General features: G+C 45.2%; 6 protein-coding genes, 2 long non-coding RNA genes and 3 pseudogenes across 39 annotated transcripts; 3 read left to right on the top strand and 8 right to left on the bottom strand.

Moving 5' to 3' along the window:
• The first annotated feature begins 57,024 nt into the window (after positions 1-57,024).
• Positions 57,025-321,814, top strand: LOC309639020 (phosphatidate cytidylyltransferase, mitochondrial). Of its 13 annotated transcripts, XM_082415720.1 has the most exons (12): positions 57,035-57,419; positions 59,897-60,079; positions 62,488-62,580; positions 69,573-69,723; positions 86,260-86,405; positions 95,128-95,293; positions 96,574-96,636; positions 178,079-178,144; positions 283,017-283,206; positions 315,057-315,279; positions 318,546-318,666; positions 319,026-321,814. In XM_082415720.1, the coding sequence occupies exons 1-12, from the start codon at positions 57,285-57,287 to the stop codon at positions 319,295-319,297; spliced, it is 1,809 nt and encodes a 602-aa protein (XP_082271846.1). In that variant the 5' UTR covers positions 57,035-57,284; the 3' UTR covers positions 319,298-321,814. The 13 variants fall into 13 exon arrangements, with proteins under 13 accessions (XP_082271856.1, XP_082271857.1, XP_082271852.1 ...); XM_082415726.1 differs by lacking the exons at positions 318,546-318,666; positions 319,026-321,814 and adding an exon at positions 316,829-318,519 and having other exon boundaries at positions 57,029-57,419; XM_082415725.1 differs by lacking the exon at positions 59,897-60,079.
• Positions 99,146-105,883, bottom strand: LOC309639056. The gene is made up of 2 exons (XR_014251434.1): positions 104,313-105,883; positions 99,146-100,346 (listed from the first exon to the last, which is right to left on the bottom strand). It is a non-coding gene; the product is annotated as an uncharacterized lncRNA (long non-coding RNA).
• LOC309639050 (small ribosomal subunit protein eS24 pseudogene) lies at positions 233,429-234,005 on the bottom strand (annotated as a pseudogene). Its single transcript has one exon. The product of its transcript is annotated as a small ribosomal subunit protein eS24 pseudogene (transcript).
• Positions 321,815-322,897: 1,083 nt separating the features above from the next.
• Positions 322,898-565,394, bottom strand: ATG7 (autophagy related 7). 9 transcript variants are annotated; one of them, XM_082415674.1, is made up of 20 exons: positions 565,345-565,394; positions 547,290-547,459; positions 546,759-546,813; positions 540,223-540,340; positions 538,304-538,381; positions 534,821-534,937; positions 533,382-533,531; positions 527,721-527,816; positions 522,655-522,743; positions 520,906-521,027; positions 516,825-516,915; positions 515,913-516,057; positions 510,427-510,585; positions 506,643-506,837; positions 503,553-503,756; positions 501,723-501,838; positions 497,107-497,182; positions 483,128-483,208; positions 446,164-446,286; positions 322,898-323,169 (listed from the first exon to the last, which is right to left on the bottom strand). In XM_082415674.1, the coding sequence occupies exons 2-20, from the start codon at positions 547,447-547,449 to the stop codon at positions 323,137-323,139; spliced, it is 2,208 nt and encodes a 735-aa protein (XP_082271800.1). In that variant the 5' UTR covers positions 547,450-547,459; positions 565,345-565,394; the 3' UTR covers positions 322,898-323,136. The 9 variants fall into 9 exon arrangements, 7 of the variants coding, with proteins under 7 accessions (XP_082271800.1, XP_082271804.1, XP_082271803.1 ...); XM_082415673.1 differs by having other exon boundaries at positions 323,062-323,245; XR_014251410.1 differs by lacking the exon at positions 497,107-497,182.
• On the top strand, positions 347,159-350,297 carry LOC309639058. Its single transcript, XR_014251436.1, has 2 exons — positions 347,159-347,637; positions 348,237-350,297. It is a non-coding gene; the product is annotated as an uncharacterized lncRNA (long non-coding RNA).
• A 110-nt stretch (positions 565,395-565,504) lies between the features above and the next one.
• On the bottom strand, positions 565,505-655,356 carry HRH1 (histamine receptor H1). 5 transcript variants are annotated; one of them, XM_082415749.1, is made up of 3 exons: positions 655,118-655,185; positions 589,645-589,720; positions 565,505-575,014 (listed from the first exon to the last, which is right to left on the bottom strand). In XM_082415749.1, the coding sequence occupies exon 3, from the start codon at positions 574,977-574,979 to the stop codon at positions 573,516-573,518; it is 1,464 nt and encodes a 487-aa protein (XP_082271875.1). In that variant the 5' UTR covers positions 574,980-575,014; positions 589,645-589,720; positions 655,118-655,185; the 3' UTR covers positions 565,505-573,515. The 5 variants fall into 5 exon arrangements, with proteins under 5 accessions (XP_082271875.1, XP_082271877.1, XP_082271873.1 ...); XM_082415751.1 differs by lacking the exon at positions 655,118-655,185 and adding an exon at positions 609,969-612,251; XM_082415747.1 differs by lacking the exon at positions 589,645-589,720 and having other exon boundaries at positions 655,118-655,356.
• On the bottom strand, positions 587,337-592,578 carry LOC309639052 (serine/threonine/tyrosine-interacting protein-like). The gene is made up of 2 exons (XM_082415824.1): positions 591,676-592,578; positions 587,337-590,736 (listed from the first exon to the last, which is right to left on the bottom strand). Exons 1-2 carry the CDS (start codon positions 591,730-591,732, stop codon positions 590,176-590,178), a joined length of 618 nt encoding a protein of 205 aa, XP_082271950.1. The 5' UTR covers positions 591,733-592,578; the 3' UTR covers positions 587,337-590,175.
• Positions 655,357-694,878: 39,522 nt separating the features above from the next.
• Positions 694,879-705,369, top strand: LOC309639047 (store-operated calcium entry-associated regulatory factor pseudogene; annotated as a pseudogene). The gene has a single exon. The product of its transcript is annotated as a store-operated calcium entry-associated regulatory factor pseudogene (transcript).
• A 53,485-nt stretch (positions 705,370-758,854) lies between these two features.
• SLC6A1 (solute carrier family 6 member 1) lies at positions 758,855-775,388 on the bottom strand (the record flags this gene model as incomplete). The annotated part of the gene is made up of 14 exons (XM_082415736.1): positions 758,855-761,212; positions 763,588-763,755; positions 764,631-764,731; positions 765,879-765,981; positions 766,830-766,961; positions 767,316-767,428; positions 768,754-768,878; positions 769,132-769,235; positions 769,472-769,606; positions 772,612-772,744; positions 773,146-773,255; positions 774,027-774,127; positions 774,596-774,727; positions 775,151-775,388. The coding sequence occupies 14 exons, from the start codon at positions 775,386-775,388 to the stop codon at positions 761,108-761,110; spliced, it is 1,800 nt and encodes a 599-aa protein (XP_082271862.1). The 3' UTR covers positions 758,855-761,107.
• Positions 775,389-775,395: 7 nt separating this feature from the next.
• Positions 775,396-968,714, bottom strand: SLC6A11 (solute carrier family 6 member 11). Of its 5 annotated transcripts, XR_014251414.1 has the most exons (20): positions 968,214-968,714; positions 965,156-965,290; positions 964,900-965,040; positions 961,517-961,607; positions 945,589-945,721; positions 914,230-914,364; positions 874,982-875,085; positions 869,076-869,200; positions 856,975-857,087; positions 854,091-854,228; positions 850,254-850,356; positions 849,327-849,427; positions 848,366-848,536; positions 845,203-845,468; positions 840,879-841,106; positions 808,641-808,792; positions 805,548-805,603; positions 804,034-804,264; positions 776,689-776,751; positions 775,396-775,480 (listed from the first exon to the last, which is right to left on the bottom strand). XR_014251414.1 is itself a non-coding variant. In XM_082415714.1 (14 exons), the coding sequence occupies exons 1-14, from the start codon at positions 968,467-968,469 to the stop codon at positions 845,316-845,318; spliced, it is 1,899 nt and encodes a 632-aa protein (XP_082271840.1). In that variant the 5' UTR covers positions 968,470-968,714; the 3' UTR covers positions 843,061-845,315. The 5 variants fall into 5 exon arrangements, 1 of the variants encoding a protein (XP_082271840.1); XR_014251415.1 differs by lacking the exon at positions 805,548-805,603; XR_014251416.1 differs by lacking the exons at positions 775,396-775,480; positions 776,689-776,751; positions 804,034-804,264; ... (1 more) ...; positions 808,641-808,792; positions 840,879-841,106 and adding an exon at positions 845,917-846,052 and having other exon boundaries at positions 845,354-845,468.
• A 21,626-nt stretch (positions 968,715-990,340) lies between these two features.
• Positions 990,341-995,811, bottom strand: LOC309637351 (26S proteasome regulatory subunit 10B pseudogene; annotated as a pseudogene). Its single transcript has one exon. The product of its transcript is annotated as a 26S proteasome regulatory subunit 10B pseudogene (transcript).
• Between the last annotated feature and the right edge of the window lie 19,949 nt (positions 995,812-1,015,760).

The raw sequence follows: 1,015,760 nt of genomic DNA, 5'->3' as shown, positions 1-1,015,760 counted from the left end.
TGGAGCAGGCAGTGAGGGTTAAAGGAGCCAGAGGAAGAAGAGATCTCTGGGGTAGGAGGAGATTTCACAGGAGCGGTAGAGCCCAGGCCATGTAAAATGGGTGGAATTCAGATAACCAGGACAGCATAGGGGAGACAGTCAAGACGGAGGAGATGGCAAGAGCAAAGTCAGGGAAGTGGGATTGGATAAGTCATAAGAATGTATAGATCTACTCCTTGAAGGCAAAGACCTTCCCTGTATTATCACTATACTCCTTAAGCCTTAGAATAGCACCTGGCATGTAGAATGCACTCAAATATTTGTAAGAGGGGCTCCGAGAGGCTGTACTTGTGTGTGTGTTTATTTTGTTGGTGTCTATCCAGCTATATTTTTAGATGGCAAGCACCTCACAGTGAGGAATTCTGTCTGCTGCTTCTCTCAGAATGATCTGCAAAGCCTGATGTAACATTCAACACACAGGAAGTATCCCAGTCTTGGGTGCTAGATCAGAACGTTCCCAGAGAACTGCTTACCTATAGATTCCTTCACTGATACAATGGAGGCCCACAAGACCATTAAAAATATTTATCAAATATTCCACTAATTTATAAGTATTTTCTGGTAGGTTTTAATAAGAATATTACTCTTATGGAAGAACAGAATATTTTCTTATGATTGGGCATGGGTGGTTATTAATCACTTGAATATAATCAGAAGATTTTCATTAGTTGGCACAAATGTAAATCACATCCGATTAAAACAATATCCTCCGTGTTCCACTGAGTCCTTGCCAATAAGTGTCTGCAGCGTGCAAAGACACTGTATTATAAATGGGCTTGGGTTTTTAATAAGCTGTAATGAAAATCTTTCCCGTATCCTTACCTGTGGATCTAGGTTCCAGATGCAGGGAGAATATAGCCCTCTTCATCTATCTTATATTCTGCCTTTTCTCTGGAATTGAAGAGGGAGCAGGATTGGGAAATGCTATAAAATATAAAATTCTGGTGCAGTTAGGGCCTTTTCTACCTATCTCCCTCTGAGATCAACCAGCCGTTCCCCATCTCCAGGTAGAAGGCATTTCTCCCAGAACAATCAGTGAAGAAGGGGGGACGGGGGATCTCTCCCATCTTTCTTTTTTTTTTTTTAACATCTTTATTGGAGTATAATTGCTTTACAATGGTGTCTTAGTTTCTGCTGTATAACAAAATGAATCAGCTATACATATACATATATCCCCATATCCCCTCCCTCTCACATCTCCCTCCCACCCTCCCTATCCCACCCGTCTAGGTGGTCGCAAAGCACCGAGCTGATCTCCCTGTGCTAATCATTCAGTGACTGACTAAGCCCTGACTGACTATTCTGATTCTGACTATCAGAATTTCGGAAGTCTCTTCCAGTTCTGGAAGCCTGGGACTCTTTGAGGTCCTTCCTTGTGTAATCTTTATCTTCCCACTGAATTGTAAACACAAGTAAACATCTGGCGACTGCAGATGAAAGAATCCTGCTAAACTCAGGAACCAATTTAAATGCTTTACCGCCCCTCTGATTTCTCTCTTCCCCTTGAGCAACAGTGCGGCAGAGAAGGCTCACAGGGAGCCAGGCTGGGTACAGGTCGGAGGAGCAATTGAAGTGCCTTCTGCAGGCAGAGCTCAAAAACAGAGCTTAAAGGGAAACCTCGGCACACTGTCTTGGTTCCTCCCAAACAAGGAAGTTTGCTGGAACATGCCACCCTTGGCCCTTGCTCATGCCTCAGGATCAGGGACCCCATTCAGACCCAGCTGCCCTAAAAAGAAGTAGAAAGACTTTGGGATTGCGGAACTGTGGGTTCTCGTCCTGGCTCCATCACTCATTGGCTTTGCAGATTTTCAACAAGTTGCTCGGCTCCCTGGGCCTCTTATGTAAACCGGCAGGATTAGATCTTCCTTGGGCCTCTCATGAGATAATATGAGAACACTTTGAAGGTGACAAAGCTTTACTGGAAGAGGCATCATTATTGCTCCCATACTATCTTGTTACCTGCCGTTTGGAGAACCCAGATGAATTGAGGGTTTGCCATCTCTATTCAGGTGGGCCTCGGTGACCATCAGCCCTGGGGATGCCCTCCTCCTCCACCTCTGCACAGAAGGCGGCTACGTCCCGAACTTTGAATTCTCTGAATGTGGCACATCAGCTGGGCCACTTTGCTATACTTACGAATCACACAAATATAAAGTTCAACTCCTAAATCTGCCTAGTGGTAACTGCGTCACTCTGAACAAGTCACGTTCAGCCTCAGTTTCCTGATCTGTAAAAGAATGGCGATAATTATCATAACGACCTGGAAGGACTATTTCAAGGGCTAAATAAGATCAAGTATATGAGTGTATTTTATCAGCCATAAAGCACTGTGCAAATGTTAGCTATTAATATTTCTGATGCCAGGGGAATCACAGAACTTGCCAGTAGCACAACTAAATAAAAAAAGGACTCTCCTCATACGTACGTATCCCCACGTTACACACCCAGGAGAATTCATAGAAGGCACGTGGTCGACCTCTGCCGCTACTCCCAGGCTTAGTCATACCTGCCCCAAATAAATGCAACAACCACTTCAACGATTGGCTTCTACCTTTCTGGATAACCTTGAGAAGGCACTTCACTTCTGTCTCCAGGCTTCCATTTCCTGTCCTGGAAGATGAGGGAGAGGGAGCTAAGCTGGGCGATCCTCAAGGTCTGGTGTTGTGGGGTTCTCTGGGTGGGGCCCCTCAGGGAGAAATAAGCACCTGACGTCACCAGGCTGAGCCAGGGAACACAGGGGAAAACACTGAATGCTGGCAGATGGCTTTAGGAAGAGAGAGAAGCCGGGGCGCCCAGAAGAAACACAGGTGGCATGAATTCTAATTCCAATACCCCTGACTTAAGGGAGTCAGAGATGGTGCCCTTGCCAAGTCTCCATTTCTCTGACAGTACTGGGGACATCATAATAACTACAACTGATTAGTTGCTGACCAGATGCCAGAAACTGCCCACGTGTCATCTCATTTAATCTCCCACAAGGGAGGTGTTAAATATCCCCCTTTTACCAATGAAGCAATTAGACTTCAGAGAGGGTACACCAACTAACATGAGATCTTCGAACTAAAAAGTTACAGAGCTAGAAGTCAGGTCTCGTTGTCTGCAAAGCCCATGAAATTCTGCATTAGGGTATACTGACAGCCCCTTTAGAAAGGTGCCATCCCTCAGCAGCTTGCCTAATAAACACATTTATTGGAAGCCATGGAAAATATAATATGCCCCCTGGACCCTCCTCAGCTTCCCTGCCATCTCCCTTTGCCCAGATTCCTGCAGACACAGGAGGCTTGGAATCCTGTATAAACATTCCTGCCCCAGCAACAAGCTAGCCTCAAGCAAGAAGAATCTAGCTGATGAGACACTCCTCCCCCCATGCACCCCACTCCTACTCCCACCAAGCTTGGACCACAGCTCCCCACAGAGCGGCTCTGGCCTCTTGTGGGATGCTGGTGTATTGGCTGTTGCCATGGTGATAGAGGAACATTTCTGTCATGCACGCAGGAGCAGCACAGAGTGGGTTTCCCTGCCTGGGAAGCTCAGAGGATTCATCAGAGGTTGCTTTTTAGCAGCATTTGCACACCACTTCCCAGATAAGTAAAAGAGCATCCCTTCCACTTAGCATTTAATCCCACCGCAGAAAGGAGCTGAGCTTTCTGTACCAAGTCGGTGCAGAAGGCAACCCCTTCCTTCTACCTCTGGTACAGTTCCTCTTCAGGGAGGTGCCTTCCAGGTGGTAGGAAGAGATATTTACAAGATGCCGGTAAATGAGCTGTTTACAGAAACAGTGGGCAGCCCTTGACTCCCCATCCTGCTCGACCACACCCAGACTGTGGATCAATTAGATCTTTAGTGTCAGACCCATGCAGGTTTATCCTCTGCCTCAGCCACATATTAGCAAGGCAGCCTCATACAATTTCTTTAATGAGACTCAGTTTATTTATCTGTAAAGTGGGGTTAATCATTCTTTGCAGAGTCATTGAAGAATATCGAGATCATGTAAAAATACTGCCCAGTACAGTGTCTGGCACATGGTAAGTGCATATTCATGATAGCAGTTATTTTTTCAAAAGAAATGTAATGAAACTTATGTTCTGATTTGGAGACAGACTAATATTTGAATCCCTGGCTCACCACTTAATAGCTCAAGAGCTATGTAATATTCTGCAGTCAATTTTTTTTTGAGTCTCCCATTTCCTGAAGAGGTCAGGATGAGATTCATAGACTCAGACTCTATGTGAAGATTTTATTTAGAAGGTATGGTTATAATATCTCCGCTGAGAACCTGAGGATCTGGGCTAAAAAGAAAAAGACATCTTCTCTTTTGGTGAAATGGCATGAGGCATTGATGGCATTACTCCTTAACGTAAATATCCATACACTGAGAAGAACCTTTCCCACCTCCAACACATTGTATGAGTTCCTGCATGGCTGTCCCCCAGGGAAAGGTTCCTCGGTGGCAGGGCCAGCTCGGAGCAGATGGCCCCATTTCTTCTTCTCTTGAAAACAGCCAGCTCCAGGGACTGGAGAAAAAGAGAGTCATAGTTCAAGGTCAAACACTTGACTGTTGTTTTAATGAGTGTGATTCAGCCTGAAAGTCCATCAGTACTCTCTCTCCGTCCCCTCCCCTTCACCCTGCACATCTGCAGGACTCTGCCAGCACTAGAGGCCCTCTCGAGGGCTGAAGACACCTGGCTGGCTTGCCTGTCTCCTGTTCCTGATCAGGAGTGGGTCAGTATTCCTATTTCTTGGTTTTTATCTTCTCCCTACACTGCCACTGTCAAGAGAATGTCTTTTCTCATCTCCAAAAGAGCATCTGGTCCATATGAAGCAGACTAGCAGTAGGCTCTCTGCCAGCACTCTCATTTCTTGGAAGATGGAAGGCATCCCCCATCCAATTATCTAAAAGTCCCCTTGCCTGGTGATTCAGCCAACCCCTCCAACAAGAGCCAGCCCTGGGTGTCCTAAAGTCACCTTGAACAGATTGATTGTAATTCAATGCTTCACACGTTGCTTTGAATTCTTACAGCAACTCTACAAGGTAGGAATCACATGCTCATTTAAACAAATGAGGAAACAGAGGCTCAGAGAGGGGAAGGGACTTCCCCAAGGTCATACAGCCTGTCACAGAAGAGCTGAGATGCAAACTCTAATTTCCAGCTCTAGGAGGAAGTGTTGAACACTCACTTGCCACTTGCTTTTCTTACAAGCCACAGTGAATGCTTTGGAAAGTGCTAGAGTTTAGAGAGTGTGGCAGCTGAGGGTTCCAGAAAATCAGCCCCCGTGTCATCCCTAGTGTGCCCCCAAGCCTTTGCTCAAGCTTTTCTCTCTGCTTGGGATACCCTTCCCCATGCCTTGTAGCGTGGCATGGTGGAGCAACCACAGGCTTTGCAATAGACAGAGCTCTTTTGGAATCCTGTCTGTACCACTTGCAGCTTTATGATCTCAGACAATGTATCCAATCTCTCTGAGGTTTTCTTCCTCTGTAAAGCAGGGCTGTCTACCTCATAGTATTGTCATGAGGATTCTCGCAGAAAGGGCCTGCCTAGCATGGTACCTGGCAGTTAGCAGGTGCTAGTGACTATAACCAGCCCTTCCCAATGAGCTCAGGCACCTCCATCTCTGTGAAGCCCTCCCTGACTGCAACTCCTGTCTCCATGCCCTAACATTCATTCATGTTTTTCTTCTTTCTTCATTCAACAAATATTTGAAATACATAAATAACTCAATCATAGTACTCAGCACACCATACTGTAATTATCGGGTCATCATGCTCTGTTTCCCTCATTAGACTGGGATCTTTCTGAGGGCAAGGATTTCAACTGAGTCATTTCTGAATCCTGAATGCCTAGGCCAGGGCCTGGCAGGAGAAAGGAAGGGGAAAAGAAAGAAAAAGGAAAGAATAAAAGGAAAGACAGAAGGAAAAGGAAACAAGGCACAGGACTGCTTATGACAAACTGCTCCCCCAAAACGCCTCGTCTCCGTATCCAGGCAGACAGGAAAGGCACCTGGTCCCCCCCCAGCCTCCTCTGAGAACGCATCCCGATTCCTCCATTGACAGGAGCCAACAACTAGATGAGAATATCAAGGACCGCCAGAGTAGGAGGCCTCCAATGAGCCTCGCATTGAGAGTGGAGCCGGTGGGAAGGCGCAGCTGCAGAAAGGAAAATTCCGTCTGTGCCGCCGCTGGGGACAGACTGCCATCCCAGGCCTGGTAACGGCGCGTGCGGGCTGCGAGCCGCGCCCCGCGCCCCGCCCACCTCCGGCCCCGGCAGCTGCAGCCCTGGCGCCCGCTCAGCCCGGCGGGCGGGGGAGGCATCTACCGTCTCAGCCGGAAGGCTGGAGGCTCGCCCGTGTCGGCTGGCGCGAGTGGAGTGTGCTGAGCCCCAGAGCGGGAGCTGGGAGCCCCAACCCTTGGGCAAAAGCATCAGGGAGGGGAGAGGAGAGGAGAGGAGTGGAGGGTCCTCTTCTCCCTGCTCCCCAGACAGTTTCCCTGCCCACCACCAGATGGGCAGGGGGGACTTCTAAAAAATTCCATTCTAATCCCATCCCCCTTTCTCCGCAAAGGGTCAAGTCACTTGGTATCCGTGATTCTCCACACCACCTGACTAGCTCATCTCCTGGTCTTCCTTGAATGGCTCTGCAGCCATATTCAACTTCTTTCTGGTCCCCAAACAAGGCATGCTCTGTCATACCTCTGGGCCTTTCTGATGCTGTTTCCTCTTCCAGGAATGCCCTCTGCCCATGCTTCGCTGTGTGGGGTCAGTTTCCCAGAGGCAGACCCTGAGACTAGGATTTGAGCACAAACAGTTTGCTTAAGAGGTGACCTAGGAAGCACCATTGGGGACATGGACGAGCGGGACCAGGAAGGGAAGGAAGCCAGGAAAATGTGCATTAGGGAGCAAGTTATCCCTTTGAGCAGCTGGGGCCCAATCCCACAGAGCAACGCTGGTAGATATTGTAGAACACATCTCGGAGCTGTCCCACTCAATGGGTGAGAAACTAGGGCATTTATCCACCAAATTCCATTCCAGATTGGTTGAGTACTGCTCCTGGGAGCATTAACTACCACCACCACCCCTCCCCCACGTCCTGGCATCCTGCCCTGTGCAAGAGCCAGGCCCATCCCACCAACAGTGCTAGCTCTCAAGTAGAGCCTTACAGGGCACTAGTACCGTCTGCTACTCTTGCCAAACTAGCTAACTACTCCTTATCTTTTAAGGCCTAGCTCAAAAGCCAATACCTCTAATCCCAAATAAATTCCACAGCCCCCTCCTCTGCGTTCCCATGGCATGTTGAACACAAGTCTATTGAATATTTGTCCTTATTCATTATAGTGATTTTCTGCCTATCTTCCCCACTGGATGGCAGGCTCCTCTAGGGCAGGATTTGTGACTTTATTCATTTCTGTGTCCTCAACTCCCAGCACAAGATGGCACATAGATAATAGGTGCTCATTAAATATTAGTGACGGTCAAGAATGCTAACGAATATTGACGAGTTGCAATACCAGCACAAGATTCAGTTTCTCTGGGAGGATGCCTGACACCCTATCGCCTTTTGTGATTTGAGAAAAAAATAGAGTCTCATCTTAAAAAGTATAATAACTGAATGCTGCCTCAGTTTCCTCAAGTTGATCAACTGTCAGGACACCAAAGATAAGTCTATCCAAAGAGTCTCAGACTGAAGCAACATAAGCTTTACTTTGCCATCTTCTGCCCTGGTGTAGACGGACACCTCACAGAGGATAAAAAGGCATTGGATTCATACAGATTTGTAGTTGTTTATGACATGCATAACATCATCAACCTATTTTAGTATACATGGCACCCATCCTAGAGGTGCTTAGCTGTATGGATAGGGCATTCCTCCTGCCAGAACCCTCAGACACCATCCTTATCCCAAGGGGTCTGGGTCTTGCCTGCAGGCTGATGGCAGGAACTGGAACCAAAGTCAAGTCAGATGTGAAGTTTCCCAAAACAACTTGAGGCAATACTGCCAGAGTGGAGTATTGTTGTCAGTTATTCCAACAATGTTGGAATATTGTTGGAAGTATTGTTGTTACAATTGTTGCCAAAACAATATCCAGTTAGGAAATATGAGGGAAGGGAAAAAATATTTATAATAGCAATAAAAAAGATACATTATCCATCAGTAAACCTAACAAGATGTATGCAAATTCTATTTGAAAAAAAATTAACATTACTGAGGGACATCAAAGAACACTTAAAAAAAGAAAGGTATCTCTTTTTCTTGGGTAGGAAGACTCAACTCCTAAAGATGTCATTTCTCCCTAAATTAATCTGTAAATCTAATGCAATTCCAATAGAAAAAATACCAACAGATTTTGGGGTGGCAGGGGTGGGGAGGGAACTAGACAAATGGATTCTGAAATTCACATGGAAAAATAAACAATCAGAAATAGCTAGGTGAATTCTGAAAAGGAAGAGCAGAAAGAGAGGGACTGACTCTCCCAGATATTAAAACATGGTATTAAGCTGCAGTAATTTAAACAGTGTGGTACTTGGGCATGGAGAGACAAATAGATCAATAACATAAAGCTCAGAAATAAACCTAAATATGTCGAGAGATCTAGTATAGAATAAATGTGGCATTTCAAATCAGTGAGGAACAAGATTATTCAATAAATATTGTTGGAATGACTGGTTTGCTATTATGGGAAAAACTTAAATTGGATCCATATCTCACTCATTACAGCAAAAAATTTACAGCAAAAACCCATAACAGTAATAGAAGAAAAAGTAGGGAACTTTGTTTTATAAACTTGGGGTAATTAATAGCTGTCTAAGAATGACATACCCCACACATAAAATATAAAAATTGACAAATTCGACTGCCATAATGTTTCTCCATGGAAAAAACCTTTGCATTTTCAAAAGGCAAAAGACAAACTGGGAAAAATATTGGCAATTCATACCACAGGCATAGGACTAATTCCCTTAATATATTAAAAGCTTCTATGTATCAATAAGGAAAAAAAATCCAATCATTCTATAGCAAAATAGGTAATAGACATGAAAGAAAGAAAATACAAATGACTTCTAAACTTCATCATAATAAGAGACTGGGTAACAGGGAAATACCTGGATGCTCTTTTGTATCTCTAAATTTTGTACCATTTGGCTATATTACCCAGTTTTGTTTTTTTTTTTAAAGCACCCAAGCTCAAAAAAAAAAAAGAAAAGAACAAACAAAAATTATTTTAAAATAATAATAAGATTCTGGGTACTAGCTGAAAGGACCCCTGTGGACATCAAGGTCATACGTGGGAAAACAAGTAATAAAGTTGATAACTGAGGACTTTAAAATTAGAAGCAAGGGTGGGGGAGTATAGTGGGGTGATCAATCACACAAGCTGTGGTGTTCAAGTTCCAGATCGTTTTGTCCTAGCTGTGTGACTTTGGCAATTAACTTCATTCTATGACCATCAATTTTCTCATCTGTGAAATGGGAACAATCGTAGATTTTCTGAGGTTCAAAGAGGATATGCACAAAAAATGCTTAGGGCAATGTCTGATATACAGTAAATGCATGAAGGGCACCTTGCGTGTGCTAGAAAAGAGTGGGTGTGACAGCTTAGTGGCTGAGCGGGATAGGTACAGAGTCCTAGATCTCTGACTCCCTCAACTTGTCCCCTGTCAGGCTATGTCTGTACTCCGCCTACAGTCAAAGTCACCTCCTTTTATCTCAGAAGATCCATGAGAAACAAATACCCCATATCCTCTTCTGTAGTTATTTCCTTTATTTCCCAAAGCCTCTGATACCCAAGAATTACAGATTTCTGTTGACATACACAGGGCTCTCCGGCCCTGAGTTCTCCTGGAAAATTCCATTAAGGCTCCAGATGTACTAATCTATAATTGTGGCTCAATTCAGCTCGTGGTAAGATTTCAATGTGTGCATTTTGTACTGTGCCTCGACCATTCCACCCTGGGACTTTTCAATAAGACCATCCCACGCACTCATCATATTCCTGCCAGACCTTAAAAGCAGGGTATAGGGCTTCCCTAGTGGCGCAGTGGTTGAGAATCTGCCTGCCAATGCCGGGGACATGGGTTCGAGCCCTGGTCTGGGAAGATCCCACATGCCGCGGAGCGACTAGGCCTGTGAGCCACAACTACTGAGCCTGCGCGTCTGGAGCCTGTTCTCCCCAACAACAGAGGCCGCGATAGTGAGAGGCCCGCGCACCGCAATGAAGAGTGGCCCCCGCTCACCAGAACTGGAGAAAGCCCTCACACAGAAACGAAGACCCAACACAGCCAAAAATAAATAAATAAATAAATTTAAAAGCAAGGTATAAATGGTGGCTGGTACGTCAGGCAATCCCACAATGCCAGTCGATCCCTACTGCTATCTGATCCCAACCCTCCCCAATCGATCTGCCTCCCAGATCTGAACCCCTGGCTCCATTTCCAGATTTCGGTCCCTGCCTCTGGCCCCTTCTAGATTTTTGTATCTTGTGCCTCCCCTGGCATTTAGACCTCTGGGCTCCTAAACTGTTTATTATTTGCATAGCCATTATAGTAGTTAAGGCCTGTACCTTTGTTCCCCCATTAAGGGGAATCCAGATACAGCTGGCAGAATTGGGAAGAAGATACAAGTTTGCCTCTAATTCCTTCCTACTCCTATTTCAGGGACCTTGGCCCAGACTTAATGATGCTATTCTCTTCTGGGCACTTTCCATAAAGCTTCTCTTTGAGTTGACTCATCAGTACCCTTAGGACACCAGCCAATAAGGTTTAAGAATGATTCTTCCCAACCCCTTTTGCCATGGACTTTCCAAAGAGTTCTGAAAACTTGCAATGCCCCCAAGACCCTGTGGAAATTTTTTTTTTTTTTATGGTTGTGCTGGGTCTTCGTTTCTGTGCAAGGGCTTTCTCTAGTTGTGGCAAGCGGGGGCCACACTTCATTGCGGTGCGCGGGCCTCTCATTATCGCGGCCTCTCTTGTTGCAGAGCACAGTCTCCAGACGCGCAGGCTCAGTAATTGTGGTTCACGGGCCTAGTTGTTCCGCGGCATGTGAGATCCTCCCAGACCAGGGCTCAAACCCGTGTGCCCTGCATTGGCAGGCAGATTCTCAACCACTGCGCCACCAGGGAAGCCCGAAATTTTTTATTGTATTATCATCTGACATCCTCTTCCCCAACCTTTTCTTGGGAAATTTTCCCCCATAATCCATCCACATGGCTGCCATGTTTTCACATGACTCACTCTCTTGACTATAGTTAATTGGTTTACCTGACTCAGGCCAAGCCAATTGGTCTTTCTCTGGGAGATTTAAAAAAAAAAAAAAAAACTGGATTAAAGAATAATAACTAGTCTTTATGGTGGTAGAAACTCTAAGGTGAAATGCAAGACTTACCCAAACTCTTTTTATTACTTATGTCAGTTCAAGTCTTCTGAAAAGCATGTACCAAGTGGGATTCGACATAGAAGAGATTTCTTAGGGAAACACCTGTGAAGGATAAAGGGGAGCAAGCAGGAGTAGGAGAGGGAGAGCCTGGATTGCAATGCAGGTCTGACACCTGTGAAAGGAGAGAGAGAAGGAAAGAGGACTGATTAGGAAAGTCTCAGACTACAGCACAGTTCTAAGAAAGTTTGGGCCAGGCCTATGGGGAGTCACCAAGCCAACATTGCCCAGTAGAGGAACGGACCAGCATTAGACACCCACCTGCTCAGTTACTGCCTGGAAACTGTCTGGGGGAAATGTGGCCTCAGCAAAATGCTATTGTGGGTCCAGAGGTACACAGCAAGGCCTCTCAGTCACCCCTGCTCCCCACGGCAGGCTCTCTTGAAGGCGTCTGTTCCTCCAGTCCTCCGAGGGGCAGACACTAGAACAGGATTAAATGTTCAAGGAGTTTATTAGGCAAGTCATCTCTGAGAGAATAGGGGAAAGGAGCCAGGGAAGGCTGGGAGGATCATCAGACTGCCTTGCAAGTCTGACTTCAAGGGAAGGACAGAGGAAGGTAGCATCCTAGACCGCCATGCAGTCCAGGGAAGATGTGCTAAGCTGTAGGAAAGTCCTCAAGCCCATATCAGTCATCAAGGGATTCTGGTTTTCCAGGAATGGGCCTGCCTTAGTATCCCTAACACACTCTCTCCCTGGCTTGGAGCAGCTCATGAAAAGGTCTGTCACTGCTTCCCAAGCTGAGTCACATCCTAAGGTAACTGTGTTAAGAAGGATTTCACCGTGGGATTAATTGGGGGAAATTCCTAAACATTAACATCTTTTACTAGGTTCCTCAGAGTCACCCTCTTCCCAATCTGTGTCATCGGTGAAAAAGCACTCATTATCTCTGCTTTAAAACCTGAAGTTCTCTTTCAATGTGTTCTTTAAAGTTATGCTCTGATAAGCTCGGATCTATAACTGAAAGCTCTCTGGCTGGAAAAAAAAAAATTTGGTAACAACTTCCCAGCTAGCTGTCAGAAAATGTGGTAATTGGAGAAAAAATGAGTTTGAGGCATCGGTGCAATCACACCATTATGTAAACTGTTTCTTTCTCCTTCTGCTTCACCCAGAGGTGAGAAAGGACCCTTCCAGGAAAAGGACCTTGGCAGAGATTTCTGTGGTCAAACAAGAATTTGAAGAAGGAGAACTGAGGCTGCTCCACTAATGATCACAAGCAGGAGAGGGATATGAACCAGAGAAGCCACTGGGGATTGAGAAGTCTCTAGAAGGATGTTTAATGTCAACCTTCTTTGAAGCCCATCCAGCATGGAGAAGCTGTAGGAGGATTTAATGCTAGGAGAGATTCAGAGTGTTGCAAAAACACGTCTATGCCACAACCAAATCAGTTCTCAGTTCTGACCCTTCCTCGCTTGCCCCACCTGACAGCAACTCTTAAAAGTAAAGCCGGGTGGGAGTAGGGGTGAGGCAACTTGCTCAGGGTCACAACAACAAGGAAGCGTCTGATTCCGGCCCTTTGTAGCTAAGCTCCACATCTGCGTTGGATCTGTAAGTGATCTTAGTGAGAGAAATCAGGTCTGCTCAGTGTCATCTTTATCCCCATTCAAAACAAAAATTTCTCATGAACCCCACGTGTCCCCTTTCGTCTAAATCAGTTCTTCCGCAAAATACTTAGATTTGTCATCCAGACCCTCAGAGCTGCACCACCCCAACCGCCTTTTTTTCATGTTTTTCCTTATTTCTCTTTCGCTTGCCCCAAGACTCATGTCAGTCTGCTCCTATTCTCTCTCCTGGTTCCCTCTCTCCAATTAAAATCTGCTCTCAGGAAAGGGTGCACACATCCACGTCGGAATGCTTGAGCAACTGCATTTTAACAAAAATATGAGAATGGCTTAAGTGAGAGGAATTAATACTTCATGGTAGAACCTCAGATACCATCTAATGGGGAGGGGAATCATATCTTGGGGAAAACAAAGTCTTCCCAGGGCTCTTAAAGTCACACCAATAGGGAACCACCTATCCATTATAAACAGATCAATTTCACCAACTTTATAGATTTGGGTCCCTTTCATTAAAAGGTAGTTGGTACATTAGAAACCACACTGGACCAGGAATCATCCGAACTTTGCTTTCCTCATACGTAAGCACTGGAGGTTGTATCTTACAACCTCTGCTTGACATGCTAGAATTCAGTGGTGGATTTTTAAGGATCATGGCTCTGTAAATAGTCAGACCTAGATTAGGGTGTCATGTCTGTCACTTACCATCTGGGAGAACTTGGCAAGTCACTAAACCTCACTAAGCCTTATTTTCCCCATCTATATAATGGGAATTAAAAGTACCTACCTCAGAGTATTGTGAAGAATTCAACAAATCGTGTGATACATGAGAGGGCTCAATAAATATTACTTATTATAATCATTGCCTCTCCTTAAAGGGTGATCAACTCTTCCTCCGTCAGCAGTCTGTCACTTGATATTGGATATTCTTTCAATAAAGCTTGAGGATGAACTTTCCTTTAGTTTTAGTGAATTCTCTAACCTAACTTCAGAGAGAAATTTATGTCCAAAACAACTGGAAGTCTATGGAGAAGAAGGAAAATAGTTCCTTTCTTAAACAAATGGAGCTCTAATATTCTAATTTTTCACCCTAGCATTTATGTCACTCAAATTAATTGGGTTCAGTATTGAAAGAAGCACATTATCCTCCTTATATTTCCATAATCATCTGCCTGGAAAGTATTTTTAAAGAGAAATCAGTATGTCACACCTGGTCAGCATTATAACATGATTAGTTCTTTAATTAACAAGGGGGCAGGAAAATATCACATTTTATTAAGTCTTCTTGGGAATAAAGTTGGATTCTAGCAGCTCAAAACTTTGCAATAATTCAGCACGGCCCACACCCAAGAAACTATTCAACAGAAAAGTATACATATATTTTATTCATCAAAATTAAAACGTTTAAAATACCTCCTTACTTACCTGAGCTCTTTACACTATCATTGATTTCTTTTCCATCTCTTCCCTTTAAGGCACAAGTAAATGCAGTTTCTTTATAAGAAATAAAGATCAGCAAAAAGAAAAGAAAATCCCCCAATCCAGCCATGCCTGAAGCCAGTGTTATTCCTCGAGCCAATGGATTTCATTTAAGTCAGCTAGAGGCCCATCTCTTATCACTGACTTCCTAGACTGACACAGGCAAGAAGCATAGCTGGGGAATCCAGGAAGTCATTCTCTTTCTCACTTTCTCTTTCTCCAAAGGCCCACTCATCTCTGTTTCTTTCCCTGTGTCTGCCTCATTCTTTTCTGCCTTTGTGTGTATATGACCATTAAGGACCACCCCCTCTCTCCCTAGTTTACATGTCTTCATTTTGAGTGACCAACGGAGACTATCAAGCATCCAAATCCAATCCCCAAATTTCTGGGAGAGAGAATCTGAGTCACCCAGCTGGGATCAGCTGTCCAATCCTGATCCAGACAGCTAAGGCTTAGGGGGCTTTGGCAACTTACATAACTTTCTGGGACCTCAGTTTCTTCATCAGTAAAATGAGGATAATAGTAGTACCTCCTTGTAAGTTTACTGGGGGGACTAAATGAGATCACACTTGAAGTTCTAAGCATAGTACCTGGTGTGTAATAAATGTAAGCCATGAAAATGCTGTTTCATCGGTAATGCTGCTGCTGCTCTGTCCTTGGTCTCCTTAGATACTGCCTGAAGTCGTGGTGGTGCTGAGGCTGCATTGGGTGATGGAGATCTCAGCTGTGGATATGAGAAGGATTTGAGGCAGGAAGCCAGACAGGCGATTACAGTGGTACAGCATTCCACCCAGGAGGCAGCCTCTGAGTATGCTGAGTGAGAGAGAATTCTTGAAATTCGGCCAAAACTCTCCTCTCTCCAGCCTAGAGAAGCTCATTGAAATAAGTTCTTCTCCCTGCACTGATGCTGCTGCCTTTTGAGAAATTCTCAATCAGCTCAGCCCTATCACCTGGTTTTCCCTTGGGCTTGTCTACACTAACAAGCAGATTAAAGAATTCACACAGACTCGCAACGGTAGCGTTTGAAGCACTATCTCATTGAATCCTCACAACAACCCCCGAGATAAGTATCACTGTCATTCCTTTCTCATAAATGAGAACACAGAGGCTCAAAGGGGTTTCGTAGCTTGGCCATACCGTAAGTGTACAATTCAGTGGGTTTTAGTATATTCACAAAATCGTGCAACCATCACTACTATCTAATTCCAGAACATTTTTATCATCTGTAAACCCTTTTCTGATCCTTTCTCTCCAGACAGTAGTTTTGGGTGATGGGTGGGCTTTAGTTCCTCGTTTTGCTTTGCCCCTGTAGCTAGGGTGACCCCCCTCATCCTGATTTGTCTGGGACCTTGCTCGCTTAATACTGAAAGCCCCACATCCCAGGAACCCCCTTAATGCTGGGTGTTCACCTTACCTGTAGGATACATTGTCAATGTCATGCCTGTAACCCTTACCACTGGGTGTGTACCAGCTGCCTTTCCACTGCCAGTTCCTGCATCTCTTTGTCTAATGGCTTTCTCCAAAGCCTTGGAAGTCTGCTCTGCTCACAACCGCAGGACGGAATTAAACCCTGCCATACAAGAGTGGCCCTGATGGCAACTGGAATATCAGTACCCCAGCTCTGTCACCTCTTGGGTGGGGTACCTCAGAAGGTGAGAGTTTTACACTTGCTCCCATAGTTTCCCCAGCAAGATCAGCTCCGTTCACCCACAACGGTAGCTGGCTGGATAACGTGCCCTTTATTGACTGCCTCTCCTTGTTTGTTTCACTTCTCCATTCTTTTTTTTTTTTTTTGATATATTTATTTATGTATTTATTTATTTTATTTTTGGCTGCGTTGGGTCTTTGTCACTGTACGCGGGCTTTCTCTAGTTGCGGCGAGCGGGGGCTACTCTTCGTCGCGGTGCGCAGGCTTCTCATTGCGGTGGCTTCTCTTGTTGCAGAGCACAGGCTCTAGGCACGTGGGCTTCAGTAGTTGTGGCTCGCAGGCTCAGTAGTTGTGGCTCCCGGGCTCTACAGCGCAGGCTCAGTGGTTGTGGTGCATGGGCTTAGTTGCTCCGCAGCACGTAAGATCTTCCTGGACCAGGGCTCGAACCCGTGTCCCCCGCATTGGCAGGCGGATTCTTAACCACTGCGCCACCAAGGAAGCCCACATTTCTCCATTCTTGAATCTTTATCTCAGGGTCTGCTTGTGGTCAAATCCAGACTAAGACAGCTCCCCTCCCCAAATCTTTGAAATAGACAACTAACGCTTTCTCAAACATACATAAAGTGTTATGCCAGTGGAAATTCCAGTCCCTTCTGCTAACCAGATTTGCTGCCCATAAAGCACCCCCCCCCAATATAGGAATTCTGGAACTGCCGCCACTTTGCGGGACAGATCTTGATAACCCCCGCCCTGCAATACACACAATCCCTTACCTGGAGCTCAGCCCACCTTCAGCCTTTAAATTCCTCCTTGGGGACCAGGGAAGGCCTGCTCCAAAGCAGGAAACTTTCTAGTCATTGTTGGCCCGGGCTCCATCCAATGGCACAGAAGCAGACCAACATTTTTTATTCCTATTTATTTTCAATGTCAAGTCCTCTTGGCAGGCAAGATCATGCCCCTGCCTATCAGTCATGAGGGCTGTCTGAACCTTTTGAGAAAAATGGATCACAAACTAACTGCAGTGTAAGTGCAGAGCAGAGGAAAGCAGAATTACAAATGCAGGAAGCTAGAGCAAAGAGACCCCAGGGATCAATGGGATCTGACGGGAGCCACAAGGAAAGGACCCTCTCCCAAGCCCACCACCCAAGGTCTGTTCCCACAAACCTACCTGACCTGTGTGTGAGATCCCACTGTTAGAAAGTTGTGCCAGATGGTATTTTCCAAAGACAGCTACACCAGTACATGTCCATCCCACGTGTTCTTCTTATAATGTGACATTGACATTCCTGCATTGGAAGTGGGTGGACCTTTGGTACTGCCTCAGCCAGTGGGATGAGGCAGAAGTGACACTGCACGAACTCCAAGACTAGATCATAAAAGGCAATGAGTTCTGTCTGACTCTCTTTTGGGTTACGTGCCCCGGGAACTCAGTTACCGTGTTGAGAGGAAGTTCAGGCCACATGGAGAGGCCATGAGGGGGGGTTCCAGCTAACAGCCAGCCCCAGCCACCATACTTGTGAGTGAATAAGTCTTCCTTCTGCCCTCAGCCTTTGAGTCCTGCAGCAGAGGACCAAGACATCGTGGAACAGTCAAGACTTCACCTTTCTGCCCTGGCTGGGTTCCTGACTCACAGAGCTTATGAGAGATGATAAATGATTGTTGTTGCATCAAGCCACCAGGTCTTAGGGTAATTTTTTATATAGCAATAGATTACAAATATAGGAATGAACCCTCAGTTGCAGTAGAAAGCAATCTCTCTAAGTGCAGACACACCCAGATGGAGAAACATCTAGCCCTAGGTATAGTCATTCACACTTCAGTATGAATCACCCATACTTGGCACCACCATCCCAACGAGAAAAGAGACAGAATTAAAAGTCTTAGGAAATGAGAGAGAGGACCTGGGAAACTGAAGAGGCAGAAATGGATATGGGTTATTTTGTAGAAAGAGATCTGGACTTAAAGCCAGACAGGACTGTGTTCTAGTCCTAATCACGCCCCTTCCTGACAGAATTTCCTCTGAGGTACGGAACGGGCTCTGCCACTTTTTAGCTATGTGACTTGGGCACAGCCTCAGCTTTCTCATTTGTAAATCATTCACAGCAATACCTACCTGTCTCTCAAGATTGCTGGGAAAAGCAACTAAGACAGTTGTTATGAAGACAACTTGTTTATGTAATTGAGAAAGTTGCAGGATGTGGTGGACCAAGCAGGACTCAGCAGATCTGGGCTCTAGTCCAGGCTTTGCCAGTAACCCACTCTGCAAGCCTTGGCAAACTCACTCCCCTCTGCACTGTAGTCCCCACAAAGCTCATGCCAATGTAATACTCACCTGTAGACCCAAGCACCCCTGGTGCAAGAAAGCCTACAGCCATCAGTGCCAGCAGAAGTTTGCAGAGTCTCAGTCACCAGTCCAGGTAACAAGGAAAGGTCAAGGTTAAATCAAGGTCAAAGCAGGGTCAATCTAGCAGAGTGAGAAGCCAGTTACAAACAGGGTTAAAGGGGTCCAAAGTGAGTCCCATTGTCGAAAGATACCTTTCCAGCCCTGAGAATGAGATGCAACCAGGGACGCAGCTGATAACTAGTCACAGGACCATCCATTGCCAGTGTAAAATATTATTTAGGAGCTTAAACTCTGGAGCCAGCACACCTGAGTTCCAAATTCCAGCCTTACTGTCGATTAACTATAGCGATCGTGGGCATGTTATTAACCATTCTATGCCTCAGTTTCATCCACTGTAAAATGGAGGTGATAATTACTTACAGCACCCTGTTGATGGGGTTATTGAGAAGATTACATGGACATGTGCAGTAAGAGTTCTTTCACACCTGGGAAGCTGGCCCTTAGTGAGGCAATTCTGGCTCATGTTTCCTAAACTGAAGAAAATGGTTATAGGGCAATTTTAGGAGGTAAATTCACAGGTCCTTCAACATAAAATCACACGTCCCCCCTCCACTCCTACTAAAATCACTTTTCAATGCTCTCTTGATCCTTCTGACTATACCAAAGAGAAAGTGTCAGCTTGGTGCTAGTAAATCTTAACACCTCTCTGGCTCCTACTAATTTGCTAATCCCCCTCCAACAAAGTAAAGTGCAGGGCCTGTAGCTCAGAGCCTTCCCAGGCAACAGCGTCTAGCTACAATTCAATAATATTTTGCTTCTGTCATATTTATTTTTACAGTTAATTTCTTTTTACTTGAGTGATTCTGGTTTTACACTTATAGTCATGATTTAAAGTTCTCTTTTAAAGTAAACGTATTTTTTAAGTAAGTCTTTTTTTTTTTTAAGTTTAATTTTTATTTATTTATTTATTTATTTATGGCTGTGTTGGGTCTTCGTTTCTGTGCGAGGGCATTTTCTAGGTGTGGCAAGCGGGGGCCACTCTTCATCGCGGTGCGCGGGCCTCTCATTATCGCGGCTTCTCTTGTTGTGGAGCACAGGCTCCAGACGCGCAGGCTCAGTAATTGTGGCTCACGGGCCTAGTTGCTCCGCGGCATGTGGGATCTTCCCAGACCAGGGCTCGAACCCGTGTCCCCTGCATTGGCAGGCAGATTCTCAACCACTGCGTCACCAGGGAAGCCCCTAAGTAAGTCTTTTTTGATATTAAACTTTATGGTATATATGGTTCTTCGATATGGAAAATAATCATGCAGGTGGGAAACATGGTATCAGGCTGCATGGGCAGACATGGCATCTGCAGGGAGCTACATGGATCTACTGACAGCTAAAGTACATGTCCTAGTCCTAAGTTGCGTCCTCAGAGACCGCAGTTTTGTTTCCAGGACCCCAGAGACTCACGCTGCTCTCCAGTCCTTCCAAATGCTGCCAGAATGTAAATTGGTACAAACTCTGGATAATTTGGCAAGTGTATCCTCTATACATCGGCAAATCCGTTGTTAGGAATTTAATAAAATAACCAGAGATATGCCCAAAGATACATGGTTGCGAATATTTGTGGTCACATTATCTATGACAGGGAAAAATTGGAAATCATCTAAAAGGCCAACAATAGGGGACTGGCTTTGCAAATTACAGTATTTTCACAAAATGGACTGATCTAAAAATAGTAATATGACAAACACTCTGCACAAGGTAGATGTTATTATTATTAACTCCACTTTACAGATGGAAAAACTCAAGCACAGAGAGGTTAATTATCTTGCCCAAGGTCACAGAGCTAGTAAGTGGTAGAGCTGACATTTGAACACAGGCCACCTAGATCCAGAGTCCATGTTCTTAACCGCTAGGTTGTAGTCCTGTCATTGAAGCTGACATTGTAGACGAACATTTATTGCCATGGGAAATTGTTCCCTCAATGTATTGGTAAGAGAAAAACAGATGGGAAAAAAACAATCTGGAACATACACCATATGTCAGAAGAGGTTATTTCTGGTTGGTGGAATTATTTTATTTTTGTTGTTTGGTTTGTTTGTTTTTTAAATTTATTTATTTTATTTATTTATGTTTGGCTGTGTTGGGTCTTCGTTGCTGCATGCGGGCTTTCTCTAGTTGCGGCGAGTGGAGGCTACTCTTCGTTTCGGCGCACGGGCTTATTGCGGTGGCTACTCTTGTTGCAGAGCACGGGCTCTAGGCACGCGGGCTCTAGTAGTTGTGGCTCACGGGCTCTAGAGCGCAGCCTCAGTAGTTGTGGCGCACGGGCTTAGTTGCTCGGCGGCATGTGGGATCTTCCAGGACCAGAGATTGAACCCATGTCCCCTGCGTTGGCCGGTGGATTCTTAACCACTGCACCACCAGGGAAGTCTGTTTGGTTTGTTTTTATATGTGTTTTCCAGGTTTTCGGTTCCGAATGCCTATTACCTTCATAATAGAAATGAAACATGAAAATATGACTTTTCTCCTCAGTTCTCCCATTCCTTTCTGCTTCTAAAGACAAGACAATTGGTTCTTCATGATGACAATAAAAATGACAATGATGATAATGATAGCCAACATTTAATTTTCTTTTAGTATGCTAAAGGAGTGACAAGCACAGTTTCATTTAACTCATCACTGCCACTTCCTGTGTACGGCCTCCCAGCCTGTGCACTGCACAACTCCAGGGAGCACCACTCCTATATCATCTACATTATGGACTGAGCTGTGAATGGTGCTCTGGGAGCCATGCGACAAGGCCACCCTGTCAACAACCCTCAGGGGTAGGTACTCTGATCATCTCCATCTGATACAAGAAGAAATTGAGGCACAAAAAAACGCTAATTAATTTGCCCCATATCGCCCAGCTAGTGAGTGGAACCGGTATTGAAACTCAGGCAGTCTGGCTTCAGGATCTGGTCTCTTTTTCTTTTTGGCTATGAGGCGTGTGGGATCTTAGTTCCCCGACCAGGGATCGAACCTGGGCCCTAGGCAGTGAAAGCACGGAGTACCAACCACTGGACCGCCAGGGAATTCCCTGGTCTCTTATTTTTAATCGCAGAGGGGAGATAGGGCATGACAAAGAAGATACAGTAAAATCTGGACATCTAGACAAAGATTACAGATCCAACAGGACATTGTGGCAACATGAAGAGAGCACTGGTGTGAGAGGGAGGACATTGACATTCTGTCCCTTGCTCTGTCCCCACCTAGCTAGTGACCTTAGCAACTTAACAAAGTTCCTTTTTTTTTTTTTTTTTCTTGCTCTGGGCTCAGCTTCCCCATGTGTAAACTGAAGGAATTAGATCTTTAAGATCTCTTGCAGCTCTGAGTGTCTGCAATTACAGATGGCATCCCAATATGGGCCCAGAGCCGTGGCCTCCCACTCAGCACAGCCATTCTCCCACCTGCTCAGGGAAGCATCTCTCAAGCTGACCTACTTTGTGTATGGGGGAGAGAAGGGCAGAGAGGAGGCCTAAGGCAGGGGCGAAAAACCAAAGGTTTGCCCTCCTGAGCAGCCAGGCTCCTCTCCAGCTGCTAATGATTCAGTCAGGGCCCCCTCAGAGGCTTCTGGGGCCTCTCTCCCTGCTCCACAGAAGGCAGCAGGCTTAAAATATCTGACAGGGTGGCAAAGCTGTTTTAATGCATTGCTTTTAGTTTTTAATCATGCTGGTGATTCACCAGGGTATTTCTCTGACTTTCCAAACATGCTTTGTTAAAGTCATTCTTGCAGGATCTTTAGAATGTTTTATTAAACAAGAAACCAAGGTGCAGAACAGTGTGTATAAGGTGAGAAAAATTATTTAGATATACAGTTGTGTCTGTTTGTGAAGGGAGAAAGAATGAATAACTCTGGGAGGAAACAAGAGAGATTGGTAACCATTCACCTCCCAGGAGGGAAACCAGGTGGGTTGGGGGAGGGGCGGAGGTAGGAGGGAGACTTTATGCCTTTTACACGTGGATGTATTATTACCTGGACAATTTCCCATCTCAACAGTGTTTAGTTCTGACTTCTCTTCTTCAAAGATATTCCTGGCTGTATTAGTTTGCTAGGCTGCCATAACAAAGTACAATAGACTGGGTGCCTTAAACAATGGAAATGTATTTTCTGATAATTCTAGAGGCTGGAAGTGCAAGATCAAGGTGTCCGAAGGGTTGGTTTCTCCTGAAGCCTCTCCACTTGGCTTGTAGATGGCTGTCTTCTCCCTTTGTCCTCACCTGGTCTTCCCTCTGTGCATGTCTGGATCCTAATCTCGTCCTATAAGGACACCAGTCATGTTGGATTAGGGCCCACCCATACAACCTGATTTTAATTTAATTACCTCTTCAAAGATCGTATCTCCAAATACAGTCAGTTTCTGAGGGCTGGGAGTCAGGACTTCAACACATGAATTTTGGAGGCTGCAACTCCGCCCATAACCCTGCCCTACACCAATGAACTCACCCCTTCAGACCAGTGGCCTCTGAGGAACGAGTACAGGTTCTTATATTCATCCAACTTTAATTGAGCATCTCTTGAGAGGGAAGCAATGTTTTAGGGTTGGAGGTGATATCCAATTGAGTTAGATTTGACTCTGGCCAGAAATAAATAGGAAAATGAGAAAGTGCAAGACTGAAAATCAGAAGACCTGATCATCCAATCCCAGCTCCCCCTCTTACGAGCTGAGTTAGTCTGGACACAGCTTTTAGCCACCATTTTTATCATCAAGGGCAGGTTGTAATACATACCTCAAAGGGTTGGGGAGAGGATTAAAGGAGAAAAGGCAGGTAAAATACCTTGTCTATAGTACTTGTTCCAGGTACAGTGCTTGTTCACCTCAGCTCCTCCCTGGGTTGGGGCTCGGGGAGCAGGGTCCACACCCTTGCATCCTTATGGCCCTGGAGTGGAGCAGTGAACAGCGGGGCGCTGGCTGGACAGCTTTGCCAGAGCAGCAGCCCAGATGGATATGTGAGGCCACGTGAATATACCCCAGAGGGACTTTCAGAAATATCATAGAGGCTGCCTTTAAAAGCAGTTTTTCAAAATGAAAAAATTTGAGTATTAATGTTAATACGACCTCCTTGGGAATCACAGGCTGATGAAGCCCAGGAAGATTTGAGCTATATTTGGAACTTCTGTCTTTCATGCCACACAGATCTCCCCAGGATAACAGGAAGCACATAAGATTTGTAGTGGACATTTGCTATTTTGATCTGCCAAGCACAGATCCTTCTTCTTCTGGTAACAGAATTCCACTGTTCTTTTGGGGAACCACCCTCCAACATTCCCAGCCCATGTGGTTTAGACCAGCAGACCACATCTCCAGCTCCAGGAATGAGCACATGACTCAGGCCTGCCATCGAGAGTTCTACGTTCTCTGGTTAACCGTGGCTGACTCGGCAACTAGCACGTGACCCCAACTGGGCAAATCAGCAATTCCTGGGAGTTTGACAGGTTCTGTCAGGAAAGAAGTGCTCTTTTCACCAGGGTTGCTAAACTAAAACTTCTAATGACCATCTTGCCACCACCTGGGGAAAGCCTGCCTGAGATCCTGGTGACATTGTTTGAGCTCCTGGATTTAGCCTTGCTGGAAGCCAGCACAGCCCTGAACCTCATGTTGATGTGAGCCAATAAACTTTCCTCATTTCTTAAATCAGTTTGACTCGGGGTTCTGTCACTTATCAACCAAAAAAATGGCACGTACAGGATTAGTTCTCGGTAACTTCTTTCCATGTGTAACTTTTATCCTTTCTTTGCGGGCTTAGAACTATTCATTACTAGAAATCAATTCATCAAACAACTTGCATGTAAACTCCTTCTGGAGTTTACAGACACCTTTCACAAATCCAGGGGTATGTGTGAAAAGAGATATTGGAGATGGGGAGGAGATAAAATGAGAGCTGACTGGTAACTACACCTGCCAGCTGGATCCAGATGCTGACTCTGGCCCAACCAGCACACTTGGCTACAAGGTGGCTGATTCTGTGCTCTGGGCCAGCCGCGTGCTGAAGCTGGCTTGTACCCGCTAACAAGAGGATTTGTTAAATAACTGGGAATTTTGCAGCTGGTTTTAAACCACTGGTAGTTTGAAATTGGCCATGGTGAGAGTATTTATACCATGGATATCACCAAACACTAAAAATCAAGTTAATTTTTTCCCCTTGGAGAGTTTGTTTATCAGCAAACCACAGGCTTTGGCCTTGATTCAACAGGTCTGAAAATGGCCCCTAAGAATGAGGGCTAAACAGCAAAGATAACCAAAATTTATATTCCACTTCACAGCACTTTCTCACCCCAAACCTCATGTTGCCCCTCTAGCAATGCTGTAAAGTAGAAATTATTATTCACATCCTACAAGTAAGGAATCCAAGGCCTGGAGAAATGTCTTCCTTGTGGTCAGATGGCAGAGCTAAGAAATAAACTCAGGTCTTTGGACCCCATGCCTAATGTTGTTTCCCTGACATCCCAGTAGGAGGTGACTGAAGCATCAAAACAGGGTCTAAACAAGTAATTTTGTCACTGGGTATGGAAAGGCTGTTTCCAAAAAAAAGAGCTTTTTAACAATGTATTTCTGAACAGAGGTGGCCAATTAGCAAGGCAGTTGCCCGGAGATTAGCAATAATACTACATATTCAATCTTCTAAGAAAACACAGCATCACTTCTAATAAATTATATAGCTCACATTTGTACAGAATATTTGGTTGGTTTATAAAACCCTTTCAAGTATGTTGCCTCTGTAGATCAACTCCTTTAAAATATTCAGAAACTTAGGCCCTGCGTGGCATACTGATTAACCTAAAACTAACCATCAACACTCTTCTCCCTTAACTGCCTCCACTAAAACATCTGGAAAAAAGGAATATTTACTTTTTCAGCCTCCCTTAGAGACCTACAGACATGTGATCTAGTTCTGGCTATTGAGACTTAAGCAAAAGTCGTCTTTCCTGATAAAAAGTATTGCCTTTGCCCCTCTTCATCCTGTCTCAAACAAGGACATGATAATGGTACTGCAGCAGCCATTTTGTAACCATGAGGTGACAGGACAAAAAGCCAAGCAGAGCAGAGCAGAAATAGAGCAAAAGTATGGGTCCTTGATGGCATTATTGAGTCTGCACCAGGCTGCTTCCTCTGAATCTTTTATAATGGGAGAAAAACAAACCATTGTCATTTGACTATTCTGTTACCTACAGTGGAAACATTCCTATTATAACTAGAAATTCTACTTCTAGGAATTTATCATAAAGATCATCTATAATAGAGGCAAACTGGAGTCTCAATGTGCAACAATAGGAAGTTGATGAAACATAATGCAGGGTGGCTATATAATGTATACTATTCAGTTATTGAAAATTATATTGCAGGCAAGAGATTCTTAAACTTGTGTTCTTAAACAAGTACCCCTAAATACATACAGACATTAAATACATACAGACATTTTGTGTGGATGCATATATGCATTTTTCTAGGTACATAATTATTTTCAGATTCTCAAAGCTTTCAAAAAAAAGTTTAAGTATCACTATTTCAAATTAGTATTTGTAGACATGGAAAAATGTTCACAATATATTGGGGGGACAGAAATTGACAAAACAGCATGTTCAATATTCTTCCATATTGGAAAAAATTACATATATATTATAAATGCATGTATGCATGGTGGTGAGCTGAAATTTACAGAATACATACTTGTGAGCCCCCCCCAAAAAAACCCACAAACTTTATTTCTGTAAACTTAGCTTAGCCTACTATCCCACATTCTTGCTGATTACAGAAAACTTAATCTTGCAATTCAAAGTAACTCAGACACTTCCTGATTTAAGATGGTCAGTTCAAGATCCTTCCCATTTCTTCCTCTTCCCCTGCTTCTCTAGTTCTTCCATGGACAGATGCATTGTCCTGGAATCCAGAGGAGTGGCATCTGGTCCTATGTTACCCTCTGTTCTTCCCTTGGCCTCTGCAGTTCATCTTTTCTGGTCCCCATCATGAAGCTCTGGCCTCTGCTACTAATGTCTGTGGTCTTGTCCTGACTGTTAGTTGAGAAATCTATGCACTCCTGATCTACCTGGTCCCAATTTATTCTCAGCCCGTTTAGTACCCTTCACAGGGGTCCATGGGGACCGTTCTTAGATGCTTTCCCACATCTGAAATGATGCCCTCAGCCTCACCACCCCCACCCAAGCAATGGCTGCTTTGCCCCTCAAGGTACCAGGTTTGACATGGACTTTAATGGACTTACATCCTGGGAAGAGAGACTCAAGTGCCTCCTGTTTGCCGGTTCTCACTAAACTTATTTAGGATTCCTAAGGCCCACTCCCAGTCTCAGGTGTGGGGCAGAACTCTGAGCCCCTTCTCAGAACCGAGGTAATGTGTCAGCTCTGATCTCATCCTTCCAATGTTCCCTTTTCTCTCCAGATATTCCAACTCTTATCTCTTTCTTCAGACCTGCATTCTTCTTCACTCTGGGGTTTATCTTCCAAACACAGTGCTCTGAGGCTCCCAGGTTTGCTCTTTTATATACAAAGCCAGGCTATTGCAAATCCGAAGATAAACTTTTTGTTTTCCCTCAAAATCCTGGCTCTTGTGAAGCAAAAGTACTCTCTGGCTTCCAAACTTTTGTCCCTGCTGTAAGTTTTCAAGTCACCCTAGGGGTAGCCAAGAATTTGGCTTTTCGTTTTTGTAACTCTTCATTGTCCCTCATGGGTAGTGCCTGAAAAATGCCCAGATGGTGGGTGTAGAACACAAGGTACAAGGTAGCATGTGTTAGGAGGAAACATCTTAATGTCTCAAATTATTTTCCTGCTGCATATGCATCGGAAAAGACCTGAAAAAATGCAAACTGAGATGTCATCATTTATGATCCCTGGATGATGAGAGTATATTAATGTAATAGTTATGATGGAAGTTACAGAAAACCCAACTAACAGTGGCTTAAAATAACAAGGGTTTATTCTTCTCACAAGATAAGAAGTCTGGAGGTGGGCATCTGCTGGCATTGGCTCGGCAGCCCAACACTGTCAGGGCCAGCATCTGTAGTGTTCCCTCGGCCTTTCTCCATGGTCTCAAGATGGTTGCAACACCACACGTTACATCCCACATTCAAAAGGGAGAAGGGATGGCACGAGCCCCATCTGTTCCTCTGAGTCAGAAAAGCCAAAGCCTTACACTTTCATCTCATTGGCCAAAAATGGGTCAGATGGCCACCCCAGCTGCAAGGGAAGCTGGGAAGACCCCAGGGACCGGTTGGCATGGGTTTAGCCAGCTGATGGTGCCTACCACAAGGGATAGGTACAGTCTTTTTTCTTCTTGCTTCTCTGTGTCTCCTAATTTTTCCACTATTGACAAATATTACATTTATAATAAGTGCAATATTTATTTATTTATTATTATTTTTTAAAAGAATGAGAATTTTTTTAATTTTTATTTTATTTTTGGCTGTGCTGGGCCTTCGTTGCTGCACATGGGCTTTCTCTAGTTGCGGCGGACGGGGGCTACTCTTCGCTGCGGTGCGCGGGCTTCTCATTGCGGTGGCTTCTTGTCACAGAGCACGGGCTCTAGGCATGCAGGCTCAGTAGTTGTGGCTTGTGGGCTTAGTTGCTCCGCGGTGTGCGGGATCTTCCTGGACCAGGTATCGAACTGAACCTGTGTCTCCTGCATTGGCAGGTGGATTCTTAACCACTGTGCCACCAGGGAAGTCCCAATAAGTGCAATATTTAATTAAACAAATAGACAATGCTTAGAAACCAGATACATTGCCTCATTTGATCCTCCCAACACCTTGCCCTGGATAATCTTACCCTTGTTTCAGGAAAAAGTGAAGATCAGAAGTAAAATGACTTCCAAAGTCACACAGCAAATGATTGATAACACTGAAGAAAGAAAGCAGGTATCCAGACTCCAAATCCTCTGATTTTTCTCTACACCAACTTGCTGCTAAAGATTAGGAAGATTATAAATGAAACTTCACAGTTACAGTTACGCTGAGAGAGAGGCGAGTAGAGATTAGTGAAGCACAGCACAAAAGGCCTATTCCCCACGTTTCAAGCAATGTCCCGTAAGGCCCCTCCTGACCGTCCGCGCCTCTCCACCTCCTCCTGCCTCCTCTGTCCTCAGCCCTCCCTCCTCACACTCTCCGCCCAGCCTTTCCCACCTGCCACCCCCAGCAGAGTGTCACCCAGTGGAAGTGTGCCAGCTGTGCCTTCAGGTACTCCTGAGTCTGAGTCCCCGTTCCACCAATTAACTACCCAACTTGAGCAAGTTGCTTAACTCTCTGGGTCCCCAATTCTTCATCTGCTAAATGAAACAGTATTACTTGTCTCATAGGACTAATTTGTTAATTTTACGTAACAACATAAGTGAAAGCTTCTTGGGTGGTATCAGACGCTTAGTACATGCTCAATTAATGCCAATATTAGTAATTATTGTCATAATATGGAAGCTCAACAACATTTGAAATCTCAGCCTATAATCCTGCATTATTATGAACTAGGGCAAGCATATGCCAGAGCAGAAGGTCATCAACTGTGCTGTCTGTCAACAGAGCAGTCACTTGTACGTGTCACTTAGGATTAAAGCAAGTGGATTTAGGAGCCGACTTTGAGGACCCACTCAGTTTGCTGAGTGGAGGAATTCTTAGTAGCACATAGTTTTGAGCAGAGATGGTTGAAATCATGGCTCTCACACTTATCAGCTGTGACCTGGGTCAAGTGACCTACAGTCTCTGTGCCACAGTTTGCTCATTTAGAAAGTGGGGATAATAATAGTATTTACCTTTAAGGGTTGTTGTGAGGATTCAAGGAGTTAAAATATGTAAAGCACCTAGAAGAGTGCCTGACATATCAGATCAAATGTGTTACATAACTCTACTATTAATGCTATTATTATATCATATTGAACACCTGCTATGAGCCCAAGGTCATGAGCTAATAATAAGTGAAGACAGGATCTAACCTCAGCACTCTCTGAACCTGAATCAGCACTTCTAACCCCTAACCAGCCTTCATCCATCATCTCTAATTTCCTCCCCTCCCCCATTGCTTCCCCTTCCCTTCACAATCCAACCCTTCCCTTGTGTTCCTAGGATACAGGTCCTTGTCTCCTCTTTATCCATTCTTGCCACCTTTTATCTCTACTTCTCCTTCTCCACCTCTTTCCCCCTGTGACAAGCCTGGAGCTGAGGACAGACTATAACACCAGCTATATCAGAGACCTAATTCCACTGCCTTAAACACATTTTTATTTTCTCTTCTCTTTCTCTTACATAAAAGAAGTCTGGAAATGGGTAGTTCAGGGCAGTTGTGATAGCTCAGTCATCAAGCCGTGTTGCTTATCTAATGGCTTCCATCATCAAAATCACCTCATGGTGACAAGAGTGATGCTGCATTTCTAGCCATCACATCTATACTCCAAGTAGTAGGAAGGGGTAAGAGTATAAGAGGTAACCTTGTTGACTCAGCACAGTCAACATCCTGGAAAGAGCTTTCCTTGAAGTCCCACTTAAGTACTATCATCTGGCCATTCTTATCTTCAGGGGAGACTGAGAAATACAGTTTTTCATGTGGGCACATTGTTACTCCCAACAGAGTCCTGTTATTAAGGAAAAGAAGGAAAATTGTAACTGCGTAAGTAGCTAGCTCTCACTGATATCCTATCTTCAGAAAGAAAAGGAGACTGGATGTTGGGTAGGCAGTTAACCATCTCTACTGCTCCATCCTTAGAATTCCTTCCAAGGAGAGTACTGTGCGTGGTTGGGAAGGATTCTCTGATGAACCGCTTAGACACATGATAAGACACCCAAGAAGCATGGTCCAATAATTATGGGTCCCTAACTCATCTTTTAGGAAGGAGGTTCAGATTAATTCTGGCCTTTGTTCTGCTGAATGGAGATGTGAGTTTGAATCGAGAGCTGTTTTGCTTGGACAACAGAGAGACTAAATACTGCCAAGAGGACTCATTTGTTTTCATTCTTAACACCCAACAACATTCAGCCTCTTCTCTAAATACCCTTTTAGCAAATATTTGAAGAATAATGGTTTGAAGGGATACCAAATTATTAGCCTGCCTGGGATAGGCATTACTTGTGCTCACCGGGTTCTGGTTTTCCTTTTCCTCTTTCTGAGTGCACAGGGAGACTACACTCTTGCAACTCTACAGGGCCATGTGGCTAGTTCTGGCCGGCAGGCTTCAGCAGAGGTGACATATGTCACTTCCAGGGCTAAGCACCCAAGAGCTGATGTGAGTTCTCTTTGCTTCTCTCGCCCCACACCCTGGTCAATGCAGAGGTCTTGGGTTGAGACGGTGGAGCCACAAAACTGAAGCAGCCTAGGGCACGTGGAGGACGCTGCCCTAGGGGTTGGAGGGGGGTCCCAGTGAACTCTGACCAACCAAGAAACACATTTTTCATAATAGCTGAAAAGTATAACTGTTTCTTTCTGTGTAAGATGTAGACACTCATTCAGAGAGTGCACAAAACAGCTAGTATCATGTCACATAATAGTTACCCTCGATGTATGACAATAACAAAAAGAGCTTTATTTTCTCACTTAATCGTGACGATAATCCCTTGAGGATTAGAACTCAGTGTTTCCCTTGGGACTTCCCTGGTGGTCCAGCGGTTAAGAGTCCGCCTTCCAATACAGGGGACGCGGTTCGATCCCTGGTTGGGGAACTAAGATCCCACATGCTGCGGAGCAACTAAGCCCGCGCGCCTCAACTAGAGTGAAGCTCGCATGCCATGATGAAGAGCCTGCGTGCCACAATTAAGACCCGACGCAGCCAAAAATAAATTAAAAAAAAAAACAACTCAGTGTTTCCCAAACGTGCCTGGTTATAAGAACCACCAGGAGGGAACATGGTATAATTATAGATTCACAAACTCTCGCCCTGGACATTCTGATCCAGTGGGACTGAGGTAAGGCCTAATGATTCTGTATTTTCATCAGGTGTTCCGAGGACTCGTGAGCAGGTAAGTTCGAGAAACACAGCGGGTGTTACTATTACTTTACTGATAAGAAAAGCGAGTTTTGGATGAGTGCATCTCCTGAGCATTGTAATGGGCAGGAGTATCACCTGGGGATTCTGATTCAGTAGGCCTGGGTTGGGGCCTGGGGTCCAGGAGTGCTAGCAAGTTCCCAGGGGATGCCTGCACCGCAGCCTGAGGACCACACCGAGCGGAAGGGCGAGCCTGGAGGGTGAGCTCACTGGTCCTCAGGCAGCTGATCTTTGGTGTCAACTAAAAATGCTGATGCCCGAGTCCTGCCCCCACAGATTCCGATGTAATTAGTAGGGGTGTGGCCTGGACATTGGAATTTTTTTTTTTTTTTTAAAGGGAACCCTATTTATTTATTTGGCTGTGTTGGGTCTTCGTTTCTGTGCGAGGGCTTTCTCTAGTTGCGGTGAGCGGGGGCCACTCTTCATCGCAGTGCGCGGGCCTCTCACTGTCGCGGCCTGTCTTGTTGCGGAGCACAGGCTCCAGACGCGCAGGCTCAGTAGTTGTGGCACACGGGCCCAGTTGCTCCGTGGCATGTGGATCTTCCCAGACCAGGGCTCGAACCCGTGTCCCCTGCATTGACAGGCAGATTCTCAACCACTGTGCCACCAGGGAAGCCCCTGGAATTTTTAAAACCTCCCCAGATGATTCTACTCTACAGCAAAGTTGGAGAACCATAGGTTTAGGTAAGTCATATAGTTTGAGTTCACAGAGCTAATAAATAGCCAAGCCATTTTTTTTCTTTTTTTAAAATTGAAGTATTGTTAATTTACAATGTTGTGTTAATTTCTGCTCTACAGCAAAGTGATTCAGTTATACATATATGCATTCTTTTTTATTTTCTTTTCCATTATGGTTTATCACAGGATACTGAATATAGTTCCCTGTGCTCTACAGCAGGACCTTGTTGTTTATCCATCCTATACATACTAGTTTGTATCTGCTAATCCCACCCTATATATGCTAGTTTGTATCCCAGTACTTCTGTCCCCCACCCCCCTCCCCCTTGGCAACCACAGGTCTGTTCTCTACGTCTGTGAGTCTGTTTCTGTTTCGTAGATAAGTTCATTTGTGTCCTATTTTAGATTCCGCATATAAGTGATGTCAAATGATATCCATCCACGTTGCTGCAAACGCAAGCTAAGTATCTTGTGAGAAGAGTATACAAAATGGTAACTGACATTATTACTAATATTATTATTATGGGGGGGACCCTAGAAATATGGCACAAAAAGGTAGCATAAGGCTGGGGTCAGAATCTGTAATTGGCCAGCACCAAGTGGGCCAGGCCAGCGGTGCGAGCAGCCTACAGTCTAGGCACTAGCTCCCTGCCTTGACTCTCCCAGCTGCAGGCAGACAAACGTGGGCGTGCGCCACCCCCTCTCTTGCTGGCAGCCCTCCAAATGGCATGAGCAGCTGCTGAGGCCTGAGCTCACCTCACACCCACACTGACAGCTTTTTGAAGATGGAGACAAAAGCCAGGCTGCCCTGGCCCCGAAATGAGAGGCCCGATCCATCAGCCTTGAGAAAAGGGCAGCAGCCCCTAACTCAATTTCTTACCAATTATCCCAGCAAAACGTCTCCAAGGGACAGATGTCCATGGCCTGATTAACTATAACGCCAGACCACCGGAGACAGACAAATATTCCAACCACAAAATTCATTTGGAAGACTCAAATAGAGAAGGGATGTCAAAAGAGACTGACTGTAATTTCAGAAACCGTGAGTGGTACCACTTGACATGAATAATAACAAATAAAAGCTACCATTTATCGAGGGCCCGCCGTGCACCAGACTCTAGGCTAGGTACTCTCCATGCATTATCTCATTTAATCCTCACCACCGCGCTATCAAATAGGTACTCTTGGACCCTCTGAATAGGCAAGGAGATTCAAGTTCACAAGCCCCAAGTTCACACAGCTAGTAAGTGACAGAGCTGTGGTTTGAAGGTTTAAACCCCACCCTAGCTCTTACCCACTTTATATTTTCCTTCTCACTCTGTGCAGCTGGGCCTCATAGATCACTGTCTACTTTGGCCTTTAAACAAAGAAAGAAATATTCTTTCTCTGATTCTGCATCGTAATAATTATTCACCTCCACTAAGCCGTGGCGACACGGAGCCCAGCTGGTCCTCGTACCCATATCCATCTCTCCAAGTGCCTGCTCTCCAGCGAGGAGAGGGACTGGCTCTGCGATCCTGCAGGGCCCCAAAGGAGGGACGAATATACTCGGCTTTGCAGGGCGCCAGTAACAGAGCGAGTGAGGTTGTTGAGTCCTTGTCTTTAGTTTTTCATAAGAGCTTTCTGCTGTTTTAATTTGCGCCAGGGATCTGGAAAGACAAGCCCTCTGTTCTAAAGGCTTCATGCAGAAACAACTACAGGTGTGGTCATTTAATTTCCTGTCTTTAAAAAAAAGAAAAAAGGATCCAGTGACATTTTGAACCAGCTGGCAGAATTTTGTTCTGAAGAGCAGGATCGTTGCTAGTTCTTATTTTATGCTCTGCACCGCAGGGCATACCATGGTCCTCTGTCCTCTATCAAGGTGATTCCGGGATACAGCGTTATCTACCCCCCTATCTGATCTCTGAAGCCTGAAAACCCTTTCACAGGGGGACAAAAGCTTTTCTTCCATTAGAGACCAGGGTGACAGGCAGATGGCCAGGAGAAAGGCAAGGTGAGGGCTTTCCAGCCTATCTGCAAGCAAAGACCTAGAATCACCAGGAATCAGGCCCTTTGGCAACTCACAACCAGGAATGCCTTGGGAGGGCAACTGTAGGCAAAAAGCTGGGAGCAGTCTTCAATCGTAGGCTTTTAGCTAGCTGACAAATTAGTGAACAAAGAATCTGAATTCTTTTCTTCTTTTTCTTTTTCTTTTTCTTTTTTTTTTTTTTTAACTTGCACGCTAATGAGGAAACCTCTTCCTTCAAAGTTCAGAGCTAGCTAACAAGCTAGGGAATAAATGGACTCCATGGTGGATTTCAAGCTCTTTTATTGGCTTGGATTCAACTTGGTTTGGAAACTATTTAGCTAGCAAGCATGCAAGCAAATAATTTGAGGGACCATCTTGATTTTTTATCATTTTGGCTACAAAACCCAAACACAGATCCTTCACCAGTTCTTTCCCTAGCTATCAGCAGGCTTGGGTTCCACTATCATTATTATTGGAATAAAGTACCCAGTATTGATAGAGGACTTACCATTTGCCAGAGACGGTTTTGAAGGGTTTATAGGTCTTAACTGATTTGCCTCTTTTCATTCCAATTTACACGTGAAGAAACTGAGACACAGAGACTAGTATCTTCTCCAAGGACACAGACAATAAGAGGCCAACCAGTCTGATTTCTGAGCGCACACTCTTTAATATTTTAAATTGTGAACATTTTATAGAAGGATAACAGACAGAGATCAAGAAACAGAATATGATCAGACCCAAGTGACTTCCTGCTCAGTTCCAATCCCTTCCTGCCACCCCAAGGTAACTACTATCCTGATTTAATACCATGAATCACTTTGCCCGTTTTGAACTTTACATAAACCTAAGTATACAATATGTAACTTTTCATGTTTATCTTCTTTCATTCCTCATAATTGTGAGATTCACAATTGCCTCTCTATCCCATTCTGTCAGTCTGTCTGTCTGTCCTTGGGCCAATACCACACTGTCCTAATTACTATAGTTTTTCGGTGCATCGTCACATCTGATAGTAACAAAAAGCTATAATAATTAAGACAGCTTTATTCTTCTTCAAAATTGTTTTGGCTATTCTTAGCTCTTTGCCAAGCTTGTCAATCTCTACCAAAATACTTGTTGGGATTTTTTTTTTTTTTTTGTCGTCGGGATTGCATTAAAATTATGAATAAATGTGGTGAGAATTGTCATCTTCACAATAGAGAGTCTTTTGAATGAAATATCCTTTCATTTTTTTTAAGATGTTCTTTTTCTCAGTAATGTTTTGTAGGGTTTAAGGTATTATACATCTTTCATTCAATTTATTCCTAGGTATTTGATGTCTTTTATGTCATTATATATAGATTAAAAAAATTTTTCCTTTTTTATTTGTTTGTTGCTAGCATTTAGAAGTAAAATGATTTTTGTACATTGACCTTGTATCCAGTGACCTTGCTAAATTCACTTATTAATTTAATCATTTTGTGTAGATTCTTTAGAATTTTTCCCATACACAACTATAATATCTACAAATGTTCACATTTTTGCTGCTTCCTTTCCAGTAACTATGGCTCTTATTAATCTTTCTTCCTTCAGAGCTCATTACCTAAGTACTATGCTAGAACCCAAATCGCCATGCAGAACAACAGAGCTCTCTGTAAAACCTGCTTTCCTCTCAAGTTAAACATTCCTGGGAACCCACAGCAGGTATTCTTTTCTTGTGTTCACTTATCAAGTTAGGAATGCTTTGTGCCCCAAAGGACAGAAAACCTGATCTTTGTGGCATAAGCAAATAGGAGAGTGTTTTGTTTTCTTTTGTTTTGCCTGAACCATTTATGGAGATTCTAAATAAATGGCTGCTGCAGCTCCAGCCATCAAATCACATTCCCGGCAGGAAGTAAAAGGAAAGGGACCAGGGCGCCTCGTGTTTATATCCTGAATACTTTCTCAGAAGTATCCAGAGCGGATTACCCCTTAGGTTGCATTGACCAGAACTAGGGCACATGGTCATTCCTTAACTTCAAGGGAACCTGGGAAGGTGGGGTATGGACTTATTAGAAATCCATCATCTGGGCCAGATTCACTGCCTCTTTGAACAAGATGTTAGTTCAGCTGGCAAAGAGGAAATGGTTTTGGATAGACAACTAGCCACGTTCACTACAACTTGAATAGACTCACCTCCACCGTAACAGGCTTCCACGTGCCCTCTCTCCCTATCTCCCCTCTTCTGCACAACACCATCTCCTCCCACAACTGAAGCCTCCAGGTGGTCAAGCTGCCCTGTGTGTAGCAGCCAAGTGGAGCGAATGCTTCTCACCTCCTTTCCCGCTACCCTGTGTTTGAATTGTCACAGAGTAGTGCTGGTCATGCTCAAAACGTTATAGAATTGTGAGTAAAACAGATTGCTTACAATCCTCTCCTTTGCAAGGACCTCGACACAGGTGTCTGGGGCTGAGCCAAAGCTGAGTGGGAACCACCATGCGTGCACATGGCCCCATGTGAAGATCGGAATTTGCTGGCCAGCCAAGCTCCTTATGCTAGGCGCCCTCTCCCCTTAGGATGAGCTCTTTCCCAGGAGGCACTGGCCTTCAAGTGAGCCAGGATTCTGATCTGAATCCCCTCTCAGGCTTGAGCTGGAACCCGGGCTACTCACATAAGTGAGCTAAAAACTAGGAAACCCTTTTGGCTTTGGAGCACTTTTGAGCGTGGATGACAAAGCAGTTTTGCATTTTTTTTAGCAAGCTGGCAAGTCAAAAAACCTGGGTCTGGACCCAATCCTGGTAGTAATTGGCAAATTAGTCTCAGGCAATTGCAAGCCCCTCTCTGGGCCTCGGTGTCCCCCTGAAAACATAAGAGAGCTAGTTGGACCAAACGGCCTCTCACATTCCACCCACCTCAGCTCTTCAAGCCCACCCGATGAGAATGTGCTAGGGCAGCAGTCCCCAACTGGTCCCTGGTGCCGGTCCCTGGCACCAGGGACCAGTTTCATGGAAGACAATTTTTCCACGGGGTAAGGGGGAAGGTTCAGGTGGTAATACGAGTGACGGGGAGTGATGGGGAGTGGCAGATGAAGCTTTGCTCACTGGCCCGCCACTCACTTCCTGCCGAGCGGCCAGGTTCCTAAGAAGCCTGAGGGTTAGGGACCCCTGTGCTAGGGGAATGCCCCGTGAGCCCTCTTTATTTGTCCCTCAGTGTTTGTCAGCTTAAACCACGAGTACCCTAAGAGGATTCCAATACCATCCCACGTTAAAGATGGGGAAACTGTGCGGCTCAAAGGTGAGGCAAACTGTCAAGATGGCACAGTTAGTAAGCAGTGATCAGGGTTTGAACCCAGATCTATCTGACTCCCTTCCAGGCTCCGGATCACAGCAGGTGGCCTCTACGATACTGGTCCCACACCCCCTGGGAATGGAGCCTCTGGAGCCACTGTGCAAAGCCTCGGCTGCAGGGAAGATTCTCTTGCTTCCGGGTGAGTTGAAAGAGCTCCCAGGTGAGGGGCAGGGCTGTCATCTGCCCACCCATCCTTCCTGTGCATCAGCTGCCTACATGATTACAATTCTCCGCTAAGCCTTCGGCTTTTCTCTGCTTTCCCCTACCATAGGCTTCTTATTTCATGATTTCCATATAAATGATTTCCTGGGAATTGTCATTCCCTACAGTGCTCAGCTGCTACAGAAATCAGATTGCCCAAATCTACAGTTAGGTTGAACAGAGGAGGTAAACGTACCCTTAGCTCTAAGGATGCAGGACTGAGCCAGCAGGCAGCCTCCGCACGTGCACCATGTCATTCGCCCTCCATACACGCATCCCTGGACCAGCCACACAGGCGGGCTGCAAAGACCCTCGCATGTGTGCATGCTCTTCCCAGAGTCTCCATGGGAGCCCGTATGCACTCCAACAATTCCACCTTGAAAAGTTTTTGTGAGAACTTATGTCGTATTTGTTGAGCTGCCTCAGTTTTCCCCAAAGCAATCAACCTTTGGGAGGACGAAAGGCAAAAAAGCAAATGGGAGTATTTGGTTTCTGGATCATTCTCTGAGGCAAAGGCAGCCAAGACTGCAAACTTCTGAACTCTCCACCAGCTGCTTACCACTACAGGTTCCTGAGGGATGGCTGTGGAAGTCTCAGCAGTACCCGCTCCTCGTTACCTTCTTGTCTCCTATTCTAATAAGCGTGGAACAGAAAGGACCCCCTTTCCCCCTTTTTGCCTGAAGCTCTCAGCAAGTGCTTCTCAAAGTCTCCTTGGTGAAGGACCACTTCCTCCAATCTGTCATGGACAGATAATTTTATAAAATACAATAAAAGTGAACTACTAGAAAAAAAGTAAGGAAAACACATGCAAATAAAAGCCTAAATGTTTTATTATTAGATTCAATAGATTTGATAAAATTATTGTGCCAAATTGCTACAAATTTTTTTTGAACACTTACTCTCAATTTCATTTCTTACCTTGTTGCAGACCAGTTTCAGACAACCCACAGATCAGCCCTGGTCCGTGGACCGTAATTGAATAGCTCTTGTCAGACCACTGAGGGGCAAATAGGTGGCACAAGTGCCCTCAGTCTCCTATCCCACAACTACAGCAGACACTGCTAACTGATCACAACATTCCTTCTTGAATGCAATCCCAGACTCCTTCTCTTTCACCTACTCCCAAAATCAGACTGAGTGTGCAAAAGGAAAACTATTTGCTATCCCTGGTTCTCTTTTCCCAGCCCCACGTTCTGATCCTGGATCATCTGACTCTGTGCAGAGCCGCTGTCCTGAGTCATCCACTCCACCCCTCTTTGCCACTCTCTCCAACGTGGATAGGTCTTCCAAGGGGCCAGAGCTTGCCTGCAGAGGAGACAGCCCAGCACTGGATTCACTGGAAAGGAGAGAGAGAAGTGCAATCCTGAAATTTCAAGGAAAGAAAAATCTAGGGATGTTTTCCCCGCAACCAGTGCTTTTAATGATCTCTTTACACCCCCCCCCCCCCTAGCAGTATGTACTAATCACATGCTTTGAATCTAGAGATGCCATCTGTGGAGCACCTGCAATGGATCAGACCTTATTTTAGGTGGTTACTTTTGCTGTCTCAATTCAAAACACCCGTATGAAATAGCCATTATTTTATCCCCATTTTAACAGAGGATGAAACTCAGAGAGAGAGTGACTGCTCAAAGTCACGGAGCTGTGAGTGATAGAGCTTGGAGTTCAAGGAGGTCTGTCTCATTCCAAGGTCTGTGTTTTGATTCACTTTACCTTCTCATCTCCATCCAGACCCAGTTTCGGAGTCGGGGAAGACGAGCTTGAGCTCCCTCTAGAGGTGACACTATGCAATCCACCGTCTTCTCCAGAAGCTACCACCAGGCAGGAGAGGCAGCACTTCCCCTCCCCACCCCTAGGCGGCAGTAGAGGGCAGACCAAGGCGCAGCCCCAAACCCAGCGTTTTATCTTAAAGACCATGTATGAACGTGTATTGAGGAACTGCAGTGTCCACTCTCACAGTCCATGGGCGTTGCTAAGGCAGTTAATTGGACATTGTTCATTTGCTTCTCTGGGTCCTGGAATCTTGACATTTTAAGGTGGGAGGCTACAGAATGTCCACCCCAAAAAAACTGATGGAATGAGTCAGTATGTAAAATAGATAGCTAGTGGGAGATCAGCTCGGTGCTTTGTGACCACCTAGAGGGGTGGGATAGGGAGGGTGGGAGGGAGACGCAAGAGGGAGGGGATATGGGGATATATGTATACGTATAGCTGGTTCACTTTGTTATACAGCAGAAACTAACACACCATTGTAAAGCAATTATACTCCAATAAATATGTTAAAAAAAAAAAAAAAAAAAGCATTGGCTGGAGAATTCACCCATCTGGCCTCCTAGACAACTGCGGAAATAAATAAAACCAAATAAGAAAATGGGGATAACAAGTGCTACTATTTATTGAGCTCCATATGCTGAGCTCCGTGATAAGCATATATGTATTCCAAAATACATATATTCCAAAACTTCAAACAACATTCCTTTGCCATTTCTTCATGGAGGAAAAATTTTCATACTTTGGGAGAGTGATTTTTCACCAGACTCTAAAGTCATTTGATATAGATGCAGTTGAATTAGGTGGGTGATGGAACCAAATAACGGCTTTTTTTGGATCCAAAATGAAATGATGACTATAGAGTAATATAATCAATTTCCTGTGGGTCTCAGAAACTAGCTCTTAAGACTGCTAGAGACGGGACTCTGGAAGATTTTGAGTAGTGGCAGCCTTCCAAAAAAATATTTGTAGTCAAGGTGACTTCTTTTTCCCTTTTCAAAAAAAGCAACGTTTATTTGTTTTCTGAATTGCAAAGGCCATTTATCTTTACTGTAGAAAGTAGAAAATAGAAAAGATTAAAAACAAAAACATAAATTATTTGTAATGTCCTGTTATTGTTTTGTTGTTTCCAATTTTGTTGCTATTAAAATTATGATGCAGTAATATTCTCCTATTCATCTACTTTTTGCACATCTCTGATTATTTCCTTCATACAAATTTTTAGACGTAGAATCTCTGGATCAAAGAGGATGTATATTTTTGAAACTTTCGAAATTCATTGCCAAGTTGGTAAGTGAAAATGTTATCTTATTTTAAGATGAATGTTTTAATTATTAATAAGATGGAATTTTTAATAGGTTTATTTGTATTTGTTCTTTTATGTGTTGCCCATTTATAACTTTGGCTTATTTTCTTATTGAAGTATTTAGCTTTTCCTTTTTTCTTTTTTGGAAGGAATGCTTATCCGGTGAGGAGCCAACCCTTTGTGTCTCTTGTTGCTTTCCCTAATTTGTCACTTGCTTTTCAATCTTTAATGATTTTTTAGCATCCTGGTTTTTACTTTCATGTAGTCAAATACATATTGATAGATCTTTTTCTATGTGTTATCTGTCTTTGCTAGTATACTTTAAAAGCCTTTTCCTAAATGGAGGTAAATATTCATTAAGGAGATTGCTTTGCAGGGAACAATATGGTTTTGGATGTATAAACACCGGTATATTGTTTTTAAAGTCTTGGTGCTTTATAGTCACACTTCTTAATGTATTCATTCAATCATGTTTTTCAACCAACATCAGATGAATACCTCTATTTTCCAGGCTCTATGCCTATAGTTGGGTCATATATTTTCACAGATCATGAAAATATTTTCACGGATCACCTGACCTCACTCTACTTTGGCTGAAGCCAAACTTGGCAACCCATGAGGCACAGGAAGAAAAAAGCAGGGTCGCTCTCCTCAGTCTCCTGTCCTTGACCTCAGTATGTCCCTTAGATTCAGTGCTTCTTGGAGTTCTAGTCTAGGTCTTCTTTTCCTCTCACTCCTTACAAGGTCCCTAGATGATCACCTCCAATGACTGTGGGGTCACCCTCCTGAACATCAGGATATATGTTACCTTCATCAACACCCGTGGGTCCCACAGGCACCTCAAACTCAACTCATCGTCTTACCCACAATCCTCACTCGCCTGTTCAGCTCAGTAATGGCCCCACTGTCTACTCAAAGTTCAAGCCAGCAACCTGGGCTCACCCTTCATTCCTAGCCTCTGTTTTCTAACCAATCACCAAATCCTGACAATTCTACCTCCTGTCATATTTCATCTCCACCCGCTTCTTTCCAAACCCACTACCGTGACCTTAGGCTGGGCCCTCTCATCTTGCACCTGCATGATGTCCCAGCCTCCTAACTAAACTCCATGCTTCCCGTCTGGTCCCCTTCCAGCCCACCTTCCACATGGCAACCAGAATGATTATTCTAAAGAGCAGCTCCGACCACAACACGTCCCTCCTTCAGTTGGTTCTCCCTGGCCTCAGGATAAAGTCCATGCTCCTTAGCTGGCCCTACAAAACCCCCTGTGATGTGGCCCCTGCCTGACCTCTCTAAACTCATCTGCCGTATTCCTTGCCCTCCGCCCTTCCTCATTCCGACTACGTAAACTACTCACAGATCCCTGAATGTACCAAACTTTTTGTCGCCTCTAGCGCTCTTCACATGCTGTTCCCTCCTCTGCTTGGACCTTTTCCTCCCGCATCTCCACCTGGCTAACTCCCATTTTTCCACAGGGCTCAGTTTAGATATCACTTTCTCCGAGAAGCCTTATGTGAAATCCACCTCCATGTCCAATGACTTACATACCCCTCCTCTCTGCTCCCACAGTCTCCCTCCCTACTTACCTTAAGTACAGTACCACAGTGGCCTGTTTACTGGTTTGCCTTCCTCTCTAGACTGTGGCATAGCTGCATGGGTTACACATTGCACGACTCACAAGAGACAATGATGTAGAGAGCGGCCCCTGAAGTTATGCAGCATCTGGCAGTCCTACCTGTGACCCCTTGAGGAGGACTCTCTCTGTTCACTCTCGTATAACACATGTGCTCGGAAAATAATTGTTGAATTGATGGATGGAGAGATGGATGATGAATGGGTTGATGGACGGATAGGTAGATACAGAGCTTCCTCCTTGGTCTCCATGTCTGCTGGCCAATGAAAGTCCACATCTTTATCCTTGTCGTCTCCCATCTGCTCTGCTCACCTCTAACCAATTCACCTTCTCACCTAGCTTCCAAGCAAAACCTTATTTATGGGGTTTAGTCCTTATATTGCTTAAAATCAAGACTCATTGCTCTTTAGTTGCCACCCCAACTCCTGAGTCTCCTGAAGGTTTAATCAGGAGTGACTGATGACCTAGGGTTATGTGGGTTTTTGTCTTTGACATTATGAAAATTAACTAGCCTGTCTGCTGTGTTTCCTAAGGCATAGAAGATTTAAAGAGAAAACAACTCAAATGCTCCTTCCTCCCCCACCCCTTTTCCCACTGTTTAAAGAGAAATTTCCTTTGGAAAATTACAGAGTTGTTTTTTTTTCCCTGCATCCTAAGGAAGGAAAAAAAAACTTTATAAGAATTATAACCAAAGGACTGTGCCTAGGAAATATGTGAAGGTATACTATGCAGATATGCCAACTGAAATAAGCCAGACTCAAAAGGCCAAATATTATATAATTCCATTTATATGACATTCTTGCAATGGCAAAACTGTAAGTTCAGAAAACAGATTAGTAGTTGCCGGGAGTTGAGGGGCTGGGGAATTTGGGGGCGGGGCGGGGATAGAACTGTTCCATATCTTGATTGTGTTGGTGATTATACAACTGTATACATTTGTCAAAACTTGCAGAACTGTACACTAGACAGGATGAATTTTACTGTAAGTAAATTTTACTTTAAGTTTTAAAAATGAAAAAGATTGTAACATCCAGAGACCATTAACAACCATGTAAATGTGAAGAATGCAGAAGGCAATGTATGGTAAATTCAGTTCTGTTCATTTCTATTCAGTTTCTACCTCTGGAAATCCACTGAGAACGTCATTTTTTCTCACCCTTTACTCCCCCCCCTTTTCTCAAACAAAAACAGACTTAGGTTTGAAACTCACTTTGCTACTTCCCAGTACATGAATCCTGGACAAATCATTCAACCTCACTGAGTCTCATTTTGCGGTTTCCTTATCTTTAGACCAGGAAAAATCGTATCCATCTTTGAGAGGGTTTCTGTGAGTGCAAAAAAAAGATGATGTAAATTCAGGCAGGTACAGTGTCCTGGGATAACCCGTAGGATAGGTAAAGTGCCATTCCATCCATCCATCCACCCATTCATCCATCCATCCATCCATCCATCCACCCATTCATCCATCCATCCATCCATCCATCCACCCATCCATCCATCCATCCATCCATCCATCCATCCATCCATCCATCCACCCATTCATCCATCCATCCATCCATCCATCCACCCATTCATCCATCCATCCATCCATCCATCCATCCATCCATCCACCCATTCATCCATCCATCCATCCATCCATCCATCCATCCATCCATCCATCCATCCTCTACTGATCACTTAGGGATTAAGGAGAAAAAGGACCAGTGAATTCACTTTGTTAAGGGTCTACTGGTACTGTAGACCAAACACTTTCATTTAAAATTTCTCATTTAATCCTCCCAATCTCATGATGAAACTCAGATTCAGAATATCAGGCTGCATCCCCAGGAAAAGGAGTCAAAAGGATGTAAATTTTTCTGAGTCCACCCACTCCTTCCCCAGCTGTCAGAAATTCTGTTTTTCAAATGTCATCTCCTTTGGCCCTCACAACAACCCTACAGGGCACCCAATCTCATCCCATCTTATAGCTGTGGAAACTGAGACACTGTCCCTTGCCCAAGAACACATGAGGCTAGTGAGTGACTTTCTTCTACAGCTCCAGTCCAGCTCTTGTCACTGCTAACTGGTCCTGGTCATGTTGCCAAGCATGGCAGCCACCCTCTTTTGCCAGGCGAACACCTGGGCTGTGTGTGATGCAGTGCACGATCAGGGCACATAGGAGGAGAGGCTATCACTGCCCTGAGGGGTGGGAGACACTTGGGAGTTAAAACCACCGTGACAGGTAAAGAGTCTTCATAGTATGCGGGCTTTTCCATTATTCAGAGTGTGACCCTGTACCTATTACTTCCACCTTTGGAATCCCCATGGCCTCCTCTGTTAAATGAGATTATATCATGCATACCTGTCAGAGTGTGATGGGGATTTAATGAGATACGTATGTGAAATCACCTGGCACGGAGATGGTCCATAGTAGCTGCTCAATAAAATGTAGCATTTCTCTCCCTTCCTTTTCGCAGTCCCTGCCCTCCCAAAGCTCAATCCACCTGTGAGCAAGTAGTGATGATATTTATGGCTCGTTTATGTGCAATGGTGGAGGGGAACTCAAATCAGCAGCACCTGTTAATATGATTAGAATGGAATGGAATCATCTTAGCTCCTGCCCCCATTCAGGTCACAGGCTTGGAAGAAGAAATCTAAGGAGACAAGTTTATGGGGTTACACATGGATGTTGAGCATTCAGATCAAGGCCTCTACCCTCCATGTGAGAAGGATCAGGAGTGTCCTTCCTTAGATGTGGAAAGGGGAGTAGTTGCCGTAGTTACCATGTGCCCTGGACAACGCAGCTGGATGGGACCCAGCCACGTCTTGGGGCCCAGGTGGGCATTACTCCCGCAGGACCCTGCTGGGTGCTGTTGAAGGAGGTCTTCACTCCTCACCAGCAAGACAGCAGAGCCCTTAAAACAGAGGCTGGGAAGCCCCAGGGCTCCTGCTGGCAGCTGAGGGCCAGCATTCACGCAGGTAGAAGCTGGATGGTGGGCAGAGCCTGGCTCAGCGCCTCTCCATGGGGTCCTTTCAGGCCCACACCCACAGACTCCCCACCTCCTCATGCCCTGTCTGTCTGTCTCCTCCTCTCTAGCACAGAGGGTCATTCTGTAGTTCTGAGGACAGGAGGCCTTGGTCAAGAGGCCTTAAATTTTTCTCTCAAATGTATTGAATATGTCCTGAGTTCTTTTCATTCTCTTGAAAGTCTAGGCTTTGGGGACTCAAAACCCAGGAGCTCAAAACGCTCTTTCCTCTGCCAACGTATCCCCACCCTGGGATAATCTGTCCCAGAATAATCTAACCCACCCCTCAAAGTGATTAGCAGTAAATACATCACCAGGAAATTTGTTGCAGGTACAAGTTCTGGGGCCTCACCCCTGACGTACAAGTGGGAATCTCGGTGGAGGGGCGGGTTCCGCTCAGCAATCTGCTGGAACATCCCTCTAGGCTTTGCTGACACAAGATACAGTTTGAAAAGTATTGCTTAGCTGGTGGCTCAGTGCCGAGGTGAAGTGGGTTGGGAAGGGGTCGAGGAGGAACTAAAAATACTAAGAGGAACCAAAGCAGTTATTATTTTAAATATGTTCTCCTCTTATAATAATGGCTAATAATTGTATTTGTAACGACTAATGCACTTGACTGCTTACTGTGTACCAAGCACTAAAGCAAGCGCCTGACCTGCGTTGCTCACAACATCCTTGTGAGGTAGGCACGCTCGTAATTCCCATTTTCCAGATAAGGAAACTGAGGCTGAGAGAGATGATTAGGAGTTTGCCTTTGGTTATATAGGAAGTAGTGGGGTCAACATTGGGATCTTGTGTGTGTGGGTGAACAAAATGAATGAAGGAGATTGAAAGGTACAAATTTCCAGATATAAGATGAATGAGTCCTAGAGCTGTAATGTACAGCTAGACTAGAGTTCATAATACTGGTGACTAGAGTTCACAATACTGTGTATTATATTTGAAAGCTGCTAAGAGAGTAGATCTTAATGGTCCTCATCACAAGGAACAAAACCGTGTAACTTTGTGTGGTGATGGATGTCAACTAAACTTATTCGGGTAATCATTTTGCAATACATACATATATGAAATGAATATGTCATACACCTGAAACTAATGTAATGTTATATATCAATTAGATTGCAATAAAAAAGATGAGGATCATGTAAATATTCAAGAACTCCATTTGAGCCCTAACTTAAAAATATCAGATTACAAAACAGTCACTAGTATGGAAAGTAGCATTACAGATGACTTTTATTTTCTTCTTTCTAATTTTCTATATTTTCCACATCTCTCCATGAACATGTGTTGCTTTTTCATCAGAAAAAGCGTTGCTCTTTAAAAACAAAAAAAAATTTGTACCCTATGGTCCCTTATTGGTAAAAGAAAACCCATAAGACATATAATTATATATAAATGCACATATATATTTACATAAATAGATATATTGATAGTTATTTATTCATAAAAGACTAGAAGGCTCGCATAAAATGTCAGCAGTGATTATCTCTGTGTGGTAGGCATCTAAATGATTGTAATTTTCTTCTATTTGCTGCTCAGTATTCTTGTATAATAAACATAAATTACTTTTGTAATTGGAAAGAAAAATATCTTAAAAAGTCAAAAGGCTTTTTTTTTTTTTTTTTTTTGGCGCTTTGGGTCTTCATTGCTGCCCATGGGCTTTCTCTAGCTGCGGCGAGCGGGGGCTACTCTTCGTTGCGGTGCATGGGCTTCTCATTGCGGTGGCTTCTCTTGCTGTGGAGCACAGGCTCTAGGCACGCGGGCTTCAGTAGTTGTGGCATGTGGGCTCAGTAGTTGTGGCGCACAGGCTTAGTTGCTCCGCGGCATGTGGGATCTTCCCGGACCAGGGCTTGAACCCGTGCCCCCTGCATTAGCAGGCGGATTCTTAACCACAGTGCCACCAGGGAAGCCCTACTCTCTGTTTTTATGAGCTTGGCTTTTTTAGATTCCACATACAAGTGATATCATACAGTATTTGTCTTTCTCTGTTTGACTTATCTCACTTAGCGTAATGTCCTCAAAGTCCATCTGTGTCGTTGCAAATGGCAGGATTTTCCTTTTTCCATTGTGTGTAATATATATAAACAGCATCATCTTTATCCATTCATCTGTTGACAGGCACTTAAGCTGTTTTCATATCTTGGCTATTGTGAATAAAGCTGCAATAAACATGGTGGTGCATCTGTATCTTCAATATCCTGTTTTAATTTTCTTTGGTGTATATCCAGAAGTGGAACAGCTGGATCCTTACTAGCAGATCTTGTTTCTGTCCAGGGGATTTACTTCTCCCCCAGGGAAGGGGGAAGCTGATACCACCCTCAGCTCTAGGAGACCATGTAGGAGATGAGACAATCCACCTTGCTGGTGATTGGCTCAGGTACCCAGGCTCAAACCAATCAGTGCATGCTGTTCTCTCATCAACTGTTATTGGTCCAGGGGTGGGCATGTGACCCAGTCAGGCTGAAAGGAATAAGGAGGGTGGAGAGAGTTTTGATCTGTCCCACCAAGAGGTGGAGTGAGGAAGCATTCTGGTCCAGTTGGTACCAGCAACCATCCTGAAACCAAGAAGCCAAGCTAGAGGAGGCTAGAACCTAGAGGAGAAGACAAAAATGGAACAAGAGCCCTGTTCTGTACCTGAAGCCTACTTAATCCCTGAATTTATTTTAAGCTACTTTGTATCCAGACATGTTATGTGTAGAGAAAGAAGCCAAATGGATACACCTCTCAAAGCATAAGGGTGGGAGCAGAAATTGTTTGTTTGCTAATCCTGTGGCCATCCTCTTACCCCAAGGGTTCTACAGATAAAGAAATGGAGTTACGCTTAATAAATGCAGTTTGTGATAGAAGTTATTTCAAGTTTCCACAGGGTGTGGCTGTAGTACATTATAAATTTTAATTTTTACATTTTATATTTTGTATTTTATAGTACATTTTAATTCTAATTTTTTTCGCTGTTATAAGACCCAGGGTCCAGCCAGTGCTTGGCACACACACACACTCACAAAATATGTGTTGAATGAATACATCACAAGAAACTCATAAAAATGGGTCCTTAGTGGTGAGAGGGTTGGGAAGTTATTTAACCATTGTAAACACAGAAACATTGTATGCTTTAGGTTAAATAAGACAGTGTACCTAAAATGCCTAGCACAGGATCTGGCATCTAGTAAATAAATGAGAACTGACATTAAGATTATTGGAGTCAACTAAGCCAGTCCATCTTGAAGGTTCCTTTTAAATTTAATTATGTTGTTGTTCTACGACATATAGTATAGTGACTAAGAATGTAGCCTTCATTCATAATTTTCTAAAACCAGAAACAATCTAATCCAAATTCCATCAGCAGGGGAATGGATAAACAAATTGTGGTATAGCCATATAACAGGATACTACTCAGCAATAAAAAGGAACAAGATACTCATACATACACAACATGAATGAATCTCAAAAGTATTAATGTTAAGTGAAAGAAGCAAGAGACAAAAAACTACATTCCATGTGATTCTGTTTTTTAGCATTATGTAACATTCTCAAAAAGACAAAACTATAGAGACAGAAACCATATCAGTCATTGCCAAGAGCTGGGGATACGAGTAGGAAATTAACTAGAAAGGAGCATGGTGGAGCTTTTTGGAGTGATGGAAATATTCTATATATTATTTGCAGTGGTGGTTAAACAATCATATATTTATCACAACTCACTGAACAGTACACCCAAAAAAAGTGACTTTTACTATGATTGTATCATACCTCACTAAACCTGGCTTTAAAAAAAAAGTAACATGCAGACTGTTTGTACAGACTGAATTCACACAGACTTGGTTTCATATCCTGGCTTCATCACTTTCTGTGTAACTTCAAAGATGTTTCCTTAATCTCTTGGGGCCTAAATTCACCACCTAAATAATATCACAGGAGATTTTGTTCTGGGTAAAATGGAGTAGACACATTCTACCCTCTCTCACCCACTGAATACAGCTGTAAAACTTAGGCATGATGCTTGGCACAGATATTTGAGGTCTCTGAAAAGTAAATACTAGCAGTCAAATTAGGAAAGAAGACTAGAATTCGAAGTACCGCTAAACTGAAATATAACTTGTTTTTTTCACTCCAATATCTCCCAGCCTGGTCTCAGTATAGCCTCAGCCTGCAAGTGGACATCCACGTGGACAGGGAGAAGTCCTCTAGTTATGGTTCTGGGAGCAGGATAAGGGTGTCCTGGTGTTCAGAGAAAGTGAGGGAAATCTCCTGGGGGTTTTAACTTCCTTTCTTTTTTTCTTTTTCTCAGCTCCTGTGTATTCATCCCCAAGCAATTGCATGGCAGTGGCAGTGATGTCATTGGCAAAAGGGACTCACAGGTGCTTAAAATTCTGAGAGGGGAAAATTCCTCTCTGATTATAGCAGAAGTGGTCCCAAAGAGGTGGGGCAAACTTGTTTGTTTTTCTCTTTCTTGATCCCAGATATGGGCAGTAGAACAGGATAAATAAATCCCCAGCTTTCTGACTAAGGGCCAGAAAATATTTAAAGTGTTAAAAGAAAGAAACTACAAAAGAAAACTGAATAAACGGAGAGACTGACATACCATGTTAATGGATCAGAAGATCCAACATAATAAAGAAGTCAATTCTTCCCATACTGTTCTATGGATTTAACATAATCCCAGTAAAAATCCCACTGGGATTTTTGAAGAAGAAGAAAAAAAAAGACAAGCTGATTCTAAAATATAGGGAAAGGCAAAAGAACTAGACTACAAACCAATTTTGAAAAAGAAGAATAAAATTGAAGAAAACACACTATCCAATTTTTTTATTATTATTTTATTTATTTATTTATTTATTTTTTATTTATTTATTTATTTATTTATTTTTATTTTTGGCTGTGCTGGGTCTTCGGTTCGTGCGAGGGCTTTCTCTAGTTGCGGCAAGTGGGGGCCACTCTTCATCGCGGTGCGCGGGCCTTTCACTATCGCGGCCCCTCCCGTTGCGGGGCACAGGCTCCAGACGCGCAGGCTCAGTAGTTGTGGCTCACGGGCCCAGCTGCTCCGTGGCATGTGGGATCTTCCCAGACCAGGGCTCGAACCCGTGTCCCCTGCATTAGCAGGCAGATTCTCAACCACTGCGCCACCAGGGAAGCCCTATTTTATTTATTTTATTTTATTATTTTGGCTGTGCTGCACGGCATTCAGGATCTTAGTTCCCCGACCAGGGATCAAACCGATGCCCCCTGCAGTGAAAGTACCTCCAGCGAAGTCCCCAGTTTTAAAATATTGTAAATCTCCATTAATCAAGACAACTTTTTAGTGGTACTAGAGAAGGAACAGACATATAGATCAATGGAACAAAAAAGAGTGTCCAGAGATACACATAAAATATAACCAATTGATTTTTCACAAAAGTGCAAAGGCAGCTCAGTGGAGAAATGACAATCTTTTCAACAATCGGTGCTGGGTAAATTATATATCCATCTTTTTCAGATTCTTTTTCATTATAGGTTATTACAAGATATTGAATATAGTTCCCTGCACTATACAGTAGGTTCTTGCTGTTTATCTATCTTATATATAGCAGTGTGTATCTTTTAATCCCAAATTCCTAATTTATCCCTCCCCCTTTCCCCTTTGGTAACCATTAAGTTTGTTTTCTATGTCAGTGAGTCTATTTCTGTTTTGTAAATAAGTTCATTTGTATCATTTTTTAAGATTCCACATATAAGCGATATCATATGGTATTTGTGTTTCTCTTTCTGACTTATTTCACTTATTATGATAATCTCTAGGTCCATCCATGTTGCTGCACATGGCATTATTTCATTATTTTTTATGGCTGAGTAGTATTCCATTGTATATATATACCACATCTTCTTTATTCATTCATCTGTCAGTGGACATTTAGGTTGCTTCCATGTCTTGACTACACAGTGCATATTAATATATTAATGCTCTGAGAAATCCCACAGCAAAGAAATCTATTTACCTCTACTTAATCTGATTTCCCAAACTTAGGTGACTATGGAATTTTTTTTCAAATAACTCCAAATAATAATTCAATGAAACCCACTTTGAGACATGCTGCTCTACACCAAATCCAGATTGCAGACTTTGCTGGCTAGAGATAGACTAGGTATATAGTAATGAATTCTTTCTTCTCTAACTGGGTTCTTTGCCAATTCAATTTCTCCCAAAATTCAGGGCCAGTTTTACAAAGAGATAAAGTAGACAGTTGCTGACTTGCTTGAAATTCAGGGACAGTATATGATGATGATGATGATGATGATGATGATGATGATGATGATGATGATAATGGCAAATGCATACATAGTAGTCACTACATGTCAGGTATTTTTCTAAGCACTTTATGTATGTCAACGAGTTTAGTCATTGTGACAACCCAGTGAAGTAAGCACAACTATTATCCCCATTTTATACATGTGAAAACTGAGGTACAGAGCTACTTGCCCAAGGTCACACAGATAATATGTGGCTGAGCTAGGATTCAAACCAGGCAGTCTGGATCCAGGGTCCATACTCTGGACCACTGTATTATACTACCTCTCAGATGAGTCACCTGTTCTGTTCCCTGAAATTCTACTATTATTCATTCATTTCTTTAGTACTTTAAGAGTGTGATCTTCCAGAACTTCATTGGAAAACACAGTGCCAAGAAGCTTTCCCAGAAACCTTGAAGAGCTGTCTTACCACAGGTATGGTACAGACCATCTCTGTATTTTACTGTACTTGGTTTGTATACATGTCTATGACGTTCTCAATTGCAGAAATTTTGTTTCAGGCACTGTGCTAGGTACTAAAGGATAGAAATATGAATAAGATATGGCCCCTGACCTTGGAGAGTCCCCAAGCCTTTTATAACTCTTGTTTTTTTTTTTTTTAATTAATTAATTTATTTTTTATATTGTTTTTGGCTGTGTTGGGTCTTCGTTTCTGTGTGAGGGCTTTCTCTAGCCGTGGCAAGTGGGGGCCACTCTTCATCGCGGCGCGCGGGCCTCTCACTATCGCGGCCTCTCTTGTTGTGGAGCACAGGCTCCAGACGCGCAGGCTCAGTAGTTGTGGCTCATGGGCCTAGTTGCTCCGTGGCATGTGGGATCTTCCCAGACCAGGTCTTGAACCCGTGTCCCCTGCATTGGCAGGCAGATTCTCAACCACTGCGCCACCAGGGAAGCCCTATAACTCTTCTTGATGGACACATTTTGTATTTAAGACCAGGGCTGGAGAGCTATAAGCAAAGAGTTACATGTGGGCATGGAGGACAGAACAGTTACTTCTGATTAGAAGGGGGTGATATTTGAACTGAGGGTAAAGGAAGAGGAAGATTTCAATGGGAGAATGAATGAATGAATGAATCCCTTGGGAAAATAAACGGTTTGTGTTATTTTTATGGTACAAGAGGAAAAGAATTAGATTTGGCACCGTATTGGGACTTCAAGCAAATGACTTCATTTTTCTACACTTCAATTTATCCATCTGTAAAATTGGACTAGTAACCACTAATTTCCCAGGATTTGTTTTAAGAATTAAATAAAACCATGTCTGGAAAAGTTCTTTGTGTGAAATGCTAAGTGCCATAAAGATATTAGGTATACTTATGCTTCTTAATCCCTCTTGTACATTGTCTCTTCAGGATCCAATACGACAGAGAACATTTTCTGAGAGCTTGCTCTGTGTCAGGCACTTTCTGGATACTATTTCATTGGCTGTCCCAATGATGCTAAAAGGTAGGTATTATTCGTATGCCCATCCTACAAATGAGGAAAAGAAGGCACAGAGATCTTCAGCTGTCTTACTCAAGGTCACACAGCTATTAACTCCTGGGGCCCTGATTCAAACTCAGGTGGTCTCTCAGCGCCCCGATGAGAGACTAAAAATGTATTAAAGATGCTCTCAATCTGGCCCAGTTTTGACACGTCCTTCAGCTGAGAATGGACAGATGTGGCAGGTGACCCACCTCTGATGAGACAGATCCAGACCTTTCTCCTTTACGCCCATCAGCAGGTCAACTGAAAATATGGTTAATTGTAAGGATCACAGAACCTGAAGTTTCTTTTCCCAAACACTTTATGCCTTTTACTTAAACACTGATTAGAAGAAAAACTAAGGCATAAAAGTTTTAGAGATTTCACAGGATTTTTCAGAAAATGGAATAGGTGAACATTCTCCTGGTGAAACCTAGCCTGACAAGGTCATTGTTAAGGAGCACAAAGCCAACAGCGGGATAAATCAGGAAAATGAGATCCAACATGCAGTCAAATCAAGTGGTATTTATCTATATTTTAAAATGGCTCTCTAATGTTTTTATTTCATTGGTATGAGAGTTCCAATAGAACCCTAAAGCGATTATATAGAACACTAGAGCTTTTTAATAGCTTCTAACTTAGCAAGCTACGGTAATTTAAAAGGAAGTGGATGAGATGCTAGGAGCAGGGAGAATTCTGATGAAGAATACAAATGTGTTCTTGCTACATTGCTTCTGCCTCTTTCTGGGGAGAGGCGAAATGCACACAGGAACGTGATGGAACTTTCCAGTTGGTGCTTTTGCATTATCAGGAAAGAAAGTGTTTATGAAAATGAAAATTACTGATAATTACGTGTGAAAGCCTGCAAGGGAAAAAAACGGAGAAACGGTGCAGAATCTTTATTTATATCCAGGGCTGAACTCCATTGGTGGGAGTGGAAATTGGTACAATTTTTTGGAGGGGACTTTAGCAACGTCCTGACACTTTGACCCAGCAAGTCCCCTTCTAGGAATCTCCTTTTTAGCAATACTTGCATATATTCCAAAGCTCTATGTAAAAGGATGTTCACTGTAGCATTGTTTGCATGTACAAAAAAATGGCAATAATCTATATCCATCAACATGAAAATGTTTAAACAAATGATGGCATATCCATATTTTAGAAAATTTTGCTAATAAATGGAATGAGATAGATCTATATATTCTGATATGGAAAGGTGTCCCTGATATTTTAAATGAAAAAAAGCAAATTGCAAAAGAGTATCTATCATATGCTTCCATTTTAAAATGTTTTTAATGTTCATATATTCATAGAAAAATATGTGGAGGAATATGTACCAAAGATTACCAGTGGTGATCTCTGGGGGATGGTATCCATATTTTTGTAATGTTTACATTTTTATGAGTATGGATTACTTTTGCAAAGAGAGGGGGGGAAAAAAAGCTGAATTATTTCCTCAAGGGAAGAAAGAAAAAAAAGAAAAGAAATATGCCGGCAGAGATTTATTCACTACCTTTAGGTGAAAGGTTTCAGTGTAATTCCACGGTGAGTGCATCTCAGACTCTGGCCATCGGGGCAAGGGTAGTGTTTAGTCAGAATGAACAAAAATGCCTGTGTTCCCAGAGGGAGACTGAGCCGCACTGTGTCTCCCTTCTGCCGTCCTCTTTCTGGCCTTGTGGTGGCCATGGCAGCTGCTCCTCAACCTTGGTTGATGGAGTAAAACCAGCTGGTTTCCCATGCCCTTCCCTTGCCTCACAAGCTGCCCACTTTAGAAGGCTCTGAAACAGGGTGGTAAAGAGCTCGGCCTTTGGAGCTCAGGAGCCCTGGGTTCAAACCCTGACTTTGCCACACTCCTAACTGTGGGATTGGGGAAATCTGCTCCTCCTCTTAGGTGGTCTGTTTCCTCTTGTGAAAAATGATAGTCTAAGAGAACCTGCCTCAGGGGTCTTTGGAATGAAAAGAATAGATAAGTATAGAGAATGCTTGGAATAGAAAATAAACAATTGTCACTTATTATTATTGTCCTATTGATCGATCCTTCCTTGGTAGAATCTCCCATCTGTCTTCTGCTTGATAATCTCCTACCCATCCTTTAAGGCCTGGCTCAAATGCCATCACTGCAAAATCTCCTCTGGTCTCTCCCTGCACATCCAGAACTGATTGACGCTCCCTCATCATAGGTCCTGCAGGGCACTGGGTACCCAGCTTCACCACCGCACGTTACATTCTGGGTTTGCTTGTCTGTCTCCTCCATAGACCCTGAGTGCCTGCAAAGCAGCATTCCTAGTCATCTTGATCCTCAGCACTAACCTCAGAGTTTGAATTCCAATAATCATTTTTCAAATTGAATTAATCCCATCCCTGCCTCTATCACCCCAGGCCAGGCAACTTAATTCACAATGAAACTATGGTAACAGCTTCCTAACTGGTCTCCCTGCCTCTCTTTCCCCACTCTGATCCAGGCTAACATTTGAGCCTGACAGGCCCCTGCTCAAAACCCTTCAAGGACCGAGTGGAATTGTAGAACATGGAGCCAGATTCTTCATTCCAGTTTTGCCACAGGCTGATGTGATCCCAAGCACATTGCTTTCTCTAACGCTTAGCTGCTTCATCTGTAAAATGAAGGCAATCACTTCCTCCCACAAGGCAGTAGAGGGAACTCAATGAAAAATGCATGTGAGTGCATCACCGTTACCCAAATTTAGCTATTACTACTTCTGTTATTGTTGAGAGGACGTGATCATCAGGGAAGAAGGGAAGAGTATCTGAAAAGTCTCTGTCTGGGGACTCAGACTACATCCTGAATGGCCCTGTGACCTGGAGCAAGTTTCTCTAGTTATACACAGAGAGGTGAGCTCTTCACCTGGGGTCCCGTTTCCACCAGAAACTGCATTTAAGGTGCCCTTTTTTTTTTTTTTTTTTTAATAACATTTCCATCTTTCATTTTTTTTTAATAAATTTATTTATTTATTTATTCATTTCTGGCTGTGTTGGGTCTTCGTTTCTGTGCGAGGGCTTTCTCTAGTTGTGGCAAGCGGGGGCCACTCCTCATCGCGGTGCGCGGGCCTCCCACCATCACGGCCCCTCTTGCTGTGGAGCACAGGCTCCAGACGCGCAGGCTCAGCAGTTGTGGCTCACGGGCCCAGTCGCTCCGCGGCACGCGGGATCCCCCCAGACCAGGGCTCGAGCCCGTCTCCCCTGCACTGGCAGGCAGGCTCCCAACCACCGCGCCATAAGGTGCCCTTTTGTGAGCCCAGTCCCCCAAACGAAGGGGCAAATACTCCTCCCCATCCTTAAAATTAAATACAAATATCAGAGAACCTTGGTGCAGGCTTTTTGTTATTGTTGTTGTTGTTTTTGTTTTTACCACTTATGGAACACTTTCATACCCATTATCAGATTTGAAAAGGGGTTTAATGGGAAGAAGACACAGCAAACTCTTAACAGTAATAATCTCTGGATGGTGGGATTGGGGGTGATTTTAATCTTATTTGTGTTTTCCTAAACCTTCAAAATCTTCTGCAGTTTTAAAGCTGCATAGAGACATGGTTACACACGTTGCGAATGCAGTAAATGCCACTGAATAGTAAAGTGTACAATTTTAGGTTATATGAATTTCACCTCATCAAAAAGATCGTCTGCAATACTACACGCATGATTTCCTAGTCACTTATTAAAATGTGGTTTGAGGCGAGAACAAAAAAGAATTATTAAGGTTCAAAAGCAGTTCAATCAGCTGTTACTTTCCCCCACTCATGTCCAGGTCACCGTCCCAGGCTGCCAGCCTGCAGTGCGCTCCTCCGACCACCAGGGGTCTCTGCGAAGGCCTCGCGTCCCCGCTCGCGCGCGAGCGCCTGCTCTTACTCTTGCGCCTTCGGAGCACGTGTGCGTGTAGGAGGCGTGGCCCGGGGTGGGCGCTAGACCAGCCTGACCGACGCCCACCCGGTTCCCTGCCGGGTGCCTACCGGCCTCGTGTCTGACTGGTCTGCAGCCCCGAGTCCTTGCCGGCTTCTCCACTCCCCGCCCCCGGCTCCAGCCTTTTCTCGTCTGGGCCGGTCTCCGGCTTCCATCTCCCACCCTGAGCGGGTACTCGTTCCCCGCCTGCTGTCCTCCAAGGGTCCCTGTCTGAGCCCCGGCCCCATGGCTCTTCAGGCTTTGCAGAGCTCGGGGGTGGCCTTTCGCAAGATCCTGTCTCACTTCCCCGAGGAGCTGAGCCTGGCTTTCGCCTACGGCTCGGGGGTGTACCGCCAGGCGGGGCCCAGCTCAGACCAGAAGGTGAGCCCGGGCCGGCCCCACGCTGGGAATGTTCTCACGAGTTCCCTTTGCCTTCGGTCCCTCCAGAGCCCTAGAGCTGCCTGTCTGCTCTGCGCACTCCACGTATCAACTGGCAAAGTACAAACCGTACAGAAGTGCTCCTAGTAGAACGACAGCGTGAGCTGAGTTTTGAAGATACGTAGGAGTCAGCTTAGGTCTAGAGCGGGAGGTGCAATCATGCGGAGGGAAGAGCTAATGCGGGGACAAGATGGAAGAAAGGAAAAGAAATATTTGCCAGGAGCTAGTTCAGTGTTCCCAGCCTTGGCTGAACATTGGAGTTTTCTGGGAAGTTTAAAAAAATACTGATATCTGGGTTCCAACTGCGGAGATTGAGATTTAATTGGTCTGAGATGAGCCTGGGCTTCAGGAATTTTTAAAACTTCCCAGGTGATTCTACTACGCAGCCAAGCTTGAGAATCACGTCTCTGGCTGTAGGAGAAAATACAAAATGATTCTTCTGACTTCGGGAAGCTGACGGACTGATTGTAGGGTCAGGGGATGTGCAGTGACGTTAACTAACAGCAGAAGTTAGTGATGACCAGTATATTTGCCCCTGCTCAGGACATTTAACAAGAGTCTGTTTAGGGCTAGGCATTGTTCTCTTCGGAGTTGGCTGAGCACAACAGTAGTGAGGGTACAGTTTTCCTTGTGATTGCAGTTTTTTTTTTTTTCTTCTGCAAATGGAAAAAAAACTTTGCTTCCAAGGTGGCGACGAGATTCAAGACATAGCAGACAAGTGGCAGGCAGATCTTTTTCATTTAAATGAGGCTTTTAATTGACTTTGATACAGCTTTTGAGCTCTTGCTGAATTAATGTAAAAGGAGCAGGAGTCTAGATAGAGATGTTTTCTGTCTGTGCAACTCGTGTTCTGGACTGGGTTTCTTTAATAAATGAAGGAAATGGTAGTGTGCAGTTTGCAGTAGGGCCTCGTGGATTTGGACACCTGGCTGTAATCTGTCTTTCAGTTAACCTTCATCTGTTCGCTTCCTGGTGAGGCCGTCTGTACCGTTGCTTGGAATTCCTGTTTCCCACCTATACTAGTATTTAAGTAATAGTTTTCCTTAAATTGACAGCATATGAGAAATTACAGATTTGGGGCATATAGTTTGGGCAACCTAATTGTAGTTTGCAATAGGCTAGTTATTTTCTTGTAACATACATTAACATAAATTTTTAAAAAACATGTCCACCCCAAATCTTAAGTATCACCACTGATTTGTGGATCACACTGTGGGAAACTCAGAACAGGCCTTGGCCTCCTGATTCTATAGCCGCCTCTTCATTTTCCTGTGTAGATTTTCCTTTGAGCAGACCTGGAATTCCCTCCAAGAAAGGGTCCTTCTTTTTCCCTCACCCTCATTCCCTACAAGTTAACAAGTAAACTCCAGCACCTAAGTCTCTCCCAGATGAGCCCCTGCCCTCAGTGCCTTAGTGGCAGTTAGCCTCATGTGGTTTTCCATCCTTTAGTCTCTCCTCCTCCCTTTCTACTGCAGGAACACTTCTTAGCATGGCAACCAGCCTCCCACTCTGGTCCCATCTCCCGCCACTCCCCTGCCTGCGTCCCATTCCAGTCCTACCGGCTCTCATCTCCACAAGAGTGTTTTCCTCTAACAGTACTCCCTCCCTTCCTCAGGCCTCCTAGTACTTCACCAAGCCCACTTAACTCTTGCACATTCTTTTAAGACTCAGACTTATCAGAGTCTGGAAGAATATGAACCTGTAGGAAAATTCCTCCTTCTTCTCTGACCCCATTCTGAGTGAAGTTAGTGCATTTTGTGTTCTCCTACCAAGTCCTTTTGCTAGCAAACTGTCTATTCTCCCCAGTAGACTTTGAGCCCTTTACCTCTATCCCAGGACCTATCAGAGCTCATCAGGTGCTATCAGGTGCTCAGTGAGTGGTTGGCGAATGGGTGAGAGTTAAAATAACATTTCCCTTTACATAACTTTTTATAGAGCTTGTCCATATGGTGTTATTTGATCTAGGAGAAAAGTAGAGCATGTTTAACTAGATTTAGGTGAAAGACAGTGTAGCATAGTGGTCCAGCACAGAATTTGGAACCAGATTATGTCTGTCACTCATTAGCCATGTGTCCTTGGGCAAGGAACTTACTCTGTGCCTTGGTTTCCTTTCCTATGAAAATGGGATAATGACAGTACCTACCTTGTAGGATTGTTATGAGGCTAAAAAGAGTTACTATATGTATAATATATAAAGTGTTTAAAAGAGGTCTGGAACATCACTTCACTAAGTGTTACTGTTATTATGTACATTGACAAAAACGAAGCTCAGATTGGTTCCAGAGACTTGCTTAAGTTTCTGATGACAACCCTGGGTCTGCTGTTAATCACAGCAGCATAGAGTCTTGGAGCTTTCCGCTCTGCCTAGGTGCCTTTCTAGGAATTAAAACTAAAATTATTCTCTTTCCTTCCCCTCCCAGAATGCCATGCTGGACTTCGTGTTCACTGTCGATGACCCTGTTGCATGGCATTCAAAAAACCTGAAGAAAAATTGGAACCATTACTCTTTCCTAAAAGTTTTGGGGCCCAGGTTTATCACCACTGTCCAGAATAACTACGGCGCCGGGGTTTACTACAACCCATTGATCATGTGTGATGGGAGGGTAAGTGACAGCGGGCCTTTGTCTTACTTGGGTGGTTATTAACCTTTGTTAATAGAATACCAGCTAAATAAATGCGTTCTTACAGTTAGGAAATGTTCACACTTTTGCTGGATGAAGGTGGTGAATGTGACTGTTTTTATTTTTTGCCTTTGGCCAAATTTTTTCTGGTTCTCAAATTTTAGTGTGCATCAAAATCACCTGGAGTGCCTTTAGGACCCACAGATGGCTGGGTCCCACCCCCAGAGTTCCTGATTCAGTAGGTCTGGGGTAGGGTTTGAGGATTTGCGTTTTTTAAAAACTGAGCGGTAATTGTCATATAACATTGTAGTAGTTTTAGGTGTGCAACGTAATGATTTGATATTTATATATATATAGTGAGGTGATCACCACAGTAAGTCTAGGTCACATCCATCACCACATGTATTTACAATTTTTTTTTTTTTCTGGTGATGAGAACTTTTAAGGTTTACTCTCTTAGCAACAAAGATTTGCATTTCTAACAAGCTTTCAAGTGTTGCTGATGCTACTGGCCTGAAACAAACTTTGAGAACCACTGGTTTGGGCAGTGGGAGGAATAGGCAGGCCCACTGTGGATCAGGGTGGAAATTAATCTTATCTACATACAGAGGGGCAGACACTCCCAGAAAGAAGTTGGAAGTGAAGAGGGTATCCTAGGAGAGGGTTTCATAGGTAGATGGGAGCATGTGGTGCCTCTTGTTGCCATCGGGTGGGTGGAATTTGATGAGGGGTATTGGAGAGCAGGTGAGAACCCGGATCCCAGCAGAGGGTTGTGTGACAGCAGGAACCCTGCCCAGGCGTCTTTCATATGGAGGGCCCAGGCTCTAAAAGGGCTTCCAGGAACTAGGCAGGACCCCAGTCTGAGAGGACCAATGGGGAACTGAGTCAGACGCCTCCTAGAGGTCAGCTGGGCTGAGGATGACTTGCTGTGCCAGCTTTGCTCCCTGCTGCTGATGGCTTAGAACAGTCATCCTGTGATGTACAGACGAGTCACCTGAGGCTCTTTTTGAAATGCAGATTCTCATTCAGTTGGTCTGGAATGGAGCCTGATATTCTGCATCTGGTGATGCTGGTGCTACTGGTCAATGGACCACACTTTGAAGGGCAGGAGGTTGGAGTACTGACTTGAGAAGGATTCTGAAGACCTATCTGAACGTGGCAGGAATGAGTGCTGTCATTGATTGGTGACATCTTTGGGCCATACATTTACTTTTCTGGTTAAGGTCCCATCCGACACCACCTGTGGTTTGCAGCTGAGGAAACCAAGGTTCAGGGAGAGGAAATGACCTCCCTAAGGTCTTGCAGCTAGTTAGTGACAGACCCATTACCTCTCAGCTGTTACGCGCCTGCAGCAAGAAGGGCTGTCTGCAATACTATGGCCAGAGTGGAGGGAAGAAGGTTATTCAGCCCAACCTTGCACATCCACTCTAGTCCTGCCAGACGCGTAGCTTTGTTCTTTCTCTGTATTAATATTATGCTGAGCCGATCTCTAATTAGTAGTTTCAAATCATATTACAAGCTCCAGTAACCCAATGTTTGGGCATAATTATGTGCCAAAGGGACTGTACTTTTTAATTGAAATTCTTTAGCTACTTTTTAGATATTTGCAGCCTGAGAAGGCTGTTTGGGTACTGAAGTTCAGTGAAGTGAGTCTGAAGATATTTGTTGAAGCAAATGGGATTTCATAACCTGGAACAACTGCATTCAGGGTTTGTGTGAATTACTATTGAAATGAGCTTGACCATAATTCCATGTGTTCAGCACTGATAAAGAGGTTTTATTTTTGAATGTTGCTTTGTGATTATAAAAGTGTTTGAAATAGTCTATAGTGAAAGAGAAATTCACCATGTAAAGGATGTCAGTGAAAACGTTAAAGAAAATTTCTTGTGCTTTGTAATGAAACAAACATTGGAAGCCCAGACTGAAATTCAGGGACCTAGTTTAACTCTGCTATCTGTGGTGCCATCTTGGGCACATCATTTATTCTCTCTGAGCTTCAGGTTTCTTATTTCTCAAATGAGAAACGTGAACTATATTATCACTTCTTGAAGTGTCTGTGGTGAAGGACTAGTTTTTTTATTTCCAGTCCACTTAGAACCAGTACCAGACAGCCTCTAAGAGCCACTCTGCCTCTAACGTCACAAGAACCTGAGTAAAAACAGTGGTCACTTCACCTCGAATACCTGAGGAAACACACAGTCTTGGAAACTAATCCTTTGCAAAAGATTTTGTGGAGATGTGTACTTTTACAAGGTAGGCAGTTTGAGTGGCTTTGGAAATCAAGCTTCTGCTCTGGTCAGAAATTTATTTTATTTTTTTATGTTTTGTACTTGCATAAGGATCAGTGTGGTATTTTGCTATTTTTCATGCCCATTTCTTTTCTTTTCCAGCTTATCAAATATGGCATCATTAGCACTAGTGTTTTGATTGAAGATCTCCTCAACTGGAATAACTTATACATTGCTGGACGACTCCAAAAACCGGTGAGTGAGTGTTTTATTAGGGATGCCTCTCCTCTCTGAACCTCACCTTCCTTTGATCTTTGTGATTGCGATGACATAGAAATGAGTTTCACACTCCTTTCCCTCCCTACAGAATTTGTTGCCAAACAGTATCCAGGTATTACCTACCCTGCTCCCTCCCTCCCTCTCAAGATTCTCCAGTTGTCTGAATGGATCAGGTTCAGGGTCAGTCCGTTTGGCCGGGGAGGATGGCAGAAGAGGTGTCCAGTGCCTTGGTGGAGCCTCTGTCAGCCTCCCCAGATCGCCGCCTCTTCTGGAATGCAAGGGCCATGGGGCACTGTTTGTCCAGTGATTTGTCCCAACAGTGCCTGGGACGATGCCTGGCATGTAGTACGCATTCAGCAAATATTTGTTGAATAAATGAATGAGACAGGTCATCATTCTGAGGCGAGTGGACTCTGATCCCCTTTATTCTCCGCCTCAGGCCCTACCCTTGTCTGGGGCGTTGCTGGAGGAGGCTGTAGGGGCAGGTTTCTCCTCCGGCTTTACTAGAAATGGAAACAAACAGAAAACAGGAAAAAAGTCGAGTGGACTTGAACTTTTGACTCGCATTCGCAAATATCAGGTTTCTTCTTTTTTGCAGTTGTAGAGTCTGTTTTCTGAGAAGGGGTATTTTCGTAGTTTAAGAACTATTTGAGGATTTCCCTGGTGGTCCAGTGGTAAAGAATTCACTTTCCAATGAAGGGGACTCAGGTTTGATCCCTGATCGGGGAACTAAGATCCCACATGCCGCAGGGCAACTAAGCCCGCGTGCCACAACTATTGAGCTCGCACGCCTCAACAAGAGAGCCCGCGTGCTGCAAACTACAGAGTCCACATGCTCTGGAGCCCGCGTTCCACAACTAGAGAGAGAAAACCCACATGCCACAACTAGAGAGAAGCCTGCACGCTGCAATGAAAGATCCTGCATGCCGCAGTGAGGATCCCACGTGCCACAACTAAGACCCAGTGCAGCCAAAAAAATTTTAAAAATAAAATTAAAAAAAAAAAAGAACTATTCGCAGTTGTCACAGTTGCTAATCTCCCAGCAAGGAAGAATTTTCTCTGTGCTGTCAGAGGGTCTTGGGTCCCAAAGAGCATTCAGGAATTTTTCCCAAATGCCTCTCATGGGTGACTGTGCTGCTCCTTTTTTGTCAGCTGTGGCAAGAAATTAGAGAAGTGTATACAGTCCTAGCTTACTTGGTTGTGTCGTAAAATCTGTTGATGTATGTGGGAGGTTCAGATTCTCTTGCCTTGTATCTGGGCTTAAAGTTTAACAGCGTAGGTCATTAAGACATACAGAAGCATTTGATCAGGGTGATAGTTTACATGGGTACATCCATGTGTAAAAATTTGTCAAGCCATGCTGATTAGATTTGTTTGCTTTACTGTACAGTATATAATTTTTACTTCAGTAAAAACACGTTTTAAGTCTGGAAACAATAGGCTTACTGATTTAATTTCATATTTATGTAGATGAATTTCTCATTTCTAGGCTGGATAACTAGTAAGCCTCATAATTAAGCAAATAAATGTAATTGGAAATTTGTAGATATTCCTTTTGTTTCCAAGTTTCTTTTTAAATATACAAAATATGTAGTTTGATGGGAAGATTAATGAACGTGGAATTAGAAGCCTTGGGCCTTATTCATTCCTGCTACTTATTAGCTATTTATGTGATCTTAGGCAAGTTGTTTTACCTTTCTGAACCTCAGGTAGTTTCTCTGTAGAATGGGAATAGCAATCCTTGCCCTGCCTACTTCACAAAGGTGTTGAAAATTGGAAGCAGAATGGTAATGCTGGAAAGGACACAGGTGTTTTAGAATCAGACAGAACTGGGGTTTGGGTCCCAGCTCTGACACTCCCCAGCTGTGTGACCCTGCACCAGTGACTTAATCTCCGTGGGCCTTGTGACACCCTCACCTGGGGACAAGGCCAGTGACACCGACCTCAAAAGGTGTTTGAGAAATGCCTAGATCTAAAATGTCCGGCATCTAGTAGACACTCAGGAAACAATCTTTCTCTTCTCTCTGTCCTCACCTGTCTCAGAGTTACTTTGAGATAAAATGAGATATTGAATGTGAAAATGTTATATTATTCTCTGTACTATGTTTTGTGCTTGGAATAGTTCAAGTTTTTTTAGAAATAGGCTGTAGAAAACTATAATGCCATGAAGTCTCAGAATGTAAGCACTGGAAATGACTTCACATTTCATCTAAATGTCATGTATCCTACAAAAATAAAAACATCAATTCAAGGCAAGTAGTGACAGCTGCACTCAGATCATACAAAACTGCATTTCTCAGCTAACTTGGAGAAGAACATGTTCTTTATAACAGTGACTGCCCCTCAGACTTATTAAGAAGCTTCTAGCACAAGAAAATTAAACAATCTTAAAAACCGTTTGAGGTGTTGAACATGACACGATTTTAAAAAATCAAAAATCATAAATGGGTGAATTAACTCTTCCACCCACACCTGCCTCCAGTTTCCCTTTCCCGCAGAAATCACTGTTAACTGGAGAATTCTTAGGATAACTATCTTTAAACTAACTATTTTTACCTCTAGGTGGCAGCAAATATTAATCAAACTCGATGAAACGAATCCGATGAAAAGAAAGGGTTGGTAGCATTTTGGACAAAAATAATGGGTGACTATCTTAAGAAAGAATTGTGAGAATGAGTGTGAATTTTTTGTTTTTATGTGTTTTAAACCGAGTTACATTAAATTATATTGTCTACAGCTCTAAAATTATCTTCTATATTGCAAATAGAGTAGAATTTCTCAGTCCCTAGCAATTTAAGTCTTTAAAAGGAATATGCAGAGGATATATGGGGACTCTCTGTACTTTCCATTTGGTTTTGCTGTGAACCTTAACCTGCTCTAAAACATAAAGTTTACTATCAAAAAAATATATAAAGGAGTACTTTGATTAAAAAGATGGACATTTCTGGAAAAAGTTGAGTGCACATTAAATTTCTACCATACTTGACCATTACCTTACCTCGTAATTGAGGAGATAACCCATTTTTACTTCTAGCGCAGCTTTGAGTTTGAGTTATTTACCAAGCAGTTTCCCAAGTCAAGAAACATGAAAAGTATTTAATAGAGCCTTGTTGTGGCCAATCTTTTTTTAAGTCAGAAGAAGTCTAAAGTAGTATTTTCACTTCTCTAATTTATTTAATGTAAGTTGGATTTTTGTATTTCATGTTGTTTTGTATTTCATGTATAGATAATATGGCTTGAATTTTTAAAGCATTCACATTGGCAAACAATGGTATTTTGCCACCTTGTTAAGAGGATTTTAATTTATTTTAATGTATTCATTCCAATATATTTTCTCTTTTACTTGCTAGTCATATAGCTTTTTATAACAGGTTTACTGAGATATAATCACATACCGTATAATTCAGCGCTTTAAAGTGTACAATTCAGTGGTTGTTAGTATATTCACAGTTTGCAAGCATCACCATGTTGTAACTTTGTTGATTTACTTTTTTGTAGATAGTAAAATCCCAGTGGTATAAAAGGTCCCTGAATGGGACTTGGAAAGCCTGGCTTACTAGTCTTGGCTCTGCCCGGCTGAGAGCAAATCTTTGGACTTCTAGCCTTGGAAATGAAAAGATTAAGCCATTCATTTACTTATTCAACAGACAACTAAGTTTTTTTCTCTGTGCATGCCAAAAGAATTTTTTTAAAAAACCACATTGCTAGCCTCAAGAGCCCATAGTCCAACAGGTAGATGATAAGGTTTTTTTTAATCCAGCTCAAATGTTCACTGTTTCTTTTTGGTCCTTAAGCAAAAATTAGCCTTTCTGTTCATTTGGAATGGAAAACTACTTCAGGAAGTGTCATTTGGTTAATGGTCGAGTATTTGAACACGAGGTAGGACTGTGTTCTTTGTGACTATAACTTCACTCTTTGCAATTCAAGCTCTGTCTCCATGTGACTATTATAGAGGAGACCACATGTGACTTTCTTTTTTTCTATCTTGAAAGGTACTCACAAATCTCTCAAGTTGGGCTTTTGAAAGTCCCTTCAAGTGTTGCCCCTTCCTCTCTCCAGTAAAGATTTTCCCCTTGGCAGTAGTGCTAATGCTATATCTGTGGTTCAGTTTGGGGCATTCCCAGTAAGATACAAACAGCTATTCACAAATCTGAGGACTTTCTTTTTTTCCCAGGCCTCTCTGGCAGTGTCCCAAGAGTTCACTGGCTTTTCACTCTGAACAACAAATAACAGTGCTTCTGAGACAAGTTCCTAGTTCACCTTACACTGGAGAACCAGATCAGCACAGTAGCAGAGTCTTCTGAATTGACATTTTTCCTTTGAGTAAGGATGCTTTTATTTTCACTCTCTTAACCTTAAGTAGCAAACAGACTGCCTTTTTTTTTTTTTTTTTAACAACCTTACGTAGACACTTTCTTGGAGAACGAGGGTATTTCATTGAAAAGGAAAATTTCCCCAAACTTACTCTTTCCTTTGCATCTTTGTTAGTATCTCAAAATAACTTCTATTTTCATTGAGTTTCTGTAAAAAGTTCCCCCACCCCCCCCCCCACACACACAAAAGAGGGTGAAGAATTATTGAGCAGGACCTGGTGAATGAGGATGAAGAATAGGAATTTGGAAGTAAACAGGCTTCACAGGCTCACTTCACGAATCCTGGGTCCTGGTACGGTGTGCCACTGTTCCTCGTGGGGAGATCTTTTAACCCTCTGGGCCTCAGTTTCCCCGTTAGTGAGATGAGGAGGTTGCCCTCCTAGATCCTTGATTCTGTATAGAGTGTAAGGCTTGGGAACGTTATTCAAGGAATAGACATAGGAATTATTATAGGACCTTAAATTTTGTTTTAATCATCTTTCAAAATTAAAAGTTAACAAGAACAGAATGCATGAGGTTAACTCAAAATATTTAGAGCTGGATTTGCCAAGTACAAGGGTGTTACCCTGATTTTTGCCATCAACTCATTATGCAACCTTGGGCAGATCATGCTTCTGGACTGCTCCTTGCTTTGACTATCTGCAGATGTTCGCAATAGTACTGAACTCACCCAAGTGCTGCAAGGCTTAATTCAGGGCCATTAAGTCCTTGTAATTAAGAGGGAGGAGGCAGTAGTATGGAATTAAGTAGCTTACCTATCACATGAGAGGTTAGTACATTATAAATATTCCCTTAAAAAAAAGTAGGGACAAAAGGTAAAAGACAGATTTTAGGTTCTTAAGCCAGATTTATAAAATAGGTATGTTTTCTAATATTGCTTTTCACAATTAATAAAAAAAAATTAGCGAAGAAACTGTACTTGGGGATATACATCATTCCTGTCTTTCCTTGCTATCTAATAAAATTTTAGTTTGGAGTTTCTCATACTGTATGTGTCTTTTATGTGCCATCTGAATTTTGTCAGAAATTATCTATATTTGATAAATAAAAGGCAATTTAAGCCCTACTTTCTAGAACACGAGAAAAATGTGGTGACAGCACTAAATGATTTAGAGATGGTGGTTACATTTCAGATACATGCGTGTCCTTATTAGGGATTTCTAGACCCTTTGCTTGTTGAGAAAAATCAATCAGAAGCAACATGATAGTTTAAGATTATGTCAGGAGTGCAAATTGGCACAATCGCTACAAAGAGCGATTTGGCAATTCTAGTTCAAAGTAAATATATACCTTAGAGCAGTGGTTCTCAAAATGTGGACCCTGAACCAGCAGCATCAAAATTACCTGGGAACCTGTTAGAAATGTACATTTTCAGGCCTCATCCAGGCCTACTGAGTCAGAAACACTGGAGGATGGGCCTGATAATATGTGGTTGTTTTTTTTTTTTTGGCTGCATTGGGTCTTTGTTGCTGTGCATGGGCTTTCTCTAGTTGCGGTGCACAGGCCTCCCATTGCGGTCGCTTCTCGTTTTGGAGCACAGGCTCTAGGCGTGCGGGCTTCAGTTGTTGCGGCATGTGGGCTCTGGAGCGCAGGCTCAGTATTTGTGGCACACAGGCTTAGTTGCTCCGTGGAATGTGGGATCTTCCCGGACCAGGGATCAAACCCATGTCCCTTGCATTGGCAGGCAGATTCTTAACTACTGCGCCACCAGGGAAGTCCCATAATATGTGGTTTAACAAGCCCTGCAGGAGATTCTGATGCTTACTAAAGGTGAGAACCCCTGGCTCAGAGAAACGCTTGCGTTGTGCACCAAGAAACACACAAGGAATCTCACTTCAGCTGCGGCTTCAGATGAAACATCTCGTTTAATCTTCCCAGCAACCTTATAAGCATTCCTTATAAGGAATGATGCCCATAGTCACAGAGCTAGTAAGAGATGGAGCTAGGACTTGAACACATTCTCTTACCTGCAGTGTAGTCTTTAAAACCAATCAGAACACACTGGAGCAATTTGTATCTTGATGGATTGGGAGAAGTCTGCAGTCTTTAAAACGAATCAGAACACACTGGAGCAATTTGTATCTTGATGGGAGAAGTCAAAGACAGCAGATTCTACTATAGCTAATTTTCTTTCCCTTTTCCTTAGTCACATTCAAAATCAGCTCAAAATAGAGCATGACCTGCTTAGGTTATGTATGGTTAAGAACAGAGGTGAGTTCTAAATAAAGAAGTAAAATGCCTTTGTCCACCATAAAATTAAGTGAAGAACAATGAGATTAAAAAATTAAAAAATACTAAATTTCCCAAAGGTCATTTATTCCATTTTGTGCTGACTTCTTTTTCAAAACTCATGTTGAGTTTCCTCATTTAAGAACAATATTTGTTTTTCTTTCCTATGTCACGAGTTCTCTGATTTGAACTTAAAACAGGAGACTCCGGAATTGCTTATTAGAATAATATTTCATGTCAACTGGCCTAATACTCAAAGATCTTCAGGGCTAAGTGTTTAGGACAGTTTCAGTGTATGTATAAACACATAGATTGGGCAATACTCCTCTTCTGGAATTTTTCTTCTGAATGTTCTGCTTTTTCCAGGTGAAAATCGTAGCAATGAATGAGAATGTCACTCTCAGGTCAGCCCTGGATAAAAATCTGAAGAGTGCTGTGACCGCTGCTTTCCTCATGCTCCCCGAAAGCTTTTCTGAGGAAGACCTGTTTATAGAGATTGCCAGACTCTCATATTCAGGTCAGTAGGCTTCATGCCCGTACTTTCTACAGGAAGGAGATTCGCTGTTGGAAGACTGTGCAGGCCAGACACCCCGCCCCTCGCCCTGCCCTGGAGCTGCAGCAGCCGAGGCTTGAATCCCACCACTTCTTTGAAGGTCGATGCAGGAGTTCTTTGATTTGCCTCCTTGCCCCCAGGGTCTCTTCCTTTCCACATCTCTACATAGGGTAACCTTTTTGTTGTTGTTATTGTTCAATTTTATTTTGAAACAATTTCAAAGGTACAGAGAAGTTTCAATAATGATCCAGAAAACTGCCATATGCCCTTTCCCCAGAAATGTTTCGCCACACTTGTTTTATCATTTTGTATCCGTGGTTTTCAAAAGCTAGTGAGCAGCAGAATCCTCTGGAGGGCTTGTTAGAACAGACAAGACAGCTGATCTGGGAGGTCTGGGATGGGGCCCAAGAATCTGTATTTCTAGCAAGTTCCTGGTGATTCTGATGCCCCTCCCAAAGGGATCCCACTTTGAGAACCACTGCTCCCTCTGTATGTGGAAATACGCCATATTATATATTTTTTTCTGAACTATTAGAGAGTAGGTCACAGATATCACGTCCCCTTTAGGCCAGATACTTCAGTACGTGTTTCCTAAGAACAAGGACATTCTCTTACATAACCACAGTACAGTCACCAAATTCAGGAAATTTAACATCAATACAGTACTTCCGTCAAATTGATGATCCTTATTCCAAATGTTGTCAGTTGTCCCAATAATGTCCTTTATACTATTTTTTTCCTTCAAGTACATGATCCAGTCAAGGATCGTATATTGTACTTAGATGCCATGTCTCTTTTATCTTTTAATTTGTAATGTTTCCTCAGCCATTCTTTGTCTTGCATGACATTCACATATTTGAAGTCTGCAGACCAGTGATGTTGGTGCCCTGACAAGCAGCCTTTTCTCCTTTCTAAGCGAACTCTGGGGAGACTTTTGAAGGTGAGGCAAATACGCTGCTTCTTACCAAACTTGCCCTCCTAGTGTGAGTTTCCACTGATGGTCCTTGCTTGAGCCAGTCTTCACTATGATGGGCACAAAGTGGAGACTTGCCCACTCTGTCTTGCCTCGCATTAAGGAGAGCTTGCCCTCCTTCCCCATTCATCTCTTTATTTATCTCACTATTAACTTCCTTTCCCCTTAAACCAGTTGTGCTCCTCAGAGATGTCAGGGCGCAGGGGAGGCTGAGAGGGCGGAGCCCGACCCCTCACCGCAGCCCACTGATCTTTTTAATGTGTTAAGGGTCCATGTAAAACTCCGTTTACAAAAAAGTAGCCTGCTACTTAAAAAATAGTTTGAAAACCACTATCTTAAATAAATATCCACTTTCCCAACTTTTAAGTATGAGTCAAAGAAGTCTATACCCAAAAAATTGCAAAGGCAGTTGACTTATTTTCTGAATCCCTGTACAGATAAGATTTCATGGAAATGCAATGCTGAAAGAGACCTGAAAGGTCTTGTTCTTCAGTCTTTTTCCCAAAATGTGTGTGCTGTGACCACAGCTGTCATTGCAGCACGGCCGAGAAAGGAGGTGACATAACCTTGGTCTTGGTTGCTTCCAGCTTCTCATGGCAAAGGCAGGGGAGCAAGCGTGGCGTGGCTGCCTCCAGGATGAACATGTGGGGAGGGCCTCTGGGTACCTCCCTCCCCACGCTCCCCTGTGAGACAAGGGGGACCAGAAGCCTTTTGTCGACTTTGTGGGAGAAGATGTGGAGCCGTTCTCTGCTCTGCCCACGTTGTCAAGATCAGCATAGTGTTAGGTGGATTCCAGTTTTCTGTAAATTCAGAACACTGACTAAAGACGTTTATCGAATCTTATAACTGCTCCCACCTATTTGCAGACTTTAAGTCAGCATTCAAGCTGCTCTCAGTCTTGAGCTGAGTGTTGCTCTGCCTCCTGGAAGGACTGTGTCTCATGCTCCTGGTTTCTCCTGTTGTTCAGTAAACACTTGTTGATTCATAGCAGTAGCCTCCTCTGTTTCGCTTCTTCTATAATATTTATTAAGGGCTGCTGTATAGAGACGCTGTTCCAGACACAGATAAGGAGGTCAAAGTAGGCAGATAGATAGTAGGTAGGTGGATGGATCATTTGTTCCTATATTCCATTACTGAATCCTCGTACTGCAGCCCTGTTTGTTCAACACATGTGTGTTGTGTGTCTTCCCTGTGGCACACACTGTGCTAGGCCTGGGTGCACACTAGCAAGTGTGACGCGACTGAAACTCCTCATGGAGTTTCCAGTCTTTTAGGGAGAGGCAGACAGTAAAGAAGCAATAAGGCAGTTTCAGATCACGCTAAGTGCCATGAAGAGAAGAAAATATATCAGGCTGAGGGTAAGGCTGTCTCACAGTGGGTAGTCCAGGAAGGCACTCTGAGGTGGTGACATGGAGCGTAGGTGGAAATAGTGACAAGGAGCCGGCCCTGGGCTCTTGGGGGAAGAGCTGGCGGAGGAAGCGGGCTGCTCCCCACAGCCGGGTCTCGCGCCTCACTGTGTCTGACTCCAGCCCCTCAGCCTCCGGTCACTTCCATTTCTCATCTCGCCGCCTCCTGTTATTTGTAATTGCTTAACCCAGATTTGGATCTGAGAATTTGGCCAAGTAGCCTACATTACTCATTTCAAAGAGGTTGGCTTCTTTTTCCTGCAAAACTTAGGACACAATACTTGGCAAATCCTCTCCAGAGGGACTAATTCCAACACTGTGTAGTCCCTACCTTATGAATGAGACGTTTTCCAAAAAGTCTTCTGTAAGCCAGTTGTTTAGACTGGGGATATATTTTCCCATTGAAACAACATTGTATATGACGGTTGTTCCTAAGCCAGGACACAGTATAATTAATGCTTACCTAGCCCATAATATGATGGAACTATACTAGGAGGGTGCAGATGGGGAAGGATCTGGGCCCTGCAGGCAGGTGTCCTTCATAGGTATGAGAGTTGCCCCAGGCGATGTGTTGAAAGGCAAGCTTTTCTACCTGCCTTTCTTAGGCTTCTGAGAACCCAGTATCCTTGAATTGATCAGATTCTATCCCTTGGGCAAACTACCTAAACCTCCGAAGCCCTCAGAATATTCCAGACTTCAAATTACCCACCAATCTATTTTTATTTCCAACTTAGACATTTATTTTCCACCTGGTTCCAGTTGAGAGACAGAATATGTTGTCCCTAACCTGTGAAATTCAACATTTCTCCCAAGCGGGGTTGGGAGGGACACAGAAAAAACAGTGTCTCCGTGTTATTGGACACGTTCCTGCCAGTAACTACTGGCAGAGGCAAGATCTGCCAGTATTGCTAGTAGTAATAATAACCCCTATATTTTATGCAGTATTTAAGGATCACTTTAACTGCCCTGGGGTCAGTATTTATGGCATTATTGTTATAAATGATGGTGAGAAAGGAGTAGGTGGATGATGAGAGCCTGTAAAATTGGGGAGGAGAAAGCTTTCTCATCCTTCAGTTATTCTTAGAAGTCAGCATTTAAGTATCAGAAAAGGAAAACCAAATGAACTTTAAAGGGCCACCTTGAACATTCTTATGGAAGTACAAACTATTAAAATGACTAATTTTAGGTAATGATCCTGGTTTAACATTTATCAAGTGAATCAGCGTCGCATAACTTATGAAGAACTAAAGCTATAGTTTCTGCTGTAAAGAACTGCACATTAATAAACATATACAGTCATGGTGAGTCAATGGTAGATTTAAAAAACAGCCCATGTGGAAAAGGCAGGGGAGTGTGAAAAGCATGGCTTGTTTAGGGAAGAAGGAGCAGATTGACGTGACTCAGGTCCATGGCTTACGGCAGGAGAAAGTCTCATTTTTTATTGTGTACCAGGAATGACTCTCAGTACTTTTGATCTAATAACTAGCTTAATCCTCACCACAACCCTTTGACTGGGTACTCTATTATTGTCGCCATTTAATAGGTGAGAAAACCAAGGCCCAAATCTGTCTCAGGTCAGTTGTCTGGTAGATTAGTAGGTGGTGGAGCTGGAATCTTAGCCCACACTCTTAACCATTTAAATTCACTGCCTCTCTGGTATTTTGGAGAAGAGGTTAGGCCGGGGTTGGGCAGGGCATTGAATACAAAGTGAAGAGGTGGGAATTTGACAAGCAATAACAACTAAGAGCCACAGAAGTTTTCAAGCATTGAAAGTTGGTCCACGATTTGTTGTGGAAAGATAATTTTGCCAGCAGTGTGCAGGAGGGAAAGAGACTAAAAACAGGAAAGTTTTTTCATTCAGCATATAATTAGGGGAGTCTTCTCTGCCCGGCGCCCTTGTAAGCTCTGGGGATGAAGGAAGTAAACAAGGCAGGCACTGTCCCTGCCCTCGTGGGGCTTTCTTTGTAGTTAAAAAAACAGCAAACACGTGGCCGCACAGACTAGGGGAGGAAGGAGGACGTTACTTTAGCGTAACCAGGGAAGGCCTCTCCCAAGGTGACGCTGGAACTGAGCACCAGCCTCTGAGGACCTGTGAGCAGAGCCCGGGTGAGAGCGGACCAGGCAGAGAGGAGTCTGTGGGAAGGATAGTTAGGACCGAGTTTGTGTCGGTTGCCCTGTATCCTTGGCCTCCGGAACTCTGCCGTGGCTCATGGCAGGCATCTGTGCATGTGTGTTGGGTGGATGGACGGAGCCCGGCAAGTCTGGATGGTGATGAGGGCTCGAACTAGGGCAGTGCCTCAGAGATGTGAACAGTTTCACGTGAAAATAATCAAGGTCAAACCATTAACTGCTTCAATTAAGTATTCTATTGATATTTAGTACTTTGCTTTTTTTTTTTTTTTCTAAATCATAATATTACTTCATGGAAGGGAGCATTAGTAAAGTGTTAAAGACCCAGTCAGACTCCTGGGTTCACATCTTAGCTGTAACCTTAATTAACTTTCTGCCTCCTTGTGACTCAGTTTCTTTTAAAAAAAAAAAAAAGTTCTCTCTAAAGAAATTCTCTCTAAAAAAGGTTTTTATAGGGATTAAATTAAATCATACATGTAAAGTGCTTAGCCCAGTGCCTGGCACATAGTCAATGCTCAGTAAATGTTAGCCCTTATTATTCTGGATACATGTTTGCTTGTATAAACACAGCCACTTAGAAAGGGCAAGACTACAGTCAGACCTGAGTTTGAACACCAGCCTTGTGGAGGTGCTGGAACCTTTCTGAGCCTGTTTTCTTCTTTGTAAAACAGAAATAACTATCTCATAAAAAGGTTTTCAATGAGATAATATTTATAAAAGCCCCCAGCTTCATACCTCATTGATGGTTGGGGCTCAGAAAGTGACTGCTATTATTATTTATTACTATTATTGTGTACTATTGCTGGCTACAGAGGTTTTCCTCAGGCTGAGACACCTTTATTTGCTCGATCATTCAGTGATTGGTGGGCGCTCAGCCTGCCTCCGTCCATCATTGTTTTATTAATGACACTGCTGCGAATCACTTTGGCCAGATTACTTTGGTATGGAAGGGGGCAGAGTTGGAAGTTGTCTAACTTCCTTGGACACATTCTCCAAATTGGAATTATGTTGTCAGTTATAATAATCATAGAACTTGTTGCATGTTGACAAATAATGCCTGTTTAAGTGAGCAGAGTACTTAAATCAGGTGGATTCACTTGGCCCTTTACAGTCCTTAAGAAACAAAAGACACCTTCAAGCACTGTCAGTAAGAGAGATAATGGGTTTGTTTTGATGCCAGATTGTCTGAACGCAGTCTCAGCTGCTTCTAGGAATAAGACAAAGCAGTGAGGAAGTGCCAGTTGAGTGATTCTTGGAGAAAAAAATTAGAAATGGGTGCCCGAACTCTAAAGTGTGAGTAAACATCCCCATTTCTGGATCCTGGTCAAAGCCAGTAAAGAAACATTTTCTCTGGGGTGAGAGTGTTAAGATTTATTCCATGACAGTCACACCATCTGTGACCTTGCAAGCAGTGTCATTGAATGACTTGCATGTTAGGGATTGACTCTTTGAATAATTTGGAAGCATACTTCTCCAGGCTTGGCAAGCTTGAGCTTTTGCTGAAGCCTCACTTGGAACTCTTTTTACTCAGTCACTTGCTAATTTCTGAGCATGCAACACTCCTGAAGGGATATTAATCACCAGTCATATCTAATGTTTCTGGATTACTTACTGTGTGTCAGGTATTGTTGTAAGTGCTTTGCATGTATTAACTCATTTAATCCTGGAAACTTGTAAACTAACAACTACTGCTGCTTCCATTTTACATTTGAGGATACCGAAACCCAGAGAAGTAAGTAGCTTGTCCTGGGTCATGTAGCTTCTAGTCCTGAGCTTGGATTAGAACACAGCCACTCTGGTTCCAGAACCCTTGCTCTTAGCCCTTCACTGCTCTACAAAGTGTCTGTGAGGCATGTGTCATTCCTGGTTTACACCTGGGACACTCTTCCCCAGGGCCCCTTGTGTCTCGCTCCCCATTTCCGGTGAGCTTTTTCAGCTTGTGTTTTCTTCGGTGCACTTTCCATCATCTGAAGTACTGTTCATTTGTTGGGATTCTTGTCTCTGGTCCTTGTTCTACCACTAGGATGCTGAGGGCAGACGTTCTTGCCTGCTTTGCTTACTGTCCTCCAGGGCTTACAGTGGTACCTGACGTGTACTAGGTGCTCAGTAAATACTTGATGAATGAATGCGTGGATGGTCGTGACATTGGTTCCTTCCCGAACCAGTATCATAAATCTGATTCCTCCCCGTCCCTCCCTGCACCTCTCCGTTATGTGTTCTCTAAAGGAAGAGAAAATTTTATTTATTGATTGATTTATTGATTTATTTATTTTAAATAAATTTATTTATTTATTATTGGCTGTGTTGGGTCTTCGTTGTTGGGTCTTCGTTGCTGCGTGCAGGCTTTCTCTAGTTGCAGTGAGCGGGGGCTACTCTTCATTGCGGTGCGCGGGCTTCTCATTGCGGTGGCTTCTCTTGTTGTGGAGCACAGGCTCTAGGTGCGTGGGCTTCACTAGCTGTGGCACGCAGGCTTCAGTAGTTGTGACTCACAGGCTGTAGAGTGCAGGCTCAATAGTTGTGACGCATGGACTTAGTTGCTCCGTGGCACGTGGGATCTTCCCGGACCAGGGCTTGAACCCGTGTCCCCTGCATTGGCAGGTGGATTCTTAACCATTGTGCCACCAGGGAAGTCCCAAAAAATTTATATATGATTCAAATTTATATCACTGAGTACATCAGCTATTTATTCTTATCTCATTCTCTTCCACGTGCAGTGATGGTATGTTTTCTGCAGCCATGGAGGTATTTTGGGGATGTATTTCGAATGATGTGTTAGGCTACCTCCTAGAAATACTGCCTTAGTCATCTTTTTTAAAATAAGAATTATTTTGTCCACATGCAAAAGAATGAAGTTGGACCCCCTAACATACACCCTACAGAAAATGAACTCAAAATGAATCATGGATATAAGAGCTAAAACTGTAAGACTTTTAGAAGAGTCACTTTGGGTTATGCAGTGGTTTCTTAGGTATACACCAAAAGCACAAGCAACAAAAGAAGAAATAGATAAATGGGACTATATAAAAATTAAACTTCTGTGCTGCAAACAAAACTGTCAAGAAAGTGAAAAGGCAACCAACCAAATGGGAGAAAATACTTACAAATCATGTATCTGATAAGGGACTAAGTATCCAGAATGTATGAAGAATTCTTAGAATGCAGTAAAAAGACAAATAACCTAATATAGAAATGGGCAAAGGACATTTTTTCAAAGAAAGTATACAAATAGCAAATAAGCACATGAAAAGATGCTCAGCATCACTCGTCATTAGGGAAATGTCAAACAAACCATAGAGACCCTGTTTCATACCCACTACAATGGCTACAATCAAAACGACAGATGAGAACGGGTGTTGACGAGGATGTGGAGAAGCTGAAACCCTCATACATTGCTGGTAGCATGTAAAATGGCACAGCCGCTTTGGAAAAACAGTTTGGCAGTCCCTCAAAATATTAAACTCAGAGTAACTATATGACCCAACAGTTCTACTCCTGGGTATCTACCCAAGAGAGATGAAAACATATATCCAGACAAAAAGTCATACACAAATGGTCATAGCAGCGTTATTCATAAAAAATGGCCAAAAAGTAAAAACAACCCAAATACCCATCAACTGAGAGATGGATAAATAAAATGTGGTACATCCATCCAGTGGAATATTATTTAGTCATAAACAGGAATAAGTACTGATAAGTGCTACAACATGATGAACTTTGAAAACATTATGGTAATCATAAGAGACCATAAGTTGTGCAATTCCACTTATATAAAATGTCCAGGATAGGCAAATCTATAGAGACAGAAAGCAGATTAGTCTTTGCCTGGGGCTGGGGGTGGATGGGTGGAGGGAGAGTGACTGTTGGTACAGGGTTTCTTTTAGGGAGGTTGAAATGGTCTAAAATTAGATGGTTGCATAGCCCTGTAAATATACTAAAAAGCATGGAATTATGTACTTGACATAGATGAATTGTATGGTATGTGAATTACATCTCAAAAAAAAAAAACTGTTTAAAGTGAGTATTACGTTGCCATGTCGACTTCCAGTTTGGTCTCCTATTCCTGAACACTTTCACGTTGGGAGTCCCACGTTGTAACCTGCACTGAAATGCTCTGTTTTCATGTCACTTGCCGCCTGGGCAGAGCCTGTATCTTTGTATCGCCAGAGTCCAGCACGGCTCCTGGCACTTAGAAACCACCCAGATATTTATTGAACTGAGATGACAGCAGTAATGCAGTTAGTCTAAGAGGGGAAAGTTACCCAGTCAGTATCTTAAAAACTCAGGGCTTCCTGCACCCTCTGTCCTTGCCCTTCCCATATACACGTCGTCACAACAACATCTGCTTCACTGTTTACAAAGCATTTTCTAATACCTTAATCATTTGAACCTAAAAGCAATTTTGTGAGGTTAGTATGACTATTACAGACATTTTGCAGAGGAGGAAACTGATTCAGAAAGGTTAAGTAACTCAACCGCAGCCACCCTGGGACATTGCCAGACTTGAGAGCCGGGGCCTTTCCACTCACATCCCTACCTTTGTAATAACGTCCCTGACCGCTGCGGACATGCTGGAATCATAGAGCGGGCCAGCTACAGATGGGTTATAAGCCTCTGAGTTTGTCTTATTTCAGATCAAGGAGAGGTTACCCTTTTGGTTACCCATTGAATTAGACTGGCAGTTCTCTGGCTTGAGCAGTTAAGAGTTAAACCCACCAGAAGAGGCATAAAATAAAAGTCAGCAGTCAGTTTTTCTCAATCCCTGTATTTTGTTGTAAACATGTATCTGCAGGTAAGAAAAATTGATTCTTATGATCAGATGCTGGTTCATGCTGTGCTCACGATTTTATTCATTTTGTTCTGAAGCAGCGGGTAATAAGCCCATTTGCTTGCTGTTCCCCATGACTGAGCCGGTTCTGCTGCACAGCAGTTGGAGAAATTCAGTTCAGCAGACATTTATTGATGTGCCTTCATGTGCCAGGCAGCGCGTGAGGAGCTGGGGGTTCAGGGACGAATAAGCTTCAGTCCTCGTTCTCAGAAAGTCCATAGTATTTTCCAGCTCCTTTCATCATGGCGTGCAGTTGTTCTTTGGGGAGGATTTGGATTTGTGTACCCATACATTTTGGTAACGTACAGTCCCTCTCTGAGAAAGTTACTATCTAAAATATAAGAACTTTTTGTTTGTGGAATGTACAGGGGAGAAGAAATGGCACAAATATTTAGAACTCAACAGTGATGCAATTTGATCTTTCACTTCTGAGCCAGCCTGTTAGATTCAGAGTTTGATGACATTTCATCCCTTCAGAGATTAATAGAAAACATTTACAGGCTCTGAATAAAAGCGTAAGGATTTACACAATTGAAAGTTAACCCAGCTGCCTCTCCATTCACATTTGCTGAGACATCATGTCTGTGCTTCTGTGAATTTATTTTAAAATGCTAGAAGTAGTGTGCCAACATTACAGAAGTGAGGGAAATGGAGGAAAATTACAAAGTGAAGTAAAACTAGTACCTAAGACATCACTGCCCTGATACTAAGAGGTGGCTGGGCCTTGGGCAAGCTGTCTTTGCAACTCCATCTCCTCATCATTGAAATTGAGAATAATTAGTACCCTCTTTTTTTTTTAAATTTATTTATTTATTTATTTTCGGCTGTGTTGGGTCTTCATTGCTGTGCACGGACTTTCTCTGTTTGCGGCGAGCAGGGGCTACTCTTCATTGCGGTGCACAGGCTTCTCATCGCTGTGGCTTCTCTCGTTGCGGAGCACGGGCTCTAGGCTCATGGGCTTCAGTAGTTGCTGCACGTGGGCTCAGTAGTTGTGGCTCACAGGCTCTAGAGCGCAGGCTCAGTAGTTGTGGCGCACGGGCTTAGCTGCTCCGAGGCATGTGGGTTCTTCCCAGACCAGGGCTTGAATACGTGTCCCCGGCTCTGATAGGCAGATTCTTAACCACTGTGCCACCAGGGAAGTCCCAATCAGTACCTTCTTTACGAGGCTTTGCCAGCCCTGAGCGAGACGGCCAGTGTGAAGCACAGGCCATTAAAAAGCCCACAATAAATGTGTATCTTATTAGAGCAAACGTAACCATTTTAAAATAGTCCTTTTGTCTTCTTTTTCCTGTTTTTCTACAGTTGTTTCCTTCTTGTACTTTTGTATCCTGGTTTCTTAGCTGCACATTATTACATGGTCATTTTCCATCTCACAGTGTGTTGTTCCTGTAATTTTTAGTGGTTGCACCCTGCTCCGTGGTAGGTGTGGGTGCACCGTTCCCCTGTCTTGGGGCGTTTGGTTGCTGCCAGGATTTCAGTGTTATAAATAGTGCTTCAGTGAACAGTTGTGTGTGTGGAATGTATTCAGTTGCTTCTTGGGAAACCTCAGGCAGGTTCCATCATCCCTGTGTCTCTGTTGCCTTCGTGCTAGATCGGGATAGGGCAGCATCCACCTGAGAGGACAGGTGCGTGGACAAATGAGGTAATATGACAAAGCAGATGCTCAGTGAACTTTGCTTCCTAACCTCTGTTTGGGTTTGTTGCTTGGGGCTTCCTCTCCATAGATGAGGTTTCATCATTCACCGCTTCCAGAAGTATGTTAGCAGTTTATAAAGTCAAAAGCATTATGTGAAAGAACCAATTTCTCTACACCCTCACTAGCAGTCATCCCAGGGTTTAACTATGTAACTCTCTTCCCTTTAAAATAATAGTGAAAAAACAGTCTCGTCTGTATTTGAGCAGCTTGTTAGGACAGGACTCACTTGAGCTCACTGCCCTAACCAGTCCTGACCTCATCTCACAAAGGTCGGGTTCCAGAGGCTGTTTGTAAGGCTTTTTCCAAAGCTTATAGTCCTCACATGCTTTCTACCAAATTGTAGTGTAAGTTGGTCCTTTGAAACTTAAAAATCCAGTGTATTTTATTCCTTACTGAAGTACATACTTACTATTGGATGTCTTTTTATTTTTCCAAACAGACCAGTAGTTTGCTCCAGAAGATCTGCTGTGGCTGGTCATAATTTTGATGATTCCCTTCCCTGCTCCCAAGAAAAGAAATCGGTGAGGGTAACCACATGTCCTGGTTTGCCCAGTTTATACTTGTCCTGATGACTTTGCATTTCCCACTTCACCCTCAAAAGTGACCTAGTTTGGAGGATAAGTTACATTGTCACCCTCCCCCCAGGGGATTCCTCAGCAGCTGGGGTATCTGCCTGCTCTTTCCACCTCACTCCTCCCCGAGACGACTTTCTCTCTGCCCAGCAGAGGCTTCAGCCACGTGGCTTTCTCCAAGCTTCCCCAGAGGGTCCTCACGTGTGCCCAGCCTCTTCTGAGTTAACATTAGCCCAATAGGCGTTCACACAAGTTTTCCCATTTCCTCACTCTTTTGCCCCCATATCTTGCTGATGGTCGCCAGTGGCATGGGCAGGGTAGGGCACTTTAAGTTTGCCTCAAAAGTTGCTCTTTGTCCTTTGGAATTAGTATTTTGCAGCTCAGTTCATCCCACTGGCAAATGTAAGGTTCCTCATTTCTCACCACTTGCAATTTTTTTTGACTTTAAACTGAGCGTAGTCTTTTTTTTTTTAAACTAAATTTCATACTTTTTTTCCAGATGCTTTGGCATCATATAGAGGCAGCCTTTGGTGCTTTTTTTTTTAATGAAGTATAATTGACTTACAGTATTATATTAGTTTCAGTGTACGACACAGTGATTTTATATTTTTATAAATTACAAAATGATCACCATGGTAAGTCTAGTTATCATCTGTCACCATACGTAGTTATTACAACGTTACTGACTATATTCCCTATGCTGTATATTACATCCCTGTGACATTTCCTTTATAACTGGAAGTTTATACTTCTTAATCTCTCTCACCTATCTCACTCATCTCTCTACCCCCATCCCCTTTGGCAACCATACATTTGTTCTCTGTATCTGTGAGTCTGTTTCAGTTTTGTTGTTTGTTTTGTTTTTTAGTTTCCACATATAAGTGAAATCATACAGTATTTGTCTTTCTCTGACTTATTTTGCTTAGCATAATACCCTATAGGTCAATCCATGTTGTCGCAAATGGCAAGATTTCATTCTTTTTTTATGGCTAATATTCCATTGTGTGTGTGTGTGTGTGTGTGTTTGTGTGTGTGTGTGTGTATGTGTATATATATATATCCCATCTTCTTTATCCATTCATCCATCAGTGGGCACTTAGGTTGCTTCCATATCTTGGCAGTTGTAAATAATTCTGCAGTGAACATAGAAGTGCATATATCTTTTCAAATTAGTGTTTTGTTTTCTTTGGAAAAATACCCAGAAGTGGGATTCCTGGATCATACAGTAGTTCTATTTTTAATTTTTTGAGGAACCTTCATACTGTTTTCTGTAGTGGCTGTACTAATTTACATTCCTGAATGAAGGTTCCCTTTTTTCCACATCCTTGCCAACACTTGTTACTTGGAGTCTTTTTGATGATAGCCATTCTGACAGGTGTAAGGTGGTATCTCATTGTGGCTTTATTTTGCATTTGCCTAATGATTAGTGATTTGAGCATATTTTCATGTGTCTATTGGCCATCTGTATAAAACTTCTTTGGAAAAATGTCTATTCAGATCTGCTGCCCATTTTGTTTGTTTGTTTGTTTATTTATTTATGGCTTGTGCTGGGTCCTCGTTTCTGTGCGAGGGCTTTCTCCAGTTGCGGCAAGCGGGGGCCACACCTCATCACGGTGTGCGGGCCTCTCACCATCGTGGCCTCTCCCGTTGCGGAGCACAGGCTCCAGACGCGCAGGCTCAGTAATCGTGGCTCACGGACCCAGCTGCTCCGCGGCATGTGGGATCCTCCCAGACCAGGGCTCGAACCCGTGTCCCCTGCACTGGCAGGCAGACTCCCAACCACTGCGCCACCAGGGAAGCCCCTGCTGCCCATTTTTTAATCAGGTTGTTTGGGTTTTTTTTGTTGTTGAGTTGTATAAGTTGCATATATCATTTGCAAGTATCTTCTCCCATTAAATAGACTGCTATCTTGTTGATAGTTTCCTTCGCTGTGCAAAAGCTTTTTAGTTCGATGTAGTCCCATTTGTTTATTTTTGCTTTTATGTCCCTTGCCTGAGGAGACAAAGCCCCCCAAAATATTGCTAAGACTGATATTAAAGCTCATACTGACAGTTTTATGGTTTCAGGTCTTACTTTTAAGTCTTTAATCCATTTTGAGTTTATTTTTGTATGTGGTGTGAGAAAGAAGTCCAGTTTCATTCTTGTGCATGTAGCTATCCAGTTTTCCAATACCATTTTTTTATTTATTTATTTTAATTTTATTTATTTATTTATTTATTTTTGGCTGTGTTGGGTCTTTGTTGCTGGGCGTGGGCTTTCTCTAGTTGCAGTGGGCGGGGACTACTCTTCATTGCGGTGCGCGGGCTTCTCACTGTGGTGGCTTCTCTTGTTGTGGAGCACAGGCTCTAGGCACGCAGGCTTCAGTAGTTGTGGCACTTGGGCTCAGTAGTTGTGGCTCGCGGGCTCTAGAGCACTGTCTCAGTAGTTGTGGTGTATGGGCTCAGTAGCTGTGGTGCATGGGCTTAGTTGCTCCGCAGCATGTGGGATCTTCCCGGACCAGGGCTCGAACCCGTGTCCCCTGCGTCGGCAGGCGGATTGTTAACCACTGCGCCACGAGGGAAGCCCTCCAATACCATTTACTGAAGAGACTGTCTTTTCCCCATGGTATATTCTTGCCTTCTTTGTCATAGATTAATTGAACGTATAAGTGCGGGTCTATTTCTGCACTCTCTGTTCTGTTCCTTTGATCTATGTGTCTGTTTTTGTGCCAGTGCCATACTGTTTTAATTTCTGTAGCTTTGTAGTGTAATTGGAAATCAGGGAGCATGATACCTCCAGCTTTGTTCTTCTTTCTCAAGATTGCTTTGGCTTTTGGGGGTCTTTTGTGTTTCCATATAAATTTTAGAATTATTCATTCTAGTTCTGTGAAAAATGCCACTGGTACTTTGACAGGGATTGCACTGAATCTGTAGGTTGCCTTGGGTAGTATGGTCATTTTAACAATATTAACTCTTCCAATCCATGAGCATGGTATATCTTTCCGTTTGTTTGTGTAGTCTTCAGTTTATTTCATCAGTGTCTTATAGTTTTCTGAGTACAAGTCCTTTACCTCCTTGGTTAGATTTATTCCTAGGTATTTTATTCTTTTTGATGGCAGTGTAAATGGGATTGTTTTCTTAATTTATCTTTCTGATATTTCATTGTTAGTATATAGAAATGCAACAGATTTCTGTATATTAATTTTGTATCCTTCAACTTTAGTCAATTCATTTGTTCTAATAGTTTTTTTTGGTGGCATCTTTAGGATTTTCTATGTGTAGTATCATGTCATCTGCAAACACTGACCGTTTACTTCTTCCTTTCCAATTTGGATTCCCTTTACCTCTTTTTCTTGTCTGATTGCTGTGGCTAGGACTTCCAATGCCAGGTTGAATCAAAGTGGCAACTGTGGGCATCCTTGTCTTATTCCTGATCTTAGAGGAAATGCTTTCAGCTTTTCACCATTGAGTATGATGTTGGCTGTATGTTTATCATATATGTCCTTTATTATGTTGAGTGTATTTCCTCTATACCTACTTTGTTAAGAGTTTTGATCATAAATGGATGTTGAATTTTGTCAAAAACTTTTTCTGCATCAATTGAGATGATCATATGATTTTTATTTTTCAATTTGTTAATCTGGTATATCACATTGATTAATTTGCAGATATTGAACCATTGTTGCATCCCTAGGATAAATCCCACTTGATCATGGTGTGTGATCCTTTTAGTATATTGTTAAATTCAATTTGGTGATATTTTGTTGAGGATTTTTACATCTAAGTTTATCATTGATATTGGCCTGTATTTTTCTTTTCTTTTCTTTTCTTTTCTTTTCTTTTTTTTTGTGGCATGTTTGTCTGGTTTTGGTATCAGGGTGATGCTGCCTGCTTGTTTGGTTTGGCATCAGGGTGATGCTGGATGTTTCCCAATCTTGGAGGAGTGGCCTTATGTAGGAGATGTCCTATGGGTCCCAGCAGCACTCTCCCTTCTGGTCACCAGGGCTATATAGGGGTGCCCCCTGTATGGGCCACATGGGCCCTTCTCTTGTGGTGGGGCTGACTTCTTTGGGCATGCTCATAGGCAGGGCTGGTCCCTGCCAGTTAGCTGCCAGGCCCTGCCTGTGTGGTGGCCACTGGCCTGCTGGTGGTTGGGGCTTGTCCAAGGGTGATTGGATGTAGGGCCTGGGGCTGGTTCTGACCCAGTAGTGAGCAGGCCTGGTGCTGATAGGCTACAGGGAGGACTCCAAGATGTCACTTGCCAGCACCAGTGTCCTCATGGTAGAATGAGCTCCTCAGAATGGCTGCCATCAGCATCTGTGTCCCCAGGAGTCCCAGTTGCCTCTTGGCTTCTCTAGAAGATCAGCAAGTTCACCACTTGCAATTTTTTAAATTATATCTGCTTTAAAGTTTATCTTAAATGTAAACCTTGCCCTTATCAAATATAATAAGTTTATTTATATTCATAAAGCGCCTCAAAAGCCCTCATGCAAACAGCAAGCAGGGCCAAGCTGAGTAAGCAGTACCAAGGACACAGCTATGGTGAGGCACACGACCCCCATCTCTGTGATTGGTCACAGGCAGAGTTTTGTTCACAAGATGAAAGTTTATAAATACAGAAGCTTCTGCATTGGAAAAACAAACACATATTAACCTCTCAGTGGTGACTACCTTTTGTACTTAGGTAACTATATTTTAACTGGCTAAAGGGCTTTGTGACTTGAGAGGCTCTCTTTCCCCCCAAACATGTGCCTGTGTTTCTGGGGTACTGTGTTCACGGTTTTAAGGTGGAAAAGCAAGTGTTTTGAATGAGAGATCCTGCCAGGTTGAACTAGTGCAGTGTCAGCTGGGGAACTGTAGTTCACAGGTCAGAATGTGAATTCACAGTGGAAAATTCGTTTTTCTGTTTGTTTTAACCAGGTGACTTTCGGATGGTTGTCGGAGAGGATAAGGCAAAAGTGTTGAATATTGTGAAGCCCAACATAGCCCACTTTCGTGAGCTCTACAGCAGCATTTTACAGGAGAATCCCCAAGTGGTGTATAAAATCCAGCAAGGCAGCCTGGAGGTAAACTATCTGTGGGAAATCCTGTGGATTTATGTTCTTCCATATATTTGAAATAAGGCTAAAAGGTACACAAATGACTAGTAAGTGACTAGTAGTAAGAGGCTGCCTTTGGAGAAGGGGACCAAGGGCTGACATGAGGCAGGGGGTGGGGACTGGTCTTCACCGTGTGTCTTTTTTGCCATTTGAAGTTCTTACTATGTATGTTAATTATTAATCAAAAATGAGTGAAAATCAACTCTGAAATTACCTTCTTTCCATCCCCAAGCCCATCTGCCTCCCCAGAGGTAGCCTTATTAACAGTTTGGCATGTTTTCTTCCAGATCTTGTTGCATGTACTTTTGTATATATTTGTACATATACACATGTATGAAGCAGTTTGGTCTTTTTTGTTTGGTTTTATTTTACATAAATGTATTCATACCAGTTATTCTGAAGCTTGTTTTTTCCCCACTTGTTATATGTATCATGTCTTGGAACTTTTCTTTTGATACATCAAACAAAACTTTCTTTCAAGGCATTCTTCAAAATATTAAATTTTTTGAAAAGAAAAATCAAAGAGCCTTTCCTTTGAGAAAAGTAATTTGCATTTAAGATGTTTTAAACTATAGAATTCATAGTTTTTTATCTTTAAGATAAGGAACACTATTTTACTTTTTAAATGCTCTTCCTCTTCCACATAATAGGGGCAATTAATATTATGTTGAATGACAAATTAATGGCATTTCTAGAACTGAAAGGGAACTTTAAAAAAGTAGGAATTATTTTAAATGTAATATTGGAGAATAACATGAATGCCCAGAATACCCACCACTCAGGTTAACAGATTTTGCCATGTTTGCTTTAGATTGAGGTTTTTTGTTTTTAATTTTTACTTTTCTCAAAGTAATGCATGCATATTGTTTAAAAAACCAAGTGGCACCCCAAGGTTTGTAACAAAAAGCAGCAGTTCCCTGCTGTACACTTTCCTACTTGTCTGTGCTGCTTCCCAGAGCAACTGCTTTTGTCTCCTTCACTGATTCTTCTTATGTTTACCTCCATATTTCTAAGTAATATGATTTGATTGTTATTCTTGATTTTTTTCTATTTGTACTTTATTTTTGTCATCTTTCTATGGAAAATGAGGATTTTTTACTCTCTTATGCACTGCAATCAACCCACATACATTCTCTCTCTCTCTTTCTCTCTCTCCTCCTCCCCCCCCCCGCCCCTCCACCGCTTATGCTCCATGTATAGTTATTACATAATTTTGGGTTAGGGTAATAGTCGATATTTACTTTATTATGACAACTGACTTTCTTCATTGCTAAGTTATACTACTATGAAATTTCCTTTCCTGTACAACTTTGTTTTTCTTGGAGTTAATCACCATCTCATTTCTTTCACTTGCTTAGTTTCTACGTACCTGTAACTAATTCACCCTCAAATTCTGCTACAAATCTGTAAAACATCTCCCACTGTAGACAGACACATCAGGTGTGTTCTCTGTTTCTTGCTTTTCTCGGGGACGTTCTTCCTGTAGCCCTGTGTCCCCTGTTCCTTTCGGGGCTGGTTGTGTTCTAGGCTTGATGCACAGCTCTTCTCCTGAAACTGTCCTTCCTTGTGTCTTGTAACAGTCTTTATTTTAACATCTAGTTTATCTGATACAAGTATTGCTACTCCCGCTTTCTTTTGATTTCCATTTGCATGGATATCTTTTTCCATCCCCTCACTTTCAGTCTGTATGTGTCCCTAGGTCTGAAGTGGGTCTCTTGTAGACAGCATATATATTGGTCTTGTTTTTGTATCCCTTCAGCGAGCCTGTGTCTTTTGGTTGGACCATTTAATCCATTCACGTTTAAGGTAATTATCGATATGTATGCTCCTGTTACCATTTTCTTAATTGTTTTGAGTTTGTTTGTGTAGGTCCTTTTCTTCTCTTGTGTTTCCACTTAGAGAAGTTCCTTTAGCATTTGTTGTAGAGCTGGATTGGTGGTGTTGAATTCTCTTAGCTTTTGCTTATCTGTAAAGCTTTTGATTTTTCCGTCAAATCTGAATGAGATCCTTGCCAGGTAGAGTAACCTTGGTTGTAAGTTCTTCCCTTTCATCACTTTAAATATATCATGCCACTCCCTCTGGCATGTAGAGTCTCTGCTGAGAAATCAGCTGTTAACCTTAGAGTTCCCTTGTATGTTATTTGTCATTTTTCCCTTATTGATTTCAATAATTTTTCTTTGTCTTTAATTTTTGTCAGTTTGATTACTGTGTGTCTCAGTGTGTTTCTCCTTGGGTTTATCCTTCCTGGGACTCTCTGCACTTCCTGGACTTGGATGGCTATTTCCTTTCCCATGTTAGGGAAGTTTTCAACTATAATCTCTTAAAATATTTTCTCAGGTCTTTTCTCTCTCTCTTCTCCTTCTGGGACCCCAATAATGCAAATGTTGTTGCGTTTAATGTTGTCCCAGTGGTCTCTTAGTCTGTCTCCAGTTCTTTTCATTCTTTTTTCTTTATTCTGTTCTGCGGCAGTGAACGCCACCATTCTGTCTTCCAGGTCACTTATCCATTCTTCTGCCTCAGTTATTCTGCTATTGAGTCCTTCTAGTGTATTTTTCATTTCAGTTATTGTATTGTTCATTTCTGTTTGTTTGTTCTTTAATTCTTTTAGGTGTTTGTTCTTTAATTCTTCTAGGTCTTTGTTAAACATTTCTTGCGTCTTCTCGATCTTTGCCTCCATTCTTTTTCCGAGGTCCTGGATCATCTTCACTATCGTTACTCTGAATTCTTTTTCTGGAAGGTTTCCTATCTCCACTTCATTTAGTTGTTTTTCTGGGGTTTTATCTTGTTGCTTCATCTGGTACATAGCCCTCTGCCTTTTCATCTTGTCTATCTTTCTGTGAATGTGGTTTTTGTTCTACAGGCTGCAGGAATGTAGTTCATGTTGCTTCTGCTGTCTGCCCTCTCATAGCTTTAAGTTTAATAGGATGCTTACTGTGTCCTCTGGGAGAAGCATTTCTTCTTTGGAAACTAGGATCTCTAGACCCACAGTCCTAAAGTTGTTGAGATGGGAAGCACAGATTGCCCAGGTGGTCCCTGGGAATGACAGTAAGCAAGGCTGTTTCTCCTTTTACCCTGTGGTTCCCAGACTCATGTAGTCTAGCAGTTGGGAACATAGTACTCTATAACGGCCATTAATTTAGGGCATATACTGTGCCCCACTGTCACAGGGTATCATCTCTAAGCTATTGCTCAGCTCTTCTTCAAAGCTCTTTCATTGGGTTTTTCAACAGTGACACTATTGACATTTTAGGCTGAATAATTCTTTGTTGTGGGGGCCAAAAATGTCCCCTTTTTGAGAACTACTGCTCTCCCAGGCTGGCAGCTCTGGCTCACTGTGTGGTAGGAACAGTGGAGCCATGATCCTGTGCCCGTCCTGCACCACTGCACCTCCTTTGCTCTAACGTGGGTCCCATAATTATGTTGCATGGTACAGCCATGCCAGTGAATCACACATTCTATGAGCCCTGTACAGTAGCCCTGTATTGGCTGAATCCTGTGGGCAGGAAAGGCACGCCCATGCTCAGAATATGAGTCACTTCCAGGCAAGATGAGTTGCTGCCTGTTCCCAGGTGGAAGGGATCCAGTGTAGTCAACTTATCACCAAGTGGCTGGTTAGTCTCAGGAGATGGTCGTGTTTTGAGGATCTCAGTGTTGGCCTCTGTTGCTGTCAGGATAGACTTTCAACCGCAGCAGTGTCTCAGTCAGCCTTGGTGAGTACAAGCCCCTGATATTGGATCTAGGCAGAGCCTCTCTCCCCACCGCCCGCTACTCCTGCTACAAGCCATTATGCCATCACTGAGATGACAGTGCCTGTTGAATCAACTGGCTAAATTGTTCTTTTGGTTGTTGTTGCTTCTTCTGTGTTGGATGCTCTCTGAAGGAAGCATTAACGTACAATACAAAGATCTTCATACTTTGTGTCCCCTCCCATAGGTCCATCCACATACCTCTTCCCCCAAATCCTGTCTTCCACCTTCTAACGTTTTTCCTTTTAGGTCCCTAACCAACCAATGAACCATTGTCCACTCTTTGAGTCTTTATATATTCTTATCTTGGGCCACTTTTTCCATGTAAAGTGGGTAACCAGGTGTGCCACCTGCAGCTTACTCATTGGGACGATAGCCCCTCATCAGTGTCTTCCAGGGCTATCCCTGGGTGTGGCTGTAATGCATCATTCTCACCTCGTACATACTACAAGCCAAATCATCCATGAAGCAAGCTCAGCCTTTATCCTCCTCCAAAAGCCTCCTTGTAGCCATGTGCATGAGCCAGTGGAGAAGTAGAACATTATGTGCTGGTGCAACAGTGGAAATTATGGGGGTCTGGGTTTCCTGTTTGTGCAGCTGACTTGTGCCCTCTGGCTTTGCTCATGTCCAATGCTGGTGTATCTCTTACATCCTACAGTGGATTTCTCTTGAGCTTCCTGACATTATGACTTGGTGAATCTGGCAGATCCCAGTTCATAATGGGCAGTTCTTGATACATGGTCATTTGATGTCCCATGGTTAGAAGCTCCATCTCTGCCAGGGTGTAGCATCTAGGAGCTGATTTCAAATGGTGTGTGGTTCTTCACTACAGATGGCGTGACCTTGCTCCAGAACCATAGCAGTCTACATTGTGATCTCCTACTGGGAGCCCACCATAACTTCCCACGGCTTCTCTGTACACTGAGGATACCTTTAGTACCATAGTTTACAGGGAGGTATGGCCCACGTGGTGGAGGGCTGCTTACCCTGCTGCCTGTATCTGTTGCAGAGCTCGTTTTTGCTCTGGCCCCTCACAGACCTGGCATCCTTTTATATCACTGGGTAAATGGCTCTGAGCATTATTCCCAAGTGTGGAATATGCTGCCTCTAGAACCTGAAGAGGCCTATCAGGCAGTGTGCTTCTTTCTTAGTGGTGAGAGGTACAAGATGCCGTAAGTTGATCTTTACTTTGGAGAGGATGTCCCAGAGTGCTCCAGACCACTTGACCCCTAAAAACCTCCCTGATGCGGTGGGCTCCTCAAAATTCATGAGGTTTATCTTTTACACTCTGGGGTGCATGTATCTACCAAGGCCTCCAGTGTACTTGCCCTTTAGTGGTCACCAGGTGATAGTAGCAACATGTCATTGATGTAGTGGACCAGTGAGATTATACAGAATATCCAAATAGTCTGGTTTTCTTTGAATATCTTATGACAGAGGGTGGGGGAGTTCACGTAGCCCTGAGGCAGGTCACAAGGTGTACTCTTGTCTGTCCTGTGTGAATGTGAGCTGTTTCTGATCCTGCTTCCTCTATGGATGGCAGAGAGTGCATTCGCCAGGCCTGTGGCCCCGTCCAGGCACCTGAGGTTCTGTTGATGCGCTTCAGCAGACTTACCACTTCTGGCACAGCCGATACAACGGGGCTTCTACTTGGTTGAGTTTGTGGTGGTTTGCTACAATCTGCCAGAATCCATTTGGATTTTGTGAAGACCAGACTCAATGGAGATATGATGGGACCATCAGCTCTAGTATTAGTCAGGGTTCTCCAGAGAAACAGGACCAATAGGATACATAGAGAAAGATTTATTTTAGGGAATTAACTTGCAGAGTTGTGAGGGTTGGCAAGTTTGAAATTTTCAGGGCAAGCCAGCAGGCCGGAGACCCAGGGAAGAGCGTGTTGTACTCTTGAGTCCGAGGGCAAGCTGGAGGCAGACTTCCGACTTCCTCAGGAAACTTTAGTCTTTTTTCACAAGGCCTTCAGCTGACTGGATGAGGCCCATCCGTATTAACGGGGTCATCTGCTACTCAGAGTCTACTGACTTAGAAAGATACCTTTACAGTAACATCTGGACTCAAGTTTAACCAAGCAACTGGGCCCTGTAGCCTAGCCAAGTTGACATACAAAATTAAACATCACACCCCTGCATCCTTCAGGTCTATAGGTGGCATTAATCTCTGCCATTCCTCCTGTGATGTGGTTTTGTTTTTTCATTACTCTTTTGGCCAGGGGGTGAGAACGGCAGCTTCAGAGGCTTCCACTTGGCCTTCTACACTGCGATAGCTCCAAAATGCTGTCTGAGAATGTGCTTTCTAGGACCACTCTTGGTACCAATTGTGTAGGATCAGGATTGGGGAGATTAGAAACAAAGACTTCATCTGATCCTGTGACGGCACTATGGAGCTCGATGGCCCTTCCTAGCTCTCCCCACTTGGGGCAAAGAGGCCAGGCCTTTGTACTCCTTCCTGCATTTTCCAGTCTTTGGATACAGGCAGCTCCCTTTGCCTGCAGACAGTTCTGGGAGGGACTCTGAGAGAGGGCGTCAGCCAACTTTCCCAGCAGCTAGCAGAATGAGTACCTTGCCCCCAAAGCCAGGATCTGGTCGGTACAACACAGCATCCACTATCATATGACCATATCTGCTTTTTTAAAACATCAGCCTTATTGAGATACAATTTACATAGCATACAATTCGGTGGTTTTTAGTCTATTTACAGAGTTGTGCAACCATCAGCACAATCTAGTTTTACAACATTTTCATCACAAAAAGAAACCCCATTCCCAGTAGCAGTACCTAGCTTCCCCTCCCGCCAGGCAGCCACTAATCTACTTTCTGACTCCGTGGATTTGCCTATTCTAGACACTTCCTGTAAATGGAATCATAGAACATGTGGTCTTTTCCATGTCTGCTTTTAAAATGCAATTTGACTCATAATTTAACTGAATGCTTTCACTTTTGTGTTTTAATGAGAATTAAAGAGTAAGGATAATTAGAATTTTGCAATTTATTTGAACATGTCACCTAATATTTTGTCTTTAAACACATGCTTTCAAACAAAAACTCCAGTGCATTCTTTTCCTCAAGAGAAAGCAGTGGCAAATACTGTTTTCTAATTCCTCGTATTACTCAGCCATTTTGGCATCTCTAAAATTCCTGGAAGTTTCATAGGTAAATCCTTGAAATATAAGATCCTAGTGACCTAATCTCAATACTTGGCCCCAAAATATGAGTCTATAAATGTCATTTCTAGCATATTTTACAGAAATATTCACATTTTTTGTCATTTATCTAGCCAAAGCTAAGTAGAGGTTGAATGCTGTGAATTTAGGACCATCTCAATGATAAATATGAAATATTTAGGTTAAAAAAAACTTCACCTTATTGGAGCCACTAAATAATAGCATTTTCTTCTTTTTTGCATAGATTTTATAGATAAAACTAGAAAATCTAGACATTGGCATATACTCAGTAAATATTTGTTGAATGAAAAAAATGGTAGAATGAAAGAATTCTAATTATTAAGAAAGTTGGTCATATCTGGAAAATCCAAATCTAAAATTTAATACATTCATTTATCTAATTTTTTTTCTTACTGTTCTCTTAAAGTTACAACCTAAACATTTGTTAAAAGAATACAAGACAGATTCTTACCGGGAGAATAATGTGATGAGCTGCCGAGGGCAGTGGTACTGGTTTTCACCTTGGCAGGCAGTCGATGTTTACATGATTTTGGAAAACTTTAGTTCCATGACGTAAAATATATTAGACTAGGAGTTAGGGAAGCTGGGTGTGGGCTTAGCTCTATGGATAACTTTTGATTCACAGGTTTCCAAGTAAAGTCTAATGCATAGTTTTATATATGTTTTATTTCTGTATTTTTCTTTAAATTTGATGTATTTTAGAATACACTGGGAACAGAAACCCTTGGTATAACTTACTGCTATTTAAGAAATAATGACAACTAAGTTTTATTGGTGTAGTTATTCATCCTCTTATTTAACCGATGTTTTTTGAGTACCTACTGTGTGCCAGGGGATTAAAAGTGAATAAAGATTAGTCTCTGTCATCAGTTTATTCCTACAGTTTATGAAATACAGCATGGTACATAAAAGGCCCTACAGACAGGAGACACAAATTTAGATCCCACTCTGATTGGCTGCATGTTACTGGCTATGTTACTTTGTGCCCCTGTGTTTAAAATGAGTACTTGGGGAACTTCCCTGGTGGCGCAGAGGTTAAGAATCCGCCTGCCAATGCAGGGGACACGGGTTCGAGCCCCGGTCTGGGAAGATCCCACATGCCGTGGAGCATCTAAGCCTGGGCACCACAACTACTGAGCCTGCACTCTAGACCCCGTGAGCCACAACTGCAGAGCCCACATGTCACAACTACTGAAGCCCGGGCTCCTAGAGCCCGTGCTCCACAACAAGAGAAGCCACCGCAATGAGAAGCCCGCACACCACAACAAAGAGTAGCCTCCACTCGCCGCAACTAGAGAGCTCCCGCGCGCAGCAACGAAGACCCAATGCAGCCAAAAATAAATAAATAAATAAGTAAAATTTAAATAAATAAATAAAAGAAAATGAGTACTTGGATGTGCAGGTGTGTCAATGAATCTTAGCTGAAGCTTTACTTTCTTTAACTACTGGATTTAGAACAAATAGAAATTTTAAAACTGAGAGTCAAAAATTGATTATTGAAAGAGATTTCTATTCTTAAGTACAAATAGAATATCATAGGCAAAGAATTCACTTGTTTGAAGGAACTTAGAATCAACACCTAGGCACTCAGTTTCAGAAAGGAGAAAGTGTCTTTAGCACGCTGCCTAGTCTACTAGGCGTGAGTTCATATATGTTAGTGTGGTTTTAAGGAGAAGCCATGTGCTTTGAATATTTATAGAATTCAAAGCACTTTCCATAGACATCATCTTTTTTTTTTCCTTAGATCGATAAAAGCCCAGAAGGACAGTTCACTCAGCTAATGACATTGCCCAAAACCTTACAGCAGCAAATAAATCATATTATGGACCCTCCTGGAAAAAACAGAGATGTGGAAGAAACTTTATTACAAGTGGCTCATGACCCCGACTGTGGAGACGTGGTGCGTCTAGGTACGTGCATGAATCTGACGGGGAGGAAGTGTTGGCCGGAGGGGGTCGGGGGGAGCAAACTTTGCTTGTGGCTGAGACAGGTTCTCTCTTCTTTCTTGCCTAGTGAGACAGAGAGAGAGATTTCCTCTCAGAATAAGAAAGCACTAACAGTCTGGGGGTTTTCCCAACCCAAATTCTTGTTTGTTTGAAGTAGGGTGCTGAAAGTCCTTCTATTTTCAGATCCCTGGGTCCTAAATCACTGACAGAGAGGGAAACAATGATTCTTTTGGTCCCAAGGGCATAACTTTTAGAAGTTATTTCAAAGACATGTGTTTGTTCTTCATGGGGGTCTGAGGAGGATGGAGACTGGTGACATTTTTAATGCTTTTATAACATCAAGAACACCACTCTCCTCGGCCGACGCCCCCTCCATGTGGCTCCTGTGCGCACAGTAGGTCTGCTCCAACACGGCCCCTGTTCCTCACGTCATCCCCAATGTGGGCCAAAAATCTGAGCCTGATCTTCAGAGACTTGCTGCCTTTTGAGGTGGTATAGGTAATCTACAAGGTCAGTCAGTAAGTAAGGAAATCATGAAATTGAAAATGATGCCCTCCCTCAGATGAGCACACCATTTACCGTTGAGTAGGTGTTTGCTGAGCTTCCCCAGGGAGCAGCCCGGCCGCCTGGCAGGATGCGAGTCACCGTGACGGTGTCGCGTGAAGAGACCTGCCCGGCGGGCAGAGCGGAGCATGTGCCTAGGGCGCCGGGTACCTCTTCTGAAGATACATGTGGAGGCGTGTCTTTTCTGGTCGTGGTGTGAGTTCTTCTGCCTTTCTGAGGGCCTGAAGGATTGTCCCGCTGTCCTCACCGAGGAGTCCTCTGAGTGATTTCAGAATAAGTTTTCCTCCTAGGCAGAAACGTTTGGTGTTTTTTTTCCCCAATCTTTTCACATCTTGGAATTGAGAACCAGCAGACTTAAGCAGATTTTAAAGTGAAAAAAATGACCTTCGAGCGTCACCTAACCCACTGGTTGTAAGATGAGGCATCCCAGGCCCAGAGTGGGGCGGTCATTTGCTTGTGTTCACACAGCTGGTCAGCGACACAGCTGGTCGTTGACACAGCTGGCAGCTCCAGTCTCCTGGACCTCGATCCTGATACTCTTCTCACTGTCACTCTGACACCAGAGATAGATTTGCTGGTTTTATTGGATAGCTGGAAAGAATATTTAGTTTCAAGTTTTAAAAGTGTTAGGATGACTCACATCTGGCTTTTTTGGCATCGTTATTGTTTTTTTCTCACAGGGCTCTCAGCAATCGTGAGACCTTCCAGTATGAGACAGAGCACCAAAGGCATTTTCACTGCTGGTAAGAATTGTTAAAAATCCACACTTAACGTACCTGCTGGATTGAGCAGCCTCAGTGCTCCTGGTTAAAATGTAAAGCTTTATCTGTATCCTGCAAGTACTTGTGAAATGCTGAATTTTGATGGTCATAACCTAGGACACAGCAGTAATGTATAGACAGGCAGACAGTGCTGTAATCCGGAGTCTGAGGTGCTGCTGGGAGGATTTGCTGCCACTCTGCGTTTTCCCACTTACTCCTTATGTGCAGGTTTCCCCTTGCGTTTTTATATCTATAGGAGTTACACATGATATTGTTGCAAAAACAGCAGTACCTTGCCCTCCCCCCGCCCAATGTTCCTCTCCAGAGACAACCACTGCTGACTCTCCTGGTGGGTTATTTTTGTTTTCACTGCTGTTTCTCTGGATAATGAGCTTATATTGCTGCTTCTCTCCTTTTAATTTTAGGCATCATCTGAGGACTTCTCACTCTAGCAGATTAGAATTCAACTGCCCCCTCCCATCGCACGTACACACACACACACACACACACACACACACACACACACACACACACACACACACACACACACACACACACACACATCCCTCTGTGTTCCAAATATGGTTGTGCCGTAGCTTTAGCGAAGCCAATCTTGAATTTCCATTGTCTGACTGTATTACTGTGATTCATAGCTGAGCCACGTGATACACTTTTCCTTGCCTGCACAGCTTTCTTTTCCCACAGAGGCTGTCGTCACCTGTCTCATGTGAGGAACCCTGTTTCCTGTATCTGGTGTCTGATTTTTGTGGCGCACAGCCTCATTTTGGTGAAGCACACCATCCGGGAACTTCGTGGGAAAGGGTGCAGGGGAGGCAGATTTGGAGCCCATGTGTGGCCAAGTGTATCTTTAGTCCACCCTCATGCCTGACTGAGGCATAGGCTGGAGATGATTAGAAATAGTTGTCCTTTAGAATTTTGATACCGTTGCTCCGATTATCTTCTCACTTCTAGGATTGCTGTCGAAGTCCAAAGCCGTTCTGATTCTTAATCCTTTGTGTATGTTCTTTCTGGAAGCCTTTTAGGCCTTCTTTTAACCCCAGGGCTCTGAAGTTTCTCAGTGGTGTGTTTCGACGTGAGTCTGATTTTATCTGTTACACTGAATACTCATTGCCCTTCAGTTTGGAAACTCAGAGTATAAGAATATAGGAAAAATTTATTGTATCTGTTCTTCCCATCTGTTTTCTCTCTTCTCTTTCTGGAACTCCTTTTATTCAAACATTGGACCTCCTAGACTGGTCCTTTGGTTTTCTTTCTTTCGTATCCTTTTTTTGATCTCTTTGTCCTTTTGCTTTGCTTTCTCCACTTTAGTTTCCATTGAGTTGTTTTATTTTTGTTATTTTAATTTCTAGGAGCTCTTTTCCTTTTTTGTTCTCTGAATATTCCTTTTTTTTTTTTTAATTTAAAACATCCTGTTCTTGTGTTATGGGCTTAAACATTTGAACATATCTTTGGATATTGCCAAGTTGCCAAAGTGGTTTATCATTTTATCATCCCACTAGGAGTAAACGAAAGTTCTTGTTTCTCCCCATTCTTTCCAACGCTTGGTATTGTCTGGTGGTGGACTTTTCCAGTTCAGTCTCTCTTTATGCAGCTGTCTACTGAGCATCCCTTCTGTGCTCGCCACGCAGGATACAGGATGAACCCTGTACCATCCTGCCTTCAGGGGCTTCATCATCTAGAAGGGGAGACAGACACATAAATAGAAGTTTGCAGCGCTAGGGATAAATGGCATAGAGGGAACCTGAAGAAGGGAGTGGTCTTTCAGCCTGGTTCTGATGCCTGGGTTGAGATTGCCAGGGAGCTGCACGATCACACCTCTTAACGCCTCGCTCCGGCTGCCTGGGGATACAGCCAAGTGTTGCCCTCCTGAATCTTTGGAAAGATTCAGCCCGTCAACAAAGGTTTAGTAGCACGTGTGCCAGATCTACTCAGCTGAAGATTGTCCTACCACTCAGGGGTGCATAGCTTTGCATTTCCAATTAAGATATTTATTTAATCTGTTCTCTTGCTGATTGATCCTGGCAAGGCTGAAGATGAGGTGCTTTTGTTTGCTTGGGTGGCTCAGGCTATTAATCGGTGTTCTGCACGATTGCAGCTCCCTTACCATAATCCTCCTTGGGTGAGGCTGGATGCTTTGGCTTTTTTAATTTTTGGCTTCCTGTACTATAAGCAACTACTAGATTTATTGATTTTTTTTTTAGTTGTGATAATGGTGGTGTTATGGGGTTAAAAAATCTTTTTCTTGTAGAAATACATACTAAAATATTTACAGATGAAATGACAGGATGTCTAAGAATTGTTTCAAAAGAAAACATGTTGGAGGGAAGTGGGTAAGGGGGGATGACTCAAGATTGGCTGTGAGTCGATACATTGTTGACGCTGGTGAAGATACATGGGAACATATTATGCTGTTCTTTTATAAGCTTGAATTCATCTCTAATAAAAGGTTTTTAAAAATCCACCCTCATCATCTCTTTTTTTTTTTTTTAATCTATTTTTGGCTGCGTTGGGTCTTCGTTGCTGCATGTGGGCTTTCTCTAGTTGCGGCGAGCAGGGGCTACTCTTCCGTTGCGGTGCGCGGGCTTCTCAATGTGGTGGCTTCTCCTTTTGCGGAGCACGGGCTCTAGGTGTGCGGGCTTCAGTAGTTGTGGCACGCAGGCTCAGTAGTTGTGGTGCATGGGCTTAGTTGCTCCGCAACATGTGGGATCTTCCTGGACCAGGGCTCAAACCCATGTCCCCTGCATTGGCAGGCGGATTCTTAACCACTGCGCCACCAGGGAAGTTCCATCCACCCTCATCATCTCTTGACACGTCAACGTGAAATGGATCTTTGGTCCTCTTTCCTCTTGTTCTTCCTGGTTGCCAGCAGAGGGCAGTGGGTATCATCTCATGGAACCCTCAGCCCAGATTTCCTTGTGGCGGAGGAGTGCCCAGTGCTGCCTCCTCTGAGTGCTCACTGCCTTTCTCCCTTCCCCTCTAAAGATGCCTCATTGGATTGTGGAACCAGAGTGACAGAATGTCTGCAGCCTGCTCTCAGGTTGCAGGAATTGTGGAAGGTGATACGCATTCCTTCAGATTCGCTGGGTTTGCTTACCCTGTGCTCTGGCTTCTCTGGTTTATGGTGGTTGAGGGCTATGATGAAGGTGGCCCAGGCCAAGGGCAGGGGTTTGTGAGCCTCAGAGATTAGGGTTCGAACTCCAGCTTAACTACTGTGACTTGGGTAAGTTACCTAATTTTTCTTAGTTTTAATTTCATAGGGATAATTATGCTTGCCTCACTGGGTTGTGAAAATTATATCTTAAGACATGTAAGAGCACCAGCGCTGTGCCTGGTCTTTCCTCTCTGGTATCATTACCTAAAAGCTTCCTGACGTCTCTTTAGAACATGCCTCCTTGCATTTTCCTATTCAACGAGCAGTAGCCCCGTCACTAGGTCTCCAGCTGGAGTAAACTAGCAACCGTAGGCCCTGAGTGGCTGGTTTACTCTTTCTCTGTCCTCTGACTTCACAGCAAGCTTCAGAACCTCTCTCCTCCTGTGCGCTGCTCCTTAGAAGTCCTCTGGATGTGGTCATAATTGCTGTTGTTGTGCCTGGCTTGTGCTGGGTGCATCTTCCTGAAATCTCCCAAGTTCTGCCTCTGGTCAGGTTTTCAGCCAGCTGATGTATCTATCACCTGCAGGGTGAGAAAACCCCAGGTTATTTGGTTGCACTTTTCCTCCTTTGTAGCCCTTATCATTCCTCCCCTCTGCAACCAGCCACTCGTAGTGGGGGTAAAAAGGAGGGGTCTCCTTAGCTAGTGAATAACTTTTATATTCAAATATTGTTAAATTCAGAGAGAGCGAAGCTAAGATTGTGATAAGAAGGCCTTGGCTCAAGGTCGTAGTTCATGTCTTTGCTCTGTAACCTTGGTATGTTAACAGCCCTTCTTCCTTGAAGTGGAGGGGATACTAATACCCAACTCGTGTCATGTTGTGAGAGTGTCCAGTATGTACCCAGTACCTAGTAGGTGCTTTATAAACTTGAGTGAGTCTAGATCTAAGTATCAGTCTCTTCCTGGAAGAGACGGAAGCCAGGCTCTGTGTCAGCCCGAAGGGTTGCCCTTTCTAATGAACTGTGCTGGGTGACACGGCAGGTGTCCTCATGTGGTCTGACGCTCTGTCTGTGTTAGTTTCCCGAAATTCCCCTACCATCAGGTATACCCATGTTCCAAGGTGAGTACAGAACTACTTCCAAAACCAAACACTGTTTTCCCTTTAGCCTGGGAGTTGGTTATTGGGAAGATAATACTGACTGCTTCGACTGTGCTGTTAATGGAGCAGCCCGGTTTTTATCAGGGTCTCGGGGCAGCAGCTGCAGCCAGGCAGCTCGGGAGAGCAGGAGACCATTCAGCCTCCTGGTCCTTGCCTGCGCCGCCCTGCAGGGCAGCAGCACACGGCGTCACGGCTCAGCCCGGCCAAGCAAGCATCATGTTCGGATCAGCCACAGCTGTTTATGTGTCTAACCTGAATGAGTAGAGAGGAGTGGAACTATTTGCATCTTTGGGGGACGGCGGGGGGGGAGCTTGGGGAGAAATGGGTCAGGGGCTTAGCAGTTAGACTGAGAAGCAAGCAGGAGCCAGACAGGGGAAGGCCTGTAAAAGCCTGAAGGGGAATCCAGAGTTTCACTGAGGGGAGAGGGAAGCCGCTGAAGGATTGTCGCAGACTGCTCTAGCGAGAGGATGGAGAGCAGCTTGGAGGGAGATGATGCATTTGCTTGGGAAACTGATCAGCTATGGCTGCAGCCCGCCAGGCGAGGAGGCCTGGCCGCCCTGACTCAGGGTTTTGCAGGAGAGGCAGAGGAGAGATGCAGGCAGTACTTTGAAGGCGCATCCCCAGGTCTTGGTGATGGGAGGGATTCGGGCAGTGAAGCAGAGAGGAGCCAGAGAAGCTCCCAGGTTTCTGGCTTGGGGAGCAGAGATGGAGGTGCCCTTCCTGGAGGTGAGGGAACGTGGGGGAGGATGACAAGTTTAATCTTTGAAATCTTGCTTTATTTTTCCCCACTTGACTTTCTGGTCAATCAGAATTAACTTTGGGGTCAAATACCTATTTACCTTTGTAGCTTCAAAAGATTCAACTTTAACAAAACAGGTTTAGTCTTCTTTCTAAAAAGATTCCGGCATGCCTCGGTTGGTCCTTACCAGCCCTTTCTTGAAAGTGATAGAATGGATCATTGATTATCCTCTCCTTCTCATCTCTTATAACTGAAACATTTTATCCCCATTTTTTGGTACCTACATGTTTCAATAAGAAGAACACATGATAATAAAGATTTTTCTGGTGATGTATTTATCATTTAAACCTGAAAGTTTTAAAAGTAAAACTGCCTCAGAAGAGATTTTCTTTGTAGATGTAGCTAAGTGTGGTTGGAAATTAATTCAAAGAATGTTTGGGGCTTGCTGATTTTCTCTCCTAAAAATCTGAAATATAGGATTATGGGAAGGTAGAGACCTCTCACAACCTGGTCTCATCTCTGCCTCACATTGTTTCCTGGAGAATTTTGTCTGTCACTGGACCTATCAGTTTAAGGTCACACAGGGAATTCATAGTCTTACATATGTAGTGATTTTGCTGTAGGTAACATGAAACATGCTAGAAATCAACAGAAGAAAAACCTTAGGTGCCGTATATTAGAGTAGATTTCCATTTGCTTCCAAAACAAAATCCTGACTTTGGATACTAATCAGTGTTCATAACGACCAGCTTTAGGTAAATAAGGATCTGCCTAAACAGGATGTCACTGAGGAGATGTTTGCACCTTTATCCACTGGGGAAGGAGCAAAGTCAACAATGATGGTTCTTAGAGTACAGTTTCTCTCTTAGCAGGCTGTCTTCCTTCAAGATGCATTCTAAATGCAGACTTCCTAAATCACCATCCTCTTCTTTAGAAAGGAAGCAGAAACCGAACAAAAGCTCAGTGTCAGCCAAGTAGAAGTCTGTGGATTATAAACTCTGTGAGGGCAGAGACCAGGACTGTTGTTCATACCGGTGCCCCCAGCAACTAGCTCCATGTCCCGTATGTGTTGGTGCCCGAGAAATGCCTGTTCAGTGTATTTCAGTGACTGAATAAATGGAAGATTCTGAATCTTCTGGTAGTAGGGAAAGTCTCCATATATACAGAAAAGTACACAAATCATAAATTTGGTGAATTTTCACAAAGTGAACAGGCTCGTGAACCCAGTGCCCAGATGAAGGACTAGAATAGGGCCAGTTCCCCCAGAACCCCACTGTGCCCCCATCCAGTCACTGCTCCTCTGAGGGTACCTACTGTCCTGACCTCTAATGCCACGCTTCTGTTTTGCCCATTTTTGAACTTTGTGTAAATACGTACTTTCTCATGTCTTTCACTCCTTGTAACAGCAGTGAGATTCCTCGTGGTGTTGGGAGTGGTCCCTTTATTCTCATTGCAACTCATCCATCGTCTGACTAGAGCACGGTTCATCCATTCTACTGTTGATGATTTCCCGGGTTGTTTCCAGTTTGGGGCTATTTCAAAGAGTCCTGCTCTGCATGTTTTGGTACCTGTCTTCGAGTGAGCATAGGTATGCATTTCTGTTAGGTTTTTAGTTACGGGTGGAATTACTGTATCATAAAGTGTGTGAATGTCCAGCTGTGGTAGATACTACCTAACAAGTGTCTAGGTTACACTCCAAGCAGCAGAGTTCCTGCTGCAGTACCTCCGTGACCAGTGCTTGATAGTAGGTCTTTTTCTTTTTAGGCTCTCTCATAGGTGAGTAGACGTATCATATTGGAGTTTTAACTTACACTTACTTTCCTGATGACCAATAAAGTTGAGCATTTGTTCACATGCTTACATGGATATCCTCTTTTGTGAAGTGCCTATTCTACTTTTGCTCATTTTTCTTTTGAATTGTCTGCCTTTTTTTTTTTTTTTTACACTGAAATCTCTGTATAGTGTGGATACGGGTGCTTCGTTGGACAAGTGGAATGCAAAAGTCCCCCACTCTGGGGCTTGTCGTCTCACTCTCTTAATGGTGTCTTTTGATGAAAAGTTCTTAATCTTATTTAGTCCAGTTTATCAGTTTTGTCCTGTAAGGTTAGCAGCTTTTTGTGTCCTGTTTAGGAAATATTGCCTACTCCAAGTTCGTGAAGTTTAGTCCTCCACCTTTGTTGCAACTAGAATATTAAGGCAGGATCCTTCCTTCTAATCTCTTGGTTCTTAACCTTTTGAAAATCCTGGCTCCCAGTGAGACTCTGACTAAAACTCTGGGACCTCTGCACAGACGTGCACACGTGCGCACACTCAGCAAACCTCCCTGCAGCTTCAGGAAGTTCTCAGACTGAGGCCTGTCTGTGGGCCCCTCGTTGGAGAACCCGTAACCTAGTCCAGCCTGTCAGCTTGCAGATGAGGAAGTCGATGCCCAGAGACGGGGAGTCTCCCTGTCCCCAGCGGGGACTAACATCCCGCTCTCCTGACTCCCATTCCAGTGCCCTCCCCAGATCAGTCCCCTGCTGCAGCCATCCTGAGAATATGTCTATGGCAAAGCTGTCGAAGGGAGAGACTTTTTAATTAAGGGAGGTTTCTATCCACTAGCAGCAAAAAATGGCTCCACGATGCCGCTCGTGGACTGTGGTGTATTTACCTTAAACGTTAAGCTCCCCGGAGTCTGTGAGGAAGGTTTGTGAAGCTGAGCTGGGACTCATTACGGTCGATGCCTCTTCCTCTCGCCGTGACTCAGTGCCCTGGGGTTGCCGCGTTGAGCCTTACTGTGTGCAGCTACCTTGGTATCTTGATCGGTTCTGCCTGGAATTTTAAAAAGCACCTTACGTAATAAGATTCCAGTCCCAGTGCTCAAGTGGGTGAGGTTTACCAGAGTGGTTGCTCCAGGGAGAAAATTAAAAGGGGTGGAGGCAGGAAAAGGAGCTCTGAGTTTCTTGACGAGTCTTGGTTTGCAGGAGTCAGTCAGTGGACAAGCGAGGCCACAGCTTCTAGAAGCATTCACTAATGACTTTATCGGTACCCTGCCTTTTTACCTGCCGCTGCCTGCAGTGGCCTTGTAAAAGGTCCTAAGTGCATGAGGCGGCCTACAGGTAACATGATCAGGTATTTTTGAGAGCGCTTACGTGCCAGTGCTCAGAGCCTCCGGAACCGGTCCTGTTATACCTCGTGAGCGGTGCCCACACTACATGTCACACCTGCAGCGCAGACCACGGTCTGGATCCCAGGGTGAAAAAGACTGTTCGGATCTGTGGGCCACACCCTGAAACACAGACTGAATGATTTCATCCTCAACACAAAGGAGGTCAAGCCCGTAACACCATCTGCAAATAGGATCCTGTGAGATCTGACAGACAGCAGCACCCCGCTTAGTCCATGCCGTCGGACTTCTTTCCCGTAAACCCCCCGAGAGCCTCTCCTCTGGTTTCATCAGGCACTTGTGACTCAGTAGATGGGGTGCTGGAAGGGCAGGTGTCTGAACAAGGTGCATCTGTTCTGTCACTGTTGGTGTTTACTGAGCACCTGCTGTGTGCCGGGTGCTGCACTAGGTGATGGGGAACCTGGGATGAATAGGACAAGGTCCCTGTCCTCAAGGAGCTCCCAGGGTAGGCGGAGGGACAGGAGAGCACTGTGCAGTGTGGTGAGTGCTGAGCTGGGCGTCAGCACAGGTGCCGTGGGACCAGGAGGAACAGTGTCTGAATTGGCTGGGGAGCCCGGTGCCCGGTGCTTCCAGAGGAAAAATCTGAACGGGATCTCGGCGTCTACCAGGCAGGGCGTGATGGGAACGCCCTTCGCCGCGGGCAGACCGGCGTCACATGCAGGGACGTGGCAGCAGTGTGCTGGGGGTGGTTGGGAGGCATCGGGGGCTAGAAAGGGGGTCAAGGACGCTCACTTACATACGGCGTCTTGTCTTTGCCTTCCTTTCTCCTCCTTTTTCAAAGAGCTGCTAAATTCAAAGGTTGCAGCATGCTCCTATCTGAAAGGACTCCCTTACCGCAGAAGCTTGGGTGCCTTTGGCATCCGTATCACTGCTTCAGCAGATGCGGAAATCAGTCTTTTCCCTCCCGTTGATCACGATGGCCGCCAGGGTCTCCTGGACCCCCAGTCAGCCCATCGCTGTTCTACTGCAAGGATGAGTCTGATCCGAATACCACAGGACCTCCACTGAGCATCCACTCAGTAAGCCTCAGTGTTCTTACTCGCTCTTCTTTTCTCTTTTAGGCCTGAAGAAATCAGTGATGTATAGTTCTCTAAAACTGCATAAAATGTGGAAAGGATGGCTGAGAAAAACATCCTGATTTTGCTTGCTTTTATCTGCGTTATGTGTAGCTGAATAAAATGATCCTTTTTGACAGAACAGCGTCTGTTACTCTGAGCTATTCGGTTGAATTTGAAGACCTCTTGGTGTGCATGACACTGTACTGGATTTTGGAAATGTGTGCGTCAGACATTGATCCGGGGGAGCCGACACCTTTGAGGACTCAGCGTGAGAAGAGGCCTCTTTACACCGCAGCATCTGGGCCCTGCTCTCCCGAGAGCTTCGGCTGTGGTCTGTTTGCCACACGAGGGTCGGAGGTCTAGGAGGTGGTGCCTGCGCTGCGGACTGGCAGCCCCTTGCTAGGGCAGGAGGTTTGGCTCTGTCTGCCTCGGCTCCGTCCGCTCACTCGGTTTCCTGCAGGGAGAGCTCCAGTCAGCATCTTCCTGGATCTGGGTGTTTAACATTCTCCTTGCTCTCCGTGAGGGTGTGTGGCGGTGACTCAAGTGAGGAACCTGCGACAGAGCGGTGCAACAGGAGTGTTCGGGGGGCAGGAAGTGACAAAGCGCTCGTCAGCTCAAACAGCTGGGAAGCCAGAGGTTGGTGGGCTTCAGAGTTGGTGTGATTCAGGGGGTTAACAGACCAATTTCCCTCCTTTCTCCATCCTTTGCCACGTTGACATCACACTAAGGCCAGCTCTCCTCTTAACTCTGAGACCCCTGACAACAGCCTCAAGGGCTGTGTGCACCCCCGTCTGTATCTGGGGAGACAGAGGGAGTTCCTTTCAGAAGCCCTCTTGGAAAAGCAAGGGAACTCCAGCAGTTCCCAGCAAGCCTCTGTCTGGATTCCTGGGCCCTCATGGGTAACTTGCCCATCCCTGCACCAGGAATGGCCAGGGGAAACCAGGCCAAGGAGCTTGGACCTGAGCCTGCCTCCCCTCCAGCTCATGGGCTGCAGGAGGAGCCGACAGACGGATGGAAATGGGGGTATGGGGGGGAGGCAGCATCTGTTCCCTCGCCCGGCGCATCGTCTCTTCAGTTCAAGCTCAGGCTTTGTCTTTCTTTTCTCAGATTGTCTCTACCTCACCCTGTTTCCATTGCCCAGTGCTCTAGTGCAGACCCTTAGGTTCTTTTGAAAATTTGAACAATAGTTTTCTACCAATTTTTTCTACCTTTGGGTTCAGCTCATTCCAACCCAAAAGAGCTCAGGCTTCAGATATGACCAAACTGGGTTGAATCTTCACTCCACTACTGACTAGCTGTGTGACTTTGGGCAAGTTATTTAGTGTCTCTGAACAGTTTTACCATCTCTGAAAAGGGAATAACACTACAGACCTCCTTGGGCTGTAGTGAAGGTCCTGCAAGCCAAGTGTCCTATGTACTAGGACACTGCCTGGTAGCATTCAGTAAATGTCACTTCTGTCATTACTTTCTATTATTGTTTTTGTTACTGTTTTCTTCTGCAAGTGTTTTCGTTTTGTTGGGTCAGGTTCTTCCTCAAGAAGCTAAAATGATTCCCCACTGCTTATGGGATAAAATAAGTATTTCTCATCAGCCTTGGTCAGTTCGGGCTGCCATAACAGATACCACACATTGGTTGGCTTATAAACAGCAGAAATTGATATTTCACAGTTCTGGGGCCTGGAAGTCTGAGACCCGGGTTGCTGATATAGCCGGTTTCTGGTGAGAGCTTCTTCCTAGTTGCAGAGGCCTGTTTTCCCAGTGTCTCCTCTCACAGTGGAGCCAGCAGACCAAAAGCAAGGTCTCATGTTTCTTCTTATAAGGATACTAATCCCATTCATGAGGGTTCCACCCTCATGACCATGTTACCTGCCAAAGGCCCCACCTCTGAGCATCATCACATTGGGGGTGGGGGCGGTGAGAGAATTCTGAGGGGACACAAACATTCAATCCATAACAAGCCTATTCAAGACCTGTAAGCTGCAAAATTGGTTCAAGATGGTGGAGTAGAAGAACGTGTGCTCACTCCCTCTCGCGAGAGCACCAGAATCACAACTAACTGCTGAACAGTCATCTACAGGAAGACACTGGAACTCACCAAAAAAGATACCCCACATCCAAAGACAAAGGAGAACCACAGTGAGATGGTAGGAGGGGCGCAATCACAATAAAATCAAATCCCATAACCGCTGGGTGGTGACTCACAAACTGGAGAACACTTATACCACAGAAGTCCACCCACTGGAGTGAAGGTTCTGATCCCCACATCAGGCTTCCCAACCTGGGGGTCCGGCAACGGGAGGAGGAATTCCTAGAGAATCAGACTTTGAAGGCTAGCGGGATTTGATTGCAGGACTTCGACAGGACTGGGGGAAACAGAGACTCGCCTCTTGGAGGGCACACACAAAGTAGTGTGCGCATCGGGACCCAGGGGAAGGAGCAGTGACACCATAGGAGTCCGAACCAACCTACCAGCTAGTGTTGGAGGGTCTCCTACAGAGGCAAGGGGTGGCTGTGTCTCACCGTGGGGACAAGGACACTGGCAGCAGAAGCTCTGGGAAGTACTCCTTGGCATGAGCCCTCCCGGACTCGAGTCTGCCATTAGCCCCACCAAAGAGCCTGTAGCCTCCAGTGCTGAGTCACCTCAGGCCAAACAACCAACAGGGAGGGAATGCAGCCCCACCCATCAGCAGACAAGTGGATTAAAGTTTTACTGAGCCCTGGCCACCACCAGTCCCTCCCATCAGGAAGCTTGCACAAGCCTCTTAGATAGCCTCATCCACCAGAGGGCAGACCACAAAAGCAAGAAGAACTAGAATCCTGCAGCCTGTGAATGAAAACCACATTCACAGAGAGACAGACAGAATGAAAAGGCGGAGGACTATGTACCAGATGAAGGAACAAGATAAAACCCCAGAAAAACAACTAAATGAAGTGGAGATAGGAAAACTTCCAGAAAAAGAATTCAGAATAATGATAGTGAAGATGATCCAGGACCTCGGAAAAAGAATGGAGGCAAAGATCGAGAAGATGCAAGAAATGTTTAACAAAGACCTGGAAGAATTACCGAACAAACACCTAGAAGAATTAAAGAACAAACAAACAGAGATAAACAATAGAATAACTGAAATGAAAAATACCCTAGAAGGGATCAATAGCAGAATAACTGAGGCAGAAGAACGGATAAGTGACTTGGAAGACAGAATGGTGGAATTCACTGCCATGGAACAGTATAAAGAAAAAAGAACGAAAAGAAATGAAGACAGCCTAAGAGACCTCGGGGACAGCATTGAACGCACCAACATTCTCATTATTGGGGTCCCAGAAGGAGAAGAGAGAGAGAAAGGACCTGAGAAAATATTTGAAGAGCTTATAGTCGAAAACTTCCCTAACATGGGAAAGGAAATAGCCACCCAAGTCCAGGAAATGCAGAGAGTCCCAGGCAGGATAAACCCAAGGAGAAACACACCAAGACACATAGTAATCAAACTGACAAAGAAAAATTATTAAAAGTAACAAGGGAAAAATGACAGATAACATGCATGGGAACTCCCATAAGGTTAACAGCTGATTTCTCAGCAGAAACTCTACAAGCCAGAAGGGAGTGGCATGATATATTTAAAGTGATGAAAGGGAAGAACTTACAACCAAGATTACTCTACCCGGCAAGGATCTCATTCAGATTCGACAGAAAAATCAAAAGCTTTACAGATAAGCAAAAGCTAAGAGAATTCAGCACCACCAAACCAGCTCTACAACAAATGCTAAAGGAACCTCTCTAAGTGGGAAACACAAGAGAAGAAAAGGACCTACACAAACAAACTCAAAACAATTAGAAAATGGTAATAAGAACATACATATCAATAATTACCTTAAACGTGAATGGATTAAATGCTCCAACTAAAAGACACAGGCTCACTGAATGGATACAAAGACAAGACCCATATATATGCTGTCTACTAGAGACCCACTTCACACCGAGGGATACATACAGACTGAAAGTGAGGGGATGGAAAAAGATATTCCATGAAAATGGAAATCAAAAGAAAGCTGGAGTAGCAATACTCCTGTCAGATAAAATAGATGTTAAAATAAACAATGTTACAAAAGACAAGGAAGGACACTACATAATTATCAAGGGATCGATCCAAGAAGAAGATATAACAATTATAAATATATATGCACCCAACATAGGAGCACCTCAATACATAAGGCAACTGCTAACAGCTATAAAGTAGGAAATCGACAGTGACACAATAATAGTGGGGGACTTTAACACCTCACTTACACCAATGGACAGGTCATCCAGACAGAAAATAAATAAGGAAACACAAGCTTTAAATGACACAATAGACCAGATGGATTTAATTGATATTTATAGGACATTCCGTCCAAAAACAGCAGATTACACTTCTCAAGTGCACACGGAACATTCTCCAGGAAGATCACATCTTGGGTCACAAATCAAGCCTCAGTAAATTTAAGGAAGTTGAAATCATATCAGGCATCTTTTCTGACCACAATGCTATGAGATTAGAAATAAATTACAGGGGAAAAAAATGTAAAAAACACAAATACATGGAGGCTAAACAATACGCTACTAAATAACCAAGAGATCACTGAAGAAATCTAAGAGGAAATCAAAAAATACCTCAAGACAAATGACAACGAAAACATGATGATCCAAAACCTGTGGGATGCAGCAAAAGCAGTTCTAAGAGGGAAGTTTATAGCATTACAGTGCTACCTCAAGAAAAAGAAAAATCTCAAATAAACAATCTAACCTTACACCTAAAGGAACTAGAGAAAGAAGAACAAACAAAACCCAAAGTTAGTAGACGGAAAGAAATCATAAAGATCAGAGCAGAAATAAATGAAATAGAAACAAAGAAAAAAACAGCAAATATCAATAAAACTAAAAGCTGGTTCTTTGAGAAGATATACAAAATTGATAAACCTTTAGCCAGACTCATCAAGAAAAAGAGAGGACTGAAATCAATAAAATTAGAAATGAAAAAGGAGATGTTACAATGGACACCGCAGAAATACAAAGCATCCTAAGATTCTACTACAAGCAATTCTATGCAAATAAAATGGACAACCTGGAAGAAATGGACAAATTCTTAGAAAGGTATAACCTTCCAAGACTGAACCAGGAAGAAATAGAAAATCTGAACAGACCAATCACAAGTAATGAAATTGAAACTGTGATTAAAAATCTTCCAAGAAACAAAAGTCCAGGACCAGATGGCTTCACAGGTGAATTCCATCAAACATTTAGAGAAGGGCTAACTAACACCCATCCTTCTCAAACTCGTCCAACAAATTGCAGAGGAAGGAACACTCCCAAACTCATTCTACAAGGCCACCATCACCCTGATACCAAAACCAGACAAAGATACTACGAAAAAAGAAAATTGGTGTACAGACCAATATTACTGATGAATATCGATGCAAAAATCCTCAACAAAATACTAGCAAACAGAATCCAACAACACATTAAAAGGGTCATACACCATGATCAAGTGGGATTTATCCCAGGGATGCAAGGATTCTTCAATATACGCAAATTAATAAGTGTGATACACCATATTAACAAACTGAAGAATAAAAACCATATGATCATCCCAATAGATGCGGAAAAAGCTTTTGAGAAAATTCAACACCCATTTATGATAAAAACTCTCCAGAAAGTGAGCATAGAGGGAACCTACCTCAACATAATAAAGGCCATGTATGACAAACCCACAGCAAACATCATTCTCAATGGTGAAAAACTGAAAGCATTTCCTCTAAGATCAGGAACAAGAGAAGGATGTCCACTCTCATCACTCTTATTCAACATAGTTTTGGAAGTCCTAGCCACGGCAATCAGAGAAGAAAAAGAAATAAAAGGAATACAAATTGGAAAAGAAGAAGTAAAACTGTCACTGTTTGCAGATGACATGATACTATACATACAGAATCCTAAAGATGCCACCAGAAAACTACTAGAGCTAATCAGTGAATTTGGTAAAATTGCAGGGTACAAAATTAATGCACAGAAATGTCTTGCATTCCTAGGGACTTCCCTCGTGGCGCGGTGGTTAAGAATCCGCCTGCCATTGCAGGGGACATGGGTTCGATCCCTGGTCTGGGAAGATCCCACATGCCACGGAGCAACCAAGCCCATGTGCCACAACTACTGAGCCTGCGCTCTAGAGCCCGTGAGCCACAACTACTGAGCCCACGTGCCTAGAGCCTGTGCTCTGCAACAAGAGAAGCCACCGCAATGAGAAGCACGTGCACCACAACAAAGAGTAGCCCCCGCTCGCCACAACTAGAGAAAGACTGTGCACAGCAACGAAGACCCAACACAGCCAAAACTAAATAAATAAATGTATTTAAAATAAATAAATAAATTAAATAAATCTCTTGCATTCCTATACACTAACAATGAAAGATCAGAAAGAGAAATTAAGGAAACAATCCCATTCACCATTGCAACAAAAAGAATAAAATATCCAGGAATAAACCTACCTAAGGAGGTAAAAGACCTGTACTCAGAAAACTGTAAGACACTTATGAAAGAAATCAAAGATGGCACAAACAGATGGAGAGATATACCATGTTCTTGGATTGGAAGAATCAATATTGTGAAAATGACTATACTCCCCAAAGCAATCTACAGATTCAATGCAATCCCTATCAAATTACCAATGGCATTTTTTACAGAACTAGAACAAAAAATCTTAAAATTTGTATGGAGACACAAAAGACCCCGAATAGCCAAAGCAGTCTTGAGGAAAAAAAATGAAGCTGGAGGAATCAGACTCCCTGACTTCAGACTACACTACAAAGCTACAGTAATCAAGACAATATGGTACTGGCACAAAAACAGAAATATAGATCAATGGAACAGGATAGAAAGCCCAGAGATAAACCCACACACACCTATGGTCAACTAATCTATGACAAAGGAGGCAAGGATATACAATGGAGAAAAGACGGTGTGTTCAATAAGTGGTGCTGGGAAAACTGGACAAATACATGTAAAAGAATGAAATTAGAACACTCCCTAACACCATACACAAAAAGAAACTCAAAATGGATTAAAGACCTAAATGTAAGACCAGACACTATAAAACTCTTAGAGGAAAGCATAGGAAGAGCCCTGTTTGACATAAATCACACCAAGATCTTTTTTGACCCACCTCCTAGAGTAATGGAAATAAAACCAAAAATAAACAAATGGGACCTAATGAAACTTAAAAGCTTTTGCACAGCAAAGGAAACTATAAACAAGACAAAAAGACAACCCTCAGAATGGGAGAAAATATTTGCAAATGAATCAACAGACAAAGGATTAATCTCCAAAATATATAAACAGCTCATGCAACTCAATATTTTAAAAAAACAACCCAATTAAAAAGTGGTCAGACGACCTAAATAGACATTTCTCCAAAGAAGACATACAGATGGCCAAGAGGCGCATGAAAACTGCTCAACATCACTAATTATTAGAGAAATGCAAATCAAAACTACGAGGTATCACCTCACACCAGTTAGGATGGCCATCATCAGAAAATCTACAAAGAACAAATGCCGGAGAGGGTGTGGAGAAAAGGGAACCCTCTTGCACTGTTGGTGGGAATGTAAATTGATACAGCCACTATGGAGAACAGTATGGAGCTTCCTTAAAAAACTAAAAATAAAATTACTATATGACCCAGCAATCCCACTACTGGGCATATACCCAGAGAATACCATAAGTCAAAAAGACACATGCACCCCAATGTTCATTGCAGCACTATTTACAATAGCCAGGTCATGGAAGCAAGCTAAATACCCATCAACAGACGAATGGATGAAGAAGATGTGGTACATATATACAGTGGAATATTACCAGCCATAAAAAGGAATGAAATTGGGTCATTTGTAGAGACGTGGCTGGACCTAGAGACTGTCATACAGAGTGAAGTAAGTCAGAAATAGAAAAACAAATATCGTATATTAACGCATATATGTGGAATCTAGAAAAATGATACAGATGAACTGGTTCACAAGGCAGTAATAGAGGTACAGATGTATAGAACAAACGTACGGACACTAAGGGGGGAAAGCAGGGGTGGGGGCCTGGGGGGGTGGGATGAATTGGGAGCTTGGGATTGACATATATACAGTAATATGTATAAAACAGATAACTAATAAGAACCTCCTGTATTAAAAAATAATAAAATAAAAAAATTTTTAAAAGCCCTATAAGCTGGCTTTATTTTAACTTTAACTTGTCCCCCCTGTATCTAATATAGCCTTTTATGTCCCCAACTAGTTTAGACAGTAAATACTCAGAAGAGCACAGAATATCAAGGTCATTTTCCAGTGTGGGAATACCTGAGGCCCCAAGAGAGAAAATGACAGCTGAGGGTCAGAATGCACATGAGCATCGTGGCTGAGGCTTGACGCAGGCCTGCAGACTCCCTGGTCTGGTGCCTTTTCCTACACACCCCATAGCTTTCATAATTGATGAATGCTTGAGTCTTTGTGTTCCACTTCTCCTAGATGTATTCTTATCTTCCTTTTTTCTCAATGCATTTTGAAGTATAGATATCTAAGTTGGGAGTCATCAAACAGGTATATAAGGATGAGGGCTGAGACTTCCTCTGAGGAAAAAGGAATTCTATGGCAGGAAGTAGCTCTTCTCGAACTCCAGAAGACCCAAAAAATAAATGTACTTGAGAGTCAGACTTCCTTCCAGCCATGTTCTTGGGCAAGTTATTTAACCTTTCTGCGCTTCAGTTTCTGTGCTGTGAGGTAGGTACACTCATACCTCTCTGGCAGGGCTGGTATTAGAATTAAATGAGGAAACATATGTTCAGCACCTAGCATGGTTCTTGGCACATGATAATAGTTCATGTTTCTACAAGTCACTCTACTATTCAATTCAGATAGTGAGTTTGGATAGCTAGGGATAGCCTGCATATATCCGTCAGGAAAAGAGAAACAGTCCTGGGTATATCAAACAGAGGGGATTTTATCAAGGGAATTAGTTACAAAAGAGAGAAGGAGGAAGGGATGACTCCCAAGGATCAGCAAGCGGGTAACATCCCAGGGCTGCAATCTCCAAGCTGACCTGCTTGCTGTGAACCAGAGATGCTGCCTGTGGTGGTTTCAAAATATGTTTGCAAATTCTTTGGCCGTCTTCCCATCAGTAGGTGGACTCTTAATTCTCCTTCCCTGAATATGGGCTGGCCTCAGTGACTTGTTTCTAACAGATAGAATGCAGCGGATGAGATACCCTGACTTACAAGATGAGGTCCTAAAATGTGGCACACCTTCCCCTTGCCTCTCAGGACACTCGCTCTTAGAGCCCAGCCGCCATGTTGTGAGGAAGCCCAGGCCACACGGAGAGGACGTATAACTGCTCTGGCCAACAGCACCAGCTGCCAGACAAGTGAGTGTGTGACCGCGACCAAGCGTGAGACCCCAAGCCGGGACCACCAGTCAAACTCCCAGAACTCTGAGGGGGAATCACAAAATGATTATTGTTAAAAGTTACTAAGTTTGGGAGAGGCTTGTTATGCAGCATTAGATAATTGGCCCAATGCCCCTGCCACTGCGGGAGCTGCTAAAGCGGTCCCACCACTGCCCAGAGGCCACAGGGGACCACGAATGTTGGAGGCAAACCCGGGAACTTCGCTCTTCCCTCACCCTCCAACCTCCTGCCACCGTCTCCAACTGGCAAAACCTGATAGAAAGTCACCAGGTAAGAAAGCCTGAGAAAGGTAGTTTACATTCCAGAGTGGAGTGCAAAGAATAGGCGTGTGTCTGGGTCCTACCAGATAAAAACTGCCACATCCACTCCAGTGACAGGGCATCCGTGCACACCATTTAATCCATATGTGACCTTCCCACGGTAACAGCAGCACCCCCAGCTCCACCGACACCAGGCACTATCCTTGGTACAAAAGAAAATGCTCTTGCTTTCTGGCGGAAAAGAACATTATATCCGTCTCTGGGTGATGCTGATTCCTCTCTCAATCACAGTGTCACCTGACTGTCATGTAACCTAGAAACTAACCTGTGAAGTTCACCACCGCTTCTTACAGAAAATAATAGAGGAGAATAAAGGGGGTTAAAAATACATACGAGCCGGTCAGTGAGTGTGTGTACTACACATTATCAAGCAAGGAAGAAAACACACCCACCTCATTTTCCTGAACTGGTCAGGGTGTCACAGCAGACACGTCCAGCATCTTTCATCACCCGTTCCGTGTTTCTACTGTCCTTCTGGGGTGACCCAATCTTCCTTCCTGCAGGACCTGCATCCTTAGTGGTCCTGTCTTTATTGGGTCGTTCTAGTCTTTTATTAACTTTCACTGTTGAACATGGTTCCAAGTTTTGTATGTTGAGTAGTGAGAATTTGATAATGCTTACTGTGCTAAGGACTGTTTCTTGCATTAACTCATTTACCCTCACGGCAACCCTATAAGGTCGGTACTATTACTATCCTACAAATGAGGAAACTGAGGTTCAGAGAGGTTAAATAATTTACCCAAAGTCACACAGCTAGTTAAGCGGTAGAGCCAAGATCCACACACACGTTTGAATAGTCTGAATCCAGTCTCAGTGCCCGTAACCACTGTGCTTATCCACAGCTGGGCACACAGAAAGTACACGGTCAACGGTAGCTGTTATCATTCATGTTGCTTCCATTTGACTAATACTTGACTTTTGGGGAAGCTTTTACTCTCTGCCCTATAAAAATGACTAGTTGACTAAATAAAGCCTAAATAAAGAAATCTCCCTGATATCTGGCTAGAATTCCTTGAAACACTCTTTGAGAATTCACAACTGTCTAATGCAAAGCCTGATTCCCAAAGCAGCGTCCCCTAGAATTGAGTCATGGCTTCCGGTCATAACATGTCTCTTTCTCAGCCGGGCAACCTCAGAAAACGTTTGGGACTTGGTGACCCAAGACTCATAAGCAAATCCCAGGTGAGCTCTGCCCCAGACCAGCCGGGAGACATTGGGCCTACCTGAGGGAGGCAATGGCTGAGCTTGCTCATGTGGTTGCAGGAGGAGCGGTCTTTGGGGGATGGGAGAAAAAATGGCAAGGGTACAAGTACAAGGCAGTGTGGCACTGGAGGGCTGCCTCTGCACACTGCGTGTGCCCACACGATCCCCAGGCGAGCGTCGGGAGAGCCGCGTGCTGAGAGGCCTTCTGTACTCTGTCACGTGAGCAGAACTCCTTACAAGTAAGAGGTAGTCCTGTCGTTCCTAAGGTGTCTCCATGGCCACAGTCCTGGGTTGCGGCTCCAGCTGAATCTTGGATTCCTGCTCCACTGAGGTACTGTGTGGCCCTGTGTCTCCCCTCTGAGCCCTGCCCTCCAGGACCCCCGGAGCTGGTGGTCCCCTAACTACCAGAACACCCTCAGTGAACAGAAAGAAGCAGGAGTGTGAATCTGATCAGACTCACTGTATCTGACTAAGAGAAGATGCTTTTCGACCCAGGCACTCTGTCTGGTCCTGACCAAAAAGTTCCCGAGCTCATCTAACCCAGGAAAATGCCCACTGCCAACCTGTGCTGAGGAGCAAGTGGGTCCAGTGGCACAGGTACCAGTGAGTGTGCAAGTCCTTTAAATTAATGGAGGATGGAATGGAACAGGGAAATGACCCAACATTTACCAAAGGCCTGTGAACACCTGGGGTCATACATAAACCGCTTCCTTTAATCCTTACCCTGCTTCAACAGCATCCATGTGATTCCTGTTTTTTTTTTTTACAACCAAGGAAACTCAGGGTTAAAGAGGTTCCATAGCGGGCCCACCACCCCACAGCTAGTACGTGGCAAGGCTGGGGTTTGCATTCGGGTCTGTCCGACTCAGAAGTCCACTTACTGTTCAGCATCACACCCCACTTTGGGCCTTGCCTGCAAGAGGTGGGTAATTCTCTCCAAGTTCATCCAGATGATCTCTCCTGTGATTATTTTCAGGCATCACTAGCCATGGGACTAAAGTCGTCTGGTTTAGTTTCTCCTACACTATTTCTATTTCTTCTGAGACCAAGTGGAATGATAAAAACATTCCTTCCTAGAATGAGCTCCTTCTGGAGAGACGATGCATGAAATGTCAGAGTCGCTGGGGAGCCTAGAGACCGTTTACCCTCCCTCACTGTCCAGGTGGGATGAGGAGGTCCCAGACAGGTTGCAGCTTCCAAGGCCACATGTATTGGTTGACAGCCTGGGCTAAAACCTGCAGCTTTTACATCCCACTTAATCCCCCTTTCACTTCAGCCTGCTCTTCTACCCACCCAGCAGGTAGGTCAATTATAACAGCACCTGGGGTTCCAGTAGCTTTTAGGAGATCAAGAAGAACAAAATCTCTAGGCTCATATTCTTTTCAAAAATTACAGGACACCCCACCTAAATGTAACTCCTAACTCTAACTTGAGTTTCATTATCCTCAACCCCTTCCTATATGACTGACCAACTATAATGTTTGGGCTACAGATAAAAGAAAGTCTTTCCCTGGAATTCCAGGTTACCATGGGTTACATGGAAGTATTATACATCAGGGACTGTAGCAGGTGGAAAAGCAGGAAAAGGCTAAAGGCTCTCAAGAGAATTGAATTCAACTGATAGTAATTCAATGTTGCTTAGCGATGTGGGGCTGGGGGGAGATGGAATCCCGCCCTCCGTGAGATTAGCAAGTAGGGAGGACAGAGTTCATCCTCATATCATAATACAAGATGAGAAGGGATCAATGCCATGAAGAGAAGTTCATGAATTAATTGACTTAGTACTTAACAAATGTTTAATAAATGCTAACTACATGTCAACCCAACTCTAAGGATCTTACAATGCAGAAAAGTAGTCAGGTCAGTAAATTGTGAATTATGTTTGTCTGATAAATGCTGAATTATAGGGGTCACTATAGGCTGCTATGAAGATACATAAAAGTAAAGGCAAGTATTGTTCGAGTCCTCCCAGTGTGTCAGGCGCTATTCTCAGCATTCTCTCTGTGTTTATTCATTTAATCCTCCCCACAGCCTTATGTAATAGGGACTCTTATTATCCCCTATTTTATGCCTGAGGAAATGGAGGCCCGGGGAAGCTATACCCTGCACACTGTTTCACAGCTCGTAGATGACAGCCAGGATTCAAAACTGGGGCGTCGGGTTCCAGAGCCCTCCCTTTTAGCCTCTTAGCTAAACCATCTTCCCATCACTTAGTGATCGCCTAGTCTGAAGGAAGGAGCAAGTGATGCCCAGCGTATTACTTTAAGAACAAGTACGATTTACCCAGAAGAGGAGGAACAGTATCGCACACATGGGGATAAAAGCCCTGAGTGAAGTCATCACCATGCATTTTGGGAACCAAAATTAGCTCAAGAGCAATAAAATGTCAGGCTGATTCCGTACAGAAGTGAGGCTGGAGAGATGACTGAAGCCAGATCATGAAAGGTCTTACAAGGCCTGTTAGTGTATTAATCATTATCCCCAGAGCAATGAAGAGCCAGCAGGGATTTTGAGCTGGAGAGTGGAAAGCGATTTTCATTGTATGGAAATGATTGTGGCCTCAGCACGGAGAACGGATCTGAAGGGACAGGACTCGATCGTCCAGTGGAGAGACAATGGTGGTCTAGGGCACAGTGACCAAGAACGGACCCAGAGAGACAACTTCAACTGATGTTTAGGAAGCAGACTCAGTACAGCTTGATGGTTGAATATGGAGAAGGTGGTGTCAAGGTTCTGGCTGGGGCAACCAGGAGAATGGGGTGCTGTTTCCCAAGTCGGGGGTTCAGGAGGAGGAGGAGCAGATTTTGGGGTGGCATGAGGACGGTGATAAATTCAGGTCCTGGCATGCTGAGTTCGGAAGGAAAACCAGGAGGAGAACAAGGCATCAAGTCATACAGGGGATAGTGAGGAAGTGTTCAATTGTATTCCTGTTCCCACGAATGATCAGTGTTTCCTCCTTGGAGTGCCTGCCCTATGGGAGGATTAATTTTCTTCCCCCATAGACATCAGATTTAGCCTTATGACTTGTTTTGGCCAATGAAGTGAGAATGGAAGAGACACATGTCACTTCTGGACAGAAAAGGAGTCAGCCCAGAGTCTATCCTGTCTTGTTTCCCCCTGCCATAGGACTGGCAGTGTTCCAGGGAGAGGCAACACCAACAGTCTTGGTCACAGAGTGAAGAAAACGTGGAGCAGAGCCACAGCTGACCCATGATGCACTCTTAGCATGAGTGGAAAACAAACATTTGTGGTTGTAGCCTCTGAGATTTGGGAAATACTTGTTACTGCAATATAACCTAGCCTATCCTGACTGACAAAGTGGGAAAGGTCACATTCAATTGGGAGGGTCAAAAAAGCTGAACCCTTACCTCACACCATACCAAAATTAACTCAAATGGATCAAAGCCTAAGTGTAACAGCAAAAAATATATAACTCTTAGAAGAAAACATGAGTAAAGCATAACCTTGAATTAGTCAACGGTTTCTTAGACATAACACCAAAAGCACAAGCAACAAAAGAAAAAAATATACTAGACATCATCAAAATTTTAAACTTTTGTGCTTCAACGGACACCATCAAGAAAGTGAAAAGACAACCCACAGAATGGGAGAAAATATTTGCAAATCATATATTGGAGAAGGTCCTTGTACCTAGGATATATAAAGAACTATTTAATTCAATAAGAAGAAGACAGCCATATTTTAAAATGGGCAAAGGATCTGAATAGACATTTTTCCAAAGAAGATAAACAGCCAATAAGCACATGAAAAGATGCTCGACATCATTAGTCATCAGGAAAATGCAAATCAAACCACAATGAGCTACCACCTTACACCCACTAGGGTGGCCCAAATCAAAAAAAAATGGCAAGCATTGGTGAAGATGTGGAGAATCAGAACCCTCAGCCACTGATTGTGGGAATTGAGGGTGCAGCTGCTGTGGAAAACCATCTGGCACTTCCTCAAATGGTGAAACAGTTTACCACATCATCCAACAACCCCACTTTAAGCTACGCACCCAAGAGAAATGAAAACAGATGCCCAAACAAAAACGTGTATGTAAATACTCACAGCACCGTGATCCACAATAGCCAAGAAGTGGAAACATCCCAGTGTCCATCATGATGAGTGGATAAAGAAAATGTGGTATATCCCTTACAATGGAATATTACTCAGCAATAGGAAAGAATGAAGTGCAGACACATGCTGCAACGTGGATGCACCTTGAGCACATTATGCTCAGGGGAAGAAGCCACACACAAAAGGCCCCATATTGTATGACTCAGTGTCTATTGAATACCCAGAATAGACAAATGTATAGAGAAAGTAGGTGAGTGGTTACCTGAGGCCGGAGGTGGGTCATCGAGGGGGCTTGGGAATGACAGCTAAGAGATGAGGGGTTTCTTTTTGGGTTATTGAAAATGTTCTAAAACTGATCGTGGTTACGGTTGCACAACTCTGTGAATACACTAAAAACCATTGAATTGTACTTAAGTTCAGTGGTTTAAGTGCATTAAACAGTGAATTGTATTGTATGTGAATTATATCTCAATAAAGCTTTTAAAAATAAACAGAAGAAAGGTCTTATGGAGAAGTCCCTTGAGATGGCCTCAGAGGAATGGTGGGAGTTAAGGAGTTGACAGGGAACAGCAAGTAGGGCTTTAATTTTTTTGCCTGAGAATTTCGAGTTTAGTTTTAGGGTCTCAAACCAGAGCTGCCTCTCATCTCTAAGCCAAGCTAGACTTTAGGATGCAGGGACAACTCAGAGGAGGTCCTACTCCGTTTGGCTGCCCTCCAGTGCAATGCCGAGAAATGCCTGGGTACGTTGCTTCCAGCCCTCTGCTGGAGAGTAGGACTCCTCAGCCTGCCCCAGAGCCGGTGGTGCTCTCAGAAGAGCTGCTGGGACCTTCGACTTGAGTATCTACACGCCTCACATGTGAGGCAGCAGTGCTGAAACGGGGGGCCCATCCTGACGTCCGATGACATCCAGTCTTACCACAGTCGCATACTGAGTGGCAAGTTTCTCAATGTCTTATAGAAATTAGAGAAGCAAGTACGATTCCTGAGACTGGAGGGACTTCTAAGAGGGGATTTGCAGTGATGACGTATTTTCCTCGTTTGCTGCAGAGATGTAGCTAATCATCCTGCAAGAGGCCCACAGACCTCCATGTCCTTGGGCAACTATGGCAGGCAAAAGTCTCAGTCTGTTGATACAGTCGTTTCCCTCGAGAAGGACGATGTAGCACTGAGGATGTAAGTCGTAGGCGGGTTCCCTGGGAAACAGACTCTGAGAAGGGGATCGGCCTGCAGGAGGTTTATCAGGGAGTGGAGGAGGAACAGCCCCTGGAAGAAAGCGAGGGCAGTGAGGGCAGGCAGAGGGAGAAGCTGGGCTGGGATGCAGCTTCGATAGCGGCCTCCGCTGGTCCTCCAGGGAAGCTCTGGGGCCGAGTGGCCTTGCGGAGTACTCCCAGATTGGAGCACGGCAGCCGGGTCTGTGTTCCAAGGCAACAGCGCTTTTCAGAACAGTTTCTTTCCTTTTCAGTTGTCTGGAACAACTCTCTTCCAGATCTTTTCAGCTATAACACCTCAGAGCCCCTGTAATATAGAACAAACATTCAAATATTGGCTGTTTATATGTTAACACTTTTTTTAGCCGTTTTCTCCAAAGATCTCACAGACCTGTGCAGTCCAGCATGGTGGCCACTAGACATGTGGCCATAGAGCCCTTGACATATGACCGCTCCAAAGTGAGATGTGATGTGAGTGTAGAATTTATGCCAGATTTCGAAGACTTAGCATGAAAAAAAGAATGTAGGATGGCTCATGAATAATTTTTAATATTGATTGTATATTGAGATGATAATATTTTGGATACCTTGGCTAAATATATCATTAATGCTAGTATTAATACTAATTTCACCTGTTCCTTTTTACTTTTTTAAGTTTTTTTTTTTTTGATATGGACCATTTTAAAAGCCTTTATTGAATCTGTTACAATATTGCTTCTGTTTTCTGTTTTGGTTTTTTGGCCATGAGGCCTGTGGGATCTTAGCTCCCCGACCAGGGATTGAACCCACACCCCCTACATTGGAAGGTGAAGTGTTAACCACTGGACCTCCAGGGAAGTCCCTACTTTTTTTGTTTTCATGTGCCACTGAACAGTTTAAAATTGTGGCTTCCACGATGTCTCCCCTGGGCAGTGCTCCCCTGGACCTTTTCTGACAGTCTGTACCTTGGTTTCTTTCTGAAGTGCGATGAAGACTGTTCTCTCTTCATGGGATGCCCGGTAAGAACTCTATTCCTTTCTTCTAGTCACCCATGCCTTTTCCATGGAAGCTCTCACAAAAGTTTGTTGGGGAAAATGATGAAGCAGAAACATCCCACTTTGTTTGACTTCCCTCTTTTAGATGTTCCTGTGCCATTTTATCAGCTTCATCACGGATGGGAAAGAAGAAAGATTGTGGGTGTGTCGAGGGTGTGTAAAAGAAAGAGTAGCTTATTAGGACATCGTGATGTCATTCACAGAAAGCAGATTATACAAACACAATGGCCACTCTTTGTGCAGAGTCTTAACAGCTATATACATGTCTCTGAATCCTTTTTCACGGGCATTATCTAACTTAAGCCTCATAACAGTGCTGTGAGACATATATTTTTATTATTCTCATTTTGCAGGTGAGGGAACTCATCTCTCCAAACTCTGGTTTATACTACCTGCCTGGCCCTGTGGGATCTGAGGTTTTGACACCCTGTTCCTTGGCCAATCACATATTTTTATATTGAAAACTTAATTGAAACCAAATGAGTAAGGTTCCAATGTATGCTTTAGTCCAAAAACCTTGATTGAAAATTTTAATCAAATGCATTTACATTGTGATTTAAATATTTATTTAGACTTGATTCCATCCCTGGTATAGGAGATTCCATTTCAGTTTTTCTTTTGTAACTATACTCTAGTTGTTTAACATAACCTTATTATGCATCCTTCATAACTCAAAGATAATTTTAAGGTTTCCTTTTTGGGAGGACCAGATGCTGAAAGCAGTTTGTTTTTCAAATTGTGGAGCTCTTCCAGAATCCAATGCTAATCGAAACACATAACTGTGAATTCACTGGGAGGTGACCTATTTCCAAGTCAGCAGGTCAGGGAGGGGCTTGGGTAATATTTTCATTATTTTTATTAAGAGTACAGCCACAGCCACCACAAATGTAGAGCTGTCAGTGGTTTTATTTAACTAGAACAACAAACATATGTTTCCCAGGTATCTTTATTCAAGACAAAAGAAACAGATTTTCTTCCAACAAAAGAATGAAAGTTTTAGAAATGTTTAACTCATTTATAAATGTAAAATACATTTATTTTTAAAATATGCAATAAGCGTATTTTATGATGTTTCTATCAGAATATTTTTACGCTTTATTTTTATATATATTTTTATGTTTCCATCAGGTTTGCGTGTGAACCTTAAACTACATGATTATTTTACTCGATTACATACGTACATACGATTATGTAGGGAACACTTCTCAGTTTCTCTTTCCTTTTTACTCACAGAACAGAAGAGAAAGCGTTTCTACTTTCCAATTCCCAAATGATATTTCCACATAGTATTAATTTATCTAAAGGAAATACATATTCCTTCTATGCTTATTGCTGTTAGAAGCTTAATTATCGACTCAGAAAGTGCGTGGTTTAACGGGAAAGGTGTGACCTCTGGGGGTCGTTAGACTGGGGTTCAAATCCCAACCCTGCTGCTTGTCAGCTGAGAGGCCCCAGGAGGTCATTCATCCTCTAAAAAGTTGGGTTTCCTCGTCTGGAAAATGGGGATAATGCCTACTTTGCAAGGGTTGGCATGAAGCTCAAATTAAATGACTGTGGTAGTATTTTATCCACTGTAAAGCTGATGTATAATATCCTCTCTGATGGCCTGCGGTGATGAGGAGGCAGAGTGGTATAACGGACAGAGCTCAGAACCTGAAGATGGAGGGGAAGGAAGGCAACATTGCTGCTGCTCTCCTCCCCTTCACGTAAATTGTATCATTTTCCTACAGTAACCCTGCCAGGTGGATGTTAATATTCCCATTTTGCACTCTGTTCTTCTCACTATAACTCTTAGATTTAAGTTCAAGTTTCCATTATACCAATTACTATGTAGCCTTGGGGATAACATTTATTCTAAGTCTCAAGGTTTGTTTGTTTTTAATTAATTGATTGCTTAATTAATTAATTAATTTGGCTGTGTCGGGACTTAATTGCTGCATGCGGGATATTTAGTTGTGGCATTCGGATTCTTAGTTGTGGCATGTGGACTCTTAGTTGTGGCATGCGGGATCTAGTTCCCCTACCAAGGATCGAACCCGGGCCCCCTGCCTTGGGAGTGCGGAGTCCTACCCACTGGACCACCAGGGAAGTCCTGTCAGGGTTTTTTTTTTTAATCTGTAAAACTGTAGTGATATTAATCCTGACATCACATAGTAGCACCGCAACTGCTTTTTTAGAGATGCCCAAACCCTTTTTAGAGCTAGATTAACTATAAATACAAAAGTAAAAGTTCAAATGCTTACCTTCAGGATCCAGTGGGATAATATGCATCATAACACCTCGCTTTCAGTAGGAGTTCAGTAAAAGTCTGGATCTGTACTAAGATTCCTGCACCAGCACGCTGGCTTGACTTTATTTTAAGACTTCTCAGCACACCCGTCTCTTAAAATTTGTAGCAGTTTACATAGTGGAGATGGGACTGCAGAACGATTAGACCCTGGCCACCTTCCTGAAACAGCAATGCTGTCCTGAGAAACATAGTTGAAGGGCGAGTTGTGCACGTAGATGTCAGAAATCGCCAGGACAGCAACAGGGAATGTGACCCTGGGGGCGCTGGTGAGCAGGGCTCCAAGGCCTGCAGCGAATGTCGGAGGTCAGCAAGAAGAAGAGTGTTCTGGCTCGTGGCCTGAGCCTCAAAAGGAGAGAGGTGAGGTCCGAGGGCATCTGTGGGAGTCAGGAGATGGCGGGCTCCACCCCCTGGGCCTGTGGCGCGTGGTCCCTTCATGGCAAGTGCCCCGCTTCTGTCCGTGGCCCCGCTACTCCATCCGTGCTAACCCCGCCAGCTAGTCAACAGCCACCCTGGATCTCAGTGACTGCTCTTGTCAGCAGGGTGGAGGGCCTGCCTGTGTCAGTCTGCTTTGATAGAGAACTTTCCAGGTGCACATTTAAAGGGAAAGGACATCTTCTGACTCCCAGGGAAGAGAAGCAGACACCTCGCAGGGCTGGGTTTTCTGAGGTGCTGAGAGAGCTCTCCCTCACTCTGTTCGTCCAGGAAGTTTTCCTGCCCGTAAGTTGCACCGTCATGGAGTCAGAACCAGGCTGCTCAAACCTGTTTTCGGTCGCAGAGCGCCTGGAAGTCAGCTTCCTTCGCAGAAGATGATGAAACACCTGCATTTCTATGTCTCATACGAACCATGATTTAGCTGAGAATACGTTGATGTACTTAGCGTCTAGTTGGGTCAGAAATGTTCTGCTTGATTAAACTTGCACACTGATGTGCCTCAAGCAGACTGGTTCATGGAGGAGACAAGCTGCTGAGGCTCCAGACGGGTTTCCTCAGGATCCAGTTTCCAAGAGTCTCCAGTACATTCATTTCATTTCCAGCATTCATTTTCCAAGAGGTTTGGGTGTTCTGCTACTATTTGATAGTAGCCATCAAAGAAAAATACTGGGAGAAAAACTTAAAATTGACCAAGTACTAGTCATTAGCTTTTTTTTTTTTTTTAGCAAATCAAAAAGGAAAAAAATAATTATATTTGGGGGACTTTGCAGTCAGAAAGACCTGGGTTCAAATTAAGAGTATTAGCTGTGGGACGGTGGACAGGTTAGTCAGTCTCTTGGAACCTGCTTCCTCTTCTAAAATGGAGACGATACCTACTTGGCAGGATTATTCTCAAGATTAGCATTAGTGTCTGTAAAGCTCCCGGCCCAGCACCTGCCCCATAGTAGGAAGCTTAATAAACACCAGGCATTGTTAATACTGTTGGTGTGGGAACACCTCATTTTGCCCCTGGAACACCAGTGTTCCGTAAGCCTGAGATGGAAAAGGCCTGGAGATGATTGAATTGTATCCCGCATCCCACAGGGGAGGCAACAGAGACTCAGAGAGGAGCCCAAAAATCACACAGCAAGTTTGCAGCACATCAGGGGTAGAATCCCAACCTCAACGGCTTCCCTGCCACGTTGTGCTGTTCCCTTCTGCAAACCCAGAGCCTTTCTAAAATGCCCCACACACTGTCCCTTGAGGGCACCGGCTGTTTTGCCTGCGTTCTCTTCTCCTCTGGTCGCCGCCTGCCAAGGGCAGAGGATGTGCAGTGACTCCCCTGGTGAGCCCGGCCCCAGCCCCTGTTGTGTTAAAGAAAACAGTCCTCTCCCAGCTGGGCCGACACGTTCGTGCTTCTCGTCATGTTCATTGCTCCCGCTGTGGCTTTGCTCTGTTGGAGAATTTGTCAAGGAAGCTGCCTGCCCCAGCACCAGGGCACAGCTGGAGACGCTGCAGGCATGGCTGCTGGAGCAGGGAAAGCCCCGGGGGCTCAGCCGGCCTGGGCTGCCCGCCTCGGGGCTGCAGAGAGCAGGTTTGGGCAGGGAGAGGGGGACTGGGAGTGGAGGGGGACCTGTCGGCACTTGCCTGCAAGTCTCCAGGGAGAGAGAGGGTGAGACACCTGGGACGGGGGAGGCAGAAGCAACACAAAGGAACCCAGGTACACCTTAGGGACCATGCAGAGATATCACTATCTTGAACACCATCTTTATTATGTAAAACAGGAACCCGATGCTTTAAAATGTGTTGGTTGGTGGCTTCCCCCCCCCCCACCCCCCACTCCCTGTTCCTTTTTTAGGTTCACGGCTCAGCAGCTGTGCCTGGCCCACCAGTCACCTTCCTGAACTTCTATTATGTCACCAGCAGCCAATCAGAGAGACTGGTGAGTGTGCGATTCCAGTGTTACTGCCTAGGTTGACTTAATCCCGGCCAAGAGCAAAGAAGCTTGACAGTTTTCATCAGCAGGCCGAGCCTTTTAAACGGATTTTTGAAAAGCCTGCGTATTTTTTTAGGGCCACTTACAAACTTTCTCTGTGTCTCCACCCCAGGCTTATGGACGAGCCCTCCACACACCGAGGTAGAAAGCCGGCTTACAAAGCCTGCAGCAGACACTGAAATAAACAGGCACCTGCTTCCAACTATGCAGCTCCCGGCTCTGGTCCAGGACCACCTGTGCGTCCCACCTCTGGGTTCCAGGGGGTGCCCTGAACAAATTCTTCTCTAAATTGCCTGGAATCAAGCCTTCCTGTCCCAGACCAAGTTATGCTTCGCCAGGACTTTCTACCTTGTTATCCAGGCTCCTTTCCGGACTGTGGTTCCTTGGCAGGATGGTCCCTGATTTAGGCTACATATCTCCCACGTGGCTAACACAGGGGCCGGCAGAGAACTCCAGTGGCCTGAAGGAATGGTGTGCTTTGGCAGAGCCTCGGAGTTCTGCCTTGCCTCGTACCAAATGCTGGCTGAGGGTTGGATGGGGCGGGAAGGCAGAGTTCCACTCTCCAGCCCAGCCCATGTTGAGGACCTGACTCTTCTGGCACTCTGAAGGTAGCATCTGCCTCACCTAAAACTTCCCTTGTGGAAAAACAAAAAATAACATGCAAAGGAATCCCCATAACGTTACCAGCTGATTTTTCGGTGGAAACTCTGCAGGCCAGAAGGTAGTGGCAGGATACACTTAAAGTGATGAAAGAGAAAAACCTACAACCAAGATTACTCTACCCAGCAAGGATCTCATTCAGATTCGACAGAGAAGTCAAAAGCTTTTCAGACAAACAAAAGCTGAGAGAATTCAGCACCAGCAAACCAGCTTTACAACAAATGCTAAAGAAACTTCTCTAAGCGGGAAACACAAGAGAAGAAAAAGACCCACAAAAACAAACCCAAAACAATTAAGAAAATGGTAATAGGAACATACATATCGATATTAACCTTGAATGTAAATGGATTAAATGCCCCAACCAAAAGACACAGACTGGCTGAATGGATACAAAAACAAAACCCATATATATGCTGTGTACAAGAGACCCAGTTCAGACCTAGGGACACATACAGACTGAAAGTGAAGGGATAGAAAAAGATATTCCATGCAAATGAAATCAAAAGAAAGCTGGAGTAGCAATACTCATATCAGGTAAAATAGACTTTAAAATAAAGACTGTTACAAGAGATAAGGAGGGACACTACATAATGATCAAAGGATCAATCCAAGAAGAAGATATAACAATTATAAATAAGCACCCAACATAGGAGCACCTCAATACATAAGGCAAATGCTAACAGCCATGAAAGGAGAAATCGACAGTAACACAATAATAGTAGGCAACTTTAACACCCCACTTACACCAATGGACAGATCATCCAAACAGAAAATAAGTAAGGAAACACAAGCTTTACATGACACAATAGACCAGATAGATCTAATTAATATTTATAGAACATTCCACCCAAAAGTGGCAGAATACACTTTCTTCTCAAGTGCACATGGAACATTCTCCAGGATAGATCACATCTTGGGTCACAATCAAGCCTCGGAAAATTTAAGAAAATTGAAATCGTATCAAGCATCTTTTCTGACCACAACGCTATGAGACTGGAAATCAATTACAGGAAAAAACTGTAAAAAACACAAATACCTGGAGGCTAAACAGTGAGCTACTAAATAACCAAGAGATCACTGAAGAAATCAAAGAAGAAGTAAAAGAATACATAGAAACAAATGACAACGAATACACGAAGACCCAAAACCTATGGGTTGCAGCAAAAGCAGTTCTAAGAGGGAAGTTTATAGCAATTCAATCTCACCTCAAGAAACAAGAAAAATCTCAATCTAACCCTACACTTAAAACAGGTAGAGAAAGAAGAACAAAGAAAACCCAAAGTCAGTAGAAGGAAAGAAATCAAAGATCAGAGCAGAAATAAATGAAATAGAAATGAAGAAAACAATAGCAAAGATCAATAAAACTAAAAGCTGGTTCTTTGAGAAGATAAACCAAATTGATAAACCCTTAGCCAGACTCATCAAGAAAAAAAGGGAGAGGATACAAATCAATAAAATTAGAAATGAAGAAGGAGAAATCACATATGACCCTGCAGAAATCCAAAGGATTAGAAGAGACTACTACAAACAACTATATGCCAATAAAATGGACAACCACGAAGAAATGGACAAATTCTTGGAAAGGCACAATTTTCCAAGACCAAACCAGGAAGAATTAGAAAATATAAACAGACCTATCACAGGTAATGAAATTGAAACTGTAATTAAAAATCTTCCAACAAACAAAAGTCCAGGACCAGATGGCTTCACAGGCAAATTCCATCAAACATTTAGAGAAGACCTAACACCCATCCTTCTCAAACTCTTCCAAAAAATTGCAGAGGGAGAAACACTCCCAAATTCATTCTATGAAGCCACCATCACCCTGATACCAAAACCAGAAAAAGATATCACAAAAAAAGAAAATTATAGATCAATATCACTGATGAACATAGATGCAAAAATGCTGAACAAAATACTAGCAAACAGAATCCAACAGCACGTTAAAATGATCGTACACGATGATCAAGTGGGATTTATCCCAGGGATGCAAGGATTCTTCAATATACGCAAATCAATCAATGAGATACACCACATTAACAAATTAAGGAATAAAAACCATATGATCATCTCAATAGATGCAGAAAAACTTTTGACAAAATTCAACACCCATTTATGATAAAAACTCTCCAGAAAATGGGCATAGAGGGAACGTACCTCAACATATAAAGGCCATATATGAGAAACCCACAGCAAGCATCATACTCAATGGTGAAAAACTGAAAGCATTTCCACTAGGATCAGGAACAAGACAAGGATGTCCACTCTCACCACTCTTATTCAACATAGTTTTGGAAGTCTTAGCCACAGCAATCAGAGAAGAAAAAGAAATAAAAGGATACAAATTGGAAAAGAAGAAGTAAAATTGTCACTGTTTGCCAATGACATGATACTACTATACATAGAGAATCCTAAAGGTGCCACCAGAAAACTACTAGAACTAATCAATGAACTTGGTAAGATTACAGGATACAAAATTAATGCACAGAAATCTCTGGCATTCCTATACACCAACAACAAAAAATCAGAGAAATTAAGGAAACACTCCCATTTACTATTGCAACAAGAAGAATAAAATACCTAGGAATAAACCTGCCTAAGGAGGCGAAAGACTTGTACTCAGAAAACTGTAAAATGCTGATGAAAGAAATCAAAGATGACATAAACAGTTGGAGATATATACCATGTTCTTGGATTGGAAGAATCAATATTGTGAAAATGACTATACTACCCAAAGCAATCTACAGATTCACTGCAATTCCTATCAAACTACCAATGGCATTCTTCACAGAATTAGAACAAAAAATCTTACAATTCGTATGGAAACACAAAAGACCCGAATAGCCAAAGCAATCTTGAGAAAGAAAAATGCAGTTGGAGGAATCAGGCTCCCCGACTTCAAACTATACCACAAAGCTACAGTAATCAAGACAGTATGGTACTGGCACAAAAACAGAAATATAGATCAATGGTACAGGATAGAATGCCCAGAGATAAACCCACGCATCTATGGTCAACTAATTTACGACAAAGGAAGTAAGGATATACAATGGAGAAAAGACAGTCTGTTCAATAAGTGGTGCTGGGAAAACTGGACAACTACATGTAAAAGAATAAAAGTAGAACACCTAACACCATAACCAAAAATAAACTCCAAATGGATTAAAGACTTAAATGTAAGACCAGACACTATAAAACTTTTAGAGGAAAACATAGGAAGAACACTGTTTGACATAAACCACAGCAAGATCTTTTTTGACCCACCTCCTAGGTAACAGAAATAAAAACAAAAATAAACAAATGGGACTTAATTAAACTTAAAAGCTTTTGCACAGCAAAGGAAACCATCAACAAGACAAAAAGACAACACTCAGAACTGGATAAAGTATTTTCAAATGAAACAACAGACAAAGGATTAATCTCCAAAATATACAAACAGCTCATGGAGCTCAATATCAAAAAAACAAACAATCCTGTTAAAAAATGGGCAGAAGACCTAAATAGACATTTCACCAAGGAAGACATATAGATGGCCAAGAGGAACATGAAAAGATGCTCAACATCAGTAATTATTAGAGAAATGGACATCAAAACTACAGTGAGGTATCACCTCACACCAGTCAGAATGGCCATTATCAAAAAAGCTAGAAACAATAAATGCTGGAAAGGGTGTGGTGAAAAGGGAACCCTCCTACACTGTTGGTGGGAATGTAAATTGATACAACCACTATGGAAAACAGTATGGAGATTCCTTAAAAAACTAAAACTAGAACTACCATATGACCCAGCAATCCCACTACTGGGCATATACCCTGAGAAAACCATAATTCAAAAAGAGACATGCACCCCAATGTTCATTGCAACAGTATTTACAATAGCCAGGACAAGGAACCAACCTAAATGTCCATCGACAGATGAATGGATGAAGAAGATGTGGCACATATCTACAATGGAATATTACTCAGCCATAAAAAGAAACGAAATTGAGTTATTTGTAGTGAGGTGGATGGACCTAGAGACTGTCATACCTAGTGAAGTAAGTCATAAAGAGAAAAACAAATACCGTATGCTAACGCATATATATGGAATCTAAAAAAAAAAAAAAAGGTACTGATGAACCTAGTTAGAGGGCAGGAATAAAGAGGTAGACATAGAGAATGGACTTGAGGATATAGGGTGGGAGAGCAAAGCTGGGGCGAAGTGAGAGTAGCATCGACATATATACACTACCAAATGTAAAATAGTTGGCTGGTGGGAAGCAGCAGCATAGCACAGGGACATCAGCTTTGTGCTTTGCGATGACCTAGAGGGGTGGGATAGGGAGGATGGGAGGGAGGCTCAAGAGGGAGGGGATTTGGGGACATGTGTATGCATACGCTTATTCTCTTTGTTGTGCAACAGAAACTAACACAGTATTGTGAGCAATTATACTCCAATAAAGATCTATTAAAACAAAAACAAAAACTTCCCTAGTTTGGTTTTGATTTTCACCACCAATAGGAGAACTTCTGGATAGTCAGGGGCCTACTTACTTTCATTCTTCCCTTGGCCTAATCTAGCAGTCAGTAAACCATGCAAATAGACTCTGCCTTGTTTTGTAAATGAGCTGTATTTGGACACAGCCAGGCTTATACATGTAAGTATTGTCTATGGCTGCTTTCACGCTACAATAGTGGAGCTGAGAAGCTGGGATGAAGATCATATTTTGTCAAGGCAAAAAATGTTTACTATTTGACCCTTTAGAGAGTTTGCCAACCTCTTAAATCATCTACCTGACTGCCCCACACTGATCACTTAAGCCTCAGATTCAATCACACCATTCTTCTGCTTTAAAAAAATCTCCAAATTTACACTGTGTAGACAGAAGCTCCTTTGTGCAGCTCTACACAGCCCGGCCCTCACTCCCTTCCATCTCAACTTTGCACCCTCCGCCTCTGCTCATGATCAGCCCTGATGTCATGCCTTTGTCCAGCCTAGAACACCCTTCCGCTTTCTCCATCTGCCAAGCCTGTAGACATCCTTTAACACCAAATTCAAATGTCATCTCCCCTATGCACCCTTCCTAGATGCTTAGCAGAATTAATTGCTCCCTGCTCTGTGCTCCCTTGCCTCTTTGGACAGACAACCGCCATTGTCTTGATCATATGGGATGGCAGTGGTGTCCTTCTGTGCTTGTCTCCCCCACTAGACAGTGAGCTACTAGAGATCAGGGATCTTGTCTCATTGGCCTTCTGCCCCTGCCAGGGATGAAGATGAATCATCCGGATGATATGTTAAGTCAGAAGCAGACCTTTATAAAAGTGCCAGGAACCTGACTGCAACATCTTATCCATGCCACCTCTCATGATTGACGGTAGGGTTTTTTCTTACCTCTGTACCTCCTGGTAGCTGGAATATCATAGGTGCTCAGAAAATGTCTTAATAGTGAGTGTGTAAGTACATATATTTTTTTTCTTCTATTCCAACATCAAAATGCAGTAAACACATTGTTACATTCCCTTTATCATCAAGTACCTTCAGGACTTTAAAAAGTAGTCTATCTCCACCCAAAGGTATACAAATGGCCAATAAACACATTAAAAGATGCTCGGTATTATTATCATTAAGAAAATGCAAATCAAAACTACAATGAGATACTTCACACCCACTAGGATGGCCATAATCAAAAAGACAGATAAGCGTTGGTGAGAATGTGGAGTAATTAGAAGCCTCGTACACTGCTGGTGGGAGTGAAACATGGTACAGATGCTGTAGAAAACAGTCTGGCAGTTCCATCGAGTTACCAAATGACCCAGTAAAGGTGCCTCCACACAAAAACACACACAGCAGTATTCACAGCAGCATTATTCATAATAGCAAAGAAGTAGAAATGACATAAATGTCCATCGACTGATAAATGGATAAATAAAATTTGTATCCCATGCAATGAAATATTATTCAGCCTTAAAAAGGAATGAAATTCTAATATGTTCTATGAGATGGATGACCCTTGAAACATTAAGCTAAGTGAAAGAAGCCAATCACAAAAGGCCACATAGCATATGATTGCATTTATATGAAATGTCCAGAATAGGCAAATCCACAGAGACAGAAAGTTGATTAGTGGTGGCCTAGGTTTAGTGGGGATGGAGGTGGGGGAAGAGATGAGCAGTAACTGCTAATGGGCCGGGAATTTCTTTTTGGGTTGATAAAAATGTTCTGGAATCAGATAGTGGTGATAGTTGTACAAGTTTGTGAATATACTAAAATAATTGAACTATACACTTTAAATGGGCTTATTTCATGGTAATGGATTATAACTGCATTGTGAGTTATAATCCATTATATAACTGGATTATATAATGTGTGTGTGTGTGTTTTAAGTACTCTATGTTGAATAGAGCTAAAATTGGTGAATTCTATCAATTCAATATCCAAATTGTACTATAATTTTTTTCATTGTACTATAGTTGATGTACAATATTATATAATTTTAAGTGTACAATATAGTGATTCACAATTTTAAAGGTTATGCTCCATTTACAGTTATTATAAAATATTGGCTGTATTCCCTCTATTGTACAATATATCATTGTAGCTAATTTTATTTTATTTTTATCTTTTGGCCATGCCGCATAACATGTAGGATTGTAGTTCCCCGACCAGGGATTGAACCTGCGCCCCCTGCAGTGGGAGCGTGGAGTCCTAACCAGTGGACCGCCAGGGAAGTCCCTAATTTTATACATAGTAGTTTGTACCTCTGAATCCCCTACACCCATGTTGCCCCTCCCTACTTCCCTCTCCTCACTAGTAACCGCTAATTTGTTCTCTATATCTGTGAGTCTGTTTCTTTTTTATTATATTCATTTGTATTTTTTAGATTAAGGGATATCATACAGTATTTGTCTTTCTCTGTCTGACTTATTTCACTTAGCATAATACCCTCCAAGTCCATCCATGCTCTTGCAAGTGGCAAGATTTCATTCTTTCCTATGGCTGAGTAATATTCCATTGCGTGTGTGTGTGTGTGTGTGTATCACATCTTCTTTATGCATTCATCTGTTGATGGACACTTAGGTTGCTTCCATATCTTGGCAATTGTAAATAATGCTGCAGTGAACATTGGGGTGCATGTATCCTTTTGAACCAAGTTTTTCTTCAGATATATGCCCAGGAGTGGGATTGCTGGGTCATATGGTAGCTCTGTTTTCCATTTTCAGGTACATGTATCTTTTCGATTTAGCATTTTTGTTTCCTTCAGATATATACCTGGGAGTGGAATTACTGGGTAGTTCTATTTTTAGTTTTCTGAGTAACATTCATACTGTTTCCACAGTGACTGCACTGATTTACTGTCCCTCCAATAGTGTATGAGGGTTCCCTTTTCTCCACATCCTCATCAACATTTGTTGTTTGTGTTCTTTTTGATGATAACTATTCTGGCTGATGTGTGGTGATCTCTCACTGTGGTTTGGATTTGCATTTTCCTGGTGATTAGTGATGTTGAGCATCTTTTTATGTGTCTGTTGGCCATGTGCATCTCCTCTTTGGAAAAATGTCTATTCAGATCTTCTGCCCATTTTTTAATCAGGTTGTTTGTTTTTTTGATGTTGAGTTGTATGAGCTGTGTATATGTTTTGGATGTTAACCCCTTATCAGTCATATCATTTGCAAATATTTTTCTCCCATTCTGTAGAGTGTCTTTTCATTTTGTGGATTGTTTCCTTTGCTGTACAAAGGCTTTTAAGTTTAATTAGGTACCATTTGCTTATTTTTGCTTTTGTTTCCTTTACTTTAGGAGACAGATCCAAAAAAAAATATTGCTATGATTTATGTCAAAGAGTGTTCTGCCTGTGTTTTCCTTTAGGAGTTTTATGGTTTCTGGTCTTTCTTTTCGGTCTTTAATCCATTTTGAGTTTATTTTTGTATATGGTGTTAGAGCATGTTCTAATTTCATTCTTTTATATGTAGCTGTCCAGTTTTTCCAGCATCACTTACTGAAGAGATTGTCTTTTCTCCATTGAATATTCTTGCCTCCTTTGTCATAGATTAATTGATCATATGTGTGTGGGTTTATTTATGGGTTTCTTATCCTATTCTATTGATCTATATGTCTGTTTCTGTGCCAGTGCCATACTGTTTTGATCACTGTAGCTTTGTAATGTAGTCTGAAGTCAGGGAGCGTGATTCCTCCAGTTATGTTGTTCTTTCTCAAGATTGTTTTGGCTATTCGAGTTCTTTTGAAATCGAGACTCAAAGAAGTTAAGAAACGTATCCAAAGCCACAGAGCTACAAGAGGTAAAGACAGGATTCCAAACCAGATCACCTCTGGGTTTCAGATTGTCATGATACCCCACATTAAATATTAAGTATGTATGATACACACACACACACACACACACACACACAGACACACACACACACATGCACACACGCACACACAGAGAAATATATGAGCTGAGTTGAGTTACAGCTGACTGTTTGATGTAGGATCATAGTTTGTAGACATGTAAACATTTGTCAATGATTTTGTGGTTTTCTTTTCACCTTTTGGAGTCAATAAACATTTTTGGTGCATCCAACACTTTGGTCAGCTCTTGAAAAATTCATAGTGCCAATGAACTGGGCCTGTGGTTTCCAAAAGTAAAAGATGCCACCAAATAGCAACATCATTTAAAGAACAGGGACATGCTGCTCCTGGAAAAATTCTTATTTTGGGAGGAAAGGAACAGGAAAGAGATTGAGTATGTTTTTAAATTATATTTTGTATTTTTAGATCACTGTAAATTCCATGCAGTTGTAATAAATAAAAGAGAGAGATCCATGTGCCTTTTATCCAGTTTCTCCCAGTGGTAACACCTTGCAAAACTATAGTACAAACTAGAACAAATAATTTTAAAATGCAATCATACGCTATGTGGCCTTTTGTGATTGGCTTCTTTCACTTAGCTTAATGATTTCATTATCTGTGTAAAGAAAATTGCAGTATCTGCTCCATAGAGGTGTTGTGAAAGTTAAAATTACATGAATAACTAATTCATGTAAAAGACTCAGTAGATTACATGCCCCATAGTAAGGAAGTTATTATGATGATGATGTTACACAGGACAGTGATTTACTCACTTTTGACCCTGATGGATATTTGTAGGTCACTGGGGCTGATGATAAAAGCCCTGAGCCCAGGAGGTCCTTGGGTCCACTTGACAATGGCTTTGTACTTAAGCAGAGCCAGAGTGACGGCTTCTATTGTCAGCTCTGCTGGAGGAACAGTTGAAGCAGGAGAACAATGACCTGGTTATAGTGGAGGCTCCAGCTAACATTATTTTAAATGAAAGCTACAAAAACAGTTTGGAAAACCCACAGGAGGGGTAGAGCCAGCTAAGGTTTGCATCCTGAGGTCAGCTGGTAGTTGATTGAGTCACAAAGCATTTCATACAAATCATGATCTGACAATGACTGTATTTTCCTTGCTAAAACACAGGATACCTATTTTTTTAAAGTTATTTTTTAAAATCTGTGTGATTTGTGGTGTCTGACCTATGAAAAGGCTTGCGTAGAACTTAAATCAAATGTGGTTATATATTTACTCAGTCATCTTTATTAAAAAAGTAAGATTATGTGCCTTGGGACCTCCTTGCCAAGCTTGAGCTTTAAGGTTGTGTCACCTTTGGGATCACTGTTTGGGACAGCTCTGAAAACATGTGTCAGGGGCTGGCACCTCACTGAGCAATGAGGACGCAGAACAGCAACTCTGGCACTCACAGTACCATACGTATAAAATGTAAAAGGCAAATAACGATAAAGCAAACCAAAACAATACAAAATACAAAAAGAGATCTTTAACAAATAAAAATCAGTGATTCTGTGAATGTTTTATCCTATTAGTCAAAGATAATGTTGAAACAAAAATGATTATGAAGGTCATATTCATGTTTCTGGCACTTGAAAAGTATTATTTTAGAAAAACAATAGAACAGTAGAAATGCACTGATATAGTAGGCAATACAAAGATTAGATATGAAGAGATCTGGGTTGTGGTACAGGTTCTGCCACTTACCTACTGTGCAACTTTAGCCAAGTCACTTAACCTCTCTGAGCTTCATTTTCCTCATCGGTAAAAAATGAACAATACCTACCTCACTGGTTTGGTGTGAAACTAAGTAAGAGAAATTGAACCTTATTCAAATATAAGCAACATTATGGGAAGTTATAGCAAATGTTCTCAGCTGTGGGCTGTTTACAGATAACCAGGACCACAGAATTGTATTATTTCTAAATGTGTTTGTTTTTCAGGTTTTAGGCCAAAATTAGAGTGTGAAGTAAAAATTCCAGGGCAATAGAAGGAGACCACTGCAAGAAAGTAATTTATAAAATTTTCCTGTTTTGTTTTTCAAGAGATTTAGGACCTTCAGTTGATAAAAGAAAAATTTGTGTCTCCTCTGGGAGGCCAAATGCTCATCACCTAATAGTGAATGTCTGAAGTGCTGGGTTAGGAGGGGTCATGCATCAAGGTCTGGGCAATAAGAGAGAGTCTGACCGATTGTAATGTTTGGTCTGTGCACGGGGAAGGGCAGGATAGGTAAGAATTAGGTGTTCACTGACCTTGCATTTCTAAGGAGAGGGATACAGTGTTAGCTTAGGGAAGAAAAAACAAAGGAGGATTATGATAAATCTACAAGATAGCAGTGGGAGTCTAACATTAAGTCACTCAACAAACATCAACTGAGCACCTGTTTTGTGCCAGTTGTTTATTCCTCAGTGTTCTAGACAAGAGGCCTTGGAGTCAGTAGACTGAAGTTCAAATCCTGGCTCTGCTACTTGACCTATGGCTTTGGGCGAGCTGCGGAGTCAGCCGTGTAAACGCTTTTAATACCAGGTAGCTAGCGGGCTAACAGAAGTGTGTGCAGAGGACCTGGGAGGCTTCTGCTTGAGGTGGTGTCATCAGGTCATGCTTTGAGGCTTTCCGCTGCTCCAAATATATGAAATGACAGAAAAAGTATGAAAAGAGAGAGAAAAAACATAGCCACATTAAAAGACATAATAAATATCTCTGTGGAGCATAAATGGAACACAGCGAGTGATAAATGGGCCAGCAGGGCTCTGGGTGGGAAAGCGGGCAGAGGTGACCAGGAATCGGCCTTTTGTGTAGTGACAGGAGAGGCAGGGGCACCAAGCAAGGGGAAGGGCCGGGCTCAAGCTCCCTGGGGAAGGGTGTCCTCTTTGTTCACGCACATGCACACACACACGTGCACACACACACGTGCACACACACATACACCCAGGAAGGGAGGCTAAGAAATCCGCAGCTCTCTGGACGTGTGGCTTGTGAAGGTATGCTCCCTGGGAGACAGAGAGGCCAAGACCTGGGCAGCCTTTCCAGTGACTTGTGCTTGGATTGGTATTTCCCCTGTGTGGGTGGAGAGCCCAGTATGGACACCCAAGGCACCAACATGACACTTGATTCTGGACTAGGAGCCCGAGGGGCTGGATGGAGGCCACCAGAAACCTGGACAGGGAAGAAGGAAGGAGAAAAGCAGAGAGACCGGGAGGGGGGGGCCGGGGTCAGGAGGGGAAATGCGGCCTCAGGATGAGCATGCAAACCAGAATCCCTAAGTCTATAAGGAAAATCAATGCTAAGACACAGAGCCAAAGAAAATATATTTCTTTACTTCGGAAAGCTTCCTGGGAGGGCAGCAACTCGCCCATCCAGAATGACTGCAGTTGTGTGTTATGGAAATATTATTAGGTCCATCAACTTGTGGGTTTTCTACTGAGGAATGTTTTCTTAAACCTGATTTATAGAATTTGGTTTTAGTCTAGCTACTTAACCCTGGAGAGAGGAAGAGCTGGGCTGGGGTGGTGGGAGTGAACATTTATTGAGTCACACACTGCCCTTGTTTTCCATACACTTCTCGTTAATCTCCACACCAACTCTGGAAGTTGAGTGTTTTGATCCCGGTGTTACAAACTGAGGCTCCAAAAGGTTAAAGGACTTCAAATTTTCCCTGGAGCCCAGGAGGTGGTGAGGCGGGAATTTGAACCCATGTCTGCCTGTTCCAATGCTCTTTCCACTTCAAAATACTGTGTCACATTTTTGTTTGTATTTCTGGTGCCTAGCACAGTGGTTGGCACATGAAAGATGCCTAATAAGTGTTGGCCCAAAGAATGGAAGCCCCGTTGATCAACCCATAGGTTTCTAAACGGGCAATCAGTCCTTCTCCTGAATAGTACAGACAGGAGCTGATTAATACCAAGCACAGGGACTTCCCTGGTGGCGCAGTGGTTAAGAATCCACCTGCCAATGCAGGGGACACGGGTTTGAGCCCTGGTCCGGGAAGATCCCACATGCTGCAGAGCAACTAAGCCCGTGCGCCACAACTACTGAGCCTGCGCTCTAGAGCCCACAAGCCACAACTACTGAGCCCGTGAGTCACAACTACTGAAGCCCGCGCACCTAGAGCCCGTGCTCTGCAACAAGAGAAGCCACCGCAATGAGAAGCCCGTGCGCCACAACGAAGAGTAGCCCCCACTCGCCACAACTAGAGAAGGACCGCACGCAGCAACGAAGACCCAACACAGCCAAAAATAAAATTAATTAATTAATAAATAATAAAATTTTTAAAAAAATAGATAATACCAAGCACAGGCTGGTGAATCCCTGATGGATATCTTTTATGAGAAAGATGAAAAGTAGTTGCTGTTCCATCATTGCACTCTGTAATCTCACCAAATCTTGCTAATCCTCACTCTTAAATCTCTCTCAAACCATTCACTCCTCTCCACGCCCACCACCTCCATCCCAGCCCGAGACACCCCGGTTTCCCACCTCCACGGCCGCAGTGGCCTCTCACCTGCCTGCCCTCTTCTCCCTTCCTTCCATCCCACACTGCCGAGACGGTGGGATGCTTAAAACCCTTGAATGTCTTCATCACCCTTAAAAAACGAAAAGCCCTGAAACCGTTCATGCCTTAACCTGGCCTACGGAGTCCTGTACAATCTGCTGTGACCCGGTGTCCTCTTCGCCTTACAGCGCCCTCCCTCTGGCTCTCTACCCTTCAGGCAACTGGAATTGTCTCCGTTCCTTGGACGTGCTGTCTCCTGCCTTCGTACGTGCTGTTCTTCCCTCACTTTACCTGCCTCGCTCCTACTCTACCCCCAGCCTCAGTTAGACATCGACTCTGCAGGGCAGCATCCTCTGTCCTCCCAGGACTGAGTGGGGACCTGTGTTGTGGACGCCCAGGGCTCTCTGTTCACCTCCTTTAAAAACTCCTAATACAACTCTGTTTCTTAAATGTCCCCCTTCCCACCTTGACTCAGTTCCTAGCCCACGGGGACTGTCCCATCCTTATTCACCATCATCTCCTGAGCACCTTCTCAGTGAATGGGCATGAAACTCTCCATGAATACATGTTTGTCTGCATGGCTGATTTTCACACCGCGCTGAAGAAGTGGTGACACGCCAAGTGATTGAAGGGAAGTGACACAGAATTGCTGCTAAATCGCAGAATCAGAGCAAAGATTAAACAACCCTGTGATTTACTTCTGAGTGACTTTTAGCTGGGGAGCTACTGATGGTCTGAAGAATAAGTTTAAAAGCATTGTCGTTTTGCTCTCTGCAGCTGGCGGTTAATCAAGCCCCAGTGGGGCCCGATTCCCAAGAGGGGAATAAACAAGGTGACATCATGGTGACACACTCCCGAGGGACTGTGCAAGTTGTCCGCGCTGTTTGCTGGTTGCAAGAGTCTGTGCTTGCTCTCTTGGGCTGCTCATCATCTTTGTATGGCTTCTGACTCTGTAGGTCTCCAGGGATGGGTGACAAACTTCATCTCCCGGTTCCTTTGCCCTCCTCGTGACCCTCAGGATCTAGCCCGCCCTTCTGTGGTGGTGGCCTCCACTGCACATGCAGAGTTCCAGGAAAACAGTGCCTCTGTACACAGGCTTTCAAACCCTGAGCACACTCGGTATTGCCCCTCCCCTGAATTTCAGCATAACAGCTAACATCAAGGTGTGTAAATCTTACCCACTTATTCCCTCTCTCATTTGACTGTGGGTCTTATGCTCCTTGAAGAAAAAAGATAAACTGAAGAGTGTGGTGTTCCGCATGTTATATCTACAAATAGATTCTGCTCACGGTCTGGACAAGTCATCTCATCTCCTATGCTTCAGTTCTTCTCTGAAAAACTGGATAATAATAGTTCATAGGGTGTTTGCAGAAGTTAATTAAATTAATACATGTTCAGAGTTATAACAATTCCCAGGAAGTAAGTAATCACTAAGTGCTAACTATTTCTATTACTATTATTGTTATATTGTAATTTTCATGAGAGGAAATGTGGTCTATTTATAAGGATACGGGCTTTGGAATCCAGAAGACTGGCTTTCTATCTTGACTCTCTCAATTACTGGCTGTGTGACTTCAGGGAAGTTATTTAACTTAGAGCCTCAACTTGGTCAGAGTAGGATAGAGATTAATACTACTGACCCCCAACAGTCATTGTGAATATTAACTGAGGGACTGTCTAGAAAACACCTGGTGAAGGTCAGACACAGAGTAGACACCTAGTAAGTGATAGCTCCTGCATGTTACTCTGCATGGAAAATACATCATTTCCAATACATAATAGATGAAAATTGCACACGTTAACCTGTAAAGGGAGGTCAAGGAAGAAGGGAAAGGCAGTGCTCTGAGACACTGTAGGTAGCATCCCACAGACTAGCTGTTCGGTGACTCTAGAATTGGGACCAACATTTATTGAGTGCCTCGAGGGCAAGAAAGAGAGCTAACATTTATTGAGCACCTACAATGTGCCAGGCACTTTAAATAAGTGCATTTGAGCCTCAGAAAGACCCACAAGGAAGGGTTTGTCTAGTTTCCTGGTGATAAGACAGACAAAATGCTTGCTAAGGTCTCACGCTGAGTAAACAGTGTAGCTGGAGCTCTAATCCGGGACTGTGTGATGCGCAAACATGGCTTTCCTCCCCCTTACGTAATACTCAGACACGCAATGGCAGTCGTAAGGATGAGCAGAGCGTAGCCGGGAGATGGGCAGGGGTGAAGTCGTTGCAGGTATGAGAACAGCGCACGGGAGAAGCAAGAGCCGCAGAGGCTCCCAGGAGGGTCCGAGTCCTTTCCAGGAAGGTAACAGAGGAGGTGGGAGAGGTGTGTGGGAGGAGGGCGGCCGCGGAGCAGCCTGCGCGGCGGCGACCCCTTCACGGTGAGAGGAGGACACAGGATCCAGCAGCTGTAGTGCTGGCCAGCGAGGGCACACCGGTCACAGGGCCACGCGAAGCGGTCCTTCTCTTCAGGTTCAAGCTGAATGTTCCCACCCGACAGTACCCAGAGCGCTCAGGGGCCTCCCATGCACGTCCTGTCCAGATGCCTTTTCCCATCTCCTTGACCCGCCTGTGTCCTCAAAACCTAGATAGCGACCCTCTTTGCATATCTCGAGTCTCTGTGTTGTTATGCTGGGTCTCTCCCTCTACCCTGAATCCCATCCTCAAGGCTTCTTTTTGTTATCCTGGCTTAGGCATCTGCCAAGGTCAAGAAGAACAGGGCTGGGGGGTGGGGGGAGGGAGAAAAAGTAGATCCCACCGTACACTGGGAGGAATTCTGACTTTTCCAGGTTCATCCCCAGCAGACTTACACTTTAGCAAGTTCAGAGAGAAGAGTGTAGTTGAGGGGACAGGACTGGGGGAGGGGGACGATGCGGGGCGACTGCAGCTGCCCAGGGAGAGCTGTGGCCCTCTGGTTTAGGGCTGTCATTAGGCAGGATAGTGAGGAAAAGAGAGATCTGAGACATATTTACGAGGTTAGAATAAATCGGTAATTGGCTGTGGAGGTGAGAGAGAGGGAGGGACTCAGGAGGCCCCTCTGGTTTCTAGGTGGTTGTCTGGGTAGCAGGGAGCGTTGTTACCTGCTGGAGATACGGGGGTGGAGCCGATTGAAGGGGAGGCTACCGAGGACCTTGCACAAGTTTGAGGGGCCTCTGGGCTGGATGGGGGGTCCAGCTGCATCTGATACATGAGCACGAGACCCAGGAGAGGTCTTGATGGCCAACTGAGAGCAATCAAGATCCCCCCACCTCCCTGGGTAGAATGAGAAAAACAAGGGGCAGGGAGAGAAGCTGGGAGAACAGCAAAGCTTAAGGGGCAGGTGGAGAGAAAGCAGCTCTCAGAAAACCCAGAGATGCACAAGAATACGGGGAGTATATGAGGCTTCCCGCTGCTTTGAGAGTAAGTCTGAACTCCTTACTGCTGCCCACAGGGCCCTGCCTCCTTGATCTCCTGCCTCCTGCCCCTCCTGCCTGGATGCGCACCCGACCTTCCTCTTTCCTCCGGCGCACCAAGCTCATTCCTGTCTTGGGTCTGTCCTTCTGACCTTCCCCACCTTCCGGGGCAGCCATTTATTAAACCACTTTATTGAGGTATGATTGACATGCAAAAAAGCTGTGCGGATTTAATGTACACAACTCAGTGGGTTTGGGGATAAGTATACACCTGTGAAACCATCCCCCATCAAGGCTATAAACGTATCCATCACCTCCCCATTATTATCATTGGGTTCCTCCGCCCCCCTTAATTAGTAGTATTTTGCGTGTGTGTGTGTGTGTGTGTGTGTGTGTGGTAAGCACACTGAACATAAGATCTATCCTCTCAGCAAATTTTAGGTATGCAATATGATACTGTTAGCTCCAGGCACTATGCTGTATAACAGATCACCAGAAATTATTTAGCCTGCCTAACTGCAGTCTGTACCCTTTGATCATCACCTCATTTTCTCCGTCACCAGCCCCTGGTAACCACCACTCTACTCTTTCCTTCCATGAGTTTGACTATTTCAGATTCCTCATGTCACTGGAATCCTACATTATTTGTCTTTGTCTGGCTTATTTCACTTAGCATAGTGTCCTCTAGGTTCATGCATCTTGGCACAAAAGGCAGGATTTCCTTCTTTTTTTTAAGGCTGAACAATATTCCATTGTATATAAGTGCATGTATCCATTTGTCCATCGATGGACCCTTAGTTTGCTTCCATGCCTTGGCCGCTGTGAATCATGCAGGGCAGACACTCTCGACCATCCTGTCTCAGGTAGCTCTTTTTATTCCTACTCACTTCATCCTGAGTTACTTCCTTTCTAGCTTGTAGCACCATCTGAAATCTCTGGAACCGAGGTAATTATTTGTCTCTTTTCCCATCCCCCATTAAGACATAAGCTCCATAAAGACGTGAGCTTGTCTGCCTTGTTCGTCTCCAGAGGCTCGGCACCTACCTGAGTGCCTGGCACCTAGTGCACACTCAGTACATACCTGCAGAGAGAATGAATGGACCGGCAGGGGTGATGTCACAGCAGCCTAGGGCGGTGGTTCTCCATCAGGGCTGCTTGCATCAAAGTCACCCATGAGGTTTTGTAAACGTGCAGATGTCTGTCCCCTGCCCCAACCTCATACCTGTGAAATCTGAATCCCCTGGGCATGGGTAATGTAAAATTCTCCACTTTGACGTACTCTGCTGACAGCCAGGTCGGGGAACCTGTAGAGTAGAGAATTTCAAGGATCAACAGTGCCAAATGCAGCAGGGAGTTTCATGGGTCTAAGAACTGAACAATGTCCAGACTTGACATGTTTTAGGGTTAAGCCAGTCAGTTCAAAGTATGGAGGAAGTTACTCAGGAGGGAATGCACCCCCATCTTCTCCTACCACCCATGTGGTTTAGAGGGTCTGACCCCCTCCTCCTCCAGAGCAGGCACTTACTGGTCACAGCGATGGGCTTGGCTTCTGCAGTGTACAGCTCAGGGCTGGACACAGCCAAGGACTTCCAAGAGGATGCTTGCTCGGGCTCCTGAGTAAGTCTCTTCTGGAAACTCCTGGAAAAGACTCTTCCTCTTCCTCTGGATGTTGTGGTGTGAGAGTGTGCGACCTGGACCTGCAGTGGCCATTTCACTGCCACAGAAGCAGAGAAGCTCGGAGCCTGCAGATAAACTAGGTCCCCCGGGAAGGGAGAGCTGAGGGAGGGAGAAACCGGGCCCTGTCTGGAGCCCGTCCCCTCCGAAGCTTCGGTTCCACGACTCAGTACACGAGAGGGAGCCTGACCGAGCCAACCAGGCTGTCAGCCTGCACGTGTGCTGAGTTGACAGTGAACAAGGCCTTTGTTGTTTTTGTTGTTGTTGTTTTAGAAATTTATTTATTTTATTTATTTTTGGCTGTGTTGGGTCTTCGTTGCTGCGCGCGGGCTTTTCTCTAGTTGCGGCGAGCGGGGGCTACTCTTTGTTTTGGTGTGCAGGCGTCTTATTGCGGTGGCTTCTCTTGTTGCAGGGCATGGGCTCTAGGCACGCGGGCTTCAGTAGTTGTGGCTCGAGGGCCTCTAGAGCGCAGGCTCAGTAGTTGTGGCTCAGGGGCTTAGTTGCTCCGCGGCATGTGGGATCTTCCCGGACCAGGGCTTGAACCCGTGTCCCCTGCGTTGGCAGGCGGATTCTTAACCACTTCGCCACCAGGGAAGCCCAACCAGGCCTTTGTTGATGCGCAGACCCTTCAACAGACTTTCCTGAAGCAGGATAGGAATCTAAGCCATGGGCTTCAGTCAGCAGAGTGACATGAGCAATCAAAACACCCATCACAATCTGTCCATATTTTTAGAGGGTTAGAACCTGGGTCTAAAGGGTTGGAAGCCTAACATAGCCTGATTCTGGGAAGTAGATCTTTTACATCCGATACAGGGAAAGCTATTTAGAAATAGACACTCTGTGAAGACTTTTATCTTGTGGTCACACAGCAACGCCAAGATGTTCCAAGATCCAGGACGGCCTCAGTCGTCTTCACAACCAAAGTCAAGTCTTGCCATCTTTAGAAACCAACATGGGAACAAGCAGAACCAAGAGGTCTCAAGCTACTGTGGGTGTGAATGAACATTCCCTTTTGCTTCATGGCCTGAAAGCTGTACATCTGTCTTGGATTGTACATTGTGTCTGTGCTTTGATCCACAGTAACTTCTCATGTTATGGAATTGATTTGCATTGAACACCACTGTAAATAAAAAGAAATATGTGTCTGAAAAAGAAAGCAACCTGCCAGCAGACCTGACCAACAGTAGTAACAGTGGACTGTTTGTCCTATGTAGGTTGGAGTTGCACAGAATTCAGGGGCTCTCCTGGGGACCCTCATCATTGTAAAGCAAAGGAAATGGGCTTTGGTGGCAGGACCCACAGCATATGACCATAGGATTCCAGTTTCGGGGTTTGTGGTCAAAAGAGTATGGACTTTGGAGACAGATTTAAGTTCAAACCCTAGTTCCACCACAAGTAAGTTATTTAACAACTGGAAACATGAGTGCAGTCAAATCTACTTCTTGGGTATTGAGGATCAAATGGTAATAGATATCATTTGAAGGTGCCTTGCAGGCCCCCTCTGGGCTCTCAGACTTCTCATGGTAACAAAATAGTGGCCACAGTTTCAAATGTCAGGCTCTCCACCATACCATCCAGATGACCCCTCTGGATCCTCTTCTCCCCTTTCAAAGAGAAAACTCTGGAAAGTGTCAGTTTTTGCTTCTTTTCTTTCTCTATCGTTTTACTGCTGCATTATAAGAGTACCCAAAACATTTATAACATTAATGTGAGACATTCTAATTACTTTGAGGCTGAAAAGTGAGATCTAATGTTTGAAACATAGATACTGAGTACACTTTCTCGCCTGCGTCCTCCTAACATTCTATCAACTTTATCGACGTATAATTTAGATCTGTTTTAGGTGCACGCCTCAAGGACTTTTGACAAATGTATGCACATATGTAACCACCAATAAAGTATAAATGATTTCTACCACTCCAGAAAGTTCCGTCATGCCTCTTTGCAGTCAATCCCTCCTCAGCCCTATCGCAGGCAACCACTGACTGCATCTCCATCACCATAGATTAGATGTGTCTTTTCTAGAATTTCATAGAGATGAAATCACACATGTAGTCCTTTGTATCTGGTTTCTTTTTTTCACCATAATGTTTTTGAGATTCATCCCCGCTGTTGCATGTATCAGTAGGTTATTCCTTTTATTGCTAAGAAGTAATCCATTGTGTCAATCTATCTCAATTTGTTTATCTTTTTACCTATTGAGGGACATTTAATTTTTATTATTAAAAAGTTTTAATAGTTTTTTGCAGTTTTTTACTATTATAAGTAAAGCTGCTCTGATGTTTGTGTGCAAGTCTTTTTGTAACATTCCATTTCTCTTGGGTATCTATCTAGCAGTAGAATCGCAGAGTCATGTGATAAGCATATGTTTAAATTTTTAAATGTTTATAAAATGTGCCCAACAGTGTATGAGGGTTCCAGTTGCTTCACAGTCTTTGCCAGCACTTGATACTCTTTTAGCCATTCTAGTGGAAATGAAGTGGTAACATTGTGGTTTGTTACTAACCTTTTAAAAAATTTGTGGAAAAATACATATAGCGTAAAGTTTACCATCTTAACCATTTTTAAGTGTACAGTTCAGTGACATTAAGTACATTCACATTATTGTGCAACCGTCACCACCATCCATCTCCAGAACTCTTTTCGTCTTGCAAAACTGAAACTCTGCCCCCATTAAATACTATCTCCTCATTCCCCCTCCTCCCAGCCCTTGGCAATCACCAGTTTACTTTCTGTCTTTATGAATTTGACTAGTACTCTAGGTACCTCGTATACTGGGGTTGTACAGTGTTTGTCCTTTTGTGACTGACTTATTTCACTTCGCATAATGTCCTCAAGGTTTCTCCATGTTGTAGCACGTGTCAGAATTGCCTTCCTTTCAATTCTTTAGGGTAAATATCTAAAAGTGGGATTGGAAGATCATATGATAGTTCTATTTTAAAATTTTGAGTAATCACCATACTGTTTTCCATAGAGGCTGCACCATTTTACATTCCCAGTGTCAGTGTACAAGGGTTCCAATTTCTCCACATCCTCACCAACACTTGTTTTCTGTCTTCTGGGTTTTTTTTTCTTCTTCTTCTTCTTTTTTAAAAAAACAGCGATCCTAATGGGTGTGAGGTGTAGCTCGCTGTGATTTTGATTTACATTTCCTCAATGATTAGTAGTGTTGAGCATCTTTTCATGTGCTTATTCACCACTTGTATGTCTTCTTTGGAGAAATATCTATTCAAGTCCTTGGCCAATTTTTTTTTTATAAATTTATTGATTTTGTTTTTATCTTTGGCTGCGTTGGGTCTTCGTTGCTGCACGCGGGCTTTCTCTAGTTGCGGTGAGCGGAGGCTACTCTTTGTCACGGTGCGCGGGCTTCTCATTGTGGTGGCTTCTCTTGTTGCGGAGCACGGGCTCTAGGTGCGTGAGCTTCAGTAGTTGTGGCACGTGGGCTCAGTAGTTGTGGCTCGCAGGCTCTAGAGCGCGGGCTCAGTAGTTGTGGCGCACGGGCTTAGTTGCTCTGCAGCGTGTGTGATCTTCCCGGACTGGGGCTTGAACCCGTGTCCCCTGAATTGGCAGGCGGATTCTTAACCACTGTGCCTCCAGGCAAGTTCCCCTTGACTAGTTTTTAAAATTGGGATGTTGATTTTCTGTTGTTGTCGCCACTGACTTTTCAACTGTCCTTCTCTTAGTGGTGTTATTCCATTTTATAGATGAGGAAACTTTAGTTCAGAGGGGCAAAGTGACCATAATAGTACTAGTCACAGGCATTGTTCTTATCTCATCAAAGATAAAGATGAGCAATCATTTGAATAATCATTTGAAGATTGATTGAACATATACTAAGGGCAATAGAAGTGTGACACAGGCTGGAGATACCAGTTTACAGTTCCTGGAGGGAGACAGATAAGTAAACAGGCAATGTTAGTACAGTGTGACAAGCACCGTAATAGGGGAAGTACGTGCCACTCTGAATATTTGGGAACCTGGAGGGAGTTTAGTAGAGCTGGAGCACTAAGTTTAGGAGCGGCTAGCAGTGAGGCTAAGGAGGGGGATTGGTTACAGCTCTTAATTGCAAATAACAGAATCCACTCAAGCTTATTTAAGCCGAAAATAAATTTGTAAAAGAATATTAGAAATTTGCAAGAGGCCCAGAGGGTGGGGCTTGGAGGCTACAGGACCAGAAACAATGCCCAAACCACCCCACGGGACTTTCAGCAAAGACCCCACTGCCACAGCCCAGCTGGTACAGTCACTGAAGCTCACCAGCTGCAGTGACGTGGACACCCAGCCCCACCAGCGCTGCCCGCAAAGCCGGTTGCCTCTGTTCTCATCCTCGTCTTAACGTGATTCCCTGGAGTGCCTGCTTCCTCGCACTGCTCACTTGTGAACAAAACCTTGCATGGCTGTGTCTGGTGGACAGAACTTGCTCCCCAGACGCAAGTTGGGAAAATGAGTTTTTCTGGCTGTGTCTTCAGTGCGCAGGACTCTAAAGGAGGGAATTCCCCAGTCACAGAAAGGGTTCACCAACAGCGGGCAGGTTCACACAAACACTTGTACGGGAACGTTCACAGCAACTTTGTTTGTAGCAGCCAATAACTGGAGAGAGTCCAGATGTCCTTCAACATGTGAATGGTTAAACAAGCTCTGGTCCGTCCACACCGTGGAGTATTCCTCAGCAGTAAAAGGAATGGGCTATTAATACACACACGCTTGGATGGCTCTCTAGGGAATCATGCTGAGTGCACAAAGCCAGTCCCCAAGGGTTGCGTGCTGTGTGTGATGGAAGTATGACAAATAGGCTGCAAAGCTGCAAATCCAGCCTCGAGGCAATCAGGGAAGGCTCCACCAAGAAAGAGATCTTTTGAAGAAATGCTCGTAGAGGGAACTGCACTGCAGGTACCAAGGCCTAAAAGGGCCTGTCAAGTTTAGGACAGAGAGGAAAGTCTAATGGTGTTGGAGCATAAGAGTGTTTTAGGAGTGTTAGAAGAAAAGGCTAGAAAAATGGGCTGGGACCAGAACAGGAAGAGCCTTGAATGCCATGCTAAGTCTGGACTTGTTTCTATAAAGCAGCAATTCTCAGACCATAGCAGGCTTCAGGATCATCCGGGGGTCTTGTTAAAATGCAGATTGCTGGGCCCCACTGCCAGAGTTTCTGACTGAGTCTGTCTGGGATGGGGCCTGAGAATTTGTGTTTGTTCCTGCCGATGAGGGGACCCCATTTGGAGAACCACAGGTGTAACGAATAGGAGATAGACGTTTTCAAGCAGGGGAATAATGAGATCAGTTTTTTTAGAAAGATCTTCAATGGAATTAACCTGGGGACTGAGTGACTTCCTGCAGTGTAAATCCCTCAGGTGATCCACACAGATGGTATTAACGGGCTAGGTGTTGAGAAAATTCGGGTTCCAGTTCTGTCTCTGGGACTAGCTGGCTGTCTGAACTGGGGCAAATATGTTAACCAATTTGAATGTCAATTAGAATGCCAATAACAATAATTACTACCATTTATTGAATAGTTACGTAATCATCTTGTGAACTACAGCTGTTCTAAGAGATAGGTATTATTGTTCTGTTTTACAGGTGAGAAAATTAAGACTCAAAGGAGTTAACTTGCCCAGGATTCCAAGACTATTAAAGGGCGGGGTTAGGATTCAAAACTAGGATTTTTTTTAAACTCTAAAGCTTGTGCTCCTAACTACTTTGTCATGATTTCTGAAACTGAGGTTTACAAATGTAGTCTTAGGAAGTTATGAGTTTTCTGTGAGAACTTTTAAACTCTAGTATTTTTTATGTTAATCTTTAAAAATTTGATATAAGCAAATACTGGGTCATCTGGATGACCTTTCTAGCTGGTTTCAGGCCCTGCATTTGCATATGTGTTTACAGTGGCATTTAAGCGGAGTAGAATCATTGTAATTGTTCCAGGCAAAGCCAAAGGAACATCAGTGGTCCTCAGTAGTGAATGATGCGCCCATGCAAAATAAAGAGCCAAGGACCCCAAGACAAGCTGGATGAATGAAGCGTTCACGGTGGTTTGAATGGAGAAAAGGCAGGAGAGTTAAGTCGCCAAGGGGCCCACAGTAGTAAGAAAATACAAACACATGAGCCCAGAGGTGAGTTCCATATCCACACTGCTAACCTATTTAGTTTCACAGAACAACATCATCTGTCGTATTAAGTTAATGCTGTTAATTTCAACATTGCTGATTTAGTGGCATTGCATATATTTAACTTGCAAATACGTTTGTGTTTTATAATCGCTTAAAAGCTACAAGCCAGGGAATTCCCTGGTGGTCCAGTGGTTAAGACTTAGCACTTTTACTGCCGAGGGTCCGGGTTCAATCCCTGATCAGGGAACTAAGATTCCACAAGCTGCACAGTGTGGCCAAAAAAAAAAAAAAAATGCTGCAAGTCTTTTAAAAAGGTACGAATCCTAAGAGTTCTCATCACAAGGAGAAAGTTTTTTTTTTCCTGTTTCTTTAACGTTGCTTCTGTATGCGATGACGGATGTTCAACATGTACTGTGGTCATCATTTCATGATGTATGTAACTCAAATCTGTGCTGTACACCTTGAACTTATACATATAGGTCAATGATATCTCAGTGAGACTGGAAGAAAAAAAAAGCTGCAAGCCTCTAAGGGACTTACATTGAGTTTTATGGTGTCCATATTCGAGTGACATGAGAACAAAACAATATAAGTGAACTCTGGGAGTCCAGGGGAATTTTTGTTCATGAATGGGGGTCTGCAGATGACTTAATACTAGGCCAGGGTTCTGGGTTATAGTCAACAGAAAAGGTCTCTGGTTAATATAAGCAGAAAGAGAGGTTGTAAGATGGGTATTGGGCGGCCAAAGAATAGATGGGAGGCTAGAGATGCAGACTCAGAATGTGGTCAGGAGCTCGGGAAGGGAAGAAGCCCTGGCTGTCCCGGCACTACGTTCACCACTTCAGCCCGGGCACTGGTGTCCCAGGACTCTTGACATGGCTGCCACCACCAAGCCTTCAAATCACTGTCTCAAGAATGAAGAACCCTGGCAGGAACATCCAGTTGGCTGAGCCTCGCTCATTCCCCTACCTCCTGGCTGCCAGGGAGGGACCACGTGGCCCCCTTTGGTTTCTGTAGACCCAGCCAATGGAGAGTTTCCCCCAAATAGGATAAACCTCTAGACGCTGGGGAGCCAAAACCCAGTCCAGTGTACACACTCCACTGGGGGTCAGAGAAAACGGGCCCAGTTCTAGGGATGTCAGCGTTAAATAAGACAACCTCAGGAGCATCTGCTAGAAAGCCCTGCCCACATGTTTGCAGTTCCTGCCGGCAGTGGCAGTGTCCTGCCAGGTCCCACCGAGATCAAGAGCACAGATAAAACGCCCAGCCTCCACCGTGGCTATTTTGGTTTCACGGCTTCACTGCAGTGGGCAGATCAGGAGGGAACCATGCACAGTAATTGAACAGAGAAAACAGAAAATTTTTTTCTTCCTGGAAAAAAATTTTTTTTCATTTAAATCAGCTTCTTCTGATGTTTATAAAAACAAGCCAACAAAAGGCCTCTAGCTCAGATTTTGGAGCTGAAATTCAGAAAACATAGTATTTATCATTGCAGCACTTTTCTGTTCCCATCCTCCTGGGCTGATCACACAACTGGTTTTGCTGGGAGCAGGAGCGCTGGGGGGTGTTTGTCCGGGTCTCTGATGGCGCTGGCTTCAAACACTCCCCTGCAGCGCTTCACATGTGGCTGCAATTAACTGTGCAGCAAACCTACTGCAGGAGGAGAGATTGTGTGTCTTATACTTCGCAGTAGGAAACTGTGACCCTTTCTCATTTTGGTCGCAAATCCTCCACTTTGAAGGTGTTTCATTTGGGGAACTGCACAGGAAGTCCTTGATTGTGTGTTACTTTTTTGGCAAAGATTTCTGCACCCGGAAATAGTGTTTTTCTCCTTCCTTCTCCAGTTACATGAAGGTGTTGGGGGGGAAAAAGCCTGTTTTGGCTACTGCATGACCTGCCTCCTGCCCACCTCTCTGACCTCATCGCTACCAGTCTTCCCCTCCCACCCCTCTCCAGCTACACTGGCCTCCTGGCTGGTTTCAAAACATGCTAGGCCCTCTTCTGCCTCTGGGTCTTTGCACCTGCTTGGTCCTTGCTTTGGCACATCCTCCCCCCTTAGAGACACACGATTTGCTCCCTCAACTTCCTTCCAGTTTCTACTCACGTATTTCTTACTATAGAAGTCCTCCTGCTTCTAGTATTTTCTTACTCACCCTGCCCTGTTTCTCTTCAGTGTACCTGACGCCCTATACTTACTTCTCTATTTGTTTATTATCTATCTTCTCCTACTAGAATCAATCTTCATGAGGCAGAGACTATGTCTTCTTCCTTGCTAATCACTAGTGGTCAGCACATAATAGACACTCAATAAAGTGTTGGATGAGTGAATGCATGTAATAGTAAAAGCTATCCTTTCATGCGTAGTGGAATTATAAACATTATCTCTAAGGAGGAGTGAATTTATGCTGATGTAGTTAGTGCATTGAGGATCAAGGGCAATGGGGGGCCCGTACCAGTATCAGAAGCCACCAGGAAAAGGGGAAATGCAATATTTAAATCTTCACTCTTGACACCTCCTTTGCTGTCCTGACTCATATACCCAACTGCCTTTCCAACAGTCCCTTTTGGATATCTCAGAGGCAGCTCACACTACATACGTCCAAAGTGGAAGTCTTAATTCCTCCTGCTCCCAGTATAAATCTCCTCCTTCCCGAAGTTCCCATTTCACTTAATGCCCACCTTTCACCTTGCTCATGCCAAAAGCCAAGGAGTCATCTTGGGTACCTTGCTTTCCTCCAACCCCTACGTGCAATCCACCAAAAAGTCTGCCAACTCTGCCATGACAGAAATGGCCAGCTGGACGCAAATCTGTGTCCTCTTTCCACAGTGTAGGACCACTGATGGGAAGTAGTTGCCCAAACAGGGACTACATTTCCTAGCTCCTGTCATGTGGGTGAGGTCACGTGACTAGCTCTCATCAAGAGATATAAGTGGAACGATCTGTGCCACAGCAGGCCCACGTGTCCTTCTCCATCTGTCTGCTGGATGAAGAGTATCCTCAAAGGATTCTGGGGCCCCAGGGGTTGGCAGAGTCACAAGATGAGGATCCTGGGTCCCCGAGTCACCACTTGGAGGAGAGCCACTTGCTCTTCTAGAACTGCTCACTGTTTGGACTTTATGTCAAAAACCACCAAGTTTTTGGGGTCATTCGGTTCAGGAGCTGGCGTTACCTTAACTAGTACATCTATCTCCAAACTATACCTCAGATCTGTCCACTTGTCTTCATTAGTCTCTTATTTTATTTGGAACCTCCATCCTCTCTCATGAGAAAGATTGCAGAAGTCCCTTAACTTATCTCCTTCCTCTATCCCTGCCAGCTATAGACTGAATGCTTATGCCCTCTCCCCCAGTTCATATGTGGAGACCTACTCCCCAGTGTGATGGCATTTGGAGGTAGGGCCTTAGGGAGGTGATCAGGTCATGAGAGCGGAGCCTTCATTAATGGGATTAGTGCTCTTATATGAGACTCCAGATAGCTCCCCTGCCCCTTCTGCCATGTGAGGGTACACCAAAAAGATGCCCATCTAAGAACAGAGAAGCCAGGCCTCGCCAGACACCAACTATGCCAGTGCCTTGACCTTGGACTTGCCAGGCTCCAGAACTGTGAGAAATAAACGTTTGTCATTTAAGCCACCCGGTCTATGGTATTTGTGTTATAGCAGCCCGGAAGGACTAAGACCACCCCCCCACCCCCACCCCCGATAGTCTATTCTCTACACAGCCATCAGAGAGACCTTTTAAGAACCCAAATCATGTCACCCCCTCAAATAGCTTCCCTTTGCATGTAGAATAAAGTCTGAACTCCTTCCCATAGCCAGTCCACTGCCCCAGCTTTATCTCAAACCTCTCTTCTCCCCCGTTTATTATGGTCCAGCCACCCTGGCCTTCACTCAGTTCTTCGAACACAGCACACTTGCTCCTGCCCCAGAGCCTTTGCACGTGCTAACCCTTCTGCTTGGAAACCTTTCCCCCAGACCGTGGCATGACTGGTCCCTTGCCCTCATTCAGGTCTCAGCTCAAACGCTGCCTCCCCAGAGGGGCCCTCCCTGATCACACTGTCAGACTGACGCCACTCTGCTGCCGCAACGGGTCATTCTCTGTTTCATTCCCTGTTGTATTTTCCTCATTGATCTTATCACTAATTTTAAATGATCTCTTTTAAGTTAACTTACATGACTTAAACCGTGTTTCCTGGCTAATCATGTCTCTCCCACCTCCACCCCAGCACCCCTCCATTAGAGCATTAGCTCCGCGGGAGCAGGACCTTGTCTGACTTATTGGCAGTTGAATCTTCAATATCTAGAACAGTAAGACAGAAGGTGCTCTAGATCGAAGGAAGAAAGGGAGGGAAGGAGGGAAAAAGCGGGGCGGGGGGTGCGTGGAAGGGAGAGAGGAAGAATTTGCCCTAATCAGATCAAGGACCCTCACAGCACAACCCCAGGGTCCACACAAAGTTGCTGGAGAGGAGGAGTGAGCTGGGGAGAGGCAGAGGGAAGGCGGCTGGGTAGCCCTTCTGAAGCAGCCTCCAAGGTACAGAAACGGCATCACCTACCATCCCAGGCCATCAGCTTCCTATTCTTTGGGAAGCTCTCTCTCCCTTTGGAAGGAAAAAAAACCCCACATACCTTTGCCCTTCTTTTTTCTCTCTGTACAGAAACCTTATCTATTTTGGACCCAAACCCACTTTCCCTGCTGCCAGTAAGCACTGGAAAGGTTATAGTGCCTCCTTGTCTGTGTGATTCAGAAGGATATGAAGCTGTAACTGTAGTATAAAGAAGACGTGGTTTGTCCAAGGTAACTAATTATTTATCAATATATCTCAAATTCTTCAAAAAGTTTTGTACATTATGTTGCCCTAAATACTAACACAGTCTGCTTACTGGGTATTCCAGGGCTGCATGCAGTGGGGTCACATTGGACTTTGAAATGGGACCCACTTTTATTGATTATGTGACTGTTCCAATGTATACAAACACTTTTTAAAAAAAATACGAGCTAATACAAATTCATCAGTCTAAGCAAGGTTGACCTGGATTTTAAAGCTGTCCTAAGTAATCAACTGTAGGGTCAATCAGACGAATGATGAAGTGGAAGAAAAAGAAGCCATTAAAGAATTTTAATACTTTTTAAAATACTTAATAATTTAAAAAACCCTGCCTTTTTTGTCACTTAGGGCTTTTTCTTTTTCTTTTTTTTTCCAGTTTTACTGAGATGTAATTAACATACAGCACTGAATAAGTTCCAGGTGTACAGCAGAAGGACTTGACTTACGTATATTGTGAAACGATTTCCACAAGTTTAGTTAACAATCCATCATCTCAAATAGATTTTTAAAAAGGAAAAAAAATGTGTTTTTTTTGACTCAGGATGAGAAGTCTTAGGATTTACTCTCCTGACAGCTTTCAAATACACTATACAGCAGTGTTAATTATATGGATCACGCTGTGTGCGTTACATCCCTAGTACTCATGTACCTTACAACTGGAGGTCTGGACCTTTTGACCCCCTTCACCCCATTCCCCCTCCCCCCCACCCACCTCTGGTAACCACACATCTGATCTCTTTTTTATGAGTTTGGTTCCTTTCTTTTCTTTTCTTTTTTTTTAAGATTCCACGTATAAGGGAGATCATACAATATTTGTCTTTCTCTCTCTGTATCTGTCTGTCAGTATTCGTCTTATAAGCACCTTTCTAAGTGGGAATCATCCCTGTTACATAGTTGAGAAAATGAAAGTTTGAGCGGGGTCCACGTTTGTGCCCGGTGTCATGCAGCTAGAAAATGGTGGAACCAAGGTTTGAACTCTGGTCTGTCTGATGCTGAAGTCTCAGCCATTCTCATGTGCCAAGGGCTTCTCCATCCTTTGACAAACAATGTCAGAAATGATGTTAAGACCCTACTAAATTCCATTTCCACATGGTAGCCCACAGGGAATGGGAAACCAGGAGGAGATAGTTCCCTTCAGAATTGAAGTGTTGGTCTAGGAGTGTAGATTCAGTGATTTATTTAGGGATTATCAAAGGGGTCTTTTCTGGGTGAACTGAATGATATTGTTGAAAGATTATTGAATGAGGAGTCAGGCCAGATGGTTTGAATCCTGGTTTGGCACTGCTCAAGTAGTTGCACTAAGGCAAATGTTCTACCTGCTCTGAGCCCCCATTTCCTCATCCGCCGAATGGGGTCATCAGTGCTCCCTCACAGGATCACACTGCATTAAATAAGAATGCGCAGCACAGCACAGTGCCTTGCACGTGGTTGGCACCCAATATGCTGATCTCCTTCCTTCCCTGTTTACTTTCTTCTTGCCTGTGTACAGCATATGCTTGTAAGAGTTGATGCCAAAGCAGCAATTGGAGCCAAGAGAGACATGGCAATCTTGGTTTGAAGAATTTCTCTCTGAGGTGATGTCCTCTGAGTGTGTCCACCCTCAGAAGAAAAACCCATGCTTATTTTTGGTGAAGTTCCCCAGCTCAAACCATTCTCCATCTGAGAGGTAGGTAGTTAACTGTGGCCAAACTCTAGCCGGCCTTGAATCCAGCAGCTGCAACATTCTTTTCTATGGAAAATGGCTCTTCTTACCTCCCGCCCCAGCCCACCGAAGTCTGTGTCTAAGAAAGACAACAAGAATAGATTGCCAGGCGCTATCATCCTTACAGTATTCGAAGGAAAATTCCTTGTGCGAGGACAAAGCCAATCTTTGGACCAGTGTTGAACATCACTTAGAGATCCGAGGTCTGAGCAATTGTTCTGGCCATAAATCTGGTCTTGCTTAAGGGGACTCATTCAGATCCATGCTGTGAAAAGAGCTGACATTCAGAAAAAAGCTCACCACTGACTCCTTGACAGGTTTCAGATGGTACGTTCTGCTGGAACAGAGCCCTCGAGCAAGGCTCTCCATGGAATTCGGCATGGGGCTGGAGGCTCAGGTTACTACCACTCCAGCGGCCCCACCATGGGATTCCATCCAGGTGTGTGGGGGGTAAAATCCCTGTTGGGTCATGGTGGAGGTGAGGCTCACTTCTGCGCTCTGAGACAGAAAAGAAGAAAGGGGACTGAGTGCTTATTTCCTGTCTGGCACTGTTAGAGGCCTTCATATACATCTGCCTAGAAATTTTGCAAATGTTTTAACCATTCACAGCTCTGTTATTTACCACGTTGTGATCCTGTGACCATATCTCTGAAATCTGGGCACTAGAGGACTTGGCAAGCAGCTCTGGGTTTGAATTTTGACTGCCCACCCAGGAATGATAGCTCAATGAGGGCAATGTGTTCACTGCTGTAGCCAGCCTCCTAGCACATAGGAGGGCCTCCATACTTATTTGTTAAGTTGAATTACCCTGGGCCTGCTTACTTAGCCTCTCTAAAGCTTCTGTTTCCTCAACAATAAAAGTAGGAAAAATAAAACCTAGATCATAGGATTTTAAAATTATGCTTTAAATTGTGAGGTTGTTGTAGATTCATATGCGATTGTCAGAAATAATACAGAGAGATCCCATATATCCTTTACCCCACCAGTAACATCTTGCAAAACGATAGCACTATATCACAACCAGGATGTTGACATTGATCAATCCATTGATCTTGTAGGATTTCCCTTCTAGGACGTTTATGTGGATTAATTGCAATTATGCAGGCATAATGTTTAGCAAAGTGCACGAGTACTGTAAACATTTAACAAAGGCAGCTAATATCCTTCTAGGAGACAATATGATGTAGACCAGTGCTGCTCAAAACATAATGTGAATATGAATCATCTGGGGGGCTTGTTGAAGTGCAGATTCTAATTCAGTAGGCCTGAGTGGGCCTGAGAGTGTGCATTACTAGCAAGTTCCCAGGGGATGTCTGCTGTGGCTGACAGCCTAAACACGTAGACTCCAGAATCAGACTGCCAGGGTTCAATTCTAATTGTGCCCTTGTTATCTTTAAGACCTCAGACAAGTTATTTAACCTCTCAATGCTTCAGTTTCTTTATTTGCTTCATAGGGCTATTTACAGTCCCTACCTCACAGGGCTGTTGTGAGGCTTAATTGTCTTAAAGCACTTAGTGCCTGGGCCGTAGTAAGTGCTCATTAAGTGTTAGGTATCATTATTATCTTAGATTATTTCTTATTCTGTACTCTCTCACTGAAATAAGACCACTTGGGTTTTTCCACTAGTTACTTTGGCCCCCAGAAAAGTAGAAATTCACCTGTTCTCTATGAGAAAAGAGAGAAGTTATTGCTAGAAGGTATTTGTAGAGCTCTTCTAGATCAAAAATGGCAAACATCTGATTCACCAGTTCCTATTCCCCACGCACAGCAGACATTACTAATCAATCTTGACATTCTTTTTTCATTGAACCTCAACAATAGCTTCAGAGGCCTTCTTAGGGATGGCTCCAGGCACAGCTGGTGCTCAAGATGAAACCTGTGTGCCGAAAGTGATCTGGTCTAAGCTCCTCCCAGAAGTGGAGGCTTAGCCCCAGGGCTGCAAACTGACGTCCAAGGCTCACACTGTTACCCGGAGACTGAGTGTGAACTAGAACCCACATCTGTGCTCTCTGCGGAACGAGCTGGAGTGAAGAAAGCAAGAAAGGAAGACCAGGAGAGATTCACAAGAGCACTTTAGAAGCAAAGGGATACAGGTAGAGAAAGACTTTCTTCATAGACAGGTTAGTGCATCTAGAAGAACAATAAGAGTCCCTGTGCACTGCGACCATTTCAGATTGGCAGCCATTGGGGTTTCCCTTATGACCCCCATGGAGTATGACATGGGAGGACACCCTAAAAAATGAACTACTTATCGGGAATGTGGTGTGGAAAAGAAAACTGTCTTTACACTACTAACTGGGGGGGGGCCTTAAAAAATCGAAAGGAGCAAATGGAAAGGCAAAGACCTTATTCCCACTTAATTGAACTCCTGAGGGCTTTTCCATGTGTGAGTTATATCTGTCTTGATGGGGCAGCCGTGCGCTCCACCCTGTAATTCTGCCTCTCCCCGCTCTCAGTTTTCATCACGGGACCGTGCTTGACTTCACAGACCATCGTGGACCCAGGACTTCAAGGTAGACCAGATTGTGGCCATTTTTGTAGATTGGTAGAAAGACAAGAATCAGATCTTCTCTTTGAGCAGTTTGAATGATGAAGGTATGAAAGGAGTGAATTACTGGTGGGGGCAAAAGCCAAAAGGGGGAGTAGGGGCAGTAATAAGGGAGCCAAAGTGATGAGGAGGCTCCTTGGTAGGTAAATGAGGAAGAATTGAACTGCGAGGAGGCCCAGGGAAACGGAGAGGGAGTCTGGGTAACGACTTTGTGGCCCGTGGGGGAGGCAGAACCGTGGTTCCCAGAGCAGCCTTTTCCTGCACTTTCTTCTCCTTTTAATTAATATGGAAAATTTCAAGTCTATGCAAGATTAGACAGAACAGGGACTTCCCTGGCGGTCCAGGCTTCCACTGCAGGGGGCGCGGGTTCCATCCCCGGTGCGTCGGTCGGGGAACTAGGATCCTGCATGCTGCCGGGCTTAAAAAAAAAAAAAAGAGTAGACAGAATAGTATAACCCCCCGCCCCCATATCCATCCCTCCGCTTCAATCGTGATCAACTCAGGGCCCATCTTGTTTCTTCTCTATCTCCACTCACTCACCTTCTTGATTATTTTTATTTATTTTAAATAAACTTCTGGTGCACTTATAAAATCCTTGCTTTGAAACACATTCTTATCAGTGGTCCATGCACAGCCTGCCTTATTATCTTTTTTAGTTACTTACTTAGTTTTTTTGTTTGTTTGTTTTTCAGTTTAGAAGTTTGCCCGATTTTTTCTTTTACCTCCTTAAATATATTTTTTATTATGGTAAAATATACATAACATAAAATTTACTATTTTAACCATTTTAAGTGTGTAGTTCAGTGGCATTCACACTGTTGTGCAACTATCACTTAAGTAGTTAATTTTAATAGTGAACCCGTGAACCCGTCAACCAAAAACTAAGACTTTGACAATGACCTACATCTAACCAATGGTTCCCTCCCATCCACCCCGTGCAGTTCCCCTCCCCAGGTAACCATCATTCTGAATTCTCTCATCATCCTTCCCTTACTTCTTTTTTACATAGTTTTATTGCAGGTGCATGTACTACCACAATTATTTTTCATGCTATTTGTAACATTACAAATAGGATACTATGCTGTGAGTAATCTTTGCGGACTTGCTTTTTTCACTCACTATTGTCAAGATTCCTCTCTATTGCTGCAGGCCTCTGTGTAAGTCACTCGTTTAGGCTGCTGTCTACATTCCCTTGTGTGGACAGTCCGTGTCTGACACATTCCACCTCCAGCACACTTCTGTCTTGACAGCATACCTTCCTTTTCTTACGGTAGCTTGAGCGTGTCTCTCATCTGCTTGATCAAGACATTCAGACTGAAACCACCCTGGTTAGATGTGGCCAGGGAGAAGTCACACTAATGCTGATGTAAGGGAAGCAGCGAGATTAATCCTTGGAAAGGTTGAAGACTGGTCACATCCATGAGAAAAGGCCCTCTGTCCCCATGATTTATCTGCAGAGTAAGGCTCACTCTAAGCAGTGATGGAAATTAAAGAGGCAGCTTTAGGACCTCCACCCTGACCCCAAATGGAAATCATCTTGCAGTACACAAATGGCAGAGCTGTCATACAGATCAAATGAGATAATGATATGTGGGGACACTTTGTAAACCCCAGAGCCGTTTTATAAATGTGCAGTTGCATGGTGATTGTTATCATTACTCATTTGCATTATCTGGACAAGTCATTTTCCTGTCCCTCCATGATTACGGTGGCTGTCTGCTTATACGGTGCCCCAGCAAGACTGGGTTTAAGGGAGGTAGAGAGAAGGGGAGAGAGGTGAATGTTCACCAGATATTCTGTCTGGTCTTTAGTCCCTGCAACGGCTCTTCAAGTTAAGAACTGTCTCTGTTTTACAGATGAGAAAACTGGGCTTGATAACATGCCCAAAGTTATAACTTTGGGCATGTTATAACTTCATAACTGACAGAGGTGGGGTTTGATTCAAATTCAGGTTTATTCAAATCCCAAGCCCTTCCTCTATTGTCACACTTCCCGAAATCTGCCCCAGCAGTCCTCACCCTTTCCTCATTCCACGTCCTAATCTGGCAGGATGAAACCTCCTCTCTATGATCTTTCTCAGGATTTTTTTCCCCTAGTCTTAGACTATTGATGAACTAAAATGGAGTCTAAGTAAAAATCTCTTTGGGAAGACTGGGAGCCTTCCCGAGCTTTAATCTGTTCACTTTAATCTGGAAACCAGGAAAGCAGGCGTGGTTATGCTTGGGTCAACTTGTCACCTGGGTCATCCTATCTCCATTGGCCCTGTGTGGACAGCAGGAGAGTGTATTTCACAGGGGGCCGCAAGACCGTGCCTCGGGTTCAGGCAATGCCTCTCCGCGGTTTAGGTAAACCTAATCTCGCTGTAAAATGGAACTATCTATACCTGTCCTGCTCCCCAACCCGGGGCTAAGATCAAATGAGATAACAGGCTGTGACCCGATATAATTGGATGAGGTAATAGATAGGAAAACAGTTTGAAAACTGCAAAGCATTTCCCCCCAGCATTAATGTAAGCCGGTATTTGTTTCTGTTATCCTTCCATCTCAGCAGAGCCATCTCCCAGGGAAAGCCCTATAGCAGGAGCCCCTAATAATGACTGAGGTTTGAGAACAGCCAGAAGGCAAGCAACATGAAGCCATTTCAAGCAAACCAGAGGAAGTCCAGTCCCTGACTATTTATTTTATGAAGTTAGCGGCTGGATACGTTAAGCAAATGTTTTCTTAATTGTGGCAGTATGGGAGAACAATGGGGCAAGGGCTGCCGGGGACCGGGGAGAATCAGGCCTCCACCCCTCCTACCCACACCCCGAAATCTCCAGAGAATGACAGGAAAAAATTAAAGACAGGGCTTTTCTTTTCGTGGTCACATGTCTACGCTGCTGCTGTAATAAGAACCTGCACCGATTAGAAATGTTTCGCCCCCTCCTCTCCGCCCCTTCCCGGGCACGTTCCGGAGCAGACCGGGCTGTGGACTCCGGGAGTGTGCCAGACACAGCAAACACCGGTGTGTGAGCGGCTGGAGGGGGCTCTTTCCACCCCGAACTCTCTGCCTTCCTCCTCGGTTCCCTCCCTTCCACACTGACTTCATTTACTAGGACTTCCTCCTCCGGGCGAGGGAGGGGGAGGAAAGACGCTGCCGTGCGCCTGTGGGGTGTGTGTGGAGTGCGGGGTGTAAAATGCTGTAATGAGAGGCAGCCGAGCGGCGTCTGAGAGCCCTGGACTGCAGCAGCCGTTCTGATCGCGGTGGCACCTGAGCGCTCACCTCCCCAAGCAAGTGCGACCTGTCCCTTCAGGTGCGTGTGTGGTCGCCGGCCTGTCGGGCAGAGCGGCTGGGGGTGTGCGGGTCACGAGAGGGCGAACCAGTGCCCCAGGTCGGCGGCCCGTGGAGCGTGGAGCCCGGGAAGCGGGAAGCGCCGGCGTGCGCGGCGCTCCGGCGGCTGAGCGGGCGTGGACGCCGACCCCCGGGCGCCTTCCCTGGGCAGCTGAGCGAGCCGGTCTGCGTGATAGGCGGGGACGCGTGCGGGTCTGGAGCCGAGGGCGGCGGAGGTGCCGCAGGTCCGGCGCGAATGCGCGGGCACTTGGCCGGCTGCGTGGCGGTTTAGGGGCAGGGAGGTTAAGGGACAGCGGGTAGGGATTGGGTCGACTGTGGTCGTCGTGGTTACGTGTGCTGTGTCCACCGGATACGAGAGCCTACTGTGTGCGTGCGGGGGGGGGGCGGGGAGGCGTGCTGGCCCGCAGCTGCGAGCCCCTGGGCGCGCACGAGAGGTTCGTTTATGTTCGTGCGTGTGCACCAAAGCTGTGTTCCCGCTGCCTGGGCCTCTGGGGTCCGGTCCGGTGTGTGTCAAAGGCTGGTACACACCGCGTGCGCCGGGTCCACGCACTCCCCCGGGTCGAGCGCAGCCCGGGCCCCCTGCGGACGTTGGCCGCCCGAGCGCGTCTGCATCCGTTGGGTGGGTGCGAGCTGCCGCCAGGCGCGGGGCGGGTGGGGGAGGGGAAATGAGCCTCCCCCGGGCGCGCGAGGCCCCGCCCCCGCCTCCCCGCTGGCTCACCTGGGCCCGGCCCCCACCTGCTGGGCCGGAGGGGCGGGCCAGGGGGCGTGGCCCGGCGGAGCCCGGCGGAGCCCGGGAGAGGGCGGGCGGCGCCTCATTCCAGGGATTCCTCGCGCTCCCGCGCTCGCGTCCGCCGCGGAGCCGGCTCGGCGCGCGCCGCCCGTGTGTGCGTGTGGGTGTGCGGAGCGGCGGGGGTCGGTGCGGGAGCGCGGGCGCGAGGGCGCCTGCGCGTCTGCGCGCCCCCGGAGTGCGCCCGGTCCCGCGCGCCCCGTTGTCCCGCCCCTGTCCCCAGCGGGGCCGGCCGGCCCGAGGCGGGCGCGCCCAGAGCCGCCCGGCGGTGAGTGCGGGAGAAGGGGGCAGGGCGAGGGCTGGCTTGCGGGGAGCTCAGGGGTGGACTGGCTCGGAGCGGGACGGGGGCGTCCTCTTGGAAGGACGGACGAGGCGGCTTGTTCTTGCGGGGCAACTTGAGGCTCCTGGTGGGAACCGAAGCGCCAGGACTCCCGGAGGGAGAGGTCTAGCGTCTCGAGTGGAAGCTGTCCTGGGAGTCGGCGGCGAGGGGCCGGGCGGGGGGCCCGCGGCCTGTAGCCTCTTGGTCGTGGCCAGCGGCAAAGGACGGCTGTGGGGCGGGACCGCGGGACATGGCAGAGGATGGGCAGCTGGGATCGGCTCTTTCCACTCTGTATGCTTCCTGCCCCCTTTCCAAAACAAAACGGCACACTCTTCCTGCAGTGAGTGCAGGCCTCGCCGCAAAGCAAAGGTCTTGTCCTTTTTGGTTTTGCTTCAAGTCTCCTTTAATTCATCGCCCTAGACCTTTAAATCTCTTAGGTTAGGATGACAGCACTGTTGGGGCCGCTGGTCTTTATGCGCTTTAGTTGGCATGTGTTCGTCTGTTCAAGCCAGCTGACTTAAAAAAATCGGTTTCACTTTGATCATTGGTGCTGTGTGTTTGCTAGTCGTTATTTCCTTCTCTGCGGTTAATAAGAACCAGCAGCCTGGGGGGCGGGGGTGGAGGCGGCTCTTCTAGTTTTTACCAGCGGTTGGTTGCCCCCTCTATTTGAAAGGTACTGTCTCCTGTAGAGTTCATCTTTCTTTTACAAACCCAAGCCTACTTTGACGAAAATGAAGGCTCTCATTTGTTTCCTCTGAACTTTCTCGAAGACAAAGGCAACAAATGTTAATTTTCCTATTAGTATTTGAAGGTCAGTTTTGCGTTCTATTTTAGCATACCAAACTTTTAACTCTATGCACTAGCCTCCCAGTCCGTAGCCTTGCAATGTTCATTGTTTCCTTCTTGCAGCTGATGAAGTCTGCGCATGAGCGTGAGGGGAGTAGCGTGGGTCGTTTAAAGAGCGCTTAGGGGTCAGCGCCTCAAGGCTGTACTGGGGGCGCGATCTTGGAACAAGTTATTTATCATCTATCTCTAAATCTCAGTGCTCTCATTTAAATAATGGGTTTAGGAATACTCAGAAGTTTGTTGTCTTGTACTCAAGACAGTTTTGTGTGTGTGTGTGTGTGTGTGTGTGTGTTTTCTGTGTGTTTCCTGATGCATCTGGCTGAAAAGTCATCTCCGTCCTGGTAGAAATGAGGTAAACCCCTCAATTTGTTGTTTGACTTTGGCAACATTTTAATCCCAGGCTAATTTCCCCCGCCACGGTTTTTTCACACTTCTGGGCAGCCTGCCTTTGCTTTCCATTTGGAAGGGAATGCAAACTAATTTTTATGTTGACCAAAACACAATACAATTAAGAAGATAATTCTGCTATAAATAACCATGAACTACATTCCAAAACTGTGAATGTTGTAGTAAAAACAGCTCTGGCTTATTTCTGGAGACACGAGTTCAAGTCCTATCCCTGTCACCTACTAAGTTTGTGACCAGAAAAAGTTACTTCTAGTTAACATTTGTGCTTTATTTTCCTCTGTAAGAGGGTGATAAAATCTGTTCTGATACATCACAGAGTTAATTACAGGGAATAGTGTGCTTTGAAAAGTATTTTGTGTTATGTTATTTATAAAAGTCTTTGAAGACTTGAAAGAGCTTCATAAAACACAGTTGTCACCACTTTTCCCACCCGATTTAGAACTATGACTTTACCTTAAGATTTTAACACTTCTTACAAAACGATAATTATGAGATGAAAACTTTCCCTTTCAAATGGTCTGTTTGACAAGAGTTCTGCAGTGTGAAATTCCTTTTAACTCCTTAGGGCGTCAGCCTTGTCATCAACCTCTTGTGGTTGCCCAAACAAATCCAAAGGAAGATTTTACTTTGTGTTTCTTCCAGGTATCTCTCCTGGATAGTTTTGTTGTGCAACTTTTAGTTGGCCTTAATAAAATAATAAGTCATGTAACCATACTCAAAGTTGCTTTGCTTTGCAACTTTGAGTATGACTTAATAAAATAATGAGTTGTCGTAAATTTAGGAGGTAATAGTCAAATACATTGGGAAAATTCTAATATAACTAAAATGATGACACTCTGTGGCAATTTTAACATATCAAGTTGTCTCTTCATTGCTTGTGTTAGACAAGCTGTTGCAGTTATGGGAACCTGGTGAAAGGGTTTTTTTTTTTTTTTTTTTTGGTTAAGAAGTTTCTGTAAGGTATGTTGACTGAGGCTCGTTTGTGATTCTTTTAGGGAGCCTCTCTGAAGTTAATCAAGTCTATATGTGGGAGCTTAAGAGAAGAGACAAGGGGATGATATCAATCAGTCTCTAGCCATTTAGGATCTGTCCACGTTAAAACAACAAACAAAAAACCCAACAACTTAGAAATCAGACTGCCAAATCTTGATAGTATAAACTGCCAAGGTAGGGAAGGAAGGAGTGTATGCATGAAGTGCTGAAATCAGAAAAATTCTTTCAACCTGGGCTACACCGTAGTAGCTCTTTTGCAAAAGAAGAAACCCTTGTAGAATGTGCTTTCAGTATCTCAGGCCTCAGGTCTTATAACCAGATACGTCAATCCTCATTGTGGATTCCTGTATTTGTGAATTTGTCTCCTCACTAAAATTTATTTGTATCTCCAAATCAGTACTTGGGGCAGTTTCTTCCTAGGCACAGTGGTTCAGTACTCACTAATTTAGAGGTCTCAGAGGCTTTATAGAATATAATGACTGCGAATGATGAGAATTTACCGTATTTAATGATGCCGATAATGAAAGAGCTTCCTAGTGATGCAACGTGTCATGGGTTAGAAGACTTTTCTAGGCTACTGATAGGCTGGGAGTTGAGATTTTGGTACAGTGGGGAGCTCGACCTGGGTATTATGGGAAGTTTGCCGACTTGGGCTGTGATGCAGGTCCCTGTCTGTCATTCTTGGGTGTAACAGGTCCCTAAGAGGACCTGGCGCCTCAGTACTTCTGAATAGGAGATTCTAAGTATCCAAGTAAAATAAATGGCAAGAACAAGCATATCCAGAGAAAACTAGAAATGCCAGAGAGTTTCTTTTATTTCCTGTGAGGTGCTGTAGAAGGCCGAGGTATTGAAATTGAAGAGACAGGTTCACAATAGCCTAAATATGAGAAAGAAAAGGATAGTTCATTGTTTGTTTGACAACCGTGTTGAAAAATCGTGGCAATTGGTGGTCTGCTCAAAAAGTCCAGATTTGAATTTTATTTTCCCTCTTTGGACAGAGTGGTGGTGTCAGTGTGGGCTCACATACAGGCACTTTCCAGGGGGCACTTCAGGGAGATGGATGAACTTCAGCCAGCAGTAAGAATTTTACACCAGCGTTGGGCAGCCTCACATAAAGGACATGAAATACGCTATAACCTGAGTTTGGTTTTGCAGCTTTAAGTCTATACAGGTGACCCTGACAGGCACACGATTGCTTTCGTACAGTCCGTGTGTTTGCACAGCTGACACTGATGCCAAACTGTGTTATAGTAATTAAGGATTGTACTTATTGTGTGGTAGCACCGTTGGGCAGCTTCTGTTGCCGGGGTCATCAAGATGACTAAATATCACATCCCTGCAGTCCCCACCTCAGGGAGGGGGTTGCTGAGGAGGCCCATAGAGCCTTGGGCCATTTTAGCCTCAGAAAACCTAAGGTGGTTGAGTTGAGCATTTGTGCAAGGATTTCATCCAGACTGGTACTCGTTTTTCAGCCCAGCTAACTCTGTGTTGATGTGATGGGGGGTGGAGATGAGCAGGAGACAGAGCTAAGTTGAAGACAGGCACCTGAGGTTACCTTGTTCCTGATACCTGATGTGTCCCACCGGTGGGGAAAGAGATGGATGGCTGCCTAGCCTATAGACCTGCCCTATTGAGTTTTCACGGGAGGGGGGAGGGGCGTTAAACCCTTACGGGAAGGGTACACACCCTGTACTAACTTACTGAATTCTTTAGTTTTCTAGGACGGGGCTGGGGAGTGGGGTGGGGGAGGAATTGCCAACACAGCTGGCTCTCATCCTGGGACTTACGCTTGAGGTTGACAAGCACCTGAAAGAAGCCTAACAAGGCGTTTTACACAGATATATTTTTAATTCTCTGGAAATAAGCATAGAACATGTAGATGTGTTGTTCAGATTTCAGACATTTGGCCTTCAAATGAATTTTCAGAAATGATTATGTGTAGAAATAAGGAATTGGATATAAGGGGAAGTCAGGCAAGTCCTTCTGACCTTGTACCTGGTAGGATGCTTCAAATTACAGCAAGACAGGTCTCTAATCCATGTCTGGCACATGCCTCGATAAGGAAAGCTAGACAGGCAAAGGGCCCAGACCATTGAAGGAGTATTTTGAATAAGAACTGGTTTCTATTTAGGAGTGTGACATACAATTTAAGGTTGTGAGAAATACAAACAACACGGTGAAAGTTTTCAAATACCATTCATTGAACCTTCGGAGTTATCCCCTGGAGTGTAATAGCAGGTTGTCTTGAACATGACTAAGTAGGAACCATCCTTCCTGAATGCTGAACTGGCTCTTGGAGCTTGAAGTCCTCAGGGCTGATTAATTCCTGTGTGCCCGGGGCCCCGGGGATCCTATGGCGTTGCTGCCTGTGTTGTCTGCCCCAGTCTCACCAACCAACTTGGTGTGAGAATCTTCTTACCTGCCTTGGTTACTGTTCCTGTGACTCTGTGCCGCGCTCTTTTCAAAGAAAGTGAAACATGTCCTGGTTTTTGTGTTCCTAGGAGAGGAGGGTTTGTCTTCCTTTGCTTTCTTTAGAAATTATCAGATTATTGCTTCATCTGTATCTCAAGGTGTAGGGGAAAGAGCACAGGGCTAGAAGTCTAGCTGGAAGGTATTCTTTATTTTGGGGGTTTTTTCTTAGATAAGCTAAAAAATTGCTTTCCTCCAAAAGGTCTGTATGAAAATCAGCTGAAAAATAGTTAAAATAGCGTTGGATGGTGAGTCAGGCGACTTGGATTCTAGAGTTAGCTTCTTCAGGAAGTCACTTATATTCTCGGCACCTTGCTTTTTCATCTGTAGAAAAATATAATAATCCTATCTGTGAGGATCAGTAAGCTAATGTATGTGAGTGTGTCACTAGAAGCATAGGCCGCACAGCTGTAAGGTGGCAGAATGTGAATGTATTTCTCACTTGAGTTGACTGGGCATTGTCAGTTACGTTGTATCATTTAATCCACATGCCAAGCTTGTGACCTTGGGAAGCAGGCACCGTTGTTACCATTTTCTTTAGGTGCGAACTTGTGCCCAGAGGGGTTAAATGGGCCCCGCGATTGGTGTCAGGAATTTAGAGCAAAGTCTAGAGCATCATCGGCTTTCCGCGATGATTGATTGAATGAGTTCAACGTATTAAAATAGGGCTCAGACTTAGGTTTTCTGATGCTAAAGTCCCAGCTCTGCTGATTTAACAGATGGTAAAGTGCGAGAAGAAAAAAGGGTTACACCAACGAGAGAGGTTTTGAGCAAGAAGAACAGAGGGATGACCTGAGAATTGGATGGATGTTAACAGAGACAATCTGTGTGTGTTGCGGGAAGTTAGTGGGGCATCAGTTGGACACGCTATGGAGAAGGAACAGCCAGGAGGTTAATTCACGTCTACTTGATGTGCCTGAAGCTATGCTTGCGCGTGGCCACCAGAATCTGGTGACGATTGGGTATGAAATTTCATTTCACTTAACCTCATTGAGACTCACAGCTAGCCACATCGGCCACAGAGTGATCCGCATTTGGTGTAAGCTGCTCAGGGCAGGGGGTTCATGTTTTCTCTTCTGCAAAGTCTCTGTGTAGTGTTTGCCAGACATAGGAGATACCCAGTGAAAGCCTCCGAATTCCTGATGGCCCCAAGGGCCACACACCCCCTGCCACAGTGAGATACTTCATACTGTAGGCTTGTCCTACAGTTATATTTCTTAGCTGAGGCCAAGTTAGATTAGCTCAGGAAGTGGTCCTGATAGAGTGATGGGACAGGGCCAGCAGGAATTAGGGATACTGAAGAGCGTGCCTCTGGGAGTTGGACGTGCCATCAGGATCCCAGGATAGTGATATCTTCCTATTTCAGGTTTTTTGGTCAAGTGACAGTGTGGCAGGGACATCAGGAGGTTTGAATGGGCCTCTCCCAGCCTCCACTGGTTTCCACCTCTGGCCAAGACTCGCACTCTTTCCTAAATTACACTGTAGTTGGGCCAGTGTTACTGGAGGAGCTGTGTGCAGTGAGCCAAGCTTGGTGCTGTAGTTTTCACCTTGGAAATCTCCTTGGAACACTTCTATGACGTATCTTGAAATTCTGTTCCCTTGCCTGAAAAAAACAAAACAAGACTAATACACCCCATAATTCTATTTCCAAGATAGGAGTTCATGTCCTCTTGTTGATCAAAAAAAAAAAAAAAAAAAAAAAGATGGTCCTTTGTGGAAGTCCAGAATAATGGTGTTCAAATTTAGAGCTGAGCTTTTCATTAGCACCAAATATCCCTAAAATGTAGTAGCTTTATCACTGATACCTATTATTCCCTAATTCTCACTCTTAAGCTATTTGGAAGAATGTATTATCGGGGATAAGGGAGCTTCAGGAAAGGAATATGGGCTGGCAGAGAAAATACCGACCATTGCCTGGAAAAAAAAAAAAACCCAAAAAACAAAATATGTGTTCTCTTCACCATGAGTTATGTTCATAATTGACAGCAACCACGAAAAAAAGATGAATGGATAGACCAGAAACGGGTTGCAGTGCAGTAGAACCCTTACAGATGAACTTGATGTCTTTTTCCAGAAGCACATTCCTCTCCCTTTTATGGGGTTATTATGTTCCAGGTGTCAGCGTTTTAAGTGATTATGTTTTCGGTGATCACGATATTGTAAAAACTATCACGCTGATGGGAACACATCACTGGCTTGTACTTAGATTGATTTTCCAGATGCCGTGTAATCTTTTGCAAAAACTCATAGATGATTTATGGTTCATAAAGGATATAAAATAAACCAGACATGTCGCTCCCCTGTTTAAAACCACTCAGACCATTCAAGGACTTTTCACTGACTAAAGAATAAGATCTCAGCTTTGTCACACCCTGCAGAGAACGCATGATCCGGCCCGTGCCCACTTCCCCGCCTCGCCCAGTCCTCTCGCTGTGGTCATGGGAGCTCCCCGCGTCCACAGGGCCAGCTTGGTCTCCCCGCCACGTCCCCCTTTACAAGCCCAGTTCCTCTCATCCTTTAGGTCAGAGGAATCTTCTCTGTCTCAAGTAGTGGCCAGTGCCCTTTTTCTAGTATGTTTACCAGCATTTGCAGTTTATTTAATATGTTTGCCTTTGTTTTGACACATAATTATTATTATTTTTTTTTATAAATTTATTTATTTTATTTTTGGCTGTGTCGGGTCTTTGTTGCTGTGCATGGATTTTCTCTAGTTGCGGCGAGCGGGGACTACTCTTCGTTGCAGTACGCGGGCTTCTCATTGTGGTGGCTTCTCTTGTTGCGGAGCACGGCTCTAGGTGCGCGGGCTTCAGTAGTTGTGGCACGTGGGCCCAGTAGTCGTGGCTCATGGGCTCTAGAGCGCAGGCTCAGTAGTTGTGGCGCACAACTATGTTGTGGCTTAGTTGCTCCTCTGCATGTGGGGTCTTCCCGGACCAGGGAGTGAACCTGTGTCCCCTGCATTGGCAGGCAGATGCCTAACCACTGCGCCACCAGGGAAGTCCCAGACACATAATTATTTTAATACATATAAAGCCTATTCACTTCTGACACCCTATGAGGGAGGTAATATGAACATCCCCATTTTACAGATGAGGAAGCAGACACACAGACAACGTCAGTTCCCAGGTCACACAGGTAGGAAGTGGCTGTGCTCATTCAAGCTCACACGGTTAGTGTCCAGAGACGCCCCTCTTAAACCACCGTGATGCTCATTTCCCTCTCAGCAGACTGTGACCCTCCATCAAATACTATGACCGTAGTTTTTTCCCCCATGTTACTCACATGTCTCACATGTATTATTGGGTTTCTTGGACTGCGGATATTGTACAAGATGTAAAATTCAGAAGTGTTTTTTTTTTTTTTTCTTTTTCACTGTTATCTTCCACCTTTTTTTGCTTAGGCCTTTTGTGGCTAAGTAATGCCTGGTCCCTGGTCCTCCTCTCCCGCCTGTATCACTGTACCCGCTCTTGTGGTCCTTGTCTCACACCTGGTTCCTACAGAAGCCTCCTAGCTGATCCGCGTGACTCCTGACTTCATCCCTGCAGGTCAAACCATCCTCCCCACACCTGCTAAACTAAAACATCCTTGACATCACCTCCCCAGCCTGCTCAGGGACTCACCACTGCCCGTTGCCTGCTCCAGTAAGTGGACGCCAGTCCGGCCAGCCTTGCGCTGTCCCCTGAGTTCACCCACATCGTGCTCCCCTCACTTAGGAGCTGCAAGCGTCCTCGATCCTGCCTGGGCGGGTCTCAGTCTCCCTCCCGGGCTCTCATACCTGCCGCTGTGCCTTCCCTCAGGCTGTGGACCCAACAGGACTGTACATGTAAGGGTCAGACAGGGTACTTGCACCCAGGAAATACTCAGACCGTGTGATCCAGGTGAGTAGGAGAGGTCAGAGAGTAGAGACTGCCCAGGGGAGAGGAATGGGGAGGAAACCTTTGAAGTGGCTTTTTAAAACACACACACACACACACACACAGCAAACTGAGAAAAAATGCATGTTCATGAGGTGAACACTTCAGCTGACACTGATCTCTCTTTTATAACACACTACTCATTTCAGTGTTAAATTATATTTTGTCTTTTACTATGCTCTTAGATTTGTCTATTGTTATCCCATGCCATATACTTTAGGTTCACGAACAAGGTCGTAGTTCCTTAAAAGCAGGGATCATGTCTTCTATTCCTCTGTGACCTCTCCCGAATACTTTGCTGAACTCAATAATTGTGTAATAAAAATTGGTCACATTAATAAGGTTGCAGCAGATGGCAGGTGCCTCGTAGAGGAACCTTAAACACCTAATCTCTTATCTACCTACTTTGAACCTAAGTTGCTTGGAGTGAGTGAACTTAAATAATCTTCCACACGCTAGAATTCTGGGTCTACTTTTGTGTCATTTGGTATTTTTATGCTTTGATCTTTTGCTTCTATGCACATACTTTGCATAAGAGGCACATGTTAACATGTATCTTTTTGGGTTTAGAATTTTGAAAGCATTGTCCTTCAACTTAATGAGGCAATTAATTTAAGGAATTGTGAGTCCAAATACTGCTAAAGCAGGCATTTACTTAAAATAAAAGACTTTAAAGTCAGGGACTTCCCTGGTGGCACAGTGGTAAAGAATCCGCCTGCCAATGCAGGGGACACGGGTTCAAGCCCTGGTCTGGGAAGATCCCACATGCCACGGAGCAAGTAAGCCCGTGCGCCACAACTACTGAGCCTGTGTTCGAGAGCCCGCGAGCTGCAACTACTGAGCCCATGTGCCGCAACTACTGAGCCCATGTGCCGCAACTACTGAAGCCCATGTGCTCTAGGGCCCGCGTGCCGTAACTACTGAAGCTCGCACGCCTAGAGCCCATGCTCCACACAAGAGAAGCCACTGCAGTGAGAAGCCCGAGCACCGTACTGAAGAGTAGCCCCGGCTCGCCACAGCTGGAGAAAGCCCGCGCACAGCAATGAAGACCCGATGCAGCCAAAAAAAAAGACTTTAAACTCAAATCTTGCCTGCATAGGAAACTGGCTTGTGTGACGAGAATGTAACTGAGTTCTTGTGAGTTCAGCAAACCTTTTCCTGTCAGTCTGTCCCAAACTTTTGTTTTCTTTGCCTTTGAACAAGTTCCCAAATCCTTACTCTCAGGAGGTGATCTTTTCTATCTTACAAGGAAGACAAGGATCGTGAATGTCGTTCATTTTTCTCTCCTGTGCCTGTGATTTTACTCACCTCCTCCTTGTCTCTGAGAAAGAAGAAATTTACTGTTTGCTTTACAACCTCACTGTCCTCCCTGTCACTCGGCGTCCTCTTGGACTCTCTGACACCTTCAGACCTCCCAAGCTCCATCACTTCTGTCTGTGTTTTCTCTTATCCCCGCTGCCCCCGACACACGCCCCTCATTACTTCCTGCCCGCTGTATCCCTGTGTCTTTCAGGTTGTCCCCTGCCTTTGGCTTGCTATTTTGTCAGCTGCGACTACAGGGCCCTACCAGGATAACTTCCCTGGAACACATCAATGGCCAAGGTATTGCTCGCCTCAGAGATTTCAGTGGCTCCTTAATGCGGACAAAATCCAGCCCAAATCCCGTTGAGGCCCTCGGTCCTCCCATGCTGTGGCGCCGGTCCAAGTTTCCGTCCTCGTCACTTCCTGTCCCCACATTGCTTGTCTTCTGGCTGATTTGTGCAGCTTGTTCTTGAATGGATTCTGCTTCTCTTCTTTCCTTCTGTGCTGTTTTGCATTTATCCTTCAGAGGCTCAGCTCGTCTTCTGTTTTCTCCACAGAGCCTTTCAGAATTCATTGATATTTCTATAGGATTTTGTTTATAGCACTGTTTTGGCACTGAGCACATTTTGCCTTAATCCATGATTTCCAAGTGTCCCCTAAGAGGTGTTTCAGGTTAAAAGAAAGGCCAATGAAGTTTGAGAGACTTCAAGTATATAGAGCTGCCCTCCCTACTGCCTCTGCCCCTGCAGAAGGCACAGCAGCCTATCAAAAGCACAGGAAGGAAAAGAAACTGCTTGATTTGGTTTATTCCAGTGTTTTCCCAACTTATTTATCATAGAAAAAATTTTTTCTTACAAAATATGAACATCCAGTGCAACACTTGGGGAAAACACTGCCTTAAACTAGATTTCTTGCAGGCATGTCTACTGTATAAATTGAAAGCTCTTTGAAGGCAACTGTTGGGCTCTGTTTATTTTTCCTGCCTTAGTACATAGTAGATAATGTTTGTTGAATGAAATCACATTGCAAGATCAAGAGCTGATGTTTCTTTGGAGGCCTGAGGTATGAATATTGTAAAGTAAAGCTGGTCTGCTGTGTCTTGTAACTGGCACATGCATAGTAGGTACTCAGTAAAGGCTGAAGAATGCTGAGTAAATGCTGAGCACCTCTAAAGGGTGCACTTGAAGTATTTTCTCTCAGTTGTTGAGCTAATAGGGTGTGTCTCGTCTCCTAATAACTGTGTGTGCGTGCACGCGTGTGTGCGTGTATATATTTAAATAATCCAAAAAAGGAAAACTGGGTAAAAGTAGCCTGATTCTCTAGGTTTTCCACCATCTTTAACTCTTTTTCAGTGTTTGCTTTTATAGGTGTGCTGTAATTTAAGAAAACAGAATTAAAAATAAAAATCCAGGTTTTATATAAAAAAAAAAAAAACGTCGGTGTTAGGTGGTGGTGACAGCGATAAAACATGACATTTAGAAATAAAGATTCCTATTGGACTCAAAATACCATTTAACTCACCAGTGGAATTCACACACTTTTCATGAGTACATTGCCTATTTTAAGCTACATAGTTTTGCAGAGTCTCAGCTAAGGAGGCAGAAGGACAGAATGGTTCAATCTTAGTAATTTTTGTTAAAACTAATAAACCAGCAACAACGACGACTACCACCACAATCTCAGACTGGTAAAATGCTGTGTTCATAGAGTAGCCTTTGTTCTGAGAACTGTTTTTTACTGGGTATGTCTGGACAGGCATGTTGTTACGTACGCACATAAACATTTATAAGCACGAATAACATGGGCATGAATATTCACAATATCCCTTCTTTCAGTTCTGACTTGAGCTGCTTCCTGGAATTGGCAAGGTTTGGCTGAGTAGACAGAATGGAATTTAACCCCTTTCTCTATCTGTTCCTGAACCACGTCCATTGGATCTCGTCACAGGCTGGGAAGACTTTCATCTTCAGCATTGTGATTTGCATTTGGTGGAGGCATCATTCTAATGGTTAACTGCCAAAATTCTAAAAAAGTCTTTGGAATTCCATTTAAATTCTTTTTTTCTCTCTTTTTTCCCTTCTGGGCTCCAACCAGGAATGGAGACGCCATTGGATGTCTTGTCAAGGGCAGCATCCCTGGTGCATGCTGACGATGAAAAACGTAAGTCAGGAATCCATTTTAAGTGGGTTTTTTTCACCTATACCCCCTTGTCTCCTGGAGTATAATAAAATCACGTGTTTTTCCACATGGTTTTGTGGCTATAGGCTGTTAATTTTGGTTGTTTTCTTCAGAGATAACAGCTTGGCATCCTTATTTTGGTTTTCGAGTGCCAGAACATGTAAGTCTTCTGTTATCTTTGGATGCTAGGGCTTGAGCTGTTAACTCAGCAAGTTCTTTTCCTCCGCAGCTTACTCTAGCGGGATCTGGAGTGGAGATACTCCTTATATGTCTCTCGAAGTTTAGATAAATAGGTGTTTGTTGATAGACTAATTGAGCAGCAGAGAACTAGAGATGCGAAAAATCATCCAAGATCATTCATGTCATTGGAAGTGTGCATATAACGGGAAATAGTCATGCAAATTCCATTTGCATAGCTAAAAGAGAACAAATACTGGGGGGAGAGCGCGCGCTAGTGTGGTGGGGAAGGGGCACAAGAAGAGAGAACACCGACATTGGAAGGTCATTTGCCATTGTGTGAAAGTGATTTTCCTGATCGTCCTAAGGTATATTTGTTTTTAAATGTTACTGTTCACGGTTGATATTTGCAAGAATGACTGTTTTCTGTGGAAGCAAGGTTGAGTGTTCTTTTGTAAGCACTAAAATGCTACTGACAGAAGATTTGGCGAGATTGAGCTTTTATACATGGTAAGTTCTTGAAGATGAGCAACTTTCCAGTTTAGTTCTTAATAAATTGGCAGCTGAAGTGCCTGTTCCTTAAGATGTAAGGTCTGCCTTTCTACTAGCTGGTAGGACTTCTATTTGTCTAAGGCTCAGTTTCCTCATTAGTAACCCGGAAATAATAGTTGCTACTTACAAAACACATGTGAAGATTAACTGGACTTTGTGTGTACAGTACTTACCTTAACTGTCAACTCCTGGGGCGACTGCCTTGCCCTCTTCTCTCTAGGCACCTTGTTGGCCCTCTGGTAGGACTTTCTCCAGTCCTTTATGTCATCCCTGTGCCTGCGGCTTCCTCCCTTCCCCCACTACCACCACTCACACAATATCATCTTTAGATGACTGACTGAATGAAATAGCCATTGAAGTTTTTTTTTCCCCAACCTCTTTTGTAATTTACATTTATTTAGCTTTTGATTGTTGGGAAGTATAATTATCCTTTCCTAAGGAAACTGAAGCTCAGGGATGTGAAGTGTCATTCCCAGGGACATTGAGCTCGGGAGAGGCAGCTCAGGTTGTAGGCTTTTATTGAAACAACAAGAAACTCCTTTATGCCTCTAAAATTGCAATAAGCGTTACTGACTTGAGTAGCTAGTTACAGATTTCGTTAAACATTAATATAGCTAATTTAGAAGTTTTTTATGTAAGACAGTATTTTGAATTTCTCTGTTTTATAATGCCCACATTTAGTTAGGATCAGTAAAACAAAATCGTGTTTGTATAAATGAAAAATAAGTAATGACCTCAGGGTAGCTTTTTGTGTCCTGAGTGAAGAGAGTAAAAGTTTCTTCTCTTTTTCTGCTGCCTTCTCAGGTTCTCTCCTGGAGCCCAGCTTCAGGATCAGTCTGCTCAGGTTGGAAGCCTGAATAGTTACCAATTCAGTGAGCAGTGATTGAAGGCTTATGGAAAAAGGGGTCTTTCTGGGGGGCAAGTGGCAGTCCTGCCTTCATGGAGCTTATGAACTGATGTATGCATTGACTCTTGCGGCTGTAAAATGTATGTCAGGAGACTGGGTGTACTTGTGACATAGATGCAGGGCCTCCGTGGAGCCTACAGTTTGAGAGAGCTGTTTTTCATAGAAACAGAACGATACTGCCAAGGGAGAGAGGAATTCTTACTTTCCTCCTGCGTTGAACACAGTATTAGCGTTTTACAGAGGAAGGATATATACATAGGTAAGGTCAAAGTGATCACAGGGTAGACTTTATTCTGAACTCCAATTCATTTAGGAATGGGCTGGCATGATTCTGGAATCCCTCTATAATGGTTTCAGCATCTCAGGATCATTTTTTACATTTAAAGAAAAGTAAAAAAAAAAAAAAAGCCCAAAGATGTCTGTAATCATTAACACGGAGGCGACATTTTTGAGAAACTGTTTCACTGTGGTGCTCTGTGTACCACCCAAAGAACAGAACCCAAGAACCAGGGATTCACCATATTTTCTATTACCTAACAATGTAAGAATGTGAAAATTCAGGCAGTTTATAGACAAAGTTGAACATTAAGTTCACAGCCTTTCGGTAGATTTTTCAGACCTACTTGTGCTTCTTCAGCCTGATTCAGCTTTCTCTGCCCTAGATTAATTCTATTTTAGCTTTTGTTGAAAATTGCTCTTACACTTCACGTTCTCCTCAACTTTAAAAAAGTCTTGTGTATGTAATCTGATTGGGGTGTCTTATTACAAACAGAAAAATGTTCTACGACTTGAGATCAGTTTTCCAACTTGTGTTGGTGACCTAAATGGTTCTCTTTCCTTTTGCTCCTGGAGAACCAGTAACTGAGGCATTTTTTAAGATGTTATTGTTTCAGCATTTGGAGGAGAACAGTGTCTGTTAGGAATTGAGTATTTAATACCTGATAGCCTTAAGGCTTCATTATGTCTACCAGCAAAGAATCAAAGAAATATCTCAATAGTACACTGCAGAGCTGAAGTCAATAGTGAAATGGTGGTTTTGTAGTAACACAATAGCCACTTATCTGGATGGCCTAGAAGGAATACACTTACTTAAAATAATCATTCCACTGCTCATGAGACATTGATTTAATCAGCATCCTGGGTAATCCTGGAAGGTACTTAATGAAAATACAACATGAGATGGCCGATTTTCCATGTGCTTGAGGAATCTCTCCTTTCAGGGATCATTAATACTGGTGCTGGGAAGACCTTAACCTTTGTCCAAGTCTATTTTTTAGGAGTCAAAATGGAACAGAATTTGTGGACAGGACACGTAGGCACCTATGTTTATAACGTCACCTGGGTGTGTCTTTAACGTGATACTGCACTTCATCATGATATGTACAGAATGTTTTCTTTTTGGTAATTTTGTTCTTATATCTTCTAAGTTCCTGTATCTGCTGACTTCCTTACTTAGACTGAAATAGTTTTAAGAAACATGTAGCTTTGTTTTTGAGGATTTTGGTGGAGGGGGTAGTGCTTTTGATCTGTTCTAACGATTATGTGTGTGATCAGAACAAGCTGGGTAAGGTCGGCGTGAGTGACACAGAGCAGCAGGGGAAGAAGGCGGCTTTTGCAGTGTTGCTGTTGCATCTGCTCCTAGAAATTCACGAACTCCTTGTTTGGTGAAGGTCACTGAATGTTGAGTAACTGATGAAGCATAAATTAACCATCATTCTCCAGGGAAAGCATTCCTAGGAGCATAAGCTCTAGTTATTATGGGGGTCAATGCCTCAGATGTGTGGAACATTTTCATGTGTATAGGTTGTGTTCTGTTTTGCCTTAAAAAGGGAAAAAAGAAACCTATATGCTTCATTATAACATAAAGATGAGTTGCGCTTACATACTGTCTTCTCAGATGGACTTCTGTCCTCCTAGATCACCATCACTTCGTGCCAGCCTCCTCGTCAATCAGGTCACTGTGTGTATAGGTTACGGTGCTTTAGCCAGTGCTTTCCTGTGACCAGGGCTGCTCCTGATTTTTTTTTCCCATTCTCTCCTTCCCTCTTATCCTCTTGCCTTTCCTCTCAGCACCTGACACAGTGGCTTTCAAACATTTTGGCCACGGCCCAGAGTAAAAAAGCATTTACCTTGTGACCCTTGTACTCATATTGACATAATTGATACAAAAGCTTCATGAAACAATTCCTACCCTGGCGTTGTACAGTGTAGCTTGATTTGCCTGTATTTCTTTGCGTTTTACTTTGTCCAAATAAAAGTTGGGTCATGACTCATTAAGTTGACTTTAGGATCCACAAATGAATTGGGACCTGCAGGTGAAAAAAACATGATTTGGTTTATGTATCTCTTTCATTGGGTAAACTTGCTTCTGGCTCCTGCATGTATGTACTGGGGAGATTTGACTAACCCGTGGGGCATGAAGGTACAGTGGGCCAGGGTATTCAGATGAGCTGGAATCCATCGGTGGCTGGACAGGGGTGACGTCCTCACATTGTTCTCGGGCAAGAGCACTGGAGGACTTGGCATACCCACTGGGAGCAAACAGGACTGCCCCGTTAGAGGCAGTTCCTCTCCGTCCTAAGCCTGTATTGTTCCTGATTTTTAGAGTCAGTGCTTAAGAAAATGGTCACTCCCCTTTGGTTAAACCTACTTAGGTCCCTCTTGCTTCCAAAAGGGTGTTGCATTGAGACTGCCTAACAGACACTGATGGAGAGCCTACCGATCGGATCCTTTGCAGCCTAATTTGATGGCTCCAATCACTGCATTTATGATGTTTATCCTTTATATCCTAACACCTGTAGAGAGATCATGTATCCAAGACAGGGGCTCACCGTGGCAGTGATTCCCGGAGAGAGGAGGAAGGAGTATTTGTAAGCATTTTGCTAACGCCTACCCAGGTGATTCTGATGTTCGGTCCCTTCCCCCAGATGTGACTTACTGAGTCACTGGTCTAATAATACTCCTTCGGGAGTTCTGGATCTGCGTCTTTAAGAAGGAGGGGCTAGATCTTCTAGGTATGAGACGCTGTAATTCTTTGGCTATCATAATCCTTTAACCAGGTTGTTTATATTTTGTTCCATTTCCTTCCCTCTCTCTCTCTAAATATATATATATGTATAATATATATGTATGTATGTATATATGTATGTAGTGTATGTGTATGTATAAACGTATACACACATATATATGTGGATTATTTTTACTGAAACATTTGAGAGTAAATGGGAGATATCATGCCTCTTTACTCCTAAATACTTAAGTATGTATTTCCTATGAATAAGAACATTCTGTTGCATAACCACAGTTCGGTTATCTTTATTACAGTGTTACTTAAAAATGTATAAGCAGAACACTGGGCATAAAATGTTTATGCTTACAGTTCTTTTACAGCTGCATAGCCAGGATATGAACTTATCATTTAAATGTAGCCCGTAAAAGTTAACCATAATCCAATAGATGATGATCTGCTACAGCTGAATTCTGTCCCCCTGGCGTATGGTGCCACTCCTGCCGCGCTGCGCTTGATTCTTTTAATGTCACCGTGCCTGTACTGCCATGTGTCCTTTGACACAATTTCCCCACCATTTTTATCTGTGCAAACTCTTGTAAAATATTTCATTGCATGCGTTATGGTGACATAAACTGGTTTTCTTTCAGTGCAAATACCTCAGTCTCATACTAGGTCTGTTTCTGTATTTTTCTCATTAGACCAGGAAAAAAAAATGCAAACACAGTCACCAAAATCATGTGCCAACACTTGGTTATATTTTTAGTAGGTGTCTGATACAGGATATACTTACGTTAGATTTTTTTAAAACAGATTCTCAGTGAAATGACAGCACAAGTGAAAACTCCTTCCAGATCCCTCAGCATTTGCCTGTGGACCTCAGTTTAAGGGTTACTGTGTTATCTCATTCAGTTCTCACAACAACCCGACTCAGGAGGCACTGTAATTAGTCCCATTTTATGACCAAGGAAACAGAGATGTACAGCACTGAAATAATTTGCCTAAGGATGCTTAGCTGGTCATGGCGGTGCTGAGGTTTGAACTCAGCAGCCTGACTCTGAAGCCTAAGCCCTCATTCATCTGCTCTGTGCGTCCTCAGGTGGGAGGCCATTGAAGACATGGTTGCAGATGAAAAACAAGCAAAACTGTATATGCCCCCTCCACTAATAAGTCAGCAAGGAGGTTTTCATTTGGAAAAGGTTTCCCAACCCGTGAAACAGCATTTCCTAGGTATGAAGTAGCTGTCATGAGCCGCACGTGGAGGACGGGTGGTAGCACGTATGCAGGGGCTGCGCGGACTGTCCTCACGCATGCCGGTGGCTCAGCTGCCTGCCGCCCCAGAACTTCTCTTTACCCTGAGCTTTCTTTTCCCGTAAGTACCTCAGTGGACACAAGGAGAGGCTCTCGGCTCTGACGACACGGGCTGCTTACAGAGTAACAAGATCCCTCATTGCCAAAGTGCCCAGGCAGAGATGAGATGACAGCTGTTCAGAGGCGTTGAGGAAGGGAATAGGCCTTGGGTGAGTGGCTGGGCTTGAGGACCTAAGGTTCTGTGGGTCGGTGTTAGACCCCAGACCTGTTCACGGCAAGGGTTCTGCACTCTTCTGCTTCGTATTCCACACATGGACCATTTGGTGCATGTGATCAGCCTTTAATCAACATCTGTAGGTAATAAAGTAACTGCTGGAGTGAAAGGCTCATCTCTAAGGAATTAATTTATTGAACACTAGCAAAAATGACCCACTCTAATTATCACTGTTACTACTAATAACATACAAATTCAAAGGAGTACTGATTCCCTCTTGATAATACTTCATAGTTTGCAAAACATTTTCATTTGATTCTTATCACAAGAACCTTTGCAGGAGGCTGAGTGGGAGGTGTCGGAGAAAAAATGAAGCTTTAAGACTTTGGATGCCTAAGTCAAGATTAAAGTTTAAAAAAAAACTTGAGGTGCTTCCCCCACCCGCCCCAGTATCTTGATGTGCCGTCGCGCGCTACGATCATCGGAGTAGCAATTAATAACTGAGTGTCACCTGTTGCTGGGTAGTGCAGAGTCCTCCAGGCGAGCAACGCACAGGTCCTGGGGAGCTGTCTTCTTCTCTGGCTTCATGTTCCCAAGCCTCCTTTTGATTTTCAAAATAAGGAGACTGAATTTACTGCCTTTTCTAAAGGTTGGAGTCACTAATAATTTGTTTTCTGCATTCAGTTATTTATCTTTCATGAACAATGGCATTGAAAAGATCATTGCCCAGTAGCCCATTTTACTTTAAAAAGCTTCAGAAAACATAAGGCAGGATAGTATTATGTGCTTATTTAAGACACTCTCTAGGTGTGGTCAGATGCTTTAATCACTGTTTGCTTCCCAGGGTAGGCACCTGGCATCTAATCAGAAGGGCTACCCCCCAGAGACAGCTACTACAAATGTCTTTGCTATTTTTGTAGTTTTATATCAGATCAAATTAGCATATGAAACGTTAGAAATGGATCCCACTGGTGAAAATAATGGCTTGTTAATTAGCATAATGGATGTTGGAACTAGATTCTTCCACTGAATAGCTCTTTAGACACTTGAGGATGGTTTATTATTTCCTTTAAATGAATATTTTTCAGTCTTTAGAAATCCCTGCTTTCCTTTAATACACATAAAAATGTTTTGAACTGTTTTAACGTCATTCGCAATTCAATTAAAAATATCAGAGTCAAAAATCCTTGGCTGAGAAACCCACGCACATATGGTCACCTTATTTTTGATAAAGGAGGAAAGAATATACAATGGAGAAAAGACAGCCTCTTCAATAAGTGGTGCTGGGAAAACTGGACAGCTACATGTAAAAGAATGAAATTAGAACACTCCCTAACACCATACACAAAAAGAAACTCAAAATGGATTAAAGACCTAAATGTAAGGCCAGACACTATCAAACTCTTAGAGGAAAACATAGGCAGAACACTCTATGACATACATCACAGCAAGATCCTTTTTGACCCACCTCCTAGAGAAATGGAAATAAAAACAAAAATAAACAAATGGGACCTAATGAAACTTAAAAGCTTTTGCACAGCAAAGGAAACCATAAACAAGATGAAAAGGCAACCCTCAGAATGGGAGAAAATATTTGCAAACGAAGCAACTGACCAAGGATTAATCTCCAGAATTTACAAGCAGCTCATGCAGCTCAATATCAAAAATAAACAACCCAATCCAAAAATGGGCAGAAGACCTAAATAGACATTTCTCCAAAGAAGATATACAGATTGCCAACAAACACATGAAAGGATGCTCAACATCACGAATCATTAGAGAAATGCAAATCAAAACTACAATGAGGTATCACCTCACACCAGTCAGAATGGCCATCATCAAAAAATCTACAAACGATAAATGCTGGAGAGGGTATAGAGAAAAGGGAACCCTCTTGCTCTGTTGGTGGGAATGTAAATTGATACAGCCACTATGGAGAACAGTATGGAGGTTCCGTAAAAAACTAAAAATACAACTACCGTATGACCCAGCAATCCCACTACCGGGCCTATGCCCTGAGAAAACCATAATTCAAAAAGAGTCATGTACCACAATGTTCACTGCAGCTCTATTTACAATAGCCAGGACATGGAAGCAACCTAAGTGTCCATCGACAGATGAATGGATAAAGAAGATGTGGCACATATATACAATGGAATATTACTCAGCCATAAAAAGAAACAAAATTGAGTTATTTGTAGTGAGGTGGATGGACCTAGAGTCTGTCCTACAGAGTGAAGTAAGTCAGAAAGAGAAAAACAAATACCGTATGCTAACACATATATATGGAATCTAAAAAAAAAAAAAAAAAAAAGGTTATGAAGAACCTAGGGGCAGGACAAGAATGAAGACGCAGATGTAGAGAATGGACTTGAGGACATGGGGAGGGGGAAGGGTAAGCTGGGACCAAGTGAGAGAGTGGCATGGATATATATACACTATCAAACGTAAAATAGATAGCTAGTGGGAAGCAGCCGCATAGCACAGGGAGATCAGCTCGGTGCTTTGTGACCACCTAGAGGGGTGGGATAGGGAGGGTGGGAGGGAGACGCAAGAGGGAGGGGATATGGGGATATATGTATACGTATAGCTGATTCACTTTGTTATAAAGCAAACTAACACACCATTGTAAAGCAATTATACTCCAATAAAGATGTTAAAAAAAAAGAGAAAAGAATCTTTGGCTGAAGTACTTACCTTTTTTCATTTGATACATACCTTTCTCCACGTTCCTCTCTCCCCATCCTCTCCTCCCCTCCCTGCGTCTTGAGAAAATCCTTGCCCTCCCTAATCAGTATCTTGTCCAGACACCCCCAGCACAAGGACCGTTCTTTGTTGGATGTCTTCCAAACCATCATTTGAAGTCGCTGTCTTCACCCACCCTGGCACATCAGTCTCCCTCCTGTAAGATGGAACATTCACACCTGAACAGTGATTTGTGTGTGTGATCTGGGTACAGTGAACTGAGGACCACCACCAACCTTGTCTTAGTCATGAGTCCTTGGGGGTGAAGGGACAGAGGGAGCTGGGTGGGTTGGTGACAGGTGCCTGAAGCGGCCAAGTGTGAGACTGCAGGGTGCAGGGACCCCTGGAGAACAGAAACTCTTCCTCCTTTTCAAGGGGCGGCCCCCACCCAGCTCCAGCCACTGCTGTGCCAGAGCTGGCTCACGGGAGCCGCTTGTGCGGGTCTCCTCCCAACCTCGAATCACGTTGGGAGCTTGAAATCAGCCCTGGTGGGAGTATTTACACCAGATCCTGGCTTTTTTGTTTTCCCTCCTTACAGAGCCAGTTGTTACCACTGGCTCCAGCTGACTACTTTTACATGTGAATGTGGAGCTCTGATTGTTCAAGACATGATGAAGGCTGGATTTTTATATAAAATTTCTAGATACTTAAAGTTCCACGTGAGGCCAACAGTAGTTCCTTTGCCAAGATGGAACCTATAGGTATCTATCTAGTATGTGCTTTCTAGTCTAGTCCCAATACTTCTATTAATACAACCTAAAAGAACAGATTTTTAAAAAAATCTCAGAAATAACTAATTTTCTTGTCAACTGCATTATTATGAACTTTCATGAAATCTTTAACCGTGGTAATTTTTAAGTCTTTTGTCATTTACAGACAGTTCTGGGTGTACTCTGATGCTTTTGCAAATATGTTCCTATAAAAGGGTTTCATCTTCAAGAAATTCATGGAAAAGACTCTGACAAGTACAGGTTTCTGGTAACTGACTGTACTGCTGAACTGAATGAATAAGCATTTTCAGAACTCTAATGAAAAACTGATGAACTCATAAGTGCTAACAAAAGATCAAGATAAAAAAAAAATTAATTACATGGGACTGAGTGAACTGATGAGGATGAGTATAATTTTTGTGACTTTCTGTTTGAATTAAAAAAAAAATCCCACAAGGACTCAGAGGCAAAGAATATACAAATCAATTTTCACTGCAAAGTAAAGGAGCTGTTACAGTGGAGGATTACTGGACTGAATGTCAATATTATGACATAGTATGAGTGTGTTTCATGTTTGGTAATCGCAATCATTGTTGCTTTTGTTGTGGTCATCCATGTACAATGCTTGGTGTCAGTCTATTTATCTCTTGTAAAAATAAAATACAGTGTGTATGTGTGTAAAAAAAAAAAAAACAACTTCCATCAGCTTCTCTCCCCTCCCCCTTTGTAGCTGTGAATTCCTATAGCAATTCTTTAAGAGCTGGAAAAGGTGATATTTAATATTGAAACATCGCCAAGTATCTATCATGATCTCAGTGTGGACATGAATCTGGGTATGTGTGTATTTCTCCTTCCATTCAGATTGTTTATTTTTAAAAGACAGAAGGCCACATCTTTTCTTCATCTTCTTTTGTTTTCTTAAAGATTTATGTTACACAGTTATGAAATGCTTGTTGACTTGGCATTGTATGTGGATATAATTTGTAGAAGCAATACGTGTGGGATTTACACTTTTAGAGAAATCAAATTCAGTTTGAAAAATCAAACTGTTACTTCCTCAGTGGCTTTTTGATTTATTGTAACTGCTTTTTATTGGATCAAACTCTTGATTCCTTGTAAATGAAATGAGTACATCTTCTTTCCATTTGAAATCGGGGGAAGTTACCATTTCTTTCTCTAGGACTGCCTTTTTCCTCAAACTTTACATACATGTGGTTTTTTCTCCCTCTGAAAAATACTGCTTAAAAGTCCCTTCTCTCATGGAACTTACCTCGTTTAACTGGGCTGTAGTCACTTCTTAAATGAACCAGACAAGGCAGAAATCCGTTTTGTTCACCGGTAAGCAGGGGTTGAGAAGAATGATTTTTCTCAGTTCCCCAGCAAAGTGCTAGCTTAGGGTGCTTTGAATAAAACACTTTAAATTACAAAGGAATGTTTCATTTAGGAATTCAGGAGGACATACTGGATGTTTGGAGTAAAATGACAGCCTGAACACATGCATCAGGCTCCCCTCTTAACAAAAATCCTTTAAAATAAGAAAGTACACTATACATTTAAAAAAAAAAAAATCTGTAACACTGCGGAAAACTAGCAAGGGTGCCTACCTTCGTTAGACTAAAAGTTATAAAGAATTCCTGGAAAACTGAAAACAGATGGGATTAGATTGACAAAAGAAAACAAAAACAAAAGTAAAAAATCATAACCCCAAACACAGGTGCAAAGCTGAATTAAAAGCAGAACTTACAGTGACTAACACCTGCCAATGGGAAGGGGCCCCGGAGCAAAATTCAGGAAAATAAAGTATTCCATTTATAACAGTGATCCCCTGGCTAAGAACTGACTGTGTTCACAAAAAGTCAACATCCTGTTTGGGAGGGTTCCTCAAGTGGGTTTAGGGACCTGAGAGAGAAGCAGAGTAGAGTTTAAGATCACCATGGGCACCCACAGCAAAAAGGGTGCTGGGGAAGGAAGTCTGAGCCTTCTAATAGGCAGTATGTACTAAAATCCTTCACACTAGAGGCAAGACTTTCTTATTTTGGCGGGTCTGTGTACTTGTCTCCCAACCTGCCTGCTGCTTGTTCCTCACTCCTATACCCTAAGGCAAAGCCCATCATCAGACGCATCCTGTACTCTGTACGTAGAGCCCTACAGTTGAGCCTCCCCAAGGAGAGACCTCATACTAGAGAGGAAACAGGCATTAGTTGCCCTTGTGGATCAACCCAGTCTTTTATTCTTAAGTATGAATGAATATCAAGGGATCATCAGACATTTGAGGAAAACAAATAGGATGAAAGAAAAGAACCTGAGTCAGAAGACTCTGGGGAATATAGGAGAAGTAAAAACATGTTAGATCTTCAAAGAGATTTGACAGTATGAATATATTAAATAAAAGTACCCTGCTATGAAGAAAAAGATCATTTAGAACAACAAAGTTTATGGAGATTAAAGCTATGATTATTGAATTTAAAAGATTAAGGAAGATCAGCTTGAGAATTGAATGGATATGATTGAAGACAAAATTAGGGGTTTGGAAGATAGGCAACAAAATGTTGCAGAATTTTACAGAGATATTAGGATCTTATACATCTGCCAGATTGAAGTTCTGGTGGGATGAGGCCAAAGCAGTACTGAGAAGAGGATGCATTTATTAGGAAAATAGGAAATAAGTGAGTCAAATGGACAACCAAAACAATAACAACAACAATAATAATAACAGAAGTAGAAAGAAAAATTTATATCTGCTTTTATCTTTATAAATGAAAATGAAAATAAACCAGCAAACCCAAACGGTAAAACCCCAAACTGTGTTTTTTTAAGTATAGTTTATTTACAATGTTGTGTCAGTTTCAAAGGTATATACTGCAAGTGATTCAGTTATATACTGAATATGTTTGTTATTATTAGAAAACTAGCCATCCTTTAAAAGAAACAGCCTTGTAGAGGTTTATGTATTTCAGAAACATTTAGAGAAGTCAAACTAAGACCAGTGAACAATAAAATTCAAAAAATGTAAAGAGTCTGTAAGCTCCTGGGCTCTGTGATAAAGAGCCCAACTAAAGAAATTTGATCTAGACGGTTCTAATATAATTCTTCCTCTGGTGAAAGCAGTGAGGGGATTTACAGGATTTCATTCATTCAAAAAATATTGAGGGCCAAGTTTGTGTAGAGAACCATGCTAGATTTGAACAGAACACATTAAAATGTGTAAGACTCAACATTTGCTTGAAAGCTAGCAAAGGATAGATGTTAATAAACAATTGTGTTAGTTTTCACTTGCTACTGTGACAATCACTGCAAACTTAGCAGCTCAAAATCCCACCTGTTTATTTTATTGTTCCCTTGATCTTAATTTGGTTTCTCTAAATCTTCCTGAATTAAGCAATTTTTGTTTCGACTGTAGTACTGTAGGTCTACTTTTCCTTGTTATTTTCCTTCTCTCTGAGCTTTCAGAAGAATTTCAGAGATAAATCGCAAGAAGCTACTTTACCTTTGTGTGACTAGACCATTAAAAAAATCTTTCTGTATTAAATTTTAAACTTTTTTTCCTCTAAAAATGGGTCAGTCTGGTTACCAAGGAGGTGGCCTTTTAGATAATTCAGTGTGAGGGCAGGCCCTGCTTGCCTTTGTTCACATCACTTTTTTGTGTGTTGTGTAAATATACACTTCATGAGCAAAAGGAAAGCCTTGTTAATATTTGTATCATAACTGAGCATATGCTCCATCAGCAGCATTTTAACCAAACAGAGTAAATTGTTCTTGAGACTTGTTGAAAACCCAGCTGCACTAATTGTAGAAGACTAGATATTATTCACCTATTTTTCAAGAGTAATGAATTAAAATATAAAATAATTGTTAATTGTACTTGAAGTATACGCATAGAGCATATTTAGAGAGTGAGTCAAATTTTGTTTTCTTCTATGGGATTGGGTATTTTTCATGGTATTGAACCTGAATTTCAGTTGAGATGTATGGAAGTCTCATTATTTGATATTCCCATTTCGTATGTGTGGCGCAGATAATTTTATAAATTAATATCCTAGTATTAATAGCATGAAGGAATAGCATGGTGAAAGGTTATCAGTTAGAAGATAACCAATGAGTAAAGGAATTGTTTACATCTTGGAGGAGAGGGAAGGGTTTAAAAACGTTTAGTTTTACATTTAATTTGAATATTACTGGTTAATTTTGGCTGTCAAACCTCAAAACCGTAGTGTCCTAGTTGAGGATTCTCAACCCCCTAAATTTTGCCTGTGGAGATTGGGATGGGATATTTCTATAATAAGAATGAAGCTTGGTTTTTCTTTTTTTTTTTTTTTTTTTGTCAAACAAAAGCCCTTTTATTTTGTTCACGATTTTGCAGATCAGGCATTTAGCGGCTCAGCTGGGCAGTTACCCCGCGGTCTCCCGTGTGGGTGCAGCCAGGTGTCAGCTTGGGCTGCAGGCAGCTGATGGCTCCCCTGGCCTGGACATCCCAGGTCTTCCATTCACATGGCTGGTGGTCGATGGTGGCCGTTGGCTGCGCCCTCAGCTGGGACTGTCGCCCAGAGTGCCCATGCATGACCTCTCCAGCATGGGGGTCTCTGTGCGCTCAGAATTCTTATTTGGTGGCCAGTTTCCCCTAAGAAAAGTTTCCAGAGAACCAGGTGGAGGCTGCATGGCCTATTGTGACCTAGCCTCGGACATCATGCAGTGTTTCCTCCACTCCTTTCTACTGGTGGTCACAAGGTCACCAGGTTCACGGGGAGGGGACAACATTATAGAGGCAGGTCACGTGTAAGAGCACCTGGGCATGAGACACGGTGGTGGCCATCTTTGCAAATCATATTCTGCCTCAGGCTTCAAGAATCACAGCTGAAAATCTCTAATGTCTAGATTAGATTCAGTTCCTAATGTTCCTCCCTCTTAGAAAAGAAAAACATCTCTAATTGGGCAATATTTCTTTGTTCAGACTCTTTTTTTTTTTTTTTTTTTTTCTTTGCCTCTGAGTCCTTGTGGGATTTTTTTTTTTTTTTTTTAATTCAGACAGAAAGTCACAAAAATTATACTCATCCTCATCAGTTCACTCAGTCCCATGTAATTAATTGTTTTTTTTCATCTTGATCTTTTGTTAGCACTTTTATGAGTTTATCAGTTTTTCATCAGAGTTCTGAAACTGCTTATTCATTCAGTTCAGCAGTACAGTCAGTTACCAGAAACCTGTACTTGTCAGAGTCTTTTCCATGAATTTCTTGAAGATGAAACCCTTTTATAGGAACATATTTGCAAAATCATCAGAGTACACCCAGAACTGTCTGTAAATGACAAAGGACTTAAAAATGACCACGGTAAAAGATTTGATGAAAGTTCATAATAATGCAGTTGACAAGAAAATTAGTTATTTCTGAGATATACATTTTAAAGTAATAACTAGGATTATTACTTATAACATTATACCAGAACATATAAGATTTTTAGCAATTTCATGTAATGTCTGAAACATTTATATTAACATATTTCCATACATATTTCCATACAAATACAAATATAAGATTTTTAGAAATTTCATGTAATGTCTGAAACATTTATATTAACATATTTCCATACATATTTCCATACAAATACAAATAAAAGATTTTTAGGAATTTCATGTAATGTCTGAAACATTTATATTAACATATTTCCATACAAATAACCGAATGAAAGTTTAGTATTAGTTGTTTTGTTTGTTTTTTTATACTGCAGGTTCTTATTAGGCATCAATTTTATACATATCAGTGTATACATGTCAATCCCAATCGCCCAATTCAGCACACCACCATCCCCACCTCACCGCAGTTTTCCCCCCTTGGTGTCCATATGTCCGTTCTCTACATCTGTGTCTCAACTTCTGCCCTGCAAACTGGCTCATCTGTACCATTTTTCTAGGTTCCACATACATGCATTAATATATGATATTTGTTTTTCTCTTTCTGACTTACTTCACTCTGTATGACAGTCTCTAGATCCATCCACGTCTCAACAAATGACTCAATTTCGTTCCTTTTTATGGCTGATGGTTTTTCTTTTATTAGATTTGTTTGTAAATATAATGATATTTATGTGCTGTGATGTTTTCAAGCGAGACCAGTGAGCTACTAAATATTTTACAGCGCAATGTTGTGAAGTGCCAGCATTTGGTTTTGGCATTTGATGTATGTTATCCTACTGAAATAATTGATACACAAAAATTTTACGTAATGCTTTGTAATAGATGCCATGCTGCTGGTTGTGTGCCCCCTGGCAGCTCTCAGCCAATGGGAGCCTCCCTCCCAAGGTCATGCCCCTTCCCCGGCGCAGCCTGCAGGCAGTGACTGGCGGGTAAGGGGTGTAAAGGTCCAGCCAGCCCTCTTGCCCTGACTCCGAAGGTCGGTGTGGCCCTTGTGACTGCATTGAAGGCCAACTTCTCCCTCTCTGACTTCTTCCCTTCCCCCACGGGGATGATCCTGAGAGAACCCCCCAGCAAACTTCCTGCACACTCTCTCCTCTCAGTCTGCTTTCTGGGGAACTCACCTTGCAGCAGACATCTACTTCCCTTTGAGGACTTCTGTGCAAACAGATGCTAATTTAGGACCATTAACAGATGCTAATTTAGGACTTTTCTATATAGATAGGACTTTGATTATATCCTCTTGTTCTTATATCCTCTAATGCAGAGATACCCTAACAATGTTCCTGACGTTTGCCTCTCTATCCTCTGCTTGGATGTAAGAGTTTATTACTTCACTGCATTGTCAGTTGTTAAACACTTTGAGGAGCTAGGGCAGTTTTATTATTGAGTGGAAATCTACATTGCTATAACTTTCACTCCTTGGACACATTTCTACTCCCAGCTACTTAGAACATTTAATCCTTGGAATTGTTTGTTTCCATCCTTGCAGTATTTGAAGAAAATTATCACATTCCCTTTAAGTTTTCTTTCTAATCCTGAGATGCCTCGTTTCTCACTTATTTCGTATATGATGTGCTTCCTTTCTTTTTTCCCCAGCTTTATTGAGGTATGATTGACAAAAGTTGTATCGGGACTTCCCTGGCAGTCCAGCGGTTAAGACTCCACATTTCCAATGCAGGGGGCGTGGGTTTGATCCCTGGTCAGGGAACTAAGATCCCACATGCTGCGCGGCCAGAAAAGTTTTTTTAAAACTTGTTTATTTACTTGAGGTGTACAGCATCAAGGTTTGATATACGTATACATTGTGAAATGATGACCACGATCAAGTTAATTAACACATCCATCACCTCACATTGTTACCAGTTTTGGGTTTGTTTGTTTTTTTTTTTTGGTGGAGTGAACACTCAAGATCTACTGTTAGCAAATTTCAGGTATATAATACAGTTAATAATAATATTAACTTTAGTCACCATGTTGTGCATTAGATCCTCAGAACTTATTCATCTTTATAACTGAAATTTGTACCCTTTGACCAACATTTCCCCATTCCCTAACCCCCAACCCCTGGCATCTACTTTTCTGTTTTTTGTTTCTGTGTGTTCAACTTTTTTATTTTTATTTTCTATTATTTACTTATTTATTTTTCTTCTGGTTTTATTGAGATATAATTGACATGTAGCACTGTATAAGTTTAAGGTGTACAGCATGAGGATTTGACTCACATACGTCACGAAATGATGGTCACATAGGTTTCGTAAACATCCATCACCTCATGTAGATACAAAAGGAAAGAAGAAAAATTTTTTTTCCTTGTGATGAGAACTCTTAGGATTTAGTCTTTTAACAACTTGCATACGTAACATGCAGCAGTGTTAATTATATTCCTCATGTTGTACATTACATCCCTAGTACTTATTTGTCTTATAATTGGAAGTTTGTACCTTTTGACCAGCTTCATCCAATTCCTCCGACCCCGACCCCACCCCCGCCTCTGGTAATCACAAATCTGCTCTCTTTTTCTGTGAGTTTATTTATTTGTTTTTGAAGTATAATTGACCTATAACACCGTGTTAGTTCCTGGTGCACAACATAGTGGTTTGATATTTCTATACATTACAAAGTGATCACCACGATAAGTCTAGTTACCATCTGTCACCGTACAAAGATATCACATTTTTATTGACTCTGCTCCCCACACTGTACATTTCATACCTGTTTCTCATTTATTTTGTAATTGAAAGTTTGTACCTCTTTTTTTTTGATTGAGATATAGTTGATGCATAATATTATATAAGGTTCAGGTGTACAACATAATGATTCACAATTTTTTAAGGTTATATTCCATTTTTAATTATTATAAAATATTGGCTATATTCCCTGCATTGTACAATATATCCTTAATGCTTATTTATTTTATACATAGTTTGTGCCTCTTAATCTCCCTCACCTATTTCTCTCATTCCCTACCCCACCCTTGCCGGCAATCACCTGTTTGTTCTCTGTATCTATGACTCTGTTTCTCTTGTTATGTTTGTTCATTTGTTCTGTTTTTCAGATTCCACATGTAAGTGAGATCATATGGTATTTGTCTTTCCCTGTCTGGATTATTTCAGTTAGCGTAAGGTCCTCCAGCTTCATCATGTTGTTGCGAATGGCAGGATTTCCTTCTTTCTTGTGACTGAATAATATTCATATATATATTTATATAAATATATAATATCTCATTTTCTTACATTAATATATATTCATATATTCTCACTATATTTCTCACAGTAATATCTACAAATATAATGTATATTAACATATAAATGTCTTACATTTTTCACATTGATATCATATATATTATATATACACACACATATATATCACATTTTCTTTATCCATGCATCTGTTTAGCGACATTTAGGTTGTTTCCGTATCTTGGCTATTGTGGATAATGCTGCATTGAACATGGCAGTGTAGCTATCTCTTTGAGATACTGATCATTTCATTTGGGTATATACCCAGCAGCGGAATTGCTGGCTCATATGGTAGTTCTATTTTTAATTTTGGGGGGAACTTGCATACTGTTTTCCGTAGTAGCTGCACCAATTTACATTCCTGTCAACAGTGTGCAAGTGTTCCCTTTTCTCCACACCCTTGCCAACACTTGTTATCTCACCTTTTTGATAATAGTCATCCTAATGGGTGACATCTCTTTGTGGTTTTGATTTGCATTTCCCTGATGATACAAAGGTGTAGTTGAGCACCTTTTTATATACCTGTTGACCATTCATATGTCTTCTTTGGAAAAATGTCTATTCACCTCCTTTGCCCATTTTAAAATTTCGTTGTTGTTGGTCGTTTTTTTTTTTTTTTTGCTGTTGCGTATTGAGTATTACAATACTAAATATTAACCCCTTTATATAAAGGGAATTATATAATATTAACCCCTGATATTAACTCATAATATTAACCCCTTACCAGATACATAGTTTGACATTTTTTTTCTATTCCATGGGTTGCCTTTTTATTTTGTTGATTGTTTCCTTTGTTCTGCAGAAGCTTTTTAGTTTGAAGTAGACTCAGTTGTTTATTTTTGCTTTTGTTGCGTGTCCTTTGCATGTCATATCCAAAAAACTCATTGCCAAGACCACCGTCAAGGAGCTTATCCTTTATGTTTTCTTCTAGGAATTTTATGGTTTTAGGTCTTAATTTAAGTCTTTAATCCATTTGGAGTTGATTTTTGTATATGGTATAAGGGTCCAGTTTCATTCTTTTGAATGTGGATATCCAGTTTTCCCAGCATTGTTATTGAAGAGACTGTCCCTTCCGCATTGTGTATCCTTGGCAGTCTTGTAATAGATTAGTTGAACTGTATTTGCATGGGTTTATTTCTGGGTTCTCGATTCTGTTCCACTGGTCCTTGTGTCTGTTTTTATGCCAATACTATACTGTCTTTATTATTCTAGTTTGTAATATAGTTTGAAATGAGGAAGTGTGATGCCTCCAACTTTGTTCTTCTTTCTCAAGATCGCTTTGGCTCTTCAGGGTTCCATATACATTTTAGGATTGTTTTATTTCTGTGAAAAACGCCAATGGAATTTTAATAGAGATTGCTTTGAATCTATGGATTGCTCTGGATAGTATGGACATTTTAATAATGTTAATTCTTCCAATCCATGAATATGAGACATCTTTCCATTCATTTGTGTTGTCAATTTCTTTTATCCATATCTTACAGTTTTCAGTGTACAGATCTTTTACCTCCTTGGTTAAATTTCTAAACCCCTTATCATTCTTAATTATATTCCAGCTTGTCTTTATTTTAAAATGTGGTTCAGACCAGGCCTTGTCATGGTATTACATTTTCCATATATGCTGTTACCCCATTTGAGAACCTTTGCACAACCTGCTGTCTCTGCTTGAAATACTCTCCTCCCCCATCTGAGTTGCTGGCTCCTCCTTCACCGTCAGTCTTCACCTTGAATGTCCCCAGGGCCGCAGTTTGACTTTCATGAGCCTGAGGCATGTTTGCTCTTGTAGGCGCCTGCCTTCATCAAAAATGTTTTAAAAATTATATTTTACAGCTGCTTTGGTATAAAGATGAATATATTGATATTATACATTAAAACATACTCTTCAACCTAATGGTTCATTTTTTCCTTCTGATTTTGAAAACAATTAAACCGTTCTCATGGGCGACCCTGCTCTGCCACATGATGCTATGGTGCATAACGTATTTACCTCTGTAACCTCAGTGTGTAGAGCAGAGCCAAGCTCATGAATGAATGAAGAAAGATACCCTGGGCTCCAAGTAAAGAATTCTCTGACCAGAGTACATGAGAATTGTATATTTTTAAAATGTTTCAACCCGTATTAAGTTTTTATTATCTACCTAATACCTGCTCATTGTGGAAAGTCTGATAAATTCAGAAAAGTAGGAAGAAAAAACTCATAATCCCACCATCCAGAACATCACGTGTCTCTTCTGCTTTGTTTCTTCTCATCAGTTTTCTGTGCCTGCTTTCTTGTTTCATATGATCACTGTTAGATGCTGGATGCACTCTTTTTTTTTTTTTTTTTTTTTAAAGAGGTTTATTGCATAATGCGTACAATCTATGGGTATTTATAAGATGGGACTTGACTAACAGAGGTGAAATGGGAAGCTTAGATGGTTAAAGAGGTCTCCCTAAAGACATGATACTTTTTATTTATTTATTTATTTATTTATTTATTTATTATTTATGGCTGTGTTGGGTCTTCGTTTCTGTGCGAGGGCTTTCTCTAGTTGTGGCAAGTGGGGGCCACTCTTCATCGCGGTGCACGGGCCTCTCACTATCGCGGCCTCTCTTGTTGCGGAGCACAGGCTCCAGACGTGCAGGCTCAGTAATTGTGGCTCACGGGCCTAGTTGCTCCGCGGCATGTGGGATCTTCCCAGACCAGGGCTCGAACCCGTGTCCCCTGCATTAGCAGGCAGATTCTCAACCACTGCGCCACCAGGGAAGCCCTGGATGCACTCTTTAATATCCCTTTCCACTTAACATAATGTAATCATTTTTTAACGTGAGGAAATGTTCCCAAATGCTTTAACGGTTGTATAATATGCCATCCAGTGCATGGGCCAAAACAGATGCTCCTTTATTGTTGGAGTTTAAAGTTATTTCTAATTTTTCCCTTTTATACATAATACTGCAGTGAATGTCATTTATTCAGGCAGCTTCTTCTTCCCTTTTCCCCCCTTTTTAGGGTTATTTCTTTATGGTGAGTTCCCAAATATGAATTACTGGGTCCAAGAATGCATGTATGCTGTTATCATTACTTCTATCCTGGCTGTCCTGGGGTCTTTTCTTTTTCTTGTTTTCTTTCTTTTTTTTTTTTTTAACTCTTCCCTGGCTCCTATCTTTATCACATAGAGCTGAATTTTCAGTTAAATGAATTTTTAATGGGTGGAATTAATACTTTGCTATTTATAGTTTCTTGTTTCACACGTTTTAGCTTATTATTTCCAAGTAGGTATATAATTTTGAAGGTAGGATTTTATATTCTCAATTTTTCATTGTGTCCAGCACAGTATAGAATTCATAGTGGGTACTTAGTTTCGGTTGATTGGTTGAGAAAAAGAGAATTTTAGAAGGGGACCTAATGCTGGGGAAAGATGACAGTTTTATTGCTGTCAGATCAGATTGTCAGTTCTAGACATATGAATTTGGAATTTATTCTAGTAATAAGAATAATAGTAATAATCGACTCCATGGGAATGGATCATCTCTGAAGGAGAGGAAACCACAGCAGAGGAGAACAAGGCGGGGGACCGAGCCCTGGGGAGGGGAGGAGGGCTGCTGCCCTCTACTGAATACCTGCTGTAATGGTGTGAGCATTTCCGCGTTTAATTCCCACCCATCCATCCATTCATCCAGCAAATACTTACTGTTATGAAGTGTCCGATGTCGTGCAAAGTAGTGAGATGGAGAGTATTGTCTCCGCCTGGCAAAGACTGGGAGATATGGGGTGAGAAACCAGAGTTGACTGACTCCACAGTGCATATCCTTTCCACTGGGCTGTTTCAGTGTAGGTGGAGATTATTAAATTGACTATTTGGAGTTCACCATGCAAGTTTTTTTTTTTTTTATAATAAACATGTGTATACTTTTTTTTAAAAATTAATTTATTTATTTTTGGCTGTGTTGGGTCGTCGTTTCTGTGCGAGGGCTTTCTCTAGTTGCGGCAAGCGGGGGCCGCTCTTCATCGCGGTGCGCAGGCCTCTCACTATCACGGCCTCTCTTGTTGCGGAGCACAGGCTCCAGACGTGCAGGCTCAGTAGTTGTGGCTCACGGGCCCAGCCGCTCCGCGGCATGTGGCATCCTCCCAGACCAGGGCTCGAACCCGTGTCCCGTGCATTGGCAGGCAGATTCTCAACCACTGCGCCACCAGGGAAGCCCCTGATGTGAGTCTTTAAGGAGCCTCTATTCTTGAGAACTACCATCTGAGAACAGTGGCTTTCAATGAAGCAAGCCCATAGAATTGTTGATTTAAATTGTAAACAATATGACTTCAACGTTAAGCGAAATTTTAAAAAATGACTGCCTGTGTATTCTCTCCTTTGTGTTCACATATATTCTACTCATTATAGCACTAAAAAAATTTGCAGTCTATTTTTTTTTTTGGATTCTAACAAATCATATGCATAGTCACTGATGGGAGTACAGATTAGCAGACTGTTCATACTTATTAATTCAGTAGTTCTGCTTCTAGGAATTTATCCTAAGAAAATAATCTGAGGCTTACACAGTGATGCTTATGGTGGTATCACATGATATAGAAAACAACCTAAATATTTAACAGTAAAACTATACATGCGGTATGACACTAATTCTGCCAGAAATGTGTCTCACGTAGGTAAAAACTCGTGTCAGTTTTAGCTGTAGTTATCTTTTGATCCATAATATTGGAGATGTAGTAAGCCCCTTGTATCTGGAAACTCATTCCTGGGGAAATTTCTTACATAATTTCATTGGTAATTCTTCTTATCTCTGTTTTTTTTTTTTTTTTCTTCTTTTCTCCTTCTGGCAGTTTTATTTTTCAGATGTTGGGCTTCCTGGACTGGTCTTCTCATTTTTCCACCCCATTCTCCCTTTTTTCCTTCTTAACTTTTTATTTTACTTTCTGGAAGACATTTCTCAACTTTATTTTCCAATTCTTCTATTACTTTTAAAACTTCTGCTATCATGTTTTTAGTTGCTAGAGCTCTTTTGAAAAATCACACCCTCTTTCAGGGCTGCTATATCTCTGAGGCAATTGATAGAGTATTTTTAAAAGTTTTCCTTCTTGCATAGTCTTCGTGTCCTTGGGACGCTTTTGGGGTTTGATTTGGCCTCTATCTTCCATCTTAGTGGCTTTCCTAAAATAAATACCTGCATGTCTACTCATGGTTAAGGTCAGAGAAGAAATCACAGAGTTGAATAAAAGGTGAGGGGTGGCGGCTTGTACTCTGAGGCCCACTGTAGAGGGACCTCTGGGGGCCACCTGTCTGTTAGGAGAACCTGCAGTCTCAATATAGTGGGTCTTTCATCTGGGGCTGGTCATGTCTCAGAGCTTCCCAGAGTTTAGAAGTCTGGCTGCTGGCATTGTGGAAGCCAAGAGGGGGATGTGTAATCAGTCTGCCAAGTGAACTTGGCTAGGTGCTCAGCTAGCACAAAACTGTGTCGTTTTATACCCGACCCCTTGTTCGCTATCCCTTTACTCTGCATTTTTAAAGACAGCTTTATTGAGATACTTAGATTGATGTACCATACAATCGACCAATTTAAAGTGTACAGTTCGATGGTGTTAGAATGTTCCCAGGTAGTATATTTGTAGCTTTGTGTAAATATGCTTTTTTCTTTTTTTAAGTTGAAACATATTTGACATATAACATTGTGTAAATTTAAAGTATACAACACGTTTAATACATTTATATATTGTGATATGATGGCCATTGTAGTGACGGCACCTCTATCACATCACATAAATACCATTTCTTTTTTCGTGATGGGAATAATTAAGATCTAGACTCTTAGCAATATTGTATTATGATACAGTATTGTCTGTATTCACCATACTGTGCACTAGATCTCTAGGACTTACTATCTACTCGTTGCAAGTTTGCACCCCGAAACACCATCTCTCCTATCCCCCCATCCCAACCCCTGGTAACCACTATTTTACTTTCTGTTTTTATGAGTTTGCCTTTTTTAGATTCCACAAGTAAGCGAATCCTGCATTTCTTTTTAGAGCACTTATTTCTTCCTGATATTATCTTATGTACTTGTGCACTGTCTGTGTCCCTCACTGGAATGCTAGCTCCTCAAGGGCTGGGACTTTGTTCACTGCCAGGCCCCGGCATCTAGAACAGCACCTGGTCTGTGGAGGCTCTCAACAGTGTATGTTATCGCGTGGAGTTCTGCTTGGAAGGCTTGTATGGGCTTCCTTCCCTTTCCAAACCCCTCTGTACTCTCAGCTTTTGTCAATGATTGCGAGACTGCTTGTTGAAGTAGAAAAACATTGAACTAATGATGGTGTTTTGGACTAAATATGTTTCAGAGAACTGTTTCACTTCTTGCTCTGGCAATAGCTGTGTTATTTATTTAATCTTTTTTGTATTTCTTTTTTCTTAATGGGACTAATACCTGCTCTGCCTGCTTCCCATGAGTTGATCTTGTGAAAGTGCTTTTAAAAAGTATACAGTGCTGTTGTAACTCAGGGCATTTAAAAATTAGGAACAAATTTGTTGACTAATTTTCAAGCCCTTAACTTTGGAAAGTTGGCCATTGTTACCATTGTCTATTACCATTGTTAATGGTAATAGAATAGCCTTGAAGGCAATTAGAACAAGTAATGTACAAGCTGAGTTCATGAATAATAGCGGAGTCTCTTTGGGGATTAGGGCAGGCGATGGAGGGAATATTGTGATAATACAATATTAGGAAGGTGATAATACAATATGGGTAGAGAATATGATGTTTATGTTCTGGGTATTTAAAAAAAACTCTTAAGTGGCCAAATTTGTGTAGTTAACTTAGTGACAGCTGGCTAAGGAGACAGTGCCGCGTTGCTCCTGAGAGCCAGCCGCAGTGCTGTTTGTTTTCAACCTGAGGTTAATTCACGTGAACTTGAAAATGTGCACTTTTTTTTTTCTTTTTTTAAAATGGGATATAGGTAAATGGGATTCCAAGATTCCTTCTTTCCAAACTAATAATTATTATTTGGAATTGAACTCCCTGTTGAGTGACACTTACTAATACATATTGGTCAGTAAGCAGGAACCGGGAGCCTAAAGGCAGGTGTTGGTCCTCAGCTTGGTTTTTTCAGGCCTGGGAGATGGAGGGGTCGGTTGCTAATGCTTGAAACTGGTCATTCTTCTCCATCCCAACCTTTTCCTGTCCCCGCCCAGGGCTTTTCTCTTTCCCTTGGCCGAACCTCAACTCATGGCTTATTATCTGTCATTGATCCACACAGAGCTCAGCTCTGATTAATCTGTTTGTCACACTTCATCCTCATTTTCCATCCGTTCCCCATAAACAGCCGTCCTAGTTTGCTCAGTGTGTGTGTCCATGTGCTGCAACTTTCTTCTCTTTTTTCCCTTTTCTCTTTTGAGTCATTAATTCAACAAATATGTGTTGAGCATCCGTCCTGTGCTTGGCACTCTTTTGGGTACCGGGACCCAGCAGCAAACACCCCCAAACCCTGTCCTCGTGGAGTTACATGGACTGTCTTCCTTCTGGGATGCCTCTCTTAATTGCCTCCAGTGTAAAGTAAAAGTATGTAATGAAACAATCCATGAATAAAGTTTATTGGTCATGTTCATAATTGCATGTGATTAATTTTTCTGAAAAATTAAGCTTTAATTCTTTGACTTATGAATGATCCTTTGTTGACTTTTTTTTTTTTTTTTTTTTGTCCTGCTTGGGTCAACGGTACTCAATAAGGAAGGATTTCTCTACTCTGGGTAAAATGCTATCAAACAGCATTGTCACAACCTCCACCCTGATCAGTCAGCAGAATCAACTTTGAGGCAAGAGCCTCCACTGGAAAAAAAAATTAGGATTTGCTGAAGGCTCTGATGATGCTTAGTACTTTTAGCAATAAAGTATTTTTAACTGAGGTCTGTACACTGATTTTTTAGGCATAATGCTATTGCACAGTTAGTACACTACAATATAGTGTAAATATAACTTTTATGTGCACTGGGACGCCAAAAAAATTGTGTGACTCACTTTATCGCAACATTCCATTTATTGTGGCGGTCTGTAACCAAACCTGCATTATCTCCAAGGCATGCCTGTACTATTCTTTCTGTGCATTATTTATTTGCATTTATCAATACTATTATTTTATTAAGAATCTTCAAGATTGTTGGCATAATTAAGATTGGTCTACAATTTTGTCGTTGTTTGCCGTCGTTCACTTAACTTTTTTTCAACATTTAGAATTGATGTTATGTTTGCCACACAAAATGAATAAGAAACTGTTACTTTTTGTAAATCATTCAGGAATAATAAAACAGTTTTCATGTTAAATAAAGAAAGAAAGAAAGAAAGAAGGATTTCCTCCCTCTACTGAATAGTGGAGATTTGCTGTGAAACCTGGCCTGGTAGAATAGATGAGAGAGTACTTGCTGTTGTAAATTCAGTTGTAGGAGTAGTGGCCTGAGAGTTCACCATGATGTTTGCCCTTTCTTTTCCCATTAAGGTAAAGCGCTCTGCATTCTCTTTTTATTCCTTTTATAGAATTTTTTATCGGTAACTTCTTAAGTAAATGTTTATAAATAGAGAGCTTTTATTTCTCATAATTGGCTGTCTCTGCAGGTCTGTAGATTATTAGAAAGTGCACAAATGAAGATGCTAGGGGACTTGGTTTCCATAGCAGTGTGGCTTTGAACCTGTTTGCTTCTCTGTGGTCTCACCGGTAAAAGGAAGGGGCTGCAGGAGGCTGTTTGCAAGGGTCTTGCTCTGCTAAGAAATTTAGCACAGCCTCAGCAAGGGAGCGATGATAGAGGTCAGGATGCAGATGACACTTCCTTGCAAAAGTTTGACAGGTGATGTTTGTACAAACTTTGACTTGGAAACCCACAGCTGTGCTGGAAAATTCATGGGGAAATATGAAAAATTTGCCAGGATATTGAATGAGAATGAAGATGTTTTTAAAAATAAGAAAATAACAGGACAGTAAAATTTACAACAGGAAGAAAAAAACACTAAGTAGAAGCATATGTTTTTTTCTTGAGCTATTTTTTTTTTTTTTAAATCCCCTTCTCTCTCTCTTTTTTTTTTTTTTTTGGCTGTGCTGTGTCTTCACTGTTGCACGCGGGCTTTCTCTAGTTGCGGTGAGTGGGGGCTACTCTTCATTGCGGTGCGTGGGCTTCTCATTGCGATGGCTTCTCTGCTGCGGAGCATGGGCTCTAGGTGCGCGGGCTTCAGTAGTTGTGGCCTGAGGGCTCAGTAGTTGTGACTCAAGGGCTCTAGAGCGCAGGCTCAGTAGTTGTGGCGCACGAGCTTAGTTGCTCCGCGGCATGTGGGATCTTCCCGGACCAGGGCTCGAACCCGTGTCCCCAGCATTGGCAGGTGGATTCTTAACCACTGCACCACCAGGGCAGTCCCTTCTTGAGCTATTTTAATGCTGAGAATACAGTTTTAGAAAATCAAGTTACTGCCTGGATGCCTGAAAGATCTTTGCATCCTAAATTCCTTTGAAGTTGACCTTCTAACTTAAATTCTAGTTTTGTAGCATTTTTGCTCAGCAAAGAGGACCTTTCCATGGGATGATGATTTGAAGCAATTACAAACTTTGAGAAAGTACAAAAGTTCTTGTTGGTTTCCTGATTCCGTGACTCTGCTGCATGATACTGTGTGCCACTGGGTATCTTAAAGAATTTAGAGCAATAGGGAGAGGTTGGTAAAAAGGTTCCAGCTTTCAGCTATAAGATGAATAAGGTCTGAACATGTGATGTGAAGCGTGGTGACTGTAGTTGATAACTCTGTATTGTATAATCGAAATTTGCTAAGAGAGTAGAACTTAAATGTCCTCATTAAAAAAAAAAAGATATATGAGGTGATGGATGTGTTAATTAGCTGCATGGGGAGGATCCTTTCACCATGTACACGTATATCAAATCACCACTGTGTACACTTTAAATATCTTACAGTTTTATATGTCAGTTATACCTCAGTAAAGTTGAAATAGAAATAAATAAATGAAAGAATTTAGAAAACTTGCCAGGAAAGAAATCTTTCTCTGTTTTGCAGGAGATAAGCAAATGGCAAAAGGGGTTTCATATACGTGGCAAACAAGAACAGGGATTTGGCAATTTTGCGACACAGTTTAATGCCACGGTAGAGCAGGAAGTGAAAATTGAAAGAAGGATGAAGTTAATAAAAAAAATAATAGGGACTTCCCTGGTGGTCCAGTGGTTAAGACTCCACGTTCGCAATGCAGGGGGCCCAGGTTCAATCCCTGGTCAGGGAACTAGATCACACATGCATGCTGCAACTAAGACCCGGTGTAGCCAAATAAATAAATAAATATTTAAAAAAAAATTTTAAAAAAGTAATCGGATTGGTGAGTATCAAGAACTTTGCCAGAATTTTAGGCAAATATCATATTCTTTTTTAAAAAAATGCTAGGCATTTTGCAAACCTATTTTTAAGAGGCATGTGGCTGGGATCCTGGGCTCTGAGCCAGGGTCTGGCTGCGTAGAATTTTCCCAGTTGAAGTTTAAAAAAAAAAAAAAATGCATTTTTAGATTACATATTTTCAGAATGCATCTGTTTAGGAAGCTTGTTACTGTGTAGAATATATTCTCTATCTCTTTACACCTCCGGCGTGGTCCATGGTGTCACCTGGGAGCTTATTAGAAACGCATCATCACGGCCTGTATAGCAGGGCTACTGATGGAGAGACTGCATCATGACCATTTCCCTGAGTGAGTCCTGTGCACGCTCAAATTTGAGAAGCACAGCTTTACACCAGGGTAAAATGTTCTCTTTACTTCCACATTTTCTTTCTTTTTGGGGGGAGCAGGAAAGGAAACTCAACCATTTTTTTTCCCCCAGCATGAGGTATAATTGGCAAAAATGTGTATATTTAAAGTGTACAGCGTGATGATTTGATATCTGTATACTTTGTGAAATGATGACCACAATTAAGTTAATTAATACATCCATCACCTCACTTAGTTACCACTTAAAATTTTTTTTTTTTTACATATTCTTATTGACCTGGCAAAATGGTATTGCAATGGTTTTCTTAAAAAAAAAAGTTTGATATGTTCATGTGAATGTCTCATTACTTCATAGAAACACTATTTGTGCTTGAGGCCAGATTGTAATCTTAAGGACAGGAGCTCTTGCCACGATTATTATCTCTCCTCCGCACAGGGCAGGGGCTCATTAATATCCATGACAGTCTCTCCGTCAGGGGGCTCCAGGGACAGTAAGTTTTATTTATATTTATTTTTGTCTAAAAAAGAAAGTGAGCTTTACTAATATGAAATATAGATATTGATGACATTACTTATATGTACTTTTTAAATGAATATACGTATTTGGGGTGTGAATGTTGGACATTTTTAATGATGGGTCACTTGATGAAATCAAATCCAGGTACTAACCATGAGTCTGCATCCTGAAAGGGACCATGGGATTCAGGTAAATTAACATGTTCTCTGTTAACAGAGCTGAGGATATTTGAAAATGATAGCATTTTAAATGGGAAGGAACCCAGGCTTTCCTTATTTTCATATAAAGAAACTGAGACCCAAACAGTAGAAGTACTTTCCTAAGGTTATAATACTGGGGACTGGGACAGAAGTTTCCCAGCCTATACTTCAGTTTTCTTTCCATTGTTCCTTTGGCTCCTGAATGTCTCCGAGGGAACCTAGGGGTTACGTGCCAGTGCCTCAGATGCCCAGTTGTGGACGGAAGGAGGAAGGGCGATAGGAGGGGTGTCAGGTAGCCTTTCTCTAATCTGAACACTTTTACTTTATCTGCTTTAGAAACAGGCTCTCGCTTTTGCACATAGTTCATTCCTGAAAACTCGTCTTAACAGACTTACCTGCTGGAAGAGGGATTCTGTTTTCCTATTTAGTTTTAAAGATGCATGCCAGAATTGATATATTCAAAAGAATGTTATTCTAAACATTACTCTAGAATAAAAAATATTACAGTGATACTGCCACTGTTTAAGACATTTTTTGAGTTGCCTTGGGAAAGAGTTTATAAAATGCACCAAAATAATCGATTTTATTAATATGTGAGCTCTGTTTTGTAATTGCAATTGTATTACCTGTCTTAGCCACCCCTTTCATTCACACCACTTATATATATGTATAGTTATATTTGATTAAAGAAATTTTTACACCACTTATATTTAAATGATTAGGTATTTCTTAAAATTCTAATTGTGCCTTCAAAGGACATTTTCCATCAGTTAAATGAATGCCATTAAAAAGGAAGGTCATAGTAAGGATTTCCAAAGCATTTTGAACAAAGAAAATTCTGTCTCTGATTTGCTTTTTAGAAAACATTTAATTAAATGCCTATTTATTCCAAGCCATGTGCTAGGTGCCATGGCTACAAAGATGAATCATATTTGATCCTGCCCTTGAGGTGCACGCTGCCTCGTGAAGGAGAAAGAGATGTTTAAATACAAATCACAATTTAGGGATGACGCCCTTGCTGTGTTGGAGGATAATTGGAAGCCCAGAGAAAGGAGGGATTGTTTCAGCCTGATTGGTATTGAGTCAAGGACAGGGCGTAGGGTCGGTGGAAGCGACTTTGTTAATGACCAAGTGGGGAAGAAATTCTAGGTAGCGGAAACCGCGTGAACCTGGCATCAAGTCGATACAATGCATGGGTGTGTTTGGAGAAGGCTGGGTAAGGTCGTCTCACTAGAACACGCAGGTGATGGGGTTGATGGGAATTGAGTCCTGAGAGCAGATCCCCCCACCGGAAGGTAAGCTGTGTGGGAGCAGGGACCTCGGTTGCCTCCTTGCTACCTGCCAACGTGCCTGGTGTGTAGCAGCGCGTCAACATGTGTCTATTGATTTAATGGGAAGGTTGTTGCAATTAAATTATGAAGATACTTTTTACTAAGGTGTTTGGACTTTATCCTGTGGCCATTTGAAGGTTTTTTATGAGGCATATAACATGTTGAGGTGTGTTTTCAAAATGTAACTCCGCCAGCGGGATAGATGGGGTAGAATTGTCCTTCTCCAGTGTTTTACCTAAAGAGCGGGTCTGGTGCAGCGGGTCTGGGGAGGGCCCATTAATTTGCATTCCTGACAAGTTGCCAGGTGGTGCTGATCCTGCTGGTAGCCTCACTTTTAGTAGCAAGGGGAGAACGGATGGGATCGTTGCAGTAAGGAAGTTTCCAGGAGCCACAGTGAGCACGCCCCATTTAGAAATAGTGGTTACTCTAAAAGACTGTCTTTGGGATTCAGAGGAGGAGAGTGCAGCTGTTTTGATGTTTAAAATTCTGTCTGCCTTCAAAATACTACTCTTGAGTTTGGTTTGTTTGTCTGTCTGTCTGTCTATATGTGGAAGAAATGGATTGTTTCCTGTGGCTTAAAGATAGGAAGTTGAGGCTCTCACGAAATGTGTCAGGCAGGTTCCCTAGTTGTAAGGAACCTTTGCTAATTGCAGAATGAAGAAAACACAACCAAAGTGATAACGATATTTAGAGAGTTCTAAAGGAAGTGACTTTAAGAAAGGTTTTTGAGTTGGCTTTGATGTTTGGTCACTTTCCATTGTCTTCTATACATTTGTTTGTGATACAACAAATTAAATATTTGTGGCCCTTCTATGTGCAAAGTCTGTATACCGGTACTAGGCAGAAGTTACAGAAAGTGAATCAGTAGGTCCTGAATGATTGTGTAGTGTAGCAGGGAATATAAAGCAATCAGATTAATGAAAACCTGTGTGTGTGTGTGTGTGTGTGTGTGTGTACACGTTATATAGATATATAAATAGATCTGTCACTTTTTACTTTTATGTCAGGTCAAAAGTAACATGAACCATAAAAAGAAGACAGATAACATGTTATGTAAATTCAGAGGAAAGATAAGGAACGATTATCAGGAGACTCACTGATCTCATTTTGCTCCTTGTTAGTCATTGAATGAAGCCCAAGATGTGGTGCCTGTCACTCAAAATCTCACTCCCCTGGCTTTAGCCAAAGAGAACAGTGAAGATTAGATGCTCAGTTTAGGACTTTGTGAATTTGAGAGGCTGCAGGGTACTAAGACGTGTCAAGGATGCAGCGTGAAGTAGGAAACTGTGGCCCAAAGAGAGTCAGACTAGAGTTGCACAATTTGTGTGCCCTCCACTTTGAAGGGATTGTTGCGCGAAGTGATTACAATTGCTGAGTGAAAGACTGTGGAGACAGGAAGAAACAGACGGCGATAGATCTTTGGAAGAGATCAGCTTCGGGTGTGTCAAGTGAGGAAGTGGGATCAGGGAAGGACTCGGGAAGGCACTCCCGGGTACCGCAGGAGAGCATCGCAGAGGCTGAGAGGGGAATTTCGTCAAGGAGGGGGTCAGCAGTCTTTACTGCACAGAGAGGTTAAGAAGACAGTGAGAATTAAAGAATATGTTGTTAGTGATTTATGAGAATAAATAAATTTCTCATAAATATATATGAATCTCTACAAACAATAGAGTGGGAATAAGTAGAAGTATAGTAGCTTAACGTTTTGTAAGTGACTAGTATTGCAGTGAATTTCTTTTGTAGGTTTGGTGTTATGGAGCCTTAGAAACTGTAGGTTTATAGTTCCCTGTTGATGACCTTTTATAGCTTGCCGGGTCTCCTTGGCTCTGGATTCCAAACCTGTTCTCAGCGTGAGTAGTAGTCATACCCAAATATATGTTTTTGAAAATCTTATATGGAGGCCAAAAAGCTTAGAGTCACTCTTGACTCTGTTTCTCTCACAAACTGTCTGCCAGCAAATTCTGTTGGGCCTGCCTTCTGATAAATTCCACATCTGACCTCATTCCACTGCCACTGTTGCTGCCAGCCTAGTCTGCAGACACTCAGATCTTTTTTCTTTAACTGAGCTGTAGTCGATGTACAGCATTATGTAAGTTACAGGTGTACAACATAGTGATTCACACTTTTTAAAGGTCATAGTCCATTTGTAGTTGTTATAAATATTGGCTGTATTCCCTGTGTTGTACAATATATCCCTGTAGCATTTTTTTAAAATTAATTAATTTATTTATTTATGGCTGTGTTGGGTCTTCATTTCTGTGCGAGGGCTTTCTCTAGTTGCGGCAAGTGGGGGCCACTCTTCATCGCGGTGCACGGGCCTCTCACTATCGCGGCCTCTCTTGTTGCGGAGCACAGGCTCCAGATGCGCAGGCTCAGCAGTTGTGGCTCACGGGCCTAGTTGCTCCGCGGCATGTGGGATCTTCCCAGACCAGGGCTCGAACCCGCGTCCCCTGCATTGGCAGGCAGATTCTCAACCATTGCGCCACCAGGGAAGCCCATGTAGCATATTTTATACCTAATTGTTTGTACCTCTTATTCCCCTACCCCTATTTCACCCCTCCCCCTTCCCACTGGTAACCACTAGTTTATTCTCTGTATCTGTGAGTCTGCTTCTTTTTGGTTATATTCACTAGATTGTTGTATTTTTTTAGATTCCACATATAAGTGATATTATACAGTATTTGTCTTTCTCTTTCTAGCTTATTTCACTTAGCATTATACCCTCGAGGTCCATCCATGTTGTTGCAAATAGCAACATTTCATCCTTTTTCATGGCCGAGTAGTATTCCTGTGTGTGTGTGTGTGTGTGTGTGTGTGTGTGTGTGTGTGTGTGTGTGTCTCACAGCTTCTTTATCCATTTGTCTATTGATGGATACTTAGGTTGCTTCCATATTCTGGCATTTGTAAATAATGCTGCTGTGAACATTGGGGTACATGTATCTTTTTGAATTAGTTTTTGTTTTTTTTTCCAGATAAATACCCAGGAGTGGAATTGCTGGGTCATATGGTAATTCTGTTTTTAGTTTTTTGAGAAACACTCATTTCTTTTTTTTTTTTTTTTTAATATATATTTATTTATTTATTTGGCTGCACTGGGTCTTAGTTGCGGCACAAGGGATCTTCGTTGTGGCATGAGAACTCTTAGTTGTAGCATGTGGGATCTAGGTCCCTGACCAGGGATTGAACCCAGGCCCCCTGCCTTGGAAGTGCGGAGTCTTAGTCCCTGGACCACCAGGGAAGTCCTGAGAGACACTCATTTCTTGCTTGGATTATTGCAGAAGCTTCCCAGCTGCTATCACTACTTCTAAGCTTTTCCCCTTTCAGCCTATTCTTAACTAGAATAGTGATCCTTTAAAAATGTAAATCAGATGACATTGGGCTGTTCAGGGTGGTATGACCATAGACTAAAAATGTAAATCTGATTATGTCACTCCTCTGTTCAGAAACCTTCCAGTGGCTTTCCATCTCATGCAGAGATAAGAGCTGATGTTCTTATACAACCTCTAAGCTAAGCTGACCTCCTTACGGTTCCTGGAAAGCTTGCCCCCTCTCCGGCCTCAGGGCCTTTGCACTTGCTGGTCCCTCAGATATCCTCCTGGACTGCATCCTCCCTTCCCTCACTCAGATGCACCTTCCCAGAACAGCCTTTCTTGTCCCCTGCCTCCCCCCTGCCATAATCTGTGACTTGTCTGCACTTTTATGCTTTATTTATCTTGTTTCTCTCTCACTTCATTACAGTGTATGATCCATGAGAGCAGGGATTTTTTTTTTAACAGTTTGAGGAATGTCCTTCATATTTTATTTTTTTAATTATTATTTTCATTGAAGTATAGTTGATTTACAATATTGTGTTAGTTTCGGGTGTATAGCATAGTGATTCATTTTGTTTTGGTTTGTTTTTTCAGGTTATATTCCATTGTAGGTTACTACAAGACATTAGGTATAGCTCCCTATGCTATACAGTAAATCCTCGTTGCTTATCTGTTTTGTGTATAGTAGTTTGTATCTGTTAATCCCATACTCCTAATTTGTTCCTCCATCCCTTCCTCTCCCCTTAGGTAACCATAAGTTTGTTTTCTATGTCTGTGAGTCTGTTTCTCTTTTGAATATAGATTCATTTGTATTATTTTTTAGATTTCACGTATAAGTGATATCATATAGTGTTTGTCTTTCTCTGTCTAACTTATTTCACTAAGCATAATATTCTCCAGGTACATCCATGTTGCTGCGAATGACATCATTTCATTCTTTTTGGTGGCTAATATTCCATTGTATATATATACCACATCTTAAGCCAGTCGTCTGTTGATAGGCATTTGAGGTGCTTCCGTGTCCTGGCTGTTGTCAATAGTGAGAGCAGGGATTTCCGTCTTGTTCTGTTCACTGTAGAATCTCCAGTGCCTGGGACAGTGCCTGGCCCCGGGTAGGCAATCAGTGACACGTGCGGACTGCAGGAATGCCGTCTCTTCCTCCCCTCACTGCTGGAGCCTGGGTGGGTTGGGTGGGCGGGACGTGCATGGGCAGGACGGGGCTGCTTTCCTGGGGCAGCATCCTGAGTTCCTCCCCCCTCTGCAGCTGCTCAGCCAGCACTTCCTGCCCGCATAGAAGTTACTCATCCTCCAGGCTGCAGGCTGGCAGCGTGCTATAAATTGGCTTTGGCAAAGTTACAGGTAGATGAAGGCATGTTGGGATTTGAATACGGTGGAACTTTAGAGTAGATGAGGACATTCAGATGTCTTTCATTTTGGTAGGCAGTGTTTGGAACTTTATTTTGGAATTAATCATACGTATTAAAAAAGGTAAGGGGAGACATTCAAGAAAACCTCCAATAGTCACCACAAAGGGCCTGCATCCTGAAAGAAATGCAGGAAGAGGCTGCCCGGCTTTGAGGATAACAGAATGGGAACGTACTTTGGCTAATTGGGGCTGTGACTATTTTGTTGTTTGGGGTCAGTTTTGTTTTCTGAGAGAGAATTCTATGGATTGCGGGGGTCTGCGGCTGTATAGATTGAACATGGAAGAAGCACACTTTGGAAAAATCTCAAGGATTGATGTTTATTCTCTTCCACTTATTTCTGGTGAGACCTGTGTTGTTTTTGAGGAAATTGCTCCTGTCATAACCCTTGACAAACCTGTCTCTATCTCCTAAGTCTAGACCAGTGTCTCTTTTATGTGGGAAGCGTTTCACCTCTGGGCATATCAGAAACCCCTGCAGGAGTTTTTACCAACGACACTGTGTGCGTGTGTGTGTGTGTGTGTGTATACATGTATGTCTTCAGAGATTTTAATACAATACACTTCTGTATCTTCTAGGTGAGAGACAAATGACAGAAAAGAAACCAATATTAGGGATTTAAAAATATGATTACAAGTTTATTGTCATTTGCTTCTTGCTCATTCACTGAAAATTAGAAGATATATAAAAAACAATCAAAGAAACCACCTGAAGTCCTCCCTCCTGCTCACAAGATAACTTGCTATTAGTTTTGGTGTGCAGGCTTCAAACATTTTCCTGTACAAGTGTATAATATATCACAAAAATAGAATAATATCTAATGTAATAATATTTATATGTTGTTAGCTAGGTATACAATTATATACACTGTTTATGAAACAAAAATGGAATCATACGTATATAAACAAAACTGGAGTTACACCATAGATATTGCCTGCTTTTTTTCACTTAGAATTATTGTGAACATTTTTCCATATCACTAAATATAGATCTACGTTATCATTTTAAATGACTACATTATATAGATGTATTCATTAGTTTATAAGTTCAGGTCATTTTCAGTTTTTTTTCAATTATAACAATGCTATTATGAATATTTTTGTGTATAGACATTTCTGTGTTTATTATATATGTGTTTTTTAATGGCAGTTTGCTAGATATCTGATAGGTATAATCATTTTTCTTTAAATAAAATACTAAGACATGTGGTCACACACTTTTTTTCTCTGATTTGTGAAGATGTTACCTAAGTATTAACAATAAGATAGAGAAATCTAGTTATATTTAGCTGTACTTTAAAAGAATTGCGAATACTGGAAAAAAATACGTGAAGTTGGAATTGTCGTAGAAACTTGGGAGAGATGGTTACTAGTTATTAGTATGTGTTGGCTTAAGCCCATTACCTGCTTTATATGCAGCCCTGGGCTAAGGTAATTGATCTTCCCAGTGATGACCTGCTTCAAGCATTCCAGTATGTCAAAGGGAGGCTGAGTTATCTTGTATAGTTATGGTTCTACAGGTGCTTTGATCTGAGTGTTTATTAAAGTATTTGTTCTGTGATTGTCTTACAAGTAATTGAAAATTAATTATTTACACTTGGTAGCCTTCAGTTAGCCAGAGCATTTACTTAATACTCTTGTTTCTCCCAAACTTCAAATAAATAGGAGTTTACTGAAATTTCTTCTTATATTAAAACTACACAGTATAGGTAAGTCTGTGTATGTCTGTGTTATTGAGTCTAGATGTTTAGGTAATTTAAATTGACAAGAAGTTAAAATGTTTATCTTGATGAGATAACACTAATTTTTAAGGAATCTATTTCTAAACATTACACCATAGATTTACTTGGCAGAATTCCACAAGCAAACAGAATTTCAATTATGAGGTAACTTAGTCTCTGGATTCTGATGAATATGAGTTCTCTGTTCAGGCAGGTCCTACCAGTTCTGATTTTTCTCAAACACACTTTAAAAACTTACCTAGTAAATAATATCAATGCCATGTGGGTTTTTTGTTTGTTTTGATTTTGCTTTGTTTTGGTTTATTTCAGTTGCTCCTGGGAGCAAGGGACAAAGGAATCTAAAGGAGAGAATTAAGGGGATGTAATAAAAAACGAAAGAATCACTAGTAAAGAAGTGTCAGATCACAGGAAGCAATAATCCCATTCTACCGGCCAGTTCTCTTCTGAAATATTGTGTTCAGTTGTGCACTATTTTTTTTTCTTTGCTTTTTTTTTAAAGCTTAGTGGTATTTTTATGGAGGAATTTTTTTTTAATTGATTAATTTATTTTGGCTGTGTTGGGTCTCCGTTTTCTGTGTGAGGGCTTTCTCTAGTTGCGGTGAGTGGGGGCCACTCTTCATCGCCGTGCGCGGGCCTCACTGTCGCGGCCTCTCTTGTTGCGAAGCACAGGCTCCAGACGTGCAGGCTCAGTAGTTGTGGCTCACGGGCCTAGTCGCTCCGTGGCATGTGGGATCTTCCCGGACCAGGGCTCGAACCCATGTCCCCTGCATTGGCAGGCAGATTCTCAACCACTGCGCCACCAGGGAAGCCCTGTGCACTATTTTTAAAAGAATGTCAGTAACAATCTAAACTTGCATGAGGAAGGAAATTAAATGGAATGATGTAGGGTTAAGGCTATGAAATCCTTTTTCTTCTCCAGAATTGAGAGAAGAGCCAGCTGCTAAATGACAATTATCCTCATTTTAGATGAAGGATTAGGCTTATCAGTGTTGCTCCAGTGGACCCCACTAGGATCTGTGGGCAGAAATTCTAGGAGTTGATTTTAGTTCCCTGAAAATAAGAACTGTCTAACATGAAGAGCGGTCCAGCAATGAAATAACAGGCTCCCAGGTGAGAGAGTGAGCCCAGAGCTGGAGCTGAAAGGGACCACCATCTACAGGTCTTCTGTGTACAGTGATATTTTTTTTTTTTTTTAATTCGAACAACCGAGCTGATTTTGATAAGATCAGAAAAGCGATAGCACACTTAATGTTACCTGTTGATGGGGAAATTCAGATTCTAAACATATAAAGAGAAATATAATCTCCCTAGACAAACAAATAAGTAGACCATCATATTTAAAGTAGACTCTCATAAGATTGCTTTGTTCAAGTCAGGCAGTCTCAATTTTCTGGTGACAGACACCAGATAAGTATAAATCAGAAAACCATCTTCACTTCGGCCTGGCTTACCCTTCGTGTCCCCAAGGTAGCTGACTTGTAAATACTCTTCCACTTCTATCCTTTTCTATAAAACAAGATATAATGGCTAGCCAAGCGTTTTGTATAATTTTTTAGTCAAAAGGATTTTATTTGATATCGTCAGAGAAGATATAAGGAAAGACATAGTAATATCAAAAGAAAAAGAATGATGAAACCATACTAATTCACATCTGCCTTTTGTACAATGATTTCTTGAACTCTGGGGAGGAGGTGAACTTTAGACAGCCCGTAGGTCCCTTCTAATTCTGAAATGTTAGGATTTTATACATTGGCTAGTGAAATGCCCAAACCAAATGCTTAGTCCTAAAAGTCTATTTTCTGTCATTTAGTTAAAAAAACTTAAATGCTTTTCTGTTGAAACTTCTGATGGCTCTGCAGCTGCTTTCTGCAATGACACAATTACTTACTTGAGCCTGGGTTGTGTCCTAGTGCTATAAACATTCTTCTCCCATCCAAAAATTTCTTTTTTTAAAAAAAATTTTAATACCTTTATTAAGGTACCTGAGGATGTACATTTACAAAAGAGAATATCTCAGTGTAAGAATTCTATCATTGCATTAATTTAAGCAACAATGAAAATTCACAGTTAATTTCTAAGAAGTTGATGATGTAAAGATAGTGCTGACTGAAAAGCTGAATATAAAAAGATAATTTCTGTAATTTATTCAAATGGTATATTCACCTAAAGGCATTAAAGACGTATTTACTAGGTGATTCATCATAGCAATGTGTATAGAAACAAAAAATATTATAGTGAATAATATTCCTCAATATGTATTATTGGTGCTTTTAAATTTTGGAAAGAACAATTAACATGAAATCTACTGTCTTAACAGATTTTTAAATGCACGCTATAGTATTATTCACTATAGGTACAGTGTTGAACAGCAGATCTCTAGAACTTGCTCACTTTGGGTAGCTCAGACTTTATACCTTCAGACAGCAACTTCCGATCTCCCCCGGCCCCTGGCAACCACCATTCTACTCTGGGTTTCCATGAGTTTGCCTGTTTTAGAGTCCTTGTCTCAGTGGAATCGTGCAGTTTTTGTCCTGTGACTGGCTGACTTCACTGAGCATAATGTCCTCCAGGTTCAGCCATGGTGTCGCATGTGGCAGGATTTCCTGCTTTTAAAAGGCTGAATAGTATTCCATTTGCAGGTATGTACCACATTTTCTTATTGTGCAAAGAAATAGAAGGGAACCGTCTAGGATGAAAACTGGAAACCATTTATGCATTAAGATGATGGTATTCTGGGTGAATTTTTACTTTTTGTGTATCAAGTTGCTAATTATACAATGTTTCAAAAGTTATATATATAGTATGTAATGTATTTTATAGTTACTCTAGGATTAAGGATTTAAGGATTATTAAGGATTCCCCCCACCCCACCCCACCAAGGCAAATATGAAGTTGGGTAGTACAGGTTCCTAAGTGTAGGACTTTTGAACTATTCAGGAAGTTTGAAACAGCATGATTAGATTGCTGTGTGCTCGGGTGTCATGGGTAACCTGTTACCAGATAGTCTCAGTTACTCACTTCCAGGTCTCCAGCTCTGGTCCCAGATTCTCTTAGCTGCCATTGATGCCAGCTCCAAGGTTAAAGTAGACACAGAGCTGTAGACTTAAAAAGGACACTTTTGGTCCAGTTCCTTTATTTAGTCGATGGGAGTGCTGAGCTTCGGAAAGAGGAGGTGACTGCCTAGGACCGCAGACTTGAGACCAGAAGCCAGGTCTGCAGACTCCTCACTGTGTGCTCTTTATTACTTCACTGTGCAGACGTGGTAAATTGGACTCTGGCTGCCTTCCTTCTAGGGGATGGTCTACGTCCAACTACTATTCTTTTTGGAGCTGTTTGGGTGGAATTTATACCTGAAATGAAATGGAAATAGAAATGGCAAATGTATTCTCTTACATTACAGTTCAGCATTGAGACATTAAATCCATCATTTTGCTGGTCTCAGAAATAATATGTAAAGAAATAGTGTGTAATATTAGAACTGTCCAAATTCTTTATCATATGCAACAACAGAATTCCTTTTATCAAGTTCTGCTAATTTAATTTTGGAACCTGAGGAGAGAGGTGGGAGAATACAGCTAGAGAGGAGGGCAGGGGCCAGATCAGAAGAGACCATGAAGGCCTTGGAAGAAGTTTGGGTTTTTATTCTAAACACAGTAGGAAGCCATAGGAAGGTCTCAGTCAGAGAAGGAGCACATTTAATTCTTTAAAGATTTCAGCTTCTCACTAAAGGACTCATAAATGGAGGGGGCGGAGTCAAGATGGGGTACTAGGAGGACGCGGAATTCGCGTCTCCTCACAACTAGGGCACCTACCAGGCACCGGCGGGGGACCATGGACACCTAACGGGACGGGAGGAACCCCAGCGACCGGTTGTTTCAATTACAGTTTTATTTTTCCTTATATATTTTTTATCTTTCTAATTTTATTTTGTTTTTTATTCTTTGATATTATACTGCTCCATTTTTTCTTTCTTCCCCCCCTTTTTTTTTTTAAACCGCGCCACGAAACTTGCGGGATCTTGGTTCCCAGGCCGGAGGTCGGGCCTGAGCTCCTGTGGTGGGAGCTCCGAGTCCAAACCGCTGGACTAACAGAGAACCTCAGACCCCAGGGAATATCAGTCGGAGTGAGGCCTCCCGGAGGTCCTCATCTCGGCACCAAGACCCAGCTCTATCCAGCTGCTTGCAGACTCCAGTGCTGGATGTCTCAGGCCAAACAACCAGCAAGGCAGGAATACAGCACCACCCATCAGAAAATAATTTTGAAACCTGAGAATTGAGTTGGATGAATTGGTTGTGATTTTCACTTCATTTTTCTTTTGCTTCTTTCTCTCCCAACTTATTTTGTATCCTGGACTGATCTTTAAACATTGTTTTTACTGTATTACTCCCTCCCTTTCCTCAAAACGAACCCAGGGGACTCTTCACTGCTGTGCGTTACTGCACAAAGTCGAATTTGATTTCTCTCTGATTTATTGCTGGTCCTCAACCTCTGGCTGACTTTATCTTTTCAGTTATATTTTCTATTACTTTCCTCTCCCCCAAGCCCTTTGCTTCAGTAGACTCATGACTCGTGTCATTTTGATTGCCTGAACACCTTATCTTCTGCTCTTTTGCTTACCCAACCTTTACTTGTCCCCTCTTTAAAACTTCCTAAGTACTCTGAGTGACCCCTAATAACCTTTGCTTCTGTATTTCTTTAAAAAAAAAAAAACTTTATTTACCAGTTTTTGTTATAAAATGTGCTTTTAAAAAGAGATTCAGGAAAGAGAAAAACAAATACTGTATGCTAACACATATATGTGGAATCTAAAAAAAAAAAAGGTTCTGATGAACCTAGGGGCAGGACAGGAATAAAGACACAGACATAGAGAATGGACTTGAGGACACGGGGAGGGGGAAGGGTAAGCTGGGATGAAGTGAGAGAGTGGCACTGACATATACACACTACCAGATGTAAAATAGATAGCTAGTGGGAAGCAGCTGCATGGCACAGGGAGATCAGCTCAGAGCTTTGCGACCACCTAGAGGAGTGGGATAAGGAGGGTGGGAGGGAGACGCAATAGGGAGTGGATGTGGAGATCTACGTATGCATATAGCTGATTCACTTTGTTATACAGCAGAAACTAACACAACACTGTAAAGCAATTATACTCCAATAAAGATGTTAAAAAAAAAAAAAAAGAGATTCAGGCAGTGAAGAAAATCCCTCCTATCTCAAGTTCCTAGTTCTTCTGAGGTAACCACTGTTAAGTGTCCTTTGTAGCCTTCTCATGTTTTTTGCTCGTGGTCACAAAATGGCTGCCTTATCTCTAGGCATCACATTTGCATTAAGACAGTAAGTCAGGGAAGGGAGAAAAAAATGGTGTCATGACCCATATCTGAATTTTTTTTTTTAAAGCAAGAGCTTTCCCAGAAGCCCAAAGCAGACTTCTGTTTATGTCTCACGGGCCAGGTCTGTGTTACATGGCTATTCCTGGCTATAAGAAACTCTGGTATACAGAGTATGTATTTAGTTTTCTCAGTCCCTCCAGTGGAGGTAATAAGGAAGAGAAGGGAGTTGGGAGTGTATTTTGAATGAGCCACCAGATTGTGTCTACCACACATAAAATGTTAATTTTATATTGGATTTTCATAAGTTAATTTTACAACAAGTCATTTTGCTATATTCTCTTATTGTTTTGAATAACTTTTCAGCTGTTCCTCTTTTGTCTTTTTGTGGTATGTTATTTTAAAAATATGAAAAACTTTCCTTTTTCTATTTTAGTATTAAAAATCTCTTATATGAAGAAGCTTACGATGTAGATAATGGAAAACTCAATCAAAATGAGTTTAAAGACAAAAGGAATTTATTAATTCACATAGCGGGACAGTGTGAAGGTAGGGTGGGCTTCAGGTGCAGTTTGATTCAAAGAATCCTGGTGTTTTCAGGTTCTGGCTTAATTTCTCTGTGATTTTCTTGGTATGTGGCTTTGTCCTTGGCTGACCTCCTTTGTAGTAGCAGAATGGTTGCACCCTGTTCACCAGAGAAGAATGTCTCTTCTGATAGCTCTCCTAGGCTTCTTTCCAGAAAGTCTACAGAAAACATGGACAAGGTGTCTGTTCATCCTTGAACCAATCCCGGTGATTTCCTGAAGCCTGCCCGTCCTTCATAGACTGAATTGAGTTTTCATCAATGTCTCTGTTTCTTTTATTGTTTTTAATGTGGTATCCATTTCTATCGTAGCCTAATTCTTCTTTTCTATTTCTTCCCTGAACTTTGCTAGCTCTCTTCATTTCCCCTTGTTGTCTTACTGTTTCCTCTTTGAGCTCTTACTTCAAAGAGGTTACGCCTTTTTTTTTTAATCTCATAGAGAAATGTTGGTTCATAAAATTCAAATTCTTTGCAGCATGATTTCTCTGGTGTGTTTTCTTTAACTCGTTATTTGTAACTGTCCTTTCTTTCTTTTATCGTGCACATTACTTGCATAATTCAGTGATGGTTCCTTTCTCGTTATTTCTCAGTTTTAAATGAGATTGTTCTTTCTGGGGTAGCAATTTGCTGCATGATGTGTTTGGGAGTGCAGGGGCTACAGGCAGCTGCCTCAGAGTACTTGCTTAGCAGTGCTCCATCCGGAGGGTCCTTCTCTCCAGTATGGCAGGAATTTTGGCTGTGAAATCAGTGTGCTCAGGTCCTTCTCACTTAGTGTCTGAAGAGAAACAAGCAGGGTATATGTGTCCATTTTTGGGAAGACTGTAGTGTGTGATCATCTTGCTGTTTGGTGCCACTTCTGCCCTGAGGAAGTGAAGTGTGTGGTGGTCTGGTCGCCCTTTGGTGTTCTGCGTTTTCCTTGATTTGTGGGAGCAAAGCTGAAATGCAAGTTCAGTTAACATAATGCTTAAAAGTCTTCTCTTAGGATCCCACAGTTACTTAATTTTTAATTCTGAGAACTAAATTCAAATGGTTTTCCACTGGCATTTCGTATACCCAAGTCCCCAAAGAAATATATATATATTTTAAACCTGTAACATTAATCAAACAAAAAACCCTAGTGGGATAGAGATGTGCTGACGAGTGCCAGGTAAAACTCAGATTTTGAAATGGGCATATTTCACAACTTGAAGAACAAAGGAAAGTATTTGCATAGTAAATAGAAATTCAGTAGAAGGAGGAGAATTTGGCAATTATGGGGTGTCTGCTAGTACTAGCACTGTGCTGAGTGTTTCAGACTAAGCAGAGGACCCCAGGAAGCTCTTGGTCTATAGGGGAGGTAAAGCCATTTGAGACCAGAGCAGGCTGTGTTTAGTGCCCTGCTAAGAGTGCTGGCATCCAAGGAGAGGATCTGCCTTTTGGGGGTGCCAGCATCATCCCCATTTTCCGAAGATGGAGAACTAGACCAGAGAGGTTAAGTTATATGCCTCAACTCACAGAGCTAGTTCGTAGCAGAACCAAGATTGGAACCTACTTCTGACTAACTCCTGGCCTCCAGGACTACACATTTCAAATATTTCTATCATTTAAGTTACCTTTGTCCACAGTAATCAAAATTCACTTAATATGCCTCTGGAATAATTGATCAGTTATATCAAATATTTACTTTTGTTTGTGTCTAACGAAGTACTCAACCCCGCTTTGGAATGCTCTTCTTTTAAGGGCCCAGACAAATGCCACTTTCTTCATGAAGCTCACCCCTAAGTCCCTTCAGAAAATAGAGTTTCTCCCTCCTCTGCCTTCTGTTTTTGTTTGTGGTTCCTGTGGTCTGTCGTCAATTATGAGCTCTTCAGGGACAGGGACCATGTTGGCTTCATCTTCGGACCCCATCCTGTTCTAGGCCAGTGAAGTGGTACCTGGGTTAACATGGCACCCTGTCCGTACTGTTTGTTGGGTGTCTTGCATGCCACATGTCTAGGGTTCTGAAGACAAGTGCATACTTCCTGGAGGCATGAAAATTGTATCTGTGTTGGGTTTAAATTCTAGATGTTTACCTCTCTGCTGACCCTGGACAGGATAAATTTGTGTCTGAGGCTTGGCGATAAGAGGTACGTATGGGGAGCATCGCTAGGTGCCTCTGCCTCTGGGGCTCAGCATCACTCTTTTAGCAGTAGTAATAATAATAAACTCTGGGTGGTACATTTTGTGTAGTGCCTTCTATCAACAGCCAAATAGCAAACCTTCTGGGTCTTGAAAATATCTCCACATTCATGTACTAAGTGCACACTGTAGGCATTTAAACATTTTATAAGTGCCTATGGGGCAAGTTACTCAGATGCTCTTTTCATTCAGTGCGTTTACGAGTGAAAATTGAGGACATGATTTTTCTCTTTCATGAAGAATAGCGGGCCACGTGCCAGATGAATAAGAGGAAAGGTCCAGAGAGAGTTCATGTATTCTTTTTCCTCTGTGGCCTTTCCAGTTTATTAAAACTGGCAGCCGATTCTTTCATTAATCATGACATTAAGACAGCAAACACACTGCGATGCTCTGTCAGAAGATGATTGGAAGGTTCGCTTCGGTAAGAGGAAGAAGGGGACTTCCCTGGTGGTCCAGTGGTAAAGAATCCACCTTCCAGTGCAGGGGACAGGGGTTCGATCCCTGATAGGGGAACTAAGATCCCACATGCCGCAGGGCAACTGAGCCTGCCCACCACAACTACTGAGCTTGCGCACCTCAACGAGAGAGCCTGTGAGCCACAACTACAGAGCCCACGCGCCCTGGAACCCGTGAGCCACAACTAGAGAGAGAAACCCACACGTCACAACTAGAGAGAAGCCCACATGCCGCAACGAAACATCCTGCATGCCGCAACTAAGACCCAGCGCAGCCAAAAATAAATAAAATAAATAAATAATAAATACATCTTAAAAAAAAAAAAAAAGAGGAAGGAGGCTTCTGTTTTGCGTGTCAGCCCTCCAGAGGAAAACGTGTCAGTTACCTTTCCTTGGTGGTTGCAGGTCAGACTAGAAGTGGTTCACAATGAGGTATCACCTCACACTGGGCAGAATGGGTATCATCAAAAAATCTACAAACGATAAATGCTGGAGAGGGTGTGGAGAGAAGGGAACCCTCTTTCACTGTTGGTGGGAATGTAAATTGATACAGCCACTATGGAGAACAGTATAGAGGTTCCTTAAAAAACTAAAAATAGAACTACCATACGACCCAGCAATCCCACTACTGGGCATATACCCTGAGAAAACCATAATTCAGAAAGATAGGTACTTCCCTGGTGGTGCAGTGGTTAAGAATCCACCTGCCAATGCTGGGGATACGGGTTTGATCCCTGGTCCGGGAAGATCCCACATGCCGCGAAGCAATTAAGCCCGAGTGCCACAACTACTGAGCCTGTGCTCTATAGCCCGTGTTCTGCAACAAGAGAAGCCACCGCAATGAGAAGCCCACGCACCACAACTAAGAGTAGCCCCTGCTCACTGCAACTAGAGAAAGCCCGCACACAGAAATGAAGACCCAATGCAGCCAAAAATAAATAAATAATAATAAATAAATAATTAATAAATTTATTTATTTTTTTTAAAAAGATACATGTACCACAGTGTTCATTGCAGCACTATTTACAATAGCCAGGACATGGAAGCAACCTAAATGTCCATGAATAGATGAATGGATAAAGAAGATGTGGCACATATATACAATGGAATATTTCTCAGCCATAAAAAGGAACGAAATTGAGTTATTTGCAGTGAGGTGTATGGACCTAGAGTCTGTCATACAGAGTGAAGTAAGTCAGAAGGAGAAAAACAAATACTGTATGCTAACACATATATATGGAATCTAAAAAAACAGTACTGATGAACCTAGTGGCAGGGCAGGAATAAAGACGCAGACGTAGAGAATGGACTTGAGGACCCAGGGGAAGGGGAAGCTGGGATGGAGTGAGAGAGTAGCTCTGACACATACACACTACCAGATGTAAAATAGATAGCTAGTGGGAAGCTACTACATAGCACAGGGAGATCAGCTCGGTGCTTTGTGACCACCTAGAGGGGTGGGAGGGAGGCTCAAGAGGGAGGGCATATGAAGATATATGTCTACATATAGCTGATTCACTTTGTTGTACAGCAGAAACTAAGACAACATTGTAAAGCAACTATACTCTAATAAAGATGTGAAAAAAACAAAAAAGAACCCCCAAAACCTAGAAGTGGTTCAGCGTGTGCTCCAAGCCGTTTGTACCTTTAGCACGTCTGCAAATAAAGTAAGGCCATTTGGTTGTTGCTTTGGGGAGTAGACACCACTAAGTGTGCAGGTGCAGTGCGGTTCTTTCTCGTGTTTCCCTCTCTCTTTTTAAAACTTGTTTTACTGGGGAAATGGGGAAGAGAGAGAGAGCAGGAAGAAGCATTTACTTAGATGCAGTGTAAATTGGCATTACTGCAGCGAGGGTCATAATTTTCTTCTTGGCAGCTCGTAGCACAGGGCTGGTAGCACAGATATCCTGTCGCGGTGATCCTTGAATAACCGGGCTGTCACAGAACACCGATAGGCATTCAGAAGTAATAGGATTATACCTGACACTTTAATGGGTGAAGCGGTCAGGCTCCGTAACCCTCTCGTAACTAGCCTCACCTAGAACTAGAGACAACTGGTAATTTTAGTTTTTCTCATTCTTTTTTTGGAGAGAAAAGCCAGATTTCTTCTAGGTAGCCTCAGTGTTCTCCCCAAAGAAATGTAAAACGGGCACTTGGAGGCCTTTCACAGTCACTGTTGCTGAAAATAACCTAAACAATATTCTTCATGTCTATTGTGATAAAAAATGTCTCTCTCTAGTTCTCTCTGTCTCTTTTTTGCCCTGGAGGGACAGCTCTAATTCACTCTTCACATCCCTTCAGTAACAAAAACCAAAGAGAAACTCATTAGCTCATCCAGAAACAACCATCTCTAAATAATAATCACCGTCATTTATTATATAAAATATGAAACTATTGAGATTGCAAATGAAAGTGGCAGCCCGCAGTTGGATGGGGGTGAGGGGCGAAAGGGAAGAGAGGAATTGTCCAGAACCTGAGAATTTTAGGGCTGATTCTGATACGATAGAGGAGGAGGAGAGAAGAGTGTCTGTGAAGCCGGGTGGACGGGAGAGGGGAGGCGAGGCCTGGGGGGGTGTGCACCATCTGCTCTGTTCCACCAGCAGAGTAACTCGTGTCCAGTACTAGACCCTGTTTTTAATGCCGTCTTCAGGATGTGCTTTTGTTTCATTTAAGTGATGGATGAGTAGTTCATGTGATTTTTGAATATTTGACAGCTTGTAGGGTAAGAATGCTAAATTTAACTGAGCATGCATTATGATCATATTTTTAAAGTTTAAAAAAAAAAAAAAAAAGGTGTGTGCAGATACCTTCACAGGTCCCCTGCCGGCTTGAATTACTGAAATGCCTCAGGACTGCTGGCCTCTCCTTTCAGAAAGCCATGTACTATGGCCTTATTAAGCTGAAGGAAAGGGCTACTAAGACCTTTGTTCCCGCTTCTTTTTTATGGATGTTGTTTCTGTTTGAGGTTCTTGGGGTGGGGCAGGGTGGGGCGGTCTCCTTGTCTGAACAGGCCCCGCTTCTCCTCATGGGATACAGAGAAAGCTTCGTCTTAAGGAAGAATGGTGGCCGTCGTTCCCTACATTTGTGCGCACTTTGTGGTTATGGACCGCTGTGATAGCCGGGTCTGTGCTGGGCAGGGGAGGTTCGATCTACCCCTTTTGCAGATGAGGAAACTGAGGCCGGGAGGTAGATTTCCTTGATCACCATCCCTTGATCGTGGGTCGGAGCAGGATAGGACCCTGGTGGTTCTGACTCTGGGTCTGGTGCTCTCTTGTGCTGGGAAACCAGCGTGAGGTGCTGAGAGCTCGGGAAATTGGGGCTCCTGACCCCCTCAGCTTCTAGCTTCTTTCTCCTCCTTTGGGGGAGGGGAGCCACTGCTGGCTGCACCTGTAAGTGGCCATGGTCACCTGCAGCCCTTTCCTGCTCGGGTTAGTCCCAGGCCCTCCTCTCTCCTTCCCTAGGGTCTGACTCCCTCCCCAGGGCTGTGGTTCCTGTTAGTGGGGCCACAGTCGTTGGTAGTTGGCGCTTCCCTGGGAGGCTGGGATGTCGCCCGTCTGCTAAGCCTACTTGGAAACCTAGTTCCGCAGAGCCCCCCAGCTGTCCACGCGCTCTCTGCCCGACTCCCCTAGACTCCATCCAGAACTCGGGGCGTCCCATCCTTCCTTGCTTTCCTCCAGGCCCAGCTTAGGTTCTAAAGTCCTTCCTTCTCATTTTTTCTTTCAACAAATCTTCATTCATCACTTACCGGGTGCCAGGCATTGTGTCAGGTGCTGGGGAAGCAGTGATACGGGAGCTGGGGGGAGGTGGGCATCAATCAGAGGCGCACATGTGCCACTAAGTCCTCTGATGGGAGGTTCCTGGTGCCGCGAGTCACTAAAAACTCACCACCATCAGCCGTTACCGGACACGCGCTGGCGACCCTGCTCTGCTCCTCCGGTGAGTGCTCTGGCTCCTTCCCAGGACCCCTCGCACCACAAATCCCTGCCCACGGGGGGATAAGCAGGAATCCTGCTGCGTACATTTCTGGTGTTAGTACAGTTGAGTATTGATAGTTTGTAAAGCTCTAGTCCTATTCTGGCTACAGAGCATTGGTAGTTAAAAGAGAGGCTGAGAATGTAAAGCATTCCCTTCCGTGTAAAGCAAGATTGGAGCTGTGCGAATTCGAAGGAGGGGATCACTTCCTCGTGGGGAGGAAGTTGAGCTGTTTCTTAGGTGGGCTTATGTCACCCCCTGGTACTGCCCATGGGTAGCTCACTGGGATGCCCTTGAGCTCTGGAAGGGGTGGAAGGGCTGGAAGGCAGGGGGTACGAAATTCAGTTCAGAATCCCCAGTGCAGTGGTCTCATACTCAGGGGTGGGGAGTGTGTCAGAATTACCTGGGGAGCTGTTTCCAAACTGGTCTGAGTATAGTCGTTTCCTGGGTATAAGTTCAAAATATGTCTTTCCGGGCCCCCCCGGCCCCCACCCCCCAGCTTTGCTCAATCAACTGCCAGGCCCGGGGCTGGCATCCATGGCCTGGCATCCGTGGCTTTCAAGGCTTCCTGGGTGATTCTAATGCACAGCCAGGGTTGTAAACGTCTCTTTCAATGAATGGATTTCTGGTAAGCCTATGATTGCAATGTCCTCACTAACAGAAGCGTCAGTAAATAACATCCAGAGGATGACGACAAGGCCATGCTGGCAAATCCATCCTTGGAAAAATTGAATTGTTTGTGTTGTGAAAAGAATTTGATGGTATTGACCTTTATTTGATTTAATCGAACGTCTTCAACCAAAACATCTAATTCCGTTTTATGTTACCAAAATATAGTTGACTTGGTGAAAAAAATAAAATAAAATCTGAACCATCTGCTTGCTTTTTGAAGACCCTTTCTTCCCTCTTTGGTGTTTTTAGGTCAGTAATTAATCCAGGAAACTTTAAATGTCTACTCCTATAGGCACTGGGGCATATACAAAGAAAAGTAAGGCACAGATCTAACTTTAAAGAGATCACAGTGTGGTGAAGAAGATGAATTTGTTGAAAAAGTTTAGGGTACAGTTCTTACAGGTGCATGTTAACTTAACATTGCAGATGATCTCGTTTTCATACCTAGTTTTTATTCAGCTGCTTTTTGCAAATCTAGAGTGAAACTCGCCCCCTTGCAAGATAAATCATTGTAGACTTTAAAAACTCTTCTTATTTTTGGTTAAAAGTAAGACCCTGGGTGGAGTGGAAAATCACAGCTTCAGATCCCAGTTCTACACTCTTTGTGTGAGTTTGGACAAGCTTCTCAGCCTGATATGTTTCCTCATTTATAAAATGGTGAGAGTACCTCCCAGCATTGTTGTGAGGATTTAACAAGAAACAAGATACCTGAGAGAACCTGGCGCTCTGCCATGTGCCACGCCCAGCACGTAGTAAGTATCCTTTGTCTTTCTGTTCCTTCAGCTTGAGGAAATTGAAGACAGTAGGAAATTGACCTCTTGAGCTGTACCGGCCATCGATTACATTGATCACATGACTAAGGGGGATGAGTCTAACAAACGGTCCGCTTAGATCACGGTTTCTGGAAATTGAAGACAGTAGGAAATTGACCTCTTGAGCTGTACCGGCCATCGATTACATTGATCACATGGCTAAGGGGGATGAGTCTAACAAACGGTCCACTTAGATCATGGTTTCTTGGCAGCAGCATTACTGCCGTTTTGGTCCCGAAAATTCTTCGCTCAGGGAGGCTGTCCTGTGCATTGTAGTGCCTTTGGCAACATCCCTGGCCTCCATCCACTAGATGCCCGTGGTACTGCCAAGTTGTGACAACCAGACATTGCCAAAGGTCCCCTGGGTTGAGGGAAGCAAAATAGTTCTGTTTGAGAGCCAGTGGATTAGACCCTTACCCCACTGTTCTGTGTGGTGAGTCCTATCCCTCTGCCTCTTATGAGCATTTATATGTTTTTACTCTCGGTCAGAGAAGTGTGAAGTAAAACCACAGCGAGGCTGCTCTGTACCTACCCATGTAGTAGGAATGAAAAGATGAAAAAGTGCTGGCAAGGGCATGCAGCAACCTAAAATCCCATACACGGCTGGCAGGAGTATAATTGGTACAAATACTTTGGAAAACTATTTGAGTACTCAAGCTGAACGTATGCTCGCTCTGTGACCTAACGTATCTACTCAAGCTGAATGTATGCAGCAGAAATGCAGTCCGTGCTCACCAAAGACAGAGACTAGAATATTTGTAGCAGCACTGTTTATAATATCCTCCGGATAGAAACTACCTAAATGTCCATCAGCTGTAGAATGAAGTGTGGTCCATTAGAGCAATGGAACACTATACAGCCATGAAAAGGAATGATTTTCACCTTCACTTAAAAATAAGGATAACATTCATAAACATAATGTTGAATGCAAGAATCCAGTCACATAAAGTTACATACCATATGATTCTATTTGTATTAAGTGGTCAAACTAATCTAATGCTCTTAAAAGTTAGGATAGTAGTTACCTCATGAGGGTAGTTACTGGAAGGGGGCACAGGTTGGGAGGAAGCATTAAAATTCTCTCTATTAAAAAACAGGTGTGTTGTCTGTTTTCTAGACTGGATCCTAGTTGGTGGGAAGGGTGATTCTGGAGGTAGAAAAATGGTGCCTAATGAATGAAATATTGTGAAGGCAAATTGTACTGCTAGGTGAAGATTGAATCAGAAATTGGGACTGTCAGTTCAGTGACATTGACCTTCAGATGTTAAATATTTAGGACTTTTCCTCCATTGGACTTCTCCTGTTTTTACCATGGCAGTAAGTGCTAGCCAACCTGGCAAGAATACGTCTGTGGATAATTATAATTGGTGAGAATGTGAATATCAGAATAATATCTTATTTATGAAGGTTCTTTGAATGGGATTTACTGAACTAAATTGTCTGCAATAATGAAAACCACTAAAATAATCATTTTTGTTAATAAGGAAACATTTGTTTCAAGCATATAAGGCACTAGTTTAAAACTAGTAAGTTATAGTGTTTTGCAAGAGATTTCTCCTTTCTTGGGAATGCTAATTAATTATATTCCCTTCCCCAGTACTGATTTATTCTGATTTATTTAAAACATCAATCCTAGTCTGAACTTTTAAATACTATTTTTATATTAAATTCATGTTAGTAAAGCAGATTTCCTATTCACTCATTTGATATCAAATGAATTGGTTTTGTTAGGATTTTTTTAATTTTTGCAAAGTTTAATGAAAATGGAACTGTTTGTTGAAAGATATTCGCTGTGACTTTTGTTGTTGTTGTTGTTTGTTTATTTATTTATGGCTCTGTTGGGTCTTTGTTTCTGTGCGAGGGCTTTCTCTAGTTGCGGCAAGTGTTGTGGCAAGTGGGGGCCACTCTTAATCGCGGTGCGCGGGCTTCTCATTATCGCAGCCTCTCTTGTTGTGGAGCACAGGCTCCAGACGCGCAGGCTCAGTAATTGTGGCTCACGGGCCTAGTTGATCTGCGGCATGTGGGATCTTCCCAGACCCGGGCTCGAACCTGTGTACCCTGCATTGGCAGGCAGATTCTCAACCACTGCGCCACCAGGGAAGCCCATTCACTGTGACTTTTTAAGTTAAGTAAGAGGCTTATTGTGTTTGAACTCAGGTGAGAAATTAGGCAGTTTGCTTTCCGGAAGTTGTCTTTGCAGTTTAAAATTCACCCTTAGAGGGTGCTGTTGTATTGAAAGTTTAAATCTTTGCTTTGAAGAACCATTTTAAGTTTTTTAAAAAGTACATATATTTGTGTTAAAATTCCATTATATTACAGTACATAATCTAGTCATACTTAATAGAAGTTGCGAGTGTTTTAGCTTAGAAATGTTACTATTTTATAAACAATAAAAATCAAGATATACAGCTTAATGACATTTGCTTTTGTGAAAAATTTGACAAAATACTGTCTATTTTTCATCGTCATTTCAGTGTGAGCAACTCCAAGTTAGAGAAATAAGCAATGTTTTGTGATATATTTAGGAATTCTTTCCTTGAGAGAAAATGTAAAAAACACAGAGAACTTAATAGATATTCAGGTTTACATCCTTGATACTTCAGGCATTTGAAAATTGTTTTGTTTTGGTGTCTTCTTTAATTCAACAGCTACACTGTTGAAGACCTACTGTGTGCAAAACAGTCTTTATAATCAGGTAGGGGAGAGATGCATAAATCATCTCGTAGTCTGCCTTGTTTTAGAATTAAGTGCAGTGTAAACCTAAAATACAGGGGACTCATAAAGAGATTAATCCTAGCTAATGGGGTTCTTGTGAAAGGTGGGATTTTAGCTGAGCTTTTGAAGAGCCACAGAACTTTGCATTCTAAACAGTATTTAAAAGAAAAAGTTTCGTTCCTTAAGTCTTCTTTCTTACCACTCAGTGCTAAGTTTGTTTTCACTTAAACCCTCTTCTATGCTTTCCTTCTCTTACAACCTTGTCTTAGTAATTAAGATAATATAAAAAAGTGAGAGTGCCTTGACCAATGAAGTATTTAACAAACATTATCATCACCATTGTTACTGTTGCTGTTCATATTATACTGAAGAATGTGCCCGTAGATTGCAGTGGGGTCTAGAGATGCTCTTAAACATGGCACTTTTGCACATCCAACTTTTTGGTTAGTTGATAATGTAGATCAAGTTACAGTCAGACTTAACTTTCTTCCTTTGGTAGGGTTTTTGATTATTAGTCACATATAAGGTTAAAGTGATTTGAAAAAATAAATGTGTGGTAAGGAGAAAAATAAACTTAAAAATGAAAGCATTAGTTAAATATATTGGTTACTTAGCATCCTGGAAAGAAGAGGGCAATTGAATCCATTGCGGGGGGACCAAGTAGCCCTGTAGGGTTATTTACATTTCCTGGTGTCTGTGAAAAAATAATTGTTAGACTTAACATTAAAATATTCCTTGCTTGGCAAGTGTGCTAATGAAAGCATTTTATTTTATTTCTTTATTTAAATTTTATTTATTTATGTATTTATTTGTGGCTGCGTTGGGTCTTTGTTGCCGCATGCGGGCTTTCTCTAGTTGTGGCGAGCAGGGGCTACTCTTCGTTGCGGTGCGTGGGCTTCTCATTGCGGTGGCTTCTCTTGTTGCAGAGCACGGGCTCTAGGCGTGTGGGCTTCAGTAGTTGTGGCACAGGGGCTCAGTAGTTGTGGTGCACGGGCTTAGTTGCTCTGCGGCATGTGGGATCTTCCCGGACCAGGGCTCGAACCCGTGTCCCCTGCGTTGGCAGTTGGATTCTTTTTTTTTTTTTTTTTAATGTAAAAAGTCTTAGTTTATTAACTCTCTCATGAAAAATCTGCACAATCACCACAGACACAGTCACTGCAGAGTCTTTATTCCTTCCGTTGTCCCATCTCCAGCTCACTTCTTTTTGCCAGCACCAGCATTGGCCTTTGCAGTCCCCCTGACTTTCTTCATTCTGTTCTTGCGTTCCTTTCGCTGTTTTCTCGAGGTCTTTTTCTTCTCATACAGGCCATGTCTTGCAAGCCTGTGTTTGGGCTCATTCTTCTTTGCGTAATCCAAGAAATTGTAAATCATGCCAAAGCCAGTTGTCTTGCCACCACCAAAATGGGTTCGGAATCCGAACACAAAGGTGACATCTGGTGTGGTCTTGTACATTTTGGCTAGTTTTTCCCGAACTTCTGTCTTAGGTACTGTTGCCTTCCCAGGATGAAGGACATCGATGACCATTTGTTTCCGCTGAAGTAGTCGGTTGGTCATGAACTTCCTTGTCCGGATAGTTACCGTGTCGTTCATAATGGCGGCTGATCTTCAAGCAGCCAGGAAGGAAAAGAGCGGCAGTTGGATTCTTAACCACTGCACCACCAGGGAAGTCCCAGCATTTTATCTTTTAATAAGTGTCTCGAGAGTGATTTTGATCATTTGGCTTTTATGAAGCAGCTCACAGTTTTGCTGATTCTATTCTAAACTGGTAGTCAACTCTCTAGCAAGTAGAACCGTTTAACCTAGTAATTAGCCTGGGCTTCCTACTGTCATCATTTTGCCATCATTATTCCACAAAGATGTTGAGACGCTGCCATAATGAACATTTATGGAGCCCTTATTTTATACTGTGGGGAGCTTTATACCAAGAACTGAAGCTTAGTTTTCCTTTTCTCCAAAGCTTATGGTCTAGTTCGGGGTATTGTTACTAATACATGAAATAATCAGTAAATAATAGAAGACAAAAGCATATGCATACATGTCTACATTCTCTGAAAGTTTAAAGTACAGGGAGCTTCTCCTTGTAGACTGTTTTCCTTAGCCCCCAGTTTTACTGAGATATAATTGACATACACTGCCATATTGTAGACTGTTCTTTAGGACAGATACCTCATTATAAACATCTTTAAATCTTACAGAGTTCTAAATAAATGTTTGGAATTTTTAAATCTTTAGCTGTTAAATCTAAATGAAAAGGACATATCACGGTGTTCAAAAATTAGATATAAATGATCCATTGCTTATGTCTCACCAGGGCATATTTTCTCGTATGTCCCTGCTTTTTAAAAAGTGAGGACCTTCCTTCACCCTCACATTGATTATATAAGGAATATAGTCTTTGCAGGTAAATTAGAAACACAGGAAAATATAAAAAATGCCCACCCCTCCAAGATAGGCACTGGTAACATTTTGGTATGCTTTCCAATCATTTATTTATTTTTATTTATTTTTTTCCTTTTTTTTCTTGTTTTTTTTTTTAAATTAATTTTTATTGGCGTATAGTTGCTTTACAATGCTGTGCTAGTTTCTGCTGTACAGCAAAGTGAATCAACTATAGCTATACATATATCCCCTCTTTTTTGGATTTCCTTCCCATTTAGGTCACCACAGAGCATTGCGTAGAGTTCCCTGTGCTGCACAGTAGGTCCTCATCAGTAATCTATTTTATACACAGTGGTGTATATATGTCAATCCCAATCTCCCAATTCATCCCACCCTCCCCTTCCCCCTGGATATCCATATGTCTGTTCTCTAAGTCTGTGTCTCTATTTCTGCTTTGCAGATAAGTTCATCTGTATCATTTTTCTAGATTCCACATATGAGGTATTACACGATATTTGTTTTTCTCTTTCTGACTTACTTCACTCTGTATGACAGTCTCTAGGTCCATCCACGTCTCTGCAAATTGCACAGTTTCGTTCCTTTTTATGGCTGAGTAATATTCCATTGTATGTATGTACCACATCTTCTTTATCCATTCTTCTATTGATGGACATTTAGGTTGCTTCCATGTCCTGTCTACTGTAAATGGTGCTGCAGTGAACATTGGGGTGCATGTATCTTTCTGAATTATTGTTTTCTCTAGTACAGTCTTTTAAATACATGTGTGTGTATATTATTTTATGCATATGTGTGTATACTTATAAATACATAAGCAAAATAGGTGTTTAGTGTACATACTATTTTTATATTTTTTATTTGCTTGTTTTCATTTAACATATGTAGTTCCATTAGCATATGTTTTGAGTATATCATTTTCTCCTGTCATTATATTTTTTAGAAGGAATTATAATGGTTGTATACTATTCTGTCATTGATATACCACAGTTTTCATGCATTCCTTATTTTTGGACTTTTAGGTTTTCAAATTTTCATTATTATAAATAGAAGCATGATAAGCATCTTTATGCAATTCTTTGACCAAATCTTATTATTTTCTTAAGACAGAGTTCTAGAACTAGAGTCCAGAGCAAGGAAAGGATGTGAACATTTTCAACACTACAGACAGCTTGATGCGTATGTTGACTACTTTGTAGAAAGGCATTGACTGCTTACACTTTTACTAGCAGTGACACAAATTCCAATGGCAGCTCACCTCACCAGCATTAAATAAGATTGAAATGCTTTCTCTTTTTGTTAATTTGGCAGGTAGAGAATCACTTAATTTTTTTTAATTTGTATTTTTACTATTTTTAATGAGGTTGAATAGGCTTGTTTTTAAGAAAAAAATTTAAAGTGTATTTATTTTATCTTTTATTTGTTTATATTTTTGGCCGTGCTGCGTGGCTTGCGGGATCTTCCCTGCGACCAGGGCTCGAACTTGTGCCCCCTGCAGTGGAAGCATGGAGTCTTAACCACTGAACTGCCAGGGAAGTCCCTCGAATAGGCTTTTTAAAACTGTATTGGCCATTTGTTTCTCATGTTCTTTGCTCATTTAAAAATAATTTAGATTAAGTTTTTTCTTATTTTCTATTTTTTAATGTTTATATACCAAGAACATTCATCCTTCATCCACCATAGTATATGTCACAAATATATTCTTCCATTTTGTGTTTTGCCTCTCTACTTCGTTTTGGTGTTTTCAGATGTACGAAACATAAAATGTGTATATTCAGTCAAATTCTACAGTAGTTTCCTCTGTGACTTCTTTCTTTGATTTAATTCTTTTTCAGGCTTAGAAAGTGTTTCCCTATTCCAAATTAGATAGTCTGAACATTTTCTTACAGTTTTTAAAGTTTTTACTATATGACAATATCTGTTTCACTTTTCTTATTCTCTTCCCAGTTCCACCCCAGAAATGTTCTTTGCTTTATGTTTTATTTATTTATTTTATTTTATTGAAGTAGAGTTGATTTACAATGTTGTGTTAGTTTCAGGTGTACAGCAAAGTGATTCAGTTATATGTGTACATATATATATGTATATATATGATTCTTCTTCAGGTTCTTTCCCATATAGGTTATTACAAAATATCAAGTATAGTTTCCTATGCTATACAGTAGCTTTATGTTTTAAATATCTGATAGATCAAATTTCTTCATCCAAAAAAACCCAACTTTCTTCCTGATTTTTTTTTTTTTTTTTTGTGGATAAAATTTAGAACCATCCTTCCAGTTTCCTTAAGAAGAATCCTGTTGGTAGTTTAATTATGACAATGTTAGTCTGTGAATGAGCTTGAGAAGCACTGACATTTTCCAGCGCTTGGATTTTTTCAGTGGATATGTTGACCATAATCTGAAGCCTGATCAGAATCTAGATGAGTTTCCCTCAGATGTGAGGACTTGTGTCTCCAGAAGATGCTGACAGAATCCAGTTGGAGAAACATTGAGTTAGATAATCTGGTATGTGCTGGGAGCAGGGAGGGGGAGATGGAGAGTCTACCTTTGAGGTGTTTTCATATTAGAGATTTTATTCAACAGGAATTTATTGATGGCCTACCATGTGCCAGGCTCCTGCCAGACCAACCCTGCAGAGGTACAGAAGGCATAACCCTTGCTCCTAAAGCCTAGACGTGCCTAGGATGGAAGCACGTCTGTGGGCAAATGATGGCAGAGGCCTGGGAGTGAGGACTCAGAAGGACGGGGGTCCCACAGGACAAAGGAGACGTGTGCCAAGTCCTGCGGGAAGAATGAGTGTTTGCTGGGAGAGAGGCTGGAAGAGTCTTGCACAAAGAGGGAATGTGTGCACTGAGAAGTGAAATAATTTGGTTTTCGAGAGTAACTGTAGGTAGTTCACTGCTTGAAGCGGAAGGTGGACGGTGTGGGGAGCTGTGATGGGATAGGTCCAGCCGCAGGGACTGGCTGCCCTGCGGAGTCGGCGGGTGTGGCCGCCACCCTTCAGGGCGGGGCTTCTCAGACTGTCTGCCTGGAAGATTTACAGGACCTAAGATGACTCTGTCAAATTGCTATCAACGTTTCTACCTGTTCACTCTCCTGGTCTGTAGCTCTAAGCAGGACCACAGTAGCGTCCAGATCAGTGGGAAACACGCGGTGGGGGCTGGGGATTTTATTTTCCTACAGCTCATTGCAAACACAGGTCAAGGTGTACCTGTGGGCCTGTGTCCACATGGGTGGTTGCCCCTTGGAGACTGAAAACCACATTGTAAGTGACACTGAGTCATTAAAGGGAAGTTACTAAATATTTTACTCATATCGTTACCACTGGATTGTTTGGATCTGGTTAAATCACTGTACTTTAAAAAGAAAACTTTCCTTCTCAAAATAAGTTGTGTAAAATGAAGTATCTGAAGGCAGGTGATTTTTTTCCCTCTGAGATAAAAGCAGTGGTTCTCAATCTTGGGCGCATGTTAGAATCGCCTGGGACTCTTTAAAATCAATCCCAACACTGGGCCCCACCCCTTCAGATTATTTTGGGGTACACCCACAGCCTTAGGATTTTTAAAAACTCCACACTGATTCCAAGGTGCAGCCAGCTTTCTCCCGTCTGGGGTGTGCTAATGACTCATAACGTTTTCTGATTGAGAAATTACGTCAAGGAATGTAGCACAGTAATTGTTCTCCACAACCAACTGGGTAATTGAATTTGAACCAAAACTGTCAGTTGAACTTGAATCTGTACCCAAAGATATTAAGATTAAGTACAATAATATATATTAGATGCTGTAAGAGTTTTCTTCTGACCCTCCCCGTCAAGTACCATCAAGTACTTTAATTACAAGTGATGGTGTACATACCTTTCAGTATAGCTTATTCAGATTCTAGAATATGTAATCTAGCATTAATAAATAGCCTTGTAAATTAAAGCTTGTGAAATCTCGATTTTTCTGTTGCCTCCTTCACCTGCTGCTATGCCAGTTACTACTATTGCAGCAGGGACGGCAGCAGTATTGGCTGTTGTATTTATCTCCAAATAGGATTCAATTAGAACAACTTGTCATGAACATGCCTGTTACCCGAAGTGCAACTGCTAATCTTTTAACATATAAGCCCTTGAAATTATTTATCCAGTTCTTATTTTAGGGTATTACAATGTCAAGTCTTGGTCTACAGTATAGCACACCCCTTGGTATTTCCTAAATCTCCAAATAGCATGCAATAGTATTAGTATAGAAACACCTCCTGTGGTGAATTACTAGTCTATTCATGGTGCCAAAAGCTAGGTGCCATCTCCAAAGAGAAAACTATTTTTTTCCCTTTATTTTGCTAGTGTGTTCTTCATGTGCTGAAGATTCTGAACTTTCAGTGATTTACTGATTCAGTAAATAGCTTTTGGGCACCACTTGTGCTGGATATTGGAGATGTGAAGTTTAAGGCCCAAGTCCTTACAGTAAGGCGTGACGTGGCGGCATGCTACTCTGTTAGCCTCTAATACACAGATGGAACAGCTTTCCTATGTGCAAAATGAAAATAATTTTATCCCTCCCACCCATCGTGTCAGGTAGGCTTTGTGTTTTGGATATGTAGTCTTACTTCCTTCAACTCTCTTTCTCTCTTCCTGTTTCTCCTTATCTTTCTCTCTCCCTCTTCCCCTCCTTATTTTTTAGAAGGTTATAAGGGAATAAAACACTCTAAAAGTAGTTCTACCAACTATTTTGGGAGCCATATACCATTATTTAATTCCTCTGAGCCCCAGTTTCCGCTGCTGTAAAAAGGTGATACCATCCCTGCCCTGTTTATGTGAGTTGTTATGAGAATTATGAGAGAAGTTATATGTAACATGACATCGAAATTTTAAATATACAGTTAAAGTGTAAATGGACCTTGTAAAACGACTTTTAAAAGAGAAGGAAGGAAAGAAAAGAAAAGAAATATGTGGTATATGTACCACAGCAAAGCACTTTGGGTTTCTGAAACCCAAAGGTGAAGCTACACCAGAGTTAAATTCCATGGAAGTTTGCCTCCATGATGGATTTTTGACTTTGTACTCAGCTCCTGAAAAAGCGACTTCCTGGGTTTTCTCTTCCCTCCTCCGGTTTTGCAGCGGCAGGGCTGCTTCCTGTCAAGAGCCGCTCTGCCCCGGCCCCTCCTGCAGACTCTCCACCTCCTCCTCCTCTTTCTTTCAAACACTTTAGTACATTTAGAGCCTGATCTTGTGCAGAAAACATCCCTGACATGTGAAGAGCCCCGGGGACTCAGTGAGCATGCTCCGCGCTCCCTCCCGCTGGGAAGAGGAAGCTCGTCCACATACGAGTCATTCCAGGCATAGTCGGCGTGTCAGCGCAGTGAACTCGCAGCGGGCTGTGAGCGGCGCGAGCGCGGCTTTGTCCTAGGAAATGGGCTTCGGGTTTTCCTTCCTTGCTCCTTTCTTACGTCGAAGAAAGACCCGTAAAGACTTCTGAAACGATTTTTTAAATGCTCGATTGAGGATCCAGGACGTATACCGTCTGCCCACGAACCCTTGAAGGGTTTTCTGCAAGTTCGATTTTGTGTGCGTCTTTTTTTTTTTTTTTTTACTTTTACTTTGTTTTGATCCGAGGCCGGGCCTCCGTCTTTGTGAAGTTTAAGAGAAGAGCCAGGAGCTGCTCAGCACTAGTTGATTTTGGAAACGTACTTTTTCGGGGCGAAAGCAAAGAGCTGGTTTTCTGTGCTAGCCCAATAAATGCTATTTATGAAGATGGACCTGTTGAACTACCAGTACTTGGACAAGATGAACAGCAATATCGGGATTCTGTGCTATGAAGGTAGATGTTCCCTTCTAGAAACTGCTACCCTATTGCTTTGGTCAAGGCCACTCCTCCTTTCCGGTTCTGATTGCCTTCTGTGCATTTTGTTCTCTTTCTTGAGACTTTAGGGTGCTTTGAAAGGCAAGCGGTTCTTAGGTACTGTTTTCAGTACAAAGTTTGTTGTTTGTATCTTAGCCTTCAGGGGTTACAGTGGAGAGAGCTGGGGGCGGGGGCGGGGAGGTGGTAAAATATACATTGTTAAAAGTTTGCTTTATGCTTGCAGCATACTAACTCCTCACATTTTAAAGTATTTTAAATTGTATTTCTTTTTTGATTTCTGTTGGTGTTTTCTTTAGTGGAGGAACTTCTGGACCCAAGTAAAAAGTTAAACATGCCGGGTTTTCTCTCTCTCACTCTCTTTTTTTTTTTTTTTGCTTTGATACTTATTTTAAACATACACTATCTACATACAGTATTCCTGTTGTAGTCTAACAGCCAACGAGAGCTTTGGATTTTCATGTAGAGGGGAACAGAAAGTTACAGTGCGTTTTTGTGTTCAAGAGCGATTGTCCCAAACAATGAAGAATTTTTCTCTTCAGTTTGGGGGCCTGGAAAGGCACCCATGTCACAGAGCACAGACTGGCTCTTTGTCTGATTTCCCATTTCCTGTACAGCTCTGGGAGAGTTCTGACATTGAAGGATGTTCCCTCCACACTCCTGTCCCTTGTGGAAGTGATTGCACAACCCACCAACCAGAAAGCTAAATTAAAAAAAAAAAAAAAAAAGAGCTCTGAAATCTTATCATTTATTACCTCCTACTAAACCATGAGGTAGTTCCCCACTGCCCTGTAGTATTTCAAGCTGTCTCTGTTAGTAGTAAGAAGAGAAAAGGGAATTTCTTAATCCAACATTATCTACGTGCGATTTGAAAAAGTGGTAATGGTCTGAGTCTGAGTAGCCGGAGACACGTCTCCGGGGGAATTCAGCTTGGCAGGGGAAGTGTTTTTTGTTGTAACCACATACAAATCAAGGAGACATCTCCCTTCTGATTCAGCAGGAGAAGTTTCCATGTCTCTGCCTATAGTGAACTGAACATTGCTCTAGAAAAAGAAAACATGGAAGAAACTTGGGAGGGTGAGCTGATCCACTTGTATTTTTCGTGTAAAAACTTTAGCCCTGTTGCCCAAGCAGTCGAAAACTTACCCTTTCCCCTTCAAGGAAAAGTCTCATTCTTATTGTTTTTTATTTAACTTTGTGGATAAGAATCTCATATTTAAAGTAGTCTTTCTTTTTTTTTTTTTTAAATCCTACTTGTTCCAGGAATGCGAATTTTGGTGAATTGCTTTCTTTGAATCTGCTGCTTTAGGTATCATCCTGCTTCTAAAGTCACTCATTTGAAAGGCAGACTTTTTGTTTTTTTTTTACATCTTCATTGGAGTATAATTGCTTTACAATGTTGTGTTAGTTTCTGCTGTACAACAAAGTGAATCAGCTATATGTATACATATACTCCTATATCCCCTGCCTCTCGAGCCTCCCTCCACCCTCCCTATCCCACCCCTCTAAGTGTCATAAAGCACCGAGCTGATCTCCCTGTGCTGTGCAGCTGCTTCCCACTAGCTATCTATTTTACATTTGGTAGTGTGTATATGTCCATGCCACTCTCTCACTTCATCCCAGCTTCCCCTTCCCGCCCCCCCTGTGTCCTCAAGTCCCTTTTAGCGTGGTCTAAGCAGCAAGCCACCAGGCGTATTTCCTGTGAAATTAACACTGCAGTTAGTTTAAAAGAATTTTTTTTCAGTGAACAAGAAACTGAAAACTTTTAAGGCACTTTCTGTTGGATTGTCTTTGTCATTGAGTAATAAGATATTTTCAAAATAAAACAAAGCATAATAATCAGCCTGAGAGAGGAATATAGGGATTATTAGGAAATGGATACCACATTAATTTTTTATGTCTGCAGGTGGTGAGGAAAAGCTTACGGAAAGCTTGTCCAGGTTGATCTGTTGTTTAGTAGGTACCATACACGAGAGTGGTCTTCTAGGCTCCCTCCTTAATTGGGAGGAAGAAACTTTGATTCTGAAAGTTGAGTAGATGTGTGGGATGATGTGTGTCTGTTTGGTTTAAACATCTGCTGCTATTTTCCTTATTATGAAAGTTAATATTATTTTAACACCAAAATAAATACACTGGAAATGAAGAAAAGCACAGCAAAATCTGAGTGGTGTTTATAGTGGGTTGTTTATGTCCTAGTGGTTTTCTCAGTGTAAACATTGCACACATCTGCTCTGAACTCAAAAGGGTGTTTAGAAGATGGGCATAAATCTTAGATGGGATTTTTTTTGGGGGGGGGTAAGAAAAGTTGGAATAGTTATTGTTCCTTTTAAGTCCAGCACTTTGAGAATATTCGTATTAAATCTATCAGCTCACCAGCATTCCAGGGAAGTTATTTGGAAAATGGAATGTACAGTTGGTGGGCAGTGTTTGATTTCACTTAGGGCCCAGGCATGTTTCACGTCTCTTAAAAATAAGGGACAAAATAATTGTATGAATTTTTAGTTTTAAGAAAGTGAGATGTTGACGGTTAATTATTCTCTAGGTTAGTTGTACTGTTTTCCTTATTTGTATTAGAGCTCTACTCCACAAAATAAACCATGTGTCTGCACCATCTTTCCTCAACCGCTCTAGCAACTTATACACAAACAGGTCTTTTTTAGCCAATTATCTCATAGCATACAAGGTCTTCCTAAAACCCCACATTTAAGGTAGACTACAGATGGCTTAGATATGGACTCTCTGCTTGGTGTCTGCTCCTGACTTTCACCATAGAAATCCACAAGCATGATTGAAAAGAGAATTAAGGGAAAAAATGAACCACAAATAGATTTGGGGTGGGGACCTATTGGGATAGGAGAAGATGATTGGCAAAGGGCAGGAAGAATCTGCATTTGGCTAACTTATGGAAACTAATTACCTTCATTGGTGATAAGCCAATTAGCAGAACTCTGCTTGGGTATTAATATGTCTTTTCAAAAATCTCTGGTTTATTACTGTAATTCTCAACAGTTAGCCAGTCCATCGTTCATCACCCTTCCTACTGTATGTTCAAATTACACCCACTTGAATCCCAGCTTTGCCTCTATCTCCTTGAAAAGGAGCCTTCATTTTTTCCCCTCTGAACTCCTGAGAATGCGCCACTAGTAGACCGAAAGCCTCATGAAGGCGGGGCTTTGTCTTGGTCGCTGTATCCCTGAGTCCTGGCACAGTGCCTGGTGTGGCTCTCAGGAAGTGGTGGACTCAGAGATCAATGAAATCTCTCTGTCGGCAGCTGTGGTCGCTACTGTATAATTTAGCACTTAATTTTATACTGTCTCATGTTCTCTAATTATCTAATTATTGCAGAGCTATCCAGGGCCTTAGATACAGCTAATACATTTGCCTTGTTTTTGCCAAGAAAACTGAGACCTAGAGAGGTGAATTGTCCATCCAAGTTTATTCAGAAAGTTTGTAACAGAATTGAATTGAGGAACAAAGTGGTCTCAGTTAGTCTGTGATTCTTCTATACCATACCACCTCTCCAAAATTATTTGATGTCTTGCCTCCTTAATTAATCATCACCTCCTTGATGTTGGGGGCCACGCTGTGTCCCGGGGACCTTCACAGCCCGCAGCACAGGGACAGCATCTTGGCCCACGATGCACAGTTGAGTCTGACCTGGATTCTTCTTTGCTCTGAAACCAGTTGTTGGTCTAGGTTCCCAAACTGTTGTGATAATCAGGGAAGATGGTGATCAGGGCTCTAGGCGAGGAGCATGGTCGGAATTCGCCTTCCTTGCTCCTCTGGCACGTAGCTTTGCTTAACTTTGTTCTGAGTGCAGGGGAGGAGGCCCTGCGTAGATGCCAGTCACAGAGAGTTTCCTCAAGGAACCAGGGAGCTGGTTCGACCATGGACTTTTCTCAAGATGGCTGATGGTTCTATTTACATAATTACTTAGTGCTGAAAACTTAGGTCCTAATAAATGTACTCATGGTTGGCTGTGGCTTTAAGCTGCTGTTAGTGATACTTTAATTATGGGTTAAGAGCCATTAAGGTGTAATTTGGTAGAAGAATTCTCCCCTTTTAATTTAATGGTATGATTTATATTGGGAGAAAGGAAGAATAGATTGTATCTTCAGATCTTCTGAAAGCTTAAGAGAAGAGTGTTATAAGTTCCTGGACTTTTAGAGCTGTTCATTGTTTCAGAACTTAATTCTCACTTGTTTCATCACAGGCTACATATACATTAATTTTCTGGAATTGAAAGGAAAATGTACACAACAAGGGTGGTTGAGTCCAGTGAGACCCTGCTAGGGATGTGAGCAGGGCCCATGCCCGGCTGACGGATTTCTTTTGTTTTCTGCCAGTTTAACCAGCAGCAGTTTAATGGAGTCCTGGTTTCATTGTTCTTTGTCTAATGAGCTCAGAGGCATCAGGAAACTTAGGAGTGTCGGTACTAGTGAGTTGAAAAGGGCACAGAGCAGAGCCGTTTTGTACTGGCTGTATTCTGTCCCCAGCCCCGAGCACCAAGTGACCAGCTCTTCACCCAGGGGTGAGGTAGAATATCTGCAGCTGTTTTGCTGTGGAAATTCATTTTACTGTAGCTTTTAATTTGTAGGAGAGGGTCAGGAGTGAGGGGGGAGGGGGGAAGGAGAGATGGAGAGAGAGGGGGAGGGGGTGAGAGGAGGAGAGGTTGGGAGGAGCTTGGTTAATAAAACAAGCCCAGGTGAACCCAAGAGCTCTCCTGCGAGGACCTGGCCAGTTTGTATTCCTTCTGTCTACAGTTTGGGAGGGAAGGTGTGATTATCCTCTCCTTCCTTCCGGCTCCTCTCCCTTGTTTCTCTACCCTTTTCTGGAAGGATTATTTTACTTGGCTGTTTCTTGGAACCTACACCAGCTTTGTTTTGGAAGGCGGATTTCTCTTCCTTCCTTCCTCCTTACTTCCCTATCGTCCGCAGGGCCTTCAATTCCTAGGGTGTTTGGATTCGTTGCCGTGAAGGAAGAGTATTTTAAAAACACACCGTAAGATATGAAGAAATTCCCCCTCTGCATATGAGAAGATTCAATACCTCTCCTTAATAGTTTGGTTCTGCTTTATTGTGAGGATGTTGCAGAAAACTGGGTTTTGTCGTGAAGAAATTAGATCCAGATTTCGCACTTCTGCACGTACACAAAGATATAAAATCAGTCTTACCAGGGATTGTTTCTGACTGTATCTGTTTTATCTCTCTGTATCTGCACGTTTATTCCGTGACTGTTTATATTTAGTGGTATCTATGTATATACTGGGCTCCTTGGAGCTGAGCTCCAGCCTTGCTCAGCAGTGTCAGTTTGTCTTACAAAATAGCCCCTCTCCCTTTTATTTTTTAATGAACTCATATATCAGCGTCCCCCCCACCCCCCCCCTCCCCGCCCCGGCCCAAAAAAAACTTCAACCACTTTATTTTAAAAGCAGAGTCTGAAATTTTTATTTTCTCTCTTTTGCTTTCTTTCTCTCTGCCTTCCTGAATGTTACATGTTCTACTAAGTTCTAAGGGATTATTGCCAGTTTGCTTTCTTATCTTGCCTTTTCTGCATTCTCTTTCTTAGAATTCTGTAGATTGTTTTAATTTCATGGTATTGTATACAGGATATGTTTTAATCCTAACAATGTGAATCACTGCTAGTTGAAAGAATGTTTATTTATGCTAAATAAAATAGAAAATCCATTCTGAAAGTTGTCTTTAATTTGTGGCTATTTATATGATCTTTTCTGAACTCTTAACATTTCACCCATCTGTTTGCAAAGAAGTCTGTAAACATAACAAACTGAAAAATATTTAGTAAGTGATTGGAGAAGACTCAGTACTGTGCTTTTGTAACCCAGTATCCATTCTCTTAAACATGTATGGAATGCCTCTGCTCTGCTAAGGAATGTGTTAGGTCTTGGGTTGATCTTTCTCTGTCTGTGTCTGTCTGTCTCTCTCTGTGTGTCTCTGTCTCTTAACATTTTTTATTATGAAACATATCATATAGACATAAAAATACATAAAACATAAGTGTAATTTATAGTTAAAAAATAATCAACCTTGTAATCATCACCAGGTGAAGAAGTATTCAATCGCCTCCTTCAAGTATTCTCTCCCAGTCAGAATTCCTCCCGACCCCAAGAGGGCGTCGCAGTTGTAACTTGCTTTTCTTTATACGATTACTACCTATGTGTGCCATTCTAGACAAATTAGCTTAATTTTGTCTGGTGGGTTTTTTTTGTATTTTTGTTTTTTTTTTAAAGCCCTATATAATTGGAATTGTCCTGTAAGTCTTCTCTGTGTCTTGTTTATGAGATCTTTTAAAGTAGTGGCCATGTCCTAAGAGGTTGTCTTCTCCATATGAAGCCTCCTTCTCGGGTTGGGGGCGGGGCCAGGGGCGGCTTCACCCTGGAACTTTCGCAGATGTCCCAGCCTCCCTTTTCACTCACCGGCTGCTCCCCTGTTAACAGACGTGGTGTTGCTTTGGTCTGAACTTTTTTTTCAGTCAGTATTTTGGTCACAGTCTTCACCACTGTTAAAGCCCACCAGCATCCATGTGTAATGGAAAATTGTGTGTTAGAAAAATTCTGCCCAGCACAGATGTAGAGAACAAACGTATGGACACCAAGGGGGGAAAGTGGCGGGGGGGGGGGTGAGAGGGTGGGATGAATTGGGAGATTGGAATTGACATGTATACACTGATGTGTATAAAATGGATAACTAATAACAACCTGCTGTATAAAAAAATAAATAAAATAAAATTCAAAAAAAAAATTCTGCCCAGTTTCGGAGAGCGCAGAACTGGGGGTGGGTGGGGGGACAATTCTGGAGATACATAGGTTAATTAGGGTATGAACAGAAACTTTAGTTGTGCATTAATGAGCAATTTGCTTAAAGGCTGAGACTTGTTACAAGTCAACTTTGTCTCAGCGCCAGGTTTCTTTGGAGGGTAATCCAGGGACTTTTAGATATACAGAAAAAGCTAAAGTTGTTTGTTCCAGTACTCAAACAATACTCTACATTGTATAGAGGTGGCTGCTGGAGAGCAACAAAGAGCTGAAACAATAGGTGGCCTTATGCACCCTCTAAAATGATGAATGAAGGATCATCCGTATGTATCGCTCTTGGTATTTATTTTATATCTGTTTTGCGTGAAAAGAGTTGCCTGTTAATGCTTCTTGGCTAATGATTAGATTTTAATAGAGTGAATTCCCGAATTTAATGGTTTGATGCAGATGCTTTCCGCCGAGCAGTTTCGCACGGTGTTCACACTCGCTCACCTTCTGCTGGACAGAGCCTGTGCCGTTTCCCTGTTAACAGTCGAGGGAGTGATGAGTGCAGATTTCTGCATGTTTTCCCCCCTTTGAAAACAAACACATCTTCCATGATGTGGCAGCCCTATTAAAGTGACAAGGGATTAATTTAAAATTTTATTTCATTGTCGGCGGCTTCCTCCTGTACCCATTTTCTCCCTTTCTTACTGTGCGTGTCCTTTTCAACTATTGTTTTTTTGATGAGCAACTGATAAACTATTGGCTGACCCCACAGAGAACCCGTGTTTTATTTCCTTGCTGAAAAGCTCTGACCTCTTTGCCAGTGCTTAAAATCACCCAGGAGAGTGATTTGGGTAGCTTTTTAAAGAAATATGTAATAGCAGCTATAGTACCAGGCTTGAAGTTCTATTGAGTGGAGGGTAAAAGAGATGGAAAATAGTAGTCATTCTCGGTGTGAAACCTATGTAAAGTTTTGTAACACGGCCCCACTGAATTCCCAATTGGGAACAATTACCACCAATTTCTGGAGATGATGATGGAGCCCTTTTTCTGTTAGAGGCTTTATTTCAATACAGAGAGGGAAGCGGTAGAGTGAAGTAGAATTCCAGGACTAACAGCAGACATCAAATATTGCTCTTAGTGTCCAATAATAAATATAACACATAAAATATATATATAATGTATATATATATAAAAATATACTTTTACATATTCTATATATATAAATATATAAAATACACACACATACACACATGTGTATACCATACATGGTTTTATATTTTGTTCGACAGAGAGAGAGAATGAGGGAGCGCCTTCTTGTAGAGTTGGAAGGATCCTTATGTACCATTTAAGGAGAGAATAGTGGAACCCCCACATCTCCGTGGCTTTCCTGCCTGCAGGCTGTTCAGAATCTGACTCCATCCTTCTCTCCTTTCCCCTCGGCTCAGTGAAAGGCTGGTTCTTCCATTTATGCTCACAGGTCCCTACCCTGTGGCCTCAGGGACTTAGCAGTGATTGGTTTCTTTTCTGATTTCCTTTCTTCCTCTCTTGGGTCTTTCTCTTCATCATGTGCTTACTACGCACAAGTCTCTCCCAACTTTAAAACAAAAACTAACCCATCCCTAAACCTTGCGTTCCCTTTTTACCTATTAGATCTCTTTTCCTTGCCATCCAGGTTATCAGAAGAAGGTCAGTGTTCTCTGTTTACCGTCTGTCCATTTGCTCCTCATTCCACTGTGATCTGATTTCTGTTCCCACGACTCCATTGAAATTGCTTTGGACAAGGTCACTAAATGATACCCTCGTGGCACGTTCAGTGGACACTTTTTAGTCCTTAGTTGAGTCTCTGCCTGTGGTGCTGACTCCTTCCAAATTCTTAAAATTCTTACATCCCTTGGCTCAAAGGCTTATCGGATCCCCACTCCATCGTGAACGAGGTGCTGTATGCCGCATCAACAGGGGCTTTATGTGCTCCTGGGGGTGGGTAGGAGGGTATATAAGAGGGAGGCAGGCTGATAAACATGTGTTCTTAGCTTGAGAACAGATTGGAAGGAAAGAGGAGAAATAGGAGAGGACGTGACTGTGCAGTGCTTTGGGCAAGAGGTGGCGGAAACCCAGGTCACGGTGGTGGTAGTGAAGAAGGAGAAGGGGGTAGGTCTCAGAGACGTTTGGAGAGAAGACGGAAGGGCGTGGTTCTGGATGGGAGCAGGGGAAGAGGCGGATGACGGAGAGGGCAGTGAGGCTGCTTCCCCAGCTTCCGGCTTGTCCGCGTGGAGGGACGGTGCTGCCATTTGCAGAGGCGGGAAACACGGGGAGAAGACTGGCTTCTGTGGTGAGATTGTGAGTTTCATGAGTTTAGTTTCGGGTATGTTGAGTTTGAAGGATCTTTGAAATTTCAAAGGAGAGATAAGTATTAGAAAGTTGAGTATATGGGTCTAGAGCTCAGAGAAGTGGCCGCTGCCGGAGATAGTAATTTGGGATAGAGAATAAGAATGGTCACCTAGGAACAAAGACTAGAATAAGAAGTTGAAGAGGTCCTAGGAACTCTTCTCTTAGGTCTCCGTGGGTTTTCTTCATTATCACTAAAATAACCGCATCACTGACCCCACCTCTCATCACGTTCCCTCTGGGCCTTGGTCTGTAACGTCACGGGAGTGTCATTCCTCACGTACCCCTCCGGCCTCATCCTCCAGTACTCCATCGCCCACGTCATCGCTCCTTCACCCGCACCTGTGGTCCAGACACACCCGACTCCTTCCTTCCGGTGAGCCGTGGCCTCTTCCTGAAATTCCACCTGTTCTTTCTCATGACTCCTGTTAGCTTCTCCCTCACGGGCAGAGGCTTCTTCTGGAAAGTGACCCTCTTCACCCCTACCTTCATGGCAGGGTTAGGTGTTGTGTTTGTGTTTGCATGGCCTGCCACGTGTGCTTCTGTCAGAGCATTTGTACTCACCTGTCTGCCTTGCTGTAAGCTCTGGGAGGGCCAGGCCTTTGTCTTTCGTCTCTGTTCTTAGCATCAAGCACCGTGGTGTCTGCTTATGGGTGAATCCACTCCACTGTCTTTTCATTAAGGATAAAGAGACACTGGAATTGTGTGACTAGCCCAGGGATGCTCAGTTAGTTGAGAACACAAGGGAGTTTGTTAATTCTTAGAATGTTCTTAGAGGGGGACAGAGAGCCAGGAAAAGGAGGCGTGTGAAGGTGGGGGGGCACTCTTTAAGGCTCAGTGTCTGTAGAGAAACATTTTGAAGTGGGCTGGTTGCTTAGAAATAACTGCCCCTACTCATCTGTTTTTTGTTTTTTGTTTTTTTAATAGTAGGGGGACAGCCCACTGGGGAGACACATCAATCTCATCATTTTATTTTTATATTTATTTATTTATTTGTTTGTTTTTGGCTGTGTTGGGACTCCGTTGCTGTGCACAGGCTTTCTCTAGTTGCAATGAGCTGGGGCTACTCTTTGTTGCGGTGCGTGGGCTTCTCATTGCGGTGGCTTCTCTTGTAGTGGAGCACGGGCTCTAGGTGCGTGGGCTTCAGTAGTTGTGGCGCATGGGCTCAGTAGTTGTGGCACGTGGGCTCAGTAGTTGTGGCGCACGGGCTTAGTTGCTCTGAGGCATGTGGGATCTTCCCGGACCAGGGCTCGAACCCGTGTCCCCTGCATTGGCAGGTGGATTCTTAACCACTGCGCCACCAGGGAAGCCCCTCATCTTGTTTTCTAATCACTTGCCTTTAGTCTATGAAGTGAACTGATCATTTATGGGAAAATATTTAATACCTGTTACATGCCAGGCACTGTTGTATGTGCTGGGGATGTAGATGTCAACAAAATAGACAGCAGGATCCCTGAGTTTTTGGAGCTTAACAGCGAAGGTGGGAGGCAAACAATGAAGATGTAAATAAAGAAAGAAGGTAATTACAGATTATGAAAAGTGTTATTATTACAGGTTGCTGTCTCTTAGCTGACTTACTGTTTACAGTAGTTTTATCCATTCTCAAAAAGTGACTGCTTTCAGTTCCAAGCTTTGAGTGGATGATTTCCCTTATTGTCTTGTGAAGGACTTAAACGTATGTTGAGGAGACTTGAAAAAAGTTTCCTTTGGAATCTTAGAAGTGTGGAGTCTCCTACTTGGTTTATTCACTGTAATCAGAGTCAGACTGCCTTGCTCCATCGTACCTGTCTGTTATATTGGGAACTAGTGTTTATTGCAGTCTTATCAACTTAAAAAAACCCAAGATAGTCAAATGGTTCATTTGGGTCCTAATAGGAATAAAATATACATTTAGAATTTACAAATTCAGTGAATTAAGAAAAAAAAAAGCCCAGGAAATCAATGGATTAGTTGTATGTTCCTTTTAAACTACTGTAGTCAGACCTTAAAAAGATATTGCCCTGTCTGGGATAGATCCTACAACAACCCAAAGGAATTTTTATTGTGAGCTCTTATTTCGTGATAACAGAGTATTTGCTGAGGGCTAGACAAAAAGTCAATCTTGGACTTAATGTGGATAATGGACTGGAGTGTCCCACCTGTTTGGTTTTCTTTTTTCTTTTGTTTGCATTGAGACATAATTAATTACGGTGAAATATTAAGGGCATGGGTTCATGAATTTTCCCCCTGTGTTTTTACTTTTTGTAACCACTACCCAGATCAAGACATAGCACGTTTTCATCACCACAGAAAGTTCCTTCATGCCTCCTTGCTCGGCAGTCCCCATCCCGCAGCGGTACTGTGACCACTGATGTGACTCAGTCGTCATAAATTAGTGTTGCCTGCTCTTGGGCTTCATGTCAGTAGAATCATTTGATTCCCACTTCTTGTGCTCGGCATAATATTTCTGAGATTGGTCCACGTTGTTGCCCAGATCAGTAGTTTGTTCTTTTGGATTGCCCTGCTATAGTCTGTCATACGAGTATATCACAGTTTGCTCCTCTGTTCTCAGGTTGATGGACATTTGTCTTGTTTCCAGGTTTTAACCATTATGAATAAAGATGCTCTAAACAGTTGTTTTACTGTGGTAAAAGTATACCATAACATTTGTTATTTTAGCTGTTTTTAGGGTGCAGGTCAGTGGTATTCAGTCTATTCACTTTGTGGTGCAGCCTCCGAACATTTTTATACAGGCCTTTTTGTGGACATATGTGCTCCTTTCTCTTGGATAAATACTCATGGGTGGAATTGCTGGGTCATTGGGTAAGCTGAACTTTTTTTAGAAACTGCTTAACTGTTTTCCAAAGTGGTTGTACCATCTGACACTCCCACCAGCAGCACCTAAGGGCTCCGGGAACTCTATGTCCTCACTAGTACGTGGTGTCGCCGGTCTTAAATTTTAGCCCTGCTGGGGGTTTATCGTTGGGCAATATCCAGGTGTTTTTCACTGTTAACTTATAATCCATTACTTATTGGAATACCTACTGTGACACTGCTGATTGGTATGATGTGCCAAAATACATAGTCTCTGCTTTGGATGAGCTGATGGCCTCAGTTAGAGGCTGGAATATGTATGTTTGCTGTCTAATTGCAGGGCAGAGGTAGTGATTTTGGTATTGTTCAAAGGAGGGGTTGTTTTTCCAAGTGGGTAAATCCAAAGCCATGGAAACCAGCAGGCAGCCAGATTGAGAGATGTGAACAAACACCAGCGTGGCACAGAGGACTCTTTTTTTGGGAACCCTTTCCTGTAGTATAGTGTTGCTTTACTTTAGTTCATGTTGGGTAATGATTCATCCACCCACTGGCCTGTTAAAACAAAGCTCAGGGATTAAGCTCTCTCAGCTCCAGTTTGATTTATCTCCTGGTTTGCCTACCATTCCCTCTTTAGGTTCTTTTTTTCTTTTTTTTTTTATAAATTTGTTTACTTTTGGCTGCTTTTGTTCTCTGTTGCTGCGCGTGGCTTTCTCTAGTTGCGGCGAGTGGGGGCTACTCTCCATTGCGGTGCGCAGGCTTCTCACTGTGGTGGCTTCTCTTGTTGCGGAGCACATGCTCTAGGTGCGCGGGCTTCAGTAGTTGTGGCACATGGGCTCAGTAGTTGTGGCTCGCGGGCTCTAGAGTGCAGGCTCAGTAGTTGTGGCACACGGGCTTAGTTGCTCCGCGGCATGTGGGATCTTCCCGGACCAGGGCACGAACCTGTGTCCCCTGCATTGGCAGGTGGATTCTTAACCACTGCGCCACCAGGGAAGCCCCCTCTTTAGGTTCTTTTAATCTGTGTCCCCGCCCCCCCCGCCCCCCGCCGCCTTTAGAATGCCCTCCACGCTCCTTTCCAGCAACATGAATTCTATAGATCCTTCAGCCTCCATTTATAAAACTGTACCTGAAACTTTTTATAGGCAGGAATAGTACTGTATGTAACCTGTTAAATTCTCAATTCCTGGCAAGATGCCTTGTTGTCTTTCAATGTGTGATGATGTTTATATCCTGTTCTTTTGAGCTTCTGTAGAGTTTACAGTCTGTATTATTCATTTAGCAGTTATATCACCTTGTATTTTGTTATCTTTAATGTAAATACAGCGTGACATTGAAAGCAAACAAATGTAACAGCTCCCATCTAAATAAGTAAGGTGCTGAAGCTTGTCTTCAAAATAGTTACCCTGGAAAATTACACACTTAACACTGTGATGATCTCATTCCCAGAACACTGCTGGTGATTTAGAAGTTGCCTTCATGGTCTGAGGTACATTCTTTTGAATATTTTAAACAGTTACCGGTAATTAAATATATACATTAGATACTTGTAGAGGACTTACTCTCTGCCAGGCTCAGTTCTGTGTAAGTGTGCCTATGACATGATGAGCTGGGTTTTCCTGTCATTCCAAAGCCAGTTCCACAAGTGGAGTTTGAAAATATATTTTAATCAGTGACAGTTTTCTTTGGAATAAGTAGGTTCAAGTCATTCCAGAATGACTGCCTTGAAAATGACAACACTCATTTGCATGCTTACCAATAATTTTTAAAATTCAGTTTTATTGGTGTGTGTGTGTGTGTTTGTGTGTGTGTGTACACATACGCAAGGCAAGGAGTCTACTATCTTTTGTGTATCCCGCTGCTAGTAAGTAGCACATCTTGTTGTGACGTGGCAGACACTAAGTGAATGCGTGGTGATTTGAGATCACAGAGCCCTTATTGTAGAGGGCTGAGATAATTTGGCTGTTACGCGAGGTAGACTGACAATCTCTGGCTTTATCTGTGTACTGTTCAGCTTTGCTCACTCATTTGTATGTTTGTGAAGTTCTAGCAACATGTTCTTCAGCTCACTTTATGGAAGATTTGAATGCTGCCTAGTTTGCCTGTGAGGGATTTTCTGTAGAATGACTCCTGCATTCCCATCGCTGATGGGGGATAATCACAGCTTATAGTGGCCACAATGGTGTGTAGAGTGCAGTTCAGGGAGTGGTTGGTGCACCTTAAAATACTTATTGCTGCCTTTAAAGGTTTTGAAATCTTCAGCTGTGCTAGGTCTTATGTGTCATGAGAAAAAAAAAAAGAAAAAAATCAAGTTCCTGCCCTTCCCAGGGCTTATCTTTTAAGTAACAAGAGGAGAGTGAGAGAAACTCTGGTGACATGAGTGACACTGAGACACATATATGCCCACACAGGGACTCATGTTGTTTTGATTTTGTGGTGTGTATGTGTTTGTATGTGTGTTTTGCACAGTTTATTTCTTTGGGTTTAGAAACTTTCCCTTTTGTGTTTGATTCATCTCACTTTGGTTACATTGCAGCCGTGATGGTTGATGGACTAATTCTGCTAATGCGCAGGGTTTATCTTGAGAATCTTGGAAAGATAAGGCGCCACCATATTTACTGTCTTCCATGTTGGCTCTGTTTCTGCTATAGCTTTTTAAAGATGATAGGTTTTTTCTTTAATCTAGTGTTTTTTAACAGCTTTACTGAGATATAATTTGCATATCATAAAATTCTCCCATTTAAAGTGTACAGCTCAGTGGTTTTTTGTATATTCGCAGAATTGTGCAACCATCACCACGATCTAAGATTAGAACATTTTCATCAGTGTCAAAAGAAATCTTGTTCCCATTGGCAGTCCCTCGCCATTCCTTCTCTTCCTCCCAGGCCCTGGTAACTACTAGTTTACTTTCTGTCTCTATAGAGCTGCATATTCTGGATATTTCATATAAATGGAATCATATAATATATGGTTTTTTGTGACTGGCTTCTTGCACTTAGCATAATGAAAGGCTCACTCATGCTGTAGCAGGTGTCACTATTTCATTCTTTTCTATGGCTGAATAATAGTCCCTTGTATGGATAAATCACATTTTATTTTTCCAAACGTTAATGTTTTTTAAGAAGCAGTAATAGCTCCTGGATAAAGGTTAGGCTGAATAGTTATACAGACTATGATGTGTTCTTCAGCCCTGAAAAGCAGAAGAAAAACAAACCATTTTGTTTGCTCATCTGCACTTGAACCCCAGCAAAATGTCATGGTCACAATCCTATGGTATAACCCCCTGGAGCAGTAGCATGGTTTATTTTCAGTATCTGAGTGATAATTTCTGCTCACAGGTAGACTGACAGTCTCTGCCTTTGTCTTTATTCTATTCAGTTTTGGTCACTCACTTATACATTGCACAGATGGCTCTAGAGGAAGATGGTAGATTCTTTGCTGTCAAGTAATTTGCACTTTAGATGTGGTGATTTATATACACTCATCTCAGTGTGTGTGTGTTTATGTATGGCAGTGAAATTGGAGTTTCTATGTTAGACCGCTAATTTTACATGGATGTCTATCGATAGATATGTATGTATATTTAGAACATTTCTATTATATATAAAGTTAAAAAATATATATATCTGTACATATGTACCCAGATAGTTAGATAGATAGGTAGGTAGGTAGAAGGAAGGTCTTTGGCATTTCAAAGACTTCAGAACCAAAATGTCATTCAGCCTAAACCGTAATGGATTATCAACTACGTGTTCGGTAGTTCTGTTCTCAGTTATCGTGGGGTTAGATAAGACAGACTGCTGAATGCTAGCAGTCCTACCTAGGAGGCCCACTCATAGGATAAAAGAAATGTGCTGCTGACATTCACACGTTAAGTCCTGCGTACTGTGTTTAATGATGTCACCTGGTTATTCAATTTATTTGTGCTTTTTAATAAACTTCATATATCTAGACATTTGCAGGTTTCTTTAAAAGAAAAACAACAACCTTGTAATCAGATCTCTGCAAGATGACTTCTAGTATAAGTGTTTCCCTCGGTACAGATTCTCTTTGAATTTTGGTTAAAAAGCTTTCACATATTTAAAATATCTAAAAAGGTTCTGTACTTTGTGTCTCTGACATTCACGGAAACATCACCTCTTGTTAAAGCCTTCCATAAATGTTGCAGTCTTCGTGATTATTCCCTTTTAGAGTGTTCTAATATGAGTCCAACTGGTATAAAAAAGATTTCTGAATGCTCAGGATACTGATAGGACTTTCTCACTCATGTGAGCTTTTTGGATGTCTAAATGATGGCTACCCTGACAGATATTTCCTGACATTCATTTTACTTACAGGATTTCTCTCACGTGGTTTCTATGTTGTACAATAAAGTATGACTTCTGGGGAAAAAAGAAAGTAATGTGTGGCCACAGGTCAGGAGCCATCCCTCTGTCATGAAGTAGCATTGGAAAAGCAATCTGGGACAACAGAAAGAGCCTCTGGCACTTCTGAATTTTGGGAGACAGAAACCTTTAGAAGTTAGCATGAGATTCTTCGTAAATTATTTTATTTCTTATTTTATGAATATCCCCAGCATGAAATGAGATGTCTTAAAAGGCAGATCTGGCAAAGGGCGTTTTGATCTCCTTCTCTGACGCCACTTACCCGGGGCTGTTCTTAACTCAGTCCGCAGCTTGCCCGGGAGTGATCACCGTGGCCTTGAGTTAATCCTGGGGAGCCAGCTGGGCGCACGCTGGCACCGTCCTGCTCAGCGAGCTGAGACTGGTGTCTGCAGTTAGAGTACAAGTTCCTCTGCTTCCCTGCCCCTCTCAGTTTTCTAGGCTTGGAGAAATTTACAAATCAGTAGCCGTGGACTCCGTCTGCAAAGCTTTTATCGAACATCTCACGGTCCTAATTCAAAGCTTTTGGGGGAATGAGTTGTTTTATTATGTAAAAGACATGTAGGAACTATATGGCAGTAAATGCATTACAGGGAATATAGGGCAGCAGGTGGTGAACCCATGTTCCTTATGGGGAAATTGAGGTATTGGTGAGGGTCCCCTCGCTAAGGTTCTGACCTCTAAAGAGGTGAACATTTAAAATAATTAGGTAGAGAAGTATCAATACATCATTGTTTGAAAACATGGTCTCCTAAAGGTGGTTTTTAGGCATTTGACCTGTTACCGTTGGCTGGAGGAACCAGGACGGCCTAAGTCTTGCTCTCTGTACCCCTGGTTCTTCGGGCATTTCCTGATCAGATGCTTGAGCCTTGAGATACTCAGTCATCAGTTCTCCTTTCCACCAACCACATCACTGTACAAACACTCCTTAGGCAGTTGGAAATGTTTGATCAGAATATTGATCGATCATAGTATTGATCAGTTTTGAAAGTGGAAGAGGCACAAGAGAAGATACCCACTAGTGTGCATGGGAACATCTGAGGGGCATGCTTAATGACAGATTTTGAGGGTCCCTGGACCCATTGGGACTGGGTTCGGGCCTAGGAATATGCATTTTAAACAAGCATCTCAGGGGATTCTGATATAGGTGGTCCGGGGACCACACTTTGAAAAACATTGTACAAAGTGGTGAGTAGGAGCAGCTGAATGAGAGACAATAAGGAAAATTCCCCCAATTGATGAACGTAAACTGAGAACCACTTTTGCTTTAAGTAGGAGCTTGGTGTAGATCATGATCAGACTTAACCAAAAGTTAATTTACTCCCAAATTTTCAGGAATACATTTGTCACATGAAGTCAGTTTCACCTGCTAAATATTCAGCATCAGCATCTTACAGAAAACCCCGAGAGAAAGAATGTAATTCTTCCTTAGTATACAACACCTTTTTTTATTTTTGGCTGCGTTGGGTCTTCGTTGCTGCGCGCGGGCTTTTCTCTGGTTGCGGTGAGCAGGGGCTACTCTTCGTTGCGTTGCATGGGCTTCTCACTGCGGTGGCTTCTCTTTTTGCGGAGCATGGGCTCTAGGCGCACGGACTTCAGTAGTTGCAGCACGTGGGCTCAGTAGTTGCGGCACACGGGCCCTAGAGCCTGTGGGTTCAGTAGTTGCGGCACGTGGGCTCAGTAGTTGTGGCGCATGGGCTTAGTTGCTCCGCGGCATGTGGGATCTTCCTGGACCAGAGATCGAACCCGTGTCCCCTGCATTGGCAGGTGGATTCTTAACCACTGCGCCACCAGGGAAGTCCCTACAACACCTATTTTAAACTTTTTACTAAAATAAGATCCTTTGCTTCATAGATCCTTCCTCTTCTGCTTCGTAGGTCCTTCCTCTTATTCCTCCCAAGCAAGTCCCCGGTGCCTTGACAGTGTCCCGGTAGACGATCTGTGGTCTCAGTGGGGTACCCTGATAACGTGCGGGTGAATGTGGAAGCAAGGATTTGGATGTGAATGAGTTGGCATCCCTTTCTCCATCTCGGCTTATCACCTCTGGGCTTTCAGCCACCTTTGGGATTCATAATAGGTCTAACGTGAGACTCTTCAGTGAATGTCCATCCGCCTTTGGCAAGAGAGGTTGAAGCATTAGCCATTTAAGTTATTTGCCGAAATACCGAGTGCTTATGTTAATTGGGTCATCAAAGACTGAACATCCCTGAATGAGTATAAGAAAGAAAATGCAAGTCTTTCAGGCCTCAGTTCTCAAGGCAACAGATGGAAACCTCTCAATTACATGAGCTCACATCTGTCCCTCTGATTTGACTGGGTCTGTGCCACAATGTGCTATGGAATTAGTGATTCTGTAATCCCTGGAAAGCACGGTTGAAGTGAGATTGACAAAGAGCTAGACCCTCAAGGTTAATGGCACAGGGGGAACAAGAAGCCTGGAGAACGAATAGCGAAATACAAACGTCAGTGGTTGCAAACTGCTCATCCATGTAATTTGCTGGAAGTTAGTATAGTCTAGTAGACCCCAAATTAAAATGTTTCAGTATTGCTTTGTTTCTTCATTAGTCTAATTCCCATTGACCTTATGTCAAGGCTAAAACAATTTAGAAGCACGCTAGCATGGGAACAGTTTTAATGACTATTGTCAGCATGGTTTTAAAGAAAATAGGTTGGCAAAACACATGTAGGTTCTTAAATCTATTAATAGTGTGAAATTTTATTTCTTTGTTTTGTTAAACCATTAAAATAAGGCTTGGGGAGATGGATTGAATTTCTGAAATGCCAGAATGTCCATGGTGAATATCACTGTTATTTATTATTTAGGAGTTTGCTACCCAGGTGTATGCAGTGGGTATTTAGCAATGGATGGGGCCTCATTCTACATAGGCCGGCCTATCAAGAAACGGGATGGCAAGATAGTGGCTTTTAGGAGAGCATTTGTAATAAAATTTGCATACCTTATAAAAGAGGTAAGAGTACGGATCCTATGTTCCTATGCCTGAAGGACACAGATAAGGGGAAAAATAGATTTGAATAAAAAGACTGAATCGGAGGACATTTTTACAAATCAAATATCTGATAGGGGACTTGTGTGTAGAAGATATAAAAAAACTCTGACACCTCAACTTTAAGAAGATATACAGATGGCCAATAGGCACATGAAAAGATGCTCAACATCATTAGTCATTAGGAAATTGCAAATCAAGACTACAGTGAGATACAACGTCATACGCACTAAAATGGCTAAAATAAAAAAGACAATGACGTGTTGGTGAGGATCTGGAGAAGCTGGAACCCTCCTGTGTTACTGGTAGGAATTTAAAATGGTACAAGCCCCTTTGGAAAGCAGTTTGGCATTTTTCTCAAAATGTTAAACACAGAGTTGCCATTAGACCCAGCAGTTCCATTCCTAGGTGTATAGCCAAGAGAACTGAAAACATAGCCCACAAAAATCTGTCCACGAACATCCACAGCAGCATTATTTATAATAGCCAAAAAGTAGAATCAATCCAAATGCCCATCACCTGATAAATGGATAACTAGAATGTGGTATATCTCATATGATGGAATATTATTTGGCAGTAAAAACGAATGTATTGACATATATCATGGATGAACCTTGAAAACACTATGCTAAGTAAAAGAAGTCTGACACACCAGACTACAAATGTGATTCTGTTTCTATGAAATATGTCCTGAATAGGCAGATCTATAGAGATAGAAAGTAGGTGCATGGTTGCCAGAGAGTAGGGGTCAGGGACAGCGTGGGGAGTGGCTGCTAAGGGGTATGAGTTTCTTTCTGGGGGGATGAACTATTCTGCCCTCAGACTGTGGTGATTGTTGTACGACCCTATGAATACACTAAAACACATTGAATCGGGCACTTTATTTAATTAATTAATTTATTTTTAAACGTCTTTATTGGAGTATAATTGCTTTACAACGGTGTGTTAGTTTCTGCTTTATAACAAAGTGAATCAGTTATACATATACATATGTCCCCACATCTCTTCCCTCTTGCGTCTCCCTCCCACCTGAATCAGGCACTTTAAATGGGTGAATTTTATGGTATATGAATTGTATTTCAGTAAAGCTCTTGTAAAATTTGGAGATTTGAAGTGGAGAATATTGTTTGTTAGTTTTACTCCATTCATTTGATTCTTAGCAAAGTTCTACATGTGTGCATTTGCTCACATGAAAATATTTTGCAAAGTACCGTTGGCTTGATTATGAGCCTCACTGATGGCACCTGTAGTCTGTGCAGTGGGTGTCTGAGAGCTAGGCTTTGTGTCTGGTGCTAAGGGACCTTCCCTGCCGAACACGATACAGCTTTTCTCAAGGAGCTGACAGTCAAGTATCGTGCTTTCTTTATAATCACTACTAGCTATCTTATAAAGCAACAAATCAGCGCCATGCATGTTGTAAATTAAGATAATCTTTACAGAGAATAAATTGTGTGTTTGTCAGGGTCGGGTGTTTGGAGGCTGGAGGTGAGGAGAGGAGGGGATGGAATTCCAGGGGAAGCACTTGACAAGGACAGGTGTGCAGATGGCCACGTGTCCATGTGAGTGTGCTGCTTTCCGGCTCGAGCCTAGCCGTTTGCTCCACGTGGCCTGCGGGATGAAGTCCACACTCTTTCCTGAGTGTGGCCAGTGAAACTGGCCGCTCCGGAACTTCCATGCAGGGCCGCTTCTGTGGGGGCAGTCTGATTGAAAGCGGGCGGAGGGAGGGCTCACGGACTTGATTGGTGCCCGCCTGCATAGCAAACTAAGTTTTTACTCACAGTCATTGATTTGAGGGGGCCTTGGAGATGCTAAAACCTTTGGACGGCCCAAGTCCAAGCTGTCCCCCCTACACCACTGTCTGTGGGGCTTTCTTTTCTCTGCCTTGTCCTCTCCTGTGCTTTCACCCGGCCCTGTGCGCTCCAGCAGCTCAGGGGTGCCATGCTGTTTCCCACCACCCTGTGCCCACCGGCAAACTCCTACTCATCCTTCAACACCCAGCTGGAGTGCACTTGGATCCACTAAGCCTCTCCAAAGGCCTGTGACGTTGGCCAAGTTGCCAAGCCACTTTTTGCTTCCATTTTCTCTTCTGAAAGATAAGACTAATAATAGTACCTACTCCATAGGTAATTAGGAAGATGAAATGAAATTCATCCACATAAAGCTGTTAGAATACCTCTTGGCCCCAAGGAAATACTCCTGAATGTTTTACCCATCCTCCTGATTATTCATTTCAGGCAGAGGGGGTGGCAGGCTCCCTCCTCTGCTTCCTGGGCACTAACATGCAAGTCCTTTACTAACAGTAAATTACAGGGGAAAACCTGTAAATTCCCTGAAAAGTCTGCAGTATGGCCACAGCTGTACAGATAAGGCTGTTCCCTGTGTTAAAGGGGTTGGGTGGTGGGGTTCACAGTCACCTGTTTTAATAGTCACTCCAGGGAGTCTGTCTGAGGAAGGAGATTCGATTAAGTGACTTAAGGGCCCCTGAGAATGTAAGACCTTTCCTGCCCACAGGAGCTTCTGTCTGCCCAGGTGCCTGGTGTGGGTAGAGGGAGCGGTTGGGGTGAGCTGAGGGGGACTGTGGTGGAGCCGGAAATGGACCTGGTGTCCCTGCTCTTCCTCCACAGCCCATCGTGGCTCTAGACCAGCTCTGCTCCCACCCGAGGTCCTCGAGCAAGTCTGGGGGGCCCTCTGCCTCAAGGCACTAAGGATCCTTCATTAAACTCCTGGGGAAACCAGACTTCCTGCTACGGCCAAGATCTCTCAAAATTAAGATTTATTTCAGGACACACCTCAGGGGCATAAGGAAAAACTGTTTAAATATAATTGTACACGGCTTTAGACGTGCCAACTTCTTCAGCAGTCCTTGAACCTTGTTACATTTAAAACTTTTCATCTTTGCAAGTGCGGACCTAATGTACGTCACTTGATGTTTTGGGGTTACCTGTGCCCCTGTACATGCAGGAGGAAAACATTTGAAATTGTGTACGTTGTTGTGGTTCTACTGTGCATAACCGATCCCCCAGGTATCTGGCCCTCGGGAGGCCACCTCGTGTCCCTCGAAGCCGCCTGCCCTCGGGGCCCAGCCTCTCGCTGTTTGCGCACCTGAGCTCAGCTGCCCCTTTGAAGTGGAGGGCAGGCCTTTCATCTGCCTTCATTTTCACTTAATGACAGGCCAGCCTTTGATCCGCTTCATTTTCCTCTTTCTTTTGCTTCTTAATGAGTCACTTGGAGGTGAGGAGGGACCTGAAGTATGGGCCCCCAAAGGCCACAACTTTTTAAGCACAATGGTTGTTTGACCTTCATATCTTAAGCAAACATGCCCCAGGGAGTCAGCCCTCCTTGGCCTCCCATTGATAAAATCCGCTCATGGGGATAATGTAAACTTAAAAGGAGAGGTCGGGGTGGGGAGGGGAGCGAGAAGTAGAAGGAAAATGTCAACAGCACACGCCCCCAACATTTGAAGTTGTTTCATTTGGGGGACTTCCCCGCCTTCACACGGAGCAGCAAGTGGGCGTTTCGGGTTTTGGAAACATTAAATTCTATGTGCTGGTGACATATTTGTTTTCAGATGTACTTTTAGGACTTTTTAGATTAGTATCTAACAGTCTCTTTTCTTGGAACTTGGTGAAGATACAACAAGTTCTCCTTGGTTGGATATAATTTTTATAAGCATCTTATAATATTTCATAAGGAAATCAAAGATTTCCAATTAATATGAAAACCTAGGGGACAGATCTGCAGTAGTCCCTTCGAAAGCAGCTCTCACATTCCCATATTCTTTGGTTGTGCTGCACACCATGGCTATGCATTTTTCTTAATATGAAATAAAAATATGTTTCGACATTAAATACTCTTTTCTATATATGAAATTAGCTGTGTGCCTCTCCAGTAAATCTCCAGTAAGTGTTTTAGTGCTGTCTCAAGCTGGTCAGTATACTTTCAGACTTCAGTTTCAATAGTCTCTTCGTTTTCAGTTGGGGAATGCAAACATCTTTTAATAATAGCTTATGCAAACTGTAACTATTGAAATAAGTTTGCACGTAAAAGGACTCCAAAATATACTGGGTACTGTGAAAAAACCAACGTAACTGTATGTTAGCTTGGCATCAATTTTTCAATGATGGCATGTGATAATGTTTTTAGGATTGGTTTATTTTAACATAGGGTAAGTTTCATATGAGTCTGTTTTAAATTACCATTACAAATTTTTCTTTTATAAATATGCATTATTATTTGAGGTGTTTGATAGTTGTTCTTCACAACTCAGTTGTTACCCAGAAAATATCTATTGAATGAATGTCAATTAATCATGGGTAATCGGAAGCTGTTAGCACAATCCCTGCCACTAAAACACTGGACATCAATATTATTTTACTTCAAGAAAATTTGGTATACTGATTTTTTTCCTCCAACAATAAAAATAATCTTATTAGAATATTAAAAGTGTCCACTGACAGTGGATGCAGAAGGTTAATTAAACTTTGTTAGATCAGCCTGTGGAACTTAACATATGGAGTTATACTGCTAACTCAATCTTTATTTTCCCTCTTATATGTTGATAAGTCAGAAAAAATGTAGCTCTCTGGCTTTTTCAATTCATTTTAGTTTCTCAGCTTATAAAGAAGCAAAGATAAGCGTGAGTGTTGGGGGAGTGATTAGGAAGAAGATGGGGGTGGCCTGTTTTGAAAGGATCAGGTGAAGGTACAGGCTGAAACACTGTCCAGTTCTCTGATCGTCCCTTACAATGTCCCTTGGACCGGCCTCTTCTTCCCCCTCATGGGTGTGAATGTGGGTGCCCCGCCCCACATGCATTGCTGCCTTGTCCCCTGGCTCAGGTGTGTCCATCCGAGCAATTCAGCGTTCTCAGACCACCCTTCTCTGAAGCTCTTCTTCAGCTGTGTCGGCACCCACAGTGGCTCCGTTCCGTTGTCTGCCATCAGGTCTGAACTCTGCCTGTGCTCAGAGCCCTTTATCATCTGACCCATCGACCTATTTAGCCTTAACTCTTAACCAACAGAAGAAACGAGCCCTTTGTTCCACTTAGATTGATCTCACACACACGTGAGGACGCCGTCCCTGCTTTCTGCCTTGATGTGTGTAGCTGTCCCCACCTGGAATGCCCATTCCCACCATTTCCAAGTGTCCAAGTCCTACCTGTTTTTCCAGTTCCACTCCTGGCTAGATTATTAGAGCTAGAATTGGTATCTTCCTCATCTAAAATGTTCATAGCTTCTCTATTTTTCTTTTTACATGTAATGAGTTTATTTCTGTCTTGAAATTAATATTTGAAAACTTTCTCCATTTTAATTCCTCATATGGTGATTATTGATAGAAATTACATAAGCAAAAGTTCTTTGTGGTCCTCGGTAATTTTTTTTTGGTAACAGCTTTATTGAGATATGATTCGTATACCATACAGTTCACCCACGTAAAGAGCATCTCTTTTGTTTTGGCATTTACGTTCTTCCTTATGATTATTTATCACCGTGACTTAACACTCCTACTAGAACTGTGGTTCGTGAGGCGAAGACCAGATCTCAGACATTCTTGTGTTCCCCTTAATGCTGGGCATAGTGCTACAAACATACCAGGCACTGAAATGCCTTTGAATGATCCACGTTTCCTCTCTTCTTCTGCCAGTTCTAAATTCCATACCTTCTTTAGGTGGGGACTAGATTCAGCAATTAGCAGCTAGCCTTTAACATAAGGGCTGTTATGTCAATTTCCAGGGCGATTCGGCAGGGATGCTCGTTTCACTTAACTATCATTTGGGGATGAGGACTATCTCAAGAAGAGAACTTGGGTGGCAGCTTTCAGAGCAAAGGATAATGCACTAGGGTTTGCCCCTCGAACTTGCCAGGTGATGGGGAGACGGAAGAGTGTTCGCAGCCTGAGTGAACAGCATGAGCGGTGTAGCCTGGGAGGAGTTAGTTTGACGGGAAAGAGGGGGGTGAGGCCAGAGGGATGGGCTGTGGAGGTCTCCACCACCAGGCTGAGAACTGTTAGACTTTATTTCAGCAATCGAATCCATCAGGGACTTTAAACTCTCATGGTGGAAGGCTGGGTGACCATGTTGAAGGACTTTCTGCCAAGGTATGAGGTGATGTGAGAGGGATAATTGAGAGGATGAAGTTAGTGCCAATAGTTTTATTTGCCCGAACTGTACAGGCTCCTAACACAGCATTATGTTTGTTGAATGCCTAGTGTATTTCAGGAAGTGCATAAGCTAGTCCCTGATCGTGTCAGGTGTTTTCTTATATTTTTCTTTCACTGTCTTTTATGTAAAAATACTGGGTGTCCCATGTCAGACCTGTGCCGATTTGTAATCAGCGGGATGGGGGTGCCATGTTTTTTTTATCCAGCTTAACTCTAGTCTCTTGCAGAACAAATAAAAGGTGCTTAATAAATGAGCAAGAGATTGAGAGGGAGTGACAAGATGCTCACCCCCATATTACTATGAAAGGGAAAAGATTTTTTTTTAGGATAGAGAAATTCTGTGGGCATCACTGTAACCAAGTACTCAAGTTTAGTGGCACCTGCAGTGGGACACACGTGGCATCAGGTGCCTTTGATGTGATGCCACGTGCTGTGCACATCACCTCTCGTATTCTTGCCAAAAATGTTCACCTCGAATCGAATCATGAGGAAATGATCAGATCACCAAAAATTGTAGGGCAGTTAATTGGTCTGGATTATTTAAATACACCAATGTCATGGAAGAGGAAGAAAGATAGAAAAAGTTCCTTTAGGAAATTAAAGAGATGCAGCTATGCAGCTGCTTCCCACCAGCTATCTGTTTTAAATTTGGTAGTGTATATATGTCAGTGCTACTCCCTCACTTTGTCCCAGCTTACCCTTCCCCCTCCCCATGTCCTCAAGTCCATTCTCTACGTCTGCGTCTTTATTCCTGTCCTGCCCCTAGTTTCATCAGAACCATTTTTTTTTTTTTTCCACACACACACACACTGTATTTTATTTTTACAAGAGATAAATAGACTGACACCAAGCATTGTACATGGATGACCACAACAAAAGCAACAATGATTGCAATTACCAAACATGAAACACACTCATACTATGTCATAATATCGACATTCAGTCCAGTAATCCTCCACTGTAACAGCTCCTTTACTTTGCAGTGAAAATTGATTTGTATATTCTTTGCCTCTGAGTCCTTGTGGGATTTTTTTTTTTTTTTTTAATTCAGACAGAAAGTCACAAAAATTATACTCATCCTCATCAGTTCACTCAGTCCCATGTAATTAATTGTTTTTTTTCATCTTGATCTTTTGTTAGCACTTTTATGAGTTCATCAGTTTTTCATCAGAGTTCTGAAAATGCTTATTCATTCAGTTCAGCAGTACAGTCAGTTACCAGAAACCTGTACTTGTCAGAGTCTTTTCCATGAATTTCTTGAAGATGAAACCCTTTTATAGGAACATATTTGCAAAATCATCAGAGTACACCCAGAACTGTCTGTAAATGACAAAAGACTTAAAAATGACCACGGTAAAAGATTTGATGAAAGTTCATAATAATGCAGTTGACAAGAAAATTAGTTATTTCTGAGATATACATTTTAAAGTAATAACTAGGATTATTACTTATAACATTATACCAGAACATATAAGATTTTTAGAAATTTCATGTAATGTCTGAAACATTTATATTAACATATTTCCATACATATTTCCATACAAATACAAATATAAGATTTTTAGGAATTTCATGTAATGTCCTCATGTCCTCAAGTCCATTCTCTACGTCTGCGTCTTTATTCCTGTCCTGCCCCTAGTTTCATCAGAACCATTTTTTTTTAATTCCATATATATATATGTGTTAGCATATGCTGTTTATTTTTCTCTTTCTGACTTACTTCACTCTGTATGACAGACTCTAGGTCCATCCACCTCACTACAAATAACTCAATTTCATTTCTTTTTATGGCTGAGTATTATTCCATTGTATATATCTGCCACATCTTCTTTATCCATTCATCTGTCGATGGACACTTAGGTTTCTTCCATGTCCTGGCTATTGTAAATAGAGCTGCAATGGACATTGTGGTACACGTCTCTTTTTGAATTATGGCTTTCTCAGGGTATATGCCCAGTAGTGGGATTGCTGGGTCATACAGTAGCATGCTTTGTGACCACCTAGAGGGGTGGGATAGGGAAGGTGGGAGGGAGACGCAAGAGGGAGGGGATATGGTGGTATATGTATACATATAGCTGATTCACTTTGTTATACAGCAGAAACTAACACAACATTGTAAAGCAATTATACTCCAGTAAAGGTGTTTAAAAAAAAAAAAGAGAAACTGATGAAAGAAATTAAAGACGATACAAACAGATGGGGGATATACCATGTTCTTGGATTGGAAGAATCAACATTGTAAAAATGACTATACTGCCCAAAGCAATCTACAGATTCAATGTAATCCCTATCAAACTACCACTGGCATTTTTCACAGAACTAGAACAAAAAATTTCAGTTTGTATGGAAACACAAAAGACCCTGAATAGCCGAAGCAATCTTGAGAAAAAAAAACGAACTGGAGGAATCAGGCTCCCTGAGTTCAGACTATACTACAAAGCTACAGTAATCAAGAGAATATGGTACTGGCACAAAAACAGGAATATAGATCAATGGAGCAAGATAGAAAACCCAGAGATAAACCCACGCACATATGGTCACCTTATCTTTGATGAAGGAGGCAAGAATATAGAATATACAATGGAGAAAAGACAGCCTCTTCAATAAGTGGTGCTGGGAAAACTGGATAGCTACATGTAAAGGAATGAAATTAGAACACTCACTAACACCATACACAAAAAGAAACTGAAAATGGATTAAAGACCTAAATGTAAGGCCAGACACTATAATACTCTTAGAGGAAAACATAGGCAGAACACTCTTTGACATAAATCACAGCAAGATCCTTTTTGACCCACCTCCTAGAGAAATGGAAATAAAAACAGAAATAAACAAACGGGACCTAATGAAACTTAAAAGATTTGCAGAGCAAAGGAAACCATAAACAAGATGAAAAGACAACCCTCAGAATGGGAGGAAATATTTGCAAACGAAGCAACTGACAAAGGATTAATCTCCAAAATATATAAGCAACTCATGCAACTCAGTACCAAAAAAACAAACAACCCAATCCAAAAATGGGCAGAAGACCTAAATAGACATTTCTCCAAAGAAGACACACAGATGGCTAAGAAGCACATGCAAAGCTGCTCAACATCACTAATTTTTAGAGAAATGCAAATCAAAACCACAATGAGGTATCACCTCACACCAGTCAGAATGGCCATCATCAAAAAATCTACAAACAATAAATGCTGGAGAGGGTGTGGAGAAATGGGAACACTCTTGCACTGTTGGTGGGAATGTAAATTGATACAGCCACTATGGAGAACAGTATGGAGGTTCCTTAAAAAACTACAAATAGAACTACCATACAACCCAGCAATCCCACTACTGGGCATAAACCCTTAGAAAACCATACTTCAAAAAGAGACATGTACCACAATGTTCATTGCAACACTATTTACAATAATCAGGACATGAAAGCAACGTAAGTGTCCATCAACAGATGAATGGATAAAGAAGATGTGGCACATATATACAATGGAATATTACTCAGACATAAAGAGGAACGAAATTGAGTTATTTGTAGTGAGGTGGATGGACCTAGAGTCTGTCATACAGAGTGAAGTAAGTCAGAAAGAGAAAAACAAATACCGTATGCTAACGCATATATGTGGAATCTAAAAAAAGTTCTGATGGACCTAGGGACAGGACAGGAATAAAGATGCAGATGTAGAGAATGGACTTAAGGTCATGGGGAGGGGGAAGGGTAAGCTGGGATGAAGTGAGATAGTGGCATTGGGATAGATACACTACCAAACGTAAAATAGATAGCTAGTGGGAAGCAGCTGCATAGCACAGGGAGCTCAGCTCAGTGCTTTGTGACCACCTAGAGGGGTGAGATAGGGAGTGTGGGAGGGAGACGCAAGAGGGAGGAGATATGGGGATATATGTATACATATAGCTGATCCACTTTGTTACGCAGCAGAAAGTAACACAACATTGTAAAGCAATTATACTCCAATAAAGATGTTTTTAAAAAAATATTCCACAAATGAAAAAAAAATAAAATAAAGAGATGCAGCGACTTCATCGACCAATGCGTGATTCTTGATTGGATCCTGGATTCTCTCCACTGCCTCCCCCCAAAAGAGATAGTTCAGTTGAGGAAATTTGAACTTGGATTGGATATTAGATAATGATGATATATCAACTTTAACTTTCTTGGGTGTGATGACGGTTCTGTGTCTATGAAGGAGAGTGCCTTCACTAGTAGAAGACACTTGAAGTATTTGGGGTATGATATGATGCCTGCAAGGTACCTTAAAAATTATAGCAATTATAGTTTAAAAGGTGCATGTGTGTAGACAGACGAAATGAATCAAGGGGAAGGGAATGGGATGTTCACTTATTAAACTTTTCGGTAGCTTTAAAATTATTTTAAGAATTGGAAAAAATAAACTTATGTACTTGGGCACTTGGCTCTTTGAGTGATAAGGCTGACAAAATCCTGCTTTAACTGGCTCCTTTTACCAGTCTTCACGGTGATTAGGCCCTTGGATCACGTGTGTGCCTGAGTGCCCAGTGCTGCTTTCACTCTCAGTATTCTGGAGTCTTTGAACTTTGTGTCCTATTTTAATCCTTGGAAAAATCACTCTGGCTTCTGAAACCAGCCCACTGAGCAGCAATAAGTAATACAGTGGGTTGCTGCCTCTCTGTGGGTTGGCAGAATGGCTTTCTGAGATGTCGGACTTAGGATGTTTGTCATGTCCCAGCGACCTGCCGGCTTCCACGCTGGAAGGGGTTGGGAGCTGATGTGAGGTTCCGTGTCTGGGGTAGGCTGGCCCGTCTGCGGCCTTCAGGGGTTCATATGCCAGTTTATGTGTGAATTCTGAGTTAGTTCCTGGGAGCCTCATCTTATTCCTCCAGGTCTGGACTAGAATATATTGCAGAGAACAAGACTGCCTGTCTGTCTCTGGAGAGACAGCAGCAAACACGGCGGTATGGCTCAAAAATCTGTAGTTTGGGAGCTGGAGCCGGGCAGACTCCAGCCGGTGGTGTCAGAAGAGGTGCTCCTGGGCGGCAGGCCGCCTTGCGATTGCATGTTGAAAGTGGAGATGACTGAATTGGTCAGGAGGAATTCTAGTGGGGGGAAAGGCATCTGGAAACAAGCGAACGAGGGGAGCCTGTGTGTGTTGGGGGAGGGGGAGCCTGTGGGGGGGGAGGGGCACTAGAGCACCTGGCACTGTGCCAAGTGTCCTGTTTAACCCTTAAGATAGATCTGGGCCTCCGTGTGGGTTCACGTGGTCCTTTTCACACACGTGGAAACAGTCACAGGCAGTCAGGTAGCTGCCCCGAGATCTCCCACCGGCTCTTGGTGGAGCAGGTTTGGAAGGTCACTGACCTGTGCTCCCGGCACTGTGTCTGATTTTCGACTAGCTGGTGGAACCTGTGCATGTGCTAACCTCTCGTGAACAGTGGGAGCGACCCTGGAGAAGTTCCTTTGCCCCCATCATTTCATCCTCTGGATGGGAGTCGTATCAAAGGATGGAATTGAACAGATGGTATAGTAACAGATGGCCCGTGCAGGGCTGGGAACTTCCTGGAAGTTTTCACTGGTTCTCACAAAAAAAGCTCTCAAGGTAGATGAAGAAATAGAGGCTCGAGAGAGACGAAGAGACTTTGCCAAGATCACACCTTTGATCCCAAAGCCCACCACGTCTCTCTGCACTGGGCCAGCATGGTCGGGGACACAGAAACGAGTCACGGGGCCACACTCTGACCACACGCAGGTGGGATAAAGAGGAGTGGGACCCAGGCAAGCTTGAGAGTAGCCAGGGTGTGAGAAGTCCATTCTAGAGGGTCAGTGTGATGGGAGGTCAGAGGAAGGAAAGATTAGTTTTCCAGTCTCTCCTTCCACTCCCCAAACTCTCTCTCTTTTTCCTCCTTCAGTGGTCAGTGACTGATTCTTAGGTTCAACCCTCCCAGGGCCCCCGGCCCTGGTCATACCCTCTAGAATTCCCTTAAATTTAAGAGTGTTTTGACAGTGCTGATACTAGCCTGTTACCTTAGATGTTTAACCTGTTGCATGCCAAAGGGCTGGAAGAGGGAGTTGCTTAGGGTATTTTTACCTACTTATACAATACATTGAAGAGGTGGTACCTTCCCCAGGTGGCTCTCCTCTTGAAGAGGTTAGGACAGCCTCTTTCTTGCTTCACGTCATTCAGCGATTCCTTCTGTAAGCTCTACTCGAAAGAAAGTCGAGTCCCCAGCAGAGTGCCTGATTCCAATACCACCTGCAGACACTTTGCTGTCATAATTCTCCTCTTTTTTTATTAACAGAAACATGTTACAAAAGTCGATTTGCTAGTAAACATAGTGAAGAATTTCTGGCGGGCTTAGAGAGTCTTTTCCATTAAGGAGGGTTCTGTGCACTTGGCATCCAAGGTACTTGGACTGCTCTTATCTCCTTGGGGTTCACAGGTCATGTGTCAGTGCTGGGGCCTCAGACAGGGACATGTGAGGGCGTGTGACTCACTGTACTGATGTTCTAATATCCAGACAGACACCATACAGTAAAAGTAGGGCTTGTACTTTGAGGCTCAGCTTCTCTGATTTACTCTGAACCCTCTGCAGTTCCCATCAGAGCCACAGTCTGGGGTTCGAGGACCAAGAACAGAAGCCGGTGTGGTTACTAGGTCTGGCTCAGGAAACCAGGGATGCGAACGGGTGTTCAATCCTATTAAATCCCAGTTATGATTTATGAAGCCAAAACCCACCCTAACACTGAGATCTGTGGCTCTTCAGCCTGATTATCTCACTGTTAGGTACCTGAAATTTTCTTTAAGCTGAGATGATATATATGTGGTATCTATGTATAGATGATACAGATAGTAAGATTAATTTGAGTTCTCTTACTTTGTGATAATTTCACCCAGGTTAGTATTACATAATCTACGAAGATACAGTTCAGGTATAAAGTGAACTCAGTAGGGTCAATGAGATTGCACGGATTTTTTTTTAAACCCTTAGCACAACACAGTTATTTTAAATGATGTAGAACTTGCTAATTCAATGAATAGCAACATATGGATGTGAATATAACAATTTTTAATTTACTTTAAAATATTTTCAGTTAGTGCTTTTTGATATCAGGTTAACCTTTCTCTTCACCTTATTAAAATATCTTAGTGTGTATTTAGAATGGATATTGGGAATTTTAGGCATCTTACCATTTCTTTGGGATTATCTTTTTACCCTTTCTCCTCTTGCCCCTGGAGAATTACAGGTGTTTAAAACCATTAGGAACTGTCTACACTGTCCACCCCTGGCACACCGGCAGCTTCGGTACTGCCTGGGAGCAGCCTGGGTGAGACCCCCGCCTGGTCTCCTGGACCCTCCGCTTCACCTGTGCTTTCCAGAGGGAGCCCTGGTCTCTCCTGTGCGTTTGTTCTCGCCGAGACACAGCCTGAGTCTCTCTGCACTTTTCCTGGTACTGAGCCAGGAGTCCCCTTGCTTTCTGTGCCAGCCCATTGGTCTCCTCCCCTCCTGGGCAGGTTCTAATCTGGAAGTGGCCTCCAGGCGTTAAATTGCTTCCATTTCTCCACTTATATGAGGTACCTAGAATAGTCAAACTCATAGAGTCGGAAAGTACGTTGGTAGATGCCTGGTGCCGGGGGTTGGGGGCGGGGAATGGGGAGTTAGTGTTTAATGGGGACAGAGTTTCAGTTTAGGAAGGTGAAAAATTCAGGAGATGGATGATGGTGAGAGCTGCACAACAATGTGAATGCACTTAGTGCCACTGAACTCTACAGTTAAATAAGGTTAAAATAGTATGTTTTATATTATGTGACTTTTACCACAATAAAAAAACATTAAAAAAAAAATTACTTCCGTCTCGACCAGTCCCACTAGATTAGGTCAGTCAGGATAGACCAAGCGGTGGAAGCTGTTTGGTCCCAAAGTGAAGAGCTTTATCCTTTGTGTCAGACCCAAGTTTCAGCCCTATCCCTGCCTTCCCTGCTTCTTCCCTTTCTTCCCTCCTTATGTTAGTTAGCTGGGGCTGTGGGATCAAAGTACCCCAGACTGGGGGCTTACACAGCAGGCATCTATTCTCACAGTTTTGGAGGCTGGACTTTGAGATCAAGGTGTCGGCAGGGTTGGTTTCTCCTGAGGCCCCTCCTCTTGGCTCGTAGATGTCCGTCTTCATGTTTCCATGGTCTTTCCTCTGTGTGTGTACTTGTCTGTGTCCTAATCTCCTCTTATAAGGACACCGGTCCTGTTGGATTGGGGCCCACCCATAGGACCCTATCTCTACATACAGTCACATTCTGAGTACTGGGGTTAGGATTGCAACATATGAATTTGGGGGGCACAGTTCAGCCCATAAGTCCCCCTTCCCGCCCTCACCCTGCATCCCTCCTTGTCCTCTCCCTTCCCTTCCACTCTCTTTCCTACTTCCTCCCTTCAAGTGTCTTCTTCCCACTACTTTCCCTTAACCTGTAAAGCATCCTGCATAGCTAGAAAGATATGAAAGCTGGGAAATCGAAATGCCAGGTTTCTCCTTCCAGCCCTTCTATTAATCAGTTTTGTGACTTGAGCTAGTCACCCATTATTATTATTTTTTTTAATATTTATTTATTTTGCTGTGTTGGGTCTTAGTTGTGGCACGCAGGCTCTTTGTTGCCCCACGGCACGTGGGATCTTAGTTACCCGACCAGGGGTCAAATTGGCATCCTCTGCGTTGCAAGATGGATTCTTACCCACTGGACCACCAGGGAAGTCCCTTCACCCATTCTTTTTTTTTTTAAAAGGCTGAGGCTTTTTATTTATTTATTTATTTTTGGCTGTGTTGGGTCTTCGTTTCTGTGCGAGGGCTTTCTCTAGTTGCGGCAAGCGGGGGCCACTCTTCATCGCGGTGCGCGGGCCTCTCACTATCGCGGCCTCTCTTGTTGCGGAGCACAGGCTCCAGATCCACAGGCTCAGTAATTGTGGCTCACGGGCCCAGTTGCTCCGCGGCATATGGGATCTTCCCAGACCAGGGCTCGAACCCGTGTCCCCTGCACTGGCAGGCAGACTCCCAACCACTGCGCCACCAGGGAAGCCCCCTTTCACCCATTCTTGAAACATTAATTTCCTTGGTTGCAGGATGAGAGTTATTCTTCCTCTCTTCCCTTATAGGACTATAGTCAGGAAAACCCAGAATACCAGCTCAGATTTTTAAATGCTTTTAAAATAAAATATGCTGATATAAGATAGACGAAAGCTCTGACAAAGTGTAATGTCTACAAGATTATCTGGAGTACTTGAAATTCTAATTAAAACAGTGTGTGTTTCAATTCCACAAATTTTACTGTGGTGTTGTTATCCTTAATTATATTATTAGCAGTGAGTCATACAGATTGTGGTTGTTTTGTTTTTTTTCTCTCTCTCAACAATCTCATTGCTCTAAAGAAAAGGTGAGAGCTGCTCAAACCAAGCTCAGTTCGGGGGTCTGGCATAGCCTCCCCTGAGCCCCCTGATCCTGGCTGACTGGACAAGAGTGACCTTTAGCTGAGGTTTGGCCTCCAGATGTACGATCGGGCTGCGGGTTTAGAGCCGTGAGTCTAGGGTGACAGTGGGGAGGGCACTTGGCGGGGCACCCCGAGCGGAGGTGGGAGGGGGCTCCGTCACTGAGTTGTAGAGTCCATGAAATCCTTGTGCCGCTGGCAGACGCTACGTCACATCTTTTATCTCTGCTGGCTCTCCTGGGTTTCATCGTATTGCCTAACAGCCTTCCTTTGAAAAAAGTCAAGAATAGCCACAAGTTGGACTGTTTGAAAGAGGTTGACTTCTCTGTCTTCTCCCCAGCTGCCGGTCCGTGAGACAAAGAAGTATTCTTTGAAAGAAAATGAATAGGCCCCGGCTGCCGGGGCTTGTGAGATGGGAGATGGGTTGTGAAATGTAGAGTGCGTTTGTTTTATCAGGTGCTCCCCTGCCAGCAGGGTGATGTCAGTCTGTCGCCGTGGGCTGTGGTCAGACAAGAGGCGGATCCCATTGCTGGGCAGCTGGCTTGGGGGACTGAGCCGTGGTTTTACTTCTTTGGTTTAGGTTTAGAAACAATAAAAGGGGTGAGGAGGAGAGTAGAACATAAAATCTTGGACACAGCAGAGATTTAAATTGTGGCAGAAAACTCTCCGTTGGGCAAGGCATGGAGATTTTTGTGAAAAATCCTTAGAAGTTATAGCAGGAGACCCCTTAGTATAGCTGCCCCTTCCCCTTTCTCATAAACACAGACATTGTCATTTCAGCCTTGTGCTGTCTACCTCCATAAAACGACAATACATGCCCTTATTTTGATTAATTTCCCCCGAGTCATGCCCACCTCAAGTGCAGCCACAAATCCCTGTCTGGCCTTTGACCCACAGAGCTGGTGGAGGCGTTGTGACAGGGGTTGAGCCGGGTTCTGACGCCGCCCCTGCTTTGTCCCGGGACCCGTCCGGCCCTCTGAAACCGGATCAGTTGTCTCCTCTCCGTGGTGAAGGTCTTAGTCTCCGCCGTTCAGCTCAGGATAAGTCAAGTCTGCGCTCTGTGGACCACATTGCGTTTATCTCAGGCTTCAGTTGACTAAGGACTTTCTCGTAGCATTGGAATAAGTAAATGAAGCTGGGACACTGGGGCTGAGAAGGGTGCTTGGTTTTTAACTAAATCTCCTTCAATTATGAGGGGAACTGTTAAGTCAGGAGTTCTTAGTTGAACCAGCTTTTGCTCCCACCATGTCGAGGGTGTCCTGTAAAAGTTCACTATTTCTCTATCAACCACCTTTGGAAGATGTACTTTATGGAGAATGTAGATTTGAGAAGCAAAGGTAGGCCTTCAAGATGAGCTAATGGAACCACTGAATTTTACAAATGAAGAAATCAAGGCTGAAGAGACAGGTGCTGTTTTGAAGGCCCTCCAGTCAGGTTCTGTATTGGGTCCAGTCTAAGATGAACCACTGTGTCATGTCCGCCAAAGAAAAACAGTCCTATCAAAATATGCCACTTGATGGTAGACAAACTTCAGTTTTAGCTGTATTATAATGTAGGAAATAAGGAGTCTTAGAAGCTTTTAAATATGGCAAGAATGGGATTCTGAAACGAGGCTGCAGATTCCTGGGTCTCATCCCTCTGCCTTGGTCTCTCTTCTCCTACTCCATTTGTGACTTTGAAAGCAGGATTTTCCTTCTAATATTTCAGCAGAATCATTATATAGCACATCATAAAGCTAAGTGGTTTTCTTTTTCTCTCTTTTAAACTTTTTTAAATTGAAATTAATATATGCTGATTCTTGTGAAATCTTGGGCCCAGATCCTTGCTCATCTTCAAAATTGGGAGAAACATTTAAGGAATATTTTTGATCCATATACTAGAACAGCTACCATGACTAAAAACAGCAATTAAGTAAATTTTTTGTATCCATTAGGCATTGTTCTTCAGCATCACATACCTGGATAAGATTATCTTCTGTTTAAAAGGCCAAATACATTTTAAAAGTTGAGCTTCTTTAGTTATAATTGTAACTTAAAAAAAAAAAAGTTAAATTGACAATTGTAGCTAAGCCAACTCGAGAAACGTAAAATACTGGGTTCCTCAGCTCAAACTCCCTCCTCTTGTTTGTTCTTGACAAAGAAAGATCATTTCTCCTTTTTCAATTACCAAACCATTGTGAGATTTAGAATACACATGAGCACAAAAGAAAGAAGTCTTTTATACACCAAGATAAGTTCCTTTTGGTGTGTATTTTTTTTCCTTCCCTGCTTGTGGTCAGGGTCTGTATAAGTTTCATCATTTGTTTTTCTGACAGCACTTTGCACAGCCTTCGGCATGTAATAGACACTCAAACACAATCTGATTAAAAGCTGAGCTGGAGCTTAATAGGACTCTGATGAATCCAAGTGCCTACATAACCTCAAGCACTTATGCTTTGATTTGTTTTAACTTGATAAATATTTAGAAAATTATCTGACTGACAGAGAGATATAGGTATAATAACAAAAGGTTTATTTTTATTTCAGGGAAAATTAATGGATGCTTGTTCTTATTTAACAGTTAATTGTGGAAAAACCTGAGAGAGAAAAGGATCTCGTAATACTGGGATCTTCTTTCATCTACTTATAAATACAGCTTTATTGAAATATAATTCACATTACCGTGCAATTTACCCATTTAAAGTATACAATTCAGTGGATTTTAGTGTATTCACAGAGCTATGCAACCTTCATCACAATAAATTTTAGAGCATTTTCTTATCACCCCCAAGAGAAACCCTGCCCCCAGTAGCAGCCATGCCTCACCCCTCACTTCTCCCAGCCCCCAGCAACCACTAATCTACTTTCTGTCTCTATGCATTTGCCTTTCCTGGACGTTCCATAAAGTAGAACCCGATGGCATGTGGGCTTTTGTGTTGGCTTCTTTCACTCAGCATACTGTTTTCTAGGTCCATCCATGTCGTAGCATGAACCAGTACTTCATTCCTTCTTGTAGCTGAATAACATTCCATCGTATGGATATACCACATTTTTTATATCTGTTCCTTGTTGATGGATATTTGGGTTTGGGGCTATAATGAATAATGTTGCTATGAACATTCATGTATAAGTTTTATGTGAGTATATGTTTTCATTTCTTTTGGATATATACCTGGGAGAGTAGTTGCTGGGTCTGTGTTTAACCATTTGAGGAACTGCCCCAAGTGGTTTTCCCCAGCACCTGCACATTTCACATTTGCTCCAGGAAGACACAAGGGTTCTAATCTCTCCACACCCTCATCAACACTTGTCCTCTGTCTTTTCATCCTAGCCCTCCTAGTGGCTGCGAGGTGGTGTCTCATTGTGGTTCTGTTTTGTGTTTCCCTGACGTCTAGTGATGTGGAAGATCTTTCCTTGTGCTTCTTGGCCATTCTCTTCTTTGGAGCAAGTTCTTGTCAGATACTTTCCTGTTTTTAAATCGGGTTATCTTTCTATTGTTGAGTTGTAAGAGTTCTTTATATGAATATATCCTTAAATAGATCTTTAAAAATTCCTTATTCTACGTTATCTTTTATCCTTAACATACCTCAAAACTCTATAACCTGGGCACCCCTTGCCTCATTTACTCATTGTCAGTGTATACTAACCATCTGCTGCATGGAATATATTGTGCCCTGTGTTCTAAGGATAGAAAATGAATAAAATGTCCCTTACTTCAAGGGGCACAGAACAAAGTGGGAAGGGAAGGGCCATAGTGATACATTTCTGTGGGTATTCAGGAAAAGAGATGACTTTCAGATTGAGGAATCAAGGAAGGCAACCTGACAGAGGTGGCATTTTAAGTGGCCTTTGCAGGATGTGTAGGATTCAACACAAGAAGATTTGGGGAAGAACCTGAGTAAAGATCTTTAGTTCTCTGTGGAATGGTGACTCGTCTAGTTTAACTTTTAGGGCTGAAATTTTCAGAGCTTAGAAAGAGGAATACTAGGAACACAGATCGGAAACATAGCTGGGACCAGATGTTGACTTTGAATGCTGAAGCAGTCTGGATAGTGTTTTATCAGTAACTGGCAAGCTCCTGGCTGTTTGGGTAAGGATGGGGTGATGTGCTCACAACGGAGCCTTGGAAGGCTGTGTCTACAGAAGGTGTAGGATGAATTGGGGGTGGGGTGACTGAAGGCAGCACTGCTGTGTTTCTCTCTTGGAAACTGACACATGCATTGAAGACAAGAAGGAACTCCTGGGAAAATTATTTAATCTTGTGGTTTCCAAATTTATTTGACTATGGATTCACTTTTTTTTTTTTTTTACATATAAGATCTGAGGTACGTACTTTGGGTTTTGATGTCTTAGTTCAGTATTTCACAAGTAATAATTTCATAGTAAATGTTGGTTGGTTGGTTACTTAATTGATTACAGGATTGTGGACCATAGAATTGGGTCTGAAGGAATATGAGATATTAGCTAGTCCGTCCCCTGGTTGGATAGAGGCCCGGAGGGGGGAAGTGCGTGCCCATATTTGCCTGTTTCTAAATAAAGGGAGGGTATCCCACAGGTGCCTTGACTCCCAGATCAAATATACTCCTCGGGCTTCTCTGTTGGCGCAGTGGATAAGAATCTGCCCTCCAGTGCAGGGGACACAGGTTCGAGCCCTGGTCTGGGAAGATCCCACATGCCGCAGAGCAAACTAAGCCTGTGAGCCACAACTCCTGAGCCTGCGCTCTAGAGCCCGTGAGCCACAGCTACTGAAGCCTGCGCGCCTAGAGCCCGTGCTCCGCAACAAGAGAAGCCACCGCAATGAGAAGCCCGCGCACCACGACAAAGAGTAGCCCCCGCTCGCCGCAACTAGAGAAAGCCCGCGTGCAGCAACAAAGACTCAATGCGGCCAAAAATAAATTAAAATAAATAATTTTTTAAAATGTACTCCTCAGTTTTACTAAAATAATTTTAACCTTGTTTTGCTACGTACACAGTGACAACAGCAAATCCTGCTCTACGATACCCCATGTTGGGCCAGGGCCCTCTCCAGGGGGCTCCGGAGATGAATGAAGGCGTGTAACTGAGCAGACCTGCCTGCCCTTCTAACTGTGGCTTTTTTCCTTGTGCCCCTGGTTCCTTTGTGCTGAGCCATATGTGGGGCTTGCACGGTGTTTAGGAGGAGGTGTTAGCCTGATAGGCAGAGGGCATGGTTCTTGCTACCGTTAACCTGTTCATGTGCGACCCTGAGTACGTGACTCCATCTGTCACACCAGGGAATCCAGCACTCACGGCATGCATGTCCCCATCATCTCTAGAGGAGCCCCCCCTCCCCCCAGGGGAGGAGGACCACCTGTGGTTCCTTCGTGGGTCCTTTACCCGCCAGGTTACCAACCTCCAGTGTTTTCAAAGGATTCCTGTGGACTTTCTCTGCCAGACACCAGCAATTCAGTCTTAAGATAAGCAGTGCCTCCATTTGATGAACTTAAATGCAAACAAGCCCAAGAACTTGTACAAGGATGGAAACTGGGGAGGGAAGCAGGAACGTTATCCTTATCCCAAGAGGTTTGCTCTTCACGTAACAGTGATTGCTTGTGTAATCAGTGACTCTTCCTCTTTTGGGGTGATTCGACTCCATTGATGTGGTGGCGATTTTCTATGGCAACTGTCATTGCCACACATCTGGCATCTGATGAAATGGCTCCCAAAGCCCAGGGGTCCACACAGAGTTCCCCTCATCCCACTGATCCTGCCAAGGACGTGGAGGAACACTGGGTGGGGGGTGCGCTGGCACTGTGCCTCGTGGATGAGGCTTGATTTGCAGTTGTTGGGTTTCTCAGGGTATCACCAGGGCTCCTCCAGAAGTTAACCGGCTTACTGATGCTCTGTGGGGAAGGAGAGAATGAGAAGGAGGGGCAGATTTAGAAAGGGTATTTTCTAATTTATTAAGGTACAAATATTAGCACTGCTGTTTGTTTGTTTGTTTAAACCAAAAATGACTTAATAGGAAGTAGAGGTCAACCAAAATCCTACTGAGTTTCTGAGTGTCGCAGGCCAGCATAGGGCTTGTTTTTTAGGTGTTTCATTTAAAATGGAAAGTTCCAGTTTGCTTTGGGGCCAGAATCCTTAAAAGAAATCCTGACTGGAGGTGTATTATGGGTGACTGTATATTTGCTAGTTTATACCTTGCTGACTAAATTGGCAAAATTTTTATTTTTCCTGGTAAACATTAAGAAGGCACTTTTCCCTCCTTTCCCTAACAAAATCGTATTTGTCGTAAGTGTGTGAAGCAAACTGCTGTTAAAACTGTCCACGCATTCTGTGACGATATGAAAATTAGTGGTGGCAAACAAAGATTTCCTTTCTTAGGTACCACAGGCCTCAGATGAAGTCGACTTTATCCTAATGTGACTCTCAGATTGTGACCAAGTGGAAACAAAATTGGTCAGGCCTTAGAGGCCAATATGGAAAGCACAACAAACAGGTTATTATTTGTGAAAATTTTAGGTACTCACCGCCCCCCCATGACTTAGAAAGCTTGATGTTTTTGTCTCTTAAAGTAACTATTACTCTTGCTTATAAATTTTAGAAAGTATATAACCATTCTTGTAATGAAAGGTTATGCTTATTTTAATTCATAACAAGGCACAAAGTTATCTCTTCGCACAAAGCCTTTCTAAAACGGGAATGAAAAACAGCAAGATGTCGAATCAGATCAAAATGCGAACTCTGATGTGTCTGACTTTGAAAATATTTTGAGAACAGCACATGTGCATTAAGCTGGTGACAAATTATCCACAGAAACTTAGTGCTGATAATAATCATATTTTTAACATGCCATTTTTAGTGTATCGTAAGAAAAAAATATGTATTTCCCATTAAACAATGTATTTTTGTTTGTTTTAACGTTGGGGGCAAACATGTGAACTATTAACCCATAAATTTTCCTCATTCTTAAAAAAAGTAACATACCAAAGACATAATAAAAGTGTAACACGCAAGAAAAGTGGGTTAAGTGGTTTAATGAACCCACGGTTAGGTCATCATACTGTTGCAGGTATGCAGTTGAATACCCACAAATCAAAAGACCTCTTGTTTTCGGTTAACTTTTGAGATGGTTTATAGTTGATACTCCCTCTGTCCCCAGTTACTTTATTGCAACTTTTTATTTTAAACTCTGCCCTAAAAAGTTATTGAAGAAATGGTAGGTATGTGACGTGATGGAGGTGTTAGCGCTGGTGGTAACGTTTTGCAATATATAAGTGTATCAAATCAACACGTTGTTCATCTTAAACTGACACAGTGATATATGTCAGTGATATCTCAATAACGCTGGGGGAGAAAAGAGCGACTGTGCTGGGAAACCATGTTTATGTAGAAGGGCTCACGCTTGGCAGCTGCCTGGGGCCCGGGCGCGTTTTGAGAATGGCAGCCCGTCCCGTTGCCAGAAACTTTCCCCCGGGAGTCGTTTTGCGAGGGGCCGGGGTGGGGGCGTGTCTCCTGCTTGGTGACACGTGTCTCTCTCTCTCTGCTCAGGTGAAGCTGCTCTCAGGGGGGAGCCCCGGCTGCAGACCCTGCCCGTGGCCTCGGCCCTCACTAGTCACCGCACGGGGCCCCCGCCCATCAGTCCCAGCAAGAGGAAGTTCACCGTGGAGCCCGGCGACGACGAGCTGGACTGTGAAAGTGACCATGCTTCCAAGATGAGTCGCATCTTCGCCCCCCACCTGTAAGTGCCCCCCCCCCTTGAAGCGGGTCCTGGGCCACGGTCCGCTTGCCACTCTGTGCCGCTGACTCGGAAGGGGAGAGATGCCCGCTACTCCCCCGCCGGGAGCGGGCATTAAACCGGTGTTAATAACGCCAGGAGAGGTGACCTCTCATCTCCTTCCGACGCACGTGTGCGGCCGTTCGAGTGTGTTCCCCAGAGGAGCTACTTTTCCCCAGAGCGGCTTGGGGACGTTGTCTGGAAGCCTTGGCTTCTCCCGCCTGGTCACTGCCGGCTGCTTGCGCGGGGGACCGGTCCCCGCCGAGTGTCCTTAGGGGCCGGGGCAGTGGCCGAAGGGGCGAGCGCCGGGCCACCGCCGCGAAATGTTGGCTCAGGAGCCCCAGTCGTGCACCCTGAGAGGTAGGTGTGCAGCCGCAGCTGTGTGTCCCACGGTGGGGAGCGTGCTTTTCGTGCTGGGGATGCGGGGCTGCTCCGCACGGCTGAGGGAGCCTCGTCCCGCGCGGAGGAGCGGTGCCCGGGCGGCGGCCCTGCTCTTCCATCGCCGCCCGCGCCTGCGGCCTCCGCGCGAGTTGCTTCAGCTCCCTGCGCCTCAGTGTCCTCCCTTGTTGAGATGAAAGTTCCGTGACCCGATGCGGCCTCACCACGTTTGTATTTGGAAACCGGCGCGCTGTGTCTGGGCTCCCTCGTTGTGTTTCTCACACGCACGCCTCGCGGAGGGAGCGGATGCTTCTTCGGAGGTTTGGCGGGCGCGGAGCCCCCCAGGCAGCCGCGCGGGGAGGCTGGCCTGGCGGTTGGGCGGCCGGTGGGCAGTCTGGGCTCTTGGCAGAGGGCGGAGGCCGCTCTGACGGCCGGAAGGAGCAGCGCTGTCTGTCTGGGTAAAAGGCCCTGCTCCTTTCTCCTCCCCACACGTGAGTTACTGTGTAGTGATTACTCAGGATGCTCGGCCACCCCAGTTCTTCGAGGATGCTCCCGTTTCTGGCAGGAACGTGGAGCTCCTCGTCCAGGCTCCTCGCTGGAGGCGGGGACCTAGCACGGTTCGAGGGGGCCGGGCGCGCCCGCAGCCCTCGGCATTGCCGGCATTCCAGCGCGCTGGCCTGTGTGTGTAGTCATAAGACATACTGACAGCGGTATTTATCCATCCTCAGTAAATCACTGTAGTGTTAGTCAGAGGCTGAGCCTGCAGTCTGGAGCCCTGGAATTTGCTACGATCAGGAATCCAGCAGCAAGGCTCTGCAAAACAATGACCTCTCGCAAAGAGGGAGAGGCTCATAATTTAGATCCTGGGCGTCCAACTGTTTGGAGTTCATTCTTTTGTTACTAGGAATCTCTTCCTCTCTCCAAACCCAAATAAGAGACATTTGGTCCCTTTTTTTTTTTTTTTTTTTTCTTTTCTCTCTCTCTCTCTCTCTCTCTCTCTCTCGCTCTTTTTTTTTTTTTTTTTAAATGAAGAAAGGGGGAGGTGGCTCTGAGATAGTAGGTTTTGTGATCAAACATGCCTTAGTTTAAATCCCAGTTCTGCCACTTACCATCTTTGTGGCCTTGGACAATCGCTTAATTTATCTGGGCCCGATATCCTTCTCTGTAAAATGGCAGCGCTGACAGTTCATGTGTAGAGCTGTTGTGAGCAGTAGAGTGGAAATACGCAAGGAGTCGGGCACAGTACAGTAGTCAGTTGATGACAGTTACTGCTTTTGCTATTAATGAGTCCATTGTTCAGATACCGGTAATGATAGGGAATAAGAGCACTGTTACAGTGAATGTAATGTTCCAAAGTCATAATGTCTGTGTTCGCATCCCAGCTTCCTTATCTTTCAATGGGAGTAATAGTGGTTCCTTCCTCAAAGGATGATGGTAAGTGCTTAGTGCAGTGCCCGGCAGATAATAAGCGGAGCTTTCGTCATTATTAGTATTATTAGAATGTCAGAGCATTTAGAGAATGATTTTGTAACTCCTTGGGTGGTTACAAATGTGACCTCGATGCACAGCTCTGTGATGACACTGTAAATAATTTAAAGTGTAAGTAATAGAAATAGAACTGCAGAGTTCACGTGCAACTCACAGTGGAGGTCATCATGCACAGGTTTAGAAAAACAGAAACGGCAGCACCCCCTGGGCCAACTCCCTGGACTCAGAGAGGAAAGGTGGGCAGTGTCATTTGTTCGCCGCAGGTTGATTCCTCATCTCAGTAACGTTACTCATGTTTCCACGTGTGTTTTCTAAGCGCTGAATGACCAGTTTCACAGGCAGGTTTAAAAGATGCTGCACCTCTTACTTCTTCATGGCTTAGGGTACTTAAGTGCATTGTTTGATTTGATGAAATGTTTCCTATTTGCACTATAGTGTGTCCCCTCCTTTTTATTTAAGATATCCAAGAAACTTTCTATACTAAATTACAGATACATATGAAGAGGGTCTCAGAGATGCATGCTTTGGCTGCATTTCACTATAACCATCATACTGAGATATTTTCCAGTAGAGAGATGGAGAGATTGAGCCAGGGTAGGAAGCTACAGAGTATGACTAACTTTCATTTGATTTGATTCGGGGAGGAGGGGGAGAGAGAAGAGGTTTGCCTAGTGATTTCTCCAGAACTTGGAAATTGAGGATTCCTGGGTCATTTGAACTCTTTATTTTCTTATTGAAAGGGTGACCCTGAGAAATTTTTTTGTTTTGTTCCCTAAGTGTTAAGAACATGAATGTCTTATTTGGGAGTTGAAAAGTACTCTATCTGCCATAGAAATAAAGTAGATTAAGGTATGAGGCAAGGGGTAGAGTGGGATTCGTCTTGTGGAAATGTCAGTAAGTAATTTTTTCTACGACCTTGGTATTCAAGTGTGATCTGGTGAGGAAGAGCTCTCCCTTCCCCCTGTCTATCATCCATATGGACTCAGGGATTACTGTTTTATTTGGTTAGTTGAGCTGTCCCTGATGTGGTAGATAAGAGCCCCTTCAACTGACTCATGTGTCCTTCTTACATGCCTTCCCCCCCCCACCCCTTTTTTGAACACTTTCTTATTGTCTGGCAGACCAGATGTTCATCTTGTAACTTACCTGCTTCAGCCATGGCATCGGCCATTTCTCCTGGGGACCCTAATTCCTTTCAGTGGGGAGTAGTATTTAGAAGCCAAGATCTGGGTGCTAAGTGTAACTGTGGTGTCATTGCCTCTAGACTTGAGTTGTCTAATACAGTAGACACAGTTGCATGTGGCAGATCACACTTAACCTTAAATAAAGTTTAAAAAATCAGTTCCTCAGTTGCAGTAGCCACATTTCCAGCTCAGTAGCCACATGTGGCTAGTGGCTAGCACGTTGGACAGAACACACATAGAACATTTCTACCATCACAGAAAGTTCTGTTGAACAGCATGGTTTCTAGACTCTGTGGAAAGAGCCAGGGAATCATGAGTTCATTTTAATACTCCAGTTGTAATCCAACCCCACGGAGTTCTTCCTCACCCTCCCCTATTCCATATTTGTATCTCTCTGATTCCAACAACTTCAACCCATTTACTTAGTGTTCAGTCCTACAGTACACTTAAAAGAGTTTCAGAATTGCTATGCCTGTACCACTCTGAAAAACAAACCTGCTAAAAAGAGTTCAAGATTTGTTGGTGTTTTTTTTCCCCTGGTGCTGAGGGTATAATAGTAGCCTCTTTTGAAGTACCGGCTTCAAAAGTTACCTCCCCTCCCCACTTCAGTGTTGTGTTAATTACAATCTATAATTAATTTCTGTTGGCACTCAGTCGGAGATTTTTTCCCATCCTTGTTGATTTCATTTTTTGAATATCTAAACTATTAACATGCTTCTAAAAGTCAAGACTGTGTAATCATATTGCCGTGTAAGTAAGTGAAGTCATTATGCTGTACACCTTAAACTTACACAGTGCTATCTGTCAATTATTTCTTAATGAGACCGAAAGAAAAGAAAAAAGTCAGGCTTCCCTGGTGGCGCAGTGGTTGAGAGTCTGCCTGCCAATGCAGGGGATGCGGGTTCGAGCCCTGGTCTGGGAAGATCCCACATGCTGCGGAGCAACTCGGCCCGTGAGCCACAATTACTGAGCCTGCGCTTCTGGAGCCCGTGCTCCGCAACAAGAGAGGCCGCGACAGTGAGAGGCCCCCGCACCGCGATGAAGAGTGGCCCCCGCTTGCCACAACTAGAGAAAGCCCTCGCACAGAAACGAAGACCCAACAAAGCCTTACATACATACATACATACATAAATTAAAAGAATGTAAGCAGACAAGAATAGCATTAAAAATAAAGAAAGAAAGAAAGAAAAAAGAAAAGAAAAAAGTCAAAACTATATTTAAAAGTACTAGAGGAGTATCATTCCCTTCCCTGTCTCCTTCACTGCTCTTGTTCCCTACCCCTGAAGGCAATTACCCTTCTTGTGTGTCTTTCTGATAATGTAAGCAGATACATGAATATTTTCTCATTCCCTTTCTTTCTTCCACACAAGGTGCCATACTTTGTATACTCACTTGAGCTCAGGTGTTTTCAGTCAACCATGTATTGTGGAAATCGCTTCATGCCAGTTTCTCATCCTTGTTTGCAACTGCGTAGTACTCCATTGCATGCATGTGCCATGGTGGGTTCAGCTAATCCCCTTTGTTTGGACATTTAGATAATATTTTATAATAATAATGCTGCAATGGATAATCTTGTGCATTTGTAATATCTTGTGTATTTGTAATACAATTTAAAACTCTTGAAGGCTAACAATTGATGCAGTATGACAACATGCTAAATTCATACTGGTTTTGAGACTACTTGGCTGGTAGAACCCGGTGAGAGTTCTGTGCTGAAGAGTACAGTCTACGATGGCTTTCAGTTTTCACCTCTGTGTGTGAGTGATGGATTTGTAGCTGAAGTGTTCACTCAGTTACCTGTGCGAGGAAGGGAACGCATATTGAGTGCTTACTCTATACTGGCCCTATGCCAGACACTTTAGGTGTGTTATCTCATTTAACCCTTACAGTAAATGTGTCCCTTTAAGATGGGGTGTGTGTGTGTGTATTACAGAAGCAGAAATTGAGAGCATAACGTGTCCAAAGTGATGGAGCTGGATTAACCCTGCTCTGTGTGTGACACCGAAACCAATCATCACGTGATTATGTCACAGCTGTATCTCACCTGAGACAGGATGATTTGCATCTTAAAGATGGACATCACATATTTAGGGTGACAATTGACCATTCTAGTGTCTGGCACATGGCAGGTGCTAAATAATTTCTGTGTTGAATTGAAAATTAGCCCCACTATCCAGAGAATGTGCTCTTCGAGCTCATTTCCCAGTTGGAAGCGGCATCCTCTTTTTGATCAGTGCTATATAAATGTGCAAAATAGCTGCCCCTGGCCTCAGAACAGGGCAAAACCCATAAGCTCACACTGAGATCAAAGCCACGGTCCCTGGCCTTGTGCTGTAACGGCTACGCTCGCCCCAGACGGCGTTAACAGTCCAAGCTGGAAGAGGCAGGGCCCGGCGAAAGAAAACACGACCCCTCTTGCTGGTGCTGCTCCTTTGAAATCCTTTCCTGGTGTGAAATATGTCCCCTGATGTTGTCTTTGCTTCTGTGGCCATGCCTTTGAAGTTTTTCTGATGGAGCCGATTCTGGTGTATCCTTGAGTATGTTCTCCAGGCTCGGGTCCTCTGTTCCCTTTGCTCCTCCCCTTTCTCTTCTTCCTTCTTCTTTCTCCTTTGCTTTCTTCTTCCCTTAACCTCCTATTCTTATTCTTTTTTTTTTTTCTCCCTTGGTCTCAGTCACTTCCCTCATGACCCCATAAGAGTGAACAGAAAAAGAGGGAAAAACAGACTCAAAACTAGTAATTCTTGCAGCTTGACAGAAGGTTGGAGGAAGCCTTTGAAATTACGTTCTGGGCGTGTAATAGAAACTCGGTTTAAAAAAAACCAAAACCTTATTGATTACTGACTAAAATGGACATTTTTTCCCCCAGAGGGATTGATTGTGTAGATGGTACCTCAGGGGTTCAGGAGTATCTAGTTTGCAAGGTATATGCATAATCGTTGGCTACATCATCATGCTCCGTTTGGTGATTCTCCATTTCCTGTATCTCTTTAGTACCTTTAGTAGGATGTGTATGAACATGCTTTATCAGGGGACTGTTAGTCCACAGACTTCATGAAAGTAGAGGAAGCAATTCCTCATTTCAATTTAAAACCAGACCCAGAGGGAATGTAAATTGGTGCAGCCACTATGGAAAATGGTATGGAGGTTCCTTAAAAAACTAAAGCTAGAGCTAGCATATGATGCAGCAATCCCACTCCTGGGCATATATCCAGAAAAGATGAAATCTCTAATTCGAAAAGACACATGCACCCCTATGTTCATAGCACCACTATTTACAATAGCCAGGACATGGAAGCAACCTAAGTGTCCATCGACAGATGAATGGATAAAGAAGATGTGCTATATATATACCATTGAATATTACTCAGCCATAAAAAAGAATGAAATATTGCCATTGGCAGCAACATGGATGGACCTAGAGACTATCATACTAAGTGAAGTAAGTTGGACAGAGAAAGACAAATATTATATGATATCACTTACATGTGGAATCTAAAAATAATACAAATGAACTTATTTATAAAACAGAAACAGACTCACAGACATAGAAAACAAACTTATGGTTACCAAAGGGCAAAGGTGTGGGGAGAGGGATAAATTAGGAGTACGGGATTAACAGATACACAGTACTGTATACAAAATAGATAGACAACAAGGATTTACTGTATAGCCCAGGGAACTATATTCAATATCTTGTAATAACCTATAATGGAAAAGAATCTGAAAAAGATTATTTATATATGTGTGTGTGTATATATATAGTTTTATATATATATATATATAAAACCTAGTTGCCTTGTTGTACACCTGAAACTAACACAATATTGTAAATCAGCTATAGTTTAAATAAAAAAAAACCCAACTAGACCCAGAGGAAATTGAAAAGTTGGGGTTATTTTAGTACCTTGACCTATCAGCAGCTGAGACTTTAAAAGGTAAACAGTAATGTGTTTTTATTAGGTAGACAGTAATACGTATTTATAGGCAGAGCATGTTATTGCTGTGTCCATGTCTACATAAGCCTTAGAGGGGGTCAGAATTTTCCTCACTGAGAATGGTGATAGATCAGGATTCCCAGCATCCAGAGAATCAAGAGAGCCTTTGTATCAGGGCTTATTCATGACCGTGACTGTCTGTTGAGCCTGATTGTGTACCAAGCACTGTGCTGAATGTTTCATGGGCGTGATCTTGCGTCTCTCAACCCTGTGATGTGGATGCTATGATTATCCCTCTTTTGCAGGTGGTAAAACTGAGGCTCAGAGAGGTTTGTAACTTGCTCAAGGTCACAGAGCTAGCTAGTTGGTAGCGGAGCCAGGAATCAAAACCCAGGCTGGCTGTTCCTGGAGCCAGCGCTGTTAGGAACCATGTTACATTGATATTGAAGAGCGCATGCATCCAGCTGCTGTGAATTGTTTGATACAGGAGCTTAACGCCTTGTGGTTTTGGATGATCTGCCGTGTGAGCATTCTCCACACAACGGAATGACGCTTTGGAGATGACGGGTGGAGAGTGGTCGTTGAAGCACGTGGTGACAGGATGCAGGGGCGTAAGTATGGAAGGGCTCTGAGAGCGCTAGGCAGGTCCATCTGCCCTGCACGGTGAGGCTTCCCTGCAGGGATGATGGGAGGAAGAGCAGCTGTTGAGCTTCCCCTGAAGAGGCTGAAAGGGCATCTCTGTGCAGGTGAGAGCCCCACGTGAACAGAGGAGGGTTGCCTTCATGCTCAGGAAAGTGCTTTTGAAATTGTGTTCTGGGGACTTCCCTGGTGGTCCAGTGGTAAAGAATCCACCTTCCAATGCAGGGGACACGGGTTCGATCCCTGGTCGGGGAATTAGGTTCCCACATGCCGTGGGGTGGCTAGTCTCGTGCGCCACAACTGTTGAGCTCGCGTGCCTCAGTGAGAGAGCCCGCGTGCAGCAACTACAGAGCCCACGCACCCTGGAGCCTGCGCGCCACAACTAGAGAAACAACCCGCATGCCACCACTAGAGAGAAGCCCGCATGCCTCAACGAAGATCCCGCGTGCTGCAACTAAGACCCAAGGCAGCCAAGGAAAAAAAAAAAAAAAAAAAAGAAATTGTGTTCTGGTTTAAAATCTCTGACCCAATATTAAGTTAGTGGCACAGGCCAATAGTAACGTTAGTCTAAAGACACAGACTGGGGCATTTTAAAATTTGCTTTAAATATATGAAGACATTTCCCGCCCCCCCTACAGATTTCATAAATCAAGGACTTTTGAAATAGAATCCCTCAGACTATGTGCTTTCTCTCTTTTTCTCCCACATCCTTTTTGGCATCGTCTGAACTTGGGAAGTTTTAGCCCCGAAATTCTCTCCTCTTCTGCGCTTTCACACACAATCGTGTAAGTCTTCCCACAAGCGTTCTGGGATTTAAGAGGATATTTTATAGCCTTAATTTTAGTTATCCTAAATAACTAACTCAGAAACTGAGATATTGTTAATTTTTTTTTTAAATCCCCCCAACGTACAGCAAGTATGTGTATTTATTTTGAAAAGTAAATGAGAAGGGAGCCTGGGTCTTTAATGAGCGCTTCTGTGGGGACGTAGAGTGTCAGAAGGGCTTCGTGTGAGGCTGACTTTGCCCTGCACTGGAGCTAGGGCTGCGGGTCAGCCCTAACGGGGGTGGAAATGAAGCTGGTTTTTACAGCCACTCCGTGTGACATTAAAGGCGCATCTGTGTGTTGTATGTGAGTGTTTTGCTAATGAAGTGTGGTACCTTTAAATAAAGGTCACGGGCCTGACCTCTGTTGTGTGGGTTTCTTGTTTGTCAGGCTAGAGGCATTTTCTCATTTTCACAGTTCAGCCGAAAACAAAGACCTCCTTATCCGAGCAGGGCGCTATGCTCTTAAGAGCTGACATCAGCCTTTTCCCAGCAGGCATCATTTCTGCCTTAAGAGTCTTTGCAGAGAGCTCGGAAGGCAGAGAACCGTCCTGCTACTGGCGTTGTTCTGGCCAAATGACACACGGGGTGAAGAAATGCCAAGCGTGCCAACAGTCAAGGCAGCAGAATAAGGGACCATCATCGCGTGTCTGTTCTCATCTGCTCTGGGGACCTCTGGGCTCTTCCGTATCACAGAGCTTATAGAAGTGGGACGAGAACCTTGAAAAAGGGGGACTTCTTTACTAGAGAGGCATTAAAGAACCTTTGGGATCCATCAGAGAACTTTCATTAGCATGTGTAAAGACACTTTTTAAGACGACACACTAAGATGGAAAACAAGAAAAAGAGTGTTTTTAGGTTGATGGATTAAGTCAAAGGCGTTTGTTCAGAAGTTGAGGAAACAACACAACATAGGGTTTGCCCGGTTCCCCCTCCTGCCCTGATTCTCCAGGCGCCTCAGCCCTTTTTAGAGCGCTGTCTCCATGAAGGTGCATCTGTGCCGGGGACACAAACGGCAGCTATATTTACACACAGAGGATTAGTCTTGTTGCTTTGTGACCACACAGCCCTCTTCTTGTTGCAGTGTGGAGCCGGCCTGTTCTGAGAGCATAGCAAGTGCTGTCACTTTAGTAGATCTGACTGAGGACCAGAAGGAGGACTGCTCAGAAGTGTGCTTCGTGTGAGTGTCAGTGGTTCTTTGATTTTCCTCTCGGGTCTTGCTTGTAAACCCACCGTCTCCTGTGCTACCAGCGGCTGGCACACGGTGAGGTGGCGTCCAAGTCCCGCGTGCTGTGTTTGGTGTAATTTTTGTTTCATGACTGCCAGTGCTTTGGTCCCTTATCTTCTTTGCTAAATCTTTGGGTACACACACACACACACACACACACACACGCACGCACGCACGCACGCACTCATGCAGCACACATTCTCTCTCCCTCTCTCTCCCTCCGTCTCTCTCTCTCTCTCTCTCTCTCTCTCTCAGTTTCTCCACAGATTGTCTCCAAAGCATGATTAAAGAGCTCAGTGTTGCAGTAAGGGTTTGGGTCTGGCAGGAGCTAGAAACCTTGGCAAACAAGGGACCTGGATTCTGGATCCGAGCCTCCATGGCCCCAGCAGAGGCCCCGTGCACCGCAGACGAGAGGGGGATGGATTTCGCTACCGTGCTCTCCTCTGATTTCTCTGCCTCCTGCCTTGCTTTCCTTGAAGAGACCTAAGAATACAACTAACAGATCCACAGAGAAACCGGATCAGGGTCAAGTGGAAGCAACAAACCAACTCCTAGTTGGTCAGGTCGCTTCAGAAGCACGTCTGAGGCTGAACCCTCTTTGCTCCCCCAAACGGGTCCCTGTCGTTGAACCCGTCGAGGGAGGGTCGTGGGTTTTTCTAACTCATCGGAAGCCGTTTCCTTGTGACCACCAAGGTGACCCCTCAGGGGTGCAGGGCACTGCTGCCCGTCGAGTGCCTCAGGGCCCTCTTACCTCAAGATGCTCGAAGGACAGAGAGTGTTCCCCGGCCAGAGTTTGGGAAGCACCCAACCCGATCTCCTGAGTCTGCCTGTGTGGTTGGCGCCAGTCAGGCTCTGAGAGTCTGAGGTACAGAGACGTGGTTTAGCCCAGGGTTTCTCAAACGTAACTCGCCAGGGGATCCTCGGTTCCTTTCTCACGAGCCCTGTAAGCAGTATTCCGGGGGGCATACTTGCCTAACAAAATGAGCATTTTGTTTGATTTCAAAATTCTATTCTGAATGTGCAGACTCCCAAGGCTCTGCTGCCGTACAGCCTAGGTATGTGATGGCAGGATTGTGTGATCCCTTGATTTGGGGCTGTAGGGTGCCAGCTTTCATGCTCAGGGCTTTCAGCGAAATTCAGTAAGGCCAGAGAGGTTGAGGAAGCCCGGGGCCCCGTTCTCCCTTGACCGTGTGCCCCTCACCTTCCTTCCTTACACACCTCCTTCCCTCCGAGCTGTTTCTAGGGAGTGGATTGTCTCCACTTCCGTATCCATTCCTCAGTCCAGTGCCGTGATCCGGACCCTCAGCGTTAATGAAACTTCTCTCCCTCCCTCACTGGTGCCCTGCCGATCGCCAGATGCGGGGGGCACCGATCCAGGTTATCTTATTTGACTTCCTGTTCCATGGAAGCCTCTTCTCCCTTGGTTTCCTTGGCCCCCTTCTCGCTTTCACTGGTTCCCCTCCTAGTTCTCTGGCTCCTCCACTCAGGATCTCTCAAAGGCTCGTCATTAATCCATCCTCCAGGGCTCCGTCCTTCTCACTGCACAGACCCTGGAAAGAAGTCACACGCCAGCTCATGCCTTGAATTACCACTAGAGGTGGAGGGTTCCTAGATCTTTATGTCTGGCTGAGGCCAAACCTCCACACCCACAGAGCCGTCTGCCTTCCGGATAGTGTATGTGCCCCTCAGGCTCAGAGCTGCTCCACCAGACGTGACTTTATAGGCTCTTTCTCCTCCAGCGCTTGCCCAGGTCTGTCCCCCATCTTCATGGCAGGGCAGCCGTCCATCTTTCCACTTGCCCTGAAGTCACCTCTCTCTTCTTCGATCTGGTCTCCCATGTGTACTCTATCTCTGCCCCCTGTTAAATCAGTCTGCTGAATCTTTTCCACGAAGCTCCTGGCCTCGGCCATGGCCTAGACCCCCATTCCCATGGCAGTGCCCTCCCTACTGGTCTTGGCACTTTAGTGCAGAAGAAGGTTTCTGAAGTCTTCCTCTCTGCTTGGAATTCTCCCACGGCTCCCAGTCAGCTCCAGGGAACGCTGAGCAGACCCCCGCCTGCAAGAGCTTCTGCGCTGCCTGCTGAGGTGCCGCCCACTGCTGTCCTTCCTCACTTTTCTTGCCTCCTTCTCTTGGCAAAGGGCGGTTCCTTCTGCTTCAAGGCGAACAGTTCTATGCATAGAATGATCACACTTTGCTGTCCCTTCTCGTGTCTGTCCCACCGGGGCACCCAGCATAGTGCCCTATGCCTTCTAGGTGCCAAGTAAATGTTTCCATGAAAAATGTGCCACTCTGAGGGCACTGTCAATGCTCTTCCCTTTGGAAAGGATGGTAAGAATTGCTTTCTTTTTTTAAAAAAAAAATTTATTTATTTATTTATGGCTGTGACGGGGCTTAGTTGCCCCACGGCATGTGGGATCTTAGTTCCCCGACCAGGGATCGAACCCGCGTCTCCTGCATTTGAAGGCGGACTCCTAACCACTGGACCACCAGGGAAATCCCAAGAATTGCTTTCAAATATGCAATAAGCCCTGAGTGGCACCACTTCCTGTACGTCTGTTTTTTCTGTGTAGGCCTGATGTTTCATTCAGGGAACCCCTGGAACAGAGAATCGCACCGCCACCACTTGTCCTGCCTTCCTCCCCGGACCCCTGTTCCCCCCAAACAGAAACATGCAAATCCCTAGTCCCTGGGCACGTGCACGCTTAATAATCTGAATCACTGGCTCTGCCTGAGATGCTGGCTTTGGGTCAAATGCTCTTATCCCAGTGCTGACCCTGAGTAATAAGCCTTCAGAGTTTACTGTATGAATGAATTTTCCCCCGCTCCCCCCTCTGTTTATATTTCTTCCTGTGCGTCTTGCTCTGATCCCAGTGTGAGCATCAGGTAAGGTGTATAGAAATGAGAAATCTAGTTCAGGTGGGTGCACCTCGCAGGTCAGAGGGATGGCCAGACACTTGTGGGTGTAAAGAATAGTTCTGTCCATGCTAGAAAAGCCAACAGATCTCTGCTCGGGTGTTTTTTACTTCTGGAGTTTTTCAAATCTACCTAAAAAGTTCTCAAAGCCAAAGCGTTTTTCAGCCATCTCATAATAGAGCTGTGGTGTGTATTTTATTTGTGTGCGACCACTTTGGGTGCTAGCTCTAGGGCAAGTTATGTCAAGTGACCGCAGTGCAGAGGCTCTGTGTTCTAACCGTGTAACACGGGTACATGGTGCTGATGCCCTGGGGCTCTGTGATCGGCATGTATTTCTTGAGAGCCTCCGTGGAGGGCACGGCAACGTTCGCTGATGGGCAATGGCTCTGGCTCATTTTTGACAGTAAGATAAAATCCAGGTTATGTAGGGTGACCTTCAGGCACTTTGGTGACCTGTCCTAAACTCCCTTTCCCAGAATTATTCTCAGTAGATGGCCCTCTTGGACTATCAATTGTCAAAAGCCTCCTTTACCATGATTATGTTAAAAAGAAGTTATCTGAATCCCTGACATTATACGCCTTTGAGCAAGCTCCGCATGGTGTGAGAAGCGATTCTCCCCCAACTCACGGTGGGCAGTCTGGGTTGTTCACCTGCTTTGGAACTCCCATTCTGAGGCTAATATTTGAAACCAGCATTTTCACTGCCCGGGGCATCTTAATGTGTGCGGTGTGACCCTCGCCATCTCCCAGGTTCCTCTTCACACCCCCTGTGTCAGGGTTCCCAGCCTCCCTGGTTGCCTGTACTTTAAATCTTTCTAAACGTGCCACCAAGTTTGGTGAGCGTCTGACCTGCCATCCTCCCCAACATTTCATTTTGGAAAAAGTTCAGATCTACAGAAACATTAAACAACTGGTACCATGAGCACACACATATCGTTCACTAGCTTCACTAGTTGTGAATATTCTGCCACATTTGCTTTCTCTTTTGTACGTGTCGTAGACAGTGGTGCGATCTAACGTAGTACATGTGTTCACATTCGAGAATGCCCTCTATGGATGTTTTCCTTCACATTCAGGGTGAAGGTGGGCGCCACACATTGCATTTCGTTGTTGTGCCTCCCAGTGATCTTTGATCTAGGAGAGCTTTCCCCATGCTGCAGGGTGGATGGTGGTGGCGTTGGGGGACGAGGGAGGCGGGGTCCCAGGCAGGGGCGGCCCTGATGTCACTCCTTGGGAAAGTCGCCCTTTGGAACCAGCCAGACCGAAAGCAGGGGCCTCTCTGTCCACACTGGGAGGGATGACGTTGTACGTGATAAATAAAGCACGTATTCAGGATGTGCGTGTGGTTGTTATGTGGGGGGAAGGGTGAGTTCAGAAATGGACAAGGCAGAGGGAGAGAAGTCAAGTTGAAGGAGGAGACGAAGCGACTGGAACAGGATATGGCTGAGCTGTAAGGAACAGATGTAAATGTCCCTGCCTGCTCCGAGATAACTCAGCAGCTTTTCATATATTTTTATCGCTGCCCCAAAGGCTTATTTCTGTTTCTAGCCAACGATCCCATTGGTTTTACTTACAAAAAAAAAAGCAACAACCCAGCACCTTCCCTCATTCACGGCAAAGGTGGGGCGTTGCCCTACTCTCCTCCTCCCTAAACCTGCAAAACTCTAATAGACCGCTTTCCTGTGAGACCCCCGGTTTCTTAGATATAATTGATTCGAAGCTCAGGTGAAGTCTCTTAACTGTGAAAACTGGTAGCATTTGGGGGAGTGGAGAGAGGGTTCTTCTGATTTTCAGTAGCGAATTTGATGTCTAATAAAACCGACCTAAGAATTTCTGAGACTCGATGTTAACTCCTTGGGGGTGCCATGATGGAGACCTAGACAGTGGCTGTGGGGTTTCTCACCCGAACTTGGAGCGCCTGGTGGGCTGGGTGGGTGGCAGGGTCTCCCAGGCGGGCATCTTGCCCCGGTGTGGGGCTGGGGGCAGGGGGTGCCTTCCTCCTCCTGTTGCCCAGATCCCGGGACACCTTATTTTTTCCTTTTTGAGCATTGGTTGTTTGACTCTTCTTTCATTTCCAAGAAATGTAGCAGAGTATCCTTCCAGTAAATTCCCCCACTTAGCCTAAGCTAGCCGGCCTTGTTTTATGTTGCTTGTGACCAAAAGAACTTGTTAACAAATACAGATAGTGGGGCTGTTTACAATGTTTCGCTATTATTTGTGATACTTCTGGGGCTGTCTCTGTACATCCATTCTTGTTCACATCTCGTATTCCCCCTGTTTCTAGAAGTGGAATTTCTGGGTCGGACGGCGCCCATTTCTGCTTCCGTGCACCCTGCCAGCTCGTCTCTAGTAGGTTAGCTGACTGACATTCCACTGGCAACTCTGTGCATGTGCCTGTCACCCACAGCATCACAAAGGTGACTGTTAATGTGTATTTAATTTTTACAGGTTTCATAAGGAGAATCATTGTGGTAACTTGTCTTTTTTTTTTTTTTTCTTTCTGCTACTAGGAAACTTGAATGGTCTTTTCATATTTTCATTGACCATTTGGATTTCTTCTTTTGTGACTGTTTCTATCTTCTTTTTAAAAAAATTTAGGGCATTCATCTTGTTTCTATTGCTGTGTTATAACTCTGCTTATTAAGGACCCTCCATCAGATGAGTTAGGAAAATAACCACTCCTAATTTGTTATTTGCTTTTCACCTTTTCTGTGTTTTTGGAATACAGATTCTTTAAAATTTGGAAGTGGTCGAATCATTAAACCTTTTCTTTAATGGAAAAGGCTTCTAAAGTGTACTAGAAGGGAGCGAAATGTGCTGCCTAGTACCTTGGGACACACGCCTAGACTGTGTGTGTTGACGGTGGGATGATTGTATGTGCTTAATACATGTTAGTTGTGCAACGAAGAGATGTATATTGTGTGTACGTTGCTTCATTCCTTCACTTACCCAGCACTTCCTGGGTGCCTGCTTCTCTGGCGGCATTCGGTGGGGGGAATGAGGGTGGGCTTGGAGGAGCCCTCCCGGGCCTGAGGAAATTTTGGGGGCGGCGATGTGCAGGGCAGAGCCCCAGGAACGGGGGCCCTGCCACCCCCCACCCCCGCCAGCGTTTCTGGATTGTCTGCTTATTCTCCCCTCCCCCTTCGAGGACATTTTCCACAGTTGCACTGAGCATCCTGAGTGGGCAGAGGGCTTTTGGTGTTTGTTTTAATGGTCTCTTGTTGGGTACCATCAGCAAGCTCTGAAATCAAACGTTTCAATTCTGGTTTTATTTAACCATTTTACCAGATGTTTCCTGTGGTTTGATAGATGTACCATTTACTTGAAAGTTACACTCCTGAGAGTTTGAATGTTATGGACACCGTTGCTATAGACAATGATTCGGTCAGGGCAGGATCTGGGAGACAACTTTCGCATCATTTTGGGGTTGAAGATGTGTTTTTCCCCAGAACAGTAATGCCATCTTCATCATCAGCTTTTATCTTCTCTGTTACCGTTCTGATCTCTCGTTTATAAGAGACTGTAACCGGTTGCTCGGAATTTATTCCCTTAAACACCACTGTGCCGCCGCGGGTAGTACTTTCTGAAAGCAGCTGGACCCAGGTACATGTAGGTTTTGTCTGTAAAACTCACCTGGGTCGAAAAGAACTCAGGTAGCGGGCAGGCGAAAGTTCGAATTGGCCAGAAATGGGACTGAGGCTGTCTCCTGAGGGCTCCCTGATGCTGGGCGGGGTGAGAGAGCTGCAGACGTGGCATCTTTTGCACCCACCCCAGGCCTGCGGAGACAGACCCGGGACCGCGGTGGCACCTTTACCGTCCCCGGCTCTCTGCGGCCTGAGCCCCTGCAGAGCGGAGCCTCTCGGCCAGGCTTCTGCCGGTGGGAGGAAAGCAGAAGGAAGTCGCTCCCGACCAGGCACGAGGGAACCTGGGGCATTTCGACCCTCCTGCCGCGGGGGGGGGGGGGGGGGGGAGGGGGACCGTGCGGGGCGGCGCTGCTCCTCGTCCCCCCCCCCCCCAGCAGCCCGCCGGCCTCTCTGGGTTCTGCTGGGCCTCGATTTAGAGAGTTTTATAAAAGCCTGATGTTCTGGCAGACGGGGAGACAAAGAAAGAGGAAATGGCATGCTGTCCTCCTGACAGCGGATCTCTTTTCTCACGGACTGGGACCGTAACGATGCGTGTCGCCTCCTGGCAGGAAAGCCTCTGTGAACGAACCTCGGCCCGGCCCGGCCCCCGAGCCTGGCCCTCGCGCGCGGGCGGCGGCCCTCACCTTGCCGCCTCCCCCGGCGGGGACTTTTATTCTGACGAGCCTCCCGCCCATCCAGTTTTGCGCCTGGACCGCCTGCCAAGTTTGGGAGGCCCAAGGCTTTCTTGTGGGAGGACGCTGGGCTGTCTTCATGCTCTTTGGCAATGATTAAAGTGAGGTTAGTACCAAAAACCCTTTCATTTTATTCCCTTATCCTTGCTTTTGCAAACCAGATGGCAACCCTGTATTTTCAGCTGTAATTAATTTAAACTCTGCGGCAGCAAGGCTGGGAGAGGCGGCACTGCCTGTGCTCAGAAGGGCAGCAGTGACTTTCCTGCTCATCTCTCTCCCCTCACCAGGCGGCCCCTTGTCCCAATCAGATCCCCGTCGTATCCGGTTTCTTCTGCGAGGGGCCTGGAGAGAGAGGGCTCTTAAAGGGGCCGCAGCCCCGCCACTGTGAGCCGAGGGGCTAACGCACATGGGTAATTGTTGCCTTAATGGGGTGGAAGCAGCCAGGTTCCAGGTGACCGCTGACCTGCTGTTGCCGGGCCGGGCCATCACTTGACCGACTGCAGACAGTGATGCATAGTTGGTGAGGCTGCAGCTTCGGGGAGGACAGAGTGCTTTTTCTTCCCACTCAGTTCAGCCGCCAGGATCGCCTCCAGAAGGGGGTATGTTTTATGTTTAACATTTATTCTTAAAGAAAATGACAAGGCAAATAAAAGCACTTGGGCACAATTGAAGTCTGGAGGTTCCGACCTCAGCTGTGTGACCACTGCCCTCCATGGAGAGGGTGCTGGAGGCCCTCCTCTGTGAGTTGCTTTAGGGCATGGGACCCACTGGAGAGGAGGTCCCTCCACAGGCCTCAGGACACGGGGCTCTTGTCCCGTCTCTCGGGAACTTGCCACGTAACTCGGCAGCGAGCAGCCTCGTCCCTCCTGGCCCTGAAAGGAAGCTGAGGTTCAGATGCAGACCGAGAGGTCGCCCGCCAGCCCGGGAGCCGGTGTCCAGGCGCCCTCACCTGTCCACACGGCAGGCCATTTGAGGGCCACACTGGCGGGGCAGCGAGGAGGGGCTGCAGATTGAGGCAGATCTGTTAACAATGACATGTGTGCGGGACACTCTGTAGAACTGTACGCTGATGTCACACAAATGGTAGCTATTACTGTTCTTAACACTAGCCATCCTTAGATGGCTTGAAGTCATTTTCAGAGGCCCATAGTGAGAAATGAGAACCGCAAATGTGTAGCTTGTGCGTCTCCAAATGCTCCCTGGCGCTGACCACACCCCTGACTGCAGTCCCCCGAGTGTGTGCCTGGAGCTGCAGGGTTGGGTGAGCTGGTGATGGATGGTGTTTGTTTATTTACCTTTTTACGTCAAATGCTTACATTATTCTTCAGCGTTTCTCTCATGAACCACTTGGACTGTGTTTACAGAGACTTGTGTTTGTGTTGTTGTTGTGAGCCAGACCTATCCTTTCGGAAACCTATCATTTTTCTCGAGTAGAGAGGGACATTTACTACCAATGATTTGTCAAAACGCCTAAGGACTGAGAATTAAACACAGAATTACCATGTGATCCAGCAAGTCCACACGTGGGTGTAGACCCACAAGAAGTGAAGGCAGGGACCTGAAACCGGTATCTGTACACCTGCCCGTGTTCACAGAAGCATGATTCATGGCAGCTGGAAGGTGGCAGCAACCCAGTGCCCGTCAAGGAATTAATAGATCCATACCATGGATTATTATTCAGCCTTAAAAAAGGAACGTGCGGTTCTGGCACCTGCCACCGCATGGATGAACCTTGAAGACATTATGCAGAGTGAAATGTGCCAGTCACAAAAGCACAAAGAGCGTGTGATTCTTCTTGAGTGAGTGTCACATTCGTAGAAGCAGTGAAGAGAATGTGGTTGCCAGGTGATGAGGGAGGGAGAACGGGGAGTTCGTGTTTAATGGGTACAGGGTTTCACTTCGGAAAGATGAAAAATTTCTCGATATGATATGGGCGGTGGAGATGGTTGCACAGTCAGTGTGAATGTGTTTAATGCCACTGAACTGTATATTTTCAAATGACTAAAATGGTAAATTTTATGTGTGTTTTGCCACAGTTTTTAAAAAAGATTTAAAAACCTTCCAAAGACTAATGATTAACTTTGGTTCAATTGAATAAACAATAACGCATCTATTATGTGTTCAGCCTTCGTATTCCGTGCTCGGCTGGGATGAACAGTGTGTCAAGAGGGGGTAAGAACTTGAAGGACAGACGTTCAGCTGTCAGGATGTGACCTTTGGGGCCTCATGGTGGGGAGTGGCAATGTGAGGACTCTGGGGCGTGGTCATTTTAATTTAAAGGGTGGTTGGGAGTCACCATTGCCATTTGGTGTGGGAGGTGCTTGTGAAAAGGAAAGGGGTGCGTCACTTGAGGTATTTGGGGATGGCAGTCCTGGATTCTCCGAAGACATTTTTAGAATCATCCACTCAGGAGTTTGCGGGGGAGATGCTATTTCAGTGTTGACCAGTCATGAGGTTCCCCTGGGTTCCTTTTCCAGGTCCCAGGTTTGGGATTAAATATGATTTTAATAGCCAGATGTTAGTGATGTTACAGTAAAACTAAGCAGACACTATAGGGAAAGTCAGTTCTGAATCCTCTGAAGAGTTTGAAAATAAGAATATTTGTCAAGAAATGCATTTTTGTAACTTGGAAAATGAAGTAAGCCATCAGTATTGGTTTTTTTTTAGATCCCTTGGGAACTTTGCTTCAAGAATAGAGATTGGTTGGTAATTTGCCTATCAGTTGCCAATACATTAGTAGCCTTTCTAAGCACCGGAGAGTCCTCGAAATAACCTTGAAGAAATTCAGATCATGTTCTTATCCTGTAATCTAAGTAAAGAGAAACAATGGCTTAGCTAACCTTTTCCTCTAGTTTTCGAAAAGATGGAGTTCAGCCCAGACCACACGGATGCTCAGAGGGGATTAATGCAGTACATAATGTGCTCTCAGATGGAAGGTCCCGAAGGCCCTTTAATAATGATAATTTTATTACTAATAATCATAATAACTAATAATTTAATAGTAACAGTAGTAACTATTCTAAAGAATATTTGGTAGATGCCTCAGTATCTTCTATTAAATGAATATTTAATTACTTTATATACTCAATACTTAAATTCTCAAACTTTTTAATATAGTTTTGTAGTAATTTAATTCAGTAAGTAATTTAATTTTGCCTGCAAAGTTTCTGATGTCAGTCAGGGTAGGTGGGTAGTTTTAAAAGAAAAACTCGCTTTCTAATTTTTGTTCAGTGTAGAATGAATATGTTGAATTAGAGCTTATCCTCTATTGTCAAGAAGTCCACGGCTCCAAAATATACAAACAGCTCATGCAGCTCTGTATCAAAAAAAAACAAACAACCCAATCAAAAAATGGGCAGAAGATCTGAATAGACGTTTCTCCAAAGAAGACATACGGATAGATGGCCAAAAAGCACATGAAAAGATGCTCAACATCACTAATATCAGAGAAATGTAAATCAAAACTACAGTGAGGTGTCACCTTGCATCATTCAGAATGGCCATCATCAAAAAGTCTAAAACCAAATGCTGGAGAGGGTGTGGAGAAAAGGGAACTCTCCTACACTGTTGGTGGGAATGTAATTTGGTAACAGCCACTGTGGAAAACAATATGGAGATTCCTTAAAAAACTAAAAATAGAACTACCATATGATCCAGCAATCCCACTCCTGGGCATGTATCTGGAGAAAACCATCATTCAAAAAGACACATGCACCCCAACGTTGATTGCAGCACTGTTTACAATCGCCAAGATATGGAAGCAACCAAAATATCCTTCGATGGATGAATGGATAAAGGAGATGTGGTACATATATACAATGGAATATTACTCAGCCATAAAAAAAGAACAAAATAATGCCATTTGCAGCAACATGGATGGACCTAGGGATGATCATACTAAGTGAAGTAAGTCAGAGAAAGACAAATATATGATATCACGCGTATGTGGAATCTAATTTTTAAAAAATTGGTACCAATTAACTTATTTACAAAACAGAAACAGACTTACAGATATCGAAAACAAACTTATGGTTACCAAAGGGGGAACATGGGTGGGGGGGAGGGATAATTCAGGAGCTTAGGATGAACACAGACACACTAATATATTTGAGATAGATAACCAACAAGGACCTACTGTACAGCACAGGGAATGCTACTCAGTATTCTGTGATAACCTATATATATGTTTAACTGAATCACTTTGCTGTATACCTGAAACTAACACAACATTGTAAATCAACTATACTGCAATAAAATTAAAATTAAAAAAATAAAGAAGTCCACAGAATAATTTGGAACTGGTTACCGCCACTGTCGGGGCTGGACGCTGGGAAGGTACTTGCATTCAGGTGTAGGAATGCGACTGTGTGGGTATGTGAAGGGCAGGAGGGAATTGCAGCAAACCAAATAGCACATGGATGAAATGTGCTGCTCTGTCTTTGGCAGGCATTCGCATGTGATGCAGACGTGTGCAGTAACTCATTTATCTCTCTCTTTAGCCAATACAGGGTCACAAGTATAGCTGAATTAAATTAAAAAAAAAAAAAAAGAGTAGGAGGATTTTAGGAGACTACACATTACTATGGGACCAGGCTGCTGGCAGAACTGTTGTGTCTTGGGTCGTGCTGTTCCAGGTAGAGTCCTAGTTGACTACAGGTCTCAGAATCATCCTGATTTCGATATTCTATTCTGTTGACGTTGTTTCTTATTAGACCTTCTGCACTGACTTTTGGTTTAAAATGTGCTACGTAAATTGAAGGGAGTTATCTTTTCTTGTGCGCTCTGTTCTTTAGATTTCCTCTGGAGTATTATACCTAGTTCCGGGTACCACACTTAAAGATGGATGTTACTTTGGAGAGTGCGTGGAGGTGGGTGACAGGATGGTAAGGTGTTAGGATGGTATTAGGTCATTGGGAGGGATTCTTGTTGGGTGAAGAGAATTCTAGGCATGGCAGGGCTGACACAGAAGCAGTTTTCCAGTAGTTGGAAGAAGAAATAGACTTCGTTGAATTTTTCCAAAGAGCAGACCGTCAGTCAAAGAATCGTACTGGAACGTCAATAGTAGGGGAGGGCCTTTCATCGAACCCTTCCAGGAGCTGAGTGAATTGCGCGGAGGGGGAGTAAGCGAGTGCCCTACCCTGGGGGTGTGTGAGAAGCAGCCGCAGGGCGCCATGTGAGGACGCCGATGTTCGCAGCCCGCTCTGGGGTTCACAGACGACCCAGCACGAAGCTCTCTTCCTCTGAGTAGGACAAAGCATCCACTCTCTTCACTAAACAGTGTGTAATGGCTTCCAGCGATTTGTCACAGAATGTGGAGTAAAAGCTAAGAGTGAGCCTTCGGGAGAATTTGAATGGAATCAGAAAGCGGGCCCGGTCCCCACCCAGAAGAAGGGAGCGGAAATGACACTGGAGGTGTTTGCAGACCACTCCTTCCTGGTGGCCTTGCGGGGGCTGGGATCGGTTCTCCAGTGACCCTTGGGCCAGATGCCGCCCTGAAGCTTCATAGGTTACTGTCTTATTCAGACCAGTTGGTGCTGCTTTTTCCTAAGAATCCGTTTGCTTTTTGGTCGGTTCATTCATGAGTCAGATACTGTGTGTCCGCCACTGTTCTCCACGCTCACTCGTGGGGGCTTCGGAGCAGGGCGCTGGGCAGGAGGTCCGTGGGTCTCAGTGCAGGCATGTCTGGAAGGGCCACCGAGTCTCCGCTCTGAGTCCCGGGCTGGTGGATGGCTCGGAAGGTGAGTGCACCTGCCTTCCTCCTGCCTGAGCACTTGGTTCCACGCTCCACATTTCCAGCATAAGGAGGGCTTTGTCAGGGGATCTTAGAATCGGGCTGAGGGCTGTGTGTGGGTGCAGGGAGCTGCGTGTGGGTGCGGGGAGCTGCTGCCTTGACCCCAGCAAAGCTGCTGCAGACACCGTCCATTTAAAAGCCACTCTGGGACTTCCCTGGTGGCGCAGTGGTTAGGAATCCGCCTGCCAATGCAGGGGACATGGGTTTGAGCCCTGGTCTGGGAAGATCCCACATGCCGCGGAGCAACTAAGCCTATGCGCCACAACTACTGAGCCTGTGCTCTAGAGCCCGCGAGCCACAACTACTGAGCCCACATGCCACAACTACTGAAGACCGCACACCTAGAGCCCGTGCTCAGCAACAAGAGAGGCCATCGCAGTGGGAAGCCCGCGCACCACAACGAAGAGTAGCCCCCGCTCACCGCAACTAGAGAAAGCCCGTGCGCACCAACAAAGACCCAACGCAGCCCAAAAAAATTAAAATATAGATAAATAAATTTATTTAAAAAAAAAAAAAGCCACTCTGGACCGTCTCTGTGGGCAGATCCCTCAGCGTCACCCCTTTCTCCCTCACCCAGCCGTCCCAAGTGGTTGGATAGCCGAGCAGAGCAGCGCCGCGGTGACACCCCTGCTGCTGTGTGGCGGGCCAGACGCGCTGCCCCAGGTCTGGTGCGTTGCAGACACTGTAGCTGTTGGGCGGAAGGAGAGACATGATGTTTCTATCCCGTCTCTGGTGCAAGGACTTCGATGCCAAAAACAGGAGAGTGGTTGTATTTTTTTTTTATATCATTCATCGAGAGTATACATAATGACAAAAATGACTTACACATTTAGTAGCAGTAGGGATTTTAAATTAATTTGTATTTTATTAGTCTCAGCAACATCTCCATTCATCTGAAATGAATGAGTGTACACGTGTGGCCCGCGTGGTCCGGTGAGTCCATAAGCAGAGCTCAGGCTGCACGTGGTTCCGTGCTGCTCCCGCCGCCCGCGGGTGGGCGCCCGCCGCGCTCACGGCAGCCGTGGCCCACCCAGGTTGGGGGAGGAGGGGCGGGGGGCTTTCCCCGTCGCCTTCTCAGGGTTGACCTCTTTTCTAAAACTTCGGTTTCTCCTCTTGTCTCAGCTAATGGTGGAGAACATGCACAGACTGTCCTAGTCGAAGAAAACTAGTCCCTTATTTTCATAGAGTTGAGCTGTTGGGAGAGGGGCTCCGGGTGGCGGTCCGACATCACGGGTCTCGCCCTCTCTGGGCAGCAGGTTGGGGAGCCCTGACTCCCCACGCGAAGCAGGCGCGAGTGCTGGCCCTGCTCTCGGGGCCGGAGCGCCGCATCTGGCTGCCTGGCCTCGGGGCCCACCGCGAGGAGAAGGGAAAGCAGAGGCCGAGCAGACGACCAGGGAGGAAACCGAAACACGAGGGGAGCGGACCCAGCACCGGCAGCCGCTGGCCAGCCGAGGAGCCCCAGCACAGGACAGACGGGCCAGCCGCGGGCATCACAGCCCGAAATAGCGTTTATAATAAAGATCCCAAGGCACCAAGAAAGAAAAGAAGCCAACTGTAGGATGTTTCAGACGGGTTTCTAACTACAACAGTTTTAAAATATCTTGTGTCTTAAGGCTTACGTGTCGGTTATTTAGAAGCTTCACGGAAGTGGCCGCCGTGGGCCCAGGTGACGGCTGTCGGGTGTCCTGGGCGCCCTGGGTCCCCACGCGGGTCTGCGCAGTGACTGTGCCCGAGGGGAGAGAGAGCCACTGTCTGGGGGACAGAGCAGGGCAGGAGGAGCGGGGCGGCCGCGGCGTCTCGGGGCCGGACACTGTGGGGCCGTCGGCGGTGCTCTCTCAGTGCCGCGCGGTCTCGAGGGCGGCGATTGGAGACCCCTGACTCAGCTACAGAGACAGGGTCCAGTGAGGACGGCCGAAGCCTTCCTCAGACACGCCTGTCCTCTCCCTTACCCAGAGCTGGTCATGCTGCCTCCAGCACCGAACAGCCAGCGGGCAGCAATTGAGGCAGGAGGGGGAGGGCTGGCCTGATGGGAGCCCCCGCCCCGCCCCCGCCAGCCTGTGCCCTGGGTGCGCCGCTTCTCGGCTCCGTCTCCCTCCTCCTGCCCTGGGAAGGGTGCGGGCACCCCCGAGGCTGGCGCGGGCGGTGGGGAGAGAAGGCGGGCGTCGAACGCAGCTGGCCCGGGCCTCGGGGTTGGTTATCGACGGGCCCATCCGCGCAGGACTGAGGAGAAGGTGTGCTGGTTCGTCCTCTCTGCCTGCACTGGTCCTGAGCTGCACGGCCGGGAGGGTGGCGTGGCTGATGAGGGTCTGCGGTCCTGTACGTCGGGCGGGCGGATGCCTTTTCCTGGCTTCCTGAATTGCACTTGGAGGAGCAGTCGGGGGGCAGCTGGCCCTCCAGCTTCTCACCGGCAGGCCTGGCCTCACCCACTTTGTCACCTCTCAGTGCTGATTAAATGTCCTTGTGATGACAGGCATGTGTGACAAGGACACCTCAGGTCCGGTGGATCTTAGGGGCCTCTGAAAATGTCCAGAGCAAGCTTCAAAAAAACTGGGGGGGCGTGGAGGAAGAGATTAATTACAGATAAAGCAGAAAGAACATGGATGTGGAGAATATCTAAAGAAGTAAAAGCACTGGGGGTAAAAGCCATGGAAACTGTATTAGTTTCTGGGGCTGCCGTGACCAAGTGCCACAGACTGGGTGTCTTCAACAAGAGGAACGTATTTCCTCCCGGTTATGGAGGCTGAAGTCTGAGATGGCGCTGAGGGCAGGGTTGCCCCTTCCGAGCGCTGTGAGGACAGCTTGTCCCAGGCCTCTCTCTCAGCTTCCGGTGGCCTCGGGCATTCCTTCGCTTATAGATTGCATTCTCCCTATGTCTTCACATCTCACGTCATCTTTTCTTGGTGCATGTCTGTCACTTTGTCCAATTTCCCCTTTTTAGAAGGACACCAGTCATTGGCTGAGGGCCCACCTTAATGCCCTCATCTTAACGTGATTCTCTGCAAAGACCTTGTTTCCAAATAAAAGCACAGGTACTAGGGTTGGGTCTTCAGCATCTTTTGGGGGCAGGGGACACAATTCAACCCATAACTGATAAAAGGTAATTGAAAGAAGAAAGTGGAATGGCTAACAAATGTATGAAGAGGCCCTCAGTTGCGCTGGTGTCAGACGTGACTGAGGACGCAGTGGTGGCAGGAGGGCAGTGGATGCCGGGTCTTAAAGGGCTCCGGCAGCACCTGCTGGTCCTGAAGGCGGGGCGCCCTGCAGCCAGAAGCCTTCCCTCCGAAGATGCACCTGCGCGGCACCCAGGCGCAGGAATGTAAACGCCGTGGGATTGTTGATAACTAGGAAAACCCGACACGGCCAAACCGCCTTTCGGGCAGCAGTGGATCAACAAACTGGTGGATTCCTGTGAAGGAATCCTGTATGGCAGGTGACGAACATGAATGAACCGGATCTCTAGGCCAGAAACACGTGAGGGGAAAAAGCCCGGCTGTTAAGTACATACAGTGATGGGAGTGTAAAATGTGCTGCTCAGATTTACAGATACGTTCACAGGTGGTCAGAGGACAAAGGCTCAGATAGGAAGAATCTCCAAATACAGGCCAGCGGGTGTATCTAGGGATGAAGAAGGGGCAGGGGCCTGGGGGGCGTGAAGGAGGACCATGCTCTGCGGCTTTAATCCTTAAAGAGGGAAGGAAAGATCTGAAGCAGATAGGATGGTGAGGTTTCATCTGTCAGTTCTGGGTGGTGGGTACATGGGTCTTTGTAGTTTTCTCTGCATCCCTCTCTCGAGACGGGAAGGTGAAAAGGAGAGACTTTGGAGCCAAATATAAATAGAAGCCTTGTACTGTGCTAGTTTTGCGACCTTAGACAAGTGACTTAACCGCTCTGAATCTCAGTGTACACGTCTATACGAGGGAGATGCCGATGCTTACTTTGCAGGGTTGTGGTGGATTTAATACGGTGATAACGGTAACTACCGTCAGTAAAGCGTAGCTGATGATAATAAAGGTAATTAATACAGGTAAGCAGTTTACTTGGAGGGATTCGCCAGCTCGTAATGCTCTCTCTTCCTGGGCAGGTCTTTCTGAGGGCAGCAATGCAATGGATGTGCTTCTCCCTGGCACTGCAGGCCACACATGTCATGCGGCAGAGCCAGTGAGGAGTGTGCCGCTTAGTTCCAGGTAGTGGGTTTTGAAATATGAACTAGCAGAAAGGGGGGGTGCTACCTTTGTGAGAGTTAGTGGGGGGGGGTGGCGTGTCACTCAGGTGGAAAGATGGGGCAGGGATGTAATCAGCCAACTGCACGGCCCTCCGTGCTCAGGTCGGGTTCCCTTGAACCTTGGATGCAGTAGGGCTGTGGCTTTTTTCTTGATTATTAAGTGATGTTAAGTGGTGGCAGGTGTCATGTATGACACAGTCTTCCCCCCAGTCAAAGGCAGAGACAGGTGCCCCCGTGTCACTGCCGAGCCGGGCGTGCTGGGCACTGCAGCAGACAGACCCCGGTCCCTCTGTGTCTTCGGGATGTTCTCTCTGAATGCCAGTATTTCTCAGCTTTTTCCGGCCCATGACACACAGCTCACCATTCTGTACCAGGAGGGCACTTCTGCCTCGCCTCCCACCCCCTCGCCATGCCAACGCCTTCCCTCCACACCACACACCCTGGCGGCGCTGTCTTGCCCCGCCGCTTCCCGTCTGAAATTGGTACCTTGGAGTGACGACACTGAACCAGGATGTCCTGGACACACCCACGCGCCCTCCCGCCTGGTTGGAAAGCAGTGAATTCTGCTCACAAGGAGAAAGAGGGAGTGATGCATGAGGTTTGGATGACCTGGGGGACATTTAGATGCGGGGGGAGGGGAAACAAAAGATGGGAAGGTAGTGAAAGGGAGAAACTATTTCACAGCTATTTATGGCTGATGTTTAAATGCTCCCTAAATTCTGCATTTTTCAGAAAAAAGTCTTTCCTGCTGGGAATTTCCTCTGAAATTGCCTTAATTCCCTTTCGTTCAACGCAGATCCTAACTGTACTCACACATGATATGAGTACTTTAATAGTTCACTTAGGGGCTTCCCTGGTGGCACAGTGGTTAAGAATCCGCCTGCCAATGCAGGAGACACGGGTTCGATCCCTGGTCCCAGAAGACCCCACATGCCACGGAGCAACTAAGCCTGTGCGCCACAACCACTGAGCCTGCGCTGTAGAGCCTGCGCGCCACAACTACTGAGCCCGCCTGCCACAACTACTGAAGCCTGTGCGCCTAGAGCCCGTGCTCTGCAACAAGAGAAGCCCGCACGCCGCAATGAAGAGCAGCCCCCGCTCACCGCACCTAGAGAAAACCCGCGCACAGCGACGAAGACCCAGTGCAGCCAAAAATTAAATAAATAAATTAATTTAAAAAAAAAAGTTCACTTAGTGAATGGTGGTTAAAACACCCTCTCTGTGCTCAGCCCCGTGCCTTGCACTGGGGACCGCGCAGAGCGTGCGGGGTAGGGGGCCTTGCAGGGCTGTCCCCTCACGCACGCGCAGGCCCCCACCATGCCCTCCGGCGCTGAGGTTTGGGGGGGTCAGGGAGGGCCTCCTGGAAGCTGGGGATGGAGGGGTGGGTGATGCGGGGCCTGGGGTGAGGATGGTAAGCGTTTATCGTCCTCACCTCGGGCCTCTTTTCTGTGAGACAGGGACGGGGCCATCTACTTGATCCACGTCACAGACCCAGCAACTCAGCAAGTAATGGCGGGGGAGAGACATTTTCTGGTTTTAATTTTTTTTAATTATTATTGTTTTTAATTGTAGTGCATACAGTGTACCATTTTAGCCATTTTTAAGTGTACAGTTCAATGGCATTAAGTATCTTCTCTGAGGAAGCTTTCTAAACTTAAAGATGCTTTAACAACTTTATTGTGATTCGTGTTGGGCCGTGAGGGTGAAGGTTTGTTACCATCCTGTAGGTTCCCAGAGGGCGACGCTTGTGTGAGGGATGCAGAGGAGAGGGAAGGTGGGTGAGTCGGAGTCGGGGCTCGGTCTTTGCCGTGACCCTCATGGGCCCTGCTCCCTCCTTCCTTGAACCTCCATATACACCTCACCCTCGTGCACAGTGGGTGTTGCCACAGACCTTCAGTCCACTCCTGCCGGGGGTGTTCTGCGTCCCATTGGCCAGGACACCCTGTCACCTCAGGGATGTTCCTGTTTTACGGGAGCCTGGGCCCGCGCGGGGGACACGGGGGCCGGGCTGGGCCGAGGGGCCTACAGCATGGGGACCCCCGGGGCCCCAGAACATTTCCTCCAAAGCACTAAGTAAAATGCCTCATCCCCACATCCCTCCCCTGTGCTAAGAATTCAGACTCCCTTTGGTTTAGTTAATTGCTGGCAGGAGGTAAGGAATTTAGTTGAGGCCCGAGATTGTCAAGTAAGACCTTCCCAAGGGTTTCCTTCAGCTCTGAGCCCCGCTTGGTTGAAGGGTGGGAAAACCTCACGTAGATGAGTGTGCAAGTGGATGCACTTTTCCTCAGTTTCAGTGCCTGGAGTTGAGTCTACTTTTCCCTGGACACTGGGGACATTGCTGGCTTCTCGCCTCAGGGCAGAGCGGCAGCACGTGGCACCCATTTCCCGGACACCTTTTTGCTTTTGAGCCCCTTCCCATTTTCTCTGTGGAAACGCCCTCCCCAGGGTGAGGATGGGTCCCGGGAGGGGCCGTGGACCCCAAGCCTCCTGTCATCGGCTGCTCCTCCGCGTCCGGCCCCCCGTGCGAGCCCTCTGGACTCTTTCCCGAGCAAACGTCGTCTTTAACGAGAACGGAGGCGCCGCGGGGCTCGCAGGCAGGAAGCGTGTGGTTTGGGTCCGGGAGCACATGACGCCCCGGGAAGCAGCGGAGCCCGGGGTATGAGTCACTGGGGGAAGGAAAACAACGTCTGTCTTCAAGCTCCGGGAACCGGGAAAATGAGCTGGAAATCTGAGTAATGTATAATTTTACTAAAATTAACCAGCGAGGTCTTCAGATGGTTTCTGGGTGTTTCATTGTCTTTTCCGGTCCTTGATGCCTGCTGCGTCCTGCCTGCAGGGGCCCATTCTCCCGTTCGCTCCCCACGGGTTGACCTGGGACAGTCCCCTCCGCTCCTCGGGCACCCGGCTGCGCTGTGCAGTGTCGCAGCGCTGCGTGGTGCCGGGTGTGAGCACCGGCGCCACCCGGGCGACTCCCAGCCTTCTGCCCGCTCCTCCCCTCCCGGTGCTGCGGTTGTCACGGGGGAGCTTGTCGCCCCTGCCCATGGTCGTGAGCCCATGAGAAGGGCTGAGTCTTCCTCTCTGTAACCGTCAGAAAATAGGGGCTCAGTTAACATTGGTTGAATATCGTGGGGCCTGAACTGGACGGAGGCGTGTTCCGAGTGACCTGTCCAGCCCCTGAGTTTGCAGAGTTCGTGACGTGACCTCTAGAAACCTCATTTTGGGGGGGAGGTTCCCTGACACAATGACAAACCTCACTGTGTCAGGGAAGCAATTCACATAGCTCATCAAACACTGAATTTTATTCAAATTTAGATGGCAACCTGATGCTGGAGATGACTCTGTGTGACAACGTAGTCTTTTCAGACACTGGTCACCTGTATATTCAGTAATAAATACCCGTTCAGGGAAAAGCCAGCTTATCTTGGGTTTGAGGGGCCTGAAGCCCGTCGAGCCAGACGTCCCTGCTCTGTGACGTTCTGCAGGGGCGTTCGGTGTTTGTGGTCACGACCGCGCAGCCCTTCACCGCAAAGGCCTGTAATGTCATCTGAATCGTCACAGGAAGATGAAATTATGGACAGGCTGGTTTCAGAATTAAGCGCTTTTTTTTCTTTTCTTTTTCTGTTTTTGCTATTGTAATTCTTTGAGAATCGCCAGGATCCGTGTGGTGTGTGTGGGACATCTCATCTAGACTGTGACCAGAACATACTTCTGTGATTGTCTTCATGGGTTGGAAGTTTATTCTCTGATTGCTTCTAAGTCATTGTGTATAGTCGACCAGAGAATAGTGCGGGGCCGGGGCGGGGGGTGGGGGGGACACACCCATAAATTACATGCTGTGCCTTATGCGGGTCGTTGCCCTGTAGTTGATGAACTGAACTTACAGCTGATTTGGTTCCACTAATGTCCATTGATCCCTCCACTGTCACAGAAGTCATTGCCACATTTTTAGTTAAAATACTTGCTCCTTTGTTATGAAAGAAAGACTGCTCTGGCAGCAGAGAACACGGCGGATTTAAGGGCTGAGACCTGAGGCACAAAGAACCCCTGGGCGGGGGGGTGAGACCTGGGCCGTGAGTTCCTGGGCTTCTACCGCGAGGCCCACCGCTACCGGGCGGAGTCATTCTCGTTCTCAGAGAGACGCAGCGTGTGACGTTGCCCCTAGACGAGATCCATCAGGTTGCAGGCAGGGCCCGTGCTACCGCCTCATCTGGGTCCCACTCGGTACCTGCCCGTGGTTGGACTTTCCTACGGCAGGGCCCTCCCGCTGGCGCGCCAGGCTCTCTACGCTCCACACCAGCCTGATCGCCACACCGTGAGCCAAACACCACGGCTCGCGGGCCAGTAGCCTCGGCCAGTGACAAGACTGCACTGGGTCTCGGTCCCCTCGTCTGGGGCGGGGGTGTTTACAGCCTCCCCTTCTCAGTGCTGTTGGGAAGACTGAATGAGCTGAGGCCAGTGGAGCCTTAGAACAGGACCCGGCAGGTAGGAGGCATTGGGTTACTTTGGCATCATCACCACCTTCATCCTTCTGAAGGCAGATCCTGGTCAAACCAAGCCAGCCTGGAGCACACAGGTGAGTGGAGTTTGTTGGAGAAGCGCTCAGCCAGACTGCCGAGCGGGGGGCTGCCGTCTCGTCTGGGTGGAGCTATGGAGCTGACTCTGGACCCTGGGAAGGTGCTTCTCCTCAGCACCCACCTGGGTTAGCATCCTGGCCCCTCAGTTACCGGTAGGCTATTTGATCAGAGCCTCAGACGGCGGGGTGATGATTGTGAAATATTTACCCACACCGAAATGAGGGATGAGATGATCAGTGTGAGTGTCTCACCACGGTCGCCAGCCCCCTTGCCTCCCAGAAGCGGCCAGGTTTTCCTGTCTGAGCGCTCACTCGTCTTTTTCAGGAACAAGACGGCCAACGGGGACTGCCGGAAAGACCCCCGGGAACGGAGCCGCAGCCCCATTGAGCGAGCCGTGGCCCCCGCTGTGAGCCTGCACGGCAGCCACCTGTACACGTCCCTCCCCAGCCTCAGCATGGAGCAGCCCCTCGCACTGACCAAGAACAGCCTGGACGCCGGCAGGCCGGCCGGCCTCTCGCCCACCCTGACCCCGGTGGAGCGGCAGCAGGTACACCCTTGTCCAGCGGGGCTCGGCCGGTGGCCGGCAGTGGGTCCGGGGGCTTGGGGGACGGAGGGCGGCGTGGAAGGAGGGCGGTGAGAGACGTGGGGAGTAACCCCACCCTCGGTTCTGTACTGAGGGTGGTTTTAATTCTAACCTGGGCCTGCCTAGGCCTCGCCCCTTGGGACTAATGGCCTCAGGCGAGACTTAATGTCTTTGGGGCTTAGTTTCTTTGCACGAGGCGGGGTTGGTCCAGACTAGCTGTGTTTCTAGCAGTCTTCCTTGGCAGCCGTGTTTAGGGGTCAATGTAATAATCCTAATAGGAATCCTACGTTAACCCGTTACAAGGCCGCATGGATGGAGTTCAATGCCAGGTTGCTTTGCTTTGGGCTGGAATCCTATAAAGTCAGTGGTCACAGTGGCTCTTAGCTCCTGCTGGTCAGAAACCTGTGATTGGCAGACAAGGATTTTTTTTTTTTTAAGGAAATTAAGTTGTTACTTAATAAACACAGATTGCTTGGTAGGAAAAAAGACTTTAAAAAATGGGGTTCCTGGGGGAAGAGCTAATAAAAGGAGGCATTAACCTTGAGGTTCAGAAACACTGCATGAACCCATGGCTTTCCTCTCTGAACCTTGGGGGCCTGTGACCCAGTAGGTCCTCACTCAGTGTTTGCTTGAGACTCTGGGACGCAGACAGCGAGCAGAGGAGGTGCTGGGGCAGCCGCTGTGTCCCCTGCCCGCCCCTGGTGCTGACCCAGTCTGTGGCCCCTGCTTGGCAGGGGCCCCGGGCGTCGGGCGAGGTTGCGCTGGTGCCTGTGGTTCCCAGTGAGGCTGAGGAGCGGTTGCGCTTCCTACCCTGGAGCCCAAAATCACAACCCTGTTTGTTTCCTTTGTTCTTTTAACAAAACTGCGTGGACACTTGCTTTGTGTAGGGAGTGTGTTAGAAACTGGTCAAGCTGGATGCGGGCGCTCACAGTTTGAGTCTGGAGGAGGCAGGGAGTCAAATAACTGAACTCTTAATGTATGAATTGGTGAGAACCATGGTGAGTTATCACGCAGTGAACACTCCCCAGTGCTGCTGCGCCCCGGCGCTGGGAGGCCCTGGAGCTACAGGAAGGAAGGGAGTTATACTGGGAGGGCCCGGGGCGTCTCCCGGACCCAGGGTCGTGGGTACAGCCAGGCTCAGGAAGCAAGGGCCGGCTCTTGCCTGGGCGAGCAGATAGGAGGCAGGACCCTCCTTCCTCCCCTGGCCCCGTGCCTGTCTCTGCATCCTTTTCTCTCTCTGCTTCTGGATCACATGGCCAGCTCGGCGTGGCCGTCCCCCAGCTCCTGAGCTCAACTTGAATCTCCTCCTGAGTCGGCCTCGGTAGTTGAGCCGCAGCCTGAGGCAGATCTCCAGCCTGGCCACGGGGCGAGGTCACTTATGAACATGGCTGCACAGCCCCATCTCGAGGGTGGAGGGCACGTCACTACAATAGGGCTGGCGGGGAGATCACGGGCTCGGGGGTTGAAACAGACCCTTCAAAAGGTGGGCTGCACACTGCAGGCTGTCCTTCAGGTGCGGCATGACCAGCACCTGCAGGGCGGGACTCCTGGACGTGACCACGGGCCAGGCCCCCACACCCATCTCAGGCGATGCTCCGCGCCCCTCAGGTACGAGTCTTCCTGTTTCATACTCAAAGAAATGGAAGCTTAGAGGGCTGAAGGTCCTGCCTGCTGACTAGAGCTGGTTCACCCAGGTCCACCCGGCCTCAAAGCCATGTTCTCTCCTCTCTGCCATTGTCGTCCACACGGGGGGGTGTCACACCGACCCTCTTGGTGGCTCCATCCCATTGCTCATGTGTGGAATTAATAAAGCCCCAGATTCTTTGTTCACGTGCTGCTGCTAAGCTGCATCTTCCCCCATCCTGGATGTGTGGAATTTCTTGTTAGACCCAAGCACATCCCCGCTCACCTGTGTGGGTACAGATCTTCATCACAGACGTGTTCTTACCATTCCTGTTCACTTCCCATCACAGGAAGGTGTGATGTGCAGACTTCACAGTGGCTACTGATCAGACTGTTTACGGGAAAGGCGGGGGGTGGACAAGGCCCGGTTCCCTGTTGACACTGCCTTTGGGGTGACCCTTCAGCCAGCTCCTGCTAGCTGTCTCGTCGTCCGGGTTTTCAGGAGTTAAGTTTCCTGGCTGGAACCTAAGGGAGCTCAGTTGGTTCACAGATGTTTTCTGTCCGGGTCTGGGGATCCAGACACTCGCTGGCCCCGGCTCTGAAGTGTGTGTGGTCGAGGAGACAGGTGCCTCCGGAAGGGCTGGTTTACTGGCCGAATGTGGGGCGGGCAGGGGGCGGGTCATGCTTCACAGAGATGATATTTGAACGGGGTTTTAAAGGACGAGTGGAGTTTGCCAGGCAGACTGTGCGGTGGTTTCGGGGAAGGAGGGCGAGTGTGGGCAGGCGCATGGGGTGAGGGTGCTTTGTGTGTAATTCAGGCACTTGGATAGATTCCTGTGTTTCTGTCTCCATCATGACTTGCATGGTCGTAACAGAAGCCAACTTGAGCTGGCTTGGCTTGAGAAAAAACAGGAGTATATTAGAAGGGTCCTGGGATGGCCCAGAGAACCCGGTGCGGGGTGGGGGTGGAATCCGAGAATACACTCTGAGAAGGGCAGGGCCAGGCGCTCTCAGGACCGTGACGGTAGGAGCCGTGGTCTCTTTACAGCCCTCTGCCATCTACACGCTGGTCTCCCGACTCGGCGATGGTCTCATTTCAGATCCGAGAGTTGGGACAGGCCAGCTCCCAACAGCCGAGCCTCTGTGCCACGTCCCTCACCGATCCACACTGCCACTGCCTCACACTGAGGGTCACTGCTCAGAGAACGGAGAGCTTGGGAGGGGGCCGAGCGCACACCCCCAAGACTCTCGTTCACGGTGGGTTCCGGGTCGTTGAGCGGCGTGGCCCGCAACGTGAAGCAGCAGGCGGCGCCTGGGCTTGACTGGATCTGCCATTGGGCCGGCAGGGCTCCAGGAGGGGCTCCCACAGAGCGTGGGTACTGGTGAGGCCCCGCGCCGAGGCACCACTCCAACGCCGAGGCCGCTGGCGCTTGGTTCTCCAGGCGGGACCGGTGCCCGGCCGGGGGCTGAGGGGCGCCGGGGTGGCCGCCCAGCCGGCCTCGGAGCTGGGCGGGGATATGAGGATGGGGTCGCCAGTTGGGGCAGGGGAGCCGAACCGCTGCTGCCGCCTGTGTGCTCGCACTGACGCCAGCCCCCTCCTCCCGCAGAACCGGCCCTCAGTGATCACGTGTGCCTCCGCCAGCGCCCGGAACTGCAACCTCTCCCACTGCCCCATCGCGCACAGCGGCTGCGCGGCCGGCCCGGCCAGCTACCGGAGGGCCCCGAGCTGTAAGTGCCCCGCTCAGACCACTGCAGGGGACTGAGGGCTCCTTCTGTGTCCTCTTGGTCCCAGGAGTGGCTGGCCTCTGGGCCCATTTCTGAGGGAGGTCGACACCCCGTTCTTTGAGCCCCGGTGCAGCGGCCTTGTGCTTGGCGTGGGGGGGGGGGCGGGGGAGCAGCACGTTGGCCCCGCCCTCCAGGCCCCCCCTCTAGCGGGGCCCACCGGCTGCCGCACGGGGGGGTCTGAACGCGTCCACGGCCCGGCGCAGCAGGCGTGCCGCCCTGTGTCAGGCTCAGAGAGGTGACCCGTGCGGGGGCCCCCTGGTGTCCCCAGGTCCCAGCCCTGACCGCTGTCCTCCCCCCCACAGCCGCCACCACCTGCGACCCCGTGGTGGAGGAGCATTTCCGCAGGAGCCTGGGCAAGAACTACAAGGAGCCCGAGCCGGCGCCCAACTCCGTGTCCATCACGGGCTCCGTGGACGACCACTTCGCCAAAGCCCTGGGCGACACGTGGCTCCAGATCAAGGCGGCCAAGGACGGCGCGTCGAGCAGCCCCGAGTCGGCCTCTCGCAGGGGCCAGCCCGCCAGCCCCTCTGCCCACATGGTCAGCCACAGCCACTCCCCGTCTGTGGCCTCCTGAAGGGAGCACCGCCCTCCAACGCCACGTCCATCTGCATGGTTTGCCTGAGCTTCGAACAGTCAGTGCTTAAAAAAATGGAAAAATGAAAAAAAAAAAAAAATCGTGGGGGTGGGGGGAGGGAGGGAGGGATGGTTTATTCGCAAAAACCACGTCGTCGGGATTTTTGTTCTGTTTTGTACTTGCTTGGTATCCGTACCCGGGGCCCTCAGACGTGATAGCAGCACCTGCGCGTGGAACCTCTGTCCGCTGTCGCCCCCCAGCCCCTGCCTTGGTTACCAAAGAAGCCTCAATGCAGGTCAGCTGCCCGACAGGGCCTGGACTCCACGGCTTGCGCTTTCTCAGTCACAGGCCAGGCCACTGGTGACCCAGACGCTTTGTGCTTTTTCATTTGCTTCTCGAGACCGGGGCGTGTGCGGCTCAGCTTCCAGCCCACGTGTGTGTGTGCGCTTGTGTGTGTGCGTCTACTTGAAGAGAACAGAACTGTCGTGTCTGATTTGCACTATGGGAGGAGGACTCAAGTTGCCTGCCCGACAACTTTGTGCGAGATGATAGTACTCTGAGGGCAAACTGCTGAAAGACGGAGGGTTTAAGGATGACATTTCGGACCATGGGTGTGTTTTTTTTGTTTGTTGTTGTATTAATTAATTTAGACAAAACTGCTTTGGAAGGGGAAGTCTCATGCAGGTTTATAGGTCTTTCTCTGTCTGTCTAGATTTTCAGGTGCTTGCAACTGGACTGCAGATTCTACCAATCACGGGCATTTTACCTTTTCTAAACACTGCAGTTTGTTAGACTAGAGCTGAAGTTGGAGGATTCTGTAGTGCTTTAAACGTGATGCATGTTTTAATGGATAAAAATAGCTGGTTTCTATTAATTGTATAGACAGTAAACAAAAAGCTTTAATACTTACTAGCTTCTTTTCAGAATTCGTTTATTTTTGTCAGTTACAGTCCTAGATATACTTACTGCTGGTACAGTTGTACTCTAAGATTTGTGTTTGATATTCACGTTACTCCCAAGTAGCGTGGGGCCAGTCGGTCCCTGGCAGGCCCTGGACACGGGCGGGCGAGTGGCTGGTCAGCTGCAGAGTCGGATGCTGGACTTGTGGCTGCAGGCTGACAGCATCAGTTATTTTTTGCATCCCTGTCTGCTTCTTAACTCGCTCCCAGGGGAGTTGGGACTCGTGTCTTCCAACTTCCCTCCATGCAGAAACTGCTCTCTTTGAACTCTTGGCTGAACAGCAGATTCCTGACAATCTGTGAGATGGTGTTTTGTATGCTTCCTCGTACGCTGGGGCCAAGGCAGTATACATTCCTCTGACTTTATACAGTTATTACTGCATTTATTATCGTTTGCTATAGTAATAGCTACTAACTAGAAATTAGGTGAAGAAGAAAGCATGACAGACCCAGCTGTGGATGTTCGACAGCTGCTCTTCTTTCTGGTAAACGTTTCTATGCCCCTGCCCCTCCCCTGTGCTACTGCCCTCCAGCCTTGCCCACCACAGGGCTTGAGCAGTCACCTGGCCAGGTGACTCGGGCATGACCACCTCACCCGCGAGGCACCGTGGACTCACCGGAGCTCTCGAGGCTGGTTGTCAGTATGAGAAAAGTACAGGTTCGCTGGTTGGCATTGGGTAAACAGGCAGGAGGATGGGCTCTTGTGGCCACAGGGTGGCTGTAGTTATTTGAAAAGGCGGGAGGAAAGCCTCCCCTTTGGCCCCCGCACACGTTTCCCTCCCACTTAACTGGGCTTCCAGGCTTCTGCATTCAGGCCCCTATATTTTCTGTAGGAAAAATCGTTGAGAACACTTTTTTTATATAGGTAACTTTAAGACCATCATTACGCTGTGCGTAAAGAATGTACAGAGAAATTTGTAGGTATTTTTTGAAGAACAATTAATTTGTTAATGATATGTAGCTATTTAATTTTTCCCTTTCCTATTGTAATCATTCATATTTTTTTGTTGTTTGGAAAAAAAAGTTGATCTTTTTTTTTGTCGTAGATTTGTCTGTAAAAGTGCAGGAACACAGTTATTCTATGAGAACACTGCATCTGCCTTAATAGCCACTAGTTTGTTATTGCTACAGGCTACTGAGCGTCGCCCCAGGAAAACAACCCCACTGCCGGCGGCTCTGTGCAGACCCGGCTCCTCACACGCCCGCGTCCACCAGCGAGGCCATCGCTTTGGGAGGGACGGTGGCACTGAGGGCCAGGTCCCTGGTGCGCTGACCTATCTGGGATAGGCAGCACCTGGGAGGGGCCTCGGGCAGGAAACCAAACGGTCACCAGGAAGGGACACTCCCAGGCCTCAGGAGGCACAGAGAGGTTCTTCACAGAGCCACGCCATCCGCAGTGCGTTCTGACCATTCTCTCCATGTTTGTAAATCTGTAATATACCATTCTCTGTGGCCTGTTTTTCCTGGAAGAAGAAGAAAAAAAAAGGTTTGGCAGGCCATCTTTTTTTTGTACTTAAAAGTAGCCTTAAGAACAATAATAAAGTGCTCTTAAACCACAGACTGTAATGTGTGATCCTTGGGTCCTGCAGTGGCAGAGCCAGGCTGGGCGGGGCCTTTGCTCGAAGCCCCGGAGAGGGTGGGGCAGGCTCAGCAGCCCTGCCCTGTTGTACAGTGGCCTCCGATTTAAGCCCTGCACAGGCTGGAAAGCTGTAATTTTAACTCTCTAGGAGAAACGTCATTTAAAACCTAACTAACTTACAGAAATCCAACTCTGGTACGACTCAGACTCAACTCTGACTTTGGTTCCAGGCCCAAGACAAAAGATGACACCACAGAAATAAAAGTGTGGAAAGGGCCCCTCTGCTGGGTTCCATGCCCAGCTCTGAGGCTGGCACGGACGTGCTCACCCAGGAGGAGGAGGAAAATCAGCCTGAGGGGCCCATGGCAGAGCCCTCCCACCACCCCGATGGGCACCTGGCCACAGGCTGAGGCAGACACACCATGGGCTCCACCCCACACGGCGTTGGGGCTTCCAGGCCACCACCAGGGAGGAGCCTGGGGCAGGAGGCGCGGCCGCCCCTGCTTGCGGCAGGAGGGCAGGTTCTCACGTGGGGTCTGAAGCCTTCTCTGGGCCTCGGGTGTCCTGTACAGAGGCAGGAGGGGCCCCACGCAGGCAGCTTCGAGGATCTGTCCCTGGGCCCTGCCACCAGCCCGAAGCAGCAGACACTTGTGTCCTCCCCTGAGCCCGCGGCTGAGGACAGGCCCGCAGGCGGAGGGGCTGTCTGGGCAACAGACTCCGTCCTCAGCGGGGGTCTGGGTTCACTGGGACAAGTGTGGTCCCTTCTGTCCCGCACGTGGCTCAGCTCTCCTGCCTCCCACGCCCGCAGGCCAAGCTGACAGCGCTGACGAGGACCCCAGCCCTCACACGTGCCCAGGGCCGCTCTGGGGGCTTTGTGGCGCTGCCCCCACGATGGCTGCTGGAAGGAGCTGACTTCTCACTTGCCTACCTGCTCTGTGTTGGGCCGACTCCTCCCTGTCCTCATTCCACCCCATGGGGGTCATGGCCAGGAGAATCCCGGGAGCCTGACTACCAAACCCCCGTGACAACAAGAAGAAAGAACTGCTCGTGGAGGGAACCAAGTCCCAGATCACTGGCAAGGCCGAAGCCAAGGTTATTATTTAGCTGAGAACTGGTGGGACCATGAATCGTAAGAAACGGAGAAGCTCCCGGGCAGCCGAGGGAGGGCCCCAGTCCTTAAGGTATGGAGATGAGGGGACCACAAAGGTTGGAGGGGCCCAGAATCACCGGTCCTGGGGGTGGCGTCCTGCTCCGGAGACTGAGAGCCCCTCAGTGGGCCAGCAGCCAGGGTGGGGGGCGTGTCAGATGGTCTCGTCGTCGCTCATGTCCCAGATCTGCGTGGAGAACAGGAGACGTTCAGAGCGTTCATTCACCCGGCGCCGCCCATGATGCTGTCTCAAAGCCGTGCAGCTGTGGCAACAGCAAAAGGAACACGGCTGCCACCTGCAGTGCCTCACAGCCCCCTTGTCACCAAGGGACTGACACCCCATTTCCTGTGTAATGAAACCACGTCTCAGAGCCCTGCGGTCACTTGCGCAAGGCCTCCTGGTGAGGGAGCCCCCGGTGGCCGAACTGGGATTTGGACTGGGCCGTGCGGACCCTCCCACTGCCACAGCGTCCCTGCCCTGCCCAGTCCCCCACTCACTCCCATTTCTGTGGCGCTGACCACTGCTGCCCCTCCAGAGTAAGCCCTCTGGCCACCACCGGCTTTGAGGAACAAGAGGAATGGGGGGGGCCCTGCCCGCTGGCCCCCACAGGCCCGGCTTTGTCTCTGCACCCTCAGCGTGAACCCCCGGGAGAAGGCCCAAGGCCAGCATGGAACTCCCAGGCGCTCCTCGCACCCTGGGCGCCTGGTCCCTGAACTTACGCCTACAGACTTTCAAAATTCCTAGAATTGGTTGCAAAAGGCCACCTCAATGCTGGCAGAGCCGAGAAAAGGAACATCGTGTTTACGCGAGGCTGGCCCAGAGAGATGGGGAGTCCCGGCCAAGGTAAATATCAACACCAGCTTGGCTTTCAGTGTCGGGGATGTGGAAAATAAATACAGAGAAGGAAATTTCCCCTCTCCTGAGGACCAACCGCCTGGGGCCGAGGGCTGGCGGTGGGTGTGCCTCTCACACACACCCTCACTTTTACATGCACCCTGCTGTCCAAGGACAGTGGGATGAGACCACCAAGGTCCAGACGCCCGAAGCAGCGGGGATGGTGTGGAGGGATTGGGGCTGGGGCCCAGCAGCCTGAGGGTGGCCTGGCGGGCCTGCCCCCTCGGGTGGGATGGGGGCTGGTGGTAGAGGAGTGGTTGCCTTTCCGACGAAGGCTGCATCTGACACTCCTCCAGTTCTAACCATCTGAGTGGGGGAAGGAGCCACCAGAGGGCTCGCTGACACAATTCATTTATTTTTTCACTCTCTCATTCAATAAACACACGCTTACGGAGCCCGTCCCTGTGCCGCGGGCCGTGCCGACCTGGTGCAGATGCTCCCTCCTTCACTCCTCACAACAGCCTGTGAGGAAGTGTAGATGGAAACAGGCTCAGAAGAGGGAAGTCAACTAGCCCAGGATCACACAGCCAGTAAGGTACAGAGCTGGGAACACAGGTGAGAGGGAAAGGGTTATGTGAGTAAAAAGGCTGCCTGGGCTTCAGGGCTGGGGCAGGCTGCTTGGAGGAGGGGGCCGGGCCAAGACGAGGGGGGTGAGCCCGGTGGGCCACGGCCCTCTCCATCCTCCCGCCCAGCCTCCGGGGAGGGGGGCCGCCAGCCAGGGCCGGGCAGTCAGTGAGCAACGCCCTCCTGCAAGTGGGTAGCCAGGGCTGTTCACAGGACCCTGGGGGGCCAGGCCCTGGGAAGGGCTTTAATGGGAAAGCAGGAGCCTCAATCCATTCTGTCATCCATCTTACTGGCTCTCTGGTCTGGGGAAGAATCCTCAGCACCTGGCCCTACCTCTGCACACAGCAGGGCAGGCAGAGAGCTGGCTTGAGCATGGGCAGCGGGGAGGGATCCTGGCTCTTCCCCTTGTTCCTGGCACTGCCCAGGCTGCGTAGGGGATCAAGTAAGGCACCGAAAGGGCTGATCATGACGGGACTCTGCAAAAGGGGGGTTGGGGGGAGGCAATGGATTTTACAGAACTGCTCAGGGATTTTCCAGAACGCGTTCTCTGGGCCGGACATGCGGTTTCTCTGCTAGGGCAGCCAGTCCTTTTGCCATTGGCTGGGCTCAGGAGGGCAGCAGCAGTCTTAATTGTAAACCTCCAGAAACTTCAGCCTCAACAAATACTGTATGATATCACTTAACGTGTAGAATCTAAAAAAGCCAAACTCATAGAACCAGAGAGTAGATGGATGGTTGCCAGGCCCTGGAGGGGATGGGGAGATGGTCACAGGGTACAAGCTTTCAGTTATAAGAAGCATAAATTCTGAGGATCTAGTGTATAGCCTACTGACTATAGTTTATAGTACTGTATACTTTTAAAATTTGCTAAGAGGGTAGATCTTAAGTGTTCTTACCACAAATGAAAAAAGGGTTGTGAGGTGAAGGATGTGTTAATTAACTTGACTGTGGTCATCATTTCAAAAGTATACGCATATTAAATGATCACACTGTATACCTTTAAAAAATCACAGGTACAACCTAAATATATACAGTTTTCATTTGTTAGCCATTCCTCAATAAAGCTGGGTGCAGGGGAGAAGCTTAAGCCTCAGCTCCTCTTAGACTGTGGACTCCCAGGTTAGTCTGTTCCCTGCTAGGCCCTCAGCCTTCTGCCCACCACCTGGGGAAGATGAGGCCATGTCCCCTTAATGAATAAAGGTTGTAATAAACTGGCAAAGATTTTTAAAATGTTAACACTCAGGGCTGGCAAGGGTATGGTGAAACACTTCCAGGAGGAGTATAAATTGGTACCGTATTTTTTTAAAAGAAGAGATTTGGCAATATGTAACCCAAAGCTTTAAAAATGTTCGTACCCTAAGGAAGAGATAAATGATCTTTTTTGCAGATGATATGCAAGTATACCTAGAAAACCCAAGAAAATAAATGCTAAGATGAATACAGACAATAACGAGTATTCAGTAAGATAGCAAGATATGAAATTAACGACACAAAATTATAGTCTTCCTGTATACAAACAACATCCAGTTAGAAAACATAATGAAAGAGAAGAACCCATTGTAAGAGCAATGAAAAAGATAAGTTACTAGGGAATAAACCTAACATGAAATGTACAACATCTTTAGGGAGAAAATCCTTCAAAACAGTCCTGTAACAGTCCTCACAAGCATTGTATGAAAAGTAAACTGGGATAAATGGGGATACACCCTGTGTTTTTTGCACGGGACAATTCAACATCAGTAAAGATGTCAACTTTCCCAAGTAAACATATAAATTTAACACAATCTCAGTTTTTAAAAAATCAAGTATCTTTCCTGGAGCTAGGCAAGCTGATTTTGAAGTTTATGTGGAAAAGGAAGTAAGCAAGACTATCTAAGAAAACCTTTGAGTATGAAAAGAGCAGTGAGGCAGTTCCCCTACTCTGTGTTTAAACATGTCATAAAGCCTGTAATTTAGAGGATTGTGTCAGCAGGAGCACAGATGGGCCAGTGGAACCAAATGAGTCGAGAAACAGAACAGAATAAAATGTCCAAATACACATGAACATTTAGTATTTTAATAATAAAGGTCTGAGGAATGCGATCTCAAATCATTAGAAAAATATGAGCTTTTAAATAAACGACATAGGGACAACTGGAGAGTCATTTGCAAAAAGATAAAATTGATTCCATGCCTCACTGTATATCAGAATCAACGGCAAATGGAGCAGAGATGTAAGTGTAAAAAAATGAAACCATTCAAATACTGGACGCAAACATGGGTGAATTTCTTTATAACTTGGGAGTGGGAAGCCAATGATCCAAAATCTAGAAACAATAAAAACAGATACAGTGGATGATGTGAAGACACACGTGAGGAATTTTGCATGGAAAAAACACTGTAAGCAACGTTGAAAGGACAAATGACACACTGGGTGAAAACATCACAACACACCATGAAGGGCTCATCCCCCTAACATATAAATAGCTCTTAAAATCAAGAAGAAAAAGACCAATAAACTGATTTAAAAAAAAAAAACAAAACAAAACAGGCCAAAGACATGGGCAGTTTACAGAAAAAGATAAGCAAATAGCTTTTATACATAAGAAAAGGTGTTCAACCTTACTTAAAAGAAATGCTAAAATTTCTTAGGACACAAAATTCAAAATTTCTGGTCTCTGAAAGCCACCACTATGAAAATGAAAAGGCAAACGACAGACTAGGAGAAAATATCCACACTGTACATAAAGAGGACTCACATCCAGAATATACAAAGAACTCTTCCAGCTCAATAATAAAGAGACAAATAACCTGATTTTTTTAAAGTGAGCAAAAGGTTTGAACAGATATTTCACAGAAGAGGAAATACAATGCTAATAAGAACCTGAAAAGATGCTCAGCATCCTTAGTCTTCAGGGAAATGCAAATCCAAACCAAAAAGAGATGGCCAAAGAGCACATGAAAAGATGCTCAATATCACTATTATAGAAATGCAAATCAAAACTACAATGACATACCACCTCACACTGGTCAGAATGGCCATCATCAAAAAATCTACAAACAGGGCTTCCTGGTGGCATGGTCGTTAAGAATCCGCCTGCCAATGCAGGGGAGACGGGTTCAAGCCCTGGCCCAGGAAGATCCCACATGCCGCGGAGCAACTAAGCCCGTGCGCCACAACTACTGAGCCTGCGCTCTAGAGCCTGCGCACCACAACTACTGAAGCCCACAAGCTTAGAGCCCATGCTCCACAATGAGAAGCCACCGCAATAAGAAACCCGCGCACCGCAAGGAACAGTAGCCCCTGCTCACCGCAACTAGAGAAAGCCCGCACGCAGCAACGAAGACCCAACTCAGCCATAAATAAATAAATTAAATAAATAAATAAATAAAATTTAAATCTACAAACAATAAATGCTGGAGAGGGCGTGGAGAAAAGGGAACCCTCCTACACTGTTGGTAGGAATGTAAATTGGTAGCGCCACTAAGGAGAAGAGTACGGAGATTCCTTAAAAAACTAAATATAGAACTACCATATCATCCAGCAATCTCACTCCTGGGCATATATCCGTAGAAAAGCATAATTCGAAAAGATACATGCACCCCAATGTTCATTGCAGCACTGTTTACAGGAGCCAAGACATGGAAGCAACCAACATGTCCATCAACAGAGGAGTGGATAAAGATGTGGTACATATATACAATGGAATATTACTCAGCCATAAAAAAGAACGAAATAATGCCATCTGCAGCAACATGGATGGACCCAGAGATTGTCATACTGAGTGAAATCAGTCAGACAGAGAATAATAAATATATCACTTATATGTGGAATCTAAAAAAAAAGGGTACAAATGAACTTATTTACAAAACAGATGTAGAGTCACGGATGTAGAAAACAAACTTATGGTTACCAGAGGATGGGGGGGAGGGATAAATTGGGAGACTGGGATTGACATATACACACTACTATATATAAAACAGATAACTAATAAGGACCTACTGTATAACACAGGGAACTCTACTCAATACTCTGTAATGACCTATATGGGAAAAGAATCTAAAAAAGATTGGATATATGTATAGCTGATTCACTTAGCTGTATACCTGAAACTAACACAACATTGTAAATCAACTATACGGCAATAAAAATTTTAAATTTTAAAAAATAAACAAACCACAAAGAGACAGCATACCTTACCTTCTAGAATGGCCAAAATGAAAAATTGTGGCTGGCAACACCAAAGGTCTGCGAGAATGTGGAGCAGCAGGAACGCACCGGCTGCTGCTAGTGGGAATGGAAATGGCACAGCCCAAGGAGAAAGGCCTGGCGACTCACAGAGTCCACATACACATCACATGTGCCCCAGCGACTCCACTCCCATTCACCCCAAGGAATGCAAACACGGGTCTGCAAAAAGACTGTGCAAGAATGCTCATGGCAGCTTTAGTCCTAATAGGCACGGACTAGGCTCAATCCGAACGTCCATCGACAGGCAAACAGTGACACCCATCCAGTGGACACTGCTCCCCATCAAAGGAACCAGCCACCAAGGCACACAGCAATGTGTATACATCTCAGAATCTCTATGCTGAGTCACGGGAGTCTGACACAAGTCTACATAAATCCATTTATATGGAATTCTGGAAAGGGCAAGACTAACCTATGGTGACAGAAAGTAGATCACTTGCCACACTCACCAAACTATACACTTTACACGCGTGTGTTTTATTATATGTAAATTGTACTTTAATAAAGTTGACATTTTTTAAAAAGCTACACAGAACATTTTTCACCTCTCAGATTGGCAAAACCCCAATACAAGTGCTGTGGGAAATACAAGCGCTTGGGAAAACAGCACTCTCCTGTAACACTGCTAGGACAGAAGTGGTATGACCCACAGATGAAAATGTGGCAATATCCAACAGAACTGTTTAGGTCTCAACTCTTGACCCAACAAGCTCACTCTTCATAAAATTTGCAAAAATAAACAGGAATGATAAGCCAGAAATTAAAGTAAATGGCTACCTATGGGGTGGGTGGAATGGGTGTGAGGCTACTCTGAGCATACCTTTTCACTTTAGAATCAAGTAACTGTTCTGTGTATTTGAAAAAAAAAACCAAAAGCACAGCAACAAAACCATAATAGATAAATTGGGATTAATCAAAATAAAAAATTTTTGTGCATCAAAGGACACTATAAAGAAAGGGGAAAGACAACTCAGAGTGAGAGAAACATATCTGGTAAGGAACCTGTATCTAGACCATTGACAACTCAATAATAAAAAGACAACCCAGTTTTTTAAAATGGGCAAAGGAGCTGAATAGACATTTCTCAAAAAAGATAACTGGTTGAGAAGCACATAAAAGACACTTGATCATCATTAGGCATCAGGAGAATGCAAGTCAAAACCACAAAGAGATAACACTTTGCACCCATTAGGATGGCTTTAATCAAAAAGTCAGATAGTAACAAGTGTTGGTGAAGATTTGGAGACACTGGAACCCTCATACGTTGCTACTGGAAGTGTAAAATGGTGCAGCCACTTTGGAAAGCAGTCTGGCAGTTCATCAGTTAAACACAGAGTTGCCAAATGGCCCAGAAATTCCACTCCTGGGTGTATACCCAAGAGAAATGAAAACCCATGTCCACATAAAAACTTGTACACGAATGTTCGTAGCACTATTCATAACAGTCAAAAAGTGGAAACAACCCAATTGCCCACCAAGCGATGAATGGAAAATGTGGTCTCTCCCTATAGTGGAATATTATTTGGCCAAACACCTGCCTACACTCCGTCTTCTCAAGAGCCTGAGGGCACTGGGGTGACTGTCCCCTTTTACCAAGTAGGCAACTCAAGTGCAGAGAAAGTTATGTAACCTGTCAAGGAGGCCAAGCTAGTAAGGGGTAGAGCAGAGGCTTCTTCCACTTTCTCTCTCCATTTCCTTACTGTTGAGCATAATTCCTTCCAAAAAACAGTGAAGGGCAGAAGCTGACAGTCTGTTAGCCTGGCACCCAGTGAGTGGCCCCACGGCCAACGCACACACAGTACCCACAGCTAACCCAGGGCAGTAAAGGCCAGAGCAGCTGGCGCTGGCTCCCAGGGTCCCTCACCTCTGTCCTCCAACACTGTTCAGAAGGCGGAGCCTAAGCTCCTGCCCCTTGGCTCGGCCTTTGGGCCCCCCGAGGAGAGGACTGGCGGTAGCCTGTGCTGGCTGGGGGGCCTGGGCAGTCTCTGACCCGGGCCCCTCATCCTCTCCCCCAGCCCCCGTCCTGTAGCAGTGACAGGGCACCCAGAGGAGGCGCTGCGGCCCTCAGGCCAGTGTAGGGGTGTAGTTGGCGGGGCTGGGGCCACCACTGTGCGTGCGGGGAAGGGGAGCCTTCCAACCGCTGGGGCCCGTCACACGGGGTCAGGGAGCACGAGCGCTGGACCACACACACCCAGAGGGCCTCAAGGTTTCCCTTTCCACTCTCCCAACGAGACGGACGCATTTCAGAGGAGCCATCTGTCTTTCAGTTTCGAACTTGTGTCCCATTTCTGGACCACACTGCCTGGAGCCTGCCATGGACTAAGGGTTTTCTTTTATAAACACTGTAATTATCCCGTAAATGGCACGGTTATATTTGTGTGTGTGTGTGTGTGTTAAAAGTGTTCATTTGTTAAATGTAAACATTTAAAATCTACCACCGTTTCTGAAACCTAGTTTTAGCATTTCCCTATTTTTAAGATAAAAATGAAAGTACCCGGTCTCTCCGGGCCTCTGAGCAGCCCTGCTCCCCACACCTCCTCAGTGGGATCCTCACAGGTTCGACTCGTTCTACTGGGAAGGACTGAGGACAGAGGGGTCTGGGGGTGGCATATGCTGGGGACCAGGTAAGGACACTGGACTGGGCTTCCCCGGCAGACTTCCCAGCCAGGGCTCCGTCCACTTGGGGGGAAGCATGAAGGTCCCATCATGTTTCCAAGCGGGTAACACTATAGCCATCCATTCATTCACTCCGTATGTTCACTCATTCAGAAACGTTTACTGGGTAGTGCGGCATTAGGCGAGAGGAGGGGAGGAGGTTCCTTCATTCCCTGCCTTTCCAGGTGGTCAGTACTTTCCTTCAACTTATGGGAAACAACGGTGGGCCGGGGTCCGGTGGTCAGTGAGCCCTGACTGAGCACTTCCAGGGGACCGCTGGGGCCAGAGGAGGAAGGGGACAGGAGGCACCCAGATAAAGGCTCCAAACAGGTTCAGCCAGAGAGACACATGCCCACAGGAGGGCCGGGCCAGGCAGGGCTGCTTGGGACAGAGGACCCGATCATGGCCGAGGCCCAGGGAGAGAGCAGGGCTTGCCGGGCTCCCCCGGCCAGTGGACTGTGGGCCTGTGCTTGGTCCCCAACATTCTAGGTCAGAGTCACGGACAAGGAAGGTAGGGGAGGAGGTGACCGGGCAGGAGGAGGGAAGAGTGGGGAGGAACAGAGGGCAGGCTGAAGGCCAGACTCCAGGCAATACCCCTCCCTGACCCCGGGCATCCCCACAGGCCTCCACTTTGTCCCCCTGGGTGGAGACGCTGGGCTGGGATCCCAAGGAGGAAGGCAGGGCTGCTTCCAGGGTCACTCTTCCACCCTAGGTGCCCACCAGAGAACAGGGCCTCCTGTCCACAGGCATCATTGGCCCCTGGGGGCTCTTTTGGGTCTCCACAGACCCAATGGTGCTGTCTACACAGGAAGAGTGCAATCCGTGCTCGTCTCCGGGCCACTGGGCTCCACACCTCTCCAAGCTCACCTCCCACGACCCTCCCTCCAGCTCACCAGATTCTAGCGGCCCCAGCTCTCGAGCTCTTCCCGTCCTCTGGGCAAGGGAGACCCCTCCCCTCGATTCTGCGCTGCAGGGCTGGCTCCTGCCCCAGGCGTCTTCCCTAATCACTCATCTCAGACAAACAGCCTGTTCGGTTCCTCCCGACTCCTCCCGTCACCGGGTTTTAGTTTGTGCATCTGCCCGACTCCCCAGAGGACAGCGAGCCACCTGAGGGTGGGCCCCCAGCCCTGGTGCAGAGTCTGGCCCAATACGTGGCTTTTGAATGAACAGTGATTCAGAACCATCTGCCCTGGGTGCGATTCCACAGTGGAAAAAAGAAAGGGGGATTCTGGGTGTGAACATAATATCCAAGAATCAAGCAGTAAAGAAGGGGTCCCTCAGTCCACCTGCTCGCTGGGGATCCTGGCAGGTCAAGCCTTTGGCCTCCACGCCCACAGAACGATGGGGCAGGGCTGTGGGCATCTCCTGCCGGGCAGGCGGGCGGTAGAGCCAACTTTCCAGGGAGGCCTTGACTCCAGACCACTGACGCCCTATTCTCCTCCCTGGGCCCCGCCCCGCATCGAGCCACACACCAGGCTCCGGGAGTGCAGAGTGGTGGGCAGTTCTTGCTTCTGCACTCCCAGAAGCCTGGGGGCGGGACTGGTGCTGGCTGGTAACTATGCTCAGTGTGCAGCAGCCGTGGGGCTGTCCAATGGCGCCTCTCGGGCTAACCTGTCTGCCCCGGGGCTGTTCGTGTCACATCTGGAGAGGGTAGCAGGAGGGGCCCCTGGGTAAGGGCCCAGGTTCTGAGCCCACGCCCAGATTTCCACCTGGAGCTCCGGTCACACCACGGGAATAACCCTGCCCTTTCACCGTAAGTCCAGAATCTAAGAGCACAGAGCACATGCCCCAGCGTCCATGGAGGCACAATGTGATCTGAGAGCTTCAAGATCCTTCTGCCCCTCAGACAAGGGTGACTGAAGGGAACTGCCTAGGCTGCCTGGTGTGAGCAGATGACAGCTGTCAGGGGCAAACAAGAGGGAAGAGAGAGGGTACAGCATCTGTGCAAGGAAGCCGGGGCAGATGATGAGGGCTCCCAGGGGACTTCCAGGGGCCCTTGCTGTCTGTCGCCGGCTGTCACGGCCCCTTGCTCACACTCCATCCACCTGCCTTTCACCCTCCTTCAGTGGAGAGGAAGCAATCCCCCCATGTGCCATCCTCAGGGGTCTGCAGGCCCCTCTGATGCACCACCACTTTGGTGCCTCCCTTTTGAAAGACACTCACCTGCCACTCCATCCTTGTGTCCCAAACACTCTCGACCTCCTCTAGCCTCCTCTAGCCTGGACGCCAGATCTGGGAGAGGAATTAAGGCCCAGCTCCTCTTCTTGGGGAACCCCAGCCCCAAACTCAGCCTTCCAGAGACCAGGCAGTGGAAGGCTAGTGGAGGGGAGGGGGATGGAGACACAGCTAGAACTTGTGTGGCAGCATGGAGCTCTCGAGGCTTCTGGTGGAGAACTCACCAGCCTTTCCCATTTCCCCCGGCGGCCCCCCACCAGCGCTAAATCAGGGGCCCTGTGTGCACTGCCTCACGGTTCCAGGAACAAGGTTAAGGTTTCACTAGAAAGAAACTGTGGTGGCCAAGGGAGCTGACAGGATGCAAATAATGATTTATAGCAAGTACACTGGGCAGCCGATGGGGAGGGAGGAAAGGCGAAAGGCAATGCTTTCTGGGGGCTGCAGCAGTGGCAGGAGTGGGGTCTGTCCCCCCTCCGTGTGGCTGCAGCCCCCGCAGCTGATCAGAGGCACACGGAGGGAGCAGGCAGGGCCCGTGCACACAGGCGGCCTGCACGCCACCTTCAGGGCCTCTGCCCCCGTCCTCCCTGCTCCTCCCACCCACAGAGATGCTCTGGGCTCCGAGTGACAAGAGGAGATGATCTGAAGAAGACAGCCTCGTGCCTCAGAACCTGGATCTGGAGAAAAAGGCCAACACGCCAGGCCAGCACTCAGGAATGCTGGGTGGCGCCTGGCCAGTCCTCACTTCACTGCTCCAGGCACCAAGAACTCAGCTGACATGGGATACAGGGATAGGATGCCCTGGAAGGGGTGCCAGGGGGCCATCACCTTAAAGGAGGCACAGGAGGGAAGCCGAGGAAAAGAGGCTGCTGCGAGCAGCGACCAGACTGGAGATGCAGACCTCAGGTGACACCACCCGGTGACAGTGCACCCAGGCTTGTTTCCACCTTCTGGGGCTCCTTGGGCCTCAAAGCTAGGGCAGAGGGACATGGGCGGCAGGGGGAGAAGGTATAGCCCATGGGGGGCAGGGGGCTCAAGTTGCCCCCTGGGCCAGGAAAGAGAAACTGGTGGCCTCCCCACACCATGGGGGGGACTGGGCGGGAGAGCGTGGCCAGGCACCGGAGGGAGTACTTAGGCAGGCGTTAAACATGTTTTCAAGCAAGTTTTAATGATGTGAGAAAATGATCAGAAATCTCTGAAAAGAGAAAATAAAACTGTATGCTCAGTCTGACGCCACTGACATACATGCTTGGTGAAAAAAAAGTGCTAGGAGTAAAAAGCAAATCAGAACAATAGCCTCTGAGTGGTGGAATCATGGGAGTGAGTTTTGTTCTTTATTTTCAAAATTTTTTTATAATGCTCACTTATGACTTCCATGATCAGAAAAAAAGGTTGTGTAAAGAGGGGGGAATCCTGACACTCCCCAGGGAGTGCGGAGGTGAGGGTGTGGCTCTGTGCACAGGGACTCAGTGCCTGTTGGTTTCTTGTGTTTTTCCCTCCCAGGAAGTGCTGAGAAGCAAAATAAGAAACCTCCCGCTAACGGTGGGGGTGGGGGGGGGGGAATGCTGCCATTTAACCGTGGACCCCCAGTGAGATTTAAGTGGAAGACCCCGGCCGGAATTCCCAGCCCACAGTGCAGGCTGCCCACCACCTCCCCCTGTGATTAGTCTGGAAAACGGGGCTCAGGGCCCTGCTATAATATTTAGCCCCCTCCCTCCAGGCATGTCCTTAAATGAGGACCAACATCTAAGAGCTCTAAGGAGGGTTTACGGCCGAAAGACGGAGGTGTGACTGAGCTCTGCTGTGGGGAGGGCCAAGGACGGGTAGCAGCGGGTTTGGGCTCTCAACCCCTCATCTCTAAGGCTCTCAAACAGCAGCAGCAGCAGCGACTGACAACAGGGTGTGGATTCTCCACTCAGATTGGGGAGTAGCGGGGATTCACTTTGGAGACGACATGAGGCGTGAAGGAAGGGGACATGCGGGAGAAGGGTGGCCAGGCCCCAGGCCTGCTTGCTTTCTTCCTGGCTTCAAAACACATTTTTCAAATTAGGTGGTAAGAATACAGGGCAATTTCTGTGGCACCAACATACTTTCTTTCAAGATATGATTTATACGTTTGGCCCACATTTTAAATGAAATGGTTATTGAGATAAATGGCCATGCTGGAGGCTGCAAAATGTTTTCCATTATGTAGTTCTTCTTTTCAGTTCCTTAGAAAACTTTCTGATAAGGGCCCCATAAAAAGGTGGACACTTTGGCATTTTTGTTCTCTACCTCTAAGTGCTTTTGGGGTCAACACTGGAGAGGGGGAGATGGAAGGGAGGAAAGCGTGAGAGCTCAGAGCTCCAGCATGAAGTGAATGCAGCATCTAAACAGACTCAGACCAGACTTGACTTGGTACCAAGAGAGAACTTTGAAACTTTAAATATGCAAATGCAGGTGCCCTGGGCTATCCGCAGAGGGCCAAGATTCAACCCCCCCACCCCCCGCCCCCCGCAGGCTTTCTCCTGAGCGCCCAGCCTCTGGGCCTGACCACCAGAGACCTCGAGATGAGACAGAAGCTGTCTCCTGGACTTTGTACCAAGCGACAGGAACCTGAGAGTGCAGTACTGACATAAGGGTGGAAAAAAGTAGAGAGTGAGAAACAGACCCACACATATATGGGTCGAATGACTTTCAACAAAGGTGCCGAGGTAACTTAAGGGGAAAGGAGAGTTGTTTCAACATATGGTGCTTGAACGATTAGATATCCACATGGAGAAAAATGAACCTTGACCTTTATCTCAAATCATATGTAGAAATTAATTTGAAATGAATCATGGACATTTATGTAAAAGCAAAAAGCATAAAACTACTTCTAGAAAAGAACATTAAAAAAATTAATGAGACTTAGAGGTAGGCAAAGAATTCTTAGACTACCAAAAGTATGGACCATAAAATAAAAAATTAATAAACTGGGTTTCATCAAAATTCAATGCTTTTTGAAAGACAACATTAAGAAAATGAAAAGGCAAGCCAAAGATATTGAGAAAACACATGCAATGCATATATCTGACAAAGGACCTATGTCCAGAAAATATAAAGAACTTTTACAGTTCAATAAGAAGATAAATAACCGATTGGAAACATGGGCAAAAGATCTGAAAGAAATGTCACAAAAGAAGATATATGGACAGCAAATAAGTACATGAAAAGATGTTCAACATCCACTATCACTAGAATACTGAAATAAAAACCATATACCCACTCAAATGGCCAAAATTTAAAAGACTGCCAGCTCTAAGTGTTGGCCAAGATGCAGAACAACCAGAACTCTCATACACTGCTGATGGGAAGAGATGGTACAGACACTTTGATAAACAGTTCGACAGCTTCTTAAAAATTAAATATACAGGGGCTTCCCTGGTGGCGCAGTGGTTGAGAATCTGCCTGCCAATGCAGGGGACACGGGTTCGAGCCCTGGTCTGGGAAGATCCCACATGCCGTGGAGCAACTGGGCCCTTGAGCCACAATTACTGAGCCTGCACATCTGGAGCCTGTGCTCCACAACAAGAGAAGGCCGCGATAATGAGAGGCCCGCACACCACGATGAAGAGTGGCCCCCACTTGCCACAACTAGAGAAAGCCCTTGCACAGAAACGAAGACCCAACACAGCCATAAATAAATAAATTAATTAAATAAACCCAAAGTTTAAAAAAAAAAAATTAAATATACACTTATATGATAACCCAGCAATTCCAGTCCTAGGTAATCACTCAGAGAAATGGAAACAAATGTCCACATGAAGACTTGTTTAACAAGCACACATTGGAGCTTTATTTTCAATAGTCCCAGACTGGAAACAAATACTCATCAATAGATGAGTGAATAAACAATTATGATATAAAATGGGATACTATTCAGCAATACGAAAGGACAAACTGCTGACCCATGCAACAAAATGGATAAATCTCAAAAATTTACTGAACAAAAGAAGCCAGACAAAAGAGTATTCAATATATGATTCCAAAAAACAATCCTAAAATTTGTATGGAACCACAGAAGGCCCCAAATAGCCACAGTAATCTTGAGAAAGAAGAGCAAAGTTGGAGTCCTCATACTTCCTGATTTCAAACTATACTACAAACTACAGTAATCAAACCAGTATGGTACTGGCATAAAAACAGACACACAGACCGACGGAACAGAATAGAGAGCTATTATTTGACAAGGGAGCCAAGAACACTCTATGGGAAAAGGAGAGTCTCTTCAATAAATGGTGTTAGGAAAACTGGATAACCACATGCAGAAGAATGAGATTGGATCCCTATCTTACACCGCTCACAAAAATTAACTCAAAACGGATTAAAAACTTAAACATAAGATCTGATACTAAAAACCTGACATGGAAGAAGCTCCTTGACATTGGTCTTGGCAATGATTCTTTTTATATGACACCAAAAGCGCAAGTAACAAAAGCAAAATTCAACGAGTGGGACTACATCAAACTAAAAAGTTTCTGCCCAGCTAAAAAAACATACAATAAAAAGGCAATCTACAGAATGGAAGAAAACATTTGCAAATCATATATGAGATAAGGGGTTAATATCCAAAATATATAAAGAATTCATACAACTCAGTAACGACCACCACCACAACAAAACCAAACAATAAACCAAACAATCTGATTAAAAAATGGGCAGAGGAACTAAACAGACATTTGTCCAAAGACATCCAGATGGCCAACAGGTACATGAAAAGATGCTTAACATCACTAATCATCAGGAAAATGCAAATCAAAACCACAATGAGATATCACCTCACACCTGTTAGAATGGCTATCATCAAAAAGACAAGAAGTAACAAATATTGGCAAGGATGTGGAAAAAAAGAGAACCCTTGTGCACTGTTGATGGGAATACAAATTGGTTCAGTCACTATGGAAAACAGTATAGTGGTTCCTCAAAAAATTTAAGAAGAGAACTACTTTATGATCCAGCAATTCCACTCCTGGGTATCTATCCAAAGGAAATGAAAACAGGGTATCAAAAAGATACATGCACTCCTGTGTTTACTGCAGCATTATTCACAATAGCCAAGATATGAAAACAACGTGTCTGTCAACTGATGAACATGTAAAGAAGATATGCTGTATATATACTATTCAGCCATGAGAAAGAAGGAAATACTGCCATCTTCAACAACAAGGATGAACCTTGAGGGCATTATGCTAAGTGAGATAAGACACACAGAGAAAGACAAATACTGGATGATATCACATATGTGGAATCTAAAAAAGCCGAACTTGTTAAAACAGAGAATGGAATGATGGTTACCAGAGGCCGAGGGGCTGGAGAATTGGAGAGATGTTGTTTAAGGGTACAAGCTTGGAACTAGTAGATAAATAAGTCCTGAAGAGCTAGCTCACAGCACAGTGTTATACAAAATGATACTGTATCATAAACTTCAAAGCTGCTAAGAGAATAGGTCATAATTGGTCTCAACACAAAGAAATGATAATTATGGGACATGATGGGGAGCGGTTAGCTAACACTGACATTGCAAAAATAAATGTATCAAATCAACAGGCTGTATACCTTAAACTTACACAATGTTTTATGTCAATTACATCTCAATAAAAATAAATTTAAAAAATAAAAATAAAACAAAAAATATGTTGCATTTATATGAAACCCTAGAAAATACAGATGGAATCTGTAATGGCAGAAAACAGACCCTTGATTGCCTGGGGCTGGGTGGTGGAGGATCTGAGTGTGAAGGGCCCCAAGGAAATCTTTACCTTTTGGGGTGATAGACATTGTCCATATTTTGATTGTGGCAGTAGTTACACAGGTGTGTAAGTTTGTCAAAAATCATAGAAAGGTACCCTTTTACATATATTTTACTGTATGTAAATTACACCTCAATAAATGTGATTTTTAAAAATTCAGCAAAAAAAAGCGCTAAAAGGTATGTGTGTGGTGGGTTCACAGAATATAAATACATATTTATAATAATTGCCAAAATATATAATAAGAGGAATACTGTGACTTTTCCAAAATGGGCAAGAAGGCAGAGGGTGGGCAGTCCCCAAGTGGGGCCCCCTCCCACCCTTGCAGCACGCAGACTGTTTCCCAACCGCTTTACTCTGAGTGTAATTTTCCAACCACTTTGAGCGGAATAGAATCATTACGGTCTAGCATCCTTGCTTCCTCAGCTAGATGGCAGGCCTTCTCTTACCCTGGGTAGGACTTCCCCTTTAGTCACCAATCAACACGCCATGGTTTAGCCGAGGGGTAACAAGCTCTGCCTCTGAAGCCAGACTTCTCCGACTGCATCCCTGCTCTGCCACTTACTAGCTGGGTGACCTTGGGCTATTTACCTAATCTCTCTGTTCCTCTGTTTTCTCATCTGAAAAACGAAGACAAAAACATCATCTCCCTCATAAGGTTGTTGTGACAAAGGATTTAAAGTGCTCAGAATAGTACGCGACATTGGGTACACAGTAGTTGCTGTTATTTGTTTGAAATTATTAAGAACACAACTTAACAACCTGGAAAAAAAAAAAAAATCCCTGTTGACATCATGAACATTTTTTGGTAAGCTCTTATAAGCTGTGGGTAACTGATCTCATAGAAGAGCCTAATTAAAGCTTTTCATGCTGAAAATACTTTTCATGCTGGAAACAAACCTGTTTCCTCCTGTCTGTGATGTCATTCCTTCACCTGCTCAGTCACAAGAATTATCCAGGGCCAATTCTGTGTCATATTCAAATATGACCCTCTTTAATCTCTACCACACCACGGTGTCTTTACAGACAAAAAGCTGATGGCTCAGAGGGCAGATGACTCAGCCAGGGTCACACAGCTAGAAAACAGCAGAGCCAAGATTCAAACCCAGGTCTCTCTGCTTCCATGCCCCACGCTGTCTCGCCACTGTGGCTTCTGGCAATAAGTCACTGTGAGGCTCCTAGGGAGTATCTTGCCGGGAGAACTATCCTCTGAAGGGTAACTGTATGACAGAGTCTGTGCTCGCCTCAGAAAGGCCTTCTTGGGACTTCCCTGGTGGCACGGTGGTTAAGAATCCATCTGCCAATGCAGGGGACATGGGTTTGAGCCCTGGTCCGGGAAGATCCCACATGCTGCAGAGCAACTAAGCCCGTGTGCAACAACTACTGAGCCTGTGTTCTAGAGCGCATGAGCCACAACTACTGAGCCCATGTGCTGCAACTACTGAAGCCCGCACCTAGAGCCCGTGCTCTGCAACAAGAGAAGCCACCGCAGTGAGAAGCCCACACGCCGCAACAGAGTAGCCCCTGCTCGCCGCAACTAGAGAAAGCCCGCGCGCAGCAACGAAGACCCAATGCAGCCAAAAATTTAAAAAAAAAATAGAAAGAAAGAAAGAAAAGAAAGGCCTTCCTGAAGTAGCTAACAGGTCACGCAGAGAGGGCAGGATCACTGGGCCTGTCCTCTGGGCTCTCAGCTATCACTCATCCCAACAGAGCCCCCATGCTCTGTATGACACCGGGGCTAGATATGCCACAGGCCTTCCTGTGGTGCTCCGCATGGTCAGTCAACCCTGGGCTCCAGGTTCCTCCTAGTGGGGTGGATAATAGAGGCCATCTGAGGTCACACACACCCTTCCCAGGCCGCTGCTCTGTTACGGCTACAGCTCGGCTCGGCGGCGTTGGGTAGGAAGGGAGCGAGGTGCTCCCAAGTTCAGATCTGGGCTCTCCCACTGAACCGCTCTGTGATCTCAGGCGAGGTTACTTAATCTGTCTGAGACTTAGTTTCCACCACCACCCTCACAAAGGTTGTCACGGGTAAATAAAATACGAACGGAAAGCACTCACCCAGAACCTGGCATCAGGCAGGCCCCTAAGAAATGTTAAATGAATCTGAGTCCAACTGCGCTGAAGCCACAGGAACACAAACCGTCTTGGCTACTGGATGAGGACTTCATAATGGACACTTGTTTTACATAACATCTCCCTCATTGCTACATTCAGACCCTTGAGGGAGAATGGTGCCTGAGACTGAGAGATCAGGAAGAAAAACGATACTCTTTATGGAGTATCCAGCCAGCCAGACACTCATCCATTCAACAAACAGGGAACACCCACTGCATCCCAGGCCCGATGCTAGGCTCTGGGTGTGCAGCAGTGATCGGGACAGATACGGCCCCCACTCTCAGGAGGCCTCTGATTGTGTGAAGCTCACATTCTAGTGGAGGCGACAAGAGACTAACACACAACCAGAACTAAGAAAATAGCTCCAAGACATCTAAGTACCATGAAGGAGAGTAAACACGGACTGTGAGACGGAGTAACAGAGGAGCACTTGCTTTAGACAGGGATTTTCTGTAAGGCCTCTTGGAGGCAACATTTAAGCTGAGATCCGAAAATGGGAAGGAGCCAGCCCATCAAAGAGCAGAGGGAGGGTGGCTCTTGGTGGAGGGACCGGCAGGCGCAGAGATCTGAAGGCAGGAACGGGCGCGTGTGCTCCAGGGACTGACGGCAGAGGATGTGGCTGGGGTGGGAAAGCTCAGGGCAGAGGGTCTGCGACGAGAGGGTCCATGGTGAGGAGTCTGGGTTTATTCTAAGCCACTGAACTTAAGCAGGAAGCAACATGATCACCGACGGTGCCAGGAGAAACAGAGAGCAGTGTGCATATCTGAAGTCTATCTTGGAAGGAGAACCAGCAGGCTGAGCACAAATAGCTAGGATCAGAGTCCTTAAATGTCAGAGCTGGAAATCATCTTACACACGTCAGGTCCCCCCGCCCACTGTTACAGAAGGGGAAACCGAGGCCCAGAGAGGGGACACGGCCTAAGCAAGGTCATAGGCGGAGCTGGGAGTGGAACCCTAGACACCAGGGTGGTCCTCGGCTGCCCTGTTCCGGGTCAGAGCCACAGGCTCGGTCCACGCCCGCGGAAGGAGAGGTGAGAGGGGCCGCTCTCCCCAGAGGCCCCCCACCGGGTGCGCTCACACAAACGTTTCCTCTGAAAACAAGGGCAGTGACCTCCGCGGAACACAGACATCCTCCCTAGGTGCGTGTGAAACTCTGCACCTCTCTTGCGAAATGGAGGTTTTGGCTTTCTTCCTCTGCAGTCCCGGTGAAGGTCCTGGGAAGGCACAGACCCATCCTGAAGTGCAGGCTCCGTGGCCAGGACAAAACTCCAAGCGTCAGCGGTGATGGTCACTTTGCTGGAGCAGGGTGTGGGCAGGGTGGGGCCCGCGCCCGGCCCTGCTGTCTGCAGGCCACCGGCTGCACATTTCCCAGAGGGTTTATGAGAAGCTGGCTGTGCTCACTAATGGCAGTCCATCAAGGCATTCCTCTTGCTACCTACCTTGTCTCTAGTGAGCTACTTCCCAGCTCACCAGAAGGCCCTCAGTTCCCCTCCAGTCCTGCTCACCTGGGTCCTGGGGACAGTCCTTCCAAACCCCCACTACCCAGGCACCAGCCCTGAGAGGCCCAGAGAAGCCAGGGCCTGGCTGACCTGCTCAGTGGGGGGGTCTCATTCCCAGCCGGCCAGTCTGGGCGGCAGGCTTGGGGTGGGGGGGGAGGTTGGGGGCTCTGCCCCTCCCACATGGAACCGCTTTTTCTCTGCTGAGGGTGACAAGCTTCGGGCTCATTTTTTGGTGGGATCAGCAGAAATTCTTTACAAGGGACAGATGCGTTTCACCCTGAGAGCAAGGGTACAAGGCTAGCGGGAGCCCTGGTCCCGGGGGTTCCGAGGTGCTCTGAAGGCCCTGGGAAGGCAGGCTCGAGAACGGCCGCACGGCTCCTCCAGAGACAGAACGAACCGTGCCTCATTCCGGGCTCCCCCACGTCTGTGCCAAGGACGCTGTGAATCTGAAAACTGAGAGGGCCGAGCCCTCCTCAGAGGAAGCCTGCGTGCCTCAAATGCCAAATCTACCTGCAGAGCTGGGTCCTCCTGCTGGGCATACAGCTGCCCCCTCAGTCCGCGGGCCTGAGAGCCCCTAGCAGGGCGGCTGTTCCATCACCACCTCCCACAGCCTGTCCAGCTCTGCAAGGGGCCGATGCAGGACAGTCTTAGGGTGACCGAAGTTGGGACTCCACCTTAGGGACCTGGGAGCTGTGCTAGGTGCCTCTGGGGATAGAACGACGACTAAGATGGGAGGGCCCCTCGGGAGGGCCCCTCCCCTCGGCAGTCTTCAGTCTGGCCAGGAGGGTAAGGCACAGCAGGCAGGGTGTCTGACAGACGGCCCAGGGGAGCGGCCTGAGCGGAGGGGCAAACGGCCAGGCACTCCGCTAAGGCTCTGCACAGGATGGTCTGGATCTAAGCCCTGAAGGATGGAACATTCCAGAAGGAATGCCAGCCTGGCCTCGAGGGAGGCCCCCATGTAAGGAATCCCAGGAAGAAATCAATCGGCCCTTTTACAAAAGCCTTCCTGGGAGAGGTGATTCAGAAGCAAATGGGGGTGTGAACTGGACGTGCAGCCGGGGTGACACCAGGCAGCCAAGGCGCTGGGGCGAGGAGTGCAGGCGAGGACTGCAGGCCAGGAATGAGGCTCCTGCAGGGAGGGCAGGGAGGGCTTCCGGGATGGGGGCTCGAGGCCGGGAGAAGCCTCCGGGCTGCTGGTTGGCTAAGGCCCGCTGAGCTGGGCCACCCTTCTGCAGGTAGGAGGTTCTTAGGTGGTCCCGAGGTGGCCAGGTACGTGATGGCAGGCAGTGACTGGGGCTCTGTCTCCACGTGGCCAGCAGGCCCGGCAGACGGAGCTGGGAGAGAGCAGCTGCCCGCTGCGGGTTAAAGGACTACTGCTTCAGAGAGGCAGGCGATGGGCCACTGGACACCCCGGGTCATCTGGGGCTCCACCACACGGCCTGCTAACAAACAGTGCGGCAACCTCAGTGTCCAGTCCCTGCCGGGCGGCACGTACCACCAGCATGAAGGACCGTTCAGGAAGGGCGCTGCCACCTTCCAAACTGCTGGGCTCTGGGGAGATGCCTTCTCCTCGGTGAGAATGTCTAACCCTGGGGGCAACACAGGGCCTGGCTGTGAGCAGAAGATGTGGGGACAGGCGGTGTGGGCCCCTGTTCCAAGACAAACAGCGTGCTGAGGCGACACGAACCATGCCTTTCTTTACCTTGGCAACGTCCTGCCCACACCTAAATATAGACGCCTGTGCAGAACGCGCATCTGCCTGCTGCCACAGCATCGGTACGGCCCGACTCAGAGCAGAAAGGCTCAGTGTTAAGACTCTAGAAGCTTTTCACAGTGGGTCGCTGGAATCTCAAGTTCCTTTCTTGTTTGGCTTGACCATCCTCAGAGGCAGGTGAAACTGACAGCCCGCCTGGCCAAGGGGCACAGCCACGCCAATGGGCTGGAGAAGCCCGGAGGCCCACGGCCCCAGCTCGAGGCTTTCCTCTGGTCAGTACTTTTCCAGCCCAGACAGCTCAGAAGTGCAATTCTTGACCTCTCCTTTGTGGCTACACATTTCTGATGGTGAGAAATCTGGGCCTCGAGATGCGCTCCAGGTTTTTTCTAACTGGTCATAACTTGAAAGAGTTTAAATGTTTAAGGGTGAAAAAGAAACAACGGTTCATTCTCTTAATATTTTTTAAAAACCCACTTCATAAACCGTTCAGAGTTTTCCGCTTCAAGCCTCTTTCATTTTTCCCTTTTCTCTCTTGGTCTGATTATAAACAGCAGGCACTACGTTCAGAAATTTTGGTTAACAGAGAAGCAAGAACTGTGGCTACAAAAAAATAACATCTTCAAAGAATCAGCTCCATGTATTCCCTCCCATCTCTTCTCTCTTCTCAGAAAGTAGTCTGTAGTGATAGTTTTCAGTCATCTCAGAAAAGTTTCTGCCTCAGTGTGTTTATGTAATGGCTATTTTTTACAGAATGGGGATTTTTCTCAGTGGTCCCAAACCATCAGGAGAAGAAGGTAAATCTAAGTTCATTCTGGGAACAACATCAAACCCAAGCAGAACAACCACAGAAAGCAAGCTATGTATGGGCCTAACTCCTTTAAAATCACACTTAAAAATCACTTTATCTTGCTTAATAAATTACTGCAAGCTGGACTGGGAAAAAAATCGCTCCAGAGGAGGTTTACAATATAAATAACCGCTAAGAGATCATTTTCTTTGTTTTTCTTGGCAAGGGTCTTGCTGGGTCTAAATGAACACGCAGAGCCATGCTGAGAGGCGCTGGGGATGAGGGCAGGGGGCTAAACAGCTCAGTCCGGGCCAGCCCAGACCAACCTGCCCCGCAGGTGGCACCGCGCTGAGTCTGTGCGGGGGTCGGGGCGGGGACGGGGGGGCGATTCCAGGTCCGGGACTCCAGGTGAAAAGCCCACTCTCTGCTCTGCCTCCAGGCTGTGCCTGTCTCGGGCCCCTTCTTCCAGTCCTCCCCCAGCCTGGGGCCTGCTCCCCTCCACACCCCTCTGGGAAAGCCTCCAGGTGGGCATCCAGGTACCAAGCCGGGTGTGCGAGGCAACGCCGACACCGGGGGCCGGGGGCCAGCGTGCAGGCAAAGCAACGGACTCAGAGCTCCTCCTAAGCCCTTTCACTCCATTAACAAAGTAGATACATCTTGCTGCCTGCTGACTGCCTGTCAGGCACTGTTGGTAAACATGCCATATGTTATCTAGATGGTTCCTCACCCCATGGGGAGATTATCATTAACCTTGGGAGAGAAGCCTGTTCTTAACTACCAGCTCACATCCCTCCTTGTACCTCCCACTCGTCCTTCCAGACTAGCCCTCTCTTTCGGGGCCCAGCACACCGCACTTCTGGTTTCTTCGTTGCAGATGATGCGCTCCTTAAGACCAGTGTCTGCGGCGTCTCACACAGCGCTCAGCACCAATAAATCATAAACCAGGCATAAATCAACAATCAGGCTCAATAAATGCCTGCTGAATGAGGGAATAAAAGAACAAGCCTATTCTTAGCACCAAATCAGCTACGTGAATTCTCTTACCATTTTGAATCTCAAGCACCTGGAGGGCAGGGACCAGATGCCCCCTGCAGTCTCTGCGTCCCTCACAGAGCCTAGCTTAGTGATGGATTGATCAGTGTGTTGGTATAAAATGCAATCTTTTCGTTTCACTTTTTTTTTTTTTTTTTTGGCCGTACTGCACAGCTTGTGGGATCTTAGTTCTCTGACCAGGGATTGAACCTGGGCCCTCAGCAGTGGAAGCAGTAAGTTCTAACTACTGGACTGCCAGGGAATTCCCCGTTTCACTATGTCTTAAGTGATCCCTTTCTAAAGTGATGATTCTGGGGAAGATTAAATAAATTTGATGATTAAATGATGTCAACAAAGTATATGTGTGTTTGGCACACAGTAAGCACCGGATAAATGTTAGCTGCTGTTATTATTATTACTAGACCATTTTTAACCATTTAATAAACTTCAAAATGCTTTGTTGTCAGGGTGGAGCTTACTGAAAGCCAATGCACGGGCTTGGGGACGTTTACAGATGAATGAGCACTCCTGGGGGCATCTGGCAAAGGACTGGGGCCAGGAGGTGGGGAGTCCCGTGAGGAGTGGCTCGGCCTCCCCAGGCGGCTGCACCCAGCTGCTCACCTCAGGCTGAGGAACCGCCAAGCGTCAAGCGAGAGTGAGGCCGCTCCTACTGCACGCTCCCCCCCCCACCTCAGGCTGATGCGACAGGAGTCCCAGCCCCCCGCCCTCACGCTCCCCCTGGCCCCTCACCCTGCTCCACTGGCTGGGCCCCTCGCACAGCCTCCTGCTCCCAGGGGGCCGGGATGACTAGGTTCTCCACGCGCTGCAACCTACTAGCTGAGAGCACTGCCCTGCCCTGCCCTGCGGTGAGGGGGCTCTCACCTGGGACCACGGGAGGAAGGCACTCCTCATTTTCAAGAGTAAAACAAACGTGAAGGGTTACTATGCATTACTCAGAAGAACCAGAGAGACAAAGATCACGGCTAGACGGGGTCACAGATGGAGGTGCTGATCAGGAGGGCGACGATCTATCTCAGGGGTGGGGGGCACATTTCATGAGGAGGTCCAGGTTGGGTACCAGTGGGAAGAATTTGCATTCTTCTTACATTTCCGTTTACAACTAAAGCAAACCTTTACTTCACAGTTCAGCATCCAAGTTTCTCAGAAAACCATGAAAGGAGGGACGGAAGTGACTCCTGGACCAAGATGCAGCTCAGGTCATTATGACTCTTTAAATTCAAAAGTTTATCTTAGTGAAGGGATAAAGAAGATGTGGCACATATATACAATGGAATATCACTCAGCCATAAAAAGAAACGAAATTGAGTTATTTGTAGTGAGGTGGATGGACCTAGAGTCTGTCATACAGAGTGAAGTAAGTCAGAAAGAGAAAAATAAATAGCATATGGTAACACATATATATGGAATCTTAAAAAAAAAAAAAAAAGGTTCTGATGAACCTAAGGGCAGGACAGGAATAAAGACACAGACGTAGAGAATGGACTTGAGGACACGAGGAGGGGGAAGGGTAAGTCGGGATGAAGTGAGAGAGTGGCATGGACGTATATACACTACCAAATGTGAAATAGATAGCTAGTGGGAAGCAGCCGCATAGCACAGGGAGATCAGCTCAGCGCTTTGTGACCACCTAGAGGGGTGGGGTAGGGAGGGTGGGAGGGAGATGCAAGAGGGAGGGGATATGGGGATATACGTATGCATATAGCTGATTCACTTTGTTATAAAGCAGAAACTAACACAACACTGTAAAGCAATTATACTCCAATAAAGATGTTAAAAAAGAAAAAGTTTATCTTAGGATGTTCAACACATTGACTGGCAACCCGCTCAGCAGAAGGAAGCCTGTGGACGCACAGCCGGGACTTTTCCTGCTGAGAACGTGCCTTTGCTCACTCGCCCTGTGAGCGGCTCTGACGAATGAATGAACTGTTCACAGCAGACAGAGTGTGTTTCGTCATGTCTGCAGACGTGGGAAGGATATTACAGCACACCTGTGGCAGCTCTTTCTGCGCGAGTCATCCAGGCCTCAGGCCTGCCTCTGCCCCACTCCCTCCAGCCAGGGCCAGAGGGTCCCCCACAGGCCAGCACCTCCCAGTGAGAAAGGAGTAAGCATGAGGGAAGTCGGCAGGAGGGGATGGTGAAGGACAGTCAGTGCAAGGGAAGAAAATGAGAGAGACCCGGCCTGTGGCTGACTGACCAGCACAGAGCTGCCCCGGCCCCAGCACCCTCGGGTGGAAACGCACCCGCACCCAGGCCGGCTCTCCATTCCTTGTCCTTCCTTCCATCCCTCTTCAGGTGCCTTCTTATCCAGCTACACTGGCTGGTCACCACTGTCACCTGGCTGTACCATTCCCTGTTATCAACCATGCTTGCGATGCAGTATTTCGCTTACCTGAAATGCCCCCCAGGCCCACCTTTGAAATGCCTATCCATTTTGCAGAAACCCTCCTCCCTACCTCTCTCATCCCCACCAACAGTCTGACGGGTTATGTGGTTGTGAGTCTGACAACATTTTACATATGCCTCCTCTGCTACTGTGTCCTCGAAGTGTGAGTTTATTCTTGTAATGTTGTTTTTAAGTCTCCATGTGTGCTTTGTATTGTCTCCCCTACTGGACTGGACGCTGGGCCACGGTGTCAGAGATAAGCTTTTTTTGCTGTGGTCTCACGGTCTCTGGCGGTGGCCGCCACACAGGAAGTGCACATCCGTCCGACTTACTGGATATTAGTGCTAATACATGGCCGACTGTAAGCTTTCTGAAGGCAGGACAGATGATGGGTGTTTTTTGTAAGGTATGTGCCATTATAACTCGATATACCTGGACATATTAACAGGGCCTGATACTTGCTGACTTAATAACAGCAGCTCAAGAAATATTTGTTGAATGAAGTCAACATTCTCATGGGCTGAAAACAAGAATCAGTACAGAAAACCTTGCCTTGTGAAATGATTACCTTTCAAACTAACAAGTAAGCAGGACCTTGCTTCACTAATGTGTTTGCTTTCTTTGCCATGCATATTCCCATGGTCCCCCGAATGAGAAGACAACAGAAAGCCCACAGCTGAAGCAGAAATTATTGCGTGGGTGATCTTCAACCAACAGGCAAAGTAGGAAAGATTTTATGATTCAAACCAATAGGCAGGGAAACAGGAGTTACCCCAAATCAGTTCACTGATGCATTTCTGTGTACATAAGGGTGATAAATCCTAAAGCAGGAAGGTAGTATATTGCTTCCTACGCAGTTAAAATCCTTTGTAGGATAGAAGTTTCTTAAACTTTGATATGTTTGCTTCCTGAGTAAACTCTGTGGGGTGTACATGGTAACAATCAGGCTCATGAACACAAATCCCAGTGTTCCTTCCCACACAATCCTAACACACCCAGCTGAATGTTGTAAGGCACTGGTGTAACATGAAAAATAGTCCTGTGTCACTAATATCCTGGGAGTTAGTTCTTAGGAATGCAAATTCTTAACTACAGGAAATAGTCACTCTGGGACAAAGGGAAGAGAATATTATCTCAGAAATGCAAAGATGGTTCAACATTTTTTCTAAAAATCTAGTAATTTCATATACCACACTACTACTTTTTACAAAAGGACAAAAAAATAAACATCTCAATAGACGCAGGAAGTGTTTCTAGCATTGAGTCATAATTTTAATAAAACTGCAAATCTAAAACCAAAAGGAGCTTCCTTAACCTAATAAAACCTATGGTGAGTATCACAATAAATGGTAAAACTTTAGAAGCATTCTCAGTAAAGTTAGGAACAATTCAAGGAATCTGCTATTAGGGCTTTAATTCAACATTATTTTGGCAGCCTTAGCCAAAGGGGAAAAAAAAAACAAGAAAAAGAAATGAGGTATACAAATTGGAAGAGAAGAGCCCAAACTATTTCTACTTGCAAAAGATACGATGATCTACATAGAAAATCTGAAAGAATTCTCAAACTATTAAAACTAATAAGAAAGGTCAACAATGTTATTAGATATACAATCAACATACAAAAATCAATTTTGCTGTATACCAATAATAATTAGCAATGTGAAAAAATAGAAAGAGTCAGGGACATGATTAACAATCCTATTGTTTATAAGGATTATTATTGTTTAGCAACTTAAAATATAGTCAAAACTCTACCATGGCAGGGGTTCCTGAATGCAGGTTATGGTCCAAGAATCTCATACTCTGCCCGTGAATCTAGGAAACAGCAGCAGTAATCACGTTTGTATCAGCATAGTGCTTTACAGTAGACTGAGTGTGATGCTGTGATATAACAAGAAATATATTGAGTGAAAGAAGGAAGAGTTGAGTGACCGTTAATAGGTATGGGATTTCTTTTGGGGGTGATAAAAATGTTCCAAAATTGACTGTGGTAATGGTTGCACAACTCTGTGAAAATACTAAAAACCACTGAATTGTACACCGTAAGTGGGTAAATTGTATGGTATGTGAATTATATTTTAATAAAGCTGTTATTAAAAAACAACAAACAAAAAATAAAACAAAAAAGAATTTCTCTAGGCAAACACATCTTAGAACTGACAGTAAAATGTCACCTGCTTAATACCTTTTTCCTAAAGGTATACAGTCTTTTTTTCTTTTCTGCTTTAACCTCACAACAATCTTTGGAAATACTGTTAGCTCCCTTTGGGCTTTATTTTACAGTTGGAGAAAGAGAAACACACAGCCCAGGTTGGCCTGGAAAAACCCCATGAAGAAAGGGAAACTTGGGTTGACTCTTGCTTGCTCTAGAAAGTGAGGAATCTAAAGAAGGAAATAGTATTGGAGGATAAAAGTTGACAGCTTTATTAAAGAAGGAAAAAAGTGAATGAGATGCTTAGGCTGCAAACTCCCCGAAGGCAAGAATTCTCTTTCATCTGTGGCCACAGTACCTAGTCAGAGTCTAGCCTAAAGAAAGGTTCAGTAAATATTTGTTTAATGCATAAATGAACAAGTGGGTGAATAAACAAACAAAAAAGAAATATATTTTTTGGTCTTTGTCCTTGGCTCCTGGCCAAGCTCTTAAAACCTTCATAATTTCCTAAGTGATACAGGCGCTAGGAGCATCTTTTGTTCTAATATTTGGTCCTTGACTCAGGTTCCTGACACAGAGCTCCTAAATCCCTCGGAATTTCCTGGGCGACAGGAGTACTTTTTGTCCTAATGAGGTGACTCTTGGCGTTCTCCTGGACGGCTTCAGGATGGGGGCTGGTCCCCAGAAAGACCATGCCAGGATTATAAGCTGGTAACTTTCAGCCTCGCCCCCATCCTCTGGGGAAGGGAGAGGGGCTGGAGATTGAGTTAATAACTGATCATGTCTACAAGATGAAGCCTCCATAAAAGTCCCTAAAGTACAGGGTTTGGAAATCTTTGAGTTGGTGAACACCTGGGAGGTGTTGAGAGGGTGGGAGAGGGCATGAGGCTCCGTGCCCGCTCTCCCATACCTTGCTCTACGCGTCTCTTCCACTTTGTTGTTCTTGAGTTGCGTCCTTGTATCCTGAGTTCTGAGAGCCATTCTAGCAAATTATGAACCTGAGGAGGGGGTCGTGGGAACTCTCGATTTGTAGCCAAGTCGGACAGAAGTCGTGGGTCACCTGAGGAGAGTCTTGTTGGAGGGGGAGAGTCTTGAAGGCCTGAGCCCTTAACCTGTGGCATCTGATGCTACCTCCAGGTAGATGGTGTCAGAATGGAATGGAATTGTAGGACACCCAGCTGGTGTCTGCAGAGAATTAGAGAATTTCTTGGTGTGGGAAAAAGACCTACACATTTGGAATACCGAAGTTTTCTGTCAGTAGGGAGAAACGGAATTTTTCCTTTCCCTGGGTCTAGTCAGCTATCATAATAGCACTTCTGATCTTTGAAACAGTCTTGTGAGAGAGGCAGAATCTCTATTTTATACACAAAGTACGCTACAAAATTTCTCAGTACCTGGTCATCTGATTCAAAAAATGACTATACCTAAATATTCATACCAGATGAATAAAAGGTGCTCAATCCAACAACAACCAAGTAAGTATCTATCGAATACAAGGACAGGGAGTAAAAAAACCCACCAGTGATTTCCTGTGACCCTCTATGAGTAAGTCAGTCACTCAGGCTGGAGAGGAGAGCAGTCTGTCTCCTCCTCAGGAAATAACTCACGTGAGATTTGAGCAGACAGAGGGATAAATGCCCCTACAAATTCCACCCCAATCCTGAAGCAGCGAGGGGAAACGCAGAATACATGGAGTTTGTTTCTGTGTTGTCGTTTGAAGTATCCGTTCACTGACAGAGAGTCATGTTCTTAATGATCTGCAAAGTACAGACCCTCACCTGGAAGATGACAGGATAATAGGGGGTCTGCTATAGACTCAGAATGCACGGTATTTATTAGGAGCATTAAAAATAGACCGTACATTCTTTATTAGAATTCTTCGGCTTTTCTGAGACGTGGAGCAGCTGCCACTTTACGCGGTGCTTTTCTACTTTGTAACCCGCCACAGTTGCAGGGAACCCCTGCACCCCCATTCGCAGCGCTCCGGCTCGGGTTTCCCTCTGGTGACAGCAGCAGAACAGGCTGCGCTGCCCATGGCTGGCAGGAAATGCCTTCCTTCATTTTACGTGCTTCAAATTCAGCTTAACTGAGCCACGGTTCACCCAGGGGAGCCAGTTAACTGGGTTAGTCAGTGAACCTGGGGGAGCCTGCCAGGTAGGCAATCAGAGGAGGGGCACACAGGACAGTGGAGAGATTTGGGGTTCCTTTTGGTGGAGACATTCACATGAGAAAAAGAGAGAATGTTTCAAACTGCTTTTGAACTGAGACTTTTAAAAATTGTTTTGTCTGTTTCGGCCTGGGGCTGCAAACTCGACATGATAAAAGCAGTTCTTTCAACTTGACTTTAAGTCACCGAGTTCCCACAGCCAGTGTCCACACGCGGCGGCTGCCTGGGGCCACACCCGGCAAGTGGAAACACAAGACTGTGTCCCACCACTGCCCCCTCTCTCTGTCCCTGGCCATGGGTTTGGCTGATTTTCCCTCTTCTTTTCTAGTTTTTCCATGTTAGCTGGATTTAGCAACTGTTGTTTTAGCTGTAATCGGAGATCAAGTGTGGTTCAATCATCCTAACATCACAAGGTGCAGTTTTGTTTCCAGAGCTGACGTTTTAAACCCTTTGTTACTTGCTCAGTGCCAATATCACCAGAGCACTTCCTTTAGAGTATGTGAAAGGAAATCAGTACCAGGGTGATGCTGTAAATCAGGTTTCACCGAAACCCCCGCCCTCCCAAAGGCAAATCAACGTTTAGGGCTCCCCGAGGAACAGCGGGGTGGATTTCCCGATGACTCGAAATCAAACACCGGAGCCCTCACCTCTGCCTAAACGTGGACTGGAAACGGGTCACACACATGGTAAAAATTAAAAAGCATCCTCCCCCTTCCTCCCTCTAGGCCTAGAGATAGGCTAAATGGATATGCCTCATATGAGATGGGTCACCAGGATAGAGGGTAAAATAATCTTCGGGTAAGAATTTTCTGAAGATCATCTTAACAGAAGTGAACACCCACCATCACGCACTCCAAAAATGAGAAGGGAAAGATGCTGATTTTATTTTATAGGTCAAACATGTACAAAACCACCATCACAGAGCTTCCCTCGTGAAACAGTGGTTAAGAATCCACCTGCCAATGCAGGGGACATGGGTTCGAGCCCTGGTCTGGGAAGATCCCACATGCCGTGGAGCAACTAAGCCCATGCGCCACAACTACTGAGCCTGCGTTCTAGGGCCCGCGAGCCACAACTACTGAGCCCGTGTGCCACAACTACTGAAGCCCGTGCGCCTAGAGCCCTGCTCCACAACAAGAGAAGCCACTGCAACGAGAAGCCCACGCACCGCAACAAAGAGTAGCTCCCGCTCGCCGCAGCTAGAGAAAGCCCGTGCAGCAATGAAGACCCAACGCGGACAAAAATAAATAAAATAAAAAAACAAAACAAAACAAAAAAACTACCATCACAACTTTTGGTTGATCCTTACAACTTAGGGATGCTCTCGGGAAGGACTTGAGTTGGGTGTTACAAACACCAAGGAAGCATTTCCTATATGACACAAAATTGCTGGCAACATTTACAACAAGGTGCTTCACAAAGTGTGGCCACACAATTTCATTAACCCCTCTGAAGAACCCTAAATGTGTGTCCATTTTACAGGTGAGGAAACAAAGCTGAGAGAGGAAAAGCGAGTGGCTAGAGGCCACAGGGCTGGTAGGTGGCTGCCTGGGACTGGATCTCTGCTCTGTGTGACTGTAGATCCAGAGACGTCTATTAATTTGTGAAAAGGCGCCTTCAAACACCAAATCAAAACAGTGTGGGGATTCACAGCCTGCCTACGTCTCCCAGCAGCCCCGCCACGATGCGGCCACGCTTAAGTGCAGGCACGTCAGGCTTGGTGTGGAGGATACACAGTGGGCATTCACAGGCTAGTGTGAATATTGTGCCTTGTTTGAATCCATTGTTCACAGTCACAGGGAACTGCCCAGTAAACACTGTTAAAATTGGCTGCAGCATTTTGATATAAAAGAGCACTAGAGTCTAGTCTCAATTCCATGAAGAATGATGTCTGTCACCTTGGGGCATGACTGCTTCTGTCCCCAGCCATCCCAGCCCCGTGCAGCCACTCAGGAGGCCTTGCCCACCCCCTGCCGACTCCCTTGGCCAGGTGGAGCTGTGGACTCCGCTGTGATGCTCATGGGCTTCTCTGATTGATGAGTAAGTCCCGAGCTTATTCAGGAATTCCCCAGGGTCTCCTAGCACAGCATCGTCTTCCACATTTCTGTAAAACCACCTCTAGTTCAGAAAAAGGAGTGAGGACACAAAAGGGGAAGGTGGGAAGTTCCCAAAAGACATGACTCCTGGCTTCAGGACGTCAGGGCTCCCTGATGCTACACCAAGGACATGTGCTGTCTCCACTAGCTGAACCCTCCACAGGGAAGTTCCCACACAGAGGAGACCCAGATGGAAGCAGGCGAACAGGCTGGGGAGGCACGAAAATTTTCTCCTCCCAAGAACCACCTTATACTGCTGGGTTAAGGGCTTGCATTCTGGGGAGAGACAGATCTAAATGGAACCCTAGCTTGGCCACTTACTAGCTGATGACCCGGGGGCAAGTCAGGCAAGCTCTTTGTCCCTCGGTGTCGCTTTCTATAAAACGAGGATAACGACGGTAGCCCCTCGTGGGTTAGTGGTGACACCAGTGACATAAAGAGTTAGCACAACACCAGGAGGCACTCAGACGGTCACCGACTTTGTCACTGTTGGTACAGCCGCCATCTAGAGCCACTAGATGCCTGGAAAATGCCCACAAAGCTTCCTGGGACGAGCATCAAAGTTCATCCCATGGCAGGCCCTGGGGGCATTAGAAAGAGACCATTTGGGTGCCAAGTCTGGCATCTGAGGGTCTTGAATGCCCCCCACTCAGCGTGCTCCCTCCTGCTCCCCTGCCACCAGTGTGCCTTCCCCGCCCAGAGCCCAGACTGTCTGCCCGTCCCACCCCAACGCACACCCACGCTCGGCTGACGAGTCACCACTCCGCCGCCGCTCCTCTCAGCCAGCCTTTCCCAGGCTGGGCCCAGCCCCCGTGGGATTTCTGTTAGCACTGTCAGCCTGTGGCCTGCACAGCCAGCGCTCTCATGCATCTAGCTGTTTCCTGTGCCGCAGGCCCTCCCCACTCGTTATCAGTAATGGCAACCAAGCTCTGCTGAGTGCTCTACAGATCTCACACGCGCTACGCCTGCCATCCCATGATCGGCTATCCCCCCAACACCTCTGTTAGGCAAGCATTTCTACCATCATCCCCATGTGACAGAAGAGGCCGCCATGCGGCTGTCCACTCGGCTCTCCTCCCTCTCCCATCCCCGGTGTGGCCTGGAGCAACAGTTCCCTCCCCTGATGCGAACAAGGCAGCCACAACTGCTAGAAAATGCTTGCCTGCCTGCAGAATGTTGACCCCCGAGGACTCACAACAACTGTGCCTAATTCTTGGGGGTGGGGTGGGGTGGGAGACGCAGGGAAGACGGGAGGCAGAGGAGGGGGAGGGCTCCCACTAAATGCTGTTTAAGGACTTTTTAAACACACTGTTGGTCGCTGACACGCCAAGGCCCAGATCCACAGGGTGATTTCCGTGACTGAGCTTGTCAGGTCCACGTCACCTCTGCTGCGAGGGAAGTGGGTGACGTCAGAGATGCAGAGGCTGCGAGCTGAGGTTCCGCTTTCGCTTGTTATTTGTTTTGGAGCCATTTCCTCCTCTGCTAGCTCCTCCAGGGCAGGGGGAGGACGCGTCCACCTCAGTCTGATTCCCCCAGCCTGTCTGGTCCAGAGCCTGGCACAGAAGCCACTGTTAGTAGCCATAAAAACTACCGTTGAGCAGGCATTTACTGCCCAGTTATAAACCAAAAGTCTTATAGGAATTACCTCTCTTCAATCCTTAAAATGTCCTCATGAGGGAGGTGGATGCATCATCTCCACTTGTTCGTTCAATGAACGAACGAACGCTAGGAAGACAGTGGCATTTCAGACATGCTGGTTCTCTACCGGAACATTGCTGGAGGAGGGATTCTAACCAGGGTCCCCTAATCACGGTAGAGCAGCACGCTGAGTGGTGGGGTCTGCCCAAAGTGGGTTCAAGTCCCAGCTCTGCCCCCTTTCAGCTGTGTGATCCTGGGTAAGTTTACTGAATTTCGCTGAGCCTCAGCTTCCTGATCTCACAACATTCTTATGAAAATCAGATGAATTTATGTGCAGAAGTCTCAAGCACAGAGCTGCCATGTAGGCATCTGGCAGGCTCCCTCCTTCCCTTACTCACTGCAAGACCAGCACAGCCTCAAGCTGTATGAATGTGGCCCCCAAACTATTTCCCTTTTAAAATGCCCCCCAAAAGTGTCATTATCTGAAAGTGGGGATGGGAAGGAGAAAGTGAAGATAACTGTGTTGAAACAAAAAATGTTTCAGGTAGTAGGAAAACTCCTCTCACCGACTGACTTCAGTGGTGACAACAGACGATACTCTGAGCATGAGTGTAAGATAGCTCGTCCCCAGACCTCCGTCTGCTCTGAGAAAGGGAGCTGGGGGCGACTGCTTCTCAAGCCAATTCCAAGAGTAGCATCAGAACAGAATCTGAGTAAGATTCACTATCCAGACATATTCCGCCAAGGAAGCACAGGGTCTGAAATAATCACCTGCACCTATATATTTCTTCACTAATAAAATGGAGATTATAATTGTATCCGGGTTCCTTATATGACACAAGATAGCTGTTAGCTTTGCATTGTATTAGTATCAGGAAATTCATTGCTGAAAATGTGGAACTTTATTGCCTTCCTCCCTTCCTTCCTCTCTCCTTGCCTTGTAAACTCAGAGCTTCAGAGGCTACAGTATTTTCAAATAATAACACTTTACTGGTCAGGGGATTTATACTCTGGGAAATCTGGCAAATTGGAGTTTCAAGATTAAAATTTTGGATTAAAAAATGTTTGAAGCTCAGTAAGGGATAGCAATGTACTCTGTGCGCTTATTCACATGAGTCTTTTTTTTTTAAATCCTGGTGAAAATTTTTATTAGGCTAGAATTTCAGAGCTGGAAGGGAACTCTGAGATCAACAGGTCTTCCTTCATTTACCAGATGAGAAAACGGGGGTCAAGAGAGATTAAGATTGTTTCTATTGTTTGCCTTACTGTTTAAATTCAATATTTTAAGTAATAATTGTTAGAATTCAACAAAAGGTATTCTCTTTTAACCACCTGCATTGGCTCTGAGGCTCACGTCAAGTTTCTCTCCACACTTCAGCAAGCCCCCGATGGTCAGTTTGGGTGCAGGCCACTTTAGGACTGCAAAGGCTGTCAAATGTTTATTCTGGAATCTAACAATTCCCAGATGTCCATCTATATTCCAGGTTCTGGCTGAAGTCTGATGTGTCAAAGAGAAGAGTGCTAACAACAGAACAGTGATTTGCAGCAAGACTGTGCCTTCCGTGGGTCTTAATACAAATTCTCTGTGCTGGCGTTCAGCTCCGTCACAGCACAGCCCTAACCAACCTCGCTAGCTTTAGTCCCTCACCTTCCTCTCCCAGATGCTTATCCTCCTCTTTGTGCCACCCCCACCAACTATCTGAGCGAGACCCAGAACCCAGGGAGGTCCCACCACCTCACCACCCACCCACCCGGTCATCGGGGCCTGGAGATTCTACCCTCTCACTTCCTCCACTTCCCTCCGGCCTGCTCTTAGCCAAACCACTGTCCCTCCTGGGCCAGCGCATCATCTCCAGTCTGTCCTGCACTCCAGGGCCATCGTTCTGAAGCAGCGATCTGATCATGTCGCCCTGCTCAAAGCCCTCCAGTCCCCACAGCTCTCCACGTGAAGTCCCCATGTCCTCGTGTAGCCGACCAAGCCCTGCGTGGCTCAGCTGTCCGGTCTCAGCCTCCCCGCCCAGGCTCCTAGCTCTGCTGAGCCATCTGAGTCACATACGGTTTGTCCTCCTTTCTCTCACCTAGTCTAGGCCTTTCCACGTGCAGTTTCTGTGGCGTAGAATGGTCTTCTTGCTTTCTGTTTGCCGCTCTTTCTAGTCACATCTTAGATGTGTCTCTTCCTCTAGAATTCGCTGGGAGCCCCCAAGGCCGGTCAGTTTCCTCCTTTGACTTCTTCTAGGAATAGAGGAAGAATCCATAGTTCCTCCGCTCCCTCTGCACTGTCTCTGTCTCCCCAGCTGGACAGACGTCCTTAAGGACAGGGATGGAGTCTTTTTTTCCTCCACTGCCCTAAAAATCCTCTGTGCTCTGCCAACTTATTTATCCTCTCTGTCCCCTGGCCCTTGGCAACCAATGAGCTTTTAATGCCTCTTCCAGACTGTAATATCATTGGAATCATACAGTGCATAGCCTTTTCAGACTGGCTTCTTTCACTCAGTAACATGCACTTAAGTTTTCCTTCATGGCTTGATAGCTCATTCCTTTCTAGCACTGAATAATATTCCATTATCTGGATGTATCACAGTTTGCTTACCCATTCACCTATTGAAGGACATCTTGGTGCCTCCAAGTTCTGGCAATTATGAATAAAGCTGCTATAAATACCTGTGTGCAGGCTTTTGTATGGACATAAGTTTTCAGTTCATGTGGGGAGACACCAAGGAGTGTGATTGCTGGATGGATGGTAAGAGCCTGTTAGTTTTGTAAGAAGCCACCAAACTGTCTTCTAAACTGGCTGCACCATTTTGCATTCCCACCAGCGATGAATGTTCCTGTTATTCCACATCCTTGCCAACATTTGGTGTTGTCAGTGTTTTGGATTTGGGCCATTCTAATGGGTGTGTGATAGTATCTCATTATTGCTATAAATTACAATTCTCCGATGACAGATGATGCGGAACATCTTTTCATGTGCTTATCTGCCATCTGTATATCTTACTTGGTGAGGAAACGTGAGCTGTCCCAAGACACGCCCCTGCTCCCGCGCCTCTATTCTGACCACTCTCCACTCTAAGATCACACCGCACAGGCCACCCAGCCGTCAGGACAGGTGAGGCTTCCCGCAGCCAGCAGCGTTCCACACTGGCTTCAACACCCCCCAACATTCTTTTGTTCAACCTCTCTCGTGGCAGAGACCGTACTTAACTACGCAAGACAGTTGACTACCTGATCTCGCGTGAAGCTGTAAGCTCTTTGAGGGGAAGGATCCATCTTTCACACTTTAAAGAAACAATTATTTTTAAAACTTACATATGGTAAAACCCCTGATTTTCTGGTGAATAACTCTATGAGCTTTAACACACACGTGTCTATGTAACCACTGCCACCACAACCTTGCTCACTTTCACTTCCCTCCTACAACTATTCAGTTAAGACACTGAAGAAAATTGCACCATGTCTCACCTAAGACATGAACACTCTACAAAGTGGCAAGTTTTATCATGTGCCTTTTCTTGAATTAAGATTAAAATGCAAATTCTATCAAGTCCTCTCAGGAACATTGACCAGAGACACTTGGGTGTTTCTCTCACTGGGAATATCCTTCTCTCCTCACAATTCTACCCATATACACCAGCGCCAGATCAAACGCTCTTTCCTGGGAGCTTCCCCAGAGCCTGTATCCATCTCTCCCCTCTCGGAATTCTCCGTTGATGCACCTTGTCCTTCACTGCCGAATATACACACACACTGATGAGTCACAGGGACTGTTCCGTCTTTTCTGTAGGATGGGGGCTTTGTGTCTGACTCTCCGTGTGGCTGGCCACGAGCTCTGCCAGGAGCTTGATGAACTCACACCTGCCCCAAGGCTCTTAAAAGGAGAGTGGTTCTAAATGCCCTACTCGGTCCATTGCCCGTCCCTCGCCCCGGGCACAGAAATACAGTGGCACTTTCTGAGCCTTAGTCATTTTGACAGCTAGCGGCTTACACAAGAGCCGTCGTTGCGTTGGCTGAGGTACAGTCAGTGCACTGGGAGGTGCAGTGTGGGCGACGAGCGGGCAGCGTCTCCTGGAACAAGCAGCCACATCTCAAGCCTCCCTCTCCCAGTGGGAAAATCACCGAGTTCCTTCTGCTGAAGGGATTAGGGGTTGAGCACAAGAAACTGCTTGTTGATCTGAAAATGGAAGGTAAAATAGGTATCCCAAGGAAAAGAACTATAAATGCCCATCTTGAAAGTTAATTATGCTTCTCTTACCAATCCTGAAATGGGGAGGGGAAAATTCTACTTAATAGCTGAAAGCACGGGCTGTAAAGTCAACTGGCCAGACTCAAATTTTGATTCTATCACTTTCCCGAGGTGTGGGATCCTGACCAATAACTTCATCTTTTCGAACCTCACTTTCCTTTCTATAAAACGGGCATACTGGGACTTCCCTGGTGTCGCAATGGATAAGACTCCGCACTACCAATGCAGGGGGCCCAGGTTCGATCCCTGGTCAGGGAACTAGATCCCACTTGCATGCTGTTACTAACAGTTTGCCTGCCACAACTAAGCAGCCCGCCTGCCGCAACTAAGGAGCCCATGTGCTGCCACTAAGGAGCCTGCCTTACTAACACCCAGCACAACCAAATAAAAAAACCAAAACCACAACAAAAAAAACCCGGCATACTAATACTTTTAAAAAATAGTTGTCAAGATTAAATTAAATGAGATGGATCCCGTGGAGCACTAAACACAGTACTTGGGACACAATAGATACTTATAAAACAGTAGCTACTATATTTATTCTTGCTGTTGTTATGCTCTCTACCTTTCATAAGGCATTTCAAGCATTAATACATTATTTCATTTGATCTTCATAGTTATTCTGAGATGGAACATTAATCCTATGCCAAGGCAGAACCAAAGCTCAGAGCATCATTGGTGACCTGGTTTTGTGGTCCCTCTGGCCAGACCACAGCACCAGACTCTGAGCTTCTGGTGGAACTCAGAAATCGAAAACAGTCTCTCTACTTCCAGCACTTGGCCCAAGAAGGGAGAAGGGGTCCAACACTCAGGGCTGGCTGGCGGGTGCAAGGGTGGGGGAGCTCCAAGAGCCAAGCCAGTTGTAAAGTTAAGAAGACACTCAAGGCCACTGGGTGGGTGAAGCCACAGATGCTGGTAAATTATCCAAGGGAGCTAAGACTCCAAATGGCATTTTGCCAACCAATTCAACATTTACACTTTAAGCTATCAATTCTACCCCCAAGCCTGGAAGTTTGACTGCCAAGAACAACATGGTCAGAAACACAAGGTGAAAAAGAGAGCAGAATCAATTTTTGTTTCATGTTGAGAATGTGCTGTTTTCAGCATGAAAACCTGGGAAAAGGATGCAAAGAACGGCAAGCTTCTCCCAGCTGACAGCGCACTTACTGTGGTGGATGTGGGCAGGGGGGAGGCCCCCATAGGAGGGAAGAGAGCTTTGGAGGCCCAGTGGGGCAAAGATGTCCTCTGGGAAGGCCTGACCAGGCACCACTGCCTCTGCATCACTTGGGGTGGGCATGCAAGGCTGGGCACAGGGAGGCTGGGGTAGGGAAAAAGTAGGGGACCTCAAGGGAGGCAGTTTGGTTCATTAGCAGTAACTCTACTTAGGATCTTTTTTAAAAACCTGGGGCAGGGGCAAACCTGCAAAGACAAACAAGAGGTAATATCGTAAAATATATGTTCAGATATGAAGCAGGGAATTGTTCTGCTTGAGAGCCGGTGGATATCTATTTCAGACAAGGCATCCAGTCCCAGAGATCCTGTGGCCTGATGGGCGGGGCAGGTGCCATTCTTGGACCGGATAAAAGAAAGATGATCCTGAAAGGGGGTGAAGATATTCAATTTCAGGCAACTCTGTGTCAGGCACGTACCTTCCTTCTGATTTCTGCAGACACCAGCTGGCTGGGGGAGGGGAAAGATAGGCAGGAAGAATGAAGAGAGGATCTCCCCAGCCGTGGAGGAAAACAGGGGAAGCCAGAGGGAGGAAGTCATTCTGGGTTCAAAGAGATCAACTTAGAAAGCTTCCTTTATAAAAATAGCCATTGGCAAATCCTAGTCTATTTATATCACCCGTCCAAGATCACTATCAGGATCCTGGGCTGAATCACAAGACCCAGTAAATAATCCTCACAAGTATGGGGTGCTGGCTGCCTGATTTATGGGAAGATATTTGAAACACCATGGGAGCAACTAAGTCAGGGAAAATTTGAGCGCTGGCACCAAAAGGTACACTTGCAAGTGGATCTCACTTTACATAAATAGATAGGTTCCTGAAAAGTTGGCTCTAAAATGAATTCAATTAACGGAGTCATATTTTCCTAGTGAATCACATTTTAAAACCAGAGATGGATTAGGGTAGGGGTGGCCGAACAAACACAACAAAACAATGATGACCCTAAGACTAAATAAAAACCACCCTTCATTCACCAAACTTTAAAATGGCACTTACTTAAAAGGCCATTATAAATGCTCATAAAATACGAACGATTTGTCAGCAAACATACGCCTAGCGCCTGTCACACACAAGAGTTTGCACCAGGCTTTGTGAGGGCTCCGAAGGCTCCAGTGCCTGCCCCTTGGGAGCTCACAATCTGGGACTTTAAAGAAAGTGACACTAAACAGTCATGTTCCATCAGAAAAACATCCCCCTGGATGGAGACGAGCGGTGTGCAAGGGGTCGGTTGGCCCTTTAAGTGCTATCTGGCCTTGGAACAGCTCTGCCTCCTTCCTGACAGGAGAAGCCAGACCAAGCTGGCCTCTAAATACGCCTTTTCAAACGCTCCGTTTATAAGTTAAAAGCTGCTGGCCATGTGGTACTGCGTCATAACTGCTATTTATTTAACTAACTTGAAAAAAAAGAAAAGGAAAAAAAACCACGATCTGGGCACTTTATAAATAAGAAGAGTTAAGGTACTTAAAGCTCTCTGAGAAGTTAAAGGCCGTACAACCCAAGGGGCTGTTATTTTAAACTTTAAAGGGCATTTGCTCAAGGATCTGTTTGTTTGGAAAAGGCCTGCCTCCTTCTACTTGATGTTCTCTTGCACACAGAATACTGGTCATTGGTGACAGGAACAGACACCTAATTTGTTATTAGTTCCATAAGTGCAGATCAGGGCATATTGAGTTTAAACAAGGGACGACACACTTCTGGCACTGATAAAAATGGTATCTCTGTGCTAATGACAATGTTGCCAGCAACTACAGGCATGTGCACAGAATTGGGGGACATTAGCTCAAAATGTGCTATATCCCTTAGACACTGCATGCCCCAGGAACTGGTACCACACTGGGGGCCTGTCAACAGCTAGTAAAAGTGAAACTTTTCCTGGCATTTTTGACTTAGCTCTGAAAGTGTACGAAATAAGCAGTGCAATTTTTGAAAAAATACTTTCTGTTTCATAATTATAAACAAAGCTATGGCAGAGACTGCTGGTTATCCTAATATCCATTCTTTCCTTCTTCCTTTAACTGATAGAATTCCTCCCAGGTTTTTACTAGCAAGATACAGGGCTGCCCTGGAGACTACATTTCCCAGCCTGCCTTACACTACTGATGGTCATGTGACTAACTGTCGGCCAATGGGAGGCAAGCAACTTTCAGGTCATGCCCTTTAAAAGGGAAATCATTTGCCCTCAACTTCCTCTCTTTCCCCGTTTCCAGAGTGTGGACTTGGCATTGCCAAGCCAGCTTTGACAACACCCAGCAGGGTTTCTTAATCCTGAAGTCCACAGACTGCAAAGGGGTGCATAAATAGAATTGCTGGCCTATAAACTTGGATGGGGAAAAAAGCTATACAATTTTATTTTCACTAACTTCTATTTGAAATTTAGCATTTCCTTCAGTTATCAGGTAGGGAAAAAAATATAGTATATTAGCAGTATCCAAGACTCTGTCAGCAACAGACATTTACAGATATTCTCATACCACATGATACTTGTTATGGATTATCTTGAAATATTATATGAACTCATCAGTATTTTTAAATTTTTTAAAATAAATTTATTTATTTATTATTGGCTACGTTGGGTCTTCGTTGCTGCACACGGGCTTTCTCTAGTTGCGGCTAGCGGGGGCTACTCTTCATTGCAGTGCGCGGGTTTCTCATTGCTGTGGCTTCTCTTCTTGAGGAGCACGGGCTCTAGGACCGTGGGCTTCAGTAGTTGTGGCTCGCGGGCTCAGTAGTTGTGGCTCGCGGGCTCTAGAGTGCAGGCTCAGTAGTTGTGGTGCACGGGCTTAGTTGCTCGGCGGCATGTGGGATCTTCCCAGACCAGGGCTGGAACCCGTGTCCCCTGCATTGGCAGGTGGATTCTTAATCACTGCAGCACCAGGGAAGTCCACTCATCAATATTTTGAAATTATAGTAGTCATTATACTTGCCCCTAGATCATTATTTGATGTATTAATAAAGCATATATTACTATATTATTAGCTTGTTTCATTTTTTTATTACTTTGACAATTGTATTTCAACATAATTACTTTCCTTTGTAGTTCTATGTATTTTATCTTACACATTTAAAAATATTACTCAAAACAAAATATTATTCTGTGAAGTGGTCTGTAGGCTTTGTCACACTGCCAAAGGGATCCATCGCACACACACAAAATATTATGAAGCCTTACCTAGGGAGTGGCAGAGCAGTAATATTTAAGGAACTCAGGTCCATGGATGACCTTGTACAGCAGAGCCACCCTTCAAGTTCTGGACACTCCTCTAGAGCAGGGCTGCCCAACAGAACTTTCTGTGATGACAGAAATGTTCTATATGTGCCTTTCAATACAACGGCCTCAGTCAAGTGGCTACTGAGCATTTGAAATGAGGCCACTACAACGCGCCCTTCGATACCTCAGCTGGTAGAGCGGAGGACTGCAGAGGTGAAATGAGGCCAGTACAACTGAGGAACTAAATTTTAAATTTTATTTAATTTTAATCCATTTAAATGCAAACAGCCACATGTACCTAGGGGCTACCATGCGGGATAACACAGCTCTAGACTGTTATATGAGAGAGAAGCACATTTCTGCCTGGTTTGAACTGCCATATTTTGGGGTCTCTCTGTTACAGTACTTTAACCTATACCTTAACTAATACAGAAGCTTACCTGGAGTCAATAATAATAAATATACTAGGGATAGAAGGCACATTTCTAGATACAACAGGTAAAGAAACTCATAACTGAAACCAAGATTTAGAACAGGAAATTTCTATTTACAAAGCATTCCCGTGCACATTATTTTACCTGCTACCTCTAATCACCCTGTGCTTATTATTGCACCTGTCTTACTCTCAAAGAGGTTAGGCAACTTTGTTGAAGTTACAAAGATGGTAGAGCCAGAAGTCAACTCCAGATCTTACCACCACACCTTGTGCTTTCTAGTACTTCAAATGCCTCTGGATGGCGGTCGGCAGTCAGCAGTCAGCAGTGACCCAGCAGCTGCAAAAGACCTACAGCCAGCACTTCGCCACCCCACCCCTCTCCTAGATGTCCATTTGCCTCTAGGGCACACACAGCTGCCAAGTCCTTTTTCTGGCCCTGTGGGCTGTGGGATGCTGCAGGCATCTGAATTTCCCAAATTCCTGGCAAAGTGCCCATTACCCTTGGAGTCTATTGTCTTACAAGGACTTCTGAGTGCTGGGAATGGTGGCTAAAACACTCTTTCTCAAGTCCAGGTAAGGACTTGGAAATGACACGGCCTTTTCAGCAAACCTTAACTGCAAGTCATTTCAATGACAGCTCACTTTCCTCCCTTTGAAATTAGTTCAAAGAACACTATTATTTTAGAACAACAACCAAACATAGTAATACGCTATAATTTTATCAGTTAACAAAAGGGCCATGTCTTAAATTCTCAACAACCTAGACACCAAAAGGAGAAAAGCCAATACTGAGGTGTGACTACACCCCACATCTCAAGCTTCCATGTGGAGGCCAGGCAACAGCCACCCTGCTTGCTGCCGGTCTTGGTTCTCTCTATCTGCCAGCACACCCCTCTGTTCCCTAGGCCCACAGAACTCCTACTTATCCTTCAAAAACCCAGTCTGTCCATTCTCGTTATCACTTCTTCCATTTTGTTTTGTTCTTTTAAAAAAGTTTTCATTTGATTCTAAGTTATATATGAGCAAAGTTTAAAAAGCCAAATAATTCCAAGACTTGTTATGAAAAATAGCAGGCCTCCACCTTCTACTCCCCATGGTGAGTTACCTGATGCTATTCAAGTATTTACCTCTATGTTAAAATAATACGTCTATAATATTGTGACATAAGAAATATATATTTGGTCACTCCAATGACTGAAATATATTTCTCATACATATTTGGTCTTCATCCATGGCTCTTGGCTCACAGCTCCCAAAAACCTTGGAATTTCCTGAGTGATAAGAGCAATGGGAGCACCTTTTCTTATAATATTTGGTCTCTTGTCCTCAGTTCCTGAAAACTCTTCAGAACCGTAAAGGTGAAATGGGTATCAAGTCCCTTTCCACCATAACTGGGTTCATGTTTTGTTTTGTTTTATTTTTTGGCCACGCTGCGCAGCCTGGGAGATCTTAGCTCCCCAACCGGGGACTGAACCCAGGCCACTGCAGTGAAAGCACCGAGTCTTAACCACTGGACAGCCAGGGAATTCTGGGTTCATGTTAATAAGGTGACTTGTGGAAATCTCCTAAAGATGGGGGCAGGGGACTGGTTGCCAGGGGAACTAACCATGAATAGAGGACTGTAATTTTCAGTTCCACCCCCTGATTTCCAGGGAGGGGAGGAGCGGCTGGAGGCTGAATCGTTCACCAATGGCTAATGATTTAATCAATCATGCCTATGTAATGAAGCCTCCATAAAAACCCAGGAGGAGGGGGCTCAGAGAGCTTCCATGGTTGGTAAACCAGACTGCTTCCATGTGCCAGCATGCCAGGCCCCATACTCCACAAGGACAGAAGCTCCTTTGTTTAGGACCTCGTTCTATGTATCTATTCTTCTGGCTGTTGATTCATATCCTTTAATATCCTTTGTAATAAACTGGTAACCTAGTAAGCTGGTTTCTTGAGTCCTGTGAGCTGCTCTAGCAAATTAACTGAACCCAAGGAGGGGGTTGTGGGAACCTCTGATGTAGAGCCAGTCAGTCGGAAGTACAGGTAACAACCTGGACTTGTGATTGGCATCTGAAGCAGGGGGCAGTCTTACGGGACTGAACCCTTAACCTGTGTAAAAACAGTGTCAGAATCGAGATGAACTGTAGGACACCCAGCTGGTGTTGGAGACTTGCTTAGTGTGGGGAAACCATCACCCCGCATTGGAATTGGGTACAAAATCTTTAATGTCTGTACTGTTACTTCTTGACTTCTTGTTTTGTTTTGTTTTTTCAGGTTTAAGCATTACATGTCTATTTCTCTTTTTGGTAAATGAGGATTTAGCTCTCTTCCACTGTTAAGCACGCCCTTACCCCTGTGATCACAAATTCTTACCTTCCTATCCTCTCATCCTTACAAGATAATTAGAATTCCGATTAGATCAATGTCTAATTGCTATATCTAGGTGAACTGTGTAATATGCTAGGATTAGTTTTTCTTCCCTTCTACAACACTGCTTTCTCTGGAGTTAACAATTGCCTTTTTTTGTTTGTTTTACTTCGTTCCTAAGTACTTGTCCGTAATTTAATCCTAAACTTTCTGCAATTATCTAAATCTCCTAACTATATGCTCAGACACATTAGGTATTCAAGCAATTTCATTTCCTTAACAAAATCTGTGCTAGAGACTTGCGGCCTGATCCAATCTGTTCTAGTTGCCCTTAGTGCTTCAGGCACAACTGTAATCCTGAGCTTTCCCTTCACCATTATTCTGAGGATTCCTTTGACTCTCTCCTGTGTACCATTCCCCACTTCCTACATTCCATGTCTTCCTCTTCCTTGGTTCACTCTTTCGTTTTTCTGGAGTTCGTCCTTCAGTGGTTTCCTCAGAAAGGGTGAACAGAAGGTAAATTTTTTGAGATCTTACGTATTTGAAAATATCTTTAACCTTCACACTCAATTAACAGTTTGGCTGGATATAGAATTGTAGATTAGAAATAATTTTCCTTCACGGTTTGAAAGCACTGTTTCATTGACCTCTGGTTTCCAATGTAGTTACTGAGAAGGAAAAAACTATTCAGATTTTAACAATTCTTTGTATATGACCTTTTCTTTCTTTGAACCGTAGGTATTTTTTGACCCCACTGTTGGGAAATTTCACTGTGATGGGCCTTGGTGTTAGCCTATTGTTACTCTCTGTTCTGGGCAGTCAGTAGACTCTTCCAATCTAGAAACTGTATTTCTCAATTTTCAGAAATTTTATTTAATTGCTTCTTTATTTTTTCTGGTCTGTTTCCTCTTTCTTTCTGGAACCTATATTATTTGGATGTTGGCACTCCTAGCCTGACCCACTAATTTGCTTATCTTTTCTCCCCTATCTTCCATTTCTTTGTCCTTTTGCTTTAATTTCTAGAAGATACTCTGAATTTCATTGTCAAATTCTTCTACTGAATTTTAAACTTATATTTTTAATTGCTGAGAGCTCTTTTTAATTATCTGAATATCCATTTTTATAGCCTTTTACTCTTGTTTCATGAATATAATATCTCTTTTATCTCACTGAGGACCTAAACGATGGTGGAATTTTTAGGAATCCATGAAATTTTCATCTCCTGGCATAATCTATTTCCTTCAAATTTAGTTTAGTCTCTGTCTTTCACCTCAGATGTCAAGTAATACTTGGTTTCTGCTTCTGTTCAAGGAGGTACTTGATTTTGATTTTAAGTCCCCCGTGGACCTCACTGCGGGGCCGTCTGGCTGAGCTGCCATGTCAGAGCTCCTGACGTCTTCTCTTTAGTGTTGGTCAGATTCCCAGGAGGAGGATCATCCACTCTCCCACCTGGAAGGTACTGAAGCTGGAGGACCTGTGTGGTGGGAGCCCAGGATGAGGAGAAGGTCTGACCTCTCTGTATTTGATATGTAAACATTCATTTAATCCCATGTTTTCAGTGATACATCCTATTTTCAACTTTGGCTGATGTGTCCTAGTCTAGAAACCCTGTTTTACTCTGACCAGAAAGTAAAATTTCAGCTTCTTAACCAAAGTTGTGCAAAGCTAGGGTGGGGATCTAATTGCTTCTTATGACAGACTTTCAACTAACCCTCCTGTTTTAAGTCTCATATTTACTTCCCATTTTCAGATGTATCTACTGTCCCCAATTCCCAAGTCTTCAGGTGGTTCTGAGGAAAATATTGGCTTTCCCTACTGGCTGGCTTAGAATTTAACCTTCTTGTTGTCCATTTGTCTTGGTCAGTTCAGGCTGCTATAGCAAAGATACTATAGATTCGGTGGCTTAACCAACAAATTTTTATTTCTCATAGACCTGGAGGCTGAGAAAATCCAAGATCAAGGTACCAGCAGATTTGGTGTCTGGTGATAGCCTACTTCCTAGTTTACTGATGGCCCTCTTCTCACTTTGTCCTCACAAGGTAGACGGGGCAAGGGAGCCCTCTAGGGTCTCTTTTAGAAGGGACTAATCCCATTCATGAAAGCCCCACCCTCATGATCTAATCGCCTCCCAAAGGCCCCACCTCCAAATACTATCACACTGGGGACTGGGTTACAACATATCAATTCTGGGGGAACGTTCAGTCTATAGCACCACCTTTCCAGATTCCAAATTTTTTGTTGTTATTTGCTCTCCCATTCTTACTCTCCTTGAAGGTTTTAAAAAATATTCTCTTTACTGTGATTTTAGGACATTACAGGAGAAATAATAAATAAATAAATATGCTTAATCAACTTTTTTTGAGTATTCACATGGTTCAAGTTTCAGAAGGAAAAAAAGCATATATAATTAGGTCTCCCTCCCATCCTTAATGACCAGCCACCCAAGATCCCTCTCAGGAAGAAAACAATGTTATTGATTTCTGGTGTCCTTCCAGCCTACCTTTATCATTTTAGATCCTACTCTATATTATCAGCCTATTTGTATCATTTTAGACTTTGCTTTATTACAAAAGTACTTTTCACAATGCACTAAGAACTTCTTGAGGAAATAGATAAAAGAAACCTAGCTCCTTGGGGAGGATTAGAACAATGACAAAGTTTATCTTTATAGTTCCTTCCACTTTATGTACATTTTCCCACTTTTTATGGCCCTTTTCACTGCCTCAGACACTAAGAAGTGACCACAAAAGCCTCTCCCCACCTATTATTAAACTAGCTCGGCAAGAAAGGATCTGATAAACTCTTCTCATGTGAATGACTAATACAGCCTACTCTGTCAATCTTCCCCAAAGTGGCTGAACTTTCAGAGGAGATAAAACTTAAGGCCAAAGGAATCAAACTCTAGCAGCTGCCATTTCAAGAGCTGCCCAAGACAACAGGTCAGTTTTGCCAAGACGTGCTGTTACTAGGACTATGCTTACCAGGAAAATTAGGTCAAGCCAGAGTGGACTCTCAACACTAGACAATTTCAAACCAAGCAAACACCAAAGAAGCTATCTCTTAATATAATGAGCAACAAAGCTGAATAGGCCAACTTAAACCTTCATACATTATAAAAAATAATCATTTTCCATCTAAATGATAATGGGAAACATTACTGAATAACAAAATTACCATGAAGTAAATTTAAATCAAAATAAAAATAATCCACAAATTATGCCTTTTAAAATGAGTATAAAGAAATGTACCTGAAACCAAGATAGCAAAATGCTGACTTCCAGCTCTGACTATAATAAAGTAGATGGTATCAGACTTACTTTCTTGCCATAAACAATAATAAAAACAACAACTACATAAAATAACTGTTACCAGTCTCAGAGAGCAACCAATACAGGAACTCCAGCAGAGAGCAATGGTTTTGATAGAGGGACAAGGCAAAAATCAAAGTTTGATGCTGCTGAGGCAGCTGGGATTTGGGGAGCAGGTAGCAGGGATGCGTAAAACTTAGAAAGGGAACCCGAAACCTACATGGAAATTGCCCTTGGATCCCTGGCTAACTCTTGGGCTGCAGAGTGAAGAGTGAGACTCCTAAAAGTCTGGAAGAAAGCTGGGACGCTGAAGCTGAGACAGAGTGAAAATGCCAGATGTTAAACGTACTGGAGAGATGTTGGATTTTGGCCCAAGTCAGAGTGGAAGACATAGGTGAATACACCAAACATTTATTTAGAACTCAGAAAGACCTCCTCCAAGATTATCAACCATACTTAGGATTTAAGGGGAACCCTAAAATAGATCTTCCCTAAGAAGCCCAAAGCAGACCTTAGCAGAACCAAAGTGAACTTCTAGTAACTTAGCTGACTGTCTGAACAAATTTAAACACCCTAGAATACTATAACATAATGTAGGGCATATCTATAATTCACAGTGTATGGCGTATAATAAAAAATTATTAAATATAGCCCCCTGCAAAAACATTATAAAAAATGACCCAATTATCAAGAGATAAAATGGTGACTAGAAACAGATCAGAGATAATCCAGATATTAGATTTAGCAGACAAGGAGTTCAAAATAACACAATTAATATATTTTAAAAAGATAGAAAAGCTGGATGAAAAGACAGAATATTTGAACTTAAAATTTACCAAAAAAAAAAAAAAAAAAATCCAAAAAAACTTTCCAGAATTTCCAAAGACAATAACTGAAATTGAGAACTCATTGGCTGCATTAACAGTGGACTGGATACAGCAGTAAACAGGATTAGTGAGCCAGTAGATAACTCAATATTAAATATCAAAAATAAAGCACAGAGGAAAAAAACCCAGAATTACAATTACATCTAAAAGAAAAACCTATACTCTGAAAACTATAAGACAGTGATGAACGAAACTGAAGATATCACAAATAAATGGAAAGAAACACCATGCTCATGGATTGGAAGAATTAATATTGTAAAAATGAACATACTACCTAAAGAAATCTACAGATACAATGTAGCCCCTATCAAAATACCTATGGCATTCTTCACAGAACTAGAATAATCCAAAAATTTGTATGGAACTACAAAAGACCCCAAATAGCTAAAGCAATCTTGAGAAAGAAGAACAAAGCTGGAAGTTTCACATGCCCTGACTTCAAACTATACTACAAAGCTACAGTAATCAAAACAGTATGGTACTGGCACAAAAACAGACACAAAGATCAATGGAACAGAAATAAAGAGCCCAGAAATAAACCCACACACATACAGTCAATTAATCTACAACAAAGGAGGCAAGAATAGACAATAGGGAAAGGAAAGTTTCTTCAATAAATGGTGCTGGGAAAACTGAACAGGTACATGAAAAAGAATAAAACTACACCATTTGCTTATACCACACAAAAAATAAAATCAAAATGGATTAAAGATTTAAATGTAAAACCTGAAATGATAAAACTCCTAGAAGAAAACAGGCAGTATGCTCTTTGACACTGGCCTTAGCAATATATTTCTGAATCTATCTCCTCAGACAAGGGAAACAGAATAAAAAATAAAGAAATAGGACCACATAAAACTAAAAAGCTTTTTCATAGCAAAAGAAACCATCAACAAAACAAAAAGGTAACCTACTGAATAGGAGAAAATATTTGCAAATCAGATGTCCGATAAGGGGTTAATATCCAAAATATATAAATAAATCATACAACACAATAAAAAGAACACAAATTACCTGATTAAAAAATGGGAAGAGGATCTGAATAGACCGTTTTCCAAAGAAGACATACAGTTGGCCAACAGGCACATGAAAAGATTCTCAACATCACTAATCATCAGGGAAATGCAAATCAAAACCACAATGAGGTATCACCTCACGCCAGTTAGAATGGCTATCAAAAAGACAAGAAATAACAAGTGTTGGTGAGAAAGTAGAGAAGAGGAAACCCTTGTGCACTGTTACTGGGAATGTAAATTGATAGAGCCACTATGGAAAACAGTATGGAGGTTCCTCAAAAAATTAAAAATAGAACTACCATCCAATCCAGAAATCCCACTTCTGGATATTTATCCAAAGGAAACAAAAACACTAATTTACAAAAATATATGTAATCCCTATGTTCATTGCAGCATTAATTACAACAGCCAAGATATGGAAGCAACCTAAGTGTCCATCAACAGATGAATGGATAAAGAAGATGTGGTATGTATGTATGTGTTTGTGTATACATACATACACACACACACACACACACACACACACACACACACACAAATGGAGTATTTCTCAGGGATAAAAAAGAATGAAATCTTGCCATTTGTGACAACATGGATGGACTTAGAGGATATTAGGCTAAGTGAAACAAGTCAGAAAGGATGACAAATACTGTATGTTTTGACTTATGTGTGGAATCTGAAAAAAATAAAATAAAACAAAAATAGACTCATAGATACAGAGAACCACCTAGTGGTTGCCAGAAGTGAGGGGGTGGGAAGACAGAAAAAAATAAGTGAAGGGGATTAAGAGGTACAAACTATCAGTTATAAAATAAATAAGTCATGAGGATGTAAAGTACAGCACAGGGAAAATAATCAATAATATTGTAATAACTTTGTGTGGTGTGCAATCACTATGTTGTATACCTGAAATTAATATAATATTGTAAGTCAGCTACACTTCAATTAGAAAACTGTTAATATATTTTTGAATTCTATAATATTCATTGTATATTATAATCTGTTTAAAAGAAAAGAAAAATATCTCTGTCTATTCATTATTGTCTTTCAAGCAAATAGCTACTTATGCTATAATATGGAAATTATACACTCTTCAAAGCCAGAAGAATATGAAACTGATCAAAATGCAACAGTGATAATAAATTCAATTAGTGGCATCTACTTTTCATTGGATAACACATGAAATAACAAATTAAGTGATACAAAAAATGAATTATGTTTTGCTAAGAATTTTTCAAACTGACTTGTTTTAATACTGTACTGATATAATATCGTAATGGTTTCTGAACATATTATATTTGAATAAGCCACAATAAAATGTCAACCATTAAAAAAAGAAAGTAATACAGATTTGAGACATGGTCAAATGATCTAACATGCATGTAATTAGACTCTTATACAGGAAAAAGAGAAAATGTGAAAGAAACCAAATTTGAAAAAATAATGGCAAATAATATTCCAAGCCTGAGGAAACATATCTACCCCACAGATTCAAGCTCAGTGATTCTCAGGCAAGATAAATATAAAGAAAACCAAACCCAGGTACACTACTTAATGATAAAAAGTAAAGATAAAGTCTTAAAAGTAGCCAATGGAAAAAAAAGACAGTACCTTTTGGGAAACAATAATACCAAAAAATATTGATTTCTTAAGAGAAATGACATAAGGCAAAAGATTTGAAAAGTTCTGAAAGAAAAAAAAGTCAGCCAAAAATTCTATACCCAAGGAGAATGACCTTTAAAAAGGAATGCAAAGTAAAGACGCTCTCAGAAAAACAAAAACTGAGAGTACTCATCATTTCTTGCAGAGAACTGCTCTACAAGTAATACTACAGGATATTTAATATGATGAATATGTTATAGGCTGTTTTTCAGGTTCAAAGGCAAGTGATCTGATATGGAAGTATACAGTCATAAGAAGGAATCAACAGCTCTAAAATGGTAAATATATGGATAAATATAAAGATTAATGACTATTAAAAGCAACAATGATAATAAAGTCTTGTGGGGTTTGTTACTTATGTAGAAATAAAGTATACGGCAATCATAGCAAAAAAAATGGTAAAAAGTAAACAGAATGCACTACTTTAAGTTTCTTGCATTGTTTAAAAAATGATAAGGTAAGCTGTAAAAGATTGATTTGGAAATTTCTACGGTAACCACTAATAGATTGATATATACAGGTATAACAAAAATGTCAGTAGAAAAGATAAAATAGAATTAAAAAATTCTTGACTAGTTAAAATAAAGCCAGAGAAAAAGGTATAAAGGAAAATACAAAACGAACAAATATAAAAGAAATGACAAGAAAATTAAACCTAACTATACCAGTAATTACATTAAATGTAAATGAAATAAACAATCTCATGAAAAGACAAACACTGGTTGGTTTAAAAAAAACATACAACTGCAACTAAAAAAACCCCCAGCAGCTGGCAGTTTACAAGAAATACAGTCAAATGTTTTTTACAAGAAATACACTTTAAATACAAAGGTTGAAAGTAAATGATTTATATCATGCAAATAATAACAACAAAAGTTTTGTCATTATATTAATATTAGATAAATACATGTTAAAGTAAGAAATATTATGACAGGTAATGAGGCGTTTCACAATGATAAAAGGGTCAATGCAACAGAAAGATATCACTACCTGGAACATGTATCCATCAAATAATATAGCTTTAAAAGAAATAAAACAATGTTGAGAAGAAAAAACAAGGTATAGACAAATCTACAGTCATAGCTGGAGATTTTAACACACCTCTCTGACAGAATAAACACACAAAAAACTTCTAACAAAAGAAGCTAGAAAAAGAATTAAATTTAAAAAAAAACAGAAGGAAGATAATAATAAACATAAGAGCAGAAATCAATGAAAGAGAAAACAGAAATAACAGAAAATCAAGAGGGCCCAAAATAGGTTATTCTAAAAGATTAATAATTCAACAAAGTTGCAGGACACAAAATCAACACTCAAAAACCAGTTGCATTTCTATACATTAACAATGAATAATCCAAAAAGAAAATTAAGAAAACAACTTCATTTAAAATATCATCAAATGGCAGAGTAGAAGGACGTGCTCTCACTCCCTCTCATGAGAGCACCAGAATCAAAACTAACTGCTGAACAATCATCGACAGGAAGACACTGGAACTCACCAAAAAAGATACCCCACATCCAAAGACAAAGGAGAAGCCACAATGAGACTATAGGAGGGGCGCAATCACAATAAAATCAAATCCCGTAACTGCTGGGTGGGTGACTCACAAACTGGAGAACACTTATACCACAGAAGTCCACCCACTGGAGTGAAGGTTCTGAGCCCCATGTCAGGCTTCCCAACCTGGGGTTCTGGCAATGGGAGGAGGAATTCCTAGAGAATCGGACTTTGAAGGCTAGTGGGATTTGATTGCAGGACTTTGACAGGACTGGGGGAAACAGAGACTCGACTCTTGGAGGGCACACACTAACTAGTGTGCGCATGGGGACCCAGGGGAAGGAGCAGTGACCCCACAGGAGACTGAACCAGACCTACCTGCTAGTGTTGGAGGGTCTCCTGCAGAGGTGGTGGGTAGCTGTCTCTCACTGTGAGGACAAGGACACTGGCAGCAGAAATTCTGGTAAGTACTCCTTGGCGTGAGCCCTGCCAGAGTCTGCCATTAGCCCCACCAAAGACCAGGTAGGCTCCAGTGTTGGGTCGCCTCAGGCCAAACAACCAACAGGGAGGGAACCCAGCCCCACCCATCAGCAGACAAGCGGATTAAAGTTTTACTGAGCTCTGCCCACCAGAGCAACACCCAGCTCTACCCGCCACCAGTCCCTCCCATCAGGAAGCCTGCAGGAGCATCTTAGACAGCCTCATCCACCAGAGGGCAGACAGCAGAAGCAAGAAGAACTAGAATCCTGCAGCCTATGGAACAAAAACCACATTCATAGAAAGACAGACAAGATGAAAAGGCAGAGGTCTTTGTACCAGATGAAGGAACAAGATAAAACCCCAGAAAAACAACTAAATGAAGTGGAGATAGGCAACCTTCCAGAAAAAGAATTCAGAATAATGATAGTGAAGATGATCCAGGACCTCAGAAAAAGAATGGAGGCAAAGATCGAGAAGATGCAAGAAATGTTTAACAAAGACCTAGAAGAACTGAAGAACAAACAGAGATGAACAATACAATAACTGAAATGAAAAATACACTAGAAGGAATCAATAGCCAAATCACTGAGGCAGAAGAACGGATAAGTGACCTGGAAGACAGAATGGTGGAATTCACTGCTGCAGAACAGAATAAAGAAAAAAGACTGAAAAGAAATGAAGACAGCCTAAGAGACCTCTGGGACAACATTAAATGCAACAACATTCGCATTGTAGGGGTCCCAGAAGGAGAAGAGAGAGAGAAAGGACCCGAGAAAATATTTGAAGAGATTATAGTCGAAAACTTCCCTAACATGGGAAAGGAAACAGCCACCCAAGTCCAGGAAGCGCAGAGAGTCCCATACAGGATAAACCCAAGGAGAAACACGCCGAGGCACATAGTAATCAAATTGGCAAAAATTAAAGGCAAAGAAAAATTATTGAAAGCAGCAAGGGAAAAACGACAAATAACATACAAGGGAACTCCCATAAGGTTAACAGCTGATTTCTCAGCAGAAATTCTACAAGCCAGAAGGGAGTGGCATGACATATTTAAAGTGATGAAAGGGAAGAACCTACAACCAAGATTACTCTACCCGGCAAGGATCTCATTCAGATTTGATGGAGAAATCAAAAGCTTTACAGAAAAGCAAAAGCTAAGAGAATTCAGCACCACCAAACCAGCTCTACAACAAATGCTAAAGGAACTTCTCAAAGTGGGAAACACAAGAGAAGAAAAGGACCTACAAAGCAAACCCAAAACAATTAAGAAAATGGTAATAGGAACATACATATCGATAATTACCTTAAACATGAATGGATTAAATGCTCCAACCAAAAGACACAGGCTCGCTGAATGGACACAAAAACAAGACCCATATATATACTGTCTACAAGAGACCCACTTCAGACCTAGGGACACATACAGACTGAAAGTGAGGGGATGGAAAAAGATATTCCATGCAAATGGAAATCAAAAGAAAGCTGGAGTAGCAATACTCATATCAGATAAAATAGACTTTAAAATAATGAATGTTACAAGAGACAAGGAAGGACACTACATAATATGAAGAGATCGATCCAAGAAGATATAACAATTATAAATATATATGTACCCAACACAGGAGCACCTCGATACATAAGGCAACTGCTAACAGCTATAAAAGAGGAAATCGACAGTAACACAATAATAGTGGGGGACTTTAACACCTCACTTACACCAATGGACAGATCATCCAAACAGAAAATAAATAAGGAAACACAAGCTTTAAATGACACAATAGAACAGATAGATTTAATTGATATTTATAGGACATTCCAGCCAAAAACAGCAGATTATACTTTCTTCTCAAGTGTGCACAGAACATTCTCCAGGATAGATCTCAACTTGGGTCACAAATCAAGCCTCAGTAGATTTAAGAAAATTGAAATCCTATCAAGCAACTTTTCTGACCACAACACTATGAGATTAGAACTCAATTACAGGGGAAAAAATGTAAAAAACACAAACACATGGAGGCTAAACAATACATTATTAAATAACCAAGAGGTCACTGAAGAAATCAAAGAGGAAATCAAAAAATACCTAGAGACAAATGACAATGAAAACACGACGACCCAAAACCTATGGGATGCAGTAAAAGCAGTTGTAAGAGGGAAGTTTATAGCTCTACAAGCCTACCTCAAGAAACAAGAAAAATCTCAAATAAAGAATCTAACCTTACACCTGAAGGAACTAGAGAAAGAAGAACAAACAAAACCCAAAGTTAGCAGAAGGAAAGAAATCATAAAGATCAGAGCAGAAATAAATGAAATAGAAACAAAGAAAAAAACAGCAAAGATCAATAAAACTAAAAGCTGGCTCTTTGAGAAGATAAACAAAATTGATAAACCATTAGCCAGACTCATCAAGAAAAAGAGGGAGAGGACTCAAATCAATAAAATTAGAAATGAAAAAGGAGAAGTTACAACAGACACTGCAGAAATACAAGCATCCTAAGAGACTACTACAAGCAACTCTATGCCAATAAAATGGACAGCCTGGAAGAAATGGACAAATTCTGAGAAAGGTATAACCTTCCAAGACTGAACCAGGAAGAAACAGAAAATATGAACAGACCAATCACAAGTAATGAAATTGAAACTGTGATTAACAATCTTCCAACAAACAAAAGTCCAGGACCAGATGGCTTCACAGGTGAATTCTATCATTTAGAGGAGAGCTACCACCCATCCTTCTCAAACTCTTCCAAAAAATTGCAGAGGAAGGAACACTCCCAAACTCATTCTATGAGGCCACCATCACCCTGACACCAAAACCAGACAAAGATACTACAAAAAAAGAAAATTACAGACCAATATCACTGATGAATATCGATGTAAAAATCCTCAACAAAATACTAGCAAACAGAATCCAACAACACATTAAAAGGATCATACACCATGATCAAGTAGGATTTATCCCAGGGATGCAAGGATTCTTCAATATATGCAAATCAATCAATGTGATACACCATATTAACAAACTGAAGAAGAAAAACCATATGATCATCTCAATAGATGCAGAAAAAGCTCCTGACAAAATTCAACACCCATTTATGATAAAGACTCTCCAGAAAGTGGGCATAGAGGAAATCTACCTCAACATAATAAAGGCCATACACGACAAACCCAGAACAAACATCATTCTCAATGGTGAAAAACTGAAAGCATTTCCTCTAAGATCAGGAACAAGACAAGGATGTCCACTCTCATCACTATTATTCAACGTAATTTTGGAAGTCCTAGCCACGGCAATCAGAGAAGAAAAAGAAATAAAAGGAATACAAATTGGAAAAGAAGAAGTAAAACTGTCACTGTTTGCAGATGACATGATACTACACATAGAGAATCCTAAAGATGTCACCAGGAAACTACTAGAGCTCATCAGTGAATCTGGTAAAGTTGCAGGATACAAAATTAATGCACAGAAATCTCTTGCATTCCTATACACTAATGATGAAAAATCTGAAAGAGAAATTAAGGAAACACTCCCATTTACCACTGCAACAAAAAGAATAAAATACCTAGGAATAAACCTACCTAGGGAGACAAAAGACCTGTATGCAGAAAACTATAAGACACTGATGAAAGAAATTAAAGATGATACCAACAGATGGAGAGATATACCATGTTCTGGATTGGAAGAATCAATATTGTGAAAATGACTATACTACCCAAAGCAACCTACAGATTCAATGTAATCCCTATCAAATTAGCAGTGGCACTTTTTTACAGAACTAGAACAAAAACTCTTAAAATTTGTATGGAGACACAAAAGATCCCGAATAGCCAAAGCCATCTTGAGGGAAAAAAACGGAGCTGGAGGAATCAGACTTCCTGACTTCGGGCTATACTACAAAGCTACAATAATCAAGACAATATGGTACTGGCACAAAAACAGAAATAGAGATCAATGGAACAGGATAGAAAGCCCAGAGGTAAACCCACGCACCTATGGTCAACTAATCTATGACAAAGGAGGCAAGGACATACAATGGAGAAAAGACAGTCTCTTCATTAAGTGGTGCTGGGAAAACTGGACAGCTACATGTAAAAGAATGAAATTAGAACACTCCCTAACACCATACACAAAAATAAACTCAAAATGGATTAGAGACCTAAATGTAAGACCGGACACTATAAAACTCTTAGAGGAAAACATAGGAAGAACACTCTTTGACATAAATCACAGCAAGATCCTTTTTGATCCACCTCCTAGAGTAATGGAAATAAAAACAAAAAGAAACAAATGGGACCTAATGAAACTTAAAAGCTTTTGCACAGCAAAGGAAACCATAAACAAGACGAAAAGAAAACCCTCAGAATGGGGGAAAATATTTGCAAACAAATCAATGGACAAAGGATTAATCTCCAAAATATATAAACAGCTCATGCAGCTCAATATTAAAAAAACAAACAACCCAATCCAAAAATGGGCAGAAGACCTAAATAGACACTTCTCCAAAGAAGACATACAGATGGCCAAGAAGCACATGAAAAGCTGCTCAACATCACTATTAGAGAAATGCAAATCAAAACTACAATGAGGTATCACCTCACACCAGCTAGAATGGGCATCATCATAAAATTTACAAACAACAAATGCTGGAGAGGGTGTGGAGAAAAGGGAACCCTCTTGCACTGTTGGTGGGAATGTAAATTGATACAACCACTATGGAGAACAGTATGGAGGTTCCTTAAGAAACTAAAAATAGAATTACCATATGACCCAGCAATCCCACTCCTGGGCATATACCCAGAGAAAAATATAATTCAAAAAGACACATGCACCCCAGTGTTCATTGCAGCACTATTTACAATAGCCAGGTCATGGAAGCAACCTAAATGCCCATCAACAGACGAATGGACAAAGAAGATGTGGTACACATATATACAATGGAATATTCCTCAGCCATAAAAAGGAACGAAATTGGGTCCTTTGTAGAAACGTGGATGAATCTAGAGACTGTCATACAGAGTGAAGTAAGTCAGAAAGAGAAAAACAAATATCGTATACTACCGCATATATGTGGAACCTAGAAAAATGGTACAGATGAACCGGTTTGCAGGGCAGAGATTGAGACGGAAATGTAGAGAACAAACATATGGACACCAAGGGGGAAAAGCAGTGGCGGCAGGGTGGTGGTGGTGGTGGTGGGATGTACTGGGAGATTGGGATTGACATATGTACACTAATATGTATAAAATGGATTACTAACAAGAACCTGCTGTATAAAAGAATTTAAAAATAAATAAAGGCATTTCCATAGGGGGAAAAAAATATCATCAAAAAGAATAAAACACTTAGGAATAAATTTAATCAAGGAAGTGAAAGACTTGTACACTGAAAACTACAAAATGTTGTTGAAAGAAATTAAAGACACAAAATTCATCAAACTGTATACTTAAATGAATTTTATTATATGCAAATTATACCTCAGTAAAGCTATTTCTTAGAAGGTATAAAAACTGGAAAAGTAGTAAATTAGTCTTTATTCACAGATGACAAACTGCATACACTGAAAATCCCCCCAAAATGGACAAATAATTGGAATATATAAGTGAATTTCGCAAAGATCATTGGCTACTAAGTCAACACGCAAAAATTCATTGTGCTTCTATATTCTGGTAACAAACAACGGGAAGATGAAGTTTTAAAAGTGCTATCTATAAAAGCATCTTTTCTGTTGTAATAGTAGCAGTTCCCATTTAATAAGCATGTATCATCTTGCCAGGTACTGACAAAATCCTTTACGTACATGGCTTTCTTTACTGAACCTCCAAACAACTCTGAGAGTTGGGCATTATTAACTTCATTTTACAGATGAGTAGATAGAGCCTTAGAGGTGTGGGACTTGCCCAAGATTACACAGCTCCTAAGCATCAGTCAGGCCTGGGGTTCAGGTTTATATGATTGACAAAGCCTGTACTCCTTCTGCTTACTTGGGTATACACATATGACAAGGGGACAGATGTGAAGATGGGAGACTTACTAAAGGGATTTCTTCAAGGCTACCTTCTCTCTACTTCCCCTGGCCATATCTGTAGTGTAGCACTTACCACAACTTACTGCTTCCCAGACTCTCTCCCCCACTGGATTGAGAAATGCCTGTACCCCAAATAACTGGCACAATACCTGATACATAGTTGGGACGCAATAAAAAGCTGAATAAATGGATTCAGCAACAATCCTTTTTTATTTTTTGACAATCCATGTGTTTAAAATTTTGATATTTTCCTGAGTGGCTGCACCATTTCACAATCTACAAGTAACCCCTGAGGGTTCCAATTACGGTACATCTCACTAGCAATTGCTACTGTCTGTCTTTTATTTTAGCCATTCTAATGGGTGTGAAGTGGTATCTCACTATAGTTTTGAGTTGCATTTCCTTAACCACTAATGATGTTGGGTATCTTTTCAGGTACTTATTGGCCATATGTGTATCTTCTTTGAAAAAAGTATATTCAAATCCTTACTTATTTTTATTTTTATTTTTTGTTGTTGTTGATAAGTTCTAAGATTTATATATTATGGATTTGGGCCCTTATTAGACAAATAAATGATTTACAAATATTTTTTCCCATGCTGTGGGTTGTCTTTTCACTTTCTTGAGAGTGTCCTTCAAAGAACAAAGGTTTTAATTTTGATAAAGTCCAATTTATTTATTTTTGTCTTTTGTTTCTTGTACTTTGGTGTCATATCTAGAAATCATGGCCTAATACAAGGTCATGAAGATTTACACCTATGTTTTCTTCTAAGAGTTTTATAGTTTTAGCTCTTACATTAGGTTTATGATCCATTTTACATTAATTTTTGTATATGGTATGAAGTAGGGGTCCAACTCTCATTCTTTTGCATGGGGATATCCAATTGTCCAAGTATCATTTGTTGAAAAGACCGTTCTTTATCCATTGAATTGTCTTACACTTCTGTCAAAAATCAGTTGATCACAAATGTATGTGTTTATTTCTAGACTCTCAATTCTAATCCATTGATCTACATGTTTATCAGTAGTACCACACTATGTTGGTTACTATTGCTTTGTAATAAGTTTTGAAATGAGGAAGTGTGAGACCTCCAACTTTGTTTTAGCCACTCTGAATCCTTGCATTTCTATATGATTTTTTAAATCAGGTGTCAATTTCTGTAAAAAAGGCAGCTGGGATTTTAATAGGGAATGTGTTGAATTTGTAGATCAATTTAGGGTGTATTGCCACCTTAATAAGGTTAATTATTCCAATCCATGAACATGAAATGTCTTCCATTTATTTATGTCTTAAGTTCTTTCAATAATGTTTTGTAGTTTTCAGTACACAAACCTTATACCACTTTTGTTAAATTTATTCATGACAATTCCATTCTTTTTGATGCTATCGCATAAGGAATGCCTTTTTAGATTCCATTTTTAGATTGTTCATTGCAAGTGTATAAAAAGAGAATTGATTTTTGTATATTTGCCCTGTATTCTGCAACTTTGCTGAACTTGTTTATTAATTCTAATACTTCTTTTGTGGATTCCTTAGGCTACTGTAAATATAAGATCATGCATAGAGATAGTTTTACTTTTCCTTTCCAATGTGGATAATACCTTTTGTTTCTTTTTCTTGCCTGACTGCCCTGGGCCTATGTCCTTTGGACATGTCCCGTCAGTTTTGAGAGTTTATGTATTTTGGCATAGAAAGATATCACTCCAGATCTAGAAACAGTCATTTCTCCAGGAGCTCTGCTGTCTAGAGATTCTGAAGATGTATTACCTTCTCTGGCAATTACATCTCTACAATGGAGAGGGAACACTGGCACTTAAGACCATCCAACTTGCTCTGATCCATAATCAGCAAGTTACTTGATTATAACTTGGCTTTCCACGTAGAATGTGTGTGCCAACCAAGGGATTCTGATGAAAAGACTATCACAGTTCTGTTCTTCTGTAGTAAGTTCATATGTGTCAGCTCTGGGTACTCTGCAAAAACCAGGTTTCTGGGCCTTCATAACTGAGAGTCAGACCTTGACACATGGAGATGGAACCAAGCTGAGCAGTCAGCTGGCAGCCTGAGAAACCTCTATCTCATCACATCTGTAACACAACTGTAGTCTTCAAGGACAGGGCAGCATTCTGAAGCAGGCACACCTAAGGGTGTCTTGTCATGTTCTTTCTGTCCCACTTTCATCGTTAAATGCCAGTTAAAGCATAATCCCTCTTCAGAGTTCACTAGCTTTTTATATTAGCTCCTTAGCCAAAAGATAAGGCCAAGTATACCACCATCTGTTTCGTGAATCCTTTAGAAGTTTCTTGCTCCTAAACCAATGTGGGTCAGATTGAGAACTGAATCATATGACTCATGGAAGTAGTTTACAGAAATTCGGGAAGCAGTTCCTCTTTTTGGAGAAGTAAAGGTGAGTGGTATCCAGAAAGACATGTCCAAGGGGAGAGGCCTAAAGTGCTGTCAGCCGCGTCTGTAGAACATTAGGTCTGGAAGGGATCCCGGGGCAACAGAGAAACCCTGTTTTAAGATGGAAGGGACCGCAGGGTAGAAAGGTCCAGTGGCTTGTACAAGGTCTCACAGTCAATAGGCACAGCAGGGACACTAAATGCTGGCTCCCTGAGTCGGAACGCGGAGGACTTCTCTCGTTTCCTGACTTCAGCACGTGCAGAAATCAACACACAAAAAGTTAAGACATACGGGATGGCTGTTTAATATTTTTAATTGACACTCATTTCTTTCATATGCCTCAAACTCTTGTCCTTATTTAGATGTCTTGGCAATTATTTCCACATTATACTCCATTTTGTTTTCCCTTATTTTCATAGCCTTAAGTATTGACACAAATATTGCTGCTATTTACCTTTCATCTGACCCCAGTTTGACAAAATGAGTAGAAACAGAAAAGGAATAAGTAAGCAAAGCTGCCCTCTGTCTATCAACCTGCATTTTGCTTACCCCTGACAGAGTAGCTGCCTTCAAATTCATCCTTTCCTTTGCTTTTTTCTATTGCTGTGCCTCTTCCTGTCTCCTGATCAGGCTTCCCGCTCTCCCTTTGCAATTAGTGCCTTTCCCGGCTGCTAAAGGCATTTTTCTAACAGTCCCTACCACGCCTCTCACGAGTCCCCCCCATCTTCAGGATAAATTCCATTCAAAATGCTCCTCAGCCTAGCCTCAACCCGCCTACCTTCCTATCTTTCAAGTTCATCTCTCTGCATCATCCCTACATGCACCCTATTCTCCAGTTACCTGAAAAAGGCAAATCTGTGCCTTTGAACCTGCTGTTCTCATGTTCATCTGCTCTGTTAAAATCCTACTATGGCCCCTCTTCTGTGAAGTCTTCCCCATCCCCCAAACTAGAATCATTCCCTCTTTGACACTCTGTATCTCTCCTTTATATGTGTCCAGTGATCTTTATATTATTTCTTGGGTTACAGTTATAAATGTATATATGTGCAGCCTTTAGCACCAAAACACAGTCTCACTGAAGGCAGGCTGTAACCCCTATATTCAGCATGATACTGGGATAAAGTGACTGCCCTACTATTTGGGGTCAACGAGGTTAAGCCTTTTCCAACACAGAAGGAAGAAATACAAACATCATCCAACCTGCCATGAATTCAGGCGCCTGAAAGGGATGATAGAGATGGAAGTCAAACGGCAAAACCGGCAGGCCAGGACCGCACCACAGTGGCGTCCACGTTCACAGTGGTTACTCTGCTGAAAGGCCACTTCCTCTCATGGGGTGGTCCCACTTTCTAGAGGGCTATGACCAGAGTCTACTGAGACGCAGTCAGGGACGGACGTGACTTACCTCCTCAGCTGTGCAGAGAATAGCCTGCCTGAGTCCAGCTGGGGTGGTAAATCAATGGACGGCCCCTGTCACTAGGAACTTCTCCAACAGGACCTCTTCTTCCCCCCAAGAAATGTCAAGTTCTCTAGGTCTGAGGTAAAGTCCTGAGTTTATTTTCAAGGAAAAAAAAACAAAAACAAAAACAAACTCCCAGGTGACTTTAATGTACCACTCTCTAAGTTAAAACTCCTGAGGTAAACCAACATGCCACCTCTCAGATAAACTCCCACCTTTATGAATCATGAGTTTCTGGAGTAGAAAGAGACCTAACCCATTCATTCCGGGTGTTGATCAATGAAGGATACAGTGATAGTGAGAAAAGGCTCAAACCCTTTGTTGGGACATGATTTTTATCCAAAGCTTGGAGACAAACTCCATGTTTTTCAACAGAAGAATGGATGGCTTTTCAAACTAGTACACACGCGGTAGAAGTGGCTGAACTGGAGCTACATGCAGCAACATGGAGACGTTTCAAAAACTACGCTCTTGAATGAAAAAACGTTAAGTCGTGGAAGGATATGTACAACCTGACACCATCTATCTATATATAAAATTTTAAAATATGGAAAACAAGGTGATACACTGTCTAAGGAGACAGCACACATGCGGTCAGAGTATGAAGCCAGCACAGATGGGCCATGGTGGTGGGGCTTCCACTTAGTATCTCCCTTCAGTCTGTGGCTCAGCGGTAGTATGCAGGCATTCAGGATCTTCCCTAAACCCTTTTGCACATCTGAAGTATTCCATAACAAAGACAGTGGTTAAGAAAAAGCTCTCAAGTGTTTTATGTAAAAATCTCCAGCGTTAGGTATTTTAATGCACTGAGGGCAAAGGACAAAATCCCCCACGAATTTATCAGTCTTTTCCTGGTAGGAGGTGAATCGGGTTCCTGGCCAGGCCTTGCATGGGCAAAACTCGGTTTTCATGAACCTTGCCTCCCTTCTCATCCCCCCTCCCTCCCTGCCTCCTCAGCTGTATGCCTCACTCCGCCCTTTTCTTCTGGAAGCAAACAAGCACATCAGCTGCAGCACCAACTGTCCAGGGTCAACCTGTCTAAGGTCTGTAGGAGGTCTCGGAGCCCGGACTCCCTGAGGGCTTCTCAGGCGCTGCAGTGTCATGGAAGCACTGGACATGGCTCAGGGGACATGTGGGTACTAGCTGTGTCACTCAGCCAAGTCAGTGGACCTCTCCTGACCTAGGTGTCTTCATCTGTAAAGCAACCGGTTCGGACCCCTCAGGATAGTCCCTTTCAGCTCTGAAATCGCTGGCACCACAAGCCACATCCAAAAGACGTGGTTCTCTCCACAGCGGAACCTCAAGGATCAGTGCCTCTCGCCCTGAATTCTAACTCTGACACTAGGGAGTCTCCTTGGAGTCAGGGTAAACAAGTTATTTATTAAGAGTATTCTGCAGAAACGCTCTCCCACATGCCTGAGTCACAGTGAAAACAGGAAGACCACACCTTTTTCTTCTAAGGACCGTCCCATGTGCCCACCACCTTCCACCAGCTGTAAAAATGCCTTCACGAAAACCCCACAGGGCCAAGGCCAGGGGGCTGCTCCTTGTGGGTAGGGGCGGGAAGCACACAGGCTGCTCAGAGCAGCAGACCCCTGACTCCAAAGACAAACCATCTGCCTTGAGGGAAGGCATTTCCTAAGTAGTTCTCGGCAGCCCCAGCCCCCGGGCATTCTTCATTTATGGCACAACAGTGAAACTGAGCACAGGACATAGAGTTATATATTTCTTTTAAATGTGTTATTAGCTTTTTTTTTTTTTTTTAAGACAGAAAATGTAACCACATAGTACAAGGTTCAAAAGCTAAGTCTCCTTCCACTCCTTTTCCCCAGCAGCAACCACTGTTCTCAATTTCTAGTACATCCTTTAGAGACAGTTCATGCATGTACAAGCCTGTGAACACACAACCACACACATATACATACACGTGATTTTAAAAGCATACTATATATGTTCTATACCTTGGTTTTTTGGTAATAATATCTGTTCTTTCACTTTTGAAAAGTTTCAAACTTAGAGAAAACTTGAATGATCACCTCTATGCTATTTACCTAAATATACTGATTAATATTTTCCCACATTTTTCTCTTAATATATGTTTATTTCTCCCCCCTGAACCTCTGAAAAGTATACAGTACCGCAGGTATCATGACACTCATCTTCTGAATACATCAGGATATAACCTCTAAGAATAAGGGCATCCTCCTGTGCACCCACAACAACATGATCACACCTATGAAAATTAACATTAATTCAATAACATCGCCTAACATGGAGTCTGTATTCAAACGGTCCCAACTGTCTCAAAAATGAAACTTGCTTTTTAAAATTAGCACTCGATCCTGGAGATTTTCCTGTACCATTCAAATAGAGACTCCTCACTATTTTTGATAACTAAATAATAATAAAGACTAACATCTATTAAGTGCTTACTGTGTGTCAGGCACTTTTAAAAGATTTTTCTTGTGCCATCCCTGGGTTAATTTTCTTGTTCTTTTTATAACTTTGTAAGTTTAGTGCATAATTTCTTTTATTTTCATTCATTTTTGTTATTCATATAAGAACTTATGTTGATGAACTTTCCTAAGCTGTATTAGCTGTATCAAAAAAGTATTTATGTGTAGAATTTTCACATTATTTTCTAGAGTCTACAGTTTTGATTTTGGTTTCCTTACTGACCCCAAGGGGAGTTTTTAATTTTTCCAGTGATGTTTTGTTTTAAATTTTTAAAATTTGTATTTTTCAGTTATATTACATAGTGATCAGATACGGTTTTTGTGCTATTTCTACTTTTTTGGTATGTACTGTCGTTTTCTCAGTGTCCTACTATATGGTCAATTTCTATGACAACTGAAAAGAAGAAAGTTTTTCAATTAATCTACCTTATGAATTAAGTGGAACAGCAGTTTTATGTCTCTACCTCTTTCCTCCACACCAAATTCATGTTAAAAGTCAAATATTTTTATATTTTTGGCATGGGGGTTTAGGACATTTCATCCTCACCACTGTCATGCAATTGTGCTCATATTGGTCTTATATGGCATGTCACTGTCAATGAATTAAAGAGGCTTAGCAATGAAAGGGAATTTAAAAGGCATCTAAGCTAACCTCCACTCAGGAATTTCCTTCACAGCATCCTCAAAAGATGTTCAAGTGGATTTAACTTGAATTATTACCATGCCAGAGAACTCAGCACATTGCTGAAGTTGTGGCATGTGTGGCCTCTATCAGGCACTCAAGGATTAAGATTGTATTAACTGGCTACCACCATGAGGACTGCACTACCCAACACACTCTGGGGACACACAAGAGAAGGATGATATTACATGTGTGCTCTAGAGCTGTGGTCCCCAAACTGTGTGCCTTCAGGCACTGCAGTGAATTTCCACCATGAGGTATTAAGATTTTTGAAACATGATATACAACATCTGTCAGGCCCCACACAAACTACTAGATCAAAGTAGTTTACAGCTTCCACATTAGTTTGTGCTACAATCATTCTGATGATCTCATATCTTTGCAAAATTAGGGTTTTGGCAGTCATTTTATAAAAGCAAGTATTATGTGAAAATCAACACAACAGCAAAGGAGTTTGGCAGTGTCCCATCTGATTCCAAGGTTTGGGAAGCTGTGCAGTGCCCAACACGAGCAAACATCCTATTAGTAAATAACTGGTTATTTCAGAATAAAATGATATTTTCTTTCGATTTATGTGCAGTATTTTTTCGAGTAGTTACTCAATTGTTAGGACATAGCTGCTTGTTAAGTTGTTTGGTCCTAACTACTTAATGAATGGAACTGTTATGTTTTTCTTTTGGCCTAGGGATTCCATGAAGTAACTCCTGAGACTCCAAGAGCACCGTGAACCGAGAGAGCTGGAGAACTCTGGTGGCTCACACCTGAGTTTCAGAGACCAGAAGTCACGCCAGTGATGTCATCGGGATGTGAACAGGTAGCCTTACACATTCACTGAAACAGCAGACATTTCAGGAGTTAGACTGGAGGGAGCGCAGCTTAGGACAGAGTCTCACAGGTGGGACTGGCCTGCCGGCTGAGAAGTGGGAAGGGCTGAACACAGACAAGAGAAGGGCCTTTACAAGACCAAAGAGGGTTGAGAATGAATATGGCCTGTTCTGGTGACAGTGAAGACACTGGTCTGGCCAGGGGCCTTGGAAGAGCAGCTGAGGACACGGTGGGGTGGCATTTGGTCACAGGAACGATGCAGTAGAAACCAGTGTTTTAGGAAGATTAATCCTAGTGGGGGTAGTAGATGGACTGGAGCGATGAGAAGGTAGGACATTGTATCACCTGAAACAGCAATTCTCCTGCATAGTCCAAGCCTGATATAATTCAGAGCAGGTGGTGGTCCCTTCCTTCAACGCAGCATGACATAGGGGACCACACTGCAGAGCTCCCCAAACTGTAGTTCTTGACTGCTAGAATTGCATTCCTTGATTGTGTGCTTGGAAAATTGCTGTTTAAGGATTCTCTCTAACTGGGGCATGCTGGAATCAACTGTTTAGAAACCCTGCTTGGAGACCATAGCCTTCCTTCTAGGAAAGCAGGTAAAATGAGGGACTAAATATGGAATAGAGAAAAAAATACTGGATAGAGACTTGGAGTTGAATCTCGATTTGACCACAAAGAGTGGGCCGAGGCCCTGGCTTCTTTATTCTTAAAATGAGGGTTCTATGATTTGAGATGCAAAGAAATACTAAATTGGCAAAGAGGGCTCCGATCCACCTGATGGCTGAGGTTCAATTTCTTTGTGTACTGATAAGGAGAGCCAAAATTGTGGTTTTAATATTTCATTTAGATTTGCATGAAGCATTTATACCAACAAAGGACTCTATATTATTGAAATATCATAACCTGGGCTCCTGTAAACTATTATTACTGTAATAGCAGTGAATCTATACAACAGACAGGAATATTGGCAGAGACTTCTGGGGAACAAATATCAGCCTCATGTACCAAAGTTGCCCCACGATGATGACTCACAGACATTTAAAATAAAAATTAAGCCACTGATCTGCTTTGTATCTTGAGGGAACAAACATGATCTGTACAACCTACGTTAAGACAGGGTAGGAATGTCCAGGTATGGCAGGGTGAAGACGGTGGAAACTCAGTGGGGGCAGAAAAACTTAGAACTTGAAATAATTATGAACACAAGAAATAAAGGCTGCGTCAGAAAGGACATGAAGAAAGTCCTATGGAGTTTTGTTTAATTCAAGGAGTAACTTTATTTTTCCTTTCTAGCTTCAGGAGGAATGGCACTGTGTCTTAGAGAATTTGCCCATAAAGCACTCCTGATTCTTTACTCAAACTGCATATAAGGTCAAATGAGACGGTATTTGGGACCCCCTATGGTGATAGGATTCTTAAATGTCAGGACTTGGTGATGAGTCATAGAAGCGGCCTCTGGCTTTTTCAATAGCCACCGGATATTCCAGTCTCTTTGATAGCCCTGACATGTCTTTTTAGAGTCACTGGTCTAGTGGCAGCACGAAGCCCCAGCCTCAGCAGCCCCCAGAGAAGACCAGGGTAAACATGGCCACAGTCAGCCTTTGCTGCAGTAGGGAGGCCGTGGTTGCTTTACAGAGGAGGAGGAGGGGGAAGAGAAAACATTCTCTCATCCTTGGGAAACTTGCAAAATGACTTCCCTCCAGGAGTTTGTGCAAGGAAACTCTCTACCTCCCGCCCCTGCTCCCAGGTCAGTGAACCCATTCATGGATTAGGAAGTGACCCTCAAGCACCAGTGTGAGGAGAGGGGCGCGGCGGGGGAAACGCTCGGAGAGAATGCTGTATCCTGTTTAACTTGGCCTTGCCAACGCCAAACCCTTTCTCTGTGAATGTTTCTTTAGTTAAAGAGCGATAACATCCTCCTTCCAGTGGCCTCTGCTCTCACAAAACGGGCTATTCTCCATTCTCGTGAAAACACTCACCATCACTCAGCCGCTCCTACAGCCACCGCCAGACAGGGAGGAGGCCCTGACTGACTCGCATCTCAGGGCCGCCTTGTGCAAGTCGCTGGAAGCACACGTGCGATGCACACGCACAAGGTCAGACTGACAGGCAGCCTGGGTCCTTACGGTGCAACGTCCACTACGTGCACTTTGCATCTCGCTGTTGCCCGTTCAGTGAAGGGGAAATGATGGGTGAATGGGGGAAGTAAAACTAAACTAGATAAAGTGTGCTGGTGGCCTGAACTAAGGAAGAGTTCTCGAGAGCCATGCTTACGAACAAGAGCAAAACTGACACTCGGTACCTGCGGCTGCTAGAAAGACGGCAGAGAGTTTAGAGAGTTAGCGATAGTAGAAACCCCAGACCCCCCATGTGGCTGCAGGTGGAAAAGGAAGCCCCAGTTCCTCGTGTCCTAAGAAGGCGCCTTTCTCCCAGAGTCTTTAGGAACTTGCCTGCGGTTTGGTCTGGGCACCTTACTCTCTATCGACCAACACAAAAGGGAGCTGACATCACCAAGGCTGTGGGATCAGGGTCTCTGCCACCTGTCTCCCTGCATGAGACCACGTGAGAGCACGGGGGTCCAAGGACTTCAGTGCCTGTCTCCCCGCAGGATTATGCACCTTACCTCACCCCCAGTAAAAACCCTGAGCAGCGCACGATGGCCTGCAGCAGCAAACCCGTCTGCATCTCCAGCCTGGGCCTTCTCTGTCGCCCCACCTTATCAATCCGAACTTCTCTCTCATCATCTCCCACCCCTCACCGCATCCCCATGCATGTCTATCTCCGAGCCTTCAATCACTTTGTGCTCCTTAATTCTGTCCACATGTCAAGATCCATGAGAATCCCTGCCCCCTTCCAGCCCAGGGTCGGCATACCAGAGCCTGGATTGTGCGCTACTGTGGAAGAGCAGGAGTGGATGAGGCCTTGCAGAGCATCTGTTCCACACCTCCACGGAGGGCACGCACTGCCCCCACGGTCCCTCTGGCGAGCGGCTGCCGGTGCTCTACGACTGGCATGCGGCATGTCCTCCACACCCGCAGGGCCACGAGCCCTCCTCCTCCATTCTGCCCGACAACTTCAAGGGCGGGTAACAGAACCACAGAGTCTTCTCTGGGAGCGCCCCCTACTCCCTGCTCGGCCCCTGGGGCACAAGCCGCACTTGCCCTGCAGGTGGGACAGCCGTCTGGTATCTGAGGATGGGACAAGGGCACCCCTCTGGCTTCCTCTTCCTCCACCTAACTGCTCATTCTTTTATCTGAGGATGTTCCTGGTAACATCGCTCCCGATCCCGGTCCTCCACGTCCCTCGCTTCTGCAGGTGTGGTGATCTGAAGTCAACCCGCGAGGTGTGGGTTCTGGCCACTCGGCTCCTAGAGACGGAGCTTCACGGTGCAGAAGTGATCTGTGACGCCCCTTCACGCTGCTTCACTCGTACTGTGCTCACGAGTGTTGAAAACCTCTTTGCACTGGTTCTGTTTATTGCATCTCCCCCATCCTATGCTCATGGAAACTTTTTTTTTTTAAAAAGATCTAAGGACTTACACATCTGCCTGTTGTACTTCAACTTTTTAGGTTCAGCCTCATGTCTGTCATGATATCTTTAGATCCTGATTTTAGTGTTCTTTCCTGGCTTAGCATCACCCATGAATTTGGTAGATGTACCAATTTTGTCCTAATCTAAATCATGGATGAAAACGCTGAAAAAGACAGTTTTTGAGGACTGAACCTTTGTGGCATATCACCTTCCCTTTAGGTTGTGAACTGTGCTTTGTGCAATACTGTGCATATAATAAATGATTAAATATAACTGCTGAATTACACCAAATTCTACTCCACATCAAAGAATATTATAATATATTTTTATGGTAATGATGGAATCAATCTTGATTCTTTCTTGCTGGTTTCATCTTCTCTTTCTCTCTCTAAGCCTCCCTCTCTCTTTAGCCCTCAGAACTCTGGGAACACGATGTAGCCTGCAAAGCCCAAGGAATAAACATTATGTCAATAACATGTTCCTTCAATCCTTTTGTAGAGTCTATCCTGACTGGCTGCAAAGTCAGTCTGTAGGAAACCCATTGCATTAAAGCAGATAACATCTGTGAATCCTCTGGTTTCCTGTTTGGCTCCAGTGTCAATACAATAATAGCTTCTTGTAGATATTTTTACTGTAGGATAAACAGACTAAGCTCCACTTTTAAATATAAGGATTTGAGTGTGGCAGTACACGCCGAAATGGGGGCTCCTGTGTGCCTCCTGTAAAATAATCCTCCCATCGTATTCCTCAAGATGGTCAACAGTAACATGTTAAAAGGGGAGTGTAACGTCGCTGGCACTCTTCAAATGCATTTCCCATCCCCAAGAAAACGCAAAACGTAAGCAGGGGAAAGAAGAACCCTCCTCTGACAGAAAATGGAAAGCAGGAATCTATGCACATTGGGAGCTCAGTCGATACTGGATGATTCTAAGAACTATACTCTTATTTAGCTTAGAAAACACTCTACTGTGAGGTTTGAGCACCAGGAAAACAGGACTAAGGTCCCGGGGGCCTGTTTCTCTCCTCTTCCAGATTCTGGGATTAAGCATGACTGACCAGAAAGGAGGAAGACGGGTGCTGGATGGGGGCGAGAGGGTGTACTGGAACATGTGGCGGAGGAGAGGGCAGGAAAAGCATTTCTAAAATGATCACTACTTTCTTTTTGGTCACAATAGGCAATAATTAATCTTGAATTCTTAAATGATATTAAGTAGGAAGGTGAGTAGGACTTCGGGGTGGGCATAGGTGGAAAAAAGTTGAGAACCCAAACTAAGGTGATTAGTCAGATTAGTGATCCTTGGGGGACTGAGTGCAGAGGGTTCACGGGAAGCTCTGGAGTAACTAGAAATGTTCTGAATCTCAACTTGGATGGTATTTACACAAGTGTATAGCTAATAAAAATTCATTGAGGTGTACACCTAAGATTTATACATAATTGAGATTTAATTGTATATACATTATAGAATCCTCAATAAAAAGGTTAAAAAAAATAATAGAAGGATTGAGAAGCACTGGCTTAGTAGCCCGGCACTAGCTGTCCCCTTTAACTCATGGAAGGGTGTTTACAAGATGGAAAAGGATATTATTAACTTGGGAGGCTGGTAAATTGTACCACCAATCAAAGTCATCTTCCAACAAACTGAATAGTAGCTCTTGGTGAGGCCTGATGCAAGGCCAGACTGTCCCCTGGGGCTGGGAGGAGCAGTGTGGATCCACAAGGAAGGAAGGGTGACAGTCGCCAGACACAGCTTTTCACACCTTGGGGACGAGGGGCCCACTGGGGCCAAGCTACCTGCCACAAAGACAGGTCTGAGCTAACCGTATCTTTCTCTGCTGCTGGCTTTAGACTGAGGGACAAAGAGGTCAAATCAAAGGGTACCAAGGGGAAGAGATTCTAATCCCAGGGAAAGGTGGTGGGTCTGGTGGGAAGCGAGACAGTGAGGCCTTGGGTCCTAAGAGAGCAAGAGGCCCAGACGTCAGACACTGAGCGCCACTGTGATTCCACAGCTGTCGCTGGCGCCGGGCCAGGGGCTGAGGGGTGGGCCGCTTCCCCTCTCACACAGCATCAATATATTCATAGCATGAACTTCCCAGCCCAGTGCAAAGGCAGGCAGAGTGGGAGCACAGTCTAGAGAGTGACCAGAGAGGGGACTTGGTACCAGGAAAGGGAGAAAGGATCTCAGGAGGTGGTCGCGTGGTCCACATATGCAGGAGCAAGGGCTCTCTGGAGTCTGGCTCAGACATCCATTGCGGTATGGTCCTTGGACTGTCACGAAAGTCTCACAAATGTTTGTACGTTTGGCCTGACAACCCTACAAGGTGGGCATCTTCACTGCCATTTTGTGGATAAAGACATGGCAGTCCACGAAGATGAGATGATTGACCCTGTCATACTACTGGCCGAGGGCAGAAGCAGGAACCAGGGCCTGCAGCCAGGGTTTTCTCCACTTTAGCAAGCCTCAAAACAGGATCTGAATCTCTGTTCTCCAGGCTCAACGAAGCTCCAGTCATTTTCGGGCACTGCGGTATGGACATGAAGTCTGAGGCCTAACTCAGGAGTTCAGTTCATTAGTTCACAGTTCATTAGTTGAGACTCTGTTTTTACTTCTGTTGTAGAGGATAATTATTTGTTAATTATGATCTTATAAAGTATTCTGATAATAGGAGATATCAGTGGAATCATGACCTCAGAACTTGCTATGTGAAATACAAGAAATGTGGAATTCTAGGTTTTTGTGGTGAATCACACACACATATTTTGATATAGAATATATGAGAAGCTTATAACTTATAGCAAATAATTAATCTTGACTAAAAGAAAAATGCAAGAACCCTAATTTTTTTATACTGGTAAACTATATATAACAAAATCTATCATTTTGGCCATTTTTAAGTGCACAGTTCAGTGGTAAGTATACTCTGACACCGCTGTGCAACCATCACCACTATCCATCTCCAGAACTTTTTCATCATCTCAAACTGACACTCTGCCCCCTTTAAACGCAAACTCCCGTTATCTGTTCTCAAGTAGTGGCTTCCACAGCACTTTGCCCAGAGCACATGCTTAGGAAATGCTTGTTGAAGAAGAGTGAGATTTATAGGCGTACAAGAAGACCAACTATCTTATAAATAAAAGAGATTAAAGGGAATATATTTTTCCATAACTAAAGACTAACAGCATCGTAGCCAAGAAGCATTAAGAGTAATTTACAACTTGTTTACACTTCTGGCATCAACTCTACTCATCTATTGTGACCAAGGCCTCCTGCTCTCTTTAGATGCACCAGCAGGTGACGGGGACATCTAATGACGGGGGTGGGAGAGAAGAGACACCTGGCCAGCCGGCACTCGGGGCTAGTTGTTGAACTGTCACCTAGTGGACAGGGACACGGTTCTCTCCTAGGCAAGCCTCCTTTGACAGATTTGTGTGACTTGGCAGTGACCCTGTGATGGAAATTCACCGAGATGCCTGGATTTCAAGTCCTGGTGAGCAGAGCTTTCAGAGGTCTTCTGTACAGGAGCAGCCTAGTGAGGAGGCAAGGCTTCCCAATCCCCTTTGGGTGAAGTCAGAGAAGCAAAGAAACACGGATTGCAAGGCTTCTTACTGACTCTGGCACGGCAGAAGCATGGGAAGCCTGAACACATGGCCCCTTCACTTCCGAATCTCCTAATCTGGTAAAGGCACACGGCCCTAACTGAAAAGGGTTGGAGGCAGACAATTTGTTGGAGGGAGGTTAGCTAGGTTTTCAAAAACTGACCAAGGGACCAGGCAGGCACACATACAGCAAATGGCCACTGTGCCACTGGTTGGCCTCCCTTGACTTTCTTTGGCTAAAGAATAATTAAAGAAACAAATTTTACTGGAAAAAAAATTATCCATTTGGATCTGTGGTGCTCTCTGTGGTCTGTGACTCATCTGACAATTGCTCTTCAACAGCTTTTCCTTTGCTTCCTGGAGAACACGCCTTACCCGACGCTTCATACTCAAAACCCCAGGCTGGGAAGGTGATTCTGAGCTGGCGGACTTGGACTGGTTCAGAGATGCTCTGTTCCAAGAGACGGGACCGATAAATATCTGGGCTTTGGAAGTAACTTTATGATGTTTGGATTTTGTGCTGGCACCAGCCTCTGGGTTTTAAGCACTTTGCTGTCATACGGTGTGCAGCCTTTCCAAGAAAAACTCTATAAAATGAAAATACTTTATTGCCACGGCCTTTGACTTCTTGAGAGTCAAACAAATACTGTAATCTCTTGCAACATTTAATTTAATTTAAACTCGGTTCACCTAAATAAAAAAATTAGTTCTGAATCTGCCCATTTCACGTCTTAAAAAGCACCAGTCTTCTCTATGTTTCACTGTTTTGTTTGCTACGTGCCAAACTGTTATTTCACATATGTGAAAAGAAAATTGGCATCAAGTCCACATGAACTAAACTACTGGCAAAGGCGATGCTGGAGCTTGCCATTGAGAAGATTAGATTCCCAAGAAACTCCTCTAGCAGCATCCAATATCCACAAACTGAAAAGTGTGCGTGTAAATACACACACACTCATTCAACTGCAAGAAGCTGCCTCCCCGCCTCCGAGTTCAGGTAGTATCCTATCAGTGGTTTAATTTACCCTGAGCTTCAATATCTCAGTTGTACAAATAAATACATTTAAAAAATGTGCATTGATTAATAAGATAAATAGGAAATTGAGAATTTATTTTTATTCAAGTGTGAGCTTGCCCATTTCAGTCATCTTTCTTATTTGCTTAATAAACAGGATGATTCACACTTTCCCCCTAAATAAGATCAGGTTAGGGTGGGGGGTGAAGGTAGGAGGGACACTTTTCTTTTGAATTTTCAATTAATGTTTTCCTTTACTTTAAAGGCTTTTTTCTCTTGAAGTCTGCTACTTTGCAGACTGCTTTGCCTTTGCACTCACAGATTCAAATATGGAGCTAAACCAGGAGGGAAATGGAAAATTTTATTATCCAGAACTGTGGTAAATAAATGGTTGAATACTTCAAGGTAGTTGAAAACTGTGCTCCCTGGAACCCTGGATCCTGAGTTGCCTGTGATAACGCAGCCGTGGTGGCCATGCCACCAGAGCAGGCATCTTTTATTTGTGCCTTTCCCATCTCTTCAGCCCCCTGCCCTTAGATCACACTATTAAGGGGTCTCTGGTGCGCAAGAATGACTACAAGTAAGGTTAGGCAATCAGTTGAAACTCAGACAGACACTTTTTCAACTCAGTCTCACAAAGGTGGAATATTTCTAAAAGAAACATGGAGATCCACACTTTGGGGAAACATGTAGAGAATGTTGTTTAAGTTTGGCTCCTTCAGATTTTCACATTCATTTTCTTTTTTAAAAATAATTAATTAATTAATTAATTAATTAATTTATTTATTTATTTATGGCTGTGTTGGGTCTTCGTTCCTGTGCGAGGGCTTTCTCTAGTTGTGGCAAGTGGGGGCCACTCTTCATCGCAGTGCGCGGGCCTCTCACTATCGCGGCCTCTCTTGTTGCGGAGCACAGGCTCCAGACACGCAGGCTCAGTAGTTGTGGCTCACGGGCCCAGTTGCTCTGCGGCATGTGGGATCTTCCCAGACCAGGGCTCGAACCCGTGTCCCCTGCATTGGCAGGCAGATTCTCAACCACTGCGCCACCAGGGAAGCCCTCATTTTCTTTTTTAAAAAATATTTATTTATTTTTGGCTGCATTAGGTCTTTGTTGCTGCGCGCGGGCTTCTCATTGTGGTGGCTTCTCTTGTTGCAGAGCACAGGCTCTTGGCACACAGGCTTCAGTAGTTGTGGCACATGTGCTGAGCAGTTGTAGCTCACAGGCTCTAGAGTGCAGGCTCACTATTTGTGGCGCATGGGCTTAGTTGCTCTGTGGCATGTGGGATCTTCCCGGACCAGGGCTCAAACCTGTGTCCCCTACATTGGCAGGTGGATTCTTAACCACTGCGCCACCACGGAAGTCCCTCATTTTCTCAAATAATCGTTGGTTTTCTTAGTCATTGGGGTACCACCTATAGGGACATATCAATGTCTCTGACAGGATTGTTAACCACAGGACTTTATCTTCTCTACCTTACACCCAGGGTAACACGTGATCCAAGCTTGGCCCATCACATGGTGCCATTTCCTTGGCAGCAGTAATTAGTCCAGGGGGTGGGTGTATGACCCACGTAGAACCAATCAGAGTCCTTCCCTGAGACTGATTTATGAATGATGGAAGACACAGTGTTGCTTTCCACTGGAGTTGTTCAGCTAAGAAGGTGGGAATCTGGGGCGACTAAGGGCCATGGTTCCTGACACAGAGAGAAGCTGGAAGCCCATCCTCAGAATGAGGCCAAGCACAGGCAGGCTCAGCTGAGAAACGGACAGAAAGTCTCAGAGGGACTGAATCCTAGTTCCTAACCCTGAGGCCTGGTTCCTGCAGCTCTTCCTTTAATCCTATAAGCAGTTCCAGTGACATTCCAGCTACATAAGCCGGGAAAGTTCCTCTTTGTTAAGGTTGGTTAGGATTAGGTCTTTGACACTTACAACTAAAAGAGTTCTGAATAACGCAGGGGCCCTTCTTAACCTGGAAATCACACCCGTCACTAAGTTCTTCAGTGATTAATGGCTTCCCAGCTGTCTGTTAATGAAAGCCACTTATCTTTTGTACCAACTTTTTGTTAGCGGCATCTCATGTCAATGTATATGTCAAGAAAGAAATGCTGAAACTTTAGAGTGGGAAAAAATGCTTGTGTTAAAAAAAAAAAGAATTATATTAATATACTTCTGCACATTTAGCATTTCTCAGCACATGGGGAAACATTCATTACTGAGTATATTTACTGATTCAGGAGGTTGTAGCATGAAAATTCGAATCCACATCTTATTTTATCACCATTGTTCATCTACCTTGTGAAACAAAAGAGGCCGAGAACCACACTGGGGAAGAATAAAAGAGAAGCTTCCATTCACAGGAGTGCTTGATTCTTCCTGTCCATATGTTTAGGTTCTGCTTCTTCCCCTCCAGAGCTGAACACCATAGAGATGCTGGCAGGTACTAACATGCTCCCTTTTAATTATACCACCAAATTGCTGCAATAACTGATTGCCAGTTAAATAATTATAATCAAGTGGCCATTGTGCACAACAATCATTTAATGACTGCCATCCCAAAACACTATAATAAAGAGAGCTTTAATGAAGAAATCTGGAAAGGGGCCAGGGTTTTATGGCGGATTGCTTAAAGGGAAAGACAGCCATAATCTGTATTTAAGATTAAAAGAAGCCTTTAATCCAGATGCTCGACATTAAACAAGGGAGTGGAGTCATGTTTTGATCAAAAGTTACTGCATGCATAAAAGAAGTAATGTAAATGTTCTTTTAGGAATTAAAAAAAAAAGCCTCCAGTAAATTATATAAAGGAAGTGTTCTTAACCATTTGCTTTGGAAAAAAATGAAAAGGAAGAACATATGATTTTCATTTTGGACAAGAATACTTAGCTAAAATAAAATAAAAAGGAACAGGATTTTATTTGATTTGTATAATATCACTGAAAACAAGGGAGCTGCCATTCAAGCTACCTTATACCAGTAATCATTCTCCTACTGAGTCTATTTTTTACCCTCACTTTCCTAGGCCAGGCCTGAATCTTTGGGAGGTGTAATTACATTCTCACACAAAGTCCTAACTGAAATGGTTTTGATGATCTCAGCTCTAGCAAACAGTAGTTCCCATCTGAGGGGAAAAAAACAAAACAAAACAAAACAAAAATCTCACCACATAAAACTCAGATCAACTGGCAGCTACCGCCACTGCTGATGCATGGAATATTTGGCTAACAAATTAAGACTGCAATTCCTAGAATTGCAGCCATTTTCTACAAACTGCTATGTAGCCTGGCCAATGATAAACACCAGAGCCTCCAGATTTTGCTAGAGTGATTGCTGGGAGAAAACTAAAAGCAACATAAGTCCTCTCAAGGAAGAATAAGAGGGAAAAAGCAAAACCAAACCAAAATAGTTCCTAGAGATATAAATAGATATAGACCAGATTTGGGCTCCAACAGCTTTCCTAATACCCCAGCATAAAGGAACAGGACCTGACCCTAGTTAGGTGCCCACAGAACACCCCAGCCCTTAGGAAATCCTGATGATGGCTTGGGGCTATGGAAAGACCCTGAGAGTCTGAGGGAAACAAACCACACCTGGCATCATTCTTGTCCCAAGGTGAACATGCAGAATGGAAGAAAACAGCTCTGGAGCTCTTGAGGTGCCCCAGCCTGTCCGGGTTCTGGGGTGTGTGTGACAGAGACAGATGAACCAGGGTTAGGAAAATATCCCCACCGGCCTGCCTGTCTGGGGTAGAGGACACAGGTCAGGACAGATTTCCTAAGACCATTTCAGCTTAAAATTGACCTAGGAGAAGGTGTAGGATTTCAATTATGACATCAGAACTTTTCCTGATATTCTAAGTTAAGGGTATTAACAACTTCTCCTTCAAGAAGCCCCCGATTTTGAACCTTCTTACACTGTTGGTGGGAATGTAAGTTGATGCAGCCACTATGGAAAACAGTATGGAGATTCCTCAAAAAACTAAAAATAGAGTTGCCATATGACCCAGCAATCACATTCCTGGGCACATATCTGGACAAAACTATAATTCAAAAAGACACATGCACCCCAACGTTCACTGCAGCACTATTTACAATAACCAAGACATGGAAACAACCTAAATGTCCATCGACAGATGAATGGATAAAGATGATGTGGTACATAGATACAATGGAATACTACTCAGCCATAAAAAAAATGATGCCGTTTGCAGCAACATGGATGGATCTAGAGATTATCACACTAAGTGAAATAAGTCAGAAAGAGAAAGACAAATACCATGATATCACGTATACATGGAATCTAAAATATGCCACAAATAAACTTATCTATGAAAGAGACTCACAGACAGAGAACAGACTTGTAGTTGCCAAGGGGGAGGGGTGGTGTGGGAGGGATGGAGTGGGAGGATGGGGTGAGCAGATGCAAACTATTATATATAAAATGAATAAACAACAAGGTCCTACTGTATAGCACAGGGAACTATAGTCAATATCCTGTGATAAACCACAATGGAAAAGAATATGAAAAAGAATGTATATATACATATAACTGAATCACTTTGCTGTAGAGCAGAAAGTAACACCACACTGTAAATTAACTACACTTCAATTTAAAAAATAAATAAATAAAATTGAAGAGAAAGAAGTCCCCGATTTTTAGTCTGCGTTAGAGATGCTCCCTCAGCCGCCCGGCTCCTCCCCCAGATGCTCACAGGTCTGGCCACCTCCTCTACATTCAGGTCTCAGTTCGGAAGCCGCCTTCTCACAGGGACCGCCACCAACCCACCAGTCTAAGTTGTCTAACTCCTGACCTCTATTCTCTCCACTTCCCTCCCCACCCCAATTTATTCTAACCCAATACCCTGTTTTGTTTTCATCTTTGTGCTCACCACTAGCTGAAGGTTTCTTTTTCCGCTTGTTTGTGGAACTAGGATGTAATCTCCTGCAAAACATGGAGTCTTGTGTGCCTTGACTACCACTGTATCCCCAGAGCTTGGAAGGGGCCCAGCACTTAAATGAACATGCTGTCTCCTCCACAGCCTTGCACACAGGCTACCACTTCCCAGGCACTCAGCCAGCTGCAGCTGAACTGAACTGCACTGAATTCAACCAAGGGGCAGATAACTAGGGCACAGATAAAAATCTAGCTTTGGCCACTGTCTTGCCGTATCAGATGTATAATGAAGGGCTCATAACTGGGACTTGTGCTTATCAAGGAGTTCATAGGACCGAAAAGGCAGTGGACATGAGGGTGAACATATGTAAAGATATTTAGGGCTCACCAATATTTCTGGGTTCAAAAGAAGTGCGAGGAGACACAAATGTCTAAATTCACAGCACAAAGCAGCTGATTAGCACACTGTGAAACCGGGGCCAAGGTTACATTTAAAACAAAGTCTTGATTTAAATTTATATATATACGCCAGTCAAGTTCAGATAGAAGGAGAGTGGGAATTGGAGGCAGAATTCACCATTTTCTGAACTTGAATGGCACCATAAACTACACTGTATCACACAGCACTTAGCAATGATCCTATCTTAAATTTACTCTCATTGTTTCAAATGTGTTAGTCTTATTCCTTCCACTTCAGGTAAGAAATTGGATCTTATATTTTTCCAGTATGTTAGCACTCCTAGCCTAATTTGTGGAGAATTAACTTTGAAGGTTACCAGACTCAGACCTGAATTCCAAGGTCTTCTACCAGTTCTAAGACATTTGGCAAATTATTTATCCTCTCTTAACCTTAATTTCCACATCTTTTAAATAGTGATAATGATACCCATCCCACAAATGGTTGCTATGAGAAATAAATGGGATTATTTGCAAAAAAGAAGTCCTACTGATATACTTAACAGAAAGTAGGTACTCAAAAAATTAAAATTTCCATTTGGGTAGATGGCAGGAGCTCAAAATACACTAAATAGGTGGCAACCAAATTGGGGTGGAAAGCATGCCAGGAAACAAGTATATGAAGAGTGGCAGGAAAAAAAACAAGTTATCAATTGGAAGACACAAAACATGGCCCAAACTGCTATGGTGTTTTGTTATTATTCCCCACATAAGCAGGATCTGCAAATATTCGTATTTTATGGCTTGATCACAGTGACATGTGGCAGTCAGAGCTGAGTATCAATCAGAAAGTCACTGAATATGAGAAATCATTGGTTAACGGCCAAAAGAAAGTAATAGGAAAGTATGTTCCTGAGAACAGTATTTACTTTATTTATTTATTTATTTAATTTATTATTATTATTATTATTATTTTTGCTGTGCTGCAGCTTGTGGGATCTTAGCTCCCTGACCAGGATTTGAACCCAGGGCCATGGCAGTAAAAGTGCCAAGTCCTCACCACTGGACTGCCAAGGGAGCTCCCAAACAGTATTTACTTTAAATCTATATAGTATCAGAGAACTCATGGCAGGATTCCAATTTAAAAAACACTGGGATTCCTTGATCTTATCAAGAAACGCAAGTCATCATGAAAAACTCTTGTGTTCACATCACTCCATTTGGCATTCCAAGGCTCCGACACAAACACTGGAGCTGCTGGACCCATCACAAAGTCTAGGGTGAAAAGTCAGTCAAAGAAAGCAGTAAACTGGCTATTTTTAATAATCCTGGGGGACAGATATTTACAAAAAAAAAAAAAGAAGACAAGGCCACCTGCTTGGGGTCCATCATACCATTTAGCTCTTGGAAATAAGAGAAATATTAGCAACCAAAAAAAAAGGAAAAGTAACAGTAGCGGACAGCTATCACTCTGCCTGCTCAGGCTGCGGCATCTTTATCCCTGTGAAAATCACACCAGTTTTCTAATTTCTTACCGATTTCTCCCTGACCCTCAGGGCATGTGATTTAGGTGGGTCATTCACCCCATGTACCACTGGTGATGGGAACATATCCCAGAGCTGACCAGGGAGAGTTACCCCCTGCCCCACCACTGTGACTGAGCCATCAGTGACCAGTAAAGCAGGACATGAGCCAGCGCCACTGGGAACAAGGCTCCCTTTCCATGGGAGTCGCTAAGCCCGGGGCTCCCAGTGCCAACTTGCTCTCATGAGGAGACAGCCTGCCTCAGAACAAAGCAATGCAGAAAACAGCCAGGCAAAGGAAAGAGGGCAGAAAGGTCACTATTGACATTTTTTGAAAACTTGGATCTAGTAGTGCCTAAGGCTAGAACTATCTATGAATTTTTCAGTTACTTGAACAAATAAATCCCCATGTTTGCTTAAATCTCTTTGAATTAGTGTCTAACTTTCAACCAAGAGAGTGTGACTGATACAGGAAATAATCTTGTAGAGTTTAATCCTAAAGGACTTATCTAAAAAGGCAGCCTGTGAAGCACTTTTCTGAGTTCTCTTTAAAAAAAAAGAGTAGAACATGTGAGATGCTGGAGAACCATCAGCATTTCTTTCTTTTTTAATTTATTTTTTAAATTTATTTATTTTTGGCTGCACTGGGTCTTCGTTGCTGCACGTGGGCTTTCTCTAGTTGCGGTGAGTGGGGGCTACTCTTAGTTGAGGTGCGTGGGCTTCTCATTGCGGTGGCTTCTTTTGTTGCAGAGCATGGCCTCTAGGCGCGCCGGCTTCAGTAGTTCTGGCTCGCAGGCTCAGTAGCTGCGGCACACAGGTTTAGCTGCTCCATGGCATGTGGGATCTTCCCGGACCAGGGCTCGAACCCGTGTCCCCTGCATTGGCAGGCGGATTCTTAACCACTGCACCACCAGGGAAGTCCCCACCAGCATTTCTGGAGCCAACAATTCCATTTAACTAAATACAAACGGGATATAAATGAGACAAGTGCACTGTGAGGTCACTGTGGACAGAAGGAGAACTTCTATTCACTACGTCCCTGATCCTTCATCTTCACCTCCCATCAAACACATTCACTCATTGTTTCAAAAATGTTCTTAGTAAGCACCAAACATGTGTCAGCTATTATGCTAGGTACTGAGGATAGAGAGATGATTAAGACATAGTTCTCATTCTTGGGTAGCTAATGAATAATTATGATCCAGGGTGACAAATGTGAGAAGGGACCCTTCAGAAAGGGTGAGTATGTGTTTGCCAGGTGGGGAAAACAAGAGCAAAGGGGCAGTGGGAAGCGTGGGAGGTCCAGGGCGGGAGGTAGGCTGGAGCCGGGCTGTAAGGGCGTCTGCGACTGCCCTGTGAGGGGCTGACCTGATCCTGAAGCCAAACTGAGCCTCTGGAAGTCCCTGAGTAACTGTGTGTGCCACCAAAGGCCTGGTGACCTTTGTGGAGGGCGGACTGGAGGGGACAGAGACTGAAGGCAGGTCTTACTGGGGCCCGTGGTCATCAATGGGAAACGGCCACGGCGACTCTGGTGGAGAAAAGCCAGACTGGAGTAGAAGGCAAGAGTCTACAATCCTAACTCACAAAGCACTGAAAACCAATCCCATGCCGATGACTTGAGAAGAACTCTGGTCCAGGGGATTATCTGCATCTTAAATGACAAAGACTGAGTCAGAGTAATATGGGGAGAGGGTAATAAATGCCTGTGCCTTCTCAGACTCTGGGTCTCAGCTCCTCCATCCTAAGTTCTCTCCCCACCCTAAATCCCATCCACCCACAGAGCTCTTCTTCAGGGAATGCCACTGCTCCATATCTGCTGGTAGCTTGTTGGGTGCCCCCTTGCCACGGATCCTACACTTGTATTTTAGACCTGATCACTCACGACATTTCTCCGAACCACAGCTTCCTCATCTTGAAAATGGGAAGACTGTCATTTATCTCAGGATAAGGATCAAAATAGGAAAAATTTCATAGAGCGCTCTGCACAGAACCTGGCATGTGATAAACACCCCGTACACAGAAGCTGCCACACACCTGCAGAAGATGAAGTAGGCTGCACTGCGCACTACGAAGACTCAAAGACATCCTCACGCCAAGCAGCGGTTTCTCACTTGCCAGGGATTTCCAGATCGTACAGTTAACAGAATGTCGCTCTAAGAACAAGGCAGAAGCCCTTTCGTGGTAGTTAAAGCATGTGGACTAACACAAGTGCACAACCTCTGAAGCCCCTCAGAACTCCGCTCAGGCTGCTGTGAAGGGGGCCGGAGAAGAGGGGTGTCGGTGCTCCTGGAGGTGGAAACGCAGCTCTCAGCCAGCACTTCCACGGGCGAGACGGTCAAATGTATCACGGTTCCTCGTCCAAGAGTGTGGGAACGGCCAGGGAGTGTTTTGTGACTGAAGGGAGAAACTCCAGACTAAAAGATAGGGTTGTTGTTGGTGTGGCTCTGTCTTATCCTTGAAGCTGAATCCAGACATACCTTGTTCATAGAATCTCCTACTATCTTCTTCAACTGGGCCCTCTGCCGACAAGTCAGGACTTGGTTTCCAACGCGCCTGACTTCATCGTTCGTGCAAACAGCAAACTCAGTAAGAGATGAGCGAGCCATAATGCAAAAGCCCAACAAGATTGGGCAGCTGTGCACTGCTTCTGCATTTCCATCCTCAACCCACCCACATAGAGCTTTGAGTGCCAGGGGGCAAAGCTGCAGAGTTTGCAAACACTATAAAAATATATTAGGTCCACTTAAGGCAGGGGTTCCAAACCTATTTTAGACCAAAGATATCTCTTGAGAATTTAATGACACAAATCCTTCCCCCATAAAACACACACATGCGACCTTTTGTATACGACCCCTGGGGGTTCAGGAACCATCCCCACCCCACCCCCTAAGCCCATCTTAGCCCAACAGGAATTTAGAAGAACCAGTTCATAGGTCTTGAAAGAATGAGGTAGGAGAGTCAAGAGTTCCTCTTCTCGGGGCTCAGTTTTCTCCATGACACAGTTCGTTGCCGTGAATGCCACCTCTTCATAGGGAGAGGGCTAATGAATGATGTGACACTCAGAGCCTGAACATTTATCTGTCTGCAGTGCCTACCTCTGAGTGACTGTGGAAAACCTTGGAATCTTAGTGGTTTCCAAGGTGTTGAGTAGATAAAAGTCAAAGTGGATGCTCTGGGGGGTCTGGGGTGGAGAGCGGGGCAAGTGTGGTCCAGGCCCTGGAGAAAGATGCCAGGTTCCCCGGGAAGCGGCAGGGAAGCCTGTTCTCCCCTCAGCTCCCCTCTGTCCTTCCACTCTCATTCCTCACTTATGCAGAGGCTGCAGATTCCTCGGGTGATCTGTACCAAATCCAGATGGTTAAAAATAATTCGCTAAATACCTTCCTAGATAAATTGAAATCCAAGACCTTTTTGAGTCCTGTCCAGCCATCCCTCAAAGGGCGAGCCGGGCTGAAAGTCATGTTCTTTTCTAGCTGAATCCCTGAGTCAGACTCCTGCCTGTCAATCTTCTGATGTCACAAGTCAAACTGTGCCATCCAAGGCTGAGTAAGCACCTTCAGGAAATAGAAACTCGACTGTAAGAACACAGGTATTTCCAAACAGAAAACAACTCTGCCCGGTTTCTAACTCAGCTACTGTATATAAATTTAGCCATGACACTGGGAGGGGAACTTTTTAAAAACAGAAGTCAAAGGCGAAAAGAATAAATAACAGTAATGTACCAGTCACTATCTTTGGCAAGACATATAAAATGGTAAACAAGACATTATAAAGTCTTTGCCCTTATGGGGATTGTATCTGAGTGAGGGCTGGAGTGGGAGACAGAAAATAAACAGAAATTTCAGATAGTGATAAATGTCATTTAGAAAATAAAACAGCGTAAAGGGATAAAGAATGCTTGAGGGACTATTTTTATATACAAATAAAAATACACAGATGAGGAAATGGGGATAACAGAAGTTAGGTAAATTGTTCAAGGCTTCATAGCTAGTAAGTAGTGAATTTAAACTCAGGTCTTTCTGATTCCTCAGTTGTTCGTAACTACTACCCTATGCTATCTCTGTAGCATCCAGAGAAACCGAAGAATCTGCAGAATAGATAAGGTGAGAGACCATCTTTATTTTTTAAAAGTCCCTTCTTTTGGGACATTAGCAAAATTCTGAGATCTATGAACTCATATGAGTGTGCTACAGGTACCATTTTGATGGTATTGCAACTAACATTTGAGTTTCTATACGTGATATTTAACATACTTTAAACCTTAGAGCCACCCTCTGAGATGGGAATTACCATTCCTATATTTCATAAAAGGACACAAAGGCTCAGAGAGTGTAACCTGTTGAAAAATCATAGAGCTTATAAGTGTGGAAGCTGCAATCCAGGCCTCATACCTCCGAGTACATTGCTTTTTCCATTACACCATGCTGCCTTCCAGAAGACTCCCCAGGGAGCTACATTTTTCTCCCACTGGGAGACAGGGCAGTAACTATCTTGGCAGTGCAGACAGAAAGGAGTGACTGTTCTGCGTCTCCGCCAAGCAAGTATTCATGCCCTTTGCAATATGACTTGGACACAACACCCAGCCGAGCTCTAGGAGCTAAGCATTCTAAAATTTGCTGAAGAATTTTTTCACCTTCTCCGTATGGGGTCCAAAATTAAAAGGGGAAAAGCACATTTATGTCTCATTCAGAATTCAAAAAGTAATAAATCCTTCAAGGCCCTGGCAAGTTTCTCTAATCCACTGTAATCATGTTTCCTTGTATAACAAGTCTTGTGATGTCTGAAGCAGCGTCTCACTATAGTAACGGCAGCCTAAATGCTGGAGTTCTTCTTCTCAGGCCTGGGGGATTATTCCATTTTCCACATTAGGAATAAGCCGCAGACTTTAGGTTCTAAAACGGAGCCAGAAATGCTGACTAGAATCCAGATGCCCTAAATGTAATTAGAACTAAATTTTACTGCCTTCTGTGAAAGACACAAATGAAAAGAATGTAGCAACTTCTAGAATACTGGTCCAGAAAGCAAAGCTATGAATAGAGCCAACACGGGTTCTCATGCACTTAGAGGCTCCTTAAAACTACCTGGAGACTTTCCAAATCTCCCCTGCTTCATATCCTTGGCTTTCTAACTTTTACAAAAGCCAAACGTACTAGGGATGAAGGATGTACTAGAGACTCATCCTAATAAACCATGTTTTCATGGGGGTAGCCTTTTACTTTTTTTTTTTTTTATTTATTTTTTAAAACTTTTTGTTGGAGTATAGTTGATTTACAATGTTGTGTTAGTTTCTGCTGTACAGCAAAGTGAATCAGAGGTAGGCTTTTACATTAAAAAAATTATTTAGGTTTTCAGAAACTGATTTGATAAAAAATGATTTATCTCTATGGTCAGACAATTTACCTCTCTCTGTTATTAAAAGAAATACATTTGGGACTTCCCTGGTGGTCCAGTGGTTGAGAATCCACCTTCCAGTGCAAGGGACGGGGTTCAATCCCTGGTTCCGGAAGATCCCACATGCCACGGAGCAACTAAGCCTGAGTGCCACAACTTCTGAAGCCCGCGCGCCTAGACCCCGTGAGCCACAACAAGAGAAGCCACCGCAACGAGAAGCCCGTGCACCACGACAAAGAGCGGCCCCCGCTCGCCACAACTAGAGAAAGCCCGCGCGCAGCAACAAAGACCCAACGCAGCCATAAATAACTAAATAAATAAGTTAATTAATTAATTTTAAAAAAGAAATACATTTATTAAATTCTTTAACGGAAATGACACCCTCTTATTATACCATTTAACATGAGCAGTGTGAAACAGTATAAATATATATGTCTCACTTCAAATTGCGATTGTTAATTATAATGATGATGATGATGACAGGCGTCCCAGTTTTGAGTGCCTACTATGTGCCAGGAACTGTGTTAAGTGCTGTAAATACATCATCTTATTTAATGCTCAGAATTCCCCAACAAAGTTGTTATTATTTCCTTTTTACAGTAAAGGGGCTATGTCTCAGGAAGATTCCACCTCTTGCCCAGGGTTACAAAGCTAGTTAGTGGTGAGCTAGAATGTGTATATAGGGGATCAGACTGCAGAACCTATTCTGGAATGAAAGGTAAAAGCCCTCTCCCCACTGCAGAAGAGCCACTGCTTCTAGCTACTGTCATCGAATCTTCCTGAACTTGATTTTCATAGAAATAACTTTCTTTTTGCATTTTTTCACTTGGGGGATATTTACTTAAATGGTATAATTACAACAGTAAGTCCCTCTGGCATTCCCAGGTCTGGCAAGAAACACGAATGACTCTTGGAAAGCATATGCCTCAACTGGTGGGAGCAGAAATGTGCAGGTGTCCTAGAAACCAGCCTGCTGGCTGGGAGCATCCAGCCTCCCATGGGCACCAGATCCTGCTGTAACAAGGGAGTGCAGAGTTAATCAATCAGGAGGGTCAATGAAGGGAAAGCTGGTTAGGGAAGCTTTATTGAATATGTTTTATTTTTCAAAAGCATATTATGCCTCTTGCTACTCAAATCACTTAATCATCCCTCTCCTGAGGGACTCAGGTTTGCACCAGACACCTTTAGCTCTGTTTGCCCAGCACCTCCTGTCTCCTGGTAACGGCAAATACCTTCTAATGGGAACTGCTCCTTCCCCTCATGCCAACCATGTTCCTTTACAGACCCTGCCTCTCTGGCCCAACTCGACTGACTCCAAAATAAGCAAGAGACGCAAGCTGGGCCCTGAGTTTTGAATCTGGGTCGTGGGCCAGTCCACGTCAGGTGAATGAAGCCATGAATTAGGAGGAGCTGCCAGCAGCCATGCTTCCTGCCTTGTGGAAGAAGCCTATCTCCAGGGGAGAACACCTGTTCCTCCTAAACTGCAGCTTTTCCCAAGGTTTGCTTGATCTACCTTTCTTTTAATTGTGTTCAATGCTCCATTATTTCCATTTGCCTCTGATAATTCAAGTTGGGTGCGTGTCACTTGAAACCAACAGCGTTCTGAATAATTTAGAAATGGTACCAGCAATGGAGAGTTGAAGGCGACCAAGTCTAAATGCAGAAAAGGATGAGAAATACTCCACCCGGGGTGGAAAAATTTACCCACAATTGCTGTTACAAGGTGGTAAAACAATTGGTTTAACAAGGCTGAAGGTTTAGGGGACTTAGGGAAGCATCCAGTTATTGGAGACACTGTCTGTTTCTTGCAACATTACAAAAGGGGCAGAAAGAGATGCTTCAGTGCAAGCTGGCCCATCCGGAAGCTGTTACATACCAGCTGAACTGGTATATAACACCTTAAAAGGAGGCCTCTTCTGCTTTTGGTCAGCAATCTGAGTACTTTTGAACTGCAAAGTCTGAATTTTCTGCTGCAAACTGAAGTCAGTGGTTGTTAGGGAGATGGCGAGAGTCTCATAAATGGGCGGGGGACAGGGAGCCAGGAGGGCCCTTTGCAATGGCAAAGGGAAGGCCCTAGTCTCAGATGCAGACTGAGGGCAGGGGGACCTTCCAGGGCCCAGCAGATGTCTTAAAGTGAGTTCCCAGAAGGATGAGCAGAGACTCTTGCACTGTTCCTGGAGGCATTTCTAGTTAGAAAAGGAAACCATGAGGGCTGAGTAGGTTTAACACCTGGACCCCTCGAGTTATTTGGAGCTGTCCCTTGGATTCAGATTCCACATCTTAGAACATGAGCACCAGATGAGATGATTTCCAAAGTGTCCCCTTGGTAGAAATGTTTTGTTTCTTGGTGATTAAATATAGTATAAAGCTTTATTATTTTCTTAAAACCACTGAGGAGAATTCTCCTCATTCTAAGCATTAAATTGAAGAGCAAATGTGGGGTAAGAGAGATTAAACACTTTCTTGTGAGTCTTTGTTCAATTCACTGTGGGATCTCAGACCACAGGTTTGATTTCCTCACCTGAAGATGGGGATTTTGGATGCCTGTCTTCACAAGGCAGGGAGAAGGGAAAAGTGAAAGCCTTTGACTTCTCTTCAGAAAATATTCTGTGGAAATCCTACACAGGATTAGGGCAAAGCTCTCTCTGAAATCAAAGGTTAGCTCCAAAATGACTTTATTTGGGGTTTTTCGGCCCCAGGGACGCCATTTCTGACCCCAATCACCGCCCCCTGTGGTTCTCATGTGTCTGGAGAGAACGTATTTCCTAACGGACACAGAACAGGCGTTGGTGGAAACACCAGGGCTGGCTCACCTCTGGCATTTCTGACTTTCCCTTTTAGCATCCGACTCCACCTGACTGGGACTGACTCCCTAGATCCTTGAAGACCTTACTCATAGCCAAACTTGAAAAATACTGACTAATCATGATAAATTCCTTTCATCCTCTCTTCCTGGGTGTGTAACTGCATCAAGACCCAAAGAGACAGCTTACTAATGGTGGCGCTGTACGTACTGTGAATATGACAGTTGCCAAAAAAACTGGGGACGCTGGTCATGCCAGGTGGCTATCAAAACATCCTCCCTCACAGGCTCCATACACAGGGACTGAACCAGGGTTTGGACTCACTGGCACCATCTCTGTGATGCCTGTCTGCCCTTATTACAGCACTTTATAAGAATAATTATTACCTCACTGTATGGAAATGATTTGTTAAAATTTATGTTTGTAGCTAGAATAATATTTTTGGAGAGACTTTGACTTATTCATCTTTCTATTGTTTGTCTTGTACAAAGAGAGAATTCATTAGATTTTTGTAGAATGAATTAATGAATTACGTGAAGCCATTCAGGGTAGAGGGAAGCCCTGATCTTGAACTAGACCATGGCTGGCAAAGACACGCACTCGTGCTTGCCCATGGCAGATGTTACTGCTAAGCCATGAACCTCTCTCATCACGTCTGAACCAGACCTGAGACCCCTTCTCAACACGGTTTCCCAGGCAGCAACCTTCCCTGAATGAGCTGGCTGATTAGCACCTGTGATGTATATAAATGAACGATACCCGAGGACAAGAGGGTGGGTGGCTGATGTATGATGCAGCCACACCAACAGTGAGATGTGTGAAAGAATGCTTAGATAGAGCTTACACTGTTCCTTTAAAATTCAGCATGCCACCTTAAAGCAATGCAAAAAGAACTGCTTAACTCAGTGAGCAAACAACTGATCCACTCAGTTTGGTAGCACTGCAGCTGCCTCATTTTTAACTAGTAATTGCTGCTTGAAGTGAGACATTCTGTCCTGCGATGGCTCGGAGCCGGGGAGCTGAGCTGTATAACTGGTGGTAAGTTAAATCTCTGCGTGACTTCAGACATGTGAGAGGCAGCATGGTGCAGTGGTTAAGACCACAAGCCTCAGAGCTCCTAACTCACAGAGCTATTGTAAGGATCTGATATATTAATGTAGATGAAGTGCTTAGAACAGTGTCTAGCACATAAGCACTAAAAAAGTAAGCATCAGCTACTATTATTATGTGTGGCCTGGTTAAAGTCTACCACACAACTAGTAAAATAGCCATTATTGATTAAATAAGGCTTGGCCTATGTTGTCACTCTTGTTTGCAATTCAATGTTTCATTATTAACTGATGGCTCTTGCCTTGGTAACAGGCTATTAGAACAGGCCTGGCAGGCTGACGAATTTTGCCTGCATTTTCTTTTCTTCCCCCAAAGCCAATCACCCTGGCTGTTACCAGACAACTAAAACTAGGTAGCCCAGGAGCCACGGAGTTACACTTCACATTCAACTTTGGAAGCTTTCCTTAGTTTAAGTTTCCTAAAATAATGACTTTAAAAACACAAAACTGGGCTTCCCTGGTGGCACAGTAGTTAAGAATCCGCCTACCAATGCAGGCGACACAGGTCCGAGCCCTGGTCCAGGAAGATCCCACATGGTGCGGAGCAACTAAGCCCGTGCGCCACAACTACTGAGCCTGCGCTCTGGAGCCCGTGCTCCACAACGAGAAGCCACCGCAATGAGAAGCCTATGTACCACAACCAAGAGTAGCCCCCGCTCACCGCAACGAAGACCCAATGCAGCCAAAAATAAAATAAATAGAATAAAATAAATAAATAAATAAATAACAACAACACAAAACTTCTCTCTTGTCCTTTGAGTCTTATTCTAAAGGTTTTTAGATTTAATTATGTCTATGGTTTTGACTGTAACTATCTTAAATCTTTTTTTGGAATCAGGCAGAATGTACATAAATATTAAAACATAGTTGTCAGATTCTTGATGCTGAATGTCAGCCAAGACATGTGTTTGAGGTGATACATTATGTTTTCATACATTACATGTACCACAATCATCTTGGAATATAGGGCAAATCTCATGGAACATTCTGCGGAGATAACAAAAAAGGCTTTCATTATGTTGATGTTCTACTGCTGTGGTCATCATTAAAAATGTCACTCTCCTACCTTGTCCCAGGATCACTGCTCCTTGGACAGAAAGTGAATCTCGAATCAGAGAAGCTATCAGCTAGGCTGAAGGCAGATTATATAGTTGAAACCAGTTCCCTTTTTCATCCTCCATCCTGATTCACAGAATCAAAGAGCTCATTGACTTCAACTGTCTCATTTTATAGAGGACACTGAGACCCAGAGAGGAGAAGTGACTATCTTAAGGTCACACAGTAGGTTAATGGTTGAGCTGTAAGTAAAACCCAAAACTGACTTCCAGGCCTGTGTTCTAAGATGCCAAGATTCTTCTCTAGACCACTGAAATAGAAAATGAAGAAATTTACTTAGAGTAGCCAGTGTAAGTTGAAATTCTTGAAATACATTATCTTGTAGCAAAACAGAGGGCTTTTTTGAAAACATCAAGGCAATAGCTCCAAAAAAATCAAAGTTCTCTGGGAAACGCTCTGCTGCAAAAATTCATTTACTGTTATGGCCTTTAGTGTGTGTCATTTACTTAGAATCATGCGCCCATTCTAAAACTAGGAAATCAAGTCACTCATTCAACCAATGTATACTTAATGGTTAATTACTACATACAGGCAATGTGCTGGGTCCTGAGGATATGCTATTAAGACACTGTCGTTGTCTTCACAGAGCTCAAGGTCTAGGACAAATATTCAACACAATATGCCATCCTTAGTATCTTAGGCGTCATGACAAGAGACTGTCTTTCCTCGCTTATATGACCATGTTTCTTGCTGACCCTGAAACTGGCCTCAAAAATCCTTCCCAACACAACCCTCTAAGTGGCCGAGAGCAACTGATAAAAGGGGCATGAAATGAAATCTACCCGTCACCCCTGAACTAGTATAGTTATTACTCCGTGCCTATTAAACGCTACACAATGTGAAGTTCTTATTGTATCTACTAGAATGCTGATTTCCCCCCATTCAGAAGAGAAGAATGTAAATCCTTTCATTCATTTAGCATTGATTAAACTGGGAAGAACAATTCTTTTAGGTACTGGGAGAACCCTTGGTAACAGCTCATGAAAGACCAATTATACCCCAACAAGAGACCCCGGTTCTCTCTCACTTGAAATTTCCCTTTCATCCTGGGAAGCACAGCCCTCTATCTCCTGTCCGTCATCACCCACAGCTGCCATCTGCTGCTGGAGAATCAAACAGAGGTGCTACACCACTCACTTCAAAGCAGCTGCTTATCATGCCCAGTGATTTACCAACTGAGAAAAGAACTGGTCACTGACAATGCTGCTGAGTACAGTTCTTCCTGCCAGCAAGAGTTTGGGAAAAAAATACTTCTGATCTCACCTCAAGGTGGACCCAAAGACAGCTGCAGGGCCTCCATTTTATAAACCTGGCATCATTCCTCTCCTTTGTTTAAGCTGTCTTCTTAGGGTCTGATCAAGGGAGAAAAAGCAGGAAGACGTCTTTTCCTCCTAATGGCTTTTACTGTGTCTTTAAACATTTTAATTATTGGTGATGAATGAGCAATGACCCTGTGAAGCCCTGCCGGTAGAGGTCCACTAATGCCCCACAGCTGACCTGTCTCCACAGCACAGAGCACTGCGCAGTGTCGTCCGGAAGGAGACACGGTGGAAGCTGACCCTCCTTCGTGCTCCCAAAGTACATCCCCCTCGGGATGCTCAGACCTGCGGGAGCTGTACACTAATTACCTGCATTTGCAGATCGGTCCCCCTCCACTACCTAGGCCTTGGACAGGCCAGACACTTTTAGAAAAGAGAGCAGATGCAGCACAAACAGAAAAAGGTGACAAAAATCAGGGTTAAACAAGGAAGAGAACTTTACAAGTCTCTACCTCTTTGCATTACATTTTCACATCCAAATAGCGGTTGTGTTTCTTGTTGAGCAGACATGGTGGTGGGTACTGGGTGGAGTAAAAAGAAAAGTGGGCTTTTTTTTCCTACTCCCAAGGGTTTAGGTCTCCTAAGGAAGCCAAGATGTAGTAGTGAAAAACTAAGTACCATGGGATTTAAACATTGGAATATTTGATGTTGCCAAAAGAATGGTACAAAACACAGTTACCATATGACTCAGCAATTCCACTCCTAAGTATATACCCAAAAGAACAGAAAACGTATATTTACACAACAACTTGTGCACCAATGTTCATAGCGTCATTGTTCATAATAGCCAAAAAGCAGAAACCATCCAAATGCCCAATGACTAATGAATGGATCAACAAAATGTGGTGTAGCTATACAATGGAATGTTACTTGGCCTTAATAAGGAATGAAGTACTCATTCATGCTACAACATGGATGAACCTTAAAAATACTATGCTAAGTAGAAGCAGTCAGTCACCAAAGATCACATATTATAGGATTTCATTTATATGAAATGTCCAGAATAGGCGAATCTACAGAGACAGAAAGTAGATTTGTCATTGCCTAGGGCTTGGGGACAGAGGTAGGGCTTGGAGGATGAGGGCTGAAGGTTTCTTCCTGGGGTGATGAAAATGTTCTAAACAGATGATAGTGATGGTTGCTACCCTGTGAATACATTAAAAAAAAAACAAAAACACATTGACTTGTACATTTAAAAAGGGTGAACTGTAGGATATATGAATTATATCTCAATAAAACTGTTACCAAAAAACCAGTAGCACAGACCATGATGTTAAGGCTTAAAGGAGGGATCAGAATTTCTGGCTTGGATGGTTTGAAAGACCATCATAACAACAGGTATTTGAGCCAAGTTTTGAGGAGAAATTAGTACCTGGAGGCGGGGGAGATGGGTAGGGACTCAGTGTAAGCCAAAGGACAGAGGTGCTCTGGGACTGTGAGTAACCAGTGTGGTTAGGCTGAGAGCCTTCAGTGGGGAACGGAGGGGACAAGGCTGAAAATGCAGTCTGGCCAGCGTGGGCTAAACCTGAGACGCTGATGATGCCCCTGGCGAGGGCAGAATCTCTCACGCCGACAGCCTCACGGTCAGCTTCTCTCAGGGCTGTTAGGAGAACTAGACGCCCCTGGAGGAGTGCACTGTGGGGAGGCTTTCATCCTCTCCAGAATGAGCACATCACAGGTCTGAGTATGCTTCAGACACCCTGCAGTGGAGGAGGGGGACAGCAGAGGGCCGGACGTGGGACACAACAGAGCAGAAGAGGAGCTCTAGGATGCCCGGGAGCACCTGCCAGAGACAGACCCCTCTGCTCTCACCGCTTCGGAATCGTCGTCATCACGAGAGAGAAGGAACAAGCTCTCCGAGAAAGTTTAGGACTTTACTACCTGAGTGAAGGTCCAATGACTTAAAATTAAACCAATGACTTATTTCCTGAAAAGGCTCCAAAAATCAACACGGCATTCTATTCTACATATCTTCCGTTTCCAGGCCCAGTAAATGCTAGTTCCTCTTGCATGAAAGAACATTTAAGCGAACCACACTTTGTATAATGTGTGGCTCTATGTAGTAACTTTTTTCATTAAACTACTTCGTCAGAATTTATATGTAAATAGCTATACATAGGAAAAATAAAGCTGTCCTTTTATAAATGAGTCTTTTCACTAAGTCAGACTACCATTCTGTATGTGATGCTTTCTATGGTTATAATTTGAAAGCAAACAACTGCAAAAACTGTAGCTTCTTGGAGGCATGTTCTGAGTCCTGCGCATGTTTGTATTTTCTGCAGTAGCGCTGTCTTCCAGAACTTTCTGCAATGATGGAAATGTTCTATATCTGTATTGTCCAATACGGCGGCCACCAGCCACCTGTGGCTATTGAGCGCTTGAGATGTGGGTGGTGTGACTTAGAAACTGAAGTTTTTTAAAAATTATTTTTCACCACTTTAAATGTACAGTTAAAGAGCCACATGTGGCTAGCGGCTGCCGTATAGGACAGTGCAGCCCTATAAGATCCAGAACAAGACTTTGTTCCTCATAAGTGTTCAATAAACAGCTGTTCAACTGAATGAGAATTTATGCAATAAACACATACTGGACTTCCTCTGCATGCCAGGCACTCTGCTAGATGCTGGGGCTGAGTGAATGAGTTAGAACTCCTGGTTGCAAGCGATAGGAAACTCATCTGAGCTTTACTCAAGCCAAAAGGGGACTTGGCTCACAGGTCAAGAAAGACCAGGATAATGGTGCCTTCAGGGTAGCTTGGTTCAGGGCTTAGAGGATAAGGCCATGACTGTCCTCACCCTCTCCCTCCTCAGCTAGACTCAGCTCTCTTCCATGCAGTGTCCCTGCGCAAACTGTCTCTCCACTCATAAGTGCTAGAAGGCCGCGCCAGGCCAGACCTCACGGTGGCAAAGCCCCGAGTCCTATCCCAGCCTCCTAGCCAAAGTCTCATTGGATCCCACTGGCTATGACTGGGTAATCATTATGACCAGGGAAATAAGATGCGTTGAATGTCTTGGGCCACAATTACATGCTCCAACCCTGAGCCAAGGGTGGAGCCAACTGCACCAGAAAAGCACATGGGATGAGAGCAAGGTCCAGGATGGTCTCTTAGAGTAAAATCAAGGTAATCATTAGGGAAGAGGAAATTTTGCTAGGCAGCAGAAACAACATATATCCATTCTAGTCTCTACTTTAAAGAGCTCAGTGTCTCTCTAGGGAAATTTTAAATAAGAATGCTGGTTGGTCAGATCTGCTGGCCAGATAGTGAAGAAAATACTAAGAAGGAAAAGCTAAATTTGGCAAGATCCAGGCTGAAATGTTAGTAACATTTATTGACCCAGAATTTCCTCTGATGCTGTCTACTTTTTCATAGATAATTCTTATAAAACCCTGTGGCAAAGGTTACATCTATGAAATCTAGAAACCTTTAGGAGGAAGCCGTCAGTGGGCAGGGGCCCACTCTCTGCAGCCTGACTCAGCTTCAGAGTCCGGACATCTCCCTCTGTACTCCCCTGTCAGCCAGCAGGCACACTGAGGCTGTGCTCAGACCTTAGAAGCCCTGACATGTGTGGATGCAGGCAGAGCAGACGCAGCACAGCCCACCCAGGGAAGGGACACACAATCGCCAATTCACACAATGCAATGTGAACTGTCTATTTTCATAAGGGTTACTCCAAGAGAGATTATTTGTGGGCAGGATGACTCATGAGAGAGCCAAATGAATTCGCCCCACATAGAAGACAAAGAGCTTGGAACATCGCTGAGATGAGAAAAATTAGCCAAAACAGCTGCAGCACTTTAGGGTCTTTTAAATAGCCTCCTTCTGCCTACTTCTCCACCCATTTCTAGCTGTTCTCTCTCACTCATTAAACAGTGACTGAGGTCTTGCTTTTGTTGGCTCAAAGGGCCAGCAGAGGCTGGGAAATACTCTCTTTAGCAAGCGTATCTTTTTATCCCTCTGAGCTTTCTGGTATTATCTTTTGTGAAGATGATTCTGGATTATTCTGAGAATTACTCAGAAACTTCTTGGCTTCTTTCTAGGTGGAAAAGAAGTTAATAAAGGTTGTGGACAGGACTTTCCACACTTCAAGGACATTCAGTGCTCAGGCCACATGGCAAGAAGGCCCACGACTCCGTCCGTTCTCTTCTCCTGGGAATTGAGAGAACCCTCAGCCTGCTCAACATCAAACTGACCACCCCTCCTTTAACTGTACAACGAACCTTCCAATTTGAGTGCGGCTCTCTTTTAGACTATCTACAGAGCTGTAGATAGTCATGCTTGGTAAGAATTGAGAGTTGTAAAACAAAAAAACAAACAAACAAAAAAGAATGAAGAGTTGTTTGTTTTCAATATGCTTTCTGGGTTTTAACAGAGTGTTCAGTTCAGCAGTAAGTGGACCTGCCCCCGCAGGCAGGAGCCCAGGGGATCAGACGCTCCTGGCAGACAAGAACTGGTTCTCCCTCGGGTTGGCAACTGGCACATAGTAGATGCTTAGTGAATGCTGGTGAACTGTGGAATATTGTTGGTAACTTGGAGATGTTACTGTGCATAAAAAATACTAAAGAGAATGGGTCTGAACACTAATATCTGCAGTATTTGTGTTCTAGAAAAATGTTTATCTCTTCTACTCGACTCTATAAACCTCAGTCCCCCAGTCCTAACAAATTTTCAACCCTAAGGTGACTCAACTTTTAAAATGGTCCTTATTATGGATCTCAAGCCTATGTAACTAGTTAACTGATTATGTACACATAAGCTAGTTAACTGGTTCTCTATTCCTCAAGGGTTAACACCCCAGGACTCCAGTAGATCAGATTAGCATGAATGAATCTGCTTTTCAAAATGCCCCTTGTCTTATCCCTATCATATCATTTACTTGATGTCTAGTGGGACTTCTTATGGGTTTCACCTTCTCATTCATTTTCTTTATGTCAAAAAAATTATTGCAGCATTGGCGGTAATAACATAACATCAGAAATAATCTAAACATCCATCAATAGAGAAATGGAAAAATAACATAAAGTAACATATATACAACAGAATATGATATTACAGTTAAAAAAGATTTTTATAAAAGATAAAAGCATTAAATCTATATTTAGCAACATGGACAGATCTTTAAAGCATCAGGTTGAATGAAAAATGCAAGTTGCAAAACACTGTTATAGTTTATGCAACTTATGTATTGTTTTTAAACACCTGAAAAATAATGCAATTTATTCAATATAAAAATATTAAAGCGAGGACATGTACTAGTAATAGTGGTTTCCTCTGGGGAGGGTGAGGGATGTCAAGGGGGGGTTTCACCTGTAATACTTTATTTCTTTTACTTAGAAAAAGTTGAAGCAAATAATACAAATGTCAGTACTGCACGGTAGGAACATGAGTGTTTGCCATATTGTTTGTACTTTATTTTTTTTTTAATTAATAGACTATTAATTTAGAGAAGTTTTAGATTTACAAAAAATTGAGCAGAAATTAGAGTTCCAATTAGAGAAATTAGTTTTCTCTCCTCGACCCTCAGTTTCCTAAGTAACATCTTGCATTAGGGCAGTATATTTGTTACAACTGATGAAACCATCGTGATACGTTATTATTGTTAACTAAAGTCCATAATTTACATTAGGGTTCACTCTTTGGGTTTTACAGTTCTCTGGGGGTTGACATGTACCCATCGTTACCGTGTCACACAGGATATGCCGCAGAAACTTCCTTAGCTCCACCTATTCATCCCTTCCTTCCTCCTCCTGAGCCCCTGGCAACCACTGATCTTTTTACTATTTCTGTAGTTTTGCCTTTTCCAGAATGTCATATAATTGGAATTATACAATATGCAGCCTTCTCAGACTGAATCCTTTCTCTTAGCAATATGCATTTAAATTTCCTCCCTATCTTTTTGTCATTTAATAGTTCATCTCTTTTTACTGCCGAATAATATCCCATTGTATGACTGCAACACTGCTTTTTTTTTTTTTTTTTTTAAATCCATTCACCTATTGAAGGACACCTTGGTTGCTTCCAGTTTGGAAGATTCTATTATACAACTCCCCTAAGCACTCATGTGCAGATTTTTGTGTGGACATTAGTTCCCAGCTCATTTGAGTAAATACCTAGGAACACAATCCTGAATCACATAGTAAGAGTATGACTAGTTTTGTAAGAAAGGTGCCCAACTGTCTTCCAAAATGGTTGTACTATTTTACATTCCCACCAGCAAGAAATTCTCATTCATTTTAAAATTAAATTTACTGAGATATAATTCACATGCTATATAATTCACAGACCATACAATTCACCCATTTAAAGTGTAAAATTTTGTGGTTTCAGTATATTCACAGAAGTGTGCAACCACCATCACTATCCAATTCCAGGACATTTGCATCATCCTCCAAAGAAACCCATTAGTAGTCACTCCCGATTTTTCCCTAACTCTCCCTCCACCTCTAAGCCCAACCCCACCAGCTCCTGGCGACCACTAATCTACTTTATGTCACTATAGATTTGCTTACCGTGGATATTTCATTTAAATGGAATCTCATTCATTAAAAAAAAAAAGAATTATTGTGTTTCCTGTGGCATGCCAGCTCTCATGCCAGATACCGGAATCACAGACTGGAGTAAAATCTAGTGTCTGCCTTCTAGTTGCTCACGGTCCAATAATAAACATTTGCTGAGTGCAGACATCCCAGGCTTTTCTCTTGGGCATGACAGCCACACACACATTAGCTGGCGGAGGCCCTTTGTACCAGTGGGACGCTCAGGCCAAGAGGCCCATCATTTCCCTTTGGTTTCAGCTCTACTGGGTAGATGCTACCCAGTGCTCCATCTCGTGTGCTGATCAGGCCTACAGATGTTTACCTTTAGTCCCACTCATCAAGTACCTGTACTTGACCTGTCCTCTTCAAAAGACACCCTTCTTGGTAACGATTGAGAAGTTTTAGTCTGTTTTTAAATGCACCCAGTTTGTCATCTTCTTTCCATTAAGATCAAAGGAACCATTTGTCCTAAGGTTCTGTCTGTCCGTTTTTTTGTTTTTTTTACTTTTTAAAAAATTTTTTTCTTAATAATTATTTTTTATTTTAATAACTTTATTTCATTTTAACTTACTTTATTTTATCCTCTTTCTTTCTTTCTTTCTATTTTTTCTCCCTTTTATTCTGAGCCGTGTGGATGAAAGGCTCTTGGTGCTCCAGCCAGGAGTCAGTGCTGTGCCTCCGAGGTGGGAGAGCCAACTCTTTAGGACACTGGTCCACAAGAGACCTCCCAGCTCCACGTAATATCAAACGGCGAAAATCTCTCAGAGATCTGCATCTCAACATCAAGACGCAGCTTCACTCAATGACCAGCAAGCTACAGTGCTGGACACCCTATGCCAAACAACTAGCAAGACAGGAACACAACCCCATCCATTAGCAGAGAGGCGGCCTAAAATCATAATAAGTTCACAGACACCCCAAAACACACTACCAGACGTGGACCTGCCCACCAGAAAGACAAGATCCAGCCTCATCCACCAGAACACAGGCACTAGTCCCCTCCACCAGGAAGCCTACACAACCCACTGAACCAACCTTAGCCACTGGGGACAGACACCAAAAACAATGGGAACTACGAACCTGCAGCCTGCAAAAAGCAGACCCCAAACACAGTAAGATAAGCAAAATGAGAAGACAGAAAAACACACAGCAGATGAAGGAGCAAGGTAAACACCCACCAGACCTAACAAATGAAGAAGAAATAGGCAGTCTACCTGAAAAAGAATTCAGAATAATGATAGTAAAGATGATCCAAAATCTTGGAAACAGAATGGAGAAAATGCAAGAAACATTTAACAAGGACCTAGAAGAACTAAAGAGGAAACAAGCAACGATGAACAACAATAAATGAAATTAAAAATACTCTACAAGGGATCAATAGCAGAAAAACTGAGGCAGAAGAACGGATAAGTGACCTGGAAGATAAAACAGTGGAAATAACTACGGCAGAGCAGAATAAAGAAAAAAGAATGAAAAGAACTGAGGACAGTCTCAGAGACCTCTGGGACAACATTAAATGCACCAACATTCGAATTATAGGGGTCCCAGAAGAAGAAGAGAAAAAGAAAGGGACTGAGAAAATATTTGAAGAGATTATAGTTGAAAACTTCCCTAATATGGGAAAGGAAATAGTTAATCAAGTCCAGGAAGCACAGAGAGTCCCATACAGGATAAATCCAAGGAGAAACACACCAAGACACATATTAATCAAACTATCAAACATTAAATACAAAGAAAACATATTAAAAGCAGCAAGGGAAAAACAACAAATAACACATAAGGGAATCCCCATAAGGTTAACAGCTGATCTTTCAGCAGAAACTCTGCAAGCCAGAAGGGAGGGGCAGGGCATATTTAAAGTGATGAAGGAGAAAAACCTACAACCAAGATTACTCTACCCAGCAAGGATCTCATTCAGATTTGATGGAGAAATTAAAACATTTACAGACAAGCAAAAGCTGAGAGAGTTCAGCACCACCAAACCAGCTTTACAACAAATGCTAAAGGAACTCTCTAGGCAAGAAACATAAGAGAAGGAAAAGACCTACAATAACAAATCCAAAATAATTAAGACAATGGTAATAGGAACATACATATCGATAATTACCTTAAATGTAAATGGATTAAATGCTCCCACCAAAAGACACAGACTGGCTGAATGCATACAAAAACAAGACCCATATATATGCTGTCTACAAGAGACCCACTTCAGACCTAGGGACACATACAGACTGAAAGTGAGAGGATGGAAAAAGATATTCCATGCAAATGGAAATCAAAAGAAAGCTGGAGTAGCAGTTCTCATATCAGACAAAATAGACTTTAAAACAAAGACTATTACAAGAGACAAAGAAGGACACTACATCATGATCAAGGGATCGATCCAAGAAGAAGATATAACAATTGTAAATATTTATGCACCCAACATAGGAGCACCTCAATACATAAGGCAAATACTAACAGCCATAAAAGGGGAAATAGACAGTAACACAATCATAGTAGGGGACTTTAACACGTCATTTTCACCAATGGACAGATCATCCAAAATGAAAATAAATACGGAAACACAAGCTTTAAATGATACATTAAACAAGATGGACTTAATTGATATTTACAGGACATTCCATCCAAAAACAACAGAATACACATTTTTCTCAAGTGCTCATGGAACATTCTCCAGGATAGATCATATCTTGGGTCACAAATCAAGCCTTGGTAAATTTAAGAAAACTGAAATCGTATCAAGTATCTTTTCCGACCACAACGCTATGAGACTAGATAGCAATTACAGGAAAAGATCTGTAAAAAATACAAACACATGGAGGCTAAACAATACACTACTTAATAACCAAGTGATCACTGAAGAAATCAAAGGGGAAATCAAAAAATACCTAGAAACAAATGACAATGGAGACACGACAACCCAAAACCTATGGGATGCAGCAAAAGCAGTTCTAAGAGGGAAGTTTATAGCAATACAATCCTACCTTAAGAAACAGGAAACATCTCAAATAAACAACCTAACCTTGCACCTAAAGCAATTAGAGAAAGAAGAACAAAAAAACCCCAAAGTTAGCAGAAGGAAAGAAATCATAAAGATCAGAGCAGAAATAAATGAAAAAGAAATGAAGGAAACGATAGCAAAGATCAATAAAACTAAAACCTGGTTCTCTGAGAAGATAAACAAAATTGATAAACCATTAGCCAGACTCATCAAGAAAAAAAGAGGGAAGACTCAAATCAGTAGAATTAGAAATGAAAAAGGAGAAGTAACCACTGACACTGCAGAAATACAAAGGATCATGAGAGATTACTACAAGCAACTCTATGCCAATAAAATGGACAACCTAGAAGAAATGGACAAATTCTTAGAAATGCACAACCTTCCGAGACTGAACCAGGAAGAAATAGAAAATATTAACAGACCAATCACAAGCACTGAAATTGAAACTGTGATTAAAAATCTTCCAACAAAAAAAACCCAGGACCAGATGGCTTCACAGGCGAATTCTATCAAACATTTAGAGAAGAGCTAACACCTATCCTTCTCAAACTCTTCCAAAATATAGCAGAGGGAGGAACACTCCCAAACTCATTCTATGAGGCCACCATCACCCTGATACCAAAACCAGATAAAGATGTCACAAAGAAAGAAAACTACAGGCCAATATCACTGATGAACACAGATGCAAAAATCCTCAACAAAATACTAGCAAACAGAATCCAACAGCACATTAAAAGGATCATACACCATGATCAAGTGGGGTTTATTTCAGGAATGCAAGGATTCTTCAATATATGCAAATCAATCAACGTGATACACCATATTAACAAATTGAAGGAGAAAAACCATATGATCATCTCAATAGATGCAGAGAAAGCTTTCGACAAAATTCAACACCCATTTATGATAAAAACCCTGCAGAAAGTAGGCATAGAGGGAACTTTCCTCAACATAATAAAGGCCATATATGACAAACCCACAGCCAACATCGTCCTCAATGGTGAAAAATTGAAACCATTTCCACTAAGATCAGGAACAAGACAAGGTTGCCCACTCTCACCACTATTATTCAACATAGTTTTGGAAGTTTTAGCCACAGCAATCCGAGAAGAAAAAGAAATAAAAGGAATCCAAATCGGAAAAGAAGAAGTAAAGCTGTCACTGTTTGCAGATGACATGATACTCTACATAGAGAATCCTAAAGATGCTACCAGAAAACTACTAGAGCTAATCAATGAATTTGGTAAAGTAGCAGGATACAAAATTAATGCACAGACATCTCTGGCATTCCTATACACTAATGATAAAAAATCTGAAAGTGAAATTAAGAAAACACTCCCATTTACCATAGCAACAAAAAGAATAAAATATCTAGGAATAAACCTACCTAAGGAGGGAAAAGACCTGTATGCAGAAAATTATGACACTGATGCAAGAAATTAAAGGTGACACAAATAGATGGAGAGATATACCATGTTCTTGGATTGGAAGAATCAACATTGTGAAAATGACTCTACTACCCAAAGCAATCTACAGATTCAATGCAATCCCTATCAAACTACCACTGGCATTTTTCACAGAACTAGAAAAAAAATTTCACAATTTGTATGGAAACACAAAAGACCCTGAATAGCCAAAGCAATCTTGAGAACGAAAAATGGAGCTGGACGAATCAGGCTCCCTGACTTCAGACTATACTACAAAGCTACAGTAATCAAGACAGTATGGTACTGGCACAAAAACAGAAATATAGATCAATGGAACAGGATAGAAAGCCCAGAGATAAATCCACGCACATATGATCACCTTATCTTTGATAAAGGAGGCAAGAATATACAGTGGAGAAAAGACAGCCTCTTCAATAAGTGGTGCTGGGAAAACTGGACAGCTACATGTAAAAGTATGAAATTAGAACACTCCCTAACACCATACACAAAAAGAAACTCAAAATGGATTAAAGACCTAAGTGTAAGGCCAGACACTATCAAACTCTTAGAGGAAAACATAGGCAGAACACTCTGACATAAATCACAGCAAGATCCTTTTTGACCCACCTCCTAGAGAAATGGAAATAAAAACAAAAATAAACAAATGGGACCTAATGAAACTTAAAAGCTTTTGCACAGCAAAGGAAACCATAAACAAGACCAAACGACAACCCTCAGAATGGGAGAAAATATTTGCAAATGAAGCAACTGACAAAGGATTAATCTCCAAGATTTACAAGCAGCTCATGCAGCTGAATAACAAAAAAACAAGCAACCCAATCCAAAAATGGGCAGAAGACCTAAATAGACATTTCTCCAAAGAAGATATACAGATTGCCTACAAACACATGAAAGAATGCTCAACATCATTAATCATTAGAGAAATGCAAATCAAAACTACAATGAGATATCATCTCACACCAGTCAGAATGGCCATCATCAAAAAATCTAGAAACTATAAATGCTGGGGAGGGTGTGGAGAAAAGGGAACACTCTTGCACTGTTGGTGGGAATGTAAATTGATACAGCCACTATGGAGAACAGTATGGAGGTTCCTTAAAAAACTAAAAATAGAACTACCATATGACCCAGCAATCCCACTACTGGGCATATACCCTGAGAAAACCATAATTCAAAAAGAGTCATGTACCAAAATGTTCATTGCAGCTCTATTTACAATAGCCAGGATGTGGAAGCAACCTAAGTGTCCATCATCGGATGAATGGATAAAGAAGATGTGGCACATATATATGATGGAATATTACTCAGCCATAAAAAGAAACGAAATTGAGTTATTTGTAGTGAGGTGGATGGACCTAGAGTCTGTCATACAGAGTGAAGTAAGTCAGAAAGAGAAAAACAAACAGCATATGCTAACACATATATATGGAATCTAAGAAAAAAAAAAGGTCATGAAGAACCTAGGGGTAAGACGGGAATAAAGACACAGACCCACTAGAGAATGGACTTGAGGATATGGGGAGGGGGAAGGGTAAGCTGTGACAAAGTGAGAGAGTGGCATGGACATATATTACACTACCAAACGTAAAATAGATAGCTAGTGGGAAGCAGCCACATAGCACAGGGAGATCAGCTCGGTGCTTTGTGACCACCTAGAGGGGTGGGATAGGGAGGGTGGGAGGGAGGGAGACGCAAGAGGGAAGAGATATGGGAACATATGTATATGTATAACAGATTCACTTTGTTACAAAGCAGAAACTAACACACCATTGTAAAGCAATTATACTCCAAAAAGATGTTAAAGAAAAAAAAAAAAGATCAAAGGAATGTTTCTGCCGGGTTTCCAACAAGGTATTTGTGATGTTCCCCTGTGATAATGACTATACTTAGCACATATGAGGAGATATACTGAGGTCTCTCTGAAGATCTTGAAAATAAGGTTAGCTTTAGAGAATGGAATTAGTAGAACTGACACGCACTGAAGGACATTGGCCATGTGTGGAAGTTAGTCATCTGAAGAGACTGCAGAAAAGCAGTTGGGGAGATGGGGAATTTCCAAAGTGACAAAGGAGTGATCTCAGAAGACATATTTTAGCTAAGAAATCTAAAATCTACATAACTCTAGAAGATTGTTCATAGATGGTATCAGGTTCCACGTGGAGTTTGAAAAGGGAACCCAGAATTTCTGCAACAATTTGTTAATGTCTCTACCTTTGTCCAGAAATTAGCAAGATGATCTCACTGGAAAGCAAATCCCTTCAGTTGTTCAGGTTATCACAGTTCCATGAGGCGATCATGAAGCCTTCCAACTACCAACTGTCTCCCCATGTATGTATGGGGAGTGGCAGGCAGAACAAATTTAACAAGCTAGTTTATACATCAATCTCTTATGAGTTTGGCTATTGGGAGTTAGCCCTCATGCTCTGGCAAAATTGAGTTTCTGACCCAAAGGGGTAGGATCCATACACCATGATGGTCTACCGAAGCACAAATCTGCAGAACAGATGTTTGGGGAGTGTGAAAACCATGGCCAAACATACAAAGGCCTGCCATGTAGAAGAGGAATTTAACTAACTCTAGGCAGGTCCAACAAACAGAAATACTGCAAGGTAGTAGTTAAAAACACAGGCTCTGGAGCCAAACTACTTGGCTCCAACACTTACTAGCTACATAAACTTGGGCAACTTAGCCTCCAGGCACCTCAATTTCCTCATCTGTGAAATAAAATGGTTGTGAAGACTAAACGAGATAACCCAAATAAATGCTTAGTATGACATCTGGAACACAGAAAGTTCTCAGAAGTTAGCCAACACATCATCATTATCCAAAGGAGGAACAGACCACCCTTTGAGACGGGGAGCCCCCCAGAGCTCAGCTGGCAGAGATTTGTCAACTGAGGGCCAAATGTTGAATTTACTTCAACTCCAGGACTTCCAATTAGCTCCATGCCCCTACAACACTTACACACAATTCAAAACAAAAATGTAGTCTCAGTAGTTGATGTGTTTTCATGTAAAACTTTTTTTTTTTTTTTTTTTGCTGTTCAACCAATGTATACTTTTCTGATTACTTATGTGCAAAGCACCTGTTAGCCAATGAGAATGGGAAAGGTGGTCCTTTCCTTCAAGAAGCCGAACATCTAACTGAGAAAAGCAGATTAGAGAAGCAGACAGTGATGCAAACGTGTGCTGGATTTAGGCCAACCATCTATTCGGTGCTTGCCTTTTTACTAGAGTGGCATAACCAAGAGAAGGGTCAGGGAAACCTCTATATCTAGAATCACTCTATTCTAAGGAACATGAGAAGCTTGTTAGTAACTTAAACTGAAATCAGTCACATTCCCTCTCCCTCCCTCTCTCAATCTCAATCTCTCCTTTCCATTCCCGTCAAGGTACAACAAAGTGGCACGATGGCTCTGGGACCTTTCAGTCTCAGATTCTCAGGCCGTGCTGGACGCCCCACGGCAGCAGTTGGTGAAGGTAGACAAGCAGCTTCCATGCTGCAAGTCCATGGGACACTAAAGGCTGTCCATTATTTACTTGTAACTACTGCTCTAATGCGCCCCTCTTCCTCTCATCTGTAAGTTCAATGGGAGAAGGAAAGTGGGCTTTCCTCATGTGGCACAGGAGGCTCTCAAATATTCATTGACTGAAGCAGGTTCATCCTGTGGCTTTTACAGTTAGCATGCGTAGGAAAAACCCCTGATCCTCGTTCTCTTAAAGCAACCTCCCCGCCCCCCACCCCCAGTGACACTTTCTTTTTGTGACATTCAAACCACAGTTCCAGACTTCTTTTAGGTTCCATGGGATCTGGTTGCTGCATTTTAAGTATATTACTCTCCTTTAAAATACCAGCTAGGGAGAGAGGCCCCTGGGGTCTGCCTTGCACTTTGTGGACAGGCATCCAGGGCCAGGGACACCAGGAAACTACTCACAGTGGGACAGCTGCCAGTTAACTGACTGCTCTGTTGCCTCAAGAAATTCACAGCACCTTCGGGCAAGGGAACAGCAGTGTGGTGTTTATTGAAATCTACATCTGGTAGCAATTTGTCCAACAGCAACCAGCTTTCCCTCCTCCTTTTCTTGAGTCAAATAATCCACAGGGGCCCATAATACTCCACAACTGTTCATCTGTGCAAGACCTGTATTGTGTCATTTATGTTCCTAATTACAGATCTGGGTTTATCAACAAGTTTCAGCATGGTAAGTAATTTTTTAGACTGCAGTGGAGACTGAAGGCACATGTCCTGAGGCAGTGACACGTACGGACCATCACCATCTGGGCTGAAAGACGAAGCCTCATGCTGGCCTCTGGGCCCACACTTGGTCGGCACAGACGGCCAGAGCACTCCCCATCCCCACCCTATGAGGTATGGCCTGACAACGGTGTGTGGAAGCTTGCAATAGCTGAGCCTTAACCTACAATGAGAGATCTGTACGCTGTAGAGAAAGGGAGAAGCCCTATACTCCATTCTCGGAGAAAATTCTTTCCTCCTTTGGAGCGGGGGGTGGTGGTGAGGGAGACTGAGCAGGGGGTCTGCTAAAGGACTCAATGAATAAAGAGTTCTTTTATGGAACCTGTGGTTAGGTGAGAAGATGGCATACATCTAGAAAGCAGAGTAACTCAAGCTTGGGGGGCAAATCTGGTGACTGGAATTTCCAGCTTTACAATAAAGTCTTCAGAGAAAAGCAGAACTGTTTAGGAGGGATGAGAACAGACACAGCAACAGAATTAAGAGTAGGGTGGACTTAGAATGGACTTTTGTACATACGCCCAACACCCATCCACCCACACCAGCCCCTCCTCTGGGGGGGGGGGACTGTGCCCCTCTTACCCTAATGGTGTGGTTCTAATCACCGCCCCTGCCTGTGACCCAAGGTGGCCAATCACGGCAGCCCATGCCTGCCGGCTGCAAGTGGTCCAGAGAAGGCATGTGACTAGGGCTTGGTCAATCACAGTCTGGGTCTGGGGTTTTCCTTTTAGAGCCACTGGGGAAGATGCTCTCAAAGGAAAAATGAGATTTTGGAACTTCCTGAGGCCATGGTTTTTGCTAAATGGGAGGGGAAAAAAAAACAAAACCGGTTTGCAATCAGAGAGAATGAAGCCAACAGAGAACAGAGATGAGCAGTAACTACAAAGGTGGCTGCAACACGAAAAGCCCCAATCTAGAATCCTTGGGGCCAGGGTTCCATGGCCTCGTTACAAATTCCTCGTTTATGTTAAAGCCAGTTTGAGCTTTTGGTTTCTGCCACCATAACCAGGGTCTGGATGGCTACAGAAGACTTTTCATTGAAAACGATTGCTATCCCACAGCAATTCACTGTATTTGTAATGGGGAACTCAATGCTTTTGTTCTGCAACAAGATATAAATATTTCTAGTTTATCACTTACTTTTTAAATCAGATAGCTAAATAACCGCAAGTGGGGGCAAGCTCTTAATTTCCCTTTACAATTTAGGAAAAAAGGCCAGGAAGAAAGAAGTTCTCTCTTACCTGCCCTTTTCCCATTGGTATGTCTGGAGATGGAAACATGAATGAGTATAAACCTCATTCCCACAGAGTTTATTAAAAGCCAGTCTATTCTTAAAAACTGTTCAGAAGTAAGAAATAACAGTGATGCTGGTTTCCTAGGCCCTGGGATGGATGGTACAGTGCAAGAAACCATGCTACCCAAGGACACGGTTGTAAGGAAACAGACAAAAAAGCAAAACTGCTTTCTTAAAACTGCTCAGCGCTGATGTAGTGGTACTCTCTACAAAGCAGAGCACATCCATGTCTCTCCTCGTCCACCTCCCTCTCTGCTCCCAGGCTTGTGAGTGTACTGTAAGCCTCAAGATGCAAACACTGAGCATAGCTATGTTTAACTGGTCAAGTTAGCAAATCAATTCACTTCTCTGAGCCTTGACCACCACCATCCACAAAATGGGGTCAGAGCCACCTCATAAGATTGTTTTGAGCGTCAAAAGGCTAGGTACCAAAGTGCCATGAAAATGTCGGCTGATGTAATCAATGGTGGTTGCTATGCTTCTTATGGTACTTTCTGTCAGAGATCCAGGCTGCACCCTGGGTCATGGGCCATTCTGGAATGGCTTCTGTCGTTCTCCTCTCCTGCACTCGGAGTCCCATCTGTGAGGCCCAGCTCAAAATCCACCTCTTGCCCAGAGCCCTCTCTCTGCGTCTGATGCCCTGAAATCCTGCAGGTCTTGCTGTGCCACGTGCTCAGCTCCTGGGCATGCCTAGCGGCCCGCAGCCATCCTGCACACACACCGCGGGCTGCGCCCACTATCAGTCTCGTGAGCGCCTGGCTTGTGCCTCTTTGAATCCCCGCCCGACCATCAAATTGGAAAGGGGCCCATGAATATTTGTTGACCAACAGAAGCCATGACTAAATATCAACAATATTTTTAAAAATATACACCTTAGGATATTTCATGTTCCCTTCCCTCCCTGCTCTCCCACAGCTAAGTGAGAAGCAAGACGGATCAAAACTAAGATTTCAGAACCAAGAATCAATTTAATTTTACAGTATCAAAACATGGAAATCCCCCAAATCCAACACATAGCAGCTGTTATGTTTGCAAGTGAGAAGGGTCAGCTGTAAAAACATAGCCCCTAGAATCATGGTCACAGGGCAGACTGCAAGAACACCTCCCCAGGACCCTCCATTGCAGACGCATCAGGAAGTCCGCGCAGGCGCGCGCCCTGGGCCAGCAGCTCTCTACTTCCTAGTCCCCACTTTCTCTTTCACAGACTGAAAAACCCCTCCTACCCAACAAAATGCACTATCTTTTTTTTTTTTTTTTTTTTTTTTTATAATTCAAAGTCACACATAACTGCCAAGCAGAGCTTCGGAATGGGTCAAGCTGTTCAGTATTCTATTCTACTCAGAGACGACAGAATTCAGGGGGCAGGGATGGTGGTGCGGCAACAACTTGATGGTTTAGCTGGTCAATGTAATCTCATGGTTTAAATGTTTTATTTCTGTTTGGCTTTTCCAAACATCACAAATAAGCTCCACAGTCCCATTCCTACCTCCGCAAAGCCTCAAGCACTGGAGGGTGGATTGGCTGTCAGGGCTGCTTCAATCAGACCAGGATGCTCAGGTAATACCTGGAGATAACCTCACCTGGAAGAGGCCTGCCTGGGGCAGCAGGACGGCTGGGGCACCTGCCTAACAGAAGAACTGTGTCTCCTCATGTAGAGATGAGGGCGCCAAGAGAGCTTAATAGATGTGCTCAACTTTATATACCAAGTGACTGATGCTTAATTATTCTTTAAAAACTGTTTATGTATAAAGTTACAAACTCAAGGAGAAAGCAAACAGTGGCTTAAAGGGTGCCTTTAAAATCCGGTGGACTATTGGGAAATTTTGAATATGTGCTGGATTTTGGGTGGTGTTATGGAATTATCATTCACTGTTCTGTGACGATAACAGTATTCTACTTACACAGAAGAGTGTCTGTATGACTAGCAGATTCATGATAAAAACTTAGGGGGGAGGTGTCACTGTATATGGAACTTGCTTTCAAATGGTTCAGGAAAAGAGAAATTGTGTGAATATGTATGTGGTGTGTGTGTGGAAAGAGAGCGCAAGAGAGAAACTAGGTGTGGCAAGACGCTAATAGAGGAATCCAAGGGGAAGGTATTGCAGTACTCATCTTACTTTTCTTTAAACTTTTCTGTGTGTTTGAGAATTTTCAAAATAAAAAGTCTTGGGAAAAAATAAAATCCCGTGGTAAGGAGGGAAGTTAAAAACATTCAGAGCCAGGTTGGGATGTGGATCTGTCGAACACGTGCTTCAACTCACAACAACAGAGCGCTCTCCCCTTCCTCTCACCCCTCCATGAGGGGCTGACATTTTGACAGTCTTCTCCCAGAAAGCCCACAAGGGAGGCACTTGGCCAGTGGGCCCCTTTAGCATCCCACCCCCAACAGAGTATTTACTGACTATCCGTGTTGCAGGAAAGGGTTAAATGAGGTGCACAGAGACTAAGGCTTTGAAAACTAAGACGCAATAAGAACATGAGAAATCACTGTTGCAACTACACCAAGTTCATTCCTACAAACAGCGAGCACACTGTCACCATGAGAAAATCACCACTACCACCAGGAACTGGACAGAGAAAGGAGAGGAGGCAGAAGCCCAGAGAGCCCCAGCTATGTGCCTTGGGGCTGTGCGCTTGCTTTCTTTTCTTTTTAAAACATCTTTATGGAGAAGTAATTCACATTACCACACAATTCACCCATTAAAGTGTATAATTCATTGGTTTTAGTACATTCACAGTGTGCAACCATTATCACAACCCAAGATTAGAACACTTCATCACCTCAGAAAGAAACCCTTACCCATAAGTGGTCACTCCTCATTTTCCCCCCAAGTCCCCACGCCCACTCCTCGGCAACCACTAATCTGCTCTCTGACTCTACGGATTTTTAAATTCTGGACGTTTCATATAAATGAAATACTATAATATGTGGCCTTTTGTGACTGGCTTCCTTCACTTAGCATAATTTCAACCTTCATCCGCGTTGTAGCTGTCTTTCCTTTTTATTACCAAATAACGTTCCATTATGATTCCAAATGTAATATCCACATTATATTGATCCATTTACCAGTTGATGGGCCTGTGGGTTGTCTCCACCTTTTAGCTATTATGATAAATAATGCTGTTATAAACATTTGCATACAAGTTTCTGTGTGAACGTATGTTTTCATTTCTCTTGCTTACATACCTAGAAGTGGAAGAGCACAACCATATGGTAACTCTATTTAACTTTGTGAGGAACTGCCAGACTGTTTTCCAAAGTGACTGCACCGTTTTACATTTCTACTAACAGTGAGTGAGGGATCCAATTTCTCCACATTTCGCCAACACTTATTACTGTCATCTTTTTGATTATAGCCATCTTAGTGGGTGTGCAGTGGTATCTCACAGTGGTTTTGATCTGTATTTCTCTGATGGCTAATGATGCTGAGCATCTTTTCATGGACTTACTGGACATCTGTACATCTTTGAAGAAACAGCTATTTATTTTTTTAAATAATATACATTTATTTATTTATTTATTTATTTTGGCTGCGTTGGGTCTTCGTTGCTGCACACGGGCTTCCTCTAGTTGCAGCGAGCAGGGGCTACTCTTCGTTGTGGTGCATGGGCTTCTCATTGCGGTGGCTTCTCTTGTTGCGGAGCAGGGGCTCTAGGCGCATAGGGTTCAGTAGTTGTGGCACGTGGGCTCAAGAGTTGTGGCTCATGGCTCTAGAGCACAGGCTCAGTAGTTGTGGCGCACGGGCTTAGCTGCCCCGTGGCATGTGGGAATCTTCCCGGACCAGGGCTCGAACCCGTGTCCCCTGCACTGGCAGGTGGATTCTTAACCACTGCGCCACCAGGCAAGTCCCAAGAAACGGCTATTTAAATCCACTGCCCATTTTTAAATTGAGCTAGATGTCTTTATATTACTGAGTTGTAAGAGTTGCCTATATATTCTGGATACCGGTTCCTCATCAGATAAATGAACTGCAAAAAACTTTTTTCTCTAATTCTGTAGGCTGTCTTTTGACTTTCTTGATAGCATCCTTTGAAGCACAAAGTTTTAAATTTTGATGGAGCCCAATTAATGTCTTTTTTGTTAGGTGCTTTCTTATTTAATGCTCACAGTAACTGTGAGGAGTAGAAATTACTGATCCCATCCTACAAATAAGGAAAATGAAGCTCACTGAAGTAAATGACCCAAGGTCTCACATAGGGCCACTGCACATGGTTCTGCCCTGCACAGCCCGTAAGGGTGAACAGAGCAGTCCTGGTCATTTGTTGGAGCTGGGCTATGAACTCAGGCCTCTGACCAAGCCAGGGTTCAGGCACTCATACACTCTATGAATGTTATGGTGTAATATGGCCGATTTTTAGACAAGCTCCTCACATATTATACATTTAACATTCTAAGGATGCTGCCATTACTTAAAACTACAGGATTCTGGAGTCTGTCTTTGGAAGCTGTATGAAAAGGTAGTGAGTGGCATGTTTTATAAACATATTTAATTAAAGTGAGGGGAGACTTGAGTTTATGAAGAAGCCAAAAGTCCTCAGTACCGAAGTCTGGAGAATAAGTTATTTGGCCAGATTGCACCATTTTGGATTTATATACTGCTACACAAACCAACCAATACCAAGTATAAGAAGTGATTAAAAGGTTCAAAGTACAGGTAGATCTAAGTCTCAGAAGAATGCAACCAGAACTGTTTCTAGCAATGACAGCCAGATATGAAAGATACTAGAGAATATTTGTATAATGTATAAAAAGGAATCAGTCTGATGCATTTGAAAACATTTTGATATAAAAATTGGCCCTCTTTTTACTTCTTGGTCATACCAGGTACACTGAATCAAAATCACTGAATTACTAGAGCTAAAAAGGATTTCACATTTGGTTCAATCTCCTTACTTTAATTTGGTAAACTGATGCACAAAATGTTCTCATGACTCAAGTACTCGTGAGAACACTAGCAGAAGAGGGACTAAAATGTAAGGAGGATGCAGTTCCCATGTTCTATTTCTTAATATTAGCTGTTAGAACTCAGCATTCATGGTTCTTCCCCTCTCTCTCCCACAGACCTCCAAGAGAACTGTACCATCCAAGATTCCTCTTCTAAAGGGTGGGGAACTCTGCCCAGGCTTCACTGTCCATCCTCCAACTGGATCTTTCCCTAATACCAACTTAACTAAACATCTCAAATCCATGTAGATAGCTCTGACAGCAAATAGAAGTGACTCATTTTATAAAGTGAGTTCTGAAGGGATACTGCCAAGCCTTATTTCAAAAACCAGGCTCTAGTTTCCAGTGTAAGAATTAAATGGCTTTCTGCCTGCTGTTTCTGCCTTTCCCCCCTCACTTAAGCAAAGAAAGCCAAAGCTGTGTCTTGAGGGATTGCTCCATAAGGAAAAATCAAGGCAGGATACAGTCTCAGGATGGGCCAGTGCAGGTTGGAAGTGGGCTAGCAGAAGGCTTGGGAAAAGAGAAGTGGATTCACGAGCAGGCTAGGTCAGTCCCCAGAGTGATTTCTCTGCACTGGAAACAGGTTTAAGTGCTGACACGGGGGTTTCCCACAGCTTCTACTGGCCTCCAAAGGCATATTTGTCATCGGAGGCTCTTGATGAAGCTGTACATAAATATCTGACTGTTGTTAAATACAAAACAAAACAAAACAAAAATATTCCACGGGAACCAAATCAAAACCAGCTGTAAGGGGGAGAGGCCAAAAACTCAGTGTAAGTGCAAAAGTCCCAGCAGAAACACTTGTTAATTGTGCTATTTACTTTGCTAAATAGTAAACTGTCATGCCAATGAAGTCGTATCACATGACTATAATGTTTTTCATATGACTTTCCTGCTATGAGAGAAATGGGCATTTTATTTTCTAGAATTCTGTATTCTGTAGTGGATGAGTCAAAATCTGAGTTTTAATTCAAAAATCAACCCATCGGCCCAGCCCTGTTCATTTCTAGTCTGTTTATGATTTTACATCCTATGTTATAGCTGGTGTGCTAAACTTACTTTACAAATGATCATTCATTAATCCCCAATTCTGCAGAAAGCAAGTTCTGCTTAGCAAAAATGCAGTTCTTTTGAAAGAATGCTGTAACTGTAATCCTAAAAACATAACTGTATGATACAGCATCAGTCAAGGGGAGAAAACATAGCCTAAAATTAATCTTGGAGTCATGAAACTTGCAAACTTTCAAGAATGAGAATGAAATATTTCAGGAAAGTTGGGTCATGGAATTTTGGAATTTGAGTATCTCAAGGATATACCAATATAGCTTGTTTCATTGACTCTTATAATCAGTGTTTTCTCTCTAGTTAGATAGAATTTGAAAATTATTTGGGGTTTCCCACAGCACAATGTTGAACTCACAGTTGGAACTAAATCAGTACATGTGAACTGATACTTGATGAAAAATAACCCTAAGAAGATAAGTCACAGCACATTTTATGAAAAGATGGCTAAGTCATTCGCATGTTTGGTTTAGACTAAGCCTTTCTTCAACAAATTCAGCAATTTAAACAGTATTTGGTGAGCACTTCAACAGCTTCGTGACTTGGATATCTTGTGTTTCATCAACTTTAAGGCCACTTCCTTTGGTTCCAACTGGGATAAACAGCCATCGAGGAGCCATGTGGACCTGGGGTCAATCTCCAAATATCCAAACCCATTCTCAATAAGGGTCTTGAAAGGAAAGGTCAGAACTCCATGCAAAACTCCCTACTCAGACAGCAACATCTTACGAGGGTAAAAAGCTGAGTGGGGTCTTTTAATACCTCATGGGCAGATGCACCTACAGTTTGGCAGCTAGATGGGCTACAAAGAACACGGATCTCTGTCCCATACCCTTTCCTTACGAAATGTTAGCATTACCAAAAACATTTCTGATGGGGGTATTTAAAATTTTTTAACCTACAGCTCGAGATAAAATTAATATAATTCTCATTTAAGTATTTTTCTTGCATCCTAGCTCTATAGCTTCTCCTCATTGCGCTAAATGAAACAGAATAATTTTATCTGCAAAATCAATCTACCGGTTCTGTTCTTTTTCTCCAAACTCTATCTCCATCCTATCTCTAATACCATCTAGTCATTTTCACTCATTTATTCCACTACCTCAAAATCATCACACCCCAAGACAAACTTACCTTTGTGAGTCTGGCACCCCCTCCACCCCACTGCCAGTCCCCACTCTGCACCTTGCTCCTCGACCCCTCCTCCAACAGAAACCAACCTGGCAATTTGTTAATCTCAACAGCACTATCATTAAACTAGTAACCTGGACTAAAATAATGGCAATCATTTTTGTATACTTGATGATGGAAGGGAGATGGGTGCAAAAAACTGGGTTGCACTGGTCAATCTCACTAAATCTGGATGATTCTGTCTTGAATATCTCTCTCAATCCATTCTCTCTGTGCCCCTTTCTATGAAAATAAAGGGATTTGTAGTCTCTAGCGGGATCACCTTTGTATTCATCCTTCATAAAGGGGATATATTTAGGGAGATAGACCACAGGTGTTAAGGGATAGGAAAAAGTTTAATAGCATCCAAACATTTTTTTTCTTTAAACTGAGAAGAATTACCTTGCTACAATATGGATGAACCTAGAAAACATCATGCTAAGTTACAGACATCAGACACAAAGGCCATGCATTGTTTGGTTTCATTTATGTGACATGTCCAGAATAGGCAAATCCATCGAGACAGAAGGGAGACGAGTGGTTAGCAGGGCTGGAAGGAGCAGGTGGGAATAAGGAGTGACAGCTCAATGGGTACAGAGTTCCTTTTTGTGGGCGTGAGAATGTACTAAACTTAGGAATAACAGTAGCATAACAACTCTGTGAATGCACTAAAAACTACTGGATTGTATACTCTTAAAGGGTAAATTTCATGGTATGTGAATTATAGGTCAATAAAACTGTTACTAAAAAGTACATTATCTGATTTCAGGTAACTCCAACTAAATGCTCACAACCTGAGTAACACACTAAAGACTCCTGGCCTCTGAGTCCTTTATCCCTAGGATGCCCTGGCCCTCCTCTCCTGTCCGACTCCTTCCGTACACTTTCCCTGCCCAAATCCAACTCTTATTTTTAGAGAGCGCCTACTCATCCTTTAAAACTAAATGGAATATTTGGTCCCTGGGAAGTTTTCCTTGACATCCCTACTCCCCCAGGGAGTAACTTCCCCACAGTAAAGTAACTTCCACTGCTCCCTCAGCACCTAATATATAAATGACTAAAACATTTCTGATGATACTAGAGTTCACTATTTACGTCTCTGCTTCGCACACTAGACTGTGAGCTCATTTCATTAACTTCTGTATTCAGTCACTAGCATAGCGCCTTGCTACCAAGTTTTCAAAAGATGTTCAGTAAAGGTTTTTTTTTTTAAGCTAGTATTTGTACAAATACATATTTTGTAAACAATGTATCAAATGATACTGTCACATATCTTTTGCAATTCCAGTGTTGATGGGTGAAAACAGTTAGCCCAAGATGAGAATTAATTGGGCATTCCTGATTGCACTGCTAAAATAAGTTGGGACCTTTCTATATGGGACGCAGACGTTTGTATTTTTATTACTGAACATCTGTAAATGCACTGGGAATCAACTATGCAAATCAAAACACTACCTTTACACAGTGTTTATGTGTATATTTTTTGATATTCATATTTATTTATTTACACACACATTTTTCACAGTAAAGTAAAATAGGCAAGACAATGATTTTTGTTGCTCTGAGGTCTGCTGGTGAGAATTATCTTTTTAAAACACAGTCCTATTTAGAGCTTTTTAAGAAAAAAGAATAATCCTTTCCTAAGACAGGAGTTGCAAATTCCAATACCAATAAGGGTCATCAACTGAAGAACATCTTTTTTTTTTTTTTAACATCTTTATTGGAGTATAATTGCTTTACAATGGTGTGTTAGTTTCTGCTTTATAACAAAGTGAATCAGCTATACGTATACATATATCCCCATATCCCCTCCCTCTTGCGTCTGCCTCCCACCCTCCCGATCCCACCCCTCTAGGTGGTCGCAAAGCACAGAGCTGACCTCTCTGTGCTATGCGGCTGCTTCTCACTAGCTATCTATTTTATATTTGGTAGTGTATATATGTCCATGTCACTCCTCACTTTGTCCCAGCTTACCCTTCCCCCTCCCCGTGTCCTCAAGTCCATTCTCTAGTAGGTCTGTGTCTTTACTCCTGTCCTGCCCCTAGGTTCTCCATAACCTTTTTTTAAAATTCCTTATGTATGTGTTAGCATACGGTATTTCTTTTTCTCTTTCTGACTTACTTCACTCTGTATGACAGACTCTAGGTCCATCCACCTCACTACAAATAACTCAATTTCATTTCTTTTTATGGCTGAGTAATATTCCATTATATATATGTGCCACATCTTCTTTATCCATTCACCTGTTGATGGACACTTAGGTTGCTTCCATGTCCTGGCTATTGTAAATAGAGCTGCAGTGAACACTGAGGTACATGACTCTTTTTGAATGATGGTTTTCTCAGGGTATCTGCCCAGTAGTGGGATTGCTGGGTCGTGTGGTAGTTCTATTTTTAGTTTTTTAAGGAACCTCCATACTGTGAAGAACATCTTCTAAACAGAGCATCCTCACCTAAAGAATACCTTTGGGCAAGAAACTAACAGCAGTGTTTGTCTCCAGGAAGAGAACTGGGTGTTAAGGGACAGGTGCAGAAGGAAGGTTTCCTTTCCACACAGGATATTTTTACGCCTTTAAAACTTTGTATCAAGTGCATTATTTATCTATAAAATTTTCTTTTTGGCTCCAGCTAACATCACTATTAAGGAATGCAGGCCTGGGGTTGCCAGATCTGATTTTTCAAAGAAGCTGGAAATGGGAACATTCATATTTTCAGGTAAAACGCATAATTTTTAAATGTTGGCTTTATTCAGAATTTAACACATAGGGTAGGCCAAAGAAAACACACCTGTAAGCCATATCTGGCTCATAGGCCAACCAGTTTACCATCTCTAATCTAAAATGTGATGTGTAACTTATGATTCCAAAACTATAAATGTAATTTAACAGAGGAGAACTTCAGAAAGAAAGCTAAGGCTTGCGGATGACATCACACCCCCTTCCGCCCTACCACCTAGCTGCCACTGCTCTCAAGCTTCCCCTTCTCCTTCTGGGTCTTTGAAAAGACTACAAATGTTTGACCAACCAAAACACAAAACAAGCCAGGTTTAATGAAGGAATCTGCCCATTATCCTAGCATCTGCTCTGTTTTTAAAGAGTGAAGCGTGGGATCAATTTCAAGTTGCAATTCTTCTAGGCAGTTAAAGAGAAGTATATGAATTATTTCTAGCTGGGTGGAAAAATTCTCCCAGCCAACTAGTCAAATGACTGCGTGGTTGAAAAGACCCGTAAGTTATTTTTCCCTTGCCATCAGCGCTGCTCAAAAGAAAAAAATGGCAGCCATGATCAACATGATACTCTGAACCGTGTCTGGGAAGCCAATCACAGCTCTGAGGAAAATCTCAACGTCTCTTAAAGTCCTGTAGAGATGCCATTCATCGCCTGAAAATGAAGCTAAGACACCCTATGTGGGTCTAACTATTGGTCATAGGTGGAAGATTGCATCTGCTGAATGCCCAGAGGACACCAAAGCAAGTCAAAGAAGAATCAGTTTCAGCTTGAAGTCTAGCACTACAGGAGCACTCTCATGATTCTCTGGGGTGGCTGCAACTCTTGCTCCGGTCTGCTGAAAGCGTCACAAGATTTCATTCTGCTATTTCTACACGGTTTTCCTATACTCAGTGCTAGTTCCACTCTTCCAAACACCAGCCTTTTCGCCACCAGCTAGCGCAGTATTGGGCTTGACCATCACTTGCTGACCACTGGGGCTTCCCCCAATGTTGAGCATACAAAACCCCAGGCAGAAATCAATGAACTATGTTACTCAACATCTGTTACTCAACAGAGGAACTGTTGTTACTCTCAACATCAGTTACTACGGAACTGATGGTAACTTTGCAAGTGTTCCATTCCGATAGGATACAGGCACTCAAGGTTTTCCTTATACAGCTTACGGAAACGCTATGACAGGCCACATTTTTCCTAAGAGCTTCTTTACCTAGGCTACTGGGTGGGGGTGGGGTGGAGTCGGGGGTGGAGGTGGGTAGGGAATGGCGGGGGGAGATGTTGGTTTAATCTCATTTAATCTCATTCATCCATTTTGAGGAACTGTCTGTTTGGCCAAGTGACCCAACGGTGCCACACATACACAGCGTACCTTTTTCTAAGAACAGTGAGCATTTGGAAAAGCAAAATGATAATCTATTTTGTAATCCCAGTCTTAAAACACACACACACACACACACACACACACACACACACACACACACAAAATGGTAGCAACCCAGGAAATTACGATTTGCAAAATATTCTAAATGACAAGCAAAACCAAACTCTCTTAGGTTGTCACTGAGGAAGCCATTTCGTGGCGAGGTTCCGTGGCCTACAAAGATGGGCTCAGTTGTGAAATCAAAGACATGGCCAGAGTTCAGTGTCTTCCCTGACTTGCATTTTGATGTATGGACATCACAGCCAACTGTCCAAGGGCCACAGGCATGCTGTTGTTCAGTAAGGACCAGAGGTGCTTGGAAATCAATAACCTGTACTTCCTTTATCAGCAATTTCATACATCTGGAACCTACCACACAATAACCTGCACACTGCATCATCCAGCAACTGCAGAAGGTTCATTTTCTGACAACCAGCAGACTTACTTAGCGATTTTGTTCTAAGGAAAAAATTGTAATGAACCGCTTCCTTCCTTTACCATAAATCCGATTATGAAACAGGTTTGAAACACATCAGTCTTCTGAACAAAATGCTTGTTTTAGTCTTACCTCAGCAGCCTGGGTCTCTTGATGCAGCAACGTAAGACCAGTCAAATCCTCTAAGAAGGAATGTGAAGAATTAAACACCTTCACCAGGAAATTAAATCCTTCTCGTTCATACTGATCAAGAACCTGTAAGATAATTATACATATAGATGTATTTAAGGGGGCTGTAGGCTTTAAATGCATATTAAGAGAGTTTCACTTCTAATAATCACTTGTCAAAAATGGAACTAAAGCTAGAATTAAAAATTAAATATGGGAAAAATCAACATGGTAGGCAAAAAACTGTGAGGGCTTAGGATTTATTATTTTCTCTTTCTTAGAAAGAATGACAATATCATCTTCCAATTTAGATGATGGTATTTCTCAAACAAAGTAAGTTACATGCAAATTCACTAAAACTTCTAGAAGAGTTGAGGTTGCTGATTCTAAAGTTCACTTTTTAGGAGAAAAATAATAGTCAAGAGAAGAGCCAAGAAAAAATTTTTTTAAGGATAAAGGGAAAGCGGGGGGGACAAAAGGATGGAAAATGTAGCCTACCAGCTAGTCAAATGCATTTAAAAATTTTTTTTAAATGTAAAAATGAATTTCACCAGGCATATCACAAAAGAAGTTGCCCAAATCGTCAATAAACATATGAAAAGTTGCTCAACATTACAAGTTATCAGGGAAATGACAACTAAAACCACAATGAACTACTACTTCATACCTACCAGAATGGCTAAAATGAAAAAGACAAAAAATACCAAGTACTGGCAAAGATGTGGAACAACCAGTATTCTCATGGGAAGGCAAAATGAGATAACTGTTTTAGAGGTTTAACATGTATATGCCCTGTGATCATGAAATTCTACTCCTAGATATATACATCCAACAAAAAATATATACATATGTGCATCAGAAGACCTGAACAAAAGTATCCATAGCAGCACTATTCATGATAGCCTCAAACTAGGAACTACTCAAGTGTCCATCAACAGTAGAATGAATTAACAAACTGTGGTTTATTCATGCAATGGAATAACATACAGAAATAAAAACACAGACAACTACATGCAACAATATACATAATTCTCACAAACATAATGTTAAAAAATAGAAGGGAGAAGCAGTATGTGCTACAGGATTACAATTACATAAAGTTTTTTTAAAAAAATGAATCTGTGGTGTAAAAGTCAGGAGAGTGGTTATCCATTGAAGGACTGTAACTGGAATGGTGCACAGGAGAGGTCCTGAGATGCTGGTAATATTTGTTCCTTTATCTGGGTTCTGGTTACAAAGGTATACTTTGTGAAAAACTATCAAGCATGTTTTCATATACATGTCCTTCAACAAAAAGATCAAAAGACAGGAGACCACTAGTCTTCTGAGAACAATGTAAGAACATATGACTACTTAAAAGCAAACCACAAAAAAAAAAAATGACTATCACGTTTAGAAATTCAACTATCATAAGAACTGTGAACTGCAGAAAGCAAACACTGAACCATAATGCCTTGGAAAGTCTCTCAAAACTCAGAATAAATAAAGAGATGAAAGTTTCAAAAAGATAGCAGACATTGAAGATAAATCTAAGAAATCAACACATGAACAGAAAGGTTGGAGAAGCAATAACACACGATATAGAAAAAAGAATTAGAAAATTTTTTTCTCCATTCAGAAATGAACACGTATAAGCCCTTCAATCCAGCAATTCCACTTCAAAGACTTTTCAAAGACTTTTTGTTGTTGTTGAGGGTTGGGGAACTGTGATTCCCTTTTTTTCAATATTCTTCAATATTCAATTATCTTTTCGTTTACACAGTGAACATTTTAAAGAAAACCTGATGATGAGAATGTTGACTCTTAAGCAGCATGCCCACACCATTCCTGCTTTTACCCTGCTTGCATGGGCACAAAGACTGATGTGTAAGGACACTCACTGCAACACCGTTTGCAGCAACAAAAGATTAAGAATAACTACCCTTTTAAAGGGGACTCATTAACTAAATTGTGGTATATTTACAATCAAGGACATAATCAGGATCCATTAAAAGAATGAGGCAGTTCTATTTTTAATTTTTTAAGGAGCCTCCATACTGTTCTCCATAGTGGCTGTATCAATTCACATTCCCACCAACAGTGCAGGAGGGTTCCCTTTTCACCACACCCTTTCCAGCATTTACTGTTTCTAGATTTTTTGATGGTGGCCATTCTGACCGGTGTGAGGTGATACCTCATTGTAGTGCTAACACATATATATGGAATCTAAAAAAGAAAAAAAAAATGGTACTGATGAACCTAGTGGCAGGGCAGGAATAAAGACGCAGACGTAGAGAATGGACTTGAGGACACGGTGGTGGGGGGTGGGCAGGAAGCTGGGGTGAAGTGACAGCAGCATCAACATATATACACTACCGAATGTAAAATAGTTAGCTAGCGGGAAGCAGCAGCAGAGCACAGGCAGATCAGCTGGGTGCTTTGTGACCACAGGGTGGGAGGGAGATGCAAGAGGGAGGAGATATGGGGACATATGTATGCATATGGCTGATTCACCTTCTGTGCAACAGAAACTAACACAGTATTGTGAAGTAATTATACTCCAATAAAGATTAAAAAAAAAAAAAGAATGAGGTAGTTCTATAGTACTAACATAAACTGATTTCCAAGACAGAGATATATTAAAGAGCAATGTCCAGACCATGTGTCTAGTATTAATATTTTTAAAATAAAGGTGGAGGAGGAGAGAGGAAGAAAGGGCAATGCACATACGCACAGGCTTGTTTTTGCATATATCATCTCTGGAAGAATACACACACACACACACTCACACACCCCTGACATCAAGTAGTTGCCTCCGTACATTCTTCTACACTACTTGAGTTTTTAAAACCATGTGCACATATTACTTAGTCAAATAATATTAAAATCTCAATTTAATTTTTATTTTTTTCTTCAGTGCTGGAGAAAGTCCTCAGAAGAAGAGGAAGAAGAACTCTAAAGTCCTAATGAAGAAGTTGGAGCTAGAAGCGAGGGGTGGCTCTGCCCCGGACACAGAAATGTGTAGGTAGGGACCAGCAAAGCAGTTGAAGTGTTAAGTTAGGAGAGTAGGGAACTGGGGGCCGAGGAACTCTAGGGTCTGAACAGCAGGCAGCAAGGTCATCTGCTGCCAGAAAAGGGGATGGAGTGGGACATGGAGCTTGAGGGGGCTGATGACAGTCTGGGGCAGCTGGGTGGGGAATGTGAGAAGGGCAGCTGATCAGCAGCGCATGAAGAGCGCTAAACAATCTAAAGCCCCTGCTCAGGACAGAAAATATAAGTTTGGGGAGAAAGGTAGTTAAGGACCGATCTAATAAGCTTGAGGACTGGCCAGAAAGGGTCAAAGAATCTGAGGGGCTAGTGAGTAGCGATGAAGGGACCTCAGGCTCGTGAGGAAAGACCTGCAGGCTGGAGGGACAGAGACGGAACCGTGGAGAGCTGGAGGAGCAGGGGATGACTGTTACGCCCCAAGGCATTAACGAAGTACAGTCTTTGGCTGATTAGCCACAGTAAATTAATTTGACAATCCAATGCCTGGATAAAAAGGCACTTAATAATTGAATTCCTCAGTAATTATGGGAGTCCTTACAAACCAGAATGTTATCTCAGGAAAAATGTGCATAGAAAGTAAGTGATCTTTTTTGAAATGCTAAATGCTGTGTGTTTAGTGAACTTACTTTTTTTTTTTTTAAGAGGCATGATATTAATAGTGCTGTTTTTATTTTTTATTTTTTTAATTTATTTTTTAATTGACATATAGTTCATTTACGATGTGTTACTTTCAGGTATTCAGCAAAGTGATTCATGTATATATATATATATATATATATATATATATATATATATATATATATATATATATATATATATATATATATATATTTTCTTTTTTAGATTCTTTCCCCATACAGGTTATTACAGAATATTGAGTATAATTCCCTGTGCTATAGAGTTGGTCCTTGTTGGTTATCTATTTTATATATAGTAGTATGTATATGTTGATGTCAAACTCCTAATTTATCCCTCCTCTCTTTTCCCCCTTGGTAACTATATGTTAGTTTTCTCTGCCTGTGGGTCTATTTCCATTTTGTAAGTAAGTTCATTTGTATTTTTTTTTAGACCCCACATAAGTGATATCATATGGTATTTGTCTTTCTCTTTCTGTCTTAATTCATTTAGTATGATAATCCTAGGTCAATCCAGTGATCACTTATTCCTGAGTGAACTACTAAACTAATTAAACAGCTACTTTGTGCTAGGTTTCCAGTAAGGTTAAAAAAAGAAGACGACGTGGGAGTGAAAAACGGGCAAAAACTTTGAAAAAAAATTTGGAGTAACTCCAGAGATGGCACTTTGTCAGACCTTAATTATTCTCTGAGATTTCAAGCCTACGTTTCCACAGCTAATTTTGTAGAGCTACAAACCTGGACAGTGAAAAAACTAACAGCAAGGGCAGAATGAGTGAAGGCCTCCCCCATAATCAGGATGTACAGCAAGTTTAAGGCTGAAACATTATTAATAGCTCTGGCTTGAAAAATATGTGGAAAAACTTAATCCCCTAGGGGCATATTTAATCATGCAAGAGTTTTCCAGTATTCCCTTTATGTGCAGGGAAGTTAATCTGTGTTACAAGTATAAGCAGCTTATAAAATGTAGGAGTTTTTTTTCCTCTACAAACATCTCAACCTTCTTAAAGGGGAAAAATGTGTTTTAAATTATCAAAAAAAAAAAAAAAAGATACTATCACAATGAATTTGAGCACTGCAACAACCTGTCATAAAACATATAACACCTCTTAAGTAAATTAGATAATATGTGGTCTTGTACACATTACATTTTGGAAGGTTGTAAGTATTCTAAAGGTACTTTGCTAAGTAGAGAAATAATAATGACTCTTTCAGTATAAAGATACAGATCCTTTCCTAATGGACACAATTTTCCTTACTTAACTATTCTGTAAGGCTAGGTTCTTTATTCATGATGTACACGAGCACATTTCCCTGGACAAAGACGGTAGAATCTCTTCTTAAAACATGATTTTAGGAATATCACTTCTCTTGCTGAGACTCTTCGGTGGCTACTAGATCAAAACTATACTCTCCAGCTAGGCATTTAAGTCCCTCCAGAATCCTCCAATTGTTGGACGGCTCTCTGTAGAATGCCTTTCATAGAGTCTAAGATCTCCTGACTACACCATGCAGTGACTTTCAGTTCATGAGAAGCAGAATGGATTCACAGTTTGCAACTCTTGTCTGTTATTCTTAAACAAGGACACGAGGAGCTGTGTGCCCTACCTAAAAAAAAAAGCTAATATATTTTCAAAAGGGGATGGGAACACGCAGTGTCTGCAAAACTCTTATTTAAAGTCTTTGTTGTTTAGAAATTGTACTTATTTGCTCTTGATGATTTAAAAATATACATGGGTCATGATTTCTAAAAAAAACTTAGGAAAAGCTTGCCCAATATCCCAGATAGGGTAATAAAAGAGTATCGCTAGAAGCCACCAGGACCCTTAGTTCCCATCCTATGAGAAGCCATGAAAGAAGAGTCAAAACACTCCCTTCTGAGGGACAGTCACCCAGTCGTCTGCAGAGACTTTACTTCAAGTTGAGGGCAAAACTCTGTTTTCCAGTCCTTTTGCTGAGGGAGCCATGCCAGGGTAGAGAAGCCCCCACGTTGGATAATGAGCTGGAAGCACTGCTAGTAACACGAGGAAGCCCCTTGATCAGTTTCTGTCTCTTGGTGCCCTGGGATTTCTCTTATCATCATAAAAAAGAATCAAAGAAGAGGAAAAAAGCCCTGATTTCAGCAGCCCTTACAACACGACTGTTCCACCTTCACTACTCCCAGCTCCTCCCTGGGACCATCACCTTGGAAAAGCTTCAGCTCCCTTCTCATTACCTCTTGGTGCTGGCCTACCTAGAATGATCTCTTGTCTTTCCTATCAAATGAGGTCTTGCACTTCAAAGTTCAGCTCAACTATCAACTGCAAGAAGTCTTCCTTGATTAATTCCACTCCCGATGATCTTTTTTCCCTTTTGTATTCTCTGACCCCACTCTCCATGGCACACTGAGTTGCCAAAGGGATTGAAAGAAATACTCTTGCCTCACTGTCCCCGGTAATCAGCAGTTGATGGCATTTTCAAATATCAACCAGATGTTCAGTAACTTTGTTCCTATTTCTATATACGTCAGTGATATAAAGCAGATAATGGATGAGAAAACGGCTTCATATGGAAACATGTAGCTATCATCCTAACTAAACCAGCTGCTATTAACTTACTCTATTTAGACACAGGTAGGATTTATAAGGTCAAACTTTAAAAAAGGAGGGCAGCTCTGAGTTCAAGACATTTAATAGCAGGGGCAATACAGGGGTGAAGTGGGAGGTAGAAAGTATTGGGTGTAAGACAGGTTATAAGGATGTATTGTACAACACGGGGAATATAGCCAATATTTTGCAATAACTGTAAATGGAGTGTAACCTTTAAGAATTGTATAAAAATTTTTAAAAAGTGAGTCTGAAAAGACATAAATGAGATTTTTAAGGTTAATTAGTTCTTCTTTCCTATAAATTGATCTAATTTCATAATATAAATAAAAATAAAAGCAAAGTTAAAGAAACATATACTAGCATGTCAAAAAGTATAGCATTAATCAGGATAATTATTGGCATGTCAAAAATATAAAACAGATAAGTCTCTTGTCCTTTCCCTAAAGTCACTGTATAGTGTACATTTTTCTTAGGCATCCAAATGTAAAATGGGCACAATGGTAATTTAAAGGATACAGGAGATTTTAAATCAAAACACTGAATAGCTTTCAAATTGAGATAATTGACAATGGTATGAAAGTTCCAACACTTCAGTATTTTAACTAAACTTCTTATGGTGCAACATACAACTGTACTAAAAAAAGCCAAATAATATTACATCTTGGTACCTTCACGTACCAAAATCACAAATTCACTGAGGTCAACTGAGTAGAAGGAAAGAAACTGAAAACTGGGAGTCAAAATGCAATGGGCAGTAATTTGGCAACACTAGGCAAAACACTTCATCTTTCTGAGTCTGCTCATTTCTATAATGGGGATCCAACTCCATGCCTATCTCCCCACTTAGATTAAAAAAAAGATTATGACTTCAATCACTGACAAAGAATGGTTTACAAAGAGCAACAGAAATGCTATTCATTTATTACCATTTTTTGCATTTATTACTCAGAATACAATTATTATCACTAAATAGGGCTTGACAAGTACAGAAAAGATGACACATGGTGATGTCAGTGAAAATAGTGGAGTAAGGACCTCTGAAAATGCTCTCTTCCATAAAGGAAAAGAGAATACTAACAAAATCTGAGGAGTAATTAAGAAAAGCAGCTGATTCACAGTAAAAAACAATAAGGTTTGTGGTATTTTAACTTGCCCCATTTCCATCCCTTTTCCCCTTCTAGCTTGACTGTAGCCTTGAAAACCAACACACTACCACAGTGAAAACCAGGCTGGCAGCCACTGGAGGAGGCAATTTGGAGTTCCAAAGGAGCTCTGACCCCACATTTGGAAAACTGTCACCTGTTTGGAAGGAAGACCCTATTACTTGTTGCTTGTTGTCTTTATTCGACCAAACTCAGAACTCACCCTGTGTGAAAGCCTTTTTCCTGGGACCAGTTGTTGAAAAGTATCAGGAGCAACTGTTTAACACTGTGATCTCCTGAGATGGTAAATAACAGTTGAAGCAACAATAAGCTGACTAAAAAGCTTAAAAGGAAAATCTGGGGGAATTCCATAATCTTAGGAATCTAGAAGACTGTGCACAGGCACAGAGCTAGGAGCATGCTCAAAGTCATGCACATGCTCAAGAAAGATCTGAGAAGGCCTTCGGCTCTCACCTCCAGCTGATCGTGAGGATGTGTGCAAGTAGGACATGAAGGGTAAGGCAGAGTTCTTAACTGCCCATCTGAGCACAGAAGGCATGCCCCAATATGCACACAGAGCCCCCCAGCAAACACTGGGGGACTTACTGGTTCCAGGCATTTAAGAAAATCTCTATCCAATCATTAGATGACCACTAAGCTAACTGAGCAGAAACTTGATGGCCACACAGGACAAAGAATACAAACTTAATGAAATTAGTTTAGAGAAGTCACTAAATCAAAATCAACAGGAGCAGCAAGGAATGACAGTAAACCACAGAGAAGGGGGAGAATCTGATTCCCAGAATTGTGGCATTATATTATTGAAAATGTCCAGTTCTCAACAAAAAATTACAAAGAAACAAGAAAGTATGTCCCTCACAAAACAAAAACAAAATCAGTCTATAAAAACTGTCCCCGAGGAACCTACTAGACAAAGACTTTAAAACAGTTATTTTAAGTATGTTCCAAGAACTAAAAAAACCATGTACAAGTAACTAAAAGAAAGTATGAGAAAATACCTCACTAAAATACAGAATACCAATAGAGAAATTATAAAAAAGAACCCAAGAGACATTCTGGAGTTAAAAAGTACAACTGAAAAATTCATGAGAGACACTCAACAGTAGATTTGGGCAAGTTGAAGAAAGAATCATTGAACATGAAGATAGGTCAATTGAGACTATCCAGTCTGAGAACAGAAAGAAAAAAGAATGAAGAAAAATGAATACAGCCTCAAATATCCATCAAGCATACCAACATATGCATAAGGGGAGTTTCAGAAGACAGGAGAGACAGAAAAGGGCAGAAAGAATACTTGAGGAAATAATGGGAGAAAACGTCCCAAATTTGATGAAAAACATTAATCTATACATCCAAGAAGCTCAACTCCAAGTAGAATAAACTCAACGAGATTCACACCTACATACCACATAACCAAACTGTAAAAAGACAAAGGGAGACTCTTGTAAACACAAGAAAGAGCCTCTCATGTAAAAGGAATCATTAACAGCCAATTTCTCATCAGAAACCACAGGGGTCAAAAGTAGTGTAATTAAATACTCAAAGTGCTGAAAGAAAAAGAAACTCTCAACCAAGGATTCCATGTCCAGCAAAACTAACATTCAAAAATGAAGGAGAAATTAACACATTCCAAGATAAACAGAAAACAAAGAATTCATCACTAGCAAACCTGCCCTGTCAGAAACACTAAAGGGAGTCCTTCAGGCTGAAATGAAAGGATACTAGACAGTAACTCAAATCCACATTTAGAAAAGAACACAGGTAAAGGTAACTGTATAGATAAATATAAAAGACTAAATATATTTCTGTTGTAATTTTTTTCTCCTATGTGATTTAAAATACAAATGCATAAAGCAATAATTATAAATCTGTGTTGTCATATAATGTATAAAGATATAATTTGGAAGGAAATTACACAAAGGAGGGAAAGAGAAACAGATGTATACAGCAGCAAAGTTTTTCTATACTAATGAAATTAAGTTGATGTTAAACCAAATTACACTGTTATAAATTAAGATGTTAACTGTGATTCCCAGGGCAGCCACTGAGAAATTAACTAAAAAAAAAAAGAAAATACAAAGGAATTAAAATGGTATATTAGAAAATATCTATTAACACAAAAGAAGGTGGTAATTGAGAAATACAGAAAGAAAAAAGACATGAGACACATAGAAAACAAATAGCAACATTGCAAATGTAAATTTTATCAGTAATTACATTAAATGTAAATGAATTAGACTCCAACTAAAAGGCAGACACAGCAAAATGCATTAAAAAAGCGTGATCCAACCGTATGCTGTCTACTTGAGATTCATTTTGGATTCAAAGACACAAATAAGTTGAAAGTAAAAGAAGAGAAAAAGATATTCCATGCACTTTCAATTATGCAAGATGAGTAAGCTCTAGAGATCTAATGTATGGCACGGTGATGACAGTTAACAATACTATATTGTATGCTTGAGATGTGCTAATAGGACAGATCTTAAACTTCTCAACACACGCACACACGTAATGGTAACTACTGGTGCTGGAGGTGATGGATATGTTGATTAGCTTGACTGTGGTGATTATTTCACTATATATATACATATATATATCAAAACATTAATTTGTATACCTTAAATATATATAATTTTTATATATCAATGATATCTCAATGAAGTCTTTTTTTCTTTTTTTGGCCGAGCAGCACGGCTTCCAGGATTGTAGTTCCCCAGCCAGGATGGAACCCAGCCCCAGCAGTGAAAGCACCAAGTCCTAACTACTGGAACGGCAGGGAATTCCCTAAAGTTGCTTTTTGAAAAAAGATATTCCATGCAAATAGGAGCCAAAAGAGAGCTGAAGAGACTATACTAATATCAGACAAAATAGACTTCAACATTGTTAAGAGACAAAGAAGGACATTATCTAATGATAAAAGGGTCAGTCTATCAAAAATGTATAATTATAATCATACATGTACCTATCAAACAGCCTCAAAACACATGAAGCAAAAACTGACAGAACTGAAGGGAAAAATATAAGTAAACAATAATAGTTGGGGACGTCAATACTGCATGTTCAATAATGGATATAACAACAAGACAGAAGATCAGCAAGGAAATAGAAGACTTGAACAAAACTATATATGAACTAGATCTAACAGAAATCTATAGAACACTATATCCAGTGATAGTAGAACACATATTCTCCTCAAATGCACATGAAGCATTCTTCAGGATACACCATGTGTTAGACCATAAAAAAATGAAGTCATACATTATATGTTCTCTAACTACAATGGAATGAAAGTAGATATCAATAACAGAAAGAAATCTGGGAAACTCACAAATATGTGGATATTAAAAAACACACTCCTAAAAGCAGTGAATCGAAGAAAAAATCAAGGGAAATTAGAAAACACATTGAGATGAAAATAATAAACACAACATACCAAAATGTATGAGATGCAATGAACGCACTGCTTAGAGAACAATTTATAACTATAAATGTCTATAATAAAGAACAATTTTCGGTACTTCCCTGATGGCACAGTGGTTAAGAATTCACCTGCAAATGCAGGGGACACAGGTTTGAGCCCTGGTCCAGGAAGGTCCCACATGCCGCGGAGCAACTAAGCCCACGCGCCACAACTACTGACCCTGCACCCTAGAGCCTGTGAGACACAAATACTGAGCCCATGCGCTAGAGCCCGTGAGCCACAACTACTGAAGCCCGCATGCCTAGAGCCCATACTCCACAACAAGAGAAGCCACAGCAATGAGAAGCCTGAGCACCGCAACAAAGAGTAGCCCCCGCTCACCGCAACTAGGCAGCCAAAAATATATAAATAATTTTTTAAAATCTCTAAAAAAAAAAAAAAAAGAACAATTTTAAATCAACAACTTAACCTTTCATGCTAACAACAAAACAAAGCAAAAAGCAAACTAAATACAAAGCAAGCAGAAGGAAGGAAATATAAAGAATTGAGCATAAATAAAATACTGGTTTCTTGAAAATATCAACAAAACTGACAAATCTTTATCTAGACTAACCAAAAATAAAAGAAGACTCAAATCACTAATATCAAGAGTGACAGAGGGGACAATACTATCAATCTTAGAGAAATAAAATTGATTATAATACCATAAACGACCATATGCCAATAAACTAGAAAACCCAGATGAAATGGACACACTTCTAGAAAGACACAAAGTATTGAAACTGACTTTAAAAGAAATAGAGGGACTTCCCCGGTGGCACAGTGGTTAAGAATCCACCTGCCAATGCAGGGGACATGGGTTCGAGCCCTGGTTGGGGAAGATCCCACATACTGCGGAGCAGCTAAGCCCGGGTGCCACAACTACTGAGCCTGTGCTCTAGAGCCTCTGAGCCACAACTACTGAAGCCTGGGCGCCTAGAGCCCATGCTCCACAACAAGAAAAGCCACTGCAATGAGAAGCCCGCACACCACAACAAAGAGTAGCCCCTGCTCGCCAAACTAGAGAAAGCCCGGGCGCAGCAACGAAGACCCAAAGCAGCCAAAAATAAATTTAAAAAAATTTTTTAAAAATTTTTAAAAAAGTAAAGAAATAGAAAATCTGAATAGACTTATGAAAAGTAAAAAGAGCGAATGAGCAATCATAAAACTTCCCACAAAAAAAAAAAAAAAAAACCTAGGATCAAGTGGCTTTGTTGGTGAGTTCTACTAGACATTTAAAGAAGAATTAACCAAACTTTCACAAACTCCCAGAAAACAAAAAAGGAGGAAACATGTCTTAACTCACTCTCTGAGGTCAGTAGTATCCTGATACTAGAACCAGAAAAGACATCACAAAGAAATGTCCCTTATGAATATAAATGCAAAAATCTTCAGTACAGTACTAGCAAACTGAATCCAGCAACATATAAAAAGAATTATACACCATGAGAAAGTGGGATTTATCCCTGGAAAGCAAGGTTAGTTCAATATACGAAAATAAATCAATGTAATGCACCATATTAATAGAATAAAGAGGGCTTCCCTGGTGGCGCAGTGGTTGAGAATCTGCCTGCCAGTGCAGGGGACACGGGTTCGAGCCCTGGTCTGGGAAGATCCCACATGCCGCGGAGCAACTAGGCCCGTGAGCCACAACTACTGAGCCTGCACGTCTGGAGCTTGTGCTCCACAACAAGAGATGCCGCGACAGTGAGAGGCCCGTGCACTGCGATGAAGAGTGGCCCCCGCTCGCCGCAACTAGAGAAAGCCCTCACACAGAAACGAAGACCCAACACAGCCAAAAGTAAATAAATAAATTTTTAAAAATTAAAAAAAAAAAAGAATAAAGAACAAAAACCACATGATTGTCTCAACAGAGACAGAAAAAGCATTCAACAAATTCCAACACCTTTTCATGACAATAAACACTCAAAAAGCTAGAAAGAGAAGAGAATTTCCTCAACCTGTTGAAGAGCATCAATAATCATCAGCATTATACTTAATGGTGAAAGACTCAAAGTTTTCCTACTAATATCAGGAACAAGACAAGGATGTCTACTTTCACCACTGCTATTCAACGTTGTATTGGAGGTTTGACTCTGGGTAACAGGCAAGAAAAAGAAATAAAAGGCATCTATCTAGATTGAACCTGGGGAATTCCCTGGCGGTCCAGTGGTTACGACTCAGCACTTTCACTGCCATGACCCATGTTCAACCCCTGGTTGGGGAACTAAGATCTCACAAGCCACACACAGCACAGCCAAAAAAACAAAAAACAAAAACAAAACAATCTGGATTCTAAAGGGAGAAGTAAAACTACCTCTATTTGCAGATGACATGATCTTGTATATAGAAAAGCCAAAGGAAACCACACACACAAAACCCCTTAGAACAAAATAAGTACAGCTGGGTTGCAGGATACAAGAGCCATATACAAAAATCAATTGTATTTCTACACACTAGCAATGAACAATTCAAAGAAGAAATTAAGGGCTTCCCTGGTGGCACAGTGGTTGAGAACCTGCCTGCCAATGCAGGGGACACGGGTTCGAGCCCTGGTCTGGGAAGATCCCACATGCTGCAGAGCAACTAGGCCCGTGAGCCACAACTACTGAGCCTGCGCGTCTGGAGCCTGTGCTCCACAACAAGAGAGGCCGTGATAGTGAGAGGCCTGCACACCACGATGAAGAGTGGCCCCTGCTTGCTGCAACTAGAGAAAGCCCTCGCACAGAAACGAAGACCCAACACAGCCAAAAAAAAAAATTAATTAATTAAAAAAAAAAACTTAAAAAAAAAAAAGAAATTAAGAAAACAACTCCACTTTCAATAGCATCAAAAAACAATAAAATATCTAAGAATAACTTTAACAAAATAATTGTAATACATGTACACTTAAAACTACAAAACTCCATTGAAAAAAATTAAAGAACAAAATAAATACAAAGACATCCCAAGTTCAATGGATTGCAAAACTTAATACTAGTAAAATGGTAACACTGCCCAAACTGGCCTACTATTCAATGCAATCCCAGCTGGCTTTTAGTAGGGATGGTGGATATTGACAAACTGATCCTCAAATTCATATGGAAATGTAAGGGACCTAGAATAGCCAAAATAATCTTGAAAAAGAACAAAGTTAGAGATCTCACACTTCATGATTTCAAAACTTACTAGAAAGATACAATAATCAGTACTACGTGGCATTAGCATAAGGACAGACATACAGATCAATGGAATAGAACTGAGAGTCCAAAAATAAACCCTTTTTTTTTTTTAACAAGAGTGACAAGATAATTTAATGGAGGAAAGAATAGTCTCTTTAACAAATAGTGCTGAAACAACTGAGTATCTACATGCAGAAGAATGAGGTTGGACCCATACCATAGACCGTTATACAAAAATTAACTGAAAATGGATTATAGATCTAAACATAAGAGCTAAAACAATTACACTCTTAGAAGAAATCATAGTAAATCTTTATGACCTTGGGTGGGACAAAGTTTCTTAGCTATGACAACAAAACCATAGCCAACCAAAGGAAACAAAAATTAAGACTTCATCAAAATTAAAAACTACTGTGCCTCAAAGGATACGTTAACAAAGTGAAAAGACAAGCTGAGAAAATATTTATAAATTATGTACCTGACAAGAGTCCAGTATCCAGAATAGATCAAAACCCCTTACAACTTATCAATAAAAAGACAAACAACTCAATTTAAAAATAGGCAAAGGAATTTAATAGACACTTCTCAAAAAAAAAAAAAAAGCTATACAAATAGCCAACAAGCACATGAAAAGATGCTCAACATCATTTGTCTTTAGGGAAATGCAAATCAAAACCACTATGAGATACCACTTCATACTCAGTAGGATAGTTATAATAAAAAGGAGACGATAACAAGTGTCGATGAGGAAGAGGAGTATCGAAACCCTCCTACACTGCTGATGGGAATTTAAAATGGTACAGGTTGTGGAAAACAGTTTTGGCAGTTTCACAAAATGTTAAGCATAGAGTTACCATGTGACCCAATAATTATACTCCTAGGTACATAGCCAGAACAATTGAGAACATTTGTTCACACAAAAACTTGTACACAAATGTTTATAGCAGCGTTATCCATAGTAGCCAAAAAATTCATAATAGTCAAATATCCATCAATTGTTGAATGGATAAACATATGGTATATCTGTACAATGGAGTATTATTCACCCATGAAAAGAAATGAAGTGCTGACACACGCTACAACATAAACAAACCTTGAAAGCATTATGCTAAGTGAAAGAGGCCATTCACAAAAGACCATGTTATAATTTCCTTTGTACGAAATGTCCAGAATAGGAAAATCCATAGAGATAGAATGTCCTTGCCAGGGTCTAGGGGAAGGTTGTGAATGGGGATACAGTTTTGTTTTGGGGGTGAAATTATTCTGGAATTAGATAGCATCATGGCTGCACAAACTCGTGAATACACTAAAAAACCAATGAATTTTACACTTTAAAATGGTGAATTTTATGGTATATGAATTTTACCTTAACTTAAAAAAAGAAAGACATACAATCAGCTGTTAGTATGAGGATTCAATGTAGGGTGTCTATAAAGCAGCCTGAGTAATTAAAAACACTATTTGGATGGCTGCAGGGAGGGAGGGTCAGAGAGATGAACTTAACCCTGCCCCCATCAATCTGTGGACTGCTAGGGAATGCTTACTCAACAATGTGTCATTTCCAATGAGAGTTCTTTGGAGCTAAATAGGCACCAAGTCTAGTTTATCATTTTAAAAGAGTAACAATACTTCTGAAGATTCTTGGGAAAATAAAGAAATGCATATGGTGATGAGAAAGGGAGAGAAGAAAGAGAAAGTTCTCTTGAGGAGGTTTCATAACCTTCAAGTTTTGGTTAGTAGAAGAGGATCAAAGAACTAGTGGAGATCCTTTGTAGAAAATCTAACCTGCACCCTCCGCCCCCGACAAAAAAAAAAAAAGGAAAAAAAAGAAAATATGCCAAGAGCAACTTTATCCAAATCTATAAAAATAACTCTTTTTAATTCTCAAAATCAGATTTTCTCAAATAATCTGACATTACAAAATTGAACTGATTAAAAAATTGAGTTGGTTAATGAACAGGATATTATAATGACCAAAATATTTACAAAAAGATGCTCTGACCAATTAATCTACTCTTCTAAAACTTATTGTAGGTCATAAATTTGAGGAGGGCTTATTTTAAATACTGATAGAAATCGACAAGAAGGCAAATTGGAAAAATGCAAAAGAAGCCACTGCAAGAATAATTACAGCCCAAATCACTCAATACATTTATTCAAATATTTACAAAGAGCCTGCTCTAGGTTACAGCTTTCTTCTGGAAATTCAGTGTTTCTGTATAAGGGGTACCATCTTTTTTTCCCCAGTGTTTATTGGGGTAAAAAGTATATAACATAAATTTACCATCTTAACCATTTTTAAGTACACAGTTTAGTATTAAGTACCTTCACACTGTTGTGCAGTCATCACCACCATCCATCTCCAGAACTCTTTTCATCTTGCAAAACTGAAATTCTACACTCATTAAACTTCCATTTCCCCCTACCCCCACCCACCAGGCAACCACCACTCTCCTTTATGAGTCGGACTACTACTTTAAGTACCTTATTTAAGTGGAGTCATACAATATTTGTCTTTTTGTGACTGAGTTATTTCACTTAGCCCAATGTCCTCAAGTTTTATCCATGTTGGAGCATGTCAGAATTTCCTTCCTTTTTAAGGCTGAATAATATTCTGTTGTATGTATAGAGCACATTTTGTTTATCCATTTATCTGTTGATGGACACTTGGTTTGCTTCCATGTTTTAGCTATAGTGAGTAATGCTGCTATGAACAGGGGTGTGCAGGGGTGCCATCCCTTGTCAAGGAGATGACCAAACATCCACTGTAACACACAGTGCAAGCAGAACTATTTCTGCATTTGTAATATTTATTGTTAGGTCTCAGGTTTGCTTATACACGAACGTTTTGTTGGTTTGTTTTTATTTTTTATTTTCTTTGCTATTTCATTAACACTCTCACGAATTTCTAAAATCGAGTCAGGGAAAAGGAACCAGGCTACCTTACATACTTAAGTATTAATTAACAGTAACATATTAAAGGAAGATTTTTTTCCCCCCAATTAAATGCAAGTAACTCACAGGTGGAAAAAAATATTTAAAAATACCTAAGTTAAAAGTTTACATTAGGTACAAGTTGTATTTCCTAAATGACTTCTTTTCATCCTTCATTATCTAAACAGAAGGAATCAGACAAGAAGTATCTCTTCTTAACATTTTCATCTGAACACAAACAAGCTGAAATGCCTACCACTAAAAAAACAAAAACCAAAAATCTCTCTTACTGCCTTCCCCCTAATGCCCTTAACAATAAAAAAATACCCTTGAAAAATACATCTCTCTACTTAAGCATATGAGTAGCGGACAAGAAAGGCAGAAAGAGGATATAATTGCATCTATTGTCATACAAATCTCACTTTAAAATGGAATTTTTAGGGATGCAACTTTTCTTAGTCATCTTTTTAAATGACTCTAACATCCTGGAGATATTCTTTGAAGGATCATTTGGAGGATTCCAAGACTTAAAAAAAAAAAACAAAAAACACTTCAGGGACTTCCCTGGTGGCACAGTGGTTAAGAATCCACCTGCCATGGGCTTCCCTGGTGGCGCAGTGGTTGAGAATCCACCTGCCAATACAGGGGACACGGGTTCAAGCCCTGGTCTGGGAAGATCCCACATGCCACGGAGCAACTGGGCCCGTGAGCCACAACTACTGAGCCTGAGCGCCTGGAGCCTGTGCTCCGCAACAAGAGAGGCCGCAATAGTGAGAGGCCCGCACACCGCGATGAAGAGTGGCCCCCACTTGCCACAACTAGAGAAAGCCCTCGCACAGAAACGAAGACCCAACACAGCCAAAAATAAATAAATAAATAAATAAATTAAAAAAAAAAAAAAAGAATCCACCTGCCAATGCAGGGGACACGGGTTTGATCCATGGTCTGGGAAGATCCCACATGCCGCGGAGCGGCTAAGCCTGTGTGCCACAGCTACCGAGCCTGCGCTCTAGAGCCCGTGAGCCACAACTACTGAGCCAGCGTGCCACAACTACTCAAGCGCACATGCCTAGAGCCCATGCTCCGCAACAAGAGAAGCCACCGCAGTGAGAAGCCCGCGCACCACAACGAAGAGTAGCCCCCGGCTCACCGCAACTAGAGAAAGCCCACGCACAGCAACGAAGACCCAACGCAGCCAAAAATAAATAAATAAAATATAAATAAATTTATAAAAAAAAAAATGGGTGAATTGTATGGTATGTAAATATGCAAAAAAAAGCTGTAATAAAAGTTAATTTAAAAAAATACACTTGCAACCTTAATATAACAAAGTAAAACTTTCTAAATTCATTCTTCAAAATAAGTCACAAAGCACAAAAACTACAGAGCAGTGATTCTCAAACTGGAGCATGCATCAGAATCCCCCGGAGAGCTTGTTAAAACAGAGATGGGTTCCACCCCCAGAGTCTGTGATTAATTAGGTCTAGGGTGGGATCTAAGAATTTGCATTGCTAGTGAGTTCTCAGATGACACAGATGCCGTGGGTCCGTTTGAAAACACCTGCTGTATCCAAACAGGAGCACATTCTCTTGAGACTCATCCCATGAAGAAGCATGTACGTTCCCTTTAAATTAACGTTAAAAACTCATTTTTAGCTATTCCTCCTAAAAGAAATTACTTTGTGTGATATTACTGTTTATTTAGCAGTTTTAGTCAATCCCTTTAATAAATTCTTTATGATAAAAAGTTTTTAGTACCCCTGCAGAGAGAGCCAGGTCTCATTAAAGAAACTTATTACCCCAAGTGAGTCTTGTAATGTGTGAATTTTGGTTCAGCGAATTTCTTTTAATTTGGGGGCTGATAATTATACTAGCACATATTTGGCAAGCAAGCTCCATTGAGAAAAATTAGGTACTTGATTATATTGAATTATTTTATACATTATTCTCTATCTCTATCTGCATGGCCCTTGAGGTTACTGCCATAAACTAACAGCCACTGGATGGAAATAGCCCAGACACAGATTTGGTTTGATACATGGAATACTTGTGGGAGGGGGAAGTTATGCTTGATCCAACACTTAAAAGTCAGGTGCTTTCACATTAAAATTCAGATTTCCACGTACCCTTAAAATTAAAAAAAAAAAAAAATCAGAAAATCTGGCAACGTCATTCCCAATTTTGCACGTAAACAATCAGCCAGAGTTGGGCCACAGCTGCCCTTCATAGAGAATTCGAGCTCTAGCTGGCCACAGTCCCCATTCATTTCCTGTCGTCTTCAACCTAGTCTTCGCCACTCTGTTTATCGGTCTAGCCTCTGTAGGCATGTGTATTTGAGTGCTGGGCCTAAGAGGAAACAGTAGTCTCAATTTCAAAAAGTAGATATAAACTGGCTTAAATTCAGTGTGGTGTAGGTAGTTCCTTTGGACACCGTCTCTTATGGCCCAAGGTTGTTGAGTTGTGTGATCTACCAGTAGGCCACCTCTGCTCTCTGGAAGTTCTTATATTAGAAACTTTCAGGCGAATGACCATTCTCTGAAAAGCAGTGTTATCAGGTTGAGACCCTTTGTATGTGGCAAAAAGAACAGTGTAAATGATGGCTGTGCCTGCAAAAACCTGCATGCAGAATGCCTATTTATTATTTTAACCTTTTTTCTTGTGAAATAACACAGAAAAGTAAAATGGAATACATAGCTTAAAATACTGTAGAGTACTCTACAGTATACCTCTACCACCCAGTCAAGAACATCAGCACATCAGGAGTCCCTACAAAGCCACCTCCCAATCACGACACCCTACCTGCCTTTCTGAGGTAAACACTGACTTGTATAATTTTTCCACCTAAACCTGCTTCCCCAACAATATCACTTAATTCTGCCTGTTTCTAAAAGCCAAGTTTATAAATTTTGTCTCTTGTAAATGAATTTAAAATTTCAATTCTGTCTTTAAGATACATGTTAATGTGCCTTCTTTTTCCTCTCCATCAGCCTCACCAGAGATTTATCAACTTTATAGGTCCTTCCAAAGAGCCAACTCCTAGCTTTGTTGATCTTCTTTCTGCTCTTGTCTTTAGTAGTTTCTACCTTCTACTTGTTTTTTATTGTGCTGCTTTTTTGACTTCTTGAGATAATATTTGCTAGTTACTTTGGGGTCTTTTTTCTTTTAAGGCTATACATTTTTCTATTAAGTACTGTTTATCTATATGCAATAAATTTTATATGAAATATTTTTATCATTTATTTAAAATACTTCTTAATTTCCATTGTAACTTCTTTAACTCATTAGTTATTTAGGGTTATATATTTCAGTTTCCAAACATATGGAGATAATATTCTATTTATCTATTACTGATTTCCAGCATAATTACACTGGAATCAGAGTACATATTGGGTATAATATCAATCTTTGAAATTTGTTGAGGATTAACAATCCAGTCTATCATAAATTCTTGTAAGATATTATGTGCCTGCTTAAAAAGAATATGTACTTCAGTTTGGTGTAGTGTGTTCACTAGAATATGTTTATAAATCATGTTGATCAAATTTTCAATAACCTTTACAGATTTTTTTCATATGCTTCTATCATCAGTTATTGGGACAGATCTGTTAAAATTTTCCACTGTGATTACATATTGTCTATTCCTCCTATAGTTCTGTAAAATTTTGCTTTATATATTTTGCAGCCATGTTATTAGGTACATACAAATATAGAATTCTATCTTCCTGGTGAATTAAAACTGATCATTGAAAAGTAATAGTAAAAAAAAAAAAAAAAAAAAGAAAAGTAATAGTAATACATAGTGATGCTTTTTGGCTTGAAGTCTATTTTGTCTGCTACTAACATAGCTACACCAGCTTTCCTGTGATTAGCGTTTATATTGTATACATTTTTACATCTTTTTATCTCCAATCATTCTGTATCCATAGATTTAAGATATACTGCTGGTATAATGCATAAAACTGACAAAATCTAGTCTGAAAAACTTTGTCTTTCAACCACAATAGTTAACCAATTTATGTTTAATGTAATTACTGATGTATGAGTTTAAGTCTACCACCTCTTCATGTGTTTTATATATTTCACTTGTTCTCTGTTCCTTTTTTCTTCCTTTAAATTGCTTTCTCATTAGGGTGTTCCCTTTGTGAGAAGTTATAAAATTTTTCTATTTGTTTACTGTTTACTGTATTACAACATATATCCTTCATTTATCAAGGTGAAAAGTTAATTGACACCTTTACCCTCCTCCAAAACAATGCACAAATCTTAGAACAGACTAATTCCACTTACCGCCTCCCAACTTTTATGCTATGTTTGCCCTGTATTTTAAATCTCTCTGTATTATAAAAAATCCACCACTGTATTATCTTACACAGTCAATGTTCACTTTGAGTTACCCACATATTCACCACTTTGTTTTCATTTTTTTCTACACTTTTGACCTCCCATTTGGATTACTTTTCTCCTACTTGAAGAATACCCATTAGGAATTCCTTTTGTGCAAACAACTGGTGGTAGGCTCTGTTTTTTTTTATATAAAATACCTTTAACCTTCACTTTTACCTCTTTCTTTTCATTCTTGAACACTATTTTTTGCTGGGTCTAAAATTTGGGGCTGGCAGTTTTTTCTTTCAGCACCCTGAAAACATTATTCCACTGCCCTTTGCTTTATACTCTGTGACAGAAAAGTCAACTGTCAGTCTGACCATCACTCTTCTAAAGTTAATGACATTTCCCCCACTCACTGCTTTAAGGTTTCTCTTTGTATTCTGTTTGCAGAAGTTTCACTGTGATGAGTCTAGGTGTGGATTTCATTTTATTTATACTGTTTGGGCTTTGTGGGGCTTCTTGGATCTTAAGTTTGAGGTCATTCATGTGTTCCAAAATGTTTAGCAATGATCCTTCCAATATTGCACTCTTTTTCTCCTCCCGTTTCTAAGATTCCAACTACATGATAGGCCTCACTCTATCTTCTCTTACCTTCTCTTTTACATATTTCACTTTTTCCCCCTCTCTCTGTGCTTCACTTTGAATAGTTTCTTCTAACCAATTCTTCAGTTCACTATTTGCTTTTCAGCTGTGTCCAACTGCCTATAAACTTGTTCATTTTGTTCTTACATTTTCAGTTCTGGAATTTGTTTCTTAATCTGCAAAGCCACAATTTAGAGTTTTCAGTCCTTGCTGAAAATAAAATTTGGTTTTTATTTCCTTTAATACTGTAAGCATAGTATTTTATACTCTGCATCTGATAAGTCCAATATCTACAATCTCTGTGAGTCTATTTCTGTTGTCTGTTGCTTTTGCTGGTTCTCACATATGGTGTCTTCTCTTTTTGTGTGCCTGGTTATCTATAATTGTGGCCAGATGCTGTAACTGGATATTTATTTGTAGAAATCATTTGAGAATAGAATCATTACACCTTTCTCTGAGAATATTTCATTGCTTTTACCTGTTACCTATGGGCATTAGCTAAATGGAATCATCTTATTCCAAGTAAGCCTTATGGTTTCTGGGCCACTCAGATAATGTGAAACTCAGCTGCAGCCAATGTGAGAGTTGGTTTACTACTAGTTCACCCTTACTCCTAGACATATCTCTTCAGGGAGTCCCAATCCAAAGTAAGGAATAGTTCAAACCAGGTTTCCCAGGTTTCAAAGACTCAGACTACAATTTTTATCTCCCTAACTTTGAAAGGACACCAAAGGTGAGCTCAGACTTTCAACTTCCTTTTCCTGATCAGCAAATGACCACAAGACAAAAGTGATGCCAGTGCTAGGCTCACTCCTCTGTGTTTACATTCTCTCCCAAATCTTAACTCATCTCCTCACAATTTATTAGTTCTTAAATGTTTAACATTAAACAAATTTTTATCTAGCTTCTTTAGGTGACTTCAGTAAGAGAGCTGTTTGAATTACATGACTTACCACTAGCTAAAGTAGAAACCTCCCAGCATTCTGTTATATAACGTTGGTACATGGCCTTAGCTTGACAACACCTACCTCAAGGTGAAAAGTAAAAAGTCCTATGATATTCTTTGAAGAATACTGACAGTTCTTCTTGGTAGCAACTTACCCCTATAGTGCAGCGCAACTATAAAGGATGAGACTTCAAGTTATAGTTCCCTTCCATCAACAGATGAATGGATAAAGAAGATGTGGTATGTGTCTGTGTATACAATGGAATATTACTCAGCCATAAAAAAATGAAATCATGCCATTTTTAGCAACATGGTTGGACCTAGAGATTATCATACTAAGTAAAGTCAGACAAAGAAAGACAAATATCATATGATATCACTTATATGTGGAATCTAAAAAATAGTACAAATGAACTTATTTACAAAACAGACTCACAGATATAGAAAACAAACATCATTACCAAAGGGGAAGCAGGGAGGGATAAATTGGGAGTAGGGGATTAACAGATGCACAGTACCATATATAAAATAGATAAACAACAAGGATTTACTGTATAGCCCAGGGAACTATATTCAATATCTTATAATAACCTATAATAGAAATACATACACCTGAACCTAACATAATATTATAAATCAACTATACTTTTAAAAACAAAGTTATAGTTCCTGTAATTTATTCACTCTATGACCCTGGACAAAGATTTGTCTGCAAAATTGGGTAGGGAAATAATACTTCCACACTTACCAGAATATCAAGTGAAGGAACACAAAAGAACTTGAAAAAGCCTATAAAACCAACTAAAATTATAAATCTCTTCCCTCCTTTCTCTGCTCCATGGGTGAACCACTCATCCATGGCTCTGGGTAATTTATCATGGCAGGCTAGTGCTCAACTGGTAACTCAGGTCACTCGTCACTGGCTGGCAACATTACACAAGACACAGTATTCCAGGAGCCAATCAAGAGCTACCTATTACTATACTATCTATGTTTTTAAATACTTCAGTATACATAGTGTGCTCACAGATGATGTACACACACACTCTTAACCACTAGGGGTAGGTAGGCAGTATTTCAGGTACCTTAATAAAAAAAAAAAATGCATACTCCAGGTGTGGTTGGTTCACATTTGAAAGACTAGAAGTCCAACCTTCACAGTCAGGCTATCTTAAGTGTATCAACTACAGCTATCTAAATCTATATTAGAGGGTTCCCTAATGAGAAAAGGAGGGTAGAAATAATTTTTCTGATTAAACTAATAGTGTTCAATATATATATGGGTTTGCTGGAACGATTGTACAAGGGCACTGAACCTTGTGTGTACATGTGGGTTGTAAGAATCTGGCAAAGCAGGCAACCTAACACTCTTTTCAGTGGCCCTCTGGGCCTAGGGCTCTGGTCCTGGGTCTGGACACTTAACAGAATTCCATCACCTGATCCAATGGAAAGGTTAGATATATCCTGTAATGAGAATATGTCTGCACCCATCTCTACTGAACTTCTGATGCAGGCTACACAGCCAAAGCAAAAGGCTGGGGCTTTTGTCTGTAAGAACAGGTTGAATGACTAACTTTTGTGCCTGCTTGCTAATAAATATTCATATGTGTGGCAAAATGTGGTCTGAGTCTTGATTTTATTGTTGCAGACCACATGGTAGCATAACAACCTCTAATTACTGGAAGCTACCGATTTCTACCAAAAAGATTTGGACTGTCAGGAGCAGTGAGACTGGCTCAGTTCAGTTTGCAACAATTGTGGTGCATCCAATTTCCCAGATGAATACTGCTGGGACAGAACCTCACAGCAGGAACATCACGCTGATCGAGCTGATGTACTAACTTGCCAGCCTGGACCCTCTAAGAGAAAGGCTGTTTCTCTTCAGTGGGAAAACCACAGGAAGCCACGAAGACAGCCTCGGGGTGTGGGTTTTGCTGGGAGCCTGCCAAAAATACCATCATTCTGTTTCTTGGCCCCTAGAATGCAATGATACCCAAGCTTTTTCGTTTTCTTTTTTTTTTTGCCTCCAATGATTTCCCCCAAACCACCTGGACTCAGTACTCTACACAAAATGATGTCACTTAAACAGTATCTGTATTCAAAGGAATATATTAGAGGCAACTATCCTACTTGCTGAAGTAAAGGCAAAACAGAAGCATTTGTACTTTCAAAACAGCACTTGTCTTGGATTTTTAACAGCTGTACGTCCCTACACTCCAAATGTTTTTAAAAATTTAAGCTAAAAATTTACCAAAATGGGAAAGTGAACTATGTTTGTCATAAACAGTTTTTTGAGGAAAACCTTGGAAACTTTCACAATCCACCCTGCATCTGGGCGGTGGGGCACTAGACGTTGCTCTAGCCCACACAATGTTCCTGATGGTACAGTCTGAAGACACAACCCTCGGAAACACATTCCTCTTGGTATCAGGATTCCCCTTTAAAAAGACAAGTCCCCCAAGGGTAGTCAACCAACTGTTTCACCAAGGAGCTTAACCAATCTGTCCTTGAAACTGCTAAAAATGTGAAGTGGCTGAGTAATATTCCATTGTATATATGTGCCACATCTTCTTTATCCATTCATCTGTCGATGGACACTTAGGTTGCTTCCATGTCCTGGCTATTGTAAATAGAGCTGCAATGAACATTGGGGTACATGACTCTTTTTGAATTATGGTTTTCTCAGGGTATACGCCCAGTAGTGGGATTGCTGGGTCATATGGTAGCATGATCTGTGACCACCTAGAGGGGTGGGATAGGGAGGGTGACTCAAGAGGGAGGGGATATGGTGGTATATGTATATATATAGCCGATTCACTTTGTTATACAGCAGAAACTACCACAACATTGTAAAGCAATTATACTCCGATAAGGATGTAAAAAATAAAAAAAATAAAAAATCTAAAGTGGGATCTTCCTCCAACCCCAAATGAGCACACTGGAATTCTCTGAGTGTGAATTAATCCTACCACCTCATTGTCTGAGAGGTGTTTAATACGGCAGGTAAGTGAAGTGGGAGTTGGGAATCCTGGACTCTCATGCAATTTCTCTGAATCTAGTGATCTCTCTACCTGATAGACTGGTAAGCCCCCTTGCTAGCACCTTCACAGGAAGCTTGAAAGAGAGATTGGGAAAACACCCATCAAGTGATGCCAAAGGAAGGCAGAAATGCCGCAGCCAAGGCAGCTGATCCTCTCTGCTCGTGTTGCACTGGCCCACTCACGGTACGGCTCCAGCAAGAGGCGGCAAGATGAATGAGGCTGGAGACAGGCCTGTGAGCAGCAGTGTGGGGCAGGGACCAGAACAACCGCATGAACAGGCAGCAACCTGGTGCTGTCACAGAAGTGCCATCCACACTCTCACGTCCTGGCCTCAAAGAGCACAGAGAAACTCAGAATTCAGAGGGAACACAGGCAAGAAGTCTTTACCCTAGGTTCACGTCAGCTCCTCTCAAGTTATAGGCCCAACACTGGCCACAGATTACCTGCACAGATCTTCAGGAAATAAGAGGATTCACCCCTGCCCAGAGCGCACACTCCTGGGAACATTAAATCTCATTTCATTTTGGTTAATAATTAAACCCCTAGATTAAGAGCTTACTTGAAAAGGAAAGAAAAAGACAAAGAATCTAATAGCCTGCACATTTAATATTTGCTGACCTCTTGAGGCCATGCCCCTTTTAAAAGAATTGGTCATCCTTTTTTATTCCCCTCCTTTTTTGTCAACTTCTAAAGATGGCAAGTTTTTTATGGCTGTAAATTACAAAATGAGTGCATTTATAAAGGACACGGGAATGGCACTGGACTTCTGCTTGTACGAAGGAGCGATTGAAAACATTTACAGAGTGCCGCGCCCATGACACTCGGCATACCGGCTCTTGTTTAATCTTCACCGCCACCAAAAAAGAATTTTTAACTATTTTCTACCTGAGGAAACTGAAGCTCAGGAACTTCAAGAAACTTGTCATAGGTCACGTAGTTAGTAGGTGGCATCGTCTCAAAAGCCAGTGCTCATTTCTAGCGTACAAACCATGTCCAAGTGTCCTGTTACCTTTCTGCCAGCTTGTAGTCAAAGGCTGGTATACTTGGAGTTCCCTGGTACTGGGGCTCTCACTTGTTCAGACCTGCAAGCCATCTGAAGCCTCTGCAGTTCTTTGAAAAATTTTAAAACTTTTTCTTGCAAATGGCTCGTTCCCTTTATTCAACACACAGCTTCAAATTACTCTTGGCCTTTTCCAAAAAAAATCAAACCCACTCTCAAAGGTCAAGAATTCACCACTGCTGAGGCTACTAAGAGGAAAATATTGTGAGATCTGAAGCAATTTCCCAAGAAGAACTTGTCAACTGTTTTGAGCTACCACAGCAGAACTGAAACAAGTACAATGCCCCGCCAACCACACCCCGCCCCCAGGGGTCACTGAAAGGGCCCATTTCTTGGGACTTGCAGTCCTTTTGCAGAGAGCATGATATTGTGATGCAGGACTCATTTTTCAGGTATTAAGTGCCCACTGGAACATTCTCAATAATAGGAAGCAGTGAGTGATTAGGCAAAGAAAAGCAGATGTTGTGAAATAAAACTCTTACTCCTCCAGTAGGGCCAAGTGCTGCGTATGTGTTTTTGCTTTCTTACTTATGCATGTTATTCTACCAGGAAGTCATTTTGCTCTCAATTATTATTATTATTTTTAAATCCACTTGCATTGTGACTGAAGTCAAGTTTGTCAGGTCAGACTGAACTAATAGAAAATCTAGATATGGGTACAGTAGCAATCCCACGGACGGTTTCTAGTCAGGCTTTCTTCTTTAAGAAAGAGCGACGTGGAGCTCACGTTCCATGCTGGGGATGTGTGAGGGGTTTTAATGCAACAGAGAAACATTGCCACTTCCTTCAATCCCACTTTTGTTATCATCTCCCTTTAGGGTCCTTCGTGAAAAAGGTGACATAAAAGGAAAGGGAAATGTGAAGTTCAATTGAGAACTGGGAAAAACCCAAGTTTTCTCTCCCGCCTTTACAAACACAAAAATATACTTTTGCACAGATTTCTGTTCCAAGTTGGAGTACTGATAAAGGTCTTAAAAATATCCAAATGCTTCAGTAACTCGAGTCAACTGCCAAGACACCTAGGTTGTCTGGAGTTCTGACTGTGGGCCTTGTGACCACTCAACACACCCTTCAAAGCAGTCCTCACGGGGACGGGGCAATCACCCCAGTGATGCCGCCGTTCCTTACAACTCTGTTGGATGCACACTTACTGAGTGTCAAGATAGCAAATCTTGTAAATTAGAAGAACTATGTCTGTTCTCCCACTGACTGTTCACCTTTGGCACGCTTGCAGCCCTGTCAGGACCACAGAGCAGCTATTTTCCCAGTTTTAGTCTGATAGTTATAAATTTAAGGTATCTATCTTTGGTGTGTGCTTTAGCCAGCCCTTAGATACTCCAGAAAACAGAAATATGTAGTCTTTTCTTCCTTGTTAAGAAAACAAGTTTAATAAAACTTTTATGCTGGAAAAATTACTTAAAACCAGGGAAGGCCGGATACTTTAGAATTTATCACTATCACCACATAAGATGTTATATAAACAAGTTATAACAACAGTAACTTTGGGAATAGGATGTTCTCAAACAGTTCTTTCAATCTTCTATGGCAAGAAAGGCTGTAGTGATAAGTACTTTTAGAAATACCTGGACAGGATATTGGAAGACCTTTTAGAAAAAATAAAATGGACTTTTAAAAATCCTGCAGGAGAGCAACCAAAACCCTGCAAAAAGCTCACTGCCAGAATGTGTCCTTTCATAAAATGTTGTCATCTCTGATGAATCCCAAAGGCTCCTTATTTTAATATACTTTGGAAATGATCTTCCTACACAATAACAAATCATCGAAAGCATCAACTACAGCAAATGAGATAGTAAAAGCTGGAAAGAAGCTCAGCTGAACAAATATTCAGAGCGCTGAAATGTAACATTCAATTATAGCTACCACGTATGGCTTCATGATAAATCATGCCTCTGCATGAGTAGGCAAAGAGCGTCTGCTACCAAGCCTTAGCTTCCTACCCGACTGAGTTCCTGGAGGGCACAGCCTATCTTCCCATTCTTCCTGTTGTGCTGTTCATTTATTCACATACAAAAACACTCACTAATTTTTCTCACCATTCAAAACATATTTAACCAGTTCCTACCTTTTGCTAGGAACTAATTATCCCTTCTAAGCTTAGGAACATTTCTTGGGTCAAGATGTTTAAAGAAGTTGATGTGCTTGAGGTATATAATCGTGTAGTATAATTTTCCTATATTGTCCAGAAGGATATCATCAGAAACTTCAGAGAATGTCCTACTGACCTCTGTATCATCCAAAAATATATCATGAAACAGAAGCTCCAATGTTTGTTGAATTGCTATGACAACAGTCATTAAAATAAACAACCAAACATATATTTACATGAGTTTAAGTACTCAATTTAAACAGTTTTATATATATATATATATATATATATATATATATATATATATTATATGCAACCTGTGTATGTATAAGCATGTGCATCCATAAAATGTTTCCCAATTCAAGCTGATGGCACCCTTATTTCAAAAAACCAGCAGTTACTACCATGTTCTTCCCTCCCTACCTTACAAAGGTACTAAGGGTGGAGGGAGGAGGGAAGAAGACAAATGTATTACATAAATAAGAAGAAAAGAAGGAACATGAACAGATGACAGCTGGGGCTCTTTGCCCATCAGGAGTCAAATCAACGCACCACTAGAGAAAGGACAAATAGCCCTTAGAACTCTGAGCAGCTTCGCTGTCTCTCCCCTCCCCCACCTGGATGCCGCTTGGCCTAAAGAAACAAAGCAGCTGATCAAGAGACTACAACAATGTCAGAGTCACGTAACAAAACCCAGTGGTAGATCAGCACAGGCATCTCCCTTTACTACAGTTGAGGAAAATGAGTCCCCAAAGAGAGAGGGCTACTTTCCCAAGCCACACAGAGAGGTCACGGTGGGGCTGTGGCTGGCTGCACCCACATCCCCCAGGGTCTTGTCTGGGAGAGCGTGGGAATGGTACCAAAGAGAAACTCAGAGCAAGGATGCCTTCCTAGGATCCACAGGCATGTTTCAGGGACTTCACGAAGCCAATGAAATTGTCTGCAAAACTGTGTGGCTTCCATTTTTCAGGGGAGCAGGTTTACTGCTTTTATCAGTCTGAACGAGGTCCATGACTCAAAAAATTTAAGAACCACTATGTCAAGGGTTGGGCTTGGGGGAAAGGCTAAAAGCGAATGAGATTAATTCCAAACTAAAAGGAACTCAGATTTTTCAATAACCTGAAGACTATGCTTGGGCCAGGCAGCCAGTGGAACCATCTAAGGAGAACACAGCCCTAAATTTTCTGGTCTGGATGTTAGAGACCCTCTAAGGGAAAAAAAAAAATGTGTTTGGACAGGTGAGGCATGTCTTTGTGACCTCAGGTGACACAGAAAGGAGTAAGCAGCACGAACTTTAACTACCGATTAGGTGGTCTCAGGTTCTCAGGCAAGACTGGGTTCTCTGGAATCACAGAAAAGGTTTTGGCAGTAACAGTCATCATGAACCATGATGGAAGGTTTCTGCAGCCTTTCAAAGCCAAGGCAGACTTGACTTTCAATCAGGCCTTTCACTGTACCTGCTTGTGAACAGTGACCCCAGAAAGGGTGCCACACACCTCGGAAGACCTAATGCAATCACAGGGGTCCTTGTTTTCCTCTTATTTCTGATGTCAACATCAGTCCCAGGAGTGGGCAAAGGCCTTGGTACTTGGTCACAGGGAACTGGATACACGTCAGCCATTGCAATTTCCCTGGGAAACAGAAAATATTTTCCCCACTCTATGGATGAGGAAATTGAAGCAAAGGGAGAAACGTCCAAGGTTTTTCAAGGAGGTGAAGAGCCAAGAGCTCTGAGGTTAGGGCTTGTAGTTAAATACTCCACACTGGCTCTGGCTGGATATTCCATCTCCTTTTGGGAACCAAGCAGTTCTGGAAGTTGGTGGAACTCTAGTTGCTAAGGACAAGATGTGAGATACAGTTTACACCACACAACTATCCATATGGAATCCATCGCACATTAAAGCAGGAGACTTGAGGCCTCACTAGGTAAATGAGATAGAAAAAGGGAACCTGGGGGTTACTCATCATTTTCCAAATTGGAGATTTATGTCCCTTTTGGAAAGAAGAAGGAACACCTGGCTGCAGCCCAGTTTTGAGTAATATTTGCCACTGAGAAGCTGCATGCAAAAATTCCTGGCACAACTTTGGAGAGCTCTTCCGATGGGGCTCTGGCCAGTCCTTGTAAATGACTGAGATTTAAAACCCTATCAAATCAGAGAAGCAGAGAGTATGCTTGATGCATCACCATAAATCCCTCTCTCTAAAGCTAATTTCAAACTTACAATAGCAATGTTCAGAGAGAAAAATTATCTGCACATACCCATAAGAGATAGGTTTTTTTTTTTAAGCCAAGAAGGGTAGACATCAATGCCTAACAATGATCTGCGTGGCTGGAATACAGTCGATTACTTCCTTAAATATATTTTCTGATTTTTCTGCAACGAAAATGCACTGCTTCGGGAATAAAGAATTAAATAAAAGTAAGTAAAGGAAATATAAAAGCTAGCAACTTCAAGTGTCAATAGACAGTCAGAGCTTATCTCATCCGACTGACTCATTTAACAAAAGAAAGGGAGGTGGGCAGAGGGGGGAGCGCCTTGCTGTGGTCCCTCAGCTGGCCAGCAAGGGATGGAGAGCCAGGACCTGGAAATCCCCCGCCTGCCTTCCTGTCCTCTGCGCCCCGCCCCCCGCCCCCCCCCCCCCCCCACCGCAACGGGCTGCAGCTGCTGGATTCCTCAGGCTAGGAAACCCCTAAGCCTGATGCAAGGTGAGAAACAGCCTCAAGTGTTAGGCGAAGTACAGCCAGATTCCAACTCAAGAAGAGCTGAAATGAAAATGGCACTCACCAAGACAAGAGGACAATCTGAAGGGAACTAGGTGTCCCAGGCTCTGTCACAACTACACAGAACTTCATAAATGTGCCATGTTTTCTTGCCTCTGGCTGTCACACATGTGATCCCCCCACGCCTGGAATACCTTCCTCTTGTCCTCTCTCCCATGTATTTCTACAAATTCCTACTCATTCTTTAACATCAACTTAGAAGTCCCTTGCAAGACCTTCCCTGGTCTTCCCCATTTACAAAGCTAATTGGTACCAGGACACCTTAAGAAGAGGATATACCTTGACTGTAGAGCATATAACAATGTTAGGGAGATCAGCATTGGTTTATAGGTCTCCCTCACTCTCTTGATAGTGTTCTTTGAAGGAGTGGCTATTTTAATCACCTCCATATCTCTGGTACACAGCAGGGACTCAAATGTCAGTTGAATAAACGTATGTCTGCTAACAGACATACATTAAGAGTTTAACCTCTCCTTCCAAATCTATCATTTGTCTTACTCTCCTCAACGGTGCATCTGCATAACTTTTAGGTAAGAGGTTGCTTTGGGATAGAGGTTTTTCTTTAAAGAAAGTTTAAATACTTGAGTTTAATTTTTGGCATTTCATGCTTCTCTTTTCTTAACAAAGAGAAGAGAAATGAGAGAAGAAAGGTAGGATTATAATAATATCAAAAGATAAATGGACAGGCTGACTACGACAAAGGCAAAAAGAAAGCACAGTTTACCATATGATGATACCAGCTGACATAGATCCTACACCACCCTCTCCCTATCACTCCAAGACACACATACACAGGTGCACATAAAAAGCTAATAACAAGTCACTCTGGGAAGTTGAGTCATAACCTATCAACAGAAGACCCCATCGTATAGTAAACACACCAGAATGAGTATATTATTAGGGTTGCTAATGGCTAATTAAAATCTGAAGATCAGGTTTCTGGGCACATCTTGCTACATCTGTGCACTAGGCAGTCCCAGATGGTATGAAAACCAAGTTTGGGGCCTGCTTCTTCATAATAGGCTGTTCCTGCAATATTGTCAAGGTTGTGACAGAATTGTGCAACAAGAGCGACAATCCTCTGCCTGCAGTCTCCTCAGGCACAGCCCTCCTCCTGACTCTGCACATCGGACAGAAGTTTCCAGTCAACTTCTGGGTCCCAGGAACAAGGCTACTGTTACATAAAACACCAGAAGGGGCCTAGTTTTACTCCTTCTAGGGAAAGAGAACGGTCACAATACTCAACATACTGCTCCCCTCCCCCAAGACTGACTGGGAAGGGGTACAAGGGAACTTTCTGGGGTAATGGAAACATTCTATGTCTTGATTGAAATGTAGGTTACATGGGTGTATGTGTTTGTCAAAATTATAGTATTGTCCTCTTAAGATTCACGCATTTCACTGTATATAAATTTTGCCTAGAAAAAAAAGAACCATGCACAACGATCAAACTCTAGGTAATAGGTTTACTATCTGCAGTAGTGTGGACTAGCAACTTTGGAACTACTTTCTGTGTATTCTAGGCTTGAGCAAGTAAGTGAATATATGCAGGATACTGGGAGCCAGGTTTCTCACTGTTGGGCAAGGTAGTTACAAATATGGAAAGGGGAAAGTTAACGTTACCAAAGGGGATAAAATACATCATGTGCCTCCTGACATGAGGATACATCATCATTTCTTTGGTATTCCTGCCAAAAATTCATAACCTGAATCTAATCATAAGGAAACATTAGACAAATCCAAATCGAGGGAAATTCTACAAAATAACTGGCAAAATGTCAACGTGGTGAAGTTAAGAAAGACAAAGAAAGGCTAAGGAACTTTTCCGTATTGAGGGAAGCCAAAGAGACATGACAACTAAATGCCCGATCCTGAACTGGATTCTTGTCTGGAGAAAAAACTTATAAAGAACATTCCTGGTACAAATAACAACATCTGAAATATAGACCGTGTATTAGATAACAGTATTACACAAACATTAAACTGCCTGAATTTGATAAGTGCATTGTGCTTAGGTAAGATAAGAACCTTTTTCTTAGGAAACATATGTTGAAGTATTTAGCTATAAACAATCACCATGTCTCCAATTCACTCTCAAAGTTTCAAGAAAAACAGGAGAGGCAGGGAGGGAGAAGAACACATACACACAAATGGGGAAAAATGTAACCACGTGGGGGATCTGGGTAAAGGAGTTCCTTGTACTATTCCTGCAACTTGTAAGTTTAAAATTATATCAAAATAGAAGGGTACCCCTCCAAATACCCTAACTTCCCCCAAATTACTTAGGTGAAAATCTGAAAACAACAAATTAACTCAATGTATTATAAGAAATTCTTTCAAGAATATCGGTTTCAAATTTATACTTTTCCCTTTGGTAGCAATTCCACAAAACTATTTGGCTCTGAATTCCTTTTTAAAACTAAAAAAGGACTCATATACCTTCAAATAGGGTTTTTTGAAATTCTAGTGACAGATACTATCATTTTGGAAAGTCTTACAAGGCAATAAATAGAAATCGGAATGAAAGCGACTCCTCACCACCCTCCTCCCTCCAGATTCTTCAATATTTTTTCTGGAAGATGGAACAATTCACCTGGCTGTATGCCAAGCTAAAATCAAATAGGATAAGGAACAATTTGCGTGTTGATGATTTAGCCTTCCCTGCCACAGAAGCAGAGAACTGTACTCTTCCCCACCTCAGGCCTTATAAAAGGTCGATATTTTATTTATATAAATAAGGTAATGAAGGCATTTTTACTCAGCATAGTTTATTCTACCTCCCCAATCTTTCTGTACTTGTGCTTAAATCAAGACACAAGTATGGCCTTAGTGCTAGGGGGAAAAAAAAGCAAAAATACTGAAAACTACCAAAGGAAAAAATTACTTCATGGATGTCAAAGGAGAAATTTTTAAAAGTCATTTTTAGCCTCAAAGAATTTTTTTGAAACAATAACAACTATGATATGAGTCAGTATAAAAAATATTATGCTAAGTATGCATTAAGAAAAATTCACATGCACAGAGATGAAAATGTAATTGGATTTGTCATTTCAAAGTATTAATGCTGGGTTTGCAGATAATAGAGAATGACATTCTCCTAAGCGAATAAATAAGTTAGCCAAGTAAGTAAATGCTGTGTTTCTACTGTAAGGAAATACATGCACCAATGAAGCAACCTTTTCAGCACAAAAGAAATTTAATACCCAGACCACATGAAAAGTGATCGCTATGGGAATAGCACAGCTGTTAAAATCCAAGTCAGTTTGTATTAAATCGTCCAGCATGTTTATGTAAAGCAGGACTCTCAGAATGACCACCAAGGGGAAATAATTTTGCTAACAAAAAAGTAATACCTATAATTAATTTAATGCTTACAATAAGTGTGAAAGAAAAATGCAAAGCTATTCTCTTTCAAAGAACATAAGGGACCTCAGTTAGCTGGTATGCTTGTGATCCTTTTGTAAACAGTATCTCAAGGGCTAATTTAATTAGAAATAGAACAAGAAAAAAATGAGTGTTTGCATTTCACTTAGAGAACCCAATTACCGTTATTTCATTGACTAACCAGATTTACATAAAGCCACAGAAAAACCTCTGGCACCGGTGCCAAACAATTTCAACATGAAAATTAATACTGCCGAGTTATTTTGAGACCAATTAGCTTAGCCATTCAAAGAAAAAAATGTGCTCCACTGAAGAGCACATAATCCTAAAACCTGCATTTCTGAAGACAGAAGTGCACACAGACGTCCTTGAGGCCTTGACTCGAGCAGATATAAGATGCCTTAAAGAACCCACAGAAAAAAGGAGCTTACAGATAACTACTAACAAACAGCTTTAAATCTCAACATAGATACTTGGGATGCATAACGATAGAACAGGAGCTTAGTTTACTTTTGAAGAAAAGAGAGAAAGAGTTACTCTAAGTTTTTGAGCACTTAAAATTAACCAAATTTATCAACATTGTCTGTCAAATCTGAGTTAACTTTTCTTTTGGCTGTGCCGCACGGCATGTGGGATCTTAGTTTCCTGACCAGGGATTGAACCCGTGCCCCCTGCATTGGTAACTCAGAGTCTTAACCACTGAACCACCAGGGAAGCCCCCTGAGTTAACTTTTTAGAGAGACTGGTCAGGATTGTGCTTCTCATAAGACAAGACTCAGGTAAAGTTTTCAAAGAAAGCTTGTCATCTCAGAGTGGAGAGACTATCCCTAGAATTCAATCCCTTTCAGAGTGCCAGATGTAGGCTACACAGCAAAGTTTCAAATTATAACTAAGAGGCCAGAGTTTGGGATTAATGACCCCAACGCTATTTTGCATAACACTTGAACATGAAAGTCTTATCAAGAATCATGAGTTTTAAAAGCCCAGGTTAAATCACTGGGCATTAGAAGGCTTAAAGAGGTATCTAAAAGGAAATCAGCTATAACACACAGTGTATATGTAAAAATAACTCAGACTATCTCAAAGCCTATTAAAAAATGAGATGCCATCACTGTAGTTTTGAGATACATCAGCCGTTTCCCATTACAATGGAGGACATACCAGCTCTATTTTTAGAGCCTCTGGAAAGATCAAAGCTGAATGGGCCCTTTTATTGGCTCCCCATCCAGGGCCCTAATCTCTGTTTACTCTTTCTTTGTCATTATGTAGATCTCCGAAAGACACACCACCAGGACCGCCTGCTACCCCTCATCCTCAGAGTAACACTTAAAAATTGCTCTGTGATGGCTGGTACAAGCCAGGAGCCCTCTGGGGAGGAACAAAGACGAGCAAAGTTCAAATTCGAGTCAAAATTACCATCGTGATGCCAAGTACTGATACAGAACTACAGTAATCTAATTCAGTCTCTCTCTCTACACTATAAACCACACTTTCGCAGGCTGGTTTCTCTGTGAGAATGAAAACAGATAAATGAAAACACAATCCTTTCTGGTTTGGTTTTTTAGGCCCTCCCCTCCCCCACAGGAAGCCCTCAGTTGGTTTCAGTGCCTCTGGCTAGTAAGGCTGAAGAGCTCATTTTAAACAACAAGTCCCATGAGTGTAGAACGACTTACTTTGGAAGAACAAGCTGTACATTTGTCAAACGCCAGGCTGACCGGAAGGACATTATCAAATCGCGACAGAAATCCTCGTATCTAAAAACAAACACAACAATGCACATCAAGCCCAGAATGACACACCTGTGAAGTAGTGTGTAGCTTCTGACAAGAAGTGGGAAACAACTAATAGGGTGCTCTTGGTACAGATTAACAAAAATGAAGTTCAATGCGGATATTTTCCCTCGTACTATATAATCAGTTTGAGGAAGAACTATATTAGGTCCTTTATTCCGTTAAGAACTGGTCTACAGGCTTTGCACATATTTGAGACCTAAACACAAATTGACTCCAAAATATAAAAAGAAAGCTGTAAAATCTGAAGTATTGTTTTCATAAATGTCTTCAAATATATATAACCAGTCAACTAGTTTATTATTGACAATTCTCATGTATGTTACAGTGAATACAGGACGAGTGTGCATTTTTAGGATGTGGTATTGGGTGGGGCCTCACTAGGTAAGAAGGGCTGGGGACTATAGAAGGCAGAAATGGTCCTAAATATAGATCCAGTTACTTGCCTGAGCTGGAACAGATACGGATAAAATGCAGCGCATTACCAAGTTTATGGGGAAACAGCGCCACCTTGAGCACCTCAGTTATAATTTCTGAATTACAACTCATTTCCATTTACGGGGTATCAGTTATAACCAGGTTTTGCAAACTATGATTTAAGTAATTCAGACACTACACTTCCAGAACTACACTGACACCAAAAGGGGACTTTAAACTGTTGCATATATCATTTAAACATTATTACTAAAAATATGTATGGTGAAATCTCTAAAGTCTCCATAGGACTCAACATTTATAATAAGCCAAACAACACCAATCTTCTCACGAGTTAATTTATTTGATCTTGACAACTACCCCACTGATGAAACTCCGGTTGGGAAGGGTGAAGCATCTTGGCTCAGGTAAACAGAAAGTGACAACGCTAAGATTCAGAAGCGGGCCCCTGATGCCAAACCTGGCCAGGCCCTGGCCTGGGCTCCCTCTCTCCTTCTTTTCCCTTCCCTTCCTCTCAGGACAGCACAGCTTTTGTCTTCAATGTGAGGGCTCACCACACATTTAACAGCCTCACTTGAATACAGCAAAAGAACCAAACCCCCCACCTACTCTCCCCCCCAGTCCTTGTTGCCTTTAGCCACCCTACCAACACTCCCCCAAAACAAAACCAAGGAAACCTGGCAGACTCTTTAAAGAGACAGGCTTCCTTCTGAGTGTGGGTAACTCCACCTTTAAACCCACACTGCAACTAGTCTAGTTACATCGGCATACTTATTGCTGGAAGATCTAACCTTAAAGGAAACGCCTAGAGCAATCTTTTAAATGTCGTTATCTATATGTTATGAGATTTCAATGTAATCCAAGATCAAAAGGGTGTTTGGTAGAAATGATAAGCTAGATAGTTGGGATAAGTTAGCTGGCCTCACGGTGAATCTCTGAAAATGTGACAATATTTAGTTCTCTGTATCTCAGGAAGGTGGTGACCATTTCCTAATACAGTGCTTGAGGCACAAGCAGGGTCCTAAGTTTGCTCTCCAGGTCACCAAAACAAGAGACGGCAAACCAGCAGAAAAGACTATAACGGCAGGTCACAAATGGATATGTTGAGATCCTCATGAGATGTGGAAGTTACAGGCCCAAAGAATTTTCATAGTGAGTCTCCTTCTATCTCAATGGCTTTAATATTAAATTTACCTAGAAAAATATTTATCATATGTAGCATACTTTCCATTAAAATGTTCACTGATATGGCCTACAGGTTAATGTCTCCATATAGGCTTCATGAAAAGGTCTCCTGACTCTCTTTTCTCTCATACAGGTAATAAACTTTCTTTGTGTTGTGCAAAGAAATACTGGTATTTTTCTCTGCTAAACTGTTTCACGATCGGAGGTGCGGAGTTAAAGGCAAAGGGAAGGGAGACAGTAGACCCAGTTAGGAGCAGAAAGGAAGGGAGAAAAAGGAGAGGAAGGAAGGAAGGAAAGAGAAAATATAAACCAAAAACACAGGTGGTGAGCAACAGAAAGGAGCTGAAGTGAATGGGGTGGCCAAGCAGGGGCACCCACACCATTGTGTAGCACCCCAGACAGCTCTTTACCAGGAAACTGACTCATTTTCCTAGGAAATGAAGTAGAATAACATCTGTGTGTGAGGCCTTTCAAATTCCCCAAGTTGGTATCAGAAGGCTCAGAACTCCACCAAACTAATTCCAGTTTTAGGAAATTTAAAAGAGGAAGGCCTGTTCTCACACCAACTGCGAGAGACTCCTAACAGGCACCTCCACAGGTGAGCTCTCTCCCTCCCACTGAATCCAACACTCTGCTATGGATTAATTTTCCTAAGACACAGCTCTGAGGTGTGTCCCTTTTTATCAGCTTCCTAGAGCTGACCAAAATAGCAGAGCATTCCTCATGCTGGCACTCAAGGTCCCCCCTCATCTGGGCCCATTTTGCCTCTCTGATCTTTTCACAGGCTTCATACAACTACTAAGCTCAAGTACAATGTCCCTCCCAAAGACATTCTTGCGTTGCTAACTTTGTCTCATGCCGAATTCTGCGACTCAGAGCTCTTCCTTTTGCAACCAGCTATATAACCAAATCTACATCTTCCATAATAGTCACTCAAGCTCAAACACACCTCTTTCATAAATACTCAATCCACCCACCACTTGACTTAGAGATAACGCCTTCATTATGTGAAATCCTTCTTTTTGGTATTTATCACCAAAATAACTTATGTAATAGTTATTTCTTTAAAAAATAACAGGTTTGGGGCTTCCCTGGTGGCGCAGCGGTTGAGAATCTGCCTGCCAATGCAGGGGACACGGGTTCGAGCCCTGGTCTGGGAAGATCCCACATGCCACGGAGCAACTGGGTCCGTGAGCCACAATTACTGAGCCTGCGCATCTGGAGCCTGTGCTCCACAGCAAGAGAGGCCGCGATAGTGAGAGGCCCGCGCACCGCGATGAGGAGAGGCCCCCGCTTGCCACAACTAGAGAAAGCCCTCGCACAGAAACAAAGACCCAACACAGCAAAAATAAATAAATAACTAAAATTAAGAAGTGTTGTAAGAAAGGTTTAAAAAAAAAATAATAACAGGTTTACTGAGATAAAATTCATGTACCATAAACTTATTTTAGAGTATACAATTCAGTGGCTTTTAGTATATTCATGGAATTTTGTAAACATCACCAATATCTAATTTCAGAACATTTTCATCACCCCCAAAAGAAACTCAGAACCCCTAAGAAATTAGTCCCCATTCTCCACTTTTCCCAGACCCTGGCAACTACTAATCTACTTTCTATTTCTATTGATTTGCCTTATTTACTATAAATGGAATCATACATGACTGGCTTCACTTACCATATTGTATCATGTGTCTGTATTTCATTCCTTTTTATTGCTAAATACTATTCAATTATATGGATATACCATATTTTGTTTATTCATAAGTTGAATAACTTTTGGGTATATACATAGAGTGGAATTAATGGATCTCATGGTAACTATATGTTTAACATTTTGAGGACCAAAGTAACTGCACCATAATACTTTCCTGCCAGCAACATACAAGGGTTCCAGTTTCTCCACCTTCTTGTCTCTTTGAGGTAGCCATCCTAATGAATGTGAAGTGGTAGCTCACTGTGGTTTTGATTTGCATTTCTCTAATGACTAATAGTGTTGAGCATTTTTTCATGTGCTTCTTGACCATTCATATTATCTTTCTTCAGAGAAATGCAGATTCAAATTCTTGGCCAAATTTTAAATTGGGTTTTCTTTTTATTGTTGAATGTTAAGAGTTCTTTATATATTCTAGATAGGAGTTTCTTTCAGATATGATTTTGCAAATATTTTCTCCCATTCTGTGGGGTGTCTTTTCACTTTCTTGATGGGTGTCCTTTGAAGCACATAACTTTACTTTCTTAATGTCCTATTTATTTTTCCTTTGGTTGCTTGCCCTTTTGGTATCATAGATAACAAACCAATTCTCACCAATTCTCACCCAATTTTGGTATGTTTTCTTATTTAATAGTTTTAGCTCTTACATTTAGGTCTGCGATCCATTTTGAGGTGTTTTTTTTATATGGTGTGACATAAGGGTCCAAATTCACTGTTTGGTATGTGGAAATCCAGTTGTTCCAATACTTTGTTGAAAAGGCTCTTCTCCCCCCATTTTAATTGGCAAGAAATGACCGTAAATGTCAGGGTTCATTTCTGGACTCTCAATTCTATTCTGTTGATCTATATGTCTACCTTTATGACAGTACTACACTGTCTTGATTATAGTAGCTTTGTAGTAAGTTTGGAAACTGGGAAGTATGAGTCTTCCAACTTTGTTCTTCTTTTTCAAGATTATTTTAACTATTCTGGGTCCTTTGCCTTACCAAATGAGTTTTAGAATCAGCTTGTGTAATATAATTACTTAAAAAATTATTTTTAAATCTCTCTTGCTTTTAGAGGGCAAGATATAGGTTGAACTATTTGCATCTGTCCATAGCACAGTGATTTGCTCATAACAAATACTAATTATTATGAAATGAGTGGATGAGAAAAACACAAACATCCCAAAGCAAACTAAATTATTCATACCTGAAGTATTCAGAGAAAACACATCCCAAATAAACCACAAGAAAAACTCCATCTTACCACCATTCACATATTCCAGGCAATATGAAGCCCTTCCCCATCAACAACTCTTTAAATCCCCTGTATTACAAATGCACTGAGCTTCCACAATATGCTCTGTATTCCCTAAAATCTTACAAGAGATGCATAAAATTTGAAGAGCAGAAGTTGCTACTTAAAATTTCAGCACCTTCCTTAGACATGCATAGAAATCCCAGAGCAAATCTAAAATCCAGGCACCTGATGCAAAATCCTAATAAATATATTCTACCGATTTAGAGAGGCCAGGCACCAATTCACAATCAAAGAAGTTATAAGGATTTGTCCCCTGCTTGGGTGGAGAAGAATTCACCATCACCTTCCTACTTAGAAGTGTGCAAAGTATATGAAGCAATATGCTCATTTGGTGTTTTTCGAAGCCTGCCTGATCAGAAGAATCCCCTGGAACTTGACTGAAAAGATCTGAAGTAAGGCCAGAGCATCTGCATGTTTAACAAGAGCCCAGGTGATTCAGAGCCTTTGGAAGAAGATGCTTTCAGTTACCAACCTCATTTACCCCTTCCCGTGGTTTAATCTATACACTCAGCATCACCTGTTGGATGTCAGAAAGCAGATGGAAACACTTAGCAAGCCTCTCCCTCCTTTCCACGTTTTTTATGCATAGCACCACCACACCCGGCTAATTTAGGCACATCTAAATTAACATCTAAATGACAAGATTTTATAAAGTGATTTCTCCATCCACTCTAAGGCCTCTTGACACTGCTCAAGGTACAGTCTTCCAACTTTAGGGACTACACACAGCTTACTCTAAACCCTTATTTGATTACTAATATTTGCTGTCAATCCTTCCTTACAGGAGGGTAAGTATTAAACGGCTATTTTTAAAAAATTTAATTCGACGTATTATAAAAATAATAAGCATGACAGAAAACAAAAGAGCAAACAAAAAAATAACCCGTACTCCCATAGCATATTTACTCCTGTTTTCCTATTTTTTTAAATATATTTAAATACTTTTAAACAGCCTCCCGAATACTATTGGCTTCTCAATTTCTCCCCTCCCTAGAGGGGGAAAAACTGCCAATTCCACAAACACACACACATGCGCCTCTACTAGAGGGGCCAAACTTTGCCTGCCTCGCTGCATATTTTATTTTCTAAATTACATTGATGAAGTTTTTTTTCCTCTTAATGCTGAAAAGAATAAAGAAGATATTAAAATGGCCTGCATGAAAATCCAATCAGTGGTTGCCTGGGGCTGAGGGTAGGGATATTACCATAGAAAAGGAAAAGTCAGTTTTGGGGGTGGATGGAAATGCTCTGGACCTCATTTGCGGTGGTGGTGGTCATATGCAAGTGTACACACTCGTCTAAGCTCATTAAAATGCACGTTTAAACGGGTACATTTGACTGTACATAAGTTATGCCTCAAAAAAGGTGACTAAAAAAAGTTCATAACCTCATTAACATTTCCAAACAATACAGAAAGGTACAAAATGAAAGCATAAATTCCCTATTGCCCCCAATCCCTCTGCCTCAAAAAAAACAAAAAAAGCCCCTCCAGCATCAGTTTCCAATGTAGCCTTCCAGGGAAAGAAAAAGCGTTTTATGAATAGACCAGCTCTACAACATGCGTCTCTTTGCTACCCCTGAATATTTAAAAACCCCACCTGGGAAGCTGGGAGAAGGACAATTACCTGCGGTTTCCTGGCTCCCTTCCCTCTCTTCACCCCCAGGCCCCACAAAGGGCAGAAGGAGCTTGAGTTGAATCCCGGTCTTCAAATACCAGCGAGGCCCCTGGTTGTACTTGCGCTTGGCTAACAAGGCCTCACGCCCGCTCACCCACCGGAAGGAGTAAAGATGAGCGCAGAGATGACGCAAAAAGCCTCAGAGCAGGGCCTATATAGGCTCCCGGCCTCCCTCCTCCCTCGGGGCGGTTCCCAGGCGGACAGTGGGCGGTCCCGGCCGGATTCATTAGGCGCACCTGTGCGCATCTAATTAGCGTCCAAAGGTTGGAAGGCAGGAACACCTGTTTGGGGGGGGGCTGTGCTAGGGACTAGGAGTCCAGGGCCCTTTTGGAAAGAGAACTAGGGCCGGTGGGAGCACAAAACTCAAAAGCCATGATCAACGAGCAGGATTTGGTCTGTGTTAACTTGACGAGTTATGTACTTTGTCCCATAGGATGCCATCAAGAAACCATCTTTATAGAATGAAGTCGTTGTTCTCAAACACCTAACGTCCCTGGAGGTTGTCATTCAGTGGATCTGGAACAGGGCTGGGAAATGTGTATTCTGGAACGGCTCCCGAGGTGATTCTGATGCACCATCCCTGGATTAGGCTGTCTTCCACTTAAAGGCTCAAGGACTCCAATTCTATGCCCAGATCCTCTGATATCTCCTCCGGTCTATTCTCTGTACAGCAGCCAAACCTGATCACGTCACAGCTCCGCTTATGACTTTTCAACGGCTCTCCGCTGCCCCTGGGTTTAAGATGGCCTGTGAGGTCCTGCCTCTCCTCCTCTTCCACTGTGCTCTCCCAATTCTCTACGTTACAGGGACACTGGTTGCCTTTCAGATTCTCAAACTCACCCATCTTCTCCGCCTCTCCTGTGTCTCTCCTAAAGTGCTTACCCCGCTCTCTTCTCCCTCCATAGAAACAACTGCTCCCTCCTAACCTTGAAAGCTGTGCAGGAGGGCATGTCCTGGCATCCTGTGGAAATGGTGGCCTAGGGGACTGAGCAGAGGACCAACATCTGCTACGTGCCATCCCTGTGTCTGGCTCTCTGGAGTGTCTTCACATACTCATCTCATGTTAGCCTCACTACCATCCTGTGACTTTCCCCTGTATTCTAGATAAAGAAATCGAGGCTCAGGGAAGTGGCTTGGCTCGCCCAAGATTCCACAACTACCAAGTGGTAAAGCCAGGCATCTGAGTTCTGTTCCTTCTCTCCAAAGTCTAGGGGAAAAGGCTGAAAATCAAGGAGAAGGTAAAAAGAAAGGAAGAAAGAAAGAGAAAACCAGAGGAATTAAAAAACAAATAAACACCCCCTCAAAACCAAAAACTCAATATCAAGATGGCTGCCATCAGGGTCTGAGTGGATTAAATTATCTTCAGTCATTTATGCCCAGTCAGCTACAAAATAAATAGATCAGGAATAGAAAGGGGTCTCTTCCATTCTGGGCAGCCCCTCATGGTGTTTACACCTAAGCTGAGTGAAAGCGGCTTGAGCCCCAAGCACACCTTGAGGCGGGAGATAGATGGGCTCCAGGTTAGACATTTACAACTGGCCTTCTGTTAACTAACATTTCATGGGGCAGGAAAAAATGGGCTTCAGGCCGGACACTTACAACTAGCCTCCTGTTTGCATTTCCTGAGACAGGAGATAGGTGGGCTTCAGGTTAGACATTTAAAATCAGTCTCCTGTTTGCTCTCCGAAATGGAAGCAATGACAGAGACAGGGTAAAAAGCCAAGCTTTGTCTCTTGTGGATGCCTTAAGATAACAGTCATGGCAAAAACGAAGAGGGGCAAAACCTTGTTTGAGTAAAGGATCAAGGGATCTCTGCTTTGCCCCTCCTTGGGGCAAGGGAGACACTACACATGTGTAGAAAGGCTCCTTGGGGGTCAAAAGTCGGGACAACTCCAGGCCATGGTGACTCCTGCTTCTCCCAGATGCCTTCATGTCGGGGTCCATCTTGGCTGTGGGGTGCGTGTGCACCTAAGGGGAGGGTCCGGAGACAAATTGGCCAGGGGGGGACATTGCAAGATGACTGGCCAGAAGGGAGACAAAAACCTGGAAAACTGCCCCCTTCTAAAGGATTTAAACTTCCTAAAGGCGCTACTCTCTCTCTGAGTTCTCCCGTGCGTCTTTCCGCACGTACTTTGCTTTTCCAATAAACTTTCTACTTTTCTCTTTACTTTCTGCCTCCTTGCCTGAATTCTTTCTTGACAAGGCAGGCAAGAACTGTGGGTATGGGCCCTAGCCGCTGGCCTCTGTGGTCTAGCAGTTAGGACTCCCGGTCCGGGGACTAAGATATTGCTTCCAGCTACTGCTCACTGCTGCTTGCTTCAAGTTGCCGCTTACTGCTGCGTGCGTCCAAAATCAACCTCCCCTGGATGGGAAGTGAAGATCCAATGCCCAGAAATAAACAGCCATTCTGAGAAGGCACAGTTGCAGCCACAGCAGAAACCTGCTGCTTTGACTTCACACCGGTTTCCAGCAGGCCTGGCAGTATTTCTAGAGCTTGGAGTTTGCATAAATAAGAGCTAACTCCAAACTCCGCATTGCTCTTGGATGTTGAAGAGAGTCTTCACCAAATTCAACGCCAAAATAAAGTTTAGCAATTGCAAAACCTCAGGCGCACCACAGAGGTCTTTGTTTCAGACAACAGCTTCAGCTACCATCACTGAACCATCTCTCACTGTCAAACAGGGGCCACCAAGGGGCAGAAGAAGCAAGCTGGAAATGAGCCAGCGCCATCCTTAGAGAAACAGTGCAGGATGGAACTGATCCTTCCAACCCTCCCCTGCACACTCACTGCTTCCAGAGATTTACGAGACTCCTTGTAACTTTCTCTTTAGGAAGCTACATAGGCGCCCACTTTACCATTTTAATTAAAAGTGAAAGAGAAAGATAAAAACAACAATTACAAATGTCCCTTAGGTGCCCAGAACTGTGCTAATGTAATCTATAATGTAATTTAATCTGCACATGAATCCCAGTTGTTTAGTATATTATTAGGCCCGCTTTAGTAATTTAAAATATGAAGTTCAGAAAGGATCAGTAACCTGCCCAAGGTCACACAGTGACAAGTGGCAAGAACTGCCTTGAACCCTTTTGTCAAATGGATGAAAATGAAATTAAGAGGCAAAGCTGGGATTCTAATCGGATCTGTATGATCACAGAGCCTTCTGGTTCCCTCCCACGCGGGCCTCCCAAACAGGACAGCCCCATCGGGTGAGCAAAACTCGTGGGGCACAAGTGACGTCCTTCAACTGATAAAATTATGCCCAAGTCCTCTTGGGCCAAGAGATGCTGCCTGAGATGCTCTGGAACTCTGGCACTGTGTGTAATTTATCCCCACTTTGTGTGCCACGAGAGGGGAATGCCCCTCTCTTCTTCCGGGGCCTTGCACGCAGGGAAGCCCACACCTTGTCGGATCTTGTACCCAAATCCCTCCTGTATTCAGGGGCCTCCCCATTGGAATGAGACTTCACCACATCTGAGTGGCTTGGGGTACATCCACCACCTTAGAAACGCCAAAGGCAAGTGGAACCAAACGCTTGTGCTGCGTGCCGGTCACGGAACTTCTCTGAACCTAACGGCGCTTTGGCACAGCGTCAGCTTAGTGCTTATCTTCTTAACTTCCTTCATCAGCAGTCAGTCCGTCCACACCCTAGAGGCACACTGAGATCAGCATTTCGGAGCACGGTAAAGAGACCTTACTGAAAGCGAATGGCCTGAGGATCTGTGGGGCACAGCCTGTGCAGACAGGCCAAGTCAAGAGCAGGCCGAGGCTTGGCTAGAGACCACAGCTCTAGCTCAGCTTTCATCTCACTGGGAGATTTCCCAGGCTGGTCCCTGCCCAGGTCCTGTCCTAGTTTGGGCTTTGTTCTACTCTTCTGAAAGTAACTAAAACAAAGAACTTGAAAGCCCAAGAGAACTATGGGGTTGGCAAGTCCAAATCCCTAGGAGGGGCGTACCCATCCAGGGTCTTCATTCAGTAGTACTTGAGGACCAAGAGTCCATCTGCCCAAAGACAAAAAACGTGAACTGCCTGGTCCGTGGTGGGATCAATGCAGGACTGCTATATTCATGACCGTGGTTTTCAGACAACTACTGAATTGCCACGATGCTTTCCGTTCTCTGAGGGATGTCCAGTCAAATGATCAGCAGCTACATCGGCTGTTCATTTCTGTCACATTTCTGTCTCACCAGCCTGCACACCAACTTCCTAGAGACATCAGGAGTGGCCTCTACATTTGATAACTCCTGAACTGTGCCTCCCACCACAGAACCAGAAAAAGGGGTCTGGCCTCACCGAACAGTCACCACCCCAGGAGCCAGGAAAAGACAACCCCACCACCTTTTTTTTTTTTTTTAAATAAAAGAGCCCACTTGCTGGGAAGCAGAGGGAATAATAGTATGCGCTAAGATCTACAGTGAAAAAGTTCTCTCCACCAAAGAAGCCAGACTCCAAAGACCATGTATTATATTATTTCATTTACAGAAAGTTCAAAATTAGACAAAAGTCTCCCAAGGTGTTCAGAGCCAAGAGCTGCGTGTCTCTGTGTGGGAAGGAGGCAGCGATAACTGAGGAAGCATGGGGGGATGTCGGGGTACTTGATAACACTTCATTTTGATCTGTGTGCTGGGTACATGAGTGGTGTTCACTTTGTGAGAATCCAAGTTGTATACTTAATGATTTGTGTGATTGTGTATATTTTATATATAGATAAAAATGACAAATTAAAAAACCATTCCCTTTATAGACAGAAAGTGGCTTATACTCATTGCTGCCTGCTTGCAGAATCCCATCCACACACAGTGGGCCAGAGACTTTTTAAAAAGAACAAACCCATAAGCCGATTTTCTCACCTTCAAATGGTTTTTTCACGGTTTTCAAATGCAATAAGAGGTTGTTTCAGGCTGAATATCACTGAATTTCAGGGACTAATCAAGCCTTTTTCTGCACTTGGCCAATCTCTGGATAAGCCAAATTCTGCCTGTGGTCCCACGGAGAGATGGACTAAGTAATCCTCAAGCCTCCCAGGTCTGACACCGGGGAGAGCTGAGAAGCAGAGAGCATGGGCGAAGTTAAGCAACTTTCCCCAGATTACACAATGAGTTGCTGGTGGGGGGCCTTGTGATTCTCAGTCCAAGGACTATCACTTTTCTACTACATCTCATTCCACAGGGACCAATTAATAAACACTGTCCTTTGGGGAATGGAGAAAAAACGAGCCCAGGGAACGTCACTGGCTATTCTCTGTATACAAAGCACACAAAGGGGTTTACCGAGTTCCTCTCCAACAGGAAGTCATTTGTCTCAGAGAGCCAGGAAAAGGAGGGGGTAAGTGCTGAGTCTGCATTGCAACACAGCCCAGTGTTTTTGTGGAAACGGTGGTCCCCTAATCAAAACACAGTTGCATAAATGCACTCACTCCACTTCAAAAAGAAAAAAAAAAGAAGAAATTTAAAGCCTTATAAAATAGGGACCACACAACCCTGACTAATTTTAAAGCTCTTTCTCTGCTGTCTTTTTTAGAAAGTAGCTAAAAATAAAGGCTTGAAACTTGAAATAATGTAAGCAAGTAATCACACACACACACGCACACACACACGCACGCACTGGGCTTTTCCCATATATGGCTGCATTATTCTTCAGACTTTGAAAAGGCCAAGTGAAGAGATGGCCAACAACCAAAATAATCCTTCAGACATTTGAAAACGAGGAGAAAGAACTAGAAGAGTGGGTGAATGACAAACCATTGCAAGGCTCCATGGGGGTAAATAACACTGAGAGGGATTAGTTGCCATAGTACTTTAAAAACATGGGCACATGCATTTTGACACCGGACCCCTTCTATAAAGAGACTGCTTTGCCCTCTGGCCTCAGCACTGAGAAAACTACAACTGCGGTAATTTAACATAAAGGACTTAAAGAAGGAAACCAGTGCAGGGGCATGACTGAAAATTTAATTAAGGCCCTTCTCAGCATGAAATCTGTAAAGGAGATGAGGGCACATCTCAAGGTCAGAAGAAAGGGAAGGAGACATGTGAGAAGGGACGAGGGTGCGGATTCAAATGAGCGCGTCCACAGAAGAGGCTGGCTCTGGGGGACAGCTTCCTCATGATGGGGGCTTATTACAGGGCCTAGTGGGTCCTACTTGAAGTGTTTCTGCAGAAAAGATTAACCCATTCATGTCAAATAAATGCCACCTTGAGTGAGGCAGGCTGGAAAAGTCACATTTGCATGGTGTTGTGTGCTTTACCAAGCCTCGTCATAGACAATTCTGGACACAAGGTAAAACACCTGCTTTTACTGATACAGAAACTGAGGCCCAGGGAGGTAAGTGACCTAACACAAATCCATGACAGGTGACGTAGTGCAAGTGGCCCAGAGCAGGGATTCGAAGCAAACTCTCCCAAAATGCAGGCCGGGGCTATTTCCACTCACAAAACCTCATACGCAGCCCTGGTCAGAGTGCCGAGCTTAGGTATGGATTTCGGCATATCCACTACCTCTATGACCGTGGACAAGTAATTTCCCCTCTTCTGATTCAGACCCTCAACCAGAAAATGACAGGGCAGGTGTGCGGAGGCAGAGAGAGAGAGACGAACGCGACCTGCGTGAGTTACCCCGCTCTCTGCACGCGCCTGTGAGTCTGTCCTCGCAAGCCCCCAGATGGGACTGTCGGGTGCTCTCACTGCTCCGCTAACTAGACAGCCTTCCTGCTACAGACTGAGATACGCACACGGAACCCAGAGAAATGATCTCCGAAAAGCAAGACCAGAAAACCTCCAAAAGCATAGTGACAAAAAGTGGTGAAGAGGCAACACGAATTTAACATTTTCATTCCACTGCTTTTTTTCTCTCTCACTCTCTATGGGTGGACCTTCCCTATGATGCTTCAGATTCTTTTTCTGAAAAGACACCCCACTGTCTGGTGACACTGTGCACTTCTAATGGCCTTCCCATGCATGCCCAGAAAGGCTTCTATTATTTGGCTTCTATTATTTATTATTTCTTAATTATTATTAAGGAGTCAGTAATAATAAACAACAGCAACAAAACTAGCAGCACCATTTACTGAGGGCTGTGATGTACCAGGCACTGTCGCTGAGCCTTTTCTATATAACATCTCTCATCTCTACTGCTACCAGCTGAGGTCGGTATTCTTGCCTCCATTTTCTAGATAAGAAAACTAAGGCTCAGATAAGTTTAATGACTTGGCCAAGGAAGGCCATCTTAATAACTGCAGGGCTGGGATTTAAGCCGCTGTCTGGTTGGTTCCAAAGCCCGTTTTCTCTTGTTCTACTCCATCGCTAGGCCCCTAGTCAACATGCTAAATGCTATATCAAGACTCTGGGTAATGCCGCTTGTTCAGGATTTCATCTCGACACCATCCTGCAGAACGGGATCTCCTCCAGGTGCTCATAAGGAACTCCCACTGAAATTCCAGGGAAGCTGGAGGGTAGAGAGGGTGGCGAAGAGGTGGGCTGGAATGACCTCAAATACTTTCCCACTGCACCACTGGGATCGGGTCCAGAGTTGTGGTTTCACTCCCAGTCACTAACCTGGTGAGGCACGAGCCCGAGAGAGGTTGGAGGCTCATTCATGCGGTCGTCACTGCTGCTGGCAATGGCGTAGCCCCTGAGGAAAGGAAACCATCAGAGCTGCTCATTTCATAAAAATCTATGCTTAATTCCTGTGAGGACGATCTGGAGGAGGTCCACATAAGATTTATAAGGATAACCGAAACGCCCCTTGCTAGGCAGCATAAGCTAGGAAAAAACCCCCTAATTTCCCTGGGAGGAAGGCAGAAGAATAGTTTAAAAAAAAAAAAAAAAGCTTGTGCTTTAGAGTCAGAAAGACCAGAGCTTGTGAGCACAGGCAAGTTGCTTAATTTCTCTGTGCTTCAGGTCCATCACCTATAAAATAGGAATAAGACAGTTGTGAGAAATGAATTAGGAATAAGTTAGATAAATTGCCAAGTGCAACGTCTGGCTAATGTTAATTCCCTTACTCTGAAACAGTCTTGTAAAACACCGCAGCACATTGTTGAATTGAATTGAAATTTTGAAACAGAAAACGTTCCAACCTTAACTTGCTGAGGTGATGTAAATGCTACCACGATGGAGGAAGGAGAAAGAAAAGCGAGGGACTAATTGGGCAGAACGAATACTCCCTCCGGAATAACAGTCTGATGTTTACTTATGTTACAGAAGAGACGTGACACAGACCCTGGTTTTAGCCTATGACCAAGGCAAATGTGGAAGACAGAGTGGCCAGTGTCAAGGACTCAGAGCCAGCTCTGAAAGATTTTAACCCAAATGCTTCCTGTCAGGGGGCCACAATAAACATAGGTGCCAGGGGGATGACAAAGATGAGAGGAAGACGAAAAAAGCTGCTTATTTTCATTTAGCTCTGAAGCATCTATACTGTTACGTATGCTACCAACATTGTACAGAGGCTGTCTTTTCAACTTCGGAGAAGAACTCTGAGTTATACAGTAAATAGAATATTCATGTTGATTTCTGAGAACTGGAAAAACAAATCTTTCAAAAATTCAATTCTTTCCTGCCTGTATTACAAACAGCATAGCAGAGTGATTAAAAACAGAGTTTGGAGCCAAACCGGGCTGTGCTTAATCCCAGCGTTACTACTTATCAGCTACGTGAATTTCAGCAACTTAGTTATCTTCGCTATGCCTCAATTTCCCCATCAAAAATGGGACAGATAAGAGTTCTTTCCTAATCTGTTTGCTATGAGGATTAAATGAATTACTATTTGTAAAGTGCTTAGAATAATGCCTAGCACAACGTAAGCACTATGTAAGGGTTGAAAATAAGATAAATCACAATGCGTTTGTCACACAGTCAGGTGTAAATACCTGTTTGGCTCCACTCTGCCTTCACTATATCACACTCGACAGCACAGTCTCCAGCGGATATTGAGAGAGTCTTAAGTTGTTTATTAAGTTTTCTTTTGCTTCTCTCTTTTCTTCATTTTCTTTCCTTTCCTTTTCTCTTCTTTTCCTTCCTTCTTTCTTTTTCTAAATTACTGACTCTATTTTTTACAATTAATTTAATTTTTGTCTCACTTTTATTTATTATAAGATGAATTACTTCTGTTGTTTATAAGTCATAAAGTAAGATCTTCTCCTTGCTTGGAGAAGAGAGGGTGTCTAGACCACAATTGTGCTAATTTTTATATCTGTAATATAACATATATACAATGCGTTACACATAGAGACTACCGAAAGGCCCAAGGTCAAGTTGAAACAAAACACACCAGCCTACTCCCTGCCTTCCTCTCACATGCAAGCCTAACCCTATGAGTGCTTAATAAATTAAAAAATATTTTTATAACTGGTGTGGCATTGGTGGACTAAGTGGTCAGGACCAGTCCCCCCATTGAGAACAAATGGGAAAGCCAGACAAAGTATACAAACCTCCGTTTGAAAGCATCAGAGAGCTACCACAGTAGGGGAGAATTACAGAGCTAAGGTTTATAAGAGGAGGGAAGCCCACAGAGGTAAACCAGGCATTTGCAAGGGGAGTTTTCCCCCATACAATGATTGCCAATGTCCAAAAGCAGTGGCCACAAGATCAGAAGCTGAACAGTGATACTCACTGACTCATGAGGCTGATGGGAAAATCCAGAGTTGAGGTCTGCCAATAAGGAGGAACCATGGAAAATATCTCAGGCTTTGGGTTGGGATCATACAGGGGTGCTTCCTCAGACTAACGGTGAACCGGAAATAGATAAGCCCTAATTGGATAAAATGTTCTAGGATGGTAGTCCCCTTGGCCTAGCAGTTTGCCAGAAAGAAATGTAAATCACATCTCTGTAATTTTTCAAATATAATGTCTAGTACTCAATCAAATATAGCCAAGAAGATACAAGGAATTGAAGAAATTTAAATATTGATTGGATATGTGGTAATATTAGGGAATTGCCTTTTATTTGTATTTATATGTAAAAATAGTAAAGATACATACTAAAAAGATATATTTTTATGAATGAAAAGCTATGTCTTGGATTTGCTTTAAAATAAGTCAGTGGAAGGAGAAAAACTGTGGACAGTAGTACAGATAAATGATGACTGGTAATTGTTGAAGCTGGATGGTACATACAAGGTGGTTTCTACATATATACACAAATTGTGTGTGTGTGTGTGTGTGTGTGAGAAAGAAGATATCTATATCTATCTATCTATATCTATCTATCTATATATCTTTTCATATATATTTGAAATTTCCATAATGAAAAGGTTTCGTTTTTTAAAAAAAAAACCAAAACCAGGTATATGAGGAGACAATACATAACCAAAAGCCAATAAAAACAATAGACAATAGGAACAGGCTCATAGGAGAGCCCATCAATGGACATAACTGATAAGGACTTAAAAGAAAAACATGATCAAATGTGTTCAAAGAATGAAAAAGACCAAAATCACAATTTTAGCAGAGAAGAAGGAATGTATAAAATAAGATCAGATGGAAACTCTAAGAGTGAAACATATAATTATGAAATTTAAAACTCAATGGATGGTTTAAAACATAGACACAGAAGAAGGAAGAATTAGTAAACTGGAAGATAAGCCAAAACCAAATAGCCAGACTGAAGTAAGGAAAGACAAAATTATGGAAAGTACAGAAAAGAGCATAGGCTGATTCTAACATGCAACAAGGGACTCAAAAGGAAAGAATCAAGAAAGGGGCAGAAGCAATGTTTTAGGAGATAATGGCTGAAAATTGTCCACAGTGGGTGAAAAACATCAAGCCATGGATTCAAGGGGCACTAAAAAGCACAATCAGAATAAATACAGAAATAGGTATACAATAATAAATAACAGAATTAGGTATGTATTCCCAACTTCTGAAAACCAAAAACAATGAGAAAATCTTAAAAGCAACTGAGGGTAGGGGAAGAGGGAGAAAAACAAATTGTATCAAAGGAGTAGCAACGAGATACACACCTTACTCCTCAACCAGGATAAGGGCAGCCAGAGACCACAGGAGTACACTCTCAACTTGCTAAAGGTAAATTACCACCAGTCTGGAATTCTGTACGCAGCAAAAATAGCTTTCAAGCATAAAGATAAAAACATTTTTGGACAAACAAAAACTGAAATATCTTGGTCACTAGCATTTCTAAAGGCAATAATAAAGGGTATTCTTCAGGCAGAAGGAAATGCCCTTGGATGGAAGCTCAAGGTCACAGAAAGAAATGAAAAGTAACAAAAAGGAAAATACTAGCAAAATGAAATGAATACCAACTATATAACAATAATAATATCTTCTAGGGTTTAAAATACATACAGAATTTTTTTAAATGAATGTGCAGACAGTACTGGGCGCCTGCCCAATCTATTCTCCACTTCTATGTCATCACAGTTTCATTGAGAGAGGCAACATGCCCAGCCAAAGGACTACATTTGTCCGTCTTCCTTGCAGTTACGAGTGCAAGGTCATGTGATATAGGAGTTTTAGAATCAATAAGTAAGTTTTCCTGGAGAGCCTTTTAAAAGGGGGCAGGCTCAGCTGAGCACAACTTTCATCCTCTGGTCATTCCTTTCCTCTTAAGTGTAACACAGAAGCAACACTGTTGGCAGAGCAGTCATCTTGTGACTACAGGTGACAAGCATAAGGAAGGGAGCTAAGAGTGGCCGAGTGAATGCCAAGGAAACAGTCCCTAATGGCATATCGGAGCCTTTGTACCAGCCCTGGAAGCTGCCTCTGAGCTTCTTGCCGCATGAGAAAAACCAAGCTGTACCCTTTTGGCTAAGTCACTTTAGATGGATCTGTTACATACAGCTAAATGCAATTTCTATCATAGGTGATTCACGTATTGCCTTACAAATGCTCAGGGCTAAGGAGATCAAAACATATTAAGAGAACAAATGCATGAAGGTCCTAAGGCCACTACCAAAATTTTTATCCTTCCTTATTATCAATTACCAATTAACTCTAGGAGAGTTCAGTTCCAGAAGGATGCAGAGATACAGCTCCAAAGATCACAATGACAAGTTCTCCAGGCCAAAGAATCAGACTGGTTTTTTTAAAATCTTGTTTTTTTGAGGATGGAAAGAGCAATAGAATTCTCAGAAAATTCAGACTGAGAAAAGGCCAAGGGAGATACAAAAGCTTTCTTTGTTTAAACACCCATCTCTAAAAGGCAAACTCACCCTTCTGGATGCTGCAAAACGGAAACCATCAATTCCACCGCCAGGGCTCCTGCAATCATGGCCAGTCCCGGACGACTCACAGTGCACTGCTGGTCCAAGGTCCGGTCTCTGGTTGACTACAGAGAAACAGTCACTGACGTGAATGCAAAGTTCTGTTCCGCCCAATGCCAGCTGAGTGAAGCATCAAACTCCTCCACAATAAAGCTCTATCACATACCAGACGCTCACTGTTGGCAAAGATCAGTCAGCCTCACATAATACCATTTCTTGCAAGTACCAAGAAAAACAAAATATACAAGTTAGGTAACTAAATAAGGTAATACGCTAAAGAGGATTAGCAGTTATAAACAATTAAAGATGGGGGGCCTAGCTGCCTCATACACGGAGTGGCATCATGCACTCTTAACCGACTCAACTCTACTGTGCTTGTGAGTTGAGAGCCAGAGGCACAGAGAGGAAGAACGTTTGAACAGAGCAAATGGTCCTGCTCTGCCACCGTGACTGCGCTAACCCTCGGAGTGCCCGGGAGGCGGGAGCACTGCTCTGCTGTCCCCGCCATCCTCTGTTTCCATGTGCCCCTCACAGTGGAGGCATCTTGTCACCCTGAGCGTGATCTCAGGGCTTAAGAACAAGTATTTTTGCTACAATGTGGCTCCAAACACAAGCCTTCGTTAGTTCAACCTAAGAAATTCTAATTTTCCAACTCTGGGCAAATTTAAGGGGTTGTTAGGGATAACTTTGACTCTGAAATTTTTGCCTTATGAACAGATGTAACTTTACTGCAGCTGATCCTTAATCGTACTTGTTGGTAATAACGAAATAACAGGGTCAGCTGTATATTATAACCCATGATGGAGATAAAGCCACCCTTCTTCACATAAGAGGATATTTTTTTCTTTATACTGGGAAGACACAAAAGCCAGTCATCCAAAAGAGGTGTAAATTAGTAAGGAACAAGTTTTAATAGAAGGTGAAAATGGAGGGGAGGGTACAGACAACACCTCTGCTTTGTTTTACTAGAAGTGATCGCCTTTTCTGATGAAAGACCATTCCTGCTCACCCTGCTTCCATGGCAGCATTAAGAACACAGAACCTTACGTTGGAACAGTGTAGCGCTTGCAGCTCAGAGCACTTCCATGTTTGAACCACCGTGCACTGTTAATAGTCAGGGAAAGTATTCGTCCCCCCCCTACTGGGGTTGGCAGATAAAATACAAGATGCCCGGTTAAATTTGAACTTTAAATAAACAACAAATAATCTTTTAGTATAAACAGATCTCGAATATTGCATGGGACATACTTATACTAAAATATTATTCGCTATTTACCTGAAATTCAGAATTAACTGGAAATCCTGTATTTTGACATGCTGAGTCTGACAACCTTCTGGGCCTCAGTCCCATCCCGCAGAAGCACAGGGAGCCTAACAGACTTATTTGGAATTATCCCGTGAGGCAGTGTCCAAGCCTGGACTGCAGTCTGGGTCTTCAGACTCCTCATTTAACGCCCTCTTCACTAAGATACACACAGGATACAGCGCTAAGCGCTGCCAGGAACCAATCTAGCCTGCAGTTTCCTTGCTGAGCTTTCCATAAAAATGGTTTGCTGCTGCGTTTACATTGGTGAACAGGGAAGAGCTGTACACAGTTGATGATGTCAAACAAGGCTCATAGAGGGATAAGGCCATGCCCCGCCCCCTCCCAAAGGGAGAATTTTTCTCTTTGTTAAAAGACAATATCTGAATAGTCGTAAAGGAAAGAACTGGGTCTCTCCACTCTAGTGGGCAAGACGGTTGTAGGAAATATTTGGAATAACAGAGAAATCCACTTACATCTCCCGGGGCCACCACATCATTGCAGAAATAGCAGCCAAGTTTGTAGCCAGGGATGTTGGCAAAAAGTGATGGGCCCAGGAGGTCAGCAGGTGCCACAGGGTGGCTGGGACACAAGTCCCCGGCTCCCTGCTGCTTAGGCTTCTTCAGGCCATGTCTCATGACAACAAATGTGTCAAATCCCAAGGCAGCATTGATGACCAGCTGTGAGTTTCAAGGAATAAAATGCTAGAGTTAAGAGACACATATTTTAAGCCATGGTTAACTTCATATTTGGTCCACTTAAAAAATTTGTTTTATAAGTGTTTGCAATAAATGTTTGCATATGACTATAATTAGATTCTAGAAGCTAATGTTGGTAAAAGTTACCCAAGACTGAGGGCTTATTAAGTGCAAAAGACTTAACAAGTGATTAACATAAATTATCTCATTTGGTTTCATTTAAAATTCCCAGCAAACATTTCCTATTGACAGATGAGGATACTGAAAGTCAGAGAGGTTACTTCCATAACTTGCCCAAGGTCGCTTAGCTGGTAAAAGGTAGGTGTATAAAACTGTCTCGATAGTTCTCAAACCCATTCTTTCCAGCATTATGCTGTCCTCTGTCATTTCTACAGAGATTTTTTTCATAATAGCTTTATTGAGATATAATTCACATACCATATAATTCACCCTCCACATAGGATTTTTTTTGAATATTTTCTTTCTTTCTTTTTTTTAATTAATTACTTAATTTATTTATTTTTGGCTGCATTGGGTCCTGGTTGCTGCGTGCAGGTTTTCTCTAGTTGCGGCGAGCGGGGGCCACTCCTCGCTGAGGTGCACGGGCCTCTCATTGCGGTGGCCTCCCCCGTTGCGGAGCATGGGCTCCAGGCATGCGGGCTTCAGTAGTTGTGGCTTGCGGGCTCTAGAGCGCAGGCTCAGTAGTTGTGGCACGTGGGCTTCGTTGCTCCGTGGCGTGTGGGATCCTCCCAGACCAGGGCACGAACCCATGTTCCCTGCATTGGCAGGCGGATTCCCAACCACTGGGCCACCAGGGAAGCCGCCCACATTAGGTTTTTGAGGACAATTTTTTTCATTTATACTGTAAGAAATTCTCTTAGTTGTAATTTAACTTATTCTCCCAAATTTATGGTTAGAGAGAAAGCTGGAAAAAAATCAAGGAAAACCATACCAGAAAAGAAAACAAAAATCACTCACAATCTCACAGCTCAATTACTATTAATAGTTTGAGGTATTTCCCTGTTATTTTCTCTCTTTCTCTCCCATTCCCTTCCTCCCTTTCTCCCTTCTTCTTGCCATCCTTTGATAAACATAGATATCTTTACATATATAAACATAGTTGATAAAAAATATATACAATATTATATCTTGCTTATTTAACATAATGTGGTATTTTCCGTGTTATTAAAATTCTTTGAAGACATAACCGTGAACGGCTGCATACTATTCCGTCACACATATGTACCATGATTTATGGGGTTGACCAAAAGGTTCGTTCCGTTTTTTCCTTAAGATGGCTCTAGGAGCACTTAGTTGTCTTTAACGTCATTCGAAACAATTTTGTTAGACTGTATGTGACAGCTGTCATATCAGCATGCGTTTAAAAATAGACTTATCAAAATTGGTGAATTTTTGTGTAGCCATTTTAATATTGAAGATGGAAGAAAAAAGGAACATTTTCAGCATATTATGCTTTGTCATTTCAAGAAAGGTAAAAACACAACCGAAACGCAAAAAAAAAGATCTATGCAGGGTATGGAGAAGGTGCTGTGACTGATCAAATGTGTCAAAAGTGGTTTGAGAAGTTTTGTGCTGGAGATTTCTTGCTGGACGACGCTCCACAGTCAGGTAAACCAGTTGAAGATGATAGCGATCAAATTGAGACATTAATTGAGAACAGTCAATGTTATACCACGCGGGAGATAGCCAACATACTCAAAATATCCAAATCAAGTGTTGAAAGTCATTTGCACCAGCTTGGTTATGTGAATCGCTCTGATGTTTGGGTTCCACGTAAGTTAAGCGAAAAAAACCTTCTTGACTGTATTTCCGCATGTGATTCTCTACTTACACGTAATGAAAACGTTCCGTTTTTAAAACAAATTGTGACAGGCGATGAAAAGTAGATACTGTACAATAATGTGGAATGGAAGAGATCGTGGGCAAGCAAAATGAACCACCACCAACCACACCAAAGGCCGGTCTTCATCCAAAGAAGGTGATGTTGTGTATATGGTGGGATTGGAAGGGAGTCCTCTATTATGAGTTCCTTCTGGAAAACCAAACAATTAATTCCAACAAGTACTGCTCCCAGTTAGACCAACTGAAAGCAGCACTCAACGAAAAGCATCTGGAATTAGTCAACAGAAAACGCATAATCTTCCATCAGGATAACTCAAGACTGCATGTTTCTTTCATGACCAGGTAAAAACGGTTACAGCTTGGCTGGGAAGTTCTGATTCATCTGCCATATTCACCAGACATTGACCTTCGGATTTCCATTTATTTAGGTCTTTACAAAATTCTCTTAATGGAAAATTTCAATTCTGTGGAAGACTATAAAAGGCACCTGGAACAGTTCTTTGCTCAAAAAGATAAAAAGTTTTGGGAAGATGGAATTACGAAGTTGCCTGAAAAATGGCAGAAGGTAGTGGAACAAAAGGGTGAATACGTTGTTCAGTAAAGTTCTTGGTGAAAATGAAAAATGTGTCTTTTATTTTTACTTAAAACTGAAGGCACTTTTTGGCCAACCCAGTGTTTAACCCTTCAGTTCTTTTGGCCCTTGAAGCTGTCACTGACCCAACAGTAGTGAATGAGGCAAAATCTTTGCCCTCTTGGAGCTTACATTCTATTGTAAGTAGAGTGTCCCTTCCAGTAAAGGACCTCACAGGGTGGTTATGAAAATTAAACAGTAAAGGGTAACAATTATGCTGCATGATGGTGCATAAGGCAGAGACAGTCTCTGGAGGAAGCCCTCTTGTACCAGGTCACTAGGCCACACAAAGCACCCTCTGCTCTGGAGGATTGGGTACACTTCCCCCTGGGGAGATGATGCATTAAGTCACCACCAGAGGACCCACACTCTACCTTTCTCTTGCTCGCGGCGATGACGGCGGGCAGCCATCGGCTCTCCCGGGTGTCCATCAGCAGGAACACGACATCATGGCCTTCGACGAGCTGCTCCAGCCGCTCTACATCCCTGCGGGCCTGCTCCAGGGTGACGCTGGAGAAGTTCACTGGGTGTCCCGGCATGGGGATGCTCATGTTGAACCCTCTGGCGTTCTGGGGACACACCAGAGAGAGGGAGGTCTGAAGCAAAGGGACAGGCGGGATCTCAGAGCCCGCATCTCCCGGTCGCCGCAGGCGTGCACGCACGGTCGCTTACAGCCTGAAGTCTCTCCGTCATGACCACTCTGCCTTAGCCTTCTGCTGCCTGTGCCCCCAACCCTCTTCACCTCTTCAACCTAGACCACCCTTTCCTGTCACCCAGGGTCCCTGAAGCTGGACAGAGCAGCAAACAGAGACACACGGATCCTAGTTCCAAAGTGGGTGGGGGGCACTTCCCATGTGAGAAAAGATGAACACTGGAGAAAACTGTGTACCTTTGGCTCTTTCCTACAATCTGAGGCCAAGAAACTTCATCAAAATGCCCTCTGCCTGCCTAAGTCCCTCCATCCAGCCAGGCTGTCTCCCCCCACTTGTTCCCAAGCTGCCCTCCCCTCCCCTTCCTTATGGTAGAATACCTCCAAATGGGATGTTAGAACAAAAATAATTTAATAAATTCATGTAAGATTAGAATGACTGCTAGTCTTGCCTTAATCTTCTTAGGGGTATACACACTAAAAACAAACAAAACCCTCAAAACCAAAAAACTCTACTTGCTGCCTTGAACTAGAAAACTGACTTAGGAGTGTATAGATATTTGTTTGGAGGGTGGGTGACAGCTATGTGTGGTAGTGAAGCTTCATTTCCTGTCCAAAAGCAGAAGCTGCCCAGCAACCTGGGTTCTCTTTGAGTGTGGGGACTCAGGATTTCTCATGGGGGCTTTAGAACAGCTCTATAATTTACCTTTTGTCCCCTGCTGGCTCCACAATGTCTTGGCAGATGAATTGTGAGTCACAAAGGAGTGCCATGGGCTAAAAAGTGTCTGCATGCAATAAATTGGGACAAACACTTCTTTCCGAGACCACAGTCTTTCACTACATATTGTTCAGTGTCTGAAGAGTCATTTTATATAGTCTATCCAGGTGCAGAACGTTTAGGTGCATAATGGTAGGAGAGCTAGTCTATCAGTTACTCTTCAGGGTTGGAAGCAGATGTCCAGAGCTGGGTTTTAAAACCCCTAGTGTGGCTCCACAATCCTACATTTTATTGCCTTACCTTTGGGGGAAAAAAATGGTGACTTCAAATAGTTATTTGATTTATTAAAGTCAGGTTTTTTCCTATTCAATTAATTCAACCCCAGGATTAGGCATGGTATTTGTAGCCGAGCAGTTCTTTTCATGTCTTCTTCACTTAGGACTAGCCTTCTGTCCATGGCCTGGTGTAAGGAGGGTGATGAGTAAATATTTGTTGAATGAAAATATCAACAATATTGATTGTTGAACACTAAGTTGAACATACAAAGAAAATTACATAAGCCTGGCTAACCAATAAGTGAAACAGTTTCACAAGTACTTTTCACGAACTTGATGAACTACACTAGTACTTAGATGCATTCTGTGTTATCTATTATTACTTATAAGGCATGAAGGTTAAAAGTATAAGAGACCTGGCTCCCAGTGGTAAGGAATGCATAATCCAATAGGTAAGATGGAGTAACATGATGTAAGTGCTGAGGAAGAGGCTTGATCCTGGTAGGCTGATGTTTTCAGGAAAAGGTGAACTTGATCTCTAAGGCCCAGCACGACCTGGCCTTTGCTGACGCCCTAGCTCTGTGTGTTTCTTGACCTCCATGCTTCAGCTAGCCTGGTTTTCTTTCAGTCCACAAAGGCAGCATGCTGCTTCCTACCTCAGGCCTCTGCACAAACAGCTCTGCCTCCCCTTGGTCTAGCTAACTCCCACCCATGCTTCAGGACTTAGCTTCCTCAAGGAAGCCTGGTTTAGGTCAGGCCTACCTGTTAAACATTCTCACAGCAAGTGAGCTCCTGCCTCGTGCACTTATTACAAGTTTAACCGTTTAAGAAATTAGTTTATTGACCATGCCCCCATCTAGACTTGAAGTTCTATGCAAGGGAGGGGGAACTTCGTCTGCCTTGTTCCCCAGTCCCTAGCACACAGTAGGCCTTAAATAAATATGTGACAAGTGAGCAAGTCATAGAATAACTGACCAAATAAATAGGGGGAACTGCATTGGGTCATAGACCACGGCTAGGATTTGGGCAAGCAAAACTTTCAGGCAGAGCTCAGATTCAAAGCCAGGTCTGTCTGGGCCCAGAGGGCAGTTCACGATACTCTCTGGTGATAGAATGAATTATTCTTCCTGACTGTGCACTGCCTCCCTCTAATAGAATTATATGTCCATGCCCTTTGCCATACGACTTTGCAGGACCTCCCACTAGGAAGGCAGGGTATACTGACCAACCCCATTGACTTAGGGCCTGGCGCTGTGACTAGCTCTGGCAATGGAGACGGAGGACAGTGCACAGTGCCATTTCTGGGCTGAGACTTTAACAGGTATAGGTATGGTAAGCCTCACCAACTCCTTTACACTTCTACCTTCCACCGTAAGAAGAGTAGGACCAGCTGACTGTTGCTCCTGGAGCGTAGATTTTGAAATAATGACATATAGAGCAGATTGGAACCTGACTCGAAGCCTGAGTCCAGCCTAGCCTACAGCTAAGCTATGGCTAACCTGCAGACCCATGAGCATGAAATAATGTTTATGATCGTAAGCCATTTAGATGTTGGGAGTATGTGATATGCAATATTGTCACAGCAGAAACCTAACTAAGATGCCTCCTCAATGATGGGGTGTAACTTATTCTTATCTCTTCTGGCATCCAGCACCTCACTGGGTACAGTGGGTGTTCAATCAATACTGTTCAATTAAACCCAATAAATGACATTCCTCTGGTACACTGATGAAATGGGCAAAACAGTCAAAGTTGCTTTTAAAGCAAAGACTGTTAAAATGAATGAATCTAATGCTGAGTGACTAAACAGAGAAATTTTGAGAAAGCAGGTTTTTTATTTTTAGCCAGGGCCAAGACTCTCTTGTGGCACTTTAAGTACAAACAGATACTTCGGAGACACCTAATCTAACCTCTGTCACATAAATTGATTAAGCATGCAAGATGCAGAATGTCTTTTGCTGGATGACCTCAAAAACATTGGCAAGATTTTGAATCAAATGAGCTGAATGACTTGCCTCACTGTTTTTAAAGTAAACGATGAAAGTCAAAAATAAGAAGCAGCTGGAATAAAAAGCTAAACATTAGCCAGATCTTTCTTCTGCAGACTTACATTCAATTTAATTTCATAAACCTGTACTAACTATCAAGTATTCTGGTGATGAGGAAAATAATATCCTACATCTGAGCCACCATAAATCCCTTTGGAACAAGGCAGTATCTAAAAATATTCGTACCCCAAATTCCTCAACTCAGATAATGCTTTGCAACTTATAAAACATTCTTTTCATGTACTCTTCATTTTACCTTCATAATAATATATGAGAGTTTTGTTTTGTTCTTGTAATCTGCACCTCTGAGATGAGGAAACAGAGGTTCGGCCACATGATGAGGGCCTGGTAGTAAGTGACAGATGTCTGACTCCCTTTCACCAATACCACAGGGCCTCATTCCCCAAGACTTAAACACTGAAAGATCCAGGAGAAAACCTCAGACATTCTCAAACAGCATCGACATACCACTCCTGGGAATATTTTCTGGAGCCGGTCTGCTGCAGCCAGGGCCTTGGGCTTACCACCCGCCAGGCAATCTTCAAATTCATACAGAGGCTGCCTCACAGGGTTGGAGTAGGAGATCTTGGCATTGTCTACAAATGTGATGTGTCTGACGCCCCAACCCTGCATGGAAACAGGAGATCATGGTGTGTTTCTGATGAACATTTCACAGGGTGTCTCCCTTGAAATCCCTAAAAGGGGTTTTATTTTGGAGCAGCTTGGGAACCTCGAAATACAGGAAACTCCAGAAATTGAATTGTGCAAATTCAGTTTTTGACAGTGTCAACTTCCTTTAAAAGACAAAATAATTATACACACAGTGCCTGGCTTCCTACAGTAACGGGACTAAGAAATGTCATTGTGGGTCTGACTAATAATTCATTATTTTTGACAGTGGCACCAGAGGAAGCTTTGGGGGTGAGTCCCATAAGAACTGTCCCTGTTACTGTCTTAAAAGGATTAGCAAGAGCCACCCAATGTCCTTGTTTCCTTGAATGACTAAGTAAGCATAAGTAACGGCTCATCCTAAAATTCACTTAAAGCCTGAATTAGCTCCTCGTAAAAGTGACTTATAAGTTATTTCCAATTGTATAACATCACAGAAGATTTTGTACTTTTTCTCCAAGAGGCAAAGCCCTTATTAATGTTCTGGAATGTAGGGGACAAGTCTACATTCTCAGAAATAGTTTTCATGATTTCATACACTTCAATTCCATCTCCTATGAAGTCTTATAGAACCACATGATTTTAAAATTAGATAGGCTCTTTAAAATCTTTAGTTCAATTACTTTATTTTACAGATACAGAAACTGAAGCCCAGAAAAGATAAGCGACTTATCTTAGGTCATAGATCTGGTTAATGGTGGGGAGGAAATGAGATCCCCAGAGTGGCAACCAAATGAAGATGCCTACTTTCTGGGGTGAGATGGGGTATGTGTATTTCGGTAAATCATAAACAAGCACAGTGATGTAACAGAAGCCCTGCCAGGATTGGCTGCAGAGTTAAGAGTCTGATCTCTGTCTTATTTCAATATCCTTCCATTAGGGACTTTGAAATTCAGTTAGTCTGATGATTCCAGGGGCACAGTCAACAACAACCCAAGACTCATTGTCGGGGTGGAGGATGATGGGCCAGAATCCACTCTTTTGAAAGCATAGTTTAAGTCGGCTGTTTGTTTTGAAGCCCACTGGTAACTTTGGTCTACCCACCCAGTTTTATAAGTGACTTTCACCAGGTAAGCAAACTACCATGGAGGGGGAATAAAGGTATGGAAAATCCAAAAGTCACTGGTGCTTGGCTTGGGGATATTTATTTTGGGAGTATTTTTGCATTCCTTAAAGCAATGCTGAGTGGAGAGCAAGGAAGGCAGTCTGGGAACATGCTTGGCGGTGGGAAGAAAGCTACATAAATTACAAACATGCCACAGGTTAGTCACATGCATGTGGACTCTCACACTTAACTTTCGGTTTCCTGGAATGCTACACAGTTTAAATGGCTAATCTGTAAAGATTAAAGAAAATTACAATACTCAATGCTGGTGAGGACGGGGTGATGAAAAAACTATTTTACTGATTGAGAATGTAAACTGGTATAATTCTTCTGGAAAGCAATTTGGCAATAGGTTTCTAGAACTTTTTAAATGTTCATATCCTTTGACCTACTTCCAGCAATCTATTTTAGGAAATAATCTGAAATACTGACAAAAATGCAATCACAAAGATGTTCTCTGTAACATAATTTAGAGTTGTAAAAAACTAGAAACAATGTTAATGCCTAACATTAGGGGAATGTCACAGTAAATCATGTTTCATCATACAAGAAGGCATATTCTACAGCCATTAAGAAAGCTTTTTAGGTATCCTTTTTAATGACATGAGAAAGTGTTTACAATGTTAATTGGTAAAAGCAAGGGGCATTTTTGTATATCAAATAAGATTTTTAAATATACATTAAACAAACACTGAAAAGAAATAAGTGAAAATGTAGTCAAAAAATGGGTCTTCTTTTCTTGCTTTACAACTCTTATACTCTACAAATTTTCTACAATGGGTCTATAATGACTTTATAATTTTAAAAATGCTAAGAAAACTTAAGTACCTAATTCTGGAAGTTAGGAAAAGAATGAAATAAATTCCACAAAAAAGGAGGAGGAAACGAATAAAGATAAAAGTAAATATTAATGAATCTGGAAGCAAAACAAAACAAAAACAAAAATTATGGAATAAAGAGATCAAGGATTTAGTTCTCTGGAAAGACTGATAAAATAGACAAGCCTCTCTGGCAAGTCTGAAAAAGAGAAAAAAAGAGAAAGCACAAATATTCAACATTAGGAATAAGGAGAGATAAAAAAGAGGATAAAGAGAAGATTTAAAAGTTGGTAAGAAGGACTTCCCTGGTGGCGCAGTGGTTTAAGAATCCGCCTGCCAATGCAGGGGACATGGGTTCAAGCCCTGGTCCAGGAAGATCCCTCATGCCGTGGAGCAACTAAGCCCATGTGCCACAACTACTGAGCCTGCACTCTAGAGCCCATGAGCCACAACTACTGAAGCCCGCGCACCTAAAGCCCGTTCTCCGCAACAAGGGAAGCCACTGCAGTAAGAAGCCTGCGCATCACAACGAAGAGTAGCCCCTGCTCTCTGCAACTAGAGGAAGCCTGCGTGCAGCAACGAAGACCCAACACAGCCAATAAAGAAATAGAGAAATAAATTTATTTTTAAAAAATGAAATAAAAGAAAAGATGGTAAGAGAATACCACATGTATTTTATATCAATTAATTTTCAAGTTTAGATGAAATGGATGATTTTCTAGGAAAACAACATGACTAAACTGACTCAAAAGAGGTATAAAATCTAAAAAGGTCAATGACTATAGAAACATTTGTAAAAGTTCCCAAAGATTCCCTGCCCTCACTGCCAACAAAATTCCAAAAGGCACCAGGCCCAGATGGATTTATAACTGAATTTTACCAAACTATCAAGGAACTGATAAGTCATACACTTAAATTGTCCTGGAGCATAGAAAAAGGCAGAAAGTTTTATTTTATAAAAGTAGCATAACTCAGCTCTAAGATACACGACACCACAAAGAAAAGGAAAAAACATTACTATAAACCAACATGACTTATGAATGCATATGTAAAACCTAGCAATAAAACATTATCAGTTGAATCCCATAGTATATTAGAAGAATAACATACCATGAACAAATAGGGTTTTTTCCAGGAATGCTCAACATTAGAATACTATTATCTTGATAGATGTATTTGATAAAGCTCAACAATCATTTCTGATGTAAACTCATAGTAAACTAGAAATAAAAATCTTCCTCCTTAATTTATAAAAGAGCATTAGCAGAAACCAATATCACATATCAAAATTAAAGGGAGGGGCTTCCCTGGTGGCGCAGTGGTTAAGAATCTGCCTGCCAATGCAGGGGACACAGGTTCGAGCCCTGGTCTGGGAAGATCCCACATGCCGCGGGGCAACTAAGCCCGTGAGCCACAACTACTGAGCCTGCGCGTCTGGAGCCTGTGCTCCGCAACGGAGAGGCCGCGACAGTGAGAGGTCCGCGCACCGCGATGAGGAGTGGCCCCCACTCGCTGCAACTGGAGAAAGCTCTCGCACAGAAACGAAGACCCAACACAGCCATAAATAAATAAATAAATAAATAAATTTAAAAAAAAAAAAATTAAAGGGAAAAACAAGAAGTTTCTCATTAAAGTCAGTGACAAAATGAGGATGCCAACTCTCCCCACTATTCCTCAGCAAAACCATGGAGTCCTAGCCAATCCTAGAAATAGGTATAAACGTTGGTGAGGAACACTTATCAACCTAGAAAATTCTGAAGAATCAACCAAACAACTAATATAACTAAGAAAGTTTAGAAAGATGGCCAGATAGAATATCTTTCCTATATATCCCAATAATAGTCAACTGGAAAATTTAGTGGGAGGAACATATCTTTAAAAGAAAAAAAACAATTAAACATGTGAACATAAACTAAATAAGGCATGTGTGAGACCTAAATAAAGAAAATGCTACAAAGATGATCTAAATAATTTAAGAGATATACAATGCTTCTGGAACTAAGGATCAATATTGTAAAGATGTCAATCCTTCCCAATTTATCTATAAATTCATTGTAATTTGAGTTAAAGCTGTGAGTAATAATGCAGGAACAAACAAATGGAATGATGGAACAAAACAGAATCCAAAAAGAGACTCAGGTACATAAGGAGATTTAGTATTTGATAAAGGTGGAAAAATGATGATTTGTATTATTGAACGAATGCCATTCAATCAAATGACTATCCACTTTGTGGAAAAAAAGTTAGATATTTAACTCTCATCATAAAACAAAAATAAATTCCACATTGATGAAGATCTAAACATAAAAACAAGAGTTCTGTAAACCATAAAGAAAAAGATTGACATATTTAATAACATCAAATTTTTAAAAACCTTTATGTGGCTAAAGGTAACTTAAATTGAGAAAAATATTTGCATTATATTACAGAAAAAAGGTTAATATCCATTAAAAAAAGAACTCCTAGTCAATATATAAGAAACAAAGCCCAAAGGACATGAATAGAAGAAATAAAATTCACAAAATAAATAAAATTAAATACTAACCCTCACTAATTAAAGAAATGCAAATTTAAAAGCTCTGTTTTACATTCTCTCTAACACAGCAATTCTACTTCTAGGGCTTTTTTCCTAAAGAAATAATCCCATGGACATGTAAAGATATAAGAATGTTCATTTCAACAGCATCTCTAAAAGAAAAATATGCTGAAATTGATTAAATAAATTGAGAACAAGACATATAATAAAATCCTACATATACATAATATGGAATACATAGAAAGAGAACCACAATTATTGTTATATTAAGTTAAAAATAAAAGCGTGCTATAGACAGTATGCTATGATCCAATTTTTGTAAATATAAATAAATAAGTAAGAGCAAAGATGACAAATCTTTCTCGCTGCATTTGCACATGCCTACGAAAACTTCAGGGAAAGACGTTGTGTAATAATCTGTGAAGTCTGCTTAATTCTGGTAAGTGACTTGGGATGGGAGTGGAGGGAGAGTTCCTGTTTCTACCTTATAATAAAAGCATGTATTCCTTTTAAACTTAAAGAGATACTGAGAAAAAAACGGGAGGGAGACAGGGAGGAAAAAGAGAAGGGAGGGAGGGAGAGAGAATAGGGGGAGTCTGGGAGAGAGAAGGCACTCAGGTGTAGTCGTCGCTTGGTATCCGTGGAGGACTGGTTCCAGGAGCCCCTGGGGATACCAAAATCCACAGATGCTCAAGTCCCTTACATAAAATACAAGGCCCTCCATATCTTCGGATGCGAAACCCACAGGTATGGAAGGTGGACTGTATAGTGAAATAAGAAGAGAAGCCACAGCTTTAGAGGTAACATCTGACCCCCACAAACTTACCATCAATGTCCTGGCTACATTACAACCCAAGGTGCCAGCTCCGAGCAGCAGACACTTGACAGACACAACCTTGTCTAAGTCCAAAGTAGGGACCAATCTCCAACACATCAATTTGAGATTCAGATCCACTGATGACTCAGCTAACCTAGAAAATGAGAGAATTACTTATTTATTTAGTCAGTCACTCATTTATGTCCCAATCTTGTCCTTTTTAGATAGAAAGTAGCTGTATGAGAAAATAAGAAACAAATACTATGGAAATTAGTATCGAAGGAAAAGTAAAACAAAGCTTGAGGGTGAGCGAGGAGGAGAAAGGTGACCACACAGAACGCATGCCACCATTATCCTCTGCAATTGCACAGTGATGGGCCACCAATCTGATCCTGAGCTCCCAGCAGCCAAGGTGAAATGGGAAGCATGACCAGGTGTAGGAGTTACTGTGTCCAGGAATAAAAACACACCAGCCGCTTCTGAGGAAAGATTTTCCTAATACTGAAAACAGAGAAATTTCCGTCTCCTCAATAAAGGGGGTACTGTATTGAAGACAGTACTGGTTTCAATACAGTACTGGTTTCTGTGAAATATTTCTTATAATGTCCTTCAGTGTAGGCTCATGGACAAAATCAAAGGGCAATGAATAAAGAACTAAAAGGTGGTGTAGGTACACAGGTCTGAGAGTCTGAGCTTGAAGCAAGAACGAAATTTAGAATGTCTAGAGAAACATGAATTGTGTGTCCTTCAGGATATCCATCATTAATATTAATTCTCACAACCAAACTTAAATCAAGAGGCAGCCAAGAGTGGATTAACACTCGTCGTCAGTGTGAAGGCACCCCCTGACTGAACTGGGCAATGCTCTTGGCCTGACAGAACCTGGTGTGCACCCTGGAGAAAATGGCTTCCAAAGTATACCTTTTAGGGTCCATACATTCGCTGAGGTTCACCATCCTTGGTCCCATGCCTCCTTTCTGGTTCTTTTCCCATCCAACTGCCTTGGGACAATCTTAAGGCAAATAAAACAGTAAGTTTAGGGAAGGAGGGAAAACTAAAAAATAAGTCAAAGCAGCAAGATGGCTCACGCATTGATAAGCTTTTAGTTCACTTCTTTTTCAAGGTTTGCAGGCCAGAATTTGCATCTACTTGCCTCAGTTGCTTCATTTTCCTGAGCCACTAGGAATCTTGTTTAGAGACCCTCAGACCCAAGCACTGTCTTCCCACGGAAGGGCTTCTGAAATAGCCCTGGTCTCTGGCCCGAGTTGCCTTAACTTCTGTAGTTACTGGAAGTTGCTCCAAAAAAAGAATGTATCTGGAGCGGGTCTAAGCCTGTGAAGGGCTTTCTACCTTTGGAAGACAAGCCAGTGTGACTGCAGCACACCTTCTGCTGAGCTCCCACCCAGACCTGTACCTCTCCGTTGAGCGCGCCCCTTCCGCTCCTCATCCTTACGTTACGCTTCCACCCAGCCTCTCAGTTCCATCACTGCGCCTACCTGTCTCCAGACCTCAGTCCAAGGGACTGCTCTTCTGTTAAGCTGCCCTCTCCTTTAGGCACATCCTTATCCATTCAGACTTTCCTCTCCTCTGAGTTTTCCCTTTTCCGCGGACCTCTTTTAACCTCTGCAATGGGTGCCTCTGTAACTCCAATTCCAGCTGTTCTCAAAATGTGCTCCATGCAAAGCTCTGAGAGGATAAAGATCCCATGGCTGACGGGCCTGGGAAATGCTTCTGTACACCTACCTGTGTTCTCCACCTGCCCCACCACCACCCAAACCTGGAGCGTCACATCGCACATGAGGGAGATAAAGCTCTGAGAAACCTGCAGTAAAGGAGCCACTTTGTCTGATTTGGCTTTGAGCTTCCCAATCTTACCTGGCTCTCCATTATCTCCCTCAACCAGTAACACCAATTAAAATCTCACAGGACACAATCAGGGTAATGCTGCTCTACTCCACTGTTGCAAAATCCTCTTAAAAATCTCACCTGCTTTGCAGAATACTTCTGCTACCTCCTCACCTTAATGGAAACCTGGCTTTCTTGGTGGAAACCTGGCTTCCTTGGTGGAAACCTGGCTTCCTTGGTGGAAACCCGGCCTTGTAAATCCTGCTAATGGGGGCCACCCAGTCTTACACTCCCCACACCTTGGGACCTCAGTCGCTCTCCCTTCCTCACTGAATTCCCAAAATTCACAATAAAGCCTCAACTCCTTAGCAGGGAATTCACTCAGCTACCTACTCTTCCAGCATCACCTCCAATATCTGCTTGAAGTAACAGTCCCTGAAGGAACAGAAGCTCCTTGACTTAAGGTTAAGAGACACAGGGCTACGGCAGAATTTTACATTTGTCTCTAATTGTACACTGGTTTTCTTTGGACATTCTCCTACTTTTATTTCTATCAACACTTCTATTTTCCTTTCCTTGGGAACTTTTTAGCTTTCAACCTTTGTTTCTTAAAATAATAGTGCTCAATATAATTATGGGACTTAGAGGTATTGATTTGCTTTACACAATTTTTTATTTCTGGGACAGGACGACCAATGGGAAACGAGGGGGTCAGTTATCTTCAAAAGCTACTTGGCTGGGGTTATCTTTCATAGCAAGGAACCGAAAAACAAATGACCCTTCCTGTTTTAACTCAGGTGCTCTGGTGTGGTCCTTTTTTACATCACAAAAAATTAAAACTGAAATAATAGATTTGAGTTCTTAAAGAGGATAAGAACTCCAAAATCATTTTTCTGGGGGAAAAAAAGAGTTCAAACCAGTTACTAACTCATATTTTGTTGGATTTTCTTACTATTCTCATGTTAAATTTAAAAATGCTTCTCTAACACATGTACAGAAATTTGACAAGAAATTCAGAATCACAGTCTAGTACTATAATTAATAACTCCAGCCTCAGCTTTCTCCTGTTACAGATAAGAAATTATAAGACAAACACAAAATGTCATTGCAAATTAAAACATCTCTGTACTCAAGATGTTACAGCCATTTTAAGAAAATTAGATGTACTTTAAACTTACTGATAATTTTTTAAAATACTACAGGTGACCATAATATTTAGTCTATCATATCTGCTTCCATATAATCTACATCCATTAGACATACCCCAAATTAACGAGAAAATATTTTTTAGGGGAAGGTTAGGCCCTGTCTTCCCCTAGCTGGACAAAGAGGAGGAGCACGTCAAGGACAGGAATTGAAAGCAGGGCTCTCAGCAGGGCTCTCAGGTGAGGGCTCCCACCTCAGCAGTGTCTGCTGCTTCCCTCAGCCAGCTGCTCCAACACTCTGTATCAGCAAAGGGGAGTGAACTTGGCTGCACCACCAAGAGCAGAAGAAGACACAGGATATTCAAAATTGCATTTCTTATAACACTGTCATTGCAGCTATGGGATGTCTTAGAAATATTAAAAGACACTACCATACGAATACCTTCAGTTCACATTACGATACAGAATAACTTTACAAAGTTTTATTTATTATAAGGTTTTATTTACAGCTAAGAGGGAAAACATTAATTTACATGAAAAAAGAGGAACATCTACCTTTCTTAAACTAAATAATCTACACTCAATATCAAGCGTAAAGACTTGACAGCACTACTGCGCTACAGAAAACCTCTTTTTCAAATGGAATTGCACAGTGTTTCCTGGGTTTGCCAGCTTCACCAAGCATCAGTGATATATCACTGGGAGCAGGGAGTAAGAGTAATTCAGTGACTTTATCTTTAAAAATGGAAAGAAAAGTGCCTCCCCCCAAAGGTGGTTGGCAGGATTAAGTGAATGACATGTGGAAATAGTTGGTGGCCTGCCAGGTGGAGACCAGGCCGCATTACTGGTTAGTTCACGCTCACCTCATTCCCCTGGAGCTACCTTCCAGTGGCGGCTTAATGAAACATCACATGGGAGCTATTTTAGAATGTGCCAGAAGAGGGTGCTAAATCAAATGTATTAAATATCTAAAGACGGCAGAGAGGCGACAGATATTTTAAGGCTCTAAACTAACAAGTAAACAGCTTCTTCTTTTGCCTGACGAAGCAGAGATTTTAACACCCCTCACCCCCAAAACACACACTCACATTAAGGCACACGATCCACGGATTAAAGAAAGCAATGTTCCTTGGAACAATGCAGGTGCTGTAAGGCGCAAATTAAACCATGTAGGTATATAAAAGTACTCTGGACAGCACGTAAGACAGAGAAATCTGAGGGATCATCTTGGAAGGGGTTCTCGGCTATGGGTAAGATAGGAAATTACCATAAATTAGCATTTATTAAGCAACTATAATATGCCACCATTGCGTCTGTCTTTTACATAGGAGTCAGATTCCTCATAAGGGGTACTCCATGAGGTGGGTATTATTACCTTTATTTTACTCAAATTTGGGTATGTTATTCTGTCTTTGTGATGTGTACATAAATATAAATATATAAATAAATGCAGGTATCTATATCTACACACACACACACACACACACACACACATCTATCTATATATATAACATTATCTGTGAGCCCAAGTTTCCTAACTTATGAAACACGGAGAACAGCTGATGCCTACCACACGGGATCAGATGAAGAATATTAAACGTGGAAGGAGAAATGGCACTTTTGCTGACTGGCTTACTATACGGAGATTAAGATCACACACAACTTTTTGTAACAAATAAATATGTAGGTGCATTAATACTTCATTCTTCCTGTAAGAAGGGTAAGGAATAAAGATTTTATGTTAAGCAAAAACAAAAAATAGAGGGAAAAAAAATTCTCAGGACTGAAAAAACTGCCTCTAGGAAATTTCCTGAGGACAATCTCTGCCTTTGTTCCTGTCTGAATAGCAGAGCATGCCCTCTGTTCCAGCGAAGAGCTCCTAGTGGCAAAGAGGTAGGAGCTGTACTTTTCTCTATCTCCATTGCCATTGCGAAGGGATGAAAGAAAAGTTAAACCTAATTTGGTTTCTGGTACATGGTAAGTATATGCATTCTCAAAGACGAGCAAGTTACCTGGGCTAAATGCCATTTCTGGAAGCTTCACTTCGAAGATGATGCTGTGGGTGACGTCTCTCACCCCCTGCAGAGTGCGGTCCCGGAAGCAGAGGACTTCAACAGACTGGAAACTGCTACTCCTGATGTCGGGCCCAGATTTTTATTTTTTATTTTTTTTAAGGAAGGAAAAGAAAGAGCTCACGTAAGAGCTTCGGCAAACCCAGGTGGAGAGGATTCAATTCATTGTACTTATGCCTCCCTGACACCCTTGGGGGATGATCTTAACCTCTGAGAGATTCTGAACATATCCACGCAGGCTTCCTTTGTCCAAGCGTTTAGAGGCTGAGCGCTGAACTGGCTATGATTTCTTTTTAGGTGAGTTTTATGTAACAATTTCACATTGCACATGAATATTTCTGACAAATGAATCTTAAATGCAGAAAAAGAAAAAAAAGCTCACAAGATATTAAAAAGAAACTCCAAGACAAGCATGGGTTCCTCTGGTCCCCCTTCTCCCACCTGAACGTACAGTCTACGACACGGCAGCTCGGGCAGTGGTGAGGAAGCCCACAGCTCTACAGACTCCCCACCAGGACAAGCAAGTACAACACTCTCCCTCTGGGGATGATCTATAATCTAGCTATCTTTAGTGAACATTGTTATTCAAGTAAAGCAGACACAAAGGTAAATACCCAAATCCTAAATATAAAGGAGCTCGTCTCATGCCTCCTCCCAGTCAATAACCAGCCCCTTCAAAAGTAACTCTTACTCCAACTTCTAAGTCCAGACATGGGTTTTGCCTGTTTTGACCTTTACATACATGGAACCAGGGAGCACGTATTATCTCAGGTCCAGACTCCTTCACTCAACATTATGTTTTTTAAAATTCATCCATGTTGATATGTGTATCAGTAGTTCATTCAGATTCACTACAGCATGGCATTCCATTGCAGTGAATACACCACTATTGATTGTCCATTTCATTGTTCAAGGACAGCTGGGTTATTCCCAGTGTTTGGTTATTAAGAATAATGCTGCTATAAACATTCCTGTATATGTTTTGCGTGCATCTGAGTATGCATTTCTGTGCTGTATATACCCGAGAGGGAAACTGCTGAGCTATAGATATTTTTAACTTTGGTGGATACTGACAAACAGTTTTCCAGCAGTGTTTGAGGGTTCCAATTCATCCACATCTTCGACAACACTTGGTATTCTCATCTTTTTAAACTCATTCTGGTGAGTATCTCATTATCTGGTGAGTATGTAGTAGTATTTCATAATGGTATCTTATTATCTTTATTAACGAGTAGTATCTAGTTATACTTTATTTCCTTGATGACTAATGATGTTGAGCATCTTTTCAAATGTGTATTACCCTCTGTTTTATTTAGTCTAAGGTTGAGAAAAAGGGCAGATGGTAGCAACAGGAAAATCCTATCTGAACCTGACTCAGATAGCTGAAGGGAGGGCTAGAGAATTTCAGGATGGGGACCTGCAGCTGCTGGCCCTGCCCTACTCTAAAATATCTTTAGGGCTGTATGGTCGGAGTCTGAAGCTCCTTAACAGACCTGCTTAGAGGCTCACCACTGATGGAAACTGGATCATGACTGATTTATCGATTTATTATCTGGTTTCTATGCCAGCAGTGAAAAAAATCCATTTGGGAAAACAGAAATATACATATAGTTAGGCACAATGTCAAAAACATATAGACAAAGACAGACACAGACACAGACAGACACACACACACACACACGTAAATACCATCTGTGGGCTGCTAGGACCAAAAAATTCCTCAAAGGCCATCCAGGGTACTGGGCTAAGTTACAGGGATCATATACACCAATAGTTATCTGTGAACAGAAAAGACTTTCTGAGTGAGGCAAGTATCATGTCACATTCACAACACAAACACTGCTAATCCCTCCTCTTTCCTATTTATGCTCTTTTGCAAAAGCATCAACAATTAGACACTTGGTGAAGGGCTAGAGGCAAGAGAAGAAAGCCAAAGGACCTCACACCAGACAAGAGAACTTCTTGATGGCAGGGGCTGTCAGATTCTTCTCTGCACGCCCCCTGTGCCTCGCATTGGGCCTGGCAGAGAGTAGGAACTAGATACATTCAGAAGGAAGAAAGACTGAAAGGAAAACCGGGAGGGAGGAAGGGCAGTCAACTGTCAGGGCTCACACAGAGAAAATCCTCTCACAAAGAGACATCATCTGCGAAAATTGTTAATTTTCATGTAATGAGAAAATCAAGGAAGGGTCACTACCATTGTAAATCCAGTGAGACCAACTTAAAAAGCCGGATGGCTTTGATATTGCTAACATATATTTCCTCCCATTCCTCCCTCCTCCAGCTCCCCCAACCCTGATCTCCAACTGGAAAACTCAACTGAACTTCAAACACCATGTCTTCAGTGAAGACTGCCCCTGGTGGAGGTTGTCACCCTGTCCTCTCTGCTTCCATAGCCCTCTGTACATTATACATAACATCTTTCACTTTTTCTGTCTCCTTCCTCTCAAAAGACAATGAGATCTTGATTTCTAAATACCATTCTCCTGCAAAAGGAAATCAGGGCTCCACGGCTACGTGGCTAATTCTAGGGCTGCAGCAAGGAAAATACAAGATGAGCCTGAAGCACCTTCTACACCAGAAAGTAAGAAAGTGCTCAATAAACAGAAGGACGGTGGGCATGTCAAGTGGGCACCCGAGACACCTGAAAGAGCTCTCAATGGCCAAGGCGGGGCCAATCTGATCAACAAAATAAATAACGTGGTATTGGATTATAACCTAAAGTATAAAACAAGTATCTATGAGTCCATACTGATATAAATGATGAGATAAATAAATACGAAGGTGAAGGGACAAATCTTCCTTACAGAAGATTTCCAAACAACATATGTAGATACCTCCCCCTCCAGGAGTAGAGCTGAATCGTTCTCCTCCTTGAGTGTGGGCTCGACTTAGTGACTCGCTCCCAAAGGAAAAAAATAGTAGTTTTGCAGTGGAGAAAGCTGGCAAATTCTACCTTAAACAAGTGATCAAGTTCAAGACCATCAGGGATGCCATGTAAGTATCAGGTAGCTTGGATATAATGATGACAATGGCACTTCACCTTAGTGGTATTCTTTCCAAAAATAACCCCATCTAATATAACCCAGCTAATCATAAGTAAACATCAGACGAACCCAAATTAAGAGGCATTAGACCAAAATAACTGAACCAGTACTCTTCAAAACTGTCAAGGTCAAGGTCACTAAAAACAACAAAAGTCTGAGGAACTGCTACAGACCAGAGCTGATGAAGGAGACATGACAACAGAATGCATCTGGGATTCTCCTGGGTGAGAAGGTGAGAGCATGGTCTAAGAGACAGGTTCCTATGAGAAGCAAGAGAGCCCTGAGAATGAGGCCTCTAGCCTAGCGCTCCCTCTGAATGGAGACACTGTCTCCCTGGAGCTCTTCTGGTCCAGCTGGCCACCGCCACCACGTGGGGCACCTTTTTATTTTGTTCCCCTCTAACGATTGTGACAGAGGGCATCTGCCAGGCATACTACATGATTAAGTAATCACTGCTTCAACTTCACATTTTAAAAAATTCACCGAAGGCATTTACCTCTCTGTTATCCAGCAGAGAAGAGAAGAGAAGAGAATGGCCTGACGCAGTGAAAAAAGCACTGGCTGGGGCGCCAGCGGGCATGCGTTCTAATCCTGCAGCTAATTGATTTTAAGACCTTGGGGAAGGTCTTCCCTCACCTGTAAAACGAAGCAGTAAAATAATTTCATCTCAAAGGATTCCTTCTAGCTCCAGAATTATAGAGCTTTATAGACCATTAAAGAGAAAAAAAATCCTATATAGCTTACAAAACAACACAGTCTCTATTAAGGCTCAATCTTACCAGGTGTCTAAAGGCTCTTCAATTTTTATTTGGGAAGAACCCAGATAGTATCAATCCAGGAAATGCCATTCATATAGAGATGCTGAGTTTCAGTTTTCAAGTATGACTCCATAAACCTAGGCTCTTATCTAATGTCCTGTCACTTACTCTAATTTGACCTTCAGCAATTTACTTCACCTCTCTATGCCTTAATTTTCTCATCTAGAGGGTAACTCTCACCTGCACTTAGCACAGAGACTGGGAGCAAGACAAGCGGCTCAACAAATGGTAACTGTAACAACAATAGAAATAAACTCTATTGTGGTAGATTGACTGACGTCTTTGTTCAGTTCAGTCTATCACCCTTACACAGTTACCTACCTTCAGTTTCAAGGTTATCTTTTCTTAATCAGCAGAGAAAAAGGAGGCTAAGTTCTAGTTTATCAAATATTCTCTGGATCTAGGTTTTACCATCTGCAATTGTAGAGTTGGGACCAAATGATGTTTAAATTATATAAATTAGAACGTTACTTTAGATACCACAAGTGGACGCCTAATTTCAAAGAATGAGCATATTTCTGCCACTAAATACAAAGGCAATGAGGCAGGAAGGTAATAAGAAAAAGAAAATCTTTTTCGAGAAGACCAGGAATAAATTTCTTAGAGCAACCTGACCTAAAATGAGCTACAGAGAAGGAATGAACCACTAAAGGGAAATTTATCACTTACTCGTAAAGGGAGGTCGGCTTGAAAATGCCTTAAAGTAACTCTCCTGCCCACGTGAGGCACGCTTGGGTACAAAGAGCGAGCACCCGGACTGGAAAATGACAGAATCCATTCGACACTAGGCTGAATACCATTTAATTTTCCTTTGATGATTCAAAAGTGACTCCAAGATCTTCAAGTGCTTTAGGAACCAAATCCGGAACCTCAATCATTGTAGGAATTAGTCCCCACAAGGCTGGGTAAGCCAGTTTAACTATATGGGTAAACAGATTTTATAAATGGCAGTCAGAAATAACCATTGGCTTGGAGATCTGGATTCTAGAACTGGCTTTGCCACAAATTCATTGTGTGAACTTGGGCAAATCTCTTCCTTTTACAATACATCAGCAGAAAGAAACAAAATGTCATTGCAAAAAAACCCTTTGTTTAGAAGGTTTATGAAATAAACACTCTTTTCTCCTTGGCTGAGGGCATACAATTCATTGAAGTTGTTCAGTAATGATCTGGCTAAAATCCACCCAGCAATTTGCTGAAAAAGTACAAAGTGAGAAAGAAATGAGGGCAAAATTGTCAACTTGAGTGTGTGGAGAAATTTCCACACTGATGCCAAAAAACATGCTTATCTGACAAATGGCTGTCTATTACCCAAACACTCAATATAACGGGAAATGCAGGAGGGAGATTATGTGTCTTAAAAGTATAGGGAAAAAGTTCAGATATCTAATGCACGGCGATGTCACAGATGGCTGCCAAGATGCCGAGATCACTAAGAGAAGAAAGAGCCCCGCTCACAGCAGACCAATTATTGCTCCTTTGCTATTTATTGCTCTTGTCCAAAGATTTTACAGCCCTAGAATTAAAGGCTAATGTTGTCAAAATTACAAAACATTTCCCAAACATTTAATCTTCAATAATTGCTCTGAAGAAAGAAGTAAAACTCAATCAAGCAAGCTTTCCTTAAGGACTGGCAACAGGATAGTGACAGGGGCTGTTTCAGTGTAACCACCAGAACTGCTGCAATAGTGCAGTGGCCCCGCGACCCATAGTGGAGTCATTTCTTTGAGGGAAAGGAGAACTTAAACAAGGCCCATTTTCAGCCAACCAAATGTGTGGCAATGTACAGAACGTTCAATGCGGCAGGAGAAAAAGTCGGCAGCTTGTGGCCACAGTTACTGCAAGCAGTGGTGCTAGAGGGGCCCCAAGGCTTGGGAGAGCCGACCGGTCCAATCTCTCCCCAGCTCCGCAGCCTGTGACTTCACACTGGGAGCCCGAAATGGGCCACGGTGGGAGAGCTGAGACCACGGATGTAAGCAGACACTACAAAATCAGGGTACCCCCATCGCCAAGAGCCCGCTGTCAAACATTTACCAGCACACGACCGATCACAAACCTTAAAATGTTCAAACTCTTAACCCAGTAATTCCACATCTAGAAATTTTTCCTAAGGAAATAAATAATTCAAAATACAAGGGGAGGGGAGTATGGGATTTCATGCACAAAGAAGCTCCTAAAAGTGAAGAATTATGAGAAACCTAAATGTCAAAAACTTGGTAAATACATTATCATACAAATTTATTAAAAAGGATGTTAATGTAGAGTTTCATATTATGCTAAAATACTAAAATAAAACAGAATATAGTAGAATCTTAGCCTTTAGAAAAATGCACATAAGATTAGAAGGAAATACACAAAATGTTTACTTAAAAAAATTCCAAAAACTTAATTGAAGAGCTTTGTGAGATTTTAAAAACAGAAAGATATAGCTGGACATAAAAATAATGAATGGAACCACACCAAGTGCAGCTCATTTATCTGCCAGTATTCTCGAAGTGGGCACACAGCACTGTCCAAACTCTACGCGACGAGCTATTCGTGAGTCCTAAATCATTCACTGGGTCTCAACTAGCGTTTTTCAAAAAGATAGAATAGGATAGAAAACAGAGTGCATGGCCTCTAGCAAAGTATTATTTTGTGAAAGTTTTGCTTCAGTTTTCTATGCGTGTGTATATACATCTAAAGACACACATAAATATGATTATTGAATCATAAGGCAACAGGTATTTTTAACTACAAGTAACAGTCAAAGGAGTTTGGCATTAAGCGATCCCCTAGCGATCACCTTTAACAACCGTAAGTCATCCAAGAAACGAGAAGAAACCAACCAAAGATGCACTTGGTACTCAGCTTTACTTTAGAGGAAGCATCATTAGTGAACTGGTCAAACCTTCCTGGATGCTCCGGGGCCTTCTGAACCGGTTACCCTGCAAATTTCCGGAAGGGCTTCTCTTGCAGGCAGGCCATGCCTAATTTCTCCAGGTTTCTGTTAAAACCAAAAAGGCAAGAAAGTGTGCCTTTCTTTGGTAAAGGCAAAGTTGGCTGCCTGACTCAGGACCTCAAAATTTCATCTATATAGAATAGCGGGAGATGGAGGTCAGTCCACAGAAAATCATTTTCCTTTGAAAATGAAAGCTGACAAATGTATTCTAAGAAAATACAATGAGAACAGTTATAACATGTGATTAAAACCTAACAAAGCCTGTTTATATCCATCGCCTCTTAATTCTCACAACCATCTACGAGGAAGAGGGGGAGGACACTGAGACTCAGAGGTCACAGCCCACGAGGTCGCAGGTGGACCCCACATCTGGCCTTGCTACTCTGTCATGTCGTGCTGTGAGCTACCGATAAAAACGTGGATGTTCTTTTTCCCACTGTGGGAGGCATTCTGACTATAGGAGGTAAGATAATTCACATGTGAAGGGGCCGCCATTCCCCAGCCTCATTTCCATTCTCCTTACCTATAAAATGAGAACGATACTACGCACTCTGCAGGGTGTTGGAAGGATTACTGATACCACGTGTGAGTGACCAGCTCTGCGCTGGACACACAGTCAGAGCTCAGAACGTGGTAACCGCAGCCGCTGCTGACTGAGTGGACAGTGCGCCCTCTTCAGGGACAGGCACCCACTCCCTCCCAGCGAGCTGGGGCTCAGGACCTGAACAGGCAGTACCTCCAGATGCAAAGGTCCCAGCTCTGGCTGGGAACAGAGATGGGCCACCCACCTCCAGATCGCAGCAATCCCACAGCCTTCTCTCCCCACGGGGGCAGGCTAACTCCTGTCCTTCCCTTCATGTTCCTCTAAATCAGGGACCCAAAGAGGATCCAGGAATGCGTTTCAGTGTTCTGTGGATCCCCTGACGTCAGCTATTAGATGCTTATTTTTTGGTGGGCAAGGATTGACTGCTTCCACCAAATTCTCAGAGGTTATACATTTGACCATCATCCCTTCCTCAAATTAAGAACTACTGCTCTAAATTACCCACAACAGATCACACACCTCTCCCATACTCTGTCTCCTGTCAGACCACCAAGCACGTCTACGACTCATACTACATATTGACTTCAGGTGCACAGACAATTTGGGAAAGCCTTTATAAGCAACAAAGCCTTAATCAGAGAGCAAAAGACCATATAAAGAGGCACTTATAATGAGCCCTACTAGGCGTAACCTACCGCTTGCTGAAGGCCTCCTATGTAAGGGGCACTGACCCAGGTACTTCACATATGTGAGCTCCAATCCTCACAACTCATGCACTCACGCCCTCAGTCCCCCTTTGTATTTACACACCAGACATGATACCACGGGATGTAGATGCAATGGTGAAAAATGAGACAGGATACCTGCCCTCATGGAGCTTACGCTGACATGGGAGACGAAGACCAAAGGTCACTCAAGAAAATGTACAATACAATTGTGCTAAATATTACAAAGAGGAGCCATACAGCGCTATGAGAACCCGTTATGGGCAGAATAAACCTCTTTACAGAGGTCAGGGAGGGCTTCCCCAAGGAATCATGAGTAAGTTTCAATCTGAAGAAAGAGTGAACACTTCACTGGGCAAAGGGGAGGTGTGGAGGTGGGGAGAGAAGAGGCAGAAGAAGAGAAAGGAGACAGGAGTTCCGGGCAAAAGGCACGTGCAAAAGCCCTGCAGCAGGAGGGCACGCAGCACTCCTGAGGGGAGCACAGAAGGACTTGGGGCTGGATCCACACAGGGGCCAGGCCACGCAGAGTCCTGTACGCCACATGAAGGAATTCGGTGTCTATTCTTAGAGCACAGGAGAGAAGGCATTGCTATGCTTCATTCTGAGAGTGACATGATCAGATTTGCTTCTCAGAGGACTGCCTGGGGTGATGTGGGGATGGACTCGGGGGAGGCCTGAGCAGCACAAGGAGCCCCGTTAGGAGGCACTGCAGGAATGCAGAGGAAAGACCATGAAGCTCAGATTGGGGTGGTGGCAGAAGAAACGCAAAGGCGGCAGACCGACAGAAGTTTAGGACACAAAATCTATGGGACACGGGGGTGGGAAAGGACGGAGAGGTGTCTAGCAGGCTGCCCAGGTTTCTGGCTCTCGTGACTGGATGGATGACGGTGTCATCGAGACAGCGATGCCCAGAAGAGGGCCAGACTTGGGCGAAGATCATGAGTTCAGCTTGGAGATAATGAATTCAAGGAGCTGGAGAAGGCAGCAGGGGGTTGGATAACGCAGTCTGGGGTCCAGAGGAGGTTCAGGCTGGAGAATGTGGTCACTAGGGTCGTGGGCACCAGACTCCCCCAGAAGAGAAAACAAACTGAAAAGAGAGAAACCTGGAGGGATTCCAACAGTTCTCCATCTTATCCGTGAGGGCACCAGGGCTTACAGAGGAAGAGTGGCTTCTCGGGAGTCAAAGTCCTGGTAAGAGGAGGCAGGAAATAAAATGTGAAGCCAGACCACAACTGCGGGAGCTCACACTGAAAACAATGCCTATTTCTGGAAGAAGAGGATAAAAAAATTCAAAGAAACTTCATGACTCAAGGAACACGCAAGAGCAACTGGAATTATGTGAAAGCAAGTGAACAAGATCCACGCCATAAAGGCCAGAGGGACCGCAAGTGAAGTGATACGTAGGTTTCACAGAAATCATTTCTTCAGTGCTCTGCTCAAGTCCACAAGTGACTCTGCCTGTCCACAGGAACTCTCTCCTCTCTACATGCACACACCACGTGCCCATTAAGTGTCTGGCATTACGCTAAATGCAGAGGATGCGCTGTGGGGTACGACACGGTCTCTGTGCTAACGCTGCTCACGGGCTGGTCGGTGATACGGGCAAGGCAGACAAGCAGCAAACCAGAATTACACGCGAGCCCAGTCACTGCCAGGAGACAGGCTGCTACCAGGACACAGAAGAGGGATATCAAACGGTACAAGGAATCCGCCAGCGCTTCCCAGGGGTGATGAACCGGAAAGGGGGTGGGGTGAGGCATTAGCCAGGTGCAGGAAGGACAACGGACAGGCGTGACTGAAGGTGGGAAGATGGGGGAAGATGGGGGGATTAGGGGCGTCTGGAGGTCACAGTTGCAGCCGCAGCATAGGATGCATCTTGGGGAGCATCAGAAGGTGAGGCTAGAGGGATAGGCAGGCGCCAGGTTTGAGGAGGCGCCGAATGCTAATTATTTCTAACTTTATCTTGAAGTCAACAGGAACCACAGAAGGGTTTTAAGTACAAGAGTGACACAATGCAATTTCTGTGTTAGAAAACGTGTTTGGGCAGCAGTGTGGGGAATGGATGGGACATTCAGGACCACAGAAGGGAGGTCTGCCAGGAGGCCATGAAACTCCTAAGAGCCCACCAATCTGCACAGCTTCTGGTGATCCTGTCTACAAGAAGACTGGGCACAGGTGCACAGATAAACAACCTAAAGTATCATCCATATTATTTCGTTCGCACTTCTCTTCCGTGACTTGAGTTTCTAGTTAACTTTCCACAAGTCAATGTCTCATCTCCCCTAGAAGGCAAGAACAGGTATAATCATATTTCATACTTTCTGGATCACAGGAGGTGCTCGGTATATGGGCTGAGCCATGCCAGGCTTTCCTGAGATCGACCTTAACCAAGCGAAGGATCTGTGTCTGACTTGGCCAGTGGCTGGCCTCCAGGTCAGGGCCCTGGCAAACTCGCCAAGACCGCTTCAAAGGAGACTCCAGAGTCGTCCGGTCTTTAAAAACTGGCTGCTGCTGAGAAAGAAAGAAAGTGAGCACCTGCTGTAAGCTGGGCATTTTATCCACATCATCATGTTTCACCTTCAGCAGCCGTGTAGGAGGCAGGATTAGCACCACAGAACAGGTAGACCCGGGTGAAGAAAGGGTGTGCAAATTCCCCAAGGTCACAGAGCTACGAGGTGGCAATGCTGGGTATCAAAGCCAGACTTATTTGATTCCAAATGTCAAGCAGGGACTGCCTCTCCCCCAGTGACATGAGAATGGGATGGAAGAAAGTGCAAAGGCTTTGGAATGAGACAATTCGGCCGTGTGACTCTGAGTCTCATTTTTGTCAAACAGAAAATGCAGATACTGAGAATACCTATTTCACCAAGTTATTACATGACCCAGTATACGAAAGCCCCTTTTAAACTGTCACGTGCTCTGCAAATTGTTATTTCAGTAGAGCTGCCCTCTGGGGAGGACCAGGTGTTCACCACACACAACATGAAATCCAGCTTCTTTGACACCCGCCTGCCGTCACAACACGGCCTCGCCCTTGACTGGGCTTCACATCATCAGTGGTTGGTCTCACGGCTACTAATTTAGCTACAGTTGCATGAACATGCCTGGGGTGGTGGTGGCGGGGAGAATTTTAATAAAAATCCAGTCCTCAGTCATCAATTTAAACAGGGCTCCCTCTGAAAAACAAAATGCTAATGTGTTTGAGAAAAAAAGTGTACTTAAAAAAAGGTATCTGAAGTTCAGGCTAAGGAAGAGTCAGGGCACCAGTGAGAGGCCTGTCTCTTCTCAGCTCTGATATATCTACACAGCAACTGAAATTCTCCCACTTAATTTCAAAACTGCGTAATACTCATCATCAATTTTTTTATTTTGAACTTTCAGGGTCCGATATGGCTAAGACGGCTTACTATGTATCTCATCACATCTAAATGACACAGTACTCTTTCCCTCATTCAGAAGAATTGTATTCAGGGCCTGGGACAAGGGCTGGCCACTACGATGACACAGATACATCAGACTTGGTCCCTGCCCTCTGAGAGCTTACAGTCTAACAGCACAAAAGGCAGTGTATGCAAGCGAGTGAGTGGAGCAGGCAAGGGGGCGGGTCAGGGGGCAAGGGCAGTGAGTTCAGAGGGGACAGTCACACCTGCCACACCATGAGAAGGCCTCACCGTGGAGGCGGGGTTTCAACAAGGGGAGAGAGTTTCTTAGAATCCCCACAGGCAGGACCTATTTCAGGAAGATGATACAACACAAGGACAAAGAGAGATGTAGGAAAAGTTCTAGGTGTATTTGCTTAGGGGGAATGTCTGGTGGAAAACAGAGAAGCTTAGCTGGAGCAACGGTTTGTGAGGAAAATAGTGGAAGATGAGGCAGGCAAGGTGGTCTGGAGGCAGAAGGAAGACACCGTGAACTCTTGATCCGTGAGCGACACAGGGAACGTGAGGGGTCTGAGGGAGATCCTTCCTATGGGGAAGCGAGAGACTCTCACTGTCCAGGAGTGAGAGGACCAGGACCTGAACTACCATGGGAGCTCTGGCAATAAACGAAAATATAGATACAAAATGTATCAGGAAGAAAAACTGAAATAACTTTACCACCAAGAGGAAGTGAGGAATCCAAAATTACTCTGAGGTGCCACAGAGCTAAGAAAATCTGGCGGAGGAGCTGATTTGGGAACTGCAGGGGTGGAAGAGGGTAAAGATAAAGAAATGTTCTGAAATGTTCTTTGGAGGGCTTAAGAAACCTAATAAACGAGTACAAATTTTGCAGTGGTCTATCATAACATGAACATCAGATTTTCTTACTGGATAATGAAATGGTACTCAAAGTTTCTCTGACCTTGGTCCTTTGACCTTGGAAGAAATCACTGTAGTGTTTAAGCAAGGAAACCAGCACCATGTTCTCATCATACTTGATTAAGAAGTAAGGCAGTGCTGGGACTCCTTCTGTTTGACAAAGATCATCATATGCTCGTTCAAGGGCTTGAATCTGAAAACAGGAAACACTGAGTTATTCTCTAGACAATTATATACCTAGTTCTGAGCTAAAAATTAACATAAAATAAAAGGTATTACTTTCAAGCCAGAAGACTGTAAATGACTGATCACACTTTTGCAGCAAACAAACGTAAGAGCGCCCCAAATCATACCACCTCACTTTTATATAATGCTTTCCATGTGCATGGTGAAGGGTCTCAGACAGGGGCACAAAGGGACATTGTATGGAACAGCATGATGGCTCCCGGTTCCCTAAGATGTCACCACAAAGGTTTAGAGAGGTAGCCGAATATTATCTCTCCTGTGATAGCCAAGCATGAATCTACCACAGATGAATTTTTTCCTGACCCTTTCTATAATTTTTAACAGCTTTATTGACACATGCTTACTTCACTTACAATACAGTTGACTCATTCACAGTGCACAATTCAATGTTGTCTTTAGCATGTTCACAGGAATTTGCAACCATTACCCCAGTAACTTGAGAACATTTTTGTCCCTATTAAAAGAAACCTCAAACCCATCACCAGTCAATCCCCAGGTATACTCTTTTTCTCCCACTTACATTTCTCCTTAGAAAATTAATTCCACAAAACCACAACCTTTGACTTGTCTTAGTAACTGAGCTTATTATTGTTTTTAATTAATAAGGGCTTCTCCCTGGCTTCGGAATTCAGGCTTTTAGCGAATGATGCGCTTCATGAATTCAAGTCATCTTGCCACTCAATCTTTGCCTCAACAACAATCAGAATTTGGGGGTTGAGGGTCTGTGTTCTACCAACCTGATTATTTCCATTGCTCTCCTGGGAACCATCTCTAATGACCTTATCATCTTTCTTCAACTGCAAAGACTAGCTCTGCATGTACTGTTCTTAATGTAGAAGCTCTGCAACTTGGCGCAAAGGAAGGAGGATATCTCCTATTTGGTTTCAAAGACTCCCTCCCCAAAGTATATTGCCTCATGATCCCCACACTGAGAGTGGAGACCACACTTTGGCAAATTCCTGCAGTCTTTCAAAATGTTTCTGTAATTCCTCCCTACTGGCTTTTAGCATTTCAACAAATGTTGCTGAGAACCTGGAGGAGTGCTGCTCGCTACTCTTCAAAACGTGCTTACAGACATTGTGCAAGTAAGTCTGCTTCCAGTACCAGCTCTGGAGGATTCCACAGGAACCACCTCTTCATCCAGACAAGTGCCAGCGTGCCTTTAGAATGAGCTAGATAAACTATTCATGCACGTTAAACCCAGTTTTACCTGCGTTTTGTTTTATTTGTTGATACCTGTTGTGGTGAGAACCTTTGATCCAAGCCCACTGGCCCCCGAATGAGGGGTATACTCTCTGGAAGGCAGAGAGCGGGGGAGCAAAACCAATAGTAGAAGTGGTACTTCTTTAGATCCTAGAAGAAGCAATATAACATATCAGAACAGCGCCCATGGTTAAACTGAAATGCACCTATTAATTTAACTTCCCAGTAGCTACATAAGACAGAAAAATTTAATGCACGCAAGATACAACCAGCTTGTCAGAAATTCTCATCTCCAGCAGAACTCATGATAGGATATGGAAACTCTGTGTTCATCCAAAATATTCCCACACACCACACACTAATATATCATGATAGACATAATATATTTTATCGGCCACTTGCTAACAGGAAGTATTCAGTAAGTAATTGACATTGTCGGCATCATTGTTTAATACACAAAATCACCCTGGGAGGTAACTGTTATCATCCCATTTTATAGACAGGAAACTGAAGCTTAGAGAGGGGTGAAAAAGCCTGAACAAAACAAAGATACTAAGTGGCAGAGAGGAGAGCAGAATTCTCCTTCCAATACTTAGGCTCCTGTCCACGGTTCCACACATACATAGTGTGCCATCTGTGGAGGTACGACCTCCAAACAGTTACCACTCTTTTCACAACTGAATGAATTAAGCATGCTATTAAAGTTATTAAAATGTGCTATTCATAACCTATATATGCCTGAGATAATATAATGCTGTTTTCAGAAATGCCATGTTGGTGAAATTCAAGTCAACAACTAAGCACTTGCTGTGTACAAGGCAAAATGTTAGACACTCTGACAATAAGAAGATGAATAAAACCCAGTCCAGCCCTCGGGCAGCTCAGTCTCTGCAGGGAGCAGAGATAAAGTAAGTACGTGATTAGCTGTATGAGTCACAGAAGAGGTTCTACGAGCTAAGGAGCATAGATGATATAAGAGGTCACATCTTCAGGGGTGTATGTGGCTGTCCCCTGACCAGGGGAGGCGATGCAGGGGCAGTGACCTGTGAGGCTGTTCTAGATGCCATTCCCACTCAGGTCAAATGCTCTCGCCTCTGAATTCCTGCACCAGGTGTGGCCTGAGTCACTCACATGGGAGGACCCCGTGGTTATGTGGGTATCTGACAGCTTCCCCGCCAGTCCGTTACCACTGACCACTATGCAGTTTATTTGGCTACTTAATATTTCCTCTCGAATCTTGCTAAGAATAAAGAGGGGATGGCTGGTTGATGACTTTTCATTGAGATATAATTCATGTACCATGAAAGTCGCCATGTTAAAGCGTACGAGTGGTTTTCTACTATAGTGACAAGGTTGTATCACTATCCCCACCAATTTCAGAACATACGCATCACCCCAAAAAGAAACCCCAACAGCAGAAGCTCCCCATTGGTTTATTAGTTAGAAATACCATTCACAGAAACTCTTCATTCACCTCACTCTCGTCCCCTGGAAACTCCTAGTCTGTTTTCTGTCTCTATGGATTTGCCTGTTCTGGGCTTTTCAAGTAAATGGAGTCATACTAGATGACTTTTTAAATATAAACTTACACATAAATGTGTGTCCAGATGAAAAAGTCTAGTAATTATAGTTTCCACAGTCTTTAATTCTGCCCACTAATTGATCAACTAAGAACAAATTCCCTTTGACAACAGCAAAGCAAACTGCAAAACTGAAATTAATAAAGTGTCTGTACCTTTGAGTCCTAAAAAGAGTAGAAAGGAAGGCAGAAAACACCTCCAGAGATTATTCTCTCTTCTTTGTATTTAAATGATTTGTCATAATTGATCTTTAGTAAAAGGTTAAACAATTCAAGATGAAGGACTTCAACAGTTTCTAAGAAGCTTCATCGAGTCATCTTCAAAAGTCAAAAGGCTTGAATTCCTTAGAATTTTTTTGGGATACAAAGGATCTCGATTACATTAAACATAAAGCCCTTTGTGTCTGATGATTTTTTAAGAGAGAGACTTTTAATTTTTTTAAAGTCAGGCTAAGAATGTTCAGTAGAAAGGGCAACAGGGCCAATGTACATAATGACTCTGGGAAATGCCTTAAAACTTTAAGTGGGAGCTAATACTATTTTCTCAGTTAAATGCAAATTGTCAATTAGATTATACTAACTAGAATTCTTGGTACAGAAAATGTATTGATGTTAAAGTAAAAAAACCAAAAGTCTTTAATTAGCACTGCTTATATTTATCCTAGTAGTGACCTTACGAAATTACTCAAATTTACAAATTATCAGTGCCAAATTGGGCATAGTAATCCCCTGAAGAATTTGAACCTTTTTCTATCTCCCCACTATCACACAGAAAGCATTTTAACTTGTTGGAAAATGTGCTCCTTGTAGATGGCCCCCCGGGGTATCGCCTCCAGTTTGGACCCTGTCTCTCTCTCCTTTGCCTTGGGCAGTACATCAGAGAGGCAGCATGAGGAAGAAATGGAGGACTAGTTCGTGGGGGACGAAGAAGGTAAGACCTATAACTTGGCAAACGAAAAAAAAGAAGAAAAATGTAGGGAAGAGGGTTAATATCTGAAGCGGATGAAGTTGGGGTGAAACAGCCAACACACTTAATACGTGTCAACATCAGTATGCTTACATGCCCACCCCAAAGAATGTATTATAAAGAAATAAAGAGGAAAAGAAAATCAGCGTGGCCGACATTGTTCACTGTAACATTTTTTTACAATAGTGAAGACTGAAAACAACCTAGACGTCCCCGAGTCTAAAGAACATACACTTGACAGAATATTATATTGTCAACATAATTATAAAGGATAAATTAGTTTTATGTGTAGATATATGGATACACACGTATGCATATATATGTATATACACACATACGCGTGTGTGCACGTGTGCATGTAGCTGGTACTTCTACAATCAGCCCTTACCTTCCTCCCACTTTCCCCATCACCACGACCAGATCCTTTCCCTGCTTGCCTAGGCAGCAGATGTTACCCTAACGTGATTTTTTTCTCCTCTTCAAGGCTGCCCTTAAGGCTCACTTTAATTAGGTCTCACTTGCATAAAATATTTTCCTTTCTTAAAAAACGGTGTGTGGACAATCTACGTAGGGTGATCCCCTCTCATCTAGAAGCCACCTGGGGATGGCTAAGATCCCCGAGTCGTCACCTGTTCCTCGTGTCGATGGACCCAGCAACTGAGCTCTGTGGCGCTGAACTTAACAAAGACATTAGCAATGATGAACTGTTGCTCTGGAACCCGACTTTGTCACATCCTAAATGATGAGAGTCGGGCAACAACCACCAATACGATCAGTAAGAATGAATTAATTCTGCATCAGTGGTAAGCGCCAGCACCATCCGGCCACTAACAGAGCATTTCTTTAACAGCCATGACTTGACTAACACAAGGGAAAAGCTTCAGGGAGAAGAGAGCAGACTGCCCCCCTGGCGCACTGGGCCTGGCCAGGGCAGTCAGCAGTCTAGATGCCGCCGAGGCCGTGGACTTACCGCAAACGTCAAGAGGAGGAACTTGTTGAGGAGGACAGGGTGGTCGAGAGCAGCCCCCGATCTGATGGATTCCCAGATCTGCCAGAAGAAGGAAAAGCATCACGGCAGGCTCCAGGGTCTCCTCTCTCCCAGACACATGTGGAGCTGCCCGGCAGCAAGCCTTCCTGCCCGCAGGCCCAGCACCACTCATCATGGGCGGTGACGTGCGTCACCACTCACTCTGCCCCCTTCCCACTGCCTCTCCCCCAGCCCCACTCCCTGCAGAGACTGAGGAAAGTCAGAGAACCCAGAAGCCTCCTCTCAGTGGGGCTCAGCATCGGAGGAGGCAACCAGCCTGTTTACAGCTTTGTTACTTCCTCCAACAAGTATTTACTTATTCTCAACTACAGAGCAAGCACATCGGGGCCACAGAAATAGGAGACACAGCCCCCACCCTCAAGAAGCTAACAGGCTGTGAGAGAGCCAGGCGTCCATGTCTGTACACCACTAGGCAGCAGGTGCCCTCACAGGAGGGCGGACAGTTCCTGGGAGGAGCCCTGACCTCGGCTAAGGACACGGGAGGGAAAGGAGCCAGGGAGGTGCTCCAGAGGCAGTGATCTGAGCTAGGTACAGGGATTTCTTAAAAGTCTTCTTTGGGATTATCTTTCCCTGAAGAAGAAAACAATCAAGTTTATGGACACTCAGCAAGGGCTGTGACTGGAAGCAGAAGCCGGTCCTGGTCAGCGGCTGCGACTGCAAGACGCTTTAGTGGCTAAGATTAGTTGCTAAACTTCGTGGCACTAAGCAAGACAAACAGTTGTGTCAATAAGAGCCACTGCCCACATGTGAGTGGAAGAGGGAAACAGGGAAAGAGAAGTTCCTGCTATTGAAATAATAACCTTGGAGGAGCTGGACTGCAGGAGAGCAGGCCCCCTTTCTGAAAAACCAGGGTGGGGCGGGAACTGCTGGGGGTGGGGGAGGCTGAGCCCCGGACGAGGGATGGGGGTAGGATTCCTGTGGGGGGCAACGTGCTTTTTTCGATGAGGGCCTAAGACCTGACCCACCTCTTTGGAGTCGGCCTTTGACATGTGCAGCCAAAGCAGGAGCCCAGGAGCAGTCGAGCCGCAGGCCAAGTTAATCAACCATGGTCACCCATCCCAAGGGACGGGAAGGACTCCCTCCTCAGGCCAAAGGCAGGAGACTTCCCTCTCTGACCACGACCCTCACATAAATCAGACTCTTTTCTAAGACTAGTGTGAAGACCATCGACTAAGTGGGTGTTAGAGGGGCTGGGATAAACTGCCCCTCATTTATTCCTCACACTAACTCAGACGTGAAGAAGTAAAAGAAAGACATTCCAGGCAGAGAGAACATCATGTCCCAAGGAGAGAGGAGAGAACAAAAAGTGGTGAAGGAAGGAATTCTAAGTGATTTGCTATGACTGGGTCAAAGACAGCGAGGGCAAGAGTGACAGGACAGAAAGGCCACAGGGCCACAGAGGCCAGGCCACAGGGAGCCTTGTAAATGAGATGGAGCCATTTAGATTCAGCCCTGAGGATACTGGAGAGACTACATGATCAGCTATGACAGCATTACAGTGCTTAGGACTAGAAAGCCTCTTCAAGGGGCACAAAGAACAGAGAACCCAAATGCATTCAGACACAGGAACAGAACTCTCTCACAGAGCGAGCTCAGGCTGCTGCAGAATGCTAACTGGAGGTCAGCAGCAGAGCTTTCACACCCTGCCCTGCCCTGACCCTCCAGCCTATCCCCAGGCGAGGGCCTGGCTGTCTCCTCCCGTCAACACAGAAGCCCACAGTTACGCGTGAATACTGGCTATATACCAGCTTCTATGACAGACTCACGCACCTCATGATCAGAGGCATCATGCCTGCGGGACCACGGAAAATACGACAGGTACCTCATGTTTCCCAGCTAACCTCGTTTGCTGCCTGTTCCAGAAGTAGCTTCTTATCTGCAGCCTTGAAAGCCTCGAGTGTGTTGGTGTTATACAGCGTTCCAACCGCGGGGCAGCAGCGGGCTGGTGTGGGAGCATTTCTGGATACGGAGAAACACGGTTAACACGCACAGCTGGGACTCAGAGAGCCAGGGACTGACAAACAAACCAGACTACAGAGGGAGACAAGGACAGCGCTCTGCAGGGCAAAGGGAAGACTGATTCATATTTCCCTGGAAAAAGATGAATATCATTGCTTCAGAGGTAAAAACAGGCACTATACCCACCCCAAAGCCTCTATATTCCCCTTCCCCTAATCCCTTGGCATGCTCTTCTTCCACTGCCCCCAAATATAAGTTATTTTCCCATTTAAAAAAATTCTTTCCCATCTCTCACCTGAAAGGGAAACATGATTTATGGAGCTTCTACTGTGCCAAGAACTATACAAGGTTTCAGTTCTCAGAAGAGTTGTTCTCTGACTTCAGGTTTAAGTAACTTGCTTAAGGTCACATAACAGAACTGCTCTCAAATCAGAACTGGTTGACTCTAAGGTACTGTGTTGCCCACTTCCCACTCAAGCACTCCCAGGCGTCAATGCCCTGCTGCAAACCCTCCTCTTCCAGGAAGCCATCCGTCCTCCCTTTCTCTGGTAACAAGCATAATTTATTTTAAGAGTGTTTTCAAGACCAACATTCACACACCCACCCTGAGGACCGTAAGCTCCTTGAGGGCAGGGGCACTCCTCCCTCCTCTGCCTGTCCCATGCCCTCTCCTGCCGAAAACAGGCTGTGCATGGAGCTGTTACGGGGCACGGCCCCGTGGGCGTCGGAGCCAAACAGTGCGATGAGACACGCTGCACCCGGGCCACCTGTGTGGCCATGTCTTGCCACATGTGTGTCACATTCTGCACTGTCGCCAAAGGCCTCAGAGTAATCAAGGTCAGGGGAGGAGAAGGATGAGATGATTCTGAACACAAACTCAGATGTGGAAAAACCTGGTCTCATCTCTAACATGATTAACTTGTGTTTCAGAGGTTACAGATGCTAAATGAAAACAGTGCTCGTTTCATTAGTAGTTGAATACTGTGGTCACAACTACTGCAGAGAGGATGCATTTTTACTGATTACACTGATGGTAGCTGTACGGTTTAAAAGACCCAGCGTTTCTTCCTTTGGAGTCTGAGTAAAATTGGGTTGGGAGGGGGGGAGTGCTGCAAGGAGAGATCTAAACCTAGAACAGGTGTGGAGGTTCCACCAAATGCTAGGTCCTGGGAGAGAAGTAACTTCCAAAGGCCAGAGCCTTCCTTTGGGAGCTGATGAGTCAGTGGATCACAGGCTGTTTGTCACCACTCTACTCCAATAGAAGAATATTCTTCATCCAGGTGAGATAAGGACATCAAGGATAGTCTTGAGGAGAAAAAGAAATCACAAAGGGACAAGATTAAGCCTAGAGGGAAGAAGAAGGAAGCAGAGTAGTTGGTAAACTACGCCTTCCACCTTCGGACGTGGCTTTATGAAATGACTGCTGAAACAGAGGGAAGGATGCTCTGATCGAATCTGGTTCCCTTCCTCTTAGAGTCCAGATGTCCCGGGTGTGCAAATGCCAGGCCAAAGCCTTGCTCTGAGAGCGGAGGAAACTAAAGCAGAAGAATGCAAGCAGCTGCCAGGACGGCAACACTCCTAGGACAACAGCCCTCATGCGAGTTAATTACTGAGGACAAGCTGAGCTTCAAAGGAGAAGCATTTTTCATGACTAAAGTTCCACCAGGGGAGGTGGCCAAGAGAAAGAATTTAAGAAGTGATAATGGGAGGGAAAGCCATTCTAGCAGTTTCTCCAGGTTCAAGTTCCACTCGGTCTACAAAGAGGTGGTTCAGATAAGGACTGGAAAGAGCCCTAGACTTGGAAACTACAGAATTTAGTCCAAATCCTGATCCTGGATATTTATGAGTTTAGTTTCCTATGATTCCATTTCTATGAAATATCCAGAACAGCCAAATCCATAAAGCGAGAAAGTAGATTCATGGTTGCCTAGTGCTGAGGAAAGGGAGAAGGGAGGAATGGAGAGTGACTGCTAAGGGGCACAGGGCTCCTCTCTGGGCTGATGAAAATGTTCTGGAATTAGACAGTGGTGGTGGCTGCACAACCTCATGAGTATACGAAAAAGTGCTGAATTGTACATTTTAAAAGGGTTAATTTTATGGTATGTGAAGTGTATCTCAATAAAGCTATTTTAAAAAACCAGAATTAGAAATCTTCCCCAGCTCTTAAAGCCAACAGTGAACTCTCAAAAATGTACACACTAACCAGGTAAAGAATGGATCCTACAAAGGCCTGAAGCCTGGGCCTGCCTGGGGATGTTCCATCTGGACATTTGGCCTTCATTTCTCTCAGTCTCACAGTGATAACTCAGGAAAGTACCGAGGCTGTTCTGGAATCTCTTGGACAAAGGCAGGCATGCGGCCAGAGCCTCCAGGACAGACAGGCAGTGGGGGCGGCCGGGATGGAATAGATTCCCCCAAAAGAAGCAGAGAGGTTGCTTTTCACACCCGGAGAAAGCTTTGCTACGTGTGCACAGCTTCGCATGTCCGTGGGGAGCTTTGGGAACCTAAGTCACACCCGGCCTGGGGGCACGACTGCATTACTTACTGCCTTCTGTAACAGTGTCTGAGTTTCTGTCCGTCACATCATGTAACAGAGTCCATTGGTGCCTTTCCACCAACCACACCACATCCCGTTTGGACAGCCAGGGCCTCAGACTGCTTGTGCAACTGACTCTAGCAACTACCTGAGCAACCAGTACACGTTAGACCTGAGTTAAGTGCTAGCGAGACAGCGGAGAATAAGGGAGCCTGTGCCCTGCACAGATGATTTCGCATCTGAGTCTTATTTCCTCAGCTACTGCTTAAGTTCTTTGACGGCAAGCGTTATGCCTTCTATTTCTCTTATTAAGTCCAACTTGAGGCTTAGAAAAGAAAAATCTTTCTTATGACTACATAGATAAATGTTCCTCAATGGACTTTTTTTTTTTTACCAGCTTCAAATCTGTATAGAGATTGTCCACCAAAATCTATTTTCCCTTCCTTCAGCAGAAATAATTCTCTGATGCTTGTAGCTCAGCACCATCTCTCCCAGTCTTCCCTGCGAGAAAGGTGAGGCCTCGAGCTCTCCCTGATGGAATCTGAGGGGGTGATGCACGGCCCCACCCCGCGAGGGCCTTTAAGAGGGTGGGTGTGTCTCTTCTGATTTTCACTCTGGATCTCCTCCACCTCTATCTATTGCTACCAGAAGGCGACAATTCAGTTTTCAACAGCACACAAAGGCAAGCCCTCCAGGACGATGGAGCCGTAAGAGGGAAGAAGACTGGACCCCCACCCTGGACTACTAAAGGGGTCAGAAACAGACTTCCTCTGTGTTCGGGCCGTTATGTGCTGGGGTCTGGTTCATCAGCGTGCCCTACCCTAAGACAGCGCCCTCCAGTGCAAGACGGTTGGTGCCTGATGAAATACCACTTGACTGATAATTCACCTAAAACAATGTAGAGAACGGGATCCTGTACTGCTAACTGCTGGCAGAGATCCATCAGGCTTCCAGGGTCTCAGAGTAAAAGAGATGTATCTGGTCCTGCGCAAAGCTGAGGCATACTTGGCATCTATAAAAGAGTACTCGGACTGTTAGCTCTTCGACTGTATCTTATTCTTCTCTGCATGTCCAGGGCCCATCACAGTCTGTTATCAAGACACAGAGGAAGCAATCAATAAGTATTTCTGAAATGACTATTAGCTCTCCTCGTTTATTCCAGCACTGCTTTCACTGTAATGCCAATACCTGTCTTCTACCTCCATCCAGAGCTCCTCTAGAGTTCCCCATTTCTTAAGGCTTTTTACTCCTAACACCTACACATCCTGCATACAAGAAGCATTCGGTGTTGGATGAATAAGTTCACAAAGATTTTCCCTACAAACCCATGCAGATGTTCAGCAATAAAAGCAAAGACAGAACAATAATAATGAAAATAATTTGGATACAAAGACCTCGTTTCTCCTGAGGAGCCCCAAGTGTCTCTATTAAACTTCCTAACTGTCTTGGTCTGCCTGAGTGGCTGTTAACACGACACCGCAGACTGGGTGGCTACTAAGCATTAGACATTTATCCCTCACAGTTCTGAAGCTGAAAGTCCAAGATCAAGGGGTCTGCACAGTCAGGTTCTGGTGAAGATCCTCTTCCTGTTGCAGACTGCCTGCTTCCAGTTATGGCCTTGCAGGGTGGAGGGGGCGAGCTAGCTCTCCGGGGCCTCTGTTAGAAGGATGCTAATCCCATTCACGAGAGCCCTGCCCTCATGCCCTCACCACCTCCCAAAGCCCCACTTCCTCAGACGATAACCCTGGGCACTGGCTTTTCAACATATGCATTTTTGAAGAACACAAACATTCGAACCACAGCACCAACCATCCTAAGAAAAGGGGACCCAGGAAATCAAAAACTTTTAAAACTGGAAGGAATATTAGAAGCTGGGAGTTACAGATGAGGAAACTGAAGCTGAGAAAATGAAAAGGACTTATTCCAGGTAACACAGTTAATCAGCTGCAGATACCAGGCCTTCAGGCTTCCAATCCAGGGCTCCTATGTCTTATTCTTGCTCATCTCCCCCAGTGCCTACCACGGAGCCTCACACAAGTATTCAAAAGCCAAATCACAAATTATGACCAGGAAAATAGAGCAATCTGTGTGAAAGCCATAGCTGCAGGATCACAGATTTTCTTACCTCCTTCAACTAAAATTTCTGGATTGCTAAAGTTTAAGATGCATGTACTTTGAAACAAGATCAAACCTAACTTCTGTGAACTGCATTTTTCTATAATTAATTGTGCCAAAGAATAAAATTATTGAAACTCAAAAAATAACAACTTTCAGTCTAGTATCAGAATAGACGGGAGCGAGGGTAGCTTGCAATAAACGTTGGACTCTCCAGATTACTGTAGCAGACTACACTGCTGCTATTCCCCCTCTACCAGCTCCAGATAATTCAAGCCTGTACAATGAATATATTTTCCTCATTATCTGGTAATTGCTCCAAAAGTAAGTTAGTCTTTGCCAACACAGGAGAGAGATAACTAAGATTTAATTTGTTTTCAGAAGCAATCACAAGGATTTATTATGGAGCAAGAAAGCTCTGAAGGGAACGAGAAGCATCAACACATACCTTTTAAAGATATAAAGACTAACATCATTTTCGATTCACGTTGTACAATTCAATTTCACAATTTGATTGTGATAGAGGAATAAAATGTATTGACTTCTGAAGAGATTTTTGTTTTCTAATTCTAGGGAGACTTTATTTGAGACGCCCTAACCTTTGACTACTGCCATGTTCAGGCGGTCCTTAGCAAACACCTCTTCCCTTTCCCCAGACCCCCCACCCTGACACAGCGACACATGCAGGAGCAGGAAAAAGCGGCCCTCCCTCCCTGAAGCCTTTAACCCTTCAACTCTCAGTTATCCTAAAGGCTCTCAGCATGGTTTCTGCAGAATTTACTTTCTCAGACAACCCAATCAACAATTCCAGCAACCCTAGCACTGAACTCTGATGCTTCTGCTTCTGATGCTGTTGACCCTCTCTTCCCTTCCTGAAAACACCTTCTCTGGTTCTACTTCTCTGACAAGTCCCATCTCTTTGGTGAGTTCTGTGTCCCCTTGCCAACCCTAACCAGGTCCATTCACTATTCCAGCCCTTCGCTCTTCTTACGCTATAGTCTCTTCCCCTCTTACAGCCTCAGGACCTCTACGTGGATGACCCCCCCTCCTGGACGCCAGTGCTCCCTGGACGTTTCTACTGGACGCTGTCATCTCAAACTCAACATGTTCCAAAACAAGCTTACCTCCTGCCCAAACTGTATCTCCCTCCTGGCTTCTCAGTTTCTACAGAAGATGGCAAAATGCCCCCAGCTACTGAGACTGCAACTTCAGAAATACAGTTTATTTCTCTCTTACCCTTGCTTCCTAAATTTAGCCACGTGTAACCTTGGGCAAGCCATTTTACCTTTGAACCCATGGTTTCCTCATCTGTAAAAGAGAGAAGAACCACACCTGGCAGGTCTGAAAGGATTATGTATGGAAAATAAGTCAATAATTAAGTCAATAAATGTCTCTCTTCTCTCCAGCAACTCCCCACGGCTCCCAATTAGTCAAAAAAATCTCTTTGAGGGCATATGTCATGTTTCTTTGTATATCCCTACAATGCCTTGCACAGTGACTTGTATACAAAAGTAGCCTAATAAATATTCATTGATGTACCTAATAGGCTGCAATAAATATCTGCTGAAAAAATGAATCAGATAGTCCTAAGCCTCTAGCACTTGTCTCTGTGCCATGGGAGGTACAAGAGAATCATGAGAAGCTGGCCCTGCTCACTGGAAGCTTCTGTAGTGCCCCACGTGGCCCACCTACGATGAAGGTTAAGAACGCTCATTCCTTGCAAAAAACAGTGTTCTTTATTTTAGATTTTGAGCAAAATATACTCACATGTCAAAAGCACTGAACTCCAACGTTAAGCGAGCTGGCAGCCCAGCAGAATCACCTGGACAGAAGCATTATCAAATAGTCAATTATGAGTCAGTAACAGTGGCATTTATAACAAAAACGTTTGTGAGTAATTTTGCTCTTTTGGTTGAGCCCAAAGTGCCCCATCCAATACCTGGTCATCCAAACTAAACAGGGACATAGCAGAAGAAGACAGATTTCATGAATTCAAGGAATTTGCCAAGAATACAAAAAAAGACTCATTGGGAAAAATATTTCCAATCCCATCTCCCAGCAATACTAAGTAATCGGTATTAATTCTTTGGATTAATAAATTAGGTTCTCCCTTTCTTTTCCCCACAGGAGAAAAGAAGTGAAAGTGAACTTGGGTCAAAAGTCAGGAAGTAAAACAGAAACCAGTGAATAGTATTAATTATAAAAGTCAAGGACATCCCTTCCTGAAGGAAAGCTGACCCTATACTGGGCAGAGAAGGTAACAGAAGAGGGCAGAAGATGGAGTTCCCCATCGCCTACCATTGTAGTAATAACCCTTAATGTCCTTGGGCGCTTCGTCCAACCGATACTCATTCAGCTTCTTCTGGGTCAACTCATGCCAGAATCCAACATCCAAGGCACTGCTGAAGGGGGCAAACTGCAATTTGGAGAGTCCGGGATCCCCCATAACTGCCGCCATTATTTACTGCCTGCTAAAACCAAAACAGAACACAGCAACAATGCACAAAACATGGTGAGAAACGACATTTGTAATCATGCGCTTAATCAAAACAAACAAACAGAAAGTAAAAAGAGGTAGACGGGCTGCCTGAAGACACAACTTTGGAAATCAACCTAAGGAATCTGGCTATGTTGCCAAGTTTAGTCTCCTTATGACACAACTGAACTTCCTGGCCTTCACTTTGGTGCATCTCTCTTTCTCATTAAAGTCAGTCTGACTGATGCACTAGTGTTATTCCTTCTTTGACACGGTCATAGTCTCAGAAGTTTCTGCCAACCTGTGTTGTCCTAGGGGACTTTACAAGCACAAAACCCGAAGTCCAGCCGGTGGGCATCACAGCCATGCAAACTGTCTGGATTCTGAGTAAGGAAGTGCTTGGGCACCACAGCTGAGGAGGATGAAGAAGTTTCCCCCACCCTAACCACAATACCAGAATTTCTTCGAAATTTCATGTTTTGTCTTTCAAATGCAGAAAACTTGCATTTTACTCTACCATATATATTTTAATATTTCATTCTCCCCCTCAAATCATCGAATAAATTTGACTGTCCTGGCAATCAGGCATGTGTACACTGTTAACTCCCTACATACCCTGCACACTCCCAGGGGTACACAGACCCCAGGGGGAGAAGCACAACACTAGAGGAACTTCGCAGTTCCAAAAGCACAAGTTGATGAGGTCACTTTCCATCCTGTCCAACTGCCCCAAGACAGATGAATATTTCTGCAGTAGAATGTATGAAAATTCACAACAGACGGATAAATCCAAAAAAAAAAAAAAAAAAAAGACAGTTCACATCTACTCAGAGAGGTTTTGTATGAGTTTTGTGCCAAGGTTATTAAACACCTTTCTGTTTTCTAAACTTGTTAGATATTGGAATTAGAGACAAGGAGCTTTGGTCCAATGGTGACTATATGGTAAAATGCAAAGTGAGCACTACATAAACACGCTAAAAATCAAGAAAGAGGAGCCAAGCGTGGGTCAGAGCAGGGCGAAACCCTCTGTGAAGGGGCTGGGCACATGGCTGTCCTTAAACCCTCTGCTGCCTCAGTACGGATTTGTGGCATCACGCACCAGACAATGCCCGACTGTTTTCAAACTCTCACCGCCTTGAGGGCTTATTAAAAAATGAAGATGCGGGACTTCCCTGGTGGTGCAGTGGTTAAGAATCCGCCTGCCAACACAGGGGATATGGGTTCGAGCCCTGGTCTGGGAAGATCCCACATGCCACGGAGCAACTAAGCCCATGTGCCGCAACTACTGAGCCTGCGCTCTAGGGCCCGCGAGCCACAACTACTGAGCCCCTGTGCCACAGCTACTGAAGCCCACGTGCCTAGAGCCCGTGTTCCACAACAAGAGAAGCCACCGCCATGAGAAGCCCGCGCACCGCAACGAAGAGTAGCCCCCGCTCGCTGCAACTAGAGAAAGCCCATGCGTAACAATGAAGACCCAACACAGCAATAAATAAATAAATTAAATAAATAAATTTAAAAAAAAAATGATGTCTGGGCTCCACCTGCTGGGGGGCGGGGGAGAAAGGACGGTGAGGGTGGCCGGGACTAGGGCCCCAGGGTGATTCTGATTCGAGTTTGATGCTGTCTTGAAGCCTTCAGGCCATTGTCACTCTTACTTTTGGAGTCTCCACCTCTAAATCATTTCAAACATATTTAAATGAACCCTCGTCCCACATTAAGTAATTTCTGGCTTTTGTTCGAAAGGATCTTTATAATTTTGCACTCTCAAAATGTTCATCTTTTTGGGTCACTCCTGGGTTCAGAGGTCCCAGAAAAGTTTGTGAATCCTATGTACTGTGGCTTCAGAGCCCAGTGGAGAAACAGACCCTCATGCAGATGGCCCAGGGCCCACACTTTGAGAAACGCCGGTCTAGAACACCCTAACAGCCTCCTGCTTGGTTTAGCGGGCCTCCATTGCTGCTTTCTCCTCTCTTCCTCCACAACACAGCTAGCATTTTCCTTCTACTGTTGGTTTTTGAAAGTTCCCATGCTCAGCCCTCTCCTTAGTCTATAAACTTTCCCCAAAGCAAAATTATTCATTTTCTACATCCATTTCCATCTATATGCCAATGAATCCCAGGACTGTATTTCTAGTGCTAACCTCCAACCATATATTTAAGTGTCTTCCAAAGCCAGGACGTGAATTTCTCACAGATACCTCGAGTTTGACAAATCCAAAAGTGAACATACCTTTCATTAAAATTCGGCCCATTTTCCTATATGTCCTAGTTTACTAGATAGTACCACCATCCAGCCACGAAGAAACCTCAAAGTCATCTTCAATTTTTCTCTCTCTCACATCCAATAAATCAATAAATGTTAGAGGCTCAACTGTAAACAGTCCTCTGGCACTGAGATGAAGGTGGCAGCTATTGAGTATTGGCCAGGAGCAGGCACTGCAGCAGGGGTGTGTGCCTGAATTTTCTCCTCCCCGAAGCCCTAAGAGGAGACAGTTCCAATTTCACAGAAGAAGAAACTGAGGTTCAGAGAGATAAGAATCAACAGAGCAGCAGGCAGTGGTACAAGTGGATCTCATCTGAAATCCTCCGTGGGACAGGTCATCAGGCTCCTACACACTTCAATCATTCACAACTTAGTCTTAAAAGTCAACAGTAACTCGTCATCATTTTGATGACCTGCTGAGGTCACCACGATGGAATTTTACCACTGCCAGCGACAAAAGAGAAAATTCTATTCCATTTTTCTATTCAGCAGCTAGGAAAAAGTGACTCAGGAGTACCACAGAAGAGAATGGATGGGCATGCCAAGAAAGAAATTTGCATAAGAGGCATATCCTTCATTTTCTGACATATTTGGTCTTTGAGAAATTCTGAACAGAAGCCAAGAGCCTATTTCACAAGAGGATGTGGTTGTGTCCAGCTGCTAAAGTGTTGCCTGACTGGTTAAGGCAACGGAAAGGTCTTAAGCAACAGCAGCAACAAGTGGTTAGGAATCTGCTGGCAACATCTAACTAAATAGGATACTCAATATAAAGGTATCACTTAGGAACCTATACATCTATGTCACATTGCCATCTTCCTCAAATTAGAAGGGAAGACTTAAGAAGTAATGATCAGAAGGGAATTCTGGTGGAAGAGGAAGTGAGTCTCAGGTGCAAAGTCATCCATGTGTAACCAACCTAGATCCAAACATTACCTGTGTCCTGAAAAGTAAGGCTTGCCCATATAACCCTGAACAGTGCAGATGAGACTTGAGGCCTCTGCTTAGCTTAGAAAACTAAAAGATTATTTCTATCACACTTCAACATTGTATTCAGGATGTGAAACCCAAGTGTTACACAAGACGGGATTGTGTCACTTCTGATGAAAGAGGAAAGGCTCTGAGGATTTGAAATTGTAATGAACAAGAACCGCAGCAGTAGAAAAAACCCAGCAGTAACCAAAATATCCAGTTAGGATTTAACTGAAATAGCAGGTGGAAGTAAAGCAATACAAACCTTCTGGGGCTGCGTCTACCACCCAAACTTATAAATTTCAGGCTTTTATGGAAATAAAACTAAGTCACGCTCGGCAACTTAAACAAGCAAGAGCTCAAAAAAAACGCCACTGTATGTTACTTATCAGAAGTTCCTGTCGAAATGGACCTAACCCTTGTTGTTAGTGCTGTTCTTCACCATCAAATCCCTACAGGAAATGTGTAACAGTGGTTGCCTCCCAGGAAAGAAGCTCTGGGGTCAGGAGACCGGGGTGTGGAGAGACTTACTTTCATTGCATAACCTTTTTGCCTTTTGAATTTTATACTGTCTGTGTGAAATAATAATACAGAAATAAGTAAAATAATGGGGAAAAAAAAAAAAAAGCCCTAACCCAATGGCAAGAAGAGAGGGAATGACAGATGTAAGATGACCAGCTCAACTGCTTTGGTTTCAAGAAATAACACCTGGGAAACCCTGATGCAAGAACCTTGTCTTATTCATCTCCGTTCAGCACTTAGCACAGTGCCTAGAATAGATTAGGAGTTCAGTAAATGTTGACATGAAACAGCTTTCTTCTCCCAAAAATGGCCAAAGAATGGATGCTACAGTGAGACAAGATTTCAGCAGAGTTTAAAAACTACTAATGGCCTGTCCAAATACGAAGTAGACTGACCAAAGAGATGATGAATTTTCCATTAGTGGAAGTGTTCAAGCATATATTAGGCAATCATTTGCCAAGTAATACTGCAGAGAGGATTACTGTATCAGGCAGTCAGATGAAAACAGTGGTTGGCAAGCTTTTTCTGAAAAGGGCCAACTGGTAAATATTTTAGGCACTGCAGGCCAAAACAGTTTGTCATATTTTCTTCTTTCACTCTTCAAAAAAATAAAAAAGACATTCTTAGCTCATGGACTGCACAAAAAAAAAGGGCTTGGGCAGGGCCATATTTGCCGACCTTGGACTAGAAGATCTTTGAAGCCTGCTGTTTTTATGATTCTTAGAAAGTGTCAATAATGTATTTTGTTTCTAGGGAGACTGACCTCTTCGGCAGAATCTTTTCAGAGGGCAGTAGAGATCTGCAAGGGCTGCTGAGGGTGAAGCAGATTTTAAGACCAGATTCCGAGGCCATGTCTGCCATCCATGACACAAACCCGTCTTGATGGACCGGCAAATGTGGTCTCCACAGAACTCTCACACAGATGTGAGCATCACTAAGCCAAGACAAAGCTCATTCGGCATTTCCCGAAGCTCATCACACGTGCAAAAGCTCGCAGCCGCAGCACTCCACCGCCCAGGCAGGCGCATGACCACACCCCTGGCGGTTTCCTTCACACTTTCTCCTGGACCCCTGCTAATGCCTCCCAACTTCTCTAGTGCCGCCCTGGGGGACCTGCCCCTCCTCACCTCTGACCTGATGCTGCAGAAACATCGAGCTGCTTTGTGCTCCGCTAACTCACCTGCTGTCTTGCCTCTGCAGCCCTGTCTGAAAGGCGCCCCCGCCCCCCGTGACTGCCTGGCCCTCTCCAAATCCCAGCACAGAGGTGACCTGCTCTAGAAAGCCTTCCCAGAGCTGCCGCTCACTCTTCACTCCTGTCCTGCGCCTCCCGGCAGCTATAGTTAACCACTTCCACCCCCCGGCCACCTGAACAGTGAGTATCGTTCAACTCTGCGTACCTGCCTGCCTCCATCAACCCGACTGTAAATTCCACAAACACAGATCCTGGTTCACATTCCTCTCGATATACCCTAGTCCCTTTCAGAGTGGCTCTCAAATGTTACTAAGATGAATTCTGGAAACTTTTTATGGGTACCTTCCCCAAGAGAAACAAGAGAAAGAAAGAACCCAGGCTTCGTGATTGGGAGGACAAACTCCAGGCTTATTACCATGTAAGATGGAGACTGGAGTAAAAAAGTCATGAAGAACATATGGAGATACGCCATGTGACAGAGAGGGTCTCTAAACCTATGACTTTTTCAGGACTAAGCTCTTAGACGACAGGAAATATGGACATACAAATCAATTTTTTAAATTCATTTTTATTGGAGTATGGTTGCTTTACAATGTTGTGTTAGCCTCCACTGCACAACAAAATGAATCAGCCACACACATACAGATCTCCCTTCCCTTTTGTATTTCCCTCCCATTTAGGTTACCACAGTGCATTAGGTAGAGTTCCCTGTGCTATACAGTATGTTCCCATCAGTTGTCTATTTTATACATAGTATCAATAATGTATATATGTCAATCCCAGTCTCCCAATTCCTCCCTCCCCACCCCTTTCCCCCTTGGTAGCCATACATTTGTTCTCTACGTCTATGTCTCTATTTCTGCTTTGCAAATAAGATCATCTATATCATTTTTCTAGATTCTGCACAGATGTGTTATTATACGATATTTGCTTTTCTCTTTCTGACTTACTTCACTCTGTATGACACTCTCTAGGTATATCCACGTCTCTGCAAATGACCCGATTTGATTCCTTTTTATGGCTGAGTAATATTCCATTGTATTATGTACCACATCTTTATCCATTCATCTGTCAATGGACATTTAGGTTGCTTCCAGAACCTGACTACTGTAAACAGTGCTGCTATGAACATTGGGGTGCATGTGTCTTTTTGAATTATGGTTTTCTCTGGGTATATGCCCAGTAGTAGGATTGTTGGGTCATATGGTAGTTCTATTTTTACTTTTTCAAGGAACCTGCATACAGTTTTCCATAGTGGCTGTATCAATTTACATTCACACCAACAGTGTATGAGGGTTCCCTTTTCTCCACACCCTCTCCAGCATTTTTTTTTTAACATCTTTATTGGAGTATAATTGCTTTACAATGGTGTGTTAGTTTCTGCTTTATAACAAAGTGAATCTGTTATACATATACATATGTTCCCATGTCTCTTCCCTCTTGCATCTCCCTCCCTCCCACCCTCCCTATCCCATCCCTCTAGGTGGTCACAAAGCACCGAGCTGATCTCCCTGTGCTATGCGGTTGCTTCCCACTAGCTATCTATTTTACGTTTGGTAGTGTATATATGTCCATGCCACTCTCTCACTTTGTCACAGCTTACCCTTCCCCCTCCCCATATCCTCAAGTCCATTTTCTAGTAGGTCTGTGTCTTTATTCCCATCTTGCCACTAGGTTCTTCATGACTTTTTTTTCCCCTTAGATTCCATATACATGTGTTAGCATACTGTATTTGTTTTTCTCTTTCTGACTTACTTCACTCTGTATGACAGACTCTAACTCCATCCACCTCACTACAAATAACTCAATTTTGTTTCTTTTTATGGCTGAGTAATATTCCACTGTATATATGTGCCACATCTTCTTTATCCATTCATCCGATGATGGACACTTAGGTTGCTTCCATGTCCTGGCTATTGTGAATGGAGCTGCAATGAACATTTTGGTACATGACTCTTTTTGAATTATGGTTTTCTCAGGGTATATGCCCAGTAGTGGGATTGCTGGGTCATATGGTAATTCTATTTTTAGTTTTTTAAGGAACCTCCATACTGTTCTCCATAGTGGCTGTATCAATTTACATTCCCACCAACAGCGCAAGAGGGTTCCCTTTTCTCCACACCCTCCCCAGCATTTATTGTTTCTAGATTTTTTGATGATGGCCATTCTGACCGGTGTGAGATGATATCTCATTGTAGTTTTGATTTGCATTTCTCTAATGATTAATGATGTTGAGCATTCTTTCATGTGTTTGTTGGCAATCTGTATATCTTCTTTGGAGAAATGTCTATTTAGGTCTTCTGCCCATTTTTGGATTGGGTTGTGTTTTTTTTTGTTATTCAGCTGCATCAGCTGCTTGTAAATCTTGGAGATTAATCCTTTGTCAGTTGCTTCATTTGCAAATATTTTCTCCCATTCTGAGGGTTGTCTTTTCGTCTTGTTTATGGTTTCCTTTGTTGTGCAAAAGCTTTTAAGTTTCATTAGGTCCCATTTGTTTGTGTTTTTATTTCCATTTCTCTAGGAGCTGGGTCAAAAAGGATCTTGCTGTGATTTATGTCATAGAGTGTTCTGCCTATGTTTTCCTCTAAGAGTTGGATAGTGTCTGGCCTTACATTTAGGTCTTTAATCCATTTTGCATTTATTTTTGTGTATGCTGTTAGGAAGTGTTCCAATTTCATTCTTTTACATGTAGCTGTCCAGTTTTCCCAGCACCACTTATTAAAGAGGCTGTCTTTTCTCCACTGTATATTTTTGCCTCCTTTGTCATAGATTAGGTGACCATAGGTGTGTGGGTTTACCTCTGGGCTTTCTATCCTGTTCCACTGATCTATATTTCTGTTTTTGTGCCAGTACCATACTGTCTTGATTACTGTAGCTTTGTAGTATAGTCTGAAGTCAGGGAGTCTGATTCCTCCAGCCCCGTTTTTCTTTCTCAAGATTGCTTTGGCTATTTGTGGTCTTTTGTGTTTCCATACAAATTGTAAATTTTTTGTTCTAGTTCCATACAAATCAATTTAAATGAAACTTTACTTAACCAAATACAAAAGTAGTAAAGAAGGGAATTCCCTGGCAGTCCAGTGGTTAAGACTCCATGCTTCCACTGCAGGGGGCACGGGTTCAATCCCTGGTTGGGGAACTAAGATCCTGCATGCCGTGCAGTGTGGCCAAAAATAAAAATAAAAATAAATAAAAGTAGTAAAGAATAAGTCTCCCTGAAAGGTTTCGCATGGTTATGTAAGTTAAAAGCTACACTCACAGTCTCAAAGTATCTCTTCACACACACACACACACACACACACACACACACACAAACACACAATTATTAACTACAAAAAAGAAAAAGTGACTCTTAAGTGACAAAATGTGGCAGACACCATCTTAATGAAGGGGGATCAAAGTTAACCAGCAGTGATGGGACCAACAGACACTGTGTGCTATCTGATAGAAGGCAACGAAAAGAACATAGCATCTATGGTATTCGGCTGAAAACAGTGGACCTGGGTCTAGTCAGGAGGAAACACAAGATAAACCCAAACTGAAAAACATTCTACAAAATGACTGGGACTGGCTTATAATCTTCAAAAGTGTCAAGGTCTTAAAAGTCAGGGGAAGACTAAGGAACTGTCCCAGGGATTAGAAAGACTTGACAACTGGGGGCAATGCGTGATCCTGCTTTGACTCTCTGCTATGAAAGATGTTACCAGGATAAAATTGGAATGCAGTCCCTGGGAGAAGGGTATATGGAAGGTCTTTGACTTATTCTTGTAAGGTTTCTGTAAGTTTGAAAAGGTAATAAAATAAAATACGAAGATGCGCCTGCACAGACACAGCTTATTCTATATTCAACAGGCAAAACCAATCAATGTGATAGAAGTTAGAATAGTAATGACAGGGTGGCGTGGGGCTATTGACCGGGAAGGGGCATGAGGAAGCCTCCAGGGGAGCTGGAAATATTCTTTTTTTTTTTTTTAATAAATTTAATTAATTAATTAATTTATTTATGGCTGTGTTGGGTCTTCGTTTCTCTGTGAGGGCTTTCTCTAGTTGCGGCGAGCGGGGGTCACTCTTCATCGCGGTGCGCGGGCCTCATCGCGGCCTCTCTTGTTGCGGAGCACAGGCTCCGGACGCGCAGGCTCAGTAGTTGTGGCTCACGGGCTTAGTTGCTCCGTGGCATGTGGGATCTTCCCAGACCAGGGCTCGAACCTGTGTGCCCTGCATTGGCAGGCAGATTCTCAACCACTGCGCCACCAGGGAAGCCCCTGGAAATATTCTATATACCTCAAGCTGGGCAGTGGTTACAAACCGTGTGCATATATAAAAATCCATGAGCTACATATATACGATCAGTGTACTTTACTATATGTATGCTATACCTGAACAAAAAAACCCAGAAGATCCCATATTCAAGCTATACCAATCCCACAAAGAACCTTTCTCATTCAACAGTTAACAGATGACCTATTTAAATCTAGCTTTGTGGAAAAGAAATTCATTGCTCTAAATAAGGAGTGGAAATGAAATATCACTTCCATAAATTTTCTGGCATTTTGTTATTAAAGATGCTGAAGATGAAAGTATTTTTGTTTTGCTGCTTATAAAATTAATTGGAGCATAAGTGCTTCCTAGAGTGAGTCTACCCAACCGTTTTCCCTCTGCGGGGCACCGACAGGATTGGACACAGCAAATATCAAGCCAGTATAGGACTTCTGGAAAGGAAGAAGTAAAATTGGTAGAAAATAAGCAACAATCATACAGATTAAAAAACAAACAAACCTGTTTTTAGGGACACTAGACCCTTGGCGGGGAGAAGAGAGAAACAGACCAGCCCGACTATCCAAAACATCTCTCACTATAATTTTTCATGCGTGCATTCTTAGGGTTTTGTTTGTCTGCTTTGGGAGGGCAGAGGAGCTTTGAACGGTTCAGAGAACTCTAAGATGCTAAAAGCTAAGGTAGTTGGGAGCCTGGTCTTCAGTCAGATAAACCCACCTTTGAGTTCCGACTCCACCTCTCCCTGGCTGAGTAGCCTTGGGCAGGTAACTTCATCCCCTGTGCCTCCATTTCCTCTTCTGTAAGATGAGGATAATCATACCGAACCCACGAGGTTGTTGGGAGGGCTAAATGAGAAAGTGTGTGACACACCTATGCCGGTGCCTGGCTTACAGTCAGTTGTCAATACATGGCAGCTGCTCTTAGTCTCTGTCACCTCGCCCTCCCTCACCCCCCCATCAGCCAACAGTGCCTGAGAATGTGGTCGCCCTTCCCCACGCTCATCACGAAAACTTCCTCTGCCTCAAGCAAGCCTCATATAAGTCTTCCCTCCCTCACAGGAGCACTGCAGACACAGCAGAGGTTTAATTAAAACCTGCAGGATGACCTCCTGCTCTAGGTCATCCAGGGGAAGTCCAGAGGAGCAAGTGCTAAGGGGTTAGGAGCGCTCTGTGTTCAACTTCTCCAAGGCTGCATGGGGCCATTCACTTAGCAGAAGTGCCAGAATAACCACGATTTGGCCCTGAAGTACCATCTTTGGGCCAAAACGGAGCATGTAGAGCAGATTTCTGTTCTCATTTTCCCAGCTGCAGGGCTGCGAGCTCTGGCAGTCATTAAGGTAAGCACCAAACCACATGACCAAGTCCCACTGACAAAGAGAATATGTTCTTAGCTGCTGATGGGTAAAAAGGCAGTGGACATCGTCAGGAGTGGGAAGAGGGCTCCGCTGGCATGCAGAGCCGGTGCCCGTTTTGTAGGGCAATGATGTTTTTGCAACTTCAGGAGTTTTGGAAATAATTTGCAAGGCTGCTGAAGAAGGAGGTTTAAAAAGCCTTCCCTTCCAAAAGGAGGGGGGAAAAGTTCCAAACGTAGAAGAAAAAGTAGGCTTTACCAGAAGATGAAAACCCAGGACTCCTACAGGGGAACCAGCTGGGTACAGAAGCCTCAATTCTTTTTAAAAATTGCATTAGAGTCAAGATGCCCCTGAGCCAGACTGATGCCTCTGCAAGACACCAAGTCACCCAAGATGGCTTTTTTGGTGACTGTGCTCTTAGGTGGTAACAACTGATATGAGCAGGCAGGATAACTGCTCTTATGGACGGGTTGTCTCCCCCACCCCCGTGGGCCACCTCTGCCCCAACAGGATCCACGTTATTTGCTTCTTCAAGAGGTCAGCCAGGGAACTGGCAATCGCCTCCATAAGCTCAAACTGTAACCTTCATTCTCAATAGTTACTTCTGGGAGTTGTTCTTCTTTTGTTTTATTTTGTTTTCCCTCTGCGATAATAACTTCAACCTTCACATACAATCTGCTGTCTCGTTCAGCCTCAGTTTTTGAGCATGGATACCCTGGATACCAGTATTGTGGGGTGTGGCAAGCCTATGAGAGAGTGAGAGTGAAAGCTGAGAAAATATGGGCAGGAGGAGAGAGGAGATCATACAAGGAAGATGGAGAACACTGTGCCCACTTCTGAGTCCTCTCTGTTACGTTCACCAACCAACAGTGTCACCTTGGTCCATTCTGTACATGAGGGACAGCCACCTGGATTCATTTGAATCACTAAGGAGCCTTTAGGTCAACCAACAACTAAAATCCATGATGGTTTCCTAAAAGCTGGCTGAAGTATGAAAGCTTGCTTCTGATTAACAGTCTTTATGGTTTTCATTTCTGGGGATCTTTAAGGAGTCCTGGAAAATGAGAGGTGCTGAAAAACTGGGCCAAGCAAACACTTGATTTCAGATTTTCAAAATATTTGATTTCCAAAGATGAGAACATAGATGGATTCTACAGCCCACTGGACAGAGAATCTGCTCCCAGGAAAGGTGTCATATAGTCCATTCTGGTTCACATGGCATCTTTGTACAATAAGAAAATTGCACACCTTCCTCAAGACATTTTACCTCCTCTTCTGAGAAAATTGTTGTTTAATATATTAATTAAGTTAGCTCAAGATATCTTTACCCTTGCCTGCCAGAAAACTGTCACTACAAAACACACCCATGACGCCTATGATCTAAATGGAACCCTCTTAGATCTGGCCTCTTGTGCAGTGTACCACCTGCACAACTGTATGTAGCAACCCTGAGTATTCACAAAAGACCACTATGGTTTCTCCAAGAACAAGTCATGACAGAGTTACTGCATTTCTGCCTTGATTATGGAAGAACCATAGACAAAGAAGATAGACTATGTGGACCTCAGCAAGGTCTCTGACAAGTCTTCTTCAGATAGCCTAGTAGACAAGATGAAGATGTAGGAATTGGACACTGACATAATTAGAAGGATTTAAAACTGGTAAAAATAATCTTTTTCAAACGGTGTTGCTTAAGGAATGAACTGATGTTAATAAGAAAGGAGCTAACGGATGTCTTTGGCTCAGTCTCGGGGCCTAGCCAATTTATTTTTATTTTACTTATCTATGGGAATGAATATTCATCAATAGTTACCAAGTATTTTATGCATGCTGAACCTTGTTACAGCAGGGAGGCTGACACATAAACAAATACATTCAGTAAGATATTCTTATAACCACATATTACCAGTGACTTGGATAACGATACAGGTTTGCTTATCAACTCTACATATGACATGAAGCAAGAAGGAACAGGCACTGTAACAGATAACATAACTCAGAGTAAAAGATTCTGACCACCTGGAATGACAGGTCTATTTAACAAGATTAAAATTTTCACAGAGGGAAATCTAGGGTCTTAAATCTCAGTCCAAAAAAACAACTGGACAACAATGTAGTCTGATACGCTAGAGTTGGTATGGTAGACAGAAGGGTGTAGCTTCATGGGCCAGAGAGACCTGGGTTCAAAGCCCACCTCTGCCACTTCAAGCCACACAACCTTGGGCAAGTCATTTTCCTTCTCTGAGCCTGTTTCCTCATCTGTAAGATGGGACACCACCCGTGGTGCAGAATTATTGACAGGATTCGACTAGAAAATGCATGTATCTGGCACACAGGAGGCACTCAAAAGGAAAATTAATACCATCAACAAAGCACATGCCAAAAACACTGGGGTTTCCATTTTGTTATTACTTCAGTAAACATTTATATGACCTACTAGTCCCTATGCTGTATCTCAGGACTCAATGGCAAAAAGCCATGGTCCCCGCCTTTAAGGAGCTAACAGTTTTGAGGGTAAGACAAACGAGGAATGACAACAGAGCAAGCTGCGGGTAACACGAGCACAGTAAGTGTGGTGAAAGCGTTTCGGCAGGGTGTTGTGGGAGGAGGAGGAAACCCTCGAGCCCAGATTTCGAAAAGAACTGGCAGTGGGACTTCCCTGTTGGCGCAGTGGTTGAGAGTCTGCCTGCTAATGCGGGGCACAGGGGTTCGAGCCCTGGTCTGGGAGGATCCCACATGCCGCGGAGCAACTGGGCCCGTGAGCCACAGCTGCTGAGCCTGCGCTTCTGGAGCCTGTGCTCCGTGGAGAGAGAGGCCGCGATGATGAGAGGCCCGCGCACCGCGATGAGGAGTGGCCCTCGCTTGCTGCAGCTGCAGAGGGCCCTCGCACAGCAGCGAAGACCCAACACAGCCGTAAATAAATAAATAAAAATAAATATAAATTTAAAAAAAAAAGCCAAGCCTCTTAAAAAAAAAAAAAAAGAAGAACTGGCAGTGGATTCTCAACAGGGACACCACTTGACATGTTGGGTGGGACAATTCTTTTTCATTTGCTGCTAGCCCCACACATTGCAGAATGTCTAGCACCCCTGGTACCCTCTTAAATGCAGTAATGCCCCGTGGTCATGTCACAAAATACAACAGCTCCACACACTTCCAAATGTCCTTTGGATGGTTGGGAGAGGGGGTGGTCAGCAGCACCAGCCCAAGCCAGTCCCACTGGATGAGGAAGGCTACAGTGGGGAGTAGGGACACTCCAGGCAAAAGGAGGAAGCTCTCTCAGTTCCACGTCTCCAATTCTAGAAACACCCCCATGGCCTCTGCACAAGCTTAGAATGTTCTTGTCCATCCACATGCCCAGCGTCTACTTAATTCCTCTTCTCCCATCAAATCTGAGCTCAACCATCAGTAGAGGGAAGGCTTCCCTGACTCCCTCGTCTCCTGCTTAGGTCAGTTCTCCTGTATCCTACCGACAAAAAGCACCATTATCTCCCACTTCACAGCACATGCACAGTTATTTTATATATACTGATGAATGTCAGTCTTCCTTACTAGGAGAAAAGCTCTTTGAGAAAGGAACTGTGTCAGTTTCTCACTGTCCTCCATCAGTCATTGTTTTCCCAGCACCTGACTCAGTCCTAGCACCTCACAGGTGCCCAAAAAAATACCTGCTGATGACTGAATCTATGAACAAAGGAAATAGCATGGTATGTTTCAGAAAACACAAAGAGTTCTGTATGGCGAGAAGAAAAGGTTCATGTGGCAGAGTAGCTGGAAACCACACCAGAAAAGTAGGTGAATGCCAAATCATGAAAGGTCTTCCATGAAAAGCTACTGATTTGTATTTTAGCAAAGGTCTGCATTTTAGAAAGGGCACTCCAGCACCAGCTAGGGCCAGACTGCTGAGGCAGGGCAACCAGCTCAGAGGTTGGGCAGGAATATAGGCAGGAAGTGAGAAGGGCCTGAACTAAGGCAGTGGGAGAGGAAATGGAAGCGAAAACGTATCAGGAGATATCAAGGAAGAAGAACCTGTAGAACTCTGATGACCGCCCAGGCTGGGAAGGAGGAAGGGAGGGATGGGATGAGAGGGAAAAGTCCAAGATGACTCCCAGGGTTCATAATGTTTACTCATTGGAATGAATAAATGCAGAAAGTGAATGAGCAAGCGTAAAGAATGGAGAGAGAATCACAGGTTTGGAGAGAAGATGATGAGCTTAGTTTTGGACTCGCTGAGTTTTAGGGCTGGCATTCAGGAGAGATCTGGACTCAAGATCCAGAGCAGTGGTCACTGGCACAGAAATGAGAGTTCACACTGTGGTTGAGAAGAGCAATGAGTAGAAGGCAGGGCCTTGAGGAAAACTAGCATTTAAAGGACAAAAGGAGGAAAAGAGCCCACAATGGAAACTGAGGGGAAATGGCCAGAGAGAGAGCTCAAAGCAGGAGTGGATTTTATAAGTGAAGGAGTATCAGCAGTGTCAGACGTGCTGAGAACGCAAAAGATAAGGAAGGAAAAGAGTTCCTTCTGTTGCCAGGGGTTCTGGCAACACCAAGGCCTGATGACTTTGAGGAGAGCAGTTTTGGGGGAGGGGTGATGCAGAAGTAGAATTTCAGTGAATGATGACTTCAGGAAGTAGAGGTGGCACCTTGTCCAAGAAAAGTGGCTGGGAAAAGGAGGTGTGACAGGGTACAGCAGAGGTTAATGGGAGGGTGTTTTGTTTTTTTGAAAATTAGGGTAAACAGAGGATACTTAAATTAGAGGGATAAGTTAAACAGGAAAGAAATGGGACAAATGATGGAACCAGGTCCCGAGGAAAAGGAGGAGACAGGATCTCAGCATACGCAAAGGAAGTAACCTTAGAACAAACACCATTTTTTCACAGAATTAGAATAAAAGGCAAAGCAATAGGGTCAGCTGGAGATAAGTTTGTAACGCCAGAAGTTGAGGAGCCTTGACTGATGGCTGCAACTCAGTGAAGTCAAAGGCAGGGTAGGAAGCCGGGAGAGGGATGAAGACGTGAGAGACAAGGAGGGACGTGTGGGCAGTGCTGAGAGCCCGGCTGGCTCTCAGATAGTGTGACAGTGTCAAGAGCGTGAAGCGTCTACAACGAGGCCCAGCAGAGCCGCGCAGGGCCTTAGGTTATGGAAAGAAGAGTACAGTCCTGCTGTGCATGGCCAGACTCCCGGAGAAAAGAGGACTTGCTTTCTATGCCACACACTCACAAAGAGACCAACACACAGGAACAAGTTCAAAGGACGGTAACCAGAAAGAAGAAGGTGTGAAAGTCCCAGAGGTGATCATTCTGTGGCTGGACTGAGACCAGGCAGACAGGTTGTCACCCAGCCTAACGAGACCATGGAGATGCATGCTGTCGGCCTGGCAACAAAGCAGCACCTATTCATTCTCCCTTGAACACACAGTGGGGCTTTACTTACACTGGAGAAAGCCAGGAGGCTTTATCTGGAGATGGACAGCAGGAAGGCATTAGTGAATCTTACTTCCCTGGGTAAAAGTGGAGGACAGAGGCCATTCTGACTTCCAAATAAAATCTCTGAGGTCAGGGATAACCAATCAGGGACCACTGATCAAAGAACTTATTATTTATTTCCACAAAGAGGATTCATTCCCCACTCCACCCCCAATATCCTGACTCCTGACTCTCGAGGTATCATCCAATCAGTTACCAGTCCAGCAAATCCCACTTCCTTGGTCTCTCAAATCCACCCAGCCCTCTCCATCCACATAGCCGCTGCCTTGGTTCTGGCCTCCCTCCTCTGTCACCTGGACCATGGCAAAAGTGCCCTGACTGGTCTCCCTGTGGGTCCTTCCCCACCCAGTGTAATCAGCACATCACTGCCTGGCTAATTTGAAACAGATGAGACCATGTCAGACCCCTGTGTAAAATTCCACAGGATTCCATTCTTCACAGCCACACTTTCAAATAAAGCTTCTTAACATGGCAATTGTAACTGCTACAGCTTATTATTTACCATCTACTAGTACCAAGTGAGTAACACATCATCTCATTTGCTTCTCACAGCAACCCTAGGAGGTAGGTTAATGTTTGCCCTTTTTTTGTTGTTGTTTTGTTTTTTATTCTTTGTTGCTGTTGTTTTCTTTTGGGGTTTTGTTTTGTTGTGTTTTCTTTTTTGCAACACCACACGGCTTGTGGGCTCTCCGTTTCCCGACCAGGGATTGAACCCGGGCCACAGCAGTGAAAGCCCATAATCCTAACCACTAGGCCACCAGGGAGCTCCCTGTTTGTCCTTTTTATAGATGAGGAAACTGAAGCTAAGAAAGGAAGTGACTTGCCCAAGATCATGAAACTAGCTCAGGGGCAAAGCCAGAAATGGCATACAAGTATCACAACTTCCAAAGTCTGTTCCTCACATGCTATCACCCACAAGATCCTTCATGATCTGGCTTTTCACCTCTTTTACAACTGGACACTCCAACTTGGGTGAACTACTTGCAGGTCATTCAATGTACAGGCTTCTGTTTATGCCACTCCCAGTGTCTGCGATATGGTCCCAGCTACCAGCCCTCTTCACCTGACTAAACCTGCTCAACCTTCAGGACCTGGATAAAGCAACACCTCCTCACAGAAGCCTACTGATGCCTCGGCCTGACTTACAAGCACCCTAAGTCCTCCTCCAGCAAACTTCTACAATAGCTTCATTCTATAGTGCTGCTATCTCCTTGACTTAAAAAAAATAATAATAATAACTCCTTGAAGACAGGGATGTGTACCTTACTTACTTTGGTATTCCCAGCTTGCAGAGCAGTGGCAGGCATGCAGCAGAAGCTCAATTAGTGTTTACGCTTATTCTCTATTATGAGAAGCTGGCTGAGAACAGAAAAAGGACCCTGTGGTTGAATGAGAGCCCTGTATTCAACTCCTTAAAGGGTTTCAAAATCATGTCACATAAGGAGAAGAGAGGAGTTGGCCAGAAAAGACGCGCCAGTCACACAGCAGAACCGGCAAAGCCAGGAGGAGAGCCCAGGCGGCCTGTCTCCCGTGTTCCAACACTGGAGATTCGGAGCACTTGCTGCCAGGGGACAGGCGGGAATGACTTCGTTAATCAGCAGGAGCTTCCTAGTCAGAAGACCCCGCGCTCAACCAGTCTGAGGGGACGTGACCGGAGACAGAAGGCGAGAGCCGGAGTCAGTGACTCCCTCGAGGAGGGAGGACCAGGATCCTCAGACCCGCCGTGACCCTCGCCCTCACCGCCGAGCTCGCCCCTTCTCCCCAGGGCTCCAAAACCGACCGCGCAGGACCCCACTCCTCCCTCACCAACGCGGCTCACTTACCGCCGCCCAACTTCCGGCAACCACGGCGCTGTCCGCCGCGCGCGCCCCGATGACGCAATGTGGCCCCGCCCCCGCCAGCCGGGAAGGGGAGGGTGTGTGGATGGGTGTGGAGGAAGTGCGCACATGCGCACCCGGAGCCACGAGCCAGCCAGGTAAAGGAGCCCCTAGCACCCAGCTGAGTGGGAGGAACTTGAGCCGTGGGCAAGGCGGGGCCTCAGGAGGTGGGCTAGGACCCCTTGTGAGAGCTGATGGAGAGACTTTCTCTTATCAGATGTGGGAATGTGTGTATGCCCCTCAGGCTGTTAAAAAAGTGCTCATCCTTCTCTCCAGTGATTTCAGAGGATGACAGGAATTATCATTTCCGTTTTCCAGGAGAGGCAGCATCAAATGTATCACAGGGACCGTTAGGGAGGCAGGTGTGGAGAGACGGCCCTTTTTAATACGTAAAGGCTGGATGAAAGTCAACAGTGACCAACCTGCTCTTCCTAAACCAGGTATTATTCTCAAACCCCACCCCCACCCGCTATCAGTGGGATAAAGGTATTCATTCTAAATTCTTTACTGAGCCAAGTGCCAAGCATTGGACAGGTGTGGAAGAGACAATAGTGAGTGTAAACCTAATCTGACATGTAAGGCCGTGACTCTGATGTAACTCTATTGACTCCTATTTATTGACTATCATATTTTCATGGTTTCCCATCTTTAGTGGTCACAAAGGTCCTACAAGGTAAAGGTTATATTATCCCCATTTTACACATGAAAGAACAGAGGCTAGGAGAAGTTGTGGCTTGTTGAAGGTTAAAGAGCTTTTGGGCTAGGATTCTAACGGAAGCCTGTTTGCTAAATAAGAAAACAAATCCAGACTTATTAAGTACTTTATTCAGAAGGATTATTGCAAAGGGTGGGGGAGGGGAAGGGGCAAGACTATAGCCGTGGGGAGACCACTCCAGCCGAAAGCTCTGCAGGTGTCTCAAGGGTTATGCAAAAAGAGTTCTTCCTTCTCAGGAAGACTGAAGAAAGCTAGAGAGAACTGGATGTGGAAAAGTGGGAAGAAAGGGTGGCTTGATGCCATAGTAGTAAATCGGAGAATGTTTTACCTTGAGGCCAGTTATATGCTGGCTCAGGCTGAGGGTGGGTCAAAATTAAGGAGCCTGGGGAAATGAGAGAAGTTTAAACTTTGGTTGATCAGCATTTTGTTCTGATTGATCAGTGGAGAGCAGTAGTTCAGCAAATCATTTATAAGGTAAAGAACGGGAATTCAGAAGGACTGTGTCTAGCCTTGCCACAGGTAAACAAGGGAAGCATCTCCAAATCTTACGTAGGTCCTATGGGAATGGATGTCTCTTTGCAGTAAACCATTTCCGGAGCACAAAAGAGTGGGGGGATTTCTTCACCATCACTGTTTCTCAAGAGTGCAGGGCTCAGGTAGAATTCAACTTTGTCAACTCTTTCCATTTTATCAGGCTCCTCTCCTGCCACCGCCCCCTTGGACCGCATGCTCGGGTCACACAAAACTAATTCTGCTGTTTAAAGCACACTCTCCTCATTCTGCTCTTTTACGTCTCCATCCCTGCAGTATCCTCACTCTTCCTCTTAGTCTTCAAAACACAGTTTTGAAATGTTGGTGAATCTTAGACAAAATGTTGAAGGAAAAAGAGTCCATACAATATGATTCCACATATGGAAAGTTCTAGAATCAGCAAAACTAATCTATAGTGATAGAAGTCAGATCAGGGGTTGCCTAGGGAATAAAGGGGAGCACTGTCTGCAAAGTGCCATGAGAAACTTTCTGAGGTGATAGAAATGTTCTATATCTTGACTGAGATCGGGATGACATGGGCGTTCACATTTCTGAAAACTCATTGAACTGTACATTTAAAATGGGTGCATTTTACTGTATATATTGAATGTAATAAACTTGGTTTAAAAAAAAAAACAGTGGGGATGTCACCTCCTAGGTGAAGGCATGCCTGACATCCACCTACCCCTGTGTTTCACTTGATAAAGCACCTGTGAGGCTGAGTTGAAGTTAGTTCTTTATAAGGTTTCCTCTGCTGGACTTTGAGATCCTTGTAATGAATACATTTTTTGGAGTTTCCATCCAGCTCACAATGATTCCTGCTTCTCTGGGAACTGTTGGTCCTCCAGCCATGTTTGGACCACATGTGCCAACTGGCCCCCACCTCCCTTTACAGTTGATTGCATCAGAGGTGGATATAAGATGATTCTTCACCCTCAGCTTTGGACTTTTGAACTGATACTCACAGCAAGTAGGAATAGGAATAATTCACATAGGTCAACAGCAGCAGTCTAGCAGGAACTTCCTTGGACTCTGGTTGTTGAGGTTCCTGTGGCTGCCTTGGCTCAAGCCTTTCAGGGGTGAGGTCATCCAAAGTGTTACTGAATTCGGTTAAGAATCCGCCAGTGCAGGGGACATGGGTTCGAGCCCTGGTCCGGGAAGATCCCACATGCTGCAGAGCAACTAAGCCCATGTGCCACAACTACTGAGCCTGCGCTCTAGAGCCCGTGAGCCACAGCTACTGAGCCCTTGTGCCACAACTACTGAGCCTGTGCTCCTAGAGCCCGTGCTCCACAACAAGGGAAGCCACCGCCATGAGAAACCCATGCACCACAATGAAGAGTAGTTCCCGCTCACCGCAACTAGAGAAAGCCCGTGTGCAGCAACGAAGACCCAACGCAGCCAAAAATAAATAATTTAAAAACCAGAAAAGACATATTCACCCAAGTGTGCACTGCACCACCAGTTAAAAAAAAAAAAAGTGTTACTGGATTCCACAAAACACCCCAGTAGCCATTCACAAAGCTGGTTTCTGTCGCTTGCAACCCTGCAGTAGGTCCATGAGGTGCAAGCCATGTCTGTATGTCATCCACTGTCTCCTAAGGCCTGGCCCCAAGGACTGGCCCAAGAAGTGCTCAAAAGTGTGTGTTAAATTATTAGATGCGGTCTGGGCATCCAAAGTAGATGGTCACTTAGGTCACAGATGTGGCCTCCATGTTAGCATGGAATTAGGGTGAGGCTCAGAGCAGAAGATCTGCCCCTGCTGCCCAGCATGGGGGAGACAGACAACTGGGGCACCAAGATGATGGAGCATCAAAAAAGATGCAAGACCAGGAACCATAAAAAGGCAGAGAATGTTCTCAGACACAGTAGGGCAACGAGGCCCATGACACTTATTCAAGACCACAGAGATCCAGGTCAATGTACTTTCATCACTTGTCTTGCAGCTCAGTTGAAGACCCATCCCCCCCGCCCCAGTGGGAACCACTGCACAACCTAGACTTTGAAAGCCCAAGAAATTGTGACATGATATGCTGGCAAATTAGGTCTTAACAGCATTGTTTCTTTACAGCACTTAGAATGCGTCACAGCCAGGAGAGCCCTGCATCTTCTTCGCCTTGCTGTTAAGACTTGAATCTACCTTCTAGAAGACCCATCTTCAAAAGAGAGACAAGCGATTTTCTGCCAGCCAAGTAACCAAATGACCAATTTATCAAATGGCTAATCTGCAGACTCATGGATTTTCTAAATGGACATTTTGCTAATGTAAGCAGATAGGGTAGGGGGTCCCCAGAGAAAGAGAACTAGGCCTGGCTTTCCTGACATAAGAGAAGCCATTTTTGGCCTAAGCCATTTTGTGATCTGAGCCTGGCCACAATGCTTATCTTTGAACAGGTCTCTGTAATTAATGATCTTAAAGGAACAACAACAACAAAAAATGCAGGAACAAATGACTGTTATCAGGCAAGAGAAGCAACAACAGCAAAAATAACATATCGTTTGTAAAGACTCCCACTTCTGTTCCAATGGTAGAGACTAGCCCTGACGCACTTTCTTGAGCTGTTTTGCAGAATTTAATTCGCCCCCACCCTCAGATGCTCAACCACCAGATCAACTGGAACCTAACGGCTGATGATGTGGACCTTTTAGGACCCTTGTGACTTCATTCAACGCCCACGCTCCTTCATGAATATACATGTACCCCTAGCTTAAAACTTCCCAATTTTGCTGTTGGGGAGGCACTGCTTTGGGAAAGATCCCTGGGGTTCTCCTTACTTGCTGCAAGGAATAAATACTTCCTTCTCCTGCTCTTGGGCTTGGCTGTATCTTTTGGATTGATATGCACCATGAGGCAAACTCAGTTTTTCGCATAACACTAACTTACCAACGTCTAAAGTTTATGGCGATTTCTACTGGATGGAATGGCTTTGCAAGCTTTTATAGATTTATATGATGTTGTAGTTGATGGTTTTCATGTTGCCTTCAGAGAGGCATTTGAAAGAATTTTCTCTTTACCAAAAATTAAGGATGGCTTTATTCTTCCTTTGACTATATTTAACTTATGAACACATTAATGAAGAATATATTCTTGAATGTAGGTTTTTCTTGAGTGTATTAATATCATGCCACTCAGTTTATGCTCTGTCTCCTGCTTTTCACTTCTCCTTCTGTCTCCTTTCCCATTCCTCAGTTTCTCACTTCGTCTTCCCCTAAATGTCTCCATCTCTCTGCCTCTTAATCTCTCCCCATCTCTGTCCCTCTACACTTCATTTCCCCCTTCCTCCCTCTTCTGTTCCTTGGTGTCCCCCATCTCTTCCCCTAGATCCCTCCTCTCTGACCCCCCCAACCCCGTAACAGGGAAGAACCTTTGTATTCTATTACAAATTAATCACTAAAGGGATGTTGCCTATAGGCTTAAATTATACATAATGGCCCATCTCTGGGAACCCTGCCTCCCACGTAATGAGCATTAAGTGAAAATACTTTTGTTTAGCTCACAGGAAGCATCCTGACCAGGCCCACCTGCGAATGGCTGCAGGAAGGAAGAAATGAACACATCCCCTCTGAAGTCTGGCCGGAACTAGGACTTTATCCCCTCTCCTTTTAGTATAAAATAAGCCTGAATTCTAACTCGGGAAGATGGCTCTTTGGGACACTAGTCCACCTTCTTTTTGGTCCGCTGGCTTCCCAGATGAAGTCACCATTCCCAGCTCCCACAGCTCGTCTCTTGATTTACTGGCCTGTCCTGCAGGAGCAATAGGAGCTTGGGCTCGGTAACACCCCTGCCTCCCCTAGTTTCCTCTTATTTCTACCCCTTGTTTTCCCCTCTGTCACCTGAAGTCTCTTCACCTCTATTTCTCCCCTCTCTGCAACTTGGTCTCTCCCTGCAACAGCAGTGATCTGGGGACAAAGCATATTGAACCTTCTTCAATATGTGGCTGTGAAGAAAAACAAAAATCTGTTACTCTAACTTCACAACAATTGCAGAAAACGTCTCTTAAAAACCTCACCCAACATGCATTGCTGTAAACCTTGTAAATAGTTAAAAAGAAGCCAACATTTGGTCAATTTGGCAAATTGGTCAGTGGAGGAATTGGCTTTAAGCTCATCAGCTTTAAGCCCATAAAAAGAAACCCAAAGGGGCTTCTGAGTCTGCAAGTTTTAATCTATAATCAAGGTCTCTGACAGCCTTTTCCAAGAAGGTATTTATTTTCATATTTTGGGCAGAGAGCCTGGTTTCAACTGGATTTTGTGTAAGCCATCAGCCACTGATTCTTTCCTGAGTGGGCTAGGGCTGAGTTACGTCTGCACCATAGTCCCTTGCCTTTCATGAATTTAAGAATTAATTCAAGCATACAGACAGGCGTAGGAAGAGCAGGCTGATACCGTGGAAAGGAAGCCCATTCCACAATCAGATCTTGGACCTGGTCCTTATTAATCCCTCTGCGCTTTGGTTTGCCTGTTTGTAAAAATACAGAAATCTGCCTCACGAGGTGTTGTAGAGATTAGATTAGATAACAGTGGTAGAGAACAAAAGTATACGCTCAGTATATTTTAAAACTACTTGAGTCCCCACTGGGTACCATTCACTCTGCAAGCACCATAAACACTACACAATAATCCATGGACCTTGTTTATTATGCTTTGGCAATTTATATTGACCATTTTTTGTTCTTGTCAGATTCAAGTCCAAGTCTCGTTGACCCAAAGTCAGGGCTCGTAACCACTAGTTGCCTCAACTGTTCATCAACACCAATAACAGGCACTTAGCCATTTGTCTGCGTGGGGTAGTCCTTAAAAGTGCTCCTGGGTCCTGAGGGGTCCCGGGAAGCAACTCTTCCTGGTTTCTGACCTGGAAACAGACCAGCTGCAGGATAACCTAAACCATGATAAAAGTCTCCTTAACTCCCCCGGTTTTGAGGGAGAAGAGCTTTGGGAGATGCAAAGTAGAGAGTGAAGCTTGTTATAAAAAGTAAGTCCTTTCCTAAAGATGTTTACAAATGTGAATGTATATGTCCTTACAAAACCAAAGAGAAACCTTGTATCAGATCTTGTAACATTTGACATTACATTTCAATACATCTTCTCAGTCCAAGAGACTCAGAAAGGTAGTATTAAATCAATCAAACTTGTAACAGTATAGTTTCAAAGATCATATTTTAGGTAGGTAAAAAATCTCTCATTTTAACAGATCATGCAAACAGGAACATACGACATAAAATACCAGCTTGTACAGGCACTCCCACTAGCTACATATATTACAGTTTAGCATGAAGTTTTAAAATATAAATCATAACCAGATTGCAACATAAACACCAAGTAAAACTGCGTGTTCCCATGCCTTTGCTAGTTTTGACTTAAGAGGTTTGCCTATAAAAGAACATGATGACTCTTCTTGGATAAACAGCAAAACTCACAGATGAAAATGCACACTGTCCCTTCAAAAGTATCACCTCTGTGGCCACAAACATCTATGTCAGCTCTTCCTGCTCTCAATATACGCTTTTTTTAAAAAATAAATTTATTTATTTATTTATTTTTTGGCTGTGTTGGGTCCTCATTGCTGCACGCAGGCTTTCTCTAGTTGCAGTGAGCGGGGACTACTCTTCGTTGCGGTGCACGGACTTCTCATTGCAGTGGCTTCTCTTGTTGTGGAGCACGGGCTCTAGGTGCGTGGGCTCAGGAGTTGTGGCTCGCAGGCTCTAGAGTGCAGGCTCAGTAGTTGTGGCGCACGGGCTTAGTTGCTCCGCGGCATGTGGGATCTTCCCTGACCAGGGCTCGAACCCATGTCGCCTGTGTTGGCAGGCGGATTCTTAACCACTGCGCCACCAGAGAAGCCCTCAATATACTCCTGAGAATTGCCACCACTCTCAGGAATTTGTGTGTGTGTGTGTGCTGAATAGAACAAATTTTTGCCTTTAGTAGAAAATGTGTTACAATGAGCTGAAACCACAGGATGTTCACTCTAGCTCTCCTATAACTAGCTGTGTGATCTCAGGCACCTTATTTCACCTTGCTGCACTTCAATTTGCTTCTCTTGTACTACCACCCTCCTGTTGTGGGGTGTCATGGGGCTTAAATGACATCAACCTGGCACAGCCCTCAAGAAATATGGCTTTCTTCTCTCCACTCCCCTTTTTGGTTTTTAATGAACAACCATTTAAAAAATATTCTTTTCTCCTTGAGGGCAGCATTTAGCTTTTTTTTTTAATAGCAAAAAAGGAATTTGGGTTTGAAAATGATGGATATGCGGACTGCATAATTTCCTATCAACTCTAAGATGTGCGTGAGTGAGAAATAATAAGGCAGAATTTCCAAGGTGGTTCAAACACTGGGTCTGGAGAAAGCTGTAAAAGAGGCTCAGAGGAGAGGTGTTCTGAGAAGTGGCAGTCACAGTGGAATAGCTGTCCTGCCTCTCAAGGTGACCCCTGGCAGGGGACAGCATCTGTCTGTGTGTATCAATATAAGGTCTCTGCACAGTCGTATAGCTCCATTCCAGGAAGGCTCCAGAGTTCTGTCTACTTCTCTACTGGAACTCTACCCACGTGTCCCTTCAGTTGCCCATTAACTTGAGTCTGAAAGCTTGAATTACAATGTGAGTCTGAGGCGCCCACATTTCCCGAGGAGCAGGAGAGCTCAACCAGATCCGATTCTCTTGGAAATATTCTGCTCTCAGGGTATAGTCTCTCTGCTGACCACCGCCATCTGCTGTTCTTCCAATGGTGCCTATGAACTTTCCAAACTACCCAGCCCCTAAGGCTATTCTTTTGGCTCCAGAAAGCCCAGGTGTCTGGCAATGCACAGGCTTCCTCCTCTATTTCCTTCAGGGACATCATAAGCATCACTTAGTTACATCCCCTTGTAGCCTCCCTTAGGAGCGAATGTGCAGAATTTTCTTGAACGTCTTCTTGAAGTTCTCGTTGCACAGGGGGTAGATAAGGGGGTTCAGCGTGGAGTTGATGTAGCCCAGCCAGATGGTGAACATGTGCACATGTTGGTTACAGCAGCTCTCGCAGAAGGCAATGACCATGAAGAAGATGAAGTAAGGAATCCAGCAAACGATGAAGGCCACCATGATAAAACCCAATTGTTTGGCGGCCTTCCGTTCTCGGTTCATGTGCAACCCAGACACGTACTGTCTTGAATGTGAGCAAAGGCTCTTCCAGGTGAACTTGATATAATCCAGGCCTCTGCTAGACTCACTTTTCGATTTAGCTTTCCCGGGTGCCACCTCTGGGGGGGTGTCTGAGTCTGTCCGGGAGAAGGACTGGCTGTCACCTAGGATCTGATCCTCTAATACCTCCTTGGCCCCATGCATGTTCAGGCCCTGCTCACCCATCTCGAGCTGGCTCTGGCTCTGGTTGATGGCTACGTATTCCGTGCCACTCCCGTCTGCCTCCATCTGCGTCTGCACAATGTTCAGTGGGGAGCAATGGAATTTGTCCAGTTCTCCATCCTTCTCTTGGCTGAAGACACCTGGAGACTTTATCTCCTTCGGGTCTTGGGATGCTGGCTTCAAGACAGGTCCACCACCAGCATCTTTCGGCTTCCTTTTCAGAACCTCCCAGGGAGACTGCTTCCCTGGTTTCTTAGCACCCACGCTGAGGTCCTCTGGCTTCAGCTTATCTTCAGAGAAGGACGGGAGGGATCCACGGATGAGCTCCCGGTGCTGACAGTGCTGCTGTACAGCCTTGTAGATCTTAGCATAGAACCAGAGCATGAGCAAGGTGGGCAGGTAGAAGTTGATGATGGCAGTCACGACCTTGAACCAGGTGACATCGTAGAAGTCCGTCTCGCACTTGTCCTCCCGGTGCCCTGAGGTCTTCGACATGAAGCGATGCCAGCCCAGAATGGGAATAACCCACAGGAAGGAGAGAAACCAGGCCACCAAGATGGTGGCCGATGCTCGGGTCTTGGTACGATACCTCAGGTATCTGAGGGGCTGCTGCACAGAGCGGTAGCGATCAATGCACAAGATGAAGATGCTGAAAATGGATGCTGTGCTGGCCACATAGTCCATGGAAAGCCAAAAGAGGCAGAGAGGGCGCCCCAGGGACCACCTGGACATGAGGAGGTAGAGGATGTTCACGGGCATGACGATGGCCCCCACGATCAGATCGGCCACTGAGAGGCTGACGATGTACAGATTCCCCACCGTGCGTAGCTTCCGCTCGCTGCGCACAGCATACAGGACCAGCAGGTTGAGTCCCACTGTGACCAAGGAGATGGCGCTCAGGACCACCACCAGGGGCATCATTTGGGGGTTGGGCGTGGTGGTCTTGTTCCCCTCACACATCTTGTCTTCCAAGACGCTGGAGGAATTGGGAAGGGTCATTGGCACAAGAGTAGCCTCCAGCTATGGCTCACTCCCTGGGAGGAAAGACACAAGGATTCAGGTCAGAGCCCCGGTGATCAGTAGTCACTCGGTGCTATCACAGTGATCAAGCTAGGGTTGTATACTGTAGGGGCTGACAGACACTGCTGGTTACCTACAGCCTATATCCCCTGCTTCTTTAGCCATTCCTTCCTCCCTTCCTTCACTTGATGACTATTTACTGCATTCCTGGGCATTGTTCTAGGTATTGGGAACAGAGCAGTGAACAAAACAAAAACCTCTGTCCTCAAGGAGCTCACATTCTAGTGAGGGGAGGGGTGAGCAAAAACAAGGGGAGGTTTGTACAAGTCCCATGTTGCACATGTCCTGGGAGCTGGGCTGCATCATGATTGGTCTCAGCTGCATATGCCCCCTTGTTCCTCTTTGCCAGTGGCTGGTCTAGGAGTGGGTTTGAAACACAACTCCTAGAGGCCAAGGAAGTAGATGGGGAAGTCTCATGGCAGAGATGCGGTTCTGGAAAGTTCTTCCTCTCTGACAAATGAGCAAAACAAGTAAAAGTGTGTTTCCCACTTTCCCTCTTCTTTGTGACAGGAAGTGATGCACGGGGCTATGGCAATCATCTTAGGGCCATCAGGGAAGCACCACTGAGACGCCAGCCCAGAGACCTGTTATTACTGAGCTGCTGAACTGACCCTGGAATCATCTTCCTCAAGGCTGGTTATTATGGGAAATAATTAAATATCTTTTTTGCTTAAGTCACTGTTGTGGGAGTTTTTACTTGCATCTAAAAGCACTCCTAACCAATACAGAAGAGGTTACCAGGACACACAAAGCATGAAATAAATCTAGAAAATCTCCTTAGATGAATGGTTCTCAAATGGGAAGAGGGTTATGTTAATTGAGAAAGCATATTCATTATTTCACTTTTATGTTTGAAATCTTTTTTCGTTACATAAAATATGCAAAGTCATATGTAACAAAACCTTTGCTAGTAGGACTATACTGAAAACAGATTGGATCCTGCTATAGGTGATCCTCAATTGGGGAGGGAGGTCAAAGTAGGTATTAAAACTTCCAGAAGGCATTGTTAGATTTTTATATTAATCAAAAAGTGGTACGAGTTTAAAGAAAACTGAGAAATACTAACAGAGTGTAAATGTCTCTTTAGCAAAAACATTATTTTTACATTAAGACAAAGCCAGATAAATTCTTGAGTAGAAGGCCAAATTCTTATGATTTTTTAAAGGTAAAAAGCAAGACCCCAAATAAGCAAATGGACCTAATTAAACTTAAAAGCTTTTGCACAGCAAAGGGAACCATCAACAAAATGAAAAGACAACCTACTGAATGGGAGAAAATATTTGCAAATGATATGACTGATAAGGGGTTAATATCCAATATATATAATTAGCTCACACAACTCAACATCAAAAAAACAACGAGGGCTTCCCTGGTGGCTCAGTGGTTAAGAATCCACCTGCCAATGCAGGGGACACGGGTTCGAGCCCAGGTCCAGGAAGATCCCACATGCTGCGGAGCAACTAAGCCCGTGTGCCACAACTACTGAGCCTGCGCTCTAGAGCCCGCAAGCCACAACTACTGAGCCCGTGCGCCTAAAGCCCGTGCTCCGCAACAAAAGAAGCCACTGCAATGAGAAGCCCGCGCACCGCAACGAAGAGTAGCCCTCGCTCGCCACAACTAGAGAAAGCCCATGTGCAGCAATGAAGACCCAATGCAGTCAAAAATAAATAAATAAAATAAATAAATTTAAAAAAGAAAAAACAAAAACAAAGAATCTGATTAAAAAATGGGTAGAAGACCTGAATAGACATTTTTCCAAAGAGGACATGCAGCTGGCCAACAAGCACATGAAAAGATGCTCAACATCACTAATCATCAGGGAAATGCAAGTCAAAACCACAATGAGATATCACCTCACACCTATCAGAATGGTTACCATCAAAAAAAAAAACAACCCACAAATAACAAATGTTGGTGAGGATGTGGAGAAACGGGAACCCTTGTACACTGTTGGTGGGAATGTAAATTGGTGCAACCATTATGGAGAACAGTATGGAGGTTCCTTAAAAAACTAAAAATAGAACTACCATATGACCCAGCAATTCCACACCTGGGTATATATCTGAAAAAAAACAAAAACACTGATTCAAAAAGATAAATGTACCCCAATGTTCACAGCAGCATTATTCACAATTGCCAAGATATGGAAGCAACCTAAGTGTCCATCAACAGATGAATGGATAAAGAAGATTGTGGCATATATATATATATATATATATATATATATATATATATATGTATATATATATAAATAATGGAATATTACTCAGCCATATAAAAGAATGAAATTTTGCCATTTGCAACAACATGGATGGACTTAGAGGGCATTATGCTTAGTGAAGTAAGTCAAACAGAGAAAGACAAATACTGTATGTTATCACTTATATGTGGAATCTAGAAAATAAAACAAACTAGTCAATATAATAGAAAAAATGCGGATTCACAGATAGAGAGAAATAGTGGTTACCAGTGAGGAGAGGGAAGGGGGAAGAGACAAAATAGGGGTAGGGGATTAAGAGGTACAAACTACTGTGTATAAAATAAATAAGCTACAAGGATATATTGTACAACACAGGGAATATAGCCAATATTTTATTATAACTATAAATAACCTATAAAAATATTGAATCACTATGTTGTACGCCTGTGACTTTTACCCATAACAAATATAATATACTTCAACTAAAAAAGAAAAAAAGCAAGACCCCAAGGCATCTGATCCTTGTGGAAGGAACCCTTTCAGTTACTTTGTTGGAAAAGCACCACTTGGATAGTACGGATTTTGCTCCAGCTCTATCACTAATTTTCTGAGTGATCTCTCAGCCTGCATCTTCTCCCGTGGCATATGTGAGAGGTGGGGAGGTGATTGCTAAAGACTTTCAGGTCTCCTTTTTAGAAGCTCGCTTTAGGTGTTTTTCCAAGTTCTCCTCCAGCTCTGCACTGCCACAGCCAGGGTAGCCGTCCGACTCCTCCTAGTGTGCCTCCTCTGACTGCTTCAACAGCATCACCTTCTCTTCCTGTGACGCGGTCCTGCCCTCTGCTCCCGTCACTTCCTGCTGTCAGCCTCAGGGGTCTCACCCACTCGCCCCACTCCACTCCAGCCACTACCTCTGTCAGGACAACCCCTGAATCTGTAGCTTCAGCCTGTACCTTTCTCCACTCCTAAAGCCAACACCCAATACCTTACAGCTTCCCCTTCAGCCCTGCCCAAGTCCAATTGCTTGGAACTGTCCACAGTCACCTCGGGAAGAAGGAAAGAAGGCTAGGGCCGTATAGTCTCAGGGATTTCTATTTTTTATTTTGGTTGGGAGGAAGCAGGAAGCACTTCCCTAAAATACTCCCAGCTTGGCATTCCCCAGGTAGCTCTCACCTCCCACTTCCACAGGAGTGTCTCGTTTCTCTCTTTCCTCATCGCCTTGAGGAAATTCCTCTCTTTTCTTATTTCTCTTTTTTCTCTTTGCCTCATACACACAGAGGAAAACAAATAATTTTTTTCATTGTGCATATATACTATTTATCATTCCACAATTCTATTTGACAGAAAATGATTTGTTTTTATATAAAAATCTATGTATTTTTTTTCCTTTTTGATTAAAAAACAAGTTTTCTTGATTGAACTGAGATCACTGAAATGAAAATTAGTGTGAAATTGTTTAGTGGTGAAGTCTACTGCTGTCTGCAACTTACTTGAAATTAATCAAAAAGTAAGTTGGATGGATGATTGGTTAGAAGAATGGATAAATGAATAGATATTTGATAAAGCAAAAAGAGCAAAATGTTAATTTATGACCTGGGTGGTAGATATATGGGTGTTCACTGTACAATGCTTCTAACTTTTCTATTTCATTGATACTTTTCATAATAAAATGTGGGAGAATATATAATAGATAAACAACAAGGTCCTACTGTATAGCACAGGGAATGATATTCACTATCCTGTAATAAACAATAATGGAAAAGAATATGAAAAAGAATATGTATTTATATGTATAACTGGATCACTTTGCCATAAACTAGAAACTAACACAGCATTATAAATCAACTATACTTCAATTTAAAAAAAGGTAATATGTTGGAGAAAATTAATACAGCATAAGTTTATCTTCCTCACTTAACTATCACTATAAGCTCCCATTCTTTATCACATTTTCTCCTTCATAGCTTCGGCATGTTATTTTGCATAAAGCTAAAAGCAGAAAAAAGATCAAGAAATATTTGTTAAGTGAATAAATAAGTGAGCGAGAGGCAGAGTGCTCTGAAATATCTCAGCTCAGAACTTATTCATTCAACAGATATTTACTGGTGAAAGGTTCCTTTTCAGCTCAGTGATCTGTTTTAGGAGCAAGAAAACCCACTTTTGTTCTCTGAAACCACGCAATTCAGAAGAAAGATTCCTGGAAAGACAAGTGCAGCACCCACGTTGCTAGAGCAGCATGTGGAACTGCTGCTGGGGGCCTGGCGGGTCCCACTGGGAGTGAGGCCAAGAGGGCAGCAGGGGCGGCCACATCTGCATCTCCTGCATGTCCCACTCAGGACCCGCTGCATAATTTGCAGGGCCCAGTGCAAAATGACAAACTAAAAAATTATTAATCATTTCAAGACAGAGGCAGCAGAACATTGAACCAAGCGTGGGGCCCTCCTGAGTGCAGGACCTGTGTGACTGCCATTCTGATCTCTCTTCTCTCACCCAGACACTGAAAAGGCGCCACTCAGTGACACAGCTAATGTAAGGCACTTTCCTCTCCCTTGGGGATCTGCGTTCCTTGGCACGATCCATGAACAGTTTTCCTTCTCTAAATGCCAGAGGGATGCCAGGCACTCCAGCAGAGGGTGGAAGGTATCTGAGGACACAGATTCTCATTTCACCCCATGCTGCATAGGATGCCACACTCCCCTTGGGCTGCCCAGAGCCCATGGGGCTCTGAGGTGTCCTCTCTGGGGTCAAGGTCGAGCCTACAGAGAGGATGTGCCCCGGGGAGAGAGAACTGAACCTAAGGAGGAACTTGGGACAGGGCATTTTGAGAAGAACGAACCAGGGCACCAAGGGGTCTTTATAGTACCATGTCCCTCAAGGAGCGGGTCCTGGAAGAGAGAGTTCTCAGCCGGCTCTGCCACTCGATGGGTTGTGTGGAGCCTGGGAAAACAGCCAGATCTCCAATTTCCTCACCTGTAAAGTAGGGAAAATAGTATCACCTCCCTCCCGGGGCTGTTGGGAGCCTCAGTTGAGACAATGGGGTGGGAGAGCTCTGCTAACCCCCCGTGATGACAACTTGGTGACAAGCAGAAATGGATCCTTTCTCTCTAAGAGGCTCACGTACACAAGCAAGCCATCATTTTTGAGTTAAGGCAGTGGCTCCATTCCAAAACCAGGGAACTTCCCTGGTGGTCCAGTGGTTAAGACTCCGAGCTCCCAATACAGGTGGCCCGGGTTCGAGCCCTGGTCAGGGAACTAGATCCCGCATGCCGCAACTAAGAGACTGCATGCGCCGCAACTAAAGATCCCACATGCTGCAACGAAGATCCTGCATGCCGCAACTAAGACCCGGTGCAGCCGGGGAGCGGCGGTGGGGGAAAAGACCATGCTTATTCAAAAAAAAAAAAAATTTGCTGCAGTGGAATTTTTACTAGAGTGATTACAAGTCTAATCCAATCTGGTCCATGTGCCAGCAAATAAACAAAGGTAGCCAACAGTCCATCCACAGCCTGGGAGCGACGCCTGTGGCAGCTAAGATGGTTAAGTCAAGCTCTGGGCTTTTCAGATATCGGTTATCTGAAGCCCACAGCGAGGTCTTCTGATGATCCCAAGGTACAGAGGAGGAAACGGTGAGCTCAGGCTCAGAGGGGTGAAGGAACTTACTCAAGGTCACACAGCTAGAAGTGGTTGGTGAAGCCAAGATTCAAAACTAGGTCTAACTCAGCATTTTTCAACCTTCGCTCTACTGACATTTTGAGCTGGATAATTCTTTGTTGCGAAGGGGTGTCCTGTGCATGGCTGGATGTCTAGCAGCATCCCTGGCTTCTACTCAGTAGATGCCAGTAGCACCCTCCCCCCATTCCCAGACATGACAACCAAAAATATCTCTAGACATTTCCAGATATCCACTGGGAAGCAAAATGATCCGTAGTTGAGAATCACTGATCTAACGGAAGAATATGCCAAAGAAAACAGCTTTCAGCTCAAAGTAAGGAAGGAGTTTCTAAAAATAGATGTTATCTAACAGTGCAATGAATTGCCTCGAGAGATACTAAGCGCCCCATCACGGGAGGTATCCAAGAAGAGGTGGCTCTGGCTCCAAATCAGAAATACTCCTGCTTTCTCAGTGGCAACTGTTGGTTTTAGACAAAAGGGATTGATGGGCAGGAATTTCTGTTGACAGCCAGGAAGGGAAGGCAAGAGGAACTGGAGGATTTGGAGAGATACTACCAGGAAATGAGCCTCCTGGTGGCCTCACCCTCTCCACTTTCCTTCTCATTTCAGCAATGCTCGTCCACGGAAGGCTTGGAGCTCATTTGGGTAGTAGAATAGTGCAGCAGTTAAGAAGCCAGGCTTGGGGCTTCCCTGGTGGTGCAGTGGTTGAGAATCTGCCTGCTAATGCAGGGGACACGGGTTCGAGCCCTGGTCTGGGAAGATCCCACATGCCGCGGAGCAACTAGGCCCGTGAGCCACAACTACTGAGCCTGCGCGTCTGGAGCCTGTGCTCCGCAACAAGAGGGGCCGCGATAGTGAGAGGCCCGCGCACCGCGATGAAGAGTGGCCCCCGCTTGCCACAACTAGAGAAAGCCTTCACACAGAAACGAAGACCCAACACAGCCAAAAATAAATTAATTAATTAATCAATTAAAAAAAAAAAAAAAAAGAAGCCAGGCTTTGTAAATCAGCAAACCTCTGCTCTCATCCTGCTTCTGCCCTAATTAGCTGGGCAAGATATTTCACTTCAAGAAGCTTCAGTACTCCTCACCTCTAAAATGGGGATAAACACCTAGCACAGAGCCTGCCATATAAGAAGTGCTCATTTAAAAGCGGCTGTTGTGTTTTCTTCCATTTCTCGGTGAGTGACACACCGACCCCACAGCCAGCCCCGTTGAGCTCAGAAGAATCATCCTTGACCTCTCCCTGTTTTTCACTATGGCAGAAACTGCTAATAGTTTCCCAATATCAGTTCTCTTCTATTTAGAAATAGACTTCTGTTATTTAACTGAAAACATGGCTGCCTGGAATAAAGACTACATTTCCCAGGCTCCACTGTGGCTGGGTATGACCATGTGACTAAGTTCCAATGAAATGGAAATGGAAATGTAGTTTGCAACTTCCAGAAAGCAACCCTAAAGGGAGGATGTGTTCTTTTCTTTGGCTCTTCATTCTTCCAGCTGGCTGGAATGTTGACAGGATGAATAGAGCTTAAGCAGCCATCTTGGGACCATGAGGAAGAGGCTCAAAATGAGGAAGGTGAAGCAGTAATTTGGAAGGAGTTGAGGTCCCTGATGATCATGGAGCTGCCATACCAGCCAGAACCACATCTGGATTAGCTCGGCTTTTCTATCATGCACACCCAAACCGAATCCTAACTGATACACTGCCCCTGACTTCAAGGAATTTGTCAATTAGGATGAGAATAAAGGCAAAAGATAAACAAGCAGCATCAGAAAAATTAAATTAAAAATTCTACAATGCAACTGGGACAAGTGTGATAACTGAGGTAAGATCAAAGCAGGTGGCAGGACAGGGGAGGGAGGAACAACCTCTCCCAAGGTACAGTGGGAATGTCAAGAAGGACATCACAGAATGGGTGATGTGTGACTGGGCTTTGAAGGATGAGTAGAAGTTTGCAGGGAGGAAAGAGGAATTTAAGGATGAGTAAAAGAAAGAATAAATGTACAGAGCTGAGTTCGAGGAGCTGGGAGGGAATTGCTGGAAGTGACTGGAGCACAGAATGAGGAGTCTGGAGATGCAGGTTGGGGCCTAGGTATAAGGATTCACTTTTACCCTCTATGCCTTTGCCTGTGCTGTTTCCCCTGCCTGGAGCACCCTCTTGCCTTGAAGCTCTTAGCTGCTCCTCTTTCTGTGTTCCACAACAGTTCTAACACTCCCCTTTACATCAGCTATCTTATCATTCTTTCTTTACTTGGTTCTCTCCAACTACAAGGGGGTACCTCTAGGACATGGAGTGTGCCCACTGTTTCTGAAGGTCAACACCCAGGGCCATAAAGGGGACACTCCCTCCTTGACGGCAGGGGCCACACCTTTTCCTCGCTGCCATTCTCCTGTGCTGGCACACGATAGATGCTCAAAAGAAGTTTGCTGGATGAGCTCTGAAAAAAAGACACACACGGATAAAGCACAGCAGAAGACACAGGAAGTAGGACCTAAATGCAGAAGGTGTGGGCATATTTTTCACAGGGATCTTTAAACCAACAGAAATTTGAGATAAGATTTGTCCTATTGATGAGTATTAATACCTTCAAGCAAAATTTCTTACGTTTTCTCAGAAACCTCTGGAAATTCCTTTCATGTTAATCCAAAACATGAATAAAGATCTATGCACAAAAATGCTTACTGCAACATTATTCATGGTAGGAAATAAAAGGAAATAATCTAACATTTGGGAACTACACATATTATGGGATAGCTACAGTCGTCGATAATCACATTTATGGGGCACCAGTAATGATATGGGAAAATGCTTATGATGAAATTAAATTTACAACAGACATTGTTTGTACAATGATGTCAACTCTATTAACAGGCTTAGAGAGACAGTGAGTCTCTGCTATGTTATGTTAACAGTGGTTTCCTCGGGGTAGTAAATGATGTTTATCATCTTTGGTATTTTCCAAGATTTCAACAACGAAGACATCTTAGTTTTATAATAGGGAGAATAAGAACTAACTGCACTCCTTTTAGAAAACAAAATAAAATAGATTTATTCCACTGGAAAAAAATTTTTTTAATGTCTTCCGCATCCTTAGAACATCTTTTATTTTCTTCAGTAAAAAGTGAGAGTTTGGGATTCCTTTCTTGATACATTCTAAACTGCCTCACCCATCACTCCCCATTCCAAACTGCTCTGCCCTCTGCCCCATTTGCATTGGACGGTTATTGTGGTCAAGTAAGCCAGAACATTAAATTCTTTGCTCTAATTCTAAGAAAGAGATGCCATGCACGAGGGGGCCCCAAGGACTGCATATTCTCATCGAGTCTGTCCCGGATATCATTTCCATAAAACACCCAGGTTTATCAATGCCACTGGAAGTGGTGCAGAGAACTGAATGCAAATAGCAAAATTCCATTAGGAGCCCAGTGCTGCGGGAATGTGGCTGACTCGGAATCTAGGGCAATGCTGGGCCCGCAGTTTGCTTCTGGGTAAGACACAAGAGGCAGATGACCTTGTGGGCAGGCAGTGGCCCTGAAGATTTTTCAGGGGTGGGTGGAGGTACATATTCAAATGTCTACAGAGTCAGGCAGGAAAAGTTAGTAAGAACAGAGGACTGTGTGTGGAGCACGACAGAGTGATGCGGACTGGGGCAACCAGGAGAGGATATCCTTTGTCTAAAGAGGACAGCTGCCACTCAGATGCCACCAACTGCAGCAGGCCCAGATCTGCCTAATTTTAAAATGAAGCCTAAAAACTGGATTTTCACATGAAATCTTTTAGTTTTTAAACGTTGTCAATTAGTCAGTTGTTTCATTTGTTTTCTTGGACACTTAAACACAGGTCAAGCAAAAACACATTTGGGGGATCTGACCTGTGAGCCTGAACTGGAAGTGTGAATCTAGTTCACAGGGGATCCAGGGTGCTGAATATGAGATAATGACCCTGGAGAGACACCTTTGGGGTATTTGCCCAGCTCACACCAAGCCTCCTCTCTGAGAACCCCCACCCACATAGGGATGGGCCCTGGCAGCCAAAGTCACATCATGTAAACTCGACGCCTAGGCACACGTGACTGGACCAAAGGTTGTCTTCTGATCCCAAATGGGCCAATCAGTCCAATTCTTCTTCCAGAAAACTGGAATCAGAGTTGTGCAGTCAACATAGTCTGTTGGTCTCGTGAACTGAAGTGACAGGGAAGTGAGGGCTGAGGCTGCTGCTGGGGCAGTGTTGCTCACCTCCAGGCAGAAGGAGAGGAGGTGACAGAAGGCAGCAGACAAATGCAATAATGCACGTGCTAGAATAGCTGATATCTCCGTGCACAAAGATGAACTTAGACCTTTCCCTCACACCATACACAAAGATTAACCCAATACAGACCAAAGTCCTAAATGTAAGAGCCAAACCTCTTAAAAATTTTAGAAGAAAGAAAAGAAAATCTTTATGACCTTGAGTTAGCCAAAGATTTCTTAGACACAACACCAAAGGCACAACCAATAAAGGAAAAAAATTGCTAAACTGGACTTCATCACAACTAAAAAAATTCCCTAAGAAACTGCAAAGCTACAGAATGGGAGAAAATGTTTGTATATAATATATTTGATAGATCATATATCTGACATATCCAGAGTATATAAGGAACTCTTATAACTCGATAATAAGAAGACAAATAACCCAATGTAAAAGGATTTGAATAGATATTTCACCAAAGAAGATATAGAAATGGCTCACAAGCGCATGAAAAGATGTTCAACATCGTTAGTCATTAGGGAAATGTAAATCGAAACCACGATGAGATACCACAGCACACCCACCAGGATGACTATAATTTTAAAAGACAGACAGTAATAAATACTGATGAGGATGTAGAGAAACTAGAAGCCTCAGATACTATTGCTGGGAATGTAAAATGGAACAGCCACTGTGGAAAGTCTGGCAGTTCCTTAACAGTTAAACATGGTTACCAGATGGTTCTGCGATTCCATATCTAGACATATGTCCAAGAGAACTGAAGATATATGTCCATGTATTTGTGTGTGACTATTTCTAGCTCTATTCATAACAGCCAAAAAGTGAAAACAACCCAAATGTCTATCAACTGGTGAGTGGATAATCAAAATATGATATATCCATATATTATTTGTCAATAAAAGGAACAAAGTACTAATCCATGCTATAATACAGATGAACTGCCAAAACATCATGCTAAATGAAAGAATCCAGACACAAAAGGTCACATATTGTAGGATTCCATTTATATGAAATGTCCAGAATAGGCAAATCCATAGAGATAAAAAGTGAATTAGTGGTTGCCTAGGGTTTTTTATTAGTGGTTGACTAGGGATGGGAACAGAAGGAGTCTTTGGAAGTGTTGACAACGTTCTAAAATTGGATTCTGATGATGACTGTATAACTCTGTACATTTGCTAAAAATAATTGAATTGTACGATTCACTTAGAATGGGTGAACTTCATGGCATGTAAATTATACCTCAATAAAGTTGTTTAAAAAGAAATTCAGTGGTCCAGGAAAGAAGCTGCCTGGGTTTCCAGATCTGTCTGTCTGTTTTAAAAATCTATTTTGGTGCACTAGTGTTGCACCCCAAAATACCTACCACAGGATTTTTTTTTTTAAGGAAATAAAGACTTGTTAGACAAAGAAGGATGAAACTAAAGGTGGGTCCTAAAGAACCACTATAGTTGGGCCACAGTTTTGACTCTGAGTTTCCCAGGAGCCACAGCAAAGGGGAAAACGGGATCAATTACAAGATTCTAGTGTCATTTAAATGAAAGCAAACTAGTCGCTTAGCAGAAGGACAACTTTAGCTGGTACTAAGTTTTAGACAAAATGTATCTCATGGTTTCTTATAAAGGAAGCAGAGTGGAATGCTACACATAACTTCGTAGTTAATCATCAGAAGTGGAAATACGGAAATGGTTTAGCTACATCATCCCTTTCTTGGTGTACCTGTATGGTTTTCTCTCCTTGTATAATTTGGTTTAAGAGTTTTGGAAGGTTGGACTTGCTTGATTGTTTGTCTGCCCCTTCCATCCCCCACCCCTGGTGTGACAGGCTGGGATTTTTTAAATTAGGTACAGGAAAGGGAAGCTGAAGGTTAATCATCACTAAATGGCCAAGAAAAGAAGTATAAAAAGTCCAGCTCCATTATCCCTTATCCTCTGGCCTAGAAAAGCAATGGAGAAACAGAAAAGTAATATTTCAAAGACTTTCTACATACCTGCACTGGGCTGGGAGGTTTTCCTCAGGTAATCCTCACAGTGCTGGTAACCTCATAAGAAAGGAATTAGTCTTGCCCCCATTTTAGAGATGTGCAAACAGAGATTTCTGCAGTTTATTGGTTGCCCTGCACTAAGCTCCAAGGGTGACTGAAGAGCAAGTTTCATTTAAAGGCCCTAGTGATACCCAACTGCTAAGACATTTGAATGAGCTGCAGACACCCCCCTCCCCCACCCTCACTAACCCTCCTTTTCACTACAGTGAGAAAGAGAGGAAAGCGAATAAATGCTTTAAATAATGATTTCATGGAACTGGAAATATGAACATCCATGCTGACATGAGTCAAGGACGCAGCAAACATGGTACCAGGCCCAGCACATGCACACGTATCATTTCAGGACATGAAAAATGTTTTCTTTCTGTTCCAAATCCCTGGAGATTAAGCTGTGAGAAAGGCTTTTCAAAGATCAAAGTTATCCGGACTGTCCTCTTCTCAAGAAAAAAAATTCACGATACTGAAGTAAATAAAAGAGCTAGCAGAAGAGAAAGGAGAGGCAGACATGGTGTTTACAAGCGAGAGCTCCCAGGTGATCAGGACTTTCTTTAATGTCTCTTCCTCCTTCAATCAGGTGACCGGGTGCCTGGCTGTGCAGGGGCCACCCCAACCCCACACCAGGGCTCTTCAGCGCCACCAGCTGGTCAAGCCCTCCCACTGGTTCGAGGGCCAGACTTGTCAGTGACATGTATGTACTGGGGTACAGGTGTGTGTGTGAAACAGTCTGGCTGCTGGTTCCATTCTGCCATTCATTCATTCACTCATCCATCCATCCATCTATCTACCCATCCATTCTCCCTTCCTTCCATCCATCCATCCATCCGTCTGTCCAAAAAGTCTATGTATCAAGGGATCAGGTACAAATGTTATGACAGGTGAAGGATAAACACAATCCCTGTCCTCATGGAGCTTACAGCCTATACCAGTGGTTCTCAACCTTGGCCTGGAGAGCTTTTAAAACATACCAAGATCCTGGGAAGCTTTTACAACATACTAAGACATCTGCTTCAAGGAAGACGGGGTACAGGTACTTCCCCCTTTTCTTCCGCTAAGTACAATTAGAAAACCCTGGACATCACATTTAAAATAAACATACGATGACTCTGAAAAATGGACAGGCAAAGGCACACTAGTTATTCTTTGGACTTCTTTGGAATCCAGGACCCAAAGAATGACACAGCAATGAGTCCCATGGGTTTTCATTTGGCCAAATATATCTGAGACTTTGAGCTAAAACAGTTGGCAACTCAAAACACCAAAGGGCACAGACCAAAAAAAAAGCCACAATAAAAGCCTGCTGTGTCTAGACAAAAACACAGGAAAGGTGCAGACCAGGAAAATAGAAAACTTCTAGACAATAACTGCTCTACTGCAGCCAAACACCACAGAAAACACTGGAGCCCTGTTCCCATCCTCGCCAGCAAAGGCTGAGTGGGGAGCCAAGATTTCTACCCTTGTCAGGCTATGACAAGGTGACCCCCCCCCACTGGGGTGGTGTCCCTACAATCCCTAGTAGGGACTTTCATCCCCATCAGGTGGAGACAAGCCCTGCATCCACCTCCACAGTGCAAGTGGAGGCACATCAACCCCTCCCAGCCAGGGAGTTATCCCTGGGGGCCTGGTGGGGAGCCAGAACTCCTCCCCACCCACCCCACTTAACAGTAATGAAGACCCCCTCCCCCTTCAACTGTCACAGAAGTCAAGTGGGGAACCTGGACTTCTATTCCCACCTGGAAGTAATGAGCCAGTGATGACAGAGACGTTCAGATGCCGAGATGACAGAGACGTTCGGATTATCTGACAAATATTTTAAAGTAATCAACATAAAAATACTCAATGTCCAAATAGGAACATGTTTGAAACAAATGAAAAAGTAACAAGTCCCAGCAAAGAAACAGAAGATAAAAAGAAGAACCACATGGAAATTTTTGAACTGAAAAATCTAATAACTGAAAAAAAAACAAACCCTCAATGGAAGGGTTCAACATCAGGATGGAGGAAGCTGAGGAAAGAATCAATGAACTAGAAGACAGAACAATAGAAATTACCAAATCTGAACATCAGAAGAAAAAGAGACTGAAAAAAACCAAAAAACAAAAACCAAAACAAAACAAAAAACCCATAGTCCCAGGGACCTGCGGGACAGTAACAAAAGAGCTAACATTCCTGTAATCATAGTCTTGGAAGTTGATGAAAAATAGGGTGGGGATGAAAAGATACTTGAAGACATAATGGCTGAAAACTTCCTAAATTTGACAAGAGACATAAACCTACAGAATCAAGAAGGTAAATGAACCTCAAACAGGATAACCTCCCACCCCCCCCAAAAAAACACCCACACCAAAACACATAATAATTAAACCTCTGAAAATTAAAGACAAAGAAAGACATCTTGAAAGCTGCCAGTGAAAAAACATCTTACCATAATAAGAATGACAGCAGATTTCTCCTCAGAAAATACGGAGATGGGCAGGAAGTGACACAATGCTTCTCAGATGCTGAAAGAAAAGAACTGTCAACCCAGAATCTTACACTCAATGAAAATATCCTTAAGGAATAAAGGAAAGTCAATACATTCTCATATGAAGAACCTGTACAGGAGTTTTATGCTGAAAACTACAAAACGCTAATGAAAGAAATAAAAGATCTAAATAAATGGAGAGATACACATGTCCACAGCTTAGAAGATTCATAGTAAATAAGTAAGCATAGTAAATAAGTCAGTTCTCCTCAAATTGATGTTCAGATTTAATGCAATTTCTTTTTTTTTTTTTCTATTGCAGAAGTCCGACATCTTAAAATGTTGCTCAACAAGTTGCAGAGAAACATGTCTGGAAGCAACATATAATTGAAAAGAAACTACTTGTGTTTTTACCATTTTACATTATTACTGTCTGTAGTATTTTCTCCTTCCTAAATAGAAATTCACATCCTCTATACTGTTGCTCTTGAATCAGCCATTCTGCGCAGTCGCCACTTGGATGTTTCCAAAATCATCTTCTTCTTCATGTGTTCTCTTCAAACTGCCTGTGGTGCCAGAATGAACAGATAATGACCTTTCTGTCTGAAGTGGTGACATCATCTGTATTGTTAATTTCGCTAGGTAGATGGCTTCATATTCCTGAAGCTGATGGACAAATCCAGCATTAGGATTAATACAAAATCTTCTTTCTTGAATGTAAGCAAATGCATCTCTCCTGGAGATCCCTGCATTCCCATGGACAAGAACTTTTCCTCCACTTTGTAAGCTCCCATCAATAAATTCTTTAGTCATGGGGAAAAAACGTATTATATTTTCAACTAGATTATCTGCAAAATCCAAGACTAAATATCTGAATAATTGTTGAAAGTTGGGTTTAATAAAGTTTGCTTCAATATTTTGTCTTATACATATTATATGAGTTATTCCATGTTTCTGTAGTATAGGTAGCTTGCTTTTCATGGCAGAAGAATATGGGCCTAAAAATAATCCAGGCAAAATTTCCTGCATCTCTCGTCTCATAGGGTAGGTCCACTCCCATATGATCACCACTCAGATGAAGATTTCCATCATCCCAGAAAGTTCCCTCATTCTTCTTCTCAGTCAATATCTCCTGTTTTCAGAGGTGACCACTGACTTCCATCACTACAGATTTTAGTTTTGTCTGTTCTGGAACTTCATGTAAATGGAATCATACAGCAGTACTATTTTATGTCTGGTTTATCTCACTCAGCCCAATGTCCGTGAGATCCATCCATGTTGTTGTGTATGTCAGTAGTTTGTTCCTTTTCACTGCTGTGCAGTACACTATTGTATAAATATTCCACAATTTACTCATCTCCTTTTGGTGGAGATTTAAATAGCTTCCAGGTTTTGGCAATTATGAATAAAGGTGCAATGAAAACTCTTTTCTATGCTCTTTGGTGGACATATGCATTCATTGCTCTTGGATATATAAGTGGCAATGGAATGACTAAATCACAGAGTAGGCCTATATTTGGCTTTACTAGACACTGTCAAAAGTTTTAGAAGAGCAATTTACACTCCCACCAGGAATATATGGGAGTTCTAGTTGTTCCACATCCTCATGATGGCCTTAACTTTAAATGGCACGGCACATGAGACAAAGCCTAGGACCTGCTCAAAGTCAGATCATGACCAAAAAGCTGGGACCCCCCAAAGGGCAACACCCTCAGTGAAAGATAAAGTGGAGGGAGTGGGGCCTCACTTCATCCCCATAAAAATGAGTACTCTTGCCTTTCCTAGCTTTGGTTCTGAGTAGGTGGTGGTGGTGGTAGTAGTGGGGTGGGGTCTTCCTAACCAATCTGGTCTTCACTCAGGTTTGGCATTAGAATGCAATTATCTTTGTGAGGCCAAGTGAAAATTTAATGTCAAGTGGTCCTGGGTAAATAGTGTCCATGGGTTCCTGGGAGAAGCAAATGCATTTTCTCTCTGGAGGAACAGACCCTAAACCTCGGCGTCTTCTTTGCACTGTGGGAGCGAGGGGAACTCCAGCTTCACGTCCTCCATGGTCCCGGCCCGCGGGCTTGTGGGTGGGGTGGGGTGGGGTGGGAGTGGGAGTTACCCACCGGCCCGACACTCGGGCTGGCAGTGGCGGTGAAAGGAAGGAGGGAGGGTAGACCGGAGGAGTGACGGGGAGGCAGCGGGCTTACAACTAACACATGCAGACTAAACGGTCCCAGCGACTCCGGCGGCGGCGGTGGCGGCGACGACAGCCGGGAAGTGGAGGGCTGGGCGGCTCGTGCCCGGCCGCCACGCTGCTGCCGCCTCCCCCGCCATGCCGAGTCTCCTAATGCAATTTCTATCCAGATCTCAAAAAGATGTCTTACAGAGAAGGACAAGACTATTCTAAAATCTATATGGAAAGGCAAAGGAACTAGAAATAGCTAAAATAATCTTAAACAAGAAAAATAAAATGGAAGAAATCAGTCTATGTGATTTCAAGACTTATTATATAGCTACAGTAATCAAGACTGTGGTATCAGTGGAGAATAATGGAACAGAATAGAGAACCAAGAAAGACTCACACAAATATGCCCAAGAGATTTTTGACAAAGATGCAAAATCAATTTAACTGAGGAAAGGGTATTTTCAACAAACGGTGCTGGAGCAATTGGACATCCATAGGAAAAAACTGAAATCTCATACTTCATTAAAAAAATGCACTCAAAATGGTTCACAGACATAAAGGTAAAACATAAAACCATAAAACTTTTAGAAAAGCACATTAGAGAACATCTTCAGGGTCCAGGCCAAGGCAAAGAGTTCTTAGATCTGACACCAAAAGCATGAACCATAAAAAGAAAAACTGATGAATTTGCTCTCTCCTTATTTACCTACCCCCATCATAATCTTCACTGGAAAATGTCTGGCCAGAATTCAGTCACACTGTTTTTATGCCAGAATTCCATAATAGTCCATTGTATGGATACCCACGTTTTGTTTATCCATTTATCCACTGATGGATACTTGCATCGGTTCCACCCTTTGGCTATTGTGAATAATGCTGCTATGAACATGGGTATATAAGTTTTTCCTTAAAATTGTTCATCAATCCCTTATTCCAGTTATTGGGTAGTTGTTGTGATTCTATGGGGTATGAATAGGTACTCACAGTTTGCTAACATGTCTCTTTAACACTTACACCCTGGGCTTAGGAACTGGAGAAATAGTAAAGTAGGAGGCAGGGGCCAGGTTGGGGTGAGGGACAAAGGAACCAGAGCATGGGGTACATTCCCATCTGGAATTTCCCTGGATGGGGAAGTTTCTCTTGACAGCCATTTATGAAAACTGTGATTATTTTCCTTTTCATAGTGTCCGTGATTGTTTTCATAAGAAGCTAAGTGGTTTACGTGTGATTACAAATCCCAGGTGTCGTGTGGAATTTTAACTAAAATACCAAAATCTAAGGCTCTTTGCCTGTCACTTATCTCTTTGTTCAACTTCCTCCGAGTTCACGGCACTATTTAAATTGCTTATAACCTGTGGAGGTTTTAGTGAGTTCTAGAAAACAAGGAGAGGGAAAAATTGGTGGAGAACAGCAGGATTGAAGCAGATGCACATTTAGGAAAAAGACAGCAGGCTGGCAGAAAGCAACGGTGGTCCAAGTTGCCGACTGCTCAAGTGCGGTGTGGCAGGCGACTTACATGCGTGTGAAGGCTGAGCAAGTGGTCCCCTATATCCAGGGCGGTTTCTAGGCACTGGGGAGCATCCACCCTCCCCCCGAAACAACCCTCTCTCCTTCTCCCAGTCAAGGTGCCTCGCCTTCCACCCTTTGAGCAGGAATAGTTGTTCAAATGCGTCAGAAAGAATTTTCCCTTTTCGGAGCTACTTTCTTAAAATGCAGATGCTCCATAAAGAGCAAACTGAATTTTCAAGCAATAAGGACTTTCTGGCTTCACCTAGCTCGGTGGTTATCAAACTGTGCTCTGAGGGGCTTCTGGGGAGTTTGGGGCAAAGAGAAAGGGAGAGGCTGTGGCAGATGGGGCTGCGGGTCCACTGCTTCTTCACTCCAACCAGAGCGGTCAGCTTTTATCTGTTTGACAAATTTTTACGAGAACCAGTAGTTGCACTCCCAAGGAAGGGGGTGTGGGGGGAGTTTGACAGCCTCTGATCTAGCACAAACCCCTTGTTTGACAGAGGAGATGCAGAGAAGTTGAGAGAAGGGTTCAAAGTCTCACAGCAAATTCATTCAACAGATACTCACCGAGCACCTGCTTTGGGCCAAATACACAGTAGACAAAGGTGTGCGCACACATCCCGTGCCATGAAGAGCGGGTTCTTCCGTCCAGGGTGACTCCGCAGCAGCCTTCCCCACCCACGGCGTGTGACCCTCACGCCCCACAGCAGTGACACCATCTCTCCCGGACACGCCAGAGGGAACAGACATGCCTTCTCTTTAGCGTGTTGTCGTTCCCCTCCCCCCGTACTGTTTCGTGTGCTATGTGTACCTACTTTGTGCCAAGCTGTGCCAGCATGGGAGGCTCCAGGCTGATCCAGACACGGCTCTGCTTCCGAGTAACTTCCCGCTTAAAGAAATAAAAGCTCTACTTAAATGACCACATTACGGAGTCAGCACTAAACGTCCTAAGGAGGCACTGATACCTTTGCAGCCTTGGTGTTTGGCTGGGGGAGAGAAGAGACCTATGTAGCCAGGGGAGGTGGCATTGGAGCTGGGCCTGTCTTGTCTTCCCAACTTTTAGGTTCGGAATTCGGATGTCAGAGTCAGGCAGCCCAGCAGGGCCATATAATAGTGTGGGCTTGGGCAAGGGATGGCGACAGAGTCTCAGCTGAAAAAATGTGGGTGATAATAATAGTTCCTCCCTCAGGGGGATGCTGTGAGGATTAAATGAGATGATGCATGTCCAACTCAGCCTCAGTGAACGTGGCTGTTATTTCTAGGCTTTAGAGATAAGGTGATGGTGGGAGAGAAGCACTGCAGACAAAGGCTCCAGCCAAGCACAGAGAAGAGAGGGGGGAGCGAGCAGTGTTGAACAGGATGCTCCATCCACTTGTGCTGAGAGCAAAGGAAAGGGGGTGCGTGGGAGATGGCTGGGCAAAGTGGATCCGGGCAACAGAGGGGCCCCTCTCATCCCAAACTGAGCACCTGGGCCTCCTGAAGTCATTTGTTAGCTCTAGTAGTTGTCTTGGAGATTCCTTAGGATTTTCTATGTGCAAGATTGTGTTATCTGCAAATAGAGACAGTTTTACATCTTCCTTCAAGTTTAAATGCCTTTATTTTGTCCCCATGCCTTGTTTCTGCATTGCTTTTAACTCCTTTTGTTTTTGACTAGGTGAGAACCAGGTGTGGCTATAGAGTCAGGCATCCCTAGCAGGAAGAACAGCATTTGCAAAGGTATAGGGGATGAAAGAGCCAGGCCTATTCAGGGAAAGTGGAGTGTCAGAAGATGAGGCTACCCAGTAAGTTGGGTCCAGATGAAAAAGGTTCTTGTATGGTAGGGTCAAAGGTTTTAACATATAACCAGTCACTGCCTGGCCCTCTGCCTCAGTTTCCAGAGTAGGATCTGTTTCTGAATGTTTGTCTCTTGGGCTTTTGTTGTGCTTATTGCAGGAATGAATAAAGAAGAGAAGGCACGGGGACAGCTAAGTGGATTTATGGTGCCCTTCAACAGGTCAGAGAGATTGAGAGTGGGTAAGAATAGAGCAGAGCCAATGCGAGCTTGAGCAGAGCTCAAGTTTTTTGCTGGGGGGAAGGGAGATTTGAGGGCAAGCAGCTGACACAGGAAGTGGCACTATGGCATGACAGATGGGAGAAGAGGTTCCTTAGAATTTTTTTATTTTTTGCCTCTTTGAGAGTCTTCAGTAAAGGTTTAAGTTATTTTCCATCTTTCTTTTTTTTTTTTCCTGGATGTTGGACTTGAGTTTCTTCTGAATGTAATACCACGGTTGGACTGGACACAAGGCAGCCCAGTTTTATTTGGGTTACACGTGAATGATACCTAGGGGGCTTACCCTATGTATCCTGTTACATCCTGACAGCAGTGGCAAGTCACTGAAAGAGTTTCAAATAGGAGGAAGAAGTGGTTGAACTAGTGGTTTTAGAAAGATTATCTGGCTTCAGTGTGTAGGATGGGCTGAAGGGGCCAAGACCAGGATCGGGATGGCCAATCCTGGCCATCCCGATAGGGTGTTATCAAAGTCTACACCACAGAAGGTAGTGCTAATGGTCATTACCTCCACCCTTCAGTAATCTGTGGTGCAAAATCTTAAAGCAGTGAGGGGGCAGCAGCTGGGAGGGAAAGTCCCTTTACCCTGGGGTAATTAAGATCTTAATCATATCCTAAGGCCCTGGATTATCTTTGTGTAAATACACACCCAGAAAGAAATTTATTTGAGCAGCACAGGACTTTGGTCTGCCCCTTGAGACTTGCCTTTGTCTTCTGAAGGGTTTGGAGAAGTCTAGAGAGAAACACTTTTTTTTTTGGTCTCTTGACTCACACACACCCTCCAGGAACTCTCCCACTGGGAGTGAATAGAGTCTGTGCTTACATTTGCCGAAGGAAACAGCCCGAAGTAAGGTTTGCTGTCAGTCACTCGGGAGGTGACGGCTGTGGACTGGCCAGTTAATCAGGAAGACAGAAAGTTCCTGGATGGACTCGGACCCAGCCCAGCATTCCCTAAAGCACTTTGGAACGAGGGGGAGAAGTGGGCGCCTTAGTCATGTTTGCATCTCCAGCAGCTTGGCCTTGCGTAACACCTGGTACCGCGTTATTGCTTAATTAATAGTTCCTGAATATATTAATGAATTAGCATCACATGAAACCCTGAAAACGGTCATGTTGAGCCAGGACTCTTACGTGCTAAAGGCAGGATTCCTCCATTTACTCATACATCATTTACTGAGCTCCTCCTACCACTCTGCTTTGGGTTAAGACAATGGTTTGAAATCTTGGCTGCACCGGGAGAGTTTTTGAAAATCCTAAGACCCAGACCACACTCCAGACCAATTAAATCAGAATCGTGTCCAAGGGTGGGACCTAGGCATTAGTATTTTTTTAAAGCTCCCCGTGTGAGTCCAGCGTGTAGCCAAGGTTGAAAACCATTGGGCTAAGTGCTGAATTATAAGTGAATATCATATTGCCTCTGCCCTTGTAAGGATCAGTCTAATGAAGGAGACCTGATTTCATTCATTCATTCATTTATTCCTTCAGTAGAAGACAGAGATTTAAATGCCTTGATACAGATATGGAAACAATACTGTGGGATCCCAGAGGAAGGAATGCTTAGAGGTGGCTAAATGATATGGGAAAGCTTCAAAGAGGAAGGAACTTTTAAGATGGGTTTTGTACAATAAATAGAAGTTCATCAATAACTCCCTTCCTCCCTCTCTGTGTCCCTCCCTCCCTCCATCCTTCCCTCCCTTTGTTCCCACCTTCCTCCCTTCCTTTCTCTTTTCTTCCTATCTTCTTTATCAACCTTTCCACACACACCCCCTCCCTTTTCATCCTTCTCACCTACTTTGTTCCAGGCAGGCTCTGAAGTAGGCCCAGAAGGAGACAATAGTAAACAATGATGTGGTCCCAACTCTCAAGGCACATTCTCTTCCAGGAGGAGGGAGTAACATGTACAGAGCCCAAAGGCTGAAAGAACCTGAGTGTTTGGGGATAGTGAACTCATTTTTACTGGAGTTGAGTGGGTCAGACACAAAGGAAATGTCATGCCAGCGGCCTGAAGAGTTTGCAGGTTTCCTTAGAGGCATTTAGGAGCAAAACAATTGTATGATGAGATTTAAAACAGTATTTACTGCTTTTTAGGTGGTACTTTATGACTCTAAATGGTACTCAGATGTGGCCTTAATTAACACTGACTCACATGGGCTTGCAGTCCTTCTGATTACATCCAGGAGAGTCTCCATTTGGTGCTGGTAGGTCTTTAACACCTGTCTTACACCTGCTCATCTTTTTTTTTTTTTTTTTTTTTAACAAAGCAGAGCCTTCCTCGAAATGTCTGGCCAGAATTCAGTCACACTGTTTTTATGCCAGAATTCCATAATCTTCACTTCATTCCATTCTGGAATGGAATTCTGACACCTGCTACGACATGGATGAACTTTGAGGACATTATGCTAAGTGACATAGCCAGTCACAAAAAGACAAACACTATGATTCTATTCATACGTAGAAGAGTCAAATTCATAGAGACAGAAAGTAGAATGGTGGTTGCCAGGGGCTGGAGGTGGGGGAATGGGGAGTCAATGTTTAATGGGTACAGAGTTTCAGTTTTGCAAGATGAAAAAATTTCTAGAGATGGATGGTGGTGACAGTTGTACAGCAATGTGAATGCACCTAATGCCACTGAACTGGACACTTGAAAAATGGTGAAAATAGTAAATTTTATGCTATGTATATTTTACCACAATAATTAATAAATAAGTAAATAAATAAATAAGAAACCAGGCAGCTCCTTACAGCATTCGAGATGGAGTGGGGGTGGGAGGGGTTTCCTAACATGAAAGGATTTGCCACTTGAAAGGGATCTTTAGAGGGAATCTTCCTGGGAATCCAGGGTAGGGTGAGTGGAGGTGTCTAGTAGCTGCCAGTACATGGACTGAACTGTTAGACGTAAAATTAAATTTTCTTGCAAACATATTCCTTTGTCCAGATACTTCAGGGAGTGGCGACTCCAGGCTCTCCGTGTGACTTGATTTCCCCCATTAGCTCAGTTAAGCAATCAAGGACTGGCCGTCCCTTTCACGCTACCGGGGAAGCAGGATTCTGTCCAAAGCGGCTCTGATAGGCAGGTAACCCTCCCCCGAGGTTGTTGTCATTGTCCTCCACTCGGCTGTTCTTCATGTTCACCCAGCCTGATAAAGGCAGTAGAGGGCAACCGATGCTTATGGGAGACAGCCCAAGCCTACTAGGGTAAAAACAGCATGATTCTCCCTGCAGAGAACGACAGAAAGCAATTTACTGTCTCGGTCCTGTGTCTGGGGGTGCATTTTCACCTGCTGGTGACATGGGAAGCGTTGACAATTCCACACCTCTCCTCGCCTGCTGCTTCCTGGGATGACCGAGGCTTTGTTGGAGGAAACGCAAGCTTGGGCAGGCTCAGCCTTGAGCTCCACAGGTCCCAGCAAGCAACCTACAATCTTACACGCGACAGGGGATCATCAGGGAAAGGAGGCATCCAACCGCAGAGAAGCGACTTTACCAGGATGACGCAGCAGGTCGGAGTGGAGATGAGAATGGCATTTGGGGCTTCTTATTTCCAGGAGCACAACCACTCACATTCACAGCACTTATTCTGGGCCAGGCACGGTGCTAGGGATTGCATGCATTGTCTTATTAAAAGGGCAGCACAGTGCTAGGAGCTAAGTACTATTATAACTTCTTTTCCAGATGAGGGCACTGTGAGGTTAAGTAACTCCCCACAGGTCACGGAGCTGACAGGAGGCAGAACCTGTGTTTTATCCAGATCAGTGACTCTTCTCTCTGTCTGTATCCAAAATCTCCTCCTTTCCCTTTTTTTTTTTTTTTTTCTTTTAAAAAACATTTATTTTTGGCTGCGTTGGGTCTTCGTTGCTGCACGCGGGCTTTCTCTAGTTGCAGTGAGCGGGGGCTACTCTTCGTTGCGGTGCGCGGGCTTCTCATTGCGGTGGCTTCTCATGTTGCGGAGCACGGGCTCTAGGTATGTGGGCTTCAGTGTTGTGGCACGCGGGCTCAGTAGTTGTGTCTCGCGGGCTCTAGAGCACAGGCTCAGTAGTTGTGGCGCACGGGCTTAGCTGCTCCGCGGCACGTGGGATCTTCCCAGACCAGGGCTTGTACCCGTGTTCCCTGCATTGGCAGGCAGATTCTTAACCACTGCGCCACCAGGGAAGCCCCTGTCCTCCCTTCCTTTTAAAAAGGGTTTTTTGGGTTTTTTTTTTGGTTGTTGTTGTTGTAAAATAAAACATAAACACAGAAAACCACACATCTAGCATATGAATTAGTGGATTATCATAAGGCAAACACCACACAGAAAAGAAACAGCACTTTGCCCCCAACCCTGGAAGCCCAGTGCACATGTCCCATCCCACTCACAGCCCGCACGGTAACCACTATCCTGACTTTTAAGGAATCACTTCCTATGTCTTTTTTTGGTTTAAATTATTTTATTACCCAAATGTGCATCTCTGGACACTACATTCTGGCCCATCTGAAAAATCTGATCTGTCTCTTAGGTCTCTTTTAATTTATGGGTTCCTCATCCATCCTTTTCATTTCCTTTCACGTGTTCACTGGAAGAGCCTGGGAGTTTGCAGCACCTCCCAGTCTGACGTTGCCAAATGCACACCCAGGGTCCAGTTTAATGGCTCCTCTGTCCCTCTGCAAACTGGCAGCTGGTTCCAGAGACTGGATCAGACTCAGGTGCTTCTTTAGGTGGTACACAATGTCTGCTTGCCTCATTTTTGGATAATCTTAGCAGCTGTGGATACTTAATGTCTACATCTACTCACATGTTTCCTTTAAAAAAACTTTTTCTAAATTGTGGTAAAATATACATAACATAGAATTTACCATCTTAACCATTTTTAAGTGTAAAGTTCAGTAGTGTTAAGTATATTCATACTGTTCCACAACCAATCTCCAGAACTCTTTTCATCTTGCGAAACTGAAACTCTGTCCCCATTAAATGACATCTCCCCACCCCGCCTCCCCAGCCTCTGGCAACCACCCTTCTACTTTCTGTCTCTAGGAATTTGACTGTTCTAGGAACCTCAGATAAGTAAAATCTTATGCAGTATTTGTCCTTTGTGACTGGCTTATTTCACTTCACATAATGTCCTCAAGGTTCATCCATGTTATGTCATGTGTCAGAATTTCCCTCCTTTTTAAGGCTGAATAATATTCCACTGTATGTATAGACCACACTTTGTTTATCCATTCATCTGTCACTGGACACTGGGTTGCTTTCACCCTTTTGCCACCGTGAATAATGTTGCTATGAACACAGGTGTACAAGTATGTCTTCAAGACACTGCTTTCAGTCCTTTCAGACAAATACCCAGAAGTGGAGTTGCTGGTCATATGGTGATTCTATGTTTAGTTTTTTGAGCAACTGCCATACTGTTTTCCACAGAGGCTGCACCATTTTACATTCCCGTCTCCCATTCCCTTTTCCTGTCCATCTCTGCTCCTCACCACCCTCACTGTACACAGCTCTCCACTACCCACTGGAGGAGCTGAAAGGCAACGTCCCCTGTAACAGTCCCAAACTGGAGACTACATAAAGGTCCAACAAAAAGGGATCAATTTAATGGTAGATCCCTATCACTGAATCCCAGGTAGCCATCTATAATACTGTTGTGAGAGAGTATTTGATGACATAAAAAGATGCCTCTACTCTTTGCTTAAGGGGAAAATAATGGTTACAAAACAGAATATGAAGAGTGAATCCTTTTTTTTTTAAAGACAACTATTTGTTTACAGGAGAAGCTCTCTTCACTAACCTCCACTTAACTGATTCACTGGATTAACCAAAATTCGCCACCCTCCACCCGCAAGTAAACACAGTGACCCAACACATCTAGTTTTACACCTTCTGTTCCCAACCACTGTGTTGTACAAAAACTAAGAGTTAGCTCTGTTTCCAAATTTGTGTGTTCTGATTGCATTTACTGTATACCAATTAGCAAATTACATAAGACACAGGAAGGTGAAATATGAGTGCAAAAAGAATGCTTCTATGAGAACAAAGTTTAATGCTTGGGGAAGATGCATTAAGCATCAGTGTCCACTGAGAGGTGGATGAGACAACTGTAAAAGTCTGGGGACACCACCCCTTTGAGGGGACCTACCTTTCTGAGTTACCATCCTGGGGCACCAATTCCTCCCCCTTTGTTGTCCTGAATGCCCACAGTTCTCCATGGTGAGTTATCAGCCACATCACCCTCACCAACTGTGCAGACTCAAGAAATTATTTTCTTCTGTTGCAAACCCTCAGGTCAGCATATTATAGGTGTATACACATCTCGTTCCTGCAAATGAGTGGTATTTGACCTACTATTCTCCCACTTAGACCCATGGCAGACATTACTAATCAATCACCAGATTCCTTTCTGCTGAGTCCACACTGTTGTCTCAGAAACCCTCTCTGGGTAGCCATAATAAATCAATTGGAGTTGACATTTGAGATGAAACCTGTGCTGCCTCCCCAACTTCCCTTAAGTTACAGAAACTTCTTTTTCCATCAGGTAGAAAATTAAACACATACAAAGTGTCTGAAGTCTTGGCCACTGGGCCCTTGGCCTGAATATACTGTCTCGTGCATGTAAGTGCTCAGTGTTCATTGAATGAATGAATGAATGAATGAAAAATGCTAGTCCTCCTGTTTTCTTAAGTTAACCATTTAGTCTTTCTGCCTCACACCTTCCTTCTTGGTTTCCCCTTACACCTGTGCTTTGAATTTCTTCCTAGTCTACAAGACAGAAGGATACCACCGTGCCCAGAAATTCCACCATAACCAATAGGTATCTTACGGATGTGATACTCCATTCACGGTTATTTGCAGGTGACCTCCAGAGTAGAAATACAAACACCTAATAAATCCTGCCTCCCTGGAGAAGGAATTGTGGGGAGCCAACAAAATGATGCCCAGGGATTGCTTTACTGACTGCAAAGCCCTCTACCCTAAAAAGGAGACTGAAGATCAGACTTTGTCTTAGTTCTATTGTTGCACTCGCTGGTTTCTCTTCTTCCAGGGACAAAAAAAAAAAAAAATGCTTCCACCTCCTTATTCTGCTTCCCCCACCCTCCCCGTGTTTTGCAGTCCCTGAGGTTCAGGAGGCATGCCTGACCACTCTCCCTTTTGCCTCTTCGCTCACACTGCTCCTTCTTCCTGTACTATCACTTCGCAAACTGAGTATGACCTGCTGAGAGCCTGTCCAACCCAGAGGCCCGGCTCAAATGCCATCCCCGCTGGGAAGCCTTTCTTGATTCCAGCCATCTGGGCGGAACTGCTGTTGCCTCTCAACACAACAGCCCTTCTGCAAATCTCTTTCATTTTCTTTAGCACATTCTGTCTTACTTTGTTGGTCTAAGTAAGGATAGTCTAAGGTCAGTCATCATTTACTGAGGACTTTGAGTGTGCTGGTCTCCATGCTAAGCTCTTATGCACTGTCTCACTTACAATGCAAACCCCATAACCTTGCTCATTTTATAGACTTGGAAACTGAGGCTCAGAGATGCTAAGGAGCTCCAGGTCACACAGCTAGCAAGGAAGAGAGCCAAGCATTCATTCATTCAATCAACTGATCATTACTTATTAAGGGCTTAAAATGCACTTGACATATTCCAGATGTTGGGAAAACAGCAGTAACCAAGTCAGAGTTCCCATCCACAAGGAGCTATCATTCTGATGGGGAGAGACAGATCATTAAAAAAAAAAAAAAAAAAAAGTAAATAAATACTATGTGAGGTGTTGATAAATGCTCTGAGGAAAACAGGGGGTTAGTGACATTTGGGGTGAGTGCTATTTTATTTAGGATGGTCAGGGTAACGTGGTGACTTCTAAGCAGAGACCTAAAGGAAGTGAGGGAATGAGTCTTGCAGAGATCTGGGGTAAAGAGCATCACAGGAGGAGGAAACAGCCTGTGCAAAGGTCCTGGGGTGGATACATCCTTGATGTGTTCAATAAACAGCAAGGAAGTTAGTATGGCTAGGGCTGAGTGAGAGGGAGATGAAGTTAGACAGGTGACAGGGACTAGATCACAGAGGGCCTTGCAGATGTGGGAGGGACTTTAGCTCTGACTTTGAGTGAGATGGAAAGCCACTGGAGGATGGCTCCCAGAACCCGTGCTCTAATGACTATGCTACACAACTGATGGATGCATGAATGAATGTCAGAAGGTACTTGGGAATGTTTTCTCATTAAAACCAGCAGGATGGCAGCCAGCCAGTCTGAAAACAAGACAAGAGAGGGCACGATCTGAGCTAAAAAGGATGGCTGATTATTAAGGGGAGCACGACCATCCCCTCGGTTGTCAGGAGTCTCTGTGGCTCCTCCCCAGCACAGGACTGGGTGAGGCTCTCTGATGGCCTCACTGGGTCCTCTAACTGGACTTGGTGAAGGGTAAATTTCCCAGTCCTGTCCCTGGGAGGTTTCAGCCTCTCCCTGAAATGTGTCCTTTGTTCATAAGAGGCAGCGAGAAAAAGGCAACTTCTACAATGACTCACCAGAGAGAAATAAAAATTGTGTCCAGGCTGGAAAGAGTCCATTTGAAAGTGACACATTTGCCTCCAGAATATATATATCAAGTTCTTTTTTTCTTCTCATTCGAAGTATGGTAGAGCCTTCTCACACACACTGCCTCACAGCATGACAGACACCAACTTCTGAAATTCCTGCCTTTATTCCTGCCGCAGTTCTCTCCGAGGCAAAAACATGTAAAATATATACCGTGGGATATGGCCAGCCTCCCTCCCCCCCCCCCACCCCGCCACCAACCTGGTTGGGAAGTGCCACCTGCCAGCAGGACAGCAAGCGCGTGCCCTGGCAGTCCCAGGACAGTCCCAATTACAAATATTCTTCTGATGGGTGCCCTGACCCGTCCACCGTCCCCCAACTTTGCAGTGCATGAGAACCACTGGGGAGCTTGTTAAACGCAGATTCCAGGGACCTGCACTCAGGAGGTCGGGGACAAGGCCTGGAAGCTGCATTTTTCATAAGGAGTCCCAGATAATTCTGTTGTCGGTGGTCTAAGAAACACTGTCCCAAACAACAGAGATTGGCCAAGAGCCCAACCTTTCTGCATCTAAGCCTACAGGACAAAGAGGCCCCCAGTCCTTTCTCAGACCATGAGAAGCACACTTAGGCTCCAGGTGGGGTTGTGAACCCTTCCGGGCAAATGAGAACAGAAGAGGATCTTGAAATCCTAGTCTCTGTCAGTGTTCATCTAAATCCTCTGCACGTATCATCCTAACTTGAGCTGCCCAGGGTTTGCTCTCTGGTCCTACCTGGGAAAGCCCAAGCCCTGCGGTTTGCAGCTGCCCTGGATGTAGCCATAACTGGAGAGGGTGCCAGACCCAGCTGTGATCATGAAAGATAACAAGAAAAGGCCTACTTGTGATGATGAAATACTGTTTCATTTCTCAATTTGTCAAATTTACATGTTGACAATAGGTACTCCCGTAACAGTTGGAAATAAAAGAGCTGGGCATCTACAGTTGTAATTCACTGGAGTAGGAACCCACATTTAGTGCCTGGCTACACCCTTTCCTCATAACTTGACAACGCTGGCTTGAGGGCCCTGTTAGCTGCCTGCTTTGGGCGCAAAATTGCTAATTAAAACCTTCCCATGGTGCACTCCACCTCGTTCAGATCTCTGCTCAGATGCCACATTCCTTGTCCATTTGGTCTAAATAATTCTCCTCCCTAAGCCCTCTCTCTTGTCATATCTAATCTCTTAGCCTGCTTGATTTTTCTTCATAGCCCCCAGCTCTCATGCAGGGGCTCCTGATGCACTCCCCCGACCCCTCACCCTGGCCAGCAAGAGGAAGCAGTTTGTGCTGCTTAACAGTTCACTCCGTAGAAACTGTGCTCTGTTTTTGTGCATCTCCTCACAACTACCCTAGGAGAGAGGCCTTTTGATTATTCCTTCTCCATTTTATAGATGAAGAAACCAAGGCTCAGAGAGGTAAAGGGTCTTGTCCAAGGTCACACAGCAGGCAAGTGGAGAAGCTCAGACTCCAGGCCACCACTCCCTACCTCTAGTCAGTTCTGACTTAGCCTGGCCTTTGACGCTCAGCATGACGTGGCCTCTACCCACACTTCCTGCCTCACCCTCCCACTGCTGCTCCCTGCCCACTGGCGATCCCCGGCCCCTAAACTTCAACGCACCCCAGTACCTCACGCCTCAGTGCCACTGCGCCTGCCGCGCCTTCCTCCAGTCACGCCCTTTCCACTGCAAACCTCCAGAGACTTCCACTCTTCTTCAACTCTCAGGCCAACTGTTCTCTCCTCTGAGATCCCTCTTTCCTTGACTCCTCCCTAGGAAGACTAAGGTCCTCTCCAGGCTCCCGCACACGCCACTCCCGAGTTCCCTCCACCACCACACTTCCACCCTGCTCTGTCACTGTCTGTCCCCTCCTTCAAGTCTTTGTGCTCCTTGAGGATAAACACAGCTGTCTCTCCGCCTCGGGCGCAGGGCACAGGGCCTGGCACACAGCAGGCACTTGGGAATTGAAGAGCAGCTTGACTAGAGGGCTTACAAATGAGGTTAGGAGTCAGACAGAAATGGTTTGAGCTCCAGTTCTACCCTATACCAGCTGTGTGACCTTGGGCAAGTCACTCGCTGAGCCTCAGTTTCTACACCTTGTAAATTGTGGTGATGGTGCAATAACATAATTAAAGGTAAAGAGCTCGACACAGGGAACACTCCAAAAATATCAGCTCTAATAATGATGATGTCAGTTGAATAATTTATTTATAAATAAATACATCTGGCCACAGGTAGAGGGACCATAGAGGTGGTGGTGGGAGGGCTAAGTCCAGGTTAACAGGCCAATTCTGACATCTAAAATGGGAAAACAGCCAACCAACAGGTGGCCATCCATGCAAAAGGGCAGGTACTGGGTGTACCCCAGCTTTACAGCCAGATGGACCACAAGGACGGGGCATCCAGGACCTGAAGAAAAGTCTAACTCTAAGACAGTGGGCCTCTGACAGCAGCAAAAAAGAACTCTATTAGCCTAGGGTTTGGGGGTAGAACTACCCATACGGAATCCGCGGAACTGGCAGAGCTAATGAAAACGTCCAACATTCATGGGCCAGGTGCTTGTCAAGTGCTTTCCATGCACTATCTCATTTCATCTTCACAGCAGCCTTATCAGGTGATGCTATCAGTGTCTCATTTCATGGAGGAGGAAACTGAAGCCCAGAGAGGTTAAGAAACTTGCCCAAAGACACACAGCCAATGAGTGGTAGAGCTGGGATTTGAACCCAGGTGGTCTGGTTCCAGAGAACTGCCTCAACCCCTCCTTGCCCACATCAAGAGGCCAGGGCAGGGCAGAGCCTGCAGGTGGGGGTCATGGGGCCCAGAGGGGAGGAAGGTGGCAGGAGCCCGGAACTTTGTGCTCCCTACATCAGGGGTCACGTGATCCGAGCAGTTTCTGCACAATGTGTTCTTCCTGAGGTGGGTTATCTTGCTCCAGCAGGAAAAATTTACCCCCGGAGCCCAGCCAGATGCAGCTTGGTGGGTGGTAGCGCATACACTTCCCCTATCCTCAGACCTACCTACCAAGCAGACAGGCACCGACAAGAGTCCCGTGTCACCGGTGAAATTGCCTCCAAATTGCCTTCTTCATTAACTGTACAAATTTGCATCTTAATTAGGCTTAATGGAATACAATTACCAGACACCAAGTTTCTTTCTCTTATTCCAAGCAAGGATGCCACAGAGACAGACCAGAAGCGAAAAGCCGGGGCCGAGCAGAGCCCGGCTGGGCTCTCCCTGCAGGAAATCTCACACCTGGAAAAGGAGGCTTGAGGTACTGCGAGGGAGAGCTGGCTGCTGGTGGGTCCAGGCCTGAGCTGGGGAGCTGAGGAGGGCCCGGGCTGTGGATCAGGGAAGGCTGGCTCTGCCTCTGACTAGCGGCGTGACCCGCAGTCACCTGCCCTCTCTGAGCCTCAATTCTCCCATGTGGAAATGGGATGGGTGGCTTGGGGGAGCAGATGAGATCACACATATGACAGCCTGGCACACAGTGGGTTCTCTTTCTCTGTGTCCTCTCTATGCACTCAAGGCCCACGAGGTTGTCTGGAGCTGATCCCTGCCTACTTCTTCAATGACTCACTGAGCGGCACCTTACATCACCCCCTCGCCACACACACCTCTTAGTCCTTGGGGAACTCTAAGCTCCTTCTTGTCTCAAGGGCTCTGTAAGTGCTGTTCCCTCTGCTTGGATCACCTGGCCCATCCCTCTGCCTGGTTAATACCTACTCATGCTTCCAATCTTGGCTCAAACATCACCTCCTTCAGGAAGCTCTCCCTAGCCCAGACTAACTTCTCCTAACACCATTTATCTGTGGGGTGATTTCATCAGGGCCCTCTCTCCCCTCCTAGACAGTAAGCTCCAGGAGTGTACAGAACACTTTTATTCTGTTCTCCGTTGTATCTCCAGCTTCCAGCTCAGGACTCATCATATACCAGGTCCTTAATTCATATTTGTCTAATGGATGAATGTGCACATCTCACTGAGCCTCAGTGAATGCATCTGTCAAATGGGAATCATGATCCCACCACCCCCCATGGTATAGTGAAATGATTAAATGATTTTTGGCACATCGAGGTCAATAGGTCCTCGACAGACCACCTCCCCATTTCCCCATTCCGTTTGATTAAGGAAGAGGCAGAAGCAGGAGTGTAACTAGCTCAAAGACCAGCCTGGCCCTGGATGGAGGTGGGCGGGGAGCCCGGGGTCCAACACCGCAAAGGGTCGGGATGCTAAAAACTGGAAGGAACCCTAGAAATGATCTAGTTAATTGGTTGCCAAACAAAGGCTTCTTTTAATCTTTCCTGCATGAAATAATTTCATCCACCACAAAACTAAATGTATTAAGGGAGACTCCACTTTCCCAGCTTTGAATTACTCAAAGGCATCCTGTTCCATCTGCCCAGCACCGACCCAGTGTGAGGGCGCCGTGCGGAGACGCCATGCCGAGGCAATTCCGGCAAAATTGGAGGCCTCGGCAGCAGGTAAATGATTTCCTTTAACTTCCTGAAATGTTAACAACAGCCCCTGGAAGCTGGGTACGGGGGGCCCGTGTTAAGAGCCGCCACGTGACCACACAAAGCGAGAAGGTTTCTGCTTTTATTTTTCCAAGCTGGGCAAGCTACCTGTGGGCAGCTCAGCGGGCTCAGGACAAAGCCTGGAAAGGAGAGCTTTCTTCCCCGGGTGGTTCCCTCTCAGTGGGGCAGTTCCCTCTCAACGACCCTTGACCGACAGAGCCTGAGGTCGCGTTGATTTTTCAGTCTGGTTTCTGGAAGCCCGCGTCTGATGTTAGGTCCTTACAAACATCTGTAGAGATTTCCCACCCTGCTTTCCACCCTTGGCACATCCCAAAGCACCCTGTATCCAGCCCCCTCCTCTGGGCTCCTCTCCCATGTGGAATTCCGCCCCTTCCCTGCCCTCCACCACCTCCCCTGCCCACCTCTCCAGTCTCCTGTCCCGCTTTGTTCTGGGGCACAATTACTCACATTCCATAATATGCGGTGCCTTCCCCACCTTGGGGTGTGTGCCTTCCTCCCTCTGGGCACCTGTCGAACTCCTACACCAGCAGCAGGGCCTTCCCCTGAATTCCCAGGCAGCTCCAGTCCCTCTCCTGGAGTCACCAGGGCTTGCCTCTGTCAGCACCTCTGGAAGTGGAGACGCTGCCTCCCCTTCTGCCCAGAGGGCCTCTCTGGAAGGATCGTATTCTTCCTTTGTTTCCCCTGTTCCAGCTCAGACAGGGCTGGAAGGCAAGGGTGGGCCTCGGCATGCCTTTTTCTAGTTGAATGGATCCCCTACAACTATCCACAGAATTTTGAGGGCAGGAGCAGTTTTCTGGGAAGAGGCCACCAAAGGGGGTCTGTTCCCCCCTTAAAGGTAAAGAACCTCCACCCTAGACCCTGAGCATCTCGACAGACGAAAATGTGTCTAATTCCCTGTATCGCACAGCCTGGCACATAGCAGTCATTTACTGTATAATGCTATCAAGTCATGGAGTCTCTTTGAGCTGAAGATCTAGTCCAACTTTCCCATTTTACAGATGAAGCAGCTGAGCCTCAGAGCCAGGAAACGATTACTCTTCTGTAAACGGAATGCTTAGGGGAAATATCTTCTCTCTTATGAATTAGGAAGTAGCAATGTTAATATTAATTTACTCATCCTTCCACTTAATGCCCAATGATTTTTCAAGCACCTACTATGTGCAAGGTACAACCATGGGGATACAGAAATGACAAACGCACAAGCCCCGCTCTTGGAGAGCCCATGAGCCGCAGGGAGAGAAGACGCAAGCAGGGGTCATGGAGACACACAGACAGATGAACCCGGAGGAGGGAGGACCCACCTCCTGGTGGGCCTCTGGGAAGGCTTTGTGCAGAAGTGGCATCCGAGCTTTGCACAGAGGTCCCAGGCCATCAATGCCAGAGCTGGAGCCCACATCCCTGCTCTGTTCTCCACCAGGTCTCAGACTGTACTATCTCTCCACCACAGTGTAATTGTTAGGATGATTTAGGCTAAAAGGAATAGAAAACCCCAACTCACTTGGCTGTAGTAATAAGGAAATGTATCCTCCCTCTAACGAGAAATCCCAAGTTAGGGCAGCTCCAGGGTTGGTTAATTCAGCTCCTCAAGGACGTCACCAAGGACTCCTTTTCCACCTTCTGGCTCTGCCATCCTCCGTGTCTGTCAGGAATGTCCTTAGAGCAGATCACCTCTTGGTCACAAGATGGCTGCCCAGGCCTGGAGGTCACACCCAGACATGACAACATCCTGCTCTTTGAGTTTCTTCCCTAAGATCAAGGAGATCTTTTCTAGAAACACCCAGATCCCAGCCCCACTAACTTTCCTCACGTCTTAAGTCCACTACTGAGTGAATCACCAGCAATGGGGGTAGATTTCCCAGGATTGGCTGAGCTAAAAACAGGATCACATTCCCTGAGGGGTAGTTACCCAAACAAAATGAGGGTTCTATTTGCCAGGAAACAGGGGAATGGCTGCCAATTGTGACTATTACACATATCAACCACAGTGACTGTTTCTAAGGTTCCTTATCTGGGGAACATCTGTAACAGAACCAACAGTGGTGGTCAATTGTGCATGTCTTCAGCCAGGCAGCATCTTGGATCCATAACAGCATGTGACAAATATGCCTGGGTCCCTCCCATGTGCCAGGCTCTGTGCTATGCTGGGAGGATTGTGATGGGCCAGACAGACACAGTCCTCTCCCTAGGAGGGGAACAGACAGGTAAACAGCCAATTACAACATGGCATGATGAGTGCTATGGCAGGGGAACAGGGATACCAAGGATGCTGGGGAGGTGGCTCACCCTGCCCAAGATAGGGAGGATGTATGTGGGGAAGGCTTCCTGGAGGAGGCATAGTCCAAACCATGACCTGAAGGAAAAGTGGGAGTTAGCCAGGCAGGGCGGGGGCACTGAAGGCAGAGGGAAAAGCACGTGCAAACGCCCTGAGGTAAATGAGAATGTGTGTCTCCTGGGGCTGGCAGTATGTTTCATGGATGAACACAAGACCTGAGTCAAAGAGATCTGCACTGGAATCCTGGAGTCACCACTAATAGGGAACAGGACTATAGGCGAGCTGCTGGAACTTTCAGTGCCTGAACTGTTTCACCTGTAGAATAGGGATAACAGTACATATCTCACAGGGTGGGTGTGAGGCTCAAATAAGACCTTGCCTATAAAGCTCACACCACAGTGTAAATTCTCCAGTATTGTAATTATCTTACTCTGAGGCTTGGACCCTACAATGAAGATCTGACCAGTAGAGGTGGGTGGGGGCTGAACTCCCCGCTGTGGCTCTCCAGGGCAGGCAGCCTGGGCTTGCGCCACCAGCCACATGTGACTGGTGAGTTCTTGAATGTGGTGGGTCTGAACTGAGATCTGCTGTAAGTGTAAAGTACACACTACAGTCTGAAGAATGAGTCCCTCCAACCACCTCCATGAAAAATATCTCATTCAAAGTTGTTTATGTTGATTACATGCTGAAATGGTAATATTTGGGATATACTGAAGATAAAATATATTAGGGAAATGAATGGTACTTGCTTCTCTTTACTTTTTAAAATGTGGCTACTAGATATTTACAATTACATTTGTGGCTCGCGTATATTTCTGTAAGGTTGTGCTGGCCTAGGCATGTTATCCCACTGCAAATATAAAGAAACAGAAATGCAGACCCATTCAACAGCCTGCCTGGTCTGTGGCTGAGGATGCAGCGGGGACAGGGGCCTGGCACCAACTCCTCGTCCTTCGCTCATTCACTCGCGCTCCTCTCTGCACAAGCCTTTCCTCCGACTCCTGGAAACCCACTTAGCGTTGCCAATGTCATGCGCTCCCCACCCCAACCCGGCACTCTTGTCTTTCGATCTGCAGATTGTCCTCGAATGGACCTATCTTCTCCCAGGCCCCCAGCTTCCTCTTTGCTAAATGAGCCCCATTTCTTGGAACTGTTGACAAGTGGTGCTCTCGATACAGAAGGAGGGAGAGCAGAGGTGCAGAAACAGCCGAGGCCTATTCTTCGGGAAGGGAACTGAGGGCTGAAACATGGGCTCTGCAGCCAGCCCAGGGAGGGGAGATGAGTGTGCATGGCGGGTCTGACCAGACCATGGATATTCAAGGGCCCTCAACAAGCATGAACACCCATCCTTCCAGGGCACAGCATCCAGGGCTCCTTGGTGGCTACTACAGTGTCACCACCATCTGCCTGGGGACATCTCGAGCTGGAAGTCTCAGATGCCTGGGACTCAACCCACCCGAGCTGTCTCATCACCTGTCGCAAACCTAGCAGACTCCTTGGTCTCCTCTGAGACAGCTGTGTATTCTGACAGGGGCTCTCCTCCTGAGGACGTTCTCTCCCCACCCCCCGCTGCGCAGCAGGCTGCAAGTGCTGGAGAGTTAACCAGCCCCCCAGGAGTGATGCTCAACCAGCTTCAGGCGTGGCCCACAGGGTCTCAGCAGGTCCCCAGGAGGGCTGAGGCTCCGTTGCCCACAGCAGTAATCTGTGCATTAACACTTTTCATCAGTATCCTCCTTTCCCACTCCCCTCCCTAATAAACTCCTTACATCCAAATCCTTGCTTCGAGGTCTGCTTTGGGGACATTGCAAACTAAGCCATCATCTCTCCCCCAAAACTGCTTCTTATCCCATGGACTGCACTGCCCTCCGCTCAGATGCTGTGGCATCTGGAACACAGGGAGTCAACTTTGATTTTTACCCCCATCTCATCTTCCACATCCCAACCACCTCTAAGTGCTGCCCATTTTACCTCCTAAATGCTTCTCAATTCTATCCACTCTTCTAGATCATTTTGCCACTGCTTCTGGGCCGGGCCACCATCATCTCTCATCTGGACAGCAGCTCTAGCCTTCTGTAACCCTGCCTCAACCCCCAAACTTGCCCAGATCTGCCAAGCCCAGGCCCACATACCCAAACACCTCCTGGACTACTCCTCTTGGAGTGGCACCTCACGCCTGGCATTTCCCAGCCTCCTCCTGGGGCACCTATGACCATACCAGCCACACACCTGTAAAGCAGGAAGTCATCCTCAGTCATCCTCTTTCCTCACCATCCCGCTTCTGCCTTGGAAAGTTCTTACACGTTAATCCCCCTTCATTTCACGTCACTGCCTTGGTTCAGGTGGCAGGAATGCTATGACCCCCTCCTAACTGGGCTGCCCTCCTCCAGTCTTGCCCTTTCTGATCCTTTCTCGATGTTGTTATGAGAGGGACTGTCCTAAGATGCTATCAGATCATTCCAGCATCCTGTTTCACTCCTCACTGGCTCGTCATGTCCCACGGGACAAACTCTGTCTTTGACATGAAAGACCCCTTACAACTTGGCTCCACACAACCTCAATTCCCACCCCACGCCCCCAAAACCCATGACTGCAGCCACTCCTAGACCATTTGTACTCTTTCCTGCCTTGGGCTCCATACCCATTAGGGGTGGGCCCAGGGGTGGCATCTCCCTTGAAAGCTCAATCAGCCATCTTGGTAGGAAGCCCCACTTTCCTCTTCTCCACCCCAGAGAACAGCACTGCCAGCCACCTGCACATCCAACCCAGAAGCCAGGCAAAACCAGGTGTCCAGTACAGAGTGGCAACTGCTATTATAATAAGAGATGGGCCTTCAAGTCATTCATATACTTTTGTCATCCAGTTCCTTCATTAAATAAAATTCTGGCAGCAGGGCCCTGACAAAACGGGAATGAGATCGGAGAGAGAAATGTCTGGAGCGTGGGGAATCGGAAAGTGAGGGTGGGGCATGGAAGCTGGTTTGGGGCGGACTTTGTGGAGAGAACAGTGAGCAAGCACTGTGGGCGTGCAAGGTGGAGGGTGTGCAAGGTGGAGGGTGTGCAGGAACAGGAGGCGTGAGGGCACAGAGGACCAACTGCAGCTCTTATGACCTACAGCTTTGCTCCCGTGCTTTAGACATAAGAGGCTACAGGTAGTGAAGGAGGGTAGTGACCGAGGGTCCTGGGGTGTAGCTGGACGACTGACGCTTCAGCTACACGCTGGAATAAATGATGTCGAAAGACAAGAGGACTCAGAGAGCAGCATCCCCATTTTCCAGGCACAGAACGAAGGCTGAATTTGAAAACTCGCCTGCAATCACCAGTTTGTAAAGGCAGAGCAAGGGCTTCCCAGTCACAACCTCCAAACGTGGTCCTCCTAGCTCTGTCCCTAAGAGCTAACGCTGTGGTGTTAGAGACTGTGCAGATAGGAGGGCAGCCTTCAGTGAGCAGTCTTGTTTTTCTAAATTAATTCTGTGGATGCAGGTTGTGACCCCACAGCATAAGCACACACTTCTAAAGATGATCTTCAAAGGGCACGCGTACAGCGATACACAGCAGTTACAGCTGTGAAGTCACACGGAACAGAAATGACAACTAAATCGGGTCGCATTTCTTTACCTATTTTTTATGGCAACCATTGCGTGACCGCTAGAAACATCCAAACTAGCACTGAGGTCATTTTCAGATAATGTGCCTTTCCCAGACAATACTTTTTGTTCAAAACAAAATAATTTATAGAGCATCCTATAATATGAAAGGCCTTGTGTGGACCTTTCCTGGGGGATAATTTTAGGGAAAAATATCTTTGCCTATATACGCCAGACCATGTACCTGGCCCTGAGGTCTTCCAGGGTCCCAGCCTTCAGGAAGCTCACAGTGTACAAGAGAAGCCCAACACTAAAGAAGCAGTGAGAAATGGAAAGAAATCAAGAGAGGTTATAGGAACGTATAAAAGTGTGTCCTAACCCAGTGCTTCTCAAACTTTAATTGCACATAAATCACTACTTGTGAAAATACAGATTCCCAATGAGTAGGGATGGGGTCGAGCCTGAGATTCTGCATTTTTAACCAGCTCCCCAGTGATGCCGATGCCGCTGGTCCGTGGACCACACTTTGAGTAGCTGAATGGCTCCTTGTGATTTGGAATATAATTCCCTATGCCAGCATCATATGCAGTTTCCAAAAGGGCAGCATCTCAAACGCACTACACGGGTCTGAAGTTCAGATACTCTGAAAGGCTCGGGGAGATGAGGCGATTCAGCTGAAGCATCAGCGCTGCTGTTTCTGAGGTGCACTGCCTGCACACTAGGGGAGTAAACAGACGTGCCTCCATCTCGGAGGAGTGAGCAGCTGAATGGGGGTAGACACGTAAAAATCAAAGACTCATAATACGTGCATCTGTGAAATGTAAACGTGCATCTGTGACAAAGGTCATGAGTGTCTGTAATAGGGAGCATGACCTGGTCGGGGAGGCTGGAGGCAGGGAGAGGAGAGAACAGCACAGCAAAGGCCTGGCTGAGGATCGAGGGGATCCCAGTGAGGCTGGGCAGAGGGAGTGAAGGATGAGGCTGGAGAGTCACGCAGGACTCCATGAAGAGTTTCGCGTTCATCCTAAGAGTGCGAGGGGCCCCTGAAGTGTCTTACTGGGAAGGAAGAATATAATCAGATTTGCATTTTGAAAACATCACTCTGGCTGTAGGGAGGAGGATGGGCTGGAGGGGCCAGAGGGTGTAGTTCCTTCCCTGGGAGTACGGGAGGGATCAGGCCTGACGGAGACAGCATTTCAGTCTCTCTCTGGGTGGCACAAGACTCTAAAGCTATGGATGGCCACTTTCTGCCCCATGGATGCTGGAAGCAGGACAGTCCGTCTGTTCAGACACACAGGAGTGAATCAGACACCCAGGAAGTAACTGGGAGAGAGAGGGGCTTGCAGGGAAGGAGAGGGGGCTTCTGCTGCATTTCGGCTCATGGTTCCAGCCCTTCCTGAGGCTCCTCTGCCACCCTGCCCTGATTTCCTTGGGATGCCTCTGTATCCTCATGAGGAGTTCCTTGATTGAGGCGGTTTCTGTTCCTTGCCACCCAGAGAGTCCTAGCGAACTCAGCAGCACACTTGCACTGAGGATTTCAAAAGTGCGAGAGCACCACACACGCTGTAGCAGCGCCCCAGGATTAGTCTCCAGACACCCCATAATTTGAGGCAATGCCACGGTAAAGTCACTAGGTTCTGAAGAATACATGCAGATTCCTGAGCTCCGGCAGAGACACAAGAGGTCATTCCCACCCACTGCACTGAGGTGGACAGGATTTCCAGCCAACCCAGGAGTGGGAGGGTGTGGGGCAGGTTGTCGAGGGACCACATGGCAGATATGCCTAAATATGTCCCCAGCTTCGAAGGTCACCTCCAGGCCTGTCCAGCCAGCTCCGTTCAAAGCTGTTTATGGTTTCCCCTCACACTGGAGGTGTGGGTTTGATTTACAGGGGATGGAGATGAATGTGAATCTTTTCAAAAAGAACAACCACCTTGCAGGAATCTGCAGGGTCCAGGAACCACTCGCTACAGTGTTTTGCTCTTTTTGGTGACAGGCAAGGAGATTTAGGATCTGAAAGATCCTCTTAAGAAGAAAATGTCTTGAAGAAATGTCAAACTGACCTCTGAAAGCTACCAAGTTGATGTCTGGTTAATCGGGAAATCCATTTCTTTATCTCAAACAGGGGGTACTTCTCTTGACAGGACATCTTGAGGATTACACATGGACATCTGGGGTGTCCCAAAGTGTGCTGTGCAGATAAATGTTGGAAGGCACAGTGATTCTTTTCTTTTTTGTCTCACACAAAGAAAATTATTGTTTTAATGGTTATGTATATATTTTAAGGCATATGAGAAAAAAAAAGCACATCAAGCCCATAATTTCATGGCTACTATTGCTCAGGATGAGGCTTAAATTAAAAAGTGAGTTGAGGATGAACAGCAAGCTCTTACTGTTATAGCACCGGGAACTACATTCAATATCCTGTGATACACCATAATGGAAAAGAATATGAAAAAGAATGCATATATGTATAACTGAGTCACTTTGCTGTACAGCAGAAATTAACACAACATTGTAAATCAACTATACTTCAACAAAATTAAAAAATATATTACTGGAGAATTCCATCATGCAGCTTATGAGTACAAAATGTTTGTCACCTAATTTTCTAAAATAAAAAATGTTATATACTGGCAAAAAAAGTGAATTGACTTAGAAAGTAAGTAAACAATAGTGCGGTTAGTGTACGAGGAAGGCCAAGGTTGTGAAATTTGCAGAACACTGAGATGAAGAGTAGGCAAGCATCTGGCATACAGCCTGGTACAGACCAGGAGCCCCAACATGACAGCCACCATTTCACAAGTACCTATGTCATCTCTAATCCTTGTAACAAGCAGGTAGGACTTATCATTCCTATTTTAGAGTTGATACATGGAGGCTTGGAGAAATGAGAACACTTGTCCAAATGCATACAACTAGAAATCGCCAAGGTTGCGATTTGAACATAGGTCTGCTTGCCTTCAGGTTCCAGATTCCCTAACTGCACCACATCACCCTTAACAATACATCATTCTCTCTCTCCTCTAGAAAACACAAGTGTCTTTCATAAAAGACCCCATAAAGACCCCAGATTTGGGGCCTGGCCCATTTCATCCCAACCCATACGGGTACACTATGTATCTATTTGCATTTGTGCTTGGACAACTCCTACCAAACCAACAAATTTCAAGACTAGCTCTTTCTTCCATGTGGTTGGCCCACTGCCCTGCCCTCAGGAGGCCTGAGGTAACCAGCTTGGGTCAGCTTGGCCTTGGCGCAGCATGTGACGGCCGGGTCTCTTCTCACTATTGGGGTGGGAAGAGTTCAGGTCCAAGTGAGGACCAGGGAAGTGGGCAGAGGCCTTCCAGTCTGGTCCAGTCATGCTCATTTGGGGTCCTGGTGGGTTGCTGGAGCCACCGTTGCAGAAAGACCCTCTGCTCAGTGTCCTCTGGGCACTTATATTCCCTCTTGGGACTTGCAGGGCACAAGTGGGTGTTCCTGGGCCCCTGGCTATAAATACCACCTGGATGATACCCTTCTACCAATATCCATAAGAGTTTCCCAAAGTCTCCCCATAAGGCACCAGAGAGACTCCTTTCTCCCTACACACATTCTAGAGGCACAGGCTTCCTGCCCGACTCTCATCCAGCTACCTGGATTTGCACCATTCTCACTCCTTTAGTGGCCATTTTTCACAAAGTGGTGTGTGTTTAAATTATCATCATAATACCATTCCATGTGAGTCATTAACTTCTGTCTCAGCAAAACAACAAACTGTTACACATCATGGACCACTAAGGTCCCTGAGAAGTGCCAAACGATCCATCCACCTCTGCCCGGAATCTCATTAGGGTCCTGGCTGATGCTGACCGAGCACTGTGTCCCCAGAACTATTCTAAGACCATCGTACGTATTAGCTTACTTAATTCTTCTTGAGGTACTATTACCTTCCTAATTTTACAGATGAAGAAACTGAGTCACAGAAGGATCAAATGGCTGGGTTATGAATGCAGAGCCATGCCCGTCACCACTGGGCTGGTCTATGACAGGAACTTGTCTCCTGGATTTGGAAGGATCACAGGTTTATCTGAGAGTAAAGAGATCTGGGTTGCAGTTACACAGAGCTGTGTGACCTTGGACAATTCACTCCACCTCGCTGAGACTTCCTCATCGGTACAACGCGGACAAGACCTGCTTCGCTCACTCAGAGGGTTCCTGTGAAGGTCAGAAGAGATAACTGATGTGAGAATACTTAGATTTTGGCAAATGTGTGCATGAAGGGACAGGGACAAGTGGATAAGTCCTATGCCACTCCTGCCTTCAGGAAGCATTAGGATCTTACAGAGCAGACAAGCATTTTCTTCCGTGGGCTCCTGCCAACGCTCAGTGTTTGAGGCACAGCTGAGAGGGCTGCTGGGAATGCACCGTGTGATCTGAAACGGGAGACTTCCCATCTCTGGGCTTCACCCTCCTCCACCCAAAAAGTGAGGGCCTCTCACAGGAGGTCCCTTCCTGTTCTAATGTTTTTACAACTTTGGCCTTGTTCCTAGGTTAAAATACTTGTGAAACAGCAAACAGCTTATATTAGGAATTCTTCCTGCTGGTGGGAGCAAACAGCAGGGATGTGTCTGACAGATATTAACGTCATCCACACATGCAACACATAAGCAATGTTTAAAATGGCATTTCTGTCTCTAAAACACCAGCGTTCTGATTGAGGATCTTGAACCTCGATGTTCCTCCTCATCGGAAACTAAGGACCTCCCCTTCGTCCCACTCCCCTAGCCTCCAACCTTCGCCTGCAGAATACATTTTCTTGTCTAAGGTCTCTTGAACTTGAAACTAGTTTAGGAGGAAACAGCAACCTTGAAGTCAGACAGACCTGAGGTTGAATCCTGATTCTGCAACTTACTAGCTGCATGACACTGGGCAAGACTCTCTGAACTGCTCCTCGTCTGAGAAATGGAGATGATAATAGCTCTCACAGGGCTGCAGTGAGGATTAAATGAAATGAAACAAGTTAAGCTCTTGGGCATACAGTAGGCATTCAGTAAATGGTAGCTCTTATTACTGAGAGTAGGGACTGTATTTGTCAGCCTAGGCTAGGTTATGCTGCAGAAACAAATTCACACCCAAATCTCAGAGGTATAACAAAGCAAATGGCCAGTCCTGGTCAGCAGGGCATTCTGCTCCACGTGGTGACTCAGGAAGCCAGGATGAAGAGGCTTCATCATCTGAAACATTGCTGATCAACACCACAGGGGAAGTGAGTGCTGGAGGGTCTCCAAAAGCCAATTAAGTGTTATGGACTTGACTGGTTTGAACTAGTTACTGGCCCTGATTGGCTGCCAGGGGCTGGGAAATGTTGGGGAGTGCGTGGAATATTAGATGATCATTACTCTTTATGTGATATGGAGCCAAATTCTGTTCACCTTTGGTTCTCCCACAGTGCTTAGCACAATGCCAGGCTTATTAGAGAAATTAAGGCACAAGTCAAAAAGAAGCCTTCTCTGATGATGTAATAATTTTCTAGCCAAAAGAATTTTCTCTCTTTTTTTTTCCCTTTAATCAGATGCTTATTCTCATCCTGCAGTTTATCACTGAAACAAGTATTTCAGAAGTTTTATAAATAATGTTCATTTTGAGGAAGTCCAATGCGCTTCGAATTAAGGCAAAACCCCAGGTCATGTCTAGGCCATGAGTTTACACTTGGAAGAGGAAAAAGAGAGGAGCAGATTGGACTGCCAAGGATAAGATGACAAGAAGTTTGCATTTCTTAACAATACTTCCAGCCCTTCTCAGGACCCTTGAGTGACATGGGGGTAGGTGGGTGGTTCATGGCACGGAAATTAGTGCAAGGAGGCAGTATGGTTTGCCCATGAGTCCCAAATGAGTCAAGCGTAGACCAGTGTTCCTTCCATACTTCCCCCTTCTTCCCAAACCCTTGCATTCTGCAAAGTCCTCCTTCCTGCCCTACACTCACTGAAACTACTGTGGGTCACGACACATGGATACATCTACCCAAGAGAACTCCTGAGAGTTGCTGCTGATCCCCCCCTTACCCTGGGTGGAGAAAGTGGAGCTCAGGAAAGATCCTTTTCCACGGAAGGAATGGCCTGCCACCATGTTCTCTTCAGGGCTCAGAGATGTACTCTGGTCCTGGCTCTGCCACCACGTCACTGGGTCACCTTGGACAACACACCGCTCTTTTCTGGGCATCCCTTTTCTCACCTGTAAACTCATTTAACAAGCATGCAGTGCAGCCTAAGAGGAGGGCTAGGAACATGCAGGTAACTAAGCCGTGAACCTGACCTCCAAGCAGAGGAGCAGGGCGACCAGGGGTCATGAGGACTTCCTATGCCAGCAGGCTAGGCGTGGACAACAGGGATGGTGGAGGCCAGTGAACGGGGGAGGGCTGTGGACAGCTTGCGTGCATGCTGCAATCAAATGGGCCAGCTGCCTCTCAGCTCCGGCCACACTCGCCAAGTGGGAATGTGGGCCCGGTATTGGCAAATCTCTTGATTTTTTTCAAAAGAAGCAGGAAAGACAAAATTATATATGAAATGTGAGCAGACCAACCAAATCAGCTTCATCTGTTGTCTGGCTGAAGCCCATGGCCCTCGCATTTGCAACTCCTAATGGATGTCAATCAGAGGACTTTATGAGATTATAAGATTATACAATCCTATTTGATCTGATAATCTGATTAGTTTTCATATGATCAGGCTTCTAAAAAATATGCATTGTTTTACTCTAAAAGGAAAAGAATTACTACGGAAAATTGAAAAAAGGTATAAAAAGAAAATTAAAATACTCTTAATTATTCCTAATCCCATTCCCCCGAAGTTAACATTTTGATGTATATTTTGGTACGTTTCCTGCCAGCCTTTTCTCTGTGCATAAATTATATAAATAACATTATATGTGTGTATATGTTTATGCATGTGTGTATATATGTATATATAACGTTACATAAGTAAAATGTATAACATGAATCTCTTCTAAAATTAGGAGAACAGTATTTTGACTGTTTGGCTTTGCATTCTCATGACATTGTGTCATTATGGATTCTTCAAAAACATGATTTTTAACAGCTACATAAAAATTCCATAATACAGATTTACCGTAATTTATACCTAAAACTTACACCTAAACATTTGAAGGTGTTTCTAATTTTTTACTATATAAATAGAATTGCAATGCACATTCTTATATATAAATATTTGTGGAGGTATCTGATTATTTCTTTAGGTAAATTTCCACAAGTGGAATTACAGGGTCTAAAGGTATGAACGCTTTTAAGGTTGTTGATATGTATATACTCAATTGCTCTTCATAAACCCTATAGTACTTTATGCTTTCACTATATTCTTACTGACACTGGATACTGTCATTTTCAAAACTGAATGTTAATTTGATGAAATTAAACAAGTGATATTTCATAGGTATCCTAATTTTATCAGTGAAGTTGGATATTTTCCCTCCAAATGTTTTCTGGCCATTTATATCTCTTTTCTGACTTGTCCTAAGGCCCCTTTAAAAAACCATTTTTTGTATTATATGCAGGAAACCTTTGTATCACATATTTTTATAATAGGAAAAATGAGATGAAATCTAAATGTCCAGCAACAGGGAAATATTAAATCAGTAAAGGCACAAGCAGTTGATGGAATATTATGTAGTTATTACAATTTGAGGATACAGAAGCATTGTGGGAAAACACTCATGACATATGTTAAATGAAAAAGAGCAGCTATAAAACTAAATGTGTACCATGTCCCATGTTAACAACCACATAAAAATAACAGTTATGGTAGGAGCTGTATTTAAGGGTTGGGATTTCTGAAGACATTCTTTTTCTCCTTTTATGTTTCAAAATGTTTTGCGATTCTGTTATATAACCTTTGTAGTTAAGAGAAAAAATACTTGAAAGACAAATTTTCAGTTGACTTTCCAAATGCGCTTTCCTAGTTTCTTAGGATTCCCCTGTATCCATTTAAAAACATCTATGTTTGTGTCACAGAAGATTAAAAACTTTTGACTTACTTAAATCTGTTGGCATTTTAATCAGCAGAGAAAAAGATAGCTTTGTTATCAGTAGCAAGCAGGGCTCACAGTAATGACCTTGAGGTTGGGTTATTCCAGGCCTTTGGGTCCCCTCCATCCTCACCTTACTCTGAGGTTTGGGAAGAAGGCAGTTCTGAAATTGCATAGACCTGAGGGGCCTCCAGTAAATAGGGGGCGGGGGGAGAGGAGTTGGGCAGCTCCTGTTGAAAACGAGGAAGCCTTCCAGACCTGCAGGGTCAGGAATCACCCACATTAGACCCAGATGGGCCCACTTTACAGATGATAAAATTGAAGCCCATAGAGGAAGAATTTCAGGACAAGCAGACCAAGCCTGCAGGATGCCCAGAAAAACCTTAAACCACAACAACATCATCATTATTACTACTAATGTTCCAGCATCAGACACCTTTCAAACCATGTTCTTTTTTTTTTTTTTCTTATTGGAGTATAATTGCTTTACAATGTTTTGTTAGTTTCTGCTGTACAACAAAGTGAATCAGCTATATGTATATATATATATCCCCTCCCTCTAGGATCTCCCTGCCACATACCCCCCTCCCACCCATCTAGGTCATCACAGAGCATCTAGCTGAGCTCCCTGTGCTATACCTCAGGTTCCCACTAGCTATCTATTTAACACATGGTAGTGTATTTATGTCAAACCTAATCTCCCAATTCAGCCCACCCTCCCCTTCCCCCTCTGTGTCCACACGTCTGTTCTCTACATCTGCGTCTCTATTCCTGCCCTGCTAATTATTAGAGAAATGCAAATCAAAACTACAATGAGGTATCACCTCATACCGGTCAGAATGGTCATCATCAAATAATCTACAAACAGTAAATGCTGGAGAGGGTGTGGAGAAAAGGGAACTCTCTTGCACCGTTGATGGGAATGTAAATTGATACAGCCACTATGGAGAACAGTATGGAGGTTCCTTAAAAAACTAAAAATAGAACTACCACTACTGGGCACATACCCTGAGAAAACCATAATTCAAAAAGACACATGCACCCCCATGTTCACTGCAGCACTATTTACAAGAGCCAAGACATGGAAGCAACATAAATGTCCATGCACAGATGAATGACTAAAGAAGATGTGGTGTGTATATATATATATACACACACACACACACACACACACACACACACACACACACACACAATGGAATATTACTCAGCCATAAAAAGGAACGAAATTGGGTCATTTGTAGAGACGTAGATGGACATAGAGTCTGTCATACAGAGTGAGGTAAGTCAGAAAGAGAAAAACAAATACCGTGTATTAACACATATATGTGGAAACTAGAAAAATGGTACAGGTGAACCATGTTCTCTTTTGATGGTTGCACCTGTTATTCACAACGGCTCAGTGAGGACGGCAGCATTGGGATTCAGCATTCCACTTTAGCAGAAGGGGAAACTCAGGTTCAGTGAGGGGGAGGGGAACAGATATATTAAACACCTCTTATGTGTCAGGTGTTTGTCTGTTGTTTTGTTCTTTTATTTATTTATTTGGACATGTGATAAATAAATTTATGAACAGCGTTAGAAAAAAATGATACTAAAGAAAACAGAGTAAAAACCAAGCCCTGGGGGCTTCCCTGGTGGCGCAGTGGTTGAGAATCCGCCTGCCAATGCAGGGGACACGGGTTCGAGCCCTGGTCTGGGAAGATCCCACATGCCGCGGAGCAACTGGGCCCGTGAGCCACAACTACTGAGCCTGCGCGTCTGGAGCCTGTGCTCCGCAACAAGAGAGGCCGCGATAGTGAGAGGCCCGCGCACCGTGATGAACAGTGGCCCCCACTCGCCACAACTAGAGAAAGCCCTCGCACAGAAACGAAGACCCAGCACTGCCAAAAAATAAATAAATAAATAAATAAATAAATAAATAAATAAAAACCCATTTAGCCATCCATTTCAAAACAAAAAAAAAAACCAAGCCCTATCCCCCACCCACTCAGATCTTATTCCCAGAGCATCTATCACTAGTATCCTGTGTGCCCTTCCAGGGCCAGGCTAAGTGCACACACGCATATGCATCGTACGCTCTTCGCTTCCTCCTTCCTCCCTTTCTTTCTTTTCTCCTCTCTTACTCATGCCTTCCTTTCTTTCTTTTAAACAAATGGTCCTGGGGAAGCATTCTATATCAGTTTATATGGGCTGGCTTCATTCTTTTCCATAGATGCACAGTAAGCCATATATGGAGAGATGACCATTTATTTAGCCAGTGCCCTAGAGGTGGCTATTTATGGTTGTTTCCAAGCTTTTGTCACTTCAGACTCTCCTCATACAATCATCGCTTCACACATGTGCAAGTTTGTCTGCAGAATGGACTTCTAGAAGTGGAATTGCTGGGTCAAAGGATTTGTGCATTTAAAAATTTGTAAGATCCAAAGTAATCTCCACAGAGTCTGTAGTATTTGTGCAGCATTTGAAATTTATGAGCGTGTCTGTTTCTGCACAACCTTGACAACAGGATGTCTTGTCTAACTTTAAAATTTCTGCCAATCTGATATGTTATAATTATACCTCATTGTAGTTTAATTTACACTTATAATAAGGGAAGTTGAATATCATTTCACATGCTTAAATGCCATTTGTATTTCCTTTTCTGTTCACTTTCTTTGACCATTTTTTCCTGTGAGGTTAGATCTTTTTTTTTTTTTATTGATTAGTAGGGACTCTTTATATATTAAGAAAATTAGCTCATGTCTGGGATATCTGTTTATCACTATTTTTTCCAAGTAACTCATTTGTCTTTTGACTTTGCTTATAGTATTGTGATGAAGACACTTAAAATATTTAGGTATTAGAATTTACCAAAAATTTGGTATATTTTTGATTATACTTAGGAAGGTCTTCCCCACTTTAAGATTATTTTCAAAATCTCTTATTTCTTCAAATAGCTGTATTTAAGCTTTTAAAAAAATGTACATGTTGATCCATCTGGAGTTAATTCTGGTGAAAGGACTGAGTTGCATCCAGGTGGTTCTCCAATTGTTCCAACACCATTTATTGAGTAATCTATCTTTTCTCCAGTGATTTTCCATGTCACCTTACTATTTCTGGACTCTCTTCTGTTCTATGTAACTGTCTGCCTATTTATTCTAGAGCCACTTTTATACATGATCACATTAAACCAAAGCACCCTAGTGGTGTAGGTGAGGCCAGAACCAGGTCTCCCAGCCTGTGCTACTTTACCTCCCATAACTAGGTGGTCTCCTAACTCTAGGGTGGGTTGGGGAAAGTCAGAGAGGTCCCAGATCCTGATCCTCCAAAGCAGGGAGATAAACAAGCATAACACACAGCATTTCCCTCCCCTTCACTCACTCAGAGGCAGTGAGTGGCCTCTGCCAGCTCCAAGCTGGACTCCAGCTTTCTCGAGAGTGAAGTGGCTTGCCCTTGGGTAAGTCAGCTCCTCTCTTAGAGCCTCAGTTTCCCAACTGCAAAACGGTAATAGTAATAGTAACACTTATATCATGTTTCGAGGATGCAATCATCTGAGGCTGGACAAAGATGCCATAGTAAAAAGCCCCAGTTACGATGACAGAGGACACTGCACCATGGCAGAGCCACTCTCCCTCCTTCTGAGGCAAATAACGCCCATCACTTGGGCTATGATTTAGCAGGGACTGAGCTATGCAGCTTGCTGAGAGCCGGTCAGTCAGTCTAAAGGTCTGGCTGTCCACACCCCAAGGACACAGGACTTGCAAGGCCAGGTCCTCCAAAGAGAGGAGGGCGAATCAACTCTGACCTCAGAGCCACTGAGGTGTAAAGGGCTCAGTGTAGGGCCCCATCCTGCTCGGCAGGGGCCCAGGAACCCTTGAGGAGCCCTTCAAGGTGGGCAGGAAAGGCAGGGAAGCTGGGCAGAGTAGGAATGCTGGGAAGGTGGTTGGAGGTTGAGTCTTCCACACAAAACCCAAGACCCAGCGGTGCTGTTCCCCAGAACCGTCACCTGCTTCTTTTTGGAACTTCCACCCGCCCTCACCAAGTGCTGTGAGCCCAGGGAAAACCAGGCCCAGAGCCCAGAAGTCGTGTGAACAACATCTCTCGGAGCACCCACATTCCAGAACAGGAACAACACAGTCCCCAGGCCACCCGCTCCCACACATACCAGCACCACACCTCGGGTTTAAGCACCATTGCACTGTTTGCCTATATCAGCTGAGCTCCTCCGAGAGGGAGGGATTAATATTATCCCCATTTTCCAGATGAGCAAACTGAGACTCAGATGGAGCACATGAGCGGCCCAAAGTCAAAACGACAGCAAGTCGCAAAGTTAGAAATCAGGTCTTTTCAGCCTGAAAGCCTGACCACGATGCGCTCCAAACAGGGGCTGCAGTGGACTGTTGAGTCATCTGTTTGTTCAACAAACATTCATTGAGCACCAACTTTATATTTGGCAGCAGAATAGGTGCTGGGTGTACAGAGGCACATAAGACACAATTCTTGTTCAAAAGGACCAAATACAATAGCTATTCTATGATGTCAAGTCTGATGGGTATACAAAGGGCTGTGGGAGGTCAGGGAATAAGTGATTAGCTACTTTGAATCAGGGCAGGCTTCCCAGAGGAGGCAACCTGTAGGATGGAACTTGAATCATGTTTCCATTGTCAAGGGTGAGCAGGAGTTTTATTCCTCAGTGGCTGAAAATGGAGGTTCCTGGGCTCCAGTGCTATGTTCCAGGCTCCTGCCCTCTCTGGTGGACTTTAGAATTTCCAGGGAAGCTTGTTAGAAATACCCATTTCTAGGCCTCTCCTCAGACCTTCTGAATCCAAATTGCAGCCCTAGCATCCAAGCACTTGCATTTTTTCACAGCCCCCTAGTTTTTTTTTTTTAATTTAATTAATTTATTTTTTATACAACAGGTTCTTATTAGTTATCTATCTTATACATATTAGTGTATATATGTCAATCCCAATCTCCCAATTCATCCCACCACCACCACCACCACCACCACCCCACCGCTTTCTCCCCTTGGTGTCCATACGTTTGCTCTCTACATCTGTGTCTCTATTTCTGCCTTGCAAACCGGTTCATTTGTATAGCTGATTCACTTTGTTATAAAGCAGAAACTAGCACACCACTGTAAAGCAATTATACTCCAATAAAGATGTTAAAAACAAACAAACAGAAAAACTAAAAACAGAATTACCATATGACACAGCAATCCCACTACTGGGCATATACCCAGAAAAAAACATAATTCAAAAAGACACATGCACCCCAATGTTCATTGCAGCACTATTTACAATAGCCAGGTCATGGAAGCAACCTAAGTGCCCATCGACAGATGAATGGATAAAGAAGATGTGGTACATACATTCAATGGAATATTACTCAGCCATAAAAAGGAATGAAATTGGTTCATTTGTAGAGATGTGGATAGACCTAGAGCCCCCTCGTTTTTTATTGAAGGATGTGTATTTGGGACCTGCCATCCAATGGGCAGCTATTGGCAGGTGTTTTTTTTTTCTTTTATGAATGTTGTTCATTTTAAGAAAAACTCTAAACGCAATGGAAAAATAAAGCCAGAAGCCCCAGGGACAAAGCCCGCACCCAGTTAGCCTGTCATAATGAGTCTGATTCTCTCTCTCCCTTGTGCTTAGAAATCATTATCTGAGCACCTTAGGAAACTGCTTCCTCCCCTCCTACTGGTTAATGCCTGACATTGTGAGAGAGGCTCTTTCTCCCATGCCTGCCTGGGAGAAAGGGGGCCTCCTTTCAAGACACGAGGGAGGGAGGGCAGGTTGTGTTTCACTGGCAGTTTTTAAGAAAGGGAGCAAAACATTCAGTGGTAAAGAGCATGGAGCCAGACCGCTTGTGTTCAGATTCTGCCTCTATTACTTCTGAGCTGTGCAATTTCAGGCAAGTGACTTAACCTCTCTGTTTCAGTTTCTTCATCTGTAAAATGGGGATAACAGTAATATCTATCTTATAGGTTGTGTGAAGACTAACTGAGTTAATATATGTAAAGGACTTATGAATAGTGCCAATCAGATATAGTCAATTTTATATAACTATTTGCTTTCATTATATTAACATGCCAGTTGGAGGTGGAAAGTCAGGGGCTGACCACAGTTAAGACTTAATCAGCAGAAGGCAACTTCTCTGACCAACTCTTATCATTCACCAAGTGCTGCCTGAGAACCAGCTATGATGGTTTACAGTGCTGGGCACTGGTGATACAGAAGAGAAGGAAACAGAGCACCTGCCCCAAGAGACTCCACCTCCACCCCCAGTGAGGAAGCAGATTTGCCTGACTTCTAGAAGGAAAGGCCCAATGGATCTTTGCCCCCAAACTCAGCACAATCTAGGCTGGGGCTGGCCTTGGAGATGGTTAAACTTCTGGCCTCCCCAGGTCATCACTTTAAAAAGGTGGGACTCAGCTAGGCCTGTATTGCATTTGAAAGTATCAGGTCAGGAGATCTAAGAAGTGATAAAAGCATTTCTCTTCCCTTAGGTTTCCTCTGTGGTTATTAGAAAGTTTATGATATAACCACAATAAATATCAGAAAAGGAAGAAAAAGGGAAAAGTGCTTCCCAGGAGGCACAGCAGAAGAGAGGACAGGTGTTGGTGCTGGAAAATCCTGGGACTGAATCCTGATGCAGTCACTTCCTAGACATGAGCCCCTGGGCAAGGGACTTCACTTCTCTGAGTATCGGTTTCCACATCTGTAAAATGGGCAGGTGGGAACACCTACGACTTAGTGAAGTTGGGAGGACTGAGCAAGATTACATTTTTCAGACAGCCCTTGCACACATGAGATGCTCAGTGCCGGCTAGCTGTAACCCCCTCCCTCACCTCCATTTTGTAAATGAAACCACTGAGGTGCAAGGAGAGGAGGTGACCTGCCCACATGGTCCGGGCTCCATCCCAGATCTGATTTAACCCATTACTGAAGCCAAGAGAAGGAAGTAACCTCTCTCTGGCCTGAGTTGCTTCATCTGTGAAATGGGTGGATAGAAGGGAGGGTCAGATCAGATAATACCTAGAGGCTTATCTGGCCCTGTGAATTAAAAGAATGTTCTAGTAATGATAACAGCTAACAGCTACCCAGGATGTGTCAGGCACCTTACATACTCTGCGCCTAATTTGGGGAACACAGCAAGTCACAAACAAAGGAACTGAGGCCTCATGTAGCTGATGAGGGAAAAATATCCAGAAAATATAAAGGACTCATACAAATCAACAATAAAAATACATTTAACCCAATTATAAAATGAGCAAAGACTCTGAATGGACATTTCTCCAAAAAAGATATATAAATGGCCAGTAAGCACATGAAAAGATGCTCAACATCATTAGCTATCAGTGAAATGCAAATTAAAACCACAGTGAGATACCACTTCACACCCACCAGGATGGCGACAATCAAAAAGACAATAACAGGTGCTGTGGAAGATGTGGAGAAATTGGAAACTTCAAACATGCTGATAAGATTGTAAAATGGTGCAGCCTCTTTGGAAAACAGGCAATCCCTCAAAAAGTTAACAATGCAGTTACCGTATAACAGAAATTCTACTCCTAAATATATACATATATGTCTGAGAGAAATAAAAACGTTTGTCCATACAAAAACCTGTTCACAGCAGCACTATTAACAATAGCCAAAAAATGGAAACAACCCAAATGTCCATCAACAGATGAATGCATAAACAAAATGTGGTATATCCATACAGTGGAATATTATTCAACCATGAAAAGGAATGAAGTACTGACACATGATACAACATGGATGAACCTTGAAAACATCATGCTGAGTGAAAGAAGCCAGCCATCATCAAAGACCACATATTATATGACCATACTTACATGAAATGTCCCGAATAGGGAAATCTGTAGACACAGAAAGTAGATCAGTGGTTGTCATGGGTTTGGGGTGGGGTGGGAGGAAATGGGGAGTAACTGTAATGGGTAAGGGCTTTCTTTCTGGGGTGATGAAAATGTTCTAAAATTAGATTGTAGTGATGGTAGTACATCTCTGTGAACATACTGGAAACCCCTGAATTGTTTACTTTAAATGGGTGAATTGCACACTGTGTAATTACATCTTAATAAAGCTGTTGAAAGAAGGAAGGAAGGAAGGAAGGAAGAAAGGAAGGAAGGAAGGAAGAGAAAGAAAGAAAAAGAAAGAAAGAAAAAGAAAGAAAAAAAGAAAGAAAGAGAGAAAGAAAGAAAGAAACTGAGGCTTAGGGAGGCAAAGATATTTACTAAAGGATGATCAGCGATTTTAGAACAAGAGTCAGGCCTCCCATTCCCAGGCCAACGCCCCTCTGGCTGACTTTCTGAAAAGAGGGATCACTAAGAGGAACTGTGCACTCACTACTTGCCCCATGCCAGGCACTTCGCATACTATTTTATCTAATCCTGCCAACAAGCCTAAGAAGTATACACGACTAACCCCAAGTTACAGATGAGAAAACCGAGGCTCCAAAATGTACAGCGACCTGCCCAAGTCACTGTCTTAATTCAGGTTCCCGAGAAGCAGACCCAGAGACAAGAGATGCATGAAGGACGTGCTCCGAGGAAAAGGCAGAAAAGGGGTGGGTGGGGAGGGAGCGGAGCATGCGGGCATCTCAGGCAGAGTCCTGCCCACCCTACAGTGTGAGTCACCCCCAGGCTTGGCCCCAGCCAGGCAAGGGAGAGGGGCTCTCCGACTCCCGTACTCCACAGCCTTTGGTAATGGGCATCGGGGATGGGGGTGGGAGGTGTAAATTCCTGGGCATGTCTAGACTTCTGCATTTGTGGACAAATGGCTCATAGCCCATCAGCAGCCTCCAGAGGAGGGTTGCAGGTGCAAGCCTTTGGTGGCAAAAGCACAGCTGAGTTGGAGGAGGGTTCCCCAGAAACTGCAAAGGACCCAAGGGGCTGTGGGTGAAGCACCAACACCATCTGCCCAGGCACCTAACTAGGAAATTAGGGATCTGGGATTTGTACCCAGGTCTGCCCACAAAGCCCATGACCTCCTCACCCTCTTCAAGAGGGATGCGTCCATAGACTGAGCTGGGGAAGTGCATGGCCCACAGGGGTGAGGATGACAAGCAGAGCTAGAGGAAAAGGAGGACGGTGCCCAGTGGCTGGAGAGGGTTATGAGCCTGGATCCCAAGGAAGACAGAAGAGGAAAAAGCAGGCAGGAGGTGGGAGTTGGGTGCTATGGGTGACGACAGGGTCAGGTGAGCAGCACCTCCTCCCTCCGTGGCCTGGAGCTAAATGCAGTCCAACCCCCTCTTCTTGGCTGCTGAGAGCTCTGGTTAGGGGGTGGAGGGACCCAGATAACAGAGACAACTGCAGGATGCAGACGTGTTTGAAAGAAACCCCGTGGAGGGAAACCATGAGGTCTCCCCATGGAAAGAAACTTCTTCAGAGGGAGGCTGGATTGAGGCAGGGACACGCTGACTCCGGTCTCCATCTGCACCGGTAGAGAAGCTGCAGTGTTTAAAGAGAGGCCATCAACAGCTGGTAAATCCCAGGTGACTGTGACCTGTTCCACTTAGTCACCCAGTACGAAGGGTCTGCTCTGAGAGCAGCTCAGCAGGCAAAGTGAGTTGATTCAATCAAACACTCCTTCATTCTGCACTTACTCATGCCTGTGATGCACCCGGCTGGCATTATGTTGGACACTGGGGGTGAAGGGAAGGCGCTGGGAGTCTTAAAAATGAATCAGATAAGGTCTCTACTCTCAAGGAGCTCATCATCAAGTAAGGGAGACAGAGCAGGAATCACAACACAGGGTGCTAAGTGCCATGGTGAGAGTTATGGATGGGAGCTTAGGAGCCCAGAAGAGGCAATACTCCCTCGTCCTGGAGGAGTTGGGGATAACTCACAAACAAGGTGAAGTTTGAGTTGGGTTTAGAGGGATGAATAGCAGTTTACCAGAAAGAATGAGAGAAATGCCATTTCAAAGTTACTTCGTTGATAAAGAGTAGGATTGGGGTTGTGCTTGAATCCAAGTTGTGCTCTGAACACTATACAATACTGTCTATCTTGAGACTGCCATTCCATTAATCCCCCAAGTTACAACCTTAACTTTTTAAAGCATGATAGAAATCATCCCCTTTCGAGTCAGTCCTGTTTGAATCCTGGCTTCACCACTCATTAATCATATGACCTTGGGCCCAGCTGAGAGTAAACAGTGTTCATTAGTTTTCCCCCCCTTTCTTACTTGGCTACAGGCTTAGCCTGCCCACTCCTTGGCCACTTTCAGGTTCACCAGGAGGTGGCACCTGAAGCTGTGGCCAGAGGGCCTGGAATTCACTGTTTGTTGGAGGGGTGGGAACTGTGGGTGCCACTGTGCCTCTCTAAACCTCAGACCCCCACCTAGCCCCACCATGCAAGCCTAGGAGAGTAGTTTCAAGCGGGGGGGCAGGGGGGGTACCACCTTCTATAGTGCATCTGGAAACAGAGGGGGCGTTCTGAGTTATCACAATGATGTGGAAGACATAACTGGCATTAGTGGGCAGTGGCCAGTGGAGTTCCACACAACGGAGCATTGTCCTCTGTCCTGCCACCTTCTAAACGTCCCCTGGAAGACACGTAGGTGAAAAACCTGTGTATAACTATCTAAATCCAACCCCCAGTCCATTTACATATGAACACAGAAGCTCACTGCACAGCTCTAATCTGCTCTAAATTGTCTAAGATTGCTCCAATGATGTAAACTGAGGGAAGGTGATGTACTCTTCTGTTTGGAGCTTTCCCATCAGTTGAATCACTTGATGGTGTTTGCCACTTCAACACATCTGTACCCATCTGCATTGGTAGCTGTGTATTTACCCGATTCTAGATGTGACTACAGGCAATGACTGCTTCAAAAAATCTTCAAGTGTGGGCATGCCCAAGCATTTATGTAGTGGAATATATATTATTATTTTATTACAAATGGCTTTCTGGGCTTCCTTGGTGGCGCAGTGGTTAAGAATCCGTCTGTCAATGCAGGGGGACATGGGTTCGAGCCCTGGTCTGGGAGGATCCCACATGCCGCGGAGCAACTAAGCCCGTGCGCCACAACTACTGAACCTGCGCTCTACAGCCCACGAGCCACAACTATTGAAGCCCGAGCGCCTAGAGCCCGTGCTCCGCAACAAGAGAAGCCACCGCAATGAGAAGCCCGCGCACCACAAGGAAGAGTAGCCCCCGCTCGCCACAACTAGATAAAGCCCGCGCGCAGCAACGAAGACCCAATGCAGCCAAAAAAAAACACAAACAAAAAAATGGCTTTCCTTTTATTTCTCCTTTACCATGTGATTAGCGTATTATTATTATTACTATTTTTAGTATTTGTAGATAGATTATATGATCTATGCATGAACTGTGTTTCAGGATTGTAAAGAGGGCATCACAAACTATTTGTTATAAAGGTAACATTGAGACTGAAGGATTCAGACCCACTGGCCTGGTCTAGACAACTGGGAATCTATCCAGTTTCCCTTGGGATGACAGACAGTACAGCCTAAGGATCAGAGCCAGGGTCTGGGAGCCAGAAAGACTGAAATCTGAAACCCACTGCTGTTGCTTACTAGCTATATGACCTGGGGGAATATGTATAATCTTGCTAATTCTTAGCATCCTCATCTGCAAAATGGGGATAAAACACCCACCTCAGAGGGCTGTAGTGGGGGTTATATGAGGTCGACTGTAGAAAGACACCAATTAAGTGCTCAGTGATAATAGAAGCTGCTGTCACCCTTATTGTTGCTGTTATGATCATTTCTCCAGGGACTCCTCCCCAGCTGGGACCATGAAGTGTGACCGGGCCCTGGCATCCCCCACCCTCACCACCCACATCCAGTCTGGCTCAGCACCCTGATCTCCAGACACTGATGGGGGGATGGGTCCTGATCCGCATGAACCATGAAACTAAGCCTCCCCCATCGGGACCCTATTCGACCCAGGCCTGAATCAGGCCTCACCCTCTACTGAACGTTGCCCTGGGTGGTGACGGGGGAGCAGACTACTGCCCAAAAGCTCCCTGAGTCTCCACGCTGGCTTCCAGCTCACCTTCCCCGCTTTTCCCACCGCTGCTGGGGCCCTGGTGTGCCCTGCGCTGAGCCCCTCGGCTGTGGGGGCAGCAGGGTCCGCCCCCTGGTTCCAGCTTTGGCCTCTGAGCCTCCGGATCAGCCCCTCTGCACTAGGCCCGCCCCTGGCCTGCAGAGCTGTCTCCTTCCAAGGTTAAGCATCCACAGGGCCCTCACCTAGCTCTCAACAAACCACCAACATGACAGGTCATGGTGTATGAACTCTGGAGTGGGCGCTGGGAGCTGCCCTTTTTTTAAAAAAAAAAACATTTATTTATTTAGGCTGCACCGGGTCTTAGTTGCGGCATGAGGGATCTTTTTTCAGTTACAACATGCGGGCTTCTTAGTTGTGGCATGCGGACTCTTAGTTGCAGCATGCACGCGGGATCTAGTTCCCCGACCAGGAATCGAACTCAGGGCACCTGCATTGGGAGCGCAGAGTCTTACCCACTGCACCACCAGGGAAGTCCCAGGGAGCTCCCTCTTCTTATCATCATTCCTCTGTGGTTCTCTCTGCCCTTCCACAGCAGGAATCCCAGTGTTCATCTCTGCTCCCTGGGCCTCTGCACTCAGGGACCCCAGGAAGGTCTTGAACCATGCATTTGGCAGTCAGAGGGAACTGATTCTTTCCCCCAAGGCAATGGGAACCAGCAGAGTTGTCAGAGCTGAGAGGGCGTTCCCCAGCCTCATAAGACCCAGAGCTACCTCTTCATTCCTCCTGTCTTTGGCGGAGTCGTTAGGAATCCCTAGAAGGTGATGGATGAAATCTGGTCTTGATCTAGCGCTGCCTGAGAGTACTGAGATGACACACACGATGCCCACCCTGAAGAAGTTCACAGTCCAGCTGGGAGAGACAGTCATGTAACAGATAACTGCGGTTTTGACATGGTCCGTGTTCAGTGTGAGGTATGCACTAGAGGCCATTGGCCTTCTTATGTGGGAATGGCCAACTAAGTCTGCCTGGGCAAGGTGGGAAGGCTTCTGAGCAAAGTTAACATTGGAATGGGGTACTGAAGGATGAGCAGGAGTTTTCCAAGGTCTGGGCTACTCTCAAGCCTCACTGCCTATTTCTAAGCCCTACAATCCTGGCATGGTTAGCCCATGCCTTTCTTCCTGAATGACAATCTTGGGGGAAGAGGAGATAGAGGAGAAACTGAGGATGGAACACAGCTCTTTACACCCCGAAGGATCCATGTTTGGACTGGATCCTGGTTCAGAGACATTGGTTTCCCCAGACTATTCCCAAAACACAAAAATCAGTATTTCCCAGAGTCCCAAAGAGCATGAATTCCTTAGGAAAGTCCTATATGTAATGTGAAAAAGGAGACTCCAAGATCAAATACATTTCAGAAACACTGAGTAAGCAAAGCCAAGCAGATTTTACTACAGGGCTTCGCAGAGCCTTTAAAGGTAAAATAAGATAATAATTTACATGTTTAAAATAAATTTTGATAACTAATACTTTAATAAATATTAAAAATATAATTTTACAGCTACCTTTTATTTGGTGTTTCCTAATGTGCAAGACATGTGCTGTGCATTATCTCATGAATCCCCATAAAACTTTATGTCATCAGTACTGTCATTATCCCCATTATCCCCATTCAGAGAGGCTGAATCAACCCAAGAAGTGAAGTTCACTGCCCAAGATCACACAGTAAATGGTGGAGCTGAGATTCAGTCAAGTTCTGTCCGGCCCAAAGTCTCCACCCTTCCCTGGGTATTGTGAATCCCTAAGAAGGGGATGCGATATACAGCATTTCCAAACGTCTTCAGCCATGGACCCTCCTTATACCTAGGGTTCCACAGAGCAACTCTGGGAAACACTGCTCTAGTTTGTTCCCAGAAGATTCACCAAAAGCAACAAAAGGACTTCTGAGGCTCTGCTTCTCCTCTTCCTCCACACTCCACAGCTGGGCCCCGGGTCCAAGTCCCTCAACAGGCCCTCTGTGTTCACTCCAGGGGCTGGTGTGAGAATTAGGAGGGGTTCCCAGGAGAGGCTGGGATTCCAGCCGACAGCTCCTAATCTGTCCAGATCTAAACAGCTGACATCACTGGCCACATATGACCCACAGAGGGTTCCAAATTTTATTCCCAGCCAGTTCTGAGTTGCTGCTTCAAACTTAGCTGCTGCTTGATTGCCAGCAAACTAGATAGGTTATGAACTCAGAATCATTGAGCCACTGCCCACTTAGCAAGGAAAAGGATGGGCCCTCTGAGGCCTAATGCAGTTGACCAAAGAAGGCCACTGGCTGAACCCAGGCCTTGTCTTTCACACTTGGGCCCTTATGTGGCCTCTGCACTCATGTCTCCAGACCCTTCTCACCACCTCCTCACTGCTGGCAGAGTGATCTTTCAACAGGCAACATTCAACTTGTCACTCCTTAGAACTCTTCTATGGCTCCCTAGTGCCCCCAGCAGAAGTCTAGATCACTGCGCCTGATTTTCAAGGTCTTTCGAAATGGGGGAGACTTTGCAGTCATTTTCCATTTCTCAAGAGAACACGTAGATGAACAAATGGGGGCCGTCAAGCAAGTGACACTCACAAGGTCTGGGTGCCCTGTCCTTGAAGATAAGCCATCTCATGGAAGGAGCCAAGTAGCACTTGCCGACTCTCTTGCCCAAATATCTTTTATCTGGAGACTGTTTTTATCAAGGAGCAGAGAAAAGATTTCCCTTAACTGAATAAGTAAGAAAGTTGTGTTTAGATGTCCCACTTGACCCTGCTTTAGATGAGGCAAGAGACCCCAGGGAGGTAATAAAAAGGGTTCAAAATCTTCCCTTTCAGAGCGGTCCCAGAGTTGGGGCAATCCTTCGAGTCCTCCCCTAAGGCCAATGGCACATGCCTATTCAGTGGTCCTGGATGGCCTGAGGAGCAAAAAGCCCACCTTACCAGCGGGCTGGAAGCAGACTGGGCGATGTCCGCATGCCTCTTGGCACCACGTGCACCTCAATCTGTCAGGTGCGTCCGTGTCACCTTGTTAAAATGCAGGTTCTGATTTTGCAGGTCTGAGTGAGGCCTGAGAGTCTGCATTTCCAACAATCTCCCAAGTGATGTCAGTGCTGCTGGTCCTAGGACAACCCCACAAAGAGCAAGGTTCCTCCCACAACCCTTGGTCCCATGGTGACCCTGAAACTATCACTCATTGCCATTAACATATTCCAGGTCTGGGGACTTCCCTGGCGGTCCAGTGGTTAAGACTCCACGCTTCGAGTGAAGGGGGCGTGGGTTCAATCCCTGGTCGGGGAACTAAGATCCCACAGGCTGTGCAGCACAAGCAAATTAAAAAACTAATTAAATTAAATTAAATTAAAATATTCCAGGTTAGACCAAGACAGGGAGGGAGGCGATCCCTGATGACCCTGCTTACCTCTCTAGGAGGGTCCATTTCCCCCCACCCCCTACCCTTAGGCTTTACTTTATGCCCTGGCAAAACCTAATCCCTTACGATTTCCTGCACACATCACACTATTGTGGATGCTACGTTGCTCGGCTCAGGCTGTACCTTCTGCCTGTAAAGCTCTTCTCACCTTACTTTGCTGAATTAAGACCTACTCATCTTTGAAAACCCTGCTGGCACATCCTCAGGCTGAGATCAGTGCCCCACCCCTCCACCCCTACCCCAGTTTCTGCACACACATAACCCTTGTGAACATCTAGACCATAACGCGTATCTTACTATATGGAGACTGCCTGAGTCTGGGTTTCCCTCCCCCCACAGGCTTTAAGTTCAAAAGCACGGATCATGCCTTGTCCCCTCTGTCTCCTCGGTGCCTAGCACACAGCTTGGCACACAGCAGGTGCACAATAAATGTTTGCCGAACTGATCCAAAGCTGGCAACATCGCTAAGGGAAGAGTTTAGTAGATTCTCTCCATCTCAAAGAAAAACAATTTAATTTTATAAACAAAATGTGTGTGTGTGTGTGTGTGTGTGTGTGTTTTCTGCTTCCTTCTTTGTTCCTGAGTTTAAAGAAAGGTGTGAAGTGATAATAATAGTAATGCAGTTTGCAGGTGCCTAACCTGGGTTAACCCATCGAATCCTGTGATGGGGGTCCTGCTATCAACCCCCTGGAACAGATAAGAAAACTGAGACTCACAGGGACCAGTGAGCTGTCAATAGCACCTAAGTGGCCGAGCACATGGGGATTCCAACATAGCTCTGTGTGACACCAAGCGAAGGGGCCCTTCTGCTGAGTTCCCAAAGCTGCTAAGCTTGAGGTCTGCATTTGAAATGGGGGAGGTGCAGGCCTGACAATGGTTACACGCTGCAGAGGAGAAGGTGGTGAGAGTAGAAGGACACTGGGATGGGGGACCAGGTCCTCAAACAGAGCTGTTCCTGCCTGCAAGGCAGTGAGCACCTCACTTGGACATCTATTTAGAGAAGCAGCCAGAAGTGCCATGGCTATGACCTGATGGAGACGGGGCGGGGAGGCTGTTTCAAAGGGAAAGACAGTGAATGCATCTCCTCTTGAAGAGGGACGGGCAGAGGGACAGGGATTCTAGAATGAGTCACATCCCACTCCAGCGGGCCCAAGCCTCGGGGGCCTGGGAGGTGGCCGCACGTGGCCCTACAGCTGGGACCCTGTATTCCACACTCTCTACAGGAACCAAGCCTCCAGGGGAGCCCAGCGGCCTCTGTCTCCATCACCGCCTCGATGCCCGTCCGCACTCTGTTCCTCTGAGCCATCACTGCTGTAACGAGGCAGCCGAGGTGGGCCAGAGGGTGAGCACGGGAAGGACGTCCCCTCCCCCACACCTCCTCTGGGCCTCTCCTATTCCCCCATCCCTTGGTTTCCATGGCAGCGTCTGGCAATGAGGTGTCTACTTCAAAATGCTGGCAGGGATGCCAGGCAGGAGCCACAGAGATACAGGCCTGGGGGTGAGGGGAGGGAGCTCTCATCTGTTGAGTGCCTACTCCGAGTGGGTCCTGTCCAAGACTTCACATCCATCGCCTCCCTTACTCCTCATCCCAGCTAGGCGAGGAACCTACTATTATCTCATTTTACAGATAAGGAGACTGAGACACAGAAGGGTAAAGGCCATGCCCAGGGTCATACAGCCAGTCAGTGGCAGAGCCAGGATTCAAACTCAGATTTCTGTGGTTCAAGCCCAGGCCTTTAATCACTTCCTGCCTCTTGGCCAAGGCTCAAGCTGTTCAGGCTGGAGCTCTGCCTCGTGCCGCAGGCCCTTGGGTGAATCCCTTCGCCTCTCTGAGACTCTGTAAAATGGGGTGGTGAGTCCCATTGCTCTGAGGGGCTGGGAGGACTGAAGCAAGTTGGGGGAAGCCCTGAGCTCCTGGCTGGGGTTCGGTAAAGGGGTCTGCTCCTCATCTCCAACTGGAGAGCCTCCCATCCCAGGATTCCTGGACAAGCAGAGCCACAGCTGCCCGGATCCACTGGGAGAAGTCGGCCCAGAAGCCCCCCTGGCGTGCCGCCCCCGACCCAGTGCTCCTGACAATAACAGCTCTGGTCCGCTGGACATCCACTTTGTGCCAGGAGCCCCACTAGGGCCCTGCACACTCCCAGTGACCCTGGGAGGGAGGCACGCTTACTATCCTCTTGTTATAGATCAGGAAACCCAGTGGTGGCACCCACACGGAGCACCCCAGGAGCAGAAAGGGGGTGGTACTTGCACCGACCTGGGTGACTGGAGGAAAGTGCCTCAGAGAGACACCCGCTACGTTCAGTTCTACCTTCAAAATGGACCTGCAAGCTGATCCCTTCCCTTCATGTCCAAGTTATACCCTGGCCTGACTACCTCGGCCCCTGCTCAAAGGACGGCAAGCCTCCCTCGGAGTCACTCGGCCACTGTTCCCCTTCGTGTTTCGTCCACACAGAGGGCTGGGCGATGCTTCTCATCACACAGTTGATCCTGTCATCGGAGGTCCCAAACCCTCCGGTGGCTCACAATGTCTTCCGAACAGAAGCCAGGTCCTCACGATGGCCGACAAGGGGACATCCGGCCCGTGACCTCTCTGACCCTATCCCCTACACTCACCCTTGTTCACTCTGCTGCAGCCACTGAGGCTTCCTCACTCTTTCTAGAACATTCCAAACCACCTGCAGCCCAGGACCTTGCTGTTCCCTCTGCCCAGAATGCTTCTCCCTCGACACAAACATGATTCAATTCCTCACGTGATGCAGAGGCCATGCCTCCCATCCAATGTAAACGATCCCTCCCCTTCTCCCACACTGCTCATCATCAACAACTGCTCAACAGTTTACATTCATTTGTCGACGTACTTCTTGCCTGGCTCCCACGAGAGTGAAAGCTCTAGGAAGGCAGGACTGTCCATCTTGTTCATCCCTGTCCCTCACCACCTACAAGAGTCCTTGACCCCCATTCATGGGTTATCTGTGGAGTGGCCTGGGGCAAAATTTTTGAGCAACCAGGTGCTGGCTACTGAACTAGTAAGATTCCCTCTAGAAAGGCTGAGTGTGAAACGCACAAAGCAGTAGCAGTTGCTAGGAATCAGGGGCAGAAATCAAAAGCCATGAGGCTGCAGAAGCCAGGAGCCACAGAAACCACGAGACAGCAGATGTCATGGGCCAGGAGATAGAAATAGGCTCCACCTGGGCAGGCATCTTTGCTTTCTTCTGCAGAAAATCCCAAGGGCCTGGAGGAGGGCCTGGTGCACACAGGTGCTCAATAAATGTTTGCTGAATAAATGAAAGGTGGAGCGGAGAAAAGAGAAGAGTTAGTTGGCATAAGCAGGAACAGGCAAAGTGGGGAAAGGAGTGGAGACGCCATGGACACGGCTGCAGGGAAGACAGGGTAACAGGCTCCAGTGGATCCGGACAAGCCTCCAGTCTCTGTGGGGCTTGGCAGTGTGATGGCGACACTGCTTTCCGTCTTTACTACATCCCCCTATATCCAGGCAATAAAGCCCCATTAACTGAGGCTAACTTGGACATGTCTCTAGTCCCTGCAACCCCAAACACCCTGCTAACAGGGAGGTCTCCCTGGAAGAGGCACCACGGAAGGGGGAACTTGGAACAGGCATCCCCAGACCCCTCTTCTTCCTTTCTTTTTTTTAAACAGCTTTACTGAGATATAATTTACATACCATGAGATTTACTTATTTTGCTATGAATATTTTATCACAATTAAAAAAACCTCAGAATAAAACTCTTGGGGACTTAGGGTTTGAGTGGGCAGAGGAGGCAGGAGGGTATGCTGGCAGCAAAGTCACGGTGATGAGGAAGCACGAGGTGTGCCTGGGGAAGGGCGAGGTGTCCCACATGGACGGGCAGATGGAGAGTACGGGGGTGGGGGGTGAAAGGCAGCCAGGGCCAGCCTGCCAAGAGCCTATGTATAAAACTCTGGCTCAGGGTCTGGATCGGCTGTGATGAGCCTCGGAAGGAGAACGGTCTGCCCAAAGCCAGTGGTGGTGCCCGCAGAGGTCAGCAGAGCTGGGTTCTAGAGCTGGCTCTGCTGTTACAGCAGGTGTGGCCCCGGGCAGGTCACCCTCCCTCTCCTGGCCCCTCGCTCCTCCCTCTGGCATCTCTCAAAGTCCCTTGCGGCTCTAATTTCCCCTAAACAAACGTGGTAAGGAGCACGGGGCTGGGAGCCAGACCTGGCTTAGAAGCCCGGGTCCTTCACTTTCTAGCTGCATGACCCTGGGTTCCTCATCCCTAGGACGGGGACAACAGTTCTGACCGCACACGGCTGCTTAGAGGGCCAAATGGGGCAACAAATAGAGAGGGCTTGGCACGAGGCCCTCACATGCTAGCGCCATCAGTACCACCGCCTCGTGTTAGCCGATGCTGATGAGATGATTGAGGGAAATCCTGTAAACCAGCAAGCACAGAAGCGGAGACCTGCTCCCAGCTGCAGTGTTTTCAAAGTTAACACTTAGTGCATGGATAGACACACAGCTTGGTGCCTGGGATGAAAGGGAGTAAAAGGCATTCGTTAGAAAAATGCTTAGTTTCCCTTAGTGACCAAGGACACAGAGAAAGCCCTGGGTGTTCAGAACTGGCACGGTGTCCTTGCTGTTATGGAGCCCAGCACCAATGGGGCAACCAGGCCCCGCATCAGCCTGAACGAACCTGGGGTGTCCATCCTGTAACTCACTCAAGCTTTCCCTTCAATCCACAGAGCCAAATGCTCACTTGATTTTTCTTCCCTGTTCACCTGTGTGTGTTTTTTCTGCTTGTAACAGAGAGAAAACAACAACATCTCTGGGTATCAGTGAGCATTCAACATTGGAAACCCAAGGCTTAGTTTTGTGACTTATTCCTACTATGTAGCCTGGAACTCAGGAAAAAGGGTACGGACAGGGTCTAACATCTAGAAACACCCCCTTTTTATATTTATAGGACGGACTGAATGGACAAATGCAACGTAAGCTACCAAGCGAAAAACTGGGTTACCTAACGCTGAGCAATTTCCAAAAACACTTCAGGCAATTAGCATCTCACCGTGAGGGGCTTCCTAGCACAGAAGAAAGGGATCCGAGTATCTCGGTTCAAACCCCAGCTCAGCTAAGCTAGCTGTGTGACCTTGGGCCAGCCACTGAGCCTCTCTGAGCCTCTGTCAGCACTGTGCTTCCCCATCTGAGAACATCACATCCCACTTTGTTATTCTTCCAGCATCTGTCTTCATCACCCTGCAAAGCTGTGTCTGCCTGTCCACTGTAGTGTCACCTGTGCACAGCAGGGACACGATCCCTACGAACTCTCCAAATACAGCTCTGCCTTCCCACTCCTCTGCTGCTGGCCCGGACGTTGCCTCTTTGGGTTTGGCAAAGATTTCGTTCAGCCCCAAGAACTTAAGTGAGGACTTTGTCTTCTGCAGGCCACTGGTCAAAGGCCAATGTCATTGTCTGACCCAGTAATGAACTGCAAGGCTGTTCTTGTTTCTGGCTTGATTTAAGAACTCCATAAAGGAAGCAGAGTCAGGTGAATGGTTCGATTAAGTGGAGAAGCTATAAATCATCTACTCCCAGAAGAACTGGAGTGACTTCTACTAGGATCCCGATATCAGAACACACAACACTACCTATGTCTGTACCCCTACGTGGCAGAGAAGAAGCAGGGGTGGACGAGGAAACGGCCTGTCTTTATGGGCAAGAAGAGTTTTAGAAAAGAGAGGGGGAAAACACCATACATTTCCATCTCTTGAGGAGTTTACAATCTGCTGATGGAAAGAGACAGGTAAAGCAGGTACTTATTTTACATTATGATGAGTGCATGGTGTTACAGAAGCACCTGGCCAGTCTGGGGGAGCAGGCAGAAATGAGAGAAGGGGATGGCGGCCCTATAGATCCCTTCCTTGCCTATGCCCACCCCTACTACATCTGCTTCCCCTACACAGAACACCTCTCCTGCCCCCTGCCCACCTTGCCCGCCTTAATTCCTTCCTGTTACCCTCCCTAATCACACGCTATGATGTGGCCTGACCAGGTCACCTGCTGGATGACCACAGGCCTTCCCACCTCTGCCCGGAATATCCTTCCTTCACATGTCTACCCCTCAAAACCCTATGTTTCAAAGCCCTGCTCACGCTCATTCATTCTTGCATTCAACAAGTATTTCTGAGGGCTTACCATGTCCCTGACACTGTGATGGGCACTACGGATATAATGGGGAAGCCGCAGCCCATGTCCTCAAGCTACTTAAAGCCGTGGGGAGACAGAGAGTCACAATAAGGAGTAATACGTGTGTGGTAGATGTGAGTCCAGAGAAGGGTCCTAGCCCAGCCCTGGTGGGGTGTGTTCAGGGAAGCCTTCCTGGAAGAGACTTCTGAGCCCTTACAAATGAGGTTAAAATGGAGAGGGGTGCCTATTAATGTACGTGAACCTATATAGTTATAATAATAGCTGACATTTATGGATGCTACTAGGAGCCAAGCATTGGGCTAAGCACTGCACACATATTAACTCCTTTTTAGTCCTTACAACCCTATGGGAGTGAGTACTGTTATCATTCCCATTGCCAGATGAGGAATCTGAGGCACAGAGAAGTTAAGAACTTGCTCCTGGTCACACAGCTACTAAGTGGCAGAGCTGGGGTTCAAACTCAGTGCAGCCCAGAGCCCAGGCTTCTGACCACTGCATTCTGTTGTCTCAGGCTGTCAGTGTTATTCTGACATTTCCTCTTTTCATTTAACCATGAACTTATCACAGACATCCTTCTAAATGGTGCAACCCAGGCCCCATTCTACTTAAAGGCTGCAGAGGGAGGATGTCACTGGAATTTGAGCAGGGAAGTGATTTGATCAGATTCTTCCCTGGGAAACAGGCAGGGGGCCACCTAGGGGCAGGGGAGCTCTCTTGGGGTCCTGGGGAGGGAGGACCTAAGCTTAGGACCTATCCTAAGCTCAGGCTGGGATAGGGAGGACGCTGAGGGGAGCTGGGCTCCGGGAACATGACCGGGCAGCAGGGTGCAGCACTGCACCTCTCAGGGGATTGCGGAAGTGGAAGAAGGGGTCCTGAGACCCCCCCCCCACCCCGCCGCCTTCTGCTTACAAGCCTCTTACAGACTCAGCATCTTTCCCTCTCACCCCACCCTAGCCCGGCGTGTCTGATTCTCCCTGAGCACACCCCAGCTGGCACTTCCAATTAAGAGTTATCGACCATCGGGGCTTCCCTGGTGGCGCAGTGGTTGAGAATCCACCTGCCATTGCAGGGGACACAGGTTCGAGCCCTGGTCCGGGAAGATCCCACATGCCATGGAGCAACTAAGCCCATGCACCACAACTACTGAGCCTGCGCTCTAGAGCCTGCGAGCCACAACTACTGAGCCCACGTGCCACAACTACTGAAGCCCGCGCACCAAGAGCCCATGCTCCACAACAAGAGAAGACACCGCAAGGAGAAGCCCGTGCACCACAATGAAGAGTAGCACCCGCTCACCGCAACTAGAGAAAGCCCGCACGCAGCAATGGAGACCCAAAGCAGCCAAAAATAAATAAATAAAATAAATAAATAAAATTTTTAAAAAAGAGTGAATGATCATCAATTTCAGTTCAGCTGACATGTGCAGATGTGGTATCTATGGAATTCTTAATTCACTGAATATTCTTTGCCCAGGAGGGTCACATCTATTCTATCCAAAGTGCAAAAAACAAAACAAAAACACCACAAGTTACCCAGAAGCACTGCTTTAACACCGTCCTCTAGTACCACCCCATCCAGCCCCACCACATTCAGCCACCTGTCAGTCCTACTGCACCTGCCCCAAACAGTCTTAAGTCTGTCCACTTCTCTCCAGGGCCACCACCGCTGGTCTGAGTGACCTTCCTCTCTCACCTGGATGACTGCAATAGCCTCGTTCTTGGTCTCCCAGCTCCACTCTAGCATAAGTTAGTCCACATCTCTAGCCTCAGTTTTCTTATCTCTAAAATGGGCACACTGACACTTCTCTCAAAGGGCTGTGAAGAGGACAGGGTGACATAATGAACCAAAAGCCCTGGCCGGGAGTGCCTTCTCAATAGATGACAGTTCCTTTCCTCCATCAGCTGGCTGGGAGGGATGAGAAAGGTGAGGGACTCTTCTGCTTTCATACTCTGCTGGTGCACATACGAAGCAGGCACCAGTGGCCTCTGCACCTCCCTGCCTCTCTTGACCTCACTCCCCCAGCTACAGGGCTTCTTGCCTGTTTCCTGCCTCTTGTTTCCTTCCATATAGTGGGAGCTCCTCTAGCTTCAGACCCTGGCCTCTCTCCCACTCCTCATTCACTCTCCGGGGCCTGTGCACGGTGCCACGTATTTATAATAGAGTTTGAGAGATGAAATAGGCAAGTCATACTCAGGCTCTTCTGGGCTGCTCTTAGGAGCCAGCCTGCCTGCTGCGAGCCTGCATCCTACTGGGCTCTCAGTCAGCCAACCGAGCCTAGGAGAAAGACCTAGGCTCTGCAGGGACCCAGCCCTGCCCGCCCCTGGGGCAGGTGGGAAACCCATCCGATTCTAGCCTTCAGCATTAGCCGGCCCACATGCTCCAATGCCACTCGGATCAGTAATAACGGTGACATTTTGTTCTCCGGCTACTTTGCTTTTTGTCTTAATACTCAGTTGGTCCAGAACTCAGGCCGGGCACAGGAGTGCTATTTACTGGCCCCTCCCGCCCCCCAACAGGACTGAGCAGTGGGAGAACACCCTGTCCTCTATCCCTACCTTGTTAATGGAGATTCTCAGGGCCTCCCTCATCAAGCCGGGTGCTGGGTGCTGTGAGAACCAATCAATAAATGACTGACAAATACTTACTGAGCTCCTGATACAACCGTGAAAATAACTCATCTTTGCTCAGTGTTACTTACTACTTTTGAGATGCCTAAAAAGCATTTTCAGGTACTCGAACGCTACGAAGTGCTGCTTTCTTCACCAACTTGGTGGTCTTTACTGCAATTTGCATGATCAGGGAATGCGCTTGTCTTTTAGGATCTAGCTGTGAACTCACTTCCTTCATCCAGTAAGTTTTCATTGCACACCTACTAGGTGCCAGGTGCTATTAACGAAGGCACTGCAGGTATAGCTGTCAACCAGGCAGATGACACCCCTACACTCCTGTACTGGTGATCTGGTAGCAGTGATGAAGAAAATCAACAGACAGGGACTGGATTGGGCAGGGGTCAAAACAGGGTAGTCGGGGAAGGGCTCTGCAAGGAGGGAACATCTGAGTCCTCAGTGATGGGAAGGTGCCAGACATTGCAAGACCTGGGAGAAGAGGCTCTCAATAATGCTGTGAGTGGTGGTACTATTATTACTATTAATATTAGGATTCCCCTTTTACAGATGTGGAAACTGAGGCCAGGGAGGTTAAAATGCTTCCTCCGAGGCCAAAAAGGTAACTATTTATGGCACCAGGTCAAAACTCTGAAACCCCAACTATTGCCACCAAACCCACTTGCCTGTAGGTTCTAGAACTTTTAAAAAGAATCTTAACCTCGGAGATCTTCAACAAAGTAGCATGCAGCACACCCTCAAGGAGCCTCCAGTTTAATTTGAGAGAACATCTTTACACAAAAACACTCATCACACAAGGTGGGTCACAAATTAATGTATAGGATTAATACAGTTTCAAAAATTTTAAATCCAGTGGGATTTACTTTGAAACCTGACAAAATGACCCCCAATTTCTTGGGGAAAAAGAAATCCATGTAAGATAGTTATTTATTCATCGGTTTGTTTAATAAACACTTCTGAGTTGCCAGGCTCTGCTGTCAATGCTTTTCAAATATTAATTCTTTCAAACCTCGTGACTCATTTAATACTCATAACAATCCTGTAAGTTAATACAGTCACTAACCCCACTTTCTAATCAAGGGAATCAAGGCAAAGACAGGGTGGATGGCCTGCCTGAGACACACTGCAAAGTGGTGGAGCCAAGATCCAAACCTACGTCGTCTGGCCCTGGAACCTTTGCTCTTTGCCGTAAACTGAATTCACAAGTATCATTTACACAATTGAATTGATATGTACAATTACAGTTTGTCTCTTTGTCTCTTTCTACCTGACATGAACTTGCTTTCAGAAGGTCTGACTTAAATGCAAAATTCATGGTTTCCCCCAAATTTTCTGTGGGGAGCCCTTGAGAGGCTCTTGGAAAACTTAGACCGTCATCCTCCAGGGAGGCGGAAACTAGCTCTATCAGGGGCCCATTAGGCTCCGCAGGGTGGACGTGCCATATGAACAGTTAGATGCTTCGGACAAAGGAAAGAAAACAGGCTTCCACTGGGGGCCAGCATCAACAGTCACACTGGCAGACACGCGGGATCACATGTGTGCGATGGCGATGGAACTGGGCTTCACTTGCACTGTGGGAGAGGGCCAGCGGGATGGATTTATTTAGTGATGATTCTCTCCAACAACAGAGAAAAGCCATCTAGTAAATAAATGAAGTTCTCCTAAAAGAATAAACCGAGTGAGAACTGCCTAGGAAGTTTGAAAGAAAGAAAAAAAAGAGAGAAATAGAAGGGGAAAGCAGATGCGTTTGGGAGCTGTTAACATTTATGCTCCGCAGAGAATCCCCTGAGCAGCATGGCACAGACCTTTATTATAATTACTTTATTATAATTACTCTCCTCCACCTGCGTGCCGCCCAGCCAGCGTCTGCCCTGGTCCTGCCATGACCCTGTCTGATGCTCGGCCGCCCAAATCAGCAGAAACTTCAACACCTGAACAGCCTGGAAGGAGACCCGTTGCTGAGGAGTGGGTGTCCAGGTTACAAACCCTGAAATAGAAAACCACATGAATGGTGCTCCCTGGAGTTGTACGGGGCTGCAGCTCTGCCTCTGAAGACGCAGAGCAACTGAGGATCTGATGCAGGTGGCAGAGGCGAGAAAACGAAGAGCGAGCCAGTAGATGGGATGGGGACAACTAGAGAAATATGTGAAAAGAGAACTGAGTGAGACCTTCACCTTACACCCAAACCCAGACAGGTTAGACATCGATAATTTACTGTGAAAGATGAAACTATTAAAACAATTCACAACTAGAAACCTTGTCTTCCTAGTCTGAATAATGGGGGTAAGAGTAGCTACCTCATGGCCTTGTTATGGAGATTAAGAGAGATGATCCAAATTAGCACAGGGCCTTGCATTTCAGTCAAAGAGGATTGAGGGATGAATCAGCTGAGAAACTTGCCCAAATCTAGCCACCCCGGGGGTCAGAGGGAAATGGCTGGAGGGGTGTGGCCCCAGGTCATAATCTGGGGATTTCAGGCAAACTGATATCACAGAGGGGGAAAGAGGACGTGTGCATGGATGGAGTCAAGTCCCTTCATCGCGGGCACCGGAGAGTAGTAATTCACAGCGTACACTGTCTGCAGACGCAGCAATTTTAGAAGCAGGAGGAGACAGGTACCAGACTTTCACCCTGGGCTGAACTTCCTTCATCTGGGATCCTTGGCTGGAAGAACCCTACCCAGAGCCCAAGGCGGGCTCTCCCCACAGCACTCAGGACAGCTGGGTTCACAGACTCTGCCCACTTCCCCCTGAGGCAGCCCGAGCATCTCCCTGTTGGAAAGTTCTGCATTGGACTGAGCTGAAACCAGCTGTCCTCCCCACCCTGCACTTACCCTCCACCCAGTGGGGGTCCTACTGGTCCATTCTACCAAACTCAACACGAACAACACCCAGCTTACATAATCTCTTCTAGAGAACCAAGGAAATGGGAACACAGCTCACCTTGTTTTATGAGGCCAGCATAACAGTGATACCAAAGTCTGACAAGTAACCACCAAAAAGGAAAATGGCCAGTGAATCTCACTGATGAACTCATGATGTTAAAGCCTTCAGCAAAAAGGTGATGAGAAATAGCCCAGCAAAAAAGATGCAACAGGACAACCCAAGTTGGGTTTATTCCAGAAATGCAAAAATCAATGTAGTTCACCATGTTAACAGATTGAAAAAGAAAAATCACGACCATCTGAGCAGAAGCAGGAAAAACATCTACTTCCATTTATGACTAAAAAGAAAAGAAACTCGGCAAACTGGGAATAGAAAGGAGCTTCTTTACTCTGGTAAAGATTATCTGCCAAGGAAATTCCCTGGCCGTCCAGTGGCTAGGGCTCGGCGCTTTCACTGCCGGGACCTGGATTCAATCCCTGGTCAGGGAACTAAGATCTCACAAGATTATCTGCCAAAACCCTAGATAAACATTATACCTAACTGTCAAATGTAGACAGCTCTTCCATGAGAGAGAGAGAGAGAGAGAGAGAAACCCCAAAGGGAAGAAAGGATTGGAAAGGAAGAAACAAAACTTATTTGCACCTCCTATAATTGTATACACAGTATCTCCAAAATAATCTACAAATACATTTTTTTTGAATTAGAGAGTTTAGCAAGATTTCTGGATACAAAATCAATGTGCAAAATGCAAAAACATTTCTCCAAAAAGCAACCAACATAGCATAATTTTAAAAAATATATATGTGTAGATAGATATAGATATACCATTTAAAATAGCATATAAAATATCAAATAACTAGGAATATATCTAACAAAAGATGTGCAAGACCACCAAGGGACATTAGGACACTGGATCTAAACTGTATCCTAAATAATGAAGAGAGATACCATGTTCATGGAAGTCTAAATACTGCACCCTCCACCCCCAAGGGGCAATAGAGAGCTCAGCAGGAACATCTGGCAGATCAGAGTAACCTGGGCTTATATTCTACCTCCTGTTGCTTCTAAAATGTGTGACTCTGTTGTGTTCGACCAAGCCCTCTGAACCCCAGTTTCCTCACCTGTAAAACATGGATAGCCATTCCTGTCTAGTTGTGAGGAGTCAATAGATAATAAAGCACTTTGTGGGGGGAGGAGAGGGATAAATTTGGAATTTGGAATTAACAGAAACACACTACTATATATAAAATAAATAAAGAACAAGGACTTAATAGGAAACTATATTCAATACCTGTTTTATATATATATATATATATGACTGAATCACTATGCTGTACACCTGAAACATTGTAAATCAACTATACTTAAAAAAAAAAAAAAGGAAAGAAAGCACTTTGCAGAGTGTTGTATAAAAACAGGGATTCTTATGACTAGCATTTTTGCCCCTTGTTGGTCTAAGGGTAGGGAAAAAGCTCTCTCTCCCAGATTAGGCCAGCTGTGTCTTTGCTTTTGCTCATCAACTTGTCATCTAAAGGTACTGTTGAGTGCTTATTCTGTATACAACATTTTTTCATTCAGTGCTCACAGCAACCTATAAGGCGAGTGCTATGTTAGCCCCATTTTACAGATGAGAAAGCTGAGGCTCAAACAAGCAACTCGTCATTCATATATTCATTCATTCATTAGATATTCATGAGCCCCTTCTATGTACCAAGAGCTGTGAATACCCTGGTGAGTAAGATGGACATGGTCCCTGCTCTTTTAGAACTGATAGTCAAGGTGGGAAGATAGACAAAAATCATACCACAACTAACAAGCTGGCAGAACTAAGATTCAAACTCAGGTCTGCTGGACATGAGAATCCATGCTTTTTAACCACTCCCCGAGGTGCCTTCCTCAACTTCCTCTGTTCCATCCTCTCTGTTGTGATGCAATGGTTTCTAACGTCCACTCTGCTGGCAGCAACAAGTTTCAGTGGGTCTTGCCATCCAAGGTGCTGCACAAATTGAGAGCTGTCAGCTTCAATCCTGGCCCATGTGACTCTCATGCATTATCACTGCACAATTACAGCAGGGAAGATGAACGCATAAAGAGGCGAGGCATCCTGTACCCGCCTCCCCCCAGCATCAGCAGCATTGTTCCCAATGAGTGTGCGCCTGAGTCCTCTGCCACCAATAACAGCAGAAGTGAGTCACTCATAAGTAAGATACAGGAGCTTTATTGTAATTACATCCCAAGATTCAGAAATGCTCAGCGTCACTGTGAAAGGGAGGGCAGCAGGTGACTGGGCTTGAATGATCCTCTGCCAGGTACGTCTTTCAGATAAAACGTCTTGGATCAGGAGCAATTACAGCTAATGCCCAGCCTGAATGCTAATGAGAATTACTTACAATTGCTTGTAATTCTTTGCCATTTATACTACCTGCTTTTTTCCTTTTCTTTTCCACCCTGGCATTAACCCTGAGAAACAGACGCTAGAAGATATGATTAATGGCCATTTTGCAGATGAGGAAATTGATGCTCAAGGTCACTCAGCTCACAGGGCCAGGGCTGGGGTTCTAATCCTGAACTTTTTTTGCTACACCATTCTGTCTTTAAGGGGGAAAAAACCCCAGAACTCTGGATATGTCTTCTCCACCAGGAAGGTGCACAAAATATCAATCTGAAAGGCAGCTGGGGTGGCGTGTTCTGCTGACGTGTTTGCCTTGGTGAGGACAGGGCAGACCTTATGAAATGAACTTCACACCTACCTTCTGCCCTCCCACAACCATAAAGAGGCCCACACTTGTCCCTGAGAAATGACCACCAAGAGGCCCACGCTTGTCCCTGAGAAATGACCACGAACCTGGGCAGAAAGATAAGAAGAATCCTTCTCGTGCCCCACAAGCCAGAAAACTGTCCCAAATCCATGCCCCTCAGAAACATGCCAGAGCATCAAGTTCAAGCTGCAGTGTGAAGGAGTGAGGTTTGCCGCAACAGTGGTAATCATGGTAATGCCCAGCATTTGCTGAGTACCTCATAGAGCACCAGAAGTTTTAAATAAGTTTGCACTGGGACTTGAGGTTTTAGGCTATTTAAAGCTTGAGCCTACACTAAGACTTCTTACATTACATCTAACACTAGACTACTCGCACTTTATAGACGAAAAAGCAAGAGTCTTAAGGAAGGCAGGCAGGCAGCTCGCAGGTGGCAGAGCCAGGTTACCAAGCTGGGCCTGTCTGACCTTAACAGTAACAACAGTGACAACTAACGTTTAAATAGCATTTTTATATACTGCCTCATAAAAGTGTATTGTATCTAGGTGCTTTATGTGCATGAACACAATTAGTTCTCTCACCAACCCAGTGAGGAATGTGCTAGGAATACTCCCATCCTAAAAATGGAACAGAGAGGTGTAGCATCCTGCTCAAGGCCACAGGGCCCATAAGTGACAGTGCTGGGACCTGAGCCAGCTCCAGAATCCACACTTTTGATCTCTTTGCCATGTCTCCTCTTTGTTATAGAAAGGCCACACCATTTCCACCAGGCACTCCTGGATAGTAAAAAGGAAAGCACAAACAGGAACATGGAATTCTGAGAGAGTCCGAGGAAAGGAAGTTCAGATACAAGTTCTTCCTACCTCGGACAGTCAGCCAAGGGGGGAGCACTCCCAGCCCAGCGCTGTCCAAACTCCTCTGGGCTGCAGGGGCTTGGAGGCAGCTCCCGCCTCCACCCAGCTCTGAAATCCTGTTCAGGCAGTGCTGAGCCATCTCCACCATCTATCCTGGAGGGATTCTCTCTGACACATGAAAATGGTATCAGGCTTCCCTACAGACTTTCCCTCCATCAGGGGAAATACCTCTTGAGACAGCAGGGTAGCCTCAGGCAGCCTCAGGCTTCCGTGTGAGGGTCCAACCAGCCCTGGGTCAGATTAGGGAATTTACGTGGGGCTGTCAGGGATTACTGTGAGTGATAACCACTCAGCAGCAGGCCTCCTACACGACACCTATCACAGAGAAAGGAGAGCGGTGCAGGGGCATCAGGGACCCTGTTGCCTGGCATCTCTCTCTTTTCACCTTTGCTGCTGCCAGTCACAAGCAGGAGGGACCTAAGGTCCCATCTACAGCCTGAGTGTCACTGACAATCTGGAAGGAGTCAAGGAAGACCTGTGTTCAAATCCCAACTCCTCCACGGACCAGGTGGGCAACCCCAGGCAAGCTATTTAACCTCTCTGAGCCTCAAAAGACAATCTGTTCAACGAGTCTAGTAATAATAGTGCCCACTTTGCAAGGCTGCTGTGAAAACTAAGTGGGATAATGCATAATGATACTCTGACGGGTCCATTCTCTCTCTCTCTCCCAGTCTCTGTTGGTCCCTGCCTGACTCCAAGATTAAAGCTAAGATTGGGGCATTCAAGACCTCCCTATCAGATCTCCAGCTCTGCTCTCCTTCATGCTCTGCAGACACACTCCATCTGTGCTCCCGCCACAGCGACTTAGCCCCCATCATGGAATGAGTGCCCCAAGTACCTTCCAGCCGGGGGACCTGGTTCACATAGTACTTACCCCCAGCACCATTCCTTCATCATCGGGTTCCCGGCCTGAGGTGGGAGCCCCCTGCCGGAGGACAGCGACCCTGCCTGGAGCATCTCTGCATTACCAGCTCCCAGGCGGAGCGGACACCTCAGAGAGATTAAGGGATTGGGGTGGGGTCTCTTTAGGGGGCGGGGGGCGGGGAGGGGAGAGTCACCCAGAGAAGGAAAGAGGTTTCCGTGAAGAACTGCTGCGCTCCAGCTCCTGACTTCCTTGGCTCCTTCCAGAAAAATCGAGAGTAACTTCTGAAATTTGGCTCTCACCTGAAAGGGCAGCCCAACGGGCTTCTGCCACCAGAATCCACTCCCTGAAAGTAAGGGCCACTCATCTTTCCAAAGGATCCTCCGTGAGGCACAATGAGGAGGTGGTGGTCCGCCCTGGGTTTGCAGCCATGCTGTAGGAGCGTGGGCAGTGGTCTCCACACTTCCCACACCAGACCCCTGGTGACGCTGAACCTGGGGCTTGCCCGCATGTGATTAAGTGGTTTGGGTCAGGCTGACTCGGGTTCAAAATCCTGGCTCTCTCCTTAACTCGGTGGTGCTCCTGGTCACAACTTTCCCTCTCTGAGCGTCTTTCCTTCTCTGTAAAATGGGTATAATAATGCCGGTTCATCAAGTTAAAGGGAGAACCGAAAGAGATCACGGATACCCACAGTGCCTGGCACATTCAACGCACTCAAGAGATGGGCTCGGACTGTGCGGAACATCAAACTCAGAGCCTAGGGCAGCTCTGGGAAAAAATGGAGACTCGCCCTCCCCTGTCGGAGCCGGAGGCAGATGCCTGGGGCGCGCACGGTGGTGAACCCAGGCAAAGCCACAGGTGTGTGCGCGTCGGGGCGGGGGCCAGAGCTGGGTATCAGACAGGGTGCCGCGGAGCCAGCCGCGCTCCGGGACCCTACCCGCGCCGCCCACGGTCGCCAAGGCCCCGGAGCGCGCCCACCCCACGCCGGCGGCTCCAGGAGCTCTGCGGCTCCGTGGGGATGCCCAGACCCAAGCCCGGCCACGCACAGCCTCGCCCCGCAGCTGCGGCCGCACTCCAGCCCCTGCCCGCGCCCTGCCCGCGCTCCGCTCCGACTCACCGGCGCCGGCTCCCGGGAAAGTTTGGCGGCGAGGCGGCCGCGGCAGCCAGGATACTCGGTGCTCGGCGACGGCGGCGGGGGCGCCGAGGGAGCGGACCCGGAGGCGGGGCGCGGTAGGAGGAGTCGCGCCGAGGGGCGCCAGCCCGGAAGGCGGGAGGGAGGCGGAGACCTGGGCCCCCGGGCCCGCAGTGCCCCCGCCTCCCGCTCTGTGCTCCTAGGCCGCCCCCTCTCCGCGCACGCTGGAAGGGGAGCGAGGGGGCGCCACAGGCTCGGACCCCTTCTCTCACACCTGCCCCAGGGTCAAAGCTGCTCCCGCAGAGCGCCCCGGCCTCCGGCTCTGCACGGTGCGGAGGTTCCTCGGGTCTGGAGGGAGAGGTTGAAAGCAGGGTCAGAACCCTGGCGAGAACGTCCTCCCCGCCACACACACACACCTGAGGGCAGACAGAAATAAATGAGTCAAACTAAAGAAGCAGAGAGAGAGAGAGAGAGTCACAGATGCGATGAACCACAGCCCGACTGACAAAGACATCTAGTGACACCCCACTTCTCCGTGTCCCTGCCAGAGAGGCCAAACTAGGAAAAGACAGACAAAGCCAGGCAAAGACTGGGATTGACAGATAGGGACCCTCCCCCTAGAGCTTCCACGGGGAACTAGAGAGACCCCCAAGGTCTAGAACCCCACACCGCTCCCCTGTTTCTCCCCAGCCGCTCAAATGAGCTCGTTTCAAAATTCAGTGTGTTCCAATTAGCATCCTGAAGCCTAAGGATGGGGGTGTGGTTCTTCTGCAGGTCTCCTCTGCCCCTGACTCTAGGAGCCTGAGAATTCTTACTGGCTGCCTTCATTTCCAGAGCTGGGGAAGAGAAGTAGATTTTCCCCTCTCTCCTCAGCGCCAGGAAAACTCCACTGGAACCGCTCAACTGTTATCTTATCTCAACACTCCAAAAGAGACACTCAAACTGAGTGGGAGAGGTGGGTGTTTGAGAAGGAGGGAGGGAATTCCCTGGCGGTCCAGCGGTTAGGACTCCCTGCTTTCACTGCAGGGGGCACGGGTTTGATCCCTGGTCTGGGAACTGAGATCCCACATGGCCCGCCTCGCGTCCAAAAAAAAAAACAAAACAAAACAAAAAGAAGAAGGAGGGAACTGGGAGGGGTGGCTGTGTGTGGGTTTGGGGATATTTCATTTCATGGGGGTATCTTAGCCTCTTCTGAGTAGAGGAAAATTCCACTCAGTGGTGGTGAAATGGTGTAGAGCCAGTTTGAGGCCCAGCTTCATGAGCTGTGTATGGTACATGAGTGATCTCTCTTTCCCGCCTCAGTGTCCACATCTGTAAAATGAGGGTTAATTAAAACAGCTGCCACTGTGCCATGCACTTTTCTAAATGCTGCAGGTGCTTACTCATTTAATCCTCACAACACCCTGAAAAGGCAGGAACTATTATTATCACTATTTTGCAGAGAAGAAAACTGGGGGTACAGAGAGGTTAAGTAACTTACTCAAGGTCACACAGGAGAACTGGGAATCCAACCTATGCAGCCTGGCTACAAGATCCAAAGTCGTAATTAATGTACTGTAATCTTCAACTTGATGGGGCTGCTGGTAAGTTCCATGAGGTCATTTATGTAAAGGACTTAGCAAGTGCTCCATAAATGGTAGCTGACAGACCACTAAGCCTGTCTACAAGGTGGGGATTAAAGGGCTGATGGTAATGCCCAGAAACAGGAGACTTTGGATTCTGGGTAACTGACAGACCATGTTACTATCTTGGGCCCCAGCTCTGACTTTTCATGAATCTGAGAGGCAAAGGATTCCCCATTTGTTCCTCTGACCAGCCCCCTGTGCATGAGCATAACCCCACAACCAGGACTCACCCTGAATCCACAGTAAGCCCCCTCCCATTCCCTGGCGCGTCTCCAGGGCCCCCATATTTTACACTTTACCAGACTGATACACCCTTTGGAACTGAGTTAGCACTTGTGGTAGCAACTGTTATAAGCTTTTTAAATTTCTTAAAATTTTTAAAATTTTATTTATTTTTTTATACAGCAGGTTATTAGTTATCCATTTTATACATATTAGTGTATATATGTCAATCCCAATCTCCCAATTCATCACATACACACACCCCCTCCCCCCCCCCCGCCGCTTTCCCCCCTTGGTGACCATACGTTTGTTCTCTATTTCTCAATTTCTGCTCTGCAAACCAGTTCATCTGTACGATTTTTCTAGGTTCCACATATATGCGTTAATATACGATATTTGTTTTTCTCTTTCTGACTTATTTCACTTTGCATGACAGTCTCTAGATTCATCCACGTCTCAACAAATGACCCAATTTCGTTCCTTTTTATGGTTGAGTAATATTCCATTGTATATATATACCATATCTTCTTTATCCATTCGTCTGTCGATGGGCATTTAGGTTGCTTCCATGACCTGGTTATTGTAAACAGTGCTGCAATGAACATTGGGGTGCATGTGTCTTTTTGAATTATGGTTTTCTCTGGGTATATGCCCAGTAGTGGGATTGCTGAGTCATATGGTAATTCTATTTTTAGTTTTTTAAGGAACCTCCATACTGTTCTCCATAGTGGCTGTATCCATTTACATTCCCACCAACAGTGCAAGAGGGTTCCCTTTTCTCCACACCCTCTCCAGCATTTGTTGTTTGTAGATTTTATGATGATGCCCATTCTAAGTGGTGTGAGATGATACCGCACTGTAGTTTTGATTTGCATTTCTCTAATAATTAGTGACGTTGAGCAGCTTTTCATGTGTTTCTTGGCCATCTGTATGTCCTCTTTGGAGAAATGTCTATTTAGGTCTTCTGCCCATTTTTGGATTGGGTTGCTTGGTTTTTTTAATATTGAGTTGCATGAGCTATTTATATATTTTGGAGATTAATCCTTTGTCTGTTGATTCGTTTCCAAATATTTTCTCCCATTCTGAGGGTTGTCTTTTCGTCTTGTTTATGGTTTCCTTTGCTTTGCAAAAGCTTTTAAGTTTCATTAGGTCCCATTTGTTTATTTTTGTTTTTATTTCCATTACTCTAGGAGGTGGATCAAAAAAGATCTTGCTGTGATTTATGTCAAAGAGCGTTCTTCCTATGTTTTCCTCTAAGAGTTCTACAGTGTCTGATCTTGCATTTAGGTCTCTAATCCATTTTGAGTTTATTTTTGTGTATGGTGTTAGGGAGTGTTCTAAGTTCATTCTTTTACATGGAGCTGTCCAGTTTTCCCAGCACCACTTATTGAAGAGACTGTCTTTTCTCCATTGTATATTTTTGCCTCCTTTGTCATAGATTAGTTGACCATAAGTGCGTGGGTTTATCTCTGGGCTTTCTATCCTGTTCCATTGATCTATATTTCGGTTTTTGTACCAGTGACATATTGTCTTGATTACTGTAGCTTTGTAGTATAGTCTGAAGTCAGGGAGTCTGATTCCTCCAGCTCCATTTTTCTCCCTGAAGACTGCTTTAGCTATTCGAGGTATTTTGTGTCTCCATACAAATTTTAAGAGTTTTTGTTCTAGTTCTGTAAAAACTGCCATTGGTAATTTGATAGGAATTGCATTGAATCTGTAGATTGCTTTGGGTGGTGTAGTCATTTTCACAATATCGATTCTTCCAATCCAAGAACATGGTATGTCTCTCCATCTGTTCGTATCATCTTTAATTTCTTTCATCAGTGTCATAGTTTTCTGAATACAGGTCTTTTGTTTCCCTAGGTAGGTTTATTCCTAGGTATTTTATTCTTTTTGTTGCAATGGTAAATGGGAGTGTTTCCTTAATTGCTCTTTCAGATTTTTCATCATTAGTGTATAGGAATGCAAGAGACTTCTGTGCATTCATTTTGTATCCTGCAACTTTACCAAATTCATTGATTAGCTCTAGTAGTTTTCTGGTGGCATCTTTAGGATTCTCTATGTATAGCATCATGTCATCCGCAAACAGTGACAGTTTTACTTCTTCTTTTCCAATTTGTATTCCTTTTATTTCTTTTTCTTCTCTAATTGCCGTGGCTAGGACTTCCAAAACTATGTTGAATAACAGTGGGTGAGAGTGGACATCCTTGTCTTGTTCCAGATCTTAGAAGAAATGCTTTCAGTTTTTCACAATTGAGAATGATGTTTGCTGTGGGTTTGTCATATATGGCCTTTATTATGTTGAGGTAGGTTCCCTCTGTGCCCACCTTCTGGAGAGTTTTTATCATAAATGGGTGTTGAATTTTGTCAAAAGCTTTTTCTGCATCTATTGAGATGATCATATGGTTTTTCTTCTTCAATTTGTTAATATGGTGTATCACATTGATTGATTTGCATATATTGAAGAATCCTTGCATCCCTGGGATAAATCCCACTTGCTCATGGTGTATGATCCTTTTAATGTGTTGTTGGACTCTGTTTGCTAGTATTTTGTTGAGGATTTTTGCATCGATATTCATCAGTGATATTGGTCTGTAATTTTCTTTTTTTGTACTATCTTTGTCTGGTTTTGGTATCAGGGTGATGGTGGCCTCATAGAATGAGTTTGGGAGTGTTCCTTCCTCTGCAATTTTTTGGAAGAATTTGAGAAGGATGGGTGTTAGCTCTTCTCTAAATGTTTGATAGAATTTGCCTGTGAAGCCATCTGGTCCTGGACTTTTGTTTGTTGGAAGATTGTTAATCACAGTTTCAATTTCATTACTTGTGATTGGTCTGTTCATATTTTCTATTTATTCCTGATTCAGTCTTGGAAGGTTATACCTTTCTAAGAATTTGTCCATTTCTTCCAGGTTGTCCATTTTATTGGCATAAGAGTTGCTTGTAGTAGTCTCTTAGGATGCTTTGTATTTCTGCAGTGTCTGTCGTAACTTCTCCTTTTTCATTTCTAATTTTATTGATTTGAGTCCTCTCCCTCTTTTTCTTGATGAGTCTAATCATTTATCAATTTTGTTTATCTTCTCAAAGAACCAGCTTTTAGTTTTATTGATCTTTGCTATTGTTTTCTTTGTTTCTATTTCATTTATTTCTGCTCTGATCTTTATGATTTCTTTCCTTCTACTATCTTTGGGTTTTGTATCTTCTTCTTTCTCTAGTTCCTTTAGGTGTAAGGTAAGATTGTTTATTTGAGATTTTTCTTGTTTATTGAGGTAGGCTTGTATTGCTACAAACGTCCCTCTTAGAACTGTTTTTGCTGCATCCCATAGGTTTTGGATCATCATATTTTCATTGTCATTTGTCTCTAGGTATTTTCTGATTTCCTCTTTGATTTCTTCAGTGATCTCTTGGTTATTTAGTAACGTATTGTTTAGCCTCCATGTATTTGTGTTTTTTACGTTTTTTTCCCTGTAACTGATTTCTAATCTCATAGTGTTATGGTCAGAAAAGATGCTTGATATGATTTCAATTTTCTTAAATTTACTGAGGCTTGATTTGTGACCCAAGATGTGATCTATCCTGGAGAATGTTCTGTGCGCACTTGAGAAGAAAGTATAATCTGCTGTTTTTGGCTGGAATGTCCTATAAATATCAATTAAATCTATCTGTTCTATTGTGTCATTTAAAGCTTGTGTTTCCTTATTAATTTTCTGTTTGGATGATCTGTCCATTGGTGTAAGTGAGGTGTCAAAGTCCCCCACTATTATTGTGTTACTGTCGATTTCCTCTTTTATAGCTGTTAGCAGTTGCCTTATGTATTGAGGTGCTCCTATTTTGGGTGCATATATATTTATAATTGTTATATCTTCTTCTTGGATCGATCCCTTGATCATTACATAGTGTCCTTCCTTGTCTCTTGTAACATTCTTTATTTTAAAGTCTATTTTATCTGATATGAGTATTGCTACTCCAGCTTTCTTTTGATTTCCATTTGCATGGAATATCTTTTTCCATCCCCTCACTTTCAGTCTGTATGTGTCCCTAGGTCTGAAGTGGGTCTCTTGTATGTAGACAGCATATATATGGGTCTTGTTTTTGTATCCATTCACCGAGCCTGTGTCTTTTGGTAGGAGCATTTAATCCATTCACGTTTAAGGTAATTATTGATATGTATGTTCCTATGACCATTTTCTTAATTGTTTCGGGTTTGTTTTTGTAGGTCCTTTTCTTCTCTTGTGTTTCCCACTTTGAGAAATTCCTTTAGCATTTGCTGTAGAGCTGGTTTGGTGGTGCTGAATTCTCTTAGCTTTTGCTTGTCTGTAAAGCTTTTGATTTCTCCATTGAATCTGAATGAGATCCTTGCTGGGTAGAGTAATCTTGGTTGTATGTTCTTCCCTTTCATCACTTTAAATATGGCATGCCACTCCCTTCTGGCTTGTAGAGTTTCTGCTGAGAAATCAGCTGTTAACCTTATGGGAGTTCGCTTGTATGTTATTTGTCATTTTTCCCTTGCTGCTTTCAATAATTTTTCTTTGTCTTTAATTTTTGCCAATTTGATTACTATGTGTCTCGGTGTGTTTCTCCTTGGGTTTATCCTGTATGGGACTCTCTGCGCTTCCTGGACTTGAGTGGCTATTTCCTTTCCCATGTTAGGGAAGTTTTCGACTATAATCTCTTCAAATATTTTCTCGGGTCCTTTCTCTCTCTCTTCTCCTTCTGGGACCCCTACAATGTGAATGTTGTTGCATTTAATGTTGTCCCAGAGGTCCCTTAGGCTGCCTTCACTTCTTTTCATTCTTTTTTCTTTATTCCGTTCCACAGCAGTGAATTCCACCATTCTGTCTTCCAGGTCACTTATCCGTTCTTCTGCCTCAGTTATTCTGCTATTGATTCCTTCTAGTGGATTTTTCATTTCAGTTATTGTATTGTTCATCTCTGTTTGTTCTTTAATTCTTCTAGATCTTTGTTAAACATTTCTTGCATCTTCTCGATCTTTGCCTCCATTCTTTTTCCGAGGTCCTGGATCATCTTCACTATGATTATACTGAATTCTTTTTCTGGAAGGTTGCCTATCTCCACTTCATTTAGTTGTTTTTCTGGGGTTTTATCTTGTTCCTTCATCTGGTACATAGCCCTCTGCCTTTTCATCTTGTCTTTCTGTGAATGTGGTTTTTGTTCCACAGGCTGCAGGATTGTAGTTCTTCTTGCTTCTGCTGTCTGCCCTCTGGTGGATGAGGCTATCTAAGAGGTTTGTGCAAGTTTCCTGATGGGAGGGACTGGTGGTGGGTGGAGAGGGGTGTTGCTCTGGTGGGCAGAGCTCAGTAAAACTTTAATCCGTTTGTCTGCTGATGGGTGGGGCTGGGTTCCCTCCCTGTTGGTTGTTTGGCCTGAGGCGACCCAACACTGGAGCCTACCCAGGCTCTTTGGTGGGGCTAATGGTGGACTCTGGGAAGGCTCACACCAAGGAGTACTTCCCAGACTTCTGCTGCCAGTGTCCTTATCCTCACGGTGAGACAAAGCCACCCCCTGCCTCTGCAGGAGACCCTCCAACACTAGCAGGTAGGTCTGGTTCAGTCTCCTGTGGGATCACTGCTCCTTCCCCTGGGTCCTGATGCACACACTCCTTTGTGTGTGCCCTCTAAGAGTGGAATCTCTGTTTCCCCCAGTCCTATCATAAAGTCCTGCAATCAAATCCCGCTAGCCTTCAAAGTCTGATTCTCTAGGAATTCCTCCGCCTGTTGCCGGACCCTCAGGTTGGGAAGCCTGACGTGGGGCTCAGAACCTTCACTCCAGTGGGTGGGCTTCTGTGGTATAAGTGTTCTCCAGTTTGTGAGTCACCCACCCAGCAGTTACGGGATTTGATTGTATTGTGACTGCACCCCTCCTACTGTCTCACTGTGGCTTCTCCTTTGTCTTTGGATGTGGGGTATCTTTTTTGGTGAGTTCCAGTGTCTTCCTGTCAATGATTGTTCAGCAGTTAGTTGCGATTCCAGTGCCCTTGCAAGAAGGAGTGAGAGCACATCCTTCTACTCCGCCATCTTGAACCAATCACAACTGTTATATAAACTCTTGAGGAAATGCATTTCTGCTCTCTACATCTGATAGGAGTGAAGGGGGAAAAATACCTCGGAAATGGCTGGGTCTATATCCATCCCCTCTCTCCTTTCTGCAACTCAGCAAAGGCTTGATTATTTGGAATTCCTCTCCAAAGTTTCACTTCCTGGGCTGGTTTTAGGCCCGCTAAGTCCATAGTGATCAGCATTTTTAGAAACATCAGCATTTGAGAAACAGTATGTCAGACATTATTTGAAGCCCCTGGTGACCAGGGTATGTGTTGTTTTCTTGTGCCATTTGAAACTGATGTATCATGAGATAACTCAGGCCATATCCTGGGTGTGTGGGGTGGAGAGGGAGTAGCCAACTTACTAAGAATATACAGACAGCAGAAGAAAAATGGTTAGCCCTTTTGTCAGACTTACTCTGTGTCAGGCTATTCTAAGAGTGTTACATAATCTAATTTATCTGCTCACAACAATCCCATGAGGTAGGTACTATTATCATCCTATTTTGCAGATGAGAAAACGGAGGCACAAAGAGATGAGGAGACTTGTTCAGAGAATACAGCCAGTGAGTCACTTCAAGATCAGACAGGTAGGAAGCAGCTGAACCGGGTCTGGAACCTGGATCAGTCTGGCTCCACAAGCCTATTCCTACTTCTGTGGTTTGTGAAAGAAAACTAAAAAGGGGGAACCACTTGAGCCCCTGCGTAGAGACTAGAGGTATGGATTAAAAAGAAGTAGAGATAAATTACAAGTTTGGGATTAACATATACACACCATTATATATAAAATAGGTAAAAAACAAGGACCTACTGTATAGCACAGGGAACTATACGCAATATCCTGTAATAACTTATAACGGAAAAGAATCTGAAAAAGAATATATGTATAATGAATCACTTTGCTCTACACTTGAAACTAACACAACATTGTAAGTTAATTATACTTTAATTTAAAAAAGAAGTAGATTAAAAATATCTACTCTGCTACTTGTTAGTTCTCTGCTTACTTTGCTTCTCTGAGCCTCAGTTTCCTCACCTGTAAATGAGAATAATAACGCCTATGCCACGTCCAGGATCTTAGTGATGATCTTTTGGTTGCAGGGTACATTAAACCCACTTATAACTAGCTTTAGCCAAAAGGGGCTTTAAACTGAAAACTGCAGGAAGTCATTCTGGATTCAGACACAGTCCATGTCAGAAGCTTAAGGGAAGTTGTCATAAATCTGTATCCCTCTATCTCTTGACTGTTTGCTTTTGTATCAGTTTTATTAGCAGGCTGGGTCTCTCCACAGGGACGCAGAAATGGCCAGTTAAGCAATCGCAAGCCAAGAGATCACTTCCTTCCCCAAACCTCCAGCAAAAATCCTAGGGTTGACTCTCATTGGCCTGGCTTGGGTCACATGCCCAGCCCTGAAACCATCATGGTTGCTCTGATTGGCCAAACCTGAGTCACATGCTTACAACTGGAGGGGGGGGGGGTCAGCCCCTCCCAAGTCACAAGGACTAGAAATGGGTAAGGGATGGTTTTGTAAAAGAAAATCAGGGTGCTATTAGCAAAACAACAGGGCATCGGTGCTGGAAAGGCACAGATGTCTACTTCCTCACAGAGCCATTGTGTTAAATTCTCTTATGTGTGCAAAGTATTTGGCTCTGGTGGGTGCTCAGGAACTGAGTCCCTCCATTCTTTCCTCTCCTCTAAGAAACAGTATACACATCCCACCAAATCTAGGCCAACTGCTTCCTTGTTCACGTGGGGAAACTAAGAAGGTCCAGAGAAGGGAGGGGACTTGCCCAAGGTGACCCAGCAACCAGCCACAGAACCCAGCTGATCAGTCACAGAATCTGTGTCTTTTGACCTGAAACAAATCTCAGTTAAAGTCTTAGCTGAGAACACTGAGAACCCCTACTAACCAAGGGAGCTGTCTTCTCATTTGCACAGGGGAGACTGGAAAACTGCAAAGCGCTTATGGCCCAGAGGAAATGATGCCACTCACACTGGGCTCCAACTGTGCACCACGCTGTGGACTGGCAGATCTGGCAGAGTGCCAGTCCAGCTCCCCACCCATCACATTAGGAATCTGGCCACTTCCTCAGGAGACTGCGCTCTGGAGGCTGAGAGACCCAAGTGGGCATTTTTCATATGCCTGCCCAAAGTAGGCAAGATGGCCCTTCCCTTGTTTACTTTCCTGGATAGTTTGTGAGAGCAGCTGTGCCTCCTTCAGGGCTAAACTGGACCAAGTAGCAAGCATGTGATTTAGAGTTGTCAAAATTGATCCTTTCAACTTGACCCTTGACTCAGTTCTAGAGTTTCTGGCCGTGGGCAGGTAGTCTAACGTCTCCACTCTAGATTAATTAGACTGGCATGCTGTGAAGCTCTCTGTGTCAAGGAATGTGAGCAAGAATGGCACACATCAAGCTGGAATGACAAGACTGCTCCCTCCATCCCCCCTCAAGTAAAGCACATCGGTTTTGTGTACACACTGCTGCAGGGAGTGTACCTTGCTACAGGCTTCCTGGAGGGTAATTTGGAGCCAGATGTTGAGAGCTTTAAAAATGTTCAGACTATTATTCCATAGTCTAAGCATGTTTCCTGAGAAAATAATCATGGCTATCACCAAGATATGCATAAAGATGTTCATCGCAGGATTGCATATAATAGTAAAAGACTGAAAAGAATCCAGATGTCTAACCATAGGGGATTGGTCAAATAAATTATGGTACATCGATAGAGTGAGCTATTACACAGATAAGATCATATTAGAGAATACAGAATTATGTGAAAACTGATTATAATATGAATGTTAACGGAGCAAGTTATAAGTGACTAGGTATGCATAAACTCATTTTGTGAAAAAATATACATATTTATGTATTAAAGAGCTTATTAAAGTGCCGTATCAGGGATAGATGGGAAGGAGAGAAAAATTTGTGGGTGCTTTCGGTTTTCACTTATCTGTATGTTTTCTAACATTTCGTTAATAAATTTGTATTACTTTGTTAATTAGGAAAAATGCCCAGTAATTTTTATAAAAGGGTTTGTGGTTTCCTTTTTCAAAAGCACTTTCACTTATTAAAAGATCACAATCAGAAGTGAGGTTAAATTGATCTCTCTCTCCCCCTCTCTCTCTCTCTCTCTCTGTCTCTCTATCTCTGGCTAGGACGTGTGGAGAGGAATGGGGAACTGAAGGCTGGAAGAGCAGCAACAGCTACGGAGCGATACAGTGCAAGAAGGGGTTGCACCAGGAGGCTGTACCCATTTGCTGTATGACCCTGGGCAAGTCACTCAACATCTCTGGGCCTCAGTTGCTACCTCCACAAAATGAAGTGTTTGGTTACATTATCTCTGGAGTTCTTTCCAATGCGGAAATTCTAGTATGGATAAGTTCTGTGACCTCCAGTGAACGTTCATATATGCTCCAGGGGAACATGTAATGGCCCAGAAATGTGTTCAGCATAAATTATTTTTGTCTCTCCAGCCCTGTGAGACTGTGGAAAACTCTGCTTGGCCTCTCTGTGGCTTAGCATCTGCTTTCTGCTCAGTCTCTCCATCCAGCTACTTTGAAATTGGCAAATTCATGGAAAAGCACCTAGAATATCGGGCTCACCTCCACGTGTTTCTCTTCCTCTGGGATCTTGATCCCTCAAGTCCTGGCTTCCTGGATAGCTCTTTGAAGCCTTCTAACAGATTTTATTTTTCTTTTCAACAATTTTATCTAGGTTTTCTAGTTGTTTATTGAGAGGATTGATCTCTACAAGCTAGTATGTCATGGACGGAAGCACAAATCACTTCATATGTTAGTAAGTGAAACAGCTGTTTACAGAATGGTATGTACAGTGGGTTCTATTTATATGCAAAGTATATATATGTGTTTATACAGAAGAATCAGAGAAAGAACAAAAGCTATACACAGTACCTAACTGGCAAGGTTTTCATTTTTTAACATAAATATTTCCAATTTTATATAACGAACACTGAGTATGTCCAAACTGGGATTGACTTTTGAGGTCATTTATACCCATTTTGAAAATGAGGAAATTGAGGACAAGAACATTTAAATTTATTTCATTTTAACAATTACTGGAGGCTTGTTGTGGGCAGAGAACCATACAAGGGGAATCAGGACTTCCAAAAAAATGTAATACCTAGTTACCTATTCCTCCATTAGAAGTGTCTCCAATGTGTGCTAGACTTTGGGATATGAGGATGCAGATGACAAGAATCTGCCCTCAAGAAATTCTAGCTGTGGAGATAGATATTCAAATAAACCATCCCAGATATGATGTGATAAATGCTAAACTGATGATATGGCAGAGACTGATTTTCTTCTTAATAGCCATTCTCTCAACATCCAACTAAAAGACTGTATTTCCCAGCCTCCCTTGTAGTGAGTTGTGGTCATGTGACAAAACTTTGGTCCATGAGATGTAAGGGGAAATGTTTTGGGGGTTTCTGGGAAGTCTTTTTAAAGGTAACAGCCAATCTCCTTTTCTTTTCTCTGTTACTTGGAATGTAGATGCAATGGCTGGAGCTTTAGTAACCCTTTTGACCTACACTGTCACCTTGTGAAGGGATCCCAATACTAGGATGATGGAACAGATAAAATAGCCTTAGTCACCAACACAATGGAGCTGCTCTATCAGCCCTGGATAATATATCTTTATGCTTATTTTACATAAGAAAGAAACAAACTTCTTATTTCTTATGCCACTATTATTTAGGATTTTCTCTTACATGCAGATAAACAAAATCCTTACTTATACAAATCCTAAAAATAAAGTGTTATGGGAGCAAAGGAGTGAAGGAGGGAAGAATGAATATTTCCATTCTTGAGCATCAAGGAAGTCAGGGTAGGTGTGGAGGTTGTGAAGAGTTCACCAGTGAGATGGGCAGGGATTAAAGAGGAAGAGTGGACCATGCAGGGAGCACGGGCACAGGGCTGGGAATGGGCACAGGGGTGTTGGAATCACGCAGCCTGGATTCAAATCCCATCACAATCACGTCAGTGCTCTATGCCTCAGTTTCCCCATCTGTAAAATGGGGGTAATAATAGTGTCAGCCTCATCGGCTTGTAGTGAGGATTACATGAGTTAATATCTGTAAAGTGCCTGGTGCCTGGTGAGTGCTTAGTAAATTCTGGCTGTTAATGCGCTTATCTGCAAAATGGGATAATCATAGTCTGACCTCTTATGGCAGCCAATGTGGATAACATAGCACAGGGCTTTACCCATAGTAGGTGCTCAGCCGCGTAGCCCTCTTTCTTTCCTTGCCCTCAGGGAGCTTACAATCAATATTTAACAAATTTTCACCAAGCCCCTACTCTGGGCCAAGAGGTCGCTGATTCCAGGATGAATCAGACCTTATCCCTGACCTCCAGTTACTCACAGTCTCAAGGAGACGAAAGGAATATAAAGAGACAAGCATAATACCATGTGGAAAGTGCAACAGTGGTCCAAGTTCAGTCCATGAGCTCAGGTGAGCAAGAAAGTTAACTTTATTTTGGTTAAACGAGCTCAGTCTCTGCTATGATCTCCCATATTGGGTGGGAAACCTTAATCTCAGGAGAGTTGAGATTTTCCTATTTCTCTGGGGGTGGTGTCTCCGTTCTAGGGATCTTGTGGGGAGCATCTGGGGTGCATCGTCACTTATCCACGCTGACATCTGTTGAGACATCTTTATTCCTATCTGAGAAGGGGTCACCCACCCACGCAGGCCACTGCTAAGTTGTCCCTTGTTCTGAAGTCTCATCCCCTCTCTCAGCTGCTTCCAGGGCCCTTCCAAGTGCACAGGAACCATTGCTCAGCTCCCATGGCCCCCAGGGCACAGGGAACTCTGTTAGACGTATGAGATTCTTCTGCCCAGCCACACACAGCCATTTTTCTACTAAAGAGTCTGCCTAGGAGAAGAGCACAGGTCCTTTCCACATTTAATTTCCTTGAACTTATCTGGGGATTCTGTGGTCTCTCCAAGTTTAGGGCTGTGCCCCTAGAAGAGGCAGGTTCTACTCTTACTTTCCTCAGGGGTTACACCATCCATATCCCCCTTTGCTGATGCTCCAGCCCTCTCCTCACTCTTCTCTAGAAACTTTTGTCTAGTTTCAGGGCGGCAGAACCTCATCTTAAACCCCCTGCATTTTCCCATATCAATCATGTCATCAATGCACAAAAGCCTTTTCCTGTTGCCCTGAGACCCTAGATTTTTGAAACTCAAAAACCAGGAAAAGATTCTGGTTTCTCTTTTTCTGCAGGGCCAGAAAAGGACAGTAGCCTTGAAACAATAGCTTACTATTTTTTTGTTGTAATGGTGGCAGCAGGGGGTTACATGTAAGGCTTCTGGGTAACAGAAATTAGCAAGAATGAAAAACAACCCAATGAGCTCCCTCCATTTCCCCCTGCCCCCAGAATAGCTGGAAGTAAGAAGACTGACAACATCAAGTGTTGGCCAGGATGTGGAGCCACTGGAACTCTGGGAATGCGAAATGGTATAGGCACTTTGGGACACCACTTGGCAACTTTAATAAACATAGATCTACCTTATGATCCAGAAATTCCACTCCTAGGTATATCTCCAAGAGAAATGAAAACATATGTCTACAGAAGACAGTGCATAAATCATAACAACTTTATTCATAATAGCCCAAACTAGAAACCACCCAAATATCCATCAACAGGAGTTTGAAAAACCAAGTTTTGGTAAGTTCATACTATGGGATACCACACAACCATAAAAGTAGATGAACTATTGCTGTCCACAAAACACAAAAGTCAAAATCATCATTCTGAATAAAAGAAACCAAACACAAAAGAGTAAATATTATATAATTCTATCAATACTTATATGAAGTCCAGTAACTGGCAGAACTAGTCTATAGTTTTAGAAGTGGTTACCTCTTGGGGAGAAGGAGGGTGACTGTTATTGACCTAGGAGGGGCACTGGAAGTGAGTGCTGGAAAAGTTCTAAACTTTGATCTTTGGGATGGTAACACAGGTATATAGATAGGTAAAATTTTTAATATTTGTGCATTTTACCATATGTAAATTATACCTCAGTTTTAAGAAATCAAATTTTCCTTTAAAACACAGAGGCTAACATTTCAAAAATAATATGCTACGCTGGTGCCACAAAGAGGTAAGCCCACAGCACTCTTTGAAAGCCCAGGAGAGTCAGTAACCACACAAAAAGAAAGAGATGTGTGTGCCTGATGATATTGCTTGGGTTCCTAGATCCAGCCACGCCTGAAGACTAACCTGGACTTTTCATCTATGTGAGCCAGTGTATTCTATTCCTAGAATAATTGTTTGAGTAGGCTTTTTGCCACTTGTAACTGAAAGAGTTCTAATGAATATAGGCTCCACTAAAAAGCTTTTATATGGATACAGAGCATCTATTTGGGATGATTTAAATTTATGGAAATGGATACTGGGGATATGAATTGTGAATGTACTTAATGCCAGTGAATTGTACACTTAAAAATGGATAAATGATAAATTTAATGTTATGTATATTTTACCATAATAAAAAATGGTAATAAAAACCTTTTAAAATATGCAAATAGAGAGACAGGCAATGTCATTATGAAAGATATGCATTTTGAGATGGAGCTTGAAAGATAACTGAACAAGATTTGGTTCAGAGAGGCAAAGTATTTCAGGTGAAGGAACAGGGTGAACAAACCCTTGGAGGGAGGAAAGTAAAGAGAGCATTCAGGGATGGTGAGAAGCTGAGATGTCCTGAGCAAGCTGGAGGTCATGGGAGATGGGTCTGGAAGGTAGACTGGGGCCCAGATTGGGAGGGCCTTGAATGCCAGGGTGAGGGAGTTTATGTTAACCCAACCAGAGGTCAATTCCCATTGTCTAGAAAAGGCATTGGAAGTTCCAAGGCTGTTTGGGAAAACTTCATGGAGAATTTAAGGAATGGCTTCTGGGGCCCAAGCTCCAGGTTGCCTTTCCTGGCAACCGGCTCCCCTGGAGCCAACTTCCATGTCCCACTGGCCCTGCAAGATAGATGGCTGGGGAGCTCAGGGACTGGTGACACAGGGTGTCCCTGCCTTCCACGTCCCAGTCTGGGTTGTCTGGAGGTCTTGGCCAAAAATTACCCAGACCCTTGCCCTCTGCAACCCACTCCCCACACAACAGGAAGAGGGCCCTTTTGACACACAGCAAGCCTCTCTTATTGAAAACCCTCCGAAGGATTCCCAACCCACTTAGAATTCAGCCCACATACCTCCTACACCCCTCTGTCCTCATCTCTCACCCTTGTGCCTGGACTTACTCCCTCCAACCAACCTGGCATCCCTGTTGTAAGCAAACACAGCAAACTTTTGTCCTGACTTGGGGCCTTTGCCTTCTGTTCCCTCTGCCTGGGATGCTTGTACTCCCATCTCCCCAGAGACACCTCATCATCATTCAGTCTGTGCTCAGTTGTTGCTCTTTGGAGAAGGCTTCCCTGGATAAAGTCATGCTCCACAAATCACTTCACCCTTCATAGTTCACAGGCTGTCTGTAGTGGTCTTTTTCCTGGTTTGTTTATTGTCTCTCAGCCTCCATTTGGACGTGAACAGCTGGAAGGTAGGGATTCTGTCATGTTCTAGCTCTGTCTCCAGCACTTAGCACAGTGCCGGGCCCACAGTAGGTACTCAATAAATGATAACTGAATGAATGAACTATTCACACAGTCAAGGTCCTTACAGGCAATTCTGCAAATGGGGAAGTTGAGCCCAGAGAGGAAGAGGGACTTATCAAAGGCATTCTGCAAATCAGTGTCAGAGATAGATCTTGACCCAGGATTTCTGGCTGCAAGTTCAGTTCATTTTCTGTAATTCCCCTCCACCTCCTTTTGCTAAAAGAGTTGCCAAGCTTCAGTGATTTCCCCCTGTGATGCAAGCATCCCAGAACAGAAAAGGTAGTGAACTAGAAGCCAGGATGCTTCGGAGCTAGATCTAGCTCTGCCACCCACACACCTTCCAGACTGTGAGTCTCCTTGAGGGCAAAGGCATCACCAGCATCTAGAACACTCATAGTACAGCAGGTGCTTAGACAAGTGTTGTTGAATGAATAAGTGATTGCTTACATGGAGATCATGGGTGTGAGCATAGGGTAATGGTTAAGATCTTGGAGTCTGAGCTGGACACACTTGAATTCAAATCCTGGATGTGCCACTTTCTAGTGGCTGGACACTTGGTCTCCCATGAAGAATATACTGTGGTAGCTAGTCCCAAGATGGGCCTCAATGACCCTCACCTGCTGGTATTTACGTTCATGTATAGCCCACATTAAATTAGGGCTGACCTCTGTGACCAACAGAATACTGCAGAAGTGACAGTGTGCGACTTCTGAATCTAGATCATAAAAAGTATTGCAGCTTCCCCCTTGGACTCAGATCGTTCGCTGGGTAAGCCAGAAGCCATGTTGTAAGGACACTCAAACAGCTCCGTGGAGAAGCCCACCTGGAGAGGAACCAAGCCTCCAGCACGAATTTGGGGACATATGAGTGAGCCACTTGGAAATGAATCCTTCCACCAAGTCAAACCTTCAGATTGGACTTCCCTGGTGGCGCAGTGGTTAAGAATCCACCTGCCAATGCCGGGGACACAGGTTTGAACCCTGGTCTGGGAAGATCCCACATGCCGTGGAGCAACGAAGCCTGTGTGCCACAACTACTAAGCCTGCGCTCTAAAGCCCGCGTACCACAACTACTGAGCCCGCGTGCCACAACTACTGAAGCCTATGCGCCTAGAGCCCATGCTGCGCATCAAGAGAAGCCACCACAATGAGAAGCCCACGCATCGCAATGAAGAGTAGCCCCCGCTCACCGCAACTAGAGAAAGCCCGTGCACAGCAACGAAGACCCAATGCAGCCAAAAAATAAATAAATTAATAAATTAATTTTTTTTAAAAAGTGGCTGTACCATTAAAAAAAAAAAAAAAAAAAAAGCCTTCAGATGACTAAAACTCAGCCTCGTGAGAGAACGTGGGATAGAACTGCCCAGCCCAGGTGCTCCTGAATTCTTCACCCATGAAAACCATGAGAGAGAAAAAGTGATTACTAATGTTTTGAGTTACTACATGTCAGAGTGATTTGTTAGGTAGCAAGAGACAACTAATTCATCAACTATATCTTTTTCTTTTTTCATCTTTATCTTCATCACCAACATTTATTGCGAGCTTACCATGTGGTTTTTCATTTAACCCCTCCCTCCAATAATGCTATGAGATAGGTACTCTTATTATCCCCATTTATAGACAAGAAAACTGAGGTTTAGAACTGTGAAGTCTCTCCCTGCAGAACCCCTGACCTTAAGGACTTTATGCTCAGGCCTGAGAGTCAGAAACTCAAATACCTATGATCCAAGGCAAAACACGGCTCTAGGATCCCAGGAGGGAGAGAATTTTGGATTCTGTCTTCTGGTAGTCAAGCCTCATAGGTTGAGAGAACACTCCAAAAGCAGCAGACACATCCCCTGCCCTTGAGCACCAGACTAGTAGACGTCAGATGCTTGCAAAGAGTGTTCGGTATTTCCCTGAAGGGAAACACGTGCGTGTCTATACATTAATGATGAAAAATAATAAGCCTTCATAGGGGTCTGGCACTTTGCACTTACAAAGCTTTACACATCCATAATTCCATGGAATCCCATCTGGCAGATAAGCATAGCATTATGGACTGAATGTTTGTGCCTCCCCCCTCCCAATTTTATATGTCAAAGTCCTAACCCCCAATATGATGGTATATGGATGTGGGGCTTTTGGGAGGTAATTAGGGTTAGATGAGGTCATGAGGGTGGGGCCTCATCATGGGATTAGTGGCCTTATAAGAGACAGCAGAGAGCTTGTTTTCTCTCTCTCCATGCACATACACAGAGAGAAGGCCATGTGAGGACACAGTGGGAAGACAGCTATCTGCCACAAGCCAGGAAGAGAGTTCTCACCAGAACCCAACCATGCTTGCACCCTGATCTCAGATTCCAGCCTCCAGAACTGAGAAAAGATAAGTATATGTTGTTTAAGCCACCCACGCTTTGGTATTTTATGGCAGCACGAGCAGACTAAGACACATGGCAATGTGCATTTTATAGATGAGGACACTGAGACCCAGAGAAGTTATATGATTCTCACAAAGTCACACAGGCTTTAAGTGGCAGAGCCCAGGGTAAAACCTGGCAATTGGGTGTTTTTACAAGTGCAAACGGTTGATGGGAGGTCAGTGGGTTTTCTGTCAGAGAGGTTCCAGGAAGAGGTGAGCAGGCAGCAGGGTTTTAAAATGGGGAGGTGGTTTAGTGGAAAGGGTGGGGGCATGGGAGGGTCTGAAGGGGCAGAGTGAGTCCCCGGGAGGTTCCCAGGGTATGTGAAGTCAAAAAAGGAGCGTAGCTGGAGTGACAAGAATGAGCAAGTCTGGGTGTGTGGAAGAGGCTTGGTTAGGGAATTTGTGTTGGTGGAATTTCAGCTGGAGGACTGTGCAGAGAGATCTTGGAGCTGGCGCCAAAGTCAACCATGTGCCTAAAGGGGAAGAAGGGCTTCTTTTGCTCCTTGGGTGGCTTTAGTACATTCACAATTTTGTGCAACCATCTCCACTATCCATTTCCAGAACATTTCCATCACCCCCCCTCAAATAACTCCGTATCTCCCAATTCCCCTCTTCCCCCATTCCTTCACACCACTAATCTACTTTCTGTCTCTATAGATTTCCCTATTCTGCACTTTCATATAAATGGAATCAACTCCACAATGTTGTCTGATGTGACGGTCTTCTTTTATTTAGCATAACGTTTTCGAGGTTTATCTATGTTGCAGCATATATAGGCACCTCATTCCTTTTTATGGCTGTATAATATTCCATTGTGTGGATATTCCACATTTTGTGTATTCATTCATCAGTTGAGGGACACACAAGTTGTTACCTCTTTTTGGCTGTCATGCAAAATGCTGCTATGAATGTTCTTGTATGCTTGTATGAGTTTCTATATGAACCTATGTTTTTTATTCTCTTAGATATATACCTGGGAATGGAATTGCTGGATCATATGGTGATTCTAGGCTTAATTTTTCAAGGAATCACCAAACTGCTTTCCAGGGCAGCTGCACCATTCTACATTTCCATCAGCAATGTTCAAGGGTTCCAAAGTCTCCACATCTTTGCCAACTTATCTGTTTTTTGTTTTGTTTTGTTTTGTTTTTCCTTTTACATATCCATCCTAGTGGGTGTGAAGTGATATCTCATTGGTTTTGATTTGCATTTCCCTAATGACTAATGATGCTGAGCATCTTTGCAAGTGCTTATTGGCCGTTTGTATATCTTCTTTGGAGAAATGTCTACTCAGATCTTTTGTCCATCTTTTTTTTTAAAGTTGGGTTGTTTGCTTTTTAGCATTAATTTTAAGAATTTTTAACATATTCTAGATACTAGACACATATCAGACATTTGATTTGCAAATATTTTCTCACATTCTCTGGGGGTCACCTTTTTCTAATTCATACCAGGGTTCCTGTGGGTCTGATGGGGACCTTAACCCTGGTGCCACAGCCCTGGTCACTCTCCTGCCATGAAAACAGAAACAGTCTCTCCAAGGTCTCACCAAGAGGACATGGAAGCACCTCAGCACCTTTACAACTGGTCTGCCACGTGCTTGGCACTAGGGGCTTAAATATGGAGATAACATGGTCCCTTTCCTCCGCTTTCCCATCTCCTCAAACAGAATCTACAATCAATCACCCAGGCTCTCAAGCCAGATACTCGGGCGCCCTTGACTCCGCCCCCTCGCGTCACCAGCCAATCAGCTACCGCAGCTGTCACCTCTTCTTCCTCCTCCTCCCCACACCCCAGCCTACGCCGGCGGTTACCTGAATGGTCTCAGGCTTCACAGTCGTGTGCAGGCCTCAAGGCTGGCTTCTTCCAGTCCATCCCCCCTCCATCGATGCAGGAGCAGAGTGACTTTTCTTAAGTAAAAATCCGTCCTGGGGTTCCCCTGGCCGACAACTTCGCCACGGCTATTGTCAGGACAAAAGACGCACAGGAAGCGACCTTTGGCTGGGACTGCTCTCCCCACCCCCCTCTTGAAGTGACTTAGCCAGGTCGAGTCTTCTCCCAGTTTGCCAATTCACCCCACCACCATGCTGTACAGAAACCATCCCCTCTGAAATAGGGGACAGTAAAGAGATGGCAGTGGAGATTTCCAAAAGAAATCACAGGATGGGCAACAACTGGTCAGGGAGGAGCGGGGGTTTGTGTGGGGAAGGGGAAGCGTGCCCGTGAGGGGAGGGAATCTCCCTGAGTGTGTGCAGTGACACCCTTGGACACCCGGCCCGCCGGGGACTCAATCCAGTCACCTGAGAGGCTCCTGGGGGTGTGAGAGCCTAAGTCAGCCCCAAGCATCAGGAGGCAGAGTCCTCTGGCCCACTTGGGTCCTCTTAGACTCCTCAGACCAAGGACTGGAGAAGCTGTCAGGCCACCTCTTCATCCCTTTGCCTCCATAAACCTCCATCTAGCCTCTTGCACTAACTTTGATATCAAATGGGGAAACCGAGGCTCAAAGAGAGGAATAGGCAGTTTCCAACCTTGGCTGTGTCTTAGGATCACCAGGGGAATTTGAGGGAAATAAGCTTCCCTAGATCCTACTGCCAGCTTGGGATAGGGGCCCTGTCATCTGCATTTTTTAACAGGTGATTCTGCTGGGAACGGGGGAGCAGCTGAGTGCTTGGCGGACACACAGAAAACTGTGGGATCTTGGGGGGGGCCCCATCTCCTGACGGCGTCTGGCTCTCTTCCCAGAACGCCGAGGTGTGCTTCTGGTGAGGGGTCACTAAGCCTGGGGTGTGCATGGCTGGACCGAATTTGCTGGGAATGCTTCTCGCCTCTGTGCTCTGGACTTTTGTTACGGATGTTCTGTGGAGAGAAGTCTCCTGGGAGGAAGCCCGGCTCCTCTGAGGAGCTTTCTCCTCGGAAACCTGAGAAGGGGAGATTTGGGGGCCTGAGGGATAAGTGAGAGAGAAACAGAAACTGCACCCCAGGGCAAGTAGTACTGAAACGAAATTAAAAAGGAGCCTGTTTGTCACCTGGCGGGGTGGGGGCGTGAGAGGAGGTGGTGCAGGCAGGTGAGTCAGCTGCCAGCTCCACTCCTGCCCCAGGCTCCCAGCACCCTCCTTGCTCCCTGCCCGCCCTTCCCATCACAACGTGTTCCCTGCGCAGGAGCTGAAACACATCCACACTTCAGTGCAATTGCCTAATAACGCTGATCCAAAACATGACCATATTCCCCTCTTTCTTTTCTTCTCTCTCTTCCCTTCTTCCCTCCCTCCCCCTCCACGTGCTGCTTTCTCATTTTGTCCCTGGTCTTGAGCTTTTAATCTGAGTTGCATTTCCTCAGGTCTTTATTTCTTCATTATTTGTGTTTTCCACACTCACTTGGCAAAACCACAACTCTGGTCACGTGCACTCTCAGCCACCCCTGCCCCACCCCCGCACAGCTACTGCTGGGTGAGGCTGGAGAAGAGCTCACAACCACCCTGGCTGCGCTCGCTTTAAATTTGTGACCTCGAGTGTTAAGAGAGCCCTCCGTGCCGTGCCGTCTGGCAATTGGACTCTACCTCCCTATTCATTCACTCTGCAGCTCTGCTCCACAGCTGTTCTCACTCCTCCGCTCCCTGAACCCTCAGGGCCTCCTCCCCCCGTCCTCACTCTTGGCTTCCTGTCCACTGAGAAAATCAAAGCAATCAGAACAGAAGACGGAAATAGACATTTCTCCAAAGAAGACATACAGATGGCCAACAAACACGTGAAAAGATGCTCAACATCGCTAATTATTAGAGAAATGCAAATCAAAACTATAATGAGGTATCACCTCACACCTATCAGAATGGCCATCATCAAAAAATCTACAAACAACAAATGCTGGAGAGGGTGTGGAGAAAAGGAAACCCTCCTGCACTGTTGGTGGGAATGTAAATGGATACAGCCACTATGGAGAGCAGTATGGAGGTTCCTTAAAAAACTAAAAATAGAGCTATCATATGTCCCAGCAACCCCACTACTGGGCATATACCCAGAGAAAACCGTAATTCAAAAAGATATATGCACCCCAATGTTCATTGCAGCACTATTTACGATAGCCAGGACGTGGAAGCAACCTAAGTGTCCAACAACAGAGGAATGGATAAAGAAGATGTGGTACATATATACAATGGAATATTACTCAGCCATAAAAAGAAATGAAATTGAGTTATTTGTAGTGAGATGGATGGACCTAGAGTCTGTCATACAGAGTGAAGTAAGTCAGAAAGAGAAAAACAAATATCGTATATTAACGCATATATGTAGAATCTAGAAAAATAGTATAGATGATCTTATTTGCAAAGCAGAAATAGTGACACAGACATAGAGAACAAACATGGATACCAAGGGCGAAGGGGGGGTGGGATGAATTGGGAGATTGGGATTGACATATATACACTACTATGTATAAAATAGCTAACTAACGAGAACTTACTGTATAGCACAGGAAACTCTACTCACTGCTCTGTGGTGACCTGAATGGGAAGGAAATCCAAAAAAGAGGGGGATATGTGTATATGTATAGCTGACTCCCTTTGCTGTACAGCAGAAACTAACACAACACTGTAAAGCAATTATACTCCAATAAAAATTAATTAAAAACAAACAAAAAAACCCAAAGCCATCGGAACATCCACAGACCATACACCGACCCTCCCACCAGCATCTCCACCCACTACTCAGGCTTCCTACCTGTTGCCACGGGTGAGCTGGTCACTCTCTTATGCATCTGTTTTGTGCACTGGACCCCATCCCCCTTCCTCTGCTCAAGGACATCTCTCCAGCAACCCTCTCTCTTCTTCCTCAGCATCATTTTTAACCTCCTGTGGATCATTCTCATCAGCATACAAACACACCATTATTTTTCCCATCTTTAAAACAATAACAACAACAACATAACAATCTTCTTGACTCCTCTTTCCCTTCTAGCTACCCCTTTACGTCTCCCTGTTTGGGTTAGTTATTGCTGTGTAATGATCCACCCTAAACTTAATGGCTTTCAAACAATCACCATTTTATTATCTCCTCAGTGCCATGAAATCCTATTGGATCTACCTTCAGAATATATCCAGACTCCAACCACTTCCCATCTCTTTGGCTGCCACCACCCCGGTGTGAGCTCGCATCCCCGCTTAGCTGGATGACTTCTCATTGCTCTTTCTATTTCCACCCTAACCTCCTAAAGCCTGCTGATTTATAACAGAGTGGCCAGAGGGAACCTTTTAAAATCTAAGCCAGATCACAGCCCTCCCCTGCCCTACACCCTACTAGGACTCCCTTGTTACTCAGCAAAAATGCCAAAGTCCTCACCATCACTTACAAGACCCTTTGTGGCCACCCCGTGACCTCTGACCCCCTTCTACTCTCCCCTTCACTCCCTCTGCTCCAGCTGCTTAGCCTCTGATACTATCCTTCAAACTCAGCTGGCACACCGTCACCCAGAGCCTTTGCACAGGCCCTTCCCCCAGCTGGGATGCTCTCCCCCTAGATCTCTGCAGGGCTCCCTCCTTCGCCTCCTTCAAGTCTTTGCTCAGAGGTCACCTCCTCCATGAGGCCTTCCTTGATCTCTCCATCTAGAACTGCATCCCAACCCTGCCTCTCTGGCTTTTCCAGTCTCCCTTTCCCTGTCCTCTTCTCTCACCAATAGCTCTTAGCCTTCTAACATACTCTATAATTTACTCATTTATTATCTGTATTGTTTATTGTCTGTCTCATACTGCTCATATGTAAGGTTCACAAGGGGACACACCTTTGCCTCTTGTTCATGGATGTGTTCTAATGCCTAGAGCAGAGCCAAGTACCGAGAGGGTGCTAAAATTTTATTTTTTAATTTTACTATAAGTATCTCAAGTCCTTTTAAGTGTGTCAAATCCTTTGTGACACAAGGCAGGGTGTAGACACATTTATTCTTGCATTCACTCATCTATCCATCCACCCATCCATCCATCCACCCATCCATCCAACCATTCAATCGACTGCCCATCCATTCATTTGTATCCATTTATCCGCTTATCATCATCCATTTACGTCTGTCTCTCTGTGTATCCATCTAATCATTCGTCCTGTCTGGTATGTATCTAAACAATCCTTCAACAAACATTTCTAAAGCATCGAATTTCAGCCAGCCCTGTGCTGGGCTCTGCACTCAAATCCATGACAATAACATTCTGACCCCTGAGATGGCTGCTGTAAATAACTGCTCCAGGATGTCTGCATATGTTAAACAAAATGGAACAAAACAGGCCCTCCAGCCTTAATGTAAAGAATGGCACCATAAGTGCCAGCTGTGAATTGCTCTGGTGGAGGTGGACTGGCGGAGGGAGAGGAAGTTTGCCTCCTCCTCTGTCTCTGCTCCAGGCTGCCCCTGCCCAGTACCAGACACAGACCTGGGACATCTGGGTTCTACTTTCTCCAGGTCCCTGAGCCCCAGGTTCCTCATTTGCAAAATGAAATAGTATTGCTCATCTGACCAAATTAACCAAAGCATGTGTGAAACTTCTTGTATCACTGGATCTTAACCCTGGTTGCACATTCTAATCCCACAGGAAGCAGATGCCCAGGCCCCCTTTCCAAACAATGAAATCTAAAAATCTTGGAATGGGGCCTGGGCATCAGCGTTTTAATTGTTCAGCTGTGGGGCCTGGGCATTGCTGTTTTTAGGAAGTTTCCAGGGGATTCTAATGTGCAGCCAGGCTTCTGTACCACCAGAGCTAGAGCTGTTTAATCAATGCCCTTTATCTATTTAATTGATCTTGAATATTGCAGCTGGAGAAAAGCAGATTTAATTAGAGGAGGCGCGACATTTGTGAAGATGCTGATGACAATGTCTGGACATTTTCAAGGGCTTCCCAAGTTGTATGTTGCTTGTTATTTTACTCTTAGTTGTTTCAGATTTAGGTTACGTCACGGGAAAATCTCATGTTCATAAGGCTAATTTTTGGAGGGAGCAGTTAGAGAAAGAGTTGGAAACTATCAGTGGTTGAGCCCATGGGGAAGAAGATAAAGTGAGAGAAACAGAGACAGAGACACAGAGAGAGAGGAGAGAAGTTGAGGAAGAAATTTTCCTGAGCTAATTGGGCAAGAGTAAGTAGAGAAATGGCAAAGAAAAATCTGTGAAAGCACAAGAGAACTGGCCCGAGGTCATGTTCTCCAGCCACTGACTATGAGCAATGGGAGAGCAGGCTGGGCTGGGGCTCACCTCCTTCCAAGGGAAGGGGTGTGTCTTGGTGGGGACAGAACAGTGGACCCTGGTTCCCACTTCACAGTCTTACTGTGATGGAACACCTGTTCAGGTCCTCCAAGAAGCAGACCTCAAGACAAGAGGCATGCAAGGGATTTATTGGGGAGCTCCCCGTGAGGAATAAAGCAGAAAGAGAGCACAAAGTAGACAGGAGAGCCTCAGGTTGCAGTGGTGGTTGGACACCTGTGAAAGGAGAGAGGGAAGAAGAGGCTTGGGGAGAAGGAGCCTCAGGCTGCCGTGTGGCATTGAGAAAACGCTGGCTGGGCCATCGGGGGTGGGGGCCCCGAAGAAAAGACTGGCTGTTAGAGGAGCCCTCACTGGGAGGGGAAGGCCCAGCTCTGGTACCCGCCCCCCATACGCAGTCATGGTCTGGGAGCAGCTGGGGCAGCAGCTGGAGGCTATTGGCCAAATACACTCTTCCCAGGAGGGAATCTTCAAGGGGCAGCTCCACTGCCACCATAGACACTTACAAAGTAATGAAAATATTCATTATCTAACCAATATTTGTTGAGCTCACATTAAACATAAAGCACTGTGCTAGGCACTGTGGATATAACAGTGCACTTGACAGGCATGTCCCTGCCCTCGGGAGCTTTCACACCACAGCTGGGAGACAGACATTATATGATATCTTAGTCACAATTAAGAGACGCTCAGAGAATCTGTAATAGGTGGGATGAACATATGGTTTAACTTTGAAACCTGGAACCCTTTGAGATGAAAGTGAGTGCTACTAATAACTATGCCTGGACAAATGGCATAAACTGGGACTATCCTGGGCAAACTGGGATATATGGTGATTCTGAAATAGAGAAACATGATCTAGTCCAGGAAATCAGGGAAGACTTCCTTGAGAAAGGGATGTTGGAGCTCGGATCTGAAGGGTGTGTAGGAGTTAACTAGTTGCTCAGATCCCATTATATGTTATCAGAACCTGTTGATCGCTCCTAGATGGCTGTCACCACAGGTGTTCATTGACCATTTGATGGTTAATTTCTCACTGTCTCAGGGACTCCCATATTGGGGATATCACTGTTGTCTGAAAAAGCCCTGCCTGGGATTCTTCTGAAGGCACCAAAAAGGAAATGCAGGCACTGAGAGAGAGTCTGTCCATGGCTTTCCCTCTGCCTTGGATGATGTCATTCTGGACAGAGAATATGGAAACCTGATAACATGGATTATTACCCACTTTTACCTTTTTCGAGACATGGGTGGACCTGCTTCTCCCTAATGTCTTTTACTGTTGTAAAACACATAACATAAAATTTACCACCTTAGTCATTTTTAAGTGTACAGTTAAATGACACTAAATGCATTCACACTGCTGTGCAACCATCACCACCATCCACCTCCAGAACGTTTTCATCTTCCCCAACCTGAAACTCGGTACCCATTAAAGACTGAGTCCCCATTATACCCTCTCCCAGCCCCCAGCACCCACCACTCTACTCTCTGTCTCTATGAATTTAACCACACTAGGGACCTCACGTAAGTGGAATCATATGATATTTGTCCTATCATGTCTGGCTTATTTCACTTAGCATATTTACCACATTTTATTTATCCATTCACCTGTCTGTGGACATTTGGATCACTTCCACCCTTTGGTTATTGTGAACAACGCTGCTATGAGCATGGGTGTACAACCACCTCTTCGCGTTCCCACTGTCCGTGCACCTGGATATACGCAGAGGTGGAAGTGTTGGGTCATGCGGTAACGCTGTGTTTAGGCTGTTGAGGAATTGCCTTACTGGTTTTAACAGTGTCCTCACCATTTCACATTCCCACCAACAATGCAACAGGGTTCCGATTTCTCCACATCCTTACCAACACTTATTTTCTCCTCTAATCTTTTACAGGGATTTGAATTTTTTTTAATTTTGAGATAACTGTTGATTCACATGCAATTGTAAGAAGTACTGTGGGGAGGTCCCACGTTCTCTTCACCATTTCCCCCCAGTGGTGACATCCTTCATAACTTTAGCATAATATCATGACTAGGATATCAACAGTGACACAACCCACTGACCTTATTCAGATGTCACCACTTTTACATGTACTCGTTTGTGTGCGTGTGTGTGTGTAGAATCAGTTTTTTGCAAATGTATCCCATGCATGGATTCATGTGACCACTGCCACAGTCAAGACACAGAACAGTTCCACCACAAGGATCCACAAAAAGGATTTTAAAAATCTTTTATTTTGGAAAAACTAAAGCTACACCGGAGTAGAGAGTGGAGTGTAACGAACACCCATGTACCATCGCCCAACTCCAGCAGCTCTCAATTTATGGCCGATTTCGTTTCCTCTATAGCCTCACCCACTCCCATGTTACTACGCAGTAAATCTCAGCCTTCTTATCGTTTCATTGTAACCAAGCACTTCAGACTGCAACTCTAAGAGACTCATCACTTTTAAGCAGAACCATAACACTATCATTATGCTCTATCCCCTCCCCACAGCCAACAGTAATCCCCAGAGGCTTCACAGAGAATTTGCAGATATCCTAGGTTCTCCTTCCCCAAGCGACTTCCTAGAAAGGGCGCTCGTGGGCTGTAAATAAGTTGCTGAAGGATAATAGACAAGAGTAACAAGTTCTTTTTCTCCCACCTCCCACAGCCAATCCATCAGAAAACTCCATTCCACCACCTGCAAAACAGAATCAGCATCCAATCCTGTGTCACCACCTCTGCTCCCATCACCCCCGTCCCAGCAACCATGTCTCTCACCTGGGCTGCTGCCCAGCCTCCTCCCTGCTCTCCCTGCCTCCACCTCTGCTCCACTCCGCCTGGTCTCTGCACTGAGCCACAGGGATGCTGTCAAAACCTAAGCCAGAGCACGCTCTCCTCTGCTCTGCACCCTCCAGGGCTGCTCATCACATCAAGAGCCTAGACAATCAGTCTCTTCCCAGCACCCCTGCCATCTTGGGATTTCACGCACTCCTCTCTCTCTCTTTGCTGCCGCGTAGACATGCCAACCACTCTCCCACCACAGGGTCTTTGCCCACGCTCTGTCCTCTACCTGGAATACTCTACTCCAGATATCCATTTGACCTTGCTTCCTTCAGGTCTCTGCTCAAATATCACTGTGCGAGTATCTTCTATTTGCACACCTGGATCTACTCAACACCTATTTCTACCCTGCTCTGTCCCCCAGGTGCTGACTATAGGGACTAAACCCACAGACTCCTTTGTCCTCTGGCTCCCACTGGGTTTGGCCCGTGGCGGGGACCGTGAGAAGGTTGATGAGGGGAGAATAGAGTGAGGTCGGGTATTTATTCCCCAGGCTCCCTTCCCAGATGACTGTTGCAGGCCGTGTGCACACAGCCTTCCTCCTCTTTGTCCTCCGTCCTGTCTCCTCTTCTCCCACCCTCAGGGGGACGGTAGCCCCACGCCACTATCCCCGTGGTTTTCCTCCATCCTGCCCATATTGTTGTAAGTAGTCCCTCTGCTAACTCTCCTCCTGTGACCCCCTTGTCGTGCCAGCTGTTCCCTGCCGGGATGCTGACTGATGTAGTCATTTTCTCAGTGAGCCTGTCCCTGGCTATGCCAGCCTCCAGGACCACACCCTCCCTGTATTCTCTGCCTTGTGTTCCTCGGCATTTCTCACCATCTAACGTGGTACATACTCTACTCACCTATGTTTATTGTCTGTCTCCCCCAACTGGGTCAGCTGTGTCCTGTTGCACAGGCTGTGCACTACACGGTTCCTGAGGTCACCATTTACACAGACTACAGTGTGATAGGGCAACGTCACCTCCTGGAGATGCACAACTGGGTGGCCCTGCTACCCACTGGAATATAAGCTCTGCCTTTTTCTTTTTTCCACTACTGTATCTCAAGTGCTTAGAACAGTGCTTAGCACATAGCAGTTCCCACAACATTGTCTTTAATGACAATTCATCCTTTCTTACTTCCCATGAGAAGTGTAAGTATCCTTATAGGGTGGTGTCAGGAGGTCTTAGTGAGTTTTGGGAGGGTTTCCCTTGATATTTACCCCTGGACTGTAAGGCCCTGACTGTTTTCCTTACCTACTGTATACCTGCTGTAATGTGTGCTCTTACTGCCCTTCTCAGTTCTCCTGAGAGCTGCCCTTGGCCAAGGAGGAGCCCCCTTGCCTTCCACACCTAGGATAGCCCATGGCCAATGACGGACACAGGTACAAAATCCTGCCTGCTTGCCTCAAGGTGAGACCGACTCGGTGGTGCCGCCCTACAGGGCCAGGCATCCTCACTTAGTACCCACCCACAGGCATAAGCATCCTGACTCGGGCTCCCCTTCCCAGGAACCTGCCCTAAGACACCTGTGCACCCTCCATGCCTGGCACACTGTGCAGTGCACAGCAGGACTGGTAAACATTTCTGAGTGAATGAATAAAGCAGTATGGGTGGGCTTTCCAGCTCTATAACCTTCCTGAGTCATTCTTGATCCTGAGCCTCAGTTTCCCAAAAGGCCTGGTGGAGATAATCCTATTCACCGAGATGACCCTACAGAACTGTGAGGGACCAACGCTTGTTGGGAGCATTTAGACACACCAGCAGAGTGCCAAGAAAGTCACATCCCCGAATTTCTCCGACAACTTTGGGAGGCGGGTGCAGCAGACTCCATCACCCTGGCCTGCTCCGCTCTTCCCTCCTCTCTGAATGGTAAATCTCGTCTGGCCAACTTACTTGTTAGCTCCTGGTAGGGTGGCTTTCTGTCTCATGGCCTCTTCCCCCCAGGGGCTAGGGCTCAGAAGCTCTATGTGGATGCTCTTTGCCTGATTGAAAGTGCTTCGGGAACCAGGAGGGACTCGGGGAAAGACAGCAATTAGAATGTACCATTAGGTATTAATGCCACCTGCCATCAGTGCGCCGGCCAGACTGGCTTCCCTTGAGTCTGCCGGGCTGAGGTTAATTAGTTTTTGGATTTCTTAGCTGTGGGGTGTCTCTTTAATCATCTGCCACCTGGCCCCAGCTCAGCCCCCGCGGGAGAGAGGCCTCTAGAAGCATGAGCTGATGGGAGGCCATTCTTGCGGAGGGAGAGCCCCTCAGAGCTGAAGCCATGCCCACCTGCTCACCCCACTAGAGGAAATGGAGGCCTCCGGAGGTGGGAGTGACCCTCAGCACAGAGCAGAGCCAGATGAGAGCTCAGGCTTCCTGTGTTATGGTCTGGGGTCTTGTGCACTTCTGAATCCCTCCATCCCTTCCCCAAATTCTTCCCCAGAACCTCCGCAGGCTGGGACGCTGGGATTTCATGGCTGACTAAGCCAGAGTAGCCCTCCCATCCCAGGCTTACACAGCAGTGGAAGCCCCCGCCAATCAACAGGCAAGCAAGCTAATACACTGATAATGACAAATGGCGAAAAGGCCATGGAGGAGACAATAGCACAGTGAAAGAATCTACCATGGATCGCCTTACACAGGGACATCGGGGAAGACGTCTCTGAGGGGCTGACTATATTCACTTAAGAATTTTCGTCATAGAATGGCAGTGAATACATAGATGAAACAATAGAACAAGAAAATCATAATTTTGCAACCCCTATTAGTGGATCCAGGCTTTGGGCACCAGTGGTTGCAAACATCACAAAAAGGGAGGCCAGCAGACACTAAGTGCCTCGTGATGGAAGAACACCACAGGGCTCTGAAATTGCCATAAAATTAAACGGAATCTGATCAAGTCCCTAGCCCAGCACTATCCAGTGAAATACACACGGAGACGAATCAACTTATCACATATGTAAGTTAAAATTTTCTAGGAAGCCCATTGAAAAAAAAGTAAAAAGAAACCGGTGGACTTAATTTTATTAGTATGCCTTATTTAACCCAATCTATCCAAAATATTATCATTTCAATAAATAATCAATATGAAACATGATCAGTGAAATAGTTTCCATGCTTTTTTCAGGGTTAATCTTTGAAATGTGGCGTGTACTTGACACAGCACGTCTCAGTTTGGACGGGCCACATTTCAAGTGCTCAGTAGCCACAGGTGGCTGGTGACAGCTGTCCCGGACAGCACAGCTCTAAGTCAGCTATCAGTTTCCAGGAAATTCAGAGGACAAAGGAATATGTGAAACAACACCATGCTGATGCAATCAGCAAAATCCAGATACTCCGGATTTCTGGAAAACTACAGAAAAATCAACCCAGCTTTTTTTTTTTTCTTTAAAGAAATGCAGGGGCTTCCCTGGTGGCGCAGTGGTTGAGAGTCTGCCTGCCGGTGCAGGGGACACGGGTTTGAGCCCTAGTCTGGGAGGATCCCACGTGCCACGGAGCGGCTGGGCCCGTGTGCCACAACTGCTGAGCCTGCGCGTCTGGAGCCTGTGCTCCGCAACGAGAGAGGCCGCGATAGTGAGAGGCCCACGCACCGCGACGAGGAGTGGCCCCCGCTTGCCGCAACTGGAGAAAGCCCTCGCACAGAAACGAAGACCCAACACAGCCAAAAAAAAAAAAATGTAAAAAAAAGAAGAAATGCATTGTAAGTGGGAAAAATAACGGAGAGATAATCCATAAATTAACAGTCTTCAGAGACATACATATCAACCAGTCACAATGTGTAACCAATTCCAAACAATACATAAAACATTTTATAGTGTTTATGAAATAATTGGATATCTGAACACTGAATGATGCTATTAAACGGTAGTTATTTGTTGTAGGTGTGATAATGATATTGTGGTTATTTATTTTTTTGAGAGAGTCATTGTCTTTTAGAGAGATATACTGAAATATTTATGAAGGCACACTGAAAATAATATGAAGTCTGGAATTTGCTTCAGAATAATACAGGACGAGGGAGAAGAACGGAGGTGGGGGTAAAATGAAACAAGCTTGATAATGGGTGATGCTAGGTGATGGATACATGGATTTTATTATACTATCCTGTCTACTTTTGTATATGTTTAAAATTTTCCATAGTAAAAAAATTTTAAGGAAACTGGGATGATATTGGAAAGGAATAAGGATAGTGGAGGCCACAAAACAACCAATTCCATGAGGGCAGGGATGTCTGCCTTATCCATCAGTGTTTCATAGCAACTCACAAAGACATGACACATGGTAGATACTTAGCACATTATTTTTCTTTTTTGCAGTTATTTTTGTCCTTAGGCCTCTTTGGGTATATCCCACCAGAGATGTACAAATTACTCTGTTTTTAAGAAATAATTCTTCTCTATGCGGTTATATCACCAACTTTTGCAAAGGTTTATTTGTTACATTTTATTTTTTACTTAGTGATTTTTTTTAACTTTGTTTCATAATTGCATAAAATATTTGAATGTTTCCCAAGTCAAATCTACAAAGGAAGGCACAAAGGAGCTCAACTTCAATCCTGACAATTTCCTTTCGAGGATTTATCTCTACTCTTTGGCTACAGCTAATGGGAGTGAAGTCACGGACTCCTAGCTAAAGGGGGTTGGCCCATGGCCCATCAACTAGCCCACTGGTCACACCCCTTTGGAATTTGAGACTCTAACAGAGGGACAAAGAGATGAAAGTGGTTGGATTTTACTCATCGGGGATGGTGTACTGACCAGAATGCCCTTGCTCTGGTCTCACTCCCAAGGTCCCGGCATCCAGCCCTCTGACATTGCTTTGGATCCTGCATGGGTCCCAGGCAGGTCCTCCAGCCTTCACGAAGTTCTGAGCCTCTGATATGAATTCACCAAATTCCCTCTGCCTTAACGTTAGCCTGAGTCTGTTTCTGTTGCTTGCACCTTAAGAAACCAAACTCATGCCATTAGCCATTAGCAGACTCTTGTGTTGGGGTCCACGAGAGTCACACCCACCCCTATGCGGAGCTGCCAGATTTTGTTCTTGGAAGAGTGCTTCTGAGCACTCACTCCGCCCTGGGTGAGGGACTGCATTCCTTGGTCCACAAAGCTTACTGTCTGGTTACTCAGGTCTGAGGGCCCGAGGGCTATGGCTTCCTGTGCTTTCCCGCTTTGCCTGGCCTCTGAGTATCTCTCTGCCCCCAGCCCCAGGAGGGAAGCAGCCTACCTGGCCCCCACCAGTCTCAGCCCAAGGAATGGAAGTCACAGCGGCTGGGCCAGGATGGGGCAGGGAGGGGGTCTTCCCTTGGTCTGCCCCCATTTGCTTCCTGCTGGCTTCCTTTGAGGAGCTTCTTCCTCCCCTGCTTCGCTGCCCACTTGGCTGTGAGGACAAAAGAAGGCTCATCAGTTGCTATAACAACACCCACCAACTTCCTCTGCACTTAGCCAGGCTGTTTATTCCCTCTCAGATAATGGATCTGCCTGCAGTGACCAGTCTCCCTTTGGCCTCAGAGCTGGGTTTGAGCAATTATTATTATTACTGTCAGTTGTGTTATTGTTATTGTTGGTTTGGAGCTGCCATTTACTGAGAGCTCACTATGATGACTCAGCATGAGCTCACTATAACGAGCTCAGGATGATAACTAAGCCTTCACAAGCACTAGCTCATTTAATCTGCACAGTGACACTATGAGTCAGGGAATACTGCTCCCAATTTATGGCTAAGGAGAAAGTCGGTATGGTCTAGTTTATAACAGCAGGGGCCCTGTACCTGACTGCCCAGGTTCAAATCCTGACTCTGCTAGATGCTAGCTGTGAGGGCAAATTACATATCTGCTCCCTGCCTCAGTTAACCCTTCTGCAAAACAGAGATAATAATGGTGCCTGGAGTAGTGCCTGTCATATAGCAAGGGCTTGTCTTGGTTATCCCAGAAGCATTTCCTGAGACAAGGATACCAGCAGAAGTATAGTTTGGGGGAGATCTGAGACCGGGAGTAGGGAATGAGGCAGGGAAAGGAAAGCAGCCCAGAAAGTGTGCTTTATTAATTAAGTGACCGCTGTGGACAACTGGAGATGAAGCCTGCTGGGAGCAAGCGAAGACACACATGGAGTTACAGCATCTCAAGAGTGATGGACTTGGGATATTTATCCACCAGCTCCCGTCAGCTATAGGTTGAGGATTGCTCCTGGGTGGGTATGAATTCCCCAGCACTTGTGTCCTTCTCTATGGGCTCTGCAAAGTTACTCTGACAGCTGGAGAAAGCCTCCAACCAGGTGATGCAGGTGGTGGCAGCAGGAAGCTGGGGTGGGCATGTACTGAAGGCACCAATGGTGTCTGCTACAAAGCTAATAAACACTTGTCGAATGAATGAACAAAGGAAAGGAAACTGCAGTCGGTCGGTCGCCAGAATCTACCACCCCAGCCCCATCCAAAGATGTCAGTGGTCTAATCCCATCATGAATATGTGAATATGTTATGTTACATGGCAAAGGGACTTTGTAGATGTAATTAAATTTACAGATCCTAAAATAGGGAGATTATCCTGGTGGACTCAATCTAATTACATGAACCGTTAAAAGCAGACTTTCCCTGGTTGGAGTAGGAAAGGAACCACAGGAGAAGCTGGAGAGTTTCAAAGCATGAGAAAGACTTGACCTGCATGAGAAGGAATGTGGGTGGCCCCAGGAGCAGAGACCAGCTCCCAGGTGACCACTGGCAAGGAAACAGGGCCTCAGTCCTACAGTCACAGGATCTGGATTCTGCCTACAACCTGACTCTACTTGGAAGCGTGTTCTTTCCCAGAGCCTCCAGCTAAGGGCCTGGGCTGGCCGACACCTCTATTTCAGCCTGTGAGACTCTAAGCAGAATAGCCAGCTGAGCCCCCTGGACTTCTGACCTACAGACTGCGAGATAACAAATTTATGTTGTTTTAAGCCACCGAGTTTGTGGGAATTCGTTACAGCAGCCCTAGGAAACTAGCACAGAAACTAAGGCTCGAAATGCGCCAGTGACTTGCTCGACGCCACACAGCCAATAAATGACAGAGCTGGGACGTGGACACAGAGTTGCTTATCTTCAGTTCCCAGGTTCCTGACCTCTACGTAATGCTGCCTCCTGCTCCTTGAGGGGAAGGAGGGGAGAAGGGATCCCTGAGAAAGGGGAAAGGGGGAGAGTGAGGAGAGCCCAGGTGAACAATGTAGCATCAGCTAAGAGCACAAATTCTGAGCCGGACAGGTTTGTGTTTCAAGTCTGCTCTGTAACTAATTAGCTGGGTCACTTTGGGCAAAATCTCGTTGCTTCCCTAAGCCTTATTTTCCTCATCTATAAAATGGGGATGATACTCCCTGATGGAGTACATTGTGACGGTTAAATGAGATTGTGCTTGTACACAGCTGTGTGTAATGCCTAGCACGCAGGAAGTGCTCAGTAAACTTTACCTATTATTATAGTCATGTGTTCAGCATCTATTTTGTGTCAGGTGCCTTAGAGGTACCCCAATGCACAAGACCACTCTCTGAGGTAAGTGCTGTTGTGCTCACTTTACAGATGAGGCAACAAGGCTCATGGAGATGAAGGGACTTGTCGAAAGTCACATAAATGGTGTCAGAGCTGGACTCAAATCCAGCTCTGCTTGGGTCCCAGACCCTGTGTCTTTCTCCTGCACTTCCCGGCAGTCCTGACCTCTCTGTTCGGGGCCTGAGCAGTGAGCCTGGGGAACCATCAGAGACTTCCTCTCTCTGCCCTGAGCGCAGCCATGTCAAGTCCAGAGGTTCACAGAAAGCTTTCACCTCCCAGTTTCATTTTGGTCTGGCTGTCTGATTCACGGTCCCTACCTGGGGCCAGAACAGGGCCTCCTGGCTTCACGAAGCAAACACTCAGAGGGTCCTTGGCCGTGTCACACCCTGTCCTGGGCACTGGGAGGCACTTAGCTCGGACAGCCCTTGAAGAGCACCCAGTCTCATGAAGGAGACAGACATGGGAATAACGACAGCACCACGTGCCCAGGTTATAAACCAGGTCTGAACAGCGGGTGGTGATGACGATGATGGTAATAATAACACACTGTATTGGGACTGTTTTCAGAGCTGGCTAGTGAGATAACAGAAACTCAAGAGGAATAATGCAATTCCAGGGCATTGTATGTTTGTGAGCGGTGATAGGGATTTAAGAAAAAAAAGGAAGGAAATAGGAATGATTTGGAAAGGGTGTTGAAATTTAGACTGCTTCTAGCGGAGGCCTTACAGACAAGATCCATCTAAATGAAGTCCTGAGGAAGCGATGGAGTGAGCTGTGAAGATGCCTAGGGAGAGTTCCCCAAGGAGAGGCAAGAGCCAGCTCAAAGCTCCAAGACAGATGTTAAACCAGCATGTGAAAAGATGCTCCACATCATCTGTTGTTAGGTAAATATAAGTTATTCGAAGTGTGGTACTGAAGTCTCTGACATTATTGAGTTTTCTGTTTCTTCCTTCAATCCCGTCAGTTTTTGCTTCATGTATTTTAGGACTCTCTTGTTAGGTACATATATGTTTATAATCGTTACATCTTCTTGATGCATTGACCCTTTTATTATTATAAAATGTCCTTCTTTGTCTCTACTAACAGGTTTTTTCTTAAAGTCTATTTTTTTCTCATATTAGTATAGCCACTCAAGCTCTGTTTTGATTATGGTTTGCATGATAGAGCCTTTCCCATCTTTTTATTTTCAACATATTTTTTTTCTTTGAATCTCAAAAAACAGCACAAAGTTGGACCATAGTAGGCCTTAAAACAAGTCTTTATACACTTTTAAAAGACTGAAAATCATATAAAACATGTCCTCTCACCACAGTGGAATAATATTAGAAATCATCATAGCTGTAAATGCCTACAAAAAAGGAGAAAGATCTCAAATCAATAACCTAACTTTACACCTTAAGAAACTAGAAAAAGAAGAGCCAACTGAACCAAAAGCAAGCAGAAGGAAAGAGGAGGGAAGGAAAGAAGGAAGGAATTATTAGAGCTAATAATTAAATTCAGGAAGGTTGCAGGACACAAGATCTGTATCTGAAAATCAGCTGTATTTCTATGGACTAGCAATGAATGGTCCAGAAGTGAAATTAAGAAAACAATTCCATTTACAACCAAAAGATTAAAATACTTAGAAATAAATTTAACAAAAGAGGTGAAAGACTTCTTTTACACTGAAAACTACAAAGCACCTTTGAAAGTGACCAAAGATGTAAATAAATGGAAAGACATTTGTGTTCATGGACTGGAAGATTTAATACTCTTATGATGGCAATACTGCCCAAATTTATCTATAGATTCATTGCATTCCCTATCAAAATTATAGTTGCGTTTTTTTTTTTTTTTTTGCAGAAAATAACAAGCTGGTCGTAAAATTCATATGGAAATGCAAGAGACCCAGAATAGTCAAAACAATCTTGAAAAAGAATAACAAAGTTGGGAAGAATCAAACTTCCTAACTTCAAAACTTAATTCAAACCTATCAAGCAATCAAGACTGTGATGCTGGCATAAGGGTAGACATACATTTGGAATAGAATTGACAGTCCAAAAATAAACCTCTGTCTTTATGATCAATTGATTTCTGACAGGGTGCCAAGACAATTCAACAGGAAAAGAACAGTCTTTTCAACAAAAGGAACTAGGAGAACTGGATATCCACATGCAAAATGAATCATAGACCCACGTGTAAGAGCTAAAACTGGAAAACTCTTAGAGGGAACATAGGTGTTAATTTTAGTGACCTTGGATTAGACAACAGTTTCTTAGATATGATACAAAAAGCACAAGCAAAAAAAGAAAAAAAAAATTGGACTTTATCAAAATTAAACCCTTTTGTGCTTCAAAGGACACCATCAAGGAAGTGAAAAGACAATGCACAGAAAGGGACAAAACATTTGCAAATCGTATATCTAATAAAGGGTCTAATGTTCAAAATACATAAAAACTCTTAGAACTCAACAATAAAAGACAAATAATCCAATTTAAAAATGGACAAAGGATTGAATAGACATTTCTCCAAAGAAAATATAAAAACGATCAATAAGCACATGAAACAATGCTCAACATTTGGGAAATGCAAATCAAAACCACAATGAGATACCATTCCACATCACTTATGACGACTATAATAAAAGAGGAAAAACCAGCAACAGCAAGTGTTGGCAAGGATGTGGGGAACCTGGACCTCTTACACGTTTCTAGTTGGAATGGAAATGGTGCAGCTGCTGTAGAAAACAGAGTGGCAATTCCTCCAAAAGTTAAACACAGAATTACCACAAAACCCAAAGATTTCACTCCTAGGTATATGCCCAAGACAACTGAAAACATATGTTCACAAGAAAACCTTTACACAAATGTTCATAACAGCATTATTCAAAAAAGCCAAAGAGTAGAAACAACCCAAATGTTCAGCAACTGATGAACTGATAAACAAAATGTGGTATATCCATAAAAAAGAATATTATTCAGTCATAAAAAGGAATGAAGTACTTACACATGCTCAACATGGATGAACCTTGAAAATATTATGCCAAGTAAAAGAGGCCAGATAGAAAATGTCACTTATTGTATGATTTTATATATATATATATATATATACACACATACACATACATATATATGTCAGAATACGCAAATTCAGATTCCAAAAGTAGATTAACAGTTGCCAGGAGCTGTGGGGAGAGGGGAATTTGGAATGACTGCTAATGGGTACAGGTTTCCTTTTGGAGGATGAAAATGTTCTGGAATTAAATATTGGGGATAGTTGCACAACCTTGTGAATATACTGAAACTAGCACTTGTATTAGGACCCTTTTAGCTGCGGATAACAGAAATACAACCTCCACTAATCTAATCAGAAAGTTCACTGGCTCGTGAAACTTGGAGTCCAGAGGCAGAAGGAGCCTTCCGGATTCACTGATCCAGTAACTGCATGTTGGTTTCATGAGTCCTGACTTCTTAAATCTCTCTGCTCGTAGTCATCAGTGTCAGATTTCCTTCAGGCTGGTAGGAAGATATCTCAAGTTACTCCGGGCAGCACCTCACAAAGCACCATCCACGGCGAAAAAGAGAGCTCATCTTCTTAAAAGTTTTCTCTTAAGAAAGAGGAAACTTCCCCCAAAGCCCCGAGCAGACAGGCCCTCACGGCTCACAGTCAGAATTGGCTCGTGTGCTCATCCTAAGGCAATCACTGCAAACAGGAAGAGGATTACTTTCAGACCACTGAGGTCCAGTCTGGATCTTGGGGTGCAGCAGTTGGCTGGGTGGGGAAGGAGTGGATACCGAACATAGTAAGAATTAGGAAGGAAGGGGAAAATGGATGCTTGATAGGAAGCCAAGAGCTTAATTAAGTTATCTCAACAGAATATGATTGATTCAATTTTTATAAACTTGATTAACCTAATATATTCAATCAATGAGCTAGAAAGAAGTGCATGGACAATGTGGAATCCAGTATTCTCTACAGAGATTTAAGATGTAATAGTACCAACCAAGGATGCATCATGACCTCCATCCTCACTGCCAGAGAATCTCCTGAGAGGTTCCATCTCCCAATAGCTGGAAATCCCCTAGCAAGAGACCTTAGCTACAGAATAAGAGGAACCCTTTGGAACTACCTACATGTGTCTCAACAGCACAAATGAGTTAATTTCTAATCATTCCTCTCTAAGAAAGGGTGATTTGCAGAATATTTCTCTCCTATTTATAAATGGAAAAATAGTTAACAAAAATAAAAATAAACACATTTTTTAAAAGTAGGCAAGGGACTTCCCTGGTGGTGCAGCGGATAAGAATCCGCCTGCCAACGCAGGGGACACAGGTTCAAGTCCTGGTCCAGGAAGATCCCACATGCTGAGGAGCAAGTAAGCCCATGAGCCACAACTACTGAGCCTGTGCTCTAGAGCCCGTGAGCCACAATTACTGAGCCCACGTGCCACAACTACTGAAGCCCGTGTACCTAGAGCCCATGCTCCGCAACAAGAGAAGCCACCACAATGAGAAGCCTGCGCACCGCAACGATGAGTAGCCCCTGCTCACTGCAACTAGAGAAAGCCCGCGTGCAGCAACGAAGACCCAACGACCCAACACAGCCAAAAATAAATAAATAAATTTATTTTATAAATAAATAAATAAATAAATAGGCAAGACTTGAATAGACGCTTCACAGAATAATATATACCAATGGCCAATGAGCATGTGCAGAAGTGCTTGACTTCATACGTCAACAGGGAAACGCCATTTCTAAAATTAAAAGCACTGAAAAGCCAAATGTTTGTGAGGCTATAAAGCAGCTCAAAATGTCAAACATTGCTGGTGGGAGTGTAGAATGATATGTCCACTTTAGAGAACAGTTTGTTAGTTTCCTGTAAAGTTAGCAATACCACTTCCATGACCCACCAATTCTTCTCCTAGTTATTAATCCATGGGAAATGAAAACATATGTCCACAGAGTTATTCAAGAATGTTCATAGCAGTCTTATTCTTAATAGCCAAAAAGTAGAAACAACCCAAACGTCCCTCAACAGGACAATGGAGGAATAATTGCAGTGTATTCACACAATGGAATACCACTCAGTAAAAGACAGGAGTCACGACTGCTGCCTGCCCAGCACGGACGAATTTCACAGAAAAGATGTTGAGTGAAAGATGCCAGACCCCCAAAAGTACATACTGTGTGGTTCCATTTATAAGATGTTCAAGAACAGGTACGTCGAATTCATGGTGATAGAAATCAGAACAGTGATTGCCTACAGGGGTTAATCAGAAAGGAACACGAAAAACCTTCTGGAGTGATGGAAATGTTCTATATGCTGAGAAGTGTGTTCATTACACAGGCACACATTTATCCAAATTCACTTACTGGCACACCCAGGACTGGTACATTTCAGTGTATGTAAATTTGACTTCAATTAAAAGAATGAAAAAGTTGAGAGCCAGAAGTTGTGACTGGAGGGAGGGTGTCTGGAGCCAAATCGGATGAAGCAGGGATTCAGGGCTCAAGAGTTTGCCTCTGATGTTCTGGGCCCTGGGGACATGCAGGGGTGTGTGGCTCAGCCTTTGCTGCATGTTCTGGGGACATTGTCTCCTGTCACCCTGCTGTGCAGCTTTGGTGGCTGAGTCAACCGAGCTCCTGGTATCTGGGCTTTGCCATTTGCCCCATCCTCCCTGAAACACCTTGGATAGTTTGTCTCTGAGGAGAGGCTCAGGTGGAGGCAGAGCAGCCTCTGGGTCTCCCTGCCTCCGATCCTGAAGCAACCAAGCGTGGGGAGGAGCATCCTGCACAGCCCCTGCTTTCCTGAGCAGAGCTGGACGGAGGCTTCTGAGAAATCTCATTTCAAGTGCCTGCTGCCCGCCCAGTCCTGCTCCATGATTTCTCACCGCCCTGCATGGGTGATGACTCAGTGCGGGGGAGGGAAACAGGACCCGCGCTCTGCCCGAGGAAGCCTGGGCTGCAGCTGGGGGAGGAGAAGCTGCCCATCCCTGCCAGGACTTGTGGTTTCCCCTCCTGATCTGTCTGCTGTCCATTCTGTCCAGGCAGGACGAAGGAACAGAAAGGGCTTGAACTTTGGGGACAGACTAAGCTGGGGGGGGCATCCTATTTAAGCCTCAGTTTCCTGTTCTGTAAAATAGGGTGGGGATATCTTAGGAAATTGGGTGATTTATTGAGGAAGAGCACTTAAGAAAAACCTCTAAGGGGTGAGGGAAGCAGGATAGGGAAGCGGGGAGCCAAGCGGGGAAGTGGCCACAGATAAGGTCCAGCCTTAGCCTGATCCACTGTGGGCTGTGGGACTGATCATGTCACAAAGTTGTTACCCACTCCAGATGCATCCCCATGTCAGCATTGACTGTGGGGTGCTCTTGAAAGGACACAACCACCTGGTGAGGTTCCTGTCAACAGACGGCAATTCTCTGGAGAAGGGGGGTGGCTGTGAGCTCTTGGCAGCCAACGTGCTGGAGAGTGGGCATGCTGGCCTGGCGACGGAGACCTACTGGTGCTGGGACCCCAACAGCAACTACTCTAGGGGTAAAATACCCGTCGCCCAGGGCTTTTGTGAGTTCACACAACAGGCAGTGAAGAAACAGTGACTATTTCTTAGCTGCGTGAGAAAGTGTACCTGGTAGCATAAATGTGTATGCTCTGCCTACTGCAGATTCAACATTTTTTAGGGATCAGGGCAGAGTGAGAACCCAATATCTATGTATCTAAGCATGAGCAATATAAAGAAACACTAAGCAGATGCGAACTATTGTATATAGAATGGATAAACAACAAGGTCATACTGTATAGCACAGGGAACTATATTCAGTATCCTCTGATAAACCATAATGGAAAAGAATATGAAAAAGAATGTGTGTGTGTGTGCGTGTGTGTGTGTGTGTGTGTGTGTACATATATATATATATATATATATATATATATATACGAATTACTTTGCTGTACAGCAGAAATTAACACAACATTGTAAATCAACTACACTTCAGTACAATATTAAAAAAAAAAGAAACACAACAGCCAGAAGTTGGCAGAGCAGCTGTGTCCTGAAGACCCCCTTTTATTCCTGGATCACAGGAAAGTTTGGGGTTCCCAAGGAAGGTAGCTGGAGCAGTGCGGGGGACCCTTTAGGGACCTGGGGCAGTGGCTGCCTACCATCTGGTCTTACTGCCTTGCCACATAATTCTGCCTTCCTTCCACGTACCTGGAAGATCTTCATGCACACCTACCTGAGCCTCTGGTCATCTGTATCAACTCCTCCCCTTAACATTTCTCTATTTTGTGCTTCTAAGAACTTGAGAATTGACCACTAGGTACCATCACCTGGTCCATCCAACCCAAGACTCTGCTTTTGATGGGGCTTTCCAGAAACAGTGAGTTGGAAATGTTCCTGGGATGTCCACATTTCCTCTAATAATGTACGTCATGGGAGGAAAGAACACTGACTTTAGAGTCAGACACACGTGGGTTTCAATCCAGCTCTGCCATTTGATGGCTGTGTGCTCTTGATCAAGTTGCTTTACCTCTCTGAGCCTCGGATTCTCTCTCTGTAAAAATGTATAAATTAATGTGCTTGCTCAGAACGGTGATTAGGAAGATTAAGAGCCTCATCACGTGAGGTGCTCAGCACATAGTAAGCCCTTGATAAATATTGACTCTTTGCCCCTTGTCTCCTCTGGAATGAGGTTATGTGTTCGGTCCTGTCACCCCTGGGGGAGCAGCTTTCCTAGGTTAATCACCTGCACTAGGGGGTCTGGCTTGTTTAGCCTAATGAACTTCTTTACCCTCTGGGAAGAGGCCCTCATCCTGTCGGTTTCTGGCCCCAGTTCCAGGAACTGCCCCACAAAGCCTCAATTATTTCCTCTCAGCTGTTTCTTGCATCTCCCAGAAGACTATCTCTTTTACGAGCATCCTCTTTGTTCCCTCATCCAGCCGCCCTTTCCTGGTAAAGATCGTTTGGCCAAGGTGGTGCCTTTGCCAGTAAGCTGTGTCTTTTGTTTGGAATCCTGGTAAGATGGTATGGAGCCCTAGTGGAATTTGCCATCACAGATGAGGACTTGAAAGGGGCCAGTGGTCGGGTGCCTGAGCACCTGTTTCCTCCCTGTATTAGAGGTGCCTCTGCAGGCGAGGAGGGACTTCTAGGTCTAAAATGTCAGGGCACAGACAGCAATATCCCAGCCTGACCTTGGGGTAGCTAACAACTAAAATGTGTCTTTTGACACAGTCTGGGGGTTCAGAGAAAGTGGGAGAGAGGCCCAAGCATGGAGGGGCCCTGCCCTGAGTTCTGGGACTATCACATGCAGAGGGAGGGGATCTGGGTTCAAGTTCTGACATGGCCACTTACCAGCTATGTGATGTAGGGCATTTTATTGAACCACTTTGTGCCTCAGTTTCTACTCCTATAAAATGGGTATGATAATGACAGTGAGCATTTTCCCCCAACACTGGGTTTTTAACTCCTTTACACATGTGCATCATCACCTCTACAATAGCACCTGCTCTCCCTGGGGAAAAGCCCCTGCACACCCAGGCCCTGTGTTGGGCAAGATTGGCCTTAACCTCCAGGCTTCAAGTTGGGCATGTATTTCAGCCCTAGCCTATGAGCACATTCCACCCTCACACCCTCCTTGATAGTTCAGATATGGATGCTAGACCCCTGGGGGCTCAATGAGACGCCAGGGCTTCTGTTGGAAGTTGAAAAACGGAAGGTCTCTTTCCCCAGGGATTTCAGAGAGATCAGGGTTTCTGCTCGGAGCTGCTCATGGTCATTTTGCCTCCACAAAAGGAGAACATGATTGAGAAAGAAGCCAACACAAAGCCAGGAGATGAAGAGACAAAGGTTCTTCTTTTTTTTAAAAGCATTTTTAAAAATTAATTAATTAATTTATTTATTTATTTATTTTTGGCTGTGTTGGGTCTTCATTGCTGCACACGGGCTTTCTCTAGGTGTGGAGAGCGGGGGCTACTCTTCGTTGTGGTGCACGGGCTTCTCATTTTGGTGCTTCCCTTGTTGCGGAGCACGGGCTTTAGGCACGCGGGCTTCCGTAGTTGTGGTACATGGGCTCAGTAGTTGTGGCTTGCGGGCTCTAGAGCACAGGCTCAGTAGTTGTGGTGCACAGGCTCAGCTGCTCTGCGGCATATGAGATCTTCCCAGACCAGGGCTTGAACCCATGTCCCTTGCATTGGCAGGTGGATTCTTAACCACCGCGCCATCAGGGAAGTCCTGAGACAAAGGTTCTTGATAACATCCATTGAACGCCTGGATCCAGCTGGGCCTGAAGATCAACCTCAGGGTTTTTAATCACTGTTTTTTGCTAAAGCCAGTTTATGCTGGGTTTTCTGTCCCTTGCAACTGCAGAGTCCTTCAGCCGTATTGTATATACAATAGTATTGTACATCCCTCTCTGGTTGTTTGGAGAATTAAGGGAGACAAGCCATGTGAGGCTCTTAGCACAGGGCCTGGCATGCAGTAGGCACTTAATAAATGCCCCTTTCTCCCAGGGCTTCAGTTTTCTCATCTGTCAGATGGGTGCATTAAACTATATCCTATCACTTGTTAGTGGAGGTGGAGACCCTGAAGGAGAAGTCTGGGCAGTTCTTCTAAAGTAACAATGAAGCACTGTGGTAGGAAGAGCAATGGTCCCACACAATGTCCACATCCTAAACCCTGTACCTGAGAGTAAGTTATGTTATGTGGCAAAAGGGCTTTTGTAGATGTGACTTAATTAAGGATTTTGAGATGAAGAGATTCTTCTAGATTATGTGGGTGGGTCCAACCTAATCACATGAGTTCTTAAAAGAACGTAAGAATTAGGTCAGAGAGATGCAACATTGCTGACCTTGAAGATAGAGGAAAGGGGCCTTGAAGCAATGAATGTGGGCAGCCTCTAGAAGCTGGAAAATGTAAGGGGATGAACTCCCACTACATCCTCCAGGAAAACATGCAGCCCTGCCAACACACTGATTTTAGTCCAGGGAGAATGGTGTCAGACTCCTAACCTCCAAAACTGTCAGATAATCCATTTGTGTTGTTTTTAGCCACTGAGTTTATGGTAATTTGTGTTAAAAAAGAGATAACAGGCCCAAAATGGAGTCACTTATACTAAGTTCCATGTCACCAAACTGAGACTTACTACCTAATTTAATTATAATTTCAGACTCTCCCAGGAATAGAATCTTAAACCAGTCAGGAATGACCCAGTCAGCACTACTGAACCTGCCTGATAGAAGCCTGTGCCCCCGCTAAAGGAAGGTGACCTTGCATATCCAATTGTTTTGTGCTAGTATACTTCCTTGTCCTGCTCCCTTCATAAAAGCCTTTCATTTTGTGCAGCTCCTCAGAGCCCCTTTCTGTCTGCTGGATGGGATACTACCTGGTTCATGAATCACTGAATAAAGGCAATAAGATCTTTAAAGTTTACTCAGGCGAATTTTGTTTTTTAATTTTGTAGCAGCAATGGGATCTGGAGGAAACTCCCAACAACTTTGGGGGCAACAAGAAACACAGGCAGTGGTACCCACAAATGCTTTTAGTTCTCTGCCTTTCTTGCCATTTCCAAGGGTTCTCCTTGGTTCACAGCTATGTTCCCTTTGCATTGAGCCACTGATGTAATTGGCTTTCTAGCCCAGGGCAGGTCAGCTTGAGTTAGCAGACAGTTCTACTAGAATCCAAGTCCCAAGCTCTTGGCCCAGTCCCTGGTTCCACTTTGGGACATGCTGGTGGTTTAGTCCGCAGTGCCCCATTTGACTGGAATCCCAGTCCACAGTCCCCATTTGTTGGGGATGTGCTGGTTCAGTCCTTTCCCAAGTTCTATACCGGAATTGCTGGTGGTGCACACAAGGCCTTCTGTTGGCCAGTCCACAGTAACAGCTCTTTGGTTACTGCTGGTGTGTTAACACGCACAGGAGGGAAAGGCTATTTCTAATGGGAACCTCAGAAGCCAAAAGCTGCAACACTGGTGGACATGGATTGAGTACTTCAAAGCTGTTAGAGCACTCACCACCTAACTCCAAGACTCCTGTGTTAAAATACGTTGATCACAGAATAGGTTAGATTAACACTAGGTCACTCAACATCCTCAAGAAAATTTCCGTGCAGCGAGATACACTGTAAAACACCACACAATCCCCAACCCAGTAGCACATACTTCTTAGGTATTAATTTGGCTCCAAGAGACCCAAGGCTTAGCTGAAGAAATGGGATCCTGAAATTCCCAAGAACCGAGCACACCTTCTGGCACACCCGCTTGTTTATGTCTAAGAACTGTGGTCCCAGGAGCTGTGGATATCCACAAAAATGGCAGAATCTTACCAAGACAACCTACAATTATAATGGCCTTTATGAGGAATGTTCCAAGACAAGATCAATTAAGAAATGCACTTTAAAACAAGGGCTCCCAAATCAAACAAGCAGAATAGGTTACCTAATTTAGTTGTCATGCAGAAGCCTCCAGAGGGCTTCAAAACCACAAAATAGTTTCATTAAAAGAGTCATTGCCAAAAGCTAATGAAAAATTAAAGATATAAGATGCACATAAAATAAGAGATTATGACATAACTCATGCCACTCCCCTCCATCCCTCTTTATTTGCCGTCTTCACCAAGCACCCTGGCCAAGGCTGGCGGGCTGGAAGTGGCCAGACGCTGCCCTCTCCTCAGCTTCCTTTCACTTCTGCTGACCGTGGGCCCTGCCCAGGGCTGGAACGACTTAGACAGAATATTGTTGTGGGATGTAAAAGCTCTTACCCTCCACTAGGACCGCTATACCACTTCTCGTGGGTTGGCTCCAATCCCACAGTGAAATGTATTGGAGGCATAGCTGGATGGGATGCTTATACCCCCAAATTCATACAGTGTCAGAACAAAGGGCGGGATGGTTATGATGTACAGTGGGAATGTAAGACTGATTTAGATATCAAGTACAAATTTGGAAAAACTGCCAGGCTGTAAAAGCTATGAATCCTCTGAAGGTATATACTAAGAGGCTCCTATAGCTTGGAGTATAACTTAGATCACATGGAACTTGGCCTGAAGAAATTGAGAGAGTCTAGGGAAAACCATGGCTTTAACTCTTTCTCTGATTATTATAATAAGTTGTACTCCCCAGATTCATGTGGCATCAGTGGAGTGATTTCCATCGTGGTGCTACTTGCTATTGACTTTGGAGTTTATATATTGTTCCTTAGTGATGGCCAAGATTCTCCTCTACCATATTCTGAGTATACTCCACATTCCCATCATTATCAGAGATTCACCAACTCAGCAGGAGCCCCTCCTGTGGGCTTTAAGGCTGAGTTCACAGGTCAACATGGTGCAACCTCTGGTTTTGGCAGTGCTTGCGTGGACAGCAAGGAAATGAACGTTCAGGACCAGGGTTCTGGACTGGCTTGGGAACTGGAGGAATATTAGAATATTTGGCAGCAATAGAGCAGCAACACCCTTCTCAGACTCATGGTACCACCCATCTCACCCTCCCTCATACTCCAGCACGTGGAAGAGCCCTGCTTACCACTTCTTGGAGGCACAGGTAGCTCTTTGGCATGTTCAAGCTCAGAGACCAGACCCAGAACAGCAGCAGGATATGGTGGTACTAGAAGATGATAAAGTAAAAAGTTGAAGTCAAACACTGGTTGCAAAATTTCTGATTTTTCATCACATTCTTTTTAAAGCAGTGCTACCTGCTAACAACTGGGGAAAGGGAATATACAAAAGTTCTGTGGTGTTTTGTTCTGTATAGATTTTTGTATTATTTGAGGCTAAGAAGTGATATATGACAAAATGCTTATGTAGAGAATTATATGTTTGTGTAACATGCAGATGTATATTACAGTTTTTGAAAGTGATGATTACTGTGGAATGCTAAAAATGTATTGTTTAATTTATAAAACCTGTGATGCCATAAGAAGCATTAAGAATGAAGTCTTTATACTAATAGACACTGAGTACAGAAAATTTCAGACTTAGGTGGTTTTAGTTTATGAGTCATTACCTCATAGAAACAATGATAATATACTTGGTATTTATTACTGGGTGTTGCCTGTTCTTCAAATATTTAAACCAAGCTTTGGACTACTAATTATACTTATCTGTGTGTTCTGATCACTTTTGAGCTCAGGAGCTTTGAATTCTTCAGTGGTGGGTGAGATTCTAGTAAATGAGAATTACCTTTTTTGGAAAAGTAGAAAACAAGCATCTAGAAGGTTGTTGTGAATGTTTGTGTGCTGAAAAAAACACCTGAAACTTCCATTTCATTTTAAAAATTGAAATATTTCAATTTTTACAATATTGATTTACAATATTATATTAGTTCCAGATAGACAACATAGTGATTCAATATTTTTATATATTATACTCCATTTCAAGTTATTATAAATTATTGGCTATATTCCCAGTGCTGTACAATATATCCTTTTAGCTTAATTAATTAATTAATTAATTTATGGCCACGCAGCATGGCTTGTGGGATCTTAACTCCCTGATCAGGGACTGAACCCAGGCCCTCGGCAGTGAGAGCACAGAGTCCTAACCACTGGACTGCCAGGGAATTCCCTAGCTTATTTATTTTATAGATAGGATTTTGTGCCTCTTAATCTCCTAACCCTGTTTTGTCCCTCCCCCCTTCCCTCTCCCCACTGGTAACCACTAGCTTGTTCTCTATACCTGTGAGTTTTTTGTTATATTCATTCATTTGTTTTATTTTTTAGATTCCACATATACGTGGTAACATACAGTATTTGTCTTTCTCTGTCTGACTTATTTCACTAAGTATAATACTCTCTAGGTCCATCCACATTGTTGCAAATATATATATATATATATATATATATATATATATACATACATACACACACACACACACACACACACATACATACATACACACACACCACATCTTCTTTATTCATTCATCTGTTGTTGATGGACCATATTCATTTTTTTAAAGAGGTAAAGTTCAAATACTTCAACAAATGTCTTCTAATAGCAAAATCATGCAGTTCTCTGTGGAATCTCAAGTGTTGTTGTAGCAGTCTGTTCAATCTTACATTAAAATGACAGAAAAATAAAATAAAATAAGACCACCTGTGGCTGCAGGTGATCCTCTTCTCTTCTTGGTCAAGGACCGAACTAAGGATTAAAGAATTTTCTAAACCAAGGGAGGATTCCCCAAAAGTTTTCTGAAAAATTTAGAGCCCTTATTGAGGCCTATGACCCCAGGCTGCCAGGTCTTTATCAGCTTGTGCACATGCTGGTAGGACCTGATGAAGCCCAAAAATGGATGCGGGAAGCAGAACGGCACGACCCAAGGATGACATTTGAGATCCTCAGTCTTCAACATGGTCTCCTTATGGACCAGGAAAAGCTTGCAAAATAGCAACTGATCTTTTAAAAGCTATTTCTAGAGTCTTCCCTGCCTGCACTGATTGGTCAAACATGCAAACAAAAGGAAGATAAATCTGTAGCGGACTTTAAAGCCCATCTGGAAGATTTCTTCCTATGGCGTTCTGGGTTCCATACAATAAATGATGTCAACCAACCTGCTCTAGCTGCCTTATTTGTAAATGGATTATCTCTTGAGGTTAGTGGTTTGATAAAAGGCAGAAAGAAGGATGGGAGGCCCTTGGCCTGACTGGACTTGTGACTATAGCTGAGCACTTTGAAAGGATTGTAAACAAAAGTCCATCAAGCTGCAATCACCCCAAGGCCAGAAACCTAAAATAATACCCAGGCCTCCTCCATTGTAATCTGCTAGGGGTCCATCATCAAAATGCTGGCCCATGGGTCAATGTCTCATTTGTAAACACCTGGGACAGTGGGAAAATATTTTCCTCAAAGGTTTTATGCAAATCCTTCCACATCACGTTGAATGCCCCCACATACCTACCATTGAAGGAGGACTCCCAAATGGGTCACTCCCAGGGTTGATGGGTCTCTGAAGGATTTTCTGATAAAGTGCTACGCTATTCCCTTAAATAGCCAAAGGAAACTAAAATTAAAATTAATGGAAAACCATGCCAAATTCTGGTAGATACTGGAGCCTGCAGATGGGATCCAGGGAAAACTGGCAGAAGCCAGTGAAGGGTGAGAATTCTTACCAAAAACAGCTCTCCTGAATCTCTGCCTGTAGTGCTTGGTGGAAAGAGGAAAATACAATTTCACACTGTCCCTTTCCAAATCCAGACCCATTGGTTATTGGTCCTTTCTCTCCCAGGGACAGCTGTAACCTTGTTTGTCTTCTTTTGTGTCCTGTCAGCTTGGCTTGGTAACTGCCAGGCTGGGGGCCTCAAAATATGGCCAGACAGAAATGTGGGTTGAACATTTGTGGCTAGGGTCCATTGCCAGCCCTCTAGGGAATTGTCTAGGTCCTTCTTTCTTTTGGCTATCTTTGGGAGTGGCTCTAGATCTTGGGAGAGTATTATATTTTGCACCCTCTTTGAGGATGCCTCTTGTATCCATGGGATTGTTCAATACTGCCAGAAATATTTACTGTTTGTCCCAGCTGAAACCTGGCAAGATATTTGAAAAGATTTTTAATGTAGCTCTATTGTCAGAAGTTGGCCAAATTGGAAGCTAATATTCAGAGCCTGACAGGAACTTTTTTTAGGCCTCTTCCCTTAAGCTAAATGTATCTAGAGAGAAAGTAAAACCTTCTGAAGCCCTTACGGAAAAATTTACTAAAACATTCCAAAGACAAACAGCCCTATACCCAGAACATAGAACTCATTTAATTTCCATCTTAGTTCTCCCTGATATAAAGAAGCAAATTGAAGATAATGTAGTTGGAAGGGCAGATCAGCCCCTAGATATCATTTAGGCTACAGCCCATTCTTTGAAGAATTAAAAGTCCTTGGCTTTCAAATTTTTGCAAAACCAGAAACCCAGCTCTAGAAACAATTCAAAGTCCACTTATCCTTACCATCTCCAATTCCTAAGATTGAAAAAAAGAGAGAAAGAGACTTTTTAAAAATACAAACTGCCAGGGACTTCCCTGGTGGTCCAGTGGTAAAGAATCCACCTACCAATGCAGGGAATGCAGGTTCGATCCCTGGTCAAGGAACTAACATCCCACATGCCGCAGGGCAACTAAGCTCACGTGCCACAACTACTGAGCCTGCACACCACAGCTACTGAGTTCGCACACCTCAACTAGAGCCTGTGGGCTGCAAACTACAGAGCCCACGTGCCCTGGAGTCTGTGCACCACAACTAGAGAAGAGAAAACCCACACGCCACAACTAGAGAGAAGCCTGTGCGCCGCAACAAAGAGCCCACGCACCACAACAAAAGATCCCACATGCCTCAATAAAGATCCCGCATGCCACAACTAAAACCCAATGCAGCCAAAAATAAATGAATAAATAAATCTTTTTTTAAAAAAATAAAAATACAAATACAAACTGCCAGAGAAGCTCCCTTGCCCAAAATCTAGTCCACAGCTTCCATAAGATTACTTGCCAAGGATGAATACAAATCTTAAGTGTCTTCTCTAAAAATATTAATAAAAAAAACTTTAGCCATCCTAGCAGGTAAACTTAACTTATTCCAACTGCCCAAAAAGAAAAAAAAGTTTGAATCCAACTGTTCTTTTATAAGCTAGCGAGTTTTGCATTATCATACCCATTTCACAGCTAAAAATGTTAAGTTAAAGCTATAAGATCTCTGCTTGCATTTGTCTAAATGTTTATGTATGTCTATGAATGTATGTTGTAGCTGTGTGATATTTTTCTACCTTTGGGTGGCATTGCTAAGAGCAATTTGTAAAAGAACTTTATTTAATTCACTTAAAGGAAAATAAATGCTTCTAGACTCTCAAAAATATAGAAATTAACCCAAACGTTTTTCAACTTAACATGATTTAGGATAAATCTTTAGTAAATAAAAGCTAGTTTAAATTTTTTGGTTTAATTAAAAGAGGCCTGTCTTTAGACTTATCAGCATTAAATATAAAGCTTTTATTCTACTTAAGTTTACTAAAGTCAAATAAGCTCATGTTATCTTTGTTACAGAATTTGTCAGCAAGAAAAATAGCTTGGGATGACAGCAGACCTTGTCCAATGTCCCGAGAAGTTTTTGTGGATAGTTAAAACATGATTCTTAAGAACAACTGATGTAGACAGATATAAATGAGATAAAAGTTTTTAGGTGAACTTTCAGCAATAACTATGTGTAAAAGTATGTCTACTAAAAAATAGTTTGCCAAATAGTTTTATAAACTGAAACTTTAAAGTTTTGATAAGTTAACTTAAATGATGGAAATTCATTGAAAATCTAGATCATTTCCAAATACAGAAACATTCATTACTGAATACAGATTTATCCACTTTTAGCTTTTTATCAGAGGAACTAAAGATATTTGGGTCTACCAGTAAACATGTCTTCTTCCACATTTAAAAAACTGTACTGTGAGAAAGCATATGCTTCTAGAGGTTATTCATGTATTCATCAATTTGCCAATCTAAAGAACGCTAGTGTAAGAGACAATCTACAATTGCTTATTTCTTAGTTTTCCCTAGAAATTAAAGGTTCTTAGAGTTAAGAATTGTAATCAATATATGTACTTAAAACTACTTAGAAATAATAAGGATGAAAGGAAACAAGTGTTTATGGTTAGGTAAGAAAGCAAAATTAGGTAAAGAAAGCAAAATGATTGATCCAGGATGAGAAAAAGGAAAAACATAGGACAAAATCTGAAGGGATATTAAAAATTAGGTAAAGAAAGAAAAATGATTGATCCAGGATGAGAAAGAGGAAAAACATAGGACAAAATCTGAAGGGATATTAAAAAAAACACTTGTGGAAGTTTTGTGGAAAAGGAATCTTAGGAATTTTATGCATGGTCAAGCTAAGACTGGAATGAATTAATTTAAAAAGGGAGTTTTTATATCAAAAGTATACTGGTACAAAATGAGAATTCGGTTTTCTCTTTCAAAGTTTTTTTTTTTTTTTTTTTTTAACTTTTGGTCTGCTTTTGATAAGAATGATATTGTGAAAGGTTTTTCTTTCCCCTTTGAGTAATCTGCCTAGAAAGCAAAGATTTTATGTCTTACCAAAATAATTTCCTGTGCTTCACGTTGTCTTAGCTCTTTGAATATTTAAGAAAACTGAGTTTTCTCAATTGTAAAAGAGCTAAGTTTTGCTTACAACTATGTAATCTTTTGTATATGCCTTGGAAATCTTTTACTGTCACTTTGGTTAAATATCTAAGCATTGTTTCATGACGATCTGTGATCTTTATTTAGTCAAGGGTCAAAAACTTTCTATATTTATTTACAAACTTCGCCAAATTCCTAGTGAAGTCTTTTTGACTTAGAAGTAACTTTGGGATTTTTCCAGAGGATCCCTGGAACATCTCAGAAGATGTGTTCTCTCTCCTTATATTGATAAAAAAGAAGATGTTGAGCTAATTAGGCTTATTTAATATGTTAAATTATATGGGAAGCATTGTTAAATAAAAAGTAATACCAAGCCTTCTTTATGTTGTACTCATAAAGGTATAAGTTATAAGTGTTCCAGAAATTATATGAAATTCCTAAAATTCTGATGTGTCCTGGAATAATGTTATCAGTCATAATTCTAGTTATTATTTTAAAATATTATATGTCTCAGAAATAACCAAATTTCTATATCAATTGCATTATAATGAACTCTAATCAGATCTTTAACTATCGCCATTATTAAAATCTTCTGTCATTTACAGGCAGTTATTGCTCTACTCTGATGCTTTTGTAAAAGTGAGATTCATGGAAAGGACCCTACCAAGTATTCTTGACCACTGACACTACAGCCAAATTACGAGGTTTTGAAACTTTGGGACATATTTCACAGCTGAAGAAGACCCCATCTGACATCTGGTCTTGTGTAAATGCCAGAGACCTCAAAATCAAATTGACTAGGAAGAGAAGTAGTCAACATTGATCCTCCCAAAACGTCAGATCAAGGGGATCAAGCACGTTTCCTTCCATTCCTCCTTCCTTTTCTGACCATTCTTTTCTTAATTCTTACACCATGAAGCGCTTTATGATTCTTTTGTCCACCTTTTTCCTTGCTCTGGCCTGAAAAGTTTACTGTTCACATATCTCAGGCCACTGTAAATGAGGATAAACTGACTGTTGGATTTGCTTTGATGCTGGTGATCCTGTAGTTCTTTCTGCCTGTCACATATGTCTTCCTGATTTCCAACACCTCAGTTTCTCAAAAAAAAAAAAAAAAAACACAAAAAACAAAAAGCAAAACTCATCCCCGTCTCTATTGTGTCAGACTCTCTGACCTTGGGAGTCCATTTCCTTGTCTCTGGTCAACAACCCCAAACCCAGAGAACCCTGCATCCAGGCTGTGTATAAGGAAAGGAACCCAAGGCAAAGGTAAGTAGAATAAAACCTCCTGTGTAGTCTACCGACTCGTAAATTTTACTGACCTGGCTGTCGCTTTCTAGGCCTGAGCCACAGACTCAAGCAGGAATTACCAGGGGGCATTCGTGATTCAAAATTAGCTTCCTTGGGTAGATCACACCTCCCCTTGCTCAGAGTAAATGCAAACGAAGCTATGATCAGAAACCTCTCCTTAACTCTTGAAGATTTTGTAGAATCTGCCGCTAAAGCAACAGCTGCCCCACAAAAATTCTTAAATTCTCTGGCCACAGCTGTTCTTGCTAACAGGCTAGCCCTTGATTATCTTCTAGCTGAGCAAGGAGGTGCTTGCGCAATGGCCAACACCACTTGCTGAAACTGGATTAATACTTCTGGAGAAATTGAAACTCAGCTACATAAAATCACTGAACAAGGCACTTGGCTTAAGAAATTGACTCCTTTCTTTGACTTATTTGATTCTGATTGGTTTGGGTCTCGGGGAACACGGCTCTGAAGTGCACGCCAGACATTGAGAATTATCCTGCTTATAATCATAGTAGTTCCCCTGGTGTACTGTATTCTCTCAGAAGCTTTAAATTCAGGTTTGCAACTGCCAGTCACCAAGCAAATGATCTCCCTAAGACTAGAATGTCAGAAAAGGAATGAAGAGAATGACCACCCAAAGGAATGAAGAAATGAAGAGAATGACTGAAGTTGCGACCTGTGAATACCACAGAGATCCAGCAAAAAGATGTCATGACCTGTAAATACCACACAGAGGGTCAGGAAAAACTGTGAGAACTCCAGAGAGGTAGCTGGGAGTAGTGCTAATGGCTTAAATTTTGATAGCATCTCTGTTAGACTGAGAGCTTGACCAAAAGGGGGATATTGTTAAAAAAGAGACAACAGGCCCCAAATGGAGTCACTTATACTAAGCACCACATAACCAAATTGAGACTTAATACCTGACTTTATTATAGTTTCAGCCTTTCCCAGGAATGGAAACTTAAACCAGTCAATCAGGAATTACCTGGTCAGCACTAGTGAGGTCATCTACTTGACAGACAACTGCCATCCTCTCTAGGAAGATGACCTTGCCATAACCAGTCCACTTTTTGTTAGTATAACTTCCTTGTCCAATCCCTTTCTGCCTATAAAATCTTTCATTTCATACAGCTCCTTGGATCTCCCTTTTATCTGCTAGATGGGATGCTGCCCAATTCATGAATTATTGAATAAAGCAAGTAAAATCTTTAGAATTTATTCAGTTGAATTTTGCTTTTTAACATTTGTTACAGCAGCAACAGGAACTCATATAAGCATTCACATATTTTCTTATTCTTTTCTTTCATTCATTCATTCATTCATCATTCATCAACTATGTGCCAGGCCCTATTAGTAAAACATAATTTCTGCTCATAATCTACGTGGGGACACAGATAATTAATACCCACTTTGAAAATCTCTGTAATGGAAAAATTAAAGCTCAGTTTGATGAGCACTACAACAAAGGGCAGACAGATTTCTATGGCAACACAGAGGAGGCACCTAACACAGCTTGGGAGTGGGGCTGATGGTGGTCGGGGAAGACTTCCTGTAGGAAATGCCATTTAAGCAGAGACCTAAAAGGATGAGCAGAATCAACCAGAATATGAGCAGTGTGGCCTGGGGCATGCTGTATGGTGGTGTATTAGTTATGGTTCTCCAGAGAAACAGAATGTGTACATATGTATATAGAGAGGTTTATTTTAAGGAATTGGCTCACATAATTGTGCAGGCTTGATAATTCTACAATCTGCAAAGTAGGCCTGTGGGCTAGAGGCCCAGGGAAGAACTGCAGTTTGAGTCCAAGGGCCAACTGCTGGCAGAATTCCTTCTTGCTTGGTGGAGGTCAGTCTTTATTTTATGAAGGCCTTCAACTGATTGGATGAGGCCCACCCCCACTATGGAGAGCAATCTGCTTTACCCAGAGTCGACCAATTTAAATGTTGATCTCATCCAAAAAATGCAAACATCCAGAATAATGTTCAACCAAATATCTGTAGTCCAGCCAAACTGACATATAAAATTGACCATCACAGGTAGCACCAATTTGCTCCACAACATATGGACACACGAAACACCACATTATCTTATTTGTCTCAATCACGTAAGGGTGTCCCTCTGCCCACACTCACCAGATTGGCAAGCACTCAGTCTCAGGCATGGTTTTGTGGGCTACTCTGTTTTAGGCTCAAATAAGAATCAAGGATGGGGGCTTTCTGTGACAATGGGAAAACAGGGATGGGAAACAGGGATGGGACCTGTTCTCCAGCCCACTGAGAGGCTACTGTGGTCATTTATTCTTCTGCTTCCCTTAGCAGCTGTTTAGCCTGCTTCTCTGTGCTCCACTGACCAGCCCCTGTTGACTCCAAAAGTTTCCCTCACCACCAGCCACATACCTGGCCGTGGAAACCCACCTGCCTCAAGCTCTCTGGGCAGTCTCTCCAGCCTCCCCAGGCATTCTGGAACCACAAAGACACTCCCTGTCTTCCTGCTTTGCAAAACCAACAACGCTGAGAAACCCTCCCTTCCCTTCCAGCCCCTTCCTCCCCAGTCAGATCTCTGCCTCTGCCACCACCTCTCTCCATGGACCCCTTCCCACCCCCACATTTGAAGTCTGGCACAGGTGAGGGCCCTTCCATAGGCCTGGAAAGTTCTGAGGCACTGAAACACAAGAGTTCCTGGAGGTATCAGAATCCACATTGAGAATTATAAAGGGGTTTGGGGGAGAGAGGAGGAATTAATAAAGGCTTCTCATTTTTTGAGCCATGTGCAGGGGTGAGAATCAGTCAGAGATGAGTTCCTCAAGACACATGGGCACATCAGACAAAAGGACTGCTTATGCAAAGGCCCCAGGGCAGGGGCGGGGCAGCAAGGAGGCAGGAGTAGAGAACGAGGGAGAATGGTTAAGAGATGAGGAGGGTGCAGGAGGCAGGGCCGGACCACCGTTGGGCCTTGAGCCAGGGTGAGAAATTTGAAATGTATCCTGAGGATTGAGGGGAGACATGGAATATTTCTGAGTGGGAAGCAACACAATTAACATTTGTGCTTTGGAAAGCTCCCTTTGGCAACTGGACAGAAAGTGTCCTTGATGGGTGTTATGGGCTGAATCGTGTCCCCTTAAAACCCATATGCTGGGGACTTCCCTGGTGGTGCAGTGGTTAAGACTCCACGCTCCCAATGCAGGGAGCCCGGGTTCAACCCCTGGTCAGGGAACTAGATCTCACATGCGTGCCACAACTAAGAGTTCACATGCCACAACTAAGGAGCCTGCATACCGCAACTAAGGAGCCAGCGAGCCACAACTAAGGAGCCCGCCTGCTACAACTAAGGAGCCCGCCTGCCGCAACTAAGGAGCTGGCAAGCCACAACTAAGACCTGGTGCAACCAAAAAATAAAAAAACCCGTGTGCTGAAGTCCTAACCCCAGTACCTCATAATGTGACTGCATTTGGAGATAGGGCTTTTAAAGAAGTGATTCAGTCAAAATCAGCTCACATGGGTGGGCCCTAATCTAAGATTTCTGGTGTCCTTATAAGAAGAGGAAATTTGGACACACACACATGGAGAAGACAGTCACGTACAAGGAAGGAGAGAGGCCTCAGCACCTTGATCTTGGACTTCCAATCTGCAGAACTGTGAAGAGATACATTTCCGCAGATTAAGCCCTCCGGTCTGTGGCCCTTTGTCACGGCAGCCTGAGCTGATTCATACACTGGGGCAAGAGCAGCTGCCAGGACACCACCGAGGCAGCTGCTGTGGTTTCTCAGATGAGAACTGACTGTGACTCAGGGTGGGGCTCGGCCTGGGGGTGATGAGCAGATGGTCCTGGGAGGTGCTCAGAGGCCTGCAGCTGGGCAGGGCCTGGACCAATCACGTGGCTTTCCCTTAAAGGATTTGAGAAAGGCGGGGTTTGGTGGTGATTCGGCCACATCTGGAAAACAAGTCTCCCAGCCCCAGTCCCACCATGACTTGCTGAGTGGGCTCCCCTGAGCCTTAAGCAGACTTCCTCAAACCTGAAGCTTTCTCTTCTCTCGTCTCTTGGACAAAGTGGCATTTTCCAAAGCTTGGTCATACCGAGAATATGACCAAGTTCTTATCAAAAAGGATCAGATTGTTTTTCTTCCTTTTAGAGCATGAGCACACCCAGGGGTATACTTTGTTAATTGTTTTGTGAAAACTTGGCATTTGGACACTTCTAGTAGTTTTTATTGTGGACAGTTCTAGAAGCAATATACACACATGTATGATTATATATATATGTATATATACACATACATAATATTTGTGTATTAAGATTTATATAATTATATATTAATAGTGTTTTATTGAGTTGTTATTGAAGTACAGAAAAATGCATAAATCTTAGGTGTACAGCTTGATGAACTTTCACCTGTTTATACTGCTGTAACCCCCACCCAGATCAAGGTGTTGAACACCTTCATCCCCCTCAAAAGTTCCCCATGCTCCTTCATAGTCAATAACCACCACCCCTCCACACACACAAAGCAACCCCTCTATTATCACTACAATTAAGTTTCATCTGTTTTTAACTTTGTATAATGGACTCTTACAATCTGTAGTCTTGTGTGTCTAGCTTCTTTCACTTGATATAATATTTTTGAGGTTCATCTATGATGTTGCATTTACCGGCAGCCATTCTTTTTTATTGCTGAATAACATTCCATTATATGACTGGACCTCAATGCATTTACCCAGTCTCCAGCTGATGGACAAGGGCCAACTTATTTTGAACAAAACAGACATAGGTCATGTTGAATTTCAATGAATAAAATGTCAGGGCTGAGTAGAGGGAACCACAGAGATCATCTGTTTCTACTTTCTTATTTTGCACATGAGGCCCAGTGAAGGAAGATGACTAGCCCAAGGCCCCACAGCTTTGTCAAGGCACAAATAACATCCAAACCAAGTCTTCTTCTCTGGCCAATAGAGGCTCTTTTTTTTATTCAACTCCATATCTCACCATATCTCTTAAACAAATGTGAAAAAATCAATCTTTTACATCCTAAATGGACACATCTTTTAGGCATGTAATGGCAAAAAAATGGGAATTTGGTCTGGAGTGTGTGAAACACAATTTTCTCCCTATAAAGTTTGACATTTTCCTTGGTAAGAGCTGCAAGCCTTTCAGGCCTCTGGTGCCTGGCTTTGTCTATCTGCTTTGCTCTCCCCAGGGTTCCATCTAGAAAGGGAGGCTGGAAAAAGGGCAAGGTTCCTGTTGTCGGGAGGGCATACGGCTGGGCAAAGACAGCCTTGGTGTACAGCCCTCGCCTGGCACTGAGCCTGGTGAGGGTCAAGCAGCAGGAAAAAAGGAAGAGAAAGGCCCCAAGTAGGTGACTGATGTGTTTTGGTTTTTTTTAAATAAATTTATTTATTTTATTTATTTATTTTTGGCTGCGTTGGGTCTTCATTGCTGCGTGTGGGCTTTCTCTAGTTGCGGCAAGCGGGGGCTACTCTTTGTTGTGGTGCGCGGGCTTCTCATCGTGGAGGCTTCTCTTGTTGTGGAGCACGGGATCTTCAGTAGCTGTGGCACGCGGCTCAGTAGTTGTGGCACATGGGCTTTGTTGCTCCGCGGGATGTGGGATCTTCCCAAACCAGGGCTCGAACTCATGTCCCCTGAATTAGCAGGCGGATTCTTAACCACTGCGTTACCAGGGAAGTCCCCAAATTAAATTCAATAAATCTTAGACAGAGATAAGAATATTCCAGAGCCACATTCTGTGACAGTTAGAATCCCCTTCAGGCAACCAGAATTGCCCTGCATCGGTGGCCAGATGCAGATGCAGAGGAAGCAGCCTGGACTGCCATCCCGAGAGCTCGTGGAGTCTTACACCCTCTTCATGCCAGGGGAGGGAGTGTCTCTAAAATGTTTTAGCCAAGCTACATACTCTCAATGCCATCAATTTCATCAACAAGTGCCTGTTTCTAGCATTCATTAAGCTGGCTAACAAGCCACTGATTTCACCTATGAAAACCCATTTATGTTTTTATTTTTATTTTTTGAATTTTACTTATTTTTTATACAGCAGGTTCTTATTAGTTACCTATTTTATACATATTTGTGTATATATGACAATCCCAATCTCCCAACTCATCCCAACACCCACCCCCCCTTCCCCCCTTGGTGTCCACACGGTTGTTCTATACATCTGTGTCTCTGTTTCTGCCTTGCAAACCGGTTCATCTGTACCATTTTTCTAGATTCCACATACGTGTGTTAACATACAATATTTGTTTTTCTCTTTCTGGCTTCCTTCACTCTGTATGACAGTCTCTAGGTCCATCCACATCTCTACAAATGACCCAATTTCATTCCTTTTTATGGCTGAGTAATATTCCATTGTATATATGTGCCACATCTTCTTTATCCATTCATTGTCAATGGGCATTTAGGTTGCTTCCATGACCTGGCTATTTTGTAAATAGTGCGGCAGTGAACATTGGGGTGCATGTGTCTTTTTGAATTATGGTTTTCTCTGGGTATATGCCCAGTAGAGGGATTGCTGGGTCGTATGGTAATTCTATTTCTAGTTTTTTAAGGAACCTCCATACTGTTCTCCACAGTGGCTGTATTAATTTACATTCCCACCAATAGGGCAAGAGGGTTCCCTTTTCTCCACACCCTCTCCAGCATTTGTTGTTTGTAGATCTTCTGATGATACCCATTCTAACCGGTGTGAGGTGATACCTCACTGTGGTTTTGATTTGCATTTCTCTAACAGTTAGTGATGATGAGCAGCTTCTCATGTGCCTCTTGGCCATCTGTATGTCTTCTTTGGAGAAATGTCTATTTAGGTCTTCTGCCCTTTTTATGATTGGTTTTTTTTTTTAAATAGATCTTTATTGGAGTATAACTACTTCACAATACTGTGTTAGTTTCTGTTGTACAACAAAGTGAATCAGCCATATGCATACATATATCCCCATATATATACATATATCCCCATATCCCCTCCCTCTTGAGCCTCCCTTCCACCCTCCCTATCCCACCTCTCTAGTTCATCGCAAAGCACCGAGCTGATCACCCTGTGCTATGCTGCTGCTTCCCACTAGTTAACTATTTTACATTCAGTAGTGTATATATGTCGATGCTACTCTCACTTTGCCCCAGATTCCCCCTCCCCACCCCGTGTCCTCAAGTCCATTATGTATGTCTATGTGTTTATTCCTGCCCTGCCACTAGATTCATCAATACCATTTCTTTTTTTAAGATTCCATATGTATGTGTTAGCATATGCTATTTGTTTTTCTCTTTCTGACTTACTTCAATCTGATGACAGACTCTAGGTCCATCCACCTCACTACAACTAACTTAATTTTATTTCTTTTTAAGGCTAATATTCCATTGTATGTATGTGCCACATCCATTCATCTGTCGATGGACATTTAGGTTGGTTCCATGTCTTGGCTATTGTAAATAGTGCTGCAGTGAACACTGTGGTACATGTCTCTTTTTGAATTATGCTTTTCTCAGGGTATATGCCCAGTAGTGGGATTGCTGGGTCATATGGTAGTTCTATTTTTAGTTTTTTAAGGAACCTCCACACAATTCTCCATAGTGATTGTATCAACTTACATTCCCACCAACAGTGCAGGAGGGTTCCCTTTTCACCACACCCTTTCCAGCAATTATTTTTTCTAGATTTTTTGAGAATGGCCATTCTGACCCATGTGAGGTGATACCTCATTATAGTTGTGATTTGCATTTCTCTAATAATCAGTGATGTTGAGCATCTTTTCATGTGCCTCTTGGCCATCTGTATGTCTTCTTTGGTGAAATGTCTATTTAGGTCTTCTGCCCATTTTTTAATTGAATTGTTTGTTTTTTTGATATTTAGCTCCATGCACTGTTTGTATATTTTGGAGATTAATCCTTTGTCCATTGTTTCATTTGCAAATATTTTCTCCCATTCTGAGGACTGTCTTTTCGTCTTGTTTATGGTTTCCTTTGCTGTGCAAAAGCTTTGAAGTTTATTTAGGTCCCATTTGTGTTTTTTTTGTTTGTTTTTATTTCCATTACTCTAGGAGGTGGGTCAAAAAAGATCTTTCTGTGGTTTATGTCAAAGTGTTTTTCCTCTAAGAGTTTTATAGTGTCCAGTCTTACATTTAGATCTTTAACATTTGGAGTTTATTTTTATTTTTGTGCATGGTGTTAGGGAGTGTTCTAATGTCATTCTTTTACATGTAGCTGTCCATTTTTCCTAGCACCACTTATTGAAGAGACTATCTTTTCTCCATTGTATATCCTTGCCTCTTTTGTCATAGATTAGTTGACCATAGGTGCATGGGTTTATCTCTGGGCTTTCTATCCTGTACCATTGATCTGTATTTCTGTTTTTGTGCCAGTACCATATTGTCTTGATTACTGTAGCTTTGTAGTATAGTCTGAAGTCAGGGAGTCTGATTCCGCCAGCTCCATTTTCTTCCCTCAAGATTGCTTTGGCTATTGAGGGTCTTTTGTGTTTCCATACGAATTGTAAAATTTTTTGTTCTAATTCTGTGAAGAATGCCGTTGATAGTTTGATAGGGATTGCATTGAATCTGTGGATTGCTTTGGGTAGTATAGTCATTTCACAATATTGATTCTTCCAATCCAAGAAAATGGTATATTTCTCCCTCTGTTTATGATCTTTGATTTCTTTCATGAGTGTTTTATAGTTTTCTGACTACAGTTCTTTTCCCTCCTTAGGTAGCTTTATTCCTAGGTGTTTTATTCTTTTTGTTGTGATGGTAAATGGGATTGTTTCCTTAATTTCTCTTTCTGATTTTTCGTTGTTGGTGTATAGGAATGCCAGAGATTTCTGTGCATTAATTTTGTATCATGCAATCTTACCAAATTCACTGATTAGTTCTAGTAGTTTTCTGGTGGCTTCTTTAGGATTTTCTATGTATAGTATCATGTCATCTGCAAACAGTGCCAATTTTACTTCTTTTCCAATTTGGATTCCTCTTATTTCTTTTTCTTCCCTGATTGCCATGGCTAGGACTTGCAAAACTATGTTGAATAAGAGTGGTGAGAGTAGACATCCTTGTCTTGTTCCTGATCTTAGAGGAAATGCTTTCAGTTTTTCACCACTGAGTATGATGTTTGCTGTGGGTTTGTCATATAAAGCCTTTATTATGTTGAGGTAGGTTCCCTCTATGCCCATTTTCTGGAGAGTTTTTATCATAAATTGGTGTTGAATTTTGTCAAAAGCTTTTCGTGCATCTATTGAGATGATCACATGTTTTTTTCCCCTTAATTTGTTAATGTGGTGTATCACATTGATTAATTTGCATATACTGAAGAATCCTTGCATCCCTGGGATAAATCCCACTGGATCATGGTGAATGATCCTTTTAATATGTTTGATTCTGTCTGCTAGTATTTTGTTCAGGATTTTTGCATCTATGTTCATCAGTGATATTGGTCTATAATTTTCTTTTTTTGTGATATCTTTTTCTGGTTTTGGTATCAGGGTGATGGTGGCTTCGTAGAATGAATTTGGGAGTGTTACTCCCTCTGCAATTTTTTGGAAAAGTTTGAGAAGGATCAGTGTTAGCTTTTCTCTAAATGTTTGATAGAATTTGCCTGTGAAGCCATCTGGTCCTGGACTTTTGTTTTTTGGAAGATTTTTAATTACAGTTTCAATTTTATTACTTGTGATAGGTCTGTTTATATTTTCTAATTCTTCCTGGTTCAGTCTTGGAAAATTGTACCCTTCCAAGAATTTGTCCATTTCTTCGTGGTTGTCCATTTTATTGGCATATAGTTGTTTGTAGTAGTCTCTTACAATCCTTTGTATTTCTGCAGTGTCAGTTGTGATTTCTCTGTTTTCATTTCTAATTTTATTGATTTGTGTCCTCTCCCTTTTTTTCTTGATGAGTCTGGCTAAGGGTTTATCAATTTTGTTTATCTTCTCAAAGAACCAACTTTTAGTTTTATTGATCTTTGCGATTTTTTTTTTTTGTTTCTATTTCATTTTCTTCTACTCTGATCTTTATGATTTCTTTCCTTCTACTGACTTTGGGTTTTCTTTGTTCTTCTTTCTCTATTTGCTTTAGGTGTAGGGTTAGATTGTTTATTTGAGATTTTTCTTGTTTCTTGAGGTGAGATTGAATTGCTAGAAACTTCCCTCTTAGAACTGCTTTTGCTGTGTCCCATAGGTTTTGGATCGTTGTGTTTTCATTGTCATTTGTTTCTATGTATTTTTTGATTTCTTCTTTGATTTCTTCAGTGATCTCTTGGTTATTTAGTAGCATACTGTTTAGCCTCCATGTATTTGTGGTTTTTACAGTTCTTTTCCTGTAATTGATTTCCAATCTCATACTGTTGTGGTCAGTAAAGATGCTTGATATGACTTCAATTTTCTTAAAATTTCCGAGGCTTGATTGTGACCCAAGATGTGATCTATCCTGGAGAATGTTCCGTGTGCACTTGAGAAGAAAGTGTATTCTGCCGCTTTCAGGTGGAATGTTCTATAAATATCAATTAAATCTATCTGGCCTATTGTGTCACTTAAAGCTTTGTTTCCTTATTTATTTTCTGTTTGGATGATCTGTCCATTGGTGTAAGTGGGGTGTTAAAGTCCCCTACTATTATTGTGTTACTGTCCATTTCCCCTTTCATGGTTGTTAGCATTTTCCTTATGTATTGAGGTGCTCCTATGTTGGGTGCATAAACATTTATAATTGTTACATCTTCTTCTTGGATTGATCCCTTGATCATTATCTAGTGTCCTTCCTTATCTCTTGTAACAGTCTTTATTTTAAAGTCTATTTTATCTGATATGAGTATTGCTACTCCAGCTTTCTTTTGATTTCCATTTGCATGGAATATCTTTTTCCATCCCTTCACTTTCAGTCTGTATGTGTCCCTAGGTCTGAAGTGGGTCTCTCGTAGACAGCATATATATGGGTTTTGTTTTTGTATGCATTCAGCCAGTCTGTGTCTTTTGGTTGGGGCATGTAATCCATTTACATTCAAGGTTATTATCGATATGTATGTTCCTATTACCATTTTCTGAATTGTTTTGGGTTTGTTTTTGTGGGTCTTCTTCTTCTCTTGTGTTTCCCGCCTACAGCAGTTTCTTTAGTATTTTTGTAAAGGTGGTGTGGTGGTGCTGAATTCTCTAGCTTTTGCTTGTCTGAAAAGCTTCTGATTTCTCTGTCGAATCTGAATGAGATCCTTATTGGGTAGAGTAATCTTGGTTGTAGGTTTTTCTCTTTCATCACTTTAAGTTTATCCTGCCACTCTCTTCTGGCTTGTAGAGTTTCTGCTGAAAAATCAGCTGATAACCTTATGGGGATTCCTTTGTACGTCATTTTTTGTTTTTCCCTTGCTGCTTTTAATATTTTTTCTTTGAATTTAATTTTTGTTAGTTTGATTAATATGTGTCTTGGTGTGTTTCTCCTAGGGTTTACCCTGCATGGGACTCTCTGTGCTTCCTGGATTTGGGTGACTATTCCCTTTCCCACGTTAGGGAAATTTTCCACTATAATCTCTTCAAATATTTTGTTAGACCCTTTCTTTTTCTCCTCTTTTTCTGGGACCCCAATAATTCAAATGTTGGTGCGTTCAGTGTTGTCCCAGAGGTCTCTGAGATTGTCTTCAATTCTCTTCATTCTTTTTTCTTTATTCTGCTCCTCGGCAGTTATTTCCACCATTTTGTCTTCCAGCTCACTTATTCATTCTTCTGCCTTAAGTTATTCTGTTATTGATTCCTTCTAGTGTATTTTCCATTTCAGTTATTGTGTTGTTCACCTCTGTTTGTTTGTTCTTTAGTTCTTCTACATCTCTGTTAAACATTTCTTGTATTTTCTCAATCCGGCCCTCCATTCTATTTCCGAGATTCTGGTTCATCTTTACTATCATTATTCTGAATTCTTTTTCAGGTAGGTTGCCTAGTTCCTCTGCATTTATTTGGTTTTATAGGTTTTTACCTTGCTCCTTCATCTGTGACATATATTTTTGCCATCTCACTTTTTTTTCCCCATTTTTTAATGAGTGGGATTGTGTTCCTGTCTTACTGATTGTTTGGCCTGAGGCTTCCAACAGTGGAGTTCGTAGGCTGTTGGTTAGAGCTGGGTCTTGGTGCTGAGATGAAGACCTCTGGGAGACCTCACTCCGATGAATATTCCTCAGGGTCTGAGGTTCTCTGTTAGTCCAATTGTTCGGACTCGGAGCTCCCACTGCAGGAACTATGACCCGACCCCTGGTTTGTGAACCAAGATCCTGCAAGCCATATGGGGTGGCAAAAGGAAAAAAAAAAAAAAAGAACAATAACAAAGTAAAAAATAAGATTAGACTAGGAAACTAACAGCTATGTTAGAAAAAATATAAAAATAAAAATACATATGAAACAACAACTGGAAGGTAAAACAGAACCACAATAGTAAAAAAGAGGAGGAAAAAGAAAAAAAAAGGTGGAAAAGGTCATGACTGTGGAGGGCGGGGCCTAAGCAGGGGTGTGGTTTGGGCAGTGGGCAGGGCTTATGCTTAGGATCCACAGGGCGAGAAAAGGCCCGGAGGTGGGTGTGTGTTGCGGGGGGGCTTACACTCAACAGAACAGAAGGGGCCCAGGTGAGCCTCCCGCTTCTGGTCTCAGAGGGCGGGAGACCCCACCTGGGAGCCCAGCAGGCTTCCCGGGCTTGAGTGGGCGGGGCAAACACCCTCTGCTCCTTTCCTGCTCCTCTGGTCCTGGAGTCCCCCTCCCGCCTGCCTCTCCTGTTCTCTCCTGGCCTCCCTCCTATGCCCCCAGGACCAACCCGGCCGGGAGAGGACCTCTGAGGGTGTAGGACCCAGCCCGAGAGCTGGGCAGACTTCCCCAGCCAATTGGGCAGGGGAAACACTGGGCCCACTCCACCCTGAGCTGAGCCCCCAAGGGTCCCTCCAGGCGTGGGAACCCCTCCCCCCTCTCAGCCACCCATCAGGGGTGCTGGTCCTTCCATTTCTCCTCCCCCCTCAGTTCCCCACATCCTACTGGTTTGCTTGGGGGTTCTTCCCATCTCCCTGGTCATAGGGGTCTCCCGCCAGCATCCGGCAGGCACCCTAGTTGTGGGGAGAGGCAAACTCTGTGCCATTTTGACTCCACCCTCCGGGTTGTTTGTTTTTTTAATATTAAGCTGTATGAGCTGTTTATATATTTTGGAGATTAATCCTTTGTCCATTGATTCATTTGCAAATAGTTTCTCCCACTCTGAGGGTTGTCTTTTCATCTTGTTTATGGCTTCCTTTGCTGTGCAAAAGCTTTGAAGTGTCATTAGGTCCCATTTATTTATTTTTGTTTTTATTTCCATTACTCTAGGAGGTGGGTCAAAAAAGATCTTGCTGTGGTTTATGTCAAAGAGTGTTCTTCCTATGTTTTGCTCTAAGAGTGTTATAGTGCCTAGTCTTACATTTAGGTCTTTAATCCATTTTGAATTTATTTTTGTGTATGGTGTTAGGGAGTGTTCTAATGTAGCTGTCCAGTGTTCCCAGCACCACTTATTGAAGAGACTGTCTTTTCTCCATTGTATACCCTTGCCTCCTTTGTCATAGATTAGTTGACCACAGGTGTGTGGGTTTATCTCTGGGCTTTCTATCCTGTTCCATTGATCTATATTTCTGTTTTTGTGCCAGTACCATATTGTCTTGATTACTGTAGCTGTGTAGTATAGTCTGAAGTCAGGGAGTCTGATTCCTCCAGCTCCATTTTCTTCCCTCAAGATTGCTTTGGCTATTTGGGGTCTTTGGTGTCTGCATACAAATTTTAAGATTTTTTTGTTCTAGTTCTGTAAAAAATACCATTGGCAATTTGATAGGGATTGCACTGAATCTGTAGATTGCTTTGGGTAGTGTAGTCATTTTCACAATATTGATTCTTCCAATCCAAGAACATGGTATATCTCACCATCTGGAAAACCCATTTATTTTTAACAGTCATTATGCTAATCAGCAAAGTCTCTGGTGTTGATCAACACTGAAGGTAAAGCTCTTGTCCGAGTGGCTTCTGGAGCCAGCAAGGCTTTGCTGGAGAGGATGCCAGCTGGACTGTGAATTCCGGAATAAGCAACTGAAAACTCCTCTGGAGCTGTAGCTTGAACACAAACACATGTTCATATCACATTATCTTCTCTGAAGTGTTTTAGACTTGACATCTGACATCATGGTGGTAAACTTCTGACAGTCAGCTCCCCCAGTGGGCCTCAAAGTCCCCATCTCTAAGGCAGAGCTTTGGGCAAGGCTGGTTCCAGGCTCCCTGTGGACAAGCCTGGGCATTTTTCAACACCTACCTTTCTTCCTTCTTCCCTTCCTTCCCTCCCTCCCTTCCTTCCTTCTTCCCTCCCTCCTTCCCTCTCTTTCTGAGATATCATTGATGTATAACATTTTATTAGTTTCAAGTGTACCACATAATGATTCAATATTTGTATATATTTTGAAATGATCACCACAGTAAGTCTAGTTAACATCCATCACCAGTTAGAATTTTTTTTCTTGTGATGAGAACTTTTAACACTCTCTTAGCAACTTTCAAATATCCAACACAGTATTGTTAACTATAGTCACCATGCTGTACATTACATCCAATGACTTACTTAATTTACAAACTGGAGGTCTGTACCTTTTGATGCCCTTTACTCATTTCTCCCACCTCTCACCTCACCCGCCTCTGGCAACAATCGATTTGTTCTCTGTATCCGTGAGCTTGGTTTTGTTTGTTTAGATTCCACATATAAGTGAGATCATACAGTATTTGTCTTTCTCTGACTTATTTCACTTAGCATAATGACCTTAAGACCCATCCATGCTGTAGCGAATGGCAAGATTTCCTTCTTTTTTATGGCTGAATAATATTTCATTGTGCGTGTATTATATATGTCAAAAAATAAAATGTGACATATGTATATATCACATATCAACATCACCTTTTCTTTATCCATTCACTCATTGATGGATACTTAGATTGTTTCTAAATCTTGGCTATTGTAAGTAATGCTGTAAGGAACATAGGGGTGCAGATATCTTTTTGAATTAATGTTTTTGTTTCCTTCAGATAAATACCCAAACATGGAATTGCTGGGTCGTTTGGTAGTTCTTTTTTTATTTTTTGAGGGCCTCCATACTGTTTTCCATAGATGCTACACCAAATTATATTCCCACCAACAGTGCACGAGGGTTCCCTTTTTTCCACATCCTCACAAACACTTGTAGTTTCTTGTCTTTTGTGTGATAGCCATTCTAACAGGTGTGAGGTGATATCTCATTGTGGTTTTGATTTGCATTTTCCTGATGATCAATGATGTTGAGCACCTTTTCATGTACCTGTTGGCCATCTGTAGGTCTTCTTTGGGAAACTGTCTATTCAGATCCTCTGCCCATTTTTTTTTAAATTAATTAATTAATTTATTTTTGGCTGCATTGGGTCTTTGTTGCTGTGCACGGGCTTTCTCTAGTTGTGGTGAGTGGGGGCTACTCTTTGTTGCGGTGCATGGGTTTCTCATTGCTGTGGCTTCTCTTGTTGTGGAGCACGGGCTCTAGGCGCACGTGCTTCAGTAGTTGTGGCACGTGGCTCAGTAGTTATGGCTTGCGGGCTCTAGACCTCAGACTCAGTAGCTGTGGCGCACAGGCTTAGTTGCTCTGCAGCATGTGGGATCTTCCCAGACCAGGGCTTGAACCCATGTCCCCTGCATTGGCAGGCGGATTCTTAACCACTGCACCACCAGGGAAGCCCCCTCTGCCCATTTTTAAGTCAGATTCTTTGTTAACACCTTTCGTTTTGGAACAGCAGTCCTGCCAGCCAGTTGGGCCTCCCTTTGTCAGAGGTCATAGTTGGTCATCCAGAGGCTTCCATCCCAGAGTGCTCATCCTTAGGATAATGTGCCTGATGGCTGCTGGAAGAACCAAGCCTTACCTCCAACACTCTTGTTCAACGAATCATTTGTTCATTAATAATTTGGGGGGTTATTTTTCATATGCCAGTGACTGTGCTGGTGTTAATTTTCTGTCTCCCCTGCTAGACCATATGCTGCGCCCTCTGTGCCTAGTACAGTGCCAGCGCTCAGGAAATATCGAACTAGAGCGTGAATGAATGGCAGAATAGGAGAAAGGGCTGTGGATGAGGGGAGCAGAGGTGTGGGTGCAAGCTGCTGCCACCCCTGCCTCTCTATGAGGTTTCCTTGGCCCCTCTGTCTTAATGCTTCTCCCAGGTTGGGTTAAGCCTTGAGAGAGAAGTAGAATTAAGTGTGAAGCTTCCTTCACTGAGTGCCCTGGAAGAGCTATGACAATTAGCTGATGGCCAGAGCGAGAGGCAGTTTTCCTCGTCTGACTCCCCTGGGACTCTGAAAAGCCGAGGCCTGGTGAGGTTTCATGGATAGAAGGAGACAGAGGAAAAGGAAAAGCAAGGGCAGATTGAGAGACAGAGTCAGAGCCAACTAATACCAGCTGAGATCTCACTCCATGTCAGTCATGCTGGGAGGACCTAGAGGTCTGTTGGTAAAAAATAATCAGGCCCTGCCTTAATGGAGCTTGGAGTCTAGAGCAGAGGCTGGCAATCTCCAACCAGTGGTCCAACTCTGGCCCACAGATTGTTCTTATAAATTAAGTTCTATTGAAACACAGCCATGTTCATTCGAGTACTGTTTATGGCTGCTTTCATCCAGTGACAGCACTGAGTATTTGCAGCAGGGACTGTGTGTGGCCCACCAAACCAGAAGACTGACAGTCTGGCCCTCCACAGAAAAAGCCTTCCAGACCCTGGTGTAGAGCCCAAGCAAACACACAATCATAAAGAGAAGCAGAGAGAAGAGTGAGGGAGGTGAAAGTACACACAGCCAGAAAACTGGGAGAGAACAGGAGACACCTGCCCATGTGACGTGATGCGGGAGGACAGCAGTTCCCCAAATATTCCACTTGCCAGGACAAAAGTCCACCATCTGGAGGCTGCTCCTTTGGGATAAGCAATGCTTTCAAATATCCCCCTGGGGAGGGTCGTTCACCCTCACCTTACACCCTGATTGTGGGTTAGCGGACGAGATCTTGCAGGTGGAGGCAAGGCTGCCAGAGGTTTCCAGAAGACTGGAAGAAGGGAGAGGGAAAGCCAGCAGCACTGTAAGCAAAAGCAACTGTGTTGATCAGAGATGAGCCAGTGCTGGAGCGTCTCCAAGGCACCCTGGGGTTTCTGAAAGGTGGGACTGCATTTGTGACTTAGGGGTCACTTGCCTCCTAAAAGCAGAGCTGCAATTCCTCCTCCCCTCCCTGACCTTGGAGAGAGCCTGCCTGGGGTGCTTGCAGGCGTGTGGATGCCAAGATCTGCACACACGTGCAGGCACGCATACATCCTGTACACTAGTGTGGGCTACGGATGTGTCCACATTCTGTTTTTTTTTTGGGGGGGGGGTTAAAGTTTATACATTTTGGGAGACCTTCATTAAGACAAAGATTTCAATACTGTCAATACAAATTTAGGTACACATGTACATACGTATTTAGAATTTTTAAAGATCACATTTTAAAAAAACTGACAAATACCAGAAACATCACAAAAGCTAGAAAATTCACATATATCTTATTAACTCCCTGATACCATTGGAAATGCATTTTCTACTCTTTTTTGGGGGGGCTGTAAACTCTTTGACAGCCTCTTCATATGTGCAGGATTTTTATATTTTTATATTTTCTATAGAGAGAAAAGAAAGATAACCCAGTCTTTTGTCTGGCATGGTGGTTGCAATTTACTTTTATTAACAGAATGTAAATTGGTGCAGCCACTATGGAAAATAGTATGGAGGTTCCTCAAAAAACTTAAAATAGAGTTTCCATATGATCCAGCAATCCCACTCCTGGGCATATATCCAGACAAAACCAGAATTCAAAAAGACACATGCACCCCTATGTTCATAACAGCAGCACTATTCACAATAGCCAAGACATGGAAGCAACCTAAATGTCCACTGACAGAGGAATGGGTAAAGAAGATGTGGTACATACATACAATGGAATATTACTCAGCCATAAAGAGAATGAAATCATGCCATTTGCAGCAACATGGATGGACCTACAGATTATCATACTGAGTGAAGTAAGCCAGAAAGAAAAAGACAAATACCATATGATATCACTTATATGTGGAATCTAAAATATGACAGAAATGAACATATCTAATAGACTCACATACATAGAGAACAGACTTGTGGTTGCCAAGGGGGAGGAGGGGTGGGGGAGGGATGAAGTGGGAGATTGGTGTTAGCAGATGTAAGTTTTTGTAAATAGAATGGATGAACAACAAGGTCCTACTGTATAACACAGGGAACTATATTCAATATCCAGTGATAAACCATTATGGAAAAGAATTTTTAAAAAGAATATATACATATGTATAACTGAATCACTTTGCTGTATAGCAGAAACTAACACAACACTGTAAATCAACTATACTTCAACTAAAAAAATTTTTATAAAGAATTAGAATGCGTAAAACAGGACTTCGTTCAGGTATTTGCTGCTTAGCGTGGCTTTTCATTTGGGCCCTATAGACACAGGGACTCTGATCAACTTTATTTTGTATGTTTCCTATCACATACTTGGATGTATACTTGGAGTGATATATGTTGCAGATTTGGGCATATGCTGCATTATCAAACATACACCCAAAAAATTTTTGACTAGGTGTCAATGAGAACTGAATCCAACTATAATACTACATGTCTGATGATTAGAAGAATCTTTCACTTCCATTTCCAAGACTAACTTCTGGCTCTGTACCTTTCCAACCTTGCTTCCTTTACCCACGTATTCCTGGCATGTGAGGCACCAGAGCACGTACTGAGATAGCTCAGCCCAACCTCAGGCCTCACTCCTCCATGTCCTGATGCAGTGAGAGTTGGCACCGAGCAGCAGAGCGATGCCTGGAGGCCACTGCTATGCCAGGATCGCTAATGATAAACTGTCTATAGGGTAGACAATGAACCCCACACATACACCACACGGTCCCATGTACCCTCAACTCAGCTTCCCCCAGATGCTGCTGTCATGACGGAAGTATAGCCGAGGGGAAGGCAGAGCAGTCTTAACCAACTGTGGGATGTGTTACTTTTCCCGAATGTTCATCAACTGATGAATGCATAAAGAAAACGTGGTCTATCCATACAACAGGATATTATTCAGTCATAAAAAGAATGAAGTACTGATACATGCTCAACATGGATGAACCTTGAAAACATTATGCTCAGTGAAAGGAGCCCAACACAAAAAACCACATATTGCATAATTCCATTGATACGAAATGTCTAGAAGAGGCAAACCCGTCGAGTCAGAAGGTAGATTAGTGGTTGCCAGGGGCTGGAAGGAGAGGAATGGAGAGTGACAGCTAATAGGTATGGGGTTTCTTTTAGGGTGATAAAAAAGTTCTGGAGTAAGATAGTAGTGATGGTTGTACAACTCTGAATATGCTAAAAAAAATACTGAATTGTACACTTTAGCTGAGTCTAATGGTATGTGAATTTAATCTCAAGCTGTTATTTAAAAAAGAAGATTACTTTTGCAAATTTTATGAAACCATATCATCAGGTGAACACATTGCTAGGGTGCCCTCCCAACTCTCTTAAAAAGGCCAATGCACATCACCATAAATTCTCCTTTGGTATATATACGTATCCGTTATCTACTGGTACAGTAATGCCGTGTAACAAACAACCGCAAAACCTCAGTGGCACCTAACAATAAATATTTATTTGGCTCATGAGTCGTCTGTGCTCCGCTGGGTGGTTCTTCTGGTTTTATTTAGCTAGTGTCCCACTTGTGATGGTTGGCCACGGCCTGGCTGATCTAGGTTGGATTCAGCTGGAACCACTGGGGTGACCTGGTTCTGCACCATGTGTCTTGTCTTCTAACATTCTAGGCATGTTTTCACAGTGAAGGCAAAGAGCAAGAGCAAGAAGAACCACACAAGCACTTTTTCAAGGGTCTACTTGAATTGTGTCTGCTGCCATTCCAATGGCTAAAGCAAGCCCCACGGCTGAGCCCAAATTCAATGGGTAGGGAAACAGATCCCCCTCTTAGAGGAGAGGAACTCAAAGCCCCAGGTCAGAAGAAGTGGATACATGGAGGGATGGTAACTCAGGACCATTAAGGCAATCAATTCTATGTGTGCTTCTATGTATATACAGGTATGTGCCTGCTTATGCATTTGCAGGTATATGTCCATGTGAACCTGCTTCTGTATGTTACATTTTCTTTGACTGTGTATACATGTGCTACATGCATGTATGTATGGACACATTCTGGAAGCTTTTCTGCTTGTTGGTCTGTGCAAGTGTGAACTTTCCTAGATAAGTGCCAGGTATAGTGGGCCACAGATAGTGTCAAGTCAATGCATGTGCCCCCCAACCCCAAGCCCCATGGGGATTCTGGAGTCTCTGTGTCCTTGCCTGTCAGTTCCCCAAGATGGGCAACTATTAGAGGAACAAGAGCACAGGCTTTGAAACCAAATGCCAATCCTACCACTCACTGACTGGCTTAGCAAGTGACTCCAGCCCCAGTTTTCTGATCTGTAAAATGGGGACACCACTTCCTAGCTTCCTTGTGAGTACCCCGTGAGGTAATGCTTGTGAAAGGGCTTTGTAACAGTCACTGTGCTATGGCTTTGTTAGTTACAAGGATGCTGGGGGAGTGTTTTCCCTCCCTCCTCCATGTCCCAAAGGCTTGACCCTTTCCAGATGCTGCAACTGGAGGTGGCTCTGCATCTCTGAATGTGCAGCCATGGCAACCACTGCCTCCTGCTCGTATGTCAACGGTGCAGGATGGGGTTCTGTCACCCCATCACTGCTGGGCCTGGGCGTGGCAGAGGAGCAGGCTCACGGGAAGGCCTCCCTTCCTTCCCTTCCGAGGTGGTCAGGGAAAGGTTCAGGGAGACTCGTATCTATCTTTGTCTGCTCTGCTCCTTCTGCTCTGCCCCCTCCAACAGCAGCTCGGTTTGGTGCTGGAGCAATATCTTCAAACTTTAGCACACTTCAAAATCAACTGGGCAGCTTTCAAAAATGCAGACTCCTGTGCCTCACTCCAGAAAGTCTGATTCAACAGGTCTGAGAGGGTACTGGGCACCTGCATTCTTACTATGCTCCCCTGGAGCCATACCTGCAAAAACCCTGCACAGTGGGGCAACCCACTGGCTTATACTGCTAGTCTCCACAACATGGTCAGTCACTGCATTATTCATTCACTCTTTCATCCACTTATTCACTCATCAGTTTATTTGCTTAATCATTCAATTATTCATTCATCCACTCACATGTAAATAATCATTCCCTCACTTGTTTTCTTACTTATTTAAAGACATTTATTAATGTCTTAAGCTCTGGGAGATGAGGAGAGAATTAAGGTTGCAACCCCTGCAACCCTGCAGGAGGTTCCAGGCAGTGTTTTTCAGACTGTAGCAAAATGAATTTAATGGATCCACTAGCATATTTTAAAAAGTGAAACAGAATAGGCTATAACACAAAATATTAGTGTGCATAGCAGTTAGCAAGGGAAAATAGTGTTTGGGAAACTTTTGCATCCAGTGTACATGTGGGTGTGGGTACTGGATTTTAGTGTGAAATGTATTTTCCGCTGGGGGGGCTGGTGTCATGGAAATAAATGTCAATGCTGCATGCTGGTTGCTATGGGGGGTGTGCTGGGGGGCAGCACAGCTCAATCTCTCTGCCAGGGTGGCACTGGGAGGCTTCACACAGAAGGTGACATTTGAGCTGGGTCTTGAACCATGAGCAGGAGTTTTTCCACTGAAGAAGGAGGAAGGGGGTTGCAGGTGGAGGGAACAGGATGTGCAAAAGCACAGAGGCATGGAAAAGCAGAGAGAAGAGCCAGGTGACCAGTGGGCCTGCAGTGTGGAAGGTGTAGGTGGAAATGGAGCGAGTGGAGGCTGGAGAGTAAGAGAAGACTGGATCCCAAAGGACCTGAATGCCAGGGAAAGCGCTTGGGTTTTAGTATGATACCATCAGACCCCCTGGGGAGAGAGCCAGGAAGTGATGTGGTCAGAGCGGCCATCTGGAGAGACCATACCAGCAAGGCTGGGGCAGGGAGGCCAGCGGACATCTGAGGCTGTTAGGTGGTGTGAGGTGGTGATATTAAGAGCCAGGCAGTGGTCTGTGCTTGGGGTTGGGAGGTAAGGATGAGAAGGACGTGATGACTGACCAGGTGGAGAGAGCATTCGGAAGAGTCTGCAGTGATGCCTGGGTTCCTGTTGTGGGAAGCTGGGTGGATGGAGAAACCGCTGATTCTCCTCCTCTTAAGTGTCCCCATGTGATCTCAGCACAGACACTCTCCCCGGGAAATGGAGGTAGTTGCTCAGTCCTCCAATCGGGAGAGAAGGTTTTATAGCCTCATAATTAAAAAAATTAAGTTGGCAATAGAGGCTCATTATAGGAATCATAAGAGCAGTGTGCTGTCCATTGCTAACCCTACTTCCCCTACTCTGAGCATCTGGAGGATTACACTTCCCCTCACCCTTGGGATGGCTAATTTTATATATTCACTTGACTGGGCCATGGGGTGCCCAGATATCTGGCCAAACATTATTTCTGGGTATGTTTGTAAGGGTGTTTCCAGAAGAGATTCACATTTGTGTTGGTGGGCTTCACCCAACCTGTGAAGGGCTTGAATAGAACAAAAAGTAAGAGAAAGAGAGTATTTTCTCCCTCTGCCTGATTGCTGGAGCTGGGACCTTGTTCTTCTCCTGCCTTCAGACTGGGGCTCACACCATTGGCTCTCCTGGTTCTTAGGACTCTGGACTCAGACTAGAAATACACCATCAGCTTTCCTGGGGCTGCAGCTTGCAGACAGAAAACTGTGGAACTTCTCAGCTTCCATAACAGCACGAGCCGATTATTATAATAAACCTCTTTAGACAGATAGATAAATAGATATAGATGCAGATAGATATCTATATGTCTCCTATGGGTTCTGTTTCTCTAGAGAACCCTGACCAACGCACCCTTAAAGTGGGGCATGGGCCTATGACTCATTCTGATCAATGATTTAGGCAGTGAGAGGCAGTGTTGTGTCATTTCTATCCAGAAGCATCTAGTTGCTACTGCTGCTGCTCAGCTTTGCACTACTCGCTTCCCCTGGCTCAGTAACCCTTAAGTCCTATGTTGAAACATCAGTGTCATAAATGGTTGGCCCCTCAGTCAGTTGGATCCCTAAGTGAAAGGCCCCTCCCCCAACCACCTGGGCCAACCCTTTGCTGGACATGTAGTGTGAGCAAGAAATACATCTTTGTTGCTTTAAGCTGCTGAGATGTGGGGTTCTTTGTTACCCCGCATAACACAGGCTGTCCTGACTGGTATAAAAAGCCACCATTTATTGAGTATCTACTATGTGCCAGGCTCTTTCCTTATCAAATAGTTAGAAGGACCTTATTACTATTTAAGAGTCCTGGCACTCCATGTTGAAAGCCTTCTTGGCCTCCCATCTCATTTAGAGGGAAAGCCTGATCCTTTCCACCAGGACCTAGAAAGCCCTTCATCGTCTGGTGCCTGCTCTGCCCTCCCCTCCTCCTAGCACTGCCAGCCTCTTTGCTATTCCTCCAGCACGCCAAGCATGCTCCCACCTCAGGCCTTTGCCTTTGCTATTCCTTCCACCTGGAATGCTGTTCTTTTGCATATCCTCACAGTTTGCCATCTCACCTCCTTTGCCCAAACGTCACTTTCTCAGCGAGGTGTTCGTGCGCTAAATGCTTAACCCACTGACTACACACTTTGCATCTGCTTTCTCTTCTTTATTGTTTTTCCTTATCACCTTCCCCTGATTTAACACGTACCTTATTTCTCTTGTTTACTCTCTCTCTCACCACTGGAATGGGGTCTCCCTGGGGCAGGGATTTTTGTTGGCTTTGATGCCTGCTGAATCCCCAAGGCCTGGCACATAGGAGGTTCTCAAGAAATTTCATTTGAATGAATGAATGCATGAGCTCCTCACATCTTCCCAACAATCTGTGAGGAAGGGATTTTTAGTTCCATCTTCAGAGGGGAAGCAGAGACTCGGCATCTGCCCAAGGTCACTCAGCTGTATGACTCACAGGGCTGATGTTCTAAAGCTGGCCTGTCTGTCTCACACAAAAGGTGATAGCAATACTGTGTGAGGATTCTCATCTTTATCTGGAGTGTCTGGAGGGCTGTCACTTCAGACTGGTCCTACTGCCCAGGTCCCCGTTCCCAGCCTGGCAAAGACTGATCTGCGGGGTGGAGGGCTCTGGACTGTTGCTTCTGGGGCTTCTGAGTCAGGCAGCAGTGCCACCTGCTGGACATATGAATCCCTCTGCACCTCTTGCTGCCTGGTGGCGGGGAGGGAAGGGGCCAGGCAAGCTCTGGGACTTAGCCCTGAGGCCCTCAAAGATTTGAAGTATGTGCCTACAGGGCATGAGCGGAGAGACCCCATCATTCCCACATTTATTCACAGCATGGTTAAGAGCTCCAGAGCTGGGCTCTGACAGACCTGGGTTCAGTTCCTAGCTGGACCATTTTCTAGCTGTGGAACCCTGAGCGACCCCCGAGCCTCAGGTGCCTCATGCGTAAAACGAGTGTGATCATAACACCTACCTCATGGGTGTGGTGAGGGTCAACCTGGTAATGCCCACATAACACGCCTCAGAAAGGCCTTCCCAGACTATGCCCTCCTGAGGGTTCCCCCATCTCCCTCCAAGCCATTTTTATCCTTTTCCTTTGCCTTGTTTTTTTCATTATATATATATAGCACGTACCACCATCTGACATTTTAATATTCCTTGTTCACTATCTTTCCCACAAAATGGCACATCTGTCATGGTAAAGACTTCATTCACTGCTGTATCCCAAGAGCCTCCTGCAGGGCTGTGTATGTCGTACAGCTAAACAAAAATATTTATGTGCTGAAACATACTTTGTATTTTAACACTAAGTATTCAGTAAACATTACTGTTACTGTGATCATGCATTCATTTATGCATTTATGCATTTATTCGTTTGCTCATCTCTTAGTTGATTCACTCACTCACACATTTTTTTTTAATCATGGTAAAACATATGTAACACAAAACTTACCATTTTAACCATTTTTTTTCTATTTTTTTTATTGGAGTATAATTGCTTTACATTGTTGTGTTAGTTTCTGCTGTACAATGAAGTGAATCAGCTATATGTATACATATCTCCCCTCCCTCTTGGACCTCCCTCCACGCCCCCATCCCACCCATCTAGGTCATCACAGATCACAGAGCTGAGCTCCCTGTGCTATACAGCAAGTTCCCACTAGCTATCTATTTTACACATGGCAGTGTATTTATGTCAAACCTAATCTCCCAATTCGTCCCACCTTCCCCTTCCCCGTCCTGTGTCCACACGTCCATTCTCTACGCCTGCGTCTCTATTCCTGCCTGTAAATAGGTTCATCTGTACCATTTTTCTACATTCCACATATATGCATTAATATACGATATTTATTCTTCTCTTTCTGACTTACTTCAGTCTGTATGACAGACTCTAGGTCCATCCGCATCTCTACAAATGACCCAATTTCGTTCCTTTTTATGGCTGAGTAATATTCCATTATATACATGTACCACATCTTCTTTATCCATTCATCTGTCAATGGACATTTAGGTTGTCTCCATGTCCTGGCCATTGTAAATAGTGCTGCAATGAACATTGTGGTACATGACTCTTTTTGAATTATGGTTTCTCAGGGTATATGCCCAGTAGTGGGATTGCTGGGTCATATGGTAGTTCTATTTTTAGTTTTTTAAGGAACCTCCATACTGTTCTCCACAGTGGATTTATCAATTTACATTCCCACCAACACTGCAAGAGGGTTCCCTTTTCTCCACACCCTCTCCAGCATTTATTGTTTGTAGATTTTTTGGTGATGGCCATTCTGACCTGTGAGGTGACACCTCACTGTAGTTGTGATTTGCATTTCTCTAATAATTAGTGATGTTTAACATCTTTTCATGTGCCTCTTGGCCATCTGTATGTCTTCTTTGGAGAAATGTCTATTTAGGTCTTCTGCCCATTTTTTTTATTGGATTTTTTGTTGTTTTGATATTGAACTGCCTAAGTTGTTTGTACATTTTGGAGATTAATCCTTTGTCCATTGCTTTATTTGCAAATATTGGGGTGGCCAAAAAGTGCCTTTGGTTTTTAAGTAAAAATAAAAGACACATTTTTAATTTTCACCAAGAAGTTTATTGAATAACGTATTCACCCTTTTGTTCCACTACCTTCTGTCATCTTTCAGGCAACTTCATAATTCGATCTTCCCAAAATTTTTATCTTTTTGAGCAAAGAACTGTTCCAGGTGCCTTTTATAGTCTTCCAGTGAATTGAAATTTTTTCCATTAAGAGAATTTGGTAAAGACCAAAATAAATGGAAATCCAAAGGTGCAATGTTTGGTGAGTAAGATGGATGAATCAGAACTTCCCAGCCAAACTGTAACAGACTTTGCCTGGTCATCAAAGAAACACACGGTCTTGCATTATCCTGATGGAAGATTATGTGTTTTCTGTTGATTAATTCCGGACACTTTTCGTCGAGTCCTGCTTTCATTTGGTCTAATTGGGAGCAGTACTTGTTGGAATTAATCGTTTGGTTTTCTGGAAGGAGCTCATAATAGAGGACTCCCTTCCAATCCCACCACTTACACAACATCACCGTCTTTGGATGAAGACCAGCATTTGGTGTGGTTGGTGGTGGTTCATTTCACTTGCCCCACGATCTCTTTCGTTCCTCATTATTGTACAGTATCCACTTTTCATCGCCTGTCACAATTTGTCTTAAAAATGAAATGTTTTCATTACGTTTAAATAAAGAATCGCATGTAGAAATAAGGCCAAGAAGGTTTTTTCGCTTAACCTAAACATCAAAGCGATGAACATAACCAAGCTGGTGCAAATGATTTTCAACACTTGATTTGTATATTTTGAGTATGTCGGCTATCTCGCACGTGGTATAACGTTGATTGTTCTCAATGTCTCAATTTGATCGCTATCAACTTCAACTGGTCTACCCGACTGTGGAGCATCATCCAGCAAGAAATCTCCAGCATGAAACTTTGCAAACCACTTTTGACACGTCTGATCAGTCACAGCACCTTCTCCATACACTGCACAAATCTCGGTTGTGTTTTTACCTTTCCCAAAATAATCAAACATAATATGTTGAAAATATTGCTTTTTTTCTTCCATTTTCAATATTAAAATGGCTACACAAAAATTCACCAATTTTGATAAGTCTTTGTTTAAATGCATGCTGATATGACAGCTGTCACAATCTAACAAAATTGTTTCAAATGAAGTTAAAGACAACTAAGTACTACTAGAGCCATCTTACGGAAAAAAACAAACAAATCTTTTGACCAACCCAATATTTTCTCCCATTATGATGGTTATCTTTTCGTCTTGTTTATGGTTTCCTTTGATGTGCAAAAGCTTTGAAGTTTAAATAAGTCCCATTTGCTTATTTTTGTTTTAATTTTCATTACTCTAGGAGGTGGGTCAAAAAAGATCTTCATGTGATTTACGTCAGAGAGCGTTTTTCCTATGTTTTCCTCTAAGAGTTTTACAGTGGCTGGTCTTACATTTAGGTCTTTAATCCATTTTGAGTTTATTTTTGTCTATGGTGTTAGGGAGTGTTCTAATTTCATTCTTTTACATGGAGCTGTCCGGTCTTCCCAGCACCACTTACTGAAGAGACTGTCTTTTCTCCATTGTATATCCTTGCCTCCTTTGTCATAGATTAGTTGACCACAAGTGTGTGGGTTTATCTCTGGGCTTTCTATCCTGTTCCATTGATCTGTATTTCTGTTGTTTGTGCCAGTACCATACTGTCTTGATTGCTGTAGCTTTGTAGTATAGTCTGAAGTCGGGGAGCATGATTCCTCCAGCTCCATTTTTTTCCCTCAAGATTGCTTTGGCTATTCAGGGTCTTTTGTGTTTCCATACAAATTGTAAAATTTTTTGTCTAATTCTCTGATAAATGCCATTGGTAATTTGGTAGGGATTGCATTGAATCTGTAGATTGCTTTGCGTAGTATTGTCATTTTCAAAATATTGATCCTTCTAATCCAAGAACATGGTATATCTCTCCATCTGTTTGTGTCATCTTTGATTTCTTTCATCAGTGTTTTATAGTTTTCTGAGTACAGTTCTTTTGCCTCCTTAGGTAGGTTTATTCCTAGGTATTTTATTCTTTTTGTTGCAATGGTAAATGTGATTGTTTTCTTAATTTCTCTTTCTGATCTTTTGTTGTTAATGTATACGAATGCAAGAGATTTCTGTGCATTAATTTCGTATCCTGCCACTTTACCAAATTCATTGATTAGCTCTAGTAGTTTTCTGGTGGCATCTTTAGGATTTTCTATGTAGTACAGTACCATGCCATCTGCAAACAGTTACAGTTTTACTTCTTCTTTTCCAATTTGGATTCCTTTTATTTCTTTTTCTTCTCTGATTCCCGTGGCTAGGACTTCCAAAACTATGGTGAATAAGAGTGGTGAGAGTGGACATCCTTGTCTTGTTCCTGACTTTAGAGGAAATACGTTCAGTTTTTCACCATTGAGAGTGATGTTTGCTGTGGGTTTGTCATATACGGCCTTTATCATGTTGAGGTAGGTTCCCTCTATGCCTGCTTTCTGGAGAGTGGGTGTTGAATTTTGTCAAAAGCTTTTTGTGCATCTGAGATGATCATATGGTTTTTATTCTGTAATTTTTTAAGTGTGCAGTTCAAGTGCATTAAGTACGTTCACACTGTCGTGCAGCCAGCACCACCATCATCTCCAGAACTTTCTCATCTTCCCAAACTGAAACTCTGTCCCCACTGAACACTAACTCCCCACTGCCCACCCCCAGGCCCTGGAAACCACCATTTTACCTTCTGTCTCTATGATTTTGGATACTCTAGGGACCTCATACAAGAGGAATCACCATTTTATCTTTTTGTCACATGTATTTCTGAGTCCCCACTACATACACAGGAAGTGGTTCTTGTAATGTTACAGTGAGGGTTAGATGAGATCAATGCAGGTAAACCACCTGGAACAGGGCCCGTCACAGGAGCTGTGAGGTGCTGCAGCCTAGGCAGAGAATTAATTCTCAGACTCCTGTCTCTATTTTTCTCTGTGGCTGCTATACTCAGCACGGACACCAGGTGGCAGCCTCTTGCCATGAAGAGGCCTTTGGTTGCTGCCTTTAGGGGAGCAGAGATGCTGGCAGAAGAGGGGGCCTGTCTGGGCTCCAGGGGCAGCAGGAAGTGGTTAAGAAGAAGATTCCAGGGGGTGGGATACAGGGCCCTATGTCCTTCAGGGTTTGAACCCAATGCAGACAGGTGGCAAGGCCCCAACAAGGAGCAGGCGGAGGAGAAGAGAGGAAGGGGCAGCATGTTGTAGGGGAAAGTGCACGGGCTGGCACGGGACACATGTGGGCTCAAGCCCAGCTCAGCCACTTTTCTGCTGTGTGGTGTTAGGTGAGTCTCTTCACCTCTTTGAGCCTCCACTTCAGCATCTGTAAAATAGGTCTCCTGATAGACCCTCTGCAGGGTGGTCAGGAAAAGTGAAAACACAGCAAGTGTTACTTGTTTATTGGCATTTATTTGTGTTTACTGATGTGGAGGAGAGAGAGTTTCTCTCTGTGACCATCGCAGAGCCAGGAGGTGAGGGGAATCTTTATACCTCTTGCTGCCGTTCACTAAAGGTCACCCTGGTCCCTACTTACTAAGTTCTCACTGCCCACCAGCCCCTGAGCCCGGTGCTTGGCCACCCTGGGAGGTCAGCAGTTCTCCAAACTACTTTATAGCCTGTGGCTCTGGAAGCTCTCCTGCCTGCTTCTCAGGCAGGAGAGCTGCCTTTTGTAAAATGGGGATATGACCACTCCTGTAAAATGGGGATATGACCACTCCTGCGTGGTCGCTCTTGCTCAGAAAGAAAAAAGCTCTTTTTCTTTCCAAGCAAGAGCTACCAGGCAGAAGTGCTCATAGCCCCATTTTACAGATTCCTTGCTAATCTCAGAAACTAGTTTTTATTGCCCACAAGAAGCCTGATTTAAGAACCAGACACACAAACTCACATATGGTATGATTCCATTTATATGAAATGTCCAGAGATGGTACATCCATAGAGACAGAAAGTAGGTTAGTGGTTACCAGGGCCTGGGGGAGGGGAGGATGAGGAGAAACTGTTTAGTGGGGTTTTATTTTGGAGTGATGAAATGTTTTGGAACAAGATACAGGTGGTTGTATAACGTTGTGAATGGACTAAACAACACTGAATTGTTCTCTATAAAATGGTTGATTTTTTGGTAATTTCACCTCAATTTTAAAAAAAAGAAGTCTGATTTAAGAATATGTTACTGTTATTGTGACTATCAGAGATAAGGCTGGTGGACAGGCGCAGTGGCCTTCCAAACCTTGAAATCCAAGACTAGAGCTTTACTCCCTCTAATAATTGAGGAAGGACCAGCATCCATTCATCTGTCTATGTGTCCACTAGCCTTCCAATCATTCATCTATCCACCCACTCACCTACTCATCCACAATTTACAATTAATCTATCTATACTCTTATTATTCATCCACCAAGATATCACTCCCTCTTGCCACTCAGCTACCTGTCTGTTCATCCACCTACCCATCCATCCATCCATCCACGCATCAATCCATCCATCCACCCATTCATCCACTCAGCAACCCATCTACCCACTCATCCACCAACCACCCATTCATCCACTCAGCAACCCATCTACCCACTCATTCACCAACCGCCTATTCATCCATCCATCCATCCATCCATCCACTCATTCGCCCATCCATCAGACCTTAAGCACCTTCTCAGTTCCAGGCACCATTATTTTAATGATAAGCAGCCCCAATTTAGTCCCTATCCTCAAGGAGTTCCCTAAGCCCAATGGATGAGACATATTTTTAAGCAATTACAACAGAGTATGATAAATGCTCAAGGAGGGAAGCTTAGAAGTTGTGGAAACCCTGAGCAGGAGCAGCTAACTCAGCTTGGAGTTAGGGGAGTGTTAGGGAGGGTTTCCCCAAGTGCAGTTTTCAGGTGGGGTGGGGTGGAGGAGGAGCAGGAAGGGAGCTTCCTGCAGAGGGAACTGCACAGTCAAGTGTGGAGGTGAGACAGCACGGCAAAGAAATGTTCAGTGAGGTCAGAGTTAGTTAACAGTTGACGTGAGGGAGGGCAGTGACCAGAAAGGACGGAAGAGGGACCACAGCCCCAGACCAGGTGGATGCGGGCTTCCCGGGTCAAGGCAAAGAGTCTGGGCTTCATACGGAGGGAGGGAGGGAGGGGGATGGGGAGCCTTGGAGGGTTTTAGGCAAGAGAGTGACAAGATTAAATCAGATCTGCATCCTAGACAGATCCCTCTGCTGCAGCTGGAGGCTGGGTTGGAGGGAGCGGGACTCGAGGAGGAAGGCGGGGAAGAGCCAGACGAGGGGGTCTTGGGCTGCCTAGTTGTCTGTGGAAGTGACAGGACTGCAGTGGCCAGTGTGGTGGGGTTCTCATTCGCTGCCTCCCAGCCCCAGCTGCCCTCAGCAGGCCCCCCTTCCCTCCTCTAAGCCCAGCTGACTGGGCCCCTGCTGAGATCTCAAGTGATGGGAGCCTCATGCTTCATCACTTTGCATGAAGTGGTGGCTACGGGGTCCAGGGTTTTGCCTCTGGCTGTTCTGTGGACTCGGGACCACTGAGAGGGGCAGAGAGTGGAGGAGGGAGGAGGATCCCCTTCCAGGGGCAGGGGTCCAGGATCCACAGGGGACAGGCCCTTCTTCTGGTGGCCATACCCTCCCCACCCCATGTCACAACCCTGCACAGGGGCTGTTCCTGCAATGCCTCTTACTCTATTGCCTCCTTGAGAAGGGGCAGGGATCCCATTTCACAGACAAGGAAATGGAGGCACAGAGAGGCCAAGTGACTTGCCCAAAGGCACACACCGAGAAAGCAGCCCCATGGAGGCTTGAACACACTTGCCTGACCCCTGAGCCTCCGCCCTTTCAACTCGTATAGCCACTCCCTTAATATTTGTCATCTTAAAAAAACTGCTACAAAGTACAATCCATACCTACATTTCCACACCCACATGTCCACACTGAGAAGCAGAATAAACTGAGGACCAAGCGTGCAGGCCAGGAGCCCTAGGGCCTGGCCCTGAATCCTGCTCCTCTCCTTACTAGAAGAGCTGTGTGACCTTGGGCAGGTTACCTAGCCTCCCTGTGCCTCTGTGTATTCATTTGCCAAACGGGATACTGCAAGTGACTACCAGGTGAGATACTGGGATGGACCAATGAATTAACTTGTATAAATGTTCTAATAACAGTTAACATTTATTGAGTGCAGGTCATGTACCAGGCACTGTTCTTACAGTTCACACATATTTATTAATTTAATTCTCACAACAGCCTTATGAGACAGGACTCACTATTAACCCTATTTTACAGATGAGGAAACAGAGGCTCAGAGAGGTGGATCACATTGCCCTCGGTCATACAGCTAGGGAGAGCAGAGGCTGAGCTCTTCAGTGCATTCTCTCACTGGTGCACCCTGAGGGACAACCATGTTCAATAATTGTTGGCCACAATGACTGCACCCATCACCACCACCAGCACCATCATCACCTACCATCACCTGAACCTCCAGCCCTGCTGCCAGGCCTCTGGGAAGATGGCTCAAGAGAAGGGACAAACATGAGCAGGGAGGGTCCTTCCTCCCCTTCATCTTGTCTTAGTAAACAACCCGAGAAGCCAGGCTGGCCAGCAAGTGGGGCAAGAGGGAGCAGGAGAAGGAGCAAGGAGGCCTGGAGACCCAGAGCCCCTGTTCGCCGGTGTGGCCCACACCACATTCTCCTGCCTCCCCTATACTACTAACAGCTAGTATTCACAGTAATCTCATCTCTGGGGAGGGGCCCTCTCGGGGGGTCCTGGGTCCTGAGATCAGCCACGCTTCCTCACTGCAATTAGAAGATCCCAGTCCACGGTCTTCCCTGGTGGCACAGCGGTTGAGAATCTGCCTGCCAATGCAGGGGACACGGGTTCGTGCCCCAGTCTGGGAAGATCCCACATGACACGGAGCAACTAGGCCCGTGAGCCACAACTACTGAGCCTGCGCGCCTGGAGCCTGTGCTCCATAACAGGAGAGGCCGTAATAGTGAGAGGCCCGTGCACCACGATGAAGAGTGGCCCCCACTTGCCGCAGCTGGAGAAAGCCCTCGCACAGAAACGAAGACCCAACACAGCCATAAATAAATAAATAAATAAATATAAAAGCGATTTAAAAAAAAAAGAAGTTCCCAGTCCTGCAGGGACCTCAGGAGGGAGCTGCAGGGATAGGAGGTGGCTCCCTCCCCACACCCCTGCTCCCTCCGACCTCCACCCCTGCCTGCCCTGCCCTCCCTGGCCAACTTCACTGTTCAGCAGACAGGGGTTTCAGAGCCACCCTGATCCTCACTTTAGTTAAAAGGAAATGTCCTCCCCGGAGTTGCTGGGCTGGTTTTTCTTTTCCTCCTTGGCACACTGGCTCAGTCTCTGAGCCGGAGCCTGGTGCCTGGTTAATTGAAAGTTACAGATGAGCAAGGACACAGCCCTCTTGGGAGGGAAGGAGGAGAGACACAAGCTGGTGTTGGCATTTTTCCTGCAGGGAGGAGCGGCCATAGCCCGGGCTGGGGGGCAGAAGGCGAGCAGGGGGCTGGAGGCACCAACCCCGCCCCCCCTCAGAGCAGGCCCCCTCCAGCTGCTGCAGACCCTGTGGAAGCCCCAGACACCAAACATATCCCAACTCTAAATAATGCCTGTGCTCACTTTCTACAGAGAAAATGACAAAACAGAGCAAGATAAAGAGACCAGAATGCTCTAGTTCTCCCACCAGCTGGACATAATTGTTGCAAACACCTGGGTACGTACAGCCTTCCAGAACTTTCTGGACACTTTGTCTAAACAAATCATTTTATTGCCTTCCCCCTCTTGATTATATAAGTGATAGATGCTCATAGTAAACAGCTTAGAAAATAAGTTTTAAAAGCATACAAAAAGTTTTAACCACCTACCCATAAAGGCACACCAAGAGACTGTGTATAGAGAAGAGTGTAGAAAATGTGGGCTCTGGAGTCGGACAGTCTTGGCCTTGATGAGAAACTTAGTTTCTTGTGCCTCAATGGTCCCATCTGTGGAATAGGGATCATAAAAGTGGCCATCTCAGGGGTTGTTATGAAGAGGAATGAGATCAATGCATATCCTGCCTTGCCCTGCTCAGTGAATTTAGCCAGTATTGCTGCATACAGTGTTAACCTTTGGGGAGATTTCCTTTCAGGCATACAATACAATACAATACAATACAACCCAACCCAACCCAAATGAATACAATGTGAATGACACTATGTATATATAATTTTGTATCCTATTTATTTTTACTCATCATTGAATTTTCGACACTTTCAGAAAAGTGACACTGACTTTTCTTTTACCACATCACTTTTAATGGCTGGGTCATGTTTCATGGGCTGGGTGTGCCATCATTTAACCCACCAACGCTATTGCTGAACTTATGGGTGAATTCCTTTCTTTTGTTGTTGTTATATATAATACTGTAATGAAAAACTTTTAATACAAATTTTGCCCAGCATTTCTGAGTATTTTCTAAGAGATTCCTAGAAGTGGAATTGCTGAGTCAAAAAGAATGAATATTCTTACTATATTGCCAAATTATGTTCAGAAACTTTAAAAAAATCAATTTAGGTATCTGTCCTACATCTATAAATGTGTTCATTTCCCTGCATCCTTGCTGATACTACCATTTATGATTTTTTTTTTAATTTTGCAGATTTAATGGATGAGGAAGATTCCCTATAGAAGCTTTTTCAGTTACTAGGGGAAAAGATGAGTATCTTGGTATTTGGTGTTGAGTGTTTGGTAGCTAACAGAGCAAGTGTCTCATCTGTCTGCGCTTCTGGTCCCTTAACTGTAAACTGGGGATAATAATAATGTCTATTTCATAGGGTTGTTGTGAAGATAAAATCAGTTAATACATATAAACCTGCTAGAGTTCTTGATAAATGTCAAATAAACCTCAGCAAGTATCATTATCTTTGTTGCTGTTGCTGCCAAATTTCACAGGCATATTTCAGGGTCTGTCTGCTAAAGGAAAGAACACTGTGTGATTTTGTGTAGGTCTCATGTCCTCTCTGGTCCTCAGTTTCTCGATCTGTCAAGTGGGGCTGAGAATGCCTGCCTTGTCCATCTTGGATGGTTGTTGGAAGAAATCAATGAGGGTTTCCCTCTCAGAGGGCTGGGCACATGTGAGGGTTTATGGCCTCTCTTCTTGCTTTATGGGCCTCATATTCCAAAAAGAGGTGCAGACAGTCCAGGAAGTCTGCCTGGAGGAAGGGCACCAAAGCCAAGACTTGAAAGAGAAGTTGGAGTCAGCCAGCTGGACATAAGGAGGAGGGAGCTCCAGGCAGAGCAAACAGCATGTGCAAAGGTCGAAGGTTAGAAGAGCCTCAGGAGTTGGGGGAAGCAGATGGTGAGAGAGAGGATGGGAGCCTGAAAATGCGACTTGTGACTGAACATTTGATCATTTCAGTCTTGGGCTGTTACAAACAGTGCTTCTATGAACATTCTTATACACACCTTTGGGTGAACATGAGCATGCATTTCTGTTCTACCTAGGATAAAAATGGTTGGGTCACAGAGTATGCATATATTCAGCTTTAGTTGATACTCAGGCTTCATTTTTTAAAACATTTTGCTGTGAAAAATTTCAAACATACAGAAAAGCTGATAGTATAGTGAGCACCTACATACCACCACCTAGATTCTATCATTAACATTTTATTATACTTGTTTTATCATATCTCCATCAATCCATCCATCTTCCATCCATTCATCCAATCTTTTTTTTTTTTTTTCCAGCATCTATATATTTTCAAGAACCAAAAAACTCCCCTACCCCTCTCACCATCTGGCTCCTCACACCTCATTGGCCATAACTGCTCCCATGCCTATGACTCTACCAATCACTACCCAGGAGAAGAGAATCACATGATTGACACAGACCAATCAAGATTTACCCTCTGGAGCTGGGGAATAGGATCAGGGTTTGGTACTGAGGAAGAAGCAGGGAAATGGCTGTTGGTTCACTGTCTCCAGACACCACCTTTGCAGACAGAAAAATGGGCTGTGTGGAAGCTGAGCATCCCCCAAGGAAGGGAGCATCCCATATGGCTGAGAGCTGGGCGCCTCCAGTTGGCCGCCTTGCTTCATTTACTCCTAGTTGTGACCCCCTTGGGTGTTGGCAGGCCTTGGGGGCCCTGGAAGCAGGGGATAGATCTGCTTCTTCCATCAGGGTATGGGAGAAGCAGGAATACTGGTCTAGCTGAGTTGGAGCTGAGCTGCCATCAGGGACCTCCCATCCCTAGGTTCTGCTGACTGAAAAAAAAAAAAAAAGCACAACCTAAAAGTTGAGGATTCTGTTTCATTTGGGGCATTACTGAGGACTTAAGCCTGAGATAGCCTCTCAGATAGTTCTCGGGGACTGTTCCGAAGAGTTAAGTGAGAAGTCAGGATATACAGAAGTTTAAAAAAAAAAACAAAAAAAACCCCCCAAAAAACCAGGTAGTTAAACATCAAAAGATTACTGCTAATTAAAGAAAAACCAGACATCTCAAGTTAATGAATTTAGCGCTTTTCTATCAATGGGAAGATGCAAGAGTCTGGGCCTACTGAAATTATTCCTTTGATATGAACCTTAACTAGACAGGCCCCGTATCCTGTTTTCCTCCCTTCTGAATCCCATCAGGGTGCACCATCGGGGTGGCTGCAGTGGCTGAAAGCTTGATGGCCACAACATCCTTTGTTTACTGAAATGGCAGGTGACATTCTTTGTCCACAGTTACAACCTTGGGGTGCCTGTGTCAACCTGGAAGAGGGCAGGTCTGAGTTAAGAGGCCTGCCCCCCAGTTCAGAACCATGCCTGGCACATAGTAAGTACTCAATAAATATGCCATTAAATCAATTTTTAAAAAGATTTGATTCTAGGCTTTGGGCAAATTACGAATCCTCCACAGGCCTCAGCTTCCTCATCATGAAAATGGGAAAGTAAAGAAAAAGGAGAAAAATTGATAGAGCAATCCCTGTCCCCCCCTTACGTAGCTTCCTGCCCCAGGCCTGCACGCATTACTTGTCACCCCCTCCCATCCTTCTTTCTCTATAAAGGACTGGAGAGAAAGGGCTTCTAGAACCCTGGGCCTCCAAGGGCACCCCAGCCACTAGCACCAGCAGCATCTGGGACCCACCCCAGGCTTCCGAAATCAGGTGATTATCATGCTCATGTTGGAGAAACACCGATTTCCCAGGTAAAGCGGATGCTGCTGGTCCAGGGACCGCATTCTGACAACCACTCAGCCCTGGCTGCATGTTAGAATCGCCAGGGGCTTTAAAAAGTCTGAAGCCTCAGCCTCCCCACTAGAGATTCTGAGTTAATTGATCCGAGATGGGGCCTGCCAGGATATTTTAAAAGCTCCCCAGGTGATTGCAACATGTAGCCAGGGTTGAGAACCATTGCTTTAAATGATTTGGGGGAATGTTCTGTCACTTATTTACTTACATTTATGTATTCATCTATTTAATCATTCCTTTGTGTTTATATTTGTTTATATTTGCTGGTTTGTTTCTGCCAGGAATACTGTTTAATCTCTCTTCCTGTATTCTCACTGGTTCATCCATCCCCCCATTTCAATCACCACATGGTTACTGAACTTTACAACCTGACAGGCATGTGCTTGGTGCTGGGGAAACAGTAGCGGAACAGTTCCTGTCCTCGTGGGACTGACAGTGTCTCTGGGGAATGAGAATGGGAGGGGACATATCAATACAGTGCATTTGTGCACAGCCAGGCAGGTCTGGAGGCCCCCAGGGCATGCACGCAAGGGGTGTGGCTCAGAAAAGGGTTCTGGGGGAAGAGGACGCCCCAGAGGGCTCTTGAAGTATAAGCAGGAGTTTACAAAGCAGAGCACAGTGAGGCACAGGACATACCTGGCAAAGGACAGGCACGTGCAAGGCCATATGAGTGTGCAGAGGACCAGGAGCAGCTGGATGTGGCCAAAGGTGGGAGACCAGGTCAGACAGGGCCTTGCGGGGTACAGCCAGGAGCTTGAACTTAATTCTCAGCACAGCAGGAGGCTGTTGGAGGGTTTTCAGCAGGTGAGTCTCATGACTTGTGTAAGCTTTAGAAAGAGCTGACAATGTGTGGACAGTGGGTTAGAGAGTCAAGAGTGGAAGCCACAGACCAGTGAGGTGGCCATTGCAGCCACCAGGTGAATCGTGAGATGGGGGAGAGGAGAGGTCTGAGCTGAGCTATATTTGGAGAGGGGAACTCCCAGATCAAGGGCTGGTGGGGGTCTGGGGTGGGAGAGCTGGGTGGGGTGGAGGTTGAGAGCCCGATCCTGCCTGAGGCTCAGAAGATGCAATTTTCAATGTCCCAGTTGGCTCTCAAGCCCCAGATGGGACCAGCTGCGGGCCCCATGTGACCCTATTAGTCTCACTGGGGGTTGGCTCCCTTGCTTCAAACGAAGTCTGATGAGGCCATCGTTTTATTAAAAGGCTTCAGCTTGAAAATATTCTTAGTGCAAGGGCCAATTTTCCAAATTAATGTTTTAATGGGCCAGGACTTGGCAACAAGCCCTTGGGGGAGTGTTATTCTTCGAGTGGGGGTAGCGGGATGAGGAAAGAGAGTAAATGCTTATCTTCAGGAATCTGGTGTCCCAAGTCCCTTTTCCTACTGGACCATTTCAGAAATCATCTCTGCCGGGAGAATCATAGAATCAGCCCCGCCCAGGTGTGCAGCCAACTCTCATCTTCCTTTCATCCCTATCAAGTGGAGCCCTCTGCTTGCACACCTCCAGGGATGGGGAGCTCACTCACTACCAAGGCAGCTTGTTCTATTGTTGGAGAGTCCTGACCAGGGGAATGTGCTTCCTTCAGTTGAACTGGAGTCTGTCACCCACCCACCCCTAATACACACACCTTTGGCCCCTCTGGGGTCACAGAACACTCTGACCTTCTACCTTATTTGCTTATTCATTTATTCAATAAATGTTTTTTTTAAAGCAAATCACTTCATTTTTCTAAGCATTATTTTTTCATCCATCAAATGGGAGTAATCAGGCCTACTGTCACCAGCAAAACCTGTGAACAATTCCTGGGGAATATAAATGGAATCTGGGTAATGAAAAAGTCTAACCTTTTTAAAAATTTTCCTTTGCCCTTAGTTTAGTTTCACTTGCTCATAGAGTGTTGCGTGCAGAGATCTTGCACCCAGTTCCTCAGACCAGAGCTCCTACTGCGACAAGGCTGCACCTGACACTTCTGCACACGACACTGCATTCAAGATGGTGATGTCAGGCCGTGTGCAGAGATGCTACGCCTGGCACCTGGATCTGAAGCCGTGAGCAGCACAACTGTGCCCAACCAGTAGGAACTCCGCCCCCTCTCTGCTGGGGAGAACCCTAAAGCAGCCCCAGAGATGGCCTTTTGGGGAGAGCGTGTGCTCTAGATCCCGAGCTCACACCTCTCCATTCTTTGATCAAAGAATAAAACTTTCCTTTGGTCCTGAACCAAACTCAGTCTCGTTCTATTGACGCAAGTGACTCTGGGCAGGAGGACCCTTGTTGGGGCCTGACTCAGAAGGGCTGGTAATAAGTTTTGGTGACCCAGATGGGCTGGACCATGGCCTTTTGCCTGCACCTATCCACTAGGCTCCGGGCTTGCCCCGACTCCAGCAGAAGGACGGCAGAGGCTTTGGGAGGTTCACATGGGAATGATCGCCTCTGACTTGAGGACACTGATGGGGTCGGATGGCAGTAGCCTTCTGCTGAATACAGAGCAACTCTGCCCAGCAACCCAATACCCAAGTGTGGCACACACACAGTATAGCCCCAGCGTCATCTGGACTGTGCCCCCTTGAGGATCACACTGTGGCATCATTGGGATCAGAGTGAAACTCAGGCATGTCTGCCTCCTGCCTCTGGATGGCCTTCCAGTGGTACCAAACGCCCAGGGAAGGTGGGGCCTGTGGATGAGAGGGAGCCACGGCAGCCTTGCCCACTGTCTCACAAATAGTCAACGCTGGTGCCACTTACTCGGTTCTGAACAGCAGATCAGGCAAACTCGGTCACAAGAGTTGTAAAATTATTGGGTATCAGAAAAGGCCCAAGAACAGGCGTGCACAGAGCCATTAGAATGTAAAATGGATGAACACACTCTCAACCATTTCTTCCTATATGTCCCCAAATGCCCTATACCCCCTGCTAGGAAGCGATATCTTACATAAACTGGGGGCTACTATCCACCTAACGGGAGACAAACTGGAGACTGCTGTCCCCTTAGGCAAGGGGCACAGGATGATAATGTTAATGACTGAGGACAAACCATCCCAGACAGAGCAAGTCAACCTCCCTGGAGTAAATCCTGAGGTCTGGGCCCAGGGATGGGTGGGATGAACTGTAGGAGCCAGTCCCATGATAGTCCATCTAAAACCCAGTAGAAAACAGTACCCTCTGTTGGGAGGCCTTGCTGGGCATCGCCCCTGTGATACAGGGCCTAATCAACCAGGGCCTTTTTAGGCCAGGCCAATCAGCCTGTAATACCCTCAATCTCCCCATAAAGAAACCCAGGGTGGAATATCTGATGGTAGAGGACCTCAGGGTAGTCAATGAAACCACTGAGAATACACATCCAGTAGTCCTTAATCCCTACACACTGCTGGTCACTCTACGGTCCACCAGGACCTGATATTCTGTATTAGATTTAAAAGATGCCGCCTTCTGTTACCCATTAGCACCAGAGTCATGAGAAATTTTTGCGTGGCAGGACCCAAAAACGCAACAAAAACAACAATACTGCTGGACAGTCCTGCCCCAAGCGTTCGAAAACTCCCCCACCATCTTTGGGGAGACTTTAGCTAAAGACCTAAAAGATACACTCCAACAAAAATACTGTAACCACCGTGAACCACCTAGCTGATAAAGGATATAATGTGTCCAAGAAAAAGGCTCAAATGTCACAAACTAGGGTGACCTACCTGGGCTTCATTCTCACAGGTCAGAGGAGCCACCCCAGGAACAAAAAGAAGCCATTTGCAGCGTCACCCCTCCTAAAACTAGAAGACAGCTTACAGGTTTCCTGGGGATGGCTGGGTTCTGCCGCATCTGGATCCCTAACTACGATCTAATAGCTAGGCCTGTATATGAAAAGTTTAAAGGAGAGGATGATGACTCTTTTGAATGGAATTCAGAATGCAAAGGGACCTTTTAAGAATTGAAAAAGCAATTACATCAGGCCCTGGCCCTGGCCCTCCCAGATTTAACTAAACCCTTTAACCTTTACGTTCATGAGAGAAGGGGAAACCCCTTGGAGTGTTAGCTCAAAAACTGGGATCCCTTACTCAGGTGGTTGCTTTTTTCTCTAAACAATCAGATCAAACCACTAAGGGGTGGGGGGGGGGGGTTCCCTGGTGGCGCAGTGGTGAAGAATCTGCCTGCCAATGCAGGGCACATGGGTTCGAGCCCTGGTCTGGGAAGATCCCACATGCCGCGGAGCAACTAGGCCCGTGAGCCACAACTACTGAGCCTGCGCGTCTGGAGCCTGTGCTCCGCAACAAGAGAGGCCGCGACAGTGAGAGGCCCGCGCACCGCAATGAAGAGTGGCCCCCGCTTGCCGCAACTAGAGAAAGCCCTCGCACAGAAACGAAGACCCAACACAGCCAAAAATAAATAAATAAATTAATTAATTAATTTAAAAAACAAAACAAAACAAAAAAAACCACTAAGGGGTGGCCTCCTTGCCTATGGGCAGTAGCAGTTACCACAACCCTGCTAAAGGAGGCTTTAGTTAAAAATTAATGTTTGGTCAGCCAATCACTATATGGACCACACACCAAGTTCAGGCTTTAGTTAGTTCCAAGAGAACAGAATGGCTATCCCCCAGAAGGCCAGTTCAGATACAGGCTATGCTTTTAGACAACCCAATAGCGACCACAAAAACTTGTCACAAGCTAAATCCTGCCACCCTGCTACCCACAGAAACGCAGCCCCTGGAGCATGAATGTATGGAAACCATAGACACGACCTATTCCAGCCACCCCAACCTAGGAAGTGAGCCTCTCCCAAACCCCAAAGAGGAATGATTCACAGATGGGAGAAGCTTTATGAGCAGGGAAAAAGGCTGGTGGGACACGCAGTGACCTCCCAGACCCAAGTCATAGAAGCAAGAAGCTTACCTCCAGGGATTTTGCCCAAAAACTGCGCTGATAGCCCTCACCCGAGCTTTAGAGCTCGGTGATCTTAAATGTTTACACAGATTCCCGGTACGCGTATGCCAACCTACATACACACGGGGCTATTTGTAAGGAAAGAGGTATGCTTACTACAGAGAAGAAACAGTGAAACCTGGCTTAAGCATATTGAAGCTCTTAGCACTAGTACAGCTTCCAAAAATCACGTGGCAGTGATTCATTGCAGAGGTCACCAACAGGGGGATGCAGAATTAATAAAGGGAAACAACGAGGTGGACGGAACTGCCAAAAGTGTGGCCCTAGAACCAGTAACTTGGCGACCGCTCCTCATACCCTGAAAGCCAGATCCATCCAATTATTCCCCAGGCTACACAAAGGAAGAATTAGACACAGCCCCCAAATGGGACTTCAATAGAGATCTAGGGGTGGCTAGTTAAAGAACATGGGCAATCCTTCTTTCCCCAAACTGCAGCTTGTCAAGCCATCAGGGAGGCTCATCAAGGAACGCCCTATGGGAGGAAAGCCCGTTATAATTGCTTAGTTGAGGTCATGGTAACTCCTGGCATGAAAGGTAACACCCCCAACACAAGACCCCCAAGAGGCCCCCAGATAAGGCCCATTCAGACCAGAGGAACATATCCTGGAGAAGACTGGCAGATTGACTGCACCGTCAGGCCGAGGGCACTGGGCAATTTCAGGTATCTCTCGGTGCTAGTAGACACATTTTCTGGGTGGATAGAAGCATTCCCCGTTAGAACTGAAACGGCAGCTGAAGTGGTTAAGGCATTATTAAAAGAAATAATCCCCAGGTCTGGGCTCCCAGGATCCCTACAAAGTGATAATGGCCCAGCATTTGTGTCTGAAGTGACAAAGGGGATAATGAGTGCCCTGGGCAAAGGATGGACCTTTCATTCAGTCACTGGGGAACGGCAAGAGATCCCATCAGACCCTGAAATGGGCCTTAGCCAAGCTATGTCAGGAAACTCAAGAAAACTGGATTAAGTTGCTTCTGATTGCCCTGCGCCTTGTGCAATCAGCCCCAAGGGATGAGTTAAAGTTAAGTGCATTTGAACTCATGTACGGTAGACCCATTCCCCAAGCCCGAGAGATGGGGCATCTTAACCTCCTTGCAATCGAACAACCCAAGTGTGCCCTCCAGGTAGGAGAAACCAGGAAGCTCTCACGGCATATGGTGACCAGGTGCTGCCCGCACCCACCCACCAGGCCCCCAGCCCACCCGGCCAGGAGACCACGTGCACCTAAAGCCCTGGAAAACCGGCGGCCCGCCGGCCCAGCTCGCCCCTGAGCAGATGGACCCCACTCGGTGACCCTAACAACCCGTCACACCGGAAGTCACAGGGATCACTCCATGGGTGCCTCACACTCGAGGGAAGGGACCCCCCGACCTCCACAGAGGCGACCTGGAGCAACGGCCCCTCGACTAGCTGGGGGAACCTCTCTCTGACCTGAAGCTTCTCTTCCGAAAAACGACCAAAGTGTGACCAGGGAGATTCAGCCCCAGCAGAGCCTCGACGTCAGGGCACGCTCGCCCACGGGCCGAAGACTGAGAGACCCGCATTTTCAGGAAAAACTTGACATGTGGCCATTATTCTCTTGCTAATATTTGGGCCACGGATCTTAAATTGTCTGGTGTCCTTTGTCTCCAAAAGGTTAGACAAATGGGGGTCGCTCAGGGATGCGAACAGTCAGGGCTGAGGCCTGCGGGCAACCAAACGTACCAAGCAGTTCCGCGCCTCCACCGGGGCTATGGTGATGCCCCAAACCAGCAGGAAGCAGCCACAGAAGATGAACCAGGGCCCCTCGGCGCCCCTCGACAGTGAGGAGCAGGACACAAGACACAGGAGGGATTTGTCACCAGCAAAGCCCATTAACAATTCCCGGGAAATAAAAATAGAATCTGGGTAATAAAATCAAGTCTAACCGTTTTTCTTTTTTTTTCCTTTGCGCTTTGTCTAGCTTCACCTGCTCAGAGGGCGCGGCACGCAAACGCTTCACACCCGGCTCGTCAGAGCAGAGTTACTGGTACAAAATGGCGACGCCGACACCTCCGCTTGCGGGCCGTGTGCGGAGGCGCTGCGCCCCACACTGCGACCTGGAGCCGAGAGCCCGCGAGAACTCCGCCTCCTCCCCTCCCCCGCCCAGGAGATCCCAGTGACGCAACCTCGCCCACGGTCTGTCGGGAAGAGCACGCGCACTAGAGCGAGCTCGGAGCTCGCCACGCTTTGGTCAAAGAAGAAAGCTTTCTTCTGCTTATGAGCTGAACTGGGTCTTGTTCTATTGGCTTGAACAACACCAGGCAGGAGGACCCTTGTTGGGGCCCGACTCGAAAGGGTCGGTACCTTATAGGTTTTGTGGGTATTAATGAGATAGAGGCTAGGCAGGGCTTAGCTAGTGTGTATTGTGAAATGCTGGATTTCAGGAATCAGCAACCAAAAGCGGATCTCTTTTGAGCACTGGCGTGTGATAAACTTCATGCCAGGACTAGGGACCCCAAAGACCCATGAGACACAGCCATTCCCCTCCAGCCCCCAGAGGTTCGTGGGCCGGTGGGGAGACAGTGCGTGAGCAGCGAGGGGAGGACCCTGCCCCGCAGCTCTGACAGAAGCGAGGGGCCCCCCACGCAGCCTAGGAGGTGGTGAGCCTGGTAGGATCCAAGGAGGTGACTTCTGGGCTGAGACCTGAAGGCTTTCCAGAAGAAGAGGGGCAATTACAGCCGTGGGAGTGCATGCGTGAGGAGTGGTCCTGGTCCAAACCAAAGACTGTGTCCATCTCTCCGCCCCCCTCACCCCGGCAGGAACCCCCATCCCCACAGCCCTGTACAGCGCTAATCAAATGAAGGTAACACCCAGGCCCTTCCTAGATTGTTTGTTTGAATAATTTCACACTTAGAAGTTGCAAAACTAGTCTAAAGAGTTTCTGCACAACCTTCACGCAGATTCCTCAGGTGTTATTTCTCCACATTTGCCTGTTTCATCACTCTCCCACTCGACACATACAGCACACACATACACATACCACATATGAGTAAGTTATTTTTCCTCAATCATTTGAGAATAAATTGTAGACAAGATATTCCTTCACCCCTGAATATTTCCTAAAAGCAAGGACATTCTCTTACGTATCCACAATGCATTGATCAAAATCAGGAAATTAACACTGATAAAATATTATTATCTAATTTACATATCTTATTCAAATCTCACCTAGTGTCCACTAATGCCCTTTATAGCAAAAGAAAAAAATTTTTTTTTCCTCTGGCCCAGCGTCTAATTCAGGATCAGGCATTGCATTCAGTTGTCATATCTCCTTCATCTGAAACTCTTCCATTTTGTCTTTTATGACCTTGACATTTTTTAAGAGCATAGGTCAGTTGTTTTGTAAAATGTCCCTCAATTTGGGTTCCTGGATTCTTTTCAACAGTGTTTCTTGATGTGATTGGCTACCAACTTTCTCCATCAGAAAGGCTTGGAGTGCTTTTTAGAAGGCAATTCCTGAGCCCCGGCCCGATGGCTCCAGCACCTGCGGGCTTCCTGCATCAGAATGACTTCCTGCATCAGAATGTTTGAGATCGGGCCGGTGCCTTGTGCATTTCTCTGCCCAAGTAGACTGCTGTGGTGTCCAGTCCTGTGACTTAGAGCTGTGTGGCCTTGGGGGAGTTGCTGTCCCTCTCTGAGCCTTAGCATACTCATCTATAAATGGAAATAATAGCCTGCACCTTTTTGCAGGTTGGTGGTGGGGAGTAAACAGCATTCCAGGAGAAAGTGCTGGGCAGGTAGAAGGCCTTCAGAAATGTACACATCCTTTCGTTGTCCCTGCACTCCTGGAGAACCGCTGAGGGGAGTGCAGCTGGCTAGCGGTCTCCAGCTGCAGCTGTAGCATTTGCGCAAGTCCACCTTCCCCTGGCAGCCCGGTCAGGACCCAGCATGGTGGAGGTGCTGTGGCCTGGGCAGTTCTCCATGTGGGGCTCCTTTCATGACAGCCGTGGCACTGGGGCTGTCCTTTGGTCTGGCTGCCACCATCCCAGCCCTGCCCCATAGCCTGAGGCTCTTCCTACTCAAGCCTCCTTCCTTCTCTCTCTCCTGGCACAGGTGCCCGAGTGTTTCCCTGCTGGCTCCTGCCCTTTCTCCCCTGTACCATTTAAAGACATTTACCTCTCCCCTCAAATCTCTTGCACTTCTAGCTCTGTCTTTGGTGTCTTCTTCTTTGAGACCTGAGCGGACCCAAACCTCAAGGAAAACACCAACAAATCCCCTTGAAAACATCAGGCAACACCTCCAGCAAGCAGGTCTCTGGAGCCCCTGATTTCTCCTTAGTCGGTGTTATGATGTTATTGTCTTCATCGTGGCTGGGCTCCCCACTCCGTGTCCCCATTAGCATTTTGTTTAGCACAAGAAGACTTCCCTTCAAGAGCAAAATGTTCACAGTCCTTAACTGTATGTGCATCATGATGAGATGTTGTCAGTAAATTGTCCTCCTCCACACTGGCAAGCCCACGTGGCTTTGTGGTTTTTTTAAAAATACCGTTTGTTAAGTATTTCCCATTATGAAAGGTAATAGCCACATTTGTGGCACAGACAGGAGGTGGTGGATATTGGAGCCGGTGCACACAAAAAACGGAAACGGGAAGGGAGCCAGAGCAGGGGTGAGGCCAGGGCATGAGTGTGAGAGCGTCGACACGTCATGGGGGTGTCTTGACGGTCAGATGAGAAAATGCTTGGGAGGAGTTGGTGCAGGGCCTGCTGCTTAGTGGAACCACAATGGATCTGTTATCATCATCACTGTTGTGACCATCCCCACGGCCAACCGCCCACAGGGCAGCTCTCCCAAGCAGCCCCACAACAGCTCAGTGAGCCTGAGGCGTGTCCCGGGGGAGGGTCTATGAGGACCACAAAAGGGATGGTTTGCCAGGACCGAGAGGGGAGTAATCTGCTGGCACTATTGTGGGCGCTCACAAAGCCAGTCATCAGAATGGCCCCATCTGAGCATTGATGTGTACCAGGCCCGCTCCTACCTCTTCTGCCCACCTGGTTAGTGACTTTCCTCTGATCTCCCGACTCTCTCTTTCAGACCCTTACTTCCTACCTTCTCCCACAACTGTATAAGGCTTGTTCCTCTAATAAACCCCTTATTCCATAATACTCATAGCGGTTCTGCTTCCCAGACTGAACCTTGACGGACAGACTTAAGGTGGCAACATGTCAAAAACTGGTGAACCTGGGTGACTGTTGAACTTTTCTTACAACTTCTCTGTAGAATTCAAATTTTAAATAAGATTTTAAAATTAAATATTTTGAGGAATGAGTCACGAGGGAGCAAATGTTGTTAACTCAATGTGCTTCTATTATCCTAGTTTTAGACCTTCATTTAGTTGACCACATTTAAGTTTCTTACAACAGTGAAAGCACCTGTCTTCTGTGGCTCAGAATCATTTTCTATCCACTCATTCCAAGACTTCTGGGGAAGTCCAGTTCCATGTCCCTGGATTTTGAGCCCAAATCTCTCTCTGTTGGGGAAAAATGTTTTGTGTGTATCTATCGTTGTTTTGATGAAAGAGGCTATTGTGACCCCCACCCCAAAGAATTGAAGGTCTGCCATTGTATATCATAGAACCTTTATTATTTTTCCTCTCTATTCTTAGAAACGTACATAACGCCCGTGCTCTAGTTATAACACCATTTATAGACATTTAAAATGCATCTTCATGTATAAATATTTTACATTTGGTCCATAGAACAGATAATTTTACTAAATAATACTGTAATTTTTTTTTAAAACAGGCTCTGTATATAGTTTGAATATGTATATATTACATATATTTTTTTAATATAGAGATAGATTTACTTGGTGTTCTGAGAATAAATCCTTATTGCAAAAAAAAGCATATATGATAATACAATATCTTTCCCTCCCCAGGGCAAATACTAAAAAAAGTTACACATATTCACAGTTCTCACAGTAACTGTACGACACATAATATTGTGCTATGTAAGTAGGTTTGGATGGAAATCAGTTAAGGGATTTCTTGCCAAACATCTCACTTAGATTTGATTACAAACATTAAATACGCTGCATTTGTCTTCGAAAGACTTGTTCTTAGTTTCAGAATGAAGAACAAAGAGAAAGTTTAAAGTCTTCCTGCCCTTATTCTAAAGGAATTCACACAAAGGATGCGGGGTGGGACCATGAGACACAGTGAAGGGTTCCTTTTGTTCTAAACCCTATAATTTAACAATACATATGCATTTTGATCCTGGATTCACCAGTTGGCATTTGGGATGCCTTAGTAATGAGACTATTTTACAGATGACTTCAGGAAAAGCTTTTAGATTTCCTACACAATATCAAATGAGACCCTATGTACCACGCGTGAGGATGAATGTACATATGTGTGCATTTATATGTGTACGCAGACTTTTTGTTTTTCCTCTACAAGAATGTGCTTAATATTCTGAGGGTAATACCTTATTGCAAGAACTGGTATGCTGGTCGCGGATGACTTTTGGACGCGGATGACAGATTAAAAAACCCACAGTCACAGTTATTTACCATAGTTATTAAGGATTAGTCGTAAAACACAACTCGTGAGTTAACTAGCTAAGGAGTACAGGGCACAACATACGATTTGCTACATGGGAACCCATGTTCCTGGCAAATGAGAAGCGCTGAGTTGCAAGAAACTGTCTTCACCCGATTTGCTGCCACCACTGCGGAGCCCAGTTCTGGAACGGAACAAATACTACTTCCCGACGAAGCAGCTTTAATCTCGGAAGCACTTGGCGGGGCAGGGCTGGATTAACACTAGCTCCTCAGTTACTGGGCTGGTAGATTTTAGTGGCAGTGAGGAGATTCTCACTGGGGAACTTCAGAGAAGGGGAGAGGGCAGCAGCCTTGACTGGGGTTGCAGTGAGGGAGACATTTTAAGAAGGAGACAGAAAGATCACTGGATCCACTTTGCCTCAAGGACAGAGCCTCACTTTGATTTCCTCTGCAACTGTTCTGTGCTCTGCAAAGCCGGGCAGCCTAAGAGAAACTGGGGCTCCTGATTAGGGAATTTCCCCAGCGGGATCTGAGGTCCCCGGAATGGTGATAAAAAAATCAATTGTGCTTGTGGCAGTTTTCCGAGGAGCAGCGCCCATCGGGAATGATCGCTGTTGGGTCAGGCGCAATCAGAATGGCCTGGTGCGGAGCGGGGGGCAGGGAAGCTTAGTGCAGAGATGCTCATTCCGCCGGGCGGCAGGGAAACAGGACACGGGGCGGAGTGCTTGAGAAAGCAGTTCTGGGAATACCGAAGGGGCTGGGGGTTGTCAAGCTGCCTCGGGAAGGAGAAAACCAAAAAATGAAAGAGCTCTGCTGGCTCTCTGCTCTTAAGAGTGAGCTCTCCCTGGAAATGTCCATTATACAAAATGCCCTTTTCATGTGCACAGAGCAGTGTTCCGACGGAACCGAACTCCTGCCAAGTCCGAGATAACAGTCATGGGTTTCGGCAGTAAGAGAACAGTCAGGAATACAACTAAAAGCCAGGAGTGTGCGGCCTCTCCGCATCACACTCGCTGGCGGGATAAAAATGATCTATCACAGCGGTCACACAGGCCGACTGCTTGATGCTGATGGGGCCCAGATTAAAAAGGTCACCAGCCCGCAGGTGCTGGAGCCATCGGGCATCTTCTTTGACCACGGCGGGGCCCACGGGGGTGTGACTGTCCCCACCTCCCTCTCTTTGCATGGTGATGGTGTCTGGACTCGCCACTCGAGGTAGGTTGAGATAGACGGTATCTTCAGACATCAAGTGGTGGTCGTGTGCAGCCAGGGTGGGGTGAGAGTGTGGGTGGGCGAGCCGCCCTGCACCCCTAGATGTAGGCCTCTTTGCTGGCTGAGCTGCTGGCCTGGGGCTGCTCCGGACCATTCTCGGGGCGGACGATGTCTTCGCTGGGCTGGATCATGACCTGGATGCGCTGTGGACAGCGGGAGGATTCAGGCTGGGATGGAAGGAGGCTGGCCTCTCGTTGGCCCACCCTCTTCTCAAGTCTCCCCTGTTTGTTCTGCCTGCGAGGTGCTCCCAGGTGCCAGCCCCCTCCTGCACACCTTCCAAAGCTCCCCTGGGCCACACCCACTCCCTCTCACTTGGGTCATTGCAGTAACTGCCCCCGGTCCTCCACTTCCATTCTAGCCCCTCATCCCCTTCATTCTATTCTCAACACCCCAGCCAGAGGGGTTATGTGAAAACAGAAGTCAGATCACATCCCTCTGTTCCTCAGGACCCCACAATGGCTCCCGTTTCACCAAAGTCCTACAAGGCCCCACAGGATCCGGCGCCCATCACCGCAGACCTCAGTGTTCTCCCCTCACCCCCTTGCTCACTACCCTGCAGCCACACTGCCCTCCTCACTGCCCCTCACAAGCACCAAGCAAGCACCTGTCCCAGGGCCTTTGCACTTGCCGTACCCTCCTCCAGGGACATCCCTCCTTCCAGACAGTGACACAGCTCGGTCTCTATCTCCTTAGGTCTTGGCTCAGCGTTATCGCCTCAGCGAGGGCTTGCCCAGCACCCCCTACACCCTCTTTCTCCATATTCCTCATCCCCATCAAATGTGACTTTATTTTGTTAATTGCTGATCTTCCCCTCTCAGAATGTAAGGTCCATGAGGGTGGGACTTTTGCTCATGGCTGTGTCCCCAGCACTGACAGTAGTGTCCGGCACAGAGCAGGTGTTCAACGCATGTTTGCTGAAGGGGTGCAACCCCCCACCTTCTCTGCACACACCCCCTGCCATCCTGCCCCGTCAGCGCACTGTCCTCAGGCGAGTCTTCCCTTTCCCACCGCTGGGCCTTTGCACAGGCTCTGCTCCCTTCCACAAATGCACCCCTTCTGCCTCTCTGCCACTCTAAGACCTGACTACCTTTTGAGACACAGCGGCGAATCATGGTAAACAAAAGTGTTGGACCTGGAGTTGGAAGAAAGGGCTGTAAGGCCCCAGCTCTGCTAACACCTGACTGCAAGGGATGGGGAAGCAGCTTCCCCAGCCGGCGCCTCACGTGCTCTTTCTGTGAAGGGAGGAGGCTGGCCCAGCAAGTCGGGGGGCTGCGCACAACACACCACCCCTATGCTGCAGACCTTACAGACCCTCCTTCTGGCTCGGAGTGTGTCTGGCAGGGACATCTTGGTGGGGAATAAGGCTGAGAGGCACAGATCTAGGTCCTCCCAGCTGTGGCCTTCCACCCCTCCTCAGTGAAATCTCCCCAGGCTACACTTACTTCATCAGTGTCTCACCACCTGGACCTCCAGCACTGCCTTGTTTCACTCAAGAATTCAATATAATTTAACAAAGAGCTGACGTGGACCTCTGTGCCAGTGGGTCCCTGCTGGGGGCAGCGTGCCTTACATGAGGTCTAGAGTTAAGCTCTTAACACATCTGATCCCACCCTTCATCTGCTCTGAAGCCACAACGGCTCCCCATTTGCCGTTGAATAAACTCAGGATAAAGTCCAAGGTTCTTGTCCTGATTTTCAAAGCCCTTCATGATCTGGTCCAGCCTTCTTACATTCCCAGCCTCGTGTCTTATCACCTCCCTGCACCCTTCCCCACTCTACCCTCCAGCCACACTGATCAGTTTATACCCCTGGGACTTTGCACACGCTTCCCATCCCCTTCCAGGAACATTCTCTCTGCTTCTACTTTTATTATTTATTTATTTATTTTTTAATTGAAGTAGAGTTGATTTTATGTTAGTTTCATGTGTACAGCACAGTGATTCGGTTTTATTTATATATATATGTATATATATATATTCATATATATATTTATATATATATATATATATATATATATATATATATATATACACACACATTCTTTTTCAAATTCTTTTCCCGTATAGGTTATTACAAAATATTGAGTATAGTTCCCTGTGTTATAGTATGTCCTTGTTGTTTATCTATTTTATATATAGTAGTGTGTATATGTTAATCTCAACCTCCTAATTTACCTCCCTTTGGTAACCGTAAGTTTGTTTTCTATGTCTGTAAGTCTACTTCTGTCTTGTAAATAACTTCATTTGTATCTTCTTTTCTTTCCCCTGCTTCTACTTTTAAGTCTGGCTGGTCCTTAGTCCTCTTCTTTGCTGTCCCCTCTTTAGGAAGCCTTCTCTAACCCTCCACAATGCAGGAGAATGTCTCCCTGGTCCACCCCAATCGTGACCTCTGACACTCTACTTTCACGGGCTATCAACTTGTCTGTCTCCCCAAATAGACTGTGCTCCACGAGGGTAGGCGTGGTGCCCAACACAGCGGGGAAGGGGCCCAGCGACAAGAAGGGTGAAGAAGGGACTTACCTGCTTCAGGGAGCCCTTTAAGGTGAGGAACATGTAGGCCATGTACCCGGGGATGAGGACCATGGAAGACAGGGCCATGAGCCAGCCCACACCCTGGCCCCACTTGGGAAAAACGTAGCTTCCCATGGTGAGGGGGGTCATCTGCACAGCACTGAAAATGAACACACCCTGGGGAGGGACAGGAGAGAGGAGGGGGGCAGGCAGTCACCCAGACTGGACTGCCAAGGCCCCCCCCTAGACCCTGCAGCTCATAGGTCCACTGCCCTCCACCCCTGCCCTGGGGCTGACCCTCACAGGGGCCCAGCATCTTGGGAATCCTGCACCCAAGGCCACTGCTAGGACATAAGGCGCCTTTGTGTGTAACAGAAGAAGCCACTGTTTCTGGGAGGACCAACAGAAAAAGGTGCCTTCTCTGTGGCAACCAATAGAAAAGGGCATCCCTTCTGGGAGAGCCAATATGAAGAAGGTGCCCTCTCTGGAAGGACCAATAGCAAAAGGTAGCTTCTCCGGGAGGGCCAATAGAAAAAGGCATCCCCTCCTCCAGGTTAACCAGTTTGTCAAGCAGAACAAGGGTGGGAGGTCGCCCCCAGTCGGCCATTGGCTGAGTGTCCCTGTGCAGGACACAACATATGCAGTGGCCCAGCCCCACTGCAAAGACCTGGGCAGCCCGTCCCAGGCCTGCTCATGCCTCGGCTTCCCCTTGCAGGAGGGAATGGGGGATGCTGAGGATAAGAGGCCTCTCCGTGTGACTGGTTTGGCTTCCGAATCAGGTTTGAGCGCAGCACCAGCCCACTGGGTGATGCTGGCTGGTGAGCCCCGGTCCGACAGCAGTAAAGTGGGGCAATAATGCCTATTGTGCTGATGTTTGAGGATGCTGCAGCATGTCTGGTACCACGCAGGGCACACAGTAGATGCTCAGCACAAATGAGAGAATAGTATTACTAGGGAACAGAGGTCTGTGGGCTTCTTCCACCTGCCTTTGGCTCCAGAAGTTTCTCTCTGGACCTGAGTCACCCCAGGGCCCGGTCTGGCCCTGCCCTTACCGCCACAATGATGGGGGTGAAGAAGGACCAGCAGAGCTTCCACCAGATACAGGGCCTGGAGCCAACCATCTCTTGGATGTTGTCATAGAATCGGTTGACACCTGTGACAATTGGAGCAAGAGCAGGAGGGATGAGCGAGCTGTGGGGGCTGCAGGCTCAAGGCCCCGACCTGCTGTTTTCTCACAGTGTGACCACGGGCAAGTCACCTAACCTCTCTGAGCCTCAGTTTCCTCATCTGTAACATGGGGCTAATGCTCTGGGGTGGGGGTGGGGGTCCTTATTAGCTAAGTATTCAATAACCAAATCCCCCAGCAAACGAGTCGTATGGGAAAGCAAGTCACCTGAATGTGAAAACATCCACCAACAAAAAGATGTACTTACAAAAAGCACCCCCGTCACTCTCAGTGTCCCTCCCACCCAACATCTCTCCCAGCCATTCCTTCAAAGCTTTGCTGGGCAGGGGCGGTTTTCCCTGCTGATCTGATGCATAAGCAACTGGTGATAGATTGCAAATTGCAAAGAAGAACTGCCAATCTTGCAAAAAAAAAAACAAAACACTGCAGATGTCCTAAAGTTCATGAGAGTGACACTGGGCACTGGGCACTGCTCAGATTATCAGCAAAGTCACTGACAGTGAGGACCTGACAGCACTAGACCGGTTAGAAAGCAAGAAGAAAATGATGAGGAGGGTGAGGTGGCAGGACTACAAACAACATACACAGAATACCAAGGACCCAGAGGAACCCTGGAGAACACTTCTTCCAAAAACACCATCATGCTGTGACAACCAAAGTGCCCGGAAGGACAGCCTTTTCACTATCACGCAGTTGGGTCTGGAAACTTAGGCCACAAAATCAACAAATAAAAATCATCATGTCCTACATTCTAAGATAGTGCATACTTTTAATTATAGCCTAGCTTTTAAAAAATATTTAACTTTAGAACTTTTTTATAGTTTCAGTTTCCTTTTTCTAGATAAAATCTCAAACAAGTCTTTTATGGCAAAATTTATGAAGAAATTTTGACTCCCATTTTAAATGAGTTTATTTAACTTTTCTTCTTACGGTATCTTCTAAACACGGGACGTCCTGTGCTAACTTCATCGAACTGCAGTGAGGACCAAATAAATTAATGTATGGAGAGGGCCTGGTGTTCAAGTCGTATTTGCTGAATGATGACTGAAGAAAGGGATGAATGAATGAATGAACAAATGAACGAGGGAGGGAGGGAGGAGGGGTTGGTGCTTACCATAAAACCAGGAAATGGAGACACATTCAAAGAACACGAGGAACAGCAGGCTCATGCCGCTGGCGGAGTAGTAATCAAAGAGTTTGAAGACATAAATGCCCCCCTGCGAAAGCAAAAGAGGTGAGAGAGGGTCCACTTCCCCTGGGGACCAGGGCATTCAGTTCACGGTCAACACAGGCTGTGTAGGTTGGGATTAGGCTACACTGCAGCAAGAAGGCTTGAGGGTAGATTAGAGGAAGCACAGAGGTCTTTGTGACCCTGCAAGGATGTGGGCATGGACTCTGGGGACTGGGAAGAAAATGCCCAGGTGGCGGAGGGAAATGCCCCATTTCTGGGAGGGCTGGAGGGCAGAAAGAGGAGCTGGTCATCCGAGCCATCTGTTCACAATGTTAAACCAGTCATATCTCTCTCCATAAGCTCTTCCATAGCTTAAATAAGACTGTAATGTAATATATAAAATGTAAAGAGATATAAAGTAAAATAAAATAAAATAAAATCCAAATGCCCGCCCTGGAAGGTCCTGCATGATCTGGTTCTGCATCCACTACTTACTCTCCCACTCCCTCTGTCGCTACCACGCTGGCCTTGTTTCTGTCCCTCAAGCTTGCCAAGCCCATTCCCACCCCAGGGCCTTTGCACCTGCTGTGCTTTCCTCCCCTAGCTAGATCTTCCCCTGGCTGGCTCTTCCTCGCCATGTGAGTTTCAGCTCAAATGTCACTTCCTCAGAGGGACTGCCCTGACTACTCTGTCCATGGCACTGTCCTTCCCACCCCTGCTATTCATGCTCTGTCCCACTATCCTCTGTTCTTCGTGACATTTAATGATCTAATTTGCATGTCAGTCTTGTCCACCAAAATGAAAGGTGGGATGGGACAAGGCTGGGGCACAGAGGGCCTGGGAGTGGCCCCGGGCAGGCAGCAGCAGAGATGTGCCAGGTGCTGACGCGCTCACCTGGGTGATGTTAGACAGGCCGATCAGGTAGGAGACGATGCAGACGGCGGCGATGAAGAGCTCCCTGCGGTTGCGGAGCAGCCTGGGGTACTCGTCCACCAGGGCAGTGATGAAGCCTTCCACCGTGCAGAACTGCGGGGGGTGGAGGTCAGCCACCCCAGGCAGCCCCAGCCCCACCCACCCAAAGCCTCACCCTGTGGGGACGGCAGGGCCAGGGGAAACCTGGGTTCCAGGCCTGACTCTCCCTCTGCCTCCCTCTGTGACCTCAGGAGAATCCCTTCCCCCTGGGCATCCATTTCCCCATCTGGAAAATGGGGAAGGTAGCTGAGCTGATCCCTGAAGTCTCACGTGGTAGAACATCCTAGGGGTTTGAAACTCTTGGCCAGCTTCTAGGGGGCCTAAGACAATGGGTTTCTCTCCCTGCTTGGTCCTGAACCAGTGAGGCTGGGTGGGGGCTCCTCAAGGTGCCAGGGAGGGCATCCTCACCTGGCTGTCAATGCCCAGCATGAGCAGCATGGAGAAGAAGAGGATGGCCCAGAGGGGAGAGATGGGCAGCTGTGTCACCGCCTCCGGATATGCCAGGAATGCCAGCCCAGGGCCTGTGGCAGGAAGGGCAGAAGAGGAAAAAATACAAGGCGCCGAGCACCTGCGGCATCCCCAGCGCACCCACTTCCTAAGCTTTATTTCATCTCATCTTCAGAGTAAACGTTTCGGTGAGTGTTATCAGCCTCCTTTTCCAGACAAGGAAACAGTTGTGGGGAGGGGCTGAGGAAGGGGGAAGCAGGAGGCTACAGAGTTGGGTTCAGAGGCAAGGGGACCAGTGAGATAAGAGGAGGGATTGCAGTGGCCTGGCCAGCGGTGGGGACTGGGGACAGTGCAGGCGCAGACAGGGGGCCGGATGGAGAGATACTCAGAAGGCAGAGTGGGCAGGCCCTGGTTTTGGCTGGTTTGCGAGGGAAGGTGAGGGAAGACGAAGGAAGGGTCCAGAATGATGCTGGGGGTCTGGCCTGGGCACTAGACACTGGAACCCTTTGCTACGATGGGAGAACAGGGTAGGAGAAGGCTTGAGGAGTTTGGGACACTGTGTTTGAGTGTCTGGGGGTGGGTATTCAGGAGATCAGGGAAAACCATGGAAGAAGGAAAGAGACTGTAACCTCTCTGGGGTCTGGCTCTGGAAAGGGGGTTGGCTGGGAAGTTCCAGAGAAATGAGATGGTATGCTGCCCGTGCAGGGGAGAGCAAGCCCTTGGAGGGGAATGTTCCTTTCTGCACGACACGCCCAGCTCCCCACGACAGAGAAGGGACAGGTCACATTGCCTCCCTGAGCCTCTGCTGAGCACACAGTGGGTCCCCCGCGTTTGAGCAGGGAAGGGGGTGTGCCTGGGGCTGTCCTTGGACCCTGTGGCATGGATGACTGTGGAGAGCAGAGTGGGCACAGCCCACTCGGTGAGAAACTTTTTGGAACTGGGACAAAAGCACCGATGGGGGTGCTTTGAGTCACGATGGTGAAGGTGTCTGCGTTGGACCGAAGTTGATATCCCAGGGGGCAAGAGTAGGTCTGCTCCCCCCAGATGTCCAGGATCGTGCTGGAGGTGCCAGTATGGCCTGGCTTTGCAACCAGCCAGGTCTGGGGTCAACTCCAGTCCTACCACCTTTGAGCTCTGTTAATTTGGGTAGGTGACCTTGGTGAGTCTCGGTTTCCTCACCTATGAGATGAGGATAACAAGAGCACTGACCCCATAGTGTTGGGAAGATTCAGGGACACTGTCCATGTAAATGCTCAGGGCACTGCTGGCAGGTAGGGACACTCAACGCCAGCGAGCCACGGTGGGGATGACGGTGACAGCGATGAAGATCACAGCGATGAAAATCGCAAAGCCTGCGGGGTTAGCCCCTCCCCCCAGCCCTCCCCAGTGCGATGCTGACCTGAGGCCGCCACATCAGCAATGGACCTCTTGGTGACATGGGCCATGAAGCCCACGATGGAGAAGATAACAAATCCTGCAAACATGCTGGTGCAGGAATTGATGCAGCAGACGATGATGGAGTCCCTGCAGAGAGGGAGGGGTGGGGTCAGGAAGGGTGGGGCTGGCGGGAAGGTGAGCTAGTGGGCTGTGGTTATCAAGGGGCCAGGCGGAGGAGGGTACCTGTGAGCCGAGCTACTGGTGTGCCCCCCCCCACCGTCCCCCCAGGGAAGGGGCGGAACCGGAAGAAGTGGCCAGAAGGTTTTGGCTCAGAGATGGGTGGAGTTGACCAGCCAGGGGAGGGACGTGGTCTCGGAGGGGCGTGGCCGCGGGGAAGCACCTGTAGACGTTGTTGTGGAAAGAGTTGTAGCTGCCGAGAGCGATCAGGGATCCCAGGCCCAGCCCATAGGAGAAAAAGATCTGGGTAGCCGCATCCAGCCACACCTATAGGCAGAATGATTAAAAAAAAAAAAAAAAGTCAAAATCATAATCATAGCCCGGAACGCCCCAGGGCCTTTTACACGTGCTAACCAGCTCTACCAGGCAGCAACCCCAGTTTACATAACGGGGTCCGAGAGGTGCGATAACTTATCCTAAAAGTGGTAAACGATGCCTCAGGACTCAGATGTGCTCTTAACCCAGCGGGGGGCGCTCCAGGACCAGGTCGGGAGGTCGCTCACCTCAGAGTCCGACAGCTTGCGGAAGTTGGGCGTGATGTAGAAGAGGATGCCCTCCTTGGCCCCGGGGAGCGTCACTCCGCGGAAGAACAGGATGATCAGCATGATGTAGGGATACGTGGCAGAGAAGTAGACCACCTGGGAGGAAAGGGGGCGAAGGGTTACGCCCCTTCCAGCGCACCCATGCTTTCCTTAACCACTTTACCTACATCCCTACCTGTTGTGGCTCTGGGCTTGGTTCCAATTCATCTTCCTCCAGGAAGCCTTCCTGGATTCCTAACCTGCTCCTCTTGGCCACTTTTCTGAAGCTGCTCCTTGGTGTCTGAATCAACCAGCTCAGCACCCATTTTTTCCCCTTTCCCTACCCTTCCTATTTTTTAATTTTTATTTAAAGTATTCAAATAATATATGTGGTGACAAGGAAATTTTTAAATTACACATGAATACACACACAAATTAAAGTTCCTTTCAACAGCCCATAGAATACAAGTTACATGAGGGCCAGGGCTTGTCGTGTTCACTTCTCTGTTTTCCCAGTGCCTAGAACAGTCCATGGTATATAGTAGACACTCAGTAACTGCCTGACAAATACATAAGTGAATGGATGTTAATATTTTAATGTTCTCTCTTGAGACTTTCCTTTGCATATATGATTACATTTTCTTACAAATGAGGTGCAAATTATATACTTGCCTTTTCATTTAACATGTTTAAAGTTAAAAAACACAGTACATACAGCTTGTTTCTTGTTGAGTTTACTGAATGCTGTTTTACTGTCTCATAACACTGTGATTTTTAATTATACAAAACAGTCCCTCAGGAGGTCCCACCACCCTTTTTAAAATTTCCCCTACTGTTATCCATTCAGGTTATTTCCAATTTTATGTGAGTCTCAATATTACTACACTGGACACCCTGTAGATAAAACTTTGTCTACAAAATTATTATACTATTCTCGAGAAAAATTCTTAGAAGTGGAACTACTGAGTAAAAAGGAATAAACTTCTCAAGGCTTTTTGATCCACATTGCCTAATTACCTCCCAGAAACTGAACTTCGTCCAGTACTACAGAGAGTGCCTTTCCCACAAAGGGGCCAGCACTGAGGATAATCACCTTACAAATTATTTTAAATTGATAATCAAGAGACTGACGTCACTGTCTGAAATGGCATTTCTTTGCTCACCAGTGTGAAAGAGCAACTTTCAAGTTCAATGACCTCTGTACCTCCAAGTCTGATGTGCCCCTACTTCCCGGTCAGCGTGAATTGTTCTCTGGGTTAGTCTCATCTCCCTGACAACTCTGAGACTCTTCAGGCTTAGGAAAGGCAGCCACGATCCAGCAGAAAAACCACTGTACTTGGAATTAGGAAAAGGGGATTTAAAACCACCTGTGTCACCTACAAGCTGTGTGACACTGGGTCAATTTCTTATCCTCTCTGAACCTAGCTTTTTCTTGTCTGGGTACAATCAACCTTTTTGCTCAGAAAGGTTGGGTGTATGAGGACATACAACATGCTTAATCCATGTCATCTATGTCTTGCTCTTCACTGGGTCTTTGGCATGGAGCCAGGTATACAGTAGGAGCTCAGTAAATGCTCATTGATAGACTGGTTGACTCACTCAAAAGATGCAGTGAGAGGGGCTCTACTCTCTGTCCCCAAGAAGTAGTCAGTCTCCTAAGGTAGCAGGAACTTTAGGTACCACCCTCAAATAATTATAATAGACACAATGTATTGAGTGCCGACTGTGTGGTAGGCATACGCTCTACATTTTATACAGACTGATTATCTCACTTAGTCTTTGAGACAACCCTGTAAGGCACTATTATTGCGACCATTTAGCAGATGAGGAAACTGAGGCTCGGAAAAGTGAAGTGACTTGCCCAAGTGCACACAGCTAGGGCCCAGGGGACTGACATTCAAGTTCAGCTCTGTCTCCTCCAAAGCCCTTGGGCCCTACATTCTTCTGCTACCTGAAGTTGGGCTGGGAGACACCTGTGCCCTCCTCCTCCTGCTCACCTAGCCTAGGGACAAAACAGAGATATTTGACAGCGGCCTTGGTTCTGAGAACCCGGTGGGTCCAAAGGTCCCACCTGACTGCAATTGGGCAGCTTTTCGTTAGCTGGGTCCGTGCCCAAGTGTGTAATTCACTAAGGTTCTGTTTTGCTCGTTTCAGCTTTTTGGGCAGTCTGGACCTCCCTGTCTGATCCTTACTCAGTTCAATTCCTTTCTTTCCCTTACTTGCTCTAAGACCTCAGACAATACCCTTGCCCTCTGAGTTTCCTTCCGGTCCAGGCCAGTGAGAGACTTGGCCATCTTCTGTCCCCAGACTCCTGGGGTGGGGCTTGAAGACAGAAAGAGGTGGGGGTGAGGCCAGTCCCCACCTCACCCCCGATCTGATTGGCAATTTGATCCCCAGGTGTCCCCAGGCTGGCCATCCCAGCTTGGCACGGCTCTGCCTTTGCCAAAAATGAAAACAAAAACAATAACAACTCCTTTTGCTAGCTTCTGATTTCTTTACAAAATCACCAGCTCATTTGATTCACATAACAAACCAATGGATAAGCAGTTATTGATCCCATTTTACAGGAGAGGAAACTGAGCTTCAGAGAGGCAAAGTGATTTGTTCCAGGTCACACAGCCACATAAATGGCCAAGATGGGCCAGAACTGTTTGAACACAGGGCCTGAGTATTTAACCATTAACCAATCCATCTCTATTACCTCCTCAAAGGCCGGGATGTAACTGTGCTCACCTCTGGATCACCTGCACCTAGAACAAAGCTTGGAACAGAGTAGATCTCAGGGATGGTTTGTCAAATGGTCCAGGAGCCGCACTTGCCCTCCGCTTTGCGATGGCTCTGCCCGGCCCAGGGGAATCTCGATCTCAAGGGACTCACCATGAGCCTGGCACTGCACTAAGAGCATGACTTGCAGTGTTTCCTTTAATCCTTAAAACTGCCCAGAAGGTAGGTAATGATATTATTCCTATTTTACAGGAAAGGAAACCGAGGCACAGAGAGATGAAGGCACCTGCTTAGGTCAAAGTTGGATGGGGTTCCCGGGAGCTATCGCCTCCTCACCCAGAGCAGAGATCCCTTTGTAGACCCGTCCCCCTTGGGTCCCCACTGTGCACACCTCTTACCTTTCCAGTCCAGCCAACACCCTTCCAGATACAGAAATACACAAGGATCCACGCGATGGCCAGGGTGATGGCCAGAGGCCAGCGGATCTGACCTGGCTTATCCAGCCCGTCTGTCATCTGATGCATGTTGCGCCTGGTGGAACATCGGAGGGAGGACAAAGTTACGTGGGGCTGGCGGGGGCTGGAGTGACCCCGGGGTGCCCAGGGCGTGATGATGCTGATAGCTGTGATCACAGGGCTCCAAGAGCTGGGCGGGGACCATGGGCCTGTTACACTAATCGGGAGAAAATGCTATTTGCTCAAGGGACCTGCCAGTGACTTAGTTCTGCCACCATGGCTGCTCACCTGGATGTCTGCAGTGGCCTCCCAGCAGGACCCCCACCCCCCTTCACTTCTGCTCTGTCCCCACTCCAGCCCCTTCTAATGTCTGATCATGTCACTTTCCTGCTTAAAATCTTGCAGTGAATAGCTCGCTGTTGTTCTCACTGGCCCTGAGTGATACACCACCACCCCTGGGGATGGCCCTGCACTCACTCCCAGAACTCCACCACGGCGCTGGTCATGGTGGTGGTGTTGACGATGCTGTAGTTGGAGAAGCAGCGGTCTGTGTTCCAGGGGTTGTCACACTGTTTCCACGGCAGCGTCTGCAAAGACACAGCGGCACAGATAAACCACATAAGCCCCCAAGAGCTGGCAACAGTGGTCCCAGCACATCCCGTGCATCCTCACGGTCCTCTGAGCCTCCTCACAGCCATTATCTCACCTCCCATTCCCAACAGCTCCAGAGGCAGCTCATGTTGTGATCCCCATTTTAGAGATCAGAGAGGGGCAGCAACTTGCTCAAGATCACACAGCTCCTACGTGTCAGGGCTGAAATTTGAACCTCAGCCCTTTCACTCTGAAAACCAGCTCTCCGAGCTGTACCACAAGGTCTCCTGTGTCCACCCTGGGGCCACTTCCCAGCTACGTGACCTTGGCTAAGTGACCGTGCCCGTCTGAGCCTGTGCACGATGAAGTTAACCGTGAACACTTACAGTGCTTGTTCTTTGCTGGGTATGGTTCTAAGCACTTTACACATATTAGTCCTTAATCCTCACACAACCGTATGAGGTGAGGTGAGTTTTACCTTAAGCCCCATCTTATAAATGAGGGCACTGTGGCTCAGAGAGGTTAAGTCTCTTTCCTGAAGCGGCACAGCTGGTATAGACTAGGGTCAGGATTTGAACCCAGGCTGTCTGGGTCCATGTAATATGGGTGAATGGTGCTATGACGAGGACACAAGGGCTGCTGAAGACAAACCACGCCCGCCACCCGGAGGAATGGCCCTGTCGGCAGAACGGTGGTCCCAGTGGAGGGAGGGTGGGGTCTGGGTCTGGCTCCTTCTGGGGGGGCGGGCGGTCCAAGGGGCCACTCACTGTGGTGAAGGAATTGTACAGGTAGTAGATGGCCCAAGAGATGATGACAATGTAGTAGATGTTCAGCCAGAACGACAGCACAGCAGCGGCCAGGCCCACACCTGGGACCAGACACATCATCATGACCTTCATTTAATACAGTGATAATAATAACCATCCCAGCTCCTGTCATTGTTGTCATTTTCCAGGACATCTACAGTGTCACTGGACCTTGGAGAGAAGCAGGGACTTGGCTAAGGTCACACACACATGGCAAGTGAGGGAGCCAGGACTTGCGTCTGGGGCCCAGCACAGGCTGGTTGCAGGGCGGGCTGGGGCCTTGGCTTGCCAGGCAAGCACAACCCTCCACGTGTCCACCCGAGTGTCCGTCAGGCACTGAGCAAGGAAGCAAAGAAAGTCGCGCCCAGCCCCTGCTGGGGAAATGAGCTCACAGGACAGGGCGGGCTGACGTGCGTGCGGGGCCTCTGGACTGGGTCCTCCTCTGACCAGCATTGCCATGGGTCACCTGGCCCCTGCAAGGGCTCCCCGCTGCTCAGACGGGACCCAACAGCTCCACTCTGCACACTCACCCTTGAACATGGGGGCCAGCTTCCACACCCCCAGGCCCCCGATGGACGTGTACTGGCCCAGGGAGCACTCCAGCAGGAAGAGCGGGACCCCCGCAAAGATGAGCGTCAGGAAGTAGGGGATCAGGAAGGCCCCTGCGGGGTCGAGAAGAGAGATGCTCGTGGCCTTGGGCTTTGAGAAACCCGGTCGGTCAGAGAGAGCATCACAGCGGGGCGTTCTGGGGTCCCTGCCACGATTTCATTATATTCTGCCTGAAAAGCAGCACCCAAAGCCAAAGTGAGGCCCGAGGACGTCCTTTGCTCAAGACCCAGGCCCTGCACTTTGCAGAATGAAGACGGGAACTTTCTGGCATCATTAACAGAGGACTACTGCCCTTTGGGAATCCTTTGGAAAAGGACAGGCAGCAGGAGGTGGGGCCTGGCACTCCCACTGGAGTCTTTAGGGGACCCATTTCCCCAAGGTCACCCCAGAAAATGCCTAAGCAGGACACTCTCCGTGTGTGTGCGTCGGGAGGGGGGGTTGCAGACCCAGCAGGAGGTCGCCAGGCCAGGACCTACCGCCACCGTTCTTCCCGCAGAGATACGGGAACCTCCAGACGTTGCCCAGCCCGATGGCGTAGCCCACGCAGGACATGAGGAAGTCGAAGCGGCCCTTCCATGTGTCCCGGTCTGGAAGGTCCGCCGTCTTTTTCTGCACCTTGACCACCAGGGTTTTGGGCTTGTCATTGGCCACGGGGACCTCGCTGACCTCCGTGGAGATCTGCCCATCGGCCACCTTGCTGCCATTGGTCGCCATGTCTCGGAGTTTGGACGCAGGGGTCCTGGCAGACGGACGTGCGATGTCAGCCCTGGTCCACGTGGACAGCAGTTTTGCGGCTCAAGTTCCCCCTAGGAGAACAGAGGGATAGGGTGACAGGCACTGAAGGTGTTAAGATCCTGGAGTCGCCCCAAAATAACAAAACAAAATAACCCACAAACCAAGGGACAAAGAGGGCTCTCCCTCTTTTTCCTGCCAGCTCCTGCTCCAGGAGGAAGGAAGATGCCTTTTGTTTCCAAGGTCAGCGTGTGAGAATGTGGTCTTGACGTCTCCTGGGCTAGCATCAACGCTGGCCATCTGTGTCACGTGCCCTCCGTTATGTGTCCAAGTCAGAGAGTAGCCCCAGGCAACCAAAATTCCAAACAGAAATATTATGTGCACTTCATCTTTGCCTCCCAGGATGCAGTTGGGAGATTTTCCATTCCCTGAGGCCATAATAGCCGAGGCAGGGTAAGCAATGCAGGATTTTCCTGTGAGGCTGAATAGGGAGGTGTCCTGGCTGCAGGGGTAGGTGAAGGTGGTATGTGAGCACAGACTCTGATCGTGATCAAAGTCCTCTTTGCCACTTTGGAGCTGTGTGACTTTGAGTAAGCTTCTTAACCTCTCTGGGCCTCACTCTCCCTATCTTTTAATTTGAGGATGATCGTAGTAGACCCCTTACCGGGCTGTTGTTCTTCACTCAGTGAGCACCCAGTGGCTGCAAACAGTGAGGACCTGCTACTATTTCACCAGCAGTCCCCAAGCCTGGCTGTGTTTCCAAGTCATTTAGGAAGCTCTACAAAGACACAGGTCCCCAGGTCCCTCCCCAGATGTGCCACATCAGAATCTCTAGGAGACAGCCCGGATCTATACTTTTAACAAATCCCGATAAAGGAGATTCTTAGGCTGGGAGCCCAGCCTAGCCCTCAGGCAAGGAAGGACTACCAGCTTGGATGACCTCTCTGACCCTCGGTCTCCCCCAGATGTTCTACCTACATTCTGCACCCTTCTTACCTCTTTAGTTGCAGAGGCAGCATGGGGTAGAAGACAGCATATGACATTGAATCAGACCTGTCCTGGATTCAAATCTCCAGTCCACCTTTTACCAGCAGAGTGACCCTAAGTACTACTCTTGATTTCTCTGGCCTCAGTTTTTCCACCTATAAAATGGGGGGAATCCTATCTGGCTTGTAGAATTATGGCCAAAATAAACTTTAATGGCTGTGAGGGTGCTTTTCACCCAAATGGTTCAGAAAGGAACTCCATAGATGGTTATTTTGATTTTGGTTGTTGATGTTACCTGATGGTTTTCTGTGCTGGGTCAGCTCCAGAGCAGCTCCCTCTGCAACCCCTGGGTGAGAGCCTGCAAAGCAGAGGACAGGAGGGACGTTGAACGGACAGACGGGCTGATGGCAGCCCTGGGCTGAGAGCAGCAGGGGTGCAGGAAGCCTGCCAGCATCTGAGCTGTGGATGGGCCCCATGGAGCCACCCAGCAGGGGTGACCACAGCAAGTGCACACAGCAAGGTGCCAGTGCCCGGCGCTGGGAACATGAAGGAGTGGGCTTGCTGCCCTCGGGACAGTAGTGGGGGTGGGCATGAGGGTGACGTGAGGAAGACGTTCCATAATTTTACCAGAAGGAAAAGAGAAATCAAGAGAGGGGCTGCAGCTCCTCAGGGCCCCGTGGGGAGCCAATGGATGCAGCAGATATTTTTCTCCATCCTCCATGCAAACTTGCAGAAGTGTTGTCAAAGACCATGTACGAATATGGGAGAGAGTGAAGAAAGTAGGTTTCAAAACAGTTCATTTAGTGTAACTCCATTTTTGCCCCATCCCCCCAAAACTGTTCATTAAAAAAAAAAAATCAAAACCTAAAATACCAGAAGGATATACCCTAAGACATTCACAGTGAATAGTTTCTAAGTGAGTTGTATTTTCTTCTTTGTGCTTTTCTGGATTTCTATAATGTTCCACATTAAAAAAAAAATTAAAATACCAGAATAAACTTATGGAACCCTCAGAACAAATGGAGAACGTGAGCACTGTTCAGTGGGCTCTCAGGTGTAGGAGCTGAGGCAAAGCAACGTGTGGCGTGGGCCTGGCCCTGTCCCAGGGGCCCCTCCCCTCAGCTCTGCCCCACCTGGGGGCACCCTGTTTGCTGTGCACTCATCCCCCCACCACATGCAGTCCCCGTTACCAAACTCCACTGTCTCTTCCTAGAGTTTACAGAGGACCAGACCACCTTCGAATAATCCAAACTTTACCGCCAACCCTGCTTCTTGTTCTCAAGGATGGTCTCAGATGCCCATCTAGATCCTGGCCTGAGCAGGGGAACATCAGAGGGAACTCCAGACCTGGGGAGGGTGACTGCCTCCTGACATCAGGAATGGCAGGAGGCAGCCGATTCTATGTCCACCAGGGAATCTTGGGGACAGAGCAGCCTCAGGAAAGCGGGGAGAGGCTAAAGCAGACCCTCTTTTGGGGAGGAAGGGTCAACCATTAACTGTTAAGACAATGATGTCCTTAACTGTCTCCACGATTTAACCCTATGGGTACCAGCCTCCATATTTGTTCAAAATGATCCAACCACTTTGCACCAGGGCTGGTCACCTGACCCCAGCAAGTCAATCGAGCCTCCTTCCCTGGGAATCTGGCGCGGGGCCGAGAAAGAAGGCAGTCTCTCCAGCGACTTGGAAACTCTGAGGCAGCCATCTTTTGCCCACCTTGTCCGCAGAGCAGCAGAGAGAGTTGGTCTGCTGAGGATGTAGGAAAGCAGAGATCAAATGACAAAGAGAGGGTCTTCAAGGCATTCTACTCTGCGGTTCCAGGCTTTCTTAAGACTGGCTACGTTCCTGCTCTCGAAGTTTACAAAGCATCCCCATGGTTGTAAAACAAATTCCCCATTTTTGCAGGTTGGGTCCAGGGTTCCTGCTACAATCCTGAATCTCTGCACACACCCCTGTGTTCTGCAGCAACAGCAACTTCTGGCCTTCATTCTGGGTTTCCTTGTTGATTCTCAGGGAGACTCAAATCAAACGAAACTCTAAAATCTACTGGGCTTTGGAAACTGGTGTGTGCACTGGGCCACAGGATCATCTGACACCATTCAGAGAGAGAGGTAGAAAGACGGCAGGGCATGTTGAGCCAGGTGGAACGGGCTGTGTATATCCTTTGAGGGAACCATTCAAGGCTGAGGGAGGAGAGCTCCGGCTCACCAGGAAGTTTATTCCGTCGTCTTCTCCATGAGTATATTGAAGCCCTCCGGAGATATCAAAGAGGGTAGCTGCTCCAAAGAACTCACCACGAGGAAGACATATGTGCAATTTCCAGAACTAGGGAAAGTATTCAGATTCAGCCAAATGTCTGTAACTTCCCTATGAGGAGCCACACAACCACATGTGGAGTTTTCCAGGATCAAGAATGTAAAGCCAGGAGTTAATATAACTGATGCTTCTTTGAGGAATCAGACTGAGAAGGCCCTTCTTGCAAGGACCAGCCCAGGCCTAAATCAGACAGACCTTCGCTCCCTCCGACACTTAACGTTGGGCGAGTTATGTCACCTCTTTGATCCTCATCTGTAAAGTGGGGGGAAAATAATGCCTCCCTCCAAGGGTTGTGGGAAGATTAAATGAGACATGCCCGTAAAGCATGGGAAAGAACACCCGGCTCACAGCGAGGGTGCAGGGAATCTCAGCCATGATCATCATGGTGATTGCTGCCATCTGTGTACGGATCGTGGCTCTTAATCTCGTGTTCTCAGTTTCCCAGAAGGCCACAGAGATGATGATGCTGTAACAACAATAACCGTAATAAGAATAGCAGCTAACATTTATTGAGGGCTTATTATTCAGGCCCTGGAGAGACTTTCAGCATGTTCAGAAGCCAGATATAAATCAATCTTTTAGTCGTCATGGGAAATACTAGCTAATAAAAATGTCAAGCCCTTTGCTTTGGGCTGTCTTTATACCAGCTCAGAGTGGTCTAGCTGATCACCTTGGGCCAGTCAGAAGCCAGCAGCGGTACCTTTGTGTGTTTGGTTAATAAGAAAAAGTATTATTCTGTAGTAAATAAAATCTGGTAAGAAAAGAAATTCCAAAACATCTCAGCGATGGGAGGAAAATGATAAAGGGCCCCCATTAGTGAAAAAGCCTGGGACCCAGTGCTAACCCAGAGCGGCTCCAGGAAGCGGCCTCATTCACGCACTGCTCAGGGAACTTTAATTCCTGACCCGACTGGTTCACCTGTCGCCCCCTCCCCCATGAAGAACAGCACACAGAAAGCACAGGCACATGCATGTTCATGGCAAGGGAACCCACTGTCTTTCTAGACAATTAATGATCTCTGAAGCAGAAGCAACCTTTTCACCGGTGTTACTCTCTCTTTCCTGAAACTGGCACCCGTGCTCTGCAGTGCTGGTGCGGCTCGGGGTCGGAGGATGGCTCTGCGGGTCGGTGGCAGGGAGGCCCCACCTCTCTTTCCTCTTCCTCCTTTATCTGCTGGCGGAGCTGGTGGAAGGAGAGGCCTCACCACCTCATGATTTGAAGCATGTTTCCAAGGACTTCTTCTAGAGTCTCCCCATTCTTCCTCGTGAGATGGCAATATTCTGCAGACCAAGAATCCAGTTGTTCACGTGCCACCATTCACTGAACTCCACCAAAGCAACGTTCTGAATGGTACAGTTAACGTGAGACCACAAGTGACAAGTCCTCTGTATTCACTCACCTTCACACCTTCATTCATTCAACAAGCATTTACTGAGCTCGTTCCAAGAGCTGAACTGGCGATGGGACAGTTGTTCCAAGCGTTTTGCATCCTGAACTACACACTGGTCACCAGAGTTTGAACCAGTGATCTAACAGGTGCCAGCAGAAAGATTCTATTTTGTAACTACATACTGAGAGCCTAATGTGTGCACGGAGCTGGGCTGGATGGTCAGGTGGCAAGGATTAATAAGACAAGGTTCCTGACCTTGACAAGGTCACAGCCTTTAAAAAGAAATAACTCTGCTACAGTTATTCATAATACTCTGTGATAAGTGCTACAAGACTGTATGAACCAGACAGGCCTAGAAGGAATGATTTAATTCAGCCAAAGAAGGTATTCCAGATGAAGGGACATTTGAGCTGGGTTTTGAAGGTTGATAGGTGTTCACAGGCTCAAAAAGAGGGAAAGGGCATCTCAAGTAGAGGGAAACACATGAACAAAGGTAGGGAGGTTTGAAGCTAGGAAGTTTAGTTTGTGAAGGGACTCAAAAGCCAGGCTAGGGAACTCAGGGACCAACTGCAGGGATGGGACAGGGGTGACAATGTGATCAAGTTCATATTATAGAAGAAGACTCACTCAGGGAGGTTCTGGGGAGGATGGAGTTAGAGAAAGAGATTCGAGACAGGAAGGTGCTAAAGATGTTCCCATGACGCCCCATCCTTCCTCAATGAGCACCATCGATAAAAATGGGGCCAAACCAAGCAGGAAGAATATGTCTGCCAATCCCTGAATGAGGAAATGCTTTGTAAGGAAAAGAAAACATGTGGAGTCTGGAAGCTCTACATCAGGAGTGGCAAAATGGGTCAAAATTGGCCCTTGGGCTTGTTTTATTTGGCCTGAACAAAGTTTTTTTTCAGTTTGAATTAGGAGCCAGAAATGTGATGCTCTAGGATACAGCATTTTAACGAGAGGGAATAGCAGCAAGTGCAAAGGCCCTGAGACAGGAATAAGTTTGACATGTTTGAGAGACGGCATGGAGGCCAGGGTCGCGGGAGTCCCAGGGCAGGAGGGGACAGATCTAGTTAGAGGCAGGCAGGGGCTAGATCATGCAAAGTCTCAGAGACCACGGCAAGGAGCTCAGATTTTATTCTAAAGGGGAAGGGAGAAAGTGGAGGGTTTAAGTGGTGGTGGTGGCCTGACTTACATTTATGAGTCTCACCCTGACTGCCCAGAAGAGGCTGCCCAAGAGCAAGGGTGGGAACAGGGAGGCTCCTTAAGAGCTGAGAGTCCACGCGAGGGATGATGGTGGCTTGAACGGTGGCAGCTAGGCCAGAGATGGTGAGGAGTGGACGGGGATCTATTTTGGAGGTGGGGCCCCGCAAGCCTTGCTGGAGGATTGGCTGTCAGCAGCCCAGCCCTAGGCCAGATGGCAGGCTGGGGGAGGGGAGCATGTGGCAGCTGCCTTGGACAATCCCCCTCTGTCCTACTGCATCAGAGGGATGGGTGGCTGCGTGGGGTAGGGACCTGGGCAGAGGCGGAAAGGCCAAGGCCAAGTCTCAGGCTGTCATTGTCTATGGCCAGGGCTGGGCCCAGAACCCACTGGAAGCGAGTGGGGCACTGGGAAGAGCCAGAGGCGGGGAGGGGGAGCAGCGGGCCGGGAGGGGGCCGCTCCCTCCCGTGACGCTGTGCACACTCCTGCTTTGTTTGGCTCCCGTTCTGTAATTACAGAAATTACAGAGCCTTGCTTCAGACTGCAATCACTCTACTCCCTTTTATTTCTTTTTGAAACTCTGCGGTTCAAGAAAAAAAATTAATATTGGGTTTGGCAGCATGCCGAGCGGAAACATAATACAGTTTATTCTCTCCTTTAGGGAGAAACGCTAGGCTCAGTCCATTGGACAAGGCTTTATTGAGCGTCTGTTGTGCACCCAGACCCACGCCAGCTCCTGCCAAGGGAGAAGAGCCAGCATTTATTGAGCGCCTGTTGTGTGCCAGGCACTTCACAGGTGTTACGTCATCCAGTCCTCCTCCCACCTCTAGAAGCCAAGGGCTATTTCACCCATCTGACAGATGAGGAAACTAAGGCTTGCCAGCCTGAGGCTGCTGTAAAGGAGTCTCACGCGGCTCAGTGATTCAGAGCCTCGCTACTCAAAGTGTGGTTCTCCGTGGGCAGCAACAGCATCACTGGCAGCCTGTTAGAAATGCAGAGTCCTAGGCCCCACTCCAGACCCACAGAATCAGAAGCTGCACTTTAACAAGGTCCCAGGGATTCAGGTGCACACGGCAGCTTCAGAGGCTGTAGGTTATGGGTGACCCTGATTATTTCATGGAGCTTGATTCAAATCCCTGCGTGACCAGGGGCTAGATATTTAGCTTGCTTGAGCCTCAGTTTCCTTGCCTGCAAATATGGACCCTTATACTTCATAGGATTGTTGTGAAACTCTGAAGTGAGATAATGCATGGAATGAGGCCAGGGAAAGCAGAGGGCCTGGCACACAGGAAGCACTCAATAAATAGCAGCTCAGATTGCCATTCAAAGAGATGAATGGCCACGGAAGTGCTTTGTAATCGAAAAACGCCATACAAATGTGAGGACCAATTAATAGCTGATGATCCGGTGCAGAAGGGTAGAGGGAGGGTGGATTGTGCAGGTGGAGGGCAGGTGCTGTGGGCAGCCCTTGCCACGGATTGCCCTGGAGGTCAGCGACGGCTCCCTGGAGAAGGTGCTCTGATGGAGAAGGGGCAGCTGGAGAGGATCTCCAAGGCCTCAGGGCTTAGGCCTCAGAGGCCTGAGCCCAGTCTGGGGGTGAGGAGTCAACCTTTGCCAGTGTGCAAGCTGCAGGCAAAACGGATGGCTGCAGGTCCAGGAGTTAGGCTCTCATCCTTGGACCAGTGGGGCTTGGGGCCAGGACCAAGGCAGCCTCCTTCCTGGTTCAAGTCTGTTCCATGCCACATGGGTACATCTGGCCTATAGCAACAGTCTACAGATGGAAAAAAAGGCCCAGAAAGGGCTGGTGGCTGGTCCAAGGTCACATAGCACATGAGTCATATGACCCTTACAGACCCCCACCACCCCAAATCTCAGCCCCCTGCACACTCTTACTTGAGATATGAAGGAAAGAAGCTTCACATCTAGGTGCAACCCCCCACCCCCTTCAACAAACCTGAGAGGTCATCTGCAGCCCCAGGCGCATTTCCCAGTATTAAGTGTTGAATGCCTCTTCTCTGCAACATCCCAGTGTGACTTTCATGTAAATTACATATTTTCTCAAACTGTTTTGACAGGAAATGTGGCCAATGGTCACCACTTTACACAGGTCCAGGGCTAGATTTAGATTTTCTAGCCCTTGGCCTGGCCCAGCAAGTGCTAAATACAGTGAAGCTAAAATGATTATTCGTCCCATTTTGCAGATAATGGTACTGGGGCTCAGAGAGGTCAAACAACCTGCCCAAGGTCACACAGGATTTAGCCCAGGCCCTCTGCTCACCTACCACCTGCCTCCCAGACACTGGCCTGGGTGAAACTCTCTGAAGCGTCTGCCTGCTGGGTTCTGGGGAGGAAGAGAGGTGACAGCATGGAAAGGGGTTTGCCTGGTCCCACAGCCCTCGACAGACGATGAAACCAAGGTGCAAGCCCTTCCCCTCGGCCTGCAGCCTTGGAGAGCCTGGAAGTCTGGTTTTCTACGGTGCCCCCCAAACCAGAATGTACGAGAAGGTTAGAGGGCACCCCACACCAACAACCAGAGTGAGAAAAAAATCAGCTTTATAACAGCTGGAGGCTTCCTGGACTCATTCAAAGGTGAAATAAGTCATGCTGCTCTTTCCTCTGCGGCTGCACACAGGAAAAAGTGCCCAACTTTTCATTAACAAAAAGGAAAGAGAAAGGAGAGCTCAGAGTACGAGAAAGAAGTCAGCTGAGTGCTTAACTAACAATGCCAGGGCCTGCTCTAAATGCTTTATGGATAGTAAACGGCCATTCTCACCCCTCTCTCACATTTTACTGATGGGTAAACCAAGGCAGAGGGAGGGAAAGGGAATTGCCAAAGGTCTCCCAGCTAGGAACATGCGGGGCCAGGACTGGAACCCAGGCAGCTGGGCTCCTGTGTCCACACTCAACCACTGTCTCTAGAGGGGTGCCTGCGGAACCCCTGAGCCCCACCTTTAGGGCGTGGGAGAATGGTAATTCCCTCCAGGGCAAACCCCCAAGGGCAAGGCCTGCTGTTCTTCATAGGAAACCCAAGAGAGGCTGCTGACACTACATCCTCTGAGGTCTGGCTTCGTGAAGGGCTAACTGGTCCCCATGGTCATACTGGGCAAACCCTGCAGGGGTCCTGGGAGCCAACAAGACGTCACGTGGGATCCAGGCTGAGCAGCTCTCACCAGGCCCCTGGGGCGGGGGCCCTAATGAGAGTCCCCCAGGAGACAGCCAGCCCCAGGGGTGGCGATCCCCTCCGGGAGTCCCCAGCTGTCCTCCACCTGCAGACACGGCCTGTGCTTGCAGCAGGGAGAGGGCCTTTCTAGGGCCCAGGAGAGGAGGAAGCACAGTTAGCTTGAGACTCTGGAGTCTGCAGACCCCGGTCTGAATGCTCACTCCACACACTACCAGCTGTGTGATCTTGAGCCAGGCCCTTTCCCTCTCCGTGCCTGGGTTCCCTTCCGTGTGAGAGGAGAGGAGCCAGACTCGGCCGGCAGCATCCTCCTGACTCCCATCCTCGTTCTCATCTCAGCCCCCCTGCCTCGCTCACACAATCAGCGGTTTGCTAACATCTGTCTGGCCCCTAATTGTCCACAGTGCCCGACCGAGCACCTCGCTTTGTCGAGGTAATTTTCAATCCGATCCGACCTGCATCCGCCTCGCACCTCCAGGGAGCCAGGTCCCACGCTGGGTGCAGAGGGGTCGTCTGAGTCTGCCGCCACTGAGCGCTGGGGACAGCTGGGTGATGGGCCGCGTGGATAACCAACATCCACGCGGCAAGTTCTTCCATGGCCCAGATAAAGGGGGCCTGGGTTCAGGCAAGAGACTGGGAGATGATGGCATTTGGGCTGGTGGGAAGGGGACAGAAATGGGGACATTCTTTTCGTAATCACAGCTAGAGAAGCAGGACTAGAATCCTTGCTCCTAACCACAAGCCTAACTGCTTCTGGTCCATCTCAGGCAGAGAGGATGGGGGAAAAGCATAATGATTTTAGAGACAGTGAGGAGGCTGGCTTGGTTGGATAGAATCTGGGGTCATTTAGGGAGCATGGCTGGGGAGGTGGCAGTAGCAGCAAAGGGCTCCGAATGCAGGAAAAGGGGGTGCACTGTGTCCTGTAATAAGAAGAGTGATCACGCCAAAGGTTTATTCAGTGCTTACTCTGTTCAGTGCATCTCACAGATGCTCGTATTTAATTCTCACAGATACGGAGACTGAGGCTCAGAGGACAGCACCTTGCCCACGGTCTCAGATCTGGACATAATAGCTCAACTCCGAAGCCGATGCTTTTAATTGCCCCTCCCCACGGTGAGCACTGGGAAGGGGGGAGCTTGGGGACCTTGGAGCCTTTGAAGGTGGAGAGATTTGATCTGATGGTGATTTGGCAAGAACCCGTCAGCTGTGTATGTGGCGGAGACAGGGATGGAAGGACAGTGCCTGAGCTGGGACTGTGGGGGGGGGGGCATGGGGAAGGCCCAGTCCCTCTACACAACTTGGCTCCTATCCTGATGCGTAACTAATTCTTCTGTCCTATCTCCCCAGCTCCCCTGTCCCCTCTGTACCAATGGGACCTGGGTCTTCAACTTGCTCTGCTTCCCCCACAGCAGCTCACACGGTGCCAGACGCACACGTGCTCTCCCGAGTCCCACCCTGGTGGCAGGGGACGTTGTTATTACAAGTCCTCGAGAAATGTCTCCTTCGGAGGAGGTGGCACCTATCTCCAAAGCAGTGGTGTGCCGGTAAGCTTTAACAAAGGTCTCTCCGGAAAGCAAGCGACAGGCCCGATTGGGGGCGTCTACTGATTCCTGTGGTGCCCATGTTCCCACCAAAGTCTGGTCAGGGTCCACCATGAGGTCACAGGGTCAGAAAGAGATGAGCAAACTCAGCAAGCCTCACAGGCTCTTGACTGCTTCCTGTAAGGAAAGTCTTGGACATCAAAAATGAGAGACAGAAGGAGAGAGGGAGACTGGCAGGGAGCAGCAGAGTGATGGCGAGAAGGGGCAGGAGGTAGAGGGGAGGAAAGAGAAAAAGGAAGAAAGGAAGAAAAGAAGGAAGGAAGGGAGGGAGGGAGGAAGGAGAGAAGGAAGGAGACGCAGGTGTGCTGTTGATTTCCTCTGTGCTGCACTAGGCTCTGCTCTGTGATCTCACAGAACCTGCCCAAGACCCCAAGGACAGAGGGAGCCTATGTCTCAGAAACCTCCGGCAGAGCCCAAGGCCTCCCCTCCCCCCAGCTCCCTCCAGCCTTCCTAACTGGCTGTGCCAGGGCAGGCTCCAGCACCCCTGAGAACCACCCAGGGGCACAAGGGGACCCGCAGTGGAAGAGCCAAGGCTGCCGGTGGTCTGCAAGGGAGTCTCTCTTCCTCTCTTCCTCCCTTCCTCTGCCCGGTGTGGGGAATTCTGGAGAATTCTGCTCCAGGGGACGCCTCTGAAAAGACCCTGCTCCACCAGCCAGAAAGGATTAATTCAGATCAGGAAATAAGAGTGTCAGGATGCCCACCCAGCATTCTTTCACTTTGCTCTTTGCCTTTTAAGACACACTTGTAAGAAAACCAGGGGGTTAAATAACCATTCTCTCCTGTTCAAGATGTTCTTCAAGGACTCTGAAGGGCATTAGGATTAAGGCCCTTTAAGAACTCAGATTTGGGAAAAAGAAAAACATAATACTGTAGGGACTGGCTGAACTAAATGGTGATCTGTAACAAGCCATGGGCAGACGCGCAGCTGGAATGGACAGCTGAGTCCGTGTCACGGAACGGTACTTTGGTGACGGTGGCCCTGGGCAGCTCCACGGTCCCTTACCAAGCGTCCACACCCGGGACTCCCTTTTCTCCTCTCGACAGCTCCGCAGCCTTTATCGGCCGCATTCTGGAGATGCACACACCGAAGCCCCAAAGACAAACTGTCCGGACTAAGATCACACAAAGTCACAATGAGAACCACCAGGGATGTCAGACTGATGGCCTGCGGGCCAAATGGGTCCCACACGTGTGTGTGGTGGCGTGCTTTGGGGAGGGGGAGTAGGTATGTGTTTTCCAGCTTTCTACAAGTCCCACCATGACTGTCACCTTGTTCCTGACCTCTTTACTCATTTCTTTGACCTGCATGGCCCCCCATGGCCTTTGAGTTTGCAATCCTAATACATAGCGAGCAGTCCAGTCACTCCAGAAAGCTCTTTTCTCAAAGCGGTAGAAGAAGGGGTTACTGTTGCCCCTTCCCTAGGAAATATGCAAAATTTGGGGGGTGGTTAAAAAAGCGAGGTCAGCAATATGAGTTTATATTTGGGAAACAACAAATCCTATTGTTCTTTTAATACAGCTCAGTTAGATTTAAAAAAATGTTGAGAGACATTGCTTCAGAATATTTTGCAAGAATGAGGAGGGTGTGTATTTTCAGAGTCGAATAAGGGTCAGATTCCTGGGTCTCAAACATTTCCTACAAGAGAAAGCTAATTTTGTTTTTAAAAGACTCAAGTGAATGCTCACTTTAGCCAACACATCTGTTCTTGATTCATTCACCAAGCTTTCTAAAGGAATCTTTATAGCATGAATCCCCACTTCTTTGTCAAGCGAAAAATCCCATGTAGTGAGAAGCACCTATCCATTTGGGAAAGTGAGATTTTTATTAAGTAAATGTTCTTAAGTCCCACGAACAATGAAGAAATTCATGAGTAACTTCCACTTGAGAAGTCAAGGGTACTCAGAGGCTTATTTGTCATGAGCCAAGACAGAATAGGGCAGTGGTTAACGGCACTGGCCCTGAGGTCAAGAAAACGTGGTTTTGAGTCTCAGTTCGGATGCTGCGTGACTACAAAACCTCTCTAAGACAGAGGTGATGATATCTACTTTCACGGCCACTGTGAGAATTACATGGGAGACTGTGTAAAGTGGTTCATACAGAGCCTGGTACATAGTAATTGCTTGTTACCTGGCAGAAATTGTAATAAATCACCTGATTAGGGCTAGTGTTATTATTTTTTAAGATAGCTATGGGAAAAAAGTCCTGGGCAGAACGCCACACTTATCTTAACGCACAGGCAACCGATAAAAGGGAATGGTTGAGCCACTGGCAGATGCCAATCACATCAAATTCTCAGAGCAAACTGCTCATTAAACACGGTCCCTGAAGTGGTCATGGGTACCTATCCCTGTAATTAGCACGTTTGCTCAAATCTCGTTAAATGTCAACCGTCTTCATCTGTCCACAGAATGAATCTCCCCGACTCTCTCCCGCCGGCCGACGATGGAGGGGTCAGAATCTGGGGGGCTTGGGCTCACTGCTTTCCATGCACCCTGCCATCCAGCCTCAGGAGCAGCAGCGAACAAACGACGCTCCCTCTCCAGGAATCCAGGAACAGGTTGCTACTCTGGGGGTGGATCTGCTCAGACAGGTTTGTGACATTCCCTCTCCAGGAATCCAGGAACAGGTTGCTACTCTGGGGGTGGATCTGCTCAGACAGGTTTGTGGTAACAAACAAAACGGTTGCTTGCCTCTAAGTAAGCAGGATCCCAGCTCTCACCACTGCTTTGGAAACAGCCAAACGCCTGAGTCCAGCACCCCCTTTCTGCTTCCAAAATGGAGTGGGGTTGTCTGCCAGCTTGCATCCCATCTTTGCCAGCATGCAAATGATGTACTTTGGGGTTTCTTGGGGTGTTAACCCCATGATCCCCAACCCCCAACTAGGGAAGTGAATATATTGCACCAGCAGTTTGGGATAGAGAAATGAAGAGTGTGGGTGAGAGTATTTATTTTCCACAGGGCTGCAGCGCAGGGTCATGTGGATAGCCGGCATAGAGCAAACACGGTTTCCCCCGATGTGGTTTGCAAATAGGCTTTTGGGGACAGTACATTTAAAGTGAGGTACACCAATCATGCCTTACAAAGACAAAATATTTATTTATATTTTTGGTGATGGGGACTGTTCATTTGTTCTGCTGATATTCACTAGCCTGGAATGAGGATCCCTGTTATTTATTGCTCTTGCACTTGTTTTAGCCAATTTTACTCTTCCAACACCACATCTTACAAGCTGATACATGGTTGGGAGCAGACCCTTCTCCAAGCCTCTTCTCTTTGGTTAATAACAGTGACTGTTGGTGCTCAGCAGTGGGGCTTGATGCTCTTCCTACCTTACCTTATTTGTTCTCATAACAATCATAAGAAGTAGGTCTGTTATTACCCATTTTACAGATGAGGACACTGAGGCCCAGAGAAGTGAAGTGACTTGCCCTGGGTCACACAGCTAGGATACGGGAGGGCGGGCTTTGACTTTGGACTTACTGTTTCCCATTCCTCTTGGGCTGGAATTGTTGCTCCTGGCCCACCAGAATCTTCATGTTTGAGACTCTTCTCAACAGTCTTTCGAGAGGTCCACGTGCTCCGAGTACACTGTGTCCCCAACTGCCCTCCTGCTCGCTGTGCCCCCTTACGGGCCCTCCGTAGCCTAGACTCCCTGCAGCCATTGGAGGTTTGGACCCCAGCTCTATCTCTTGCCCGGGTATGTGACCTGGGTGAAGTCACTTCCCCCCTCTGCACCTCACTGTGCACCTCTATGAAGTGAAGGAAATTATGCCTTTCTGCGAGGTTGTAGCAAGGATGCTTCCAGACAAAGCAAGTTTCCCCACAGCTGCCCTCACTACCAGCCTCTTTCTTGGGGAAGCTCAAGCCCTAGACACAGTCCCCTCCACTCACTCGCTCGCTCTAGCAGCTCCTGAATCAGCATTCAACACACATCACTCTGCCTTGTGCAACGCCATTATCTCCTGAGGACACAGGCTCCGTTGCCATGGCAACCAGAGTCCTTCCAACAACTCTATTTAATGATTTCTCAGCAGCAGAGCCGGGCTGGCTTGGGGCAGGGGAAAGAGTACGGGGTTAGGGGTTAGGAGCTCTGGGTCCCAGCACCTGCAGGCCTTAGACCCCCTCCTCTCTAGGCCTCAGTTTACCCATCTGTAACAGAGGTGTCTGAAATGGGTGGCTTTTGTGACTTTCTCTGGCCTAGAAAAACCTGAGAAACAGATTTCGAGGTCCAGGAAGCAGGAGGCAGGGAACCAGAGTTACTGAAGAGGATTGAAGGTTTGAGTGACATTTTAAATCCACAAGAAGAACCAAAAGCTGCCTCTGGTGACCACGCTCTCTCCTGCTGAGTTGCCTCTAAAATGTCACTTTTCAGACATTCCTGCAATCTCTGTGACCTGCCACGATCAGAGCTAGGGTTGGTTCAGAGACGAAGTTTTGACTACAGCCATCACAGCCCTCGCTGCACCCAATTTGCAGATGTGCAAACTGAGGCTCAGGGAGGGCAAAGGGGTCCATGGGCACCAGCAACTAAAAAGTCCAGCTCCCGGAAAGGCGGGAAGGGTGGTGCCTAGGGAAGTGAGACAGTCCCCTGCCTGTCCCTCTGCTCCATTCAGCCCACGGCTGGTTTTGCTCTGGCCCCCACTTGTGTGGCCTCTTAAGGAGGCCACTTCAGGAGCCATGTAGACAATCACAAGCAAGAGCTAAGCACCTGCTATGCGTCCCCAACTATTCTGGGCACCAGAGACACCAGAAGACACGGCATTCCTGCTCCTGGTTTATCTCCATGACCCACAGTAGGGCCCAGTACACAGTAGGTGCTCAAAGTTTTATTTGGTCCAGTTGTTGGCCCACATCTGCCTCTGACCCCCCAGAGGCCTCTAAGAAAATCTCCCAGAGCAGCTACCGATGTCCCAGCTCCAAGGAGCGGCTGCGGACCCCATGCTGGGGAGGGGGCCAGTGCGAACGAGGCTTTGTGACTCCTGGCTGGCTCCCGGGTTCGGAGGGGGCGGTTCTGCCTTGGCGCAGGCTGATGGCACCGCTTTTAGGCACAGCCGTGGCCAGCCCAGTGGCACTATTTAACTCCTCCCGGGCTGGCGTTTTCGTTTAATACCCGCGGCATAATTAACAGTGCTGCATCTGCTCTGTCATTAGTGGCATTCACTGCCATTTGAAGAAACGGCTCTTAGTTTCCCAGTCATTAGTCTCAGGGACGCTATTATGGGGAAATGGAGGAGGAAGTGGGGCATGCACCCCCCTTTACCCGCTTGGAGAGCTGGCGCCGGGCGCAGGGAGCAGCCAATCGACGTGTCCAGTCCAAACCCCTTGGCTTTATGGACTGAGAAAGCGACGCCCAGATTAGGGAAGGACCCGGCCCACTGTCCCCCAGGCTAATGGGCAGCCCGCATAGGAGGCAGCTATCCCACCACTTCCTGGGGTCTGCAAGCCCAGGCCTCGCGTCTCCCAGCACCTGTCAGTCAGGGGGGCAACCCAGGCAACCACAAGAGTGCCCTGGGCTCAGTGTCCTACTGAGGATCCTGGGACATGGCTTGTAAAGTGCTGGGCTCAGTGCCTGCATCAAAGTCAGAACTCAAAACTGGGGCCTGTACGCATCTGATGACTTGGTATCACAGTGCTGAAACGACCTGTTAGGAGCGTACATGCAATACAGTGAGTGCATTCAAATTCCTTCAGTAAAAAATAAATAAATAAATAAATTCCTTCGGTAAGACTGCTTCTTCTCCATCCCCAAGCCCACTTTAAAAAAAAAAAAAAAATCATAGGTGGGTCCTTGACCTCAAGCTCCGGAAACAGCCACCATGAGCGCTGAGAGGCTCGGGCGGCGGCGAGGGCTGGACGCAGGTTGGAGAGCACACAGCGCATGGGAAGCGGCGGCCTCTGGCTGTGGTCACTTTTGACTACGCTCTCACTCAGGTAGTCTCCAGAGGCAGCGGGTGGCGTGGGAAGGCACAGGGGGCTGGCATCAGCAAGTCCTGGGTTTGAACTCTGCTGTGTACCCCGGGGGGAGTGATTCCACCTCCCTCAGCCTCAGGGTCCTCCTCCGGCCCATGGGGACAGCAACACTGATCCCCTAGCACTGTCCTCACCAGCCTCGGGCGGCCCACGACTGATGCCTGGGAGGTGCTCCTGCCCCAGTGGTCAGGGCTGGGCTGGCCACGCAGCCAGGGGACATGTCAGACCCTCAAGTGTCCCTGCCACCCCCAGAAGGAAGCCCCCAGACCTCGTGATATTCCACAGTCCTCAGCATGGGCAGCAGTCCACGGGCAGACGGGAAGGGGGCACGGGCCAGGGTGAGTGGTATGCATCCCATGCCCCCATCCCTTCCCTTCCCTCTTGGGTGGGCAAGACTCCAAGCCACAAAGCGGGTCCCAAACCACCCGAGGCTCACATACAAACACTTGCCCACACCTTTCCTGGTTACCAAGGCCCTTGATCTTTCTAGATGATCTCACAGGACCCCTGGTGTTCATTTTCATCTAAATCCATCTAGATACGCACACGTGTGCGTGTGCCCGAGCATCTGAAAGCAACCATCCTTCCTTTCCCCTGGCGCTGCCACCGCTGGGGTGCCCTGGCCAGATGAGCACACTTCAGACCCCAAACTGGATGCGACGGAGGACATGTGAGCTGCTGGCCAGAGCTCAGGGGAGGCTAGACTAAGATCAGGGACCCTGTCCTTCAAACCTCACGCTGTGCCTTTCCACACTATCTGGCAGTCTTGACCCCGGTGCTGTGTTCTGCCTCCTACAAATCGAGGTTCCTCTGGGTTCCTTCCAAGGGGCTACCTGGTGAATTCGGATTCGGGCTAAGGAAAGGTGATTCCCCTCAACTGGGAAACCAGAGGTCAGGGGTGAGGGTGTTCAGGGCTTGCAGAGCCCCTGTTTCCCCACCCAAAAGGTGGAGATAATAATAGTAGTAGTAATAATAATAATATTGCTTTCACCTGGAGCTCCCAGGGCTAATGCAAACTTCAATGGAAAGCATTTTGTGAAATTCTCCTTAAGCGTTAAGTGTGTGTGTATTTCACGTGTGTGCAAAGAGGCCTCATTTGAGTCAAGGTCATTCTGATTTGGGCTTTTTGAGAAAAGTCACTTACAGAAGATGTCTCTTTTTGTTTGACAGAGGACTCTTCTCCAGGATATCAGGGACCATATTTTCTTCCCCTGGCATACTTCATACAGGAGCAAAAGAAAGAACAGTCACAAGAGCTTTTTTTTTTTTTTTTTTTGTAAACTGTGTTGTTCTGATGACTGGGAGAATTGTTATCAGCACTAAGTTCCAGAAAACTGCAATACTGATACCAAATGTCATTTCTCACCTTCTTGTGACTGCTGCCTTCTCCCTGCACAGAACCTCCTTACCAAACAATAAGGCCATGAAAGCAACCTGCTGTCAATGTCTTTCGGGGCATCTTTGACCTTGAATGTCCCTCTGGTCAGAACTCAGTTATCTCCAGAGTTGGCATGCGACACCAATCTTGCAGACACTGGGCAGCTGACAGGTGGGCAGAGCTGCAGGTCACTGTCCGAAGCAGCCACTAACTCCTGCATCCTCCAGGCTGACCTGCATGCCAGGATCCCATCCAGCCCTGGAAGCTGGGAGCCCCTTTTGTAGCCAAGAGGGCCCCTGGCACCCTAATGTGGCCCGTTCCACCTAGCTGCACACCCCCTGCTTGCACAGGGCTCCAGCCAATCGCTCTGCAAGGCCTGGCCTCCTTGTAATTTCCAATTTGTGAAAAATGTAAAAATAGAAGGCCATTCGCTGCAGGCAGCTCTCATCAAATCGGATGCCACTTTCGTGTCATGTCAGATCATGGTACACAGAGCTGATGGCTTCCTCGGCTGCTCTCAATGGCTTCCAGAGCAGCAAGAGGGTGGTGACAAACTGGGGGGCACCGAGAGTAAGGGCAAGGTGGCTGGCTGCACAACATCAACACCCGCTTTAAATGAATCTAAAGCATAGGTCATGAATGTGCTGTACAGGGGGGCACCTGAGTGCAAATCCAGCAGAGGGATTAGCAACTGAGGGACACTGGGTACAAATTCATCTCTCTGCCTCAACCTCCCCAGCTAGCAAACAGCAGCTATCACGCTACTGGCCTCCTGAGCTGTGGCAAAGCTCAATTGATGGAACGAACTGGGAAGTGCTTTCTATTGCACAGCTCCTTAAACAGGTCATCGTGGTCCTTGCCAAGTGAGCAAGGCCAGGGCCTTTTCCGTGGCAGGGGTGTCAGCACGATGTGACCGCCTCTGGGCTCCAGGGCCATTTCCTAGGCCAGCGATCTTGCAGCAGGTGCCTAAACCTCTCTCTTCCTCAGTTTCCTCATCTGTACAGGGACAACTCCACTACGTAGCTCACGGGGTTTTGTGAAAATTAAATGCAATACTAGCAGGAAGGCACACAGCACACTCCCTGGCAGATCACCAACTTGCAATAACTCTTAGTTATAACTGTTATTGATGATATTATCATTGGAACAACATTTAGTGGGTTTTTCTTTCCTGTTTATGACTGAATCCAAGTCTGTGCTGAAATATCACAGCTTGCATTCACAGCTACAGTCTATGCCAGGCAACCCTATCTCCGCTATTAGCCAGCTTGCCGCTGACTCTCACCCCCTTCCCCTGCTCTGGAGGCCCTCAGGTGAGCTCGGAGTGAAGATGCTGGACATTCGTAAAGCTCACAGAGGCACATTTTCTGGGAAGCCCTATTTTGGGGTCCACATCGGGCCTCCCAGCCTTTCTCCGTCTCAAGTACCACCCTGTTTCCCACCACCTTCCAGCGACCTGCAGAGAATGGGGTAAAGGTGGCAGAAAGGCCCCTCGGTGCTGGGGCCATTGGGGGAGCTGGTGCCGAGGAATGCCACAGAGCAGTGGATGAACAGCTGATGATCTCCTCGCTGAGGGCGGGTGGGGGCGGGGGGGGGGCGGCGGGGGGCGGCGGTAGGTTGTGGCTGCAGCTCTTTGCAATTGTTGTCGATTCAAGGTTGTTTTTATCGTGGCAGGTGTGCTCTGCCCACCGTCCAGGCAACTTGGCCCGGTTGAGTGGAAGGGGCGGTTCTGACACGGGCAAAGTCAGGCCGGTTGATACATCTCTGTTTCCATCTGGGGAGCAGGGGGATTAAGAGTCTCTAAGTGGGTTTGGCCTTGAGGTGTGGCTGAGCTGGAGAGGGCTTAGGTGATCAAAGGGAAGGAAGTGCTAGGCACGCCTCAGGCCAGGTGACTCAGGCACCCCACCTGCTCCCAAGGACAAAGGGGATGGACTTTAGGATACAGGGGCCTGGAGGCGACAGCAAGGCTTAATCAACCGGGGGTGATGCTCAGCCTGTGATCCATACCCCACAAGAGAGGGACAAAACGACATCTCCAAATTCCAAGCGGCTTGGGATGTCTCTACCTCAGCTACTGAGCTCACAGCCAAGCGTAGGAACAGCGTCTTTATGTGAAGGCAAGAAGCCGCCTGACACTGTGCTTTATTTAAGGTTGCTCTTAGCATATGCTGGGAAGGCAAGGGAGCAGCCACTGCTCAGACGGCAGTCCGGAGGGGCCTCACTGTCAGTCATCAAATCCTGACCATCGCCCCAGCACCTCAGTTTATGGAGGTGAAAACCAAGGCCCAGAGACCCATCAAGGGGGCAAAGCGTTGGCCTGGAAGTCAGAAGAGTGGGGTTCAAATCTCAGCCCTGCCTCCTCCTGGCTGTGTGACCTTGGGCAAGTCACTTTCCCTCTCTGTACTGCAGTTTCCTCACCTCTGAAGGTGGGGATTAGAATAGTACCTGCTGCACAAGGTTACTGTAGGAATTATAAGCTGGATACATTGGCAGCTTTCAATACTGCATTCCTACCTTCCCATGCAGATGAGAACTTGCCCAAGGTCACCTGCAGAAAATGGCAGCAGCCCAGCTCCAAGCCAATCCTTCTAGGGCTCATTCCTGGCCGAGGTCTCAGAGGCTGTATTTTGTAGCCTTCCTGCTCAGTGACACAGGGAGGTCCATGCTAGGCTGTCCTCACCTTCCATCTATGTAGGCTTTATTGTAAGACATTTACTGAGTGCCTGCTGGGTGCTGGGCCACGCGCAAACACATTCATAGCACTTGGAGCTCCTGGTTGCCATGCATATGAAATCCAGGGAAAGACAGATCTATTGTGCTTCATTCAGCTTTGAGGGACTTGCTCTTTCCTTTACCCTCTGAGTTGCCTCCTCCTTGGCCTCTAGACGCCCCTCCCAGCCCCATCCTGAGTTCCTAGGGGACCCAGTTCTCACTGAGCCTCCAGCCTGGACTAAAGGGTAGAACATCAGCAGAGATGGTTCCCTCTTCTCTCCCTCAGCGGCCGCCTCTCTACTGTAATTCTTAGGGATCGCCCCACTCTCTAGATGCTCTGGCAGACAAGCTGGGCTGCGTCCCACTGCCTGGGACTCACTGTTTGTCCTCTGAGGACTGGCCACTGAGCCAGCGCTTGGCTAGAGAGAGAGCGCTTTCTTTGTTTGCCGCCTGCCTGACAATTTCTTTCTGAGGCTCAAGGGAGGCTCAGCCATTTTGCCCCATTGCTGGGGGGGGGGGGTCCCTCTCACTTCTCCAGGGACTTGTATCATCCTCTGTGTGCGGGGAGGAGGGGGAGGGAGGGTCTGAGGCTGCTCTGACCAGGACCAGAGCAGGGGCTGGGTCAACGCTTCCCAGAGAGAGCATTCCAAGGAGAAAGAGAGAGTACAGATGCTTGTTGTTCCCACTGGCCTCCTTTGTTCTAGAATTTGGGAGTTGGGGTACCTTTTCACACTCCCTTATGAATGCATTTCCCCCAAAGTTCCCAAAGAGAGAATCTAAGCAATACCCAGCACCCAACACCCCCTCTCTTGCCAAACACCCACCTTGCCTGTCACAGATAAAGGTTGACCCCAAAGTCCACTCACTTAGTCTGACACAGTCTCTGATTTGGGGGTGTCACCGAAGCTCAGGAGCCATTTTATTCAGAGCCCCCAGTTCTTCACGAAGATGAGGCTGAGCTTCCTGGGAGAGGGAGAGAGCGCTCAAGCCCCACATCGGGAAGACACTAAGCATCATCACTGGGCCTTTAAAATCCCCATCTTCTCCTTGGGGTTCACATCTATTTGGGGAGTAGATTAGCTCAGAGCCTCAGGGCCGGGCAGCCAGGTCTGAGTTCCTTGTCCAAAAAGCAGGCTATGCTAGAACACGGCATCTGTGGGTGCCAGCCGTGGGGACGTGTGGGTACAAAGGGACCACGCATGAAGACCCGCTGATAACTGCCCCCGGGCAACCTCGGGGAGCAGGGTCGTCCCTTCTTCCAATCCTCGGAAAGTAAATGCCAGGATGTAAGGCAAGAAGCTGAGAATGGTCCCTGCGTAGCAAGGAGACACAGTCCTCAAACCCTCTGAGGGACCCCCCTCACCCCACATTCCTCGGGGAAAGGCGTGGGGAGAGCGCGTCGCGAGCTTCAGTGCGAAAGCTCAAGCCCAAGCTGTGGTGTGCTTTCTAGCCAACATTTCTTGACAGCTTAAGCTGCCCTAGGACAGAAAGGAGGTGTCCCATTCTCAAGTCTCCTGGTCCCCAGAGCCCGAAGAGAACAGAAGAGGGGCACAGCTCGACCTCGGCGCAGCTGACCCCAGACGGAGAAGTGGCGCACGACTAGCCAAACGTTATCATTCTTTCCCGGGTCCCCCGCCATCCCCTGGGGATGAACGCGGCGCTTCGACGGCTCCAGCAGAATTCAACACCAGCTGGGGGTCCAAGGGGCCCGCGACCAGGAAAAGGCAGGAGATTCTAGCGACCCTCGTGCGAGTTCCCCCGGTCCCCTACGCGTCCCATGGGGATGGCCGGGGTGCGCCTCGACTGTCGGAGCGGCACCTCACGCTCCTTCCTGTGGCCCGAGGCCGGGCGAGGCGCCGGGGCTGCAAACTCGGCGTGGCCGACCCCATCCCGCCCGGCCCGCGGCGGCGGCTCTGGGCGACCGTCCGCTCTGTCCAGCCGTCCCGGACTTTGCGCCCCGCGTCCCGAAGCCGGCAGCCCCTTCCTACCTGCGGCCGGGGCTGCGCTGCCCGCGGCGGGCGCTGCGCGGGCAGCTCGGCCGCTCCGGTGCGCTCCGGACGCGGGGCCGCTCCCGCCTCGGGCCGCGCTGCGCTCCCCGGCTCCTCGGTGCCTCAGCTCCGCGTTTCTCGCCCGCTATCTCGCCGCTTGCTCAGTCTTCCGAGGGCGGGCGGAGAGACACGGGGAAGAGAGGGGCGGGCAGTGCGGGGGGCGGGGCGCGGCGGGAGGCGGGGCGGAGGGAGCGCGGCGGGGGCGGGGCGGGGGCGGGGAGGGGGTGGGGCCGGGGCTCCGGAGCCCGCCCCGCCCGGGGATGGGGGCTGCCGCGACCCCCCGCCAGCCGCGCGCCCCGTTCCCGCGGCTTCTTCGGCGTCCCTTCACCCCACTCCCTTCCACTCCTCGTCTTCTCTCCTTGTCTCTCCCGTTTCCCGCTTCCAGTTCTTCGCTCTCCATCTCCCCTCCCTCCCCCCTTTTCTCTCCTTTTCTTCTCTCTCTTCTCTTCCCCGCCCCATCCGCCTCGCCCGCTCCCCTCTCCCCTTTCTCCTCTCTCTCTCTCCTTCCTTCGCCTTTCGTCTGGTGGCCTCTTCCCTGCCTTGGCCCGTCTGTCTGGGTCTCTGCGTCTCAGTCCTTTTCAACATGGATTTCCCTCTTGGCTTTTCTCTCTCCAGCCTTGCCGGTCTGCTTCTGTTGGTCTTTTTTGTTTCTCTTTCTCTGTTTCACCCTCTTCTCTCTCTGTAGGTCACAAGGCCCCCTCAGTGTGGGGCTCCTGCCCCCTCTCTGCTCCCCTGCCTGTTACACAGGGAACAGTTTCTGAGCTGAAGCAACAAGGCTTTTGATCCCAGGCAGGATGTGTGCATATGGCGGGGAGGGGCGGGTTGGTGAGGACTCCCTGTCTGCTGCCAGGGGGTGGTGGTGGAGACACAAGTGGCTATGCGTGTGGATGGACAGATGGATAAACAGATGGTTAAAAAGAGAAACACAGCCTGCAACAACCCCCAGGGATGGCAGCAGAACACCCCCTCCCCCTCACCCCCCGCCCCATCCCCCAGGTACCCTCCTCCTTCCAGTTCTTGAGATTTGAGGGATTGTCCCAGAGAAGGCTCTCTCCCAGCCAATGCTCACCCAGTACCAGAGGACTCCCTCCCTATCCCTTGCCAAGTCCTGACCCCTGACTCCTTTCACAAAGACTCCTGGTAATGGGGCCATGACTGCCCTTCCATCTGGGTTCCCCAAGGACTCACAGAAAGGATCCCTTCTCTCTACCCGTGACCTACTCTTTGCCTCCTCTCTCTGTCCCCAGGGCTGGCATTTGCCCATAGACTTGCCATCCCCCACCCCACATTGCCCGCCTATCATCCATCCTGGGTCCCACAACACACAGTGCTCCCCAAGGTGACCCTGACTGCTCCTGTCTCTTTCCCACACTCTCACCCACAAGCATGGAATCTTGATATCTTCCTTGACCCATCCATTCCTCCCCTCTACTGGTCACCACCTGGAGACACCATGGTGAACAAGACAGGCCACAGACCCCAAGGTGGTCCTGGTCCGGTGTGGGAGACAGGCTTCTGTCAAATAACCACACAGGCCCAGAGTGACAAGCTCTGCCAGGAGCACACATTTCAGGCGATCCAGTCCAGCTTGGGATGGTTGGGAAAGGTTTCCTCAAGGAAGTGCCATTTGAGCTGATGGCCAAAGGATGAATAGATGCTATCTGGATGGAGATGCGGGGCACAGATTTGAGCAAGGGTATGAGGGTAGCAAATATGGAAGCTATTTTTTCTTGCCTGACATTCATTTCAGCTTGTTCAGGCGATAGCACCTCAGTTTTGATTTGGGGAACTTCCCCTTCTCCACTCACGTTCATATGGTTGGGTGGAGTTCCCTCCTTTCAGGGGTGGGCATGTGACCCAGGCACAGCCAGAGCACATCACCCTGATCTCAGTGGGAAGAACGTGTGACATATACTGCGTTGATGAGAACTCTTCCTGGGACTTTTGCTAAAACTACTGTCAAACACAAGTTTGATCTCCACCACGGTTCCTAAGCCTGGAACTGCTGGCAGCCGGCTTTGTCACTCCATGAACAGATCATATCTGAAAATGAAGCCGACACAGAGGAAGGCGGAACTGAGAGACGGAGAATGGACAGAGTCCTGGTGAGTATTGTTTGAGTCCCTGGACTCAGCCGTGCCTGAAGGCAGTTTCATTATTTCAATCTCATTAAGTTCCTTTTTTGTCACTTACGCAAGTTTGAGTTCAGTTTATGTTGATTAAAACCAAAATAGTGCAATGAATCCAGTTTTGGATTGAGAAATAGGAAGCATTACTGATGTAAACGAATTATAGTAACCATTTCAACTCCCCTTTCTTCCTTCAAGTCTCCTCGATAATCTCACTTACAATCATCTCTCTTTTTTCTGTATTCCTATTCAGAAGTTAATTCCCCTCTATTTTCATTGCTCTAAATGTGTTTTGCAGGAGCTTCCCTGGTGGCGCAGTGGTTAAGAATCTGCCTGCCAATGCAGGGGACACGGGTTCAAGCCCTGGTCTGGGAAGATCCCACATGCTGCGGAGCAACTAAGCCCGTGCGCCGCAACTACTGAGCCTGCGCTCTAGAGCCTGCAAGCCACAACTACTGAAGCCCGTGCGCCTAGAGCCCGTGCTCTGCAACAAGAGAGGCCACTGCAATTGGAAGCCCGCGCATGGCAACAAAGAGTAGCCCCCGCTCGCCGCAACCAGAGAAAGCCCGCGTGCAGCAACGAAGACCCAACGCACCTAAAAATAAATTAAATAAATAAAATTTTTAAAAAATGTGTTTTGCCTACATACAAAAGCAAAGTCTGGCTGTCAGGTCAGTTTCATAGACCGACCGTCTACTGCTTGAATTATCTCCATAACATCCCCTGTTCCCCGCTCCCCTCCCCGCCCGCCCATGACTGTCTAGCATCTGTCTGCACATCTCCAGTGATGGGAAACTCATTATTCCACCACGCGGATGGTTTCAAACAACAAACTCTTATCTCACTGGTGTTCCAAGGACTGTCTCCTGTGAAGTGGGGAACTTCAGATAAGGGACCCTATACTACAAAGTTGAGATGTCTGATGCACCGTCCCTATGCCCTTCCTAAAAGCCCGGTTAAAGTCTTCCAGAGAACTCACATGCATCCCTCGTGGGCTAGAGAGATGGGTTCTGTTAGCAGAGTTCCCAAAACGCGGGCTGGCAACCATTGGTGGTAGCTAGGATAATTTTCAGTGAGGTGGAATAACTTGGTGCACAAAAGCTCTTCCATATTCATCTCCCTGTAACATCCTTGTGATTTCTGCCCATGGGCAAGTCTCAGGTTGGGGTAATTTGTCTTTAACACCTCTCACGGTACTGAGCCATCCCATTTTAACTAAGAGCGATGAGCCCTAGGACTGTAGCCCTGGTAGACACCAATATCTAGTTAGAATTGAACACATTGCTCATCTGTCCTTGTATCTATTTTAGTGGAGACCTATTTCTGGCAAGTGATACTGATCTTCTAGTTACAGTGTGATGTACAGTTTCCTTTTCAGATACATTTATTTAATCTAAAAAAGGAAAATACTTAAGTAAATAAAAATAGACACAATGCACAGATTTTTGCAAAACTCTCGTGGCTGGTTTGCAAGTGACTAAAGTTTGCGTAGCCTAATTTAGAGAAACATTTCACCCATGTGTTCGTTCACTCAACAAATGTTCATTGAGCACCTCTGAGACGAGATACGGGGGAGGACTCGACAAAGAGACAACACAGCTGATAGGAGATTCCATTAAAGAGGGCAAGGCCTGACCATGGAAGGTTTAATCACCACATGGAAGAACTGGATTTGACCTTGTGGGGCACTGGGGAGCCACTGAATGTGCTGGAGCAGAAACAGTAAGGCAGGATTTAAGATTGTTGAGACTGGCCAGGTATGCAAGGTGGATTGAAGGGGAGAAGATTGGAAGCCGGGAGACCAGTAGGGGGCTGCTGTAATATTGGAGGCGTGACATGAGGGGGACTGGCACCTAACAGTGGGCACTCAATAAATGGTTGAAACTATTATTGTTAATATTATTGCTGTAGTCCCCTCCCTTCCCTTGACTTGGGGTAGTTCAATGAGTCATAGACTTACAGGGCATCAGACTGGAGACGGCCCTGAGATATTACCTAGTCGAGTACCTTTATTTTAGAAATGCGTAAATTGAGGCCTGGAGAGACACAGTGAGTTGCCTGCAAGCACCTGGCTACCTGGTAGCAGAGCCAGGAAGGTGATGACTGCTAGCTGTATTTTGGAGCACTGCTGTGTGCTAATCACTGACCCATGGGGAAACAGAGAGTCACTGGCCCAAAGTCACACAGTAGAAGAGGAGCAGAGCTGGGATCCCAAATGAAGCCTGGCCATCTCCAAAGGTGGCACCCTGGGCCATGAAGTTCATTAATCTCGCCCCTGCACCCCCAGGCAACCTCTCGTCAGGCCACAGGTGATGCTGTGGGAAGAGACCTGATTTTGCGAGGGGCAGGGGGGGTTCGGGATGTCCAGATCTGTCATCAGTCCTCTGTGTGTCCTTGGGCAAGTCCCTTTCCCTCTCTGAGGCCCAGTTTCCTCACTTTCAAATTAAAGAGATTTCACTTCCCTTCTGACATCCCAAGTCCTCAGGCTGCTGGGTAAGGGGCTCAGGAGGAAGGCCACACCTGAGTCTGCTCCCCACACCTTGCCCAGGCCTCCTGTGCCGAACCCTTCAGCTGCTCCTAGCAGACTCTGTTTCCACAGACAACACAATTCCATCATCCAGCTTGTCCAAAATTCTAGTAACACTGACAAGCCTCCCTTCGACCTAAGAAAATATCCCCTGTAGGGAAACAGGGCTTCGTGTTTTGTTTTCAGAAGGGATGCTATTACCTTAACCGCACCCCCTCCATACCAGAAATTCCCCCATTAGCAAAAGAGCCACCACATTAATGTGTGTAACCACTTGAAAAACCACAATAAACCTCGCGGGGGATAATAGGACATAATATCATTTTGTTATCCTGTCCATGAGTCACGCTGGGGCAGATCCTTGGCAGCGGCCTTGTTGCTGAATGTTCAAATATTTGTGCATGTCATACCATGCTGGGCTCAATCCTGCAACACCCTGACAGACTGCCACTTCCAAAGAGGCAACCCCCCACAAGATGGGGAGCAGGCTGTTCTCAGTGCAGACAGGGCCTGTCCCAAGGAGATGGCCCGATAAACATTTCTCCACAGCGTACAGTTTGTGGGTAATGTGTAGGCTTTGGAGCTAGACAGACCTTAGCCAAGTGACCTCACCTTCCTGGTCCTCAGTTTCCTCATCTATAGGATGGGAATAATAATAATAGTTATAGCTTCTACCTGACAGCATTGCTGGGAGAAAGCCAGCTCATGTTCTGGTGCGTGGTAAATGCTCAAGTACTCTTATTATTCAGGGGCCATTTGCAATCTGCTCTACCCCCGAGTCAATAAGATTCTAATTGAGGATTGAAGGCAATCTCAAATGCCACCACCTCCAAGAATCTTGTCTGGCTTTTGCCCAACTGCATATGATTTCTTCATGCCTCCAATTCCCACACAGATCTCGTTCCTGCTTCCCTTTAAAGGTACTCAGCACTCTCCCTTCAATGGGGGCACAGACTGCTGTTCCTTGGAGCCCTGCACACAATAGGGGCTCAATATTCACTGACACTTTGTATCTGCTCCCAGGGCAGAGAGCCCAGGGCTATTGGGTTCCTTCCACACTCATTGCCAACATCCAGATATATGAGACTACTTTCAGTGCTCCTCAAGGGTCCCAACCTCTGGGCCTTTACATATGCTGTTCCCTCTGCCAGGAACACTGTTCCCTTATCCTCTTCTCTAGTGGACTTACCTTTACTCTGCAGGTTTTGGCTTGGATGCCAGTGGGATGACTCCTGCCCTCATGGCCCGGCCCCGTTCCCTGGTTGGATTCATCTGCACGTTTCCCCATCATAGAAATGCACACACTGAGTTGTTTAACTCCTGGTTTCATCCCCTCTCTCTCTCTGGACTGTAAGCTCTGCGAGGTCAGGAATGGGTACACAGCCCAGTGCTTGGCACACAGGAAGTGCTCACTAAATATCTGTTGAAGAGAGAAATGCACACATGAAAACCATGGGCTCACGTCTCACTCATGTGGCAGGTTCTTGAGGACCTGCCCGTTGGCCCCTCGGATAGACAGGGTGTGAGAAGGGCTCGGAGTTCTGAGAATTCTGACTTTTTCTCCCCTGAGCACTGCCAGGCTCCTGGAAGTGAAAACCCTGCCTGCTGGCCAGCATCTCAGTCACTCTCAGGACGGATCTGAATGTCACTGTCACCTGCGGGCATCTGACAACCAACCCAGGCTGGTTCCCATGTGTTGGGCACTGAGGACCTCCAGGAGGAGATGGGGGGAGTGTGGTGACTGTGCTGGAGGGAAACCAGAGGCCTGGAAGAAAGGCACCAAGAGGCAATTGGTGCTGCGAAAAGAACATGGGCCTCAGGGTGGGGAGACTAATTCACATCCCAGGAGCTGCATTACCATGGGCAAGTTCATGCCTTTAAAATTCTAAGTACTGTAACTACGTATTTATTGAGCTTCTACTTAGTGCCAGAGCCCTTTGCACGAATCATTGCAATCACCCTCCCAGTGACCCCACAGGATGGGAGGTGTTATACCAATTTTACAGCTTAAACTAAGATACAGAGGGTGTCTGGAGCTTTTCTGGGTTCCCCAGAGGCCAAGCTGAGGACAAGGACTTGAGTGCAAGTGGCTTATTTGGGAGGCAGAGCTAACACAGTAGGGAAGAGGGATGTGAGAAGGGCAGGCAGCCGGCATAGGGTGTTTGATCCAGCCAGCTACCAGGTGGGCAGCTGGCACTTAATTCCAGGGACAACACTCTAGGAAACAGGGTAGCACATGCATCTCAGAGTTACCCTACCTGAGGGGAAAGGGAGCTGGGGTATTGATACACCAATTCTTGTCAGCCTTTGGTTGAAGACTGCTCCAAGGGTGCTAATTTCCTGGCACTTCTGCACTAGGAGGCACTTGGCCGAGCAGCCTTCTGGGGGTGTGGGGAAGCCCCCAGGCACAGCATTACAGGAAAGAGAGTGGGAGGTTGGCCAGAGCCCCTGGGAAAGGTCAGGTCCAGGGTTATGGGTGACACACTGTGTATCCTCCAGTGGGGAAGGGGTGGACACTGCCAAGGTAGCTGATGCCTGATGGGGCTGAGGCATGGAGCATTGTCCAGAGTCTGCTCAACCTTATTCACTTTCTGGAACTTTCACCTTCCAAGAGTGAGGGGCAGCTGGGGTAGACGTGTGAATCCTGATCTTAGACTCAGGAGCTCCTGGCTCGTTCTAGGACCTCATAGCTGAGTGACATACCTGGGCCACAGTTTCTTCCTCCGTTACACAGGCGCAGCCGTGATTACCTAGGAGAGCTGTTGAGAGGCAGAAGGAGTTCATGGCACTCAAACCCTGGCATGGAGTGGATGTCCCATCAGGGCTTTGGCATCCATACATCTATCTCTATCTTAGGAAATCCAGAAGCAGCAAATGCCTGCTCCACTTTCATTATCTGCCATCCAAATGGCAGCTAATCACAATATTGTTATTTATGAGAGAAATGGATTCAGCATTTTTATTCCAAACAGAAGCTATTGACATTCCTAGAATAGTCCCGGGAGAGGGAAAGCCCATTGCAAAATGCTCCTTCAGAAACAATTTGCAATCAGTGGCCCAGGCATGGGTCCAGAGATGTGGTCCTTGCTGGTTCTCACTGACTGATAAGGAGAATAAAGCACTCCACCGGAGGCCAGGGCTAGGGGTGGGCAGCAGCCAGGAGAGGGCTGACATCTTAATGGGAGAGAATATGGCAGAGCCCTGGGATTGCAGCTTGCCTGCCCAGGCTGATGTGGGCCAGAGACATCTTGGCAGGTGGGTAAAGTGGAGGTCACAGGGCCTTTCTGCTCTCTTCTGCTTCCCCCGTTGCCCTCCCCCTCCCTCCCTTTCTCTTTGACCCTCTCTTACTTCTCTTTTTACCTTCCTTTTCTCTCCCTCCCTCTCTTCTTTCTTTCCTTATTTTGTTTTCCTTCATTTTTCCTCTTTAAAAAATATTATTAATTAGCCGAGTACTTCTGGTGTTTCCACCCTATAACCGATCACAATATTTAAGACAAAAGTTCCCTTTGATCTTCCCATTTAATCCTCATTTACTCCTCCTCCACTTTGCAGATATAATAGGAACAGTTTGCTGCATGTCCTTCCAGACATTGTTTTCTTCCCATTTGGGTACATCTATATATACCTAGTAAACATCTTTTTGTTTGTTTGTGTGTTTATATTATAAAAATAGCATTGTACTCTGGTTGTCATTCTGCCACTTGCTTTAAAACAACAACAACAACAACAAAACCTTTTTTAAAAATGTTTTCAGTTCATGCAAAATTAAGAGGAAGGGACAGACATTTCTCATATACCTCCTGCCCCCGCACATGCACAGCTTCCCCCATGATCAACACCACCCCGCAAATTGGTACATTTGTTACGACCGATGAACTTACTTACGTTGACACAACATTATCACCCTAAGTCCACAGTTTACCTTAGGGTTCACTCTTGGTGTTATTATATATGTTCCGTGGGTTTGGACAAACGTATAATGACATGTACCATTGTTATGGTACTCACTGCCCTAAAAATTCTCAGTCCTCCACCTATTCAGCCCTCCCCTAGCCCCACTCTTGGGCAACCAGTAATTTTTTACTGTCTCCATAGTTTTGCCTTTTCCACAATGTCATATAGTCAAAATCACACAATATGTAGCCTTTTCAGATTGTCTTCTTTCACTTAGTAATACGCATTTAATATGTCTTTTTATGGCTTGATAGCTTATTTCTTTTCAGTGCTGAATAATGTTCCATTGTCTGGATGTACCACAATTTATGTTTCCATTCACCTACTGAATGGACATCTTGGTTGCTTCCAAGTTTTGGCAGTTATGAATAAAGCTGCTGTAAATATCTATGTTTGGTTTTTTTGTGGAGGTAAGTTTTCAACTCCTTTAAATAAATAACAATGAGTGGTATTGCTGCATAGCATTGTAAGAGTATGGTTTTGTAAGAAACCAACAAAATGTCTTCCAAAGTGGCTGCACCATTTTGCAATCCCACCAGCAATGAACGAAAGCTCCCATTGCTCTAAATCCTTACCAGCATTTGAAGTTGTCAGTGTTCCAGATTTTAGCCATTCTAATAGGTGTGTAGTGGTATCACATTGTTGTTTTAATTTGCATTTCCCTGATGACATATGATGTGGGACATCTTCTCATATGCTTAGTTTTGATCTGCATATCTTCTTCGGTGAGGTGTCTGTTAAGATCTTTTGAGTTTCAAATTGGGTTGTTTGTTTTCTTATTGTTGAGTTTTAAGAGTTCTTTGTGTATTTTGGATATGTCTTTTGCAAATATTTTCTCCCAGTCTGTGGCTTGCCTTCTCATTCTTTTGACATCGTCTTCTGCAGAAGTTTTTAATTTTAATGAAGTCCAGCCTATCAATTATTTCTTTCTTGAATTGTTCCTTTGGTGTTATTTAAAAAGTCATCACCATACCTAAAGTTATATAGATTTTCTCCTACGTTATCTTCTACAAGTTTTCTCATTTTGCATTTTATATTTAGGTATATTTAGGGTCTATGATCCATTGTGAGTTAATTTTTGTGAAGGGTATAATGTCTGTGTCTGGATTCATGTTTTCACATGTGGACGTATAGTTGTCCCAGCACCATTTGTTGAAGAGACTATCATTGCTCCATTTCATTTCCTTTGCTCCTTTATCAAGGATCAGTAGATTCTATTTATCAGGATCTATTTCTGGGCTCTCCATTCTGTTCCATTGACCTATCTGTCTGTTCTTTCACCAATAGCACACTGTCTTGATTACTCTAACTTTATAGGACGTCTTGAAGTCAAGTAGTGTCTGTCCTCCAACTTTGCTCTTCTTCAATACTGAATTGTGTTCAAGGTCATACAGCTAGTGAACAGTGATGGCAACTCAAGTCTTGGACTCCTAGTCCAGCATAGAAGAATGGAGGAGACAAGGCTGAGAAAAACAACTAAAGTGAGATCACAGGAGGCCTTGAGCACCAGACTGAGGCATGAGGACCTTTTCCTGATGGCATTGGGGAGCCAAGGAAAGTTCTTGAGCAGGGGACTTACTGGGAAGCCTTGGGAAGATTAATCTGGTGATGGTGTGTGGTGTGGGTTGGATGGAGAGTCAGGCGGGACCAAGAGGCATTTAGGAGGTGGCTGCAGTTATCCAGGGAGGAATGATGACACCATGAGGAGAAAGCCTAAGGACAATCCCTGCACAAAGAACCCCCAACTGTCCACTGGGAGGGCCACATGGACGTCTCTTGGTGTCCACTCCCAAGGCCACTCCATATACTATGGTGCATGTCATATCGTGGAGCTGGACTTACCTTTGGCTCTAGAGATGCGCACGTGACCCAGGCCTGGCCAATCAGGGTAAATTCATCATCGCCACTTGAGTGATTGGTTCAGGGAGGAGCACATGACCAAAGCTGGCCCAATCAAAATGAATCCCAGACCTCTGTTGATGAAGAGTGCCTGCCTAAAATCAAGGCCAAAATAGAGGCAAATGTAGTCAAGGAGTAGTGAGAGTGAAACTCAGTCATAATGAGTCCTATTGATATCATCTGAGCCCCTGGATCCAGCAACGCCTGAAGCCCCATTGGGACTTTTTTTTTATATGACCCAATAAGCCCCCTCCCCTAGACAATGTTTAGTGTAAGCCAGGGCAGGGGGAGATCAATAACATCTGTTAAGTGAGTGACCGGGGAAGCACCATGTGCCCCGGGTACTTACAGTTCAGTGGGGGAGACACAAATCCCCTGTGGTGTGAGAGGCTCCACGAAGGGAAGGGGAGGGGAGGGCAGCTTGGAGACGGGATCTGCCATGGCCTTGGGGGGCAGGGAAGACTTCCACGAGGAGGGCAGGGTGGGGAGAAGTGAGCTGGGAAAGTGTGAAGGAGACTGGTGGAGGGAAAGCAAAGCATCAGAGGTGAAGGAGCGTGGGTGAGGAACTCAACGCAAGAGCGGAGGGGAGGTGGGGCTGTGAGGCCGGACAGGGGGGCGAGGCCCAAGGCCAGGGCCAGCTGCGGCGCGTTAGGGAGGCTGGACTTCATTCCAAGCCAGGACGGTGGTTGAGCAGGGACATGACAAAAGCAGCCCTGGCTTGAGAGGCTCATTTCAAGGAACTGTTGGAATCAGAAGGCAGGACCAAGGGGGGAAGGTCTCTCTCCTGGGAAGGGGTAGGGTGGTCACCAGAGAAGAAGATGGGGTGACCTGGACCCTCTGTTCCACCGCCTCCCCCAGCGTCCACATCCAGGGCTGCTGTCCTGCCACAGCCCAGGCCTGGCCCCTCCAGGCTGCTAGTTGGGCAGCTTCCTGGAAGAGGTAACCTGGAGCAGCCCTGGGCCCATTCGAACAGGGAGACATTAGCCCAAGACTTGGTTTTGCTACCAGTGGGCTGTGTGAACGTGTGCACCTCTCTGTGCCTCAGTTTCCTTATCTGTCGATCAGGGAGAAGAGCAGCCCCAACATCTTGGGTCTAAATGAGAGAGTGCATGTCAAGCGCTTAGCACAGAGCCTCACACAGGATCAGCACCTGGAGAAGGTGACTATTAGGGGCTGGCTTGTTCTGGCTGGAGGTTCCCGTAGGGGGAGGAGGGGCGAGCTGGGAGTACGGGAGGGTTGCTGGAGGTTTGGGGGCGTCTAAGGCATTTTGGAGACCCCCAAATCCCTTCTGGAAGAGCCTTATCTTTGGGGATCGCTGAGGGCTGGGTCTGTCCCACCTGGGCCCCCATCCCCCAGGGCAGCTCTGAGAGAGTCAGTCCTGGGACTGGAAGGGGACCTCAGTCTCTGGAGCTGGTAGCTGAGGACAGAATCCCTGCCTGCTGTCCTGTCACCATTCCTCTGCAGCCACAGTGCGCAGGCCAGGTGGAGATAGCCCAGCTGCCGTGTGGAGGGTGACAGATGGCCACAAATGAGGGGTGAATGAACCTGCTAAATCATCAGCTGGGAAATTGAGCATCTCACCTCCCATCTGTGAGAGCTTCTTCCCTGTAGAAGGGAGCGTATGTTCGGGTGTGAGTGTGGGGGGCGTTTGCTGTACATACAGATGGACTCAGTGCCATGGCTAGGGCGTGTGGCATACACGTGCACACATGTGCACACATGCTTGCACACATGCTTGCACACACACATATGTGCACGCATAATTTGCACACACATGCTCACACCCCCGACTCACATTCTTCCCATCACATGTGCACTCCCATTTGTCCATTCACCTACAGGCTCCTGTGCACACCACTTACACACTTGTTTTACATCCAGAAACACCTACCTACACCTGTCCACACCCAGAGCACAAGGTATCCCAAAAGGTAGATTTGTGCAGCTGCACTTTCTCACACTAACCAAGACCCACTGAGACGCACAGTTTCTCACACTGCTGAATCAGAGTGCGGTACGCTGGCTCCAGTTCAGGGGTGCCTCCTGGCTCTCCCTGAGGGAGGGGCCACTTCCCATGAGGACAGACTCAGTCACATGACCAGCTCCAGCCCCTGAAATTGGAGGGGAAGAGCTGTGTGTCCCTCTGGGTGGGAGCCTCCAGAGCCAGCTTCCAGGTCCTCCAGGCTCTCTTTTCCCTCTGCTGTGGTGACCTGTGGCACTCCGGGTAGAGGCTGCCCATTTACTGTGGGTCCCAGGGTGTTGCTGACAGGGAGCAGAGCCATAGGTGACCCTCGAAGTAATGTAGATGCTGAGAAGAAAATCTACATTGCTGTGAGCTATTGTGCTCTGGGGACCACTTGTTACTGCAGCATGGCACAGCCTTGGCTGAGAGAGACAACACACACACATACATACACACCCACTGTGAGATCATATAAAAAATATATATACTGATCTCTGCCCCCAGTTCCTGGCACAGAGCTCCTGAAACCCTTAGAATTTCCTGAATAATAGGAGTGATTTTTTCTAATGACGTGACACTTGGTGGGCTCCTGGATGGCTTCAGGATGGGGGCTGGTCCCCAGAAAGACCCAGCCACGATTAGAAGCTTGGAACTTTCAGCCTCGCCCCTCATCCTCCTGGAAGAGAAGAGAGGCTGGAGATTGAGTTAATGATTGACCGTGCCTCTATGATGAAGGCTCCATAAAAACCTCAACGTATGGGGTTCCTAGAGCTTCTGGGTTGGTGAACGTATCCACACGTTGATGGTGCACTCCAACTCCACAGAGATAGAAGCTCCTCTACTTGAGACACTTCTGGACCATTCCGTACATACTTCTTCATCTGGCTGTTCACCCGCATCCGTTGTTATGCAATAAACTGGTAACCTAAGTAAGTGTTTCCCTGAGTTCTATGAGCCATTCTAGCAAATTATCAAAACCAACGAGGGGGTTATGGGGACGCTGACTTATATCTGGTTGGTCAGAAGTGCAGGCGATAACTCCGGACATGTGACTGATGTCTGAAGTGGGGGAAATCTTGTGGGACTGAGCCCTTAGCATGTGGAATCTGACGCTAACTCCAGGGAGACAGCGTCAGAACTAAGTTGAATTGTAGGACACCCAGCTGGGGTCACAGAATTGCTTGATGTGTGGAAAACCCACATGTCTGTTGTCAAAAGTGTGCGTGTGGTCGTAGTGTGAGAGCAAAGGAGAGACACAAGGGGCAGCATCTTTTCTTATGTACACACACACTCACATTCCTGCAGGGTTCACACACACACACACATACACACACACCACACTCCCTGGGCTCACACACTCTCCACAGCACACTCCAGGCTAGTCTGACAAGCAGGGCGTCCAACCTCTGGTCAGGAACAGGGAAAGCAGCGGGAACAGGGTGAGGTGGAAACAGATGTGTGGTTCGGTGATGGAGCTGTGGTTGAATTATTTCCTTAGGGGATTTTCTGTTGTCAAAAGATGCAGAACTCAAGTGAGGCTGAGTGGGCAAGTTTCTGAGGGTCAGGGAGCACTTCCTGGGGAGTCCAGAGTCAGGAAACTTGGCTTTGGGCCTCATGTGGCCATGTGACCTTCTCTGGTCTGCACCTCCCTGGGGACAGGAATTGCTTTGAATCCAGGAAGGGAGGCTGGTTGAATCCAAATAATAATAAACAGCCCAACAGCAGCCTTCCCCCGGCACTAAGCCAGACTCTTCCTGAGTGTCCACTCTTGGAATCCTCACAGCAACCCTCTGAGATCTCAGGTTCCATGGATTAAAGTCCCCTTGACAGACATCTGTGGGTGGCTCCCAGCCTGCAAAGCCCAGTGCTGGGTGTGGGTGTGGGTGATGCCATGACGACCCCCTGCCCATAGACACAGCTGATCGCAGCCCACGGCAGGAGAGTCAGGCATGATGTTGGGATGGAGTGATGTGGGGGTCCCCAGGGGCGAGTGGCCACATCTTGGGGAGCTCTGGCAGGGCTAATTGAGCAGGGCCTTCAGATGCTGGTGAGAACATGAGTTTTGGTGACAGAAAGACCTGTATTCAAGTCTCAACTCCTTTGCTTCCTGGCCATGGAACCTTGGGTAAAGGACTTAGCCTGACTGGGCCTCAGTTTCCTCATCTGTGAAGTAGATACAATCATTGCTATAATCATCGCTGGGTTGTTATCGTGAGGATGAAATGAGAAGATGCTCAGAGCAGCCCCAGGCAGGACCAGTCTGTGCCTCTTTGCATAAAGGCCCATTTCTGATGGTCCTTCCTCCAGGAAGCCTTCCTTGATCTCTTTTTCCTCCGAGCTCATGGAGCAGTTTGTACCTGATTAAAACACCTGTTCCCACTGGACATGAATTAGAGTTCACTGAGTCATGAATTTGTTCCACATTTTATCAAGCACGTCTCCCTGTATCAGGAGGAGGGCTGGGGGCTAGGGTGTGGAGTTGAATAAGAGATCGCTGCCCTCCCCAAATGCCCCACCCATGTGCCTGTAGTCAGGCTTAGGGCCGTGGCCCTGCTGTGTCGTTTCCCACTGCTTGTGGGGCTCAGTGACTGGCACACAGGTCTGCATCAGGGGCCGGGAGACAGAAGAGTGGGGTGGGAAGGGCTCAGGCCTGGAGTCAAGTCCAAGCTCTGTTTCTTTCTTGCTCTGTGACCATGGGCAAGTCCCTGCACCTCCCTGAGGCTTAGTGTCTCCGTCTGTGAAATGGTAGCGACTGGGCCTGATTGTCTCTAAGTGCCCCTGGGCGCTGGCCCTGCAGAGTTACTGAGCATGAGCTTGTCCTCGCATGGGAGTATGGTGGGTGGCCCAGAGCCAACCCCAGGCTCACCCCCTCCAGGCCCCAAGTGCATCCTGCAGGGGAAGCAAGGGAGGGTTAAGGCCGAGCTCTCAGGAGGCCGCCCTTTATTTGGAGTGGCTTGAATTAGCATCTGCAGTCCTATCAGAGTCCGGGTATTAATGAGCCATTGAGTCAGAGGCAGTTCTCCAGTGCACCGTGTTGTTGATGAATTAATCACTTCTGACAGCTCCGAACGCCAACTCCGTGCTTACCCCCAGCAAGCCTGGGGTGGCCACTGGCTGAGCCACCCAGGGCCCAGGTTGGCTGAGCTGCCCTTGCCACCCCCTGCCCCCAGCAGCATTTCAATAGTTCAGCTTGGGGTCTTGGCTTCTTAATCTGAATCCAGCCTCTTTCCTTTCTATCCATCACTTTTCCCTGATTCCTAATCCAGTCCCATCCAGGCCAAATCATTCAGCCTCCCCAGCTAGAACAGTGGGTGGCCTCTTTGACTCCTGTCCTCCCACTGCATGAAAAAACACTCTCATCTCTTGGGTAACAATGTGCTGAAAATCATATGCTCTCAGAAGCTCATTTTCTCCCTAGGAAGAGAGGTGTTTTATTTGGATGAATACTTGTATACTTTTGGGGGGTTGGGGGTGAGGTCTCCAACAGGAATGCAAATTGAGGGCAGAGCAGAATTGGTCCAGCAGTGAAGGGGATTTTTAGAGACTATGTGGGGAGAAGAGAAAGGAAGAGATGCAGACACGCTTTGGTTGCTCCTTCTGCCTTGACCTTTTGGCAATTTCCTGGCCACTCCATGACCTTTCATACCCCTTGGCCTTTGCTTGAGCTGTTCCCTCCACTTGGAATGCCCAGGTCTCTCTTCTTGGTTCAACACAACTCCTAATCATGCTTCAAAGCCCTCTCTACCTTCTCCAATCAACCCTTTCTGGGTTTCCACTCAACTCTGAAAAGATTGCCTCACAGGTGAAATTAAGGAAACAATCCCACTTACCATTGCATCAAAAAGAATAAAACACCTAGGAATAAACCTCCCTATGGAGGCAAAAGACCTATACTCTGAAAACTACAAAACACTGATGAAAGAAATTGAAGGTGACACAAACAGATGGAAAGACATACCATGTTCTTGAATGAAGAGTCAATATTGTCAAGGGGACTATACTACCCAAGGCAATCTACAGATTTAATGCAATCCCTATCAAATTACCAATGGCATTTTTCACAGAACTAGAATGAAAATTTTAAAAATTTGTATGGAAACACAAAAGACACTGAATAGCAAAAGCAATCCTGAGAAAGAAAAACAGAGCTGGAGGAATCAGGCTCCCTGACTTCAGACTATACTACAAAGCTACAGTAATCAAAACAGTATGGTACTGGTGCAAAAACAGAAATATAGATCAATGGAACAGGATAGAAAGCCCAGAGATAAACCCACGCACCTATGGTCAACTAATCTATGACAAAGGAGGCAAGAATATACAATGGAGAAAAGACAGTCTCTTCAATAAGTGGTGCTGGGAAAACTGGACAGCTACATGTAAAAGAATGAAATTAGAACACTCCCTAACATCATACACAAAAATAAACTCAGAATGGATTAAAGACCTAAACGTAAGACTGGACACTATAAAACTCTTAGAGGAAAACATAGGCAGAACACTCTTTGACATAAATTGTAGCAATATCTTTTTTGATCCACCTCCTAGAGTAATGAAAATAAAACCAAAAATAAACAAATGGAACCTAATTAAACTTAAAAGCATTTTCACAGCAAAGGAAACCCTAAACAAGATGAAAAGACAACCCATAGAATGGAAGAAAATATTTGCAAACAAAGTGACCGACAAGGGATTAATCCCCAAAATATACAAATAGCTCACACAGCTCTATGTCAAAAAACCAAACAATCAAATCAAAAAATAGGCAGAATATCTAAATAGGTATGTCTCCAAAGAAGACATACAAATGGCCAAAAAGCACATGAAAAGTTACTCAAAATCACTAATTATCAGAGAAATGCAAGTTAAAACTACAATGAGGTATCACCTCACATGGGTCAGAATGGCCATCATCAAAAAGTCTACAAACAATAAATGCTGGCGAGGGTGTGGAGAAAAGGAAAACTTCCTACACTGTTGGTAAGAATGGAAATTGGTATAACCATTATGGAGAACAGCATGGAGGTTCCTTAAAAAACTAAAAACAGAACTACCATATGATTCAGCGATCACACTCCCGGGTATACACCTGGAGAAAACAAAATCCAAAAATATACCTGACTCCAATGTTCATTGCAGCACTATTTACAATAGCCAAGACATGGAAGCAACCTAAATGTCCATCGACAGAGGAATGGATAAAGAAGTTGTGGTACATATATACAACGGAATATTACTCAGCCATAAAAAAGAACAAAATAATGCCATTTGCAGCAACATGGCTGGGCCTAGAGATTATCATACTAAGCGAAGTAAGTCAGACAGAGAAAGACAAATACCATATGATATCACTCATATGTGGAATCTAATTAAAAAATGGTACAAATGAACTTATTTATAAAACAGAAGCAGACTCACAGATTTCGAAAACAAACTTATGGTTACCAAAGGGGAAAGGTTGAGGGGAGGGATAAATTAGGAGCTTGGAATTAACATACACACACTACTATATACAAAATAGATAACCAACAAGGACCTACTGTATAGCACAGGGAACTCTACTCAGTATTCTGTAATAATCTATATGGGTAAAGAATCTAAAAAAGAATGAATATATGTATATGTATAACTGAATCACTTTGCTGTACACCTGAAACTAACACAACTTTGTAAATCAACTATACTCTAATAAAATTTTTTTAAAAAGATTGCCTCAGAGGCATTTATAATCCTGCCCTGGATGTATGTGTGTACCCATCTGCCACCGCTGGTAGCCTGGCTGAGAGCTCTTTGAGGGCAGGGACCTTGTCTTATTCATCACTGTAGCCCCAGGGGCAGGCATGGAGCCTGTCATAGGGAGGAGCTCAGGCCATGATAGGGAACGGATAGAATCAGTCAAATCCCCATTGATGGAAGAAGGCCCTTTGGGAGGAGTTGCAAGCTTCTACCCTGGGTTTTGGTCGTGTGTGCCCCCTGGATTGGTAGCCCCATGAGGGCAGGGCTGAAGTCTGAGTCCTCTCAGAGTCCCCAGCATGGCCTTGTCCATGGGTGGTGGCCGAGTGGAAAAACAAGGGTGCTTGGAGCTGAATGAGGCCTGGCGGCTGGACCCTACTCCTCTACCCTGCCTCCTTCCCTGTCCCTGGCTCCATGACTCACCTGGGCCTGGAGCCCGGGCTCCAGGGATCTCAGGCTGCCCAGTCCCGACCCTACACAAGGACCAGGCACAGAATGGGCCACTCATCAGATTGCCGTACGCAGGTAGCGTCAGCATTAGGATACTGAACCCCAGCTCTGCCACTTCCCCACTCTGTGTCCTTGGGCAGGTGATTTAACCTCTCTGAGCCACATTTGCACCTCTGCAGAATGGGCATATTAATAGGATCTGCTTCATAGGGCTGTTGTGTTGATTAAGTGAAATAGTGACTAGAAAGCCCAGGGTTGATGTTCACACAGGGTCTTCCATTCCTTTTCTTCTTTCCTGTTCTTCCTCTCTGCCTTCCTTCTTGTTCCTCCCCTTTCAGCTCCATCTCTTCCCTCCTCTCTGTCAACTTTCCCAATTTACGGTCCGAAGGTCAAAAGAGAAAGAGAGAGAGAGAGAGAAAGAGAGAGAGAGAGAGAGAACGAGAGAGAGAGGACTCAGTGATGGTTCAAAGGATGGATGCCCTGTGGGGGTCAGGCGTCTGCAGCCACAGTCTGACCAGCCTCTCCTGCAGCTATGGGCCTCCTCCCTTCAGAGCAGGGCTCACTTCATCACAGTGTTAGTATTTCAGCAACTGTGGACTGTTTCTCCTGTTGGGTAGAAGGGTCACGGCCTCAGCCTGCTGCTTAGGGGGCCAGTAGGCAGCCCAGGGGGCTTGAGGAGGATGAAAAGGGCTGCCCAGATGGCCTGGGGCCTCTCAAAAGCGGTGTTCTGAGGGAAAACAGTTGTCGCAAGGCTTCTGATCATACCCCCTGCGTGGGGCTCCCTTTAATGTCTATGATCACACCAGTCCCCTGAGGCTCTGCTGGCGGTGGGAACACAGGGATGGTGGGGCAGCTGGACCACAGCAAAGACCATCAGCCTCCTGCCAGGCCCAGCTGCCTGTCTGCTGGGCCTGAATTCCAGACTCTGTGTGCGCTGTGGTCTCCACCAGCTCCTCATCCTCTCCTGCCTCCTGTCTCTCCATAAAGTAAGTGGTTAATCTGTGAAGAGGTACAAGGATGCTCACTCATTCACTCATTCATTCATTCACTCATTACTAAATTCTCTTCTCAACCTGGTAGCCAGAGGGATTCTGTTAAGAGACCAGACCCCTCCTCTGCTCGGAAGCCACCTCTCTCAGAGTAGAAATCAAAGTCCCTGCAATGGCCTTCGAGGCATGATCTCGAAGGGGTCCCCTCCTCTGGGAAGCCCACCCCTCATCTCAACCACACTGGCCTCCTGGCTGCTTCTGTTCACACACTGGCAGGCTCTTGCCTCAGCAGTTTATATCTACCATTACCTCTGCCTGGAATGTTGTTCCGTCACGCGAATCCTTCCTGCCCTCACCTCCTGTAAGTCCTTAAATGCTGCTGTCTCTGGAATCTTTCTCTCATCACTTTATTTCATTTCATACCCCTCCCCCAGCACGCCCAATCCTCTTTATTCTACATGTATATATATCTCTCTCAAGTTTTCTCCACAGCACTTGTTGCCTTTTAAAGCCCTATACATTTGCTTGTCTATCTACATCTCTGAGAATTTACAGGACATCAGGGCAGGAATTCTCATTGATTTTGTTCACTTTCTAGCTGTCCAACCTTACAAAAGCCATGTAATCTCTATGCCTAGGTTTCCTCATCTGTCAAGTGCAGACAACTGTTCGCACAACCGCACAACCTCACAGGGCTGTGTGAGGACTCTGAGACAGGATATGTAAGGGACAGATCCTGGCCCAGATGGTGGCCTTGCAAACCCATGGACACAGTCACGACCAGGACCCACATCACAGGGGGCTCCGCCCTCTCATGGGGGTAACCGAGGGTGCATTTCAGGTGGAGGGGGTGCAGGTAATTCCCACTGTGGGTCCTGTCACTCTCCACCCGACTGCTTTCTCTTGGCTGTGCAGGGCGGGCCGGGTGTGCTCCTGGAAGCAGCCCTGGCCAAAGACGGACAAGAGTGGGAGGATGGACCCCAGCTTGTTGCCCCTCCAGGGATGGCTCGGGGTGAACACTAAGCCCCAGCTGCCCACAGTGGGAACCTACTCAGCAGTGAGCTGTTTCTTTACTCCCTTCCCTTCCCAGCTTCCTTGACTAGGGCTCCCTGGGGTCACCACCTAATAAGCTGCTTCCATTCAGATCCTTGTCTCAAGGTCTCTTTTTGGGGAGTCCATCCTGAGACAGGTGGATTCTCGGAGAGGTCTTCATGGGGCACCTCCATATCCCTCCTTTACCAGCCCAGCCAAGCCTTTCCATCCCAACAGTTGTCTCTGTGGTTTTCCTCAGAGTGTCCTTGGGGACTTCCCCGGTGGTCCAGTGGTTAAGACTCCGTGCTCCCAATGCAAGGGGTCTGGGTTTGATCCCTGTTCAGGGAATTAGATCCCTCATGCCACAACTAAGAGCCTGCGTGCTACAACTAAAGATTCCACATGCCGCAACTAAAAAAAAAAAAAAGATCCCGCATGCTGCAATGAAGGTCTTGCACGTGGCAATGAAGGTCCCACATGCTGCAACTAAGATCCGGCGCAGACAAAAAAAAAGAAGTGTCCTTGGTGTTTTCCTTTGAAATTCCACCTGCCCCTGCAAAGGGGCGCCTGGTCAGGACGTGGGCTGCATGGGAGAGGAAGAACTAATCAGAGTGGTGGAAGAAGAAATCTTCCCTCCAACTAGTATTGTCACAGGTCAGGGGAGTGTGTATTCAGCTGAGTCAGAAGGTGACTGGGAGGAAGACGCCTTGTACGTGTGGGAGATTCTTCCACAACATCCTCAGGCCAAACGTGGAGGGGGGACTTTGTCTGAAATAAATTGGGTCTAAAATACAGGAAGAGCTCAGCTGGCTCTCGTACTAGCTTATGGACTCAAGTGTTCATTCATCTGTTCACCCATTTATTCACTCAACACACATTTAAGGAGTCCCTGCTCCATCTGTCAGGATCCAAGGATGCAGTGGAGAACAAGACAGATATGGCCCTAACCCCAACCCTAACTGAACCCTAACCCAACAAGGCCATCCCAAGTCTGTGATGGCTCCATGGCTTGGGGGGTCTATGCAGTTGGGAAGCAAGTGGATTTGGGCCCCAGTGAAGGGAGCAGGACCTGCCCTTTGAGGGTCCCTGCACTTCTGTGCAGTGATCAGTTGGCATCCTTGCTGATGGTGCTGGCTCCATCCTGGCCACACTGGTCTTTTTACACTCCCTGGTCTTCTATGGTCTCCTGATTACACCTGGGAAGGGGCAGTAGAGCTGTGAGGTGGTCTGCTTACCCAAATAGAGAGACAAACCAAGCCCTGGCTTCTGTCTTTTGACGTAGAGCCCATGTGTCCCAGAGGAGGATCAAGGCTGAAGACACCTAAGTCTTGGATGGTAGTGAGGCCTCCACAGGCCAGCTAGCTGGCTGGATCTTCTTAGAGGGAGGAGGGAAGAGAAAGGGAGAGAGACAGAGACAGAGACAGAGAGAGAAAGAGAGAGAGAGAGATTCCCAAAATGAGAATTAATGTGTGTTGGTGGTATAGTGGTGAGCATAGCTGCCTTCCAAGATGAGAATCAAAGAGTAGCCTAGAGCCCATGAGCTGGAAACGAGAGGTCCTTGGGAGCAATTTACATTCCAAACTTCACTCCCAAAGCCGGAAACCTCTAGACACAGCTCTCTCTGGTTGTCTACACTCCACCAAATGAACTGTTTTCAGTAGAGTGGCTTGTGCATGTGCATGTGTGTGTATGTGTGTTGGGAGGGTTGTGGCTGGGTAGGATAATGGCTAAGAGCTTTAGGCCTTTGGAGCTAGATAACCAATAGTAATAGTGAATTTTCGTTCAGTGTGTACTGTGTACCTGGACCATGCTGGATGTGTTACATGTGGGGTTTTTCTTAGCTTTCCCAGTAACTCCATGTGACAGTGTATCAGGTGGGGTCCTGACAGGAAAGAGAAGGTACGTACATAGGGAGAAATTCAGGAGAGTTTAACAAAACGTTCAGGAAAACCAACAAAGGATGATGGTGCATCTGAAGTCAGCAACTAGGGGCCTAAGTGGACCAAGGGAAGGAGGTGTTACTGGAACACAGAGAGAGTGGCCATGGCTTCAGGAGCAGGCTGCCTGCCAGGGGATGTGCCTTCGATAGAGGAACGTAGGCAAACTGCAGTGACCCAACAGGGAGGGAGCCAGGAAAAACACCCCACTGAGGGATGGGTAGCATGCCCTTGAACCTGAGCACTCATTCTCCTCCTGCCCTCCCATCTCCTGCCAGGGTGTCCCATTGGCTTAACCCAACTGTTCATCAGAGGACAAGGGAGCCTGAGGGTTAGTCCTCATAAGCCAACCTTCTGGGCCACAGGGCAGGGGGAGAAAGCTGGAGAGTAGGCCCAGAGTGGAAAACAGAACATATCCAGTAGAGGGAGGTGCTATGATTATCGTTCCCATGCAGGACTAAGGAGCTAAGTGAGTTTCAGGGCTCAGTGCAAAATGAAAATGCCGATCCCCCTGTTAAACAATTATTAAGAATTTCAAGACAGTGACAGAAGAAAATTAAACCACATGACATGCCCATGAAACCAACCTTGGTCCCTTGTTACACATGAGGAAACTGAGGTGCAGAGATAAGCACCTTATCTAAGGCAGTTATACCCGGGCTTTGAGTCTGGCTCTGCCCTTCTAGCTGCAGCGCTTCAGACAAACCACTTTACTGACCTACAGGAGGGTCTCAAGACATCTATCTAACTGCTGTGGCCGTGTTGCTAACAAGGAGGGGAGGAAACCAGGCGAGGCAGGCCAAGCCTTTGGGAGCTGTCCGAGGTGCTGATACGGCATTGGGCTCCCTGGGCCCAGCACGACCCTTGGATGCTTAGGTCAGCAACAGCTTTTGAAATAACCCATTTCTACTCTCAATCTGTCTCTGGGCTCCTCTAAGTGTCAGAGCACAGAGATCTGAAATGTTATTTTCTGGAGTTTGTGATGTGGTGAGCTGGAAACAGCATAGGAATCGGAGTCAGGAAATGGGGACTTAACAAGGGCAGTGTTGACACCATCTCATTTCATCCTCACGACCACCCCTCAGCATGACCACTGTAGCCACATCACAGGCTTTACTGAACACCTACTATTTGCCAGGCACAACCACTGCACAGTTACTCTGTCATGTAAGTGTTGTATCAGCCTCACTTACACATCAGGAATCTTAGGGCAAGAGGGAGTCACCACTGCAGTAGATTCCATTAGGGCATCACCCATTGTGCTTGCCCTGTGCACAGGGTAAGCTGAAAACACTGGAGTTGATGCCCATGGAAACATCTCTCAACCAATGATGGGCAAGGGTTGGATGGAGAAATACCCTTGCGTCTTCACCTCAAGGTTGGGATGACACTGAGGCATGTTCTACACTGTCTTCCAGAGTCCCCTGTGGGGTTAAGCTCTAGCTGCCCACAGTGGGATCTGGCTTGATAACACACCCTCTACTGGCTTCCTTTGCTTCCCCTGTTTCACTTTCTGTCACAGCCAACCTCTAAGATGACCCGTATGGTCCTCACCTCCTGGTATTCACACCCTTGTAGCCCCTCCCACGCTGTATCAGGGTTGGTCTGTGTGACCAATAAAACATGACAAAAGTGATGGAATGTCACTTCTGATATTAGGTTATGAAAGACACTGTGGCTCCTGTCTGGAGATCTCTGTCTCTGTCTCTGTCTCTCTCCCCCATCACTCACTCTGGGGAGAGCCTGCTTCCATGTCACGGGAAGCAGTATGGAGAGGCCCACACTGTGAGGCACTGAGGCCCCCAGCCAGTAGCCAGCAAGGAATCTGGGCTGTCAGCAACGGTGAGAGGCAGCTCTGGAGTGAATCCTTCAGCCTCAGTCAATCCTTCAAATCGTCAGCCCTGGCTGACAGCTTGACTGAAACCTCATGAGAGACTCTGAGCCTGAACCACTCAGCTGAGCAACTTCCAGATTCCTGACCCTCAGAAACTATTAGATAATAGAAACTTGTTGTTTTATGCAGCTAAGTTTTGGGGTAATTTGTTACGGTGATAGTTAATTAATACACTTTCTTACTCCACTATCAAGGTTTCCTGGGTTCACCTCCCAAATGAACTATTTAAACTTGAATCTTCATTTCAGGCTCAGCTTCAAGAGGAACCCAAACTCAGACCTTTACCCAAGGGCATCTGCCTGGTAAGCGGAGGAGCCAGGATTCAAACCCACAGTATATGAAGCGACTGCTCAAGAGTTCAGTGCTATATGTGTCGGTCACCCTTGGCTGCAGCCTGCAAGCACCTTGGTTATAGAGACCATGTCTTGGCTCCCTTGGTGGTCTCCATACCCAGCTCAGAGCCTTCCACATACTAAGTGCTCAGTATATGTTACTTCCCTTCTGCTCCCTGCGCTGCCCTTTATTATGGATGTTTGACTTCAGAACATAACTTTCCAGTTTAGACTGATATTTAAGTGCCTGAACCCTGGATTTAGGCCGTCTGTGTTCAAATTCTGACTCTGGAACTCACTAGCAGGGTAACTTTGGGCAGGTTATTTAATCATTTTGAGCCTCAGTTTCTTCCTCTATAAAATGGGGTAATAACGGTACCTACCTCACTGATAGGACAGTACATACCTAAATAAATGTGTATATAGTATTGGTCAATGCCAAGCACTTGGGAAGTGTTGTATAAGCATTTGTGTAACTAGGATCATTTCATGCCTGTCCCCACTCTCTCACCTGAAGGGCACACAACTCAGGCAGCAATTGATTTGGGAAATGACTTTGAGAGACATGAGAGCTGATTTCTTTCAATTCCCAGAGCCCCTTGGGGACCCTTACCAGACATGTATAACTTAGAATGAGCTCTCACCTTACCCTGACAACACAGAGAACAAAGCTCTTTGGGAGTGGGAGGGGAGACGAGGGGCTTGGGGGATGGGGAGCACACCCTGTGAACTTCAAAATTTATTTTTTTTGCCAAGAATGAATCCTGGCTGCCTTCCCAGCAGGTGCTCAGTAAATACACATGAAAGGATGAATTGGAAAAATGCTAAGATGAACATCACTGCCTTGAAGACAGGGGTGTATTTTACATAAAACAACATCTCCTGGGGACAGTCACACAGCATCTCTCCTAACCACACACTTGCCCTCTTCTCCTCTACCTTCTGAACTGGTGACCCCAACCCCTAGCTGGTTTTGATAACTCTACCAGAGACCCTGAAGGCACCATAATTCATATTCATCTCCCATGTTGGGTTAGGAATATTGGCCATTTATGCCCTGATTATGCTAATTAACTGTTTTTTTTTAAATAAAGGAGACAGTTATTACTTTCAGTTTGACAGCTTCTAACTGCATTAGCAGTCACAGCTGCCAACATCATGGTGCTGATTAGTTACCTTGAATTGCTTGGAGACAGACAATTCTCAACAGGGTGCACCCCCAGCGTCTCCTGCATTATGGGGGCGCCGGGCTCAATGATTTCAACAGTCTAGGGAGATGAGGCCACAGCCGGCATGGTCACCAGCTCTGATCGCGGTTTAGGCAAAGGCAATGAGTTTGGAGCAGGAGGCCACTAGAGTGGCGATCCAGACAGCTGTGGTGGCTGCTCTACGATCAGAGGAGCCATGGTGACAGGAGATCCACTTTCCCCCAACAACGTCGCTTTCCATGGTCCTGAAACACTCTGCACTGGGGTTCCTGGTTTCTCCTAACTCTTTGCTCCTGATTCTGGAAACTCATGGACTACTATTCCCACAGCTCATATATTTTCTTTTCTTTTTTAAACTCTTTACCTCTTGGTAAACATTTTTTGTCATTTTTTTATACTGTCATCGATTAGTTAGGCCCGTGACTTATTAATAATTCACGGGAGTGATTTCATATACCTTTGACAGTTCCATAATGCTTCTGACAGTTACACACTTTATTTTTGTCTCTGAGAGGCTGGGAGGGGAGCTCGTGTGACCTTAGCTGCCTTCCCTGAGGTTCTGCTTTTGAGCAGTGGGTGCACCTGGGGGAGGGCGAGGATGAGGCCTCGAGGAACGCTGACTTCCGACTTGGGGAGCCGAGGGCAAAAGTCTGACCAGTGCCACCAAAGGGACAGGAATGAGGGAGAAGGGGGCCTTCAGCAGAAAATAGGAGTCAAATCTGCCAGCATCTTCCAAGCAGTTGTCCGTCAGAACCGTGTCCTCCCACTGGAGTTCCCTGGTGGCTTAGTGGTTAGGATTCTGGACTTTTCACTGCTGTGGCCCAGGTTCAATCCCTGGTTGGGGAACTGAGATCCCGCAAGCTGCATGGCATGGCCAGAAAAAAAATAAAAGAACTGTGTCTTCCCAGAATTGCCCATTGACTCTGGTCCCCCATGTGTCAAGGGTTGCCTGGGATGGGGTGCTGATTCCCCAGAATCTCTGACCTGCGTGTGCATGAGGTCCCCGTGAGCTCCATGGGCACCCCCTCATTAAGGCAAAGACTCTGGCATGTCCTTGAGCGAAGTGAAAAGGAGCCTGCACAGACAGCCATGGCTGAGATCGGGGCCGGGGTTGGGGGGGCAGTGAGGGGTGGAGAGCGTGTGAGTCAGAATCATTCCAGGCACCAAAATGCATCTGCCATTTACATTGGCTTCCTTTAGGTAGGTCCTTGATAATTCCCTGTCTGTGCTCCCTTCCCTAGCAGGACTGCTCACTCTGACAATATACCAGATAACACTCACTAAGCGTTGCTATATGCAAGTCCTGTTCTCATTGCTTTACATCTGTGAACTCTTTTAAACTTCCCGACCATCCTGCAAGCTCAGTACTATTATTGTTGTTGTTTCCATTTTACAGATGAGAAAACTGAGGTCCAGGTAGTAAGTGGTGTAAGTTGGATATAAATTTGGCCCTGAAATCTGTCTCTAAGTATTCTCCAATGATACCCCAAATTCCAAGTTGCCTGACCCACCAGGAGGATATTTGGGATATTTCTACCTCAGCAGCACGTGGCTATCCGCTGGCTCAGGTCACTTCCTGGGGAGGGCTTTTGGGCAGAGCAAGTTCCCAGGGGTGCTGGGGAGAATGGGGCTCAAAGCCTGGGGAAGGGTATTTTTTTTTAACCCCTGCAGGCCTCCCCTGGGACTGCTTTTGCAGACCTTGCCCAGCCCTTTCCTCTGTCTCTGGCCATTAACCTGGGCCTGGGTCTCAACAGAACCTCGTCTCACATCCTGGAGGTGTGGGCACAGAGCTGCCAATCAATAGCCACCCAGATCCAGTGGCCGCCACAGCTTGACTCCCAGCAGCTGTGGCAGGACAGCTGCTGGGTCATTGACGGCTGGGAATCTCTCCAAGCCACAAGTGCCTACTGATCGCTTCTGAATGCACCGCTCGAGGCCAGCTCCCCTCTGCCCACCCGAGGAGGGGCCACAGCTTATCAAGGGGAGCAGGGGTGGTGTGGGAGGCAGTGTGGCATCCTGGGTACCCTGGCCCCCCACCCCGGCTGGCTGACTGACTTGGGGTCCATCATCCTCCCTTGGACCTCTCTGGAGAGAAAAGAGATTGGGCTGCTACAGGTCTCCCCGCTCGGGGTCCCAGAGGATGGAGCAAGGTAATAACTTGCACTGGGATTGTTCATCCACTTGTCAGCAAGCTCTGTCTCTGGACCCAGAGCCAGCTGTCTTCTTCCCTCCTAGATCCCAGTGCCGTGCACGCAGGTAAGTGCTCCATAAATGTGCAGTGAATAGATTCACATGCAGTTCCTGATTATCATTACTAATAGCTATCGCTGGCTGAGAGTTTACTCTGCACGAGGCTCCGTTACAACATCACTGCATGTGATCCTCACAGATCTGGGAGGGGAGGGTCTCCATTTTACAGATAAAGAAATGGAGGGTGAGAGAAGTTGAAGTCACTTGTCTCAAGTCTCACACTGCTCCAAGGGCCAGAGCCATGAGTCCAGCCTAGGTCTGGCCAGCTCCCAAGCCTGGTCCCCAGCCTCTGTTATACTAGAGTAAGAATCACAGCTGCTGTTTGTGGATCAGGCTTCTCAGCAAGTCCCCAAGTAAGGATGTGTATAGATACCATCTCATTTAACCTTTGCAACAGCCCATTTTATGGATGAGGAAACAGAGGCTCGGAAGAAACAAAGCCAGTTGCACAGGAGCACAGAGGGCCTGGAAGTGGGGGAATTGGGTTTAGAGCCCACATCTGGCTGCCCTAAATCCTGTATTATTTTGACTACCATACTGCCCCCCGTAACCCCCACTCCAAATAAAGTTGGGACACGTGGGTGACAAGCCCTTCTAGAATACCCAGCATAAACCATAAGGCCATCCCTGCAACCCCCATGGGCTATGCTCGAGTTGTTCAAGCCTGCGTCCCCCTCCACTGGCAAGAAGTAGAAAACGGGGTCAAAGTCTCTGGCAGAAGAGGAGCAAATGCAAGATGACAGCCCCGTGGCCGGCGGGCCTGCGGGCAGGAGGGAGTGGAAACGGGTCAGTGTCCAGGGCAGCACTGACCCACTTTGGGGCTCATTTCCTCTCTCTAAGCCTTGCTCAGGCCCCTCCTCCCCTGCCCATTGGGACTAGGTGAGTGGGCTGGCCCCTACCCACAGGGGAGCCAGCGACATTGGGAAGATCCTTCCCTCTTTGCCTCTGTTGGGGAAATCATGTGCCTGGTACCCTCAGTGCCAAGGAGACCTGCCTGAGAGATTTCAGCACGCCCATCTGAGCAGGAACAAGGGGCTGGCTCGGCGGGCCCTGGGAATCATTCGGGCAGCCATTACAAGCTAGTGGTTTCTCTCTAAACATCCACAAGAAGGACATACCTCAAAGAAAACGGTGAAAACTCCTCCCCTTGATTAAGCACCGCTATGTGCCGGGAACATGACGTACCTCATAAAGAAACTGCAGTGGGTGGAGGGACCAGAGTTATATTCAATTTTCCCGTTATAGATGAGGAAAGCAAGGCTCAGAGAGGTTCAGCAATGTGCCCAGGATCCCACAATAGGTCTGCTAGGACGTTTCCCCAGCCTTTCTGCCTCCAGGGCCCCCAGCTTTCCCCTCTGTCCTGAGACTTGCCAGGTCTCTACTCCAGAGCAGTGGTTCCCAGTCACAAAGAAACTCATTAAAAATACAGGATTCCCTAGAAAATTCTGAACTGGCAAGTCAGGGATGGGCCCTGGGAAGCTGGATTTTTTAGAAGTTTCTGGTGGGGTTGGGAGCCCCATATTAAGGAGGCATTGATCTGAATGTGGAAGGTGAGTTCTAGGGGGTGGTCCCAATAACTGGGGACTGGGTTTCTGGCTGCCTTCACCTTGTTTGATTCAACTGGATTGGGAGTCCAGGGGACCAAATGGCGGAACTCCTGGAACGTGAGGGAATTTGTTGTCTGAGCACCAGACCTCTCAAAAGCTCTTGTTTCAACCCCAGCAGGTGGGCCTCAGAGGAGCGTCTCTGCCTGGGGCCTGCATGCCTGGAGCGGCTGAGGGTCAGGTGAAGGCAGCAAGGAGGGGATATTTTTGCAGCTGCTGCCCTGAACAGCCGCCTGGGGCCCCATCGGGCCTGTGGACACAGTCTCCCGGCTGGGGGGCAGCCATGGACCACCCCTGACCACCACCAACTTGACGAGGCATCTGGGTCTGGGGCACAGTAGACCCTCAAAAAAACACGGCAGTGGTCTCCACTTGCCCAAGGCAGAAATCGACTGGTCCCTGATTCCGTTTTCTCCCCAACACCCGTGGCTCCTGGCCGCCACACCTGTCCCCTCACCAGGGCCTGCCCACCTGTCCCGCCTACGTCATGCCTCCTCACCTCACGCACCACCAGCCTCCTCTCTGTAATTCACACACACCTGGGCATTTTGCTCTTTCCTTTCCCGATCGATCATGCTGTTCTCTCCACTCTGCCTGGCCAGCTCCTTCTCCCGCTGGTGTCTCCTTCAGAGCAGTATTTCCTGACCACCGTCAGGAGCAAGCCAACCCCAGCCTTAAGACTCACTGTCTCAGGCCATTGACCCCTTCCTAGCGCACATCATTGTCATTGTTTTGTTTACTTACAGATCGATATATTAAGGCATATACTCCACGCAGCAAGAACATGCATCTAGCGTGGTGGTTGGCTCATAGTAGGTGCTCAAGAAGGTTTTATTTAGTGAGTTAATGAATAATTAATGAATGGTCTCCAACCCGTGCTTCTAGCTGAATGTCTTCACTCCTGTTCCTGGCTCCCTGTCACTTCTGGATCTTTTGAAAATGGAAGATGAAAGGCACTGACAAAATCATAGTGAAAAGATGACTTAAACAAAATGTAAAGAGAAATCTGGGCAAGGGTGGTGCTGGTGAGAGTCCCCAAGCCCAGCAGAACAGACACACCAAGGCTGTGACAAAGTCCCTTCCCTCTAAATTAGGAGCGATGAGAACCAGTGCAGTTGGAGCAAGAGGCTGGGCAGAGACCAGACCAGCCAGACCACACTCAGGGGAGCCCCTCCGTCCCCCAGGAAGGACTTGGGTCCCTCCCTGCAGATGGGCCAAGCTCACCAAGCCCTGGGTCCCAGCAGAGCTGACCACCAGGGGCCCTAGTGCCTGCTCCCCGTGGTCACTCACCTGCTCTCAGCCCCCCCCACATCCACAGGACCTGTGCTGCCAGCCTCAGCCCACTGCTGGAGGCCCTGGTGGTTGCTGCCCAATGTGGGAGCCGAGCCCCTGTGTTCCTTGGCCGAGTCAGAATGATCATATTCGAGATGAGACGATCAAGAAGACAATGGAAACATCTCAGGGGGAGAACAAACCCGAACAGCTCTGCAGGAAAAGTCAGCATGTGTGTGTGTGCATGATGTGGTATGTGTGTGTGGTGTGGTGTGTGTCTGTGTGTGTGGTTTGGTGTGTGGTTTGTGTGTACACGCTCACATGCAGGCACATTTCTCCCAGACCTTCTCATTTCAAGTCCCCCCGCTCCTGCTTAGAAAATCTTTACAAGAATCTCCTTCCAGCATGATTCTCCTCTGAACACCTCTCTCAACGCTCACCTCCTGGTCCACGGGGCAAACAATGCCACGACGTCCTTCCTCACTCAGGCAGAGGGCCTGTCCCTAGCAAAGGATGGACCAGGTGGACCCACACACCGCAGCACTGGGGTGGGGTGACTCTCTCCCTCCCCTTCCCCACAGCAGCTGCTTCCTAATCCAGCTGCACGCAGAGGGCAGGTCTCGGGAGTTATAAATCACGTTCAAGGATGCTCTGAACTGCAGAACCCAAGCATCTATTCTGGATCCTTATTTGACAGATGAGAAACTGGGATCAGGGAGGGGAGGCACTTGCCCAAGGTCATACAGACAGCGACGGGCACACCCAGGGGCAGAACCCAGTCCCCTGACTCTCAGCTTAGTGCCTGAGCCAACACACAGCCCTGCTTTCAGGAAGGTTACAATCCAGCAGGCACGGAGCTGTGTTCGTTCATTCATCCATGCGTGCGTTCATTCGTGCATCGATTCATTCATTCATGCACGCGTGTGCACATTCAGCCCATGCTCACTGAGCACCGCTACGTGCGCTTACTGTGTGCAAAAGCACCGACTGTGTGCTCTGGGGGCATCACGCTGGCTGAGCCGAGAGCTGCCTTCAGGGGGCCCTGCCTGGCTGTGGAGACAGGACCAACGGTGGGTTTGCTGAGCAGCCTCGCCTTCCAGGCTGAGGGCAGATGGGGGAGGGGCTCGCAGGCGGGTGGGATTGGTGGTGTGCTGGCGCCTAGTGTGTCCTGCATGGGTTAGAGGAGCCAAGATGGGGCGGTCCAGTGGAAAGTTCCTGGTTCTGGGGCCAGTGACTCTTCCTGTGTCATAGGGTTGAATAAGCTCATTTGAGATGTATGCACGTGGGGGGGTGTGTGTGTGTGTGCGGTATGTGTATATGGTATGTGTGTTGTGTGTGTGTGTGTGTGTGTTGTGGTGTGTGTATATATGCATGTGTGTGTGTATGTGTTGTGTATGTGTGTGTGTGTGTGTGTGTGTGTTTGAAGGGGGAGCCCTTGCTGGTTTCTCCCCCAGCAGCCATGACAAGGCAGAGCTGGGGGACGGAGAGAAAAAGAAGTTGAGGGAGGGAAGTTGCTGACTCCAAACCTGAGCAACCAGCCAGACACTCAAGGACCCCAGCGGCCAGGCAACCTTCCCCCTCCCCAGCCGATACCTGTCCCCCAGCCCCATCTTTTCTTTCCTCCTCCAGGGACACCAAGACCCAGGTGCTCAGTTCTGGCCCCTCTCTCTCTCCTCACACTTAACCCCACTTGCTGGGCAAACATCTGCCCCAGGAACGGAGCAGCTGGCAGAGCTGGGACTGAGGGACGTGTGTCCTGGGGAAGAGGATGCCTGGGATTCAGCCTGGCTCCTGCCAAGCCCTGGAGGAGACAAACAAGAAAGGAAAGAACGGGTCAAAAATTCCTCAAACACCACCTCTGTGCCCAGGGCCTGGGGAGTGCTTGCACCCACTCCTTGGTTTAATTTTCACAGGCGGGGACCTGCTATCATCAAACCCATTCTACAACCGAGAGCCTGAGGTTCAGAGAGGTAAAGGGGCTTGCCTACGGTCACACAGCAAGACAGCACACGGCTTACACCTGAGCTTATCTGACTCCCAGGCCCCATGCATGTTTCATTCTGCCACATTTCTCTGGGCCTCAGTTTATCCATCTGTAAATGAGAGGGTCGGAGCAGGTAAGAGGTAATAAATTGGTTTATCTTTCATGCCAACTCTGGTCCACTGTTAGAACTGCCTGACCACGGTTCTGAGAATTCTGAGCTAAGGCTGGGCTCGGTGGGAAGGAGTACGGTCACCCACTAGCAATGTCTGCCCTGGCTCAGGAATTGAGGGTTATAGCAAGCATGTTCTTTAAGAGCCGACTTTCTAAGGGTCCTGCCAGCTCTGGCGTTTTGGTGCTAGGATGAGCTAACCCTCATCTCTAGTGGTCTCGGGTAAGTCCCTGCACACCTCTGGGGCTCGGGTTCTCACTGGGTCTGGCCTGGGAACGGCTCCCACCAGCCCCTTTGTGAAGGACAGAGCCAGCTGCTCAGCCTCCCTCTACCCAACCTCTGCTTGTACCCTCAGCCTTGAGCAGCTGTTGCCTAGCAACAGGGGGTGGGAAACTTGGAGGGGTTTGCAGAATCCTGGAATCTGGGCAAACATTCTGCCTATCTCCCACATCCCAGGCATGGGCCTTGGAGACCCCAAAGTAGTCCCGTGATGGTCCCCAGAGCTGGGGTCCAGGACCAGGTAATGGAGGGAGACAGTTCTCCAGGGGCCATGCAGCTGAGCTCAAGCCCTGGCCTTGCTAGACCAACTGTAGATCTGGGGCTTGTGGTCTCACCTTCCTGAGATGGGTTTCTTCATGTATAACATTGGGGTGACTCATCCCAACCCGGCCGAGGCACAGGGAGGGTTACAAAGATGATGGATGTGAAGGTGCCTTATGATTCTTAACCCTCCAGACCCTTCTCCCTCTGAGGACCTATCTAGAAACTCAGAGTGGCTCAGATGTTCATTCCCCTGCCCAGAGGTCATGCCTGGGACCAAGGTCAGTCTCTAGCCATCTATTACAGTTCACAAGCACCACTGTGTGTCAGGTGGGTGCTTAGGACATCAGGGGAAGACTTGGGACTCGTGTCTCCCTCCTCAGGTTTGTGACATCGGGGTCCAGCCTGGCCTGGCCTGGCACTTGCAGCACTCCCTAGGACCCTAGGCAGGATGGACAGAGGTCCTTGGTTTCATACACAGATGGGAGCAGGGTCGGGGGAGGGGATCTGCAGAGAGATAACCAGGGACGAGGTCTTCAGACAAAGAGGGGTGTAAAATGATGGGGAGGGGAGAGGAGGCAGCAGGAGAGGCAAAAGCCTATGGGAGAGGGGGAGGGAGCAGAGATACCGAAGAGAAGAAGAAGAAGGGGGTAGGTGAAAGGCTGGGGGATGCTGGAGAGAGAAGGGGCCTCAGGGTAGTAGAGAGGAGAGGGGCGAGCTGATCTGCACACTCCTCGGAAACCTCTCGGGGCTGGAAGGGCTGCCAACCAGGAGTCCGAGTGTTCCACTCCCCAGAGCTGCCCAGGACACAGTGACCAAGTGGGAAATAGAATGATCATTCCAGTCTCTTCGCCAGAGCTCTGGAGCCCCCGCTGCTGCCAACAGGCCTTCGCTTAGGTTGCCTGGGATTCTGAGGACCAGGGCCAGGTCTCCACTGCCCCCTCGCTCCCCACACCCCAGGAGGGCAGGGCTCCCTTGTCCTAGAGGCCCACAGGCTCTCCCAGGTAGGGAGAGGGATCTAGGGCTCAGACCCAAAGCAGACATCCCCTCTATGACCTCCTTCCAAGTGGATACTCAGAATCTTCTTGCACTCTTCCCTGCACGGGGAGTTTACTATCCCCGGGGCAGCCCAGTCTCTCCCAGGATAGTCCCAGGAAGTGAGGCTTAGTTCCATCTAATGAATGGGCAGGAGTTAACTGGAAAAAGAAGGGAGAGGAGGTGCTCTAAGAAGAAGAAACAGCGATGCAAAGGCCCTCTGGTGGACCTCTGACTCACACAGTGGGTCAAAGTCTGAAATCTGAAAGAAGACCCGGGCACTGCAGGGAGGGGCTGGGGGGTGGTATAAAATGAGGCTGGAGAGGGAGCAGGTGCCAGTCCCTGGAGGGACGTGTAGACCAAAGCGTGGGCTTCAGTCTTTGCGCCTGGAGCAATGAGGAGCCATTGATGGTTTAGGCTAGGAGGAGGTGCTGGTGTTCGGATTTGCATTTTAAGAAGATCCTTCAACCTGCAGTGTAGAAGATGGGTGAGAGGGGCCAGAGTGGCAGCAGGGAGTCCAGGGAAGAGGCTGCTGCAGTGCTTTGTGCACATGATGATGGGAGCTTGGGTGGGGGCAGGGAGTACTGGGGGCGCAGAGAACCAGATGGACTGGAGGCCCATTTGGGAGAACAGATAGGTCCTGTGGATGGATGGGGCTGGGGCGGGGGCATGAGGAGTCTGGGGCAGAGCTGACTGCTGTCAGACAGAACAACTGACCCACAACTCTAGTGTCTTAAAACACTGCTTCCTGGGCCCATCCAGGCCTATTGATTTCAGATCTCTAATGACTGGGTCCAGAATCTACATTTTTAAAAGGTACTTTCAGATTATTCCAAGAATCAGTCCATTCATCATGGGCAATGGCTAGAATTTGGGATGCCCTGAGTTGATTCCCCATTTTAAGGAGGAAGAAACAGGCCCCTGAAGGGGAAAAATGCTTTTCCAGGATCACACAGGACTAGTATAGTAGAAACAACTAGCATTAGATGTCTGATCTATTCTTCTTCTTCATGGTTTCCCTTAACCCTGGCCAAGAGCCCTGGGCAGGCTCTGGGGTGCTGGGAAGCACAGGCTTCGCCCTCACAACGACCTTGGTTCAAATCCAGATTTCACCATTCCCTGGTTGGGTGGTGTGGGCAAGTCACATCACCTCTGGGAGCCTCAGGAACCTCACCTGCACGGGGCATGGAATAGGTGCCTCAAAAGATGACTGAGGCGTTTGCACACGAGATAGTGTGCCCTAGGTGCCTAGCACGTGCTCAGTTCAGGGAAGCTCTGGTTATTAAAGTTCATCCCACTGCACCAAGGGCAGCCTCAAGTACAGGTGGGAGTGAGTTTGTGTGTGTGTGTGTGTGTGTGTGTGTGTGTGTGTGTGTGTGTGTGTGAGACAGAAAGAGAGACAGACAGACAGAGACAGAGACAGAGAGAGATGGGGTGTTTTGAAGTCTTCCCCTGGCCAAAACTATGTTCCTTCTCCTCATGACAATCACAATCGCCATGTCTGAAAGCCCACCGTTAAAGCCACACTTCCCTAGGCACTATTTTTTTCCTTGCCTTCTTGAGCACAGAATTTTGCAGTGGAGGGAATAGAGGCTGGAGGGGGGGGGAGGTGACCTCCGCAAGTCCCACAGGCGGTGGAGGCAGAGTGAGGACCCCAGCCTGGCTATGCTGCACCCCTCGCGGGTCCAGGGCCCCTGGGTGCCGCGGGGCCACGGTCGGAGCAGGAGCACGGACTCCCCGCGGAGCCTGGGGAGGAGGTTGGGCTATGCATTCGCCATAATCAAGGCGCAATCAACGCTAATCAGCGTGTTCTTGAAATAGACCCAACTGGATGGGGGAAGCGAGCAGCCGCCTGGGTTTGTATAGCGGCAATCAGAGGGAGGCAATTTTAGATCTGCGGGAACAACAGCTCTTTGTCCGTGCGCAGGGACTCTGCCGAGCTCTGCGGAGCCCACTGCGGTTTGGGGATAAAAACACTCCAGTGGGGGCTGCAGCTGCCCCCGCCCAGGAAGGGGGGGGGCGTTCAGGCAGTGGGTCCAGCTGCCTCCAGGGTGAAGTCCAAACTCTCTAGCACTGTGGCTGGGCACCTACTATGTGCTGGGTGCACGGACAGCTGCTTTTTTGGTGAGAGGTGGGCTCCCTTTTGCAGGAGAGGGGTTGGAGGCTCAGAGAGGTGGTAGCTTCACTGTGGGTCACTGGGCTAGTAAGTGGCTGAGCTGGGATGGGAATCCAGTCTGTCTGACTCCAGAGCTTGAGCCTATTCCTTTTATGGGGGACCATCAGACCCTAGGAGACCTTATCCTAAGTTAAGCGAACACCCTAATGGAACTCTCAGGTCTTGCAAAAATCACAAAGCCTGGGGATTATTGGTTCCAGTTTGCAGATGAGGCAAATTGAGGCTCAGAGAGGCAAAGAGACTTGCTTGAGGTCACCCAGATGATGTAACTGGTGGAGGCGGAATTCAAACCACATCTGTGAGATGCCAGAGCCCCCAGTTGAAATCACTAAGCTCTGGACTTCTTCAAGGGCCCAGTCCCCACCACCGCCTCCAGGAAGCCTTCCCTGCCAGCTCTGGGGCTGCCATTCTCTACCCCTCTGAATGACGCTTGGTTATGGAACTGGCTTGGTGGTTAGGTGTGGCTGGGGGATGCACTTTTGGGGCTTTTGGGGACCCAGCATCATTCCCCCCCGTCTGTTGGTGCTGGCACCCCCTGATTTCCCTTTGGGGTAGTAACTCTCAGGCAGAAGGAAAGCTCCCTGACAGCCGGTGCTGAGTGAGGTGGGAAGTGCTCCAGTCAGTCAGGGGCACTAACAGGTGTGAAGGGCCTGATCACAAGGAGGGAATGCACTGGGGAGGGGCGGTGCAGGCCAGGCAGGAAGCCACAGCAGCGGCCCAGGTGATGGCGGTTAGTCCAGCAGTGGCTGGAGTGGAGGAGTGAGTGAATTTGAGAGGTACCGAGGAGGAGGAACGGGGAGACTGGCTGACTGGTGGAATGTGGGGAGTGAGGAGGATTCTCAGGTGACCAGCTGGACCCACACGCCGGGCATCCTTGACTCCCCTCACACCCACTTCTAACCCCCCAGGAAATCCTACCTTCAAAATATGGCCACAATCTGACAACATCTGCCCTCTCTCTCCAGTCCAAGCCCCAAGATCTCTTGCCTGGATGACAACAGCTTCCTCACTGGTCTCCCTGCCTCCACCCAAGACCCCACAGCAGCCTATTAAAGCAGAAATCAGGTTATGTTCCTCTTCTGCTCAAAACCCTCCTGTAGCTCCTTATCTCACATCTACACCAGCCTCCCAGCTGTTGATCTGCCCACCACCTCTCTCACCTCCTTTCTACACGCTCCCCTTGTTCCCCTTGCTTCAGCCATCCTGGCCTCCTAGCTGCTCTGGGAACAGTGCAGATAAGCCCTCACCCCAGGGCCGTTGCACATGCTGTTCCCTCTGCCTGGAATGCTCTTCCCCAGACAGCCACAGGCTCCCCCGCCTTTCTCCCTCCTCCCCTTACCTGACCATCCTATTTAAAATTCCCACACAACTCCGTACTCCCTGGCCCTCCCTATACCTCTTCCCCACTTTATTTCTAGCCCCATTATTTATCATCTTCTATACTGTATATTTTTACTTTTTAAAATATTCAGTCATCTTGTAATAACCTATAATGGAAAAGAATCTGAAAAAAATGTATATATGAATCATATATATATGATTCAGTTTTATAAATATATATAAAATTGAATCTCTTTGCTATACACTTGAAACATTGTAAATCAACCATACTTCAATTAAAAAATATTCATTGTCTTGTCCTCCCACTAGAATGTAAGCTCCGTGAGGGCAGAGTCATTGTGGGTCCTCAACCAGTATTTGCTGAATGAAGGAAGTGGTTGGATGGTGGTGTCATTTATTGAGACAGGAGGAACAGACTGGTGGGTGTGGGGTTAGAGGAGATGAATTCAACTGGGAAACTTGAGTTTGAGATGGCCCAGTGGACTCCCAAAAGGAGCTGTTCAGAAAGCAAATATACAAGCACGGACCTTAGTTTCTTCATCTGTAAATTGGGCTAATAATCCCAGCTCCCTCAGTGGGTGTGTGTGGGGAGGGCAGGTCTGCTGAGATAAAAGGGCGGCAGTAATTAGCACACAGTCAGCCCTCAACAAAGAGTGGCTTCCTTGCTTGTGTGTTTCCTTCTCCCCTCAAACAGCTGTGAGAAGCTCGCTATAGACAAGTTCCCTGTGACAAGCTTGAAGCCGCTGGCATGTCCATAAATGTTTGGAGAATTATGTGGCCCAGAGGAGGGGTCCTGCCCCGTTTGCTTCTCCCTCCTCCTGAGGCTTAGCTCACTGTTTGCCCAGAGGCCTCAGCAGAGGCTGGAGCCGAGGTTGAGGAACATATGCAGTGGCAACATCCTCCCCTTCTCTCTCCTGTTATTTCTTCCAACCATATGAGAATCATTTTCCATTCCCTGCGGGCCTGCGTTTGTAACCAACCTCCCAGTGGTGAGGAGAGGCTTTTTAAAAATAGCTTTATTGATTTTATTTTTTGGAATATAAAAGCAATAGATGTTCTTTGTTACAGAAAAAATTAGATGGTATAGAAAAAAAGGAGAAAATTAAAATCAGCCCAAACCGTATCACCCAGAGATAATCATCATCTACATCTCAGCGTCTGGCCTTCTCATCTGTGTGCTATATTTTTGTGTCCAAATGGGTTTGGGGCAGGACACCAGGGCAGATGGAGCAAGGTAGGAACTAGGGGGAGGCCGGGCAGGTACCAAGGCAGGGCCTAGTGACGGGGCCTCTGTAATTGCTAGTACATGGTCAGAGCAAACCCACAGTCTGTCCCACGTCAGGTCCATCCTTGAGAAGCTTCCCTGTGCTACTCATATTTTATCATCATTTGCATATTCACCTATCCACACTCCCCTGGAAATTTTCATATTTTTAATACCTTTTCTGTTTATTGGGAGCTCTATAAAACAAATGCCATATAGCCGCTATCTCATTTAATCCTTAGAATAACCAAAAGAGAACATTCCTGTGATTAGCCCCATTTTACAGATGAGGAAACTGAGGCCCAGGGAGGCAAAATGACTTTGTCCAAGGCAGAGAGCAAGTTCAGAACCAGCATGCAGGTCTCCTGACTCCAGCATCCTGAGCAGAGCTACATGTAACAAGAAGCACATTCTCTCCATGTGCCAGACACTTTAGGCGCACACCATTGTCTCCTTTAAGCCCCTCAATGTCCCTGACAGAGGGGCTTATTCTCTCCAGTTGCACAGATGAGGAAACTGACATCAGAGAGGTGAAGTCATTTGCCTAAGGCCACACAGCCAGTGAGTGAAGCTGTTGAGAATTGAAGGCAGGGGCATCTGGGTGTTGCGGTAGCACTGCAGACACAGCTCAGGATGGGGCGGGGTGAGAAGGGTGAATCGTGCCCTTCTGTCAAGGGCAGCCTCTTGGTCCCTCGCCTGGAGCCTCTGGACCCTCTAGTCTCAAGTTCCAGTCTCTGCTCCAGTTCTGACCTCACTGGTCAGAGCCTGGATCCCAGGGACGGGGGTTGGGTTTAGCAGCAGCGCCACCTGGTGGCTGATTTGCTGCCACCAGAGCCCGTCTGAGCCCAGGACTCCGGGTAGGAGGGCAGTGATCAGGGGAGGTAGGTCCCCCACCTCGTTCTTCCTTGTGGGAGCCCCAGGTCACCCAACAGCCGCCTGGTATAGAGAAAAAAAACAAGGACTCTGGGTTTGATAGACTTGGCTTTGAATTCCAGCTCAGTCTGTGTGATGCTGAGCAAGTTCCCCCACTTACTTCTCTTGAGTTTGTTACCACATCTGTAAAGTTGGAATGAATCGCAGTTGCAGGGTAGTTTTGAGGCTAATGGAAAATACCTGACCCTATCCCAGGTGCATGGGAGGTGCTGAATAAATGATACTCTCAGCGATCAGTAAATGACACTTGCCTTTGCTCTGCTGTCTCCTCTGACCCCTCTCCCCACTGTCTGCTCACGGGGACCCACAGATCAGGCCCAAACCCTCTGCTGGGTTTCTCCTAAGTCACCCTTCTTTGGTTGGGCCCAAGCTCCTGTTCAGACCAGGCTATGAGCATCTTCTCACTCTAGAAATGGTTCGCTTTGGGAAGATACTCAAAAGGAAGGCAGAGAAGATTCCTGGGAGAACAAGAAAAGCCAAGTGTTGGCTAGAATTAGTCTGACACACCTAGGTGGGGGGTGGGGGAGTCTCTCTGGAAGAGCGAAGCCTGCGCCACTCTCTCAAGGTCAAGGTCGTGGAGTCCTTAGCCCAGGCCCACCTGGCCCACCGCCTCCCGTGGTTTGCAGTTCAGGCTGGGCCTCCCCATCACTGCCGGGCTGCCCCTGCCTTCATTCACATTCATGTCAGGTTCACTGCCTTCCCCCGCCCCCCGGAAAGCATTTCTGAGCGCCCCTCCTCCCCTTTCCTCAAGGCTGCATCCTGCAGGGTACTCTCCAGAAACACGCTTACCACAAGGTGACCCCAAGTGCCCCTAGAACTCTGGATGGCTCCATAGCCCTGCAGTAATGACCAAGGGCCCTGATATTTTTACAACTCTTGATGGCCCTCAGTAACTCTGACATACTCTCCAATGATTCTCCATTTTCCCCAGTGGTCCCCTATATACGGGAGTACGGGTACCATCCAGTACCCTCAATCCCTCCTAACTCCCAAAGGGCTCCATCACTTACTGATGGCTCCACATAATTCTACTGGATTCCTAGTATCCCCTAACTTGTCTTTTATGTCTCCAGGGCTCCCAATGGTCCCTTCCACTATCAACACCTCACTGGCCCCAAACGTTCCCTTGTCCCCTCAGGGAACCCCAGTGGCAGGATATCATTTCTGGGAAACTATGGAGACTTCTAGAGGTCCCCAGTGTCACCAGAGGTGTTTCAAGGCTCCTGAAGACCCTCAGATCTTTCCCACATGGCCTCCACCACCATCCGGTTCCCCATGGCCTTGAATGATCCATCAGTGCTCATGGTGGCACTCAGTGCCTTCCAAAGGTGGTCTATGGAAAGTGCATGGGCCTTGGAGCTGGAGACCCCAGGCCTGTTATCATAGCTCTGCAGCTATCCAGTTCTGGGACCTGGGGCAGCCAAATCGACTTCTCTGAGCCCGTTTGCTCATTGGTAGGATGTGACCACCATGCCAACCCACACGGGGAATGAGGGCAAGATGCTACCTATGGGGCCAGCATGGTTTCCAGCACCAGGTAGGTCTTTAGTGCCTATTCATTCCCTTTCCCATAGCTCCCCACTCTCAGGCAAGCTGGGCATTTATTCATCGAAGCCCCTGCCCCAGGAAGCATCTGCTCTGTGCCAGGACCTGCACTGATGCTGGTGTTACCCAAACCCCTTACTCTGAGAAACTGGGGAGGGCTCACCACAGCCACACAGCAGGTGAAGTTGCACGATGTGTTATAAGAGTAAACCAGGGCTGGGTGGGGGGGACTCTGGTTTTCACCATATTTCCCCAAAGACATTTTTCTGCCTCTGCCTTTGCTCAGGCTGTTCCCCCATCTCAAATGCGCTTCCCTGCCTGGCAAAGTCTTCCCATCCCTCAAGGTGCAACTCAAGTCTCCAGTCCTTGGTTAAGTGCTTTGGTATGTGGGCTCTAGGCAGACCCGGCAAACCTCGATCCTACTCAGCTCATCCACTTTCCAGGTGTATCCGGTATCATTTTTTGGCAAATTATTTATGGTCTCTAAACATTAGTCTTTTATATAAAAAAATGGGATGAATAACACTTACCTGTTCGGTTTGTTGTGAGGCTCTGATGAGGTAATGTAGGCATGACACCTGGAACATAGTAGGTGCTCAATAAACTGCTCTGATCCTGCCCTTGGCACTCCCTGAGCACTTGTCCCTGGCACATTCTGCCCTGGAGTTTCTCGTGGGGTGGTTCTGACAGTCCAGCTAGCCTGAAGCTCTGAGGGCAGTGCCTGTGTGGCTCCTCTCAGTATCCTTCGCGAAGTGGACCTTATTCAAAAGTGAGAGACAGAGAAGGCCAAGAGTTGGCAACAAAGACTGACTCTGCTCCCTAGCGGGTCATGAGGTGCCCAGGCCAAGGGCTCATTTAATTTTTCACAGCCTGAGAGGGTGCAGGGGGCTGAGTATGAGACGGGAGGGCAGAGGACTTCTAGGGGCATCTTGAGCCATCTATATTTCCTCTCTGGGTCACATTTTCTTCAGCATTCTACTAATGGCCAATCCAAGGCCCAGAGAAGTGGGCACACTTGCCCGGGGCCACACTGCAGAGCTCAAACTGGCTGGAGAAAACTAGGGAAGACACAGCAGCTTCTCCCCATGCACTTGCCCCTGTCCAGAGGAGTGTGGGCACCTCTCCTATTGACTAGGAAGGGCAGGAACACTCAAGACAAGGGGCTGTTCCACTTTTCTCAATACCCCTAGTCCTGGGTCCAGGCAAGGAACACAGTGCATGCTCAGTAAAACCTACCGAATACATGACCCTATTTTCCAGAATTCGCAGTTCTCAGCCAAAAGTGCCAGCTATTTGCTGCCTGATCCCCTCCCTCACCCCAGAGAAAAATATCTTAGGCCTCCCCTCTCCTCTGGTTAATTGCAGCACCTAATAGAGCTAGGCTGCAGAGTCACACCTGGCCAGCAGGGGTTGCTAGACACACTGCAGCCTGCAAGGTCTACTGGGTGAATTAATGCCACAAGTTACCAATTCTGTAAGCTCGAGAGTCTGCAAATCAGACTTTCTGGGAATGAGGGAGACCCACATTTCCATGACGCAGCCTCTTTGTGTCTTGCTGCTGATCACTGCCTAACACAATATACTTTCAGACACGAGGAGGGCACGTGGGCAGGGGACAGGTGACTGAACCGATCCCCGTGGCTCTGTGAAGTTATAAGGTACTCAGGGACCCTCTGGGGAGTCACAGGGATTTTCTGAATTCTGGATCTTTGTGGGATGCTTTCCCTGTGAGCAGATGTTACCACCTCACAGATGGCAAGAGACCAACACAGGTTCAGGTGGACCTGGATTTTAAGCAAAAGAGCCAACCAGACAGGAATGAGCAGACCCTGTGTGTAGACGACCTTGCTGTGCCATGTGCTAGCAGGACAAAGCACACTCCATGGTCCTGAGCCACTGTATGGAAATCTCAGACACAGATTTAGAGATTTTTGTCTAAGTTCTGAGCAACAACACACTTTGAGAGCTTAGGCACAATTCTTTCAGGATAATGATAACCAGTGTGAATACAAAGCTTTTACCATTCACACCCAGAGTTCATAGGATCTCACAGTCAACCCAAGTTTGAAGCAGGAGGTATTATCCCCATTTTAGAGATGAGAAAACTGAGGCTGCCAAAGGTGGATCCCAGAGCCCAAAGCAGAGCTGCATGCTCCAAATCCTTGTCTCCTTCCACCCCCCGTTGCCTGCCTCAGACACGCAGGGCTGCCCCCTAGGACAGGTGCATGAGCTTTGTGGCAACCATTGCTGCCATCACGAGGTGGCTCTCGCCTTCTCTGGGTCTTGCAGCCTGAGGGAGAGTAAGGCGTAGTGATAAGGGGACTGGGCTTTGGGTTCAGACAGAGCTGACTTCTCTTTCTGGTCCAGCTATTTACTAGCTGTGAGGCTCTGGGCAAATGGCTTGACTTCTCTGTGCCTCAATTTCCCCTGTCTGTAAAGTAGGGGAAGTAATAGACAAATAAAGTGGTACTGTGGTAGGATGAAAGAGAGAAATTTTGTAAAGCACTTAGCACACAGTAGACATTCAGTGCATGGGGATCACATGAAAGGCAGTGTGGGCTCCTGAAACAGCCCTGGGTGTTTCTAACTTGTAATCCCCAGTTGAAACAGCAACCTCCAAATGCCAAGATGGTTTGGCAGCAATATCACGGAAGTAATAAAACAGGAAGAAGCACCCGATGAATACCACTCTGCCAGGAACAGCCACAGAGAGTTTGTTCACTTCTTTAATTTTTAAAAATGAGTAAGCTGACAATCGTGTACCCTTTGAATACCCAATAAAAACGTTCATTATGCAAAACAGTACAACCTTTTTCATTTTTTAATAATACTGTAAATATTTCAGAAAGGATGTATTGTTTCTAATGAATATCAAAAAAGTCACTGCAACGACGTTTCGCCTGCCCCCGCATTTCCCTCCCCGCCCCCCAAAGTTACCCAAATACTAGTAGGAAATTACAAAAAGCAAAGAACAAAAACCCTCCCTCCGCCCTGCACCATGAGTCCCGTGAAGTAAGTGAAGTGCTAAGTGCCACAAGTACAATGCGGCACGTCCCCAGCTAGGACGCGGGGCTGTGCGCTGGTGACAGTGGCTGGTGGAGAACCGGTAGCAGGAGCAGTGGGGAGACCCCCTCCCCGACCTGTTGGGAGAAGAACAGACGAGGATGGACACAGGTGGGGGCTCAGCCGGAGCCCCGCTCTTCCTGCATCCATTTCCTGGGTCCACCAGAGCAGACAGCTCATCCGACTTGCCTGGGGGGCGCTTGGCATCCCTCTTAGCAAACGCGGGCTTCAGACGGGGGTTGGCTGGGGCAGAGAAGCTGGGCATTTGGGCCAACCAAACACGCAGGTTTATTACAGGAAACTAAATCCCCTGTTTGGAGAAAACTCGCATTTCCACCGAATAAGATAGGGAACATAAAGGAAAAGGATAAAGAATGCACCTTCCTCCCTGTCCCCAAATAACTCAGGATCCAAGGCAGAGGCTTGACGTCAAATCCAATCAAAGAAGAGAGGGGTCAGCCAGGGAGGCCTGCAGCAGCACCAAACACCCCCCCCCCCAGACCCCAGGGCTGTACTGAGGGAGGGGTGGGAGCCCCCATCTCCCCAGCAGTGAGGCTGAGGCTTCTCAGCTCCCTGGCCAGAGAGGCAGGTGGGTTGGCTCCTGGGAGAAAGGTAGGGAAGAAGCCTTGTGAAAATTCCAGGGTTCTGCTGGTGACAGGAAGGATGGGGGGGGATTGGAGGTCACAGGATGGCAGGAGAGGGAGGAGGGCAGCAGTGACAGCAAGAGGGAGGAAACGAGGCAGGGGGACAAAGAAGGGGCTGGAGGAGGAAACCAGGCTCCAGGCCCAACCATAGCTCCCTCCCGGGAGGCTGGTGGAAGGTCCTACAATGCAGATCCCGGCGGGGGCAGTGGCAGGACAGACAGCCGCAAGCAGAATAGAGGCTGCTGCCTGGGCCCGAGAACCAGCGCGCAGGCAACTCCAGCCAGCCCTGCTGAGGAGGCCAGAGAGGCAGAGCCGAGGGTGCGAGCAGACGGTCAGGAGGAGCCCCGCCACAGGGCCGAGGACCTGGCTGGTCTCGAGGATGGGAATGCTCATGGATGAAATCAAACCACATAGTTTCCATGATAAACTTGATTTTAAATAAGGGGGTGAGGGGCAAGGGACTGCCCACCTGCAAGTCTTCAGAAGAACCCAAGATCAACAGCAGGTCTGCAAGCCAAGGAGGCCCGCAGAATATCCCCAAGAGATGTAGCCAGGTGGGCAGAACCTCAGAGGTCACCTGATCCAGCCCTCCCCACTGGGGACACGCAGAAGCTGAGGCCCGAGAGGGGAGGGAAGTGCCCCAGATCACTCGGTGGGGCCAGGGAAGAGGAGGGCCTGCCACCCAGGAGTCCTGAGTCTGCTGGGACTTCTTCTTCTCGGACACAGCCTTGCTGTCTGCAAACCCACCTCTAGGAAGCTGGGGATGGGAAAGGGAGGGGCTGAAGGGGAAGCATGGCAGCGCGGAGGAAGGGCAGCTGCGCGCGCGGTCAGGGTCAAAGGTGGGACACGAACCGGTTGGTTCAAAGGCTGATGGAGGGGGACAGGCATTGCTCCCGCCCACCTGCCCCACAGCCCGAGTATAAAAGTCTGACCCTATGATACAACTTCCTAACCCCTAGAAAATGCTGGTTAAAACCGTCCTAGCACAAGAGGATGGTACTAGTCCCTGTACAGGATTATCTCTTCGTATTATTACTCACATGGCAACCGGGGGGCGAGGAGGGGATGTGACTTGAAACCAGAGTGGGTGCGGCCACATTAAAATTAACTTGTTAATAAATCCTGTGCAAAACGAGCAAGCCTCTACCATAAGATGAAGTACGTGGTTCAGGTATTCATTTGTACACAGGGCGGGGACGGCGGGGACGGCGTGGACGGCGGGGACGAGGAGGAGGAGAGGCATCAAGGTGGCAGGGGCGCTCAGAAGTGCGTCTCCTTCTCTGTGATAGCTGCAATGGTCCCGTCACCCTTGAGTTTGGCGTCACAGTCATTTACCGTCACCGTCCGTGGGGCTGCCCCAAGCTTGCCCCGTGTGTTCAGATCGGCGCTGGGGGTCGTCAACTTCCGGAATTTCTACATGGTTGGAGAGGAAAAGAGCTGTCTGAGAGTGGCTGCCAGGGTCCTGGGCCTGCCTTGGCGCCTCCCAACGGCACGGTGGACACCTCGGGGCAGTGGAGCCACCAGCCCCAGCCCTGCCACGCAGAGCTCTGTCCTGGACGATGCGTGGACCTCCGGGTCTCAGTTTCCCGCCCCCACCCCCGGACATGGGGACACCAGGGTACCCACTGCTATCACTGGATGAGGAGTAAGGAGACAGTGAGCGGAAGTGCCCACCCTGTACCTGGCCCGCTGCAGGTGGCCAGGACGTGAGAGCTGTACCCAGGGCTGCTTGCTGCATCCCTCCTCCCGTGGAGACAGGGAAGCTGGGGTGTGAGCCGCTGCTCAGCCTCACTACATGTGGGGCAAGTCACCTAACATCTCTGAGCTGTGTTTTCCCATCTGTGAAATGGGATAGGAGTACCTGCCCGAAGGGCTGCTGTGAGGATGAGCTACGGCACCTCCAGAGCCGTTCATATAATGATCGCTGGATAAACGGGTACGTTTCCCACAAAAGGCTGTCATCACGCTCCCCATCCAGGGGAACAGGCGGCGTGTGTCTGAAGACGGAAACGTTATCCCTAAGGCCACAGCCTCACGCCGCCTGGCAGAGTGGCCGGCTCTGGGCTGGGCGCAGACAGGGTGGCCATCGTCTACTCTACCGATGAGGGAGTGGAGGCCACGGGCAGACCCTGGACACACGCTCCTGCCCCCTCGGCCCGGCCTCGGGTCCCACACCTCAGCCTCATGTGCACCTCCAGAAGACATCAGGCCAGGATTTGGGAGGCCTTTCCTGGGCATAAACCTTCTCCCCAGGAAGGCTGGGAAGACTTTGGGGTGGCTGGTTTCTTATGATCAAGGTTCTGTTTTCTCTTTCAGATCCTGCCGTGCCTGAGAGAGGCTGGACCTATCCTGCCCGGGTGGGATTAACAGGCAGATCCCGCACCCCTGCCCACCCCTCGGCAATGCCGAGCACCTCCTGGGTGCCAGGCACGGTGCTAGGCTCCTGACACAGGTCAGGAGCTGGGAGCACGGGTTCTGGAACCAGACACCTGGGCTTGACTCCCAGTCCCACCACTTAACTGGGGCAAGAACTTAACCCTCTGTGTCTCATTCCCTTATCTGTCAAAGGGGGTCACAGTGGCACCTGCCTCTAGCGTTGTCATGAGGTGGCCTCAGGTTTGTTGACCCATCCACAGCTCTTAGCACAGACTACCCACCCTCACAGCAATTCTCTGACCCCATTTTTCCTTCCAGACCCTTCCCATCAGCGGGCAGAACCTTCTGGAAATGGAGGGAGGTGAACTAACTGGCAGGGGCCTGCCATGGCCAAGGTGTTAGGGCTCCAGGGCTTCTCTCCTCTGGGCACGTGTGGTCCCAAACCAGAATTAACAACTGCCCTTGACCTACATTCCCTGCAGGAGCGGAGGACCCTGACTTGCTCCGAGGGCACGAGCAGGCTGGAGAAAGGGACCTTCCCTCTCAGCTTGCCCCTCCTGGCTGGATGTTGGCTCTTCTGGAGCTCAGGCCCCTGGGTGGGCAGGAGGGCTGGCTGGAGCCGACTCTGAGCTGGCTCTCACCCGTGGGTGTCTGCACACATGCCCCATGCTTGTGAGACACAGGTCAGCCCCGAGAGCCCCGAGAGTTGGGGCAGGAACGAGGCGGCGGGGGGGCACAGGGTACCTGCTCCATCACTCAGAGGCTGTGTGCCCTTGGGTAACTTGCTTCACTTCTCTGTGCTCAGCTTCCTCACCTGTGACATGGGGACAGGAAGCGCCTCCATCTCACAGGACTGCTGTGAGGATTCAGTGGCCTAGTGCTTGTAGATGGCTTAGAGCAGCGTCAGGCACACAGCAGACAGTTTGCAAAATGGGCGAGAAGCTGACTCAGACCTTCTGATCTGCCAGCGGGTGGGAAAGGAGAGTGAAGAGAGAGTGGGTGCGGGGGGTATGACGGGTTGGGGGCCGCATTCACTCTGCTACCAAGAGACCACATACTGCAGGATTCCACTGGCAGGAAACGCCCATAAGAGGCACACACACAGAGACAGATCTGTGCGTGTCTGGGGTTGGGAACAAGGCTTACTGGGAATGGGCATCAGGGATCTTAAAAATAAATAAATTACATAAATAAATAAATAAATAAAATATTTGCAAACTGATTTATGGTGATGACTGCACTACACAGAAAGTTACTAAAAAAAACCCCCACTGAATTGTGTACCTGAAATGGGTGAATTTTATGATATGATATAGAAAACATACCTCAATAAAATTGTTAAAACATTTTGGTTTGCCAATTTTTGGCTGTGTGATCCTAGGTGAATGACTTAATTTCTCTGAGGACTAGAGGAGATGCAGCACGGAGAGAGCTTGGCACAGTGACGACACAGGATAGGTGTTCCGCCAATGTCAGACCCTCTCCCTGTGCCCTGGGAATGGGGTTCTTAATGAACAGAATCAACAGAGCAGTAACAGCTAACACTTGGTCTCTCTCTCCCAGGTTCTGGTCTAAGTGCTTTCCCTCTGCATACTCACTGAGTCCTCAAACAACCTCTGTAAGTGAGGGACTGCTGTTGACCCATTCTACAGATGAGGAAACTGAGGCTGAGCTCAGGGAAAACGTCTCAACCCCGAGGCCTCAGCACAGCAGTACTGACGAATACCCGCCAGGGAGGAGCTGGCCAGGCTTCCCCGGGAGACACACAGGGGCATGTTCTCATCACACCCATTGCTCAGATGAGGAAGCGGGGACCCAGACGTGCCCATGGCTGTGCCCACACTCACCAGCCCTCCCAGCACAGCCAGCCCCACCCTGGCCATACCCCCCCCCTCTGACCCGCCCTTGCTGACCCCTACTCCCAGGCTGCTCACCTCCGGCAGCGTCCCCTCCGTCTTCCACACCTTGATGAAGACCCAGAGCGGGATGCAGAGCATGGAGGACAGGGCCATGAGCCAGCCAATGCCATAGCCCCAGGCGGGGTAGGTGTAGATGTTGTTGTACTTGAGGGGCTTGTACTTGACCAGGAAGAAGATGAAGATGCCCTGCGGGGAGACGGGGAAAGGTCCCTGGGGCGGCCCTCAGCCTGCGTGCGGGCAGCCAGCAGGGGAGAGTCAACCCCGTGTGGTGGCCTCGGAGAGGTGAGGCCCTGCTGGGTCCACAGCGAGAAACACGGGGAAGTGACCCCCACAGATCCCGGGAGACCCTCCCCGACCCCCAGGAGCCTCATCTCCAGCCTCTGCCCAGTCAGGAATTTTTATTTTTTCCTAGCTACTTCTCAGGGCTGGTTTCAAAGCTGTCTTTCAGAACTAAGATGGTTTGTGAAGATGCTCTGAGATACTTCCAGTGCCAAGAATGGGTGAAGAGCAGGGGGTTTTGTTTTTTTAATTAAACATCTTCTCACAAAGGCCTCTCCCGGTCTGATCTGAGGGGCAGAGCGTGAGCCCTCTTTACCCTCACGCTGTTGCTTCACTGTGAACAGCAGAGACAAATGCCTTTCATGGGACCCTCGGCCCCACAGAAGCAGGTCCCAGTCGCCTTCTATACATATGCAGGCATAGAAGCTGAGGTCCCAAGAAGGGAGGTGATTTGCTCACAATCACACAGCAAGCTGGTTGCAGGGCTGGGGTCCTAGTGAGGCCCCCTGGCCAAGCCCAGAGACTGTCCCCACAATGCCAGCTTTGAAAGGTGTCAGGTGCCTAGGACTTTCTGAGGGCACAGAGGGTCCCCAGGGGGACATCACCTCCTCAGTCTCGGCCTCAGCCAGGTCTGGGCTCTGGGGTGGAGAAGTACGTGGGTGGGTGGGCTGCAGGCGGCTCCTGGCAGGGCCCTTACCGCACAGATCCCGGGGGTCACGACTTTCCAGCACCATTTGATGAGCGACAACGGCCGGTAGCCAATCATGTCTTCGATGTTATCATAGAAGCGGTTGCTTCCTGTCCAGAATAAAGAAGATGGGCACACACACCCCAGAAGATTTCTGTACAAGACTCAGAGGGAAGGCTACGAGTGTCTGGTTTCCCCAGCCCAAGACAAATTGCGGCAGGAACCCTATTTACCGCTTAAAAACTACCAAGGTGTTACATATGTGAGGTGTCAGGATAAACTGCAGTAGAAGGGACTCTGGTTCAATACTGGGAAGACCCCTTCTGACCTTGGGCAGTGAGGTCCAGGAAACGGGCAGGAGTTTCTGGGGGAAAGGAGGAAGGTGGTCCCTCTGAGGCAGGGCCAGGGGCTGGCTGACCTGCACGGGGGTGGGGTCAGGTCTCTGAAGGTGAGGGCCGGAGGGGTGGCCTGTGGGGTGTCTGTTCCCGAACCACACTTGGGAGTGTGCATCAAACAGCCCAGCAACCCTGACGCACTCATCATACGGTTTGGGGAACTGGAGGACCAGAAGGCACATGCTGACTGAGGGCCAGGCACTGGGCTGGCTGCTTTGCCTACACTACCTCCTGCTCGGAGACATGGTGACTTTTTACACTACTCCATTTTGCAGATGGGAAAACTGAGCATCAGGGGCAGAAGGACAGAATCAAGGTCATAGTGTCTGAGCCGGGAACCCCTCCCTCTGCTGCAGGGATATAAAAGCAGGAGGGTCTCCCGACAAGTGGGAAAGGACAAGAAGTCCCTGAGGGGAGAATGAAGAGGTTGATGCAGATGGAGACCAGCCACAGGGAAACCAGGCCCAGCCGGGTCCCGGGTGCCCGTGTGCTGGGCACCATGGTGGCCTCTGGGGTGTGGGAGGGCTCGGCCTCTACTCACCGTACACCCAGCCGATGCAGATGCACTCAAAGATGGCCACAAAGAGAAGGCACATCCCACTGGCAGCGTAGGAGTCAAAGAGCTGGAAGATGTACATGCCGCCCTGGGAAGTGAGAGGACAGAAATATGGACAGAGTGACAGACACACTGGAGAGCAGGGTCAGCCAGCTGGCCTTGGGAAGGGCCCTCTGCCCTGCGGCTACCACCAGCCGGGACTCACTTCCACCCGGACAGACTGGTCTCCCCAGGGTCCTGGAACACTGCGCCCACCAAACCTGGGCGCCCCCTAAGACCACCCTCTGGGGGTTGCTGGAATTGCGATGGTTTGTCTTGTCCCTGCTCCCCAAACGTCAGAGACAACACAGAAGACCAGAGACTGGAGGTTGGACAGGCTCAGCACCTCTCTCCAGGTGGCTGTGACAGCCTCCCCACTGGCCTCCCTGCCTCCAGCCTCCCTCTCCTACCCTTCCACACACCAGCTTTCACAGGGACCTTTCCAACCTGCAAATCCAACCATGTCACCCTACAGTTTACAATTACCCCTTGGCTTCCTTCAGCCTGCCAGCCAGGGCCGCCCTCCTCACTGGGCCTCAGCTCCCCTTCCCACAGTCCCCCTCAACATGCTCCCTCCTGGACACACCAAGGGACTGTCTCACTTCTGTGCCTTTGCACATGCTATTCCCTTTCACTGGGTAAGTTCCTTCAAAGCTCATCTCAAATGTCACCTCCTCCAAGAAGCCCTCCCTGACAGCCTCGTTCTTTCTTTGGGCCTCCATAGCACATTTTAAGGATTCATAGTTTAAAAAAAAAAGTGTTCCGCCATTGGCTACTCTGTTAGCTCTGAGCTCCCGCTGGGAAGGCCGCCCCACTGGTCCTCTGTGTGTCTCCCACCCTCAGCGCAGGGCCCAGCTTGCAGTATGTCCCCGTAAGTGCAAGTTGAATCATATGGAGTGAGTGCCCCATTGGAGAGGGACTCTGAATGGCTTGTCCACAGCTGTGTCCCTGCTTCTGGCCAAAGACTCGGCACACAGTAGGTGCGCAATCTTTGTGGGATGCAGGAACAAAGTGGGCCAGCTCTGTGATATGCAAATCTCTGATGATTAAGTTCAGTGGAAGGCCAGGGAGGTGCAAGCTTGGCTGGCCAAGGTGATCTGGGAGGATCTCTGGGAGGCAGGGGAGGTGTCTGGGTGGGCAGAGGAGGGGAGGCCAGATGCAGGTGTGGGAAGGGTTGGGATCCGTAAAGAAAATCCTACAACACAATGAGAATCCTTAGCGGGACAATCAAAAGCAGCAGAAATAAAAGTACAAAAAGGGAGGGAGGGTCGGGTTGGGGGAGGTGTTCCAAATGCCAGGACGGGGGTTAAGAGGCCAGGATGAAGCCTGGACAGCCTCCTTATGTGTCTGCCACGGGGACCTCTTGGGACTAAGCTTCTTCTCTGTGTTCCCAAAGCCCCCCGGCCTCCTTCTGTCATGTGGAAAACCACACACCCTGGGACTATTTGTTTCCTCATTCATCTCTTCAACTAGATCAGGGGCAACATCTCAGTGCTGAGTCCAAGTGGTCCTAGTGTGTGACAGCAGGGAGTGGTGGGGACTGTGGCTAACTGGAGAGCAAAGGCCCCACGTGGCCACACAACTCTGGTCGATTGCTGCTGGGGGACGTAGGCCTGGGCAGCCACGTCTACAGATTTTCTGGAAGATGCCAAAAATCCAAATTTTCTTGAGAAATCTTTCTCTTTAATTTTGGTAACCTCTTCGTCTTCTTAAAAAATCACAGTGAGGGGGAAACAACATGGATCGCTGGGCCGTATCTGGTCTGGGGCCTCCTGTCTGTGACAGATATGGTAGGCGTTCAAGTCTCTGAGGGTAAGGAGCTTTCTGAGTTAAACCCAGGACTGCCCTCCTAATTGCTCTCCTGAGGGTCTCCTTCCACAAACATCATACATTAAAAAAACCCAGAAGGAAGCCTTAATGCAGTGCTCTCCAAGTGCCAGCTCTGTTGTAACTGGTCCCCAGGTCTCAGTCTAGCTGATCCTGCACAGTGTGACCACAGGGCAGGCGCTACAGTTATCCTCAGTGCTCATGTGGGGGAACCCGAGGCCCGGGCCAGTGAGAATACGCACCACAGGCCACCAGCTGCCCAGCCGTGGGGCTGAGGACTGAGCCCAAGTGTCCGGCTGCAGAGCCCGTGCCCTTCACCACCCACCACACTGCCTCAGTGGAAGATCAGATATTTGCGGACTATTTTTTCCCTAGAGCAGAGCTTTAAATGTGTTTAAATGAGGGAGAAGATCCTGCCAGCAATTACTGAGGCCGACAGGGCCCATTTGGCAGTTTGAACTTCCCGGTGTGATCACTCAAGGACACGCTGGTCCTGGGCAGACGCACGCAGCGCTGGCTCCCTGATGGGCTGGGGCCCCAGGTGCCCCGGGACAGACCCGAGGCCTGGAGGATGGTGGGCTGGAAGGCTCTGTGACACCAGGGCCGGTGTCCAGGAGGGCCCTCCACCTGCCTGCTGCAAGCCGGGGATGCCCTCCAATGCCTGCTCTTCTTGTAGCGCCACCAGCCTTTTTAAGGCATCAGGTTAACCCCCCCATTTGTGCGTGACAAAAGACTCTACTTTGCATAATTAATCAGCACTTAATGAGGCCCTGCTCACTGCCTCGCTGGTTCTCCGTGTGGGGAGAGCAGAGGAGGAAACGGGAAGTGCTGCACCATTCATTTGCTCAAACGCTGATTATCACTCCCATTAATGTGACAATGACTAGGAGCAATAATAACACCAGCCACCACGCCCCAGAGCCCACCCCGTGCCAGGCCCCAAGGGTGCAGAGCAGGTCAAGGCCAGCTCTTGTTCTTGAGGACCTCGGGGCCTGGTGGGGGCAGCAGGTGAACAGACAGGTCATTGTAATGGCCAGAGGGAGGCTGAGCTGAGCTTAGAATGAAGTCCTGAGTGGGAAGGAAAGCAGAGGAGGCTTCCAGGAGGAGGTGGCATTTGAACTGAGAAGTGGAGCATGACGATCAACAGACGGACTTCAGTACCATATCAGCTGCTTTGACAGATTCTGAATTCCCTCATTTCTTTCCACGTTTCTTACAAAACCTCTTCTTGTCTCTAGACAACAGTTTTTAGGCTTTTTGGTGGGGGGTGGTTTGGCTTTTAAAATTAATTAATTTTGTGAGTGTGGATAAAAAGATATCTAATCTCACCTTCCCAAGGTACTTAAGAAAGTATTTATTAGACAGGATGGCTGCAGGAGGGAAGAGAATCATGGCTTTCTGAGACAGTCTTAATTTAGGGTCATGATGAGCCCCTCCTGACCCCAGGCAGAGACAAGAGGGTACACATGAAGGGCTGGGGCGGGAACACACAGCGCCTGAAGGTGCCCAATTCCTCACGCCTATTCTCAGTGATGCCCCAGAAAAGCCTCCTCTGAACTTGAGGTCGATAATAGTAACTAGTTGAGGGTTCCGTAGCTGACACGGTCCCCTTCACCCAGAAGTTACTAAAAGGGGTGGCCCCGGCATCCAGACGTTCATGATGACCAGGTAAACCCAGCCTTTCCCTCTGGGAGTTTTATTCCCTCTGGCGGTGAAGTGGAGACCTTGCGCTGAGCACTTACACACGCAGGACACTGAGCTAAGGCCTTAATGAGAACTTCCATGGAGTCTCACAGCAACCCATTACAAACGTAAGAACACGGAGTCCCCGAGAAGTGCTGGACCTGGAGCCAGGGTCACACAGCTAGTCAATGTCAGATCCGCTAACCCAAAGCCCAGGCACTTAACCCTTGTGCTACCCTGTTCACATCACTTACCTGTATCCTTATCACTCACCTCCGTTAACATCACGAGGCCCAGAAAATAGGAGGTGACCGACAGGGCCAGGATGAGCAGCTCCCGCCGATAGCCCCTCCGGAAGATCTTGGGGTACATGTCCACCACAGCGGTCACCAGGCTTTCCACACACACAAACTGGACAGGGTAGAAATGATGGTGTGAAACCCAAGAGAAAGGCCGTTCTTAGTGGCCCTGGCTCCAGGCAAGCACAGCAGCCTTAAACCCTGGGCTTCCTTTCCACTGGGTCTCACCTTCATTCCCACACTTACTCACCCTGATGGAGGACCCAAGAATAAAAACAATAATCCCGGCGTTTACAGAACTCCAGCAGGCCCATTTAACACATGAGGACCCTGAGGCTCAGAGAGGGAAAGTGACCTGCCCAAAGTCTCTCAGCAAGGAAGTGGCAGGGTCAGGACTTGAAATGAGGTCTCCTGACTCTAGAATTCCTTCTCCCCCCATGCTGCCTGTCACGTGCCTATGTGCTGGGCCCTGTTCTGGGGTCAATGACTTAAATGAGACCCAGCCTCTGCCTGGGAAGCAAGATGGGAGTCCCTGTAACTGTCCTGAAAGCTGAGGGCTCTGCTGCTGGCAGGCTCTGGTCTGTGGGTGGGACTTGACTTGCTTTGTCCTCCAGGCCTGTGACATTTCCCCTGCCCTTTGCTTCTGGTGGGCAAGTGACCCTCTGCTGGGGGGAGGGCAGTCAGGTGAGCTAACACCCAGCTCTTGTGTTTGGGCTGGGCAGGCTTCAACGGCAGAGCCTGAGCCACTAAGCGTCTGTGTCCCGCCATGCTGAGACAGGGCTGGGTACAGGATAAGTTACACTCCTACTCACCCATCAACACCCAGCCCAAATATCCCAGCACACCCCTACCCCCCCTTGCCTGGGTTCTCCCAGCACTGTGGGCAGACCTCCTGCATGAGCCTTTTCCTGACTGCTCCTCCTTGCCTCCTACTTGGGCAGAACAGACCTCCCCTCTCTTCCCTGCCTAGTCCATATCCCTCATCTCGTGGGGCCCGTGATTGCCCTTGACCTGTCTCCTAGCAAGAAGGTGAGACCCTGGAGGGCAGAGGCCACATTGTTTTCGTCTATTTCCAGTGGCACAGAGGAGATGCTCAGAAAATGTTTAATAAATGAATAATAACAACAATGGCAAACACATGGTGCTTGTCGTGTGCCAGGCTCAGTTCTAAGCAGTTAACAGATATTAATTTATTTAATCTCTAGGTGTTAGGTCCTATTATTACCCGTTTTGTAAATGAAGACACGGAAGCACAGGGGTGTAAGCAACTTTCCCTGAGATCAGAGGTATAACATATTAGGGCCAGAATTTAACCAGGCAATCTTGTTCCAGAGGCTGGCTGTCACCACTGTGGGGCACTACCCCCCTTCCCTGGAGCCATTCTTTGGCTCCAAATCCTTTCTGGTTCATGTCCACCTCCTTAGGGTACGGATTTCTATCCTTATTGTGCAAAGGGACTGTAGCACAGAGAGGTGAAATGACTAGCCCAGAGTCACACAGCTGGCCAGAGTCGTGCAGCTGGGACTCAAACCCAGCCCTGTCTGGCTTCAACACCTGGACTCCTAGCCTCCAGGCTGCCCTGCCTCTGCAGCAAGGCTGGCCGTGCTCGTCCTTTCTCCAGGGTCCCCAGGGAAGGAAGGAGATTCCAGGGAGCCTGTTGACCCAGCACCTAAATTGAAGTGACATCAGAGCAGGTGGGCTAAGAAGCACACAGACCTGGGTGCATGTCCCAGCAAGTCACTCAGCATTTCTGAGCCTCAGTTTCTTCCTCTGCAAAATGAGGATAACAAAAGGGGACCCCCAGCCCATGTCGTTATCATGATTGAGAACTGAGGACACAGCCCAGGCACAAAGCCCATGCCATATACACCTGGGGGTGGGCAGAGCAGCCATCCAGGCCAGACCTCTGGGCCCCCAGTTCCCCTTTGCAAACCAAGTGTCTCTGTCCTAATGCTGGCCTGGCTCAGCCCAGGGACTCACAGAGCCGAGGCCCAGACCCCACACCCCCTGCGGAGGCAGGCCTGTCACTGTCACACAAGCTGCCAATCCCTCCTGAGGCCTCTGCCCCCAACAATGGATGGGATGATTACCAGCAAAAACACCCGGTGCTTCCGCAGCTCGGCTTAGCAGTTTCTGAGAAACCATCCAGGGGAAGAAATAGGACTTGGCTGAATAGACAGACACACCAGCCACCGGGCTTCGGTGCTAAGTGACTCGCACAAGGTCACAGGTAGGGGGGTGGGAAGCACCTCGCCAAAAGAGCCCTGTCTGAGAGAAGAGCACCTGGCTTTGGCTGGAAAACCTCTGGGGCTCTTAGGAAACCCAGCCACGATGGAGCAGCAGGGCAAGGGGCAGATATCCGGGACAGAAGAGAGACTGGAGGCCACAGGTTTCCGGCAGGAAAACCAAGGAGAGGATTGGAGGAGGGTGGGAGGGTGGGCTGGGTGGGTTTTACAGTGTGAGAAGGTGTAAGTGCACGTGTTCGTGTGGAGAGAAAGGAAAATGTGCACAGATAAATTGCTAGTTCTAACTCTACAGCCTTCACGGAGGAAGGCGGGCTGCCAAGTGGAGGGTGGGTTGGGAGAAGCCCACAGTGAGAAGAGAGGCAGGTAGGTGGAATGTCGGGGCAGCGGTAGCTGGTGGTGGTACCAAGGACCTATGTGGCTGCCAGCGGCATGACACGGGGGCCCCAATCCAGAGATAAAGAAAGGAAGAAGATGCTCTTCCACATCCCCGTGTCCTTTAGGGTCTGGGTGGTTCTGACGACAAGGACCAGGACGTGGTGTGTAGGTCTCAGAGCTGTTCTGGAGAGCAATATACCTGGCTCCCTGCCCTTCCAGCCTGGGCTCCCCTCTTACCTGGCTGTCCAGGCCCAGGAAGATGAGCATCATGAAGAACAAGGTGGCCCACAGTGGGGAGAGGGGAATCATGGTGACAGCCTTGGGGTAGGCGATAAAGGCCAGGCCGGGGCCTGGAGAGGAAGGAGAGAGAAAGATGCTGAGTGGAGTTCAATGCCGCATTCAATTGTTATTTTAATCCAACATGTATTGAGTGCTTCCTTTGTGCCAGGCGCTGTGACTAATTCTCACTCAAATCACGTAAATCTCCCAGCCACCTCATGCTATTGGTACTATTATGATGCCCATTGTACAGATGAGCAAGCTGAGGCAGAGAGAGGGAAGCAAGGGTCTGGAAGGGTCAGATTCAAGCCCAGGTTGGTCTGACACCCAGACCTTCCTCTGCACAGACCTGTCTCTACTCTTCCTACTGGGGTAGGTGGGGGTAGGAGGGGGACATTCTTATTAAAATGCAGGCTCTCAGGCCCATCCCAGGGATTCTAATTCAGTCGGTCTAGGGTGAGGCAAGGACCAGGCACCCGATGATTCCTATGTAAGTAGTTAGAAGTCCAGGCTTGGACAAATGCTGGTCCCCCCAGGCCACCTCTTCCTTTGGGCGTCTCCTCTCATTTCCCAGATCCACACTCACTTCTCTTGGCTGCTCCCAGTGGAGGGCTTGTTAGCACATCCTCAGGATGAGCTTTATTAATGTCAAGGACGAGATTGTGATGTTCTAGCCCTGTAGCACAGTGGTCAAGGGTTCAGATCCTCATTCTTTACCGTGAGCTCTACCTCTGTCTCCTCAGCTAGAAAATGGGAACAATGTAGTCCTACCTAATAGGGCGGTTTGGGGAATTCAGTGGGATGATACAGAATGTGGAAAGCATTTAAAAAGGTAAATGTTCAAAAAACATTCATTCTGATTGTTTTCTACCTTAAAAACAGCCTTGTTAAAGTCTAATTTACCTATAATAAGCATTCATTTTAAGTGTACAGTTTAATGAGTTTTGAAAAGTGGATACACCCAGATAACCACCACTGCAATCAAGATATAGAATATTGGGGCTTCCCTGGTGGCACAGTAGTTGAGAATCTGTCTGCCAATGCAGGGGATATGGGTTCGAGCCCTAGTCTGGGAAGATCCCACATGCCGTGGAGCAACTAGGCCCGTAAGCCACAACTACTGAGCCTGTGCATCTGGAGCCTGTGCTCCGCTACAAGAGAGGCTGCGACAGTGAGAGGTCTGTGCACTGCGATGAAGAGTGGCCCCCGCTCGCCACAACTAGAGAAAGCCCTCGCACAGAAACGAAGACCCAACACAGCCAAAAAAAAAAAAAAAAAGATATAGAATACTTCCATCATCCCCTGGGGCCCCTCTGCAGTCTCTCCACTCTCATTCCCTGTCTTTGCCCTGGTCAACCACTGATCTGATATTTTTTCACCTTAGATTAGCTTTATCCATCCTACCTGGAGTTACCAGGTCATATGGTAATTATACGTTTAACTTTCTAAGAAATGCCCAACTGACTTCCGAAGTTAACTGTGCCATTTTACATTCCTACCAGCAACGTTTGAGAGTTCCAGTGGCTCCACATCCTTGTCAACACTTGATGTTGTCATTTATTTATTTATTTATTTATTTATTTATTTATTTAGGCTGTGCTGGGTATTTATTTATTTATTTAGGCTGTGCTGGGTCTTAGTTGTGGCACGCAGGATCTACATTGTGGCATGCGGGATCTTTTAGTTGCAGCATGCAGACTTCTTAGTTGCGGCATGTGGACTTCTTAGTTGTGGCATACAGGCTTCTTAGTTGTGGCATGCGAACTCTTAGTTGTGGCATGCACACGGGATCTCGTTCCCCGACCAGGGATCAAACCGGGCCCCCTGCATTGGGAATGCGGAGTCTTACCCACTGGACCACCAGGGAAGTCCCTGATGTTGTCAGTCTTTTAAATTTAAACATAGCAGGCCTGAAGTATTATTTTATCATTCTGTTTTTAATTTCTATTTCCCTGATGACTAACGATGTGGAGTATCTTCACATATCTTTATTGCCCATTCATATATTTCCTTTTGTGAAATGCCTCTTGAGCCTTTGCCAATTTTGGTTGGGTTGTCTCCTTTTTATTGAGTTGTGAGGCTTCTTTATAACATATTTGGGATATAAATCCTTTCTAAAATTTTTTTTTGGTATTTATTTATTTAGTCTGCACTGGGTCTTAGTGTGGCATGCGGGATCTTTAGTTGCAGCATGCAGGCTCTTAGTTGCAGCATGCATGCAGGATCTAGTTCCCTGACCAGGAATCGAACCCGGGCCCCCTGCATTGGGAGCTCGGAGTTTTATCCACTGGACCACCAGGGAAGTCCCTGGGATATAAATCCTTTATGAGAGAGAAGTACTATAAATATTTTCTCCAAGTCTGTGTCTTGCCTTTTCATTTTTTTAGTTGTGTCTTGTGAAAATCAGAAGTTTAAAATTTTCCAATTGTTTGTTGCTAGCATATACACAATACAATAGATTTTTGTTTATTATCTTTTTATCCTGTGACCTTACTAAATTACTTAGTAATTTTTTTCTGTAGGTTTCTTAGGCCTTCTCTATGGGGTCAATCATGATGTTTATGAATGAAGACAGTTTTTATTCTTCCTTTCCAATCTTAATCTTTTTTATTTATTTTTCTTGCCTTATCACACTCTCTAGGAATTCCAGTATTATATGGAATAGAAGTGGAGACAGCATACATCTTTGCTTTGTTTCAGATTTTAGGGTAAAGCATTTAATATTTAATAGCTAGGAAACTGGTATAATACTATTAATTAAGCTACAGACTTTACTCATATTCCATCAGTTTTTCTCCTTATGTCCTTTATTCTGTCCCAGTATCCAATTCAGGATTCCACTTTGCACTTCACGGCTGTCTGTCTTTAGTCTCCTCCATCCTGTGACAGTTCCTCAGCCCTTTCCTGTCTTTCATGACCTTTTGATGAGTACTGGTCATTATTTTGCAGAATGCTCCTCTATGTGAGTTTGTCTGATGTTCTCATTACTAAACTGAGATTATGCATATTTTTGGCAAGAAAACTATAGAAGTGATATTGTGTCTTTCTCAGTTTATCATATAAGGGGACACAGGATGTCAATAAAACTTAGTACAGGAGATGTTTACCTTGATCATTTGGGTAAGTTGGTGAATGCCAGTTTTCTCCACTATAAAGTTACCATGTTTCCCTTTGTAATTGGTAACCATCTTGGGGAGGATACTTTGAGATCATGAAAATATCCTCTTTCAAGTCAAACCTTTACCCATTGATTTTATCATCCATTGGTGGACCTTGCCTGCAACAATTATCCCTATGGTGTTTGCCTAATGGGTTTATATTTTCTTCATTCCTTCTATATTTACTAATTAGAATTTTTCTGTAAGAAAGAGCTGCCCTGTCACATCCGCTTATTTATTCAATTTTTATTAATTTCAGGTATGGACTCCTGGGTACTTAGTTTATTCTAGGGGTCATAATCCATTATTCATTATTTATTTTGCTATTCAAATTATCCCTGGTTTGGCCATTGGGAACTTCTTCAGATTGATTCCTGTGTCTTTCTGACATACCTCCAACATTTTTCTGAGTACTGTCTTATTTTAGGGGCACCATAATACGTTCCGACTTCATCTTGTCCTTCCCCAGCACTCAAATCAATTGCTTCTCCAAGGGGCTCTGGTTCCTTTCTAAATAGCATTTAGAAACCAAGATCTGACCACTAGGTAATGCTCATTGCTACTGGAGTATCTTTGTTCACAGACCCTCTCAGCACACAAAGCTAGGAAACACGTATATGTGTATTTACGCACACAAACATACATGCTTATGTGCCTATGTCTACCTGTATAAATATTAAAACCATAAGTCCATACTTATACCTCCAATTCTAATACAGTTCATTCTAGCTTCTTTACTTTCCTTATTTGTAACTTCTTTTTCAGGCAGTGAAAAATCTGCCTCGAATTATCTATATTGACTTGTTTGTTCAGTCCTAACATACCCATGTAATAGTTTAGAATTGCTAACCCATTTCCTTTTACCAACAAGGGTACAGTAATTTTTTTTAGCCTTACAGTTTCTAGTCAACATACTGCTTCCTGAAATTCACTTATGTTAGCTCTTTTCTTCCCCATTCTCTTAAGTATGGTTGCATTGTTTGTTTGTAATATAGTTAAGTTCGTTTGTTACTATTTGCGTTACATTTTGGTTCCACCCACAAAAGGGAACTATTAATTTTGGGTGGTATGTGAAATAATACTGTGACTCTAAGAGTCAGAACTAATAAAGATATATACTCAGAGAAGGGGTGCTTCCTTCTTGTCCTTACTTCTTATTCTTCCCGCTTTTCTATCCCTTTTCTACCCACCCCTTCAAGTAACCATGCTCTTTCTTTTCTAGTTTCTCCTATTTATTTTTAAATAAATAAACAATAAGTTTATTATTAATAATTAATATTTAATAATATTATTTAGTAATTACTAATATTTAATAATTAATTAACCACCAATAATTAAAATATTAATTATTAATATTTAAACATCGGTACTTGATATTATTATTTATTAATATTTAATAATTATTAATAAATAATAAACAATTATTAATAAAACTTAATAAGTTTTCTATTTATTTATTTTCTATTTATTTTTACACAAACACGCAGACATATTTTCTTTTATCTCCTTCTTTCTTACATGATGGGTGGACTATAATAGATACTTGCTTTTTAAACTTTGATATGCATACCTATTTAAAAAAATATGCTTCAATTTCCATTTACTTGATTTTTTTAATAGTGAATAAATGTTGACTTTTTCAGAGACTTTTTCAGTATCTATGGAGATAATTTTATGATTTATTTTATTTGGGCTATTAATATAGTGTGTGATATTAATGGCTTTCTTAGTGTTAAATCAACCTTACATTACTCCTATAATAAATCCTACTTGGACATGGTATATTACCTTCTTAATGTGATTTTGGATTCTAATAGTTTGGATTTGAGTTTGCTAATATTTTATCTAGTATTTCTGCATCAATACGCATGAGTGATATTAATCTGTAGTTTTCTTTCTTTGCATTTTCTATTTGGTTTAGGTATCAATATCATACTTTTCATATAATGAGTTAGGAAAGTTTCCTCCCCTTTCAATGCTCTGGAATAATTTATAGAGCACTGGGCCTAGCTGGTTCCAAAGGTTTGGTAGAATTCTTCTGAGAAACCATCTGGGCCTGTTGTTTTTTTGTGGGGTAGTTCCTCAGTAACTTTCTCTATTTTTTTCTATGGAAATTGGCCTGTTTAAGCTTTCTAAATCAAATGGGGTCAATTTTAGCAATCTCTATTTCCCTAGGAAAATATTCATTTCATATAGGTCTTCAAATTTATATGCAAAGAGGATTGCAAAATAATCTCTTATGATTTTTAAAAATGTCTTCTGCTTCAATGCTTATTTCCCCTTTGTCATTTCTAATTTTGCTATTTGCATGTTCTCCCCCCCTTTTTTTTTCTTGATCATCTGGTGATTTGCCTATTTTTATTTCTAAAAACCTAGAATTTTAATTTATTATTATTATTATTATTTTAACTTTTATTAGAGCATAGTTGATTTACAATGTTGTGTTAGTTTCAGGTGTACAACAAAGTGAATCAGTTATACATATATTGATACATAAATCCACTCTTTTTTGATTCTTCTCCCAAATAGGCCATTACAGAGTATTGAGTAGAGTTCCCCGTGCTATACAGTAGGTCCTTATTAGGTATCTATTTTATATATAATAGTGTGTATATGTCAATCTCAATATCCCAATTTATCCCTACCCCCTGATTCCCTGGTAACCATAAGTTTGTTTTCTATACCTGTAACTCAATTTCTCTTTTGTAGGCAAGTTCATTTGTACCCTTTTTTCAGATTTCACATATAAGCAATATCATATGATATTTGTCTTTCTCGGTCTGACTTACTTCACTCAGTATGACAATCTCTAGGTCCATCCATGTGGCTGCAAATGGCATTATTTCATTCTTTTTTATGGCTTAGTAATATTCCATTGTATATATGTACCACATCTTCTTTATCCATTCCTCTGTTGGTGGACATTTAGGTTGCTTAATTTATTATTTTTAAAAAACCAGATCTACTATTTTTCTATTTTCTACTTCATTACTTTCTGCTTTTATCTTTATTATTTCCTTCCTTGTGCTTTCTGTTAGTTCATTTTGTTGTTGTTTTTCTTATTTTTCTAAACAGGGGATGTAATTAATTTATTTTCATTCTTTCACTTTTATTGATAAATGTGTTTAGTAAAGTTTTCTCTTATTGTTAGTTTATTTCTATCTTTGTCTCCTTCCATCTCCTGCAGTTTTTGCTTCATAAAGATTATTGCTGTGTTATTTAGTGCATACATTTTTGTGTGTGTTATATCTTCATTGTGAATTGAACATTAAACATTAATGCATCCTTTTAACATTAAAAAGCATTTAACATTAAAACATTAAAAAGCATCCTTTGTCATGCTTAATGCATTTGGGCTTGAATGCTACTTTGTCTGATATCAGAATTGTTATCATCATCTATCCCTTTATTTTTAGGCTTTGTGAATCATTTTGTTTTAGATGTGTCTCTTCTATACAGCACACACAGGCACACCTCAAGAGATGCTGCAGGCTCAGTTCCAGACCACCACAACAAAGTGAATATCACAATAGAGTGAGTCACATGAATTTTTTTGGTTTCCCAGCAAATATAAAAGTTATGTTTACATTATACTGTAGTCTAAGTGTACAATACCATTATGTCTAAAAAAACAATACCTTAATTAAAAAATACGTTATTACTAAAAATGCTAACCATCATCCGAGCCTTCAGTGAGTCATAATTTTTTGGCTGGTGAAGGGTCTTGCCGCAATGTGGATGGCTGCTGACCGATCAGGTGGTTGATGCTGAAGGTTGGGGTCGCCGTGGCAATGTCTTAAAATAAGATGACAGTGAAGTCTGCGGCATCGGTTGACTCTTCTTTTCCAGAGCGATTTCTCTGTAGCATTCCGTGCTATTTGACAGCATTTTATCCGCAGTAAACGGGGTATGCAGGGTTGCCACAAAGCATTAATTTGTAAAAAATGCAGTATCTGCGAAGCACAACAAAGTGAAGCACAATAAAACAAAGTATGCCTGTGCATAGGTCTTATTTTGTGAGCCAAATTGAAAATCTTTTTCTTTTAATAATTAAGGTCATTCACATTTATTGATATGATTGATATATTTGGTCTTAACTGACAATATATTTTATAATTATGTATATTTTTATATGTATCTCTGAGTTGTGTCTTCTTTGTTCTTTTTTTATAGTTTTACTATTATTATTATTTTGGTATTTAGGAAGGTTTATGTTTTTATTCTAGTGGTTACTTTTATACTTGTACCTTTTTAAAATGCTCTTAGGCCCTTGTTCTCTTATGTAAATCTTTACTATCTGGCTTTCCAGGTTTCACCCCCAGTATGTATCCTTTACTATCACCTATTGCTCGTACATCAGTGAGCTTTTTCTATTGATATTTTCTCTTGCCTCCTCTATTTTTTGGTTAATGATTTCTACTTTGTAGCAGTATATAGCATATTTCTACATTAGTCCTCCATCTTTTTCCCCACCTTTGTTTTGGTCTTATATGTATACTTATATATATTTTAAGTGCTTACCATCAGTCCTTTTTCTGAAGTTTTCCCAGTCGTTAATGGGTTGGATGAAGTTCACCCTCTGGCAGATTCTTCCAAAGGGCTGAAGATTGTATAAGTCTCTAAGTTCTTGTGTATTGAAAATGTTTTTTCTATAGCTTTAACATTTGAAGACATGGTTGGATATCAAATCTTTGGTTCACACTTATTTGTGTGAATTAAAAAAAAACGCTGCCCCATAGTTGTCTTGTATGTTAGTTTTGAAAAGTATGATGCCAGTTTAATACTTTTGCTGTTATAAGTTATTTGGTGTTTTTTTGCCTGGAAGGCTTGAGGATTTTATCTTTATCTTTGAAATCTAGTATCTTTACTAAGATGTCTTGGAGTTGATCACTCTGGGTTAATTTTCCCTAGTACCCAAGGAGTCCTTTCAATGTGTATATTCAGCTCTTTTCCTGTTTCTAAAAAGTTTTCTTGGATTATAGTTTTAAATATTACCTCTGTTCCATTGTTTTATTTATTTATTTTTCTTTAGGGGCTCTGATAATATGAATATTTTCTTCTTTGCTGGTCTTCCCTCTACTTTTTTGGAGGGATCATTTTTACTTCTTTATGTCATTTTCATTCACTTGGTTGTTTTCCTTCCTTTTAAAAATGCCTTTTATTGAGACTATTCTCCATTTGATACTTTGCAATTTATTCTTCATTTCTGAGATAATAATATCTTTCCTTTTTTCTCATTTTTTCCCTGATTTCAATCAACTCCCTTTTCATTCATTCCTGTTCTCTTCCTCATGCATTTGTTAAAATTTCTGGTTCAAAGAGTTTTTTCACATCCTCAGATGCTTGTTTGAGTATATTTAATTCTGTTTGGAGTGTTGACTTACAATTTTCTTCTATTTCATGGTTGGTTTTCAGAGGCACAGTGTGGTTCTTCATAGATACGTGGGAACTTTCTACTCCTGATTCGCTATAGTAGTCCTGCAGGGACTTGACTTTTCTCTTGTTCGTGTTCTTGGGTATTTTACAATAGTCCCAGCTTAACAGTGCCCTCTTCTGCCAGTACTGCAAAGTCCAGGCACATTAGCAGCCTTTTGTTCTGGTGATGGGGGAAGGGTGAGCTCCAATTTTCACACCCTGACTTTATGGTTCTCTTTTGTTTTGCAGGTATTTACATTTAATCCCCTTTTCTTGGTTTCCCTTCACCATCTCATTGTAAAAGGGTGTTTTCCCTTTCTTTTTGCCTTTTTTCTCCCCAAGAAGCTTTGTGTTTCAAATGGTACCTCCTTTAAAATGTGCCTGCCCCTTTAAATGGCCCATGCCCCTTGAAATCACACCTACCTTGAATCCCTTCTCTGTAGTCCCTGCTAAGGGATCTGTCTGGATCCTTTCCAGTACATTCAGGTTTAGAGTAGATTTAATCTTTCTGGTGGTTGCTCCAAATCACTCTTAGGTCCTTTCACTAGCCTCTATCTTCTGTCTGTCCACAGTTTTTCTCGGTTTGCCTTTGCGGTGGAGACTGTGAACTGGGATTGGTGATTTTTCTTTCTGCTACAGTTATCTGCAGCTTCAACATTTTCTGCTTCAGGTTATGCAGGGGGCATAGTTTTCTACAGAATATACTTTTCCCTTCTTGTTTTTTTCTTTTTTTGGGGAAAATGGGGAAATATGTAGCTATATAGCTGTCGTCCTCAGATACTCTTACTTCCTCTAATTTTTAAAAGAGTTTGTGTAAGAGTGATATTATTTATTCTTTAAACAGTTGGTAGAACTTGCCAGTGAAACCAGCAGGGCTTGGAGTCTTCTTGGTAGAAAGATTTTTGACAATGAATTCAGTTTCTTTTCAAAATATAGAGCCATTTAGTTTTTCTATTTCTTCTTGAGTCAGTTTAAGTAAATTATGTATTTTTAGGAATCTGTCCATTTAATTTACATTATCAAGTATATTTGCTTGAAGTTGTTCATGATATTTCCTTATTCTCATTTTTAATGTCTAGAGTATCTGTAGCCATATCTCCTCTTTCATTCCTGATATCAGTAATTTGTGTTTTCTCCCGTTTTTTTCCATGATTAGCCTTGCCAGGGTGTTATAAATTTTGCTATCTTTTCTAATACCAAATTTTGGCTTTGAAAATTTTCTCTATTGTTTATATGTCTTAACTTTATTATTTATTTACTTTTAAAATATGGAACGCTTCACGGATTTGCGTGTCATCCTTGCGCAGGGGCCATGCTAATCTTCTCTGTATTGCTTCAATTTTAGTATATGTGCAGCCAAAGCGAGCACACCTTTATTATCTCTTTGCTTCTACTTACTCTGGGTTTAATTTGTACTTTTTTTTTCAGCTTCTTCCGATAAAAACTTTAATTTTTTACTTTAAACCCTTCTTTCTAGTGAGAGAGTAGCATTGACATATACACACTACCAAATGTAAAATAGATAGCTAGTGGGAAGCAGCCGCATAGCACAGGGAGATCAGCTCAGTGCTTTGTGACCACCTAGAGGGGTGGGATAGGGAAGGTGGGAGGGAGACGCAACAGGGAGGGGATATGGGGATATATGTATATGTATACCTGATTCACTTTGTTATACAGCAGAAACTAACACACCATTGTAAAGCAATTATACTGCAATAAAGATGTTAAAAAAAAAACCACCTTCCTTCTAATTAGGTATTTAAAGTTGTAAATTTCCCTGTAAGAACCTGCTGAGAAGGGTGACGGGGCTACCTACTTGCAACATGCAATTTATCCAAATGGCCGGAACTCCTAAAGGGGATCTTGGTCTGATTCACACCCCTAACCATAGAGCAGGCTTACCTGCTTGGCACCAGGAGTGACACAGTGCTGTAGATATCCTATAGCACTCAACACCTGAGGTGGGAATTAGTTTGCTCATTTTACAGAGGAGGAAGCAGATTCTCAGAGAGGGCAAAGGTCCCTCAGAGAGGGCAAAAGTCCCATAGAGAAGGTAATGCTGCCTCCTCACAGGGCTTCCCCATGGTTTAAAGCGAGGGAGGAACATGAATGTTTCGTGAAGTGCCAGGTGCCTGCCCCCAGTGGGCAACGGGATGGAGTGGTGAGAGCATGGCCTGGATTAAATCTAGCCCTGTTCTTTCCAGTCTGTGTGACCTTGGATAAGTGATGGCACGTCTCTGAGCCTCACCTTTCTCATCTGTAAAATGGGGGTAGCAAAACTGCCACCTCGGAGGGCTGAGTCGAGGATCCTATGAGACGGTTCCTGCCCAGAGCAGGCGCTCGATGATTGAGCGCTTCGATCATATTAATATCCTCTGGTCCAGCTCTGGCCCCCTGATTTCAGCAGGGACTGTCTGTCCCTCTGACAGACACCATGCAGAGGAAGGTGGAGCCCGAGTGGTCATGAAGCAGAGCTTGGCAACCAGCTTCCTGCTCCAGTGTCCACATCTACCACCCTGCCCAGTTTGGTGGGTCAGAGGGGTGCTTCCCTCTCTGTGCGCGTCAGGCAAAAGCAGCCACACCCCAGACTAGGGTACTCAGTGTAGGGAACGCAGCCCCAGGGGTGCGTCATAACAAATGGAGGGCATGACCGGCATTGAGTAGATGGAGGCCAGGGAGGCTGGGCCCCCTGTGACGCTCCCGACTAACTGTCCTACCACACATTCTTGCAGGTGAAAAACCTATTTAGATGTACTGGAAGTGAGAGGCTAACTCTGTTATGTAAATGCAAACTATTTTTGTACTTTTAACTATACACTGAATTTTCCCAGAATTCAAAAAAATGTAAATCAAGGGGAGAGTTATTCACCATTTTGCACAATTACCTTAGCAGCAATAACCCTACCTGTGGTGTGTTTGATACAAACACATGTCATCTTACACTAGGAATGTCGCACTCATGGTGATTCTACATCTAGAACAAGGAAAGGGAGAGAAGTCCTCCAAGCAGAGGGAACAGCGTGTGCAAAGGTCCTGGAGTGGCAGGGAGGGAGAGAGCGATGTTGCAGAAGTGAAAGCAGACCACAGTGTGGTGGGGCAGAGTGAGCACAGGGAAGTGAGGTGGAGGGTGAGACCGCAGGAGCTGGGCAGTGCAGGGCCTTGGGGGCCACACTGAGAGGTCAGCCCTAGGAGAAGCCAAAACAGGCTCTTCGTCAGGGAAGGACATGTCCAGGTTTGCATTTTGAAAAAAGAAATCATTCTGCAGGGTCAGAGGTGCATGGAACAGAGGAGACAATAGGGGAGGCAGGGAGGCCAGTGAAAGCTCCTGTGGTCGACCAGGTGACGGTTCTCTGGGCTGGTGGCTCCCTCCCAGGAGCCTGGTTTGTGGATGGACAGTGGGCCCCCTCCTGAGACCTGAGCCCGACCTGAGCCCAGGAGAAGACCAAGTTGAGGAGGAAGATCATAGTTTCTCTCTGGCAAACTTACCTGACTCTGCTACCTCGGCGATGGGCACCCCTTGCTCATATGCCATGAAGCCCAGAACCGAGAAGATGGCAAACCCGGCCATGAAGCTGGTGCCACTGTTCAGGCAACAGAGCATGATGCAGTCCCTGTGGGGAAGCAGCGAGAGAAGCTCGGGTCAGGGCGGGTGGAACCGGTGCAGTACTGGAACATTCTGTCTGAGCACCATGGCTGTCCTGCTGCCTGAGGAAGCCCTCGTGGTTCAGAGAGGGTAGGTGGCTGGCCCATGATCACACAGCTTCTCCTGCATTTCTAGAAGGTAAGGTAGGTCACAGACCAGAAGCATGGAGAGGGGGTGGGAAGGAAGGGAAGCTGGCAAGTGGGAAAATGCACAACCGGTGAGGAAAGACTTGGAGACAAACCATCGCTCCTCCAAATTCCTGGTAGGAGAGAAAACCAAGGGAAGCAAGAGAGGATTGATTTTCTAGGAGCTCAAAACATGAGGATATAAGCCTCTGAGAGAAAGGACTGCTTCCCCGACAGTGGAGCAGCCTTGGGAGAGACACCCTTCCTGGCCCAGCTCTTTACCAGAGCGGCATCTCCCAGACCTCACTGCAAGCCTCTGCTCTTCTGCTGCGAAGGGCAGCCCCTCCCAGGCCAGACTCCTCATGGGGGCTTCACCAGAGCAGTGACTGTTCCCTGCTCTTGCGAAGGGCTCACAGCAAAGAAGCAGCAGCATAAAGCCGTGACCCAAGAGATTTCAGACTACAAATGACAGGGCTTTGCCAAGATGCAGAAGATGGAACCCTCACATCCGGGTCCCTTCAACCTCGGGCTGTGCATCCTCATGCAGATGGGTCAGGGAATCAGCCTCTCAGGATCTCAGACGCCACAGAGCGTGCACGTAGGAATCGGGCTTACAACACCCGAGATGCTCCACTTCAAAGGGAGGGGCTCTGGGTGTTCTGTCCAATCTCCTCCCTGAAGCATGACCAGCCTGGAGCATCCCTGCAGTGGCGGCGAGCTGGCCTCGGCTCCCGCCCTCGCAAGCAGGACCAGTCACCTTGCTCCGTGGCGCTTTGCTTCCCCGACCGCTCTTGCCGCTCACAGTGTAAGAACTTCCTCATGCTGTGTTCGACCCAAATCCACCTCCTCTGGGGAGTTTTAGTTCTACCCTCCCTAACAGCCTAAAGATCTGAAGATATCCCCTTCAGATGCCCTTGAGGTTTTAGCTCGCTCATTTAGACCTCCCAGTTCCCTTATCAGTGTTCCTCATCCTGCTCGCGATCTGAAATTCACTCCAGCTTGTCCAGACCCTCTTCCAATGTCACATCCAGGACTGCGCACTCGACTCAAGAACAGAGCAGGACTCTCACCTCCTCTTCTCCTGACACCATACTTTTTGTAATGCAACCAAAGGTTACACTGATGTTGGTGACTGTGACCCCCAGTTGCATTGCACTGACCCTGGGAATCAAGGGCATGGTGGAAAGAGCATTAGACTGGGGGTCAGGAGCCTTGGGTTCCAATTCCCCTTGTAATACCTTCTCTCTGGGCCTGACCTTACCAGCTATATGACAAGGTGGCTTGGATAAGAGGGTCTCTTGGGCCTTGTGATTGATTAAGTCATTTTTCAGCAAGTGGTCACTTCCATACCTTCTTCCTTGGGGTAGAGTGTATTTCCCTGCCCCAGTGACTTTGGGCTTAGCCACGTGACTTGCTTTGGCCAATGAGCTATCAGCAGGTGTGACACAAGCGGAGGCTTGAGATGTGCTTGTGCAATTGGTCTTGTCCTTTATCCCTTCTGTGATCTGCCATGAGAAGGACTTTTCCAGGGGAGCTGCTGTCCCTGCAGTCTGGACCCCAAAATGTACACATGGAGCTGGCCTGAGCCTGGCCTGGACCCTGGAGCTAAACCTGTCCAACCCACAGCCTGAAGGAGAGAGTCCCCACCTGACCAGCAGACTGGTGAGCAATAAAAGCGAATGCTTGTTGTGGTGAGCTACTGAGTTCTGGGGCTGCTTGTTACACAGCATTCTTGTGGCAGTGAGGGACTGATACAGGTCCCTTTACAGAACTCTTCAGGCGCTGTGGACAGAGGCTGGGCTGGCAGGCCTGGAGACTTTATCTGCAAGACTGATCACCTCCTCTCTAAGGGAAATTCAGCTCAGCCCAGGAGGGCAAAGTTATTCCTAAGGCTGGGGTAAATCTGCCCTGCATGCCTGTTTCTGGCCCCTGACTTATCTCACCAGTGCAGCACTGGTGAGCAAAGTGTTTTCTCCATAGCCTCTCCATTCTGGAATTCGCCTGTGTTTTTTGGACCTGCAGTGTTGAACATTGTCACTGAATCCCGAGGCCCAGGGAGGAGAGTCACACACTCAAACTCTTTTGTCATCTGCCGGGGAAGCTGGGATGTGAATCTAGCTGTCTCAAACACCAAAGCCCACTCTTTTTCTAGGAGCTACATAGTAACAATGCTCCCTAAGAATTCAGACTTCTAAATCCTGAGTTTTGGAAAACAATCTTTGGGCGTCCATGTGGCTGTTGAAAACAAATGTCCCTTATCGCAAGGTTCCCTGCCCCCCCCCCCCACCCTGAGTGACGTCCTCATATCACAGAGGAACAGAAGCTCTGAGCAGACCCGAGGTGCTTCCAGTCCTGTGCCCTGCACCCCCTTCCTTGGAGCACCCCAACCTCCAAGCAGAGAGAGCTTAGCGGCCTGTGTTCTCAAGTGAGGATTTTCCCCACCTGGTTTGCTCCATCTCCATCCCTCTAATTCCTTCCCCACGGGGCACCTTCTAGGTGAAAAGCTACGTAAGAAGCGCTTTGAAGTTGGCAGGAGCTGAGCTGGGCTTTGAAGACCTCCAGAAGCTATTATGCTGTCGGAAGAGAGGGTATTAATTTACTCCCTCTGAGTTGGGAAGATCTGCTCACAGAACAATTTGGAAACAGAAATAAAAGGAGCCCTCAGATTTTGTAATGTCACCTAGGGGATTTGCTTCCTGCTGCTGACAGGAGGGGAAAAAACCTGCCTGTTGGAGGGGAAAGCAGAAGGGATCTGGGGCAGTCAGCATATTTCACCCACGTGCTTGGCGAGGAAGAAAGTTGCTATTGCCACTGCCCTGAGACACAGCCTGATAACGAGGCATTCTCGGCCAAATCCTTGTTGACTGTAGTAGTTGGGGAAGAACTGGCCAGGCCTGGGAGTGAGGGATAGGGGTGCAGGAGCCAGAAAGGCCCAGGTTCAAAGCCACGTTCCATCGAGCAAGTGGCCTACCCCGGCCTCAGTTTCCTCATCTGTATAATGGTGTGGCTCCTTCCTTGCTTCCTTACACTTCAGCCAGCGCTCTCCTAGGCTTGAGGAATGGTGGTGAACAAGAGGACCCAGACTGTGTCCTCATGGAGCTGACGGCCGAGCTGGGGGTGATGGACAGTGACCTAGAAATTTCCGCAATGCCCAGCACAGAGGGCCCGCACTGGACGCTGGCTGCTGATGTGCTGACAGCTGTATGCAGACAGCACCCCCCTCCAGCATCCGGAGGGTGTCACATTCGACCCGGACCAGAGGTCTGCCCGCTGCCCTCCCTGTGCCTGCGCCCTTCTCTTCTTACCCGTGGTTCTATTTTGTATCATGGCTGACAGTGTGCTACACCTCATCCCCCAGACCCACCTCCCGTGAATGCCTTGAAGGATGAGAGGCTCTTCTGGACAACCTGGTCTGACCTCCCACCTCTCTAACATCCCTCTGTCCAACAGTACCCAATGACTTCTCTGCCTAACGGCCCAGGGACAGCAGAGCTCACTGGCTTCCCCTGTGGCCTTTCCTCCAGCATGTTGGATCTGCCCCCTTTCATTGCCTTGGTTTCCCCAAGTGGCAATCTCTATAGACTGGAGCTGTGTGTATCTCCCAAGGTAGCACTTTGGGCATCTCACACTTAGTGACACATACAGCACACGGCTGAATTAACAAACGGGTTGGTAAAGCAATCACAAAGCCAGCTTTCAGGGAGGATGCAGCGGGGTGGTAGGATGGAGATTAGAAGACCGTGGCCAGAGTCCCGGTCTACCACACCTAGCTGGGGGGATGACATCCATGAGCCTCAATTTCCCTCCCTCGAAGATGGGGATAATAACACGGGAGGGACTTCATCACTGACGAAAGTTCTCTGAAATGATGCTCCCACTTGAGCCACACAACAACCAAGTGATGTAGCTGTCACGTCCAAGTTCCCATCCCACCAACAGACTGTGACATGGCCCCTCTCACTGTACCCTCACCTGCATCAAACAGGGGTCATTTTTAGACCACAGCTCATTTGCTAGTTAAGGAAAATAAGCTCATTATTTTAAGAGTGTGTTGCTGATTCTTCTCTTGGTGTTTTAGGGTTTTTCATACGGGCCTGTTTGTAATCTTTACATATTAGGGGTGCCAACCCTTTGAGTATCATATTATATGTCGTTAGTATGCCCTTTAATTTTGTAGATGATTTTCATAATGTTTTGTTTGGAGATGTAATGCAGAAGGTATATAGATAACATTTGTATTAATGTGACTTTTTTAAAATTATAAAAGCAATATGTACTCAAGAGTAAAGACAAGGCAAAACAAAACATTTAAATTGTACAGGAAGGTATAGGTAGAAAAAGCCTGTCTCCCTATCTCTAACTTCTCAGTGTCTCTCTTCAGAGGTGGTTCTTTTTAACAGTTTCCTGTGTACCTTTCCAGAAATTTAGAAGTTCTAGATATTTATGTGAATCAATCTGTCACTTCCTTCCTGATTTAATTATTTTGACGTTTCCATATCTTTCCCATTATGAAAACAATATTTTACTCCTCATTTTAGGATGGTTTTCTTTTAAAAAATATTTAACTGTTGAATCAATCTGACACTTATTATGGTGCATATGTGGGGCAAGGTGAGGATCTATCCTAATTACTTCCACCAAAATACTTATCCTATCTCAGAATCATTTGCTGAAAAACCTTTCCTTTTCCAATGAATCTGTGTTCAGGGACGGCTTCATTGCCATTAGTCCACGAGTTTCTACATTAGAATAAGGAGCTCTGGAACTCGGGGGCAGAGATGTGCTGTCCAGCCATCTCTGCGTATTCACCATCTGTGACCAGGCACTGATTCATGGGTGCAGCGACCTCAGCAAACAGGCCACTGGCCTAGAGTTAGAGACCAGGGTGCAAAGTTCACTTCCGCCAGGCACTGCTGGGTGACCTTGGCCAAGTCCCTGGGCCTCTGTGGACTCAGCCTCAGGGTAGAAACCAGGCTGCAGGCATGAGGACCAGGCAGCCAGGGTCACACAGCCTCAGGCTCACCTCCTCATGTGGGCCCCTTCCCCACGCTGGGTGTGGCCAGCTGCAGGAGGCCAGGGAGGGAGGGAGGCCTGTCAAGAGAGGGGCAGCAGGGCACTGGCCATTCCAAGTGGGACTGGACAGGACCCTACAGTCAAGTGAGAAGAAGCAGGAAAGAAATTCCTGAAGAGAAGGCAGAAGAACAAGGCCCTTGGTGTCAGAAGACCTGGGTTCAAGTCCCAGCATTGCCACTTACTAGCCATGTAACCTTGGGCCGATCATTTACCCTGGGATAAAGCTCTGCTGTATAGGGTAGGATGGAGGCCTGAATACCATTCCCGGAGTAGACTCACTTTGCAGCCTGGAACGCACTCTGATCATGTTTGTTTTCTCCTAGCTCCTCTGTTGGACCATTCTTTGACCCTGGGGTGGGGAGAGGCTGACAAATAGCCCAGGGTCCTCTCCAGTTCCACCTGGAATGGCTGGTGCCCTGCCGCCCCTCTCTTGACAGGCCTCTTTCCCTCACCCAGACCTGCAAGGTGGGAAGATGACCGTGAACTAGCCGGGCAGCATGGAGGGCTCTCGGGTTTGGTGGAGAGCTGGCAGGGCCTGGGGAAATGCTCACCTGTAGCAGTTGTTGTTATAATTGTTATAACTTCCCAGAGCAGTCAGACAACCCAGGCAGATGGCATAGGAGAAAAAGATCTGCGTCCCAGCATCTACCCAGACCTGTAGGAAGGCACAAAGAAGTTGGCAGAAAGAGAAGTCAGATGTGCGGCGAGGGGGTGGGTGGGTGGGATGGCCCTGTTCTCTGAAAGCCCCCACCCACACCCAACCTCCAAAAAGACTCCACAAAGGGACAATCAAATGTCCTCATCTCAGGAATGTGTTTTTTTAGAAGTTCTATTCTTGGGGTGATTAAATATAAACGGCCTGAGTTAAAACCAGAATTTTCTGGACTTTATCGACAGTAGTTCACCAAATAGCAAGAATTTGGGTTTTAGGACTCTGCTCCAGCTGTGTGACCTTGGAAAAGTTACTTAACCTCTCTGAGGCTTAGTCTCCTGAACTGCAAAGTGGGGAATAAACTTCCCTCTCAGGATTGCTGAAGCCAAAACAAGTGATTTTTCTGCTTTGTGATTAAGACTACCATGAGAAAAGCTCTCTCTGGTGTTTTTGAACTCACAGAGCTTATTTACCATGTATACCAGGGGACCATTCACCATGGGGCCCAGTTACAATGAAACCTCATTTTTCCTACAGGTCTGGAGGCTTCTCTCACTCTGCCACGTGCGCTCGGCCAGAGGACAGGGAAGTGAGATGGGGGAGGCCCTCCCACCAAATCTTTACCACCTTTCCAAAGAGGTGCATTTGGGCTTCCTATGTGATACATGTGGAAACTACTTTCTTAGTCTCCAAGCTTCCCTCCAACAAAACCTGCCGTGGAAGGCCTGACACGCACAACAGGAATTATGGTGGTTTCTCTAACACTCCCCTGGGCTCTCTTTGAGCCCTGCTCCTAGAAGCTACCAAGGAAAAACCAGAGCTAAAACCCAAATGCAGCTGATGAGACTGAAGCTTGAGAAGCGAGTGCCATCTAGAGAACGGGGCAACTTGCTCAAGACCACACAGCTGGGAGTGGCAGATGCAAGTCCAAGGAGACACACCTCTAGAGAAACATGTGTAACCAACCCCAGAATTTCAAAAAACCTCTGGTGTAACCCCCCACCCAACACAGGACTGTTTTCTGAGTACTTCTGACAGAATAGTCTCTGCTTGACTACCACCAGTGATGGGGAGCTCACTACCTTTTGACACAACCCCTTTCTTTTTCTTTAGAGAACTCTGACCATTAGAGCATTTCTTAAAATGAGAGAAAATCTCCCTTCCTGTTTTCCTAGATCTGGGGCCACCCAGGCCACATCTCCCTCTCCCATGTGGCAGCACTTTACAGATTTCAAGAACCCTCTAGAACACAGCCTTTTCCAGGCAAATTATCTTAACTTCCTCTCTCTTGGGGATTTGATTACACAGTACCAGTCACTCTACCTTGGATTTGCTTGCTTGTTAAATCATTCAAGAAATACTTATTAAAAGTGAAGATCACAATGCTGCTTCTCAACCTGAAAAGTGGTACATTGTCTTCCTCTAACAAAGAGCCTTCGGGTTTAGTGTCTCAGCGCTAAATGAGGAACATAGGGAAAGCTCTTTCATGAAGTGTGTGTATGTGTGTGTGTGGAGGGGGTGGCAGCAGATCAGAGCGGGCTGAGACACGGTGAGGAGGAAATGGGAAGAGGGAATATTAAAAAACTTTTTCAAGAAAGGGGAGTTGGGGCTTCCCTGGTGGCGCAGTGGTTGAGAATCTGCCTGCCAATGCAGGGCACACGGGTTCGAGCCCTGGTCTGGGAAGATCCCACATGCCGCGGAGCAACTAGGCCCGTGAGCCACAACTACTGAGCCTGCGCGTCTGGAGCTTGTGCTCCGCAACAAGAGAGGCTGCGATAGTGAGAGGCCCGCACACCGCGATGAAGAGTGGCACCCGCTCGCCGCAACTAGAGAAAGCTCTCGCACAGAAACGAAGACCCAACACAGCCAAAAATAAATAAATTAATTTAAAAAAAAAAAAAGAAAGGGGAGTTGGGAGACAGGGTGGTCGTGAGAGAGAAAATAATTTAGGGAGGATTTTTAAAAAATAGCAGAGAAACTTGAAGATGCTTAAATGTTGACAGGAAGGGCCCAATGCAAAAAAAAAAAAAAATGTTGAAGATTTGGGAGAGAAATGGATGTATTTTAATGTGCTCCTGCTCTGCCTCAGTCTCACCATTTGCCACCTCAGTGCACTCCCTTTTCTCCTCGGTAAGGCCAGTAAACCATATGGAGAAGCAAAACACAGGTCAGCTCCTAACCCGGAAAGCAAAGCCAGATCCCAGGAGCAAGGTGCTGGAATGCTCAGCAGTTGAACACGTGTGGTTTCTAAAGCCTCTGCAAACGGGGTGTCCCTCTCCCCAGAACCTTCACTGAGTGCACAGACCAGAGTGAGAGAAGCCTCCAGACCTGTGGGAAACCTGGGGGCTTCATCACAACTGGGCCCCATGGCGAATGGTCCCACCCTCCCCACATGGTAAATAAACCCTCCGTGAGCTCAAAAACACCCAAGAGAGCTTTCCATCCACACGTCCCAAAGATGGGGCCTCAAACCATGCTTTCCACCTGCAGGGGATTTTTCTTGCAGTTTGCTCACTGCACCCAGCACTAAAACAGGCATCTGCTGTTTTTGCTCACCCGGCATCCATCTCCCCTTTTCAGGTAACAGCACCGCAATTTTACTTTGAGAAACCACCTCTTCCCCACCCAGGCCAATCAAAGCATTTCTCTTGGCCACAGCGACTGGTTCGGGGATGAGCATATGATGCAAACCAAGCCAATGAAACTCAATCCTGGGACTTTTAGTGGAGCTACTGCAAATGGGACACATTCTTTTCTCTTAGAGATATTAAGCTTGTAACTGCTGAGGGTCATCGCTGACCATGAGTGAAGAGCCTGCCTGAGAATAAAGCCAATGCAGAGGAAAGCAGAGTTTAGAGCAAAGAAAGACTAATATTGGAGATATGACTCAATTCCCTGGATCCAGCCACACCTGAAATCAGGCCTACCTGAGAGTATTTCCGTTTCAGAGGCCTGTAATTCCTCTTTTTCTTAAGTCAGTTTGAATGGGACTGCTGTCACTTCAAGCAGAAAGAATTCTGACTAATAGCAACATTAAGATCTTAGAAAAACCCAGGGGCTCTAAGCCCAAATTCTTCAATCAATCCTGAATTACCAATGACCCAGCATTTATTGAGTGCCTTCTGTATGCAGAACCCTGTGCCAGGCTCTGAAAGAGGTACTGCACAATTATTTATAGCACTCCATCTCTGTCTGCAGGTGAGATAAAATGAAACATTCAGAGAACAAGATACCCAGTACCTGGGAGTGGTAGAGGAGGGGAAAGATTAACATGTGCTAGGGCAATCAGAGAAGGCTGTCTGGAGGAGGTACACCTTTAAAGACTAGAGAAGTGATGAAAGAGGACACATTGGATATGGAGGTTCACGTGAGAGAGGAATGTGTTTTCAATGATTTTTTTTTTCTTGCTCCCCTACCTCTGTAGGAAAAAGGCTGTCATTTTTATTCTGATGATTACCATTAAATCAACACCCTCATATAATACCCTTAGCCCTCCCCCTGCTGGTTCCCTACTATGAGGAATATTGAATATTGAAATTAGCCACATCTCTTCTTTCTTCCCTTGGCTGTCTGGAGGAGGTACACTAGAATCTAATTTGAAGAAATATTCATTTGTTTCCAGTTAATACCTAAAGACATTATGTGAATTTACTTTACTTTTCATATACACACTCCCTTCTATCCCAGTTTTTAATACTTGTACTGTATCTGCATTATCAGAACATATGATAATGTTCTGATAACATTTCGTATTATATTGTCCCCCTTTTGCCATTATTTAGTGTGAGTTCTACAGGTGATTATAAATTTAATGCTCACCCCCAGCCATTATGTTAATACCTCTCCAGTCAGTTTTGTTGTAGCTTGTTCTCTAGTAAATTCCTCTGGAGAGGCTTATGGGAAATATATTTCCTGGGTTCCTTCATGTTCCTAACAGTCGATCTGTGGCTTTTGTACCTGAAAGTCGGTTTGGCTGCATATAAAATCCTTGGTTCTCTTTTTCTCTTCCTGAGGACTTTGATGTGCTTAGTTGTCTCCTGGCACAAAGTGATGCTGTAGAAAAGTCTGACGCCACTCTAATTTGTTTCCCCTTATAAAAGCATTTACTCTTTTTGTCTGAATTATCAACAGGTTTATTGCTTTCTCTTGGAAGTCCAATAATTCTAATATTATTCTAATAAAAACATGTCTTAATGTTGGTTATTCTGGGTTATTTTTCCCAGGCTTGTGATATACTTCTTCAAGATACAAATTCAAGTCTCCTCTTTTATTTGAGGGGGAAAAATTTCCTGAATAATTGTTTTTAGTATGTGTTCTCTTCTATTACCTTGGATTTCTCCTTTGGGGACTTGTATGTTGGATCTTCTTTATTTCTATACCTATCACTTTTTCTTACATTCTTTAACAACTTTCTTCATTTTTTTTTTTTTTTTTTGCTTTCATAAGCTGTCCTTCCTGTCAGCTCTCCTTTCAAATCTTCTTTTTGCCTAACAATTTCATTTATGCTAGCGTTTCATAGCATCTCTTGTTTCTTCATTTCTTTTAGCTTGTTGTGAAATATTAAGTTGCTGGGTCTTTGTGGAATGTGTTCATTATCTGTAGGAACACTATTCGGCTCCTAATTCTTTTCCTTATAATAGCTTTGTATGAGACTTGATCGCAATCCTTTTCTGGTGCTCACATGTAGGTGACATGCTTTTTTTTTTTTTTTTTTTTTTTGGCACTGTTAGTAGGAGGTTTTCTTGTGTAGAGGATCCAGGGAGATTTTCTGGCCTCACAGGTCTAGGGTTGCCTCTTCCGACAGTACCAAAAAGTCTTTAAAACTACAGCCACACAGAGAGTACTTTCTGAAATTACTGTTCTCCACTCTTATCCAGAATTTCTTTTTGTTTCCTCTACTGTCTTTGTCCTGCTCAATTTGAATTCTGCTTCCAGTGGTTTCTCCTCAATGTGGGGTTCCTCTCTGACCACAGAGCCTCAGCTGGTCAGTCTGTAGAGTTCCCAGGTCCCAGACCCCTGCCTGAACTTCCCACAGTCCTCTCACACTCACCTGTGACTTGCAGCCTGAATACATCCCTCCTAGTTTCAGCTGACATTCTCAGATGGGTGCACCAACATTCTACTCCCAGAGCCCTCTCCTTCTATGGGTGAATACATGTTAGAGATTTATGGGTTTCCTGTCTCTCAGCCTTCTGTATCCCTTTGCCTTCCTCTTCCTCTTCCTCTTCATCTCATCCCATAGAGTGGATACCATGCAGATGTTATTGCTGTTGGTGTTTGACCCTACCTGTTCACCTTTTGTGGTTCATGGAGCCCCCTAGTTATGCTGAAGGTACCATCCAGAGGCTTTTTTGTTTACTATCCTAGTTTCTCTGTTTAGGTGTGGAGATTCTGGAAAATTAAAAAAAATTTTTTTTCTGTTGCCGTCTTGTCTCCTTGGTTCTCAAGACATTTTCAAAGGGCAGATTAAAGAAGACTGGTCTTGACTGGAGGTGAGAGACGGATCCCCAGAACTGAGGGATGTGGTGGATGGCGGTGTAACAATAGAGCATGAGCCAGTTTTTTAAAGGGAGGTTTGAGGTACAATGTGGGGGACATGGGTACGAGTATAGTCTAGACAAGGCACCAAATGAGCTGTTCAGGAGATAGGCAGAACGTCTAGGGCTAAATATTGCAGTCTAGGCTTGAGACACAGATTTGCAAGTCATCAGGATTTTAGTACTAACTTAACATCTCCTTGACTCCAGATCCAAAGCTTTCTCCACTGGCCTTTTCTATTTTCCACATTTGATAAACCAGTGTTGATTCAACTTTTCTGCTGAGATACATGCTTATTGGGCCTGCAGAGCCCGAGAACCTTCAGGATTAGATTTCTTGAAAAAGTCTCACAAAGAAGCATGATATGTCTTCATGTGGACTCTACACCATCGGACTCCTTAGCAGACAGGCATACCTGATGCACGTCTGTATTCTTAAACACACCTGTGGCTGCAAAAATGCCACAGGGTTCCAACTGTTAGCCTCCCTACAACCTTTGTTTAGGAAGAAACGAATGAACTCACTGGGGGAGCTGTATTTGTTAAGGCTACGCTGAAATAAACAATAACACCCCGAGTCTCAATGGCTTAGCACAACGGAAGTTGATTTCCCGCCTACACAAAGCACATGGCAGATTGTGGAGGGGCTGACTCTCTTCCACCCAATGACAGCGAGCAAGCCCTCCTACCTTATCATGATACCCCCAGGTCAGCACAGCCTCTGACGCAGAGGAACAGACTACTGGAGCTTTGCTTGGGAAGGTGTTTTTTTTTTTTTTTTTTTTTAATTAATTAATTTATTTTTTGCTGTGTTGGGTCTTTGCTGCTGCGCGCGGGCTTTCTCTAGTTGTGGCGAGTGGGGGCTACTCTTCATTGCGGTGCGTGGGCTTCTCATTGCAGTGGTTTCTCTTGTTGTGGAGCACCGGCTCTAGGCACGTGGGCTTCAGTAGTTGTGGCACGTGGGCTTCACTAGTTGTGGCTCGCAGGCTCTAGAGCACAGGCTCAGTAGTTTTGGCGCACGGGCTTAGTTGCTCCACGGCATGTGGGATCTTCCCGGACCAGGGCTCGAACCCATGTCCCCTCCATTGGCAGGTGGATTCTTAACTACTGCACCACCAGGGAAGTCCCATGCTTGGGAAGTTTTTAGAACCAGACTTGGGAATTACTAATACCACTCTGCCCACACACCACTGACCAGAACCAAGTCCCGTGATCCCAACATAAAGACAAGGAAGTCTGGGAAAGTCTCTTCCCATTTCACTCAGGAAGAGAAAAAATAGATGGTTAGTGAACACAAAGCATTGTCTCTGCTACAGGCATTATTCCAAGTCTTTTTCATCTAAGGTGATTTCTTTCTTCAACTAGGAATTCCACAAACACCCAGAGATCAAACTAGATCATGGTGGCCACTGGAATGATTTGACAGAATGATTTGCAAAGAGAGGCTAATAAAACTGGCCAACAGGACATTCATGAACCTTCTACCAGTTTGGTGATGCCTTAGGAAGTGGGAATCTTGAGTCACCATTTGTTGAAAACCTACTGTGTACGCAAGGCTCTCACGGAACAATTTCATAATTTACATAACCATCTCACTAGGCAGTACTGTCACCTCCATCTTTAGAGAAGAGGAAACGGATCCATAGTTGGTCAAACAGCTAATAAGGGACAGAGTCAGGTTTGAAGCCCAGGCGTTCTGGCTCCACATTTTAAAGAGAAAAGCTGGGGCCTCCTGGTGCACTGAGCAGGCCCGGACTCTCGGCAGGGGTTTAAGCAGCTCTGTGGCTGCGAGGTCAACAGGACAAAGGCAACCCCACCTCCGTGAAAGGAAGACCAGGCAACTGAGCCCCACTGACCAGCATCTCCCAGGACGCCACAAAGGGGGCAGCTCAGTGGAGAAAGGGCTTCCTAGTTCTCAACACAATTTGAAGAGAAAATAGTCTCCACAGAACAAACCCTAAGGAAGCTGGGTCAGTAGCTGAGAAACGGATCGCTCCCCATGTTCTGCAGCAATGAATGGGGGGCGTTCTGGCTGCGCGGCAGGGGCGGTCCACATTCAGAGGTTTGGAGGACAGATTTGCATGGGAACCAGGGAGCAGAGTCCCTTTGGAAGAGAAGTGGTCCCGCCCTCCTAGCTCTGGGACAACTTCACCTCTTTCAGAGCAACTTGTTCCGATGAGCCCTGGTGCACAGTAGGTGCAGAAAGCAATGGATCAGGGTGTAACCCTCCTTCCCAACTGGATCAGTGGGGCCCAGCCGGGAGAAGCAAGGAAGGATGGACGGACAAGGACTCACTCTTCCCTACCAAGCTCAGGAGCTACACTGTCAAGATGGATGCTTAGTACCCGCTGCCCCTGTCCACACGGACAGCACTTTACAGTGTACAAGGCATCGTCCTACATCCTGTGACCTGCCCACTGCCCTGGGGTGGGCGTCATCACGCCCAGGTTAGAGACAGCTGTTGGTGGGGGCGGGGGGGCACGCGGAAAACGCCTGCCCTCTCTCCCTCTTCCCACTTTGACCTTATATGTAGAATGTCTATCTCCTAGAAGCTTGAGGGCAAAAGCATCACGTCTTTTTCTCACCCCTTAGAGAGAAGAGACTACCCTGATTGGGGAGACCTGGGAGAGGGTCAGTGTGCGTAGTGGTGAGCCCCTCCCTCCTTCTCTTGCGCACAGAAGATTAAATAAGATGATGTGTGTGAAACAAATACTCAGCACAGAGCCCAGCTCTTGGAGAGCACTGAGGAAGTGCTCAGAAACCCAGCCGTAAACTCCAACAGTAGGCACTTAGTCAATGTTAATCCCTTCTCAGGATCTACCGGTCTTCACAGATCTGGAGGAGAAGAAAAAAGCCTCTTTTCCCTTTTCTCCCCACAATGCACAAGCACCGAGTGTCCACTATGTGCCAGGCGAAGTTCCAGGAGCTCCTGCCCTCAGGGAGCTTACCTTCTAGCAGGAGAGACAGACCACAAACACAGGCAGATACGCTGGAACACGGCATCTGGTGGAGACGAGCACGTGGGCGGACGGTGAGAGGCAGGGGCGTGGGGCAGCGGGGCCAGGGCCCTGCTCTGTGAAGGGGCAGCTGCAGATGTGACCTGCTGCAGTGTCTAAGGCAGCACGGGCTACAGAAAGAAGATCCCCCAGAAATGTGCTTTCATGTCTACAAACAGCCGCCAGTCAGAGCAGAAGGGCAGTACCTCTGCCAGGGATCGAAGCTGGCGCCAGCAGGTGGGCCTGGTCCATCTGTCCCTGTGCCCTGGAGGAGATGGTGTTCGCTGCACTGATGCTCTGAGGTCCCTGACAAACGCAGCGTTAACCCATCCTGCCCGGAAAGCACCAGTGAGAGGAGCCAGTCATCAGAGCTCCTGCTCACCTTTGGAAGCACCGATGACACACGAGGGGCTGTTCTACACACTTCACAAGTATTAGACTCACTGTTGAGGGCAGTGCAATTATTATCTCCCTTTTATGGATAAAAAACTAACACCCAGAGAGGGGGAGTTTGTCGTCTATTTAGCTTTGGAGAGATGTACACACTGGCCACTGTGTGAGGAGTCCCCTTGGGCTTAGGGACAAAACCTCCGGAACCTGGCCCACCTTGGGGAGAAGGCACTGGAACATCATGTGAAGGGGACTAATTCAAACCTGGGCTTTTCCCCGGTGCCTGGTTCCACACCTCACTGGGGCTTAATGGAAAGGGCATGAGCTTCGGGGTCAGGTAGACCCAGGCTGGAGCCCCACACTGCCATTTACCTGCTGTGCAACTCTGGGCAAGTTACTTCACTTCTCTGAGCCCCAACTTCCTTGTTCACAAAAGAAAGATACAATGAACGTAAAGTACGTAATGGGGTACCTGGTACAGCTCCCTTATTTGGTGGCTAATGCTTTTCCACTTCTAATGTGGCTAATGCTATACACAGCATGTATAATAGCTTCTCCACTGTACATGTTATGAAAACAGGCTCCCAGGTCTTTCCCACCATCCCAGCCCCCTCCCTACCAGGTGAACTAATCAGATTTCTGAGCAGTACCAAATGCTGCCACCGTCCATCACTAAAGCAGAGTCACCTGCCATTAGGGCCGTGAGCTAGGGTACAACAGGGAGGGGCGGAAGGAGCCAGCACCCCACTGCTCCCGTGCTCCTTGCCCTGCCAAGAAGATGCTAAAACCTCCAGACCCAACAGCACATGCGGCGTCTGGCTCTCGGATCCAAGTAGCCAGGACAGGGCTTGGTGGCCGTCCTGGGCTCATGACCCACAGCCTTTTCTTTCTTTAACATTTTCTTTTCAGACAGACAGCCACACACAGACACACAAACACACACACAACACCACTTTTGTAAGCAGAGCCTTCCACCGAGGTGAAAACATAACGTATATGGCCCGGCAGAAAATAGCTGAATTAAGCTCTTTCTTTTGGCCATTTATATTGGCAAATAGTCTCAGAAGATTAAAAGTAGGTTAGGAGAATAATGCAACAGCTGTGTTTCCAGTGTGTACCTGACAACGGCTTTTGTAGAAGTGAATAATTACGTGAATATCACTTCCTTCCCACCTCTTTCGCAGCCCCCTCTGGGTTGCTAGGCGCCCTCTCTTCTCCGCTCAGCTAATGCCACATACAGACGCTGATGAATACAGTATGGCCATTATGAGGAAGGGAGTCGAGGCAGGAGGATTCAAGTGCTCCCTCCCTGGTGGATTCAGTGAGGGGACAGGGCTTTGGGGGAGATGACTCTGGATATATTTAAATGCTAATGTGCTGGGCAGCCGGGCAGGGCCAGCGGGAACAGTGGTGGGAAGGGGCAGAAGCTCTTGGCCTGGAAGCTCCACTGGAAATATGTCCTGCAGCCTCTGGCTCTGGTGCCAGCCCTTCCCCGGGCAGCCAGCCTTGCCCAGAGGCCCTGCCAGCAAAGTGTCACTGGGCTGAAGGGTTGCACCGTGGGCGGCGAGGGGAGCCTGGGTGTGTCGGCTGACCCTGGTGGCCCCTTTGTGTGGAGCAGGGAGCGGGGTCACTGTGCTGGGCCTTTGCCCGGAGGCTGGACGGCTGTGTCCTGGTCACAGAGTGTGGAGGGAGTGGACGAGCAGTTGCTGGCACTGGGCTGATGGCAATGACCTCCGTGCCTTATGTGGTAGAATCCTGGGGCCATGCACGTCTACCCCTTAGGCCATCGCATGAGACAGTGGAGCCCCATTTTACTAAAGGGCTAAAGAGAGGAGGTTTGGAGCAATGGAGGGCATGAGCAAGGCCCGAAGGCAGCACGTTCTTGGTGCTGCGCTGTTCCCAGGACTGTCCACACGGCCTCGGGGGCTACGTTTGAGGGCAAGGTCTTCCGCCTAAAGTGTTCCTCTAAGAGGGCGCTCCTGGCCTTCTGGACAGGACATTCATTGTGCAGGACGGTCCTGTTCGTTGTAGGACGTTTAGCCTCACCCAGTCCCACTCTCTAAATGCCAGAGGTGCCCCCGTCATAGAGGAAACCAGAATTACTCCCCGACGTGTTACTAAATGACCCCTGGGCAGTGGTCCCACCTCTCCCCCTGGGAGAACCAGTGAGGCAGGGGAGTCTGAGCTGGCATCAGCGGTGGGACTGCAGAACCCAGCTGGCATTTCTGGGAACACAAGGCCAGGGTCTTCTGGGACAAACCAAGCCCCAAGCAGGTGCGTTCTCCTGTGTCATCCGAGCAAGCACTGAGATGGAAATGAAACCTTGTCATCTCCCGCCTCAACCACTTCTCTCCTAAGAACCATGGAGCTGGTACAGAGGCAGAGAGCCAGGGAAAGAAAGGGCACACAAGGAGGCTCCAGGCCCTGGGAGAGCCAAGCAGTGGTGTATAGTCCAGTCTAGAGAAGGGACTTCCTCAAGAGGAAAACAAAACAGCAAGCAGCCACGGTTGGTGAAGGCAGCCGCCTCTGCGTCTGCCCAGAGACAGAGAAGTCAATACATTTAATGACATCATTATATTTGTTGATTTTTGTCTGTCTCCCCCCAACTAGAACAGAAGTGCCAGGAGAGCAGGAAGTTCTGTTTTTTCACTGATGCATTCCCCAGCACTTTGCACATTGTCAGCACTCAAAAAATATGTATTGAATGCCACAGCTGCTTAGAGTCTCAAGTACATAGGAATGGGGAATTCAAGGCTTATGCAGAATCCTAGCTACCAGGCCAAGTGGAGAGTGTGTTAGACTGAAAGGGTCAGGACACCTGGTTCCAATTCTAGGTTGTCCTGAAAGTTCCTATGTGTTTTCCCTAAAGTTCTTTCTTTCCTCCTGGCCTCAGTTTTCTAGTCTTCAAAATAAGGAAACTGGAATGCAATGAGATGACAAATATATGGCATGCACATCCCATCCCTATTCCTGTCCATGGCAGACATTACTGATCAATCCCACCTATCATTCCTGCCCATGGCAGACACTGCTAATCAATCACACAGTTCTTTTGCCCCCAGCTATGGTGGAAAAAGTCCACCACCAGTCAGAGCTGGTAAGCGAGTTAAAACCTGACAGTGATGTACACCACAGACCTACATAGCAAGGATATGTTTGGGGGTCAGCTGTGACTCATTTTCCTTGGGGTGTTTCAATCCTACAGTCTTGAAAGCCTAGGAAGACACTGTAACACCACGGGGTTTAAGCTCCTACCCCACATTAGGAACAAACTTCAAGTCAAATGCACAGGGCAGAGAGTCTTTATAAAAGCAAGAAGGAGAACAACACCATGCTCATGGAGATTCACATTTTCAATGGATTTTTGGTACTTGTCCTGGCCTGGAAGGCTGGAGATAAGTGGCATAAGCAAAGGCCTGGAGGTAGGGAAAAGAAAGGACTGTCTGGAGTTTCCTAGTGGGAATGCTAAGGACTGAGAGAGGGGATGGAATGCTCCTTCCTGGATCCCATGGATTCATAGAGCTGGTATTTCATTCATCACTTTGTCTTTGGCTGAAGTGGGAAAATGCCTACGGTAGCCACAGGGTGGATGCAGAAGATGCTACTCAATTCTATGTGAAAAGAATTCTGACGGGGCAAGGGAAAGTGCTCACATTTCTGCCCTGAACAGCCTCCCAGAGGGGATCCATGGTGGCGGGGGAGGGGTGGGGAGGTCAGTCACAGTCAACAGTGGAAGAGCTTCCTCCCTGGCTGAGATCCCCAGCCCTGGGATGAGTTCCCTGTTAGTAGAGGTAACCAAGCAGAGTTGGGGATGCAATTCTTGCATTGCCTTGGAAGTTAGGGCAGAAGATCTCTGAGGTTTTCTGCTGGTAAGAAACTTGATGGTCAGTGGGTCAATTCCCCTCAACAACGTTTTCTGAGCACCATATATATCTGCCAGGCATGGCCTATACGGAGATAATTCGGAACGCCGATCCCCTGCTCAGAGGCTAGCGATCTAGCAAGTGTATGTGGGAAAAGGAAGTCAGCCAAGTGCCTTCCCTGGTCACACAGATTCAGGCAGATCTGGCTGAGTGCCAGCTCCACTGGGCAACTTCAAGGAGGTCACTCCTCGAGCCTCAGTTTCTTGTGGGCACAATGGGAACAACAACAGCTCCAGGGGGCTCTGGAGACATAAGTCAGCGTGTGTAGAGCGCGTGCTGGCACCTGGCTCACAGTAAATGCTCATCCAGTGGGAGGGGCTGAGTGGCCACAGATAGCTCATGACTTCTGGCTTGAGAAGCATCTCTGAAGGGTCTGGGGCCTGAGTAGATCTGTCCCAGGAGGGTAAGCAGAAGAAAAGTCAGCTCTTCTCGGCACAGTCGGGCTGGTCCCAGATCCCCGCCACCTCCCCACCTGGTATGAAAGCTCCACCAGGGGCAGGACCCTGGCCCCCTTGCAAAGGCTCAGAACTGCCCGGACAGCTGCCCAACAAGCCTCCTTCTTAGTCACACCTCCTTCCTCCCCCAGGCCCACAGACAAACCCCAGGGAGCGGGGCTCTGAAGGCCTCAGGGCGCCTCTCTGTCTCCTTGGGGCCATCGCCTCCAGGTGGCATTAGGAGTGAGAACAAAGGGGAGACCCACTGAGGCTGTGTGGGCCTTCATGGCTGCCTGTGTGAGCATCACCTGGGGATGCAAAGACACCCTTTGCTCCTGAAAAAAGAAGGCGGGTGGGTTCTCTTGATCATCTCAGCCACAGAAATCCAGGATCCCAAGCCCTTGCAGACTCCCTCTCTGCTGGGGGCTTACGAAGCTGACTGTTCATCTCATGTGGTCCTCGCCACACCTCAAGTCAGGTGCTGTTATTATCTCCGCTTACAGACCAGGAAACAGAGGCCCAGAGAGGCTACAGAAGTGGTCCTGGATCAGCCAGCCAGTAGGGGGAAGACCCAAACCCAGACTTGTTGACCCCAAAGCCCTCCCTTTAATCTCCCCAATAGACTTCCGCCATCTCAACCGAGAGGAGAGAGCCCCGGGCGACCAGCCTATCACCCGAGTCTCTGCTCCTCCCAGGCCCACGTCCCAGTGGATGTGGTGCTTGACATCCGCGGACCTGCCTGTGTCCGCTCACAAATTCCCCCTCCACCGCCCACCCCCACCCCACGTCCTTGCCAGCCTTCACGGTCACATAGCCATCTGCTCCACACCGCCTCTCCTCTGCTCATCTGAACGGAGAGGTGACAGCCTTAAACGACACCAGATGCTCGGGAGGCTGACTAACAGAGCGGCAAGCCCAGAGCGCCCAGGAAGAGGGCAGAAGCAGGTCCAGAGACTGTGTGAGTGCACGACCGTCACGATATGGCAGGCCGACCCCCACCCATAAGCTGCGAGCCCGTCTTCCTGACCGCGCAAGTCAAGGTCGTGGAGGGTGAGAAAACAGGAGGGACGGCTAACCTCGCGTGAGGATTCACAGGAGACAAGGCAGGCCGCCACAACACTCCCTCCCAAGTGATGCTACAGGAGGGTGGCCTCAGCTCTGGGCGAAGCCACCTGACAGAGGGACTGTCCTCACTCCTCACGCCTCTCTCAGTGGCGTCCCCGGGCATCTGCTTGGGCAACAAAACCAAGAATGACAGAATGACCAGTTTAAAAATAAATCAAGACATGAATGTTGAAGTCTTTGGGGAGTGAAGCGTGCCAATGTCTGCAACTTACTCTGAAATGTATCCAAAGAAATAAAATGGATGGATGGATACAAGTCTTGGGAAGGTCTGTGATGAAGCCAACACAGCAAAATGTCGATGGCAGAATCTAGGTGGCGGGTAATACGTGAGTGTTCCCTGGGCAGGTAGAACCAACAGGAGGCCGGAGAGAATGCTCCCACCCAGCAGTGGGAATGGTGGACTCACTGGGGAGATGGGTCCATAACTGCCAAGAGGGAGGGACACACTTCCCAGGGACACGTCCGGGAGAAGACGTGGATTTTGTGGCCAGTACATCACGAGCACATCGGTGGGGACTAAACTGAGGAAATCCTAGCTCTGCCCAGGTGACAGTCAGGAGCCAAACCCAGTGTTCAGTCAGCGACCAGAAATCTAGGAGTCTTCTGGGATTCACAAGTCTCCTTGACCTCACCTCAAAGATTAAAAACACATCTGAATTCTTTAAATCCTCCAGCTGCGATTTGTGGATTTATCTGAGCAGGGCTTAAACCTCACTGTCAGCCACATTTCCTTTCAGGCTGAGGTGGAACAACCTTCCAGGGTTCAAAAGAGGAGCAGGAGTGGTGACCAAGAAGGCACAAGGGCACACCCCCCCACCGTCGCCCTCTGTACGGTTTCACGGATCTATCTGATGCTCCGTCTCTGAGGCATTCACTAAGATGCCCATGTCTGTAATGTGTTTTCCTCATCTGTCTCTCTTAGAGAACCTTTACTTTCTTCCTCCCTTTGTGTCTTCTCTACTCTGTCACCTATTTCGAGGTATAAACAATTGTCATGGCAGCCCCTTTCCGGGCAGGAGCCTAGAGCTGAGATGATGGCATTCTACAACAGGTGTTTAGTGAGCACGTACTGGGTGCTGGGCAGCATGGAAGCCCCCATGGGGGAGGTATGGTTGAAAGGGATGCTATCTATGATCTGGAAGGGTAGTCTTGGGTGGTGAGCCCGTGTAGTTTGGATTAAGCCCCCAAGGATGTTAATCACACATTTGCTTAGAATCGCATTCATCCAACCCTCTTCCCCCACTTACTCACATGGCCTTGAGAACTCTTAATGTGCTATCATCTGTAACCTTGGAGACAAGTGGGTGATTTATAACATAAAAACATTCACATGCTCATAGATAAATCATCTCCAATCTCTGGGTCTAACTTTCATAGAAGGACATTTTAAAGACTAATTCCTGGGCTCTGGCACCTTTATTAATCATACACATACCACCGCTAATAGGAACTTCCTGTCAGCATGAAATAGCCCAGAATGGGTCATAAGGGGAGAAAGAAAAGTCAAGGGTCACTGATCGTGAAAAGACTGAAAACCAGTGATTTTACTTGATGCCCTCATTACGGCTGAGGGAACACAGCACAAGGGGGGACAACGACCCTTCAAGGTCAGTGATGGAGCTGGGTCCCCTGATCCTGAGCCTAGGAGTTTCCCGCTGGGCAACAGTACCTCCTGCAGGCAGGAGAGGGTGGGAATGGCGCGGAGGGAGCAGCTGAGCCAAGTGGGTTGTCTCTCGGCGCTAATCAAGGAGCCGGAACAGCTTCCACCCTCTTTGTGAATGTCATGCAGGACTCAGTACTGGCCCTGCGGGTCTCTTCAGATCTCGCTTGCACACGGGAAGTGAGGCAGGCAGAACATGAGATTCACACACCAGTGAGTTTTCAGCATCAAGAGTCCCAATCCCCAGCAAACTCAGATGTATCAAAGCCCTGTCACCTTGCTGCTCGCAGACAGAGGAAAGCCTTGTTCTCCTTGCTCCCATTTGTGCTGGGTCAGAAATCATCAGAGTATGTTGTGTTTGCAAAGCATGCTCCCTCCTCACTAAGGAGGTATCTCGGGAGGCAGTCTTAGCATCTTCCAGAAGAGAACGGCGTACACCTCTTGGCAGCCCTGTGTTCCTCAGAGCTCTGTCGTACAGGTCAGCCCCAATGGTACTCTCAGCAGTCACTTGAGGTGGAGAGAGAGGGTTGGGCTTATAAAGATAGAAGCCCAGAGAGGTTAAGTGACATGCTCAAGGTTACAAAGCTAGTGAGTCAGGACCTTATTCCATGTCTGCTCTAACCTCCTGATTTCATAGTTGGGGAAACAGGCTCAAAGGGTGGAAAGATAATAGATGTTTCAAACTGGAGGTTCTATGTCCTCGTCCTATTCTCCCCCAGCTGTGGCCATGGGTAAATCATGTCCTCTCTCTGGGACTCAGCAACTTGTCCACAATAAAAGAAGGTGAATCTAGAAACTGACTCTCAAATTTGTTAAAACAGCAAATAAGTGGAGCCCATGGGGCTTTTTGTCAAAAACCTTGACAAATATGATTTTACTCCATGTGCTAGAGACAAATTCACTGTCAGAAAACATAATCATGGATAGTATGAAATATGAAATCATCACCACAAACATATGACCTTATGAACAAAACTGAACTGTTGAATTAAGCACTCAGGGCTACTTCCTTTAATATTAATTTCCTGCTTAAACATTCAGTATGTCATGTTCAAGACCAGCAGATGAAGAAAAGCAAATACCAAGGGTCCAACATATTTTTATGAGAGATACAGAAAACAAATAATTATGAAATATAATAGATATTGAAAATTCATAACCTGTCTGGAAAGGGAGATAGAAAATTCTTCCAGATGCCAGAAATGAGAGTCAAAGCTAAAAGATGAGGACTAGGAATAGACCCAGCAACCCATGGGGATATCCAAGTAGAGAGACACCTGAGGATCTAGAATTTAAATTCCTTCCCAAGGACAGAATTAAGATTTCAGGCCCTGGCAAGAATACACAAAGGAGGGGGCTTCCCTGGTGGCGCAGTGGTTGAGAGTCTGCCTGCCAATGCAGGGGACACGGGTTCGAGCCCTGGTCTGGGAAGATCCCACATGCCGCGGAGCAGCTGGGCCCGTGAGCCACAATTACTGAGCCTGCGCATCTGGAGCCTGTGCTCCGCAACAAGAGAGGCCGCGATAATGAGAGGCCCGCGCACCGCGATGAAGAGTGGCCCCCACTTGCCACAACTAGAGAAAGCCCTCGCACAGAAATGAAGACCCAACACAGCCATAAATTAATTAATTAATTAATTAAAAAAATAATCTGTTAAAAAAAAAAAAGAATACACAAAGGAAAAAAGACAGTCTCCTGAATAACTTGTGCTGGGAAAACTGGACAGCTACACATAAAAGAATGAAATTAGTATATTCTCTAACACCATGTACAAAAATAAACTCAAAATGGATTAAGGATCTAAATTTAAGACTGGAAACCATAAAATTCCTAGAGGAAAACATAGGTAGATCATTGCTCGACATGAATCACAGCAATATTTTTTTTGGATTTGTCTCCTAAAGTAAAGGAAATAAAAGCAAAAATAAATAAATGGGACCTAATTAAACGTAAAAGCTTTAAAGCAAAGGAAACCATCGACAAAATGAAAAGACAACCTACTGAATGGGAGAAAATATTTGCAAATTATATGACCAAGAAGGGCTTCGTATTCAACATACACAAACAGCTCATACAACTCAACATCAAAAAAACCAAACAACCCAATTAAAAAATGGGCAGAATAGACATTTTTCCAAAGAGGACATGCAGATGGCCAACATGCACATGAAAAGATGCTCAACACCACTAATCATCAGGGAAACGCAAATCAAAACCACGATGAGATATAACTTCACACCGGTTGGAATGGCTACCACCAAAAGAAACACAAATAACAAATGTTGGCGAGGATGTGGAGAAAAGAGAACCCTTGTACATTGTTGGCAGGAATGTAAATTGGTGCAGCCAGTGTGGAAAATGGTACGGAGGTTTCTCAAAAAACTAAAAATAGAACTACCATATGACCCAGCAATTCCACTACTGAGTATATATCTGAAAAAGACAAAAACACTAATTTGAAGAGATACAGGCACCCCAATGTTCATACCAGCATTATTTACAATTGCCAAGATATGGAAGCAACCTGTGTCCATCAACAGATGAATGGATAAAGAGGATGTGGTACGTTTATACAATGGAATACTACTCAGCCATAAAGAGAATGAAATAATGCCATTTGCAGCAACATGGATGGACCTAGAGATGATCATACGAAGTGAAGTAAGTCAGACAGAGAAAGACAATTCCATGATATCACTTATATGTGGAATCTAAAATATGATACAGAGACAAATATTGTATGATAGCACTTATATGTGGAATCTAAAAAATATAACAAACTAATGAATATAGCAAAAAAGAAACAGACTAACAGATATAGAGAACCAACTAGTGGTTACCAGTGGGGAGAGGGAAGGGAGGCAACATAGCGGTAGGAGATTAAGAGGTACAAACTATCATATATAAAATAAACTACAAGGATATATTATACATCACAGGGAATATAGCCAGTATTTTATAAGTGGAGTATAAACTTTAAAAATCACTATATTGTGAACCACTATATTGTACACCTGTAACTTAGATAATACCGTACGTCAACTATACTTCAATAAAACAAATTATTTAAAAAAGAAGATTCCAGGCCCTGGGCATGACCAGAAACTGAGTGGGATTACTGCAAAAACCTAGGAGCCAGAAAGGGATTGTCTTATAGAGAATGAGGTGTCAGAAAACTCTGCCCCTCAGCCCAGGACTCGATATGGAAATATCAGGTATGGGTATGATCACACTGTGCTCCTGCAAAGTGGGCATCCAAGTTTAAACTGACACTTTAAAACTACTGTCCTAGAGTTGCATACCCAGCTAAACTCCCATTCCAGGGTGACAGTGAAATAAATACCTTTTCAGATATGAACTAAGAGAGCTCAGTTCCCAAAGGCCAATGCTGAAAGAACTACTAAAGGATGTACTCCAACAAGAAGGAAGTTTAATCCATTAGAAAAGAGTAAAAATAACAGGAAGCAAAGAAATCAGTAAACACATTGTAAAATCCAAATAAGTATCAACTCTATACAGTAATAAAGCAGAATTTAAAAAGGGGTGGAAAACAATAACAAGGATGGGGAGAGCGTGGAAGCTGGAGGGAAATTTGTGTCCTATGGTATTTCTTGCTCAGAAAGAGGAAAAAGCTAGTTAAGAGCCACTCTGACTAACTGGGCACCCACGTCTTCTGTCTTCCCACTGCTCTGGGGGGAGACCCTTTCCTCCCATCCTGGGGCCACTGCAAATGCAGCTAGCACAGCCTCCTTGGCATGTCACTGGGTGGAACTCCACTGCAGTCCACTCTGCCCAAGACAGCTGTGGCCACAGTTTTGGTCCTGATTCTTCAATGTGCATTCTTCGAACTCTTCTGGAAATAACCAGGCCCCTAAGGGGTAGAGGAAAGAAACCCACAACGCCAACAGCATGCCTTCAGAGAGCCAGGGCTCACTTGGCACCCGGTGCAACTGGAGTTTGAGTTTCCACAGACTCTTCTGCCTCTTGAGGCTTTATCCCTCTAGAGCACGAAAGTACAATAGAATGGTCTGCAATGATAGAAACATTCTATATCTGCTCTGTCCGATATGGGAGGAACCAGCCACATGTGGCTATTGAGCATCTGAAATCTGACTCTTGAATCTGAGGAACAGAACATTGACTTTAATTTCAGTGACTTTAAATTTAAATGGTCAGATATGGCTTGCGCCTCCTGTGCTGGACAGTGTAGCTTTAGAGGGTGGGCGATCCCTGAAGGGATCCATTCCATTCTCAAATGATCCTGAGAGAGATGGGTACAGGAATTCCCAGAGTGATCTCTCCCACCCTCTGCCCTGGAACATGAGCGAGAGCAGGTAGGTGGCCCCAACACCCAGGAAAACCTTGCTCACCTTACTTGGCCCCAGGACCTCTTCCTCCCCGACCACAGCCCTCACTGATGCGTCTGATACGTCTCAGCCAGCCCTGAATGCTCTTAGACCAGTGCTCCTCAAACTCCCACATCGTAAAACCAGTGAAGATGCTGCTGAGATGCAGACTCTGATGGGGCAGGTTGGGGATGGGGCCTGAGAATCTGCATTTCTAAAAACCTCCCAAATAAGGCTGATGCGACTGCTGGTCTGGGGACCACACTTGGAGTCATAAAAGGTTTTAGACAGTTGAATGTCAGACTTCAACTGTCTGATATTGTGACCACACTTGCAGTCATAAGGTTTCAGACTTCTTGAAATGTCAGTTAGCTCTGCCTACATGTACGATGACAGCTAGCATAATAGCTTACATTAACATCTGTATCTGTTCTCTAAAGGCGTTTAAAAGCATATTCTGTGAGAACAAGATGGGTTAACAAGTTCATACTATGCAGCACCACAAAAATGCCTTAAGTTTTGGTCAAGAAAATAAAATTAAAGGCATATTCATCTCTTAAAGAAAATAACAGCTAACGTTTATTGAGCATTTACTATGTGGACACAATGCTATGCACACAATGAATGAGCATTATCTCATTTAATCCTCACAACAACCCTTTTTACAGATGAGGAAACCAAGGCACAGAGAGGCTAAGTAATGTGCTCACGGTTACACAGTTACTAAGCAGATGAGCCATGAAATCCCAGCAGTCTGATGGGACCCCACACTGTACCTGCAGCTTTGGTTGAAAGCTCAAGAACAGGGATCTCTGTTGGGGGTGAATGGACTCTTTTTAAGAAAAAGATGCTAACGAAATACCTGCCCACAGATATTCATAGCAGCTTTATTCACAATGATCAAACTTGGAAGTACCCAAGATGTCCACCAATAGGTGAAAGGATAAACAAATTGTGCTTCATCCAGACAACAGAATATTATTCAGGGATAAAAAGAAAAGAGCTATCACGACACAAAAAGACATACAGGAACCTTAAATGTATATTATTAAGTGAAAGAAGCCAATCTGAAAAGGTTACATAATGTATGGCATTCTGGAAAAGGCAAAACTATGGAGACAGTAAAGATCAGTGGTTGGCAGGGGTTTGGTGAGGAAGGAGGAGGGCTGACTAGGTAGAGCAAGTTTAAGGCAGTGAAACTGTCCTTCCTGTTTGATATCCTAATGCTGGATACATGACATGATACATTTGTCAAAACCCACAGGCCGCGCCACACAAACAATGCGCCCTAATGTAAACAATGGACTTATTTAGTAAATACTGCAATAATAATGCGTCAATACTGCCTCAACAATTTTAACAAATGTACCACAGAAATACAGGATGTTAATAATAGGGAAAAGTGGGACCAGAGGAGAGGAGATATATGGGAACTCTGTATTTTCTGCTTAATTTTTCTGTAAAGCTAAACCTGCTTTAAAAAAGTTTATTAATTGAAAAAGAACATGCTTAATATACAATATTTTATGTCTAACTTTGGGGAGGGGTGGCCAAAGACCCTCCCCCAATGAAAAAACTCCTGTCCTAGAATACATCGCTCATCCACCCCCTCCACCCCACTCCCACAGAGCCCAGCAAATGTCTGGCAAGAGTGGACACTTTGTACATTTCTGTTGATTCATTTTCAAAGCAAAGACCAGGCACAACACCTGGCATACAGTATGTGTTCAGTGATACTTGCCGGATGAATAAACAGAAGACTGGAATTCTAAAACATTGGCCTAAGAACCCCTGGAGACGGGCTTGCAGCTGTTCCTCTCCTGTGCTGTAGAGCTGGAGTCCTCACTCTCTGTGGCTCTCACCAGCCCCAGCTGTGGCCACTCCCGGTGACATCTCAAGGGTAAAACCAGTGCCTGATTCATCCCTCATACTTCCACCCCATGGGCAGGACTTGCACACAGTAGGTGCATCCTGAATGTTTGCTGACATCGGTCTCTTTTCTCTATAGTGCCTCTCGGGCTTCTGCAAGTAGCTAGACAAACTCACACAATGGCACTAACTCCAGCCACACCTGCCCATACACCTGTGACATCACAGCTGGAGGGCTGCTTCTCATATCCTCTAGGACGTGGCAAAGCTTCCCCTCTCCCCCAGATCAAGGTCATCTGGTACGTATCTCTGCTTCTTCCCTCTTCACCTCCAAACATACTCTATTTTCTCGCTCTTTCTATGCACCTGAAGAAGTTCCCCTGTGCTGTTTCATCTAATCTTACCACATCTACGAGGGGGCAGGAGGCAAGTAAAAGATGGGACCTTGCCTGCTAGAGGCTTACAAGAGAGGAAACTGAGTCTCAGAGAGAGTGAGTCACTTGCTCAAGGTCACACAGTGGGTGAGGGAGAGGCAGACACTCAAATGCAGCTCCGTTTGACTCTAAAGCTCTCTGATGGCAAGCTCTGCTGAGCCTCTCTTGTCTGCATAATCTTCTGACGTTACAGCTTTGTTCATGCCAGTCAACCTCTTGCCCCGAAATGCTCAACAGCTCCCTACTGACCACTGGATGAAATCTTCAGCTCTCTGGGCTTGACACATGATGTTCCCAAATGGAGTGGTCTCAGTCTACTGTCTCAACCTTATTTCCTGTGATTCCCTGTTACAAAACCTATCCTGTAGCCACACTGAACTACTTACCATTTCCTTCATATATGTAGACTTTCTGGTCTTTGCTTATCTCCAGATAGCCTTCCCTTCCCCATCCTTCAAGGATGAAATGAAAGGCTACCTTTTTCATAAAATCTTCTCTGGGACATATAATTGGAAATAATTTTGTTCTCCTCTATTAGCAGTCCTTCATCTAAACCACCATATGACATCCACCCACCCACTCACCCATGCACCCACCTACTCATCCAGCATTGACTGGGAGCCTAACATATGCTAGACTCTGTGCCAGGTGCCAGGGAGTCCACATTCTAATTGAGGAAGGCTAACAGTGAGGCTTCAACAACTGAACACGCGATTGCTTCAGAGAGCCATCAGCCCCATGAATAAAATAAAACAGGGGCTTGGTTAAAATCACGGGGTTTAGTGGGGATGTTTGAGCTCAGCTGATCAGAGATGACTTTGGAGTGGAGACCTGTAGGGTGAGAGGGAGCTGGACATGGGAATATCTGATGGGGCAGTGGTCCAGACAGACAGGGTCTGTGGTAGGAAAGAGCCTGGGATGCCCAGGACCATGTGGGACACGGGACCAGGCCACGGAGGGCTCCTCAGCCTCGGCCATGGTGAGTAATCTGGATTTTAATCCTAGTGCAAGGGGAAGCTGCTAGGGCTTGTAAGCAGGAGAGTCAGACTTCTGCTTCTGGTCCTGACTGAGTGACAGGTAAGGAATGGCCCTCCTGCCATAAGCAACTATCAGAGCAGACAAAAATATAACCATTTTCAGGCAGTAGATAACATGCAGGGCAAGACTGCTACCCCTGAGAGATGGGAAGATCCAAGAGGGGTGTGCTGAGCCCTCTGCCTGGGGACAAGAACTAGAGCCAAGCAGAACACACAGTCCCGTAAAGCTGAACAGGCAGGGCCAGAGAACAGGGCAGCTGAGATAGCTGGAATCTACAGTGTGGGGCACAGGAAAGGGGGAACCGTGCAGAGCGGATGCCCCAGGTGTCCATGTGGAGGTTCCCACGAGGCCGTGGCTGATGTAAACATCCAGGGTGAGACCAACAAGACTTCCCAGATAGCACCGCTTGGGGGTGAAAATGCAACAGAGACACTAGAGGCCAGACGCTGCCGGGGAAAAGAGCAGCGCCAGGGGATCGGGGCTCCCTCCCTGCCCGAGGAGACAGATCTGGTCAACACCAAATACTCACCCTTGGTACCTGGCTGAGACACAGGAAGACCTTCCATTAGGGGGAAGAAACATGTCCTAAAGCAGGGTTTCTACACTGTGGCACTATGGACATTGGGACCCGTAATTCTTTGTTGCAGGGGCTGTGCTGTGCATTGTAGAATGTTTAACAGCCTCCCTGGCCTCTACTCACTAGATGCCAGTAACCCCCCAAGTTGTAACAATCAATACTGTTTGCAGACATTTCCAAGTGTCTCCTGGGAGGCAAAATTTCCCTGGTTGAGAACCATCACTCTAGAGTAATCACTACTCTAGCTCCACCCTAATAAAGCCAAGCCCTGGCAAGATCTACAGGGGAGACAGAGTTCAGAATCCCATTAAGTCCTATCCAGTCCTATTATATTAGAGGAGCTTGGGAAACAGCTTGGGATTTCCACAGATCCACACTAAAAAACAAAGTTGAACCTATATAAGTTTAAGGTGATCAGCCAGTAACGGAACTACTTATTAAAAGAAAAAAAACAACACCCTGCAGAGGAAGATAACAAAATCCAGAGTGTGTACAACATATTATTCACAATATTCAGTCAAAAACTACCAGACATGCAAAAAAACAAAACAAAACAAAAAACCAGAAAAACATGATCTATATCCTAAAAAATGTCAGATTTAGCAAAGACTGTAAAGTAGTTATTATAGACATATTCAAAGCATTAAAGGAAAATACATTTGAAGAACAACATCAGGAAGTTGCACGATCCAGGATTCCTTTTGCAGAGCTCCCTGGGTCTGCTGTGTGAGGAAGAGAGTGCGTACGTGAGTAAGAGGCCCACCTTGGAGGATGGGGCCCATCTTGGAGGCTATTCTATTAGCCCAGAGGAGGCTGGCTTGTGCCTCAGTAGTTTCGACTCCATTTAAATTAGTGTGTTCAACCCTGGTGGGTACTCTCAAAGTGGGGGACTGACAACTTAGAGCAGATGAGTCAAGAAAGAATAAGCAAGTGAAAGAATAAATGAATATCTCAACATTGGGACCCAGGTGAGTAGAAAACTGTCCCAAAGTAGAGGTGAGGGGCTTCCATGTCACAGGAGGGGCCAATCAGTGGCTGACCAGGTTACTACAGAGGGGATTCCTGCACTGGGTACCTCGGGTGGGAATCTCACCCAATGCTGAGATTCTAGGATTCCTGCAAAATAGTCACATAGGTCTGGGATGCTCAAAGACCCCAGAACCAGGACTGTCAGCCCAGTGCTGGGCAGAGAGAGACTGAGCCCAGAAAAATCAGATATGACAGAAAGTTTCAGCGTTGAATCCTTTACATGGCCGAGTCAGACTCACCTGGGTTCAAGTGCTAGCTGTGTAAGCAAGACGCTAGTGCTTTAACCTCTTGGAGCCCTGACTCCTCATCTGAAAACCTTTAGGTCATGGGTTTTAAAATTCTCAGGTCCTGTAAGATAGGACTATTCCTCAGGCACAGAATCTAAGGACTTATCTTATTGGTCATCAGAATTTAAGGTACTTATATATAGCACTTAGCTCCTGAGTCTGGAACAGAATAATTTTCAACATCTGACTATTTGCTGATTGAGTGAATTGGGTAAATTAAATGACAAGTTTGTAAAGCACAGTAACTGACATAGAGTCAGCCATCAAGAAATGATAAGCAGTAACGAGTATCACTACTCTTATGGATACCTGAGCAGCTCTTCAACCACCACGACTGCAGATTAATAAGGTGCTACTAAAACCGCTGAAAACTAAAAAGTACAAACCTTCACCTTGAGTAAACCTGTGGCTGGAAGAATTTAGTGGGCGCCCAGCGATGTACAGAATCTCACTGGCGTGTACAGGAATTCTGATTCTAACAGCAGGCAATTCTTAAGGAATTTCAAGCAGTAAAGAAAGAAACATTCACTGTCTTTAAGTGTACATGATGTTAGATCAATAACACATCTCTAATTCCAGAGGCGTTTCCCTGATGACTGGAGGAGTACACCTGTGTCAGGTGAATTCCGACCACTGCACAGCCCTTCACCACTGACTTTATTGTTATTGTGTGTCTTTCCTAAGAGACTGCCATCTCCTTGAAGCTAAGAACAACGTGTGATCTGATTCTGCATCCCCCTGCTTGGTACTCAGAGGAAAACAAACCAGCATGGTGGAGCAGTGACCCTAACCCAGAATCAAATGTACCGAAAGGAGACCTTGGGGGATTTTCAGTCCCATGGCGTGAGGTTTGCAACCCCCATGTCAGTGAGGTTTGTAATCTTTTCCAAAACACATCCAATGTCTCTAAGTCGATATCAATTTTGTAAATATTGGTTTGAACGTCCAACAGCCAAGAGGCCCATTTTCCCTTGGGTCCCTGCCTAGAATCAGAGTACACTGCCAACAGGTGGCAGCAATTCCATGGTCCCATCCCTGAGGTTCATCAGGTAGGGTTTTCTTTTATTTATTTATTTATTTATTTATTTTTATCATCTTTATTGGAGTATAATTGCTTTACAATGGTGTGTTAGTTTCTGCTTTATAACATAGTGAATCAGCTATACATTTACATATATCCCCATATCCCCTCCCTCTTGAGCCTCCCTCCCACCCTCCCTATCCCACCCCTCTAGGTGGTCACAAAGCACCAAGCTGATCTCCCTGTGCTATGCGGCTGCTTCCCACTAGTTATCTATTTTACATTTGGGAGTATATATAAGTCCATGCCACTCTCTCACTTCGTCCCAGCTGGGTAAGCAGGTAGGGTTTTAAACCGGGGTCTTGTTTCCCCTGACTTGTCCTCCTTTGGGGTGGGGAGGGGGAGAGATTTGGTGTTCTACGGGCTCTCACTGTGTGGGCATCCTTGGACCCCATCCCCAGGATCTGACACCTTAGCTGCAGGCTCCAGTTCCCTCCGGAGAGGAGGCTGACTTGGGGAACTTGTACACGCCCTGGGAAAGCAGACCCCACGACTTGGATCTGTGACAGGCTTTTCTATTCTTGCCCTGAAAACACACACTTGAAACACAACGAAGAGCGAGAGTGGCAGGAATCTGGGGCAGGGAAAATGTGATTTCCTGCAAGAGCCCCTCCGCTCCCCAAAGACTGAAAAGGCAGAAAATAAAAATTTGAGGGAAAAAAAAATGAAGTGGAAGCACTTCACACTTCAGAGAGAACACAGGGCTGACAGAGAAGACAAATAGATGTTTAGAAAGTTATAACAGACCACGGAATGCAAATTGCCAGGGGACAAAGGCAGCGAGTTGCTGTGTAGCTTCAAGGGCTTGATGAGAAACTTAATTTACTGGACCCATGATAAAAGCTCTCGGTTCTGAGTTCAAGGCCTCCCCTTTGGGCTGTGAGGCCTAGGCTTGCCCCGGCCAGCGCCAGTGGCGTGGCCACAGAATGAGGAACACTGCCGACTTCCCGGCGCCCTCCTATGTGCCGGGCACCCAAACTGAAAACTAGAAGTGTGTTTGCATTCCCAGGCACACTGGCTTCACAGCTACTCTATGCAGTAGATATTCATACCTGGACGGACAGGTGAGAGCCTTGAGCCCAGAGAAGTAAAGGGATGGGCTGAAGGCCACCCAGCAGCTCAAGGGAAGTACTGTCTCAAATTTCCTTCCCTCGACACCAGATACCACTGCACTGAAAACCCCTCTCTCTGGAGAGCAGACCCCTAAGCACAATGTATGCTATGTCACCGTAATGCAAAGTCACACAGGCTCTGGCGGGAATCGTCCTTCCTTCACTCATTCAAAAACTATTTATCGAGTGCGTATTGTGGGGCAGGCACTGTTCTGGGGGCTGGAGTTCTACAGCGAACAAAACAGATCGGTCACCTGCGCTCACTCACGGAGCCTACACTGTAGCGTGTGGAGGACAGTGATACACAATGAACGACGTCTGAATGCTGGCGAGTGTCAAGGAGAAACCAAAGCCGGGAAGGTGGGTGGAATGCGTGGAGGGTGGCAGGGGGCTGCGGTTTTAAACCAGGTGGTCGGGAAGCCCTCATGGACACTACTGCCTTTTAGACCTGGAAACAACTTCCACGGCTCTCTCGACCCGCGTTTTCCTGTGAGGAAGGTGTTCTCCCAGCTCCCAGGCTCCCACCACTTAGCTCTTTACCTACTTTCGCTTTCTGGAGTTCTCTCTCCTGCTTCACTAGCTGGGAGACAGGAAGAGGCGGCTGTTGTGAACGCTCCCTGACCCGGCCCGACAATCAGTTTTGATGGAGAATCCCTGCCACACGAGCCCAGAGGGGCCAGGAGGGTCCCTCAAAGGGAATTTTCCCTTGTCCAAGGCCCCGAGGAGCAGGGGTCCAGAGCTTTGCACCAGTCAGGCCCCCTGTGTCCCTTTGTAAATGTAAATGACACAGCAAATAGGCGTGTCTGAGCCCCTTGTAAGCAGGAGGGAAGGGGAGCTGGGCCCGGACCTGGAATTAATGGAGATGCTGGATCCTGGGGAGGCTGCAGGGCTGCATCTGAGCTCCTCATCATTCTGGTCGGGATGCCGGGAGAAGAGAGTCCTACGGGGCGGAAAGGCATCCTGGGGACCGTCTTTCTCCTGTGGGTCACTGCCTCCTCTCCCCTTGATGACCTGCATGGGCACCACCCCTCCCACCCCAGGCCCCGGACTTCAGGGAACGCCCAACATGTCTGCAGAGAAGTGAAGCTCTGATGGTAATGTGCAGCCCCCCAGTTATCACTGGAGCCCCAGGACAGGGCCGGTGCCTCAGGCTGCAGGAGAGACCAGGAGACTTGGGGGTTCTAACGCGTGCAGCCTCAGCCATCAGCACCCCCCGCCCCTGAGGCCCCCACCAAGTAAGCCTCTGGAAGGCATGAGAGGGAAAGGCATGGCAAGAGTGCAGCTGCTTCCCATCCCCTTGGATGTATGTATAAAAGGCTGAATCATTCGCTGGCTTTGGCGCAAGGATGGTTATCAGTAACAAGCTGCCACATTCTTCTCAACTGACTGGAAGGAAGGACGGGAAGCTGTGATCTCGCCCAGTCCCTCTTCTCTCTCCTTACAGGGAGAGGAACTCAGGCGAGGAGGGGTGACTCTGCCCTCTTACGCCAGACTGTGGGCCCCCTGCGGGGAAGGGGGGGTCTTACTCATTCTACACACTGATGTCCGGCACATAGATTCATGCAACGAGCACCTGGAATAACGTAAGGTGCAGCTTTGCCAGGCTCTGGTGACAGATGAGTGGTACACAGGACTATCGGGACGCCTGTCCTCGTGGGGTCTGCAGATCAGGAAGGACCCCCAACCAAGCGCTCACTTCACCCCCTGCTGACCCCTCAGTGCACCTGAGGTCACTGACCACCCCCCACTCCCCAGGGACCGGATGGAGCAGCCCAGGGGACCAATGACCTCCCTGTGGCTCACCTGCCCCCATCACCTCTCCTTCCCTGCTCTCCACCCAGGTGGCTCCAGAATCAACCCTTGAGTCCCTCACAGCCTGAACACTGCAACTTCTAGATCATCCCCACGAAACAAGTGTGTTCACACTCCGAGAGCAGCCAAACAACTAGACCGAGTGACACTTTCCAGGAACTTTCCTTCTTGGTGCAATTTGAAGTACAAATGGGAAACTAACTTAAGATGATTATTCAGAAAAAAAAAAAATCAGGACTTGCTAAAAGGCGAGCACTACCAAGAGACACAAGACCGAGGCTTTTACTTACCTCCTGATAAAATATTTCCAGCCAGCAGCTCTCCGACCAACTTTCTCTAACTGTGAGAGCTGGCCTCTTGTGTTGAGCGGGAGCATGTGGCCACCTAAAGTCCTAATGCTACCCAGATGTCCCTCCAGCCCCGGTTGTGGGCCCAGACTTCAGCCAACCATCTTTCACTTGCACTATTTTTGCCATGTCCGTGTTTGTTCTAATATTTATTTAATACTGCCTTACTAACACAACACTGTAAAGCAATTATGCTCCAATAAAGATGTTAAAAAAAAGAATGTTATGACAAGATAATAAACATAATTTGCAAAATAAAAAAAATTAACCTTGTTTATCATGCATATATACACACACACACACATATATATATATATTTTTACCAGTCATTATTTGATGGATATTTATTTCCAATGTTTCCTATGATAAACTATTTCTTTTTTTTTTTTTTTAGCAAACCTCTACGTGCATGTCTCCTTACGCACACGCATAAGGGATGTTCTGGGCGGCAACCTGTGCTCACTTCTGGTTTTCAAAGTTCTTGCCAAATTACCCTTCAGAGTACGTGTGTTAGGTTGTGGGGAGGGGTATCACATATATACATGTGAGTGTGTACACTGTCGGGCCTCTGTATTCACGGGTTCCACATCCTCAGATTCAACCAACTGCAGATGGAAAATACTACATGGTCTGTGGTTGGTTCAATCTGCAGATGCAGAACCTGTGGATATGGAGGGCCAACAGTAAGGGACTTGAGGATTTGTGGATTTTAGTATCTTCAGAAGACTGGCTCCAGGACTTGACACAGAAACCAAAATCTGCAGATGCTCAAGTCCCGTAGTCGGCCCTCTGTATCGGGGGCTCTGCATCCAGGGATTCAACCAACCACACATTGTACTGTAGCATTTACTGAAAGAAAAAAAAAAAATCCATGTATAAGTGGACCCACACAGTTCAAACCCGTGTTGTTCAAGGGTCAACTCTGTGTGTGTGTGTGTGTGTGTGTATTTTGATTTGGCTGATATCCCAGATTTTTTCCTAATGCACATTAAAATAAGTACATAACTATAAAAGGAAAAGAATATTCCTCCACGGCTGGGTCATCATCCTAGACCTTCACGGTCACCTGATGGGGCAGGCAAGTACAGCCTGGGATCCTCATTCTAGAGAAGAGGGGACTCACCCAGAGAGGTGAGGAACCTCGCTTGAGGCCACATCTCCAATAACGGGAGAGTAGGAATCAAAACCAGTGGCCTCTGCTTCTTCATGGTCTGGAATATGTACAAATGGGAACAGTTGTAACTGGGTGGTGTGGACCTGTTTTCTTCTTAAGACGTCACCTCCCTTCATTTAGGAGTTGTCCTTCCCAGAACCCAGGAACCCTGGGCTCTAAGTCTTCACTGGGTTGCTAAGCTGCTGTGTGGCCACAGGCAAGTGGCTCAGCCTCTCTGACCTGGATCTCTCTATCTGTCGAGTAGACATTCCAGCTGGGGCACTGCAATTCTACTGACCTGCTCACATGCTGCCCTCCCTCCCCACAAGGAGACAAGCTTTGCGCGATGCACCAGCCTCCAAAGTTTGAGGAGCCATCAAAACCCTTATGCAGACTCATCATGACTGTACACTCCACTGCCTGCCTTTCAGCCCCCAGAGCAGACCAAGAGCAGATTCAGGGCTGCTCCCACCTCCCCTTCCAGCCACGCTGAGCCCTTCCTGCAACACACCCCAGCTTCCAAAAAACACTAGCTACCTGGAGTTTTGTTTTCCTTTCCCTTTGGGGTCACTATCCGCATCTCTGTCCCAGACAATCAGCTATGACTATTGCTTTTTGGTGGAGACACACACAAACGTATCCATTTTCTGGCCATTACTGAGAGAGAAACAAAAAACATTACAGCTCACAGATCTGGTGAGCTGGAGGTTTTTAGACTTCTTGCTAAAGCAACAAAATCTTTCTTTAAAAACCAAAATAGCTCTGGCTCTTATCATTCAGCAAACATTTACTGAGCTATTATGTACCAGGCACTGAGCTATCCAGGGCCTAGGGACACAGTGGTGGGCAAGGCAGATACAGACCCAGCTTCTAAGGTGCCTTCTTAGAGACGCCCTTCCTGGCCACCTGTTGGGAATCACAGCCCTTTTCCCCAGCACTCTTTCCCCACGTCCATACTTTGTCTCCATGGTTCTTGCCACCATCTAATGGATGGCATCTTTTACTTGATTTTGTTTACTGCCTTCTTCCCCAACCAGAATATAAATTCCATGGGGCGGGGATCACTGTTTTGTCCACTGTCTAATTCCATATGCCTAATACCTATAATAATCTCTGACACAAAGTAGGCACTCAGTAAATATCTGTTGCAAATAAATGGAAAATAAATAAATCATACAGGTCATACATATATATGACATATATATGTGATTATTTCACTGCAAACATGATAAGTGCTTTGGAAAGTCAGTCCAGGGGTGCATGGTTGGCAGTTGGGACAGACTTGCCTGACCAAATAATGTTTAAACTGAATCCTAAAGGGTGACTGCATATTGTTCAGGCAAGGTGGGGAAGGAGGGTCTCGGGGAGAAAGAGTGTTCCCAGTGGAGAAACAGCATGTGCGAAGGTCCTGGGGCAGAAAGGAGCCCAAAATCTGGAATTCTAAGGTCTGGAATGATAGAGGAGGACAGTGATGGGGGATGCAGCAAGGAGGCAGCTCACAGAGGACCTTAGAGGCCCCTCCACTTGGATCTTATTCCAAAGACCACAGGGAACCTCAGAATGGATTTAAACAAAGAGGTGCCCATCAGATTTATATTTCAAAAAGATCACTCTGCTGCTGGGTAGGGAGTAGCCTAGAGGGGTTAAGAGCCACTTCTGGAAGACCAGTTAGGAGGCTTCTGTAGTTGTCAAATGGGAGATGGTGGTGGCCTGAATGAGGCTGGTGGCAGTAGAGGCAGAGGGCAACAAGGATGGAGTGGGGGGATCAGGTCGGGGTCGGAGCCCATCAACCCTCCCCTCACAGGTATCTGAAGGTTCTTCAACTCAGTGGTCAGCAGACTTTCTCTAGAAAAGGCCAAACAGTAAATATTTAATGTTTTGCAGGTGTGCAGGAAAGCGTTACCATAGCAGGCCTGATGCTGCTCTCCAGGAGGCATGGCTTGCCCTGGTGTCGGGGAGCTCCGCTACGACATTCCCTGTGATGCCAAGTGATGTGGTTGTCCGTATGCCTGGGGCACTCAATTCTGCTGGACCAGCCTGCCTGGACTGTCCATACAAGCAATGCCATTTGCAGTGAACGCCTGCTTTCCTGCTGGGGGTCTGGAATCCAGAGGACTGTGATCGATCATGCACTTAATAAAATGCCCCCGTTAAAAACGCGGACTCCAAGTCCGGAGCAGTCTCCTCTGGGCAGAAGTGCTGCGCACGTGCTGCCGCATTTCGATACTGGAAGAAGGAGGACGCCCTGTGCAGCCTCCCCCGGCAGGAAGGGGAGAGACCGCTCTACGCCTGGTGTGGGTTCCTCCAGACTCTGCCTGATGTGTCTTTTTCTCCCACTGATGATGGAAATAAACCAAATCCAAGAGAACAACTTCTTCTACGTCTTGCAACTCCTTCTAATAAATCGCCGAATGTGGGGTGGTGATGGGGGGAGGTCTTGGAACCCTTGATACAGGGGGTCATATGGTTTCTGCCTCAACTACCCAGTTCTGCCTTTGAGTTATGCCTTTGAAGAGCCACAGACAATATGTTAAAAAAAAAAAAAATACCATGGCCATGTTCCAATAAGACCTTATTTATAAAAATGAGCAGAGAGGGCTTCCCTGGTGGCGCAGTGGTTGAGAATCTGCCTGCCAATGCAGGGGACACGGGTTCGAGCCCTGGTCTGGGAAGATCCCACATGCCGCAGAGCAACTAGGCCCATGAGCCACAATTGCTGAGCCTGCATGTCTGGAGCCTGTGCTCCGCAACAAGAGAGGCCACAACAGTGAGAGGCCCGCGCACCACGATGAAGAGTGGCCCCCACTTGCCCCAACTAGAAAAAGCCCTCGTACGGAAACGAAGACCCAACACAGCCATAAATAAATAAATTAATTTAAAAAAAAAATGGGCAGAGGGCTGAGTTTGGCGTGCAGGTCATAGTTTGCTGACTCACGCTCATGGAAAACTCAGGGCTCTCCAAATCTACTTTGAAAACCATTGACTGAATTCACCCTTTCATGTCATCAGCGGGGAACTGAGGCCAAGAAGGAGAAAGAGAGAAGGAACTTGTCGAAGGTCACTCAGGACCAGTGGCAGAACCAGAGGAAGAATCCACGTCCTGACTCCCAGCCCTGTGTGCTTTCCACCCCTCCAAGCAGCCGCTCCATAGAACAGCCTTGCAGATACGTCCTGGCCTGGGACCCAGAGGCCTAAAGGAAAGATCCGGTAGGAAACTGGGATGATTAGGGCAGGTGGTCTGAATGGTGAACCGCCTGGCCTCACTTCTGTTCTGCGTGTGGAGGTGGGTGTGTTTGTGTGTGCACACGTGTCTATGTGTAGGGCTCCAACGTTGTAGGTATCAGTTGGGTTTTTGCAAACTTTTCTGATCATCAGAATGGCCTCTGAAGCTTCTTAATAATACAGATGCCCAGGTGCCATCTCAGCCCCCTGAGAAAATGCATTTCAGCATGTGCCAAGGTGTTCTGAGGATCAGCCAGATTTGGAAACTCTGGGAGATGCTCGGACTGGCCAGCCCTGAGGACCAGGAGAAGGAAGCCGGTGGGCAGAGCAGAGAACAGGACGGCCATCCTGGATCAAGGCAGAATTTGTGGACCTAACAAAAATGTACAGACCGGTGGGCTTCCCTGGTGGCGCAGTGGTTGAGAATCTGCCTGCCAATGCAGGGGACACGGGTTCGAGCCCTGGTCTGGGAAGATCCCACATGCCGCGGAGCAACTAGGCCCGTGAGCCACAACTACTGAGCCTGCGCGTCTGGAGCCTGTGCTCCGCAACAAGAGAGGCCGCGATAGTGAGAGGCCCGCGCACCGCGATGAAAAGTGGCCCCCGCTTGCCGCAACTGGAGAAAGCCCTCGCACAGAAACAAAGACCCAACACAGCCATAAATAAATAAATAAATAAATAAATAAATAAAATTTAAAAAGAATCCACTCCCAAACTCATTCTACGAGGCCACCATCACCCTGATACCAAAACCAGACAAAGATGTCACAAAGAAAGAAAACTACAGGCCAATATCACTGATGAACATAGATGCAAAAATCCTCAACAAAATACTAGCAAACAGAATCCAACAGCACATTAAAAGGATCATACACCATGATCAAGTGGGGTTTATCCCAGGAATGCAAGGATTCTTCAATATACGCAAATCAATCAATGTGATACATCATATTAACAAACTGAAGGAGAAAAACCATATGATCATCTCAATAGACGCAGAGAAAGCTTTCGACAAAATTCAACACCCATTTATGATAAAAGCCCTGCAGAAAGTAGGTATAGAGGGAACTTTCCTCAACATAATAAAGGCCATATATGACAAACCCACAGCCAACATTGTCCTCAATGGTGAAAAACTGAAACCATTTCCACTAAGATCAGGAACAAGACAAGGTTGCCCACTCTCACCACTATTATTCAACATAGTTTTGGAAGTGTTAGCCACAGCAATCAGAGAGGACAAAGAAATAAAAGGAATCCAAATAGGAAAAGAAGAAGTAAAGCTGTCACTATTTGCAGATGACATGATACTATACATAGAGAATCCTAAAGATGCTACCAGAAAACTCCTAGAGCTAATCAATGAATTTGGTAAAGTAGCAGGATACAAAATTAATGCACAGAAATCTCTTGCATTTCTATACACTAATGACGAAAAATCTGAAAGTGAAATTAAGAAAACACTCCCATTTACCACTGCAACGAAAAGAATAAAATATCTAGGAATAAACCTACCTAAGGAGACAAAAGACCTGTATGCAGAAAATTATAAGACACTGATGAAAGAAATGAAAGATGATACAAATAGATGGAGAGATATACCATGTTCCTGGATTGGAAGAATCAACATTGTGAAAATGACTCTACTACCCAAAGCAATCTACAGATTCAATGCAATCCCTATCAAACTACCACTGGCATTTTTCACAGAACTAGAACAAAAAATTTCACAATTTGTATGGAAACACAAAAGACCCCGAATAGCCAAAGCAATCTTGAGAACGAAAAATGGAGCTGGGGGAATCAGGCTCCCTGACTTCAGACTATATTACAAAGCTTCAGTAATCAAGACAGTTTGGTACTGGCACAAAAACAGAAATATAGATCAATGGAACAGGATAGAAAGCCCAGAGATAAACCCACACACATATGGGCACCTTATTTTTGATAAAGGAGGCAAGCATATACAGTGGAGAAAAGACAGCCTCTTCAATAAGTGGTGCTGGGAAAATTGGACAGGTACATGTAAAAGTATGAAATTAGAACACTCCCTGACACCATGCACAAAAATAAACTCAAAATGGATTAAAGACCTAAGTGTAAGGGCAGACACTATCAAACTCTTAGAGGAAAACATAGGCAGAACACTCTATGACATACATCACAGCAAGATTCTTTTTGACCCAGCTCCCAGAGAAATGGAAATAAGAACACAAATAAACAAATGGGACCTAATGAAACTTAAAAGCTTTTGCACAGCAAAGGAAACCATAAACAAGACCAAAAGACAACCATCAGAATGGGAGAAAATATTTGCAAATGAAGCAACTGACAAAGGATTAATCTCCAAGATTTACAAGCAGCTCATGCAGCTCAATAACAAAAAAACGAACAACCCAATCCAAAAATGGGCCGAAGACCTAAATAGACATTTCTCCAAAGAAGATATACAGATGGCCTACAGACACATGAAAGAATGCTCAACATCATTAATCATTAGAGAAATGCAAATCAAAACTACAATGAGATATCATCTCACACCGGTCAGAATGGCCATCATCAAAAAATCTAGAAACAATAAATGCTGGAGAGGGTGTGGAGGAAAGGGAACACTCTTGCACTGTTGGTGGGAATGTAAATTGATACAGCCACTATGGAGAACAGTATGGAGGTTCCTTAAAAAACTACAAATAGAACTACCATACGACCCAGCAATCCCACTACTGGGCATATACCCTGAGAAAACCATAGGTCAAAAAGAGTCATGTACCAAAATGTTCATTGCAGCTCTATTTACAATAGCCAGGACATGGAAGCAATCTAAATGTCCATCGACAGATGAATGGATAAAGAAGATGTGGCACATATATACAATGGAATATTACTCAGCCATAAAAAGAAATGAAATGGAGGTATTTGTAATGAGGTGGATGGAGTTAGAGTCAGTCATACAGAGTGAAGTAAGTCAGAAAGAGAAAAACAAATACAGTATGCTAACTCATATATATGGAATCTAAGGGGAAAAAAAAAAAAAAAAAAAAAAGGCCATGAAGAACCTAGTGGCAAGACGGGAATAAAGACACAGACCTACTAGAGAATGGACTTGAGGATATGGGGAGGGGGTGGGGTGAGATGTGACAGGGTAAGAGAGTGTCATGGACATATATACACTACCAAATGTAAAATAGATAACTAGTGGGAAGCAGCCGCATAGCACAGGGAGATCAGCTCGGTGCTTTGTGACCACCTAGAGGGATGGGATGGGGAGGGTGGGAGGGAGGGAGATGCAAGAGGGAAGAGAAATGGGAACATATTGTATATGTATAACTGATTCACTTTGTTATAAAGCAGAAGCTAACACACCATTGTAAGGCAATTATACTTCAATAAAGATGTTAAAAAAAAAAAAAAGAAAAAAAAAAAAAAAAGAATCCACCTTTCAATGCAGGGGACACGGGTTCAAGCCCTGGTCCAGGAAAAAAAAAAAATGTACAGACCGGTGATTTTGGAAATCTGTTTTCCAAAACTGCTTCTTCAACTGAGCCTTTGGCATCAGAGGTTGGAGTCAGTGAAGCCAACCATCAGGAGCTAATTTCCTTCTTCCTAGGAATTCTGCTTGCAACTCAGGCTGCTGCTGTTGGGGCCTAAGCCTCGGGGCCCTCACGGCGGGGCAAACTGAGACAGAAATGAGCACACAGGCCCAGCCACCGTCCACTTTAACCCACCGTAATGAGCTACACCTGAGCTGCGCGAACCAGCACTCCTCACACCCCCATTCTCCTAATAGGGGGCAGCCGCAAGCCAGAGACGGAAGACTTGACATCTCTTGCAAGCCTCGTGATCAGCTGGAGGCAGATTCCACGCTCTACTGCACGATCTGTGTTTGTTTTCATAGAAAAACGAGCGCCTCTTCACCCACTAAGATATCTGTTGAGTATGTTATTTCACACATTGGAATTGCCAGGGGGCCTTTAAAAGATACTGAGACCTGAGACCCACCCCCAGAGAGTTTGTTTTAAATGGTTTGGGTTGTGCTCTGGGCGGGAATCAGGATTTTCAAAAGCTCCCCAGGAGTTTCTAACAAGTAGTGGAGGTTGAGAAGACCTGGGCCCCTGAGACGCTGCGTTCATCTCTTGTCTAACACACCCCCCAGGCACACCACCCCTACCCACCTGGAGAGGCTTCGGCATAAACAGTTCTACCCAGAATTCAGAACGGCTGAAGCCTTTCCAAAGACAACTGACAGCTTAGCCAGGTCACCAGTTATTTTGTTTCTGGGACCTACCCCCGCAAAGAAAATCAGCAACAAAGACCCAGTTTCTCTCAGAGAAGCACACCTGCGGAGATCTGTGTTCTTAGGTGGAGAAAATTGTGTATTTTTATTTTAAATGACCTCTAACTGAAATTTAGCATTTCCTTCAATTACAAAGGCAGGCAACAGACCAGAGTACTGTAATGGGTAGAAATCCCAGATATTTTCATATCACGGTACAGAGTTCTCCAAATATCATGTATGCTCACCACTGCTTTGAAATCATGGAAATTATTCACCTCATGCTGGATCTTGCTACATTACCATGTCATAAATCTGTCTTTTTTTTCATGTTTTGGTGATTGTATTTCAATGTACTTGATTCCCTGTGCATGTAATTCATGCATTGAAAAGTATTATTCTGAGAAGGGGCCACAGACTTCTCTCAATGGGTCGTTGAGTCTCTGTGTAGAAGGCTTCCCAGAGGTGGAGGGCGGCTGTGCACGGAGCCAGCGACTCTTACCTGTGGGTCGGAGAGCCGGGAGAGGTCGGGGTATAGGTAGAACTTGATGCCTTCGGAGGCCCCGGGCAGCGTGACCCCCCGGATTAGCAGGATCAGAAGCATGACGTAGGGGAACGTCGCAGTGACATACACCACCTGCCAGGAGAGGAGAGAATCAAGAAGGAGTGACGGTGGCAGGCAACGTGGCAGGCCCCTAGCTTCTGGCTGGCAGCAAAGGGCCACCCAGCGCAGCGGTAAGAAGTGAGCCCTGACACAGCCTGTTCTCGCACCCACCCCCTCAAGGCTGGGTCTTGCAGTGAGCATCTACTGAGAGCCCACAGCGGTGCTGTATCAGTGCTTTCCAATCTCTTTTTGACCAGAACGGAAGAAAGAAATACATACGATATCACAACTCATACACACATAGAGCTGAAACAGGAAGTTTCACAAACTCATGCTCATCTCACATGTGTGATGCACTCTAATATTTTCTGTCATACTGTGTCATTTTTTAAAAACTGGTCATGACCCTTTAAATTCATGTCACAATTCATTAATGGGTCAAGACGCACATTTTTGAACATCACTGCTCTTAATGAAAATCAAGTTTTCATAGCCAAAGATGGAGAGGAGAGGAGAGGAGGGGAGGGGAGGGGAGGGGAGAGGAGGGGAGGGGAGGGGAGGGGAGGGGAGGGGAGGGGAGGGGAGAGGAGAGGAGAGGAGAGGAGAGGATAAAACAGAAAAGGGAATGGGAGGGGGAGAGGAGGGTGGGGAGCTGTTTAGGGTGGGAAAGACCCAGTGTTTTCCTGGAATCATTTTGGCTTGGTCTGCTTGGAAGCAAGCGATTGGACCCAATGAACCTGAGAGACCCTTGCAGCCCATGGATTCTGTGCAAGAATCAAGGCAGTGAAAGAAACGAAATCTTCCCTAAGCTTCCTTGAACAAGAGCTGCATAGAAGGAAACAGCAACACCTTGACAGACCACAGGAGTTCCTGTTCTACCTGAGGTGCCCTCAGGACTCAGTGTCCCCTCCTGGTCTTATTTTTTCTCCCTTGTCACACCCTCTCCTCCAATCACTTCATTCCTCCATCTATTTAGAGCAGCAACTTGTTAATATTTGGGGGCCACAGACACTTCTGAGGATCTGATGACAGTTATGGACCCTCTCCCCCTTTCCCCCAAACGTGCACTTTCACAGGTATGTGCACCAGCTTTTGGATGGTCCAGAGGCTCAGATTCCTCAAGTAAAGAACCTGTGCTCTAGGACCTAAGATCTTAATCCCTCCATCACTCCGGAGCCTCTCACCCCTTTGCAATGCACCATTTCTTTCACTGGTGGCTCAGGCCTTCACTCCACTCATTTATTTATTTACTCACTCATTCACTCACACACCCTAAACACTCCTATGTACCGAGCACTGAGCTAGACTCCTGCATGAATGGGAGTCACAGGATGAAAGTTTCTGTTTCAAGAGGCTTCCCCACTGACAGAAAAGACAGGCGTGTATGTAGGTAGATAACTAATGCACTGTGTAATCGGGGGAACGCAAAGGATGGTGGAGCACAGAGAAGGGAGTAGCTAATCTCAGGGGTAGTCAGAGAGGGCTTCTCCAAGGAGGTGATCCAGGTGTTGTCCCGTAAAGGATGAATAGGAGTTCAGGACATGGGAAAGGGAGACGGAAGGAAGAAGGAACAAATAAAATCCTACTATATGCTGCGTACTTTACACATGACAATAGAAATTGCTATGTTTTATTCATCACTTCCACACACCAGGCATTCATTCTTCAGATAGTTATGATTATCGTCTTTTTAGATATGAGGAATGTCAGAGAGGTCACTGCTAACTCACCTAAGATGGCCCAGCTAAGGAATGGCAGATGTGGGATTCACAAGGAGGCCTGTCTGACTTCAAGGTCATGCAATCAGCCATGACGCTGTATATGTGACTCCCACGACAGCAATGCAAATTCAGTGTCATTTTCCCCATTTTTAGAGATGTGACTCTCAGAGAAGTTAAGTCATTTGGTTGGTAAGTGACAAAGCAGGGATTTAAACTCAGTCCTGAACAATAGGAAATAAGAACCAGCAGGGGGTGGTGTCCATGGGTCCTGCCAACACAACCTGGAAGGCTGGATGATCTCATCCAGACACTGTCCCTCACCTACCATGATGGCACCCACCTCAGGCCACCCACAACTCTGCCCCACAAATTTCGATGTCCATGTTCCCAGATCAACCACTGGCTCAATCGACAAGGCATATAATCAATACAAACAATTTCTTGCTGTCACATATATTGTAATCCAAAGAAGTTGAAAGCAAGTCAAATATATAACGACAGACCAGTAGAGGATACTAGTAATAATAATAATAATAATAATAAATTAGAGACCAGTAAGCAGTAAATGTTGATGGTTCCTGCCCAGAGAGCTAATTAAGAGTGCTATAAAATCTCCACTTCCCTTAGCTTTGTAGGCACAATCTATCATAGATCTTCATCATTTCACACAAATGCTTGATTCTCCTCCTTCAAAATAAACCCCCCTAATCAACCAGCTTATGTCTATGAAGCTGGGAAGGCTAAAATCTATTGCTTTCATCGTATAATTTCCACTTTTGTCTCTGTTGTACGGCAGAAGATTAATTATCCAAAATGCCCAGGACCTGATTAATGATATTTCTGGAGCTTAACCCCCAATGCTCACAAAATTTAGGGAAAAGGATGTTATCCTGTAAAACATAATAACAAACGAAAATCACAGACATTTGGCCTTCATCTGTGGGACCATCTTGATGTGACTAAACATGCTGGCTGTGCTCTGTCTGGTCTGTGGTGAGTGGACTGGGCCACTGGTGTGTCATTAGGGGTCATTTATAACCTGGCCACACGCACCCTGCCATGCCCCTGGCAGTACATAAAGCAGACTGCTCCTCAGTCAGCACATGGGCAGGATTTATTAAGTGGCTGATGATTATTCTGAAGCAATTCCAATGTTCAGAGTTCTAAATGGATGCTCTGCTTCTATCTGACATTTAGGAGAACTCCACTCTCTCCACTGGCACCCACACCCTCTTTTTTACACTCGTTTTGTAAAACCCTAAGGGAAGTAAAATATTCAGGTAAATTGCCCAAAGGCCACAGTGCGGACAACGAGTCAGGCTGCCAAAATGAAACCACTGGCTGTCAGGCGTTAGCTAGAACAATCCCTTTGTAAGCTGATGTTTGAGAGCCTGGAGCCAGGGTACAAAAGGTGGTTCAGGAGGATCATTATGTAATGCACGCAAGTGGACAGCAGTATGAAAATTGAGATGCGTTGCTGGCCCAGCTCTCCTACAAGCCCCTTGCAATCTGTCTCTACCCTCAGCCATCCCAGACACGTGCGTATCACCTTTGATTTTTCCCGAGGGCAGCTGTAGACTGTCCAAACAATACAGATCTTGTTATCGAGAACTTGCACGTAAATGGTACACATGCTGCCACATCCCTCCTGTGCCCATGCCAGACATCACTAATTGATCATGATACCCTGCAGCTAAGCCTGGACGTGGCCCCAGAACCCTCCGCATGGGACTCCAGGCAGCCCCATCATCAGCTGGGAAGAACCCGCTATCTGCTCCCCTTGCTCTAGTTCATTTTTCACTCATGCCTTCACCATCCGCTGCAGGTCCTTAGTCCCGGCCCTCAGAAGGGTGAGACCAGGTGTTGTGCTCAAGGAAAGAACTGCTGGATGTGTGCACACGGATGAGGTGCCTAGGGTCATGAACCCACCACAGCAGCGTGAAACCAGGAAAGGAGGCTAGAGAGACAGGTTGGAGGGTCTCCAGGAAGGGCTCTGGCCTTCTCCTGGCCGTGACAGCGGGGTTGGAGCTGGGTCTCCAAGGCTAAGCAGGAACAGGAGAGGTGAGTCAGGCGGGGAAGGTATGGAACCAGCCAAAGATGTGGAAATGAGCACAGATCTGGTCCCCTGGGATGTCTAGGCACCTCCAGGTTGTCCTGCGGGTGCTCAGGCTGCAGTCAGCCTCACCGAGGCTGCCCTCACGTCCCAGCAGTAGTGTCAAGTCCTGCCAACTTGATCTCCAACTATATGCTGACATTACACCCTGCCTTCATCCTCATCGTCAGGGCCCTTCATCACCTTTCTTCTGAGTCATGTGACAGCCCCATTCCGGAGCCCAGGTTTTAAAAATAAGAATCTGGCCTGTGTCTTCCTGCTCCTCTGAGCCCACCTCCCAGTCTCTCACTCAGGGTTGTGGGATACAGAGAGAAGGGCTGGGCTTCACGTCAGGGACCCTGTGCTCCAACCCTGGCGCTGCCCCCACTTGCTGTGCAACTCCATCAGTCTCCACCCCTCCCCCAACCACTCCGCTCTCGGCTGTGCCAGGTTCCTCGCCGCTGGGGCACATGCCAGGCCTCCTTCAGGCCTCCCTGCCTTTTCATGCCTCCCTTTGTCCGAACGTCCATCCCCAGCTCCTGGGCCACCCAAGGCGTTAGTCCTGGGTACGCCTGAATCCCCACAGGGCGGAGGAATCCTCAAAGTCAGGGGCCCTGCCTTCCAGCTGCGGTATCGTCCAATCTACTGTCCAGGTCAGGCAGGGAGGCCCCCGGTGGTGGGTTTGAAGTACCTCAGTCTTACGTCAGGAGCTGACCTCTTCACTATAAACCACTCCTGTCTGCCACGTCCTCCCTGACCCTCACCCCACATCCATCCCCCAGTCACGCCAGCATCTGCCCAGCACTGTAGCTGTTCTCTGTCAGCTCTTTTATTGTCTTGCAAGTTTAAGATTTCTAAAATGTAAGTTCCACAGAAAAAGGGAGTTGGGCCTTTTACATTTCCTGCTGTATCCACAGTGCCCAGACTGGCATAAGGTACATATAATGTGCTCAATAAATATTTGTTTGAGAAACAAATCAGTAGTCTGACATCTGGTTAGATGCAGGTCTTCAGAATAGCTCTTGTGCTTTGTCCATTTGAAATGCTAGAACCACATAAAATGGGGTTCAGAAAATTGCATCAGATGTTAGGGAGTGTTCATAAATAAGGAAACCACAGGAGATGTGGCTTTAAAAGACAGACCAGTCCAATGATGGAGGGCAAGGAAGTTCAGGTGCAAAGTTCAGTTTCAAGATGCCTGAGGCCCTAGGATCTGTCTGGAAGAGAGCCAAGCAGGGCTCAGGCATTATGCTAAATTATGCAGCGTCTGGTTACGGGCATAATAAGGTCACTGACAAGGTACCATCAAGCCTGGCTGTTCCTGGCCACTGCCAGTGGTGGTTTGGACCCAGAGAGGTGGGTGTGGGGGAAGGAGGGTCTCAGCTGTCAGACCTCTCAGGCCTCTGAAAGGAGACTCCTGACCAAAGCACACCCTTTGGTTCAGAAAGAGGTTGTGTTGGTTTTTGTTTTTTTTGTTTTTTTACTATTGTTTAATTTCCTTTTAGCAGGTCAAGTCCTACTGAATATAAAGGTTAGCACAATTGGTGGTAATTATACTGTATCCTGTTTTAATTGACTCTAATTGCTCATTTGCATTCCAATACTGGAATTGTGGGGTGTTTTCTCCCTACTTCCAGGACAAAGCTATTTATTTCACGGGGGGGAGGGGACGGTCCGATCACTGAGAATGCCACGAAAGTTGCAGAAGGGCTGCCCCTCCCTGTTTTCTAGGATAATGGAGTCAATTGGAAAGCTGAGCATTGTTCAAAAGGCATTGAGCGGGGCTTCCCTGGTGGCGCAGTGGTTGAGAATCTGCCTGCCAATGCAGGGGACACGGGTTTGAGCCCTGGCCTGGGAGGATCCCACATGCTGCGGAGCAACTAAGCCCGTGTGCCACAACTACTGAGCCTGCGCGTCTGGAGCCTGTGCTCCGCAACAAGAGAGGCCGCCATAGTGAGAGACCCGCACACCGCGATGAAGAGTGGCCCCCGCTTGCCACAACTAGAGAAAGCCCTCGCACAGAAACGAAGACCCAACACAGACAAAAAAAAAAAAAAAAGGCATTGAGCTAGCAGGGTGGTGTTGGGGCAAGGACCCAAGACCACAGGGTCAGAAGGTACAGTTTGCTGAGCAGTTTGGGCAAGTTCCATACTCTCCCTGGCTGGCATTTTACCATCGACAATGAGGCGGGGTAAACTAATCCATACTGTAATCACTCTTACCGTCTTCCCAATTTTTTTTTGCCACATACATGTATCATCTTTGCATTATTTACTTAATATTTTCTATAAATCAATATGCTGTTTTACATTAAATAAATATTATATAATAAGAAAACTGTAAATTGCCACAATAAACTGAAAACCATTATCTCTTACCACAAATAGAAGATAAATGCAAAAATAAATGCAATGAAGATAAAATGTGATTACATTCTAGCCAAAGGTTCTGAGTCTGAGCTGTGTTCTCTCTTAGTTCAAAAGCAAGAGTAGCAAGTGTCAGAGAGGTGCTAAAAAATAAGCCAGCTTACTGCACCTTTTGCCTTAAGACACATGAAAAGGGAATACTGTCTCATTATGTGACAGGATGTTCTTTAATCTGGGTTCATATATCACTAAAATCACCCTGTGGACCGCCAGGAGAAAGAACACTTCCCCTATTTGTGAGAAAGACAGGATGGATGAAGCTGAGGTCCATCCCAGCAACTGCAGTGTTTCCTAGAGCAACGGTCCCCAACCTTTTTGGCACCAGGGACCGGTTTCATGGAAGACAATTTTTTCACAGATGGCCGGGGGGGGGGGTTGGGGGGGGGTTGGGGGGGCAGGGGCGGTGCGTGGAGATGGTTCAGGTGGTAAATGCAAGCGATGAGGAGCGGCAGATGAAGCTTAGCTCACTCGCTCGCCCACTGCTCACCTCCTGCTGTGCAGACCGGTTCCTAACAGGCCACGGACTGGTTGTGGTCCGTGGCCCCGGGTTTGGGGACCCCTGTCTAGAGCACAACCCTTTTCAAAGGTCCAGGACTCCCTGGAGCTCTCCCGGGTCCTGATCCTGACCTCGGCTGAACCTTCCGCGAGCCAGCTACCTGGAGCTTGGAAGACACTGAGGTTAACTGAGCACCTACTGGGTGCCTAAGATGTGTCACAGAGTATCTCTAACTGATCTTAATACCACTTGAATAAGTTCTATCCCCACTCTGCAGACAAAGAAGAAACTGAGGCTTGAGAGAGAAGTGGCTTGTTCCAGGTCACAGAGCTGTCAGTGATCAGGGGTTTGCCCTCTCCACCACATGTGCTGGGCTCTCTGCTGCAAACCTGGCAACACAATATCTTCCTGTTTTCAACTCCTGTTTGCTCCTCTGTCTGTCCTTAACCTCAGGGGCCCAGCTTGCCTGATTTTTGGCAGCAACTCATCATTGCCTGCTACCCCAGCCATATTTGCCTCTGTGTCTGGGGTACATCTGCCCATCCCATATGGTTGGAAAGCAGGGTACTGAACATCCAATCCTTAGAGAATCATTGTTTTGAACACCAACAGATTTTTCCCAGCTTCGGATTTTGAGAGAGCACTACCTGAACTCCTAGGAAAGAACGCTACAGCAGGCACCAAATAGTCTGGCATAACTTCCATTAAGATGTTATTGATCTCTAGGAACGAGTTGCCAGGAGAATGAGAATCTGAAAAGTGAAGTCACCATGGACACATCTGGCCTCTTCATCATTTTTAGAGGTGTTCTTAGACCACTGTAGCAGAAACAGTAAACGAAGAAAAAACATTCTGTCTGTTTCAAGTAACCAAATTCTAAATAGGTGGAGGGAATCATGTTTTCAAAAGAAAATAGTGAAGGTATTCACTATTCAAGGAGGTAACAGTATTTTAGCAATGCAGCAATATTTCCATGAGGAGCTAAAGTTTTAATTTTTGTACAATGACAGTGGTTTGTCATTAGCACATGTGTGGAGCCTAAAAGAATATGCCAAAACATTGGCTTGCCTTGGGATCCACGTAACATGGCATCAGCCCTGAGCTGGGCTGAGGAGTAAGTGAGGGAAAGTGACAAGGGACAGGATTAGAACTGAGAGGCAACAAGGTAGGGAGGGATAACTGGGTTCTAAGTCCCCATCCCACCACCACCACAACGGTAGAGACACTGAGCTGTCCCCCACCAAAGATCCACTCTCCCTTCTTCGGCAGTAACAAAACCCCTAAGTTTCGACCGGATCCATGGCTGCCTAGAATACAGACATTTCCCAGCCTCTCTTGCAGCTAGGTGTGACCATGTGACTACGTTCTGGCCAATCAGATACAAACAAAGGTGCCACGTACGACTTCCAGGTTGTATCCTTAAAGGGAAGGGCTGTACCCTTTCCTTTCCTTCTTGCCCTTCCCAGGGGCTGGAATGAAGACCAGGTAGTGAGTCATCTTAGACCATGGAAATAGGGACAACACCCACGGGAAGGCAGAGGGACAAAACAGAAGGAGCCTGGGTCCCCACAAGCAGGCAGCTTATGCCTGGGCTGTTACAGGAGAGAGAAGTGAACCATCTTCTTCCTGCTATTGCCCTTTGAGGTCTTCATTACAAGCAGTCAAACATGTAACCTAAATATCTAGCCCTTGAATCTAACCCCGGACTACCTCTGTGACTGTGGGTAGGGTCTGCTCCCAATCTTAGTCTATGCCATCTTTCCTTAAGTGAATGCACCCGCCCAGATGATCCACACTATTCCTTTCTACTCAGAATGAAGCGAAGATGCTGAGGACAACCTGAGGATCTGAACGTGGACTCTTGAGAGCAACCATCCTACAGCTGGGGTCAACCAGGAATAGGAATAAATAGAGTCAGGAAGCCTGCAGAAAGGTCCAGTCCATCACATTAAAAGAGAAGTTAGAACAGACCTGCCAGAGATCACCATTTCTTGGTAATCCACAGTTCCAACCTTCTCTGTCAGTTTAGACTGACCTGACAGTGTGGACCCCATCACCAAGTACAAAGGTGCATGCCTGGGTTAGAAGGTCTCTGCAGCCTTCCAGGGCCTCCATCTTCCTCAGTGTAAAATGAGGATAACACCTGTTTCCAAGGTCGATGTGAAGATTAGAGATCACCACGCCAAGCACATGACACAGACACCGACCGCTCAATAACTGAAAGGATCCTGACTGCCTTTGCTGGTATCACTGGGGCAAGACGCAATGCCCTCCAGCCCAGTGGCCTTGGCTGGCAAAGAACAACATATCTGGGGGCTCAAAAATGCAAACAGAGAGGCTGTCTTTAGCTATATGGGGAGGGACAGAGTGGTGTCTCCCGAAAATCCCTATGGGATCCCCTTACTGACAAAGGGAGTGACTGGCAATGTGGTGGCAGTGGAAGGCTGGTGTTAAGAGGTGGTTATTCATTGGCTGGAAAATCTGGGTGAACTGGGTGAACAGGACCCAGAGATTTAAAAAAAAAATCATCAGGACAGAGAGAAGTGTACACAGCCATCCTGAGGAGTTGTGTAGCAGCCAGACTCCGGGATAAAGGATGGAAGGCAGTGGGAGTGAGCCACAGTGGCCATTATGGACGGAATCCTCTGGAGTCCTAGCTCCAGCAGCAGCTGAGGGGCCAGGGTGCAGAGGGTGCTTAGATGGAATGGAAGACATTCTATCAGGCTGGACCAGTTAAGACAGAATTCCAATTTAAAAGAATAGAAGGGATTCAAAAGCTGAGCTGAAGGGAAGGATGGGTCCCAGATGTGTCATCACAGACATGTTTATGTCAGGGATGAAGCCTGCCCTGCAAAGGGGGAAGCCAGACTTCTGGAGAAGCTGAGGTCAACGAGCATCACCAGCCTCTGTGGGGCCCCAGGAACCCAGCGAGGAAGGGGCTCAGGGGCTCCCCACTGAGGGGTCTGTGGTTGCTGGGGGCTCAGGTGCAGCTCATGGAGAGGAACTTGCAGAGACTTCTCAGACATTGACCCCCAAATGCCACTCCCAGCCCTGGTAGGTCAGGAGGGAAGGAGTCACTCAGCATCTAATCTCATCATCAGGGTTGGGGCATTGTGGGCAAGAAACCCAACATCTTAGGAGGCCAGGGAATGGTGTTACTCTTTCTTCTTGCTGATGGTTGGCACCAAAAAGATCATCCACACCCATGGCCTATTCCAAACTTGAGATCCCATGGCTTTATTATTTAGTAGTCAGGGACCTCCTGGTTGAAAGCAGAGGGCTCAAGAGGGAAAGTGCTCAGTTTGGGAGAAATGGAAGATCAGGAGATACTCAGTAATGATATAATGATGGGATTAATATTTATTGTTGGCTCTACATGCTTTACTCTCATGCTATCCAATTCTAAAAGATAGAAACTAGTATTATCATTCCCATTGCACAGAGGTGGAAATGGAGGCACCCAGAATTAGAGTATTTGGCCCACGGTTGCCCAGCTAGAAAAAGGTAGGATTCAAGCTCAGATCCATCCAACTCCAAAGCCGACACTCAACTACTACCCAGCCCCACAGGGAATTCAAGTGCAGCTTCATCTCACACCACAGCTCCCTGCGTTCCCTGAACAAACCCTGCACTCTCCCACGTGCAAGCCTTTGCTTCTGTCATCCCGTTCACCCAGAAGCTCCTTTCCACCTTCTCTACTTACCACAATCTTGCCAATCTTCAAGACCAGTTCAGTTACTATGTCTTCCAGGTCTCAGCATGAGGCCATCCAGGAAGGACAGAATGCTCCTTCCATAGCCTACAGCACACTGGGCAATACAGCACACAGATACGGGATAGGCCTTGACTCCAGAAAATCCAAGTTCAAAACCCAGCCTCCGGTGCTTTCTATGTATGTGGCTGATTTTTGGCAAGTTGTCTTCCTAGGTCTTGATATTCTTTTCTGTAAAGTGGGGACAATAATGCAGCAGATTGACTCAATCCCTCTGAGCTGTGGGTTTTGTTTTGTTTTTCAATTAATTAATTTATTTTTGGCTGCGTTGGGTCTTCGTTGCTACACGCGGGCTTTCTCTAGTTGCGACGAGCATGGGCTACTCTTCGTTGCGGTGCGTGGGCTTCTCATTGCAGTGGCTTCTCTTGTTGCGGAGCACAGGCTCTAGGTGCTCAGGCTTCAGTAGTTGTGGCTCACGGGCTCTAGAGTGCAGGCTCAGTAGTTCTGGCGCACGGGCTTAGTTGCTCCGCGGCATGTGGGATCTTCCCAGGCCATGGCTCGAACCTGTGTCCCCTGCATTGGCAGGCGGATTCTTAACCACTGCACCAACAGGGAAGTCCCTGAGCTGTGGGTTCTTAAGTCCATGGAATGTGAATAACAGTTCCCACCTCTCACGGCAGGTGTGAATTACACGAGCCAGTGTATACACAGCACCAGGCACAGCAGCCCTTACTCAACAGCTCTCCTTCCTCCTGAGCCCTTTTGCATTCTACACTCTCGTGCACCTGCCTCTCCCTTACTGAGGGCAAGGCCTTATCTTTGCGTGCTCTGCGTGCTTCTCGCTGAGGCCTATGAAGGCTGTAAACACTTGGTGAATGAGCTCATTCTGACCCCAATAACCCAGTGAGAATGAATGGGACAAAACAGGACATAAACCCATGTGTCTACAATGGGCTTTTGGTGCAAACAGTCTCTGCTCTCACTCGAGCCTCTCCATCTGAAAGTAAAGGACTTTCTGTCCAATTCAATTCACCAGCCATTTACTAAGCCCACTGGGTGCCAGGTCCTGTGCTGGTCTTAGAGATCATGCTGATGAATGAGCCAGACCCAGACAGTGACAGTCATGACGAAGGACCATCCGGGGGACAGCAGCAGTGGGAGCTCAGGGACACAGAGGCAGCTCAGGTGGCAATCTGTCGCTAGAGAGGTCCTCCTGGAGCTGGGCTTTGAAGGGGAAAAGGCTGTCCTGTTGCTCCAAGGACTCCTGATCTAGAATGTGCTGTGTGAATAAATTCTTTAGAACAAGAAGGCTCAGCACACAGGGCGCTTCAGCCTAGGAACCTCACCTCTAGGAAAGAAACAAGATCTGCATGGTGGCAGGAGAGCTGTGTCTGGAGGGGACAAGAGACTTAAAGAACAACCACATGCACAAAGATTGCTGAGCCCAGTTCAAGTCCTGGTCCACAGGATACCTAAAAAAAATCACTGGAAGGGGGAGTCTGGTGTTTAAGCCTATTAAGATTAGTGAGAGAGTCAATGCTATTGATTTTTACACAGCTCCACCACGAAGACCACAAAAATGAAAACGAATCCCCAGAATAGCCCAAGCAACATAAATATTCCATGCAGTGCCCAGCCAAGCTTCCACCAGCATTAGGAGTTATTATTTACTGCCTGGAAAACACACTGGTACCTTGGCTTATAGTGATTTAAACACCATCCATCTCTCTCGGACTAGAAGGCTGCTGTCGCCATGGCAACCAAGGGCACCATGAAAGCACACCTTTAAATCCCGGGCAGGGGTTTACTGGTGCAGGGAGGCTGTCGAACAAGAAACACCACTCCATGTCCTCTTCCTTTAGTCTTCAACACACTCTTAGTGATGGAGGGGAGAGGAGAGCGTCCATGCTCAGGGGCTGTCTCTGCAGCCAGAAAGGGCAAGGTGCTGCCTGGATCCTGTAAGCATCGCCTGTTCCCTAAGACAGACTGCCTCCCATCCGTCCCACAGGGCAACGACTGGGGGGCTCTCCTGGGCCCTTTCTCAGGCGTCCTGAGCAACACGGGTCCCTCCCAGACCACCTGTGCTAGCTGCAACACGCTCCTTCCAAAACAGCTTCATTGGTTGAAAGAAGAATCCATGCTTGCCTCCTGTTCTTGCCTCAGGGGATGGCCATCTGTCTTGTTTCCCAACTCTCCACGCAAGGGCCACTCCCCAAGGACACCAGGGCACCTCATTAAGGGACACCTTATCTTTCTCCCAGTTCCCAGCTTAAAAACTTTCCATTAGACGCTTCTGCTTTCCTGCTTCCTTTCCTCATGTTTTTTTTTAAGTCTTTTACCAATTCATTTTTTCACACATTCTTTCCATCAATTAATCAACCAGTCAGCCAACTCTGATTAGAATCTGTTATGTGCCAGATACTGCAGTAGGCATAGAGGAAGCAAAGGTAGATCAGGAGCGAGCCCTGCCCTCTGGCTGTCGTGGTGGCTACTTGCCGGGTCTGCAGATTTCTAAGCTGTTTCCCAGAAGAGTCCGGCCTCCTCCCACATCTGTTCTTTCTCCACACACTCCCATGGCTTTTCTTACCTACTCCTACGGTTCTCGGGGCCACTGATGTGCCGATGATCTTCAATGTCTCTCACCAGCCCAGTGGTATCTCCTGAGTTTAAGACCCATACTTTCAACACCCTTTTGTGTACATCCACCTGGATTTCCCACCTACAACCGCATGCTCAAAACAAAAACGGTTACTTTCTCCCCCAATCTGTTCCTCCTTCTGTGTCTCTTTCTTGGATAATAGTGTCACCTACACGACAACCTCACTGTGTCCTCTTTGAGTTCAACTTCTGAACTCAAATGAATAAAGCCTTTGAAAGGGAGAGACACGCACAGTCGGGATCCGCTGCCCTGCAGCCCCAGTGCTGCCCTCCCCGGGTGTGGCCAGCTGCAGGGGGCCCGCCCTCTCCTGCTCTCCTCCAGGTCCCCCCCCCGCCGCCCCCGCCACCAGCCTTTCTCTACTTCCCAGAGAACTCAGCTTCCTCCAACGCTCATCTCCCCAAGTCCCATGCCTTTACCCCTCCGTCCTTCTCTTGAATTCCCTCCCTGGGTATCCCACCCGTTCCCAGAGCTTTAATTCCATCAACTCTAAAATGCATGCTTTTAGCACTATTTATCTTGTTATCTCCGAAATCAGGATGCCCCCCCAGCTGGCATGTAGTTACCACTCTCTGAGTGTAAGGGACCTGGCTCAGAGCTCATCCTTTTATCCTCACTTTGGCTGAGTTACGGGCTCTGTTGGTTAAAATATTTTTAAATCAATTGCTGTTTGATGTTTAGAACGTCTTTTTAGAAGATTACACTGTGTTTCACAGACAGAGGGTTAAAGTTGATACTGTAAAGCAAATATAAATCATTAGAGAAATGATCACGATCCTGTATTTTCTTGCAAAGAAACAACCAAGTACTTTATGGATCTGAGAAGATACACACCAGTAGAGGAAGCTGGATTCTGCTGTTACCGCAGTACGTGCAAACTGATCGCTGTCGTACCTCAAACAATACACCTGCAGACAGGAGAACCTGCCGATTCCTTTGGGAGAGATAAATAATCTTCAAAGCAACAAGAGTCCGGTGTGGTTATTTCACGTGTCACAAAGGAATAACCACTGTTAAGGTAATGTAGAGCAGATTAACTAGTAGTATTTCTGCTTCTGATGTACATCCTTCTTAATTGGACATATTATGTACCTTCTGGTATATAAAATAACAGTGTAACTTAGAACAGGTAAAATATGGCATGTCAGAGGTGTCTCATCTTTTGGGGGACACAGGTCCTCTTGAAAATCAGATGATAGCTATGGACTCATACCATAGAAAAATGTACTTATTCACATGATCCCATCTTTTTTTTTTTTAAGATTTCTTTTTTTTTTTTTGCTTTGATGTGGACCAATTTTAAAGTCTTTATTGAATTTGTTACAATATTGCTTCTGTTTTTTTATGTTTTGGTTTTCTGTCCGCAAGGCACGTGGGATCTTAGCTCCCCGACCAGGGATCGAACCCGCACCCCCTGCATTGAAAGGCGAAGTCTTAACCACTGGACTGCCAGGGAAGTCCCCTGATCCCATCATTTTTATACACTTCCAAGGGGTTTCAGGGGCCCCCCTGAAGCATCCCTGGGCCCCAGGTAAAGAAACCCTAACACACAAACTGATGACTCTACTCCACATCCCTCTGTCCGAGCTCCAGGCTTCCCGTCCACCACCCGGACATCTCCACTTGCAGTCCCAGAGGCACTGCACACGTAACGGGTCCCCAAAGAGAGGCATATCTCCCTCAGTTCCGGCCCAACCTCTCCCTCCCGACACCACCCCGTCTCACCCAACAGCTCCACCAAGCACGGGCACTCAAGCCAGGAAGCTGCTTGGACTTCTCTGCCCCCGACACCCTCTGCGTTCAGTCACTGATGGTGGATTCTCACCCTTGCGTATTTCTCAAACTGTCCTCTTCTCTCCGAAAGCTGCCACCACCTCTTACCGAACGACTACTATGTGGAACGCAGCCTCGGGTCCCATGCACCCATTCCCCATGCCACAAGCACAGTGGCCTTTCTCTAAAGAAAGCCCGGTCACGACACCCCTCTGCTTTAAGCCCTTTGTGGCTCCCCACCACTTTCATCTCACTAGGTGCCTTCCTAAGCCACCCTTGCCTGCCACTCCAACCCGTCTCCCTCCGTTCCCTCTCAAGGACTGTGCACTGGCCACCCTGAACTTCTTTCTGTTCCTTTCCTGAGCCATGACCCCCCACTCCATCCTCTCTGTGTACCAGCCCACACGTTGCACAGGGACCACATCTTAGATATTTGCCTCTGTGTCTCCAGGACTTACCAGGGTGCCTGTAATCCAGCAGGTGTTTAATAAATGCATGTTGAAGTAACCTTAAGGCACATGGTTCCATAAAACACTAATGCAGTACTAAATGCTCTGGTGAGGCAGAAAAACAGAGAGGGTTCTGGTCCCAGCTCTGGGGCCTTGAGCAGGTTACGGCACCTCTCCAAGCCTCAGTGTGCACATCCAGAAAATGGGAATGAAAACATCTACTTCAAAGGGTTGTTGCAAAGGTTAAACAATTTAATATAAGTTGGCAGTTGCTGCAAAAGGAGTATTGTCATCTAAAGGGCAACCTGGAGACACACAGGGCTATTTTAGGTGACCACAAAGACAGAAGGTCAGCATTTAATGACTGAGGCCTAGGAAAGCTGGCAATCCTGCATGCACGGGGACAGTCCCGCACAACAATACTGCCCTGTTTTTCATGATTTCTAAACGTGCCACCAGACACTCGTGTGTGTGGGTTGCTTATAATTCTTAAGCCTAGAATCTGATTCTGCTTTACATATAACCTCAAAGTATATTTCACCTCATTTTAATATAAACTGAATTTTCCAGAAATGCAATTACCATATAAACTGAAGGTGGATGGTACTATCTTTTATTCAGTGCTTTACCAAATGGTATCCATCATTTCAGAAAATCATGTCACTACCGGCGATGCCACCAGTGGAACCTGAGTAGCCAGTGCCATTCCCTTCTATCAGTCCATGTTCGTAGCCATGGCATTCACGGAGATTCTATAATAATGTAGGTGCTAGCTCTTATTTCAAGATGTAAAACGTAGAGGAAAAGTACGGACAACATTTGGCTCTCCCATCTCGCAGCCAAATGCAATCACTCCAGGGTGGTGCTGGTACCCGTCGACTAGACTATGTTTGTGTCTGAGTCTTTACATGTTGAAACACATGTTGTTTTATTATAAGTTGCTTCCTTTCTGCTTTTCCTTTAAAATACAGCTGGGGTATTATATAGATTTTCTCAGACTTACCTGTGCTGCTAGATTATTTATGACTTGCATTTCCAGGTGGTAAAGGCAGTTTTACAATCCTCATCATCAACAGGGGTGCTGGGTCTATAAACGGGGCTCGTAAAGGCTGTGGTGCCAGTGCTGGCACAGAGTCAGCACCGGTTTCCTGGTGTCAATACGGTAACTGTCAGAGCACCGGGCCAGTCATAACTGTGACACAACATACTTGTGATTCAGGACCACAGCAGTGTCTGGCTTCTGCAGAGTGAGTTACCATCTGCTCCAATGTTCTCACTGGAGGGGTCTCGTTTATTACCCACGGGGGGCTGTCAAACAGGAAGGAAGGCAGCTGCTGCCCAGCACAGAGTGCAATGTGAGGCCTGTCGGGGACCCCTCCACTCTCCTCAAATACACCCCTGCTCAAGAACTCTCAGTGGTTCCCCATTGCCCACCTGCCCACGGGACCTAGTCTAGCCCGACCCTGGAGTCTGGCCCAGCCTATCGCTTCCAACCTCCACAGCCACGCTTGATGGTCCCTTTCCTTACCCCTCCTCCTCCACATGGCCATCCTTCAGCACGAAGCTCACATCCCACCTCTCCCAGGAGGACTTTCCAGACCGCTCTGGGCCACAGCAACTTCTTTATCCAAACTCTGTACCAGCACTGACCGAGCCATCATTTGACGGTTCATCTATACTACAAAATGCTGTTAATTATCTTCAAGTGAGTGAATCCAGTCTTACTGCCCCACTAGACTGAAAACTCTTTTAAGCTGGAGAATGGGTTTATAGAAATTACAAGCCATAAAATAAAAACAACAGCGATTTGTGTGTTTACTGTGTGATAAGCAGATAATTTAAAGGCATCACCTCACTTAAGCTTCACAGCCACCCGACGAGATGGATGCTCTTACTGCCCCCAGGGAAGGCCGAGGAAACAGCTCAGAGGCAAAGAAAGGCCCACCCCCAGGGTCATGCTGGAGGCGGAGCTGTGATGCAAACCCCTGTCCGCCGGGCTCTGCTCTCTCCCACCCTCCCACCAGCGGCGGGCCCGTGGTGAGCACTCGGGCCGGTGGGCGGCTGACGGTTCCCTTACTGAGGGCTCTGCATTCACCAGTGGGAAGAACAGTGGTTGGGGATCGGGATCCACCCTGGCAGACCTGGGTTCGAATCCTGCCTCTGCTAGCCACGTGACCCATGCCCATCACCTACGCCTCCGGGACTTCACTTATAAAGTGGGCGTGCTGACCCCCACCTGACCGTCTGTGTAAAGTTAAATTAGACAATGAACAGAGAGGGCCGAGCCCAATGTCAGGCACACAGTAGGTGCTCTGTAAAAGGCATTTCCTTCGCTTGGGGGAGGACCCAAGCTTTGAACCTGGGCAGCCCGACTCCTTAGCTTCTGTGCCCCCTGCTCATCTCCCTGCACCCCCTCGACCTGCAGTCACCCTCCATTTGCTCCTCATCCCCAGAGAGGGTCGTGCACCTACAGCTGCACACAGATCACACGCAATTGCCATCCACCCTGCCTCGTTTTCCACTTCTCTCCCCCGAGAAGGGTTTTCCCTCTGCTGTTTCTTTAGCCACAGGGAGGGCGGAGGGGGGGAAGAGAGCTTGGTTGTGTGACCGCCCGGAAATGCTTTAGAACTTTCACCTCAATCAATCAAACAGGTCCTAGCATGTGACAGGCATCACACACTTGTTGGCTGATTGAATCAACAAGCGATAGTTCCCAGCACCTACCATGTGGGTTACCCTGGGGACAGAGAAATGCACAAGGGCCCCCGACAAGCCATGGATGCTCTGTCAACATATACAAAGAGGAAGAAGGAGGGAAGGAAAAAGAGAGGAGGGAGGAAAAAGGATGTAAGCTAGCTTTTTGGCCTTTGTACGTGGTTCCTTTTACCTGGAATCTCCTTTCTTCTCTGCCTTTGGGTAATTAATAACCATCTGTACCTCCCCAGCCAGCGTGGATCCCACTGCTTCCTGGGGCCGCATTTATCCCCAGCACAGGGATATTTTGTAACTGCCTGTTTACTTGTCTTCTAAACTCTAGCCTCTAAACTTGTTTAGAGTTGATATCTGTGGTCCTGGGCACAGGACATGGTACACAGGACATGTTTAATAAATATTTGCCCTACAGGGTAAGAAATCACTCTGGGCCCACAAGCCCAGCAGTCATGAGACAACGAGAGGCAAACTCAGGACAGCTGGACGCTGCCAAGGCGAGAGCCATCAGGGGAGTGAAGAGAAGGCCGAGAAGGATGAGGGTGGGAGGGGCCCCTGAAGGCTTCCTGGAGGAGAAGAGACAGCAGGAGGGTGAGGAAGCAAGAGCTGGAAGGGGGCAAAGTTCCCCCCGGTCACCCTGCTCATCTGGCGAGTGAACATGGAGGAGGGAGCGCTGGTGGAAAGTGGGGACAGGGAGGCGGGTCTGAGGGAACGGGTGTTTGGGGTGAAGGAGACTTACCTCTTTCATCCAATCCTAACACTTCCCAAATGTCAGGACCGGACTTGAGCTGGGCCTTCAACCATAAGCATCTGGGCATGAGGAGAGAGATGGTGGGGGGCCCAGCCTGGCTGGAAGCAGGAGGTGGGAAGGGAAAGTAGATAAAGATTTTTGGGGCAGATAAGACTGGTGATTCTGGCAGAGGTTTCACACCCTGTCACCTTCCTAACAAAATGATCTCCCATAGGGAAGGAAAGCCCCATGAATCAAGCGCTTCCATTAGCATTTTCAATGACTGGAAAAACTGTAAATATCTTGAATCCAATAAGTCATGGAAGAGTTTATGAGGTCATGAAAGATTTATTCAATGGAATTTAAAAATCGTCTTTTGGCAAAATGGGGGCAGCGGGAATGCTTTGTGACGAAAAAGGCAAAACAGTCAATTCTATCATGTTATGATTAAATGAGGTACAAACTATGGTTATACGAAACGTGTATAAGGATTGGAGGGCAGCAGGGAAGCGATTTGGGGGGACCATTTTTCACTTTGAAATAGCTATTGTTACAATATTGTTTGGGCAATTTTTAAGACTCAGAGTAGGTGCTATAGATGCTGGGAAGCTATGGTAGAGTTCTGAGGGAACAGGTGCACAACGAAAGCCATGGTTAAGAAAGCAGAGTCTGGCAGTGGTCAACACGCAGCCTGGGTCTGGGTGGCCTGCTGTGCCAACATCCAGGGGTGAGGTGGGGGGCACGTGGATGAAGGTGCTGGGAAGGCTCTGCTAGGTGGCTAGGCTACAGTCCCAGTTATTCAAGCAAACACTCATCTGGGTGTTGCTGTGAAGGTGTTTTATAGATGTGATTAAAGTCCATAATCAGTTGACTTTAAGTAAGGGAGATTATTCTAGATGATCTGGGTAGGCTGATTCAATCGGTTCAAAGGCCTTAAGAGCAGAACCAAGGTTTCCCTAATGGAGAACTCCCGCCTGTGGGCAGCGTCATCGTTTCCTGCAGAGAGCTGCAGCCCACCCTCTGGACGCCAGACTTGCCCAGGCAGCCCTCACAACCACCAGTTCCTCAACGGAATCTCTGAATACGTATCTCCTGGTTCTGCTGCTCTGGTTGAATGCTGACAGACAAAGATGGCCACAGGGGTGGGGAGCAGGGGGGATCTGCAGACACCCTGGTGGGAGACAAGCGCAGTGGAGTGACGGACGCCTCCACAACACGCCAGTCCCCTGCTTAGCCCCCGGCCTGCATTCTGCACAGGCTCACACCATCCCTCACTGCTCCCCCAGATGCCTCTTTGGGCCTTTGCCTGTCACTGTTCCCACCACATCTGTCAGAGCCAGCCCACACGTCACCTGCCCGGAGCCTCCTGGACATGCTGACCCCTCCCACCCCACCCCCGGCATGCTCTGGCTGCCAGGCCCCCAGGACTCAAAGGTTCTCTCCCTAGTGACACCAGCGCAGCCCCCAACTGTCACTGCACCTGTCACGCTACCCTTGAAAGAAGGGGAAACTGAGGCTCAGGGAAATGGAGTAACGTGAACAGCCAGAGAAGGTGGTGGTGGCCGCACTAACTCACGCAGCTGGCGAGTTGCGGGGCAGGACTCTGGACACCAAACGTCGGCTCATTCCATTCTTCATCACTAGCTCTGTCTTCAGCTTCTTTGCCCAATTCTGGAGGGCAGGGTACATAGCTAGCAATTCTTTTAAACGCCCCCTTGCAGTGCTCAGCCTGGTGCTAATATTCAGGAGGCATAACATAAATACTTCTGCCCGTTTCTGGTTCAGTCCATGACACCTCACTTGGTCTCATGTGGAATGCAAAGCCGACTTGACTCCTTGACGCTGCCATGCGGGAGGGCGGCTCGTTTCCCAGGGAGACGGGCGCACGTGGATGGGCTGCGGGCAGGGCCAGGCTCCCCGGGGTGCTCCGGAAGGGTTAACAGCACCCACTCCCCTTGGGCCCCCCTCTGTGCTCCGAGGGTTTTCTCAGGAGGCGGCCAGCCCCGCGGGACCCCTCCCACCCAGAAACCACTCAGACTTTGGGGGGCCTTTGTGCTTTAATAAAGACGGTATTACTGAGTCGCAAAGCTTCCCTCCTTTCCAACCCTCCTCGCTGCCAGGGTTCCCGCTAAAGGTGAAGCGCTGTCATTCAAGGCCAAAGAAAGGGCTGAATCAAGACGCTAAACTCTTTTGACTTAATGTTACAATCTACGGCTCTCCCCGGACCAGTTGTGTGAGAAGTGCTCCTAACTTTGCACAAAGGCCCCTCAGCAGTGGCTTGGGGTGTCCTCGGGCTCTGGGGGCGGAGGGCAGGGGATCTCCCTGCGGGGCTCTCTGCATGCATCTCATGAACGCTCTAGTTTCCTCTCTGAATGCAGACAGCAGCCGGGCGCTGGAAGAGCCCCACCACCAACGCCGTCCCCGCTTGCTTCGGGCTGCAACAAAGGCCACTTGAGGGCCGAGAGACAGCACTGCCCAGTTCCTTTCCTGGGCCTGTTCTCTCCCCTTTCACACATCTTCCCCTTTTATTCCCCCCTGCCCCCTTTACTCCTGCTTTATGCCTCATTGAATCCATTAGCCACTTTACAAGGTGCTCCTGAAGAATAAGTTTTCTGTGGGGGGCTCCTGATGGTTTCCCTGCTGGCAGCTCCAAACCCCCTTGGTGGTAGTGGGAGGGAGGGAGAAAAAGGCACACACTCGAGGGAGGAGCCACTGATGGCCCCTCCAGGCTGCATCTCCATCTGGCAGGTCTGGGATAAGCTGGCTGGAGCAGGCACCCTCACCTGCCAAGAGGCCCCACCCTGCTCCTCCCTGCTCCCGAAGGGGTGTGATCCCTCATGGTCTTAGGGCAAGCAGCTTAAGCCCTGTGAGCCTTTGTCTTCTCATCTGTAAAATGGGGATAGCAATCGTACCTTTCTCATAGGGCTGTTGTAAGGGCTCAGTGGGTTAATGTAGCAAGCGCCTTAGAACAGGGCCTGGATCAAAGTGCCACTGAAACATCTGCTTTACCATTACCATCATGCAGAGGACGCGGGCTGTTTAAGAGCCCTTGCACAAATATAACAGAAACAGACTGTGGTTATCAGTGGGAAGACAGGTGAAGGGGATTAAGAGGTACAAACTACTAGGTATAAAATAAATAAGTTACAAGGATGTAAGTACAGCACAGGGAATATAGCCAATATTTCCCAATAACTTTATATGGAGTATAATCTATAAAAATATTGAATCACTATGTTGTACACCTGAAACTAATATTGTAAGTCAACTACACTTTAATAAAAGAAAGAGTCCTTGTACTACCTCCAACTCCTCTACTTGTTGGTGAATGAAGGAAGGAAAAGAAAAAAAAAACCAATTCAAGGCTATTTGCAGCTGTTTCTGTGTGAGTGTGTCTGTCTGTGTGTGTTTTCTTTTTTCCTGCCTTGGTGTCCTGGAGCTCTGAAAAGAATAAAAACAGTGGCCTAAAGCAGTGAAAAGGCAGGATTCTTCTTAAAATCCCAGCTAATCCTGCAGCTTCCTTTAAAGTGGCACTAGGAGGAGGCAGGGAAGGGGCCAGAACTTTTTGTAGCACCCTCCCCTCCCAACCACTGCTCCTGGAGACCAGGAAACGAGGGGGAAAAATCCATAAATCATCCTCTGAGAGGAGGACAGAAGAAGGAACCGGCAGGGGGACAGAGCAAAGAACAGGAGACAGCTGGGCAGGGAGTGCGGGCGGCATGAGGGGGCACCTGACTATCTGGTGGGCAGGGAGGGCTGCCTGCAGAGGGCAGAGCATCTAGGCAAGAGCTGGGCAAGTCACCCCATTCAAAACTCAAAAAAGAGAAAGGTCTTAAACTCCTGTGCAGCATCAGGTCCCACAGAGGGAGGATGCCACACCAAAAGGTGTCTCTGATCGGACACTTCTCTCCATCCCGCTGCACCTTCCCCCTGGTCACCCGCTACCAGAGCTCCCCAGCCTCTCCACTCCCACCCGTCCATCGTCAACGAGTAGCCAGAGCCAGCTTTTAAGGATGAAAGTCAGATCATGCTACCCCTGCTTAAAAATTTTCAGTGGCTCACCACTGCCCTTAGAATAAAATCCCCGACACTTCACCGTGGCTGTTAGTCTGTCCCCTGCCCCATCACATGCTAACATCGACTCCATCTGGCCCCCACCTTTACTTTGCCTCTCAAATTCACCAAGTCCTTCCCACTTGAGAATTTCATCTGTGCTGCTCACCAGGCCAATCCCTTCCCATCCTTCCCATCACAGATGGGGGCCTCCCTCAGGGAGGCTTTCCTGACCCCCCTGAGAAGGTCTCCTGCCCTAATTTTTCCCCCTCAAGGCCCCCGTCCTCTGCCCACAGCGTTTCTATAGCTGCTCGTTCTCCATCTCCCCCACCAACAGTCAGCTTCACAGTCTGATTCGCTCACCACTGAAAAGAGCCCCCAGCCTGGTACCTGGCACACAGTAGGTGAGCAATAAACATTTAATGAATGAATAGAAGAATCAATGAGTAACATCCATAGCAAGTGAGCATTTGGATACAAGAACCAGAACATTTAGGAGCTGGAAAGGCTGGGGTGAGATTTTAAGAATCCTTCAGAAAAGCTCTCCATTGCAAACCATCACTGTAGCTTTTCAGTATCTGAAGTGGTCCACGTTTTGGGTGACAGCAATTTAGGTGTTAGTTTCTTGTTACATGGCAAATAGTTTGCATTAATTAGTTTAATAGATGAGAGATCCATGAACATTTTCTGTGAAGGGCCAGAAAGTGAATATTTTAGCCTTTGTGGGTCACACAAACTCTGTTGCAACTACTCAGCTCTGCCATTGTAGTAGCACAAAAGCAGCTGAAGGCAACACAGAAAGATATGGATGTGGCTGTGTTCCAACAAAACTTTATTTACAAAAGCAGGCCATAGGTGAAATCTGGCCAAAGGCCAATGCTGACCGATCCCTGGGTCAGACTAAGGCCTAGCAAAGCCACAAGAGAAGGACACATAGTAAGGACCGGTTTTTTCAGTCTTCAACGAATATGCATAGCAGGTACTAGGAGATCACCATTCCCTAACGTTGCTTCCATGCTGTAGTATGACAACATAGAATAAAGACAGGAGCACCTTGAATTTATTTGAAATTATTGTTTCATAGAATATAAAGGATTTCAGTTGTGTCATTCTGCATGTCAGCAATATGTTTGTGCAAATGGGAAATTCTAAGAGCAATTTTCACTCTGGAGGTCCTGGGGAGCTATTGTTGAATGTCTAGGTGGGTGGGTGGGTGAGTGGATGGATGGACAATAAAAATGGAGAAGACAGGATGTTTTCTAGGGTGATTACAAAGTAGACTTGGTCAACAACTGGAGAGGTTAGGTGAGAGGTTGTCAAAACAAGTTAGTGGTTTGAGGCCTATGAGACCAGAGGGAGGACCTGGTGGCGGCGATGGGCAAGATGGATTTGGTGGACAAATAAAAAAAACAAGGAAAGAGCAAAGACAGTCTTTTCAACAAATGGACATCCACATGCAAAAATGAATCGAGACACACACCTTACACCCTTCACAAAAATTAAAACGGGTCATAGATCTAAATGCACAACTATTAAACTCCTAGAAGATAACATAAGGGAAAACCTAGGTGACTTTGGGTATGGCAAAGACTTTTAGATAAAATACAACACCAAAAGCACTATCTATGAAAGAGCTAGTTGATAGGCTGGACTTCATTAAAAACTTCTGTTCTGCAAAAGACAATGCCAAAAAAATGTGAAAACAAGCCACAGACCAGGAGAAAATATTTTCAAAAGATCCATCTGATAAAGGACTGTTATCCAAAGTACACAAAGAGCTCTTAAAACTCAACAATAAGAAAACAAACAACCGATTACAAAATGGGTCAAAGACCTTAACATACACCTCACCAAAGAGATACAGACAGTAAATAAGCATATGAAAAGATGCTCCACATCACCTGTCATCAGGGAAATGCAAATTAAAACAATAAAGAGATACCACTACATATCTATTAGGATGGCACAAATCCAAAACACCAACGATGCCAAATGCTGGCAAGGATGCAGATAACAGGCATTCTCTCATACTGCTGGTGGGAATGCAAGATGGTACAGCCAGTTTGGAAGATAGTTCAGTGGTTTCATACAAAACTAAACATGCTCTTACCATAAGAACCAGCGGTCATGCTCCTTGGTATTAATACAAAGGAGTTGAAAACATATGCCCATACAAATGCTTGTACGCGAATGTTCATAGCAGCTTTACTCTTTTTTTTTTTTTTTTTTTTTTTAAATTTATTTATTTACTTATTTTTGGCTGTGTTGGGTCTTCGTTTCTGTGCGAGGGCTTTCTCTAGTTGTGGCAAGCGGGGGCCACTCTTCATTGCGGTGCGCAGGCCTCTCACCATCGTGGCCTCTTTTGTTGTGGAGCACAGACTCCAGACGCGCAGGCTCAGCAATCGTGGCTCACGGGCCCAGTTGCTCCGCGGCATGTGGGATCTTCCCATACCAGGGCTCGAACCCGTGTGCCCTGCATTGGCAGGCAGATTCTCAACCACTGCGCCACCAGGGAAGCCCAGCAGCTTTACTCTTAATTGTCAAACTTGGAAGTACCCAAGATGTCCATCCATAGGTGAATGGATCAACAAACTGTGGTACATTCAGACAATGGAACATTACTCAGTGGTAAAAAGAAATGAGCGGGGCTTCCCTGGTGGCGCAGTGGTTGAGAATCTGCCTGCTAATGCAGGGGACATGGGTTCGAGCCCTGGCCTGGGAAGATCCCACATGCCGCGGAGCAACTAGGCCCGTGAGCCACAACTACTGAGCCTGCGTGTCTGGAGCCTGTGCTCCGCAACAAGAGAGGCCACGATAGTGAGAGGCCCACGCATCGCGATGAGGAGTGGCCCCAGCTTGCCGCAGCTAGAGGAAGCCCTCGCACAGAAACGAAGACCCAACACAGCCAAAAATAAATAAATAAATAATAATTAAAGGTGCTAATAATTAAAAAAAGAAAAAAAAATGAGCTATAAAGCCATGAAAAGACATGGAGGAAACTTAAATGCACATTACTAAGTGAAAGAAGTCAACCTAAAAAAGCTACATACGGTATAATTCCAATGATATGGCATTCTGGAAAAGTCAAAACTATGGAGACAGCAAAAGGCTGTTTTTTTTTTTTTTTTGTGGTTGCCAGGGATGGGGACGGGGGGAGATGAACAGGTAGTGCCCAGAGGGTTTTTAGGGCAACGGGACTATTCTATATGATACTATAATGGTGGATCCATGTCATTATACATTTGTCCAAACCCATGGAATGTACAACACCAAGAGTGAACCCTAGTGTAAATTATGGACTTTGGGAGATTATGATGTGTTTAAGTAGGTTCATGAGTTGTAACAAATGTACCACTCTGGCGGGGGATATTGATTATGGGGGAGGTTATACAGTGTTGGGGGCAGGGAGTGTATGAGAAATCCCTGTACTTTCTGCTTCATTTTGCTGTGAACCTAAAACTACTCTAAAAAATAAAATCTTTAAAAACAAAAAAACAAGGACACAAGAAAATCACAAAGATGTCTCCATGTCTTAGCCACTTGATTTCAATTGTCAATTGAAAGTGATTATCATCCAGAAGATGACCAGTTATACATAGCCTGGAAGTTTCCTCCTGAAGAAAGCAAGTGTTTCAGAATCCTATATTTTCTCAGGACTTAAGATACAACTGAGAAACGTTCTTATTTATTTTGTTAATCCACACTTCTGAGAATTTCCAATATTGTCCAGAGAGAGAAGAAAAATAACCGTGTAGAACTAAAACCAGGGCAAGAAAATAAATGGCTTACTAAGCCCCTGCCACGCGCTCAGAAATCGGATCCATGTGTCCTCTTTGAACCTGGACATGAACCCACAGCTGGAGGTATTAGAACAGATGAGGACCAGGCCTAGGGAAGGCAGACAGATCTGGATTTGGATCTCAGCTCTGCTCTTTCCAAGCGGGGTGGTCTTAGGCAAATCTTGTGGCCTCTCTGGGTCTCCACTTTCTTATTTGTATAATAGGGTTTGAACTTAAACCCTCCCAGCTCGGACAAGCTATATTCTAACATTCCAGAGCCAGTTCTCCGCCATTAGAACCCCCAAGTTCACAGGACCTGATTCTCTAACTGTTCCCCAGTGTGTCCCAGCACCTCGCAGGGAGCCCCTGCACAGGCAGGATTCATCCGTTCCTCAACTGTTTACTAAGCAACAGTCACGTGCCACTTGCTATGTACTGAAGCTGGAACCCAGCTACTCTCTCTCCAGCCAGAGCAGCTTCTTCTGAGAGTTCATGTTGCTCGCCCTGACACCGGGAGACCCTGCATGCGGGCCTCTGTGATGTCAGAAGGATGAAAAGCACTGAGGAAGGCGCAGGAGGAGATGGAGTGAAGGTCACATACAGCGATTGCCCTCGGTGGGAGTAATGATGCCAGCACAGCGTCGGGGCCCACACACCGCCCCTCGGGCCGCTGGAGAGCACTGCTACACCTTCACCTATCGCCTTGCCACGGCCTCATCTGTGATCCACTTATTTGTGACGTGATCCGAAATCCCCACTCACAGAGCCACCTGCCAAGAGGCTGAGCCTGCAGCGCCTGCGTGAACTCCTGAGCAGGGGATGGGCTCTCAATTGAGTTAAGGTTGGGGTTATAGTTTTTGCCTTGGAGACAGGATGGGGCCGGGAACTTTTTCTCAAGTTAATGAAATTTCAGAAATTTCTCGTGAAGCCCAGGTATGGACAGCACGCTGGTACTTGGGATGAAGAGGAAGAGGCAACTCGGGCATTGGCTGGACAATAGCAGGAGGACGGAGTCCTTGCTGCTTCCTTTAACTGACCCTTGACAGCGGCTCTGGCCAGGGTCCCGCAGGCAGGTGGCAGGGGCAACCTCTGCCCACTCAGGAAGACTCAGATGACCCTGTGTTTATTTTTAGCTGTTTTTGTACAAAATCCGAAAAGCCTTTGGACACTGGGCTCATGTTCAAGGTGAGATGAATGATAAACAGCAACAAAAGCATCAGACCCTGCCCTGAGGAGCCCACATGCTGATCCGGGCTCTCCTGGTCTCCCCAAACTGTCAGATGTGACCTCCAGAACCTTGTCATTTATAAACAGCCAGGGAGCTGGGCCACCAGACCAGGTCCTAACCTGACACTTACTCACTGTGAGACCGTGGACAAGTCCCTTCTGCTCTCTGAGCCTCGGTTTCCTCATGCATAAAATACGGGTGCAGATGGACCAGATAATCTCTAAGGAACCTCGCAGGTCCAGCAAACCACATCTCATCCTGGACATTTACCCTGGTCTTGGGCATGAAACATGGGGAAGAGCCCATGAAACCCAGTCTGGAGGAAAATACTTAATTGTTCATGTGACTTCAGCATTTCCCTTAATAGCACCATTTAGATCCAGCTGCAACCAACAATCATGGAGCACCTACGATGTTCTAGACAGTCTCATTAACGGCCTCTTCATAACCAATCTGTAAGGAAATTGTCATTGTCCTCAGGTCACAGATGACAGGAATGATGGTACACTCACCCAGAGGCATGGGCTATGTGGTCACTGAGGCTTAGGGTTAATCCCAGCCCTCCCCTCCCTACCTGAGTGTCCTTGAGCAAATTACGTAACCCCACGAAGCCTCAGTTTCCTCATCTGTAAAATGGAGATAATGCTAGCCCCTGTGTCTCATGGGGTTGTTTCAAGGTCTGAATGGAAGGGGCATGTGAAGCACTCAATAACCGTCATCTTGCCTTCCCTAAATCTCTTCTGAAATCTCTTGGAATGTAGTCTGCCAGTTCTTCCTTGGTACCTGGTCCCTGCCTTAGGATTCCCTGACACACAGGCTCGATGTCCCAGCCAATGGCAAGTGGCCCCACTTGGGGACTGAGCTTCCTCCTGAGGGCTGAGTGGAATGAAATTCTGCCATGGTCCAGGTCCACGCCCAAGAGCTCAAAGCCACACATGCACGTGGACAGCCCATGCGTGCGCACGCACCAAGACCTCAGCCCTGCAGCCCTCACTGGCCCAGCGTGGACTCCCGGAAAGGTGGTCATCACAGTAATAAGAGCACCACCCATGATACCTGCTCCCTTTTTTCTATGGTTCACAAAGCACTTTCACATATGTCACCTGGGTAGGGTAGAGGCTGTGTTTTATTCATCTTTACATACCCACTGAATAATGCTAGGTATGAAGCAGACACTCAGAAACTACTTCTTGAATGAATAAGTTTTATAACAAGATGTTTTTAAATCACCATCTACTCAGCACGTAGGATCAGTTCCCCATTCTGCTAAGTGCTGAAATGTGCAGTCTTGCATTTCATTCCTACAACCATCCCTGAGACGAGCTCACTCATCAATCCCTGTTTTGCAGAAGAGGAAACAGGCTCAGAGAAGTTAAATGATGCACCCAAGGTCTCAGCCAGTGAGAGAGAGACCTGAGATGTGGACCCTGGTTCCAGACCCTGGTTCTCACCCCCTCCAGTCTTTCTCCTTTTCTTTAGCCAGAAGAGGCAGCAAGGGGGGCATGGGGGCAGGATGCATGTAGTCTGAAGTACTAGATCGATAATGCAGTGAATTTTATGTTTGGAAAAACAAAAAAACCCTATTGTCTTTAAGATACAAACCAGAGAAAGCAAAGATCAGCAAAATCATCTTGGCTGAGGGGACATGAGAGTCTCTGTTCTACTCTCTGGTCCCTGAGGCACGTTTATGATGACTTTCTAGTCCAACCTTGGCCTCCTTATAGCCCACAGCACGGGGCTTGTTGGTATCTCTTCTGTGTTCTCCTAAGCCCCGTCCTGCAGGTCTGCCCACCTCCCACATTCTAGCAGTTTCCTCTTCATCTCACCTACCACTGTGGGAGCCAAGGGGACCATCTTTTGCAAAAGGTCCCGGAGTTATTAAGTTTCTATTTCCTTGGACGTTTTGTCTTCACCCACTGCCCCAGCCAATAACTTAGAATAAAGTTTATGAGCAACTGCTTACCAGAAGCAGGCAGGCAGGGAGTGACATGGTCAGGGTGACGCAGGCATTTAAAAAAAGCCTGATTTTCCTCTTTTCCACAAATGAGGAAACTAATGGCACTGACACTCAGCCACAGGACCAGGGGTGATGGAAATGGTGGGGACTGTGGTCAACGTAGTATCCCTAGAAGCAGGTGGCTGCTGCTCAACTCAGCCCAATGCCACCGGGTAGGCATGCAAGCCCAGCGTGGCCCAATCTTCCAACTCGGCCCAATGCCACCGGGTAGGCGTGCAAGCCCAGCGTGGCCCAATCTTCCAACTCGGCCCAATGCCACCGGGTAGGCGTGCAAGCCCAGCGTGGCCCAATCTTCCAACTCGGCCCAATGCCACCGGGTAGGCGTGCAAGCCCAGCGTGGCCCAATCTTCCGACTCGGCCCAATGCCACCCGGTAGGCGTGCAAGCCCAGCGTGGCCCAATCTTCCGACTCGGCCCAATGCCACCCGGTAGGCGTGCAAGCCCAGCGTGGCCCAATCTTCCGACTCGGCCCAATGCCACCCGGTAGGCGTGCAAGCCCAGCGTGGCCCAATCTTCCAACTCAGCCCAATGCCACCTGGTAGGTAATCAATCCCAGCATGACCCAATCTTCCAACTTTCCAAGGGACGACAGAGTCCTATTTCTTTTTTCACATATTTCACATGAAACTTTCTTATTTCTGAATGCTGGTAACTAATTCTCCCCCACCTCTTTTCTTTTTCATATGATACATGAGTGGGCTGGACTTGGCCATGGGGTACACATTTATAACCTCTAGTGAGCCCTGTGGCACAGATGGCTGTACTCATCAGACGGCCCTTTGCTCCCCTCACTTCTAAGCCTCCCTGGCGGTTGGTAAGCCTGTGCCTTAGGCTCAGGCCAGTGGCCTGTGAGTAGAAGAGCCACAGTAACTTCCAGGCCAAGGCAGTTCAGAGCTGGCTGTCTCCCCCCATTTCTCCTCCCCTGTGAGGCACTGGCCCTGGAGGCCACCTGCTGCCGCCAGCACCGCAAGGCTACAAGATGGAGGCGGGTGAGATCTCGGGGTCCGTCAGCGTAGGCACCCAGCAACACCTGCCCTAGCGCACACCTGGAGTGCAGGTCTTCGTTACAAAAACCCCATGGTAGTAGTTTAGCATTTCCTGGTTTCCAAAGCACCTTAACTCTATTTTCCCTATATGACTCTCAACCCAGTTGGAAAACAGGACAAGGTTTTATTACTTCACAGGTGAGCAAACTGAGGCTCAGAAGGTAGAACCCAACAGCCCCGAGGTGTGTGGCAAACAGATGGGGGACTGGGATTCCAGCTCTGAACTCCTTGTCTAGCGCTCCTCCTAGCCCCCAACTCAGGAGCTGGCCTTTGCAACGTAAGCCCCCTGGCATTCTCTGCGTCACCTGTGGCTTGTACAAGGACAACTCACCCCTCCCCTGCCCGCGGCTAGCTAAAGATCCACCTCTTACTTTTCCTGTGGACTTGGTCCCCTTCCAGATGCAGAAGTAACAGATGGTCCAGGCTGCCAGCAGACACAAGGCCAGCTCCCAGCGAAGGTTCCCGATGTGCTCGATCCCATCTGAGATGGCCAGGACCCGGCGCCTGCAGAAGGGAGGGCAGAGAGTCACGGGGGTTGGAGATGGCCCACAATGACCCCACCATAGGCCAAGCTAGTGCTGCAGAGGGGCAAGGACGGCCCACGCACTCATTCGCCCACCATTCACCAAGCGTCTTCTCTGAGCCAAACTCAGGGCCGGGTGTGGGAGCCTCAGAAAGGAGCAAGACGCACCCGCAGCCTTCATGGATTCACTGCATGGGGGATAGGATGCGGGTTAGCGGATGGTTTACGGAAACAGTATGGTAAGAGCTGCAGTGGGAAGAAGCACAGGGACTTTGGGAAGACCGAGAAGCACGTAGCCCACCTCAGGGGTGCTGGAAGACGGCAGGACGGTCCATAGACATTCCAGGTCCCTCCCTCAGGGGAGACTACACAACCCTGCTGAACTCAACGGTGGCCAGAGGACTTGCTTTGGCCAGTGGCACACACTTCCCTCAGACGGAGGCGTTCAGAGGCAGGCGGTGTGGTCTGCCATGGGCTCTGTGCCCTAGTGCTGCTCTCATAACAGAAGCATGTGTCAAGGTGGACCTCTAGAAGCCCAAGTTCCTAAGTGAGTACATGAGCCCTCCTGCCACCCCACGTGAGCGGGGTGGCTTGTTTTAAATGCCTGTGTCACCCTGACCATGTCACTCTCTGCTGCCACCCCACGTGAGAGCTGCTGTGTGAGCAAGAAGCAAACTCTGCTGAAAGACAAATGATGGATGATATCACTCGTATGTGGAATCTAAAAAATGCAACCAACTAGTGAATAAAACAGAAAAGAAGCCGGCTTACAGATACAGAGAACAAAGTAGTGGCTACCAGTGGGGAGAGGGAAGGGGGAGGGGCAAGACAGGGGTAGGGTTTTTTTTTTTTTTTTAAAGGGCTTATTATGGGATTATATAAAGTCATGGGTGTGAAAATTTTGAAAATTGCAAAGTACTGTAGAATTTAAATAACCTTTCATTCAAAAAAAAAAAAAAGCCACAAAAACAAAAAAAACCCAATTCTGTTGCTTCAAGCTACTAAGATCTTTGTTACTGCAGCATAACCCAAACTCTCCTGACTGCCACAGGCGTCAGAGAAAGCTTTCTGGAAGAAATGATATTTGAGCCAGATTTTGAAGGATGATAGAGTTTAGCCAGGAGAAGGAGGGGGTAAAGATTGTTTTAGGCCCAGGGACTCGCACGAGCAAAGGCCAGAAAACGGAGCATGGGATACTTGGGGAACGAGGAAGCCCAGAGACCAGGCGAAAAACAGGACAGATAAACAGAGGAGGCATCCTCGGGAGCCTTGAATAGTGTGCCAAGGGGCAGGGGTGTCCCAGAGGGCCCAGGCCACAGGAGAGGGTGACCCTGGGTGCGCTGAGCCAGCGTGACCAGCCATGGCCCTCCCTCAGAACCCCCAGTCCTTCAGGGCTGACACAGGCCTGGCTCCTACAGCCCAGCCTGGGGTTTGTGTTTCTCTAAAGTCAGACTCGCCACGCTCCATATTGTGCAGAACCATGGCACCAACACAAACCCCCTCCACACTCGCTCCACGAACCCCGTGCCGGCTGCCAAGCCACCCCCACCGGACCACGCCAGTCGCCTGGGCGCTCTGGGAACGTCCTTTGAGAAAGCAGCTCCCATCCCACCAAGCATGAAAGCCTCCCTCAGTGTCTGTCTCCCTGGGAATCCACTTGGGGCCTGATTTTGCATTAATTACTCAATGACACCAATTAGCGCTGGTCTGCAGGCTCCCTCCAGCCCCAGCCCCTGCCGGAGAAACCAGGCAGGCCCCCAAATAAAATTGGGCTGTGTGCAGCCGGGGGTTTACTCGAAAGGAAGGCAGCTCTCACACCTATAGGCAGAAGGGGGAACATCTACTAAATATACATTTATTGAGCATGTACTAGGTACCAGGCACTATATTAATACTGAGGATAAAAAGGCACGCATGGTATGGTCCTTGCCCTGTACTAGGATAAGTTGGGCAAAAAAGAAGTCCAAGTTATCTGAGAAAGAAAGGAGACAGCTGCTTAGCTATAATGGTTACTTTATTTGCTTCTTATGTCTTAGCGGTCTTTGGCTTTAATTCGTTTTAAAACAACAGGCTGTATTAAATGAAACCTTTAAGAGTATCTATCATTAAAACAGAGCAGCAGGACCCAGAGCATGGTCCTTGTGGGGTGCTTGCCAAAAATACAAAAATTCCTGTGGGCCCATCCTGGACCCACTGAGTCTGAATCCTTACAAAATGGTTCCCGGGAAGCTGCATTTTCCTTTGTTTCCCGGAGGATTGCTCATGCACAGCAAGGCTTGAGCAACACCGCAGAAGGAGAATTTCCTGGTGTTGGAGGAATGATGTACAGACTCCAAGGGTTTTGCTTTGTTTGTTTCTGAGAGGACGTGGAGAGGGACTTAGGGATCCTCTGAGAGGGTACGGAAGGGATGTACTTTCTCCCCAGAGAAATACCCTGATGCGCCCATTCACTCCCCAAATTCTGCAGGAACTTCAGGATGCTCACCAACTCCCCTGTCTCCAGACTTAGAGCCTCGTAGCCGAGGACGCATAAGTACCACCTTACAAACCGCCCCCCGAAGCTTCCCAAACACCTATCGGGTGGCAAATGGGAAAGGACAACCCGGAGCAGGAAAGGAAGCGGCTTTGGCAGACGGAAATGCCCAGGTACTCTCTGTGCCTGTCACTGCAGCCTCGAAATCTCCATTAAAGAAACACCGAGACAGGTCTAGCAGGGCTGCGTGCACACCCATGCCCTCTTGCTGATGTTGTTGTTTCCTGAACAGACAATCTGAAAACTGGAAACAGCACAGGGACAGAGGGAGAAAGAAGGGGGCAGACCCGCCAGGAGAGAGCTGGTACAGGCCCCCCTCTTCCACATTTTGGATGCTACAAACTTTTGAGTCATGCAGCTGGCTTCGGCGCCCTCTCGCTTAATTGAACAATCTAATTCCCAAAATGGGAAGCAGATTACTAAAAGCTATGCAGGATGAATTGCTCTTTTGTTCCACCAGACATTATTTGAAAACATCCTCAAACTATTTTCTTTAGGTTTTACCAGCACTGACTCTAACTAGCAAGGGACATAGAGTTTCTAAAGAAAAGAGGCTCGGGGACCAGGTTCTCAGCCTGCAGGACTGCGGGGTTGTTTTCAAATCTACAAGGGCAGCCTTTGAGAGCATGGGGGCTGGGACACTCAACTCTGGAGACTTGGAGAAAGCACAGCTCTTCCTGGGAAAAAACTTTCTTAATGACCCTCCCCCGTGAAGTGCTGGGACAGAAGAAAGGTCTGAATAAGGAAGAGTTTGCTGCCAACACCCTGGCAAAAAAGGACCCAGGAACAGACCTCTCGACACCGTTCAGGGGGCGGGAAATGTTGAAGACTGGATGGGGCCCTTCGGAGGGATTCATTTACCCGAGTAATATTGTGCACCTACTACGAGCCAGGCATGAAAGCAGGTTCTTCATGAAGCATTTTTTTCAGGCCATAGGACTATTTCTGGAGATTTCCACCCAGCACTTGGAGGTGTAATGCCTCTGCTTCTCCAGCCCTGGGCACACACAGAGATGGCTGGGCTCAAAAGCCAGCTCTGCTCCTGACAAGCTGTGTGACCTTGGGGAAGGGACATCACCTCCTTTCCATAGGTTTTCAAGCAGGAACTCATCTCAGCCTCCCAACAATCCTCAAGGTAGATGCAATTGTTATCATCATTTCAAAGATGGGGAAACCGAGGTGCCAGGCGGTTAGGTAACTTGCCCAGAGTCATGCCGAGAGCAAGTGACGGGTGGGATCTGAACCCAGGGATCCTGGCTCCAGGGCCCAGACTTTCAGCTGCAGTGCTAGCTCCTAGACTCCCCCATGACACTAAAAGCACCCCTTCCTTCCTTCTTTACAAATTAAAACCATGGTGAATGCACCCCCCAAAGCTACCTCACGTGACTTTGTGCGCTGGGCAAAAGGAGTACACAGCACACATCCTTCACGCATTTATTAATTTATTCAAGTGATACTTATTAAGGTGTTTTCAGTGTGTCAGGTACTGTGCTACACTTGGGGTCCTTCAAGAGCTCATGGTCCACGGGGGAAGACAGACAAGTGAACAGAGCAGAGTGTGGAGAGGGCCAGGACAGGGAAAAGCAGGGGACCCTCACTACAGATCTGGCCGGTATCCGGACGTGGGAGTGGGGCTGGGGAGGCCCTGGAGGGTTAACAAAGAAGAGGGAGGCATTTGGGGCAGTAAGTCCACCAAAGGCAAAAGCCAGGAGGCTGGAACAAGGGCTCGGGAAGGCCAGACAAGGGCTCGATGTGCAGCAGGAAGCGGGGTGAGAAGTGGGGGCGAGGATGAGGCTGCAGTGATGGGCAAGAGCCGGACTCTGAGCCTTGCTGAGGAGCTGGGGCTTCATCCTGAGGGTGATGGAAGCCGAGAAGAGTCTTAAAAAAGAGGAAGACTCCATCAGATGCATGTTTCCGAAAGCTCTCTTTGGCTGCACTGGAAAGATTGGACGGTAAGGGTGGAATGGAGCAAGGTGCCCAGTGTGGAGACTTTTGCCTTAATTTGGACAATCAAGAGGGAGGGGCTGGACTGAGGTAGGGAAATGGCCCTGGAGGGGAACAGATGGGCTGGGGTGCAAGGTGGCTGCCTGGGGGTGGCAGGTAGCAGGGAAGTTGGAGGTCCAGACTGACGCCAGGTTTGTACCTTCATGGATGGGGGGGCATTAGCTGAGCAGGAGTGAATTGTCAGTCGGGGTAGAGGAGGAGGAGGTGGAGAGTCAATCTTTCAGATAAGGTGATTTTGAGATGCTTGTGGAGCACCCAGGCGGCTGCAAGGCCCAGAGGCAGCTGGGTGTCTGGGTATAAAGCTCACAACAGAGATGCAGGGAGGAGACTCAGACCTGAGCCCTTGGCCGTCAAGTGTCCTGGGAGAGCACGAGGCCGCCTGGGGAGAGCTGGAGAAACGGGAGGGAGAGGGCTGGCCACAGAGCCCCCGGAACCCCATCATTTACAGGGCAGATGGAGGATGGGAGGAGCCCTTTGAGGAGACAGAGAAGGGTTAGGCATCCCTGAAGAAGGAGGCATCCCCAGAGGCAGAGGGAGAGGGCGTTCCAGCAGGGGAAGCAACCCATCTGCCAACTGCCTCCAAGCAGCCTGGTGAGAGGGAGAGCGTTGCGGGATTCGGGACCAGAGTGGCAGGTGTAGCAAGGAGAGCTGCTCAGCTCTGGCGGGGCAGACTTCAGACAGCGGCACGCAGGGAGCAGAGGGGAGGTGAGACTTGGTGAGGCGGCTCTTTGGGGAAGTTGCTCTGATGAGGATGGGAGCTAGGAGTTCTTGGCCACAGGGCACCAGAGCTGTCTTACCTACATTTGTTTTATTTTCAGGTTGGCATGACTGGGATACTTAATGGGAAAGAGCCAGGAGGGAGGGGAAGTTTCAAATGCAGGAGGGAATGAGGGGCGAGGGAGGAAAGAAGCAGGTAGAAGTCTCTGAGACGGGCAGCAAGGAAAGAATCCATGGGTGGAGACGTCATTTCTACAGGAAGAAGAGGGAAGGAATTGGGGAATCCAAGAGGTGAGTTGAAAAGCAAACTATCCTCATTAGGAGACTCTCAGAGTAAGGAACAAGAAGGCGCTGGTAGCAGAGGGGACTGTGGCAGGTGCCACCCAAGAGCCCTCACATCTCACTGCATTCAGTCCTCACAGCAACATAACTACCCTGAGGGCATTCTTATACCCACTTTACAGGTGGGGAAACTGAGGTCCAGAATGGTGAAGCAACTGGCCCAGATTGGGACCTGAAACCAGGTTCTTCTGATGCCCACACATCCTTCTGTCTCGGCAGACGCTGACCCCAGAGAGAGGATGCCTCCTGCTCAAGGCTTCTGCTATGTCCTCCGCAGTCTGAGGGAAGTGGCTGGAATGCGATCCTGTAACACCCTCACTGTCCTCTCTGTGTCTCACATACACAGAGGGGCTGAGTCCAGAGGGAAGGAAACAGCCTCATACCTGGTGCTTCCCTTCCAAACACTAGCTTCCAGAGCCGAGAGTGGTTTGACCGGAGAAAGCAGAGATGGAGTAGACCCCTCTCTCCCACCACCGCAGAGGGCCCGGGAGGGGCGGTGTGGGAACAGGTCCCAAGCCGACCGGGGAGGCCTCATCTTAATGTCCAGCATGGAGCCGGCAAACGCATCACCTTTCTTTAATCTGCCGTGGAGGGGAGCACTGCCAGGGATGCAGAGACCGCCCTAAAAGCTGGGGCTGAGGGCCTGCGCTATAAATAGCCTTGCTCAGGCCTCCTTTCTGGTCTCCCAAAGCAACAAACAAACAAAAGACAGCCCATCACCCAAACAAATGCGCCTTCCTTGCCCCCTCCATAATCCCTCCACCTTCGGGGTCCTGCTCTCACTTCCCCGGCCCAGTGCAGGCCCCCAACTCTCCCCGTGTATGGGGTCTGCTCCTGCAGAGCCCTCGGCCGAGGCCCTAAACCGAGCTGGGGACTCAGGGCAAGGGCCCTCCTAGGCCTCTGCATCATGCATTTGCTCAGGAGAGTGACTGGATGCCACCTGTGTGTTGCTGAGGGCCCTAAGAGCAGGGCCTGCAGTGATGAGGACGGCAGGTGAGTCCTGCCCTCAGGGAGGAGAAAGGTGATGGCAAGGTCAGTGACAGCTTGCACTTCCTTCATGCTTACTGAGGCCAGTGCAACCACGATTCCTACTTTACTGATGGGAAAACTGTAGCTTAGGGCAGCAACATGCCCAGAAAGGCAGAGGCAGAACCTGAAGCCACATCTATCCAACTTCAGAGACAGTGCTCGGACCCACGGCCCCATCTTGGGGAGATGGACTAGAAATGTGTCACCCAGGGAAGACAACTAGGCAACGAAGCTGGTCTGTGGGGTCTGGAGCTCCCATGCCAACTTCTTCTGTCACTGCAGAACTCCTCCTCCCCGGTCGCGCGGAAGTCCCCTCCAGTCCCCTCCACTTTCCAGGATTCATTCCACGGTTCTCTCTGCCAAGAATGTCCCTCCAAATTCTCACATGCCTTAAAAATTCTGCCTGTCCTTCAAGCACCAGCTCAAATAATACAAAGCCTCACCAAGTGCTTCCTTGGTCCCCACCTGTACCCTGAGGACCGGTCCCTCCTTCCCCGTGAAGGTGCAGTGAGCATCTACACGCACCAGGCCCTCCTAGGTCAGGGGTCAACAAACTGTTTTTGTAAAAGGCCAGATAGTACAGATTTAGGTTTCGCAAGGCATATGGTCTCTGTCCCAACTATTCAACTCTATCTTTGCAGTGTGAAAGCAGCCAGAGACAATATGTAAATGAACACTATGGCTGTCTTCCAATAAAACTTTATTTACAAAAACAGGCAGCAGATGGGACTTGGCCCATAGTTTCCTGACCTCTGTCCTAGGCTAATGCTTCCCAAAGAACACTAATCCTTTAAGACACCCTGAGGTCACACTGGGACCTCACTGAGAAATGGCTGCACATTATAGCCCTCCTTAGAGAGTCCCAATGCTCATTAGACTATTAAAGCCTCTGAGAAGTCCTGCAATAAAGACACCTCTATAGCTCTGTCTAACCCAATGTTTCCCAATCTTATTTAGAACTATTCCCCATTAAAGTGCAAATTAAAACCACTATGAGATACCACTTCACACCCACTAGGGTGCACCCAAGAGGATGGCTGTAATCAAAAAGACAATAATAAGTGTCCTCAAGAATACAGAGAAATGGAACCCTCACATATTTCTGGTAGTAATATAAAATGTTCTAGTCACACTGGAAAAGTCTGGCAGTTTGTTAAAAATTTAAACATAAAACTCAGCCATTCCACTCCTAGGTTATTCAAAAATAGCCAAAAACTGAAAACCACCCAAATGTCCATCAACCAATAGACAAATTGTGGTCTATCCATACAATGGAATATTATTCAGCCACAAAAAGGAATAAAGCAGTGATACGTGCTAGAATATGGATGAACCCTGGAAACATTATGCTAAGTTTAATGAGGAAGTGACAAAGACCACACATTGTGTGATTCCACTGAATATGCAATGTCCAGACTACACAAATCCACAGCAACAGACAGAAGGTGAATGGTTGCCTGGCGGTGAGAGTGAGATTAACTATAAATGGCATGAGAGATCTTGCTAGGGCAATGGAAATAGTCCAAACCTATCTTGCGGTGACAATTTCACACTTGGCAAGTTTGCTCGAAAATCACCTACTTGTACACCTAAACAGCGTGCAGTTTATGGCATGTAAATTATACCACAAAGCTATTAAAAAGTTGTTAAGAAGGAAGTGTCCCACCACGTTTCTGTCTTTCCAAAGCAATACCTCCTAACTTTGGGCAGAACACACTTTGGCAGAGAGCACTAGGCAGTCTCGCGTATGTTATCTTGTTTTACACCCACTGCCCACAGCAGACTGAGGCTCCAAGTAGATATGGACCTTGCCATAGATCACAAACTGGAAAGTGGCAGAGCCTGGCCTTGCACACCAGCCTCCTGACCCCAAGTTCAATGCCTGTTCTGGTCCTGCACGGCTGGAGGGTAAGGTCCAGCAAGATAGGAAGCAGTAAGGAGAGGTGTCTATAAGTAGGGATCCCACGCCACAGAAAGGGCCTCACTGCCCCGTGGCTGGAATCCCAGCGCCCTCGGGTTCCTGCCCTTCTCCTCCTTACCAGGACTCAGCACAGCCTTCCCAGACCCCCGGGTTCCCCTGGTACAGCAGCTCTGCGTTAGGAGTGGCTGAAAGCTCGGGGAGGGTCTGACACCTGGTGGGGTCGGCCCCTCCAAGACACTCTGTGTTAAGCCTGGCAGAGAGCCACTGTCTGCTACGGAGGGACTGCGGGCAGGAGAGGCACACATGACATCAGGAAAAGCCCTGGACGAGAGATCCAGAGCGGGAGCGGGCATCTGCCCCCAGGTCCAGGGTATCCCACCAAGAGGCCTCTGGTTTTTGAATGACACCTCATCCACCTGAGCTGTGGGGCGGGCGGTGGGGACAGGCTGAGAAAGGGCAAGATGCAGGGGTGAGAGGAGCCACCATCGACTGGTCACTGCCCCCCTGCTTCCGTCACTTTATGCTGACTGCACCTCGAAGGGTGATGAGGTGCACCCATTTGCCTTTTGCCAGGGAGGAAACTGAGGCTCAGAATCACCTGCCCAGGGCGCCCATGAGTGGGTGGGAGAGTCAGGTCCCAGCTCTGGTGCTTCTTCCTCATCCTAGAGGTCTTCCAGGGAAAGCACGGAGCAGAGTGTGTGTGTGTGTGTGTGTGTGTGTGTGTGTGTGTGTGTGTGTGTGTGTGTGTGTGTGTGTGTGTGTGTGTGTGTGTGTGTGTGTGTGTAAATCTGGAGAGTTTCAAACATGTTCTCCTGGTTTTATTAGAAGTAATAAGGAATCGAGATAACACGCTAAAATTTGGGAACAGCCCCTTCTGAGTTACTCTCTGCCTGAGCCTGAATTCAAGTCATTCATTAACCTCTTGTGCCACCAGCTGCAGGGCCACAACATACTCCAGGAGGCCAGCATCAATTTCCAGCTGTCATCACAGCAGATCAGAGTCTGCTTGCCTCACACTCAACGCCTGGCTCAGCTAGAAACCACAGTATTCTGTTAAAAGCAAGGTTCAAGTCATTTCCTAAAGGTACCTCTTGAAATCCAACAAGACAAAAGCCAACAGGTTTTTTGTGTTTTGTTTGTGCTGGGCACTGGAGACAAGTCATTCCTCATTCGTTCCTCCCTCCCTCCATCAATTATACATCTCCATCTACAGCAAAACTCTCTCTTCAAGAACCTAGGGCCACAGGGCTGCAGAGAGAAGGGACACACCAGTCGGATTCTGCCCCTTGATAAAACAGGGAGCTGATGGTATTTCAGACACAGGCGGGAGAAGCATGTACGGAAGGGTGGAGGGATGCAGGTGGGATCAGAGGGGGCCGGCTCTCAGCCCAGCTCCAGCTCTTGCTAGCCAAGAGGGGCACTTTGGATAAGTCCCTTAACCTCTCCCTGCCGCAGAATCCCCTGAGTAAGATGGGAATCTGTTCAGTGATGCTGTACCATGTATCCCCTGGGTGGGTGGATTAAATGAAGCGACAGGCCTGGAGGGCCATGCTCAGGGCCAGGGTACACAGTAGCTGCTTAGCAACTAACTGCGACTTCCCTTCCTTTACTTCATCCATCAGGATGTAAAAGGAACCTCAGGCAGAACTCTTGTGGTTCAGTAAATCACTGCTTCCCATTACTCGGTGTAAGACATCCACTATTTATGAAAACAAATGCCCTCGGAGCTGATTTTATATACAAGTATCTTTACTCTAATGATCAAGATTGGATAATAATAGGAGTTCTATAAAAGGGAGCTGATCTAAGAAATGAATTACGTTTCTGAACCTGGGAACTTACACTCTTCAACAGACAGGGCAAAAGCAAAGTAAGAGGGCACAACTCCACGAGGTTAAAAAACATTCATTCATTCATTCATTCAATCTTCCATCCATGTGTTTGAATAAATATTTTTTGGGCACTTAGAATGTGCTGGCAAGACAACAGGGAACAAAACAGGACAGTCTTTGCTGGCATAGGGCTTATAGTCTAATGGAGGGAGAGACAGAATAAACTAGTAAAAAAGACACAAGGATAAGTCCTATGCAGGCAATAAAACAGACAGATGGGGTTGAGAGGGACTGGGGTGCTGATTCAGCTGATAAGTGGAAGCAACAGGATGGGCAGGGAGGGCTTCCCAAATGACACGTGAATTAAGACTCAATGATAAGAAAGAGCCAGACACACAAGGACTTGGTGAGGAAACTTCTAAGCAAAGGGACTCTTCTATACAAAAGCTGGACACTGAGCCTAGGACAAGCCCAGGACATACGAAAGACAGAAAGAAGGCCGGTGCGGAGGAGGGCAGAGGGGAAGACGAAGGAAGCAGGGGCGGCCCTGGGCCCACAGCAAGAATTAGAGTTTCACTTCAGCAACTTGGAGCCCAAATTTTGTGTCCAAATTAAAATCAATTCAAGTGGCCACATGATTTAGAAATAAACAATTTTTTAAAACCTCCTCCAGGAAAGATAAACCAGAAAGACAAGACTACATCCTTCTGAATAAAGATAGAGAACTGAATACCCTTAGAGCTTAATGCAGGCTCAGCACACAATATGCTCTCAACAAATGTGTGCTGAATGGATGCCACGCAAAAGCAATTTCAACTGTATACATAGCAAGCATGCAGTTGCTTGCAAAACCCTGGACGAGAGGGATGAGAGGACCGAGAAAGGGAAGTGAAAATAGACCACAGCCCATCTGATGCTACAATGCCGGTTACACTCTTATAGCACTCAATCCCTCCAGAGGACACAGGCTCAAAATGTAGAACCGCAAACATATTGAGATAAACTCACGGGTGCCAGATGCATAATGAGTTACTAAGGGAAACCAGGGTGGCCTGATTTTGAAATCTGACATGAGGAAGACAAGCCGCCCCTGCCCCACAGGCCCCCTGCCTGAGCCAGAACCCAGGACTGACCCAGAGCCTGAGCTGTTCTCACTGGCTAAGCCAGTAACATTAATTATTCCCTGAAAAGGAAAATGAACTTTCAAGATGCCAGATGCCCAAGGTCAGGGTAAAGCCATGGGCAGCCCTGCGCAGGGAAACAGCACCTTGTAACTGACTTTATGGGAATCTACGGGCTTGTCTCTCCTCCGCTTCTAGAGGGCTAGAACCGCGTCTTACATTCCCACCACTCCCAATTACGCCAAGTGTCCTTCTTATGCACACCAGGAGCTCAGACATTTGTTGAATGAATGAACAAGCACACAACTGAGGCAGTCCATTCTGACCAAGCAACGTGGCCCTGAATAAGGTCCCTGGAGTCAGAGGCAGTGAGAAGACAAAAAGCACACTATAGATGGGAACCAGCCACACAAGGAAACAGCAAAGAGAACTAGGAAAGAAACATTTTTAAGGACACTTGATCCAATACTTGAAGGACTGTCACATGGGAAAGGAATTAGGCACTTTCTATCCAAAGCCCCAGAAGCCAAACTATGACTGAATTCAAGGAGGAACTTTCTCCTAGCAGAGCGTTTGCCAGGCTGTGTTTAGTGGAATGCTAGCATTCGGGGGTGGGGGATGGGTGGGGGATGAGGGGAAAGAGTCCAAATGATTGCACAGGAAAATATGTTATTTGAGTTTGAGTTAATCAAAGGTAATGGATATTCTTACTGAAGGGCATGGTTTTCAGCCCTTCTCAAATTTATGTGGCCCCAAATAGCTTTTCATAGGATGCTACAAACATCTCACAGAGTCTCTACATTCCAAGTTCACCTCTGAGGAGAAGATGAATTAGAGCTGTCTGATAAAAACACCTTATGAAGGAAGGAGTGTCACACCAGCATTTGAGTAGTTTTAGGATGCAGAATTCAACATTGCATAGATGATACAAATGCAATCAGAGTAGAAAACTAGAATCATGGGTTCATTCTCACAGTGACTTTCATTTTGAATGACCAAGTAGCAGACAAAAAGGCCCAGTTACAAGTGAGGACACAGACTCACCATCCCCTCCTACCACTTGGTGTCCAAATGAGTGGGTGACATGGATATGACAAAGGGATCCTCAAAGCCATCAGTGCTGTTCTGGGGAGCTTAGGGACAGGATGAATTCTTGCCAGAGCCCACTTTGACTCTCCTCATGTAGTATTTTCTAGAAAATATTGCCTGCCACCTTCCTCCCATGTACCTGTACATTCTGTAAATATTCACTGGGGGCCTTCCATTGACCGGCAGTAGTGAGCAAAACCAGAAAAGGTACTGCTTCATGACTGCCTCCTGGGGAATTCAGACAATAAACAAACATATTGCACAAATAATAATTTAATCGAGGTTTTCCATACATGTTACAAAGGAAATGAATGGTACAAAGCAACGTAAGTTACACAGAGAACTTATCCAGTGTAGGATTTGAGGTTGCATTCCCTAAGGGAGCACAGAGACCAGGTTTTGCAGACACTCAAATGTGCAGGTCCTAAACATTCCACTGGAAAACCATAGCCCAGTGAGGCTGGAAAAGGTCACACAGCACCACTTCCCACCCCGCAAGAGCAGCCTCTGCTCTAGCATAATGTCATATGGATGTTCTATTTGAGACTATGACTCAGTAGGCCTGGAGAGAGCTAGAGAGTTTGCATTTCTAACCAGGTGATTCTAATGCTTCTTCTCTGACAACCACATCAGGCAGCACTACTTCATCAGGCATTTTAAAAGACCTAAATAAATGGCGGGCTATACCATGTTCATGGACAGAGAGGCTGAATCACAAAGATGTCAGTTTTCCTCAAATTAACCTATAAGTTCAATATTCTCCCAACCAAAATCCCCCCAGAGTTGTTCTGTTCTTTATTATTGTTTTTTAACTTGACAAGCTGATTCTAAAATTCATTTGGAAGACTAAAACAAGTTTGGAAAAGAGCAAAGTGAGGGACTAGCCTTACGAGGTCAAGGCTTAAAATTAAACTATAGGTATAGTATTGATGCACAGTAAGCAAAAGAGATGAGCAGAACAGAGAGCCCCTAAACAGACATGTGCTTGTAGGAAAACTTTATATGGAAGATGGCATTACAAATCAGTAAGGAAAGGATGAACAATTCAGCAAATACATATATATATATATGGCTGGATTCCTACCTTGTACCATATGCAAAAAGAAAATTCCAGGTAGATTATATTCCTGAATGTGAAAAAACAAAACTTTAAAACTCTTAAAAGAACCCCCCCCAAAAAAAAAGAAAACCCAGAAAAAAATTTTTTTTTTACAACTTTGGGGTACGGAACTATATCTTAAATAACACACCAACTGTGCAAACCAAAAAGAAAAATATTGGCAAATTTAAATTCAATACAATTTATGCCATACATAAACAAGAAAGAAAAGCCACACACTAAGAAAAGCTATTTGCAGCATGGGTACTAATACCTACAATGTATCAAGAACTCCTACCTATGAGAAAAGAGAAAAGGATATGAGCAGGAAGTTAATGGATGAGGAAACCCAAATGGAGCAAAAAAAACATGAAAAGATGCTCAACCTCATAAAGTAATTAGAGAAATGCAAATTTAAAACAGTGGGATACAATTTCATATCCATTACACCGGCAGAACTTAAAAACAGAACAAGTGCCTAGGTCTAGAATGGGGAGTAGTAGAAATTCTCGTTCTACTCTTATTTGGAGAGTAAATTAGAACAATTCCTTTAAAAAGCAATTTGACATAATCTGATAAAACTGACAATGCATGGACCCTACCTCCCAGTAATTCCACTCTTAGGTATATGGTCTAGAAAACTTCATTTGTGCAGAGAAACACAAACAAGACATTCACTCAGCGTGCTTAATCATAGTGGGAAATGGGAGACAGTCTAAATGCCCATCAAGAGGAGCCAGGTAAACACAATGTAGTCTCTTTATATATGGAAATACTATACAGCAGGAACAGAATGAATGAACCGAAGCTACATGTATCAATATGGAGACCATCTCAAAACCAATACTGAGCAAAGAAACAAAGCTATAAGAAAAAAGTGAGTAATGGATACCATTAATATAAAATTTTAAAACATGCAAGAAAGACTTAGCTATTATCTGGGAGATATACATAATATGTATATATATGTATATATACACATAATATGTGTGTATGTATACAGGGCAGTATTTTATTTACATTAATATTTATATAAATAAGTTATATTTATAATTATAAACTCATGTCCTTTATATTCATTTTATAGAATGATAAATCTAAATTCAGCATAATGACCTCTAGAGAGGGAAGGAGAAGAATGGTATCTGGGAATAGAATAAAAATCACTCATAAAACCACTGTCCCTCTACACTATCATTAGAGTAGGGGAGGGTCTTCAATGAAGCCAGACCTTTCCAGATTAAAAAGCCTCAGAAAGCCTTTAGCCATCCTTCAACCCACAGAGGAAACTTCTCTTCAATTCCTGGGGCACTGCACAATTCTGCACATTCACAATGTAAATGATGTCCTCTAGGGTTGTGCAGTGAACAACTTATACAACCGTACGTGGCAGCTCTTGTAACTCCAGGGCCACAGACCCCTTTGGAACACTGATGAAAAATGCCCGTCTCTGGGAAAATGCCCACCCACACAACTACTGCCTATAACGTCTGTGGATTCGGGCACCTTCCCAACAACCATCAGCAGCCCTACATTGGTCAAACTCTTCCAGGAACAAGGGCTCACAACCTTCGGAAGTACTTGCAGACAACTCTGTGAGACTAAAGCTCTTCCTAAGTACGTTGAAAACCTGCCTCTTTACAACCTCTACCCGTTAATGTTGATGTACTTCCTTTCGACGTGACATTGCTGCTACTGAGAGAAAGCTAACCTGTCCCCCCGGAGACTTCCGCTTTCCAGGCTAAATATATTCTTGACTTAGTTTATTGCAAACACGCCAAATCTTCTCTTTTGTTAAAAATGAATGTTTAAACTGCCCATCATTTTACCAAGCACTTCTTGCCCCAGTAAGTAAACAGGCATGCTGACATGTCGTCAAAGAACAAGAAAGCATTTCTCTCAGCTGCCCCTTTGGGAAACCTCTCAAGATCTCCATTCTGGCTTCCAAAGCAGCCAGATGCCCACAGAAGCCAGGAAGTACAAGGCTGGAGGCAGGGTCAGGCTTTTTCCAAGGGTGGGGGCTACGTTAACTGAGCAGCACCAGGACAGAGCCCCCCCGGGCCAAAGGAGACAAGGTATTTCCACTTACTCCCAAAACTCCATGACGGGAGAGGTGGCATTCTGTAGGGACACGTGGCTGTGGTTGGTTGCGTTCAGTTTCTGGAACTCCACGCAGTTCTCTATAGCAGAAACAAGACAAGAAACACAGGAAAATTACCCTCCGCGAGGGCTGGATCTTGGAAAACCTTCAGGGCCGATGGTGCAACCAGGTGGTTTCACCCAGCCGCCCCAGGTAAACATGCCTCAGAGAGCACTGTGGGGAAAATCAATCACTTACAAACAGTTTAAGAGGGAGGCTTGGCTTGATTCAAACAGGAGGAGAAGTTTTGGGGGCAGGGTACCTCCTCTCCCCTATTCCCATGAATACGGCCTTTACAATTCTTTCCTCTGGCCTTGTTCTTGAATCTTTCACCTTTTCCACTTCCCTGCCTAAGGCCTGTCCATAGCATTTACCTGTTCTGCTCAGTGGCCCCAGCAGGAACAAGGGGGCTAAAGGGGGGCGTCAGCCATGGTGTCCCTGGGCCAGTAATGCAGGTGAGACTCAGTTTTTCTTCATGGAAGAAGAGGCTAATGTCACAGCTGCCTCATAAAGACCTGATGACTGGATGAAATAACATCCAAATGTGTAAAGAATCCCTAATTCCTTCATCATTCCCTCAATCCAGGAAAGAATTTATTGAATATCTCTTCTCATTTCATGAAACTTGATGACCAAGAGAGATTTGAATCTCAAGTTAAAAACATCTGAGTGTTCATCCTTTAAGGCCCAGATCAGCCCATTAACCTCTCTTCCAAGAAGCCTTCCTTGATCTCCGTCTCCTGAATTCTAAGAAAGTTAGAATTTAAAGGTCCTCCAAGGAACCTCCTTCTCCACGCCCTTTATTTTGAAGAGGAGGAATCAGGGTTCAGAAGTAGTCAAGGGACCCCAACCACACCCATTCCTCCCTCACAAGTCACCAGCCAGTTAGGGGAAGAAAACGGAATCAACTCCAGCCCAGGCTCCACCTCCTTTGCCATGGTTATCGCCTGGTTCTGTCTGCCACCATGGGATCTGGGTCTCCTTCCTGCACCTCCCTGTTCACAGAGCCACCTCAGTCACCAGACTGTGAGCTCCCAGAGGACAGGGCCTACTGCACCCATGCGCTTCAAAGCCCGTGCACCCAGCACAGTGGCCAGCACGGAGCCCGTGTTCAGCCTCACTCTGGCCCTTCGCTCTTCTCATGTGTGCACGAGCCCTCCAACTCCATCTATAATCTCCACAACAGGAAGCCTTCCTATATGTGATGTTTCACACAAGTGTTCACATGTCTTCAGAGAAAAGGGAATGCAATCAGTGGAAGAAAGCTTTGCAGCCCACTGGGGAAAAGTTCCCCAAGTGTCTGCACCCTTCCCACTTCTCTGGGCAAGTGCTAATCATATTAGGAAAGGAGATGGTCTGTGGGGTCCACAGACAGTCCTAAGAGAGGTCTGGGAACCTAATATTATAGGTAAAATGCCTGAATGTACACTTGTGCCTTTTTCTGGAGAGGAGCCCTTAGCTTTGATCAGATTCTCTAAAACAGTGTTTCTCAAATTTTTTTTCTAGAGTAAAAAAATGTCTCAGACACCCAAGGTTGACATGGTATTTTTTATTAAAATGACATTTAATCTTTTACAAATAAATAATGAATTATAAAGTCTTTGTGATTATAGTATTCAAACACCTATAAAACCAGAATTTACAAGTTAAATACCAACTATACTATGGAACCAACACAATTCAAATTGATAGCATAAAATGGATGTGTATGATAATGCCATCTTGTGAAACTAAATCGATTTCCCAACAGAAAAACAGAACTGACAGGTAGGAGGCAGGGTCTATGGAATTAAGCTTGCGTATTTTTCCATGCACTATTTGAGATTCAATTCTACCACCATTTTTCTCCGGTCACACGTTTGCAAAACCTTTGTTCCTACAGTCTGTTGCATTCTTGGCTGGACTTAGTATCAATGACCATTTATGAATTAAATCTCTCTGCTCTTTTTCCCTTGGCCACCATCATCCTGTTCACCAAGAATGCATCTTAAATTGTAAACATGGACAATGTCAGGCACTGAGATCCCCCAACCGTCCTCATTTATAAGGTGGCTGTGCAGACGATCCAGAACATGCACACATTTTTAGAGTATCCCCAAAATAAATATGCACAATTAAATTATCATGGAGGACTCACAGCCCTCCAAGAATATGTCCTTGAATTTTAGTTTGATAAACAAGACCCCACAAAATGTGGTGGATGGGGGGAAGCAAGGCAAAGTCATGCAGGGATAGAAGCTAGTTCACAGCATTTTCTTGGTCTAATGCCCACTGTTCCTTCTGCTGGTGACCAACATCCTACCCAGTCTTACTGTGTCTCAGCTTTCAGGATGACTGGCCACGTTCAGAGACAACCTAACCACAGGTTACAACACAGATGGTGAATAGGTTAAAGCATGTGTGTTGATTCCAGTCAAAAGGTGGTGGCTGCCTAGACTACTGACCAGAGTTCTGAGGTCAAGACTAGACTCAAAAGGAAAGTGTTCTACAATCGACTAGTGATGTCTGCACTGAGCACAGCCTCTAAAGACAGGGGTTGAGAAGTATTTGCCTTCCCTAGATTGTAAGATTCAATCCTGACAGGATGACAAATTGATAAGTAAACAGTATATTAGAATCCAAAGTAATGTAAAAAGTTGCCCATTCAAGGCAGGAGGAGGGTGGTGAATTCAAGTATCTACCTGGGTAGGACAGGTAGAGTAAATGAGCAATATGAGCTGGGTGGGGACTGTGGCCAGCTTGAGGACAAAAGCTTCAAGCAAAGGCAACAGACGGTTCTCAGCTGCAGCCACTGCTGCCAAGTAAGAATGTGGGAATGTGGCTCTGGTTTTGCCAGATCTTTTAAATTTTTCAAGAGAAGCTGAAAATCTGGATTTTCATGTCCAGCCTTCTGATTTTTCAATTTTGACAACCAAATACATTTTTGAAATTTGCTGGTCACTGATCTAAAGCCTAACTGGCTGACAGACCCCCTGTCTGCAACCCCTGATCTAGTCTAACCCCTTCATTTTACAGAGGAGAATCTGACACTCAGAGGCAGGGCTGGAATTGCAGCCCAAACCCCTGAATCTCAGTTTAGTACTTCTTCCTTGCATCCCTACTCTGTGCAGGAAGGGTTCAGTCTCTGTATTCGGCATAGCAAGGAAAGAGCATCACAATTCTTCTCCCTGTGCCAATCCCTGGGCCAGTGCTCAGCTCAGGTTCAGAGCTGAAGAGTGTACAGACCAGGTACACTTTCAGTGGAATCTGGACTCATGGCAAGAGACATGACATACCACCAATCCCAGGTCCCCCAGCAGGACCATCAGAGAGACCCTCCCTGGAGGCCATACCTGTGTTCCATTCGTGCCCACAGGTGGCCCAGGGGAGCTCGGTGGTGAAGCAGTTGCTCAGGTAGAAAATGGCCCACGCCAGGATGATGATGTAGTACACGTTTAGATGGGCTTCAATCACCTGCGTTGCATAGCCAATGCCTGAAAGAACAAAGGAAAGGCAGTGATTTGTCTCTCTCCGCCTTGTTAAAAGCTGCCCTTCACAACCTGACATCACCCAGGAACCCTTTTACTTTCTTATTAACTTTGCACTTACCTTCAAATAAAGGGCACACTTTCCTCCAACACGTAATGCCACCTTCACTCGTAAATTGTCCCAGAGCTGTTTCCAGGAAAAAAACAGGAATCCCACAGCATATAAAAAACACCACATAGGGAATCAGGAATGCCCCTGCAAGGATGCAAAGTAAGTGAATGAGGTTAAAATTGCCTCTACCACTTCACGTTCAGCCCTTTAATAAGCACCTACTAGAGGCAAGACATCATGTGCTCTGAGCTTGAGTTCAAGTTCCTGCTATGAGGACCAGAGTCAGAAAATGTGAGCCTGGGTTTGTGCTCTCTGCCTCCTACTCCCTTGAGTAAGTTTATGTCACATCTCCCAGCCTCAACTTCCTCAACTGTAAAATAGGGCTTTAATACTTAATATCTGCACCACTTATCTCACAGAATTGTTGTGCAGCTAAGATGATAATGTAAAAGAAATTGCGTTATATGCTTGATTCTTTTATTTATGCAGTCTACCCTCCAGCGCAGGTCAAATTCATTCCCTCCCTGAACGCTACATCCTTCTTTTTTATTCTAAAGTAACCTCAACAGGCCAGGGGAGGGGGACCTCTTCTTCTTACTTGGGAAGTGACCTGCAAAAAGTCTTCATAAAGAAAGGCATTCTCAAGGAGATATACAATGAGCAGTAACAGGCCCTTGTACATGAGCCCCAGGTATGAAGCTGAGTTATGAGCAGTTCGTAGCAAGAATCTGTCCAGAGAGGCTGGCTTTGAGTCAATCTGAGAAAAGACCACCGTAAGCTTTAGTGCTCCCATCTTGAAACACAATACCCACTGCCTGGGCCTTTCTGTGAAACAAATTAAATAACTGAGGTGAACATGGAACATGAGCCATTACAAGAAGAAAGGGATTTTTCCAAATCCCTTATTCTCTCTCTCTCTCTCGTCTAATAACAAAGCATGAAAACACACGCTATTCCCCACCATCTGAGCTCACAAATGAAGGCTTTCACTCAAATTGCTTTTGGCTAAATGAAGTCCCTTTAACCACAGGATTAATAGCAACGATTTTGATCAATCCTGATAATAGGACAATATTTACCAGGTTTTGAAAAGGTCTTAGTTTTCTATTTTTACAAAGTTTCACATTGGGAAAGAAATACTAAACTATTGTTGCAATTTATGAGTAGAGCTGTGTAGATTTTTTTAAAAAGGTAAACAGTTGATAAGCAGATACCCCAACTATATTAGAAGGCAAAAAGTGTGTAAAAGAAGATAAGAGGGTCTGTTTGCTGAATATAAATCTAAGTGATTAAAACAAGCCACAGAAGTTTCCCGAATATGCTGTAATTTACCTGTGAATCCTCTAGAACCTAACAGATGACACTTTCTGAAAGCCTTGTGGCCTCCCTGTTCACAAAGCTAGTAATCCTTAAGATAACTAGCTCAATTAAACCAGGATATCTGTGCACCCAACGGAGACTCTTGTCTCATTAGAGTAAAAAGAAAATGACTCACTTTTAATCTTGACTCACTACAACCTCTTTTTCATCTGAGGCAGAGTTTGTAATTAATGCAACTTACACTATTTTCTGATTTTAGGAATGCATTTTTTGTTGTTGTTTTGGCATAAGAATTTCCCGTATTTAAAAAAAAAAAAGAAAAAAGATGTTAAAGCAGCTCTTGCCTGGGACTATCCTAAAGGGTTTCCACAGGCATCTAAGTGGACATGGCAGCTTACACAGGCTGAATGTGCAAAGAGAGGCGGATTCCCAGCTGAGGGCACAGGGCACGTTCGGGGTCTCTGAGTCGGCTCCCTCTCTCCCCCTTGCCAAGCCACCAACACCGGCGGCCACTTCATTACCAGTGCAGGGCAGGCTTGGAGCAGCCTGTGCCTTCAGGGTGAATGTCTCCAAAGAAAGGGCCCTGGCCAAGCAGTACCCTTTTCACTCTCCCTGCAGCTGCCCGCACAGGAAGTCCTGCTCCACGAAGCCTAACAGTGTGGTCCCTGCCAACCTCTGAGCCACCTTCATTGGGGTCTGGGGATCTGCTGGAGGGACACAGCAAACAGGGAGGAATACATAGACACAGGCTTCTCCTTGCACAAACTGTGCCACTCAAGGTTTCACAAAGTCCTTTGCCATGGAACTGCCAGCTGTCCTGCTGATATGACAGGTCGGGGGCTCCTAAAGTCTGGAGCCCCTTCCTTGGGCTGGGAGATTTGAGGACTCACTGCTGCATCTCCACCAAACTGACTCGGACACGTTGTCTCTAGAAACGACTCTCTCATCACCTTCCTTTCCCTGACCCCTGCAAGCTTTAAGCAACTTCTAAACATCCAATTATCATTGTTGCTATTTGTCATGAGTGACTCTGAGACCAGTAAAAGAAACTGGTGCCCATTTTCCCACCAGACAGTCCTGAAAAGAGGCCCTAGAAAAGGCCTTACGGGCAAATGAAAGGCAGGGAATCAAACAGCAATGCCTCACCTAAAAGTTCTCCCTGTTGTCATCCAATCCCACTTTAAAACCAGGCCTTTGGTGTCAGAATCCCATCTTTACCCCTTATTAAGTGAGTGACTTCTCTGGCCCTTAGTTTCCTCATCTGCAAAACGGGCATACCACTACCTACAAAGATGACTGTAGGATGAAACGAGATGATGTAAGTAAAGTTTAGTACGGAGGCTGGCATTTCAACAAGCGCTCAAACCCGAGCCTACTCAGATTGCGTCCCTTTCCTTCATGCAGGTTTCCCGTCAGGAAAGCTGAGGCTCAAAGGCGCTGTCTCCTGCCCCAAACATGAAGGGCTCCTGGTCTCGGTCTGCACCTCACGCTGGGTCAGAACACACCTGGCGGACAAGTCCCCGCGTGCTAGCAGGTGGTACACGCAGGTGCGAAGCGCGCATGCGCACTGGGACGGCGCGCCTTACCCAGGGGTAAGCTCGCTCGTCAGGTGGCCCGGGCCGGCGTTCTCCGCGAGGGTCCCGCTACACGCAGGCGCGGGAGGGGTCTCGCGCTCACCCCGAGCTCCCCGCCCCCACAGGGCTGGCTTCCCCCAACCCATTCTCCTCAGGGCCGCGCGCCGCCTCACCTCCGCCGTTCTTGTAGCACAGGTAAGGGAAGCGCCACACGTTGCCCAGCCCGATGATTTCCCCTGCCACGCTCAGCACGAACTCCACCTTGTTATTCCAGTGGCCGCGCTCGTGGACTGCCTTGTCGCGCTTGTCGCGCGGGTCGCGGGCGGACGCCGCGCCCCCGCTGCCGCCGCCGCCACCCAGCACCTCGGACTCCCGCGCCTCCTCGGCAGCTTTCCCGTTGCCCAGAGGCAGCGCCTTCTCCGCCGTCATGGCCGCGCTGGCTGCCTCGTGCGCCGGGCCGGCTCTGCGCCGCCGCCCCGGGCGGGCTGGCTTTTCAGGAGGCGCGAGCAGGCGGGAGGGGGAGGCAGGGGGTGGAGCTGAGGGGCCGGGCCGGGCCAGCGCAGGGACGGGGACGCTGCGCGGCGGCCCGGCGGCCCGGCCCGCCCGGCGCCCGCGTCGCCTCAGCCCGGCTAGGCCCGGCCCGGGAGCCCCGCGAGCACCTTGCGCGCGCCGAGCACCTTGCGCGCGCCGAGCACCTTGCGCGCGCCGAGCACCTTGCGCGCGCCGAGCACCTTGCGCGCGCCGAGCACCTTGCGCGCGCCGAGCACCTTGCGCGCGCCGAGCACCTTGCGCGCGCCGAGCACCTTGCGCGCGCCACCCCTTCCTTCTCATGTCCTACCCACGTGGCCTCTTAAGAGTGGAAGGGTCCATTCAGGCCTAGGCTGGGCTCCAGGCACCAAGCCCTGAAGTTCCCCCGCTCTGTAACCTCCAACCTCCTGCGCCTCAGTTTCTCAACTCTAATAAGAGAAGTGGCTGTACAACAGGCTCCTCCGACTTTAACGTGAACACCAAGCACCTGCGTATCTTGTTAAACTGCAGATCCTGATCTAGTGGGTGGGGCTGGGCTGGAGCTTTGGCGTTTGGAACATGTGCCCAGGTGATGCTAATGCTGTTGGCAGGGGCCACACCTGGAGGAAGAACGGAGTAAATGAACTCCGGGTTTCTTCCCAGTGCTCAGACTCTGAGCTCCCCTAGGGAAGGGACACCTCCAGATCTTGTCCATCCTGGCGCCCACTGCTCGAAACACAGTGACTCAGGACAGTGTGACAGTTAAGCGCTCCTGTCCAGACGGGCAAATCTAATTTGAATCTTATGCTCCACCTATCTTAGTCTTCTTAGTCTTGTGAAGAAGTCATCTGACCTCTCTGTGCCTCAGTTTACTGATTTGCAAAAAGGAATACCAACAGTGCTTTTCTTATGAGTTTGTGTGTGTGTGTGTGAGTTAATAAGAAAATGCTTATAAAGTATTTAGCGTATTCGAAGTGCTCTATACAATGTGTAGTCACTCACAAATATATTTGTGCATATTCTTGTTTAATATCTGTCTTTCCACTCAATTGAAAGGATGATGTACACTGTCTTGTTCATTATAACAGGCACAGAAGCTAGCACAAGACCTAGCACATAGTAGATGCTTACTAAATATTTGTGGAGAGAAGAAGGAAAGGCCAGAGGAAGGAAGGGAGGAAAGAAAAAGAAAAGCAAAAGAAGATTAGGTCTGCAAGGGGCCACAGAGATAATCAGACCCACCTCTCATTTCACAGCCCTGAAGAAGCCCAGCCACATGAACTGTCGCTAACACCTCCCACTGAGCTCTCCATCCATCCCTTGGAGCTCCCCCGAAGCTCTGAGGAAGAGCCTCCTTGTCTTGTGGCCTCAGCTTCTCCTTCATTCTAGCTAACAACTGCTCAAATCTCTCCCCACCTCCATGCCCCCCAGAAAACCCTTCCAGCCACCATCTTCCCCTTTCAAGCTGCCTTCCTCCCCTCCCCCTCACTGTCATATTTCTTGAAAGAGTGAGTTTACATGCTGCCTGCCCTATCCTCACCTCCCACTCATTCCTCAGCCCACAGCAATCTGGCGCCCACCCCCGCCACTCCCCTGAAAATGCTGTCTGTGAAGTCCTGGAAGCACTCTTAAAGTGGCAAATCCTACAGTTCCTTGTCCATCGCCATCCTGCCTGACCTCTAGGTAATTTTCTGCAACATTATTCCCATCTTTCCCTCTTAAAATTCACACCTGCTTGGTTTCCTTGGTACTGCCTGCCTCTGTTACTGTTTCTCTCTCTGCTTCTCTAGTCTTCCTCTCTTTCCACTTAAATTGGGTCTTTCTCACGCCGTTAGCCATCCAACTAAATGCTGACAGCTCCCAAACCTCCACTCCCAGGTGCTGTCCAGCATATACTCAAAAGCAGAGATCCTGCAGAGTGTTAGGGTGAGAGTGAACTGAACTCAGGTAGATGCAGGCTCTGCCCCTTATTAGCTGTGTTACCTCTGCCTCAGGCTCCTCCTCTGTAAAGTGGGGTTAATATTAATTCTGACCTCATGGGGTGGGTGTGAGGGATAGAAGCCTTGAGCACAGTAGGTGCCCTGTGAATAGTATTTATTATTCTTATTGTGATCATGATGATGATGATGGTGATGATGGTGATGTTGGTGATGGTGATGTCATTCCCTTGCTTAGAAGTCTTCATAGAGCCTTCTTTTCCTACAGGATGAAATCAAATTGCGGACCCTGGCATTTTGAATTACCACCACAATCTGATTGTCCCAGACTTTCCTTCTAAATTAATTCCATCTTCTCCCATGCTAAAAGTCCACATCAGTATTTTCATTTTCTTTGTAGTGATCCTCAGTGCTGCATATAGAATGGGCAATCAAGATCATCTTCGATCTTGGTGGTCCCTGCACATAATAGGCACCTAGGAGTTCATTTGTTAAATGAACAGCTACATCAAAAGTTAGAGACACATTCCTGGATTTTATTATTGCAATATTAGGCTATACCCCAGAATCTGTGTAAACCTCCTTTGAATCTAATTACGTTTTCACTTTGTACAGCTGGTCAGCATAATTAGCTACAGGAATTGACTTCCTCTGAGCAGCTATGATTTTACAAGGCCTGCTTGGGAAGTAACGTGAACCAGCAGCCCAAGAGGGCGGGGACCCCAGCTCAGTTCTGCTGACGAGTTCTGTGGCCTTGGGTACGTCCCCTAGCCTCTGAGCTTCGGTGTCAGTTCATAAAATGAGCCTGATTGTCGTCATCTCCCATGGTGGTCTTAAAGATGAAGCAAGACCATATGCGGAGAGCATTGTACAAATACTAATGTCCCAAACTCACCTCTCACGTTTTAACATTTCCCTTTATGAAAGTCAACCAGGTCAGTGTCCTTCTGTTAGAATTTAGTAAATAAATATTTAAAGTCCATCCCCATGATTATTTCATGGCTCTTGAAAAGGCTTCGTCTTTTTCTCTGTCTTTATCCAAAAGAGACCACATCTCCCTTATCATTTCACAGCCTCAACTCTGGACCTTTTCTATTTGGTTATTTCTTTGTTTAGGTTCAGTGACCTGACGAGCACACACCATGTCCATGGGGTAGATGTGCTTAGGTTGGAGCACAGTTGGGGATATGAGCCAAGTCTCATTTCCAGAGCTGGTCCTGATGCAGCATAGCATAGTGGTTAGGAACGTGGGCTCTGCAGTCATACTTCCTGGGTTCAAAGCCCAGCTCCACCACCTTGGCAAACTCCTCTCAGCCTCAGTTTCCTTATCTGTAAAATGAGGGTACTAATAGTATCTGCCTTTTAATTGCTACGAGGATTGAATGGGTCAGCATTTGCAAAGTACTTGGATTTGTGCCTGATATAGACATTTTGTTAAATAAATATAGAAATAGTCTTCAGAGAACAGAAATGTCATGACTCCCTATTCCCTTCTTGGGCCAAGCATTCAAAGTCTTTTATCTTCTAGAAACAGCAGTTGCTGTCCTGAAGGCTGTTTAAACTTCAGGATTGCTCATTCATTCATTCACCAAATACCTATGGCTCTTCAGTTGCTTTTCAGATACCGTGTTGGTCATGAGGGGACAGGCACAAGGTCTGCCCCAGTGGGATGCTGGAACCAGCTCAGACCACCTGGTGAAAGCTGATGATTAAGTTTTCAGGGATTTTGCAAGCCACAGTTGTTGGTAGCTTGAACTCTGTCGTGGTGGTTGTATTTACACCACGGGAATCTGCCGACACTACAGATACTACCAATCAGCTCCACCCCACCCAGCCAGTGTACCACCCACTGTTATGGGAGGAGACAGCTGCTAGTCGAGTAGTCACAGCAATGACTGGGAAGTTGGTGCTATGTATCACGGAGGAGAGGTCTGCGGTGTTGAGAGACCTTGTAACCGAGAGGTTGGACCTTGTCCAGGAGGTCAGGGAGAGCTCCCTGAGCAAGTGACAGGTGAGCCGCAGCCTGAAGGGACAGGAGCAGTGACCTGGATGAGGAGGGGTTTGGGGGTCCTGAGTAGTGATCTCGAGGGCTGGGGCTGGAGCACAGAGTGTGCAACAGGATGTGCCTGAAAGGGAAGAGTTTTTAGCAGTGGGCAACATGAGCAGATTTGCATTATAATGAGATTACTGTGACTGCAGTGTAAACAGTGGATTATGGGGCAGGGTGGGGGCAGTGAAGAAGCTACTGCAGTGGTCCCAGCCAGAGATGATGGCAGCTTAGAGGAGGGAGGGGACAGTGGAGAGCGACAGAAGAAAGTGGAGTAGAGTGATACGGGGGGGCGGGGGGCTGGGGAGGGGTGAAATCCGGAGGACTCAGCCTGGGACTGGATATGGAGGGCAAGGGAAGGGAAGCTGTCAGGTACGTCTCCTGGTTGGTGGAGCTCTAGCACCCCACCGTGGGGTGATGGTCCTGCTCCACTCTGTGCAGGTGTGCCCGCTGCTGGCTCGTTTGGGAACCAGAGCACTGTTCGCAATCATGTGAACGGCTGCTGGACCAAAAACCTACGTGGCAGAACCAGGATCAAAGAGAGGAAGCAAAAAGGTGTTCGGTACCAGAAAGAACTTCCTGCAGATTGTCCATTCTGAATAGTCTGCTCCAGGAGGCGGTGAGCTCCTCAGAGCTGGAGATGTCAAAGTGGAAGCTGGATGCAGCACACGGCAGGGACACTGTGGGGGGGACTTAGGAATGGGATTTCCCAATCATGAGAGTCAGAGAGAGCACAGGTTCCCGGAAAAACCTTGCCTCATTATTACCACCATCCTTTTTTTAATAAGTCTGCCTCAAGAATCTCAATTCTTCACCTTTTGTTGGGCCGCGCCATTAGCCACGCACTTGTGCAGGACCCTCCCAGCACTGGAGTCTGGCCATCTGACTTGCTTTGGCCACTAGAGCGAGGAAGAAGAGATGACGTGTGAGTTCCAAGCCTCGAGAGACTGTGTTTCTGTTCACCTGCTTCTTCGAAAGGATGTTTCTGGTCAGTGTGCTGGTCCAGGAGGAAAACAAGGTACACACAGGGCAGAACTGCCCCAGCTGAGGTGCCCCCAGACAAACCCAGACTGAAGCAGAGCCTGCAGCACCCCGCAGAGGGATGAGCAAACCCAGCCCAGGCCAGCCCACCTCCCGCCTCCTGACTTAAAAGCTGTAATAGTCAGTGCCTGTTGTTTTGAGCCACTGAGTATAGGGGAGGCTTACACGCTTTTGTTCAAGTCCTTCCCTTTCTTGAACACCCCCATTTACTCATCCGACAGAGCTCATTCCCTCAAGCCCAGATTAATGCTCACCTTCTTCATGAATTCTAAAATGCTTTCTCCACCTCTAAACTCTCAGGACTCCTTGATGACTGAACCTTCCAGCATGAGGCATCATTTTGCCACCCTTCCACACCAGATCTGGGACATGCCCCCGGGGAAGGTCCCTGTAGAAACATTCTTCCCTAAATGCCCTCAGTGCTGGCTTCGGGCAAGGTCTTTACTGGTAAGGCCAGAATTCAGATGGAAGGATGGGGGAGGCCTGCTGGCAATGCTGCCCTCCCCTTGACCTCTAGCAATCTCTAAGTCTTAGCTCCGTCTGCGTATCTTCTGCCACGATGTCTCTTTTATCGGAAGGAAATGCTGAAAGAACTGAAATGTTTGGATGACTGAGCATGAGTAGATGATGACTCTGTCCGTATACTGTAGTAGATTGAATGATTGGTCGTGACTCTTCACTCCCCCGTAACTGTGTTTACATCCTCATTCTTGCCGCGGCCCCCTGATGGACACACTGTCCTGCTCCTTGCCTTGGTTTTGGCCTCGGCCACGTGATTCACGCTGGCGGTTTGACACGTGCTTGCACAGTTGGGTTTGCCCTCTTACCTGCTGACACTGCTGTGAGAACACAGCCCACGTGGCTGCTGCCCCCCCCAAGCCTCAGCCCCAGAAGGAGACAGTGGGGCTTGTTCCACAGCCAAAGCTGACCGATATGCTTATCACAGGCTGTGCTTGGGCCCTCACGCACCCCTTCTCTGTTATGCTGCGTGACACCACTGTGGGGTAGGGATGGTAATATCTTTGTTCTACAGATAACAAAACTGAAGCTCAGAGACGTTGAGCACCTTGTCCAAACTCACACAGTGGAGCCAGAATTCGATCTCAGTTTTTTGATTATACTCTTTGACCTGCCAGGTTTGATTGCGGTCCTCTTCTATCCAGTGATTTCACCCATATGAACTTTGTCTTTCCCTGTTTGATCTAAGCAGAAAAAGGAGGGGACAGAGGCGGAAGTCCACGTCCTCTTCCTCACCTAAGCCTGAGAACATTAGCTCAAAACTTAGTCATTATATCCTGGATGCCAACCCGGGAAGAGGAGCCCCCATCTGGGCCATTTCTGGAGGAGACTCTAAGTTCCCAAACCCTGATTTTACACTTGGACTCTGAGCTGCAGCCCTTCTGGAATTGGGCAGCATCTGTGTTGTGAACGCAAGTGGTTCCTCACTTCTGAGTTTCCCTGTACTTGTGCCTAATCTCCCCGTTATCCTGCCTCAGATGTCTAAAGCCACTGGCATATCAAGATGTTTACATTTACCTACAGGTGGGGCTTCCAGAACCACTGCATCCGGCAACAGGCTGTGTGTGCTCAGCTCCAGCGGCACCATTCACATTGTCACTCGAGAATTGTGCAACATGGTGGCCCTGATCCTGTTACAACACATGTCAACCCTGACCCTGGGTTACCCAGCTGGGAGACTGCTACACTCCCCATGGGCCCCAGATATACGTGCCTTATAGCTGTATATCAAGGTTCCTCAAATATTTCCTGTGAGGACCATAAACTAAGAACTGAATGACTATTAATGATATGTCCAGCCCCAAATCATAGCTCTCTGGGTCCATTTCTCTGGTAACAATGATATCCCAAGCAACATTTTCTACACCACTTTCTTTATGGTGATCCATTACCAAAAAAAAAAAAAAAATTATTGGGGAACTTTTTATTTTTATTTTTAAAGGAGGGTTCCTTTTTAAAAAAATTTTTTTAAATTTATTTATTATTTTTGGCTGTGTTGGGTCTTCGTTTCTGTGCGAGGGCTTTCTCTAGTTGCGGCGAGCGGGTGCCACTCTTCATCGCGGTGCGCGGGCCTCTCACTGTCGCGGCCTCTCTTGTTGCGGAGCACAGGCTCCAGACGCGCAGGCTCAGTAGGTGTGGCTCATGGGTCTAGTTGCTCCGCAGCATGTGGGGTCTTCCCAGACCAGGGCTTGAACCCGTGTCCCCTGCATTGGCAGGCAGATTCTCAACCACTGCACCACCAGGGAAGCCCTGGGGAACTTTTAAAGAAATTTTCCTTGTGCCCTAACACCCTCATCCCAGAGAGAGCCCACAGTGGCCCCTAGGGTCTGCCATGTGCTAAGCAAGGTGCTGAGTGCTGGTGATGGCTCAGAAGTGGTCTTGGCCTTTCAACAAGTTAAACATAATCCAGCATGGTGGGCACTCGAATAGAGGTGGAAACGAGGTCTTATGGGAGCATCCTAGTGGGTTGCATAAGACTTCAGGGAGGAGGTGACATTTGCACTAAGCCCTTGAAGTATGAGTAGGCGTTCAGGTGGGCAAAGGAGAGGAGGCTGTGTCAAGCAGAAGGAACAGTGTAGGCAAAGGCACGGAGGTGTGGAGATGCTCGGTGGGTTTGGGGGATGCCAGCTACCTAAAACAGAAGTGTCCAACAGAGCAGCCACCGGCTGCACGTGGTTACCAAGTACTTTAAATGTAGCTGGTCCTACTGGAGATGTAAAACACATTCCAGATTTTGAAGACTTAGTGTAAAAAAGAAGAATGTAAAATAGCTCACCAATATTTTTAATATTGATTACATGTTGAAATGATAATTTTTTGGATTTGTGGGTGTGATATTGTGATTTATAAGAAATATGTATTTGATCATTCAGATGACCAAAATATAGTTCTCATATATATATGGTCTTCATCCACAGTTCCTGGCTAACAGCACTCAAAACCTTTGGAATTTCCTGAATGAAAAGGGCAACAGAAACATCTTTTGTCATATTTGGCCTCTTGTCCTCAGTCCCTGAAATCCTTGAGAGCCATAAAGTATCAGATACGGGTACTTGTATCAAATGGTATCTTGTTATTCGTAACAAGTCTCTTTCCACCACAACTGGGTTTTTGTTAATGAGGTGACTTTTGGAAAACACCTAAAAATGAGGGCTGGTTTCCAGGGAACCAACCACTAACAGAGGGGTGGAACTTTCACTCCCACTCCCTGATCCCAGGGAGGGGAGAGGGGTTGGAGGTTGAATTAATCACTAATGGCCAATGAATTGTGCGTATATAATGAAACCTTCATAAAACCCAAGTGGACGGGGTTGGGAGAACTTCTGAATCAGTGAACACAGGGAGACATCCTTCCCCATACCTTGCCCTATGCATCTCTTCTATCTGGCTGTTCCTTAGTTATATCCCTTTGTAATAAACCAATAATCTAGTAAGTAAACTGTTTCTCTGAGTTCTGTGAGCCACTCTAGCAAAGTAATCAAACACAAGGAGGGGGACATGGGATCCTGCGATTTATAGCCTGTTGGTCAGAAGCACAGGTGACAGCCTGGACTTGTGATGGGCGTCTGAAATGGGGGAGGGTGCAGTCTTATGGGACAGAGCCCTTAACCTATGGAATCTGATGCTATCGCATCAGATAGTGTTGAATTGAGCTGAATGGTAGGACACCCAGTTGGTGTCTGAGAATTGCTTGGTGGGGTGGAAAAATGCCACACATATTGGAATTGGTGATCAGAATCATCTACTGGGTTAAGTATAATATAATATTAAAGTTAATTTCATCTTTCTCCTTATAGTTTTTAAATGTGGCTACTGGAATATTTTCAATTATTTATGTGACATATTTCTGTTAGCACTGGCCTAGAAAATCTGGAGCCATAGAGGCCATAAATTCAGATTCGAGCCTTTAGTTCAGCTGTGGGCTGAAATGAGCCTGTAAGCACGCCCGATTTGCTACATAGCTCAGAGTACCAGCCGCTCACTGTTATATGGCAGCCAGCCTCTTCACACTGTTACGTTCTCTGCCCAGTCCCTGAAGCATCTGTGCTTTAGATGCCGCTGTGAGCACCCGTGGGGGCCATACTCCCCAGAGTGGCAGCCAGAGCGTGAGTGTCCCAGCTTTTCTGCACCAGTGCTGTCCTGTTGAGATATAACGAGAAGAGGTCCAGACTCTCATTCTTGGGCTGCCTGGGGAAAAAGTTGGTCTATGCTGTAAACCCAATCTGAGTCCCAACCAAATAAGCTCTCAGGGGCCTATTTGAGGTCTTGAATCAAAGCTATTGCCAAACCCAAGACAGACAGCTTCCCGCCTGAGGCTGAATATTCAGCCATGACTTAGAGATCAGGCCCCTCCTGTGGGCCATTTGCTTCTCATCAAGCTGTGAGTTACGGAGTGCTGTGCCCATTTCTAAATGCCCATCTGTTCTCCTCTTTAGAGAATGGCAAGGGGACAGGTGTCTGTCACTGCCCCAAGTAGATTTTTCTCAACTGTCTTTCTTGCAGATTCCCTCATTCAGTTCACACCACAAATAGTGTGTGGTTTGTATTATCATCATCTCCAATTTATATTTGAGCAAACCAGGCTGAAAGAGTTTGAATGGCCCACGTAGCTTGTAACTGGGATTGCGGGAGCTTGGATTTGGGTCTCCTGGCTCCAAAGTCATCTTCCCATTGCCTGACCTGGCCTCAGCCTTGTTGTGTTATCTGACTTCCCAAGCTCCAGTCATGAAGCTCTGTGTTAGTTAAGAGAATGCTGGCGGCTGTAACACATAAACACTGAAATCCCAGTGCTTTCACACATTTGAGGTTTACTCTCAGTATGCAAAGCTCTATCAGATGTTTGACAGGCAGCCTTCCATGCAGTGATACAGGGACCCAGGTTCCACCCATGTTGGGGCTCTATTAATTTCAACATGGGGCTCCCAAGATCTCTGCCGGTCACCTCCACGGCTGCCATGACAAGACAGAATACCGCCGACATCCTGTTGGGGGATGCTGGGGATGGAAAATACATCAGGCAGCAGTGGCATTCCACTTCCAGGAAAATACATCAGGCAGCAGTGGCATTCCACTTCCAGGAAAATACATTAGGCAGCAGTGGCATTCCACTTCTAGGACAGAGACCCCCAAATGACAGTGTCTTAAAGAGAGGAGGCGTGCCTCTTCTTCCCTGCCTTCTTCACCCTGCTGCTTAGGACATACACGTGGTGGTAAGCCACCTTGAGCCACATGGTTGAGAAAAGCGCCCTAGGGATGGCAGAGCGCAAGAGCAGAGGCTGGGTCCCTGCATGACTACACGGAGCTGAGTCACCATGCCAGCTGTGCGCTACCCGCCTCCAGGCTGTATGCAGGAGAAAGGGATTTCCGTCTCATTGAAGCCACGGTTGTTCTGGGTTCCTGTCCCATGCAGCTGAACCTGTATCCTAAATACAGGGTGCCCACTCTTTTTGTCCACAGTAGGACTCTCACAAACAGTGGCTGGAAAAAGAGTTAGTCAGCCCACAAGCCCCAGCCCTTACCACAGGTGCTTAGGGAGTCAGCAGAGGGAGTAACAACCTTTTGGGCATATCATGACATTTTTTATTACGATAAAATAGGTATAACATAAATTTACCATTTTAACTGTTTTTAAGTGAACAGTTCAGAGGCATTAAGGACATTCCCACTGTTGTGCAACCATCACCACCATCCAGCTCCAGAATACTTTTCATCTTTTCAAAGTGAAACTCTGTACCCATTAAACACTAACTCCCCCTTCTCCCTCCCTCAATCCCCTGGCAACCACTATTCTACTTTCTGTTTCTGTGACTTTGACTGCTCTAGGGACCTCATGTAACTGGAATCACGTAGTCTTTGTCCTTTTGTGACTGGCTTATTTCACTTAGCACAATGTCCTCAAGGTTCATCCACGAGCCAGAATTTCCCTTTTTTAAGACTGAATACTATTCTATTATATGGATGGATCATATTTTGTTTATCCATTCATTTGTTGATGGACACTTGTGTTGCTTCCACCTTTTGGCTATAGTGAGTAATGCTGCTATGAACATGGGTGTGCAAATATCTGGGAGGAGAGAAAAGATCTCTGTGGGAAGGGGAAGAGAAAGTAGAAAAGGCACTTTCATATCTTGGACCTCGAAGTAGTGTGTAACTTTTCAGCTCACATATCATCGGCAGGAACTAGTCATAGGGTGTACTAGTTATCTATTGCTACATAACAAATTACCCCAAAACTTAATAGCTTAAAACAATAAATACACAGTACCTTATGGTTTCTGTGGGTCAGGAAATAAGGAGCAGATTCACTGAGTAGTTCTGGCTCGGGGCTTCTCATGAGGCTGCAGTCAAGAGATGGGCTGGGGCCTCAGTCGTCAGAAGGCTTGACGGGGCTAGAGGACCCGCTTCCAACATGATGCACTCACACGGCTGTTGGCAAAAGGCCTCAGTTGTTTGCCATGTAGATCTTTCCACAGGGCTGATTGTCTTCAGAATGTGTCAGCTGGTATTCTCCAAAGTAAGGGATCCAACCTAGCCTCAGAAATTATACACCATCATTTCTGTGATATTCTGCTGGTTACATAGGTCAGAGCTGTAGGTGACGCTCACTGGTGTAGTTCAGGCCCAAGTCTCAGAGAGACACCATTAGGGGAGAGGCATCACCAGGAAAAGTATGCATGGGGCTAAATTCAAGGATTGGGAATCTGGGAAGCTGTATAGCATGTCAGATAAGAGCACTGGTTTTGGAGTCAGTAGCCTGGGTTAGAAATCCACTTAAAATTCTTCGTTCTTGGATGAAAACTCACCTCTCAAGAGTCCAGTTTCCTGTATAACAGGAAAAAACAACATTTACCTCATAGGATTATTAGGATTGCTGATCTAATCCAGTGTTTCCTAAACTTTGCTTTATCTGTGTCCTTAATGCTTTTTTCATATTTGTATGCCACCTATAGTGTTAGCTAATATTTTTATATATTTTATAACATCTTTCTTGATATATAATTCACACAATACAACTCACCCATTTAAAGTATACATTTCAGTGGTTTTAATATATTCACAGCTGTGTAAGCATTACCATAATCAGTTTTTGAACACCCCAATTTTCATCACCCTAGAAAGAAACCCTGTACACTTTAGCAGTCACTCCCCACTTTTCCCCAGCTCACCCCTCCTCCAGCCCTAGGAAACCACTGATCTACTTTCTATCTCTATGGATTTTCCCATTATGGATATTTCATATAAGTGAAATCATAAAAATATGTGGCCTTCTTTGTCTGGCTTTTTTCATTTAGCATAATGTTTTCAGGATTCATCCACATTGTAGCATTTATCAGCACTTTATAGTTTATAGCTGGATAATCCACTGTGTGGATATGCCACATTTTATTTATCCATTTGTCTGTTGATGAACATCAGGATTGTTTTCAGTTTTTCACTATTATGACTAATGTTGTGAACATTCGTGTACAAGTTTTTGCATGGACATATGTGTTCAGTTCTCTTGGGTATACCTAGGAGTGGAATTACCCGGTCGTATGATAAATCTATGTTTAACCTTTTGAGGAACTGTTAGACTGTTGTACAAGGGTTACAATTTCTCCAACTCTTACTATTATTTTTTTTTATTGTAGCCATTCTACTTGGTGTGAAGTGGTAGCTCATTGTGGTTTTGATTTGCTTTTCCTTATTATAGACTCATTTTGTTTATATTTAAAGGAGACTTCACATTGCTACCCTAAGTGGAAAGACAGTATCATTTACCACAAGTAGTTGGTAATCTGCTAATAATGTAACTATCAGAATGACACTTGTCTGTGTATCGCATGCTGTAATTGATGTTTACTGCATTTTGGGAAATACCAATATAGTCTATGTATATGTATAAATGTGAAGCTATCATTTTATTATTGTTTGTGAGTCATAGGCAAAGGCAGAAGAGGGTCTTTTGTTGTGTTTTTTTTGTTTTTTTTTTTCCAGGGAAAGGGTGGGGTGAGAGTCAGAAGATCTGTATTAAAGAGGGAGGTCTGGCTAGTGCGAGGGAGCAGCCTTAGAAAACTGAAAACAACCAGAATGTGGATGGCGAGAATTTATGAAGTAGTGTTAAGTATAAAATCTGCTGGATGGCAGAGGTGAGAGCTCAGGGATTCTTTTCTCCAGTGTATGTTGATCTTAACTCTCTCTCGCATCCTTGCAAGGCAGGCTAAAGTATATATTCTTAGAGCTCATGGATGGTGAGGGGGCAGCGCTGGGTCTGATTCAGCCTTAGATACCCTGCCCTGCCCCCAATGCTGCAGCTCAGACATCTTGTGTGAGGAGGGCAGAGCTGGTTGGGGAGTCCTGACCTGGCAGCTGGGACTGAGGTTCAGAGGGTGCAGAAACTTGTCCAAGTTCATGGGCTTACAGACAGGAGACCTGGGACTAGAATCCGGGTCTCCTGATCCCCCTACCATTATTGTTTCTGGAAAGCTCTTCTTGGCTCTTTATTTCACCTGTTTGTATAGTGAGATGCCCACAGATTTTTTGTAATAGACTGAGCTTTGCTACTCACAGTGTGGTTCATGCCAGCAGCAGCAACAGCACCTGGGAGCTTATTAGAAATGCAGACTCTCGGGCTCCACCCAGACCTACTGAATCAGAATCTGCATTTTAACAAATCCCCAGGTAATTTGAATGCACATCAATGTTTCAGAAACACGGACTAAGATATTACTGTTGGGTTTATTCATCCAAAACCCTTATTTCAGCACCTACTATCTGCCAGCCTCTAGTAAGTGCTAAGCAAGCAGAGGGTCCCAGGCCAGTTAGTGAGACAGATGAGAAACCAGAGATCACAGACCTGCCACTGACTTTTATTTATTTATTTACTGCTCGCTGAAACAGTAGTTGCTTTATTGATTTCCCTAAAGATGAATCGCTAAGAATTCAGTGGTGGCCGCTGTGGGTGGTGTATGTCCGTCCAGCATGCTTTGCCTTTTGTCTTCTTCCAGATCATTTGGGAACTCCTCCCCTACTCATTTTTTTTTAATTCAAAAATATTTATTGAGCACCTTTATATGCCAAGTCCTGTTCTAAACATTTGATACAGTGGTCAAGAAATCAGACAAAGCCCCTCTTTTCAAGGAGCTTCTTTATATTTCTAATAAAGAATGAAAAATAAATAATATCAAAGAGTAATAAGTCTTCTGGAGAAAAATCAAAGTGACAACAGGGTCAGGGAGGAGTGTTCTTTGGGTAGAATGGTAGAAGAAGGCCTCTCTGAAGATGTAACATTCCCACCCAGGACCTGAGAAGGAGCCAGTCCTTTGACATCTCAAGGAAGAGCAGTTGGTTGGTTTTGGTGGGGCTGTCACTCAAGGCGCTAGAGCTGCCCTCTGGCGACAGTGATTGGTACAAGGATGAGCATATGATCCCAAAAGAGCCAATAAGAGTCTTTCCTGGGGTTGATATATAGACATGGGGAGAAACCAGTTGCTAAAGAGATTTCTTTGTGACCTTCAACAAGTCTCTTCCCTTCTCTGTGCCTCATTTTACTCATCTGTGAAATAGAAGGGTTAGACCACAGGCCACTTCAGCCTCTGCTACCTCTAACTTGCAATTCTGACAGATCCTGCTTTTTGAAACAAAGTATCACAATGCTGGCTTCTTTGGGGGTCTGTCCTCCCTCCTGCCTTCTCAGATACATCTCAACAACAGTCTTAATAACTGAAGCTGACTCCTATTTGAAAATTTTAAATGGTCAGCCTCTGCCCAGCAGGGATTCTATCTTTTAGAAGTTTGTTGAGGTCCATCTACCATCCCTATATTTGTTTCACAACTGGAGGTTGGGAAGAAGGATCTAGGCTCAAATCCTAGTCTGCCTCTTATTCGTCAGGTGACCCTGAAAAAGAATTGTAACTTCTCTGAGTCTCAATTTCTTCATCTGAAAAGTCAGTATTATAACAGCATCCATCTCGTGGGGCCCTTTTGAGAAGTAAATGAGCCGTCACAGGCACCTCTCATGCCCAGATCTGTGGTCTGTGGATCAATGTCCTCCTTTCCTGCTAGACTGTAAGCGGCATGGGGGCGTGAACTGGGACTGATTTTACGTACAGTACAGTTAGCCATTATTTTCTTTTATTACTGTTGAGAAAGTTATTGTTGATTTTTGTCCTTTTAAATAGCTATGCCAATCTGCTACCAAGATTATAGAAAGGCCTGGGGTAAGATAGGACTTTTTAGGGGTCTCTAGTGAAAGTGTTTGCATAGAGTACATGGGAATAGCAAGAGGAAAAGAGAACAGACATCTATTGAGCACCTCCAGTATGCCAGTCAGTGTGCAAGGAGCCTGTACATCCAGTGCCCATTAACCCCTCACCACAGTCCCAAGAAGTGGGTAGCGTTGTTATCCCCATCAGGCAGATAAGAAATTGGAAGCTCAGAGAAGTTATGAAACTTGTCCAGGATAACACAGCCAACGAGGGACTCAGATGAAATTCAAACCAGTCTGGCTCCAGGGCCAACTTCTTCCTACCTCTTCAAGATGTAGTTCTTCAGAGGTGATAGGAAGAATCCATACTTGGTCAGGAGTCAGGGAAGTAGGTGTTCTCTGGTAATCAAGGAGGAGAAGAGAGACCTTGCATGTAAACTGAGGCAGAGCTTCTGTGCTGAGAGGGTGATCCTGGGCTGAAAACAGGGGGCATCTACCTGTGTGGTCCTGTAGTGACCAGATCTCAGGTACTGTTTGTTGAATGTCACTGCGTGCTATGCTCCATTTTTTAGCTTTACAAGCATCACTCACAGGAGTGCCAGGGAATAGGGATGTCGTAAGCCAGATCTTACAGATAGGGAAACAGGCTCAGAGAGGTAAAGCTATTTAGTGGAGGTCACACAGCTAGTAAGGAGCAGAACCCGGGTTTGAATACTTGTCTGCCTGATTCCAAAGCCCATGCTGTTTTACAGAACAAAACAAAACAAAGTAAATGCTGCCTTTTCTAATGCAGGGTCTTCAGGGGTAAATCAATAGACCAAAAAAAACGTGGACAGCAAAAGGGATCCCCAAATCACTTGGGTGTCATCCACACACCCCTTCACATACTCAGACATGCTCCAGCCCACCTTTCCCAGGCCCTATCACTACTGTAGGCAAGTGGGTTCCTTTCTGTGTTCCTGGACCCCTGGGAATCTGTGAAGACAGTGATGAGATTGGGCTAGTTTAAACATTTCAGCAACATTTCAGATTGCACACTTCCCTACATTAGGAAGATACCAGAAAACTCACACAGTAATTGCCTTTGTTGAGGGTAGCAGGAGGAAGTCTGTGCAGTAAGCAGACCTGTGTGTGGCAGTTTGCTTTCTACAAGTCACTTTGACTATCCTAAGCCTCAGTTTCCCTGTCTGTGAAACGGGATAATAGTAGCACTTTACTTCAGGGGCTGCTGTGGTGATTATCCAGGTTGAGTGCTTAGCCCAGCGCTATACAGTCAGTATACAATTAAGCATGTCACTTTGTAGGTGTGAGAGTGATTCTGGCAAGCTCAAGCTCATCAGAAGAGCTGACAGCCCATTATTTTTGTCTTTGATTAATAAAATATTATAGCACACAGTAATTGCTTTACCAGAGGTGGTGGGCAACAGTGGAGAAAACATGGGATTTAGAGCCAGCAGACTAAAGCTGAGTACCAGCCCTGCCTCTTCCTAGCCGCGTGACCCTGGGCAGTTCAGTCTACCCTGCAGGGCCTTGATCTCCCCTTCAAGGGGGTCTTGCTGTCCAGAAACAAGGAATGTGACCAGCAAGCAGCCTCCAGCTGTCACCTCTTTTAGGGTCTGCTTTAGCTGGAGAGAACCCCCTTGCCAAGGTCATGCCCTTCCCTGGGCAGTCTCATCTACTAAGTAAGTGAGGCAGGGGTATAAAGGTCCAGCCATTTCTGCTGGCGCAGGACGCTCTGGTGGTCAGAAAGGCACCAGCTCTTCCCTCTCAGCCAAGGCTTCCTCAAGCTTTTGTCAGACCTCCACTTCACCTCTGCCCAACCCTGCTTTCTCCTTCTTCCTTCACAGGTATTGATCCCTAGTAAACATCTTGCACCCCAGACTCCATCTGGGCATCTACTTTTGGAGAACTCAACCTCCAACATTTGGTACCAGGGCTGGTCTGAGAAGGCAGGTGATAAGATGGGCTTTTGGAGCTAGATCACTTACTGCCTGGGTGGTAAGAGGGCCCCATCACCGGTGGCTGACAGAGCAGAGACAGCCCACTTGTTATAACTTTCACAAGTGGGGAATCAGAGGGTGGCTCTGTGGAAGGAGATGCACTAGAAGGCGTGGTGCATTGGGTAATTGACATGGATAGAGGAAACTGTGGGATAAATGGGGTTGATGACCATGCCCAAGCACCCCTGAAGCTCTATACCCAGAGTCTGTAGACTTTTTTCCTTAAAGGGCCAGATAGCAAATATTTTAGACTTTGCAGCCTATGCAGTCTGTTGCAACACTCAGCTATCCTGTTGTGGCACAAAGCAGCAGTAGACAATATGCAAACAAATAAAACTTTCCAAAAACAGGCTGTGGGCAAGATTTAACCCATAGACTGTGGTTTGCTCATTCTTGCTATCTACTAAAGAAAAATACTGAACAGCTAAGGGTGACTAATGGACAAGTGGTTGCTTTTGAAGAAAGAAGCTTTCATTTTGTTTCCAGTAGCAGAGAGAAGAAAGCTGAGGGCCAAAGTCAGGACCCCAGGATGTGATAAAGTTAATTTAAAGACAGCTAAATGACCACCCCAACCAAATGCTCTTTCCAGAATTCTGTTGGTTTTCATCATGGCACTTTGCACACAGAGAGTCACTTTTTTGTGGAAGTGTGACATACATAAGAAAAATGTACAAGTCGTAAGTGCACAGCTGGGTAAATTTCACAGGGTGAGCCCCTCATAACCAGCACCCAGATCAAGTAACAGAACAGGACCAGCACCAGCAGTCCCCTCATGCCCCATCTCAGTCACTCCTGCTCCTAAGAGGACCACTACCCTGACTTTGAGCATGTGTAGATTACCCTTCCCTGCTTATGAACTTTATAGAAATGGAATCCTACTGTGTGTGAACTTTTGTGTCTAGCTGGCTCTTTTACTCAGCATCATCAGGGTGAACTTCATCTATATGATTGTAGCTTGTTTGTTCCCATGGTGTGAATATTCTGCACTTCATTAATTCTATAGTTGATGGACATTTGAGTTGTTTCCACTTCTGGCCTCATATGCGGAGTGGTGCTGCTGTGAACATGTTTGTGTGTGTCTTGAACACGTGCACACATTCTTGTTGGATGTATTCCTAAGTAGAAATGCTGGATCATAGGGTACATGTATGTTTGATTTAATAGATCCTGCCAAAGAGTTTTCAAAAAGTTACACAATTAACATTTTTACCAGCAATGTATGAGAGTCCTAATTGCTTTGCATTCTGGTCAACACTTAGTATTTTCTGCCTTTTTAATTTTTGCCATTCTGATGGGTGTATAATGGTATTGTATTGGGTTTTTAATTTACATTTTTATATTTTTTTGCATTTTTCACATGACTATTGACAATTTAGTTGTCCTCTTTTGTGAAATGCCTGTTCAGGTTGTGTGCCCATTTTTCCACTGGGTTTTTTGCCTATTTTTTTACTTGTAGGAGTTCCTATTAAATTCTAGATATGAGTCTTGTCAGATACATGTATTACAAATATCTTCTCCCACTATGTGGCTTTCCTTTTTAATAACTTTAATGTTATGTGCTTTTGTTTTTAGTTTAAGAAATCTTTGCATACTTAAGGGCATATAGATATTTTCTTATGTTTTCTTCTAACAGTAATATTGTTTTATCTTTCATATTTAGATCCATTTATTTTTGTGTATGTGTATGATATGGGCTAGGAGAAGGATTCTTTTTTTTTTCCCCATATGGTAATCTAATTGCTCTGGCAGCATTTATTAAAAAGATCATTCTTTCTTCACTGAGTTGCAGTGACACCATTGTGTTACCATGTATGTGTGGATCTTTTATGGTCCCTCTATTTTGTTCCATGGATCTATTTGTCTGTCCTGTGCTAATACCACACTGTCTTAATTGCTATAGTTTTTAACTACCAGTTGAAATCTGGTAACATAAGTCCTCCAACTTTGCTTGATTCTTCAAGATGGCTATCTAGATCCTTTGCGTTTCCATATATAGTTTAAAAATAATTTCTCAATTTCCGTAAAAAACCGGTTAGGGGTTTTCATGGAGATCGCATTGAATGCAATCACATGGAAGAGAATTGACATCTCGACAATATTGAGTCTTCCTATCTTGAACATGGAATTTCTCTCCATTTATTCAGTTCCTCTTTGCTCTCAATCATGTTTTGCAGTTTTCAATCTAGAGGTCTTAAACATCTTTTGGTAGATTTATTCTTAGGTATTTGACATTTTTGATGCTCTTATAGATGGTATTTTTAAATTTTTGTTTTCCCATTTTTTGTTGCTAGTCTATGAAAATACATTGAAGCACAATTGATTTTCTTACAGCTTTTTTGAGGTATAATTGAGGTACAATAGCTGTACATGTCTAAAGTGTACAAATGATAAGTTTTTACATATATATACACTGTGAAACTATCACCATAATCAAGATAATGAAGATATCCATCACTCCCAAAACATTTCTCATGCCACTTTATAATCCATACCTTCCTACCCCAGGCTGTCAAATGCAACAACAAATCTGCTTTCTATCACTATAGATTAATTTACATTTTCTAGGTTTTTATATAAATGGAAATTCATATTATATGTACTTTTTGTGGGGGGAGGGAATGGGGGAGTCTGAGTTCTTTCACAGAGATAATTATCTTGAGATTCAGCCATGTTGCTGCGTGTATCACTAGTTGATTCCTCTTTTGTTGATAAGTATTCATTACATGCATATAACACAGTTCATTTATCCATTCATCACTTGGTGGGTATTTGAGCTATTTCCAGTTTTGTGCTATTACAAATAAAGCAGCTGTGAATATTCATGTACAAGCTTTTCTGTGGACACTTGCTTTCATTTCTCACGTCTTGGGTATGAAACGGATGGATTAGTGTTTTTGTTTTTTTCCAGTACATACTCAGGAGTGGAATTGGTGGGTCACATGGTAGTTTCATTTTTAATTTTTTGAGAAAGCTCCATACCATTTTCCACAGTGACTGCACGAAATTACATTCCCATCAGTACAGTACTGTACAAGGGTTTCCTTTTCTTCACATCCTCACCAACATTTGTTATTTGTGGTCTTTTGATGATAGCCATTCTGACAGGTGTGAGGTGATATCTCGTGATTTTGACTTGCATTTCCCTGATGATTAGCAATGTTGAGCATCTTTTCATGTGCCTATTGGCCATCTGCATTTCCTCTTTGAAAAAATGTCTATTCAGTACTTCTGACCATTTTTTAATCTTTTTTTTTTTTTTGATGTTGAGTTGTATGAGCTGTTTGTAAATGTGGGATGTTAACTCCTATCAACCATATCATTTGCTTATATTTTCTCCCATTCAGTAGGTTGTCTTTTCATTTTGTCAATTGTTTCCTTTGCTGTGCAAAAGCTTTTAAGTTTAATTAGGTCTCATTTGTTTATTTTTGCTTTTGTTTCCTTTGCTTCAGGAGATGGATCCAAAAAAATATTGCTGTGATTTATGTCAAAGGCTGTTCTGCCTGTGTTTTCCTCTTGGAGTTTTACAGTATCCAGCCTTACGTTTAGGTCTTTAATCCATTTTGAGTTTGTTTTTGTATATGGTGTTAGAGAATGTTCTAATTTCATTCTTTTACAAGTAACTGCCCAGTTTTTCCAGCACCACTTATTGAAGAGGCTGTCTTTTGATTAATTGACCATAAGTGTGTGGGTTTGTTTCTCAGCTCTATTCTGTTCCATTGATCTATGTTTCTACTGTTTTGATTACTATAGCTTAGTAATGTAGTCTGAAGTCAGGGAGCATGATTCCTCCAGCTTTGTTCTTCTTTCTCAAAATTGTTTTGGCTATTCAGGGTCTTTTGTGTTTCCATATAAATGTTAAAATTATTTGTTCTAGTTCTCTGAAAAATGCCTCTGGTATTTTGATAGGGATTGCACTGAATCTGTAGATTGCCCTGGGTAGTATGGTCATTTTAACAACATTAATTCTTCCAATCCAAGAACACGATATATTTTTCCATCTATTCGTGTCGTCTTCAGCTTCTTTCATCAGTGTCTTATAGTTTTCCAAGTAAGGTCTTTTACCTTCTTAGGTAGATTCATTCCTAGGTATTTTATCCTTTTTGATGTGATGGCAAATAGGATTGTTTTCTTAATTTCTCTTTCTGATAGTTCATTGTTAATGTATAGAAATGCAAAACATTTCTGTATATTAATTTTGTATCTTGCAACTTTACCAAATTCATTGATGAGCACTAGTAGTTTTCTGGTAGGGTCTTTAGGACCTTCTATGTATAGTATCATGTCATCTGCAAAAAGTGACAGTTTCGTGGGCATAGAGGAAACATACATCAACATAATAAAGGCCATATATGAAAAACCCACAGCTAACATCATACTCAATGATGAAAAGCTGAAAGCATTTTCTCTAAGATCAGGAGCAAGACAAGGATGTCCACTCTCACCACTTTTATTCAGCATAGTTTTGGAAGTCCTAGCCATGGCAATCAGAGAATAAAAAGAAATAAAAGAAATCCAAATTGGAAAGGAAGAGGTATTTTTAACTTTTTTTTTTTAGTAGGAGAACTGAATCAAACAGATTTTATTAAACTTTTTAGGATGAGGAAAACAAATGATATAAAATAAGTCATAAGAAATGCTATCTGGTACTACTGTCTCAAACCATTTTCAAGGTTTTACAAAATACACAGCAAATACGAAAAGCTTCAACATACTCTTCTTTTATAACTTCTGCTGCAATAAATACAAATTAACAAACATACAAATTTCTTCCATACTTCTTAAAAGTAGAATTACTGAATTACTAATTTTTACAATGTTATTCATACACATTTTTATTCATACGCTTTTAATGAGATCATTGCCAATACGTACATTATTTTCCTTAACTTTATTTTTACATTAAGCCAATATCTGTCATGCAGCCATGACAGTAAATTACACAGATTTGTAGTCCAATCTAGACTCTAGCTTAGAATCAGCCACTTTTCTGACTGATTTCATGAAGTGTTCCTGTACTATAAAATCATGATCAGCAAGAATTGCAAACATACTTGCTTCAGTACAAACATTTCTAAGTTCTGCTCCATTAAAGCCATCTGAAAGCTTCATAATTGCTTCATAATCTATTTCACCATGCTTTGGAATGGGACCTGCATGGATTTTCAATATATCTAACCTTGCTTGTTCGTTTGGTAAATCAATATGTATTTTTCTATCTAATCTGCCTGGACGAAGCAAAGCAGGATCCACTGTATCTGGCCTGTTTGTAGCCATGATCATTTTAACTCTTTGTAGAGTATCAAGTCCATCCACTTGATTCAGTAGCTCCATTAAAGTTCTCTGAATCTCTCTATTAGCTGAAGTACCCTCAGAAAACCGACGACCACCAATAGCATCTATTTCATCCATAAAAATGATGCATGGCTGGTGGTCCCTGGGATAATTAAATATTTCTCTGATCAAACGAGAACTTTCACCAATGTACTTGTCTACAATAGAACTAGATACAACCTTTAAGAAATTGCAATCCAGCTTGCTAGCAACAGCTCATGCCAAGAGTGTTTTTCCTGTACCTGGTGGTCCATATAGCAAACAGCCTTTTGGAGGTATTATTCCTACAGGTTGGAATAATTATGGGTTTGTAAGAGGTAATTCTATTACCTCTCTTAATTCCCGAATCTGTTCTGATAGCCCTCCAATCTCAGAATAAGAAACATTCCCAGGGTCCTCATGAGACATGTTGTAAACCAGTGGATCTACCTGTCTTGGCAAATACCTCATGATAGTTAGTGTAGTCATATCCAAAGCAACTCTTGTTCCTGGCTTCAGCTTACTTTTGTCAAGCTGTCAACGACAACCCACAACATATCTTGGTCCATTTGTAGGTTTAACATTGAATTTTTCTTCAGTTAATTGCTTAAGTACTTCACCCACAATCTGCCCAACACTTTGTAGGGCCTTCAGATCATTTTCAGACTTTTCATACTGCTTGGCAAATTCTTTTAATTGTTCCCTTAACTCCTTGAGACGGCTGTCGATCTCCTTGTGCTCCAGCAGGTTCTTGTGGTAGTCCTGAAGCACCTTATCTCTAGCGTCCTCCATGATGGGAAACTATTTTTAACTTTTTAAGCAACTATGATCTGTTTTCCAAAGTGACCATAGCATTTTATATTCCCACCAGCAGAGTATGAAAGTTCCAGTTGCCCCACATACTCACTAACGCTTGGAGTGGTCAGTCTTTTTAATTTGAGCCATTCTAGTGGTTGTGAAGTGGTATCTCATTGTGGTTTTGAATTGCATTTTCCTAATGACTAATGATGTGAGGCATCTTTTCATGCACTTATTTGCCATCTTCTTCGGTGAAATGTCAGTTCAAATCTTTTACCATTTTCATTGGGCCATTTGTCTTACTACTGAGTTATACATGTAAAAAAATACATTCTACATACAAATTCTTTGTTGATTATGTTTTGCAAATATTTTCAGTCTGTGACATGCCTTTTCATTTTTATAACAGTATCTGTTGAAGAGCAAGTGTTTTTAATTTTGCTGGAAACCAACTAAATTATTTTTTTTTATAGTTTATGCCTTTTGTTTCCTATTTAGTTTTTTTTTTTTTTTTTGCCAAATATAAGATCACTAAGATTTTCTCTCATGGATTCTTCTAGAAGTTTTATAGTTTAAGCTTTTACATCTAGATCTATGATCCATTTTGAGTTAATTTTTATATATGGTGTGATATCATAATGATGTGGTTCATTTTTTACTTCCAAATATGCAACTGTTCTAGAACCATTTTTTGAAAAGATTATCCTTTCTCCATTGAACTCACTTGGCATCTTTGTTGAAAATTAATTAACCATGGGTATGTGGGTCTATTTCTGGACCTTCCATTCTATTTCACTGATGTATGTTTATACAGGTGCCACATTGCCTTGATTAGAGTTGCTTTATAATAAATCTTGTAATCAAGTAGTCTAAGTCCTCCAACTTTGTTCTTCTTGTTCAAAATTATTTTGAGTATTCAAGGTCCTTTGCATTTTAATATAAATTTTAAAATCAAGTTGTCAACTTCTACAAAAAAAAAAATCCTTCTGGGACTTTGATTGAGATTGATTGAATCTACAGATTGATTTGGTGAGAATTGCTATCTTAGTATTGATTTTGCCAATTCACAAACATGGTATATTTATCCATCTATTGAGGTTTTCTATCATTTCTTTTAGCAATGTTTTGAAGTTTTTGAGGTACTAGCCTTGTGTATCTTTTATTCAAACTTTTGATATGTATTTTATATTTTTGATACTATCATTAATAGTGTTTTTTAAAAATATCAATTCCTGATTGTTTCTTTCTGGTACATAGAAATAGAATTATTTGTTTTATGTTAACTTGGTATCCTGCAACCTTTCTAAATTCACTTATTCCAGCATTTTTTTGGTAAATTCCTTAGGATTTTCTACAGACTATAATTTTGCCTACAAATAAAGACAGTTGTATTTCTTCCTTTCGAAATTGTATGCCTCTTATTTGTTTTTTCTGGCCTATTGCACTGGATAGAACCTCCAGTATAATGTCATGTACAAGGGGTAAGAACAGACATCTTTGTCTCTCTCCTGATCTGTGTGGGGAATGTATTCAGTCTCTCAGTAAGGTGATATTAGCTCTATGTTTTTATGGATCATCTTTATCAGGTTGATGAAGTTCCCGTCTATTCCTAGTTTGCCTAGACTTTCTATCATGAATGGTTGTTGGATTCTATCAAATGCTGCTGTTGCGTCTGCTTCCTCCTCTTCCTACTCCCCCTCCTCCTTCCCCTCTTCCTTCTCCTCCTCCTTTTCTTTTTTTTCCTCTTCCTTTTCCTCACATCTTTTGAGATGATAATATGCATTTTTCTTCTTCTTTTCCTTCCATAAGTATGGTGAATTACATTAATGTTAAATGTAAAACCAACCTTGCATTCCTGGGATAAACTCCACTTGGTCATGATCCTTTTACATATTGCAGTTACGATTTACTAAACTTCATTTTTTTGCATCTATGTTCATGAAAGATGTTGATCTGTAGTTTTGTTTTGCTTTTTCTTGTAGTGTGTTTGTCTGGTTTTGCTACCAGGTTAATGCTGGCTTCATAGAATTTGTTAGGGAGTGATTTCTCCTTCTCTTTGATTTTCCAGAAGAGTTTATGTAAAACTGATATTATCTTTATTGAATGTTTCACAGAATTCACCAATGAAACCATCTGGGCCTGGAGTTTTTCTTTGTGGGAAGGTTTTTTTTTTTAAATTTATTTATTTTATTTTTGACTGCGTTGGGTCTTCGTTGCTGCATGCGGGCTTTTCTCTGGTTGCGGTGAGCAGGGGCTACTCTTCATTGCGGTGCTCAGGCTTCTCATTGCAATGGCCTCTCCTGTTGTGGAGCACGGGCTCTAGGCGCGCAGGCTTCAGTAGTTGTGGCATGGAGGCTCAGTAGTTGTGGCTTGTGGGCTCTAGAGCGCAAGCTCAGTAGCTCAGTAGTTGTGGTGCATGGGCTTAGTTGCTCCGTGGCATGTGGGGTCTTCCCGGACCAGGGCTCGAACCCGTGTCCCCTGCATTGGCAGGCAGATTCTTAACCACTGCACCACCAGGGAAGCCCCTGTGGGAAGGATTTTAACTACAAAAGAAGTTCTTACTAGATATAGAGCTATTTAGTATATATATTTATTCTTGAGTGAGCTTTGGTAATTTGTATCTTGCAAGGAATTTATCCATTTCATTTAAATTGCTGAATTTATTGGTATATACTTATATATAATATTCCCTATTAGCCTTTACTCTCTGTAGGATCTATGGTCATGACCTTTTATTCCTGATATTGGTAATTTATGTCATCTTTTTTTTTCCTGATTAGTCTGGCTAGTGGTTTGTCAATTTTAATAATTTTCTTAAATAATCAGTTTTGCTTTGCTTTGTTACTTTTCTGTTTCAATTTCACTGCTGTTTAATTTTTTTTCTCTTTATTTTTTTTTTCTGCTTATTTTAGGTTTAAGTTGCTGTTCTTTTTTAGAATAACTTTGAATAGAATAATAAGTTAGAAACCTAGGTCATTGATTTGAAACTCTTCTTCTTTTCTACTATAAGCATGTATTACTATAAATTTCCCTCTAAGCGGAGTTTTAGCTGCATCCCCAAAATTTTGATGTGTTGTGTTTTTATTTTCATTCAATTCAAAATATTTTGTAATTTTCCTTGTAATTTCTTCTTTGATCCATAAGTTAATTAGAAGTGTGTTGTTTAGTTTCCTATATTTGAGGACTTTCCAGATCTATTACTGATTTCTAACTTAATTCCATTGTAGTTTAAGAACATAATTTATATTATTTAAATTCTTTTAAATGTATTAATTTTTATGTTGATCCTGTATCTAGTGGTCTTGACAATTTCACTTGTTAATTCTAATTGTTTGCTTTACCCCTAAGATTGTGCATCAGATTGTGGACATCCTTATCTTGTTCCCAAACACTAGAGGAAAGAATGCAGTATTTCATCATTAACTATGATGTTAGCTGTGGATATCTTGTACATACTCATTATATAGTTAAAGAAGTTCCCTTGTATTCCTAATGCTGAGGAATTTGTTATAGATAGTTATTGATTTTATCAAATGTGTTTAATAAATCTTTTGAGATATGATTTTTCTCAGTATGGTGAAATGTATTGACTGATATTTAAATGTTACACCATACTAGTATTTTTCAAATAAACTTCACTCAGTCATGATAGATTATCCTTTTTAAAAAATATATCACTATATTCAATTTGCTAATTTTTTTTTTAAACTTTATACCATATTTTATTTATTTATTTTTGGCTGTGTTGGGTCTTCGTTTCTGTGCGAGGGCTCTCTCCAGTTGCGGCGAGTGGGGGCCACCCTTCATCGCAGTGTGTGGGCCTCTCACTATCGCAGCCTCTCTTGTTGCGGAGCACAGGCTCCAGACGCGCAGGCTCAGTAGTTGTGGCTCACGGGCCCAGTTGCTCCGTGGCATGTGGGATCTTCCCAGACCAGGGCTCGAACCCATGTCCCCTGCATTGGCAGGAGGATTCTTAACCACTGCGCCACCAGGGAAGCCCCCCACTAATATTTTGTATAGTATTTTTGCATCTCTATTCATGAATGGTATTGGACAATAATTTTATTTTCTTATAATATCCTTGTCTGGTTTTGGTACCAGGGATGTGTTGATCTCAGTATGTTGAGAAATGTTCCCTCTTTATTTTGGTGACAAAAAATTGTGTTTTTTTTAATGTGTAGAAAGAGTTGTTTGTCTTTTTTTTAAGAATATAGGACTATTCAGATTTACTGTTTCTTCTTGTTTTCATTTTGGCAAGTTATGTTTTTCAAAGAATGATGGCATAAAAATTCCCCTTTTAGCAGCACGAACATCCGCTCCATGTAAAGTATCCTAAAACACAAGAGTGTTGGTTTTAGTTTATCAGCACACCCACTGGCCAATGGCAAGACCAGGAAAGTCATCCCAACACTTTAGGAGAAAAATTTATGGTAGTATATAACAACACTTTACACATTGTTAAGTGCATGTGTACAGTTTGTTGTTGGTTTTTAGCGAGGTGGGAACATATTTTGGAATGTCCGAGGTGCTCTTTGGCTAAGCCTATCAGCTGTCCTAAGATGGGTTGGAAAATATAGGTTGCTAAGAGTCTCCCAGCATCCAAGGAAAACTATTATACATATTTGCATTATGAGGTTCACAGTAGCCAGTAGTTGAGCTCCTTTTGAGGGGTGACAGTACCTCACTGGAAATCACTTCATTCAACCAGCAGCTCCCTGGAAGCTGGGACCAGGAAAAATAGTGCATGAATTGGAAACCAGAAGAATTCTCCAGAATCTGGGTGTGAGCTAGAGATAGCAGCAAGGTCAGGGTGAGGGCCAGGTAGGGCCATGAGACCCTGAGCTAAAGTCACCTCCTAACTGAGAGGACTGGCTTCTCACTGGCAGCCTGCCTGTCCTCCCATCTCAGGGAGTAGGGACTGTCCTGGGTTCCAGGGTCACCAAGTGAGCCATCTCTGGCTGGAGTGGGTCAGATGTTAGGACATTAATTTATTTACCCACTTGCTCATGTTGGGTCACCACTGAGGTACCAGGACCCTGGTGACTCCTAGCCAGGTGAACACAAGCCTTCCCCCCCAACCCCTGCCCGTTCCCCATCTCATCCCCTTTTCTTCCTCAATTCGTGTTTTCTCTCCTTTTGCATCATTCCTGCTTCCTCTCTCCTCCCCTTCTTTTCTCCCCTCTCTCCACCTTACCCTCCCTCATGTCTACCTTCTCCCACCACCCCACTTAAGACACATTTCTCCCACTCCTCCCTCCTCACTGCCTTTCTTGTCAGACAGTAAGAACCTTGGAGGTGGTTGCCAGGATACTAGACTAAAACAGTGACAGAAATGCAAACCAGGAGTTGTTTGAGCAGAAATAGGAATGAAACAAAAATTCAGATCAATAGATGTCAAGCCACAGATCTTTCGGGTACAGCCAGCGTTTCTGATCCAAGAAGGAAGGACCAATAGCTCTCTAGCCCTTTAAGAGGACTTAATGTTAAAGAACGTGGTTCTCCTCTTCGTGCAGAGAAGGAGCTTTTAACTGCACTTCTGGTGCTGAGTGCCAAGAAGTCTGGAAAGAAGAAAGAAATTGGGAGAGTCATTACTCAGAATTAAGGAAAAAAAGACAAATGTCCTTCCAGAGCCAGGGGTTCCACTTCACAGTGGAAGTTCCAGGCATGTCATAAGGATATCATGGTCCTATTAATTGGAACCTTTGGAGCATTTAGTACTCATGTTCCCACATCATTCGTACCCTGAGACAAACACAGACCAGCAATCATTGTAAAACAAAACAGTGCCTTTGCCAAGGGGCCATGTGAAGACACAGGCCTGCAATTATGGATATGGCCACCAGGGGAGGTAGTGATTACTGAAGATTTTGGGCAATGGACCAAGATATACTCTCTCTCTCTGTCTCTCTCTCTCTGTCTCTCTCTCTCTGTCTCTCTGTCTCTTACACACGCACGCACACACACACACACACACACACACGAGTCTATCTCTTTATCAAAACAGTAGAAATATTACTCAACTGCTGTATCAGATTTAGACTAAGATAGGGAAAATTACAAATATCTAAATCCAAATTGCATCTTTTCTCATATTAAACAGTTTCTCACGTTGAGGTTGGTCCTTGGTATGACATTAGGAAGACACAGTGGCTTTCTGAGCCTCCTGGGTCCCCAGCTCAACATCTTGCTTTTCTATGTAGGGACTTCAAAATGATTATTTTAAAAGCCTTTAACTATTCATTTGCTCTTTCAGATAGAATGAGGTAATTGCCCTTTTCAAACTATTTCTGCTTGAGAACTTCCTATGCTAACTGTCTCTCCTGCTTCATTCCCCCCGCCCCATTCAAATACAAGAACTTTTCTTTTCACTTGAGAGCAAAGCTGAATTCTTATATGCCATAATCCAAGAAACGTTTCTTAAAACCTGGGATTATATACCTGAATCCTCACACCAGATTCTTCGTGATTCTTTTCCTTTTTAGTCAGGAGGGAGATCCCAGGCATCTCACTCCTTACCTCTCCCTTCCTCCCACTATCCAAGTTCAGGCTCACCATGATGGAATACAAAAATAAATTACTTATTAAAACTCTATTAGGCCCCTGTCCCTCAGGCCTAACATTTTGCATTTTTCTTCCTCTGAATATTTAAAAACCCATTTTCAGAACATTTGAATAAATGAGTTTTTAACCGAAATTTGAACAATGATTCTTCTTACATGATCACAGATTCTTGGGAACAGAATTGCTGAGAAGCCAATGAGCAGTGCAAAGAGGCTTCTCTTCTGAGCCAGCTCATTTATTTGCTTGGGACAGTGAATGCTCTAATCACAACATATTTGGTTTCCTTTGTAATACTGGAATTCCTTAAGTGTCCTTGGCCACTTTCCAACCCCCAAATATTAGTCATGCCGCTTGGTGCTCAAACAAATCCCGAGCTCAACACTCCCGAACACATCCTTTCCTATTTGCATGGAAATTAGATTTTTAAAACTTGAAAATGAAAACAAGCTTCACAGCCCGTGTCCACAAAATGCCTCTTTGTCGGTGAGTGCACTGTATACTTTGCTTTGAAGCAGTAGTTTTCAATTCCATCAGTTTATGAGGCTTGAGGAGCTGAGTTGGCGGCACACCCCTGTCAGCAGGGAACTTCTCCCTCAGTGCCAGCTTCGCCGGCTTTGGCTCTGCTTAGATCTGAATTGAAGCACCTGTGTGTCTTTTACCTTGGTGCTTTTATTATTATTTAGTAAAAAACTAAATCAACTTTGATCTCAAGTCTGTAAGATAGCGCATTGATTTTTTAAAATCAGAAGGTAAAAAACCCTCACCGTCATTGGCAATGGATAGAAAAACTCATTGTCTCCAGTGTGGGCACTAGGAACAATCATATCTCACAAGTCCATCCTGTCTAAATAACTACTGAATGTTTTGTTGAGCACCTAATATGTACCAGATGCTGGGGATGTGGAGAGAAATATGATGGTGCTCATGCTGGTAGGGAGAAAGAGAGATGTGAAGAGATTTGAATAGAGACCATAGCCTGATGTAATAAAAGCAGAGGGTAAATGAGGTCTGTGGGGAAGTGGATAACTTTCTGGAGAAGTGAGGTACGGCTTCCCAGAAGAGGTGGCATTTGAGAAGCGCCTTGAATAAGGAGCAATGTCCTTGCTGGAAGTGGAGCATATGGCAATTGGAAAGGGAGTTTGGGTCAGATGTGTGAAGGTCTCCAAACACCTGGCCAATAAGTATGGCCTCCGTCCTCCTCACGTTCATTTAGAAACATTTATTGGTTCATAAGTTTATTCTGCTATCTGAGTGGTTGGTCCCTGGGTGCCAGTGGTGCTACTGGTGTGCTGGGATCTTCCTTCAGGTCCACCAGGCACCTTTCTCTGCACCGCCCTGGGCCCTGGGAGGCTGACCCATGCAGACTGCATCAGCAGGCACCGTGCCCACTGGGTGCTGGTTAGAGGTGGCAAATTAGAGGCACTAGCAAGAGATCAGGGGGTAAAGGGAAAGAGAGATCGGGGTATTTGTCACCCCAATTCCCTGCCTGTGGGGTTACAGTGCCCAGATCTCCCAGGCCACAGCTGCCGTCAGTCTACCCTCTGCACATAGCTCTCCTGGGGTCTAGGCAACTTCTCCCTCTCCTTGGTCCTCAGGCCTCGGCTGGCGATGACTCCCTGCTGATACTTGTCCTGGGCGCTGCAGCATCTCTGTTGCTCTCCTTAAACTCTGCCCACACCTTTCCAAGTAGTCCCTTCATTAAGCTGCCCTCCGTTACCCAGCTTGGTGTGTGTGCCATCTGTCTCCTCCCAGTACCATGACTCATAAAAATGGCGAATGAGGTCCCAACTCCCATGCAGCTTTTCATCTAATCCTCTTGAACTTGTTTAAGCAGGAGAATGATCGGATTGCATATTTATGTTTTGGGAGAATCACCTGGATGGCGGTGAGGAGAGCGATTTCAGTGGAGGGAGGACCATGAGGCAAAGGGTGTTGCTGTTGTCCTTTCAACAGATGCAGGTGGCCCACTTCAGGGAGGGACAGAGGGAGAGGAAGGGGATGAAGGAGTGGGAAGGAGCAGTCCAGGGGGGCCCTCACATCCTGGCTGGGGCAACTGGGCAGATGTCCGGCCCTGAGCTGCGGAACCCTGGAGAAAGAGTTGATTGGCAGGGTGGGGAAATGAGAACTTTGGTGTTGACGTGTCTGTTGTCAGTGGTACAGCCAGGTGGATGTGTCCAGCCAGCTCTTGGAATTGTGGGTTTGAGTCTGTGGAAGAGGTCAGGGTGGGAAATACGGATCTGGGCGTCCTTGGAGTCTAGGTCGAGGGGGTGGGTAAGAGCCAAGAGAGAACATGTTGGGTGAGCAGTGCAGCGGGCCTGCGAGAGAGCCTGTGGGGCTTGGATATGTGCAGAGCACTGATGCAGGTGCCTGAAACTCCCCGCACTGGGTGGTGAGTCCCCTCATCTCAGCCCAGGGCTTGGCAGGGGGGCCTTACACCACCCCCATGTCTAGGGAATGCCACTGAATCTGTCCTTGGTGCTTCAGGTTTGCCAAGCACCCCAGGCTCTTCATTCTGCTGAATGTGGAGATGGGTAAGGAAGAGGCAGGACATTTAATTTGGTTAAATTAAACGCTCCATCCACGAGCGTTTTCTTTGGTCTTGTCCTCTCATTTTGGTGCCAGGGTGGCTGCTGTCTTCTTTGGGAAGCCCTGTGGCTTGGAGTTAGGGTGGCCCAGCTATGTTTTGAGTTTGGTACGAGGGAAACTGCTGCCCAGCCTCACCGACAAATTCAGTGACCCGGCAAAGGTCACACCCATGGCTGGAGCTCTTGGGCTGCTGTGAGTCTTGGGAAACTGCACGCCTGAGCTCGCAAGAGAGCCTGAAACCCCATGATGGGGAGTAGTTACAGGGTTGGAAGGTGTAATAGGTTGAGCTGTGTCCCCTCAAAATTCATATGATGAGGTTCCAACCCCCAGTACCCTATAATATAACCTTATTTGGAGGTACGGTCTTTAAAGAGCTGATTAAGTTAAAATGAGGCCAGTAGGGTGGGGCCCTAATCCAATATGACTGGCGTCCCTAAGAGAAAGGGACCCCAGGGGACCTGCACGCAGGGAGGGATGACCATGTCAAGAGGCTGCAGGAGGGTGGCCAAGGGGAGAAGCCTCAGAGGAAACCAACCCTGCTGACACCTTGATCTTAGACTTCTAGCCTCCAGAACTGTGAGAAAATAAATTGCTGTTGTTTCGACCACCCAGTCGGTGGCACTTTGTTATGGCAGCTTGAGCTGACTGGCACAGAGGGAAGGTGACAGTGTGAACTAGTAAGTTACCATGCCTCCGAATCACACTGCTACACCGAGCACAACCATTCACCTCCTGCATCTGCTTTTCGCCCCAAAAGTACAGAAACTGTTTGAAGGATGAGGCACTCTCTATGCCTGCACGCCCTGACATTTTCAAATAAATAAATAAATCATTCGAGTAAAGCAAGCAGTAACCAAACTGACTGATAAGGAAGAAGGGCCAGCAGATAGTGACCATATGCAGCTCAGCTTCCCTGCGCTTTACATATAATCCCGTTTAACCCCAAATCCCTTTGCAGCGCACCTTATGAGCCCCTGGGGTGCAGACAGGGAAGGTAACGTGCCCCAGTTCACAGCCATAAGTAGCAGAGCTGATAACAAACCTGCCCCAGCCAGCTCTAGAGGCCCAGTTATTTCCACTGTCCTCTGCACTTAGCTCCCGGGGAATTAAAAAGAAGACAGGACACTGCACCCCTGTCTCCCAGTCTTACTGTCTGGCTCACAAGATGAGACGTACACAAGTGGAAAAGTGATGGGCAGTCAAGATGATTGACTTTCTTGCTGTGTGGTTGGAGCTCTTGGACTCTGCTCTCAGAAATGCCCCATGACTGCCTGGTGGAGCTGGGCTTCACAGAGAGACCCACAGGGAGGTGGCCCTGGAGGCTTTGCTCTCAGACTTCACCACAAGATGTGCAGTTTTCTTGGTTCTTACCACCCAGCTCAGTTTTGCCTTAGCAACTGGTTAACTGTGGCTGTGGCCCTGCATCCTCAGCTAAATATTCCTGGTCCCTCGACCTTGGCCTCTAACCTCCGCATCTGTCCTGGCTGCAACCATGGACTCCTTTCCCTTTTGACTCCTGTGCTGTAATGATGCCACAGCTGGCTCGCCGCCTCCTGGATCTGATTCCACGTGGTGATACGAGGCAGAAATCATCCTGGGCAGGTAATGATCAGGTGTTAAGAGGAAGAAGCACCCGCGGGAGACAGAAAGCCAGAGGCCTTGAACAGAGCCTTTTTATTTTTATATAAGTTTATTTATTTTTATTTTTATTTTTATTTTTGGCTGTGTTGGGTCTTCCTTGCTGTGTACAGGCCTTCTCTAGTTGCAGTGAGCAGGGGCTACTCCTCTTTGCGGTGCGCGGGCTTCTCATTGTGGTGGCTTCTCTTGTTGCAGAGCAGGGGCTCTAGGCACATGGGCTTCAGTAGTTGTGGCTTGCGGGCTCTAGAGCGCAGGCTCAGTAGTTGTGGCGCACAGGCTTAGTTGCTCCATGGCATGTGGGATCTTCCCGGACCAGGGCTCGAACCCGTGTCCCCTGCATTGGGAGGCGGATTCTTAACCACTGTGCCACCAGGGAAGCCCCCAAGAGCCTTTTTAGACATAAAGTGGAAAGACTTGCCACTTCAGACACTCTCCGTAATGGCTTTGGCATTCTGCTCTGTACAATTCTCTCCTCCTTTCTGAAAATCTATGCACACGCTCGACCTGACTCACTGACAGCACCTGTAAGAAGGCATCAGCACACACATCAGCAGTCACAATGCACACAAAACAGAGCAGAGGAATTTATGTGCAACCTGGAGTGGAGCACGCTCAGATGAGTGGAGCAAAGAAATACAAAAGACACACGTGAAAAAGAGGGGCGAGGGAGAAGAGACAGGCAGTGTCTGGGTAAAGCAGAACACAGACGGAATGCCGGTCCTTGCAGGGCAGAAGCTTCTTGTTCTTCCTACATTGTGCTCAAGATGGCATGGAGCAGGTGGCCCCTGCTGGCTGGTTAATTGAGTGATGGCTCCGGGAAAACATAAAATGAACAGTTCATGCTTAGAGAAGGCTGGAGAAGATGGCCACAATATGCCTGATGAAGCTTGGCTTTTGTCCGACTTTCAGGGGTTCCAATCTTGGCTCTGCGCCCTCGATTCTTCCCGGGGAAGCTCCTTGGGGGTCAGACTCAAGTTTGTGCTCTTTGTCACAAATATCTTCTTTGGAGACATCCCAGCAGGAGGGTTGGCCAGCTTGGTTTTAGGAAAGAAGGGGCTGTTGGAGAGCTTACTCCATCCGATGCATTTTCCAGATGGGGAAATTGTGGCCCTGTTCGGGTAAGGGGCTGTCAGTGGTCTCTACAAACTCCCGCCTTTGCTCAGCTGCAGCTCTGGTGCTCTTGAACTTGGAGACTCAGCCCCCACTGCCTTCCTTACTCAATCCTGGCCCACAGGGGTGTGTATGGGGAAGGAGGCATTAGGAGTCCCTTCCCCACTGGCGTGATGAAGCTGAGTTTCATCTATGGCTGGGGTCCAAGAGCAGCGCCCCCAATATCAGGTGAAGGACTCCAGTCTCTCACACCCACCCCTTCTCCAAGGCTTCATCTGTAATTACAAAGACAGCAAGTTGATTTAATTTCAGTTGACAACTCTCATTGAGAAGGATGGGGAGACTTCCAGGGACCACTCTGTGATGGATTAGTTATGTCTGCCAGAGACACAGGCTGCAGAGTGGGGGTAGGTAGGCCACGGATTTGGCATCCCAATTAAGCCACATCCATTGCCTACTAGACTTCAAGCATCACTGCAACCTGGGTTCTCCGGCCCCACCCATCTATGTCACCTCTGACATAGATGCCTGCTGCACTCAACCCCAAGTGTGGTATGCCCAGTGTCCCCTGCTGACCACCCACCTGGACCCTCCCTTATGTCTGGGTTAGTTTGTCCAGTCTCCACTTTTACCTGAGCCCAGCTTCCTGCTTGAGAGGAGTAAACAAGCAAATGCCCCTAGAGTATTTGGCAGTGTCCACACATAGTAGGTACTCCGTAAGGTACTAGTACATGTGTTATATTACAACTGTCTGTCTTGCTTAATAAATAATTGATTGTCTACTACATATCAGGTATTTTTTGTAGCTTGTCCCACTTAATCCTCCTGACCACCGGGAAGATAGGTACTACTATCATAGTTCCAATTTTACAGGTAAGGAAACTGAGGCTCAAGAGGTGACATCACCTGGTCAAGGTCAGATAACTTGTAATCGATGAACCTTTGGATGTTTGATCCAAAGCTCTGTCTCTTTTCAGTGTTTGCCATGTGGGCTCTTTCCAAGTTGAACCCCCATCGCCAATCAGCATTCTTTCCCTCTTAGCCCCCTATGCACAGGCTAAGGAGTTTCAGTACTGACACTGCTGGGTGTCAGCCTGCACTTCTCTACGGAACACCGAGATGCCTTCTGGGTGTCCTTGTGCACGTCTGATAGGACAAAGTCATGGGCTCGTGCCCAGCAACCCTTTCCACCCCCTCAAACGCTCCAAACCTCTCTGGCCACAAATCTGGGACCTCAAGAACTGGCTGAAAGATGCTGCTGTTCCCACCAGTCTCCAGCTGCCTTTGCATTTCTGGCAGGGAAATTGCACTTAATGACCTTTCCGTGCATTTAATTCCGCATTCATTCTGGCTGATGTCTTCCACGGAACCTTTTGAAATAGGGGAGGAAAGTCCTCGGACGTGTGATTTAAAGGGCTTTCTGCCCTGGGGCTGGGCTGGCTCCCTGGGGGGCACTGCTCCCCTCAGAGGGAGGTGTCCTGGCCACCTGGCCACCAGGCTTGCATGGGTGCTGGCTTGGCTGTCCTGCTATGCCACGTGGTGAATTGCTGTGTGCTCTGGGCTTGCTGAGGCCGTCTGGTTATGGACTTGGAAAGGGCAGAGGGAGAGCGGGAGCGGATGTGATCTGCCGAGCCTCGGGGCAGTGGCTGGGGTGCCTCAGGCATCCTCCATGCCTTCATGTACCTTCTTGGAGGATACTGTTACTTCCCTCCCTCCCACATCGTGGGGTCATACCTGCCCCTTTGCTGCCTGCACACGGCCATGGATTCACCCCAATTTCTAAGCCAGTCCTAGCCAAGGCAGGAAATACGCCAGCCACCCTGGCACCGTACCCAGCTCCTCCCCATAATTCTGAGCCCTGGGATTACACCCAGGGAGCAGATGTTGTTGATTCCGTACTGGTGCCCCATCTGTGTGCTGATGGTGCCTACTGTGGGGAAGTGGTGGATTAAAACTCCTCTCGGGGTAGCTCTGAGGCGTGTTCTACGCTGTCCCCCAGAGGTCTGCAGCACAACTGGACTCTAGTTGCCCACAGGGGTCATCTGCTTAAAAACAGCCTTCGCCTCCCTGTCTCCTGCCCCACCTCCCTTACTGAAATTTCCTAGAATCACCTTCCAAATACACATGCCTCAAGTCTGTTTCTGGGAAAACCAAACCAAGACACCCTCCGCACCATTCCTAGAGCCTGCTGGCTGCCCCCCAGCTCCCCGGAAGACACATGCTGGTTCAGCCCAGTGGGCTCGGCCTCTTCTCCCTACCCTTCATTTCTCACCCCTGCCACCTTCAGGCCTGGGCTCTGGCTCCCAGCCAGCATCTTGCCCACTGAGGCCTTAAACGTTGGCCACTGTCTGGGTTCCTTCCGTTCTACTCCATCTGTCCCAATAGCAGCCTTTTCCAGTGTCAACTAAGACCCTTGAATCTGCTCAGACCATGTGGCTGGTGCAGCCACAATTTCAGAGTCAAGTCCTCACCCTTTCCCTCAGACAGGAGGAGAGGCAATGCCCCGGCCAGAGGCAGGGCTGCCCGGTGGAAGGACAAGTTTAGGAGGCAGGTGGACCTGAGCTCAGGTCTCAGCACTGCCATTTACAAACTTCTCTGCTTGAGGAAGTCCGTCTCTCTGAGATTCAGCATTTTTATCCTTAAATGACAGGTGGCAGAGGAGGCTAACTGTCCTCCATGGTTTGTGCTCCCCCTTCCATAGTACAGAGCTGGAGTGGCCCCCAGCCTGGGACAGGATTGCTCAGTGCTCCTTGCACTTAGGTGGCGGGTTCTCGCCAACAGAATGTGAGTGTAAGGACTGTATGTTACTTCCAGGCCAGTGCGACTAAGAAGCAATTATATCTTCTCCATCATCTCTTTCAACTTCCTCCTAGATGCACAGTTCTAAGCCTGGGTCCCTGAATCACCATGTGGAGCAAAGCTGCCTGCCAACCAGAAACAACATCATTGGAGCACGTGAGTAAAAAATATTTCTTAAGCTACTGAATCGTGGGAGTTTATTTGTTCCAGTAGCTGGCATTGTGCTAACCAATACATAATCATGTCTCCACGTTGTAAAAACCTAAGTAGATGATACAGAGAACCTCTACTGTAATGAGCACTTACTGTGTAATGAGCACTTACTCTTACTGTGTGCTGGGTACTGTCCTTTACATGCGTGGTCTTACTGAATCCTCAAAGCAGCCACATTAGCCACATCTTGGAGCTGGAGAAACCCTAGCACAGAGAGGTGAGGTGACATGGCCAAGGTCACACAGCTCGGAAGTGCTAGATTTGACTCTAACGCTATTTCTTAACCATTAGGCTAAGCTGCCTCTAGTGCCTGCCACAGAGGGATGCTTCCTAAATGGGTACCATCTTTGTTAATCAGGCCGAGCAAAGTTTGGCCAGGGCCTCCTGCCCCCTAGACGGAACCTTTGTCTACATGGGGTGAAGCACCACTCCCTGGGCAGATGAAGGGGACAAGGGAGCCTCACCAGAGCCCTCTTGGTCTGGCATTTGCTCAGGACACAGCCTCACCCCTGAATACTGACGCCCCAGAGTCACCGCGCCCCAGAGATGCCCTGAGTCATTCCTCCACTGGACACCTGGCTGGTGGGGAGCCTGAGAGCAAACCCAATGTCCCAGGTTTCCGGAGGTGAAGACATTCCCTCAGAGTCCGTCCCTGCAGCCAGCAGCCCCCGGGGACCTGGCAAGCAGCTCCCCTCGAGAGGCCTCCCTGGGCCCCCTGGGATGGCTTCTCTCAGCCTTTGGCCTCAGCCCAGCCTCCAGCAGGGCTATTTCTGGCCAGGCGGGTAATAGATTTCTGTCTCCTTTTTGAGAGCCTTTTGTGTGCCCTCAAACCCATAGCCAAATGCTCCCCCTCCAAAAAAAAAAAAAAAAAAAAGCTGTGTTTCCAGCCCCCGTGTGAGGACACTTCTTGCAGAGCTGGAAGACCCTGGGGGAGAGCTGGCCCAAGGTTTTATTTATGTTAATTGCCCACCTCTCTTCCCGAGCCCTCGCCTCACAAAGCTCCCTTGTGGGGCACCAGTGAAGCATCTAATGTGTGGTATATATCGAGGCAAGGGTGCTGCCCTGCATTTCCTGGCTCGTGATTTATGAGGTGGGGCTGGGCTTGCCGCCCTGGCCCTGCCGCCCTGGCCCTGCCTTGTCCAGGAGAGACAGCCTAGAATCCTCTCTGATGGGGATCCGGGATCTGGCGTCCTGCCGCACCGCTCCAGGAACTTACTGAACCTCTGCCGGCCGCTATTTCCATGGTATGATGGGGAAACTGAGGCACGGTTAGGTAGCTAGACGTGGGTGCCAATTAGGGGAGCTTGGGTCAACAGAAATTGTCTTAACTGGAGCCCAGTGTTTTCTCACACCTTTACTCATGGCACTTCTCTGGGAGCTGCTTAAAAATACTGATTCAGTCACGTTTGGGGCCTGTGTTCCTAGGTCAACATGAAACATGATTAGGAACCAGTGAGTGTTTCAGGGATCATGTTGAAACACACAGACGTCCCAGCCCCCCCGGAACCTGGACACCATGTTGAATCTTCAGGGATGGGGCCTGGGTGTTTTGCTTTCACTGAGGTCTGAGAAACACCCAAATATGAAAGCCAGAAGGGACTATGAAATTCATATAGTCCAGATTTCCTGTTTTCTAGATGACAAGATTGAGGCTTAGAGGGAGATGGAGTATCGGCCAAGGTAACACACCAGAGTTACCGAGAACCAGAGGAGAGAGGGTGGGTGGGGGGGTCCTGGAGGAGGTAGGAGGAAGCAGAGGTATCGCCTCACCAGCTTGAAGCCCCCAGGCCTCTGGGAGGCTGGAGCTGGCACCTGATCCCAGGCATCCTGTCCCTTTACCACTCAGTCTCAGAAAACCCTTTCCCACTTTCTCCAAGTGGGAATGAGTCCTGCTGTCCAGTTTTGTCAGGACTTGGCATCCATAGAGTTGTTTTGCAGGTTGTATCAGGCCAATGGGCAGGGGTTCTGGGCTGTTCTAGAGGAAGAAGCCACAGCTGCCCTTAGACTGTGTGGACATGGCCCTGGTCTGCCTTTCCCTGTCACCCAGCCCAGCACGCCAGGGACCCCTGGGGCACCCGGTCCCTGGGATCGCAGGTAGACTGCTTTGATCGTGGCTGCATGTGTATTTGTGTGCATTAAACAGAAATGGATGGGTGGAAAGGAAACAACTTATAATTCATGAAAGATGGTGTTTGATTTAGAATTTCCTTTCCTTTTAAGTTTCAGAACTTTTGCTCCAATGTGAGCAGGCAGCGGTGACCTGACAGAGGAATGCTGGACTCAGAGCCAGATTCCAAGGGCTCACATCCTTGTCTGGCACGTGGCCACGTGGCCTTACAAATGCCATTCACCCTCTCCGAGCCTTGGCTTCCTTATCTGTAAAATGTGGGTCATTATCTCTCCTTCACAGGTTGTTGGGAGCATGACATGAGATGCCATGGGTGGAAGTTCCTAGCACACTGTGGGTGCTGGGTATTTGCAGAGCGAGCCCTCTCACCCGTCCACACAGAGATTCTGCAGACCGAGCACAGTCTTTTTGACGAGGCATATTTTAGCAGGCATGGTTATTCTTTCAGTGTTGCCTAAAGGGGCAGGAATATTGTCAGGTAAATATTTTTCAGGAAATATATTTCTCTCAAAACCTTCTCTGCCCTCACACATATGTGAAAATGGAGGGAGTGAACACAGAAATACCCTCTTAAAGGTTTTCTCCTTAATTTTTTACTAAAGTCTTATAGACATGCAGAAAAATGCACAAATCGTACATGATTTGTGCTAATGACACTAGCTGATGACATCCATGAAACTAGCACCAGGTCAAGAAGTTTCTAGAACCAGAACCAGCATCCCAGAAGCCCCTGTTGTATCCTTCCCAGGCCACTCGCCTGAGTCCTGCTTTGGAACTTTGTAAGAACAGACTCTAGAGTCTGTAGTGTTTGCGTCTGGCTTCTTTCCTTCAGTGTTGTGTTGGTGAGATCCATCTATACACTTCCAACATGTACTCCCCCATCCTTGCAAACACCTGTATTGTCTATCTTGCATTTTAGCCATTCTGGTGGGTGTGTAGAGGTATCTCATTGTGGTGTTAATTTTCCCTTCCCTGATCAGTAATGAGGTTGTGCCTCCTTACATTTACTTGTTGGGCATTTGGACATTCTCTTTCTACAGCACCTGTTGAAGTCTTTTACCCAGATGTCTACTGGGCTAGCTGTCATCTTATTGATTTGTAGGAACTCTTTATATATTTTGGATACTTTTTAGGTTTTTAGGGCTTTAGAAGGCTTCCCACTGCTTTCCCAGACATTTCACCCTGAGTACATCAGGAGCTCTGGTCTTGATGGAAACCCATTGAGTACAAGCATTCAAGAGACGTTCTCCTCCCAGCTTGATGCTGCCATGTTGCCCTTCAGAGTGCAAGGTGCTCCTCTGCACATAGAAGCTGGAGAACCTTGTCTCTGGTCCCCTCCCCCATCTACCTCCCTCTGTGCCTCTTTTTCACTTTTTGGTGCCCACTACCTAGGTTCCCTTCCCATGGGCCTTGTGCTCAGCTGGTGAAAAAAAACCAAATCACTTTCAAGGTATCTTTTGCCCAATAGGCTCCAATCCTTTGGTTGATAGATGGAGGAGAGGGTTGGGGGGAGTGGACCTTACAGAGTGTCTGGGGCCTTCCCACCACTGGTCACGGCACCTGAGACTCCACCATTAAAGCTTTAATCCTCAAAGACAGCAGCTAGTTACAACATGAGGACAGTTTCTGTGTCGTAGCAGAAGGTTTAGGTGCCCCAGTAGATACCAGCTGAATACTAGCTATGCTCAGTGCTGAGCCCTGACCAGGTCTGTGGCACCAGGCTTATTCTTGTCTTAGCCTCCCCCTTGCCTGGTTCTGGAAGGAGCAGCTCCAGGTGACTCCTCCGGCTCACTTCCATCCCATAAAGGATCTACCCTTTAGATCCTCAAACCTGATGCCAATTGCATCTCTCTGTTCATAAGACAGCAGGCTCACTGTCTCATTCTGCTCAGCTCCATCATAGGGCACTGCGGGAGGCTGGAAGGAATAAAGCTTCCCTGGTGGAATTACAGGCATCATGGTAGCTGATTGAGGGAGGTTCGCCCAGGAGGTCCAGCCGAGGGGATCCAGCTGGCTTAAGTGGACCAGTGAAAGGATGAGCTCCATGCTATTCTTGGACATCTTTCCAGAGGGTGGATATACATTACTCTCTGCTACCTAATTGTCCCCAGAGCAGGAAACCGAAAGGTCTTGTGGAAGTTATTGCCTTGACATTTTGACTGAGCTATTTCCCCTCCAGGTGGGTGACCCCAGTGCCTGTGTGTGTTGGGCAGAGACCAAAAATAAGATCCACTGGTTTTAAAGCCATGTCCCCCAAAGTGTTTCCTTCTGCACATCGAGGCTCCGAAATGATATCTTTAAAAGGTTAGGCATCTCCGCCAGGAAAGGCATTTTGTTGTCTTGCTTGAGCAAAAATGTCCTTAAAAAGCTTCTAGTTGACCCTGCCAGCCTGAGCAGAAGAAAGATTTCATCTACAAAGGTCAATATGAGGGTAAAACTTGAAACACTTTTAAACCAGTTACTTTTTTAATAACATACATGCTCAAGAGGAAAAATTCAAGTAATACAGAAGATCTGAATACTCAGCCTAATTTTTCAGCATTTTATGGCAAGAACAAGCATGTTACTGGCACCATTTCCATGGGTGCATCAGTCAGTGTAAGCTAAGTTATGCTGTGATAGCAAGTAACCCCAAGATCTCAGTGGCTTACAACCACCAAGATTTATGTCTTGCTCAAGCTACTTTTCTAGTGGGGATTGACTGTGGGGTGTGTCATGTCTCTTTCACTCTAGGACGCAGGCTGACCGAGCACCCCCTGTCTGAGATGTTGTTGTCTCACAGTAAAAGTAAAAGAGAGAACTCAGTGGCACCAGGCAATGACTCTTAAACCTTCTGCCTACAAGGGATATGTGTCACTACCTCTCACGTTCCATTGCCCAGAACAAATCACATGGCCACACCAGAGGTCAGTGTAGAGAGATCAAATATTTTGATCAATTATACAACCTTTCATCATAGGCAAAGGTCCGAATGATCTGTCTCCATAGGCCCTTTATTCCCATCACAACACGGACGCCTTCACCCTGGAGAATGCTCTGTCCCCGGCACATCCTAGGCGTGTTCTGCAGAATGCTCTTTTCCCGATGTCAGTAAGTGCTGGGAGATGAAAGGGTTCCATGGTTAATTAAGTTTGGGAAACACTGGGTTAAAGAGAGGTCTTCAAGACAGGGGCTCTCAGAATCTGTAGTAGAGTGTGAATTGTTGCTTTTAAAGAAGGAGAGAGTCAGTTGGGCCTACTGCCTTGTCCCTCTAGGCCAGTGTTCCTAACTTTGGCTGCACATTGGAATCACCTGGGGAGCTTTCAAAGAAATCCTAATGTCCAGGCCACACCCTAGACCAGTGGGCTAAGCATCTCTTGGGGTAAGACTCAGTGTGGGTACTTCTTTTTTTTTTTTCTTTTTTGTTATATTCATTAGTTTGCTAGATTTTTTTTAACACCTTTTTTTTTTAAACATCTTTATTGGAGTATAATTGCTTTACAATGTTGTGTTAGTTTCTGCTGTATAGCAAAGTGAATCAGCTATACATATACATATATCCCCATATCCCCTCCCTCTTTCATCTCCCTCCCACCCTCCCTATCCCACCCCTCTAAGTGGTTACAAAGCACCGAGCTGATCTCCCTGTGCTATGCGGCTGCTTCCCACTACCTATCTATTTTACATTTGGTAGTGTATATATATTGATGCCACTTTCTCACTTCGTCCCAGCTTACCCTTACCCCTCCCCGTGTCCTCAAGTCTATTCTCTACGTCTGTGTCTTTATTCCTATCCTGCCCCTACGTTCTTCAGAACCATTTCTTTTTTAGATTCCATATATATGTGTTAGCATTACGGTATTTGTTTTTCTCTTTCTGACTTACTTCACTCTGTATGACTGACTCTAGGTCCATCCACCTCACTACAAATAACTCAATTTTGTTTCTTTTTATGGCCGAGTAATATTCCATTGTATATATGTGTCACATCTTCTTTATCCATTCATCTGTCAATGGACACTTAGGTTGCTTCCATGTCCTGGCTATTGTAAATAGTGCTGCAATGAACATTGTGGTACATGACTCTTTTTGAATTATGGTTTTCTCAGGGTATATGCCCAGTAGTGGGATTGCTGGGTCATATGGTAGTTCTATTTTTAGTTTTTTAAGGAACCTCCATACTGTTCTCCATAGTGGCTGTATCAATTTACATTCCCACCAACAGTGCAACAGGGTTCCCTTTTCTCCACACCCTCTCCAGCATTTATTGTTTGTAGATTTTTTGATGATGGCCATTCTGACCGGTGTGAGGTGATACCTCATTGTAGTTTTGATTTGCGTTTCTCTAATGATTAGTGATGTTGAGCATCCTTTCATGTGTTTGTTGGCAATCTGTATATCTTCTTTGGAGAAATGTCTATTTAGGTCTTCTGCCCATTTTTGGATTGGGTTGTTTGTTTCTTTTGATATTGAGCTGCATGAGCTGCATGAGCTGCTTGTATATTTTGGAGATTAATCCTTTGTCAGTTGCTTCGTTTGCAAATATTTTCTCCCATTCTGAGGGTTGTCTTTTTGTTTTTGGTTTCCTTTGCTGTGCAAAAGCTTTTAAGTTTCATTAGGTCACATTTGTTTATTTTTGTTTTTGTTTCCATTTCTCTAGGAGGTGGGTCAAAAAGGATCTTGCTGTGATTTATGTCATAGAGTGTTCTGCCTATGTTTTCCTCTAAGAGTTTTATAGTGTCTGGCCTTACATTTAGGTCTTTAATCCATTTTGAGTTTATTTTTGTGTATGGTGTTAGAGAGTGTTCTAATTTCATTCTTTTACATGTAGCTGTCCAGTTTTCCCAGCACCACTTATTGAAGAGGCTGTCTTTTCTCCATTGTATATTCTTGCCTCCTTTATCAAAGATAAGGTGACCATATGGGCATGGGTTTATCTCTGGGCTTTCTATCCTGTTCCATTGATCTATATTTCTGTTTTTGTTCCAGTACCATACTGTCTTGATTACTGTAGATTTGTAGTATAGTCTGAAGTCAGGGAGCCTGATTCCTCCAGCTGCATTTTTCTTTCTCAAGATTGATTTGGCTATTCGGGGTCTTTTGTGTTTCCATACAAATTTTGAAATTTTTTGTTCTAGTTCTGTGAAAAATGCCATTCATAGTTTGATAGGGATTGCATTGAATCTGTAGATTGCTTTGGGTAGTATAGTCATTTTCACAATGTTGATTCTTCCAATTCAAGAACATGGTATATCCCTCCCTCTGTTTGTATCATCTTTAATTTCTTTCATCAGTGTCTTATAGTTTTCTGCATACAGGTCTTTTGTCTCCTTAGGTAGGTTTATTCCTAGGTATTTTATTCTTTTTCTTGCAGTGGTAAATGGGAGTGTTTCCTTAATTTCTCTTTCAGATTTTTCATCATTAGTGTATAGGAATGGAAGAGACTTCTGTGCATTAATTTTGTATCCTGCTACTTTACCAAATTCATTGATTACCTCTAGTAGTTTTCTGATAGAATCTTTAGGATTCTCTATGTATAGTATCATGTCATCTGAAAACAGTGACAGTTTTACTTCTTCTTTTCCGTTTTGGATTCCTTTTATTTGTTTTTCATCTCTGATTGCTGTGGCTAAAACTTCCAAAACTCTGTTGAATAATAATGGTGAGAATGGGCAACCTTGTCTTATTCCTGGTCTTAGTGGAAATGGTTTCTGTTTTTCACCATTGAGAACGATGTTGGCTGTGGATTTGTCATATATGGCCTTTATTATGTTGAGGTAAGTTCCCTCTATGCGTACTTTCTGGAGAGTTTTTATCATAAATGGGGTACGAGTGCTTCTTAATGCTCCCCTGACAGCCATTGATTCCAGTAGGAACCCCTTCTAGGGGGATGGTAAATCTGGGAATTGACCTTCCACCAGCTTGATCCAGAAGCCAACACTCAGAGGGGACTAGCATTGATTTGTAGCAGTTTCTTGCATCTGTTGTGCAGATAAGCTCTAGCCAGAATGTTCAGGATGGTCTAGATGGGCAAGAGGAGTGTAACTACCCCAAAGAACCCAATGATTTAATGTTGTGACGCTGACAGAAGGCTTCTACCATATAATTAGTAGCACGGGCAACTTGGTGTCTCTTGGGGGGGACTTAGCAGTGCCAGGGGCATGAGCCCCCACCAGGCACGTGCCAGAACATCACCAGGTTTGTCTCTGAACTCCTCACAAAAACCAGGTCTCTTTCTATGGTCTTTGCCTTTAAGGAAACATTCCACTCTTTCGTGACATCACTGGTATTTTTCAATCAATCCCAATCCATCCTGCTGGGACCCCTGCGTGTTCTCAGACTTACTGGATCATAAGCCTTTTCCTGGAAGGTGTCAAGGCACTGCCGTTCGCCCCACAAAAGAAGCTTTCCGAAAGTGTGTAGGAGAAATTAGGAGCCCACTTAAGGAGACACTCACTCTTCTCCTCTTGAATTGTGTCTCCTTGGCATTCCTCTCTGGCAGGAAGGATGAGATGTTGTCTCCAGGAGATGATGTTGACTAAATGCCTCCCTGGTTTGAGTGACCTCTTGGCTGAGCCCTGCTCTGGTTGAACAGGAACGTGTTAAAGATGCCTTAGCTTCCAGCTGGCGTGCTCTCCCCAGTGCATCAGAAACACTGAAACGCCAGTGGAAAAATAGAGGACGAATCTCTGAAGCATTATGTGCTCAGATTCCTCTCATCAGTTGTCTTTAGAAATGAGTCTGGAAAGAGTGAGAAAGGGGTGAGTGTAGAAACTGCCCCAGCTGGATTCTGCATCAGGTTCAACCTGGACTCGCCCCAGGGTGGGCAGCTGAGTGTCGCATCCCTCAGTACCTCACGGTG

Source organism: Balaenoptera physalus (assembly GCF_965194825.1).
Source record: "Balaenoptera physalus genome assembly, chromosome: 11".
Taxonomy (NCBI): domain Eukaryota; kingdom Metazoa; phylum Chordata; class Mammalia; order Artiodactyla; family Balaenopteridae; genus Balaenoptera; species Balaenoptera physalus.
Note: the sequence above shows the minus strand (reverse complement) of the source record. Positions and strands in the feature narration are given on the sequence as shown.

Bases quoted from the DNA above. Each gene is read 5' to 3' on its own strand.
- SLC6A11 (XM_082415714.1), bottom strand. From the start codon at position 968,469: ATGACGGCGGAGAAGGCGCTGCCTCTGGGCAACGGGAAAGCTGCCGAG. The intron at 961,608-964,899 runs GTATGGCCTCCA...TTTCTGCTATAG, and splicing joins TGGGCACGAATGGAACACAG to AGAACTGCGTGGAGTTCCAG. The intron at 849,428-850,253 runs GTGAGTAGAGGC...TATTCTGGACAG, and splicing joins CTGCATCGGCTGGGTGTACG to GAAGCAACCGCTTCTATGAT.
- LOC309639052 (XM_082415824.1), bottom strand. From the start codon at position 591,732: ATGGAGGACGTGAAGCTGGAGTTCCCCTCGCTCCCACAGTGCAAAGAA. The intron at 590,737-591,675 runs GTTTAGGGTCTG...ATCATATGGGAG, and splicing joins AGTGCAAAGAAGACGCCGAG to TGGACCTACCCTATGAGACG.
- LOC309639020 (XM_082415720.1), top strand. From the start codon at position 57,285: ATGGCTCTTCAGGCTTTGCAGAGCTCGGGGGTGGCCTTTCGCAAGATC. The intron at 86,406-95,127 runs GTAAACTATCTG...TTTTTTCCTTAG, and splicing joins TCCAGCAAGGCAGCCTGGAG to ATCGATAAAAGCCCAGAAGG. The intron at 178,145-283,016 runs GTAAGTCAGGAA...CTCTCTGCTCAG, and splicing joins GCATGCTGACGATGAAAAAC to GTGAAGCTGCTCTCAGGGGG.
- HRH1 (XM_082415747.1), bottom strand. From the start codon at position 574,979: ATGACCCTTCCCAATTCCTCCAGCGTCTTGGAAGACAAGATGTGTGAG.
- ATG7 (XM_082415673.1), bottom strand. From the start codon at position 547,449: ATGGCGGCAGTTATGGGGGATCCCGGACTCTCCAAATTGCAGTTTGCC. The intron at 527,817-533,381 runs GTCAGAGAAACT...TGGTTTTAACAG, and splicing joins TCCAAGGTCAAAGGACCAAG to AAACCTGGAGAAATTAGGCA. The intron at 323,246-446,163 runs GTAAGACTAAAA...CTGTTGCCACAG, and splicing joins AAGAGACCCAGGCTGCTGAG to CTGCACGGCTTTGAGACAGC.